The 1,153,433-nt window shown below is 39.0% G+C and overlaps 35 protein-coding genes, 3 long non-coding RNA genes and 2 pseudogenes across 69 annotated transcripts; 20 read left to right on the top strand and 20 right to left on the bottom strand.

The window, feature by feature from the left end:
* Positions 1 to 124,954: 124,954 nt before the first annotated feature.
* LOC139944270 (uncharacterized) lies at positions 124,955 to 169,942 on the bottom strand. Its single transcript, XM_071941259.1, has 7 exons — positions 169,902 to 169,942; positions 150,070 to 150,224; positions 148,846 to 148,975; positions 148,262 to 148,300; positions 147,503 to 147,541; positions 131,026 to 131,165; positions 124,955 to 130,615 (listed from the first exon to the last, which is right to left on the bottom strand). Exons 2-7 carry the CDS (start codon positions 150,181 to 150,183, stop codon positions 130,445 to 130,447), a joined length of 633 nt encoding a protein of 210 aa, XP_071797360.1. The 5' UTR covers positions 150,184 to 150,224; positions 169,902 to 169,942; the 3' UTR covers positions 124,955 to 130,444.
* A 34,763-nt stretch (positions 169,943 to 204,705) lies between these two features.
* Positions 204,706 to 221,394, top strand: LOC139939761 (sodium- and chloride-dependent GABA transporter 1-like). The gene is made up of 13 exons (XM_071935869.1): positions 204,706 to 204,877; positions 206,833 to 206,964; positions 207,396 to 207,729; positions 208,391 to 208,529; positions 210,516 to 210,650; positions 213,022 to 213,125; positions 213,302 to 213,426; positions 214,001 to 214,113; positions 215,028 to 215,162; positions 216,067 to 216,169; positions 217,625 to 217,725; positions 219,789 to 219,956; positions 220,629 to 221,394. Exons 1-13 carry the CDS (start codon positions 204,706 to 204,708, stop codon positions 220,761 to 220,763), a joined length of 1,896 nt encoding a protein of 631 aa, XP_071791970.1. The 3' UTR covers positions 220,764 to 221,394.
* On the bottom strand, positions 221,179 to 226,488 carry LOC139942007 (uncharacterized). The gene is made up of 4 exons (XM_071938671.1): positions 226,223 to 226,488; positions 225,660 to 225,726; positions 222,957 to 223,046; positions 221,179 to 221,192 (listed from the first exon to the last, which is right to left on the bottom strand). Exons 1-4 carry the CDS (start codon positions 226,460 to 226,462, stop codon positions 221,179 to 221,181), a joined length of 411 nt encoding a protein of 136 aa, XP_071794772.1. The 5' UTR covers positions 226,463 to 226,488.
* Positions 226,489 to 227,430: 942 nt separating this feature from the next.
* On the top strand, positions 227,431 to 286,702 carry LOC139944245 (sodium- and chloride-dependent GABA transporter 1-like). Its single transcript, XM_071941224.1, has 14 exons — positions 227,431 to 227,774; positions 232,571 to 232,702; positions 234,057 to 234,390; positions 235,244 to 235,382; positions 245,462 to 245,596; positions 246,693 to 246,796; positions 248,050 to 248,174; positions 254,729 to 254,841; positions 268,571 to 268,705; positions 272,637 to 272,739; positions 274,613 to 274,713; positions 274,959 to 275,126; positions 278,465 to 278,644; positions 280,478 to 286,702. The coding sequence occupies exons 1-14, from the start codon at positions 227,531 to 227,533 to the stop codon at positions 280,505 to 280,507; spliced, it is 2,043 nt and encodes a 680-aa protein (XP_071797325.1). The 5' UTR covers positions 227,431 to 227,530; the 3' UTR covers positions 280,508 to 286,702.
* On the bottom strand, positions 281,126 to 289,419 carry LOC139944253 (membrane-associated tyrosine- and threonine-specific cdc2-inhibitory kinase wee-1.3-like). The gene has a single exon (XM_071941236.1). It carries the CDS (start codon positions 289,313 to 289,315, stop codon positions 288,101 to 288,103), a length of 1,215 nt encoding a protein of 404 aa, XP_071797337.1. The 5' UTR covers positions 289,316 to 289,419; the 3' UTR covers positions 281,126 to 288,100.
* Positions 289,420 to 292,080: 2,661 nt separating this feature from the next.
* LOC139944226 (CAAX prenyl protease 2-like) lies at positions 292,081 to 307,012 on the bottom strand. Its single transcript, XM_071941203.1, has 9 exons — positions 306,640 to 307,012; positions 305,080 to 305,185; positions 304,209 to 304,289; positions 303,269 to 303,329; positions 302,705 to 302,775; positions 299,969 to 300,077; positions 298,633 to 298,704; positions 296,999 to 297,061; positions 292,081 to 295,590 (listed from the first exon to the last, which is right to left on the bottom strand). The coding sequence occupies exons 1-9, from the start codon at positions 306,780 to 306,782 to the stop codon at positions 295,388 to 295,390; spliced, it is 909 nt and encodes a 302-aa protein (XP_071797304.1). The 5' UTR covers positions 306,783 to 307,012; the 3' UTR covers positions 292,081 to 295,387.
* Positions 307,013 to 307,351: 339 nt separating this feature from the next.
* Positions 307,352 to 338,922, top strand: LOC139944202 (thioredoxin domain-containing protein 16-like). The gene is made up of 18 exons (XM_071941173.1): positions 307,352 to 307,652; positions 311,265 to 311,350; positions 311,829 to 311,902; positions 313,490 to 313,564; positions 314,467 to 314,588; positions 315,407 to 315,500; positions 319,126 to 319,282; positions 320,812 to 320,972; positions 321,495 to 321,576; positions 323,340 to 323,478; positions 324,852 to 325,001; positions 326,056 to 326,293; positions 327,184 to 327,320; positions 328,184 to 328,268; positions 330,377 to 330,509; positions 334,527 to 334,693; positions 335,891 to 336,084; positions 337,097 to 338,922. Exons 1-18 carry the CDS (start codon positions 307,463 to 307,465, stop codon positions 337,300 to 337,302), a joined length of 2,490 nt encoding a protein of 829 aa, XP_071797274.1. The 5' UTR covers positions 307,352 to 307,462; the 3' UTR covers positions 337,303 to 338,922.
* A 678-nt stretch (positions 338,923 to 339,600) lies between these two features.
* Positions 339,601 to 354,997, bottom strand: LOC139944212 (serine--tRNA ligase, mitochondrial-like). Of its 2 annotated transcripts, none has more exons than XM_071941192.1 (12): positions 354,901 to 354,928; positions 354,145 to 354,303; positions 353,210 to 353,365; positions 352,249 to 352,416; positions 351,633 to 351,751; positions 350,618 to 350,771; positions 349,608 to 349,719; positions 348,913 to 349,046; positions 348,151 to 348,254; positions 347,196 to 347,289; positions 345,637 to 345,729; positions 339,601 to 344,769 (listed from the first exon to the last, which is right to left on the bottom strand). In XM_071941192.1, the coding sequence occupies exons 2-12, from the start codon at positions 354,283 to 354,285 to the stop codon at positions 344,602 to 344,604; spliced, it is 1,443 nt and encodes a 480-aa protein (XP_071797293.1). In that variant the 5' UTR covers positions 354,286 to 354,303; positions 354,901 to 354,928; the 3' UTR covers positions 339,601 to 344,601. The 2 variants fall into 2 exon arrangements, with proteins under 2 accessions (XP_071797293.1, XP_071797286.1); XM_071941185.1 differs by having other exon boundaries at positions 339,602 to 344,769; positions 354,145 to 354,309; positions 354,901 to 354,997.
* A 7,158-nt stretch (positions 354,998 to 362,155) lies between these two features.
* LOC139939343 (calmodulin-alpha-like) lies at positions 362,156 to 405,071 on the bottom strand. The gene is made up of 6 exons (XM_071935141.1): positions 404,615 to 405,071; positions 402,351 to 402,381; positions 375,704 to 375,847; positions 370,633 to 370,759; positions 365,536 to 365,654; positions 362,156 to 363,565 (listed from the first exon to the last, which is right to left on the bottom strand). Exons 1-6 carry the CDS (start codon positions 404,648 to 404,650, stop codon positions 363,534 to 363,536), a joined length of 489 nt encoding a protein of 162 aa, XP_071791242.1. The 5' UTR covers positions 404,651 to 405,071; the 3' UTR covers positions 362,156 to 363,533.
* Positions 405,072 to 415,638: 10,567 nt separating this feature from the next.
* Positions 415,639 to 426,166, bottom strand: LOC139944133 (UPF0696 protein C11orf68 homolog). 4 transcript variants are annotated; one of them, XM_071941115.1, is made up of 5 exons: positions 426,058 to 426,166; positions 425,453 to 425,579; positions 419,515 to 419,733; positions 418,809 to 418,964; positions 415,639 to 417,781 (listed from the first exon to the last, which is right to left on the bottom strand). In XM_071941115.1, exons 2-5 carry the CDS (start codon positions 425,536 to 425,538, stop codon positions 417,382 to 417,384), a joined length of 861 nt encoding a protein of 286 aa, XP_071797216.1. In that variant the 5' UTR covers positions 425,539 to 425,579; positions 426,058 to 426,166; the 3' UTR covers positions 415,639 to 417,381. The 4 variants fall into 4 exon arrangements, with proteins under 4 accessions (XP_071797216.1, XP_071797221.1, XP_071797208.1 ...); XM_071941120.1 differs by having other exon boundaries at positions 425,453 to 425,556; positions 426,058 to 426,150; XM_071941107.1 differs by having other exon boundaries at positions 425,453 to 425,613; positions 426,058 to 426,108.
* Positions 426,167 to 434,585: 8,419 nt separating this feature from the next.
* LOC139944118 (UPF0696 protein C11orf68 homolog) lies at positions 434,586 to 445,126 on the bottom strand. Of its 2 annotated transcripts, none has more exons than XM_071941081.1 (5): positions 444,949 to 445,126; positions 440,878 to 441,004; positions 440,051 to 440,269; positions 438,279 to 438,434; positions 434,586 to 437,818 (listed from the first exon to the last, which is right to left on the bottom strand). In XM_071941081.1, exons 2-5 carry the CDS (start codon positions 440,961 to 440,963, stop codon positions 437,398 to 437,400), a joined length of 882 nt encoding a protein of 293 aa, XP_071797182.1. In that variant the 5' UTR covers positions 440,964 to 441,004; positions 444,949 to 445,126; the 3' UTR covers positions 434,586 to 437,397. The 2 variants fall into 2 exon arrangements, with proteins under 2 accessions (XP_071797182.1, XP_071797189.1); XM_071941088.1 differs by having other exon boundaries at positions 440,878 to 440,981.
* Positions 445,127 to 447,885: 2,759 nt separating this feature from the next.
* LOC139944083 (UPF0696 protein C11orf68 homolog) lies at positions 447,886 to 487,867 on the bottom strand. 3 transcript variants are annotated; one of them, XM_071941049.1, is made up of 5 exons: positions 487,591 to 487,867; positions 451,247 to 451,354; positions 449,912 to 450,400; positions 449,564 to 449,701; positions 447,886 to 448,474 (listed from the first exon to the last, which is right to left on the bottom strand). In XM_071941049.1, exons 2-5 carry the CDS (start codon positions 451,330 to 451,332, stop codon positions 448,099 to 448,101), a joined length of 1,089 nt encoding a protein of 362 aa, XP_071797150.1. In that variant the 5' UTR covers positions 451,333 to 451,354; positions 487,591 to 487,867; the 3' UTR covers positions 447,886 to 448,098. The 3 variants fall into 3 exon arrangements, with proteins under 3 accessions (XP_071797150.1, XP_071797155.1, XP_071797144.1); XM_071941054.1 differs by lacking the exon at positions 487,591 to 487,867 and adding an exon at positions 480,451 to 480,946; XM_071941043.1 differs by lacking the exon at positions 487,591 to 487,867 and adding an exon at positions 452,505 to 452,765.
* Positions 452,984 to 457,157, bottom strand: LOC139944160 (UPF0696 protein C11orf68 homolog). The gene is made up of 3 exons (XM_071941127.1): positions 456,616 to 457,157; positions 456,262 to 456,414; positions 452,984 to 455,172 (listed from the first exon to the last, which is right to left on the bottom strand). Exons 1-3 carry the CDS (start codon positions 456,798 to 456,800, stop codon positions 454,782 to 454,784), a joined length of 729 nt encoding a protein of 242 aa, XP_071797228.1. The 5' UTR covers positions 456,801 to 457,157; the 3' UTR covers positions 452,984 to 454,781.
* On the bottom strand, positions 463,329 to 472,444 carry LOC139944106 (UPF0696 protein C11orf68 homolog). Of its 2 annotated transcripts, XM_071941063.1 has the most exons (5): positions 472,377 to 472,444; positions 470,791 to 470,917; positions 469,436 to 469,654; positions 464,653 to 464,811; positions 463,329 to 464,190 (listed from the first exon to the last, which is right to left on the bottom strand). In XM_071941063.1, exons 2-5 carry the CDS (start codon positions 470,874 to 470,876, stop codon positions 463,770 to 463,772), a joined length of 885 nt encoding a protein of 294 aa, XP_071797164.1. In that variant the 5' UTR covers positions 470,877 to 470,917; positions 472,377 to 472,444; the 3' UTR covers positions 463,329 to 463,769. The 2 variants fall into 2 exon arrangements, with proteins under 2 accessions (XP_071797164.1, XP_071797173.1); XM_071941072.1 differs by lacking the exon at positions 472,377 to 472,444 and having other exon boundaries at positions 470,791 to 471,568.
* LOC139944074 (uncharacterized) lies at positions 475,333 to 482,481 on the bottom strand. The gene is made up of 5 exons (XM_071941032.1): positions 482,462 to 482,481; positions 479,146 to 479,253; positions 477,362 to 477,850; positions 477,017 to 477,154; positions 475,333 to 475,921 (listed from the first exon to the last, which is right to left on the bottom strand). The coding sequence occupies exons 2-5, from the start codon at positions 479,229 to 479,231 to the stop codon at positions 475,546 to 475,548; spliced, it is 1,089 nt and encodes a 362-aa protein (XP_071797133.1). The 5' UTR covers positions 479,232 to 479,253; positions 482,462 to 482,481; the 3' UTR covers positions 475,333 to 475,545.
* Positions 481,385 to 491,212, bottom strand: LOC139944043 (uncharacterized). 3 transcript variants are annotated; one of them, XM_071940995.1, is made up of 7 exons: positions 490,899 to 491,212; positions 489,297 to 489,490; positions 488,704 to 488,862; positions 487,893 to 488,268; positions 484,317 to 484,495; positions 483,299 to 483,457; positions 481,385 to 482,651 (listed from the first exon to the last, which is right to left on the bottom strand). In XM_071940995.1, exons 1-7 carry the CDS (start codon positions 491,082 to 491,084, stop codon positions 482,279 to 482,281), a joined length of 1,626 nt encoding a protein of 541 aa, XP_071797096.1. In that variant the 5' UTR covers positions 491,085 to 491,212; the 3' UTR covers positions 481,385 to 482,278. The 3 variants fall into 3 exon arrangements, with proteins under 3 accessions (XP_071797096.1, XP_071797111.1, XP_071797103.1); XM_071941002.1 differs by having other exon boundaries at positions 481,386 to 482,651; positions 487,965 to 488,268; XM_071941010.1 differs by lacking the exon at positions 488,704 to 488,862.
* Positions 491,213 to 491,399: 187 nt separating this feature from the next.
* LOC139944064 (saccharopine dehydrogenase-like oxidoreductase) lies at positions 491,400 to 519,911 on the top strand. Its single transcript, XM_071941022.1, has 11 exons — positions 491,400 to 491,744; positions 495,420 to 495,526; positions 501,296 to 501,376; positions 504,757 to 504,886; positions 505,664 to 505,713; positions 506,927 to 507,057; positions 507,746 to 507,863; positions 509,282 to 509,401; positions 510,252 to 510,417; positions 515,913 to 515,994; positions 517,436 to 519,911. Exons 1-11 carry the CDS (start codon positions 491,555 to 491,557, stop codon positions 517,557 to 517,559), a joined length of 1,299 nt encoding a protein of 432 aa, XP_071797123.1. The 5' UTR covers positions 491,400 to 491,554; the 3' UTR covers positions 517,560 to 519,911.
* A 2,283-nt stretch (positions 519,912 to 522,194) lies between these two features.
* On the top strand, positions 522,195 to 532,373 carry LOC139943984 (mitochondrial amidoxime reducing component 2-like). The gene is made up of 8 exons (XM_071940911.1): positions 522,195 to 522,507; positions 523,762 to 524,018; positions 525,004 to 525,189; positions 526,711 to 526,888; positions 528,012 to 528,152; positions 528,336 to 528,400; positions 529,844 to 529,918; positions 531,249 to 532,373. Exons 1-8 carry the CDS (start codon positions 522,502 to 522,504, stop codon positions 531,376 to 531,378), a joined length of 1,038 nt encoding a protein of 345 aa, XP_071797012.1. The 5' UTR covers positions 522,195 to 522,501; the 3' UTR covers positions 531,379 to 532,373.
* A 2,019-nt stretch (positions 532,374 to 534,392) lies between these two features.
* On the top strand, positions 534,393 to 600,989 carry LOC139943970 (vam6/Vps39-like protein). 2 transcript variants are annotated; one of them, XM_071940900.1, is made up of 20 exons: positions 534,393 to 534,695; positions 536,933 to 537,066; positions 538,608 to 538,673; positions 539,608 to 539,718; positions 541,203 to 541,297; positions 542,124 to 542,234; positions 543,711 to 543,803; positions 544,489 to 544,675; positions 545,644 to 545,764; positions 546,656 to 546,773; positions 547,294 to 547,423; positions 549,155 to 549,456; positions 550,294 to 550,435; positions 551,697 to 551,857; positions 553,570 to 553,786; positions 554,330 to 554,458; positions 555,745 to 555,893; positions 557,891 to 558,037; positions 558,867 to 559,001; positions 596,792 to 600,989. In XM_071940900.1, the coding sequence occupies exons 2-20, from the start codon at positions 536,994 to 536,996 to the stop codon at positions 596,966 to 596,968; spliced, it is 2,664 nt and encodes an 887-aa protein (XP_071797001.1). In that variant the 5' UTR covers positions 534,393 to 534,695; positions 536,933 to 536,993; the 3' UTR covers positions 596,969 to 600,989. The 2 variants fall into 2 exon arrangements, with proteins under 2 accessions (XP_071797001.1, XP_071796992.1); XM_071940891.1 differs by having other exon boundaries at positions 534,393 to 534,714; positions 596,792 to 600,988.
* Positions 600,990 to 601,346: 357 nt separating this feature from the next.
* LOC139943900 (transmembrane protein 229B-like) lies at positions 601,347 to 935,503 on the bottom strand. 5 transcript variants are annotated; one of them, XM_071940788.1, is made up of 3 exons: positions 935,381 to 935,497; positions 927,885 to 934,658; positions 601,347 to 601,418 (listed from the first exon to the last, which is right to left on the bottom strand). In XM_071940788.1, exons 1-2 carry the CDS (start codon positions 935,383 to 935,385, stop codon positions 934,139 to 934,141), a joined length of 525 nt encoding a protein of 174 aa, XP_071796889.1. In that variant the 5' UTR covers positions 935,386 to 935,497; the 3' UTR covers positions 601,347 to 601,418; positions 927,885 to 934,138. The 5 variants fall into 5 exon arrangements, with proteins under 5 accessions (XP_071796889.1, XP_071796905.1, XP_071796912.1 ...); XM_071940804.1 differs by lacking the exon at positions 601,347 to 601,418 and having other exon boundaries at positions 930,174 to 934,684; positions 935,408 to 935,503; XM_071940811.1 differs by lacking the exon at positions 601,347 to 601,418 and having other exon boundaries at positions 930,174 to 934,684.
* Positions 605,002 to 664,867, top strand: LOC139943747 (spectrin beta chain-like). Of its 2 annotated transcripts, XM_071940527.1 has the most exons (40): positions 605,002 to 605,136; positions 611,395 to 611,539; positions 614,053 to 614,204; positions 623,946 to 624,119; positions 625,708 to 625,996; positions 627,731 to 628,031; positions 628,900 to 629,017; positions 629,584 to 629,906; positions 630,557 to 630,695; positions 631,626 to 631,791; positions 632,316 to 632,560; positions 632,981 to 633,181; positions 633,695 to 633,811; positions 634,891 to 634,920; positions 636,618 to 636,695; positions 637,898 to 638,062; positions 639,239 to 639,441; positions 640,242 to 640,467; positions 640,944 to 641,060; positions 641,898 to 642,173; positions 642,977 to 643,144; positions 643,919 to 644,091; positions 644,438 to 644,675; positions 645,482 to 645,745; positions 646,361 to 646,579; positions 647,530 to 647,820; positions 648,773 to 648,981; positions 649,959 to 650,163; positions 651,301 to 651,495; positions 651,952 to 652,020; positions 652,340 to 652,450; positions 653,831 to 654,075; positions 654,266 to 654,404; positions 654,890 to 654,974; positions 655,268 to 655,359; positions 655,883 to 655,987; positions 656,690 to 656,874; positions 658,919 to 659,182; positions 659,719 to 659,892; positions 660,980 to 664,867. In XM_071940527.1, exons 2-40 carry the CDS (start codon positions 611,443 to 611,445, stop codon positions 661,182 to 661,184), a joined length of 7,053 nt encoding a protein of 2,350 aa, XP_071796628.1. In that variant the 5' UTR covers positions 605,002 to 605,136; positions 611,395 to 611,442; the 3' UTR covers positions 661,185 to 664,867. The 2 variants fall into 2 exon arrangements, with proteins under 2 accessions (XP_071796628.1, XP_071796635.1); XM_071940534.1 differs by lacking the exon at positions 634,891 to 634,920.
* LOC139943735 (RNA-binding protein Nova-1-like) lies at positions 665,983 to 735,283 on the top strand. The gene is made up of 4 exons (XM_071940502.1): positions 665,983 to 666,493; positions 686,389 to 686,535; positions 712,596 to 712,747; positions 728,984 to 735,283. The coding sequence occupies exons 1-4, from the start codon at positions 666,307 to 666,309 to the stop codon at positions 730,130 to 730,132; spliced, it is 1,635 nt and encodes a 544-aa protein (XP_071796603.1). The 5' UTR covers positions 665,983 to 666,306; the 3' UTR covers positions 730,133 to 735,283.
* LOC139943731 (uncharacterized) lies at positions 751,937 to 762,640 on the top strand. Its single transcript, XR_011786884.1, has 6 exons — positions 751,937 to 752,071; positions 752,575 to 752,678; positions 755,312 to 755,514; positions 756,091 to 756,189; positions 756,493 to 756,725; positions 757,321 to 762,640. It is a non-coding gene; the product is annotated as an uncharacterized lncRNA (long non-coding RNA).
* Positions 778,900 to 807,507, bottom strand: LOC139943722 (BTB/POZ domain-containing protein 10-like). The gene is made up of 10 exons (XM_071940478.1): positions 807,367 to 807,507; positions 801,591 to 801,728; positions 797,546 to 797,839; positions 795,487 to 795,589; positions 794,325 to 794,445; positions 793,724 to 793,821; positions 791,857 to 791,956; positions 790,697 to 790,807; positions 789,266 to 789,319; positions 778,900 to 788,441 (listed from the first exon to the last, which is right to left on the bottom strand). Exons 2-10 carry the CDS (start codon positions 801,677 to 801,679, stop codon positions 788,203 to 788,205), a joined length of 1,209 nt encoding a protein of 402 aa, XP_071796579.1. The 5' UTR covers positions 801,680 to 801,728; positions 807,367 to 807,507; the 3' UTR covers positions 778,900 to 788,202.
* On the bottom strand, positions 808,168 to 823,718 carry LOC139943840 (threonylcarbamoyladenosine tRNA methylthiotransferase-like). 3 transcript variants are annotated; one of them, XM_071940689.1, is made up of 13 exons: positions 823,638 to 823,718; positions 821,738 to 821,960; positions 819,944 to 820,056; positions 819,166 to 819,396; positions 817,980 to 818,100; positions 817,409 to 817,512; positions 815,944 to 816,110; positions 815,060 to 815,205; positions 814,128 to 814,188; positions 813,277 to 813,396; positions 812,381 to 812,527; positions 811,296 to 811,460; positions 808,168 to 810,274 (listed from the first exon to the last, which is right to left on the bottom strand). In XM_071940689.1, exons 1-13 carry the CDS (start codon positions 823,654 to 823,656, stop codon positions 810,149 to 810,151), a joined length of 1,743 nt encoding a protein of 580 aa, XP_071796790.1. In that variant the 5' UTR covers positions 823,657 to 823,718; the 3' UTR covers positions 808,168 to 810,148. The 3 variants fall into 3 exon arrangements, with proteins under 3 accessions (XP_071796790.1, XP_071796781.1, XP_071796799.1); XM_071940680.1 differs by lacking the exon at positions 823,638 to 823,718 and adding an exon at positions 823,149 to 823,185; XM_071940698.1 differs by lacking the exon at positions 823,638 to 823,718 and having other exon boundaries at positions 821,738 to 822,049.
* LOC139943874 (L-lactate dehydrogenase-like) lies at positions 823,824 to 842,067 on the top strand. 3 transcript variants are annotated; one of them, XM_071940746.1, is made up of 10 exons: positions 823,824 to 823,963; positions 827,653 to 827,803; positions 828,862 to 828,979; positions 829,653 to 829,763; positions 830,669 to 830,905; positions 832,702 to 832,819; positions 833,602 to 833,634; positions 837,396 to 837,467; positions 839,384 to 839,507; positions 840,109 to 842,067. In XM_071940746.1, exons 2-10 carry the CDS (start codon positions 827,672 to 827,674, stop codon positions 840,289 to 840,291), a joined length of 1,128 nt encoding a protein of 375 aa, XP_071796847.1. In that variant the 5' UTR covers positions 823,824 to 823,963; positions 827,653 to 827,671; the 3' UTR covers positions 840,292 to 842,067. The 3 variants fall into 3 exon arrangements, with proteins under 3 accessions (XP_071796847.1, XP_071796856.1, XP_071796865.1); XM_071940755.1 differs by lacking the exon at positions 833,602 to 833,634; XM_071940764.1 differs by lacking the exons at positions 833,602 to 833,634; positions 837,396 to 837,467.
* Positions 845,051 to 930,063, top strand: LOC139943771 (uncharacterized). Of its 7 annotated transcripts, XM_071940566.1 has the most exons (34): positions 845,051 to 845,174; positions 846,243 to 846,312; positions 847,830 to 847,940; positions 866,818 to 866,934; positions 867,738 to 867,829; positions 868,134 to 868,243; positions 871,333 to 871,475; positions 874,037 to 874,104; positions 874,453 to 874,550; positions 877,335 to 877,358; positions 881,655 to 881,828; positions 882,350 to 882,447; positions 883,677 to 883,754; positions 884,860 to 884,988; positions 886,164 to 886,283; positions 886,517 to 886,568; positions 894,032 to 894,169; positions 894,663 to 894,745; positions 896,496 to 896,534; positions 899,014 to 899,058; positions 900,701 to 900,843; positions 901,185 to 901,238; positions 901,401 to 901,621; positions 902,608 to 914,702; positions 915,432 to 915,736; positions 915,938 to 916,242; positions 916,890 to 916,951; positions 918,867 to 918,931; positions 919,139 to 919,204; positions 919,566 to 919,662; positions 920,377 to 920,499; positions 921,033 to 921,110; positions 922,225 to 922,302; positions 922,761 to 930,063. In XM_071940566.1, the coding sequence occupies exons 1-34, from the start codon at positions 845,128 to 845,130 to the stop codon at positions 922,866 to 922,868; spliced, it is 15,636 nt and encodes a 5,211-aa protein (XP_071796667.1). In that variant the 5' UTR covers positions 845,051 to 845,127; the 3' UTR covers positions 922,869 to 930,063. The 7 variants fall into 7 exon arrangements, 5 of the variants coding, with proteins under 5 accessions (XP_071796667.1, XP_071796677.1, XP_071796686.1 ...); XM_071940576.1 differs by lacking the exon at positions 877,335 to 877,358; XM_071940585.1 differs by lacking the exons at positions 877,335 to 877,358; positions 896,496 to 896,534.
* A 98-nt stretch (positions 935,504 to 935,601) lies between the features above and the next one.
* Positions 935,602 to 945,649, top strand: LOC139943857 (L-methionine gamma-lyase-like). Of its 2 annotated transcripts, none has more exons than XM_071940720.1 (9): positions 935,602 to 936,098; positions 936,985 to 937,247; positions 938,298 to 938,456; positions 939,591 to 939,898; positions 940,335 to 940,446; positions 941,587 to 941,700; positions 942,214 to 942,348; positions 943,035 to 943,180; positions 943,710 to 945,649. In XM_071940720.1, exons 2-9 carry the CDS (start codon positions 936,993 to 936,995, stop codon positions 943,771 to 943,773), a joined length of 1,293 nt encoding a protein of 430 aa, XP_071796821.1. In that variant the 5' UTR covers positions 935,602 to 936,098; positions 936,985 to 936,992; the 3' UTR covers positions 943,774 to 945,649. The 2 variants fall into 2 exon arrangements, with proteins under 2 accessions (XP_071796821.1, XP_071796811.1); XM_071940710.1 differs by having other exon boundaries at positions 936,965 to 937,247.
* Positions 945,650 to 945,928: 279 nt separating this feature from the next.
* LOC139943892 (dehydrogenase/reductase SDR family member 7-like) lies at positions 945,929 to 954,444 on the top strand. Its single transcript, XM_071940775.1, has 9 exons — positions 945,929 to 945,973; positions 946,832 to 947,041; positions 947,902 to 947,984; positions 948,546 to 948,719; positions 949,720 to 949,959; positions 950,445 to 950,558; positions 951,572 to 951,753; positions 953,680 to 953,734; positions 954,324 to 954,444. The coding sequence occupies exons 2-9, from the start codon at positions 946,861 to 946,863 to the stop codon at positions 954,342 to 954,344; spliced, it is 1,050 nt and encodes a 349-aa protein (XP_071796876.1). The 5' UTR covers positions 945,929 to 945,973; positions 946,832 to 946,860; the 3' UTR covers positions 954,345 to 954,444.
* A 2,910-nt stretch (positions 954,445 to 957,354) lies between these two features.
* On the bottom strand, positions 957,355 to 966,568 carry LOC139943809 (pecanex-like protein 4). 3 transcript variants are annotated; one of them, XM_071940633.1, is made up of 9 exons: positions 966,452 to 966,568; positions 964,612 to 965,391; positions 963,720 to 963,890; positions 962,819 to 963,348; positions 962,221 to 962,321; positions 960,999 to 961,476; positions 959,228 to 960,515; positions 958,215 to 958,401; positions 957,355 to 957,621 (listed from the first exon to the last, which is right to left on the bottom strand). In XM_071940633.1, exons 2-9 carry the CDS (start codon positions 965,301 to 965,303, stop codon positions 957,370 to 957,372), a joined length of 3,699 nt encoding a protein of 1,232 aa, XP_071796734.1. In that variant the 5' UTR covers positions 965,304 to 965,391; positions 966,452 to 966,568; the 3' UTR covers positions 957,355 to 957,369. The 3 variants fall into 3 exon arrangements, with proteins under 3 accessions (XP_071796734.1, XP_071796743.1, XP_071796750.1); XM_071940642.1 differs by having other exon boundaries at positions 965,191 to 965,391; XM_071940649.1 differs by lacking the exon at positions 964,612 to 965,391 and having other exon boundaries at positions 966,452 to 966,536.
* Positions 966,569 to 966,571: 3 nt separating this feature from the next.
* Positions 966,572 to 1,029,218, top strand: LOC139943827 (uncharacterized). Of its 2 annotated transcripts, XM_071940669.1 has the most exons (17): positions 966,572 to 966,682; positions 967,035 to 967,150; positions 1,002,246 to 1,002,400; positions 1,005,634 to 1,005,778; positions 1,010,660 to 1,010,905; positions 1,011,475 to 1,011,690; positions 1,012,824 to 1,013,033; positions 1,016,438 to 1,016,677; positions 1,017,476 to 1,017,651; positions 1,018,158 to 1,018,335; positions 1,018,966 to 1,019,175; positions 1,019,725 to 1,019,931; positions 1,020,867 to 1,021,080; positions 1,022,054 to 1,022,196; positions 1,024,164 to 1,024,478; positions 1,024,870 to 1,025,093; positions 1,026,192 to 1,029,218. In XM_071940669.1, exons 2-17 carry the CDS (start codon positions 967,060 to 967,062, stop codon positions 1,026,258 to 1,026,260), a joined length of 3,039 nt encoding a protein of 1,012 aa, XP_071796770.1. In that variant the 5' UTR covers positions 966,572 to 966,682; positions 967,035 to 967,059; the 3' UTR covers positions 1,026,261 to 1,029,218. The 2 variants fall into 2 exon arrangements, with proteins under 2 accessions (XP_071796770.1, XP_071796762.1); XM_071940661.1 differs by lacking the exons at positions 966,572 to 966,682; positions 967,035 to 967,150 and adding an exon at positions 982,308 to 982,977.
* Positions 967,461 to 971,290, top strand: LOC139943930 (cytochrome c oxidase assembly protein COX16 homolog, mitochondrial-like). Its single transcript, XM_071940831.1, has 4 exons — positions 967,461 to 967,609; positions 969,273 to 969,350; positions 969,479 to 969,553; positions 970,667 to 971,290. Exons 1-4 carry the CDS (start codon positions 967,481 to 967,483, stop codon positions 970,802 to 970,804), a joined length of 420 nt encoding a protein of 139 aa, XP_071796932.1. The 5' UTR covers positions 967,461 to 967,480; the 3' UTR covers positions 970,805 to 971,290.
* Positions 1,029,219 to 1,030,535: 1,317 nt separating the features above from the next.
* LOC139943952 (uncharacterized) lies at positions 1,030,536 to 1,043,085 on the top strand. The gene is made up of 8 exons (XR_011786905.1): positions 1,030,536 to 1,030,631; positions 1,031,738 to 1,031,863; positions 1,032,834 to 1,032,925; positions 1,035,085 to 1,035,209; positions 1,036,922 to 1,037,098; positions 1,037,973 to 1,038,089; positions 1,039,844 to 1,039,936; positions 1,040,610 to 1,043,085. It is a non-coding gene; the product is annotated as an uncharacterized lncRNA (long non-coding RNA).
* Positions 1,033,832 to 1,034,769, bottom strand: LOC139939961 (uncharacterized; annotated as a pseudogene).
* A 7,851-nt stretch (positions 1,043,086 to 1,050,936) lies between the features above and the next one.
* LOC139941916 (uncharacterized) lies at positions 1,050,937 to 1,063,193 on the bottom strand (annotated as a pseudogene).
* Positions 1,063,194 to 1,074,571: 11,378 nt separating this feature from the next.
* On the top strand, positions 1,074,572 to 1,095,180 carry LOC139943865 (eukaryotic translation initiation factor 5-like). The gene is made up of 11 exons (XM_071940734.1): positions 1,074,572 to 1,074,669; positions 1,074,785 to 1,074,996; positions 1,083,653 to 1,083,926; positions 1,084,480 to 1,084,561; positions 1,085,391 to 1,085,563; positions 1,086,784 to 1,087,005; positions 1,088,020 to 1,088,175; positions 1,088,890 to 1,089,057; positions 1,089,505 to 1,089,669; positions 1,091,122 to 1,091,241; positions 1,092,067 to 1,095,180. Exons 3-11 carry the CDS (start codon positions 1,083,855 to 1,083,857, stop codon positions 1,092,190 to 1,092,192), a joined length of 1,284 nt encoding a protein of 427 aa, XP_071796835.1. The 5' UTR covers positions 1,074,572 to 1,074,669; positions 1,074,785 to 1,074,996; positions 1,083,653 to 1,083,854; the 3' UTR covers positions 1,092,193 to 1,095,180.
* Positions 1,095,181 to 1,096,321: 1,141 nt separating this feature from the next.
* LOC139943800 (symplekin-like) lies at positions 1,096,322 to 1,123,308 on the top strand. Its single transcript, XM_071940621.1, has 27 exons — positions 1,096,322 to 1,096,522; positions 1,097,189 to 1,097,311; positions 1,098,463 to 1,098,536; positions 1,099,500 to 1,099,632; positions 1,100,985 to 1,101,091; positions 1,102,049 to 1,102,160; positions 1,102,543 to 1,102,646; positions 1,103,146 to 1,103,243; positions 1,104,186 to 1,104,244; positions 1,107,252 to 1,107,347; positions 1,107,540 to 1,107,650; positions 1,108,414 to 1,108,611; positions 1,108,895 to 1,109,044; positions 1,109,675 to 1,109,744; positions 1,110,124 to 1,110,303; positions 1,111,655 to 1,111,741; positions 1,112,250 to 1,112,442; positions 1,113,052 to 1,113,133; positions 1,113,712 to 1,113,894; positions 1,114,612 to 1,114,793; positions 1,116,132 to 1,116,201; positions 1,116,477 to 1,116,585; positions 1,117,166 to 1,117,266; positions 1,118,385 to 1,118,577; positions 1,120,070 to 1,120,305; positions 1,120,594 to 1,120,722; positions 1,121,526 to 1,123,308. Exons 1-27 carry the CDS (start codon positions 1,096,427 to 1,096,429, stop codon positions 1,122,690 to 1,122,692), a joined length of 4,443 nt encoding a protein of 1,480 aa, XP_071796722.1. The 5' UTR covers positions 1,096,322 to 1,096,426; the 3' UTR covers positions 1,122,693 to 1,123,308.
* Positions 1,123,309 to 1,124,093: 785 nt separating this feature from the next.
* Positions 1,124,094 to 1,127,863, bottom strand: LOC139943938 (protein dpy-30 homolog). Of its 2 annotated transcripts, none has more exons than XM_071940844.1 (4): positions 1,127,706 to 1,127,863; positions 1,127,292 to 1,127,350; positions 1,126,463 to 1,126,650; positions 1,124,094 to 1,125,810 (listed from the first exon to the last, which is right to left on the bottom strand). In XM_071940844.1, the coding sequence occupies exons 1-4, from the start codon at positions 1,127,713 to 1,127,715 to the stop codon at positions 1,125,738 to 1,125,740; spliced, it is 330 nt and encodes a 109-aa protein (XP_071796945.1). In that variant the 5' UTR covers positions 1,127,716 to 1,127,863; the 3' UTR covers positions 1,124,094 to 1,125,737. The 2 variants fall into 2 exon arrangements, with proteins under 2 accessions (XP_071796945.1, XP_071796953.1); XM_071940852.1 differs by having other exon boundaries at positions 1,127,292 to 1,127,347; positions 1,127,706 to 1,127,843.
* A 1,128-nt stretch (positions 1,127,864 to 1,128,991) lies between these two features.
* On the top strand, positions 1,128,992 to 1,133,951 carry LOC139943710 (mitochondrial amidoxime-reducing component 1-like). The gene is made up of 7 exons (XM_071940458.1): positions 1,128,992 to 1,129,352; positions 1,129,933 to 1,130,118; positions 1,130,544 to 1,130,718; positions 1,130,911 to 1,131,051; positions 1,131,824 to 1,131,888; positions 1,132,369 to 1,132,443; positions 1,132,705 to 1,133,951. Exons 1-7 carry the CDS (start codon positions 1,129,081 to 1,129,083, stop codon positions 1,132,835 to 1,132,837), a joined length of 1,047 nt encoding a protein of 348 aa, XP_071796559.1. The 5' UTR covers positions 1,128,992 to 1,129,080; the 3' UTR covers positions 1,132,838 to 1,133,951.
* Positions 1,133,952 to 1,133,991: 40 nt separating this feature from the next.
* Positions 1,133,992 to 1,144,657, top strand: LOC139943718 (uncharacterized). Its single transcript, XR_011786883.1, has 7 exons — positions 1,133,992 to 1,134,836; positions 1,136,186 to 1,136,309; positions 1,137,948 to 1,138,053; positions 1,138,931 to 1,139,039; positions 1,139,911 to 1,140,019; positions 1,141,083 to 1,141,191; positions 1,141,951 to 1,144,657. It is a non-coding gene; the product is annotated as an uncharacterized lncRNA (long non-coding RNA).
* The last annotated feature ends 8,776 nt before the right edge of the window (positions 1,144,658 to 1,153,433 follow it).

Below are 1,153,433 nucleotides of genomic sequence, written 5' to 3'. Positions count from 1 at the left end.
AAGTTGTTCAGGATACTCAACTTGGTCGATTTGCACCGTCAAAACGCGATTTCCAGAGTTGACTATTAGAAAAACAAGATGGCCGCTCTTCCCTTTTCCCTGCCCGGGGAATAAACTTTTTAATTTTCGAGCTCCCGAAAAGCCGAAAAAGCCGAATTAGCGTGATTAATTCTTGCGGATACCCCACCGGAGTGTGCCGGTGCATCCTGAACAACTGTGGAGTCGTGCAAAATTCGCAAAACCTTGGGAATTACAACTTTTTGGTGCAAAAGTGACGTCATAATTTAACCAAAAATCGTCGATTACCACCAAAGTGAAACATTGATTGGGTTCAAATTTGCACCGGCACACTCGGGTGGGGTATCCGCAAGAAGTAATCACGCTAATTCGGCTTTTCGGGAGCTCGAAAATTAAAAAGTTTATTCCCCGGGCAGGGAAAAGGGAAGAGCGGCCATCTTGTTTTTCTAATAGTCATTTCTGGAAATCGCGTTTTGACGGTGCAAATCGACCAAGTTGAGCATCCTGAACAACTTTCCTGTGTGGAGTTATGCTAAATTCGCAAAACCTTGGGAATTACAACTTTTTGGTGCAAAAGTGACGTCATAATTTAACCAAAAATCGTCGATTACCACCAAAGTAAAACATTGATTGGGTTCAAATTTGCACCGGCACACTCGGGTGGGGTTTCCGCAAGAAGTAATCACGCTAATTCGGCTTTTCGGGGTGACTCGAAAATTAAAAAGGGTATTCCCCGGGCAGGGAAAAGGGAAGAGCGGCCATCTTGTTTTTCTAATAGTCAACTCTGGAAATCGCGTTTTGACGGTGCAAATCGACCAAGTTGAGCATCCTGAACAACTTTCCTGTGTGGAGTTATGCTAAATTCGCAAAATCTTGGGAATTACAACTTTTTGGTGCAAAAGTGACGTCATAATTCAACCAAAAATCGTCGATTACCACCAAAGTAAAACATTGATTGGGTTCAAATTTGCACCGGCACACTCGGGTGGGGTTTCCGCAAGAAGTAATCACGCTAATTCGGCTTTTCGGGGAGACTCGAAAATTAAAAAGGGTATTCCCCGGGCAGGGAAAAGGGAAGAGCGGCCATCTTGTTTTTCTAATAGTCAACTCTGGAAATCGCGTTTTGACGGTGCAAATCGACCAAGTTGAGCATCCTGAACAACTTTCCTGTGTGGAGTCATGCAAAATTCGCAAAACCTTGGGAATTACAACTTTTTGGTGCAAAAGTGACGTCATAATTTAACCAAAAATCGTCGATTACCACCAAAGTAAAACATTGATTGGGTTCAAATTTGCACCGGCACACTCGGGTGGGGTGTCCGCAAGAAGTAATCACGCTAATTCGGCTTTTCGGGGTGGCTCGAAAATTAAAAAGTTATTCTCCGGTCAGGGAAAAGGGAAGAGCGGCCATCTTGTTTTTCTAATATTCAACTCTGGAAATCGCGTTTTGACGGTGCAAATCGACCAAGTTGAGCATCCTGAACAACTTTCCTGTGTGGAGTCATGCAAAATTCGCCAAACCTTGGGAATTACAACTTTTTGGTGCAAAAGTGACGTCATAATTTAACCAAAAATCGTAAATTACCACCAAAGTAAAACATTGATTGGGTTCAAATTTGCACCGGCACACTCGGGTGGGGTATCCGCAAGAAGTAATCACGCTAATTCGGCTTTTCGGGGTGGCTCGAAAATTAAAAAGTTATTCTCCGGTCAGGGAAAAGGGAAGAGCGGCCATCTTGTTTTTCTAATATTCAACTCTGGAAATCGCGTTTTGACGGTGCAAATCGACCAAGTTGAGCATCCTGAACAACTTTCCTGTGTGGAGTCATGCAAAATTCGCAAAACCTTGGGAATTAGAACTTTTTGGTGCAAAAGTGACGTCATAATTTGACAAAAAATCGTCGATTACCGCCAAAGTAAAACATTGACGGGGTTCAAAAATGCACCGGCACACTCAGGTGGGGTATCCGCAAGAAGTAATCACGCTAATTCGGCTTTTCGGGAGCTCGAAAATTAAAAAGTTTATTCCCCGGGCAGGGAAAAGGGAAGAGCGGCCATCTTGTTTTTCTAATAGTCAACTCTGGAAATCGCGTTTTGACGGTGCAAATCGACCAAGTTGAGCATCCTGAACAACTTTCCTGTGTGGAGTCATGCAAAATTCGCAAAACCTAGGGAATTACAACTTTTTGGTGCAAAAGTGACGTCATAATTTAACCGAAAATCGTCGATTACCGCCAAAGTAAAACATTGACTGGGTTCAAATTTGCACCGGCACACTCGGGTGGGGTATCCGCAAGAAGTAATCACGCTAATTCGGCTTTTCGGGGTGTCTCGAAAATTAAAAAGGTTATTCCCCGGGCAGGGAAAAGGGAAGAGCGGCCATCTTGTTTTTCTAATAGTCAACTCTGGAAATCGCGTTTTGACGGTGCAAATCGACCAAGTTGAGCATCCTGAACAACTTTCCTGTGTGGAGTCATGCCAAATTCGCAAAACCTTGGGAATTACAACTTTTTGGTGCAAAAGTGACGTCATAATTTGACAAAAAATCGTCGATTACCGCCAAAGTAAAACATTGACGGGGTTCAAATTTGCACCGGCACACTCGGGTGGGGTATCCGCAAGAAGTAATCACGCTAATTCGGCTTTTCGGGAGCTCGAAAATTAAAAAGTTTATTCCCCGGGCAGGGAAAAGGGAAGAGCGGCCATCTTGTTTTTCTAATAGTCAACTCTGGAAATCGCGTTTTGACGGTGCAAATCGACCAAGTTGAGCATCCTGAAAATTTTCCTGTGTGGAGTTATGCTAAATTCGCAAAACCTTGGGAATTACAACTTTTTGGTGCAAAAGTGACGTCATAATTTAACCAAAAATCGTCGATTACCACCAAAGTAAAACATTGACTGGGTTCAAATTTGCACCGGCACACTCGGGTGGGGTTTCCGCAAGAAGTAATCACGCTAATTCGGCTTTTCGGGGTGACTCGAAAATTAAAAAGGGTATTCCCCGGGCAGGGAAAAGGGAAGAGCGGCCATCTTGTTTTTCTAATAGTCAACTCTGGAAATCGCGTTTTGACGGTGCAAATCGACCAAGTTGAGCATCCTGAACAACTTTCCTGTGTGGAGTCATGCAAAATTCGCAAAACCTTGGGAATTACAACTTTTTGGTGCAAAAGTGACGTCATAATTTAACCAAAAATCGTCGATTACCACCAAAGTAAAACATTGATTGGGTTCAAATTTGCACCGGCACACTCGGGTGGGGTATCCGCAAGAAGTAATCACGCTAATTCTGCTTTTCGGGGTGGCTCGAAAATTAAAAAGTTATTCTCCGGTCAGGGAAAATGGAAGAGCGGCCATCTTGTTTTTCTAATATTCAACTTTGGAAATCGCGTTTTGACGGTGCAAATCGACCAAGTTGAGCATCCTGAACAACTTTCCTGTGTGGAGTCATGCAAAATTCGCGAAACCTTGGGAATTACAACTTTTTGGTGCAAAAGTGACGTCATAATTTGACCAAAAATCGTCGATTACCGCTAAAGTAAAACATTGACGGGGTTCAAATTTGCACCGGCACACTCGGGTGGGGTATCCGCAAGAATTAATCACGCTAATTCGGCTTTTCGGGAGCTCGAAAATTAAAAAGTTTATTCCCCGGGCAGGGAAAAGGGAAGAGCGGCCATCTTGTTTTTCTAATAGTCAACTCTGGAAATCGCGTTTTGACGGTGCAAATCGACCAAGTTGAGCATCCTGAACAACTTTCCTGTGTGGAGTCATGCAAAATTCGCAAAACCTAGGGAATTACAACTTTTTGGTGCAAAAGTGACGTCATAATTTAACCGAAAATCGTCGATTACCGCCAAAGTAAAACATTGACTGGGTTCAAATTTGCACCGGCACACTCGGGTGGGGTATCCGCAAGAAGTAACCACGCTAATTCGGCTTTTCGGGGTGTCTCGAAAATTAAAAAGGTTATTCCCCGGGCAGGGAAAAGGGAAGAGCGGCCATCTTGTTTTTCTAATAGTCAACTCTGGAAATCGCGTTTTGACGGTGCAAATCGACCAAGTTGAGCATCCTGAACAACTTTCCTGTGTGGAGTTATGCTAAATTCGCAAAACCTTGGGAATTACAACTTTTTGGTGCAAAAGTGACGTCAAAATTTAACCAAAAATCGTCGATTACCACCAAAGTAAACATTGATTGGGTTCAAATTTGCACCGGCACACTCGGGTGGGGTTTCCGCAAGAAGTAATCACGCTAATTCGGCTTTTCGGGGTGACTCGAAAATTAAAAAGGGTATTCCCCGGGCAGGGAAAAGGGAAGAGCGGCCATCTTGTTTTTCTAATAGTCAACTCTGGAAATCGCGTTTTGACGGTGCAAATCGACCAAGTTGAGCATCCTGAACAACTTTCCTGTGTGGAGTCATGCAAAATTCGCAAAACCTTGGGAATTACAACTTTTTGGTGCAAAAGTGACATCAAAATTTAACCAAAAATCGTCGATTACCACCAAAGTAAAACATTGATTGGGTTCAAATTTGCACCGGCACACTCGGGTGGGGTATCCGCAAGAAGTAATCACGCTAATTCGGCTTTTCGGGGTGGCTCGAAATTTAAAAAGTTAAAAAGTTATTCTCCGGTCAGTGAAAATGGAAGAGCGGCCATCTTGTTTTTCTAATATTCAACTCTGGAAATCGCGTTTTGACGGTGCAAATCGACCAAGTTGAGCATCCTGAACAACTTTCCTGTGTGGAGTCATGCAAAATTCGCAAAACCTTGGGAATTACAACTTTTTGGTGCAAAAGTGACGTCATAATTTGACAAAAAATCGTCGATTACCGCCAAAGTAAAACATTGACGGGGTTCAAATTTGCACCGGCACACTCGGGTGGGGTATCCGCAAGAAGTAATCACGCTAATTCGGCTTTTCGGGGTGGCTCGAAAATTAAAAAGTTATTCTCCGGTCAGGGAAAATGGAAGAGCGGCCATCTTGTTTTTCTAATATTCAACTCTGGAAATCGCGTTTTGACGGTGCAAATCGACCAAGTTGAGCATCCTGAACAACTTTCCTGTGTGGAGTCATGCAAAATTCGCAAAACCTTGGGAATTAGAACTTTTTGGTGCAAAAGTGACGTCATAATTTGACAAAAAATCGTCGATTACCGCCAAAGTAAAACATTGACGGGGTTCAAATTTGCACCGGCACACTCGGGTGGGGTATCCGCAAGAAGTAATCACGCTAATTCGGCTTTTCGGGAGCTCGAAAATTAAAAAGTTTATTCCCCGGGCAGGGAAAAGGGAAGAGCGGCCATCTTGTTTTTCTAATAGTCAACTCTGGAAATCGCGTTTTGACGGTGCAAATCGACCAAGTTGAGCATCCTGAACAACTTTCCTGTGTGGAGTCATGCAAAATTCGCAAAACCTTGGGAATTACAACTTTTTGGTGCAAAAGTGACGTCATAATTTAACCGAAAATCGTCGATTACCGCCAAAGTTAAACATTGACTGGGTTCAAATTTGCACCGGCACACTCGGGTGGGGTATCCGCAAGAAGTAATCACGCTAATTCGGATTTTCGGGGTGTCTCGAAAATTAAAAAGGTTATTCCCCGGGCAGGGAAAAGGGAAGAGCGGCCATCTTGTTTTTCTAATAGTCAACTCTGGAAATCGCGTTTTGACGGTGCAAATCGACCAAGTTGAGCATCCTGAACAACTTTCCTGTGTGGAGTCATGCAAAATTCGCAAAACCTAGGGAATTACAACTTTTTGGTGCAAAAGTGACGTCATAATTTAACCGAAAATCGTCGATTACCGCCAAAGTAAAACATTGACTGGGTTCAAATTTGCACCGGCACACTCGGGTGGGGTATCCGCAAAAGTAACCACGCTAATTCGGCTTTTCGTGGTGTCTCGAAAAATAAAAAGGTTATTCCCCGGGCAGGGAAAAGGGAAGAGCGGCCATCTTGTTTTTCTAATAGTCAACTCTGGAAATCGCGTTTTGACGGTGCAAATCGACCAAGTTGAGCATCCTGAACAACTTTCCTGTGTGGAGTCATGCAAAATTCGCAAAACCTTGGGAATTACAACTTTTTGGTGCAAAAGTGACGTCATAATTTAACCAAAAAACGTCGATTACCACCAAAGTAAAACATTGATTGGGTTCAAATTTGCACCGGCACACTCGGGTGGGGTATCCGCAAGAAGTAATCACGCTAATTCGGCTTTTCGGGGTGGCTCGAAAATTAAAAAGTTATTCTCCGGTCAGGGAAAATGGAAGAGCGGCCATCTTGTTTTTCTAATATTCAACTCTGGAAAACGCGTTTTGACGGTGCAAATCGACCAAGTTGAGCATCCTGAACAACTTTCCTGTGTGGAGTCATGCAAAATTCGCAAAACCTTGGGAATTACAACTTTTTGGTGCAAAAGTGACGTCATAATTTGACAACAAATCGTCGATTACCGCCAAAGTAAAACATTGACGGGGTTCAAATTTGCACCGGCACACTCGGGTGGGGTATCCGCAAGAAGTAATCACGCTAATTCGGCTTTTCGGGGTGGCTCGAAAATTAAAAAGTTATTCTCCGGTCAGGGAAAATGGAAGAGCGGCCATTTTGTTTTTCTAATATTCAACTCTGGAAATCGCGTTTTGACGGTGCAAATCGACCAAGTTGAGCATCCTGAACAACTTTCCTGTGTGGAGTCATGCAAAATTCGCAAAACCTTGGGAATTAGAACTTTTTGGTGCAAAAGTGACGTCATAATTTGACAAAAAATCGTCGATTACCGCCAAAGTAAAACATTGACGGGGTTCAAATTTGCACCGGCACACTCGGGTGGGGTATCCGCAAGAAGTAATCACGCTAATTCGGCTTTTCGGGAGCTCGAAAATTAAAAAGTTTATTCCCCGGGCAGGGAAAAGGGAAGAGCGGCCATCTTGTTTTTCTAATAGTCAACTCTGGAAATCGCGTTTTGACGGTGCAAATCGACCAAGTTGAGCATCCTGAACAACTTTCCTGTGTGGAGTCATGCAAAATTCGCAAAACCTAGGGAATTACAACTTTTTGGTGCAAAAGTGACGTCATAATTTAACCGAAAATCGTCGATTACCGCCAAAGTAAAACATTGACGGGGTTCAAATTTGCACCGGCACACTCGGGTGGGGTATCCGCAAGAAGTAATCACGCTAATTCGGCTTTTCGGGAGCTCGAAAATTAAAAAGTTTATTCCCCGGGCAGGGAAAAGGGAAGAGCGGCCATCTTGTTTTTCTAATAGTCAACTCTGGAAATCGCGTTTTGACGGGTCAAATCGACCAAGTTGAGCATCCTGAACAACTTTCCTGTGTGGAGTCATGCAAAATTCGCAAAACCTAGGGAATTACAACTTTTTGGTGCAAAAGTGACGTCATAATTTAACCGAAAATCGTCGATTACCGCCAAAGTAAAACATTGACTGGGTTCAAATTTGCACCGGCACACTCGGGTGGAGTATCCGCAAGAAGTAATCACGCTAATTCGGCTTTTCGGGGTGACTCGAAAATTAAAAAGGGTATTCCCCGGGCAGGGAAAAGGGAAGAGCGGCCATCTTGTTTTTCTAATAGTCAACTCTGGAAATCGCGTTTTGACGGTGCAAATCGACCAAGTTGAGCATCCTGAACAACTTTCCTGTGTGGAGTCATGCAAAATTCGCAAAACCTAGGGAATTACAACTTTTTGGATGCAAAAGTGACGTCATAATTTAACAGAAAATCGTCGATTACCGCCAAAGTAAAACATTGACTGGGTTCAAATTTGCACCGGCACACTCGGGTGGGGTATCCGCAAGAAGTAATCACGCTAATTCGGCTTTTCGGGGTGACTCGAAAATTAAAAAGGGTATTCCCCGTGCAGGGAAAAGGGAAGAGCGGCCATCTTGTTTTTCTAATAGTCAACTCTGGAAATCGCGTTTTGACGGTGCAAATCGACCAAGTTGAGCATCCTGAACAACTTTCCTGTGTGGAGTCATGCAAAATTCGCAAAACCTTGGGAATTACAACTTTTTGGTGCAAAAGTGACGTCATAATTTAACCAAAAATCGTCGATTACCACCAAAGTAAAACATTGATTGGGTTCAAATTTGCACCGGCACACTCGGGTGGGGTATCCGCAAGAAGTAATCACGCTAATTCGGCTTTTCGGGGTGGCTCGAAAATTAAAAAGTTATTCTCCGGTCAGGGTAAATGGAAGAGCGGCCATCTTGTTTTTCTAATAGTCAACTCTGGAAATCGCGTTTTGACGGTACAAATCGACCAAGTTGAGCATCCTGAACAACTTTCCTGTGTGGAGTCATGCAAAATTCGCAAAACCTAGGGAATTACAACTTTTTGGTGCAAAAGTGACGTCATAATTTAACCGAAAATCGTCGATTACCGCCAAAGTAAAACATTGACTGGGTTCAAATTTGCACCGGCACACTCGGGTGGGGTATCCGCAAGAAGTAACCACGCTAATTCGGCTTTTCGGGGTGTCTCGAAAATTAAAAAGGTTATTCCCCGGGCAGGGAAAAGGGAAGAGCGGCCATCTTGTTTTTCTAATAGTCAACTCTGGAAATCGCGTTTTGACGGTGCAAATCGACCAAGTTGAGCATCCTGAACAACTTTCCTGTGTGGAGTTATGCTAAATTCGCAAAACCTTGGGAATTACAACTTTTTGGTGCAAAAGTGACGTCAAAATTTAACCAAAAATCGTCGATTACCACCAAAGTAAACATTGATTGGGTTCAAATCTGCACCGGCACACTCGGGTGGGGTTTCCGCAAGAAGTAATCACGCTAATTCGGCTTTTCGGGGTGACTCGAAAATTAAAAAGGGTATTCCCCGGGCAGGGAAAAGGGAGAGCGGCCATCTTGTTTTTCTAATAGTCAACTCTGGAAATCGCGTTTTGACGGTGCAAATCGACCAAGTTGAGCATCCTGAACAACTTTCCTGTGTGGAGTCATGCAAAATTCGCAAAACCTTGGGAATTACAACTTTTTGGTGCAAAAGTGACATCAAAATTTAACCAAAAATCGTCGATTACCACCAAAGTAAAACATTGATTGGGTTCAAATTTGCACCGGCACACTCGGGTGGGGTATCCGCAAGAAGTAATCACGCTAATTCGGCTTTTCGGGGTGGCTCGAAATTTAAAAAGTTAGAAAGTTATTCTCCGGTCAGTGAAAATGGAAGAGCGGCCATCTTGTTTTTCTAATATTCAACTCTGGAAATCGCGTTTTGACGGTGCAAATCGACCAAGTTGAGCATCCTGAACAACTTTCCTGTGTGGAGTCATGCAAAATTCGCAAAACCTTGGGAATTACAACTTTTTGGTGCAAAAGTGACGTCATAATTTAACCGAAAATCGTCGATTACCACCAAAGTAAAACATTTATTGGGTTCAAATTTGCACCGGCACACTCGGGTGGGGTATCCGCAAGAAGTAATCACCCTAATTCGGCTTTTCGGGGTGACTCGAAAATTAAAAAGGTTATTCCCCGGGCAGGGAAAAGGGAAGAGCGGCCATCTTGTTTTTCTAATAGTCAACTCTGGAAATCGCGTTTTGACGGTGCAAATCGACCAAGTTGAGCATCCTGAACAACTTTCCTGTGTGGAGTCATGCAAAATTCGCAAAACCTTGGGAATTACAACTTTTTGGTGCAAAAGTGACGTCATAATTTAACCGAAAATCGTCGATTACCACCAAAGTAAAACATTGATTGGGTTCAAATTTGCACCGGCACACTCGGGTGGGGTATCCGCAAGAAGTAATCACGCTAATTCGGCTTTTCGGGGTGACTCGAAAATTAAAAAGTTTATTCCCCGGGCAGGGAAAAGGGAAGAGCGGCCATCTTGTTTTTCTAATAGTCATTTCTGGAAATCGCGTTTTGACGGTGCAAATCGACCAAGTTGAGCATCCTGAACAACTTTCCTGTGTGGAGTCATGCAAAATTCGCAAAACCTAGGGAATTACAACTTTTTGGTGCAAAAGTGACGTCATAATTTAACCGAAAATCGTCGATTACCGCCAAAGTAAAACATTGACTGGGTTCAAATTTGCACCGGCACACTCGGGTGGGGTATCCGCAAGAAGTAATCACGCTAATTCGGCTTTTCGGGGTGTCTCGAAAATTAAAAAGGTTATTCCCCGGGCAGGGAAAGGGAAGAGCGGCCATCTTGTTTTTCTAATAGTCAACTCTGGAAATCGCGTTTTGACGGTGCAAATCGACCAAGTTGAGCATCCTGCACAACTTTCCTGTGTGGAGTCATGCAAAATTCGCAAAACCTTGGGAATTACAACTTTTTGGTGCAAAAGTGACGTCATAATTTAACCAAAAATCGTCGATTACCACCAAAGTAAAACATTGATTGGGTTCAAATTTGCACCGGCACACTCGGGTGGGGTTTCCGCAAGAAGTAATCACGCTAATTCGGCTTTTCGGGGTGACTCGAAAATTAAAAAGGGTATTCCCCGGGCAGGGAAAAGGAAAGAGCGGCCATCTTGTTTTTCTAATAGTCAACTCTGGAAATCGCGTTTTGACGGTGCAAATCGACCAAGTTGAGCATCCTGAACAACTTTCCTGTGTGGAGTCATGCAAAATTTGCAAAACCTTGGGAATTACAACTTTTTGGTGCAAAAGTGACGTCATAATTTAACCAAAAATCGTCGATTACCACCAAAGTAAAACATTGATTGGGTTCAAATTTGCACCGGCACACTCGGGTGGGGTATCCGCAAGAAGTAATCACGCTAATTCGGCTTTTCGGGGTGACTCGAAAATTAAAAAGGTTATTCCCCGGGCAGGAAAAATGGAAGAGCGGCCATCTTGTTTTTCTAATAGTCAACTCTGGAAATCGCGTTTTGACGGTGCAAATCGACCAAGTTGAGCATCCTGAACAACTTTCCTGTGTGGAGTCATGCAAAATTCGCAAAACCTTGGGAATTACAACTTTTTGGTGCAAAAGTGACGTCATAATTTAACCAAAAATCGTCGATTACCACCAAAGTAAAACATTGATTGGGTTCAAATTTGCACCGGCACACTCCGGAGGGGTATCCGCAAGAAGTAATCACGCTAATTCGGCTTTTCGGGAGCTCGAAAATTAAAAAGTTTATTCCCCGGGCAGGGAAAAGGGAAGAGCGGCCATCTTGTTTTTCTAATAGTCAACTCTGGAAATCGCGTTTTGACGGTGCAAATCGACCAAGTTGAGCATCCTGAACAACTTTCCTGTGTGGAGTCATGCAAAATTCGCAAAACCTTGGGAATTACAACTTTTTTGTGCAAAAGTGACGTCATAATTTAACCAAAAATCGTCGATTACCACCAAAGTAAAACATTGATTGGGTTCAAATTTGCACCGGCACACTCGGGTGGGGTATCCGCAAGAAGTAATCACGCTAATTCGGCTTTTCGGGAGCTCGAAAAGTAAAAAGTTTATTCCCCGGGCAGGGAAAAGGCAAGAGAGCGGCCATCTTGTTTTTCTAATAGTCATTTCTGGATATCGCGTTTTGACGGTGCAAATCGACCAAGTTGAGCATCCTGAACAACTTTCCTGTGTGGAGTCATGCAAAATTCGCAAAACCTTGGGTATTACAACTTTTTGGTGCAAAAGTGACGTCATAATTTAACCAAAAATCGTCGATTACCGCCAAAGTAAAACATTGACGGGGTTCAAATTTGCACCGGCACACTCGGGTGGGGTATCCGCAAGAAGTAATCACGCTAATTCGGCTTTTCGGGAGCTCGAAAATTAAAAAGTTTATTCCCCGGGCAGGGAAAAGGGAAGAGCGGCCATCTTGTTTTTCTAATAGTCAACTCTGGAAATCGCGTTTTGACGGTGCAAATCGACCAAGTTGAGCATCCTGAACAACTTTCCTGTGTGGAGTCATGCAAAATTCGCAAAACCTAGGGAATTACAACTTTTTGGTGCAAAAGTGACGTCATAATTTAACCAAAAATCGTCGATTACCGCCAAAGTAAAACATTGACTGGGTTCAAATTTGCACCGGCACACTCGGGTGGGGTATCCGCAAGAAGTAATCACGCTAATTCGGCTTTTCGGGGTGACTCGAAAATTAAAAAGGTTATTCCCCGGGCAGGGAAAAGGGAAGAGCGGCCATCTTGTTTTTCTAATAGTCAACTCTGGAAATCGCGTTTTGACGGTGCAAATCGACCAAGTTGAGCATCCTGCACAACTTTCCTGTGTGGAGTCATGCAAAATTCGCAAAACCTTGGGAATTACAACTTTTTGGTGCAAAAGTGACGTCATAGTTTAACCAAAAATCGTCGATTACCACCAAAGTAAAACATTGATTGGGTTCAAATTTGCACCGGCACACTCGGGTGGGGTTTCCGCAAGAAGTAATCACGCTAATTCGGCTTTTCGGGGTGACTCGAAAATTAAAAAGGGTATTCCCCGGGCAGGGAAAAGGAAAGAGCGGCCATCTTGTTTTTCTAATAGTCAACTCTGGAAATCGCGTTTTGACGGTGCAAATCGACCAAGTTGAGCATCCTGAACAACTTTCCTGTGTGGAGTCATGCAAAATTTGCAAAACCTTGGGAATTACAACTTTTTGGTGCAAAAGTGACGTCATAATTTAACCAAAAATCGTCGATTACCACCAAAGTAAAACATTGATTGGGTTCAAATTTGCACCGGCACACTCGGGTGGGGTATCCGCAAGAAGTAATCACGCTAATTCGGCTTTTCGGGGTGACTCGAAAATTAAAAAGGTTATTCCCCGGGCAGGAAAAATGGAAGAGCGGCCATCTTGTTTTTCTAATAGTCAACTCTGGAAATCGCGTTTTGACGGTGCAAATCGACCAAGTTGAGCATCCTGAACAACTTTCCTGTGTGGAGTCATGCAAAATTCGCAAAACCTTGGGAATTACAACTTTTTTGTGCAAAAGTGACGTCATAATTTAACCAAAAATCGTCGATTACCACCAAAGTAAAACATTGATTGGGTTCAAATTTGCACCGGCACACTCGGGTGGGGTATCCGCAAGAAGTAATCACGCTAATTCGGCTTTTCGGGAGCTCGAAAAGTAAAAAGTTTATTCCCCGGGCAGGGAAAAGGCAAGAGAGCGGCCATCTTGTTTTTCTAATAGTCATTTCTGGATATCGCGTTTTGACGGTGCAAATCGACCAAGTTGAGCATCCTGAACAACTTTCCTGTGTGGAGTCATGCAAAATTCGCAAAACCTTGGGTATTACAACTTTTTGGTGCAAAAGTGACGTCATAATTTAACCAAAAATCGTCGATTACCGCCAAAGTAAAACATTGACGGGGTTCAAATTTGCACCGGCACACTCGGGTGGGGTATCCGCAAGAAGTAATCACGCTAATTCGGCTTTTCGGGAGCTCGAAAATTAAAAAGTTTATTCCCCGGGCAGGGAAAAGGGAAGAGCGGCCATCTTGTTTTTCTAATAGTCAACTCTGGAAATCGCGTTTTGACGGTGCAAATCGACCAAGTTGAGCATCCTGAACAACTTTCCTGTGTGGAGTCATGCAAAATTCGCAAAACCTAGGGAATTACAACTTTTTGGTGCAAAAGTGACGTCATAATTTAACCAAAAATCGTCGATTACCGCCAAAGTAAAACATTGACTGGGTTCAAATTTGCACCGGCACACTCGGGTGGGGTATCCGCAAGAAGTAATCACGCTAATTCGGCTTTTCGGGGTGACTCGAAAATTAAAAAGGTTATTCCCCGGGCAGGGAAAAGGGAAGAGCGGCCATCTTGTTTTTCTAATAGTCAACTCTGGAAATCGCGTTTTGACGGTGCAAATCGACCAAGTTGAGCATCCTGAACAACTTTCCTGTGTGGAGTCATGCAAAATTCGCAAAACCTAGGGAATCACAACTTTTTGGTGCAAAAGTGACGTCATAATTTAACCGAAAATCGTCGATTACCGCCAAAGTAAAACATTGACTGGGTTCAAATTTGCACCGGCACACTCGGGTGGGGTATCCGCAAGAAGTAATCACGCTAATTCGGCTTTTCGGGGTGTCTCGAAAATTAAAAAGGTTATTCCCCGGGCAGGGAAAAGGGAAGAGCGGCCATCTTGTTTTTCTAATAGTCAACTCTGGAAATCGCGTTTTGACGGTGCAATTCGACCAAGTTGAGCATCCTGAACAACTTTCCTGTGTGGAGTCATGCAAAATTCGCAAAACCTTGGGTATTACAACTTTTTGGTGCAAAAGTGACGTCATAATTTAACCAAAAATCGTCGATTACCGCCAAAGTAAAACATTGACTGGGTTCAAATTTGCACCGGCACACTCGGGTGGGGTATCCGCAAGAAGTAATCACGCTAATTCGGCTTTTCGGGGTGACTCGAAAATTAAAAAGGTTATTCCCCGGGCAGGGAAAAGGGAAGAGCGGCCATCTTGTTTTTCTAATAGTCAACTCTGGAAATCGCGTTTTGACGGTGCAAATCGACCAAGTTGAGCATCCTGAACAACTTTCCTGTGTGGAGTCATGCAAAATTCGCAAAACCTAGGGAATCACAACTTTTTGGTGCAAAAGTGACGTCATAATTTAACCGAAAATCGTCGATTACCGCCAAAGTAAAACATTGACTGGGTTCAAATTTGCACCGGCACACTCGGGTGGGGTATCCGCAAGAAGTAATCACGCTAATTCGGCTTTTCGGGGTGTCTCGAAAATTAAAAAGGTTATTCCACGGGCAGGGAAAAGGGAAGAGCGGCCATCTTGTTTTTCTAATAGTCAACTCTGGAAATCGCGTTTTGACGGTGCAATTCGACCAAGTTGAGCATCCTGAACAACTTTCCTGTGTGGAGTCATGCAAAATTCGCAAAACCTTGGGAATTACAACTTATTTGGTGCAAAAGTGACGTCATAATTTAACCGAAAATCGTCGATTACCACCAAAGTAAAATATTGATTGGGTTCAAATTTGCACCGGCACACTCGGGTGGGGTATCCGCAAGAAGTAATCACGCTAATTCGGCTTTTCGGGAGCTCGAAAATTAAAAAGTTTATTCCCCGGGCAGGGAAAAGGGAAGAGCGGCCATCTTGTTTTTCTAATAGTCAACTCTGGAAATCGCGTTTTGACGGTGCAAATCGACCAAGTTGAGCATCCTGAACAACTTTCCTGTGTGGAGTCATGCAAAATTCGCAAAACCTTGGGAATTACAACTTTTTGGTGCAAAAGTGACGTCATAATTTAACCAAAAATCGTCGATTACCACCAAAGTAAAAAATTGATTGGGTTCAAATTTGCACCGGCACACTCGGGTGGGGTATCCGCAAGAAGTAATCACGCTAATTCGGCTTTTCGGGGTGACTCGAAAATTAAAAAGGTTATTCCCCGGGCAGGGAAAATGGAAGAGCGGCCATCTTGTTTTTCTAATAGTCAACTCTGGAAATCGCGTTTTGACGGTGCAAATCGACCAAGTTGAGCATCCTGAACAACTTTCCTGTGTGGAGTCATGCAAAATTCGCAAAACCTTGGGAATTACAACTTTTTGGTGCAAAACTGACGTCATAATTTAACCAAAAATCGTCGATTACCACCAAAGTAAAACATTGATTGGGTTCAAATTTGCACCGGCACACTCGGGTGGGGTTTCCGCAAGAAGTTATCACGCTAATTCGGCTTTTCGGGAGCTTGAAAATTAAAAATTTTATTCCCCGGGCAGGGAAAAGGGAAAAGCGGCCATCTTGTTTTTCTAATAGTCATTTCTGGAAATCGCTTTTTGACGGTGCAAATCGACCAAGTTGAGCATCCTGAACAACTTTCCTTTTTGGAGTCATGCAAAATTCGCAAAACCTAGGGAATTACAACTTTTTGGTGCAAAAGTGACGTCATAATTTAACCGAAAATCGTCGATTACCGCCAAAGTAAAACATTGACTGGGTTCAAATTTGCACCGGCACACTCGGGTGGGGTATCCGCAAGATGTAATCACGCTAATTCGGCTTTTCGGGGTGTCTCGAAAATTAAAAAGGTTATTCCCCGGGCAGGGAAAAGGGAAGAGCGGCCATCTTGTTTTTCTAATAGTCAACTCTGGAAATCGCGTTTTGACGGTGCAAATCGACCAAGTTGAGCATCCTGCACAACTTTCCTGTGTGGAGTCATGCAAAATTCGCAAAACCTTGGGAATTACAACTTTTTGGTGCAAAAGTGACGTCATAGTTTAACCAAAAATCGTCGATTACCACCAAAGTAAAACATTGATTGGGTTCAAATTTGCACCGGCACACTCGGGTGGGGTTTCCGCAAGAAGTAATCACGCTAATTCGGCTTTTCGGGGTGACTCGAAAATTAAAAAGGGTATTCCCCGGGCAGGGAAAAGGAAAGAGCGGCCATCTTGTTTTTCTAATAGTCAACTCTGGAAATCGCGTTTTGACGGTGCAAATCGACCAAGTTGAGCATCCTGAACAACTTTCCTGTGTGGAGTCATGCAAAATTTGCAAAACCTTGGGAATTACAACTTTTTGGTGCAAAAGTGACGTCATAATTTAACCAAAAATCGTCGATTACCACCAAAGTAAAACATTGATTGGGTTCAAATTTGCACCGGCACACTCGGGTGGGGTATCCGCAAGAAGTAATCACGCTAATTCGGCTTTTCGGGGTGACTCGAAAATTAAAAAGGTTATTCCCCGGGCAGGAAAAATGGAAGAGCGGCCATCTTGTTTTTCTAATAGTCAACTCTGGAAATCGCGTTTTGACGGTGCAAATCGACCAAGTTGAGCATCCTGAACAACTTTCCTGTGTGGAGTCATGCAAAATTCGCAAAACCTTGGGAATTACAACTTTTTTGTGCAAAAGTGACGTCATAATTTAACCAAAAATCGTCGATTACCACCAAAGTAAAACATTGATTGGGTTCAAATTTGCACCGGCACACTCGGGTGGGGTATCCGCAAGAAGTAATCACGCTAATTCGGCTTTTCGGGAGCTCGAAAAGTAAAAAGTTTATTCCCCGGGCAGGGAAAAGGCAAGAGAGCGGCCATCTTGTTTTTCTAATAGTCATTTCTGGATATCGCGTTTTGACGGTGCAAATCGACCAAGTTGAGCATCCTGAACAACTTTCCTGTGTGGAGTCATGCAAAATTCGCAAAACCTTGGGTATTACAACTTTTTGGTGCAAAAGTGACGTCATAATTTAACCAAAAATCGTCGATTACCGCCAAAGTAAAACATTGACGGGGTTCAAATTTGCACCGGCACACTCGGGTGGGGTATCCGCAAGAAGTAATCACGCTAATTCGGCTTTTCGGGAGCTCGAAAATTAAAAAGTTTATTCCCCGGGCAGGGAAAAGGGAAGAGCGGCCATCTTGTTTTTCTAATAGTCAACTCTGGAAATCGCGTTTTGACGGTGCAAATCGACCAAGTTGAGCATCCTGAACAACTTTCCTGTGTGGAGTCATGCAAAATTCGCAAAACCTAGGGAATTACAACTTTTTGGTGCAAAAGTGACGTCATAATTTAACCAAAAATCGTCGATTACCGCCAAAGTAAAACATTGACTGGGTTCAAATTTGCACCGGCACACTCGGGTGGGGTATCCGCAAGAAGTAATCACGCTAATTCGGCTTTTCGGGGTGACTCGAAAATTAAAAAGGTTATTCCCCGGGCAGGGAAAAGGGAAGAGCGGCCATCTTGTTTTTCTAATAGTCAACTCTGGAAATCGCGTTTTGACGGTGCAAATCGACCAAGTTGAGCATCCTGAACAACTTTCCTGTGTGGAGTCATGCAAAATTCGCAAAACCTAGGGAATCACAACTTTTTGGTGCAAAAGTGACGTCATAATTTAACCGAAAATCGTCGATTACCGCCAAAGTAAAACATTGACTGGGTTCAAATTTGCACCGGCACACTCGGGTGGGGTATCCGCAAGAAGTAATCACGCTAATTCGGCTTTTCGGGAGCTCGAAAATTAAAAAGTTTATTCCCCGGGCAGGGAAAAGGGAAGAGCGGCCATCTTGTTTTTCTAATAGTCAACTCTGGAAATCGCGTTTTGACGGTGCAAATCGACCAAGTTGAGCATCCTGAACAACTTTCCTGTGTGGAGTCATGCAAAATTCGCAAAACCTTGGGAATTACAACTTTTTGGTGCAAAAGTGACGTCATAATTTAACCAAAAATCGTCGATTACCACCAAAGTAAAAAATTGATTGGGTTCAAATTTGCACCGGCACACTCGGGTGGGGTATCCGCAAGAAGTAATCACGCTAATTCGGCTTTTCGGGGTGACTCGAAAATTAAAAAGGTTATTCCCCGGGCAGGGAAAATGGAAGAGCGGCCATCTTGTTTTTCTAATAGTCAACTCTGGAAATCGCGTTTTGACGGTGCAAATCGACCAAGTTGAGCATCCTGAACAACTTTCCTGTGTGGAGTCATGCAAAATTCGCAAAACCTTGGGAATTACAACTTTTTGGTGCAAAAGTGACGTCATAATTTAACCAAAAATCGTCGATTACCACCAAAGTAAAACATTGATTGGGTTCAAATTTGCACCGGCACACTCGGGTGGGGTTTCCGCAAGAAGTTATCACGCTAATTCGGCTTTTCGGGAGCTTGAAAATTAAAAATTTTATTACCCGGGCAGGGAAAAGGGAAAAGCGGCCATCTTGTTTTTCTAATAGTCATTTCTGGAAATCGCTTTTTGACGGTGCAAATCGACCAAGTTGAGCATCCTGAACAACTTTCCTGTGTGGAGTCATGCAAAATTCGCAAAACCTAGGGAATTACAACTTTTTGGTGCAAAAGTGACGTCATAATTTAACCGAAAATCGTCGATTACCGCCAAAGTAAAACATTGACTGGGTTCAAATTTGCACCGGCACACTCGGGTGGGGTATCCGCAAGATGTAATCACGCTAATTCGGCTTTTCGGGGTGACTCGAAAATTAAAAAGGTTATTCCCCGGGCAGGAAAAATGGAAGAGCGGCCATCTTGTTTTTCTAATAGTCAACTCTGGAAATCGCGTTTTGACGGTGCAAATCGACCAAGTTGAGCATCCTGAACAACTTTCCTGTGTGGAGTCATGCAAAATTCGCAAAACCTTGGGAATTACAACTTTTTTGTGCAAAAGTGACGTCATAATTTAACCAAAAATCGTCGATTACAACCAAAGTAAAACATTGATTGGGTTCAAATTTGCACCGGCACACTCGGGTGGGGTATCCGCAAGAAGTAATCACGCTAATTCGGCTTTTCGGGAGCTCGAAAAGTAAAAAGTTTATTCCCCGGGCAGGGAAAAGGCAAGAGAGCGGCCATCTTGTTTTTCTAATAGTCATTTCTGGATATCGCGTTTTGACGGTGCAAATCGACCAAGTTGAGCATCCTGAACAACTTTCCTGTGTGGAGTCATGCAAAATTCGCAAAACCTTGGGTATTACAACTTTTTGGTGCAAAAGTGACGTCATAATTTAACCAAAAATCGTCGATTACCGCCAAAGTAAAACATTGACGGGGTTCAAATTTGCACCGGCACACTCGGGTGGGGTATCCGCAAGAAGTAATCACGCTAATTCGGCTTTTCGGGAGCTCGAAAATTAAAAAGTTTATTCCCCGGGCAGGGAAAAGGGAAGAGCGGCCATCTTGTTTTTCTAATAGTCAACTCTGGAAATCGCGTTTTGACGGTGCAAATCGACCAAGTTGAGCATCCTGAACAACTTTCCTGTGTGGAGTCATGCAAAATTCGCAAAACCTAGGGAATTACAACTTTTTGGTGCAAAAGTGACGTCATAATTTAACCAAAAATCGTCGATTACCGCCAAAGTAAAACATTGACTGGGTTCAAATTTGCACCGGCACACTCGGGTGGGGTATCCGCAAGAAGTAATCACGCTAATTCGGCTTTTCGGGGTGACTCGAAAATTAAAAAGGTTATTCCCCGGGCAGGGAAAAGGGAAGAGCGGCCATCTTGTTTTTCTAATAGTCAACTCTGGAAATCGCGTTTTGACGGTGCAAATCGACCAAGTTGAGCATCCTGAACAACTTTCCTGTGTGGAGTCATGCAAAATTCGCAAAACCTAGGGAATCACAACTTTTTGGTGCAAAAGTGACGTCATAATTTAACCGAAAATCGTCGATTACCGCCAAAGTAAAAAATTGACTGGGTTCAAATTTGCACCGGCACACTCGGGTGGGGTATCCGCAAGAAGTAATCACGCTAATTCGGCTTTTCGGGGTGGCTCGAAAATTAAAAAGGTTATTCCCCGGGCAGGGAAAAGGGAAGAGCGGCCATCTTGTTTTTCTAATAGTCAACTCTGGAAATCGCGTTTTGACGGTGCAATTCGACCAAGTTGAGCATCCTGAACAACTTTCCTGTGTGGAGTCATGCAAAATTCGCAAAACCTTGGGTATTACAACTTTTTGGTGCAAAAGTGACGTCATAATTTAACCAAAAATCGTCGATTACCGCCAAAGTAAAACATTGACGGGGTTCAAATTTGCACCGGCACACTCGGGTGGGGTATCCGCAAGAAGTAATCACGCTAATTCGGCTTTTCGGGAGCTCGAAAATTAAAAAGTTTATTCCCCGGGCAGGGAAAAGGGAAGAGCGGCCATCTTGTTTTTCTAATAGTCAACTCTGGAAATCGCGTTTTGACGGTGCAAATCGACCAAGTTGAGCATCCTGAACAACTTTCCTGTGTGGAGTCATGCAAAATTCGCAAAACCTAGGGAATTACAACTTTTTGGTGCAAAAGTGACGTCATAATTTAACCAAAAATCGTCGATTACCGCCAAAGTAAAACATTGACTGGGTTCAAATTTGCACCGGCACACTCGGGTGGGGTATCCGCAAGAAGTAATCACGCTAATTCGGCTTTTCGGGGTGACTCGAAAATTAAAAAGGTTATTCCCCGGGCAGGGAAAAGGGAAGAGCGGCCATCTTGTTTTTCTAATAGTCAACTCTGGAAATCGCGTTTTGACGGTGCAAATCGACCAAGTTGAGCATCCTGAACAACTTTCCTGTGTGGAGTCATGCAAAATTCGCAAAACCTAGGGAATCACAACTTTTTGGTGCAAAAGTGACGTCATAATTTAACCGAAAATCGTCGATTACCGCCAAAGTAAAACATTGACTGGGTTCAAATTTGCACCGGCACACTCGGGTGGGGTATCCGCAAGAAGTAATCACGCTAATTCGGCTTTTCGGGGTGTCTCGAAAATTAAAAAGGTTATTCCCCGGGCAGGGAAAAGGGAAGAGCGGCCATCTTGTTTTTCTAATAGTCAACTCTGCAAATCGCGTTTTGACGGTGCAATTCGACCAAGTTGAGCATCCTGAACAACTTTCCTGTGTGGAGTCATGCAAAATTCGCAAAACCTTGGGAATTACAACTTATTTGGTGCAAAAGTGACGTCATAATTTAACCGAAAATCGTCGATTACCACCAAAGTAAAACATTGATTGGGTTCAAATTTGCACCGGCACACTCGGGTGGGGTATCCGCAAGAAGTAATCACGCTAATTCGGCTTTTCGGGAGCTCGAAAATTAAAAAGTTTATTCCCCGGGCAGGGAAAAGGGAAGAGCGGCCATCTTGTTTTTCTAATAGTCAACTCTGGAAATCGCGTTTTGACGGTGCAAATCGACCAAGTTGAGCATCCTGAACAACTTTCCTGTGTGGAGTCATGCAAAATTCGCAAAACCTTGGGAATTACAACTTTTTGGTGCAAAAGTGACGTCATAATTTAACCAAAAATCGTCGATTACCACCAAAGTAAAAAATTGATTGGGTTCAAATTTGCACCGGCACACTCGGGTGGGGTATCCGCAAGAAGTAATCACGCTAATTCGGCTTTTCGGGGTGACTCGAAAATTAAAAAGGTTATTCCCCGGGCAGGGAAAATGGAAGAGCGGCCATCTTGTTTTTCTAATAGTCAACTCTGGAAATCGCGTTTTGACGGTGCAAATCGACCAAGTTGAGCATCCTGAACAACTTTCCTGTGTGGAGTCATGCAAAATTCGCAAAACCTTGGGAATTACAACTTTTTGGTGCAAAACTGACGTCATAATTTAACCAAAAATCGTCGATTACCACCAAAGTAAAACATTGATTGGGTTCAAATTTGCACCGGCACACTCGGGTGGGGTTTCCGCAAGAAGTTATCACGCTAATTCGGCTTTTCGGGAGCTTGAAAATTAAAAATTTTATTCCCCGGGCAGGGAAAAGGGAAGAGCGGCCATCTTGTTTTTCTAATAGTCAACTCTGGAAATCGCGTTTTGACGGTGCAAATCGACCAAGTTGAGCATCCTGCACAACTTTCCTGTGTGGAGTCATGCAAAATTCGCAAAACCTTGGGAATTACAACTTTTTGGTGCAAAAGTGACGTCATAATTTAACCAAAAATCGTCGATTACCACCAAAGTAAAACATTGATTGGGTTCAAATTTGCACCGGCACACTCGGGTGGGGTTTCCGCAAGAAGTAATCACGCTAATTCGGCTTTTCGGGGTGACTCGAAAATTAAAAAGGGTATTCCCCGGGCAGGGAAAAGGAAAGAGCGGCCATCTTGTTTTTCTAATAGTCAACTCTGGAAATCGCGTTTTGACGGTGCAAATCGACCAAGTTGAGCATCCTGAACAACTTTCCTGTGTGGAGTCATGCAAAATTTGCAAAACCTTGGGAATTACAACTTTTTGGTGCAAAAGTGACGTCATAATTTAACCAAAAATCGTCGATTACCACCAAAGTAAAACATTGATTGGGTTCAAATTTGCACCGGCACACTCGGGTGGGGTATCCGCAAGAAGTAATCACGCTAATTCGGCTTTTCGGGGTGACTCGAAAATTAAAAAGGTTATTCCCCGGGCAGGAAAAATGGAAGAGCGGCCATCTTGTTTTTCTAATAGTCAACTCTGGAAATCGCGTTTTGACGGTGCAAATCGACCAAGTTGAGCATCCTGAACAACTTTCCTGTGTGGAGTCATGCAAAATTCGCAAAACCTTGGGAATTACAACTTTTTGGTGCAAAAGTGACGTCATAATTTAACCGAAAATCGTCGATTACCACCAAAGTAAAACATTGATTGGGTTCAAATTTGCACCGGCACACTCGGGTGGGGTATCCGCAAGAAGTAATCACGCTAATTCGGCTTTTCGGGAGCTCGAAAATTAAAAAGTTTATTCCCCGGGCAGGGAAAAGGGAAGAGCGGCCATCTTGTTTTTCTAATAGTCAACTCTGGAAATCGCGTTTTGACGGTGCAAATCGACCAAGTTGAGCATCCTGAACAACTTTCCTGTGTGGAGTCATGCAAAATTCGCAAAACCTTGGGAATTACAACTTTTTGGTGCAAAAGTGACGTCATAATTTAACCAAAAATCGTCGATTACCACCAAAGTAAAACATTGACGGGGTTCAAATTTGCACCGGCACACTCGGGTGGGGTATCCGCAAGAAGTAATCACGCTAATTCGGCTTTTCGGGAGCTCGAAAATTAAAAAGTTTATTCCCCGGGCAGGGAAAAGGGAAGAGCGGCCATCTTGTTTTTCTAATAGTCAACTCTGGAAATCGCGTTTTGACGGTGCAAATCGACCAAGTTGAGCATCCTGAACAACTTTCCTGTGTGGAGTCATGCAAAATTCGCAAAACCTAGGGAATTACAACTTTTTGGTGCAAAAGTGACGTCATAATTTAACCAAAAATCGTCGATTACCGCCAAAGTAAAACATTGACTGGGTTCAAATTTGCACCGGCACACTCGGGTGGGGTATCCGCAAGAAGTAATCACGCTAATTCGGCTTTTCGGGGTGACTCGAAAATTAAAAAGGTTATTCCCCGGGCAGGGAAAAGGGAAGAGCGGCCATCTTGTTTTTCTAATAGTCAACTCTGGAAATCGCGTTTTGACGGTGCAAATCGACCAAGTTGAGCATCCTGAACAACTTTCCTGTGTGGAGTCATGCAAAATTCGCAAAACCTAGGGAATCACAACTTTTTGGTGCAAAAGTGACGTCATAATTTAACCGAAAATCGTCGATTACCGCCAAAGTAAAAAATTGACTGGGTTCAAATTTGCACCGGCACACTCGGGTGGGGTATCCGCAAGAAGTAATCACGCTAATTCGGCTTTTCGGGGTGGCTCGAAAATTAAAAAGGTTATTCCCCGGGCAGGGAAAAGGGAAGAGCGGCCATCTTGTTTTTCTAATAGTCAACTCTGGAAATCGCGTTTTGACGGTGCAATTCGACCAAGTTGAGCATCCTGAACAACTTTCCTGTGTGGAGTCATGCAAAATTCGCAAAACCTTGGGTATTACAACTTTTTGGTGCAAAAGTGACGTCATAATTTAACCAAAAATCGTCGATTACCGCCAAAGTAAAACATTGACGGGGTTCAAATTTGCACCGGCACACTCGGGTGGGGTATCCGCAAGAAGTAATCACGCTAATTCGGCTTTTCGGGAGCTCGAAAATTAAAAAGTTTATTCCCCGGGCAGGGAAAAGGGAAGAGCGGCCATCTTGTTTTTCTAATAGTCAACTCTGGAAATCGCGTTTTGACGGTGCAAATCGACCAAGTTGAGCATCCTGAACAACTTTCCTGTGTGGAGTCATGCAAAATTCGCAAAACCTAGGGAATTACAACTTTTTGGTGCAAAAGTGACGTCATAATTTAACCAAAAATCGTCGATTACCGCCAAAGTAAAACATTGACTGGGTTCAAATTTGCACCGGCACACTCGGGTGGGGTATCCGCAAGAAGTAATCACGCTAATTCGGCTTTTCGGGGTGACTCGAAAATTAAAAAGGTTATTCCCCGGGCAGGGAAAAGGGAAGAGCGGCCATCTTGTTTTTCTAATAGTCAACTCTGGAAATCGCGTTTTGACGGTGCAAATCGACCAAGTTGAGCATCCTGAACAACTTTCCTGTGTGGAGTCATGCAAAATTCGCAAAACCTAGGGAATCACAACTTTTTGGTGCAAAAGTGACGTCATAATTTAACCGAAAATCGTCGATTACCGCCAAAGTAAAACATTGACTGGGTTCAAATTTGCACCGGCACACTCGGGTGGGGTATCCGCAAGAAGTAATCACGCTAATTCGGCTTTTCGGGGTGTCTCGAAAATTAAAAAGGTTATTCCCCGGGCAGGGAAAAGGGAAGAGCGGCCATCTTGTTTTTCTAATAGTCAACTCTGCAAATCGCGTTTTGACGGTGCAATTCGACCAAGTTGAGCATCCTGAACAACTTTCCTGTGTGGAGTCATGCAAAATTCGCAAAACCTTGGGAATTACAACTTATTTGGTGCAAAAGTGACGTCATAATTTAACCGAAAATCGTCGATTACCACCAAAGTAAAACATTGATTGGGTTCAAATTTGCACCGGCACACTCGGGTGGGGTATCCGCAAGAAGTAATCACGCTAATTCGGCTTTTCGGGAGCTCGAAAATTAAAAAGTTTATTCCCCGGGCAGGGAAAAGGGAAGAGCGGCCATCTTGTTTTTCTAATAGTCAACTCTGGAAATCGCGTTTTGACGGTGCAAATCGACCAAGTTGAGCATCCTGAACAACTTTCCTGTGTGGAGTCATGCAAAATTCGCAAAACCTTGGGAATTACAACTTTTTGGTGCAAAAGTGACGTCATAATTTAACCAAAAATCGTCGATTACCACCAAAGTAAAAAATTGATTGGGTTCAAATTTGCACCGGCACACTCGGGTGGGGTATCCGCAAGAAGTAATCACGCTAATTCGGCTTTTCGGGGTGACTCGAAAATTAAAAAGGTTATTCCCCGGGCAGGGAAAATGGAAGAGCGGCCATCTTGTTTTTCTAATAGTCAACTCTGGAAATCGCGTTTTGACGGTGCAAATCGACCAAGTTGAGCATCCTGAACAACTTTCCTGTGTGGAGTCATGCAAAATTCGCAAAACCTTGGGAATTACAACTTTTTGGTGCAAAACTGACGTCATAATTTAACCAAAAATCGTCGATTACCACCAAAGTAAAACATTGATTGGGTTTAAATTTGCACCGGCACACTCGGGTGGGGTTTCCGCAAGAAGTTATCACGCTAATTCGGCTTTTCGGGAGCTTGAAAATTAAAAATTTTATTCCCCGGGCAGGGAAAAGGGAAGAGCGGCCATCTTGTTTTTCTAATAGTCAACTCTGGAAATCGCGTTTTGACGGTGCAAATCGACCAAGTTGAGCATCCTGCACAACTTTCCTGTGTGGAGTCATGCAAAATTCGCAAAACCTTGGGAATTACAACTTTTTGGTGCAAAAGTGACGTCATAATTTAACCAAAAATCGTCGATTACCACCAAAGTAAAACATTGATTGGGTTCAAATTTGCACCGGCACACTCGGGTGGGGTTTCCGCAAGAAGTAATCACGCTAATTCGGCTTTTCGGGGTGACTCGAAAATTAAAAAGGGTATTCCCCGGGCAGGGAAAAGGAAAGAGCGGCCATCTTGTTTTTCTAATAGTCAACTCTGGAAATCGCGTTTTGACGGTGCAAATCGACCAAGTTGAGCATCCTGAACAACTTTCCTGTGTGGAGTCATGCAAAATTTGCAAAACCTTGGGAATTACAACTTTTTGGTGCAAAAGTGACGTCATAATTTAACCAAAAATCGTCGATTACCACCAAAGTAAAACATTGATTGGGTTCAAATTTGCACCGGCACACTCGGGTGGGGTATCCGCAAGAAGTAATCACGCTAATTCGGCTTTTCGGGGTGACTCGAAAATTAAAAAGGTTATTCCCCGGGCAGGAAAAATGGAAGAGCGGCCATCTTGTTTTTCTAATAGTCAACTCTGGAAATCGCGTTTTGACGGTGCAAATCGACCAAGTTGAGCATCCTGAACAACTTTCCTGTGTGGAGTCATGCAAAATTCGCAAAACCTTGGGAATTACAACTTTTTGGTGCAAAAGTGACGTCATAATTTAACCGAAAATCGTCGATTACCACCAAAGTAAAACATTGATTGGGTTCAAATTTGCACCGGCACACTCGGGTGGGGTATCCGCAAGAAGTAATCACGCTAATTCGGCTTTTCGGGAGCTCGAAAATTAAAAAGTTTATTCCCCGGGCAGGGAAAAGGGAAGAGCGGCCATCTTGTTTTTCTAATAGTCAACTCTGGAAATCGCGTTTTGACGGTGCAAATCGACCAAGTTGAGCATCCTGAACAACTTTCCTGTGTGGAGTCATGCAAAATTCGCAAAACCTTGGGAATTACAACTTTTTGGTGCAAAAGTGACGTCATAATTTAACCAAAAATCGTCGATTACCACCAAAGTAAAAAATTGATTGGGTTCAAATTTGCACCGGCACACTCGGGTGGGGTATCCGCAAGAAGTAATCACGCTAATTCGGCTTTTCGGGGTGACTCGAAAATTAAAAAGGTTATTCCCCGGGCAGGGAAAATGGAAGAGCGGCCATCTTGTTTTTCTAATAGTCAACTCTGGAAATCGCGTTTTGACGGTGCAAATCGACCAAGTTGAGCATCCTGAACAACTTTCCTGTGTGGAGTCATGCAAAATTCGCAAAACCTTGGGAATTACAACTTTTTGGTGCAAAACTGACGTCATAATTTAACCAAAAATCGTCGATTACCACCAAAGTAAAACATTGATTGGGTTCAAATTTGCACCGGCACACTCGGGTGGGGTTTCCGCAAGAAGTTATCACGCTAATTCGGCTTTTCGGGAGCTTGAAAATTAAAAATTTTATTCCCCGGGCAGAGAAAAGGGAAGAGCGGCCATCTTGTTTTTCTAATAGTCAACTCTGGAAATCGCGTTTTGACGGTGCAAATCGACCAAGTTGAGCATCCTGCACAACTTTCCTGTGTGGAGTCATGCAAAATTCGCAAAACCTTGGGAATTACAACTTTTTGGTGCAAAAGTGACGTCATAATTTAACCGAAAATCGTCGATTACCGCCAAAGTAAAACATTGACTGGGTTCAAATTTGCACCGGCACACTCGGGTGGGGTATCCGCAAGAAGTAATCACGCTAATTCGGCTTTTCGGGGTGTCTCGAAAATTAAAAAGGTTATTCCCCGGGCAGGGAAAAGGGAAGAGCGGCCATCTTTTTTTTCTTATAGTCAACTCTGGAAATCGCGTTTTGACGGTGCAATTCGACCAAGTTGAGCATCCTGAACAACTTTCCTGTGTGGAGTCATGCAAAATTCGCAAAACCTTGGGAATTACAACTTATTTGGTGCAAAAGTGACGTCATAATTTAACCGAAAATCGTCGATTACCACCAAAGTAAAACATTGATTGGGTTCAAATTTGCACCGGCACACTCGGGTGGGGTATCCGCAAGAAGTAATCACGCTAATTCGGCTTTTCGGGAACTCGAAAATTAAAAAGTTTATTCCCCGGGCAGGGAAAAGGGAAGAGCGGCCATCTTGTTTTTCTAATAGTCAACTCTGGAAATCGCGTTTTGACGGTGCAAATCGACCAAGTTGAGCATCCTGCACAACTTTCCTGTGTGGAGTCATGCAAAATTCGCAAAACCTTGGGAATTACAACTTTTTGGTGCAAAAGTGACGTCATAATTTAACCAAAAATCGTCGATTACCACCAAAGTAAAACATTGATTGGGTTCAAATTTGCACCGGCACACTCGGGTGGGGTTTCCGCAAGAAGTAATCACGCTAATTCGGCTTTTCGGGGTGACTCGAAAATTAAAAAGGGTATTCCCCGGGCAGGGAAAAGGAAAGAGCGGCCATCTTGTTTTTCTAATAGTCAACTCTGGAAATCGCGTTTTGACGGTGCAAATCGACCAAGTTGAGCATCCTGAACAACTTTCCTGTGTGGAGTCATGCAAAATTTGCAAAACCTTGGGAATTACAACTTTTTGGTGCAAAAGTGACGTCATAATTTAACCAAAAATCGTCGATTACCACCAAAGTAAAACATTGATTGGGTTCAAATTTGCACCGGCACACTCGGGTGGGGTATCCGCAAGAAGTAATCACGCTAATTCGGCTTTTCGGGGTGACTCGAAAATTAAAAAGGTTATTCCCCGGGCAGGAAAAATGGAAGAGCGGCCATCTTGTTTTTCTAATAGTCAACTCTGGAAATCGCGTTTTGACGGTGCAAATCGACCAAGTTGAGCATCCTGAACAACTTTCCTGTGTGGAGTCATGCAAAATTCGCAAAACCTTGGGAATTACAACTTTTTGGTGCAAAAGTGACGTCATAATTTAACCAAAAATCGTCGATTACCACCAAAGTAAAAAATTGATTGGGTTCAAATTTGCACCGGCACACTCGGGTGGGGTATCCGCAAGAAGTAATCACGCTAATTCGGCTTTTCGGGGTGACTCGAAAATTAAAAAGGTTATTCCCCGGGCAGGGAAAATGGAAGAGCGGCCATCTTGTTTTTCTAATAGTCAACTCTGGAAATCGCGTTTTGACGGTGCAAATCGACCAAGTTGAGCATCCTGAACAACTTTCCTGTGTGGAGTCATGCAAAATTCGCAAAACCTTGGGAATTACAACTTTTTGGTGCAAAACTGACGTCATAATTTAACCAAAAATCGTCGATTACCACCAAAGTAAAACATTGATTGGGTTCAAATTTGCACCGGCACACTCGGGTGGGGTTTCCGCAAGAAGTAATCACGCTAATTCGGCTTTTCGGGGTGACTCGAAAATTAAAAAGGGTATTCCCCGGGCAGGGAAAAGGAAAGAGCGGCCATCTTGTTTTTCTAATAGTCAACTCTGGAAATCGCGTTTTGACGGTGCAAATCGACCAAGTTGAGAATCCTGAACAACTTTCCTGTGTGGAGTCATGCAAAATTTGCAAAACCTTGGGAATTACAACTTTTTGGTGCAAAAGTGACGTCATAATTTAACCAAAAATCGTCGATTACCACCAAAGTAAAACATTGATTGGGTTCAAATTTGCACCGGCACACTCGGGTGGGGTATCCGCAAGAAGTAATCACGCTAATTCGGCTTTTCGGGGTGACTCGAAAATTAAAAAGGTTATTCCCCGGGCAGGAAAAATGGAAGAGCGGCCATCTTGTTTTTCTAATAGTCAACTCTGGAAATCGCGTTTTGACGGTGCAAATCGACCAAGTTGAGCATCCTGAACAACTTTCCTGTGTGGAGTCATGCAAAATTCGCAAAACCTTGGGAATTACAACTTTTTGGTGCAAAAGTGACGTCATAATTTAACCGAAAATCGTCGATTACCACCAAAGTAAAACATTGATTGGGTTCAAATTTGCACCGGCACACTCGGGTGGGGTTTCCGCAAGAAGTTATCACGCTAATTCGGCTTTTCGGGAGCTCGAAAATTAAAAAGTTTATTCCCCGGGCAGGGAAAAGGGAAGAGCGGCCATCTTGTTTTTCTAATAGTCAACTCTGGAAATCGCGTTTTGACGGTGCAAATCGACCAAGTTGAGCATCCTGAACAACTTTCCTGTGTGGAGTCATGCAAAATTCGCAAAACCTTGGGAATTACAACTTTTTGGTGCAAAAGTGACGTCATAATTTAACCAAAAATCGTCGATTACCACCAAAGTAAAAAATTGATTGGGTTCAAATTTGCACCGGCACACTCGGGTGGGGTATCCGCAAGAAGTAATCACGCTAATTCGGCTTTTCGGGGTGACTCGAAAATTAAAAAGGTTATTCCCCGGGCAGGGAAAATGGAAGAGCGGCCATCTTGTTTTTCTAATAGTCAACTCTGGAAATCGCGTTTTGACGGTGCAAATCGACCAAGTTGAGCATCCTGAACAACTTTCCTGTGTGGAGTCATGCAAAATTCGCAAAACCTTGGGAATTACAACTTTTTGGTGCAAAACTGACGTCATAATTTAACCAAAAATCGTCGATTACCACCAAAGTAAAACATTGATTGGGTTCAAATTTGCACCGGCACACTCGGGTGGGGTTTCCGCAAGAAGTTATCACGCTAATTCGGCTTTTCGGGAGCTTGAAAATTAAAAATTTTATTCCCCGGGCAGAGAAAAGGGAAGAGCGGCCATCTTGTTTTTCTAATAGTCAACTCTGGAAATCGCGTTTTGACGGTGCAAATCGACCAAGTTGAGCATCCTGCACAACTTTCCTGTGTGGAGTCATGCAAAATTCGCAAAACCTTGGGAATTACAACTTTTTGGTGCAAAAGTGACGTCATAATTTAACCGAAAATCGTCGATTACCGCCAAAGTAAAACATTGACTGGGTTCAAATTTGCACCGGCACACTCGGGTGGGGTATCCGCAAGAAGTAATCACGCTAATTCGGCTTTTCGGGGTGTCTCGAAAATTAAAAAGGTTATTCCCCGGGCAGGGAAAAGGGAAGAGCGGCCATCTTTTTTTTCTTATAGTCAACTCTGGAAATCGCGTTTTGACGGTGCAATTCGACCAAGTTGAGCATCCTGAACAACTTTCCTGTGTGGAGTCATGCAAAATTCGCAAAACCTTGGGAATTACAACTTATTTGGTGCAAAAGTGACGTCATAATTTAACCGAAAATCGTCGATTACCACCAAAGTAAAACATTGATTGGGTTCAAATTTGCACCGGCACACTCGGGTGGGGTATCCGCAAGAAGTAATCACGCTAATTCGGCTTTTCGGGAGCTCGAAAATTAAAAAGTTTATTCCCCGGGCAGGGAAAAGGGAAGAGCGGCCATCTTGTTTTTCTAATAGTCAACTCTGGAAATCGCGTTTTGACGGTGCAAATCGACCAAGTTGAGCATCCTGCACAACTTTCCTGTGTGGAGTCATGCAAAATTCGCAAAACCTTGGGAATTACAACTTTTTGGTGCAAAAGTGACGTCATAATTTAACCAAAAATCGTCGATTACCACCAAAGTAAAACATTGATTGGGTTCAAATTTGCACCGGCACACTCGGGTGGGGTTTCCGCAAGAAGTAATCACGCTAATTCGGCTTTTCGGGGTGACTCGAAAATTAAAAAGTTTATTCCCCGGGCAGGGAAAAGGGAAGAGCGGCCATCTTGTTTTTCTAATAGTCATTTCTGGAAATCGCGTTTTGACGGTGCAAATCGACCAAGTTGAGCATCCTGAACAACTTTCCTGTGTGGAGTCATGCAAAATTCGCAAAACCTAGGGAATTACAACTTTTTGGTGCAAAAGTGACGTCATAATTTAACCGAAAATCGTCGATTACCGCCAAAGTAAAACATTGACTGGGTTCAAATTTGCACCGGCACACTCGGGTGGGGTATCCGCAAGAAGTAATCACGCTAATTCGGCTTTTCGGGGTGTCTCGAAAATTAAAAAGGTTATTCCCCGGGCAGGGAAAAGGGAAGAGCGGCCATCTTGTTTTTCTAATAGTCAACTCTGGAAATCGCGTTTTGACGGTGCAAATCGACCAAGTTGAGCATCCTGCACAACTTTCCTGTGTGGAGTCATGCAAAATTCGCAAAACCTTGGAAATTACAACTTTTTGGTGCAAAAGTGACGTCATAATTTAACCAAAAATCGTCGATTACCACCAAAGTAAAACATTGATTGGGTTCAAATTTGCACCGGCACACTCGGGTGGGGTTTCCGCAAGAAGTAATCACGCTAATTCGGCTTTTCGGGGTGACTCGAAAATTAAAAAGGGTATTCCCCGGGCAGGGAAAAGGAAAGAGCGGCCATCTTGTTTTTCTAATAGTCAACTCTGGAAATCGCGTTTTGACGGTGCAAATCGACCAAGTTGAGCATCCTGAACAACTTTCCTGTGTGGAGTCATGCAAAATTTGCAAAACCTTGGGAATTACAACTTTTTGATGCAAAAGTGACGTCATAATTTAACCAAAAATCGTCGATTACCACCAAAGTAAAACATTGATTGGGTTCAAATTTGCACCGGCACACTCGGGTGGGGTTTCCGCAAGAAGTAATCACGCAAATTCGGCTTTTCGGGAGCTTGAAAATTAAAAAGTTTATTCCCCGGGCAGGGAACAGGGAAGAGCGGCCATCTTGTTTTTCTAATAGTCAACTCTGGAAATCGCGTTTTGACGGTGCAAATCGACCAAGTTGAGCATCCTGAACAACTTTCCTGTGTGGAGTCATGCAAAATTCGCAAAACCTAGGGAATTACAACTTTTGGTGCAAAAGTGACGTCATAATTTAACCGAAAATCGTCGATTACCGCCAAAGTAAAACATTGACTGGGTTCAAATTTGCACCGGCACACTCGGATGGGGTATCCGCAAGAAGTAATCACGCTAATTCTGCTTTTCGGGGTGTCTCGAAAATTAAAAAGGTTATTCCCCGGGCAGGGAAAAGGGAAGAGCGGCCATCTTGTTTTTCTAATAGTCAACTCTGGAAATCGCGTTTTGACGGTGCAAATCGACCAAGTTGAGCATCCTGAACAACTTTCCTGTGTGGAGCCATGCAAAATTCGCAAAACCTTGGGAATTACAACTTTTTGGTGCAAAAGTGACGTCATAATTTAACGGAAAATCGTCGATTACCACCAAAGTAAAACATTGATTGGGTTCAAATTTGCACCGGCACACTCGGGTGGGGTATCCGCAAGAAGTAATCACGCTAATTCGGCTTTTCGGGGTGACTCGAAAATTAAAAAGTTTATTCCCCGGGCAGGGAAAAGGGAAGAGCGGCCATCTTGTTTTTCTAATAGTCATTTCTGGAAATCGCGTTTTGACGGTGCAAATCGACCAAGTTGAGCATCCTGAACAACTTTCCTGTGTGGAGTCATGCAAAATTCGCAAAACCTAGGGAATTACAACTTTTTGGTGCAAAAGTGACGTCATAATTTAACCGAAAATCGTCGATTACCGCCAAAGTAAAACATTGACTGGGTTCAAATTTGCACCGGCACACTCGGGTGGGGTATCCGCAAGAAGTAATCACGCTAATTCGGCTTTTCGGGGTGTCTCGAAAATTAAAAAGGTTATTCCCCGGGCAGGGAAAAGGGAAGAGCGGCCATCTTGTTTTTCTAATAGTCAACTCTGGAAATCGCGTTTTGACGGTGCAAATCGACCAAGTTGAGCATCCTGCACAACTTTCCTGTGTGGAGTCATGCAAAATTCGCAAAACCTTGGAAATTACAACTTTTTGGTGCAAAAGTGACGTCATAATTTAACCAAAAATCGTCGATTACCACCAAAGTAAAACATTGATTGGGTTCAAATTTGCACCGGCACACTCGGGTGGGGTTTCCGCAAGAAGTAATCACGCTAATTCGGCTTTTCGGGGTGACTCGAAAATTAAAAAGGGTATTCCCCGGGCAGGGAAAAGGAAAGAGCGGCCATCTTGTTTTTCTAATAGTCAACTCTGGAAATCGCGTTTTGACGGTGCAAATCGACCAAGTTGAGCATCCTGAACAACTTTCCTGTGTGGAGTCATGCGAAATTCGCAAAACCTTGGGAATTACAACTTTTTGGTGCAAAAGTGACGTCATAATTTAACGGAAAATCGTCGATTACCACCAAAGTAAAACATTGATTGGGTTCAAATTTGCACCGGCACACTCGGGTGGGGTATCCGCAAGAAGTAATCACGCTAATTCGGCTTTTCGGGGTGACTCGAAAATTAAAAAGTTTATTCCCCGGGCAGGGAAAAGGGAAGAGCGGCCATCTTGTTTTTCTAATAGTCATTTCTGGAAATCGCGTTTTGACGGTGCAAATCGACCAAGTTGAGCATCCTGAACAACTTTCCTGTGTGGAGTCATGCAAAATTCGCAAAACCTAGGGAATTACAACTTTTTGGTGCAAAAGTGACGTCATAATTTAACCGAAAATCGTCGATTACCGCCAAAGTAAAACATTGACTGGGTTCAAATTTGCACCGGCACACTCGGGTGGGGTATCCGCAAGAAGTAATCACGCTAATTCGGCTTTTCGGGGTGTCTCGAAAATTAAAAAGGTTATTCCCCGGGCAGGGAAAAGGGAAGAGCGGCCATCTTGTTTTTCTAATAGTCAACTCTGGAAATCGCGTTTTGACGGTGCAAATCGACCAAGTTGAGCATCCTGCACAACTTTCCTGTGTGGAGTCATGCAAAATTCGCAAAACCTTGGAAATTACAACTTTTTGGTGCAAAAGTGACGTCATAATTTAACCAAAAATCGTCGATTACCACCAAAGTAAAACATTGATTGGGTTCAAATTTGCACCGGCACACTCGGGTGGGGTTTCCGCAAGAAGTAATCACGCTAATTCGGCTTTTCGGGGTGACTCGAAAATTAAAAAGGGTATTCCCCGGGCAGGGAAAAGGAAAGAGCGGCCATCTTGTTTTTCTAATAGTCAACTCTGGAAATCGCGTTTTGACGGTGCAAATCGACCAAGTTGAGCATCCTGAACAACTTTCCTGTGTGGAGTCATGCAAAATTTGCAAAACCTTGGGAATTACAACTTTTTGATGCAAAAGTGACGTCATAATTTAACCAAAAATCGTCGATTACCACCAAAGTAAAACATTGATTGGGTTCAAATTTGCACCGGCACACTCGGGTGGGGTTTCCGCAAGAAGTAATCACGCAAATTCGGCTTTTCGGGAGCTTGAAAATTAAAAAGTTTATTCCCCGGGCAGGGAACAGGGAAGAGCGGCCATCTTGTTTTTCTAATAGTCAACTCTGGAAATCGCGTTTTGACGGTGCAAATCGACCAAGTTGAGCATCCTGAACAACTTTCCTGTGTGGAGTCATGCAAAATTCGCAAAACCTAGGGAATTACAACTTTTGGTGCAAAAGTGACGTCATAATTTAACCGAAAATCGTCGATTACCGCCAAAGTAAAACATTGACTGGGTTCAAATTTGCACCGGCACACTCGGATGGGGTATCCGCAAGAAGTAATCACGCTAATTCGGCTTTTCGGGGTGTCTCGAAAATTAAAAAGGTTATTCCCCGGGCAGGGAAAAGGGAAGAGCGGCCATCTTGTTTTTCTAATAGTCAACTCTGGAAATCGCGTTTTGACGGTGCAAATCGACCAAGTTGAGCATCCTGAACAACTTTCCTGTGTGGAGCCATGCAAAATTCGCAAAACCTTGGGAATTACAACTTTTTGGTGCAAAAGTGACGTCATAATTTAACGGAAAATCGTCGATTACCACCAAAGTAAAACATTGATTGGGTTCAAATTTGCACCGGCACACTCGGGTGGGGTATCCGCAAGAAGTAATCACGCTAATTCGGCTTTTCGGGGTGACTCGAAAATTAAAAAGTTTATTCCCCGGGCAGGGAAAAGGGAAGAGCGGCCATCTTGTTTTTCTAATAGTCATTTCTGGAAATCGCGTTTTGACGGTGCAAATCGACCAAGTTGAGCATCCTGAACAACTTTCCTGTGTGGAGTCATGCAAAATTCGCAAAACCTAGGGAATTACAACTTGTTGGTGCAAAAGTGACGTCATAATTTAACCGAAAATCGTCGATTACAGCCAAAGTAAAACATTGACTGGGTTCAAATTTGCACCGGCACACTCGGGTGGGGTATCCGCAAGAAGTAATCACGCTAATTCGGCTTTTCGGGGTGTCTCGAAAATTAAAAAGGTTATTCCCCGGGCAGGGAAAAGGGAAGAGCGGCCATCTTGTTTTTCTAATAGTCAACTCTGGAAATCGCGTTTTGACGGTGCAAATCGACCAAGTTGAGCATCCTGCACAACTTTCCTGTGTGGAGTCATGCAAAATTCGCAAAACCTTGGAAATTACAACTTTTTGGTGCAAAAGTGACGTCATAATTTAACCAAAAATCGTCGATTACCACCAAAGTAAAACATTGATTGGGTTCAAATTTGCACCGGCACACTCGGGTGGGGTTTCCGCAAGAAGTAATCACGCTAATTCGGCTTTTCGGGGTGACTCGAAAATTAAAAAGGGTATTCCCCGGGCAGGGAAAAGGAAAGAGCGGCCATCTTGTTTTTCTAATAGTCAACTCTGGAAATCGCGTTTTGACGGTGCAAATCGACCAAGTTGAGCATCCTGAACAACTTTCCTGTGTGGAGTCATGCAAAATTTGCAAAACCTTGGGAATTACAACTTTTTGATGCAAAAGTGACGTCATAATTTAACCAAAAATCGTCGATTACCACCAAAGTAAAACATTGATTGGGTTCAAATTTGCACCGGCACACTCGGGTGGGGTATCCGCAAGAAGTAATCACGCTAATTCGGCTTTTCGGGGTGGCTCGAAAATTAAAAAGTTATTCTCCGGTCAGGGAAAAGGGAAGAGCGGCCATCTTGTTTTTCTAATAGTCAACTCTGGAAATCGCGTTTTGACGGTGCAAATCGACCAAGTTGAGCATCCTGAACAACTTTCCTGTGTGGAGTCATGCAAAATTCGCAAAACCTTGGGAATTACAACTTTTTGGTGCAAAAGTGACGTCATAATTTAACCAAAAATCGTCAATTACCACCAAAGTAAAACATTGATTGGGTTCAAATTTGCACCGGCACACTCGGGTGGGGTTTCCGCAAGAAGTAATCACGCTAATTCGGCTTTTCGGGGTGACTCGAAAATTAAAAAGGGTATTCCCCGGGCAGGGAAAAGGGAAAAGCGGCCATCTTGTTTTTCTAATAGTCAACTCTGGAAATCGCGTTTTGACGGTGCAAATCGACCAAGTTGAGCATCCTGAACAACTTTCCTGTGTGGAGTCATGCAAAATTCGCAAAACCTTGGGAATTACAACTTTTTGGTGCAAAAGTGACGTCATAATTTAACCAAAAATCGTCGATTACCACCAAAGTAAAACATTGATTGGGTTCAAATTTGCACCGGCACACTCGGGTGGGGTATCCGCAAGAAGTAATCACGCTCATTCGGCTTTTCGGGGTGGCTCGAAAATTAAAAAGTTATTCTCCGGTCAGGGAAAATGGAAGAGCGGCCATCTTGTTTTTCTAATATTCAACTCTGGAAATCGCGTTTTGACGGTGCAAATCGACCAAGTTGAGCATCCTGAACAACTTTCCTGTGTGGAGTCATGCAAAATTCGCAAAACCTTGGGAATTACAACTTTTTTGTGCAAAAGTGACGTCATAATTTGACAAAAAATCGTCGATTACCGCCAAAGTAAAACATTGACGGGGTTCAAATTTGCACCGGCACACTCGGGTGGGGTATCCGCAAGAAGTAATCACGCTAATTCGGCTTTTCGGGAGCTCGAAAATTAAAAAGTTTATTCCCCGGGCAGGGAAAAGGGAAGAGCGGCCATCTTGTTTTTCTAATAGTCAACTCTGGAAATCGCGTTTTGACGGTGCAAATCGACCAAGTTGAGCATCCTGAACAACTTTCCTGTGTGGAGTCATGCAAAATTCGCAAAACCTAGGGAATTACAACTTTTGGTGCAAAAGTGACGTCATAATTTAACCGAAAATCGTCGATTACCGCCAAAGTAAAACATTGACTGGGTTCAAATTTGCACCGGCACACTCGGATGGGGTATCCGCAAGAAGTAATCACGCTAATTCGGCTTTTCGGGGTGTCTCGAAAATTAAAAAGGTTATTCCCCGGGCAGGGAAAAGGGAAGAGCGGCCATCTTGTTTTTCTAATAGTCAACTCTGGAAATCGCGTTTTGACGGTGCAAATCGACCAAGTTGAGCATCCTGAACAACTTTCCTGTGTGGAGTCATGCAAAATTCGCAAAACCTAGGGAATTACAACTTTTTGGTGCAAAAGTGACGTCATAATTTAACCGAAAATCGTCGATTACCGCCAAAATCAACAATGACTTGGTTCAAATTTGCACCGGCACACTCGGGTGGGGTATCCGCAAGAAGTAATCACGCTAATTCGGCTTTTCGGGAGCTCGAAAAGTAAAAAGTTTATTCCCCGGGCAGGGAAAAGGGAAGAGTGGCCATCTTGTTTTTCTAATAGTCAACTCTGGAAATCGCGTTTTGACGGTGCAAATCGACCAAGTTGAGCATCCTGAACAACTTTCCTGTGTGGAGTCATGCAAAATTCGCAAAACCTTGGGAATTACAACTTTTTGGTGCAAAAGTGACGTCATAATTTGACAAAAAATCGTCGATTACCGCCAAAGTAAAACATTGACGGGGTTCAAATTTGCACCGGCACACTCGGGTGGGGTATCCGCAAGAAGTAATCACGCTAATTCGGCTTTTCGGGAGCTCGAAAATTAAAAAGTTTATTCCCCGGGCAGGGAAAAGGGAAGAGCGGCCATCTTGTTTTTCTAATAGTCAACTTTGGAAATCGCGTTTTGACGGTGCAAATCGACCAAGTTGAGCATCCTGAACAACTTTCCTGTGTGGAGTCATGCAAAATTCGCAAAACCTTGGGAATTACAACTTTTTGGTGCAAAAGTGACGTCATAATTTGACAAAAAATCGTCGATTACCGCCAAAGTAAAACATTGACGGGGTTCAAGTTTGCACCGGCACACTCGAGTGGGGTATCCGCAAGAAGTAATCACGCTAATTCGGCTTTTCGGGAGCTCGAAAATTAAAAAGTTTATTCCCCGGGCAGGGAAAAGGGAAGAGCGGCCATCTTGTTTTTCTAATAGTCAACTCTGGAAATCGCGTTTTGACGGTGCAAATCGACCAAGTTGAGCATCCTGAACAACTTTCCTGTGTGGAGTTATGCTAAATTCGCAAAACCTTGGGAATTACAACTTTTTGGTGCAAAAGTGACGTCATAATTTAACCAAAAATCGTCGATTACCACCAAAGTAAAACATTGATTGGGTTCAAATTTGCACCGGCACACTCGGGTGGGGTTTCCGCAAGAAGTAATCACGCTAATTCGGCTTTTCGGGGTGACTCGAAAATTAAAAAGGGTATTCCCCGGGCAGGGAAAAGGGAAGAGCGGCCATCTTGTTTTTCTAATATTCAACTCTGGAAATCGCGTTTTGACGGTGCAAATCGACCAAGTTGAGCATCCTGAACAACTTTCCTGTGTGGAGTCATGCAAAATTCGCAAAACCTTGGGAATTACAACTTTTTGGTGCAAAAGTGACGTCATAATTTGACAAAAAATCGTCGATTACCGCCAAAGTAAAACATTGACGGGGTTCAAATTTGCACCGGCACACTCGGGTGGGGTATCCGCAAGAAGTAATCACGCTAATTCGGCTTTTCGGGAGGTCGAAAATTAAAAAGTTTATTCCCCGGGCAGGGAAAAGGGAAGAGCGGCCATCTTGTTTTTCTAATAGTCAACTCTGGAAATCGCGTTTTGACGGTGCAAATCGACCAAGTTGAGCAACCTGAACAACTTTCCTGTGTGGAGTCATGCAAAATTCGCAAAACCTTGGGAATTACAACTTTTTGGTGCAAAAGTGACGTCATAATTTAACCAAAAATCGTCGATTACCACCAAAGTAAAACATTGATTGGGTTCAAATTTGCACCGGCACACTCGGGTGGGGTATCCGCAAGAAGTAATCACGCTAATTCGGCTTTTCGGGAACTCGAAAATTAAAAAGTTTATTCCCCGGGCAGGGAAAAGGGAAGAGCGGCCATCTTGTTTTTCTAATAGTCAACTCTGGAAATCGCGTTTTGACGGTGCAAATCGACCAAGTTGAGCATCCTGAACAACTTTCCTGTGTGGAGTCATGCAAAATTCGCAAAACCTTGGGAATTACAACTTTTTGGTGCAAAAGTGACGTCATAATTTGACAAAAAATCGTCGATTACCGCCAAAGTAAAACATTGACGGGGTTCAAGTTTGCACCGGCACACTCGAGTGGGGTATCCGCAAGAAGTAATCACGCTAATTCGGCTTTTCGGGAGCTCGAAAATTAAAAAGTTTATTCCCCGGGCAGGGAAAAGGGAAGAGCGGCCATCTTGTTTTTCTAATAGTCAACTCTGGAAATCGCGTTTTGACGGTGCAAATCGACCAAGTTGAGCATCCTGAACAACTTTCCTGTGTGGAGTTATGCTAAATTCGCAAAACCTTGGGAATTACAACTTTTTGGTGCAAAAGTGACGTCATAATTTAACCAAAAATCGTCGATTACCACCAAAGTAAAACATTGATTGGGTTCAAATTTGCACCGGCACACTCGGGTGGGGTTTCCGCAAGAAGTAATCACGCTAATTCGGCTTTTCGGGGTGACTCGAAAATTAAAAAGGGTATTCCCCGGGCAGGGAAAAGGGAAGAGCGGCCATCTTGTTTTTCTAATATTCAACTCTGGAAATCGCGTTTTGACGGTGCAAATCGACCAAGTTGAGCATCCTGAACAACTTTCCTGTGTGGAGTCATGCAAAATTCGCAAAACCTTGGGAATTACAACTTTTTGGTGCAAAAGTGACGTCATAATTTGACAAAAAATCGTCGATTACCGCCAAAGTAAAACATTGACGGGGTTCAAATTTGCACCGGCACACTCGGGTGGGGTATCCGCAAGAAGTAATCACGCTAATTCGGCTTTTCGGGAGGTCGAAAATTAAAAAGTTTATTCCCCGGGCAGGGAAAAGGGAAGAGCGGCCATCTTGTTTTTCTAATAGTCAACTCTGGAAATCGCGTTTTGACGGTGCAAATCGACCAAGTTGAGCAACCTGAACAACTTTCCTGTGTGGAGTCATGCAAAATTCGCAAAACCTTGGGAATTACAACTTTTTGGTGCAAAAGTGACGTCATAATTTAACCAAAAATCGTCGATTACCACCAAAGTAAAACATTGATTGGGTTCAAATTTGCACCGGCACACTCGGGTGGGGTATCCGCAAGAAGTAATCACGCTAATTCGGCTTTTCGGGAACTCGAAAATTAAAAAGTTTATTCCCCGGGCAGGGAAAAGGGAAGAGCGGCCATCTTGTTTTTCTAATAGTCAACTCTGGAAATCGCGTTTTGACGGTGCAAATCGACCAAGTTGAGCATCCTGAACAACTTTCCTGTGTGGAGTTATGCTAAATTCGCAAAACCTTGGGAATTACAACTTTTTGGTGCAAAAGTGACGTCATAATTTGACAAAAAATCGTCGATTACCGCCAAAGTAAAACATTGACGGGGTTCAAATTTGCACCGGCACACTCGGGTGGGGTATCCGCAAGAAGTAATCACGCTAATTCGGCTTTTCGGGAGCTCGAAAATTAAAAAGTTTATTCCCCGGGCAGGGAAAAGGGAAGAGCGGCCATCTTGTTTTTCTAATAGTCAACTTTGGAAATCGCGTTTTGACGGTGCAAATCGACCAAGTTGAGCATCCTGAACAACTTTCCTGTGTGGAGTCATGCAAAATTCGCAAAACCTTGGGAATTACAACTTTTTGGTGCAAAAGTGACGTCATAATTTGACAAAAAATCGTCGATTACCGCCAAAGTAAAACATTGACGGGGTTCAAGTTTGCACCGGCACACTCGAGTGGGGTATCCGCAAGAAGTAATCACGCTAATTCGGCTTTTCGGGAGCTCGAAAATTAAAAAGTTTATTCCCCGGGCAGGGAAAAGGGAAGAGCGGCCATCTTGTTTTTCTAATAGTCAACTCTGGAAATCGCGTTTTGACGGTGCAAATCGACCAAGTTGAGCATCCTGAACAACTTTCCTGTGTGGAGTTATGCTAAATTCGCAAAACCTTGGGAATTACAACTTTTTGGTGCAAAAGTGACGTCATAATTTAACCAAAAATCGTCGATTACCACCAAAGTAAAACATTGATTGGGTTCAAATTTGCACCGGCACACTCGGGTGGGGTTTCCGCAAGAAGTAATCACGCTAATTCGGCTTTTCGGGGTGACTCGAAAATTAAAAAGGGTATTCCCCGGGCAGGGAAAAGGGAAGAGCGGCCATCTTGTTTTTCTAATATTCAACTCTGGAAATCGCGTTTTGACGGTGCAAATCGACCAAGTTGAGCATCCTGAACAACTTTCCTGTGTGGAGTCATGCAAAATTCGCAAAACCTTGGGAATTACAACTTTTTGGTGCAAAAGTGACGTCATAATTTGACAAAAAATCGTCGATTACCGCCAAAGTAAAACATTGACGGGGTTCAAATTTGCACCGGCACACTCGGGTGGGGTATCCGCAAGAAGTAATCACGCTAATTCGGCTTTTCGGGAGGTCGAAAATTAAAAAGTTTATTCCCCGGGCAGGGAAAAGGGAAGAGCGGCCATCTTGTTTTTCTAATAGTCAACTCTGGAAATCGCGTTTTGACGGTGCAAATCGACCAAGTTGAGCAACCTGAACAACTTTCCTGTGTGGAGTCATGCAAAATTCGCAAAACCTTGGGAATTACAACTTTTTGGTGCAAAAGTGACGTCATAATTTAACCAAAAATCGTCGATTACCACCAAAGTAAAACATTGATTGGGTTCAAATTTGCACCGGCACACTCGGGTGGGGTATCCGCAAGAAGTAATCACGCTAATTCGGCTTTTCGGGAACTCGAAAATTAAAAAGTTTATTCCCCGGGCAGGGAAAAGGGAAGAGCGGCCATCTTGTTTTTCTAATAGTCAACTCTGGAAATCGCGTTTTGACGGTGCAAATCGACCAAGTTGAGCATCCTGAACAACTTTCCTGTGTGGAGTTATGCTAAATTCGCAAAACCTTGGGAATTACAACTTTTTGGTGCAAAAGTGACGTCATAATTTAACCAAAAATCGTCGATTACCACCAAAGTAAAACATTGATTGGGTTCAAATTTGCACCGGCACACTCGGGTGGGGTTTCCGCAAGAAGTAATCACGCTAATTCGGCCAAGTTGAGCATCCTGAACAACTTTCCTGTGTGGAGTCATGCAAAATTCGCAAAACCTTGGGAATTACAACTTTTTGGTGCAAAAGTGACGTCATAATTTGACAAAAAATCGTCGATTACCGCCAAAGTAAAACATTGACGGGGTTCAAATTTGCACCGGCACACTCGAGTGGGGTATCCTCAAGAAGTAATCACGCTAATTCGGCTTTTCGGGAGCTCGAAAATTAAAAAGTTTATTCCCCGGGCAGGGAAAAGGGAAGAGCGGCCATCTTGTTTTTCTAATAGTCAACTCTGGAAATCGCGTTTTGACGGTGCAAATCGACCAAGTTGAGCATCCTGAACAACTTTCCTGTGTGGAGTTATGCTAAATTCGCAAAACCTTGGGAATTACAACTTTTTGGTGCAAAAGTGACGTCATAATTTAACCAAAAATCGTCGATTACCACCAAAGTAAAACATTGATTGGGTTCAAATTTGCACCGGCACACTCGGGTGGGGTATCCGCAAGAAGTAATCACGCTAATTCGGCTTTTCGGGAACTCGAAAATTAAAAAGTTTATTCCCCGGGCAGGGAAAAGGGAAGAGCGGCCATCTTGTTTTTCTAATAGTCAACTCTGGAAATCGCGTTTTGACGGTGCAAATCGACCAAGTTGAGCATCCTGAACAACTTTCCTGTGTGGAGTTATGCTAAATTCGCAAAACCTTGGGAATTACAACTTTTTGGTGCAAAAGTGACGTCATAATTTAACCAAAAATCGTCGATTACCACCAAAGTAAAACATTGATTGGGTTCAAATTTGCACCGGCACACTCGGGTGGGGTTTCCGCAAGAAGTAATCACGCTAATTCGGCCAAGTTGAGCATCCTGAACAACTTTCCTGTGTGGAGTCATGCAAAATTCGCAAAACCTTGGGAATTACAACTTTTTGGTGCAAAAGTGACGTCATAATTTGACAAAAAATCGTCGATTACCGCCAAAGTAAAACATTGACGGGGTTCAAATTTGCACCGGCACACTCGAGTGGGGTATCCTCAAGAAGTAATCACGCTAATTCGGCTTTTCGGGAGCTCGAAAATTAAAAAGTTTATTCCCCGGGCAGGGAAAAGGGAAGAGCGGCCATCTTGTTTTTCTAATAGTCAACTCTGGAAATCGCGTTTTGACGGTGCAAATCGACCAAGTTGAGCATCCTGAACAACTTTCCTGTGTGGAGTTATGCTAAATTCGCAAAACCTTGGGAATTACAACTTTTTGGTGCAAAAGTGACGTCATAATTTAACCAAAAATCGTCGATTACCACCAAAGTAAAACATTGATTGGGTTCAAATTTGCACCGGCACACTCGGGTGGGGTTTCCGCAAGAAGTAATCACGCTAATTCGGCTTTTCGGGGTGACTCGAAAATTAAAAAGGGTATTCCCCGGGCAGGGAAAAGGGAAGAGCGGCCATCTTGTTTTTCTAATAATCAACTCTGGAAATCGCGTTTTGACGGTGCAAATCGACCAAGTTGAGCATCCTGAACAACTTTCCTGTGTGGAGTTATGCTAAATTCGCAAAACCTTGGGAATTACAACTTTTTGGTGCAAAAGTGACGTCATAATTTAACCAAAAATCGTCGATTACCACCAAAGTAAAACATTGATTGGGTTCAAATTTGCACCGGCACACTCGGGTGGGGTTTCCGCAAGAAGTAATCACGCTAATTCGGCTTTTCGGGGTGACTCGAAAATTAAAAAGGGTATTCCCCGGGCAGGGAAAAGGGAAGAGCGGCCATCTTGTTTTTCTAATAGTCAACTCTGGAAATCGCGTTTTGACGGTGCAAATCGACCAAGTTGAGCATCCTGAACAACTTTCCTGTGTGGAGTCATGCAAAATTCGCAAAACCTTGGGAAGTACAACTTTTTGGTGCAAAAGTGACGTCATAATTTAACCAAAAATCGTCGATTACCACCAAAGTAAAACATTGATTGGGTTCAAATTTGCACCGGCACACTCGGGTGGGGTATCCGCAAGAAGTAATCACGCTAATTCGGCTTTTCGGGGTGGCTCGAAAATTAAAAAGTTACTCTCCGGTCAGGGAAAAGGGAAGAGCGGCCATCTTGTTTTTCTAATATTCAACTCTGGAAATCGCGTTTTGACGGTGCAAATCGACCAAGTTGAGCATCCTGAACAACTTTCCTGTGTGGAGTCATGCAAAATTCGCAAAACCTTGGGAATTACAACTTTTTGGTGCAAAAGTGACGTCATAATTTGACAAAAAATCGTCGATTACCGCCAAAGTAAAACATTGACGGGGTTCAAATTTGCACCGGCACACTCGAGTGGGGTATCCTCAAGAAGTAATCACGCTAATTCGGCTTTTCGGGAGCTCGAAAATTAAAAAGTTTATTCCCCGGGCAGGGAAAAGGGAAGAGCGGCCATCTTGTTTTTCTAATAGTCAACTCTGGAAATCGCGTTTTGACGGTGCAAATCGACCAAGTTGAGCATCCTGAACAACTTTCCTGTGTGGAGTTATGCTAAATTCGCAAAACCTTGGGAATTACAACTTTTTGGTGCAAAAGTGACGTCATAATTTAACCAAAAATCGTCGATTACCACCAAAGTAAAACATTGATTGGGTTCAAATTTGCACCGGCACACTCGGGTGGGGTTTCCGCAAGAAGTAATCACGCTAATTCGGCTTTTCGGGGTGACTCGAAAATTAAAAAGGGTATTCCCCGGGCAGGGAAAAGGGAAGAGCGGCCATCTTGTTTTTCTAATAATCAACTCTGGAAATCGCGTTTTGACGGTGCAAATCGACCAAGTTGAGCATCCTGAACAACTTTCCTGTGTGGAGTTATGCTAAATTCGCAAAACCTTGGGAATTACAACTTTTTGGTGCAAAAGTGACGTCATAATTTAACCAAAAATCGTCGATTACCACCAAAGTAAAACATTGATTGGGTTCAAATTTGCACCGGCACACTCGGGTGGGGTTTCCGCAAGAAGTAATCACGCTAATTCGGCTTTTCGGGGTGACTCGAAAATTAAAAAGGGTATTCCCCGGGCAGGGAAAAGGGAAGAGCGGCCATCTTGTTTTTCTAATAGTCAACTCTGGAAATCGCGTTTTGACGGTGCAAATCGACCAAGTTGAGCATCCTGAACAACTTTCCTGTGTGGAGTCATGCAAAATTCGCAAAACCTTGGGAATTACAACTTTTTGGTGCAAAAGTGACGTCATAATTTAACCAAAAATCGTCGATTACCACCAAAGTAAAACATTGATTGGGTTCAAATTTGCACCGGCACACTCGGGTGGGGTATCCGCAAGAAGTAATCACGCTAATTCGGCTTTTCGGGGTGGCTCGAAAATTAAAAAGTTACTCTCCGGTCAGGGAAAAGGGAAGAGCGGCCATCTTGTTTTTCTAATATTCAACTCTGGAAATCGCGTTTTGACGGTGCAAATCGACCAAGTTGAGCATCCTGAACAACTTTCCTGTGTGGAGTCATGCAAAATTCGCAAAACCTTGGGAATTACAACTTTTTGGTGCAAAAGTGACGTCATAATTTGACAAAAAATCGTCGATTACCGCCAAAGTAAAACATTGACGGGGTTCAAATTTGCACCGGCACACTCGGGTGGGGTATCCGCAAGAAGTAATCACGCTAATTCGGCTTTTCGGGAGCTCGAAAATTAAAAAGTTTATTCCCCGGGCAGGGAAAAGGGAAGAGCGGCCATCTTGTTTTTCTAATAGTCAACTCTGGAAATCGCGTTTTGACGGTGCAAATCGACCAAGTTGAGCAACCTGAACAACTTTCCTGTGTGGAGTCATGCAAAATTCGCAAAACCTTGGGAATTACAACTTTTTGGTGCAAAAGTGACGTCATAATTTAACCAAAAATCGTCGATTACCACCAAAGTAAAACATTGATTGGGTTCAAATTTGCACCGGCACACTCGGGTGGGGTTTCCGCAAGAAGTAATCACGCTAATTCGGCCAAGTTGAGCATCCTGAACAACTTTCCTGTGTGGAGTCATGCAAAATTCGCAAAACCTTGGGAATTACAACTTTTTGGTGCAAAAGTGACGTCATAATTTGACAAAAAATCGTCGATTACCGCCAAAGTAAAACATTGACGGGGTTCAAATTTGCACCGGCACACTCGAGTGGGGTATCCGCAAGAAGTAATCACGCTAATTCGGCTTTTCGGGAGCTCGAAAATTAAAAAGTTTATTCCCCGGGCAGGGAAAAGGGAAGAGCGGCCATCTTGTTTTTCTAATAGTCAACTCTGGAAATCGCGTTTTGACGGTGCAAATCGACCAAGTTGAGCATCCTGAACAACTTTCCTGTGTGGAGTTATGCTAAATTCGCAAAACCTTGGGAATTACAACTTTTTGGTGCAAAAGTGACGTCATAATTTAACCAAAAATCGTCGATTACCACCAAAGTAAAACATTGATTGGGTTCAAATTTGCACCGGCACACTCGGGTGGGGTTTCCGCAAGAAGTAATCACGCTAATTCGGCTTTTCGGGGTGACTCGAAAATTAAAAAGGGTATTCCCCGGGCAGGGAAAAGGGAAGAGCGGTCATCTTGTTTTTCTAATAATCAACTCTGGAAATCGCGTTTTGACGGTGCAAATCGACCAAGTTGAGCATCCTGAACAACTTTCCTGTGTGGAGTTATGCTAAATTCGCAAAACCTTGGGAATTACAACTTTTTGGTGCAAAAGTGACGTCATAATTTAACCAAAAATCGTCGATTACCACCAAAGTAAAACATTGATTGGGTTCAAATTTGCACCGGCACACTCGGGTGGGGTTTCCGCAAGAAGAAATCACGCTAATTCGGCTTTTCGGGGTGACTCGAAAATTAAAAAGGGTATTCCCCGGGCAGGGAAAAGGGAAGAGCGGCCAGAGAGTTGACTATTAGAAAAACAAGATGGCCGCTCTTCCCTTTTCCCTGCTCGGGGAATAAACTTTTTAATTTTCGAGCTCCCGAAAAGCCAAATTAGCGTGATTACTTCTTGCGGATACCCCACTCGAGTGTGCCGGTGCAAATTTGAACCCAGTCATTGTTGATTTTGGCGGTAATCGACGATTTTCGGTTAAATTATGACGTCACTTTTGCACCAAAAAGTTGTAATTCCCTAGGTTTTGCGAGTTTTGCATGACTCCACACAGGAAAGTTGTTCAGGATGCTCAACTTGGTCGATTTGCACCGTCAAAACGCGATTTCCAGAGTTGACTATTAGAAAAACAAGATGGCCGCTCTTCCCTTTTCCCTGCCCGGGGAATAACCTTTTTAATTTTCGAGTCACCCCGAAAAGCCGAATTAGCGTGATTACTTCTTGCGGAAACCCCACCCGAGTGTGCCGGTGCAAATTTGAACCCAATCAATGTTTTACTTTGGTGGTAATCGACGATTTTTGGTTAAATTATGACGTCACTTTTGCACCAAAAAGTTGTAATTCCCAAAGTTTTCTGAATTTTCATAACTCCACACAGGAAAGTTGTTCAGGATGCTCAACTTGGTCGATTTGCACCGTCAAAACGCGATTTCCAGAGTTGACTATTAGAAAAACAAGATGGCCGCTCTTCCCTTTTCCCTGCCCGGGGAATAAACTTTTTAATTTTCGAGCTCCCGAAAAGCCGAATTAGCGTGATTACTTCTTGCGGATACCCCACCCGAGTGTGCCGGTGCAAATTTGAACCCCGTCAATGTTTTACTTTGGCGGTAATCGACGATTTTTTTGTCAAATTATGACGTCACTTTTGCACCAAAAAGTTGTAATTCCCAAGGTTTTGCGAATTTTGCATGACTCCACACAGGAAAGTTGTTCAGGATGCTCAACTTGGTCGATTTGCACCGTCAAAACGCGATTTCCAGAGTTGACTATTAGAAAAACAAGATGGCCGCTCTTCCCTTTTCCCTGCCCGGGGAATAAACTTTTTAATTTTCGAGCTCCCGAAAAGCCGAATTAGCGTGATTACTTCTTGCGGATACCCCACCCGAGTGTGCCGGTGCAAATTTGAACCCCGTCAATGTTTTACTTTGGCGGTAATCGAAGATTTTTGGTCAAATTATGACGTCACTTTTGCACCAAAAAGTTGTAATTCCCAAGGTTTTGCGAATTTTGCATGACTCCACACAGGAAAGTTGTTCAGGATGCTCAACTTGGTCGATTTGCACCGTCAATACGCGATTTCCAGAGTTGACTATTAGAAAAACAAGATGGCCGCTCTTCCATTTTCCCTGCCCGGGGAATAACCTTTTTAATTTTCGAGTCACCCCGAAAAGCCGAATTAGCGTGATTACTTCTTGCGGATACCCCACCCGAGTGTGCCGGTGCAAATTTGAACCCCGTCATTGTTGATTTTGGCGGTAATCGACGATTTTCGGTTAAATTATGACGTCACTTTTGCACCAAAAAGTTGTAATTCCCTAGGTTTTGCGAGTTTTGCATGACTCCACACAGGAAAGTTGTTCAGGATGCTCAACTTGGTCGATTTGCACCGTCAAAACGCGATTTCCAGAGTTGACTATTAGAAAAACAAGATGGCCGCTCTTCCCTTTTCCCTGCCCGGGGAATAACCTTTTTAATTTTCGAGTCACCCCGAAAAGCCGAATTAGCGTGATTACTTCTTGCGGAAACCCCACCCGAGTGTGCCGGTGCAAATTTGAACCCAATCAATGTTTTACTTTGGTGGTAATCGACGATTTTTGGTTAAATTATGACGTCACTTTTGCACCAAAAAGTTGTAATTCCCAAAGTTTTCTGAATTTTCATAACTCCACACAGGAAAGTTGTTCAGGATGCTCAACTTGGTCGATTTGCACCGTCAAAACGCGATTTCCAGAGTTGACTATTAGAAAAACAAGATGGCCGCTCTTCCCTTTTCCCTGCCCGGGGAATAAACTTTTTAATTTTCGAGCTCCCGAAAAGCCGAATTAGCGTGATTACTTCTTGCGGATACCCCACCCGAGTGTGCCGGTGCAAATTTGAACCCCGTCAATGTTTTACTTTGGCGGTAATCGACGATTTTTTTGTCAAATTATGACGTCACTTTTGCACCAAAAAGTTGTAATTCCCAAGGTTTTGCGAATTTTGCATGACTCCACACAGGAAAGTTGTTCAGGATGCTCAACTTGGTCGATTTGCACCGTCAAAACGCGATTTCCAGAGTTGACTATTAGAAAAACAAGATGGCCGCTCTTCCCTTTTCCCTGCCCGGGGAATAAACTTTTTAATTTTCGAGCTCCCGAAAAGCCGAATTAGCGTGATTACTTCTTGCGGATACCCCACCCGAGTGTGCCGGTGCAAATTTGAACCCCGTCAATGTTTTACTTTGGCGGTAATCGAAGATTTTTGGTCAAATTATGACGTCACTTTTGCACCAAAAAGTTGTAATTCCCAAGGTTTTGCGAATTTTGCATGACTCCACACAGGAAAGTTGTTCAGGATGCTCAACTTGGTCGATTTGCACCGTCAATACGCGATTTCCAGAGTTGACTATTAGAAAAACAAGATGGCCGCTCTTCCATTTTCCCTGACCGGGGAATAAACTTTTTAATTTTCGAGCTCCTGAAAAGCCGAATTAGCGTGATTACTTCTTGCGGATACCCCACCCGAGTGTGCCGGTGCAAATTTGAACCCCGTCAATGTTTTACTTTGGCGGTAATCGACGATTTTTTGACAAATTATGACGTCACTTTTGCACCAAACAGTTGTAATTCCCAAGGTTTTGCGAATTTTGCATGACTCCACACAGGAAAGTTGTTCAGGACGCTCAACTGGGTCGATTTGCACCGTCAAAACGCGATTTCCAGAAATGACTATTAAGAAAACAAAATGGCCGCTCTTCCCTTTTCCCTGCCCTGGGAATAAACTTTTTAATTTTCGAGACACCCCGAAAAGCCGAATTAGCGTGATTACTTCTTGCGGATACCCCACCCGAGTGTGCCGGTGCAATTTTGAACCCCGTCAATGTTTTACTTTGGCGGTAATCGACGATTTTTTGTCAAATTATGACGTCACTTTTGCACCAAAAAGTTGTAATTCCCAAAGTTTAGCGAATTATGCATGACTCCACACAGGAAAGTTGTTCAGGATGCTCAACTTGGTCGATTTGCACCGTCAAAACGCGATTTCAAGAGTTGAATATTAGAAAAACAAGATGGCCGCTCTTCCATTTTCCCTGACCGGAGAATAACTTTTTAATTTTCGAGCCACCCGGAAAAGCCGAATTAGCGTGATTACTTCTTGCGGATACCCCACCCGAGTGTGCCGGTGCAAATTTGAACCCAATCAATGTTTTACTTTGGTGGTAATCGACGATTTTTGGTTAAATTATGACGTCACTTTTGCACCAAAAAGTTGTAATTCCCTAGGTTTTGCGAATTTTGCATGACTCCACACAGGAAAGTTGTTCAGGATGCTCAACTTGGTCGATTTGCACCGTCAAAACGCGATTTCCAGAGTTGACTATTAGAAAAACAAGATGGCCGCTCTTCCCTTTTCCCTGCCCGGGGAATAAACTTTTTAATTTTCGAGTCACCCCGAGAAGCCGAATTAGCGTGATTACTTCTTGCGGATACCCCACCCGAGTGTGCCGGTGCAAATTTGAACCCCGTCAATGTTTTACTTTGGCGGTAATCGACGATTTTTTGTCAAATTATGACGTCAGTTTTGCACCAAAAAGTTGTAATTCCCAAGGTTTTGCGAATTTTGCATGACTCCACACAGGAAAGTTGTTCAGGATGCTCAACTTGGTCGATTTGCACCGTCAAAACGCGATTTCCAGAAATGACTATTAGAAAAACAAGATGGCCGCTCTTCCCTTTTCCCTGCCCGGGGAATAAACTTTTTACTTTTCGAGCTCCCAAAAAGCCGAATTAGCGTGATTACTTCTTGCGGATACCCCACCCGAGTGTGCCGGTGCAAATTGGAACCCAGTCAATGTTTTACTTTGGCGGTAATCGACGATTTTCGGTTAAATTATGACGTCACTTTTGCACAAAAAAGTTGTAATTCCCTAGGTTTTGCGAATTTTGCATGACTCCACACAGGAAAGTTGTTCGGGATGCTCAACTTGGTCGATTTGCACCGTCAAAACGCGATTTCCAGAAATGACTATTAGAAAAACAAGATGGCCGCTCTTCCCTTTTCCCTGCCCGGGGAATAAACTTTTTACTTTTCGAGCTCCCAAAAAGCCGAATTAGCGTGATTACTTCTTGCGGATACCCCACCCGAGTGTGCCGGTGCAAATTTGAACCCCGTCAATGTTTTACTTTGGCGGTAATCGAAGATTTTTGGTCAAATTATGACGTCACTTTTGCACCAAAAAGTTGTAATTCCCAAGGTTTTTCGAATTTAGCATAACTCCACACAGGAAAGTTGTTCAGGATGCTCAACTTGGTCGATTTGCACCGTCAAAACGCGATTTCAAGAGTTGAATATTAGAAAAACAAGATGGCCGCTCTTCCATTTTCCCTGACCGGAGAATAACTTTTTAATTTTCGAGCCACCCGGAAAAGCCGAATTAGCGTGATTACTTCTTGCGGATACCCCACCCGAGTGTGCCGGTGCAAATTTGAACCCAATCAATGTTTTACTTTGGTGGTAATCGACGATTTTCGGTTAAATTATGACGTAACTTTTGCACCAAAAAGTTGTAATTCCCAAGGTTTTGCGAATTTTGCATGACTCCACACAGGAAAGTTGTTCAGGATGCTCAACTTGGTCGATTTGCACCGTCAAAACGCGATTTCCAGAGTTGACTATTAGAAAAACAAAATGGCCGCTCTTCCCTTTTCCCTGCCCGGGGAATAACCTTTTTAATTTTCGAGTCACCCCGTAAAGCCGAATTAGCGTGATTACTTCTTGCGGATACCCCACCCGAGTGTGCCGGTGCAAATTTGAACCCCGTCAATGTTTTACTTTGGCGGTAATCGACGATTTTTTGTCAAATTATGACGTCACTTTTGCACCAAAAAGTTGTAATTCCCAAGGTTTTGCGAATTTTGCATGACTCCACACTGGAAAGTTGTTCAGGATGCTCAACTTGGTCGATTTGCACCGTCAAAACGCGATTTCCAGAGTTGACTATTAGAAAAACAAGATGGCCGCTCTTCCCTTTTCTCTGCCCGGGGAATAACCTTTTTAATTTTCGAGTCACCCCGAAAAGCCGAATTAGCATGATTACTTCTTGCGGATACCCCACCCGAGTGTGCCGGTGCAAATTTGAACCCAATCAATGTTTTACTTTGGTGGTAATCGACGATTTTTGGTTAAATTATGACGTCACTTTTGCACCAAAAAGTTGTAATTCCTAAGGTTTTGCGAATTTTGCATAACTCCACACAGGAAAGTTGTTCAGGATGCTCAACTTGGTCGATTTGCACCGTCAAAACGCGATTTCCTGAGTTGACTTTTAGAAAAACAAGATGGCCGCTCTTCCCTTTTCCCTGCCCGGGGAATAAACTTTTTAATTTTCGAGCTCCCGAAAAGCCGAATTAGCGTGATTACTTCTTGCGGATACCCCACCCGAGTGTGCCGGTGCAAATTTGAACCCAATCAATGTTTTACTTTGATGGTAATCGACGATTTTTGGTTAAATTATGACGTCACTTTTGCACCAAAATGTTGTAATTCCCAAGGTTTTGCGAATTTTGCATGACTCCACACAGGAAAGTTGTTCAGGATGCTCAACTTGGTCGATTTGCACTGTCAAAACGCGATTTCCAGAGTTGACTATTAGAAAAACAAGATGGCCGCTCTTCCCTTTTCCCTGCCCGGGGAATAAACTTTTTAATTTTCGAGCTCCCGAAAAGCCGAATTAGCGTGATTACTTCTTGCGGATACCCCACCCGAGTGTGCCGGTGCAAATTTGAACCCCGTCAATGTTTTACTTTTGCGGTAATCGACGATTTTTTGTCAAATTATGACGTCACTTTTGCACCAAAAAGTTGTAATTCCCAAGGTTTTGCGAATTTTGCATGACTCCACACAGGAAAGTTGTTCAGGATGCTCAACTTGGTCGATTTGCACCGTCAAAACGCGATTTCCAGAGTTGAATATTAGAAAAACAAGATGGCCGCTCTTCCATTTTCCCTGACCGGAGAATAACTTTTTAATTTTCGAGCCACCCCGAAAAGCCGAATTAGCGTGATTACTTCTTGCGGATACCCCACCCGAGCGTGCCGGTGCAAATTTGAACCCAACCAATGTTTTACTTTAGTGGTAATCGACGATTTTTGGTTAAATTATGACGTCACTTTTGCACCAAAAAGTTGTAATTCCCAAGGTTTTGCGAATTTTGCATGACTCCACACAGGAAAGTTGTTCAGGATGCTCAACTTGGTCGATTTGCACCGTCAAAACGCGATTTCCAGAGTTGACTATTAGAAAAACAAGATGGCCGCTCTTCCCTTTTCTCTGCCCGGGGAATAACCTTTTTAATTTTCGAGTCACCCCGAAAAGCCGAATTAGCGTGATTACTTCTTGCGGATACCCCACCCGAGTGTGCCGGTGCAAATTTGAACCCAATCAATGTTTTACTTTGGTGGTAATCGACGATTTTTGGTTAAATTATGACGTCACTTTTGCACCAAAAAGTTGTAATTCCTAAGGTTTTGCGAATTTTGCATAACTCCACACAGGAAAGTTGTTCAGGATGCTCAACTTGGTCGATTTGCACCGTCAAAACGCGATTTCCAGAGTTGACTATTAGAAAAACAAGATGGCCGCTCTTCCCTTTTCCCTGCCCGGGGAATAAACTTTTTAATTTTCGAGCTCCCGAAAAGCCGAATTAGCGTGATTACTTCTTGCGGATACCCCACCCGAGTGTGCCGGTGCAAATTTGAACCCCGTCAATATTTTACTTTGGCGGTAATCGACGATTTTTTGTCAAATTATGACGTCACTTTTGCACCAAAAAGTTGTAATTCCTAAGGATTTGCGAATTTTGCATGACTCCACACAGGAAAGTTGTTCAGGATGCTCAACTTGGTCGATTTGCACCGTCAAAACGCGATTTCCAGAGTTGACTATTAGAAAAACAAGATGGCCGCTCTTCCCTTTTCCCTGCCCGGGGAATAAACTTTTTAATTTTCGAGCTCCCGAAAAGCCGAATTAGCGTGATTACTTCTTGAGGATACCCCACCCGAGTGTGCCGGTGCAAATTTGAACCCCGTCAATGTTTTACTTTGGCGGTAATCGACGATTTTTTGTCAAATTATGACGTCACTTTTGCACCAAAAAGTTGTAATTCCCAAGGTTTTGCGAATTTTGCATGACTCCACACAGGAAAGTTGTTCAGGATGCTCAACTTGGTCGATTTGCACCGTCAAAACGCGATTTCCAGAAATGACTATTAGAAAAACAAGATGACCGCTCTTCCCTTTTCCCTGCCCGGGGAATAAAATTTTTACTTTTCGAGCTCCCGAAAAGCCGAATTAGCGTTATTACTTCTTGCGGATACCCCACCCGAGTGTGCCGGTGCAAATTTGAACCCAGTCAATGTTTTACTTTGGCGGTAATCGACGATTTTCGGTTAAATTATGACGTCACTTTTGCACCAAAAAGTTGTAATTCCCTAGGTTTTGCGAATTTTGCATGACTCCACACAGGAAAGTTGTTCAGGATGCTCAACTTGGTCGATTTGCACCGTCAAAACGCGATTTCGAGAGTTGACTATTTGAAAAACAAGATGGCCGCTCTTCCCTTTTCCCTGCCCGGGGAATAAACTTTTTAATTTTCGAGCTCCCGAAAAGCCGAATTAGCGTGATTACTTCTTGCGGATACCCCACCCGAGTGTGCCGGTGCAAATTTGAACCCAGTCAAAGTTTTACTTTGGCGGTAATCGACGATTTTCGGTTAAATTATGACGTCACTTTTGCACCAAAAAGTTGTAATTCCCTAGGTTTTGCGAATTTTGCATGACTCCACACAGGAAAGTTGTTCAGGATGCTCAACTTGGTCGATTTGCACCGTCAAAACGCGATTTCCAGAGTTGACTATTAGAAAAACAAGATGGCCGCTCTTCCCTTTTCCCTGCCCGGGGAATAAACTTTTTAATTTTCGAGCTCCCGAAAAGCCGAATTTGCGTTATTACTTCTTGCGGATACCCCACCCGAGTGTGCCGGTGCAAATTTGAACCCAACCAATGTTTTACTTTGGCGGTAATCGACGATTTTTGGTTAAATTATGACGTCACTTTTGCACCAAAAAGTTGTAATTCCCAAGGTTTTGCGAATTTTGCATGACTCCACACAGGAAAGTTGTTCAGGATGCTCAACTTGGTCGATTTGCACCGTCAAAACGCGATTTCCAGAAATGACTATTAGAAAAACAAGATGGCCGCTCTTCCCTTTTCCCTGCCCGGGGAATAAACTTTTTTACTTTTCGAGCTCCCGAAAAGCCGAATTAGCGTGATTACTTCTTGCGGATACCCCACCCGAGTGTGCCGTGTGCCGGTGCAAATTTGAACCCAGTCAATGTTGATTTTGGCGGTAATCGACGATTTTCGGTTAAATTATGACGTCACTTTTGCACCAAAAAGTTGTAAATCCCTAGGTTTTGCGAATTTTGCATGACTCCACACAGGAAAGTTGTTCAGGATGCTCAACTTGGTCGATTTGCACCGTCAAAACGCGATTTCCAGAGTTGACTAATAAAAAACAAGATGGCCGCTCTTCCCTTTTCCCTGCCCGGGGAATAAACTTTTTAATTTTCGAGCTCCCGAAAAGCCGAATTAGCGTGATTACTTCTTGCGGATACCCTACCCGAGTGTGCCGGTGCAAATTTGAACCCAATCAATGTTTTACTTTGGTGGTAATCGACGATTTTTGGTTAAATTATGACGTCACTTTTGCACCAAAAAGTTGTAATTCCCAAGGTTTTGCGAATTTTGCATGACTCCACACAGGAAAGTTGTTCAGGATGCTCAACTTGGTCGATTTGCACCGTCAAAACGCGATTTCCAGAGTTGACTATTAGAAAAACAAGATGGCCGCTCTTCCCTTTTCCCTGCCCGGGGAATAAACTTTTTAATTTTCGAGCTCCCGAAAAGCCGAATTAGCGTGATTACTTCTTGCGGATACCCCACCCGAGTGTGCCGGTGCAAATTTGAACCCAGTCAATGTTGGTTTTGTCGGTAATCGACGATTTTCGGTTAAATTATGACGTCACTTTTGCACCAAAAAGTTGTAAATCCCTAAGTTTTGCGAATTTTGCATGACTCCACACAGGAAAGTTGTTCAGGATGCTCAACTTGGTCGATTTGCACCGTCAAAACGCGATTTCCAGAGTTGACTATTAGAAAAACAAGATGGCCGCTCTTCCCTTTTCCCTGCCCGGGGAATAAACTTTTTAATTTTCGAGCTCCCGAAAAGCCGAATTAGCGTGATTACTTCTTGCGGATACCCCACCCGAGTGTGCCGGTGCAAATTTGAACCCAATCAATGTTTTACTTTGGTGGTAATCGACGATTTTTGGTTAAATTATGACGTCACTTTTGCACCAAAAAGTTGTAATTCCCAAGGTTTTGCGAATTTTGCATGACTCCACACAGGAAAGTTGTTCAGGATGCTCAACTTGGTCGATTTGCACCGTCAAAACGCGATTTCCAGAGTTGACTATTAGAAAAACAAGATGGCCGCTCTTCCCTTTTCCCTGCCCGGGGAATAAACTTTTTAATTTTCGAGCTCCCGAAAAGCCGAATTAGCGTGATTACTTCTTGCGGATACCCTACCCGAGTGTGCCGGTGCAAATTTGAACCCAATCAATGTTTTACTTTGGTGGTAATCGACGATTTTTGGTTAAATTATGACGTCACTTTTGCACCCAAAAGTTGTAATTCCCAAGGTTTTGCGAATTTTGCATGACTCCACACAGGAAAGTTGTTCAGGATGCTCAACTTGGTCGATTTGCACCGTCAAAACGCGATTTCCAGAAATGACTATTAGAAAAACAAGATGGCCGCTCTTCCCTTTTCCCTGCCCGGGGAATAAACTTTTTAATTTTCGAGCTCCCGAAAAGCCGAATTAGCGTGATTACTTCTTGCGGATACCCCACCCGAGTGTGCCGGTGCAAATTTGAACCCAATCAATGTTTTACTTTGGTGGTAATCGACGATTTTTGGTTAAATTATGACGTCACTTTTGCACCAAAAAGTTGTAATTCCCAAGGTTTTGCGAATTTTGCATGACTCCACACAGGAAAGTTGTTCAGGATGCTCAACTTGGTCGATTTGCACCGTCAAAACGCGATTTCCAGAGTTGACTATTAGAAAAACAAGATGGCCGCTCTTCCCTTTTCCCTGCCCGGGGAATAAACTTTTTAATTTTCGAGCTCCCGAAAAGCCGAATTAGCGTGATTACTTCTTGCGGATACCTCACCCGAGTGTGCCGGTGCAAATTTGAACCCAATCAATGTTTTACTTTGGTGGTAATCGACGATTTTTGGTTAAATTATGACGTCACTTTTGCACCAAAAAGTTGTAATTCCCAAGGTTTTGCAGATTTGGCATGACTCCACACAGGAAAGTTGTTCAGGATGCTCAACTTGGTCGATTTGCACCGTCAAAACGCGATTTCCAGAGTTGACTATTAGAAAAACAAGATGGCCGCTCTTCCCTTTTCCCTGCCCGGGGAATAAACTTTTTAATTTTCGAGCTCCCGAAAAGCCGAATTAGCGTGATTACTTCTTGCGGATACCCCACCCGAGTGTGCCGGTGCAAATTTGAACCCAGTCAATGTTGATTTTGGCGGTAATCGACGATTTTCGGTTAAATTATGACGTCACTTTTGCACCAAAAAGTTGTAAATCCCTAGGTTTTGCGAATTTTGCATGACTCCACACAGGAAAGTTGTTCAGGATGCTCAACTTGGTCGATTTGCACCGTCAAAACGCGATTTCCAGAAATGACTATTAGAAAAACAAGATGGCCGCTCTTCCCTTTTCCCTGCCCGGGGAATAAACTTTTTAATTTTCGAGCTCCCGAAAAGCCGAATTAGCGTGATTACTTCTTGCGGATACCCCACCCGAGTGTGCCGGTGCAAATTTGAACCCAGTCAATGTTGATTTTGGCGGTAATCGACGATTTTCGGTTAAATTATGACGTCACTTTTGCACCAAAAAGTTGTAAATCCCTAGGTTTTGCGAATTTTGCATGACTCCACACAGGAAAGTTGTTCAGGATGCTCAACTTGGTCGATTTGCACCGTCAAAACGCGATTTCCAGAGTTGACTATTAGAAAAACAAGATGGCCGCTCTTCCCTTTTCCCTGCCCGGGGAATAAACTTTTTAATTTTCGAGCTCCCGAAAAGCCGAATTAGCGTGATTACTTCTTGCGGATACCCCACCCGAGTGTGCCGGTGCAAATTTGAACCCAATCAATGTTTTACTTTGGTGGTAATCGACGATTTTTGGTTAAATTATGACGTCACTTTTGCACCAAAAAGTTGTAATTCCCAAGGTTTTGCGAATTTTGCATGACTCCACACAGGAAAGTTGTTCAGGATGCTCAACTTGGTCGATTTGCACCGTCAAAACGCGATTTCCAGAGTTGACTATTAGAAAAACAAGATGGCCGCTCTTCCCTTTTCCCTGCCCGGGGAATAAACTTTTTAATTTTCGAGCTCCCGAAAAGCCGAATTAGCGTGATTACTTCTTGCGGATACCTCACCCGAGTGTGCCGGTGCAAGTTTGAACCCAATCAATGTTTTACTTTGGTGGTAATCGACGATTTTTGGTTAAATTATGACGTCACTTTTGCACCAAAAAGTTGTAATTCCCAAGGTTTTGCGAATTTTGCATGACTCCACACAGGAAAGTTGTTCAGGATGCTCAACTTGGTCGATTTGCACCGTCAAAACGCGATTTCCAGAGTTGACTATTAGAAAAACAAGATGGCCGCTCTTCCTTTTTCCCTGCCCGGGGAATAAACTTTTTAATTTTCGAGCTCCCGAAAAGCCGAATTAGCGTGATTACTTCTTGCGGATACCCCACCCGAGTGTGCCGGTGCAAATTTGAACCCAATCAATGTTTTACTTTGGTGGTAATCGACGATTTTTGGTTAAATTATGACGTCACTTTTGCACCAAAAAGTTGTAATTCCCAAGGTTTTGCGAATTTAGCATGACTCCACAAAGGAAAGTTGTTCAGGATGCTCAACTTGGTCGATTTGCACCGTCAAAACGCGATTTCCAGAGTTGACTATTAGAAAAACAAGATGGCCGCTCTTCCCTTTTCCCTGCCCGGGGAATAAACTTTTTAATTTTCGAGCTCCCGAAAAGCCGAATTTGCGTGATTACTTCTTTCGGATACCCCACCCGAGTGTGCCGGTGCAAATTTGAACCCAACCAGTGTTTTACTTTGGCGGTAATCGACGATTTTTGGTTAAATTATGACGTCACTTTTGCACCAAAAAGTTGTAATTCCCAAGGTTTTGCGAATTTTGCATGACTCCACACAGGAAAGTTGTTCAGGATGCTCAACTTGGTCGATTTGCACCGTCAAAACGCGATTTCCAGAAATGACTATTAGAAAAACAAGATGGCCGCTCTTCCCTTTTCCCTGCCCGGGGAATAAACTTTTTAATTTTCGAGCTCCCGAAAAGCCGAATTAGCGTGATTACTTCTTGCGGATACCCCACCCGAGTGTGCCGGTGCAAATTTGAACCCAGTCAATGTTGGTTTTGGCGGTAATCGACGATTTTCGGTTAAATTATGACGTCACTTTTGCACCAAAAAGTTGTAAATCCCTAGGTTTTGCGAATTTTGCATGACTCCACACAGGAAAGTTGTTCAGGATGCTCAACTTGGTCGATTTGCACGGTCAAAACGCGATTTCCAGAGTTGACTATTAGAAAAACAAGATGGCCGCTCTTCCCTTTTCCCTGCCCGGGGAATAAACTTTTTAATTTTCGAGCTCCCGAAAAGCCGAATTAGCGTGATTACTTCTTGCGGATACCCTACCCGAGTGTGCCGGTGCAAATTTGAACCCAATCAATGTTTTACTTTGGTGGTAATCGACGATTTTTGGTTAAATTATGACGTCACTTTTGCACCAAAAAGTTGTAATTCCCAAGGTTTTGCGAATTTTGCATGACTCCACACAGGAAAGTTGTTCAGGATGCTCAACTTGGTCGATTTGCACCGTCAAAACGCGATTTCCAGAAATGACTATTAGAAAAACAAGATGGCCGCTCTTCCCTTTTCCCTGCCCGGGGAATAAACTTTTTAATTTTCGAGCTCCCGAAAAGCCGAATTAGCGTGATTACTTCTTGCGGATACCCCACCCGAGTGTGCCGGTGCAAATTTGAACCCAGTCAATGTTGGTTTTGGCGGTAATCGACGATTTTCGGTTAAATTATGACGTCACTTTTGCACCAAAAAGTTGTAAATCCCTAGGTTTTGCGAATTTTGCATGACTCCACACAGGAAAGTTGTTCAGGATGCTCAACTTGGTCGATTTGCACGGTCAAAACGCGATTTCCAGAGTTGACTATTAGAAAAACAAGATGGCCGCTCTTCCCTTTTCCCTGCCCGGGGAATAAACTTTTTAATTTTCGAGCTCCCGAAAAGATGAATTAGCGTGATTACTTCTTGCGGATACCCCACCCGAGTGTGCCGGTGCAAGTTTGAACCCAATCAATGTTTTACTTTGGTGGTAATCGACGATTTTTGGTTAAATTATGACGTCACTTTTGCACCAAAAAGTTGTAATTCCCAAGGTTTTGCGAATTTTGCATGACTCCACACAGGAAAGTTGTTCAGGATGCTCAACTTGATCGATTTGCACCGTCAAAACGCGATTTCCAGAGTTGACTATTAGAAAAACAAGATGGCCGCTCTTCCCTTTTCCCTGCCCGGGGAATAAACTTTTTAATTTTCGAGCTCCCGAAAAGCCGAATTAGCGTGATTACTTCTTGCGGATACCCTACCCGAGTGTGCCGGTGCAAATTTGAACCCAATCAATGTTTTACTTTGGTGGTAATCGACGATTTTTGGTTAAATTATGACGTCACTTTTGCACCAAAAAGTTGTAATTCCCAAGGTTTTGCGAATTTTGCATGACTCCACACAGGAAAGTTGTTCAGGATGCTCAACTTGGTCGATTTGCACCGTCAAAACGCGATTTCCAGAGTTGACTATTAGAAAAACAAGATGGCCGGTCTTCCCTTTTCCCTGCCCGGGGAATAAACTTTTTTAATTTTCGAGCTCCCGAAAAGCCGAATTAGCGTGATTACTTCTTGCGGATACCCCACCCGAGTGTGCCGGTGCAAATTTGAACCCCGTCAATGTTTTACTTTGGCGGTAATCGACGATTTTTTGTCAAATTATGACGTCACTTTTGCACCAAAAAAGTTGTAATTCCCAAGGTTTTGCGAATTTTGCATGACTCCACACAGGAAAGTTGTTCAGGATGCTCAACTTGGTCGATTTGCACCGTCAAAACGCGATTTCCAGAAATGACTATTAGAAAAACAAGATGGCCGCTCTTCCCTTTTCCCTGCCCGGGGAATAAACTTTTTACTTTTCGAGCTCCCGAAAAGCCGAATTAGCGTGATTACTTCTTGCGGATACCCCACCCGAGTGTGCCGGTGCAAATTTGAACCCAATCAATGTTTTACTTTGGTGGTAATCGACGATTTTTGGTTAAATTATGACGTCACTTTTGCACCAAAAAGTTGTAATTCCCAAGGTTTTGCGAATTTTGCATGACTCCACACAGGAAAGTTGTTCAGGATGCTCAACTTGGTCGATTTGCACCGTCAAAACGCGATTTCCAGAGTTGACTATTAGAAAAACAAGATGGCCGCTCTTCCCTTTTCCCTGCCCGGGGAATAAACTTTTTAATTTTCGAGCTCCCGAAAAGCCGAATTAGCGTGATTACTTCTTGCGGATACCCCACCCGAGTGTGCCGGTGCAAATTTGAACCCCGTCAATGTTTTACTTTGGCGGTAATCGACGATTTTTTGTCAGATAATGACGTCACTTTTGCACCAAAAAGTTGTAATTCCCAAGGTTTTGCGAATTTTGCATGACTCCACACAGGAAAGTTGTTCAGGATGCTCAACTTGGTCGATTTGCACCGTCAAAACGCGATTTCCAGAAAAGACTATTAGAAAAAAAAGATGGCCGCTCTTCCCTTTTCCCTGCCCGGGGAATAAACTTTTTACTTTTCGAGCTCCCGAAAAGCCGAATTAGCGTGATTACTTCTTGCGGATACCCCACCCGAGTGTGCCGGTGCAAATTTGAACCCAATCAATGTTTTACTTTGGTGGTAATCGACGATTTTTGGTTAAATTATGACGTCACTTTTGCACCAAAAAGTTGTAATTCCCTAGGTTTTGCGAATTTTGCATGACTCCACACAGGAAAGTTGTTCAGGATGCTCAACTTGGTCGATTTGCACCGTCAAAACGCGATTTCCAGAAATGACTATTAGAAAAACAAAATGGCCGCTCTTCCCTTTTCCCTGCCCTGGGAATAAACTTTTTACTTTTCGAGCTCCCGAAAAGCCGAATTAGCGTGATTACTTCTTGCGGATACCCCACCCGAGTGTGCCGGTGCAAATTTGAACCCAATCAATGTTTTACTTTGGTGGTAATCGACGATTTTTGGTTAAATTATGACGTCACTTTTGCACCGAAAAGTTGTAATTCCCAAGGTTTTGCGAATTTTGCATGACTCCACACAGGAAAGTTGTTCAGGATGCTCAACTTGGTCGATTTGCACCGTCAAAACGCAATTTCCAGAGTTGACTATTAGAAAAACAAGATGGCCGCTCTTCCCTTTTCCCTGCCCGGGGAATAACCTTTTTAATTTTCGAGTCACCCCGAAAAGCCGAATTAGCGTGATTACTTCTTGCGGATACCCCACCCGAGTGTGCCGGTGCAAATTTGAACCCAGTCAATGTTTTACTTTGGTGGTAATCGACGATTTTTGGTTAAATTATGACGTCACTTTTGCACCAAAAAGTTGTAATTCCCAAGGTTTTGCGAATTTTGCATGACTCCACACAGGAAAGTTGTTCAGGATGCTCAACTTGGTCGATTTGCACCGTCAAAACGCAATTTCCAGAGTTGACTATTAGAAAAACAAGATGGCCGCTCTTCCCTTTTCCCTGCCCGGGGAATAACCTTTTTAAATTTCGAGTCACCCCGAAAAGCCGAATTAGCGTGATTACTTCTTGCGGATACCCCACCCGAGTGTGCCGGTGCAAATTTGAACCCAATCAATGTTTTACTTTGGTGGTAATCGACGATTTTTGGTTAAATTATGACGTCACTTTTGCACCAAAAAGTTGTAATTCCCAAGGTTTTGCGAATTTTGCATAACTCCACACAGGAAAGTTGTTCAGGATGCTCAACTTGGTCGATTTGCACCGTCAAAACGCAATTTCCAGAGTTGACTATTAGAAAAACAAGATGGCCGCTCTTCCCTTTTCCCTGCCCGGGGAATAAACTTTTTAATTTTCGAGCTCCCGAAAAGCCGAATTAGCGTGATTACTTCTTGCGGATACCCCACCCGAGTGTGCCGGTGCAAATTTGAACCCAATCAATGTTTTACTTTGGTGGTAATCGACGATTTTTGGTTAAATTATGACGTCACTTTTGCACCAAAAAGTTGTAATTCCCAAGGTTTTGCGAATTTTGCATGACTCCACACAGGAAAGTTGTTCAGGATGCTCAACTTGGTCGATTTGCACCGTCAAAACGCAATTTCCAGAGTTGACTATTAGAAAAACAAGATGGCCGCTCTTCCCTTTTCCCTGCCCGGGGAATAACCTTTTTAATTTTCGACTCACCCCGAAAAGCCGAATTAGCGTGATTACTTCTTGCGGATACCCCACCCGAGTGTGCCGGTGCAAATTTGAACCCAATCAATGTTTTACTTTGGTGGTAATCGACGATTTTTGGTTAAATTATGACGTCACTTTTGCACCAAAAAGTTGTAATTCCCAAGGTTTTGCGAATTTTGCATGACTCCACACAGGAAAGTTGTTCAGGATGCTCAACTTGGTCGATTTGCACCGTCAAAACGCGATTTCCAGAGTTGACTATTAGAAAAACAAGATGGCCGCTCTTCCATTTTCCCTGCCCGGGGAATAAACTTTTTAATTTTCGAGCTCCCGAAAAGCCGAATTAGCGTGATTACTTCTTGCGGATACCCCACCCGAGTGTGCCGGTGCAAATTTGAACCCAGTCAATGTTTTACTTTGGCGGTAATCGACGATTTTCGGTTAAATTATGACGTCACTTTTGCACCAAAAAGTTGTAATTCCCTAGGTTTTGCGAATTTTGCATGACTCCACACAGGAAAGTTGTTCAGGATGCTCAACTTGGTCGATTTGCACCGTCAAAACGCGATTTCGAGAGTTGACTATTTGAAAAACAAGATGGCCGCTCTTCCCTTTTCCCTGCCCGGGGAATAAACTTTTTAAATTTCGAGCTCCCGAAAAGCCGAATTAGCGTGATTACTTCTTGCGGATACCCCACCCGAGTGTGCCGGTGCAAATTTGAACCCAGTCAACGTTTTACTTTGGCGGTAATCGACGATTTTCAGTTAAATTATGACGTCACTTTTGCACCAAAAAGTTGTAATTCCCTAGGTTTTGCGAATTTTGCATGACTCCACACAGGAAAGTTGTTCAGGATGCTCAACTTGGTCGATTTGCACCGTCAAAACGCGATTTCCAGAGTTGACTATTAGAAAAACAAGATGGCCGCTCTTCCCTTTTCCCTGCCCGGGGAATAAACTTTTTAATTTTCGAGCTCCCAAAAAGCCGAATTAGCGTGATTACTTCTTGCGGATACCCCACCCGAGTGTGCCGGTGCAAATTGGAACCCAATCAATGTTTTACTTTGGTGGTAATTGACGATTTTTGGTTAAATTATGACGTCACTTTTGCACCAAAATGTTGTAATTCCCAAGGTTTTGCGAATTTTGCATGACTCCACACAGGAAAGTTGTTCAGGATGCTCAACTTGGTCGATTTGCACCGTCAAAACGCGATTTCCAGAGTTGACTATTAGAAAAACAAGATGGCCGCTCTTCCCTTTTCCCTGCCCGGGGAATAAACTTTTTAATTTTCGAGCTCCCGAAAAGCCGAATTAGCGTGATTACTTCTTGCGGATACCCCACCCGAGTGTGCCGGTGCAAATTTGAACCCAATCAATGTTTTACTTTGGTGGTAATCGACGATTTTTGGTTAAATTATGACGTCACTTTTGCACCAAAAAGTTGTAATTCCCAAGGTTTTGCGAATTTTGCATGACTCCACACAGGAAAGTTGTTCAGGATGCTCAACTTGGTCGATTTGCACCGTCAAAACGCAATTTCCAGAGTTGACTATTAGAAAAACAAGATGGCCGCTCTTCCCTTTTCCCTGCCCGGGGAATAACCTTTTTAATTTTCGACTCACCCCGAAAAGCCGAATTAGCGTGATTACTTCTTGCGGATACCCCACCCGAGTGTGCCGGTGCAAATTTGAACCCAATCAATGTTTTACTTTGGTGGTAATCGACGATTTTTGGTTAAATTATGACGTCACTTTTGCACCAAAAAGTTGTAATTCCCAAGGTTTTGCGAATTTTGCATGACTCCACACAGGAAAGTTGTTCAGGATGCTCAACTTGGTCGATTTGCACGGTCAAAACGCGATTTCCAGAGTTGACTATTAGAAAAACAAGATGGCCGCTCTTCCATTTTCCCTGCCCGGGGAATAAACTTTTTAATTTTCGAGCTCCCGAAAAGCCGAATTAGCGTGATTACTTCTTGCGGATACCCCACCCGAGTGTGCCGGTGCAAATTTGAACCCCGTCAATGTTTTACTTTGGCGGTAATCGACGATTTTTTGTCAAATTATGACGTCACTTTTGCACCAAAAAGTTGTAATTCCCAAGGTTTTGCGAATTTTGCATGACTCCACACAGGAAAGTTGTTCAGGATGCTCAACTTGGTCGATTTGCACCGTCAAAACGCGATTTCGAGAGTTGACTATTTGAAAAACAAGATGGCCGCTCTTCCCTTTTCCCTGCCCGGGGAATAAACTTTTTAAATTTCGAGCTCCCGAAAAGCCGAATTAGCGTGATTACTTCTTGCGGATACCCCACCCGAGTGTGCCGGTGCAAATTGGAACCCAATCAATGTTTTACTTTGGTGGTAATTGACGATTTTTGGTTAAATTATGACGTCACTTTTGCACCAAAATGTTGTAATTCCCAAGGTTTTGCGAATTTTGCATGACTCCACACAGGAAAGTTGTTCAGGATGCTCAACTTGGTCGATTTGCACCGTCAAAACGCGATTTCCAGAGTTGACTATTAGAAAAACAAGATGGCCGCTCTTCCCTTTTCCCTGCCCGGGGAATAAACTTTTTAATTTTCGAGCTCCCGAAAAGCCGAATTAGCGTGATTACATCTTGCGGATACCCCCACCGAGCGTGCCGGTGCAAATTTGAACCCAACCAATGTTTTACTTTTGCGGTAATTGACGATTTTTGGTTAAATTATGACGTCACTTTTGCACCAAAATGTTGTAATTCCCAAGGTTTTGCGAATTTTGCATGACTCCACACAGGAAAGTTGTTCAGGATGCTCAACTTTGTCGATTTGCACCGTCAAAACGCGATTTCCAGAAATGACTATTAGAAAAACAAGATGGCCGCTCTTCCCTTTTCCCTGCCCGGGGAATAAACTTTTTACTTTTCGAGCTCCCGAAAAGCCGAATTAGCGTGATTACTTCTTGCGGATACCCCACCCGAGTGTGCCGGTGCAAATTTGAACCCAGTCAATGTTGATTTTGGCGGTAATCGACGATTTTCGGTTAAATTATGACGTCACTTTTGCACCAAAAAGTTGTAAATCCCTAGGTTTTGCGAATTTTGCATGACTCCACACAGGAAAGTTGTTCAGGATGCTCAACTTGGTCGATTTGCACCGTCAAAACGCGATTTCCAGAAATGACTATTAGAAAAACAAGATGGCCGCTCTTCCCTTTTCCCTGCCCGGGGAATAAACTTTTTAATTTTCGAGCTCCCAAAAAGCCGAATTAGCGTGATTACTTCTTGCGGATACCCCACCCGAGTGTGCCGGTGCAAATTGGAACCCAATCAATGTTTTACTTTGGTGGTAATCGACGATTTTTGGTTAAATTATGACGTCACTTTTGCACCAAAAAGTTGTAATTCCCAAGGTTTTGCGAATTTTGCATGACTCCACACAGGAAAGTTGTTCAGGATGCTCAACTTGGTCGATTTGCACCGTCATAACGCGATTTCCAGAGTTGACTATTAGAAAAACAAGATGGCCGCTCTTCCCTTTTCCCTGCCCGGGGAATAAACTTTTTAATTTTCGAGCTCCCGAAAAGCCGAATTAGCGTGATTACTTCTTGCGGATACCCTACCTGAGTGTGCCGGTGCAAATTTGAACCCAATCAATGTTTTACTTTGGTGGTAATCGACGATTTTTGGTTAAATTATGACGTCACTTTTGCACCAAAAAGTTGTAATTCCCAAGGTTTTGCGAATTTTGCATGACTCCACACAGGAAAGTTGTTCAGGATGCTCAACTTGGTCGATTTGCACCGTCAAAACGCGATTTCCAGAGTTGACTATTAGAAAAACAACATGGCCGCTCTTCCCGTTTCCCTGCCCGGGGAATTAACTTTTTAATTTTCGAGCTCCCGAAAAGCCGAATTAGCGTGATTACTTCTTGCGGATACCCCACCCGAGTGTGCCGGTGCAAATTTGAACCCAATCAATGTGTTACTTTGGTGGTAATCGACGATTTTTGGTTAAATTATGACGTCACTTTTGCACCAAAAAGTTGTAATTCCCAAGGTTTTGCGAATTTTGCATGACTCCACACAGGAAAGTTGTTCAGGATGCTCAACTTGGTCGATTTGCACCGTCAAAACGCGATTTCCAGAGTTGACTATTTGAAAAACAAGATGGCCGCTCTTCCCTTTTCCCTGCCCGGGGGATAAACTTTTTAACTTTCGAGCTCCCGAAAAGCCGAATTAGCGTGATTACTTCTTGCGGATACCCCACCCGAGTGTGCCGGTGCAAATTTGAACCCAGTCAATGTTTTACTTTGGCGGTAATCGACGATTTTCGGTTAAATTATGACGTCACTTTTGCACCAAAAAGTTGTAATTCCCTAGGTTTTGCGAATTTTGCATGACTCCACACAGGAAAGTTGTTCAGGATGCTCAACTTGGTCGATTTGCACCGTCAAAACGCGATTTCGAGAGTTGACTATTTGAAAAACAAGATGGCCGCTCTTCCCTTTTCCCTGCCCGGGGAATAAACTTTTTAAATTTCTAGCTCCCGAAAAGCCGAATTAGCGTGATTACTTCTTGCGGATACCCCACCCGAGTGTGCCGGTGCAAATTTGAACCCAGTCAATGTTTTACTTTGGCGGTAATCGACGATTTTCAGTTAAATTATGACGTCACTTTTGCACCAAAAAGTTGTAATTCCCTAGGTTTTGCGAATTTTGCATGACTCCACACAGGAAAGTTGTTCAGGATGCTCAACTTGGTCGATTTGCACCGTCAAAACGCGATTTCCAGAGTTGACTATTAGAAAAACAAGATGGCCGCTCTTCCCTTTTTTCTGCCCGGGGAATAAACTTTTTAATTTTCGAGCTCCCAAAAAGCCGAATTAGCGTGATTACTTCTTGCGGATACCCCACCCGAGTGTGCCGGTGCAAATTGGAACCCAATCAATGTTTTACTTTGGTGGTAATTGACGATTTTTGGTTAAATTATGACGTCACTTTTGCACCAAAATGTTGTAATTCCCAAGGTTTTGCGAATTTAGCATGACTCCACACAGGAAAGTTGTTCAGGATGCTCAACTTGGTCGATTTGCACCGTCAAAACGCGATTTCCAGAGTTGACTATTAGAAAAACAAGATGGCCGCTCTTCCCTTTTCCCTGCCCGGGGAATAAACTTTTTAATTTTCGAGCTCCCGAAAAGCCGGATTAGCGTGATTACTTCTTGCGGATACCCCCACCGAGTGTGCCGGTGCAAATTTGAACCCAACCAATGTTTTACTTTTGCGGTAATCGACGATTTTTGGTTAAATTATGACGTCACTTTTGCACCAAAAAGTTGTAATTCCCAAGGTTTTGCGAATTTTGCATGACTCCACACAGGAAAGTTGTTCAGGATGCTCAACTTTGTCGATTTGCACCGTCAAAACGCGATTTCCAGAAATGACTATTAGAAAAACAAGATGGCCGCTCTTCCCTTTTCCCTGCCCGGGGAATAAACTTTTTACTTTTCGAGCTCCCGAAAAGCCGAATTAGCGTGATTACTTCTTGCGGATACCCCACCCGAGTGTGCCGGTGCAAATTTGAACCCAGTCAATGTTGATTTTGGCGGTAATCGACGATTTTCGGTTAAATTATGACGTCACTTTTGCACCAAAAAGTTGTAAATCCCTAGGTTTTGCGAATTTTGCATGACTCCACACAGGAAAGTTGTTCAGGATGCTCAACTTGGTCGATTTGCACCGTCAAAACGCGATTTCCAGAAATGACTATTATAAAAACAAGATGGCCGCTCTTCCCTTTTCCCTGCCCGGGGAATAAACTTTTTAATTTTCGAGCTCCTAAAAAGCCGAACTAGCGTGATTACTTCTTGCGGATACCCCACCCGAGTGTGCCGGTGCAAATTGGAACCCAATCAATGTTTTACTTTGGTGGTAATCGACGATTTTTGGTTAAATTATGACGTCACTTTTGCACCAAGAAGTTGTAATTCCCAAGGTTTTGCGAATTTTGCATGACTCCACACAGGAAAGTTGTTCAGGATGCTCAACTTGGTCGATTTGCACCGTCAAAACGCGATTTCGAGAGTTGACTATTTGAAAAACAAGATGGCCGCTCTTCCCTTTTCCCTGCCCGGGGAATAAACTTTTTAAATTTCGAGCTCCCGAAAAGCCGAATTAGCGTGATTACTTCTTGCGGATACCCCACCCGAGTGTGCCGGTGCAAATTTGAACCCAGTCAATGTTTTACTTTGGCGGTAATCGACGATTTTCAGTTAAATTATGACGTCACTTTTGCACCAAAAAGTTGTAATTCCCTAGGTTTTGCGAATTTTGCATGACTCCACACAGGAAAGTTGTTCAGGATGCTCAACTTGGTCGATTTGCACCGTCAAAACGCGATTTCCAGAGTTGACTATTAGAAAAACAAGATGGCCGCTCTTCCCTTTTTTCTGCCCGGGGAATAAACTTTTTAATTTTCGAGCTCCCAAAAAGCCGAATTAGCGTGATTACTTCTTGCGGATACCCCACCCGAGTGTGCCGGTGCAAATTGGAACCCAATCAATGTTTTACTTTGGTGGTAATTGACGATTTTTGGTTAAATTATGACGTCACTTTTGCACCAAAATGTTGTAATTCCCAAGGTTTTGCGAATTTAGCATGACTCCACACAAGAAAGTTGTTCAGGATGCTCAACTTGGTCGATTTGCACCGTCAAAACGCGATTTCCAGAGTTGACTATTAGAAAAACAAGATGGCCGCTCTTCCCTTTTCCCTGCCCGGGGAATAAACTTTTTAATTTTCGAGCTCCCGAAAAGCCGAATTAGCGTGATTACTTCTTGCGGACACCCCCACCGAGCGTGCCGGTGCAAATTTGAACCCAGTCAATGTTTTACTTTCTGCGGTAATCGACCATTTTTGGTTAAATTATGACGTCACTTTTGCACCAAAAAGTTGTAATTCCCAAGGTTTTGCGAATTTTGCATGACTCCACACAGGAAAGTTGTTCAGGATGCTCAACTTTGTCGATTTGCACCGTCAAAACGCGATTTCCAGAAATGACTATTAGAAAAACAAGATGGCCGTTTTTCCCTTTTCCCTGCCCGGGGAATAAACTTTTTACTTTTCGAGCTCCCGAAAAGCCGAATTAGCGTGATTACTTCTTGCGGATACCCCACCCGAGTGTGCCGGTGCAAATTTGAACCCAGTCAATGTTGATTTTGGCGGTAATCGACGATTTTCGGTTAAATTATGACGTCACTTTTGCACCAAAAAGTTGTAAATCCCTAGGTTTTGCGAATTTTGCATGACTCCACACAGGAAAGTTGTTCAGGATGCTCAACTTTGTCGATTTGCACCGTCAAAACGCGATTTCCAGAAATGACTATTAGAAAAACAAGATGGCCGCTCTTCCCTTTTCCCTGCCCGGGGAATAAACTTTTTACTTTTCGAGCTCCCGAAAAGCCGAATTAGCGTGATTACTTCTTGCGGATACCCCACCCGAGTGTGCCGGTGCAAATTTGAACCCAGTCAATGTTGATTTTGGCGGTAATCGACGATTTTCGGTTAAATTATGACGTCACTTTTGCACCAAAAAGTTGTAAATCCCTAGGTTTTGCGAATTTTGCATGACTCCACACAGGAAAGTTGTTCAGGATGCTCAACTTGGTCGATTTGCACCGTCAAAACGCGATTTCCAGAAATGACTATTAGAAAAACAAGATGGCCGCTCTTCCCTTTTCCCTGCCCGGGGAATAAACTTTTTAATTTTCGAGCTCCCAAAAAGCCGAATTAGCGTGATTACTTCTTGCGGATACCCCACCCGAGTGTGCCGGTGCAAATTGGAACCCAATCAATGTTTTACTTTGGTGGTAATCGACGATTTTTGGTTAAATTATGACGTCACTTTTGCACCAAAAAGTTGTAATTCCCAAGGTTTTGCGAATTTTGCATGACTCCACACAGGAAAGTTGTTCAGGATGCTCAACTTGGTCGATTTGCACCGTCATAACGCGATTTCCAGAGTTGACTATTAGAAAAACAAGATGGCCGCTCTTCCCTTTTCCCTGCCCGGGGAATAAACTTTTTAATTTTCGAGCTCCCGAAAAGCCGAATTAGCGTGATTACTTCTTGCGGATACCCTACCTGAGTGTGCCGGTGCAAATTTGAACCCAATCAATGTTTTACTTTGGTGGTAATCGACGATTTTTGGTTAAATTATGACGTCACTTTTGCACCAAAAAGTTGTAATTCCCAAGGTTTTGCGAATTTTGCATGACTCCACACAGGAAAGTTGTTCAGGATGCTCAACTTGGTCGATTTGCACCGTCAAAACGCGATTTCCAGAGTTGACTATTAGAAAAACAAGATGGCCGCTCTTCCCGTTTCCCTGCCCGGGGAATTAACTTTTTAATTTTCGAGCTCCCGAAAAGCCGAATTAGCGTGATTACTTCTTGCGGATACCCCACCCGAGTGTGCCGGTGCAAATTTGAACCCAATCAATGTGTTACTTTGGTGGTAATCGACGATTTTTGGTTAAATTATGACGTCACTTTTGCACCAAAAAGTTGTAATTCCCAAGGTTTTGCGAATTTTGCATGACTCCACACAGGAAAGTTGTTCAGGATGCTCAACTTGGTCGATTTGCACCGTCAAAACGCGATTTCCAGAGTTGACTATTTGAAAAACAAGATGGCCGCTCTTCCCTTTTCCCTGCCCGGGGGATAAACTTTTTAACTTTCGAGCTCCCGAAAAGCCGAATTAGCGTGATTACTTCTTGCGGATACCCCACCCGAGTGTGCCGGTGCAAATTTGAACCCAGTCAATGTTTTACTTTGGCGGTAATCGACGATTTTCGGTTAAATTATGACGTCACTTTTGCACCAAAAAGTTTTAATTCCCTAGGTTTTGCGAATTTTGCATGACTCCACACAGGAAAGTTGTTCAGGATGCTCAACTTGGTCGATTTGCACCGTCAAAACGCGATTTCGAGAATTGACTATTTGAAAAACAAGATGGCCGCTCTTCCCTTTTCCCTGCCCGGGGAATAAACTTTTTAAATTTCTAGCTCCCGAAAAGCCGAATTAGCGTGATTACTTCTTGCGGATACCCCACCCGAGTGTGCCGGTGCAAATTTGAACCCAGTCAATGTTTTACTTTGGCGGTAATCGACGATTTTCAGTTAAATTATGACGTCACTTTTGCACCAAAAAGTTGTAATTCCCTAGGTTTTGCGAATTTTGCATGACTCCACACAGGAAAGTTGTTCAGGATGCTCAACTTGGTCGATTTGCACCGTCAAAACGCGATTTCCAGAGTTGACTATTAGAAAAACAAGATGGCCGCTCTTCCCTTTTTTCTGCCCGGGGAATAAACTTTTTAATTTTCGAGCTCCCAAAAAGCCGAATTAGCGTGATTACTTCTTGCGGATACCCCACCCGAGTGTGCCGGTGCAAATTGGAACCCAATCAATGTTTTACTTTGGTGGTAATTGACGATTTTTGGTTAAATTATGACGTCACTTTTGCACCAAAATGTTGTAATTCCCAAGGTTTTGCGAATTTAGCATGACTCCACACAGGAAAGTTGTTCAGGATGCTCAACTTGGTCGATTTGCACCGTCAAAACGCGATTTCCAGAGTTGACTATTAGAAAAACAAGATGGCCGCTCTTCCCTTTTCCCTGCCCGGGGAATAAACTTTTTAATTTTCGAGCTCCCGAAAAGCCGGATTAGCGTGATTACTTCTTGCGGATACCCCCACCGAGTGTGCCGGTGCAAATTTGAACCCAACCAATGTTTTACTTTTGCGGTAATCGACGATTTTTGGTTAAATTATGACGTCACTTTTGCACCAAAAAGTTGTAATTCCCAAGGTTTTGCGAATTTTGCATGACTCCACACAGGAAAGTTGTTCAGGATGCTCAACTTTGTCGATTTGCACCGTCAAAACGCGATTTCCAGAAATGACTATTAGAAAAACAAGATGGCCGCTCTTCCCTTTTCCCTGCCCGGGGAATAAACTTTTTACTTTTCGAGCTCCCGAAAAGCCGAATTAGCGTGATTACTTCTTGCGGATACCCCACCCGAGTGTGCCGGTGCAAATTTGAACCCAGTCAATGTTGATTTTGGCGGTAATCGACGATTTTCGGTTAAATTATGACGTCACTTTTGCACCAAAAAGTTGTAAATCCCTAGGTTTTGCGAATTTTGCATGACTCCACACAGGAAAGTTGTTCAGGATGCTCAACTTGGTCGATTTGCACCGTCAAAACGCGATTTCCAGAAATGACTATTAGAAAAACAAGATGGCCGCTCTTCCCTTTTCCCTGCCCGGGGAATAAACTTTTTAATTTTCGAGCTCCTAAAAAGCCGAACTAGCGTGATTACTTCTTGCGGATACCCCACCCGAGTGTGCCGGTGCAAATTGGAACCCAATCAATGTTTTACTTTGGTGGTAATCGACGATTTTTGGTTAAATTATGACGTCACTTTTGCACCAAGAAGTTGTAATTCCCAAGGTTTTGCGAATTTTGCATGACTCCACACAGGAAAGTTGTTCAGGATGCTCAACTTGGTCGATTTGCACCGTCAAAACGCGATTTCGAGAGTTGACTATTTGAAAAACAAGATGGCCGCTCTTCCCTTTTCCCTGCCCGGGGAATAAACTTTTTAAATTTCGAGCTCCCGAAAAGCCGAATTAGCGTGATTACTTCTTGCGGATACCCCACCCGAGTGTGCCGGTGCAAATTTGAACCCAGTCAATGTTTTACTTTGGCGGTAATCGACGATTTTCAGTTAAATTATGACGTCACTTTTGCACCAAAAAGTTGTAATTCCCTAGGTTTTGCGAATTTTGCATGACTCCACACAGGAAAGTTGTTCAGGATGCTCAACTTGGTCGATTTGCACCGTCAAAACGCGATTTCCAGAGTTGACTACTAGAAAAACAAGATGGCCGCTCTTCCCTTTTTTCTGCCCGGGGAATAAACTTTTTAATTTTCGAGCTCCCAAAAAGCCGAATTAGCGTGATTACTTCTTGCGGATACCCCACCCGAGTGTGCCGGTGCAAATTGGAACCCAATCAATGTTTTACTTTGGTGGTAATTGACGATTTTTGGTTAAATTATGACGTCACTTTTGCACCAAAATGTTGTAATTCCCAAGGTTTTGCGAATTTAGCATGACTCCACACAAGAAAGTTGTTCAGGATGCTCAACTTGGTCGATTTGCACCGTCAAAACGCGATTTCCAGAGTTGACTATTAGAAAAACAAGATGGCCGCTCTTCCCTTTTCCCTGCCCGGGGAATAAACTTTTTAATTTTCGAGCTCCCGAAAAGCCGAATTAGCGTGATTACTTCTTGCGGACACCCCCACCGAGCGTGCCGGTGCAAATTTGAACCCAACCAATGTTTTACTTTCTGCGGTAATCGACCATTTTTGGTTAAATTATGACGTCACTTTTGCACCAAAAAGTTGTAATTCCCAAGGTTTTGCGAATTTTGCATGACTCCACACAGGAAAGTTGTTCAGGATGCTCAACTTTGTCGATTTGCACCGTCAAAACGCGATTTCCAGAAATGACTATTAGAAAAACAAGATGGCCGCTCTTCCCTTTTCCCTGCCCGGGGAATAAACTTTTTACTTTTCGAGCTCCCGAAAAGCCGAATTAGCGTGATTACTTCTTGCGGATACCCCACCCGAGTGTGCCGGTGCAAATTTGAACCCAGTCAATGTTGATTTTGGCGGTAATCGACGATTTTCGGTTAAATTATGACGTCACTTTTGCACCAAAAAGTTGTAAATCCCTAGGTTTTGCGAATTTTGCATGACTCCACACAGGAAAGTTGTTCAGGATGCTCAACTTGGTCGATTTGCACCGTCAAAACGCGATTTCCAGAAATGACTATTAGAAAAACAAGATGGCCGCTCTTCCCTTTTCCCTGCCCGGGGAATAAACTTTTTAATTTTCGAGCTCCCAAAAAGCCGAATTAGCGTGATTACTTCTTGCGGATACCCCACCCGAGTGTGCCGGTGCAAATTGGAACCCAATCAATGTTTTACTTTGGTGGTAATCGACGATTTTTGGTTAAATTATGACGTCACTTTTGCACCAAGAAGTTGTAATTCCCAAGGTTTTGCGAATTTTGCATGACTCCACACAGGAAAGTTGTTCAGGATGCTCAACTTGGTCGATTTGCACCGTCAAAACGCGATTTCCAGAGTTGACTATTAGAAAAACAAGATGGCCGCTCTTCCCTTTTCCCTGCCCGGGGAATAAACTTTTTAATTTTCGAGCTCCCGAAAAGCCGAATTAGCGTGATTACTTCTTGCGGATACCCTACCTGAGTGTGCCGGTGCAAATTTGAACCCAATCAATGTTTTACTTTGGTGGTAATCGACGATTTTTGGTTAAATTATGACGTCACTTTTGCACCAAAAAGTTGTAATTCCCAAGGTTTTGCGAATTTTGCATGACTCCACACAGGAAAGTTGTTCAGGATGCTCAACTTTGTCGATTTGCACCGTCAAAACGCGATTTCCAGAAATGACTATTAGAAAAACAAGATGGCCGCTCTTCCCTTTTCCCTGCCCGGGGAATAAACTTTTTACTTTTCGAGCTCCCGAAAAGCCGAATTAGCGTGATTACTTCTTGCGGATACCCCACCCGAGTGTGCCGGTGCAAATTTGAACCCAGTCAATGTTGATTTTGGCGGTAATCGACGATTTTTTGTCAAATTATGACGTCACTTTTGCACCAAAAAGTTGTAATTCCCAAGGTTTTGCGAATTTTGCATGACTCCACACAGGAAAGTTGTTCAGGATGCTCAACTTGGTCGATTTGCACCGTCAAAACGCGATTTCCAGAGTTGACTATTAGAAAAACAAGATGGCCGCTCTTCCCTTTTCCCTGCCCGGGGAATAAACTTTTTAATTTTCGAGCTCCCGAAAAGCCGAATTAGCGTGATTACTTCTTGCGGATACCCCACCCGAGTGTGCCGGTGCAAATTTGAACCCAATCAATGTTTTACTTTGGTGGTAATCGACGATTTTTGGTTAAATTATGACGTCACTTTTGCACCAAAAAGTTGTAATTCCCAAGGTTTTGCGAATTTTGCATGACTCCACACAGGAAAGTTGTTCAGGATGCTCAACTTGGTCGATTTGCACCGTCAAAACGCGATTTCCAGAGTTGACTATTTGAAAAACAAGATGGCCGCTCTTCCCTTTTCCCTGCCCGGGGAATAAACTTTTTAATTTTCGAGCTCCCGAAAAGCCGAATTAGCGTGATTACTTCTTGCGGATACCCCACCCGAGTGTGCCGGTGCAAATTTGAACCCAATCAATGTTTTACTTTGGTGGTAATCGACGATTTTTGGTTAAATTATGACGTCACTTTTGCACCAAAAAGTTGTAATTCCCAAGGTTTTGCGAATTTTGCATGACTCCACACAGGAAAGTTGTTCAGGATGCTCAACTTGGTCGATTTGCACCGTCAAAACGCAATTTCCAGAGTTGACTATTAGAAAAACAAGATGGCCGCTCTTCCCTTTTCCCTGCCCGGGGAATAACCTTTTTAATTTTCGAGTCACCCCGAAAAGCCGAATTAGCGTGATTACTTCTTGCGGATACCCCACCCGAGTGTGCCGGTGCTAATTTGAACCCAATCAATGTTTTACTTTGGTGGTAATCGACGATTTTCAGTTAAATTATGACGTCACTTTTGCACCAAAAAGTTGTAATTCCCAAGGTTTTGCGAATTTTGCATAACTCCACACAGGAAAGTTGTTCAGGATGCTCAACTTGGTCGATTTGCACCGTCAAAACGCGATTTCCAGAGTTGACTATTAGAAAAACAAGATGGCCGCTCTTCCCTTTTCCCTGCCCGGGGAATAAACTTTTTAATTTTCGAGCTCCCGAAAAGCCGAATTAGCGTGATTACTTCTTGCGGATACCCACCCGAGTGTGCCGGTGCAAATTTGAACCCCGTCAATGTTTTACTTTGGCGGTAATCGACGATTTTTTGTCAAATTATGACGTCACTTTTGCACCAAAAAGTTGTAATTCCCAAGGTTTTGCGAATTTTGCATGACTCCACACAGGAAAGTTGTTCAGGATGCTCAACTTGGTCGATTTGCACCGTCAAAACGCGATTTCCAGAGTTGACTATTAGAAAAACAAGATGGCCGCTCTTCCCTTTTCCCTGCCCGGGGAATAAACTTTTTAATTTTCGAGCTCCCGAAAAGCCGAATTAGCGTGATTACTTCTTGCGGATACCCCACCCGAGTGTGCCGGTGCAAATTTGAACCCAATCAATGTTTTACTTTGGTGGTAATCGACGATTTTTGGTTAAATTATGACGTCACTTTTGCACCAAAAAGTTGTAATTCCCAAGGTTTTGCGAATTTTGCATGACTCCACACAGGAAAGTTGTTCAGGATGCTCAACTTGGTCGATTTGCACCGTCAAAACGCGATTTCCAGAGTTGACTATTTGAAAAACAAGATGGCCGCTCTTCCCTTTTCCCTGCCCGGGGAATAAACTTTTTAATTTTCGAGCTCCCGAAAAGCCGAATTAGCGTGATTACTTCTTGCGGATACCCCACCCGAGTGTGCCGGTGCAAATTTGAACCCAATCAATGTTTTACTTTGGCGGTAATCGACGATTTTTGGTTAAATTATGACGTCACTTTTGCACCAAAAAGTTGTAATTCCCAAGGTTTTGCGAATTTTGCATGACTCCACACAGGAAAGTTGTTCAGGATGCTCAACTTGGTCGATTTGCACCGTCAAAACGCAATTTCCAGAGTTGACTATTAGAAAAACAAGATGGCCGCTCTTCCCTTTTCCCTGCCCGGGGAATAACCTTTTTAATTTTCGAGTCACCCCGAAAAGCCGAATTAGCGTGATTACTTCTTGCGGATACCCCACCCGAGTGTGCCGGTGCTAATTTGAACCCAATAAATGTTTTACTTTGGTGGTAATCGACGATTTTCAGTTAAATTATGACGTCACTTTTGCACCAAAAAGTTGTAATTCCCAAGGTTTTGCGAATTTTGCATAACTCCACACAGGAAAGTTGTTCAGGATGCTCAACTTGGTCGATTTGCACCGTCAAAACGCGATTTCCAGAGTTGACTATTAGAAAAACAAGATGGCCGCTCTTCCCTTTTCCCTGCCCGGGGAATAAACTTTTTAATTTTCGAGCTCCCGAAAAGCCGAATTAGCGTGATTACTTCTTGCGGATACCCACCCGAGTGTGCCGGTGCAAATTTGAACCCCGTCAATGTTTTACTTTGGCGGTAATCGACGATTTTTTGTCAAATTATGACGTCACTTTTGCACCAAAAAGTTGTAATTCCCAAGGTTTTGCGAATTTTGCATGACTCCACACAGGAAAGTTGTTCAGGATGCTCAACTTGGTCGATTTGCACCGTCAAAACGCGATTTCCAGAGTTGACTGTTAGAAAAACAAGATGGCCGCTCTCCCATTTTCCCTGCCCGGGGAATAAACTTTTTAATTTTCGAGCTCCCGAAAAGCCGAATTAGCGTGATTACTTCTTGCGGATACCCCACCCGAGTGTGCCGGTGCAAATTTGAACCCCGTTAATGTTTTACTTTGGCGGTAATCGACGATTTTTTGTCAAATTATGACGTCACTTTTGCACCAAAAAGTTGTAATTCCCTAGGTTTTGCGAATTTTGCATGACTCCACACAGGAAAGTTGTTCAGGATGCTCAACTTGGTCGATTTGCACCGTCAAAACGCGATTTCGAGAGTTGACTATTTGAAAAACAAGATGGCCGCTCTTCCCTTTTCCCTGCCCGGGGAATAAACTTTTTAATTTTCGAGCTCCCGAAAAGCCGAATTAGCGTGATTACTTCTTGCGGATACCCCACCCGAGTGTGCCGGTGCAAATTTGAACCCAGTCAATGTTTTACTTTGGCGGTAATCGACGATTTTCGGTTAAATTATGACGTCACTTTTGCACCCAAAAGTTGTAATTCCCTAGGTTTTGCGAATTTTGCATGACTCCACACAGGAAAGTTGTTCAGGATGCTCAACTTGGTCGATTTGCACCGTCAAAACGCGATTTCCAGAGTTGACTATTAGAAAAACAAGATGGCCGCTCTTCCCTTTTCCCTGCCCGGGGAATAAACTTTTTAATTTTCGAGCTCCCGAAAAGCCGAATTAGCGTGATTACTTCTTGCGGATACCCCACCCGAGTGTGCCGGTGCAAATTTGAACCCCGTCAATGTTTTACTTTGGCGGTAATCGACGATTTTTTGTCAAATTATGACGTCACTTTTGCACAAAAAAGTTGTAATTCCCAAGGTTTTGCGAATTTTGCATGACTCCACACAGGAAAGTTGTTCAGGATGCTCAACTTGGTCGAATTGCACCGTCAAAACGCGATTTCCAGAGTTGACTATTAGAAAAACAAGATGGCCGCTCTTCCCTTTTCCCTGACCGGAGAATAACTTTTTAATTTTCGAGCTCCCGAAAAGCCGAATTAGCGTGATTACTTCTTGCGGATACCCCACCCGAGTGTGCCGGTGCAAATTTGAACCCAGTCAATGTTTTACTTTGGCGGTAATCGACGATTTTCGGTTAAATTATGACGTCACTTTTGCACCAAAAAGTTGTAATTCCCTAGGTTTTGCGAATTTTGCATGACTCCACACAGGAAAGTTGTTCAGGATGCTCAACTTGGTCGATTTACACCGTCAAAACGCGATTTCCAGAGTTGACTATTAGAAAAACAAGATGGCCGCTCTTCCCTTTTCCCTGCCCGGGGAATAAACTTTTTAATTTTCGAGCTCCCGAAAAGCCGAATTAGCGTGATTACTTCTTGCGGATACCCCACCCGAGTGTGCCGGTACAAATTTGAACCCAATCAATGTTTTACTTTGGTGGTAATCGACGATTTTCGGTTAAATTATGACGTCACTTTTGCACCAAAAAGTTGTAATTCCCAAGGTTTTGCGAATTTTGCATGACTCCACACAGGAAAGTTGTTCAAGATGCTCAACTTGGTCGATTTGCACCGTCAAAACGCGATTTCCAGAGTTGACTATTAGAAAAACAAGATGGCCGCTCTTCCCTTTTCCCTGCCCGGGGAATAACCTTTTTAATTTTCGAGACACCCCGAAAAGCCGAATTAGCGTGATTACTTCTTGCGGATACCCCACCCGAGTGTGCCGGTGCAAATTTGAACCCAGTCAATGTTTTACTTTGGTGGTAATCGACGATTTTTGATTAAATTATGACGTCACTTTTGCACCAAAAAGTTGTAATTCCCAAAGTTTTGCGAATTTTGCATGACTCCACACAGGAAAGTTGTTCAGGATGCTCAACTTGGTCGATTTGCACCGTCAAAACGCGATTTCCAGAGTTGACTACTAGAAAAACAAGATGGCCGCTCTTCCCTTTTCCCTGCCCGGGGAATACCCTTTTTAATTTTCGAGTCACCCCGAAAAGCCGAATTAGCGTGATTACTTCTTGCGGATACCCCACCCGAGTGTGCCGGTGCAAATTTGAACCCAATCAATGTTTTACTTTGGTGGTAATCGACGATTTTTGGTTAAATTATGACGTCACTTTTGCACCAAAAAGTTGTAATTCCCAAGGTTTTGCGAATTTTGCATGACTCCACACAGGAAAGTTGTTCAGGATGCTCAACTTGGTCGATTTGCACCGTCAAAACGCGATTTCCAGAGTTGACTATTAGAAAAACAAGATGGCCGCTCTTCCCTTTTCCCTGACCGGAGAATAACTTTTTAATTTTCGAGACACCCCGAAAAGCCGAATTAGCGTGATTACTTCTTGCGGATACCCCATCCGAGTGTGCCGGTGCAAATTTGAACCCAGTCAATGTTTTACTTTGGCGGTAATCGACGATTTTCGGTTAAATTATGACGTCACTTTTGCACCAAAAGTTGTAATTCCCTAGGTTTTGCGAATTTTGCATGACTCCACACAGGAAAGTTGTTCAGGATGCTCAACTTGGTCGAATTGCACCGTCAAAACGCGATTTCCAGAGTTGACTATTAGAAAAACAAGATGGCCGCTCTTCCCTTTTCCCTGCCCGGGGAATAAACTTTTTAATTTTCGAGCTCCCGAAAAGCCGAATTAGCGTGATTACTTCTTGCGGATACCCCACCCGAGTGTGCCGGTGCAAATTTGAACCCCGTCAATGTTTTACTTTGGCGGTAATCGACGATTTTTTGTCAAATTATGACGTCACTTTTGCACAAAAAAGTTGTAATTCCCAAGGTTTTGCGAATTTTGCATGACTCCACACAGAAAAGTTGTTCAGGATGCTCAACTTGGTCGAATTGCACCGTCAAAACGCGATTTCCAGAGTTGAATATTAGAAAAACAAGATGGCCGCTCTTCCATTTTCCCTGACCGGAGAATAACTTTTTAATTTTCGAGCCACCCCGAAAAGCCGAATTAGCGTGATTACTTCTTGCGGATACCCCACCCGAGTGTGCCGGTGCAAATTTGAACCCAATCAATGTTTTACTTTGGTGGTAATCGACGATTTTTGGTTAAATTATGACGTCACTTTTGCACCAAAAAGTTGTAATTCCCAAGGTTTTGCGAATTTTGCATGACTCCACACAGGAAGGTTGTTCAGGATGCTTAACTTGGTCGATTTGCACCGTCAAAACGCGATTTCCAGAGTTGACTATTAGAAAAACAAGATGGCCGCTCTTCCCTTTTCCCTGACCGGAGAATAACTTTTTAATTTTCGAGCTCCCGAAAAGCCGAATTAGCGTGATTACTTCTTGCGGATACCCCACCCGAGTGTGCCGGTGCAAATTTGAACCCAATCAATGTTTTACTTTGGTGGTAATCGACGATTTTTGGTTAAATTATGACGTCACTTTTGCACCAAAAAATTGTAATTCCCAAAGTTTTGCGAATTTTGCATGACTCCACACAGGAAAGTTGTTCAGAATGCTCAACTTGGTCGATTTGCACCGTCAAAACGCGATTTCCAGAGTTGACTATTAGAAAAACAAGATGGCCGCTCTTCCCTTTTCCCTGCCCGGGGAATAAACTTTTTAATTTTCGAGACACCCCGAAAAGCCGAATTAGCGTGATAACTTCTTGCGGATACCCCACCCGAGTGTGCCGGTGCAAATTTGAACCCAATCAATGTTTTACTTTGGTGGTAATCGACGATTTTTGGTTAAATTATGACGTCACTTTTGCACCAAAAAGTTGTAATTCCCAAGGTTTTGCGAATTTTGCATGACTCCACACAGGAAAGTTGTTCAGGATGCTCAACTTGGTCGATTTGCACCGTCAAAACGCGATTTCCAGAGTTGACTATTAGAAAAACAAGATGGCCGCTCTTCCCTTTTCCCTGCCCGGGGAATAACCTTTTTAATTTTCGAGACACCCCGAAAAGCCGAATTAGCGTGATTACTTCTTGCGGATACCCCATCCGAGTGTGCCGGTGCAAATTTGAACCCAGTCAATGTTTTACTTTGGCGGTAATCGACGATTTTCGGTTAAATTATGACGTCACTTTTGCACCAAAAGTTGTAATTCCCTAGGTTTTGCGAATTTTGCATGACTCCACACAGGAAAGTTGTTCAGGATGCTCAACTTGGTCGAATTGCACCGTCAAAACGCGATTTCCAGAGTTGACTATTAGAAAAACAAGATGGCCGCTCTTCCCTTTTCCCTGCCCGGGGAATAAACTTTTTAATTTTCGAGCTCCCGAAAAGCCGAATTAGCGTGATTACTTCTTGCGGATACCCCACCCGAGTGTGCCGGTGCAAATTTGAACCCCGTCAATGTTTTACTTTGGCGGTAATCGACGATTTTTTGTCAAATTATGACGTCACTTTTGCACAAAAAAGTTGTAATTCCCAAGGTTTTGCGAATTTTGCATGACTCCACACAGGAAAGTTGTTCAGGATGCTCAACTTGGTCGAATTGCACCGTCAAAACGCGATTTCCAGAGTTGAATATTAGAAAAACAAGATGGCCGCTCTTCCATTTTCCCTGACCGGAGAATAACTTTTTAATTTTCGAGCCACCCCGAAAAGCCGAATTAGAGTGATTACTTCTTGCGGATACCCCACCCGAGTGTGCCGGTGCAAATTTGAACCCAATCAATGTTTTACTTTGGTGGTAATCGACGATTTTTGGTTAAATTATGACGTCACTTTTGCACCAAAAAGTTGTAATTCCCAAGGTTTTGCGAATTTTGCATGACTCCACACAGGAAGGTTGTTCAGGATGCTTAACTTGGTCGATTTGCACCGTCAAAACGCGATTTCCAGAGTTGACTATTAGAAAAACAAGATGGCCGCTCTTCCCTTTTCCCTGACCGGAGAATAACTTTTTAATTTTCGAGCTCCCGAAAAGCCGAATTAGCGTGATTACTTCTTGCGGATATCCCACCCGAGTGTGCCGGTGCAAATTTGAACCCAATCAATGTTTTACTTTGGTGGTAATCGACGATTTTTGGTTAAATTATGACGTCACTTTTGCACCAAAAAATTGTAATTCCCAAAGTTTTGCGAATTTTGCATGACTCCACACAGGAAAGTTGTTCAGAATGCTCAACTTGGTCGATTTGCACCGTCAAAACGCGATTTCCAGAGTTGACTATTAGAAAAACAAGATGGCCGCTCTTCCCTTTTCCCTGCCCAGGGAATAACCTTTTTAATTTTCGAGACACCCCGAAAAGCCGAATTAGCGTGATAACTTCTTGCGGATACCCCACCCGAGTGTGCCGGTGCAAATTTGAACCCAGTCAATGTTTTACTTTGGCGGTAATCGACGAATTTCGGTTAAATTATGACGTCACTTTTGCACCAAAAAGTTGTAATTCCCTAGGTTTTGCGAATTTTGCATGACTCCACACAGGAAAGTTGTTCAGGATGCTCAACTTGGTCGATTTACACCGTCAAAACGCGATTTCCAGAGTTGACTATTAGAAAAACAAGATGGCCGCTCTTCCCTTTTCCCTGCCCGGGGAATAAACTTTTTAATTTTCGAGCTCCCGAAAAGCCGAATTAGCGTGATTACTTCTTGCGGATACCCCACCCGAGTGTGCCGGTACAAATTTGAACCCAATCAATGTTTTACTTTGGTGGTAATCGACGATTTTCGGTTAAATTATGACGTCACTTTTGCACCAAAAAGTTGTAATTCCCAAGGTTTTGCGAATTTTGCATGACTCCACACAGGAAAGTTGTTCAGGATGCTCAACTTGGTCGATTTGCACCGTCAAAACGCGATTTCCAGAGTTGACTATTAGAAAAACAAGATGGCCGCTCTTCCCTTTTCCCTGCCCGGGGAATAACCTTTTTAATTTTCGAGACACCCCGAAAAGCCGAATTAGCGTGATTACTTCTTGCGGATACCCCACCCGAGTGTGCCGGTGCAAATTTGAACCCAGTCAATGTTTTACTTTGGTGGTAATCGACGATTTTTGGTTAAATTATGACGTCACTTTTGCACCAAAAAGTTGTAATTCCCAAAGTTTTGCGAATTTTGCATGACTCCACACAGGAAAGTTGTTCAGGATGCTCAACTTGGTCGATTTGCACCGTCAAAACGCGATTTCCAGAGTTGACTATTAGAAAAACAAGATGGCCGCTCTTCCCTTTTCCCTGCCCGGGGAATACCCTTTTTAATTTTCGAGTCACCCCGAAAAGCCGAATTAGCGTGATTACTTCTTGCGGATACCCCACCCGAGTGTGCCGGTGCAAATTTGAACCCAATCAATGTTTTACTTTGGTGGTAATCGACGATTTTTGGTTAAATTATGACGTCACTTTTGCACCAAAAAAGTTTTAATTCCCAAGGTTTTGCGAATTTTGCATGACTCCACACAGGAAAGTTGTTCAGGATGCTCAACTTGGTCGATTTGCACCGTCAAAACGCGATTTCCAGAGTTGACTATTAGAAAAACAAGATGGCCGCTCTTCCCTTTTCCCTGACCGGAGAATAACTTTTTAATTTTCGAGCCACCCCGAAAAGCCGAATAAGCGTGATTACTTCTTGCGGATACCCCACCCGAGTGTGCCGGTGCAAATTTGAACCCAATCAATGTTTTACTTTGGTGGTAATCGACGATTTTTGGTTAAATTATGACGTCACTTTTGCACCAAAAAGTTGTAATTCCCAAGGTTTTGCGAATTTTGCATAACTCCACACAGGAAAGTTGTTCAGGATGCTCAACTTGGTCGATTTGCACCGTCAAAACGCAATTTCCAGAGTTGACTATTAGAAAAACAAGATGGCCGCTCTTCCCTTTTCCCTGCCCGGGGAATAAACTTTTTAATTTTCGAGCTCCCGAAACGCCGAATTAGCGTGATTACTTCTTGCGGATACCCCACCCGAGTGTGCCGGTGCAAATTTGAACCCCGTCAATGTTTTACTTTGGCGGTAATCGACGATTTTTGGTTAAATTATGACGTCACTTTTGCACCAAAAAGTTGTAATTCCCAAGGTTTTGCGAATTTTGCATGACTCCACACAGGAAAGTTGTTCAGGATGCTCAACTTGGTCGATTTGCACCGTCAAAACGCAATTTCCAGAGTTGACTATTAGAAAAACAAGATGGCCGCTCTTCCCTTTTCCCTGCCCGGGGAATAAACTTTTTAATTTTCGAGCTCCCGAAAAGCCGAATTAGCGTGATTACTTCTTGCGGATACCCCACCCGAGTGTGCCGGTGCAAATTTGAACCCAGTCAATGTTTTACTTTGGTGGTAATCGACGATTTTTGGTTAAATTATGACGTCACTTTTGCACCAAAAAGTTGTAATTCCCAAGGTTTTGCGAATTTTGCATGACTCCACACAGGAAAGCTGTTCAGGATGCTCAACTTGGTCGATTTGCACCGTCAAAACGCAATTTCCAGAGTTGACTATTAGAAAAACAAGATGGCCGCTCTTCCCTTTTCCCTGCCCGGGGAATAACCTTTTTTTAATTTTCGAGTCACCCCGAAAAGCCGAATTAGCGTGATTACTTCTTGCGGATACCCCACCCGAGTGTGCCGGTGCAAATTTGAACCCAATCAATGTTTTACTTTGGTGGTAATCGACGATTTTTGGTTAAATTATGACGTCACTTTTGCACCAAAAAGTTGTAATTCCCAAGGTTTTGCGAATTTTGCATAACTCCACACAGGAAAGTTGTTCAGGATGCTCAACTTGGTCGATTTGCACCGTCAAAACGCAATTTCCAGAGTTGACTATTAGAAAAACAAGATGGCCGCTCTTCCCTTTTCCCTGCCCGGGGAATAAACTTTTTAATTTTCGAGCTCCCGAAACGCCGAATTAGCGTGATTACTTCTTGCGGATACCCCACCCGAGTGTGCCGGTGCAAATTTGAACCCCGTCAATGTTTTACTTTGGCGGTAATCGACGATTTTTTGTCAAATTATGACGTCACTTTTGCACCAAAAAGTTGTAATTCCCAAGGTTTTGCGAATTTTGCATGACTCCACACAGGAAGGTTGTTCAGGATGCTCAACTTGGTCGATTTGCACCGTCAAAACGCGATTTCCAGAGTTGACTATTAGAAAAACAAGATGGCCGCTCTTCCATTTTCCCTGCCCGGGGAATAAACTTTTTAATTTCCGAGCTCCCGAAAAGCCGAATTAGCGTGATTACTTCTTGCGGATACCCCACCCGAGTGTGCCGGTGCAAATTTGAACCCCGTCAATGTTTTACTTTGGCGGTAATCGACGATTTTTTGTCAAATTATGACGTCACTTTTGCACCAAAAAGTTGTAATTCCCAAGGTTTTGCGAATTTTGCATGACTCCACACAGGAAAGTTGTTCAGGATGCTCAACTTGGTCGATTTGCACCGTCAAAACGCGATTTCCAGAGTTGACTTTTAGAAAAACAAGATGACCGCTCTTCCCTTTTCCCTGCCCGGGGAATAAACTTTTTAATTTTCGAGCTCCCGAAAAGCCGAATTAGCGTGATTACTTCTTGCGGATACCCCACCCGAGTGTGCCGGTGCAAATTTGAACCCAGTCAATGTTTTACTTTGGCGGTAATCGACGATTTTCGGTTAAATTATGACGTCACTTTTGCACCAAAAAGTTGTAATTCCCTAGGTTTTGCGAATTTTGCATGACTCCACACAGGAAAGTTGTTCAGGATGCTCAACTTGGTCGATTTGCACCGTCAAAACGCGATTTCGAGAGTTGACTATTTGAAAAACAAGATGGCCGCTCTTCCCTTTTCCCTGCCCGGGGAATAAACTTTTTAAATTTCGAGCTCCCGAAAAGCCGAATTAGCGTGATTACTTCTTGCGGATACCCCACCCGAGTGTGCCGGTGCAAATTTGAACCCAGTCAATGTTTTACTTTGGCGGTAATCGACGATTTTCAGTTAAATTATGACGTCACTTTTGCACCAAAAAGTTGTAATTCCCTAGGTTTTGCGAATTTTGCATGACTCCACACAGGAAAGTTGTTCAGGATGCTCAACTTGGTCGATTTGCACCGTCAAAACGCGATTTCCAGAGTTGACTATTAGAAAAACAAGATGGCCGCTCTTCCCTTTTCCCTGCCCGGGGAATAAACTTTTTAATTTTCGAGCTCCCAAAAAGCCGAATACGCGTGATTACTTCTTGCGGATACCCCACCCGAGTGTGCCGGTGCAAATTGGAACCCAATCAATGTTTTACTTTGGTGGTAATTGACGATTTTTGGTTAAATTATGACGTCACTTTTGCACCAAAATGTTGTAATTCCCAAGGTTTAGCGAATTTAGCATGACTCCACACAGGAAAGTTGTTCAGGATGCTCAACTTGGTCGATTTGCACCGTCAAAACGCGATTTCCAGAGTTGACTATTAGAAAAACAAGATGGCCGCTCTTCCCTTTTCCCTGCCCGGGGAATAAACTTTTTAATTTTCGAGCTCCCGAAAAGCCGAATTAGCGTGATTACTTCTTGCGGATACCCCCACCGAGCGTGCCGGTGCAAATTTGAACCCAACCAATGTTTTACTTTTGCGGTAATCGACGATTTTTGGTTAAATTATGACGTCACTTTTGCACCAAAAAGTTGTAATTCCCAAGGTTTTGCGAATTTTGCATGACTCCACACAGGAAAGTTGTTCAGGATGCTCAACTTTGTCGATTTGCACCGTCAAAACGCGATTTCCAGAAATGACTATTAGAAAAACAAGATGGCCGCTCTTCCCTTTTCCCTGCCCGGGGAATAAACTTTTTACTTTTCGAGCTCCCGAAAAGCCGAATTAGCGTGATTACTTCTTGCGGATACCCCACCCGAGTGTGCCGGTGCAAATTTGAACCCAGTCAATGTTGATTTTGGCGGTAATCGACGATTTTCGGTTAAATTATGACGTCACTTTTGCACCAAAAAGTTGTAAATCCCTAGGTTTTGCGAATTTTGCATGACTCCACACAGGAAAGTTGTTCAGGATGCTCAACTTGGTCGATTTGCACCGTCAAAACGCGATTTCCAGAAATGACTATTAGAAAAACAAGATGGCCGCTCTTCCCTTTTCCCTGCCCGGGGAATAAACTTTTTAATTTTCGAGCTCCCAAAAAGCCGAATTAGCGTGATTACTTCTTGCGGATACCCCACCCGAGTGTGCCGGTGCAAATTTGAACCCAATCAATGTTTTACTTTGGTGGTAATCGACGATTTTTGGTTAAATTATGACGTCACTTTTGCACCAAAAAGTTGTAATTCCCAAGGTTTTGCGAATTTTGCATGACTCCACACAGGAAAGTTGTTCAGGATGCTCAACTTGGTCGATTTGCACCGTCAAAACGCGATTTCCAGAGTTGACTATTAGAAAAACAAGATGGCCGCTCTTCCCTTTTCCCTGCCCGGGGAATAAACTTTTTAATTTTCGAGCTCCCGAAAAGCCGAATTAGCGTGATTACTTCTTGATGATACCCTACCTGAGTGTGCCGGTGCAAATTTGAACCCAATCAATGTTTTACTTTGGTGGTAATCGACGATTTTTGGTTAAATTATGACGTCACTTTTGCACCAAAAAGTTGTAATTCCCAAGGTTTTGCGAATTTTGCATGACTCCACACAGGAAAGTTGTTCAGGATGCTCAACTTGGTCGATTTGCACCGTCAAAACGCGATTTCCAGAGTTGACTATTAGAAAAACAAGATGGCCGCTCTTCCCTTTTCCCTGCCCGGGGAATAAACTTTTTAATTATCGAGCTCCCGAAAAGCCGAATTAGCGTGATTACTTCTTGCGGATACCCCACCCGAGTGTGCCGGTGCAAATTTGAACCCAATCAATGTGTTACTTTGGTGGTAATCGACGATTTTTGGTTAAATTATGACGTCACTTTTGCACCAAAAAGTTGTAATTCCCAAGGTTTTGCGAATTTTGCATGACTCCACACAGGAAAGTTGTTCAGGATGCTCAACTTGGTCGATTTGCACCGTCAAAACGCGATTTCCAGAGTTGACTATTTGAAAAACAAGATGGCCGCTCTTCCCTTTTCCCTGCCCGGGGAATAAACTTTTTAATTTTCGAGCTCCCGAAAAGCCGAATTAGCGTGATTACTTCTTGCGGATACCCCACCCGAGTGTGCCGGTGCAAATTTGAACCCAATCAATGTTTTACTTTGGTGGTAATCGACGATTTTTGGTTAAATTATGACGTCACTTTTGCACCAAAAAGTTGTAATTCCCAAGGTTTTGCGAATTTTGCATGACTCCACACAGGAAAGTTGTTCAGGATGCTCAACTTGGTCGATTTGCACCGTCAAAACGCAATTTCCAGAGTTGACTATTAGAAAAACAAGATGGCCGCTCTTCCCTTTTCCCTGCCCGGGGAATAACCTTTTAAATTTTCGAGTCACCCCGAAAAGCCGAATTAGCGTGATTACTTCTTGCGGATACCCTACCTGAGTGTGCCGGTGCAAATTTGAACCCAATCAATGTTTTACTTTGGTGGTAATCGACGATTTTTGGTTAAATTATGACGTCACTTTTGCACCAAAAAGTTGTAATTCCCAAGGTTTTGCGAATTTTGCATGACTCCACACAGGAAAGTTGTTCAGGATGCTCAACTTTGTCGATTTGCACCGTCAAAACGCGATTTCCAGAAATGACTATTAGAAAAACAAGATGGCCGCTCTTCCCTTTTCCCTGCCCGGGGAATAAACTTTTTACTTTTCGAGCTCCCGAAAAGCCGAATTAGCGTGATTACTTCTTGCGGATACCCCACCCGAGTGTGCCGGTGCAAATTTGAACCCAGTCAATGTTGATTTTGGCGGTAATCGACGATTTTCGGTTAAATTATGACGTCACTTTTGCACCAAAAAGTTGTAAATCCCTAGGTTTTGCGAATTTTGCATGACTCCACACAGGAAAGTTGTTCAGGATGCTCAACTTGGTCGATTTGCACCGTCAAAACGCGATTTCCAGAAATGACTATTAGAAAAACAAGATGGCCGCTCTTCCCTTTTCCCTGCCCGGGGAATAAACTTTTTAATTTTCGAGCTCCCAAAAAGCCGAATTAGCGTGATTACTTCTTGCGGATACCCCACCCGAGTGTGCCGGTGCAAATTTGAACCCAATCAATGTTTTACTTTGGTGGTAATCGACGATTTTTGGTTAAATTATGACGTCACTTTTGCACCAAAAAGTTGTAATTCCCAAGGTTTTGCGAATTTTGCATGACTCCACACAGGAAAGTTGTTCAGGATGCTCAACTTGGTCGATTTGCACCGTCAAAACGCGATTTCCAGAGTTGACTATTAGAAAAACAAGATGGCCGCTCTTCCCTTTTCCCTGCCCGGGGAATAAACTTTTTAATTTTCGAGCTCCCGAAAAGCCGAATTAGCGTGATTACTTCTTGATGATACCCTACCTGAGTGTGCCGGTGCAAATTTGAACCCAATCAATGTTTTACTTTGGTGGTAATCGACGATTTTTGGTTAAATTATGACGTCACTTTTGCACCAAAAAGTTGTAATTCCCAAGGTTTTGCGAATTTTGCATGACTCCACACAGGAAAGTTGTTCAGGATGCTCAACTTGGTCGATTTGCACCGTCAAAACGCGATTTCCAGAGTTGACTATTAGAAAAACAAGATGGCCGCTCTTCCCTTTTCCCTGCCCGGGGAATAAACTTTTTAATTATCGAGCTCCCGAAAAGCCGAATTAGCGTGATTACTTCTTGCGGATACCCCACCCGAGTGTGCCGGTGCAAATTTGAACCCAATCAATGTGTTACTTTGGTGGTAATCGACGATTTTTGGTTAAATTATGACGTCACTTTTGCACCAAAAAGTTGTAATTCCCAAGGTTTTGCGAATTTTGCATGACTCCACACAGGAAAGTTGTTCAGGATGCTCAACTTGGTCGATTTGCACCGTCAAAACGCGATTTCCAGAGTTGACTATTTGAAAAACAAGATGGCCGCTCTTCCCTTTTCCCTGCCCGGGGAATAAACTTTTTAATTTTCGAGCTCCCGAAAAGCCGAATTAGCGTGATTACTTCTTGCGGATACCCCACCCGAGTGTGCCGGTGCAAATTTGAACCCAATCAATGTTTTACTTTGGTGGTAATCGACGATTTTTGGTTAAATTATGACGTCACTTTTGCACCAAAAAGTTGTAATTCCCAAGGTTTTGCGAATTTTGCATGACTCCACACAGGAAAGTTGTTCAGGATGCTCAACTTGGTCGATTTGCACCGTCAAAACGCAATTTCCAGAGTTGACTATTAGAAAAACAAGATGGCCGCTCTTCCCTTTTCCCTGCCCGGGGAATAACCTTTTTAATTTTCGAGTCACCCCGAAAAGCCGAATTAGCGTGATTACTTCTTGCGGATACCCTACCTGAGTGTGCCGGTGCAAATTTGAACCCAATCAATGTTTTACTTTGGTGGTAATCGACGATTTTTGGTTAAATTATGACGTCACTTTTGCACCAAAAAGTTGTAATTCCCAAGGTTTTGCGAATTTTGCATGACTCCACACAGGAAAGTTGTTCAGGATGCTCAACTTGGTCGATTTGCACCGTCAAAACGCGATTTCCAGAGTTGACTATTAGAAAAACAAGATGGCCGCTCTTCCCTTTTCCCTGCCCGGGGAATAAACTTTTTAATTTTCGAGCTCCCGAAAAGCCGAATTAGCGTGATTACTTCTTGCGGATACCCACCCGAGTGTGCCGGTGCAAATTTGAACCCCGTCAATGTTTTACTTTGGCGGTAATCGACGATTTTTTGTCAAATTATGACGTCACTTTTGCACCAAAAAGTTGTAATTCCCAAGGTTTTGCGAATTTTGCATGACTCCACACAGGAAAGTTGTTCAGGATGCTCAACTTGGTCGATTTGCACGGTCAAAACGCGATTTCCAGAGTTGACTATTAGAAAAACAAGATGGCCGCTCTTCCCTTTTCCCTGCCCGGGGAATAAACTTTTTAATTTTCGAGCTCCCGAAAAGCCGAATTAGCGTGATTACTTCTTGCGGATACCCCACCCGAGTGTGCCGGTGCAAATTTGAACCCAATCAATGTTTTACTTTGGTGGTAATCGACGATTTTTGGTTAAATTATGACGTCACTTTTGCACCAAAAAGTTGTAATTCCCAAGGTTTTGCGAATTTTGCATGACTCCACACAGGAAAGTTGTTCAGGATGCTCAACTTGGTCGATTTGCACCGTCAAAACGCGATTTCCAGAGTTGACTATTTGAAAAACAAGATGGCCGCTCTTCCCTTTTCCCTGCCCGGGGAATAAACTTTTTAATTTTCGAGCTCCCGAAAAGCCGAATTAGCGTGATTACTTCTTGCGGATACCCCACCCGAGTGTGCCGGTGCAAATTTGAACCCAATCAATGTTTTACTTTGGTGGTAATCGACGATTTTTGGTTAAATTATGACGTCACTTTTGCACCAAAAAGTTGTAATTCCCAAGGTTTTGCGAATTTTGCATGACTCCACACAGGAAAGTTGTTCAGGATGCTCAACTTGGTCGATTTGCACCGTCAAAACGCAATTTCCAGAGTTGACTATTAGAAAAACAAGATGGCCGCTCTTCCCTTTTCCCTGCCCGGGGAATAACCTTTTTAATTTTCGAGTCACCCCGAAAAGCCGAATTAGCGTGATTACTTCTTGCGGATACCCCACCCGAGTGTGCCGGTGCAAATTTGAACCCCGTCAATGTTTTACTTTGGCGGTAATCGACGATTTTTTGTCAAATTATGACGTCACTTTTGCACCAAAAAGTTGTAATTCCCAAGGTTTTGCGAATATTGCATGACTCCACACAGGAAAGTTGTTCAGGATGCTCAACTTGGTCGATTTGCACCGTCAAAACGCGATTTCCAGAAATGACTATTAGAAAAACAAGATGGCCGCTCTTCCCTTTTCCCTGCCCGGGGAATAACCTTTTTAATTTTCGAGTCACCCCGGAAAGCCGAATTAGCGTGATTACTTCTTGCGGATACCCCACCCGAGTGTGCCGGTGCTAATTTGAACCCAATCAATGTTTTACTTTGGTGGTAATCGACGATTTTCAGTTAAATTATGACGTCACTTTTGCACCAAAAAGTTGTAATTCCCAAGGTTTTGCGAATTTTGCATAACTCCACACAGGAAAGTTGTTCAGGATGCTCAACTTGGTCGATTTGCACCGTCAAAACGCGATTTCCAGAGTTGACTATTAGAAAAACAAGATGGCCGCTCTTCCCTTTTCCCTGCCCGGGGAATAAACTTTTTAATTTTCGAGCTCCCGAAAAGCCGAATTAGCGTGATTACTTCTTGCGGATACCCCACCCGAGTGTGCCGGTGCAAATTTGAACCCCGTCAATGTTTTACTTTGACGGTAATCGACGATTTTTTGTCAAATTATGACGTCACTTTTGCACCAAAAAGTTGTAATTCCCAAGGTTTTGCGAATTTTGCATGACTCCACACAGGAAAGTTGTTCAGGATGCTCAACTTGGTCGATTTGCACCGTCAAAACGCGATTTCCGGAGTTGACTATTAGAAAAACAAGATGGCCGCTCTTCCATTTTCCCTGCCCGGGGAATAAACTTTTTAATTTTCGAGCTCCCGAAAAGCCGAATTAGCGTGATTACTTCTTGCGGATACCCCACCCGAGTGTACCGGTGCAAATTTGAACCCCGTCAATGTTTTACTTTGGCGGTAATCGACGATTTTTTGTCAAATTATGACGTCACTTTTGCACCAAAAAGTTGTAATTCCCAAGGTTTTGCGAATATTGCATGACTCCACACTGGAAAGTTGTTCAGGATGCTCAACTTGGTCGATTTGCACCGTCAAAACGCGATTTCCAGAAATGACTATTAGAAAAACAAGATGACCGCTCTTCCCTTTTCTCTGCCCGGGGAATAAACTTTATAATTTTCGAGCTCCCGAAAAGCCGAATTAGCGTGATTACTTCTTGCGGATACCCCACCCGAGTGTGCCGGTGCAAATTTGAACCCAGTCAATGTTTTACTTTGGCGGTAATCGACGATTTTCGGTTAAATTATGACGTCACTTTTGCACCAAAAAGTTGTAATTCCCTAGGTTTTGCGAATTTTGCATGACTCCACACAGGAAAGTTGTTCAGGATGCTCAACTAGGTCGATTTGCACCGTCAAAACGCGATTTCGAGAGTTGACTATTTGAAAAACAAGATGGCCGCTCTTCCCTTTTCCCTGCCCGGGGAATAAACTTTTTAATTTTCGAGCTCCCGAAAAGCCGAATTAGCGTGATTACTTCTTGCGGATACCCCACCCGAGTGTGCCGGTGCAAATTTGAACCCAGTCAATGTTTTACTTTGGCGGTAATCGACGATTTTCGGTTAAATTATGACGTCACTTTTGCACCAAAAAGTTGTAATTCCCTAGGTTTTGCGAATTTTGCATGACTCCACACAGGAAAGTTGTTCAGGATGCTCAACTTGGTCGATTTGCACCGTCAAAACGCGATTTCCAGAGTTGACTATTAGAAAAACAAGATGGCCGCTCTTTCCTTTTCCCTGCCCGGGGAATAAACTTTTTAATTTTCGAGCTCCCAAAAAGCCGAATTAGCGTGATTACTTCTTGCGGATACCCCACCCGAGTGTGCCGGTGCAAATTGGAACTCAATCAATGTTTTACTTTGGTGGTAATCGACGATTTTTGGTTAAATTATGACGTCACTTTTGCACCAAAAAGTTGTAATTCCCAAGGTTTTGCGAATTTAGCATGACTCCACACAGGAAAGTTGTTCAGGATGCTCAACTTGGTCGATTTGCACCGTCAAAACGCGATTTCCAGAGTTGACTATTAGAAAAACAAGATGGCCGCTCTTCCCTTTTCCCTGCCCGGGGAATAAACTTTTTAATTTTCGAGCTCCCGAAAAGCCGAATTAGCCTGATTAATTCTTGCGGATACCCCACCCGAGTGTGCCGGTGCAAATTTGAACCCAATCATTGTTTTACTTTCGTGGTAATCGACGATTTTCGGTTAAATTATGACGTCACTTTTGCACCAAAAAGTTGTAATTCCCAAGGTTTTGCAAATTTTGCATGACTCCACACAGGAAGGTTGTTCAGGATGCTCAACTTGGTCGATTTGCACCGTCAAAACGCGATTTCCAGAGTTGACTATTAGAAAAACAAGATGGCCGCTCTTCCCTTTTCCCTGCCCGGAGAATACCCTTTTTAATTTTCGAGTCACCCCGAAAAGCCGAATTAGCGTGATTACTTCTTGCGGATACCCCACCCGAGTGTGCCGGTGCAAATTTGAACCCAATCATTGTTTTACTTTCGTGGTAATCGACGTTTTTCGGTTAAATTATGACGTCACTTTTGCACCAAAAAGTTGTAATTCCCAAGGTTTTGCGAATTTTGCATGACTCCACACAGGAAGGTTGTTCAGGATGCTCAACTTGGTCGATTTGCACCGTCAAAACGCGATTTCCAGAGTTGACTATTAGAAAAACAAGATGGCCGCTCTTCCCTTTTCCCTGCCCGGAGAATACCCTTTTTAATTTTCGAGTCACCCCGAAAAGCCGAATTAGCGTGATTACTTCTTGCGGATACCCCACCCGAGTGTGCCGGTGCAAATTTGAACCCAATCAATGTTTTACTTTGGTGGTAATCGACGATTTTTGGTTAAATTATGACGTCACTTTTGCACCAAAAAGTTGTAATTCCCAAGGTTTTGCGAATTTTGCATGACTCCACACAGGAAAGTTGTTCAGGATGCTCAACTTGGTCGATTTGCACCGTCAAAACGCGATTTCCAGAGTTGACTATTAGAAAAACAAGATGGCCGCTCTTCCCTTTTCCCTGCCCGGGGAATAAACTTTTTAATTTTCGAGCTCCCGAAAAGCCGAATTAGCGTGATTACTTCTTGCGGATACCCTACCCGAGTGTGCCGGTGCAAATTTGAACCCAATCAATGTTTTACTTTGGTGGTAATCGACGATTTTTGGTTAAATTATGACGTCACTTTTGCACCAAAAAGTTGTAATTCCCAAGGTTTTGCGAATTTTGCATGACTCCACACAGGAAAGTTGTTCAGGATGCTCAACTTGGTCGATTTGCACCGTCAAAACGCGATTTCCAGAAATGACTATTAGAAAAACAAGATGGCCGCTCTTCCCTTTCCCTGCCCGGGGAATAAACTTTTTAATTTTCGAGCTCCCGAAAAGCCGAATTAGCGTGATTACTTCTTGCGGATACCCCACCCGAGTGTGCCGGTGCAAATTTGAACCCAATCAATGTTTTACTTTGGTGGTAATCGACGATTTTTGGTTAAATTATGACGTCACTTTTGCACCAAAAAGTTGTAATTCCCAAGGTTTTGCGAATTTTGCATGACTCCACACAGGAAAGTTGTTCAGGATGCTCAACTTGGTCGATTTGCACCGTCAAAACGCGATTTCCAGAGTTGACTATTAGAAAAACAAGATGGCCGCTCTTCCCTTTTCCCTGCCCGGGGAATAAACTTTTTAATTATCGAGCTCCCGAAAAGCCGAATTAGCGTGATTACTTCTTGCGGATACCCCACCCGAGTGTGCCGGTGCAAATTTGAACCCAATCAATGTTTTACTTTGGTGGTAATCGACGATTTTTGGTTAAATTATGACGTCACTTTTGCACCAAAAAGTTGTAATTCCCAAGGTTTTGCGAATTTTGCATGACTCCACACAGGAAAGTTGTTCAGGATGCTCAACTTGGTCGATTTGCACCGTCAAAACGCGATTTCAAGAAATGACTATTAGAAAAACAAGATGGCCGCTCTTCCCTTTTCCCTGCCCGGGGAATAAACTTTTTAATTTTCGAGCTCCCGAAAAGCCGAATTAGCGTGATTACTTCTTGCGGATACCCCACCCGAGTGTGCCGGTGCAAATTTGAACCCAATCAATGTTTTACTTTGGTGGTAATCGACGATTTTTGGTTAAATTATGACGTCACTTTTGCACCAAAAAGTTGTAATTCCCAAGGTTTTGCGAATTTTGCATGACTCCACACAGGAAAGTTGTTCAGGATGCTCAACTTGGTCGATTTGCACCGTCAAAACGCGATTTCCAGAATTGACTATTAGAAAAACAAGATGGCCGCTCTTCCCTTTTCCCTGCCCGGAGAATACCCTTTTTAATTTTCGAGTCACCCCGAAAAGCCGAATTAGCGTGATTACTTCTTGCGGATACCCCACCCGAGTGTGCCGGTGCAAATTTAAACCCAATCAGTGTTTTACTTTGGTGGTAATCGACGATTTTTGGTTAAATTATGACGTCACTTTTGCACCAAAAAGTTGTAATTCCCAAGGTTTTGCGAATTTTGATGACTCCACACAGGAAAGTTGTTCAGGATGCTCAACTTGGTCGATTTGCACCGTCAAAACGCGATTTCCAGAGTTGACTATTAGAAAAACAAGATGGCCGCTCTTCCCTTTCCCTGCCCGGGGAATAAACTTTTTAATTTTCGAGCTCCCGAAAAGCCGAATTAGCCTGATTAATTCTTGCGGATACCCCACCCGAGTGTGCCGGTGCAAATTTGAACCCAATCATTGTTTTACTTTCGTGGTAATCGACGATTTTCGGTTAAATTATGACGTCACTTTTGCACCAAAAAGTTGTAATTCCCAAGGTTTTGCAAATTTTGCATGACTCCACACAGGAAGGTTGTTCAGGATGCTCAACTTGGTCGATTTGCACCGTCAAAACGCGATTTCCAGAGTTGACTATTAGAAAAACAAGATGGCCGCTCTTCCCTTTTCCCTGCCCGGAGAATACCCTTTTTAATTTTCGAGTCACCCCGAAAAGCCGAATTAGCGTGATTACTTCTTGCGGATACCCCACCCGAGTGTGCCGGTGCAAATTTGAACCCAATCATTGTTTTACTTTCGTGGTAATCGACGTTTTTCGGTTAAATTATGACGTCACTTTTGCACCAAAAAGTTGTAATTCCCAAGGTTTTGCGAATTTTGCATGACTCCACACAGGAAAGTTGTTCAGGATGCTCAACTTGGTCGATTTGCACCGTCAAAACGTGATTTCCAGAGTTGACTATTAGAAAAACAAGATGGCCGCTCTTCCCTTTTCCCTGCCCGGGGAATAAACTTTTTAATTTTCGAGCTCCCGAAAAGCCGAATTAGCGTGATTACTTCTTGCGGATACCCTACCCGAGTGTGCCGGTGCAAATTTGAACCCAAGCAATGTTTTACTTTGGTGGTAATCGACGATTTTTGGTTAAATTATGACGTCACTTTTGCACCAAAAAGTTGTAATTCCCAAGGTTTTGCGAATTTTGCATGACTCCACACAGGAAAGTTGTTCAGGATGCTCAACTTGGTCGATTTGCACCGTCAAAACGCGATTTCCAGAAATGACTATTAGAAAAACAAGATGGCCGCTCTTCCCTTTCCCTGCCCGGGGAATAAACTTTTTAATTTTCGAGCTCCCGAAAAGCCGAATTAGCGTGATTACTTCTTGCGGATACCCCACCCGAGTGTGCCGGTGCAAATTTGAACCCAATCAATGTTTTACTTTGGTGGTAATCGACGATTTTTGGTTAAATTATGACGTCACTTTTGCACCAAAAAGTTGTAATTCCCTAGGTTTTGCGAATTTTGCATGACTCCACACAGGAAAGTTGTTCAGGATGCTCAACTTGGTCGATTTGCACCGTCAAAACGCGATTTCCAGAGTTGACTATTAGAAAAACAAGATGGCCGCTCTTCCCTTTTCCCTGCCCGGGGAATAAACTTTTTAATTATCGAGCTCCCGAAAAGCCGAATTAGCGTGATTACTTCTTGCGGATACCCCACCCGAGTGTGCCGGTGCAAATTTGAACCCAATCAATGTTTTACTTTGGTGGTAATCGACGATTTTTGGTTAAATTATGACGTCACTTTTGCACCAAAAAGTTGTAATTCCCAAGGTTTTGCGAATTTTGCATGACTCCACACAGGAAAGTTGTTCAGGATGCTCAACTTGGTCGATTTGCACCGTCAAAACGCGATTTCAAGAAATGACTATTAGAAAAACAAGATGGCCGCTCTTCCCTTTTCCCTGCCCGGGGAATAAACTTTTTAATTTTCGAGCTCCCGAAAAGCCGAATTAGCGTGATTACTTCTTGCGGATACCCCACCCGAGTGTGCCGGTGCAAATTTGAACCCAATCAATGTTTTACTTTGGTGGTAATCGACGATTTTTGGTTAAATTATGACGTCACTTTTGCACCAAAAAGTTGTAATTCCCAAGGTTTTGCGAATTTTGCATGACTCCACACAGGAAAGTTGTTCAGGATGCTCAACTTGGTCGATTTGCACCGTCAAAACGCGATTTCCAGAATTGACTATTAGAAAAACAAGATGGCCGCTCTTCCCTTTTCCCTGCCCGGAGAATACCCTTTTTAATTTTCGAGTCACCCCGAAAAGCCGAATTAGCGTGATTACTTCTTGCGGATACCCCACCCGAGTGTGCCGGTGCAAATTTAAACCCAATCAATGTTTTACTTTGGTGGTAATCGACGATTTTTGGTTAAATTATGACGTCACTTTTGCACCAAAAAGTTGTAATTCCCAAGGTTTTGCGAATTTTGATGACTCCACACAGGAAAGTTGTTCAGGATGCTCAACTTGGTCGATTTGCACCGTCAAAACGCGATTTCCAGAGTTGACTATTAGAAAAACAAGATGGCCGCTCTTCCCTTTTCCCTGCCCGGGGAATAAACTTTTTAATTTTCGAGCTCCCGAAAAGCCGAATTAGCCTGATTAATTCTTGCGGATACCCCACCCGAGTGTGCCGGTGCAAATTTGAACCCAATCATTGTTTTACTTTCGTGGTAATCGACGATTTTCGGTTAAATTATGACGTCACTTTTGCACCAAAAAGTTGTAATTCCCAAGGTTTTGCAAATTTTGCATGACTCCACACAGGAAGGTTGTTCAGGATGCTCAACTTGGTCGATTTGCACCGTCAAAACGCGATTTCCAGAGTTGACTATTAGAAAAACAAGATGGCCGCTCTTCCCTTTTCCCTGCCCGGAGAATACCCTTTTTAATTTTCGAGTCACCCCGAAAAGCCGAATTAGCGTGATTACTTCTTGCGGATACCCCACCCGAGTGTGCCGGTGCAAATTTGAACCCAATCATTGTTTTACTTTCGTGGTAATCGACGTTTTTCGGTTAAATTATGACGTCACTTTTGCACCAAAAAGTTGTAATTCCCAAGGTTTTGCGAATTTTGCATGACTCCACACAGGAAAGTTGTTCAGGATGCTCAACTTGGTCGATTTGCACCGTCAAAACGTGATTTCCAGAGTTGACTATTAGAAAAACAAGATGGCCGCTCTTCCCTTTTCCCTGCCCGGGGAATAAACTTTTTAATTTTAGAGCTCCCGAAAAGCCGAATTAGCGTGATTACTTCTTGCGGATACCCTATCCGAGTGTGCCGGTGCAAATTTGAACCCAATCAATGTTTTACTTTGGTGGTAATCGACGATTTTTGGTTAAATTATGACGTCACTTTTGCACCAAAAAGTTGTAATTCCCAAGGTTTTGCGAATTTTGCATGACTCCACACAGGAAAGTTGTTCAGGATGCTCAACTTGGTCGATTTGCACCGTCAAAACGCGATTTCCAGAAATGACTATTAGAAAAACAAGATGGCCGCTCTTCCCTTTCCCTGCCCGGGGAATAAACTTTTTAATTTTCGAGCTCCCGAAAAGCCGAATTAGCGTGATTACTTCTTGCGGATACCCCACCCGAGTGTGCCGGTGCAAATTTGAACCCAATCAATGTTTTACTTTGGTGGTAATCGACGATTTTTGGTTAAATTATGACGTCACTTTTGCACCAAAAAGTTGTAATTCCCAAGGTTTTGCGAATTTTGCATGACTCCACACAGGAAAGTTGTTCAGGATGCTCAACTTGGTCGATTTGCACCGTCAAAACGCGATTTCCAGAGTTGACTATTAGAAAAACAAGATGGCCGCTCTTCCCTTTTCCCTGCCCGGGGAATAAACTTTTTAATTATCGAGCTCCCGAAAAGCCGAATTAGCGTGATTACTTCTTGCGGATACCCCACCCGAGTGTGCCGGTGCAAATTTGAACCCAATCAATGTTTTACTTTGGTGGTAATCGACGATTTTTGGTTAAATTATGACGTCACTTTTGCACCAAAAAGTTGTAATTCCCAAGGTTTTGCGAATTTTGCATGACTCCACACAGGAAAGTTGTTCAGGATGCTCAACTTGGTCGATTTGCACCGTCAAAACGCGATTTCAAGAAATGACTATTAGAAAAACAAGATGGCCGCTCTTCCCTTTTCCCTGCCCGGGGAATAAACTTTTTAATTTTCGAGCTCCCGAAAAGCCGAATTAGCGTGATTACTTCTTGCGGATACCCCACCCGAGTGTGCCGGTGCAAATTTGAACCCAATCAATGTTTTACTTTGGTGGTAATCGACGATTTTTGGTTAAATTATGACGTCACTTTTGCACCAAAAAGTTGTAATTCCCAAGGTTTTGCGAATTTTGCATGACTCCACACAGGAAAGTTGTTCAGGATGCTCAACTTGGTCGATTTGCACCGTCAAAACGCGATTTCCAGAATTGACTATTAGAAAAACAAGATGGCCGCTCTTCCCTTTTCCCTGCCCGGAGAATACCCTTTTTAATTTTCGAGTCACCCCGAAAAGCCGAATTAGCGTGATTACTTCTTGCGGATACCCCACCCGAGTGTGCCGGTGCAAATTTAAACCCAATCAATGTTTTACTTTGGTGGTAATCGACGATTTTTGGTTAAATTATGACGTCACTTTTGCACCAAAAAGTTGTAATTCCCAAGGTTTTGCGAATTTTGATGACTCCACACAGGAAAGTTGTTCAGGATGCTCAACTTGGTCGATTTGCACCGTCAAAACGCGATTTCCAGAGTTGACTATTAGAAAAACAAGATGGCCGCTCTTCCCTTTTCCCTGCCCGGGGAATAAACTTTTTAATTTTCGAGCTCCCGAAAAGCCGAATTAGCCTGATTAATTCTTGCGGATACCCCACCCGAGTGTGCCGGTGCAAATTTGAACCCAATCATTGTTTTACTTTCGTGGTAATCGACGATTTTCGGTTAAATTATGACGTCACTTTTGCACCAAAAAGTTGTAATTCCCAAGGTTTTGCAAATTTTGCATGACTCCACACAGGAAAGTTGTTCAGGATGCTCAACTTGGTCGATTTGCACCGTCAAAACGCAATTTCCAGAGTTGACTATTAGAAAAACAAGATGGCCGCTCTTCCCTTTTCCCTGCCCGGAGAATACCCTTTTTAATTTTCGAGTCACCCCGAAAAGCCGAATTAGCGTGATTACTTCTTGCGGATACCCCACCCGAGTGTGCCGGTGCAAATTTGAACCCAATCATTGTTTTACTTTCGTGGTAATCGACGATTTTCGGTTAAATTATGACGTCACTTTTGCACCAAAAAGTTGTAATTCCCAAGGTTTTGCGAATTTTGCATGACTCCACACAGGAAGGTTGTTCAGGATGCTCAACTTGGTCGATTTGCACCGTCAAAACGCGATTTCCAGAGTTGACTATTAGAAAAACAAGATGGCCGCTCTTCCCTTTTCCCTGCCCGGAGAATACCCTTTTTAATTTTCGAGTCACCCCGAAAAGCCGAATTAGCGTGATTACTTCTTGCGGATACCCCACCCGAGTGTGCCGGTGCAAATTTGAACCCAATCATTGTTTTACTTTCGTGGTAATCGACGATTTTCGGTTAAATTATGACGTCACTTTTGCACCAAAAAGTTGTAATTCCCAAGGTTTTGCGAATTTTGCATGACTCCACACAGGAAGGTTGTTCAGGATGCTCAACTTGGTCGATTTGCACCGTCAAAACGCGATTTCCAGAGTTGACTATTAGAAAAACAAGATGGCCGCTCTTCCCTTTTCCCTGCCCGGGGAATAAACTTTTTAATTTTCGAGCTCCCGAAAAGCCGAATTAGCGTGATTACTTCTTGCGGATACCCCACCCGAGTGTGCCGGTGCAAATTTGAACCCAATCATTGTTTTACTTTCGTGGTAATCGACGTTTTTCGGTTAAATTATGACGTCACTTTTGCACCAAAAAGTTGTAATTCCCAAGGTTTTGCGAATTTTGCATGACTCCACACAGGAAGGTTGTTCAGGATGCTCAACTTGGTCGATTTGCACCGTCAAAACGCGATTTCCAGAGTTGACTATTAGAAAAACAAGATGGCCGCTCTTCCCTTTTCCCTGCCCGGAGAATACCCTTTTTAATTTTCGAGTCACCCCGAAAAGCCGAATTAGCGTGATTACTTCTTGCGGATACCCCACCCGAGTGTGCCGGTGCAAATTTGAACCCAATCAATGTTTTACTTTGGTGGTAATCGACGATTTTTGGTTAAATTATGACGTCACTTTTGCACCAAAAAGTTGTAATTCCCAAGGTTTTGCGAATTTTGCATGACTCCACACAGGAAAGTTGTTCAGGATGCTCAACTTGGTCGATTTGCACCGTCAAAACGCAATTTCCAGAGTTGACTATTAGAAAAACAAGATGGCCGCTCTTCCCTTTTCCCTGCCCGGGGAATAAACTTTTTAATTTTCGAGCTCCCGAAAAGCCGAATTAGCGTGATTACTTCTTGCGGAGTTGACTTCTTCCAGAGTTGACTATTAGAAAAACAAGATGGCCGCTTTTCCCTTTTCCCTGCCCGGGGAATAACCTTTTTAATTTTCGAGACACCCCGAAAAGCCGAATTAGCGTGATTACTTCTTGAGGATACCCCACCCGAGTGTGCCGGTGCAAATTTGAACCCAGTCAATGTTTTACTTTGGTGGTAATCGACGATTTTTGGTTAAATTATGACGTCACTTTTGCACCAAAAAGTTGTAATTCCCAAAGTTTTGCGAATTTTGCATGACTCCACACAGGAAAGTTGTTCAGGATGCTCAACTTGGTCGATTTGCACCGTCAAAACGCGATATCCGGAGTTGACTATTAGAAAAACAAGATGGCCGCTCTTCCCTTTTCCCTGCCCGGGGAATACCCTTTTTAATTTTCGAGTCACCCCGAAAAGCCGAATTAGCGTGATTACTTCTTGCGGATACCCCACCCGAGTGTGCCGGTGCAAATTTGAACCCAATCAATGTTTTACTTTGGTGGTAATCGACGATTTTTGGTTAAATTATGACGTCACTTTTGCACCAAAAAGTTGTAATTCCCAAGGTTTTGCGAATTTTGCATGACTCCACACAGGAAAGTTGTTCAGGGTGCTCAACTTGGTCGATTTGCACCGTCAAAACGCGATTTCCAGAGTTGACTATTAGAAAAACAAGATGGCCGCTCTTCCCTTTTCCCTGACCGGAGAATAACTTTTTAATTTTCGAGCCACCCCGAAAAGCCGAATTAGCGTGATTACTTCTTGCGGATACCCCACCCGAGTGTGCCGGTGCAAATTTGAACCCAATCAATGTTTTACTTTGGTGGTAATCGACGATTTTTGGTTAAATTATGACGTCACTTTTGCACCAAAAAGTTGTAATTCCCAAGGTTTTGCGAATTTTGCATGACTCCACACAGGAAAGTTGTTCAGGATGCTCAACTTGGTCGATTTGCACCGTCAAAACGCGATTTCCAGAGTTGACTATTAGAAAAACAAGATGGCCGCTCTTCCCTTTTCCCTGCCCGGGGAATAACCTTTTTAATTTTCGAGACACCCCGAAAAGCCGAATTAGCGTGATTACTTCTTGCGGATACCCCATCCGAGTGTGCCGGTGCAAATTTGAACCCAGTCAATGTTTTACTTTGGCGGTAATCGACGATTTTCGGTTAAATTATGACGTCACTTTTGCACCAAAAGTTGTAATTCCCTAGGTTTTGCGAATTTTGCATGACTCCACACAGGAAAGTTGTTCAGGATGCTCAACTTGGTCGATTTGCACCGTCAAAACGCGATTTCCAGAGTTGACTATTAGAAAAACAAGATGGCCGCTCTTCCCTTTTCCCTGCCCGGGGAATAACCTTTTTAATTTTCGAGACACCCCGAAAAGCCGAATTAGCGTGATTACTTCTTGCGGATACCCCACCCGAGTGTGCCGGTGCAAATTTGAACCCAGTCAATGTTTTACTTTGGTGGTAATCGACGATTTTTGGTTAAATTATGACGTCACTTTTGCACCAAAAAGTTGTAATTCCCAAAGTTTTGCGAATTTTGCATGACTCCACACAGGAAAGTTGTTCAGGATGCTCAACTTGGTCGATTTGCACCGTCAAAACGCAATTTCCAGAGTTGACTATTAGAAAAACAAGATGGCCGCTCTTCCCTTTTCCCTGCCCGGGGAATAAACTTTTTAATTTTCGAGCTCCCGAAAAGCCGAATTAGCGTGATTACTTCTTGCGGAGTTGACTTCTTCCAGAGTTGACTATTAGAAAAACAAGATGGCCGCTCTTCCCTTTTCCCTGCCCGGGGAATAACCTTTTTAATTTTCGAGACACCCCGAAAAGCCGAATTAGCGTGATTACTTCTTGAGGATACCCCACCCGAGTGTGCCGGTGCAAATTTGAACCCAGTCAATGTTTTACTTTGGTGGTAATCGACGATTTTTGGTTAAATTATGACGTCACTTTTGCACCAAAAAGTTGTAATTCCCAAAGTTTTGCGAATTTTGCATGACTCCACACAGGAAAGTTGTTCAGGATGCTCAACTTGGTCGATTTGCACCGTCAAAACGCGATATCCGGAGTTGACTATTAGAAAAACAAGATGGCCGCTCTTCCCTTTTCCCTGCCCGGGGAATACCCTTTTTAATTTTCGAGTCACCCCGAAAAGCCGAATTAGCGTGATTACTTCTTGCGGATACCCCACCCGAGTGTGCCGGTGCAAATTTGAACCCAATCAATGTTTTACTTTGGTGGTAATCGACGATTTTTGGTTAAATTATGACGTCACTTTTGCACCAAAAAGTTGTAATTCCCAAGGTTTTGCGAATTTTGCATGACTCCACACAGGAAAGTTGTTCAGGGTGCTCAACTTGGTCGATTTGCACCGTCAAAACGCGATTTCCAGAGTTGACTATTAGAAAAACAAGATGGCCGCTCTTCCCTTTTCCCTGACCGGAGAATAACTTTTTAATTTTCGAGCCACCCCGAAAAGCCGAATTAGCGTGATTACTTCTTGCGGATACCCCACCCGAGTGTGCCGGTGCAAATTTGAACCCAATCAATGTTTTACTTTGGTGGTAATCGACGATTTTTGGTTAAATTATGACGTCACTTTTGCACCAAAAAGTTGTAATTCCCAAGGTTTTGCGAATTTTGCATGACTCCACACAGGAAAGTTGTTCAGGATGCTCAACTTGGTCGATTTGCACCGTCAAAACGCGATTTCCAGAGTTGACTATTAGAAAAACAAGATGGCCGCTCTTCCCTTTTCCCTGCCCGGGGAATAACCTTTTTAATTTTCGAGACACCCCGAAAAGCCGAATTAGCGTGATTACTTCTTGCGGATACCCCATCCGAGTGTGCCGGTGCAAATTTGAACCAAGTCAATGTTTTACTTTGGCGGTAATCGACGATTTTCGGTTAAATTATGACGTCACTTTTGCACCAAAAGTTGTAATTCCCTAGGTTTTGCGAATTTTGCATGACTCCACACAGGAAAGTTGTTCAGGATGCTCAACTTGGTCGATTTGCACCGTCAAAACGCGATTTCCAGAGTTGACTATTAGAAAAACAAGATGGCCGCTCTTCCCTTTTCCCTGCCCGGGGAATAACCTTTTTAATTTTCGAGACACCCCGAAAAGCCGAATTAGCGTGATTACTTCTTGCGGATACCCCACCCGAGTGTGCCGGTGCAAATTTGAACCCAGTCAATGTTTTACTTTGGTGGTAATCGACGATTTTTGGTTAAATTATGACGTCACTTTTGCACCAAAAAGTTGTAATTCCCAAAGTTTTGCGAATTTTGCATGACTCCACACAGGAAAGTTGTTCAGGATGCTCAACTTGGTCGATTTGCACCGTCAAAACGCGATATCCGGAGTTGACTATTAGAAAAACAAGATGGCCGCTCTTCCCTTTTCCCTGCCCGGGGAATACCCTTTTTAATTTTCGAGTCACCCCGAAAAGCCGAATTAGCGTGATTACTTCTTGCGGATACCCCACCCGAGTGTGCCGGTGCAAATTTGAACCCAATCAATGTTTTACTTTGGTGGTAATCGACGATTTTTGGTTAAATTATGACGTCACTTTTGCACCAAAAAGTTGTAATTCCCAAGGTTCTGCGAATTTTGCATGACTCCACACAGGAAAGTTGTTCAGGATGCTCAACTTGGTCGATTTGCACCGTCAAAACGCGATTTCCAGAGTTGACTATTAGAAAAACAAGATGGCCGCTCTTCCCTTTTCCCTGACCGGAGAATAACTTTTTAATTTTCGAGCCACCCCGAAAAGCCGAATTAGCGTGATTACTTCTTGCGGATACCCCACCCGAATGTGCCGGTGCAAATTTGAACCCAATCAATGTTTTACTTTGGTGGTAATCGACGATTTTTGGTTAAATTATGACGTCACTTTTGCACCAAAAAGTTGTAATTCCCAAGGTTTTGCGAATTTTGCATGACTCCACACAGGAAAGTTGTTCAGGATGCTCAACTTGGTCGATTTGCACCGTCAAAACGCGATTTCCAGAGTTGACTATTAGAAAAACAAGATGGCCGCTCTCCCCTTTTCCCTGCCCGGGGAATAACCTTTTTAATTTTCGAGACACCCCGAAAAGCCGAATTAGCGTGATTACTTCTTGCGGATACCCCACCCGAATGTGCCGGTGCAAATTTGAACCCAATCAATGTTTTACTTTGGTGGTAATCGACGATTTTTGGTTAAATTATGACGTCACTTTTGCACCAAAAAGTTGTAATTCCCAAGGTTTTGCGAATTTTGCATGACTCCACACAGGAAAGTTGTTCAGGATGCTCAACTTGGTCGATTTGCACCGTCAAAACGCGATTTCCAGAGTTGACTATTAGAAAAACAAGATGGCCGCTCTTCCCTTTTCCCTGCCCGGGGAATAACCTTTTTAATTTTCGAGACACCCCGAAAAGCCGAATTAGCGTGATTACTTCTTGCGGATACCCCATCCGAGTGTGCCGGTGCAAATTTGAACCAAGTCAATGTTTTACTTTGGCGGTAATCGACGATTTTCGGTTAAATTATGACGTCACTTTTGCACCAAAAGTTGTAATTCCCTAGGTTTTGCGAATTTTGCATGACTCCACACAGGAAAGTTGTTCAGGATGCTCAACTTGGTCGATTTGCACCGTCAAAACGCGATTTCCAGAGTTGACTATTAGAAAAACAAGATGGCCGCTCTTCCCTTTTCCCTGCCCGGGGAATAACCTTTTTAATTTTCGAGACACCCCGAAAAGCCGAATTAGCGTGATTACTTCTTGCGGATACCCCACCCGAGTGTGCCGGTGCAAATTTGAACCCAGTCAATGTTTTACTTTGGTGGTAATCGACGATTTTTGGTTAAATTATGACGTCACTTTTGCACCAAAAAGTTGTAATTCCCAAAGTTTTGCGAATTTTGCATGACTCCACACAGGAAAGTTGTTCAGGATGCTCAACTTGGTCGATTTGCACCGTCAAAACGCGATATCCGGAGTTGACTATTAGAAAAACAAGATGGCCGCTCTTCCCTTTTCCCTGCCCGGGGAATACCCTTTTTAATTTTCGAGTCACCCCGAAAAGCCGAATTAGCGTGATTACTTCTTGCGGATACCCCACCCGAGTGTGCCGGTGCAAATTTGAACCCAATCAATGTTTTACTTTGGTGGTAATCGACGATTTTTGGTTAAATTATGACGTCACTTTTGCACCAAAAAGTTGTAATTCCCAAGGTTCTGCGAATTTTGCATGACTCCACACAGGAAAGTTGTTCAGGATGCTCAACTTGGTCGATTTGCACCGTCAAAACGCGATTTCCAGAGTTGACTATTAGAAAAACAAGATGGCCGCTCTTCCCTTTTCCCTGACCGGAGAATAACTTTTTAATTTTCGAGCCACCCCGAAAAGCCGAATTAGCGTGATTACTTCTTGCGGATACCCCACCCGAATGTGCCGGTGCAAATTTGAACCCAATCAATGTTTTACTTTGGTGGTAATCGACGATTTTTGGTTAAATTATGACGTCACTTTTGCACCAAAAAGTTGTAATTCCCAAGGTTTTGCGAATTTTGCATGACTCCACACAGGAAAGTTGTTCAGGATGCTCAACTTGGTCGATTTGCACCGTCAAAACGCGATTTCCAGAGTTGACTATTAGAAAAACAAGATGGCCGCTCTCCCCTTTTCCCTGCCCGGGGAATAACCTTTTTAATTTTCGAGACACCCCGAAAAGCCGAATTAGCGTGATTACTTCTTGCGGATACCCCACCCGAATGTGCCGGTGCAAATTTGAACCCAATCAATGTTTTACTTTGGTGGTAATCGACGATTTTTGGTTAAATTATGACGTCACTTTTGCACCAAAAAGTTGTAATTCCCAAGGTTTTGCGAATTTTGCATGACTCCACACAGGAAAGTTGTTCAGGATGCTCAACTTGGTCGATTTGCACCGTCAAAACGCGATTTCCAGAGTTGACTTTTAGAAAACAAGATGGCCGCTCCTCCCGTTTCCCTGCCCGGGAAATAAACCTTTTAATTTTCGTGGCACCCCGAAAAGCCGAATTAGCGTGATTACCTCTTGCGGATACCCCACCCGAGTGTGCCGGTGCAAATTTGAACCCCGTCAATGTTTTACTTTGGCGGTAATCGGACGATTTTTGGTCAAATTATGACGTAACTTTTGCACAAAAAACTTGTAATTTCCAAGGTTTTGCGAATTTTGCATGACTCCACACAGGAAAGTTGTTCAGGATGCTCAACTTGGTCGATTTGCACCGTCAAAACGCGATTTCCACAGTTGACTATTAGAAAAACAAGATGGCCGCGCTTCCCTTTTCCTTGCCCGGGGAATAACCTTTTTAATTTTCGAGGCACCAGAAAAGCCGAATTAGCGTGATTACTTCTTGCGGATACCCCACCCGAGTGTACCGGTGCAAACTTCAAACCATTTAATGTTTCACTTTGGCGGTAATCGACGATTTTTGGTCAAATTATGACGTCACTTTTGCACCAAAAAGTTGTAATTCCCAAGGTTTTGCGAATTTTGCATGACTCCACACAGGAAAGTTGTTCAGGATGCTCAACTTGGTCGATTTGCACTGTCAAAACGCGATTTCCAGAGTTGACTTTTAGAAAAACAAGATGGCCGCTCTTCCCTTTTTCCTACCCGGGGAATAAACTTTTTAATTTTCGAGCTCCCGAAAAGCCGAATTAGCTTGATTACTTCTTGCGGATACCCCACCCGAGTGTGCCGGTGCAAATTTTAACCCAGTCAATGTTTCACTTTTGGGGTAGTCGACGATTTTTGGTCAAATTATGACGTCACTTTTGCACCAAAAAGTTGTAATTCCCTGGGTTTTTCGAAGTTTGCATGACTCCACACAGGAAAGTTGTTCAGGATGCTCAACTTGGTCGATTTGCACCGTCAAAACGCGATTTCCAGAGTTGACAATTGGAAAAACAAGATGGCCGCTCTTCCCTTTTCCCTGCCCGGGAAATAAATTTTTTAATTTTCGAGCTCCCGAAAAGCCGAATTAGCGTGATTACTTCTCGCGGATACCCCACCCGAGTGTGCCGGTGCAAATTTGAACCCCGTCAATGTTTTACTTTGGCGGTAATCGACGATTTTTGGTCAAATTGGGACGTCACTTTTGCACAATAAAGTTGTAATTCCCAAGGTTTTGCGAATTTTGCATGACTCCACACAGGAAAGTTGTTCAGGATGCTCAATTTGGTCGATTTGCACCGTCAAAACGCGATTTCCAGAGTTGACTATTAAAAAAAAACAAGATGGCCGCTCTTCCCTTTTCCCTGCCTGGGGATAAAACTTTTTAATTTTCACACTCCCGAAAAGCCGAATTAGCGTGATTACTTCTTGCGGATACCCCACCCGAGTGTGCCGGTGCAAATTTGAACCCCGTCAATGTTTTACTTTGGCGGTAATCGACGATTTTTTGTCAAATTATGACGTCACTTTTGCACCAAAAAGTTGTAATTCCCAAGGTTTTGCGAATTTTGCATGACTCAACACAGGAAAGTTGTTCAGGATGCTCAACTTGGTCGATTTGCACCGTCAAAACGCGATTTCCAGAGTTGACTATTAGTAAAACAAGATGGCCGCTCTTCCCTTTTCCCTGCCCGGGGAATAAACTTTTTAATTTTCGAGCTCCCGAAAAGCCGAATTAGCGTGATTACTTCTTGCGGATACCCCACCCGAGTGTGCCGGTGCAAATTTGAACCCCGTCAATGTTTTACTTTGACGGTAATCGACGATTTTGGTTCAAATTATGACGTCACTTTTGCACAATAAAGTTGTAATTCCCAAGGTTTTGCGAATTTTGCATGACTCCACACAGGAAAGTTGTTCAGGAAGCTCAACTTGGTCGATTTGCACCGTCAAAACGCGATTTTCAGAGTTGACTATTAGAAAAACAAGATGGCCGCTCTTCCCTTTTCCCTGACCGGGGAATAAACTTTTTAATTTTCGAGCTCCCGAAAAGCCAAATTAGCGTGATTACCTCTTGCGGATACCCCACCCGAGTGTGCCGGTGCAAATTAGAACCCCGTCAATGTTTTACTTTGGCGGTAATCGACGATTTTTGGTCAAATTATGACGTCACTTTTGCACCAAAAAGTTGTAACTCTCAAGGTTTTGCGAATTTTGCATGACTCCACACAGGAAAGTTGTTCAGGATGCTCAACTTGGTCGATTTGCACCGTCAAAACGCGATTTCCAGAATTGAATTTAGAAAAACAAGGATGGCCGCTCTTCCCTTTTCCCTGCCCGGGGAATAAACTTTTGAATTTTCGAGCCACCCCGAAAAGCCGAATTAGCGTGATTACTTCTTGCGAATACCCTACCCGAGTGTGCCGGTGCAAATTTGAACCACGCCAATGTTTTACTTTGGCGGTAATCGACGATTTTTGGTCAATATATGACGTCACTTTTGCACCAAAAAGTTGTAATTCCCAAGGTTTTGCGAATTTTGCATGACTCCACACAGGAAAGTTGTTCAGGATGCTCAACTTGGTCGATTTGCACCGTCAAAACGCGATTTCCAGAGTTGACTTTTAGAAAACAAGATGGCCGCTCTTCCCGTTTCCCTGCCCGGGAAATAAACCTTTTAATTTTCGTGGCACCCCGAAAAGCCGAATTAGCGTGATTACCTCTTGCGGATACCCCACCCGTGTGTGCCGGTGCAAATTTGAACCCCGTCAATGTTTTACTTTGGCGGTAATCGGACGATTTTTGGTCAAATTATGACGTAACTTTTGCACACAAAACTTGTAATTTCCAAGGTTTTGCGAATTTTGCATGACTCCACACAGGAAAGTTGTTCAGGATGCTCAACTTGGTCGATTTGCACCGTCAAAACGCGATTTCCAGAGTTGACTATTAGAAAAACAAGATGGCCGCTCTTCCCTTTTCCCAGCCCGGGGAATAAACTTTTTAATTTTCGTGGCACCCCGAAAAACCGAATTAGCGTGATTACTTCTTGCGGATACCCCACCCGAGTGTGCTGGTGGAAATTTGAACCCCGTCAATGTTTTACTTTGGCGGTAATCGACGATTTTGGTTCAAATTATGACGTCACTTTTGCACCAAAAAGTTGTAATTCCCAAGGTTTTGCGAATTTTGCATGACTCCACACAGGAAAGTTGTTCAGGATGCTCAACTTGGTCGATTTGCACCGTCAAAACGCGATTTCCACAGTTGACTATTAGAAAAACAAGATGGCCGCGCTTCCCTTTTCCTTGCCCGGGGAATAACCTTTTTAATTTTCGAGGCACCCGAAAAGCCGAATTAGCGTGATTACTTCTTGCGGATACCCCACCCGAGTGTACCGGTGCAAACTTCAAACCATTTAATGTTTCACTTTGGCGGTAATCGACGATTTTTGGTCAAATTATGACGTCACTTTTGCACCAAAAAGTTGTAATTCCCAAGGTTTTGCGAATTTTGCATGACTCCACACAGGAAAGTTGTTCAGGATGCTCAACTTGGTCGATTTGCACCGTCAAAACGCGATTTCCAGAGTTGACTTTTAGAAAAACAAGATGGCCGCTCTTCCCTTTTTCCTACCCGGGGAATAAACTTTTTAATTTTCGAGCTCCCGAAAAGCCGAATTAGCTTGATTACTTCTTGCGGATACCCCACCCGAGTGTGCCGGTGCAAATTTTAACCCCGTCAATGTTTTACTTTGGCGGTAATCGACGATTTTTGGTCAAATTGGGACGTCACTTTTGCACAATAAAGTTGTAATTCCCAAGGTTTTGCGAATTTTGCATGACTCCACACAGGAAAGTTGTTCAGGATGCTCAATTTGGTCGATTTGCACCGTCAAAACGCGATTTCCAGAGTTGACTATTAAAAAAAAACAAGATGGCCGCTCTTCCCTTTTCCCTGCCTGGGGATAAAACTTTTTAATTTTCACACTCCCGAAAAGCCGAATTAGCGTGATTACTTCTTGCGGATACCCCACCCGAGTGTGCCGGTGCAAATTTGAACCCCGTCAATGTTTTACTTTGGCGGTAATCGACGATTTTTGGTCAAATTATGACGTCACTTTTGCACCAAAAAGTTGTAATTCCCAAGGTTTTGCGAATTTTGCATGACTCAACACAGGAAAGTTGTTCAGGATGCTCAACTTGGTCGATTTGCACCGTCAAAACGCGATTTCCAGAGTTGACTATTAGTAAAACAAGATGGCCGCTCTTCCCTTTTCCCTGCCCGGGGAATAACCTTTTTAATTTTCGAGCTCCCGAAAAGCCGAATTAGCGTGATTACTTCTTGCGGATACCCCACCCGAGTGTGCCGGTGCAAATTTGAACCCCGTCAATGTTTTACTTTGGCGGTAATCGACGATTTTTGGTCAAATTGGGACGTCACTTTTGCACAATAAAGTTGTAATTCCCAAGGTTTTGCGAATTTTGCATGACTCCACACAGGAAAGTTGTTCAGGATGCTCAACTTGGTCGATTTGCACCGTCAAAACGCGATTTCCAGAGTTGACTATTAAAAAAAAAACAAGATGGCCGCTCTTCCCTTTTCCCTGCCTGGGGAATAAACTTTTTAATTTTCACACTCCCGAAAAGCCGAATTAGAGTGATTACTTCTTGCGGATACCCCACCCGAGTTTGCCGGTGCAAATTTTAACCCCGTCAATGTTTTACTTTGGCGGTAATCGACGATTTTTGGTCAAATTGGGACGTCACTTTTGCACCAAAAAGTTGTAATCCCAAGGTTTTGCGAATTTTGCATGACTTCACACAGAAAAGTTGTTCAGTATGCTCAACTTGGTCGATTTGCACCGTCAAAACGCGATTTCAAGAAATGACTATTAGAAAAACAAGATGGCCGCTCTTCCCTTTTCCCGGCCCGGGGAATAACCTTTTTAATTTTCGAGCTCCCGAAAAGCCGAATTAGCGTGATTACTTCTTGCTGATACCCCACCCGAGTGTGCCGGTGCAAATATGAACCCCGTCAATGTTTTACTTTGGCAGTAATCGACGATTTTTTGTCAAATTGGGACGTCACTTTTGCACCAAAAAGTTGTGATTCCCTGGGTTTTTTCCGAAGTTTGCATGACTCTACACAGGAAAGTTGTTCAGGATGCTCAACTTGGTCGATTTGCACCGTCAAAACGCGATTTCCAGAAATGACTATTAGAAAAACAAGATGGCCGCTCTTCCCTTTTCCCTGACCGGAGAATAAACTTTTTAATTTTCGAGCCACCCCGAAAAGCCGAATTAGCGTGATTACTTCTTGCGGATACCCCACCCGAGTGTGCCGGTGCAAATTTGAACCCCGTCAATGTTTGAACCCAATCAATGTTTTACTTTGGCGGTAATCGACGATTTTTGGTCAATATATGACGTCACTTTTGCACAAAAAAGTTGTAATTCCCAAGGTTTTGCGAATTTTGCATAACTCCACACAGGAAAGTTGTCCAGGATGCTCAACTTGGTCGATTTGCACCGTCAAAACGCGATTTCAAGAAATGACTATTAGAAAAACAAGTTTGCCGCTCTTCCCTTTTCCCTGCCCGGGGAATAAACTTTTTATTTTTCGAGCTCCCGAAAAGCCGAATTAGCGTAATTACTTCTTGCGGATACCCCACCCGAGTGTGCCGGTGCTAATTTGGAGCCCGTCAATGTTTTACTTTGGCGGTAATCGACGATTTTTTGTCAAATTATGACGTCACTTTTGCACCAAAAAGTTGTAATTTCCAAGGTTTTGCGAATTTTGCACGACTCCACACAGGAAACTTGTTCAGGATGCTCAACTTGGTCGATTTGCACCGTCAAAACGCGATTTCCAGAAATGACTATTAGAAAAACAAGATGGCCGCTCTTCCCTTTTCCCTGCCCGGGGAATAAACTTTTTAATTTTCGAGCCACCCCGAAAAGCCGAATTAGCGTTATTACTTCTTGCGGATACCCCACCCGAGTGTGCCGGTGCAAATTTGACCCACGCCAATGTTTTACTTTGGCGGTAATCGACGATTTTTGGTCAATATATGACGTCACTTTTGCACAAAAAAGTTGTTATTCCCAAGGTTTTGCGAATTTTGCATGACTCCACACAGGAAAATTGTTCAGGATGCTCAACTTGGTCGATTTGCACCGTCAAAACGCGATTTCCAGAGTTGACTATTAGAAAAACAAGATGGCCGCTCTTCCCTTTTCCCTGCCCGGGGAATAACCTTTTTAATTTTCGAGGCACCCCGAAAAGCCGAATTAGCGTGATTACTTCTTGCGGATACCCCACCCGAGTGTACCTGTGCAAATTTGAAACCATTTAATGTTTCACTTGCGGTAATCGACGATTTTTGGTCAAATTATGACGTCACTTTTGCACCAAAAAGTTGTAATTCCCAAGGTTTTGCGAATTTTGCATGACTCCACACAGGAAAGTTGTTCACGATGCTCAACTTGGTCGATTTGCACCGTCAAAACGCGATTTTCAGAGTTGACTATTAGAAAAACAAGTTGGCCGCTCTTCCCTTTTCCCTGCCCGGGGAATAACCTTTTTAATTTTCGAGGCACCCCGAAAAGCCGAATTAGCGTGATTACTTCTTGCGGATACCCCACCCGAGTGTGCCGGTGCAAATTTGAACCACGCCAATGTTTTACTTTGGCGGTAATCGACGATTTTTGGTCAAATTATGAATTCACTTTTGCACCAAAAAGGTTGTAATTCCCAAGGTTTTGCGAATTTTGCATGACTCCACACAGGAAAGTTGTTCAGGATGCTCAACTTGGTCGATTTGCACCGTCAAAACGCGATTTCCACTGTTGACTACTAGAAAAACAAGATGGCCGCTCTTCCCTTTTCCCTGCCCGGGGTATAAACTTTTTAATTTTCGAGCTCCCGAAGAGCCGAATTAGCGTGATTACTTCTTGCGGATACCCCACCCGAGTGTGCCGGTGCAAATTTGAACCCCGTCAATGTTTTACTTTGGCGGTAATCGACGATTTTTTGTCAAATTATGACGTCACTTTTGCACCAAAAAGTTGTAATTCCCAAGGTTTTGCGAATTTTGCATGACTCCACACAGGAAAGTTGTTCAGGATGCTCAACTTGGTCGATTTGCACCGTCAAAACGCGATTTCCAGAGTTGACTATTAGAAAAAACAAGATTGCCGCTCTTCCCTTTTCCCTGCCCGGGGAATAACCTTTTTAATTTTCGAGCTCCCGAAAAGCCGAATTAGCGTGATTACTTCTTGCGGATACCCCACCCGAGTGTGCCGGTGCAAATTTGAACCACGCCAATGTTTTACTTTGGCGGTAATCGACGATTTTTGGTCAAATTATGAAGTCACTTTTGCACCAAAAAGGTTGTAATTCCCAAGGTTTTGCGAATTTTGCATGACTCCACACAGGAAAGTTGTTCAGGATGCTCAACTTGGTCGATTTGCACCGTCAAAACGCGATTTCCACTGTTGACTACTAGAAAAACAAGATGGCCGCTCTTCCCTTTTCCCTGCCCGGGGTATAAACTTTTTAATTTTCGAGCTCCCGAAGAGCCGAATTAGCGTGATTACTTCTTGCGGATACCCCACCCGAGTGTGCCGGTGCAAATTTGAACCCCGTCAATGTTTTACTTTGGCGGTAATCGACGATTTTTTGTCAAATTATGACGTCACTTTTGAACCAAAAAGTTGTAATTCCCAAGGTTTTGCGAATTTTGCATGACTCCACACAGGAAAGATGTTCAGGATGCTCAACTTGGTCGATTTGCACCGTCAAAACGCGATTTCAAGAGTTGACTATTAGAAAAACAAGATGGCCGCTCTTCCCTTTTACCTGGCCGGGGAATAAACTTTTTAATTTTCGTGGCACCCCGAAAAGCCGAATTAGCGTGATTACTTCTTGCGTATACCCCACCCGAGTGTGCCGGTGCAAATTTGAACCCCGTCAATGTTTTACTTTGGCGGTAATCGACGATTTTTTGTCAAATTATGACGTCACTTTTGTACCAAAAAGTTGTAATTCCCAAGGTTTTGCGAATTTTGCATGACTCCACACAGGAAAGTTGTTCAGGATGCTCAACTTGGTCGATTTGCACCGTCAAAACGCGATTTCCAGAGTTGACTATTAGAAAAATAAGATAGCCGCTCTTCCCTTTTCCCTGCCCGGGAAATAAACTTTTTAATTTTCGAGGCACCCCGAAAAGCCGAACTAGCATGATTACTTCTTGCGGATACCCCACCCGAGTGTGCCGGTGCAAATCTGAACCCCGTCAATGTTTTACTTTGGCGGTAATCGACGATTTTTGGTCAAATAATGACGTCACTTTTGCACCAAAAAGTTGTAATTCCTTGGGTTTTGCGAATTGTGCATGACTCCACACAGGAAAGTTGTTCAGGATGCTCAACTTGGTCGATTTGCACCGTCAAAACGCGATTTCCAGAGTTGACTATTAGAAAACAAGATGTCGGCTCTTCCCTTTTCCCTGCCCGAGGAATAAACTTTTTAACTTTCGAGCTCCCGAAAAGCCGAATTAGCGTGATTACATCTTGCGGATACCCCACCCGAGTGTGCCGGTGCAAATTTGAACCCCGTCAATGTTTTACTTTGGCGGTAATCGACGATTTTTTGTCAAATTATGACGTCACTTTTGCACCAAAAAGTTGTAATTCCCAAGGTTTTGCGAATTTTGCATGACTCCACACAGGAAAGTTGTTCAGGATGCTCAACTTGGTCGATTTGCACCGTCAAAACGCGATTTCCAGAGTTGACTATTAGAAAACAAGATGGCGGCTCTTCCCTTTTCCCTGCCCGAGGAATAAACTTTTTAATTTTCGAGCTCCCGAAAAGCCGAATTAGCGTGATTACATCTTGCGGATACCCCACCCGAGTGTGCCGGTGCAAATTTGAACCCCGTCAATGTTTTACTTTGGCGGTAATCGACGATTTTTTGTCAAATTATGGCGTCACTTTTGCACCAAAAAGTTGTAATTCCCAAGGTTTTGCGAATTTTGCATGACTCCACACAGGAAAGTTGTTCAGGATGCTCAACTTGGTCGATTTGCACCGTCAAAACGCGATTTCCAGAGTTGACAACTGTGAAGGCTAGTCTTTGACAATTACCAATAGTGTCCACTGCCTTTAAGGAAAATATGTTAAAACTCTTTGTTTTTTTCTCTGCTTGTTCAGAAATCGTGTTTAATATTTTAATCCCAAGGAAGATTAGAAATTAATCCAAAAAGATTGCTAGCATCTAGGTTTAAATCATTCAACGGGTGAAGGTTAAATCTGTAAAGATTTGGAAAAATAAATCCACTGGGATTGACTTAATTAATCCTCCAAAGACTAATTTGTTTAATCTTTTGAAAGAATAATTTTAAATCCACGCTGATTGGTCCCTAACCACATTCCTTGACAGATTTAAAATTGAATCCTGTGGATTTAAATTTAAATCCTTGTAATTTAGAGTGTAACGCCTTCTTAAGCGGGAACGCGCTTGAGCTGAACAGTCATGGATTTGTTATGTAATCCACTGGAGCGTAACCTCATTGTCCAAAATGAGTATTCATACAGTGACTGGTCTGGCTTTCGTAATTGTGGAGATATTTGTCACCCTGCAAACATGCATATATGGAGAGCCAGACTAAAGTAAGGAGAAAGACCGATGTCCCTCAACGCGAGGAGGGGGCGAAGACCGGAAGGCGAATTTCTCGCCTACTGAGATAGTGAAGTTACATTTCGGTGCTTAATAACAAATTCATTAATACCTCAGACAGTTTCGCTATTCCTATTGGTGGAGAGCGCGTCACGTGGGTGTGTATAAACCTTTGTTTATGACCGGTAAAAAGTGTTGAAACACGGCGTGACACGCGCGCTTGCACATGTGCTTATAGGACAGTTTCTTTATTCCTATTGGTCGAGAGCAACGGCTGAAACATTTGTGCCACATCACGCGATACGAGCGACGCGCACAGCATTCCCTTATAAGGAGTTGTTCACCAGAGGGCGGCGGAGGGCTTTACCATTTCATAGCTGGAGGGGTGTTGTGTTGAAAGAAATCATTTAACAATTATAATTTTTGTATTTATTTTACTTTGTGACCAAAAAGTGTTGATGTTTTTGACCGAAAAGGTATTTATGAATGGAAACCAAAGTGTGTTTAATCGGTTTTCAACTAGTGGTTTAAACTCGCCGAGGCCTGGTTCTTGATAATTTACCTCGACTTCGTCTCGGTAAAATTATAAAGAACCAGGCCTCGTTGGGATTAAACTTGAAAACCTCTTCACCACACATTGATTTCCTTATTTTCGGATGTCGTAACGCTGAAAAAAAGGCCGACACCTGGGCAGAAATTCCGCTTAGAAACTGTGTTGGAAAAGTTCTCAGAACTACCAAAGTGGTTCATCACAAAAGGGATGACATTCAGAGATTTCGCAAGCTTTCACACGACGCAAACATGCAATGAGAGAACATAATGTGGTTGGTTACTGCTGAACTATCGAGTTGTTGTTGTTATTAATCACTACTACCAGTACAATTGTATTGAAAAGTTACACAAATCATGGCAAGTAAACAAAATTGTGTAGACAGAAACCACCGTTAAAAACTTTAAAAAACGCAAAGCCAAACAAGAGCAGAAACACCAACCAGACGAACTAATTTAAAACCAAAATAATAATACACAATACACGAATAAATTAAAATATGAAATAATAATAATAGTAGTAACAAATAATCATAACAACAAATAGTCATTATAAATAAAAAAATAAATAAAAAAATTAAAAATAACAAATAAACGAGTAAATAAGTAAATAAATAAAATTATATATAATGATGAAATAAAATAACACAAATCAACAAGAACTTATTAAAAAAAAAAAAAAAAAAAATAGGTTGGTTCCTTCTCCAAAATTTCGCAATGTTTGAGAAAGCTGTTGTCCTTTATATAAAGCTCAAGTCTCCAGGAAATGTTGGACAGGAATGTTGAAAAGGGCCTAAAGAAAACGCTACGAAGCCAAAACCACCCCACGTAGCGCTAGTAAGGACTTACGCACTCGATTGAAGTTACGAGTGCTTCGTGAATATGACGCAACTCGCTAAGAACGAACTAGTAACACGTAAATGCTTACTAAGGCCTAAGAAGGCTTCATGAATAGGTTATATGTCATACAGTTGTAATGTGTGTGTTTTATTGTAGCTTAGAAAACAATTATTACAGGAACAGCTGTGTGATTGTTTACAATCACTATCTCTTGTTATTATTAATATTTCATCTTATCACAGCATGCAAAAGAAAGATCATTATTTGTATTTGTGCCGGTAACTCCTCAAGTCGGGCTGTTCGTCCCGTAGCTTTATATCTCGAGGGTCTTTCTTAGGATCGCTGTTCCCATAATAAAAATTCATGCATTTTATAAAATGTGCAAATATCCTGAAAAGTGCTTTTAAGCACTTTTCAGGATGTTTAAACTTGTATAGAGGTTTTTCACAATGTTAGAATGACTACTCTATTGCTCTATGGTCGGCCATCAGATAATTTGATTAACCATTTCTAGTGCATGCTGACCACAGCCAGATACTTCTTTTAGTCAACTAAGTGTGAGAATCCTCTAACAAGTGAAACTGCAATAACTTTGTTTAGGTTTTATTTCTTGCCTTCTACCATTAATATTCAAATAATAATAGCAGTTTAGTTGTATTATAGTCTTACACATGCAGCCATTTATTAACAGATTCTGTCCAGCTCCAAATAGCCAGCATGTCTGTCCATCCAGCAGTTCATGCTTTTAGCATGATCACTTTAGGTATGTCGTCACCGGTCCCACGAAGTAACACGAATGTCAAAAATTTACCCTTTTCGGATTTTTTTTTTTTAAATATTTCGTTAGGGTTGAAGGAAATCTTCATTCTCAATGAATTTAAAAGTCAAAAAAAGTGTTGCCATGGTATTTAACGGTTTTACGTTTTGAAACATACATGTCGAAAACCGCTGTTTGCGTTTTCACGAACTGACAACAAGATAACTGTCACTTCGTTAAAACGGCGCGCGCACCCGGCGTTTTCACGAAGTGACACAAACTAAATTCATTCCCAAATCTGATCGAACCCTCAACTTGTAAAATGCACACTTTGTTCGTCTTCGTGGGGACAAGAGCTGCGCGCATGTGCATTGTCCGCTTGGCAACACACAGATCACATGGAAGGCTAGTCTTGGTTCAAGACTCTCCTGGATTTGTCACAAGCGGTCGCGCTATCACCCCAAACGCGCTATCAACCACGAACCGCTATCACCCGAGAACCGCTATCACAGGAGAGTCTTGGCACATTCGTTAAATCTCCCCCAAAATCGGGGGGAAACATAATGCGCGTGCGTACGTTTCCCGCAGAGCCCGCCCCTTCATTTTTGGGGGGAGATTTAACGAATGTGCCAAGACTCTCCTGTGATAGCGGTTCGTGGTTGATAGCGCGTTGGGGGTGATAGCGCGCCCTTTTGTGACAAATCCAGGAGAGTCTTGAACCAAGACTAATGGAAGGCTTGCAGGCTGTAATGTGTTGTGTATGGTGATTTTAGTAAGTACTGAACGATGTTTTGTTTTACTTTTTATAAATTAACGAGTGAAAATAAGTCTTGAAACAAACGTAAAAGTTCCCTTTATAATGTATAGACCATTGTACTTCATTTAGTGGTAAGATTAAACTTAAACAGCCTAATAAAGAAATACCAGCATTAGAAATATGCCTTCGTTCTGTAGTCGTAGACGTAGACTCGTCCTAACACATGCATCGTACATCTGTGTACATGTAACTTACTGCATACGGTATGCAGGCAGCAAACATGCAATAAAATGTTTGTGTTACTTTATAGTTTATTACAGCATTGTTGTATGTGTTTCCATACTTCCTTCCTCTACAATGTGCCTCTATATTTATGCACTAGTACAGTAGTATGGTGTCCATCCCATACATAACATTATATAGTAAAGTAATAATCACCGACTCACCAATTTAATATGATAAATGACGTCTGATGACAGCTCTATTTTGCTCTGTTTATTTAATTTAATGTTGGCTTGGTTGGGGTTGGGGTTTTGAACTTCCATGATTATGACATGAGTATGGTCAATAACTACAATAATTTCTAGTGTGGACCGTCCTATGGTCATAGTAGAAAACTAGTCGTTAGTCTGTCATCAACAGATAATATAGTTAGCTGGGCTTGTTCAAAAATTGGTATTACTTAAGTTTTTCATTAATATCACCCAGTTGCATTGATAAATTGTGGAAACCTTTGATGATTCGTTTCCATTTTTAAATTTAGTAAGGCATAACAGTTGAATTTGGTTTGTAATTATTTTGTTATAGGTTCTGCAAATTGCACAGATGTAATACTACACACGGAATGGCTTCACTTTACATCCCCAAAAGGTATGTTAATAATGTTTTAAGACGTTACTTTACCTTCGTTATGAATATGACTTTTATTGCAGTTTCAGTTATTCATTCCATTTAATGCTGTCAAGACTTTTTCATATTAAACTTATAAATGTTTTTGTTTTCTCCTGCATTCCAAAATGGACTAGTTTCCAGTCTTTAATAATTGTGGACATAGGTAACTAAAGGTTGTACAAGGGTGTACCTTTATATTTAATTCAAGTGAAATGACAAACTTACACAGTAAACCGTTAAAGTCACCTGGAAATAGAATTTTTTTTCTTTCAAACATAAGAGTATATGCTTACGAACAATAAAACAATTCTTTTAGTAATTGTTTGTCACGATTTATATGTTTAAAAAATATATAAAGTTGTTTGGGGCTGACTCCGCCTACCCCTTTTGTGACGTCAATCGAGGCAGACTTTGCCTGCAATGCGTATAGTAAACACACGTGCAAAGTACATGTACGTCCAAGTCGTGAGTTGGTACATTTCAAAAAGTGTTTTTCTGCATTCAGCAGCAATACACCTGGTCGGTTGAAACGTACAAACTCACGACTTGGTCCGTACATGTATTTTGCAATTGTGTTTACTCTACGCATTACAGGCAAAGTCTGCCTCGATGTACGTCACGAACAGCGCCCTCTCGGGTCGGGGTCTACTCTTAAATTTGTAAATAACATAAGAACTGATTTTTTAAAACCTTAAAATGTTTATTCACATTCCACTCATCAAAACACATATATTAGTGACAAAAGCTTTATTTTGAAAAAATACCACTTCCAGGTGACTTTAATTATTTTTATTTTTGTGAATTTGTTTTGTTATTCAGGTTTAATTTCTGCAGACCTTGGTCTTGATCTTGGATCTTGATTAGTCGTGAGTTTTGGGCCCAGCAGATATAAGGACTTCATGGAATTTAGCGGAGACAAGCCGATGATGAATACTTCATAAGAGCACTAGGGAACGATAACTTATACAGGTTTGTAACCATGATATTGGCTGCATGTCTATTACATGTACATATAACTGTTGACTTCAATTTGTGGATTTACAACAGCTGAATGGTATTTATTTTGAAAACAAAACCCCTCCGACTTAACTATGTGAACAGAAATTAAAAGCCAGTGTGTGTTTTACACTGTTTACTGACCTTTATATGAAAGCACACAGGAACACGTAAAACAATGATATCGTTTTTCACTCGTGATAACTTTTGCATAAATTTTAAAACGTTGTTTGTCGAGTATTCATATTTTCTTGTTTTTCTGTTTTAATGTGTCTGATTGCAGATAAAAAAGTACAGCCCATCGACCCGCATCTACCAGCCACCTGTGGGCAGCTTGCTAAATATTTATGGACTGATGTAAACCACAATCGCTTTTCTTCTGTACACAATCTAGTTTGCCTGTTCAGTGTGCTACCACTGAATGAGTAAGGGGGTACTTCCTGGGTCTATCCTGGGTTTCCAACCATTCGCAATCTTTATAGCAATTATTGATGACTGACACAAATGGAAACTTGTTTATATTCAGCTCTTTATCAAAATAAAGTAAGTGTATGGTTGAAAAACTGACTAATTTTAAACATGTCCAAGACAACTTATATATAGAAAGAGTTAACAATATTACATACAGTTACCCAAACCCATAAACATTAACTGTAATATTATCTCAGATGTTAACAAGTAAGTTAAGATCATACAATAGACTCTGGCGATAATCTCGATTTCACAGTGCAAATAGAATGATCAGCATAAAACTTTACTTGTTCAGGAGAACAAGACCCTTATTAAAATAAGTAAAGCTTTTAACTGCTTGCCAACTCTTTGTGATTTATTTTTAAAATTCTGCTCGTTTCAATTGCAATGCAAACTACTTTTTGTACTTAATTAATTTTCTTTTTCTATGAAAATTTGATTTTTATGTCAAATTATTATTTTGTTTTATCATTAAACCAAGGTTGTTATAATTATGAGTGCATGAATGAAATAAAAGAATGTATTTGTTTTGATTAATGTTTCATATGTATTTAACAAAAGTGTTTTTTAGGTGGTAATAATGTAACGTGCTAAAAACAGATATTGATAAGTCATGAAAATCGTCATTGTTCAAAGCATTCCGCATTCTGCAACAAAACAATATTTTATGGCTCTCTCTTAGAGCTAAGAGTGATCTTATGTGCGATTCAATCTTAAACACTGAGCAAAGTGTGACATAACTATGAACAATAAATGATTTAATATAATTTGTTCAAAACCAGTGAGGCACTTCGTATGAAGCTCTTTACAAATGTTTAGTTTATTATGATGATTAGTAATATTATCATTATTATTGTGTGAAACATGCCTAGTGGCAAAACAATCTAGTATGAAGGTCTGCTGCAGTTTCATGAAAACAGATGAGTGTGAGAACATGTTTATATGTTTTTTAATAAGTAATTAATTTGTCAGTTCTTCACCAAAACTCAGTGTGATATTTTTGTATGGTTTAATAGCCAACATCTTGAAATTATAAAAAGTTTACTTGTAACTGTTTTCGTGATAAACTTAATTATTTAACAATTTTTTCCAATCCTAATATAATATTTATTCTATGATTAATTTGTTGTGTTTGTCGAATAAAAAAAACCCAGAAGCACAGCATTGTGTAGCTTGAAATTACTTTGAGAAGTGTGTTTGTTCTATTATTTATTTAACAATTGAATTGATTCACTTTTATTAAACTATGTCTAAAAAATAGTACATTCAATAATGTATAAAACATATTTTGTATAATCATAAAACTATACTTTTATCATTGTTTTTAGTGAATTTGCGAGAAAGGGTATTTTTAAGGTAGCGGGTACCAGTTTTTACGATGGTGATCGGCGTAACATACCATTGTGATTACGCATATCTTCGCGTTTTCACGAAGTGACACCAACTGCGCGTACATGTAAGAATCCGGGTTTCCCGTTTTCACGAAGTGACACAAATCTTTCAGAGCCAATAACGCTTTATTTAAACAAAAATATAGCAAAATGATGAGACAAATAAGTATTTTGGCTCATTTACTTGGAGTACATGTTGAAATTATAATGATGCGACTAACAAATGCAATAAAAAACCGTTTTTTAAAAGCGTTTGTCTTTCAAACTATACTTTTATCATTCTGTTTAATTACTTGGGAGAAAAAACTATTTTTAGCGCAGCTGGTACCAGTTTTTACGGTGGTGTTCGGCGCAACATGCTATTGGGTTACGCGTATCTTCGCCGGTTTCACGAAGTGACACCAACTGCACGCACATGTCAGAATCCTGGATTCGGGTTTTCACGAAGTGACACGAATCTTTTAGAACCAATAACGCTTTATTTAAACAGAAATTAAGCTAAACAAGATAAGATAAGATAAGATGAAGAACTTTATTATCCCACACTGGGGAAATTAGATAATGGGATAAATATAAGTATCCTGACTCATACGCTTCAAGTTCGTGTTAAAATTTTAATGATGCGACTATAAAATGCAAGTAAAAAAAAACAGTTTTTAAAAAGTGCATGTCGTTCAAAGTAGTTTTTCTCATAATTGTTAGTTTCCCTCCTTTTGACATTCGTGTCACTTCGTGGGACCGCTGACGATGTGTGAGCATAAGCTTTAGTATTCTCCAAATATAGTAATTTCAGGAAAAAGTCAGACAAATTTACTTTTTATTTAGTCTATCTATTACGAGACATTGCCAATATTAAGTTATATTTTTGGTATTCTTATACAGGTCATCTCCATCATGTATTGTAATGACTGTCGTTTTGGGGTTTTGTGCATTGTGATCGACATCGGTATCATAACAAATTAACTTTTATTACCACATACGACACAGAAACACTTTGGTTTGATCAACAGAGTGGCCTGAGCAGCCTTTTATTTGTTTATGCTGCAATGAGCTAAGCCATAACAAAATGCTTGTATTTGCGTTGTTCCCCAGTTGGTTTAGTACCGAAGCAAGCGAAATCAAAAGTAATAAATAAAGCAATTTTAAGCCAGCACAGACCGGCTATCAAGGAATGCAAGGCACCGTCCAAGGGGGTCAATTGGACGAAATAAACCAAATGCCCGGGCCAGACCGGTGACAGACTGAGCACACAGGTCCCGCGACAAGCCTGCCTGACTGTCTAGCGGTAATAAAATATTTGAAGCACAAAGTTTTGGCCTCGAATTGATTACAACATCAAGAATTTGTTTTGTCAACGGCTTTCCTGCAATTAAGCTGTCCATCTTGATAACATACTTATACATTTAAAACCCGGGTTAAAACAAGTTTTGTTCAATCAACGTAATCACAGTTAATTCATTCTTTCCTGCCCCTTTCAACATCTTTCTCTCTTTAAAGCGCTTAAGAAACCTTACGGTGGTATGCGCTGTATATTAATTATTATTATTGTCTATTTTTTTTTTTATTTTTTTTTTTTTACTGCAAATAGGATTCAGTGGATTCCATTTAAACCCTTTAAGTGCGGTTAACCCCATGAATTACACATTGCGCGTGAGGTTCTACTAGTTCCTTCCCTACGCTACGAAGTTTGATTGGTATACCTTTTAATCCTCCGTTACCTAAATACAAGGCCTAGTTGGAATCAATATTGATGAATTTTTTGGTCCAATCCTTCAAAGCGTTGAAGCACGTAGTTGCGTTATTACGTTGGTTAGTTTCTGTCATCATGCAAAACCATTCGATGAAGTATTTGTCCTTATTATGGCGTCCTTGCAATGTCAGATACTTTCCAAGAAGATGTATCTATTTAATTAATAAGAAAAATCAAATTAAAAGTAAATTATTAAGTTTATTTCCATACCAGTAAGAATTTATGTTAACTTCTAAAATTAGTCCAACATACATACAAAAAATGGGATTAACTTTATTGAAATAAGTTTAACAATATACAGATTGCAACCTTATTTCCCTATAATTACTACCGTCAGAGGGCGTGTTTTAGCGACCATGACCGGAAACAAGTTAGTTTCTAACCGAAGCAACAGTTCATGACGTAGGTCTCTTCAAAGTTTATGTTCTTAATATATTCAGCCTTCATTTTCAAGTGACGGAGCTTAGCTGTTGTAATTTGATCAACTTGATTTAAATCTGTTGGTATCATGAAAATAAATTATATTACTGTCGTTGTAATGAAACTAATGCAGTAAACATACAAAAGTGATGCCTTTCTTGTTGAGTTTCAGTCCGAGTTCTTTTCCAATGCCTGGTACGTCCGTCACTGGCTTCTCTCCGATTGGATCGGCAAAAAACTTTTCAGGTTTTGGACTTTTCGATGCATCTTCCTTGTTTAAACCTGACACGAAAACAGTTGATTAAAATTAGCAGGGAAATAATCATTGTTTCATATAAGGGGCCATTCATAATTCGAAAAATGTTTCTTCTGGTTGTTGCTTTGTTGTTGTCTTTTTTTTTATATCTTTTTTTTATACCAAAAATGAATTTTGATTTTCAGTTATTTCTGTTGACTAACCCACCCACAATTTCGAAAACATATCGAACTTGTTTAGCATTGACTATTATGAATGACCCTTAACCAAGATAAAATCGATGTTATTCTACACTGAACCGTTTAATAATGTGAAGGAGCGATAAATTGTTTAACTCAGTTGATTCGATGTACTGATTCTTTCCCACCACAAATGTCTGATGAGTATTTCCCCCGCAAGTTGGCTAAGGGTGCAGCACCTTTTAAGGACATACCGGCTTCGTTGGGCAATATGATTCCAAAGGTCTTCCAAAAATGGAGAAGAACAATCCTTTTAAATACCATAAATGCCTGTTTGAGCATTTGTAAAAAAAAAAAAACGAATGTAGGGGCCTTATGCCTTAATCCCCGCTAAATTGTCATTATGCCCCTGCCCCTAAATTTCCAACAATATATGCCCCCTCTAATTATTCAACAGCTGCTTAAGCCCCCTTTGTTTGAACAGTCAATTTATAACCAATCAGAAGCCTGGAAATACCCAAGTGAGTAAGTATAGGGTCATCACCTTGTGCACCACACACAGAATGCAGCCAGCCATCCCATGTCATACTGGATGTGATGTTGCAGTGAGTGCAAATTAAAACTGTGAAGCCCTACATACTGTGTTTTCTTTTTACATCCTTTCTATACAGAGTCTGACAAATATACTTCAATTAATGCGCACCTCGGAGTGAACTTCGGTTGATGAAGGGTGTCATACAAAGGTCACGTGATCTATTAGAACCAAAATGTGGTTCTGATAAATCACGTGATCTTCAGATTTAGAGTTACTTCCAGCCGTAGAAAAGTAAATTTCTCGAACCAAATTTAATATTTGAGATCTAAGAGTAAAATAACATGTTGAGAAGTCATTTTAATCAAAATATCATTCATAAATACCCCAGACAGTTCCTCTACTCCTATTGTTGGAGAGCGCGTCACGTGTGTGTGCATAACCGTTTGTTAATAGACCTTATTTAGGATAGCAATTTTGGACAACTGCGCATGTGCGCGCAAAGGACTGTGGGAAAAATTTGGCACCTCGCTCAAAAAAGTAAACAACATTCAACGTTCGTACACGATCGATCGGTTTGCAAAATGGATGTGGCAGGAGTGACCGAGAAAGAGCTGCTTGATAGAATAAATAGTTCTGGCATAGACGAATTAAGGTCATTTTTAGCTAAAGTGAATGTGCCAAGACACGGTAGTTAAAGACAAACTCCAAAGGCGACCTTTTTTCGCGATAAAATTACTATTTTTAGGTTTGCTCGTCTATGTCTGTCAACCGTCAGAACTGACATTGACAAGGTCAAGGACGAGAAGTTGCAACACTGATCAGTGACCCTCCCGCAACCATCAGTCACCCTCGAGGGATCGGAAATAAGAACGAAAACTTCCCACCAGTGACTCCGATTTGTGCTGAGAGATACTCCGACAAAAGTAAGACATTTTTTCTGTTACAAAACAGAGAGAAACATTGACAAGGTCATGATGATCGAGGACTGTCATGACTGTTTTACCAAAAATACAATCATCTCTTATTCCTCTATCCGGTGTAGACTAGAGTCTAGATATAGCTTTATGGATAAAGCCCATCAATGGTTACATTGTCTTGATTCGTTTGTATTTGTAATTGTATGCTACACTAATCAGCAATGACTCTATTTATACACCTCCATGGTTATACCGTGCTATGTAGATCATGACATGACAAGTACGACAAAGTTCTGGTGAAGGTCCTAGCATACTTCTACTTCTAGAAACTATATAAGGCTCCCCCGTTTGTTGAGTGAAATTAAAAAGCATCGTCAACAAATTTTCTGCTCGGTACTCACTGTTGATTTTCTGCCGCATCGCACCAGCCTACATGTAGATCGACGTACTGCCGAGCCGCGGCGGAGTCGGACTAAACCATTCTGTGAAAGGGGTGTTTATACAAGGCAGTGCGCGCAAGCTTTATGCGTGAACGGCGGGTATTGACGCCCGTGTAGTAGGCTTGTGCGATGCGGCAGAAAAACAACAGTGAGTACCGAGCAGAAAGTTTCTTTTTTTGACGCTGTTTTTAATTTCACGCAACAAAAAGAAAATGCAAGCATTATGAATGTCATTGAGAAAGCACATGGAGCGTTTTCGAATCGAAGGCTCAGGCTTGAGGCTTCAGGCTTGGTATTTTCAGGCTCCGGCTCAGTGAGGCTCAGGCTTCATAATAAACAACATGGCGACGAAATTGTTTCGAACATAACCCTTTTTTGTTCTTTTCAGGTTTGTACATAATTTATTTTTTGCAGGTTTAACCCGTTCTTTTACAGTAACAGGGTCTTGTTATAACCCAATTTACTCGCAGGTTTATTTTACTTTTTCCTTTTGCCTCTGTTAACTAATAATCAATTTTGTACAGGATTTACAACCCGTTCTCTCCACAGGAATGATTTAACATGTTTCCCCTTGACTGTATTCCCCCATCCATTATGGCACTTGCTCCCGACACCAAGTGCATTTTCCACAAGCTTCGTAAGCTTAAAGAAAAGACCACCCGTTACATGACACATCTTGATAACTACCGTTTTTATCGTTTGTCCCGTATCATTCCCAAAAGGCCTACAGATCAAGTGTACCCCTTCCTTTGGGGACCTTGACCCATCCTTTTTGAAGAAATGGAACAAGACACTCACTAATACGTTTTTCCGTTTGATCAAGTTGCTGGAAAATCAATGCCAACAATTCATTGATAACCAGTTACTTGAGATAACAGACACTGAGTCTCAACTCCAGGAGTCATGCTCTATTGAAGAGTATGAACAGTTACAAGATACCATATACTATGTAACGTCAACCACTTACGGTCCACCCTAATGGACAAACAGAACAAGAAACGTATGAATGTCCTGGCTAACCATAAGAAACACACCATAGACGTTTCCACAGTAAGAGAGCCACCATTGCTCCTCCTACTGTTAGGTCGCCAGAGACCAATACTGTAGTTTCCTGTCTGACATGGTCCTTACTGACCCACAGGTTAAACTCCTCTCAAGGGGTCTTAAGTTTTGCCCCACACCCAGAGAACCTAACCAACTTCTTTTCCAACAGGACATGGCCCAATTCAATCGTAGGTTACGCCTACGTGAATACTTTCATGTAGAGCCCTCCATGGATGACGAGTCATCTGTGGAGACCCAACGTATTCCCCGCAACCGCTTCAGGGAAAAGAGTACTTGGGTACCCCCTAAGAACCGAGATGTGTCTCTAGAGACATACATCAATTCGGTTAACTCTGAGGTTCTTAAGGCCCCCAGTACCCCTACTCCCAATAACTTCCCCCAAGATGAGCGGCACGCCCTTACACAGCTCCGCCAATCACCAGACATAGTGATTAAACGGGCTGACAAGGGGTCCGCAGTTGTAGTCATGAACACACATGACTACATTGCTGAGGGCCTTATAGACAGCTCAGTAACACTGATCATTACGTTGAATGTGCTTCTGATCCCACTGAATCTTTCTCCAAAGATATCAGTGACACCCTGGTTAGGATTTATAATGCCAATGGTATTGAGGAAGATACATTTAACTATCTCCTCCCACATGACCCCCGTACAGCAAGGTTCTACCTTCTACCTAAGATACACAAGCCCACCAACCCGGGGAGACCTATTGTATCTGGGAATGGTAGCCCCACAGAGCGCATTTCTGAGTTTGTTGATAGCTTTCTCAAACCCTTAGTCTGCCGTATTCCTTCCTTCATCAAGGATACCAAAGACTTTCTCCACAAACTAGATGAGGTCAAGCACCAAATACCTGACTCTGCCATTTTGGTTACTTTTGATGTTTCATCACTGTATACTAACATACCCCATCATGAAGGCATGAGTGCATGTGTCTCTGCCCTCAATGCTAGTAATCAGTCCCGCCCCTCAGTGAGTCATATTAAGGAACTCATGAGCCACATTCTAATGAAGAATAATTTCACATTTTCTGACAGGCATTTTTTACAGGTACAGGTTACTGCTATGGGTACCAAAATGGCACCCTCATATGCTAACCTATTCATGTCTCAGTTGGAGGACAGACTCCTGTCCTCCGCCCCCAACCGACCGCTAGTTTGGTGGAGATTTATTGATGATATTTTCTCAATCTGGTGTGGTGACCAAGACAGCTTGGATGAGTTTGTTGACCATATAAATTCATTTCACCCCACCATAAAGTTCACTACCGAACAATCTCTCACCAGTGTGAACTTTCTAGATGTGACAATAACCAAGTCTCCTAATGGCCTTGTCACATATGTTTACAGTAAACCCACCGACACCCACCAGTACCTTCTCTCCAATAGCTGTCACCCTAGTCACTGTAAGAAGGCAATTGCTTACAGTCAGGCCTTACGTATCAGGCGTATCTGTTCCACAGATACCCTGTACAAGAGGCGCTCATCAGAGCTAAGGAAACTCCTTGTATCTAGGGGACACAGCGAACGTAGGGTCCAACTTGCTATCAACAGGGCTCTCAACGTACCTCGTCATACTCTGTTGACTAACACGGGAGCTAAAAAAGCTCCCACCAATAGAGTTGCTTTGGTCACCACCTTCCACCCCAAACTACTCAAACTTCCCTCAATTCTCAATAATAACATGACTATCCTTCACTCCTCCAGAAGGTTACACTCAGCAATCCCTGAGGTTCCCATGGTTGCATTCCGCCGCCCTAAGAACCTTGGTGACATCCTAGTCAGGGCCAAACTTCCCCCAGGTACAGTCTGAACACAACCCCCGACAGATATACTGGGCTGTCACAAATGTACCCGTTCCAAATGCAAAACGTGTCTGTACATTAAGCCCTCACTTAAGGTGAAGAGTCATACCACTGGCTCTTCATACAACATCAAGACCGACTCTGAATGCAGCACGTCTAATGTAGTCTATGTCATATCATGTAAGAGATGTGGGCTACAATATGTGGGAGAGACTAAGACCAAACGAAGTCTTCGCTTTGCGAATCATATCTCTTCCATAAAGACCAAGAAACCGTACCCAGTCTCTATCCACTTCAACAGCCCCAATCATAGTGTCATTGATGTTGAACTTCTGGTGATTGAAGCTTGCAATGGTGATGACACGCACCGCAAGAATAGAGAATCACACTGGATGCACCAACTCAAGACAGTCAAACCCTTTGGACTTAACATAAACACTGGTGTTACTGCTAGTTTAGTTTTTTGGCTCGAACGCAAGAGGGCGGGCATGCAGCAGAAAAATGGAGACAGATATGCGTCGCTGAATCAAAGCTGGATCAGAAAGGTTAGATTTTTGTTGCTAAACAGAGATTTGCTTGTAGGCAAATTTGATTGGATATTAAGGAAGGGACATACGATATATTAACTGATTGCAGAGTGAATCTTTGGTGGAATTAACTGCGTAAGAGCCATTTTGGTTTTGTACTTTTTTTGTCGAACCTAGATTGTTGTTTGGAACCGTTTCATCTCGTTTGATATTATAACGTATAGCTCATGTCATTTACAGCCGTGAAATGCAACTGGGAGGACCGAACTTTTTGATTGACACGTTCAAAAATAAATCGTGATGTATACATGGATTGTGCGTTGTGATGCACTGTGAAGCGATAAATAAAGGGCATTAAATGTACATGAGCAAAGGAATCGGCAAAATAGTCACAAGCAGTGGTTATTGTGTTTAACGTGTTGCAGTTAAAATCCGCCGTTACATCTGTACAAAACCAAAGGTTGTATTTTGTTTGCAAGTGAACATTATGATGGCAGAACAAATGGATGCGGGTCAGGTTGAGGAAAATGTGAGCGGAGATAAACTTACAAGAATATCGAGGTCTCGGGCTGGCCATGCCTCCAATGTAAAGAGAAAATTCACAGACTTTCAACACGCTGTTGATGGGAACCTTGACGTGGAGATTGTGAAAGGTAAATTGACATCCTTGGAAACGGCAGTCGCAAATTACCATGACGTACATGCAGACTGTGTAAAGTTAGCCTTACAACTTGACAAACAGAGGTTGCCAAAGTTAAGAGAGGATGCTGATGAAAATGAAGAAATACTAAATCGAGCACGTAGTCAATGTTGCTTCTTGGTCTCTGTTCAGCTCGACGACATTGCTCCAACTGACAGCGTCTCACAGAACGGCAGCACTGGATCAGAATCGACAACCTCAACTGCAGCCAAAAGGGCATCTCTGGTTGTCAAAGCAAAATTTCTAATGCAGCAGCAGGAGCTAGAGTTGGAACAGTTGAGATATAAATCCCAAATTGGGGAACAGATGCTAAGACAAAAGGCTGAAATGGAAAACCTAAAAATAAAGGCTGAACTTGAGGCAGTTACTGCAGAAGAACAGACGCTGGCCAAATTCATGAACGTGCCAGAGCAAAGTGCTCAGACAAATCCTTTCTTAAGCACAAACGAAAAATTTGAGTATGGCACCTCCGCAAAAGAGGAAGAACTGTTGGATTTGGTGAACCAAAAAACCTTGTTTGTAACCTCTACATCCGTACACAAATCTCAAGGTGGAGACAACGATAAAGTTATGGATTCAAAGTTTGATCCTACCATTGAGGGATGGTCACCGCCTTTAAAGGTAAACGAGAGTGCCTCCCTTGCACTGCAGCGTCAGATGCTAGATGTTATGAACTTACCAAAGAGCAGCATAATAACTTTCGACGGTGACCCTATGGACTATTGGGTGTTCATTCGGTCATTTGATTGTTGTGTGGGTAATTCATCAGTCAGTGATGGCGCTAAACTAAACAGACTGTTTGAATACTGCAAAGATAAGGCAGCCCGTGTAATCAGACCATGTGCTTTGATGCTGCCATCAGAGGGTTACAAGAAGGCACGTAATCTTCTAAAGGAGAGATTTGGCAATGATTTCACCATCTCACAAGCGTGGGTAAAGAAGGTGACCGATGGGCCATCTCTAAAGGCTAATGATGGAGACGCCTTGCAAGACTTTGCCGATGATGTCAGGGGCTGTATGGAAACGCTAACTGCAATGGGCAAATGCAATGAGTTGGACTCTCGTGTGAGAATGGTGAAAATAGTTGAGAGACTCCCATTCCATCTACAGTCTAGATGGCGTACAAAGGCAGTTAAGGATGTGGAACGTACAGGTGACTATCCAAATGTAGCCTTGCTCAAGGCAGTCGAATTATTCACTCCGAAAAAAGACCGCCGCTGTATAAAAACCCACCCGTATTCATTGGCGTAAAACCCACCCGTATTCACTGTAACATCGCACGACACGATGCCCCCGTACACTATCCGCATGCGGAGGCCGTCAGGCCGACAGCCTTGTAGGATCTGTGTTGAAGCCACTGACCTCATTACTATAATAAGCGAAGAGTTCCCACGGTCAGCTCATTACCATAATGCCCGCGAAAGACGAGACATGTTTACCTCACACACCACCACCACGGACGCATGATAGGGTCCAAAGGTCGTGATAAGGGAAGTGCGTGATTGGACGTCAAAATGAATAATTCATTTGCCTCACATCCTGTGTTGTCTGATAGGTCTGACGAACGATATACATATTCATGAGCTGCATACTAGCATATCCTCGAGCCCCCCCAATTTCGTCCACTATTGGAATTTTTTCAATACAACACATTAAAACGGGAAGATACAGATCCGACAAGGCTGTCGGCCTGACGACCTCCGCATGCGGTTAGTGGTGTACGAGTGCGATGACTTGTGTGAACAGTATTCGTGCGATGTGACAGTGTGTATACGGGTTGGTCATTCGGTGTGATCGCACACACCATGCACAGGGTATACGGCGGGTGGGTTTACAGCTGCGTCTTTTCGGAGCGAATAATGCGACTGCCTTGAGCAAGGCTAATCCAAATGTTGAAGGATTAGTCAAATTTCTGAGTATGGCTGCTAAAGAGGCAAACGACCCTATTTTCGGGTCCCTTGCCACCAAATATAAGGACCAGAAATCGATTGACAAGTCATGCATGTCAAAACGAGGCTCATCATTCAATGTACTGGCTGAGGATAACCCAATGAACAAACTGGACTGGGGTGAAAAGGGAGAGATCCCTGACAAAAGGAGTGGGTGGGCAATGAGACAGTGTTGCTTGTGTGAAGGAGTCCATCGCCTCTCTGGGCAAGGAATGCAAGGAATTGCAAGGAATTTCAGAAAATGTCCTCACAGAAAAGAATGGAGTTGATAAAGAGAAAGCGACTGTGTTTCAACTGCATGGATGCTAGCAACCACGCTGCAAGATGGCGCAGGAGAAAGAGTGATTGTAACATAGAGGGGTGCACTCTGAGACACTCTGTGTGGCTACATGATGCAATGCAGTTTGCCATGGAGAGACCAAACCCGCAAAACAATTTACCGACCGGGGATATGAAAAATAGAGATGTGCACGAAGTCGAAGCGAAAAGCTGTGCAGTTGGCCCCCCGGGAAAGGGAGCAAAGGTCGTCCTCCCCATTGTCACGGTAAATGTCAGAGGTAAAGGCCAAACTGACTTTATCCAAACACATGCTCTCCTGGACCCTGGCAGTAATTGAACATTCTGCTCACGTTCTTTATTGGAGCAAATGGGTCAGGAAGCAAAGGAAACAGTTTTATCACTAGAGACCCTGAATGAGGGCAAGGATTCACAAGCATTGGAAGTTACATTGGAAGTGACTGGCACAGCCGGGAAGAAAAGAAACCGAAATGTCATTCAGTTGCCAAGAGTTTATGCTCTACAGTCGTTCCCAGCTCTAAGCAGTTGTTTGGCAACTTCAGCCGACTTGAGAAGATGGGACCACTTCAAAGATTTAGACTTGCCCCAAGTGCATGAATCCAAGGTGACAATCATAATCGGGCAGGATATTCCTCAGGCCCTTATGCCCTTAGAAGTGAGACAAGGTCACCAGGAGAACCATATGCGATTAGAACGGCTCTTGGTTGGACACTCAATGGGCCAATCATGGATAACCAACCCTCCATGAGCAGTGTCTGCAGTTTTGTGCATGCAGCAAGCCACGATAAAGTTGCACTTGAGGCACAGATTGAGCGCTTTTGGAAGTTAGACACAGCCCATGCACTGGCAGGAAGCCACCCTCGAATGTCCATAAACGACAAAAGGGTAATCGACGTTTGGGACAAAACACTGACAGTTGTGGATGGGCATTATCAAATGGATATCCCCTTCAAGCTGTATTCACCACAGTTGCCAGACAACAGGTCCCTTGCTGATAAGAGACTACAAAGCCTTGGAAGACGTCTGACTAAAGACCCTGAGCTTCACAGCAGATATAAGGCTGGTATTAACGATTTGCTCGAAAGAGGGTACGCAGAACGTGTACCTTGTACTGACAAAGATGTCTCTGCCAGATGTACATGGTACCTTCCCCACCATAATGTGACAAACCCCAACAAACCAGATAAGTTACGCATTGTTTTCGACTGTGCAGCCGAATATGCTGGAACTTCCCTGAACAAGGCAGTATTTCAGGGCCCTGATATGACTAATAAGCTGATAGGAGTTCTTGTCAGATTCCGAGAGCGCCAAGTTGCAGTCATGGGTGACATAGAGGCTATGTTTCACCAAGTGAAAGTTTCTCCTTGCCATAGAGATGCCCTTCGATTTTTGTGGTGGACGGAAACACAGACAAGCAACCAGAAGTCTACAGAATGGCAGTGCACCTCTTTGGGGGTGTATGGAGTCCGAGTTGTGCCAATTTTGCCCTGCGTAGAACTGCTGAAGATAATGCAGATGTGTTTGACGGCAAAACAGTCACTACTGTAATGGAAAACTTCTATGCAGATGACTGCTTGAAAGCAGTGGACAATGAAGAAGAAGCAGTGACATTGGTGAAGTCACTTACAAAGCTACTGTCTTTGGGTGGTTTTCGCCTAACCAAATGGATCTAAAATAGCCGAAAAGTAGTTGAGTCAATCCCACTTGACGAAAGAGCCAAGGGAGTTAAGGATTTGGATTTGGATCGATCACCTCTCCCAATTGAAAGAGCACTTGGTGTGCACCGGAACACTGATACAGATGTTCTCGGTATCAAAATAAAGCCAAAGGAGAAGAGCTACACAAGAAGAGGTCTATTGAGCATTGTGAGTTCGGTGTACGATCCGCTTGGCTTAGTCTGCCCCTTCGTGCTTCAAGCTAAATGTATTTTTCAAGATGAGTGCAAGGCAGACAAAGGGTGGGATGATGAGCTAGAACCAGGAAACCATAGGCGATGGATTAAATGGCTGACAGAGCTTCCGATGATGGAAAATTTCAAAATTCAGAGATGCATAGAGCCCCGAGACTTTGGAGTGCCTGCAAGGGTACAGTTACACCACTTTTGCGATGCTACGTCGGCCGCCTATGGAGCAGTTTCTTATGTGAGACTGGTCAATCAGAAAGGAATTCCACACTGCACATTTCAGTTGGGGAAGTCAAGAGTAGCACCCATCAAGCCTATGACCATACCGAGGCTAGATTTATTGGCAGCAGTGGTGGCAGTCCGTTTGGATAGTATGCTTCGTCGAGAAATGAGGCTAGAAATACATGAGACCATATTTTGGACTGACAGCATGATCGTCTTGCAGTACATCAAGAACACATCTAAACGATTCCACACGTTTGTCTCCAACAGAGTGGCTATAATTCATGATGGATCGCTTCCGAGTCAATGGAGGCATGTAGACACTGCCTCAAACCCAGCCGACGATGCTTCTCGAGGGTTGGATGCTAAGCAGATGCTGTCCTGCACCAGATGGAAACAGGGGCCGGATTTCCTGTGGAGGGATGAATCAACTTGGCCGACAAAACAGAATGTGAGTTCTGATCTGCTTAATGATGACAAGGAAGTTAAGCAAGTAGCCAAAACATGCGTTGTGAAGGCAGAGGCCCAAGGGGCCACGGTTGAGAAGCTGCTGGAGAAATACTCTTGCTGGATTCGCTTAAAGAAAGCCGTAGCATGGATACTGCGGTTCAAAACATGGCTGTTTGACCATAGACGGATGAAAACACAAGCATGTCTGACAGTTCATGAATTACGCAGGGCAGAACAAGCTATCATAGGCTATCTTCAGAGACTGCATTATGGTAATGAGTTACATGCGTTGGAAGATGGTGGAAGGATCTGCAGTAAAAGCAGCATCTACAAGTTGGACCCAATCGTGGAAGATGGGATGCTCAAAATTGGAGGAAGATTACAGATGGCTCCACTTAACGACCAAGCAAAGCATCCTTTGATAGTCCCCCACGGGCATGTAGGAAGGCTCGTTATCAGCTACTTCCATGAAAGGAAGGCAGCGCACTCTGGAAAGGAGTATGTGTTGTCCCTTGTGAGAGAAAGGTATTGGATACCGAAAGCACGTACAATGATAGGTCAAGTTTTGCGCAAGTGCATGGACTGCAAAAGGCTCAGAGGAAAGGCATGTGCACAGAGAATGGCAAATCTCCCTACGGACCGAGTTACACCAGGTAATCCACCCTTCACTGACACTGGGGTGGACTGCTTTGGTCCCTTCCTAGTACAGAGGGGGCGGAGCCAGGAAAAGAGATATGGCTGTCTGTTCACTTGTATGGCATGCAGAGCCATACACATCGAGAGGATTCATTCACTGGATGCAAATTCCTTCATAAATGCTCTGGTGAGGTTTTCAGCAAGAAGAGGAATGCCAAGAAGAATGCGATCTGACAATGGAACAAATTTTGTCGGAGGTGAAAGAGAACTGAGAGAATCCATTCAGAAGTGGAATGAAACGAATAGGATGAAGGAATATCTCTTGCTGAATGAGATAGAATGGGAATTCAACACTCCAACGGCGTCACACATGGGAGGCGTCTGGAGCGCCAGATATACGAACAGTGCGTAAAGTTCTTAATGCCACTCTAAAAGACCAGGTACTTGATGATGAACGACTCGACACCCTGTTTTGTGAGGTTGAGTCGATTGTAAATGGTCGGCCAATTACACCAGTTTCAGACAATCCCAAGGATCTAGAGGCCCTAACACCCAATCACCTGCTTCTGCTTCGGGCAGGTCAGCCAGCACCCCCAGGGAATTTCATCAAGCAGGACTCATATGGAAGACGTTGGCGACATGTGCAGCTTCTTTCGGACCAGTTTTGGAAGCGCTGGGTGAGAGAGTACTTACCCACTATACAGCTAAGGCAGAAGTGGATTGAACCGCAGAGGAACCTGGCAATCGGAGACATGGTGCTTATTATGGATGAAGCAACACCTAGAAAGAACTGGCCTCTGGGACTTGTGACAGAGACGTTTCCTGGCAAAGATGGTTTGGTCAGGTCAGCTGAGGTCAAGTCCAGTCGCAACACAATAGTGAGACCTATTACCAAGCTCTGCCTCCTCGAGTCCCATGATTAGGGTTTGCAACAATCAGGTTTTCTCAGGCTAGAATAATGCCTCCTGATTGGGAGTGTACGACATGCTCTGCTCCAGCAAATCCCACAATATAGCTCGTCGACTACTCATGAATCTTATGGACACTTATGTTGAACAGTTTGAACAGTTTGTTTCCTTAAAGTTTAAATTTTCACCCGGAAATGTTCCCATTTAAGGGGCCGGGATGTTACTGCTAGTTTAGTTTTTTGGCTCGAACGCAAGAGGGCGGGCATGCAGCAGAAAAATGGAGACATATATGCGTCGCTGAATCAAAGCTGGATCAGAAATGTTAGATTTTGTTGCTAAACAGAGATTTGCTTGTAGGCAAATTTGATTGGATATTAAGGAAGGGACATACGATATCTTAACTGATTGCAGAGTGAATCTTTGGTGGAATTAACTGCGTAAGAGCCATTTTGGTTTTGTACTCTTTTTGTCGAACCTAGATTGTTGTTTGGAACCGTTTCATCTCGTTTGATATTATAACGTATAGCTCATGTCATTTACAACCGTGAAATGCAACTGGGAGAACCGAACTTTTTGATTGACACCAACTACACGTTCAAAAATAAATCGTGATGTATACATGGATTGTGCGTTGTGATGCACTGTGAAGCGATAAATAAAGGGCATTAAATGTACATGAGCAAAGGAATCGGCAAAATAAGCCCTTTTCACACTACAGAGCCATTTCCCGGGAAATAAACTCCCGGGAAAATCCCGGAAGTTTTTAACCCCACCGCCACCCCAGCAACCGTTCTCACTATCCCAATTTGGTAACTCCAGGAATATGCACGGTCGTTTCACACTTACGATCAAACCCCAGGAAATGTGGTAAACAGGTCAGCCCATGCGGAAGTTACAATGTTTGTGGACGGAAGTCCGTTCCCATAATGCCACGCGGCCGGCTGCAAAATCCTTGCCACATGCGACCCAGAATGGCTGCACATAAATTGTGTATTTGCGTGTTGTTATACCAATATATTGTGTGATTACGGCGGAGAAGAAGTCTTGCAGTTCGGGGAAGACGTCGCTGACGTCTTGTCAGGAGAAGACGATTGCTGTGACAGTGTTTTAAAAACATGCGGTATAACAATCGGATGGAATTTGTCGTGCGATTGACGGGTTTCATGGCACTTGCTGAAGTATTGGTCAAAGGTCAATCTGGTCTACCATGAAGAGCGGCCACTGGTGGTGGGAGCAAGTTGCTATTAGAAAAAGCGAAAGGGAGCTTTCTACTCTGCGACAAATTTGTTCTTTCTTTTGAGAACTGTAATTGAATGGACTTTTGTGTCCGTGTTTTACCCAGAGGTTTTGTGTTGGCGTTCATCTCAATTTTTGCCTGTTCACACTATAGTTATTTCCCGGGAAATTCCCGGGAACTTTTGGTTGATCTGTTCACACTACAAAAATACTCCCGGGAATTTCCCGGGAAATGACGTTTTCCCAGGAAAAAATTCACCCTGCTCAGGGGCAGGGTTAAGGGAATCAACCCTGGGGTAAGGCCTAGAAATTTTCTGAATGGCATTTTCGAAGGATTGCATAATAATGTCCATGATGTAAGGGCCAAGATAATTAAAGGTTTTATAGAAAAAACACCGCATGGTCGATTTTGCACAATCTGACAATAGCAGTAGAAAGCAGAAGAAGCAATCTTCCCTTCCAACATCAACAGTGCTGTTTTCCCATCGTGCAAAGAAAGAACACTGAATAGGCTTTAACCCTAAATTGGCCAGCATTTTTTTCATGGCTTCATAACGACTTTTAAATGTATGTTTCTTCTAAAAAGAAATGTTTGCAAGAGAACACTTATGCAATAGAAAATATTTAGGCCTTGAAAAACAAAACTAGTATCCTACCGACCTAAAGTCTTTTTTACCCAAGGTTTTCAGTTTTTTGCAATGGGCAGGGGTCTGTTCATACCCAGCACCACGCAGGCAGTCAGCCAATTTTGAGAAAACTTTCCCGTGCCTTGTAGGCCTATGCCCATCTAGCTGTTTTTGGACTGCATCGTCGGCCCAAAATGCAACTAGTTTCAAAATTTCATCATTACTCCATCGGTCACTTCTACCCATCGTAAGAAGTTGAGCAACAAATTGAGCTAAAATATTTACTGTCAGGTTGTAAACAGCAATGTCGATCGATGAACTCAAATCTGACTCTGGACAACACAAGTCCACCAACGGCCAAGTACATGTAAAAATACGAAATACCATACACACATGGCGTGTGTACGAGAAGGAAGCTTGTTCACGCCAACTATTTATTCTATTCCTATTCCATTCACGTGGTCAATTTTTTTAATTCATATATTTATTTGTAAATTACAGATGTTATTCTCTTTTATTTTCGTACCTAAACGTAAACACTTGCAGAAGGAGAAAACAAAAAAGGGCTATTGTTACCACGCGAATTATTTGGCGCGCTATTTTTGACGTTTGTGACCTTTCGAGATTAATGACGTCTCAACACAGTGGAAGCAAAAGGTGGGGTAAGTTAGACCCGCTTTCGTTCTCACTAGCTGCTTTTCCCGGGAAAAACGTTTTTCCCCGGGGTTAACGCCTTTAACCCTACCCCTTAACTGGGTAAATTATTTCCCGGGAAAATGTTATTTCCCGGGAATTTTTTTGTAGTGTGAACAGATCGACTAACATTTCCCGGGAATTTCCCGGGAAATACCTGTAGTGTGAAAAGGGCTAAGGTCACAAGCAGTGGTTATTGTGTTTAACGTGTTGCAGTTAAAATCCGCCGTTACAACTGGTGTTAAATAACTTCTCATTACCCTCCACTTCACTTCTGCCTAAGAACTTATATGTTGTATATATTCTGTACATAAAGTAAAAATGAATTTTGTTTAAAGTTGTTTTTATAAATTCATCACTGTAACTATTGACGTAAGTAACCCCCCCCCCCCTTTTCCACAGGTCCCTTATACCTATTTTTAAAATCATCATACCTTTGATCTTGCTGTTCTTATTGACCATTGTTAGTTGCATCATGATGCAACTTGCTCTCTAATCCTACCCTTTTATGTCTCTCTGCATTGTTGTCGAACACTACATTTACCACTTTTATGGTCCAGTAACCCATCCTTTCATACTAAACATCCTTTGTCCTCGCCACTTCACTCATATTGTTTCTGAAATAGAAACTTTGATTGGTTGTTATTTTCCCGCTTCTTTCTGGATCCTTTCCACAATCCCTTTCCCCCTCTCTTTTTCTATAAATGGATATGTATTGGTTTGTACTTGTTTTATGCCTCTGAAGAAGGTCCGGATTGGATCGAAAGCTAAGGCCATCTACCCTATTCATTATACTTTTAAAAACAGAATATAAAATAATATGCACTTACTTGTTTTTATAATGTATATTTGGTTTGCGGTAACACCATGGGTGTATCTACTTGCCAGGTAGAGTTGTTCTTAGGGAACTGTCTTGCTTTATTCTACTGCCGTGGAGTAGATAATGGGGGGTTCGGGAGACTTCTCAGTTCTGAAAAGAACTGTCCTGCTTTTTAACTATTACCAGGGCGGATGGTATAGAAATTAAACTGGACTACTACTTTAGCTTATAGGATCGTAATAACTGTACTGCCGCGGAGTCAGTTCTGAATTGGTCTCAACGTTTCGACTAGCTTGCTCTAGTCATCGTCAGGAGACTGTCAGGAGTTTTTATAAACTGCAAAAATTTGTAAACTGGCATTGCATTATTCTTATTAGTTTCAACATTTTGTAAATTTCAGTGTTCCAGTTAGGGAAGGGAAGCAAAATATATTAACGCAAATTGTACATGTACCTTTGTTTATCTCAGTGGCACTCTCATTTGGGACACACTCTGAAAACAGAAACAATAAAAGCTAGGTAAAAACATTTCATGCATATTATCCATCATTTGTGACATGGCGAAAACTGACACAGGGCGACTTAAATAAAAAGTTAAAATACACCTCAAATGTTTGGCCTAATCTATTTATTGCACACACGTGGACACTAACTAATTTCTGGCTCTTAAATTATGCCTCTGAAGAAGGTCCGGATTGGATCGAAAGCTAAGGCCATCTACCCTATTCATTATACTTTTAAAAACAGAATATAAAATAATATGCACTTACTTGTTTTTATAATGTATATTTGGTTTGCGGTAACACCATGGGTGTATCTACTTGCCAGGTAGAGTTGTTCTTAGGGAACTGTCTTGCTTTATTCTACTGCCGTGGAGTAGATAATGGGGGGTTCGGGAGACTTCTCAGTTCTGAAAAGAACTGTCCTGCTTTTTAACTATTACCAGGGCGGATGGTATAGAAATTAAACTGGACTACTACTTTAGCTTATAGGATCGTAATAACTGTACTGCCGCGGAGTCAGTTCTGAATTGGTCTCAACGTTTCGACTAGCTTGCTCTAGTCATCGTCAGGAGACTGTCAGGAGTTTTTATAAACTGCAAAAATTTGTAAACTGGCATTGCATTATTCTTATTAGTTTCAACATTTTGTAAATTTTAGTGTTCCAGTTAGGGAAGGGAAGCAAAATATATTAACGCAAATTGTACATGTACCTTTGTTTATCTCAGTGGCACTCTCATTTGGGACACACTCTGAAAACAGAAACAATAAAAGCTAGGTAAAAACATTTCATGCATATTATCCATCATTTGTGACATGGCGAAAACTGACACAGGGCGACTTAAATAAAAAGTTAAAATACACCTCAAATGTTTGGCCTAATCTATTTATTGCACACACGTGGACACTAACTGCAAGAACAGTCCAATGTTTACACGCTCACAGAACCCATTAAAATATACTAAGCATAAAAATTCGGAAATCTATCCAACAAGAGTCTGGCTTGTTAAGTTTGTTTGTTAACAATAATAGATATTCTGTCATAATGGATTTTTCACAATGTAACTGCGTGGAGTGAAATTTTCACAACGTAACTTCGTTGAGTGAATATTTTCAACACCTGCTTTAAAAATCAACAAGTCCCCAATTTCATTGGTAAGCAGCAGACGCGTATGTTGAGGGGCTATACGGCTGAACAGCATTTAGTAAAACTTAGAAAAAGAAAAAAATCCAGTTCAAATGGTCAGGAAAACTAATCAATTACTCTGTAAATTTACTACAGAGTAAAAAAACTCACCAATTCTTATTTTTGATTTTTTTAAAATAGTGTATTCTTTTTCCTGAACTTCGACCCACTCCTTCCACTCTTCATCAAAGTATTTGAAGATGTAAGACCCGTCTGGCTTTTGCAAAACATCTGGGAATACCTGCATTTAAATTGTAAACAAAAAACAGTATGTCATAAGTATTGTGTCCTTTTGCTCGCCTTTTACCCATAAAGAAGAAGGCCTTTGAAAAATGTGTAGTCAAATGCAAAATCCACAAATAGTTAGAATCAATAAAATGTCAGAAATGTCATTTATTAATTATAAAATCTGGAAAACCACGACTTAAATACAAGATCAGGTATTCTTCAATTTCTCAAAACAAAACTCTATCCTTTTACTAGGCTATAAACTCTGCTGGATTGCCCACCTTCCATCACTAATTAATTTAATCCATGTTTTTTGGTTTTATAAATAATGAAATGCACAAGTAACTGTTATTTCAGCCAAGTATAAACCGTGTATTATCTTTGTTTTACAAAAAGAGTGACCTTGTACATTCAAGGGTCTCACTTTCTTCCATTCAATGCCACTGGGCTGTGTAAAATAAAATCATGCCTGCAGGAAGTCAATCTGGCTGGGCTCGTTTTCACTAATAACTAAAAATACGTTATATTAATGGTTCATATTCAGATGAGTTGTCAACATTGCCATGTGTTTTGTATTGTGACATCACACTTTACTTTGCAATAAAAAGAAGCTATTAAAGATGCTATGTCAGATTTTTGGCCGATTTGACCCAAAAATTTTGATTTGTAATTCATTAGGTATTTTGATGGGGGTCGAGAAAGTTACAAGCTTTCATTTGAGCCATTGCTCGAAAAAGTCCGCCAATTATTAGTAGCAGTGAAATAAAGTGCTCAAAATTAGTTTTTGTCGGGATCCCGATAATATATCACGTGACCAATTCTTATGTGTTTTATAAGAAACGTTTAAAATTTTTGTCATGGTTCCTGACTATTAAAACTTAAAGTTAAACTTTTTTTCGTTAGAGCGGGTGATACTCTTTGAAATACCATTCACTCAAAGAAATCTTTTTTTTTATGTTTGGGGCCAAAAATCTGACATAGCATCTTTAAGAGTGATTCACACCATTTATATAGGTTCACACTTCTTTGGGGAAACGGCCTCTATTCTAGCTATGTAGCTCTACAGACAGGCATGGTCCACTATACAGTCAATAGCCTACACAGTACCTGTTTAGCGATCTTATCAAGAACCATCCTTGCACCCTTCGGCACCTCGGCCTTTCTGGGGCCCAGCATAAAAAGGACGTCTACCATCGTTGGCTTTTGTTCATCGGATGACATTATTAATTTCTGGCAACAGGACGTGAGGAAGAGTTCAGGAACTGTATGAGCATGAGCAGAGATGAGAAATAACAATAACATTGACACGTGTACGTACGTACGTACCTACATAAAAATAGTTGCCATCGAACGTTCATTTTGGCACGCCCTCAAGCGGCGATCGAATGACCTTTATGGTTTTTAATGAAATTATGTTTCTGGTTTCAGGTGTCTGCATTATATTTTTAGGAAGAGTTTTGTTTCATGTTTTTTTTTAATTTTTATTAATATTAATCATCTGTACCATTATAGTCCAAATTGAACTGGAATCTCAGCCACATACAATAATAGTATAGTTTTGAAAAATAAATCGGGTCGTATACTGGTCGGACTCAGAGCTTTTCCAAGCAGCCTATCATGGTGCAAGATGCATCGGAGTCTGAATCCATACCCAAAGCAAAGGCCATATTGGTCAAACTAGGTCTAGCACTAGCACTAGCACGCTGCATGAGAGCCATCTGCCTGCTGGTCAACTGATATAATTGCGACTAATGATTCCTAACGACTTAGGCCTAGGCCTAATCATTTGTTTTAGTGGCTACCTACCCTTCGTTAACGTCAGAAATCATATGCCGTTCACTGCGTGAGTGTCACTCGTAAGCCTACACTAAACAAAAAATCGCGAAGACCGCGTGTACATGTACGACAACCTACTTTTGGGATGTCGTCATCCCGAGATAAATTATCACAGCAAGACGACATCCCGCGACAAATTATCACAGGAAGACGACATCCTGCTTTTAGGATGTCGACATCCTGCGATAAATTATCACAGAAAGACGACCTCCTGCTTTTAGGATGACGTCATCCCGAGATAAATTATCACAGGAAGACGACATCCTGCTTTTAGGATGTCGTCATGCGGAGATAAATTATCACAGGAAGACGACATCCTGCTTTTAGGATGTCGTCATGCCGAGATAAATTATCACAGGAAGACGACATCCTGCTTTTAGGATGACGTCATCCCGAGATAAATTATCACAGGAAGACGACATCCTGCTTTTAGGATGACGTCATCCCGAGATAAATTATCACAGGAAGACGACATCCTGCTTTTAGGATGACGTCATGCTGAGTTAAATTATCACAGGAAACCACATCCTGCTTTTAGGATGACGTCATCCCGAGATAAATTATCACAGGAAGCTTAACCGCAATACTAAGATAATTTATCGTTGAAACATGGAAAAAAGCACGATAATTTACGGAGCTCAAATATATTTTTCTAAGTAACCCGGATTTCAAAGATTAAGTATCTCAGTAACCCGGGATACAATGATTAGGTATCTCAGTAACCCGGAATACAATGATTTAGAGGCTTTCTAGGCGGCTGATCGCCAGCGTGGGGTAACTCGCTAAATGGCAAGAGTTATCGTACCAGAACAAGACGAAGAATGGGAGCCAAATAAAGAAACTAAAGACATACACGACAAGATTCTCTCACTGTCTGATGAACTTGGCGCTCTAACCAAGGCTTTAAATAACATGTCCAGTGGGCATAAAGAGGGTGCTGGGTTTACCCAGACCGATAGAGTGACGTCATCACCGGCATATGGTCAACGCAACCAAGCAACGAACCAGTACAGGCAAGATGGACCGAACTGGAGGCACCATGAAAGAAACAATAGAGGACCCCCTGCATGTTGGAATTGCAACGAATTGGTACATTTTGCGCGTGAGTGTCCGCACCCCAGGCAGAATTCTTACAGATACAACAATAATTAGGGCCAACAAGCAACGCAGCAGGGAAACGGACAGCAGCCGATTTCGAGGTCCAACGGTCGGCTGGGAAACTAAGGACAGACGGACCAAAAGAAAGCAAACCCCCATCAGTAAAGCGTGCAGTAATTAATCAAGGCATAGAAGTAACTGTTCGAGTTTAAGGCGTTCAAGTAAACTTTCTAGTGGATACTGGGGCAAGCTTGACTATCATCCGCCCAGATATGTATTACAGGATTTCCGAAAGTTCAAGACCAAGACAAGATTCGACTAACATCAAAGTAGCCATGGCCAATGGAGAACTCGCCCCTTGTTTGGGACAAGGACGACTCAAACTAGAATTTCAAGTTAAAGAACAAAGTAAAGTAATAAGTCAAGACGTATACCTATCTGACATCGAGCCTAAAGGGAATTCTGGGCTACGACTTCCTTGAAACGTACTACTGTACACTGAATTTGGGAAGAGGGGAAATGCAGATTGGAGGACAGCAGGTGGAATGTCACGTTTACCGGGCGTCTGCTGAAAAGTGAACCCGAGTGATATAGCCGACCGAACTATTACAATCAAAGCAGGAGAAGAGATATTGCTACCTGGCAAGCTGAAACACCGAAATAGAAATTCAAAGTTTGGCATTGTTGAACCTGAGCCGAGATTCGTCAGAAATCACGAGGTCATGGTTGCCAAAACCTTGGTTGATGTCCAACAAGAATTGGTACCGATCAGAGTCCTTAATCTTAAATATGAAGCCATAATTGTCTATCAGGGTGCAGTGTTAGCCACGTGTGAACCTGTCGAGAGTGATGAAATCGTACAAGAAAAAGAGGGACGTCGTGTAACTATATTACAAGAGCACAAGCAAGCGTCGGGACAAAAAATTCCAGAGCATTTGACCGAATTATTCAAGACCAGTGGTGAAAGGCTAAATCCAAGTCAACAGATGCAATTATCAAGAGTCTTTACGACGTTTCAAGATGTTTTTGCAAAAGACTCAAGTGATCTGGGAAAGACCTCAATTGTCAAGCACGAGATAAATACTGGTGAGGCACGTCCGATCAGACAACCATCCAGGAGACTCCCAATACATCAAAGAGATGTAGCAAAAGAAGAAATCGACAAGATGTTAAAGCGATTGATTGAACTATCATCAAGCCCCTGGGCTTCGCCCATCGTTTTAGTCAAGAAAAATATGGATCGACAAGATTTTGTGTGGACTACCGAAAACTAAATGCCTCAACTATCAAAGACTCATATCCTTTACCGAGAATTGACGACTCACTGGACACACTATCCAGGTCTCAGTGGTTCTCAACGCTGGATTTGGCAAGTGGGTACTGGCAGGTGGAGATGGCACAGAAAGATAAGGAGAAAACGGCTTTCATTACCAAAGAGGGGCTATTCGAATTAAAGGTGATGCCCTTTGGTTTATGCAATGCGCTCTGAAGCTTTGAACGCCTGATGGAACGAGTGCTCTCCGGACTTCAATGGCAGACCTGCTTACTCTACATTGATGACGTCATCGTCCATGGAAATCATTTTCAAGCAGCCCTTCAAAGATTACAAGAAGTACTGACGCAGGAGAGAGTGACTTTTTTGGGACATGTCGAGAAGACGCAAATTAATTTTGTGTGGACAAAGAAATGTGAAGATGCATTTCAACGACTCAAGAGGGATCTGACAACCACTCCAATACTGGTGTACCCTTCGAGTGATGAAACCTTCATCTTAGACACAGATGCAAGTAATCAAGGAGTAGGGGCAGTGTTATCACAAGTTCAAGACGGAAATGAGAAAGTCATCGCATGCTACAGCAGATCCTTGGCTAAAGCAGAGAGACAATACTGAGTGTAACAAGAAAGGAATCACTCGCAGTGGTTGCGTCCACCAAATATTTTCATCACTACTTGTATGGCAGGAAATTTCTCATCCGGACAGATCATGGAGCACTTCGGTGGCTAATGAATTTCAAGAACCAGGAAGGACAAATGGCAAGATGGTTGGAATTTATGAGAACATATGATTTCGATATCCAACATCGTCCTGGTAAGCAGCATGGGAACGCTGACGGTCTGTCAAGAAAAAAACTTGTGCCAATGAATGCAAACAGTGTGACAAGACGGAGAAATACAGCACAGCACACGAAATAAAGTACAGCATGAGAAAGCCCCGACAGCATAAAAGAACAACAGAAGAACAGAGATTGCTGATCAACCATTTTGTGGAATCGTCACGACAAGTGCTCAAGAGCGAACAAATGAAAGAAACAACAACGAGGAACAGTTTATAACGGAAGAAGAACTTAAAGACGCACAAAGAAAAGACAAGTGTATGCAAGATACTTCAATGGAAGGAAACTTCAGCCGAGTGACCACGGTGGGCTGATGTTTCACCTGAAAGTGCAGAAGTAAAGAGCTACTGGGCACAATGGGAAAGATTGCACATTCGGGACCGCGTCCTACGCCGATGATGGGAAACCGTAGCTAGCGATATCATCAAGTGGCAGATTGTTCTTCCAAAGAGTTTAAGGAAGACTCTTGTAACAAGATTACATAGCGACAAAGGATGTGGTCATCACGGACAAAACAAGACAAGGGGCAGAGTCAGAAACAGGTATTACTGGAACAGATGGCAACGAGATGTGAATCTCATCGTCTCAACATGCGACAAGTGTGCATCCAGAAAGTCTCCAAACAAGACCCGCCGAGGCCCAATGAAAACCTATAACGTAGGAGTACGCATGGACAGAGAAGCTATGCATGTTTTGGGTTCACTACCCCAGACTGATCGAGACAACCGATATTTTTTGGTTATAGGTGACTACTTGACAAAGTGGACCGAGGCCTATGCAATACCGAATCAAGAAGCCGCTACCATAGCAACAGTTTTTGTTGAACAGTTCGTCTGCAGATATGGCGTCCCGATGCAGCTCCATACAGATCAAGGGAGAAACTTCGAGTCTCACCTTTTCAAAGAAATATGCAATCTTTTGGGCATTGATAAAACAAGAACATCGGCACTGCATTCTCAATCGGACGAGATGATAGAGGGGGCGAACAGAACTATTGAAGGGATGCTATCCATGTTTGTAGACAATAACCAGAGAGACTGGGATATCTATTTGCCATATGTCATGATGGTTTATAGATCTGCTGATCACGAAACAACCGGCTACACACCCAATGAGATGATGATGGGAAGAGAGGCAACACTGCCGGTCGATTTACTAATGGAGAGACCGAAAGATGACCAGCAAGAAAAACAAATTGAATTATGTCGCTCGTCGCCAGGAATGTATGGAGCAAGTCCATCAATACGCACGAGAACACCTTCAAATTGCAAGTGACAGACAGAAACGCAACTATGACCACAAAGCAGACCATGGATACAGCAAAGGAGACATAGTATGGCTGTACAACCCAAAACGAAAACGAGGTCATTGCCCCAAGTTCCAATTACCGTGGGATGGACCATTTGTGGTAACAACGTGTATAGTATGAGTGACGTCACCTACCGAATTCAGAAAGGAGCGAAGGGAAAGCCAAGAATTGTACACTACAACAGACTGAAACCTTACACTGGAGAGAATGCGCCAACGTGGTATCAAGACACGGCAAGGGCACGAACTCCAGCAACGGTGGATGCTGAAAATGGTAAAGAATGACGACAAGATACTCGTGACAATCAACATCAAGATAAAGAAACCATGGAGGTGACGGAAAAGACTGATGAAAGTGAAAGTCTAAGTCAAGACAGAGAAACCATGGAGACGACGGCGGAGACAAATAAAGAGAAGCTATGCCAGCAGAGAGACCAGTTGGACAACCTCGAGAAAAATGAGGGACTGGAACAAGACAATTGCGAGGCGCGTCGCAGTCACAGAGAGAGACGGCCACCAGCAAGATATGGAGACAGATAAAGAGAAAATACAAGGCCTTTGATAATGCAAAAGAAGTTTTTAAAAGATGGAAAAACACGTAAACAAAGAGAGATGAACTCAAGAATAAAGGGCTGGAGTGAAAAGAGCCCGCAGAGAATTAATCAAGACTATTGCAAAGATTGGGACGACTGCAAAGGCAAAGGAGGAAACAGAGCACAAAGATGACGCCAAGACGGCTGATGCAGCAAGGATGATTAATAAGCGACAAAAGACTTTGGGAGAAACAACTGATCACTGTTTCAAAAGCCCAAGAGGATATTTTGTTTTTAGCGGTTATCATCAAAAGCAAGCCTCTTCAAGACGTCAGTATGCCCAACACCTTCGACCTGAGTAGAGCCCTAATCAAGTTATGCTGGATGTTGTATACTACTCGTGCTTGGATGCAACGCGCACGCACGGAGTGAGTGGATATTATGGAGGGCGCCCTCATAACTTTTTGCGGAGAGACCGCAAGTTATTGATCCAGTATAGATGCAGTGTAAAATTATAAAGAAAAAGCAGAGAAAACTAACAACAGTAAATTTGGTACTAGTTTTGTTCATCTCTATAGATCATGTCTGTGGTTCTGACTGGTTATATCTAGTTTGGGAAATGCCGCCCCTTGGTACTTCCGAATTAACACCAATAGTTTTTTATCATGGAATTGGTTTCATCTAAAATGATCATAGAGAAAACAGAGCTTTTTTTCATTGTGGGTCCCTTATCAGTAGCTTATCAAGCAACTGGTAAGAAAAGATTGATTCTAGATTTAAGAAGACTGAACAAATTCGTTCAGAAACTTCAAACTAGACGATTGTAAAATAAGGTTGCAATTTCTTTCACAAGATTCTCTAGTGTTCTAATTCGACTAATTCTGGTTGCCAATATATCGAAACTTCACCTAATGATGCAAAGTAATTTTTCATGGTTGTACCACCAGTAGTTTTATGCTGTTCCCGATCATATGATACATAATAATGCGAAAAAGCTGACATGTTTATTTCCTTGGTGGCTATCTCCTGTTTTTCTGCCGATTTTGTGGTCTAGTTACTTAACTTGGATTAAGTAGTGTATTGAGTGAAAGGCCCGAATGCTTTAGAACAACAAAGAACAAAGAATTCCTTACTATAGGGTCTTCAGTTTTCAATGATTTAGTTTCGTCCTATACAAATAGATTGTACTCAACATGTCTTTCTTACTGTAAAACCTTTAAGATAAGTTACTCTCAACCCCTTTTGGTCAAACTTCCCAAAATGTCTTACTAAAGTGAAGAAACAAATTTTCAACGTAGCTGTTAGCCAAGACCCCTGGCACATTAAATGGCACTTGCACTTGTATAACTGTAGAAATCGTTTTCAATTATTTGAAAGAATTAAAATTGATATAAAACTTTCAATTTAAAGCTAAATCGTCGCAGCTTATCTTGTTCACAAGAAAAACAGTGCCAAACTATTAAACCCTCTTAGCCTCTGCCATAAAATAGATACATCAGTTCTGTATTCACCATCGGTACAAAATATTACATGTATAAACAACACTAGTCAACTCCACAATCTCTCAATGCAAACAGAACCAAATTTCTCTTGACCAGTATAAACAAAGTAGTTGACAAATTTGGGGTCCGATTAGCCTTTTGTATCTCAGAATAGCGTGTTATGTTTCATTGGAATTGCCATCACTTTTTAGACATGAAATGACACAACTTTAAAGCCAGCCATATTTCGGAAGAGAAAAAAGAAAAAAAAGAAAAACAAAATGCCAAAAAGAAATGGGCGATCCATTCTTTATCCCTGTATCAAAAATGGACATCTTCAGAGATGGTTCAATAACAGTCATTTCTGAGTGCTGATAATATTACTCTCCAGCTTTCATCCCAAAGTTATACCCTTCAAAATGCAATGCAAATGGGAGAAGATGTATTTGTGTCTACGGCAGTCCCTCACCGTGCAAAACAGCATGCATGTGTACCTCAGTTTAGAAAATAGTAACACTAAACCCGGATGCTTGTATTCTTACGAACCATTAAGAATAAGTATTGGAGTTACTATAACTTGAAAATAATCGTATAACATTACACTTTAACAAGTTTTATCTTCAAGAACGATACGTCATAGTCTAGGCGATTGGTGAAAAAATGCTCAGAATGTGATAAAAGCATGAAACTTGGCACAAATGATCATAACAACATTCTCAACATTTCCAGAGGTGGAGCCACTGAGAATTGTATCCAGCATAGTAACGGTTGCTATGTTACATATTTCCCATAGCAACTAACACAAAACATGCCCACAGGCAATTTGAAAATACAAATTTAAATTTTTTATTCATGTTTATCTTTACCCATCATGTTAACATCAATCTGGAGCAATTGGCAAATACAATAGGCTTAACATGGCTGCTAGGCAACATATTATCCTTAGCGACTAAGTTTTACATAGCAACCAGCACAAAAACTGCCCACAGACAAATTTAACCTAAATATTTCGTTGTTTTATTTAAATTCAACCTAACCTCTCATGTTAACATCAATCTGGAGCGATTGGCAAAAACAGAAGGCTTAACATGGTTGCTAGGCAACACAATTTCCTTAGCAACCAGTACATAGGATGTGCAACCAGTTCATAGGATGTCTATACATACTATTTTTTCACAACGATTATTATGCAATAAGCATTTTCAATATTTAAAAAAAAATTCCTTAGATGCTTACTTCACTCATGATAAAAATGTTACTATAGATTACTATAGGCAACATGTACATGTTGGTATCAACACGCCAGTCTAATAGCAGACATCATCCATCGACACTATGCCACCCCTTTTTGCTGAGGCGACCACACCCCTCAATGACGGGTCACTGCTTTGAATTTATTCAAGCAGCCGTGCATACAATTGTCAACCCTTAGCCAGATTCCAGTTATAACTGTTTATCAGCCCCGTTTGTCAAGATGAGAGCAGTACTTTGTCTATAATGAGGCTGTGTGGTGAGGACTACATGTACTTTGTCCTACGTCTTGAGGACGTCAACAGATGACTTTTAACAAAGTCTTTGGTCATTGATTTGAAGATAGTGGTTGGTGGGAAACTCTCGGGGAGGCAGAAGTGGCAGCCCCTGACATTGTGGAATCGATCTTGAAGGTATCCCATGTCTCCTGTACCCAACATGCCCAACAAGCCCACATGTCTTGAACTGAAACTACTTGTGTGTGTGCGTTCATTGTGTACGGCTGACTTTGAGTTGTACGACTCTTAACCAGTGCACCTATTGTCAGTCCACTAATAGGAGATATGTGTAACCTTGATGTGAACCAATACTGATGCTGCCCAATAATTAAATTGACACAGGTGGATGTCGAAGCTCCATTGAAGGTCTAGTAACGCAGGGGCATAGGTCAGTCTTCCCAAAAGTGCATTTTTTCTTAGCAAGCATGTATGTTGCAGTTCCCTCAACCAGCTCCCTGCTCACTTCTAGTCCCAAGCCAAAGACACACCAAAGTACTGTCATATCAAGCCCTCTGCATCCTCCTGCCCTCGTTTTTTCGGTCAACTCAAGATGCACAATGCTTATGTTTTTCTCTGCCCCAACGTTGCATCCAGGGAGGGGGTTCACCAACTTATAACATAGCCAGTTGTCTCACCACTGTCTCACCAACATCAGACGTCTCAAGTCTCACCCTTAGTGGGCCTCACCCATCACCATATCACCAACTGGCAGATCGTCAACACCATAAGGACACTCAACTCAGTCAACTCGACATTCTTGTAAGTTTTGAGGAAGTCTCTCTCTTCACCAATATACGAGAAAAGCTATATATAGGCTGTCACTCGCTAACGAGTAAGACTATCGGGGGGTTGAGTTTCGAAGTTTGAGTTGGCAAGACTTCTCATGCGAGTATAGGCCAATCCTGGCAGATGTTTGGCGGCCACAGTATCTGCATTGGAGGGATGCATCCTCGGGATAAACCGCTCTCTTGTGACGCCGAATCCTCCTAGTCTCTGCAGCTTCTGCTCTGGCATCCTCAGCTGACGCAGCCCTACTCTTGGTGAGTGAACGCCATGTGGGCCTCTCCTTGGCCATGTCTTCCCCGGTGTTGGTTGGAATGCCAGCTGCTTGGAGATTCAGACGTTTCAGACAATCCTTGAAACGAAGTTGAGGGCGGCCTCTGTGACGAACCCCTTCCACCAGTTCTCCGTAGAATATCTGCATGATCTGTCTGACACTCTGCACCCCGCATGGCACGGGTGATGCATATGTCATGAAGGTCACCTCTCCTAGTTAAAACATAATCTAGAAGATGCCAGGATTTAGAACGAGGGTGTTTCCAGGAGTGGAACCATTTGTCTGGCATATTGAAGAATGTGTTGGTGACTGCTAGGTGGAACTCTTTGCAAAAGGAAAGAAGCACCACACCGTTAGAGTTGATATTTCCTCTCCCAAAACTGCCAAGTGCTCCCGCCCAGGTAGTGTTATCAGAGCCAACCCGTGCGTTGAAATCACCCAAACAGATGACTTTGTCGTGGAGTGGGATGCCTCGCAACAACCGAGAGAGATCTTCATAAAACTGCTGTTTAGAGTCCTCGCTGCTGGGAAGTGTTGGGTCATAAGCACTAATAATATGAAGATGAAGGGGAGTTTTGTCGTTTATTTTGATCTTTAATATCGTCAGCCTGTCTGAGATTGCCTTTGGGAAGGTAGTTAGGTTTCTGGCTATGCTGTTTGCGATTGCAAGACCAACACCTGCTTCTCGCCTCATTCCAACTTCTCTTCCCGACCAGAACAAAGTATAGTTGTTTTCTTTGAGCTCGCCTGACCCAGCTAGACGAGTTTCCTGAAGTGCTGCAATGTCTATGGAGTACCGAGAGAGCTCTCTGTTGAGAAGGGCTGTACGTCTCCAGGGTCTAGTTTCAGAATCTAAGAGAGTTTGAACACAGGTTCCTAGGATTAACCGTTTAGTTAAAACTTGATTTCGTTTTCCTTTCTGTGTATTCTTCCCACAAGTTGGAGTCCCGCTGGCCGTGGCCTGCCAGCCAGGAAAAAGGGCGGACGAGCTTTTTTTACCCCGCCTTTTATTGGGGCGTCCCCTGATTGGGGCAGGCGGTGCCTGGTCAATTGGGAAAGACCTCACACACACGTCGTCCTCCAGATGCGTAAGGCCATCACTCCCAAGCCGCTCATGTGTAGAGATCTGTACTACCAGCTTCCAGCTGCTCAAGCCTGCCAGCACCGCCAGAGTCTTCATCGCCATGAGACTTGAAACCTCTCCTCACCTCAGCCTGATCCCGAAGGCCTGCGCCATGTGTTTATAGTGCAGCATAAAAACACTTCATTGTCTTCATCAATGACATTTCCAGCAGCAGCTGACCACCATACTGATACACACCAGCGCAAACGAATCCAGCCAGCAGACAACTCCAAAGCATCAACGATCAACAATCAACATATTGGATGCTTGGAAACTTTCTGCCCAATTGTGCTTTATAATACTTTGCTGGTCGAGACCACACCGACTCGTTTCGGAGCCAAGCCCTTTTCACACTACTCTATTCCCCGGGGTTTTGCCCCAAGGGATTAACGGCCGGCCTTTTCACACTATGGTTGCTTTTTCCTCAGTCTGCCCTAGTCTGCCTACCGCTGCAAATGGGCAAACCTTGGTGAAAAGCCACCCCTGCTCCAACTGCTCTGGAGCAGGGATAAGCCGTAAAATCCTGGGTTGTTCTTTAAACATGCAACCGGAACCACATGGAATACACAGTGTGAAAGTGAGATGGGGTCATCGCAGGGTAAAACAAGTCCCGGGGCATCCTGGGGCTGTTTCACACAGGGATAAGATATACATTGTATAGTGTGAAAGGGCCAAAGGGCTATACTTCACTGTTAAGTGTTATTTATTATCAATTCTTTTTGATACCTTTGATTTAGTACGTAGCAACAATGTTTGGATTCCATGTAGGCTTAAGGTGTAAAATACCATTGCTCTCCTGGTATAAGGTAAACATTTCTTTTCAGTATTAGAATAAATGAGTTAAGTGAAAGTGAAACCTGTGTTCACAGGCAGTCTTCTTTGTAAACTCGGATGGTTGCTATGGTAAAAATGTTACTAAGCAACTAAATATTAAATTTTTTGTTTTGTATAACAATTATGACAACCTTAAAAATTATTTTACCCATTAATTATTCTCTTCTCTAGACCAAGAGGCAATGTGAAATAGAAGCAACATTCTAACAAACAGTGGATAGACTACTTGTTCTGTTTATCCATTCCCTAGCAACAAAACAATTGTTTCTTTTGTTTTCTGGTGACACTTACAGTATTGTTTTGTCTCCTGATGACACTGACTGTCTTTGAAACATGTCCACTGATAGTTGTGGTGTTCTGGAACATGGGACAAGGCTATCCGGTTGCACTAGGGAGGCTTAAAAGCGCCGTTGCTAGGGTAAATGAGTTACCTAGCAACCGTTGCTAAGGAAAATTCCTTTTTTTTAATGGCTCCGACCCTAAAAATAATCAGTATGGGTTGAAGAATACTTGTGCCAAGTTTCATGCTTTTATCACTTTCTGAGCAATTCTTACAGTATCAGCTATGTACGATTATAGTTAATATAAAACTATAAATTCGAGAGATATCAAGAGTGTTTTCAAGTACATAAAAATTTACTTTTACCCAATGCAATCATTTAATATATAGAATAATCGGTATAATTATCAAAAGTTAAAGTCACCTGGAAATATAATTTTTTTTCTTTCAAACATAAGAGTATATGCTTACGAACAATAAAACAATTTTTTTAGTTTTAGTAATTGTTTGTCACGATTTATATGTTTAAAAAATATATAAAGTTGTTTGGGGGCTGACTCCGCCTACCCCTTTTGTGACGTCATTCAAGGCAGACTTTGCCTGCAATGCGTATAGTAAACACACGTGCAAAGTACAAGTACGTCCAAGTCGTGAGTTGGTACATTTCAAAAAGTGTTTTTTCTGCATTCAGCAGCAATACACCTGGTCGGCTTTGCCGGAAAAAAACAAAAAAAAATTTTTTGAAACGTGCAAACTCACGACTTGGTCCGTACATGTACTTTGCAATTGTGTTTACTCTACGCTTTACAGGCAAAGTCTGCCTCGATTGACGTCACGAACAGCGCCCTCTCGGGTCGGGGTCTACTCTTAAATTTGTAAATAACATAAGAACTGATTTTTTAAAACCTTAGTTAACTGTTTATTCACATTCAACTCATCAAAACACATATATTAGTGACATTAGCTTTATTTTGAAAAAATACCACTTCCAGGTGACTTTAAACAATCCGATACAGGAGGATTATAAGGAACCATCATATGAATTGTTTGGAATGAACTATAATGCGAAGTTTAATTTGAGAGAGATCCCGGTAGAAACCCGGAGGGCTTATAAAGAGCCATGATTCAAATGAATCAAGAGGTGCCACTTTACACATGATCTAGAAAACTTGATGTGATCATTATTATTATTATTATTATTATTATTATTATTATTATTATTATTATTATTATTATTATTATTATTGTTATTGTTATTGTTGCTGTTGCTGTTGCTGTTGCTGTTGCTGTTGCTGTTGCTGTTGCTGTTGCTGTTGCTGTTGCTGTTGCTGTTGCTGTTGCTGTTGCTGTTGCTGTTGCTGTTGCTGTTGCTGTTGCTGTTGCTGTTGCTGTTGCTGTTGCTGTTGCTGTTGCTGTTGCTGTTGCTGTTGCTGTTGCTGTTGCTGTTGCTGTTGCTGTTGCTGTTGCTGTTGCTGTTGCTGTTGCTGTTGCTGTTGCTGTTGCTGTTGCTGTTGCTGTTGCTGTTGCTGTTGCTGTTGCTGTTGCTGTTGCTGTTGCTGTTGCTGTTGCTGTTGCTGTTGCTGTTGCTGTTGCTGTTGCTGTTGCTGTTGCTGTTGCTGTTGCTGTTGCTGTTGCTGTTGCTGTTGCTGTTGCTGTTGCTGTTGCTGTTGCTGTTGCTGTTGCTGTTGCTGTTGCTGTTGCTGTTGCTGTTGATGTTGATGTTGCTGTTGCTGTTGCTGTTGCTGTTGCTGTTGCTGTTGCTGTTGCTGTTGCTGTTGCTGTTGCTGTTGCTGTTGCTGTTGCTGTTGCTGTTGCTGTTGCTGTTGCTGTTGCTGTTGCTGTTGCTGTTGCTGTTGCTGTTGCTGTTGCTGTTGCTGTTGCTGTTGCTGTTGCTGTTGCTGTTGCTGTTGCTGTTGCTGTTGCTGTTGCTGTTGCTGTTGCTGTTGCTGTTGCTGTTGCTGTTGCTGTTGCTGTTGCTGTTGCTGTTGCTGTTGCTGTTGCTGTTGCTGTTGCTGTTGCTGTTGCTGTTGCTGTTGCTGTTGCTGTTGCTGTTGCTGTTGCTGTTGCTGTTGCTGTTGCTGTTGCTGTTGCTGTTGCTGTTGCTGTTGCTGTTGCTGTTGCTGTTGCTGTTGCTGTTGCTGTTGCTGTTGCTGTTGCTGTTGCTGTTGCTGTTGCTGTTGCTGTTGCTGTTGCTGTTGCTGTTGCTGTTGCTGTTGCTGTTGCTGTTGCTGTTGCTGTTGCTGTTGCTGTTGCTGTTGCTGTTGCTGTTGCTGTTGCTGTTGCTGTTGCTGTTGCTGTTGCTGTTGCTGTTGCTGTTGCTGTTGCTGTTGCTGTTGCTGTTGCTGTTGCTGTTGCTGTTGCTGTTGCTGTTGCTGTTGCTGTTGCTGTTGCTGTTGCTGTTGCTGTTGCTGTTGCTGTTGCTGTTGCTGTTGCTGTTGCTGTTGCTGTTGCTGTTGCTGTTGCTGTTGCTGTTGCTGTTGCTGTTGCTGTTGCTGTTGCTGTTGCTGTTGCTGTTGCTGTTGCTGTTGCTGTTGCTGTTGCTGTTGCTGTTGCTGTTGTTGTTGTTGTTGTTGTTGTTGTTGTTGTTGTTGTTGTTGTTGTTGTTGTTGTTGTTGTTGTTGTTGTTGTTGTTGTTGTTGTTGTTGTTGTTGTTGTTGTTGTTGTTGTTAATAATAATAATAATAATAAGACTTGTAATGCGCACATATCCACCCTGCTGGGTGTTCAAGGCGCAGTAAACCAAAACAAAACAAAAACAAAAACACAACACAAAGAAAAACAGACACAACAAAATTAGTCATTGAAAACCTGTGACATAAGATAAGTTTTGAGAAGAGACTTGAATTTTGCGGTACAAAGACAAGATCGAAGATTAAGTGGTAGAGAGTTCCAGATGCGTGGCGCGGCTACAGAAAAAGACCTGTCACCCCATGAGTGTCGAGACTTGGGTTCAATGAGGAGAAGCATGGAACTTGATCGAAGATTCCTGGATGGAGTGTAAACTTGAAGCAGTTCAGAAATATAGTGGGGAGCCTTGCCATTTAGAGCTTTGTGGACAATGAGCATCAGCTTGAAGATGATTCTTTGAGAGATAGGGAGCCAGTGTAGTTGTTTCAGAATGGGGGTGATAGAACAGGATTTTCTAGACAGTGTCACAATGCGGGCAGCAGTATTTTGGAGCCGTTGAAGTCGGGAAATCTGGTTGTTAGGAAGACTGTAGAGAAGAGCATTGCCATTGTCAAGACGAGAAGTAACAAATGCGTGAATGACCTTTTCAGTGGCACTTTTGTCCAAGTACTTGCGAATCTTACCTATATTCCTGATGTGATATGATGATAAACGAACAATGTTGTTGATGTGTGGCTGAAGTGTCATCGATGAATCAAAAATAACCCCTAAGTTCCGAGCTTTCAGCGAGGGAGCTATCCGAGCATCACCGATGGAGATGTATGGCACTGAAACCTTAGTTAACTGTTGACGTGACCCAAATAAAAGGAACTCTGTCTTATCATCATTTAACTTCAGGAAGTTTTGTTGTGTCCAATGTCGAATCTCTTGGATGCATTTCTCAAGTCTTGCAATAGATGCATTGGCGTTTTCTTGAGAAGATTTAAACGTGATGTGTAGCTGAGTGTCGATTGCGTACACATGGTAATTCAGATTAAATTTGAGGATGATGTCACGAATCGGTAAAGTGTACAGCGTAAACCACTGCGGGCCGAGTACCGACCCCTGTGGCATAGAGTAGTTCAAAACAACAGGGTCGGATATTGCAGTGCCAATACATACATGCTGTGTTCTGTTGTGGAGATACGATTTGCACCATGCTAAGGCTGTGTCCTCTATGCCAAGGTGATTCTGGAGCCGAGAGAGAAGGATGTTATGATCAACAGTGTCAAAAGCAGCACTCAAGTCTAGCAGGACTAGTGCTGTAAGGTTACCATTGTCCATAGAAGAGAGAATATCGTTGCTCACACGGACTAGTGCAGCCTCGGTCCCATGGAAAGGCTTGTATGCTGACTGGAACACGTCGGACAGGTTGAAAGTATGAATGTGATCAGAAATACGTGATGACACTACTCGTTCGATGACTTTTCCAAGATATTTTAAGTTTGCAACCGGTCTGTAGTTTTTGAATATCTCCTTGTCCAGGTTTGGTTTCTTGATGAGCGGCCTGATGTAGGAAACTTTGAGGCTATCGGGGAAACAACCGGAACTGAGAGATTCGTTTACAAGCTTAGTGATGTAGGGTACAAATATATCAATGTTTTGCTTTATCATGGATGTTGATACTGGATCCAGCTCACAGGATTTTGAAGGAGATTTCATAATAACCCTTTGAATCTCAGCAACAGTGGCAGGCTCAAACACAGATAGTCTACACTCTGGTTGAAGATGTGGCAATGTCTGCGGCACGTTGTAAGGGACTGATGAAAATGATGAGCGGATGTCTGAAATCTTGGTGACAAAGAATTTCTGGAACTCATTTGCTAAGTCCTGGTCATTGTAGGTGGATGGAAGGACAGGGGTTTTGGGTTTGAGCAACAACTTACCAATTATCTTGAAGAGCTTCTTTTGATCTCCTGAGGATTATTGTACTTGAGATGAATAATGGATGATCTTTGCCTGGTCGATCAAATTCCTAACTACTTTACATAGGTTGCGATATTCTTGTCGTTGTATTGCCAATTTGCCATTTTTCCGCCACTTCCGCTCCAGTTGACGACAGATCTTTCTCGCTGTACGAATATCATCATTGAACCAGGAGACTTCAGTTCGGACCTTGACTGATCTCGTTTTCCAAGGTGCGTATTTATCCAAGATGTCACTGACTGTACTCTCATATTGGCTGACATAGGAATCCAAGCAGTCATGATCAACTTCTAGATTTGCTAAATGAGTGCCTATGTCGCGGAACACTTTGGGAGGATTCACCTGTTTCCATTGTCGGCTCTTTATAGTGACGGTTGGGACTTTGGGCTTGCACAGACTCAAGTTACACATGACTGCATAATGGTCAGATAATCCAGGTAGAATAACAAAGTTTGAGACAATTGGTGGGGAGATTTCACGAGTTATGACAAGGTCCAGGCAATGACCGAGACGATGAGTCGGCTCCTGGATATGCTGGGTGAGACCAAAAGCTTGAAGCAGATGCTTAAACTGGTTTGCATTGGTGTTATGGATGTCATCAACATGAATGTTAAAGTCACCGGTGATGATGATTTCCGATGGATGAAGCAGATATTCCAAAATCAAATTCTCAAACTCCCTTAGAAAACTTGAGAAAGTCACATGTTGGCCGTTTGAATCCCTCTCAGGTCTGTATACAATGACAAGGCGAACAGATTTAGAGTTTCCGGAAACTTCAGCATGAAGAGATTCAAAAGTTGTGTACTGGACGTCATTATTTTTCACAGAGACAGATAAAGTAGATCTGTACAGTATTGCAACTCCTCCACCAGTCTTGTGAGGTCTTGGGATGTGGTAGCCAGCAGGGGTACACTGACGACATGTTAAGTTGTCGTCTGGTCTCAGCCATGTTTCTGAAACGGCAACAAGTTCCAGATCTTTTTGCAGAACAAAATCAGCAAAATCGTCATACTTGTTACAGATGGACTGTGTGTTTAGAACACAAAGGCTGAGTTGAGATTTGGCAGTAGTCACTGGTACTGGAACAGAAGGGAGTGTAACTTCGGGTACAGGGGGATTATGAACAGTTCTACGGCGACCAGCTTTTTTACCACGATGTGTAGGTCGGTAAACAGTGCTGGGATTTACAAAAAGGCCAAGGTTCTGTAATGATAACATACAGGAAGGCAGCAGAGTTGTAGCACGTGTGGATGGGGCATAGCGGAGACTGAGAAGCTTGTTCCGTGAGTAGGAATTTGCAGGGTTTTGACTAGCTTCTGCTGAGTTTGAGTTATTTACACCTTCAGGGCCAGGATTTACAGCAATGTCACCAAAAATCACAATTTCCAAATGAAAAGTGGCTGGGGAGTTGTCATAGTAAAAAACAGGGCATTTCAGATATCTTCGATGGTGGATGAGGCCTAGATGTGTCTTTGGCAGAATGCAAGCACCAGACACAATTGATGCTGATGGAACAAAGCTGATCACAGATGAGTCAGTACAGTACAATGGTCTAGCAAGCAGGGAGAGAATGAAAAGGATACTTACCTCCATTGTCCCCAGATGGGCGAACAATGTCCATGGACTAGGTGGATGACTGCACAGGATGCAGCCACCTAAGTGTGTGTAAGCTTTATACACCAGAATTCTCAGCTGAGACAGTGAAAATTTCTAACAGAAAAACACTATTTTCACAATTCAGATGACTCCAGGATACACAGAAAAAGTCCTGTAGATTCCAGGTGTAGTAACAAATCCAGTTGTATAAGAATAAGAACACAAATTGAGCAATATACTAAGAAATTATTATTATTACTATTACTATTACTATTACTGTTACTGTTACTGTTACTGTTACTGTTACTGTTACTGTTACTGTTACTGTTACTGTTACTGTTACTGTTACTGTTACTGTTACTGTTACTGTTACTGTTACTGTTACTGTTACTGTTACTGTTACTGTTACTGTTACTGTTACTGTTACTGTTACTGTTACTGTTACTGTTACTGTTACTGTTACTGTTACTGTTACTGTTACTGTTACTGTTACTGTTACTGTTACTGTTACTGTTACTGTTACTGTTACTGTTACTGTTACTGTTACTGTTACTGTTACTGTTACTGTTACTGTTACTGTTACTGTTACTGTTACTGTTACTGTTACTGTTACTGTTACTGTTACTGTTACTGTTACTGTTACTGTTACTGTTACTGTTACTGTTACTGTTACTGTTACTGTTACTGTTATTGTTATTGTTATTGTTATTGTTATTGTTATTGTTATTGTTATTATTAAAGTTATTATTATTATTATTATTATTATTATTATTATTATTATTATTATTATTATTATTATTATTATTATTATTATTAAATAGAGTTAAACAATCAATGAAGCAAGAGAGTTGGCAAAGGAAAGAAAGGAACACTTTACACATGATACAAAAAACTTGATTTAATCATTGTTAATATTATTATTATAATTGTCACGGACAGAGGTAGGGTGGTGTGACCCTAGTGTTGTAGTGGTCCGACAACTTGTTTAAAAGTAGGACGCCGACTCACAGAGATCAGAAAATTCAAATAAAGCAAATCAAAACAAAATCAATTCTGGACTATAAAATGGTTTGGATTTATTTCCAAGTTCACAAAGCTGACAAAAAAGTATAGCTTTATCTTACTACTAGATCGATCCAATCAATTAAAATATCCGACCAAATATCCGATCAAACATCCGACTTAAATATATATCAATATCCAGTCAATATCCAGCTTAATGTAATAATAATCATAATCACAATAATCCCTGAGCACTACCGTAACCAAACAGCCAACCACTCGTCACGAACTGGTAAACAAAACAGAGCATCACTATCAGTTGAATGAGACAGCGCACAGCCGCCGTGTGTCAGACAATCCTCATGTAAAAGTTTGCCACACACAAAAGTTTCTGACAATGGAGTCAAAACTACACACAGAAATAACGATTTTCCAATATGCACACTGCGATGAATTATCGTTACAAGTGATCTATAACCCGCAATGAAATGATGTAGTAACATTTTGGATACTGACAATGAATATTAGCGGAGAAAAATAAGAGATTTTACTCACATAAAAATCAGCAGTCTGACGCTCGTCAACCCAGAGCAAGAATTGAGTGGGAATGATGTCGGTTCTGGCCAGCGCACACACACTAAAAATTACTACGCCGCTTACTTATTATTAAGGAAATCGGTTTGTTTCCCATGACAGCAGAGCAATACTATTAACCTAGATAACATAATATTAGGAAACACCCAAGACAATTACTTTGATTTTAAATCAATACAATGTTTAAGACTAATTTATAGACGGACTACATTTTCCCAAGTGAATGTGGACGACCTGTGACCTGCGGTTTAGCTACATGGAAGTGAGCCACATATATTATGCTAATGCGGGAAAGGCGGTCAGGTTTCGACACAGGCTTTTCTGTGTTGGCCCGTACTCACGCAGTACTGTACACACATGTACATGTATTGTAATGGAACAAATTTGCGCACAGGGCTATGCATTAAAGGACTATACCGTCACATAATTAGGGCCAACAGCCCGGAACACCTCTTATTTTTGTTCGGTTTTTTTTATTAGGTGTTCGGGCCAACAGCCCGGAACACCTCTTATTTTTGTTCATTTTTTTTTTCTTTTTCTTCATACTTCTTCTTCTTCTTCTTCTTCTTCTCAGCGTCCCTTGTCCGCTAACAAAAGCGCCTTTCCAAAACTTTATTAGGAGAAGAAGCCGTGTGAGTTACGTCATGATGACGTCATCAATTCTTGATTTATGAATATTCAAAGTTTATTAATTCAAAAAAAAATCATAACTTTTGATCTACATGAGGGATTCTTACAATCGAAACATCATCGGAATCGTCTTTGAAAACTCCGTAAACGCCCCACAGACATAACCCCATTTTGATGTTGTCTTCCGGCTCAAAAGAGAGGTTGAAAATTTTAAAATTCACGTCTAAGAACAACGTAAATCCCCATTGGTATGTGCATAAACATTACACGTAAGCATACACACAACGTGTAGTGTATTAGCGGTGCAGCAGAGTCACGCTCCAGTGATCATCCATTTCCTAAGTTCATATTTCCTAAACTACATAAGCGTTTTTGACAATCTATATATCATATGAAAGGGCTTTACGTACTTTACAGAAATGGATATGTTTGTGAACTTTCGTTGACCTTTTGACCTGTTAAAACCGGAAGTGACTGTGAAATGATTTGAAAGGGCGTTGTTTGTTGCCTTTTAGGTTGAAATATACATCCTTTGATGCTTTACCATCACAGCATACATTTCTGGCAAAGGTCTGGTTTAAAACAAATATTACCGATGACGTCACCAAACATACACTTTTACAAGATGACGTAATCATGTTGTTTTGACAGTTTTTGCAATTTGAATCATTTATTACAAATCTTGAGAACAAAGCAAGGTGTGTTATTTGTTTTTTACTCCAGGCTTTTACTCCCGGAAACCGAACACCTTGAGTTTGTTCACAAACTCTCAATCTCTAGTTATTATTATTATTAAATAATGTTAAACAACCCGATACAGGCGGCTTACAAGGAACCATAATATATGACTTGTTTGGAATGAACTATATTGCGAAGGTTATTTGAGAGAGATCCCGGTAGAAACCCGGAGGGCTTAAAGAGCCATGATTCAAATGAATCTTTGAGAAACGGTGACATGTACTAACTTCTAACTTACTAATAATGAACTGTTGTACTAATTGTCTACAACTACACTGTATTCTAACTTTAGTACGAACTACAATATGCAGTTTAACAACGGCCCACTCCCATGATTTAATCAATTCTGAAACTAAATAATGTTTTCAAGGTGTGTTTATTGTGTGTCCTACAATAAAGTGAAACTGTTTTTCATGCGTATGAGCGCAGCGAAGGAGCATGAAATGGGGAGTAGTAGTAGTCGGCAACCAGCAGTTCGCGCGAGAGCAGTGATCTCGGGGGAGCACCGCCACAAGTCTAGTCAAAGTTTAACACCACAACAGTTTCTGACAATGGTATGGTGGCCCTGAAGGGACATCGCACATCGCAAATATCTTTGCAAATATTTGCGATGTCGCAAATATCTTTGCAAATATATTTGTAGATATTTGCGATGTCGAACATTTTATCGCATACCTTGTCGCATACTTTGTCGCATAGTTTGCATATTTGTAGCGAGAAATTTTTCAAGAGCCTAAGGGGTTGTTTGGGTTCCAGTCTTCATTCCATTAACATGTACACACGGGTGGATAGTCGGATACAGTCCGCGCGTGGTTTTTGTTTTATGCCATTACAACTTGCACTAGTTACATGAGACCAAAGAGAGGTTGACGTCCGTGGTCTGCCTAGCCGGCCTATGTTACCGCTTCGGCTTCATGTGGCCCGCGTGGTGGATCATGGGAAAACAATAATAATAATGCACGAGTAGAACAAACGTGCGTCGTCTGCTTTTTGTGTGTGAGGCATTTTATTTAATGATTGTAAAAAAATAAAATAAAAAATAAACACCACCACAAAACACATAACCACACAATTTGTATTGTAACATACTCAAATTCGCTTTCTGATGATTTTTTTTAAATACCTCAATAACTTTATAATAATTTTGAAAACAGCTCACTGTTCAATTTTGTGTGCTTTAGTGTTTTGTTTTAGCTTCTTTATTGAAAAACGATTTATTTTAGTGAAAGCCATCGTGTTGGTTGTTTTCATCAACAACAAAATGGACCAAAAATGGTCTGAAAACATAACTTTTGTAATATATGTCAACAACATGCCTAATGCATTGAAACTGGAAAGCAGGGAATTTTCGAAAGGCAAGTTCTGTTATTTGAAAACTGGGGTATTCAGACAACTATTCTTTTAGAATAGAAATAACATACTCTGACTATCAAGTAAAAACTGCATAAAGGCATTACTGTACTACAATGACAGTTTTATTTTATCATAAATTGAGTTACTTTAAAACAAAAGAAGTATAAATCAGCTTGATTTTTAAAATAATTTTTTTAAATTACAAAGACGGTGCTAATAAATAATTGTTTGTGTTCTCCCCAATTATAAGCTGGGAAAATGTTAGTGTACTTAACAACTTAACCCACTCATTGCACTAATGATGATCTTTAAAGTCAAGAAACACGATTGTTTCTGTCAACTGTTAGGTTAGTATTTCGGAATTGTCAAGCTTTTTTTAACCTGTATTTTTCAGCTGTAGTTAGGTGCTAGCAAAAATTAGCAAGTAAGGACAGATCAGTTTGCTTTATGTTACTTTTTATAAAGAGTTAGAATTGAGCTTTATATCTTAATCAACACTTGTGAAGTTTCTTCTGCTGAATCACAGGTGATATTTCCTCTACCGATGACTGAGCCTGAGCGACTAGTGTGACTAGTGTCGAAGTGGCGACTATTTATTGCCTAGTTGAGTTACAATTAATATCATTTTTCAAGTACTCAGATAGTCGACGTGCTACCATGACTACTAAAAAATTAGTCGCGACTACTGCTTGGTGAACCAATTGCGTCGCTCTTGACTATTCCCAACAACTTCAATCCTTTTTAGTTGTAGCACAAATTTTACTCTATTGGGCCTGCGACAAACCATTTGCCGCAATCTTAGGAGTTTAAAATTGGTCGCGAATAGTGTCAAAGTCGTGACTACACTGTATTTGATATGAGTATGTAAACTTCACTTGTTGTCCAGGCCTACTGATGACTTCTTATATTGTTCTGAAATGAACTAACATGTCTTTTGCTTTGATGCGGAACTGGTTAGCACATGTTACGCTTCTCACATTGACGCTTTTCTGCAGATCCTTGTAACTGAAATGAGAAGAGGATACAATCTTATTAGTATGACCAAATAATCTATGCTTGAGTATGATCAAATAATCAATGCTTGAGTATGATCAAATAACCAATGCTTGAGTATGATCAATGATCAATGCTTTAGTATGATCAAATAATCAAATTTTAATATTCTATTAAATCATTTGCAGTATCCGCTTCTAAAATTTAGGATTCGAACTGCCTCAGCTACTGGGCAATCTCGGTGGTCTAGTTTAGTCCGAAACTGCTCGAGAATTGCAAAGGTCATGCATGGGATCGAATCCCACCTGAGTAATTTGCCTGTGATTTTTTTCACAAAACTCGGGTAAGTACTGAATATACAGTGCTAATAACACACATCGGTGTATGTGGGTAAAGACTAGACCCAGGAACTGGGGCGCTGTACTCCATTTTTCGAAATTTTGACATCATCGGTCGGATGTCAAAATTTCGAAAAAAGGAGTACAGCGCCCCATCAGTTACTGGGTCTAGGTAAAAACCAATTATGTGATTCATATCTGATAGATTTATGCAGTGTTCAAGTATCCCTTTGCCCCTATTGGATGATTGGACTTGAACCTCGGCCTGGTGATTTTCCTCACACCGCACAGTCATTCTTCCAGCTGTGCATTGTACTTGTAGGCCTACATGATAAAATAAAACAATGAAAGTTAATACAAGTAACGTTGATGAATGCCAGTCCTCTTCTACAAAAAAGTTGGAATCCTTAATCCACGAAGCAAATGATATTCTTCTAGCAAAGTCCCCCCAACCCATAGCCCCTGCTTGATGCAGGTTTATCACTATCATTCATTCATGGCCAATATTTAAATTTATGTAATAATTTAGAATTATGTAACCTTTTTTAAGTTGCCAAGAAATGTATTTCCATTAGAAGACTCTAATTAAATAAACTCATTACTAAATACCTAATACTAATAGCGGTACATCAGCATGATCAGTCAGCTAAACAGAATACTATTATAAATAGAGTAGGCCTAAAACAAAATCTTTCTCAAAAAAAGAACAAAGCGAAGTAACAACAGTGTTTAATGTAATGCTTATTTTAAAAAAAATTTACCTTTTACCTTGAACGAAACCACAATATTTATAATTTATATCACTATCCAGCTCTCGGCCTGGCCTGGGGGTTTATTGTTTAATAAACAATAACAAAAACAACTTTTTTTTTTCAAATCAGCAGGCAAGGAATTTGATGACTGCCAACGAATAATAAAACCACAAACAAGTTAAGAAGACAGGCCCTACTTTCACAGTATTATCCTGTCAAATAATTCCCGAGTGGAACTTCTATATTCATCAGTAAATGTGGAGAATAAAACCAAAATACAGTTTTCACGAATTAGATGCAGCACTAAGTTTGTCGGTTACACGTACTTGTATACGTAATTTTTAACACGAAGTAAATTATCATAAAAAATTACATTTTATATCAAAACTTACCCTAATATCATTGATGCAGATTATTCGCCTTCTCGGTGGGTGATATATCAGGTGAAGACTGTTGTTATTAATAGTAAAATGCCCTCAAAAGAGCCAAATTTATACATTTTATTGAACGGTAACCGAGGATTAAAATGGCTGCCGCAAGAAAACGTTTTATCATCACGACTCTGACGTCATGAAGCCTTCTAGGCTCTTGAAAAAATATCGGACACAAATATGCAAACTATGCGACGAAGTATGCGATCAAGTATGCAATAATATTTGCGACATCGCAAATATCGGCAAAGATATTTGCAAAGATATTTGCGACATCGCAAATATCTGCAAAGATATTTGCAAAGATATTTGCGACATCGCAAATATCTGCAAAGATATTTGCAAAGATATTTGCGACATCGCAAATATCTGCAAAAATATTTGCAAAGATATTTGCGACATCGCAAATATTTGCAAAGATATATGCGACATCGCAAATATTTGCAAAAATATTTGCAAAGATATTATTTTGCGACATCGCAAATGTTTGCAAAGATATTTGCAAAGATATTTGCGACATCGCAAATATTTGCAAAGATATTTGCGATGTGCGATGTCCCTTCAGGGCCACCATACAATGGAGTCCAAACTACACAGAAATAACGGTTTCCATTAAGCAGACTGCGAGAAATTATCGCTACCAGTGATCTATAACCCGCAATAGACTATGCAAGTCTCGCGCACACCGGAGCGAGAAAACACGACAACTGAAGAACTTTATTTTTGTTATGAATCAAATCTTTGCTTTTAATTTATTCTTAATGCTGAATCTGAACAACAAAAATACCCTATAGAGCTTGTTTAAATTAGTTTTAGCTTTTTAAACAAACACAATTATCGGTTAAAGTCTATGTATAGACGAAAGTAAAACTCTGGGACAAGGATGTTTGTTTGGTCTTAAATTTTTTGAAACCCCATTTGTAAATGTACGCCCGAATGTGAAACTACTCAAAGCTGGTTTATACGCGGACGCACGATAATCGCAAGGGCGTTAGATAAACGCGTGACGCAGTTTAAAGATGAAGCCGACGCCTAAACGACCAATGAAAAAGCTTTTCACCTCGCGCGACCAAAACAAGCGTCTGTGTACGTTTCGTGATCGGAGATGGGCACAAATTCTTAATTTTTACCAAGTAACCTGACCTGAGGTCAAGTTTAAATATCGGTTTTTCTTCGTTTTTATGTTTCATATATTATGATGTTAATTAGTATTACATTTTTAACAACATATGTCATTTTTATGGTCATAAACTACATTAAACTAAAGTAATGGACGAAACAAAATCTCCCCAACGTAAAACTCCATAAGGTTAGGACCACAATGGTCCCGGAAGTTCAAATCCGCGCGAGACTTGCACAGTCTGTTAAATGATGTAGTAACATTTTGGATACTGACAATGAATATCAGCAGAGAAAAGAGATTTTACTTACCTAAAAATCAGCAGTCCGACCTTCGTCAACGCAGAGAAGAAAATGGGCGGAAACGGTGTTAGTTCTGGCCAGTGCACTCACTCAAAATTACTACGCGATTTGCTTATCGGAAATCGGTTTGTTTCTACGGAGCCCGAGAGGGGACAGTGGAAGAAAAAAATATGCAGGGGCTAATTCGTTCGAACGGTTTAGTAATCCGTTCGAACGAATTAATAATCCGTTCAAACGGTTTAGTATTCCGTTCACACGGATTAATAATCCGTTCAAACGGTTTAGTAATCCGTTCGAACGAATTAATAATTCGTTCGCACGGTTTAGTAATCCGTTCGAACGAAATAGTAATCCGTTCGCACGGATTACTAATCCGTTCAAACGAATTAGCAATCCGTTCGAACGAATTAGTAATCCGTTCTCACGGTTTAGTAATCCGTTCGAACGAAATAGTAAACCATTCGCACGGATTAATAATCCGTTTAAACGAATTAGCAATCCGTTCGAACGAATTAGTAATCCGTTTGCACGGTTTAGCCAAATCATGAAATGGCGCTGCACGCATGCGTAAGCGATCCCCTTACAACAACACTTTGCTTCAAGATGGTGGAGGGCCGCGACACAAGTTCTGACTCTGATGATGACCGTGTTGGTCAAGATTGAAAAACTTACCAACACGGTCATCATCCGATACGTCAGGTTTACTTGCGTCGCTGCCCTCCGCCATCTTGAAGCAAAGTGTTGTTGTGAGGGGATCGCTTACGCATGCGTGCAGCGCCATTTCATGCCTTAGTTAAACCGTGCGAACGGATTACTAATTCGTTCAAACGGATTGCTAATTCGTTCGAACGGATTACTAATTCGTTCGAACGGATTATTAAACCGTGCAAACGTATTACTAATTCGTTCAAACGGATTGCTAATTCTTTCGAACGGATTACTAAACCGTGCGAACGAATTAGCCCCTGCATATTTTTTTTCTTACCACTGTCCCTTCCCGGGCTTAGTATGTTTCCGATGACAGCAGAGCAATACAATTAACTTAGATAACATAAGGAAACACCTAAGACAATTACAGTGATTTAAAATTATTACAGTGTTTAGGACTAATTTATAGACGGACTACGTTTTCCCAAGTGAATGTGGACGACCTGTGACTGTAGTACTGCGGTTATATAGTTATACAAATTGTTATGAGCGCCTACGTAATGCATGTGCACACGCTATCAATCATTTTATGTGTGTAAGTCCGTTGACCTATTGTGGGCGGCGCTTATCTGTTATGAAGGATCTAGAATAATCTAGTAAAGTACTTTCTAGAAAACCACACACAAATCCTTTAAATACGGGCTGTGAGAAATTTTCGAGAGGACACATTACGCAAAACTGGTGGAAGCTACACTGCAAAAACGTTGGTCAAATCATTTGTTGGGCAAAGTAACTTCAACAATTATTGGTCGATAATTGCCCAACAAAACAAATAATTGGTCTTGTTGGGCAAACATTTTGTTTGCCCATTCTTTGTTTAAAAAGTGGAACAAAAGTTGGGCAAGTGTTGGGAAAATATTTCGTAATCTGAATTCATCATAACTGTTGGTTACACTTTTGCTTATTTAATGGGCAACTTTTTGGTAATTTTAATTAATCTCGATTGTTGGTTAAAATTATGCACATTAGTTGGTCAAAATCGTCCGATCATGCGCACTACGATTAAAGAGTTGCCAAAAAGTTGGGCATTAAACAGTAGAACAAAGATATTTTCCAACATGGCGAGTGGAAGAGTAGCTGTGACGAGCGGGGTTGTCCAGTGGATATAGATCCAATTTGAAGGTGAGTTTTTAACTAAATATGAAGTTGTGTTTTCTATTCAGTCGTACATAGTCGTGACAATTGCAGAGCGAGCAACACATTGCCACTACTGTGATAGTTTCAGTTTTATCATGCCATTATGTGCAACGCCGGTTGTGGCATGTATGCGTGGTTGTTGTGTTGCTTTGTGTATGAAATACATGCATGGAACTATCACTGCATTGCTTGTTGTGTTGCTTTGTGTATGAAATACATGGAACTATCACTGCATTGCTTGCGCTGCAACTGTCACGACTGTGTACAACAACTGAACAGGAAACAAACTGTATTTAGTTAAAAACTAACCTTCCAAAGCATTTACAAACCACTGAGCACCCTCACGATTTTGAGAGAGATGCCAAGGTCACAACTCACCACCGTTTGCCATCGTGGAAAATATATTTTATATGCCTGGTTGTATGACGTATCACAGGAGAAACTGTAAATCAAAGGGTTAAATACATTCACCATTTGTTGGATAACACCGAAAAAGGTTAAACATTTTAACTAGATCATGAATAAAATCATCGCCCAATAAGTGGGTAATTGATAATTATTGAATACCCAGAAAATGGGTAAACAAAAAATTACCCAACTGTTGGTTACCAAAATATACCCAACTATTGATGATGAAATATTACCCAATTATTTGGCAATCAGAGCGCCCAACTTTGATGGGTAAAACTTTGCCCAAAAGTTGGAGGAGTTCACTATTCGCCCTTAAATGGGTAAAAAGTTGGGCATTTTTTTACCCAATTTTTTTACAGTGTACGACTTCTGTGATTGTGATACAACTCGTGGAAGGAGCTTGTGATAGAGTTCGCGTTTGAGCGAGTGCAGTTAAAGAGCGTATTTAGATTCCGGAAAGGACATTTTCGAACTTAGTCTACAGTTCGGTATTTTGGGGCCTTTTCCCATATTTTGTGGCGGGTGTCAGATTGTGTACCCGTTGTTGTTTCGTCTTCTTCTGGACATTTTATCGGAGTGAGTTTACCCCGTGATAGCTTATAGTCACATCGGCAAAGAACTTATTTATCGCCCCTGGAGCTGATCGCTTAAAGCCAGTGTTTGTGTTCCTCACCGTATCTTCTGTTGCTGTCGACGTATTAGCCCGTAAGATACTTATTTTGTATAAGAACCATTTGTTAATGTACATTTGATTTAATCAATCATTGTATATTTGTTAAACCAAATCGGTAACTGAAGTGGTTGATAGTTTTATCATTAAATCGCTTTGTTTCTGTGTTCTTATACATCAGTGTCACCTTGTTTGATTTCTTTGTTGCATCTGAGGAAATTCAGGCTTTTTGAGTGATTTATATTCACGGATAGTTTGGAGTTTTTTGGATCGTAACAAAATAATGAATCTTTTTGAGTGCAATGGTGCAAATATTTTCATGAGTTGAAATATTGAATATTCTGTTCAACGATTATTTAACGTATTAACGAAATATTGGTTGCGTGCTCGGGGGAATTTCCCTTTTGCTGGGCGCTGGTGCGCGGGCTGTGGTCCGTGCATCAGCAGGCGTGGTGAGTACCCTGCGCGGGTATAAGAGCGCGTCGCACGGTCAATTCAGTCCCGATGTCCATGTGACTAGTGATTCTTGATCGAAATAGATTCCTCTGATATTACAAGTTACAACTATCTCAGAATCAACAACCAATCAGCCAAATCACCTAATCAGGACCCCTAATCAGTGCTAGTAGTTATTAAATAAACCAATCCAGTTCTGAATTATAATTTGTGTCAAGTGTAAACTAAAAATGGAGTCTCAGCTCCATGTGGTGTGGTGTGTGTGGGTGAACTTATCTAGGCGCCTGGGGTAGAGTTCTCCCAAAACAAGTCCGCCCCTCCGGTCTCTGTGGTTACCGTTCAGCGTGATCATATTTTTATTTGTGCTGGTAACTCCTCAAGTCGAGCTACGTCTCGTAGCCATAGATCTCGAGGGTCTTTCTTAGGATCCTCGCTGTTCCCGCCTTCTGCAACAGATCTATTCTCGCATTTGTCCCTATTTCTACGTTTCGCCGTGTCATGTGTTTAAAATAAATCCGTAATTCTCTATTTCGAGAATTGATATTGTTTTAATGTTTTCTCAAAAAGTGAAGCATTGCATGGAATAATATTTCAAGAGAAGTCGTTCAACATTATACCTTCTGTAAACCTTGTCAATTATTTGTAAATCTGTGAACTTTTAATTTGTTTTCTGTTCCGAAAGTGTCCAATGGCTTTAACGAGTTTAAAATAATTGCTTTTTTGTGAGACCGTGGATGGTTAGACCATGGAGGTAGAGTGGTTCATCATAACCTGTACACCAGTGTGTGAAGCGATAGTATAGAAGAAAATCAGGTTGTGTTGTCCCCATCTATTTCTATACCTCCATGCCACAACAGTAAACCCGCAGGTCACTAAATTTTGTTTCCTTTTATCTGCAAATTATTCATCGTTTTTCGTGCGTGACCTCTGTGTGAATATATTAAATAAGTCAAAATGGCTTCTGGAATTCGGTAATTTTCGGCCTTTTCTGAAAAGTCTCAACCAAAATAATGTACTAGTAAATTGAAACGAAGAGCATATCTGTCGTTATGTATGAACAAATCGGTGCCACTCAAATTTAAAAAAAGAGAATTGTACGTAAAAAATTGCTTCAAAAAGAAAGAAAACAAGTCACAAAAACACGACAGATTTTCCCGTTATGAATGTCGGCAACAGTCCCCAATTAGTATATACGGATAGATTATTTCATATTCTTCCCGGAAATGTTAAAGGAACACGTTGCCTTGGTTCGGACGAGTTGGTCTATAAAAAGCGTTTGTAACCGTTTTTTATAAAAATGCATATGGTTGGAAAGATGTTTTAAAAGTAGAATACAATGATCCACACAAGTTTGCTTCGAAATTGCGCGGTTTTCCTTTTAGTGTGCGAACTAAAACGGTCGGCCATTTATAGGAGTCAAAAATTTGACCTCCATAAATTTCGACCGTGTTAGTCGACGAGGTAAAAGGATAACCGTGCAATTTCGAGGCATGTTTGTGTGGATCATTGTATTCTACTTTTACAACATCTTTCTACCCATATGCATTTTATAAAAACGGTTTCAAACGCTTTTCAAAGACCAACTCGACCGATCCAAGGCAATGTGTTCCTTTAAAAGCGAGACCGAATCGTAGCTAGTCCAGTCAGGATACAGCGATTTCCACCGGTAGTCCAAAACTCCCGTTACGAAATAATCAACCATTAAACCTCATGGTTTTCCCTGCACGGTGATTGGCTGACGATGACATCATCCATTGATGTGACAGCTTGCTATTTTTCGTGGGTATTGTGCCCCGACCGCCAAGCCAGCGTTAGTCATTGACAAACGACCCTGTCTACAGTGAGCTAACCCCCCAGATTCAGCTCATTCAGTGTCTATTTTAGTTTGCACACTATACCGGACTCTACTACGTCCGCCATCTGTACACCCTGCTGTGAGCCATGAATCCAAGCACTGCGAATATTACTACACCTGAGTACAGACTCGTGCCGCTTTTTACCACTGCAAATATGATGCCATCCCTAACAGATGATTCAAAACAAGTTATTTCAGTATAGTACAACTGTCATTATAAATCATTTAAGGAGATGCTTTCTGCGTACAGGACCAAGTTTCACAGAGCTGCATAGGCACATACAGTAGCTAAGAATAGTGCCAACATGGCCTCCAAAATCAGCCATTCACCTTACCTGAAGAAGTTGTGATTGTATGCATTGTAGCTACCTAATGCAGCCATGTTACCAAGCCCCAGAGAGTAAGAAAAGAAGATCTGGGTAGCAGCATCAAGCCACACCTGCCAGAAAGAACGTACCAAATCAAATTGATTAGGGCCAAGAAAAACGTTAGATCCATCCGACTCCTCTTTTACCTCTAGTTCCTCCATTTATGAGACTGACCGGTTCCTAAAGGCAGTGGACACTTGGTAATTACTCAAAATAATTACTAGCATAAAACCTTACTTGGTAACTAGTAATGGGGAGTTGTTGATAGTTTAAAACATTTTGAGAAACGGCTCCCCCTCGTAGTTTTCGAAGTAATTTTCCACGAATTTGATTTCGAGAACTCAGAATTAGAATTTGAGGTTACGAAATCAAGCATCTGAGAGCACACAACCCTTGATGGTCCACAGAGAATGATGATGATGATGACACTATTGGTAATTACTCAAAATAATTAATAGCATAAAACTTTACTTGATTACAAGTAATGGGGAGAGGTTGATGGTATAAAACATTGTAAGAAACAGCTCCCTCTGAAGTGACGTAGTTTTCGAGGAAAGAAGTAATTTTCCACGAATTTGATTTCGAGACCTCAGAATAAGAATTTGAGGTTACGAAATCAAGCATCTGAGAGAACACAACTTCTTGTGACAAGGATGTTCTTTCTTTCAGTATTATCTTGCAACTTCGATGACCGATTGAGCTCAAATTTTCACAGGTTGGTTACTGTATGCATTAGTTGAGAAACACTTAGTGAGAAGACTGGTATTTGACAATATTACCAATAGTGTCCGGAGTGGTCAATTCATTCAACTACATGGAGTCATAACAATGAGGTTTAGTTGCACGTTACGACTGAGCAAAAACGTGGACGTGAACTTTAAAAAAATGCTACAAAAATCTCACGTTTGTAAGCATACGTGAAGTTACCATTTTTACACGTCAGGTACGTATGTGCAGACGTCATACATGAGCATGAATTAGGCCAAAAGTGGTGACGTCGCCAAAAATGACACCATTTTTTGACGTTCACGTTCACGTTTTTTGTTCGCGTAACGTGCAGCTAAACCTCGCGTAAGTCTTGTACGCATTAAACAACCTTTTGGGGGAACCTTTGTTCCAACGTACGGCTGGTTTAGCCGCCGAAGTCGCCCCTTACGAGGGGCCTCTAAACCGAGCAAATTGAACACTTAACTTGTCCTTACTGGCTTCTACAAATTCACATGTAGGGAACATCATTTTACGAAAATACCTAATTTGACCGTTGGATGACTCGGGCACCCTATAGGGACACCAGACCATGAGTATCAAGACTGCGCCAGACTCATGCAAAGTCTAAAATTGTGACCCGTTATTTTGTTTCCTGTATGAGTTGAAGCAATGTAAGTGGGACAAAAGCGGTCCGAATATGCATGCGAGAATATGCATGCGAGACTAGCAAGGTATTTTTTGTACTATTAAAGTACTTCTACTTCCTTGTAAATAGTAAGGGAAAGGATAACAAATACCATGGGTAGACAATGGACAATGAAATATATACAAGGTCGGGTGAAGTGTCAATACACTATACAATGCTTCAGAGTGTGAAGAAAACAACTCCGTATTGCAGTTGACCTTAGTGTTTGAAAAGGAACAAGACCTTCACGGTCTAATAGCAATTCGGTACCACTCGGGCAAATAAATATTCTTTTAACAAATTTATAATACACAAGTAAACGCGCCAGAAAGTGAGCCCTTGGCTTTGAGATGTAAAAGGAACATGTGAATCAAATCATGGAGGCAACAACTAGGGCATGCCAACAGAAAAACCAACAGGGAAAAAAAACTAAGAAAGCTGAAACGAGAAACACCACCTGTCTGCTCTACCATGGTACACTCTCACAAAATCGTCGCAATCCAACATCGCGTATCCAGGTTTTCAAATTAAAGGAACATTACAGAATTGGTTTTGCCAACATAACAGCTGCTGAAAGTCTAGCACTTAATATAATCCACCATTTACATGTACATAAACTGACAAACCTGTAGAAGTTTGAGATCAATCAGCCATCTGGGTCACGGGAAATAGTGAAAACCGATTACACATTTTGCAAGACATCGAAGCAAAACAAAAAATGAATAACGCTCACTGATGACAGATAAACTCCAAACATAAATTTAGGTTATTTATTTTTCATCACAGATGAAATTTCACACAATTTTTTTTTTCTACAATCATAATCATTAGACCGTGTAAGTTTTATGTTAATTTGTGATCTTCACGATTTTTAGTCTTATCAATTATGTATTGTTCCTGTAGTATAATGTCTAGGCGGATTTCTGAAAAAGAGGTCTAATTAAGGTGATTGAGGCATTTTGGGGTAATAGACGGAAACCAAACTTTTTAATACATTTCAGGCATGCTGATTCCGAAAAAAAATGGTTCCCAAGCGAAATTTTGAGTTTTTGAACATCTAATTTGCATAATCATATTTTTGACCTTTTTGAACCATTTTAAGCAAATCTCTGTAACATGACAATCAAAAATGACAAGTGATGCGTCAGAACCTAGATGTTGAAGGTCACAGAGTAGGATTAAAACATTTCAGAAGTAATTAGTGCTAATTAATACTCATGAAAATGCAAATTAGTGGCTGCCATTACAAAAACATGATTTCTCTTCAATATCTCTGTAGCTAGGCAAGCAAACATAAACGAAGTGTTTTCCCTATGTTCTGAGGCTGAACCAATGTGATCAATGATAAGCAAGATGCTTTTTATGCAAACGAGCTAGTAAAATAGCTTTAAATGCTTATTTATGCAAATCAGCTGGTATGACTACCATGAATTTCATAACAATTATAATGTTAAGGCCCCTTAACTTTACACTGAAATACTACTTGATGCTAATACAGGCCGAAAGAGCAATTGGTGTCACTCACCAATCCCTCATATAAAGTTGGGTATAGAATGAACTGCTGCTGCCTAGGAACATGTAGCCATACAGCGAGTTTCATCACCAATCTGGTGCTGAATTGCACACATTGCTGTGCATTGAATCCCATGCTTCTGGCACGAACACAAAGTATCTTCCAGTTGGTAACTTTTAGGGATTTGACTCATTGACATCAGTATGGGCTGTGGTTCTGAGTCACCATGTTCCCATCCATTGTACATGGGCTGACTGGGCCATGGAGGTATGGAGCAGTGAACATTTCACCAAATAATGATTGATAGGAAGTACGCATCAAATTGAAACCGGGAGCATCAATCTTTCATAGTTCACACCTTGAATCAAATCAAAGAGGTACAGACTCAACTGAAACCACAAAAAGAAATATATTGGTGTTGTTGGTAAGACCATGGAGGAAGGAATAGAAGGAGCTCGAACGAAGGGACATCAAAAGTCGAACCTGCGGTACCGCGGTCGTTTAATAACACCTCGTAGTCACCGACATACCTTATACAGACAATGGGCGAACTGGCGTATGTGAGTTTGTGCGTGCGCACTTGGTTCTTCACTCAACCATGGTGTCGTATGTCGTATGGATATACTACAGAAAAAAACAACTTTTTTGAGACCTGATAAAAATTGTGTACACTTGTGCTCACCAAATCGAAAAACACAATTGAATACCAACCACCCTCGTGTGCTAATACTCAAATTTTGAACCACCGCTAGTGACCGGAAAGTCAAAAAAATGAAAAAATATGCCATGATGTTTTAGTGAAACACCACAAATGGTAAATGAAAACGTGTGTATTCACAATTCTTGTCTCCAATGATTCAACTTTACACGAAGGCAACGGTGCAGAGCGGCGGTACCGCACGTTCTGTACAAAGAAATCTAATCCTGCTCGTTAATCGGCCGTCCAGCTGGAGGTCTCCTATCTTTTTCCACTGGCCAGACAGGGGCATTGTCAGGGTATTCTTTTGTTACTCTGCGGTTTTGCGGGTCGTTCGAGCTCCTTCTATTCCTTCCTCCGTGGTAAGACGAGATCTCTTCCACACACACTCGCCAATGCCATAATGAAGGGCCTTCCATTCCAAAGAGTTCCTCACTTTTATGTCGCTCAATCCATCCTATAAGGGCACCAAGGTACTTGAACTTCTCAATGACGGAAGCGCCATTTAGTTCTTACCGTCTTTCGAGATGTATGCCATCGCCTTGGTCTTCCTTAAGTTTAACTGAAGTCATACTTAACATCTTAACTTCTCTTATATGAAGTACTCTGCTAAATTGGAGCTGCAAGTAATTCTCGTGCCAAGTCCGCCATGTAGAAGAGAATGCCATCAGTGCAGTCGAGGTCAGTGATACCCATTGCTGGCACTCTCCAACTTCAGCAATTTGTTTTGCTCATTGACATTTTCCAGGAGGACGTTTTGGTAGGTTCAGCAAAGTTTGTCTTGGTTAGATCATCTCCTTGTTCAAACTTTTCAGCAAGTGAAGTGGACTTGGTAGAAGCCCATGCTTTAGGACAACCGGCAAGTGAACTGGACGACCTGCTCTCTATCATCATGTCGCGGGCAGGCGGGATCTCCGGCGGCGTCTCTCAGCCTCCCTGTCCATTATGCAGGCAGCCAACTCTGCTGTGGTCTCTGCCTCAGCATCTCTCATCAGGACAGTGACAAAGCTCAACCTCTAATGTGGTCAGGGGTGCATGGTCTAAGAGGTTGTATGTAATCACCTGTCTTTCTAGCATTGAGTGGAAGTTCTTGTGTCTGGGCTGTGGTGTTAAAGAAGAGACTGATGTCATCAGCAAAGTCAAGGTCGGGCATGGCTGCTACGGGATAGAGGCTCGATCTCCTTGGCATCAATGGGATTCCAAGATCCACCTTGTGTCTGCCGATAGCACGTCTGAGGGCGAAGTCACTGATAAAAATGAATTGAGGGGAGGGTATCCCCTTCATGACTCCTGCCAAGATCACTACACAATGGTCCATCTCTCTGACCCTCGCATCCTTCCTCACTGTTTTTGTTGAAGGTAGCCATAATGAGCGGCCTCCTGTATCGCAGATCGCATTGGACTTTGGGCTGTCGTCGGATGACCTCCTCCGGGAAGGGAGGGGGGCAATGCCATTCTGTCAGGCCAAGACCTGGCCAGCACACCTGTCCGCAGCATCGATCCTGTCCACTCTCGGGACTTGAAGTAAATGCTTTGCCATAAGATTTACCATTAGCTTCCTTTAAAGGGTACAATAAGACTTGGGTGGGTGCACTACTCCTCTCAGAACTACCCTGGTTGCTGCCCTCGTCCGCACTAGGATGTGAACGTACGTTAGTTACGTAACGGGCTCTACCTGCAAACCGGAGTTTGCAGTCGGAGAGGTCCTTCTCCTAGGTATACTACCAATCTAGGCTGAGGAGTTCTACCTACCCGGAATGGTGATCAGAGAGGTCCTTCTCCTAGGTATACTACCAAGGCTGAGGAGTTCTACCTACCCAGAATGGTGGTCGGGGAGGTCCTTCTCCTAGGTAGACTACCAATCTAGGCTGGAGTTCTACCTACCCGGAATGGTGATCAGAAAGGTCCTTCTCCTAGGTATGCTACCAAGGCTGAGGAGTTCTACCTACCCGGAATGGTGATCAGAGAGGTCCTTCTCCTAGGTAGACTACCAATCTAGGCTTACGTGTTCTACCTACCCGGAATGGTGATCAGAAAGGACCTTCTCCTAGGTATGCTACCAAGGCTGAGGAGTTCTACCTACCCGGAGTGGTGATCAGAGAGGTCTTTCTCCTGGGTAGACTACCAATCTAGGCTTACGTGCTCTACCTACCCGGAATGGTGATCAGAGAGGTCCTTTTCCTAGGTATACTACCAAGGCTGAGGAGTTCTACCTACCCAGAATGGTGGTCGGGGAGGTCCTTCTCCTAGGTAGACTACCAATCTAGGCTGGAGTTCTACCTACCCGGAATGGTGATCAGAAAGGTCCTTCTCCTAGGTATGCTACCAAGGCTGAGGAGTTCTACCTACCCGGAATGGTGATCAGAGAGGTCTTTCTCCTGGGTAGACTACCAATATAGGCTTACGTGTTCTACCTACCCGGAATGGTGATCAGAGAGGTCCTTTTCCTAGGTATACTACCAAGGCTGAGGAGTTCTACCTACCCAGAATGGTGGTCGGGGAGGTCCTTCTCCTAGGTAGACTACCAATCTAGGCTTACGTGTTCTACCTACCCGGAATGGTGATCAGAGAGGTCCTTTTCCTAGGTATACTACCAAGGCTGAGGAGTTCTACCTACCCAGAATGGTGGTCGGGGAGGTCCTTCTCGTAGGTAGACTATACCAATTTAGGCTGGAGTTCTACCTACCCGGAATGGTGGTCAGAGTGGTCCTTCTCCTAGGTATACTACCAATCTAGGCTTAGGAATTCTACCTACCCGGAATGATGACCAGAGAGGTCCTTCTCCTAGGTATACTACAAATCTAGGCTTACGAGTTCTACCTACCCGGAAAAGTGATCAGAGTTTTTCTTCTCCTAGGTGGCCTGTCTACTATAGCTGACGAGCCTAACCTGCTTGGTATGATCTGGTTTTTCGGCACCATTTAAAATTGCCTTTTACACTTCTGCCAATCAGTTTAAAACAGGGTTTGGCGCATCAAAACAAGCATTAGGAGTCTGTTTAGAAGAGGATAGTTCTCCTGGGTTTGTCTTTACTGTCGTTGTTAAAACTGCATCAGAGATGCAAATGTTTTGCAAAAAGTCTATTGTAGGGATGCATCGATTGAGCAAAAAGTGATGAATGATGAAATTTATTGGTAGTCAGACTAGCTGATTTGCATAAATAAGCACGTGTAGCTATACCAACTCATTTGCATAAGCATCTGGCTTGCCAATGAACACACTACATGCATTGCCTGACCCTCAGAACATAGGTAAAAACATTTCTTTATCATGGTTATTTGCCTAGTTTCAGAGATATTGGAGAAAACTCATTTTTCTGCTATGGCTGCCACTAATTTGCATATAATATTGTTAAAATTACTTATCACTAATAATAACTTCATAAAATTTGTAATCGTTTTATGAGACCTTCAAAACATGGGTATATCACTTCAATTGTCATCTTTGCTTTCCAAGTTACCGAGATATTGAAGACAAATTATTTTTCTGTAATGGCGGCACTAATTTGCATATTTATGATTATTAATTACCACTTATTACTTTGGAAATGTTTTAACCCTATTCTGTGACCTTTACCATCTAGGTACAGACTCATCGCTTGTCATTTTTGCTTGCCTGGTTTACAGGGGTTTGCTTAAAATTGTTCAAAAAGGTCAAAAATATGATTATGCAAATTAGATGGTCAAAAATTCAAAAATTCGCTTGGGAACCATTTTTTCGGATTTAGCACACCAAAATTGTGTTAAAAAGTCTGGTTACGCACTTTTACCCAAAAATGCCTCAATCAGTCACTTTTTCCAGAAATGCGCCTAAGACATACAAAACACAATGTCCACATATATACTTTAAACTTACACCGTTTGAAGAATGGTGGTAGAAGGCTTCCCTTAATGGCCAGGCACACAGGGCACTCCATTTCTCGCAGAGACATTTCCACTTTTCGTTGATCCAAACAATTATAATCCCGAAATTACTCTGCTTGCATTAAATGACGACCCATGGTTTCTTTGGCCGATTTAATTATTACTTTTAAGCAGATTCGGAAACTCAACAAGTGTGTGTGTGTGCCACTGTTTGTTGTGGAACAAACGTTGTTTCAGCTTGATGTTTTTGCCTGTTTCCCGCGAAAACCAGCACTTCGGTACATACTTCGGGGCCGATTACATAATGCAGCACATGGGTGAGCGTAAGCGGCTATTGAATAAACAGAGAGTAGGCCTAGTAAAACCTGCTGGGCCCAGTGATGCCTGGTGGGATTCAGCCAACATTTTCAACTGATAAAGCTTGGTACTATAACAATTTTGCAAGCACAAAATTTGATTATTAAGGAGTCGAGTCAGAAATAAGTGAAGGACATTATTACCAATCATTAACCAATTTCTCCTTCTTCAGCTCCTTTCAACCCCCCCCCCCCCAACCAAGACTTCTTCTTCTCCTCATTCTTTTACCTCGCCCCCCGAGATAACTTTTTTTCCAATTGTGTGTGTGGAAAGCTTTTTTGACAGATTGAGGTTTTTGAGGTTGTTAACGCGAAATCTCAAACCAAATGTCGGACAATTCTTGTGTTGCATTAAAATTTTACAAGCAAAAAGCTATTCGTTTGTACTTAAGTTTGCAAAATACAAAAAAATTAATGTACAAAATGTAACAAAATGTTTTAACACAAAATGTACAAAATGTAAAAATTCAACATTATTTGAGATAACTTTTTTTCAATTGCGTTTATGGATATGCTTTTTTGACAGAGTGGAGGTAGTTGAGTGTCATCTCAAACCAAATTTTGGGACATTCTTGTGTTGCATTAACATTTTACAAGCAAAAGGCTATTCATTTGTACTTAAGTTTGCAGGCATTTGGCCAAAATGTAAAAATTCAACATTTTTGAAGATTACTTTTTTTAAGTTGCGTTAATGAAAATACGCTTTTTTGACTGAGTTAAGGTAGTTGACGCGACATCTCAAACCAAAATTGGGGCAATTCTTGTGTTGCGTTGACATTTTACGGGCAAAAAGCTATACAGCTGCAGATAGAGGGCCAAGATGAAAAAATTCAACAGTTTTGAAAATAACTTTTTTTCACTTTTGTTTTTGGAAATATGCTTTTCAGACTGAGTTCAGATAGTTGACGAGACATCTCAAACCAAACTTGGGGCAATTCTTGTGTTGGGTTAACATTTTACAAGCAAAAGGCTATTCATTTGTACTTAAGTTTGCAGGCATTTGGGCCACAATGTAAAAATTCAACATTTTTGAAGATAACTTTATTTAAATTGCGTAAATGAAAATACGCTTTTTTGATCGAGTTGAGGTAGTTGACGCGACATCTCAAACCAAATTTGGGGCAATTCTTGTGTTGCGTTAAAATTTTACGAGCAAAACCTATATAGCTGCAGATAGAGGGCCAAAATAACTTTTGTTTAGTTTTGTTTATGGAAATATGCGTTTTAGACTGAGTTCAGATAGTTGACGAGACATCTAAAACCAAATTTGGGACAGTTCTTGTGTTGCATTAACATTTTACAAGCAAATAGCTATTCATTTGTACTTAAGTTTGCAGGCCACATTGGGCCAACATGTAAAAATTCAACATTTTTGAAGATTACTTTTTTTAAATTGCATTTATGAAAATATGCTTTTTTGACAGAGTTTAGGTAGTTGACACGAATTTTACGAGCAAAACCTATATAGCTGCAGATAGAGGGCAAAAATGAAAAAAATTCCACATTTTTGAAGATAACTTTTGTTTAGTTTTGTTTATGGAAATATGCGTTTCAGACTGAGTTCAGATAGTTGACGAGACATCTAAAACCAAATTTGGGACAATTCTTGTGTTGCATTAACATTTTACAAGCAAATAGCTATTCATTTGTACTTAAGTTTGCAGGCCGCATTGGGCCAAAATGTAAAAATTCAACATTTTTAAAGATTACTTTTTTAAATTGCATTTATGAAAATATGCTTTTTTGACAGAGTTTAGGTAGTTTACACGACATCTTTAAGCAAATATGGGGCAGTTCTTGTGTTGCATTAACATTTTACAAGCAAAAGGCTATTCATTTGTACTTAAGTTTGCAGGCATTAGGCCAAAATGTAAAAAATCAACATTTTTAAACATTACTTTTTTTAAGTTGCGTTAATGAAAATACGCTTTTTGGCCGAGTTGAGGTAGTTGACGCGACATCTCAAACCAAATTTGGGGCAATTCTTGTGTTGCGTTGACATTTTACGGGCAAAAAGCTATACAGCTGCAGATAGAGGGCCAAGATGAAAAAATTCAACATTTTTGAAAAAAACTTTTTTTCAATTTTGTTTTTGGAAATATGCTTTTCAGACTGAGTTCAGATAGTTGACGAGACATCTCAAACCAAATTTGGGACAATTCTTGTGTTGCATTAACATTTTACAAGCAAATAGCTATTCATTTGTACTTAAGTTTGCAGGCCGCATTGGGCCAAAATGTAAAAATTCAACATTTTAAAAGATTACTTTTTTTAAATTGCATTTATGAAAATATGCTTTTTTGACAGAGTTTAGGTAGTTGACACGACATCTTTAAGCAAATATGGGGCAGTTCTTGTGTTGCGTTAACATTTTACGAGCAGAAAGCTATACATTTGCAGATAAAGGGCCAAAAATGTGAAAATTCAACATTTTTGTTGCATGAACATTTTTTTTCAATTGTGTTTATGGTAATGTGCTTTTTTGACCGAGTTGAGGTAGTTGACGCGACATCTCAAACCAAATTTGGGGCGATTCTTGTGTTGCGTTAACATTTTACAAGCAAAAAGCTATACAGCTGCAGATAGAGGGCCAAAATGTAAAAATTCAACATTTTTGAAGACAACTTGTTTTCAATTGTGTTTATGGAAATATGCTTTTCATAACTGAGTTTAGATAGTTGACGCGACATCTCAAATCAAATTTGGGACAAATATTGTGTTGCGTTAACATTTTACAAGAAAAAGGCTATTCATTTGTACTTAAGTTTGCATGCATTTGGCCAAAATGTAAAAAATCAACATTTTTGAAGATAACTTTTTTTAAATTGCGTAAATGAAAATACGCTCTTTTGACAGAGTTGAGGTAGTTGACGCGACATCTCAAAGCAAATTTGGGACAATTCTTGTGTTGCGTTAACATTTTACGGGCAAAAAGCTATACAGCTGCAGATAGCGGGCCAAAATGTAAGAATTCAACATTTTTGCAGATAACTGTTTTTCAATTGTGTTTATGGAAATAATTTATGCTGTTTTAACAGAGTTAAGGTAGTTGACGCGACATCTCAAACCAAACTTGGGACAATTCTTGTGTTGCATTAACATTTTACAAGCAAAAGGCTATTCATTTGTACTTAAGTTTGCAGGCATTAGGCCAAAATGTAAAAAATCAACGTTTTTGAATATTACTTTTTTTAAGTTGCGTTAATGCAAATACGCTTTTTGGCCGAGTTGAGGTAGTTGACGCGACATCTCAAACCAAATTTGGGGCAATTCTTGTGTTGTGTTGACATTTTACGGGCAAAAAGCTATACAGCTGCAGATAGAGGGCCAAGATGAAAAAATTCAACATTTTTGAAAAAAACTTTTTTTCAATTTTGTTTATGGAAATATGCTTTTCAGACTGAGTTCAGATAGTTGACGAGACATCTCAAACCAAACTTGGGGCAATTCTTGTGTTGCGTTAACATTTTACAAGCAAAAGGCTATTCATTTGTACTTAAGTTTGCAGGCATTTGGCCAAAATGTAAAAATTCAACATTTTTGAAGATTACTTTTTTTAAGTTGCGTTAATGAAAATACGCTTTTTTGACTGAGTTAAGGTAGTTGACGCGACATCTCAAACCAAAATTGGGGCAATTCTTGTGTTGCGTTGACATTTTACGGGCAAAAAGCTATACAGCTGCAGATAGAGGGCCAAGATGAAAAAATTCAACAGTTTTGAAAATAACTTTTTTTCACTTTTGTTTTTGGAAATATGCTTTTCAGACTGAGTTCAGATAGTTGACGAGACATCTCAAACCAAACTTGGGGCAATTCTTGTGTTGGGTTAACATTTTACAAGCAAAAGGCTATTCATTTGTACTTAAGTTTGCAGGCATTTGGGCCACAATGTAAAAATTCAACATTTTTGAAGATAACTTTATTTAAATTGCGTAAATGAAAATACGCTTTTTTGATCGAGTTGAGGTAGTTGACGCGACATCTCAAACCAAATTTGGGGCAATTCTTGTGTTGCGTTAAAATTTTACGAGCAAAACCTATATAGCTGCAGATAGAGGGCCAAAATAACTTTTGTTTAGTTTTGTTTATGGAAATATGCGTTTTAGACTGAGTTCAGATAGTTGACGAGACATCTAAAACCAAATTTGGGACAGTTCTTGTGTTGCATTAACATTTTACAAGCAAATAGCTATTCATTTGTACTTAAGTTTGCAGGCCACATTGGGCCAACATGTAAAAATTCAACATTTTTGAAGATTACTTTTTTTAAATTGCATTTATGAAAATATGCTTTTTTGACAGAGTTTAGGTAGTTGACACGAATTTTACGAGCAAAACCTATATAGCTGCAGATAGAGGGCAAAAATGAAAAAAATTCCACATTTTTGAAGATAACTTTAGTTTAGTTTTGTTTATGGAAATATGCGTTTCAGACTGAGTTCAGATAGTTGACGAGACATCTAAAACCAAATTTGGGACAATTCTTGTGTTGCATTAACATTTTACAAGCAAATAGCTATTCATTTGTACTTAAGTTTGCAGGCCGCATTGGGCCAAAATGTAAAAATTCAACATTTTTAAAGATTACTTTTTTTAAATTGCATTTATGAAAATATGCTTTTTTGACAGAGTTTAGGTAGTTTACACGACATCTTTAAGCAAATATGGGGCAGTTCTTGTGTTGCATTAACATTTTACAAGCAAAAGGCTATTCATTTGTACTTAAGTTTGCAGGCATTAGGCCAAAATGTAAAAAATCAACATTTTTAAACATTACTTTTTTTAAGTTGCGTTAATGAAAATACGCTTTTTGGCCGAGTTGAGGTAGTTGACGCGACATCTCAAACCAAATTTGGGGCAATTCTTGTGTTGCGTTGACATTTTACGGGCAAAAAGCTATACAGCTGCAGATAGAGGGCCAAGATGAAAAAATTCAACATTTTTGAAAAAAACTTTTTTTCAATTTTGTTTTTGGAAATATGCTTTTCAGACTGAGTTCAGATAGTTGACGAGACATCTCAAACCAAATTTGGGACAATTCTTGTGTTGCATTAACATTTTACAAGCAAATAGCTATTCATTTGTACTTAAGTTTGCAGGCCGCATTGGGCCAAAATGTAAAAATTCAACATTTTAAAAGATTACTTTTTTTAAATTGCATTTATGAAAATATGCTTTTTTGACAGAGTTTAGGTAGTTGACACGACATCTTTAAGCAAATATGGGGCAGTTCTTGTGTTGCGTTAACATTTTACGAGCAGAAAGCTATACATTTGCAGATAAAGGGCCAAAAATGTGAAAATTCAACATTTTTGTTGCATGAACATTTTTTTTCAATTGTGTTTATGGTAATGTGCTTTTTTGACCGAGTTGAGGTAGTTGACGCGACATCTCAAACCAAATTTGGGGCGATTCTTGTGTTGCGTTAACATTTTACAAGCAAAAAGCTATACAGCTGCAGATAGAGGGCCAAAATGTAAAAATTCAACATTTTTGAAGACAACTTGTTTTCAATTGTGTTTATGGAAATATGCTTTTCATAACTGAGTTTAGATAGTTGACGCGACATCTCAAATCAAATTTGGGACAAATATTGTGTTGCGTTAACATTTTACAAGAAAAAGGCTATTCATTTGTACTTAAGTTTGCATGCATTTGGCCAAAATGTAAAAAATCAACATTTTTGAAGATAACTTTTTCTAAATTGCGTAAATGAAAATACGCTCTTTTGACAGAGTTGAGGTAGTTGACGCGACATCTCAAAGCAAATTTGGGACAATTCTTGTGTTGCGTTAACATTTTACGGGCAAAAAGCTATACAGCTGCAGATAGCGGGCCAAAATGTAAGAATTCAACATTTTTGCAGATAACTGTTTTTCAATTGTGTTTATGGAAATAATTTATGCTGTTTTAACAGAGTTAAGGTAGTTGACGCGACATCTCAAACCAAACTTGGGACAATTCTTGTGTTGCATTAACATTTTACAAGCAAAAGGCTATTCATTTGTACTTAAGTTTGCAGGCATTAGGCCAAAATGTAAAAAATCAACGTTTTTGAATATTACTTTTTTTAAGTTGCGTTAATGCAAATACGCTTTTTGGCCGAGTTGAGGTAGTTGACGCGACATCTCAAACCAAATTTGGGGCAATTCTTGTGTTGTGTTGACATTTTACGGGCAAAAAGCTATACAGCTGCAGATAGAGGGCCAAGATGAAAAAATTCAACATTTTTGAAAAAAACTTTTTTTCAATTTTGTTTATGGAAATATGCTTTTCAGACTGAGTTCAGATAGTTGACGAGACATCTCAAACCAAACTTGGGGCAATTCTTGTGTTGCGTTAACATTTTACAAGCAAAAGGCTATTCATTTGTACTTAAGTTTGCAGGCATTTTGGGCCAAAATGTAAAAATTCAACATTTTTGAAGATAACTTTATTTAAATTGCGTAAATGAAAATACGCTTTTTTGTTTGAGTTGAGGTAGTTGACGCGACATCTTAAACCAAATTTGGGGCAATTCTTGTGTTGCGTTAAAATTTTACGAGCACAACCTATATAGCTGCAGATAGAGGGCCAAAATGAAAAAAATTCAACATTTTTGAAGATAACTTTTGTTTAGTTTTGTTTATGGAAATATGCGTTTCAGACTGAGTTCAGATAGTTGACGAGACATCTAAAACCAAATTTGGGACAATTCTTGTGTTGCATTAACATTTTACAAGCAAATAGCTATTCATTTGTACTTAAGTTTGCAGGCCGCATTGGGCCAAAATGTTAAAATTCAACATTTTAAAAGATTACTTTTTTTAAATTGCATTTATGAAAATATGCTTTTTTGACAGAGTTTAGATATTTGACGCGACATCTCAAATCAAATTTGGGGTAATTTTTGTGTTGCGTTAACATTTTACAAGAAAAAGGCTATTCATTTGTACTTAAGTTTGCATGCATTTGGCCAAAATGTAAAAAATCAACATTTTTGAAGATAACTTTTTCTAAATTGCGTAAATGGAAATACGCTCTTTTGACAGAGTTGAGGTAGTTGACGCGACATCTCAAAGCAAATTTGGGACAATTCTTGTGTTGCGTTAACATTTTACGGGCAAAAAGCTATACAGCTGCAGATAGCGGGCCAAAATGTAAAAATTCAACATTTTTGCAGATAACTGTTTTTCAATTGTGTTTATGGAAATAACTTATGCTGTTTTTACAGAGTTAAGGTAGTTGACGCGACATCTCAAACCAAATTTGGGGCCATTCTTGTGTTGCGTTAACATTTTACAAGCAAAAGGCTATTCATTTGTACTTAATTGCAGGCATTGGGCAAAAATGTAAAATTTCAACATTTTTGAAGATTTCATTTTTTTAAATTGTGTTTATGATGTTTTTTGACAGAGTTGAGGTAGTTGACGCGACATCTCAAACCAAATTTGGAACAATTCTCTTGTTGCGTTAGCATTTTACAAGCAATTTTTTTACCATTAATTTTGTGTACGGAAGTTTTTCAAGGCCGTAGGAAAAAATTATCCACACAATTTTCCAATATTGTGAAAAACAACAGAAGTGAAGTTCACAGAACTGCGTTTAAAGAATTTCTTAAAGGTTTATCAGCGAGGCACATTGCAACAACAAATCTAATGAACTTTGCCCCGCATCCTCTATCGGCCAAAGTTGTCGATGGAAGTAGCCTTAATTCAAGGCTGTGTATAGCCCAGAACCCGTGGACGTCTGCCACGCGCTGTAGGCCTACAGCAATTCACCCGGCCCATGAACAAGTACCAGTACGGAGTTGGAGTCTAGCCAAGCGTTCTTGTACGGAATACAGCGTGCGGTATGTCTGCTCCATCACACAACAGAATAGAGCAAAACGTAAATGTGAACGTCAGAAGATTGTGTCGATCTGGCGTCCAAATTTGCAGGAAAACTGCCACGACCTGTAGACTTTTTCACAACCCGTTTTCTCGATACATAAAATCAGCATACATACGATGGAATGTTTCAATGGGCCTACTCTGACTAAAATTAAAATAGATTCGTCGCCGGGCGAGAAAAATAAATAAAACGATGGTTATCAATAATTTTCAAGACAAACGGTCACCGCGATCCGTAAACCAACCAATACATTGGAACGGCCTCCCTTCATTAAAACAGTTTGAGCTAATATCAAATATCATAAGTTTTGGTGAGAAGGTATATGTAGCCTAAATACAATTCGATGTGCATGTACTGGCCACTGAGTGAGTGTCCTAAAGTAAGGTCATGGTCTGAAGGTCACTTGATCCCTGTGGGGTGTTAATTCCACTTAGATCAGTAATTGAATGATTCACTGTTTACTGTTTCTTGAGTGTGCATGGTCTCCTTGCTGGGCAAAGTGGGTTTGTTCTGAAATTGCTGTGAATACCATTGCCCAAAAAACTGAGCAACAGGAGATGCCGAAAGATTGCCTTAAATTTACCTTCTGCTGTAATTGTAGGGCGAAACGGATTTCCACAGCAATTTCGGGTTGAAGTTGTTCATAGTGGACCATCAGCCCTCATTTGCAGGTGTGACCTTGGACTAGTGGGGGAATCAGTATGTGATGTTGGGGTTCACAGTGTACCCTGCATATGATTTGAAGGAGGGGGGGGGTGATTTTGGCTAAGGCCAGACACTATAATAATGTGATTTTGGTATTGCAGCCAGACAGTGGATGTGATTTGATAATTGGCAGTTAACCATGGGTGTGATTAGTAGCTCGGATGTGATTTTGGTTCAGGCCTAAAGAGTGGATGTGATTTAGTAATGCCGCTAGCAGTGGATGTGATTTTGATAATTGGTCAATTAACCATAGATGTGATATCTAGCTGGGATGTGATTTTGGCTAAGGCCTGGACAATGGATGTGATTTTAGTAATGCCGCTAGCAGTGGATGTGATTTTGATAATTGGCAATTAAACATGGATGTGATTTCTGGCTCGGATGTGATTTTGGATTAGGCCTAAACAGGGATGTGATTTTAGTAACGCCGCTGGCAGTGGATGTGATATTGATAATTGGTCAATTAACCATGGATGTGTTTTCTGGCTCGGATGTGATTTCAGTGGTGCAGATGTGATATTGGATAGGTTTTTTCGAAATCACATCCTTTTTCCATTTTAGTTGTAAAATCACATCTAGGCCATTCACAGTGTAAGGTGTACCTGCTGAGCTGAGGTGCTGTAGAACCTCATCGAGTAATATTTTAACGGAAGCTTTCTACCATCATTATCTTCAAACAGTGTAAGTTTAAAGTAAATCTGTGGACATTGTGTTTTGTGTCGTACCCGAAAAACACCAAACCCTTTTATTAGGCCTAAGTGTGTTGGCCTTCTTCCCGCGCTGTGTTTCCGGACCTTGAAATATAGGATACTGACGCAGGGGGAACAATAGAGCGAGCTGCCTAAGAAAACGATCTTGAAGAACGTTTGGAGATGTATAGGATTTACGTCTTCGACAGCAGCAGCCTATAAATGACTCCCGCCAAATTTAGTTTTGCTCAAACTATGTGAGCTTATTTACAATACCTTGCCATCCAATAACCTGGTGGCATTGGGTTCCACGTAGAACTTCAATCCTTCCACGGCGTTCTCAAGGGTTATAGCTCGCACAAAGAGAATGGTGATGAAAATATACGGGAATGTTGCAGTGAAATATACTACCTGGAATACAAAATAAATACAAAATGGTAAAATAAGTGAGTTTTCCGTCAAAGTAAAGAGATCTCCTAAACGTACCTTCATTATGTTTTTGAGCGAAAACAGACATTTAGAATTACTTTTAAACTTGTTTGTTCTAAGTTTTAAAAAAAAATGTCTCATAGGACGTCTTCTTGAAGAAGTGTTTTCCGTCCCCTTTTTGGGGGGCACTCATTCCTGTCAGACTATGATTTTAATCTCATGATTAATGTCGCTCTCATAAACTATGATTTTAAGTCCATTGAGCTAAAGCCCACTTGGTATCGAGGCCTATTTTGTCGATAAGTTGTTCAATGTGCCAGTCAGCAGCCATTCAACCTACGGCCGTATAACCAGAGATCACACCCAAGTTTCAGATAAACCTGAGAGGTGAGAATTTTATCATAATAACATAAAGCAATAAAGCAAAATGGAAACATGGCTGTAAACTTTAATTAGTTTTTGAGTTCATTTTTCTTTGTTAAATCGTAATTGAAACAAATTTACTCAATCATGTTTCATTTTCGTTGGTACCATGCCAACGAAAAACAGCATGCTGCCCTATCAGTCGATGATGACATCGTCAGCCAATCACCCGTGCAAGAAAACCATTCTGTCTAATAGTTGACTTTTTCGTGATGTGAGATTTGGATTAACGGTGGAAATCGCTGTATCCTGACTGGACTAGGAACGATACGGTCTCGCTTTTAACATTTCCAGGTCGAATATGAAATAATCTATCCATACATACTAATTGGGGACTGTTGCCGACATTCATAACATGAACATTTTCCGTGTATTTGTGACTTGTTTTCTCAGTTTTTGAAGCCATTTTTATGTACAAATTTCTCTTTTTAAAGTTTGAGTTGCACCGATTGTTTTTATACATAACGACAGATATGCTCTTCGTTTCAATTTACTGGTACATTATTTTGGTTGAGACTTTTCAGCAAAGGCTGAAAATTACCAAATTCCAGAAGCCCTTTTGACTAATTAGTATTCAAACCGAGGTCACGCATGAAAAATCACGCCTACTCGCACAGATAAATGACAAAGGAGACTTATTAAAGGAACACGTTGCCTTGGATCGGTCGAGTTGGTCTTTGAAAAGCGTTTGTAACCGTTTTTTATAAAATGCATATGGGTAGAAAGATGTTGTAAAAGTAGAATACAATGATCCACACAAACATGCCTCAAAATTGCGTGGTTTTCCTTTTACTTCGTCGACTAACACGTCGGCCATTTATGGGGGTCAACATTTTGACTCCCATAAATGGCCGACCATGTTAGTTCGCACAGTAGAAGGAAAACCACGCAGTTTCGAGGCAAACTTGTGTGGATTATTGTATTCTACTTTTAAAACATCTTTCCAACCAAATGCATTTTATAAAAAACGGTTACAAACGCTTTTGTTTTGACCAACTCGTCCGATCCAAGGCAACGTGTTCCTTTAAGTCAAGTGTTCTGCGGGTATACTGTTGTTCGTTATTTTATGCACAGTATGTTGAGATACACCAAGTGAGAATACAATGACCAAGGTGTCCAGTGCCTTTATTGTGGAGTATCATTAAATATCTCTTTATCTGTAAACATTTGTGAGACCGATGGAGTCCTTGATTTATAAGCAGGTTGCATGGCGATAATGCGATTGAATTAGGCTTCAAACTGTATAATAACTAGGCCTATGTATAATTTACCTTTAGGTTTTGGGAAGCAACTTCATTCTATTTCATTTCTAAGATCACGTTGTAGTAGATGTTGAGCAGTGTTACTATAACAAAACTTGCTATTCCTATACCTAAAATACAAACAAATATCGTTAACCAATCATTCAATCAATCAACCAACCAATCAATCAATCAATCAATCAATCAATCAATCAAAGGTCATTTACAAAACGCCAAAATCAAAAGTTTGGTCTAAGGGGCTGAGGCATAGTTGAGTGGTTATAGTAAGCCTGCTGATGGAACAGGTGAGCTTTAAGGAGTATCTTGAATGAGGTGAGTGAGCTGGCATACCTGATCTGTATAGGAAGCTTATTCCACATTTTGTGGTCATATATAGAGAATGATCTCTCTGCAAAAGTTGAACAGCGAATGCTTGGCACAAAAAGGGAGCAAGAGGTATAGCTATAGACGAACGAAGATGTCTTTGTTGAGATCTCAATTTAGGAGCATGTCCGTGATATATCCAGGAGCAATTGTTTATGTTACGCTTTATACATCAGAGCGTAAAGTATCGTGAAATCGCCTGCAGGATCATAACTTTGAAGATGATTCTTTGAGTGATGGGAAGCCAATGTAGGTTGAATAGATGAGGACTAATGGAATCGTACCCAAGTAACAAGCCTGTGATATTTTTCACAGAGCTCTCGAAAGTACACAATGCAGTGCTTGCACTCATCGATGTAACAACAGTACAACCAAAATAAGATTGATAGACTGTTGTTTGTTTGCATTGTTATGCTAATTAGACCGATCGGCTTGGCTGGATTGTTTGTAATTATTGGTATGTTGTCTGAGTGGCTCTGAGAAACAAATGATCAGCACTTTTGAAAGTGACTTTTTGTTGTTATTATTGGCTTTCCCATCAGCCAGATTATTATTATTTTTCGATTTGGTTTATATTAGTGTGGTGCAAAAAGTAACGGGGTGAAACTCAATTTATGCCAGGGATTTTGTACAAGTAATCAACTCGATTGTGATAATAAAAATGCAACAATAACCGTTTTTGTGGTTTCTTTAAATTGTGTTTGTCTCCATATAATACATTAGTGGGTATTTCTCTAGAAGCTCTTAATTGATAAAACACTGCTCTAGAATTGCAAGGGTCGTGGGTTCGAATCCTACCCGAGTTATATGCCTGTGTTATTTGTTCACAGGACTCAGGAAAGTACTAAGCTTTATTCAAATTAAAGCTCTTTCATGAGTTTTCGATTGTGATGAGTGACGATGTACAATTGAAATTGCCAACCGTGAACTTTCAAACGGCTTTGTTTTGTTGTCTATAGTGCTGATATAGCAAGACAACACGTTGCAACACGTTACAACACATGCTCACTTTATAGCGCTGCAGACATCTTAAAGGCAGTGGACACTATTGGTAATTACTCAAAATATTTATTAGCACAAAACCTTACTTGGTAACGAGTAATGGGGAGAGGTTGGTGGTATAAAACGTTGTGAGAAACAGCTCCCTCTGAAGTGACATAGTTTACGAGAAAGAAGTAATTTTCCACGAATTTGATTTCGAGACCTTAGGTTTAGAACTTGAGGTCTCGAAATCAAGCATCTAAACGCACACAACCTCGTGTGACAAGTGTGTTTTCTTCTTTCATTATCATCTCGCAACTTCGCTGACCGATTGAGCTCAAATTTTCACAGGTTAGTTATTTTATGCATATGTTGAGATACACCAACTGTGAAGGCTAGTCTTTGACAATTACCAATAGTGTCCACTGCCTTTAAAGAATGCTGTGTCAATTTTATCTGACTTAGTTCGCTGCCGTTGAGATATTCCATAATATAATGGAGTTGATATTTCGCGTCAAATAAGTCTTCATCGCATTATGCGCAGTCGAGTGCAGTTCACCCAAAGACGCACGCAATCGCAAGGATTTTAATGACAGCTATGTGTCAATGTTTTGTTTTTCGAAATCAACCAAAGTTCATGAAATTTACACCAAAATCTTACAAAATTCAGAAGAGAAATTTGACTTGTGTTCATATAAATACAATTTTCTGGATTTTCCGGGTCAAAAATGCATCTGGCAGGGTATGGGTTTGTCTTGTTGACCATGTTAATCGATGATGTGGCAAACCTTTTCCTTCCACTCTCATTCAGCAGGAATACTGATTTTGGGTTCTTCACACGCCGTGTTTCCCAGGGAACTCTGTCCGCCGGAGATTCGGTCCCCCTCATGGGAATTTAACACGGCCTGAGGAAGATGATTCAAAAGAGGGCGCTATCAAAGGTAGTTTGTACACAGTTTGCCATGGGGACAGAATATCCAGGGGGACAGAATCTCCTGCCGGTTACCCAAAATACAGTGTGCTGTTCCACTGTGGACAATATTGGCTGACCGCAAATTGGAGGTTTGTGTCAGCAAACACAAAATGACTAGCACATCAAGCGAAAGTGGTCGATTTTAGTGCCGGGCTGAGTCGACTGTTTTGTTCGAGCTCGTAGCTGTCATGGCGGCGTCCACAAGTAAATCGTGTGACGGACGAATGGAGCGTCTACGAGAGTATTGTGAAAAAGCAAAGTACCACATAATCGAGTAGGTTTGAGGAGCGGGAATTACAGAGAAGGTTCTTCTGAAAGCCAGAAGAGGGTTGTGCGTTGCCAGGCGAAAAGCACTCGTACGATAACAAAAAAAGGTTTCGGAGATTTATTCGCGGCGGCAGTAGAGCACGGGAGACTCATGCCCGCAATGACAGCATGATGAAATCCCGGCTACGTCATCCGGAAAGCTTGGCTCGTCTGAGACCGTGACTACAGTGTGCCGAAATGCCCGGTGACGTCACCCGGAACTTTGAGCACACCGGACATCAGGAGATCCCCCATACGGCAAACTGTATACCAACTATCTTGTGATAGCGCCCTCTTCACCCTTCAGTTCATGTTAAGTTCCCATAAATATGGGAGAAAATCTCCAGTGGACAGTTTTTTAAAGTTTTTTTTAGAGGGACACACAAACATCCCCCCCCCTGCCCCCCTGCCCCTCTCCCTCCCCGATCGACGCCCATCGTGTGAAAGAGAAACGCTACCACGGTGAGAGAGAAACGCATAATGACACAAATGGGCTTCCGTAGTCATGCACACTACTGTATTTTAACAAGGATAGTTCGCTCTCGGTGCGAACTTCGATCTAGGGTAGGCCTACATTCAAATGAAGATCTAAAACAACGTTTGCTAAAAAGCGACATAGATCGTGCCAAAACCATGTCCCAAGTCGACATGGATGAAGTTGATGAAACGCCGCGAGCAATGAATGATGATGGCGAGGAAGTCGTTTCGGCTGGTTTCACTCAGAAAAGGGCAGGAGATTTGCGGGAGAAATGGAGTAATAAGTTGGATTTCTTACTCGCGCTGATTGGGTTCTCCGTCGGCCTTGGCAATGTGTGGAGGTTTCCGTACCTATGTTATAAAAACGGAGGAGGTATGTTTGATTCCAATAATTAATTGTTTCACCCACCAAGAGAGATTGCTTGAAAATTGTGGACAAAACTGAGCCTTTGTACATATTTTTGGTGTTTTTGAAAACAGGAGAGGACAAAGTTGTTGGTACTTCTTGTTGATGCTGACATCATGAGAACACCTCTATAGATTCCAACTCTAATTGTATAAATCAATTCAGGCATCGTCTTCAATTTATTTTTATGCAACAAGCAAACTTATTAATTTCTTACCTTTTTTCAAAATATAACAGAAATGGCTGTTTACAAACTGCTTTTAACCAAAACTACATAGTGTACCACACATGATTTGCTAAATATTGTTACTGGCCTCACAATTCGATGCTTCCATAGGTCTACAGCTACGTTAGAAGAAGTGCAACAATATACCAAGCATTCTGTTCAAAAGGATATCAGTTTGTTGTCGCCACAACTTTCACAGCGAACCGTAAACCAATGCACACAATCACAAGAAATTCTATAATATGGTAGGGTTCACACAATGTAACCGAGTTTAATAGTGACACCAAAAATGCAACTATCAGCGCACACAATGTACATTATACTGTCACCACGCCCTGAGGGTGATAGCAAATACCTACATAGATATTCAGAAATACCTACTCAAACTGGAAAGCCACACTAAACAATGTATTTTTTGGGCCAATTTAAACGGTCCAATTTAACAATTATAGATCTCAAGTTATAGTGTAAGTGCAGTATGTTAGACCTTCGTTATTGCATAGACCATTCTTATTCCACTATCAATGGTGGCGTATTAAAGATCAGTGAATACTGTGAACGCTTGCGACTTCAGCCCAGTGTAGATAAAACAGTATCCAGTGTTTTTCACATGCACAACGCAAGAAGTGACCAAGAAAATTGTTTGAGCCACACCCCCATACCGACTTATCTTGGCGTCACCCTGGACCGTAGACTCACCTTGAAACCTCACCTCCAGAAAGTAGCTGCCAAAATCCGGACCAGAAACAACTTGATCCACATACTCGCTGGTACAACCTGGGGAGCAGAGGCAAAGACACTCTGCTCATCTGCTCTAGCCCTCTCCTATTCAGTGGCTGAGTACTGTGCTCCAGTCTGGAGGAACTCTGTCCACACAACCAGTCTCGTTTACGTCCTACTAAACAACACAATGAGAACCATTACTGGTGCCGTTCAAAGTACAAGGACAGATTGGCTCCCAGTCCTGAGTCTTCCGGACATCCGAACATTCATGCTGGTCGGTAAGATCCGATCCAACTCTGAGCTCTCTCTCCTCAGTGACCTCGACTCCCACGTCTAGAAACCCAGTCTGGCCCAATGTCTCGGACAGTGCAGTGACTGCAGAAGATCTATGGTGCATGCGGTGGCGAGACTTTACCAACCTCCCGCACAAGTTCCTGGTCGCTGACCCCACCATCCAGCTGCCGGGAATGGACCTCTCCAGCGGCCATTTGTGCCTCTTGAACCGGTTCCGTACCGAACAAGTGGAGCTTGCGTCTCCGCTTTGTGATTGTGGCGAACCCCAGATGATGCACCATGCGATAGCTGACTGTCCACTCTCTCACCTAGATGGTGGCATCGAAGCCCTTCACTTTGCTGAGGACGTTCAGTCAAGTTTAGACGCATCCATCATTGACATCTTCCTCTTCTCATCTTTGTTGGTGATCATGTCTCATCCCATCATAACAGCATGGACCTCCAGCTTGAGCGGTGGCTAGCCAACTGAAGCCATGACCTGGTGGGGATGTTGAAGTTTACCAAATCTCTCTTCAAGACATCTTTGAAGCGTAGTTTGGGACGTCTGACTGGTCGGTCTCCATGTTCGCGGACTCAAGTTTAGCATACGACATCATCATCATCAATGTCATTTACCTTGTAACTATTTTATACACAATTTTACCTCTTCATTGATTTGAAACAAATCTTATTCTCACAGGTGCGTTCCTTATCCCGTATCTGATATGTCTGGTTGTTGGGGGTGTACCTCTACTTCTCCTGGAGCTAGGACTGGGTCAATTTATGGCCCAGGGAGGCATTGGCATCTGGAAAATCTCCCCACTCTTCAAGGGTAAAAGTTATTGTATAGGATTTGAAGCATTGCATGGTGAAGTATTAATATATATTTGGTTTGCGATAACACCATGTGTGTCTACTTGCCAGGTAGAGTTTGTTCTTAGAGTTTGTCTTTCTTTATTCTACTACCGCGGAGTAGATTTATCGGATGTTCGGGATACTTTTGAGACCAACCCTAGAACCGACTCCGCAGTAGTGTAGTTAATTATGATCCTATAAGCTACATTAGTAGTCCCATCAAATAAAGAAAGACAGTGCTCTAAGAGCAAACTCCACCTGGCAAGTAGATACACACATGGTGTTACCGCAAACTATAGATTTATTTTGGAGCGTTCTTTCAAATTTGTTCAGGAAGACCAGCTCTATGCAGAAATGTAATAATCCACGAAGCCAATATTGTATTTTTGTCTTTGAATTAATTTCCAGGTATTGGGATAGCCAGCGTTATCCTTGTAACTTTTACAAACATGTACTACAACGTCATCCTAGCTTGGGCTATTTACTACTTGTTCATGTCCTTCGCTGCCGTGGTGCCGTGGTCCCACTGTAACAATCCATTCAACACGGATCTATGTAAAGATCCAACTGGGTATGGTGTACAGGGAACTGACCTCTGGAGATGTGACCATACCTGGAATAATGAAACTGTTCCATCTGAAGTATTTGTAACGAACTTAACAAGCAACGGCACCGGGGCTGACTTGGACTGTTCGGTGTTTGAGGACGTCAAGAGAACGAGCTCAGTAACAGAGTTTTGGGAGTGAGGTTTTATTTTGTCATGTTTGCTTATTTTCAGTGATAGAAAAGTAGATGAGAAAAATTTACTATTGCCCTTAAATTGAGTAGAAAAATGATTAGACGTTTTGTTTGTAAAAAAGTATTTCAGGTGAGATTACAGTTGGTACAAACTCCTGCTTTTGTTATACATTTAAAGACACTGGACACCTTTGGTAACTGTCAAAGACCAGTCTTCTCACTTGGTGTATCTCAACATGCATCAAATAACAAACCTTTGAAATTTTGAGCTCAATTGGTCGACAAAGTTGCGAGAGAATAGCTGTGGAAGAAAAAACCCATTGTCGCACAATGTGTGTGCTTTCAGATGCTTGAACTCGAGACCTCGGCTGAGGTCTCGATTTCAATTAAACTATTTTAGTGAGAAATTACTTTTTTCTTAAAAACTACGTTCAGAGGGAGCCGTTTCTCGCAATGTTTTATACCACCAACAGCTCTCCATTGAACGTTACCAAGTAAATTTTTATGCTAACAATTATTTTGAGTAATTGTTTGAGTCATATTTTTAAATGTGGACGAAGTCTTTATGATATTAAAACATGGAATTGAATTTGCCTTTTTATATGTTAAGAAGTCATGCTTTCTACTGAAAGGGCAAACTAATACTTAGATTCCGTCTGTTTCAGGCGAAAGATTTTACAGATTCATCTGTCCGACGGCTTACATGACATTGGTTCAATAAACTGGCAGCTATCACTATGCTTGGTCTTAGCATGGACTGTTGTTTATATGTGTGTCTTCAAAGGGGTTAAAAGCTCTGGCAAGGTAAGCTTTAGAAACCACACTCACACAACTTTAACAAGCTGTTTTTAAGCACACACAATTTAAAGGAACACGTTGCCTTGGATCGGACGAGTTGGTCTTTGAAAAGCGTTTACATCCTTTCGTTACAAAATGCATATGGTTAAAAAGATGTTTTAAAAGTAGAATACAATGATCCACACACATTTGCCTCGAAATTGCGTGGTTTTCTTTTTAATTTGCAAACTAACAAGGTCGGCCATTAATGGGAGTCAAAAATTTGACTCCCATAAATGGCCGACCGTGTTTGTCGACGCGGTAAAAGGAAAACCACGCAATTTCGAAAGATACTTGTGTGGATCATTATATTCTTCTTTTAAAATATCTTTCTAATCATATGCATTTTATAACAAACGGTTTGCAAAGACCAACTCGACCGATCCAAGGCAACGTGTTCCTTTAAACTGGCACGTACAAATCTTATTTTATCAGAAATAGGTTTTGTCCTATTTGTAAAAAGTAGAGTAGGCCCTACCTTTGATTTTTTCATTTCATTTTCATTTGAGGTGTACAATAAAACTAACAAGTGAAAATTGAAAACTTCGGGGTGGTAGCGTACACATATCGTAAAGAAAAGGGGTTCGCCCGCTGTTTCCTGGTTTGATTGGCTTTGCATTCCGCCACAGGAAGCACCTTGTAAACCATTACATGATCTTATGTAAAGGGAAAAGTCTCATACTTAAAAAACGTACCTCCGCATACCTTGCAGGACCAATACTGATTGTTCAGGCGCCATGACCTTAGTTGGGTAATGGATTTAACAGTAACGAGAACAATAAGATACTTCGTATATGGGTCATTCCATGTTTGACTAATGCACTTTAATGCACTTTGTACCTCATGTCTTCCGATTTTGATAAAAATTGCTGTGCCTTTAGGTCCTTATGAGCAATGAATGTACACAAATTTTAGCCTGATCTGAATAACAATGTTGTCAGGGCAGAAACTAAATTTGTTAGAAGGCATATTTCATTACCACGTAAATTTTCATCACAATTACAAACATTTGAATTAAAAATAGAAAATTGCATGCTCAAATCTAATTTTTTGTCAAAAATAAATAAATTTTGTTGAAAGTAGGTCACCGTGACCTTTAATATGTTATCGTGACCTATGACCCAATTTATCGTGAGAAATTTCACACCATGAACAATTTAAGTAATTTTAGAAGAGTTTTTTTTTGGGGGGGGGGGATTTAATATGTAAAGTATGTTAGTTGACTTGTTTGTAACCAACCAAATGTACCCGTTTAAAAAGTTTCAAATTTAAAATTTTGAAGAGCTAAATGTTTTTTAGTGGATTCTGATAGAGGAAGACGTGCTCTATCGAGTGATTTGTATTTTGGTGATTTTTGGAATGATACATTTAATTCTTTTAAAAAGTTGGGTCAAAGGTCACGATCACATATTAAAGGTCACGGTGACCTTCTTTAAACCAAAAAAAGTTGACAAAAGAGCCATGCAACACTCATTGATTCAATACCGAATCTGCATGTATAAACACGGTTTGAATATTTTTTGCAAAAAAATTGTATTTTACCCTAAAAACGTTAGATTTTAGTGGTTTCTACCCTGACCACAAAGTAGGTCGGATCGGGCTAAAAAAGGTGTACACAAAATTTGTGTGCATTCATAGATAGCACATAAATTGTTATCAAAATCTGATGATACGAAGTAAAAAAGCGCGTTGGTCTGACACGGAATATGACCCCTTTAGGGATACCTCTCCATCATGGTGCGACACCAGTTTGCCGTATTGTGTTTTATCAATACTTTAAAGGACTATTTATATTTATTTTTTTAAATTCTGTGTTTTTTATCAGTGATGCACACTGGGAGGAAATTTTCATGTTTTTAACGTGATGTGTATAATAAATTGAATTTAATTCAATTCAATTGAATTGAATTATTTAATTTTCTTGTTTTCCCTTTTTTTTTTACCAATCCAAAGGTGGTTTATTTCACTGCAACGTTTCCGTACGTTCTGATCACCATTCTGTTGATCAGAGCAGTAACTTTGGAAAACGCCTCTGAAGGGTTGATATATTACCTGAAACCTAACATGACCAGGCTACAAGATGGGCAGGTAAGAAACTCTTAAAAGCAGTGTACACTATTGGTAATTACTCAAAATAATTATACGCATAAAACTTACTTGGTAACGAGTAATCCCTCTGAAGTAACGTAGTTTTCGAGAAAGAAGTAATTTTCCACGAATTTGATTTCGAGACCTCAGATTTAGAATTTGAGGTCTCGCATCTGAAAGCACAGAACTTCGTGTGACTAAGGGCGTTTTTTTTCTTTCATAAATATCTCGCAACTGCGAATTTTCACAGGTTTGTTATTTTATGCATATGTTGTGATACACCAAGTGAGAAGACTGGTGTTTGACAATTACCAGTAGTGTACACTGTATTTAATGTAAACCCTGAAGATGATTGACCTCTACCTATTCCATGAACACCCTTCGATTCTATATGGTTCTGGATAGTGGAATATGCCATTGACGAAGGAATCAAAAGTCAACCGTTATGTGGAGCCTCCTTTAAAAGAGTCATTATCTCTCAGTATGTAACATATAAAAGCTTTATCTCCATTGACTACTTTGCCAGGTATTTCAAATCGGCATCCATACTGTTCATTTTCTTTGATTGTAAAAACCTTTATTGGGTCTGGGTACTTTTTGCACAATTTCCTCAGATTTACATTAAACTTTCAAACAGTTTGAACTTTGAAGATTATGATAGTAGAAAGCTTCCCTTAAAATATTACTTGCTCATGTGCTGTAGTTTTTGAGAAATGAGTAAAACAATGTCAGAAAAATTATTTTAATATCAGTTTTAGCATGTAAAAACGTACTAACCTGTTATGGTATTTTACCATAACATACAATAACTGATGGCTACTACGTTTTTGCATGCAAAATAGTTTTCGTCTCACTGACAGACTGATACGAAAATTCTTTTCATGACATTGTTGTACTCATTTTTTCAAATATTACAGCACCTCAGCAAGTAATATCTTAAGGAAAGGTTTCTACAATTATTATTTTCAAACCGAGTATAGTTTAATGTAAATCTGTGGACATTATGTTTTTTGTTAAAAAGGTACCCAAATCCTCCTACTCGGTCCTCTATTACATTGTATATATGCATTATGTAATGATGTAAATTGAATTGAAAGGTTGGGATTGCATATTAACTGCATACACTCATCCGATTGTAATAGGAGGCAATATGTTCACGGCAGTATAGCCAGTGCATGTGGATGCGCTGTCATGGGAACCTTATGGAATATGTGCCCGCCTTTAACACTGTAAAATGGGTCCACTTCGTGCTAATTTGTGTGGGTATTGACCAGGCTGTCCTCGCAATATAATTGCACCATCATTTACTGGTTCCGCTTACAAATATTATGTTCAAAACAAAAACGGCATTGGACAGTATAAAAACCGATGTCTGGCTACCTTTTCAAACTGCCTATTGCAGTACAACATTAACGTTTTATTTCTGTGGGCGATTTAAGAAAGTTACCCTCCGATTTATGGTCAATGTTTGTGCCAAACATTTCTTGCCTTCGGAGAAAAAAATAATTACAAATATATTACAGTTGAGGTCAGCCCCTCGGCAGTTGTTCACTTCAGCCAACTGATAGAGCAATCAAATTAATAAATTAGTTTAGTCAGGTGAGGTTTGCGGTAGCGCCATGTAGTATTACACACTTAATCTGTTTTTAATCTTCTTATCTAAAAACTACTGCCCCGTAAAGATAATACTGCTCCAAAAACCTTTTATTTCGACTTTGTTCACTCAAAGTAGGTACTTCATTCTTTGTGTACAAGCAGCTCCATTCAAGTCCATAATGATGTCTGTGAAGTGATAACCTACTTTAACTCAGCGCTATACAAATGTTTTTATTTTCAAATTCAAAGTAATTTGTGTCAGTATAGCGTTCACTTTAAAATGATTTTAAATCAGAAAATATAATCCGACACAATGGATGAATAGGTGTCCTGAAAATATTGTGTCCTAAGAAAATGTATTACCGGGTAATTAAGTTTACCGTCTAAAAAACACATTGCTGTATGAACTGCATAATGTGCGGAACGAAATTGCCTAGTGCTGTAAGAACTGCATAGCGCTGTGTGAATTGCATAATGTATTTCTGCGTGGCATTATAGTGCAATATAAAATTGCAAGGTGCTGTGTGAGTTGCATGGCGCTGTATTAATTTAATGGTTCTGGTTCTGGTTCTGGTTCTGGTTCTGGTTCTGGTGAATTACTGCACAATCTCCACATTACTGGGATGTAGCGCGTGAGACTGAGCAGCAATGATTTACATGAAGTGAGACCCCCTGATGATGTTACCCCCCCCCCCACACCCCGATGATGTTACGTATCAATTGATTGGTGCTTTATTGGACCATAATACATCTTGTTCTTATTTCTGTTTAACAGACGTGGCTAGATGCAGCAACTCAGGTTATGTTTTCTTATTCTTTGGGGCTTGGCAACATGGCTGCCTTGGGAAGTTACAACACTTTCAACCACAACTTTTTCAGGTGCGGTTTCCTATCTGTAATTATTAGCAAAACAATTTGATTAACTTTCAAATAAAACTACATTTAACATAAGCAATGATTTAAATAACAAACAAGTATGATTTCATACTGTGAATTTGTGAGTTTCAATCACGATAGCTAAGTATATATATATTTTTTTATTCATCATTTGTTAGGGATGGCATCTTCTTTGCATTGGCAAATAGTGGCACCAGTCTGTACTCGGGCTTCGTGATTTTCGCAGTGCTTGGATTCATGGCTGGTAAACACAACAGCACTGTGACGGATGTAGTCAAATCAGGTATTCAACTGCAACATTATGTTCATCTTCGTCTTTAGGTTTTCACATTCAATATCGTTTTCAGTCGTTGTAGTAGATTTAGGTAATCAATACGACTGCTTGAAACTTTTTACATCAGTTTCTAAAGTCACGTCAAATAGTACATTGAAATTAGGAGCAGTTAGAGTCTACATATTATGACTGAACATAATATATTCTGAAATCAGTATTTCGTCATATTATGATGGTCAACTTGCGATGTCAGATATCACAAATATTGAAAGAAAAAGCAACAAAGGAAAAAAGTGGTTTTGAACTTTGACTTTATTCGTTTATAGTGACGTCACTTACCTTTTCGTTCTTGCTTTGCCCTGAGCCGAAGTTTCACTTAAAGTCACCTGGAAATATATATTTTTTTTCTTTCAAACATTAGAGTAGATGCTTATGAACAATAAAACAGTTTTTTTTAAGTAATTGTTTGTCACGATTTATATGTTTAAAAGAAGATAAAGTTGTTTTGGGGGGCTGACTCCGCCTACCCCTACTTGATAATGTTATATTCAAATGTTTATACGATTCCTTTTTGATATTAAAGGTCCTGGTCTTGTCTTTATGGCCTATCCAGAAGCTATTGCACAGATGCCATTTTCACCCTTGTGGGCCATCTTATTCTTCTTCATGATACTTCTGCTCGGAATAGACAGTCAGGTACGAGCACAGAACGAAATGAACAAACGTATAAGAATGTTTAATTTGTAAACATGATGAAGTTATCCCGCTAATTTTAGCAATTTTCTCAATGCATTTTCAGATCGTTTGTAAATGCTATCAAACTGAAGCATGCCTGTTTATGTCACTAATCAATATCGTTTTGCACCTCATGATTTCTATCATTTCAATGAAGGTCGTCTTGGGGGAAATCGAGACTAAATTTTCAGTTCACGTCCAATGTTTATTCTACCTATTAATTTGATAAACTGTAGATAACGTTAGATAAAATCAGTATTGTGTGTGAAAAATGAAAGAAACAAAGTCGAAACGTAGAATGGGCAACAGAAAGTGCCGTTTTCGGCATGAATGCAAAAGTGTGTGTAACGGTGTCCCCGAAATTGAATAAAACTCACAGCAGTACTTCAACAACAATAATGAACGCAAAACCTCAACCATGACGTCATGATAACGGCTCCACGATTACACGTATACATGTTTGTTATAACTAAAACTTGTGAATGTGTTACTTTCACGGTCCAAACCAGAAAACATTGCCAGCCTCGTTTTGAAATTTCCGGCATCCCAGGGAATTTTGTCCGCCGGAGATTCTGTCCCTCATTTTTATGGAAAACTAAGATGGGCTGGAGGAGGAGTCAAAAGAGGGCGCTATCAGAAGGGGGTCATAATCTCCTGCCACACCGGCTCTAAAGCTGTTTATACGGCGATGTGTTAACTTTACCATTGAAAACAACACCATTTGTGGTTCAAAATCATACCTTAGTTTTGAAGGAAAGTATCTAGCAATCACAAAAACTTGTTTTGCATACTAGAAATGCAGCTCCTATGGGCGTCTATTCTATGAGAACGCATAATGATGACTAATGTCCCAGCATTTTCTTTTTCTATTTCAGTTTGTTGGTGTAGAGGGTATGGTCGCTGGTCTTCTTGACTTCTTGCCTCGTTTTCAAAAAGGAAATCGTCGGCCATTGTTTGTACTTGCTGTGTGTGCATCATTATGCATAGCCGGTCTTCCAATGACCTTCAATGTGAGTGGTTTAATGTAAAAACTATAGACAAAATAAATTCCATCACATAGATCTTTGGTTCAAAGTTCACTTTCTTTAACACTAACATAACTAGTTTATGTTCACATCATATCTTCACTGACAAGTTATTCAACTTAAAGCCACCTAGAAAGTTTGAGTTCACAGTTAAAGTAATTGTTCTGATAAACAAGGAAACCTATCAATACGGCTGCGACTTGAGGCAATCGAGGCTTCTATACATCAAGACAGGTGGGGTTTCTTGCAAATAACCTGTTCAGTTTTGAGGAAGTTCGGATTGACAGAGGAAGTACGAGTTGCATTTCGAAAAAAAAAATAATAATAATTTTATGAACTAGATCTTCAGTTCTGTATTTGGGGGGTTATTCCTCCCCGTTATTGCCATATTATTTTATTTCGTTTAAATTGCCGTATTTAACGAGGCGATGGAACACAATCAAATACGGCGCTACAGAACAAAAAAAAATATTTAATAATGATATTAGTCATTGTTTTCACGAAGAGGCAATTCTGCTCCTTTTGCTGGACTTTCATGTTTGTGCGAAAACCGCGTTTAACGCACGTCGAGTACCAAACCGAAGTGTGTCTGTTCGTAAAAACTTAAATTATTTATTTAGGTCATGCTATTTACTTTCATTTTAAAAATGGCAAATCGAAATGTGGCTGTTCGTGAAAATATAAAAACTATTAACTTTGTTAATAGGTCATTATGCTAATTACTTCAACTTTGAATCAATTGAAACACATGTCTAATGATAACATCCAAAATATGCACATACACATATTTACCAAAAAGGTATGAATTTTTGGAAGATTTGCCTCTCCAAACGTTGACGATATATTGCCTAATTCAATGTTTTTTTGTTTGACTGTTGTTATAATATAGGGAGGCATGTATATCTTCCAAATGATTGACACGTATGCTGTCAGCTGGTTTGCAATACTATGGGCAACATTCTTCGAAGCTTTTGTTATAGGATGGGTGTATGGTAAGAACAGAATCCAACATGGCTTGACGTATCATCTTGACTATGTACGTCTGGGTACACCCATTATTTCCCATTATACGCACACAGGCTTGTATACGTCTGCAATCGTGAAACTCCTATGGGAAACTTTTGGGACGCTTGGTGGCAGCAGACTTACCAGGCAAAATCCATTGTTCTCGGTCATGTGCGCACGCGCAGAACTACGTAAACAATTGAAGTTTACCTGGTAAGTCTGCTGCCACCTAGCATCCCAAAGTCTTCTATTGTCCCTCTTTTGTTTATACTCTTTCTAACTTTTTTTTTACAACAGCTCCCATTGGTTTTGTACACGTTTTTTTTAAACCGTTGACCTTAATCGTGGACTATACTCTTTTGTTCTGGGTCCCTGGTTTAATTGTGTATACCTATACCCACCCAACCTTTGTGAGGTACTGCTATTGTTGTTATAGTCTTCCCGCTTTCTAAAGAATCCCCTTGTCTAGGTTGGACAAATACTTCTCTTGTGGGGTCCATTGTTCGAATTGGCCAAAAGCCCACAGAACGGCGCTCGATCCATACGTCCACAAACACACCCATTCAATACACAAATGCATCCTTGTGGATCATCTATCATAATCCTTTGTCCCTGCATCTAACAGTTCCCCCCCCCCCCCCCAATCTAGTAGTAGAGTACACATAAACGGTGGTTTGAACTGGTTGCTGATGCTGGACAGGGGATGCGTGGAAGGCGACCATCAGAGTTTCCCGAGAAGGCGTCGGCTGAAGACAACCTCTCGCTCAACTGACTGGCTGAATTGTGCGTGTTCTGTATTGGACATTGTTTTAATATTCGGACATTTTTATGGACTTGACAAATGTTTCGTTGTATGAGCACAGTGATGTCATAATGCTGGGTTTTGTCCACTTTATTTTTATCGAAGATGGTTTATGATTTATCTAAATACATCAACATTAAAAGGCAGTGGACACTATCGGTAGTTACTCAAAATAAGTATTAGCATAAAACCTTACTTGGTAATGAGTAATGGGGAGAGGTTGATGGTATAAAACATTGAGAAACGGCTACCTCTAAAGTTAGGTAGTTTTCAAGAAAGAAGGAATTTTCTCCAAATTTGATTGATTTCGAAACCTCGGAATTAGATTTTGAGGTCTCGAATTCAAGCAATTTGTGATTGTCTCGCAACTTCGACCAATTGGGCTCAAATGTTCACAGGTTTATTAATTTTTGCATATGTTGAGACACACAAAGTGAGATGACTGGTCTTTGACAATTAGCAATAATGTCAAGTGTCTTAATATAATATACCCGTGTGTGAGAAAAAGATTTGCGACAGTGGTTTAAGACGTGTGTGCTTCCTTTCAGTTATTGGCCAATATTGACTTGAAGAGAAGACCCAACATTTGAAAATCTTTTTGCCTAAATATTTCACTTTGTATTGTTATCTCTGTGAACAGGAGCCGAGCGATTTTATCAGAATTTAGAAGACATGTTAGGCTGGCGCCCGAACCCTTATTTGAAAATATGCTGGAAGTTCGTGACACCTGTGTTCACCATGGTAAGCAAGGTTGGGTATAATGTAATACATGAATGATGGGTAAATTGTTATTACTGTGGCCAGCCATAAGGTCCATCCAGAGCAGTCAAGTCAAAGTTTACAAACGTATGACCAATCAGTCTGAACATCGGGGCCAAACTTCATGGCTCTGCTTTCCGTAAGCAAATAATCGGCGTTTACGGAAGCAGGGAATTATGTGCTTACGTAAAGCGTGTTTCACGGATTAGCGGGGAATTTCGGCTTGTGCGCGTGCGTATACCACGTTACTAGGCATCCTACGCTAACACAGCTAGCGCAGATATTTGGCGATTGCAGGTAAGCGGCTAATGGTAATCGTAAGTGCAGAATTCGGCGCTAAGCAGAGCCAAATTGGGCCCGGTGAGTTGCTTTTCGAGGGGCCGGAAACCAATATGAAAATCTTGGTCAGTCTGTCGAAGATTTAACTTTTAAATGGTGAATATTGGTGCTTCGAGCAATATTACTCCTAGTCTTAGTTCCAAGACGCTCCAGTTGTGTTATAGTCACGAATCATGTAATCACGAAAACCTAACCGCTCTCCAAACTGCTCTCACCGCCCCACGAATGACTTGCCACTAGAGGGCGCTATCATTCCCGTGACCGCTATCACCGCGAACCGCTCCTGTGAGAGCGGTTCGTGGTGACAGGAGCGGTTCGTGGTGATAGCGGTTACGCAGAGCCGTATTAGGCATAACAAAAAACAAATTATTGCCCTTTTCCAACCGACCGAAAAAGTCAGAAATCCACGGTCGCGGTTTATTTTCTTTTTCTAATGGTGTTAAAAAAAAATTGAAGTATTTTATACTTTGAATGCCCAATAAACGACAATAAACCCTTTATTCGAACCTGAAATTTTACTTATGAGTGCTGTCAGAAATCACGATGAACGATGAAGTGTCTGATACTGTTCTTCACACACACGTATTGGGAGGGCGGGCTGCCCTCCTAAAATTTGGGCCGCCCTGCCTAACAATAGACAACATACTATTTTTAGACTGCATTTAGAACGATAATAAACGAGTACCTGACAAGCCAAAACCAACTTCAAAACTACAGCATCGGAAATGCGATCGTAAACGAAATGTTAAAACACGACGATGCACTCGGCCACATGGTTCGATCTGTCGCCCACGCCATGCGCACACCATGGAAATACCCACTGCATGTAATATAAAGTGCATGAACAGTCCGCACGCTGTGTTGGCCGTTGATAGACTCCAACTATGCACATTCACGAACTGAGAAAGAATTGCCACGCAGTGTGCCGCACGCATGTAGAATGTTGCAATGTACAGCCTTGAAGCATACTCAAACATGTATAACTTTCGCCGACTGAGGAGGGCGTGCGCGATTTGGGGCAAAGTTCATTGATAAATAATTATTGTTCTGTGCTTTGTTATACCGATCGTTGAATCTCGATGATTATTGCTCCTCTGATTTTTTCTCCTCTGACGTAGGCCCTATCGGGAAGAAAAAAATCCCAAACGACCGACCCTCCCGATTTTTGTTTATGCCTTATTGGTATACGGCTCTGCGGTTACGGGAATGAGAGCGCCCTCTAGTGGCGAGTGGTTTTTGGGGGTGATAGCGGTTTAGATAGCGGTTAGGTTTTCGTGACTACACAACTGGGGCGTCTTGGAACAAAGACTACACGCCATCTAGGACTCCGGTGAGAAAAACCGTCTGGAGAAAATTGGCGGTCGTTTTGAGCAAAAAAAGGCTCAAATAATACTATGCTGGCAAACTTATTGCATGTCATTCTAAACATTCGGTAGATTGAAAGCCACGTGACATACAATCATCTCACTAAAAACGTTAAGCACATGGCGTCATTTTGGAAAGTGCGCCCTCGCTTTTGGGTTCAAAACGGGGTTGTTCATCGGCCAATCATGTTCGTCGCGAGTATTAAGCGCGTTTCCATTGCTTCGTCGTCGGTTTACCTGTAAAATAGCAGCTGGATGACGACATTATGATTTATTGAAAGAGAACGTTCATGATTATTAAAACTGATCTTCATTATTTGGTTGTCTTCCTTTCTAACCCAGGGCGTGCTCATCTTCAGTGTAGTTTCTTACAAGCCTTTGAAGTACAACCATTATGAATACCCATCATGGGGTCAGGCACTAGGATGGTTGATGGCATCCGCCTCTATGATGCAAATCCCAATCTTTATTGTGTATCAGATGGTAACCACAAAAGGAACATTACGTGAGGTAAGAAATCCCCCTTCAAATATCTTTCCCAGTGTATGCAGAAGGGTCGCCCCCCTCTCAAAATTAATTCAACCATGGAAAGTTCAATGGCTCGATTTTCGCCGATAGAGTTGTGTTTTTATCGTTAATTTTATTTATTGGACGATTTTTGACAGATGATGCTTTTCAAAACAAAAACAAACAAAGCATGTTCGCATAATGCCACGGATAGTGCACAAGATTCATGTAACTTGCAGCATTCTGATGGACGTGAGGTAATGTTGGGATCCATATTATAATTCATTATTTTTTTTTTTTTTTTTTAACTACGAATTATCGTTGGCAGAATTCGTCCAATTCCTGAAATGAAAGCCTATAAATTTCTGGAATCTATATAAAAACTAACTATAATTATAGAGTATAAATCTAACTTTGGGGGAAAAGGTAGGACCTTAATTTAAAGAATAGTTGTGCTAATATTTATATATGTAACTGGTAAACTTCATCAATTTATTTTTTCTTTATGCTCTGAAGCAACTGCTAAAACCAAAATGTCAATAAAACATCAACTATGATATGGGGGAATTTGAGGCCCCTGTGTTGCACTGTTGAGCATTATGTTTTGTGTATGCCGTTATTACAAACAAAGCTGACACGGTTTTATGTTCTTGATTTATTTTCTGTGATATATAGCGATGGGTTTTACTGACCACACCTCGCCAGTCTTACGAAGAGGTTCCTACACCGACCCAGTCTATTGAAATGTCTAGTACAAATCACCTGCATTGTACTAATGGGAAGTCCAGCGCTCAAGACAAAGATGTCTAATTGCTACACCTTCCATACATGGGGTGTCGTGGCCGACCGGATAAGAGGACCGAACTCAGCTTCTGGTGTTTCTGGTGGGTTCGAATCCCGGTCGTGACACTTGTGTCATTGATCAAGATACTTTGCTATAATTGCTTCTCTTCACCCAGGGGTATAAATGGGTACCTGCGAGGGAAGAGGTTGATATTGTGAATGAAAAAACCTTTGGGGCGATATAAACTGTTGCCCAGGTTGTATACTTCCAAGGGAGCTGAGAAACATTAAAAGGGATGTTATTGGCCCTATGACCAGGGCACTAATGTAAAGCGCATTGATACGGTTATTGTGAAATGCGCTATAAAAGTGTGACCCCTCTTTCGTGTATTCAATATTGACGTGACACGGCTGTTCAGTTGTTAGCTTTCCAGCATTGTATTTACACTAATGAATCTGTTGACGAAGATAAATACGATGTGATGAGAATCATATGAACTTTTACAGTAATAATTATGAATATTAAATAACCACTAATAAATAAACAAAAAGTTCTCCCTGCGGTTCACGCCATAATTCTAGGCGTCGTCCGCCATCTTGGAAATCAAAGGAAACTATAAATTAACCGTAAGCTGGATCCAAAACAGACAGTGGCGTAACTAGACATTTTCATTTGGTGGGGCAAGTGGGGGCAAGGATTAAATTGGGGGGGGGGGGGCCAAAGAAGTGCAAGATTATTATTAAATATGTTAACTGATATATAGTTGATACACACCAATGCAGTTCTAAAACAGTCTATAGTCAGCATGTAACAAAAGATTGCGAATACAACAAAATCTTAGAGAACATGTCATTTTGTATAAGATAAAACTTTTTGACTGTATAAAAGGATTAAATTACCAACTGTGGTCAACAAGTACCAATTTAGAGTTGTACACGGTATTCTCAACTAGGCTTTGTGGGTGTGTAAATACCCAAAACATAATAATATTAGGCCAAGTAAAAATAGAAAAATAGAAATGTTTAGCGTCCCCGCCCGCTTCCGTTTTACAGGACACCTCTTTTTTTTTCTTAAGTTTTTTTATGCACAATTTTTTTTTTTTTTTTTTTTGAAAAAGGGTTATTTTAAATGATCTCAGCAAAAAAAAAAAAAAAAAATCTGAATGTCTTGTCTGAATGCCTTGACCAAACTGTTTCATTAATGTTTTGTGTATTTCAGCTGCAGAAAAAAACCAGTTGATATTTGACATTCATGGCGACCATCTTGAAATAAAAAATAAAAAGCCCCTCCTCCTTCCTTATTTTTGAGAAACCCAGACACTAAACATGTTTCTTTTTTTACTCGGCCTTATTGTAACAAGTGTAAGCCAAAAATACAGGATCGAAATTGTGGGTGTTTAATAATCACATTTTAGTTACGAAACGGATAGGCCTACCTCTCAATTGCACCGCTTGCTTCAAAGGAGAAGAAATGGTCTAAGCAACCTTTTTCGCTGGCCATTTTTGTGCTGTAGTAAATTTCTCTGTAGTGCATCTGACCATGGAGGTAGAAATTTAGATCTGACTTTGTGTTTACGGAGCTATTGGTCTGCGTTCAGACCACCACGTATTTAACAGAACTTTGTCACATCCTGCACTCTCTGTAACCGCAAAACCACATTTACCGCCAATACGATCGCGCGCGCGTTTCCACGCATTTTTCATGTTATAGTCCACATAGGGCCTACTGATAATGAATAAAAGTTTTCCGTTTTACGGCAGCATTTTATGCAGCCTTAAACGATTTATATATAAGGCCTATAAGAATATACTTATCTCTGATTTCATATGGGGGGGCAAGAGGGGGGCAAGGGTTCTGAGCGGGGGGGGGGGGGGCGCCGGCCCCCCCTGCCCCCCCCCCCCCCCCATCTGGTTACGCCACTGAAAACAGAGCTTACTTAATAAATGCACTAAAGATATATTTACACTAAAGGGACTGACTTGTCCCGATGTAATTTACAAAACGAATACATGTACATAAATTGTCTCAAGGCATAAATATGACCTAAGGGTAACTCCTCGTTTGACTCCGTTATACATGGCAAACGAGTCGATAAATCAAAGATTTAAACAGTAAGTATATACAACTTAGACTATGACGGTAAACGGAACATAGTGAATGATTTAGTTAAACAATATTAACGCAAAAGGTAAGCATTAAACAATATAAAACAAAATTACCTGTTGACGAAGATAAATACGATGTGATGAGATCTTCGTCTAAGGATCTTATGAACTGAAAGCCCGCGAAAATGAGATCGCTGGAGGGCGCTATATGGTGGTATTACGTAAGAGGGCGAAGTTAAATTAAAAAACAGACTGTGGGCATATGTTATGGTTCATGACCGTCACATAGAGTTATTATTATTTATTTATTTATTGTTATAACTGAGACGCCTATTTCCGACAGTTTCCGGTTCCGTTCGTGCGCATGCGCGTATAGTCTTGGTGCAACTCGTTCTGGTGTTCCTTTCACACACAGCGCGGCCAACTCACCGAACTGCATCGCCCGTAACAAGGAACGTCTTGCACCAAGACTAGCGCGGAGTATCCGCTTACAACCGGTTATAAAACACTGGTCATTATCAAAGGTTTAAACACCCCCACGTGACGCGCTCTCCACCAATAGGAATAGCGAAACTGTCTGAGGTATTTATGAATATAATATTAGGAGCTTCGATGCTGATTTTCTATTACATGAATGCATTTTTTCCGGAGTGGCAGGAAATTCTGACCACATGAGATCATCTATAACTTCTGAACCACACATTGAATGTTTAATATCTATGCATCATTTGGGAAATATGTAACAACTTCTGAAACGATACACTAGGACATGCCCGTTTGACCTTGACTTCCGGTTCATACCGAATGGTCAAATTTAATATTGAACCACACTTTGGATTTTTATCATTTACGTTAGCAGAAAGAGATCCAAAAACTTAATAAACGCCTCCGAGCGTGACCTCAGTTGACCTTTATTTCCGGTTTACGGAACTTGAAAGTTCAACAAATCATAAATTCTGAACCACACATTGGATTTGTACGAGCTATATAACAAGGAAAAGTGTGTAACAACGTAAGAAACGGTACACAGAATGAGAGCCCATTTTACCTTGACTTCTGGTGCAACAAACCAGAAGATTAAATTTAATATTTGAAACAGTAAATACTCGTAAACCACTTTTTACACCTAGGCCTATATGTCATCAAAAAGGGGTCCAAAGACTTAAAAACAAGTTTCGGTTTAAACCGGTGGTCGTCACTTTTTACTCCTGGACCGAATGTTATATACAACATCGTAATTGTCTTTAAACACAAAACATTAGTTAATGCCCTACTTTTCGACCATTTTTATAGAGTCTCTGCTATTAGACCGAAACGTCAGACCTTTTACTATTTTTTGCATGTTTTGTTTGGTAAGCAGCTTGCAACAGCTAGTTCTATTTGCTATCTTTACAGAGTGTAATCCCAATTGACATTAAAGGAACACGTTGCCTTGGATCGGACGAGTTGGTCTATAAAAAAGCGTTTGTAACCGTTGGTTATTAAATGTATATGGTTGGAAAGATGTGTTAAAAGTAGAATACAATGATCCACACAAGTTTGCCTCGAAATTGCGTGGTTTTCCTTTTACTGTGCGAACTAACACGATCGGCCATTTATGGGAGTCAAAAATTTTACTCCCATTTAATGGCCGACTGTGTTAGTCGACGAGGTAAAAGGAAAACCACGCAATTTCGAGGCATGTTTGTGTGGATCATGGTATTCTACTTTTACAGCATCTTTTTACACATATGCATTTTATAACAACCGCTTTTCAAAGACCAACTCGACCGATCCAAGGCAACGTGTTCCTTTAACTTCCAGTTTAAACTGGAAACTAAATTTGTATGTTGGAAACAAAATCTAACCCTGAGAACCAGGTGAAATGACGTCAACGATTCAGTGACACCTCAAACACCTTGAATGTCCAGTCTTTTTTTCAGGGGGGGGGGCGTTTTAATAATAATAATTATAATCCTGAGGGTCGTTTTAAAAAAAATCTTTGGAATTTTTTGTTACAAACGATCTTTCTTTAAAATCTGTACTGGTTCTCCATGCTAAAGGCCCTGTCACACCATGGCGTATCGCCTGAACGTATGCCAACGTATGCACAAAATAGTTCGAAAATTTTCAAAGTCCAAGAACGTCCAACTTCCCAACGAATTGCATCGAAAAAGTCGACATCGGTGTTGGAAAGGACGTATCCATAGTGTATCCATAGCGTATTGAACGTATACATAGCGTATGACTAACGCATTGATAGCGTTTCAGTAACTAAATTTTTTTTTTCCCCTGGAGGGGGAAATTTATTCAAGTTTCTTCAATGTGCAAAGCTACACAAACTACTGGTAAAACCAACTACTTATAGAACGATACTAAGAGAGAAATGGCAAATTGCAAAAACAGGAAGTTTGATGATTATGCAAGGCATTTAGTTTGTACATAGCAATACAAAAGGCTCCCATTTGGTATTGAACTTATCTAAGTTGTTATTCTTAACAAAGATCATTTTTTCCATTACAAAATAATGATTTATTTCCTTTTTGATAAGAACAAATGAGGGCTTTCTGTCGTTTATCTTCATCCGATAAATATGAAAACGGCAAAGAATGAGAATTAAATTGAGAGCAGACCATTTTCTATTAAGAACACCAAACAGCTTAGTCGTGTTGTCAAAAAAAAAAAAAAAAAAAAATTAATGTCAATGTTCAGTGTTTTTAGTCAACCAGTGTTTTATCTGACGCCAAAAATACAGATACACCTTGCAATTACAAAACAAGTGGACTAGTGTCTCTTCTTCCCTTTTACAAAAAGTACACAGATTAAAATTATTCCGACCAATTTTAGAAAGAAAGGAATTTACACCCAGAATTCTATGCACCAATCTAAACTGGAACCAACGTAACTTGGTGTCACATGTACAGTTAAAGGGTAAACCACAGAAAATGTGCCATTGAAGAATCGGAAAAATCACGCCAATTTTTTCTTCCCATTTAACAATAAACTTGTGCACAACTTTTTTGCTGGAGGTGAAAACACTGTACAGACGGGTGGAGCCCTTTTTATCCATCAACAAAGTCTCAAAATTAAAATAATGGTAAAAAAGGGCGAGCAATTTCTGTGGTTTCTCCATTCAGTACATTACGGAAGGAATGTTTGATTGCATTGACCACGCCCCCGTAATTTGTTCTGACCCCGAATTTCCTTTGAAATGCCACAAGAGAAAGAGCCACACCTTGCGTGTCAAAAATGTCACACACGAAGTTCACACCCTTTTTGGCCCAGTGTTTATAGTTAATGTGTTTGTTACCGACCATAATATTCTGATTATGTCACAACACATTTTTCAAAGCGTCAATTTGACTGGCAGGTACATGACACTTAACAAAGCTGCATCAAGCATTAAGAACATCAATCCAAAAATGGTTTTGATTTGCGGCCCCTTTTAAATAGATCAGCAATGCCTGGTGGCCTCCCTCGAGTGCTAGAGGATCATGAATGTTCGAAATCTTCAAAAAAAGAGTGACCCAACCCAAGTTATTTGAACTTAGAAATCTGCGGATCCAGGTGACCTTAAGGGCTTTTATATACGAATGCATGTCAATCATTTTAACTCCTCCATGACTATAGCCTTGAATCATCTGGTTCCTGGACACACGGTCATTCCCTTTCCATATAAAGTTATAGAACGTACAGTCTAATTCTTTGATAACATTGCTAGGCGGGTTGGGGAGTGTTAAAATAAGAAAAGTAAGCTTAGATAAAAGGAGCGACTTTGTTACAGTAACTCTCCCCAGCACCGTAACTAAATAACAATGTTATGACAGCGTATCAAAGCGTATGCAAGCGTTTGAGTAACGTATTGATGGTTTGATGCGTTCAGCACGACCGACCATGAAGAAATGAGGATGAGTGAAGGCCCTGTCACACCATGGCGTATCGCCTGAACGTAAGCCAATGTATGCGAAATATCGAAAATACGTTGGTGTACGCTGATATATAAGTTTGGGGTAAGTTGGGGATACGTCGTTTACGTTAAGAGCACGCTGGGATACGCTGTTAAAATTGTGAATACGTCGAGCCCGCCGAATTTTTGTTGAGCATGAATTTTAATATCACTTTCTTGTTGCAAACAATCCAAAACTATAATAGCCTGTTTTAAAACAAACAATAAAACACGCTTTCGAAAGATTTTCACTGTGAATATCTTCGCCGATTGTGTTGTTCTTAAGACAACTGCCGTTTAAAAAAGTATAATTTTTTTAAGCCCATGTATTTGCAGCACTCTGACATAGATCACTACTGACAGGGGCGAGCTTGCCAAGAGACGCAACTGCTTTTTGAGAAGGCCCTTATGGATCGTACTACCTGTTTAAACAAAGTAAGACTTGTGATCGGGCTGGGCCATGTAGTTACAGTGCGCCTCTTCCTGTATGATTTAATCAACTGGTACCGTAAGAGGGCGCGCTGTAGCGATTTACAAATTCACTGTCCACTATCGGTCACACTGACGTCTTTGGGATATCGATACTCTCCCCTCACATCCACACACGTGCCTCTTGCAGTTTGAATCGCACACTGCATGCATTAGCAGACGACGTGTGCTAAAGTTTGCTCCACACACACACTCGCTGCTGAGCGCTACGCGTATACAGACGTGTATAAAACAAGCGATCTCTGATCACACTATACCACCAACAGCAAGTAAGATGAAAACATCAGTGAACCTAGAAGAAAACACCGCTGACGCATTGAGCCCAACAAAAAGGAAGGATTTGCTTGGAATCGATGCTGAAACTGAAAGTGAAAACGCTTTAAAGGAAAAACCTGGAACTGTGGTAGTTCGAGAGCAATGGAGTAGCAAGTTGGATTTCTTACTCGCGCTGATTGGGTTCTCTGTCGGCCTTGGCAATGTGTGGAGGTTTCCGTACTTGTGTTATAAAAATGGAGGAGGTATGTTTGATGTGTATTTGTTTTTCTTGTCAGTTAGAATTGTTTTGGCGCAACGATTTCCATCGATTACACCATGCTTACATTGCTTGCTTCGTTATGGGATGGGGCCTCTCTAGTCCAATACTCCTCTGACTATGAGTCACTCAGGAGAGCCTCAGGAGGTTCGTTTCTACCTCCATGGTTCCGCTATCGTCTCCATCGATTGTTGGTTCTTCTGCCATGGCGGAACGAACCTCATATAGTTCTACTAGTGATCATTCGTTTTACACGTTCAAAGCACCGTAGCACGTCCAGATCTTGCCAATGCCCAATTACAAGCTGGATACTGAAGGCTCCACCCTACTCGGACCGTTGTATTCATGTTATGTTCAATAGAGCAGGAGAGCTGGAGGCATGTGTAAGCCCCAGGAAATTTATCTTATTGTCTGCTCCTTGCAAAGCATGCAGGTAGCAGACAATCACTCACAAGACAGTGTAGTGTTAGCATTCACTATATTGAGGAAAGATTTACTAAGCAAGCAGGGTTTGTAAAAAAACATGCAACAATAGCCTATACAGTATAATACCACTACTTGTGAGCTCAATCCAACATGTGCAAGTCCCTTTGGTTGGGCAGTTGGAGTCTAACAATGTAGGTGTGCTCAACTTGTAAAGAAAAAGTCTGCTGTTCACATTCAAATAAGATTACGCTCATCCGTGATGATATTCAGGACTGCTGTTCACATTCAAATAAGATTACGTTCATCTGTAATGATATTCAGGACTGCTGTTCACATTCAAATAAGATTACGTTCATCTGCAATGATATTCAGGACTGCTGTTCACATTCAAATAAGATTACGTTCATCTGTAATGATATTCGGGACTGCTGTTCACATTCAAATAAGATTACATTCATCTGTGATGATATTCGGGTCTGCTGGTCACATTCAAATATAATTACGTTCATCTGTGATGATATTCAGGTCTACTGTTTACATTTAAATAAGATTACGTTCAGCTCTTATGATATTCAGGTCTGCTGTTCACATTCAAATAAGATTAGTTGGTCACTTACAAAATTATATTCCTTTTTTCTTCTCTTGTTAAACCCAACTTTGTGTGATCCCTACTGGATTTTGGAGTTTCAATCTTATGATATGAATATGGTGTTTTTGTGTTTGCACATAATAACAGTAAAGGACGCTGGAGTATCAGCTTTAACAGTTATAAATAAATCTTTATGTTATTCGGCCACAGTGACACCCAACATGCTTCACCCAGCCCCTTCTTAACATGCATTTCTTTGCAAAATAGTTTAAGAGGGTACTTATAAATAATTACAAAAGTTTCCCCTTTTCGCTTTTTCCTTTTGGCTAGGCACTAGTGGACAACAGCAATTCTCAGTAAATCTTTCCTCAATATAGTGAATGCTAACACTACACTGTCTTGTGAGTGATTGTCCGCTACCTGCATGCTTTGCAAGGAGCAGACAATAAGAGAATTTTCCTGGGGCCTACACATGCCTCCAGCTCTCCTGCTCTATTGAACATTTATAACATGAATATGTATAGCGTTTAACAAAGACAACGGTCCGAGTAGGGTGGAGCCTTCAGTATCCAGCTTGTGATTGGGCATTGGCAAGATCTGGACGTGCTACGGTGCTTTGAACGTGTAAAACGAATGATCACTACTAGAACCATCTCCATCCATTACCATGTGTTTTGTATTGGTTTTTAGTTTTGTTTACTGTTATTGTACAATTGCCTTCCTTGTAAGTGTAAATTCTTATTTTTATATTGTTATTACATCATAACATTGCATTTGCTTGAATACATTATTCACTACATTGTGCATCGATGAACCAATGGACTGAAATAAAGGGAATTAAATTTAACTGTAAGCTAGCATACTATTAATTATTATATAACACCCACGCAGATCCTTGCCATTTGATTGGAGGATTGTCCGTCACAAGATAGCAAATAAAAGTACCATTGCACGCTGAGTCACTCACCGTGCTTTTTCGTTCCATCCGAAAAGTACCATTGCACGCTGGCACGCTGCCAGCGTGCAATAGTACTTTTCGGATGGAACGAAAAAGCTGAGTAAAAACATCACTGCGTGCGCGTGTCTTTGGTAACGCAGCAGTGTTACTGCAAGGCATATTAGTAAAATTACTAGCATTCGGCTTCTACAATTAAAAATTGTAGCCTACGCTATGTTTGTTTTGAAAGTTGTATCTTTCAATAAAAATGACAAAGATCTACTTGGATGTTATATAAAACAAATAATGAATGTTTTTCATTCGTGCAATGGTGCGAATATGTTCATTCGTTGAAAGCTGGAATGTTCCATTCAACTCGGCTCCGCCTTGTTGAATAGAACATTCCACCTTTCAACTCATGAACATATTCGCACCATTGCACTCATAAACATTCATTATGTGTATACTATTCGTTGGTATTTATCAGAGTAACTGGTCATAATTCGTCAAGGTGCTGAACAAAAAGAAATCTCCCAAACCCCCAAACCAAAGGAGAGGACTATCATGGTGGTTTGATACGGGTCGATTGCAATAATTAACAGTAAATCCTACTTCCTCCGGACGGTCTGGGAAAAGGAGGATTACTCGTGGTTTAGGAGTTCCAGACCAATCAAAGAACTTTTACTTAGTGTTGTGACTAGCGCAGCTTTATTAACAGAATAGTGTTGCTTAGCAGAAACAGGTTACCAGCCCAAATTGCATTAAAGGAAGGTTACAGAATTGGTAAGAAACAAAAATAGTGATGATCACAGATTTACATAAAACTTACAGCAGTCGAATGATGATAATAGTAGAAAACATCCCTTGAAATAGGCCTATTTCTGTCTGAAATGTCATATTCGATGAGAAATAAATAATATAATTGCGCGTTTGGAGTTTATCGCTCAGTGAGCGTTTTATTCATTTTTGTTTTGGCATCGATGCAATGCAAAATTTGTAATCGGTTTTTCACTATTCTCTCGTGACCCAGATGGCCAATCGATCTCAAACTTTGACAGGTTTGTCAGTTTATGTTTAGAGTAGATTACATAAAGTGCTTAGACTGCCAGTAACTGTTTTGTTAGCAAACCAATTCTGTAATGTTCTGTTAAGTTTGCATTGTTGTGCTGGGTGCCCAACTTAGCAAAGTAATTTGTCAAGCATTAGGCCTATTTTCTGCTTAAAGACAGTGGACACTATTGGTAATTGTCAAAGACTAGCCTTCACAGTTGGTGTATCTCAACATATGCATAAAATAACAAACCTGTGAAAACTTGAGCTCAAACTTGCGAGATAATAATGAAAGAAAAAACACCCGTGTCATACGAAGTTGTGTACGTGTACATGTAGATGGTTGATTTCTAGACCTCAAGTTCTAAACCTGAGGTCTCGAAATCAAATTCGTGGAAAATTACTTCTTTCTCAACCACATTACTCGTCACCAAGAAAGGTTTTATGCTATAGTGTCCACTGCCTTTAAACATCTTTATGAAATTGGGCCCTGGTCTATTTCCAAATAAGTAACATCAAGTGGCATTTCAATTTGGTGCTAAGTTACCTTATTTTTTTTTTTTTGGGGGGGTGGGGTACTAAGTCCAAAAGTGGGATGGTCGGATACCAACCCTAATTTGTAGTCCTTGTACACTGTACCTGAAAAATACATTGAGAACAGCACAAAAATCGCAGACGAAAGCTTTTAAAAACACATGCCAAAATAACCAGGCTCTGCCAGACATTTAAAAACATCATTTAGTCAGTCACCCTGTCGTTCACGCTATACTTTTATACTAGGTACCAGAGTTGTGTAATTCACTTACTCACACCATGCATTCACCATCACTGACAGCACTGAATGTCACGTCAAAATAGAATACATTTTTTGTAGATTTGCAATTAAATGGCACTGACAGAGGAATGAAGAAAGAGTTTTGAATAAATATGTGATTTTTAAAGAAAGGACACTCACTAATTTTGAGTATAAACTTGGCTAGTTATCTGTAAATACTAATGTCAGTTGTTAATAGACTGTGCAAGTCTCGCGCAGATTTGAACTTCCGGGACCATTGTGGTCCCAACCTTATGGAGTTTTACGTTGGGGAGATTTTGTTTCGTCCATTACTTTAGTTAAATATAGTTTATGACCATAAAAATGACATATGTTGTTAAAAATGTAATACTAATTAACAACATATATAAAAGTTATAAAAAAGTCAACATAATAACGAAGAAAAATCGATATTTAAACTTGACCTCAGGTCAGGTTACTTGTAAAAAATTAAGAATTTGTGCCCATCTCCGATCACGAAACTTACGAAGACGCTTGTTTTGGCTGCGCGGGGAGGAAAGCTTTTTTATTGGTCGCTTAGGCGTCGGCTTCCTCTTTAAAATGCGTCACGCGCTTATCTAACGCCCTTGCGACCATCGTGCGTCCGCGTATAAACCAGCTTTCAGTAGTTTCACATTTGGGCGTAAATTTACAAAAGGGGTTTCAAAACATTTAAGATCAAACAAACATCCTTTTCCCAGAGTTTTACTTTTGTCTATACATAGACTTTAACCGATAATTGTGTATTTGTTTAAAAAGCTAAAACCAATTTAAAAACGCTCTAATGGTTATTTTTGTTGTTCAGATTCGGCATTAAGAAAAAATTAAAGCAAAGATTTGACTCATAAAAAAATTAAGTTCTTCAGTTGTCGTGTTTTCTCGCTCCGGTGCGCGCGAGACTTGCACAGTCTATTCCATCAGTCCATCACCCTGATTCTACTAATAACACTTTCTTAAACTTTACAGGTGCGTTCCTTATCCCGTATCTGATATGTCTGGTTGTTGGGGGTGTACCTCTACTTCTCCTGGAGCTAGGACTGGGTCAATTTATGGCCCAGGGAGGCATTGGTGTCTGGAAACTTTCTCCACTGTTCAAGGGTAAGTAATTACTCCCCTTCCCCCGCCCCTACCCCCCCCCCCCATTCACACACAAGAAGTGATACTCATAGTCATACCAATTTCCTATTTTTTCCAAGGGTGAAAAAGCTGATGATGCGATTTTAGTTTTTCCATGGTTTTTCCATTAAAAAGATTAACAAGGATAAAATCTTTGCCATAATATTGACACATGATTGCAGGGTTTACTGCTATCTATAATCTATCCATTGAGACCAGTCCACAATATTTCCACAATAGAGGCAGAGATGAAGGAAACGGAACAAAAACAACAAGTATGACTATCCTCTGGAGGGATGTACTCATTGGAAGATAGATATATAGATAAAAAGCCTTCAGACTTTGAAAGAAGAACTTGGGCCTTTTGGATTGATCAACACTTTGATTTTCGGTTACAAGACATAGTGCAGTATCAGTTCAAGAAATATGAAAAACAGAACACAGTACTCGACATTTAGCTTCTTTCAGAATGCATTACTCAAGGGGAAAAGTTAAGTTCTCGGTTACATCATATTTTGTTGTTGGATTTTTGTAATGATACACCATTAACTAACTTTCACAAAACCAGCGTTTTTGTACACTCGGCAGTACCATTATGAGCAGTGTTGATGTGAAGGCTACCACACAGAACCACAGGTGGTTTTGAGCTGTGCATACACTGTACAAAGTACCTGTGTGCATTACAGTAGCTGAATGGTTTCAGATGGTCAGCAAGTTGTTAAACAAATCATGTGGTGTTAAATGACATAGCCAGTAGTAGCCAGAGGGGCAGATCAGTCGCCCTGTGTACACCCACCCCCTGTGTTATCACTTCCCCCAGGCTCAAAGTCATGATAGTGGGATCCTTGATGCCCCACTTAAAACGATCCTCATAGATTCTGTACCAGCTGTACCACCATTCAAAACCACTTGGGGAACCAACTGTGTGCACAGCTACTGGAACTCTCTACCACTTAATCTTCGATCTTGTGTTTGTACCGCAAAATTCAAGTCTCTTCTCAAAACTTATCTTATGTCACAGGTTTTCAATGACTAATTTTGTTGTGTCTGTTTTTTCTTTGTGTTGTGTTTTGTTTTTGTTTTGTTTTTGGTTTTACTGCGCCTTGAACACCCAGCAGGGTGGATATGTGCGCATTACAAGTCTTATTACTATTATTATTATTAGCTATCATACCATTCAAAACCACATTATTAAGGCTTCAAATGGTGTATCAACTTGTCTAAAAAAGGCACCAATAGTAGGAGGATTTAATGCAAAATAGTATCAAAGACAGGGAAATAGCACTCTCCCAAAAACCAATGATAGCTGTAATGTAGTTCTTTTGTTTCCCAAAAGGTATTGGATTGGCAAGTGTGGTCATCGTCACCCTTCTCAACATCTACTATAACGTCATCCTAGCATGGGCTCTTTACTACATGTTCATGTCATTTACATCAGTGTTACCATGGTCCCACTGTAACAATCCCTTCAACACGGATCTCTGTAAAGATCCAACTGGGTATGGTGTACAGGGAACTGACCTCTGGAGATGCGATTACATCAATAAGAATGAGACATATCCAACTGATGTTCCGTTAATAACTGACTTGACAAATGTCACTGATGACCAGCTGAATTGTTCAATGCTTGGGGAAGTGAACAGGACAGGCTCTGTGACAGAGTTTTGGGAGTGAGTGTGACTTTTTATTCTAATTTGTAACATGCAAATCCCCAGACACAAGGCCTGAAGGCCAATTCAAGGTGTGGGCTACAGATCAACTATTTTTCCAGGGGCCGTGGCCACCTACTCCTGGGCATGCTGGAGCTGAAAGTGAAACAGTGGACCCCCTTTGCAGTCCATATGAATGTAGGCTTAGGTGTCATTCATCAGAAGCCTGGATACATCAATCAGAAGCCTGAATACTGATAATTACCCTCGCCTGTGGCTCGGGTAATTATCGCATCCAGACTGCAACCGGTATGATTAAACAGAGTGTTTAAAACCGGCCAAGCACATATTTATTCCCTTAATCAAACTTTTGCTATGGTTCAGTTTGGCTTGTAAAGGAGAAAACCTGCGTTCGGGTCCAGTCTTTAAAGGCACTGGGCACTATTGGTAATTGCACAAAATAATTGTTAGCATAAAAACTTACTTGGTAATAAGCACTAGAGAGCTGTTGATAGTATCAAACTTTATGAGAAACGGCTACCTCTGAAATAACAGTTATTGATAAGAGGTAGCTCTTTCAAACATTAAAAGACTTCAGGCCTGAAGTCTTTTATTATGCATCTGAAAGCACACAAAGTAAGCAACAAGGGCATTTTTGCTTTCATTCTTCTCTTGCAAATTCAAGTTCCAATTGAGCCCAAGGTTTTTTATTTTATTTTTATGTATGATGTATGGATACGCCAAGTGACAATACTGGTCTTTGACAACTGCTAAGGAAGTCTAGTGCCTTACAAAGAAAAAACCTTGTATTCACTTCTAGTCTTTGCAAGGAGAAAACAATTATTTTTCAATTCATAACTTCTCCTTTTTTCAGGCGCAAGATCTTACAAATTCACTTGTCAAGTGGACTTGACGACCTTGGTTCATTCAACTGGCAGCTGACGTTATGTTTACTGCTAGCTTGGGCCTTGGTTTATCTGTGTGTATTCAAAGGAGTCAAAAGCTCTGGAAAGGTAAGTCAAATAAAGCTCATATCTTTTTTAAATTGGTTGAAGGCCCTCCGAATTATCCTAACTGAAGGGCTTTTGGTAGTGATAGCTAAAGGCCTGGTCACACAGGCCCCGATAACGAGAACGAACACACACTTCTCAACAATTAGTTTTTTTACTAGTAACGGGGCTGGAATCCAAGTAATTGAGTATATTGTACGTTTATAATCTTGTTTACAATTTTTTCTGTAAACACTTCCCGTTCCAATGTTTATATTTAATATTTCTTGTTGTATATCTCAGTTTAAAACTCATCTAGATCTAAAATGTAGCCTTGTCAGGCTTAATTCAGTTTTGTTTCAGATTTGACTAGAATTGGCCAAATATGCTCAAAACAAAAATACTATGGTGAGATTATTGGGTTTTCTGTATATGCTGCAAAAAACCCACAATATGTATATTTGCTATAATTTGATTGTTCAACCTACGCAGCCCTTCTGAATGTCAATCAAACACTAATTAGCATAAATGTGGCACATCTTACATCTTAATTATTTTAAGTGACATTTGAGATGGTATTGTTGTGAATATCATGTTGCATTGAAGCGTTGATAACAAGCTTCATGACTCTTCTGTCTTGTCCATTTTGTTTTGTTAGTTTCAATCTGGAAGCTGACTGACCCATAGGGAACGATTAAATCCAGTAGCTCAACATAGCTAGAAATTTAGACTGACTTATTTTGTGCACATTGTAATGCAAATATTTAGAACAAATCTTGATTTTTGAGTAGCATTTGAAACATTTTGTGTAGCGTTTTGCTCTGCTATACAAGGGAAATTGTCACTGCAATATTATTAAAATAAAATGTAATTTTAAATAAGGCATGGGTGAATGACATAAGAGCAAGCATAGTCCCTATGTCACAGGGTTCGAAATTAACACTTGACTGCAGGCTGGAGGCCAATGATTTTAGTGTTGGGCCAGTAAACTTATAAGACTGTACAAGACTGGCAGTCTTGTGTTTTTCAAATAACACCTCATTACGTTTTAAATTAAACTGATACAAATATCTTCAATTATGTTGGGTATATTGAATGACCATGAGAAAAATTAGATCTTGTTTGTTCCCAAAACAGCTCAAATGTGAAACTGTGTAGATGAAGTGTTCTTTTCATTTTGATTCTCCTCTTGTATCAAATTCTCTGGTCCAGTAAAAGTTCTGAGCTTGTGGATTTTTTCACAAAAATTTGACTATATTTTAATTGTGTTAAATATCAACATTACAATTAAATGATAAACATACAATTGTTGAACGAGTTTCAATAACATTCCTGTCAATAATTTTTATCAAGTAGATGTTTAAATTTATTTGTTTTGAGGAGAAGGGGTGGGGCTGTGTTAGGCAAGGAACAAGCAACTTTTTGTTAGTAATCTCAAGCACTAAAAAAAATAAACACAAATGGGTCATTCCACCAAGTTGGGGGACACTTTGTCACATTTGTATGACTTGTGCATGATTTTAGTCCTGCCCCATTTCTGCTATCACTATCACAAAAACTTTTTTGCCTGGTACAATTTGTTCCTTTTAATTAGTGCACGAAGTGAACTTGCCCAATAATGTATTTGAGTGTGGAAAAATTTGAAAAATAAACTTCTGGATGTAAATAACATGGACACGGTTTCCGTGTTACATCCAAATCACACATTTTTCATAATAATTTCCATTAAAATGCGTTAAAACAATTTATACTTCATCAAACATTTTCACACTCAAAGGAGAACGTTACATGAAATAATTGGGTCAAATAAATGATTTCTTTTCATAATATGGACAAATATTGCACAAAAATCAAATTGTGTCCCAACTTGGTGGAACGACCCAAATCAGCAACTACAGCAGACACACATACATTTCTCAATGCAGACTTAGGATATTGAAATACATCAACGATAGAATTAAAAGGTTTTAGTAACAATATAAAACAAAATAGAAGAGGGGAGAGGTTACCAGCACAAATTGCTTCAAGGCACTGAACACTATTGGTAATTACTCAACATAATTGTTAGCATAAATAACTGACTTGGTGCAACGAGCAATGGAGAGCTGTTGATAGTATAAAACATTGTGAGAAACAGCTCCCTCTGAAGTAACGTACATTTTGAGAAAGATGTAATTTCTCACTCAAATGATAAAGACTTCAGGTCAAGCCATTTGTTATGCATCTGAAAGCACACAAAGTAATGCAACAAGGGTGTCTTTTTCTCTCATATTCTCTCGCAAATTTGACGACCATTCGAGCTCAAACCTTCACAGATTTGTTATTTTATGCATATATGTTGGGATACACCAAATGAGAATACTAGTCTGACAAATTACCAAAAATGGCCAGTGCCTTAAACCATGACTCAGTTACAATAAGGAAAAGGAAATCACAAGCAGTTCTATAGACATGCTAAAATGCTATTCTTATCTAGAGTCTAGACTCTGTTAGTTCAATATCAATTTTATATATGTAAAGCTGTGAATATATTCTGCCACACATATCGTACACCTCCATTAGAAAGGTTTGACCATTTTGAGGGAAATAGATTCAAGGTCACGGGCAGGACGTACATGATTAGTAGTGATTATAGAGTTTGGTCAAAACTTAGCAACTGGGGATTTAGAGGATTGGTGACACCTAATTTATGGCTTGTCAAACTTTAGGTGTCGGTTGAGCTTGGGTGAAATAAGATATTTAATTACTATCAAAGGACTATACAAACCCTGTTAGACAAACACGCAATTTACAGCACAGTAAATGATTGTTACATTTTTTTTTTTTTTTTTTTTTTTTTTTTTTAACACAAATATTGACTTCTTCCAGTGCTTTGGTCAAAATATCAAGCAATAACAATAAATAAATAAAATTTGTATACAGTAATAAGAAGAAACTATAAATAAATAGTGAACTTGCAGGTACAACCATGTGTGTGTCTCTTAGGGTGAGTGTTGGCTCTGAAAAGAGCCGGTTGGGTCTTGATGAGTCATGAAGGCCAAGTCCATTAGTTCTCAGACGTATGACTCTGGTTGGCAAGTTTGAATCACAAGTCATACAATGGCCAAGTCCAATAGTTCTTAAAAATATGACTCTGGTTGGCAAGTTTGAATCACAAGTCAAACAACAACAGTACATAACAAATTACTGTACAAAGAAATAGTTTAATGGCATGACGTTCTGACCCTAGTTGAGTCTTGAGAAAGACCCTGCTGGGGTCCAAATGTCAGGCCATTGACTATTGTTTGTAGTGTATACCATAGGTCTTTTTGGTTGGTAAGCATTTTGAAACGGCTAAAACTCTATTTTCTAAAATAAAATTACTGTTGCGATTTGTACAACGCTATGATGGCGAGGGCTTTTTGTGTAGTGGCTATTGTGATTTATTTGACGTAGTAGAATGCTATCATCTGGATATATTCTGAAAAAATTGTACTGATATGAACTTGGTATTGAAAGCAGTGGACACTACTGGTAATTACTCAAAAACCTTTTACGATGACGAGTAATGGGGAGAGGTTGATGGTATAAAACAGATCTCGAAATCAAGCATCTAAACGAACACAACTTTGTGTGACAAGGGTGTTTTTTTCTTTCATTTTTTTCTTGCAACTTCGATGACCGAATGAGCTCAAATTTTTACAGGTTAGTTATTTTATGCATACTGTATGTTGAGATACACCAACTGTGAAAGCTAGTTTTTGACAATTACCAATAGTGTCCACCGCCTTTAAGAATTGAACTTCATTCAGTTTCTTCTTCTTGTTTTGGTATAGTACGAATTATGTCCCATATTTCGTTTAATCAACAATGTCGCACATTTAACAAGGGTGTCAGTCACCAAATGTTATTTTTGAAGTGGGAAATGAATATAAATGTGCATAAAGTTCAATTGGTCTCTCACAAAGCCAAATGTAAATTTACACTTGAAAGATATGCAGATTACAGATATAGACTGCATGAGATGTCGTTCAGACACTTGTCATTTTTCAACAGGTCATCTAACTTTTTAACAAATATCAAAATGTGTGTGTTTATAATGCAGTCACCAGTCAGCCATATTTAATCAATCAATCTTGCACTGTATCCCGCAGGACGTTGGCTCCATGAATTTTCTTTCTCCACTCTTGCCTACCTTGCGCTCTTTGATATTAGGGGAACATATAGGCTGGTTGGTGGTTCAGTGTTTCTACGTGTAGCTGTCTGTAATAATTGTTCTACCTGTATGTTTCCGTATTTCTCCCTTTTCAAGGCACTGGACACCTTTGATACATGTAACTGTCAAAGACCAGTAGTCTCACTTAGTGTATCCCAACAAATCTGTGGAAATTTTTACTCAATTGTTCATCGAAGCTGCAAGAAAATAGGGACAGAAAAAACAACCATGTTGCACAAATTTATGTGCTTTCAGATGCTTAAAAAGACTTCAGGCCTGTATGGCAATGTGTAAGTGATTAAGATCACTTTTCTGAGAATCCTTGGTTGTATAACCAGAATAAATAACAAGTATAAGTAATACCTGTAAAGCTATAAGCTGAGGTAGATGTTGGCAAACTTGGGGGGGGGGGGTATTTATTCACTTATAAGCTTTTAGCTGAAAAAATCACTGTGCATAATCCCACATCATTTTACAATATTATCAATGCTTTTGTCCTTTATTTGACTAGTGATTTGTATCTGAACAACCTGCAGTGAGTCAGATATTAAAGTGACCTTTGTACGTTTAAAACATACAGTTTAGTTGCCATTGCTAAATCCAGTTATATCAGTGGGAGCCGTTTCTCACACCGTTTTATACCATCAACCTCTCCCCATAACTTGTCACCAAGAAAGGTTTTATGCTAATAATTATTTTGAGTAGTTACTAATAGTGTCCACTGCCTTTAACATTTAAAAAGTGATGTAAAACTGTTCATAAATAAAAATCAATGTGTTGTTTACTTTCAATGTTGGTCACTTTCCAAAAACTTTTTTTTTTAAGGCACATACAACTACTCTGTGTAATGTACAATATTCATTCAAATTTGCTGTCACAGTTCAAATTTAAACTAGAAAATAAACGTGTTGAATTTTGTTTTCATTGTTGCTGTGCAAATAAGCAGCAACATGGATTCAGACAAAAATATTCTCTTTAGGATTTTTGCCGTGGTATAATTCTAGACCAAAATTAATCAATTCTGTGCAGCTTTAATCAAAATTTTAAATTAGGCATCCAAAATATGCACAGCTGGGAAGTGCTGCCACTCTTCAGAAATGAATACATGTATCTGTTCCATGTTACCATACATGTAGAGCTAACTTCATGTATGTTAGGGATGAGATTTCTCCATATTTTTTAAATCCAAACACCCAAAACTTAAAATATATAGCAAAATAATTTGTGTTAAATATTTTACAGCATGAGACCATAGTAAAAAAACGAGGATAAAACCGTACATGGAACACCCACGATTGCCCGGAATGAAGAGTAAGGCTTTCAAAACCAAAGATTAATGTATAATGTAAGCAGGCGTCACAGTCAGAAACTTTCGCACGCAAGCTTTTTATTTTGAGCTCGCAAGTGTTCATGCTATGTGTTCGCAAGCTTTCTTGCTTTGTGCTCGCAAGCTTTCATGCTTTGCACTCGCAATCTTTTTTGCTCACAACAGTCTTAAAAAAGTCTTTAAAAAAAATGCCTAACTACAAAAAATATTTTAGTAATTACAAGATAGAAGGAGTTGAAAATAGTATGATGAACCATTCTGTATCAAACACAGGGCAAATGTGTGCTTCCAAATGCAGATAAAATTTTATTAAACTATAGAGGGTATACTTATCAAGTATACTTATCGAGTCCTAGTCGTGATACCTGTGACTTTAAGCAAGACACTTTGATGCTTTGTCCTTCATTTGGGGCGTAAAGCCGATGGTCCCATGTATTGTGAAACACACGTAAAAGAACCTAGTGCACCTATCAAAAAGAGAAGGGGTTCGTCCCGGTGTTCCTGGTTTGATGGGCAGCACATTGCACCACAGCACCTTGTCAACCATTACAATGTGTTTTTAGTTAAAATATATTCCCACAATCCTTGCAAGGAATACTGTATACATAGTGCCAGGAGCGTCACTGTGTGACGGATATGTGCGCTATATAAGAAGCCCCTATTATTAAACTAAAGACCAATCTAAAGTAATGGACCAAGTCCAGGGAACATAGAGACAAATATTGGATGAGAGAAATCCTGTATAACTTTATGAACAGTAAAGGCACTGGATATCTTTGGTAATATTGTTAAAGACCATGCCAGTATTCTCAACATTTGGACTGGATTGATCATCTGCGAGGAATCAAGGGGGTGATAGGCCTAGAATTACACAGAGGCCTTTCATCTCTGTTGCCCAAAGATGAAATTCCAGGCCTTGATGTTACACAATGTAGCCTTGGCTACATCAGCAATAACATCCATTGTTCAGTTGTTATAGACTATTTAGAATATTTTTGTGACAAAAGTATTTTTGTGGATTTATGAACAATAAAGCACCATGCTCAAAGAAACACAATTGCTATACTTGGATGAGCACAAGCCCACTAATCATTTTTCAATTAGTGTGTATGCCATAGCTTCCTTGTGATTTATTGTATGACATTTTTAACCTGAATTCCTGACCTTTAAAGCAGTGTGGAAAATACACGTTAGGTCTCTATCTATTTTGCGGGTGATGAATTTTTTATATATAATTGTATCCTTCATTTAGTGATCTTTATAGTGTTTGCTTGGAGTCTGCTTAGGTATAAATTTCTTTTTTTGTATAGTAATTTTGAAAACATCCCTGAGAGTGCAATTATTATTGTACTTTTGGGGGATTTTTTTGTAAACTGAGCCTTTAGTCTATTAAAGGCACTGGACACTATTGGTAATTTGTCAAAGACCAGTATTTTCATTTGGTGTATCTCAACATTATTATGCATTATAAACTAACAAATCTGTGAAAATTTGAACTCATTTGGTCGTTGAAGTTGCGATAGAATAATGGAAGAAAAAACACCTTTGCCGCACAGGTTGTGTGCTTTTGATGCCTTGAATTAAATCAAAATATTTGGGAGAGAAAGTAATTCTCTCTCAAAAAAGTTACTTCAGAGGTAGTCTTTCTCACAATGATTTCACTGTCAACAGCTCCCCAATGCTTGTTACTAAGTACTTTTTATGCTTAAAGTTATTTTGAGTAATTACCAATATTGTAGTGCCTTTTATTTGTTTTATTGTTTAGAACAATAGGTTTTGAAAATATAATTTGCAAGCTGCAATCTCATAAATGCTGAATGGAGAGGGTGTCATCTTACTGTATCTCCAGTCACTTCACTGGTACCTTCCCTTGTCTATTTCTGAAAAGTTGTGTGGGTGGATGTAGCCTGACTGTTGTTCTGATTTAACATAATTTTTATAAACAAACAAAAATGGAATCATTTGGGCAAAATACTGTTATGTTTAATTTAATTTCATTCACAGCAATACCAAATTTGTCATACGTAATTTTTGTTATTCAGTATAAATTTCATATTTCCATTCTCCTTATTGCCCCTTTGACATCAAATTATTACTGAAGAAAACAACTATTTGCGACTGCAATAATTTTCAAATTATAGGCTTCTTTCTATACTTGCTTGTCTTACATTATGACCTTGTTCGCTTGTACATGTGATGTATGCTGTAGTGTGGATACACTTATTATTTATTAGTTTCAATATTATTTGTTTACATAGCATATCAAAAGCTCATAAACTAGGTTAAGTTGTTCCAAACGTTCTTACATGTCGTGTGTAATCAATTCTGGTTCCAGTAACTGGTGCTGTTCACACGACAGCAATTTAACAATGGTCCCTTGCCGAGGCTTAATTTTAGCATGGTTGGAAAATATAGCAATTGTTTTGACAAGACTTTACAAGAGACCTTGGACAGTACCCAAATTGTCTTCTTAAACACAAGGTACATTTTATAAAATTGTATAGCCATGCCAACATTTAACAAGGAACCCTTGCTAAATGGCTCTTGTGTGAAAGGGACTTTAGTGTATACATAGAAGGAATTCCTCCATGGTACATACATGTATACCTGTGATTGGTGTCCTTTTGTGTCCGTCTTTTATGTAATTTGTTAAGACTGAAGACGACTAAAAGATCATTAAAAATTCTCTCAAATAATCCATAACAATGCTGTTATAGGTTTAATATTAAACTAGAACAGAGCCATTTATGATTTTTTTTTTCAAATATTATTATAGCTCTATAGGAGTAAAAGACAGCAAAGACAAAATAATCTAAATTTCTTGGTCTACAGACCTGTGATTTTAGGATAAATATGAAAATAATTGAACACCTTGAACATGAAGCAGATGTTTCAATAAGGCACTTGATCTACCCATAGACAGTGTGTGTCTGTGATTCCTGCCCCACTCACATTACACTATACCTAATGGTTATTTTAGACTGTACATAGACTATAGTAATGTGTGGCTGTACTCAGTGCGGTAACGCATTTGCACTCAAGCCAGTCCAAATCAATATGTTACCTGCTACGTACCGGGCTTTGAACTTGGACTTAGACTCAAAGCGTAATTTTAATAATTTATCTCTACCTCACGAGGAAGCTAGCTCGCCCACAGCATGTGCAATACGTGTATTATCATACTAAGTATCGCGCATACGTATGTGGGTAGACATATAGCATCCGTACGAAATGTTGCAGGGCACTGTACAGACAAAATTATAATGTGACGTATACACTGAACAATCTATAGACATACCTCAAGCATTTGTGCCATTTTAATTAATGGGTTGTCATGGTTACATGGAACAGTTTCTTTATAGTCCATCATTGCTTGCCTTAAATTATGGGTTGTGTCTTAAGTATGGGAATTTCTTGATTACAATGTAAACGATAATGCCATACATGTACTTGACACTAAACTGGGTCAGGATTTACAAGAAATGTCTTTATTTGATTAGTGGGATTGGGAAGGTGGGGGAAGCTTGGGGAAGGGGAGGGGCGATCAGATATTAATTTGTTTTGGCAAAAAAGATTATGCAAGTTGTTATGATAGGGATATTATAGTTGATTAGAGATGATGAACATAAATATAGTAGATCTTGACTATAATAATGCGTACTTTGCAGGGATTGTATGTGAAACCTGATTATATAGTCATCCTCATCATCATTTAGGCTGTGTTCATCCAGTCTTAGATGTAGCCCTCTTCATGTATGTCATTCATTTCTATTTCTTGCAGTTAAAGTCCCTGTTGTTCCTGCATATATCCTGATGTCATCTCTACATCTTCTCTGTCTGCCACTTTTTCATTTTCCTTGACCTTGGTTGCCATTTGCCAATCCATTATTCTTGTTGTCCGTCTATTGTCATTTTTGGGGGACATTACAGTTTATTAGAGATGATAAAGAAAAGTATAGTAGTATTGATCTTGACTGTACCTGTCTGTTATAATCGATCGTCATTGTTTAAAAAATGTCTTATTCAGTGTGGTGTGAATTACTGGATTAGTCTCAGTAAATAAAAAACCTCATTCTCACTGGCTATATTAATGCCAGTAAACTAAAACAACAACTTCTCAATGATAATTCATAACTCTTAATTACACTGTGTATTGTTATGATTCAGTAGCCGTGTGCACACCCATGTTGCTGATACGTTGTCCTGTCCTGTATCTTTGTCTGTCCCTAGGTTTGGATGCAAAAGCATATGCTGCAACAATACCTAAATGTTGCCCTTTTGCATATTTTGATATTTATTACATGAAAGCTATATTTCAAAATTAATTATTGTATAGCCTACATTGTGCTTCTAAGCTATGTGTGATTCCTTCTCCAAGGACAGCATGAAATAAATGTATTGAAATTAAATGAAATGACTATGATAATGCATACAAAGCGTGATTGGAAACCTGATTATAAGCCAAACTTGTTTTATTCATTTAAACACCATCACTAACTGTTTGAAATCACACATTATGTGCATTATATTCATTTTCTGGTTCAAACCCCATCCACAGTGTTCATGATTGTTTCTTTGTAGGTGGTTTATTTCACTGCAACGTTCCCGTACGTTCTGATCACCATTCTGTTGATAAGAGCAGTTACTTTGGAAAACGCTTCGGAAGGGTTGATATATTACCTGAAACCTAACATGACCAGGCTACAAGATGGGCAGGTAAGAAACTCTTAAAGAATTGTAAGAAATAATGAATAAACAGTAAACTTTTGAACAGTATACTCTGCTTATCTTCCATGAGAAATGAAGACGAGCAGAGTATACTGTTCAAAACGTTGAGACCACACATGCTCTTTTCAGAGCCAACACTCACATAAAAGAGATTTACACATGGTTGTACCCCAAAATTTACTATTTTTTCAAAGTTGTTTCCTATTTATCTACACCCATGCAAAGCTTTTGATACATACTGGTTTTTCAACTTCTTATTTAAAAAAAACGAACATTTCATCAAATTGGGATGTTCTCGCTTGAATGGTAACATGTTTCTTATGTAGCCAGGGGACTTATAGAGAAAAAAATAACAATTATTTACGTTTTTGAAATAAGGTTTTTCATGTTGTTTATTTACTCATTTGCAGTGGTTACTAGAAACATCTCATTTATAAGCACGTTAATTTGCACAATGGAATGTTTTGCTTATAACTTAAATGATTAACATACAGTTGGGCTGGATGCACTGGACCCATATTCTTGGCTCTGCATTATACCAGAAGCAAAGAACCTTCTTGCAGAAGCAGGGGATTCTGCACTTACGACAAGCGTATTTCATGGTTTAGCAGGGCATTTTGGCTTGTGCGCGTGTGGGTACTCCACGTTACTAGACATTCTATGCTTACTAACTTGGCGCTTGCTGTGCAAGCGGAGAATGATGCAAGCGGAGAATGGTGATCGTATGCACTGAGTTCAGCAGTTAGCAGAACCATGAAGTTTTGCCCTGTGCACAATTTCATAAAGCAGTTAAGCAGCAAGTACTGCAAAAATTGGGTGGGGTACCATTCATAACATTGTAGACTTGATGTAATTTTGGCTGGTAACCTGTTTCTGCTAAGCAATACATTTCTGTGCTTAGCAAGTTTTTGTGCTTACAGGCATTATGATTGGGCCATGGTCTTTCTTGGAATAGTTGAGAAGATTGATTGTAGGCAAGCTGACCTTTTCACTGCTCCCAAAAGAAAAAGCCAGTGGGGTGGGGGACTGTTTCAATGCACCCTCCATGTTTTTATTGCCATCTCTTTGTTTTATTTCTCCTCAGACTTGGCTTGATGCCGCCACCCAGATCTTCTTTTCCTACTCTCTGGGGCTTGGTAACATGGCTGCCTTGGGTAGCTACAATGCATTCAATCATAACTTCTTCAGGTAAAGAGTGTTTCCGATAACAATTTTTTGCTCATTTTTTAGGATAAGGGGTGGAGCTGTTTAAGCTGAGGGATAAGCACAGTTGGGTTAGGTTTGAATGACTGGTACAACTTTTTTCCTCAGCTTGTTTATGTCACAAGATATTACATTAAAAAAAATATTTTAGCACGTACGACAGATTTACGCGAGTCTCCTGAAAACATTGCTCTATGGGTTTCACTTTTTTTCTCAAAAACTTGACAACTAATGAAGGTAAATTAAATTACATACATCTTTATTTAAAGTGAGTAGGGATTCATGTCATGGCCAAAAGCTTGATCTACAAAAGGTATCAAAATCGTCTACCCCCTGTTCAAATTTAGAAACACTAAAGGGCCCAATTTTATGGCACTGTAGTTGTTTATAGTGATAATGCATATTGTAGTAGAAATTGCTGGATTTACATAAGCATAGTTCACAGGTTGGTAAGAAAATATTGTGTGCCTGGGCACTTAAAACTAGTATGAGATTATTTGCTCACACAACAAGCCCACAAAATGTGTACAAACCCTCCAAGTGTAGAATTGTAATTGTAAGCACAGACACAAAATACACTGAGGAAGTAATGTCATAAAATTGGGAGGAGATTGTTTAAGTTTACTTTAAAGGCATTGTACACCTTTGGTAATTGTCAAAGACCAGTATTCTCACTATGCATAATATAAAAAAATCTGTGAAAATTTGGGCTCAATTGGTGATCAAAGTTGCAAGAGAATAATGAAAGAAAAACACACCCTTGTTCCACATGCTTTCAGATGTCTATAATAAAAGGCTTACTTCAGAGATATCCGTTTCTCACAATGATTTAAACTATCAACAGCTCTCCATTGCTCGGTACCAAGTAAGGCTTTATGCTTTCAATTATTTTAAGTAATTACCAGTAGAATCCAGTGCCTTAAAAGCGCACTCTTAAAATTAATGGCACTACAAACTTTTTGTTAAGAAGTGTACAGTAACATCAGCTTTCGAAATAAAGCGTTTCAGCATTTTTTTTTGCAGATTTGTGCAGAATTATTTTTCCTTAAGATTTGTATTACTTACTGACTTGTCATCGTCAAAGTTCTCTTTTTTTTCCTCTTTTTTTTTCTCTTTCTCTTTCTTTTTCATCTCCAAAGTGCATAGTCTAGAGACTACTATGTGATTGTGATATGGGCTATACAAGAATGATTCTATATTGTTATGATTAAAAATTATTATTATTATTAATTTGACAGGGATGGAGTCATCTTTGCTGTGGTGAATAGCAGCACAAGTTTATACTCTGGAGTGGTTATCTTTGCTATACTTGGCTTCATGGCTGGCCAACAGGGTGTACCAGTGGCTAATGTAGTCAAATCGGGTAAGTTTTTATCAATTTTCTTACTAACATGTGAGATACGTTTACACCTTAGCAATTTTTTCTGCTACAGTAAGCATGAAAATTTGCTTACCGTTAAGCACTGCTATGAAATTGGGCCCAGGTGAGTCAAAAAGCTAAAAACAATTTTGCTGAGAATTTACTCTGCGACAGTGAAGTTATAACCATGAAAACTTCACTCAATCCACTAATTATAAGTAAAAGTTGAAGTCCAAGCTTAAATGTGGGAGTCAAACATCATTCATAAATACCTGGGACAGTTTCTCTATTTTGATTAGTTGAGAGGACATCATGTGGGGGTGTTTAAACGAATGATATAACCACAGCCAGAAGTGTTTAAACATGGGCGTGACACGCCAGCTTGCACCTGTGTTTATAAGACAGTTAATTCATTCCTATTGGTCGAGAGCAACTGCAGAGGGCCTTAACATTTCATAGCTGGAGGGGTGTACTGTTGAAAGAAATCATTGAAGAATTATAATGTTGCATTTTTTTTTTACTTTTGGACCAAAAGTATTTATTGCTCAGGTAACTATCGCATCCAGACTGCAACCGGTATTAAACAGAGTGTTTAAAACCGGCCATGCACATATTTGTTCCCTTATTTAAGGACAGTGGGTTTACACTCTACCTGCATTTAATCATCCCTGAAATTAGGGTCAGAGTTGTGTCTGTATATATATTATTCAATTACTACAATTTATAGCTAATTAGCCTCAAAGTCTTTCCCCAGGCACTGGACACATTTGATCTTTATCCGAGTGTAGTGTTCTCGGATCGTGTTCTTAAAGTTCTGGCGTGAGAACAGTGAACTTGTGGGTCAAGAACACACCACCAGAACTTAACTAGTAGTAGGAGGTACATCAGGATTGTTCTGCTTCACAGCGAATATATTTGCCACAGGTTAACTTGAAGCAGTATGTAGGTCATTGGTCATGGTACATGTACAGGGTTAGCTTTGGTTGCTGCAATTGAAACAAGCAATTTTGATTTGTCTACATAGTTACACACCTATGTTCCGACACACTTATGTTCCGACAACTCGGCCTATATTCCGACACCCCTATGTTTACAACACCCCTATATTCCAACACCCCTACATTCTGACACCCCTATGTTCCGACAAGTTGGTTTCGCTTGTACTTTTATGATACCTGAAAAAGTCTTCAAGCCGAAAGTTCTTTAAACATTTCAGTGAAAAATTACTTCTTTCAAACAAAAACTATGTTACTTCAGAGTGAGCCTTTTTTCACAATGTTTTGTACCATCTCCTTTGCTCTTTACCTAGTATATATATATTTGTTTGGAGTAATTACCAATAGTTTCCAGTGCTATTAACCTTAATAGGAAAATAATCTAAGCCATATACGGCTTCTTTTAGTTTGACTAAGCAATATAATACAGAGATAATACCTCCATAATTTTAAAGATGAATAATGCAGGTGGGGGTGAATTGAGCAAACGGCCATTGAGCGGTTGTTGACACCATGAGCCTCTCTCATCTTCGTGATCTTACACACAGTGAAACTTAAGGTACATGAGACCACAGAATCTGGAGTTTGCAGTAGTGGTTGTGATGTGATGCGAGAGGGCGGGGGTGGGGGGGGGGAGTGCGACCGGCTCATTCTCACAGTTGTCTCCAAAATATTTTTGTATTAAGCTGGTCCCCCACCAGCGTAGAAGTCTTTCAGTGAATATGTTTATATTAATAAGCTGGGGTCGGTTTCACAAAGAGTTAGGACTAGTCCTAGGAGATATACAAATTGCATGGATAGTCCCAACACTCAGAAAAATATTTACACAAGTTGTGTAAAAAAAAACCATGTTTTAGAGGCAGGGGGTGAACCTGCTAACAGTTGGGTAAACTTTTACCAGTTCGTTGCAGGGTAAAACTTACACAACAAATACTTACAAACTTACTTCGTTTAGGAGTAAACATATTTACCTAAATTTTAAGTAAACGCTAGATATGTAAAATATTACACATTGATTGTGTAAACCTTACACTTTTATGACATGTAAAACTATTCCGCGTTACCCTTCTTATGGGTTAACAAATAATAATACGACACACATCAGTAGATATGACTGTAGATCGTAACAACTTTTGAGAAACTCACCTTTTAATACGTCCACCTAGGAGCAAAAATCTCCATTCTTGTTACTTTTGCTCGACGAGCACGAACGACATGACTGCATGGACTGAGACGTTAGCAACTTGTCACGCAGACACGCGTGCGCACACGAGGGGAAAAACAAAAAACATAACTTGCATGTAAACACCGGATTCTTTTCACAGTTCCTAGTAAGACCTACCAATGCCATGTAAAGTTTCTCTTTACTTCGGTAAATCTTACATAACTTTGGTTAACTGCAATACTTACTCTCAAAACATGTATAGATTTTTTTACACTACAAATCAGTACATATTTTTGGCCGTGTTTTACTTAATTTAGGTAGTTTCTTACACAACTTTTTTTACATAACATCTTTTTACCATTTGTTTTCTGAGTGAAGTTAGGACGAGTAACTGGTCCTAACTCGATAAGACAAGTCCTAACTCTTTGTGAAATCCACCCCAGGTCCCTTTGCCCCATATAGTTTTCTATCTTGCATCCAAAAGTGTTTTAGAGTCAAAGTCTTTCAAAAAATAGTTAATGACCTGCCGATCAATTCCTAGCTTAGTCTTTCTCTAGAAGTCTTTCAGTAGCCTAAATTGATAGCCTAAGCAGGGCCTTCGCCCCCACACAGTTTGATGTATGCACTTTTAGCCTAGTTTGACCCTTTATTAGACTTTCTTATATCAACCAGATACAGTACATTCACCCAGATGACTCCTATAGCTAGAGAAGTTAGATTTATTCAGTCAATCAGAAACTTCCTGTGGGTGCAACCCTAATCCTCCAGGTCAACTTTTGACCCAGTTAGTTTTGTTTCATTTGATTAACTTAATATTAAACAGACCTCATATTTCTCAGAAAATGTGGATGTTTTTTTCCAAGCAGAGGGAAGTGGACATGGTCACTGTCAGGGATTGACAAACTACAATCCCTGCCATATCTAGTTGGACCCCCACACCACGGCCCTCGTGACCCCTTGTAGTGTTGGCTCTCATTGTACGGTTTGTGGGGGGGGGGGGGAGGGAAGGGGGCCAAGGGAAGGGGGACAAGGAATGTTTATTGCCATGTTGGGAATGGTTGGCCCAAGCATTTTGGCTGGGATAGTGGCCTATGGGAAAAAATTACATCCTTGCATATAGGAAGAGCTCTGTAAAGAGTTATAATAGACCATTATCTCTGAGGATACAAACAACCACAACAGTTGAATTGGCTTTAATATTGGTATCGTCTCAAATGCTGTGTTTATTCAACCATGTCACACCATATTGGTTAATCACCAATTGGGCAAAGACCAGTAACCGTTTTAAGTGATATGGAAAAAGGTTTGCGGCAATACCATCTTAATGAGTTGGGGTGGTTCTGAAAAGAAACGTTGGTTTCAGACGAACCATCCCAACTCATTCAGAGATAGTCAGTACATGGGGTTACCGTAAACCTTTACTACATAGTTTCAAATCCTACTTATTTTTAGTGAAATAAACCCCCCAAAGACACACATTGGCAACCTCTCGTATATTTATACTTGGCAACCATAAATACTTTGCAACCTGCCATTACTTAGCAACCTGTCATAAACAACTGGGGGCAAATACACTTGCTCACCAAACCAATGACGAGATGGGGTTATTATACTTCTTAGGTGTTGAATAGGCAAAAAAAGGGGTCATTGCACTGATTGTACACGCAATTGCATCACAGTATCTCAGCTACAGCCCCACTGGAAATAGTTAATGCGCCATTCAGAATAGTACATGTCACAACAACAAATTACCCACCGACCCCAAATTTTGATGTTTAATTATTGAATGGTTTCCATAATATAATCCTTCACACTGAAGAACATAGTATTGCCTCAAATGAAGCAGATATTTCAGATCAAGTGTCTCCAACATTATAGTTTTTGATGACCTTTTCCTGGCTTTTAGAAACAGCTTCATCTTCTTCTTTTGTTAAAGGCAGTGGACACTATTGGTAATTACTCAAAATAGTTTTTAACATAAAACCTTACTTGGTAACAAGTAATTGGGAGAGGTTGATAGTATAAAACATTGTGAGAAATGGCTCCCTCTAAAGTAATGTAGTTTTCGAGAAAGAAGTAATTTTCCACGAATTTGATTTTGAGACCTCAGATTTAGAATTTGAGGTCTCAAAATCAAGCATCTGAAAGCACACAGCTTCGTGTGACAAGGGTGTTTTTTTCTTTCATAGTTATCTCGCAACTTCAACGACCAATTGAGCTCAAATTTTCACAAGTTTGTTATTTTATGCATATGTTGAGATACATTAAGTGAAAAGACTGGTGTTTGAAAATTACCAATAATGTCCAGTGTCTTTAATACATATATTTAATAACTAATTTATATTTAAAAACTGAATTTTGATTTTCAGTTGTTTCTTGTGACCCAACCACCTACAATTTCAAAAATAACTTGAATTTTTTTAAATTATGCGTAAAATAGCAAGACAATACTGAAAGAAAAAACACCCTTTGCACGTGTGCTTTCAAATGCCTTATAAAAGGCTTCAGCTGAGGAATTTTATTATTTGAGTGAGAAATTACCTCTTTCTCAAAAACTATGTTATTTCAGAGGGAGCCGTTTTTCACAATACACAGGAAAAAATTCCCATTGAAAAAAATCAATGAGATTTAATGGGATCCCATTGAAAATTTGAATGGGATTAATGGGATACAATGGGATTGGGGTGGAATTTGGGACATATTCAACCGGATCTAATGGGATCCACAGGGGATCCCATTAAATCCCATTGAAACAATGGGATCCCGTTGAATCCCATTCAAAATATCAATGGGACTCAATGGGAATTTTTTCCTGGGTATGTTATATTTTCAAGAGCTTTCCATTGCTCGTTCCTTACCAAGTAAGTTTTAATGCTAACAATTATTTTGAGTAAATACCATTAGTGTCCAGTGCCTTTAACATTTTAAAACTATTCTTAATGGTAAATAAGGATTATGTCCTCTCATGTACAAGGACAAAGCAATTTATAAGATTGAGTGCCTTTGTCATTAAATAACAATATTGCCAATTTGTATAGTGGCCATCTACTATTGCGCTCCCAAGGACATGAGTGTCATGACAGGAACTCCCAGCCTTAATCCTAAGGCTGGGGGTCTCATATTTGGGTCAATGCACTATAGACTGTGTGCAACTATCAAAATCTATTCACATTATGTAGAGAGTTTGAGTTTGAGTATTTTTTGTAACACAAAACACAATGTCCCCAGATGTTCTATTAACTTGACCATTTTTAAGATAATAATAGTAGAAAGCTTACCTTAACCTAGCTGAGGTGCTGTATTTTTTGAGAAATTAGTAAAACAATGTCATGAATATAATGTTTTACATGCTTACATGATTTTCGTGACTTGTTTTACTATTTTCTCAAAAACTACAGCCCCTTAGCGAGTAATATTTTAAGGGAAGCTATCAATCATCATAATTACTGTGTGAGTGTAATGTAAATCTGTGGACATTGTGTTTTGTGTCCTACAAAAAGTACCCAGACCCTGAAACTATTCTGAAATTAAAATGCATCAGCCATTCTTCAATGTTATGCAGGCAAACTGGTTTAGTTTAGTTTAGTTGAGCAGTCAAAGTTCTTTTTATCCAATCTATTTTCGATTTGTGGATGATTATTTCTTTTTTAATAAAATTTGTAAATTTGGGGAGCTTTTATCTAGTTGTAATTATACAAATACCAGGCCTGTATGCTTCGTTTATGAAAGGGCACCAAGGCATCTTCTCATCGGTAAAGGGCACCATGAGGAAATTGTCAATTTCTACTGGGGCGTTTCAAGGGCACCGATGACCTAGAGGCATTGAGGCAATCTCCTTCATGAATAACTGGCCCGAAATGCTTGGCACAGCAAAAAATATTAATAAACATACAAAAGTTTGAACAGTGAGTGTGGGTTACAATTGTGAACAATTATGCAAATTATTCAGCCAAAAAGTGAGAGATTCCACAAATCCTGGTTGTGGTCTGGAAACGTGTAGTATCTGTCTCAAGTTCTGAATGGTTTGAATTGATCATTACTCTATGGTCCTCGTACAAGACACTTAACCATGGTAGCTTCTCTCCACCAAGGAATAAATGGGTACCTGCCAGATAGGTAGAAGTTTTGATGAGAAAACTTCCATCCTTTTGTTTGGTGACGTCATACTTGGCTAGTAATAGTGTTGGGTGTTTTGGGTAGTAGTGCCTCATTTATTTAGGTGGTTTTTTTTCATACAACAAATAATTTCAATTAATATTATACAAGGCGATAGACTAAATAAAATAGCTAAACCACGTTGTACACTAGATGAGTCCAAAATTAATTGGTATCTGTATCATTTTGTAGCATTCTGTAGCATTTTGTGTTTAACTCACAATTCTTGATGACTTTTGTAGGTCCTGGTCTAGCCTTCATAGCATACCCAGAAGCTGTCTGCCAGATGCCAATCTCAACCTTATGGGCCATCTTATTCTTCTTCATGCTCCTCCTACTTGGAATCGACAGCGAGGTAAGAGTCATTTTATTTCATTCTCCAATAATTCACATTCCCAATTTTGAATCTTCAACTAATTTTTATTTGTTCAGTGTGCACCATTTTCATTTTTACAATACAAGTTGTGAAACAATAGATGTTGTGGATATAAGTGAACTCCAGACAGTGTTTAGCAACGGTTAACCAAGGATTGTTCACTCATCTGGTGTTTCCAAGCAGAGTGCAGTTGGGTCCAGATTGCAGTTCGAGATGGATGGAGCAGCAGGCCATGTAGAGTAGTTGGTGTTGAATATGGCACCATGGTCTGATAGAGAAGTAACTATCCATCATTTTGCATGAATTCACTGCGTGCAAACAAGCTCAGTAACCTGTTTGTTTGGATTTGAATATATTCTCAACGCATTAGAGCCAAACGAGAAGAGAGAAGAAAATGAAGAAATTTCAGTTTTAGATGTGGGAGGAAAACCCCAGAGAATTATTCCAGGGAAAAACCCGCGCAGTCTGGTAGGGACTTGTCTTATCATGTAAACTTGTACATATATTTTTGATGTAATTTTATTGTTAACCAAATGCCATTAGTCTATGACTTTTTATTTGGTCTTGTATTTTTATATGAAAATAAACCAATATTGAATTGAATTGAATTGAAAAAAAAAAACCAATCCACATACATGTAGTGTCCCCGTTGGGATTCGAACCAGGTCCCCATAGGTGGAAGGCAAGACATTAGAGACCACTACACCTACCTAATCGCCATTGTTGATACAGACTTATGAGTCTAACAAATAATGGCTCTTATACTGTCATGTAGTTGTGTCATTGAAGCTTTTCAAAATGCGTTTTTGAGGGAAGTTAATATTAATACTGATAGTGTTTAATTTTTCTATTACTTTTAATCACACACAAAGTTTGTCAATATATTATTTTGGTATGGTATTTTATTTTATTCTAAAACATATAATGTCACACTATTTAAAAAACTAAACAAATTGTATCCATTCTTTCAATACATTAAATGTCTTCTTTTAAACCATGACTAACTTCCCAATCGATGTAACACCCATAATATGACATTGCATGGCACTGTTTGTATTTCAAACACTTTGCATGTGTAGTGCTGGGGGCTCTTAATTACTGGCAAACCTACATGTATGTACACGCTAACGTCAGTGTGTTACAGCAAAAGCAGAATCTAATAAAAGCGTAGTTAGATTATAAAAACAAATATTATGTAGGTTTCCCAGGAGGATTCAAACCAATACTAAACAGACAGAAATAACAATCTCAACAACTGTAATAACATAAATATCAATTATTGGAAAAGAATATTACTTTCCATCCACTAGATTTCAATTTAACACATACTTTTACTAACCTTTACATAATGTGAGCAAATTCAGGTTTTATTATGTTACTTTTTTAATCAGAATTATTTTTCGTCAATAGATGGAAACTTGCATCGCAAAAAAATATATTAATTGGTTTTACACTGATGTATGTTAGCACTGAATACACAGTACTTCCCAAGCCCACAGCTCACAGTCACAGGCGGGATTCGAACCCTCGCTGTTTTTTTAAGAGCAACATCAATTAACCTTGTGAACTTCAAAAAATACACTGTTTACTCAGGGTGTTAAGAAATAATGTTTAGCAAGGGATTGACCCATTTGGCTGACTTGATGAATGCTATAAATTATTAATGTAAGGCCCAGTCCACAAGGTTAATAATTGTTTTATGATAACACAGCATGTAAAATAAGTATTTTATATTCCAACACTTATGACATACCATCCCATTGTTAGATTGACTACTTATCCAAGGTTTCTATTCGTTTCTTATAAGTATAGATAATTTAAATGTCTGCACTTCCACAAAACAATAGTGCACCATTCCTACAGAGGCACACTTGTTTAAAGATACTGGACACTTTTGGTATTTATCAAAGGCCAGTCTTTTCACTTGGTGTATCTCAACATAATGCACAAAATAACTGGTCATCAATTAGTCATCGAAGTTATGTGCCAGCCCTCCAATTATTTGACTTCGAGTCCGAACTTTAGGTCTCAAACCATCTCAAACTCAGTTCAAATATTTTAGTGATAAAATACTTCTTTTGCAAAAACCATGTTACTTCAGAGGGGGCCGTTAATCACAATGTTTTTTACTATAAAGCAGCCGTTCATTGCTCGTTGTTTTTATGCTAACAATTATTTGAGTAATGGTGTCCAGTGCCCTTTAAATAGTTAACCTTGAATTTGAATTCAATTTATAGAAACAGATCAATGATCCTTTAAAACAAATACTATAAACAAAAGATTGATTGAAATTTGCACACTTAATGATCCTTTTTTGAAGTACCTTGTAATTTTAGAACGCAAATTTATACAATGATTGTAAAGAGTATGGAAAAACCTTTAGTATGAATTTTTTTAGTATGAATTTTTTGGTTGACGTTGCAAAGTGTTCTCTCGGATAAGCTACTTACATAATGGCATTGTATTATGTAAACTTGTTTACCGTGCATATTAGTTAATATTTAAAAGAAATACAAATAATAAGTTAGATAATAATCTGTAACTGATTGATAAAAATCAACACAGAGTATTATTTAAACAGAACAGTTTCCCATCACTTTACTATTTCCAATGCATGAAATTTACAACTATTAAGAAAATAACAATTAAGAAAATAAGGCAACCAGAAACTTACTTAAACAAACCTATTGTTTAAATGCAGCAATAGCCAACACAAAACAAATGCATTTGAAATTATCTTTTGTGAGTAGAGGAATAATGAAGAGAGGGGCATATAAATATTGTAAATTATATATATCAAAATCATTATCAAAATCATATATACATATATTATAAAAATAGAAGAAAATTAATTATTGCTGGTTTATCACTAATAAAATGGTGTAGAGAGGTGGTTTAGCGTTATCTCAACAATCTTCTCCATCGCAGTTGAAAGCTCTTATCTGAAGATATTGCTGTTAGGTGAAATGGGTTAGGGTAGGTGTGGGGTAGTCTTGGTTCATTGACCTTTGCATGGCCGGATTATATCCCAGCCTTGCAACCTTTGGGCAGGGTGCCGTATCGCCAGCTAGCTTTGCGTAAGTGTTTTCTTGGTTTAATTTCTAGCTTCAACCGAAATGTTGTTACATTACGTAACAATGTGCTATGCTACGTTTTGAGTATGAGATATAGTGACTTCTTGGACCAAGACTAGAGTGGGTGTGGAGCTAATGCTAGGCTCAAAGCATATAGCATCATCTCCATTATACACTTGTGTTCAGACACAGATTAAAGCATGCTAGTCAAAATTTGAAAGTTAAACTTGGAGGTAGTAATAAGATTTTCAAAACACAATCAGACTTCAGTGACACAATCCTTCAATTCTTTCAGGGTGAACTTTACTATTGCGCCTGCGGCTAACAGTATGCTGCAATGCATCTTGGGAGTTTAAAACCAGTCGGGACTTGCGTTTAAGTCACATTTATTGTATTATAATAGGCAAGACTTGGTGAGTAGTAAATTTCACCAGTGGATTACTGACGATACAAACATGTATTTCTACACATTTGGTTATTTGAACATACTATAAGACAGGACACCACATTAATACTAAATCAAATTGTGTCTTAATCAATATCATTATCATCACAATTTGTTGTTGTTTTGTTTCTTTTTATCTTTTTCCAAGAACTTACACATAAAAGTAGATACATAATTTGTTAACAGGTGTGCAAGACTGGAGCGTTGAAGCCAGATGTTTGAGTTAGTAGACGGTTCTTTTGTTAAAACTTACCTTTTCTACCTGTACTCTAATTATGTTTCTTACTATAGTAACGCGGAGCAGTATAATTAACTGTAATATATTCCCTGTGTGTAATTCTTTACAATTTTATAGTTACCCACTTTTGAGAAAGACATTGCAGTGGTGTAATGGCAGGTGGTGGTTTGTTAATCCAAGACAGTATGAACAGTGTTGCAACATTGCTGACAGGCATTTTGTTGGTGAAACTAATAATGTTGAATGGCATTTTTTTCCTTTGTTGAGTAACCCAAACAGACTAGTTAAAATGTAATACTTGGAGCGAGTTTTGAACAGGGCAATTGCTTTACTGCTGTTTGACTAACGTCATTCATCTCAATGTTGGTTAGTCCCTGGTAGTTTGTTAAGTCAATTAAAGTTTCAAACCATGATTACTCTTTATAAAAATTTTCCAGAAAAAGAACCTTAAAAATAATGGAGCCCATAAAAAATATGGATGCCCTATACTCAATGGTTGTACATATGCATGCAGGCTTATGAAAGTATCCTTGTGGGGCCTTTTACACAATAGAACAATGGACCCCACAAGGGAATTTTTTGTGCAACCTAGACACCACAAACAAGGGAAAAATATAGCAACAATAGTAGGATCCCATAAACATGATATGTAAGGTTGTATGCACTGACAGATTTTAGACCAAGTATGTATTTAATAATTGTGTTATTGATTCTAAGCTACGGCATGGTTTGGCACTTTATTTTTGACAACTTACCGTTGCTTTTTAACAGTTTTTGAAAAGCACTTTTCACCATTTCTCTGCATATACATTTAAATATAAGCACATGGTTTCCTATCCACCAATCAGAATGGACAGATCAGGGGTATTTAGGAATATCTAATTGGATTTATGTTGTAACTGTAAACAAATTTATCCACTGCCTAGATACGTTTTTGGTTTTTTGGGTGGTGGGGGGTGGGGGCAGAAGCTTATCACCGCCGTATCATCGCTGTTTTCACGAAATGGCAAATCTGCTCAAAATGATGTGATGGGGCGAATAAGTTTGGAGCCTTACAGCTGTCTAAAAGAGTATCCAAATAAACAAATAATTATCTAGTCATGTTTTTCAACTTTTGCACTACCCGATCACTAGAAAATATTTGTCATCTTCAAATAAAAGATCGGCGAAAACACTTTTTGAAAATGTTGTGTTTCAGCTGCGTGGAGGGGTTCACCACTTTGTGAAAACGGCAACAATATTTTATTTTGCCTTTATCTTGATGTGTGAAATTTTCTAACTGGGTATTTTGGGTATATCAAGTAATAAACACCAGGGTATAAATTTGGGTATAAATGAGGATAATTCACACGCTTTAGCAAAATCTAAGAGGTCTAAGCCTTGTTATCAAAGTAATAGTCTTTCAAAAGAGAACACAATGAATAAACCGTGCCCTGGTGTTACCCTTGCCCCGCCATTACACCATTTGCTCTGGGCTTGTTGACCAAGTGTATCTTTTCCTACTTACTACCGGTCTTTTTTATCTAACCTCCTTTGATGGCAGGTTTGAAGAGAGATGTCTAGCTTTGGGAGCTAGACAAGCAGATCAAGGTGGTCTAGCCCGAAGAGTTGCACCTCACTATCTGCACCCAATCAGGGGGGTGTAAGGTTCCCTGCCAACACTCCTTCCAGGGAGTAGAGGTGGGGCAGACCTACCCCCAATCTCCTGACAGAAGTCACCAGCAGTGTCTTCACGATACAGAGGGGCACATTGCAGGGGAGCTAGTAGGTTGACAAGCTCTAGGAGTACAAACTACTAACCATACCGCCTGTCAGTAGGGGTAGGGGGTGGGGAAGCTAGGTAGTTAACAGGTGTTGGAGTCTTGCCAGTTGAGATGTCATCACTCTATCTTCAATGATAACAACGACGTAGATCAACCTATCGCCGTGATGTCTAAGCTGTTACTATCCTGAGAAGCTCAGCTGTTTCTTTCCTGAGGAGCCCGGATTAGTCTAATACTTTGTTTTGTTTTCAAGGGCTACTCTACAAAGATGTGGACAACTGTTTATCAATGATGATTGATGAGGAGCTGAAGAATGAAATCATATAGGGACACAGCGTTCATTGGTTGAGTTGAGTACAATAAATCATCTTCAAACTAATTTCCATTGATCATCCAATTGCAATACGATTCAAAGCAAGGAAATAATCATGACACATACATGTACATTGAATCCAAATACAGCAATAAGCAGGTTGTTTTTTTTCCTCCCAAGAGTTAATCAAGCAAAACTTCAGGAAAATTTTTCAGGCCACTGTTTTTTGTTTTTTTTTCCAAGCATTTTTTTTCCTTTTTTTCTAAGATCAAGATCATTTTCAGGCCGATAAATTAATGTTTGAAAGGGCAAGGTAATTTTCATTTAGCAAAGGGCACTTCCATTGGAAAATCTTAAAGGAACGTTACAGAATTGGTAAGAAACAAAAATCCTGAAGATCACAGATTTACATAAAACTTACATTATCTGATGACGACAGTTGAAAACATCCCATGAAATATTTCTTTCTGAAAATGTCATATTTGATGAGAAATAAATAATCTAACTTCGCGTTTGGAGTTCATCGCTCAGTGAGTGTTTTATTCATTTTTATTTTGGCATCGATACAATGCAAAATTTGTAATCGTTTTTTCACTATTCTCTCGTGACCCAGATGGCCAATCGATCTCAAACTTAATAATAATAATAAGACATTCTACAGGTTTGTCAGTTTATGTATATGGTGGATTACATAAAGTGTGTACACTGCCAGCAACTTTTTTGCTATCAAAACCAATTCTGTAATAATCCTTTAAAGTCAATGAGAAACGTTTGAAGGGCACCGAGGCAAACAAGGGGCAATGGTGGCCTCGGCCTCTGTACCCTGCGTGTTATTCCAGGCCTGGATTTGAACATTATGTAGTTTCAGAAGTCATGCATGTAGGTCTAGTTTTATGTCTGTAACACCTCCCTGTACACATGTATCTAGGGAGGTTTTATGAGTCGTTGACTTACAAGTGACACGATTGAGTAAGTAGTTAACATGACTCAGTCAGAGGGTGTTATTCATGAGAAGTATCCACTGAAAACAATATAGGAGCACTCATTTCAAATAGCCATGTTTGTTTTTGTTTTTTTTTGGGGGGGGGGAGGGGGTGTAACTAATATTTGTTTAATATTTGTTTAATATTGTTGTGTTTGTTTGTTTGTTTGTTTGTTTGTTTGTTTGTTTGTTTGTTCGTTCGTTCGTTCGTTCGTTCGTTCGTTCGTTCGTTCGTTCGTTCGTTCGTTCGTTCGTTCGTTCGTTCGTTCGTTCGTTCGTTCGTTCGTTCGTTCGTTCGTTCGTTCGTTCGTTCGTTCGTTCGTTCGTTCGTTCGTTCGTTCGTTCGTTCGTTCGTTCGTTCGTCGTTTGTTTGTTCGGGTAATTGTTTGTTTGTTCGGGTAATTGTTTGTTTGTTGTTGGTTTCTTTAGGTTTTTTTTAGGGGGAGACGTAAAGCATTTATCATTATTTCGTTAGAAGTTAAAGTGATCAGAGAATATTCATTTTGTTTTACCCAAACACACCGTTGTGTTTTAAGTACTGTATACTGAGTGCTTTCCCGCGTTCTGTGAAAAAAATCACAGGCATATTACTTGGGTGAGGTTCGAACCCTCGACCTTTGCAATATTAGTGCAGTGTCATACCAACTAGACCACCGAGATTGCCCGGTAGCTAGAGGCAGTTCGAATCCTATGTTTTAGCAGCGGGTACTGCAAATGATTTAATAGATGTTAAATTTGCATCGGGATAAAGAATAATCATTTTAGTTTTACCCAGATACACCTATGTGTGTTAGCACCATGTACTTTTTCCAGCTCCAGTAGTATATGATTTATTTTCACTGCTAGCTCACATTGGTGTATAAGGGGAAAACCAAAATGAGTATTTTTTATCCCGAATGCAAATTTTATCAGAGTATGATAATAACTTCTATAGCTGAAACTATACACTTTTTCTGTATAATGGTAAGTATTTGAGTTTATACACAAACAAAAGTGTTTAGTTTCAGTTAGAAGAAGTCTTTATCATACTCTGATTACTGTAATTTCTATTTAAATATAGATTTTAATGGAAGGTAAAACTGTTATACCAGCCAGGCTCCTAGTGGATGATACCCATGCCCATTTTCTTAAAATGTACTATGAATGGGGTAACCTTGTTTCTTCCTCAGGAGTAATTGGCAGGGTGCCCCAAGTGGCAGTTGGTTTGGGTTGACAACCCAAAGCTATACCAGCCAGGCTCCTAATAGATGATACCCATGCCCACACTCTTACGGGATGTGAAGGGGGTAACCCTGTTACAACTCCAGGAGTAGGTAGCAACATGCCCCTCGTGGCAGTTGATTTGGATCTAAAGCCCAAATCAATTAAGTGTAGCCCTCACCTTCATGTGGCTGTCCATCCTTGTGATGTTGGGCAATATCTCATTAAAAAAATAACACTCTGAGTTTGGCCCAGATTTGCTGAAAAAACAGACAATCATTTGAATGAAATAGATTCCTTGGCTGTCATCAGATTGATAAATGAGAAAGAAGATTATTTCCACTGCTTCGTTGAATTTGTGGGAGTGTTTGAGGGATTTGGCAAAAGAGTGTCTAATTTAATGCTGCCTTTAAAGGCACTGGACATTATTGGTAATTGTAAAAGACCAGTCTTCTCAATTGATGTGTCTCAACATATACGCATCGAATAACAAAGCTGTACAAATTTGAACTAAACTGGTCGTCGAAGTGGTGAGATAATAATGGAAGAAAAAACCCCTTGTCACACGCAGTTGTGTGCTTTCAGATGCTTGATTTTTGGACCTTAAAATCTAATTCTGAGGTCCTGAAATCAATTTAAATATTTGAGTGAAAAATTACTTTTTTCTTGAAAACTATCTTACTTCAGAGGGAGCTGTTTCTCACAATGTTTTATACTATCAACAGCTCTCCATTACTTGTTACCAAGTAAGGTTTTATGCTAATAATTATGTGGAGTGATTGCCTACAATTGGTATCAAAATCCTTTAATGATCTGGTGAGGTGGGACCAGAACACTCATTATTTCAGGGCCATATTCTAACCCATAGTGCATGATTTTAAATATTGCATGCACGTATTTCACCTATCTCACATTAGTGAGAATGTAATTAATTAGTTTGTTTTGAATGTGTTCTGGTCGCTGCTCATTGTCAAGACAATCTATATGACTCATAACATTGGATTGCGAGACCAATGTTCAGCTAAGAGTGGGTAGTGACAAGAGATGTGAAGCTATTTAGGGCACTAATGAATCGTTTATTTTAAAATGTTTGTCTCTTAACCTAGTCATGTGCACCATCAATTCATTGTCTGACTTTTATTTCATGCAGACATATTAATGTTAAGGCACTAAATATCAACCTTTGTTTTTTTTCTAAATCCACTTCCACTGCTGCAAAATACATCAAAAAGACACTGATTTCAAGATCTACTACTTCATCTCTCAACTGTTTTCAGCGAGTGTGAATGCAAAGCGAATTTTGGCGTCACAGGGCTGTTTTCACAGCGAATGATTCACAAGAGTTGAGCACATTTTAACCGTTCCAATTATTTAATGTGAAGTTTTGACGTCAAAAATTTGTTTCGCATTTGCATTCGCAGGAAGTATGAACCAGGCTTTATACTTAATATCATAATGAGACTTCCTGCGAAAAGCAACTTAAATCCTGATTTTGCTTGAACTATGGTATTTGGCTGTTATGTTGCTCCCAGCACTGCATGCTACCCCCACTCTCACACCTAGCTTCCTACTCCATTCACCACTGATTAGACACATACATGTTCATTTTATTGTACATCCTCTCCTCAGCCAATGTCTGTGGTCCTCCAGCTCCGTCTGCACCTCTTCCTTCTCCTTGTACTTTGTCTTATTAGATTGCACATGACGTCATCTACCATCATCTTTGATGTAAAACAATGAAAGACTGCATGCCTGTACATGCGCGCTTGACTCTCAGCCAATAATAGCTCTTCACGTGTGTGCACATTTTATCAAAGATGGCGATCAATGTAAGATCTGAGGTCTATAGATGTAACGCTGTAGTGCATGTGTAGTCTTCCAGCTGATATCATCCTAGTGGTAGTCACAGCATTGTATCAACTTTAAAAGCTTACCTTTTGGCATACAACACATCATGATGGCAGCATTGTGCGATATTAAACTAGACTTGGTTAGCATCCGTTGTCTTCTTTGGACTTGGGGATGCCTAAAAGTAACTCATCTGAATTATCTATCTATCTGTGTATTTGTTTAATATTCAGCAAAATAGATGTTAAATTTTCATCAGGTTAAAGAATATAAATTTGGGTTTTTACCTTACATTCCCGAGTCCTGTGAAAAATATCACAGGCATATTACTTGGGTGGGATTCGAACCCACAACCCTTGCAATTCTAGAGCAGTGTTTTGCCAACTAGACTACCGAGGTTGCCTGGTAGCTAGAGGCGATTCGAAAACTCGGCATGTCTTGAGTATTACTCCCATCCTTAATGCCAGTGTCATTTAGTATGTCATTATTAAAGGAACACGTTGCCTTGGATCGGACGAGTTGGTCTATAAAAAGCGTTTGAAACCGTTTGTTATGAAATGTATATGGTTAGAAAGATGTTTTAAAAGTAGAATATAATGATCCACACAAGTATCTCTCAAAATGGCACGGTTTTCTTTTTACGTGGGGAACTATCACGGTCGGCCATTTATGGGGGTCAAAATTTTGACTCCCATAAATGGCCGACCGTGTTTTTGGACGAGGTAAAAAGAAAACCACGCAATTTCGAGGCATATTTGTGTAGATCATTGTATTCTACTTTTACATCATCTTTCTAACCATGTGCATTTTATAATAAACGGTCAAAAAACGCTTTTCAAAGACCGACTCGACCGATCCAAGGCAACGTGTTCCTTTAAGCAATGTTTGTGTTGCATTTGCCGTAGTAGTGCTGCATTTTCGTTGCACAGTCTGCTAAGTGTTTTTCTTGTAGAGCCATACATAGATGAAGAAGGTGTCATTTTGTTTAATAACATTAATTTATTAGAGTAGAAGCTTTGCTGTTAGTTGATCAGTCATTGCCCATTGGACCTGAAGGAAAACAAACTTAATGCCGTTTTGTTTTTCAGATTGCTACATGTGTTCCTCGTTGATTAATGTTTGTGTATTTGTCTTCTCCTCTGAACGGTGCAGTGGGGAAGCCTCTTAATAAGCTCCAAGCTTTTTAGGCAATCGATCCCTCAGGCCTGCATGATCTGTTTCAGTGTTGTGTCTACATGTATGTTCTGTCTCTGTTCGTCTCGTTTATAGGTCTGTTTTTTTTGTTCTGTGATTTTGAGTTTTTTAACCCCATGTTTTGTTTCTTGTAAACTTTGCTAATATTTTTGTCACTAGACATGCTTTGGTGTCATCTTAAAATTGCTTGCTGTAATGTTGCCTGATCTTTTTTCTAATAAAAATGAAATCAAATGGAATATTTGATAGAGACAGAGACGTCATGGTTAATCAGTGGCTGTTCAAGGTTTGTGATTGAGTATGTTGGAATGATGCAATCTTCAACATCCATTACATGCTAGAACAAAAAGAAAACTCATGCAAGAGATTTATTTACAAGGACATATTTTTTCCTTTTGTAATTCCAAAGCTTCAAAATGCCATCTCCTTGTCTGTAAATGACAATTGGCTTCAGAGCTAGAAAGAAAATGGTGGGATTTTTTACGAAGCTGTGTTCATTTCAGAGTTTTAAAACATGTTTATGCAATCAAAACATTTGAAGAAAAACAAATTCAGTTTACATTTGTATCTCATCAAGCATTCTGGCTACGCTTACGTGTTTATTTGAAAGCCCATTCAAGGTTATTTTGACAAAGAAATCTTAAAATGTATCCAATGTAAAGATCTTCTATTTCATTAAAAATAAAATTGAATGATTCCAGCCTGTCCAATTTATGAGTACAACTAATGTCCTTCATATTTTTGACTTAATGTACACGCAGTTTCCAGGTGTCCTGTGAACTTAACCATTGTTAATAATTGAAGGTTTTCTATGCATTGTGTCTTGCAATTATGGCTGAGGTGAAAGCATTAACCATTGTTGTGCTTTTATTCCTCTTCATTAGACCCAACATCTCTAAGTATCCTTTCAGCATCATGCAGTTCAGCTTAGAATAAAGGAAACCAAAGTTTTTGTATTGAAAGAAAACATTTAAGTATATTGGTGGCTCATGGATTTTCATATCGGTTTTAGTCATTAATTGAGATAATAAAGAAGATTTTAAAATGAGTCTCAGAAATAATGTAAATCTGACCTAGGAAAAGAGCTGGTCGAATAACATTTGGCAAGATTTCTCTAGGGGAGTCGGTAGCATGCATTTTTAAACACAAAATAATCTTTAAAAAATTGCTGCATGCTTACAATAACGTTTCATTGATTTTGCAAATCATCAGTGCACCCTCATGTGATGTATTTTTAAGAGAGAGAGTTCATTATTCAGAGAGTAAGAAATGCACATTAATATTGTTCAAGTTTTTGATAACAGCATTTAAATGATGTCTTATATTATTTGCATTGAGCCCAGTCTTCTTTCTTAATATCTGAGCAGTTGACTATAGTAATGCATGTCTTGAGTCACATAATGGCAGAACTTTGAACTAATAGCAATCCTTCCTCTTGATAATTAATTGCAAAGTCTTCCTGCACCTAACACTACAGGCTTGCATCTCATCTTATATTTCATCAAAGTATAAAAAAAGCCATCCTCATTTATAGTGAGTTGTCATTTAGCATTTTTTTAACAGGACTGATTCCAGAGCATATCATCAATAATCTAACTTTATTTTCAGCTATTTTTGTCACTTTCTCCCAAGGTGTAGTTTTAGTTGGAGGTGGAAAATACTTGGCTGATTAGTTTAAGGATTTTAAAATAATTGTTTCTGTTATGATTATTGAAGTGGTTTGTTCATCCATTTCTAAGGTAGATATCAGTTGTGGTCATATAATACACTAAAACTTATTTTCTTTTTTTTCTTTTTTTCTTGTTTATGTTTTATTTTTTACTGATGGGGTTTAGAAATACATTCAGAGTCTTGCTTTTTTCATGGTACCTAAAAAATAGTCACAACTAAATAAATTAAAAGTACAAACAAACTTTTAGAAGGGTAATATTATATTTATGTATCGTAAAGATGAGAGAAGATGTGTGATAAGAAATTCTGATCCAATGAGAACGAAAAATTGTAATCATCAAGATATTCAATTTATTGAGAAATGGTAAGTATGATAACAATATTTATACATTCAAACGGATGGTCAAGCTCAGTAATGTGGTAGTTAGGCGGGTATAAACTATTTCATTATTGGAGATTAGAAAAGGTTGTTTGAGTAGCTTTCTTAAGGTGAAATCATGATCACTATTTTGTTTCACAAACTCATACAAATTCAGTTGCACTACGAAAAGCTTTTTTATTTTAACTATTAGAATGACTTCACTCATCTGTTGATCTTTATGAAATAAGTTTATATTTTGGTCAACTGCTTTGATGTATTTTGCCAAATTTACTTGTGGGATGTTGTTGAGCAGCAAGTATAAAGTTTTGCATTGACATGATGGAAATCTGCTTCAGGGATATTGAAGATTAACTTTGGTTTTACCCATATACACTGATGTGTGTTAACACTGTACATGTATACTCAGAACTTCTCCCAGCTCTGTGAAAAAATATCACAGGCATATTACTCGGGTGGGATTCAAACCCATGACCTGTGCAATTCTAGAGCAGTGTCTTACCAACTAGACCACCAAGATCTGTGTATTATGGGTAAAATCAAAATGACTATGATATTATTAGATATAATAGTTTGATGATTGTGTTTGTATGCCTTACAGTTTGTTGGGGTTGAGGGAATGGTGACGGCCATTGTTGACTTCTTTCCCAGTTTGCATAAAGGCAAACGACGGCCACTCTTTGTCCTCTTACTCTGCTTTCTGATGTTTCTGGCTGGTCTACCAATGACATGTTCGGTAAGTTTGCCTTTTCCTGTATGTTTCTACTGTTTTCAATCCAGTTTCGTTTATTTAGGAGGTTTAAAACTACACTGGTGATATTAACTTTAAAGTCACTGGACACTGTAATTACTCAAAATAATTGTTAGCATAAAAACTTACTTCGTAATGGGCAATGGGAGAGCTGTTGGTAGAAAACGTTGTAAGAAACGGCTCCCCCTGAAGTAATGTTTTTGAGAAAGAGGTAATTTCTCACTCAAACATAGTTGAAGAATTCACGTCTGAAGCCTTGCATCTGAAAGCACATTATTCTCTCTCAACTTTGATCACCAAATGAGTCCAATTTTTCACAGGTTTGTTATTTCATGCATTTGTTGAGATACACCAAGTGAGAAGACTGGTCTTTGACAATTACCAAAGGTGTCCAGTGCATTTAAACAAACTGACTCAAAATAATATCCTTTAGTTCTCGATAAACACATTAGACAAGCCTGTAAAAAAAATGTAAACAAAATGGTTCGGTTATATGAGTGATGCTGTGACGAGAAAGGTCTGCACATTCATTAAACCCTTACAAAAAAGTTCCATCTATAGGCGAAATGCCTATAGAATCCAATTGGATTGATAAAATCGGATTGGATTCTTAAAGGATTGCCGGCACTTCTTTGATTCATATAAGATTCTCACGGGTTTTTGGGTAAGGGAGTGTGCACATTCGAAGTTAAACATACTCACACCACAAAAAGAATTTCCCTGAAATTTGTTTTGCTCATGAGGCATAATATAATAATACGAAGGCCTTCAACTAAGCACACATTTCTTGCCCTGGTAAATAAAACAAGGACTTCTTTCTGTTCTATTATTCAGACTAAATTCTGTTAGCTTCATCCCTGTTGGTTTGTACACAAAAGCAAAGGGAGGGTGTCTTCTCTCTGTCAAAACACCTGGAACCTTTTGGTTAAAGTCCTCTGTTTCATAAGGGAGCCCTTGACTAGCTAAAAGGCTGCATTGATAGCAGGTGGGCTGAAGAATTTTATAAAGACTCTTGGACAAAAGTTAACCTCTGACATTTTCTTGTCCCGACTCTCCTTGTAAATGATTTTGTACATATTGTGTTCCATGTGTAGAGCAAAAAATAGCCACAGCATGATTGTCATAAGCTCCTTGTAATGTCCATTAAATGCACTGGACACTATTGGTATTGGCAAAGAATGTTATCGACACTTGGTGTATCCCAACATGCATGTAATAATAAGTCTGTGAACATTTAGACTCAATTGGTCAGCAAAGTGACAAGAGAATGATGAAAGAAACACCGTTGTTGAACAAATTTGTTTGCTTTCAGATGCCTGAAAAGGCTTCATATCATGCCTCAAGTCTTTTAATATTATTTGAAGGAGAAATTACCTCTTTCTTGAAAACTGCATTACTTCAGAGGGAGCCGTTTCAAACAAAGTTTTATACCATCAACAGCTCTCTATTGTTCGGTACCAAGTAAGTTTTAAAGGGTCTATGTAAGTTTTAAAGGGTCTATGTAACTTTTGTAGGACAAAAAACACAATGTCCACAGATTTACACTAAACTTACACAGTTTGAAGATAATGATAGTAGAAAGCTTCCCTGAAAATATTACGTGCTGAGGTGCTGTAGTTTTTGTGAAATGAGTAAAACAATGTCATGGAAATAATTTTCGTCTCATGAGACGAAAGTTGTTTTAATCATTTACAAACGTATTTTCATGACATTTTTTTTACTAATTTCTCAAAAACTACAGCACCTCAGTAAGTAATACTTGAAAGGAAGCTTTCCACTATCATTATCTTCAAACCCTGTAGGTTTAATGTAAATCTATGGACATTTTGAAAAAGTACCCAAATCCTTTAATGCTGATAAATATTTTGATTAATTACGAATAGTGTCCAGTACCGTTAAAGGTAAAGAATATTTTCTGTTTAGAAATATTTTTGGACAGTAATTGCTGTTGCCCTTGAGGTTAAGATGACCAAAAGGCCTATCCGGTACTCAGGTTGAACATATCTACCAAATTGGAGCCCTTGTGTTGCTGCGTTTTCTTTAGTTATGTTGTGACAAAGGTCTTATTAAAAAAAAAGTAGTTGTGTCACTACAATGTCGCTGCTATTTTACAGGCTAAGATTCTGAACAGGGAATACTCGATACACATTGGAGACAGAACTACTTCTATCAGGATATTAAACCAAATTCTTGTTGGTTTGCTTATGAAATAATAAGACCTTAAATGAACATTGAGTTCTCAACGAGAAGTGGTCGAAGTAAACTTGAGTGTATTTATGGCCCCTGTTGCTAATTAAAATGATTTTTATTGCAGCGGCATCAAATTTGATGGTGATGAATTTATCCTGATGTATAGGTCATAATTCATGAAAAACAACTTCATAAAAGCCAGGACTTTAGCACATTTTATTGTTCCTGTTGCAAATTAAAAGATTTTTATCCCAGCAACGTTAAAGTATAAATGGTGAATAACTGTTCCCCAAAGTGTAGGTCATATTTTTTTTAAAAGTTGTTTTTCATGAAGGAAGTGATGAGTAATATTTTCCGCCAGATTTAACTTTGGGATTTTATACTAAACAGGACCTGCTGGCCCCAAAAGAAAATTTGATTTATTAAAATCATTTCCCCTGAGTATTGACATGCGACTTGTGATTATAGATGATAAGCAGAAACAACCTTTGAACCAGTATCAATTGTTTTGAGAAATATTTCAATGACGGGCCTATCTAGAGAACAGTTTCCATGTTAGGCAATATTACAGTTAAATAAGAGTCGTAGGTTTTTGTCCTGAGCAAGAAACTTTACGGTAAAGTTTCTTGCTCAGGACAAAAACCTATGACTGGATGGGACATTTAACTGTAGGTCCTGTGTACTAGGAGTAGTAGTGCATGTAAAAGAACCAAAGACACTTAACTTTGGAAGAGTAGCGGTTTACCTCAGTGTTTCTAGTTCATTGCAAGGTTTCCTTTAAGGTATTCTTTTACAGGTTTCCTCAAGCTAGCTACAGTGATTTAGTTCACTTCCTAGGTCAAAATTCCAGTTGAACCCAGTTAACTGGGGTAAACTGGTTCAACTGGATAGTGACTAAACTCATCCATTTTCCATATTAAAGGGTCTATGTAACTTTTGTAGGACAAAAAACACAATGTCCACAGATTTAGTTTTTGCGAAACTAGTAAAAAAATGTCATGAAAACATAAAATAACACGAGACGAAAATTATTTTAATCATTTACAAACGTATTTTCATGACATTTTTTTACTGAAAAGGTACCCAAATCCTTTAACCAACTGGTTTGGACTAGGTTTAATTGTGTTCAACTAGGTTTAAATTAAAAACCAGTTGGTTTATGTCCATTTTCCATGTTAAATCAACTGGTTTTAACGGTGCTTAACTACTTTATCAACTGGTTTTCAACTAGGTCCAGTTAAACCCAGTTTAACTAGGTTCAATTGAAATTTTGACCTGGGATAAGGCATCCTTGGTTTCATTACCAGAAATATATAATAATAACAGTTAATTGTCAACTAAATTTTGGTTGATGTCTGTTTTCTCAGTCTTTGGATAAAGACTCATTTGTTAATCATCTTGTTGGGTGATTTTCCTTGTGTCCCCCCCCTTCCCATTTCTGGATTTACACTCTGAAAGCCATAGCAGAATTTGTGTACCAGACTGTTATTCCTTTTATTTTCTTCGTTTAGAACCAAAGTTATGTTTTCATTGTTGGGAAACAATTGGAATCAAGATTTTCTGTAGCATTTTGTTATAACATGTATCTCTCTAATGAATTTGGGTTTTTCTGTAAAAATAAATGGTGACGTAATTAGAACTTTTTTTCTTCTATGAGATAAATTGTTCATGTTTTTGCTTGATAACCACCTTGAAATACAATTCAATTTTGTTTTGTTTTACACAGGGAGGAATGTACGTATTCCAGTTGTTTGATGCTTATGCTGCCAGTGGATTTGCACTACTGTGGGTTGCCTTCTTTGAAGCTGTAGTAATTGGCTGGGTGTACGGTAAGATCATTGGCCCCAACCACAAACCAATGTTTGGATAGTGTGAAGGATTTTGAAAATGAATAGGGCAAGTTTGTACTGAATCCTGTGTGATATTGGCAGCCAGTGGAGATCCTGTAATACAGGAGTGATGTGGGAATATTTACTGGTGAGAGAAACTAGTCTGGCAGCAATGTTTTGTAGACGCTGCAGATGTTTTAGTTGGTTTCTCTTGATGTCATACAGCAGTGAACTGCCTGCGTCGATTTTGGAAGTGATGAAAGCGACATTTCAGTGGTGTTGTTTGTCAAGATATTTCTGAATGTGTCGAATGTTACGGATTGACATGCAGACCGATCTAGAAATTGTTGTCATGTGGGGTTTCATGGATAGTGATGAATCAAAGATAATGCTAAGATTACGGACTTGAGTAGATGGTATGATGGATGAATCACCAATTCTAATAGATAGAATATGAACTGATTGATTGTAATATACTCATTATACTCATTAAAATGTTCAGAATGATGTTCTTTAGAGAGATTATAGTATTAAGCATAGTAGTATATCAACCCTGTATGAGTTGTGTTTGTACCTAGTCATAGACAGGGTATTCACAATGAGTTAGAAGATAGAATAAGCTGATGCAAACTGCAATCGGAAGGACCTATGGCATACTACATGTACAACAGACGGTTAATGGTCTGATGCATTTCCAACCATAGAGCAGCCCAGCAGAGTCTTTCATGAATGCTCAAAATAGTTTATTCATCCATTGTTGTTTCTGTGTTCTTTCTGCCTGACCTCTCTCTCTCTCTCTTTTCTATACTCATGTATTTCCAATTGACTGCTTCTGATAGGTATACCCATGGAGGTAGTCCATGCGTGTTGTGTTGTCATGTTATTTAGCCTTTTTTTTTTGGGGGGGGGGGGGGGGGCGGGGGGCAAAATCATTGATTGTAACATTGATATCATAGATGGAAGTTTGCATCGGGATAAAGAATAAGGGAATAAAAGTGTAGCGACGAGTTCCAGTCGAAGGCGAGGGCCTTTATTACACGGCAACGACCCTGCAAAGTTTTAAACGGCCGTTAAAGAACGAGTCACTACTCTTTTATTCCCATGCATTCATAAATGCCTTTTTGGTTAAAAGGCGTAATAAAGTAAGAAACTCTGTAAAACTTATCCGTTTCCGACGTGCTTGAGCTCTGTATATGTACGACGTCCGTGTGTTGCATTGTTATGACTGAGACGCCTATTTCCGACAGTTTCCGGTTCCGTTAGTCTTGGTGCAACACGTTCTCGTTTTCCTTTCACACACAGCGCGCGGCCAACTCACCGACAGCGCCCGTATCGCCCGTAACAATAATAATAATAATAATAATAATATTTCTTCGGGCAATCACATTCACAAGCACATGTACATACATTAAAAATATTTAAGAAAACAAAGTAAAACAAGTGGGGTGCCCAAGAGAGCATAAAAGTATAAAAAAAATAACTGTCGCCAAAAGGCGTATGTCAAGAGGGGGCATATAAAAAAGCACAGAAGAAACGTCTTGCACCAAGACTAGCGCGGAGTATCCGCTCACAACCGGTTATAAACACTGGTCATTATCAAAGGTTTAAACACCTCCACATGACGTTTTTCCACCAATAGGAATAGCGAAACTGTCTGAGGTATTTATAAATATTAATTTCAGCACTGTATACATGTACTCAGTACTTTTTCAAGCTCTATGAAAAAGACAGGCATATTACTCAAATGGGCTTCGAACCCATGACCTTGTCTTGGCTAAGTGTCTTAGCAACTAGACCACCGAGATTGCCCGGTAGCTAGAGGCAGTTGAATCTTATGTTTTAGGTGTTAATATCTTTTTATCATCATGTTTAGGTTCCAACAAAATGTATGATAATTTCAATGAGATGTTAGACTGGCGGCCAAGTCCTTACTTGAAAGTTTGCTGGATGTTCGTCACGCCTGCTTTCACTTTGGTAAGTACACCTATTATGTAGAATTAAGTGAATTGAATAATACAATAACAGGTTATGGGCAGGATAAGGGTGCACCCCTCTAAATAAACTCTCAAAGCATACAGTGCTAAATGCTTTTTACAGTAAAGAGGATTTATTCTTTGACTCTTGCACTTTATTCCTCTGCTCAATGAGTGCACTGTGTCAATGTTTCATATTTATGTCCAATTTCTGACACGTTTTTGTTCATGTGACTTTGATTACAGGGTGTATTCATCTTTAGTTGTGTGAGTTTTAAACCATTAGAGTACAATGACTACGTCTACCCAGCCTGGGGCCAGGCAATTGGATGGATTATGGCTGCTTCATCCATGGTACAAGTCCCTATCTTCTGTATATATCAGATGCTCTCAACTAAAGGAACATTCCGAGAGGTAATATTTACCACTAAGAAATACTATATAAAATTATGCGTCTTTAAAGGCACTGGACACTATTGGTATATTTCCATATGCATAAAATAACAAACAAGTGAACATTTGGGATCAATTGGTCATCAAAGTTTCAAGAGAATAATGAAAGAAAAAACACCCTTGTTGCACAACTTTTTTGTGTGCTTTCAAATGCCAATAAAAGGCTTTAGCTGAAGTCTTTTATTGTTTGAGTGAGAATAACCTTTTCTCAAGAACAATGTTACTTCAGAGCATAATTCTACCTCCATGTTCAGAGGGAGCCGTTTCTCACAATGCTTTTTACTATCATCAGCTCTGCTTGCAAGTTAGCTTTTAACAAGTATTTTGAGTAATTACCAATAGTGTCCAGTGCCTTTAACAACTCTTTAAATACATGTGTGAACTTTCATACTATAAAAAAATGTATTGCATTCATTGGCAGTTGAGAAAACATTTTATTCGTTGAAAGATGGACATTTTCCACTCGGCTTTACCATTGAGTCAAACATTCCTAGTTCTTTTGGAACTATTCTTATTAGTGACAATGAGCATTGGATATTGTATGTTATCTTACAGTATAGTTTCTGCAAAGAGACTATGTCAACATAAGGGTGGAGTGAACCTTCCATCAGATGAATATCAGATCAAATCTTTCTAACATTTAGGGGGGGGTCCTATGCTGATCAAGGTTCACATTAAAGGGATACAGTACATTGCCTTGGATCAGGCGAGCTGGTCTATGAAAAGCATTTGAAACCGTTTGTTATTAAATGCACATGGTTAGAAAGATGTTGTAAAAGTATAGAATATAATACTCCACATATGACTCGAAATTGCACGGTTTCCTTATACGTTATGAATTAATCACGGCACGCTATTTTTTGGAGACAAATTTTTGGCTCCCGAGAGATTGGCCGGCCAATTTTATTGGACTTTTTATTCTTTTCCAAAGATTTGAAACTATAAATTTTTGAAACTATATATTAATTTTTGGCTCCCAAGAAATTGTCCGACCAAGTTATTGCAAAGTAGAAGGAACACTATGCAATGTTGAGGCTTATTTGTGTGGATCATCATTATATTCTACTTTTAAAACATCTTCTAACCAAGCATTTTACAACAAACGGTTACAAATGCTTTTCATAGACCATCTCGACCCATCTAAGGCAACATGTCCCTTTAAATGAGATAACACACTTCTGAAAGCAAATACAGATAAGGTTATCCTTAAGTAGGTTGATATAATACTAACAAATTATACCTATCTATTTTGCATCACTAAATATTGTTCTGTTGTTATTCTTCCTTTATATGTCTTTTGATAAATCCAACGCTTAATAAATCATTATTCTTGGAAGCTATTTTGTTCTTTACAAGGTCTTCACTCATAGTGCTAAAGCAGTAACTTTGAACAATTCATGAACAGAGAGCTTAAAAACACAAAACTTATACATATAACATCAATCATACTTTTTTTATTCTTCACTTTTCCATAGGATTGAAAATACTTTTTTGTTTCATTTTTTCCCCTCGCGGAGGATTTTTATTCAAACTACAATAATATACAAAGCTACACAAACTATTTGTAAAACCAACTACTTAAAGAAATTAAGATTGTTTTTATTGATAGCCTATGCTTGAAAATTTTTTCACTGGTAGAGCTGAACCAGCTTTAAAAATAAAATCATTCAAAATACTATTAAAAAAAAGATGTAAAACAAATCCAGTTCAGTCAATTAGATAACATCGATAACAGACAATACTGCTTTTCAAATTTTTTTGCTGAGCAAAAATTGAGTCGGGCACCAGCCACATCTGTGCAAACCTAATGTAATATAGGGCAAAAAACTGTTTCTGCTGAGCAATACTTTATGTGCTTACAGTTTTTTTGTGCTAACTCTATGAAATTAGGGCCCAAAATGTGTTTACCAAAGTGATTTGTGTACTTCACAAACATACTAATAGCTTTAATGGCAGCAATACAAATTTAGGATTTAATTTGGTCTAACAAATTTGAAATGTTATTTCCTTTTAACTATTGCCGTATTTAAGACTGAAGTGTTTCTTTGGAGGCGTTGCTGCTGCTTTCAAGTTACTTAGCTTCCTGATTGAAATTAGTCACGTTTCTGCAGTGATCAATCAAGATCCTGAGTGCTTCCTTTCCAAATAGTTAAAACCATAGCAATTAATAAGGGAATCAATGTGTGGTGAATCGGCTTTCAACTCGTGGTTTAAACCCAACGAGGCCTGGTTCTTGATAATTTTACCGAGACGAAATTGAGGTAAATTTTCAAGAACCAGGCCTCGGTGGGTTTAAAGCACTAGTTGAAAACCGACTCAACACACTTTGATTCCCATTCATAAATACCTTTTCGGTCAAAAAACATCAATACTTTTTGTCAAAAAGTAAAATAAATGCAAAAATTATAAATTGTTCAATGATTTCTTTTCAACACAACTACCCTCCAGCTATGAAATGGTAAGGCCCTCAGGTAAACAACTCCTTAAAAGGAGATTGCTGTGCGCGTCGCGCGTATCGCGTGATGTGGCACAACTGTCCCGGCCGTTGCTCTCGACCAATATGATTGAAGAAACACGCCCATGTTTCAACACCTTTTACTGGTCATTATCAAAGGTTTAAACACCCCCACATGGCGCGCTCTCAACCAATAGGAATAGCTAAACTGTCTTAGGTATTTATGAATAGTGATTTATAACACAACTTTTGCTTGTTTTGTGTTATGGTTGTATGAAACATGGTCACGTGGGGTGAACTCATTTCTAAAGTCTAGTGCATGAGATTTGCGCCACTGTGAAAAAGACACACGTCAAAACATCGTGAGCACGTAGTTTGCGGGAAATAGTTCCAGAAGCGGAAATAGACTTAACATTTTTGACTGGTTTTAGCGGCCTCAATCAAAAGTTTTGTTTTCTTATTTCATATTTTTAAGGATTGAGGTGCGTTATAACACACATATGGACTAGCATAATTCGGTCACTAGGGCGTGTCTATCCCCCTTTGGGTCTGTGAGTGACCAAGGGTGGATTTTACAAAGAGTTAAGACTAGTCTTTCTTAAGTTTTTTAATTTCTCTTAGGACTAGTCCTAAGTAAGGATGAGTCCTTACTCTCTGTGAAATCGACCAGGAGAGGGACTTTGCCTTCGGCCTCGTGAAATAGGTCCCTCTTCTGGTCACTCAAGGTCCCTCAGGGGAATAGACGTACACTAGTTACCGAATTGCCAGTCAATATGTGTACATATATATCATTATACACTTATTCACCTTCTTTGTAACATTTTTTTTTTTCTTCTTTCTGTAGCGCTGGGTTTTGTTAACTACTCCTAGACACAGTCAGAGTTATCCATCAAGCTATGATGCAGAGAGCATTCCTGTACAAGATATAGGCCTATCATCAGCTACCACCAGACTACCTATGGAGCAAGAGAACATTGATCCTCCTCCATATGATGAAACTATCGTCCAAACAGCAGAACAAGGAGTAAATACAATATAAAATCCCTTCTACACACGTTTCAGGAAGGTGCTCCATAGTCGGGCCGCACTAAATTCTTAATTAAAGGAACACGTTGCCTTGGATCGGACGAGTTTGCATGGTCTATAAAAGGCGTTTGTAACCGTTTTTTATAAAATGCATATGGTTGGAACGATGTTTTAAAAGTAGAATACAATGATCCACACAAATTTGCCTAAAAATTGCATGGTTTTCCATTTACTGTGCGAACTAACATGGTCGGCCATTTATGGGAGTCAATGACTCCCATAAATTGTGGCCGACCGTGTTAGTCGATGAGGTAAAAGGAAAACCGTGCAGAGTCATGTTTGTGTGGATCATTGTATTCTACCTTTACAACATCTTTCTACCCATGTGCATTTTATAACAAACGGTAACAAACGCTTTTCAAAGACCAACTTGACCGATCCAAGGCAACGTGTTCCTTTAAGTACATGAAAAGTTTGACATCTGAAACAGTAAAAAGCGACTGGAGGCGCTGGAAGTAAAAAAAAATAGACTGTTGCAGTCGTTCGGAGTGACTCTGGAGGGCCTTGGTTTCAGACGTCGATCTTGTCATTAGCCAAGCCAATGTAAATGTTATGTTAAGTTTACCTGTCTGAAACTAACATTTATGTGTGTCGACCTAGAGTTGCTCCTAATCTAAATGGTTTGGCACGACTCTGGTGCGCCTTTCTGAAACGGGTGTTAGTGATCTCTGCCTATCTAGTTCTACTAATTTTTATAAAAAAAATTATGACCTCAAAATGATGTTTCATACAATTTTACCATCATGAAAGTATTAATTTTGTCTGGAGTTTTCTTATTGTTTTCTTGAACAATTCTTCAGTCCAGTCAGGAATAGTTTATAAATGATTTTGTTAACATCTTGTCATTTCATGTGGAATCTTTTTTTTTCTTTTTCAAATTTCTTTAAAAAATAAGTGAGATTGTACAAAAGCACATTATCACCAACAAAAAGTAAAATTCTTATCCAATATTATTGGTTCACAATTATGTTATTATGTTTTTAGAACCCTGTTTTACAGATTGACAATCCGTTTGTACGGTTTCAGAATCTGTTACAGATTCACGTCTTTATGGCCACTTTGATTTTTGAGGCATGACAAGCATTTTAGTTTTCTAATTAAGTCAACTGGTTCTCTGAATGATCAAACAGGGAATTGAACAAACCTCCTGTGTGATACATGTGGTATTTACGCATGTGCTTAAAAAACACACAAATGTATCATTGCCCAGAAGGTAGCAAGATGGCTGACTTTACAATAGTTGTGTGACGTCACAGTGCGATAATCAAGGTGGTTGGGGATCAAAAGTGAGGCTGTAGTCATATCAATCACCCACTGTAGCATAAATCACTACATTCATCATTATAACACCACCATTTCATCCCTGGAATATTTGTGTTCTATGGATCAGAACTAACAAGAAGAATAAGTTCACCCAAAGTAAAACAAAGTTGTGCACACACAAACTAAGTGCAAAGATTGACCAAATGGCTTGAATTGGGCCTTTTATTTTCGATTAAATTTCCTTTGCTTATGATGAATTTGGCGTATAAACTAGTCTTCTGGCTAAATCAGATTGTCATTGGGAAAGTTCTGCCATTGATTCTCCACCTGTAAGTTTTCTGCACATATTAATATTGAAATCATAAAAAGAAATGTATCAGATCCCCAAATCTACCATCTGCAAAAAGTTGAATCAGTTTTCTTCCAATTTATTTCCACACTGCCATTAAGTATACTTGGGCCATTTATATGCTTTAATCATGTATTTTACTTTTACTTTATTATCTAGGAATTGCTATTTGACTACAGAGAAAAATAGTCATAACAGTCAGCTGATTTAAGTCAACAAATTCTTTTAAAAGTTTCCTGATGGGATGTGTGCATCGATCTCACTGCATTCCTGCCATCACATGACAATGCTGTTACCATGACAACTCATCATCATCTCCATCGTCACTACCACCATCATGTTCGCCAGGGACTCTGACCAGGGACTCTGACCCAGTATTTTTTTTTTCATTTCAGATACATTTATTTCATGTCAACATCAATCAATACATAGTGTGATAATATTTTTCAGAAAACATAATAATAACTTGTACAAATGAAAACTTGATCCAGTCAATGAATAATAAATAGATAATAATGTGAGATAATAATGTGACATTAACATGTAGGAAAAAGGAGAAGCATATGCTTTTTGTTCCCCTTCTCTAAAGACAAAGACAAAATAAACCAAAAGATACACAAACAAACAAAAGGCACATGGACATTATGCATGAGTGAGACTGGGCAATAGATAAATAATTACAAAAAAAATAGGTGTATTAGAATAAAATAGATAAATTAAGTGGTGTATTAATCAATCAATCTCTTTTTAATTTGTTTACGAAAAGATAAAACACTGACCGACTGTTTAAGTTCTCTATATATTCCTAGAGTAGTTCTATATAATTGACCCTAACTCCTATCCATCAATAATCTGAATCCCTCTGGGCCAAATTTCACTGAAGCGGAAGTTATTGATCACCAAAAGTATTTCACAAGCAAAGAATTATCATGGATCATTTCCAGCACTGACGTCAGTTCTCAAATTAATTTCATCCGTGAGAGGGCAAGGTCATTTTTATTTTGCAAAGGGCACTTCCATTGGAATAACTTGATGGGAATCTTTAAGCACCTAGGGCCAACATCAGGGGCAGAAGGCCTCTTGTGGATGACGTCAATTTGCTGTCATGTCTTTCCTGCATCTCATATTTTCACTCACTCACTCACTCACTCAGTCGACCCATATATAGGGGTGTCTCAAAGCGCTTCCGACATTATTACCCCTAGTCACTGGACCTTAAATCATTCCTTAAACCATCTCAGCTCCCTGGGGAGTATACATCCTGTGCGACAATTATATGCGCTACATGGCTAAACCAATCACAAGAACCATCTCTGCCCTCACAGGTACCCATTTACCCCTAGGTGGAGAGAAGTAATTTATAGTCAAGTGTCTTGCTCAGGGACACGATGTCACGATCGGGATTCAAACCCACACTGTGCTGAACAGAAGCATCAGAGCTTGAGTTCGGTGCTCTTATCCACTCGGCCACGACACCCCACAGTACTGGGCTTGCAGGAAATACTGACAGTTAAGCGCCTTAAGCGTCACTTAGTTACGGATATGATAAAAGAGAAGTCAAATCCATGACAGTGACATCCAAACAGCAACATATGAAAATCTGTTGCTATAAAGCAAACCGTTTATCAAATCCTTTGATAATCTAAAGAGAATAGGCCTGGAATTACATCATTGAAGGGGTAAGGCCATTTTCATTTTGCAAATGGCTCTGCCTTTTGACAATTTTTAAGCTGTACAGGAATATTTTGACAGAGCACCACCAATGCTATGGTCTTTTAAGGACTATATCTGTTTTTATGTCAGGATTTCTCAGTTTCTTATATAATTACTGAAATAATGACTTGATATAAAAAGCTCAGGAATTTTTCAAAGGAGACCAAGTGATGCTGGGAGAAATCAAAACAAATGACTGGATGGATCATGGAATGTGGTTAAAATTTAGTTTGTTTAATTTTAGACTGAAACCATAATTATGTTTTATTAATACTATTGTTTTCTTATTTTTCTATATTTTTTTTTAACATTTCAATTCCAAATTAAATGTATGTTGCTTGTAGAAAAAAACATCTTTTCATATATTGATTTTACAAATTGTATTATTAAGTTATAAACATTCCATATTCGTTCACTCATAATCAGCTTAAAACAAATTTTAATTATGTTTTTAGTTTTTATATGCATATCATGTGTTGGTTAATTGCCATCTCATTTTTGTGTGTATGAACAAACGGTGTGTATAAACTTATATTATGTATGTACAAATATATTTTAATTATCCTGCTCTTTTATGCTGATTTTATTCACTGGTAGCATGGGATGTTTTAAACTGGTCTTAGAATCAAGGGACTAGATTGAAATTGATTTATGAGGGAGAGTATTTAATGTTTAATGCAACAAATTAATCTAAAGGGGGCTGGCTAAGGGGCTTTGTATTAATTAAAGCCATGCACTCGTCAGTCTACGTGTCACATCAATAGAGTTATATATAAGAACTAGAGGGCGCACTGGCCTACATAGGCGACCCAGCAGGCGTCCATTTACTAAGTTGACACAACAGCATCGCGTAGCGTTCAATAAACACAAACTCCAACGTGAATTTCATATTCAACACACGTTCAGAATTGGGCGCGTGTCTCCTTGCGGTCCCATTTCGTTTGTGCAAGAAGGTGCGCCCTCTAGTTCTTATATATAACTCTATGGTCACAACCTTGTAAATTAGTGTAAATGGTGCTCAGATAAGAATATATTCAATAGCATTGACAAAAGTAGGATTTATTACAATTTCATTAAGACAGTTGATGAGAGAGAATATATGTATACCCTAAAAATAGTATTCATTATTATGCATGTAAAGTTTGCAACAATAATTGTAAATTTATAATGGAAGCGATCTCGTCTTTTACTAAACTGATCTGTTTGAATGTTGATCCTTTTCCGTCCACTTAGAAGTGACAAATATTTGTCACACTGCAGTGTGTGTAGATTGCATGTATTTTGTTCATCAATTTGAAAGCCTTAAGCCCGGTTCATACTTCATGCGAACGCGAAGCGAATTTGACGTGAATTTGACGTCACACCCTCCTTCCGCAGCGATTATTCGCAAGGGAGTAGAGCAGAGTTCAACTGCTGCGAATTGTTCGTTGCGAATTTGTGACGTCAAGATTCGCTTCGCATTCGCATTCGCAAGAAGTATGAACCGGGCTATGAGCTGTGTCTAGGATGGTGATGTACCCATTTGTGTGTGTTCTGTTGTTTTAGCTCTTATGGGTAACTTCTTTGGAAGATTCAAAATAATAACGCTACTAATTTTACACCATTTTCCTCAGTTACTACCTGGCCCAATATGTCATTGAGCTATTTGCACCATGTGTTCAAATTGCTTGTGCTTATTTAAGTGTGCTGGGGTGGATTTCACAAAGAGTTAAGACTAGTCTCATCTCGAGTTACTTATTCTAACTTGGACTAGCTTTAAGTTTGTAATAAAGAGTCCTAGGACTTGTCCTAAGTTAGGACTATCTTTGTGAAATCTACACACAGATTGTATAATGTATAGCTACAGTTAATAATTTGTAAATACATTGGTTGAATTATGTGGAAACCAATCACTGTGTGTTAGAACAACCAGACGGCACAAATCATCAAATGAAAATTGTGTCACAAACAAAATGAATTTGTCCATGTATGAATGGATTCTTGATTCAGGAAATTTTCCAAACTTTGTCAATTGTTCATTCCTAAGGCTAATGGCCCAAGTCTACAAGTCTACTACTAATGTACTCTACTAAGGGTATAGATGGTCCCCGCCCCATGTAGTGGCACCCCACAGAAGTGGGACCCTTTACTAGAACCCTACTGCTACAAGAGTGTCCTCCAAAGCCATATGACACTACTATTCCATGTTTAGGGTGTGTCTCGATTTAAAGTAGAACACTTTTTAAGACCTTTACTAATATTAATCTCCCTTGATTTTTTTATTTGATTTTTACTACACAGGATCCATTTCAGACTTTTTTCTTTCAGGGAGTATAAAGATACACTTCTGAACTGCTGAAGGAAGGGTCCTTGGTTTTGATATTGAAACTCAACAAGTTAGGGGATTTTACTTGCAATATCTATTACTTTGGGTGGACCATCAGCACCGGCACCGAAACTAGGGTAAAATTTTAGGGGTTGACCATTTTTTTAAGGGGTACTTATGGCCAATTAAACTGTATTGTCCGTTTGCATTTTACACAAACGTCTTTTCAGAGCTCTTGATTATGCCATTTACTATTTTATTTTAGATAATCTGACGCGAGTGTAAAAACAAATAACGTTGTCTGCATGTTTTTGTAAGGAAAAATAGTTTTACAAAATTGAAAGTATAACACTCAAGCTTAAATAGAATGTAATATTTTAGCCTACTCTGGTAATTTTTAATCCCCAAAGTCCAGATTTTGTACACCCAACCCCCTTAATTTCACCTTTGAAAATAATGCTAAATGTATTGTGGTAAAACATCTGGGCCCAATTTCATAAAGCTGTTAAGCAGAAAATACTGCTTAACAAATTTCTTTGCTTAGCAAATTATGAGTAGGGCACCAGCTGCAACAATGCAATTTTGGCTGGTAACCCGTTTCTGCTAAGCAAAACTATTCTGTGCTTAGCAAGTTTTTTGTGCTTATAGGCTTTATGAAATTGGGCCGTTAAATTCAGAGGATTCATCAACTTGCTAATTAATAATCAATTTATGTGAGTTAAACATTTTGTGGGTGTGCCAGGCTGGACCTATACATATTTTGTTTTTAACAAAACTAATAGTTAAGTATAGGTACCATAGAATATGAATTTGTGCTATAATCTCTGTGGGAAGGTTAGGTCAAAAAATAAATTGTGTGGTTTGTCCACAGAGGGTCCACAAAAGGTAGGATCGATAGGTCGATTATTTTTGTAATTAATATTGTATTTGGGAATATAAACTATTTGGTATTAATTACTTGTTAAGTCAAAACACTTTCACTGAAAAAATGTTCTTTTTTCGTAGGAACATTCGCTAGCAATTGTTAATATGTTGTCTATTGTATAAACATCATGGATTGGTTAACTGCTTTAGATTCAATATATATATAGTGACTTCCTGTTTCAATATTTTTTGACCAATTCTTTTGAGATTTTGAATGAGAATTTTGAGAGAAAAAATCTTTCGGACCAACTTTTTGAAAATCAGGTTTAAATAAAATATTGAAGTAGTGAATATTGAACATTAATACAAATCAGTCATTCAACTGTCAGCAAAACACAAAGTGGGTTTAAAATTGGCAGGTGCACTATAAAACACTTTTATTGTAAGAAGATTTCATATTCTCAACATCAAGTACAATGTATTGTAAAACACAATCAGTGGGACAAGCTTCGAGTATGCTCGAATCTTCATATCTAAAGTTGTAAACAATAATGAATAGGGTAGATGGCCTTAGCTTTCGAACCAATCCGGACCTTCTTCAGAGGCATCTTCAGTAAACAATCATACAATGTGAGACTTTGGAACACTAGGTGGCAGCAGACTTACCAGGTAAGTTTCCATAGACCTTATCGCAAATACCAATGCGCAAGCGCAGACTGTTGAATGAGGTGCATTGTGGGATAGATATGAATCAAATTTGGATACCAGCTAGACCACAATGCACCTAATTCCAAGCTTTACGCGCGCGCCCCAGTATTTGCGAAAAGTTCTATTGTTTAAGTAGTTCTGAGCAGTGCACACATTTACTGAGAACAATGAATTTTACCTGGTAAGTCTGCTGCCACCAAGCGTCCCAAAAGCCTCCGATTGCAGTGTACAATCCCCATTTAATGTAATGACATTGTTTTGCATAACTGAGTTTTATACAAATTGTAGAAAGTATACAGTCTATGTAGCTCATCTAGCATGTAGTACATAAATGTGTACCATCAAGGTTTAACCCAGGATTTGGGAAAAGGGTGTCCAAATTTGCTGGAAATTTTAAAACTGTGTCCAAATTGTTTATATGCAATACATTTACATGTAAATGAAAGATAAAACGGGATGCAAACAAAGGTGCCAAAAGACACCCAGACACCCCTCTGCCATACCCATACTTGGAACAATAGGCACTTGAATATGACTAGATTGTTGGATCTTATATAAAGCAATAATATTGTATATGCTGCACTGAATGGATATTTTAATAAACAGTTTTAAAAATACAGTAGAGAATGTATGTTATTTTAAAAATATTTTGTATTAGCCAGTAATAAAATGCATAAATTTGATCATCACTATGGAATGTGTTTGGTTTGGAAAGGGGTTTGGGTTTAATGACAGTGAATTTGCAAGTCTTTGTCTTTAAAATTAATAAGGCAATGTAATAATTATACACATTTTAATAAAACACTTCTTTCTAGGAAAATGTTGTGTTTCCTTATTTTCCCAAAGCAATGTAAATGTTATTTTTTAAGATTTCAAAATAAGATCTTCCTAAAGCAAAATAATTCTTTTGTAAATTTTCAATATTTGATTTGGGTTTCATTCTATAGTGACAACATTTTAAAATTAACATGTGAAATTCACAACATTCCTGTCCAATAAATCAAAACAACACTATAAAACATTACTTGTAACAGACGCCCCTACTTCAAAAAACTATTGGAAGGAGGCGAGCAATGTAAAGTCCATAAAAAGGATTTACTTGGCAAACATTTGTTTAGATTGAAATGTACTTCAAAGGTAAAAGCATGTTTTGAGTATTTACAAATTTAAAGACGTGCATGGTATAATCCATAAAAAAGATTTACTTGGCAAACATTTGCAATTAACGGTATTTACAATTTAGATTGAAGGCAAAAGCATGCTTTGAGTATTTACAGTTTTTAAAACGTTAATAGTACGTGCATGCCATCTTTGCTGGAAAAAAAATCATTCCTATTTACATATTTCAATAAATACAATTTCATGCCTGGGATTTCTCAGAGGCCACGAAGGCCGCCATTAGCCGTTTTGAGATATGGTGGCCTAGGGCCAATTTCATAGAGCTGCTTAAGCAAAAAATTTGCTTAAGCACGAAAATAGCTTGCTTATTTTACACATGTTACTGGCCAAAATTTCATGCCATATACATTGCTTGTGACTGGTATATAGCTGTTGTTTACTAAGCATAACAATTGAATGGAGTCTTGGCCAGTATCTGATTTTACTAAGCAAGGAACCTTTTTGCTTAAGCAAAACTTTGTGCTTAAGCAGCTCTATGAAATTGGGCCCTGGTTTAGTGTTATAGGTTTGTGTCTGCACCATATCTCAAAATGGTTAATAGCCAATGTTGCCCCTTGTCTTGGCCATGGAGTCCCTTCAAAAGTTTCCCATAGACTTTAAGATTTTCCAATTGAAGTGCCCTTTTTGAAATGAAAGTGGCCTTGTCCTCTCAAAAGCTGAAATTCCAGGCATGTATTTTGTCTTCAAAGGGTAACAAACAATGCAAAAAGGATATATTGGTCTGAATCCATATACACCTATGTGTGTTAATAGCACTGTATACTCAGTACTTGCCAAAGTTCTGTGATTAAAATCACAGCCATATTACTCGGGTGGGATTCAAACCCACGACCTTTTGCAATTCTAGAGCAGTGTCATACTAACTATGGGTAAAAACCAATCTTTATCCCGATGCAAATTTAACATCTATTAAATACAAAAAGGCTTTTAAAATTACAAGAAAATATAAAAAGATGATTCTCGGTTGGCACACTTTCCACTTGTAGACCTATGGCTTTCTGCAGGCAATCCTATCAGTCAGTGATTTTAAATGACTTTTTCTGGTTCAGATAGTCACTGACGCTTCTTGCTCTCTGTGACAGACGTACGGAAGCCCGTCTTATAAGCCCAGAGGTTGCTTGTGAAGATGACTTCTCCCACTCACTAGCTGGTGCTGTCATTGTGTTCTTCTTTGCTTTATTGCTTGACATAGGATCATAACGAATGGATGAACTCCTCCGCTTTCGGTTTGAGTTCAAAGGTGCAAGAGGCATCTTGAAGGGGGCGTTGTCGTCTCTCTCTGTGGGTGTGGTGAGGATGGAGCGAGGTTTCTGAAGCGTCTTGCAGGCGTTCAGCATCTGCAGTACTCCTGTCGGTGCAGGACGACTCTCTGGCTCCAGCAGAGCCATCCTGCGAAGAAGGCGTCTAAGATCAGGGCTCACACCGCGGAAAAGTTGGTGGTCCAAGTCCACGCTTGGGTTGTTGTGCATGAATTTACCAACTGGGACCTGTCCATAACCGGGAAATGGCAAATATGTTGCCATTACTTCAAGGTGTGGTTCTTTTGTCTTATCAGTTTGGTGGAGAAAGGAGTGGTCGGCTGCGGCATTGAATAACATTCCAAGCATAAAAATATCGGCTGGCTTTGATGGTTTGTCAAATTCTCGTGCCCAGTTCGGATTGTAGGCCTCTGGGGGTAGAGCGTATGTTAAGCTTTTAGACCTGCCCTCTTCCATGGCATACTTGTCACCCTCAGCTTTGAGACAAAGCTGAGATAGTCCGTAGTCTGTCAACTTAGCCACCCCATCCCCGTTGTGGTATTCCGTCATGACCACACTGAATGGTGTGAGGGCATTGTGAGCCACACCGTTGGAGTGTAGGAAAGACAACCCAGTAGCAAGCTGCACGAAAAGCGATTTATACGAATCATCTGTCATTCCCTTGTGCTTATGTATCAGAAATTCATTCAAAGTTTGACTGTCATATTTCTTCCAGACACTACACAAGTACACTGTACCTTGTTGTTTGTGAAGGAAAGCCTCTTTCACCTTCATAATGTTCTCATGTTTGAGCATGAAAACGATGTTTTCCTTGTACACACCGAGGGCTCTCATAGCAAACTCTCTGCTACCACACGGGACGAGCTTCATCCGACGCTCTTTCTTACCGGGCCCACGGCGTTCCATTACCCGGTGATCGGGGCCGAAAAACCCGCTGCAAATTCTCTCAACTGGCGTGTAGCGGTTCATGATTGAGGTGCAAACTATTCAGTCAGAATTACAAAGTTAGTGTCACGAATAATCAAAAAAGAGCAACTCTAAATTGCAGACCACACAAGTCAATCTAACTTCCATGTAACGGAATCCGTTTTAATCTTGTTTGGGCGAGTTCGAATAGAGCGCCATTGTTCCCATACAAGAATTCTATTGGACGATTTCCTGGTTCCCAAGGTAGCAGCAATAAATGGCCTTTGACCGCTTTTGTTTGTGAACAAAGGACACACAGCTAGCGTATACAAACAAAGGCTGTGCGCAAATTGAAGGCCGTTGTAAACAGCTGGTGCATTGCCCTTGTACATTTTTGTAGTTGGCCTTTGCACTGGATATGATTCATAAATACCTTCCTCCATGCTCGGACAGTTTCGCTATCCCTTTTGGTGGAGAGCGCGTCACGTGGGTGTGTATAAACCTTTGTTTATGACCGGTAAAAGTGTTGAAACATGGACGTGACACGCGAGCTTGCACCTGTTTTTTAAGACAGTTTCTTCATTCCTATTGGTCAAGAGCAACGGCTGAAACAGTTGTGCCATATCACGCGATACGCGCGACGCGCACAACGTTCCCTTATAAGGAGTTGTTCACCGAGGGCCTTGACTGGGCCTTACCATTTCATAGCTGGAGGGGTGTTGTGTTGAAAGAAATCATTGAACAGTTTTGCATTTATTGTACTTTTTGACCAAAAGTGTTGATGTTTTTTGACCGAAAAGGTATTTATGAATGGGAATCAAAGTGTGTTGAATCGGTTTTCAACTAGTGGTTTAAACCCGCCGAGGCCTGGTTCTTGATATTACCTCGACTTCGTCTCGGTAAAATTATCAAGAACAAGGCCTCGTTGGGACTAAACCACTAGTGTAAACCTATTCACCACACATTGATTCCCTTATCATATAGTAAGAAATACACTTGAGTTCCACTAAGACCATCAATTACAGACAGCAGAGAAAGGACGTCCTTGGGTGATCCAAAATTGAGAGTTTTTTTCAGTTAAAAAATTATTGCGCAAATGGTCAGTGACGAATACTTTTCAAACTTTTATCTGATTTCCAGATGTTTGCAATGAACAGGACGGTATTTTTCTTACTTTTGAAGTTTGTCCTCAATATAGTTTTTCTTTAAAAACGGTGCGGCCAACTAAATATTAGCGCAGTTTGCCGCGAGTGGCTTTCTCTAGATTAATAGCATTGTGTTAAAAATATGGGCCAATCTTTGTAATTAAGTGTTGGGGCCGAGTATGGGCACAAACTGTCAATGCGACAGACGGCCTATATGCAGATCCAGAATTTCATCGTAATTCAGGCTTGTATATTGTGGCCTAGTTGAATGATCATTCATTATGTTACTCAATTTACTATTTTTGCTGGTATATACTTACTCAAACAAAACTGCAGATGTCCGCCGTCGTTCACGGTATGTGTTTTTCTTTGCCGGCACATGGCAAACTGCAGAATTTTAAAACCGCGCGCGTTAAAGTTTCGTGTTCGATTATTTGTGCACGTCGGCGACATAAAAGAAAACTGGATAAATTTCCACACATTAGGCCTATCTATGTGGGGAAAAAACAGGCTCATGATAATATTATTCTCGAAGACATAAGTGTGCTATGTAGAGCCTATGCTATTTTGTGAGAAAATATCACTTCTCACATTTTTGTTTGCTATTCAAGTAATCAGCAGATCAGCAGTTTTATCACAGGCTTAGCAAATTGGGGGGGGGGGGGTCTATGTGGACCACCCTGTTCAAAAAAGTGGGGGGCGGGGGCGGGGGCTATAATTCCACTGCGGCAGCGCAACACTAAGCGGCATTGAGTTACCACAATGGCAGACTTACATTTGTACAAGCACTGTTATTTTTTACGTGGCTTTACACAACATCAATGGTTTGGGCTTCAATCGTTGATCTCCTTTAAAACTGCTGTAAAGTTAATACCCCCCCCCCCTTCCCATGAGGCTTGGTGCAGTTGTCCTATCCATTCTGGGCTAAATTCCATAAGGCCTGTAACCATAAAACTTGCTAGAGAAGCACAGAAAAGTGTTGCTTACAGAAACAGGTTACCATCCAAAACATTAGTGTGACTGGTGCCCCACTCAATTTGTGCAATTTGCAAGCAGTATTTTCTGCTTAACATCTTGTATTTTAGAAATTTGGCCCTGTGTTCATGCAGATCAATGTGTTTAATGCAATTCTTCAATCAGGAAACAAACTTAGCAGGGATCTATGAAATGGGTAGGGGGTTGCAAAGAAAGTAACCTGGTCAAATTTAATGGCTCTTAAGCAAATAATCGACCAGACGGGAGCAGGGAATTCCATGCTTTTGTCCAGCATATTACAGTCAAGCTGGGAATGATTTCTACAGTGCATGGTGCACATGCATTCTTCGATTACAGTGAGTTGGCTATTAAAGATGAAGCGCTTGTCCTATATAGGCCAAGAGTGGTGACCACAAGTTTTTGCAAAAAAAAAGCCACAATATGTTTTAATTTTGGGGGGTTTAATTGGTTACATAAAATGCATTGAATATTTTCATTACAAAATTCAAAAACTCTATAAACATGTGAAAAGACAAAGTACTGCATGTAGTAAACGAATTTTCCAGAACACTTGTTAGTAAAATTCATCGGGAATGTAACAGCTTTTTATATGGTTATAACAACTTGAAACCCCCTAAAAACATATTCCCCCAATGTATTTGTAAAGCTCTTATAAATATTAAATGACTACAATTAATAATACATGTATTCATTTACACCCTGGTTAGGGCTTCTGTGTTTTTAATGTCCAACGCTTTAAAGGCACTGGACACTACTGGATTGTCAAAGACCAGTATTCTCACTTGGTGTAAACCAAAATATGCATAAAAAACAAACATGTGGAAACTTGGACTCAATTGGTCATCAAATTTGCAAGAAAATAATGAAAGAAGAAAAAACCTTGTTGCATTACGTTGTGTGCTTTCAGACACTTAATATAGGGCTTCAGCTGAAGTAAGCTGACGTATTCTATTATTTAAGTGAGAAAATACATTCTTTCTCACGCCGTTTCTCACAAAGTGTTATACTATCAACAGCTCTCCATTGCTCGTTACCAAGTAAGTTTGTATGCTAACAATTGTTTTGAGTAACTGCCAATAGTGTCCGGTGCCTTTAAGAAATTGCTGATCAAACATTTGTGACAAACCAATACCATACAAGACATAGCATTTTGGTTGGAAGCAATTCTGCAATAACACAAACAGAGATAGGAAATCAAAGCTAATGAAAATCGCATTAAGCTTCCATATAAGAAACTAAAGTATAACTATAAATATCAATGTACAATGGTGTTATATCAGTTGAACTATAAATACTCAAACATGTAATGTTATACCCAACTGTGTAGAAGACAAATCCTGAGGCTGCATTGTATACAAAATTACACAACGAAAACTGCATCTTCACAGTTTTGAGCTAGAATTGAATAGTATAAAACCTTTTGCACCGACTTTGCGATTGCTTGTCTAAGTAAGTGCCCTTACAATGAGACCCTGTCACTTTTCAGAACTGTTATCTTTTCAAGATAATTGACATTAAGTCTTATGCTTACTTGAACTTCTGGGACCAAGTTTGTCCCAACCATGTGCGACACGATTCTGTATCTTCAAATACTTTAGTTTTTACATATTTTATGGCTAAAAACTTATATAATTTTGTTGGGATAGTCAAATTAAGCCATGAAATATGAGTAAATACAGTCAAGTAAAAAAAAACTTTTCCTCCATTTCTGGTTTACTTGTAAACAATTATGAATTTTGCCAAACTGACACTCATATTGGGGTGTCGTGGCCGAGCGGATAAGAGCACCGAATTCAAGCTCTGATGCTTCTGTTCAGCAGAGTGTGGGTTTGAATCCCGGTTGTGACACAAGTGTCCCTGAGCAAGACACTGAACTATAATTGCTTCTCTCCACCCAGGGGTAAATGGGTACCTGTGAGGGCAGAGATGGTTCTTGTGATTGATTTAGCCGAGTAGCGCATATATTGCACACAGGTTGTATACTCCCCAGGGCACTGAGATGGTTTAAGGAATGATTTAAGGTCCAGTGACCAGAGGTAATAGCTGGAAGCGCTTTGGGACACCCTTCAGAAGTGAAAAAACGCTATATAAAAACTTAATATTATATTATTATTATGTTATCATTAAACTAACGTAATGGTCTCACAAATTCAGGGGCGACTGGAAAATTGGGTTTCTATAAAACACAATGCCAAAAAATAGTCCTACTGCATAGTGTCGAATGCATCCCTTCAAAGAGTTTTAATCAAATGCAGCATATACAATGTTTGCATTGATTGATTTTATAGACCATCATCTAATAACTATCAAAATATGATTAAAAAACCTCAACTACCTGAAAATTTCATTGAAATAAGTACTTTATTTTAATAATAATAATAAAAGCGAACAAATCTGTCAGTCAGTGATGCACATGGCACTCTTTGCTCGGCCCCAGCGGCCAGTCTATCCAGGACCACTGGGATGGGCCTAGGAAGTACATCATGCGTGCAGTGTATTTCTATGGTGCAGTGTGATGCATGATGGGACTGAGCATTTTCTGGATAGACCAATGAGTGTGCTTGATACGTTTGCCCATCCCAGCGCCTGTGGTTAAGGAAAGGTGCTGGGGACGAGCGAAATGGCACTCCAACATTACCATCATTTATCCTGTAAGGTTTTTAAAGCTACGATTTGAAGTGATCTTTTCCCTTCACATGGCACCATGTATGCTGGTATACAAAATGCTGCAAGTCAGCTCAAGTAAAACATTTTTCTGGAACCATATAGAATCTGGAATTCAGACGTTAGCCGTGTTCCATTGGACTTTTTCATACGCTTCCACGTGGAAAGTTACCGTGACTGGCTTTTGTGAAATTCTACCGTACATTCCCACCTGGACTTATACTCTGCGACGTTTGCATAGCAAGTACAGTTGTTCCCATTGGACTTTTTAGTGGCCCTGTTAAGTTACCGTGGCTGCGCGAAAGTCTTCCGCGACCTCTTTCGGCCTGTTAGTTTTAAATCACGGTCATGGTAAGTTGACAGGGAGGTCAGTTTACCATGCGTCTCCATTGGATTTAATTTTGTCATTTTACAGAAAAGTCGCTGTACTTTAACAAAAACAAGTCCAATGGGAACACGGCTCTATGTTTATATGTAGCTATAGGGAGTCAGCTCTAGACTAGTCAGATAGTTCACTTGGAGGGAACTCTGACTTGTCTTTGAGTGTTTTAACCAGTGTTTGCGGCCTGCAGACCACTGAGTTTTACTGAATTGAACATCCATTCAAACTATTCAACTGCACAGGTTTGGATTGTCTACGACTGGTTTGGATTGTGGCTTGTCATGTCTTGGCCGAGCGGTTAAGGGCACCGGATTCAAACTCTGGTGTTTCTGATCAGCAGAGTGTGGGTTTGAGTCACAGTCGTGACATCGGGCCGATTTCACAAAGCAATAAAATTCATCACAAGACAAATTGTCAGTATCACCATAGTGATTTGTATTGTGACATCACACTTTACTTAGCAACTACGATTGATTTGCAGTTAGGATCAATCTTAGCTCTTTGTGAAATCGGCCCGTGTCCTTAAGCAAGACACTTAACCAAGACACTTAACCATGATGCTTCATCCTTCAAATGGGACGTACAGCCATTGGTGCTGTGTGTTATCTAACGCACGTTAAAGAACCCAGTGCACTTTATCGTAAAGAGAAGGGGTTCACCCCGGAAATCCTAGTTTGATTGCACATATTGCGCCACAACACCTTAAAAACTATTACATGGTGATATGTTGAAGGAGTAGGTCTCATAATTCAAACGTACTCTCACATACCTTGCAGGAAAAACTGTATGTTAAAGAGCCTTGAGCGTCACTGAGTGATGGATATGCGCGTTATATAAGAAGACACTATTATTATTATTACTTGCAGGCTAGATGGTGCATTCAAAACCACAGTGGACGATATTGAATGGTCAGACAGCATCAAACCAAAAACAGAAATCTTTCATAAGCTATGACCAGAGGTATACCTGATTCCCATATAACTCTGGAGTGGTTATCGGAAACAACAAAGCAAAGAAGAGTAGCAAACCAACAATGAACATACTCCAGATGATTAGTTGCTGTGTTCTACTGTACCTAGAGATGTCATCAAATGCAGGAAAACCCATTATATTGCAGAACATATGTGTTATAATAGAGGCAATTAGATGACCTGTACAAAAGACAAACAAATGTTTGTGAGTATTGAGTGCAGTCTCCTTCAGCTCTTACAATAATCTAAGCATTTACATAGCATTCTCACACAAAAAAGGTATCACAACGCTTTACAACAATAATATCAAAGCAATCACCATCTAACAATACAAAAGGAATAAGAATGAAATAAATAGCCTAGCGATGGAAAAGGTGAGTTTTAAACGATGTTTTGAATTCAGTAAGTGAAATAGCATGACTTATTTAATAAGGAAGATTGCTCCAAAGATTTGGTGCAGCTGCATAAAACCCTTGGAAGATCAAGTGTATCTCATTGAGGTTTAGTGATAATCCTTGCATCTGAGCTGGACTGGAGTTAGCCCTATATAGGACTCTTTCTCTGTACACAGGAACAGAGTCCTAACTATTGAGGCCCGTTTCTGGGGTGAACAAATTTCACAGCTTCATAACTTAAATCTTACCTGCAACAAGCCACTAATTTCAACAGATTCACATTCCATGGCGGCATACATTTTTCTGCGGTGGGTTTTGGTCCTCATATATTCCTCACAAATCTGTCATTTTTGTGAAATAATGCAGCTTCCAATGTTAAAAAATTCCCGTTTCGATCGTTTTCTCTGTCTGTTGTCGTGCGTACGCGTATACATTCGCGTGCAAGAAGCATGATGCAAGCTTAGACGCATGAATTCTTGGTCACCGTATCTTGACTGCACAGCGTTAACACGCAACACAATTCAAAATTTGCGGGTCGTGCGTCTTGCGTACACACGGCAGACTGTGAGAGTACGAACAAAAATGGGAATTCCTTAACGTTGGGAGCTGCATTATTTCATGAAAATTACGGATTTGTGAAGAATATATGACGATCAAAACCCACCGCAGAAAAACATATGCTGCCATGGAATGTGAATCTGTTTGAAATTGGTGCTTTCTTGCAGGTAAGATTTGAGTTATGAAGCTGTGAAAATTTTTCGCCCCAGAAATGTACCCTGATGTCCAGGACGTCACTGTAGTACAAAACGAAAGTGTAAGGCCACCAGGGCTAGACTGGAGTGTGCGATTAGGCTGGTTAAGAGTGATACGCTCAGTAAGATAAGGGGGCAGTTTCATTCCAACATTTATATGTGATGGTTAACAGTCGGCATGTCTGTGAATGGGGAGCCAGTTGAGTTGTCTTACCATTTTGATTTTGGGGTTTATTTTAAAACCTGGGAAGTGGCATGTGGGATGTGACTTTTTATTTCAGATATCAAATAATAAACCACAAGAGAAACTGACGTTGCAAATCTTAAAGAACTTTGAATGGTTACATGTAAAAAGGTTGGTCATCCCAGTTGAAAATATTACCAAACCAAGAGAGTAAGAGTATGAAGCAACAAACAAATAACACATATCGTAATTCTTACCCGTTCTGAGAAATATAAAAGCAGAGAAGGTACCAAAGACTGTAGTGTAGAAAAACTGGAAAACTGTAAACAAAAATGGAGCTTGTTATTTCTTTAAACTTTTTACACACAAAAATGTGAAAATAAATGTCCTATATCAAACAAAACCACAAGAGAATTTCACTGGGTAGTATTTAAACAATTTAGGTTTGGTAGGATTTGAAACTTTGCATGGTGGAAATAAGATATAGAAGAGTTTGCGGTAACACCATGTAATGACTAATCTCTAAATGAGTTGGGTGGTTCTGAAAAGAACCGTTGGTTTAACTCGACGTTTCGATCAGTATGCTCTGATCGTCTTCTGGAAAACAAAGGTTTGAACAAAGACAACTTTACTGGAGGGGGACTACTTGTTTGTGTAGGACGTCCTAATCTAGAGGTCAAAAGAAGGTGGTCATTGGCTCATCCTGCACTCAGCGCGTATATAGATGTGCATTTGCCATTGTGGCGTTATAGTTTTACCTCAAACATGGTGGCGTGATGACGTCAATGCATAAGGTCTGTTGTCCCCACGGAGGTGCTCTCCCAAAGAGTGCCTTGTGGATTAGGGCTAGTTTGAATCCACTGATTTTCATATTTAATCCTTAAAGGCACTGGACACTATTGATAATTACTCAAAATAATTGTTAGCATAAAAACTTACTTGGTAACAAGCAAAGGAGAGCTGTTGATAGTTTTTGAGAAAGAGGTAATTTCTCACTCAAAAATTAAAAGACTTCAGGCCTAAAGCCTTTTATTAGGCATCTGAAAGCACACAAAGTAATGCACAACAGTGTTTTTCATTATTCTCTTGCAACTTCTATGACCAATGGAGTCCAAATTTCCACAATTTTTTTTTTTTTTTATGCACATGTTGGAAAACACCAAGTAAGAATACTGGTCTTTGACAATTACCAAACGTGTCCAGTGCCTTTAACATTTATAATCACAAAAACGTTGCAAACTACATAAAGGATATGTTCTATATTGGGACACTAACAAGTACAAAATGATATGAACAGATGTAATAAAAGAAATAAAATACAGTTGTATAAAGTGTATTATAACACCCCTTGCAAGTATTCTGCCTGCTCATTGGTTTAGAGCGCGTCACATGACATGTCTTAGTTTTGCTAGACGACGGCCGTGTGATAGTGCGTCGGTTTGCCATGCGCTAGTCCGAAGACTAGCACACGGCGCCGTGCGCTAGTCCGACAGACTAGCACACGGCGTGCAGTACCCAGACGTCTGTTGCGTGTACGAGGATGATAAATTAATAGTCTGTAACCATTTCGGATTGCACGACACTACATCATGCAACACAGTCAGTAAAAGTGTTTGCAATCTGTATTCGCGTCGTCCGTGGATTGTAGCAGTATTTAGAAATGTTTGGGGTGTTATAAAACAAATATTGACTGCTTTTACTCGTGCAATGGTTAAAAACTATGACTCCCTCGGTGATCCCGGAGCGTTCTATTTTCCCTCGGCTTCGCCTCGGGAAATCAGAACGCTCCGGGGATCACCTCGGGAGTCATAGTTTTAACCATAGCACTCGAAGCAGTCAATATTTGTATACTGACATATGCTCTTATTTCTAGGAAGTGTCTGCAACTTACTTGTGTCTAGCCATATCATTTGAGGTTTCTTCACTCCCAGCCGTACATTTTCTATGACGTGGTGAACATGTGCTAAATGGATAAAACAAAAAGTGCCGTTAAAAAGTGCTATATTAATTATCATATTTATTATATATTATCATTTCAATCCAGGTGATAAGTTATCATGTCACACTCACATGGTACGCCCTCTATGGAACAGCGTCCCACTTCAACTGAGAACAGCAGATACTTGTTCCCACCTCAAAACACATCTCAGAACATATGTTTCAGAAACCATTAAAGCCTTCAAACTATTGGTTGTCTTGTCTATTAGCAGCGTTCTTGTTTTTTGCACCAGGAGTGTCATCATTGACAGACATGGCGCACTAGAAATGTTTAACATTATTATTTATTACTTCCGATTCCACTACAGCTGGCATACATCTGTGTAATTTTTGCCCAAAACTATACAGCATTCATTTTATTTACAGGAAACAGAACTTATGGGAATTCTTTAAAAATTACTTTACATTATTGAATTTGTAGCTCCATTCTTTTGTAGAAACTGTTTTCCTTTGTACAATCCTTTATCTTAAAGGAACACGTTGCCTTGGATTGGTCGAGTTGGTCTTTGAAAAGCGTTTGTAACTGTTTTTTATAAAATGCATATGGGTAGAAAGATGTTGTAAAAGTAGAATACAATGATCCACACAAACATGCCTCGAAATTGCACGGTTTCACTTTTACCTCGTCGACTAACACGGTCGGCCATTTATGGGAGTCAAATTTTTGACTCCCATAAATGGCCGACCGTGTTAGTTCGCGCAGTAAAAGAAAAACCATGCAATTTCGAGGCAAACTTGTATGGATTATTGTATTCTACTTTTAAAACATCTTTCCAACCATATGCATTTTATAAAAAACGGTTACAAACGCTTTTTATAGACCAACTCGTCCGATCCAAGGCAACGTGTTCCTTTAAAACCAACCAGAACCAAGCAAACAAACTTGTTTACAGTTTGGTTTGACCAAATCAACCCACATCATCACTAGAATTGTGAAGACTCGAGTTCACCTTTGACCATAGCTCAAAAATGTTTCTGGTTAATCCTGGTTCATACTTCCTATGAATGCGAATGTGAAGCAAATTTTGACGTCACAGCTCTGTTTTCGCTGCAAATGTTTCGCAGGAGTTGAGCACATTTCAACTGTTGCGAATTATTTGTTGTGAATTTGTGACGTCAAAATTCGTATCGCGTTCGCGTTCGCAGGAAGTATGAACCAGACTTTATGCTTATAAAAGAACACGCGCCTACAATTTAGTATAAAACTTACTACAAACAAAAAAGCTTACCAACTCCGAAGAAGAATGGACAAATGAAGATAGCACTAGTGTTTCCAACACAAGGCACAAGTAGAGGTAGCATGCAAGATCTGAAGACAATTTCTTCTGTGATTGGACCCTAGTGATCGAAAATAACAACAAAATTAGTGAATTTGCGCCAGGTCAGCTGTAAATATTTCTAGCATGCTCAAAATATCAAATGGCAAGACCATACAAATAACATCAGTGTGTTGGAGAAAGTTCACAACCCAACAAGCTTAGTTTCAGATGGTCTTGAAAGCTGCCCCCGAGATGTGAAGGAACAAACCCCACAAGAGTCAGAACAGCTAAATTGTCTAAGGCAGAAATTGTCAAAAGAATTCGAAGGAGAAAGCCGTCTGTTTTGAATTTTATTTGATATTGGTCAAAAGAAAGAGCATTGCAGTAGTTATTTTATTACTGTAATAACCAAATGATTTTTTTGCAATTACTCATTGATTTTGTACCATCTTTTACAGTACTTGAATTTGCCAAATGTTGATATTGAGTATGCATCTATGCAATTTTTCTGGTACAAACAGTATGGCTAAACCAAGAAGCCATGCACCTCTCTTTCCCACTCCAACAACCACTCGACTCTCCACATCACCTCCGAATCCAAGTCACCACAGGCATACCCAACCTACATTACAGCCAGAGACGACGATCAACCGATCGTGGTTCAGGCACTCCACTGGCCGAACAATTCTTATTAAAGGAATGCAAAGAAATGGAAAAACGACTATCGGAAAGACTCAGTCAATACCCATCAAACCAACAACAACCAAGATCTCCTTCATACCACCAATCACAGCCTGCACCGAGAAGAAAACCGTCAACAGACTACAGCTTCTCACTGCCAAGCCAACGAATGATGGACAATCAACCCACTCCTTCAAAATTCCAACTGATGCCATCCCATCAAGTTAAGAGCGTACCAATCTACACTGGCCGTGAGGGTACAAATGTCTGCATCGAAGATTGGGTCACTCAGAGATTTTAGATACCTCATCGAATCTACCGCCATGTCAGATGATATGAAGTTTGCAACGATTGTCAGAAATCTTGGTGGACCTGCCTGCAAGTTGGTTCTCCACCTACCCAGCGACGAACAAACTCCAAGCTACGCATTAACTGAACTGAGAGCCCAATTCGGAGAAACCTTGAGTATTGGCGACCCCCTTGCAACTTTTTACGAGAGGTTCAGACTACCAAAAGAGTCACCTAGTATTTATGCTTTGAAGCTGGAAGCCACAATAAGAACAATAGAGGAACGCATGAATGATGGTGTTGCCTTACCTTAACGCAACAGCATGCTGACCCAACAGTTTATGCGAGGTATCAACAACGAAAAGGTGACAAACCACCTAGCACCAATGAAGCCACGTGACATACTGTTCAGAGAGATTCAGACAGAACTATAACAGATAGAATGAGAAAATAGAAATGCGACAACTCTCCTTCAAAAACCTGCAGAGGCTAAAGCTCAACTCAGTCTCAAGTTACTCCGTCTGAAATAGAAACATGCTCCCGTCAAACCCAACAAAAGGAACAGCCCATGACGTCAGCCATCCCCACTCACAGCCTCCATATGCATCGGGCCCCAGTAGTTACAACCAGCCACAAAAGGAACATCAAACACAAAGAGATGAGATTCTGCAAGACCTAATGATGAGAGTTCAGCAACTTACATTGGCGGTGGAGAAAGTCAACAAAACTCCCATGGCTACATCATACTTATCCCTATCATGGTACATCTCCTTCAACCAACCAAAGCGTCTACGTCTTTCATAAGTACCAAGAGGGTCACATCGGGTGCAGAAGAAGAGAAGAGAAATGCTACACTTCAAGAGACTCCTCCTCCAAGAAAATCCAGCCAGGCCAGTACACTTGTCTTATCCTGCTAAGCTGAGGATGAAAGAAGGAGACGGCTGGAGAATCTTTGACGTTGATGAGGTAGATAGTATGAAGTTCAATACCAAATCTTTGAAAGAAGTAGCATACATGAGCTAGCGACAACCGCTCTGGACAGGGGGCTTGGGAAAGTTTTTTCTCGGACCACCACGGGACGGCGACCGCCCCAATAAGAGAGAGATGCTCAAAAGCCAGAACAAAAGTGCTCTGTACCTTAAGATCTAGAACCATGCAATCACCTGGGCCAAATTTCATTAAGCTGCTTTAAAAGCAGAAAATATTGCTTCACAATTGTATGCTAAGCAGAAATGAGCAGGATACCAGTCACAAATTTTACATTTGTTTGTGTAGTTTGACTGGTGACCTTATTCTGGTAATAATAAACATGTTGCACTCAGCTGCTTCTTGTGCTTTTAAGCAATTCCATAGAGCAGCTCTATGGAATTGCCTCTTTGGGCCCTGTTCATCTTTAAGACACTCATTATATCAGTCGTGTAAAGATTCAGTGTTTTACATGAAGTTTATCTGTTCTCAACCTGAAAAAACAGCTGTTCAATATTTTGATCAGGCCAATAGCATTTCGAACTAATGCTAAAAATAGAAGCCAAGTACCCAGATCTAAGACAAATGTGTCATATTTCACTGACGTACGTCCAAATTGTACGTCCAAATGTATGTTTACTCGGGACTACACTCCCAACTTGTGCAGTTTCGCAAATTGATGACGCAGTGATTGCGTAGTAGGGGTGTAGCATGTTTGTATTTTATCAAAAGTGATGTAATTAGTGCGGTGTGCGATTGACTTGAACTTACTACAATGTAGTTGCGTACAGACGTAGCCACAACTCGGCTGTTGCTCCACCACTTCTTGAGGGACATGGAAACTAGAGGGAAAAAAGGAATTAGTTAACAATCAGTAAATGATCTTTAAATCTAGTCTGACACTTTCACTAAAAGAAAGTGCCTTTAAAGCATTGTTGTGTTACACACCAAGGCGAAAAAACCAGGCAGCAGAGCGGGGCAGGTATGTGCAACTATTACATGGAACTGTTATATCACTCATTCTCAACCAGTAGTTACTGGAATTACTTTGTCTGAACCATGGTTATGATTAGTTCAGTACAATGCAATGGAATTGTGCAGTAAACAAAACCAAATGTCAAACCAAACTTTGCTACTGTAATCGTTATCTTCTGAATTTGAGCTCCACCAAGATATGTTTTGAAAATCAAACCCCAAGTTCCTGAACACCTTATATGTGTTTCCTTGCAATAAGTTTATTAATAAATATATTTAAACACAGTTAACTTGGAAAGTTGCCGTTAAAACTGTGAGAAAAACAAACAAATAATGCAGGAAAAAGGACAATACACTTACTAGGAAAATATTGTCTGATGTCACTCAAAATCATCATGTACAAAGGTCCTAAAAATAGTATCTTCAGAAAGAAAATAATGAAGGAGAAATTACATAAAATGTTTAAATCTTGAGAACCTAAACTTGCACGAGAAAATATTTTAAATGATAATGATGAAGCAAACAATGATTTAGCAATTCCAGTAATAACAATAAAGGGGCAAGGTTAAGGTTTACAACGAAAGAAAGTAAAAAATAAAATAAAAAATACAACAATGAAAAAAGAGCAGGGACCCCTGGACACACCCCCTGGATTCATTTCAGAACAATTTCTCAACAATAATTTGTTATCAATGAATGATTAGATTTCACCTTTCTTTTTCAGAGTTTTAAAGCCATATCACATTAGTTCAGTAAAAAAAAAACTTTATACCTAAATTTTTGTAAATTGTAACAAATCAGTTAATGAAGTAATCCCCATAATCCTTGTATCTAGCAAAGGAAAATATTGCACGTCATCATCATCTTCATAAAATACAAGGTTTTATGTTTTCTTCCAGTGAATGTTTACACTTTGTGTCAGCAAGAAGTCTAGCTCTGCATCTCTTTAGTTAACATGCAATGTGATCCCACTGCTGCTACCATGGGTGGATAACTTCACATAGAATAACACTTCCAGAGTACACTTTTATTCCACTAAGAAGCATTGATTGGCTACCAGGGTTGGGAGAATAGCGCCCTCTAGTGAAGATATATTACAGATACAAACTTTTGTTTTGATAAAATTAAGGCCCTTTTCGAAACCACAGCTTCGGCTTTGGATTCGGCTTCAGGCTCAGTCCTCTTGTCTGAAGCCCTGATGAGCCGAGTCTAGCCTGAGTGAAATCTGGAGCTGAAGTCGTGGATGCAAAAAGGGCCCATGTTAGGCACTGCTAGGAAGGCTAAACCTAGACTCACTTACCATTGTTAGTAATAGAGGAAGGCATAGTGATGTTAGGAGACCAGTCTGTCGTATACCAAGATACTGTAATAATGAACTACCCTGTAAAACCAACATAAAAATGATGTTCATTTCATCCTGTATGTTTATCAGATTGGCACAAATTGTGGACATCTAGCTGGGTACATCACTGTGCGAGCAAACAGGATGTCTTACAATCTTTTAAACACCCTTTTTTAATTTGACAGGGTCACACCTTGGACCACTGGCTGATTTGACAAGGAATGACCCACATACTTCTTTCTAGTGTATGAAAGCACCCTTGAGCAAGTTCGAGTGCGCACAAATAGTCCACCAGTGGTCGACCACAGACTAGCAACGCACATGCGCAGTGACGTACTCACCCGAACGTCTCGTTTGGTAGTCTAGTCAACCTTCCACCTTTTCGTTAAAGTGTCACTGGTTCCCCTCTGCGCTTAACACATGTTAGAATGGAACATGCTGTTGGGACCAGTAAAGAAACCATGGGCTCGAGGCTGGTTCCAAATGGTCGACCACAGTAGTCAACCAATGGTCGACCAGCCTGGGTTCGAGTAAAAATGGTCAACCTTTAGTTAACCATTGTGCACACTCGAACTTGCTCCTTGTTTACAGGTTTCCTTAGGCTTCCGAGATAGTGATTTAAAGTTTTACTTATAATGGAAGAGTAGGGGTTTACCCCGGTATTTCTGGTTCATTGCAAGCACCCTTGTATACAGGTTTCCTCAGGCTTCGAGCTACAGTGATTTTAGTTCACTTATATGAGGCATCCTTGGTTTCATTATAGAATAATAATGAAAAGAGGGTAGGAGGGTTAGAAACAATAACTTAAACTTAGATTATGCCATCTCACCTTTCCATCTTCACTCTGATGTGCCTGTGTGAGAAGTAAGATTGGTGCTAACAGGGACACCACAACAGCACTTAAACTTCTTCTCCTAATTGTGGCTGGGTCATCTCTGTTGAAAAAACCAACAAACCAAAATGCATTATATAGGCCTAACAATGTATACAGTTTTGACCTGAAAACCAGGCCTGTTACTTCATTCTTCTTACTAGGGCAAGGCAGCTGACTCTTGGTAAAAGGGTACGGCTAAGAGAAATGATAGTTAAAGTACTTCTCCCATTTTGACAATATCTGTTAATATTATGTGAAGATTAACATAAAATAAACCAAAAACCCCAAATATGGTGCCAAACAACTGCGGTCAGGTTGGCATCTTTCCGGCTAGTTGCAATAACGTAACCCTCCTCCCGATGGGAAGCCGTCGGGAGGAGGGTTACGTTATAATCGCAACTACTTTCTGGCTTCCCTTCCCAGCTCAGGCAAGGGCACTATGTGGTTTGGATATATTCCCTATTTGACTGCGTGGGTTTTACAAGGAATATTTATCAGGATTTTCCTCTCACACAAGCCACATAAAGATGAAATTTCCTCATTGTCTTCTCTCTTCTCATTTGGCTCTGCTTACTTGACTTGACTTTTACCAAATAAAAAACCCAAGTGCCCAACAAATTATGGAAACTTTTCTGTGGTTTGTCTGCATTATAATGATCATTATTATTTTTTACAATAATTACTAACTACTAGGGGCCTACTGTTTGAAAATTGTCCACAACTAGATCCAGTAACCATGGTAACTGGGGCGCTGCTGCTCAATTGTTTCTAAATTTTGACATCTGCGGTTGTAGTCAAACATTTTAAAAATGAGTACAGCACCCCAGTTACTGTGTCATAAATACCCTAGACAGTTTCTCTACTCCTATTGGTGGAGAGCGCGTCATGTGGGGGTGTTTAAACACTTGATAATGACCAGCTGGAGCTATTTATAATAAGCTGGCTTCCGCGTAAGATTATCACGCGGAACGCAGTTCACTACAGCTATAGTAACAGCGCGTAATCTAAGTGCGGGCACATATTCTAAGCATGCGCGCGTACACACAACCCACGCGCATCAAACAGATTCTTCACAAAGCTTTTGAAAAAAATATTTCAAACCTCGAATTGTTAAAGTGTCTATAATAATTGTATTTGTTTACGTTTTTTAACAAAAGGGCATTTATGAATGGGAATAAATAAAAAAGTGACTCGTTCTTAAAAGTCCGTTTAAAACCTTGCAGGGTCGTTGCGGTAGGGTCGTTGCCGTGCGATAAAGGCCCTCGCCTTCGGCTCGGGCCTTTATCACACGACCGCCGACCCTGCCGGCTTTAAACGGACGTTTAAGAACGAGTCGCTACCCTCCCTTATTACACAACATTATCATAAAACACAAATTTCAATTAAAAATGCAAACAGAAATTCATAACCAAAGAATCACACTTTTCAGACACACTGCACAGGACCACATATTCACAAAAACAAATTACACTAAAAAATAACATGCTACCACAAACAAAATTCAAGTATACAAACCTCGGTAAACCTGTTCGCCAAATGTACAAACTGCCAACATAGCTGACACCAAAAAAGAGGCACGATATGACAGCTCGGAGTACAGAATCGCACTGAAATAAGAGTTGGACTCTTGCTAAGTAGCTTTCTAGTAACAACACCATTCTGAACACGTTGTCTGCTTGAGCATGGAGGAAAGAAGTTTGACCGGCTCTCAAGTTGAGACTCAACTCAGCTCAGATGACTTGCTTCTGTTAAGTCTTCAGCAGAGCAAGATAAACCAGGATTGTCTCAGATCTACAGAGAATATCAAACTCTGCCGGCCCAAACTTAGCTGGCACTGCAGCCCGGCAGATTATTTGTTGAAAATACGGAAATGTATTCAGATCACACACACACACTCAGTTCTTTTTAGTAAATAATTCGTTGTCGCGGATTACCCAACGGCTGTTTTATTAGCAGAACAAATTGCCCTAAACTTTTTAGTACAACAAAGCAATGTATCAATGTGTTTATTATAAAAAAACAGAAGATAATTATTGTGTCTCAAATTTTGATTTTCGACCTTCAATAATTTTGCATTTTGTGTAATAACCATGCAATTAAACTGGGTCCGAATAACTGAGTATAAAACAGTCGTATGAAGATTTAATTCTTTTAAGAATTAAAACACTTGGTGGCGCTGTACTGACATAAATATTTATGTAATCATTAGCATGCGAGTGGAGCTGGAGGAAGAAAAAGGAGGAGGAAAAAGGGACTCTCACATATCCAGCTGTGGTCTTTACAAATTACAACCAGACATCGTTATCCATGGTTCTACAGTAAGCCGTCCAGTTGCATAATGTATACAGCAAGAATGACACATATTCAGTTGTTTTTCTGCTGCTTTTGGTTGGTTTTGTCCAACGTTTACGCTCATGAGTTGTACAATCTGGTGTCTTCGCAAGATGTGGAAACCTTCAAGCAATGCACCGTACCGTGTGCAGTGCACGTCTTCACACGTCAGCCGCAAGAAAAGAAAACACTGCTGAGTGAGTATAATTTGATACAGAAAGGCTGTGTTATGTACTTCCTCATACTTAATTTAATAAAAGGGGAAGATTGTTTGTATCCTAATGTATTTCACTCAAGACAAACAATAGGGCCGATATAATTTTAATTTTAATAATACCAAAATAAATAGTTCATTGTCTCATTTGCGTAGATGATTACACTAATTTTATTTCATAAACCTGATAGCGAATGAAAAAGACTGATTCGGGGGATTGAGCATGTTGAGTTGAACAATTGGCACAATCACCAGGGTGCAATCTAGACCCAGTAACTGGGGCGCTGTACTCCTTTTCAACAATTTTTTACTTTATCTGTCGTACTAGCGCCCCAGGGAATGGCACAGAATTTTAACGAATACCCAGTTTTTCGCGACACCCAGCCACAAAAAATGCCTCAAAATGACAAAAAGACCAAACAAACTAGCTCAAAAATCGCCTACTCTATTCTCGATACGTCTAGGATGTAACATCAGGCATTTAATTGTACTCACGATCATTTTTTAAACTCCAAATCGATGATTTTTAACTCCGCATCGTGGAGCGATTGACAAGTCTGCGATTTTCGGATGTGTATGGTAACGAAACATGGCGTCGCGTTGTGGGTGGATGTCCATCAACGGCTGTTTAATGCTACACTTGTTAGAGGCGTTGCAGCGAATGCTATACATTGTACACGGGGATGGGTACAGGCGCTGCAGCTAGCGAGTGCCCACGTGCGTTCAATCATGGGCAACGTAACTTACGATGCGGAGTTAAAAATCATCGATTTGGAGTTTAAAAAATGATCGTGAGTACAATTAAATGCCTGATGTTACATCCTAGACGTATCGAGAATAGAGTAGGCGATTTTTGAGCTAGTTTGTTTGGTCTTTTTGTCATTTTGAGGCATTTTTTGTGGCTGGGTGTCGCGAAAAACTGGGTATTCGTTAAAATTCTGTGCCATTCCCTGGGGCGCTAGTACGACAGATAAAGTCAAAAATTGTTGAAAAGGAGTACAGCGCCCCAGTTACTGGGTCTAGGTGCAATCATAATCACTGCAATTGTAAATATTTTAATAATTCATTGTAGTCATTCAAACACTATATGAATTGTGTTTATAGTTTACTTTTAGTAGACAGAATTTTTCAATATTATTCATGTGTGTATTATGGTAAAAAATACTTGCTATACTGTTATATGATTATTGGAAGTCACTACATTTATATCCATGAAGTATTGTGTAGAAGAAACACTCATCAAATTTTAACCACCGCCCTCCACTTTTCCTTTCATCGCTTATACTTCAGACACTTTAGATACAGTGTAACACAATTAAGTTACCAAAACAAACATTTATTGACATTTTTACACAATGGTGGCACTTTAAGTGATGCCAATTAAGATGTATCTTCTACTATTGGTGCCTCAAGTATTTATAAGAAATTGAACTGTCAAGCATTATCTACCACATAATAATGATCCGTTAAAAACTGTAGCACGAGTTACCGCTGTAGCACGAGTTACCGCAATTCACTTTCCCCTCAACCAGCAGGAGGATTCAGTTAGTTTTACAACTAAGAGCTCTCTTCTGCTAGCCCACCTTGTTGAGCTGTTAATGGCTCCGCTTTTAACATCGGTCTCATTAATGGTGACAGTGATGAGACCGATGTTAAAAGCGGAGCCATTAACAGCTCAACAAGGTGGGCTATCTCTTCTGCATATAATGCATAAATGCAATCTTGTAATGCCTGGGGTAGGCCTATATGGTAGGCAGTTGCAGGCATGTGAAAAAATCTTTTGGCTTTTTATAAACGGTAGAGTGAAGTCATACATCTAGCCGTGTGCCAGCAAAATCACAGAAAATTGGTTTGATGGATATCCAATGTTCAAAGACATTAGTACATATTATATGTAGGACCGGAATACACTAAAAGTATTGGAAAAGGCTTTATAGATTTTGCAATTTCTGAAGCTTGTCGAGTGAGAACCATTGAAAGGCACTCTTTAAAAACGAATATGAGGTGTCATGTGCAGCTCCTGATAGAAAGAGTGGGGTCAACCAAAAAGAACAGACCTGTGTACTAAGTGGGTTTTTTTTGGGGGGGGGGGGCAGGATAGATAGGAGGGAGGGTGTGAGAAAGAAGGAGACTGAGTGCATAGGCACTGTTCTTCCCCAAGATTCTACCAGTACAAAGGAAGTTCTTAGACTACTAAAGACCTTAAAGGCAGTGGACACTATTAGGTAATTACTCAAAATAATAGCATAAAACCTCACTTGGTAATAAGTAATGGGGAGAGGTTGATAGACATTGTGAGAAACGGCTTCCTCTGAAGTGACGTAGTTTTCGAGAAAGAAGTAATTTTCCACGAACTTGATTTCGAGACCTCAAGTTCAGAATTTGAGGTCTCGAAATCAAGCATGAAAGCACACAACTTCGTGTGACAAGGGTGTTTTTTTCTTTCATTATTATCTCGCAACTTTGATACCAATTGAGATCTAATTTTCACAGGTTTGTTATTGTTAAGTTAAAAGACTTGTCTTTGACAATTACCAACAGTGTCCACTGCCTTTAACACTGAGATGTGTGATGGTCGATGGTTTGTGGTTGAATATGAAGCCTTTTGAAGGAGACCACTTTCCTGGTGAAGTTGTGGAAATTGGGCAAAATTACTGTACATTGTTGCTGTTGTTCACAGAGCTAGATATTCATTTTACTGAAAGTGGCCTAAGAAAGGATGATAAATTATTCTGAAAAATCAAATGAATGAAATTGTGAAAGAACCTTAAAAACCAACAACCGTGGTCCGAACTTCACAAGAATCTTGAACAGATTTAGGCTAATTGTAGGAACTTTCCTTTCATCTTTGCCAGAATCAGTTGTTGAAAGTTTAATTCAACCGTGGAGCAATTGCTCCAGAATTCAACTGATCAAAGCCGTACATGCAAACTGTGGGTGTACTTCACACTTCTTTGTGATGTAACTGTCGCGTACACGTGTACATTTTGTCTGTTTTGTACAAATACACTGTTTTGTGTTATAAATTGTGATACGTGTTCAAGTAAAAATGTGATGGTCAGTATTGGCATTCATGCGATTGCCCCCAAAAATAATTCAGTAAACCTTTAAAGCAAAAAAAAAAAACCAGTAGGCCTACAAAATTACCAATATGCAAATTAGTGTGTTTTAAAGGCACTTGACACATAGGCCTTAAATGATGATTACCAAAAATAATTGTTAGCACTTACTTGGTATGGAATACTAACAGGCCAACAATGGAGAGCTGTTGATAGTACAAACCAATGTGAGAAATGGCTCCCTATGAAGTTAGGCCTATGTAGTTGTTGAATGTACATTATTAATTCCAAGACTTCAGGCATGATGAAGCCTTTTATTATGCATCTGAAAAAACACAGGCAACAAGAGTGTATTTTCTTTCATTATTCTCTTGCAACTTCATTTTATCCTGTGCATATGTTGAGATACACCAGATGAGAATACTGGTCTTTGACAAACCAAACGTGTACATTGCCTTAAACTGTACATTGTATGTATTCAGTGTTAAGTGTTACTGTTAGTAGTGTTAAATGAAGTATTGTCTGTTAACCAACAGATAAGGACTATCGCTTGAAAGAGTTTTTAGCCAACTTTATGGAGGCAGGGAAGTATCTGGAAGATTTTGAAGTCAAGTTTGCTTCAGTAAGTAACAGTTAAACTAACTTACCCTACTTTACATACTTCCTCAAATAAAGGTTCTAATTCCTGTTTATATTAGGCAGCATTTAAACAAATTATGTCCTCTCTCGTGTGTGTTTTGAATTATATTTTTACTTATATTTTTGTTCTGTAATTCTTATCTTTTCAATTATAATTTCTTGTATTTTTCTTGTTTAATAATCTTTTAATATCCTTGTTTAAACCATCATCGAACTAAAAAATACAATTTGAATCAAATGTGTTTAGAAAGAATTGAATTCAAATAATTTGTTTGGCATCTGTAAAACAAAATAACATTACTGTACACTAAAGATGACTAAAAAAGCAGACAATTTAACAAAAAGGAAAACCAAAAAAATGATTGTTTAAAAAAAGTACTGAAATTAATAAGTACCAATATTAATTAATACAATGCTTGATTGTAATACACTCTCTGTTTTTTTTACCATGGTTAAATTAGATTGACTGTTATAATGATCCTGTTGAGGAACTTTGCTCAAAGGAATCAGCCAAGACTACAATCTTTGTCTACAGGTAATTAATGCATGGTGATTATACGCTCGTACATGTTCCAGTGTGTTATCCAACCAATTAAAACCATACAACTGCATGGGTTGTGTAGGATGGCACATCTGTGCGTGCACATTAACTGCTGCACTGTGCACATGGGACCGTATACACTTGTGTACTGTGTGCATTCACCTCATCTCATATTCAGGGTTCTCAACAAGACAACCGTGGGCCAATATGCAACAAAGAAAAGGACAAATTATTTGTTTTTGTAATTTCTTGATTTATTCAGTTTGTTTATTGTTTTCTTTTATTTCTCTCTTTGAGGGGGATTATATTTTTATATAAATCTCACATAAATCATTTGATGAGACCATTTAGAATGCTCCAGATGGCACAGGGAAAACCAAAGATGATAAAAAAGATCCTAGATTTCAATAGCGCGATAGGTGTAACTTAAAGGAATGTTACAGAATTGGTAAGGAACACAAATCGTGAAGATCACAGATTTACATAAAACTTACACAGTCTAATGATGATGATAGTAGAAAACATCCCTTAAAATATTTCTGTCTGAAATTTCATATCCGATCAGAAATAAACAGACTAATTTTGAGTTTTGAGTTTATCGCTCAGTGAGCGTTTTATTCATTGTTGTTTTGGCATCGATGCAATACAAAATTTGTAATCGGTTTTTCACTATTCTCTCGTGACCCAGATGGCCGATCGATCTCAAACTTCTACAGGTGTCAGTTCATTTATATGGTGGAAAGTGGTTACACTGCCAGCAACTTTTTTTGCTAGCAAAACCGATTCTGTAATGTTCCTTTAAACCTTTTTGGTACAGATCTTCAACAGTTATGAAAAATCTTGGTGAGAACACTGATATCACAGGAAGTTTTATCACATTGGGTAGCATTTAATGGTCAGAAAGTAGGAAGGGTTTTAAATAGGCATGCAACTGTTCCCCGGATCAGCTAATTTTCACCTTTTTTTTTAACCTCAGTTTTACCATTTAAAATTGAAAATACTATACAAATACAAAATCATTGAGTTTTTTGTAATTTCCTCTTTTTTTGGTGAAGTTACAGTTACAGTGGACACTAATTGGTAATTACTCAAAATAATTATTAGCACAAAACCTTACTTGGTAACAAGTAATGGGGAGAGGTTGATAATATAAAACATTGTGAGAAACTGCTCCCTCTGAAGTGACGTAGTTTTTGAGAAAGAAGTAATTTTCCACGAATTTTATTTCAAGACCTCAGATTAAGAGTTAGAAGTCTCGAAATCAAGCATCTGAAAGCGCACAACTCCGTGTGACAAGGGTGTTTTTTCTTTCATTATTATCTCCCAACTTTGATGACCGATTGAGCTCAAATTTGCACAGGTTTGTTATTTTGTGCATACGTTGAGATACACCAACTGTGAAGACTGGTCTTTGACAATTACCAAACTGTCCATTATCTTTAAAGCAGGGAGTGTCAGTTTAGCGAGATGATGTCTCCAGAGAAATCTTTACAGTATGTTTACATAGACAGATGACTTGAAGGAATGTGTAATGAATGTAAAAACTTAATGCACTTTTCCTTGTTATTTGTATTGCTATAGGTATGGCCACATTCTTACTGAGCTTCCTATGGATGCATTGTATAATGTGGATTCGATCATTTCCAACATGCTACAGTAAGTATTGTTTGAAGCTTTGCATGGTGTGGAGAAATAAGAAGAAACTATAAATAAATAGTAAACTTGCGGGTACAACCATGTGTAAATCTCTTAGGGTGAGTGTTGGCTCTGAAAAGAGCCGGTTGGGTCTTGACGTTTCGAACAGTATACTATGCCAAGGACAAGCAGAGTACACTGTTTCACACAAAAGAGATTTACATCTGGTTGTACACGCTAGTTAACTATTTATTAATAGTTTCTTCCTATGCAACAGTGAGTTATTGTCCTGTGTTTCAAAATTAAGAAAGAAATTACTATTAAGTCAAACTAAAACTGTATTGTAATTAAATCCACTGCTATGTTCTACGTGGAAGTTTCCTGATAATATCTAATTCTGAATCGGGTCGGGAATTTTATAATTTTGGGGATAATTTTTTTGTTAAGATATTTACTAGACATGTGGACAAGTCGTTATGGGTTGTCGCGGTGAGATTGCCGAGTCATGGGGGTAGCGTAATGATTCAGGTCTCCGCGATCGAAAACTGCCCTCGTGAGATCACTGCTCTCACACGTAGCTGCTGGCTGCAGACTTCTACTCCCACTGTAGTCTTGAGAGCAGCACTCATCTCAAAGGGCCAGCAGTCTCGCCGAGAGAGTCGGAATCGCGTAGAGTCAGAATACTATCACTGTAACAGACTTTGAACAACTTGTCCACAAGTTTAATGATTACCAGCCATTTATCTTATTCTAAGCTCCTAATTAAAAACAGCAATTAACCATAATACAAACATAATTGCCTTGGATTATTATTATCCCTGCTTATTGAGTATGGTATTTCTTAACCATTACTCCTTTGTAGGAGTAAATGGACGTCTGTGTCACATGAACCCAAAAATGACTATTGTTCTTTAATTCTGCAGTCTAGTGCTTCTACGTGAAGTGCCCTTTGTTCAGGAACCGATAGATCTGGCAGCGATGCAACAGAAAGCAAAGAGACATAAAGATATCATGTTTGCTAAAGTAATAGCAGTGGGTACTCCAGGTAATTACTCCATAAATAAGATACTAGGTTTTGAAGTAAAACAAATTAATGAAATCGTAGACAACCAGTGTAATGTTACTAAGTTAAAAGTTATAACCCAAGATCCAATACGGATACAGAGAAACAAACGTACAAAGTACGGAGATAGAAGGAAAAAAAACAAAGAATACAAAATTTTAAATTTAAAAATGTATCTTTTTGTTGTGGTATAAATGTTATCAATATGCATTGTACCAGTTACAAGTTGTACATGTTACCTGATAGTTTGACTGGTAACCTTATTCTGGTAAGCATAATTGTTGTTGTGCTTAGCTACTTTTTGAGCTTAAGCAGCTCTATGAAACTGGGCCCAGGATATAGCCACTGTACAGGTATTATTCAAATTTAGCTCACATGGGCTGATTGCTACTTGTCGTACTACTATGTCAGATGGTTCCTATCTCTGTAAGTCTGATACTGGTATGAATTTTCTGTCTATATTTATTTGGTTTGTGTGTATCTACTTGCCAGGTAGAGTTTGTTCTTTACAGAACTGTCTCATGCTTTTTGATATATCAAGGATCCACTAAAAGCTAGTATCGGGTAGTCCCTGGCCGATTTTCTACCTTCCGCCCAGGTAGTAGTTAAAAAGCAGGACGTTTTTTTCAGAACTGAGAAGTCTCCTGAGTTCTGAAAATCTACTCTGCGGTAGTATATAAAGCAAGGCAGTTCTCTAAAGAGCAAAATATACCGGTCCCTGGCAAGTAGATACACCCACGGTGTTACTGCAAACCAAATAAATATTGATACCTCACGATGCAACTTTCTATTTCTTTCAGAACATCGTGCCTTTATGGAAGGTGCCTTTGCATACAGCCATCTCTACCAGTTTGTTATGACAACTAACTCTCATCACAGCATGCTTGGAATAGGGTGAGAACTTCCAAAGGTTTCAATATTTAAAGGCACTGGACACTATTGTTGGTTTTTACTCAAAATAGTTGTTGGCAAAAAAACTTACTTGGTAATTAGCAATGGAGAGCCGTTGATAGTATACAACATGATGAGAAACGGCTCCCTTTAAAGGCAGTGGACACTTTTGGTAATTGTCAAAGACAAGCCTTCACAGTTAGTGTATCTCATCATATGCATAAAATAACAAACCTGTGAAAATGTTAGCTCAATCCGTCATCAAACTTGCGAGATAATAATGAAAGAAGAAAACACCCTTGTCACACAAAGTTGTGTACATTTTGATGGTTGATTTCGAGACCTCAAGTTCTAAATCTGAGGTCAGGAAATCAAATTCATGGAAAATTACTTCTTTCTCGAAAGCTACGGCACTTCAGAGGGAGCCGTTTCTCACAATGTTTTATACCATTAACCTCTCCCCATTACTCGTCACCATGAAAGGTTTTATGCTAATAATTATTTTGAGTAATTACCAATAGTGTCCACTGCCTTTAAAGTAATGTAGTTTTTTTTAGTAAGAGGTTATTACAACTTACTTTTGAGTATATTCTAGTGTTAAAGGCACTGGACACTATTGGTAATTACTCAAAATAATTGTAAGCATAAAACCTTTCTTGGTGACGAGTAATGGGGAGAGGTTGATGGTATAAAACATTGTGAGAAACTGCTCCCTCTGAAGTAACTTAGTTTTTGAGAAAGAAGTAATTTTCCACTAAATGCCTAGATGTTGTCCTGTTTGTCATTATCTACTCAACTTCGGTGTAAATTGTTATTGTCTTTACTTCATCTGTGGTTTGCCATTATTTATTCATTACCATGTATATTAACTTTAATGATGTACACAAATGTAACTTTATGGCAACATTGAAATAAATGTATTGAAATGAAATAAAATATTTGAATTTGATTTCGAGACCTCAGAATTAGATTTTGAGGTCCCGAAAACAAGCATCTGAAAGCACACAACTTCGTGTAGTAAGGGTGTTTTTTCTTCCATTATTATCTTGCAACTTCGACGACCAATTGAGCTCAAATTTTCACAGGTTTGTTATTTTGTGCATATATGTTGCGATACACCAAGTGAGAAGACTGGTCTTTGACAATTACCAAAGGTGTCCAGTATTTTTAAGCAAGTAACATTAGGATTTGCATTTGGAGTTTCAAGACAAACAATTCAGATTTAGAGGGACACTCTACTCACAGAATGTTGATTGTAAGAGATATTCACAGTACTCCAGTCTTGTCAATGCTTACAGATCTACTGGACAATTTTTACTATTTAAGACACAACCTCATTCCCATGGGTAAGATCTTGTTGCCTATGCCTTTACCCCTGGAGTCTGACGTGACACTTTCAGTGTATATGAGTCTAAATTTAATGCTAAGTTCCCTGGTGATGCTACACATATACATTTACCGTTTGTTAAAGCGCGTTGAGCGTCACTGAGTGACGGATATGTGCGCTTTATAAGAAGCCAAATATTATTATGCTTATTATTTGACCTTTTGGTTTGTATTGTATGATGCACGTTTATTACATGATGTACCCCGTCTACATGTTATGAAAATGATGTGTGGGTGTACATGTATCTATATTTAATCTTAATTCATTAAAAACAATCGATAAAAGAACGTACATGTACACACAACCCAGGTCAAGGTTTGACTAAAAGCTGAATCACATGAAGGGTATACAATATCAAAATTACAGTACTACACAGCTTAAAAAGATTATACATTGCTAAAAACAATATAGTGGAGGACCAGACTGAACAGTTTTTCCAAACACTGTACAGGGTGAGGCAAAAAGAAGTTGACAGGGATTGGTTAATTTTGACTCAAGCTGTATACAGCTGAAATGCTTAATCTACATTTGTTTTGTCAAGTATTCCGTGGACAGCTTGCCAAATGAGCACCTTTATTAAAATAGACATAACTCCTCTTAGGAATGATCAGTTTCTTTCATTTTTTTCCCAATAAGCAGGAGAGGGTGATTGTTAAATTTATACTGAACCTTTGAGTGCCCTTTGAGTGTCATTTGCATAAAACATACACATTTGCCAATGTACAGCAGATTTCTGACCAACTAGACCACCAAGATTCATTTGTAGCTAGACTAGACTTGCTAGAGGCAGTTTGATCGAATCCTATCCTATTGTTACATTCTAAGCCATTCAATGGTGCTGGTTTGTGTGCCTGGGTTTTAGTTGCAGGAGGGACAGTGCACAGCCAATGGCATGTAGCACTTTTTTGAGGACACAATGCAATTTTCAGCATCAAACTGATTGCTATCTCAAGTTACATACAGTATCTTGGCAGTGTTTGATTAATTCACATACACCTTGCACTGTGGACTAAATTTAAAGGATTTTGATACCTTTTGCTGATCAAGTTTTGGGCTATGACATGAATCCCTACATGTACTCATTCTGAATGGAGATGTCTACAGGTAATAACATAATATACCTGTAGAAGTTTCAACTTCATTAGTCGTCAGGTTTTTGAGGGGAAAAAAGAAAATCACAGAGCAATGTTTTAATGTAAATCCGTTGGACATGTTTATACTAAAATAATTTGTGTCTCACTGAGATGAAAATATATTTTGTGAAATTGTTTTACGCATTTTTCAATAACTACAGCACCTCATCAGTAGGTAATATTTTAAGGGAAGCTTTAGTCTGTGGACGTTTGTGTTTTGTGTCCTGCAAAAATTACACAAACCCTTTAAGCTTTTATGACACTGTGTATTCCACATGGGAGTTACTTATACATGGGAGTTACTTACTCTGAGTCCATATGTGTTGTATGGTGGCTCTGTAGGACATCCAATACCTAAATATTGTCGTCAACTTTTCCCAAACTCAGTTATAAATTAATCCCACGTTTCAAACACCTGTTTACATAAATATGTCTTCAATCTCATCCTAAAACTACTGAGGGGACTGTGAATATGCAAGAAGGATTGTGGAAATATGCTAGGCAATATAACAATAGTAAAAAAACGAAACAGTACTTAACTATATAGTTATAGTGCATCACACGGAAGTCTCGATGCGCTTTACAGCAAATATTACATACACTAAGCAATTTAAAAAACTAGTAACTTTTAGGAAGTGCTTAAAAACAGTTGCAGTTTTGATTTGATGAGAAGGTCATGAATTCATGAATGACCAATGTCCCAATGTCTTAGTGTGAGTGACCGGCGTATACACGCTTGCGTGAGTGACCGTTATAATGAGCAGCAATGTTGAGCTACATGTACTGCAAAGTCATTTAGAACGAAGGGTGCATGGTGGTTGATGCACTTGAATGAGTTCCTGAATGTATATCTGTGGACGTTCATGTTTTGTGTCATACAAAAAGTAGAAAGACTGAGATTGAAGACAGCAGTTGTACATGTATGTGAGGAGTAAAATCTTGAAAATAATGTGCTCTTGACAGGTAACCAGTGCAGGGTGCTGAGAATTGGAGCTAATGCTGCCGGGCGTGTAACAAGTCTGGTGGCAGCATTTAGAATGCTGTCAATAGTAATCAGATTTTTTGTTATTATTGTGTGTTGTTTTATTATCTCCTGCTTATACAATAGGACTGATGCAGAGTGGTCAGAGGCTCAGAATAGAGTATGGTTCTTGAATTGTAAAGTAGCTTCATCTGGGGATGTATGTCAACGCTCATTCTATAGAGGCAAACTTAATGTGCCAGACTTTGCATTGTATCTGAAAACTCTGGACGTGCTACCCTATGTGAGTCAAATTTTATTCTTACGGTTATTTTTCAATTTATGTTTTATCTTCCCCTAGCTTTGTTTCAGTACGGTGTAGTGTTCCTTCGGGAGGGGTTTCATGGGGGAGGGGACATTTTGTTGTTTTCATTCTCAGTATTGTAGTTTTGATCATTTGTCATTATCTTGCCCAAATATAGGCCTTTTCACACTACCTCAATTTCAAACCGCGTTGAAACCTACTCGGGTTTCCTCCGGTTCAGCCTCGCTTCTTTTCGACACTTCTTTTATTCACACTAGTCTTTGCGTGAAACGACTGAAAATGCAGTTTCGATCCGGATTGAGATTTTCAACCCTGGTCCCAGCCAGGGTTGATTTCAATCCGGCTTGAGCATGCTACCCGGATCGCAGGCGGATTGAAATTTTTACAGTGTGAAACGGGTTGAACAAAATCACCAGTTCGGAATCGGTTCCGAACACGAGATTTTGTACAGTGTGAAAAGGCCTTATTTGTGTCAGTTCGATGTTTCATGATTTTGTGTAGTGTTCTGTATTAAAATATGTTGTCATCTCTATTATTATATTCACACTTTTAATTTCTATATTTTTATTATCATGTATGCCATATATTTGCGGGGTCTGGGAGGGCACATCGCTTTGATGACAGTTTTTTTTTTTTTTTTTTTTACTTTTGGCTTACCCTGGACGGCCCCTGCTAACAAAGAGTAATGTTTGAAGATTTAAAATAATCAATTCTATACAACCATGTACAATATGGAGCCTACATACATGTGTTAATTGATTGTCCACAATTGAACAAAGAAGCAGTGATCGTAATGAGGTTTTCTGACAAATATTTTTTCTATAATATTGGAATGATATGAACTTTATTTAATCAGTTGAGCTCTCCGATTAAATTTATCAAATTTTCCCTCTAACTATCAATCCAGTATTCGGCCTTTTAAGGGAGGTATAAAATTTGGTAACTACTCAAAAAATCTTACTTTGTAGAAGCATTTGTAGCTGTTGATGATACATAACATTTAAAGAAAACAATTTCCTTCCACAGAAAATGGTTTTAGAGAAAGTGATTCAAAATCATTTCAAACTGAGAAACCTTTCTGCATGAAACATTTCTCAATTGCGTATTTCAATTACTGATTGTTCTTCCTGCGTGGACATAACTGCTCCAGATTTACGGCAATATCTCAAAAACTCTGTCCAATTTTTGAAAAGAAATTTTCACAGGTTATTTTTTACTGTATTTGTCTACATTAAGGCATTATATAGGATTACAACAATTGAATGGTTCCAAAAACCAAAGGTATATTTTACCTTTAAGCATTTTATTTAAATGGGCTGATATTGCACCACAGCACCTTAACTATTACATGGTCCTATAAAGGAAAAGCTCTCATACTAAACAAATGTAGTTCCAAGAACCTTGTAGGTAATGTAGGAATGTTGGAGCGCCACTGAGTGACGGATTTGAGCACATAATAAGAAGCCATTACAATTATTAATTGTTTTAATATTTTATTTTTTTCTCAGGTGGAGTATAAAGCCACAACTGAGAGTATATTTTACCAGAGGTTAAGTATACCAACTGCTTACGTGTACAGCAGCAATGCCCAGTACCCTGAGCATAAGGCAATAGTGCAAGACCTCTCACAAACCTACAAGGGTAACCTGGGATTTGTTCTCATCAACAGGTAACTTACTTTGCTTTCCTTGTACATACAGGACATCTTATAAGATGGTTATCTTTTTTGTTGCCTTTATGCTAACATGTCACATTTCATAGAGCTGCTTTAAGCAAGAAAGTTAATGTGGTTGAGCACAATAAAATTATGCTTACCATAATAAATTTATCAGCCACTGGTATCCTGCTCATTTCTATTCAACAGGAAATTTTAAAGCAACAACCTGAAATTTTAATTTATTGAAATCTATGAAATTAGGCCCCATGTTGAATCAAAAACTTGGGTGTGGCTCCTGGCTACACGGCAGTTAACAGTTGTTTGGCTTCTGACTGGCACCACCGAACAAAGATATTGACAAAATAGGGACACCGCTAACATCGGGCTAGATAGCTCTTTTGGTAGACTGCGGCATGTCATTGGTTTGAGTTCCACTGTACATGTATAAATTTTTCTTTATTCAATGCCATTTTTTTTCTTTTCATTATCTTAATGTTTTGATTGTAATATTATTTTGATGGTTATCCCACTTAGTGACATAACAACAAAGAGTGTAATCAGTGATGACATCAATCCTTGCCAGCATCCTTGTCTTATGCTACAAAGAGCTCCTAAGGTAAGAACAACAATAAGGCTACAACGAAACAATAGGCTATTGTTACTGTAGCTAGGATTTGGAAAGTGGGGGTGCAAATTAAAAAATAGGGAGTGCAAATTTTTTTAACCGAAAAACCCACACAGCACACGCAATATGCTTTCAAATTACCTTGAAAATGGAACTTTCTTTATCAATGGTTTTAAGGCCCATCGAAAAGCTTAAATTACTGATTGTATATCTCCCTCTGGTGCATTCTTTGCATTGAATTTCTAAAACTTGTTTTTGTGGAGTTCATTCTAAGAAATTAACTTGGTAAAAAAAAATGTTCGTCCTCTTTTTAGGATGAGACTTTGTTTGGACCATAAACATCAATTTTGTTTTCTTCAACCACCATTTTCATGGATTTGTGATTTGAGGATCAGTTTTATAGAACTTCTTTTCCAATGAAATCTTTTTGGTCAATGATCAGTCAACGACGCACTGTAAAAAACTTTATATAACTTAATGTATAGACGATGTGACCTATGTTTACATTCAAACCGCCCTCTGTTGACAAAATACTATATACGTCATGTTTCGCTGGGCACTGAGTTGCGTAGTCATAGTAAGATTGCGTACACTTTCTAGCTGGCTGCCAAAACACAAAGGTTTTGCCCGGCAGTATGCGCGCGAATCATGTTATGGTTTTCGTGTGAGGTCAGAGGTCACATCGTCTATACATCAGCTGCTGACCTGCTTCCCTTATGAGTAACGTGTCATGGATGAGAACCACATAAAACAAACCCTCTTTCTGATCACATGTTTTGGAGAATGCCTGTTTTCAATTGTGTTGTATGGGGGTTGTGCACAAAATATTTACAAAGTTGATTAGGTTGCCCTACAAATAAAATGCCATTTTTACTACCATTCTTTTGTTGAGGTACAGGGTTGTAAAGTCAGACTTTCTTAGCAGTTTCGAAGATGTTCACACTTCTAGGTGAAACTTAGCAATTAAAGGCAGTGGACACTATTGATAATTACTCAAAATAATTATTCGCATAAAACCTTTCTTGGTGACAAGTAATGGGGAGAGGTTGGTGGTATAAAACATTGTGAGAAACAGCTCCCTCTGAAGTGCCATAGTTTTGGAGAAAGAAGTAATTTTCCACGAATTTGATTTCGAGACCTCAAGTTTAGAACTTGAGGTCTCGAAATCAACCATTTAAACGCACACAAATTCGTGTGACAAGGGTGTTTTCTTCTTTCATTATTATTTCGCAACTTTGATGACCGATTGAGCTCAAATTTTCACAGGTTTGTTATTTTATGCATATGTTGAGATACACCAACTGTGAAGGCTAGTCTTTGACAATTACCAATAGTGTCCACTGCCTTTAAAGGGTTTTGATACTTTTTGTAAATCAAGTTTTGGACATAACATAAATCACTACTGACTGTACAGAGATGTATGTAATAAAGTTTACCTGTAGATGTTTCAGTTTCATTAGTCTGCTAGTCGTCAAGTTTTTGAGAGAAAAAAAAGGAGTATATCACCGAGCAATGATTTCAGAAGAGTCGTGTAAATCTGTTGCACACTACTAAACTAATTTTCATGAAGTTGTTTGACTCATTTCTCAAAGACTACAGCACCTCAGCAAGTAATATTTTAGGGGAAGCTTTCTACCATCATTGTCTTGAAACCGTGTAAACTTTTAAGTTAATACTGTAGTTGCTTGGCTGACCTAAGTTTTTGGTTTTTTTAAACAATATTTTGGCTTATACCCTGTTACTTTTTCCTGAAGGAGAATGTGATTACAATGATTGGTGATCTGACAGTGAAGAGTGTGTCGTCCTTTATTGAAGACAATATGTACATCCAGGTTGAACCGTCTGATGAACAAAATGAGAACGAGGAGAACGAGGGCAACAAACAAATTCCAGGTAAAATAACTTTCCTCATCTCCTTAGGATTACTAGAGCATGCTAGTTGAAATGTTGAGACCAATTAAGAACTTGCTCCGTGGTAGTGAATTTAATAACGATGCACTAAAAGCTAGAGTAGTAGTCCCAGCCAATGTTCTACCTTCTGCCCAGGTAGAAGTTAAAAAAGTAGGACAGTTCTTTTCAGAACTGAGATGTCTCCGAATTTACTCCACGATAGTAGAGACAGTTCTCTAAAGAGCAAACTCTACCTGGCAATTAGACACACACATGGTGTTTCTGCAAACCAAATACATGTATATGTTGATACCTCACCGTGCAAGGCCTCAAATCCCATGTAACTTTCCTCAAAACAAGAAGTTGTTAAATTGGGAATCAGAAATAATCATATTGACAACCTTTCTTTTCTCTTGATTGCAAATTCCAGAAATAGCAATAATAAATAATATTGTAAACCTGACAAAATTTACCACATGACTTCACAAAGGAAAGACATACAGGGTTCTCATAGTAAGTCCCCCTGATTTTTCTTCTTTTTTTCGAAAATATGAGCATGTGTTGGCAATAAATTAAAAAGCCACGGCTGAAAAACTTCCATGCTGGAATCTTAGTACACATAGACTTGCCTCCCGTTGAGCGGAATAGAGTACAACAAATTGTGCCAGCCTGTCCATTCTTGTGAGCCACATTTGTACTAAAGTACAAATATCTGTGATTACACAAAACCAGTGGATAAAGGGAGATTTCGAGCATGAGTTGTAGTACCATCTGTCCCTCTTTATATGAGTGAAATGAAGTGAGCATGGTAGGTGCACAATGGGTGCGTTCGTTAAGCTTCCCTGGGTCGGCCCCGGTTTGGCCCGGTACGTTCGAATAGCTTTGACGGGGCTCACACCCGGGTCAGCCCCCAGTGCCCTGCTTGAGGAGTGGGTCACTTGGGGTGACCTGGGGTGCATGCCGTCACCACAAGAGGGCGAGTGTGATCGTTTGATTAGCTCTTGTCAGGGGCTCACTCGAGTGAGCACTGCGGGGTCGACCCAGGGAAGCTTATCTAATGCACCCAATATGTAGGTGTCCCGGGAAATATACATGTCAGCTGTCCAACTAACCCCCAGAAATAAAAGGATGCTCCCAATTTGTACGGGGCGTTTATAAAACATTCGCCATTGGGAAAAGCAGATACAGATAAGCTGTTATTTAGCCATAAACCGGCACTAGGCCGATATAGAACATATTCACATACCAACATACATCTAGTTTGCTTTTGAAACTTTGAAAGGAAAAAAAAGAAAAATCTAAATTTACCTTTAACAGAAACCCAAATATTTGAGTTAAGACTGATTGCTGACTCTTTTTTCCCTTTATTGATGCAGTGCAAGAGATCCAGGATGATGAAGTACAGTTTGCTGTCAACAGAGATACTAGAGTATTGGATATGTCACATGTTCCTAAGCTTACTGACAAGACCTTCCCTGAGCTCATAGCCAGGTCACAGCTGGTCGTTATCCTGTTTACTGTTCGCTGTAAGAAAAACACAATTTGTTTTTGTAATTCAGCTGTTTGAGTGTTGTGTTTGTGTATATTTTGTTGATGACTTGGTAGAAGTGTTGAATTCACTGTAGATTTAGAGTAAAGTGTTTATGACTGATGTACGTCTTGAAGTCTGTAAACCATTTTGTATGGACACCTTTGTTAATTGTCACTTCGTATTCTCACTTGGTGTATCTTGACATATGCAGAAAATAAAAAACACATGCAAATTTTGGCTCAATTGGTCATCAAAGGTGCAAGAGAATAATGAAAGAAAAACACCCTTGTTGCATTACTTTGTGTGCTTTTATGCACAATTAAAGGCTGCAGGCCTGAAGTCTTTTAGTATTTGGGTGAGAATTTACCTCTTTCTCAAAAACCATGTTACTTTAGAGGGAGCAGTTTCTCACAATGTTTTATAACAGCTCTCCATTGCTCGGTACCATGTAAGTTTTTATGCTAAAAATTATTTGGGGTAATTACCAATAGTGTCCAGAGCCTTTAAGCCCTCTTGCTTTCTAAGAGCCGGTTAAGTCAAATGGCTCTAGGATTTCTATTTTGTATTTGATATAATAATTTTAGTTGTTGATGATTGGAAGACACCCTCAACTTTTACATTGAAAATTATGAAACAGTTTATTTTAAAAAAATCATTTGCGATCATAACCATGAAGTACACTGCTTTTTTATTTTGGAGTCTCTAAACCTGGGCGACTAGTGAAAAAGTTATCACTTCGACACTATATTTTAAAATTTGTGCTGAAGGAACTTTGTCACTGATGTCTGATTGTGTTCCGTCGCAAACAGTAAAGAGCAACACAATCACCAAACAGGAAGTTTTGACTATTTTTGTATTAGTAGTCATGGCGGCGCAATTAACCAAATAATGTTAGTCGCAACTTGACTATTAAAAGCAATCAATAGTTCGACATTGACACTAGTCGCACTAGTCGCACTAGTCGCCCAGGCTTACTAGTTACAAGCGTTTTTTCACTGACCAAAGTGTGAAGAGTTTGGTTCCAAATCTTCTATCCTTTCTCCCGGCAGGGGATCCAAGATGCAAAGCTTTCTTAGAATCTTACTCGTCTGCAGCGAAGACCATCCAAGAAGCTAATCCCCAGCTTAGCCAACCCCTAACTCAAGTAGAATGCTTCAGCTGGCCTGACGTCTGTCAGCTTAATAATGTAACTACCTACCCAGCTGTTAAGATGTACAAGGAAGGCAAGATGGTGGCCGATTATAAAGGCTCGCTTAGTAAGGAGGGAATCCTAAAAGCTTACCACCTGTGAGTACTCCTAGAGTTTGCTGTTAACAAACTTGTTCGGATGGTTTTTTTTTCTGAACAGTCTACCAGGGTTCTCCCATTTCACAGACAAGTTACAATCCCGGCCAAACTGCTTGGGCCGCCCATTTCCAGCGTTACAAAATACATTCTCTCCCTCGTCCTCTTGCTCAATGTTGACTGTAACGCAGAAGACTGTGCCATCAGAACCAACATTAAAAGGGGGCAGGAAGCCCAACTAGATATGGCCAGGATTGTAGGGTGGGCTGATACATGCAAGTTGTGAGCCTATATTACGCATATTTCAGCTGATACGCTAAGAGAAATATACACAAATATTGTTATTATTATTTGGTTTCACACAAAAAATAAAGAGAAACTCATGAATGCTCCAGGGCCCAATATCATAGAGCTGCTAAGCACACAAATTTGCTTAGCATGATATTGTTGCCTTGATAAAAAGAGGATTACCAAACAAATTTCCATATGGTTTTCAGGATAAGCAAACAATGGCTGAACACCAGTAATAAAGCGATATGCAAGAAATGGAAATTTGAATGGTAATCCTGTTTTTTTTTCAAGGAAGAAATTTCATGCTAAGCAAATTTTCATGCTTAGCAGCTCGATGAAATTGGGCCCTGATTGCATAGTAGGGCTTTTAAAATTTAATATGAACACCAAATTGAAAACATTCCAAAGATCTTGTTTCAATTCAGCATGCTTCGGCCCAAAACATCAAACATTTTGGGTTTAGAATGCCCCATTGTTTTGAAAAATCCTAAGAAGAAACCTAGTGTATCAAACTAAAGTTCGCTTGTGGTCAGAGTGGGGGTTTGAATCTCAAGTGTAGCTCTTGCCCCCTTGAAGAAAGACACCTTATTTTTACTTCTCAGGTACTCCACATCCAACCCTGTGATCCTGGAGACATGTTCAGATTGTGCTGCATTTAGTAGCGGTCAGCAACCAGAGTGGGTTCAATCTACACTCACTGCAGTAGTCATGGGTTACTTCCCAGCTACAGCTATCAAAGGTAAACTCTTGTATTAACTCTTTGCTTAAAACCATTGGACACTTTCGGAACAGAAAAAAAATCACAGATTTACAAATAACTTACAGGGTTTACAGAAGGTAATGGTGAAAGACTTCTCTTGAAATATTATTCCATGAAATGCTTTACTCTTTGAGAAAACATTAAAACAACTATCAATTCTCGATATCGAGAATCACGGATTTGTTTAAAACACATGTCATGACACCACAAATGACCGACTGACTCCTGACTCCGATGACCGATTGAGCCTAAATTTTCACAGGTTTGTTATTTTATATATAAGTTGTGATACACGAAGTGTGGGCCTTTGGAAAAAGCTGTTTACCGAAAGTGTCCAATGGCTTTAAAGGCACTAGACACTATTTGTAATTACTCAAAGTAATTTTTAGCATAAAAAGCTACTTGGTAACAAGCAATGGAGAGCTGTTGATAGTATAAAACATTATGAGATGCGGCTCTCTCAGAAGTAACACAGTTTTGTAAAAAGGTAATTTTTCACTCAAATATTTAAAGACTTTAGGCCTGAAGGCTCTTTTAGGCATCTGAAAGCACACACAAGCGACGAGAGTGTTTTTTCTTTCATTATTCTTTTGCAACTTCGATGACCAATTGAGCACAAACTATCACAGGTTTGTTATTTTATGCATATGTTGAGATACACCAAGTGAGAAGACTGGTCTGTGACAATTACCAAAGGTGTCCAGTGCCTTTAAGAGATTGTAGACCATCTTTTAACTGATGACTTCTTGTGCAGATCAACTAGTAACAAATTAACTTTGAAATTATAGGTAGTGTTTCCATAGTTTAATTACTTTTATGTTGTTTGTGAATTCTGCATTCAGAGAGGCGTGAATATGAGCAAGCCGCCAAGGTGTTTCAGGGTCAACATTTGATGGCAGTGTGCCAGGCAGAGTGTCCTAAGTTACAGTAAGTTCCCTTTTTATGCATCACTAAACAAGGGCCCAATTTCATGACTCGGTTTACCGTAAGAAAAGAATCAGGAATACTAGGCATTCTGCGTTTACACAGCTAGCGTAGAAATTTGGCCCTTGCACGGAAGCGGAGAATTAGCGCTTGCGAAAACAGGGAATTCTGCGCTTAAGTCAATCGTATTTCACGTGGGCATGTGCATGTGTGTATTCCACGCTACTAGACATTCTGTGCGTGCATGTATGCTGAAAATGGTGATTTAAGCGCAGAATTCGGCGGTAAGCATAGCCATGAAATTGGGTCCTTAAGTTTTTATCTTAAATTGTTGTTCTATTAATAGAGGAAACAAAACATATTCTATTACAGTGAGTACTGCCTCAGTTTACCCAATCTGTGGAAACTTTTTCTTCCCAAGTTTCATTCTTCATTCAAATAGTATGTGTCGTCTTAGTTTTAGTTTACACTTGGAGCCTCCATACACATATTGTTCATGACTGTTCAGGTTTATTTGCAATTTGTTTTCCAGTGGAATAAGTTGTTCATCAGAAAACTTACTGGAGTTTTTTGCAAAATTATTTTTTTGAATTTATTGTTTTTCTCAAAAGACCTTGAATATATATTCATCTATTGCCTATCATGTTCCTCTTAACCCCTTGCACCAATGTCACGCGAAGCTAGTGTTTGCCATTTTGTGAGTCAAGCATGCACATTGACGCCATAAATGGTGCAATCATGATTAATTGTGACGCCAAATGTCATGAATGTATCGGTCAATAATGCATTTGCACACTCACAAACAGCCTTATGCTCTTGCTCCTCTCTTTATTTATTTAATATTTACTATTATAACAATATATTATGTATATTTTAAAAGCGCTTTTGATTTTAATACCTTTCTATGTACTAGTACTGATATTGTCATATTAAAGACACTGGACACTATTGGTAATTGACAAAGACCAGTCTTCTCACTTGGTGTATCTCAACATATGCATAAAATAACATACCTGGGAAAACTTGAACTCAATCGGTCGTCAAAGTTGCGAGAGAACAATGAAAGAAAAAACACATGAAGTTGTGTGCTTTCAGATGCTTGATTTCGAGACCTCAAATTCTAAACCTGAGGTCTCGAAATCAAATTCGTGGAAAATTACTTCTTTCTCAAAAACTACGTCACTTCAGAGGGAGCCGGCTCTCACAATGTTTTATACTATCAACCTCGCCCCATAACTTGTTACCAAATAAGGTTTTTTGCTAGTAATTATTTTGAGTAATTACCAATAGTGTCCACTGCCTTTAAATTGTTTTCCCAAAAGAGTTTGGAATAAACGTTGTATTGAATTGAATTAGGGAATAACAGTGCGAGTACCCGGTCTTCACTGTGTGGTAATGACCGGGTTGGTGGCTGGCGCTGTTAACGGACTGAGCAGGAGGCGAGGTCCGTTAACAGCGCCAGCCACCAACCAAGGTCATTACCACGCAGTGAAGACCGGGTACGAACACTGTTATTCCCATTAATAAATACTTTTTTTAGCGAATTAAACGGCTAAAATTGTCCAAATTGTGTGACTTTTCTCTCGGCGGTACTTCCAGACATGTTCAGGGGGCCATACATGTATTTGAGCTTTTGATGGTTCCCATCTCTTTCGTGCGTTAATCACATTACTGATCTTTGAGACCAGTGACTCTTTTAAATAATGATCTGTTCAGCGCCTTCACTGGGGTCAAAGGAGGCAAATGATTGGACGATAGCTGTTCCTTGTGCATTAAAAACGCGCGCATGAGCTCGGCGTCAGTTTATACGCGCGCACATGTTACACGCGCACACTCAAAATTGATACATTTTCAGCCCGCGTACGCGGAAGTGCGCGAAGTTGCAATGAAACTTACAGGGATATAAATAAGGGTGCAATACAGTGCAACGCGCAAGGTTTACACAATGTATGCTGATTTAGTGGCCACTTATTCGCTATTTTCCAAAGCCGGTCTTTATACCACCGTTAACACTCCAACACGTGACCGGGTTTTGACCAATAAGAGACTTGAAACCGTCCAAGGTATTTATTAATATACATTAACCTCACTATGCATTATTCTTATGTTAGGTCTGGTGCCTCCAAACCTTCTGTTACTGCTTTTAAATGGGTAGATTCCCATCAGCCTCAAGTGGAGTACACAGGGGACTATACTGCAAGAGATCTGATTACCTTTGTGCATAAGGCCACTCTTCCAATTGTTGTAAGAAGAATCTCTTCTATTTTCATTTTAAATGACTTGTTACAAGTGTCACCTTTTAACAATTAAAACACGTTCACCTACTATCATTAAAGACACTGGACACTATTGGTTATTACCAAAGACCAGTCTTCTCACTTGGTGTATCTCAACATATAAATAAAATAGCAAACCTGTGAAAATTTGAATTGAATTGGCTTTGAAGTTGCGAGATGATAATCAAAGAAAAACACCCTGTCACATGAAGTTTAGTGCTTTCAGATGCTTAATTTTGAGACCTAAAAATCTAAATCTGAGGTCTATGAATCAAATTTAAACATTTTAGTAGAAAATTACTTCTTTCTCAAAAACTACGTTACTTCAGAGGGAGCCGTTTCTCACACTGTTTTATACTATCAACAGCTCTCCATTGCTTGTTACCAAGTAAGTTTTTATGCTAACAATTATTTTGAGTAATTTCCAATAGTGTTCAGTGCAGTGCCTTTAAACATTACAACATAACGGTTCCAGAAATATGACCAATAATCCAATCTCACAATCCAATCCTAAAACCCAAATAATAATCTGTCTTTAGTATTGCTGTAATTTATAACAATTCAGAGGTACATGTGTATCAGTGATTATCACAATCAAAACAACAAGTTATGGACAATCGGCCATAGTGAATATGAAATAATTAATTAAATTATTGAACGGTTTATTGAATTTCATTTGGTACAAGCAAACAAACACATGTGATCATGGTCTTAGAAATATTGCTTTGTCTCTGAGGGATAAAACTTAATAATAGAGATTTAATAACAATGATTTAATTATTTGTAACAATGCCAAGGTTATACTCACAATTCTTACACACACTAACAAAACATGGACAGCTGTAGGGATGTAGCTCAAGCAGAACAATTTGATGGCACTGTTTTTTGCATTGTTGTTGTTTTTTTGTAGGGGGCTGTTTGACATGAAGCAATTATTTCCAGCAAAGACCTTTTGATGGCAGTGTATTTTGTGTTGTTGTTATATTGTTTTGTTTGTTTGGTTTGGTTTGGTTTTGGGGTTGTTATTTTTTATATTTTAATTATTAGGCCCTGAGGCTGGACGATTTAATTTTAGGCAATTATCAATTATTTTGAGCAAAATCTCCTTTTGATGCGGGCAGTGGTCGACTTGTTGTTGACAAAACAGCAAAAAGCTGTCACAGTATTTCCGCAAGAACGTTGAATCTACGTTTAGCAAGATGAAAATGGGTTGAAAATTGCATTTTGCTAAAACGGACACAAACCCACGAGAATCGTTTCTCAAATTAAAATTTTATGGGGTAAAAAATTATCCAAACCATATTACTTTAAAAGAAAATCCTTTTCTCAAAATAATTTATACTAGGTCATTAGTTTGTTGAATATTCACCAAATATATCTATAACCCTACCTTTAAGATTTGTGTTTTGGTGTATACCCAGAACAGTCAGCTTATAGGCACTGGACACTATTGGTAATTACTCAAAATAATTGTAAACATACAAAACTCAATAATAATAATAATAATAATAATAATAATAATAATAATAATAATAATAAAAGTAATAATAATAATAATAATAATAATAATAATAATAATAATAATAATAATAATAATAATAATAATAATAATAATAATAATAATAATAATAATAATAATAATAATAATAATAATAATAATAATAATAATAATAATAATAATAATAATAATAATAATAATAATAATAATAATAATAATAATAATAATAATAATAATAATAATAATAATAATAATAATAATAATAATAATAATAATAATAATAATAATAATAATAATAATAATAATAATAATAATAATAATAATAATAATAATAATAATAATAATAATAATAATAATAATAATAATAATAATAATAATAATAATAATAATAATAATAATAATAATAATAATAATAATAATAATAATAATAATAATAATAATAATAATAATAATAATAATAATAATAATAATAATAATAATAATAATAATAATAATAATAATAATAATAATAATAATAATAATAATAATAATAATAATAATAATAATAATAATAATAATAATAATAATAATAATAATAATAATAATAATAATAATAATAATAATAATAATAATAATAATAATAATAATAATAATAATAATAATAATAATAATAATAATAATAATAATAATAATAATAATAATAATAATAATAATAATAATAATAATAATAATAATAATAATAATAATAATAATAATAATAATAATAATAATAATAATAATAATAATAATAATAATAATAATAATAATAATAATAATAATAATAATAATAATAATAATAATAATAATAATAATAATAATAATAATAATAATAATAATAATAATAATAATAATAATAATAATAATAATAATAATAATAATAATAATAATAATAATAATAATAATAATAATAATAATAATAATAATAATAATAATAATAATAATAATAATAATAATAATAATAATAATAATAATAATAATAATAATAATAATAATAATAATAATAATAATAATAATAATAATAATAATAATAATAATAATAATAATAATAATAATAATAATAATAATAATAATAATAATAATAATAATAATAATAATAATAATAATAATAATAATAATAATAATAATAATAATAATAATAATAATAATAATAATAATAATAATAATAATAATAATAATAATAATAATAATAATAATAATAATAATAATAATAATAAAAATAATAATAATAATAATAATAATAATAATAATAATAATAATAATAATAATAATAATAATAATAATAATAATAATAATAATAATAATAATAATAATAATAATAATAATAATAATAATAATAATAATAATAATAATAATAATAATAATTAAATACACTGGACACTCTCCATTGTTGTTACCAAGTATGTTTGAAGACAGTGGACAATATTGGCAATTGTCATAGACCATTCTTCTCAATTGGTGTATCTCAACATACAATGTACACACGTATGCATAAAATAACAAACGTGTGAAAATTTGAGCTCAATTGGTCGTCGAAGTTGCGAGATAACTATGAAAGAAAAACACCCTTGTTACACGAAGTTGTGTGCTTTCAGATGCTCGATTTCGAGAACTCAAATTCTAAATCTGAGGTCTCAAAATCAAATTCGTGGAAAATTACTTCTTTCTCGAAAACTATGTTACTTCAGAGGGAGCTGTTTCTCACAATGTTTTATACCATCAACCTCTCCCCATTACTGGTTACCTAGTAAGGTTTTATGCTGACAATTGTTTTGAGTGTTTACCAATAGTGTTCACTGTCTTTAATCATTTTTGTATAGCGCATAGTAATTAAACATTTCCATTTACATTTCCATTTACGCTCTAGAGAAAAACACAACAGAATACAAATACAAGATGTACATACTGGGTAACGAAGAAAATGCATGAATTAATTGTTAAAGGTAGTGGACACTTTTGGTAATTACTCAAAATAATTATTATTATAAAACCTTACGAGTAATGGGGAGAGATTGATAGTATAAAACATTGTGAAAAACGGCTCCCTTTGAAGTAATGTAGTTTTCGAGAAAGAAGTAATTTTCCACGAATTTAATTTTGAGACCTCGGGTTTAGAATTTGAGGTCTCGAAATCAAGCATCTGAAAGCACACAACTTAGTGTGAGAAGGGAGTTTTCTTCTTTCATTATTATCTCGCAGCTTCGACGACCGATTGAGCTCAAATTTTCACAGGTTTGTTATTTAATGCATATGTTGTGATACACGAACTGTGAAGACTAGTCTTGACAATCACAATAGTGTCCACTGTAACATCAATGGAGAGCTGTTGGTAGTATAACACATTTGAGTTTATATCACACTCCTTGTTGCCATGATGGATCAGAATCCAATGTTCAAGCCTGCTTGAAGATAAAATCATATGTGATATACATTTGTATTTTTAAATGAATACTTGTTATTGTTATTCTTCAGCCGGAGTTGACTCCCAGTACTTTCCCTCTTCACTTCAGTCAAGGCAAACCATTCCTGATCCTCTTCAAGGACACTGATGACCAGTCCATCCAGGCAGAGTCATCATTAGCAACACTAGCGCTAGAGAAAACCTTTGAATCGAAACTCACTATACTATGGATTGATGTGTAAGTTCACCATGCCCATCTGATGGAATTTGAATCAAATAATATCGCCAACAAATCACATTAATAAATACCCCAGAGAGTTTATGCATTCTGTTTATATGATTATTATGATTATTATTTATTCGACCAATACAAACAATCAAGTTACAATAGCACAAGACAGAACATTAACGGAACAACAGTTATAAAAAAGCAAGAAATAAGGAAAATACATACATAATTAAATAAATGAATAAATAAGGTTAAATTAAATTAAATTAACTTAAATAAAATATTTGAACAAGAAAACAAAAGCAAAAAATAAACACTGCAAGAGGGCGGCTGAGGGCGGAGCATGCAGGAGAAAAACAGAACCAAATGGGAACAACAACAGGAGGGATAAAAAAACAAGGACAAATCATGCGGGTCAGGGATAACAAAAGTAAACCAAATTACTGTTGCTCGGAAGCATGCTGCCCCACGCATGAGCATGCTGCCCCACGCATGAGCATGCTGCCCCACGCATGAAAAGATTGAAGACACAACTTGTATTACTGACAACAAGTATTATTAAGGGCAAAAGTTAAGGTATAAGATTGTCCAAAAACGCAAGTTTGCACTTCCGTAATGTTCCTATTCTAATTTTTATGTTTGTTGATGCTTTGAAAATTGTTGGAATTTTTACATGTGTTATGGGCTAATTACAAAAACTGATGAGCGTCCCAAAATTTAGATTGACTAGCTCTTCAGCGGGGCCCTGGACCACCCGGTGGAACTTGATACCTTGCTACGCTCACTAATTAGAAAAATAACTGGCAATTAAGCAAGACATCAACCACAATGGTTTGTGCTTCAGATGGGACGTAAAGCCGTTGGTCCAGTGTGCGGTGCTACGCACGTAAAAGAACCAAGTGAACTTATCATAAAGGGAAGGGGTTCGCCCCGGTTTTCTTGGTTTGATTGGCAGCATATTGCGCCACAGCACCTTGACCATTACATGGTGCTATGTAAAAGGAGTAGGTCTCGAATTCAAACGTAGTCCCTTGCATACCCTGCAGGAAACAAAGGAATGTTGAAGCACCTTGAGCATCACTGACGGATATGCGTGCTATAATAACAAGAATCTACTGTTATTATTATTTGTATTATTATTAATAGTTACACAACTGAAATAATGATGGAGAAACTGTACATTTTATCTTGTAAATGTATGTGCAGATCCCAGCCATCCTGCGTAGGTTCAGAGATCCTGAAAGATTACGGCATTCGTCGACAACGTCTTCACCCCAGCGTTGTGTTTGTTGATCACAGTACAAGCAGGGTATGTAACTACCCTCCAGACTTCAGCTACCAAGTACCAGCTATGACTGATTGGTTAAAGATAGTCATGAATGGAGAGACAACATGCTCAGGTAGGTGTATCAAGGCATTAATAATAAAAGTAATAACCAGTTTTTATATAGCGGTTGTCACACCGGAGTGGTGTCTCAAAGCATTTCCAACATTATCACTTGTCCAATGAGTTCATTCCTTAAACCATCCCAGCTCCCTGGGGATTTAAAACCTGTGTGCAATATATGCTACTCGCCTAAACCAATCACAATAACCATCTCTGCCCTCACAGGTACCCATTTACCCCTGGGTGGAGAGAAGCAATTATAGTTAAGTGTCTTGCTCAGGGACACAAGTGTCACGACACAAGTGTCTTGACCGGATTCGAACCCATGGTATTCGGGAGACCATCACGTTCTGCAATTAGACGAAGTGGCAACGTGTTTAAAACGAAAAGGACGTACTATGAACAGAATTGTTGTACTTGGTTCGAACTATGGACGTGCTAGACGTGGTGCGGTCGGGCATCATTTGGATTTACAGTGTACATGTGCACACAGTCCGGGTCCGTTTGTAGCACGTTCATAGACGTTATTACCATAGTTACCATAATTTAAGTGACTTGGGTCACATTACATACATTTTCCAGGCAAATCTATACACGTTGTAGCCAGACTAATTTTGTTTTAAATTTTCTTAGGATGCTTTCAGACAATTTGAGAACAAGTTTGGTGTGACCCAGCCAAAAGGCATGTTTCAAAAGGAGTGATTTGGCCAGTGCTGGCGATCTTGTTACATTATAACGAGAGTCGACTGTACTAAGAATTTTATAACCATTGATCTTTCACAGTTTATACTTAAAATACAGTTCCCACACTTTAATACCTTTAAACTTCAATCCACTCCATCTCAACTGGAAATGCCTTTTTTTTTTTTTTTTTTCCCCTATTTATGCATGGTTAGGATCCACTTATATGTAGCTACTTGCCAAAACAAAAGTACCTCCGTTGGTTTCTTGCTCTTTAGAAGCTCTCGACTTTACCACAGCAACTTTATTGAGATTTTCTTTAATTTGCTTTTCCTCCCTTGTAGGTTTAAAGGAAGGCAAGTTTGAGCCCTTGGTGAGCCCTTATGATTTCCTAGCCTTGGTTAATAGCAAGAAGGATATGGTTTCCCATAGGTTGAGTCGACTACCCACGGATCATAGAAACTATGAGAATGGTGAAGAGCTAGAAGATGGTGCACGTGATCTGTATCCACAAAACCAGATACATTCACATCAACACACAGAGCTTTAATTCTTATCATCTAAGTAGGATTTGAAACTTTGCATAATGGAAATATGATATTGAAAGGTTTGCGGTAACACCATTGACAATCTCTACATGAGTAGGGGTGGTCCTGAAAAGAACTGTTGGTTTCAACTCGATGTTTCGATCAGTAGCATACTGATCGAAGCGTCGAGTTGAAACCAACGGTTTACTGATCGAAACCAACGGTTCTTTTCAGAACCACCCCAACTCAATTAGGAATAGTCATTACATGGTGTTACCGTAAACCTTTCCATATCTTATCATCTACACTGTGTTGTATTTGTCTTCAGTACATGTTTTGCATCTCAGTTAAGTGTTGGGTAGATGTCCCAAACATTGCGCTCGTTATTACGGTATGTGCAAACTTGTTTACCCTTTGAATGTATTGTTACATGTTGGATGTGTAAAGTGAGTATATTGAGCTTGATAAATTTAATGTTCTAGAGCCATTGGGCTTTTTCTTCTGCTGCCACGCGGAAATTTACCGGAGTGGCTTTGGTGTAGTTCTAACGTGCGTTCCCACATGGACTTAAACTGTGTTTTTCAGCATGGGTCGCGGTAGGTTTACTGCGCAGAGCCGTTTCCTTTATGTTTTTAGCGGTCCTGTATGGAGAAGTGTGACCTCTTTCAGCCCGTTAGTTTAACATCACGGTCGCAGTAAGTTGACAGGGAGAGCAGGTAACCTTGCGTCCCCATGGATTAAATTGCTGTCATTCTTCAGGAACCGTTTTTAACCCAAAAAGTTCAATGGAAACATCGCTGAAGAGAAACTTAATGTGGATTAATCCACGAGTCAACTGACAAAGTTAAAGACTGTATACATGTAGTTCCACTATTTTTCAGTCAATTATCAGAAGCTCATAGGAAATGTGTTGAGGTAGTTTTAATTTTCTTACAAAACTATATAAGACAAAACTATATAAGTTATAAACATATGAACTTGCCTGTCACATATCTTGCCAAGAATTAATGTCACATTAAAGGCATTAATCTTATTGAATAATAATAACAATAAAAATAACCAGTCTTTATATACATGTAGCGCTTTTCACCCCTGAACGGTGTCTCAAAGCGCTTCCACATTATTACCTATTGATCACTGGGACTTAATTCATTCTCAGCTCCCTGTGGAGTATACAGCCTGTGCAACAAATATGCGCTACTCGGCTAAATCAATCACAAGAACTGGTGATAAAAGGGAAATTAAGATTTAAATTAATGAAAAACATTCAGAAGTGGTGGTGTCCCAGGGAAATCTGTCTGGCATAGATTCTGTTCCCAATGTGGGAATTTAACATGGGCTGAGGAGGAGGGTTCAATAGAGGGCGCTATCAGCAGAAGGGGGAGAGAATCTCTTGGGGACAGAATCTCCTGCCACAGGGGTACCAATCAGAAGTATCAACAACTGAGGGTTGGTCTGTGTGTGCATGTACTCTATTTACTTATCTCCTGCCACAGGGGTACCAATCAGAAGTATCAACAACTGAGGGTGGGTCTGTGTTGTGCATGTACTCTATTTACTTATCTCCTGCCACAGGGGTACCAATCAGAAGTATCAACAACTGAGGGTGGGTCTGTGTGTGCATGTTCTCTATTTACTTATCTCCTGCCACAGGGGTACCAATCAGAAGTATCAACAACTGAGGGTTGGTCTGTGTGTGCATGTACTCTATTTACTTATCTCCTGCCACAGGGGTACCAATCAGAAGTATCAACAACTGAGGGTGGTCTGTGTGTGCATGTACTCTATTTACTTATCTCCTGCCACAGGGGTACCAATCAGAAGTATCAACAACTGAGGGTGGGTCTGTGTGTGCATGTACTCTATTTACTTATCTCCTGCCACAGGGGTACCAATCAGAAGTATCAACAACTGAGGGTGGTCTGTGTGTGCATGTACTCTATTTACTTATCTCCTGCCACAGGGGTACCAATCAGAAGTATCAACAACTGAGGGTGGGTCTGTGTGTGCATGTACTCTATTTACTTATCTCCTGCCACAGGGGTACCAATCAGAAGTATCAACAACTGAGGGTGGTCTGTGTGTGCATGTACTCTATTTACTTATCTCCTGCCACAGGGGTACCAATCAGAAGTATCAACAACTGAGGGTGGTCTGTGTGTGCATGTACTCTATTTACTTATCTCCTGCCACAGGGGTACCAATCAGAAGTATCAACAACTGAGGGTGGTCTGTGTGTGCATGTACTCTATTTACTTATCTCCTGCCACAGGGGTACCAATCAGTAGTATCAACAACTGAGGGTGGTCTGTGTGTGCATGTACTCTATTTACTTATCTCCTGCCACAGGGGTACCAATCAGAAGTATCAACAACTGAGGGTGGTCTGTGTGTGCATGTACTCTATTTACTTATCTCCTGCCACAGGGGTACCAATCAGAAGTATCAACAACTGAGGGTGGTCTGTGTGTGCATGTACTCTATTTACTTATCTCCTGCCACAGGGGTACCAATCAGAAGTATCAACAACTGAGGGTGGTCTGTGTGTGCATGTACTCTATTTACTTATCTCCTGCCACAGGGGTACCAATCAGAAGTATCAACAACTGAGGGTGGTCTGTGTGTGCATGTACTCTATTTACTTATCTCCTGCCACAGGGGTACCAATCAGAAGTATCAACAACTGAGGGTGGTCTGTGTGTGCATGTACTCTATTTACTTATCTCCTGCCACAGGGGTACCAATCAGAAGTATCAACAACTGAGGGTGGTCTGTGTGTGCATGTACTCTATTTACTTATCTCCTGCCACAGGGGTACCAATCAGAAGTATCAACAACTGAGGGTGGGTCTGTGTATGCATGTTCTCTATTTACTTATCAATAAGGTACTGTGCATTTCTATTGTATGCAAGTCTCTTATGTATTCAAACAGTGGTGCCCAATAAAGTGCCGGATTTTGTTTGATTTAAATGTAAAAACAATACAAGGGCCAAGTTCACACAAGGACATCATTAACTATAGCTTGATCCCGTACTCTGTTTAGTTGACCATTTGGAACCAGCTTTACAGAGCATTGTCATATCACTGGTTATCAATAGACAGCTTCATAGCACAGTGCAGAGGAAATGATTAGCGTACGTTGAGTCGCCGGTCGTGTTAACATGACATGACTAGAGTTGTTTGCACTATAACTTCTGTGCATATGTCCTATGCATGTCACTAAACAACAACTAGTTAACCATTGGTCATTCCGCTAACTTTATTATGTATGAAGCCAAGGTTCCAATTAACATTTTTGAATAATACATGTATGTGCAAGACTTGCCTGACCTAATTCAAATTGCCTTTTATTTTTGCTCCGGTTCCAAATTGTCCATGACCAATCTCCATTTCTGTAGTATTTATCTGTAGTATTTGTAGTGGCAGTGATTTTCATTTCTTACAAACTTGAAATGTACGACATCAAAGTGTACTCTTTTCATAAGTTTCTTGAACAAGTTTTTCAAAAGGCAAAACTTATGTTGACATGTATGTCCATTGCCCAATGCCTCAAAATTATAAAATTTTACATTGTAATGCAAAGCCAAGTAATTTGCCAAACAAAAGATCAATTTGTGATTCACAAATAATATAATCGCTCTCCACATATTTGATAACAACTCCAAGAAGTTTTATACTACCACAAATAAACAAATTCTCATGAGGATTTAAATGGTTAAGAATGTTCAAATATTTATACTGTTAGTGGGGCTCATGTATAGTGTTTGTGATGCCATTTCGTCCATTATTGTAATAGTTCTTGTAATAGTATTTGTACTTCAATCAAGGGTCACATTTTTCCAAGTCTTTCGAAAATTAAGCTTTGCAAATTAAGTTTTCCCCTATGTAATGTTTATAGCTCAAACGAGAAACAAATGTATTGGATTTTGATGAGTTTGAGTGAAATGTTCAAGCCTTACAAGGGTTTTAGAAGAATTATTTGGTATATGTATATTTTTGGCAGTCTTAAAAGAAACAGTATTTCTATTATTTACAAATGTCCCTTCTCTTGTGTACAACAATTGTCATTACCTTGCTATGTATTAATATTTATCTTCTAAAATTTGTTCAGACAGAAAAAAATAAGTCAAGGAGTACTTTGGCCATTATTTTAGATTGCAGTTTGTTAAAATGTAAGGGAAAATAAGTTGTTTTCAGACAAGTATTTCATTCATAACATCATGTTTTCAATGAACACTTTGTACAACCAGGATGTTGAAATTATGTCAAATACGATAATCGTGGAAACTTAAGAGTGAAAAAAGAAATTATTTTTATTTTGCAACTAACAGTGGTGTAGGGAAGTAATGGTGGTTTGGGGGTCTCTTAATGTTATTTTCTTGAAATTATTAGTAACTTAGAGGCAAATGCTTCCCTGAAGAGTGGTGCTGGTATGAACTTGACAAGGATTCTTTCTGTTTTAAACTAACCCAAATATTTTGTCTTTTTAGTTAGCGATCCTTTTAACTTTATCTTTAAAGTGTAAATTTTATTAACAATGGTGACTACAGCAAGCTAGTAAAAACGTTGAGACCAATTAAGAACTAACTTTGCGGCAGTAAAGTAAATAAGGAGAGTAGTCTCCCAAATTCATAAATCTACTACACAACAATGTACACATGATGTTATCGCAAAACGATTACACATTTATACATATATTTTGATGTTAAATTTCTTTATTTACCACCAAGAAGTGTGAATTAATTTCAATAAGAATTATTTTCTACCCACATGCATGGTGTAAGCCAGTTGAAACAAGATGTCATAATTTGCCTTTAATTGGAAATAAAGGATGTTTAAATCATGTAAACTGCTCACTTACATTGTACACATTACTTTGACATGTATGTACATGTACCAGATCAATGTTGCCTGTCTGGCTGAATTAACCATGTTTTAAGGAGCGATCAAATTTGATAAATTCTTATACAGTTCTTATGCACTATGAATCCACCAAAACTATGTTATAAACTGAAGAGTTTTATTTTGTGTTTTTAAAACAAATTATTTTCATGTACCCAGAGCAACTTACATGTATTCTACACAATCTTGTTCAGGTTTGATGTTAATTAAGTCAGGGTGTGTTCGTTTAGCTTCCCTGGGTCGACCCCGCAGTAGTCACTCGGGTGAGCCCCTGACAAGAGCTAATCGAACGATCACACTCGCCCTCTCGTGATGACGGCATGCACCACAGGTCACCCCCAAGTGACCCAATCCACAACAAGCAGGGCACTGGGGGCTGACCCGGGTGAGCCCGATCAAAGCTATTCGAAAGCACCCTCAATATCTAACCCAATGCATGAGGTACTACATGCTTAGCACAAATCTTCTCATATGAGAGATACTTCATTGTTACATGTCACAATTCAAGATACAGAATTTTTGGATTGACCCAAGGATAATGTGTATAGAACCAGACCAAATCTTCAAAATTTCTTTATAAATTGTACTGAAGCCTCAGTACAGATTATTTTGATGGTGTTACTGCAAAATGTTCTTTGAGTACTCGGTGATTATTTAAGATTATTGTTTGTTTAATATTGTGCTATTTGATGGAATATAATGGAATATCATAGTATATATCAGAACTTATTCAAGTAATGTGTTGGATATTAAGTCATTTCATAGTCTCTGTGCAAGATGTTCTTGTTGAGTTGGTCAACCTCTATGGGAATGCCATAGGCCCCATGTACTCAACGCTACACATATCGCGACTATTCCACCGATAGAGGGCATTTCTGTAAGGTGATCTGGAAATTTCTAAGAGCGACTGCTATCATTCGATAGTAACATGTGCGGCAAGAAGTGGATCGGGGATCATGATTTATAGTTGCGTGATAGTGAATAACAACATCTTGAACCCCAAGACTAGTCTATTCAAGGTACAGAGCAACATCCTTAAAGGTGTAGATTGAGTCAATCACTTGTTATTTAGTTTTCAGTCATCACACAATACAACTAGCCTGTGGTTATGTTCCAGTGAAGAAAACCCCCAAAACTTGATGTTTTGGCAGGGTTTTTGTGCCTGTTCAAAGGTATTTTACCGGCGCTTTCAGCAAACGAATGGTGCCAATATCACGTTCCAACAATAGATAGAGCGCTAGTTCTTCATCCTGCGCTTTCGTTGCTCTAGTATCGTTGATTGTGATCAGGGTCAATAGCTCGGTTAATATCTCACAACCTGTTGCTGAGGAAATAACTTACTTCAAGCCATACATTCTGAAATTATTGTTTAAGTGGTGTGAGAACAAACCATGTTTACTAAAATGCTAGAGTTTTGACATTGTTCGTGTTGGAAGTATGCCCCACTTCTTATATACCGCCCTCTAGTGACAACATATAATATAATGCAACTCATTACTTAGACTGAACATGACCCAAAGAGTTCTTAAACAAGTCAAGTAGTCATTGCCTCTTTCATTTGAGTCTCAATCTAATGAACCCATAACATGGTGTTAGAAGTGAGCTGATATAGTGAACAGTAAACATCATTGATTGAGATCATTTAGAGAGTTGGAGTAGCCAGCCTTCAACCGGAAAAGAGAGTTTTACTTGAACTGAACATGACCCAAAGAGTCAAGTAGTCATTGTCTATTTCATTTGAGTCTCAATCATTAAGAACCCATAATAATAATAAATAGTTATGATATAGCATGTTTTACATTAACCGTATCAATGCGCTTTACATCAGTGCCCCGGTCATTAGGCAAATATCATTCCTTTAATCTTTCTCAGCTCACTGGGGAGTATACAGCCCGAGTTGCCGTGCGCTCAGAAGGCTTTTTCAAACACAATATCAACCTCTACCCTTGCAGGTACCCATTTATACCCCTGGATGGAGAGAAGCAACTATAGTAAAGCATCTTACTCAAGGACATACGTGTCACGACCGGGATTCAAACCCACACGATGACTATAGCCACCAGAACTTGAATTCGATGCTCCTAACCACTGGGCCACAACACCCATAACATTTTGTACCTCTATGTCCCATTTCTGCTCATCTTGCCCTGGTGCACATCACAGTCTAGTGTAGTGTAACAATCCACTGGTTGACTTTGTAATACTTGTTTGACCATTCATGTACGGCTGTAGAAGCTTTGGTATCGAGATACTTCCATCTCTTTGCAGCTTATCTTGCCCTGGTGCACATCACAGTCTAGTGTAGTGTAACAATCCACTGGTTGACTTTGTAATACTTGTTTGACCATTCATGTACGGCTGTAGAAGCTTTGGTATCGAGATACTTCCATCTCTTTGCAGCTCATCTTGCCCTGGTGCACATCACAGTCTAGTGTAGTGTAACAATCCACTGGTTGACTTTGTAATACTTGTTTGACCATTCATGTACGGCTGTAAAACCTTTGGTATTAAGATACTTCCATCTCTTTGCTGATTACACTCTAGGATTGTCAGAATCATACGAGGTACTGCACAAGCTGTACCATTCAACTGCAGGAAAAGTTCAATGAGACAAATGATGAGAAAAACACACAGGCAAGGGACCAGGGCCCAACTTCATGGCTCTGCTTACTGTAAGCACAGAATCGGCGCTTACGGAAGCAGGTAATTATGTGCTTACGGCAAGCATATTTCAAGGGTTTGGCTTCTGCACGGGCATACTCCTCGTTATACTATGCATTCTACGCTTACAAGGCTCGCGCAGAAATTTGGCGCTTGCACGTAGCGGCGAATCTTGATCGTAAGCGCAGAATTCGGCGGTAAGCAGAGCCATGAAATTGGGCCCTGGACAAGAACACACAACCCACAGAACCCTATCGTAGAGGTGGAGCACTTATGCGCACCTACCAACAGCAACTCTCTGATGACCGGGGGATGGTTGGTATTGAAACAAAGCAACTTCACCAAGGCAACCAACATGCCGAACAATGGAAACGAACAATTAACAAAGCAAACAAAATATAGTCACTGAGCAACGCCTGTGCGCTGTACACACACAGACGTCACAATGATAGTTGAATTTGACCCTTTGCATAATGACAAATTCCTATGGATTTTGTGTAATTGTCAACATCAAATGACGTCAGGGTTCAAATTTCTCCAGACTCTCATCTGTTGGAGAATGAGTGTTACACAAAACTGAATTTGATAAAGTGCCTTGCTCAAGGACACAAGTGTCGCGACTGAGCAGGCCAGAGTGCAGAACTTGAGTCCACCGCCTTAGACCCCACAAAAAAATGCTCCTTTGACAGTAAATCAAATGGAAATAATTCTCTGGAGGATTGGTAACCAATGAGCCCTGACTGGTACACAACAAGGTTAGATCATGATTAAAATAAAGTAAAGAGTTATTCTTACAGTGTAGGCATGTCGTACATTCCCTTCATTCGTCCTGTACTGTATCTTCAATCGTCTGCTCTGATAATCAGTGCAATTTGATGCACTGGAAATCTGCAAAGTTTAATTTAACAAATTTATTATATAAATATCAAGGTGTGATGATAGTTTGTAGTTTGCTTTTTGTTTGTTTGTGCGGTTTTAAGAGGTCAATGCAGACGCGACCCCATTACTCCATCATTCCGTTCACAGATGCTTGTCGTGTTCATTGGTCACCATGTGTTACATAACGATAGGTCAATGGGTCATCATTTGTGGTGTGTCATGGCCGAGTGGTTAAGAGCACCGGATTCAAGCTCTGGTGTTTGATCAGCAGAGTGTGGGTTTGAATGACACTTGCTACGTAGAATTTGGGAGGTAATGCCTGCTGCTCTACCGGCCAGGCTTCGGACTGATGATACCCAAGCCTACACGCGTATGGACTGTAAAAGGGGTAACCCTGTTTCAGCCCCAGGAGTAGGTGGCAACGGCCTCTGGATAAAAAATTGTAGCCCACACCTTGAAGTGGCCTTCAGGCCTTGTGTGTCTGGCGACTTTCATAACAAAAAAATTTTAAAAATTTAAAAATCTGTTGTGATTTGAACCGGATGTGGTCTTTTTTATTCTGTCCACACACAGTGTTAAAAGATAAAGCCGAAGTGGCCTACAATCCCGGCCAAAATGCTTGGGCCAACCATTCCTAACGTTATATAAAACCATTCCCTGTTCACTTCCCACTTACAATAATCATTCTCTCCCCCGCCCCCGTTCAATGTTGACTGGAACACAGAAGAAGACCGCTAATTGGAACCAACATTGAAAGGGGGCGGTGAGGCCCAACGAGATATGGCCAGGATTGTCTGAAAATATTTCAGCGTTATATTTTTTTAACATTACAAAATAAAGCTTTCAAAGGGTTACAGTTTTCATACAGTGAATGTGTGTTTATTACTGAGTAGAGCGTTAAACAAAATTCAAATCAGCAAGGATTTCTTTAGTTTGGGGGGGGGGGCCTGACTATGATTATGCATTGACAGCAAATTTTCATGTATTGCTGAGTTTGGCGTTAATACACAATTGTAATCAGTAAGCATGTTTTGTTAGGGGGGGGGGGGACTTTTCAGGGTTGAACCCGATTCGGTCTAACTTTAGAACCGTTCAGGTTGAACCATGAGTTAAACCAACTTTAGTACTGTGTCTGAACGACCTATATGATAACTCCACACCAACATGTTTGGACTTGTATCAGATTAGTATGCCTGGGGTCGATTTCACAAAGAGTTAGGACTCGTCTTAGAGTTTACTCGTCCCAACTTAGGATTAATTTTAAGGTCTGCATGCTACAGTGCAGGGTTGGGACTCGTCCTAAGTCCTAAGATTAGTCTTAAGTTAGGAAGAATTTTGTGAAATCGACGGCTGTTCTAATAACAATAAATTGGTATATAGTATCATATCCTACAAAATCAGACAACTTCATTGATAGGATTTGAGACTGGTGGGATTGATAGTTCAAAACCAGTAGAAATAAAGTCTATATTTACCTCTCCATAGCTTTGTCTCGCTGGCATCCATGCCTCAATATCATACTTCCTATAAGCAGGCGCTCCTAAATCATGAGATGGCATGTCTAATACTCTACATGAAGGGAAAAAAATAACACAGGATAATTTCTTTCATCATTACAATTATTTGCCTAATGTTTTAGTATTCATAGTAAAGCATTTGTATAACAACTTGTCACTCTTCAGCTAGCTATGATATCGTCTTTATCGCCCTAAACATTTGTCTGATCAAATATCTACAAAGTACTGGATTTGAAATTATCACCAACATAAGCATTGACTAGTTTGAATCTGAAAGCTTATTTAGTTAGCCGAGATATTGTACCATCTTAAATACTGGCATGGTCAAACAAATGGCATTCAAAGACCCCCCCCCTCCCCCAAGTCATAAATAGGTTATTTCAATTGTAGCAATTAAAATGGGGCAAACCCAATTCCCAGACAAACACACGCCCTTTTTTCATTGTTTTCACTAAAACATAACCACCAATACATAGTGTCCTGGCTGAGTGGTTTAGAGCATCGAATTAAAGTTCTGGTGGTTAAGTCATCAGAGGTGGGTAAGAATCCCGGTCGTAAGACACTTCGCTATAATTGCTTCCCTCCACCCAGGGGGTAGAAAATGGGTACCTGCGAGGGTAGAGATTGATATTGTGAATGAAAAAGCCTTTGGAGCGCTACGGTTGCCCAGGTTATACTCCCCAGGGAGCTGAGAAAGATTAGAGGAATGTTATTGGCCCAATGGCCAGGGCACTAATGCAGAGTGCATTAAGACGTTATTGTGAAATGTTATATAAGAACTAGTTATTAATTTTATTAATTATGATTCAACTTTCAAAAGTTGAACTGTGCAGTTATGGAAAACTAGCTGGTCAGAACGAATCAAATCATATAAAAATAATATTGTTGTTAATTAAAAAGTATTCAAACTTACTGGAAGTGTAAACCAAGTTCAGTGAAGAGATCTTGCTGTATGCTGACGAGCTCCTTAAATATTTCTTCACTCTGACCCTCAGTAGAAACACAAAACATCTCCACCTACAAACAAAGAGTTATTCAATATATTAGTAGGTTGGTATGACAGCCTGTAGAACATGTACAAACACAATCTCCTTTTGATCAAGAATTTGCATTTCACAACACCCTTTATAAGGATTATGCTATTTGATTGGTTTAGAGCATGTTACATAATATCTTATTATTACACGAAAAGCGACACACTATACAAGCAGCTGCTTGCTCCACACGTTATAGCTATAATCGCAGCTAACAATATACTATACCCATGGCAACCCGTGTCCTATACCCATAGCAAAAGCAGCTCCTTGGTACCTAGATGTCTAAGCACCGTATTGTACGTCTTGTTTTAACAAGAAAGCCATTTGCCTCTGAGGGTGTACAAACTCATGGACCCTGTCACAATGTGCAGCAATTGTTTTGTTTTACCATGGTCACATATTCCTCTTCTAAGGAGGTGTTCTGTTAAGCAGACAAACAGTTGTTCAAACGAATTTTCATGACATTGTTTTACTTGTTTCTCAAAAACTACAGCACCTCAGCAGGTAATATTTCCAGGGAAGCTTTCTACTATCATTATTTTCAAACTGTGTAAGTTTAACGTAAATCTGTTGACATTGTGTTTTTGTCCTACAAAAAGTACATAGACCCTTTAACAAGAATAAGTGTTTTGTCTAACCTTAGTGAATTGATGAACCCTGTAGAGTCCTCTAGCTTCTGCACTGTGTGTTGTCTCTGCTCTAAAGCATTGACTGATGGCAAACACCTTCTGAGGAAGATCAGTCTGGTCCAAAACTCTATCCATGAAGTATCCTGATAAGGCAACATAATCAAATGGTCTCAATCAGTCAGGGAACTAGATTTCATACCATTCGTCAGTCAGAAATGTACAGGGCCCAACTTCATGGCTCTGCTTACCGCTGAATTCTGCGCTTACAATCACCATTCTCCGCTTACGTGCAAACGCCACTCTTCTGCGCTAGCTTTGAGTACATAGAATGCCTAGTTACATGTAGTACTCACGGCCACAAGCAAAAATTCCCTGATAAACCCTGAAATTGGTGGCAGCTACTCAAATACACTTGTGTAAAAATTGGTCAGTGCAAAAACAATGAAACTCAGCATAGTAAGAATCGTGTGAACATCTGGAATAGTTTTAGCAAATCAATTACACCATTGTACACTGGTGCAAATTTAGAGGCATGTGTGGCTGTTGTTATCATGTTTTTGCACTGCAGTGACAAATAACACTTGTTGACAATAATACATTTCAAGAAGCTTTTGATAACCATGTGTTTCTATAACTGGATATTCCAATTTGTTTGAGATCATTTGATTCTGAGAATTATAACTCATTAAATAACTACAGCGAACCTGCTAGGCCAACCTCTGCAGTTCCAGATAGACATAAATCCCTGTCATGTTTCCTTCGATCCAACTTATAAACTTGTGTGTGTAAACCTTTGGTTCGCATTCCACATCCTTCCTGTTGGAGAGAAACAAAATCAAAGTAATAGTCTATATCAAATACTGGTTCAGAATCTCAATATACATGGGTTATAACCAGTGTTGTAGCCACGGTGGGCGGTGCTGGGTCGGTCTGCCCAGGACTCACAATTTTTGCCCAGCACTCTTGAGCAAAATACATTTTGCTGCCCAGCACAAATTTCCCCTAGAATAAATTAAAATATTGTCCACTGTGCATTGATCTGAGACACAGCTAATGATAAGGAGTATCAAATGTCACAGAGAAAGACCACAGTCAAAATGGCCAGTCAACTAATTGCATCACTCTGTAGCACAAACAGTCTTGAAACCAGGACCAAATTTCATAGAGCTGCTAAGCACAAAAGCGTGCTTAGCATGAAAGTGTTGCCTTGATAAAAACAGGATTACCAAACAAATTGCCACAAGATTTTCAGGATACGCGCAAACAATAGCTGAACACCATTAATAAGTGATATGCAAGAAATGGAAATTTGGCTGGTAATCCTGTTTTTTTCAAGGAAAAAATTTCATGCTAAGCAAATTTGCGTGCTTAGCAGCTCTATGAAATTGGGCTCTGGCATCATGCCTGAAACTTGCTCTTCAGCAATAATGGCCACATAATTAAACATGAATAATTTTGTTGATCTGCTCGCCCAGCACACACAACATCAACCACCACCCTCACAGGTACCCATTTATCCCTGGGTGCAGGGAAGTAGGATACAAGTGTCATGACCAAGATTCAAACCAACACTCTGATGACTTAACCAACAAACCGCTCATTCCTTAAACCTTTTCAGCTCCCTGGGGAGTATACAGCCTACGCAATCACAAGAACCATTTCTGCCATCACATTATACATGTACCCATTTACCCCTGGTTTCCAATGTACTTACAAAAACGAGTGGTTGTACGAGATCAGGCACTGACAGGGCCCTGAACCCTCTGCTGAGTAGTCTATCTACTGTAAAGCGTATGAGAGCGTGCTCTAACATGGCCGCCGCACCCTTCAGAAAATATGACCTATGACCTGTGATATGACCTAGATTCCTAGGAAGAAACATTAATAGAGAATTGAAAATATCACTCAAAATGATCGATTCCATTGAATATACATGTATCTCGTTAAAAGGCATACCTCATCATTGGTTTTAGGTAGAGTACATGTATATTCATAAATATAATCTTGTTTTAAAGAATCACACCACACAACCAAATGTGTGAAAGTTTAACAACAAGGTGAAACAAACATTGAAAACAATAACAAAACATTTTTTTTTAATCAGAAAATATGTGCGTGCTCATTTATGTATGTGTTTATTTCAACTGCAACGGGCAAACAAGCAACAGTGATTTGTGAGTCTTGAAATTTTCTTGGCTTTGACTGACAGTATTTCATAGTTACTTCTCAGGAGGATTGGCGACTTGTGTGACTAATAACGAAGTCACTACTGCTTGCTTAGTCGATTACCGTTTTTCAACTAATCTGTAAATCATGCCGCCACAACTAATACACCAATAGTTGCGACAACCTGCTTGGTGACTCAATTGTGTCGCTCACGACTATTTACGATAACATTATTTACTTCTGAAACACAATCAGACATCAGTGACACAATCCTTCACTCCTTTCATCATGAATTTTACTATTGTGCCTGCCACATATTCATCTTTGGAACTGAAAATTAGTTGCGACTAGTGTCGAAAACACAACTCATTGAGGCGTGCCTAGTCGAGTAGTAAATTTCACTAGTTTGCCCAGGCCTAATTGGTTCTGGTATAAAGTTCATTATCAGCGAGCTTTGTTTCCCTTTTTTTGATAATTCTAGAAACACTTTCGATGAAATGCTGATCTTTCTTTTTGAGCTATTCATGACGTGGCAAAGAGAGCGAGAGAGAATAAAAACTCACTTGATCCTAATAATGTTCAGATTCTCTCCTAATTCAATGTGACTCTTGACAGGAAAGTTGAAGGTTGGTTTCCGTCCCATTAAAGCAACCAACTTGGGCTCATCATCCATGTTAAAAGGCTGAAACAAAACCACTTATTGAATAGATGGAAGTGTGCATCGGGGACAAAGAATATTAATTTTTGTTTTTACCCTTACAACGATGTGTGTTTCACTGTATACTCAGTTCTGTGAAAAAAAAAACAGCCATATTACTCGGGTGGGATTAGAACCCATGACCTTTACAATTTTAGAGTAAAATCTTACCAACAAGTCTGACCACAAAGATGGACCACCGAGATTGCCCGGTAGCTAGAGGCAGTTCGAATCCTATATTTTTATTTTTATATTTTTTAGGAAAGTACTTACACACATCGGTGAATATGGGTAAAACCTAAATAAATAAAACCATTTATAACAAGAAAACTAAATCTGTACCGTACTTTTGAAAGTAATAATCAAATAAAATTTATTTGATTTTGTGAATATGTATTGACCAGTGGAAGGATAAATTCAAAATGTATGCTTGGTTTTGTTGGATTGTTGTGGTTGGTATAAATGAATCTTTTGTCACTTACTGCATCTGGGTGCGTTCTATTAGGCAGCTTACATGCAGATTGAAAGAACTCATTCTCTGCTTCCTTAACCTGGCCTCTCAAGACACTACAACGATCATCCTCTTCTCCGCTGCTTCCAAGATCACTCAGCTCTTTCTCTAAGTGTTTCAATTTCTTCCAAAGTTCCACCTGTACATCACGAAATATGAAACCAATCAACAACAAAAATTCATAGATTAATAGACAATTCAATTCATCAACATGTTGTTCATGCCCTAGTGGTCATGAGCACTGGATTCAAACTCTGGTGCTTCTGATCAGCAGAGTGTGGGTTTGAGTCCCAGTTGTGACACCTACATGTATGTCCTTAAAACCATTGGACACTTTCTGAACAGAAAAACATTAAAAGTTCACAGATTTACAAATAACTTACAGGGTTTACAGAAGGTTACTTTTTGAGAAAAAAATTTAAACAATTATCAATTCTCGATACCGAGAATAACGGATTTATTTTAAACACATGTCTCCCGACTCCGATGACCAATTTAGCCTAAATTTTCACAGGTTTGTTATTTTATATATAAGTTGTGATACACGAAGTGTGGGCCTTTGGACAATACTGTTTCCCGATGTTGTGCGATTGCTTTAAGCAAGAACCATGATGCTTTGTCCTTACCAAGACGTAAAGCCGCTGGTCCTGTGTTGTGTAATGCTCAAAAAGAACCCTGTGCATAATGCATCCGAAAACGTGCAACACACTACGTATAGAGCTCAAGGACGTCGGAAACCGGATAAGTTTTACAGAGTTTCTTACTTTATTACGCCTTTTAACCAAAAAGGCATTTCTGAATGGCAATAAAAGAGTAGCGACTCGTTCTTAAACTGCCATTTAAAACCTTTAAACGGCCGTTAAAGAACTCATCGCTACCCTTTGATTCACTTATTATCAAATCAAAATACTTGTTTACAAATACATAATTACCACTTGATAGACATCTGCATCTCCTTTCCTATGTCTAACATTCTCAGCTATCTGATCTGTGTTGTTGCAAACATCTTGCATATCAAGATGAGGTCTTAAACTCTCTGAAAATATCCAGTCATCTTTCTGCAGCACAGCAGAAGAATGCATGTGACTCTGAAAGAACAAAAGACAGAGTTTAGCAATTATTGGGAACACATTTTTAGGCTGTCAAGGCCGACTGGTTAAGAGCATCAAATTCAAGTCCTAGTGGTCGAGTCACCAGAGTGTGGGTTCGAATCCCGTCATGACACATGTGTCCTTGATCAAGATACTTTACTATAATTGCTTCTCTTCACCCAGGGGTATAAATGGGTACGTGCTAGGGTAGAGGTTGATATTGAGCATGAAAAAGCCTTTTACTTTTATTTATGTTGTTCATTAGTATTATATTTTCAACAACATGTGTAATTTTTATGGTCATTAAGGTTCGTTAAACTAAAATAATGGCCGAAACAAAATCTCCCCAGTGAAAACTCCCTAAGGTTGGGACCACAATGGTCCCAGAAGTTCAATTTCTCGCGAGAGTTGCACAGTCTATAGCACCGGTTAATAGCACCGGATTCAAACTCTGGTGTTTCTGATCAGCAGAGTGTTGTTTTTGAGACCCGATCCTGACACCTGTTTCCTTAAAGGCCTAAAAGCAGGACACTTAACCATGATGCTTCATTGTTCGGATGGGAAGTAAAAGCGTTGCCTGGTATGGTGTGTTGTGTAAACTACGTAAAAGAACCCAGTACACTTATAGAAAAGAGGAGGGGTTCGCCCCGGTGTTCCTGGTTAAATTGGCAAAATATTGCGCCACAGCACCTTTATCGTCACTGATGTAACGGATATGTGCGCCATTATATTGCGAAGCCATTACATTGTTATATTAGCATTATAATGTTTACTACCTGTAATTGAAGACCACTGAGTACTTGATGATGGATTGAGGATGAACGTACAGTTCTGCAAGGGATTACTGTTTTAAACTTGGAGAATGAGACATTGTTAAAGAGCCCCCATCTGTTGTGATGTAGAAGTCTCCTTGCCATGCTGTAATCTACAACTTACTGTCCCTTATACAAAGACACAATCAAACAACAACAGTTAATATCTTAACCATCTTATTGTTAACCCTCAAATTTACTGACAATACCCAATATGAATTATCATGCATGCCCTACTGATCTAAGAACAAAGGAGAAGAGGAGATGGACGTTTTAGTGTCTTACTCTACATGCTCTAACTAAACATGCTCAAGTCCAAACTGCCTATTCTGTCGCCATTGCCAGGGTTCATTATGGATAACTTTCCGTATGGCGACACCACTTTTTCACTCATTTTTACAAAAAGGGATATCTTATTGAGGTTAATTAGATACTATTACTATATTATTATACGGAAACTTTTCCTTAATTATTATAATAACTAGGTTATGTGAGTACATCATGGCATACCGCAACTGGTGAACCCAGTTTTTTATAAAAATATGATGATTTGAATGATTGTCAATCATATCATCAATGTCAGTGTCACAAAGTAAAGTTAGAAAGTACAAACAGCAGGAAAGGAGGATAAAACTTAGCCAGAGAAAGAATTTTATCGGGAGAACATTCAGTATTTACTATAAATACTGTTTTACAATAATAAATTTATATCATCTTTACCTGTTCAGCGGGTTTACTTTCCTTTGATGTATGTTTTGTAGATTCATAAAAACTTGACGATCAGGCTTTCCATGGGGGCCGCCATTTTGCTTTGAAGACCGCCGATTTTTTAGTTGAACGCTTGGGGGCGCTCTACCAACTGACCACGGAGTTCAAAGAAGAACTTTTTAGAAAAACTCTATGAAACCCGAAAAGTTATGTCACTGATATTTATATTGTCTTCAAACAATTTTTTTCTAAAGAAACAACACGACAAAATTTAAATTAATTTTACACCCCCCCCCCCAAATTGCCGACATTTTGTAAGTTTATGAGACCAACAACTTGCCGCCTAAGTGGTAAACATAAATTGAAACTCACTTTCAAAGACATGTTTCAATCATGAAATTTTCACAGTGATATATTATGATATGAGCGAATCCGAGCGGAATGAATGCGATTGACAACCTCATTTCACGGCATTTATTAATCACGGGCCGATCCCCATAAATTTCTTCTCAGAAATAATTTGTCACCTCATCTTTTTTTTTAATCAAAGGATAGGCCTACCTTGCAAATGAATCATAAAACCGCCCGTTTCAGACATTCAAACTGGGACCTATAACAAAGAGGAATAGAGTCGGTTCGGGAAGGGTCGTTGGAAGAAGTGTACAAAACCGAGGAGCTGTTGCCAAAAAGTATAATTAGTACAAAAGAGGGACTGTGTGTGTGTGTGGGCATGCCTACACCGGGTGCGTTCGTTTAGCTTCCCTGGGTCGACCCCGGTCTGCCCCCGGTGCGTTTGAATAGCGCTGACGTCATTCCAGGGGCTCACCTGGGTCAGCCCCCAGTGCCCTGCTTGTGGAGTGGGTCACTTGGGGGCTGGCCCCAGGTGCATGACGTCAATACGACAGCGGTGAGTGATCGTTCGTTTAGCTCTTGTCAGGGGCTCACCCGAGTGAGCACCGCGGGGTAGACCCATGGAACTAAACGAACGCACCCTATGTGTGCGTTCGTTTTTTAGCTTCCCTGGGTCGACCCCGGTGTGTGGTGTTTTCTTTTTCCAGGACGAACGTGTGCAGATAATTACCCACGGTCGTCCTGGGAAAGAAAAACCGCCACACACCGGGGTCGACCCAGGGAAGCTAAACGAACGCACCCCATGATAACCGCATGTCTACTTTTGATAACTGCTGGGGCCGGCCCCAGGTGCATGACGTCACCACGAGAGGGTGTGAGTGATCGTTCGTTTAGATCTTGTCAGGGGCTCACCCGAGTGAGGACCTGGGTACGACACGGGGAAGTTAATCGAACGCACCCCATGTCTGCTCCATGCGTTAACATGTAGCCTACATTTCGTCTTCCGTCTTTGTTCACAGCATGCCACCAATGAGTGTATGGGTGCGTTCGTTTAAAGGAACACGTTGCCTTGGATCGGTCGAGTTGGTCTTTGAAAATCGTTCTGTAACCGTTTGTTGTCAAATTTATATGGTTAGAAAGATATTGTAAAAGTAGAATACAATGATCTACACATATATGCCTCGAAATTGCGTGGTTTTCTTTTTACCCTGTCGACTAACACGGTCGGCCAATTATGGGAGTCAAAATTTTGACTCCCATAAATGGCCGACCGTGATAGTTCGCGACGTAAACGGAAAACCGTGCAGTTTCGAGTGATACTTGTGTGAATCATTATATTCTTCTTTTAAAACATCTTTCTAACCATATGCATTTTATAACAAACGGTTTCAAACGCTTTTAATAGACCAACTCGTCCGATCCAAGGCAACGTGTTCCTTTAACTTCCCTGGGTATACCCTACGGTGCTCACTCGGGTGAGCCCCTGACAAGAGGTAAACGAACTACCACTCACCGCTCTCGTAGTGACGTCGTTTACCTGGGGCCAGCCCCCAAGTGACCCACTCCACAAGAAAGGCAATGGGGGCTGACTTGGATGAGCCCCTGGAATGATGTCAAAAGCTATTCGAACAGACCGGGGATGACCCACCGAAGCTAAACGAACGCACCCTATGTTTGGTTGGAATTGTACCACGTGAGAAAGTAGGTAAAACACGCCACTTAAATGCGAGTGGCCTCATCTACCCTGGGAAAACAAAATACGCTAGAATATGTTACCGTCGTCCCCTCGTTCCTCCGTTGCCTTGCGAAAGGTCCCTAGACACTCCGGTGGACATAATGCCCTAGGACACTGGGTGTCTTTTGGTTCAACCTGTTTTGAATTTGATGTTTTTTCAACACCTTGCGTTATCTCCATTTTTTTATATTTTTTCTAACAAACCGAGGGTGAAAGGTTCTTGGTTGAAACAATCCTATTTAGTATTTTGTAATCTAGTATCACCATACAAAAATGACACCATGTCACACTCACATTATTATTATTTAATCACAAACTTGATTTATTTATGGCAAGTTATGAAATATATATAACAAGACTCCCGTATTGCAAATATACACATATAGATACATAGTTGTATGTTTTGGGGCAATTTCTGTCCTAATATATTTATGACAGCCCTCAGAGATTCCCTGATGATCAAAACCTAAAAGGACTTCTCAACTTTCCGAGTCAAGAGGATGCCGAAATGTCAGTTTTTGATTCGACAGCTTTGACAGTATATCAGTCATCATAGTTCAAGCAGTTGGCGTTTGATTAAACTGACTGTCAAATCTTGCGATAAGCCAAAACTGTATAGTCGGCCCAATTCTGTCAAAGTTCTTAAAACTGATTATAAAAAAAACCTATAGTAAAGTGATACTTTTCTGAAAAACATTAATGTCTACACTCATAAAACCATGAGTGCTTAAGACACTTTTATTCACCGCAACAAATCTAGTATACATTGTGGTCGGTATACAAGCCTATTACAACACCGACACACGGTGGCTTGACCTGTTCCTGTTTTAAGCAGTACTTTTATGTGCTAAGCAAGTTTTTGCGCTTACAGACTTTATGAAACTGGGCCCGGTGCCAAATGTCATAAGCTGCACTGCACTTTTAATCTTAACACTGTTAGCAGTTCAGCTTCTATTTGGAAGATTACACCCATCGAAGTTTGCTTTCGATTTTTTGTCTCGAATTTTTGGTGATACTTAACATCGTGTATATCAAAATATTAATTTTAACACAAGAGTTTTACTTAATTTTAGAAAAAAAGTTATATCCAGTTATGGGCCAGTTATTATTGTCATTTTGTTTTGTAAATCATCCAAGTAACAACAAAACTTATGCAAAGGGAATTTGTCGACAGGATTAGTGATAATTCGCATTAAGTTTGCTATGTATAATCACGAACATTTTCAATTAAAGGTATAGGAAATTAATGCTAACTGATTTGGATTTGTTTTAAAAGTCAATAGAACTTATAACACATATAATGCCTTTAAACATAAGTCAACGTGTACACATTTTAAACACGAAGTTATCAATCATACACATAACAGTATTTATGGAGAGGTAAATTGTTTATGTGGGTGCGTTTGTTAATTGTGACGTGGGTTTGTTTTAGGGTTTTTCATTGCTGGATGAGCATCATGAACGAAACGTCGAGTTGAAACCAACGGTTATTTTTCAGAACCACCCCGACTCTCTTAGAGATTATCATTACATGGTGTTAAAGACACTGGACACTGTTGGTAATTGTCAAAGAGCAGTCTTCTCACTTGGTGTATCTCAACAAATGCATAAAATAACAAACCTGTGAAAATTTGAGCTCAATCGGTCGTCGAAGTTGCGAGATAATAATGAAAGAAAAAACACCCTTGTCACACGAAGTTGTGTGCTTTCAGATGCTTGATTTCGAGACCTCAAGTTCTAAATCTGAGGTCTCGAAATCAAATTCATGGAAAATTACGTCTTTCTTGAAAACTACTCCACTTCAGATGAGCTGTTTCTCACAATGTTTTATATTACCACCCTCTCCCCACTGCTCATTACCAAGTAATGTTTTGTGCTAATAATTATTTTGAGTAACTACCAATAGTGTCCACTGCCTTTAACGCAAACCTTTAGAGTGTAGTGGTTTAACATAGTCTGTGTAGTAGAAATCCCGACACTGAGAATGCCTTAATATATCCAACAACACATCGACACTTCTTGGGACGAAGACCGGGTTAAGAAGCTTGTCGAAACGTCGGCAGTAGCTATAATTATCATCCGAGCAAACCCATATAAAACACTACTGAGGGATTATCCGCATAGTTCACCGTCAAACAAAAAACGATTACAAATTTCAACTTCATAATTACTGAGGTCCCAGCGGGGGTTGAATGTGCAAACATTCACACTGTGGAAATCTCTCTAGAACTCTTCACAGAAATCTCTTGAACCCCTTTCACACAAGAGCAATTTAGCAAGGGTCCCTTTGTAAATTGTGTGGAATGGTTGTAAAATGTCGCAAAATTTACTTACGGTGTGAAAGGACAACAATGTTGATATACTGTCCAAGTTCTCTTGCAAAACCTTGTCAAACATTGCTACGTTTAACAACCATGCTAAAATTAGCCAAGGGACCCCAGTTAACACAACCATGTGAATAGCACTTTAGGAAAATGAACATAACTGGGGTGAATGGACTGCTTGTGAACTGTGCATAAATACTTTCACGGCAGAGAGGTGGGGGATGCATTAATATTAAATGAGAAAACATTGATCCATATAACAACAAATCACATTAAGCATTCGTTGCTCTCGGTACCACCTCGGGGCTGAATGGAGCGAAATGTCACGAATAACTTAATTAAAATCATCTTGAAATCGATACTGCAAATCATCTGCAGCTTTTTTTCAGTTCCTGTGTCTAATCAATTATGTGGAGTGCCGTACACTAAAGGGATAGGTACAATTGGTAACAATGTCTTTAAAGCACTGGACACCTTTGCTACTTGTCAGTATTATTACTTGGTATCCCAGCAATATTGCTTAAAATGACAAATCTGTGAACATTTTGACTAAATTGGTCATCGACGTTGCAAGAGAATAACTTCGTGTAATTAACAATAGTGTACAGTGCATTTACTCCAGGCAACAATCGACTCTTGATGTTCCTATTTAGCTTTAAATTTGAGGAACTCAAGAATGACCCATGAGTTATCTATGGCAACTTTTAAAACGATGCCCGTGTGCGTAAAATCAACTTTCAAAAATGATGTATAACAAAACATAACTCATAATGACATTCTCTAAATATTGTGTGATTATAGTAATTACTGATGGTCTATATAATTATTTGGTTTGTGGTAAAACCATTTTGTGTGTCTATTTGCCAGGTAGATTTTTCTCTTTAGAGATCTATCTTGCTTAATTCTACTACCGCTGCAGAGAAAATCTACTCGGCGGCATAGAACTTCATATGAAGCAATAAATATATCTAGTAAAGAACAAACTCTACCTGGCAAGTAGATACACACATGGTGTTCCGCACAGCAATTTTATCTCTCAAAACAATGCCTCAAATCCCATGTATTCTCGAAACCATACTTTTAACTGATCGTAATACCTCACCCAGAATTGGTCATTCGAAACTCAACCCGGTATGAATTAATTATAAACTGTGGGGAGTCTAATGTTACACCTTATACAAAGAAAGAATATCCAAAAATGATAATGTCACAAGAGGTTAATCACTAAACCACATGTTGGCCTGTTATTTAACCAACATCTAAGTCTCCAAGTCATTCGGCATGGGGGTCATTAATTTTTTAATGAGCAGACTTTTTCAATAAAAGCATTGATTAATAAGAATCGGTTACCAACCTTCAAACCAATGTGTATTATGGCACTGTTTTTGGACTCACAATGGATCGCCATTTGCACTTCCAGTATTTGATGTCATTATAGAGCGAGTTCCTTGGCCTTTGGTGGCATAGGGCAATAGTGTAAAGGCACTGGACGCGTTTGGTGTCAAAAAACAGTATCCTCACTTGGTGTATCCCAACATGTATATAATAACAAACCTTCAATTGGTCGTCGAAAAAGCAAGAGAAATGAAAGAAAAACACCCTTGTAGCATTACTTTGTGTGCTGTCAGATGCATAGGGCCTACTAAAATGTTTCAATTGAAGTCTTTTATTATTTAAGTGAGAGATGACCTCTTTCTCAAAAACTACGGTACTTCAGAGGGAGCCGTATCTCACAATCGGCTATTCTATCAACAACTCTCCATTGCTCGTTACCACACATTTTTTATGCCAAAAATTATTTTGAGTAATTACCAATAGTGCCCAGTGCCTTTAGTGTCCAATGCACAAATCATTACTCATGCAGAAATAACATTGTGAAAATTCTTCCCTGCTTTCTTCGATGAGTAGACAATACATCTCTGGCGAGATGATTAAAATAAATTATATGAAGCGCCCTCAGGCGACGGTGCCATCATCACAATTCAGCTTTTGAACGAAACATTACGCTTTTGACGTCGGGTTCTTTGAATGATGCCCTTTGATTGTTTGGTCTGACACGATGCTCTCTTGCCTGCATATTTACATCCAAGTCTTGCCTGTACGAGTTAGCCTCCAGGTTATGGTGACAACGCTGTCCCTTTGTTATTCCTCGGTAAGCTAATGAAGAGTAGTCTTGTGGACAAGTCGTTAAATCTCTCTGCGGCACTGGCGATATTCTCGCGAGACTGCTGATCCTCGCGAGACTACTCACTCTCCCCCTGTATGCAGCCTCACTAGTCGGCAGCAGCCAGCAGCTTCACCCAAAAGCAGTGATTCTCGCAGAGCAGTATTCGATCGCGGAAACCTGAATCATCCCGCCACCCCCACGACTCAACTATCACACGACAGACCATTTACGACTTGTCCACAAGTCTAATGAGGCGGAGGCGACTCACTTTGAGTCAGGATACGCACACACATTCTTCACATCTCCAGATATTAAATTGAAAGCAATAAACGAGTAGGAATATATACGAATCACACAGAGTGAGCATGATCGTGTTATCTTTCACATAGACTGACGGGTGAGCACAACATAAGCAATAAGCATACAGGGTCAGTTCAGACCCGTGATGGGTCAAGAGAGGGTCATCTCGAGGTCAAATAAATTTGGGTAAGACTATCGACCGTGGCGCATGAAATGTGAGTGCAGACAAGCTCTGTTTCCAGTAGCCTTGCTCAAGGCAGTCGAATTATTCACTCCGAAAAAAGACCGCCGCTGTATAAAAACCCACCCGTATTCACTGTGCGTAACATCACACGACACGATGCCCCCGTACACTATCCGTATGCGGAGGCCGTTAGGCCGACAGCCTTGTAGGATCTGTGTTGAAGCCACTGACCTCATTACTATAATAAGCGAGGAGTTCCCACGGTCAGCTCATTACCATAATGCCCGCGAAAGACGAGACATGTTTACCTCACACACCACCACCACGGACGCATGATAGGGTCCAAAGGTCGTGATAAGGGAAGTGCGTGATTGGACGTCAAAATGAATAATTCATTTGCCTCACATCCTGTGTTGTCTGATAGGTCTGACGAACGATATACATATTCATGAGCTGCATACTAGCATATCCTAGAGCCCCCCCAATTTCGTCCACTATTGGAATTTTTTCAATACAACACATTAAAACGGGAAGATACAGATCCGACAAGGCTGTCGGCCTGACGGCCTCCGCATGCGGTTAGTGGTGTACGAGTGCGATGACTTGTGTGAACAGTATTCGTGCGATGTGACAGTGTGTATACGGGTGGGTCATTCGGTGTGATCGCACACACCATGCACCGGGTATACGGCGGGTGGGTTTACAGCTGCGTCTTTTCGGAGCGAATAATGCGACTGCCTTGAGCAAGGCTATGTTTCCAGTAGGCCCTATTGCTGAAAAAAAAATAACGCTGTGTGGCCCTTTTCAAGGCCAGGGCGCAATTTAATAGAGCTGCTTAAGCAGACAATTTTGCTTAAAAATTGCGTGCTAAGCAGGAGCCAGTCACGTATTGTACACGTGACATTAGTTTTGGCTGGTAACCTTATTCTGGTGAGCATACTTTTGTTGCTCCTAGCCACTTTTTGACTGGTGCCTATACCGCAATATTCCTTCCTGAGCGTTTAAAAGTTATTCGGCTTAGATTTTGGAATGGGGACAATCCCATTGTCAAATACTGACCCTAAAATGTGTAGTATGAAACTCTGACCCTAAAATGTTTAGAATATGAAACTGGAAAACTGTCATGGGATAAGAAAAATAGAACAGACTTGACTGTCTGGTCCTAATTATATACAATATCAAGCCACAGTGAATAAATTGTAAACTAGAAAAATGTGTGTTTAGCTGCGGGTCAAGGGTCAATGCACTTTTTTCTAAAATAAATTATGACCAACGTTTTATAGCATTGAGTGCTCGTTATATATTTCTCAATCTTAATTTTAAAACAGTCATAATAATACGTTATAATATATACATCTCCAGTTTGTTTAACAACAAGCATTCATTGTGCAGTTGTGCATGCTCGTTTGTTATCTCGACGTATTGTTCACTTTCACTGTACAAAATCTCGTGTAGAGTAAATAGTACGTCGCCATTTTATTGGCGCGTAAAATTATTCGGAATCACTTTTGCAGATTGTAAGCAGTTTTTAACGTGTAGTTCGAGGCACTAGCGGTTTTGACGATCTTGTTTATCCATCTTCATTTACTTGTCCGAATTCATCATGGCGACAAATTCTGGCGGGATAAAAAGACAGGAAATTGTGTTAACATTTTATTTGTATGAGCCGCGTAAGCCAAACTTAGCATAGTGTTTCTATTCTATAGGCCTTTATACGTGACAATGCTACAGTTTTTTTTACAGTACTCATGACCTAGCAGTTAAGAGCACCTGATTAAAGCTCTGGTGTTTGATCAGCAGAGTGTGGGTTCGAGTCCCGGTTGTGACACTTGTGTCCTTAAAGCCGTTGGACACTTTCGGTAAACAGTATTGTCCAAGTCCCACACTTCGTGTATCACAACTTATATATAAAACAACAAACCTGTGAAAATTTTGGCTCAATCGGTCATCGGAGTCGGGAGAAAAAAACGGGAAAACCCACTCTTGTTTCCGCGCGTTTCGCCGTGTCATGACATGGTGTTTAAAATAAATCCGTAATTCTCGCTGACGAGAATTTATATTGTTTTACCGTTTTCTCAAAAAGTAAAGCATTTCATGGACTAATATTTCAAGAGAAGTTCACTATTACCTTCTGTAAACCCTGTAAATTGTTTGTAAATCTGTAAAAAAAAATTGTGATTTCTGTACCGAAAGGGTCCAAGGGCTTTAGGCAAGACACTTAACCATGACTGCTTTGTAAAAGTAAGGGAGGTAGTGCTTTCTGCTCCACCGACCAGGCTTCCGATGGATGATACCCAAGCCTACATCCATTTGGACTGTAAAGGGGGAACCCTGTTTAGTTTAAAGGAACACGTTGCCTTGGATCGGTCGAATTGGTCTTTTAAAAGCGTTTGTAACCGTTTGTTATGAAATGCATATGATTAAAGATATTTTAACAGTAGAATATACTGATCCACACAAGTACCACTCGAAATTGCGTGGTTTTCCTTTTACCTCGTCGACAAACACGGTCGGCCATTTATGGGCGTCAAATGTTTGACTCCCATAAATGGCTGACCGTGTCAGATCGCAATGTAAAAGGAAAACCACTCAGTTTCGAGGCAAATTTGTGTGGATCATTGTATTCTACTTTTAAAACATCTTTCTAACCATATGCATTTGATAACAAACTATTGCAAACGCTTTTCAAAGACCGACTCGACCGATCCAAGGGCAACGTGTTCCTTTAACCCCCCTATAGGAGAAGGTGGCAACAGCCCCTGAACAAAAATTGAAGTGAGCCCACACCTTGAAGAGGCCTCGTTACAGACACAAATAAAAACGAATTGGTTGGTAAAATCTTCCGATATGGAGAAAGTGTATTACCTTTTAGTGGTTTGATATCGGTGTATATGTTTTGGAAGTGATGGTGCATGCCCATTTCAAATAGGCTTACTGTGGGTTCCAGTTCTAAAGTTTTCCGTACATTTGTCGGCCGTCTGTGCGGTACCATAATGTAGCCCGAGCCTACATTTAGGTACATGTTTGGCGCTACATTTAGGTCAGGCTACATTTAGGGCTCGGGCTACATTATGGTGCCGCACAGTCGTCAGTATCCTGTAATTAAGTCATGTAATTCCTGTCATTAAGTGGTCATGTTTGTAAAAAGCATTTACCAAAATTTAGCAGTCAGATGAGATTTGAACCATTTTCAAAAGTAACATTGCAGTGAACCCGGTCCTATTGTTGCGGTATCTTTGTTGCCACACTAGGATTGGATGGAATGAAATAACTCCGCAGTCAAAATTGGCCCTTATTATATCCAATTTCCAGCAGAAAACTTAAATAAATATTTAAATAGTAAAGGCCTGACGTTTCGACCCTAGCAGAGTCTTTTCTTTTTTTAGCTTTCAAGAGAGACTATCCTAATGTCGAATCGCCTGGCAGGTCATTAACTATTTCTTGCATTTTCACCGTAGGTCCTTGTGGTAAGTAGTTTTCAACAGTTCTATTTTCTCATTGATATTTTCATTGATTTATTCCGTAACATGGAACTTTACCCTTTTCATTAGACTATTGTATTCCTGAATCAAAATGGCCGACCTACCTTCGTAGTTGACCTGGCCGTCGCCATCTACGTCAGCATCTTGTATCATCTCCTCCACTTCTTGTTTGTCGATGAACTTCTCGTCTAAACTCAGCATCACGTGACGAAGCTCTGCAGCACTGCACACAGAAGAAAATGGCGAGCGATAAGGTTAATAAACAAGATAATGTGAACGAGCCCATGCCCCGGGCCCAATTTCATAGAGCTGCTTAAGCAAAAAAAAAAATATGCTTAAGCAAAAATTTCATTGCTTAGTAAAATCAAATTACCGGCCAAGACTCCACTCAATTGTAATGCTAAGTAAACAACAGCTTAATACTAGTCATAAGCAATGTATATGGCAGGAAATTTTGCCCAGTAACATGTATAAAATAAGCAAGCTATTTTCGTGCAAATATTTTGCTTAAGCAGCTCTATGAAATTGGCCCCTGGTCATTGCCTTATGTGCCCTTGAAATTCTCCCAATGGAAATTTAAAATTTCCTCATACCAAGTGGAAAATGCCTCGGTGCCCTTGCCCTTTCAAAAACGAAACATACAGGCCACGAGCCCATCATAGAGCTGCTTCTGCACAACATACATATACAAGAATACGGTTACCAGTCAAAATACCAAATCACGCGTAACATCTGTGACCTGCTGGTATCCAGTCAATTTTTTGGCTTAGCAGAAATTATTTTGCAATACTTCTGCGCTTAACTACAGGGCCCTATGTTATAGAGCTGCTTATCACACAAAGTAGCTAAGCATAACAAAATTACGCTCACCAGTAACAGTTTACCAGCCAAACGACCATATTGGCGACCGAGTGAGTGTTACAATGTTAATTTGTGACTGGTATCCTGCTGACTTCTGCTGAGCAAAAAATTGTCATTCAATATTTTCTGCTCTCTGCAAAATTTGTGCATAATGAATTAATAAGAGTTCTATGTTATTGTGTTCTGAATGTAACCAGAATGTTATAATATCCTCCATTCATTTTATGATAATTGTCGTCATTTCCTTGACTGGAATACTTGTTTTGGGACTTTTTACTGGACAGAGCCGTTTATAACAGTGTTACGTCAAAGGGTCTGAAAAAAAAAGGTATCGAAGACTTAAACAACGTTCCCTACCAACCAACATCTTCTCTTTTAAAGGCAGTGGACACTATTGGTAATTACTCAAAATAATTATTAGCATAAAACCTTACTTGGTAAAAGTAATGGAGAGCTGCTGATAGTATAAAACATTGTGAGAAACGGCTCCCTCTGAAGTAACGTAGAAAGAAGTAATTTTCCACGAATTTGATTTCGAGACCTCAGAATTGGATTTTGAGGTATCGAAATCAACCATCTGAAAGGTGTTTTTTCTTTCATAGTTGTCTCGCAACTTCGACGACCAATTGAGCTCAAATTTTCACAGGTTTGTTATTTTATGCATATGTTGAGATACACCAAGTGAGAAGACTGGTCTATGACAACTACCAATAGTGTATAGTGTCTTTAAAATAACACAAGTGGAAATAACACAGGACAGTTACCATATTTGGAATTGTATTACCACAAATACATTTTTCAAATAACAAATCAACAGATATAGCGTCATGGATGGGATATAGCACAACAATTAAATCCTTATAACAGTGTTGCGTCAACAACAGCTATTTGATGATCTGGAAAAATATGATACAATACAAACCAGCCACATGAGATGTATCTATCATAATTCTAATTATTTATAATTGGTTAATGAGTTGACTAACGGGAAACAATGTTTTCTCCATATTAGAATTGCCGTCCTAAAAAAAGTCCTGGGGTGGATTTCACAAAGGTAGTCCTAACTTAGGACTTGTCCTATGCAATGCTAAGAGATAGGACTGGTCCTAAGTATAGGACCAGTAACTCATCCTAACTTCGGACTGGTCCTATCTCTTAGCATTGCCTAGGACTGGTCCTAAGTTAGGACTACCTTTGTGAAATCCACCCCTGATTTGTTTGTACTTAAAGGCAATGGAGAGTAATGGAGAGCTGTTGATAGTATAAATCATTATGAGAAACGACTCCCTCTGAAGTAGCGTAGTTTTGGAGAAAGATGTTTTTCTCATTAAAATATCAAACGACTTCAGCTGAAGCCTTTTATTTCTATCTGAAAGCACACAAATTTGTACAACAAGGGTGTTTTTCTTACAATCTCTTGCAACTTCGACGACCAGTTGAGCTCAAAGTTTCACAGGTTTGTTGCATATGTTGAGATACACCAAGTGAGAACATTGACTGGTCTTTGACAATAACCAAACGTGTCCAGTGCCTTTAAGGAATCCCTTTTATAAATCGATTTAGAAGAAATAAAAATTCCCAATTGAAAAGCACTACGACAGTGGACATTTTGTAGTGCCAGAACAGCAATAATTGCGAGTGGGAACCTTTGGCCAGGTTGTCTGACTTCGCTCGATGAGTTTAGGTCAATCAATGGTTAAGTATCATGACTTGAAGTGAACCACAAAGTCCACTTACTGCAAGACTCGGCCCTTAACGATCGATCCACAGATAAATTATGAAATAATTACATAGCAGCGCCATGTGTTTATTGCAGTCTCTGTTGCGACACTGTGACCAGGGTTGTACATTATACATCATTGTGCCCGTCAGGAAAAGCTGGTTTTTGTTGTTGCGATAGGCAATGGATTTATCCAGACTCCAGAGACTTGGAGAAGAAGAGGAAATTGCACCGATGATCCCAATCGATTTTGCGTTTGCTGGTCGACTCGACATACGAAGGGTACAAGTATAGCCATCGATCGTTACCATATGTTTCGCCACTCGAGAATGCGTGTGTGTGGCTGGGGTTTGTTTTGTTTGCTACAAATTCACAGCCAGATGTAGGGAGTGTTATTTTATAATCACATTCTATCAATGTGGAACACGTGCTTTCTTCTCGGCAATAGTAACAATCGTTGATGCGGAGTGTGAGGGCAAAGAGATCGCTTTACTGCACGAGGACGCATCGTTCACAAACCAGGGCTCAATTTCATAGTGCTGCTTTAAGCAAAAATATTGCTCAACAATATTCTGCTAAGCAGAAATGAGCAGGATGCCAGCCACAGATCGTACATGTGACATAGTAGTGTGGCTGGTAACCTTATTCTGCTAAGCATAATTCTGTGGTGCTTGGCTACCTTTTGTGCTTAAAGGAACACGTTGCCTTGGATTGGACGAGTTGGTCTATTAAAAGCGTTTGAAACCGTTTGTTATGAAATGCCTATGGTTAGAAAGATGTTTTAAAAGTAGAATATAATGATCCACACAAGTATCACTCGAAACTGCACGGTTTTCCGTTTACGTCGCGAACTATCACGGCCGGCCATTTATGGGAGTCAAAATTTTGACTCCCATAAATGGCCGACCGTGTTAGTCGACAGGGTAAAAAGAAAACCACGCAATTTCGAGGCATACTTGTGTAGATCATTGTATTCTACTTTTACAATATCTTTCTAACCATATACATTTTACAACAAACGGTTACAGAACGATTTTCAAAGACCAACTCGACCGATCCAAAGCAACGTGTTCCTTTAAGCAGCTCTATGAAATTGGGCCCTGCAGTTACGAGCATCGGACACCGACAAGACAGTGTGAAGCCCTTCTGACATTGCATTTTTATATCTCCATGGATACAGCCCCGAGGAGGCCCCGGAACCATTTTTACCCCACGGTTCCCCCGGTGCACATTCACTCTGTGTCCCTATACCATACACGGGGTTCCGGTTGCAGACCGGGGGTAAAGGAATCATAGTGTGAACAGGCTGACCGTTATTCCCAGGGCAGCCCCGGAGAATAGAGTAGTGTGAAAAGGGCTTGATGCAGTTGTTGTCTGAATGATCTTCCCGCCTAAGGAACTCGGCAAACTCCCATACGGGGATATAAACAGGCAACAGCCAATCTCTCTCAAACATTGGTTTTACAGTCATGATTCAATTTTTACGAATTGGACAAGTCAAGAAATTGTGATTCAGTAACTAGACGACAATACATTTTTCTGCAGTCCTTGAAATAAACATTTAGCGTGGTTAGGGAGTCAAAACCACACCCACGTGATTTAGTCTAACCACTGGACCCCGATGACAGACCGACCCATCGGTCTGTGACTATTTGCGGCCGCCGTATTTACTGACGACCTTGACTTTAAACAAAGCTTAAACGTCATCACCAGGGAAGAGATTGTACTTGATTAATTATATAGCAGTTAATTACCCGTTCGTTGCATCCTTTTAACAATGTAAATAGCCATTAATCAATATGAAATTGCACGCACTATGTAAAAGATAGTGTTGTAATGGTTTTCTTTTATAGCAAGCCAATTTATACATTTTTAGCTACTCAAGGCCTTCCGTACATATTGGTGGTCAGTGTTTGTAAACAAAACAGTTATATAAATAGAGCCTGAATATGTGATGCCGAGGCTCGTGAATAACGCAAGGTAGTTGCATCCAGCCTTGGTCAATTCCCGTTCATTTTCACCACTCAGCTTTATTCATTTCAGATGGAGATACGCAGTCAAATCCTACATACATAACAATCAAGTACATGCACTGTACATAATACGCAATGCACATCACAACATGCAGACTACCGAAAGTAAACTTTTCATACCTGCGTTTTGATTGGTCCAAGGTGATATTTGTCAGCTGCACCCATATCAACTCAGACCAATCAAAACACAGAATGGAAAGCTACGTCACTGCACGTTTATCCAATGAAATCACTGGTTCTGAAACGCAAGTATCTGTAATTATCCATGCGGATAAAGACCAGGGTACCAGTATATACCTGATGCAGTCTTAAACCATCTGACGTCACAATTCGAGGCTCGTGAATTACGCCAGAGAGTGGCCACGAGACTAGGTCTATCCCCACTCATAATCACCCTTCACCTTACATGGAGTAAGTGCAGCAGCTAAACGTCATCTCGGACCAATCAAAAACACAGATATGGAAAGCTTACGTCACTGCACGTTTATCAATTGAAATCATTGTATCCAATGAAATCACTGTTCTGAAAAGCAAGTACCTGCCTTCACCCATGCGGATAAAGACATGGTACCGGTCTATTATAATACCTGATGTAGCCATTTCCATCTTTGTCGAATACTCGGAAGGCCTCTCGAATCTCTTCCTCTGTGTCCAATTCCTTCATCTTCAACCCCATCATATTAACAAACTCAACGAAGTCAATCGTTCCATTCCCTGGGTAAGAGGATAGAAGAGTAGTTTCCATGGTTACTCGGGTCAAAGATCATACATAATTTTAAATGACATTTTAAAGGAAACGTGTGGCGTTGCGATGTGATAAGTTGTTGATAAACTTAAATAAGGGCAAGTTAAAAACATTAGTCGTCATAGACTTGTAACAACCACAATATGTTCTTCATACTGAAGTTGCCACATGAGCTTGGAATTAGAACGGTGATTATATTTGCTTTTGTCCACTTGTGGCTATACCCAGCTCATCAATATTTAGTCTTGTATAATTTGCATACAGCTGATGTCAAAGGTCACACCATGACCTGCATTCCCAGGGATAGTACACAAAACATTTTCCAGTATGGCAGCTCCTGTGCACAGTGTGTGTATAAATTATCTATAGTCCAATGTGAAATACACCGCAGGAACCTGGGCCAGATTTCATAGCGCTGCTTAACGGTAAGCAAATTTGCGTGCTTACTGCAGCAGAAAAATGTGCTTAAGCCTTAGCGTATTTCACAGGTTGGCAGAAAAATTGGGCGGCCATGTTGCGTGTTTACCGTGGATTTGCATTGTGACGTCATTTATTTTCGTGAGGTAAGCACCGGAAGGTTAGCATGCCTTTTCGTGTGCTTACGGTTAGCAGCGCTAACAAATTGCTCAGTAAGCACAAAATCGGCCGCTAAGCAGCGCAATGAAATTGGGCCCTGCACCCGTCCAGTTGGGGTCTTGGCTTGTACTGCGCACCAGAAACAAATTCATTACATCTTTTGTTTAGATGTGTATCTCAACTGCGCGGGATGGGATGTAGAAAGCTATTTAAAGGCACTGGACACTATTAGTAATTACTGAAAATAATTGTTAGCATAAAAACTGACGTGGTAACGAGCAATGGAGAGCTGTTGATAGTATAAACAATTGTGACAAAACGGCTCCCTCTGAAGTCATGTAGTTTTTGAAAAAGAGCTAACTTTTCACTCCAAATAAAAGACTTCATGCCTGAAGAATTTTATTACCTCTGCCAAGCACACAATAAATGCAACAAGGGTGTTGTTTCTTTCATTATTCTCTTGCACCTTCGATGACCAATTGAGTCACAATTTTCACAGATTTATTATATGCATTATGTTTGGATACACCAAGTGAAAACACTTTTTGACAATTACAAAGGGTATCCAGTGCCTTCAAAGGAACATTGCAGAATTGATAAGAACAAAATCATGAAGATCACTGATGTACAAAAAACGTACACGGTCTAATGATGATGTTAGAAGAAAACATCCCTTGAAATATTTCGGTCTGAAATGTCATATGTTGTGAGAAATAAATAAAACTTATTTCCCGTTTGGAGTTTATCGCTCAGTGAGCGTTTTATGCATTTTTTTTTTAAATCGATAATCGATTTTTTAAACTATTTTCTCGTGACCCATATGGCCGATCGATCTCAAACTTCTACAGATTTGTCAGTTTATGTGTATGGTGGATTACATAAAGTGCTTACACTGCCAGCACATGTTATGTTAGGAAAAAACAAATCTGAAATGTTCCTTTAAGTGTTCCCACATACAATGCAATTATGAACGAAAGTCAAATCAATGTAGTCAGCTTCTGCAAGACGAAATCAATCATTGTCTACTCCGTTTAGGAGTCTTACATTAAAGCACAACTTTTCAGACGTTGGCTATATATAAGAAGGCATGAACGATGGTAGTTTCTCTTTTTTTCTTTACTTGAAGGGTGATTATCATTTAAGCGATCACTTAAGAATGTCCGCGGGCATTACATGGGTGTAGAATCACATGATGTGATGCCTGGCGAGGGATATGGCTTATTTTAGTCGGAAAGAACCAACGGCAGGTATAACATACTTGCAGGGAATCACAACAACCTTTTTGTGGGGGGAGGAATAACTGTAGGACATTTGTTTTTATTACAGCCCATAAAATCACCCAGAAGATTACTCGGGTGGGTGGATTATTAGATGAAAAAAAATGGCAATTTATTTGGATTGATTATAGGGTAGCTTTAGTCAATGGTTTGCACGAAGACAAAAGAGGGAAAACTACAGAATAAGTAAAAACGCATACCGCATTTACTGGAAGGTTTGAAGCAAACATTTTGGCAGTCTGCCCAAATCAGAATGTCAAAATTTATTTTATTGTTTTTTTTTTTCCCAATGTTTTTCCCAGACTCCAGACTTTTCGTGTACGAACGAAATAGTTATCGTATGATACACGATAAGACCATGGTTTTCCATGTCACGACACTTTATGATTTTAAGTTAAAATAAATGTGAAACACTTAAAAGTCTACGGCTTTTTCATGTTGTGATTATTCGCATCTTAGTGTGTTGGAAATCGGGGACCAATTTCATAGAGCTGCTTAAGCACAAAAATATGCTAAGCACAACAAAATAAATGCTTACCAAAAACGGTTACCAGCTAAACTGTCATGTCAAGTGTACCATTTGTGATTGGTATCCTGATCATTTCTGCTCAGCATAAATTTCTAAAGCATTATGTTCTGCGTAAGCAGCTCTATGAAATTGGGCCCTGTTTTTTAATCAAATTAACATATGCTAAATGCCCAGCCGCATGGGATATACCAACTTGACTTGGCATTATTTATGCGGCAGTGTTCACAATACAACCAGCCGAGTGGAGTGTTCATCTGACATTTGTTTTTGTATTCGTATAAAAAGACTATTATGTTGTTTGCTACGACAATTCAATGTTTAATGTTCTTGTGTGAATAAACTCGCAGCAAACCTTGCTTGTGGGAAATGCCGGAAATTACTTTACACACAAAGTGTAAATTGCCATTAGAGACTCGTTAGAAAACGTAAAAACAACAATGGGAAGAAAAAGGGAAAGATCGGCCCAATCTATTGGGTTCCGGTGGGAGGGGCGGGGCGTCCTAGAGGGGATAGATGGGGTGGTTTGAGATATTCTCTTGTGTAAGAATATTGTGTAACAATACTTTAAAATATAGAAAACATTGAAGGTTTGGAGAACAAAAATTGCAACGGGAGTATGATAACATGTATTTTGTTATTGGTGACAACGGTGGAATATTGTCTGCAATTTACACATATTCGGCTCTATTTGCTCCGATGATTTAAGTTCTTATTTAAGACAGTAAATATTTTCTTTCGTTGTTGAACCATACTGCGTGAACAATCACCGTGTAAACTGTAATTGGAAAGTAAAAAAAACCACAAAGTTTCTCCTCCGAAGCAGGAAGCTCCAGAAAGATATTCCAAGCTAAGTGCGTAGAGTAATATTCATCGAATGGAAATGACGTCATACAATAAAAAAAGAAAAACATTGTCAAACAACAGTTACGTAATGTTTCAGCACTAAGTGCTTCGTGGTTTTGCAAAAAAATAAATGACATTTTGCAGTTACGACTTCTGTGTCTGACCACTGTCACACTGTGACATCATTACTTTGTTTCGATTGCATATTATTATTCATAAAAAGTCAGAATACATTCCGAATCATTTAACACACCCGCAGGTCTTCATGCACAATTTGTAAGACTAATCAATACAGCATACGGGCCAATAATTGATATTTTGTTCAATTAAGAGGTCCTGAATAGCCAAGCTGATATCGATTTAACCACAGAGACTCTTAAGTACCGTTAGGTAGTGTGAAGGCAAACCTCTGAGTCAGTGGAGGGGAAACTAACGCAGATGGAGTATTCCACGCAAATGTGGAGGGAAAAATAAATCAAGCATAGGGATAAAAAGCAAGCATTCATAATTGATGATGTGGGAGTGTTATGGAATAGAAACAAGCAGGGATTGATGTATGCTACGCACGGGCTGCACTGATGGGAAAGAGACGTAATCAGGTATTGAAGGACAGTGGAATCATTCTGAAAGGGCACGCTGTTGCTCGAGTGCTTCAACACCAATACATGAAAACATGTAGCTCTTTATCCCCCCCCCCCCCCTACGATCGTCTTATTAAGAACTAGGTCATACGGATTGCCATTAGTGCTGCGTTCATCGGATGGACGTAAAATCGTGGGTCCCGTGTGTTGTGTAACGCGCGTTAAAGAACCCGGTGCACTTATCATAAGGAGAAGGGGTTCCGCCCGGTATTACTGGTCTGATCGGCAGCATATTGCACCAAGCACCTTGTCATTACACGGTGCTTTACAAGAATAGGTCTCATACTTCAAATCGTAGCTCCACATACCTTGCAGGAAATAATACTGAGAGCTTTGATACGCTTTATAATAGGGTAACATTACTGTTATTGTCTGATGTTTTAGTGAAAGCATAGTGAGAAAGTCAGATGATGGGAAAGGTTGGAAGGTAAAGGACTGTAGTAATGGATGAATGAAACAAGCAGGGATGCATGGTTGAGACCTGCAGATTCATATTATGTTAACTGGACAATACAGGGAGTGAGACACACCCTATGTCACAAACAAATAACGTGTTGTGCTGTGCTGTATTTCATCATCATTACCACTTAGGCTGTGTTCATCCAGTGTAAGATGTAGCACTCCTCATGTATTTCATTCATTTCTATATCTTGCAGTTCATGCTCTACCTGAGTGATTGCTTGATTCATGCCTGCTTTAGGTCATTGCTTGTTTGCACGGTTGCTTGCTTGCTTTAGAAGTAGAATAACACATTATGTTGTTCATATAATTTAAAATTATGCAAAAAAATAGTTAATGGCCTGACATTCCGACCCTAGCGGAGTCTTTCTCGAAGGCTAAATGACAACACAACAAACATAAACCTGGTAACTTAGTGTACTTGTTCATGTTTGTTGTGTTGTCATTTAGCCAGAAAGACACTGTTGGGGTCAAAACGTCAGGCCGTTCACTACTTTGTTGCATTTATACCATAGGTCCTATATTGGTTGGTAGGCAGTTTGCAACATTAGCTAATTCTATTTTCTCGATTTGAAATACTAATATTACCATCAGCATCTGCCTCATTGATCATATCTTGAAGTTCTGCCTCGGAGGGATTCTGACCCAGTGATCTCATAACTGTCGCCAATTCCTTGTGTGTGATTGTACCATCTCCATCTTTGTCGAATATTGAAAAGGCCTGTCGGAACTCTGTCAATAACAAAAAACACATTCCAATTGTTCATGGTGACAAAAATTTATTGACTTGACAAGTTGACTTAATTCAAGCCCCTTTCACACGAAAGCAATTTAGCATGGGTCCCTTGCGAAATTGTAGCATGGTTGTAAAATTTTACATAATGAACCTCGTGTGAAAGGGCAGCTATTTTTTTCTACTGTCCAAGTTCTTTTTCAAAATCTTGTCAAACATTGCTACATTGCTACATTTTACAACCATGCTAAAATTAAGCAATGGACCCCAGTTATATTGCTGTCGTGTGAATAATACTTTTTTTCTGATTATTTGTTTCGCCAATATGACGTGTTAAACCTCATCTCACTCATGATCTCATCAAGGTCATCTCTTTATACACTCACCTACAATCAAGAAAACAAATTACTGAAACAAAGGAATCGAATTACCACCTCATGAGTTTCAGTGAGTCGACGCATCGTGGTCATGTCGATATTTGGATTAAAATGGTTTTGATACCTTTTGTAGATCAAGTTTTTGGCCGGGACATGAACCCCTTTATACTCACTGTGAATGAAGATGTATGTAATATAATTTACCTGTTCAGCTTTTTGAAAATTACAGAGCAGCGTTTTCAGGAGAGTCGAGAAATACGTTGTTATAGGCCCTATGTTTTCGTCTCCAAACTGAGATAAAAATTATTTTCGTGATATTGTTTTACCCATATCTCAAAAACTACAGCACATCAGCAAGTACTTTTTAAGGGAAGCTTTCTACCATCATTTTCTTTAAACCGTGTTATTAATGTTAATCCTATAAATCCTTAAATGTAATCCCTTTAAGTGCTATGGCACTTCTGGAGCTCCATAGTTTCATATTACGAACTGGAGAAAGTTGATATCAAACAGAATTTCGGACTTCCGTTGAACATAATCATTGTCTGGTAGTTGTTGCAGGTACCAGCTGTGCCATGTGGAAATCTAAGTACGGAGGATTGCTGGCTCTGACAGTGGTGTGGCGATTCGATCTACTGAAGCTTAGCGGAATATACTCTTCGAAACGTCGAGACCATTACACGAACGGCTCCGAGGGACAACACTTCTCCCTTAAAGGGAAGGTACACGTTTTGGTTACCCAAAACAAATTTTAACTTAAAAACTGATTATACAACAATGTTATTAAGCTACGTAAGCAATTAATCTTCTTATAGAGAGATGAATAACTCTTTGTTTATCTTTTCTCAAACTCTTCTTCTCAAACCCATAATTGGATTAATGATAAATTAGCGTAATTCTTGCATTGGGGTGGTGATTGGTGTGGTTGGGGAAGGTACAGGCCTAGGTTTGGTAATTACTCTTAAAAATAATAGCAATAAAAAAACCTTTGGTTAGAAGCCTACGGCAGCGTTTGAAAGTTTAAAGGGAAGGTATCACGTTTGGTAATTACTCAAAGCAAATATTAACTTAAAAACTGACTTGGTAACGAGCATTGGAGAGCTGTTGATAGTATAAAACATTGTGAGAAACGGCTCCCTCTGAAGTAGCATAGATTTTGAGAAAGAAGTAATTTCTCACTAAAATAATAAAAGACTTCTAGCCAGAAGTATTTTATTCCTATCTGAAAGCATACGAATTCGTCCAACTATGGTGTTTTTTCTCTCATCAATTTCTCGGAACTTCGATGACCAACTTAGCTCAAATTTACACAGGCTTGTTATTTTATGCTTATGCTGGGACACCAAGTGACAAGACTGGTCTTCGACAATTACCAAACGTGTACCTTCCCTTTAAGAGATTTACAGTTAAAGGGTTTGTGTACGTTTTGTAGGGCACAAAACACAATGTCCACAGATTTACTCTGCACTTACACGGTTTGAAGACAATGATGGTAAAAAGCTTCCCTTAAAATATTTTTGCTGAGGTGTTGTAGTTTTTAAGAAATGAGTAAAACAATGTCACGGAAATAATTTTCGTATCAGGAGACGAAAATTATTTTAGCATAAATAACGTAGTAGAAACCCTTTAACTGCTCCTGCAAGAACTAAATCGGCATTCAAAAAACATGCTACTTATTATCTTCATTAAGCAAAGCCTATTACTATATCGTGTAAGTTGTATACAGTCCCTCAACATAATCAAAGATGGCATTAACGCACAGCGCTAAAAAGAATATTTAATTGAACTGGCGCTTTCTCAAACCGCAGTTATTATTGTATCATATGTTTACCATGTGTTTCTACTTAGAAGTTTCTTTGAAGACGATTCTACGGTTTGCTTGTAAAAGGCATCGAGGGTTTTATGGCGGCTATTTGGAAAGGGGCAAGGTGGATCAGAGGTAAGCCAAGGGGCGTAGTGGGGCGCGGTGGGGCGTGGTGAGGCTTGGTGGGGCGTGGTGAGGCTTGGTGGGGCGTCGTGTGGCGTGGTGGGGCAGATGGTGGAGCGTGGTGGGGTGTGGTGGCCACGTTTTGGGCAGGCTGGCCTTTTTTCTAATTTATAATTCGAAATTGCTCTAGATTTTTGTTTTGATACACCGGCTACGCAGGTACCAATTCCGGGGTTGCAATGTTCATTGTTATAAAGTGTAAGTGTAACAAAATCATGCACTAATATGAGTCCCAAACCAAGACAATGAGACCTAAACGATACGCATCGTCTAAGCATAGCTGTGGTCTGAGCAAGTGTATCAAAGGCACTGGACACCTTTGGTAAGTGCCAACGACCATTTGTCTCACTTGGTGTGTCTCAACATTGCCTAAAATAACAAACCTGTTAAAAATTTGACTCCATTGGCCGTCGAATTTGCAACAGAATAACAAAAGAAAAAACACCCTTGTTGCACAACTTTGTGCGCTTTCAAATGCATACAAGGCCTCGGGCCTTAATTGAGAAAACTATGTAACTTCAGAGGGAGCAATTTCTCACAATGTTTTTTACTATCAGCAGCTCTCCATTGCTCGTTACCAAGTAAGTTTTTATGTTAATAATTATTTTGAGTAATTACCAATAGTGTCCAGCCGTCGATTTCACCAAACTCTTCCTAACTTAGGATTAATCTTAGAACTTAAGACGAGTCCAGTTCCGTATCAATAGACGTTAGGACGCATTGAACCCATCCTAAGTTAGGACGGGTCACTCGTCGTAACTCGAGACAGGATTAATCCTAGCGCTTCGTGAAATCGTCTACAGTACCCTTAAACCAGAGTTACCCTATTACAGTTGGTTAACTTAACATAGAGACAACACTATTAGGAGCTGCGTGCATTCTGCGAGATTGTTGAATACTAGAAAGCACACCTCTGTAAAGGTTAAAAACAAAAGTTGATTTCCACAGAGGTGGCGGTATCTTCCCCTCTCAGCCAAGCGGATATTTTGACCTTCATCCGTGCTAATCCAAGCACGTTTTTACGCTTCGGTCATACAACAAAATGCAAACACCTTCCCCTCTCAGAAGTACGTAGACCCTCAAAATGCGGCCTTGATCAAATCTACATGCATGCTGGATTAAATATCCTTTACACTGTAATGAATACAGAGCCTACTTTCCTATCAGGGAGAAGATGTGAAGGTAATCACTGCCGTGTACTTTTTTATCAACACATTGGGTTTATTTTGGTTTGGTTTTGCTAAGAATTTGACTTGACTTCTTTGAAAACATACACCAAATAATAACTCAATGGGTTGGATTTATTTTTACACCGTAATCACTTTAACATAAAAATTGACCTTTATAGAGATAATGTTTTCAACTTCTACTAAATACTGATTTCCATGAAATTTACCTATTTATAACATCAACTCCCACGGAGAAATTATTTTTAATGGCTATACCTGAACGAGGTATAGGGCCTGCCTAACTACAGCACTGTTTTTGTCGTCATGCAATAGTGCTCCCTCTGTTACATGAATTACACTATAAAACTCAACTTTCTGGTCAGAATAGACTCACATCCCTGGTAGCCATTTTCCTTCTGCTTCCTAATTGCTATCCTCAAAAGTATTCCCGATTTTTTATTTTTTTATTTTTTAGAATTCCTTTTTTGAATCGATTTAGAAGGGAAAAAAAAACAATTGAAAAGCACTATATACGAAAGTGGCAATTTTGATGTACTAATTTGTTTTATGTATCTGGGTCCTGGGGTCGATTTCACAAAGAGTTAGGACTAGTCCCAACTTAGGACTAGTCCTAGGAGATAAACAAATTGCATGGATAGTCCTAAGTTAGGACGAGTAACTGGTCCTAACTCGAGATAAGACTAGTCCTAACTCTTTGTGAAATCCACCCCAGGGGTCGATTTCACAAAGAGTTAGGACTAGTCCTAACTTAGGATTAGTCCTAGCAGATATACAAATTGCATGGATAGTCCTAAGTTAGGACGAGTAACTGGTCCTAACTCGAGATAAGACTAATCCTAACTCTTTGTGAAATCCACCCCTGTGCAAGTGGGGCCTGACCCATTTCTGGGTCAAACTCTTGCAGAATTTGAGTTAAAATTTCTATTTAACCATTCTATAAATGCGGGTCAGGCCCTTATGGGACCCGTTTCGGGTCAATTTTGATCAGGGAGTTTTAGAGTGTATTAAAGCATCACCCAATGTCTATTTTTCAAAAAAGACAGTGTTTATCTGAAACTTTGTAATTTGTGAAAAATGTTTATTGAAATGAATTTTAATTATTATTTTTTCGTAAAAGGTGCCTTCCATATTCGGTACAAACGGTTTATTTTCCCACCGACAAAGGAATCATTTCCCAGATTATTCTTATTTTACACTAAATTGAAACATTTGAAAATTAGGCCAACACATCAATCATACAGGTGATTCCAACGTGACTCGCGTTACATTGATCAAACACGTGTATCGGGAATCTGGTTTACTGGAATGCGTTCTATATTGTAGTGTGACCACTCTTACCACCAGTACCTTATTTTAAGTCTTTATACACTTACCTGGATATCTAAGCATGCAGGTAGCCTTTTGTTATTTTCATGCTTGATTAGGCAGGAGACTGAGGCTAGAATGATATAGCTGTGTGTTCCTCTCAAACTCTCTTCTCTACAAGACTACCAGAGTACTGCCAGCATGTTATTATGTCTTTTTCGTAGTTTGGATGTTACTTTAGTTTAGGGCATGTTCATATTTAATCATCGTAAGTTAGCTAAGTATATCATAACTTGAGCAAAAATGTTTACCAAGATGTTGGTAGTTCACAGCCACCCAAAAGCCAAACAAGTTCCCCACCACCCGTTGACTCTAGCTCAACTACGGGAAGGAGGCAGAACAAGATACAGATAGGGTAAGTTTGTAAACAATTAGGACCCTTCAATATGTTGACCGTGAAAGATTTCAAACCATATCGAGTCACTCAAATCATTCATGAAAACTAGAAAAGCCTGTGGTTAGATGTAACGCGAGTCACCGTTAAAATTACTGATAGGCTTAGATGTTACGGGGTCGAGTCCTCAAAGACAATCCTACCTTAGGACTATGTAGTCCTATGACTCTTTAACGAGTTAAAGTCCTATAGTCCAAAGTTATGGGGTCGATTTCACAAAGAGTAACCTAGGGGATATTAAAAACTTAAGGATAGTCCTAAGTTAGGACGAGTAACTCGTCCTAACTCGAGATAAGACTATAGTCTTATTAACTCTTTGTGAAATCAACCCCTGTTCCTTTTTCCTCTTTAATGTATATATTTTAAAATCTGAAACAATACCAACCGAGCCTATGTATAAGGTTAACACCTCTCCGCATCAGTGAATCAAAAATTGATAAATAGAAAACATCGTGAAATAATATTTCTAGACATCTCATCTGATATTTATGAATCCAGAAGAGGTGTTAATTGTCTGGGATTGTCGCGATTGAGCCCCAGTGAGGGTCCAGTCAGGAGAAGAAAAAAAACATACAGCCAGACAGACAAGCAGGGAGAGAAGGGGGGGGGGGGGTTGTTGTCAGCCCCAAGAACGAAACAATCCCCGGTTTGATTCGCTTCAATCGTGCCAATTCTGACCCTCGAATCAAAATATTTCCTCCAAGGAAACAAAACACTTGTTTTCCACCTCGATGATGTTGCGGCAATTTATGTCTCACCGCAAAAATAATTGCATATTCTTGTTGAATTCCCATCCCATAAATAAATAATGCGGATCGAAGACTTTTACAGTCAATTGGTGTACATGCCGGAGTCTGCGATTTGTTCGAAGAAAACGCCTTGGTGCCCTTGCCCTTTCAAAAACGAAGCAAACAGGCCTGCTCTTCCCATACTTTTCACAGTTTCTACAGCTCTGGGTTTTCTTTAGTGCCAGTGGACACTTTCGGTAAACAGTATTGTCCAAAGGCCCACACTTCGCGTACCACAGCTGATATATAAAATAACAAACCTGTGAAAAATTAGGCTCAATCGGTCATCGGAGTTGGGAGAAAATAACGGGAAAACACACCCTTGTTTCCGTACGTTTCGCCGTGTCATGACATGTGTTTAAAAATAAATCCGCAATTCTCGAGAACGAGAGTTGATAATTGTTTTAATGTTTTCTCAAAAAGTAAAGCATTTCATGGAATAATATTTCAAGAGAAGTCTTACTATTACCTTCTGTAAACCCTGTAAGTTATTTGTAAATCTGTGAACTTTTTTTTGGTTTCTGTTCCGAAAGTGTACAATGGCTTTAAAGGGGGGGGGGGGGCAATTCTTAAATTAAAATAAACACCAGTTAGGGATCAACACGGATCACCTTTTATCTTATCTTAGGACCTTGTCACACAAGGCAACTTTTGCAGTTGAAGGCAACAAACTGCAAAGTATGCCAACGCCCACCGGACTCCTTATTGGAAGCACATTCATATTTTTCAAGCAATTTCTTAACGAACCCCAAGAAATGTGACTGCCTTTTCTTCATGGAGATCGCCTGGAACTGGTTGTCTGTAAATTGCCTCGTGTGACATGGACTTTAAAGGCACTGTAGACTATTGGTAATTGCTCAAAACAATTTTTAGCATTAAACTTTTCTCGGTAACGAGTAATGAGGAGAGATTGATAGTATAAAACATTGTGAGAAATGGCTCCCTCTGAAGTAATGCAGTTCTCGAGAAAGAAGTAATTTTCCACGAATTTGATTTCGAGACATCAGATGTAGAATTTGAGGTCTCGAAATCAAGCATCTGAAAGCACACAACTTCGTGTGACAAGGGTGTTTTTTCTTTCGTTATTATCTCGCAACTTTGACGACCAATTAAGCTCAAATTTTCACAGGTTTGTTATTTTATGCATAATGTTGAGATACAACAAGTGAGAAGACTTGTCTGTGTGAAAATTACCAAAAGTGTACAGTCTCTTTAAAACTCGTATCTGGCGTTCTCGTTACAATTCCGAAATTTGTTATTTCTTATTTTTTACTTGCGTGCAATCTTTCATGCGTGTATGTCATACTCAATGGTATGTTATCATTGTGAAACGTTAAACGCATGTACATCCTAACAATAATGAATCGCGAACCATTTCTGGGAGACCTGACCTTATCTCGAGTGGAGACAGAAACATTTCTGGGCAATGTAGAATTTGAACTATTCACTGTCTTCTAGAAACGGTAAGATGAAACCTGCCGTCTCTTTGAACGAGTCCTACACTTAACCAATCTGTACAAATTCGGTATAAGTAGGCCTTACGTGTAGTCTCTCATGGAAACAATACTGAGAGTAGTACGACATTAAAGGCACTGGACACCTTTGATAATCGTCAAAGACCAGTATTCTCACTCGGTGTATCCCAACATATGCATAAAATAACAAATCTGTGAAAATTTGGAATCGATTGGTCATCGAAGTTGCAAGATAATAATGGAAGAAACAACACTCTTGTTGCACAAATCTGTGTGCGTTCAAATGCCTAATAAAAAGTCTTCAGGTCTTAAGTCTTTGAGTGAGGAATTTCTTACAAACTTTGTTACTTCAAAGGGAGCCATTTTATACTATGAACAGCTCTCCACTGCTCATTACCAAGTATGTTAACAATTATTTGAGTAATTACCAATAGTGTCCAGTGCCATTAAGCATCCCCGACATGACACAGACTCAAAACCCCCATTTACTTCCCAAAAAACAAATCCCGAAAGCAGAATTGCCCCGGATTCCAATTCCCGCATGGTCTGACCCATTTTGGGGTCAGTATGGCTCGGAATCTTTGTTAAAATGACCTAGAAATGAGTCAAAATGAGTTGAAATTTTGTTGTTCAAACAAGTTTCCGGGTCATCATGAACAGGTCAGATTGACTATAGTGTTGTCTTGTCTCGCCTCCCACCTCTGGGACCCCGGTTCGAATCCCACCGGGGGCACTATGTGGATTGGGTTTGTTCATTCCCTACTTAACTGCGTGGGTTTTCCCTGGAAAAATTCCCTGGAAAAATTCCCTGTGGTTTCCCTCCCACATCTAAAACTGAAATTTCTTCATCATCTTCTCTTCTCGTTTGGCTCTAATTAGAGTGTTGAGAATGTATAATCCAGTATCTCTAGATAATGAGTTGGATTTCCTGGGAATCCGTGTCTATTCTGACCCCTACAGAGTCTTTAGAGTGGTACCAGGCCCATCTTGTTGTCGTCATTCTGACCCATATAGAGTCAATCTGATTCACTGGATGGAGTCACATTGACCTGGGCCAATTTCACAGAGCTGCTTTAGAAAGTAGCTAAGCAGAACAAAATTATGCTTAGCAGAAATTTACGAGCCAAACTGACATATCACATGCACATCTATGACTGGCATCATGCAAGCTTTTGCTTAGCACAGAATTGTTTAACGAAATTGTCTGCGAGAAGCTCTATGAAATTGGACCTTGAATTTGAGTCGCCGATGTATCTCTGACTGAGATTCAGTCAATTTGACCCCAATTTAAATTGAATGCGATCTTGCAGGTTTTTTTTCTTTCTCTTTTCGGTTTGCTTCCGAAAGGATGTATACATTATAAAAGCCATCACTCTTACTGTGACACTGTGAACAACCATCGCTTGTCTACCTCCATTATAACGCGAAGGAAGGAAATAACGGGCTATGCCCCAAATCACACGTTAAGCCTCGGGGATTCTACCTTTACATATTTTGATATGAGTTGCACTTTTTGGCAAGGGTTACCACCGAAAAAAATCTACAGGTCCTTCTCGTGTTACCAAAAACAACGACTCGCACAAAATCCGATCTTTAGGAGGAAAATGGGTCTTGAATTATTCAGAGTGGGAAATAATTTAAGAATAATAAAAACTGAATTAAGAAAGAGCACTGGGAAAAGCAAGATCAATCTATAAATTGGTGGACAATTTTACTTTTGAACTGAAATATATTTCATAATGAATGAAGACAATTTGTTACAGGTATAATTGATTTGTCATTCATGAGCAAAAAGTCAATTTATGTTCATATTACAACTCAATAGAAGGATTATGGAATCAAAATTAGGCCCTACAGAAAGAGTAATTAGACAACATTTAGATTTCAGAAACACATGAACCAATAAAATAAATCATTCAACAATGTAAAACACGCCAGGCAAAAAAATATGGGGACTTATTTTGTGTGAAATGAAGATACACAGAATTTTAAAAATAATGTACTTCAGTATCAAATATTGTACTTCAGTAACAAATCGGTGCGATTTCGAAAAACTAAACGCATAAATATTTTGTTATTATAAATTGAAATCAAAGTCCAAAACAAAATTGAATTGATTCTTCTTGCAAGACTTGTATTGTATACCTTGTTTGAGCCGAGCTTTTACTTGTTGATTGATTGATTGATTGATTGATTGATTGATTGATTAAAAGAATTTAACTTCAGTCGAATAAGCAAGGGCAATGTATAGTCAGTCCCCCCCCCCCCCCCCAAGTGAGACGCATGTTTTGTACCATAAAGCAATACTGTGCTTAATAGACACGAATTAATATCTTACGTTTTAATGAAATAGTCAAGTCAAAAGAAATTTGGTTCGGGTCATAAAACATACATAATATTTGTTAGAGTGGGAGAGCAGGAATGGGGAATGCTCTATAGACGCCTAATTGGGAATAACCCAATATAGAATTTGTGAGTGAATTTCAATTTTAGCTTAATTGGGTTAAATACAACAAGTCATGATACTATACTCGATGCATCCTTGGATGTTATTCCGCTTGACGTCTCATTCCTAAAGTAAAAGGAACAGGCCTTATAGGTCTGAATGGATCTTAACCGATTCCCCATAACATGGAAACAGGCTTTGGATTCATTAAAGGGTCTGGGTACTAGAATTACAAAGGTCAGGGGTTTGAATCCCACCCGAGTAATATGCCTGTGATTTTTGTTCACCGAACTCGGGTAAAGAACTGAGTAGGCCTATACTATGCTAACACACATCGGTGTACAATGGGTCAAAACCATAATGAATGGTCTGGGTACTCTTTGTTGAACACAAAACACACTGTCCACAGATTTACAATAAACTTACACGGTACGAAGCAAATGATAGTAGAAAGCTTCCTTTAAAATATTAACAGCTCAAGTGCTGTAGTTTTTTGGAAAATTGTTCAAACTATGCCACAAAAATAATTCTCGTAAGCTTTAGCATGTACAACGTAGTTTTATGCGACTCTCCTAAAAACATTGCTCTGTGATTTCCACATTTTTTTCTCAAATACTTGACGACCAATGAAGCTGTAACTTCTACGGGGAAGTTATATTACATACATCCCCAAATCACAGTGATTATAGGGATTCATGTCATCCCCCAAATAATGATACACAAATAGTACCAAAACCCTTTAAAAAGCTACTCTCAAGCTTGAACAGACTTCAACACAAATCTCAAAATTCATATCTATTCTGTCTATTTACCGGTATATTTTTTTCTTTGCAGAGTCGAAGCGATAAGGGTGTGGGAGAGGACGAGTATTTAAATTATCAAACACGCGGTGTTCCTTTAAAGGTACTGATGGACACCTTTGGTAATTGTCAAAGACCAGTCTTCTCACTTGTTGTATCACAACTAATGCCTAAAATAGCAAATTACATGGTGTTACCGCAAACCTTTACTCTATTGCTATATTATTTCCACCATGCACAGTTTCAAAGTCTTCTCACTTGGTGTATCCCAACAAATAATAACAACCTGTGAAAATTTTGGTCACAATTGGTCTTCGAAGGTGCAAGCGAATAATGAAAGAAAAATCATCATTCGGATGCCTAAAAAGGACTTCAGGGCTAAAGTCTTTTTAAAATTGAGTAACTAATTACATGTTATTCAATAACTATGTTAGTTCAGAGGTTGCAGTTTTGCACAATGTGTTAAACAATCAATAGCTCTCCATCGCTCGTTACCAAGGAAGTTTGTATGCCAACCATTATTGCCTTTAATGCTTACAGAACACTTTGATTAAAATGTTTGCGAATACTTTGTTAAAGCTCAAGAGCACCATAAGTTCTTACACAAAACAACATTTTGTTATCGTTCCAGCAGACCTGGTGTTATTAGCATCCGAAATTGAAATGCATCCTAGTTGGACGACTCGTCTGTACGGAGCAAAACAAATTATTTTATAGTTTAGGGAAAATTAATGTCCTCTCAATTAGTGTACGATAGTTCAAAGACTTTCGTGGGGGATTATGCTCAATTGTAGTGTCTTGACGTCAGGATTCTGACAAATGTGGATGAATGTTATTTATATGAAGTATATAGGAAGTATATGCTATCAGTGTGAAATCAACACAATACAAACATGAATGATATAACAAATATACAGCAAATACACTGTCATTCCTTTTTTGTTTTAACCCATACTTTTAAAACATCTTCCAACCAAATTCGTTTCATAACAAACGCCGATAGCCCCAAAGCGCCTTATATCCCAATGCAAAGTCCCTTTAAAAAACATTTCCAGTAGAGTTACCACCGTTGAATTGTATGATTTTGCATTGTATTGTATCGTTTTGTATTGTATTGAGTACAACAAAGCAAGCATTTGACGATAGCAGCAAAAATCCTTAACCTTTATCATGAATACAAGAAATTATGAACACCGAAGTCGCACAGCAGTTTTGCCATGTATTACTAAATATGTAGTTACATCAATAATGCTGCCAACGTTATAGCAGTGTGTACCTTATCCAAACTGGAGAATCAGTCTGGTTTACTGGTAGTGTATGTATGTCCACCGCCTCTATCTGAACATCATTTCCGTTGTAATATCCCAAATGGTTTCAAAGTGTTCAGCATTTGGTGATTGCCTTATGAATATTTACCGAGAGACTGTTTTAGTTATTCATATGTATTCGTTTAATACTTATGCATTTGAATTGACAACTTCGTAATTTGAATTTTAAATGTCAAAAGTCATACGAACTCTTGAGATTGGTTTCCTGTGACTGGTAAATTTGGTTTAGCTTATTAAGAAGACTAAATTAACCAAATTAATTATGTGATCTCTATTAATTAATCCAATTAGACATATAGGTTTCAGCGTTCTTAATATCTGGGAAAGTAAATATTTGAGGGACTACTGTAAATTGTTATCCAGGGGGATAGGCGCTTAAAGGCACTATATATACACACAAGTGGTAGTTACTCAAAATAGTTGTAAGCATAAAATTTACTTGAAACGAGCATTGGAGAGCTGTTGGTAGTATAACACATTGAGAAACGGTTCCCTCTGAAGTAACTTAGTTTTTTAGTTTTCTCACTCAAAATAATAACATAATTCAGGCCTGAAGCCTTTTATTAGGCATCTGAAATCACACAATATTGTGCAAAAAGGGTGTTTTTTCTTTCATCAATCTCTTGCAACTACGATGACCAATTGAGTACACATTTTCTCAGGTTGTTATTTCTTGTTGGGATACACCAAGTGAGAAGACTTGTAGGGTTTGAAACACTTCAAGGTGGAAATACGATATAGAAAGCTTTGCGGCAACTCTATGTAATGATAATCTCTAAATGAGTTGGGGTGGTTCTGAAAAGAACCGTTGATTTCAACTGGACGTTTCGATCTGTATGCTCTGATCGTCTTCTGGAGACAATATGACAATTTTACCAAAGGTCTCCAATGCCTTTAAGTTCTAGAGGTCAGTTTGATATGTTTCCCTATGTTTGTATCCTGGGCCCTTTTCGAAACGACTGGATTCGGCTTTGGATTCTGCTCAAGTTAGCTTGGCCCCGCGGATGTTTGAACAATTGTGCGTGCTTTACGTATACGCGCCATGGGTTTCAGACGAGAGGACGGAGCCTGAAGCCGAATCCATAGCCGAAGCCGTGGTTTCGAAAAAGTCTGAGTATATACATGATATAGCTCCCCAAGGATACATCCAGACGTACGTAGGGCTAGGGTGTGAATAATCACAGGGTTAGACAACAATGTTATTAAGCTGCGTAAGCAATTAATCTTCTTATAGAGAGATGAATAACTCTTTGTTTATCTTTCCTCAAACTCTTCTTCTCGAACCAATAATTGGATTAATTAAAATTAGCGTAATTCTTGCATTGGGGTGGTGATTGGTGTGGTTGGGGAAGGTACAGGCCTAGGTTTGGTAATTACTCTTAAAAATAATAGCAATAAAAAAACCTTTGGTTAGAAGCCTACGGCAGCGTTTGAAAGTTTAAAGGGAAGGTATCACGTTTGGTAATTACTCAAAGCAAATATTAACTTAAAAACGGACTTGGTAACGAGCATTGGAGAGCTGTTGATAGTATTAAACATTGTGGGAAACGACTCCCTCTGAAGTAACGTAGTTTTTGAGAAAGAGATAATTCCTCACTAAAATAATAAAAGACTCCCAGCTAGAAGTACTTTATTTCTATCTGAAAGCACACAAATTCGTCCATCAAGGGTGTTTTTTCTTTCATCGTTTTCTCGCAGCTTCGATGACAGATTGAGCCCAAATTTTCACAGGCTTGTTATTTTATGCTTATGATGGGATACACCAAGTGAGAACAGTGGTCTTTAACAATTACCAAACATGTACAATGCCTTTAAAGCCTTTTGAGGAACACTTCACTTCAAAGAAACGTGGACAGTTTTAAACCCCAACATTTGAATTTGAGATACGTTAAAGGCAGTGGACACATTTAGAATGTGAGGTCTCGAACTCAAGCATCTAAAAGCACACAACGTCGTGTGACAAGGGTGTTTTCTCTTTCATTATTATCTCGCAACTTCGATGACCGATTGAGTTCAAATTTTCACAAATTGTTATTTTATGCATGTGTTGAGATACACCAAGTGAAAAGACTTGTCTTTGACAATTTATTACCAATGGTGTCCAGTGTCTTTAATGCGTTACTCTTCTCAGATTCCTTTTAGGGATTACTCTTCCAGCGTGGACATAAACGCCCTTTCGGCGATATCTCAAAAACGCGACCAATGAAATTGTCAGATGTTTAAAGACACTGTACACTATATGTATTTGTCAAAGACCAGTCTTCTCACTTGGTGTATCTTAACATAAAAATATGCACAAAATAACAAACCTGTGACAATTTGAACTCAATTGCTCGTCGAAGTTGCTAGATAATAATGCAGGAAAAATCACCCTTGTCACACAATGTGCTTTCAGATGTTTGATTTCGAGACCTCAATCTAATTCTGAGGTCTCGAAATCAAATTCGCGGAAAATTACTTCTTTCTCGATAACTACGTCCACTTCAGAGGGAGCCATTTCTCACAATGTGTTGCCCATCGACAGCTCTCCATTGCTTGTTACCAAGTAAGTTTTTATGCTAATAATTATTTTGAGTAATTACCAATAGTGTCCACTGTCTTTGATTTGCTCATTGCTGTATCTGGTAATGTTTTTCCCTAATTAATGTGCATTGTTGTACATTGTAGCTACCCGGGAAATGAAATAAAAACAAAATATCAAATATCAAATTCTGTTTTATAATAACCATCAAAACACTGTTTATTCGTCTTCATGGGCCACATTGCCTTCTATACAATGCCCTCGTAGGCCTACTGCACAAATCTCCCTTTCCCATGATACCAGTGGATTAATAAACTACACGTGCTTTTGTACAGTAATTATCATAAGTAAATTACAGCCGGTGTATTTTTTTTTTATATTCACACATAACTCTAATTCCGAATAAGAATTCGATTATCTTAACCACTTCATTTAAATTCAAATTCCTGTTATTACTGAATCGCATTACTGCAAGAACGAAGTCCACACATTGTGTGTACATTCCCAATGGGGTTTCTTTCCACCAGGATCCTACATAACATTATGTGCTATTTGTATACTAGTCCCCAGTTTACCACACATTTTCATAATCGGTCTCTTTTTAGATCACGGGTCACTGTTTTCACTTGGAAATCAAGAGCAGGACTTTCTTCTACACACACACACACGGTAAAGGAGTAAATCTAATAGTGGTTCAGTGAGCCGCTAACAGTAACAGAGAAATGCTGCACTTACACCAATACTTGATGTTTATTGGATTGGGTAGGCCTACGAGTGTTAAACACGCTCTGACTGCATCTCACTACGAGATGTACAGCGTTTATAAGTGGTACACCTAGGATTCAGCTAGCTTACTTCTTGATACACAAAATGTCCACATTTAATGGGAGCTTTCTCGAAATGAAAGCTGATATGGTACCAATCTTTTTCTAGTAAATTTGTTGCTGGTCAAATTTCTCGTTCGAAAAAAAGAGTGAAAATAATCAATGTGTACAACAAAGCAATTTTTTTGATCAATGTTTGCTCCCTTTTGGCTACAACATACATGTTAATTAAAGATATTCAGTACCCTCAATGGGTGGTCATTGTGTATGCATCCACAGAAGACAACCATTGTAATCATGCATTTTCTAGTTGGTATGGTAAATAATTATGACGTCACACACACTCAAATCTTAATAACCGTATTTTGCGCCTTTTGCCAAAGGATACAAAGCGTCAGGTATTATTCCTGCAAGGTGAGTGGGACGAAGTTTGAATTATGAGACCTAAACCTTAGCACCATGTAATGCTTTACAAGGTCCTGTGGCGCAATATGCTGCCAACCCAGCTAGGAACACCGGGCGAACCACTTCTCTTTTCCATACGTGCACTGGGATCTTTTACATGCGTTTACTCAACACATGGGACCAACGGCTTTACGTCCCATCCGAAGGACAAAGCAATGGTAAAGTGTCTCGCTTTAGGACACAAGTGTCACGGCCGGGGATTCGAACCCACACTCTGCTGATAAGAAACGCAGAGTTTGAATTCGGTGCTGGGCCACGACACTTCAACGCAAGGTTTGTGTTACAGTTATACGGTGTGTAATATTTTAAAGGGATGCTGCAGTGAATTCAAATAAAACAGTTAAATTTGCTGTCATTTATTTCTGATATATGTATTGACATCAATAAAATGTGTTTTGTTTTTTCCCCGACATATCTCACTTGCGTAATTAGCGAATAAGTCAAAGTCATGCCCCCCCCCTTTTGTTGATTGTTACCGCCCCCCTACCATCGACGTCTGACGTCGGGAATTCAAACATATCGTCGGCAAAAAGAGTCTGGTCCCTAACTACACGCGCCTAGGTACCAGGCCACACAGTGCACACGTCTCTATATGCACACAGCCAGGGGGCCCGACGGCTCGGGTTCCCGACATGACGTCACATGAAGGCTCCCTTTTAGGGGCGGGGTGGGTTCCCCTAATCTCTTGAAAACCACTTTTAAAATACTTGCGCATTAAATAAAAAAATTAAATAAATATTTCAGGTTTAAAAAGTCATGTTTAATCGTTTAAATAAAAAATAAAAAACACTGCAGCCACCCTTTAATCATTCGAATACAACTGCTGTCTTGAGAAGCAAATCCCACAACCGTTTATTTGATACAGCGACCAAATGGGGATGGGCTTATGGTGGCAGTTTGTGGGATAAGCTCGTATCGCCCCATGAAAAAAAATACTGGCGGAAAACATCATGTTAACCTATAGACCAATATCATGATGGCTCCATCTTGGTCAGACCTGAAGTGTTTCATTATGCAGATGAAAGCACACAAATTTGGCAGGAAGGGTGTTTTTGTCTTTCGTTGAGAAAGACTTCGATGAGAAATTGAGCCCAACTTTTCACAGATTTGTTACTTTATGTTGAGATACACCAAGTGTGAAAATTGGTGTTTGATGACAACTAACAGCGCCTTTAATAAGTAACTAGTTGTGTTTTTGTCTGTGCCTATCTATACAGGTTCAACATCTCCCCAGAATTATCCATTTGAAACGAAGTAACTATGTGCTTTATTTTGCGATCGGTCATACCAATAGGTTCTCGTTTACTGATTGCATTGTCTATAGGCAGCTGTACGCCTGTATTTGCTCGAGACAAATACACCACGATTGCAGCACACGCACAGCTTACAGTTATTGTGTATTTTTTTTTCTTTAAAGGCACCGGACACCTTTGGTAATTGTACAAAAAACAGTCTCTCACTTGGTGTATCTCAACATATGCATACATTAACAAACCTGTGAAAATTTCAACTCAATTGGTCATCGAAGTTGCGAGAGAATAATGGAAGAAAAGTACACCATTGTCGCACAAGGTGCTTGAGTTCGAGACCTCAGCTGAGGTCCTGAGTTCCATTCAAATATAAATCGAGAAAGTATTTTTTTTTCTTAAAAACTGTATGTTACTTCAGAGGGAGCCGTTTCTCACAATGTTTTTTACAATCAACAGGGCCCAATTTCATAGAGCTGCTTAAGCACAAAATTTTGCTTAAGCAAAAAAATCCTTGCTTAGTAAGATCAGATTACCGACCAAGACTCCACTCAATTGTTATGCTAAGTGAACAACAGCTAATTACCAGTCACAATCAATGTATATGGCATAAACATTTTGGCCAGTAACATCCGTAAAATAAGCGAGCTGTTTTCGTGCTTAAGCACAATTTTTGCTTAAGCAGCTCTATGAAATTGGCCCCAGGTCTCCATGCATTGCTCGTTACCAAGTAGGTTTATATGCTAACAATTATTTTGAGTAACTACCGTAGTGACCCAGAGCCTTTAATACATAATATATGACATTTAGAAATGGATTTACACAATCGGTCATTCCCCCCTTTTGAAGGAAAGATGAAACAAGAACATTATGTTATCAAGGAGGTGACAAGGAGTAGAGAGAGGGGGACTGTGAATATTCAACCACTTGGAAGGGGTCTCAGTCTTTCTTATGGCAATGAAATAAAATTATTACCCAATCGATCTTGTAAACTTGACTTTAAAGGGTCGGGGTACTTTTTAAACAATGTCCACATTACATTAAACTTACACCGTTTTAAGATAATGATGGTAGCAAGCTCCCCTTAAAATATTACTTGCTGAGGTGCTGTTGTTTTTTAGAAATAAGTAAAACAAGTCACAAAAATCAGTTTTGTCTCAGTTTTAGTATGTAAAAACGTACTAACCAGTTATGGTATTTTTACCATACCATACCATAACTGGTCAATACATTTTTCGTGCAAAATAATTTTCGTCTCGCTGAGAGTGTCTGAGACGAAAATTATTTTCGTGACTGGTTTAACTCATTTCTCAAAAACAACAGCACCTCAGTAAGTAATATATAAGGGAAGCTTTCTATCATCATTATCTTCAAACTGTGTAAGTGTAATGTAAATCTGTGGACATTTTGTTTGGTGTCCTACAAAAAGTACCCAAATCCTACTATGATTCCGAAGATTAAAAAACGGGCAATGTATCTGAATTCAAAAGCTGGAACAATATCATATGTTAAGTTTACATTCTCCTGAAGACGAGCAGAGTATACTGTTCGAAAGGTCGAGACAACACCGGCTCTTTTTAGAGCCAACACTCCCACTTAAGTGATTACACATGGTTGTGCCCGCAAGTTGATCTATATTTTTTCCTATAACAAGAAGGACAACATATTTTCACTGTTATTTTTAAATAATAAATCTCCTTTGTCACATCCAGTTTTCTTCTGACGTCCAACTAGCAGATGTGTACTGTTCCACAATCAAGAATGAAGTTTCTTGGAACATGTTGTCGTTTCCTTTAAAATCTAACGATCATCGTTATGGGTGTCATCCTATAAATAGAACCGATATTACACGACCGAAAACAATAATTACACAATTAGAGAGATGCGCAATCCGGTTGCCGTACAAACCCCCACGTCTTCTCGGAAACGATTCGTGCTGGTCATGAATTTAAATCACGAGTATAACAAAGTCGATTTCCACTTCCAAATGTACCTAACCAATGTTGCCGGTTGGGGGAAAATAGTGATTGGAAATTATCTATGGCGCTTAAGTATGGCAGAGCTGGATTAATGATCGCACGCATGTCGATATCTGCAGGACGTAGAACACGACGCAAAGTGGGAACATATGGCACCCAATTGTGATTAATTGAATATTTAGCATGATCCGAGGAGAGCATTGACGCAGTGTCTTAGGAAAAAAACATTCAAGATGTTAAAGAGGATGGTTTGGAAGAATTGGTCTCATACTCCACGCAAGCAACGAATGCTACGTGAAGTCGCTACCCTGGTACCCCGTTGAGAATGCACATAGTTGAAATAGAGGTACCTTTTTCGTTCGTCCTTAAAGGCACTGGACACATTTGGTAATTGTCAGAGACCAGTATTCTCACTTATAAAATAACAAATCTGTGATAAACATTTGGCCATAGAAGTTGCAAGAAAATAATGAAATATGAAGGAAAAAACTTTGTTGCACAATGTGTGCTTTCAGTTGCCTAATAAAAGGCTTCCGGTCTGAAGTCATTTATTATTTGAGTGAAGAGTTACCACTTTCTCAAAAACTACGTTACTTCAGAGGGAGGCATTTCTCACAATGTTTTATACTACCAACAGCTCTCCGTTGCTCGTTACCAAGTAGGTTTCTATGCTAAAATGTATTTTGAGTAATTACCAAAAAGTGTCCGGGGTCGATTTCACAAAGAGTTAGGACTAGTTCTAGGAGACATCTATGAAAACGTATGGCTTGCCCGAAGTTACACCGACTAATTCGTCCTAATTCGAGACATGGGACTAGTCTGTAAACTCTTTGTGAAATCCACCTCAGTGCCTTTAAATACAGCATAGGTTGGTTTATAAGAATTGGTCTAATGCTACACGCAAGCAACGAAGGCGGCAAATACCGCTGTGTAGTCACTGCTATGGTGTCCCGTTGAGAATTAACCACAGTTGAATTAGGGGTAACCTTTTCTATCGAAAAAAAGGTATCATCCTTTATAAAGCTATAAGAACTATGGTAAGACACGTGTGCCTCTTACTTGGGATGTAAAATCGCCATGGTACATAGTCCTGAGGAATATTCCCTTGCCTAATGCTGCCATCTTCGAGAAAATTGACTTTAAATCCCAGCTTATCCCTCTTGCCTTGCAAAGAACTAAAACATGGTACCATCAGAATATACGATTTCTTCTAGGTGGGCAGTTTGCTTTTCTCCGTGTAGAAATTTTGGTGTGTGTGAATATTCAGCTTTAATATACCGGGAATCTACATTGCCTTTGTAGGCCAAGTAAACGACTGCGTTTGTGAACCGTTTGATTGTTTTAATCCTATATATAGATGCACAACTTGAAAACTTCATTTCAAAAGGTGATCACGTTTTTAAGATATCGCCGAAAACCCCGAACGAATAATATGTCCACGCAGGATGAATAATCCCTAATACACAATCCGAGCGTTATGCGATAACCATACATAGGCATACAAAACTGTCATCTTTTTACATCACCACATTACTCCGAAGTGAAATGTGTCTCAAAACGCTGTACACTATCGAATACTGATGTAGGCTTTTAACCAAAGGTTTGTCATTAATTTGAAATATTAACTTAAATTTGACTTGGTAACGAGCATTGGAGAGCTATTGATAGTATAAAACATTGTGGGAAACGACTCCCTCTGAAGTAACGTAGTTTTTGGGAACGGGGTAATTTCTCACTAAAATTCTAAAATCTAAAGTCGTCCAACAAGGGTGTTTTTTTCTTTCATAATTTTCTCGCAACTTCGATGACCAATTGAGCCCAAATTTTCACAGGCTTGTTATTTTATGCTTATGATGGGATACACCAAGTGAGAGCAATGGTCTTTGACAATAACCAAACGTGTACTGTGCCTTTAAAGACGAACATGTCAGGAGATAATGACAATAAATGCTTGACAAACATTTTCTGTTCGCCATTGCTGATGAAACTACGCACAACACATTCCAATTGGTTTGTAGAATGACAATCCTCTCTACATTAGATACACAGTATGTATGCTTCGTCATCGCAAAGGCAAATTAGTTCTAATTAGACACGGGGAAGCCTGCAAGGGGGAATCACGTTAATGTTATGAGAATGAGATCGTGCACTCATTCATACCTTCTGAATTTTCAAGCTAGGCCTATATATTCCTCTTAACTATCCTGTCGATGTAATTGGTGTTCGGTACATTTCCTTAATCGCAATCATCTAGCTGCCATAATACGTCTGTCATGTTTGAGAAAGTGATGTGATTTGTACACATTCATGTGGCCTACACTACGTGTTATGTACGTGTTTAAAAAGGATTGTTTGTGCATCTTCAAACATTTCCATTGCGTGAACATTCAGTACAAATAGTTATAAGAGGTTTTTGATCAAAGGACTTGAGGCATTGCATGGTGAGGTATCAATCTGTATTTGGTTTGCGGTAACACCATGGCCCAATTTTATAGAGCTGCTTAAGCAGAAAATATTGCTTAATAGTTTTCTGCTTAGCAGAAATGAGCAAGATAACATTCAAAAGTTGTACATGTGACATTGTACTTTGGCTGGTAACCCTGTTCTGGTAAGCTTAAGTTTGTTGTGCTTAGCTACTTTTTGTGCTTAAGCAGCACAATGAAATTGGGTCCATGTGTGTATCTACTTGCCAGGTAGAGTTTGTTCTTTAGAGAACTAGGCCCAATTTCATAGAGCTGCTTAGACACTAAATTCTGCTTAAGCAAACAAATACTTGCTTAGTAAAATCAGACTACCGGCCAAGACTCCACTCAATTGTTATGCTAAGTAAACAACAGCTAAATACAGGTTAGTATACGACATGAAAGTTTTCCAGTAACATATAAAAATAAGCAAGCTATTTTCGTGCTTAGGCATTTTTTTTGCTTAAGCAGCTCTATGAAATTGGCCCCTGTCTTGCTTCCTCGAACGTTAACATTTCTCAGGGTGAATTTATGTACAAAAAAAACATTGGATTGCTAGGCCTGCTCTCAACTTTCCTGTCGGTGTTATTGGTGTTCGGTATAGTTCCCTAATCGCAAATCATCTAGCTGCCATAATACGTATGTCATGTTTGAGAAAGTGACGTGTTTGAAAAAAACATTTATATGCCTACACATTCGTGCATAATGTGTTTAAAAAGGATTGTTTTGTCATCTCCAAATATCCTATCTAACTTGCGTGAATATTCAGTAAAAGTAGATAAGAAGTTTTTGAGCATGGGATTTGAGGCATTGCACGGCGTGGTATGAATCAAGTGTATCTACTTGCCAGGTAGAGTTTGTTCTTTAGAGAACTGTATTGCTTTCTCGAACGTTAACATTTCTCAGGGTAAATAAATGCACACAACATACATTGGATTATGTTTATAGGACTTTGAAATGTTTCTATCAATGGTTTACCAAGCTACTTTATTTACCAGTGCTTCGGCATCGTATAATGATTTCCCGGGCTTTATGAGGGTTCTTTCGGCGGGATCCTCTCTAGTGTAACTATTTTGGAAATTCTGCCGCGGGCGGTATGAGGTTGGAGACCCAGCTAGATCGCGGTTAATACCATGAAACTGAACCACAGGGGAGCGAGCCAAAATAATTATCAACAAGCAGTCCCTTGAAACGAAGTGGACCAAAAGAAAATCTGTAACAAAAATTCTGTCCCAGAGGAAATTACCAAACTAATTTCTGGTTTCGTATTCAACTAAAACATTATTTAAAGCGAAAGAGTTTAAACTGACGAAATGTCGAAGTAAAAGGCTGTTTACGTTTCAATATTTTTTTGCAGCACCGTGATCAGGGCCCAATTTCATAGAGCTGCTTAAGCAAAAGATTTTGCTTAAGCGAAAATCTTTGCTTTGTAAAATCAGATTACCGGCTAAGACTCCACTCAATTGTTATGCTAAGTAAACAACAGCTAAATATTAGTCACAAGCAATGTACATGGATGACATTTTTGAACATGTGTAAAATAAGCCAGCTATTTTCGTGCTTAAGCACATTTTTTGCTTAAGCAGCTCTATGAAATTGGGCCCAGTTCTTGTGGTGGAATGCCTGATGGACAGAAAAAGCATAAAACAGGAACAAGAACGTATATGGACAGACACGTGAAACAAAGACAGAAATGATGAAGACAACAATGACGAGAACAATAATATTCACAACAATATTAGTAATACCAATAATATTATTATAAATAAAGTAATAATAGTGCGGCTTCGGCTATGGCTAAACTGCTTTCCAAAGTCAAAGCCGTTCAATTTGCAGGACATCTTCTCTTAATGATGTACAGTGCTTGGTTATTTCTGTCGCGTAAATCGATAACATGTAGTTCCATCTCTATACTTTGTACTCATCCAGTCTTCCGGAGCCCCTACCCCCCCTCTCCCCCTCTACACACAAATGCCTTTTGAAGGTCAATCCACGGACAAAGAATTGACTGCGGAGCATTGTGTTAACCACTCATCACAAATCTCCAAATTCAATTTTCTCTTGATTAAAATGTGTCAAATTGTCTGAGGAAACTCCCCGGGAAGGTCAAGAAATCAGAGTGTTCATCACGTGAAGCGGAAATACTATACCGTGGTTTGTTTAGTCATCAAACTTACGCCAAATGGTTCCAGCGATTCGCGTGGTTGACTGTTAGTGGACGTAATCCCATTAGTCGGCGACTACAAATCAATACTTTCAACATTTTTCATTCTTACATTAAAAAGGTGTATTTTGTTTTGTATAATGACGGCTTTGAATGGAAAAACAGGCAGCAGAAAACGTCCTTCTTAAGAAAGTATTCCTTAAAGGTTCTGAACACCATTAACTGACATAGACCAGCATTCAACTTGGTTTATCACAACATTTAATAAAAAAATAGCAAATATGTGAAAGTTTGATCTCAATTGATCATCGAGGTTTCAAGAGAATAATGAAAGAGAAAACACTAATGTTGCACAAAAATTGTGCGCTTTCAGATGCCGAAAAAAGGCTCGGGCCTGAAGACTTTAAATATTATGTAAATGAGAAAACTCTTTTCTCAAAAACTATATTGTTACTTCAGAGAAAGTCGTTTCTCACAATGTTTTATATTATCAACAGCTCTCTATTGCTCGTTACCAAGTAAGTTTTTATGTTAACATTTATTTTGAGTAATTTCTAATAGTGTTCAGTGCCTTTAAATTTATGGAGACAGAGTCATTCGTTCCGGCCATTACCAAGTCATTGAACTTGGGACATTAAATTTTTATCGCAATAAGTGATCATGTTTTAGTGAAATCTAATAATGTAAAAAAAACTTAATGATTTTAAAATAAGCATCGAGGAGTTGGGAAGTCTCCTGCATTTGGCGCGTAATCCAGCGGGAAATATTTCTCAAGAGGATTGGTATACTGGTATGAAATTTATTATCAGTGAGCTTTCGGAGTGAATTTAAGAATTTTAGTTATTTTCCCAACTGTATTTTCTCTCAAACAAGAGTACTTGATAATATTTACATTCAAATTTTATTATAATTTTGAAAATAAATTTAGATATGAACAATTGCAGTATTGCAATCGATAATGTTCTTTCTGATAAATAATTAACAAACCATCTCTATCATCTTTGTTATTTTCAGTATCCTATTATTAGTATTGATGTTTCCAACACAGAGGGCCACCTCAGATGGATCAAATGCAGAAAAGCTTAAATTGCTTTGGTCTGTAAATCCACATCTGCTAGCAATACACGAACAACAAAAATAACAAATGAATAAATAAAGTGACAATAAAATCATTACATTGCAATTTAGAATAGGACTGTCACGTCTGGCATACCCAGCACACCTGGCGTTTTATGAAGAATATTATTTCAAAAAGTAATCTCGACGTGTTTTGATACATTATATATTATGTCGATAAAAGCAGCGCGTATAGCTGTGGTCATACTTGGTAATAGTACAAATAATAAAAATTAATGTAAAAATCTTTCCCAATGTTGTATTGTTATAACTGGGATTACACCGATACACACTATAATCTTATTTGCCAATATATATCAGAAACCATTTTCACAAGAAATATGCCAAGAAAATTTCAACAAAAATCTTAATGGCTGTATGATACCACTTTGATAACTGTGAACAATTTCCATATGAATAGGCCCATTCAATTATCTTTTACGAGTGGACAACGTTTCTTGCATTTCTTAATAACAAATGTCCCACATCCTCCCACATCCAATGGTAAAAATAAATGATTTAGAAGGACTGTGGTCATTAGTAGGCCAAGAGCATTAGCTTTCCTGGAAATAGCTCATAAACAGCTGATGTTTCAGGATAGTTCCAGGAATGTGCCTAGAATGACATACCAAAAGCCCCCCAAAATCCCCTGGAGCTATTTCCGAAATCCAATATGGCGTCCAAAATGGTCGCTATTGTCAAATTTTATCATATCTATGCAACAGACATGCTGTACATTTTCATCAAATAAAGTGTCCAATTCTCACCCCAAACGAGGACACAGGCGCAGCCTCTGCAAGTGGTGGCGGACGTGCACCTATAGCCTCATTTTGGGTAAGATTTATGACGTCATGCATGAATATTAAGAGAGGCGTATATAAGCCCAAACAATCACTGGGTCAAGCATACCAATCTTATCCAAGACCAAACAACTTGGACAAGAAAAGATGATACTGAAAAAATAAAGACACATTCTAGCCAAACTATCCCATGTTGAAGAGGCTACTTTAAAACCAATCATTGAAACGTTTCCACACAATAAACAAAACCGTCTAGCCTACATTCGACTATCATTCCCTTTTCAAGGCAAGTGCGAAAGGCGAGCTCTAAGCTTTTGAATATATTAGTGAACGTCCTTTTAAAGGCACTGGACACCTTTGGTACTTGTCAAAGATCGGTCTTCTCACTTGGTGTATTCCAACATTATGCATAAAATAACAAAATGTCTGTGAAAATGTTGACTTAATTGGTCATCGAGTTTGCAAGAGAATAATGAAAGAAAAACACCTTTGTTGCACAAATTTGTGTGCTTTCATATGAATAATAAAAGACTTAATGTCTGAAGTCTTTCAATATTTGAGTGACAAATTAATTACGTCTTTCACAAAATCTACTTCAGAGGGAGCCGTTTCTCACAAACTTACATCTCAACAGCTCTCCATTGCTCTCATTACCAAGTAAGTTTGTATGCTAAAAATTGTTTTGTTTTTTTTAGAAATTCCCAGTATTGTGTATTGCCTTCAAAGTAGTGAACGATAACACCAAGAATGGAACTATATATAGCAATACGTTACCTGCAATTTGTGCATCGGATAGATCATCAATCTGAATAGAGAAATAGAGTGGAAATCCAAACAATAATGATTAAGGCACATGTACGATACATTGTACATGACAGAATTTTAAAGGGACACTGTGCACTAGATTAGGGCACTTTGGGCCATAGCAAGTGTTTGTTATTAAATGCATATGGTTAGACAGATTCTCAAGTAGAATATAATGATCCGCACAAATATGCCTCAAATTGTGTTGTTTTTCTTTGACTTAGTAATCTAAAGCAGTCCGCCTTTTTGTGGAGTTAAAAAATGTCGTCGAGTACAAAATGGCGGGCCATTTTTAATTCACGAAGTAAAAGGAAAAACAAAAAACTTCGAGGCATATTAATTGTGTGGACCATTATGTTCTACTTTCCAATACATTGCCAACATAACCTTTTCACCACAAAATACTTGTTTTTTTTGCCACGCGCCCAATACAAAGCAATGTACCTTTTTCCGAATGGATACGTTTATACAAGCTCATTTCTCCTGGGCCCAATTTCATAGAGCTGCTAAGCACATAAATTTGCTAAGCATGAAATTTCTTCCCTGATAAAAACAGGATTACCAGTCAAATTTCCGTTTGTTACATAGTGCTTGTTACTGGTATTCAGCTTTTGTTTGCTTATACTGAAAATCACATGGAAATTTGGTTGGTAAACCTGTTTTTATCAAGGAAGAAATTTCATGCTAAGCAAATTTGTGTGCTTAGCAGCTCTATGAAATTGGGCCCTGGTCATAATGACATACCATTGACAATGACATACAGGCCTGGTACGGAGGGAACGAAGGTGATTGCCTCCATGCCCCCTGGTCATTGCCTTGGTGCCCTTGAAATGCTCCGGTAGAAATTTACAATTTCCTAACAGAGTGCCTCTACCAAAGAGAAAATGACTTGGTGCCCATTGCCCTTTCAACAACGAAGCATTATAAAGACCTGTGCATATTATAATAGGCGTATTCTATAACCATTATAAATGAGTGAAAGTGGACACTCTACTGGCACAGCACCATTTCAAATATTACAATCATTGAATAATTTACACTGATACATCTCCATGTTTTTTGAGATTAACAAAACAAACTTATATAATATTTCCTTAGGAACCATTCATAGTACAATGCTTTGAAGTTCTTATCTCGTAAAACGTATAAATAAGACTTTGTAAGTAATTTCAACAGTTTTATGTTTTTATCCGAAACTCACACGCATGTATAAACCCAAACTCAGACCCATTGCTTATTTCAAACGAACATATTTATCTAGAGAATTGGTTTGCTATTCATATCTGTGAGCTTTCAGATTGAAATAATCAAATTACATTTTGTGCCTTGACTTTAATCATATTAACACAATCTGGATTTTACATTTTGGCAATACAGTAATCCGGGGTCAGCCAGTAAAATTGTGTTTGGGTCAAATACATAGACATAGACCAAGAGATATTTGGCCAACTATAGGCTTGGCTTCAGAAAATATAATCTACGATTAAACTTACAATATTTAGTCCACTGGTAACCTTTGAAAAATGCTCAAAGACCTTTTACTCAAGCGGTCATGGAAGTTGCAAGAGAATAATGAAAGAAAATCACCATTGATGCACGTCAGATGCATAATAAAAGGCATCAGGCCTAAAGTCTTTTATTATTTCAAATAATATTTGTATGAGAAATTACCTCTTTCTCAAAAACTACGTTACTCCAGATGGGGCCGTTTCTCAAAATGTGTTATACTATCAACAGTTCTCCATTGCTTGTTACCAAGTAAGTTTTCATGCTGATAGTTATTATGAGCAGTGACCAATAAGGTGCTTCAAACGATGGCTTAGTTAGCATTTGATTGTTTCTTTTATCACTACACGATATAAATACATTATGGGTGAATTTAAAACGTTGCTCTGGCTTTCTAGATTGGACTCCATACAAGGATCAATGTAATGTTCTTAATGGTCTATAGATGCATCTTTAAGTCAGTACATGCAGCGTGTGGGGGTCTGGCAATGAGCCAGCTAGAAATTCAATTGAAATGCTATATCGGGATGTGTTTACACTGGTCAACCATGGAGTGTGCATGCTTGGTATAATATATAGAAAGGATGTCTGGAATGACGTCCTTAAATTGGAAATAAAATCTGATTAGACAATAAAATTTGATCATGCTTATTGATCGACAGGAGTAGGTGGTGAGGTCGGTTCAAGAACTCTGTGATTATACAATGATGATGGTGAGTTATACTTACCGGTTTTTTCGCACTCTGACTCCTATGTGCAGACATGATGAAAGATGCTCAGACGACCCTACACCACCGATACATCACAACTGGATGTCACTTCACAGATGTTGGTTTTGAAAAGCAGATCAAACTAAATTACCCCCGGGGTGAGAACCGGCCGTTAAACACGCGCACAAAATAAACCTATCCCCCGTCAGCTTAGTAGTAGTGGACGAAGACAAACACACACTGAATAAACATGAGAAACATGCGCAGTCGGAGGCTATTATAATCCAAAGCTACACGGCAAATGTGGCTCACTCGCCCCCAGTGCACTAGACAATTAATTAGCTCCGTATGCAAATGCAGTACCAATTAACGTCTGCCCTCAAATCTCATCAAGAAATTGAGGAAGCTGAGGTTTAAAGTGACACTTCAAGCGCTATCTACTGTTTGTGCGCTCTCTCTCTCCCTCTCTCTCTACTCTCCGAATGGTAAGTAATTAAGTCCCTTGATTACGCGTAGACAACTTGAGCTGAGCGCCAGCTGAGCGATTGGTTGTGATTGAATACAGAGAGTTGTGTACCACCAGTCTATATTTACCACCAATAATACTATGATATACGAAATGTCAGTAGGTTAATGAGGAAGGGTTGTAACGCTGCCCTTGAAGATGGATATGAAACGCTGGTTACGCGGCAAAAACGTGTTAAGTTTGACACATAGGGACGATAGTTATACGCCGTGTCGTCTGGGTTGCTTTTAGTCCGAGATACCATACGTCTACTCAAGATAGCAGCGACTATACCTCCCGTGCTGTCTGCACTCAATGCCACCCTACCATGGTATTGGCGTCTTGACGGAATATCACCATAGCCCGACAACTGCTATCGATGGGGAGATGTCTCGAATATCCCTGCCGTGCACAGCTTGCTGAATATTCTCTTAGGTCACAACAAGACAAAAACAAAACTAGAATGTACGCCAAATTTGCATAAATATCACCGGAAGAATTGGCTCAAAATCTGAAGATGACGACAGGGTAGAATGCCATATGCCTGATCGGGGTCTTGATGCCTCGGTTTGGATCACTAGATGACAGCCACTCCGAGGTAGGGTTTTTCTTTTAATAACGAGGAAAGCCCAAGCGTGAAAATGCCAATTTTGCATGAATTGCATAGGTAGTAGAGCTGAAACTGCCTCAATGTGTCGCTTTAAAGGTATCTTGTGTAGGAGTTCCAGAAAGTTGAACAAAATGTTGACATGAATAGTAACCAAGTATCGCAGTATGCTATTATTGCTGCACTGTGAACATTGTTAGCCTTTGCGCGGAATGTAACATCTGCGTCTATTTATAGGTCTCTGTGGTTGCGTAATAAAATGTGTGTGATAGTGCAATCTTTCACTATATATTAAAGGGCATAGAATTATTTAAGAATACAAAAACTACTGATATTCGTACTTGCTAACGTGCTTTGGAAATTTGTTAGTCGCATGTTTTGCGCACCTGAGTTAATACATTAAAGACAATGGACACCTTCGGTAATCCTCAGTCTTCTCACTTGATGTACCTCAACATTTATATGCACAAAATTACAAACCTGTGAAAATTTGAACTCAATTGGGCGTCGAACTTGCGAGATAAAAATGGAAGAAAAAACACCTTGTCACATCCGAAGTTGTGTGCTTTCAGATGCTTGATTTCGATACCTCAAATTCTAATTCTGAGGTCTCGAAAATCAAACTCGTGGAAAATTACTTCTTTCTCGCAAACTATGTAACTTCAGAGGGAGCCGTTTCTCACAATGTTTTATATTGTCAGCAACTCTCCATTGCTTGTAACAAAGTAAGTTTTTATGCTAATAAATATTTTGAGTAATTACCAATAGTATCCACTGCCTTTAAATCAAAGTTACTAAGGGAAACGGCACAAGGCCGTGGGGATGCCCGAATTGGTGACTATGGCTACGGATATGGCTTACGACTGCAGCAATAACATTCAAGAACATAGGCTTTTCCATCGTAAAGGCTAATAAAGCCGTTGAGCGCATTCCAACACAATTCCCTTGATTAAACTAATATATAATTTTGAACACGAGTTCAATCAACTTTCTTTAGACCTTCGTCACATTGTGTGGCCATCTTTGTCTGATTCTCTTTATGCGTGATGGGTTTTTGCCAATTTAATGAATAGAGACCAGACTTTTATATTGAACAGTCTTAGGCCGTGTCCGAATTTCTGTACGGGATAGCCACACCAGGCGATTGTACAGTAGCTAACAGATGCATGTGCAAAGAATTTACGGCTAACGCTACGGCTATGGCTGTTGCTAAGGGTGTTGCTAAGGACCTCCTATACTTCAACGCATGACATTGTGGAAATTTAGCCACAGCCGTAACTGTAGCCGCCAATTCGGACACGGCCTTTGCCCAATTTTATAAAGCTGCTAAGAACTAACATTTGCTTAGCATGAAATTTCTTACTTGATAAAAACAGGGATACCAACCGAATTTCACTTTGTTGCATAATGCTTGTTACTGGTATTCAGCTGTATTTTTCTTATCCTGAAGATCACATGGACATTTTGTTGGAAGAAACTTCACGCTTAGCAAATTTTCGTGTTTAGCAGCTCTATGAAATTGGGCCCTGATCACTTGGTCAGGATGTGTTCAACGGAATGTGTGATGGCTGCAAAATGTCAGCACAACGTGAGAGAATACATAACGTTATTCGTAAAGCCCGATCGATACCCCACCGCTTTTCGTTTAGGTAGTTTTCACTCCAATTATTTAGAATTATGCCATATGGTAGAATTGCCTTAAATAAATTCATCAGAATGCAGTCATCTCTCTTAATAGTGTTCCATTTCAATCAATATGAACCAAACAGAAACTGGGAGGGGGGAACACAGTCTGGCCCCTTTTTGTTATAATTTGAAATCGATGTTGAGACGTCTAATAAGGTATGAACCCCCTAGCTCTGGCTTTGTGTTTGCAAAGGCAAATAGGGCACGTGACATGATGTAAAGATAGTTATTGTTGTACATCAGGATTTAATCTTACAAAATCCTTTGTTATTCTAGGACCTGTGGTGGATTTTACAAAGGTAGTCCTAACTTAGGACTAGTCCTTGGCAATGCTAAGAGATAGAACCAGTAACTCATCCTAACTTAGGACTGGTCCTATCTCTTCTAGCATTGCCTAGGACTAGTCCTAAGTTAGGACTATCTTTGTGAAATCCACCCCTGGGCCCGGTTGCCCAAAGAGCTAAGGTTGATCTTAAGTGCTAATCAATCTTAATCACTAAGCATGATGTCACAACACAAATTAACTGACAACTCATATTATGTAGGCCCCCAGTGTGCATCGATTATATTGAAAACCGCCACTTAATAAACTCGGCAGTAGGCAGAAGCTAAAACCAAAAATACATTTAAAAAATCGAGCACGATGGGATCTCAATTTGGGTATAGCTGCACATTGTGTCTTTCCAAGGTAAGCCATGTGTGGTGAAACCCCACCCGCCATTGTCCACCAAGCTATTAAAACATTTTAAAAGCAGCTTCTGACTAAAACAGGACTCTCCTCAATTACACTTCGTGTTGTAGAGGAGCAATATGGTCAAGGAAGTGTCTCGCATAAGGTGACCTATAAAGGCAAACACAAAGCCGGGATAACTTATTAGATGACTCAACATTGAAACAAAATAACAATAATGTGGTGATAAAACTATAGCGGTTTAGAGCACCGGACTCAAACTCTGGTGTGTCTGATCGGCAGAGTGTGGGTTCGAGTCCTAGTTGTGACACCTGTATCTAAGCAAGACACACATGATGCTTCGTCCTTCGGACGGGACGTAAAGCTGTTAAACTCTCGTCGTGTGTTGTGTAACGCATGTAAAAGAACCAAGTGCACTTATCGAAACTAGAAGGGATTCGCACGGTGTTCCTGGTTGGATTGGCCGCATAGTTCGCCTCAGCACCTTGTAAACCATTTCATGGTGCGTGCTATTATCAAAAGAGTAGATCTCATAATTCAAACGTCCTATAATCCTTAAAATACTTAAGCGCCTTGAGCGTCACTGAGTGACGGATTAGGCGCGCTTTGTAATAAAGCAACTATAATAAGATTACTATAATGTCATACCGTTCTCCGCATTCCAGGATGCGTGAAGATTGGGTGAAAAATGTCGACAACTTGAGATAGGGGCGTTAGCTTATACATCAATCTCAACGGGAAAGGACATCTGCACTACAATGGGTGCGTTCGATTAGCTTCTCTGGGTGGACCCCGCGGTCGACAAGAGCTAGTCGAACGACCACACTCGCCCTCTCGTGGTGACGGCATGCACCTCAGGTCACCCCCAAGTGACCCAATCCACAAGCAGGGCACTGGGCTGACCCGGGTGAGCCCCGTCAAAGCTACTCGAACGTACCGGGCAGACCGGGGTTGACCCAAAGGAACGCACCCACTATTATAGCTATCGATCAGTATTGACTATACAAGTCAAGATTCATTCCGGTTACAAGCCTGAACATCTGACGTCACACTTCGAAGCTCGTGAGTAGGCCTCACGCCAGAGATCTGCCTTTGCCTATACATTAATCCCCGTCCATAATCACCTTTCACCTACAATCATTTTACATACGCACTGCATTCTGCATGCAGACGACCGAAAGTGCATTATACCTCGGACCAATCAAAACAGAGATATGAAAATCTTACGTCACTGCACGTTTATCCAATGCAATTATGTTATCCAATGAAATCACTGGTTCTGTAAAACTGTAAAACCAATACCCGTCTTTATCCTTAACCTGCAAGCCCTTGTTATGGGCGCTATCCACATCACCAACATCTAGCAAATATGGGTGCATTCGTTTAGCTTCCCCGGGTCGACCCCGATGTGTGGCGTATTTTTTGTCCAGGATGAGTGTGTGCAGATAATTACCCACGTTCGTCCTGTGAAAAAAAAACGCCACACACCGGGGTCGACCCAGGGTAGCTAAACGAACGCGCCCACTGTGTACTGAAGAAAATATATATGTGGTTAACACATAAGACGGGTCTCGTATAGAGCGCCCTCTGTGGCTACGTAATCAGAATCAGTTCATGTCTGTATGCACGGATTTATTTACAATGGGAGGTTTTTGAAATCTCTGCCACTATTATATAATCCATTATCCATTGCTATGTATTCTATTAATCCTGCCTTCTGAGGCATGTTCAGGCATTCTTCAACAAGTGGTTTTTTCTTAGCCTTTGTTGAGCACTCATCAGTCCCTAGTGGCACAAGCAAGCTGTACGATCTTCTCCTCAATTAGTTCATTCTATTCTATTGTACATGTGCCTGGTCGCTTTGTCTACTTCTGACAGGTGGATAGTTTTTGAAAGGTTTAAAGACTGTTTCGACGAGAGATTTAGCGCCATTGCCACACCTAAACAAGACTCAAATTCGGTGAAGGAACTGAAAAACAAGCTCGAGTTAATAGAGCTAAGTTGGGTAATGTTGCCCGATTCGAATTCTGTGGGAATAGCGCTGGACAAAATCCCTTATCAGCAAATGGTGATACCGACTCGGCAATCGAAGCAGTGCAGGAGACCGAAGACTTGGTTGCCGAAAGGAAGAGAAAATCGGGCGCGGGGGGCTCGACCAGAAGGGCGCGGACAGTGCAACTCAAAGGTACGGTGTTCTAAAGATGACAGGTGTGCGTTGAGTCGTGCCGTCGCCCGTTGCGTCGCCTGTTTTTTAATTGATTTGCATGGGAACTTTGGAGCCAGAGTCACAGAGGAAGACACTCTAAAAGAAATTGAAAGCCGTAAATGCAATAGACTTGATTCAGTGAGAGAGGTCTCTAAGCATATCGCGCCAACTACACTACTGGCAAACGCGCTCGTCGTTTAAGTGTGGTCCCGGGCCCGAAAATGGCACAGGTTGGGGAATGCAGAGCATCACAAAAACAATAGTTTTCTGGCTATGGCACGGAATTGGGACTTGAGTCAAGTCTATAAATGCAAGAGAAGAGACAACCAGTATGGCGAAAAGGTTCTTCACACAGTCTGCCCCAAGATCTTGCTTCTCGTCGGAGTTTTCGAGGTAAACCCATCATTATATTGTATTATTTCAATTTGAATATCGTGCATGCAGCCTTATCCCATACTATCTTATCAAAACTCTTGAAACGCATTTTCAGTAGTTTGTATTTCATTTCCTTTATGTAGTCCTATATATAATGTGTAATTGTTTCTCAATCATAGGAGCGCTGCGAAGTAGCATAAAAGTAGAATTAAAGGAACACGTTGCCTTGGATCGGTCGAGTTGGTCTTTGTCGACGGTTTTCCTTTTAGTTTTACCTCGTCGACTAACACGGTCGGCCATAGGACTCCCATAATGGCGGACCGTGTTAGTTTGCACAGTAAAAGGAAAACCAAACAATTTCGAGGCAAATTTGTGTGGATCATTGTATTCTACTTTTAAAACATCTTTCCAACCATATGCATTTTATAACAAACGGTTACAAACGCTTATCAAAGACCAACTCGACCGATCCAAGGCAACGTGTTCCTTTAAACAATATTCTGTAGATCCTTTTAAAATCACAATAGCAATTGGAAATGACCTTGGATATAAGTTTTAGCTCCTTTGTATCTATACATGGCCATTCCGAATGCCACACGGTGTAATGTGGAGGCGCATACAGCGGATAACACTGAAAGTTTGACGGCAATTTTATTTTGTGACGTGTTTTGGCCTAGCGGTTCCCAAGCTCTGGTGTTTCTGATCATCAAAGAATGGGTTCGATTCCCAGCCGTTGCACTTGCAATGCTGTGTAATTTAGATGTGACGTAAAGCCGTTGGTCACGTGTTGTGTAACGCACGTAAAAGAACCCAGTGCACCTTGTAAACCATTAAAGTGTGCAAGTAAAAGGGGTAGGTCTCATAATTTTTTAATTTTTAAAGTAGTCCTACATTAAAGTAGTCTTTGCGTTGTGTAGTTAGCTGTTCCGACCGTCCGTCGGAACAGGTATTGTTTTCGTCGAGATTTTTAAAACGTTTTACAAACGTTTTTTTTTTTCAAAACGCCATAGGTTTAACGCACGACTTTTTTGTGGCAAGACAATCTCACAAACGGTAGAAATGACAGACTTGAGTTCTATACTAAATCGAAGCTTACGTTTTTCTACGTATGATTTTTAATCTCTTAATCAATTAGCCGAGTTATTAAAGATATGAATATTTAATTAGGCAATCTTGTTAACAGCATATCTCCCAAAATAAACGTCCGATTTTCAAAAATTCTTCATATATTGATTCTCTGGGTATTGAAGATGTGCAAAATGAAGTAATTTTATATCTCACGTCATCTTGTAATTATTTTTATTAAATGTATACAGTTATTTTATAAGGAATAACATTGCGACGTCCGTGTTGATAGATCTAATGGGGCCGCGGTTAAACGCGGGTGCTATTACCCAGGTGATCTGAGTGCAAATCCTCCGGGAATCTCGACGAAATCAATATATATAGGCATACATTTTACATTTTTTTTTACAATCAAAAATAGTTACCTACATTAAAACGATCTGTACAACATGTTCCTTTTCCCCAAATTTTTGGCTCATGAGAAGCTTCTTTCCTGAAAAATAAAACGGTCCTGATTTTGTCCTCGCGCAGCACAATCTTTGGTGTACGTTCTTGTATGGAGGAGAGTCTACATACATGTACATGGTTCTACGTTACGAAGCATGGAGGGAAGATAATGATAGTTGAAAGCTTGCCGTGTTGTTGAAGTTTTTGAGAAAGGAGTAAAAAATAAATGTCACGAAAACTATTTAAGTCTCAGTTTTAGCATGGAGGTAGAAATGGTACAAGTTGTAGCAAAGCATATAAAAACGTATTAAGCTCTGAGCGTCGCGCGTCGTTGACCGGGCTCGTTTCAGGCGACGAGCGTGGACGACGAAAATAGACCGCCCGGGATTTGGAGTTATTTACGGGTAAAGTCACCTTGTTCAAGCCGGGGACCATTTGCCTAAACTAATTCTAGTATTTCGCGTTACGTTCGGAAATTAGACCGTGACAATCAAAAACTCTTTGACAGGAATACAAAAGCAGAGATTTTATTATGGTGACGTTTCTCTGGTGGTTGAGTGGCTCAGTTTTATAGAGCTGCTTATAATAAACAGGGAAAACATTTTGCTTTACAAAAAGTGCAGAAATTGAGCAGAACATCTGGATTCACAACTTGAACATGAGGCATGGTTAAGCTGCTTTTGTGTTTAAAAAGCTATTATGTAGTTTGGTCCTGGACCAATGGCTTTTAAAGGAAAGAATCGCAGCGCTTACGTAATCAGGGAACTGTGCTTACGCTAAGCGTATTTTACAACTTAGCAGGGAATGAGTTCTTCACGTCACAATTCGCATCAACAAATTTGCTACAGTTGACTAATTGTGCTCAACTCCTGCGAAAATTTCACTGCGAAAACAGTGACTTACAAATTTGATTAGCATTCGCAGGAAAAACCGTGCTTTACTTTAGACAAAAGTAGGCAGGGGCGACTAGTGTGCTTGGTGTTAAATTCGCGACTACAAATTATTATTTGAGTCGCGACTACTGTTTTTCTCTTCTCCCGTTATAATCGTGTCCACACATCGACTACAAAATTTGTCCCGACTACCTGTTTGGTGAACCAGTTGTGTTGCTTAAATTAATATTGCCCTTGCGGCATAGCTGCACAAATCTTGAGAATCCGTACTTTATCTCGACAAGTGTCATAGTTAGGTTTGAAGTGCGGCTAGTCGAGTAGTAAATTTCACTAGTCACACCCATTCGCAACATAATTAAAAATTTGTCCCGACTACCTGTTTGGTGAACCAGTTGTGTTGCTTACTACTATTCGCAACATAATTTATATCGCCCTTGCGGCATAGCGGCACAAATCTTGAGAATCCGTACTTAATCACGACAAGTGTCGTAGTTAGGTCTGAAGTGCGACTAGTCGAGTAGTAAATTTCACTAGTCACACCCATTCGCAACATAATTAATATTACCCTCGCTGCACATAGCGGTACAAATCTTGAGAATCCGTACTTAATCACGACAAGTGTCGTAGTTAGGTTTGAAGTGCGACTAGTCGAGTAGTAAATTTCACTAGTCACACCCATTCGCAACATAATTAATATTGCCCTCGCTGCACATAGCGGCACAAATCTTGAGAATCCGTATTTTATCTCGACAAGTGTCGTAGTCAGGTTTGAGGTGCGACTAGTCGAGTAGTAAATTTCACTAGTCACACCCATTCACAACATAATTAATATTGCCTTTGCGGCACATAGCGGCACAAATCTTGAGAATCTGTATTTTATCTCGACAAGTGTCGTAGTTAGGTTTGAGGTGCGACTAGTCGAGTCATGATGCGAACTTGCTTAATGAAAAAGATTCAGTGCTCTGCAGAAGAATTGAATTTTGCACTTACGTCAAGCGAAATAGACTGCTTATAGCAGGGATTTCTTTTGTTTGTGTGCTTTCCAAGCTTGCATATTTCACAGCTTAGCAGGGATATTTTTGCTTGTGCGCGGGGAAGCTTTTCATATGTAATCTTTGCTTTGAACTAATTGCACAGATATTTCAGCGCCTGAACAGTAAGCGAAGAATGGTGGTTGTATAATAAATGGGCAGAGTTTGGTTGAAGCAGACAGAACCATAAAACTGGGCCGTGTTCTTTAGGGGAATTTGTAGCTTGACTATGACAGTTTTGGGCTTTGCGACGTACACATACAAATACAGAGTCAGATACAGACATTACCGTGCACAAATCGTGCAATTAAAACGTCTCATAAGAGCGCCCCCTATCGGCAGGAGTAGGAAAATAAAGGAGTATCCTACAAATGAATTATGTGTTTTTAAACACGTAAAATAATATCAAATGGAGGCTTAAGGATGTTTAGCTTAATTCCTATCATAAAACATATTAAAATTCTTTATTAATTAACCACCAGTGACCCTCATTTGCATATTAATTAGGAAATCTTTGCAGCATCATATCTCAAGAACTTCACGGCCGACCTTTCAACCGTTTGTTCTGAAAGACTGCTTGGGGGTTGGAGATTAATTTGAAAAAACTGTGACCTCAAGTTGACCTCTACTTCCGCGTCAACCGGAAGTGTCACCATATCTCAAGAACTATACAGCAGATTTTCAAAATATTTTCAGTTATAAACTCCTTAGGCATAAAATATTAACTTTAAAAAACCGTGACCTCAAGTTGACCCCTACTTCCTGGTCAACCGGAAGTGGCACTATATCTCAAGAACTATACAACAGATTATCCATCTTTGTTCAGTTATAGACTCCTTGGGCATTCAAGATTAGTTTGAAACAACTTTGACCCCCATGTTGACCTTTACTTCCGGGTCAACCGGAAGTGAGCCCATATCTAAAAAAGTACAAAGCTAATGTTCAAACTTCAGTTATAGACTCTTAGGGAATAAATATTAGCTTTGGAAAACTGTGACCACAAGTTGACCTCTACTTCTGGGTCAACCGGAAGTGGGACTATATATCAAGATCTACACAACCGATTTTATAGACTCCTTGGCATTGCAGATTAATCTTTGGTAGCTGTAGGCCCATGTTGACCTTTACTTACGTGTCAAGCGGGAAGTAAGACCTTATAACAAGAGCTTCACAACTTTTTTTAAACCTTTTTTCAGTTATATATTCCTTGGGCAATGAAGCACATAATCCAAGCAAAACAACAAGGAACAGCTTCGTGTTTGTTCACAAACACTTAATGTCTAGTTGTATTTGTGTTTGTATTTTCAAAACATAATCCAGCACCCCGACATTTCGCCTCTCACAGAAGCAGTGAGTTAGTTGCGTAAACTTGATTTCAAGTCTGAGATCGCGGTTATACCTCTGCATCAGCCACGTAGGCCTACAAGAGGGCGCTATTTCTTTCGGATGGTCATGTGGCCCTTGTGATAATTTTTGGTCGTGCTAATAAATAAATGGCTAAAAGAGAAAATGACAAGGCAATGTGTTTTCTGGACAGGTGTTCGTTTTATTCTGAAATGACAAGAAGACGGACTTAATATGTAACAGTTCTTTCTCCTTCGTCCAGTTGAATGAATATCAATTAACAATACACTGCGAATGAAGAATAATTTATCAAACAAAAACCTTATGTAAATAACCACTTAACTAATTTGGATTGGAAAATCTACTAAACAAAAGAATCCAAGATGGCGCTAGGGTTCCCGCCAAACGTTCAATGACGGTCGCCATCTTGGAAATTATGAAAATGCACCACAACTCGATGTGAAAACATCGTACATGATATTTACTACGAAAAACCAACACCGTTGAATAAAGTGAATGATTGGGCAGTAGCAATGCTATCAGGAAAGGTGATTTATACAAACTATAAGCATTGAACTTATTATAAATTTGTTATTATTATTTGTTGCTCAGAGAGAGTTTCTTCTCATGAAATAAATAAAATCAATTAAATGACATTAATCAAGAAATATAAAATACGCTAAGTAAACATTAATGAATTGCGTCTATACATAAGTGAAGTGAGTATGAATTATAAAATGAGAAATCGGTTACCGGAAATGACAATAAAACGGATAGGGATATATCAATAGTGTTTCTCCTTGTTCTTCCAGACTTTGAATGACTCAATATTGGCTTAATGAATATTCATTGCGCAATGCACTAAATAATATAAATTTAGAAGGAGGTGTTTTCTAATACCAGCCACAGTTACAAAATAGGACTAACGGTAGTGGTGTCATATTCAAACTTAACAACACAATGTCAAATTCGTACGTCAATACTAAATTGGTTAATTTCAAACGGGTAACACTTTTAACAAACATTATGGCTGTGTACAATAATGTGTTCTAAGAATTTGTATTTTCTAAAAGCGTACTTCCAGGACTGTTTTAACTACATGCCAAAAATCTTTCAGAATGTCATCTTTTGACGAGAAATTAATTTGATGTTATTCAAACTATCAAATTATTATCATATTTATGCGTAAAATATGACTATAAGCACTTTCCCGTAAAGTAATAATAATAATAGTAAAAATTTATATAGCGCCATATCCATCGAAAACAATGCTCCATGGCGCTAATACAGAGAAACATTAACAATTTAGATAATCAGCAAAAACAACCAGATATAAAAATAAGTTCAAAATCAAGCGAACAATGACAAGCAATTAAAGAAATTAACAATATACAATGGAAAGGTATAAATATACAATAGGAGTATGCACAATTTAAAACTGCAAAGAGATTGTACAAACAGACCAGCTGTGACCCAATAAAATTGTAAAAAGAGACATTCACTAAAACTCCAGGGAAACGATAATTAATTACAGAATGGAAAATAAGTGCTACAAGAGACCTTAAATTCTAATAAAAAAACAATACATGGAAATGTTTGCGGTAACGCCATGACTATCTCTAAATGAGTTGGTGTGGTTCTGAAAGAACCGTTGGTACTGTACACTTTGAATTTCGATAACATACATATTTTCGTACACATGCCCTATCTGTTTTAAAGGCACTGAAGCCGTTCACTAACGCTATATCTCGAGTTAGGACGGGTAACTCGTCCTAACTTAGGATGGGTCAATGCGTCCTAACGTATATGGATACGGAACTTAACTCGTCCTAAGTTAAAGAAAGTTGGGAAGAGTTTGGTGAAATCGACGGGGGACACTTTTTGTAATTGTCAAACACACTTTAAAACAATTGATGAGTATACTTTATTTCTTCACTAATACCTATAAGCTGTCTGGTAGCTGACAGACGCTTCATTGTTCACTTCATCCCAGTGCGACGTGTAGATACCCGGTCGCAGTCTCCATTTATTCTGTGCATACACACCAATAATTGAGTAGAACCTTGGCTTGTAAGCCATCCTACCCCGCATCCCAAGATCACGTAGTTTTTCTTCGATCTCCATCACATGAGCCTTATCAGTGAAGTCTCTAGTGTAGACACTCACGACGTGCTCTTGCCCATGGAGTGCCTTGCCTTCACCGGCGTCTTTTAACGGCGTCACTTTGGCGTGCGTGCCCAGCTTGTCTTTCACCGTGGCCGTGGCGATTTTTTCCCATGCCTCGTCGATTCTTGTCCCGGTGTAGAAAAACAGAAGCCAAATACCGCTCAGGCACCTTATATTAAAAAACAGATTGGTTAGTGGCTGTTAGAAGTCAAAGTAAAACAGGTGTATCTTCCACAACCGTCTGAAACAATTATAACACGTAAAACATGCAGTTTGATTTCAATCTTTACATACCCTGAAGCCCAGTGCATAAGAATGTCGGCATCACATGCCTTATTTTGCAGCGAATGTTTCGCAGGGGTTGCCCACATTTCAACTGATACGAATTATTTGTTGCGAATTGGTGACGTCAAAATATGAACCAACATACGTTAAAAATTCAGATTTAATTCAATCTTTACATTGCCATTGCACAGTGGAACTCATACCAAAATACGAAGAGTTGATCACTTTGTTATAACACAACTGCAGGAAGAATCCATAGGTACTTTGTGAATGAAAATCATTCCATGGCGTCATTGGCCGCCATCTTTGATGAAACTAGTACGCATGAAATGCTGGGTGCGTTCGTTTAGCTTCCCTGGGTCGACCCCGGTCTGCCCCGGATACGTTTGAATAGCTATGACGGGGCTCACCCGGGTCAGCCCCCAGTGCCCTGCTTGTGGAGTGGGTCACTTGGGAAGAGAGTGGGTCATCATTGGAAGAGAGATGTGTACAGTGCGCATACGCGAGCACCTTTCAACTGTTAATCATCAAATATGGCTGTCGATAACGCTGTGTGCAATCCATCTGTTCAGACTAATGTATAAGAAGATCCTAACTTAAAGCACCCATAAATAGTAAACTTGCGGGTACAACCATGGGTAAAATCTCTTTGGAAAGAGTGGTGGCTCTGAAAAGAGCCGGTTTGGTCTCGACCTTTCGAACAGTAGGCCTATATGTTGCTCGTCTCCTGAAGACGAGCAGAGTATACTGTTCGAAACGTCGAGACCAAACCGGCTCTTTTCAGAGCCAACACTCCGTCAAAAGAGATTTTACTCATGGTTGTACCCGCAAGTTTACTATTCATATTTATATTTATAGTTACTCTTATTCTCCACACCATGCAAAGCTTCAAACACCATTTAAGATCCTACCTATATTTCAGAGCCAGTTTCTTGACAGTTTGGAAGTCGATTGTATCAGATGAGTCAGTTAAGTCTTTCCATGCAGACTGGAGTCCTTCTGTATCACCCAGTCCTTCATCTACAAAGCTTGGAGATCGTACTGTAATCCAACCAATTCCATCAGACCTAAGGGAAATGTTCGTTATAAAGAGAACTTCTGCACCGTCTGCCACACGGTCATGTATAGACCTTTATCATGCTGACTCCATCTTGGTCATGTTCCTCGTATCGAATAACAATAATGCATGCTAATAATTGTCTTGCAATTAGGAACCAGACTAGTTTGTTCTTCAAGCCTCGGTTTGGTAACATTGATATCAATTGGAGATATTCAAGATGGCTGCACCATGATAAAGGTCTATCGTACCGTAGGTCTAGCCTGAACATCTGACGTCACATTTCGAGGCTCGTGAATAACGCCAGAGAGTGGCCTCAAGCCTACAGGTCAATCCCCGTCCATCTTCACCTTTCACCTACATTCATATGAAGACGACCGAAAGCGCAGCTGCCAAAAACGTCACCTCGAACCAATCAAAACACAGATACACAGAAAGCTTACGTCACTCACGTTTTTCCAATGACATCATTGTATCCAATGACATCATTGTATCCAGTAAAAAATTACCTTTCTTTAGGGTATCTGTGCATAATAGGCCCTACATGTACATTTCCTCACCGTTTAGTTTTTGATGGGGCACTAGTTTCGAAAAACGTCTGGAGCAACTCCAGGCGTTCCTCCTCGGGGTAATCGGACGGATCGAAGAAGAGTCCGTCATCTTCATAGGCTGCTTTGGCGTCCGCATGAAGCCGGGTTGAACGCTCCGGATTCTCGAAGGCCGGGACTGAGGGTACCGGTGCTTCCTGACTCTCGGAGTCTTTGCTGGAACTAGATTTCCTACAAAGAACACGCAAGCTCATGATGAGGATATTATTACTCTATAAAAAGTCCTCCTCTCTCATCACTCTGTACCATAGGTTATTCTCTACTTATCTATACTTTTGTCGTCTTTAATTGGCCTGGTATCTTTGTATTTTGTTGTCAGCATTTTGTAATATCATGTTCGTTTTGTATGCTGGCTGGCTGGCTGGCTGGCTGGCTGGCTGGCTGGCTGGCTGGCTGGCTGGCTGGCTGGCTGGTTGGTTGGTTTGTTTGTTGGGTTTTTGGTTTTTTTGGTTTTTTGGTTTTTTGTTTTTTTGGTTGTTTGGTTGTTTGGTTTTTTGTTTTTTGGGTTTTTGAGTTTTTGAGTTTTTGGGTTTTTTGGTTTTTTGGTTTTTTGGTTTTTTGGTTTTTTGGTTGTTTGGTTGTTTGGTTGTTTGGTTTTTTGGTTTTTTGGTTTTTGGGTTTTTTGGTTTTTTGGTTTTTTGGTTTTTTGGTTTTTTGGTTTTTTGGTTTTTTGGTTTTTTGGTTTTTTGGTTTTTTGGTTTTTGTTTTTTTGGTTTTTTTTTGTTTTTTTTGTTTTTTTTTTTGTTTTTTGTTTTTTTGTTAGTTGTTTGTTTGTTAGTTGTTTTTTGTTAGTTGTTTGTTTGTTAGTTGTTTGTTAGTTGTTTGTTGTTTGTTGTTTGTTTGTTGTTTGTTGTTTGTTGTTTGTTGTTTGTTGTTTGTTGTTTGTTGTTTGTTGTTTGTTGTTTGTTGTTTGTTGTTTGTTGTTTGTTGTTTGTTGTTTGTTGTTTGTTGTTTGTTGTTTGTTGTTTGTTGTTTGTTGTTTGTTGTTTGTTGTTTGTTGTTTGTTGTTTGTTGTTTGTTGTTTGTTGTTTGTTGTTTGTTGTTTGTTGTTTGTTGTTTGTTTGTTTATTGTTTGTTTATTGTTTGTTTATTGTTTGTTTATTGTTTGTTTATTGTTTGTTTATTGTTTGTTTATTGTTTGTTTATTGTTTGTTTATTGTTTGTTTATTAATTGTTTATTGTTTGTTTATTAATTGTTTGTTTATTAATTGTATGTCTGTATGAAGGCTGTTTTCCACAAGCCTCGGCTTAATCTAACAGCCTCGTGCTATCCCCCTCTCCTGTACAAAGTTCATTCCTAGTTATTTGTTTATCATTTACTTTAACATTTAATGTTGTATACTTTATGCTCTTTTGATTTTGTTACCTTTCTTTGTACTGATCAATTCTCATATTCTCTATTTTCCAACAAGAGTAATGGAACAAACGTCTGTTCGAATTGAATAGGATCTTTCTCAATTCAATTCACTTCAATTCAATCACTATTTATTTCGGTATTGCCTTCACATGATCATTGGTGTTTCATAACATTTACAGTGACAGTTATAAACAGTAGCTAAAAAAAGTCAGAAGGGCAAAACTTAAGATTGTGTGAAGCCGTGGCTTTTGTATCCTAACCTATTGACAGACAAACACTGCATATAAGACTCACACAGACGAGGGACAACAAAGACCGACGAACACATGTAGATGTTGGGCGCGATCGGTCAATCTGCGCGATCGGTTGATCGCGCTGCGCTATCGACCGATCGCGCTGCGCTATTGATATATCTATTGGTCGCGCAGCAATCGGTCGATCGCGCAGCTATCGGTCGATCGCGCAACAATCGGTCATTCGCGCAACAATCGGTCGATCGCGCACTTTCGGCAACGCGCATGCGCGATCATTCGATCGTGCGGGAATGGCTAGTGTGAAGTCAATATATATATATATCACTATGGTGATAGTTTACCTGCACGATCGGTTGATCGCGCAAAACTTTTCCTGCACTATCGGTCGATCGCGCAAACCCATTCCTGCACGATCGGTAGATCGCGCAAAGCCTTTCCTGCGCGATCCGCTGATAACGGGAAAAAAATACTCGTAGCGCAATCGGTCGATCGGGCAAAGATGTAATTGCGCGATCGACCGATTGTTGCGCGATCGACCGATTGTTGCGCGAGCGACCGATTGCTGCGCGACCAATTGATCTTAATTTGATCGTTCAATAGCGCAGCGCGATCGTTTGATCGCGCAGATTGACCGATCGCATCCTCTGTTCCTTGTGAATCGTCAAGACATTCACTGTCATATTATACTTGATACCCATAGCTGGTCTAGCTAGAGATCAAGTTTGATCACTAGCTAGACCAGCATGCACCTCATTTAACAATTAGCGCTTGCGCAATATTAATTGCGAAAAGGTATATTCATACACTCGACCAGGGCCAAATTTCATAGAGTTGCCGTAACGGTCGATTTTGTGCTTATTGTGCGCACCTATAGCAATTTTTTCATTTCATAGCCTTGCTTAAGCAAGCTTTTTTGCTTAAAGTGTTAAGCAAACAAAAAGGGTCCTTAAAGTTTCTATTTTGCTTAAGCACCCTATTCACACAACGCATAGTGCAACATCATTGCAAACGATGTTATTGTGCCGGCGCAGCGGTGTGTATTGTACGTGTGTTTGTATGGTAGGTGTAGTGAAGTAAACGAGTGTCTAAAATGCTTCAGAAAATGTTGTACAATGTATTATCTTCTTGTTTACTTTCAAGTTAATGTGTAAACCTTTCATGGGGCACTTTGAACCATTACAAATAATACATATCAGACACAGAAGGTAATGACTTTGTTATTGCCACTCCGCATTTATTTCGCCCGCCATTTTGTCAGCACCTTCTTCTTTTTTGCTTCAGCAAACGATCTGAAATGCTGCGAGCGCAGTTTGTTTACGTGCTTAAGCTAGCAACCGCTCGTGAAATAGGTTTAGGCTTAAGCAATTTTTTTTTGGCTACGTTAAGGAAACAAATTTGCTTTCCGATAAGCAGCCCTATGCAATATTGGGCCATGCACACAGTGCAACATAATTGCATTACGTTGTTAGTGTGGCGCACAGCGATGTGTATTTTATGTGTGTTTGTACACTGTAAAAAAATTGGGTAAAAAAATTCCCAACTTTTTACCCAATTAAGGGCGAATAGTGAACTCCTCCAACTTTTGGGCAAAATATTACTCATCAAAGTTAGGCACTCTGATTGCCAAATAATTAATAATACAAATAATTGGGTAATCAATAGTTGGGTATATTTTGGTAACCAACAGTTGGGTAATTTTTGTTTACCCATTTTCTCGGGTATTTAATACATTATCAATAACCCACTTATTGGGCGATGATTTTATTAAAGGAACACGTTGCCTTGGATCGGACGAGTTGGTCTATTAAAAGCGTTTGAAACCGTTTGTTATAAAATGCTTATGATTAGAAAGATGTTTTAAAAGTAGAATATAATGATCCACACAAGGTTCACTCGAAATTGCACGGTTTTCCTTTTACGTCGCGAACTATCATCGATCGGCCATTTATGTTTGACTCCCATAAATGGCCGACCGTGTTAGTCGACAGGGTAAAAAGAAAACCACGCAACTTCGAGGCATATGTGTGTAGATCATTGTATTTTACTTTTACAATATCTTTCTAACCATATACATTTTACAACAAACGGTTACAGAGAGCTTTTCAAAGACCAACTTGACCGATCCAAGGCAACGTGTTCCTTTAATGATTTAACCTTTTTCAGTGTTATCCAACAACTGGTGAATATATTTAACCCTTTGATTTACAGTTTCTTTTGTGATACGTCATACAACCAGGCATAGAAAATATCTTTTCCACGATGGCAAACGGTAGTGAGATGTGACCTTGGCATCTATCTCAAAATCGAGAGGGTGCTCAGTGGTTTGAAGATGCTATGGAAGGTTGGTTTTAACTAAATACAGTTTGTTTCCTGTTCAGTTGTTGTACACAGTCGTGACAGTTGCAGCGCAAGCACACGCATACATGCCACAATCGGCGTTGCACATAATGGCATGATAAAACTGAAACTAAAAACTGAAACTAATTCAACAGTAGTCACTTTGTTGCTCCCTCTGCAACTGTCACGACTATGTACGACTGAATAGAAAACACAACTTCATATTTAGTTCAAAACTAACCTTCAAATTTGATCTATATCTACTGGAAAACCCCGCTCGTCAGAGCCACTCCGCCACTCGCCATGTTGGAAAATATCGTTATGTTTTTTGTTATACCTTGCCACTCTTTGCTCGTAGTGCGCATGATCGGATGATTTTGACCAACTAATGCGCATCACTTTTACCAACAATCGAATTTGCCCAATAAATAAGCAAAGGTGTAACCAACAGTTATGATAAATTCAGATATCGAATTATTTGCCCAACACTTGCCCAACTTTTGTTCCACTTTTTAAACAAAAAAATGGCAAACAAAATGTTTGCCCAACGTTTTTGCAGTGTATGGTAGGTGTAGCGAAGTAAACGAGTGTCTAAAATGCTTCAGAAATGTTGCACAACGTATTATCTTCTTTTTATACTCTCAAGTTAGTGTGTAAACCTTTCAAGTGGCACTTTGAACCATTACAACATTACAAATAGTACATAATAAGACAGAGAAGGCGATGATTTGTTTTCTCGCCACTCTGCCCGCCATTTTGCCAGTAGGGGGCCTGTCTTCTTCTTTTTTGCTTAAGCAAACGATCTAAAATCTTGCGCGCACAGTTTGTTTACGTGCTCATTTAGCATTGAGGTAGAATGGTTACAGCAATTAATTTTGCTTACCGTTAAGCAGCTCTATGAAATTGGGCCCTGGGTCGACTCACAAAGTCCTTACTTAGGACTAGTCCTAGGAGAGATATTTACAAACTTAAGGCTAGTCCTAAGTTAGGACGACTCGAGATAAGACTAGTCTTAACTATCTGATAAATCGACCCAAGATCAGTTTCCCAAGGCAATCTTGTACACCCTTTAAAGACAGTGGACACTATTGGTAAATGTCAACGACCAGTCTTCTCACTTGGTGTATCTCAACATATGCATAAAATAACAAACCTGTGAAAATTTGAGCTCAATTGATCGTCAAAGTTGCGATAAAATATTAATTAAAGAAAAAACACCTTTGTCACACCCTTGTCACACGAAGTTATGTGCTTTCAGATGCTTGATTTCGAGACCTCAAATTCTAAATCTGAGTTCTCGAAATCAAATTCGTGGAAAATATCTTCTATCTAGAAAACTAGGGAGCCGTTTATCACAATGTTTTATACTATCAACCTCTGGTTACAAAGTACGGTTTTATGCCAATAATTATTTTGAGTAATTACCAATAGTGTCCACTGCCTTTAGCAAGACGCTTTACCATTGCTTCGTCCTTCGGATGAGACGTAAAGCCGTTGGTCCCATGTGTTGAGTAACGCATGTAAAAGATCCCAGTGCATTTATTGAAAAGATAAGGGGTTCGCCCCAGTGTTTCAGTGCACCGTGCACCCTTATAAGGTGCTAAATAGTGGGGTCTCAGAATTTCATAACTTCAATATCCTATCTTTCTGAAAGTTTGTATAAACTAATGACTTGTCCACATCCCAACACATCCGTATAACTCTTTCCGTCTAGGCCCAATTTTATAAAGCTTTAAAGGAGAAAATACTGCTTGATAATTTTCCTTGCTAAGCAAAAATTAGGTCGGGAACCAGCCAAAACAATGCAAACTAATTATGAAAATTGGGCTGATAACCCGTTTCTGAAAGCAATACTCTTCTGTGCTTAGCGAGTTCTTGTGCTTTATGCTTTATTTCTACATGTAAATATTGAATAATAGTTGACATTGAGCGAATGACTTACATTTGTAGTTTGGATAGACACCCAGCGAGGGCCCCGACCTGATCATCTTCGCCTGAATCAGACGAGTAGCTTCTTCTGCATGCCATGAATTTCAGTCTTTAAGTCTGCCACAAGGATGGATTCAATACTGTCAGAGAAATCAACATGCAGACACAGCTGGCCTGAATTAAAGACAGTGGACTCTATTGGTAATTGTCAAAGACCAGTCTTCTCACTTGCTGTAATACGCATGAAATAACAAACCTGTGAAAATTTGAGCTCAATCGGTCATGCGCGATAATAATTAAAGGAAACAAACTTTTGTCACACAAAGTTGTGTGCTTTCTGATGCTTGATTTCGAGACCTCAAATTCTAAATTTCAGGTCTCGAAATCAAATTCGAGGAAAATTACTTCTTTCGCGAAAACTACGTCCCTTCAGAGGGAGCCGTTTCTCACAATGTTTGTATACTATCAACCTATCCCCATTACTCGTTACCAAGTAAGGTTTTATGCTAATAACTATTTTGAGTAATTACCAAGTGTCCACTAAAATCTTTAAGCTATCGAGGTATAATTACAGGTTATTCTTATTTGTTTTAGACTACAATATTATAAACTACCTACGGTTATCTCTCCGGACTAATTTAGGTTCGTCTTGCTCCAGTTGTTCGCACTAGGTATGGGTGTATATTAATGTACATCCAGAGTGGCCCGTGTCATTGTTACAGTGTAAGTATGCTGTTACCTCTGGTTACTCAGCCTGGGGAATTCTTAATGAGTAAACGCTGCGCAAAGTGGGGATTCCCCTTTGTTGTAATCGTAGTCTACAAAGTACGGTGGCTAAGAGGGGCCAGTTGGATTTCAACAATCGACCACCCATTAAAAAAAACTTATCATGGACACTTAAAATAATGGTTGTTCCATTTTTCACAGAGAAAATTTGTCTGAATGTATGTAACATCTGTAACTGAATGGGCTAATTAGGAAGTAAAACGTTAAGTCTACCGAAATGATGGTTCGTCTTTTATTTGTTATCAATCATAAATCACGAAAACACTTGAATAACTTGAGAAATCTTTTATTTTCTTGATTAAATGCAACAAAACCATCTGGTTATTCTGGTAGGGTTTTAAAGCTAATTTGTTTTTCTTCAAAATTATTATTATTATTTATTTGACCTCAACAGTACAAGTACAGAAAATACAAACAAGCGTCAATAAAGGGGAAAAAAACATAACAGAAACGACAACGCTACGAAACATTAAGAGTAAACAAAAAAGACAAATAAGTGAAAAATAAATAAATAAGTTAATTAATTAATCAAACAAACAGTCAATCAATAAATAATTCAAAAAATAATTAAGTGGATAAATAAACAACAAATATCAAATGTAACATACACATTACAACAATGTTATTTTCAGTCGGATATTGGTTTACATAATTTATTAAACAAGGGTAGAAATTGCCCACAAGGCAAAACAGAATGTGCCTATGTAATGCACACGCATGTTGTATACAATACACATGAACGTGGACACAGCATGTAGATGACCGAAAGTAAGCCTTCCATATCTGTTTTGATTGGTCGTCCGAGGTGACCTTAAACCAATCAAAACAAACACAGCTACGGTAGCTTTTAGTCACTGCATTTATCCAATGATATATTATTTGTATCCAATGGTCACTTGACCTGAATAGCAGGTACCTGACTTTATCCTTTCGGATAAAGACAGGGGCCCAGTCTAGACTCCCGGTATCATCTCATGATACTTTCGTGAGTAGTGCCAAATCTGCCTTTGATATATTTTGAAGTATGAAGGAAAAGGGCTGGGGTTATGCCCGGATACAATATTTTTCCTTTCCGTATTGAGTAGAGGATTAAACAGGTATTGTTGTTCTCTTAATGATGTCCTTTTAATCTTTTTAAAATATTGTATCATAGTTGCAATTCAGTTTTTATGTTGTGATGGCTATTGTCAATAAACATTTTATCTATCTATCTATCTATCTATCTATCTATCTATCTATCTACTTTAATAGCGAAGTTGTTTTCGACGGAAATACTATTTTAACTTGTTTATAACGCGTTTGTTAACCACTTAAATGTATTTTTTTATGTAATTATCGACTAAAAATCAGGCCCCAACCTCAAGTTTTTGAAAAACTTAAAACACTTCTGCTGTTGACGGCGTGTGTCAAAATGGTAATACGTTGACGTCATGTGTGTGAGTTTGCTTTGTTATACCTCAACGCTGCAACAAAGCGGCTATACACATAATGATGTATAACGCGAGCGATGACGTAACAGAGATTTTCGCGAATGTTTCAGAAAAGCACTAGATTGGAGTATTCGAAATAATTGTGTTTTACACATTTAAAATCTATTTATACTCATATGACTCAATCTCCTTATTGATTGAAAACATTTTAAGTGAAATCAGTCACTCAAGATCACGACTTGACATTTCCGTTCAAGTTTTAAAGAAACTGCATTTTGTTTGTCTTATAGTAAGACAACATATTGGGGGGTTTTCTTTTACAAACCTTTTTTTAGATGATTGAACTTTATAAAAACTCAAAATAACATGAGAACTTGTGAGATGTTTTTGGCGAGCTGCTTTAGCAGTATGCGAGCCTATGTATTACCGATTGTGTCCGTCCGTCTGTCCGCCCGCCTGTCCGTCCGTCTGTCCGTCCGTCCGTCCGTCCGGCCGTCCGCACTCAGTGGAAATGTTAAAGTTTTTGGTTTAAGTTTCAGTGTTTGAGTTGAGTTGTTTTGGTATGTACAAGCCCAAGTGAGATTGTTATATATACTTGTCAGTCATTTTTTGTAGTTTTGAGCTATGTTTTCCAATAATGTTGAAGTTTTTGGAATAAGAAAATGTTAAAGTTTTTGGAATAAAAAAAAATTGTAAGTTTTTTTTTCAGGCTCAAAGTCAAACATTGACATCTGGGTTTTAAAGAAACAAACTCAAACTTAAATCTTAAAGTTTTGAAATAATTTGTTTAAACAAAAATCAATCTCTCTGTCACTGGTTCCAGTTGAATGAGCTGAAACAATGAAAAACATAAAATGATCATAACTCCTGATTGCAACGATGTACTGACTTGAAACTTAAGTCACACATTGCTTCTGTCGTATAGATACATATGAAAAGATAAAATTCAAAGAGTGCATCAATGGTTCCAGTTGAATGAGCTGAAACAATGAAAAACATAAAATGATCATAACTCCTGATTGCAACGATGTACTGACTTGAAACTTAAGTCAAACATTGCTTCTGTCGTATAGATACATATGAAAAGATAAATTTCAAAGAGTGCATAACTGGTTCCAGTTGAATGAGCTGAAACAATGAAAACCTTAAATTGTCATAACTTCTTATTGCAACGATGTACTGACTTGAAACTTAATACATTGCTTCTGTCGTATAGATACATATGAAAAGATAAAATTCAAAGAGTGCATCAATGGTTCCAGTTGAATGAGCTGAAACAATGAAAAACATAAAATGATCATAACTCCTGATTGCAACGATGTACTGACTTGAAACTTAAGTCAAACATTGCTTCTGTCGTATAGATACATATGAAAAGATAAATTTCAAAGAGTGCATAACTGGTTCCAGTTGAATGAGCTGAAACAATGAAAACCTTAAATTGTCATAACTTCTTATTGCAACGATGTACTGACTTGAAACTTAATACATTGCTTCTGTCGTATAGATACATATGAAAATATAAAATTCAAAGAGTGCATCAATGGTTCCAGTTGAATAAGCTGACACAATGAAAACCTTAAATGGTCAAAACTCCTTATTGCACCGATGTTCTGACTTGAAACTTCAATCAAAAAATACTTCTTGCATGAAGCTTCACACGAAGATATAAAACTTAAAGAGTTTATCACTGGTTCAAGTTGAATGAGCTAAAACAATGAAAACCTTAAAGGAACCTGTTGCCTTGGGACGGTCGAGGTGGTCTTTGAAAAGTGCTTGTAACTGTTTGCTATAAAATGCATATGGTTGGAAAGATGTTTTAAAAGTAAACTACAATGATCCACACAAATATGCCTCAAAATTGCATGATTTTCCTTTTACCTTGTCGATTAACACGGTTGGCCATTTATGGGAGTCAAATTTTTTATTCCCATAAATGGCCAACCGTGTTAGTTCGCAAAGCAAAAGGAAAACCACACAATTTCGAGGCAAATTCGTGTGGATCATTGTACGCTCTACTTTTAAAACATCTTTCCAACCATAACAAATGGTTACAAATGCTTTTTATACTGCCAACTCGTCCGATCCAAGGCACAGGTCCCTTTAAATGGTCATCACTCTTTATTGCAATGATGTACAGATTTAAAACTTCAATCACATATTGCTGCTAACATGTAGATAATATGAAAAGATGAAAACCTTAAATGGTCTTAACTTCATACTTGTCACTGTCTCCACCCCTGTGACCATCAGTTGATCAAATGATTGGTTTTTCTGTCAGTCATTGGTTCTATCTGGCGATCGGCAGCTCGCCATGGTAGCTTCTCTGTCTAGTTATTTCATGAAAACTGGCTCCAAGGTGGTTTACTTATGTTTTGAAATGCGTTGGAGATGTGCATAATTATTAGCTGTTCCGACCTACCGTCGGAACAGGTATTGTTTCTGTCGAGATTTTTATTAGCTGTTCCGACCTACCGTCGGAACAGGTTTTGTTTCTGTCGTGATTTTTATTTTTTTTCTTATTCTTTGTTTCTGCCTAAAACCCATAGCATTTGTACACGTTTTTTTCTTTAAGCCTAATCTCCCAAACCATAATACGAAAGAGTGAGTTTATTATACCAAATTGTAGCTTAGAACATAAGCTTTACTCTAAATGTAAAAAAATTTAAGAATCTTAATTAATTAACCACGTAATCTTCATTTGAATATAACTGGATGCAGTCGCTTCCATGTTATTGTTAAATATTATCTTTGGTAAATGCCATGCAGTATGTACCTATCATGAGTTGTGACTTCTTGAGATGAGTCTACGCGTTTGAATATAACTGGATGCAGTCACTTCCATGTTATTGTTAAACATTCTCTATGGTAAATGCCATACAGTATGTAACTATCATGAGTTGTGACTTCTTGAGAGGAAGTCTACTCATTCTGTTTTCCTACCATCGTTCAGGACCCATAACAATCTAACCGAGTTCCGGGCCCATATACTTTGCACGCGACAAAGTACGAAGGTTTAGGGATTTCGTTCAAACGAACGTGCGTAATTGAATAGGGGTTTTTGACGACGACGACACACCATCGTGTCCACAGATTTACACTAAACTTAAACAGTTTGCAGATAATGATAGTTGAAAGCTTCCCTTAAAATATTACTTGCTGTGGTGTTGTAGTTTTTGAGAAATTAGTGAAAAAACTGTCAACGTATGACTGGGACCGAGTTGGTTTTGGACCGAGTTGACCGGTGTCATGACAAAAACTGTCCGCTGGCAATAAGTGTCCGCTGAGCATGCGCAGTAGACCCTGGACACTATTTGGCATGTATTACGTGACAAATAGTGTCCGCCCAACAAAAAGTGTCCGGGCGCCGTGCTGCACAGTGCTGATTTATATTAAAAGTAAATCCAAGCCCCCAAAAAATAGAAGAACAGAACACTCAAAAGTATGTCAAGATTAGTATCTTATCATGAAAACAGTGCAGGTTTAAAAAGTACGAATTGTGAAAGTGCTAAAATGTTCTTACGAATTATTTACAATAAAATACAACGAAGAAAGCGTTCAAGTAAAGACAAGACCGTCAAAAGTATGTCATGGTTAGTATTTACTATTTTACTTAATAAGTAATTAAAAAGTGCAGGGTAAAAGTACGAATTGTGAAAGTGCCAAATGATCATAAATAATACGAATATTATATTCAAACACAAGCAGGAAAGCGTTACAAAAAAAATAATAAATAAAACTAAAACTAAAAGGTTAAAAGGGCACGCTATGATGATGCACGCTAACCGCGGACACTATTTAGCAAGCTTCCGTAAGCAATGTGACTTCGTGGACGCTTGACCAATCAGAACACAATAAGCTAATGAGCGGACACTTATTGCCAGCGGACAGTTTTTGTCATGACACCGGGCTCGTTTCAGGCGACGAGCGTAGACGACGAAAATAGACCGCCCGGGATTTGGAATGATTTACGGGTAAAGTCACCTTGTTTGCGCCGAGGACCAATTGCCTAAACTAATTCCAGTGTTTCGCGTTACTTTCGGAAATTAGACCATGATCGACAAACAAAAACTCTTTGACAGGAATACAAAAGCAGAGATTTTATTATGCTGATCGTTTCTCTGGTGGTTGAGTGGCTCAGTTTTATAGAGCTGCTTATAATAAACAGGCAAAACATTTTGCTTTACAAAATTGCAGAAATTGAGCAGAACACCTGGATTCACAACTTGAACATGAGGCATGGGTTAAGCTGCTTTTTGTGTAAAAAGCTATTATGTAGTTTGGTCCTGGGCCAATGGCTTTTAAAGGAAAGAATCGCAGCGCTTACGTAATCAGGGAACTGTGCTTACGCTAAGCGTATTTTACAGCTTAGCATGGAATGTGTTCTTCACGTCACAATTCGCATCAAAACATTTGCTACAGTTGACTAATTGTGCTCAACTCCTGCGAAACTTTCACTGCGAAAACAGTGACTTAAAAACTTGATTTGCGTTCGCAGGAAAAACCGTGCTTTACTTGAGACAAAAGTACGCAGGGGCGACTAGTGTGCTTTAGTGTTAAACTCGCGACTACAAATTATTATTTGAGTCGCGACTACTGTTTTTCTCTACTCCGTTATAATCGTGTCCACAAATCGACTACAAAATTTGACCCGACTACCTGTTTGGTGAACCAGTTGTGTTGGTTACTACTATTCGCAACATAATTAATATTGCCCTTGCGGCATAGCGGCACAAATCTTGAGAATCCGTACTTTTATCTCGACAAGTGTCATAGTTAGTTTTGAAGTGCGACTAGTCGAGTAGTAAATTTCACTAGTCACATCCATTTGCAACATAATTAAAAATTTGTCCCGACTATATTGGTGAACCAGTTGTGTTGCTTACTACTATTCGCAACATAATTTATATTGCCCTTGCGGCATAGCGGCACAAATCTTGAGAATCCGTACTTTATCTCGACAAGTGTCGTAGTTAGGTTTGAGGTGCGACTAGTCGAGTAGTAAATTTCACTAGTCACACCCATTCGCAACATAATTAATATTGCCCTTGCGGCACATAGCGGTACAAATCTTGAGAATCCGTATTTTATCTCGACAAGTGTCGTAGTCAGGTTTGAGGTGCGACTAGTCGAGTAGTAAAATTCACTGGTCACCCATTCGCAACATAATTAATATTGCCTTTGCGGCACATAGCGGCACAAATCTTGAGAATCTGTATTTTATTTCGACTAGTTGAGTCATGATGGGAACTTGCTTAATAAAAAAAGATTCAGTAATCTGCTGAAGCATTGATTTCTGCGCTTACGTCAAGCGAAATAGACTGCTTATAGCAGGGATTTCTTTTGTTTGTGTGCTTCCAAGCTCGCACATTATTTTCCAAGCTTGCACATCACAGTAAGTGGAAAATGGTGATCGTAAGCGCAGACTTTGGTGGTCATAAGAACCATGTAATTTTGCCCTGTGAGTAGGTTTCGTAAGGCCTACACTTCAAACATGTAAAGTCAAAAAAGATTGTAAGTACATGAGGGGAAATCTTGTGAAACTGGTCCAATTTGACTCTGCTTCACTGCGTAAGCAAAGAATTGACACATCAGAAGCGCGGATATTATCGCTTACATAAAGCATATTTCACAGCTTAGCAGGGATATGTTTGCTTGTACGCGGTGAAACTTATCATATGTAATCTTTGCTTTGAACTAGTTGCACAGATATTTCAGCGCCTGCAAAGTAAGCGGAGAATGGTGGTTGTATAATAAATGGGCAGAGTTTGGTTGAAGCAGACAGAGCCATAAAACTGGGCCGTGTTCTATAGGGGAAATTATAGCTTGACATTTTTTTTATGCCAGTTTTGGTCTCAGCGACGTACACATACAAGTACAGAGTCAGATACAGACATTACGGTGCAGAAATCGTGCAATTGAAATGTCTCATAAAAGCGCCCCCTATCGGCAGGAGTAGGAAAATAAAGGAGTATCTTACAAATTAATATGTGTTTTTAAACACGTAAAATATTATCAAATGGAAGCGTTAGGATGTTTAGCTTAATTCCTATCATAAAACATATTAAGATTATTTATTAATTAACCACCAGTGACCCTCATTTGCATATTAATTAGGAAATCTTTGCAGCATCATATCTCAAGAACTTCACGGCCAACTTTTCAACTGTTTGTTCTTAAAGACTCCTTGGGGGTTGGAGATTAATTTGAAAAAACTGTGACCTCAAGTTGACCTCTACTTCCGCGTCAACCGGAAGTGTCATCATATCCCAAGAACTATACAGCAGATTTTCAAAATATTTTCAGTTATAAACTCCTTAGGCATAAAATATTAACTTCAAAAACCGTGACCTCAAGTTGACCCATACTTCCTGGTCAACCGGAAGTGGGACCATATCTCAAGAACTATACAACAGATTATCAATTTTTGTTCAGTTAAAGACTCCTTGGGCATTCAAGATTAGTTTGAAACAACTTTGACCTAATGTTGACCTTTACTTCCGGGTCAACCGGAAGTGAGCCCATATCTAAAAAAAGTACAAAGCTAATGTTCAAACTTCAGTTATAGACTCTAAGGCAATAAATATTAGCTTTGGAAAACTGTGACCCCAAGTTGACCTCTACTTCTGGGTCAACCGGAAGTGGGACTATATATCAAGATATACACAACCGATTTTATAGACTCCTTGGCATTGCAGATTAATCTTTGGTAGCTGTGGGCCCATGTTGACCTTTACTTACGGGTCAACCGGGAAGTAAGACTTTATAACAAAAGCTACACAACTTTTTTGAAACCTTTTTCAGTTATATATTCCTTGGGCAATGAAGCACATAATCCAAGCAAAACAACACGGAACAGCTTCGTGTTTGTTCACAAACACTTAATGTCTAGTTTTTTTTCTTATTCTTTGTTTCTGCCTAAACCCCATAGCATTTGTACACGTTTTTTTCTTTAAGCCTAATCTCCCAAACCATAATACGAAAGAGTGAGTTTATTATACCAAATTGTAGCTTAGAACATAAGCTTTACTCTAAATGTAAAAAAAAATAAAATTTTAATTAATTAACCACGTAATCTTCATTTGAATATAACTGATGCAGTCGCTCCATGTTATTGTTAAGTATTCTCTTTGGTAAAATGCCATACAGTATGTACCTATCATGAGTTGTGACTTCTTGAAAGGAGTCTACTCAAGTCTCTTTGTCTTGTTTTTCTACATACGTTCTGGACCACAGCGCAGTGTCTGTTTCTTCGTTTCCTAACCGAGTTCAGGACGTACACGAAGGCTTAGGGTTTTCGTTTAACGAACGTGCGTATATAAATAGGGGTTTTTGACGACGACGAAATACCATGGGACCGAGTTGGTTTGGGACCGAGTTGACCGGGTTCGTTTTTGAGAAATGAGTGAAAAAACTGTCAACGTATGACTGGGACCGAGTTGGTTTGGGACCGAGTTGACCGGGCTCGTTTCAGGCGACGAGCGTGGACGACGAAAATAGAACGCCCGGGATTTGGACTCATTTACGGGTGAAGTCACCTTGTTTGCGCCGGGGACCATTTGCTTAAACTATTTCAAGTATTTCGCTTTCTTTTCGGAAATTATACCATGACGTACAAAAACTCTTTGGCAGGAATACAAAAGCAGCGATTTTATTATGCTGACGTTTCTCTGGTGGTTGAGTGGCTCAGTTTTATAGAGCTGCTTATAATAAACAGGCAAAACATTTTGCTTTACAAAATTGCAGAAATTGAGCAGAACACCTGGATTCACAACTTGAACATGAGGCATGGTTATAAGCTGCTTTTTGTGTTTAAAAGGCTATTATGTAGTTTGGTCCTGGGCCAATGGCTTTTAAAGGAAAGATTGCAGTGCTTACGTAATCAGGGAACTGTGCTTACGCTAAGCGTATTTTACAGCTTAGCAGGGAATGTGTTTTTCACGTCACAATTCACTAGTAGTCACCCATTCGCAACATAAATAATATTTCCTTTGCGTCACATAGCGTCACAAATCCTGAGAATCTGTATTTTATCTCGACAAGTGTCGTAGTTAGGTTTGACGTGCGACTAGTCGAGAAGTAAATTTCACTAATCGCCCATTCGCAACATAATTAGTATTGCCTTTGCGGCACATAGCGGCACAAATCTTGAGAATCCGTATTTTATCTCGACAAGTGTCATAGTTTGGTTTGAGGTGCGACTAGTCGAGTCATGATGGGAACTTGCTTAATGAAAAAGATTCAATGCTTTATTAGCAGAAGCAGTGAATTCTGCGCTTACGTCAAGCGAAATAGACTGCTTAGCAGGGATTCCTTTTGTTTGTGTGCTTCCAAGCTCGCACATTTTATTCGGCGCTTGCACAGTAAGTGGAAAATGGTGATCGTAAGCGCAGACTTTGGTGGTCATGAGAACCATGAAATTTTGCCCTTTAAGTAGGTTTGGTAAGGCCTACACTTCAAACATGTAAAGTCAAAAAAGATTGTAGTACATGAGGGGAAATCTTGTGAGACTGGTCCAATTTGACTCTGCTTCACTGCGTAAGCAAAGAATTGACACTTCAGAAGCGCGGATATTATCGCTTACATAAAGCATATTTCACAGCTTAGCAGGGATATTTTTGCTTGTGCGCGGGGAAACATATCATATGTTATCTTTGCTTTGAACTTGCACAGTCAGCGATTGCAAAGTAAGCGGAGAATGGTGGTTGTATAATAAATGCGCAGAGTTTGGTTGAAGCAGACAGAGCCATAAAACTGGGCCGTGTTCTATAGGGGAAGTTATGGCTTGACATGTTATGACAGTTTTGGTCTGTGCGATGTACACATACAAATACAGAGTCAGATACATACATTACGGTGCAGAAATCGTGCGATTGAAATGGCTCATCAGAGCGCCCCCTATCGGCAGGAGTAGGAAAATAAAGGAGTATCCTACAATTTAATCATGTGTTTTTAAAGACGTAAAATAATATGAAATGGAAGCTTTAGGATGTTTAGCTTAATTCCTATCAAAAACATATTAAAGTTCTTTATTAATTAACCACGTGACCCCCATTTGCATAATAATTAGGAAATCTTTGCAGCATCATATCTCAAGAACTTCACGGCCGACTTTTCAACTGTTTGTTGTTAAGGACTCCTTGGGGGTTGGAGATTAATTTGAAAAAACTGTAACCTCAAGTTGACCTCTACTTCCGCGTCAACCGGAAGTGGGACCATATCTCAAGAACTATACAGCAGATTTTCAAACTCTTTTCACTTATAAACTCCTTAGGCATAAAATATTAACTTTGAAAAACCGTGACCTCAAGTTGACCCCTACTTCCTGGTCAACCGGAAGTGGGACCATATCTCAAGAACTATTCAGCAGATTTTAAAACTCTTTTCAGTTATAGACTCCTTGGGCATTCAAGATTAATTTGCAACAACTTTGACCCCATGTTGACCTTTACTTCCGGGTCATTGCAGTTAGTCTTTGGTAGCTGTGAGCCCTTGTTGACCTTTACTTACAGGTCAACCGGGAAGTGTGACCTTATATCAAGAGCTACATTGTACACAACTTTTTTGAAACCATTTTTTCAGTTATAGATTCTTTGGGCAGTGAAGCACATAATCCAAGCAAAACAACACGGAACAGCTTGGTGTTTGTTCACAAACACTTAATGTCTAGTTATTATTATTGTAATTGCTCAAAGTGTCCAGTGCATTTAAAAACAACTGCTGTGCATGCTTTGTTTCTTCACTAATATCTATAAGCTTTCTTTGTCTGGTAGCTGATGGTGGTATCTCTTACAGACGCTTCATTGTTCACTTCATCCCAGTGCGACGTGTAGATACTCGGTCGCAGTCTCCATTTATTCTGTGCATACACACCAATGATTGAGTAGAACCTTGGCTTGTAAGTCATCCTACCCCGCATACCAAGATCACGTAGTTTTTCTTCCATCTTCATCACATCAGCCTTATCAATGAAGTCTCTGGTGTAGACACTCACGGCGTGATCTTGCCCATGGAGTACCTTGCCTTCACCCTCATCTTCCAACGGCGTCACTTTGGCGTGCGTGCCCAGCTTGTCTTTCACCGTGGCCGTGGCGATTTTTTCCCATGCCTCGTCGATTCTTGTCCCGGTGGTGAAAAACAGAAGCCAAATACCGCTCAGGCACCTTATATTAAAACACAGATTGACTCAGGTTATTGGTTTTCAACAAATCACAACCGTCTGAAACACCTAAACAAAATCAGTTTCAATCTTTACATTGCCATTGCAAAGTGGAACTCATACTAAAAAATGAAGAGTTGAGCACTTTGTTAAATCACAACTGCGGGAAGAATCCATAGGTACTTCTTTGTGAATAGAAATCACTCCATGAGTAATAAATTGATTGAACATAACGTCATTGACCGCCATCTTTGATGAAACGTGCATGCATGAAATGCTATCATCAAGAAGAATCGCATAGATTGTCGAGGAAGACATTAAATTTCCATGTAAAGTGAAAAGGGAAACGATTTTCTCGTGTTTTTGTGCACAAAATTAGGCACAAGTACACCGCGGCAGTGGCGCGCTGCACCCATGACGGCGCACAGCACTTGCGCGCCTGGATTGGTCTATGAAGATCCTACCTATATTTTAGAGCCAGTTTCTTGACAGTTTGGAAGTCGATTGTATCAGATGAGTCAGTCAATTCTTCCCATGCAGCCTGGAGTCCTTCTGTATCACCCAGTCCTTCATCTACAAAGCTTGGAGATCGTACTGTAATCCAACCAATTCCATCAGACCTAAGGGAAATGTTCGTTATAAAGAGAATCCCGTTATAACGACAACCCGTTATAACGACAACACTGTTATTACGACAACACCGTTATAACGACAATACCGTTATAACAACAACACCATTACAACGACATGCAATGCTTTTTGAGGGCCTCCATCAACATTCATGTTATTGTTTACCATATAATCGTCTATTTAATTTTAATTTTACCTGTTGGTATTGCTATCTAAACTTTTGTAAGGTGACTGAATGTTTGCTAATATTCTATAAATTGCACTTTTTTTGTGGACAAAATATTAAAGGACTTAACTAAAACTGAAATCATTCAATTATCCTTGCAGGACTATGTTTTCGTAATGGCCTACCCACTTCTCGAAAACTACTTAACTTCAGAGGGAGCCGTTTCTCACAATGTTTTATACTACCAACAGCTCTCGATTGCTCTACCAACTAAGTTTTTATGCTTACGTAATTATGTTGAGTAATTACAAATAGTGTCCAGTGCCTTAATAAGGAGAATTATTCTCCTACAGTGTCAAAAAACACTGTTTGAACAGTGTTTCAAGTCCCTACATTTATGTGGACCTCTTTTGCTCTCAGGTCCGCCCTTCATTCAATGTAGTGTTAAAACACACAAACAACCTTAGAATCGGGTTTATTGGTCTTTCCTGTTTTGTTGTTTGATCATTCTTATATCCAAAGGACTCCACTGTTGGGTCCATTGTTCCATTGTGTAAAATACCTTACAATGGACCTTCCGTAAGCCCATCCTCTATTGTGTCTTCTGTGCTTGGAATCCCAGAAATAATTTAGAGGATTTTAGGGGGATTGATACTTCTGTACAAGAGAAAATTATTATGTTCAGTATGGAAACATTGGGGTGAGGTTTACCCTCTCCACCCTATCGGGAACTTCTGTATATGAGAAAATATTATGTGTTGGGAACGTTTGGGGTGACTGCACTTTCTGCCTTTACAGGCATGGTTATAGTAGGCCTAGTCTGAATATCTGACGTCACATTTCGAGGCTCGTGAATAACGCCAGAGAGTGGCCTCAAGCCTACAGGTCAATCCCCGTCCATCTTCACCTTTCACATACATTCATATGAAGACGACCGAAAGCGCAGCTGCCAAAAACGTCACCTCGAACCAATCAAAACACAGATACAGACAGATTAAGTCAATGCACGTTTATCCAATGACATCATTGTATCCAATGAAATCGCGGGTTCTAAAAAGCAAGTACCCGTCTTTAGGGTACCTGTGTATAATAGGCCTTTATCATGGTGTGGCCTTCTTGATTTCTACTCCATTCCAAATCTTTGGGTGCGTTCGTTTAGCTTCCCTCGGTCGACCCCGGTGTATGGTGGGGGGTTTTTCCAGGACGAACGTGTGTAGATAGTTACCCACGTTCGTCCTGGAAAAAAAACCGACACACACCGGGGTCGACCCAGGGAAGCTAAACGAACGCACCCTTTGTAACCGAACTAAGGCTGGACGAAATATTAGTCTGGTGCCATGTTTGCGCAATGTATGTTAGCATTCGTTACAGTGGAAACAAGACTTAGATGGTGACAGCGTGATAACGGTCTATATAGGCCCTACATGTACATCTCCTCACCGTTTAGTTTTTGATGGGGCACTAGTTTCGAAAAACTTCTGGAGCAACTCCAGGCGTTCCTCCTCGGGGTAACCGGACGGATCGAAGAAGAGTCCATCCTCTTCATAGGCTGCTTTGGCGTCCGCATGAAGCCGGGTTGAACGCTCCGGATTCTCGAAGGCCGGGACTGAGGGTACCGGTGCTTCCTGACTCTCGGAGTCTTTGCTGGAACTAGATTTCCTACAAAGAACATGCAAGCTCATGATGAGGATATATTACTCTATAAAAAGTCCTCCTCTCTCATCACTCTGTATTAACATAGCTTAATCTCTGCTTATCTGTTTACTTTTGTCGTCTCCAGTAAGCCTGGTATTTTATTCTTTGTATGTTGACGACACTGATATCCTGCTTGCTACACGTAAGTAGGTTACGGATAGCTAGACGTATGCGTATGCGTACCCGTTGCGTGCGAAACCTCCCTTTATACTATCAGCTCTATCTGGACGGAAAACGGGTCAGGAAGAATGTACCGGGTGGCATGGATATAAAGACGGGAAGTGGATACCAGGTGAGCTTATCGGGGGAACCAGTCGGGAACCAGCCACAACAATGCACCATTAATGAAATTTGGGCTGGTAACCTGTTTCTGAAAAGCAATAGTATTGTGTGATTAGCGAGTTTTTGTGCTTATGCTTTATAAAATGAGAAGGATACCAGTAATAAATTGTACATGTAACGTGATATTTTGGCTGATTAAGTGACTTTTTGTGCTGATGCTTAATGAAATTGGGCCCAGGGCTTTATACAGGTGAATATTGAGTATAGTTTGTATTGAGCGAATGACTTACATTTGTAGTTTGGATAGACACCCAGCGAGGGCCCCGATCTGATCATCTTCGCCTGAACCAGACGAGTAGCTTCTTCTGCTCGCCATGAGTTTCAGTCTTTAAGTCTGCCTCAAGGATGGATTCAATACTGTCAGAGAAATCAACATGCAGACACAGCTGGTCTGAATAAATACCCCATTCCCTCGGTTATCAAGGTCCAATAGGCAACATTCTTATTTGTTTTAGAACCTCTTTACTTTTTATGAACTACTGAAGGCGCGAACGATGTATAATTCTCTGATAATCTAATTGTTCAATTCTAGTTATGAAATTAGTCTAACATGCAGGGTGACCGTACACTGCTTTTGAATTTTCCATTAATTACGTGTGATAAAAAAAAAAAAAAAAATCAAAACCATCTACAAATTATTGTTTATAACTCTATATCACTTAAAGACACTGAACACCTTTGGTAGTTGTCATAGACCAGTCTTCTCACTGGATGTATCTCAACATTATGCACAAAATAACAAACCTGTGAAAGTTTGAACTCAATTGGTCGTCGAAGTTGCGAGATAACTATGAAAGAAAACTAGAAAGCGCGGGAGCTGTATTTGAGCAAATACGGGTATCTCTGCCCGGGCGGGGGGGGGGGGGGCGGTGCGGCTGCGTAATATTGCACGGGTTGGTGTCGCTTCTTGGGAAAGGAGTATTGGGTATGCATTCGGGGTGAAAATAACAAATTTGTGGTATCAACTGAATTACTCCGGCAGGCATAGCGTGTGAAAATATAAATACCATCAACAGATTAATTACAGAAAATTTAGTCTGTCAAAGTCTGTTGCACATAACATAGCAAACACAAATGGAGAGTTGTTTCATAAATTTAGAAAAAAAACAAAAAAAAACATTTATTCGTGATAGCAGATGAGGCAGTTCTTTGTTCAGAAAAATCCTGGTTAAGAGTAAACCTTATTTAAACAATAGGTTTTTTCTCCACATTATGTTGTATGGCAATACAAACACTATCAGATAATGTTACCAAAATATAGGCAGTTTTGCTTTAAAACTTTGTTGCATATAAATATAAAACATATAAAACACATAATTAGAGAGTTGTTTTTTCTAAACTCTGTTGCACTTGTAAATAAATAAAAATAAGTGTACATGATTTTAGTATAAGCAAATGAGGCAGTTCTTTGTTCTGAGAAAATCAGTATGGTTAAGGGCAAACCTACATTAAACAAGAGGTTTTTTCTCCACATTATGTTGTATGTCAATACAAAAAGTATCAGATAATGTTATCAAAATATAGGCAGTTTTGCTTCAAAACTTTGTTGCATAGAAATATAAAACATATAAAACATATAATTAGAGAGTTGTTTTTTTCTTAACTCTGTTGCACTTGTAAATAAATAAAAATAAATGTACATGATTTTAGTGTGAGCAAATGAAGCAGTTCTTTGTTTTGAGTTTAGTTTATTCTTTTTTTTTAACTGTGTTGTATGTCAATAAAAAAAACATTAAAAAGGAAACAGATATCATACAAATGAAGGCAGTTTTGGTTCTGAACATAATTGTTGTTTTAAAACTCTGTTGCATATAAAATATAAAGCATAAAACCATATCAGTTGAGAGTTGTTCGTTCTTCACTCTGTTGTACATAAATAAAAACAAAACATGTATATTTGCATATATTATTAGCAAACGAGGCAGTTTTTTTGTTTTGAAAAAAAAACAAAAAAACAGTATGGATAAGGGTGGAGTTTGTTCTGTCCACAAATTATGTCCCATATCAATAAAGAAAAAGGCATACAGATAATGTTATCATTAAATCTTTCTCCAACAAGAGTTTGTTCTTTTTCCAAACTCTGGTGTATGTCAATAAGAAAAATATTTAAAAAAGGAAACAGATATCATAATAATGAAGGCAGTTTTGGTTCTGAACAGAATTGTTGTTTTAAAACGTTGTTGCATATAAAATATATAATTCAAGGGAACTAAATATAACTAGGGATCAAAAGTTTTTTTTTTATCTTTAAAATTGTTTCACCTGTCTCTGTACCAACAGTAAACTGGTCGTCGCAACGACCGTCGGGAGGATGGAGGGTTACGATCGCATGGCCAACTACTGTTGGCAAAGCAAAAGTAGTAGGCCTAGTATACTAGTACTGTGTATACTTCTTACTGATCGTCAGTCACCTATGGATGTGTTGGGCTTTTTTACTAAAATTTGTTGTTCTGCCATATTATTTGGGCTTGTTTCTATGTCTTTTGTTTCGTTTTTAAGGTAGGCTGATGCGTGTATTGTGTCGGTTCTTTGGTATTCGGTTGTTTATACACGCCTTTGAGCTCGATGGGATCAGCGAGGTTTACCGACTAAGGCTCCCTACCCCTCACACAAGCTCCCAAACCCAAGCTCACACGGAGACCGGCAAGCTGGGGGAGTTCATGCCCCCCAGACTACTGGCCCCACCAGACACGGCACCGGTTGTATACGGCGGGATATGCCCCAAGGCTCACGCTCCGCTAGCTCCCACGCTGGCACGCCGTAAAACACGCTTCCGTTGAACGGACCGCTGGCTCCCGCACGCTGGCACGCCGTAAAACACGCCTCCGTTGAACAGAGATGAGCCATTTTGTCACCTCCCTGTACGCAATTGTTTTTTCTGGCTATGGAGTCAACAGTTATGGGATAGGGAAGCTCCTTGTACTGCATGTGTTCTAATTTCTTGAATACGCGGCTGGCTCTTCCGAATATGCGGCTGGCTATTTCGGGCCGAATACTGTGCTAGCTTTTCGGTGTTTACAAAACCACGACTTCAGCTTGCGCTCCCACATGGGCTCCGGCTTGGGCTCTGTCTGCCTGTTTGAAGCCCCGTACGGCGGAAAGCACCCGTTTTCTAAATAACTGACGGGAGCCTAAGCCCATGCCGTGTTTTCGCAAACGCCCTGACTGACGAAGAACAAGAAGAAGAAGAAGAAGAAGAAGAATATCCAGCACAAGGACAATATCTCTGCCGTTGCACGGGCAGAGATAATGCCGTTGCACCGGCAGAGACGAAGTTGTGTGCTTTCAGATGCTTGATTTCGAGACCTCAGAATCTAATTATGAAGTCTCGAAATCAAATTCGTGGAAACTTCTTTCTCGAAAACTACGTCACTTCAGAGGGAGTCGTTTCTCACAATGTTTTATATTATCAACCTCTCCCCATTACTCGTTACCAAGTAAGGTTTTATGCTAATAATTATTTTGAGTAATTACCAATGCCTTTAACAGCCCCAATCTTAAGTTACAAATAATGCAACTAATTGTACAAAACAGTACTTTTTTTATATATGTTTTATTTATTTTTTATTTTTATATGTAATTCGCCAGACACACAAGGCCTGAAGGCCACTTCAAGGTGTGGGCTACAATTATTTTTGCCAGAGGCCGTTGCCACCTACTCCTAGCTAGGGCTGAAACATGGTTACCCCTTTTACAGTCCATACGGATGTAGGCTTGGGTATCATCAGTCCGAAGCCTGGCCGGTAGAGCAGAAAGCACTACCTCCCCAATTCTGCTGTGAGAGGGCTTGTCAACCTCCTTAAATCAACATAAATTCCTTTATGGAAATTTCAGGCTGTTATAAAGGCTATTGTAATGTAATCCATTTTGGCGTGTCGTGGCTGAACGGTCAAGCGCACCGGACTCAAGCTGTGTTTGCTACTGGTGGTGCAGTGAGCAGAGTGTGAGTTCAAGTCCCAGTCATGACACTTGTGGCCCTAAGCAAAATACTTAACCATTATTGCCTAGTCCTTCGGATAGAAAAACTGTGTACGTTCCGTGCGTTGAGTAATGTACGTATTACACTTATCGTTGAGAGAAGGGGTTCGCCCAGGAATTTCTGGAAATGGCTGCCAAGTGCACCACAGTATCTTGTAAACCCCTTATAAGATGCTAAATAAACAGATCTCATATATAGAGCATTTAAACTCCAAAATCTGTCTTTAAATTTATAAAATGTCTCACTATGTGCAAGTACCTAGCACCTTATTGGTACATGTATACTGGCGCTAAATAAGTCTACAATATTATAAACTACTCACCGTTATCTCTCCTGACTAGTTGAGCTCTGTCTTGCTCCAGTTGTCACTATAGGTATACCGTGTGTATCTGTACATCCAGAGTGGCCTGTGGCAGTCCATGGTAAAAGTACGCTGTTATTGGTTTCTCAGCATGGGAAATCCCTAATGAGTAACGCTTGCGCAAAGTGGGGATTCCCCTTTGTTGCAATCGTATAGTCTCCGAAGTACGGTGGCTACGAGAGGCCAGTTGGATTTCAACGAGCGTGTAGTTGTATGGTGGACACTTTCTTACACATAGTCTTTCGGTCACCCATTCAAACAAAACTTATCACGGACACTTAAAATATGTTCATCCCATTTTTCACAGAGTCAACAAAATTCGTCTGAATGTATGTAACATCTGTAACTGAATAGGCTAAATGAATGAGGTAAAACGTTTAGGCTTCCTATTTCTTTATCAATCATACACGAAAACACTTGCATATCTTGAGAAATCTTTTATTTTTTTGATAAAATATAATCAAAACCATATTGTTGTTCTGACAGGGGACCAGTCTGGACTTCCGGCATCGCATGATAATTTTGTGAGTGGGGCTGGGGTATAAAAATGTTCCTTTCCGTATTGAGTAGAGGAGTAAACAACTACTTGAACGAATTTGTTTTTGACGGGAATTAGTTTATAACTAGTTTGTTTACCATGTAAATGTTTTTTTTTTATCGACTAAAAAATCAGGCCCCAACCTCAAGTTTTGATAAACTAAAAACACTTCTGCCGTTGTTGACGGCGTGCGTCAAAATGGTAATACGTTGAGGTCATGTGTGGGAGTTTGCTTTGTTATACACCAACGCTGTAACAAAGCGGCTATCCACCATGTATAACATGAGCGATGGCGTAAACAGAGAATTCCGCGAATTTTTCAGAAAAGCACTGGACTGGGGTATTCAAAAATGTTTTTTGGGGTTTTTTGCACATTTAAAATCTATTTATAGTCATATGATTCATTTCCTTATTGATTGAAGAAAAAAAAATGAATTTCAATCCAGGTCATGACTTTACATTTTCGTTCAAGTATTAAAGAAACTACATTTTGATTGTATTATAATAAGAAAATATTATATTATCGGGTTTTTTTTTTACAAACCTTTTTTTAGATGATTGAACTAATTAAAACTTAAAATAACATGAGAACTTGTGAGATGTTTTTATTTTATGAAAACTGGCTCCAAGATGGTTACTTATGTTTTGAAATGCGTGGGAGATTTGCAGAATTATTATTATTGTAGTAATTTTTTATAAGCCCTAAGACAAATAAAAGGGCTTGACACCTTGTTTGGGTTGCTCACTAGCTTTATTCAACATCCAAACAAACCCTAGTACAAATATAGATCCATAAACCTCATTCAATCTTATGTCATGTAACAATCAATGTTAAAGATTACTTCTCAATAGGTAGCCCTCCACCTCAGTTAACACTAAGCAAGTACGCATAACACTTAATTATAAGCCAATACTTATCCATACAACGTGAACTTCATATCATGTGCTATATTACATCAAACAATTTGTTACCCAATTTCACCCAAAATAACAGTCTAAAATCCTACGCACTAACCAATCCGCCTCTCTATTTATCGTTTAATTAAACGATGAGCGGGTAACACTTAGTTATATAAGGCCAATACTTATCCATACAACGTGAACTTTATATCGTGTGCTGTATTTTATTAAACAATTTGTTACCCAATTTCACCCCAAATAACAGTCTAAAACTCCTACTCACCAACCGATCCGCCTGTCTATTTATCGTTTAATTAAACTGGCTCCATGAGGGGGTCTCTTAACTCGCTTCCTCCATCCCTACGGGCACTCTCTCATCGTTTGTCAAACATGCCAACTTTTAGAGACTAACACAGCAAAAGGTTGCAACAAATAGACCCCATCGTCTAACCAGCTAAAATAACTACGCTCCACACTGATTAATTACCAATCTCACGTATGAAGAGCTGAAGATTGAAAATAACATATAGTGAATATTTGTATAAATGTGTACAATTAGTTTACATACCAGAAATAAAAACATGATTGACACCAAATTCTTAATCAGATAAAATAATCAAAAAAAGTATGCATTTTTACATCCTTGACTTTTGTATCAGTGCGACTACGTACCAGTAAAGAACAACGGCGCCTTATATCGGTTACCAAAGTCATTTAACAAATCTTTTTATCGCCGTAAAAAAAAAATGCCCATGGGTATGTAAAAATATTGATTCGTCGCAGCAAAAATGTGTGTTTAAAATACAGAGCTTTTCATAAAATAAAACAAATTATAACAAAAAAAAACATTAAGAAATACACATAGGCCCTATATTGTTTCAAGTACAACAAACAAAATATCAAATGACTAAAAGAAAACCAATGGATAACAAGTTATTTTCAATTCTAATTTTGTTTACCAGCAGCGTATCATAAAACCGTTTGATTACAACGTCCCGGCAAACTAATGCTTTTTGTCAAAATTAGCAGTAGGCCTAAGCTTTGATTCAAAATTCACTACACTTTTACTTTTTACTAAATTAACCCGTGCATTCTTTTAATATATCAAGTTGTTTGCTATCACGAAAAAATCCTTAAACATAACTTTAATAACTACAAACCTCTTAAAGTATGATTTACAACATCATCTTCATCTAGTTAGCTTCCATTAAATATATTAGGTTATTACTAATTACTCGTGCTTCGTTCAGTTCCTTTATAAAAACAGCAGGCCAGCGGGCAAAAACTGTGAAACTTGCAAAATAATCTTTTGTTGAAGGAATTCGTAGGACTTCTTAACAACTTGAACTGTTGTTTTTCCTGTGTTTTCTTATATTTTGTTATACAATCAAGTACAATAGTCACAAAAGATAAGTCTGTCTCTATGAACAACGGTTACTTTGAGAAGATTTATTCCACGGATAAAAACACTCAGTACTTATTTTGAAATCGGTTTGACTAAATCAGAGAAATCACACCCAGATCCAAAATGGTCGACAAAACTAAAATCAGCTCTGAATTGTGTTTAATGTTTAACAAGGAATGAATGATGCGTACAGTCTCTTGGTCTCACTCGTGAACCGAAAAGCTCCTTAGTTGAATAAGAGAACTTTTGACATGACGGGAAAACGTGACTAGTCTATGTTGCTATGTATTTTGGACATCTTTCTCATTGTATCCCATTCCGATACGTAGATTGAAGGTCTCAATCCATATTTATTCCCAGCATATATACCCAATATGGCATGAACACCTGGTTTAAACAATAGTTTCGACTTATACATGTCACGTAGTTTTCGTTCTATCGCCATGACATCAGTGTAATCTGTGAAGTCTTTCGTGTACACACTGATGACGTGTTTTCGTTCATTATTAACGGGCCTGTCATCGTATGATGTCACTTTAGCGCCTGTTCCCAGCTTACCTTCAACCGTTGCCAAAGCAATTTGCTCCCATATTTGGTCTACGCTCCTGGTTTGAACAAACAGGAGCCAGATACCGAACACACATCTTCGTAAAAGAAAACAAATACAATTCATAAACACGATTTGTGATTATTGTGTGGACCATGCAGTGCTTTATGATACAACGTATCAGTCAATTTGTCGCAGTATAGTCCGTTCCTAACTAGACTTGTGGACAAGTCGTTAAATGTCTGTCGGGGTTATAGCGTTCCGAATCTTCCCGCGATATTCTCGCGAGACTGTTCGCCCGCGAGACTACTGCTCTCACGACTACCGGTCCCATTTTTAACGGGGAGTAGAAGTCGGGCAACCAGCAGTTCGCGCGGAGCAATTTATCTCGCGAGAGAACCGCCACATCTCGACTATCTCACCGCGGCAGACCATTAACGACTTGTCTACAAGTCTAGTTCCTAACATGCGAAGCCCCTTAAGGGACGGGTAACGAAAATATTGAACAGGTTATTAAAATGTGAACATTATTATTATGTAAACATTATTTTTATGTGAGGGTACGAAATGGTATTTTGAGGGAACATAGTTTTATTATTTTGGAGGAACGGAATCATTTCATTATTTTTCTACAATTTTGAATTTTTTTGACTTGTCCCTTTAGGAGCTCCGTACTAACATGTTGACTGCTCTGCAAAAAAATAAGTTTGCGTTTTGGTGTTTAAAGACAAAACTTCGACATTTTAGAAGCAAACCCCCTTCAAGTCTCGTCTTTGAATGGCATCATCTTTGTTTGTACATGTATTATCAATAGAAAAATGCCTTTTCATACTACCTCCATTTCGACCCACGTTGAAACCTATCCGGGTCCCCTTCGATTCAGCCTCGCTTCTTTTCGACACCGCATCAGAGACAAGCAACATTCACACTAGTCTCTACGTGAACCGGCTAATGCGTGAACCGAACGCTGACAAAGCCATTTCGATCCGGACAAAGATTTTCAACCTTGGTCCCTGCCAGGGTTGATTTCAATCCGGCTAGAGCATGCTACCCGAATCGGAGGCGGATTGAAATGTTTACAGTGTGAAACGATTTGAACAAAATCTCCGGTTCGGAACCGGTTCCAACCCCGGAGATTTCGGACAGTGTGAAAAGGCCTATTAAAGGTAAAGACAATCTTACATACCCATAAGAAACTGCTAACTGTTTGACCTTCCTGAAGTTGATTGCATCTTTTGAGTCAGTCAGTTTTCCCCAGGCGGTTTCAAGTCCTTCTTTATCATGTTCTATATAAACATGGCTTGGAGACATCACCACAATCTTACTAATTCCATGAGCAAAAAAGACAAACAGTTACATTTCCAATGACTCTATTTTTTCGATTTTCGGATTTATGTACATGGCAAAGAAGTTGTGAGAATGATTCATCATGAAATAGCTTTACAAATAAGAAACTAACAATATACTCTCTTTAATTAAAACACAGTAATTAATCATGATAACAGGCACATGCAGGATAAAACTACATACTTACTGTCGCCTCGTCTTTGAGGGTGAATATTTCTCTAGAAATTGCAGAAATCTTTTACGCCATTTGAATTCTCCATATTCGGAAGGATCAAACCGGTAAAAATCTTCTGTATTTGCTAACTTGGAGTCAGCGAACTTCCGATCGGAGGCAGTCAGCTCTCCTTTCTGAAGATGACTTCCTTCCCCTATACGTGGGTTCGACACTTCTTGTTGCTGCCCTGTGCCGGGATGGGCGTTTGAAAACTCGTTCTTGTTTTGGGTGGTTGTTCTTGTGGTCATGATCGCTGCCCGCGGCTCTCCAAAACCCTCAGGTTCCAGATTCCCCCATCCACAAGCTCCTAGATGATTACGGTCAGAGCCAAATCCTGCAGACGTCTCAGTGTATTCTGAGACGTCTTTACCTCGAACGTCCAGTAGAGACTCTTGCCTTAGAGCATGTGGGTTGCCATCGGTTTGCTCTTTGATTGTTTTAGAGCCTGTGCCTTTATTTGGCCTGGGGGAAAAATCGAGACGGGAGATTAAAGAATAGCGCGTTATAGTTTTTAACTGTTAGATTGTGTACTTGAATTGTGGCATTCGTAATAATATCTCTTGATCATAGATAGCCTGAACATCTGACGTCACACTTCGAGGCTCGTGAATAACGCCAGAGACCGGCCTCCAAACCGGCGTGTATCTTCACCTTTGACCTCTATTCATTTCACATAGAGATACGCAGTCAAATTCTACACCAACATTACATGCAAATACATCCACATGTACACACAACCACACACGGTAGACACACACAGACAACCGAAAGTAAGCTTTCCATAACTGTGTTTTGATTGGTCGTCCGACGTGACCTCAGACCATTCAAAACAAACCCAGGTACGGTAGCTTTTAGTCACTGCATTTATCCAATGATATCATTGTAAACGAGGCCGGATCAGCGTTTTGTAACCTCGTTGATACCTCGAAAGCCATGCTTCGACCCCGCGGTAGTAAGTACTGTTATGTGCCGTGCGGTATAGTATCTATGCATTTCGTGAAGTCAGAGCGGGCCTGTGCTTGCGTAAAGAGCCTTGGACAAGGCTCTTGCGTAAAGAGCCTTGGACAAGGCTACAAAATGGCCGACCGTGTAAGTTCGCAAAACAAAAGAAAACTACGCAATTTCGGGGCTTATTTGTGTGGATCATTATATTCTACTTTCGAATCATCTTTCTAACCGTATGCATTTTACAACAAACGGTTTCCAACGCTTTTCTAGACTATATAACGATCCAATGCAACGTGTCCCTTTAATTAGGGATGCATGTTTTGAATTTCTTTTGTTTCAAGGTTAAAAATAAAGACTCACAGTGTGAGTTTGTTCAATCCATCAACCAGGGCACTGACTCGATCCTCATCAGAGTCAGACGGAAGTTCCGATTTCCGATTCATCATAGATTAACACGCTGTTGGAAATCTGGAAAGAGAATATCAATTTCAAATCAAGCCTTTAAAGGGAAGGTACTCGTTTGGTAATTACTCAAAACAAATATTAACTTAAAAACTGACTTGGTAACGAGCATTGGAGAGCTGGTAGTATAAAACATTGTGGGAAACGACTCCCTCTGAAGTAACGTAGTTATTGAGAAAGAGGTAATTTCTCACTAAAATATTAAAAGACTTAAATAGCTAGAAGTCTTTTATTCCTATCTGAAAGCACACAAATTCGTCCAACAAGGGTGTTTTTTCTTTCACCATTTTCTCGCAACTTCGATAACCAATTGAACCCAAATTTTCACAGGCTTGTTATTTTATGCTTATGATGGGATACACCAAGTGCGAGTACAGGTCCTTGACAATTACCAAAGGTGTAGTGTCTTTAAAGGGGCTTGTAGGCATAGTTAGTGATTTTAAACCACTCAAATGAATGTTCACGTATGTATAAGGATCCAGGCTTAATAATGCTTTCAGCCTGCATATACCACCACAAATGTGGTAAAATATACCCTCATAACCATGGTACAGCATACACCACATCACAGACGCGGTAAAGTATACCTCCCAACACATGGTAAAATGTACCCCCTTAACCATGGTTAACCGTATTTTTACATATTTGTATTCTTACTATGTAACCATTGTATTGCCTGTTCTACGGTAAATCTTTGATGTGCATTTTTTTAATACGTGTTTTTTCACGTTTGCTGGCAAATGAAATTAAATGAAATGGTAAAGCATACACGTGTGTGGATTAATACCCCATTCCCAGTTCATTTATCAAGGTACCTTTTATCGAGGTACATTTATAGGCCCTATTTCTAGTTTGTTGTAGAGCTTCTTCTTTTTTATGAACTTCTGATGATGCGAATCGTCTCGAAATAGTTTATTTGCTGCAATTAGGCCCCGATATTAATAAAGTGTTCTGATAAATTAAGTGTTCAAGTTTCAATTCGATTTCTGAAATTAGTTGAGTGACACTGGACTTTACAGCTGAGCCCTTTTTCCGATCGTCTTCCGGTTGGTGTGACATGAATAAAGAATTAAAAACCTGTCTTTCAAATTGCCTCTCTTTGTTCAAGCACCTTTATACGGACGCTATAAATACTACAGTATTATAAACTACTTACAGTTATCTCTCTTGCTTCGTCTTTGCTCCAAGTTTTATACACATAGGCTAGGTATACGGTGTATTTTGTACTGTAAATGCTGTTGCTGGGGTGGTACTCAGCGTGGAAAATTCCCATCGAGTAAACGCTTGCGCAATAATAATTCCCGTGTTGTAATAAATCGTAGTGCAACATGAATAATGCTGTTGTGACCTTTGGCCTGTAATATTTGTTCGCGCGACACAAATCCTAATTGGTTTTTGCTTTTTTACAAACCTTTTTTTAGATGATTGAACTAATAAAAACTCAAAATAACATGAGAACTTGTGAGATGTTTTTATTTCATGAAAACTGGCTCCAAGATGGTTACTTATGTTTTGAAATGCCTGGGAGATTTGCAGAATTATTATTATTATTGTAGTGTTTTTTTATAAGTCCTGAGACAAATAAAAGGGCTTGACACCTTGTTTGGGTCGTCACTAGCTTTATTCAACATCCAAACAAACCCTAGTACAAACATAGATCCATAAACCTCATTCAATCTTATGTCATGTAACAATCAATGTTAAAGATTACTTCTCAATAGGTAGCCCTCCACCTCAGTTAACACTAAGCAAGTACGCATAACACTTAATTACAAGCCAATACTTATCCATACAACGTGAACTTCATATCATGTGCTATATTACATCAAACAATTTGTTACCCAATTTCACCCAAAATAACAGTCTAAAATCCTACGCACTAACCAATCCGCCTCTCTATTTATCGTTTAATTAAACGATGAGCGGGTAACACTTAGTTATATAAAGCCAATACTTATCCATACAACGTGAACTTCATATCGTGTGCTGTATTTTATCAAACAATTTGTTACCCAATTTCACCCCAAATAACAGTCTAAAACTCCTACTCACCAACCGATCCGCCTGTCTATTTATCGTTTAATTAAACTGGCTCCATGAGGGGGTCTCTTCACTCGCTTCCTCCATCCCTACGGGCACTCTCTCATCGTTTGTCAAACATGCCAACTTTTAGAGACCAACACAGCAAAAGGATGCAACAAATAGACCCCATCGTCTAACCAGCTAAAGTAACTACGCTCCACACTGATTAATTACCAATCTCACGTATGAAGAGCTGAAGACTGAAAATAACATATAGTGAATGTTTGTATAAATGTGTACAATTAATTTACATACCAGAAATGAAAACATGATTGACACCAAATTCTTAATCAGATAAACTAATCCAAAAAAGTATGCATTTTTACATCCTTGACTTTTGTATCAGTGCGACTACGTACCAGTAAAGAACAACGGCGCCTTATATCGGTTACCAAAGTCATTTAACAGATCTTTTTATCGCCGTAAAAAAATGCCCATGGGTATGTAAAAATATTGATTCGTCGCAGCAAAAATGTGTAGTTTAAAATACAGAGCTTTTCATAAAATAAAATAAATTATAACAAAAAACATTAAGAAATACACATAGGCCCTATATTGTTTCAAGTACAACAAACAAAATATCCAATGACTAAAAGAAAACCAATGGATAACAAGTTATTTTCAATTCTAATTTTGTTTACCAGCAGCGTATCATAAAACCGTTTGATTACAACGTCCCGGCAAACTAATGCTTTTTGTCAAAAATAGCAGTAGGCCTAAGCTTTGATTCAAAATTCACACACTTTTACTTTTTACTAAACTAACCCGTGCATTCTTTTAATATATCAAGTTGTTTGCTATCACGAAAAAATCCTTAAACATAACTTTAATAACTACAAACCTCTTAAAGTATGATTTACAACATCATCTTCATCTAGTTAGCTTCCATTAAATATATTAGGTTATTACTAATTACTCGTGCTTCGTTCAGTTCCTTTTAATAAAAACAGGAGGCCAGCGGGCAGAAACTGTGAAACTTGCAAAATAATCTTTTGTTGAAGGAATTCGTAGGACTTCTAGACAATTGAACTGTTGTTTTTCCTGTGTTTTCTTATATTTTGTTATACAATCAAGTACAATAGTCACAAAAGATAAGTCTGTCTCTATGAACAACGGTTACTTAGAGAAGATTCCACGGATAAAAACACTCAGTACTTATTTTCAAATCGGTTTGACTAAATCAGAGAAATCACACCCAGATCCAAAATGGTCGACAAAACTAAAATCAGCTCCGAATTGTGTTTAATGTTTAACAAGGAATGAATGATGCGTACAATCTCTTGGTCTCACTCGTGAACTGAAAAGCTCCTTAGTTGAATAAGAGAACTTTTGACATGACGGGAAAACGTGACTAGTCTATGTTGCTATGTATTTTGGACATCTTTCTCATTGTATCCCATTCCGATACGTAGATTGAAGGTCTCAATCCATATTTATTCCCAGCATATATACCCAATCCGGCATGAACACCTGGTTTAAACAATAGTTTCAACTTTATATACATGTCACGTAGTTTTCGTTCTATCGCCATGACATCAGTGTAATCTGTGAAGTCTTTCGTGTACACACTGATGACGTGATTTCTTTCATTGTAGATTTCTTCACCTTCGGGCCTGTCATCGATTGGTGTCACTTTAGCGCGTGTTTCCAGCTGACCTTCAACCATTGCCAAAGCAATTTGCTCCCATATTTGGTCTACGCTCCTGGTTTGAACAAACAGGAGCCAGATACCGCGCAGACATCTTCGTTAAAGAAAACAAATACAATTCATAATCACGATTTGTAATGTGTGGAACATGCAGTGCTTATTGATACAACGTATCAGTCAATTTGTCGCAGTATAGTCCGTTCCTAACTAGACTTGTGGACAAGTCGTTAAATGTCTGTCGCGGTTATAGCGTTTCTAATCTTCCCGCGATATTCTCGCGAGACTGTTGGCCCGCGAGACTACTGCTCTCACGACTACCGGTCCCATTTAACAGGGAGTAGAAGTCGGGCAACCAGCAGTTCGCGCGGAGCAGTTTATTTTGCGAGAGAACCGCCACATCTCGACTATCTCACCGAGGCAGACCATTAACGACTTGTCTACAAGTCTAGTTCCTAACATGCGAAGGGACGGGTAATGAAAATGTTGAACAGGTTATTAAAATGTGAACATTATTATTTCGTTCCCCTGACTATTATTTCATTACGTCGCAATGATATTTTGAGGGAACGAATTATTATGTGAGGGTACGAAATGGTATTTCGAGGGAACATATTTTTATTATTTTGGAGGAACGGAATCATTTCATTATTTTTCTACAATTTTGATATTTTTTTTACTAGTCCCTTTAGGAGCTGCTCTGCTTTGCGTTTTGGTGTTTTTAGACAAAACTTCGACATTTTAGAAGCAAACCCCCTTCAAGTCTCGTCTTTGAATGGCATCATCTTTGTTTGTACATGTATTATCAAAAGAAAAAGGCCTTTTCATACTACCTCCATTTAGAACCACGTTGAAACCTATCCGGGTCCCCTCCGGTTCAGCCTCACTTCTTTTCGACACCGCATCAGAGACAAGCAACATTCACACTAGTCTCTACGTGAACCGGCTAATGCGTGAACCGAACGCCGACAAAGCCATTTCGATCCGGACAAAGATTTTCAACCTTGGTCCCTGCCAGGGTTGATTTCAATCCGGCTAGAGCATGCTATACCCGGATCGGAGGCGGATTGAAATGTTTATAGTGCGAAACAATTTGAACAAAGCCTCCGGTGCGGAACCGGTTCCAACCCCGGAGATTTCGGACAGTGTGAAAGGGCCTATTAAAGGTAAAGAAAATCTTACATACCCATAAGAAACTGCTAACTGTTTGACCTTACTGAAGTTGATTGCATCGTTTGAGTCAGTCAATTTTCTCCAGGCGGTTTCAAGTCCTTTTCTATCAAGTTCTATATAAACATGGCTTGGAGAAACCACCACAATCCCACCAACTCCATCAGATCTGTGAGCAAAAAAGACAAACAGTTACATTTCCAATGACTCTATTTTTTCGATTTTCGGATTTATGTACATGGCAAAGAAGTTGTGAGAATGATTCATCATGAAATAGCTTTACAAATAAGAAACTAACAATATACTCTCTTTAATTAAAACACAGTAATTAATTATAACAGGCACATGCAGGATAAAACTATATACTTACTGTCGGCTCGTCTTTGAGGGTGCATATTTCTTTAGAAGTTGCAGAAATCTTTTACGCCATTTGATTCCTCCATATTCGGGAGGATCAAACCGGTAAAAATCCTCTGTATTTGCTAACTTGGAGTCAGCGAACTTCCGATCGGAGGCAGTCAGCTCTCCTTTCTGAAGATGACTTCCTTCCCCCATACGTGGGTTCGACACTTCATGTTGCTGCCCTGTGCCGGGATCGGCGTTTGAAAACTCGTTCTTGCTTTGGTGGTTGTACTTGGGGTCATGATCGCTGCCCGCGGCTCTCCAGAACCCTCAGGTTCCAGGTTCCCCCATCCACAAGCTCCTAGATGATTACGGTCAGAGCCAATGTCTCAGTGTATACTTGCTGGAAAGAACCGGAAGATCTATGACGGGTCTCGAATAATTCTCACTGAAATCTCTGTTGGCTCTTATCCTTCCGGATTTGGTTGGGGAGCAATGGTCAGCCTCCGGTAGGGGTTGGGGGTCAGTGCGTGTTTGCTTCAAAGGCTCTTTGACTGTTTTAAAGCCTGTGCTTTTATTTGGCCTGGGGGAAAAATCGAGACGGGAGATTAAAGAATAGCGCTTCATAGTTTTTAACTGTTAGATTGTGTACTTGAACTGTGGCGTTCGTAATAATATCTCTTGGTCATAGATAGCCGAAACATCTGACGTCACACTTCGAGGCTCGTGAATAACGCCAGAGACCGGCCTCCAAACCGGCGTGTATCTTCACCTTTGACCTCTATTCATTTCACATAGAGATACGCAGTCAAATTCTACACCAACATTACATGCAAATACATCCACATGTACATGTATACCACACACGGTAGACACACACAGGTGATTGGTCGTCCGACGTGACCTCAGACCATTCAAAACAAACCTAGCTACGGTAGCTTTTAGTCACTGCATTTATCCAATGATATCATTGTATCCAATTGAACCACTGGATCTAAATAGCAGGTACCTGTCGTTATCCTTGCGGATAAAGACTGACAGGGGCCCAATCTAGGTCATAGAAATCTATGATGAGACTTTTTGTGTCGTTGGTGGCAGCAGACGTACCAGGCAAACCGTGTTCTTGGAAATAAGCATGCCCCAAAATATATTTACACATTTAACATGGAAGGAATCTGCAATTTATTTTCTCCTACTATCCCAAAGTCCCAATTAGTTGTCAAACATATGGATTTAAACTTCATTAATCAAACATCCCTTTGGGTTTTATGAACTGCTCTCACAAGGGATTTCAATTCAATTCAATTCAATTCAAAGCAATTTAAAAAACTTTAATCATCCTCAACAGGCTATTACATCAGTTTGCCAGCTCCATATAAAAACAAAAGTTAAAATATTCACGACGTCGCTAAAATATTCACGACTGGCTGTTTCCCTTCAGGGCCAGGATAAGAAACAGACAGTAAATACATTTAAAAGTATAAAGACTATTTGACAAGACAGTAAGAAAGAAATGTAAAAGTTGACCCACAGCAATTATTTACAAGTGATTACATATAAAAACATTAAAGGGACACGTTGCATTGGATGTATGAAAAGCGTTTGAAAACCGTTTGTTATCAAATGCATATGGTTGGAAAGATGTTTTAAAAGTAGAATATAATGATCCACACATATATGCCTAGTCCAAGGCTCTTTACGCAAGCACCGGCCCGCTCTGACTTCACGAAATGCATAGATACTATACCGCACGGCACATAATAGTACTTGATACCGCGGGGTCGAAGCATGCCTTTCGAGGTATTAACGAGGTTACAAAACGAGGCAGGTGTGGCGGTTTTAGCTTTCCGGCGTGTTAGGTTTTCCGGGTGACGTAGCCAGACTAAAATACCGCCGCGAGTACCCTGGCGAGTACTGTAGTTCTCTCAGTGACCCCAAATTGTTTCTATTTCGATTCTTTTCTGTTTAGTCATATTCTCTTGCCCCATCTTTACATGTATTCATACGTACAACTTAAGGCAGGTCATACTGCTTGTGCCACAGGTTAAATACAGGATAATTTGCTTGGTCTTCACACCAAATTCTCTCATACGATCCACGCTCGTTGTACTCGTGGACGCCGCCATGACAGCTATCGGAGAGTAACACGGATGACTCAATACGATAATGAAAATGGACTACTTTTGCTTGCAGTAGTGCGCAGGCATCGCATGACGTAATGTTACCGTATTTGGTCATTCGAAAAACTGAACACGGCGGAAAGTTGAAACCGCCACACCTGATCAGAGCCTTGTTTCCTTTGTAAACGGCTGCTTATGTGTTTCTTTACAATTGCGCACGCACGGATTCCAGCGCAAATTACGTATGCTGGATTTGGATGTTGAATATTCAACAGGGCAGATATTGACCAATCATAGACTCTCGTTATGACGTAGTGTGTGTGTGTGTGTGCTTATCAATGAGAAAAATGGCGACCTCCTCTCGCGAAGTGCACCCTCGCGATGTGTGAAGCTAGGAAGAATTTAAAAATTCTGCTGCAGGACAAGCTAGGAATAGATGGTTTCAACCTAGCCCTATATAGGACTCTTTCTCTGTAGAACAAAACGAAAGTGTAAGGCCGCCAGGGCTAGTTTCAACCTAGAAATTCTAGGATATGACGTGTTTGTCAACCTGCACACAGGATTTGGGAAATCAGCAATTTTTCAAGCTGCACCGCTAGCTCTGCACCGATTTTCTTCGGTAAGTGAAATCGTCGTAAGACCGAGTGTAAGGTGTACGGTCAATGGGTTCACTATCGACCATACATTCAGCTTTAGTTTGGCCGGTACGATCACGATGACAATTTGTTAGAACATTCATGGAGGTACCTCCATGGAACATTCATGGAATGGTTGAAGCATGTCTGTTGGTAATTAAAGAAAACCGTGTTGACGTTATTCTTTGAAACAGTCGATAGTAATTGCCAAGTATTTGCGAACATTGACATGTTGTGACCGTTGACTGGAATGAAACATGTTTGCTTCATAATCATGTCACTAGCCTAAAAATAGTGTCCACATGTGTCTTAACAACATTAGCTTCTTTGCAAAAGTATATTTATTTTATTATAAAAATGCACTTCACCCCTTATTTTCACTCTTGTAATAAATTTTAAAAATCTGTCTTTCTTGTTGACCACTGTAGGCAAAGTAATGAGGCAAGTCCTATGTATCACCATTGACGACACTGATGACAGCTCAACTAGATCATAGATGTCATTAACAGCTGCTTTAACAATGGACACCCATCAGTGCTGGAAAGCCGATGATCAGATGAAGGCATTCTTCCATACAGAAAACTGGAGACGAAAAGAGATTGAGAGGTTCAGCAGACGCATCAACATAAATCCTGATGTATCTTTGTTGTGACACCTGTGCCAAATTAATCGTGAACTTGAGTCGTGCAATCAGATGACTTTAACTGAGCATGTATGATCATGAGCATGGTTAAACTTTGTACTAAAAAAATTCTTAACAAGTGGTCTACCAAAATGTACAACTCAAGAAAATGCTCTTCAATGCTCTGATATGCCCTAGAAATGCCCAATTCAAGTATTGGTTTTAAATCTAAGGTTGTATTATTTTTTACTGAAACCTTCCACTAAACAAAACAAAACAAAACGAGTGTCATTTAAGCCTTTCTCTGTAGTTTAAAAAAATACCGACATTTAAATTGAAGGCTTTATGTGAAAGTATTCTTGGCAAGCGATTGGTATTACATTTTTATATACATTGTTTTGAATCATCCCTCTTTAAAAAAAGTTTTTGTTAGTACATGAATTTGTTCTGAATTCCTCATCACCAACTAACATCAGAGTAATGGGCCACAGTCTTTGAATGCTTGCCTGGAAATTGGAACCCAGTTAAAGGTAATGATTGCATCATGTACATTGTGCAATTTTACTGTTAAATTTTGGATAATAATGTATCAGGCTTACGAACTCTGCCTATCGCCATATTCTCACACTAATTTTATGGAGATACTTGTAATCGGAGAAGAGGTACTATAAATTTAAGTTGAGAATAAATTAAATCATTAAAAAAAAAAAAATCATTGTCATTGCCAAGTTTTTGTATGTGGTATGCATGAGAAAACTATACATGTATCAAGAGTACTATTATAGTGCATATGTAAAATAAAATAATTATTTCAATGACAAATAACCACTCTTATAAAAACAAACAATACATTATTTTGGAGTAATAATCATGTGGAAAATGCTGCAAGTAAAATTTATTAGTTTCTTCCTGTTTGTAGGAGACCAAACACAATAATTTACATTCAATGGTTTGCAGATAATGCTGGTAGAAAGCAGTTCTCTTAAAACACTAATTGCTGGGTGTTGTGTTTGAGAAATGCAGAGTGAAACAATGTTATAGAATAATTGTTTTCTCAGGAGTCGAAAATAATGTTAACATGGTAAAACCATGGAGGAAGGAAGAGAAGGAGCTCGAACGAATGGACTTCAAAAGTCGAACCCGTGGTACCGCGGTCGTTTAACGACACCTCGTATTCACCCACATACCTTACACAGACAATGGGCGACCTGGCGTGTGTGAATTTGCGCGTGCGCACTTGGTTCTTCGCCAAACTATGGCGTCGTATGTCGTATGGATATAATAGAGGAAAAACTACTTTTTTGAGACGCGATAACATTTTTGGACGCTACTGTACACCTTAACGATTAACACAATTGAATACCAACCACCCTCGTGTGCCTATACCCAAAATTTGATCCACCGCTAGTGACCGGAAATCACGAAAACACTTGAATAACTTGAGAAATCTTTTATTTTCTTGATTAAATGCAACAAAACCAGCTGGTTATTCTTGTAGTGTTTTAAAACTCATACATATTTTTCATAATTATGATTATTATTTATTTGACCTCAACAGTACAAGTACAGAAAATACAAACAAGGCAACAATGTAAGGGAAAAAACCCATAACAGAAACGACAACGCTACGAAACATTATGAGTAAACAAAATTACAAATAAGTGAAATATAAATAAATAAGTTAATTAATTAATCAAACAAGCAGTCAATCAATAAATAATTAAAAAAATAATTAAGTGAATAAATAAACAATAAATATCAAATGTAACATACACATTACAACAATGTTATTTTCAGTCGGATATTGGTTTACATAATTTATTAAACAAGGGTAGAAATTGTCCACAAGGCAAAACAGGATGTGCCTATGTAATGCATACGCATGTACACATGAACGTGGACACAGCATGTAAATGACCGAAAGTAAGCCTTCCATATCTGTTTTGATTGGTCGTCCGAGGTGACCTTAGACCAATCAAAACAAACACAGCTACGGTAGCTTTTAGTCATTGCATTTATCCAATGGTATATTATTTGTATCCAATGGTCACTTGACCTGAATAGCAGGTACCTGACTTTATCCGGTATCATCTCATGATATTTTCGTAATAAGAAAATGTTAAAGTTTTTGGAATAAAAAAAATGTTAAAGGTTTTTTTTTAAGACTCAAAGTCAAACATTGACATCTGGATTTTAAAGAAACAAACTCAAACTTAAATCTTAAAGTTTTGAAATAATTTGTTTGAACAAAAATCAATCTCTCTGTCACTGGTTCCAGTTGAATGAGCTGAAACAATGCAAAACATAAAATGACCATAACTCCTGATTGCAACGATGTACTGACTTGAAACTTAAGTCAAACATTGCTTCTGTCGTATAGATACATATGAAAAGATAGATTCAAAGAGTGCATCACTGGTTCCAAGTGAATGAGCTGAAACAATAACAACATAAAATGATCATAACTCCTGATTGCAACGATGTACTGACTTGAAACTTAAGTCAAACATTGCTTCTGTCGTATAGATACATATGAAAGGATACAATTTAAAGAGTGCATCAATGGTTCCAGTTGAATGAGCTGAAACAATGAAAAACATAAAATGATCATTACTCCTGATTGCAACGATGTACTAACTTGAAACTTAAGTCAAACATTGCTTCTGTCGTATAGATACATATGAAAAGATAAAACTCAAAGAGTGCATCACTGGTTCCAGTTGAATGAGCTGAAACAATGAAAACCTTAAATGGTCAACTTTTTATTGCAACGATGTACTGACTTGAAACTTAATACATTGCTTCTGTCGTATAGATACATATGAAAAGATAAAATTCAAAGAGTGCATCAATAGTTCCAGTTGAATAAGCTGAATCAATGAAAACCTTAAATGGTCAAAACTCCTTATTGCACCGATGTTCTGACTTGAAACTTCAATCAAATATTACTTCTTGCATGAAGCTTCACACGAAAATATAAAACTTAAAGAGTTTATCACTGGTTCAAGTTGAATGAGCTAAAACAATGAAAACCTTAAAGGAACCTGTTGCCTTGGGCCGGTCGAGGTGGTCTTTGAAAAGCGCTTGTAACTGTTTGCTATAAAATGCATATTATGGTTGGAAAGATGTTTTAAAAGTAAACTACAATGATCCACACAAATATGCCTCAAAATTGCATGATTTTCCTTTTACCTTGTCGATTAACACGGTCGGCCATTTATGGGAGTCAAATTTGTTATTCCCATAAATGGCCAACCGTGTTAGTTCGCAAAGCAAAAGGAAAACCGCACAATTTCGAGGCAAATTCGTGTGGATCATTGTACGCTCTACTTTTAAAACATCTTTCCAACCATATATGCATTTTATAACAAATGGTTACAAATGCTTTTTATACCGACAACCCGTCCGATCCAAGGCAACATATCCCTTTAAATGGTCATCACTCTTTATTGCAATGATGTACAGATTTAAAACTTCAATCACATATTGCTGCTAACATGTAGATAATATGAAAAGATGAAAACCTTAAATGGTCTTAACTTCATACTTGTCAATGTATCCACCCCTGTGACCATCAGTTGATCAAATGATTGGTTTTTCTGTCAGTCATTGGTTCTATCTGGCGATCGGCAGCTCGCCATGGCAGCTTCGCTGTCTTGTTATTTCATGAAAACTGGCTCCAAGGTGGTTTACTTATGTTTTGAAATGCGTTGGAGATGTGCATAATTATTATTATTATTATTGTAATTGCTCAAAGTGTCCAGTGCCTTTAAAAAACAACTGCTGTGCATGCTTTGTTTCTTCACTAATATCTATAAGCTTTCTTTGTCTGGTAGCTGATGGTGGTATCTCTTACAGACGCTTCATTGTTCACTTCATCCCAGTGCGACGTGTAGATACCCGGTCGCAGTTTCCATTTATTCTGTGCATACACACCAATGATTGAGTAGAACCTTGGCTTGTAAGTCATCCTATCCCGCATACCAAGATCACGTAGTTTTCCTTCCATCTTCATCACATCAGCCTTATCAGTGAAGTCTCTAGTGTAGACACTCACGGCGTGCTGTAGCCCATGGAGTTCCTTGCCTTCACCCTCATCTTCCAACGGCGTCACTTTGGCGTGCGTGCCCAGCTTGTCTTTCACCGTGGCCGTGGCGATTTTTTCCCATGCCTCGTCGATTCTTGTCCCGGTGGTGAAAAACAGAAGCCAAATACCGCTCAGGCACCTTATATTAAAACACAGATTGACTCAGGTTATTTGGTTTTCAACAAATCACAACCGTCTGAAACACCTAAACAAAATCAGTTTCAATCTTCACATTGCCATTACACAGTGGAACTCATACCAAAAAATGAAGAGTTGAGCACTTTGTTAAATCACAACTGCGGGAAGAATCCATAGGTACTTCTTTGTGAATGGAAATCACTCCGTGAGTAATAAATTGATTGAACATGACGTCATTGACCGCCATCTTTGATGAAACGTGCACGCATGAAATGCTATCATCAAGAAGAATCGCATAGATTGTCGAGGAAGACATTAAAAGTTCCATGTGAGGTGAAAAGGGAAACGATTTTCTCGTGTTTTTGTGCACACAATTAGGCACAAGTACACCGCGGCAGTGGCGCGCTGCACCCATGACGGCGCCCAGCACTTGCTCGCCTGGATTGGTCTATGAAGATCCTACCTATATTTTAGAGCCAGTTTCTTGACAGTTTGGAAGTCGATTGTATCAGATGAGTCAGTCAATTCTTCCCATGCAGCCTGGAGTCCTTCTGTATCATCACCCAGTCCTTCATCTACAAAGCTTGGAGATCGTACTGTAATCCAACCAATTCCATCAGACCTAAGGGAAATGTTCGTTATAAAGAGAATCCCGTTATAACGACAACCCGTTATGACGACAACACTGTTATTACGACAACACCGTTATAACGACAATACCGTTATAACAACAACACCATTACAACGACATGCAATGCTTTTTGAGGGCCTCCATCCATATTCATGTTATTGTTTACCATGTAATCGTCTAATTAATTTAAATTTTACCTGTTGGTATTGCCATCTAACCTTTGTAAGGTGACTGAATGTTTGCTAATCTATACTATTAAAAGCGTAACCTGCGCCATCTTGGATTGAAAATTAGAAGGTCCAGTGGTATGGCATCCTTGTGGAATGAAACACGGTTGTGCGTGTGGAATTCAATACGTTTGTGTGGTTTCAGACGTCGGGTTGCAAGTCTGCAAAACCCGGATCCAAACTCGCACTTACAAGTCATGTGATTGGAGGAAGTTTGGGCGGCGACCGTGCGTCAACCACTGGTCGATGTTGTTACCAGACTTCCTAGAAATCTTTCTGACAGGCGACTCATTGGACAGTGTTTCGCAGATGGTGCTCCGGATTGGTTCATTCATTGCCCCTTGCCCGCCCACCCACCATTCGATCCGCCCTTTTTGGTCAGGTTACTTTCGTGTTGTACTAAGCATGGTTCTCCGGATTGGTTCATTCATTGCCGCGCAGGGTCGAAAGGGTCGAAGAGGCTGGGTGCCAGGACAAAACCGAAACCAATCTCACGAATTTGCATTGAATGGATCAAGTACCGTAGATTGGTGTTTCGCAGGCGACCATGTGTCAACCACTGGTCGACGTTGTTGTCAGACTTCCTAGAAATCCTTCTGCGGGTGACTCATTTGTTGAAAAGATTTAATGGAGAATATTTTTAAAAAAAACATTCACTTCCAAACGGCATGAGAATTATCATGATGGACAAGGATTGGATCAAACGGAAGCTTAATAATTTGGAAACGTTGGGTAGGGCCGGCTATAGGTTGGAAGGTGTCTAAGGGAACTTTACAATTAATAACATTTTGGGGTGGGGGGCCTTACACAAAGAGCCATTCTGGTCAGTGTATTGTGAGTGGTGTGTTGTCTGGTTTGAGACAGGCCACCTGTTGCTTGGTGAAGAAGGTCGCCGTGGGACCACTTTAGGTTGACAGCGGGTGGCGACCTTGGACCTTTTGCCAGTAAACTCAAATGCGTACATGAATACCGTTTTAGAATACGGTCTGTTCATGGAGGTATAATGTTGCAGTTTCAGAGTTTAACCATGGCGGTAGAATTGTGAAACCATTCCTTACTCGATGGTGAAACTATACACGTACGTCAAAGGCTGTTTTGAAGCTGTAAAAAAAGAACTTTGCTTTGCATTTGGTCAAAGTTGTTAAGCAAAACGACATTAAGTTTCCTTTTGAATAAGTCCATTCACAAAATTGGTTAGAGCAGTGTGTCGGTCAGGTCTCAGAATGTACATTTTGCCAAATCCATTTTGAAGCCTAATTTAGCCATCGGCCCGTCGGGTTGGTTACTGATGGAGATATATATTAACAAAAGAGACCTTGTGCGGCTGAATGGGGTACATTTTTAGGAGTTTGTCTATTGACCCAAACTGGACGTAACAAAATGACTTGACATGCTTTCTGAAAGTGAAATAAGTTAGAGAAAATTAAGGAGTGGGGACGAGTTTATCGTTTTTTATTTAGTTTGTACGATATAGGGTTCCAGAGATATGGGATGAATGGAGGTTTGTTCCTAGAGCAGCGTGAACATGAACGCGGTCAGAAATTGTGTCGTTTGTCGTTCAAATTTCGCGAGTTGCAAGAAGCCCAAAGTGACAATAAAACAAAACCAGACCAGCCAAGTCTCACGCACTAGGCGTGAGACTCACGCATTTGGGCTCCGCTCACGCTCACACGCACATCAACCATTATTGGGGCGAGATCGGGGAAAAAAATTAACGACATTTTTTTGTACAAAAATTTGTACAAACAGAGCGCAAATTTGCAGATTGCGCACGCTTTTGCTCATCCAGTAGGTTCAGCTCAAATTCGGCAGAGCGCAAAACGTTTATTGCGCACAAGTTCGTTCCGACTCTTTTAGCAAATTCGTTGAAATGCGCTCCACTAGCGAAGACACAACAGGCAGAAGAAGTGAGCGATTGATTTTGGACATCATTTTTAGTCTGTTTTTTTTCAAGTTTGGAAGGAAATAATCTGACACAATCGAACCTCCACATTAACCATCAACATCTCCTGTGTACCTCAAGTGAGTTTTAATTATTCTGAGGAGGTTTTTGATGCATTTTGAAACACCTTTTGTCCACAATTAAATTTCACATTTTTTTTTATTTATTTATAAAAAAGAAAAAAAAAAAAAAAAAAGGTTGGGCGGCGATTTAAAAAGGCCTTCTTAAACTGGCAATTTTTTTTCCGGGGGGATGGGGGTTGAGCTTTGAAAAATCTCACACATAGCTGGCCTCTGGACTTGGCATCTCTGCCTGCAAAACACTTTTTTGACGTTCACGTTAAGTGCTCCCGTTATACATGCAGCCTATTAACCAGAAAGTTTACAAGACCAATTAAGATGAGAATAAACTAAAAAGAGGCCTACGCTCTTACCGCCCCCGCCCCCCCCGAAAAAAAAACAACAAAAATAACAGTAGATAAATTAGATTTGTGGCACACAGCATGTTCCAAAAACCCGCTTTACTTATAGTGCTGTAGCAACGCTATGTATCGTGGGACGTAAAAATGTCATTTTTGACGATGTTTTTTAACAAGGAAATGCAAGCATTATGAATGTATATTGAGTGTGTGGAGAAAGTTTTGGTAGTGTGGTACAAAAGAAACTTTAGTTATTGCTGGCTAACGGTCAGTTTCACGCTGATTTGAAAAACGTGTAACGTTAGGGAGGCCCAACATATTAGACCCCTATAAGGATCACGGGGGAGCCTTATAGTTTCTAGATGCATAAGGTACGTCGTCTAACCCAAAACGAGGTGGGCGCAGTCACTGCAAGTCGTGGCGGACGTGCGAAATATTTGTGTAAAGGATTTTTATATCCTAGCGGGGTGCCGCGCGAAGCGCGGCATCCCGCTAGTATTCTATAAATTGCATTGTTTTTGTGGACAAAATATTAAAGGACTTAACTAAAACTGAAATCATTCAATTATCCTTGCAGGACTATGTTTTCGTAATGGCCTACCCACTTCTCAAAAACTACTTAACTTCAGAGGGAGCCGTTTCTCACAATGTTTTATACTACCAACAGCTCTCGATTGCTCTACCAACTAAGTTTTTATGCTTACGTAATTATGTTGAGTAATTACAAATAGTGTCCAGTGCCTTAATAAGGAGAATTATTCTCCTACAGTGTCAAAAAACACTGTTTGAACAGTGTTTCAAGTCCCTACATTTATGTGGACCTCTTTTTCTCTCAGGTCCGCCCTTCATTCAATGTAGTGTTAAAACACACACACAACCTTAGAATCGGGTTACTGGTCTTTCCTGTTTTGTTGTTTGATCATTCCTATATCCAAAGGACTCCACTGTTGGGTCCATTGTTCCATTGTGTAAAATACCTCACAATGGACCTTCCGTAAGCCCATCCTCTATTGTGTCGTCTGTGCTTGGAATCCCAGAAATAATTTAGAGGATTTTAGGGGGGTGGATACTTCTGTACAAGAGAAAATTATTATGTTAAGTATGGAAACATTGGGGTGAGGTTTACCCTCTCCACCCTATCGGGAACTTCTGTATATGAGAAAAGATTATGTGTTGGGGTGACTGCACTTTCTGCCTTTACAGGCATGGTTACAGTAGGCCTAGTCTGAATATCTGACGTCACATTTCGAGGCTCGTGAATAACGCCAGAGAGTGGCCTCAAGCCTACAGGTCAATCCCCGTCCATCTTCACCTTTCACATACATTCAAATGAAGACGACCGAAAGCGCAGCTGACAAACGTCACCTCGGACCAATCAAAACACAGATACAGACAGATTAAGTCAATGCACGTTTATCCAATGACATCATTGTATCCAATGAAATCGCGGGTTCTAAAAAGCAAGTACCCGTCTTTAGGGTACCTGTGTATAATAGGCCTTTATCATGGTGTGGCCTTCTTGAGTTTTACTCCATTCAAAATCTTTGGGTGCGTTCGTTTAGCTTCCCTCGGTCGACCCTAGCCGTGTCCAAGGCTCTTTACACAAGCACCGTTTTGTAACCTCGTTGATACCTCAAAAGCCATGCTTCGACCCCGCGGTATCAAGTACTGTTGTGTGCCGTGCGGTATAGTATATATGCATTTCGTGAAGTCAGAGCGGGCCGGTGCTTGCGTAAAGAGCCTTGGACAAGGCTAGGTCGACCCCGATGTGTGGTGGGGGTTTTTTTCAGGAGGAACGTGTGCAGATAATTACCCACGTTCGTCCTGGGGAAAAAAACGACACACACCGGGGTCGACCCAGGGAAGCTAAACGAACGCACCCTTTGTAACCGAACTGAGGCTGGACGAAATATTAGTCTGGTGCCATGTTTGCGCAATGTATGTTAGCATTCGTTACAGTGGAAACAAGACTTAGATGGTGACAGCGTGATAACGGTCTATATAGGTCCTACATGTACATCTCCTCACCGTTTAGTTTTTGATGGGGCACTAGTTACGAAAAACTTCTGGAGCAACTCCAGGCGTTCCTCCTCGGGGTAATCGGACGGATCGAAGAAGAGTCCATCCTCTTCATAGGCTGCTTTGGCGTCCGCATGAAGCCGGGTTGAACGCTCCGGATCCTCGAAGGCCGGGACTGAGGGTACCGGTGCTTCCTGACTCTCGGAGTCTTTGCTGGAACTAGATTTCCTACAAAGAACACGCAAGCTCATGATGAGGATATATTACTCTATAAAAAGTCCTCCTCTCTCATCACTCTGTATTAACATAGCTTATTCTCTACTTATCTATTTACTTTTGTCGTCTTCAGTTAGACTGGTATTTTATACTTTGTATTTTGTTGTCAGCATTTTGTAATGCCATTGTTCGTTTTGTCTGTTTTGTCCTTGTTTCGTCTTCGCTGTCTGTCTGTCTGTCCGTCCGTCCGTCCGTCCGTCCGTCCGTCCGTCCGTCTGTCTGTCTGTATAAAGGGTCTCTTCCTTCCGCCATGGTTAGGGTAAGGCGTTTGATCCTTTTTCCCTCGGTAAAAAAACGCCCCTGGTATCTCACCTTTCATCTTAACAACCGGGTCAGCAACCAGGGCCCAATTTCATGGCTCTGCTTACCACAGAATTATGCGCTTACGGAACCTATGTAGCAAACAATTATATGATACGTATATAAGCGCAGAATTCCGCGGTAAGCAGAGCCATGATATTGGGCCCTGGTGTAATTCCCATGGAGGTATGGTAAGGGAGATGGCTCAGTAAGCTATTAATCCTAACCGCTTCAATAACTTTATATTAAGGAGGTTTCGAACGGATACGGTTAGTGTGAAGAATACGTCCTCACTATGACGTCATACGCTACTCGCTATTCGCTATACGTACAGACGACACTGATATCCTGCTTGCTACACGTAAGTAGGTTAGGAAAAGCTAGACGTATGTGTATGCGTACCCGTTGCGTGCGAAACCTCCCTTTATACTATCAGCTCTATCTGGACGGAAAACGGGTCTGGAAGAATGTACCTGGGTGGAATGGATATAAAGGCGGGAAGTGGATACCAGGTGAGCTTATCGGGGGAACCAGTCGGGAACCACAACAATGCACCATTAATGAAATTTGGGCTGGTAACCTGTTTCTGAAAAGCAATAGTATTGTGTGATTAGCGAGTTTTTGTGTTTATGCTTTATAAAATGAGCAGGATACCAGTAATAAATTGTACATGTAACGTGATATTTTGGCTGGTTAAGCAACTTTTTGTGCTGATGCTTAATGAAATTGGGCCCAGGGCTTTATACAGGTGAATATTGAGTATAGTTTGTATTGAGCGAATGACTTACATTTGTAGTTTGGAAAGACACCCAGCGAGGGCCCCGACCTGATCATCTTCGCCTGAACCAGACGAGTAGCTTCTTCTGCTCGCCATGAGTTTCAGTCTTTAAGTCTGCCTCAAGGATGGATTCAATACTGTCAGAAAAATCAACATCAAAAACAGCAGGTCTGAATGAATACCCCATTCCCTCGGTTATCAAGGTCCAATAGGCAACATTCTTATTTGTTTTAGAACCTCTTTACTTTTTATGAACTACTGAAGGCGCGAACGATGTATAATTCTCTGATAAACTAATTGTTCAATTCGAGTTATGAAATTAGTCTAACATGCAGGGTGACCGTACACTGCTTTTGAATTTTCCATTAATTACGTGTGATAAAAAAAAATCAAAACCATCTACAAATTATTGTTTATAACTCTATATCACTTAAAGACATTGAACACCTTTGGTAGTTGTCAGAGACCAGTCTTCTCACTGGGTGTATCTCAACATTATGCACAAAAAAACAAACCTATGAAAGTTTGAACTCAATTGGTCGTCGAAGTTGCGAGATAACTATGAAAGAAAAAAAACCTTGTCAGACGAAGTTGTGTGCTTTCAGATGCTTGATTTCGAGACCTCAGAATCTAATTATGAAGTCTCAAAATCAAATTCGTGGAAACTTCTTTCTCGAAAACTACGTCACTTCAGAGGGAGTCGTTTCTCACAATGTTTTATATTATCAACCTCTCCCCATTACTGGTTACCAAGTAAGGTTTTATGCTAATAATTATTTTGAGTAATTACCAATGCCTTTAACAGCCCCAATCTTAAGTTACAAATAATGCAACTAATTGTACAAAACAGTACTTTTTTTATATATTTTTTATTTATTTTTTATTTTTATATGTAATTCGCCAGACACACAAGGCCTGAAGCCTGAAGGCCACTTCAAGGTGTGGGCTACAATTATTTTTGCCAGAGGCCGTTGCCACCTACTCCTAGCTAGGGCTGAAACATGGTTACCCCTTTTACAGTCCATACGGATGTAGGCTTGAGCAGAAAGCACTACCTCCCCAATTCTGCTGTGAGAGGGCTTGTCAACCTCCTTAAATCAACATAAAGTCCTTTATAAAAGTTTCAGGCTGTTACTAAGGCTATTGTAATGTAATTCATTTTGGCGTGTCGTGGCTGAACGGTCAAGCGCACCGGACTCAAGCTGTGTTACTTGTACTGGTGGTGCAGTGAGCAGAGTGTGGGTTCAAGTCCCAGTCATGACACTTGTGTCCCTAAGCAAAATACTTAACCATTATTGCCTAGTCCTTCGGATAGAAAAACTGTGTACGTTCCGTGCGTTGAGTAATGTACGTATTACACTTATCGTTGAGAGAAGGGGTTCGCCCAGGAATTTCTGGAAATGGCTGCCAAGTGCACCACAGTATCTTGTAAACCCCTTATAAGGTGCTAAATAAACAGATCTCATATATAGAGCATTTAAACTCCAAAATCTGTCTTTAAATTTATAAAATGTCTCACTATGTGCAAGTACCTAGCACCTTATTGGTACATGTATACTGGCGCTAAATAAGTCTACAATATTATAAACTACTCACCGTTATCTCTCCTGACTAGTTTAGCTCTGTCTTGCTCCAGTTGTCACTATAGGTATACTGTGTGTATCTGTACATCCAGAGTGGTCTGTGGTAGTCCATGGTAAAAGTACGCTGTTATTGGTTTCTCAGCATGGGAAATCCCTAATGAGTAAACGCTTGCGCAAAGTGGGGATTCCCCTTTGTTGCAATCGTATAGTCTACAAAGTACGGTGGCTACGAGAGGCCAGTTGGATTTCAACGAGCGTGTAGTTGTATGGTGGACACTTTCTTACACATAGTCTTTCGATCACCCATTCAAACAAAACTTATCACGGACACTTAAAATATGTTCATCCCATTTTTCACAAAGTCAACAAAATTCGTCTGAATGTATGTAACATCTGTAACTAAATAGGCTAAATGAATGAGGTAAAACGTTTAGGCTTCCTATTTCTTTATCAATCATACACGAAAACACCTGCATATCTTGAGAAATCTTTTATTTTTTTGATAAAATATAATCAAAACCATATTGTTGTTCTGACAGGGGACCAGTCTGGACTTCCGGCATCGCATGATAATTTTGTGAGTGGGGCTGGGGTTATCCCCGGATATAAAAATGTTCCTTTCCGTATTGAGTAGAGGAGCAAACAACTACTTGGACGAATTTGTTTTTGACGGGAATTAGTTTATAACTAGTTTGTTTACCATGTAAATGTTTTTTTTTTTTATCGACTAAAAAATCAGGCCCCAACCTCAAGTTTTTGATTAACTAAAAACACTTCTGCTGTTGACTGCGGGCGTCAAAATAGTAATACAATGACGTCATGTGTGGGAGTTTGCTTTGTTATACACCAACGCTGTAACAAAGCGGCTATCCACCATGTATAACATGAGCGATGGCGTAAACAGAGATTTCCGCGAATCTTTCAGAAAAGCACTGGATTGGGGTAGTCAAAAATGTTTATTTTTTTCTTTTTTTGGCACATTTAAAATCTATTTATTGTCATATGATTCATTTCCTTATTGATTGAAAAAAAAAATGAATTTCAATCCATATCATGACTTTACATTTTCGTTCAAGTATTAAAGAAACTACATTTTGATTGTATTATAATAAGAAAATATTATATTATCGGGTTTTTTTTTTACAAACCTTTTTTTAGATGATTGAACTAATTAAAACTTAAAATAACATGAGAACTTGTGAGATGTTTTTATTTCATGAAAACTGGCTCCAAGATGGTTACTTATGTTTTGAAATGCGTGGGAGATTTGCAGAATTATTATTATTATTGTAGTGTTTTTTTATAAGTCCTGAGACAAATAAAAGGGCTTGACACCTTGTTTGGGTTGCTCACTAGCTTTATTCAACATCCAAACAAACCCTAGTACAAACATAGATCCATAAACCTCATTAAATCTTATGTCATGTAACAATCAATGTTAAAGATTACTTCTCAATAGGTAGCCCTCCACCTCAGTTAACACTAAGCAAGTACGCATAACACTTAATTACAAGCCAATACTTATCCATACAACGTGAACTTCATATCATGTGCTATAATTATTACATCAAACAATTTGTTACCCAATTTCACCCAAAATAACAGTCTAAAATCCTACGCACTAACCAATCCGCCTCTCTATTTATCGTTTAATTAAACGATGAGCGGGTAACACTTAGTTATATAAAGCCAATACTTATCCATACAACGTGAACTTCATATCGTGTGCTGTATTTTATTAAACAATTTGTTACCCAATTTCACCCCAAATAACAGTCTAAAACTCCTACTCACCAACCGATCCGCCTGTCTATTTATCGTTTAATTAAACTGGCTCCATGAGGGGGTCTCTTCACTCGCTTCCTCCTCCCCTACGGGCACTCTCTCATCGTTTGTCAAACATGCCAACTTTTAGAGACCAACACAGCAAAAGGATGCAACAAATAGACCCCATCGTCTAACCAGCTAAAGTAACTACGCTCCACACTGATTAATTACCAATCTCACGTATGAAGAGCTGAAGATTGAAAATAACATATAGTGAATATTTGTATAAATGTGTACAATTAATTTACATACCAGAAATGAAAACATGATTGACACCAAATTCTTAATCAGATAAAATAATCCAAAAAAGTATGCATTTTTACATCCTTGACTTTTGTATCAGTGCGACTACGTACCAGTAAAGAACAACGGCGCCTTATATCGGTTACCAAAGTCATTTAACAAATCTTTCTATCGCCGTAAAAAAAAAAGCCCATGGGTATGTAAAAATATTGATTCGTCGCAGCAAAAATGTGTGTTTAAAATACAGAGCTTTTCATAAAATAAAATAAATTATAACAAAAAAAACATTAAGAAATACACATAGGCCCTATATTGTTTCAAGTACAACAAACAAAATATCCAATGACTAAAAGAAAACCAATGGATAACAAGTTATTTTTCAATTCTAATTTTGTTTACCAGCAGCGTATCATAAAACCGTTTGATTACAATGTCCCGGCAAACTAATGCTTTTTGTCAAAATTAGCAGTAGGCCTAAGCTTTGATTCAAAATTCATCACACTTTTACTTTTTACTAAACTAACCTGTGCATTCTTTTAATATATCAAGTTGTTTGCTATCACGAAAAAATCCTTAAACATAACTTTAATAACTACAAACCGCTGAAAGTATGATTTACAACATCGTCTTCATCTAGTTAGCTTCCATTAAATATATTAGGTTATTACTAATTACTCGTGCTTCGTTCAGTTCCTTTATAAAAACAGCAGGCCAGCGGGCAGAAACTGTGAAACTTGCAAAATAATCTTTTGTTGAAGGAATTCGTAGGACTTCTAGACAATTGAACTGTTGTTTTTCCTGTGTTTTCTTATATTTTGTTATACAATCAAGTACAATAGTCACAAAAGATAAGTCTGTCTCTATGAACAACGGTTACTTTGAGAAGATTTATTCCACGGATAAAAACACTCAGTACTTATTTTGAAATCGGTTTGACTAAATCAGAGAAATCACACCCAGATCCAAAATGGTCGAAAAAACTAAAATCAGCTCCGAATTGTGTTTAATGTTTAACAAGGAATGAATGATGCGTACAATCTCTTGGTCTCACTCGTGAACCGAAAAGCTCCTTAGTTGAATAAGAGAACTTTTGACATGACGGGAAAACGTGACTAGTCTATGTTGCTTTGTATTTTGGACATCTTTCTCATTGTATCCCATTCCGATACGTAGATTGAAGGCCTCAATCCATATTTATTCCCAGCATTTATACCCAATTCGGCATGAACACCTGGTTTAAAAAATAGTTTCAACTTATACATGTCACGTAGTTTTCGTTCTATCGCCACGACATCAGTGTAATCTGTGAAGTCTTTCGTGTACACACTGATGACGTGTTTTCCTTCATTATTAACGGGCCTGTCATCGATTGATGTCACTTTAGCGCCTGTTCCCAGCTTACCTTCAACCGTTGCCAAAGCAATTTGCTCCCATATTTGGTCTACGCTCCTGGTTTGAACAAACAGGAGCCAGATACCGCCCAGACATCTTCGTTAAAGAAAACAAATACAATTCATAAACACGATTTGTGATTATTGTGTGGACCATGCAGTGCTTTATGATACAACGTATCAGTCAATTTGTCGCAGTATAGTCCGTTCCTAACTAGACTTGTGGACAAGTCGTTAAATGTCTGTCGGGGTTATAGCGTTCCGAATCTTCCCGCGATATTCTCGCGAGACTGTTGGCCCGCGAGACTACTGCTCTCACGACTACCGGTCCCATTTTTAACGGGGAGTAGAAGTCGGGCAACCAGCAGTTCGCGCGGAGCAGTTTATCTCGCGAGAGAACCGCCACATCTCGACTATCTCACCGCGGCAGACCATTAACGACTTGTCTACAAGTCTAGTTCCTAACATGCGAAGCCCCTTAAGGGACGGGTAACGAAAATATTGAACAGGTAATTAAAATGTGAACATTATTATTATTATTATGTAAACATTATTTTTATGTGAGGGTACGAAATGGTATTTTGAGGGAACATAGTTTTATTATTTTGGAGGAACGGAATCATTTCATTATTTTTCTACAATTTTGAATTTTTTTGACCTGTCCCTTTAGGAGCTCCGTACTAACATGTTGACTGCTCTGCAAAAAAATAAGTTTACGTTTTGGTGTTTAAAGACAAAACTTCGACATATTAGAAGCAAACCCCCTTCAAGTCTCGTCTTTGAATGGCATCATCTTTGTTTGTACATGTATTATCAATAGAAAAATGCCTTTTCATACTACCTCCATTTCGACCCACGTTGAAACCTATCTGGGTCCCCTTCGATTCAGCCTCGCTTCTTTTCGACACCGCATCAGAGACAAGCAACATTCACACTAGTCTCTACGTGAACCGGCTAATGCGTGAACCGAACGCCGACAAAGCCATTTCGATCCGGACAAAGATTTTCAACCTTGGTCCCTGCCAGGGTTGATTTCAATCCGGCTAGAGCATGCTACCCGAATCGGAGGCGGATTGAAATGTTTACAGTGTGAAACGATTTGAACAAAATCTCCGGTTCGGAACCGGTTCCAACCCCGGAGATTTCGGACAGTGTGAAAGGGCCTATTAAAGGTAAAGAAAAACTTACATACCCATAAGAAACTGCTAACTGTTTGATCTTACTGAAGTTGATTGCATCTTTTGAGTCAGTCAGTTTTCTCCAGGCGGTTTCAAGTCCTTCTTTATCATGTTCTATATAAACACGGCTTGGAGACATCACCACAATCTTACTAATTCCATGAGCAAAAAAGACAAACAGTTACATTTCCAATGACTCTATTTTTTCGATTTTCGGATTTATGTACATGGCAAAGAAGTTGTGAGAATGATTCATCATGAAATAGCTTTACAAATAAGAAACTAACAATATACTCTCTTTAATTAAAACACAGTAATTAATGATAACAGTCACATGCAGGATAAAACTATATACTTACTGTCGCCTCGTCTTTGAGGGTGCACTTTTCTCTAGAAATTGCTGAAATATTTTACGCCATTCGAATTCTCCATATTTGGAAGGATCAAACCGGCAAGAATCCTCTTTATTTGCTAACTTGGAGTCAGCGAACTTCCGATCGGAGGCAGTCAGCTCTCCTTTCTGAAGATGACTTCCTTCCCCCATACGTGGGTTCGACACCTCATGTTGCTGCCCTGTGCCGGGATGGGCGTTTGAAAACTCGTTCTTGCTTTGGGTGGTTGTTCTTGGGGTCATGATCGCTGCCCGCGGCTCTCCAGAACCCTCAGGTTCCAGGTTCCCCCATCCACAAGCTCCTAGATGATTACGGTCAGAGCCAAATCCTGCAGACGTCTCAGTGTATTCTGAGACGTCTTTACCTCGAACGTCCAGTAAGGACTCTTGCCTTAGAGCATGTGGGTTGCCATCGGTTTGCTCTTTGATTGTTTTAGAGCCTGTGCCTTTATTTGGCCTGGGGGAAAAATCGAGACGGGAGATTAAAGAATAGCGCGTTATAGTTTTTAACTGTTAGATTGTGTACTTGAATTGTGGCATTCGTAATAATATCTCTTGATCATAGATAGCCTGAACATCTGACGTCACACTTCGAGGCTTGTGAATAACGCCAGAGACCGGCCTCCAAACCGGCGTGTATCTTCACCTTTGACCTCTATTCTCTTCCATAGAGATACGCAGTCAAATTGTACACCAACATTACATGCAAATACATCCACATGTACACACAACCACACATGTACATGTATACCACACACGGTAGACACACACAGACAACCGAAAGTAAGCTTTCCATATCTGTGTTTTGATTGGTCGTCCGACGTGACCTCAGACCATTCAAAACAAACCCAGGTACGGTAGCTTTTAGTCACTGCATTTATCCAATTATATCATTGTATCCAATTGAACCACTGGATCTAAACAGCAGGTACCGTTCGTTATCCTTGCGGATAAAGACTGACAGGGGCCCAGTCTAGGTCATAGAAATCTATGATGAGACTTTTTGTGTCGTTGGTGGCAGCAGACGTACCAGGCAAACCGTGTTCTTGGAAATAAGCATGCCCTAAAATATATTTACACATTTAACATGGAAGGAATCTGCAATTTATTTTCTCCTTCTATCCCAAATTCCCAATTAGTTGTCAAACATATGGATTTAAACTTCATTAATCAAACATCCCTTTGGGTTTTATGAACTGCTCTCACAAGGGATTCAATTCAATTCAATTCAATTCAATGAAATTTAAAAAACTTTAATCAGCCTCAACAGACTATTACATCAATTTAAAAAGATTGTCCAAGGCTCTTTACGCAAGCACCGGCCCGCTCTGACTTCACGAAATGCATAGATACTATACCGCACGGCCTCGTTTTGTAACCTCGTTGATACCTCGAAAGCCATGCTTCGACCCCGCGTATCGAGTACTGTTGTGTGCCGTGCGGTATAGTATCTATGCATTTCGTGGAGTCAGAGCGGGCCGGTGCTTGCGTAAAGAGCCTTGGACAAGGCTACAAAATGGCCGACCGTGTAAGTTCGCAAAACAAAAGAAAACTACGCAATTTCGGGGCTTATTTGTGTGGATCATTATATTCCACTTTGAATCATCTTTCTAACCGTATGCATTGTACAACAAACGGTTTCCAACGCTTTTCTAGACTATATAACTCGCCCGATCCAATGCAACGTGTTCCTTTAATTAGGGATGCATGTTTTGAATTTCTTTTGTTTCAAGGTTAAAAATAAAGACTCACAGTGTGAGTTTGTTCAATCCATCAACCAGGGCACTGACTGGATCCTCATCACAGTCAGACGGAAGTTCCGATTTCCAATTCATCATAGATTAACACGCTGTTGAAAATCTGGAAAGAGAATATCAATTTCAAATCAAGCCTTTAAAGGGAAGGTACACGTTTGGTAATTACTCAAAACAAATATTAACTTAAAAACTGACTTGGTAACGAGCATTGGAGAGCTGGTAGTATAAAACATTGTGGGAAACGGCCCCCAAGTAACGTAGTTATTGAGAAAGAGGTAATTTCTCACTAAAATATTAAAAGACTTATATAGCTAGAGGTCTTTTATTCCTATCTGAAAGCACACAAATTCGTCCAACAAGGGTGTTTTTTCTTTCACCATTTTCTCGCAACTTCGATGACCAATTGAACCCACATTTTCACAGGCTTGTTATTTTATGCTTATGATGGGATACACCAAGTGAGAGTACAGGTCCTTGACAATTACCACAGGTGTAGTGTCTTTAAAGGGGCTTGTAGGCATAGTTAGTGATTTTAAACCACTCAAATGAATGTTCACGTATGTTTAAGGATCCAGGCTTAATAATGCTTTCAGCCTGCATGTACCACCACAAATGTGGTAAAATATACCCTCATAACCATGGTACAGCATACACACCACATCACAGACGCGGTAAAGTATACCTCCCAAAAACATGGTAAAATGTACCCCCTTACAAATATGTAAAAACACGGTTAACCATGGTTAACCGTATTTTTACATACTTGTATTCTTATTATATAACCGTTGTATTTCTTGTTCTTGTAAATCTTTGATGTGCAATTTTTTAATACGTGTTTTTTCACGTTTGCTGGCAAATGAAATTAAATGAAATGGTAAAGCATACACGTGTGTGGATTAATACCCCATTCCCAGTTCATTTATCAAGGTACCTTTTATCGAGGTACATTACAGGCCCTATTTCTAGTTTGTTGTAGAGCTTCTTCTTTTTTATGAACTTCTGACGATATGAACCGTCTCGAAATAGTTTATTTGCTGCAATTTAGGCCCCGATATTTATAAAGTGTTCTGATAAATGAAGCTTTCAAGTTTCAATTCGATTTCTGAAATTAGTTGAGTGACAACGAGCGTAATGAACTTCACAGCTGAGCCCTTTTTCCGATTGCCTTCCGGTTGGTGTGACATGAATAAAGAATTAAAAACCTGTCTTTCAAAGTGGCTCTTTTTGTTCAAGCACCTTGAGCATCATTTGGTAGATAACGGGCGCTATTATATATACTACAATATTATAAACTACTTACAGTTATCTCTCGCGACTAGTTTTGCTCCGTCTTTGCTCCAAGTTGTATGCACATAGGGGTACGGTGTTTTTTGTACTGTAGATGCTGTTGCTGTGGTTACTCAGCGTGGAAAACATCGAGTAAACGCTTGCGCAATAATAATTCTCTTTGTTGTAATAGAGCTTTCTTTTGCAACGTCACAGCCCGAGTTTTTGCCAACCCAGATTGGAAAACTATGGAAAGCCGTTAGTGCAGATTAAGAAAAGAACGCTATTTTTTGTAACAATGTAACCAAATTTGTTGATTTTGTTAAAAACAAAACAAATAATTATGAGAGGTATTTTATTTAATTGAAAGTTTTCAGAAAATGCTGAATTTGGTTAAAACATCTGTTTTTAAGATTTAATGTTTTACTAACATTCGGCCGACCATGCCAACCAAGGCGGTTTGTTTATCAACAAAAGAAATGTCTATAAATCGTATAGACCATATCAACGTGAATAACGCTGTTGTGACATTTGACCTGTAATATTTGTTCGCGCGACACAAATCCCATTTGGTTTTTGCTTGAATGTTATGTGTTGTTGAGAATCTATAAATCATTATAATGCAAACAACTTAATGGGATCATGGGAGCCTGGATTTCCTGAAATGGGGCCTCATGAAAATAATCAAAAACCCACATAAGCATATACTGCACATGCCCATAATGCCAGCAGCACAAACATAACAAGTTTTCTATAGACGACCTATGACCTATGACCTATGACTTTTAAAAATAAAAGCAAACTTTACCTGTAGCATCAGGACAGGCAGTGATGGCCTCAAACCCGATGTTACTAAAGGCAGATTCCAAAACAGAAATAAATATGTAGTTTGTGGCACCTTTAAAGTCAAAGTTTCTTTGACAATTAAACCATTAACACAAATGTATTATTAATCAATATTTAATAGAATGTGCAAATAAGCCAAAGTCTGATTGCCCTTCTTTAATAACAATAATATTCATGCAATAATATGCAAATGACAAATTTTGAGAAATCCCATAGATATATAATCAGCTCTACGTGAAAGTATACGTGTATAAAGTTTGTTTGACCTTACTGTTGTTGAATGATAAACAAAAACACATAGTTTTATCCTACTGCTTTCGTGTGATAAAAAGAAATACATAACAACATCTATCGTGGAAAGAATGTGTAAGTGAAAGTGATACCTCTGTTTGGACTTAAAAACACAGAAATAGCATTTAGCAAACACAGAATTTAGCATTCTATATGCATTGTAAGAGGGGAGCAACACATCCCTAAGCACACTCACACAACTCATGTTGGAGAAGAAATGTTCAAAATTAATCTTCTGAAAACAAATGACTGGAAGTGGTCACAAACATGAAAAATTACTGTTAGGCATAATTATATACCAAAAATATCCCCGATGCAAATTTCCATCTTCAGGGTTTCGGTACCGCTGCTAAACATAGGATTCGAACTTCCTCTAGCCACCGGGTAATCTCGGTGGTCTTGGTATGACACTGCTCTAGAATTGAAAGGGTCTTGGGTTCGAATCACACCCGAGTAATATGCCTGTGATTTTTGTATCACAGAGCTAGGGAAAGTACCGAGTATACAGACGTAGGTGTGTATGGGTAAAACCAAAATTAAAGGAACACGTTGATATCTCGTCTCAACTAAAGAAAGCATCCGTATGAGCTAACTGTGTCACAAGTGTGCGAAGTAGTTGCTAATCAAAATAACATTTTCCCGGTAACATTGAGTTTAAGTTATGTCATCAATAGATATTTGTTTTTGTGTAGATACCTTTGAGGAATGCTTCATAGTTAACGATTTTACTTGGTTTTGTCTTTTATCACGGATCTGTCTTCGTCAGGTTCCCAATACGATGTATAGGTGCTCACATTCAAGGACCAATCATTATTTGCAAATATACGTAGTACGGTGAAGACGCTGGGCTTAAACACCATCTGGCCCTTCACACCAAGACTACGAATCTTCCTTTCTATAGACATCACCTCTTCCTTGTTGGTGAAATTGTTGGTGTGAACCCAAGTTATGTAATTTTCATCCCACTGTTTAACAGACACTTTAGCGAAGATACCGAGGTTCCCCTCCGCTGTTGCTTGGGCAATCCTCACCCATTCCTTGTCCTGATTTTTTCTTTCGCAGGGTTTGTAAAAGAGAAGCCACTTGCCCCGCAAACACCTTCAATGTAAAAAAAATAATAACATGCAGTGTTTTAAATTTAAGAACATTCAGCATTTTTAGTAAATTTTGTTGTTCCCTTTATATTTATACTGTTAACAGTTTGGTGAACGTTTGAAGGCACTGGTCACCTTTGGTAATTGTCAAAGACCAGTCTTCTCACTTAGTGTATCCCAACGTATAATGCAAAAAAAAAAATAAAAAATGTAAAAATTTGGGCTCAATTGGTCGTCGAAGTTGCGAGAGAATAAATGGAAGAAGAAAAACACTCTTATCGCACACGTTGTGTGCTTTCAGATACTTGTATTCGAGACCTCCGCTGTTTCCTTCCACTCAACAATCTAGACAGTTTTAGGAGGAATATCAATTCCTACTTTCCCCTGAGTTCTTTTTACCTTAATTAATTATTCTTATTGTAGCCCCATACCAAGAGTGGTTTAACCTTGTTTGAGGCGAACATGTATACACATAATAAAAAAGCATAACTTTATTGCCGTTGATGAGGTAATCGAGATTGTGGATACAAAGGTGAGAAAAATTGTGCCGTCGCTAAGAATCAAAAGTATTTTTTGCGATGGAAGGTTTTGGGGTTTTATTTCCCCAGTCTTTATTTTAGAAGAGATCTTGCCCTTGTTGATTCAACTTACTTGTGAGCCAAAGCCAATTCTTTGATAGTGCGGAAGTTTACTCGGTCGGGTGTAAGTTTTAATTCTTCCCAGTCAGTTATCAAGCTTTCTCTATCCCCAAGTCCTTCATCTTCAACATAGCTTGGCGACAAAACTCTTGCTTCTTTAACACCTTCAGGCCTAGAAAACAATTTAAGGGTATATATACTTTATATGTGACAATGCATAATTGCTTCCCTCCCCTTTGGGTTCCGTTAATTTAACAAGCTCACTAAAATGTAATGTTGCCTGGTTGGCCTGTTAAAGGAACACGTTGCCTTGGATCGGACGAGTTGGTCAAAACAAAAGCATTTGTAACCGTTTTTTATAAAATGCATATGGTTGGAAAGATGTTTTAAAAGTAGAATACAATGATCCACACAAGTTTGCCTCGAAATTGCGTGGTTTTCCTTCTACTGTGCGAACTAACATGGTCGGCCATTTATGGGAGTCAAAATTTTGACCCCCATAAATGGCCGACGTGTTAGTCGACGAGGTAAAAGGAAAACCACGCAATTTCGAGGCATGTTTGTGTGGATCATTGTATTCTACTTTTACAACATCTTTCTACCCATACGCATTTTATAAAAAACGGTTACAAACGCTTTTCAAAGACCAGCTCGACCGATCCAAGGCAACGTGTTCCTTTAGGCTCGTCCCAACTGGACGTCTGTTGCTGCAATTGCTATAAGATCATGTTGAACAGACAGCAACTTCGGGAAAATCTAGACCCAAAACACGGCATTTCAAGGATATGGCAACTACAGTTTACATGTTAGTGTCAAGCGAGTACCGGTTTATTATAAATAACAAGTACAACAACTAGTTGTATAATTTCAAACCATTAAATTCTCACCCGTAGTCTCATTTAAATGGGAATGTGCCACTCTAACATCTTTTAACTTTCCTGATTTCTGATTTAGGAATTTACAATTCAAAACAAAGTAAGTTAGTCCCAACAATTATGGGGGGTGGATGGGATATTAAACTTAAATCTCACCACTCAAACTTTGAAGGCACAATGCTTTCTAAGAAATATTTTAGTCGTCGTTGTTGTTCGCTCTCATCTTTATAGTCCCGTGGATTGAAGGCATACAGACTACCCTTGTAGTTTTCTGACGACATAAAGTCAGATGGTTTGAAATCCATTGTGTAGAAGTACTGATGCTGGGATAAAAGCTGGAGTAGAAAGGATACTCTTTATTATATATTGACTTGACATATCTAATTGTTAATTACCTATTATTGATCAACCTAGAAAACACTAGAATTTCTAAAAGTTCCATTGTGTTATCAAGTTTCTTAAAATTAAAAGTCTTTAAAGGCAGTGGACACTATTGGTAATTTCTCAAAATAATTATCATCATTAAACCTTTCTTGACTACGAGTAATGGGGAGAGGTTGGTAGTATAAAACATTGTGCGAAGCAGCTCCCTCTGAAGTGACGTAGTTTTTGAGAAAGAAGTAATTTTCCACGAATTTGATTTCGAGACCTCCAGTTTAGAATTTGAGGTCTCGAAATCAAGCATCAGAAAGCACACAACTTCTTGTGACAATGGTGTTTTTTCTTTCATTATTATCTCGCAACTTCGACGACCGATTGAGCTCAAATTTTCACAGGTTTGTTATTTTATGCATATGTTGAGATACAACAACTGTGAAGTGTAGTCTGGCAATTACCAATGTGTCCACTGCCTTTAAAATTAAAAGTCTGTAACTTGAAATCGATTCGCTAATGAGGATTCCTCTAGAGAGTATTATTTGAAGCTTTGCATGGTGTGGAGAAATAAGAAGAAACTATAAATAAATAGTAAAGTTGCGGGTACAACCATGTGTAAATCTCTTAAGGCGAGTGTTGGCTCTGGTGAGAAGAGCCGGTTGGGTCTCGACGTTTCGAATAGTAGGCCTATACTTTGCTCGTTTCTTCTGAAGACGAGCAGGGTATACTGTTCGAAACGTTGAGACCCAACCGGCTCTTTTCAGAGCCAACACTCACCCTAAGAGATTTACACATGGTTGTACCCGCAAGTTCACTATTTATTTATAGTTTCTTCTTATTCCTTTAGTTGAAAGTTACAGTTGACTCACCGCAAACAAGACACTCATATATCATGGATGTTGGCGTTTATATCAACAATTTGTTTGTTAAAGGAACGTTACAAAATTGGTAAGAAACAAAAATCATGAAGATCAAAGATTTACATAAAACTTACACGGTCTAATGATGATGATAGTAGAAAGCATCCATTGGAATATTTCTGTCTGAAATGTCATATTTGATGAGAAACAAATAATCTAATTTCTCGTTTGGAGTTTATCGCTCAGTGAGCGTTTTATTCATTTTTGTTTTGGCATCGATGCAATGGCAAATTTTTAATCGGTTTTTCACTATTCTCTTGTGACCCAGATGGTCGATCAATCTCAAACTTCTACAGCTTTTTCAGTTTATGCATATGATGGATTACATAAAGTGCTTACACTGCCAGCAACTGTTTTGTTAGCAAAAACCTATTCTGTAATAAACAGTGCAATATGCAGGAGGTGTTTTACTGGTAACTAGACAAACCAGACTTGGGCGCTACATTCGAATTGACAGCTTCGGTTGCGTCTATGACAAGACGAGTGCCCCGTGCTGCCAAATTGCACTGAACACTATTGGTAATTACTCAAAATAATTGTTAGCCAAAAAAAATTACTTGGTAATGAGCAATGGAGAGCTGTTGAAAGTAAAGAGTAGTTGCTAAGGCGTTGACGAGACCAGCATAGATAGACAGTGTAAATCATTGTGAGAAACGTCTTCCTCTAATGTAGCGTAGTTTTTGAGAAAGCGGCAATTTCTCACTAAAAAATAACATACTTCAGCTGAAACCTTTGATTGGCATCTGAAAGCACATAAAGTAATGCACTAAGGGAGGTTTTCTGTCATTCTTCTCATGCAAATTCGATGACCAATTGAGCCCAAATTTTATAATGTTGGGATACACCAAGTGAGAATACTGGTATATTTGCCATTACAAAAGGTGTCCAGTACCGCTAAAAAGACGTGCTAAAAAGACGTATTATGTAGACATTTCTATTCATTTGTTGTTAAACAAGCTGCGCTGGTTGGCATGGCTGAATGTAATCACAACATTCAGTCCGGTTAACAGATGCTCTGACCAAGTTTAATAAATATGTTTTGCAAACTTTGGCAAAAATTAAATATCGCCCATGATGGTTACTTTTTATCCAAGAAAATCATACTATTTTCGAATAGTTGTGTGACATTGTTACAAACTGTGGCCATCTGGGTTTTTTTTTGCATTTATGCATTTTCACAGTTTGGTAAAAAAACTCGGGCTGGTGACGTTGCTTGCGATAGACAATTCCAATGCCGCAGCAGTATTTTTTACACCTCGGCGAAGGGTTTATTCCTTGCCTGTCTTGAGCCTGTCTTGAGACGAGACTACGTTGCAACGCTTTTTCAAGACATGAATCGGCAGTGTTACTAAAACCCCTCGCTGCGGTGTAAAAACAATATGCAGCCTGAAGCCGTCTTGTGTTCCGGAAACGAAAATTCCCATTTCCCTGGTAATAATGCATCATGCATGGTGTTGATGCTGACAGAATCCCACCGTTAATGTAAGTGTCGTGAGCAATATAGCTTTTACATAAATTATGTACCAGCAGTGTTATTTATAATAATGCGTATTTACTTCAACCATGGAGGTAGTAGAACTTCAACATACATGCGCTGCACATGGCCATACCTGCACAAGAAAGTACGAACACTATACAGTGTATACTCACAGTCACAACACCATACGACGGTATTATTTCGTACGGTAAACATTAATATTCCTCCATTTACATGATGACCGGATCATCTAAATTGGGTTTAATATTAAAAAGGGGGTATTTTGTGAAAATACGCGGCTCGGGGTCAATCGTCTACATTGCTAGTCTTGGTCCAATGGTTGAAGACGCGAACTGGAAATCGAACAAGGATAGTGACGCCCTCTGTTGTTTAAATTTATTCATTAGGTGTGAACTACATACAAACAATGGGCAGTGATTCATTCCTTGGTTGATGGAATGCTAACGTCTTGGAACCAAGACTACACTGTGATAACGCACGGGTTAAGTCTAAATTCCAAATGCACACACTACAAACAAACGAATTGTATGCCTATTAATGCTCGTTTCGTATCTTTTTTTTATCTGACCCTTGGTGACCCGCAAGCATATTGAACAATGAATTGTGTAAACATGTCAACAATTGTGCATATTCTTACCTAGGGCTCACAACTCCTGACGTTTGCACAGACTTGAGTTAATTCAGTGTAAAACTGCAAACAGGCTCGGGTGTGGGGTGAAAACTGCCACAGGCTACGTAGTCTGCGGTCTGCGCAACCGAATCAGGATTTCACACGCTAGGGAAAGTCCCTAATTACGGAGGCCTAGAGCGGCCTTTGTGCAAGTACGGAATAAATGGATAATATTTTTGATTCAAATGCATAAAGTCCATAATAATATTATGTTATTATTGATGTTCATTAAGAACACACGTTGAAGCCTTAACACTGATACAATTTACCTGGAGTGGAAAAGCAAGTCTTTGTGAAGTTCTTACTTGTTGTATTTCAGAAGTTGATAAAATCAGACTCACACTCATGGACCAATCATTATTTCCAAACATGCGTAGTACGGTGAAGACGCTGGGCTTAAACACCATCTGGCCCTTCACACCAAATCTACGAATCTTCCTTTCTATAGACATCACCTCTTCCTTGTTGGTGAAATTACTATTGAAGACACTGGTAAAGTAATGTGTAACCCCCATGTCTCTCTGCACTTTAGCGAAGATACCGAGCTTCCCCTCCGCTGTTGCTTTGGCAATTCTCGCCCATTCCTTGTCCCGATTTTTTCTTTCACACGGTTTGTAAAAGAGAAGCCACGTACCCCGTAAACACCTTTAATGTAAGAAAGAGCGGAACAACACACAATAATTTATTTTCAAACCATTCAGCATTTTCAAATTCATTTAAATCAATTGTTAGTATTATTTTTTTACTTTTCATTTTCAATAACACTGGACAGTATTTTTTAGAGAGAAAAAGGAGAAAAAAGTCCCCTGCCCGATGATTTCACTAGCTAAAGTAACTATCATCTGGTTTCCTAGGTTTGTTACATTTCTTCTCTTTTTATTGTTATTATCTCACAATATTATTAGGACCGTTTATTTTGTGAGAAGTGTTTTAACTAATCATGCAATCGTCACGACATCAATTCAATCTTTGCTTGGCCTCTATATAGTTTTTGGTGATTACAGGGTTTTTTTCAATTTTTGATTGCAATAATATTTTTTCTTTTAGAGACCAATTGCCTATGATAAGAATTCATCTTACTTGTGAGCCAAAGCCAATTCTTTGATAGTGCGGAAGTTTACTCGGTTGGGTGTAAGTTTCAATTCTTCCCAGTCAGTTATCAAGCTTTCTCTATCCCCAAGTCCTTCATCTTCAACATAGTCTGGCGACCAGACTCTTGCTTCTTCAACACCTGCAGGCCTGGAAAATTCATGGGGTAGACCTATGATGTGACGTCATTGCTTCCCTTGGCCCACCCCTATATGTACGCTTGTTAGACTTGTACCAACTGAACATATTGATGCAATGTCTGAAATCATTTCAGTGGCAACCTTCGGACAAGCCTAGCCCCAAATCTTGGCATTTCAAAGGAGTGGCAAAGTACAGTTATATTTAAAAGAGCACATGCTTTTATGAATAACAAATAACATACAAAACATCAATTAGATATAGCTTCAATCTTTTAAATTTTTACCGCACAATTTCATTTAAATGCGAGTTTCACAACTTTGGCACCTTTTAACATTAATTTCTTATAACAATTTGCAATTTGTTTTACGGTAATTGAAGTAAATCGCGAATGATGTTAGGGAATGGGATAAAATGTAGTAAATTGGTTGACTACTAATTCTCACCACTCAAACTTTGAAGGCACGATGCTTTCCAGAAAAAAATCAAGCCGGCGTTGTTGTTCGCTCTGATCATCTGGATAGTCCCGAGGATTGAAGGCGTACCGTTCCACTGTGCGCCAACCCTTGTAGTCTACCACTGACCTAAAGTCAGAAAGTTTGAGCTCCATGTGTTGTGTGGAAGTACTGAAAGCTGGAAACTGAACGGCAAGATAAGACAAGATTGTTTATCCCTGTCTTTATCTGCAAGGATACAGACAGACTAGGTATGCTTTTCAGAACCAGTGATTTCATTGGATACCATGATTGGATAAAGTAAACGTGCAGTGACGTAAGCTGTGCATAATATCTGTGTTGATTGGTCTAAGGTGATGTGGGTGCAGCTGACAACCATCGCATCGGACCAATCAAAACACAGATATGGAAAGCTTACTTTCGGTTGTCCATGTAGTGTCCACGAGTGTATTAGCGAGGTTTAGCTGTTACGCGAGCAAAAACGTGACCGTGAACACCACAAAATTGTGTCATTTCTAGGTTTTATTTCTCGGGTTTATTTCATGTCCACGTATGACGTCTGCACGTACGTACGTACCTGACGTGAAAATGGTTACTTCACGAAGGCTTAAAGGAACACGTTGCCTTGGATTGGACGAGCTGGTCACTAAAAAGCGTTTGAAACCGTTTGTTATGAAATATATATGGTTAGAAAGATGTTTTAAAAGTAGAATATAATGATCCGCACAAGTATCACTCAAAATTGCACGGTTTTCTTTTTACGTCACGAACTATCACGGTCGGCCATTTATGGGAGTCAAATTTGTGACTCCCATAAATGGCCGACCGTGTTATTGGACGAGGTGAAAAGAAAACCACGCACTTTCGAGGCATACTTGTGTAGATTATTGTATCCTACTTTTACATAATCTTTCTAACCATATGCATTTTATAACAGACGGTCACAAAACGCTTTTTATAGACCAACTCGTCCGATCCAAGGCAACGTGGTCCTTTAAAACGTGTGATTTTTACAACATTTTTTTGACGTTCACGTTTACGTTTTTGCTCGCGTAACGTGCAGCTAAACCTCTCTATTATACAAGAGTGCGTATCTCCATGTGAAATAAGCGAAAGGTGCGAAAGGTGAATGATATGGGGATTGACGTAGGCTAGAGGCCACTTTTTGGCGTTATTTAGGAACCTCAAAGTGTGACGTCAAATGTTTCAACATCTTGGTGCAACTGAATGTAGAACCACCTCAAACTCATCTATGCTCCAAAAAGTTTGCATCTACCTTAGATTAGTACAAGTAGCTAGCTATGTATACCTTAATAAGATAAAGGGATTCGGTGTGGTGATAACGCGTTATACTTCAGTACTTCATTTTAGAAACTGGGGCCACCCTTTTTTAGGTAAACAAGTTATTTATATTAGGATGCGTAGTAGGCCTACAATTTTATTTGTACGTTTTTCCTGTAATAGCCGCCTGTCTGATCATAAAACAATGCGGATGAGGCGTAGTCTCTGTTTAAAAATCTTTGTTATTTACACATAATCACTCTTTAATCAAGTAACATAACAATATTATTAGGCTTTAATTGCACAACCTACCTTGGATTTTAGCTGTCCGTATAACGCTGTCTGGAGTACTGTTTTGGGGGTCTGTGTCTCTTTCTCTTCTAAGCCTTTATTCAAGGCGCACGCGGCGGCAGCTCCCCAAAAGTCACGCACAAAAAAAAAGTACGCCGCTCGCACTGGTCTTTTTTCGTAGTGACATTTTTTGGGGCCGTGTGACATCTGAAAGATGTCGCGTGCGCCTTGACTAAAGGCTACTATACTACTACATGTATATGGCCAACCCCGGAAGGCAACTAGCCTCCAATACAAGCTCCGCGTTAACACCACACCGGCCGCATTTTTTCCTGTGGAATTGCCTTCCTCACTTAATGATTTTTTTTTAGGATTCCTTTTTTTAGTCGATGTAGAATAAACAAACACTTTTACATACGACAGTGTAAATTTTGATCAAAATCACCCACTTCACAATTTTTGGTCACTGGGTGGCGCTGTAATAATATGCTAATGTTGACAACGTGTGATCGAAACAAAAAGGAGAGTACGTGATTTTTTATGTCTGTCTAAATATCCGTCTATCCTAGACTATTCTTGTTCAATATACATGCATCGTACGCATGTTATCTTTTGATATAGAAGCAAACTGATCCAAGCGTGTAAACCCACATGACGTACTGCACATTGTCAACAAAATGGTGACTTCTTCAAGCGATGGTCGCGCCTTTGGTTTAATCGTGTTTGGTGCAAGTGGATTTACCGGTCAGTTTGTGGTGCAAGAGTTAGCCAGGGTCAGCGATGAAGAGCCGGGCTTGACGTGGGCCATAGCTGGTAGAAACCAGGACAAACTTCAAGCGGTATTGAAGGAGGCTGAGAAAGTCACAGGTTAGCCTAATCGTTAAATGATTTACAAATACAACCAACATGCACTGGGGAAAAACAGCTCAGTTTAAGCCAAAATGACGGCTCCTCTTTGTTCATAATAAACAAAGATTGGCTCGAGATTAGTTGTGATAACGTAACCCTCCTCTCGCCGTCGGCAGGAGGGTTACGTTTATCACAACTAGCTCGAGATGAGCTCACATTTAGTTTGTATGGCTGTGTCCGAAAGGGCGACTTTGGCTACACCTACGGCTAGGGCGCGCGCGTCTGCCTATTCTTCAACACTGGTAGGCGCGCTGATCTAGACGTGGCTGTAGCCGAAGTCGTCTTTTCGGACACGGCCTTAGTCAAAATTGAGCCAGTAGTAGTGGCTCATCTTGACTTGAGCCAATCTTTTATTGAGGAACCCACATTTTTGGCTTAAGTCAAACTCAAACCATGGAGGTAGACTGAGCCATATTTGGAAAAGTTTCCGTTTGGCATGGTGCCACCACTTTTTCATTCGATATGAAATAATATAGAACAGTGAGTATCTAATTTACCTCAATGAGATATCCCTTTTTGTAAAAATGAGTAAAAAAGTTGTGGCGTTAGCCGTTATCCCCATATTTTTCCCAAGTGTTTACATGGCATCATGAGAAGCAACATGAAAACAAGGGACCATGTGGGTCCTCTGATGGAAGAAAATGGTGAAGTCATTACAGACGACGTGAGAACAGCTAAGGTGTTAAATGACTATTTCTCATCTGTGTTCACACTTGAACAATTACATAACATACCACATCCCAAGAGGATGTTTGGCGGACCGAACGACAACATGCTCAGAGATGTAGAGGTGACAGCGGAGAACGTTCTCAAAGTGCTAATGAAGTTGAAGCCTGGCAAGGCACCCGGAGTAGATGATATTTATTCTGTGGTTTTAAGGGAAGCTTCGGGCGCGATAGCTGTACCCCTCAGCCAAATTTTCCAGAAGTCCTTGGCAGAAGGAGTGGTTCCACTAGACTGGAGGAGAGCAAACGTCACCCCCATCTTCAAGAAGGGCAAACGTAGTGTAGCAGCAAACTACAGGCCGATCAGTCTAACCTCACAGGTCAGTAAGGTGTTTGAAACCATCCTCCGAGATGCCATCATGGAACACCTGACAGCACACAGATTGATCAGTGATTCACAGCACGGGTTTTTAAGAGGTCGTTCCTGCCTGACCAATTTACTAACTTTTCTGGAGCTTGTAACAAAGACCGTTGATGATGGCAACCCTGTTGATGCAGTGTACCTCGATTTCAGTAAAGCCTTTGATCGAGTTCCACACCAGAGGTTACTGACGAAACTTAGATCACATGGGATAGGTGATTCAACTGCTGCTTGGATTGAGGCATGGCTGTCCGACAGACAACAGAGGGTGGTGGTGAACGGGGCCCAATCGGAGTGGTCAGGAGTTAAAAGCGGTGTCCCCCAAGGTTCTGTTCTTGGCCCGTTGTTGTTCATTATCTACATCAACGACATTGACCAGGATATCTTGAGTTCGGTCCTGAAGTTTGCTGACGACACCAAAGTCTTCAGAAAAGTGAAAACCCCAGCAGATGCTCGCGCTCTTCAGGACGACCTCGATCGCCTTTACCAGTGGTCTGATGACTGGCAAATGTTATTTAATATCGACAAATGCAAGTGCCTCTACTTCGAACATAGTAACATCAAGCACAACTACTCCATTGGTGACAGTATAATTCAGACAGTGAGTGAAGAAAGAGATCTTGGGGTAATCATCCATCAGTCACTAAATGCAAGTACTCACTGTGCGAAGGCAGTCAAAAGCGCATACAGAGCCCTGGGGCTAATCAACAGAACCATTACAAACAAAGACAAAACAATCATCAGACTGAACAAAGAACTGGTTAGACCACACCTAGATTACTGTGTACAGGCGTGGAGGCCTCATCTTCAAAGGGACATTAATAGAAAGAGTTCAAAAGAGAGCATTGCGAATGATTGGAGGTCTATCTCACCTAGACTACGTTGACAGACTCAGGGAAGTGAAATTGACCACCCTGGAGTGCAGGAGGCTGCGAGTAGATCTTATCGAGACCTTTAAGATACTCAGGGGCCTTGAGGGCCTGAACCCTGATCTCTTCTTTGATTTGTCAACCGTGCAGCACAGGGGTCACCAACTTAAACTGTACAAATCAAGATCCAACCTTAACCTCAGGAAGTTCTGGTTTAGCCAGAGAGTGGTCAACTACTGGAACATTCTCCCTCGAAAGGCAATTGAAGCTTCAAGTGTGAACATTTTCAAGGGACATGTGGATAAATTCCTAAAGAACGTCGGGGGGCTCTACATATACTTTTCTAAGCTGTCTGCCCCAGTAACCAGAACCACCGTCTCCGCCCCAGTTGTGTGATGGCGTCGGTGGATTCAAGTAAGTCAAGTAAGTCAAGTAAGTTTATCGCGGTTCAGAACTGCAATGCATTGTGGGTAGGCAGAGGGGGCATTGACAGTGTGCGACGACTGCATGTATATTATGCTATATTTTTGTGTAGCACGCTCTTTCTTGTTGATTTCGGTCGAAATGTGCGCGATCGCCGATATTCAAATGACCATTGGGTCATAATTGGTTGAAATTGGTGTCTTTGGAAAGGCAAATTTGCAAAAGCTTTCCAAATCTGCCATTACTTTTTTTGTAGGAACATGTTTAGGGCTGATAACCTTCTGATCTCTACTTTGACCTTGAATTTGACCTTGTGGATCACGTGGTCTGGAGATGGATTTCTTTGAAAACTTTCCTCCATATGTTTCTCCACAATATAAAAAAAAATGATTTATACGTGTAGGCCTAGTATTTTGTTGCTTGTTTTCAAGCTCAAAGTTGCCATACTTGGCAAAACTATGATAATATTCCTACGTATGCAAAGTAAATTACACGTATCATGATTGCATGATTGTATTGCATACAGAATCAGCATGTTTCTACACTACAAGAAAAGTTGGCTTGTTGAAGTGCAAGTTTTATCCTTTTTTTCTGTCATTGCATTCATAACACTGTACAATTCTTGTGTAGAAATAAAATGAGCAATTTTGATTTCAAAATTTTGGCTGAAGCAAGAACAAGTTCACATGTCTGGATTTAACAAGAGGCCAATCAGTCCACGGTTTCTGTTGCCCTGGTCTTGTCCTTTAAAAGTTTTGTAAAAAAAGTGCCCTTAGCACAAATGGCCTTGCCCTCTCCAAGATGAAGTTCCAGGCCTGCGTTCAAATCATGAGTCACGTCAAGGACAAGCAGCTCTAGTTATTTTGTTTATTATTTGCTTTAAAACAACAGGCCTTGAATTACATGGAGGCCATGACATCCATTGCCTTGGCCTTGGTGCCCCTTCTAAAGTTTCACATAGACTTTAAGATTTTCCAATGGAAGTGCCCTTTTCAAAATGAAAATGGCATTGCCCTCTCAAAGATGAAATTCCAGGCTTGTAACAAATTTGTATACCCCAAAAATCATTTACCAATTTACCCAGTCAGTTTCCCTTGTGGTTTATATTGATATAATTTTGTATACTAGCGCTTTTGATTTTGTTACCTTTCTATTTCTCATATTGAATTATTTTTCCAAAAAGAGTATGGAATAAACGTCATATTAAATTGAATTTAATTGAATTTAGATCTTTGATTTGGCTCTGTTTCTGCAGGTAAAGATTTAAAGGATGTGGGTGTACTGATTGCTAATGTTAACGATCACCAATCCATGGATGATATGTGTGCCCAAGGCAAAGTGTTGCTCAACTGTGTAGGACCGGTGAGTGTTCAACCATCTAGGAAGTCAAATAACATTTACAATTGTTGCACGCTGTGACAGGATCCATTGCGTTTTGTACACACGAGGGGGAAAATGGCACCCGAAGCGAAGCCGAGGGTGCCATTTGCCACCGAGGGTGTTTAAAACCCATGGACCCCAGTCACAGCGTGCAACAATTGTTTTGTTATACCTTGGCAACATTGTTATTCCTCTTCTCAAAGTTCTGTTGTCATCTTCAAACATTATTAAAACGGAGCAATGCATATAGTTCAATCATGGTTTAATAAGCAGACGAACAGTTCAAACAAGAAACAATTCTGCACCTGTTGATCGAACCCGCGTGTGTTTCGCACAGCGCTTGAAATTGACCAACGGCGGGATCGATCAAGGTGATGTGCACTGGTGTACATCACTTTTCATGTTACCCGGCACGCTGTGCATTACGCGTAGCGCGCATCATTAGCCATGATCCATGCGTATTTGTTGCACGGCACATGATTGGTTCTCGACCAATCAAACTTCACAATTTGCACAGAGGTACAACAATAAATTTTGATGTTTCTTTTGAACAGGGGGCTGCATGATACTGTAGTGATCTACCCTAAACCAACTGCAAAGCGTGAGCTAATTACTAAGCGCGAGCGTGCGCGCGGTTGGTTTGGAAGTAAGAATATTGTAATTTTGTAGATTGGGTTTGGGTCCTTCTTCCTCGCGTACGTGCGGAGTAGACTAGTAGTAGGGTCATTCCGTGTCAAATCAACCAATTTTCAGAAAAGTTCCCAGGTGACCCCCTCAGATTTTGATGAAACTTCATCAGAATAATTGGATGTGGCAAAAATGAACACATACAAAAAAGCTAAGTCATACTCCATGTCGTTTTCGAGATATGACCCATTGAAATTTGGTCAAGGCGGCCATTTTGTACTCGCGCGAGACGCGAAAAGTGATTTTTGTGATAATTTCCGACTTTGAAAGCTCATAATTTAGTTATTGTACCAGGTAGAGAGCTCAAATTTGGTATTCCATCTTACTTCTAGCCAAATTTCATGAATCTGCACTCAATTTAAGAGTATCTCCTTTATTTTTTTAGTTATGGTCACCTAAATTAGGCACTTTAATCAGCCAAAAGTGTTTTTTGTGATAATTGGGGTCACCCTGTACTCACATGAAGGGTCAAATGAAACCTATATTCCCTAGTTATTATCTATGGGTGCATGTCTTTACCCATAAGCAATTAAAAGCTCACAAATGCATTCATTCAGAAATAGCATGGACCCAAAGTTGGTTCCAGCCAGAAAAAGGTCAAAAAGACCCGCCCGTCTTGACCCCGGTTGACCCCGCGATCAATTGAAACATTTTTTGAAATTGATACCAGTTGTAGATATATATTATATCTACTTATACACCAATTTTCAGCTTTGGCACTCAACTCCTTCGTGGTGTGGTGCCAATTTGAATATTACATGTTTTTTGGCACATTTTAATGTAATATCATACAGAATACATATACATGTACATTCATGTACACATCTAATACATGGTAATAAATGTTTGAAGCTTATTTTTTCTGGCTAGCAAAAAGTAACATCAATGCATTGGCATTTGTGGTGTCTGCGTGTTACACAAGTACAAATTTTGTTTGAGAAAGTAGTGTTTGCATGTGATACACATTAGAGAAGTATTGTTCTAAAAAAGTAGTGTATGGAAGTAATAATACCAGTGTTTATGCAAATGAGGTGACCATGCGATTGGAAAGTTTAACCAGCATAAAACATGAGGAAACAAAGGGGACTGGGGTTGGGTAAAAACCAGAGAAGAATATGACAGACAGTGAGTGTTAAGTACTGGCATATTTTATTTGTATTGTGTGGTTTGATCCATGTTTCAAGTGAAACTCCACATGGTATATAATGCTGTGGTATGGTTCCATACTGGGGTATTGTTCCAATATTCTGTGTGTCTTATGGGAGATTTTTGCAGCACTTTGAGGTACCTGCCTTAAATTATTTATTGCAGTTGAAAACATGCATCATCAACCCATTTCTAAAAACAATAGTACAAATAAACTTACTTTTTTGCTAGCCAAAAAAAAAAACAGTTACACAAGCTTCAAACATATATTACCATGTATTGTACATGTGTACATGAATGTACATGTATATGTATTCTGTATGATATTACATTAAAATGTGCCCAAAACATATAATATTCAAATTGCCACCACACCATAAAGGAGTTGAGTGCCAAAGCTGAAAATTGGTGTATAAGTAGATATAATATATATCTACAACTGGTATCAATTTCAAAAAACGTTTTAATTGATCGCGGGGTCAACCGGGGTCAAGACGGGCGGGGTCTTTTTGACCTTTTTCTGGCTGGAACCAACTTTGGGTCCATGCTATTTCTGAATGAATGCATTGGTGAGCTTATAATTGCTTATGGGTAAAGACATGCACCCATAGATAATAACTAGGGAATATAGGTTTTATTTGACCCCTCATGCGGGCACAGGGTGACCCCATTTATCACAAAAAACATTTTCGGCTGATTAAAGTGCCTACTTTGGGTGACCATAACTAGAAAATTAAAGGAGATACATTTAAATTGAGTGCAGACTCATGAAATTTGGCAAAAAGTAAGATGGAATACCAAGTTTGAGCTCTCTACCTGGTGCAAAATCTAAGTTATGAGTTTTCAAAGTCGGCAATTATCACAAAAACCACAATTTGCGTCTCGCGCGCGCACAAAATGGCCGCCTTGACCAAATTTCAATGGGTCATATCTCAAAAACGACATGGAGTATGACTTAGCTTTTTTGCATGTGTTCGTTTGCGCCACATCCAATCATTCTGATGAAGTTTCATCAAAATCTGAGGGGGTCACCTGGGGACCACTGGTTGATTTGACACGGAATGACCCAGTAAGTTAATCAGGAGGGCTTGAACTTGAAGTTGACATTGAATTGAACATTGAACTCGAAAGTAAGTTGATGTCACGATAAATGATTTTATTAAGAGTTCTCTTCTCGAACCCTCCTGTTCTCCAGTCTAGCTCAAACTAAACTCTTCTTCTTACATTCCTTTTCTTTATTCCAAACCTTGTTATTAATTATCTTCTAAATCACAATATTCTTAATTCCAAACCAACCGCGCGCACGCTCGCGCTTAGTAATTAGCTCACGCTTTGCAGTTGGTTTAGGGTAGATCACTACAATACTTCACAGAGCAATGCAGTCAATTACCTCCATGTCCCCTGGTCATTGCCTTGGTGCCCTTGATATGCTCCAAAGGAAATTCACAATTTCCTCATAGGGTGCCCTTTACCAAGGAGAAAATGACTTTGCGCACCAAAAATGAAGCATACAGGCCTGAAACAGCAAGAGAAATTTACAAAAATGATTTTGTTGTTCACTGTGTACTCATTGTGTACCCAACAGATAGCCTCCACATGTGAGTGGGAAAAATTTACAAGTCCCTTTACCTTTTGTTAAAATGTTGTAAAATGCCACTGTATTCAATACATATCCAGTGCTACAGTTGTCAACATCCAAAACATCTGATGACATCATTATGACAACAAAAATGGGTCTCTACATTTTCTTATGGGGATGTTTTGGTTCATTCTTGACTTTCAATAATATTAATCAAAACAACCTTGACTGTAACATTTTGACCGACACAAAATTCTATCTTGGAATGTAAAGATGCGTACAAGATGTGTCAAATGTTTCACTGAAATAATTTTACAAGTTGCCGCCATGTTTCACGTTTGATACAAAATACCTGGGGTCGATTTCACAAAGAGTTAGGACTAGTCCTAAGAGATATCAAAAACGTACAGCTAGTCCTAACTTAGGACGAGTAACTCTTCCTAACTCGAGATATGACTATTCTCTCTTTGTGAAATCCACCCCTGTTCACAATACAAAATGTACAATAATGAATATGAGACAAAAAGGTTGAAATGTATTTTTCCCCCCAGAAATTCAGCTGTTATTTTTGTATAATTTGTATTATAATTTTGGGGGCGGATCTATTTAGTCCTATTTAAAAAAAAATAAAAAATAAAAATAGTAAATCAAGATGTTCACAGTTAAATAATTAAAGGTTTAGTAATTTTAAGTTGCATTGCCCGATTTGCGATAAAAGCACCTTTTTTTTCTTATTTTTTTCTCTCTGAATGAATTTTCATAGATGAAGCCGTTTCAAAATCAAAAACATGTACGCAAGTTGTCAATAATGTTCTGCACTGAGCCACGATCAAAGCACAAAGAACAGTCACATGCAAATTATATGGCAAAAAAGGCAATAGGCCTAATCTTTTTTTTTCTAGTCATCAAATTGTGTGATTTTGTTTTTAGACAATATGAAAAATTATATATTTCTTGAATCTACAATGTTCATGCAGATAATATAATGCAGATAATATTTCACTACTCAAAATGAAAATGTAATATTATTAATCTAATCTATGAAGGACAGCTCAGTTATCAAGTTGATTTAAATTTCTTTTCCTCAGCGTGATAGCATTGATAATCAATGATCTATTCAAGTGATAGTCTATGGTCTAGACAATGATGTCATTTCATTGTACCTTGTACCTGTACAAAAACATAGCATGACATTCATGATGCATAATTTACATACATGTAGCTGTAAGTACTTGTACGTGATATACAGGTGTGTTATGCTAATGAATGACACATTTTGTTCCAGTGTAAAATGATTGAGAATCTAAAATAAGCAGTTCCACTGTCAGGGCCTGTTTTCATTTAATTGCTTTATAATAAGCACTAAAAGTAGCTTAGCACAATGTGCTTACATGAAAAAGGTTAGCAGCCCAACTATCATACAGTATGACTTGAAACCTGCTCATTTCTGACAAAGACAAACATGACTAGAGTGGGATTTGAACCAACAACCTCTGGGTTAACAGGCCAGTGCTCTACAAACTGAACTAGCCATCTACCGTAGCCTTATGTTGGTGGTCTCCCTATTTTGTCAATCTTTTTTTAGGGTGCCGATTGTCTATTGCTACATTCCCTGGGTTTTTTTCAGAATAGAGTGAAATGTGACTACATTAATGCCTAAGTTTTGCGTGCATTTCTGTATTGTGTTTAAAGCCATTGGACACTTTCTGAACAGAACAAAAATTAAAAGTTCACAGATTTACAAATAACTTACAGGGTTTACAGAAGGTAATGATGAAATACTTCCCTTGAAATATTATTCCATGAAATGCTTTACTTTTTGAGAAAACATTAAAACAATTATCAATTCTCGATATTGAGAATAACAGACTTATTTTAAACACATGTCAAGACATGGCGAAACGTGCGGAAATAAGGATGGGTCTTCCCGTTATTTTCTTCCGACTCCGATGGCCGATTGAGCCTAAATTTTCTCAGGTTTGTTATTTTATATATAAGTTGTGATACACCAAGTGTGGGCCTTTGGACAATACTGTTTACCGATGTTGTGCGATTGCTTTTATACATGATTCCATAAGCCATTTTGAGCTATGGTGAACCCAATACTATGCCACTACATGTATTAGGTTTGGATAAATCTGTCTGTATAACGCCCAAATGAAACAGTGCACTCCTGTAGGTTCCACCATCTCAAAAACGCTAAAGCCTATATAGTGGATGTACATGTAGAGGATGTATGTTTTTAAAGTCCTTCACTCCAAACTAAAAAGCCTTGTTCGGTGACACAATCTTCTTATTATTGTTTTTAAAAGACACCAATGTATGTTTTTTCTCCACAGTATCGTTTCTATGGTGAACAGGTAGTCAGGGCTTGTGTAGAGAATGGCTGTCATCATGTTGACATAAGTGGTGAACCTCAGGTAATTATTAAACTCAGTCTATAACATTGGTATGACCAGGGCCCAATTTCATAGAGCTGCTTAAGCACAAAATTTTGCTTAAGCAAAAAATTCAGTGCTTAGTAAAATCAGATTACCGGCCAAGACTCAACTCAATTGTTATGCTAAGTAAACAACAGCTAAATACTAGTCATAAGCAATGTATATGGCATGAAATTTTGGCCAGTAACATGTGTAAAATAAGCGAGCTATTTTCGTGCTTAAGCACATTTTTTGCTTAAGCAGCTCTATGAAATTGGCCCCAGGGGTTATAATAATAATAATAATAATACAAAGTCTTATACAGCGTACGTATCTACCAACAAGCTACTCAAGGCACTTAGTATGTATACAATTTACAGAAAGGTAGGTTATTGATGAATTCTGAGACCCAATTGTGTAGCACCTTACAGGGTGTCTCAAAAAAAGATTAGATACAGTGACACTTTTGAAATGGCTAATTCTGGTGGAAAAGGTTTATGTATGGATAGCTTATTGTATGGACTCAACTTTCATACATGTATGACACAAAAAAGTCTGAAAATAATTCATGCCTGGGTGGGCACTGCTCACTTTTTAAAGGGTATGAAAATTAGGTTGCGCAGGAATTAGCCATCCAATTTGTGAGAGGTAGGTCCTTTGGAGCTTACAAAATTGAGTGTGATATGATAAATTCATGATGAATAGCCCAATTGCGCTCCGTGCATCACGTGACCTATAGTGGGTATTGTAAACAAACACAGCGTACTGCATATAAACGTGCGTTAAAAGACATGATTACTGTTGCAATTTTTGGCTCAAAAAAGGACTAAATTCTCGAAATCACTGAAGAATATTCTGGAGTTTGTAACATAAGACCTTACCGGTGGCTGAACAATGCCAGTATGGGTAAACACAGTTCCACCAAATAGGAAATTTCAAGAGAATTTTCACACGATGTCATGTGTTTGTGCACGGAAAGTGTGGTTTTATTCTCAAAAGAAACCTCTTTTGTAGTAGAATACTGGGAACATCAAACAGCAAATGTGATTTAAATCGTTGTCACAATATTCAACTTTATAAAAAGGGCTCCGTTTTTAGTTATATAAGTGTAATTATTTCTTGAAAATACAGCCAATTATGGTCCATCGGTACGAGTCTTCCCATGTCTTTACTGTGCAGCTGTGTTTTTCTATACCCACTATAGGTCACGTGATCACATGTAAACATTGGTAGCGCAATCGGTCTATTGCAACCAGTATGGGTTTGCTGAGTGAATTTTATGGTTTATTAAACCAAACTGCATGAGTGAACAGGAATTGCATTTTTGTATTGCAGCATTGTAACTTTCCCTGGTAGACTTGGTGGTGTGTTCATGGGAGTCAGGATGGGGTGATGGTACATGTTGCAGTTTCCATGTTGCAAACTGTTATTTTTTACATGCGACTTTGAATAAAAACATTCACCCACATTTCAGTTATTGGAAGATTAGTTGAACATCTCATTGATTTACTTAATAACCAGATGGGGATTATGTAAATTTATTATTTGCAAATACGGTTTGTTGAAAAAAAGGAATTTCACAGATGTTGGCTACTTATTCTTCAGGTTACCCATTGACCTGAAGAATAAGTAGCCGACATCTTGGATTGAAGAATAAGTAGCCGACCTCTTGGATTGAATTTTGTAAGCTCCAAAGGACATACACTGTACCTGTTACAAATTGGAAGCCTAATTACTGCGCAACCTAATTTTCATACCCTTTACAAAAGTGAGCAATGCTCACCCAAGCATGAATTATTTTCGGTTTTGTTTAGTGTCAAATGAAAGTTGAGCCCATAAGCTATCCAAACATATATGTCACCATGGATTTGCATTGTGATGTCATTTATTTTCATGCAGTAAGCACCGGAAGGTTAGCATGCCTTTTTATGTGCTTACGGTAAGCATCGCTATGAAATGGAAATACGGTAAACAGTATTGTCCAAGACACACACTTCGTGTATTACAATTTCTATATAAAATAACAAACCTGTGTAAATTTAGGCTCAATCGGTCATCGGAGTCGGGAGAAAATAACCGGAAAACCCACCCTTGTTTCCGCACATTTCGCCGAGTCATGACATGTGTTTAAAATAAATCCGTAATTCCTGATATCGAGAATTGATATTGTTTTAATGTTTTCTCAAAAAGTAAAGCATTTCATGGAATAATATTTCAAGAGAAGTCTTTCATCATTATCTTCTGTAAACCCTGTAGGTTATTTGTAAATCTGTGAACTTTTTCTTTTTTTTCTGTACCGAAAGTGTCCAATGGCTTTAAGCAGCACTATGAAATTGGGCCCTGGTGTTTCTGACCAGCAGAGTGTACTTATTAGGTTTGAGTTCCAGTAGTGACACTTTTGCGCTTGAGCAAGATACATTTACCATAATTGCTATTGTACAAGGATAGTAGTGAATGTAAAAGAACCCAGAACACTTTATCGTGGAAGAGTAGGGGTTCAACCTGTTGTGTTCCTGGTTCGCATACATGTACATGTAGCAAGTACCCTTGTTTACAGGTTTCCTCAGGTTTGTTAGCTAAAGGTATTAAAGTTCACCTAAATGAGGCATCCATGGTTTCATTTCCAGAATATATCATAATAATAAATACAGGTAACTTCAGAATACTGTAACGCCAACAGGTCCTTGTTTGCGTAGAATGCCTAGTAAGGGGCAGTACCTGTGATCTATATGGATAACAAGCTAACCACCTCTGCCCTCCCATTTATCTCTGGGTTGAAAGAAACAATAGTAAAGTGTCTTGCTCAGGGACACAAGTGTCACAACCGGGATTCATACCCACACTATGTGGAACAAAACACCAGCGCTTGAGTTTGCTGCTCTTATCTGTCGGCCACGACACTCCACCATATTTGGCGCTAAAACAGCAACTAATTATAACAATAATAGTGGCTTTTTATATAGCCACATATTCGTCAGTCAGTGAGGCGCTTTAACATACAGTATCCTGCAAGATAATTCATTTGGGACTGCGTTTAAATTATCAGACCTACTCCTTTACATAGCACCTTGGTTTACAAGGTGCTGTGATGCAATGCTGCCAATCAAACCAGGAACACCTAAGCAAACCCTTACTCTTTTCAATAAGTGCACTGGGTTCTTTTATGTGTGTTACACAACACACAGGACCAATGTCTAAAACATTGATTGATAGATAGATTGATTGATTGATTGATTGATTGATTGATAGATAGATTGACTGATGGATAGATAGATTGACTGATTGATTGATTGATTGATTGATAGATTGATTGATAGATAGATTGACTGATGGATAGATAGATTGACTGATTGATTGATTAATTGGCCAATCCATTTCAGTTTCTGGAGGGAATTCATCTGAACTACGATGCAAAGGCCAAAGAGAGCAACGTTATCATTGTTGGTTCTTGTGGATTCGACAGCATCCCAGCTGACATGGGAGTGGTCTTCACCAAGAAGAAATTCCCAGGTATGTCTTTACCCCATGCTTACACCGTGTTTACCCCACGCTTAAACCGTGTTTACCCCACGCTTACACCGTGTTTACCCCGCGCTTACACCGTGTTTACCCCAAGCTTACACCGTGTTTAACACCGTGTTTACCCCATGCTTACACCGTGTTTACCCCAAGCTTACACCGTGTTTACCCCACGCTTACATCGTGTTTACCCCACGCTTACACCGTGTTTACCTTTCTTTAGAAAGGTACAAAGTATCTGACACTTACCTTATTCACCTGAAGCCATCATCACAATAATCTTAAAGGCACTGGACACTATTGATAATTACTCAAAATAATTGTTAGCATAAAAACTTACTTGGTAACAAGCAATGGACAGCTGTTGATAGTATCAAACTTTGTGAGAAACAGCTCCCTCTGAAATAATGAAGTTTTCGAGAATCTTTGTAATTTCTAACTCAAATAATAAAATACTTCAGTTGAAGCCTAAATTATTATGCATCTGAAAGCATGCAAAATAATGCAACAAGGGTGTTGTTCCTTTGCAAATTCAATGACCATTTGAGGCCATTAATGGGAATCATCAGGATTTTAAATTTATGAAACAAAATCTTGAAAAAAAAATTTTTTGCTCACAGTTAATAAACAGAGCTCTCCTAGAAGCAGTTCAAATTGAGCATAATTGGTCTTTACTGGTTGCTTGGTTTCCTTTTCCCTCGGATTTCCACACAATTAGCAAATATTTGTCAAATTTTATTAAAATATTCTTTACTTTCTGATTTATAGGCATTTTGAATACAGTAGAGAGTTTCGTCGCTCTTCAGTCAGGACCTGAGGTAAAGTAAACTCTTTGTTTTGAACCTTCTCCGACAAAAAAGAGATATATAGACGATGTGACCTATGTTTACATTCAAACCGCCCTCTGTTGACAAAACACTGTATACGTCATGTTTCGCTGGGCAAAAAGACGCGTAGTCATGGTAAGATTGCATACACTTTTTAGCTGGCTGCCAAAACACAAAGGTTTTGCCCGGCGGTATGCGTGCGAATCATGTTTTCGAGTGACGTCAGAGGTCACATCGTCTATAAACACAAGAAAAGCAGAACAAAACAAATTGATGACCAAATTGCTTGCGTTAAAAGGTTTGGGTACTTTTTGTACGACACAAAACACAAATGTCCACAGATTTACATGAAACTTCCCTAAAAATATTACCTGCGGAGGTGCTGTAGTTTTTGAGAAATGAATAAAAGTAGTTCGAGAAAAATCACAAAATTATTTTTGTTGAGTGAGACGAAAAGTAATTTAGCATGTACACTAGATTAACAAAAACTCTCCTGAAAACATTGCTCTGTGATTTTTCCTTTTTTCTCAAAAACTTAAAGACTACTGAGGCTGAAACTGCAGCCATCGTTGTCTGCAAATATAAAGCAGTACAACTTCTTGATAAAAGAGAAAAACACCATACATAACTACTGCTACATTGGAAGAAATTATTGTTCATAAAAACCCTGGATTGTTTATCCATTCTGATGTGGTCGAGAGCATGTCACATGGGGGTGTTTAAACAGGTGATATAAACACGACTAGTCCTCTTAAATCGGCTGGCTTTATGTGCTTGGCGCGCAAGATCATGTACGCAAATTTACTTATTCAGAACGCAATAATATAGCTTTTAGTACCAGTGCAGAATCTATTATTACTCATGTGTATACAAACAACCAACGTGTACCAAACATAATTTTGAAGTTTATGAAAAATTCGCTACGATCAGATTGTCTATGATTTTAATTTTGTTTCACTTTTTTTAACAAAAGGGCTTTTATGAATGGGAATAAAACAGAAGTGACTCGTTCTTAAACGGAGCTTTAAAACCTTTCATGGTCGTGGCTGGCGATAAAGGCCTGATCTGGTTTTAAATGGCCGTTTAAGATCTTGTCATTCTTTTATTCCCTAAGTAGACATTATTTATAGTCAAAGCGATACATTTGACAATCCTGACATAAGTAACAGAAGTGTCATTTTCTGTCTGTTCACCTCCTTCTCAGGGTTCTGCAGGTCACTTCACAACGTATCAGTCCGCCATTCACGGCATTGCCCACAGTGACGAACTACCCAAGCTACGCAAAAAGTTTGATTGGAAACCCTTGCCAAAGTACACACCCAAACTAGAAAAGAGGTGAGAAACATTCAAAGCACACTAGTGATAATAATAATGGCTTCTTACAAAGCGCTCATCCATCACTCAGTGATGCTCAAGGCGCTTCAACACTTATTTTCTTGCAAGGTATGTGGGACAACTTTTGAATTATAAGACCTACTTCTTTTACATCGCACCAGTTAATGGTTTACAAGGAGCTGTGGCGCAATATGCTGCCAATCAAACCAGGGCAAACCCCTTCTCTTTTCTGTAAGCGCAATGGGTTTTTTTAACGTGCGTTTAACACACAGGCCCAACAGCTTTTTGTTCCATCCGAAGGACAAAGCATCATGGTTAAGTGACTTGCCTAAGGACACAGGTGCCCCGACTGGGACTCAAACCCACACTCTGCTAATCAGAAACACCAGAGCTTGAGTCCGGTGCTCTTACCCGCTTGACCACGACAAACCATTCTGTGTTCCAGTCAACTCAGTGTTTTTTCCCTGCCTTTCTTTCCTTTCAAGAATGGAGTATCAGGGCTGCAGAGAATTGTTCAAATCTAATTGATTAAGGGAATAAAAGGGTAGCGACGAGTTCTTTAACGGCCGTTTAAAACCGGCAGGGGCGTTGCCGTGTGATAAAGGACCGAGCCGAAGGCGAGGGCCTTTATCGCACGGCAACGCAGTGTTTAATCTCCAATGTTGCTATTTTTTCTCTTCCCCTTCAGAGGAGCTGTTTTCTACAATGAGGAAAGTAAGAAGTGGTGTGTGGTGTTTCCTGGTTCAGATGCATCCGTTGTTAGAAGATCTCAACGATTCATGTATGAGAACAACGATGAACGACCGGTAATACTTTGTCTCATTTTCTCTCCATCATTGGTTAAAAAAAAAAAAGTTTATACTAAGCTGGAAATACCATTAAATGTTGAGTCAACTTTACTTTACCCTTTTAGCGGCCACAAGCATAATGGATTATGATGCTACTCGGCTCAGCTCATCACATTGTGGCCATTGGTTTTTGCAATGTTAGAAATTGGTTTGTGCCATCCAGGCCGATCCTGGTCAGCTTGAACAGCCTGATCATATTGTAGGCTGATGGCGTTGAGGTCGTCTATAACCGTGATATATGTAGGTGTAGCAGACGCTTCAACCCTGACGAAAGGGGTTCAGATGGCTGGTTTAGTGGATTTAAGAAGGCAGCAAGAGGCACCTCAGGTCTTCGGAGAAAAGGGCCAATTAAACCATCTTGTGATTAAAGATGCTATGTCAGATTTTTGGCCGATTTGACCCCAAAATTTTGATTTAAAATTCAATAGGTATTTTGATGGGGGTCGAGAAGGTTACAAGCTTTCATTTGAGCCATTGCTCGAAAAAGTCCGCCAATTATTAGTAGCAGTGAAATAAAGTGCTCAAAATTAGTTTTTGTCGGGATCCCGACAATATATCACGTGACCAATTCTTATGTGTTTTATAAGAAACGTTTTAAATTTTTGTCATGGTTCCTGACCATTAAAAGTAAAAGTTAAATTTTTTTTCGTTAGAGCGGGTGATACTCTTTGAATAACCATTCACTCAAAAAAATCTACTTTTTAATGTTTGGGGCCAAAAATCTGACATAGCATCTTTAAACGAAGACGACTTCACTGCAGGATTGTTGTGGCAGGTGCTATGCAAGTGCGAGCGTACAAGTTATACATAACTACTTCAAAGTTGCTGTAGGCTTATAAAACCAAAACGTTTTATTGCCAATAATTTTAAGAGTGAATACCAAGCGTTTACCTTCCCATAGTAGCGTGTTTGTTTTGACGGTGTGATTACAAAGTTGGTACACCATTCCACCACTGCAGGATGTAGCCCCCAATAAATTTGGACAGACTTCGTGTGACAAGGGTGTTTTTTCTTTCATTATTATCTCGCAACTTCGACAACCAATGGAGCTCAAATATTCACAAGTTTGTTATTTCATGCATATGTTGAGATACACCAAATGAGAAGACTGGTCTTGGACAATTACCAATAGTGTCCAACGTCTTTAACAATAAAAGATTGCAAATAAGATTGAGCAAACAGGTGGGATTTGAGATGTATTTTGAAGAGGTCCGGGTTTATCTGAGAACGGAAGGTAGCAGGAAGAGAGTTCCATAGGGTGGGTGCGCTGAATGCAAAGGCTCTGTTACAGTACGTTTTTGTTCTGTATGGGGTACATGTATAATGTCCACCATACCTCAGAAAGGCTATTGACACTCTTGTAATATTCTCCATAGGTTCAGTACGGTGCTTATGCAGAGGTCGGTGGTTTCTTGACCCTCATGGTCCTTCTCATCTTTGGGATCGTCTTTGCGTTCTTCGCCAAATTCAACTTTGGACGGAAACTCCTGGAGAAGGTGTGTGTGTGTGTATATATTGGTTTTTCATACATTCACTCAGTCGATGCAGAGCATCGGATGATGGCCCTTCAAACACGTTGGTCTTCCATTGCTGTATGCAGCACCTCCCATTGCAGGCCAGAGTACCGGCACAAGGTGTCCACATTGGTGGTGTTTGGTCTGCCACCACAGTAGATCATTGCCATTTGTTACCAGTCAATATCTTACTTTCACAAGAAATAACTCCTGTAGGTGATGACCCCGGGTAAAACTTCCACATGAAACAAATCCATTTAGAGGGGAAGTGTGACCTTTGGTTTTTAGATCCGTTTGATTGTTTTAATCCCCTTCAATGGAATATGGGAACACCCGAAACCTGACGTTGAGGGCGCTAGATTAACAAAAGAACTAGTTAAAGGAGGAAACTAAAGTTGATTAAACCAAAAAAATAATGGGGGGTATGTTTTATACCTGTCACATACATATATAAAGATATATATACACACACAAAAAAACATGTGAAAATGTTATTGCCATTGGATTGGAGGATTGGAGGTCATGTGGCATTCATCACTCAAACATTTCATGGCCTACATCATTAAGCTTGCATTTGGGTGTTATTAAACATGCATTTTCAATTAAATATGTTTACACTATTGAACGCTAGACCACCATGCATGTGTACGTGTAGGCCGGTTGGTCGCATGATTGTTGAGAGGTTGGAAATTTGATGCGAGGTAACATGTCCATTCGCTTGAGACAATGGTGCCTTTCAGTGTTCGTCGATTATCATCACGCGACCGATTACAAACAGGCCTCATCTAAATAAGTCTATTTTTTATTACTATTTCTCTTTTCATTTCCACAGTACCCTAAATTGTTCTCTGGTGGCTTCTTCAGCCATGAGGGTCCTTCAAAGAAGCAGCGAGATGCTTCAACCTTCAGCCTGACGTTCCATGGTAAGGGCTTCAGTGAGTCTGCCAAGGACCAGACTAAACAGGATGTCAGCATTGTCACCAAGGTGTCTGGACCAGGTAAGATGATTTGGCGTGTCGTGGGCGAGCGGTTAAGAGCACCGGACTCAAGCTCTGGTGTTTCTGATCAGCAGATTGTGGGTTCGAATCCCAGTCAAGACACCTGGGTCCTATTTCATGGCTCTGCTTACCGTAAGCACAGAATCGGCGCTTATGGAAGCAGGGATTTCCGTGCTAACGCTAAAGTCTATTCCACAGGTTTGCGGGGAATTCTGGCTTCAGCATGTGCGTACTCCACGTTACTAGGCTAGCACAGAAATTCGCCGCTTGCAGCTAAGCAGCGAATGGTGATCATAAATGCAGAATTCGGCGGTAAGCAGAGCCATGAAATTGGGCCCTGTTTCCTTAAGCAAGACAATTAACCATAGTGCTTCGTCCTTCGGATGGGACATCAAGCTGTTGGTCCTGTGTGTTATGTAACACATGTAAAAGAACCCAGTGCACTTATCGAAAAGAGAAGGGGTTTGCCCCAGTGTTCCTGGGGCCGATTTCACAAAGAGCTAAGATTGATCTGAACTGCAAATTAATTGCAGTTGCAAAGCAAAGTGTGGTGTCCCAATACAAATCAGTATGGCGATACTGAAAATTTGTCTTGCGATGAATTTTATTGCTTTGTGAAATCGGCCCTGGATTTGATTGCCTGAATATTGTGCTATGTAAAAGGAGTAGATCTCATAATTAATGATTATGCAAGGGTACTTACCTGAAGTATAATCCTGATTATACAAGTCCTCTGGAGGTGAGAATCAATAGGCGTTCTACTCTGACTACCGGCGGAGCACCAGGCTTTAAAACTTATGACCTCCACTTCCTGTCCTGACCTCTGCACTCCGACCTCTTCTCATTAGGCCCTGTTCCTTAGGAGGGTCACTCAACACTCACTAGTGACAACTACAGGGTGGGTAAAACTTCTTCAAACATAAAGAGTTAAATACATACATGTACATGTAGAGGCAAAACCTCAACCGTTACAAAATATTGTTACAACTTGTACCTCAAAGGTAAACACTTAATAACCAACAGGTATAGTAAGGATAAAACATGCCTAAACAAGGCAAGAACATGTTAACATAATCTCAAACATAATTATATACACTGAATATCTTACTGGTATCCACAAACAAATTCAATATGTGAATCATGTGAGGTTGAGAATCAAGGGCTTGGGATACTGACAAGTACAATCACTTGAGTACTGGGTGGGAATTGATTCTCACCTCCAGAGGACTTGTATAATCACGATTATACTTCAGGTAAGTACCCTTGCATAATCATTAATTATACTGCGTCCTCTTACGGCTCTAATCAATAGGCGACTTTGAAGTCACCCCACGTAGCACAGCCTTTGCAACCACTGAGGTTGCTGTAGGCCTATGGTAAAACTGACTGAATGTTGAATTAGAAGCCCAACCAGCAGTTTCCAAAATATCCCTTAAGGCTACACCCAATTTGTGAGAACAAGATGCTGCTGCACCTCTTGTTGATTGTGCCTTAAAACGATCAGTATCTATGCCCGATACACTGAGCATTTCAACCATCCAACGACTAACCGTTAAAGAAACCACTTTCTTATGAGGTTTCATGTGGCTGATAAACAATTGAGTCTCAGTACCTCGTAATGCCCTAGTTCGTGCCAAGTATTTCGAGATGGCATACACTGGGCAAATTTGTTTTTCTTCATATGATTCTATGATCACACTCTTAATATTGTTACCTGGTCTGTTTTGCTTATGTAACTTTGTTGGAATGAACCTCAATCCACTTTGAGAAACACACAAATCCCTGATGTCAATGTGCACCAAAGATGACACTCTTCCCAGTGTTACTAGTCCCAAAAGCAACACAGTTTTGAGAGATAGCAATTTCAACGACAGACTGTCATTTGGTGGGAGAGTCTTGATGTATTGCAACACTTGGTCCACCTCCCAAGTCAAAGCATACTTTGGTCTCGGTGGATTTCGATTATAAAAACCTTTCATCAATTTGCAAACATCAGCCGACTGTAGGCCTGGGCGAATTCTTCGAATATCCAGTTAATGGCGAATAGGTTTTCCTATCCGTAACCGCGAATGCCTTTTTTTTTCTTAACCGGATATCAGCAAAGGGCGCGAATACCTATTTATAAACCGGATAGTTCTGTAATTACAACCAAGTAACTGGATATTCTTTTATTATCCGAATATCCGCGGACGTCGGGCGACAATTGGTAGGAATGTTTGTCTGAATCCTTATGAAACTTCTATTAAGAAAGCATAAAACAGCATAAATTAAGTATTTAACTATGCTCACCTCCGTGAAGAGTTAAAACAATGACATTTCTGACGTAATTTGTTCAAAGATCAGAAAGTTTTCCTTCACGTAGAGTCAATCACGATCAAAAGAAAAAGCAAATCGCCATCTTTAAATTAGATCCGGTTATTTTTATGAATGAACCATGTGACACTGTCTAAACTAATATCAATCCGCCCATAGATCTCATTCACAAACGAACAGCGCCCTCTAGCGGCAAAAAAAAAATATTTTTAAATATTTGTTTAATAGCGCCCTCCAGCAGCGAAAAAAACTATTCGAATATCCGGTTAAAGCCATTGGACCCTTTCGGTACAGAAAAAAAAAAAAAAAATTCACAGATTTACAAATAATTTACAGGGTTTACAGAAGGTAATGGTGAAAGACTTCTCTTGAAATATTAGTCCATGAAATGCTTTACTTTTTGAGAAAACGGTAAAACAATATAAATTCTCGTTAACGAGAATTACGGATTTGTTATAAACACATGTCATGACACGGCGAAACGCGCGAAAACAGGAGTGGGTTTTCCCGTTATTTTCTCCCGACTCCGATGTCCGATTGAGCCTAAATTTCCACAGGATTGTTATTTTATATATAAGTTGTGATACACGAAGTGTGGGACTTGGACAATACTGTTTACCGAAAGTGTATAATGGCTTTAATTTCGGATAGTTGGCCAGCGGTATCCGAATATCAAAATTTCACTATTCCCCCAGCACTAGCCGACTGCCCTACCGTTTTACCCTCTAAAGGTTGATGATACATTGAAATAGTCAATCTGTAGACCCCCAAAGATCTGTAACTCAAACCTTTGTCCTTCTCACATGTTACTAAGAACTCTACGATTTCAGTTATAGTTGCTGAAACTGGATCACAAAGCCCCCTGCTATCACACCAGCTACACCAAGCTGTCCATGCTGATTGATACTGTTTGTGAGTTGATGCTCTACAACTGTCGAGCATGACTTGCGAAACTTCTTGCGAAAAACCTTTCGCTGTGAACTGTTTCCGCAAAGCAGCCACGCCGCTAGATGAAGGGAACTGCTCAATGGGTGGGGCTGGCCTGAATGGGGTTGAGTTAGACTGTCTTCCCACTGAGGAAGCAGGACTGGTTGGCGCTACTACAAGGATTGTTGTTTTGTCCATCTCTACCTTCCTCAACACTTGTGCCAAGAGACAAAAGGGCGGAAATGCATATGCTTGTTCGTTCGTCCAACTCATTGAGAAAGCGTCTACCGCTACTGCCCCTGGATCTGGTTTCCACGCCACATAGCGAGGAATCTGGTGGTTTAGTCTGGAGGCAAAAAGGTCTATTGTTGGACGGTACTGTAGATGACAGCGCAGACGGTTGAGCCGTTTCAAATTGAAAACGGGTCGAAATCCCCCTGATTTCTTGGGTATGACAAAAATCGTGGAGATGAATTGATCGGGTCGATCCTCCACCTGTCTTATTGCTCCCTTTCCCAACATATTTGCTATTTCTATTTGAGCTAAAAGTCGTTGTTTCTCGTTCATGTGAAACTGTTTTGGCACTTTTATTTGCCACGGTTGATATACCCACTCGATTCAGTAACCCACTACAGATTGAAGAATAAAGGGATCGTTGGTCATCTTTGCCCATTCGGAAAGATAATTTTTTATCCTTCCTGCATAATGACGCCCATAGTAGTTTACCGAATCGGGCTCTTGTTGTTGTCTGTTGGTGTCTGGAGGCTTGACATCTAGTTTTTTTGAAATTTTTTTGTCTGGTTGTAGTCCTTTCCCTTTGATTCAGAACGAAAAGAATCATAACTCTGGCCAAATCGCCCATGTCTACCAGTACTGAAGGACTTATGGTATTGCCCACGGTTGTTTCTGTTCTGACTATTGTATGAGGAGGATTTGTCCTTATTGTAGCTGAAGGATCTCCTGAAAGTATTGTCTTTATCTTTCGGAGCCATTTTCTGTTTTGTTGTTGTAGTTGATGTACACTTGACCACCTTTTGTGTCACTTTGTTGAGCTTGTCTTCCTCTTCTACTTTCTGGGCCCATTCATCGCCCAGAATACAGCCCATCGAAGGAGTCACATCTCTGAGGTATCCTTCCTTAATGAAGGGGTCCGCATGTCGTTGTCTGAAAAGCGACACCCTTTGTATTGCTGACCCTAAAAGGCTGCCCGAGGACGTCAAAAGGGTTTTCACTTCTTGAAATCCCTGAGGTGCATCTTTCATCTTTTCGACTGCTTTATTTTCGTGGCATTGTTTACTCATTTCTCAAAAACTACAGCACCTAAGCAAGTAATATTTTAAGGGAAGCTTTCTACTATCATTATCTTCGAACTTTGTAAGTTTAACGATCTGTTGACATTGTGTTTTGCAATACAAAAAGTACCCAAATCCTTTAAACAGTTAATCTGTGATGTCACTCTATTGATGAAAGTGTAGATTATTTTTACGAATCTCCACCTAACTGTAGACTCGTCGATATTTGTAACGAATCTACACTTAACTGTAGATTCATTACAAACTGAAGGGATAGTTGAAATGACTGTCTTTCCAAATTGAAAGATAACATGATGTTCAAAACACAGCTGCAAACATGTTATTTTATCAGTTTCCAAAATACGTTTTACATGCTTAAATATTTTGGTGACTTGTTTTACTCATTTCTCAAAAATTACAGCACGTCAGTAAGTAATATTTTAAGGGAAGCTTCGTTCTATCATTATCTTCAAACCTTGTTACATAAGTTTTATGTAAATCTGAGGACATTGTGTTTTGTGTCCTGCAAAAAGTACCCAGACCCTTTAAAGCCATAGGACACTTTCGGTAAACAGTATTGTCCCAGGCCCACACTTCGTGTAGCACAACTTATATATAAAACAACAAACCTGTGCAAATTTAGGCTCAATCGGTCATCGTAGTCGGGAGAAAATAACGGGAAAACCCACCCTTGTTTCCGCACGTTTCGCCGTGTCGATATCGAGAATTGATATTGTTTTAATGTTTTCTCAAAAAGTAAAGCATTTCATGGAATAATATTTCAAGAGATGTCTTTCACCATTACCTTCTGTAAACCCTGTAAGTTATTTGTAAATCTGTGAACTTTCTATTCCGAAAGTGAAAAAATTCTATTCCGAAAGTGTCCAATGGCTTTAATGGTTGCTAAATGTTTTTGTTGCACTGAAGTGTGTTTTGAAAGTACCTGTTTGTTGTATTTCTTAGAGCCTGGGTATGTGAGTACACCTATTGCCATGGTGCAGGCTGGACTAGTGATACTGAATGAGAAGGACAAGCTACCTCACAGGTACACTCATGCTTTATATAGACCATTGGGTGCGTTCGACAAGCTTCCCTGGGTTGACCCCGCAGTGCTCACTCGGGTGAACCCCCGGCAAGAGCTAATCGCCCTCTCGTGGTGACGGCATGCACCTCAGGTCACCCCCAAGTGACCCACTCCACAAGCAGGGCACTGGGGGCTGACCCGGGTGAGCCCAGTCAAAGCTATTCGAACGTATCGGGCAGACCGGGGTCGACCCAGGGAAGCTAAACGAACGCACCCTATATCATGCTGCCACTATAACATCACATAGCAATTACAATTAAGGCACTATTCCATCAAGATCATCAGTCCACACTTGACACTTGACTCATGAATGTTCCCCGAGCAAACAAAGTTCTAGGTAAAAAAAAAGCTTTCAGTGTAACTCGGCCAATAATTTGGAACAATCTTCCTACTTTCATTAGAGAATCTGTTACTCTATCTCAGAAAGTTCTAAAGACTCATTTTTTTCCATGTAAATTGCTTTATCCACACTTATGTACACTTTTAAAGGGACACATTGCCTTGGATATCGGGCGAGTTGGTCTATGAAAAGCATTTGAAAACCGTTTGTTGTAAAATGCGTATGGTTGGAAAGATGCTTTTAAAGGAGAATGTATGCCTTGAAATTGCACGGTTTTCCTTATGTTGTGAACCAACACGGCAAGCCATTTTGTTGAGTCAAGTGTTTTACTCCATAAAATGGCCGACCATGTTAGTTCGCAAAGTAAAAGGAGTATCACACAATTTTGAGGCATGTTTGTGTGGATCATTATATTCTACTGTGAAAACATCTTTCTAACCATATGCATTTTATAACGAACAATTTCAAATGCTTTTCATAGACTAACTCGCCGATCCAAGGCAACGTGTCCCATTAAAAATGTACATAAGTGTACATAAAGCAATTCACATGGAAAAGGGTGAGTCTAGAACTTGTAGAAATGTAGATAAAGTAACAAATTCTCTAATGGCAGTAGGGAGGTTGTTCTAAATTGTAAGCCCACCTACACAGAAAGCTTTTTTGCTCAGGGAACATTCAAGCGAGTGATGTCAAGTGTGAACCGAAAAATTGTGGAGAAGTGTAATTGGACAGTAAAGTGGATATATATATTGAGGAGTAGTTTTGTTCAAGCATCTAAAAACAAGAGGAGCAATCTTAAAAAGGATGCGTTGTCTTGCTCCCCTGGATAACCAGCATTGTAGAACATATGATTTCTCATTCTACTGCCAAGGTACCAGACTATTTATCCCTTCCAGCAGCGCAGCCTTGGTTTGGTTTACAGTGAGTGTCCGGAAAAACATAGTTCACTGCTTCTGTAAGCGCTAATTCTTTGCTTACGGTAAGCAGAGCCATGAAATTGGGCCTAGATGTTCACACTCAATGTCCTCAATTTGGTAATGACAATACTTGTTGTTCTTCTAGTGGTGGCGTGTTTGCCCCAGCGGCTTTGTTCTCAAGAACATCTCTGATTGAAAGACTTGACAAGCATGGAATGGTGTTCAGCGTGGTGGAGACGATCGAACCGCCCAAGGAAAAAGAGACCTAGACGCAACGACTGCAGTCATGCCTACTTTCATGGAGGAACTAGTTCTACAAAGAAAAGTAGTAGATCAGACGAACAGGTTTCCTCTATCGTACAAGCTCTTATTCATATGCAACTCTGCTACAGCAACAAGATTTAAACAAGAAAAGCACTGTTTTAGAAAGTCAACATTATCATCAGCTAATTTGCAAAATTGTTATTGTTGTGGTCTGTGGCTGGAATCATTTCACTCTCTGTTTGATTCAAAAAGGCATTTGACAACAGGCATAACAATAACAATAAGAAATAATAATAACAATAACAAAGACCACCATGCTGGGTGTTAAAGGCATGATTTGGTCTAACAGTTAAAAATGTGCGTATAATGATACAATGTTATTGCACCGTCATTTGTCACAGTTGCACAGTGTGCACATTTGCCTTTGATTGCTGTGGCTGATATATTCAAAAGGTGTCGTCCTGTATGTATCCTGGGCCCAATTTCATAGAGCTGATTAAGCACAAAAACTAGCTAAGCACAACAAAAATATGCTTACTGGAAAAAGGTTTTCAACTAAATACCATTTCACATGTAGCATCTGTGGCTGGTATACTATTTATTGCTGCTAAGATGAAACTTGTTAAGCAATATTTTATGCTTAGACAGCTCTGTGAAAATGGATCCTGAACTTGCGTTTTCATAATCTACTGCTCTCACAGTATAACAAGAGAAACCTAGTGTCCAAGACAGACTTTGGTAGGTTTATTTTGCTTTTACAAATTTGTGGAAGGGTTCCTTTATGCTCTGAGCCAACAGGGTATTTCTAGGTCTTTATTAGAAGTCCTTTCTGCTCTGAGCTGACTTGGTCTTTCTAGGTTTTAGAAGTCTTTTCTACTCTGAGTCGACTGGGTCTTTCTTGGTCTTAGAAGTCCTTTCTGCTCTGAGCCAACTGTTTTTTTTTTCTAGGTTTTAGAAGTCCTGTCTGCATTGAGCTGACTGGGTCTTTCTACGTCTTTTAAGTCAGTTCTGCTCTGAGCTGATATTATATGAACTTTATCAAATTGAAACTGATCAATTTTCATTTAGATAATTACCAATCATGTACTTTGTATTTTATAACACATGTAGTGACATCCGAAGCTGTTTATTGAGTGAGTTGTTTTCAAACCTCATGTTGTTGACACGAGAGATCAAACAAAACTACTAATTTCTAAAGCATTTCAAGCACAAATATTTGAAGGGAAATTTGTCACTATGTCTGTATTTGCACCATAGTTAATTGCAAATCTGTCAACATTTACCAATGGTATGCACATAAGTAGTGGTACAGTAGCATGTACAGTTTTACCAATCAACTTCAGTCAAAATCTTCAAAAGTTGTATTTTTTATCTCCTATTTAAAAGCAATCTAAATTTATGCCAATGTTAATTGCTTTCAAGTGTGCTTTGATCGATCTTGATGGAATAGCGCCTTATACATTTTAGTTGTTATGTTATTCCCTAAATAGGCAAAAGCCAGTGTTTGCTGCAAAACTCATGACAGTTTTAAAGGCAGTGGACACTATTGGTAATTGTCAAAGACTAGCCTTGACAGTTGGTGTATCTCAACATATGCATAAAATAACAAACCTGTAAAAAATTGAGCTCAATCGGTCATCGAACTTGCGAGATAATAATGAAAGAAAAAAAAACCTTGTCACACGAAGTTGTGTGCGTTCAGATGGTTGATTTCGAGACCTCAAGTTCTAAATCTGAGGTCTCGAAATTAAATTCGTGGAAAATTACGTCTCTCTCGAAAACTATGGCACTTCAGAGGGAGCCGTTTCTCACAATGTTTTATACCATCAACCTCTCCCCATTACTCCTAACCAGTAAATGTTTTATGCTAATAATTATTTTGAGTAATTACCGATAGTGTCCACTGCCTTTAAGTGAAAATGTTTCTTTGAAGTCATAAGTTTACTAACAGTTTGTTTGCTTTTATTGATTTCTTCTCATTGTTGCAATGAGTTCTATAGACAATGTGACCTCTGACGACAGTCAAAAACCAGAACATGATTACATACCGCCGGGCAAAACCTTTGTGTTTTGGCAGCCAGCTAGAAAGTACATGCAATCTTACCATGACTTCGCATCTTTTTGCCCGGCGAAACATGACGTGTACAGTGTTTCGTCATCAGGGGGCGGTTTGAATCTAAACATAGATCACATCGTCTATAGGGGGAATCAAACAAATTTGTTAAACCCAATTGGACTATTGGCAATCTATTAAAAATATAGTCTTGGCCCAAGACTATGGTGCTTGATTCTGGATAGTGTACTACGCGCGGTTGAATCGCCAAAGCGCGCCCGCCACGGTATGATTTAGTTAATTGGACGGCTTGAAATCTAGACTACACTGGCAAGATTTCAAGCCGTCCAATTAACTAAATCATTCCGTGGTGGGCGCGCTTTGGCGATTCAACCGCGCGTAGTACACTATCCAGAATCAAGCACCATATTCTTGGGCCAAGACTATTAAAAATACTAAAGTAACTTGAAGATTCTTCTATTGATGTATGTAGAAGTGGTGTTTAAGGGTCTATACTCCGACACCTTAAGCAAAAAAATATATAATTTATGAAGAAAAGAAAAAATAATGAAAGTTTATGTGTTACATCATGGGGGAAGGAAGAGAAGGAGCTCGAACGACCTGCAAAACCGCAGAGTAACAAAAGAATACCCTGACAATGCCCCTGTCTGACCAGTGGAAAAAGATAGGAGACTTCCAGCTGGACGGCCGATTAACGAGCAGGATTAGATCTCTTTGTACAGAACGTGCTGTACCGCCGCTCTGCACCGTTGCCTTCGTGTAAAGTTGAATCATTGGAGACAACAATTGTGAATATACACGTTTTCATTTACCGTTTGTGGTGTTTCACTGAAACATGGCATATTTTTACATTTTTTGTGACTTTCCGGTCACTAGCGGTGGATCAAAATTTGGGTATAGGCACACGAGGGTGGTTGGTATTCAATTGTGTTAATCGTTAAGGTGTACAGTAGCGTCCAAAAATGTTATTGCGTCTCAAAAAAGTAGTTTTTCCTCTATTATATCCATACGACATACGACGCAATAGTTTGGCGAAGAACCAAGTGCGCACGCGCAAATGCACACACGCCAGGTCGCCCATTGTTTGTGTAAGGTATGTGGGTGATTACGAGGTGTCGTTAAACGACTGCGGTACCACAGGTTTGACATTTGAAGTCCATTCGTTCGAGCTCCTTCTCTTCCTTCCTCCATGGTTACATGTAATGAAAACGTAATGTCTTTTCCAAGTTCAAATGATCTGGAAGTAAATTAATAGTAATAAAACAGAAATTTAAAAGCCATGTTGTGTAGTTTAATTGAGTCTTCTAAAATTTTTACATGTCTGTCTCCAAAAATGGCAAATTTCAGAAGGCGAGTGGTAAAGGGCTGGCATTTTAAGTTGTCTGGGCGAACCAATCAACAATGGCTGCAAGAAGTACAAACGACACATTTTTGATTGATTGTTTGAAGGAAATTCTGGTGTTCTATATAGAATTGTGTTTAAAAAAATCCTCTGAATTAAATGTAGTTATAATGTAGATGTTAAATTTGATCGGGGATAAAAAATATTAATTTTTGTTTTTTACCCATACACCAATGTGTGTAAGCACTGTATACTCAGTACCGGTAGTTGTTATACACATGATAACCTGTGAACATTTATTTCAAAAGATGTTTGCATTTTTTAGATATTGCAGAAACCCAGAGCGAATATTACTATGTCAACGCAGGAAGATACGAAGCGTTACCGCGCAATTGTTATGCAAACCTTGGGGAATAAAAAACTTAAGTGGTAAGAACTCTTCAGCTTTTGATAGTAAAATGCATTTTGAGAGACATTTCACTCCAAAGTACTGCGGTTATGGTAATATATCTTTTATATATTTTTCCCATAACCACAGTACTTTGGAGTACTCAATTTTAAAAATGGTAGACTTCTTACCACTTAAGCCTGGAAAGCGCCCCCTATATTTTTTTTAACAGGGACTCGTGGCTGGGTGATTGCAGTCACTATGGGGTTTTGCGCATATAATAATTGACTTCAGAAATATGAAAAATTAGTTTTTTATGCCTTTTCTTACTTTCTATGGATGCTATAAGAATCCTGATGAGATGTGGATGGTATTTAATTTTTTTTTTTACCATACAAAGACTGTTTAGTGACAGCAATCACCAAGACACGCACTTATGGACTAACTAGCTTTGTGTTCCTAACCCCAGGCTAAATTGGGCGCCAAAGTCTGGGATTCCACTTTGATGAGGTGTTGCAGTTGCCCCAGTACAGGATAAACTGAAATAGCAGGTCCAGTGAATTTTTTACCCCAGATGTGGCAGATGAAAAACCAATTGGTCAGTGACAGCTGTCACCGTGGTGACTTGTTCGAGGGAAGATTTTATGGACATTATTTTTTAAAGTCAATTACAAACTTACACAACTATTTCATTTGCATAACAAAACAAAGTCCTGATTTAAATGACAACAATCCTCATTCTGTCCCCCACGTGGTGAACTGTGTACAACAATTCTCGTAGTGATAGCGCCCTCTTTTGAAGCATCCTAGCCGGCCGTACACAAAATCTCCGGAAAACAGATTTCCATGGCCGGTCCGACACCGACCGGCCGACCGAGGCTGCGTGTCATCTGTCACGGTCACTGATCTCCATCAGCAGTGGTCACGGTCCGGTGGCCCGGCGGTATGATCGACGACTGACGTCCAGCTGCTGCGCCATGACTGATTGATAGCCACGATAAGAGCGGAAGCATCTTCTCGTCTCCATAATACACAGTCAACGAACGAACAGCTATGAAAGCAGACTAGTGTTGAATGAAGTGCTGAGTGGATGTTGTGCAATGCAAAGATATTTTGATTTACTACGATCACACGTCCACGACGATGAAGGTAAGTCATGTTGGACACCTCTTAGATTTGTACAAATTTCATTACTTTTAAACGTGCTTTAATCTATTTTGTTGAATGTCTATACTTAATCTAGGTACATGTTATGTAACAGTTAACTAGTTAATATTCTATTCCTTACAGTCCTTGCTGGTTTGCAAAGTTATCCCTTGTCTGTCCTTGTTTTGTTGTTGTTGTCTGTATTTGTTTGTCCTATTTGTGTTGTTTTGTCTGTTTGGTCATGCATGTCACCTCTTCATGGAATGCAGCATTTGCTTACTAACGATTTTTGGTTATCTCTGAGACTACTCTCAGTAATATTATTTATTTAGGTCAAAGCACATGCTTCATTAAATTTAAAGGGACCCAATACTTACAAGCTAAATAGTATATCTTATTTACCTCCATCGCCACCACTTTTTCATTCAATATAAAATAATATACCAATACTATCTAATTTACCTCAATGTCATTGATTGAGGTAAATTAGATTCTTTATTATTTCATAATCATAGCGAATGAAAAAGTGGTGGTGCCATACGGAAAGTTATCCAAAGAATATGGCCTCCGTGTAATTCCAGGCCTGGTGTTATTTAAATTATTTAAATTTGTTTTAATGGATTTGTTGCTTGCTTTTGTTTGTTTGTTTGTTTGTTTGTTGTTGTTGTTGATGCTTTTTGTGGTTGGAGGATGGGGGGTTGATTTATATTGGTAGGCGTACCCATGGTCCCATTTAGTTGCGATAAGCGTAACCCTCCTCCGCCCGTCGGGAGGAGGGTTCCGTTACATTAATCGCAACTAGGTCCCTTGAGAACTGTAATAATTATTTATATAATTTATTATTAATTACTAAAACTAATACTTTATTATAATTTTTTTAAGCATGTTGATACATAATGCAATCGTCTTGAGTCTTGAGTAGTGTGGTCCCTTTGCCATGTTTGCAGCACACATTTGGCTAAACTGGGGAGGGTGCAGTGTAGCCTACCTTGTTGAGCTGTTAATGGCTCCGCTTTTAACATCAGTCTCATCACTGTCGCCATTACAGTGATGGCCATTAAAGTGATGGCGACAGTGATGAGACGATGTTAAAAGCGGAGCCATTAACAGCTCAACAAGGTGGGCTAGGTGCAGCATGGCATCACAGCCGTAAGGTGCAAGTGAAGAAACAAAATAAACAGTGGGGACAAAAGCACAAGAAGTTGACAAAATCCAACAAAACTAGGATTAAAAACACTTCCTCATTATTACCTGCAGATAATTGATGTACTCAACCTCAGCGAGCAACAGCAACAGGTGTTAGTTGCAGGTGCTGCTGTGCTTGCTACTGCTGGAGTCGCCTCTGGTGCTGCCTGGTGGTGGTACAGAAAGACAACGCTATCTAATCTAGTTTTTAAACCTGTTGGGAAGCTGAGTACCATCTTCATCCATCCTATTAAGTCATGCAGAGGTCATGAAGTGAGAAGGGCTGAGTGTACTGCAGAGAACCTGAGCAGTAGTGGGCTCATAGACAGGTACACTTCCACTTAAGGTTTGATGGGATTTTTAATATTGTAGGCTTATGCCTTTTAACACCCCATATCCATTTTCATTCAGGTATTTGTCGAAGCTGTTTTTGAACTGATTGGTTGTCTTGGCTTTGACCACTTTGGCTGGGAGTCTGTTCCAGTTATCTACCACTCGTTGTGTGAAGAAGTGTTTTCTGACATTGAGCCCTTTGTTTAAGCACTTTATGTGATCCACCATACACAAAATGGCAAACCTGTAGAAGTTTGAGATCGATCGGCCATCTGGTTCACGAGAGAATAGTGAAAACCGATTTCAAATTTTGCACGGCAGCGATGCCAAAACAAAAATGAATAAAACGCTCACTGAGCGATAAACTCCAAACGCTAACTTGGATTATTTATTTCTCATTAAATATGACATTTTAGACAAAAATATTCCAAGGGATGTTTTCTACTATCATCATCATAAGACCGTGTGTAAGTTTTATGTAAATCTGTGATCTTCACGATTTTTGTTTCTTACCAATTCTGTTACGTTCCTTTAAATAGGCCTAGATGTTATAGTTTTTAGTTGGGAAAATAAAACGATAATGGCCTGACATTTCGACCCTAGAAGAGTCATTTCTCCAAGGAAGACTCTGCTACTGCTAGGGTAGTTACAATAAATGTAACTCTCCGGCGAGGGTCAAAGTCTTCAACCCTCGCAGTAGCGTTACAATTATTCTTACTACTGCTAGGGTAAAAAAAAAAAGAATTTAGTAGGTCCTTTTGTTTGGTTTTAATTGCAGTTTGCAACAGCTAACTATTTTCTCAGTTTGTATTTTGGATAAAGAATGATATTTTCGGTTTACAATGCCCATAAGCACTCAGAAAAATATACTTTGCGTGTCAAGTTTCTTATTCAAGGCAGCTTGTAGCAAATCAAATTTTAGAGGCAAGACATGCTTTCAAACCCTAAGTGTTAATTCTGATGTGTTTTTAACTTTTCCAGGCATTTTGCTATACTCGATGCGGAGAACAAAGTTGTTAGTATGAGGACTGAACCATCTCTAGCTCTAGTTCAGCCTCGTCTATCTGAAGATGGTGAAAGGTTTATCCTTGAAGCACCTGGAATGGATCCATTGGAAGTCACTCTTGCAGACATTACAAGCCCAGAGAACCCAGTCTTTGATTTCAGGTAGGTAGTAGCAGTCACTACATAAGTTGTAACCCTAGAGAACTTGTCCAGGGAAAACCCATGCAGTCAGGTAGGGACTGAAAACTCAATCCACTAGTGTCCCAGGTTGGATTCAAACCGGGGTCCGCGAGGGGGAAGGCGAAGAGAGATACCACTACGTGCCAAACCGTGTTCACTTAATACCAACCATATGCATCATCAGTGGAACTTTGAAATTTGGTTATGTAAAAAGATTACGCATTCCTACGCACTCCAGTTTCAAGGGGACAACTTTTGTGGAGATACCAGCTTCAATGTTGTGACTGCCAGTCCAGCTTTGAGTCTTGCTGTGAAGACTGTACTGTGTTTCAGACCAAGCTGGTACCAAGTTACTGTTCACAAACACTTTGTGAGGTTAAGTCAGAGTTCAACTGTAACATTTCAAGCTGGGAATATTTCCAGCTACAGTTGGGACCGGTCCCAACTACAGTTGGGATGATTCTAGATTTGGGCCAGAGTGCTGTAAAGACTGTACTGTGTTCCAGGCCAAGCTGGTGCCAAGTTCCTGTTCACAAATACTTCAAGGTGTCAAATCAGAGTTCAATAGTAACACTCAAGTTGGGACGGGTCCCAACTACAGTTGGGAAGTTTCTACAGTAGGGCAGGAACATTGCTGTAAAGACTACTGTGTTTCAGGCCAAGCTGGTGCCTAGTGCCTGTTCACAAACACTTCAAGAGGTCAAATAATAATAGTCAGTATTTATATAGCGCTTTTCACACCCGAAGGGCGTTCCAAAACCCTTTACATTATTACCCCTGGTCACTGGGCCTTAAATCATTCCTTAAACCCATCTCAGCTCCCTGGGGAGTATACAGCCTTGTGCAACAAATATGCACTACTCGACTAAATCACAGTTCAACTGTAACACTCGAGTTGGTTCCAACTACAGTTGGGAAGATTCAACAGTTGGGTCGGAACAGTGATGTGAAGACTGTACTGTGTTCCAGGCCAAGCTGTTCACTAATCACTCACTCACTCAGTCGACCCAAGTTGTCACGTTGCTGCATTCTTGAGTCAGGCTCAATGTCTTACACACCACACAACTCTATCCTCGATATAACTGCATCCTCTATCAGGGTCTTGAGGTGGGTCTTCCGGGACTGTGCCTGCCGTGGGTGAGCTCCCACAGGATGACTCTATTGACTGGTAGCTGTGGGTGCCGTAGGCAGTGAACAGCAAGGCACACCCGGCGATGCTCCTTAACTTTCTCACTCAGTGTTCACAAATACATTTCAAAAAGGTCAAATCAGAGTTCAGATGAATCTAATACATGATGTTTTGGGTGCATCTCTCCATTTCAGTCTCTTAATTTGACCCTTCTTGTGGAAATTTATTATTAACAACTGCGTCCCTCAAAAACCCACTTAAATTTTTCAACTCTTCCTCTATGTCTATCCTGAAGGTACACATGGTTGTACCAGCAAGTTTACTACTTATTCATAGTTTCTTCCTTTATCCTTGATTGTGAATCCACACTGTAGAATATGGAGATTGGATTCTGCTGGGTTATACTGTGGACAAGAGATGGGAGACTGGATTAGTAACTTCCTTCAGAAACCTGGCTGCAAACTTGTCTATTTTAGACAAACTACCACCAAGGACAGAATACTGGCACAGGACTCTAAATGGGGACAAAAGTTCAAGTCAAATGAGAAAGTGGTAAGCATGGAAAATCTGAGTTATTTTGTGGATTTTCTGTTTTTACTTCACCCCTGTTCTTAGCTTAAATGCTTTACTGTACATCCTTTGCTTGCGGCCATCTTGGTATTATCCCATTCAAATTACTGCAACCAAACTGAGGCTGGAAGGAAAATTAGTCTGGTTCCTTTTTGTACAATGAATATAAGCTCCATTACTGTTCTTGGATACAGGGAACATGACCAAGATGGTGGCACCATGATAAAGGCCTATAGGTTGGATGCAAGAGGTCCTCTGTAGAAAAAATACCAGAGGAACAAAGAATCCATATCAGCAACGGGAAGAGGAGTTTGGAACCAATTCAACATGATGATAAAATGTAACAGTATGCAGTGTGAGGTCTGTGTTGCATGCAACAAACAGCGTCCTCGGATAAAAGAACAAATTTTGTTGTAGTCTTGTTATTGTAAAGGTTGAACAAAGAAAAATTGACTAGAAAAGGATTTGAACCAGCGACCTTTGGATAAACAAGATGGCGCTCGACCAACTGACAACTGAACTTGATGTTGGCTGTCTCCCTATTTTGTCAGTTTTTGTTCGGGGCTATTCAACCTGTTATTGCCTCTAATAGCCAGAGATCACAGCCAAGTTACGATACAACCTGGGAAGTGACAGTAGAGGGATCACCTAAGGGGATGCATTTTTTTATGCAATGCTTAAAGGAAGTGGACTAAGTGAATAATTATTAGCATAAAATCTTACTTGGTTACGAGTGATGGGGAGCTGTTGATAGTATAAAACATTGTGAGAAACGGCTCCCTCTGAAGTGACATAGTTTTCGAGAAAGAAGTAATCTTCCACGAATTTGATTTTGAGACCTCAATATTAGACTTTGAGGTCTCGAAATCAAGCATCTGAAAACACGCAACTTTGTGTGACAAGGGTTTTTTTTCTGTCATTATTATCTCGCAACTTCAACTACCAATTGAGCTCAAATTTTCACAGGTTTGTTATTTATGCATTTGTTGAGATACACCAAGTGAGAAGACTGGTCTTTAACAATTACCAATAGTGTCCGGTGCCTTTAAAGGCACCAAATAAATGCCATTGATAATGATTTATTATTCTTACTTTCCCTTTTCAGTGCGGTTTTAGTGACTTTGGTCCACTCATGATGCTCACAGAAGCCTCCATGGATGATCTCAACTCACGCCTAGAGAAACAAACAACCATGAGAAGATTCAGACCCAACTTTGTGGTTTCAGGAAACGCTGCCTTTGATGAGGTAAAACAAGTCCCACTATAATTTGGATGAAGTTCATTTCAGATGAAGTGATGTCAATTGATTTTATTTGAAAACTTCTTTATAAGTGGAGGAATAAAGTATCTTGGGGAAAAATTACATGTGGTTACATTCATCGTTCGTTGTCTGTTTTATCAAATTTATTGTTTGTTTGTTTGTTAACAGGATCAATGGAAATATGTGAAGATTGGTGATGAAGTGATCCTGCGTAGGTCTCACGGATGTGGAAGGTAGGATTGACACCAAAATATATATACATTTCATAGATGGGAAATTTCAGACTTCAACCAAATTTAGATTTTTGGGTGTCTGCCTGGTGATAAGAAACAGATGAGAGTTTCTTTAAATGCATCAAAATCCTGCTCTTTTATCTAATTGTCTAGCTCTGAAGGGAAATGTTCCCTGGAACTCCATCCAGGGGTCATCGATAATTTGGATGATACAATAGACCTTTTCGCAAATACCCATTGCGCAAGTGCCAACTTTTGAATGAGGTGCATTCTGGGATAGCTAGGGATCAAATTTGATCCCTAGCTATCCCAGAGTGCACCTTATTCCACGCCTAACGCGCACGCCTGAGTCTTTGTGATAAGGCCTATATAGGGATCCCAAGTGCGCCCTCAGTGTTGAACTTGTAGAAAGTTAAATCTGGGGACGTCATCCTCTTTTTTTCCTTGGTAGCGTTTTTGCTGAGAGAGCACCATAATTCTCCCTGTAAATCTCTTAATTTTGTAGTGAGCATGGCTCTGGCCATACTCCCAAATCTATTTTATCTGAGTGTGCGGCATGTAGCTAGCCTTGTGTGCTGACCTTTTTGTGACCTTTCATAGCCTATGCATTGTGTAATGTATATAATACTGCATTTGTAATTTTTAGTATATGTGCTATGGGTTTGAAGTATTAAAACCAGAGCCCAATTTCATGGAGCTGCTTACAGGAACACGTTGCCTTGGATCGGTCGAGTTGGTCTTTAAAAAGCATTTGTAACCAATTGTTATAAAATGTAGTTAGTTCGAAAGATGTTGTAAAAGTACATGTAGAATACAATGATCTACACAAATATGCCTCGAAATTGCCTGGTTTTCCTTTTATCTTGTCGACTAACACTTGACTCCCATAAATGGTCGACCGTGTTAGTTCTCAAAGTAAAAGGAAAACCACGCAATTTTGAGGCAAATTTGTGTGGATCATTATATTCTACTTTTAAATTGTCTATATAACCATTTGTAACAACAAATGGTTTCAAATGCCTTTCAACGACCAACTCGACCGATCCAAGGCAACGTGTTCCTTTAAGCAAAAAATTTTGCTTTTGGCACAAAACATAGCTTTGCTCATTTTACGCATGTTACTGGCCAAAATTTCATGCCATATGCATTGCTTGGTACTTGGATTTAGCTATTGTTTACTTTTTAGCATAACATTTGAGTGGAGCCTTGGCTGATTATCTAATTTTACTAAGCAAGGTCTTTTTTGCTTAGCAAAATTTGTGCTTAAGCAGCTTTATGAAATTGGGCCCTGTACAGGAGAGATTATTTTATTTTTTAGTTGTCATTGGCTTTTGTATTTTTGTTGACAGTATTTTGCTAAATGCTTGTCCTTTTTAATTAGAGAACCGGCTTCCTTCCTCTGTCTCTACATAATATTAATAATACTGTTCATTTTCCCAACAGATGCAGAATGGTAACTGTCGACCCAGAGACTGGTGTAATGAGTGAAGATACTGAACCACTGAAAACACTCAAAGAGTGAGTTTACACAGTTTTCATCCACATATTGTTATTCAGTTGATAGCTTTCTCTTTGTTGACACAACCAAAGAATGTTACATAAGAGTTTTACATGTTATTGTGTCCTTTCTAAGTGAACTGGTTAAATAAAAAGTCTGCAGTGGATTTCACAAAGAGTTTTAACTCTTTGACTAAGACTAGTCTTAAAAGACTAGTCTTAGTTACTCGTCCTAACTCAGGTAAAGCCTAAAGTTTTCCATATTAAATTTCCCAGGACTAGTCCTAACTCTTTTTTTAAATTGACCCCTGGTTTCCCAAAGATGACTTCCCTATAGCTGGGATTTGACTTTTAACTTGCTCTTTATGATTATAAGGAAAACATTAGTTAGCTGTGTTTGAGAAGCTTTGCATGGTGTGGATAACAGTAAAAACAACCCTCTGGGAGCCAACACAAGGCAAGGCTTCTTGTGGGAGAAGAGGTCTCTCTTTCTTAGACACCCTGAAACGAGACACCAGCTTGGCCAGCGCTGAGGAACTATGGTCCTGCATGCTGGATCAATACATCTGGTCAAAGATCACTGGGCAGGCTCGTGCTACTACATGGCGCTTGACTTGATGATAAAGACGTAGGAGCTGCACTCTCCAGAAAAGATCTGTGAACACCGCCTCAAGTTTGCTGGGCTCTGTGTCCACCACTCGGAGCTTGCCGCTTGCCCAACCATCCTATGAGAGCCCCTGAAGGCAAGGCTTCTTGTGGGAGATGTCTTTCCTTCATAGACACCCTGAAACGAGACACCAGCTTGGCAAGCGCTGAGGAACTATGGTCCTGCATGCTGGATCGATACATCTGGTCAAAGATCACTAAGCAGGCTCGTGCTACTACATGGCGCTTGACTTGATGATAAAGACGTAGGAGCTGCACTCTCCAGAAAAGATCTGTGAACACCGCCTCAAGTTTGCTGGGCTCTGTGTCCACCACTCGGAGCTTGCCGCTTGCCCAACCATCCTATGAGAGCCCCTGAAGGCAAGGCTTCTTGTGGGAGATGTCTTTCCTTCATAGACACCCTGAAACGAGACACCAGCTTGGCAAGCGCTGAGGAGGTAGCTCCTGCATGCTGGATCGAAACATCTGGATAATAATCACTGGGCAGGCTCGAGCTTCTACATAGCAGTCTACTTGATGAAGATGATGAGGGCTGGACGGATGCACCTTTAGGCTGGAAGGACTTACAAATTATTGTACCTGCAAGTTTCTCGATTACTTCCGAGGTTAAACCATTTACATCTGTTGCTTTGTTTCATGAATGCACCAAACTTTAAAGTTTGTAATTTGTTGTCTTTTATTCCAGATATCGAATGGCTGATAAGTCAGACCCGGACAGTAAAATCTTACATACTGCTCCAGTGTTTGGATCTAACCTGGTTTGTGAGGTAGCTGGTACCCTGTGTGTTGGTGACATTGTATATGCTGCGTTTTAAACATCAGTATGTTTCTTATATAGCAATTTTGTTTTCATGTTTATTTTATTTTATTTCGTTTACATTGTTTTACTGTAAAGGCTCTGGGACTTGCACAGGGTACTCTATAAGTTCATTTAATTAGCAGTATTATAATACTGTATTACAAAATCATATCGATTAATTACCCAACACTCATTGTTTTATTTTTTAAGTTTTAGGAAGGAGAGTCTATATGCTTGTAAGTTATTTGATTGTTATACAAAGAGAAAGAAGTGTCAGGGTAGTTTTTGCTGAGGTTATGTTTATAACCTGGGGCTAGTTTCATAGGACACAAAAAACAATGTCCACAGATATACATTAAACTTACACCATTTGAAGTTAATAATGGTAGAAAGCTTCACTAAAATATTACTTGCTAAAGTACTGTAGTTTTGAGAAATGAGTCAAACAAGTCACACAAATTATTTTAGCATGTAAAACATATTTACCAGTTATGGTATTTTCGTCATTGTTTTACTCATTTCCCAAATAAAAACTACAGCACCTCAGCAAGTAAAATTTTGAGGTAAGCTATCTACTATCATTATCTTCAAAGGGTGTAAGTTTAATGTAAATCTGTGGGACATTGTGTTTTGTGATTCAAATAGTACCCAAATCTTTTAAGCACAAAAATAGCTAAACGCAACAAAATCATGCTTACCAGAATAAGGTTACCAGTCAAATAACAAATTCCACGTGGACTATCTGTTACTGACGTCCTGTTTGTTTTTGCCGAGCCGAAAATTATAGAGTAATATTTTGTGCTTAAGCAGCTCTATGATATTGGGCCCTGTACTCTATTTCTCAATGGTCAATCATAGACAAATCCATTTTGAATGTCCTGTATACAGCATTACTCCATCATTATTGGGATGCAAATACACTTACGCTAAAATGGGTTGGTCTATTTACTTCCCCCGTTTTAATAAAGGACAGTACATATATATGGTTAAAATATTTGCCCCCCCCCCCCCAAGAATGTATATTCAATATTTTACACAATAGTCATGATAGTTATAACAGAATAACAGATATTACTATACCTCATACATATTCATGACTGAGAGTCGAGTTCTCATTGGTCCATTCACCACCATGTGCCTGGTGCTAATTACCAAGCGCGCACGTGAGTATTCACGCAAGTGGTAAATGCGTGTCACAAGTAATAGCTCCCTGGAAGCTATTCTACTTGTCATGCGATTTATGATTTTGGTACTGTGTTATTTACACGCTCGAACAGCGCTCTCTCTAGTGACATTCAACACATAAACAAACTTATCATGTGCATTTTATTTTACAGTGATCAATGTGCTCAAAGCTCATGTTTCAATAACTGAATTATATGTATGAAGTATAGTGAAACAAATATAACATGGTTTATTTCGGGTAATTATTCGATGAGCTCCCCTCGGTATTGGAAGTTGACAGACTAGATCCCTCAGCTTCGCCTCAGGAACTAGTTTGTCAACTTCCAATACCTTGGGGAGCTAATACCGACTATAGTCACCCTCAAACCATGTTATATTTGTTAAATACTCACTCATGACATTTTACTCCGTTTCACCAAACAAATTAGAAGCGACTCTAGGTCGAACCCAAATAAATTTTTGTTTCAAACGGGCAAACGTAACATTTGCATTGGCTCGGCTCATGACAAGATTGACGCCTGAAGCTAAGGTGCTCCAGAGTCGTTCCAAACGACTGCATCAGTCAATCTTTTGACTTCTAGCGCATCCAGTTGCTCGTAACTGTTTCAGATGTTGAGCTTGTACTTAATTTAGAATTTGTTTCAGCGCGACTCTGGAGCGCCTGAAACAGGTCTTAGCTTCTCCAAATGAGGAAACACACACAGCTAGTTGTTAAGGATGTATGGGCATTTCAAATAATGTGTTTCTCAAGGCCCAACAAATTCTTTAAGATTGTGTGATTAAGAGGTTTATTGCTGTGCCTTGTGGTTTAGGTCCAGTACTTGTAAGTAAATATTATAGATTTGTATAATTTACCAAAGTATTTGTATACAGGTATATTTTGTTACAGCAGGTTCTTCAAAATTTTAAATTGTACATGAATAGTATATTTTGTGGCAGTGATTATAACATAAATAAATGCCAAGCTACATTGTATTTTGTTGACTCCTCCTCAGTTGATAGCATTTGGTTCCTTCATAGTGTTTGTTATTTAACCGTTTAGATAAGAGAGGGGGGAAAGGATGGTACCAACATCTAGGAAAGATGACAATTTTAAAACCTGGTCAAGGGGAAATTGTTGACCCCCAGCTTGTGCATATAATTTAGACTATTTTCCAACATTTAGAAATGGTGTGAAGTTTTTTAGGGATGCTTTTCAAAATGAATTTGAGAGTTATGGATCAATTGGGAGAAATGGGGAGAAATTGCTTTCTGCAGGTCATCATTATTTTTTTGTTGGGGGTTATCATTTTTATTTGGCATCAACCCCCGTTTAACCTTTTCGAAAAATGTCCTGGTCATGTTTTGATGGATAGGCCTACTTCACTGGGTGGTTGCGGTGCACATGGAATTGCTAACCATGCAAGGAACACAGCAGCAAAACCCCTTCTTTTAAATGATTATGTGTACTGGATTATTTTTCTTGAACACTGGACCTGGGCTTTACGCCCCATAGTACCGTAACTGAAAGTGTCAAGGCTGAAACGCACACTGCAGATCAGAAATACCAGTGCTTGAGTCCAATGTCCTTGGAATGTTTTTATATTGCTTCATAACTATTGTTTTCTCACTGGATGTACTGGTTAGGCCTATTAATTTGCTTCGAGACCATTAATGGTGCACAAAAAGTTCACTGCACACAAAATCACACCGTTATTTACAAAGTACCCCCTCTGTTGATTAAGTTGGACTACAAAAGTTCACATGACTTATAGTCTGGTGACCACAGCCATATATTGTAAATAATCTTTATCTAGTGTAGAGCTTGGGAACAATACTGGTTATTTTGCAAAGTAAAGCCTTGCTTTTTATTTTGGGAAACAAGTAGGCCTCTCAGACGATGTAAGATTTTGTCACAGATTTCACGAATAATTCCCAAACTCATGTATGCTTTGAAGCAACTACACCACAGTTTTGCAAAATGCAACGCTACATGTTTCTGAACATTGTGTGAAATCTGCGTTTGACTTCAATTCGACTGACTTACAACGGAGAAGTCTGAAAAGTTACGCCACCTACACTTCTGCTGTTTGTTTATAAAGTGTATTTTCTTTTCGGTGACAATCGCAGTCATCACCATCACACAAACTGGACGAGGACTAAAATAAGGTGGGACTAGTCTGAACAAGTAGGTGACAAACAAAACTGGGAAAAGTTTCCGTATGGTGCCACCACTTTTTCATTCGATATGAAATAATATAGTATCTAATTTACCTCGATGAGATATATTCCTTTTTGTAAAAATGAGTGAAAAGGTGGTGGCGCCATACGGAAAGTTATCCAAAAACTGTACCGTAGTGTACGTGTAGTGACTAGTGTGTGTGACTGTGTTACTGTTAATTGTGTCATGCCACCTATCTAGATCTAGCTTTGCAAGGTGTGAGGAATAAGAAGTAAAACACTAAAAAAGTAAACTTGTGGGTAGACCCAGTGTACTTCTAGAAACTATTATTAGGCTCCGTGTGAGCCTTATAGACATTTTTAAAATCGGTGTTGATAGATGAAAGTTTTACGACCGTTAGCCACTGTTCCTTTGTACTATACTAACCAAAACTTATCCCACACTAGACCCAGTGACGGGGGCGCTGTACTCCTTTTAAACAATTTTTGACTTCATCTGTCGTACTAGCGCCCCAGGGAACGGCACAGAATTTTAACAAATACCCTGTTTTTCGCGACACCCAGCCACAAAAAATGCCTCAAAATGACAAAAAGACCAAACAAACTAGCTCAAAAATCGCCTACTCTATTCTCGATACGTCTAGGATGTAACATCAGGCATTTAATTGTACTCACGATCATTTTTTAAACTCCAAATCGATGATTTTTAACTCCGCATCGTGGAGCGATTGACAAGTCTGCGATTTTCGGATGTGTATGGCAACGAAACATGGCGTCGCGGTGTATAGATCAGGTGGTAGTCGCATCACGTGTCTTCGGTTTGCTGGTGACGCGTGGTGGGTGGATGTCCATCAACGGCTGTTTAATGCTACACTTGTTACAGGTGTTGCAGCGAATGCTATACATTGTACACTGGGATGGGTACAGGCGCTGCAGCTAGCGAGTGCCCACGTGCGTTCAATCATGGGCAACGTAACTTACACGGTGCCGGGTTGTTGGAAAATTATCAGAAAGGGGGTGAAAGGTTCTCAGAAAGGGAATATTGTCTGAAAGAGGGGATGAAGTCTGCTGGTCTGGATTTTTCTGGTCATCGCCCCCCCCCCCCCAAAAAAAAAAAAAAAAAACGAAAAAAAGGGGAAAAAAGATGATAAATAAATAAAAACCGCTGTACTTCATCTAGGCCTACGATTTTTGTGTCTAATCCCACACACTCAATATACATTCATAATCATAATGCTTGCATTGCCTTTTTGATGAGTGAAATTAAAAAACATCTTCAAAAAATGCAATTTCCTGCTTTGATACTCACTGTTGTTTATCTGCCGCATCGCCCATTTTTTGACTTTTCAATATGCTCAACGCTTTATATTTTTGGTCACCAAGCGCTGTACATGCAGGCACCAGCCTATTGGATTGACGAAATTGCTGAGCAGCGGCAGAGTTAGACTAAACCATTCTGTGAAGAACGGTGTGTTACAAGGCAGTGCAGTTACTTCTTATTGTTAATGTAAATGTTTATTGAGACAGTGCCAGTAGAGTCTTCCATCTCACAAATTTTATTTATTGTCTAGCCTAGAAATGGAGCACTCTCAGTATTACTAAGTAAATCATGAAATGTAATATAAAAAAAGCAATTTATCCAAACTTTCTACTGCAATCATAGGCTACAATTTTCCTCCATGATTTGATGAAATGAGATGTTGAGTGATCCCGAACTGGTCAAGGTTACAATGCCCAATCATTAAAAGGTTGATTTTATCACCTAAAAATATCAAGATGACTGCTCAGTTTTTGGGTGAAATATTTCTTACACATTTTTCAGCATTTTAAATCATGTGAGAAGGTGAGAAGTTTTAACGGTGTTTTTCAATTTGTGAAAACTTCAGAAACAATGGCCATAACTGTTTATTTACCTATTTGCTTGTGATACTTTCCTTTGTTAGTTGAGCGCTTTATAATATACCTTGTATTAATATTATTATAATAATTTATTTGTTGTTGATGTTTGGCACCTTATTTTGGTTCAAATTGGTGTATTGGATTTATACTTCACATGTAGTCATCAATACTACAGAAATTTGCAATGAAAGAAGTAACTTATTTGTTGGTTATTGCGAAGTTGAAACCATTCCAGAGATAGGCAAAATTGCTGTAATTCTTGCCAGCTTTTGCCAGTGGTATTGTGCCATGTGGACACTAATGCCTTTTGACCATCTCTCATGCAGCCCACAGACTGGTAGAAGTCTTGTTCTACATTCTGAGTATCACGAGTATCTTATAAGGATCATGCATGATGCGTATGAAGAAAAACCTATCCTGGAAAAACTTCCGCTTCAAATTGAGTCTATAGCCTGCCATGGTAAGTATCAGAACATATTTTGTTCATTATGTTTTAAAGGCAGACGTCATTCTGATGGCCTATTCAATAGTGCTGGGCGAATAGTGAAATTTTGTTATTCGGATACCGCTGGCCAACTATCCGAAATTAACCGGATATTCGAATAGTTTTTTCGCCGCTAGAGGGCGCTGTTTAAAAAAATAATAATAATTTTTTTATTTTTTATTTTTTTTGCCGCTAGAGGGCGCTGTTCGTTTGTGAATGAGATCTTTTGGGCGGATTGATATTAGTTTTAGACAGTGTCACTCGGTTCATTCATAAAAATGACCGGATCTAATTTAAAGATGGCGATTTGCTTTTTCTTTTGATCGTGATTGACTCTACGTGAAGGAAAACTTTTGTAATCTTTGAACAAATTACGTCAGAAATGTCATTGTTTTAACTCTTCACGGAGGTGAGCATAGTTAAATACTTAATATATGCTGTTTTGTGCTGTCTTAATAGAAGTTTCATAAGGATTCAGACAAAACATTCATATCAGTTGTCGCCCGACATCCGCGGATATTCGGATATTAAAGAATATCCGGTTACTCGGTTGTAATTACAGAATTATCCGGTTTGTAAATAGGTATTCGCGCCCTATGCGGATATCCGGTTAAGAAAAAAAAGGCATTCGCGGTTACGGATAGGAAAACCTATTCGCCATTAACCGGATATTCGAATAATTCGCCCAGGCCTACTATTCAATATTCTTTAATTAGTTATTGCTTTTTCAGGCCTGGAATTTCATTTTTGAGCAAATAAGAACACCGGACTCAACTCTGGTGTTTCTGATCAGCAGATGGTGGGTTTGAGTCCCAGTTGTGACACTAATGTTCTTAAGCAATACACTTAAAGACACTGGACACTATTGGTACATCAAAGACTAGCCTTCACAGTTGGTGTATCTCTACATTCTATGCATAAAATAACAAACCTGCACCAGCATATGGTGCCACATCGCATACATGCCCGTATGAGCGTGGTAAGGCACTTAACGAGAACCTAGTATTATTGTTTATATCATTACTTTGCTAAGGGCACTTCCACTGAAAAAAAGGAGCACCGAGGCCAATAACAGGGCAAAAGAGGTTAACTTCCATGGCCTCTGTGTACTTTCATTCGAGCCAGCTTTGTTTTTAAATGATTGTGTGTGCAAGACTTGCAGCCCATATTTGCCTGCATGACACACCCAAATCAACCTGATACAAATAAACTATAAATAAATTATACAACCAAACTCTGTTGTGGGAGTGTTGGCTCTTTTCAGAGCCGGTGTGGTTTTGACGTTTCGAACAGTATACTCTGCTTCTCTTCATTCCTGTGACATAGGTTTATCACTAGAAGACAATCAGAGCATACTGATCGACAAATCGAGTTGAAACCAACAATTCGTTTCAGAACCACCCCAACTCTTTTAGAGATAATCATTACATGGTGTTCCTTCAAACCTTACTACATGTATATCGTGTTTCCACCGTGCAAAGTTTCAAATCCTACTTATTTATCATGTTTGTTTACAGGGGACCAGTTACTTGTCGGTACCAAGCAGGGTCATCTACTGGTTTATAGTGTCACTGGTGGACAAGGTATGCTAGCTGTGAATTTGTGTTTTGTGTCTTGAAATAATTTTAAACTGTGAACTTCCAACACTTCCCAAAGAGGTTACATTAAAAAATATAATAACAAAACCCAAAACAACCACACAACAACAAAAGCAGCAGCAACAGAAGCAACGGCAAGAACATGTACATGTACATTGTACTTGTACATGTAGACCCAGGGTCGATTTCACAAAGAGTTAGGACTGGTCCTAACTTAGGACTAGTCCTAGTCCTAGGAGATATACAAATTGCATGGATAGTCCTTACTCGAGATAAGACTAGTCCTAACTCTTTGTGAAATCCACCCCAGACTTAATACTAGATTCTGCAACTCAGGAAACATTGCTTAGCTGAATGTATTTGCCAAACAAAAGAAAAAGCATAATAAGGAAACCCTTCATTGGCGACATGTATCTCATGACATTTGGTCTGAAAACCCAATTCAGCAATTTTGTTCTGAGTTGTGTACATGTACATAATACTAAACAAGTTGCCAGACCCTTAGAACGCTGTAACCATATTGTTCAGTTGATATGAACCATATGTGGTAAATTTGGTGGTAACAAAAGAATTCTTAGATGTGGACCCATCTTGGATCTTGGCCAATTTGGGGGCAGGGCTATTATGTGGGAGGCAAAAATAAAAAATTCTTTTATATTGGATTAATGTTTTTCTCTGCAAATATTTTGACTGAAATAAATAGCTGTAGTAGAATGAATGGGGGTGTTTAAACGGTTCATAATGACCAGCCGAGTGTTGGGCGCGCAAGACTATCGTGCGGAACGCAATTCATAGCTATTAGTAACTGTATGCCAATAAATGCTATAATTTCAAATACTCATGGAAGAAAGTTCCACTTTTGGTGCAATCCAACAAAACACTGTTAACTGTCCTTTCCTTAACTACCACTGTTTACCAGGGGTCTCAAGTTACAAGGTAGACTTGCTCAAGTCCTTCAAGTCATTCTCGAAAAAGCCCATCCAACAGTTGGCATGTATACCAGAGCTGCAGATACTGATCAGTTTATCAGGTGAGTTTGTATTTAGTTGGGAATGAAACCAATGTTGTGTTCAGTACTGCTACCGGCCTGGAATGTCATCTTTGAACATGTTGAAAGGGCAAGGCCATTTTCATTTTGCAAAGGGGGAATTTCCATCAATGGAACTGCCCTTTTCCAATTGGAAAATCTTAAAGTCAACAAGCAACTTTTGAAGGACACCAAGGCCCAGACCAGGGGCAACTGAGGCAATGGCCTAGCTCTGTGGGCTTTGTGCGATTCCAGGGCCCAATTTCATAGAGCTGCTGAGCACAACAATTTGCTTAGCGTGAAATTTATTTCTTGATAAAAACAGGATTACCAACAACATTTCTACTTGTTGCATATTGCTTGGTACTTATAATCAGCTGTTGGTTGCTTATCCTAAAAATCATGTGGAAATTTGGTTGATAATCCTGTTGTTATCAAGGAAGAAATTTCATGCTAAGCAAATTTTTGTGCTTAGCAGCTCTATGAAATTGGGCCCAGGCATGCTGCTAGGCTGATGTCTGTTTCTTCAGTTGCTTGTTTCTGTTTCAGCCTGTTTCTTCTCTCTTGTGTCTGGTTGCATTTAATTAGAAGTCGACTTAAATCCTATAGACCAATCCGACGAAACAAAATTGGTAGCGTACTCTATTGAAACTTACCAACTGCGGTATCTTTTTGTGCACAATCTAGGCATTGAAGACACCGCAGCAAATGGCACTCGGTGCTCAACACTTGCGCGCCCGGTACGCGTCGGATTGGTCTATACTATGTTGCACAGGTTTTTTTGCGCAGAGCTCTTCAAGGCGCTGACATGCCCATGTACAATGCAAGTCCTCAGTAAAATTAAATGCATCGATGCATGTACATGTAGCAGGGTAAATGCCCAGCCCTAAGGTTATAAATTTAACCACCTTATAATACGCCTTTGCTGTTGTATTTGGCTGCATTTTTTGACTGCAACTATCTTGCATGTTGGTGTATTTACCAGGGTGTCTAGCAAACAGAGATATTAATAATAATAATAATATCAAAGTCTTATAACGCACGTATCTACCAACAAGGTACTCAACACGCTTTGTATATTCTTCATTTTAGAAAGTTGGGTTATTGAAGTTATGAATTCTGGGACCCAATTATGTAGCACCGTATATGGGTTAACAAGGTGGCTGCGCATTCAGCAGCCACAGCCAGGAACACCGGGGTGAACCCCTTCTCTTTTCAATAAGTCCACTGGGTTCTTTTACACGTACAAGGTGCCTGCGCATTTAGCAGCCACAGCCAGGAACACCGGGGTGAACCCCTTCTCTTTTCAATAAGTGCACTGGTTTCTTTTACACGTTACACAACACTCGAGACAAACGGCTTTACATGTCGTCCCATCCGAAAGATGTGAAAGTGGAGTGAAGGTGAGAGTGAAAGGAAGTTCCTGTATTGCAGTTAGTGTTGTTTGTTGATGACTGAGTTACTTTTTGTTTTGATCTTTGTTTCAGATACCATTATCAATGTGCATGATCTAAATCAGTTCTCACAGATCACAAGCATAGCCAAAACGAAAGGAGCAACTCTCTTTGCCATAGACTTGCAGGTTGGTAGCAGCAAATTTGCCAGATCTTTTATTTGTTTGTTTGATTAATTTTATGCAAGATTGTCCCAAACAAGACTAAGAGCCACTATTTTTAAGGGGCTACGAGAAGTTTGTCCCAAACAAGACTAAGAGCCACTATTTGTAAGGGGCTACAAGAAGGAAAGTCTTTAAGATGAAAATAACCCGGGGTGAGCTGAAGGGAGGAATTATTTACACTCTTAAAACACTCTACATTGTAGGATGGAAGGAAATGTGCACCAGGCAAGGAGTTCTAAAGAAATGCAGTGCATGGAATAAAGCTGTCTTAAAGGCTCTTCTCCATCTTAGCAAACCGAGATGATGGGCGAGAAGAAGCAGAAAGCCTGCTTTCACGCTCAAACACCCTGATAGCAAGAACCAGAAAATTTGTGGAGAAAAGACTGGGGCTGGCTACAGACCATTGCGATACTAGCCTTTTGTCATGGCCTTCGTGGCTTCATAGAGCCGCGGTCCCAAGCGACTGGAATGGGAGACCACACACGCGAGTGCCTTTTCCAACTTGTTTATGGTTTCTTATGTCTTTCTTTAAATCTCGACTTTTGCAACCCAAAGGGTAGCAATAGTCCAAACCAATCAGAAGCGACGGGGGTCAGTGGGTCAGCATACATCAACGCACGTTTCATACTCTGAATAATTCAGCAACAAAACCTCAGAACAAGTTCTTTTTGTGATGCAATGAAATTCGCTTCGCACGAAGCATTTAGGCTTAACGGGTCAAAAAACCAAAGGTATACTTTGACTTTTACTGTGGAGACGAGATGATGCAATTATTTCCTTGCTTTAACAGAAATTATCGACTGATAGCGGCAATGTCACCTACAATCTCCGTCTGTGTGTTGCTGTTAAGAGGAAGCTGCAACTCTTCTATTGGAAACACAGATCCTTTGAAGAGGTCAAGGTTAGTTCAATGGGGAATCTTCCATTAGTTAACCCTCCTACTGTCTGGCCATTCAACATCATCCTCATTGTTTATTTTACACTTATTATTAAAGGCAGTGATCACTATTGGTAATTAATTTATAAAATTTTTAGCATAAAACCTTACTTGGTAATGAGTAATAGAGAGCTGTTGATAGTATAAAACATTGTGAGAAACGGATCCCTCTGAAGTAATGTAGTTTTCAAGAAAGAAGTAATTTTCTACCAATTCGATTTTGAGACCTCAGAATTAGATTTTGAGGTCTCATAATCAAGCATCTGAAAGCACACATCTTCGTTATTATCTCGCAACTTCAATGCCCAATTGAGCTCAAATTTTCACAGGTTTGTTATTTTAAGCATGTGTTGAGAAACAGCAAGTGAGAAGATTGGTCTTTGACAATTACCAATAGTGTCCGGTGCCTTTAAGTTAGCAGGGATCTTTGCGATGGAATGTCTGCTAGCAATGTATTTTTATACTTGTGTATTGTACAAAATTTCTTCCTCTCTTGAGTATTTGCCAAATAGTAGATCTTATAAGTATTGTTTTGCGTGGTGTGGAGAAATAGGAAAAAACTATAAATAAATAGTAAACTTGCGGGTTCAACCATGTTTAAATCTCTTTTTATGTGAGTGTTGGCTCTGGCTGAGCCGGTGTGGTCTCGACATTTCTAACAATATACTCTGCTCGTCTTTAGGAGAAAACGTGTTCGAAATGTTAAGACCACACCGGGTGTTCTCAGAGCCAACACTCACACAAAAGTGATTAACACATGGTTCTATATTGCCCTCTGGTAGACATGGAATTCCATGGGATACGACCGCGTATGCACAAAAAACCAGTAGCGAACGCAATTGGGAATCAGACCTTCTTGTACTCGCAAGTTTACTATTTATTTATAGTTTCTTCCGAGTAGATCTTTTATTTTATTGGAGATAAGGACTCCTGTAATGGAAGTGTCATGGCCGAGCGGTTAAGAGCACCGAATTCAAACTCTGGTGTTTCTTATCAGCAGAGTGTGGGTTCGAATCCCCAGCCGTGACACTTGTGTCCTTAAGCAAGACACTTAACCATTGATTTTTCTTTCAAATGGTACGTCAAGTCGTTGGTCCCATGTGTTGTGTAACACATGTAAAAGAACCCAGTGCACTTTTGAAAAGAGAAGGGGTTCGCCCCAGTGTTCGTGGCTGTGGCTGCTGTATGCGCCATAGCACCTTGTAAACCCTTTCAGGGTCTCAGATTCCATCACTACAATAACCTATCTTTCTGGAAGTTTGTATATACTCAGCGTCTTAAGTACCTTGTTTGGTAAATATGTGCACTATATAAGACTTTGATATTATATTATTATTAATATATAGGGTTAAACAGTAAACAACATTTCAAGGACAGAGGCATGCTGGTCATACTACTCCTTAAAAGTATTTTTTTTGTTTCCTTGTGTTTTCTTGTAAGACTGAGCTTGGCGTTCCTGATGTACCTAAGGCCATGGCATGGTGTGGTAGATCACTATGTGTGGGATTCAAAAGGGACTACTTTCTTATCAGGGTAAGACCTTTGTAAGCTGGATTCCCCTGGCACCTTTGTGGCCCCACCATGTGGCCCTGAACACTGTGGCACAACCCCTATGCCCTTGAGGCCCAGCCCTGAGGTCACAACTGTAGGTCCCAGCATGTGGCCCCAGCCGTGTGACTTCAGCCCTGCTGTGGCCCCTAGCTGTGGCCCCTAGCTGTGGCCCCAGTACTCTGTGGCCCCTTACCCACATGGCCCCAGCCCTGTGATCCTAACCCTGCATTAACTCGCCCTGTTGCCCCTAACCCTGTGGTCCAAGAACTGTGGCCCAACCCTCTGGCCCCACCCTGTGACCGTTGCATACAGCCCTGTGAACCCAGCCCCTCGACCCCATTCCTGTGTCCTTCTAACCCCATGGCACCTGCTCTTCTGTGGCCAATTCTGTGGTCCCAGTATGTGGTCCCGCCTTGTGATAAACCTCTGTGGCCCCAGCCCTGCCCCCGATTTCGTGAAACTCATCGCAAGTAGCGATGCATCATAGGGTTTGCGATACGTCGCAAACCTATACAAGACACGTCGCGGCTGCGACGAGTTGCAACTTACGACGTGTAACCAGTCGTAACTTGCACTTGCGACGCGTCGCAGCGCTTCATGAAATCGGGGGCTGGTAAATTAACCAACAGCTAAAAGGGTAATAATTCCACTTCCCATGTTTCTATAGGTTGAAAATGGTGAATTGAAAGACCTATTTACGACTGGCAATGCGTCTCAAGCAGAGCCTACAGTCACCAGATTATCTGAAGATATGCTGGCATTGGGACGGGACATGATGAGCATTATCATTGACTCTGAAGGACAGCCGGCCAAGAAGTACGCCCTCACATGGTCAGACTTTCCTATCATGCTGGGTAAGTTTTGAAGAATTTTTATACAGTATTTTTAATAAAGGATGATCTCAATATGTCAACTATTACCTTTTTATGGCCAAATAGACATCGCAGATACCGGTTAACAACCATTTAACTCTCAAAATTTGCATTTAGGAATAAATAACTTGAGTCAAAAATGCACTCGGCCGCGCGGCTTTTTCAGCCAAGAGTCAAAAACGACTTATCTATCATAATGACCCTGGACGCCAGTGACGATTTTCCCCTATTGGTTTTGAACACATTTCTCCAGCTTTGGCATTTCCACACCAAATAGCCGCCACTGACGTCACGATTGCTTTGTCGTGCGGGTTTGTTTGACCCCACGTTTTTCAGAAATTTGGCTTGGAGCATTCTGGAGAAAAACCCATTCTTACCATGTTTAACGTGAGGTAAGAGACTCGTTATATTTTTTATGTTTCCTGAATGAACTGCAGCTGTTAGAAAACTGTAATATCTATATATTTGAGATCATCTTTTATAGGCTGTTTAATATCTGTGAGTAAAACAAATTGTTGTTTTTTTGCTCTGAATGGTATAAATTTGGTACTAGTAATAGCCTAGTTTGGACTCTACTGTTGCATACAACAGGCTTGAGTCAAGGGTACAAAGGTCCTGTACCATTCACTCACATTCACTCCTTTTGTACTGAACTATCAGCCTGATTGGTTCACTATACACTTTTGAAATGGCTGCCGAATAAAAAATAAATGATTCTGGAGGGAAAAGATTTAGATATAGGATAGTTTATGGACTCAACTTTCATATGACACCAGTTGAAAGTTGAGTCCATAAGCGTTTCATACAACTAAATCTTTTCCCCGGGAATCATATATTTTTTATTTGGCAGCAATTTCAAAAGTATATAAAAAGAAAATTGCGACACCGTTAATTTTGGATGACATTAACTGTGAAAATACGCTTTTGTTTTCTTTTTCCTTCTTTTGCAGAGCATGACCAGCCTTACATCATCGCAGTTCTTCCTAAGTATGTAGAGATTCGAACTGTGGATCCTCGTCTTATTGTACAGACTATTGAACTCAGCAAACCCCGCTTTATCACGATAGGAACGTAAGTTACTTTTAGTTACATTGAACACAACATTGGTTGTTATAACACCCCTTACAAATATTCTGCCTTTTCATTGGTTTAGAGCGCGATTTGTCTTAGTTTTACTAGCCGGCGGCCGTGTGATAGTGCATCGTTTGCCGTGTGATAGTGCATCGTTTGCCGTGTGACAGTCCGATGACTGTCACACGGCGTGCAGTACCCAGACGTCTTTTTATCCACCTCGAACCCAATCAGTTGTGCATCTGTGTATCTGAAACGCGCATACGAACGCTACGTGTATTAAGATGATAAATAGTCTGGTGGGGTGTTAAAAAAAAAAAATTGACTGCTTTAATTCGTGCTAAGGTTAAAACTACGACTCCCTCGGTGATCCCCGGACCGTTCCATTTTCCCTCAGCTGTGCCTCGGGAAAATAGAAAGCTCCGGGGATCACCGAGGGAGTCATAGTTTTAACCATAGGACGAGTTAAAGCAGTCAATATTTGTATACTATTCAATGTAGCATGCAACATCAATCAGAATATTTTAAAGCCTATATTGTGCAAAGAGTAGAGGATTGTTTGCTTAGCAAAGTTCATCAAGCGTGTTGTGTCGTGTCCGAGCGCTCTAGTTCACCGTACTCAAGCTCTGGTGTTGTCAGTAGCAGAGTGTGGGTTTCGAGTCCCGGTCATGACACTTGTGCCCTTGAGCAAGGCACTTAACTATGATTGCTTCGTCAAGCCTACATCCTTGGGGACTGTGAAGGGGGCAACCCTGTTTTGGCACCAGGAGTACATGTAGGTGGCAACATTGATTTGGTCGATAGCCCCAATCATTTAAGTGTAGCCCTCACCTTGAAATGGCCGTCCATGACCTTTTGATGTAAGACAATCTCTCAAATAATTCCTTTCAGTGGACTCGTTTATGTAGCGTCAAATCATTTCATCTGGAGACTGGACCCTATACCCATCACTACACAAATCAAGGCACTCTTAGCAGACAACCAGTTTGAACTTGCACTACATTTGGCTGTGAGTTAAACATAATTTTTACTATGTTATGTAATCATATTTACAATAAAAAATCTGACAACAGTAATATGTGTATAATATTTCCTGACGCTATTATCATAATAATCTTGGTTGTGCAATTTCGAGAGTTTATGTCCCTGTTTGTTTAAATAATAACCTTGGTTGTGCAATTTCGGGAGTTTATGTCCCTGTTTGTTTATAATTTGTAGTAATAATAATACCAAACTTATATAGCGCCCTAATCATGTGTAAACATGCTCTAGGGCGCTGAACATGGAAAAATAGACAAACTAAAACATAAGAAAATACGGAATTATAACAACGGGAGTAAACATTCTTAAAAACATTCAACAACAAACTTGATCAATAGAAATCCTGAAGTATTAAAAATGCAATTAGGTATAAAATTTCAAATACAAAACATTGTTACACATTGCAAGCATTAATAGTAGGTTAAAAAGTGCGCATGTAGTGCGCATTTTAGGCAACGCAACATTCTTTTTTTCTTTCTCATAATTAGAATATGACGGACGAAGTAGAAGCAGACAAGCAGAGACGAATTCAACATATCCAGAACCTTTATGCCTTTGAGTTATTCCAACAGCATCGCTTTGAAGAATCTATGAAAATGTTTACTAAATTGGGAACAGGTAAGAGACTATTCATCTTAAAGAGAACTATCTTGCGGTGACACCATTTTTTTATTTATTCATTCAATAATTAGGTGTATTAAAAAATTTCACAAAAATACACTACACTACAGAAATTTAAAAGACTTAAATTGACGTGTTTACATTCATTATTGTAAAAAATTACAAAAAGCAACAACACGCTGACTTAAAAAGGAGAAGAAAAGCTGTAGAAATTGTTTAAAAAGTGCTAGTAGATACCTCACCAGTTTATGAACATAATGGTAACGGGAAGCCAGAAAAATATACACCAAATGCTTTTAACAAATAACGTAAAGACAGAGCCAAAACAGTGCAACTTGAGGTGCAACCTGCTCACTGTGGATAAATCTCCTTTGGGTGATGGTGGTTCGGAGAAGAACCCGAGGACTCAACAGTTTGGACAGCATACTCTATCCATCCTCAAAAGAGTGTTGGAATCCAATTAGTCTCCTGGGGCCAATTTCAGAGAGCTGCTTAAGCAAAAAATTTGCTTAAGCTCGGTTATTTTACACATATTACTGGCCCCAATTTCATGCCATATACATGGCGTGTGACTGGTATTTAGCTGTTGTTTACTTAGCATAACAATTGAGTGTAGTATTGGCCGGTAATCTGATTTTACTAAGCATGGATGTTTTTGCTTAAGCAAAATTTTGTGCTTAAGCAGCTCTTTGAAATTTGGCCTTGGCAACAGACTGAGTATACTGTCCTAAACATTGAGTCCTCCGGTTCTTCTCCGAACCACCATCACTCAAAAGAGATTTCTCTACATAGTGTCACTGCAAGATATTTCTCATTTTCCCTCCACCTTTAAGTCTTACTATTCATTTTGTCGTGATGAAATGGAATTTGGAATCTGGAGACCCCATGAAAATCTCTTCTGCAAATATCAAACATAAAACCCAAATTCTGTTGCACAGACAGACACCACCAGGGCCCAATTTCATGGCTCTGCTTATCGTAAGCACAGAATCGGCGCTTACGGAAGCAGGGAATTCCCTGCTTACGGCAAGCGTATTTCACGGGTAAGCGGCGAATTTTGGCTTCTGCGCGTGCGTACTCCGCGTTACTAGGCATTCTACGCTTACAAGGCTAGCACAGAAATTCGGCGCTTGTACGTAAGTGGGGAATTGTGATCGTAAGCGCAGAATTCGGCGGTAAGCAGAACCATGAAATTGGGCCCAGGATACTCCCCATCCAGGGAGCTGAGAAAGATTACAGGAATGCTATTGACCCAAAGACCAGGGCACAATTGTAAAAGTGCATTGATATGGTTATTGTAAAATGTGCTCCCCTGGCTGCCGCTTCCCAGGTTGTATCGTAAACTTGGGTGTGATTCCTGGCTACACGTTAGGTAATGGTTGTATGGCTTCTGACAGGCACCCCGATCAAAGATTATCACAAAATAGGGAGACCCCCAACATAGGGCTAGACAGTCCACTTTGTAGAGCACCGGCACGTTAATGCGGAGGTCAGTGGTTCAAATCCTACTATATGCACGGTCCATACTTCCTGCGAATCTGACGCGAATTTTGCTGTTGCAATTTCGCGACAAATAATTCGCATCAGTTGAAGTGTGCGAAACATTCGCTGTAAAAAAACAGCCCTGTGACATCAACATTTATAATGCATTTGCATTCGCAGGAAGTATAAATCGGGTTTAGTCAATCTGTCTTTGTTCAACCCCTCATTATTATTATCTTATTACAGACCCATCCCAAGTCATTGGCCTGTTCCCAGACCTACTTCCCAAAGAGTACCGCAACAAGCTGGAGTACCCAAGCATGCCCACGGAGTTGACCGGTGCAGCCATGGAGAAGGGCCTGTCAGCCCTGGAGAAGGGCCTGTCAGCCCTGATAGAATACCTAACCCAGAAGAGGCAAGACTTAATGAAGATCTCAAACAAGGAGCTCAACCAACCATCCACGATCGTAGAGGGGTGTGCCACGGTCACGTCTCGAAAACAGATGAGCCTGATCATTGATACAACACTTCTGAAATGTTATCTACAGGTAAGACACAAAAAACTTGTATAGCGTCCTGCCTTTTTGAAAAAAGGAGGATTTTTTTTTTTTTTTTTTTTTTTTTTATAAAGGTTGGCCGACACAATCTGAAACAGAACTATCTGAGATCATTAAAATGTGTCCTCTTTTTCAATAAAACAAGAAAACGAGGGGAAAAGGGAGGTGGCCTCTTAAAAGGAAGCGGGCGGGGACGCTGAACATTTAGTTTTTTTATTCGGCCTAATAGTGCAACTGTTTTGTGTTGTGTTGTGTTTGTCATGTCTGAACGGTCCAGTTCACTGGAACCATGCTTTGGTAATGTCAGCAGCAGAGTGTGGGTTCGAATCCCAGTCATGTCACTTATGCCCTTAAGCAACGAACTTAGCAAAATTGCCTTGTAAAAAGTTGGGAAGGTAGTGCATTCTGCTCTACCAGCCTGGCTCCTTGTAGATGATACCGATGCCTACATCTTTGCGCACTGTGAAGGGGGTAACTCTGTCACAAGCCAGCTTTGTTTTATTGTGGGCCTAACATTGTTGATGGAATGATCCAAAAATAATTATATTTCAGCGCTTCTGACAAAATTGGCGACCCATCTGAATTTTTTCGCCACCCAGTTTTGTGCCGTGACCCATAGCTTTTTTTTATATGTGTATTATTTTAATGAGACATTGCCTAACATCACATTGGTGGATGGCTGTTTCAAGGTTAGGCTACATAAGGACTGCGTACTGTTGTTGTCATGGTTGTATAAAATAGCTCGTCTGTTTCAGAAAATGGTTGGTTTTGTAGTTTAGTAGCTGTTGAATGTGGAGTACAATTTTAAAATACTACTTTTCTTTGCAGACAAATGATGCACTTGTAGCACCGTTACTCAGATTGAAGGATAATAACTGCCATCTGGAAGAAAGCGAAAGAGTCCTCAAGAAACATCAGAAATACAGTGAACTCATCATCCTATATGAGAAGAAGGGACTTCATAAAAAAGGTATGCCAGTCTAATCATACCTGTTCATGTTTGTTGTGTTGTGATTTAGCCTTTGAGAAATACTCTGCTTCTAAGGTAGAAATGTCGGGTGTTTTGCTATTGTTTTGCATTTATATCATCATAATAATAATAATGAACCATTTTTGTATAGCGCATTTTGAGATGAAAGCAAAAGAGAAGTAAAAGTTAATAGAGATGTGAAATAATAACAAAAGCAAAATTTAGTTGATACAGAAAGAAGAACTGAAGGCTATTGCAAAAATAAATCATAGGCCAGCCCTTTTGGTTGGTAAGCATTTTGCAACAGCTAATTCTCTTTTCACAGTCTTATCAAATTTAAGACTCCATCAGCAAAAGTCCTGTTAAGAGTTGGAGAACTTTCATGCCAAAGTATTCTGAAAGATCTGAGTGACGTGCTGTACACCAAGGTATTGCAAACTTTGAAAGGTAGTGCATTCTGCTCTACCAGCCGGGCTCCTAGTGGATGATACCCATACTAACACCCTTATGGACTGAGAAGGAGGTAACCCTGTTTCAGCTTCAGGAGTAGGTGGCACTGTGCCCCTGGTGACAATTGATTCAGGTCAATAGACCAAATCATTTAAGTGTAGCCCTTACCTTGCTGTCCGGCTTTGTGATGATGGGCGATCTCTCATTCAAAAAAGTATAACATTCTTGGTTATGCTGCAGTAGTGGGTTGCAACAAAAATTTAGATGGGTCGCCAATTTTGTCGGAAGCGCTAAAATTCAAAAACGTTTGAATGATTCCATCAACACTGATAGGCCCACAATCAGTGTAAGTGTCGTGGCCGAGCAATTAAAAGCACCGAATTCAAACTCTGGTGTTTCTGATCAGCAGAGTGTGGGTTTGAAACCCCAGCCCTGACACTTGTGTCCTTAAGCAAGACACTGAGCCACTGCTTTGTCCTTCGAATGGGACCTAAAGCCGTTGGTCCCATGTGTTGCACCTTGTAAACTCTTATAAGGTGCTACATAAATGGGTCTCAAAATTCATCACTGCAATAACCTATCTTTCTGAAAGTTTGTATATACTCAGCGCCTTAAGTACCTTGTTTGGTAGATACGTGCGCTATATAAGACTTTGTAATTATTGTTACTATTTCAATCAATCAAACTTGAAAAGAAACCTTACAACAGTTTTCTGTTCAAGGAGGATGGGTGGGGGGGCTTCAATGAAGTGATCCATTGACAGATGAAAGATAATAAATTAATAGTTTGCTTTTTGGTGTTCATCTTCTAGCATTGGACTTATTATTACGGCAGTCTCAAAAGCCCAACAGTCCCTTGAAGGGCCATGAGAGAACAGTGTCGTATCTACAGAGGCTCGGAAGCGATCATTTTGGTCTGATCTGCGAGTATGCAGCGTGGGTCTTAAAGGCATGCCCTGAGGATGGACTCAAGGTAAGAAGAATCTATCACACCAAGTGTCATGGCCGATTGGTTAAGACCATCGAATTCAAGTTCTGGTGGTAAAGTCATCGGAGTGTGGGTTCGAATCCAGGTCGTGGCACTTGAGCAAGATACTGGAATATAATTGCTTCTCTTCACCCAGGGGTATAAATGGGTACCTGCGAGGGTAGAGGCTGATATTGTGTATGAAAAGTCTTTGGAGCGCTACGGTTGCCCATAATAGGTTGTATACTCCCAAAGGAGCTGAGAAAGAGTAAAGGAGTGTTAGTGGCCCAATGACCAGGGCACCAATGTAAAGTGCATTGAGACAGTTATTGTGAAATGCGCTATATAAGAATTTGTCATTATTATCCCAGAGCTGCCAACTTGACCTGATTCTGGTGGTCGGGTTGGCTTAGTGGTATCATCCCTCACCTTCCACCTCTAGGACCCTGGTAGGGATCTCTTGTGAATTGGTTTTTCAGTCCCTAACTGACGGCGTTGGCTTTCATTGGAAATAATTCTCTTGGGTTTTCCTCTTATATGTAACACTGAAACTTTCTTTCTTGTCTTCTCTCCATTGGGTTCTTGGCTCGTCCAATGTTTAAGTTCGCTTTTCTAAGAGTCCTTGGCTTCACAAAAATGTGCTTAATGTTCAGCCGTCGATTTCACAAAGAGTTAGGACTCGTCTTATCTCGAGTTAGAACGAGTAACTCTTCCTAACTTAGGATTAATCTTAAGGTCTGCATGCTACAGTGCAGGGTTGGGACTCGTTCTAAGTCCTAACATTAGTCTTAAAGGAACACGTTGCCTTGGATCGGTCGAGTTGGTCTTTGAAAAGCGTTTGTAACCGTTTTTTATAAAATGCATATGGGTAGAAAGGTGTTGTAAAAGTAGAATACAATGATCCACACAAACATGCCTCGAAATTGCGTGGTTTTCCTTTTACCTCGTCGACTAACACGTCGGCCATTTATGGGGTTCAAAATTTTGACTCCCATAAATGACCGACCGTGTTAGTTCGCACTGTAGAAGGAAAACCACGCAATTTCGAGGCAAACTTGTGTGGATCATTGTATTCTACTTTTAAAACATCTTTCCAACCATATGCATTATATACAAAACGGTTACAAACGCTTTTGTTTTGACCAACTCGTCCGATCCAAGGCAACGTGTTCCTTTAAGTTAGGAAGAGTTTTGTGAAATCGATGGCAGCAGCGCTACGAAATTGGGCCCTGGTCACAAAAAAATGTTAGGGGTAAACCCCTGTTGATCTACATTGTATGTTTATAAAGTATAATAACCATAAGTATAAAGTATTATGAAGTATAAATAGGCCCTCCTCTATCATATCTCTTCAGTCTCCTGATGATGACTAGAACCCAATTTTAGAACTCACTCCACGGTAGTGCAGTTAATAACGATTCTATAAGCTAAAGTACATGTAGTAGTTCCAGCCAATTTTCTTTACCTTCCGCCCAGGTAGTCGTTAATGAGCATGACAGTTCTTTTCAGATCTGAGAACTCTCCCGAACAATCCAATAAATCTACTCCGCAGTTGTAGAATATAAAGCAAAACAGTTCAAAAGGGCAAAATCTACCTGGCAAGTAGACACACACATGGTGTTACTGCAAACCAAATATATATTGATACCTCACCATGCAATGCCTCAAATCATATATGTTATGATAACCATCCAATTTCATTTTTTCTTGGTTTGCAGATTTTTACAGAAGATATTCCAGAAGTTGAAACCTTGCCAAGAGACCGTGTCCTGGAGTACCTGATGGGTGTTGCCAAGAATCTATCGGTGCCGTACTTAGAACATGTCATTCTAGCAATAGGGGATAACACCCCCGAATTTCACAATCGACTGATCCATCTATACAGGGAGATGGTGCAGGAGAAGGCAGCGGCATACCTTCACACTTTGCCAGAGGGTACGTAAAGGTTATAATTCGAATTTGAAATTGAATATGCTTGTAATAAGTAGGATTTGAAACTTTGCATGCCGGAAATATAACTAAGAGAGGTTTGCATATGGTGTTACAGCATACCTCTCTAAGTTATGCTTGTAATGTTATAAATATGCTTTTAGAAACTCTCCCATGCTGCAGATAACAATAATCTGGTTTTTTTATATATAGCGCTTTACACATCCAGAGGGTTTCTCAAAGCGCTTCCAACAATATTACCCCATGTCACTGGGCCATTTAAATCATTTCTTATAAACATCTCAGCTCCCTGGGGAGTATATAGCTTGTGCAACGAATTAGCGCCACTAAGCTAAATCAATCACAAGAACCATCTCTGCCCTCACAGGTACCCATTTATCACTGGGTTATAATTAATGGGACACAAGTGTCACAACTGGGACTCAAACCCACACTCTTCTGGACACAAACACCAGAGTTGTGTCCGTTTTTTATTCGCTCGGCAAGACACACTAATGCAATGCTGAATACGAATGTTTGTATTTACAGGTCAGTTACCTCTCAGAGCCGGCACTGAACCGGGGGAGTATGGAGAGCTCAGGAGAAAGCTTCTCTTCTTTCTTGAGACGTCGTCATCCTACATTCCAGAGCGACTTCTCACACATTTCCCTTTTGATGGTAAGTGAACTACAATGTTAGGGAAACATTGCAAATACAGATTGAGTCTTTCTTACTTCCTTCCTTCTGATCATCATCTTATGTAGGGTGTCAAAGGTCAAATTCGGCCATTGATTGGTAAATATTCCCAAAAGTTAATTAGCATAAAAACTTCCTTGGTGTAAAGCACTGCAAGTTTTGATTGTATAAACTATTGTTAAGATTTCTTTCGGATTATAGTGTGGTTTAGATCATGTTTTACCCCAAAACTATGGAATCGGAGAAACGATTCATGCATGAATCGTTTTCACATTTTTGAGGGTTGGTTTCTCATTTGTGAGTGCTGCCGCTTGAGGTGCAGTTTGTACCCGCTGTCACCTCGCTAATCATGGATGGAATGGACGTCCTCATGACAGTTACGGGACAGTTTGCTGTTTTCACAGCAAGTAGACACTGTACAAGTTGAAACTTTTACGTGTGATTTTGTTATTCCTTTCTTTTTAATTTTACTTTATTTTATGTGTCAAAAATCAATCTATGACCTTACCTTTGAACTGCTCGGAGGGTTTAGAAGGTGGACTATGTATTTCAGTTGCTTGTTCATCGATACTGCCATCCAACATTAACTACTGCAAGTTGAACAGTCTCCCATGACAAAGACTAGCATGGGAGTCTACATTCTTGCATACAGAGGTTGTAGATTAACTACTGCAAGTTGAACAGTCTCCCATGACAAAGACTAGCATGGGAGTCTACATTCTTGCATACAGAGGTTGTAGATTAACTACTGCAAGTTGAACAGTCTCCCATGACAAAGACTAGCATGGGAGTCTACATTCTTGCATACAGAGGTTGTAGATTAACTACTGCAAGTTGAACAGTCTCCCATGACAAAGACTAGCATGGGAGTCTACATTCTTGCAAACATGTTTTAGGTTGAATCTCGGGATTCGAACCCACATTCTGTTGACTCGTCCATCAGAACTTGAGTTTGATTCTCTAGACCGATCCACCAAACCCCCTCTCTATTCATGCTGCATTTATTAGTGGTATGTGTTGGGAACAAGTTCAATAATGTCTAACATTGTTTATAAAACACATTTATTTTTGCAATAGCCCTCAGTACTTCTTTCTGTATCAACTAAATTTTGCTTTTGTGTTTACTTCACATCTCTATCAACTTTTACTTCTCTTTTGTTTTTATCTCAAAGCGCATAGAGACTTCTCTGTGATTGTGATATGCGCTATACAAAAATGATTCATTATTATTATTATGTACTTAAAACTGTGTCCTGTTGTTGTGTAAGGATTCTATGAGGAGAGAGCACTACTTCTGGGTAGACTAGGACGTCATGAGCAAGCACTGGCCATCTATGCACACATACTGAAAGATACCAAGCGAGCAGAAGAATACTGCAGGAGAAACTATGCAAGAGATCCAGAGGCTAATAAAGATGTAAGATAATAGGGCTATTGATGTTATATATAAAAAATGCTAATAGAGAGGTTTCGCAAGTGTACGGATACGCATACAGATACGTTGACACTTTGTGTGTTCACGTGATGCGTATCCGCGACTCGTATTTTGCATACATGTTCGTATTATGGATACGGGAGCTCATACACGTCGTAGATAAACGGATACTTTTTGCAGACTTTTAGTTACATTTTTGTCCCAGATCAAAAACATTTCCCACAGAATAGCTTTCACATCATGCTTGATATAGATAGAACTGTTTTAGTCATTTGCAAGTAAAACGATGAGAAAATTCAGTGTATAAAACACTCATGATGAATGCAAGCGCACTCAAGTGAAACATACCTATAGTTTGCGAAACAAAATTCAACACGTGGCTGATGTGAACGGATGGTTATCAACTGTATCTGTATCCGCACGCTTGCGAAACCTCTCTATTATATGTTTCTACACAAGCATGAGTGGAATACGGGCAAATATAGTGCTTCTGTGCCCATATCCAACGAGGCCGAAGACCGAATTGGATATGGGCTGCAGACGTGCTATATTTTTCTGTATTCCACGAGCGCGCGTGTTTTAATGAATTTATCTTCCAGCCTCATTAAGTTAATGAGGTTAGGTTAGGAATTATGTTTTTGATTTTGCACTCGCAAAGTTTACAATGTAATTTTTGGATTGTCCGTATGCGGAGCATGACGCTTTGACAGACGCAATACCACGGAGTGCAAAATTAAAACTGAGAGTAGGTTATCGTCTGATTTCTACACTCCGGTTCAAGCATCTGGTCGAAGGATTAGTGCGTACTGGAAGATAAATGCTTTTATAAGATCTTGGTTTGTTCATTATTATTATTATTATTAAAAAAGATTTATATAGCGCATTTCCAAAATAGGCCAATGCGCTTTACAATAAAAATTGAAATTAAATACAATAGAAAGCAAATTTATGTACACACATAAAAAGCACAAGAAACAGCACATTAGAAGAATATTAAAAATTTGCAACGGGAAAAGCTTTGCAAAGAAAAAATAAAATAAACCAGCAACATTAAAATTCCTTTGGAAAGAGGAAAGTTTTTAAAAACTTCTTAAACATTTTTACACTAAGGGCATTACGAAGGTTTACAGGGAGACTTACAAAGGTTAACAGGGAGACTGTTCCAAAGTCTTGACCCTGTTCAGATGGGCTTCCCATCAAGGGAACTTGACAAGCTCCCACAAGGGAATATAAATGCCAAGCTGGCAACAGACAATCTCTCACATGAAAACGTAGGTTTTAACTTCTATGGTTATGAATTACACAAATCAAGAAATTGTGATTCAGTAACTGGATGACACTGCTTGTTGTAGTCATTGTGAAATCAGCGGGTAGCTTGGACAGATTCAAACCCACAACCTTGTTAATGAATCACAAGAACCAATTCTGAAGTGTCTTTCTCAATGACACAAATGACCAGGATTCGAACCCACACCTAGCCATTAGTACTTGAATTTGATGCTCTTAAAGGCAGTGGACACTAGTGGTAATTACTCAAAATAATTGTTTGCATAAAAACTTACTTGGTAACGAGTAATGGAGAGCTATTGATAGTGTAAAACATTGTGAGAAACGGCTCCCTCTGAAGTACGTAGTTTTCGAGAAAGAAGTAATTTTCCACGAATTTGATTTCGAGACCTCAGATTTAGGTTTTGAGGTGTCGAAATCAATCATCTGAAAGCACACAACTTCGTGTGGCCATGGTGTGACAAGGGTGTTTTTTCTTTCATTATTATCTTACAACTTTGATGACCAATTGAGCTCAAATTATCACAGGTTTGTTATTTTATGCATATATTGAAATACGCCAAGTGAGAAGACTAGTCTTTGACAATTACCAATAGTGTCCAGTGTCTTTAGCCACTCGGCCATGACAGTTGCTGGCATCAATGAAATTACCGCAACTTACTGTATGTTTAAAAATCTTCACATTCTTACAGGTGTACCTGTCACTGTTTAAAACGTACATCAGTCCGCCAGATGCAAACACATTACGGATCATGGCTAGTATGGAAGCCTCTGAACCTAACATCAATGCAGCATTAGATGTCTTACAGTATCACCATGAAAAGGTGGACACAGCCAGGGTGAGTTGACAAAACCTACCAAAAGCCCCACCCCCATCCCTTACTCCCTGAATCACACTACGGATCATGGCTAGAATGGAAGCCTCTGAACCTAACATCAATGCAGCATTAGATGTTTTACAGTATCACCATGAAAAGGTGGACACAGCCAGGGTGAGTTGACAAAACCTACCAAAAGCCCCACCCCCGTCCTTTACCCCCTGGTTCACACTACAGATCATGGCTAGAATGGAAGCCTCTGAACCTAACATCAATGCAGCATTAGATGTTTTACAGTATCGCCATGAAAAGGTGGACACAGCCAGGGTGAGTTGACAAAACCTACCAAAAGCCCCACCCCCGTCCTTTACCCCCTGGTTCACACTACGGATCATGGATCACTACGGATCATGGCTAGTATGGAATAGAACATCTTATCTTGGCCTCTTTTTACATTTTCAAACCTGAATGGATGGGTATGATCACCAGGTTTTTTCATTTTTGCCCAGCACTCTGAGCAAAATAAAGCATTGCGCCCCCAGCACAGATTTCCCTTAGAATGAATCTAAATATTGTGCACTGCTCGTGATCTCAGAAAGAACTTAGTAAAAATGCCTTTCAACTTATTGCGTGGCCCCAGAAAATAAACAGTTTGGGAAATCTGGCATCATGCCTGAAGTTTGCACTTCAGCAACGATGGCCCAATAACTTAACATGAATAATTTTGTTTAAACACTCGCCCTTGGTGGACCTCAAATTTTTTGTTTACCTATAGCCCACCACTGAAATTGGTCTAGCTACAACCCTGATGATCACCAAATAATGTTGCCTAATTTTGTCTTATGACCAGGCACTGGCAATGCTACCAGAGACGATACAAGTGTCTGATGTATGCACCTTCCTTGAAAATGTCCTTGAGACCAAGGCTAAGCACCGGCGTAGCAATCAGATACTCAAGAGTCTCTTCTTCTCAGAGAATCTCCAGGTAAGTCAGATTCAGATCTTAATTTAGTCTGAAAGTGGAGTTTTTTTTGTTTTTTAATGGTTTATTAAAACGTGTATCGCAGTTAAGAACTGAATTGCACATGGTAGCGAGGCATTGATTTTGAGTGTTTCTTTACTAGGGTTTAGAGATAAGAGTTATCGATACGGCGCGCTGACCATGGTAGCGAGGCTGGTTGAGTGTTCTAGTGTACTGTATTCATGTTCTATCAATCACAGAGTGTGGTTCAAATCTCGTTTATCAACCTCGTTCCCAGCGGTGTCCAATCTTGACGCGCCATTTTCTTTCCCTGAATGCTTTGCTCGATCGTAACCCTCTAGAAGTGACTGACTTGAAAGTATCCAAATATATTGGATATTTGCACTAGTCCTATGGTTTATCCATTCTACGCAGAATACCCTGTCAAAAGACTCATCAAGTCGTAAACCAATAGGCCCCCCTTAGATTCTTTTTAGATCTTGTTATCCGTCTTACCGAATGTAGTTTATGGTGTCCACATAAAAAACACGATGCATTTGAAATGTATTGCGTCGAAAGACGTACATTTGTACACATGCGTATTAGGTGCCTTACAAGCACTGGAACGTTTTTAGTCCGCCATTTTGGGGTCGGCCAATCGCTGCCGATCTAGGTATTGTATTCTATAGCTATGTTATACCCCTAGGACAACGCGGCACGCTACATGGACGCTTAGCTCACGGGCATGTTTTTTACGCACAAAGAACAGCTATCGTCCAATCATTTGCCTCCTTTGACCCAAGACTGCTATATGAAATTGGGACCCACCTGGTGTCCAAGTCTTTAGAATGTAGAGCCTAGCTGGTCGACCCCCTTTACCCCAGAAGCAAGATGTTACCTTTAATTGCTACTCTTCATCCAGGAGTAACTAGGTTCCTGCAAGGTAAGGTTTGTTATTGTGATTGATAAGCTGCATTTGTGTCATGTGGGAATTGATACAAATATATGTGTTGCATTTAGTATTATCTTTATAACAACTCAAAATTTCTAGTGTTTTTACTTTATAATGCTTTACAAAATTAGGTTATTATTTGTAAAAGTAGATTAATTCCTTTGGTCTAAGTCTTAAAAAGGGAAAAAAAGAAAAGGAACACTAAATGTTCACAACTGGTCTCACCCTCCAAAAACATAATCACATACATATATCAAAACCTTACATTTAAGGATTGTAATTACAGAATTTAAGAATGATTGATTGTACAAGTCGTGCCTGAGCCGAAAATGAGAAGAAAAAAAACTTGGATGACATTTTTTTTCTATTATGTAAAATGTTCTTTATAAATGATTAAACACAAGTTCTTGTAAACAAAAATACCTATTATTGTTAGAAAGACAAACTTGGGACGAGGATGCTTAATGTTAGAGAATCGATCATTTTTACGATCATGCCCAAGTTCGTGCAACCATCATATGAGGTTTAATTATGCCATAAACATCAGTTCGGCAAAATTCTTAATCGGTTACAAAAAGAGGAAATTAGAGCTAAATTTATTTTACTTTAATATATTTCAATGCAAAAGTTTACTTTTTCCCAAGAATACCAATTTAATTTTTTTTTGCCATAAATTACGTAAAACTAAAGTATGTATTTCATGAAACAGAATCACACACGCGTAAAACTCAAGATGGTTTTGACCAACTTGGTCCTGGAAGTATGCGTGAGACTTACTTTTACAAACAGCTCCTTATACACCCATTCCTTTAAACCTCTCTCATAATTAGTTTTCTCATTACATGTAACAGCGCCCTCTTGTGTCCATATCACACCAGTCACATTTATTATGATAATATAAAAAAGGGTGTGGATGTTGTACATGCCAACACATTGTGAATCCCTGCATGCCTGGCAGATGTGTACGTGTACATGTATGCTCATATCGTTTAATCAGGCAGTGTATGTGCACATTGAAGAAAAGTCTCCCCCCTATGTAAACAGTGTCATTGAATGTGTGTAAATATAGCCCACATTGTGTGTATATTCAAGTTTCCTATGGTATGAGCAGGTTCAGGAGACAGCTTAACAACATTGGCTTGATTTATGACCTGTCTTGTTCCTTGCTGTCTCAGATCCCTCATATCTGTGTTAACTCACTTCAATTTGCCTATTATTTTACAACAAATTTGAAGGTCTGGGTACTTTTTGTATTACAACACACAGTTTCTACAGATTTACATCAAACTCACACTGTTTGAAGATAATGATGGTAGAAAACTTCCCTTAAAATATTACTTACTGAGGTGCTGTAGTTTTTGAGAAATGAGTAAAACAAGTCGCAAAAATAATTTCTGTCTCAGGAGACGAAAATTATTTTAGCATTTCAAACGTATTTTCAAGGACATTGTGTTTTGTGTTACAGCAAGTGACCAAATCCTTTGAAGTACAGGATTTCTAGTTGAAAAAAAAAATATTTTAATTGAAATCTTAAAAAATCCAAAAAACCCAAACATTAACATAAACAAAAAATCCCATAAAATCGCTTATCACGCTTGGAGGTTCATTTTGGAAAGGCCATTTTTAATTTTGCAACGGGCACTTCCATTTAGAAATTTAATGTCAATTGGAAACTTTTGAAGGGGCACGAAGGCCAAGACCAGGGCAACAGAGACCATGACCTCCATAGCCTGTGTGTAACTCAGAATCAAACACAAACCAGTTTCCAATTAATCAAAATTTTATTAATTATTTTATTTAATCAAAATAAGCTTTAAACTGTTATTAAAGACACTGGACACCTGTGGTAATTGTCAAAGACAAGTCTTCTAACTTGGTGTATCTCAACAGATGCATAAAATAACAAACCTGTGAAAATTTGAATTCAATTGGTCGTCAAGTTTGCGAGAGAATAATGGAAGAAAAAACACCCTTGTCGTAAAAGTTGTATGTCAACAGCAGAAATACCTGCCATTTCTGCTGGGCTAATAGGAATGGTTTGAAATAGTCTTTGAACTTTGGTCAGGGTCAGGGTTAATTTTGGTGGGTTTTTTTTGTGTTTTTTTTTTTTAGGGGGGGGGGGTCGGTAAGCGAGGCATACGTGATAAAAAAATAACGCCCTAGAAATGTTCACTGAACATACATGTAACTTAGATTTCTTAGAAATAACCTGATAAATTCTGGCAGTAGAATTTATAATGAGACAAGTTCTCAAAAGATAATAATTTACACAGCAAGTAGACATACACATGGTGTTACCGCAAACCTAATGTACATTGCTATCTCGCCATGCAATGCCTCAAATCTCATAAATTTGCCTCTGTTTTCTATACAGTAATTGCACAAAGATGGGATAACAGGCCTGTATGCTTTGGTTTTTTTATTGGGGGGGGGGGGTGTCGGTAAGTGAGGAATATTTTAGTGGTTCGCAAGAAATGTTCAAAGGATTTCTAGAAAATGTGTCTATGTTCAACTCAATCCCCAAAATGATGTATTTCTCCTAGGACATGTTTTCAACTAGATGTAGATGTGGATTCGATGACTCATGTCACGCTGATCAAGATTTGTTTTGCTGTCGTTTCTTTTCCTCCCACGGTTTGGTAGACTTGCTTCAAGTCAGTTGACTGTTGCTGTTTCCCCATCCCTTTCCAAACGAATCAGACTTGCTTTCGGTCCATTTTTCAGGCATAAGTGAGATTTCCTCTTTTAAGCTGATTTCCTCATTTTTGGTCTTGATTTCCCTCTTTTGGTCTTGATTTTCCCTCTTTTTTTCTTCACTTTATGTGTACAAAAGTATAGGAGTATTACTGTGTACAAAAGTATAGGAGTATTATCTTTTCCTCTTTTTTTCCTTACTTTTTTGTGTAATGTTTTTCCGTCACTTTTTGTGTATAAAAGTATAGGAGTATTATCTTTTCCTGTTTTTTTTCTTGCCCGGTTTTCTCTTTTCTTCTTCTTTCATGGATAGTTACTCACATGCATGATTTTGGGTTCCTCTTCTCTCCGTCCAAGGTATCAGACTGACAATAAGGCAATTACTGTTCCTACACTGCTAAATATGGTATTCTGTGAACCTGTGAACTTTATAAAAAAATATCTGTCCGAAAGTGTCCAATGGCTTAAGCAGCTCTATGAAATTGGACCCAGACTTGGATCAAGTCAGTTGCTGTTAGTGTTTGTGATTAGACTTGCCCCAAGTCTACTTTCACTCTTCAAGGCTTTAGTGTTATAGGTTGGTCACAATGCTAGCGTTTTTCCATTACTACATGTAGTACTTTCCCCTATTCCAAATGAAGAGATCAGGTCATTTGCCAAGTCAGCCGGTGTGTTTTTGTCTATTCCTTGATTCAATCAATTCTACACAAACAGGTTGCACGTTTTTCCCCTTGTGCACATTTGTTGCATTAGCGGTGCACACTTACATGGATATGCCGGTACTGTTGAAGTGGACTTCCCAACCTCTCAACTTTGTGATTTCTGGAGATAGTGCGTTGATTTATTGCTTGTTGGGTGGGTTTTTTTTTTTTTTTTAATCTCAAAGAGGAATGCCAAACACAAAGTGGTAATTCACAAAGCTCATTCAAAATCGGCTACAACCTTTTCATTTTATGAGGTGTCCCAGGGGTCGATTTCACAAAGAGTTAGGACAAGTCCTAACTTAGGACTAGTCCTAGGAGATATTCAAATTGCATAGATAGTCCTAAGTTAGGACGAGTAACTGGTCCTAACTTGAGATAAGACTAGTCCTAACTCTTTGTGAAATAGACACCTTGCATATGTTGTCACAAGCTCAAACATCACCTTCAATACGGTTAACCCTTTTATGCACCATTTATTTTAGTGACAAGTTGATCATATGGAAACATTAATTTTGTATTTCGTCCATTTGTATTTTTTTTTATACAACTACTTTTGAAGGGATTGAACTTTTCAATTCTATGTTAGTTGTAGTCATTTCTGTTAGTTGACTAACCAAGATTGGTGATCACATTCAAACTGAAGGTGCTCCGTTTCTGTTGACAGTATCTCATCTAGTATACAAATATTTACTGCTTCAAATGCTGTGGTTAAAACTACGACTCCCGAAGTGATCCCCGGAGCGTTCTGGATAATGGAACGGTCCGGGATCACCGAGGGAGTCAGAGTTTTAACCATAGCACGAGTAAAAGCAGTCAATATTTGTTTTATAACACCCCAACAGACTATTTATCATCCTCGTACACGTAACGTTCGTACGCGCGTTTCAGATACACAGATGCACAACTGATTGAGTTCGAGGTGGGTAAAAAGACGTCTGGGTACTGCGCGCTGTGTGATAGTCGTCGGACTATCACACAGCAAACGATGCACTATCACATGGCCGCCGTCTAGTAAATATAAGACATATCATGTGACGCGCTCTGAACCAATGAAAAGGCAGAATATTTGTAAGGGGTGCTATTAAATCATATAGTGATTAGCATGCATGTCCTCTGTCTAGCTTCTCCTGTGCATGATGAAGGCCTCCCTATAATACCTTCTGCCTCTTACTCTCTATCTGCTGTTCATTATATGACCACACAGTCGCTTCATCAATTAACCTTGCTTCATGTCTGGGCTTTTTAAAGACATTCATGCATGTAGATTCATTTTTTTAGGAAAGTTCAAAAAGCTGTTGACCATAGAATACATGTACTCAGCACTAAAATAGTGCATTGTACAACATTTTTGTCAAATACCAGTACCTGACCTGTATGTTAACTAATATACATTGTGTATGAATTACATTTTTTTTAGGCACAATGAAGAAAATATATGTTTGGACTTTGTTTGCACTGTTTTTAGAACATCAAAAATATTACAAGGGAAGTTTTCTTACTGTGTAAGTTATGAGTATGACAATGAGCAGATCTGTAAACATGTTTTTGTTTTTTAATCACCCCTTGCACACCCTTTGCAGGAAGAATAATCTGTAATTGGAATACACAATCTGAGAAACATACTCGCGGTAACGTTTCTCAGATTAACATTTTAGGAGATAAAAACTCATATCTTCTTACATAACCACATTACATCAAAGTGAAACGATTCTCAGCATGCTTAATACTAGTATCAAAAGCTTTAGTTGCCACTAATTTTAAGGATGATTACCAAAGGTATACCAAGTTTCCTTTAAAGGGAGGGTACACGTTTGGTAATTACTCAAAACAAATATTAACTTAAAAACGGACTTGGTAACGATCAATGGAGAGCTGTTGATAGTATAAAACATTGTGGGGAACGACTCCCTCTGGGGTAACGTAGTTTTTGAGAAAGAGGTAGTTTCTCACTAAAATAATAAAAAGACTTCTAGCTAGAAGTCTTTTTATGATGGGATACACCAAGTGAGAACACTGGTCTTTGACAATTACCAAACGTGTAAAGTGCCTTTAAAGGCCTCCATTAAAAAAATAACCCCCAGCCATAAGTACCATACAGTCTCAAACATTGTGTAGGACACATGAGTCACTTTCCTTATCAAGCGCATTTTTGTTTTTAAAAGCAATATTTACTGCTTGAAGGCTTTTATGAAATTTAAACCAGATGTGGATATTTAGGTGAAGCTTGACATGTTTTTAAATTGTGAGAAATGTTGCAGTTACTGTAAGTTGAGTTAAAGGAACATTACAGAATTGGTTTTTCCTAACAAAACAGTTGCTGGCAGTGTAAGCACTTTATGTAATCCACCATATACATTAACTGACAAACCTGTAGAAGTTTGAGATCGATCGGCCATCTGGGTCACGAGAGAATAGTGAAAAACTGATTACAAATTTTGCACTGCATCGATGCCAAAATAAAAATGAATAAAACACTTACTGAGCGATAAACTCCAAACGCGAAGTTAGATTATTTATTTCTCATCAAATATGACATTTCAGACAGAAATATTTCAAGGGATGTTTTCAACTATCATCATCATTAGACCGTGTAAGTTTTATGTAAGTCTGTGATTTCACGATTTTTGTTTCTTACCAATTCTGTAACGTTCCTTTAAGTAGGGAGAACTCTTTGAATTTTTGCATTTTACAGTAAAAGCTGGCAGCATCTCAAAAGGTAGACTGTCCAAAGTTATAATAAATATTTTGAAAACGGGGCTCAAATTTAGTAGGGCCTATATATTTTGTTCTTGTTTAGGATTCATGTAGTATTGTGATTTGAGGCATTGTATGGTCTGGTATCAATATATATTTGGTTTGCGGAACACCATGTGTATCTACTTGCCAGGTAGAGTTTGTTTTTAGAGAACTGTCTTACTTTATTCTACTACCGCGTAGTAGATTTATCGGATATTCGGGAGACTTCTCAGTTCTGAAAAAAACTGTCCTGCTTTTTAACTACTACCTTGGGGGAAGGTATAGAAAATTGGCTTGGACTACTTCTTTAGCTTATGGTATCATTATTAACTGCACTATCGCAGAGTCAGTTCTTAAAGAAACATGTTGCCTTGGATCGGTCGAGTTGGTCTTCGAAAAACGTTTGTAACCGTTTTGTTTTTTAAATGCATATGGTTGGAAAGATGTTTAAAAAGTAGAATACAATGATCCAAACAAATTTGCCTTAAAATTGTGTGTTTTTCCTTTTACTGTGCGAACTAACACGGTCGGCCATTTATGGGAGTCAACAAATTTGACTCCCATAAATGGCCGACCGTGTTAGTCGACAAAGTAAAGGGAAAACCGTGCAATTTGGAGGCATATTTGTGTGGATCATTGTATTCTACTATTACAACATCTTTCTACCCATATGCATTTTATAACAAACGGTTACAAACGCTTTTCAAAGGCCAACTCGACTGATCCAAGGCAGTGTGTTCCTTTAAATCGGTCTCTACTACATAGTAGTACTTCACTTCATTTCTATTGACAGAACCCCTGTGTGAATACCTCACCAAAAAATATCTGTTCTTGAATTTGTTATTAAATGTGGCGTCTGGATGCGTTTCTTGTATGTACCTGTTTCATATACTGTTATCTCTGACTCTCTCTAGACTTACTGCATCAATATTTATGAGCAAATATCAAGACTGCTGAATGCATTACATGTGCCACTCACTGGCCTTGCTTTCAATAGCTCCAGTTACAAGTAGGTCAAAGGTCAGAGATCGTTGCACCAAACTGTTAGAGGAATCCACAATGGATTTTAAGTTTATGTTTAATCAATGTAAATAATTGCCTCTTAAGCCTGTTCATAGTTGAAGCGAATTTTGACGTCACATGGCAGTTTTCGAGGAGTGAATGTTTTGCAGGAGTTGAGCGCACGTCAACTGAATTATTTGTTGCATTTTTGAGATGCAAAATTTGTATCGCATTTGAATTTGCAGGAAGTATGAACCAGGCTTTAGTACCGCCTATATACATTTTCATTACAATTTTCATGTATAACAAATAGTAATGCGACACTCAGGTTAACATGAATGATGTCAACCATGTAATGTTTTTACCAGTTGGGGTCTCCCCCATGCAGTTTCATGTTCTACAATAATTGGAAAGACCATTTTAAAGGGTCTGCAGACGTTAGTTATTGTCAGTGAGTTGCAGGAAATCTACCATTCCACAACTGCTCAATTTTTATGAAGGGTTTTGTAAATCTTTTACTTTTTACTGTATTGCCCTTTTAAATGTTATTTGAGGTGCTGTAGTTTTTTAGAAATGAGTAAAACAGTTTCACCAAAATAATTTTTGTCGCAGTGAGATGGAAATTATTTTTTGCATGTACAACGGATTTACGCGAGTCTCCTTAAATTGTTGCTCTGTGACTTTCCCATTTTTTTCTCAAAAACTTAATGGTTACAATACATCTTCATTCACAATAAATAGGGATTTATGTCATGGCCAAAAACTTGATCTACAAAAAGTACCCAAACCCTTTAAGGCGAGTATGCCTAGCTACATCCACCTTTCCTTGTACATCTTGAGAGTACCTAATGATGGGAAGAAACAGTATGCCCCCTTTGGACATGATCACTTAAGGGCAAGTCATCCCGCTGAGAAGTGCAAGAAATCCTTACAAGGTCTGTCTTCACCTTGGGTCTCTCCCACTGCTGGAAGTAGGGAGGCCACAGGGAAAATAAGCAATGTTGATCAGATCTTGCCCGGCGCATATTTGATTGGACAGTGAATACAATTTCCTTTAGCAATTGTTTTCTACAATTGTTTTTTTCAAACAGGCATGTGAGATCTACTCTTTTAAGTTGATTTCCTCTTTTGGGGTTTAGATTTTCCTTTTTTTTCCTTCACTTTCTGTGTATAAAAGTATAGGAGTATTATCTTTTCCTCTTTTCTTCTTGCCCGGTTTCCTCTTAACCTCTTTTTTCATGGATAGTTACTCACATGTCTGTTCCCACTATAAAAAAAAAGAAGATAAATTTATTGCCCCTAATCAGAAATAAAATGGGGTTTAAACAAAAGTTAAAGATGCCCCATAGCTACTTAAATGCCCCTAAGTATCCATTGCGAACATTGGGCAAATTTTAAAGGGGCATGTTGCCTTCTGATTGGGCACTTTGGGCTATAAAACGTATAAGTTATGAAATGAATATGGTTGGATATCTCATGATAGTGATATTTTTGTGCAATTTCATGACAGAACACATTACGTTATTTTGTAGAACCGAGTTTGACTCCACAAAATGGTGGACCATCTGTTACTTGCTCTATGCTATGGTTCTGCTGGTTGTTCTTCCAGCGGCAAATTTAAGTTTTTCTAACCAATTTACAAAACACTGTAGGTGTTTTCCTTCATGAATTACTCTTGAATTATATATGATGGAACACCATGGAGGTTGGGAACACCAAGTAATTCCAAACTGGAAATTTTACAGATTTGAAAACAATGTGCCCCTTTAAAACAGACAATGTATTTTTATTTCGCAACTATAAATACAAGTTATTTATAAGTCTGGTAACCATTTTATTGGTGTACATGGCCCTTGGTGTCAAGCAGACTATTAAGACCTCTGCTGGTTTGGGGAATGACAGAAGTATCTTGTTCAACATGTACAGTGTTCTGTATTTGACCTTCATACATGTACATGTAGCTAGCTTAAAGAACCGCTTGAACGGAAATGTTAAGTCGTGAACTTTGATGAATTTCATTTAAAATGTTGTCACTCAATATGGAAATCGAGTCATACGAGTATAAATAGATTTTAATTGTGTACAAAAACAACCTTTTCGAATACCCTTATCCAGCGCTTTTCTGAAAGATCGCGAAACGCTCTGTTACGTAGTCACTCATGTTACGTCATAGTTGGGAGCTCCAATTTGGAGGTATATCAAAGCAAACTCCCAGACATGACGTCAGAGCATTGTCATTTTTATGCACGCCGTCAACGGCGGAAGTGTTTTTAGTTTTTCAAAGCCTTGAGGTTAGGGCTTGATTTTTTAATCGATAATTGTGACAAAATTTGTTTGTTATGTGCATTTTCTTGGAGCAGGGCTCATTATTATTCTCAACGCTGTGATTCAGTATTTCGTTTACTGCAGGATTTGCACCTTAAGGACCAATCTGTTTCTTTGGAAGGTGTTGTATGTCATTAACATAATGGTTCAGATAGCATTTTCAGGATGACATGTAAGCTCAAAAGACAATTTTGGGGCTTGAATCTCTGAATGTGCCTACCCTTTAAGGGTGCAAAATGTTAACAGTGCAGTAGTTTGAATCTCTAGTGGTTGAGTCATCAGAATGTGGAGGACCTGGCTTGCCATTGTGCATGTGTCATAACCATAATTAGCTTCTCTGCACCCAGGTGTGTAGATACTGAAATGTGTTTGATAAAACCTTCACCTGTTAAAAAAAAAACCTTCACCTGTTAAAAAAAAAGGAAACAGTTCTCAGGAGTGTAGTTGAAATGGATTGAGGGATTAATTAAAAACACCACTTGCCAGTTGGGTAAAGTAATAACACATTACAAGCAAATCTTGTTTCCTGCAGCAATTAGGCAGGCAGTCTACAAACCCAGTTATTATTAGTGTTAATAATACCGAGCATTGCAAATAATATTTGTATTGGTGTGGCGCAGTCTCACTTCCAGCTGGACTGTTGATATTAGATATATTATTCATTTGAGTTGCCCGTGGGTTTAAGATTTCTTTTCCTGGAGACTTTTTTTTAATTTTCCGTGACAGCAGTTCGAGGCATTAGACACGTCAGCCCTGGTTAAGCCGGAATTCATTCTTAGTACCTAGTCATGCAATGGCTTTTTTTCTTTTTCGTTTTCGTTTTCAATAAATAATGTGAGTGTCTGGGGCTGTGGAAGTTGGATATTAATGTTATGAATATGTTCAAAGGGGGAAAAAGCAAAGGGGGAAATAGATATTAAAGGCAGTGGACACTATTGGTAATTACTCAAAATAATTATTGCCATAAAACCTTTCTTGGTGACGAGTAATTGGGAGAGGTTGATGATATAAAACATTGTGAGAAACGGCTCCCTCTGAAGTGCCATAGTTTTCGAGAAAGAAGTAATTTTCCACGAATTTGATTTCGAGACCTCAAGTTTAGAACTTGAGGTCTCGAAATCAACCATCTAAACGCACACAACTTCGAGTGACAAGGGTTATTTTTCTTTCATTATTATCTCGCAACTTCGATGACCGATTGAGCTCAAATTTTCACATGTTTGTTATTTTATGCATATGTTGAGATACACCTACTGTGAAGGCTAGTCTTTGACAATTACCAATAGTGTCTACTGCCTTTAAGCCACATCTATAAATGAATGGATGCTGGACAAAAATTGTTTTTAAAATTGTTTCTGGGTCGAGAAATGGGTCTTATAATTGTATTGGTTCTTTCACATAAAGGAAAATACATATCTAAGGTCACTATCTTTTGAAATAATTGAAGATTGATTGTGTCGATAATCAATCTTTGTAAATTGTGGAGCTTTGTTAAGTATTTTAGTGAGGGCTTAGATGGAGGTAGGCAGATGAGAGCTCAGATTGGAACAAGAAATCTGGGCTGAGGGCTGCAGGCCTGCAGTTTCACTCTTATTATAGTAGCATCTCTGTTGGTGTTTAAAACAATTCTGTTTATTGTCAGAAATATCGTAACATTTTCCTCAGAACTAAATGGTATACCAAGTGCCATAAACCTGCCAAGCACACAAAAACTGCTCAGTGCAGGAAAATCTTGCTAAGCAGAAACTGTTTATCAAGTTTGGTTTTACCCATTTACACCGATGTGTGTTAGCACTATATGCTCAGTACTTTCCCAAGCTCTGTAAAATAAATCACAGGCATATTGCTCAGTTGGGATTCAAACCCACAACATTTTTAATTCTAGAGTAGTGTCTTGCCAACTAGGCCAACTGTGAAATAAATCATAGGCATATTGCTCGGTTGGGATTCAAACCCACAACATTTTTAATTCTAGAGTAGTGTCTTGCCAACTAGACCACCGAGATTGGCCGGTAGCTAGAGGCAGTTTGAATCCTATATTTAGCAGTGGGTACCTCAATGATTTTATAAATTTCCTTTTAATTTCCATCTAACAGAAACTGTTTATTGTGACTGGATCCCTGTAAGTTGTCATAGTACACAGATAAGCCCTGGATAAGCCTGAACCAACAGAATCGAAAATGACTGTTGATTGATTTCATAATCAAAATGAGTACAGTTGGTTCTCAGAAACAGTTCAAAAGAGAATGATTCATCGGTTGATTTGCACAGAATTTACCTCCTTAAAGGAACACGTTGCCTTGGATCGGACGAGTTGGTCTTTGAAAAGCGTTTGAAACCGCTTGTTATGAAATGCATATGGTTAGAAAGAGGTTTTAAAAGTAGAATACAATGATCCACACAAATATGCCTCGAAGTTGCGTGGTTTTCCTATTACCTCGCCGACAAGCTCGGTCGGCCATTTATGAGAGTCAAATTTTTGACTCCCATAAATGGCTGACCGTGTTAGTTCGCAAAGTAAAACGAAAACCAGGCAATTTCGAGGCAAATTTGTGTAGATCATTGTATTCTACTTTTACAACATCTTTCTAACCATATATGCATTTTATAAAAAACGGTTACAAACGCTTTTCAAAGACCAACTCAACCGATCCAAGGCAACGTGTTCCATTAACTCGGTACAACATTGCCAGTGCAGCTCTACAACCATTGAAAACATTCAAGATTCGGTCATTGATTGGTGTTCAAAATAATTATGACTATAAAACCGTCCTTTGGTGAGAAGCACTGCAGCTGTTGATAGTATAGACTATTTTGAGAAAGAATTCCCTTTTGAAGTTATGGTTTGGATAATTGTTCAACAAAAATACCATTTGAATCAATTGAATCGTTTAGCAGGCGGTGTTCTGATGGTTGGTGTCTATTCTCATAAGCTACAGCCAGAGATGGGGTTGGTACCCACTGCCACCTTGCAGGATGGATACTGTTCTTTTGAAAATAATGTACTTGACAGTTTTGTTGTTGTTTTCTCAGCAAGTAATAATAACTTTAACATGTGACCAATTGTACCTGTCTTTTTTTTTTTGCCTACAAATCATCATAAAAGGCACTGTACACAGTTGGTAATTGTCAAAGACCAGTCTTCTCACTTGGTGTATCCGATCCCATCATAAGCATCAAATAACAAGCCTGTGAAGATTTGGGCTCAATCGGTCATCGAAGTTGCGAGAAAATGATGAAAGAAAAAACACCCTTGTTGGACGAATTTGTGTGCTTTCAGATAGGAATAAAAGACTTCTTACTAAAAGTCTTTTAATATTTTAGTGAGAAATTACCTCTTTCTCAAAAACTACGTTACTTCAGAGGGAGTCGTTTCCCACAATGTTTTATACTATCAACAACTCTCCAATGCTTGTTACCAAGTCAGTTTTTAAGTTAATATTTGTTTTGAGTAACCAAACGTGTACCATCCCTTTACGAATAGAATCTATGAATCTACCTTTAATGCAGACCGTGCCCTTTTATTCTAATATTTGTTTAAAATGTGATAGTGACAATTGTTTATTGAAACTATTTCATTTAGGTTAATGCTATTGCCTTATGGAAAAACAAGTCAAAGTCAGACTGCTATCTACACGTGTACAACAGCCACGTCATCTGCCTGAGTACGGATAATAAAAAACGTGGTTGATAATCGCAGTCTAGTGTGAACAGTCAAGCACCCAGGTGATGACTCATATCTCTAAACGGCATCTACTTGATCCATACTAATAATATCCCTATTGTCAGTCGCTAAGGAATGCCTGAAAGTGTTCATACATGCTCTCTGATTTTGTTGAAGCCTTTTTTAACAAACGCTGGTTGTGAAAGTTCTCTGTAGCTTGGGGTCGGGGGTTAACTGCAGGGGTGCTCAGAGTGTGGGAGTCCCCTGGAATTTTTTAAAGGGCTTTCTCTTTTTTTCAGTTGACTGAGGTATAATTTCTGTGAATGCTATTTTTCTTTGGGCATACCACTGATGGTGATATATTACCAAAAGTATACCCTGCCTTAAAGGCAGTGGACACTATTGGTAGTTGTTGAAGACCTTCTCACTTGGTGTATGTATACTCAACATATGTGCATAAAATTACAAACCTGTGAAAATTTGAACTCAATTGGTCGTCAAAGTTGCGTGATAATAATGGAAGAAAAAAACACCCTTGTCACACAAAATGTGTGCTTTCAGAGACCTCAAAATCTAATTCTGAGGTCTCAAAATAAAATTTGTGGACAAAAAATTACTTCTTTCTCGAAAACTTTTACTTCAGAGGGAGCTGTTTCTCACAATGTTTTACACTGTCAACAGCTCTCCATTGCTTGTAACCAAGTAAGTTTTTATGCTAACAATTATTTTGAGTAATTACCACTAGTGTCCAGTGCCTTTAAAACCAACACAATGAAAATTAGTGATTGATTATGGATAGAATAAATTTGTTAAGCAAACATCTGATGGCTTGTCATGTTTGTACTTAAGTCTGGTATTTTCATACAGGTGGTGAATGGACATGTCATGAATAGGAAGTATTTAAAAGATAACGTGGGTTTAACTATAAATCACATTGCCCTGTTACCAGATTTAAATCCATTCTCAAAAACCATAAATCTACAGGGTGGTTGAGGAAGGACCAAAATTAATTGTACGTATTTCATAATTTTGTTTGAATACAGCAATTTATTTTGATATTTGAATATGAAAAGGTGAAGAAATTAATTGTTGACATTTATACACGTTCAAAGGTCCCGGAGGGTTTTTTTGAAGAGTAAATTCATTCTCCTTTAGTTTGCAATAAAAACACCTGCCAACTTTAACCTGTGGAAGTTAAATTAAATGTTGGTGTTGATTAGTTTTTATTTATTTATTTGTTTATTCTCTTACAATGAAACCTGGTGTATGTTGACCAAGAATACATTATCATGCTTATTTTGATGTGGCAATCGAAAAAGCATTGCCGTTTTGTGGTCTTATAACTTTCTCAACTCCGATATTGTTTCAGATGGAGGTATATTTCTGGAAGATTGGTACTTGAATGAACTTTCAGATTGAAAAGTGTGACTTTTTATTTTTTTTAAATTGTAAATAACCCAGCCCTGAACTTTGCTCTATCTATGAGGACATGTGTTAATGTTTATTGAAACTTTGCAGAGGGCACCACAGCAATTGTTGTGGATACTGTGTGTAATTTTGAGGCCTGAACTGTAATTTGTCTTTAATGCTCCTTCCTTCGGAGGGGCGTCAAAATTTCTCATAGATATTGCATTTGAATATGTACCCCCAGGCCGTTCTCACACAGACAGGCACTGAGCGTTGTGAAACAGTGCGCTATTAAAGTGTTTACACACAGATATTTATGAATACTCATTTGAATAAAGCTAATCAATGATTCATCTCGCATACATTAGGAGGGATGATGCCAGAGAGGGATCCACTCCAGGGTGACTGTAAAACAAAATGCCAGAATGCCGTTTAGACATTAGGTCTCCAGAAACGAGAGGCAGGTCATTTCTGCGAGAACTCGGTCCACGTTCAAGCGATGTTGACCAGGCCTTGTTTTAAAATGAGCATCAAGGTTATTGGAAGATCAGTTGCTTTTAAAGAGGCACTGTCGTCATTGCATAGTCTGCTTGCGGCTGGACATGGAAACATGGACCCAAGCCCAGTGAATAATATTAATAATAATAATATATTTGATTTACATAGTGCCTAATATAAAGTTATCTCTAGGCGCTTAACAAATAACTCAAATAAATAACCTATTAAATTAGGTACAATTGACTGAATGATTAACAAACAAGCAAGGTTATTAATGCTGTAGAAAAGATGAGGGTTTTCAGGGCACTTTTATATGATTTAAAGGAGGTGCTAGAACGAATGTGATGTGGGAGATTGTTCCAGAGAGTGGGAGCAGTAACACTGAATGACTGGTTTCCCTAGTGCTGTGTGTTGAACCTTATAATCTGAAGGAGATGTTGGTGTTTTGAGTGAAGAGTTGGTACACGAGCCTGCACGTTAACCGTCACATCACAAACAAAAGCTGTGCTGTCATTATGATCAAGTGCGTGTGCAGTTATTGGGTGAGAGTTCAGAATTTAATGCCTAGCCACAGACTCACAACAGTGTCCCTTTAAGCACAGTGCCCCACCCACCCCCTCCCCCCCCCTCAACACTTGACAACAGTGCCCCTTTAAGCTGGTGTACAAATTATCCAATCGTTACGGAAATGGGTCCAAGATGATTACAGTACTAATCACCCTAGGAATCAATCGTGCTTGATGGGGCTTCGTCTTAGAGAGAAAGACTAAATCTTTTCAATACAGAGATTGTCACACCGTGGTACCTGTTTTTCTCAAAAGAATCAGCATCTGGGCCTAATTTCAAAATTCAAATGTTTTTTTCCCAAAGTACTGAGGAGAGTAAACAGTGCTAACACACATCTATGCATATGGGTTAAACCAAAATGAATCTCCTTTATCCCTGATGCAAATTTCCAACTACTAAATAGAAAATACTGCTTAAACAGCTTCTGTTTAGCAAAAAATTAGCAGGGTACCAGCCACAGATAGTACATGTGAGATAGTATTTTTGCTGGTAACCTTATTCTGGCAAGCACAATTATAATTATGTTGTGCATCATGCTGAAGCAGCTCTATGAAATTGGGCCCTTGAAGGAAATTTTCAAGGCACATTTTTAAGATACTGTATTTCAGCAAAAAATAAGTATGGCCTGACATTTCAACCCTAAGCAGAGTCTTTCTCAACAAAAAAAACACACCTGTATTTCAGTTCAATTTGCTGAGTTGAACGAAAAAGCCAATTCTTTGCATTTTCTTCAAGGGGTAGTCAACTAAAAATCTTGAACGGCGTTTTCTATCTCACTTGATTCTCACCTTCAGCTGAACCCAAGCTCTGATCCCGAGATGATTTAAAAATGTCAACAACAAAAATCCCCAAAGAGTAGGAATTTTGTTTTTATGCATGACCACTGTGTTTCAACTCAAAATACGCACATACTGAAATGATCGGTCAACTACACACAGGACTTTAAAGGGACATTTGGTTATCACTCTAGAAATAAATGGCAATAACAACAAATTGTTAGAAGCATACAGCCGCGCATTTTGAGAAACATTTTCACTTCAGAGAAATGTTTTAAGGTAAAAAGATATCAGTTTTTATCAGAAATTTGAATCTGAGAAGCGTACCGCGGATTTCGTTTCTCAGATCGTGTATTCCTATTGCGGATTATTCTTCCTGCTTTGACTTAACCGCTCCGGATTTACGTCGATATCTCAAAAACGCAACCACCTTCGAAATGAAATTTTCACATGTTCGTTTTATTGATAAATCTACAATAATATAGGACAGAAAAAAACACCAAGTGTGAATAATTAAGGAGGAAGACAAGTTTAATCGCACATTCTGGGGCAGATGGAAGAGTTTCTGGTCACAGCTGGCAACTATGATCATAGTTTGTGAACCTTGTGCTTTAGTTAAATGATTTTGTAATAAAGAGTTTTATGATCATCGACTTCAGATGTACATTTCTACAGAGAATTAGGTTGTTTTAATAGCGGCACAACAAGTCAATTGTACAATTGTACGTTTTCTGTTGTTATCAGGCTTGGAATTTCATCTTTGAAAGGGCAAGGACTTTGTTTTCATTTTGCAAATCTCATCAGAGAAGATTTGGAAAGAAACTATAACCAACCTCCATTGACACTTCATTGTTGTATTTAATTTGATCGTCATGTCTTTGTTATGACATAACCCCTGATCCATTGATTGATAAAGATTATGCGGTTCCTCCGATGGATTAACACAAGATCAACAGGCTTTACTATTTACCTAGGCCACTTTCCCAATGCCCTAATTAAATTCTCAGTAATTAATCTGGCCAGTAACGAGCCCTTGTTGGTTTTGACTCAGGGCATCAAGTGGTGAGCAGATTGATTTATTGGAAAGTCATAGTAACAAAACGGACAATCCATTGTAACTTAAATCCTGGTAAAGGCAGGATTTAAAATAAATGAGAGCATACAAACTTACTTGGTATCGAGCAATGGAGAGCTTTGATAGTATAAAATGAGAAGCGACTCCCTCCGAAGTAACGTAATTTTGAGAAAGAAGTAATTTCTCACTCAAATATTTAAATTTAATCCAAGACCTCAGCTGAGGTCTCGAATTCAAGGCAACTGCACAACTTCTCTGACAAGGGTGTTTTTTCTTCAATTATTCTCTCGCAACTTCGACGACCAATTGAGTTCAAACTTTCACAGGTTTTTTATATGCTTATGTGGAGATACACCAAGTGAGAAGACTGGTCTTTGACAATTACCAAAAGTGTCCAGTGCCTTTAATACGAGTTCATTTCCATATCCATAGACGTTCTAAGGACGAATTACTCAACCTAACTCGGGATAGGTTTAATCCAAGCGTTTCCTGAAATCTCTGGCATTGCTGTCATTGGCTGGTTGATTCTTTCTGGAGCAGTTGTTTGCTTTGAAGATGACTGAAACCACATGACATTTATCTGTATGGGGTTGTTGACCCCACTTATTTCCAGCTAGCTTTGAGTATCCAAGAATCATCCTATTACTGGAGAAGTCTGCTGCTCTGAATAGTAGATCTTACAGGGCCCCATTTCATGACTCTACTTAATAGGGAATTCTGCGCTACGATCATCATTCTCCACTTACTGGGTAGTGCTTTATTTCTGCGCCACCTGTGTAAGCGAAACCTGCTAAGGTATTATGGAGTCTAAACATAAAAGCAAATATTCTTTGCTGACCTATGAAGTACGCTTATAGTAAGAACTTAATTTTGTAAAGCCCATAAAAACAAAAACTTGCCAAGCACATCAAAATCTTGCTAAGTAGAAACAGATTACCAGCCTAAAAAAATAATGAAGTTTACTGTTAATGACCTGTGCCTCATACATGTTTTGCTTAGCAAGGAGGCAAAGAAAGTTGCTAAGCAATATTTTCTGCTTTCGTAAATCAACTTTTTCACTTACCATATGCAGATCCATGAAATTTGCATAGTACCAGAGTCTTGCTTTCTTTTTTTAAATGACAGCAATATGTAATGTACATCAAACACCAAAATCAGTAATTGAAGTTGATGGTGTGTATTTTGGCTACAGTGGTCTGGTAAAGGTACCATAAATCAGGGTGCACTCAATACCACTTAAAGGCAGTGGACACTATTGGTAATTACTCAAAATAATTATTAGCATAAAACCTCACTTGGTAATGAGTAATGGGAAGAGGTTGATAGTATAAACATTGTGGGAAACGGCTCCCTCTGAAGTAACGTAATTTTCGAGAAAGAAGTAATTTTTCGATAAAATTTGATTTTGAGACCTCAGATTTAGAATTTGAGGTCTCCAAATCAAGCATCTGAAAGCACACGACTTCGTGTAACAAGGGTGTTTTTTCTTTCATTATTATCTCGCAACTTCGACGACCAATTGAGCTCAAATTTTCACAGGTTTATTATTTTATGCATATGTTGAGACACACCAAGTGGGAAGATTGGTCTTTGACAAATTCCAATAGTGTCCAGTGTCTTTAACTCTCTTCATAGAAGTGTAGGCAAGTGAGGTCATAGCTGTGTGGGGTAATTCCACAGATAATCTGGCATTTTTAGTCATTGTGGTAAATAGGGCCCTTGGTAGGATATTCCCCCCAGGACTTTTCCAAACTGTTGGGCATTGTGGGGCGGATTTCACAAAGGTAGTCCTAACTTAGGACTAGTCCTAGGCAATGCTAAGAGATAGGACTGGTCCTAAGTTAGGACCAGCATACCAGTAACTCATCCTAACTTAGGACTGGTCCTATCTCTTAGCATTGCCTAGGACTAGTCCTAAGTTAGGACTACCTGTGTGAAATCCACCCGAGGAGCCATATTTGGTGATGTTTAGCCAAAGGACGCTGAAATGAAACAAGGTCTTCGGAATGTTTCTATTTGGAGTTTATCTTGATTTTAAAAGCCCTACTGCAAGTTACAATCTGTCCAGACATTCTATATGGTTTTCAGCATTCTATATGGTTTTCAGCATTCTATATGGTTTTCAGCATTCTATATGGTTTTCAGCATTCTATATGGTTTTCAGCATTCTATATGGTTTTCAGCATTCTATATGGTTTTCAGCATTCTATATGGTTTTCAGCATTCTATATGGTTTTCAGCATTCTATATGGTTTTCAGCATTCTATATGGTTTTCAGCATTCTATATGGTTTTCAGCATTCTATATGGTTTTCAGCATTCTATATGATTTTCAGCATTCTATATGGTTTTCAGCATTCTATATGGTTTTCAGCATTCTATATGGTTTTCAGCATTCTATATGGTTTTCAGTATTCTATATGGTTTTCAGCATTCTATATGGTTTTCAGTATTCTATATGGTTTTCAGTATTCTATAAGGTTTTCAGTATTCTATATGGTTTTCAGTATTCTATATGGTTTTCAGCATTCTATATGATTTTCAGCATTCTATATGGTTTTCAGCATTCTATATGGTTTTCAGCATTCTATATGGTTTTCAGTATTCTATATGGTTTTCAGTATTCTATGTGGTTTTCAGCATTCTATATGGTTTTCAGCATTCTATATGGTTTTCAGCATTCTATATGGTTTTCAGCATTCAATATGGTTTTCAGCATTCTATATGGTTTTCAGCATTCTATATGGTTTTCAGCATTCTATATGGTTTTCAGCATTCTATATGATTTTCAGCATTCTATATGGTTTTCAGCATTCTATATGGTTTTCAGTATTCTATATGGTTTTCAGCATTCTATATGGTTTTCAGCATTCTATATGGTTTTCAGCATTCTATACGGTTTTCAGCATTCTATACGGTTTTCAGCATTCTATACGGTTTTCAGCATTCTATATGGTTTTCAGTATTCTATATGGTTTTCAGTATTCTATATGGTTTTCAGTATTCTATATGGTTTTCAGTATTCTATATGGTTTTCAGCATTCTATATGGTTTTCAGCATTCTATATGGTTTTCAGCATTCTATACGGTTTTCAGCATTCTATGTGGTTTTCAGTATTTTATATTAGCATTCTATATGGTTTTCAGTATTCTATATGGTTTTCAGCATTCTATATGGTTTTCAGCATTCTATGTGGTTTTCAGTATTCTATATTAGCATTCTATATGGTTTTCAGTATTCTATATGGTTTTCAGCATTCTATATGGTTTTCAGCATTCTATATGGTTTTCAGTATTCTATATGGTTTTCAGTATTCTATAAGGTTTTCAGTATTCGATATGATTTTCAGTATTCTATATGGTTTTCAGCATTCTATATGGTTTTCAGTATTCTATATGGTTTTCAGCATTCTATATGGTTTTCAGCATTCTATATGGTTTTCAGTATTCTATATGGTTTTCAGTATTCTATAAGGTTTTCAGTATTCTATATGGTTTTCAGCATTCTATATGGTTTTCAGTATTCTATAAGGTTTTCAGTATTCTATATGATTTTCAGTATTCTATATGGTTTTCAGCATTAAGGTTTTCAGTATTCTATATGGTCTTCAGCATTCTATATGGTTTTCAGTATTCTATAAGGTTTTTAGCATTCTATATGGTTTTCAGCATTCTATATGGTTTTCAGTATTCTATATGGTTTTCAGTATTCTATAAGGTTTTCAGTATTCTATATGGTTTTCAGCATTCTATATGGTTTTCAGCATTCTATATGGTTTTCAGCATTCTATATGGTTTTCAGCATTCTATATGGTTTTCAGCATTCTATATGGTTTTCAGTATTCTATAAGGTTTTCAGTATTCTATATGGTTTTCAGCATTCTATATGGTTTTCAGTATTCTATATGGTTTTCAGCATTAAGGTTTTCAGTATTCTATATGGTTTTCAGCATTCTATATGGTTTTCAGCATTCTATATGGTTTTCAGCATTCTATATGGTTTTCAGTATTCTATATGGTTTTCAGCATTCTATATGGTTTTCAGCATTCTATATGGTTTTCAGTATTCTATATGGTTTTCAGCATTCTATATGGTTTTCAGTATTCTATATGGTTTTCAGCATTCTATATGGTTTTCAGCATTCTATATGGTTTTCAGCATTCTATATGGTTTTCAGCATTCTATATGGTTTTCAGCATTCTATGTGGTTTTCAGTATTCTATATTAGCATTCTATATGGTTTTCAGTATTCTATATGGTTTTCAGCATTCTATATGGTTTTCTGCATTCTATGTGGTTTTCAGTATTCTATATGGTTTTCAGCATTCTACATGGTTTTCAGCATTCTATATGGTTTTCTCTTGAGTTTTTGTGAGAAATTGTATATATTTTGTTTGGGGATGAGCCAAAATTGTCGCGTATTGGCACGCAATTTGTGCGTAGTGGGATTGATAAACCAGCTTGTGCATGGGGATTACCCTCACGTTATGCAAAAGCTAGGGCAAGCATAGTAAGAAATATATTTTGTGCCATTCTGATGTTGTGCACTGGGTCTTCTTCTCCAATCAAAAATAATAACAAATTTACGATGAGAAAAACAGACGGTGAATGTGTCAAAAATAATAGTAAAGCAACAGACCGTATTGAATAACCACTTTGTTGCTATGAAAGTTGCCATCTTGTAGAGCGAACCGTTTGCGTGTCTTAACGCGTACATCAATGAAGCACGCAGCGATTTCAAAAACTTTGTGAAGAGTCTGTTGCGCGTGGATTGTGTGTACACGCGCACTTGGAAATAGATTACACGCTGTTACTAACAGCTATAAATTGCGTTCCGCGTGATAATCTTGTGCGCCTGACATGCGGAAGCTAGCCGTTTATAAACACTGGTCATTATAAATCGTTTAAACACCCCCACGTGACGCGCTCTCCACCAATAGGAGTAGAGAAACTGTCTGGGGTGTTTATGAATGTTTATTATTTCAACGAGTTCTCATGCAGCATGTTTACCGTTGTTAAATCAATTATGAAACGTAAAAACCAATAATGTAATACAGGACTCAAGTCTGTCTATAATTTTAATTGATAATTTAATAACATGATAACATGTGTTGCTGTGTTATGTCTTGCTGTCAGTGTGGTGTTAGTACCTTGGGAACATGTATCGACAGCTGTTGGTTCAATGCATCATGTTACAACCATATTGGTGGAATGTAACACCATCGATCGCACAGACAACATTCATTAAAAGATGTTAGACTGGTTATAAATTTATTCCAAGATTATCCAATCTCTACCATTCCATTAAGGAACCAAAAAAAAACACAAAAAAAAAAAAACATAAGAATAAGATGCTGTTTGCACTTTAGGGGCCTACATTTTAGGACAAAAATATTGACAAAATAGGGAGACTGCTGATGTAGAGCAAGATGTAGCGCAGTAGGTTAAGTTGCAGTTCAAATCCCGCTCAACATTTGTTTTTTGGTTTTTTTTAATCTTAAAATAATTTCCAATTTACATTGTCAGTTTCCCTTAGGGTTTGTTATTTGATATCATACATTTGAGTGAAAAATCAGTGACAAAAAACCCAGTTGTCTTGATTATTGAATTCCTTTGTTAATCAATAACCACATTTAAAGCAGCCTGGGAACTTTTTGAAATGCAAGATAATTCCATAAAAATGTTGTTCACCATAATTGGTTCATCCTTCAATTGGGATGTAAAACCATCAATTCCAGTACATTTTGAACATTCTTTTGGTAGAACTAAGCACTGACTGTGTGTCATCACACGATAGTAAAATACCAATAACACATCCAAGATAAACACCTTGGTTTGCTTCCATTGAGTTCCCTCCATCATTTGGGTCTAGAAACCGAAAGGTGAAACTTAAGCCCCTTTCACACTAGAGCAATTTAGCAAGGGTCCCTTGCTAAATTGTGGCATGGTTGTACATGTTGTTTCTACTGTCCAAGTTCACTTGCAAAATCTTGTCTAACAAACATTGCTACAACTTACAACCATGCTAAAATTTAACAAGGGACCCCAGTTAAATTGCTGTGGTGTGAATAACACTATAGATTTCCAAATCAGCTGGAGGGTTATTTATGGCGTAGTTTATGATGCTTGATACCATAATACAGGTGTGTGGTATGTTGTATTGACTCATTTTATAGGTGGGTGTTGGATGGGTTATGAATGCCTAGGTGATAGCAACTTTGACCTGTCTTTCTTCTAATTGTCTCTTTTTCATGGTAAGGGTTGGAATGTTTAGATTCCAGATTGACAGTATGCTTGTATTGGCTTGGATGTGCTGTTTCCTTCAGATGGGACATAAAGTCGTTGGTCCTGTGTTTTGTGTAACTCACGTAAAAGAGCCCAGTGCACTTATGGATTTCGTCCAGCATTTCAATTTCATAGCAAGAAATTTAGACTGATCTTATTTTGTGCGCACTGAATGCCAATATTGAGTAGCAACGTTGATTTTTGTGTAGTAATTAAAAACATTTTGTGTAGCATTTTGCTCTGCTATACAAGGGAAATTGTTTCGTTCACTGCCATGAAAACCATTGGGAAATATCTGTTTAGGACATGACCTTTTATTTGACCTTGTCGTTGCATGGAAATGGTAAAATTCTTGCTCGAGAAAGTTCAATTCTTGTGGCCATTTGTGGCTGCTATGGGCATTTTGGCACTTGTGGCCACATGGTCTGTAAGGGGTTAAACTGCGTGCGAGGCAATTAATTTAAGCTTGAAACTACCTACATTACTTCATGGGCCAAGGAAACTTTCAAAATGTACAAAGAAACCCGCCTCAAGCTCAATCAGCTATTCTATGCTCGCTCATTTTGATTAAATCCTTTGAGCACATTCCCAGATCTCGGCCAGCTGAAAAACTGGAGTGAGCCGCTACTTCCCCATCAAAGCATATTTCTCTGGTTATGAAATAAAAATCACACCCCTACTCGGCTTGCTCTCAAATTCAAAGCTTGACATTTCGCTTGGTTCTTGCAGTGGGGTTTGGTCAAGAGTGCAGGTTCTGGGGTTGATTTCCTTCCTTCGTCTATCCATGCATGTGAAGCCGGCGAAGTTGTGGGTTTAATTAGACGTGTATAACGTCACTACGACAAGCACTCTGCTTTGTTGAAGTGCTTTGAACCCTGTTTTTGATTAGTGCACGTAGGCCTATGACTTGTGTTTGTAGACCATTTTGATCAGCTTTGTCTACTGATACTTATGAAATCTTCTTTCCTTATCTGTTGAGGATTAATTGATGTCAGGCCTGGATTTTCATCTTTGAGAGGGCAAGGCCATTTTCATTATGCAAAGGGCACTTCCATTTGAAAAGTCTATGAGAAAATTCTGGTGGGGCACCAAGGCCAATATCAGGGGCAAGGGATGCCATGGCCTGCGTGGCCTTCATGTAATTCCAGGTCTGCATGAATGTTTTAAGAAGGAATGGTGTAACTGGATTCTTTGCAATGCTTAAAGGCAGTGGCACCATTGGTAGTTATTCAAAATAATTATCAGCAAAAAAACTCACTTGGTAATGAGTAATGGTTGATTGTATAAAACACTTTGAGAAACAGCTCCCTCTGAAGTGACGTAGTTTTAGAGAAAGAAGTAATTTTCCACGAATTTGATTTCGAGACCTCAAGTTTAGAATTTGAGGTCTCAAAATCAAGCATCTGAAAGCACACAACTTCGTGTGACAAGGGTTTTTTTTCTTTCATAGTTATCTCGCAACTCCGACGACCAATCGAGCTAAAATGTTCACAGGTTTGTTATTTTGTGCATATGTTGAGATATACGTACCAAGTGAGAAGACTGGTCTTTGACATTTACCAATAGTGTCCACTGCCTTTAAGCAGACAATTTTGCTCATAAATTTTGCGCTTATTAAACATTTGCAGGGTACCAGTCAGAAGTGGTGCATGTGACATGGTATTTTGGTATGTAACCGTAGTCTGGTAAGCATGATTTTGTTGTGCTAAGCTACTTTTCATGCTAACAGTTCTATAAAATTGGGCCCTGGAGGTTTTCAAGAAGGTGGTTTTAAATAAACCTTGAAAATATTCACCTCAGTGGAATCACATGGTTTTTAAGTTTTATTTATTTATCGATTTATTTACTATTATTTTGTTATTGTTAGTTATTAAATGGTTGAGTATTCTCTTTTTAAATATCCCATACAATTTTAATACTAAACATACCAATCCTTCAATTTCTCGCAATGAGGTCACTTCTGTATATTTTTTTGCTCAGGTTGATAGGTTTTGTACTGCAGTATAAACTGACAAATATTTGCTCAGTAATGACTGTTTATTGTACATCAAGATTATTTTTACTCGTCAAGGATGAGAGACTTAAACAAGTAATAGTATGGAAGTAGAACTTATTTGAAAAGATTTGCCTGTTTTGGGGTTTTTTTTTCACAGAGTATACAGTGCTGACACACATCGGTGTATCTTGGTTAAAAACCAAAATGAATATTCTTTATCCCGATGCAAATGTAACATCTATAAAGATTTGCTTAGTAAAAAATAAAGCAAACTACATCTGGGCCCAAATTCATAAAGCTGCTTAATGGCCAAGTGCATTTTGTGGGATTCCGTTTCATGGCGCTGCTAACCAGTAAGCACCCACTAGAAGCTGCTTACTGTATAAAAATGAATGACGTAACAATGTAAATTCATGGTGAACAGGCAATCATCATCACTAACCTGTGAAACACACTTTAGCTTAATGGCAGTGGACACTATTGACAATTACTCAAAATAATTATTAGCATAAAACCTTACTTGGTGACGAGCAATGGGGAGAGTTTGGTAGTATAAAACATTCCGAAAAACAGCTCCCTCTGAAGTAAAGTAATTTTTGAGAAAGAAATAATTTCCCACAGATTTAATTTTGAGACCTCAAATTTAGAATTTGAAGTCTCGAAATCAAGCATCTGAAAGTACACAATTTCGTGTGACAAGGAAGTTTTTTCTTTCATTATTATCTCGCAACTTCGACAACCAATTGAGCTCCAATTTTCACAGGTTTGTTATTTTATGCATATGTTGAGATACACTAAGTGAGAAGACTGGTCTTTGACAAATACCAATGGTGTCTAGTGTCTTTAAGCAAATATTTGTGCGATTTAAGCAATTATTTCTGCACAAATATTTGCTTGTAGTAGTGCTATGAAAATGTCCTCTGCTATTAGATAAGCCTAGATGGAGCAAGGGTAGTCTAGCAAAAAAAACAATGATATTTTTGTCTTTTGACCTTGCTTGCCTTTTTATATTCTATTAAGCTCTCTATACAAATAGGCAAGTCGGCCACCAATGCCACTTGTTATTATAATGAATCTGGGTTTTTGTGTGGAGCAACCATGACCTTCAGATAGTCTATACATACACATGTATTATTAAAACTGGTTCAGTACATGTGTTGTATAGTCTACTGGTCTGATGATGCAGGCAGACAGCACACTAGGCTTCAAGGTCTCCACTGATTTCTATTGTTTGCTCCTGCAACGCAATGCAACAGCAAGCGTGCATGCTGACGGCTGATTGGATACCTATAGGCAGTATTATGCAACATTATGCGCATATTTTAAAAGTTTGCTTGACTTCTTCTTAAAGGAACGTTACAGAATTTGTAAGAAACAAAAATTGTGAAGATCACAGATTTACATAAAACTTACACCGCCTGATGATGATGATAGTAGAAAACGCCGCTTGAAATATGTCTGAAATTTCATATTTGATGAGAAATAAATAATCTAATTTCAAGTTTTGAGTTTATCGCTCAGTGAGCAATTCATTCATTTTTGTTTTGGCACCGATGCAGTGCAAAATTTGTAATCCGTTTTTCACTATTTTCTTGTGACCCAGATGGCCGATCGATCTCAAACTTCTACAGGTTTGTCAGTTTATGGATATAGTGGATTACATAAAGTGCTTACACTGCCAGCAACTTTTTTACTAGGAAAACCAATTCTGTAATGTTCCTTTAAATGTCAAAGATTTAGTGGCTTTCAAATTTCAGTATACATTTATATAGACCAGGAAACCTTTGTTTGCAAATATTTACACAAAGAGTGACCTTCCACATTCAAGTGCCTTTCTGGCAGGCAAAATACTGTGCACTTGTATGCTCAGCTGGAAATCCTAGTACATTTCTGATAAATAAAAAATGCACAAATGTTTGTTCAGTAAGTTTTCTAATATTCCTTCTGCCATTCTGAAGTTCATTGTTTGCATCCCTCTGTTAGTTCATTGTCAACTACCATTGTACGCAGGGGCTGTCTGTCTGTCTGTCTGTCTGTCTGTTCTACAGTGTCATGGCCGAGTGGTTAAGAGCATCTAATTCAAGTTCTGGTGGTGATTAAGTCATCTGAGAAATATTAAAAAAGGAATATTTAAGTTATTGGCCCAATGACCAGGGCACTAACGTAAAGCCCATTTATACGGTTATTGTGAGATGCGCTATATACTATTTTGTTTTTATTATTATTACTACTATTTATGTACTAGTATCTACAGCCTAGTGCTGTGTAGTGAGATCATGTTAGCTTCCAGCTGTTTCTCCATCACTGCCAGACACCAAGCCCTTAATTAGGCTCGGACAAAAAATGATATCGGTGATCTTCCTCCCCAAGTATGAAATTGTCCTCAATTCCTTTAAATGAACCCCCTCCGATCAGCTTGTTTTCTGTCCTGGTTGAAATTATTAGAATGGTTTTGATGTATGAATGCATACACGTTACCCTGTCACTGTCAGTGTGTGATTATATGTACACCAAACTGAGTTGTGTGAATGAAATAGAGCCAGAGGAAGGTTGAATACATTTATATTGTCAGGGATGAGAATTATCAGACTTTTATCTGACACAACAAAAGTTAATGGCCTGATGTTTGGACCCTAGCAGAGTCTTTCTCGGAGGCTAAATGACAACACAACAAACATGAACAGGTAAACAAGTGTAACAGAAGCAGTCTGACTTCAAACTTTTAAGGTCAGTTAGCTGTTAGTTTTGTCCATATGAAGAAACTCTGCTCTTGTATCTTTAGTACTTCTTTAGTGCTGAGGATACTGTTCCTAAAAGTGAAATGTAAACCCCTAGGGTTACGTTAAGGAACACGTTGCCTTGGATCGGACGAGTGGTCTATAAAAAGCGTTTGTAACCGTTTAGCGTTTGTAACCGTTTTTTTATAAAATGCATATGGTTGAAAAGATACAATGATCCACACAAATTTGCCTCGAAATTACGTGGTTTTCAAAAATTTGACTCCCATAAATGGCAGACTGTGTTAGTCGTCAAGGTAAAAGGAAAACTATGCAATTTCGAGGCATGTTTGTGTGGATCATTGTGTTCTACTTATACAACATCTTTCTACCCATATGCATTTTATAACAAACGGTTATAAACGCTATTCAAAGACCCTCTCGACCGATCCAAGGCAACGTGTTCCTTTAAGGTGGAAACACTGAGGGGGTGTTGTGGCTGTGCAGATAAGAGCATCAAACTCGAGTTCTGGTGGTTAAGTCATCGAGATGTGGGTTCGAATCCCGGTTGTGACACTTGTGTCCTTGAGCAAGACACTTGGCCATTGCTTCTCTCCATCCAGGGGTAAAATGGGTACCTGTTTATGAGGGTAGAGATGGTTTATGTGGATGATTAGCTTAGAGCGCAGTAACTCGCAGCACCAGCTGTATATGTATACTCCCCAGATGTTTAAAGGAATGAAATATATGGCCAAGTGAACAGGGGTAATAATGTCAGAAGCGCTTTGATACACGCTTCGTGCTGTGATAAAGTGCTATATAAAAATTGATTATTATTATTATTACTATTATTATTATATTGTTATTTCAACATACTATTCTAAAATTGGATCCTAGTTTCAGATATTTTTGTCGGCAATGGCTCTCACATATGTTTTTGTGCTTGATGTGAACACTAAAGTCTGATAACGAAAAACCGAGAGCAGGAATAACAGTTTCAGTAATTGCTACTGTACATGTATTGAGTAAAAAAAACAGATAGTGTGCTTAGTTTTGTATGTCCCTTGTAATTTCTACCCAAATATAGTTCTGTTTTGCAAACAAACTATTTAATACGAGTAACTATTTTCTAATTGTAAACATTTGTTTTCACCATAAAGGACGGAGAAAAACTAGTCTTCTCATGAAGTTAGTTTAAAGACACTGGACACTATTGGTAATTGTCAAAGACCAGTCTTCTCATTTGGTGTATCTCAACATATGCGTAAAATAACAAACCTGTAAAACTTTGAGCTCAATTGGTTATCGAAGTTGCGAGAGAATAATGAAAGAAAAAATGCCCTTGTTGCACAAGTTGTGTGCTTTCAGATGCTTGATTTCGAGACCTCAAAATCTAATTCTGAGGTCTCTAAATCAAATTCAAATATTTTAGTGAGATATAACTTCTTTCTCAAAAACTGCGTTACTTCAGAAAGAGCACCATATATTTGTTTCTGCCTGGCCTAATTTGTTTGTAGTTGAGAGAACAACTGCTGGTGGATGATCAGGATCGAGGGAGGGCGTCCACAGGGAAATTGTTTACCCTTGACCTTTAAGATGATTTCTACCAATTAGAGCTTCAAGTCCGAGAGTGTGTTCCTTGCTCAGTGTTAATGCATTCTTGAAAGTGATTACAGAAATTTGGTTTTGAAAATGTTTAATGCATTGGAGAAAAATGCCTTTGATAATGGTGCAAAATGTTGCGGGATAACAGTTGTGCCAAGCATAGGCAAATGACCAAGGGGGCCAACTGCCCTCCCAAATTTGGGCAAAACAGTGTGGTAGTAATACTCAAAGTTCACATTGTGCCCAAACCTGTCGTTTTTGTTATTTCTGGTAATGCACAGAGTCGGTAAACCTTCTGGGAGCTTCCAGGTCCAGAATAAGGGGTAACCCCGACCTGCAAGTCATTTTTCAGGGAATTTTACGTTCGTAAAATCTTATCCCTGAATACATGCGTAAAAAGGTCAACAAAAGTTGAAGAAATTTGTCCAGTGTGAAAGGGGGTCAAGTTGCACTTTGAAGATTTGTGCTTAGCATGGCTAGCTTTTTAGTTTGTCATCTTTTGCTTAGCATGGCTTGCTTTTTAGTTTGTCATCTTGTGCTTAGCATGGCTTGCCTTTTAGTTTGTCATCTTGTGCTTAGCATGGCTAGCTTGTTAGTTTGTCATATTGTTCTTAGCATGGCTAGCTTGTTAGTTTGTCATCTTATGCTTAGCATGGCTAGCTTGTTAGTTTGTCATCTTGTGCTTAGCATGGCTAGCTTTTTAGTTTGTCATCTTGTGCTTAGCATGGCTAGCTTGTTAGTTTGTCATCTTGTGCTTAGCATAGATAGCTTGTTGGTTTGTCATCTGGTGCTTAGCATAGATAGCTTGTTAGTTTGTCATCTGGTGCTTAGCATGGCTAGCTTTTTAGTTTGTCATCTTGTGCTTAGCATGGCTAGCTTGTTAGTTTGTCATCTTGTGCTTAGCATAGATAGCTTGTTAGTTTGTCATCTGGTGCTTAGCATAGATAGCTTGTTAGTTTGTCATCTGGTGCTTAGTATGGCTAGCTTGTGAATTTGCCTACATGTGCTTAACATAGCTAGCTTGTGAATTTGTTTTGAGTTTGTCCTCGGCTAACGTGACCAAGCTGTAAGGCATGATTCTACTAATCTCATTACCCTCTATTTTCCTTTGGCAGAATTTCTTTGGCTATCCAAAGCTGTGTGTGATGTGAAGCATTGGGTTTAGGCATTAAGCTGTGTGTAATGCAGTATGGTGTGCTTGGCAGATTGTATTTCTCAGTAGTACTAGTATTGATTTAGTGTTGTTGGTTCGGGGTAGCCGGGAGATCTCACTCAGTCAAAACAATCAGTAGAGTGTGCTGTAATGGAATTGGCTCTGTGTATTTTTGTTTTGTTTTGAAAGAAGACATTCCATGTATCATGTAGACTTGTGGACAAGTCGCTAAATGTCTTTTGCGGTGATAGCGTTCTTACCCTATTCCGAATCTCCCCGCGATTCCCGCGGTGTTCTCGCGAGACTGCTGGCCCCGCGAGACTACTGCTCAACGGAGTAGAAGTCGGCAACCAGCAGTTTGCGCAAGAGCGCCGCCACAACTCGACTATCTCATCGCGGCAGACCATTAACGACTTGTCTACACGTCTATGTATCATGAGATCTGAGTACATAGTTTGCCTTAAGACATACACAATGTCAGGATATGCGAGAGTTCAATTGCAGACTTGCCCCGACCATCAATAAGAATCAAGTGTCTCAAACTTGATAATTGTCACCCTCTGAGTCCATGTGGCAGCGTGGTGTTTATAAAAAGGCCCTTATTTGTGACATGCCTTTTGCAAAAACCAAGATCAAACTAGATTTCTCCTGTGTTTTCAATTACTACATCAATCCCCACTTAGGAGAATCCATAACTTACAATGAAATAAAAAGCACTTAGACCATCTCATATGTCTGAAGTTGCTAGTACAAGTTTGATTTATGACTTCACTTGCCTCAAATAAGGGTAACAACCTTTCATTGGGCCTTATCCTAGTGGTCTTATTGGTGTGGTGTTGTCTTGCCTCGCCTTCCACCTCTGGGACTCCGGTTCAAATCTCACGGGGGTGGGGGGGGTGGGGGGGGGGAGTTTTACACCTAAAGCTGAAATTTCTTCATTCCCTTCTTGTTTGGCTCTAATAAGCACGTTGAGAATAGTATGTCCAGACCCAGAAGTGGAGATTTTGTGGATAAAGAAGCAGCAAGGGTAAAAAGTCAGTGCGTACATGTGACAGTTAGTTTTTGGCATTCATTCATTCCATAGAAAACTGTCTAAATGTACAAGCCACTAAATACCAATGCCATGGTAGGGTGTCATGGCCAAGTGATTTAGAGCATCAAATTCAAGTTTTGGTGGTTAAGTCCTGTGAGTGTGGGTTCAAATCCCGATCATTGCACTTGTGTCCTTGAGCAAGATACTCTACTATAATTGCTTCTCTTCACCCACGGGTATAAATGGGTACCTGCCAGGGTAGAGGTTGATATTGTGAATGAAAAAGCCTTTGGAGCGCTACGGATACCAAGGTTGTATACTCCCCAGGGAGCTGAGAAAGATTGAAAGTAATGTTATTGGCCCAATGACCAGCAGCCGATTTCACAAAACTTTACGCAACTGCGTAAGTCCACTTGTTTTGTGCTCTGTTTATGTTTGTGCTTAAGCAGCTCTATGAAATTGGGTCTAGAACTTGAGTTGGCTGCGCTAGACTGCTCGGCCACATGTCATCAGTATGGCTGACCACAGGGCATCAATGTTTCTTAGGGATGCTTAGTAGATGTCATAAATGCTTTTAGTAGTATACAGGGTTTAATACAATTGACTTTTTAGGCTAGCATCCACTAGAAGGAAAAGAAGAAGATAAAAAGAGGATAGTTTACAAACCTTAGTGTGATACTGTTAGAGACTGATGCATCGTTGCTATGACAACGTCACATGATGCAGTTCAACTGAATTGATACTATTGAATCAAAAAGTGCAACGACTGCCCTAAAAGCTTCTGGTTCCGCTCACTGGAATAGTTGTGGGATAATTCGTCGCCTGTTGACAGATTGAAATACTAGCTGGATAGTTTTTTAGCAAATTAAAACATGCGGTGAGTGATGGTCGGTGTATGATGAAGCTGTGATATTTATGTTTGACTTTGAATGATCATATCTGATACAAGTATTCATGGCTTAAAGGAACACGTTGCCTTGGATCGGTCAAGTTGGTCTTTAAAAAGCGTTTGTAACCGTTTTTTTATAAAATGCATATGGGTAGAAAGATGTTGTAAAAGTAGAATACAATGATCCACACAAACATGCCTCGAAATTGCACGGTTTTCCTTTTACCTCATCGACTAACACGGTCGGCCATTTATGGTAGTCAAATTGCCGACCTTGTTAGTTCGCACAGTAAAAGGAAAACCACACAATTTCGAGGCAAACTTGTGTATATTCTACTTTTAAAACATCTTTCCAACCATATGCGTTTTATAAATAAAGGTTACAAACGCTTTTTATAGACCAACTCGTTCGATCCAAGGCAACGTGTTTCTTTTAATGTTTTCAAGCTTACACCAAAGTTAAAACTGAAATGTAGTCCTTCGTTAATAAGGAATCTTGTGCAATACTGAATGTACTAGGTGGATGTGTCATGGCCTAGCGGTAAAGAGCTCCAGATTCAAGCTCTAGTGTTTTTGATCTGCAGAGTGTGGGTTCAAGTCCCAGTTGTGACACCTGTGTCCTTTAAGCGAGACACTTAATAACCATGATGCTTCGTCCGTCAGATGGGACATGAAACTGTTGGTCCTGTGTGTTGTGTAACACACGTTAAAGAACCCAGTGCACTTATTGAAAAGAGAAGGGGTTCGCCCCGGTGTTCCTGGTTTGATTGGCAGCATATTGCGCCACAGCACCTTGTAAACCATTACATGGTGCTATGTAAAAGGAGTAGGTCTCATACTTCAAGTGTAGTCCCATATACCTTGCAGGATCTGGAAGATACTGTATGTTAAAGAGCCATGAGCGTGACTGAGTGACGGATATACGTGCTATATAAGAAGCCACTAATATTATTATTATTACTATTATTACTGAATGTATTTCCGATCAAGCTTTCAGTGAGTGTAAACAGGTCAATGCTGTCCTTGGCCAATTTCCCCCATCTTGAATGATCTGCTTTCTCGACACCAGCTTCGATTCCCCCCCCCCCCCCCCTGCTTATTCTCCCGAGTCAAAGGCGTAAGAATCCTCAGCAGCTGCTTTAGTTTGCCAATCATTCCACTCCGGTGCAGACATCCTCCTGATTCCCTCTACTCCTTCATACATCTGACAAACATTTCTTCTGTTGGGACAATCCGGACGGTTATTGAGGTCCCTGGTATTAAGGATGCTCACTTCGTGCCGTGCCGCGGAGGAAGAATGAGCCGACTACAATTGTTCTTGTTCTTGTTCTTGAAGGTCACTGGGGAGTGAAACTAGGTGTCCGTGTTTCTTTTGTCACCTTCAATAAATCTCTATGATTACTTTTGCCAAGATTCAATTCAAGTCTGATACCAAAGACCTTGGCTAAGGCTTTGGCTGTAAATTGTAGTCCATAGACGTATTGTGGCTGAGCAGTTAAAGACACTGGACACTATTGGTAATTGTCAATGACCATGTTTCTCACTTGGTGTATCTCAACATCTGCATAAAATAACCAACCTGTGAAAATTTGAGCACAATTGGTTGCCGAGGTTGCGAGATAATAATGGAAGAAAAAACACCCTTGTCACACGAAGTTGTGTGCTTTCAGATGCTTGATTTCGGGACCTCAAAATCCAATTATGATGTCTCGAAATCAAATTCAAATATTTTAGCGGAAAAAAACTTCTTTCTCAAAAACTGCTTTACTTCAGAGAAAGCCGTTTCTCACAATGTTTTATACATGTACTATCAACAGCTCTCCATTGGTGGTTACCAAGTCAGTTTTTATGCTAACAATTATTTGAGTAATTACCAAGAGTGTCCAGTGCCTTTAAGAGCACCGGACTCATCTCAAGCAACAGGATCAACATTTTTGGAAAAGTCAAGTTCAAACTAAAGGAGGTCAAAACTCTCCGGGGATTGATGGTCATAAATGATCAGCTGCTACAAGGAGATGTTAATTCAGGCCTTATCAATCACGGAGGCAATGAAGGCGACTGCCTCCATGCCCCCTGGTCATTGCCTTGGTGCCCTTGAAATGCTCTGCAGTAGAAATTTACAATTTCCTCATAGGGTGCCCTTTACCAAGGAGAAAATTACTTGGTACCCTTGCCCTTTCAAAAAAGAAGCATACAGGCCTGTTAATTGTTTTGATAACTTTGCTTAAAGGAACACGACGTTGCCTTGGATCGGTCTTTAAAAAGTGTTTGTAACTGTCTGTTATAAAATGCATACGGTTGGATAAGTAGAATACAATGACCCACACAAACGTGCCTGAAAATTGCACGTTTTCCTTTTACCTCGTCGACTAAAACTGTCGGCACCGTGTTAGCAAAGTAAAAGGAAAACCACGCAATTTCGAGGCATGTTTGTGTGGATCATTGTATTCTACTTTTAAAACATCTTTCTAACCATATGCATTTTATAACAAACGGTTACAAACAATTTTTATAGACCAACTCGTCCGATCCAAGGCAACGTGTTCCTTTAATGTCTTATGCTAGGCTTCTTATCAGATGGTCTATGTCTTCTTCCTGCCAAGTTGATATTGGAAACCTTTGTGCTTTGCCAATATGAGATGTAGTCCCCTAGCAGTTGGTAAATTCAAGTTATGTATGCCATGGGTTCATAGCTATGCACTAGATTCCTAGCTCACAAGTGGTACATTTATTTCTAGTGAGTGTGTAACTTTGAATAGATGAACAGATGCATTCTGGGCGCAATTTCATGGCTCTGCTTACCTCAGAACTCTGTGCTTACCATCACCATTAGCCGCTTATGTGCAAGTTCCATTTCTGCGCTAGCCTTGTAAGCATAGAATGCCTAGTAACGTGGAGTATGCCCGCGCCAAAATTCCCAGTGTAACCTGTGAAATACGCTTGACAAAAGCATGGAATTACCTGCTTCTGTAAGCGCCATTTCTGTGCTTACAGTAAGCAGAGCCATGAAGTTGGGCCCTGGTTATAAAAAAGTAAAACGAATAATAAATAATAGCACATAGCACCCAACTGTTTCTACAATACTGTACTTACGATCACGATTCCCCGCTTACGTGCAAGCGCCAAATTTCTGCGCTAGCCCTGTTAGCGTAGACTGACTAGTAACGCGGAGTACACACGCGCAGAAGCAAAAATTTGCAGCTAACCCGTGAAATACGCTTGCCGTAAGCACAGAATTACCTGCTTCCGTAAGCGCCCATTCTGTGCTTACGGTAAGCAGAGCCATGAAATTGGGCCCTGATTGGAAGTCTCCATATGTCATAAATCTAGATCTGTGATGAAACATGACTGGCCCTTTTTATTTATATCAATTATGCCCAACTATGACAGACATGTCATTGATGATTAATTTGTTTGGTACTCACAGAGTATGGATGATTACAATCTGGTGCTCCTATTGAATAAATTACATGTTGAGGGAAGCAAGAGCATAGAATGGTATTGACATCATTCACTAGAAATGAAACTATGTTATTTTTTTGTTTTTTACCCATACACAGAAGTGTGTAGCACTTTCCCGAGTCCTGTGAACAAAAATCACATGCATATTACTCAGGTGGGATTCGAACCCACGACCCTTTACTTATATTACCAATTAGACCAACAAGATTGTCCTGCAACGTGTTATTTTCACTCCCTCTGATGAGAATCTTCCTTCTTATATTTTTTTCTGCAGGTACGGGAGCAGCATATTCACTACCAGAGGAGAAAATGTGTCATCACGGAGGAACGCAACTGCCCTGTGTGCAAGAAACGAATTGGGAATAGCGCTTTTGCCTGCTACCCTAACGGAGTCATTGTACATTATTACTGCGCTAAAGATAGATCTGTTTGTCCAGTAGAACCAACATAATCAATGCCTAGATTTGAGTCTAAATAGGAGGGGACATGTACAAAATAAAAAATTAAAAATTGTATTGCCATTCAAACCATAGTTCATTTAGTTTTCCACCGCAGAATATTCATTAGTTTTGATAGTTTTGTTTACTTTCCTCCAAAAGGCTTTTGTTTTATTCATAGTGAGTATTTGCTAGATTAGTTTTTATTGTGCTGGCTGGCGATTTCTCTCTGTTTGTAACCAGCATGTTGTCATTAAATATAAGCTGAAACAGGGCTACCCCCTTTACAGTCCTTACCGACCTAGCCTTGGGTACCATCAATCAGAAGCCTGGCTGGTAGTGCAGAAAGCACTACCTCCCCAACTTAACAAAGCTTTATTATTAAGCCCTTTTTAAGGGTTTACAAGGTGCTACGGCCACAGCCAGGAACACCGGGTCGAGCCCCTTCTCTTTTCGATAAGTGTACTGGGTTCTTTTACATGCGTTACACAACACATGGGACCAACGGCTTTACGTCCTATCCGAAGGATGAAGCAATGGTTAAGTGTCTTGCTTAAGGACACAAGTGTCCCGACCGGGACTCGAACCCACACTCTGCTGATCAAACACCAGTGTTTAAATCCGGTGCTCTTAGCGGCTTGGTTGACACTCCAAATAGTGTTTACGTCCGTAATTCAGTGCTTAACCCACTGACACTGGACATATGAAAATGGCCTCAAATGGTTTGGAATGTAGAAACCAAATCCATTGTGTGGCAGTTATTGAACAGGGCTTTCATGTTGTAAAAACAAGAGAGCTGAAAGAGAATATCAATTTATTAAAAAGTAACATTAATAATGACGGATGTTTTTACACACCAATTCAGTAAATTATAAAAGTAAACTTTTTATGAAAAAGGACACTCCATCCATACTGTGAATTCCTACATAGCATTGCCTCAAATTGGGGATTTGCATAAGAAGAAAATGGGGCAATTATTACTATTCCATATGAAAGCTAGTGGAATAATTGTTCTGCTTTCAAACTTATTGAAACAAACTGTAAATTATTGTATAGTTCAGAAGAATATAAATTTTGTATTATTGTTGATTTTGCTTATGTAATGCACTGGTATTGAAAGTTATATATATTATGTTCTTTTAAATGATAAATATATATCAATCTCCTTAAATATAATATTGTTGCATAGTTGTGGAAAATAATACTTAGTATTTGATTATCAGACCTTGTAAACCACTGCCTTATCTTGGTCTCCATCTTCAGTCTCTCTCTGTCATTTTGAAACCTTGAGATAAATTGCAGGAAGGTGGTTAGCCAGAAAATGTTTCTGAACTATTCTCTGCAAATCAATATAAGCAAGATACCATTCACAGTATGAGCGTTTTAAATGGTATTTTAGGCAGTATTCTTTTTGATATAACTTTTGGGGGTTTTCTAAAGGTGTTTGTGCTATTAAAGACAGTGGACACTATTGGTAATTACTCAAAATAATTATCATCATAAAACCTTTCTTGATAACGAGTAGTGGGGAGAGGTTGGTTGTATAAAACAGTGTGAGAAACGGCTCCCTCTGAAGTGCCATAGTTTTCGAGAAAGAAGTAAATTTTCACGAATTTGATTTCAAGACCTCAGATTTAGAACTTGAGGTCTCAAAATCAACCATCTAAACGCACACAACTTCGTGTGACAAAGGTGTTTTCTTCTTTCATTATTATCTCGCAACTTTGATGACCGATTGAGCTCAAATTTTCACAGGTTTGTTATTTTATGCATATGTTGAGATACACCAACTGTAAAGGCTAGTCTTTGACAATTACCAATAGTGTCCACTGCCTTTAAAGCAGTTGTATGTAATTGGGATACAGCAAAAGAGCATAGCCTTTCAGTCACTGTTGCTTTGCTGAGACGGAGGTTTAAACAAAAACGCATCCCTTGGTCTTGTGCAACTCTCCCAGTTTTCTTCCATTCCCCTTTCTGATGCCAGACCATTTCAGAAAGGAAATAATGATCTTGAACTTTGTTATGAAATAATAATGATGTCATTGTGAATACATGGAATATCACAAAGATGGCTGCTGATAAGCGTCTTGATACTGAAGCCTCTTGTATGGGTAAAAAACAAAGATAATAATAGTCTTGATACTGTGTTTGTCAGCCAAGAGCTATGCACATATGAATGCCTCCAGTTTGCTATCGGAAAATTTAAAAGCATCTTCTTCTTCTTTTTTTACTACCATAGTGTGCTTTCTTTTTGTAAGGATAAATTCAAGCCTGGTTCATATTTCATGGGAATTGTGATATGAATTTCACGCAGTAACTCTTTTGCAAGAATTAGGCACTTCAACTTGAGCTAAATTGTTCTTTACAAATGTAGTGATGCCCAAAAGATGTATTACATTTTGGTGATTTTTTCGTCACAAACTTGCAAAGAACAGTTCGCTCAAGTTGAAATGTGCTCAACTCTTGCAAAACATTTTGCTTGGAATACAGAGTTGCTACTTCAAGTTTTAATTGTGCACGCATGAAGTACGACTTTAAAGTTATTAAGTAGGATGACCTTTTCTAATTGGTGTTGTGTAAAATAATTTTATACTTAATCAAGGAATTACAGAATGATAAATTACAGTGCTTGAGTGTCTGAAACAAAATGGGAGACAACCATTGATGAATCCTAAAAGGAAACAAAAGGAAATTAAATTTTATCATTTTTCAATTTTCAAGGTGTATGGGTAAAAACCAAAATTAATATTATTTATCCCCGATGCAAAATTTAACATCTATTGTATCGTTGCGGTACCCGCTGCCAAAACATAGATTTCGAACTGCCTCTAGCTACCACACAACCTCGGTAGTCTAGTTGGTAAGACACTGCTCTAGAATTGAAAGGGTCGTGGGTTCGAATCCCACCCTAGTAACATGCCTGTGATATTTTTTCACCGGACTCGTGAAAGTACCGAGTATACAGTGCTAACAGTGCTAACATACATCGGTGTATGGGTGAAAAACAAAATTAATATTCTTTATCCCCGATGCAAAATTTTACATCTATTACATTTTATCAATTTTCTTTTTAAGCAGGCATGGTATTCTTCCTACTTTAGTCTGTTGCTTATTGTTTCCCTTGGAAAAAAAAATCTCAAAAATTGTGGTAAAATAGCCCCCAAACAATATTAAAGCATGTATAATGTGTACTTGGTCACCCTTGTTCTTGATAAAATATTCCCACTTTTTTTCAAGAACCAAATGTCAAGCCTGTTTTAAGAAGACAATATGTTTTGTACCAAGCATCATAAGAAGTTGTTTGAAAACTTGACATTCAATCTGTTTGACAGGGATACAAAGATACATAAAAATAGCTTGATAGATTTTAAAAACAAAGTTATGGATGATTTTCTTTATCAGACCCACAGTCCTTTCTAAAAAGGCACATCGAGAAAAAAAAAGTTTTAAAATGTAAAGAAATATATAAAATGATGACTGCAACGATAAGCATAGTTATTGCTGCCTTTGTTGAAACAAAAACTTTTTTAAGAATAAGGTCTGAGCATGGTTTAAGTGTATTTGAACACCTCTGGTTAAAATAGGAGCACCCCCTCCCCATTTAAACATATAATACTTTATTGCAAATTTGATCTGCAGTATTGCCTCAGTTTAGAATATATATTATTTTATTTGCAAAATGTCTCTTTCCCATTCCAGTTTGATCAATATTGCTATAAACAGTAACATTTCCAACCATCTCCGTTTAAAAACAAAGTTAAACCAAGAAAGAACAACTCATAATCAGTGGTATAATGTTCTAATGCCATGGCGTGTATTATGACTCTAGAAGATGAGCACACTTAATAACTTATAAAAAGAAAACAACATAATCAAGTATTAAAACTGCGCCAAACTATTTAATGGCTGCTTGTGTATAATTAAAGTTCCACAAAAGAGCTTTTATGAATGAATAAATTATGCAGAAATGAATCGCAGTTGTTTGTGATCTTCCTTTATTCCCCTGTTGATTCTAAAGAACACTTCACTTAATAAGGATGGGTTTGTCAGCAGAGATGTTGCACTTTAATATCAATTATTGCGCTTAATTTGATTGATACAAAATAATCTAAACGAAAACTGAAGGGCATTGTTGGCAAGTGTTTAGACGGAAACCTTTTTTCCGATTGTTCCATTGTCAAGTTTTAAGTATAAGCTTTCAAATGAATGAAAGTTGCATGCACACTCAACATTTTGTGCCACTGTCTTGTTTTCTTTATCACAATTTCTTGATTAAAGGCAGTGGACACTATTGGTAATTGTCAAAGACTAGCCTTCACAGTTGGTGTATCTCAACACATGCATAAAATAATAATCCTGTGAAAATTTGAGCTCAATCGGTCATCGAACTTGCGAGATAATAATGAAGGAAAAAACACCCTTGTCACATGAAGTTGTATGCGTTTAGATGGTTGATTTCGAGACCTCAAGTTCTAATAAATCTGAGGTCTCGAAATCAAATTCATGGAAAATTACTTCTTTCTCGAAAACTATGCCACTTCAGAGGGAGCCGTTTCTCACAATGTTTTATACCATCAACCTCTCCCCATTACTCGTCACCAAGAAAGGTTTTATGCTAATAATTATTTTGAGTAATCACCAATAGTGTCCACTGCCTTTAATTTGTAAAAAAAAATTGATCATAGACGTTTTAATGTCTATGATTATTAAAATGTTTGTTTGAGAGAGTTGGCTCTTGTCAGCCTGGCGTTAACTCTGTTATTATGGGTCAAAATGTGGGAGAGTTTTTCAAGATTCCCTGACTGGAAGATCATCTATAAAACAAACATCACAAAATTATACAATACAAGTAGGATTTGAAACTTTGCTTTGCATGGTGGAAAAACGATATAGTGAAGGTTTGCGGTAACACCATGTAATGATATAATCTCTTAATGGGTTGGGTGGTTAACAGAACTGTTGGTTTCAACTTGACTTTCGTCCAGTCAAACTTATTCAAGTGAGAGTAAAAGTTCTTTGTATTGCCATTGTGCAGGAATGTACTTTCGTCGTAAGAATGTATAGGTGTGGTTTGTTAAAGCGCCCACACATACCCCCAGGGTATAATTCGACTCATTTGATTTGATAAGTTGACCCCGCCTGGGGTCAACCCAGCTGACCCCACACAGGTCACTCTCACAATATCAATTACGCTTGTGTTTCCAATTGGTTTGTCTGAGATTTTTTTCCCCTCACGATCTTTGGAGTTCTATATTATGTCGAACACCTTACTTTATAATATTAAAGATAAATGGTATGTTACTCTGGGACATTATTCGTAAGGGAATACTGAAGTGCGTGCCAAAAGTCAAATGGATAAATACGAGAACAAAGTTTTCGAGTTGCGTTCTCGATTTGGACACACCTATACTCACTCAGAAAATTGTGCAATTCATAACCGATGTTTGTATGAGAGAGATTGGCTGTTGCATGCTTGGTGTTAATATCCCTTTTTGCGGGTGTTTGCCGAGTTCCCTTGATTTGAAGATCAGACAGACAAACAAACAAACAAACAAGTACAGATATTAGGGAACTGGATATATACTAATACTTTGTGCTGGTTTCGACCGGAACCAAAGCGAGTATTGGTTCATTTGAACTATTGTCCAATTATTATTGTGTATTTGAATAAATACATATGCAGTTTATTGCCAAAGAAATAAAATCAAATTAGATTCATGAAAACAAATGATGATGCAATTTTGAGAGCAATTAACATGAAAACCTAGGTCCCCTTTAATTTAAAACATAAAATGTATATTAAAAATACTTCACCAAAAGGGTCAATCTGCACCAACATTTTAAAGAACCACCCAAGCAACTCGAACAACCGTCATTAAAATTACTGGAGCATCGGTCAAGCAATAATAATCAATCTGTCCAACACGTCAACTATTAAAGTGATGATGGATTTTAACACACCTTTAGGTATGGGCTGAAAGGAATCTGCTTGTAGGAAAGGTTCATGTAGTGATATACATTCAACCAAACAATCGTTGACTCTGGACTGTCATAATTGTTACAATAAAATTTACTTCAAATGGGATTGCACTGTTGATTTCGTTTTATCTGGTGTGTTTTTATCTGTGACCGAACGTCGCATCATACGCAAAGCCAAAGGCACTGGACATCCTCGTTTGGTAATTGTCAAAGACCAGCCGTCGAGTTCACAAAACTCTTCCTAACTTAAGATTAATCTTAGGACTTAGTACGAGTACCAACCCTGCACTGTAGCACGCTAACTCTTTGTGAAATCGACGGCTGTTCTTTCTCACCTATAGTGTATCCCAACATAATATGCATAAAATAACCAACCTGTGAAAGTTTGAGCTCAACTGGTCGCAAAGTTGCGAGAGAATAATGTTAGGAAAAAAAACACCCTTGTCGCACAGTGTTGTGTGCCGCAGATTTTTGAATTGGAGACCTCAGCTGATGAGAGAGCTCGAATTCAATTCTATTATTTTAGTGAGAAATGACTTCTTTCTCAAAAACTATTTCAGAGGGGGCCGTTTCTCACAATGTTTTATACTATCAACAGCTCTCCATTGCTCGTTACCAAGTCAGTTTGATGCTAACAATTATTTTTAGTAATTACCAATAGTGTCCAGTGCCTTTATAAATGGCCTTTATAAGCGATACAAGCGATAATAAGTAGCAGTTTTGACATTATGTCACAAAAACTACTAAAAACCCTCTTCGAATCTTAGTACATCCAATAAGGTACGAAAATGTGAAATACCGAGCTGACCTCCATTTTTTTTTTACGGACGGAAACCCTTGTTTCAAAGTAAGGGCCTACGTAGATTCTTGAGTCATAATTCACAAACCCGCCCTCCCTCCTCCTGGCCTTAAATAATGTGAAGTTTCTGTGATAGTCTGCAAATCTACCGAAGAGCAGATTGTATAACACACGGCGCAATAGTCGGATGATAATTTGTGAAGTGTTTCCTTCAAGCCATTACTTTATCGTAGACCCTAAAATGTATGATTGGTCAGACTCAAGGCAAACTAAACAGAGAAAAGATTAAATCGAATATAGATCTAATAATAAATATAGCGCACAGTGTTGATTTCTGGAAGCAGGCCTCGTTTTTTTTTTCTTGGTCCAGTATGGCTCGCTAGCAGGAAGTCTTACTTCAATGAAATAATGTTGTTATATCCTACTCTAAATATAGATTAATGATATAAATGTATAGGCCTATATAGGCTATATAAACAAGAAAAGATACTAGTAAGCGTACAGGGCCTAAATAAAATAAACAACATAAGGACATAACTCGGGCCTCTAAGTTCCGCACTTGTCAAACTCCAGACTCAGACCAAGGGTGTGGCCATTTACTAGTTTGGAAAGGTTTTGTAAGGTTGAAACAAGTGTCCGGTTATGTAAAATTGTCTTCGTTATCTTTGCAGAAAATTAGCCAAGGCCCTCTGTCACCGAGATAGGACCTATCCCACATCGCGGCACCCTCTCAAAACAATTAGGGAAACTCAGGCTGCAGGTGCTCAAGCTTTCGGTCCGAACTTATCAAAACTTTGTTTTTACTTTGTCGATCAGTGGGCCTATTCATCTTAAAATGTGAAAAATTTAAGTTCTATTGCACAAGTTTTCACCCCCCAAAAACACGCGGGCGCTGTTGACCTGCAGCTGTTTACTAACAAAAACATTCAATATTCAATAATAATTGTATCGGGGAGGGGAGCGTATGCAGGCATGGCAAAATGAACAGGTTTACATCCCATAATAAGAACCAGGTACGCTTACGTTATGCTGGGCAAATCACTAGCCAGATTAATCCGCACAAAGTTTGAAATCGTGAATTTTAGAGATTTATTCGCTAAAATACCACATAATAACTAATAAAGTTGTTATTTGTGGGTAACATAAGTAGTTTTTGATCAATTTGGACTAGATTTGTGCGCAAGGAGGTAAATTGTTCAAAACTGTCAGGTTTCTTTTGTGATGCGTAAGAATATTGTCTGTCTGGCTTAGGTCAGTTATTCGGTCGCTGGCCGGACGGTAGATTTTTTCAATGGGGGTCGGATTTTGTCAATGATCTGGAAAACAATAATTAATATAAGGAGACCACAAACTCACCAATTTATTGGAAATAACGGGACCATAGTGTACATTTCATACAATAAGGTAAGTTTTAATATGAATATTTTTAGTTCTTTTAAACGTCTAAAAAATGTGAGTTTTGTCGCTGCATGTTTGTTCGTGCCATTCAAATGTGCAGGGCAAGCCCTTGCCGTCTGTGTGTGTTCGAAGCGAAGCTGCTGCAAATCTGCCATGCCCAGCCCATTCTATATAGCGTGAGTAATGCAAGAAATAACGGTAGGCAAGCTGTGTTGTTGAATGTAGGGTTATCTCTGTGAATGCTAGTCCTTGTTTTGACATCGTGTATGATGTTAATTGTTTGACAAATACTAGTTTCTTTCAGGTTTTATACGGACCAGAAACACTAAATTTGTAACAACAGTAATTCATACAACAGTTACAGTGCAGTGTGTATTCAGTTACATTACAGTCCAATTATTGCACCATGGTTCAGTGAACACCGAAAAAGATGCATCCACCATTCCAATTGGTAACCTATATTCAAAACGAACTGTCATGACTGTACTGTACTAGCATTAGGCTAATTTAGCAGTTATCAATAGCAATTGCATGTTTGTTGTCACATTAGTAGATTAGATTAGGTTAAATGTAGTTTAGGGTTTGGCACCGAATCAGAATGGTTGGTTCAGACATGGAGGAATAATTTATTCCTCCATGGTTCAGAATCAGAGAATTTGTTTGTTCCTGGCAGCTGCCTTGGTTGGTCATTCTTTTTCAAACCTGACTGATGTCCGTCCGCTATATTGTCTTCATTTGTGGAGATGATAGCTCAAACCCTTGCTCTATTAATAATTTAATTATTTTGCTCAAACGTGCTCAAATTCAAAGTAAACATGGTCAAACCATCTCGAACCATGCCATGCTCAAACTTAGAGTAGACCAGTATCTGGAATGCCGTTGGCTAGGTAGGCCTACTCATTTTTTTACAAAAAATGTTGACAGGGTTAGGAGTAGGAGTCAGGACAACAGATGTCAACATTTTTAAAAGGGAGAACACTGTCCCTCCATGCTCAGTTTTCTACAATGTTTAATTTCTACAAATCTCAATTTCTAGAGCAAAATTCATAATTTGTCAGTGTTGCTCAAAATAAACAAAATAACAAAATGTTAGATCAATCATGGATCATGTTTTGCTGAGAACCAGCATTTAATGCAAAATATTATTTTGACATTAAATGTCATTAAACATTTTAATTTCTTCATTCAAACCAGCAGCTACATGTTGCATGCATGTTCTTTTATGAAGAAATTTTAAGTGGGGGCTTTGAGCTTGTCAAGCATTTAAATTTGTCTTTGCATCCAAGTGGTTTACCGACGAATCATGTGAAGGAAATTGATAGCTCCTGCGTACCTATTGCAGTATGTACACAAAATCCTGTGCGCGCTCCATAAAATGATTAAATATCATTGCCCATAAAAGATGGTTGACTTTACATGATGTGGCGTCAAATTTGAACTACATGTATCTATTGCTGATGAGCACACTGGAAACAAAATGTTAGTCTATACTAGTATTACTACTGTGAGACCTTTCATTTAACAAACAACATCAACTCTCAGTCTCCTGACGATGACTAGAGCAAGCCAGTCGAAACGTTGAGACCAATTCAAGAACTGACTCCACGGTGGTACAGTTAATTACGATCCTATTTAAGCTAAAGTATTAGTCCCAGCCAATTTTCTATACCTTCCGCCCGGGTAGTAGTTAAAAAGCAAAACAGTTCTTTTCAGAACTGAGAAGTCTCCCGAAGTCTTTTGAAGTTTCCCGAACACCTGATAATCTAAAGTTCTCTAAGAACAAAATCTACCTGGCAAGTAGTACACACATGGTGTTACCGCAAACCAAATTATTAACATCGACTCTCAGTACATGCAACTTGGTTGGGTGATGTACTGCTAACAGTTAGGAACCATACCACACCCTTTCAGGCTGAATGTCAAAGGCCAAAACTGACAAAACAATAAGAGAGTTTTCCTTGTACTTCAGTGAATAATTTCCCTGGTATAGCAGAGCAAAATGCTACGCAGAATGTGTCAGTTGCTACTCAATAACCACCATTTGCTACTCAACTTTATAGTGATCACTGTAGACAAAAACTGTTAAGTGAAACATTTTGCTGTGCAAAATCGCTGAATGAAATTGTCCCTATAGGTCTACTATAAAGGAAAATTCTATGACTGAAACATTTTAGATCAGATCATTTTAAGGGACAGAGCACTGGGAATTCAACAACTCCTCAGGTCTGTTTACTGGCAGTAAACTAGCTGAGCAGTCACATGTTCCACAGAACCATTCGCTTGCATTGGCTATTCCAAAAGTCAGAGTACATTGCAAACTAAGTAGGATTGGATCTTCACACCACCTGCACAAATTAAAATTTTCCAAGACAGATATTGCCTTTGGCAGTAGACACCCAGACCATGCTTGGACCATGCTTGGACGAAGCACAACGTGAATTATCACAGATTACTTGTGATTTAAGGAAAATGTTTGAAGGGTTTAAGGGAATCCACCTGGGCGTGTAAACAACACTGTGTAAGTTGGATATCTATCTATCCCTGATGTTAGTATAGACCGTATTGAATATGGCGTCACCACTCAAATACCTGCCCTACAACATGGAGTCTGTGAGTGTGTGCATGTCCGTGTGTGAGTGTGTGCATGTCCGTGTGCAATACAAATCAAACCGGGAACATTGTGTGCTGCATTGATGTACACGTTTAGATGCGCATACAGCCTTCCCTGCAGTATAGTCGCTTGCAAAGCAAAAAGGGGTTCTTCGATACGGTCTATTCAACTGCACTGTGTTGTTCCCTTCCCCCCAATCTGTGATGAAGCTTCTAAAGTCCAATAGCCAATATGCCATAAAGAGTTATGGGCGTCAAGGAAGACATAATTTGCATTCAGTGAAATTGCGTAATTTGTGTGTTTGAGCATAGAGCAAGGTTAAGACATGTAGACATGTGTTGTCAATATCTGTAGGCCCTAACTGTTAATCTGCTGTGGATGGAAGGGTCTTTGTACGAAAGAAGGTTTGCTTTTTAAGATGTGTTGTCTTCACATGGATCATCTTATTGGTGACATACACTAATCATATCACCACATGAAATACCAATAACTTGAGGCATCCAGAATTTAAGATGTTTTACCAGACCCTTTTGTGGCTGGCTTTGCTATTACCTTGTTTGATGATAAGTGTCAAAACATGGTATTATGTCCTCAAAGTCACTATATGTGTTCATCCAACTTGACATCATCCCCTGACCTTGACCCTATCCCACATGGCACCAATGGTATTTAGGATATATGCAGGTTAAATTTTGCTGTAGGTTTGTGCATGGTTGGTGTATACATGTAGGTCTATGGTTTGTGTAACAAAAATTACCTTACATGTAATGTACCATGGTTGGCTTTGTCTCACATGTAGTCAGACCTTGAACGTTGCTCTTGAATTGAAGGGGGCACAGCAATTTTCCCTTAGTGTGAGGAAAATGTAAATTTGTATTGGAACTATGCCAAGGGCACCACAGCAAAAGCACCAGGCACCAAAGCAATTGATGTTGGTGCACCGTGCAAAAATTTACCACACCTAAATTACAACTAAAGAATGTAGTGTTCAATTTGCACCCAACAAACTTGTCAGCTATTTGCATTTTAAATTTTAACTTTACCGATATTAGAACTATTCACTTGTACACGTTAGGCCTATGCGGTGCAACATGGAGTTCAAAGTTGTTCTTTATGAATGACCCAAAAACCACAGTCAGCACGTGGACTGCACTAGTTGGCCCATGGTTGGCCTGACGCCTAAGTACACAGTCTGCATTAAACGGAACTATTTAAAAGGTGTGAAGTAGAGGTACTGAGAGTAATAACGTACATGTACATGCATTGCACATGTGCATTTACATACAGAACGTGTTGGGGAGGGGATGAACTGACAAGTATTATGGTTTGTGGTGAAGGCCAGACCACTGAGCAATGTATAGAGAAACACAGACTGCTGATAAGGACCGATATTCAAGTGCATTTTATACTATGGTGTGGGAACTCTTGGTGGTTAAAGGAACACGTTGCCTTGGATCAGACGAGTTGGTATATAAAAAGCGTTTGAAACCGTTTGTTATGTAATGCATGGTTAGAATGATGTTTTAAAAGTAGAATATAATGATCCACACAAGTATCACTCAAAATTGTACGGTTTTCCATTGATGTCGTGAACTAACACGATCAGCCATTTGTGTGAGTCAAAAATTTGACTCCCTTAAATGGCCGACCGTGTTAGTCGACGAGGTAAAAAGAAAACCACGCAATTTCGAGGCATGTTATTGTTTGTGTAGATCATTGTATTCTACTTTTACAACATCTTTCTACCCATATGCATTTTATAACAAACGGTTACAGAACGCTTTTCAAAGACCAACTCGACCGATCCAAGGCAACGTGTTCCTCTAAGGTCCACTTAACTCATCACATAGGTTTTAAAACTGACATTTTTGTTTCTCCGTGGTCAAAAACTTGCAAACTCTATAGCACTGTGCAAGCCAAAGTGGAAACATCTTTTGTAAAAGAACGCTCTTTTACCTGATAGGGGCCTACATAATTTTGATACAGTTTTTTTTAAACTGTTCCCTGAGGATTGACTATCTTCAAAATTTAGTCTGAAAGGTACACAGTTTTATGATTTGGATAATCTAGGATGTTGTGACAGTTATTTGTCACCTTGTATTAACTTCTCTTTCATTGAATTCAGGGTCAAGCCCTTGAGCAAAATAAATGGAATTTTGCTGTGCTGTGGGTTTACTGTGGGATCTAACCAAGGCAATCTACCCAAAAGATCTTTAGAAAATGTCTTTGGTTGCGTAAATAATACTTTGCTGGCTTCTTCAGACTTATGACATCGAGTTAAAACTGTAGAATCTGGGCGGTGTTATTTGTTTATTGATAAGCGTATACTAGCTTTTGGCTTAGCAGATGCAATTAGATCGTCAAGGCGACACTGAGAGACAGATGCGGTTGAGCTCTCTGTCTGTCGTTATTCACATGGCTAGCTATACACCACACTGCACGCAAGCCTCTGGGGCTAGTGTAGTCACATGGAGGACTAACTACAAATTACTTGTGTGTAGAGTGATGGTATGGGATGATCTCTTCAGATAAGTTCCAGTTGTTAAAATAATTTTGATCGTGGTCCATGATAGGTACATGTATTTGGTTCATGAAAAAGCATGGTTTCACTGGTTGTTTTTGTTTGTCCGATTACTCTGTTGACCAAGTGTGACAAATTGAAATTTCAGTTGTAGCCATTCATTGCTGATGAATTCCCAGACCACACAGTGACACCGTACACCACACAGTACAACGTTGTTAAGGTTTTCCAAGGTGAACTCTTCTTGTTGGGTGTACATTGAGGTCAGTGGGGATATAGCAGAATGAACAGGTGTAATAAATTAGTCCTTGAGCAATGCATTCAATAGCTAGACAACTTGGTGTCTGGTTGTACAAGTAATGAAGTTAAACCAAACAACTTTGCTGTAAAATGTACATATGCCTGTAGGTGGTATGCTAAAATCTACTAATTTACCATAGCGTTATGTTAATAAATGTAGGGCCTACTTTATGCTCCATATGCCAGGCCTGCTTCGTTTTTGAAAGCGTAAGGGCACAAAGGCATTTTTTCCCTCGATAAAGGACAACCTACAACCTGTACTTGTATGATGAAATTTTAAATTCCTACTGGAGCATTTGGGTACCACGGCAATGCCTTCTTTGCCTTCTTTGATTCATGTACGTGCTAGGACAACATTGTGTATAATTGGATGATTACAGTACCTACATGTACAATGTACATTTTAATCTGGTTATTGTTTTCCCGGTAAGTTTTCATGCGTGCACCATGCCATGCCAATTCTTTATTGCTTGTGCATACTGTGTTGGTTTCCACTCTGCCAATATTTGTTGTGGCTTTTTTGCTGTGATAAGGTTATTGAGGAAGTAAGGTATTTCCTATAGGAAGAGGATAAAGCCAATCAAAGTTTTCAAAAAGCCACTTAAGTGCACAACTGTAGGTTATTGTTAACGGTTTTCATTGACAATGTTTTGTTTGTTTCTCTTTTGTTTCACTGTGAAGTTTTGATTTCTGGTGAATTTAAGTGAGTTTTTTTTTTTCCTGACACACTTAAACAAATGTGCTACATTAATTGATAGTTTATATTTTGACACTTTTGGGATTTGGTTAAGACTTGTGCACTAATGATTTGTTTTTTTTGTTTGTTCTTTAGTTTCTGCAGCCCCCATTGTGCCCCCACCAGGCCTGGTGAGCTATAGCCATGGTGGATAACGATGTTCAAATGGACATAGAAGCAGACATTGACGATGCTGGGGGAGCTAAGCTCTTTGAGCGCTCCCGTATCAAGGCACTCGCAGGTGGGTTATTATTTCATTAATATTTCAGATTCATGTTATTCATCAATGGTATGAATTACATGTGATGTTGACATGGCATATTTGAAGCCCGAAATCCATATGTGAATCATGTGCGCAATCCTGTGAAAATATGCGCCAAGCAATGCACATAGTTTTGTATGGATGACGTACTACGCAATATAGACACAAAGAATTTTGTGTTGCTTTGCGTGTATTTTAATTTGTACGCATTGTTTACATTGCATTTTCAACAACATCTTCAGGTATGTATGATCAGAACAGTTTCAGATTTATTTGACATGCACATGAAGCTTGAGTTGATATAAAAAGCCATAAATATTCAATAATAAAAGGAAAGAAGCTTGTACGTTATGAAACTTTTAAAGACGACTAGATTTGTCTCAGGATTAGTAAAAGAAAACAAATTTAGAAAACAAATTCCCATAAGCTTTTTAGTCAGTGAACTGAAGTGTTTGTGGGTTGTGTAGAAGTGACACAGAAAAATGTGGTGATAAAATGTTATGATAAATACGTGAACCAATCTGACATTCAGCTATGGAAGCTTTTTATGCCAGAGCTATCTTTATCTGGTCCCCTGAGGGTGGAGTATTATTACCAACACCATAAAGTGCTTGGTGATGGCTATCATCACAAGCACAGCCCAGTCAAGGTAAAGATAAAGTCCTGGTGCTCAGTCACCCCAGCCGGCACGATGTAAGAAATTGAAGACATTCTCAAGTTTGAATTTAAAGGGTGTTGCCTTGCCCAATACAAAATTATCTTGTTTGGGATAACTCTATACAACAAAAATCCTTCGTGATCAATTGAATATAGTTCTGCCTGGCGTCTCGACATGCAAGTCTAAATTACAGACATCATGGGGTAGATTAATATTATTTATGTGTTTGAGCGGTGTTGGCTACATTCGATTATCACTAGGGCTCAATTTCATGGTACATGTAGTTAGGCTATTAACCTTATTCTGGTAAGCATAAATTTGCTGTGCTAAGCTCCTTTTTGTGTTTCAGCAGCTCTTAACATCATGGCTTGCTTGTGTATTGCTTGACTTTGCTCAGTACTTATGACCTGCCTTGAAATTAAACCGTTTAAATTTGGGTCAAGTTATAACCTTATTATAAAGCTACTTTATGTCACGTACAAACTATTTTAATCCTATCGTGTACACTGTGCAAACTTATTAGCATCTTTATTCGAGTAGCAACATTGAGCGTGAATGAATGCTTGATTTATTATTCATATCTCTAATTGAATTGCATCAGTGCAAGTTGCCGCTGTTAAATTATCATGAATTATAATGGAGTCTCTTTTCAGTTACCCTGGCGCAACTAAAATGTTTTGCTAGACTGTAATGAACAATTATTGGGTTAGGAAAAGGAACTGAAGAATTTATAATGTGTCTGATCTGATATAGGTTGTATAATACGGTTTACAAGGTACACACTGTAATAAACGGAAGCGTTTACAGACCTTAAATTCAGTATGTATCTGGAAATGCAATCATCAGCACACTATGTGTGTGTATATTTAGGGCTGTTAAAATCTCGTCTCAAATCTGGAACTATAACAGTCGGCCGGCATTCATCACTATGTCTTGGATCTATTCGGTGAAATTGTTGGTTACCAACCCCGTGGTTGCCTTTTTCGTTACTGTCTGACGAGGTTGTAATCTTTTGAAACCGAGAGACAAACCATCGTCAAGATGGAGACTATGATAGCACAGAGGCAAGGTAAGGGATAGAGGCACTGGTGGATTGAGGCATTCATTACTCTGAATACTGTTGTATTTGAAATGAATACGAGGCAATGCAGTTTGTGTTTCACAGTCTTTGCATAATTTCCTGTGCATTTGTTCTGCATACATATGGAGACTTTTTATTTGGTATTTTTGATTAGTAACTTATTCAAACATAGGGGAGAGCCAAAAAGCCAGACTTTTAATATTATCGCAACTTTGTTGTAAATGTTTAAAGATGGCTATGATGAGTGTCTCTTTACACTTTGTTGGCAACATTCTTTGGTTGAATAAGATTCAAAAGAGTGTTGTAGGATTAAAAAGTGTGACTTTTTCTTCTGCTGCCACGCGAAAAGTTACCGTCACTGGCTTTGGTGTATTGCTACAATGGGTTTCCACCTTGACTTTTATTCTGCGACGTTTGCACAGGTTGGGGTAGGTTTACAGGCAAAGTCGTTCTTATTGGAAATTTTAGCGGCCCTGTTAAGTTACCTTGACTGTGCAGAAGTCTTCCGCGACCTCTTTTGGTCTGTTACTTTCAAATCACGGTCGTGGTAAGTTGACAGGGAGGTCAGTTTACCATGCATCTCCAATGGATTTAATTGTTGTCATTCTACAGAAAGGCTTGATACTTTTAACAAAAAACTGTCCAATGGAACACAGCTTTTAACAAGTGTGGGAAGTTCGCGACTTGAAAATGAGGCCTTTGAAATCACATTGAAGAGAAATTATCACGCTTATTTTATTTTTCTTCCCAAAGATGAGCGTGAGATGGTTCAGAAGAAGACCTTCACCAAGTGGGTCAACTCCCATCTCCAGCGCGTATCTTGCCGCATCGTCAACCTGTACACAGATCTGAGAGATGGTAGGATGCTCATCAAACTTCTAGAAGTTTTATCCGGAGAGAGACTGGTGAGTCGAGATTCTTATATGGACTTTGCTTCTTTAATTACCCTACAGCCCGGTTCATACTTCCTGCGAATGTGAATGTGATACAAATTTTGTCGCCACATTTTAGCTGTGATTGTTTCACAGGAATTGAGCACATTTCAACTGATGCAAAATCATTTGTTGCGAATTTGTGATGTCAAAATTCGTATCGCATTCAGATTCGCAGGAAGTATCATTTGTTGCGAATTTGTGACGTCGAAATTCGTATCGCATTCAGATTCGCAGGAAGTATAAACCAGGCTTAAAGTTGCTTGGTTTTTTCTTTTAATATCCCAATACCTTGGGCATGAATAATTCATCTGACACAACAAAATGTTTGCATGAAGTCGTGAATCATGTGTCATTTGGGTATTTTTTGAAACAGCAATATTTTCTAAGTTAGTGATGCTTGAAATATATGCCAGATTTAATTTCAACTTTACAGCTACATGTAGTAAGCCTGGCAAGAATGCTTGTGAAGCCAGTAGAAACGTGTACGTGTAATGTAACCAATATGTGCCTAGGCTACACTTATGACCCAGGTGTGTTACTGACGCACATCCATTTTCAATCTAGTCTGGATTCAGCTAGTGAACAGTCTCTGAACTGTACATGTTATTGTAGTCGTGTAGGCATAGTCGTGTAATCGCAAGTGATATCGGCAGTTACTCTCTGTGCTATAAAATGGCATACAAAGTTGTGGAGACAGCTTGTGTACAGCATGGTGTGTAGGAATTGGTAGATAATTAGAGAGAGTTCAAGTTTCCCATTAACCAGTTGAAATCATCTGGGTGGTTCGCCAAGCTCCCATGACAGACTGCACTGACCTTCATTCAATTACACAGGCAGGTCATAAAGGTTAAAGGTTATTTGTCCCTTCCCTTTTCAAAAGGAATCTGGAAAGTATCAGCCTGTTGTTAACTTTGTGGTATCCAAGGAAGAAGTAGGTCTAAGCATTCTTGGAAAAAAGTTTCTCTGCACACAAACATTTGTATTATAGACTAAAGGCCTAAAGCCCGGTTCAAACTTCCAGTGAATACATTCGCCACAAATTCGCCATTAATAATTGAGCAGTTAAGCTGAGTTCAAATTTCGCAAATATTCGCTGCGAAAACAGCCTTGTGACTTCAAAGTTTGCTTTACATTCACAGGAAGTAAGAACCGGTGATGAAAGACATAAAGTTCTTAATTGAAAGTTAGCTCAAATACCAATCACTCTAACAATATTTTTGGATGAGCTATTCTTACATAAATTAGTTTCAAAACAGAAGACATTAAATTTAGATAAATGTACTCTGAGTCTGGCTGAAAATAAGGATTTACATGTTCCTAAAAAATAATGTTGGTTTGAAGAAGGGGTGGTCAGCAGTTGGTTTAATTGACATCTGCACTATATTATGTATCATACTTCGATTCTTGGGTTTGAAATGGACACACACAGTTGCACCAGATTTGGGAGCGTTCATGTTTGATCATCCAGTGTTTATAAGATTTATTTTAGCAAATATTTAGATGAAAATACTATTACGTATTATCCCTTCAACCTTTTTTTTATGGTGAAATACAGCGGCATTTAATTGCTGTCATGCAATTGGGGCCACATTTACATTAGACCCCAGTGGTTTTGAGTTTGCTGCAGGAATTAATGTCTCCTAATTAACATTATTTTGGATGGATAGGTATAATTACTTGCCTGCATTTCAAATATTTGGTCTACACACTGCCAGGAATTCATAAATAATAAACTTCCAGGGAGGATGTTAACGTAGGTTGGTTATTACGGATTGAATATGTGTCATGATCATACTGTATAGTCATCTGTTTTTGCGTTGACTTTGTGCTCTAACTTAAACTTTTAACTTTGCAATTATTTCTAGTGTAAAAAAGTACACCGTGGTTTTTTGTTGCAGAAACAGTACATTTTATTAGTTATTCAAATATAAAGTAATTAAAATCAATGAGAGGTTTCAATATTTTGTCCTTAAATTTTCAATGATACACGTATGTATTATTGTAAATTTACTACATGAAATATTTGAGGTATTTAAATTTGCACACTGTATTAAACAAATTTCTTTCAAACCTTCAAAATTTAGGATGTAGGGCCTAATACAGTCTGTATGGACACACCTATTTTATACCTGAGGCAGTTGTTAAATATTCATATCGTTTACATGCAAATCAAATTGAACCATATAGAAATTAATGGTAAGGTCAAGGTGATGCAAGTTCAAGGGAAACATGGGAGATTGCCTAGTGTGGCAGAATAAATATTTTAAAGGGATTTTGGTTTGCTCAGTGTCTTGTAACTTTGGGGTTGGACAAAAACAAATTTACTAGAGCAGGATTTTAACTATCTGGACTAACATGCGGGCACTCCACCAACTGAGCTATCTATGTCTAGCCATTTGTTGGCGATCTTCCTATTTTGTCACTATCTTTGTTTTTTTCATGAGGGACAGGTCAGCAGGTCCAGTTAGTTTTTCATTTCACTAGTCTGTCAGCATTTTCAAATGAAACAGAGATCAATGTTTTTCAACACCGAACTACATAGGTAGCCGAGAACATTGGAGTGAATTTTAACTTGTCCTCATGTGTTTTCTTTTTAAGATCAAATTATTTAAAAAATGAAGATAAAACCATATAACAATGCCTCAGCAGGGCTTTTAAAACCAGAGTAAATGTTAATATTGGGCTACATGCTCGCAAGTTTTCGAGCTTGCATGCTTTGCGCTCAGAGTTTAGGTCTTTTTCTCAACAGACGATCAAATCCCTGGTTAACAGAGAATGCTGAGTACAAAAGACTGAAACAAATTAGATGTTGCTTCAAAAACAACAAAATCACTCAAAGTGGCATCAGCCATTAGGGTTGAAATGATTTAAGCATGAAATCTGCCTGGAAAAAACAGCAGTGATGCAATATATCCTATAGCCAGTTGTGTTGTGGATAATGCTGTTTGTCAGGATCTGAATAGCAGTTATCCTCCAGAGTTGGCGACAATCAAACTCTTAACACTTCTAGTTCTCTTATCTATTGTTCTTCCTGAGCTATTCCACACTGGATTGCTTTAATGCCATTGTTGTCCAGATCACGTAATAATGCCATTAGTGTCAGTATCTTTGTACACTCTCAATAGAACGAGGATGCATCAAAACTAATGAACTGTGACACTGTAAAGCTTTGAAATTCCCTATGTACCAGTCAGACAGCGTTTTCCCACAGAGAAGGGATATTTCTCTACAATAATTTTTTATTAATGTAAATCCCCAAAAGGATAATTCAAATGCTGGCATCATTATAGCTTTGTACAAGACATAATGAATGTTTTAAAACATTTATGGTGTGACACAGGTTATTGAGCATTTGTTAATAACCAGAAGTACACCAGAGGACAAGCATAAAAATAAATAGTCAATGGATGTCATCAACATCAATTTATACAGTAGTTAAATGATTGCAAGTGTTTGTTTAAATACAAATAAATAATACCTCTGAAAGATCATGTTTGTACATGGTATGTATTTCAATCATTTCTGGAAAGGAAATTTAACAGTTTTTTGGTAAAATGCTTTCATTTTGAAGTGAAAATATAAAATCTATAAATTGCCAGTATCTTAAGTTGAAAAATGTACGACAAATTATGCAGACACTTTACTTGAATGCACATCGGATGATTCATGAATGCTGTTTGAGTTTGCTGCAACGCATTAGTACATGAGGGTTTATCTAATGATCCAACACAGACCTGGCCGCCCTGCAAAGACATCAGCTGAGGAGTATTAATGAGATGACACATTGGACATAAAATAAGAAGCCCGGGACAATGGGATGATGTCTCCTTGCATCCATAATGAGGAGGATGAGGAGAACAACCAATACCCTGGGATTGCTGAACATGAGCCTCTCTCAACGTCTCAAATACAAGAGAAGATGCCTCCAGCGTCTGCAGGCTAAAGCATACTTTCAAATAGAAAATAAGTACTGAAAAAAAAAAAATCAGGCCTGATACTTCATGGAGGCAATGAAGGCGAATTGCCTCCTTGCCCTGTTCATTGCCTCGATGCCCTTGCAGTTGAAATTTACAATTTCATAACAGGGTGCTCTTTACCGAGGAGAAATGCCTTGGTGCCCCTGCCCTTTCAAAAATAAAGCATACAGGCCTGAGATTTTTAGTTGAAAGATAACAAGTTCCCTGTAGGAAAGGGTGGGGAAGATGGTCAGTGTATTGAATTTTTGTATAAGCCCGTTAGCTGCAGGATGCTGTTTGGAAAATTCCAATGATTATAAGCAGTGTTTCCTGGGTTACATGTATATTGAACTGGTTGATCAGGCATGCATCTGATTTCCTCTTATATTGAAGTAAGACATGAGAGAGGGGGTGTTGCTGAAACTCTAAAATATTACACAGAGTTTGTGTACTCGGCAATTTCCTCTTTTTGTTTTAATTACAAAGTTGCATACCGCGTTGCAGCCATTTATATACTTCAAACATTTACGTCAGTGATGATTTAAAAAAAAACATGGAAAAGTGGGTGAGCTTCTTGAGGTGAGCTGCTTTGTGTGTTTAGAAAAGGGGGAAACCGTACCCTATAAATGGATTGATTTTCAAGCGAGTCAATGGAGCACAAATAAAACAGAGTGAACAAACTACAAAAAAAAATCAAATAAGTTGAAGCTTGCCATTCTTAGCAATTTGTTTTCATACGTTCTAAACAAAAAAGTCAATCCAAGTTACTCCTTTGCGGACTGTAGCTAAACTTGATTGGGTTTTTCTTTCATGTATCAAACACTATCACAGTAGTGTGTTCAGTCTAGTCTGGTAACAAACTCTCTGGTCCAGTAACAGTTTTCAGCTATAACATGTACAAGCCCTGCAGTCTTTTGGATTTCCCCAAAAAATTTGAGCCCGTGTTCTATCGCAGTTTGCTTGATATTTACTACCCATCGGTTCAGAAAAAAACATCCTTTTACAATGTGAGCCAGTGTTTGCTGAACAAACATACACAGTACCATGAAAATGCAGGTATCTGTTCACTAAATGTACTTGGTGCATTCGATCTATTTTGGTATTTATGGCAATGCGTCTCCTTTATGCATGGGCGTTTCTTTTATGCCCGGCTTATTTTATATTTTACGCAAACCAGTGAATGCATAAAATGTATGTGGGAGGTGACTTTGGAAAAGAGGATTAGTTTGGGCTGTTCAATAAGTCATACCCAAGTGGCCATTCAAAGCTTCTTTCAGGTAGAAAGACAAACAAGAGCCTTTCAGTGGAAAGGTGGTTACTTCACAAAGCAAACCTAGAATGATGGCGGTAGTATTATTAGAATACATAGTAGTTCATGTATGCAGAGGCTCTACACGTACCTGAACATGAATACATCACAACCTCGGGCGTGTTCAAGAATTATTTTAAGGAGAGAGTTTTTTTTACAGTCACACAGCTGTTTAACCAATGTTTAACCATAGGTAGGATGCCTGTGAAAGGAGATCACAGATTTTTATTTTACATTGTTTGTGACAATTTCATCAGGTTGAACTAAAACACACACCAAATTTGTGTGCACAGTTTTTAAGATCTTGTTTTGTTTTTCAAGAAGACCAAAATATTTGATGTGAAAGTTTTAAAGTAGTCTTCTTGCTCAGATTATTACCACTGTCGACTTAATAGCAATTACTAGTCCAATTAATTTCCTGCTCAAATTAATGAATGAAAAATTGAAGGAAATTTATTTCCAGATGAAATGTCTTCTGAATTTCAAGGGTATTCAGCTGCAATGCTAAAAACAAGCAGATCAACGAGTTCCAATGCTCGAAATTGCAGGTGTAGACAGTCCTCAAAATAAGATCAAAAACAACTTTGGAGAGTCGAAATGCCTTCTTTGTAACTTTAAAGTTATCAAGCCTTGCTTAGAGTGAAACCCCAGGGAGTATGTTTGATATGTTTATATTGGATTGTGTTGAACAAAAATCTTTCTGACACAAACAGCTCTTGGCTCTGTCCGCACTGAGCAAGGAGTGTGACAGATCATTATTGGACTTGGGTTGAAACTGAGAGCTTGTTATTGCGCAAACTTAGACCATGGAATTTCATGGAAAAATGTAAACCATTTTCTAAATTCTGCTGTACTCCATCAAGATGCATACAAAATATGATTATTTTGTTATGACAATTATGAATCTCTAAACCCAAATAAAGTTATTTAGTTCAGGAAGCAATTGTTACACAAATAAAAAAATGTTTGATATATTTACTTAATACATGTATGTGTTTTTAAAGGGGTGACACTTGGGCCCTAATTCATTCAGGTTAAAAAAAATTAACTGATATTTCATTTATGAAATTGTGTTTTTGGACCGTTTTTTTTTAATTTTTAGAGAGGCACTTTGTTTTTAAAAGCATCACATGTCTTACCGTTCATTATTTTGAGGGCATGTTGTTTTTTTGCATAGATAAGGGCGCCCAAATGAGGGAAATGTTAGCAGTTATTTTTTTTTCAATTGGAACATTTCAAGGTGTGTCAAGGAAAAGGCTAGGGGAATTGAGGCAAGACCTCTGTAAAGTATCAGGACTGCTGAAAGGATGTATGGTGCCATACAAATGTTGTGAATCATCGTCATCATACATTTTAGCATATATAATTTGTTGTTTGTGAATGTGAGGTGCAAATAAAATAAATAAAATAAAGTCTAAAATGAACAGTGTATGAGATGTATCTATCTGTCTCATCTCACAAAGATATTATTGTATTTGCTTAATGAGATAAAAAATATCTAAATTCCCTTCTACCATGTCTACCCATTTTAAATATGGAGGGCATGATAATAAACATGTTCATGACTTCATGTGTGTGTACAATTATTTGATAGCTGGTCCCAATATTACGGCTCTGCTTACTGCATGCAAAGAATCAGCGTTTATGGAAGCATGAAATTCTGCGCTTACATATGTTCGTCAAAGCGTCTTCAGGGGTGTGCAGGGAATTTCGTCTTCTGCGAGTGCGTATTCCACGTTTCTAGTCATTCTTCGCATTCACAGCTAGCGCAAAAATTCAATGGTGATCGTAAGCGCAGAGCCATGAAATTGGGCCCTGATCATTCCACTGCATCTAGATTAAGATCCAAGTGTACAGTACTGTACATGGGAGGGAGTGTGCACTAACAGGGTGACCTAGCACTCCCAGCCCTGCCCTGCATGCATAGCATTATCACTCAACCATACTATGCCACTTCTGTAGGTTCCTTGGGTAGGGTTAGTGATGAGATGTAATAGCTGAATAACAGCATCAAGGGATAACCTCAGCACTGGCCTGATCTCTTCAGATTCCATTAAATATTCACTCTAGGGTTTCAGCTTGCTGTTTTATTCATCCAGTCTGAAGCTTTAAATAAGCTTGAGATTTTTATGAATGAAGCAAAAAATATACTATGATAAATTTTGAATGATTGAAGTGAACATTGACTGGAAGAGTTATGTAATCTATGAATCATGTAATAAAAATAATAATTATAATTATAATAATAAAAGTGTCGTCTATTATGGCGCTCATATCCATCACTCAGTGACTCTCATTAGGTCTTCAAATGATTGATATAATTATGTTACCTTCATCTGTCAGTGAACACCGGAAGATGAGGAGCAAATTTTAGAATCGGGAAAATAGCAACCGTTATGCTTTCATGAGAAGTTGCGAAAAAGGAAGCGGAACTTCCTAGCTCTTTTCATAAAATAGTTTGCAACAATGCTGTGTGTTCATTCTGATTGTCTTTATATTTGCAAGGATCTGAAATGCCTGTTTTTTACAGCCTTAAGCCCGGTTCACACTTCCTGCAAATTTGAATGTATGAGATGTCACAAATTCGCAACGAATAATTTGCAGCAGTTGAAATGTGCTCAACTCCTGTGAAACATTCCCTGCAAAAATGTCCCTGTGACGTCAAAATTCACTTCGCATTGACAGGAAGTATGAACCAAACTTGAAAGTATAGGCCTACATGCTGTACTAAAAACAAAAGTTAAGAAACTATAAAAATAATATAGGTTTTCTCGGTCAAATTCGGCAAATAAGCAGCCAATTTCATTTTCATGGGTCGAATTAAAGCTGTTATGCCTCTCCAGTTATTACTGCGTTTCAAATTCAGAATTGGCCACTCAATTTCGTTTTGAGTCAAGTCAAATTCCTTTATAGCACTAGGTTCAACTTAGCGTATCGTCTTTCTTTTTCGTCTGAGAATTTGAATGCTGCTTTGATGAATTGTTAAATTAAAAGATTATTTTGTTAAAACAAATGACGCAGCATCACATTTGAGTAATCATAAAACGAAATTGAATGATTTCAGTAGCATTCGATTTCGTGCGAATTAGAATAGCTTGGTGATTTAATTAGCTGCTCATTTACCAAAATTGGCCGAGAAAACCTATAATAAATTTAATGTTTCCTTTTAAAATGTAACTTATTGTTGTACTTATTCGGGCACATTGAATTGAGTTTACTCCTCTTCAGTATTAAATCCTTTTCATATTGAGCGAATCCTATATGCCAAGCCGGCAGCAACATCAGCACACCCAGTTTAATATAACATAATCCAATTGACTGTGTACAAATTCCATCATACAGTTCCATGTACATTTCATAGGGGTCAACATTATGCATGCATGCAGTCCAGTGCCAGTGCCAGACAATTAGCCAATACTGCCTGCACACACTACATGTATGCTATACTGACTCATTCAACCTTTGATTCTATACCTGCATTGCCTATTCAACATATGGTTATCGTTTTTCCATTTAAAATAGTATTCAAGGTTCAACTTGCTATTGACTCATTGTACTTGACCTCACTCAATATTCATACTGTGAAATTCCTCACATTAATCAAATGATAAGAGAGAAAAGGAGTGGTCATTTCTAAACATGGAATTTTTTTGGAAATTGTCAGGTTTGATATTTGATTAAATTTTTAATGAAATTTTGTTTTACCTATTTTATGGATGCTAGTTTTAAATAGACTGCTCTGACAGCATTGCACATTGCAAATTTAGAAGTTTTATATGCGTAAATAAATGTAGAAAATGGCATACATGTATTGGGTGTATGAAGTGGTGATCAACCTGAATGTGGTACCATGAGTCTAGACTGTGGTTAAAATAAAAACATTTGTAAGGTTTTAACATTTTGTATGTACACAAACCTAAAAGGCAGTGGACACTATTGATAATTGTCAAAGACCATGTCTTCTCTCTTGGTGTATCTCAACATACGCACAAAATAACAAACCTGTGAAAATTTTAGCTCAATTAGTGGTTAAAGTTGCGAGATAATAATGAAAGAAAAAATATACCCTTGTCACACGAAGTTCTATGCTTCCGGAGCTTGATTCTGAGACCTCAAATTCTAAATCTGAGGTCTCAAAATCAAATTTGTGGAAAATCACTTCTTTCTCAAAAACTACGTCACTTTAGAGGGAGCCGTTTCTCACAATGTTTTATTCCATGAACCTCTCCCCATTATTCGTTACCAAGTGCTGATAATTATTTTGAGTAATTACCAATAGTGTCCACTGCCTCTAAAACTGTTTATTTCCAATGGGAAAATTGTACCCTTTTGCAGGTTGGGATTTTGTTTATTTTGTTCATCAGAGTGTTCAATTTCAGGGCCTACATGTAGCCGCTTAGACTGGAAAAATAAAAATTCTTAAAATCTTTATGTTTATCTTTTCAGCCCAAACCAACAAAAGGCAAGATGCGAATTCACTGTCTAGAAAACTGCGACAAAGCGCTGCAGTTCCTGAAGGAAAAGAAGGTGCATCTGGAGAACATGGGGTCACATGACATCACCGATGGTAGCCATCGCTTGACCCTTGGTCTTATTTGGACCATCATTCTCCGATTCCAGGTAAATGTTTACAGATGACCAAGGAACATATTTAATGGGGCTGCTGAAGCCACTAAGCTTAGAGGCCACAAATACACTTAGCTCAGAAAAAAGAATATTAACCGCTTGTTATAAAATGTATGGTTAAAAAAATGTTTTAAAAGTAGACATTGTAGAATATGATGATCCACACAAATGTGCCTGGAAATTGCAGGGTTTTCCTTATTTGTCGTGAACTAATATGGCACTCCAATTTGTGGAGTCAAATTTTTGTAAAATTAAAACCATGACGCAATTTCGAGGCATATTTGTGGGGATCATTAAATTCTACTTTTAAAACATCTTGCCAACCATGCATTTGATAACAAACGGTTTCAACTGAGTTTTCAAAGACCAACTCGCCCGATCCAAGGCAATGTGTCCCTTTAAGAATTATTTTGTGTTAAGCAGCTCTATGCAATTATGTAGCAGCATTATGAAATGGTTAACGTAGCCAACATATTTTATGAGCACTCTCATATTTCATTTCATTCCGGTTAATAAAACATACCCTGCTGAGTGAGAAGTTTATTAATATGTATGGGGTCTGGGAAGGCAAGCGTGCACAGCCAAGTCCAGATCAGGGAAGTGTAGGTTTATTAGGATAATTGGATCGTCAGAATGAAACAAGAACCAGAAGAAGAAAAAAAAAGGTTGCAGGGGCTAAAAATTTGAAGTATGAAAACGATGTAAGAAAAAGTAACAGTGTTGCAGGGGGGATTTTTTTCTAACTACGATAATTTTGTGGGAATAGTTAATTTAAAATATACCAAGAGTAAAATGCCAAAAGCAAATCTGTTTTTGCTTGAAATCTTAAACTATTTCTGAATTTGGGAAATAAGTTTTTCAGTTCTAATAAATAAAACCCTGGGTGAGATAGATTATGAATGTATTTATATTTATTGCCAGCTGTGATGCCATTAGTGAGAGGAAACCCACCAGAAATGTTTGTGTGCAATGCTTGGCCTTTGAAAGGAGACAGTAATTTACTGTTTGTTCTGGACAAATGCACAGAAAGATAAATACAAGTTTAAGTAGGATTTGAAACTTTGCATGGTGGAGATAAGATATAGAAGAGTTTGCGGTAACACCAGAAGACGATCAGAGCATACTGATCGAAACGTCGAGTTAACCCAACGGTTCTTTTCAGAACCACCCCCAACTCATTTAGAGATTGTTATTACATGGTGTTACCGCAAACTCTTCTATATAAATACAAGTTTGCACAATTCCCTAATGTAGACCTCAATTCATTGTTCTATTGCTTCTGCAGGCCTGGGATTTCAACTTTGAGAGGGCAAGGCCATTTTCATTTTGCAAAGGACACTTCCATTGTTGTAAAATCTTAAAGTCAATGGGAAACTTTTAAAGGGGCACCAAGGCCGAGACTCCAAGGCCGAGACCAGGGGCAAAGAAGGCCATGGCCTTTGTGTAATTCCAGGCCTGCTTCTGTGAGCATATACACAGGGCTTGGGTTTGCCTGAGTATTTGATATATTTAAAAACTGTTTACCAAAAGCTGTACACAAAAAAAGTTTGTTAAAATAACATAAAATGTTTCCATTGAACAGATTCAAGACATCAGTTTTGAAGATGAAGACAACCAAGAAACCCGCTCTGCCAAGGACGCCCTGCTTCTCTGGTGCCAGATGAAGACTGCCGGCTATGCCAACGTCAACATTCGCAACTTCACCACGAGTTGGCGGGATGGTCTGGCCTTCAATGCCCTGATCCACAAGCACAGGCCGGACCTGATCGAGTACCAGAAACTGACCAAGTCCAACCCCATCCACAACCTGAACAATGCCTTCAATGTAGCTGAGCAGAAGTTGGACCTGTCCAAGCTGCTAGACCCAGAGGGTAAGTAATAATAACAAATTATGCTTATAAAAGCCCCTTTCATCCATGGACTGATGCTGTACAAATTTAAATAGTACCGAACTAGAAGAGGACACAATCAAAGGGCATAACAAGATTTCTTAAAACATAAACCACAAAAGTGGACCAGCCAATAATTTAAAACTGCACACCATGAAAGTTGAAAAGTTATGAAAATATTAGATGGGTTCATGAAAACACTTTGCCTTCCATGAGTGGGGTCAATTTGTTGCAGGTATATGAATATAAATTGTTATATAGATACAAGTGCAAGAATACCTTTCCCAGGCTTGAAATAACCCACAGCACCCACAGCAATTACCATGGTTCCCTGTGCTTTTGTTGTAGTGCCCTTTTTAAAAGTTCCAATAGTTTCCCGATAGAAGTGTCCCTAACCGGAGGGAAATAGCTGTTCCTGATTTCCAAAAAGGAAGAGGACTGACCCAAAAAGATATTCAAGTATAAGCAGGAGCACTCCATCCCTCAATCGATACATGTAATTGAATCAAAGTGTCATTAACTTTCATTGTTTTTTGATGGCCACCCCAGTACATACATGTAGATATAGAATATGTTATGTAGATCGGCCGCGCGTGCCTACACGCCATAACTGTCACACAAAAATTTGTGGTTCTTCATGGACGCGCTAAAAGTCACGTGCTGGTGGTAACGCACAAAAAATGAACATGGGTGATAGGCCTTAAACCACTATGGACGCGCTAAAAGTCACATTCTGGTTTGCATGACATTGGAGATGGGCGAATGGCTGCCCCAATGCCAGAACCTGCGTATGTAAGCGCGGCCGATCTAGTTATTTTAACTCTATATCTATGACCCAGTAATAACAACGATACTAGACTGTCTTGTTTAAACTTGTATTCCTCTTGAGCATACTGGTTGGAATGTCAGAATTGTTCAGGTGTGGAATTTTTTCTTTGACAGGACAAGGCCGTTTTCATTTTGCAAAGAGCACTTCCATTGAAAATTCTTAATGATTGGGGAAAGCTCACAAAAAAAAATGACAGAGCGGGATTTGAACCAACGACGTCTTGATTAACGTGCCAGCGCTCTACCACTGAGCTAATCTAGCCCCAATTTTGGCGGTCTCCCTATTCTGATTCAACCTGGGAAGTGGCAGCTACATGTAGTCAATCACCTTTTAAAAGGAGATACCACTGTTTATTTCAGATATCAAATCTTAGTATGAGAAACTTTTGAAAGGGCACCAATGCCAAGACAAGGGCAACAGAGGCAAGCGGCCATGGCCTCTATATAATTCTAAGCCTGACGGTTAGAATCCCCAGCCATGACACTTGTGTCCTTTAGCAAGACACGTAACCATTGCTTCGTCCTTCGGATGGGACGTAAAGCCGTTGTCTTGTGTAGCGCATTTAAAAGAACCCAGTGCACTTTTCGAAAAGAGAAGGGGTTCGCCCTGGTGTTCCTGGCTGTGTCTGCTGTATGCGCTGTAGCACCTTGTAAACCCCTATAAGGTGCTAAACAATTGGTCTCATAATTCAAGACTGGAATTACCTACCTTTCTGAAAGTTTGTATATATACTCAGCGCCTTGAGTACCTTGTTTGGTAGATACGTGCGCTATATAAGACTTTGATATTATTATTATTATTATAAAAGAGATTTATGTCAACATTTCTTTTAGCTGAATTTATTTTTCTTCTCCCCCCCCCCCCCCCCCCCCCCCCCCCGACCGTAGATATCAATGTTGACCATCCTGATGAGAAGTCTATCATCACCTACGTTGTCACCTACTACCATTGCTTCTCCAAGATGAAGGTAGAGACGGTGTCCAGTAAACGTATTGGCAAGGTCATCACAACAGCCATCGACAATGACAAACTCATCACTGAGTACGATAAGATCACCTCTGACCTCCTGCAATGGATTGAGCAGACTATCATGATCCTTAATGATAGGACGTTCTCCAATAACCTACAGGGTCTACAACAACAGCTTCTAGCCTTCAGCACGTATCGGACAGTCGAGAAACCCCCAAAGTGAGTTTAACTAGAATTTGAAACTTTGCATGGTAGAAGTACGATATAGTAAAGGTTAGTGGTAACACCATGTAATGAAAATCTCTATCAAGAGTCTAGCTTTCTCCAGAAGACGATCAGAGCATACTGATCGAAACGTCAAGTTGAAACCAACGGTTCTTTTCAGAACCACCCAAACTCATTTAGAGATTATCATCACATGGTGTTACCGCAAACCTTTCTTATATCAAAGTGAGTTTGTCGTAACAGCTCTTCCTTCAATATATATTTTGTTTGCGAAAGCACCAAGTGTGTATCTACTTGCCTGGTAGATTTTGTTCTATAGAGAACTGTCTTGCTTTATATTCTACTACCGGGGAGTAGATATTTTCAGAATTCGGGAGACTTCTCAGTTCTGAAACAAACTCCTGCTTTTTACCTACTACCTGGGCGGAAGGTAGAAAGTTGGCAGGGACTACTACTTTAGCTTATAGTGGACTGTTATTGCGTTCACTACCGTGGAGTGAGTTCTTGATTGGCCTCAATGTTTCGACTAGCTTGCTCTATTCATCGTCTTTCTTCATTGTTACATGTAGGTAATTGGAAGTTCGTAAGAAAAAAACCTTTGGTCCCCATCCGCAAAAGAAATATTTTAATGTTTGCTGAAATGATGCTCTCTGAGTATTGAAGAGCTGAGCTCAAAGTTCTCTTTTGATAAGATGTATTCTATGCTAGAAACATGATGTATTCAAGCGTATGGTAACAAAAAAGTATTACTGATCACAAATTCAAAATTTCTGCTTGTAATCTTCTTCTTTTCTCTGGTCAACTTCCAATCTTACATTTTGAAGACTAAAATGTAGTTATTTTTCCTTGTTTTGTGCTTTAGGTTTGTTGAGAAGGGCAACTTGGAGGTGCTCCTGTTTACCATACAGAGTAAGATGAGAGCTAACAACCAGAGGCCATTCACACCCAAAGAAGGCAAACTGGTCCATGATATCAACAAGGTGAGTGAGCATTGAAAGAAAGATCAGGGACTTGGGAGCAACTAAATTACAAGTAACGATTCAAATCCGGTGGATGAAATTTCCTATCCTTTCTTTAATTGTGTAAACAATGCACTATGCTCAAGATAAGTGTTACTGAACCGAAAAGAAAACATGAAGAGTTATTATGTGCCATCAGGGCCATGTCACACAAGGCAGTTTTTCAGGCAACCTGTGCCCAGTTTCATGGTACTGCTTACCGTGAAATTCTGCACTTGGTAACCATAACGTAACAGGGCTCCGTAATCACAGAATTATGTGTTAAGAAGCACTTTGAAATCTGGCCCAGTTACAGGTGAGTTAATAGGCATTCAAGTTCAAAGTTGCACATAAGATTCTGTTAGCAATTAAAGGTTCTTGTGTTGTTGAAGTGTTCCAATTGCATGTAGTGCAATATTGGTTGATTTCAAGGTGGATGTTAACTAATGCCTCGTGTGACCCAGCCCTAACACTAAGTCATCAACGCCGGCATCGTAAGTGTATTTCATTGGGATACAGACTTGTTAATACTGATATTAATGTTTCAGTCCTGGGAGAGACTAGAGCGAGCCGAACATGAACGCGAACTTGCACTCCGCCAAGAGCTGATCCGACAGGAGAAACTCGAACAGCTGGCCGCACGCTTTGACCGTAAAGCTGCGATGCGTGAGACCTGGCTGAGCGAGAATCAACGTCTGGTCGCTCAGGATAACTTTGGTTACGATCTACCGGCTGTGGAAGCAGCCGCCAAGAAGCACGAGGCCATTGAGACTGACATCTATGCCTACCAGGAGAGAGTGCTGGCTGTGGTGGCCGTAGCACAGGAACTGGACGAAGAGAAATACCATGACAATGAGAGAATTATTGCAAGGTAAGGCAAACTTCATCTTCGGCTCCCTCTGAAACTTATGTTCTATTTCCGCATTAAATGTATTGATATTTACAAATTTAAAAGTGCAGTACTACAGTTGCCATTTGGTTTTGACCTTCCACCAATGTCTGAAAGAACTGTATACTTAGTACAATTCGAGTTCTGTGAACAAAACTCACAGACCTGTGAATTTTGTTTTTAATATGCATGCATATTACTCCGTTGGGATTCGAACCCATGACCTAGGGCATATGCCTTACCAACTAGGTAGTTCCAATCCTATGTTTAGCAACGAGTACCTCAATGATTTATGTTAAATTTGTATCTGGGATAAAGCATATTATTTGGTTTTACCCGTACGCCTATTTGTGAAAGCACTGTATACTCTGCTGAGTACTGTGTTTGGTGTTTTGTGACTTCCGATGCAAAGACTCTCATTTGAAATGACATGCATGTTGAGAACATAAATTCTCAAATTATCAATGTAACCTTTTCTTGAAGATGACAAAGTCTAGTATGAAACACTTAGTCTTGAACGTTAGGTTCAAGATTTAAAAAAAATTATAATAATACTAACAAGCACCACAGCTATATCTCGTCTTTACATCATCAGTCTTTCACAAACCATCGTTTTGGTTTTAACTCGACAGGAAAGACAATGTGCTGAGATTGTGGGATTACCTGATTGAGTTGTTGAAGGGACGTCGTTCTCGTCTTGACCTGTCTGTTGAAGTACAGAGAATCTTCCAGGAGATGCTGCTACTTCTGGACTCCATGGAGGAAACCAAGGTATGTAGTCTGGATTCTGGAAAGGAGATATTGTACAAACATTATTGGTCGCTCTTATCTACTAACTTGCTATTCTTACTTGTCAAATGACAGGTTTTTTTTTTTTTGACATTGGAAAATCAAAAAATTGTGATGGAATAGCCTGAAAAGTCTTCTAAATTATGTTACATGTGTACATGTAGGTCAACACTTGTACTCTATAAAATGTTCCTACTTTTGTACATGGGGCAGACATCATGCCTTATCTGCTTGAAAATCAACATGTTTAAACAAATTGTACTACTGGGTATAAAAGCAAACTGTGTAGAGTTGTAATAGATGTTAAATTTGCATCGGGGATAAAGAATATTTATTGTGTAGAGTTGATAAGACACACTTTCTCATATGGTTTAAATCGGGAAAAGGGTATGGAATGCAGCTGAGCCTTCTCAAAATGTAGGCTATGTAAGAAAAGACATGTTAGGCAGCTGGGCGAAAGGTCTTTTTAAAAAGCAGCAAATATTGCTCAAAATTAGCAGGGTAACAGTCACAGATTGTACCTTTGACGTATTCTTTTGGCAGGTAAACATATTTCCATTGTGCTTAGCCAATTTTGTGCTTAAACAGTTCTATGAAATTAGGTCATGGTGTTGGGAAAACTGATTTACGGTTCTATAAAGCCAATTGAACTAGAAACGGGTTACCGGCCATCATATCATGAAGATTACATTGTTGTGACTAGTACCTCACTCATTTGTTGCTAAGCCAAGATATTTTCTAAGCAGTCTTTTCTGCTAAACAGCTTTTTGGAAACAATTTCTACCTGACTGTTGAGAATCACCAAATGAGTCTGTATAAATCTTTTCTTCCACATCTTTGTATTAAAGTGAAAATTGTTCAATTGATGAATACCGAATGTAGCCATAACTTGTTTTGCTTGACCCATGGCAGGTGCTTCTGTTGTCAGAAGACCTCGGTAAGCATCTGATGGGAGTGGAAGACTTGCTGCAGAAACATGCTCTCCTAGAGGCTGATGTTGCTGGGTATGGAGATAGAGTTAACACTGTCAACCATCAAGCATCTAAATACATGAATCCTAAAGGACCTGATGGCTCAGGTAGGTAGTTAACATTTTGGATATGATCTAAATTTATCCAAAACGCATGGAGATATCTCATTGTTAAAGGCACTGGACATTTGGTAATTGGAAAAGACCAGTATTTTCACTTCCTGGGTGCATTCCAAATGTATGCATAAAATAACAAACCTGTGAAAGTTTTGCCTCAGTTGGTCATCGAAGTTGCAGGAGAATAATGACAGAAAAAACACCCTTGTTGCAAAACTTTGTTTGGTTTCAGAAGCCTACTGAAACGTTTCAGGCCTGAAGTCTATTCGAGTGAGAAATTACCTCAAAAACAAAAGTACTAAAAGGCGTTTAAGAGAGGATTTTTCTCATTTTGTCATTATAGGTTAAGTTTGTTTTGTAGAAACTGAAAAACACAGGACCAACGGACTTGTCCAGTCATGAGTTAACTGGCCCGACACTAAAACTACTGGCCTCTGGCTGGTGGTCCAGTGTAAAATTCAAGCCCTGCATAGTGTGGCTGGTCATAATTCCTTGAAATTGTCTTTGATTGACAGGTTACCAACCAGTGGATCCACAGATAGTGGCTGATCGTATGACCCACTTGGAGGAAAGCTACCAGGAGCTGTTGGAGCTCGCCCGTGGCCGCAAGGACCGTCTCGGAGAGTCACGCAAGCTATGGCAGTTCTTCTGGGATCTGGCCGACGACGAGAACATGATCAAGGAACAAGCCCAGATCATGAAATCCACGGACATCGGGCACGACCTCACCAGCATCAACCTACTCATCAAGAAGCAGAAGGTGAGCAGCTCTATCTGGATTATTGTCAAAAGTTGTGGCTCCATGACTTTGCAGATACTTTCTACATTAGACATGGAATGAGGTGGCATGCATTTCATTCAATGGCTAACACGCTCCAAGAAAGTATTTTTAAATTAGTATATTGTTATCGTGTCAAAATTTGCCTAACACTTGTTAGGAAATTGCATTGATTTGGTGATGCATAAGTAAATGATACTTGGATCACTGAAACAAGCTTTTGTTTCATTTTTACCTGAAGTTTTTCCCATCAATATTCTATAATTTGTTTTCTCAAGATTCTGAATGTTGTGTTGGTATTTTGGCACAATTGATAAGACATTAACGGTGGACTTGAGATCCATATTGGATAAATACTAAATAGACAAATTATTAATTGTTGATTCTGTTACCCTTAAACAGGCTCAAGAAGACGAGCTGGTAGGTCGTCATGCCCAGCTGATGGCCAACATCAAGGTGGGTGAAGACCTGATCGCAAAGGAGCACTTTGGAGCTCCTCAGATCCAGTCCCGCATCGCCAAGGTCAAGGATGACTGGACGAACTTGGAGGCACTGTGTAAGCAGCGCCGGGATCGTCTCAACGAGGCACAAGACATGTACCAGGTAAGATACAGAATCAGTATAAGCTATTAGACTCAATCAATCAATCAATTAATCATCAATCAATCAATCAATCATACACATGTTAAAGACATGGCTTGAGTTTGGGGAGAAAATCCACTTCAGTGCTTGTAGCTCAAAATGTTTACTGGACCAGATGTTTTTTTTCAGCCAGATATGAACTGTTTAATATCACCAATCACCGAAGGAAGATTTGTCCCATTTGTACTATAGGCAAGCATCCAAATACTTGACAAAATTAAAAAGTATATGTTTTGGGGCATTGCATGGTGAGGTATCAATATATATATTTGGTTTGCGGTAACACCATGTGTATTCTACTTGCCAGGTAGAGTTTGTTCTTTAGAGAACTGTCTTGCTATAAATTCTATTACTGTGGAGTAGATTATTGGGGAAAAAATGAAGAAAAAAAAGTTATCAGACTGAAATTTAGCATTTAAACAAAAACACAAGACTACATTAAAAAAAATTGATGTAAATTATTTTGCTGTGCAGTTCTTTGCCGATGCCGATGATGTTGATACCTGGATGTTGGATACACTCCGTCTGGTCTCCAGTGAAGACGTGGGACGTGATGAGCCAAGTGTTGAGTCACTACTTAAGAAACACAAGGTACAGTTACTGCTTTTTGCACAATCCCTTTTCCTGTATCCAAGAGTTCTCCCCATGCACAAGGTTCCGTATTGGCAAAATACACATGAATTGTGCGCACATTTCAGCCGATAAGAATAAAAGAAGAAAAACATTTAGAGTTATTTCACACTCATCAAGAAAGAAACATTTATTATGCTCAGTGAAATGCTTTGAAGGAAAATGAAGGATCTTCCATAGCTGGTGGTATGTAGCCAGATAGATCACATTCTCTGAGCTCTTATCATTGTATTGTGTCTGATGAATGAATAGCAAGCAGATAGTAATTTTCTATTGAATAAAAGAAAGAGCCTTTGCAGTTTGGCCGGCGGCCATTTCGGTTTCTCCTTTCTACTTTTATCTGAATTGCGGGTAATTATTAGGCAGTATTTGTCTCAAAATGTGAAAACCATGCACTTCGATCTACTTCTATAGCACCAAGGATACTTTTCCCAAAAGTCTTTAATTCCAGGGTGATCAAAAGGTGGAATTTCCATCATTTAAATGTACCTCCTAAGATCTGGATCCCAGTTACAGTTTTTGTTGTCAGCAACGACTCTTAACCCTGTATTGAATGCCTGTGGTTATCATAAGACACTCATGTGACAAAATAGTACATTTTTACCAAAAATGAATGAGTCTTATTCTGTACGACTAAAGACCAGCTGCACAATGCCAAGCGTGCATACATGTGCGTCTCCTTTCCGCCATTTTGGGGGTCAAAACATGCACAAAAGGATGGTACATGGTTGCACGCACATTGGTGCCATCCTTTTGTGCACATTTTGACCCCAAAATAGCGACGTGCGTGTATGCCTGCTGTTCGTTGTGCAATGGGTCAATTGCAATACTGTTGGTTTGCATGATCTTAGATATGATAGGTCCTTACATCATTGGGTGTGGCTTAATGGAGCAGTTAGTAGTCACTTGAAAGACAATGCATTATGTATGACTGCATTATGGAGTTGTTGTGGTACTTGTATTCATTTCTGTTTAAAGCATGAATAAATGTCTGCTTTCCTTCCTTCCTTCCTTCCTTCCCCCTTGGTACTCCATCCCAGGAGGTCTATATAGCCAACCCTAAACCTGGAGTGAGTTCTCTGCATTGTCTTACACTGCAGTGTTTCAATTCAGTGTTTCCATAACATTGTTGCCATAACATTTTTCCCGCATTGTTCTGGAATTTTTAGCACGGCCATTGCCTTGGTCTTTGACTAAATAATCATAATTTTTACAAGAAAACAATTAATTATATTTGATTTGACTAATGATGGATTGTCAGTGTTTGAAGGATGTGTAATCCTGCCAAGTTTTTCTTTGAGATTTGTGTTTATAACTTGAGTTTCACTAACATATAAATATTTGCGTGTGCACAGTTTGCCATAAAATTTTTTGTTATAGTACTAACTTTGAAGATGTGAAATATCCATGAAACAAGAGGGAACATTTTCTCTTTTGAAAGTTTGCTTTTTAGACTTTGTGTGAAAGTTTGCTTTTTAGACTTAGTGCGACATGTAGTACAAACTGTCAGCTGCAGCATTGATCTGTTTAAATAAGTACACTGAACATCAATACTTGCATCTATTTGAATTTCACTATGCGTTTTTTTTTTAAACACAAACTAGCAGTTTCTGTTTTCTTGAAACAGAAAGAAATTACATACAAAAACTGTCCCAGAAGCCAGTGGTGTGTCTTACCTCAAAGAAATTAAAAATGCACAAATAATTAAACGTATATGACAACAAAAATAGTGATCAATTTGAAATTAAATTAGCATTTCACCTTCCTTTCTGTAACTCGTGCAGTGCAGTTTGTTTTTAAATGAAAGGCTGAAAACAATAACATCTCACTACCAATAACTGATTGAAACAAAGCTTTTCTCAGCAAAAATTTTGAAAAACGTATAAAATAAGTGACTTTAATTATGCAGTTGCTCATCATCTTGAAGCATTTTGTCTTAATTGTGTGGCTTGTTACACCTAAAGTTTTATGTTTTGGCTTTTCAACATTGTTCAACTTTCAAAACCCATCTTTTACCATGTTAACAAAAGATTGACTGTTCACTGTTTGTGTTTGAGAGATTTTGAAGGATGGTATTTTTTGTGGTCGGGGCCTTTTTCCAACTTCTGGCTTGGGCAGGCTCCGTTATCAATTTTGGAGTTGTCTTGGGCTCCATCATCAATTTTGGAGTTGTGTACATTTTGCACAGTGTTTCAACCTCAAATTGAGGTGGGAGCCCAAGCCGAGAGTTGGAAAAAGCCTGAAGACAATTATTACTGAGCCATTATAAAGATATAATAACGTCCCAGATTGCAGAGTAGAGGATTTAAAACCAACGGTAAATTTTACCAGTTTGGCTTCATGCTCTCAAGTTTTCGAGCTTCCATGCTTTTGCGGTTTGCGCTCAGAGTTTAGGTTTGTTTCTCAACAGCCTATCACATCCCTGGGTATCATGTCCCTTCCATAGTTGATCCTTATCAAAACAAGTTTTCTTCTGTAAGCGAGTCTGCCTCCCAATCCATTGTAAGGTTTTCAAAATTGTCAGGGACAGTCACCAAATTATTTTTGACAAGGCCACACAAGTTCGTAGATGTTGTCAAAGATATGTCTTGTGTTAATAGCGTTCATGAGCTGCTACAAAGCTGCTAGTCTAGAACCACAAATCTCCAATGAGATTACAGTTAACCCATCAACTAAGATATAAGTGAGGGTTATGAAATTGGGTCGTGCGGAGCGTCGGTCTTTCCGAGGTAGTATACTCATTTTGTTGTTTGTTTATACCTCCCAGGAAATCACTACCGAGTTACAGAATTACACAGCGGTGATCGATGGTCTCCACACTCAAGCACAGGAGCTTGGCGAACAGGTATGTAAGAATTTGGCAACACTGTCAAACAACTAATATCTTACAACCTGCACCTTATTATCTTACGACCTACATGACCTAATTGATACGCCTAGGAACATCATTCTTAAAGGTACTGGGGTGGATTTCATAAAGAGTTAAGACTAGTCTTATCTCGAGTTAGGACGAGTTACTTGTCCTAACATAGGACTAGCCTTTAGTTTTGTATATCTCCTAGGACTAGTCTTAACTCTTTGTGAAATCAACCCCTGGACACGTGTAGTAATTACTCAAATTAGGTATTAGCTTAAAAACTGACTTGGTAACTAGCAACGTAGAGCTGTTGATAGTATAAAATATTGTGAGAAACGACTACCTCTGAAGGAACGTAGTTTTTGAGAAAGAGGTAATTTCTCACTAAAATATTTGAATCTGAGAAAGACTTCAGGCCTGAACCTTTTCTCATGCACCTGAAAGCACACAAATTTGTGCAACAAAATACTGGGTGTTTTTTCATTCATTATTTTCTTGCAACCTTGGTGACCAATTTGAGCCAAAATGTTTACAGGTTTGTTATTTTATGCATATATGTTGGGATACACCTAGTGAGAATACTGGTCTTTGACAATTACCATCACCTACGTGTCCAGTGCCTTTAAAGGGAAGGTACACGTTTTGTAATTGTCAAAGACCAGTCTTCTCACTTGGTGTATCCCATCATAAGCATAAAATAACAAACCTGTGAAAAATTGGGCTCAATCGGTCGTCGAAGTTGCGAGAAAATGATGAAAGAAAAAACACCCTTGTTGGACGAAGTTGTGTGCTTTCAGATAGGAATAAAAGACTTCTAGCTAGAAGTCTTTTATTATTTTAGTGAGAAATTACCTCTTTCTCAAAAACTACGTTACTTCAGAGGGAGTTGTTTCCCACAATGTTTTATACTATCAACAGCTCTCCAATGCTCGTTACCAAGTCAGTTTTTAAGTTAATATTTGTTTTGAGTAATAACTACCAAACGTGTACTTTCCCTTTAAAGAAAGCTTTTAAAAAGTATGATTGCCTATGAACATTTTATGGAAGAAAAACTTGAGCTTACTTATTGGAACTGGTGTTCCTTTTCTTGAGGAAAAAAAAATAAATTTAAGATATCAATCAAAAATTGGAACTTCAGATAGATAGTAGAAATACAAGTGAGGAAATTTATCCTATGTATTTCTTTTCAGGACCGCGATTCCCCTGAGGTTCAAGCTCGTCTTGGTACCATCAACCGTCGCTACAAGGAGCTGTTGGAGCTTGCCAAGCTGCGTAACCAACGTCTTCTCGATGCCTTGTCTCTCTACAAGCTCTTCAATGAAGCAGACACAGTGGAGGCCTGGATCGATGAGAAGGTCAGTTGATTCTTTAAGACAATCTTCTATCTATCTATCTAGCCTATGTCACTTCACTGCAGAAGGAAGGCCTCTTCATCTTCATTCCACCTTGATTACTGTTAAGTCTAGACTTTTCAACCAGTGGATATTCCATGTGTGTATGTTTTGACAATTGTAGTCAGGGTAACTACCATGTTTGAGGATAATTTCTCAACCCTTGCTTTCAGCTTACCATCAACTTTCATATAACTTAATGATCCATTCAGAATAGTGGAATGTTCTTCAAGACTAAATTGTTATAATGAGACATCAGTCTTGATGTATCCCTTTGGAATTCCAATTACTGTAATGTCTAGATTTGTCAATCAGTGGATATTCCATTTGTGTATATTTTGACAATGACAGTCAGGATAGCTACCATGTTGGAGGGTTATTTCTTAACCCTTACTTTCAGTTTACCAACAACTTTCCTCCAAGTTTGATATAGACAAGGATCCATTTAGAATAGTCAAATGTTACAAAGTTGCAAGTTTTTTCCCTAAAAATTGTGGGTTGGTAAAAAAAAAATTATAACTGAATATCAAAATTCAGTTTTTATTTGAAACAGACAAATATTTATATTAACAATGAGAATGAAGAAGAAAAAATACCCAGCAGGCCAAGATCATCAATTTTATTCCTAATTAAACTACAAAGTTTTTTTAAAGTTTTTTTTTAAACCCATACACCGATGTGTGTTAGCACTGTATACTCAGTACTTTCCAGAGTCCTGTGAAAAAATATCACAGGCATACTCGAGTGGGATTCAAACCCACGACCCTTGCAATTCTTCAGCAGTGTCTTACCAACTAGACTACCGGGACTGCCCGGTAGCTAGAGGCAGGTCGAATCCTATGTTTTGGCAGCGGGTACCGCAACGATATAATAGATGTTAAATTTGCATCGGGATATTCTTAATATTCTTTATCCCCGATGCAAATTTAACATCTATTAAACAAAGTTTTTGTTTAAACCTACTGATTGGAGACATTTGATCTTAAATATCTGGTTTATGTGAGGCATTACTTTGTTCTTCAGTGTATGGATTATATCATAAAGCCATACATTTGGGATGGGTGGGTAAAAACAATTTTTAGTATAACAAAAAATCTTCAATTAATTACCCCTACGCATTCCTTGTTTCCCTCTATCTAGGAGCAAACATTGAATTCAGTCATACCACTAGAAGACCTAGAATCCAATGATGTCATCTTGACGCGCTTTGACCGCTTTGAGAAGGAGATGGAGATCAACGCTCCCAAGGTGGCCGTTGTTAACCAGCTTGCGCGTCAGCTTCTGCACGTTGAGCATCCCAACTCACAGGAGATCACCAGCAAGCAGAATCACCTTAACCAACGGTAAATAGCATTTGGAAAGATCAACTATAAACTGTAACAACAGGCCTGGGGTGGATTTCACAAAGAGTTAGGACTAGGCTTATCTCGAGAGAACCAGTTACTTGTCGTAACTTAGGACTATCCATGCAATTTGTATATTTCATAGGACTAGTCCCAAGTTAGGACTGGTCCTAACTCTTTGTGAAATTGACCCCTGGGCCCAATTTCATAGAGCTGCATAAACAGAAAATACAGACTCAAAAATATGCTTAACAAAAATAAGCAGGATACCAGCCACAGATAGTACGTGTGAGATGGATCTTTGGTTGGTAACCTTATTCTGGTAAGCATAATTTTGTTGTGCTTAGCTTAGCTACTTTTTGTGCTGAAGCAGCTCTTTGAAATTGGGCACTGTAGTCACCCAGATATCACAAAGGCAATGGTCTCTGTTGCCCTGGCCATGGCCTTGGTGCCCCTTCAAAAGTTTCCTTTAAGATTTTACATCAGAAGATTCTTGGCAAATTAAAAATAGCAAAGTGCTTTTTCAAACATGAAATTTCAGCCAATACACTCCAAGTACACTTTCCAAGTTTGAAATAAATACATTTTAAATACATGTGTAAGAAAATGTTACAGGGTCCATTTTAATGAAAACAAATGTGTTTCGTAAAAATGTATGCAAACAAGTTTTGATTTATTGCATGGCTCCTTGAATTACCCTAAACAGCAAGAGGATAGGGTGCATTTTTTCATTAATGGACTTAAATCGCAGTCACTTGGACAGCCTTTAATACTTTTATTGTGACTGATTGTTTGTACAGCTGGGCAGCGTTGCGTGTTCTCCTGGAGGAGCGTCGTGATGCAGTTATTGCAGTGCGTGAGGTCCAGACCTATCACATTGAATGCATTGAGACCACTACATGGATTAAGGATAAGGCACGTCTTATTGAAGCTACTAAGGATCTTGGTAATGACTTGACTGGTATCATGGCACTACAGCGCCGTCTCAAGGGGATGGAGAGTGATCTCGCTGCTATCGAGGCTAAGGTAAGACATGATTGGGGTTTGGGATTCACTGCTTCTCATGGGTGAAGACAATCTGAAAGCAAACCGTAATTATTGTGATTTGTCTCCTGACGATGACTAGAGCAAGTTAATCAAATCGATGAGACCAATAGGAGACCTTGGAACGCTAGGTGGCAGCAGACTTACCAGGTAAATGTCAATTGTTTACGTAGTTCTGAGCACGCGCATATGGATTGTATATGCAATGGATTGTACCTGGTAAGTCTGCTGCCACCAAGCGTCTTGAAAGTCCCCTATTAAGAACTCACTCTGCAGTGTGAAGTTTATGAAGAGAAGTCCCCTTGATCCACTTAAGCTAAAGTAGTAGTCCCGGCCGATTTTCTACCTTCCGTCCAAGTAGTGCTCAAAAAAGCAAGACAGTTCTTTGAAGAACTGAGAAGTCTCCCAAATCCAAAAATCTACTTTCTCAATGTTTGATCCTTTCTTTGCGACCGCAGTTGGAATCTTTGGACAAGGAGTCTGAGAAGTTGGCCCAGGAACATCCCGAGGATGCTGAGGAGATCAGGCACAGATACAACCTCATCATTGAGATCTGGGAGGAACTCAAGGAGCTGGTAAGACCCAAACAAACTATCCATTCAGTCATCTGTCTAGTTGTTTTTTTTCCTTGTTTGTATTCTCCTGGGATCAGAGTTGAATAGAGAGCCTAATTGTTGCTGTTATGAGATATGACGCTTGGCATTTGAGCACATGGTTTTAATTATCAATCTTGTATACTGGGCTCGATTTCACAAAGCACTATTGGTAACTACTCAAAATAATTATTAGCATAAAACCTTACTTGGTGACGAGTAATGGGGAGAGGTTGATGGTATAAAACATTGTGAGAATCGGCTCCCTCTAAAGTGACATAGTTTTCGAGAAAGAAGTAATTTTCCACAAATTTGATTTCGGGACCTCAGATTAAGAATTTGAGGTCTCGAAATCAACCATCTAAACGCACACAACTTCGTGTGACAAGGGTGTTTTTTTCTTTCATTATTATCTTGAAACTTGGATGACCAATTGAGCTCAAATTTTCACAGGTTTGTTATTTTATGCATATGTTGAGATACAGCAAGTGAGAAGACTGGTCTTTGACAATTGCCAATAGTGTCCAGTGTCGTTAAGATGAGCTGGCAGTATTTCCATAGTTATTTGTATTGTGACATCACACTTTGCTTAGTAGTTAAGATTGATACACCGTTAAGATCAATCTTAACTCTTAGTGAAATCCGCCCCTGAGCTCTGTATATTAAGAAGTGTGTACATTTTAACTCTCAAACACAAATTGCTTGAGACAGCAACCATTATGTTAACAAGAACACATTTAATCGGTCAATATTACCAGAAGGATGTTCATAGTGAAAGAAACAATAGTAAGCAACATTTTCAAATGGTTTCCACAACAGCTGAAGACCAGGGAAGCTGCCCTGAACGAAGCCGGTGACCTCCAGCAGTTCCTGCGTGACCTGGATGAATTCCAGGCCTGGTTGTCTAAGACCATGACTGCCGTGGCCTCGGAGGACATCCCTGAGAGCCTGAAGGAGGCTGAGAAGCTCCTGAACAAACACGCTGCCATCAAGGATGAGATTGACGGCTACGAGGAGAACTATGGCAAGATGAAAGAACAGGGAGACCGCATCACTGAGGGACAGACGGATACACAGTACATGTTCCTTAAGCAGGTCAGTTACAGAGATCAACCTGTCTCCACTTATTATTTGGTTTTACCCTTACACCAAGGACTTTCCAGAGTTCTGTGAACAAAATCATAGGCATATTACTCAGGTGGGATTCGAACCCATGACATTTATCAATCTAGAGCAGATGTCTTGCCAACATCTTTTCTAAGTTCTGTGAAAAAAATCATAGGCATATTACTCAGGTGGGATTCAAACCCATGACCTTTGCCAATCTTGAGCAGATGTCTTGACAACTTCTTTTCTGAGTTCTGTGAACAAAATCAGAGGCATATTACTCAGGTGGGATTCGAACCCATGACATTTATCAATCTAGAGCAGATGTCTTGCCAACATCTTTCCCCGAGTTCTGTGAACAAAATCATAGGCATATTACTCAGGTGGGATTCAAACCCACGACCTTTGCCAATCTTGAGCAGATGTCTTGAAAACTTCTTTTCTAAGTTCTGTGAAAAAAATCTTAGGCATATTACTTGGGGTGGGATTCAAACCCATGACTCATGAATTCTGTGTTTACTATCACTATTCTCCAAATAATGTGCAAGCGCCGAATTTCTGTGCTAGCTTTGTAAGCGTAGAATTCCTAGTATGCAAGCACAAAAGCAAAAATTTCCCGCTCACTCGTGAGTACGCTTGAAACCAGTGCGGAATTCCCTGCTTCCGTAATCGCCGTTTCTGGTTTGCAGAACCATGAAATTGGGCCTAGGTACATTTCAGTTATTAATTATTATTGTTATGTGAATTAAACTCAAGAAGTGTCTTCATGGTTTTATCTGTTTTTTTTATAGCGTCTCCAAGCCCTTGATGATGGCTGGATTGAGCTGCACCAGATGTGGGACAACAGACAACTCCTTCTTTCACAGGCCCTCAATCACCAGATGTTCCTCCGCGATGCCAGGCAGGTTGATCACATCCTCAACCAACAGGAGAACTTCCTTGCCAAGGTTGAACAGCCTGTAAGTATATACCATCTTGTCTCTCTTTTCCATTTGTAGTATTTGCCTACAACCCCATACTCTTAAAGCATCAATTGACCTCTTGTATGACTTGTCATGGCCTAGCAGGTAAGAGCACTGGATTCAAGCACTTGTGTTTGATCAGCAGAGTGTGGCTTCGAGTCACGGTCATGACACTTGCTACATAAAGTTGGGGAGGTAAATGTTCTGCTTTACTCGCCAGGCTTCTGGTTGATGATGCCCAAGCCTACATCCGTATGGACTGTAAAGGGACTGTAACCCTGTTTCAGCCCTGGGAGTAGTTGAAACAAATAATAATAATAGTTGTATCTCATACCTTGAAGTGGCCTTTAGGCCTGGTGTGACTGGCGACTTACATAAAAATAAAGCAGTGTTGTAGCCACCAAGGGCGGTGCTGGGCGGGCCTGCCCAGGACTTAACATTTTTGGCCAGCACTCTGAGCAAAATAAACTGTGCCGCCCAGCACAGATTTCGCCTAGAATAAATCAAAAAGTTTTCCACAGTGCATTGACCTGAGACACAGCTAATGATAAGGAGTATCAATAAGGAGTAATCATTTTGAAAAGGGAGCTATCATTGGAATTTCTTAAAGTCTATTGGAAACTTTTGAAGGGGAATCAAGGCCAAGACCAGGGCAACGGAGGCCATTGCCTCCATGAAATTCCAGGCCTGTGTTTATGGTAAAGAAAATATGTACATTTTTTTCTCGTTGGGTGTCTTATCAAAATTGCTCATCTTCTTTTGATTTGACAGAACTCTCTTGAGGCATGTGATGATGCCATCAAGCGTTATGAGACGTTCCTTAGCCAGATGGATACCAATGATGAGAAGATCAACACAGTACTCAGCTTTGGACAACGCCTCTGCGATGAGGATCACTACGCTGCTGATAAGATCAACAAGAAGGCAGAGAATATCGATGAGAGGTAAGAAGTCAAAGTCAGATGGATGCTGTTAAGAACCATGAGCTAGCGTTAAGGCCAAAAAAAGAATTGCTTGTTTGTAGGGTCGTCGGACTCGTTTTAAGTAATTTAGTTTTAAAATGGATATTGAATTGTGAATATAAACTTTTCATAAAATCTTTTCACTGAGCAAGTTACATGCCAACAGAATGCTAACATTGAGTAGCAAGTGATAATCTTTGAGTAGCAACTTGTACAGTTTTTGCAAAGCATTTTGCGATACTATACAAGGGAAATCGTTCACTGCATTATCTGATCTGTTAAAATGTCGCAACCTTCTATTAAAACGATGTTAATCTTCTCCACCTAGGCGTAAAGCCAACCGTGATGCTGCCGAGGGTACACTAAACCGTCTTAAGGACAACCGTCTATTGCAGTCCTTCCTCCAGGAGGCTGATGAGCTGGGTATCTTCCTAGTAGAGAAGACCGTCATTGCCCAGGAAGAGACCTATGATGAGGCACGTAGCCTCCATGGCAAGTGGCAGAAGCACCAGGCCTTCGAGGCTGAATTGTCTGCCAACAAGGAACGCCTGGAGAAACTCAAAGAGGTGAGTCAAAACAATCGCTTTGAAGTACAAGAGGGAAGATCAAAGTTAGGATTCAAAAAGTGTTACTCTTATGTGAAATTTGTGCTAGAAACAGACTAAGGTCGTGTCCAAATTAGCGGCTACAGGTACGGGTTCGGCTAGATTTCCGTGTATCATGCATTGAGGTTATAGGACGTCCTTAACAACAGCCATAGCAACAGTGTTGCCGTGGCCGCCAATTCGGATTGGGCCTTCGGTGCTGTCTGTGATTTCAGTTTTATGTTGAACCTTAAAACCATTGTGGATGCTAGTTTGTGCAAATTTCACAGGTGTTTGTCCTTTTTCTTGTTGCAAACTATTCATCATAAACATGCTGGCTTATTTTGAGTGTTAACTGAAATTTGTTATGTATGACTTTAACTTGTTTGTTAACTGGATTGGTTAGAATAAAAACATCATTGTTAAATTTTAGCCTGAAGCTTACTCATTATGAAGATTATACTAGATTATAACTTGTTTTTGTGAAATATTGCTCTTTAAAATGAATTCATAAAAAAGAAAACTATCTGAAAACCTGAAGAAGTCCAGACCTGATTTCAGTTGTTGCATTGGAAAGTTAATGAAAATGGGTTTACATGCTGAAAATTGTGCATGGATATTTACTATTTTCTCCTGACGGACTCACACAATGAATTAAGCCAACATTTTCACAGGTTTGCTATTTTAATCACACAAAACATGTATACTGTCTGCAACTATTTTGTCAACTCCACCAATACCTTTTTTTCTAAACAAAATATTTCTTTGTTGTTTATTTTGTATAACAGCATGGCGATGAGTTGACAAAAGAGAAACCCGAAGTGGAGGAAGTTGTTGCCAAGCGCCTTGCAGACCTAGACCATTCCTGGAATGACCTTGAGGTCATGACAGACGATAAGGGCAAGAAGCTCTTTGAAGCCAACAGCCAGCATCTATTCACCGAGAGTTGCAATGACTTTGACAACTGGTTGACTGACTTAGAGACACAGCTTGGCCATGAGGACCCTGCCCAGGATCTCAAGTCTGTCATGATGGCCATCAAGCAACAGCAGGTAAATAGTGGCTTCTGTGGTTGAACAATAAGCCATTTGCGTGTTAGTTTTAATGTTGTCTGGTACAATGACGTGCTTGATCACAAGTCTCTATTTCGAGTGGTGTCCTCGTTCAATGATGTTACAGCTGAGTTGTTTCCAGATCTCCCTGTCCCTCACCATTTAAGTTTGAATTCCTCAGACTATAGAGACAGTTGCTATGTCACATGATTCAGGGCAAATTTTGCGTTGTTATGTAAGAGACGGTGAACACCCATACACAATTCTGAATGGATGTGTATGGCACAATGGTACCAGGGTCTGCTCATCTGGAGGTTGCTATATAAAAGCTATGACATGATAGCAACATGGCTTTTTGATTTAAGGCTATATTTCATCTGTTGACCCAATTCACCTGACGTCATCATCAGAATAATCTTTGATGCGCCATATTGGTGGGCAGTGTCACTGTGCGTTATTCAGTGAAGTGCGCATTTTAGGCGATTCAGCGTTTACACGTAAATCTATATTGACCACCAAAATGGTGAGCGTAGCACAGTCGCCGCATGTGGCGTGCGTGCAAAAGGGCAATAGAGAAATATATAATAAAATGAGGGCTTTATCCTTGATTGACAGCTGGTAGAGAATCTTGTGACAGTGAAGAAGAATGAGGTGAACCAGCTGCAGGCCCAGGTGTGCACGGATAACATTGAAGAGATGGAGAAGATCACAGTCAAGAAGGTGCAAGTGGAGGAGCGTTTCATCTCAATGGCTGAGCCATTGACTCATAGGAGTAATGCCTTGCATGCACAGAGGAGAGCCCTAGAACTTCTTAGAGATATTGATGATGAGAAGGTAGGCAAAGGATTTAAGGATTTCGTTTTAGAAGGTAGTTAACTTTTTATTTCAATATTATTTGGTTTTACCCATATACACTGATGTGTGTAAGCACTGTATACTCGGTACTTTCCTAAGTTCTGTGAAAAAGAAATTACTCGAGTGTGATTCAAACTCACGACCTTTGCCAATCTAGAGCAGATGTCTTACCTGGACCACCGAGATTGCCCGCTAGCGAGTAATATGCCTGTGATTTTCTTCACGGAAAGTACTGAGTATACAACTAAGGGCTTTTGTTGTTTCTATTCACATTTCTGTCATGTTTTGGGGGGATTTGTTTAGGAAGGGAATGTAGTGTTAGGTTTGAGAGTAAGGCTCTTTGATGTTGTAATTTTTAGCCCTTGAGAAAGACTCTCAGGCCATAAACTAATTGTTACTTTTGTGATGTTCCGAACTTAATTTCTCTTTGGCTTTTGACAGTTGTCATTTCTGAATTAGTCAAAACAAATGTTGACCCAATGTTTTCTTGGTTAATACTTTAACTGCTAATCCCGAGAATTCTCAGGAAAAGACTCGCCCTTTAATAGATGCTAAGTTTTCTCGGGCTGGTAGTACAACGTTGTGCTGCCCTCTGTAGGTCAAGAATTGAAATACCTTTCCTGTATAAAATGTATAGACATGCATTTGGCAGGTGTGATATTTGTCCTACTTTAATTTGATATCCAATTTTTAACCCTCTGAAAATCAGCCAAATTGTTATTATTAAGCCTGAAATAGTCTATAATAGCCAACCATACATGTTTGTTTGTCAGCCCTTGTCCTACATAAACTTTTCTTACCTTTTTCCGCGAGCCAAATTAGCCTGATTAGGAAACACAGTGCAGTTATTTTCGATGGTTTCAGCTGTTAGACTTGCCTAAGAAGTGTTAGATGTTAAAATGATGACCGGTGCATTTTCCCCCCACCAGATGTGGATCACAATGAAGATGCCCCAGGCCACCTCCACGGACATCGGCAACAGCCTACAGGCCGTTCAGACCCTACAGAAGAAGAACAACTCCCTAAAGGTGGAGATCGACGGCCACGAGGTGCGCATCACAGAGCTGTGCAACAGGGCTAAGGAGATCGTAGCAGAGGGCCACCCACAGGGTGATAAGATCAACCAGGGTGTGAATGAACTTCAGGATATGTGGCAACAGCTCCTGGATGCCATGAAGGATCGCAAGGAGAAACTCATCGACTCAGAGAAAGCTCAACAGGTGAGATTAGTTTAAATTCCCTAATTTCACCAACCTATTCCATGGTGAATCGAGATTATACGCTGCTCGTTTTTTTATTGATCCCATGTATAGACAATGTGACCTGTGACATCACATGTTTACAAAAGAGCCACAGAGCCTGGACTTCCTGCAGGCACGATTTGTACACAGCCCAATGGAAGAAAACATCAAATCTTATATTTTATGGAGATTGCACTGTCTAATTCTTATCAACTTTTGGTATGATGAAAGGGGGCACATCTCAAAACTTGTGCAGTTTTCTTTCATAACTCTTGGTTTGATGTGGAAGTTATGACACAAAGTTTCAACTTTCCCATAGGACCAGTGTAGTATCTTGCCTGCCAGAATACTAAAAGAATGTACAAGGTCACACTTATTGTAAACAAAGTTCACATGGTCTATACTAGGACTTAAAAAGGACAGCAGAATTGCAATCATTCTTATAGGGTGTCATGGCTGGGTAGTTTAGAGCATTAAATTCTAGTGGTTAAGTCATCGACGTGTTGATTCGGATCTCGAGATCTCGCAAGATGATTTACTATAATCGCTTCATGGTATAAATGGGTACCTGCTAGGGTAGAGGTTGATATTGTGTATGAAAAAGCCTTTGGAGTGTACAATTACCCAGGGTGTATACTCCTCAGAGAGCTGAGAAAGATTAGAGGATTGTTTTTGGCCCAATGACCAGCGCACTAATGTAAAGCGCCTTGATCTGGTTATTGTTAATGCGCTATATAAGAACGCACTTAAAGGTTACTATGCACTACTTCACAGGGAGTCGTTTCTCACAATGTTTTGTACTATCAACAGCTCCCCAGTGCTCATTACCAAGTCAGTTTTTATGCTAATATTACAATTATATCAAGTAAATACCAATAGTGTCCAGTGCCTTTATATCTGACCGTATGAATCTTTGTTATTTTCCCACCAGTACTACTTCAATGCAGCCGAGGCTGAAGCCTGGATGAGTGAACAGGAGCTGTACATGATGGGAGAGGAGAGGGCTAAGGATGATGCCAATGCTCAAGGGATGCTCAAGAAACACACCATCCTGGAGAGTGCTGTAGAGGACTATGCAGAGACTATCAATGAACTCTCGCATGAAGCTAAACAACTGGTTGATGAAACCCATCCACAGAGGTGAGAAAATCTATCCCCGGCCGGCAATCTTATGGTGTGGTATTAGATACTCACTTGCTTGCGTGCTTAAAGCCCGGTTCATACTTCCTGCGAATGCGATACCAATGTTGACGTCACCAATTCGCAATGAATAATTCGCAGCAGTTGAGTCGTATGCAACTATCATGTGAATATCGCAGCAAAAACAGAGTTGTGAGGTCAAATTCATGTCAAATTCGCATCACATTCCTATTCGCAGGAAGTATGAACCGGGCTTCAGTCGGGTGATGTCCTCGAATCACGATGGCTCTCCATGCCATTCTGTCCCCCAATGAAATCTGCTGATCCAGACCTGTGTCCATTTTAAATATATCAGTGTAAGCATAGCTAAAGGGATCCCATTGCCTTTGGATTGGGTGCTTTGGGCTGTAAAAGTGCTTTTTTATGAAATGAATATGGCTGGGAAGAAGTTTTACAAGTAGAATGATCCCTCACACAAGTGTCCCTCATAATTGTATTTTTCGGTTTACTTAATGAAACAACACAATCTGTAATTTCGTTTTACAAAATGGCGGACTGTGTTAGTTCACAAAGAAAAATATGAATTCACACAAAGTGTTCTACTTTTAAAACATCTTTCAAACCATATTCATTTCATAAACTCTTTTGTAGCCCAAAGCACTCAATGTTCAAAACTTCATTCTTGAAATGAGGTGAGGCATAATATATTTAAAAAGATTTATATTCAGGTGATTTGTACCAAATATTTAAACATCAGTAAGTTTGGTTGTCGAATTTCATAACAAACACTTTTGTAGCCCAAAGCACCCAATGTGTCCCTAATTGTTTACACCTTCATGAACAGAACAGTTTGGAGAAAAAAGCAATTGAGTGGAACGTTTGTGGGTTTTTAAATCTTGAACATTTGCTGTCATGACAATACAAATATAGTTTGGAAAAGAAACCACTTCATCATACTCTTAAACTTGCACCAACAGCGATCAAATAGCTATCCGCCAGTCCCAGATTGACAAGCTGTATGCCGGCCTGAAGGACCTTGCCGAGGAGAGGCGAGGGCGTCTGGAGGAGACCACTAAACTCTTCCAGCTCAACAGGGAGGTTGATGACCTGGAACAATGGATCGCTGAGAGAGAGGTCGTTGCAGGATCACATGAGCTTGGACAAGACTTTGAGCATGTCACTGTAAGTATCACGGATGTGAATTCTTTTTTGTTAAAGGGAATTCCATTTTTTTTTTTGCTCTAAATAAAAAGAAATTCTGTGTGTTTTATCCCCTCCCCCCCCCAAAAAAGTCTTCTTTTTTTGAAGATCAAATTCTGAAAGAAACTGAGATATAACCATATAAAAATGCCCCACATTACAGAGTAGGGCTTTTAAAATCAAAGATAAATATTAATAATTATCAAGTTTGCGAGCTGGCATTTTTTTTTCCTCAGAGTTCAGTTCTTTTTTCTTGACAGCCTATCACATCCCTGGAGTATAAATTACTATGGGAAGGTTCAGTGGGGAATGAAATTATGTTTGTTTAGAGTGAAACTCGGCAAACTCCCACAAGGGGATATAAATGTCAAGCTGGCAACAGCCCATCTCTCTCATACAAACATTGATTATGATTATTAATTGCACAAGTTAAGAAATTGTTATTCAGTAACTAGATGCCAAGCTAATCCGCATCATCAGTACTTAAGCAGCATGCAGCATCAGAGTCCAGCTTTCTCCACAAGGCGATCAGAGCATACTGATCGAAATGTTGAGTTGAAACAAACTGTTCTTTTCAGAACCACCCAAACTCATTTAGAGATTATCATTACATGGTGTTACCGCGAACCTTACCATATCAGATTAACACACATACTTTTGCACATGAGAGTTATGGGAACTTGCTATTGTTCTATTATTCCCTTTTCAAAAGAATCCCTTTGTGGGGACTCAGTTAAACAAAGAAACCATTGTGGAAGTCCAGACATCTCTGTGTATGCCAGAACACAATGGAAGTTTCCCCTCACTGAAAAGCATAATAGTTTCACTGTACATTGTAAGGAGGGCATGGTTGGCCTCTCGCGTAAAGCGCTCGCGGACCAGGGCCATATGTGAGTTGAGTTGTGCGTTGGTTCTCTGCTGTGCCATGAGGTTTTTCAGACCATCCGGTTTTTCCTCCCTCGAGAAAAATCAAACACTTTTGATCTTTGGCTGTGCTCCGTGGTCATAAAGGGTCCTTTGCCATTCAGCTCTTAGCTGCGAGTAAGGATAATTAGCCTCCCAAATTATTATTACAACTACATCATTTTACATTTGTTGACTTTTCTTCTAAATAATCAGATGCTTCAAGAGAGATTTGAAGAGTTCTCAAGAGAAACTCGCAACATTGGTACACAACGTGTTGCTAACGTCAACCGAATCGCAGATAACCTGATCGAGGCTGGCCATACAGACTCCTCTATCATTGCCGAGTGGAAGGACCAACTCAACGAATCATGGGCCGACCTGCTGGAACTGATGGAAACAAGAACAATGGTAAGTGTTCACCCTGAACCCCTTGAAGTTTCTGACAAAGTCAATCTTAATAGATAGTAAATCTGCATCGGGGGTAAAGAATATTCATTTTGGTTTTACCGGTATACACTGATGTTTGTTAGCACTGTAAACTCCCGAGTTCTGTCAAAAAAATTACAGGCATATTACTCGAGTGGGATTTGAACCTACGACCTTTGCAATTCTAGAGCAGTGTCTTACCAACTAGACCACTGAGATTTCCTGGTAGCTAGAGGCAGTGCGAATCTTACAAGAACTTTAACATGTCGATAGACCGTTTGTTCATCTTAGCTCTTAGAGAGGGATTGTTTGCTAGCTGAACCACCAATGGCCAATTTCATAGAGCTGCTTAAGTCCAAAAAGGAGCTTAGCACGATCAAATCATGCTTACCGGAATAAGGTTTTCATTGTAACTGATATCCTATTATTTCATTCCAGATGTTGGCAGCGTCGTATGAACTTCACAAATTCTACTATGATGCTAAGGAAGTACTCGGCAGACTACAGGTAAGCTACAAAATATTTGTATCAACTGTTTTCAAAAGATGGATTGAACTACAAAGAAAACAATGGGGGGGGACAAAACAGGAACAACCTGTGGAAACAAGACATGACACAGACACACCATTGAAACAGAGATGAAGGCCTGTCGAGAGGCTTTCCCACTACACCGCTCAAGAAAAAAACAAGACAAGACATTCTTTCACAAACTGTCCTGATTGATTTAGTTCTCACTGCGCCTTGAGCACCCAGCAGGGTGGATTTGTGCGCATTACAAGTCATTACTGCTATTATTATTATTACTATTTGGTTGTGTGATTAACAGGAGAAACACCAGGAGATGTCAGGAGATCTTGGTAAGGATGCACAGTCTGTGACTGTTCTACAACGCAAACACATCACCTTCCAGAGTGATCTCAACTCACTACAAGTACAGGTAAGCCGAGATCAAATCACAACCATCCTCCAAGAGGAGCTCCAAGGTCAAATTGAATTTATATGATGCACTTACTTTCTAATATGTAGAGTCATGTTGAAAGTGGGAGACAGACTTACAAGTCTCTATAAAACGGCGTAAAGTAAATACCCTTTCAGAGCCATATTTGAAACATTTTATCAGTGAATATCAACAACAAATTAGTTTTTACATTCCAAAGAGGAACTTGTGCGTCTATCAAAAAGTTTTAATTCCATGATCTTTTTATTGAAAAACATTAAAATTCAGGAATGATCTTAAAAAACCTCCTGTATAAAATGTACAGACCCATATTTTAAAAATGTGACGCTGTTGGATATTTTGGATTTTCACAAAGTTACACTGAAAGTGTAAGAATGCAATGGACTTTATACAATTTTAACATGGTGTGAGAGATTTGTAATAAATATCTGTCTTTCATATTAAGGGCTCTATTAGAAAGTGGTTGCTTCACAAAACTGAATACGACATTGGGGCCCTCTTTAGACCTTGTCACAACTTGTAGCAAAGTATGTACATTTGTATCTATAGGTAGATGTCCAATCAACTAATCATAATTAATTTATAAAGCACCTAAATCAAAGGTTTGCTTGAAGGCGCTGAGGCACAGAAGAAATAAATAAGTCATTGATGGTAGGCCTCCTGAAGCAAGTGGGCTTCAGAAGTGACTTGAACGTGTTGAAGGGTGTTGTGCCCCTGATGTGATTCAGAAGTTTATTCCAGAGTTCCTGTGTTCAATTCCCAAGCTGTTGAAATAGTAACACATTCCAAAACAACTTAACTGGCTCCTATCTCTCAACCAAGCATACCAAGCTGATGCTCATTGTCCACACGCCGCGACTGATGCCACGCTCACCATGTTGGTGGTCACTAGGTTTACGTGTAAACACCGCGTCGCCTAAAATGCGCACTTCACTGAATAACATACGTTCTATTTCTATGGTCAATACGCACAAATTTACCACAACTTTACAGTGTTGTAGCATTGTGTCCGCCATACCTCAAAAAGGCTTATGGCAAGGCTCCCCACTATATTTCTGAACTACTTCAAGTTAACACTCGATCAAGTTCCATGCTTCTCCTCATTGAACTCAAGTCTTGACACTCCTGGGGTGACAAAATTCAAATCTTTTCACTAAACTTATCTTATGTCACAGGTTTTCAAGGATTAATTTTGTTGTTTATGTTTTTCTTTTGTTTTGTTTTTGATTTTACTGCGCCTTGAACACCCCGTGGGGGTGGATATGTGCGCATGACATATCTTTATTATTATTATTATTATTATTATTATTATTATTATTATTATTATTATTCTAACAGTATTAAATTGATGTTTCTCAGGTTGAGGGTGTTCAGGAAGAGGCGCAGAGGTTGAGAGCATCCTACGCCGGCGACAAAGAACGAGAGATCAACAACCGGGAACAGGAAGTATTGGACGCCTGGAACAACCTGAAGACGGACATCACAGGACGTAGTCTCAAGCTGGATCACACTAGCGACTTGTACCGATTCTTGAACATGGTTAGATCCCTTATGCTGTGGATGGATGATATTATCCTCCAGATCACATCACAGGAGAGAGCAAGGTGTGTTAAGATTATTTTAATTACTTCTAAAAGTCAGATAAAAAAGCAGACATGATATTCATCCCACTTAAGTTTGTTTTCAGATTCTAACTCAATGCTTTATATTCACAAGCGCCTTGATCTAGCACCTAGGATTTGTGCGCTACATAACTACCCATTATTATTAATTGATTGTTTTTTTTTCCTGCAGGGATGTATCGGGTGTTGAGCTACTGATGAACCAACATCAGAATGTCAAGGCTGAGATTGACACGAGAGATGACAGCTTCACTGAATGCTTCAACTTAGGCAAAGAGATGCTGGGCAAGAACCACTACGCAAGCAAAGAGGTAAGACATGAAATATCTCTGGGTGTACACTGTCACTTTGGATGCAGAAAAAACAGGGCCCAATTTCATGGCTCTGCTTACCATAAGTAAATATTTGGCACTTGCAGGGACTCCGCACTTACGGCAAGCGTATTTCACGGGTTAGCAGGGAACTTTAGCTTGTGCCTATTGGGCATTAGGCATTCTTTGCTTACACAGCTAGTGCAGAAATTCAGCGCTTGCCATGTAAGCAAAGAATGGTGATCATAAGCGCAAAAGTTGGCAGTAAGCAACCCCAAAACATATAAAATTTACCCAATTAGTTTCCCTTGTGGTTTGTTATTTGATATAAGATTCAGACTTGTCTGTGTATTTACTTTTGCTTTGGTTGTATGAACCTTATGCTCCTTTGCAGAGTCTCCTGAGTTAAGTTATCAGTTGACAGTTGTTTACTTCTGCTAATGTATGATGTATTATTCTGAATGGTTTTAATGTTGTCCTGATAGATCCATGGAAAGTTGGTTGGTGTTGGAACCAGACGCCAGGACATGATCAATGAATGGGAACACCGTTGGGAATTCCTTCAACTCAGTAAGTACATGATGGCAAAGACTAACATAAATCCTTAAATGGATTGTATACGTTTGGTAATAAGAAACCACTGTTTATTTCAATCGTTGTAGATATATACACAAAAACTTAACTGTGAAAATCACTGCGGATAAAAAATATTATTTTGTTTTACCCATACACCGATGTGTGTAAACACTGTATATTCAGTACTTTCCTGAGTTCTATGAAAAAAAATCGCAGACCTATTTTCAGTCTGAAATTTTTTTATAATTACTTCTGACATGTCTGACTTTTGTGTGTTTGCCTTTCAGTTCTTGAGGTATACCAGTTTGCTCGAGATGCCCATGTTGCCGAAGCATGGCTGATCAGTCAGGAAGCATACCTGAGGAATACAGACTATGGAGTAAGTAATATTTAACTCCCAGGCCTCCCTGCCCCTTGGTCATTGCCTTGGTGCCCTTGAAATGCTCAAGAAGAAATTACAAATTTCCTGATAGGTGTGCCCTTTACAAAGACAAAGTTCCTTTATGCCCTTGCCCTTATGCCCTTGCCCTTTCAAAAACAAGGCATTCAGGCCTGAACTCCACTGGTTGAGGTCTCCCTTTTTTGACATGAACATACTGGAGATCTTTGCTTACTATTCAGGGCCCAAATTCATCAAGCTGTTAAGCAAAATATACTGCTAAGCAAATATTTGCTAAGCAAAACTTGAGTGGGTACCTGTTGCAACAATGTAAACTTTATGGAATTTTGGTTGGTAACCAGTGTCTGTTAAGAAAGATTTTAGGTGATAATGTTGAAACGCCTTAAGCGTCACTGCATGACGGACCTGAGCGCTATACTCTATATAATAAGCCACTATTATTATTATTATTATTATTATTATTATTATTATTAATTAATTAATATGTGTTTTTCCCTTGTAGAATTCCCTTGACGAGGTAGAGAAGTTGATCAAGAAGCACGAGGCCTTTGAGAAAGCTCTACAAGCCCAAGAAGACAGATTCATTGCCTTGGAGAAACTCACCACGGTAAGGACATACCATTGACCCTCTTGCTATACCGCTATCACTGATGTCAAACAATAATAACAAGAGTACAGCATGCACAACTACAGACCGTAACCAATAACCTCTTTGTTGCTAAGAAAGTGGCCATCTTGTAGGGCAGGCTGTATGGACCATAGAGTTATATATAAGAACTAGAGGGTGCACTGGCCTATACACGCGCTCTGGCATACGCGCAGGCGGCCATTTTCTAAGTTGACATAACTGGCATCCCACAGCGTATGTTTGTGCGGCCATTTTGTAAGTTGAACAAAACAGCATCGCGTAGCGTTCAATAAACACGAACTCCAACGTGTGTACTTCAACGCCCGTACATAATGACGCACGCGTGTCTCCTTGCGGTCCCGTCGCCTTTGTGCAAGAAGCATCACCCGTGCGCCCTCTAGTTCTTATATATAACTCTATGGTATGGACTTAAAATATACCTTCAATTCAGCACAAACCCACATATAACTAAAAACTACATACGGTGTCACCATCTTCACTACATATTGACATCACCAATTGCGCAACCAATCGTTCCAGTGAACAAAAATGTTTGTGTGAACAGTTGCGATATGTTTGCGCAAGTGGAACGCACCCCTTACTGTGGTTACTTGTGATCTGTTTTTGAATCATTTGACGCCCTTTAAATTACAAGTTATTTAAATATTCTGTTTTGTTTAGTTTGAGTTGCGTGAGCTGCGTCGTCGACAAGATGAGGAGAGGAGAGCAGCCGGTCAGGAATCACCTCCAATGAGAGAGTCGCCTTCCTTGAAGCACAAGGTTGTAGATGACTTCATGAAAGAGCAACTAGAGGTAGAGAGGCAGGAGGAGGAGGAACGTATTCGCATGGAGCAGAAAGAGATTAGGTAAGAGGTCTACCATTGCTGTAGGAAGCCTTGCCTGTAGGATTCAACTTGCATGATACCTTCATGACACATGGAAGTTAACAGTTTTCTAATAGAGAAGTTTATATACCTCATGTAGAGATTGGTTAAAAATGGAGTCATGGAAACAGCTATGCCCCCCTTTTTCTACCAAGATGACATCATAGTGACTTTGCTCGGGGCATAGTCAATTGACTAAAAAATAACGCAACTTTGATATGTAGAATGTACGACTAGCGTTCCGTGTCACGGCGCGACCTTTCTTCGCAGACATAGTATAGTTAGAGTGTTGTTGATTAGAAGAATCTTTATTCGGTATATAAAAGAAATATTGACTGCTTAGTAATCGGGGAACAGTTAAAATTATAGACCCTCGGTGATGTCAAAACCATGGCTATTGCCAGTGTCTGTTAAGAAAGATTGCTTCGAGCATAGTCATGGTTTTGACATCACCTTGGGCCTAGAATTTTAACTATGCCCCTCATAGCAGTCAATATTTCCATACTATGCCACTCTACTTACCTTAAGAGCAACTACTTTTGCATATTTCCCTAGCCGGCAGGTACAAACACTAAGACTTTTTTACACAATAGCACCCCCATGAGCCGCGTGAGCTTCATTTCTTTTTGTTGACATGCTAGGATTATGAACACATGCTTGGATAAATTTAGTTGAACACTGGATTGCGGGCTTGTGAACTGAAAAACTTTGCGTACATGACCATATGCTTGGAATTACAATGGAGCATTGTGGCTGTGTGGCCTAGTGCACTTCATGCAACTCCACTGCAAAACTCGAATTCACTCAAAATTGTTATGTGAAAGGATTATAATCCACATGCTTGGATGAATATAGTGGAACGTTGTGACCAATTTGTGTAGTGCACTGTATACAAGTTCTGTTGTTTTCAGAGTGTGGGTTCCCATCCTGGCCGGGCTGGTCACGATGCTTGTCTCCTTGGGCAAGATACTTTACCATAATTGCTTCAGATCGGACATAAAGCCATCGATCCCATGTGCTAGGATTGGTAGTCCATGTAAAATAAGAGTAGGGGTCGATCGCCATGTTTCTAGTTCACATAGCAAGCACTCTTGTGTACAGGTTTCCTCAGGCTTCTCAGTTCCCGGCCGATTCGCCAAGCCTAACTGCCTCGATAATAAAGTGTTTCTAAAACTATCATGGCATCATGATGGAGCATCCACTCTTATAAATGAAGTGAATTTACAAAGGGTTATTTATAACAAAATCATGAGCATAGTTGACAGCTTATAAGTGATGGTAGCTAGTCAAATTTGGTAAAGTGACAGTGATTAAGTTTGCTAATGAGGCATCCTTGGTTTCATTACCAGAAGTTAATTGAAATAGTGATAATAATTTGTTCACATGATCAGTTGGATCTTTAGTCTTGCTTGCTTCCAACTCCATAGAGCTGCTTAAACAGAAAACATTGCTTAACAATTTTCTGTGAAGCAGAAATGAGCATGATACCAGTCACAAATTGTAATTGTGACATTGTAATTTGGCTGATTACCTTATTCTGGTAAGCGTAATTTCGTTTTGCTTAGCTACTTTTGTGCTTAAAGGCACTGGACACCTTTGGTAATTGTCAAAGATCAGTATTCTCACTTGGTGTATCTCAACATGCATAAAATAAAAAACCTGTGAAAATGTGAGCTCAATTGGTCGTCGAAATGCGAGAGAATAATGAAAGAAAAAACACCCTTGTCGCACAAGTTGTGTGCTTTCAGATGCCTTGAATTCAAGAATTCAAATATTTTAGTGAGAAATTACTTCTTTCACAAAAACTATGTTACTTCAGAGGAAGCCGTTTCTCACATAGTTTTATACTATCAACAGCTCTCTCCATTGCTCGTAAGTTTTTATGCTAACAATTATTTTGAGTAATTACCAATAGTGTCCAGTGCCTTTAAGCAGCTCTATGAAATTGGGCCCAGGTGTTCTCAGAAAGTGTGTCTTTCAGTTTGTTTCCCTTGATAACATTTTGCATTTGTGTTGATACTTTTAGACAAGCAGCTGAGGAGATGGTACAACAAGCCCAGGACATCGCCCAGGAGGAATCTGCACCGCCCCCACCCACTCCAGTTGTCACCTTTGAGCCCGCTGACGAGGGTGAAGACAAGGAAGACGCTGGAGCAGTTAATGGTGAGGGAGAGCCAGGTCCATCAGCAGCGGCTGTAACGGCTTCAGGAGATGACAGCTCTTTCGAGGCAGAGGGTTTCCTGCTGAGGAAACGCCTTTGGGAAGCTCTGGACAGGAAAGCATCCAACAGGTGAGTTTTGGAGTTGCGCCTTTTCAATACATTGTCAGGCATGTATGCTTCATTTTTGAAAGAGCAAGGGCACCAAGGCATGTTCTCCTTGTTAAAGGCACCCCATGAGGAATTGTAAATTTCTACTGTAGCATTTCAAGGGCACCAAGGCAATGACCAGGGAGCATGTAGGCAATCGCCCTTGTTGCCTCCGGGAAGCATTGTGAGGCCTGCATTGTGATATTGACTTGTCCACCTTCTATGTGTCAAGCTGTCGAGGCAAAACAAAAAACCAAAACTGTATTGCTGCTTTTAAACAGAATGTTGACTGGCTCTTGAAGTTAGCAATTTATTTGGTAAATGGAAGCAAGCAAATAAGAAATGTGCCAAACTTTTTCATTAAGCAGTATTGCCATAGCCGACTTCAAAGAATGTTTATCACAAAAACAGGATTGTTCTTTCCCTGGAAATATCCTCAATGTATCAATTGCTCTGTGTAAGAATTTGAATCCCAACAAAACATAAAACCATGGATCGTTTCAATTCTTTTTTTCTAGATCATGGACCCAAGTCTATGCAGTCCAACATGGTATCTCGCTAGCCTTCTACAAAGACAAGAAGTCAAAACTACAAGAGATTACGTTCCAGAAGGAGCCTCCAATAGACTTGACCAGCGCCGAAGTTGAAGTAGCCAAGGACTACACCAAGAAGAAGCACGTCTTTAGACTCAAGTGAGTAGAGGATGCAAGAATGATGGGCAGCAATCACAACCCACTGTTGTTTCTGTCAATATATTGTCTGACATAAAGGTCGAGTCACACTGCAGCAATATCGAAATTGATAACGATCAAGACGCAAAGATAACGCATTCCATTGGTTGAATTGCTCCACGCAGAATACGCACACGCTCATTCAACCAATAGAATGCGTTCTCTTTGCGTCGTGATCGTTATCGTTTTCGTTATCGCTGCAGTGTGACTCGGCCGTCAGTCATTGGAAAGTTTCTTAAGATGGAGGTACAAGTATGCTTGTTGAATATAAGATTTAAAGGTAGGGTTGGAAAGGTAGTTCATTCTGCGTTACCAGCCAGGCTCCTATTGACTCATGCCTACGTACTGTGAAGGGAGTAACCTTGTTTCAGCCCCAGGAGTTGGTGGCAACATACCCTTGGTGGTCGTTGCATTGGGTTGATAGCCCAAATTAGTTGAGTGTAGCCCTCACCATGAAGTAGCCTGGTGATGGTAGGCAATCTCTCATAATAATAAAATAAACGGTGGTATATCTTTGGTTATCACTCAAAACATAAATGACCATCAAAACCTACTTGATAAAAAGCACTACAGCTGTTGGTAGTGAATAACGTCTTGAGAAACCATTCCTCTTCAAAGGAATGTGGTTTTAGAGAAATAGAGAGATGGGAAAAAAAAATGTTCAATCCGAGAAACATTTCTGCATGAATTGTTCTCAAATTGTTTTTTCCAATTATTGATTATTCTTCCTGCGTGGGCGTAACGGCTCCAGATTTTCAGCAACATTTCAAAAACCCTACCACCTTTTGAAATGAAATCTCCACTGGTTAAGTTGTATTGTTTACATCACATTGATATAGGACGAACAGTCCCCCCAAAACAAAGTTATACTTTGCTTTAGTAATACAATACTTCATAACTGATTGGTATGACATCCCTTTAAAGAAGATAATTGCAATTTTGATGCTTTTAAAAGTGTAACATTGTTCAAGAAATTTTGGTTCTGTAAAGATATTATTTGTTGTTGTGCACTTTTTCAATTTCTCAATGTACTATTTGCTTGACTCAGATTGCCTGGTGGTATTGAGTACTTATTCCAAGCCAAGGATGACGATGAGGTGAACTACTGGATCGGCTGCATCCAAACAGCGGCAGGAGGCACTGAGACAGGAGAGAAGAGAGCCTCAACGATGCCCCTAGACCCCGGCTCAAGCGGCAAGAAGGACAAACCAAAAGCTAAAGGTGGATTCTTCACTCTCGGCAAGAAGAAATGAGCGCTGGAAGAAAAGCCAGACGGGGACAAACAAAACTAAGTAAATATCTTTGAAATATTCCTGTGAATGAGGGTTTCTGGTGTGTATTAGTGAAACATAAATAAAAAAATATTACAAAGTACTGCAATTTGCTGTTTAATACATAAACTAATGCATTTGACCATCCTGGATGGATTCAGGGGTCACTGTACTATTTAACAGTGTCTTCTTTTTTGCACCAATGTGGTTATAATCTCTACGTTTTCTGAATTTTAAATAAAAATAAAGTACTGCTTAAGCTTGTTTCTCTGTGCTGGACTTTAAAAAAACAATGAATGTTCTTATCATGAAAGTGTACTTGATTATTGTTGTAGCCAAAGAAATGTAAACTTCACCGGACCTTTATTCACAAAAACTTGGAAGTTAGTTTTAGGCCTTTGGCATATGTGCAGTAGCCCCCTGTTATCGGCATGGTGGTAGTGCAAACTGAAGAAACAAAATATAAACAAGCCCAGCATTGGTCGCGCATTTTGTATTCCAGTCATGGATTGAAATAATGAGTAGTATACACATGGCGACATCTTGTATTAAGGTGGGATGTGAAACGTCAGGTTGTAGTTTGTAGTGACAGGTAGTAATTATAAATACGCTGCTATATTGTGTATTGTGTATTCCTGGCAGTACTTTTACCGTGTGTTTTCAGTGTAGCTTCAATTTCCCTTTGTGAAAGCGGTGTGGAAAGCCAAGCCATGTGTATGATGTGATAAAATAACTGGCATTTCTTGCATGGAGTTTAATGACGTAACTCTGTGTAGGAATTGGCATATGATACAAAGAGAGTGCTTCATTGAAGCAGACAGGAGAGAAGATAGTTGTATTCATTGATTAAAAATTAGAAGCCTCTTACACTAAGAAAACAAAAAACTAGAAATTGTAAAATTTGTAGATGCTCTTCTATATATCTGTAAGTATATAACAAGTCAATAGTGCGCCTTGTGGTAGCCCAAACTGCACCGCTAATGAAAGTTAGACGACGCTGCAACTTATTAGATGTAAATTTAACATCTATACAATTGTTGCGGTACCCATTGCTAAAATGTAGGATTCGAACTGCCTCCAGCTACCGGGCAATGTTGGTCTAGTGGTATAGACATCTGCTCTAGAATTGCAAAGGTCGTGGGTTCGAATTCCACCCGAGTGATATGCCTACATGCTTTACACACATCGGTGTATGGGTAAAAATCGCAACTGTTCAAGCATGATACAATAATAAATGTCCTCATTGTGATGTATATTTATCAGCAACATAAAACCGACACTTTGTGTAATTACCAAGTGAATGCTGTTTTTGACTAATGGCAGGCAGTGTTTACACATCTGTAGATGTGGAATGAGAGAATGAACAGCTTGTGCACTATATACAAGTCATTAGCGCATTATAATGTGATGAATAATAATACTTTTTATCAATAGTTCAGTCCTTGCAATTTATTTACGTAATATTGTCTTAATGCGATTGTAATGTTTGTGACTGTGTAAACTTATAGACGGCCCTCTTTAAGGGTCCTTAGAAGAAAAAAATCTTTGAAAATACAAGCTAAATGTGAAAATAATTAAAAACAGTGCTAACGACTTTGGTAAATATAACGGCCTAACAATGCCCCTAATGTTATACTTGACTTAAATAGAATTGTGTACATGTAGTGAAATCTTTGGTAAAAAAGACTGCACTTTGGGCTACCACTGTAAGATTGGTTTTTAAATTTGATTTCCTATGGTTCATCCATTGCGCATGTAAATGTCAGTTTGGTAGATTCGTTGATAACTTCCTGCCGTACGTAGTGTAATTTGTAGCTGAGGGATCTTAATCTCATGTAGTGAAAACTTTGTGATCAAAGGCACTTCATTCTATACATGTAAAACATTTCTAAATATCCAACAAGTTGAAATCAAGTTTAAGTACATATTGAGAGTGATTGTGCTGGTATTCCATAGATCACATCCAAGTGAACAGTAGCGTTATAAAAGTACAATATTCTTTAAGTTTTAAAATCCTTGAATAATTTAGTTTGATGCCGCCATCTTGTTAAAACATTATGGAGGTATCTATTTTTATTGGTTTCATTCGCATGTGAATATTTAGCAGTTAAATGAGTATATAAAGCCTTTTTTGTTTTCATTTCTTAAGAAGCAATTTTTCTTTATGGTTGGCACTGGATAAAGCTGCTACGCTTCCATTTCAGCTGGTGAATATTTCTGGTTATTTTGTTGTCTTTTTCTCCTCAAAAGTAGAAAATAGAAATTGCCTCTCCGTAAAAGCAGAATAAAATTTGGGAAGGTTATGAAATTTCTGATAAGCATCAGAGTCTGGGTTTCTTACAGTTAGATTTCAGTGTCAGCAAAAAAAAAAACTTTGATTTTGTTTGCCTGGTGTAATAAGACTTAGCTGTAACATGAATTTAAATGGTGTTCTAAAAGTGCATAATCAGTAACAAACGACAATCCCCTAAATGTATGTGATACACATGCAAATTTTTTATTTTCTGACCATGGCATTTGAAACTTTTATTGTCACTAATTGGCTAACAAACTTACAGCATTTTGTTTAAAAATTGATTTCAATTAAACAGTTACCTTTTACACTTTAAATTTTGTTTTGTATCGAGACAATTGCCAATCATCAGTGAGGACAAATTTACACAAATCAAGTGATTTTTTCACCTTAAATTCTGTGTAAGAAGTAAGGGATAGTTTCATTCAGATTTTGGTAAATGAAAGAGTGCTAAATAAATGCTTCATTTCCAATTGAAGTTTATTTACTTGGAAACTCTTTTGATTTAATCAAGTTGTTTTCATAGATGGTTGGTAAATATTTCATATTTTGCCTCAACTTATATCAAGTTTTTGCCGTCATTCCATTGTTAAGCCTCCTATCCCCCAAAAAAACTTACGCATTTTTTATTTTGCAGGTGCCTACAGGTACCTTTACAAATTGTATTCAATTTTGTATGTGTTAAATGCACCCGATTTGTAAATTATAAACAAACATTACAAGTGTTGTTTTTCGTTTGCCAAAAGTTATTTGATATTTGCATGAATAACAAAACATCATGTGTTTAATTTCTATTAAGATAATTGTTATTGGTTATCTTTTTCTCAAATCATCTTTCTTTTCTTATGATGTGGGAGTTTTTCTTGGGCTTACCTTGAGGGAGTTTCTTCTCATTAAGAGCAAAATGTACCATGGCATCCAAAATAAAGAGAAACAACATTTTGGTGGAAGGAAATTTCAATTGAATTTTGCATCATTCAATTCAAAATCTGACCTATTCAGCCAGCCCCCTCCCATAAAAACTACAATGAAACATATCTATAGCCAAATTTCCTTCCACTAAAATGGAACAGTTGTTGATGCAATCTAACAAGAATAACAGAATGTAACATTTGAAATGTGTTCAACATTTTAAAGCTGGAATTAGAAACAGATGAAGCTTTGTGTGGCGTAAAATACAAAGTTCTGCCGCCACAAGAACGTGTCATTAATTTGAAGCTTGATGGTAACGTTTCAACTCTATGGTGCCACAGTCTTTGAAGGATTGACTTAAAATATGGATGGCTCAAATTATTTTACTCTTTCTCTCTCACACCACTGTTTTGTATCGTGTTTCAATAAATGATGCCATTAAAAAATAATGAAAAAACCACACTTTGTGTTCAGAGTGATATTCTTTATTATGAAGTTCAGCAGTCGATTTCACGAAACTTTACGCAACTGCGTAAGTCCACTTACACAACATTATGGTGCAACTTACGCCATAAACGTTGCGCAAGTGGACTTACGCAGTTGTTTAAAGTTTCGTGAAATCGGCTACCAATTATTTAGTTTATTGAGTTTTATTGATTAGGTTTGTTTATTTTTATACTACCAGTCTTTCATTATAATGAACAGACTTAATTTTTACCTCTCACTTGCTTGGTGCAAATTTCATGGCACTGCTTTACCGCAAATTTCTGCGCTTACGGCCGATAGACTTGCATGCTTTACAGGGTGCTGTTAGTGCAGAACTCCATGGTAAGCACAACTGACCAGCTAATTTCTCTATGGTTTTTATTCAGGAAAAACCCTTTTGGTATTTCGTCAAATGAAATGGATTCCGACTGCATAAATTTTTGTGAACTTTGAAAGTTTGTGCCCGAAAGTTAAAGATGTATTCATAAAAACTAAACTTGTGTTCAGCTTTTTACTACACTGTCCATCCCATAAATTTAGTAAAGTTATTATGAAATGACTTATTTCCAGCAATATTGTAAGCGCAATAATTTGTGTTGGGATGAAATGAATTTAAATCTGAAAGGGAAATGTTTTTAGATTTGTTTTTCTTGGAAAATGGAATGCCAGGGTGATATTATTTATAAATTGCAGGATCTTGAATGTCACTTCCATCACATCATTAAACACAAGATTAATTCACCACCACAGGTCAAAGGATTTTAGGGAACATTTTTCAAGTGTGTTTTACAGTATCAATGTTACACACCCAACTTTAATATAAACAGCACTTATAAAATGATATTCAGAACGCAAGTTAATGATTTACAACTTCAGTAAATTTGTCCCACCTCCAAATGTAAACAAAAAACTAAGCTGTAAAAATGCACACGTGACGAGTTGAAACGAATGGGAGAGGTGTCCGCGCCCTCATTCGTCCAATGATAATACAATGCGCATTGCATTAATCACGTACCACCGACTCCCCATGCATTTTGTATGCACCTTACACACGCCACATGATTACCGCCTGCAACTTGTTGTGCACACCGCGACCAACCGGCAGTCTATCGCGAATGGTGATGAAAACAACAGACCGCATCTGCTGAACTAAGCCCAGATTTTACACCTTTGTTCTCCCTGACTGCCTCCAAAGTGTCAAACTGGACATCCTCGGGAGACCATTTCGAATGTAAGGCATTATATCTGTTCGTTAGGTCCTCAGGAGTTGCTTTCAGTGTATAGACCGGGTGTTTATCAGAGAGTTTTTGAGGGGAAAATCACCGACTGTTCTGTTGGTGGTCGTCGGACGTTGCTCTAGAGCGCAACGGGTTGCTCGTTGAAAACTCTTTACGCAGGCTAGACGAACTGAAAATGGCGACTGCCGAATTTGTAGGAGCTAATTTGGGGCCAATGCACCCCATGCATAGTGTGGTTGGGCAACCTATCATCGATATGGGACTTAATGGAGATGTTGTCGACTCCAGGAAGAGGCCGTTGGAAGGAGACATCGAAGGGGGAGTATCCAAACGTTCACACACAGTCGCCATGATCGGCAATGGTAAGTAGTTGGCGTCGTGATGATTTACGTGTTTTTGAATAATTAATCAACATTTTATAGTTAATTATTAATTTTGACCCATTTGAGTGTACAAGGTATACACCATACTTCGTTATATCGTTGTGCTTTACTGTAGTTTTTGCAGTAGTTTGTAGAATGTTAATTTTAAAATCCCACCCCCCTAAAAAAAATGTCCATAGTGAATCAAATTCATTATCTTTAGGCTCTAATTGTTAATTATTATAAATGCAGATGCTTTCTACTCTCCTCCTGTTTATAGTGTTATATTAAGTATTGGTGAGGTTTGTTCGATGATCATTGATAGCAGAGTGAACTTTATCATACATTATGATAGTGTGGTTTTAGTTCTACTGTCTGTAGGCCCTACCCATTGAAAGACAGATGAGATAGGAGTACTCTGGTAATTACTAATAACTAATTATATCAATCAGTTACATAATCCTCAAGTATGCAAGGGAGGCCTGTAAAAAAATACATAATGTGATGGGTGGGGTACCTTAATCAAATGTTTGTATAATATTCATATCCCTGGCTGTGGTTATAATGGTAAATGTTGTAATATGCATACTGTCAGCGTTGACTGTCGTTTCCTTGTTACCAGGTACATCTAAACTTGATAAATTGTAATAAGCAATCAGCAATTCAAGCATGATGTTATCAATCATGGTTGTAGTCTAGTTGTTGCAACAATCTCGTCCATTATCAACCAAGTCCGGAATCATCATACATGAACTGGACCATCGAGAAAGATGACTCACAGTGTCTAGTGACCATTTTTGATATAGGACCCCTGTCACACTCGACATCTGAACACTCAGCTTCAGTTTACAATTTATGACAACTGTCGCCCCCCCCCCCCCCTCCATATTTTTACTGGGTTTGTGCTGAAGTCTCAATTTTGTGACTGTAAAGTGTCTTGATATTTTTCAACATCTGGACTGCTGTGCCTCCTCTGTAGGTTCGTGGGCCACTAAAGGATGTGGTCAGTAATTGGTAAACAGTATGGGCCAAGCCGCCATGATATATAAAGAGGCATATATGTTGCCTTATGACCCGCTTTCAAAAAAATGTTAAACCAAGTAGGCCTATAAATGCAAAAAATTATAAAAATTCCCCTTTTCAAGAAGATCTTATAATTTTTAGTTTGTTCATTTGGTCCGATTCTGTCTCAAGCCAACAATTTTCCTTATACAACAGTTTGTTGATTTTTTTAGTTCCCAACAAAGGGTCTTTTATCAAAGGGTTTAGGAATGACTACGGATGATTTTAAAGTATGTAAGGAATTACTCAGGAACGAATGAAGCAACGTATTATTTTATTAAAAACACAAGTGATGCACACCAGCTAAAAAAAAAAAAAGTTTGAAACAAATTGTTAATGAATGTGTATTATAACTTAACTTTAAGAGTCTCAAACTGGTGTGAAGTGCCAGAAGTCAAAGTGAATGTTTTCGTCAATACTTTGTGAAAGTTCCACTAATTGCAATATCATAGAGCAAGGTACACGCATCTTCCTTGAACACACAGTGTACACACACTGCATCCATTTTTGTTGATCAGAACATACTAATGGACACACAGTTTGCAAGAGGCCTTAATGTTTATTTTGTACCTTGAAATGTGAGTCCGGATTTTGTTGGAAAGATAAACTCAACTGATCAGGAAATGCTTCTAGTTCAACAGACAGAAGGTGAAGTTTGATACATTGAACAAGTAAACCTGTGATGCAGTTCATGGCATGCCCATTTCCTACACCGTTACAGTTTCTGTCAACTTTTTTTCCTTCAATTTCCTTGCTACATCCTCCAAAAAAAATAATAAAAGAACAGGTTGTATCGTTGAGTTCTTTTCTCTACACCGAAGCCGTGATATCAACTAAGCTGTGTGTAGTAAATTTAAACTCAGGTTGTAATGCCGTCATCAACCTGTTGTTACCACAGCCCCTGATCAATGGAAAGCATTCAGCGAGAACAGATATTATTGATGACTTGCAGTGGACATTCAGTGTACAGCAAGTCAGACAATGGACTATTAGTAAGGAACGTAAATCCAGGAACTTGCCGACTGCAGCATGACTATCGCGCTACTTCTTGTTGCCAGTCGATAAATTCAATATCTCTGAATTGGAGATTATAATGAGCTGGTTGTGTTAAGGAGGGCCTGGATGAAAGAGATGGGTTGTCTTGGAATGGTCAATAGTGTATGCGTAAGGGTTCAATTTACAGTCATGCAATGTTACATGTTACATGTGCTATTGAAAGCATGCTGTTATCCATATTAACATGTGGTGTGGCAGTTACATTGTGCATAAAAGAGCAATAAGGATTATACCTGTTGTTGGTCCAACCTGTTGGAGGGAGCAACTCTTGTAAGCAGTTTATTGGCACAAGAGGATCATTGTTGTGTTCCTGCTTCCCCCACTATCAGGACAGTTTAGTATCACATATGTACAGGGAATCAGCTTAGCACAGCTCAGTGATTCTTCTGTCGTAGTATTAACTTGTAATGCCAGCGCCTTGCAGCATTGTCAGTGTCTATTTTGACAACCTGGTGTTACATTTGCTATTTATTACAATAAAGCTGTCCCATGAAAGAGTCTTCTCTGTGCTCAAAACCTTCAAATTTTAATGTGCAAGGGGTGATTTCGTCCAGCAATTCTGCATAGCAAAACTAGTGTGAACTTATTTTGTGCACATTGAATGCCAATATGGAGTAGTAACTGATTCATTTTGTGTAGCACTTTACTCTGCTATACAATGGAAATCGTTCACTGACAAGCCATATTTTCTCAAATGAGAACAACACATTCTTTTCAATTCAGTCTCCGCATGTGCTTCACAGTTGATTTGCAACTCATTAATATTCCACCAACTCAACCTTCATTGTTCATGGGCAAAAAGGCAAGCCATCAAAAGCAACTTTTAACGGTTGTACACAGTTTCATAAACATAAATGCGTAGGTTCATGCGTGGAGGTAGAATTACCTCCATGGTTCATGCTTACATACTGTACAATCTATTTACTTTGAGTCACCTGGTCTTGGTTATGAATTGGCATAAAACACTGGAATCCAATTGAAATCACGTTGTACTGGGAATAGGAAGTCATTCTCAGTTTAAAGCCTCTGTTTTATCAATAATTAATATATTGTATGATTTTAATTCCCATCCTACAATAAAAGCAAACTTTTGAATCCAAATTGCTATTGACACGACAGCAATTTTACTGGGGTCCCTTGTTTAAAAAAAAATCTTTAGCATGGTTGTACAATGAAGCAATGTTTGACAAGATTTTGCAAGAGAACTTGGACAGTAGACAAAATTGCTGTCCTTTCACACGAGGTACATTTTGTACAACCACGTGCTACAATTTACCATGGGATTTTTGCTAAATTGTTTTCGTGTGACAGGGGGCTCACATTGTAGGCCTATGTGTGGATTTTAGATGGAGCGTTCCGTATTAGGCCTAATTGCAAAATGCAAATGTAACAAACTGTCTGAGAATGGCTACATGGAAGTGTCGATGTTAATTATAATCGTACACTCCTCTGAACAACAGCTTAGAATGCATACACCCTGCAGACAGACTACGTTAATCATTTTGACCATCAGATTGCATTGTAGACTGCAAGTTTGTCTTTCTTTAAACACACATCTACATTTACAATGTACAGTATGCAAATGTGGCCGACTAGAGATTGTAATCATTGCTTTTTATCTGGAGGCTCTACTTAAATACTGTAGCCATGGACCCTGCTCCCAAAGGCAGCTTGACTCAATCTGATTGCCTGCCTAATTTGCATCACAATTGGACTGACCAGCGCTAGGGTAAACATTGGACAGAATCAGGATTTTTATTTGCCCATAAATTTGCAGTTCTGGGGCATGGTTGACCCATGGAGGTAATCCTACCTCCATGGTTGACCTATGTAGTTTTTATTCAAAATACAACAACGGTGTACATATAAAACCCTTGCTCTATGATGGAGCGAAGGTCGGTTTGTGAAACCTTGTAAAGCCTCACAATCTGTTTGCTTGTGCTAACATGCAGGGAGCGGGGGCATTAGTTTGTTGGTGTGTATTTTTTTTCTGGATGATTTAATTTTTTATATTAAAAGATCCATGGACAGTTGCCAAACAAATGAATCATTTGTTAAATAAAAGAAAATAAATTTTGGGGTTGAAAAATAAACATTTTGTACAGTGGGACTTGAACTGTGACTTCCTGCATTAACAGGCCGGTGCTCTTACTACCAACTGAGCTATCTAATGTAGGCCTACGTTGGCGGTCTCCCTACATGGTCAATCTTTGTTCAAAGAGCCAGTCAGAAGCCATCTAGGGCCTAACTTATACTAAACATCTGCAATATGTGAGATTCCCCAAAAAACAAAGGGCCCGTTCTCTTGGAATATTGAGTTGGTTTTAAAGCCTTTATTGATGCATAAAACGTAGACAAAATCCCAACAAGTCTTTCCCAATATATGTGAATAATCCCTCTTATTGATGCTGCCATGTGTCTACTCATGTTCTCCTATAGGCTTACAAATGAACAGAGAGCCCACAAAACCCAAGCTGGTCAGTCAATACTCTGGTTTAATAATTCATTAGATTGTGTTATGCCTTAAAAGAAGAAGGAAAAACCTGGGGTGGTTGGTTCCCCAAGGGAGAATACTTGTTGAATGATAAAGGTGCACAGCATAGTTCCTTATCTACATCAGTCATGGAGATTAAAATGTTCAAATCGCTGAATTTTGATGCCAGGTTCAGTGGCTGCATGGAATTCATAACATTCACTGCAAGAGATTGGCATAGATATATTTGTTTAGTGTCCACGCACAGAAAGCAAAACTAATGAAATTTTGCTGGTGCTTAAAGCCATTGGACCCTTTCGGTAAACAGTATTGTCCAAGGCCCACACTTCGTGTATCACAACTTATATATCAAATAACAAACCTGTGGAAATCTAGGCTCAATCGGACATCGGAGTCGGGAGAAAATAACGGGAAAACTTACTCCTGTTTTCGCGCGTTTCGCCGTGTCATGACATGTGTTTATAACAAATCCGTAATTCTCGTTAACGAGAATTTATATTGTTTTACCGTTTTCTCAAAAAGTAAAGCATTTCATGGACTAATATTTCAAGAGAAGTCTTTCACCATTACCTTCTGTAAACCCTGTAAATTATTTGTAAATCTGTGAACTTTTTTTTTTTTTCTGTACCGAAAGGGTCCAATGGCTTTAAAGGAAGGTATGTTAGTAAGTTTGGTAATCACTCTTAAAATAAATGGCAACATAAATGTATTGGTTAGAAGCATACAAGGCCCATTTCATGGCTCTGCTTACCATAAGCACAGAATTGGCCCTTACGGAAGCAGGGAATTTTGTGCTTACAGCAAGTGTATTTCACAGGCTAGCAGCAAATTTTGGCTTCTGAGTGAAGTACTCCACATTACTAGGTATTCTAGGCTTACTAGGCTAGCGCAGAAATTCAGCGGGGAATCGTGATCGCAAGCGCTGAATTGGGCGGTAAGGCAGAGCCATGAAATTGGACTCTGCAGCGTTCAATAATATAAAGCATTTTGAGAAACATTTCACTTCAAATGAAGTAATGTGGTTATGTAAAAAAATATAAGTTTTTATGCCCCAAAGTTTTTATCTGAGAAATGTTTACTGTAAGAAACACTTCTCAGATTCTTTTTCCTTTTACTGATTATTCTTCCTGCGTGGAAATATTCGCTCCAGATTTTTGGGGTATCTCAGAACTTGTCCGCCTTTTGAAATGAAATTTTCACATGTTAGTTTTATTGTGTAATCTACATTACATACAATGTAGGATTTAAAACAATCCATCCGTTCAATAAACCAAAGCGGTTGCCTTTAAAACACAAGTAACACCAAAATTCTTCTGTGTCAGACCTGGCAAGCCGTCCAACAATGAGGAAAACACCATTGTTTGTACACCCCTTTTAAATAATTATTGCAAGATCATAATCTAAAGAAGAAGTTGTCAAGGATGTATTCCTATTTAAAGAGGTTTTGAGGGAAAACAAGATTGTAGATGATAAGGATGAACGAGCAGTGCCTGCCAAGCTGTGACAGACTTGGGCCTGATACTTCATGGAGGCAACTGAGGTGATAATAATAATAATAAGCAGTTCTTATATAGCGCATATTATGAAATAAAGTCTCTAAGCGCTTCTGTGATTAAAAAGATGGGTTTTAAGTTTAGATTTAAACTGTTCTTGCGTAGAACAGTCTTAGAGATTGTTGGGAAGAGGGGAGAGTTCCATAGTCTAGGTGAAGCATATTTGAAGGAACGTTAACTGCCTCCATGCCCCTGGTCATTGCCTTGGTGTGCTTAAAATGCTCCAGTAGAAATTAAAAATGTTCTCATACTGTACAGGGTGTCCTTTACCAAGGAGAAAATGCCTTGGTGCCCCTGCCCTTTGAAAAACGAAGCATACAGGCCTACAGACTGTTTTCTCTGTCAGCAGAAAGACTAGTGCCACTGTCAACACCAACTGGCCAATGTATACCGACCAGTATTTATTTCCTCACCATGATTCACTGTAAATGTTTATAAATTCCTGGTCAGACTTTTGTTTACCTTTTTGATTAATTATGTTTTTTCAAGGAGGATTTTTTCAGTGGTGTGCAATGGTTCTCTATCAATCCTTGCACTGGAAAAGCAAACAGAGACTGATGATGTCCTATAAGTAACTCTGAAGACTCTACTACCCTTGATCAAAATTTATGTTTTGATTAAGAAAGTCCCCGATGAGAAGATTTATCTGCAGACTTTTAGAAAGTACATGACCGGGGGAAATGATTGTCAAATAAATATTTTGAGTATGCAGTCATGAAATTGTTAAGAGTTTACACAAGTTAAAAGTTTTTGAGGGAAAATTTCATAGAATCTCAGGCTTAAATGTAAAGTTTGTTAAGTATGTTGTTTGAACAAAACTGTACTCGTGGGTGGTAATAAACTTTGTTGTGATTTGTCACCCATAGCCCTTTTCACATGGTATGGTACTTAAATTTAACCAAAGTAACATTGGTTAAATATATTCCTCTTTACAAATGGTATAGCACTGATTTTTTAAGAACCTTCCTTGTCATCATGCATGGCTGATAGGGAACGATTTCATCTAGCACTTTTGCATAGCAAAGTATTTCGACTGAACAAGTTATGTGCACACTGAATGGTTGGGTAGCAAATGATGATTTTTGAGTAGCAACTGATACATTTTGCATAGCATTTTGCTCTGCTATACAAAGGAAATCGTTCACTGGCTGATAAAGCAGAAGGTTTGGTCTTGTTGGCAGGATGCTGGCCTTTGACAAAATGTAGGTTAAAAGAAGATTTAACTTAGACAGTCCTCACAAAGTGCAAATTTTTGAGCATGTAAGAATCAAGTAAGGGAGCCCTGCTAATGTAAGTTGCTGTTATTTGAATAGGGCATTACCTTTTACATACATCCCTGCCTAATGAATCAGTTGAAAATGCCACCTCACTCTTCCTTGCAAAGCATCCAGTCACAGTACCCACTATGTATATGGCAGGCTCATCATATTCCTAATATCTTAACATATTTCTGACTGATCCATGACCTTAACCTGGATATCTCATACACAATGATGAACTTTACTGTCCCCTATGAAAATGAGCAGAGCCACACTGTAGTGACAGCTGTGGTTTCACCCAGGCCCCAAAGCCCAAAGGCAAGATCGTCAAGGTCAGACTTTATTTTAAAACTATGATTATTTTACTCTGAATCATACTTGGCTTATCAAGAAGTGAGAAGCGCTTAGCAGAAGGCTGCTTGCACTATGGAATCGATAAAAACAGGTCTACATCAAAATTCAATTCTGTGGAAGAGTCAGGGTATGATGTATTTATATTATTTTGAAAGGGCAGGGCAGCTTTTCTAAACTAGAGGGCATCTCAGTGAGGGAAATGTAGAACTGTACACTTCTCTTGGAACATTTCAAGGGGCACAAAGGCAGTGACCAAGGAGCACCAAGGCAGTGACCAAGGGGCACCAAGGCAGTGGCCAAGGGGCACCAAGGCAGTGGCCAAGGGGCACCAAGGCAGTGGCCAAGGGGCACCAAGGCAGTGGCCAAGGGGCACCAAGGCAGTGGCCAAGGGGCACCAAGGCAGTGGCCAAGGGGCACCAAGGCAGTGGGATAGGCAGGGTTTACCCTTGGCTAAACTTTCTTTAGTAACTGGCCAGCAGGACCAGATCTTTCATTAGCCCGCCACCCTTTGCACAGATCTTTAGGCAAATAAAATAGAGTTACTTTTAAACCCCGAATTAGCCACTCGGACCACTTGGCGAGAATGGGACTGGACCTGTGTTAAGGGAGAATGCTGCTAGGGGCATGGAGGCAATTACTGTCATTCTGGTTAATTATGGACCAATCTGTTTGAGGTAAATTTCTTAACAACCTTCTGTACGAGTGTTTGCCATCATTACTTGGATGCTTCTGTCCTCATGTACAAGTGTACAAAAGCTTCAACTCGCCTCTTGGCATTGGATTGTTTTCGCTAGTGCCGTGCGTGTTGTACTTAACAAACAAAAAACAAGTCATACTTTATAAAAAAGAACGCTGTATGCATTTGCATATTAGAGGAAAACACTTAGTGGACGACCCTGATGGATTTGTTGAGGAGATACCCATGTCTTCTACGCTAGAAAAGACAAATCCCTGGCGTGTACGGCACACAGTGAATCGCCATGCATTTAGTCACTCTAGTTTCAACACTTCGCATGTGTTAGCTAAGTAACCCTGTTCTGTACACAGTTGCCAGCAAAGGTGTAGTGTACAGGCAAAGGTGACTACGTGTACCTGTAGTGTGAGCCGAGGTTTTGTTTCTATCTCATTACCGCAATGACTAAGATTTTGTGGTCAAATTCAATATAAATATTTAGAAGATACGAAAGCAGAAGTACTGTACAGTTGTTTTCATTCACTGCTGTGCAGGCCTGTATGCTTCGTTTTTAGAGGGGAAGGGCACCAAGACATTTTCCCATTGGTAAAGGGCACCCACCCTATGAGAAAAATTGTAAATTTCTACTGTGTTCAAGGGCACCAAGGCAATGACCAGCGGGCATGGAGGCAATCACCTTCAGTGCCTCTGTGAAGTATCAGGCCATGCTCTGTTTGATTAATTAAGCAGTATTCACACAACAGCAATTTAACTGTGGTCCTTTGCTTAGTTTTAGCATCCATTGTAAAATGTAGCAATGGTAGACAAGAAGTAGACAAAAATTGTTGCTCTTTCACATGAGGTGCATTGTGTAAAATTTTACAAACATGCTACAATTTAGCAAGGGACCCCTGCTAAATTGCTCCCATGTGAAAGGGGCTTTAAAACTCGGCGTTGAACAAAGTGCACGTATACAGTTCATGTTTAACTTCTACATGCATACTGTAGATGCTTCACACTCGTTACATGTTCTGTTTATCTACAGTAGATTCGTGCTGATTTATCTACAGTAGATTCGTGCTGATTCAGCCGATGTCCCAAAGGTGCAGTGTAGCTGGAATAATTCAGTAAATCCCCATTAGTGGCAATCTGCCAGTCCACTGCTTGTTGCAAGCCTCCTTGCTTCTACCTAATGTAATTTGTACATCATGTCTCCTTGATGGATATACACTGTCAATTAGTAATTGTCCATTAATTTAATAACAAGCCAAAGGTACCAGTGTATTCTGGCAGGAGACAGTTAATTGGTCTAGGCACAATGCCCTTGGAATATCTCTGGAATTTGATTAGCGCATACTGTACATTTATGACATTAATTTGGAAGATCTTGATTTACATGCTGCGAGGTAATGAAGCTGCTCACAAATTTGTATGTTTATGGTGAGCATATAAATTAAATATGCACAGCTTATGTCTTTGTTTTATCACAGCCACAATCGTGGGTACACTTCTGTTGCAATTTAAGTGGTTTTCACATGACAGCAATTTAACTGGGGTCCCTTGCTACAGTATGTTTTAAAATGTAGCAATGCAGTAGAAAACTATTGTTGTCCTTTCACATGAGGTACATTTTGTAAAATTTTACAAATACGCAGAATAGCAAGGGACCCATGCTAAACTGCTCTTGTGTGAAAGGGGCTGAATACACCATATGAACAACGTAATATTGAGTAATTCTTGGCAGTTTTTTTTAATTTGACAAACTCCAATTTTTTTTTTGTTCGTCATTGACACAGCGATTACTAACTCAGGCCTGATACTTCACGGAGGCAACGGAGGCGATTGCCTCCGTTGCCCCTTGCCATTGCCTTGGTGCCCTTGAAATGCTCTAGTAGAAATTTACAATTTCCTCATAGGGTGCCCTTTGCCAAAGAGAAAATGCCTTGGTGCCTTTGCCTTTTCTAAAATGAAGCATACAGGCATGTTGAACTGATGTAATTGAGATTTACAGTAACTGCTACATTTGAAAAACAGTTATCAAACAGAAAACTCAGTCTTTTTTTTTTCCAAAACTGTTAACAAAATGTTGTCTTTTCTTTTGTTCACTACAAGTTTATACATAACATTTAGGCCTACTTGTGTGTGTTAATCAATAAACTGCTTTCCGGGAGCCACTTTTATGCCAGCCTTCCAGCCTGGCCTTCCAGTCTCAACATTTGGTTTGGTCATGTGTTGTACCCAATTTGTATGTGGTGCCACGTAACTGAGTTTAGTTGCTCGTAAAATCTTACACACACATTGCGTGAAATTGAAGAAGAAGAAAAAAATGGAGACTGGGGGAAGATGTTATCAGGGAGGCCAAGTAAAGAGATCTGGGAATGCGATCTGGGAATGCGCTGGGTTTCAAGGGTAGTGAAATTGCATAATGTTAAAGCTGCAGTCTGGGTGATGGCATCTAATGGTCCATATGGTATGGTCTATGGCCATGAAATTCTGCATATTTTTGGAGCAAATTGTTGAAGGCAGCATTCTTTATGAATTGAATGATGTCTTGATACACTTTTTTGTACATGCACCCACCAGGTTGTCCCTCATTCTCTGGTTCAAATAAAAACAGTGTACATAAAAACAGTTTACATAAAAACAGTTGACATGAAACTTTGTAGCTTTTTCTCTGGTCTTGCTGGTCTTGACAGTAGAATTGTTGAGCTACAGCATAAGCCCTGTAGTCTTGTGGATGTTCCTTCCTAATTCAAGCCCTGTACACAGAAGCACGCGCATAGGTTGGCCAATGAGGGCAGACCACTCAAGTTCTGTCACTCACACATCTAAGGTCAAGAGTATGTCTTACGATTTGATAATCTTCATTTGTCTTTGGATATTAGTGACTGAAGTACCCGCTGCCAAAACATAGGACTCAAACTGACGCTAGCTACTGGGCAACATCGGTAGTCTAGTTGGTAAGACACTGCTCTAGAATTGCAAGGGTCGTGAGTTCGAATCCCACCCAAGTTACATGCCTGTGATATTTTTTACAGGACTCGGGGAAAGTACTGAGTATACAGTGCTAACAGTAACACACATCGGTGTATGGGTATAAACCAAAATTAATATTCTTTATCCCCGATGTAAATTTAACATCTCTTTGTCTATTTAGTCATTAGTGTTTTTGTGTTTTTTGTATCCAAGTGTTGAAAAACATTTCTCTACACTCTTAAACGGAAGGTACACCTTTGGTAATTGTCAAAGACCAGTCTTCTCACTTGGTGCATCCATCCCATCATAAGCATAAAATAACAAGTCTGTGAAAATTTGGGCTCAATTGGTCATCGAAGTTGCGAGAAAATGATGAGAGAAAAAACACCCTTGTTGGACAAATTTGTGTGCTTTCAGATAGGACTTCTAGCTAGAAGTCTTTTCTTATTTTATTGAGAAATAACCTCTTTCTCAAAATCTATTCTACTTCAGAGGGAGCCATTTCTCACAATGTTTTATACTATCAACAGCTCTCCAATGCTCATTACCAAGTCAGTGATTAAGGTAATATTTGTTTTGAGTAATTAACAAACGTGTACCTTCCCTTTAATTCCACTTTGTTGAGATAGGAAAGTACATTGTGAAGACCAACAGACTGTATCGTAAAATTGTATAATAATGAAAAAACCTTCAAAGCCAATGATGCCCTTGTGGAACTAAGGAATGTGCAGTACACTGATTTACAATACAAGCCTTCAGTGTATGTGTTACTTGACAAGAGATTATCAGCTTTGAAGTCAAGCCTATTCCAGACTGGTGCACCCATTCAATGACATGGTACCACCTCCTTTGTGCTTGCATCCTTGGCAAGCTATTCTTATGGTTAACTGGGTTTGAGATCATAAGGTCGCAGTGAAAAGGGGCTTCTCTGGGAGGGCTATGGCGGGTCTGTTTACACAACAACACTTTGACTAGACGTTCACATGGTGTGAAGGCGAGAGTATTCAGAAAAGAATAGGCACCATTCACTTGTAATGTTTTACTAAACAATGGATGAAAGAGGCAACCATTCGGTCTTCAAATTCTCTCCTGGTGATTGACGACTTTATTTTCAAGAAATTTTATGGTTTGGTTGTTTGTTTCAGTGGAGCAGTCATGGGCACAAGTCTGTGTAACTGGATCAAAGATCCAAGGTCATGCAATTCAATTCTTTATAAATGGGGATTTTTTGTGATGGAATTGGTAGATAGTATCTGTAGAAAAACTGGAGAGGAGGAGAACCATTACAATAGAGCGTGCTGTGCGGAAACAACTAAATTTTTAGTAAAGGGAATGTAGGTGTTCACAAATAAAATCTCAGTGTTCAATGTAAACATTAATGAATTGGGCTTGAATTTGGGGGAGGAGATGTCGGGAATCCAGGGGTTGATTTCACAGAGAGTTAAGGCTATTCTTATCTCGAGTTAGGACGAGTTACTCGTCTTAACTTAGGACTAGCCATAGGTTTTCAATATTTCCTAGGACTAGTCCTAACTCTTTGTGGAATCGACCCCCTGAGCTTGTAGCTAAAGTTATTTCCTTGACCAGAGTTTTTTGTAACGAGATTGGAATGAAATCGAGAACAAAACTGTCTACCGGTATGTATAACAGTTACAAAAGTGACAAGCCAAAAATATTCTCATTCTCATTAGTTATGGGTGAATATAATTTGATTCTCACTTATTATTATCATAGTTACTTGTTTATTGCAGCCCGGGGTGGGGGGGGGGCTGAATTGCACAGAACAGTAAATAAAAAGCTAAAATACACAGTCGGTATTTAAAAAAAACACAGGATTTGGAGAAGATTTGTCTGACTCAAAGTCAACAATTTTCATTTGGAAAACGCAAGAGTACTGGACTTGTCCAGTTTACTGGCCTTTCACTAAAATCTAGGGCCTATATGCCCTTGAAATGCTCCAGTAGAAATTAACAATTTCCTCATAGGGTGCCCTTTAGCAAGAAGATAAAGCGTTGGTGCCCCTTGCCCTTTTAAATACGAACCATACAGGCCTGTAGCTCTGTTGAGCATCAAACTGAAAATCTCATTTGGAATAATACTAATTTAAGCCTTCATGCTTCCTTTTTAAAGGGCAAGGGCACCAATGCTTTTTCTCCTTGGTAAAGGGCACCCTATGAGGAAAAGTTTCTACTGGAGTATTTTAAGGACACCAAGGCAATGAGCAGGGGGCATGGAGGCAATCGCCTTTGTTGCCTCCGTGCAGTATCAGGCCTGCTAGTTATAAGTATCTGTCTGTGTAGCAACTATTGAACATGTTCATCATCCTTATTAGAGCTCATTAAAATCAAAGGAAAGCTTTCTTGATTTGCTGGCGAACATTTTTTTTGAAACGGCAACAGTTGACATTCCCGGACAAGAGGACTCCTTTGGTTGTATCCGGTGGCTGCTAGTAGTAGCTGCAGTGTGTCTCCATTGCTAACCAACCCTCATTAGAGCAACATGCAATAACATATGGCAATAATTATCAGAGCACATTGCAGAGTGCAGGGAAACATGAAAGACTGAAACCCCGCACTGGAGGGTCCCTTCCCTCGTAGCGCAGAATATCCAATTAAAATACAAAACTTGAAGGTGAAATGCACTAGAAAGGGTTGACTGTAGAGTGCATTCAACCCCTAGCATGGATGTAATTTCAGTGTTCAGCACTCCACTTAAAAAATTGAATCTTTCAGTGTTCGGCACTCCGCTTGAAAACTTGAATCTTTTACCCCTAAAAATTTTTATCGTTGAATTTGCCTGCCTTATTCAATTGAATTTGCTGTCTCTAGTGCACTCAACCAACTGGAAAATGTTATAAGTTATGCGGTGCAAAGTTGACCATTAATTTTTCACTTCCAAGTTAATGGATAATTTTAGATAGAAAAAGCAATGTTGATTTAAGGACAGCTATTGATCGTCATCTACTGCCATTGTCCTGGTTGTACTCCATGTGTGCAGTAGTAATAATGGTTAATAATCACCTATTTTTATTACACAAAATGGGGCAGGATGATTTCCCAAGAGCCCTTAAGGCCCAAATGAAGGGAAAAAATCCCATCTAGAATGCAAGTGAGTTTTCGTTGGACCACTTCTAGAATTGATTTTTTTTTTTTTTTTTTTTAACAACACTCTAACATTACTTTTTATTGCAAAGCTGAAGTACCCATTCGTTAATCTTCAATAGGATGTTGTTTAGACAAATATTGTACGGCAGGACTTGTTCGGTCATGTGGTTACTGGTCACATACTAAAATAACTGGACTTTGGCTAATGGTCCAGTGGGTGTGGTGAGAACGCCCAAATTGGTTTGAAAACATGATGAAGTCAAAGTTTGAGGTGACAGTTTGTGTCAGAACATTTTGGTTTATGATCCTTTCCATCTTCTGTACAAATGATGTAAACATAAAAGTATATCCCACATGTTTCACGGATGTTTTGGTTCTAACAATGTTCCCAGTTGTTGTTTGATAACGGGCCAAGCATGACCCCATTCCTACAAAAGTAAGGGTCTATGCTCGTATTATGCTCACATCTCTGTCCAGTCCAAGCATAAACTTCTCCCCAAAAAGCTAGAGCTGTTGAACAGTACAAACCAATTTGGTTTGAGTGTTGATGCGCACGTACTCTAGTTACATGTTTTGTATCAAAGGCAAGTACTGTTTACCCCCAGGTATGCATTCGGCTGCACTGCTGTAAACTGTATGCGTATTATCATGCTCTCACACTTTATATCCATACAATGTATGCAGACAAATGCTTGCCTCCACAAGTAGGAAAAAGCAATCATACATTGTGGGCAATACATTTGTACGGTAGGCCTACATGTATACCTTTATGTGCACATGCCTGTATGCTTCGTTTTGGAAAGAGCAAGGGCACCAATGCATTTTCTCCTTGGTAAAAGGGCACCTACCCTATGAGGAAATTGTGAATTTCTACTGGAGCATTTTAAGGGCACCAAGGCAGTGCCCAGGGGCAATCACCTTCATTGCCTTTGTGAAGTATCAGGGCTGTGTTCATACTGAATACTGAATACAATGAAATGTAAATTATCGTAAGCATCGCAACTAGAACACAGGTAAACAATGCATACATTAGAATGAATTCTGCAGCTGTGTTTTTGTTTTGTTCGCTTGTTTTTTGTCTATGTAATAGCCTACATTCAAAGTCATCAGTAAAACCTGCATCTGGTGGAAGTAACAGCGGGGAAATAGTCTCTAGTTCATTTTGCAAGAATTTAGTGCAGAGGTGAATGTGCGTATAATTCGGGTTTGATACATCACAAAGGCAATTGCCTCGGTTGCCCATGGTCAATGTGTTAGTGCCCCATGAAACTTTGTAATAGAAATTTTAAAATGTCCTCAAAGAGGTGTCTTGATGCCCTTGCCCTTTCAAGAAGTAAGCACCAGGCATGACAACTGCATACAATGATGTGTTTAGCATAATATATTTTTACGTGCATATGAATTCAGGGAAATGTATACCACTTCACTGCTGAAAGTGAAATTTAAACAAAATAAGCAGGGGGTACCACTGGTAATGCCATGTACACTGTTTTTCCTAAGTAAACAATATGAGTGACAGTTTCAACATAGTGGTCAAATGAAATTTCAAGATTTTAATAAAAGATAAATGCCTCCTGTCCATGTTTGAAATGTTGAGACCAATTAAAGAGCTCTATCTGTGTGGCAGTGAAGTTATAATGAGAAGTCCCCTCGATCCACTAAACAAAAGTAGTAGTCCCGGCAGATTCCTAGTTTACCTCCCGCCGAAGTAGCAGTTCAGAATAGTTCTTGTCAGAAGTCAGAACTAGGTACTCCCCTGAATTCTGAGATCTACGCCGCAGCAGTAGAATAAATAACAAAACCCACTTAAAAAACAAATCTACACAACAAAATACACATTGTGGTACCACAATACAAAATATTTGTCACTTTAAGTACACTTTTTACATCCATGACACAAACTCACAAGACACAATTAAAGATAATAAAAAAGATTTCAGTGTATGTTTGTCCAGGATTTATGAAGGAGTGGTTTACGGTAATTTGAAGATCCTCTTTTCTTCAGAAGATCTTTATTTATGCCATACTTGGGCAGACTATTTATGAAAAGCAATCTTGAGTTTATGAATTTATGAATTGACGTTGACTTTTAGCGTCTTGATTTGAGCGACTAGTGTTGATTTATGCAACAGACGCCTGACACTGCGCTTTGATTTAATGAAAAGAAAGTCATGAATATAAAGTGATTAAACTAATGTAATATTCTATGACAAAATGTTGCCCAGATCTTCTGCTCTGAAGGAATATTGATTAGGGGGAAAAAAGAAGAATTTGTTTTGTTCCATTTAATTTATTATGGAGGTGTTGTCTTCTGAAAAGAAGTGTAGCTGCTAGCTAACCGGCTCCAAGTTTATTATCACAAAATGGGCAACTAACACAGTTAGGACGCGTACGTGTCTGAAATAGGGTAGCGAGGTGTCGACAAAGCCCAGGGCGGTTTGGGTCAGTGCTAAGGCATGTAAAGAAGTAACTGCTTTAGATGCTTGTAATTCTTGTCCAGTATGTAGTCTCTCCCTGTGTGTAGGTGAAGATGATTACATCGTCGTCGTCTCCGGGAAATCATGCGATGGTTTGGAGCAGCGTTAGTTGTTTCTTCCCAACGATATTACTCTGGACAAAAAGCCCCGTGGTACTGTGTCGCTTAATATCAGGCTCAGGAGTGTGTCATGCATATGTGGGCTGTGTTGGTTTTGTGTAAATGCACAGGCAATCCTGTTACACATATCTGTGCCATGCGTAAGAAGAGATTTCGAAGACCTCTCTTAAGGGATTTCACGATCACTGATAATCACAGTTTTGGAAATGTGCGCGGCGTTTTTTTCTTCCTCCATGTTTTCTTTAGATTTAATGCATGGGAAGTATGATTATTTGAGCAGCGGTATCGAGAAGGGTTATATTGAAGCATGATTCACTGGCTTGGATTCAGGGTAATTGAATGCGTTCAATTCAAGGACATATTTTTTATGTGATGTTTGGTAATGTTTGAACTATTTGCAGGTCTGTCATGTGCACTTTGAATTAGATGAGACATGTTTCAAGAGATTGGGGATAAATTGGGATGGTTTGGACTCTTTCAAATTATTGTGTCAAGGTCAACTGTATTTTATAAAGTGTTATGTCGGTCAACTTTATATTTTGTTCGGCTGTTATGGTTTTTCAGCATGTTTGTAAAACGAAGAGTTGTTTTTGTTTGAATAAATAATTTCCTCCAGGGGGAAAAAAAAAGGAAAAAAGATATTGGGGACTAATCGTGATGGTTTGGACACTGGTTTGTTTATAGCCATGAAACTCCTCAGACTAGTGTTATACAAGATCAAGATCAAGGAAGGATTTCATACAGATTTTGTGCATACTGGATGCTATTTCTGAGTAATGAATGATGATTTTTGAGCAACAACTGACACATTTTGCTCTGCTATACAAGGGAAATCGTACACAGTGTGGTATTAGACCATTTAAAGCCACAAAGAAGAAAAAAATCAAACAAACAATATTCATAAGTGTCACCAGAGTGATGAGAACTGCCCCAAGTGACAACCATTTGATGTAATGGACAATTATGTTTTCGTTTTGCTATTAATTTAGCTTTGATCCTTGCACATTGCCTGTGGGGCGGACTATGTCCATAGTGATGCTCCCTGTTGCTCATCAGTGCATTGACGCAGGTAGCGCAGGGCTTAATTGTCAGCCATTTATCACCGGCTTGTGTCAGTATTAATTATTCATGTGGCTCCCAACATCATTATCAATCTTGGGGTGCCAGCTCTGCATATAAATGACTAGGAATCAGAAGTCTGGTTTCACAGTCAGCTGTGTGGCAATATGTGTAGGTTTCACAGGCCATACAAGCAGGGATGCGATTCCTCCGTTTTAAAAGGGAATTTCATTTTGTTTTGCTTTAAACAAAAAAAATTTAAAAAATTGAGATGGAGATGTAACCATGCCTCAGATTGCAGAGTAAGGTTTCCAAAACTATATATGTTAATATTTGGGCTTCATGCTCGCAAGTTTTGGAGCTCGCATGCTTTCGCGCTTTGCGCTCAGAGATAAAAAAAATATTCTCCACAGCCTATCACGTCCCTGTACAAGAGGGATTTATGTATCTCTAGTGTAGTGCCCCCTGGTCATTGCCTTGGTGCCCTTGAAATGTTCCAGTAAAAATTCACAATTTCCTCATAGGGTGCCCTTTTACCAAGGATAAAATGCCTTGGCACATTTGCCCTTACAAAACTTTACAAAACTATAGCATACAGGCCTGTAATGACTTGTTACTTATTTCTATCACACAGTGACTGAGCCTCTCGTCTCATTGTGGAGGCTCAGGGAGCAAAAGCTTCTTGACTGTACTCGGTTCCTGCTGGCAAGCAATTAACTTGAAATGCAGCTCCAACAAGTAAATGCAATTCTAATGAGGCAATTCCACTTTAAATGCATGATTAATTATGTATGAGCATTATTCAGAATGCCAATTTATCTACATAAAAGCAATAGTCATAATAAATGAGAAGACAATACATCAAAGGTGCAGATCATTTATCTTTTGCTGTAATGTTTATGGGTGAATGAGATAACAAGTATTTTTAGTGTTTTTTTATGCGGTTGTTTACTTTTATGGACTGTAACTGTAAACAGAATTTACTTTTTATTATTTTTTTGCACCAACAATCGATAGTAACAATAATTCTCTGGAGCTTTTAAAGTTTATAGTACAATATCTGGAGCTAGTAATAACAAATCCTAAACCAATAGTTTGTAAAATGTCAGAGTTTCCCCGAGTCTGCAATCTAAACAGTGGCCAGCTAATCACCGGGTTTCTTCCTTAAGGCAGCTGCAAGCCTCGGCATTTCTAATATTCAACGGTGAAATCAAGAGTTAATGTATTTTCACCCGGTTTGGCCGTTGGTCGATTTCTGTGGCTGATGAGGCTAGGCCCCTTGCAGCTTTCTTGTCTTTCCGTCTTAGTGTTTGAAACAGGAGACCCGTGGGTTCCGGGACAAGACGAGGGGCTTTTGTATTGAGATATTGCTTGTTAAAAGGCGCTTGAGCATAACACAGAGTAAATTAGATGTTTTAGATTGGCCAAGATGAAACAGGATGTGTGGCACTGAGGCTTTCAAAATCACCATTCTGGGAAAATTTGGTGCCTCTTTACGTGCAGAAGTTTTTAAATATGGTGTTTTCAACAGAATAACAGGAAATTGAAAGTGACATTATGTCAATGTTTTCTATCTGAGTTAACATATGATTTTCTCTGTAGAGCTGTAGGATCGTCTGACAAACAGGAATATAAACTTTGAAACTACATCCCAAAGTAGCGTGATAAATTGATAATTTATCTGTTCTATTTTTTCTCTTGTGTTTCAGGTGATGACACCAAATACATGTTAAAAATGTTGATCCCCAGCACAGTGGCAGGTTCTATTATAGGCAAGGGGGGACAAACCATTGCTCAGCTACAGAAGGACACAAAAACCATCATCAAACTATCCAAAAACAACGATTTCTATCCAGGTAAGTGTATTGTCTATTAATGCACAGGGTTTGCCCTGAATTGTTTCAGTGTCTCGCCAGCAGGACCAGTGCCCAATTTCATAGAGCTGCATTCAGTAGATATTGCCTTACTGTTTTCTGCTGAGCAAGTTTTGCAGGATACCAGTTACAAATTGTACTTTTGAGAAAGGGCATTTTGGCTGGTGGCAATATTCTGGTAAGCATTATTTTGCTGTGCTTAGCTACTCTTTGTTGCCCAAGCAGCTCTATGAAATTGAGCCAAGTTAGCTTGTCATTCCCCATTGCACTTTTACATATTTCATATATTAATTATAGAGATGCTATTCAACACTGAACTAGTCACCCAGCCCTCTCGGAGAGAATTTTGACTAGTCCTTAGTTATTTTAATTGGCATTTGGCCAGTGAACCACAAGTATGCTGCATTGCCATGTTAACCTTATGGCATTTTGTACTTAAGCAGCACATTATAGTACACAGAGAAATATGGTAGTGTTGGCAGCTCTCAAACTTCTCACGCAACTTTGTATTTGAAACACAAGAGGAATTTTTTTCAGCATCTCCCCATCGCCATGGAGGTCTGCTATCAAAAGTAAATTCCTTTTATCAGCACAGACATACAAGATGATCTGAAGGTGCTGATGGGCATTTTTCATCCAATTGATTTCTTCCGATTTTCTGTTGTTTTAATTGTAAACTGAATTTTGATTTTGAGTTAATTTTATAACCAAGCCACTCACAATCAAGAAGAAAAATAATTTTTTTTTTAAACATTGATTCTTCTGAATGACACCTACAATAAGAAAATAATTAAGAACCCACACAAATATTTGTTTAGCTGATGCCGTCTGTTTCTGTTTGATAAAGAAGATGTACAAAGTCGGAAAACTACCATACGCTGCAAATTGCAAATGATATTGTAGCATTAGATCCTTATTGCATACATTCGGGTATTGCTTGTGGAGGGGGAATAGAGTGATGAATAGGATGGGATAAAGGCTTGCTTGTCAACAGCTTCAGGCTAAATCAAGTTGTCTTGTAGTATGTTCGGCTAGCTATTCATTGTGTCAACTTGTGGGTGTTTGGCAAACAAGGAGATGCAGGGAGAAACACTCACAAGGGGGACCTCTTTGCATCTGTCATGTTAGCAGATCACTGGTGACAATTTGTTTTTGTGCCTTTAATCTCTCAAAAAGTGTTAAGGGAAGCATTTGTGTAGAGGGGACATCCTGAAACGGAAAATTTGCTTAACGGAGCATTTGTATTCAGCTTATCTTATTATCCATTGGAACTATGGGCGTTTTTTTCCTTCTTCTTCTTGGATGTTTGAATTGAATACCAAATGTTGAGTGCCTTTTAAATTTGTATGACTACTTTGACAGATTATGATGATCAGTTTTAATCATTTATCAAAGTCGGTTTATACTGACATTGCTGAAGCTGCTACACATAAAGGTGATGAAGATAAGGAAAAAAACCATGGGTTTACACATGGCATGTAGAATCTACATTGCCTGTCCAATTCTCCACCTCGTGGCCCAGGTTTGCCATACAATGTTCTCATAGTATTATACAAATCTAAAATAATTGCCCTCTTCAGGTGTGACTCTCAAAACCTGAATCCAGTCATGATATTCTTCCTACTTAAGTCTGTTTCCAATTTGTATGCCCTTTGAAAAATCTAACAATTTGTTATTAATGAGGCCTGAAACGTCTGCTACAGCCATGCTACAGCCTACTCTCTCAATGCAAAGGAGTGAAAAAGTACTCATTGAAGAGCCATATGAAGGACAACTCTTTTTTGAGTGGTCTTCCACTCTTTTAGATTGAAAGTTGCATCTTTTTGAGTGATTTTTTCCACTCTGTCCTGGAGTGAAACCCCTCTTAAAGAGTGAAATAACCACCACTATTTTTAAAGAGCCATGAGGGACAGCTCGAAATGTAAAGAGTGGTCTTTTTAACTCGTTTACATTTAGAGAATACACACTATGCAGAACAGCCCTTGTACTCGATAAAATGTTCCTACTTTTTTTTGCCCAAGGACCAAATATCATACCTGTGAATTGCATGTTTGCAGACAAATAAAAATGAGCTGTTTATCTTTGTGATGGTGATACTGAGTACCAGCATAACCTGTATGACATGTTTAGAATTACATTTATGTAGATGAGTACATGTATGTTTCATTCTGAGAGGGCATTGTGTGTATGCACCATAATTATAGTATGTATGGCGGAGATGCTTATTGTTTGGTACCAGCAAATTTGCAGGGTTTTCCCAATGCATGCAATGTAACTGAGAAGCATTGTGTTGTTTGATTGTTCCTGGCGTAGAACACACAATTACCAGGAGCTGATCAGTGATAGTTCATTGTGTTGGGATTTGATTGATATTGCAGCATTCTCATTTGATTAGTCGGTCCTGAGAGTTAACTTGTACTTTTCGAAGAGTCATTGTACGTAATGTAGGCCTATACCATTCTTATGGCTATTTGTCAGTCATAGTTTTTCTTGGTAAAAACTGCCATGTAGGCCCTATGTTACAAACATTTATGAGAAAACAAACTGGAAACTGGATAAAATAAAACATTCTATGGTTTTTCTATTACAGATAATACCTCAGCTCTGATAAAAGATATAATAATAAATAAGGCTGTTTTGTGATGATCGGGTAAGCTGTTCCAGAGCTATTACCTGAAAGTTACATACCTCACTATTGGCTTATATGCAAGAAACTCTGCTGAACAATCGTACAGTATCGGCCTGAGTTAAAGGAACACATTGCCTTGGATCGGACAAGTTGGTCTATAAAAAAGCGTTTGTAACCGTTTGTTATAAAATGCTTATGGTTGGTAAGATAATTTAAAAGTATAAAACAATGATCCACACAAGTTTGCCTCATATTGCGTGGTTTTCCTTTTACCTCGTCGACTAACACGGTCAGCCATTTATGGGAGTCAAAAATTTGACTCCCATAAATGGCCGACCGTGTTAGTCGAAGAGGTAAAAGGAAAACCGTGCAATTTCGAGGTGTGTTTGTGTGGATCATTGTATTCTACTTTTACAGCATCTTTCTACCCATATGCATATTATAACAAACGCTTTTCAAAGACCAACTCGACCGATCCAAGGCAACGTGTTCCTTTAAACATTAACTCCAAGTGGTCTGTCTGGCTAGTTCACTGTTGAAAAGCATCCCAATTTTACAGCCTAACATAAATGCTGATGGGACAGTGAAATGATAAATTAACTGGTCATGTTAGCCAACCACTAAAAAAGTTAATGGCAAACGTTGCACTATATTGTATCATTGAGTCTGTTGCTCTGATCCTAATATTTTTGTCCCAAGTTTGAAAAGGGCACCACGATATTCTCAGTCACTTGGTTTGGAAGAACGCGCTATTAAACTATTTAATGATGGACATCTGCCATAATTGTACCAGCATTTGTTTGTCACTATGTTTACTTAAAAGCTTACCCATACTTGAAAATACATTGCATCCAGCCCTGGCCAGCCACTATGCGGGCATTGTTAATTGTGTTTTTCGTGTTTGTGTTTACAAACCTAGCCTTGGATAATGTAGAGTGTGTGATCGTGTACTGATATATGATAATTTGACTCTTGTCACTGAATCTGATATTGGAGGTGCTATTTGTACGGCTATACCCTGTTATGTTGAACAGGTTAAACCTAAATTGGAATACTATATCATTTTTATTATGTTGCCATCAAGGTTTTTAAAACTTGAAGGTATTTGACAAAATTTGATCGCAATTTGTTCAATCTCTCAAAGTTTGAAGGATAGAAAGCCCTGTCAAGTACAATTTGCATTCAGGCGTCGGGAAACAACGAATGCTAATGAGCAATGACACGATGTTTTGTTTGCGATGAGTGGTTTCCACAGAGCAGTTGGGCTTGGGTAATAGTGTCTGGTTCGTTAGTTGGTTCACTGAGGGCGAGATGCGATCACTTGACGTATGTAATTGAACAGGCTCGTAAGACCTTTCTCACGCTCTGACCCTCTGTGTCAGGTACCCTGAGCACACTGACATACTACTGCACAGTTAAAGGGCTGGGTTTGAAAAGTAGCCAGACTATTTGGAATCAAGCATTGGTTATGTTCTGTGTTCTTTTATGACGATTGCTCTTGTGTGGGGAAATACCTGTAAAATGTATGTTGATGCATTTGCCATCTCGATTTTGCATTTTCTACCTACTAAAACAGGATAGTGTTTTGTTTTTGAAGTGCCAAGTTTGGCAACAACTTACTCCAAAGAACATGGATGACCTAGAATCGTTGTGACCTCCTGATGATAAATTATTTCTATTCCATGGCGCTGGGCCCTAAATCTGAAGGAGTAGTAGTTCATATTTCACATACTTCAAAGTGCCTTTAGATTTGTTTGACATTAAGCTAGTGGTGGGGTCGGTGGATCATGAGGGGTCGACTGATCCTTGGGGCGTTTCTTATGAGTGATGTGAGTTTGACCTCTTGACCTATGTCTTGCTCAGCTTTCTCGATAAATCAAAGAGTGGAAAGACCCACAAGGCATTTTCATTTTGGAAACGGGATAAAAAAAAAAAGGTGAAGGCTTTAAATTTCAGCCTCAAGATTTGGAGGTGGACTCCAAGTCGCTTCACGATAATGAAGAACTAAGAGAATTTTGTGACTTGAACACAATGTGAATATCTCATTTGAGTAATTTTGTTCTGAAAAGAACTGGTGGTTAATGACTCAACAGTTCGATCAGTTTGCTCTGATCGTCTTCAGGAGAATGCTGGACTCAGTTGTTGGATGCTGCTTTAGTACTACTAGGCTTGGTGGTGCGCGAAGGCGGGAACTGGAAGGTAATGAAGAAGGAGATTTGTTTAATACAAAATCCCAAAGCCACACCAGAGTGTATTGTACACCCATGGATAAGTAATTACTCCTTAGATGTTGAAATATTTAAAGGCTGGCGCAAAGCCACATTACACACCTCTCAAAGATAAATCACCATCGAGATGAGATGCATGAATAAATTACACGCAAATCTTGTGCACCAAACAAAAGACTTGTTTCTCAGTTTGGCGAGAGTAAACATGACTGTTTTGATAGAACAAAATTGTACATAGTACATTACCATGTGACGTGTACATGTTAGCATGGAAGTGTTTTAAAATAAACAAAGAATGACTATTGCACCAAGACCCTGTCCACGTTGTTTCTACTAGGGTCTACTGTACACGAGTTGTTAAAAACCCAATGCATGTTTTACCACAACACTGCAAAACACACAATCACATGTATGTTGACCTTCTGTATAAGAACTTGAGGTAAAAGTTGAAACTACAGACCATCCAGTCTGCAAGTGACGTGTACATGTTATCATGGAAGTGTTTGTGAAATGAACAAAGAATAACTATTGCACCAAGACTTAGACAGGGTACTCTGTCCACGTTGTTTCTACTAGGGTCTACTGTACACGAGTTGTTAAAAACCCAACGCATGTTTTACCACACAATCACATGTACATTGACCTTCATAAGAACCTGAGGTAAAAGTTGAAACTACAGACCATCCAGTCTGTCAACATAACCAGACTGAATTCATTCTGAGAAGCTGCAGGTTTCTTTAGTCTTCAAACAGCTTGGTAAATAGATGCTGGTTGTGATGTACACTGCTCAAGCAATTATCAGATGAAGTATCAGTGGCAGTCCTTTCAAGAATGGTATTTCAGTTGGAGTAGCCCCGCAATCCTTGAGGATATCAACATAGGCATGTAGACATTTCTAGTTGATATCTTGATACATATTTATTGCTGTATCCGGGATGGAGAAAACATTCCTCAAACCAATAATTGTACAAATTTCTTGAAGAAGACAAAATTCCTGTGGATTTGTTTTCAGGATTGAAATTTGTGTGACACGGTTCTCCCTTGAAGGGTTTGGGTACTTTTTGTACGACACAAAACACTATGTTCACGGATTTACATGTACACAGTTTGAAGATGATGATGGTAGAAAGCTTCCCTTAAAACTTTACTTGCTGGTGACAAGGTGCTTTAGTTAGTGAGAATTGAGTTGAGCAATTTCTTGGAAAATGATTTTCGTCTCAGTGAGACAAAAATTCTTTTAGCATGTACAACAAATTAACAGGATTCTTCTAAAAAACATTACTCTGTGATTTCACTTTGTTTTTTTTTTACCCCCAAACTTGACAACCAATGAAGCTAAAACTTCTACAGGTAAAATGTATTTCATACATCCTACCACAGAGTGAGTTGGGATTCATGTGGGGCCAAAAACGTGATCTACAAAAGGTAACAAAACCCTGTAACATTAGACCACTGTCCAAATGCCAGTTAAACGCATATAGACCAACCAGAATTCTCTTCATCTTAGTCCCATAGCTAACGACAATGTTTAAAGAAAACCTTTAAAATATTGTCAAGATGGCACATTTGTGAAATGACAAGCTGACTAGTCCTGTTGGCTAGTCACAGAACAATTTAAGAGCAAACCATGAATCTCCGTGATTATTTTCCCAATTAAAAAGGTTGTAAATTTTGCCTGAACACGTCAATGATTTCATTTAAAACATCTTCAGTGACACTGAAATATCTAAGTTTGTAAATGGAGTGTTGTTGGTCTTAGGGGTCGGTTGTGGTTTGTGAGGGTGAAGTTTTTATTTTCCCAGAAGTGGACAAAACATTGGTCTTACAGTGACCTTTATAAGTCAAATATACCCATAATATGCTTAGAATGCATAATAATCAATGCAAAACTTTTTGAAAGTTCAAGGCTTTCAAATGTCACAGTCCACGCACTGTCTATTTTAGGTCTGCTCGCGTTTCCTTATCAATCCTTAAGGAGCTTTGCTCTTCACCCTTCCCTTCCAAAAATAACCAACAAATCTACTTTCACTTTCTAGAGAGCTGGGACTCAAGGCAGTTTGTGGCTTAAATTTTGTGTTCATTGTTCCTTTAACAGGGAATGATTTCATCCAGCAAGTTTGCGTCGCAAAACATTTTGACTGACCTTATTTTGTGCACACTTAATGCCAATATTGAATAGCAAAACCTGATTTTTGAGTAGCAGCTGATTCATTTTTCGCAGCACTTTGCTCTGCTTTACAAGGGAAATTGTCCCTGCTGTACACAAAATGCTTTTTTTATGTGGACATGAAGTTTTTTGTAGGTTTGTTACCCATAAAACTTACCCATAACCTAAATGCAGGGATGGTCAACAACCAAGATATTGATTATATGTGTGAAAATTCTTGGAATTATAATAATTATCTTGTAAGAAACAGGATTTATTTAGTGGCCATTTGAATAGAACCATATTATTACTTGGGTTTTTTTGGGTTTTTTTTTGGGGGGGGGGGGAATAAAAACTTATATCTTTTTGCATTTAACCATGTTACTTTGAAGTGAAATGATTCTCAAAAAGCGTTATAATATTTAAAGTTGCTGTACTTTTATAACCAATTAAGTTTGTATTGCCATTCATACTTAGAGTGATTACAAAACAATACCTTCCTGTTTTGAATACAATAAAAGCCTGGTTATGATGCAAATACATTGTTCAATAAGACATTTCGGATGTGTCGACCCTTTTAAATTGATTTTGTTCATGCTTTAATTCATTACTTTCCTTTGCTGCGATGCACACTGTACCACTGTGTTGTTAACTATTACTAGCCAGTAATCAGTTGCCTGCCACCCCATATGGTTCAGAATGCATAGAACCGCAACATGACATCCGCTCTCAGGTGATTCATCAACTCTCCAAAATTGAAATGAAGATAATTATTAATAAAGGTGTTCGAATCAATCTCACCGTGCCACTTATCATTTTTATGTGTGACGAGGGTCGTTGATAGTAAAGGGTGAAGAAAGCAGACAACTGGGATGCACAGATGGTGATGAATATGGGACTTGGTCCATTCGCTTTGACGACTCTGTTTATTATACAGTGTCGCACAAACGTCACGCTCACTTATCATCCCTCCTCCTCGAGGAGCTAAATTAAAACACGTTAGGGCCACGGCATCGGACTTCCTGGGCTGTTTAGGCGATGCATAGGTTGGCACGTGCTCTGAAGGTCCTCGTCATTTCCTAATGTCTTCATTTGGTTTTTTATGCTCGACTGGTGACACTGGCAAGCGGTTGATTAGCGGGATGGAAACCACTCTAGGCTGATCTTGGACTTATCTGATATGTTTGGTTTTGTTTCAGTGGAGCGGAGCATGAGGAGGGAAAAAGCACAACATGTATCTGCAGTTTGATCAGCACTGTGAACAAACAGTTGTTGTGTTTTGGCAAGAAGCAAAAAAAATTGTCACTGCATTGTTGAAGTTCACAGCGTGATTTGTCCCTTTTTCCCCCCGGATGGGACGCAAAGCCCTTGGTTCCGTGTGTTGTGTAACACATGTAAAAGAACCCAGTGCACTTGTCGAAAAGAGAAGGGGTTCTCCTGGTCGTTCCTGGCTGTGTCTGCTAAATGTACCGTGGCACCTTGTAAACCCTTATAAGGTGCTACATAATTGGGGCTCAGAATTCATAACTTCAATTACATATCTTTCTGTATAAATGTATCTAAGCGCCTTAAGTACCTTGTTTGTAGATAAGTGCGCTATATAAAACTTTGATATTATTATTATTTTTATTTCACCTTGTGTACCTGCTAGTCAACAAACAACAATGGAAAACATTTATTCGGTGAAAAGCACAACATAGTATGCTCAGCACATACAGTTGATAAGTTGTGGGGAAAGTTTTGTCACTGGTTTTGAAGTTTACACTGTGATTCAACTTGTGTACCTGCCTGTCAAAAAACACAAGAGAAGGCCTATATGCTTCGTTTTTGAAAGGGCAAGGGCACCAAGGCATTTTCTTCTTGGTAAAGGGCACCCTATGAGGAAATTGTAAAATTGTACTGGAGCATTTCAAGGGCACAAAGGCAATGACTAGAGGGCATGGAGGCAATCGCCTTTGTTACCTCAGTGCAGTATCAGGCCTCAAAGAGGACAAAAATTATTCAAGAAAAAAAAAGTTATTGATGATTATGGTGTGCATTATCAGCTTAGTAACTCACACATCCAGGAATGAGTTGAAGCATGCAGGAACAGCAACTATTGCTTTAGGCAAGATACATTTGTACATACGGGTTTTTTTCCTTCACTACATTGCACAGCAGTAGCAATAATACTAAACATACAGCTATGTGAACAACTGCTTTACGACTTCGAATTCATCATCGATCGGAGCTTCCTTGTTCCCACACACACACACACACACACACACACAGCCTGATCCTACAGAAGTAACTCTGCAAAATGTAACTCAATATTCTGGAAATGATTCATGGTTACTTGTATTACTTTAACTGATAGCATTCTACCATAAACACAACCCCAAAAGCCAATTTGCTATGATGAGGCGTGTTTAATAGCATAACAGCATCTCCCCAAGATCCAACATAAGCTCAATGCATGCTCTTGTAGATCATGTTTTCTTTTCATTTAAGATTTGTTGTTAAATGTCAGTCACATGAATTTTGTCGGATTACTTGCGAGTGAAATTCTGTAGCAGTCCATGGCGTATCCGCAGCTAGGCTTGCAGCTACAGTCACTATCCTACAGGTTCAGATGACACAATCAATTATGTGGAATGACTCCTTTAAGTCTGCTGCTAGACCCAATGCACCTGTCTGTATGTAACATCCCTGATTGCTGCTGACATGCACAGGGCTGGCGATCTTGGCTGGCGATCCAGCCCCTCTGCAAAGTATAAGAACGGGGTTCATGACATGAGGGACACTGGGGGCTACATGTGTGTGTGTGTCTGATTGAGACATTATTAACACTAATCTCCACAAAGTAGTTGAATCACACTACACAGTAGTGTTACAGGAACATGCGTTAAGTGTATTGCTTCATTTGATCAACCATACAACAAACGGCACACAATTCCAAGTCAACCAATTCAGTGAAAAATAGTTGTAAGTTGGTCGACAAAGTTGCACTGCAGACAACCTAGTCTTGATTGGTAACGTTCATTTTGTTAACATAGTCCCCGATAAAACGATGCGAATTACTGTCCACAACATGATTTACTGGAGAAGCGATATTTGTATCGCACAAACATCTGGATCAAAACTAAGCAGATGTGTAGACTTGCCAGACTTGCCAGAAACGAGTCGCTAATCAACACTATCAAATAGCCTGAAAAGTCTAATCAAACCTTTGCTTTTCATGTCAGCTCTTGTACTCAATAAATCTTCCTTGCTTGTTTCCCTCAAGAACCAAATATCATGAGCCTTTCTCAAACCTTGGCTTGGGGCTTGGGCTCCGGTTCCAGCAGCAGCTGATTTCACGAAACGCTAGGATTAATCCTATTGTGAGTTAGGACGAGTAACCCGTCCTAACTTAGGATGGCTTCAATGCGTTTTACGTATTTGGATACGGAACTGAACTCGTCCTCAGTCCTAAGATTAATCCTGGAAAAAGTTGGAAAGAGTTTGGTGAAATCAACGGCAGGTCTGATGTTCCAACCACCACCACTTGCAAAATCATGCTGCTCCAAGAATAATATACTCTACCTTTCCACTGCGAAGGCAGCACACAGGGACCAAGGCGAGGTTTGAGACAGGCCCCAAGTCATTTTTGCTGTGTGCGATAGTAAGAATGAATACTTGTTGCCATTACATCCAAAAGAGATCAGGGCCCAATTTCATGGCTCTGCTTACCGCCTAATTCTGCGCTAACTATCGCGATTCTCCCGCTTACGTGCAAGCGCCGAATTTCTGCGCTAGCTTGTAAGCATAGAATGCCTAGTAATGTGAAGTACGCATGTGCAGAAGCCAAAATTCGCCGCTAACCCGTGAAACACGCTTGCCGTAAGCACAGAGTTCCCTGCTTCCGTAAGCGCCGATTCTGTGCTTACGGTAAGCAGAGCCATGAAATTGGGCCCTGATTATCTGACCTTTCTGACCTCAATTTGCGCAAGAGAACGAAACACAAGATACAGAGAAGCATGTTTCTGTATTGATAACAAGTTTGGAACATACAAACAATTGAAAGTGGATACAGCGCATTCAGTGATATATGACTGCAAATTCATACACAAAGAGCTTCAGTTTCAAGGAATAAAAGTACAGTTTATTATCCTGCCAACATTCTCCATTATATGAATCAATCACCTTGACTAGGAGCTCCATCTGTTTGGGTGTATGACCTAAAATCATACCAGGAATCATGCACAATGCAATGGGGCAAACTTCAGTGCACAGGCCTGGAATTTCACGGAGGCAATGGCCTCCATTGCCCTTGTCTTGGCCTTGGTGCCCTTTCAAAAATTCCCATAGACTTTAAGATTTTCCAATGGAAGTGCCCTTTTCAAAATGAAAATGGCCTTGCCCTCTCAAAGATGAAATTCCAGGCCTGAGTGCATTCGTAAAAAATGTGGGAACAGGCCTGAGACTTCATGGAGGCAACGAGACGAAATGCGCCCTCGTCATTGCCTTGGTGCCCTGAAGCATACAGGCATGTAGGAACAAATCTGATTTGCCGAATGTTTGCAAAGCCACATGTGTAAAATACGTGGCTGAGATTGCGTCGACTCTGACCAATACAACTCAAAACAAAATTATTCTCCAATATTGTAGTACCACAAGCCCCATTGAATTCATCAAAATTGAACATTACTTCAGGGTCTGGGGTTCAGTTGAAAATGTGAACAGTTTTAAGTTGCACCTAGATATAGTACCATTGCTCTGTGCTCATATAAAGGTTTGCATAGCATAATGATCATCAGTTTGCTCTATGTTTGTACATTGTTAGCCTAGCTCAATGATCCTCCTATATGTACAAAGTTCACGCTTCTGAAAAGCACTGGCCCTGAAAAAAGGGCAGTTGGTGAGATGAAAATGTGGAGATTTATTTATGCTCCGTTACAATAAACAAGCCTCTTAATCTGACCCCTGTTTGCAAACTGAGGATTTAGGGGGAAGCTCACTCTGTTCTGTACAGTCAACAAGGGACTAGACTTATGCTTGACATGGATCATACATGGATCCAGTGCTTGACCTGGTCATAGTCCTGAGCACTCCTGATTATGCCACCCTTAGGTAGAAGCTTAAGATCTTGACAGGTTTTTTTCTTCTGCTAATGGGGGATTATTTGGGAGCTCTCCAGATAAAGCAGGTCCATATACAGGTGGCGGCTTTACACAAAGGGAAAGGAAGTAACAACAGTGCATCCTCTGCAGAATGATTGAGAAGAAGACCATGGCACAGTATTTGTGTAGGGAGTTCTCTTTTGCTGTTGTAATATGCTGTGTATTTTAAAATGGTGTTTATAGTTATGCAGGGATTTGGGAAAGCCACATGTGTAAATACATGCTGAGATTGCAGTTTTGTTGTCCCTGGTTGTCCCATTGTGAACTCATTGAGAAGTCAATGCACACACACAACAGCCATAAATTGGCCTTTTATTAGTGTTGCTTAGCTTGACTTGAGGTATTTTATGTGGTCATATAGCAGGGATCAGACCTTCCAAGTTGGCCTCTGTAATGATAGACTGTATAATAGCTTGGAGTTTATTGACTCTATTGACTCTTTGTGATGAAACTATGCAATTAAAATCCATTCTTAGACATTGTTTCCAATTGTAATTGCTGTAAGATTACACAGAGTTACAAGAAGAGATGCAGGAAACAAATTGATGACATGTTTTATGGAGGTTTGCTGTATCCATGTGAAATAACTTAGCTTGCTTGTTTTTTGGACTATGCTGTCTGATGACTGTCCTGTAAGAAAAGATGTATTTGAATTTGAGCTTAATGTCTGTTGCTAAGCCGGATGTTTATGGCATCGAAATGTGTTCACTGTGTGCTATGTGTGTTTGCAACAAAGCAAGAAATCAGTAGGGTGAATGAGCTGTATACACCCAAATTAAACAGTGCACTCCTATAGTCAGGGATGAGATTGTTCAGACTTTTGGCTGAATTCAGACTTTTTATGTCGGCCTGGTGAAGAAAATCAGACATTATTTTTTCCACAAATAAAGAAATCCTGCTCATTTGTCTACTTCTCTAGTGCTTTGGATACTGTTTCCAAAAGCTCCTTGGAATCTATAACTCCAGGGGTTACCAAACGGTAGAAATGCCATCATTTCAACATACCTTTGAATTTGTATCCAAGTTTCAGACACTATTCTTGTGTAATGACTCTCACCCCTGTATAGTGTCCCCCATACCTCAAAAAGGCTAATGTTGACTGTACCAATAGTAGGCAACGCCACTTTGTCATTGATGTTTACTAAAACTCTATTTTTTGAGATTTCTTTTTCTCTCAAAGGAATGTTATGCTACATTGTGCACATTGTACTACGCTTGTGCTTAGCTTGGATCTAAATATTCCAAGTACATTTGATGCTTTTGTTAAACACTATAATAAAAATACAATAATCACTCAGAGTTTGTGTGGTTGCAACAGTTTTTTTCCATGTCTGTAGTGGGCCTACCACTGTAGGTTCAGATCTCCAGACAACAAAGGGAGCTATTGTTGTGTTTATAGTGTTGTAGATGTACATATATGTATATCTGCACATATTTATTTCAGTCCCTTTTGGGAACTGTTTACATCATCTTGGTGACTACTGTCTTTGTTTATAAAACAAGAATCTTCTTGGCAGTCTTGCCTAAACCTTCTGTGCATGCTTGACTTCACTAGGAAGAAATACACTGTAAAGTAGAAGATCTGACTTGTTACAGCACTAAGGGCAGCGATTGAGTATTAGCTGCTACTACTCAAGACTGGATCAAGTCAACTTGACAGGATAAAGGCCAATACAAAAATCTGGAGGGTTTTGTTTTGTTTGAGTTTTAAAGATGAAATCTATGGTAGGGAGGGAAGTTGAATCTTAACATGGCCACAAGAGGGCAGCAGCTTCTCTTCAAATGTGAAATGTTGGCTGCAGTAGTTTAAGTTTCTTTTCATGGAATGGGTGACATTAGTAACCAACTGCAATCCATCAAAATCCAGCATCATGTAATGTTTTGTTTGATTCTGTTGGACTGGTAGGGAATGCACTTGTGAACTGAAGATGCTTTAGGTGGGATCAGGCATACCACCATAATCAGTGTCCAATAGTTTGGGTTTTAGTTACTGTTATGATCTTGTGTTGGATTTTGTTATAAGAGAAAGGAAGAATCCTACATGCACATGTGGCAAATCACTCAAGAGAATAGTACTTGGGGGAGCTATTCCTTCCTCCATGGGGGGAGGTAGCCTTTCGCGGTTGAGAATGATTATCAGCTTCCTTGATATCATAGAGGAAGGAAATAGTTTCTAAACTGTTATTCAAGTAAACTTGTAAGGTGTTCTGGTTTATTGGTTATAGAACGGATGGTATGGACCGTTCCCGCTTTCCACTACGCTCCACCCACCGCGCACGTGAGCAAGACACGTGTACGAACACTCCCAATGACATTCTGCACGATTCTGCCGTGCGTGCCAAATATACGCGCACGCATGACCGAGTTTGTCCGACCACAATCTTTGCTGTGATTGGTCAAATGGGTGAACGCGCACAGTTAGATTGATAGGCCGGATCGGTCCATTACATACTGTGCTAGAAAACTCTTAGATTGCAGGCCTGTGATTTGTAAGAGTCCGATTCCCGATTTTGTTGCCCTTGGACAAATCTGAAAATTAGGATTTAATAGCCAAAGCTATGTGTACATGTAGGTCAGCCCTTGTTTTCCACGACTAAATATCTTGCCTGATCACACCCTGTAATTTATATTGGAAATTAACTGATCGGTCTGTTTTGTCTTTCTTTATAAGTTGACAGTTCCTGGGGGAGTGTGACCCTTTAAGTACGATAACACCAATCATGCTAAAACACTAACACTTCATATTTTTAGCAGAGAACTTCTAAAACTTGATACTGTCCTCTCTAAGATACACAAAATGAAATCTCCAAAGCATAAGCTGGGTGATACCACAGCTGTATAGTGCAAGATTAAAGATAATGGGGATTACCCCTCCTGCAAGAGGGCCCTCTGACAATAACACTAAACAGCCCACTGCAGTGGCCTAGTGGTCAGTGACTTGACAAATACCTCCAGGAGTGTAGCAACTTGAATCTCTCACAGGTTAGAGTTTTAAAGGCAGTGGACACTTGGTAATTACTCAAAATAATTAGTGGCATAAAACCTTACTTGGTGACGAGTAATAGGGAGAGGTTGAGGGTATAAAACACTGTGAGAAACGGCTCCCTCTGAAGTGACCTAGTTTTCGAGAAAGAAGTAATTTTCTACGAATTTGATTTCGAGACCTCAGATTTAGAATTTGAGGTCTCGAAATCAACCATCGTAACGCACACAACTTCGTGTGACAAGGGTGTTTTTTCTTTCATTATTATCTCGCAACTTCGATGACCAATTGAGCTCAAATTTTCACAGGTTTGTTATGCATAAGCTGATATACACCTAATGAGAAGACGGGTCTTTGACAATTACCAATAGTGTCCAGTGTCTTTAAGCCCTTTTCACAAGACCGCAAAAAAATATATTTCTGGCAAAATGTTCTCAATTTACACAATGAGTTTCGTGTGAAAGGACAGTAGTTCGTAACGTTGTGCTACAATCCATCCAAAATTTTCTTAAACATTGTTAAATTTTATAGTAGGTTCCGACCTACGACAAAAACTTAGGCTGGCAGTATTTTTCGCAAGGAACCTTGTGCACTCCCTCGTGTGAACGATCCACTGTTTATAGTCAGTTATGCCTTGCTAAAGTGATCTTGTCACACTAAGAATTTGTTCAAAACATGTTCGCGATACGTTATCGTTCCACTGGTACTAGTAATGATTAAGAATGTTAGTACAATGGTAACCAGCTATGGTTGTACTCTCCTCAAGTGGAATGTTGGTAAATTCATTACCTGGTGGCGCGTCAAATCCACGCTCATAAAATTTGTCGCAAGGAATTAAGGTTTTTTTTGGGATCGTGTAAAATGGGCTTACCTGACTACATTACAACAAATGTAGCTTTTTTCCTGCATGGGCGCTACTTATCAGCCTGGCCCTACAGAATTGATAAATGCCATTAATTTTACTCAACACTTGACAACCTTCATTTATCGAAGATTGATAATTTAACCCATGTCTTGAAAGTTTTCTTGAAAGTGGTCAGCAAAATTTAATGCAATCGATGGCTTCACTACAGTTTTCTCCTTGAGTCTTTAAGTACCACAAGCAGAGTAATTTAATTGCGAAAGACTGCCGCAAAACAAGATTTTACAGCAACGGAAAAATCTCTTGATGTACCACTGATTCATTTAATATGTAGATTCACTTTTAAAACGGGAATCACTTAAGATGGAAAGGTTTCAAGGGTCATTTTATAATCAAGTTGAAGCCAAATATATGTAATTTTCAAGGAGGTGCGTGTATTTGGTTACCTAGAATGCTACAGTGTTGGACAGTGAGGGCCAACATAAATGTTAATGGTCAATTATAAACTTGTATGGAATTCAGCTCTGTATTAATAGACCGATCCACTAAGCTCCGCCCCATTGCGTATTGACCAATCACAACACAACGAAGGTCCTACAAATAAGGTCCGACATGCGTGCGCCTATCTTGGCGCGCGCGACAGAGTTGTGCAGAAAGGCATTGGAGAGCCCCACGTGTTCTTGCTCACACGTGCGTCGTGGGCGGAGCCTACTGGATCAGTCTATTAGAGAGAGCTACATTTTATTTGACTTCTTTGGTGAGGTTGCACATTCAGGTAGGCCTACTTACTGTCTTGTATTAAATTTTATCATTTGGGGTTCAACAAATGAAAATCTACTGGAGGGGGATTTGAATCAACGACCTAATAAGGATTAACGTGTCTGGGCTCTACCAACTGAGCTTTCTAGCCCTTTGTCGGGGTCTCCCTACATGTAGTTTGTCAATAAATATTTCTTAAGTTTTTTTAAAAGACTTTACTGGAAATTGTTGTTATGCCCCGCCGGCGAAGCCAGCCAAAGGGGCATATAGTATTTGCCTTGTCCTTCCGTGTGTGTGCACATCATCCTTGTCCGAGCGATATCTCAAGAAGGACTTGGCATATCAACTCCAAACTTGGTTTGTGGATTGGTCATGGGATCCCCTAGACGTCTATTGATTTTGGACCCCCTCAGATAAATATGAAGCTCATTATGGCTAAAACAAAAGAAATGTTGTCCGAGCGATATCTCAAGAAGGACTTGGCGTATCAACTCCAAACTTGGTTTGTGGATTGGTCATGGGATCCCCTAGACGCCTATTGTTTTTGGACCCCCTCAGATAAATATTAAGCTCACTTTGGTTAAAACAATAACTAAAAAAGGACTTGGTGTAGCAACTCCTATCTCACCGGGGCATTTGTGTTGTCAACACACTATTCTTGTTTGTTACATGTAGCCAACTTTCTTTTAAAACACAAGGAGCGACAACATTTACATTGTATAAGCATTTTACGCTGAAGTTTATCACATCCTTGCATTCATTTTCTGCATCCAGGCTGCAGGAAGCCAGACATGAATGTTTGTACCCACATGCTTTATTTTCATCTGTCTGTGGTCTGCCTGCCGTTTCTTGCACGCAAAAGGTCCTACACGAATTATCATCTGTCATGATAATGATGTGTAGAGAGTAGCCTCACCCAGTAAACAACAGTGAGCCTGGTAGATCCTTTAACATTTACATGAAGTGTTGACCGGATAAGAAGAGACTAGAAGACGCCAGACACCCTCCTCCCAACTAGATAGCTAGGATCTCTCTGCAGAGTCGCCAGCCGGACGCTCCTCTCTGTCCCCACCCCCAAGTGCCTCCCCCTGTTGTGTAGATTAGTCTGCTGATGCCGAGAGCACTGCATCTGTAACTTAGCTTCAGCCAAGATTAACCTTTCAATGATACTTGTGGTCTTTGTTATTAATTATGATTATTAGTTTTTTGGGCTCCAAATGACATATTGATTTTTGGCGGCGTCTTCAAGGAAGGCAGTTGGATGACAGGGTAGGAATTCTGGGCACGCATTAAGCATGTGGGGCAATACATGTGGGGCCATTGCAGGTACCAGCATAATCCTCCAATAATGAGCCTGCATCATCATTGTTAATGCCGTCAATGTTTACAATGAGTCCATGTAGGCAATCTGTGACATTTGATAATTACTTTTGCAGTAACTGGCCTAAAACCTTATTATTAATTTTTTTTTTTTTTTTTTTTGGGGGGGGGGGGGGGGGGCACGGAGAGTTCAAACAATTTCCCCAGTAAAAATGTGGGAAAAAATACCGGGCAGCTAGTGAATGACGACATTGGGACATTTGTGATGTTGTGTACATTTTGAATAAGATCTCGCAAAGAGTTTATTGCTACATTGATATTGTTACGAAGCATCCTTGACAAATGAAGTAGGAAGGAGAAATCAGTCTTCACTGTGTGAGGAATTCAACACCAAGAGACCCCTAAGGATAGGTGGGAATTATTCAATTTTCATGGCCAAGGGTGCCCCATCAACAGTTATCTGCTGATATAACCAGCTGCACCCCTGGGGAGACGTAACTGCACCTCCCCAGGGGAGATTGCCTGCCACAACCCTCGGCACAGGTGATTGGCTTGGTGGTAGATGTTGTACACAGTCATGTGGTCGGGCATTGGACAGTCAAGCCATGGACTGCCCATACCATCACATCTTGAATTCATTACCAGTTGAATGAATTGCAATGCGTTGACCTTCCACTTTCTGTTCCATCTCGAGACAAAGAAACAGACATCTTCCCCCAAACCAATAATACTGCTTTTAAGATTTTAAATTTGTTTATAGCTCCACGTCTCCAGTCACCAGTGTTGAGATTGAGGAATGATATTTGAAAATTTTAATTGGAAAAAAGTGTACATAGCGAAATGAAGCATTCTTGAACTGCTTGTGACTGATGGTAGGATACGGTTTGGTATGTGTATAGTAAACACTGCATAAAGATTACTTGCTTGATCAGCAGAGATCCCCATATTCGGTCATGCAAGTAAATGTGTGGTATTGTATGCAGCTTGAGTTTAAAGGAACTCGTTGCCTTAGATCGGACGACTTGGTCTATAAAAATGTAACCGTTTGTAACCGTTTGTTATAAAATGCGTATGGTTGGAAAGATTTTTTAAAAGTAGAATACAATGATCCGCACAAACATGCCTCGAAATTGTGTGGTTTTCCTTTTCCTTTGAGAACTAACACGGTCTGCCATTTATGGGAGTCAAAAAGTTTACTTCCATAAATGGCCGACCGTGTTAGTCGACGAGGTAAAAGGAAAACTGTTCAATTTCAAGGCATGTTTGTGTGTATTTCTACTTTTACAACATCTTTCTACCCATATGCATTTTATAACAAACGGTTGCAAATGCTTTTCAAAGACCAATTCGACCGATCTAAGGCAACTTGTTCCTTTAGAATGCAGTGCAGCTGTAGATTGCATGAAAAGCAATCTGACGTTGGTCATGAATAAAAGCAAAAATGACAAAGATTATTCAATTCAGCCTGAAGGATTGTCCATCCAGTTTATTCCTATTAGCCTTAATTATTATTATTTTCTCCCCTTTACTTCCTGGTGTCGAAATGTCCATGTTTGGATGAAATTTCTGAATGTTATGTTCATGGTTGTAACTTTGAATACAGACACAACAATGGTTTGTATACCAAACGGATTTATATTGGCCTTCGGTATGCTGTTTCATAGAAACGGGGTGTTTTGTATTTGTTAGGATTGCACTGTGAAAATAATGTATTTTAATATTGAGTCTTCTTTCATGTAGGGAGTGGAGTGGTCCTGGTTGGCATAGTTGTATCTTTCCTCGCCTTCCATCTCTGGGACTTTGGTTTGAATCTTGCCAAGGGCACTATGCAGGTTGGGGTTTTCAGTCCCTCTTCGTGGTTTTTCCCTGGAATAATTCTATGGGGTTTTCCTCCCACATCTAAAACTGAACCTTTCTTTCTTGCCTTCTCTCAACTGGGTTATTGGCTAGTACAGTGATGAGGTTTACTTTTCTGTGAGTCTTTTCTGTGCCCCTTCTCATGTATCGCTGCATTGTGTCGCAGACTTGGGTGTGATCTCTTGCTACACGGCAGGTTGCGTGGCTTTTTACTGGCAACCCCCCCCCCAACAAAGATATCAACAAAATAGTGAGATCGATAGATAGCTCAGTTGGTAGAGCGCCAGCGTGTTAATCCGGAGGTGGTTGGTTCAAATCCCCCCCCAGTCAATTTGTTTTTGTTCCAACTTAAAGTATCAAAAGAATTTCCCAGTCTGTTCCCCATACTGTATAACGCTTGATAAAAAAAAATTAAAAACCCAGAAAAACTTATGTGTGTTTGTAGGCATTGTGTTTTCGTTTAGCCCTTTTTGGTTTTCAAATATCCACCCCCCCAAAAAAACAAAAGCAAACATCTGGATAGATTGAGTTTTGCCATACCAGTCTAATGCCTTATTACACCAGCCTGCAGTTTATCACTTGTCATTACCTTTCATGCTCTGCACAGTAGGGATTTCCTTACCAATTATTTCACCAAATTGCAGATAAAAAATGTCTCTTGTTTCACTGCCCTATTTTTGCTTCTGACTGAAACCTCAGCAATTCCTGTTGTGTTTATGTTTTCAAAACCGGGTCTGGCTTTCATTCATCTATTCACCTATTCCATGAGTGGCGCAGCGGACCGTGAGCAAAGTTTAACAACTCTGCTTCCCTAATCTGTGAATGGGTGCAGCGTGCTGGACAAATCCCAGCATAATGTGTGATTTTTGGTTGTGGTATGATTGTGTGCTGGGAATGATTCCAAGCCCTGTGGAGGGTGACCTTCTAGCTAGTGATGGAACGCCAATGAGATGGAAGGCTAGCTCGCGCCTTGATGGTGGAGGTGTTCCGGCTGTGAGCCCAGCTGTTATCCAGTTGTGGTTCGGAGTGGTGGAGATTACGCGGAATTGTCAACTGTTGGATAATTTGGTCTGGCTGGTGGTTTTTTCTTTGCCTTTCCGAGTTCATTGACACGACCTAGGATTGGTTGTTGTTAGTGCAAATTATGCCCTTCCTCCCCCTGCTGTGTATCATTGCAAATAGAGGTGAATGTTAAAGTAATCCAACAATAATGACAAGTTGATCTGTCTGGACTCTCCTTTAAAATTCTTTGCTTAATGGGAAAACTCCCGGTGTCTTGTTGTAGTTTCGGTCATGAAATAAAAAGCCCACACCCTTTGGGGTGCTGCTGCGTTATTTGTAAACATTATGTATCATGTTCAACAATTTGAATTGCCAGCAAATTGTCAAACACTACACAGAGTTAACACATCCAGAAAGGTGGATTCAGATCTTGCATATTAATCATATCTCGACCACAGATCGTAGAGCATGGACCACAGATCGTAGAGCATGGACCACAGATCATAGAGCATGGACCACAGATCAAGGGTTTGTTTTTGTAATTGACACCATTGCTTGATCCAGCTCTATTCTCACCTTTGATCACAGCATAGAGCAAGGATATCCTAGCCAACCCAGAAATGACCACATTGAATTGCCATGTCTGATCCACCTTTACTCAGATTTTGTTTCTGGAATCCACGTCGCAAGTTGGATCCAGCAATTTTGGATCAAAGTTGCAGGATCTTTAACCGGGTCTGATGCTGCTTTGTAGCTGTTAATCCACACTGTAGGATCAGATCCATGTCTGATCCATCCTATTGCTGCCTCCATCTTGGTCGTGTTCCTCCTATCGAATAACAATAATGAATGCTAATAATCATTTATTTGCAAATTGGGAACCAGACTATTTTGTTCTTCCAGCCTCGGTTTGATAACATTAATATCAATGGGAGAAATTGAAGATGACTGCACCATGATAAAGGCCTATAGGCATACCACATATACCCTGACTTACCAAGTCAATCCTTTGGTATACAAGTACATTCTTTATCCCCGATGCAAATTTAACATCTATTATATCATTGCGGTACCCGCTGCCAAAACATAGGATTCAAACTGCCTCTAGCTGCCGGGCAACCTCGGTAGTCTAGTTGGTAAGACACTGCTCTAGAATTGCTAGGGTCGTGGGTTCGAATCCCACCCGAGTAACATGCCTGTGATATTTTTTCATAGGCCTCGGGAAAGTACTGAGTATACAGTGCTAACACACATCGGTGTATGGGTAAAAACCAAAATTAATATACAAGTACATGTTAATAAAAATTCAAATCGGACGTTTCATTTTCAAGTTATGATATAATAATATTAGTACCCAGTACCCAGAACTGTTTGTCAAGGAACTTATCCAATTAAATTGACGTAAAATGTAGGGCAATTGTGTGTTTTTAAAGGCAAACATTGAAATTGTGTGGAGGTTAAATTCACTTCCCTGGATGTGTGTCACATCTGGATTAAATTATAAATTAGTTTTGCAGTTTTTGGTTTTTCACAAAAAGGAAAGTATACCCTTTATATACCCCAGTCAGAGCTTTGAATCGTGAATTCCTTTAAGGCATTTCTCATTTAGGAGGTCACAAAGAAAATATTTACCTGTTGGCCGAAAATATAAAGGGGAAAATAAACCCTTTGAACAAGAGAGTTTGAGAGCTCAAGCGTTAAGGCAGTTACAATGTATTGTGGATCACAGGACCAACAATATCACCAGCCTTAACTGTGGAGCTGCCTGGAGGCATACTTGGCTGGAACGCGGAAACCTTCACTTCAATGTTTGAAGCAAACAAGTTTATTTCGTTCCTGGGACTAGGTTGTGTCTAGGGTCTCTTGTGGGACCCATTTCTCTTTAGCAGACAGGATTTAAAGCCACTGGACCATAATCGGTAATTGACCAGTCTTCTCATTTGGTGTATCTCGACAAAATATGCATGAAATAACAAACCTGTGAAAATTTGAACTCAATTGTTCATTGCAGTTGCGAGAAAATAATGAAAGAAGAAAAAAAAACTTGTCGCCCAATTTATGTGCTTTCAAATGCTTTAATTCGAGACCTCAGCTCGAATTCAATTTAAATATTTGAGTAAGAAATTACTTCTTTCTCAAAAACTACTTTATTTCCGAGGGAGCTGTTTCTCACAATGTTTTAAACTGTCAACAGCTCTCCATTGCTCATTACCAAGTAAGTTTCTATGCTAACAATTATTTTGAATAATTACGAATAGTGTCCATTGCCCTTTACTCTGTGCATGGAGTGGTATCATCTAAAATGAGAAAATTGTATCTCCAGCAAGTCCCAGCCTGTATGATTTGTTTTTGAAAGGGCAAGGGCACCAAGGCATTTTCTACTTGGTAAAAGGGCACCCTATGAGGAAATTATAAGTTTCTACTGGGGTGTTTCAAGAGCACCAAGGCAATGAAAAGGGGAGCATACGGGCAAATAGCCTTCGTTGCTTCCTTGAAGTATCAGGCCTGCGCAACGCATCAGGAAAGATTGATTCTACTTAAATCTTTGAGCTTAGTGTTAGTTTCCTGGCATAGTAGATAAGTAGCATCTGCTCTATAAGAATCACGTCTCGTTGGTGAAGAAATTTACCTAATTTTCATTTCCGTCCTTCGTGTGTAGTTAAGCTGATCGCTCATACCAATTTGTTCCCTCGTGTTAACTATCAAATTGAACTGGAAGGCCTACATGGTTCAATTCCAAGTTGTGATATGTTGCAGGCCTGTATGCTTGATTTTTGAATGAGCAAGGGCACCAAGGCACACTTAGAAGAAGTTGTAAATTTCTACTAGAGAATTGCAAGGGCACCAAGGCAATGACTAGGGAGCATAGAGGTAATCACCTTCGTTGCCTCCATGAAGTATCAGGCCTGCTGATTGCTGTAAATTCCATCAAATCTAGCAAATGGATCTCAAATTGTGATGCAAATAAAATCAAATAAAAAAGACCGTCTGTGCGGTTTTGAGCCTGAAATGTCCATTTCCTGTTCAACATTCTCTAGGTTTAATTAACTTTTGTGGATAGGGTAAATGTTTCTGTGACGCCTCTGTTTAAGGGATCATGTCTGGTTATGATGGATGGAGGTCATCGGGGTCAACCAGATATTGCCAAAAAGTCTGTGTACCCTGTGAAAACTGCAGACAGCTGGCCTGTGTGGCTGTATGGGAATAAACACATCACTATTAATGGAAAGATCAGTAATATGCACAAATAAACATTCAATCTGTGAGTCCTTCTAGAGTGTACTGTGTAATTCCACTTGCGCAACGATTATGGAGCAACTTGCGCTATAACCGTTGCGCAAGTGGACTTGCGCGGTTGCGTAAAGTTTCATGAAATTGTCTGCTGCACTGTACCCTAGACCATGCCTAGGTATTTTCCCATTTTTGATAGACAACATGAATTTTGGTCAGCGGTCTGCACCTGTTTACTCTATGAATGACCTTTTTTTTATATTATTAATTATGCAATATTTATGAAGGGTGATCTGTAATTGGACGTTACTGGACATTTTTATGAGAAGAGCACTTGGGACTGATTTTTAAATTTGGATAGTTAGATGTGAAGTTAAATATTTGGGGCCCACAAGGTTGTAAGTGTAATTCCAGGCCTATGCTTCATTTTTGAAAGGGCACCAAGGCATTTCCCCCTTGGTAAAGGGCATCTTGGTAAAGGGTGCATTGAAGCAATCGCCTGCATTGCCTCCATGGAGTATTAGGACTGTTAATTCTTCTACATCACAGATGTTCATTTAAGATTTATAAAGGGGGGCCTAGGCCCTACATATTTAGGCCTACTACACATTTTTAGAATGACACATTTTTATGGGGAGTTTTAGTTCAATTTCCCTTTTATATTTCAGCAAAAGTCTGAATTTTTTGTACTGTAGTGCTTTTTACACTTTCTTGAAATCTTTGTTGTGTGTGTTCGTTGCTCATCAAAACAAAATGTTAAAATTTTATTACAATGGTTGTGCATGGATGTTTTGTAATTTATATTCAAACCTATGAAAAGGCGAGAAACTGGTTTCTTATTTGTCGAGTGCTCTGAGATTTCAGAGTGCCTACTGATTAATGACAGAAGCAATGCTTGGGGTTCATTATGCTGTTTGAGAAACGGGCAGTAAACAGAATGCCGGGCAGTAAACAGAAAGCCGCCAGTGGAAAATAAAGAAGTGCAGTAGCGCAGTATTGATACAGATGGATTGGGGTTTGAAATTGAACACTGCAAGTAGAGAATCTACCTCCTCAAAGATACATCAATAAGATGGATGCATGACATTTAGGACCCTGACCAGGGGAGAGAGGAGCAAAGGTGCACTTTTATCACCCATTTCCCTCTCAGGGTACAACCATACCTCCATGGTACAACAAAACTTCTTCCTTGCTACCTCTCTTTACAAAAGAGTGACTGTTTGTTCTCGGATCTTTTTTTAGCAGGCGAGATTGAACACTGGTCATATTTGTACACTTTGTGTCATAGTTTCTAAATTTATATTGTGCCCGCTTTCTGTCAGAATATTAGATTGGATGTTTTCTTTCATAAAGCTGTGTGTACAAATTGTGGTTGGCAGAAAGATCCGTATCCTTAGACATTTGGACGCATGGAACCCATCCTAAGTTAGGACGAGTTACAGGTGACATGGTCTATTGTAACTCCCGAAATGTTTAAAACCTGAGGTTGATTGGCCTTGTGAATTGTATCTATGTTTCTTTAACTCATTATCATTCGGAGGAAGTTTTGATGGCTAATGTTGTCTGAATGGTTAGCTTCAAGTAGCAGCAGCAAGTCAGTTACTGTATTTTATAGAAAGACTTGGACTGAGAGGAAAAGATAGTGTAAAGAAAATATGACCTCAATATTATATTGACCTGTAGTGTATGACCTCAATATTCTACAGGGTATTCAAACTGAAGAGTGGACAGGAACAGCAAAGATCCCTTCAAGCTCCCAACACAATCTGACATCAAACCTAGACACAAACCACAAGGGTGTGAAGTAGCTAAAGTTCCAACCAACAAATAATTGCACAAAGAAAAAAATGCTAAATCTTTATGTGTTTTTGATTCTACCCCCAGGTACAACGGAGCGTGTAGCATTGATGACAGGTACAGTTGAGGCAGTGAACAACGTTTGCTCTTTCATCATTGACAAGCTGAAGGAGTCTCAGCAGCAGGTGACCAAGACCGGAGTAGAGACGAATCTCATCCCACCGGACAGAGCAAGACAGGTATTTACTCTTTACTTAATGTGGATGCAGGACAGTTTGCCTGTCACTAAGGCCCCAAAAACCTGATCATGTTTAGCGTCCTGGTTTTTTGTTAAAGGACAGGAGGTTTTCTATTATTTTATTTATTTTATATACCATAAAATTTTCCTGTCTGAGATTGATAAAATTTATCCCTTTTTTTTCTTTTTTTTTTCGTTTAAGAAGTAAAGGAAAAAAGGTTGCAGCCTTTAAAAAGGAAGCGGTCAGGGAGGATTAACATTTTTGTAATTTATTAATTGGCCTTATTGTGGATGCCTGTAACAAACTATTCTTATGGGAATATTAAGTAGGATTTACCATACACTGATGTGGGATCAGCTAATTATAATTCTGTCCACGATGCAATTAAAACACCTATTAAATATGTTTATGCAAGTTCAAACTTTCAACACCAAAGGTATAGTATTTGGTGTCTTGGCTCCTAACTGACAGCACCAATGTGTTAAAGTCATCCTTCTATAAATATTTCACAAATTTTGTGAAACCTAATTACACATGTACCTATACGACAGTGCAAGAAACAATCCTTTAGAGAAATTTAATTTTGTCTGGAATTTCTTCCCAAATTTTCTTCATAAACGTTTTCATTTCATTTCATTTTTATATTTGGGTGTAGAAATTGTTCTCATGGTGTAACGACAATGTAAACTTTGTTTTCAAAAACAGGGACATTGTACATTCCAGAGCCTTTTTGGCAGGCAAGATACCGTAAAACTGGTTATGGCGAAAAGAGAAATTGTACACTTGGAGTCAACGTCTGCATTAATTTAAGTGATAATTGCTGCAATCAAATCAAATCTCAGTTGATGGTTATTTTGTCCTTAATTACAATTATAAGTTAATGCTAATGTTCTCATGTGCTACAACGACTTTGTTTTCCATATCTCCATGGGCTTGGCCAGTATTTGTTGTAAGAAAATCTTAGACAGTGACCACAGGCATTGATTTGTTCCCATTGTCTACAACCACTGTTTACTACCAGCTGGGCTAATAAAAGACATACAATACTGTCGCAACATTTGCACAAAGCCATGATTGTTCTGTAGATGTTCAGTGTGTTAATTAGGAGTAACCAGGTCTGATTATTTTTCAGCAGCTAAGATTAGAATATCTAGGGTTTCTTTCTCCCCTCCCCCCCTGGTCAGAAAAAGAGAAACAAACATTTTACACAGTTGCTATGCAACAAGTAATTGAAGCTCTAGTGAGCTGGCTGGCTTGTTTTTCAAGACTATTTCTTGTGGCTGTGTGTAGTGCACTGGGAATACTATCACTCTTCCTGCTTTCTGCTTGGCAAATTCTTGCTCTATGGTGAAATGTCAATCTGAATTCACGTTATTTAATATTTTAAATAAGCAGTTTATATGTGCATGTGTAGACTTTCTTGTAGACTAATCTGAGATAGACATGTTCAGACAAAATATTTATCAAAAACAGTTTTAAGAGGCATTGATAGATGATTTGTTAAGTAGGATTTGAAACTTTGCATGGTGGAAATAAGATATAGAAGAGTTTGCGGTAACACCATCATGATGATTTGTTGGTTTTATTCGCTGAAGTGGGTTTTAAAAAAGATTACCGTCTGTCTAGAAATTATAATATAAATACAATAAATCAAAATGATTTTTCAAACACAATTTCTTTTAGTGATGACAGAAACTTTAAGACTAAGGCCTGTCACCGAAGATCTGTAGACTTGTTTCTGTCCACACAGGAAGAATATTCTGTAATTTTTGAATACACAATGTGAAAATCTTGGATTGAAAGTTTGTTGAATCAATTAAAAATGGCTTGCCTTTTTGAAGGAAATTTTTCTCCAAAACCTTTTACAATTTTAAAAGCTCTAGGCCTAGTGCTTCTTGCCAATTTAGTTTTTGAGTGATTACCAAAGGTGTATGGCTTCTTGCCAATTTAGTTTTGGAGTGATTATCAAAGGTATATGGCCTACCCTTACTTCATAAATTATTATCTTGATCTAGATCAAATGCTTGGAAGCCAGTTTGGTAGATATGACCAAAAATTCCTCTGTTTTTGTTGTGAAGAGAAACATTTGCGGGGGAATAAATTATGGGTTTAGGCAGCAAGGTGACATGGGGGATGTATATGACGGTCCCAGGACTGCCTTGTTAGCAGAGAAGTCAAGTGTTTGGGTTTGAGGCTAATATATAGGTCAGGGGGTTCAAGTCATCGCTTCAGGAACAAACAAGTGGTGGCATTTCATATTTTGCAGATTTGCCTTATTTCTGCTTTCCTGTTTTTAGTCTATATCAGTGGATAGGGAAGCCATAGATGTGATAAGATTAAGATGTATGCTGCTTTTTTCTTCTTCTCTTCTTCCTTCATGGTCTTGAAACCTCTGAGAACTACTCATGATTTTGTGTCTGTTATTGAAAATAAGTCGGTCCCGACCCCCCCCCCTCTCTTTAGGAACTTGTTATGTTCAGGACCCCCACCCCCCCCCCTCTTTAGGAACTTGTTATGTTCAGGACCCCCCCCCCCTCTTTAGGAACTTGTTATGTTCAGGACCCCCCCCCCCCCCCCCCCCTCTTTAGGAACTTGTTATGTTCAGATAAAACTGCCTTGCGGCAAGTACTTTGCAGTGTGCAAAGGGTAATTTCTTTAAAATGTGGGAATACGATTTGAATGAAATCTGCTTGAATGTATTATGTTGTTTATAGGTAAACTAGAGAATTTGAACTCATCAAGCTCACTCGGGCCTGTATGCTTGGTTTTTGAAAGGGCAAGGGCACCAAGGCATTTTCTTCTTTGAAAATGACACCCTAAGAGGAAATTGTAAGTTTCTACTGGGGCATTACAAGGGCACCAAGGCAATGGCCAGGAGGAATAGAGGCAAGCCTGGAATTACATGCAGGCCTCCGTTGCCCCTGGTCTTGGCCTTGGTGCCCTCAAAGACTTCAGAGATTCCCATAGACTTAAAGATGTTCTAATGTAAGTGCCTTTTTCAAAATGGCAGTGGCCTTGCCCTTTCCACATGTTCAAAAATAAAAACTCTAGGCTTGTGCTCACTTTTTTCTTGATAGGGAAGGACACATTTTGTGTTACTCTAGAAACAAAATTTCTGTCTTAAAACTTTGTTTACATGACCCCAAGGCCATGACCAGGGTGGGTTAGGCAGTCTCCCCACACCCTCGTCTCAGTTGAGTTCCTTTCCCCAAACAATTTTATTTAACAAAAACAAAACCTGTTTGAAAGTGCTGTAGTTTTGTTTTGTATTTTGTATTTTTTTTTTTGTACAAATAAGCATATTAAAAAGGAGCAGAATGAAGTACTGTAAATAAAGTAGAGGCAGGGAATGTTTTTATGAGAAACAAGAGGAAATAATCGACATGCTGTTGTAGTTTCCTGAACAAAATGGTAGGCCAGCTTTTGATGGTTTTGTGAGTTATTGATACTGATTATGGGGTGTGAATAGGTGTTGATGTTTACTTACCATAATTGTTGAAACTTGGCACTGGTAGTTTTCTAGAGAAATAATGTCATTGAACTGCAGAAATTCCTAGCAGAGTGTTTGGGTATATTGCCAAGAAAAGGCCTTTACGTGGTTGTTTTAAAATTGCAGTTCTTTAATTTTTTGCATAGTTTGTAAAAGACAGAAAAAATTGCACTGTCAACAAACTGAAGTATTAAGAAAGAGAAAGAAAGATCTTGCTGTTGTAAGCACGAGGGTGTGATTTATGGTTTGTGGTATGGTTGCACTGTATTTTGGTCCTTGTGAAAGTCAACCCTTTTGGGAGGAAGGAAACCAGGAGCTGATTTTGCAGGAATCATATTGTTGTGGTGTTTGATAATATCCACTTGAGTTCCTGAAGGAACGAACCCCTGATGATCGGCCTCTGAGGAGTGGTGTTGTGTGGCTGTTTGTTAGTGCTGTGAATTTTAACCATAGTTGGTTTTTAAAGGCAAGGTTTACCTTTAGTTTTCGGAACCATTCAATTGGTTTAATCCTATGTAAATACAGTAAACTTAACTGTGAACATTTCATTTCAAACGGGAGAAGGTTTTTGAAGGCAGGTATTCCTTTGATTTTTTGATCTATTTGTTTGGTTTAAACCCATTTACATTGTAATATTATACAGCAATACTTGAAATTTTGTTTAAAAAGTTAGTGTTTATGTGATATCGCCAAAACTCTGCAGCCAGAGGTTAGTCCAAGCAGCAAGATTAATCCGTAATGAAAGATACAATCTAAGCAACATTTGAATGTTTTCTTTGATTGAACATTAATGTTGAATTCCTTTCTCAAAAACCTTTAAGGGAATCGCTTGTCAAAATGTAATACATTATGCTGCAGTGCTTCTTACTTAATAAGATTGTTATGGTCATTCATTTTTTGAGTAATTTTCAAAGGTATAGGGCCTACTCCAACTTTAAAGGAACACGTTGCCTTAGATCGGTCGATTTGGTCTTTGAAAAGCGTTTGTAATCATTTGTTATGAAATTCATATGGTTGGAAAGATGTTGTAAAAGTAGAATACAATTATCCACACAAACACGCCTCGAAATTACAGGGTTTTCCTTTTACCTCATCGACTAACACGGTCGGCCACATAAACAGCCGACTGTCTTACTTCGCAAAGTAAAATCAAAACCACGCAATTTCAAGGCAAATTTGTGTGGATCATTGTTTTCTACTTTAAAACATCTTTCCAACCAATGCATTTTACAACAAACGGTTATAAACGCTTTCTATAGACCAACTCGTCCGATCCAAGGCAACGTGTTCCTGTAACTGAGTTTGCAATGACATGTGCTGGGTTGTTTCTTGCTTGCCCTGTACCCAGAATACAGAGACCTAACCTGAAGATAAAGGCATGGGTTATTCCCACAAAAGCCTGACGAAAGACAACACATGTCACCATTTCTTGTGGGTCAGCACTTTTGGAGTTTTAGGAGACATGACCCCTGGCCATACTGTTCATATAATATCTTATGAAAGTCTCTTATGAAAGTTTCCCTTGAGGTCCAGTTTAACTGTCAGTAAGCTTTACAAGGCATGCAAGGTGATGATCTCTGCCAGTAGTATTTAGATTCTGAACTATTTACCATGTTTGCCTGATGGGAAATGCTGGGAAATGGCTCTATCATTGGGTTGGTACATTGTGCCTGGATGGTGCATAGAGAAAGAACCACTCTATGGATGGTGTAACCATACCAAAAACAGATGCGACTTGAACCCCACCCCCATAACTAGGTTGGGTTTGTTCAACAGAAAGTAGCCGAGTAGGCCTGGGCGACTAGTGAAATTTACTACTCTACATACTAGTCGCACCTCAAATAGTCGCGACGCCTACCTCACTCTCTTTCTGTGTTCCCCATATATAAATCCTGTGAATGTTGGTCGTATTATGCACGCCAATAATAAACGCTTTTGGCTCAGTTGAACATAAAAAGGTTCTTGACTTGATCCCCTGCTCACTGTTTTTTTTTTCTCTGGCTGGAAATTGTTGTGTTCAAGTTCACTGATCCGTATCATCAATTAGGGCTCTTTTATTAAATTGTTTATGAGCCATTAAATGCATTCAAAGAGGCGACGCTACATTTGTATCAGTGTCAACTTCGTTTTGTCACTACATTATTAATACTTTAATACGTTAATGCAATGAACTACATTCAAAGTGCAGTTATGCTGGTTTTTGTTTTGTGGACAATAGAGTGGCCCTTTAATTTTATTATTATTATTGGTTTATTAAAAATCAAACTTTGCAGGCCAAAAGGCTGAATTGCGTTTAAGCTACAATATAACAATATGTAATTGAATGTCACCCCAAAATATGTCAATGCAATGTACTACCTTCAAGTGCAGGCCTTAGAGTTATGGGTTGTTTTTTACTGGACAGTAGTGCCCCTTTAACGTAAGTGAATTTCACCTCAATATTTGTTAAATGCATTGTACTACATTAAAAATGCAGACCTTAGAGTTATGCTGGTTTTTGTTTTATGGACAGTAGTGCCCCTTTAAAATAATAATAATAACAATTCTTATAGAGCGCATTTCACAATAACCGTATCAATGTGCTTTACATTAGTGCCCTGGTCATAGGGCCAATAACATCAATTACATTAAGATGTAAGTTAATTTCACATAAAATTTGTTATTCATTATACTCCATTCCAAGTTCAGACCATAGAGTTACGGTGGTTTTTGTTATACGGACAGTAGTGCCCCTTAAATTTGTAAGTAAACTTCACCCGGGGAACTGTAATGCATTGTACTGCATTCCAAGTGCAGACCTTAAAGTTATGGTGGTTTTTTTTTTTACTGGACAATAGAGTGCCCCTTTAATATGTAAGTGAATTTCACCCTGAAATCATTTGATTAAATTGCCATCCCCTGAACCTAAATGTGATGGAGCTCAGACATTGTGCAGTGATGCGCGGCAAAACTGTCGTGTCTTCTGAAACTGTTTTCACCCCTGATTGACTCTCAAGAGGTTGTCAGTCGCCGTTGCCCGGCCACAGATGAATCTGTAATTTTCTATTATTTCCCCACATAATGGTTTACCCAGAGGGAAATTGGCTTGAAGATCAAGACGCGACCTGAATGAAGACGGGAGGTCTGCAAGTTCCACAAACATCACACGCTCAACGTCAATCTGACCTTTTTTTCCTCCCTCCTATCTTCAACGTCAATCTGACCTTTTTTCCTCCCTCCTTTTCTTGTCCTTTCTATTTTGTTCTCGCTCACTCCCTCTATCTACTCCACGATGTGCTTCTACTCATAATGTGGCGACAGTATCTCCTTAGTGTATAGCTTCATGCAAGTAGACATTAAAATAATCGATTTAGGATGGCTTTGAAACTGTGATGGATGAACACTTGTGGGTAACACTACTTATAGGTGTGTGGCGCAGTTGAGCTGAAGAGAGTTGGAAAGTGGCTTCAGACATGAGCAGCAAGGCTTTATGAGAATACCCAGCACACCACTGACTCAGGGAGGAGAGAATGCTATTTTTAGGAGAGCTTATTTGTGCCAATAGTGCGCTGCCATGAACATGTGGTATAGACCTTCATCTCGTGCAACCATCTTGAATTTCTCCCATTGATATCAATGTTACCATGAACGAGGCTGAAAGAACAAGAGTCTGGTTCCCATTTGCAAAATGATTATAAGCATTCATTATTGTTATTCGATCTAAGGAACATGACCAAGATGGAGGTAGCATGATAAAAGGTCTATAGTAGCTAGGGGGTGCTTTGCTGATTGTTATAGACTAAATAATGTTTGTTTAGACTAGGAATTTGCACTCTGTGAGGAAATAGACTCTTTGAACCTACCCCTTATCCCGAAAATACTGTTGTCTTTCATCATCACTTATCCAGTTGTCATTATTCATGAATAGAAACTAATTGAGACAGAAATCTGCAGAAGCCAATTAGGATTATAATTACATGTTCATGTTAAAGCTTATCAGACATCATTCATGGGGAATGCCAAGTCGCAAAGCAGAAATATGTCAAAGTAAAACCATATAAAACATACAGATGTCACCATCTGTTAGGAACTCAGATGATCTCATGAAAAGTGTATGTTGTAAAATTCTTGAGAAAATTGGGATTATTTTGTTCTTATTTCAGTTGCTTTGTAATGTTAGGCATTATAAATTTATGAAAAATTATGAACATGTTGCAGTTGCATTTTCCCCTGACACAGTTTAAGAAATCACACTTAAATAGAACAAGCTCTCAAAATGCTGTCATAAATAATGCACTTCGAAATAGATGGAGGAAGCAATGATTACAGTTTTCTCAAGGTGTCAAATATCTTTTTTGTAAAAATGAGTCACCCTCTCCTCATAGAGCAAGCCAAGGACTATGCCAAGTAAACTGTAATAATGAAATGTGTAATATCTACTACGGTGCAGTCTCTCCTGTGTACAGATTTCTGGCCACTTCAAGGCACTGGACAATATTGGTAATTACTCAAAATAATTTTTTGTCAAAAAACTAACTTGGTAACGAGTAATGGAGAGCTGCTGATTAGTAAAACATTGTGAGACAGAGGTCATTTCTCACTCAAATAATTAAAGACTTCAGACCTGAAGACTTTTTGTAATATATCTGAAAGCACACAAATTTGTGCAACAAGGGTGTTTTTTCTTTCATTATTCTCTTGCAACGTCAATGACCAATTGAAATTTGTTATTTTATGCATATGTTGGGATACACCAAGTGAGAATACTGGTCTTTGATAATTACCAAAGGTGTCCAGTGCCTTTAAGACAGTCATAGAGGTTTGATGAGTGCCACGGCTGGACTCTGAGATTGATCTCAAGATGTGTGTCAATCTTAATTGCTAGGTAGAGTGTGATGTCCAATACAAATCACTGTGGTCTTGTTGACATTTGACAACTCATCTTAACCCTCTCGACCCTGCATCGACCGAGTTTGGAGAAAAGATGTTTAGTTTTCAAGACTCTTGCAGTAAATTACCAGGGATTGTCCTTAACCTTTTCAGTGACTAGCCAGCGGAGCTAATGTGCCTACAAAGCCTGGCATCACAAAGGGCACAGAGGCCATGGGCTTCGTTGCCCTTGTCTTGGCCTTGAAGCCCCTTCAGGTTTCCAATAGACTTTCCAATGGCAGTGTCCTGTTCCAAATAAAAATGGCCTTGCCCTGTCAGAGATGAACTTCCAGGCCTGGCTTACCATTTTACTAATCTGCCAGCTTTTCACTTGTCCTATTATTCATATTTTATTAAATAGTGACGCTTCGACAACACAATGCAGAGTCTGGAGCCATACTTGTTTCTCAAATTCACGTTGTGACGTTATATATTTTAGGCTGGGATCAGTTTCTACTTCACTTGAGGTTGACAATGTCCCTCCAATTTGATCATTCTGTCTTTCTTTTGATGTTCAGTCCAAACACTGGAGGCGTTTTCACCATAATAACATTTAATAACCATTGATGATGATCATTGGTGCAATCTGATACCTGAAGAAATAACTGCTCAAGTTGAATCTTCCACGCTCTGCATTGTCTAAATGACGTATAGCTGACTGTGTTGTACGTCATTTATGGATGCAGCGCACATGAACAAATACACGGCTGCCCTTTTTGGAGTTGAGTGAACCAGCACACGTATCATGGCAATTTATAAAGCTTGTCAGTCACTTGAAACTTGTTAGTCTCTCAGTGCTTTGCACTGATCATAATGACTATCCCTTCACAACCATATTCAGTTGCTTAAAGGCACTGGACACCATTGGTAATTACTCAAAATAATATATAATAGATGGGTAAAAACCAAAATTAATATACTCAAAATAATGTTTACTTGCCTGGTAACGAGCAATGGAGAGCTGTTGATAGTATAAAACATTGTGAGAAATGGCTCCCTCTGATGCTCTGAAGTAACGTAGTTTTTGAGAAAGAGGTAGTTTCTCACTTAAATATTAAAAGACTTCAGGCCTGAAGCGTTTTATTAGGCATCTGAAAGTGTAACATAGTTTTTGTGAAAGAGGTGTGGTGATGATTTCTTACTCAAATATTTAAAGGCCTGGAGTCTTGTAATGTTTGTTTAGGCATCTGATGACCAATTGAGTTGAAATTTTCACAGAGTTGTTATTTTATGCATGTCGGGATACACCAAGTGAGAATACTGGTCTTTGACAATTGCCAAAGGTGTCCAGTGTCTTTAAGGAATTGTTTCTCAGAACCTAGGTAGTGAATGAATCGAGTCAAGTTAACCAAGCTTCCACCATTTGTATTAATTTTATGGACAATCGTATGGTGGCAATCTTAATGTAAATCACAGTACAGGTCTTATGTTACTACGCTGAAGGCAAAAGTCTGGCTCAGTGTTACCCATACTGCTATCAGATCTAATTGTATTAAATAATAAATAAATACGGGCGGCAGCACTGGCAGTCATTCTCAGTTATAAACATCAACGTCAGAGTACAATGTAATAAAATGTGGTGATGTGATTCAGCTTCTCTGAGAAGCAAGCAAGCATCTCACTTTTCATTATATTTTGGGGGGTTTTCTTCTCTCATTCCCAACTCCTTCCTCGCTGGATTTGCCACTGGGAAGTACATGTACAAAAGTATACATGTTGAGCGTGTGCTGACAGTGTGCTTGAGGGCTGGTGCCCGTTTCAATCCCAGGGTATCACAGACCTGACAAACACAGTGTGATTCTCACACCTAATCATGTAAATACCTGGCTCCCAAATTGAATCTACTTCAGATAAAGAAAGAGGGAAAGAAAAGAGCTGTATACATAGCGTTCTTTTTTTTCAAAGTGTGTGTCGCCCCAGCAGGTTAACGCTTTGTTAACCTCTAGTCAGGAGTAGATGCCATTTATATGACCTTGTGCTGTATGTAGGGTTCCAAGTTCATTCAACTCCACAAACATTCAAGTCCTCTTGTTGTGAGTGAGTATTTAACCCTTTTGCACTGCCATGTGGTACTATGTTAACAGCTTGACACCTTTTACGTTCCTCTCAGGTAGGTCTACATGTGTACGCGGCAATCAGAGTGCTTCTCAAACTAGCGCATCCGGATGATACACGCAAATTGCTGGCATATTTACGCAAATTGCGGGCTGATATACGCAAATTGTGGGCTGATATACGCAAATGGCAGGCTGATACGCTAACAAAAATTGTTCGCCTCTGTAAAATTATCAAGAACCAAGCCTCGTTGGGATTAAACCACTAGTTGAAAACCTCTTCACCACACACTGATTCCCTTATTTATGCTCCAGTAGAAAATTTACAATTTCCTCATAGGGTGCCCTTTACCAAGGAGAAAATGCCTTGGTGTCCTTACCCTTTCATAAATAAAGCAAACATGTAAGCCTACAGCAGGCCTGTAGGGGTTCATGTGTATGGAGCAGTTGTTACAGATGAGTTTTCCCACATTAGGTGTAAGCCCTATAGCAAGAGAATCAACAAGATTTGATTAATTTCTTGCTTAATGACTTGATAATGAAACAAAACACATTGAAATAGAATATTCCCAGATGGCTTTCTGTTCATTAGGTAGCTCCTGAGTCCCATGCATTGCATGAATGGATGAATACAAAACTGCTAGACCGAATAAACTTGAACCATGGTTTGTGAATAAAAATGATTTATTGTCTACAGTGCATATATTTAGACCTTCACAATAAAACTTACAAAAGGGAAAAAGAGAATACATAGGCCCGTTTACTGTGGAATGGTATGTACAGTAACCATATGTTATTATACCTGCATCAGACACGCATCAACTCTACCTATAGTATGAGAATATTTCATCAAATAGATGTGATAATTATGTTAGGCATGAAGAAAAATAAATGTTGTTTTCATGCTGTTTTATGTGTGGTTAGCACTGTAAACTCGGGCTTTCCTGAGTGGTTGGGGGGGGGGGGCGGACAGACAACCATAGACATCTAATTTTACAAGCGAGTAAGGGTTGGCACTCAGTGTAAACTTTATTTAAAGCCATTTGACACTTTCGTTAAACAGTATTGTCCAAAGGCCCACACTTCATGTATCACAACTTATATATAAATAACAAACCTGTGAAAATTAAGGCTCAATCGGTCATCGGAGTCGGGGAAACCCATCCTTGTTTCCGCACGTTTCGCCGTGTCATGACATGTGTTTACTATAAATCCGTAATTCTCGTAATTGTTTTAATGTGTTCTTAAAGTAAAGCATTTCATAGAATAATATTTCAAGAGAAGTCTTTTACCAAGACCAAGTTATTTGTAAATCTGTGAACTTTTATTTTTTTTCTGTTCCGAAAGTGTATAATGGCTTTAAAAAGGAGCTTTCAAATTTATAAATGTGTAGTTGCCAAATCTGTACTTTATATTGAACAAGATACATGATACAAGATACATGTATTTATGTAAGCCATACCTGAATGTACAACTGGACACCATGTATGTTATCACTGATTATGTAACGTCTGGTCTGTGGAATTTCCTGTGACCCCCTCTTGCCAAGCTGTGAATGAAGGTCATAGAAATATTCAGTGGTTTCTCAGGTACATGTAATTCACTCATAATGTACAAATAACAATCGCACTAGTACAATGTACAATGAGTTCAGATAATTCTACAGCAAGAGTGATGCTCAATGTAGGCTTAAAATTAGCTTCTTGCCCTTGGTGATTGCCTTGATGCTCCTTGAAATGTTCCACTACACTCATAGCGGTGTCCCACGCAGTAACAAGAAACTGGATTGCCCTTACCGGAACAAAGTATTGGGTATTGGGACAGCAAATAGTCAATTAAAAACAATAACAGGTTTATAACTTTACTTGATAAGTGGTTAAAGCCATTGGACACTTTCGGTAAACAGTAAGGTATTGTCCAAGGCCCACACTTTTTGTGTCACAACTTATATATAAAATAACAAACCTGTGAAAATTTAGGTTCAATTGGTCATCGGAGTCAGGAGAAAACCCACCTTTGTTTCTGCACGTTTCGCCGTGTCATGACATGTGTTTAAAATAAATCCGTAATTCTCGATATCTAGAATTAATATTGTTTGAATGTTTTCTCAAAAAGTAAAGCATTTCATGGAATAATATTTGAAGGGAAGTCTTTCACCATTACCTCCTGCAAGTTATTTGTAAATCTGTGAACTTTAAAAAAAAAAATTGGTTCCGAAAGTGTCCAATGGCTTTAACAGTAGCCTGGGGTTGAAATTGTGAACTTATACCAAGGAGGCACTTGATGAGATCCCCTATCTCCAGGGGGGTACATGTACATGGGGTACACTGTACATTAATTGTACATGTATGTTGTTGACATTTTCCCAAACAGAAACCACGATCCTCTGTGAACACAGCCTCGTGACATTTCAATTGAGCTCAATTTAATGTTCCGGGGGTCGATTTCACAAAGAGTTAGGACTAGTTATTCCTAGGAGATACAAAAAACGTATGGCTAGTCTGAAGATAGGACGAGTAACCCTTCCTAACTCAAGATAAGACTAGTCTTATAACTCTTTGTGAAATCCACCTCAGTGATGTTTATTTGGGTATACTGAAATCAGGTCTGTGTGTTGCTTTATTAGATTCAGCTTGTGAGAAGACTGGCCTCTTTGTAGAATTTGTTCCATTAACTGTTATAAATTAACTTATAAATACAGCAGAACGGAAATGCACATTAAGCTTGCATTGTATTTCATGCTGTAAATTCACAAACAAATCCATTGGAGCATTAAATTTGTTCAATAATTGCAAACAAAATAGGCTCTAAACAATAGCAAATCCATAGGCCGCGCTATATTTACAAAACAAGCAAGCAGCTGGTGTAAGTTGGCTACAAACTATTTGTCTTCCATTAGTAAGCCACAATAACTAGGTCAACATAATTGTAACTAGTTAATAAATAAAACCTAGTTAAGAATGTGCAAAATGTTGGAAAATGCATCTTGACAGTTTCTCTTGTGCTACTTTACCCCCCCCCCCCCCAACCTAATGCAATCAGTGCCACCATAGAGTGGTGCCACTAACACTAGAGACTGACTGCCCATCCATGCAAAGTGGATGAATATGACAAATGCGTGCCAGGAATGTGCAGGTTTGTAATTGATTGAGGAAATTGACCCAGGTTGTTCCCAGCCACCATTCCCTGCTCCTGTACTACAGGGGACTAAGATGGGGTTTGAAGCAAGGAGAGCTGAGAGTGAGGTCGATATTAGCAACATGCCCTAGTGAAGGGATAAAAAATACCCTGGGATGGATGGAAAACAAGCTCCTTGTACACATACTGCAGGTTTTTTTTCTTGTCGTGGGTGTGCATGTACTGTACAAGCCATATGGCGCTATTCGTGAAGACTTATTAGTGTTGTGCGAAACAATTGGCAAGGCAGTGCTCAACATTTTTACACTGGCCTTAGCAGTGGGCTAGTCTTTACTTGTGACTATGCAAGTCTGGCAGGCCAGTGGCCAGAGAAGTTAGCATTTGCTGGCCATCTACATGTACATGTAGATGCTTAACAAATCTTGCAGGCCAGTGGTCGGAGAGGTTACAAGTGGGCTTGCCAACTTGTGACTATGCAAGTCTGGCAGGCCAGTGGCCAGAGAGGTTAGCATTTGCTGGCCATCTACATGTACATGTAGATGCTTAACAAATCTTGCAGGCCAGTGGCCGGAGAGGTGGCAAGTGGGCTTGCCAACTTGTGACTATGCAAGTCTGGCAGGCCAGTGGCCAGAGAGGTTAGCATTTGCTGGCCATCTACATGTACATGTAGATGCTTAACAAATCTTGCAGGCCAGTGGCCAGAGAGGTTACAAGTGGGCTTGCCAACTTGTGACTATGCAAGTCTGGCAGGCCAGTGGCCAGAGAGGTTAGCATTTGCTGGCCATCTACATGTACATGTAGATGCTTAACAAATCTTGCAGGCCAGTGGCCAGAGAGGTTACCAGTGGGTTAGTCAACTCATGACCGCACAAGTCTGGTGGTCTAAGGCATTTTTAAGTTCAGCCTTACCCTAGACATGTAGGCCTAACTACTTTGCACACATTTTCACAAGCCTGCTTAAAGGAACACGTTGCCTTGGATCGGTCGAGTTGGTCTTTGAAAAGCGTCTGTAACCATTTGTTATAAAATGTATATGAGTGCAAAGATGTTGTAAAAGTAGAATACAATGATCCAAACAAACATGCATTGAAATTGCACGGTTTTCCTTTTACCTCGTCGACAAACACGGTCGGCCATTTATGGGAGTCAAATTTTTGACTCCCATAAATGGCCGACCGTGTTAGTTCGCAAAATAAAAGGAAAACCACCCAATTTCGGGCAAACTTGTGTGGATTATTGTATTCTACTTTTAAAACATCTTTCTAACCATATGCATTTTATAACAAACGGTTAAAAATGCTTTTTATAGACCAACTCCTCCGATCCAAGGCAACGTGTTCCTTTAATTCTAGTTCAGTAAAAAGTTTGAGCTACATGCTCTGTTGTCTTGTGGAAATTTTCACAATTGATGATATTAGGATTGTTTAAGAAACGTGCGTAGCATGACTTCAAGTAACAAGTAAGTTCCATGTTGTAATAAAGATGCCATGTGTGCGAGCCTGATGTGTATCTGTGCTTGGGATCTCATTCTTGTGTGGGAAGGCCAAATCAGAAAGTGCACTTAACTTTTTATTGGTGTAATGCTGAAACTAAATATAGCATTTGAGATCCATTTCTGTGTCTGTTTGTGTATATTTGTTTTCCAACAATGGACCCATAGAATCAAGAACCGATTTAGTCAAAACCTGCAAAGGTCAGTTTTGGTTCTTTGATCTTGGTAAAGTTCGTTGTTGCTAACTCTCTACCTGTTTGTGTGTCAATACCCTAGGGGCAGCGTGCAAACAAAATGCAATGCTATCAATGAGATTTTGAACAATGATACTGGTTGACCCACCCCCCCCCCTTGATATTATAAACATGTATGCATAATGTGTGTGAATGCCCAAGCTACCCAACCTATCAGAGGCGGCAAACACACCCTTTGGACTGTGCAAATCTTGGGAACAAGGCTTGCGGCTCGGTCAATATTGACCAACTGAATATCAAGATGGACTCGGACACACTGCCACGTTGGGCTCCAAATCATGCGATATATCAAGGGTTGTGTCTTATCAGAATATATTAATCAATCCCTGAATTGAAAAAGGACTTTTTTTCACCTGCTGTGAATGAAGCTGTGTACTGGGTGCACAAGTTGTACCATACTTTAAAACAATGATAATTTAATTGTATTTGAGAAGTGATTTACACTTGTTTTAAACTTGTGAAAGCATTTTTCTTTAAATGAAATATATTTTGTTGTCAACTGTAAATAAGGTTGCATTTCCAATGGTTGTTTTAAACTTGTGAAAGCTTTTTTCTTTAAATGAAATCTATCTTGTTGTCAACTGTAAATAAGGTTGCATTTCCAATGGTGATTCTAAACATGTGAAAGGTTATTTTTAACTGAAAATTTATTTTGTTGTCATCCGAAAAAAAGGTTGCATTTCCAATGGGTGATTGTTGTGATTTTTAGTTTTCTGATAAAAATATTATAAAAATATAATAGCTCCTCTGGGGAAATAATTTTATGCACAAAGAAGAGATTTACAAAACTATAACTCCAATAATCTATGTGTCTTTCATGTTAAAAAAAGAAAGCTTTTTGGTGAATTTTTTGAATGGATTAATCAATTTTTGGCTTTGTCTTCTTGATTGTTATTGCAGGTGAAGGTTGTGGTGCCAAACAGTACAGCTGGTCTGATCATAGGCAAAGCTGGGGCTATGATCAAACACATCATGGAGCAGAGCGGGTCTCGGGTTCAAATCTCACAGAAGTCAGACGGCATCACACTCACGGAACGGGTAATCACAATAACGGGGGAGGGGGATCCAAACAAAAAAGCCTTGTCTTTCGTCGTTGACAAAGTGCAAGAGGATCCACAGAGTGGCAGTTGTAACAACCTGAGCTACGCCACTGCCACGTTTCCCGTGGCCAATTCCAATCCTACAGGTTCTCCGTTCGCAGACAACGCTGTCGCGGCTGTGGTTCCCACCTCCGTGGTCAAGGCCCAGATTCCTATGACCCCTGCAGGGCTAGCAGGGCTTCCGGCGTCAGCTTTAGGTGCTACTGGTGTTTCCATCCCCCAACAGTCCTATGCTCGGGTGCCAACGACTTTATCGTATAGTACAAATGATGCAGCAGCCATTAATGCCCTAAATACCTTAGCTAGTTATAATTACACCTTAGGGGGTATTCCAGTACCAGCTGGATTAGCGGCACATGGTTCCCTGTTTGCTGGTACCCCGGCTCATATGCAGCATGCGCAGATGATCCCATCCGGTTTACTAGGTACATATCAAGTAGCAGCAGTCGCTGGTAGTCCCAAAACAACTCCGCCCAGTCCATTAAACCTATCGTGTTCAGTCGGAGAGAGCCCTATTCTCAATGGCTCTCCCACATTTACCGTCCCAAGTCACCACCTTCAAGAGTCCACAGTGCCTGGCATGGGGGTCGCAGCGCCAATGGGCAGCCTCACAGGTATGGGTGCTGGCCTTGGTGCCTTTTCCCTTCAACAAGATTCGATACCCACCCACAGTATCAAAGATATCTCCAGGGACACTATTTTGGAAATTGACGTTCCCGAAAACCTTGTTGGTGCTATTCTGGGCAAGCGGGGGCAGACTTTGGTGGAGTTTCAAACTACCTCGGGTGCTAAAATTCAGATTTCAAAGAAAGGGGAGTATGTCCCAGGTACACGTAACCGCAAAGTGACCATTACAGGAGCTCCTAACCAGGCCCAGCTTGCCCACTTCTTTGTCACTCAAAAGGTGGCTCAAGAAGAGCAAAACCGAGCATTAAAGGGGACCACATAGGTTGGGATCGACTCTAAATGATAGTGAAGCTTTAATGTAACACTACAGTCACTGTGCCTTGTGAGTCCCATTCCAAATGGAGAGAGACCTCTCCTGTATAAACACATCCACAGAAACAACCCAAAGTGTGTTTGGGATGGCTTTTATGTGCTTTCAGTTTGAAATTCAAAATCAGCTATGGGACCATGATCAAACCATTGAAAAGAAAGAAAGACAAAGCTGAAAGAGAAGTTTGATAACACCTTGATTTGCTTTTTGGAAAAAAACCAAAAACGTTTCCGATAGTCGGAGGATGAAGTTAATTTTTATTGACCAAAATGTTTTAAAAAGGAATGTTTTCTTTCTGATGTGACGAAAGTGTACAGAATATATTAAAAAACAAAATCAGTTTAAAATAAGGAAAAAGCGCAGAACAATTTTGAGCCAGAGATGTGGTAAAATTGAAGAGGGACGCGCAATATTTGGAGATGGCCGCCGAAAGTCTGAGACGGAAGCCGATGATTGCTGGAGCTTAAATCCCACCAAAGTAAGTTTATTTAACGAAAACAAAATGAACTCTTCCTGATATTCTGTGATTTATTTGTTCGTGTTTTTTTTGTTGCATCAACTCCTTAATGAATGAATGATTGAGTGAATGTGGTTTATGCAAAAATGTATTTTTTTTTTTTTTTTTTTTTTTTTTGTATGCAAAGTAAAGTATAAAATGTGAATTATAGAAAATTTTTAAAGAGGTTTTAGTGGAGTGAGAGGAAAAAGCAGTGGAATCGAAAACATCTCATAAATAATTTTTTTTTTTTTTTAAGACTAGCGGTGATGAAAAACCACAATCCAAATGCCAAACTGTAAAAAAAAAACCAAACCGATATTTATGAGAAATGGAAAAGTTTAAAAGATATTAATTAATGAACACTAATGAGAAGAACAATGCCTTGATTTGAAGTAGAAGATGATTGTGCAATATTGTGCACTCTTTCACTAATTAACATCACTGATGCCTTAGATGTAGTCGCTGCCAGGGAAGACTCATCCAGTCTCTGGACCCCTATATCCAACCACCTTTTTTCCCCCATGGTGCTGGGTAGCAACTGCTGGTAATTAATCAGGAACGCTCAAGTCCACATAACACCCTATTGTTTTTATATTAGTTTGAACATCCATCACACTCAATCATCTGCTGTTGCCCAAAATGCAGTTTTTGTCATGATACTAACACTTGAGTCATCATTGTTGATGCTTTTTTTTTTTTTTTTTAAGAAATTTCACATCAGTTCTTTACACAGTGTTTTTTTTTTTTTCTTCCCCCGTTGTTAATTAACGTGAGGTTTACAATTTCCACCCACTGCTTTTCATTGGATGAGTTACATTACATGTTAACCTTGCCATGTAAAAGAGTATTGTCTGAAAGCTGACTGGTCTGGTAACAAGCCTCATCTTATTTACTTCAGTTGGTACACAAAACTAGTCAGTGTACAATCCTTGAAGCAGAATTCTCAACATGTGCCATTTGAATTCTTTCTGTTTAATTTTTTTTTTTTTTTAAGCTGCATGATTTTGATTTTAATCAGTGCTAAATCTAAATCAGTAATGATTTAAGATTTACATGTAAATGTTTATAACATTATATATATATATATATTAAAGTATATATCCTGAAGTTAAGTTTTCATATGGAAAATGGAAATCGGTGCAAATTCTTTTCTGTGTTGAAATTCTGAGTTTGAAGCAAAATGACAATCATAACGTGAAGGGCGATCACTCTACAGTGGGGAAGGGCCATAGATGTGTTTTCAATGCCTTTTAGTTTAGCACCAAAAACCTTTTTGCATGATGGCTACCTTCCAACTCAAGCCACTTCAATTCAAATCACAGCATTCAAAGTCCGCCCACGAATAATCACACATTACTTGCATGAGGTCACATGACTCCATATCACCCCTGTGAATGGCCGAACGGATGTCACTTCATGACGAACAGCAACATATCATAAAGTTTGACGACCTTCCCCCCTCTAGTGTTGATACCCTTCAGGACCATACTAATCTCTAATCAAGTTCCTTCACGATGAGCTTCTAAAATCTGTAATTGAAAGAGACCAAAACCGAATCAGCTTTTTCGCAATTCTCTTGATTTCATGTGTTGTTTTTGGTTTTATTTTGTCATTTGTAGTCGTTTAGCTAGTAGTCTTTTGCATGCGTCTCTGATTAAAAAAGAAAGAAATGTACCTTAAATTTTTCTTAGAAGTCAAACCATTACTACACAGTTGTAAAACCAAAATGGTGGCGTTTACTTTATTCACAGTTTTTTTTTTTAATGTAAGCATTTCTTCATGTAATCAAGTGTACATACTTCAAGTAATTGAAATGGGAAATTTGGTATGCACTCCAATGGTTCCATCATGCACTGCCTCATTACCAAAAAGGCCTTCCACAGATATTTTGTTGGCGCCAATTTGATTTCCTCCCATGTTGTGATTCAGCCAAAAAAAAGTTTTTGTACATAATAAATCAGGGATGAAAAGATGATTTTATTGAGTATATGAGCAGAAATACAGGAGATCAATGTCAGATTGTGAATGTTATTACCAGATTTTCCCATTTTGTTAATGGAGAGACCATATTCATGTTACACTGTACATTCAGGTCATATAGTCACATTAGCGTCAAATGTCAGACAGGAATTAAGAACATCAGCTCAACCATGATTGCTAAGAATATGTTTTTCAGTAACCCAATCAAAAATAGTAATTCCTTTGGGGCAAAGAAGTTTTATTACACTTTGGGTTTCATAACCGCCTGCACTGAACTCCAATCTGAAATATGTTCATTTCACACTGCTCAATTGAATGGTTTGTGGTCAATATCGAAATGTCTGTTGCTGTTGCACAGTCCGTGAAAGATCTGAAAGATCGCTTATCGATTGCTGGCATTGTAAATTGTGTGGATGTAATGGCTTCCACCTTGAAATACACTCATCTGAGGAGGGCCATTCCAACAAGATTGAATTTCTTAGGAAGAATTTAACGGATTAGATTGCAACCCAGGCAAAGTACCTGTGTAATGTGCATATTGATTTGCCCATGCTGACATTTGACCTGTGACATTTGACCTGTATCATTTGAGTTTTTCCAGGTAGCACATAATCAGGATTTCACCTCCTTTTCCCCTTCTTTAAAAAACAACAACAAAATGGCTGCTGCATCCAGTCACTGCATTAACAACAGTTCATTTACTCTGTGCCTGCCGAACTGTTCTGCCACAAACCCTTATTGTGTTCATTCTTTCCCCCCATTCTCAAAATTATCACCAAACCAAATTGTGACCGGGTTTGTTTAACTAATGCACTCTAAAAAATGTAAAATCATTGTTGCTTGCCTAGGTCACCCATTCTTATGTTATACTTTTTCTCATTTTATCACTGATGTTTGTGCTTAAAATTATGTTGTGTAAACCCCCACTTCTAATTTTTCAATAATAATCAATCTAGACGAGAATCACGCTGGAAAAAAATCCTAAAAGTGTTGTTAACCATGGGCTGTTACAACATGGCACTCATTTGATATAACTCATTTGAACTTTTCACTGTTTTGTGATCGTGCAGAACAAAATCAGTCATCCCTTACTTTTTTGAGTTTGAAGCATTTTCATTTGTTTCTCTTATTCTCTCCTATTGGTCTGCTCATAACACATTCACTGCCATTCTGCATGTCTCGTACCAAGGACAGCAACGACAACGGACGATGTAAACAATTCTTGTTAATGCAGTGATTGATTTATCTTATCAATTATTTAGGGTGACCAAAAAAAAAGTTGAAAATAGACTTTTGAAACTTTGAACCGATTGATTTAAACCTAGGAAGACCTGAGTTAATTGTAATTTCTTATATATAGTATAACAGGTGTTCATTGTATTGTTTTACACAGGCATTATATTGCCTGATTTTCTTTTGGTTCTAAACTGTACAGTTGCCTTCCGATATAAAGTTAGAGTGTAATTAACTTTATATAAAAAAATTGTTTGAATTGTACGACAGAGACAATTACCACCAATCATTACTTTCATAATCATAGTAATTTATATGTATACAGTGATTTTGAAAAGAAAATTTTACTTCTTTATATTTTGTTATGATCACTTGGAACAAATGTTATTTTTTTCTCCAAAAAGACATGTTTTGCTAATTATATAAAGACACAAACTTTTGTTAATTGGGACAGTTTGACCAATGATTTCTCAAAGGGTGCTATTGTTGAATTAATGGGAAGAATACACAGATGAAGAAAAAAGAAAAAAAATCGATGAGATATTTTTTGAAAATGAATAATTCATGATCATTATGTTGAAATCCCACCTTGTAATTTTGTCTTATGTTTCCATGTCATCTAGTTAACGCTCTAATAATCGTCAGCCTGTTTATGTTACACTGTCTTACCCAGACAGTTCTTTCATGATTTTTGTTTGTGTTTACCTGTCAGCTGTCACACCATTCAGAATTTCTTCAGCACATTATACCATTATTAATAGCATTTTCCTTGTGGTTTCCTTGATTTTTTTGATTTTTTTTTTCTACTATTACTATTATAATTTTTTTTAATCAAGGATTTTCAATCCAGTATCACAAGTAGACTTGCCTGTGTTGTCCAGTGCTGTTCTTCCAATACCTCAACACTTGCTAGAAATAACCGCTGCCTATTGGCTGGTACGTTAGAGGTTGCACAGGCCCCTTATAATCCCTGACCAGTTACATCTAAAGACAGTTGTCCGATATAGCCATCACATATTGCACTAGTTAATCAGCATAAAAGATGCAATTCAACCGAATTGATAGCTGAGAATAATCTGCGACCCAAGCTGCTACGAGAAATGATACAAAGTTCTTGCCTTGCCAAGACGCCTTGCTAACGATGGAGCAGTGCACCCTGTGTAATTGGTCCATAACTGTTCCAACAGGTTGGCCAGGTCGGATAAACAAGGCATTCATGGGCCAGACAATACAGGCAATTCTACAGGCAATAGTCTCAGCCATTTTTACTGCAGTGGTTTTATGTTGTTTCTACGTGCACTGTATACACTATAAGCCATAATCATCTTCATAGTGTTCTTTAAACCATATTGCATAAAAAAAAAAAAAAACATGTTGCTCTTTCCCTATTATTCATACCACGTCTCCTGTGTCATTTCCTTTCCTGCTAGTCTTGCATTGCATGTTTACACAAAGGTTTTGTGTGTATATTTACTTTGATATTGTTTTTGAAGGGTAACATCTTCTCTCTAAACTGATCACTGCAAACCTAGAAATGACTAAGCCATGAGGCCCCTAACTCAGTCCCACAACCATCTGTGAGAACTATCTGACACTTCATCATCCATAGCAAGGTGATGGTCTTTGTGCTGTTTATTTGTGTAGCTCCTTGTTTTTAAACACAAAACGTGATGAGAAATCTTTGCAGCATTGAATTCCTCCCCCCATCCCACTCTCTGGCTGCAAGAAGCACACTGCTTGTCGTCACACCCCCATGTTGGCCAATGGAAGCATCCTAGTGTTACCATAGAAACAATCCTTCCATTGCTAAGTTAACTGCACTAATGATGTCAAGGCAGGCTTTCTGATGATAACGTTTGCAAATCTTGCAATGTAATCACTGACTGAACCAATGTTCTACTAATGAGAATCACACTCTGTGATGAGTACAATATGTATAAATATATACAAATCAATACAGTGCTCCCAAAACAGACTTGTTTAAAGTCAACTTACATTTTTGTTGAAAACAATTTCAGGACTCTTGTTCAGATTTTTCAAAATGGATAAGATGGCGAAAATAAGATTTTCCATGAAATCTTCTGGAGAGGATTGAAGATCCTTTTATGAGGCAACTGTTTGGTATCAAAAGGAGGTTGATGCCTTTAATAGACTGGTACCTTCTGAAATATTCATTATTACTATTCGACTCCAGTCAGGGAATCATACAAAGATGGCTGCTGCATGATATGGGTCTATCACCATTTTTCAAATCCTGGCTTGGGATTCAAGCCTCAGGCTTGGGCTCCCTCCCCTGGTTGGAAGCCCTCTACCAAAACAACTGATAGAGCCTAAAGCCAGGTTCATACTTCCTACGAATGCAAATGCGATACAAATGTTGACGTCACAGCCCTTTTTTCGCTGCGAATGTTTTGCAAATGCGAGCACATTTCAACTGTTGCGAATTATTTGTTGCAAATTTGTCACATCAAAGTGCGTATCGCATTTGCAGGAAGTTTGTTCCTGGCTTAAGTTGTACATGTAGCTTAAGGCTAAGCCATGGTTTTGAAGATGGCCTATGCCCTGTTGCACTTTGTATCATTCACATGAAGCCTGCATGACATCATTAGTTACACAAGTCTATATCACACTAGCTGGACAACTACATTCCACTCTCCAACACTGTACATTGGATACTTGAGGCAATTCTTAACTAGGATTTATCCAGCATTTAGCAGATCCTGATTGGTATGCTTCTGATACTTGAATGGAAAGCATATCTTGGTGGCACTAGATTGGCAAATTCTTTGTATAAAAGGATAGCTTTTGAAACATATACTTTGGTCAGCTTGAAAAGTGTTTTAACGTTACACTGAGATCCCTGATAACTTATAGATTTTTCGAATTTGCACTGAAAGATATGTTTTAAAACATTGGAATAATTTCAAACTCAGGGAATCAAAGGGAGGCGTAAAAAAAAATAACACTTGAGGTTAAAAGGTTGTCACCAGTGATCCTTAGTAAGACACAAACTTCCTTCTAATTCCATTTTCTTTATCATCCATGCATTTATGATTTTGTTGATTTGATTCAGAACTACATATCTGACTGCCACTTTCACAAACATGGACTTATTTTCCTCCGACAGGATTTGTGACTTTGCATCGGTTTTTCATTTCAATAACATCATGATCCTTTTAAGAAGTTTTTAACAATTTCTTTATGCACATTAATCCGGAGAATCGTCCAGGCTTGAACTTGCTGTCTAACGTTAACGCTGTAGCACACACAAGTAGCAAATCTTGAACATGTGTTTGGTTTTCAGTTTGCATTGATTTAATCACCTGTCCATGTATGGCATCATCTGTTTGGCGGCCATCTTTGTTTGGTTTCTTGAAGCTTTTCCCTATGAAAGGAACATTGCGGATCATCGTTTATGGTGCCTGACTATGTTTTGTTGTTCAGAGGAAATGCATCATGCGAAACTCATACTTGTGGCTGTTTGAAAAGTTATGCTTGTTAAAATTATCAGTAGTTCAACACACACACAAACAACAACGACTGCTAATAATTGTGTTTTTCAAAGTGTTTGAGGTGCACTGGTACAAGTTTTGTCTCAACTGAATCACAACTTGCCATTTTCAGAACCTCTACTTCTTAAAACAAAATTCATACATGGCTGTCAATTGTCATCTGTGAGTTTGTCTTTCCAATTATAAAATCAAGCAAAGCTTCACCTCTTACTGAAAAACCAAGATGGCCGCCGCTGTAATGCCAATAATTTGACCCTGTCCTGTGGTACTGCTTCATATGCTATGTGGCATCCCATCAGTTTACAAGCCAAGATTATGGTTTAGACAACCTCTGAGTTTTAAACAATTTGGGCAAAGGTTGACTCCACAGCAAAGCACATGCAGATAATTAAAGGTCTCTCAAAATATCTGTTAGTAATCAAAAAAGAATTGGAGGTTTCTGTTCCTTGTTTGACGAAGGGCCTTACCTGGCATACTCTCCTCCCTCACAAAGTGGGTCGCAATCTTATTGATTACAACCACTGGGGATGATGCCATTTTGTCATTTTGAAATCAGTTATTTTGCCCATGATGAATATAAAAATGGGTTTATTCAAAAAGTGCATGTCAAGTACACTTACTCTCTGCATATAAATCATTCACAAAGTCAGTCTACTACCAGGAAAACCATCAGTCACTTTCCTGATTTCACATTTCTTCTCTGTATTATTACAGACAGATGGCTTCAAAGGCCGTTTATAAAAAAAACCTTTCATAATTAACAACATAAACTGACATTTGTGTTTGTTGTTAAAAGCTCTATGCTATGCTCATGTGTTGTGCATGTCAGGTGGGTTCACCCCTTGCCCAAGGGAGCCACAGGTAACTTTGCATACTTATATTAACAACCCATCCAGTATTGCCAATTATATTATTTATACCACCTCTGGTTTTGCCACATCACCATTAAGTCTAACAGTGTCCACCGATCAACATAGCTTCCTGCATGCACCCCCTCTTATAAAAATAAACATGTAAAGGCAGAGCAAAAAATAGGAGATTGACATTTGTGCGATGGATGTATGATCACCACATAGCAAGTTGCTGTTCTTCAGATGGCCCTAGCAACTGACATTACACCTGCAACTGTACTGTGGGGACCGAATCATCAATCTCCGAACACGCACGATTTTTATTAACACGCATGTAAACAACATCAGCCCCTTTTAATCCACCCTCACTGTATAAATTGTTAGGGGGACTGAAGAAATGTGCTCATGTTGTCAAGTTATAACATTGACATGACTGATGGTTGTGAGGACTAAAAACTATTCAACTAGCGTAATACAGTAGTTTGTGAATCACACATTGAGTTGATAGCCATTGATAGTTGAGGAAAGACCTATCCAAATGATGATATCATACATAGCCTCGTGAAGCAATGAGACTTGACACAATTCAAATACTTGACCCAAATTTTATGATAAGATTTGTGAAATTTCACCCCACCAACACTTTCATCTGTTCGCATCCATTTCTGGGACAAGTGTTAATTATGTTAAAGGTATGTTTGCCTTTAATGAAGCATACACGCAAAAAGGGGAATCTACTATATAGACCCCTAGCACAATGCGGAATGCACCTAGCCATTTTCGTCTTTTGGGATTAAATTTCTTTGTGCACATTTTTACTCGGACAGGATGGGCGTGTGTAGGTCGTTGCGCATTGTGTCTTTAGTGCATTTACATTAAAAACTCTGTCAATCTGAGGCTTTAAGCTGGTCAAAAGGCAAAAGAATCTGAGTGGTGGTGCCATGAAATTGTGGAACTTGGTCAGAGCAGTTTTTAAGTTATGGTTACTTAACCGTTGTTATGCAGCTAGACTATCATATCATTTGGGGTGGCAATTCGCAAACTGTTGTGTATGTTTTTGAAAAACTAATCAGAAAATCTCTCTGCAAAATGAAAGTGTCTTGAGATTTTTTGGGCGACAGTCATTTGATTGATTTTGTGAAATTTAAAAGTGACTAACAAGACCATATGAGAACATCTGATGTAAATATCACTGGATTATTTTCAATATTCATCACAAAGACCTGCTGTCTATTCAAGAAATTGCGGGGAAACAAACTGTACAAAATTTAGTTTCTGGGAGAAACATCAGGTAAATTTAAAAGATTAAAGGTTTAGCGCTTAAAGTTGACAAAATTTCACTTTGTTTTCACAACTATTCTTAAAGACCAATCTTTTATTCAACATCAATGCAATTGAGAAATTGTTCATACCATCTGCATGTGCACATTTCCGACGTATTTACATTTATACAACTGTACAATTCAAATCCAATTTTGCTTCTGTAGTGGCATTTTATTTTCACATCAAAGCACAGACAAATCCGACGAACCATCCTTTTATTTACCCCCATTGCCCCCCTCTTTCCTTCTGAATTGGTTTTAACAAACTCCACACTTAACATCTAAAGTTCGCCATACTCCAAAAGCTTCTGTAGTTATTTTTTGGCATTCATTGTGCATGGTAACAGAACAATCAGATTCCATACTTGTCCATCTCGTCTCTGCATGATGGGAACTCATCGTCTTTCGGTATTCCATTTTTCCCCCTTCTTGTAGTGTTTTTGTCTTCCCACGGTAAGTATTGCAAGTTTTTTTAAAGGGAAGGTTCAACATTGGCGTATTGTACAAAATGTTCATGACAAGGCTATGCATTCTAAAAAGGGCAAAATTGAGCTATACTCTGTACTGAGATTATCAGAATCAAAACAAATGCCTAATGCACCTCAAAGTTTGTGTAAAAGTTGGTGAAAACCATCACCAGCCCTGTTACCTCTGGTGTGTATTTGTACACCATTGAAACGGTAAGATAATCATTTATTTATTAGATACCCTGGGGAGTACCAATGTTGTATCTTTCGTTTAATCAAAATAAAATAAATATTTTTAATATTACTTTCTAAGAATCAAACTCAAACCAAAGATGATTGTATTATGATTTTAATATGCTATGAAATTTTTTGTAAGATGTTTTTTTTTGTGTGAGATGAGACAAACGAGAATCATTAATGAAGAAACGAATGTGCAATAAATTGATTTATTTTTGTATGTGATTGATAATAGTGGGTTGCACTAATTAACTAACACTACTTGCAGTGCCTGTTTAAAATAAAGTCCTGCAAACAATACACCACAGGCTCAACAATTAAATCACTTGAAAGTCAGAACAATTCAAATAAGGAACCTGTGATAATTCGTCATTATGAGTAAATTGAAGTGGATAAATATATGGAGGTCGGGATCTTGGGTTTGCCTTCTGGTCTGTACCCCTTGTAGGCATTTTCAAAACTTGGGTTTTGGCTTAGACTTGTGCTTAGGCTCTGTTCGCCGTTTTGAAACCCCCATAACGAAAATGTACATTTTCAAAAGTCTCACTCCAAGCCAAAGTTCTCAGTCCAAGCTGAAGCAGTGGTTTCGATGATGTCACACAAGGTGAAACAGCGCCCTCATTGACATAAAAACAGGTGTTGTTGCCTGATATTTATAGTTAATGTCTATGCAAAATATGTTGACTTCAAGTGTCTGACAATGTCAAGCCTATGCAAGGGATGTTGGTGATTTTGATTGCCCATTCCAGAATAATTGTCAAATACACATCATCAATGAGGAACTTGTATGGCATACACCCGTATCAAAAATACCTAAAGTAAAAATGGTACCCTTTTAAATCTCCTTTCTTAATATTTATGTAGCCTGAATACCAGAGATGTCCTTGCTTCTTGTAAACCTAGATAGCATGGTCTGGTGGTATCACCACTTGATAAGAATAGGCAACAAGAAAGAAGTTGAGGAAGGTGGTTAGGCCAAATAAAAAAATACCAGTTGATTGTCTCCTCCCTCGTCCTTTTTTGAGGCCGCATCCTTTTTTCCTTTTTTTTTAAATACGTTTCCTTTGTCAAAAATACAACTTTGCTGTGTATTTCCCATTAAACTTACTAATCTTTTAAGAACTTGTAACTACATAAAGTATGTGGTGACTTTGAACTAAAGAATTGGTAGCCAGTTTGAATTAAAATGCTTGTTTTAAAAAACGAAAAGGCCCTCATCCTCCTCTTTTTGGAAAAATCCGGACGATCAACTGGTATTTTTTTTTACTTGGCCTTATGGGTGATAATAGCTGAAGTAAAGACAACGAGGCGAGCATGACCCCTGGGTCATTATCCTGCCAGTAAAAACCAAGTCTAGAACATTTGGCTTCCTTTAAAAATGCCTTCTTATGTGGTTACCCTCTTCTTGGTTTGGCTCACTTTTAAGAAAGCACACCATTACTGATCATTTGTCCAGATGGAGAATAAGTTTTTTTTTTAACAGCCAACCAAAACAACAATAACAAAATCTGTAGCTATTTTAATTGAAGCTGATTTAGGGTTTCAAAGAGAAATACATACAGATTATTCATAGGTTGATTACTCTGTTCACAACGTTAAAACTGTTAAGGCTAATTTCATCTGTACACTATATCTAAAAAGACAAATCTTGCCTAGTACCCAGTGTCTTTCAGAAATGCATAATGCTAAGAAACGTGTAGGGTTGAGACTAATGTTGATCTCAACATGATGCTGGCTCGGAGTCCATTGCTGTTCTTCAATTGTTTGAGCAGGTGCAGCAGGCACCACATAAACATAGACAATTTATTAGTTGTCAAATTCCAATATGTGTTCCCATGGTTCCCACCAGATCCACGCAAAATCACATAATCAGAAATACTTACAGAAATTGCAAACTCCAATTGAAAAATGGGCTGCTATATGGTTTGTGGCTGGGTACTGTGCTAGACTTGTACAGAGAATGTAGGGTCGGTTATTCTTGTGTGGCATTTTACAAAAGACAAAACATCTTTGGCTTGATGTGTGCTAGATGTGGTGCTATACAGAAACGGTGTGTACAACTAGAAGAGTTTAAACATCACATCCATATTTTTACAGTGAATTTGCAACCCTTCTGTTTTTTATTATATAGAGAGAGATAAAAAGTACATTTGATCAGAAAATGGTGCTAATTATTTCCATGAATGGAAAATGTCAAGCATAAGTTTCAATTATAATCATTTAATGAACTCCACTCCTCACAACAAAATGTAATACATAGAAACACAAATTATAAGTTTAAATGTATTTGTGGCTTACTTAAAACAAAAAAACAAAAAATAGGTGGAATTGTTTTGTTCTTTCCTTCAAAAAAAAAGAAAAACATAAAAAAGGCAAAGCACACAAAATGACAAGCTTATGTTTGAAAATTATAGCTGATAATCTTGAGGATAAATTTGATTTTCTGCAAACAGATTTCACTTGAGCTATCCCAAGTTGCCGATCGGAACTTTCTCATGCAGATCATTGATGATTCCAGATTCGGAAATGTTACTAGGAAAGACACCTCCAACCTAAGAGTGGAATAAAATATCACAGATCGGGCAATGAGGTAAACACCTTTATCATACATATACTGCTTTATTGCTCTCAGGACAGTCCAATGAAGAGGTAGGTGTTGATTGAGGTGAGAGGGAAGTTGCTCAATGCTTGGACCAGCAGTTGATACAGATACAGAGACCCCGGCAGTAGATAAAGAGACCACAGTAGTTGAGACCTAGTTGATACACAGGCCCTTAAGACCCAAGCCGTTGATACAGAGACCCCATCAGTTAATTGATAGAGACCCCCAGAAGTTGATACAGAGACCACCCTATTTCTACCTCCATGTTGATACAGAGACCCCAGCAGTTGATTCAGAGACCCCAGCAGTTGATTCAAAGACCCTAGTAGTTTATACAGAAATGACATCAGTTGATACACTGGACACCAGCAGTTGATACTGAGACCACAGTAGTTAATACAGAGACCCCATTAGTTGATATCGAGACACAGTACATGTAGTTGATACTGAGACCCCAGTAGTTGATACATAGAACATAGTGATACAGAGACCCCAGCAGTTGATACAGAGACCCCAGCAGTTGATAAAGAGACCCCAGCAGTTGGTACAGAGACCCCAGCAGTTGGTACAGAGACCCCAGCAGTTGATATCGAGGCACAGTAGTTGATACTGAGACCCCAGTAGTGGATACATAGAACATATTGAAACAGAGAGAGACCCCAGCAGTTGAAACAGAGACCCCAGCAGTTGGTACAGAGACCCCAGCAGTTGGTACAGAGACCCCAGCAGTTGGTACAGAGACCCCAGTAGTTGATACAGAGTTGCAGTAGTTGATATGGAGACCCTAGTAGTTGCGTCTCTGTATCAATTGATACAGAGACGCCAATAGTTGATATGGAGACCCCATTAGTTGATACAGAGTTGCCAGTAGTTGGTACAGAGACCTTAGTAGTTGATAACAGAGACCCCAGCAGTTGATATGGAGACCCCATTAGTTGACACAGTGACCCAAGCAGTTGATACATAGGCCCAAGTAGTTGATTCAGAAGCCCAAGTAGTTGATACAGAGACCCATATGTTCCATTACTGGTACATATTTCTGTAAAACTACAAGTACAACTCCAAGGTAGATGTACAAAACAGTCAAACAAAACAACAACACACAAAACAGTTATTTGGCAGTTCTGCGTAGAAAAAGACGACACTGAAGATGAACATTTATCCGTAATTATGATTAACAACAAATATAAACTGTATGCCATGACATGAATATGTTAATTTCATTTGGTTGTTATGGAGGGATCAATGTCAAAAGTAATTTATTTGTTCCCTTGGGTGTTAGAATCACTTGCCAGTATCCTTCATAAAGGCGCAATTCACATTTCAGGCATGTGTGGTACCATTAGTATCTTTCACCAGCTTTTTTAATAGCAACTTGGCATTATATGGTGACAAGCTGATGAATCACCTGAAGTTCTCTGGCTTGGCAATGGAGTAAACACCCCTTCAACCCTGGGAGTTGCCATGGTCCTTCATGAACAACAACAGTCAAAGAAAGAGCATTCAAATTCACCCCAGTTCAGTTCAAACTCGCACCATTATTGAAATGGGGTAAATTTGAGCTCCCTGTCTTTGAGTAAAAATTGTCACGACTGTTTGCAACAATAAATAGTCATTGAAACAATGAATAGTTGTGATTGAATGTGCAGTGTATAGTTGTATTGAAATATCGCAAAGAGGAAATTTGAGCCTGTTTCAAAATTTTTGAATGCCTTTTGAAGAGGTGGTATGTACCGCATACCCTTCCTTCCACTTCGGTAAATTATAGAGCTTCAAAGAAGTAAATGCACTTTGGATATTAACCATATAATAAGTAAATTGGAGGAATAAAGTGACAAATGTGAAAATGGGCAAGGTCGGGTTGCAATATGGCCACATGACGGAGTGAATAAGTGGCTTGCCAGGCTGTTCTGAAGGCCAACAGGAGAGAACAAACCATGGTAACAGGGTCACAGTGGATTATCATCTCATGAAGTGTGTGACTGACAACATATGGTGGATAAGCCTGCTCTGTTAATTCTGGTGGAAAACCAGCCCCTCCAGATCTGCTGACTAAAGAACAAGGACGCCCACAACAGTCTGAAGGAGGCGAGGGGGATCAAAGTGTCACAACCGGTAGCTGTTGATTCCAGTAGCTTGCGTAGCTAGGAGCTGCTTAATGAGTAATTATGAGCTATTTTTAACTGTGAAATTTGGCAGAGTGTGCCCTAGATCATAGAGTAAGGACAGAGAGATGCACCCCTAGTTTTACTTCTGATTGTGGAGGCCTGTTGAATACTTAACAGTCCTACATGGTCCTCTCTGCAGTAAACAACCAGTACCCTCTCCTTATCAGATAACAATGTTCAACAATTTCTTGCATTGTGTTGGGTTGTGGAAAAAGGGCAAGGTCAAAAATGCTGTTTTAAAAAATCTTTCATTACATCACGTTACTATTACTGATTCTTTCTAATAGGTGCCTGCCATAAGAGTGGCTAAATTAAGCCTTTCTTAAATTATTTGCTCTCATATTCACAAAAATGAACAGAGTTATTGGGAAGTAAGTAATGGCTATAGGTCTTTACGCTGGGAAATCTGTCTATTGCTAAACCTTTGCAATGCCTCGTACTCTTTTTGATAAAAACATGATTTAACAGAGAAATTTGTATCTTGTGTCAGGAAAACATTTAGCATGCATCAAACCTCACTGAGTTTTGTGAAGAGAGAGAGAAAACAATTTGTAAACTTGATGAAGTGTATCTTTCTTGGCTAGTGTTGCATGTCAATCAGCACAACAAATTGCCAATTAGAGCTAACACTGTTTTATATATACCAGATGAGAAATCTCTTTTGGCAACTGAATATAGTGTAAGTTTCCCAATTGAAAAATTGATATAAAACGGGATTGAAAATATCCAAATAACACAAAAAATCTGTTAGAGTTTCTCAAATAGTTTATATGTCAATTGTTAACGGTTCATATGCTTTTTGTGATATGGTGACATGGTTTTTTGTAATATGAAGAATAATAATAATAATTACCAATTCTTATATAGCGCATTTCACAATAACCGTATCAATGCGCTTTACATTAGTGCCCTGGTCATAGGGCCAATAACATCCCTTTTTTTTTTTTAAATGTTTCTCAGCTCCCTTGGGAGTATACAACCTGGGCATCAGTTTATATCGCTCCAAAGGCTTTTTCATTCACAATATCAACCTCTACCCTCGCAGGTACCCATTTATTCCCCTGGGTGAAGAGAAGCAATTATAGTTAAGTATCTTGCTCAAGGACACAAGTGTCACGACCGGGATTTGAACCCACACTCCGGTGAATTCTCACCAGAACTTGAATTCGATGCTCTTAACCACTCGGCCATGACACTTAAAACCATCACAAGAAATACATTACAAACCTTTCACTGAAAAAGTATTTTGACTGAAATCCAAGAATGTCATTTGAGTGAATAGGGAAATAAATAATGAAAAAATATTAGTTATTTTGGGCTGAAGATCTGACGCTATCACATTGAACAAAGAGAAACCCACACCAACAGCTCCGGTGGGAATTCAGACCGTGGCTTAATTTTCAAGTTACATACAAGAATGTGTACACAGAGTTGAATACCAATATTCTATGCCAGTTATGTCCAGCAATGTCAACATGGAGTGTCTCCCCGAATGGTGTTTGGTTTAAGCTGAGTGAAGGATGGGGCGACATCATCGCTCCATGGCTAATACACACACTCGCTGTCTGTGACAGATTGAACCATGTGGATCCGGACATATGGTTAAGGTTGTTTAGATGGGATGTGAACCTTGTGATTTGAAATTGAGTAGAACATTATACATTAAAACCAAAGAGTACTCTCTTAATGTAAAGGAGTGCAAAATTCATCCTGTCCTAAATTGAGTTGAAAGTACCCGTCTTTCACTCTAAAAAGAGTTGTCCACCATATGGCTCTTCGCACGAGTGTTGCGGACAGACATAACGAGTGGTTTTTCACTCTTTTACATTAGGGGAGGAGTATGGTTTAAAGATGCATGACCATATAGATGATGCTGTGTTAAAACAAGCAACATACAGCTAAACTTGCAATATTTCAAAATACATAAAAGGCCTAATGCACAAAATTGTTTGCATGGCTGATGGACATGAGATACTGTCAGGATCTCGACAACAATGCATTTTTAGTTGTTGATTAATTTCCCCTTATCAATATCATAATATAAAGTGCAACTTCTTAGTTAACAGCGTGTATTTTTCTTTCTCTACAAAAAGCTCTCTGAAAATTGCACTTAAAATTTTAATCTAAATTGTTGGGTCAAGTTTGGACCAAATCAGACTGTATCTTAAAAGAGAAGAAAATCATCAAAAAACTAAGTTAAATGATAAGTTAAGTGCTATTTTCTGTTAGAAACTTAATAATTCGGTCAAATCTAATTTTGAATATAAACATAGCACACAACCAGCCTGAAGTCACATCTATACCACCTTATTTTAATTTGAACCATGATTTGGTTGGGTGTTTTAATACTATTTACTGGATTCGATAGTCTTTCAGAAAAACAATGGTCTGGATCGTATTATTCAGTTTGTCTGTCTTGAATATTGAAAGCATTTTAAATGATTATGATTTGAATTTATAAAAAATTTACTTTCTTTTATACTACATACCTTTAAAATACCCATGAATTCTCATTCATGTTATATGAAGACTTGTTGTTTTCTTTTTGCCTGTAAAGCAATACTTCCTAAAGGATTATCAATAAATCAACATTTAACATTTTGAAATGAGTTTTGTCTCTGATGTATTCTTCAAAGAGTCGCATTTCAATATTTGTAACTGAATATTATGAATCTCAGATAGTTCAACCAACCAGCAGCTAGTTTTTGCTTGTGGGTTTTATTGACTGAATAATGTTTTTTCTTATACACAAATAGTATGGATTATGCACACATTGAATAATACTAATATATTACCACATCAAATCTGGTCCATTTGAACAATGGTGTTCAACCAGCACACAATCTCCAGGCCAGACACAAGGGGCGTATCCCTCCAAGTTAATATTATGGTATGTTGATACAGTAGTCGATGTTCGCATTGAAACAACCTACTTCAAATTGATGCATTTTATTTGCATTTGCCCCAAGCACTGCCAAATTATGATTTGAATGATAAAAACACTTTGTTTTTCCTGGTTCTTTTAAATCCCCTTCATACTAATTCTCATAACACTATATAGTTACACTATATAGTTATAAGAAACAAGAAGTAAAAACAGATAAATTTAACAATTTCTATAAATATTCCATTTCCAAATGCACAGGATTAGTGCATTATCTTGGATTATTGTAAGAGGATTTCAGTAATGGACCCAGAGTTTTCCCTCACATTGGTTTATCATTAAACATATATAACAGTAGTAAAAGGTGGACAATTTACACCAAACCATGTACCCTATACAAATTATAAAAGCGTTCATGATGTTATCTACATTATCTGCTGTGCTGCTTTTTCGAAGCGCTGAGCAAACCTTCCCAGCTATCAACCATAGGCCAGAGTAGATGGCAAACAACCAGCCATGATTGCACAAAGTTAATCACTAATCTTATTGTATTGATTCAAGTTCTTTACATAATTCACTGTTTGCCAGCACAAGTTTATTGTTGAAAGACTCAGGGTACAAAGGTTCACTATTGGTAAAATTGCATTGGGTAACCTTAAGACCTGACTGTAGATTAATTCACAAATGGTGATAAATTTCCCGCTAAGATATTTTCAACTAAATTTATTCCCACCATATGTTGTGCTTGAACTGATATGTCTTGCAAATAGTAGCCTAGCATAACCCTCTGCAAATTCTCTGAGCACAGGGGATATGTTATTGAATATATTGAAAGCTGAACTGAGAGCTGACGGCATTTCATTACACCATGCCATCAGATGCAACAACATGTAGGGCGACTCGAATTTCTCATCCACTTTGCGTTCAGGCGCGCCGTTTCACTCTTGATGATGTTCAGAATCTGGTGCTTTGTGGCATAAACAAAATCATTTCCATAATTTACCCCGTCTTTCCTTTCTAATTGTGACTACTGTCCAAGTCAACTAAATGCAAATGGAAGCTCAGACCATAACTAATGCTCTGAATTTCTTTAGTTGTAACTCATTCTGTTGTTCTCTCCTCTAACGCTCAGACAATCAATAAAACTATGCAAAGGCATCACATCACAAGAGTGAAAGTTTTGGTGCAGAGCATCTTCTCGCCAACAAAAGGCTCATGTTACATTTTTATAATTTGTATTAGAATCATTGATTTAGTCACATCAGTAAAAAGTGTTCATTCAAACAAATATTTAATGCTCAAATCATGGAGGTAGAATGCTTAGATTAAAGTTTAAAATTATGCCCATCAGTTCTTGGGGGAATATCAATGATTCAAATCATGCCACCCAACCTTTCAATACACTTTTAAACACTTAAAAGTAAAGAAAACGATAACATTTGGGTGAGAATAATTCTTACAGATAAGAACAAATATAGCTCAGGAAAACATAATACAATTTGGTAAGAAGCCTTCAACAGCTTTCGATAGAATTAAGCATTTTGAGACGCATTTCCCTTTGAAGTAACTTGGTTTTTATGTACATGTTTGTGCTCAGATGGTTAGCCTACTGGGGTCTAAGCGTTACTGTTGGGCCTACTAAAACACTCTGGGAAAAATCCTGTGGTTTGTGAAATAATCTCTTATGTGACCATGTCTAAAGATAAACATTTAAAACAATTAGTTTCGGTTTTATGGATTGACCTGCCAAAGGATTCATTAATTGGTACTATCATTTTTAAATAGAGGGCGCTGTTTACGATAACCGGTCTAAGATTCCTATCCCCGGCTAGTGTTGGGCCTTCTAAAACACTCTGGGAATAATCCTGTGGTTTGTGAAATAATCGCTTATGTGACCATGTCTAAAGATAAACATTTAAAACAATTAGTTTCGGTATTATGGATTGATCTGGCAAAAGGTCCATTAATTGGTACTATCATTTTTAAATAGAGGGCGCTGTTTACGATAACCGGTCTGAGATACCTATCCCCGGCTATGGCTATAGGTAGATGTCCGTGTCATCAAGCATTGAGGTATGCCGTCCTTAGCAACACCCGTAGCCGTAGACGCGACCTTAATATGGAACGGGAAGTATCAATTCAATTTCTTCCTCACATAAAAAGGGCCTATCTTTCGAAAGTCTTCAAAACATCAAAAAACCTTGATATTATCCGTAAAACCCGTACTAATGGCAACAATGTGTGAAGGCACATATCTTGTTTTGAATCCCAACCCCCGCCCCGCCCCCCTCTTTCGATAAAAAAGTCTTTCCCATAAAATAATTTGTGCCATAGGCTACTCTTCCCGTGACTCCTGTGGTAAAGACCTTTCTTTTGTTGATAAACAAACAACCTTGGTTGGCATGGCCGGCCAAATACTAGTAAGAAAACACAATTTAACCAAATTCAAAAGTTTTTTGCATATTATAACATATTTTACAAACAGTAGCGATCTGGTTTTGATTTGCATGGCCTTCCATAGTTTTCCGAAATCGATAAAGCTATAGCCTTGTGAACTTGTCAAATTTTGCTTGAGAAAAAGGCTATATGAGGCTGTAAGGTTATATTCCTTGCTTGAAAAAGTCTACAAGGCCTTCAGTGTAGGCCTACTTGTCAAATTTTGTTTTCAGTTTGTAGCTCGAATTGGTTATAATATTTTGGTATTGTTTTGTTAAAGTTAAATAAAGTTAAAGTAAATTAATTGTGCAGAGAGTTAGTCAGAGTTACGACCAGGCTTTCAGGGGACTCGAAGTCTGGCCGAAACCAGCGTGGTGATCACCCATTCGAACCCTTCAGGGACTTGCCGTCCCGGTCCTTCTTTTACTCTCCCACACGGTAAATCATCCACACCTAATTTGGGGATAGATGACGGACCCCAATTTATTACTGGTGCAAGCAGTAAAAGTCATGTCCCTCTTGGTACGGGTGGGATTCGAACCGGTGTCCCAGCTCTTGATTGCACGCACAATGGAACTATCAGTACACGGCCACAGTGCCCGCTGCACGGTGTTTGGAGATGATTTGTATACTACTTAAACTGCAAAAGAAAACATGGTAAGTGTGGATTTTTCTTGAAAGTTTTTATGTCTGGAGAAAGGTAATACATTTGTAGCTTTGGGTTCTACGCCATCACGGAGGTACTCTATTCATGATGCCATCGGTGTACTTTTATACATCGAACTTATTTATTATCTAACTTAAAAAGTTTGAGAAAATTTGCTACAGTCGGTGAAAATTCAAGAGGCGCAGGATGGAAGTTTGTGACAAAACGTTAGTGTTTGATTTAGGCGTATTTGCAACGGTCTCCTTCACTTGTCTGCTCTCGCCAAACGCCAGTTAAAATATCCAAAAATTGCAAGCGAATCTAGAATTAGAAACTTCAAACCAAAAACAATTCGCTTATCCCCCAGCAGCAGCAACTAAAACATAACTTTTTACTCCCCTCTTTGAGGACACACATGAAAAGACAATTTAATCATAAAATAGCACGGTGCAAAAACTATTTTCCACCATTATCATGGTTAACCTACAAAATCATATTATAATATTTGTCTTTGTTGTTTTGCATCTTTGTGAGTGACAACTTTTGTAATGTTCTAGGGATTATTTAAAAACAAATTAAAACGATTTTGGTTTAGTAGTGGGAAGGGATTTCTCAATTATAGATAGTGATGTGCTGTGGTTCATATTGGGGATAATGTTTGTTTTGTTTCATTGTTTATCCTGTTGCGCTTGGTATTTTTAACCAGAATTAATCAAAATCATACAGCAGGTGCATCAATTAGTACAACTCATTAACTTTGCGCGGGAGACTCTACAATCCGCCAACAGAGGGCGCGGTTCCTATTTTAATACCTAGTCAGATACCTAAACCAAATTCAGCGCTGAATGCACAGATGAAGTCCAGCTTGATAAATCACGCGCGTCCCATTCAGAAACGCATGCTGGATTAGAATTTCTCAAAAACATGGACGGAGAGGAGCCATTTGCTTCTTCGAGAGAGTTTTGCCCGTAATTTGGCTCCATTTTACCGTTTCCTGAAAGAGGAACGGTAGTTATGAAATGCAAGACATGTCCTCACAAAGTAAATGCAAAAAGTAAGTTTGGAAAATATGTATTTCTTGTGGAAACCGGAAACTAAAATAAATACCCTTGGTACAACCACTTTTTATTCGATACGAAATATTGTAGTATCTAATTTACCTCAATGAGATATCCCTTTGTTTGTAAAAATGAGTGAAAAGTGATGGCGCCATACGGAAAGTTATCCCCATTGACTGTCTGACGTGTCTTTTTTGGAAATGAATGTTTCAGATTTTCAAATCTTATGAAGAGGCATGGTCTGTGCTGTGCAACCTGCCGGTGCCGGGCATTCATGATTTCAAAATCGACCAACACAAGTTAAAATTACATTCCTTTCATTCACAGATTTTCAACAAAATGTAACACTTGTGTATAGTTGTGTTTTCTAATATTATCAGTGAATTTTTTGTTCTTTGTATCATCACTCAGCGGTGACCGCATAGATCACTATCATTAGCACAGACAGCATATTTTTGAGTGAATGAAAAGTCACTTTTTGTCTTCCTTCTCATTACAGCTGCATTGCATGGTGTGGTCTATCATTCATACCTGGGTCTCAACTCTCGCAAGAATGTTGAAGGTTGTCATGAGGTCGTCAGCCAGAAAGACCTAGGACCACTGGTGAGTGAAACACTGGAGTTTTAGGCCAAGTAAAAAAAGAAACATGTTTTTAGCACCCCCGCCCGCTTTCTTTTTACAGGCTGCCTCCTTTTAATTTTTTCAATTTTTTTTTATGTACATTTAAAAAAAAAAAAAAAAAGTTTCCGTATGGCGCCACCACTTTTTCATTCGATATGAAATAATATAGTATCTAATTTACCTGATTGAAATATCCCTTTTTGTAAAAATGAGTGAAAAAGTGGTGGCGCCATAAGGAAAGTTATCCAAAAAAAATAACGCACATTTTTTTAAAGGGTATTTTTAAACGTTCTCAGCGTAAACAATCTGAATGTCTTGACCAATACGTTTCATTTATGTATTGTGTGTTTGAGCAGTAGAAAAAAACAATGGATATTTGACATTTTAAAAAGAATGGTGGCCATCTTGAATAAAAAATGGAAAGCCCCTCCTTCCTTTTTTTGAGAAACCGGGACGCTAAACATGTTTCTTTTTTTACTCGGCCTTATCTTAGGAAATGTCCAAATTATTTAGGTTTATATCTTGATATTTACATACAGAAATGTTTGTACTTTATTGTTGTTTATTTGTCTATACTATAACCACCAAAACATTCTGTTTGTATTTTTTTCTTTCAGAGGTTTCATTATTTATATTTTTAGTTCTGACATAATAAAAAAAATGATGTACAATAAAATCTGTGAAAAGCGTTCACCACCCACAGGGAAACCTCTGGCAATTTTTAAAATTGGTTTATGAAAAAGATGCACAATAGATGCAATTTATTAGGTGATTTATTTCATATGGTTTCTTTAGAAGAATATAACCACCAAAATATTTAGTTTCACAATTTTATTTTATTTCAGGAAAGAACAAAAACAAATCAGTGTAAAGGGTTTGCCACCTGTAGGGGAACCTCTGGTCAATTATGAAATTGTTTGAAAGATACATGCACAATTTTGGTTTGAATAAAAGGTGGTTTATCATTTGGTAAATTTTGAAAAAAAGCAAACCCCAAATTTCTTTGTTTGCACTTGCTTATTTTATTTCAGAGGTTTTATCTCTCTGAAAACAGCAAAATCAGTGACAAAGGTTCGCCAACTGTTTAGGGAAACCTCTGGCCAATGTTTTAACTGTGTTTAATTGTAAAATGTACCACTTGCATTTTGGTAAATTTTGAAAAATACCCTCCCCCCTCCCCAAATATCAAATATTTGGTGAGAAATAGTTTGTTTTATTTCAGAGGTTTTATATTTAACTCTTAAGAAGAGCAAAATTCAGTGATATGGGTTCGCCACCCGTAGGGAAACCTCTGGCCAATTTTTTAACTGTGTAATTGAAAAATGTACCACTCATTTTAAAAGGCGATTTTTTTATAATTTGGTAAATTTTGAAAATTCCCCCCCCCCCCCAATATTTATTTGGTTAGAAATAGTTTCATTTCAGATGTTTTATATTTAACTCTTAAGAAGAGCAAACGTCCGTGATGGGGAAACCTCTGGCCATTTTTTTAACTGTGTTAATTGAAAAAATTGCCACTTCATATTTGTTAGGTGATTTATCATTATTTGGTAAGTTTTGAACAAGCCCCCAAATATTTGGTTTTATATTTTTAACTCTGAAAACAGAAGAGCAAAAATTCAGTGACAAAGGGTTCGCCACCCGTGAGGAAACCCCTGGCCAATTTTTTAACTGTTTGATTGATAGTAGGTACCTGTGAGGGCAGAGATGGTTCTTGTGATTTATTTAGCTTGGTCACTACATATTTGGCTGCACAGGCAGTTTATTCCCAAGGGAGCTGAGTTGGTTTGATGAATGAAATAAATGGCCTAGTGATCAGGGGTAACATTGTTGAAGAGCCACGAGCGTCACTGAATTACGGATTTCAGTGCTACATGAGGATTAGTACAAGCAGAAACTAGTTCACATGACAAGTGTGTAAATCGTCGTCGGAAGTGTCGTGGCCGAACGGTTAAGAGTACGGTTAAGAGCACCGAATTCAAACTGGTGTTTCTGATCTGCAGAGTGTGGGTTCAAATAGCCAGCCATGACACTTGTGTCCTTAAATAGACACTTATCCATTGCTTCGTCCTTCGGATGTGACGTAAAGCTGTTGGTCCCAGGTGTTGTGTAACGCATGTTAAAGAACCCAGTGCATGCACTTATCGAAAAGAGAAGGGGTTCGCCGTAGCACCATGTAAACCATTACATGGTGTTCTAAGGATTAGGTCTCATAATTTCAAAATCTTCGTCCCACTCACCTTGCCGTAAAAATAATTGGCGCTTTGTATCCTTTGGAAAAGGCGCGTTATAGATATGTTTATTATTATTCTTTTTATTAAAGCACAATATGGTTACAAGTGCAACAACAAGCAAAACAGAAACAAACAAAACATGCAATTGGATCTTGAAGAATCTGTGGTGGACTTTACAAAGAGTTAAGGCTAGTCTTGTCTCAAGTTAGGGCAAGTTACTCATCTAACTTAGGACTAGCCTTAAGTTTTTAATATCTCCTGGGACTAGTCCTAAAGTTAGGACCAGTCCTAACTCTTTGTGAAATCAACCCCAGGATGGTTAGGGTCAAAGGTTCATTTTTTATGTATAAGTCATTTATTTTTTATTTATTTTATTTACAGGCATCAAGAGATTGAGTACTCCTGAAGAGAGTCAACATCTTTGGATCCGTCTTCACTGAGAGGAACTCAAGGCAATAGCTCACTGGAACTAGGAGATGAAATCGCCACTGACGACGACGACGAGGACCACCTGATGCAAGAGAGATGTCTTACTGATGAGTAGGCTGTGTTTATTAATTGAAAAATGCGCCACTTCATATAAGGTGATTTATCATTTGGCAAGTTTGAAAAACAAGCCCCCAAATATTTGGTTTTATATTTTTTACTGTGAAAAGGGAAGAGCAAAAATTCAGTGACAAAGGGTTCGCCACCCGTAAGGAAACCCCTGGCCAATTTTTTTTATACTGTGTTTGATTGAAAATTGGGCAACTTCAAATTAAAAGTTTACATTTGGTAAAATTTGAAAAATAACGTAAACCCCTCCAAATATTTTGATATACAAATAGGTTAGTTTTATTTCAGAGGTTTTATATTTTACCTGTGAAAAAAAAAACAATGACAAAGGGTTGGCCCCCCTGGCAATTTTTTTTTAAATGTTTGGAAAAAAGCAAACCTTATTTGTTGATGTATTGAAATCTTTACCTCGGATGGATTCATCGCTACTGTGACAGGGTTTTGCTTCTTTCCGTTTTCTCAGCAAGTAGAACCAGTAGACCTATTTTGCTGAAACTTTCAGAGTTTAATTTCATCTTAGGCACTTTAACACAAATTTGTTATTTCAATGCTTGGTTATTTTTCATCTTTTCTTAATTTCATTTTTGAATCTGGTCTGGTTTCAGATTGACAGGGCACGGGCAATTGCGGTCACGATGGACTTTATTTCCACACCAGACAAACACGATCAGCTGAACCGCCTTCTATTTCTGCCCATCATGCAAGTAAGTTAATCACTACTTAAGCCTGGTTCCTTTTTCCTGCAAATGCAAAGTGAACTTTGGCGACACAGCCCTGTTTTCTTAGCAAATGTTTTGAAGGGGTTGTGACACAGTTCAACTGTTGCAAGTTATTCATTGCGAGTTCGTGACAACAAAATTTGCTTCGCATTCGCAACTAAGCACTGGGCTTTAGGCTTGTAGACCCTTTTAGGTTTATGATACAGTTTCCATAGATTGCAGGATGGTTAGGGTCAAAGGTCAAAGGTTAATTTTTTATGTAAAAGTTTTTGATTTTTTGATTTACAGGCATCAAGAGATTGAGTACTCCTGAAGAGAATCAACATCATTGGATCGGTCTACACTGAGAGGAACTCAAGGCAAGAGCTCGCTGGAACAAGGGGATGAAATCACCACCGACGACGACAACAAAGACGGCCGCCTGATGCCAGAGAGATGTCTTACTGATGCGGAGGCCGATGTTTTAACTGTGTTTGTTAATTGAAAAATGCGCCACTTCATATTAGGTGATTTATTAGTCGGTAAGTTTTGAACAAGCCCCCAAATAATTGGTTTTATATTTTTAACTCTGAAAACAGAAGAGCAAAAATTCAGTGACAAAGGGTTCGCCACCCGTAAGGAAACCCCTGGCCAATTTTTTAACTGTGTTTGATTGAAAATTGCGCCACTTTAAATTAAAAGTTGACATTTGGTAAATTTGAAAAAAAAATAAGTATGCCCCCCCCCCCCAAATATTTTGATATACAAATAGGTTCGTTTTATTTCATTCCCCAAATAATTGGTTTTATATTTTACCTGTGAAAACACGAGGAGCAAGAATCAGTGACGAAGGGTTCGCCACCCGTAAGGAAACCCCTGGCAAATTTTTGTTAAATGTTTGAAAAAAAAAACAAACGTAATTTGTTGATGTATTGAAATCTTTACCTCGGATGGATTCATCGCTACTGTGACAGGGTTTTGCTTCTTTCTGTTTTTTCAGCAAGTAGAACCAGTAGACCTATTTTGCTGAAACTTTCACTGTTTTATTTCATCTTTCTAACTCTTTGTGAATCGACCCCAGTATGGTTAGTGTCAAAGGTTCATTTTTAATGTAAAGTGATTTTTTTTTATTGACAGGAATCAAGAGATTGAGTACTCCTGAAGAGAATCAACAGCTTCAGATCTGTCTACACTGACAGGAACTCAAGGCAAGAGCTCACTGGAACAAGGAGATGAAATCACCACCGACGACGACAACGAGGACCACCTGATGCCAGAGATGTGTCTTACTGATGAGGAGGCTGAGCATCCATCCCAGTATGGGTACTTAAATAAGATCAGGATCCTTTATCACTCACAGTGCCATCAGGATTGTCTCAAGAAACAAAATGAGGCTTGACATCCAAATTTAGTCTGGTTCCTTTTTTCAAACTTGAGAGTTCGAGCGGGTTTTGATCGGTACACGGGAACCAGACGAAATGGCCGAACTGTGGTAAAGGTGTTTTTAAACTGTCAGTGTTTGCTTACATTAGTTTGTGAATATATAACACCCAAGCAGATTCTTGCCATTTGATTGGAGGAGTGTCCGTCATGTGTTGGCAAATAAAAGTACTATTGCACGCTGAGGAGCAAAAAAACATCACCGCGTGCGCGTGTCTTTGGTAACGCAGCAGTGTTACTGCAAGGCACATTACTAGCCTTCGGCTTCTGCGTTTCCCAAAACGGCTGTACAGAACGCATATTGTCAAACAGGCCGACCCCAAAAGAAACACTGTGTTATGAAAGTTGTATCTTCCAATCAAAATGACAAAGATCTACTTGGATAATATATAAAACAAATAATGAATGTTTTTCATTCGTGCAAGGATGCAAATATGTTCATTCGATCTGACTCCGCTTCGTTAAATAGAACATTACATCTTTCAACTCATGAACATATTCGCACCATTGCACTCATAAACATTCATTATTTGTATAATAACTCATGCTGTATAGCTAGTTTCAAAAAACGAGTATCTAAAATTTAATTGTTTACCTTCATGAATTGTTGTTATTGATCGATCCTCCCCTTACCCCTGGGGTGGGTTGATCGATTGAAAGAACGAACGAGGCATAATATTTGTGTATTTTACATAAATTGTCTTAAAGGCAGTGGACACTTTTGGTACTTACTCAAATTAATTTTTATCATAAAACCTTTCTTGGTAATAACGAGTTATGGGGAGAGGTTGATAGTATAAAACATTTTGAGATGAGAAACAGCTCTCTCTGAAGTGACGTAGTTTTCGAGAAAGAAGTAATTTTCCAAGAATTTGATTTTGAGAACTCGGATTTCGAATTTGAGGTCTCAAAATCAAGCATCTGAAAGCACACAACTTTGTGTGACCATGGTGCAACAAGGGTGTTTTTTTTTTCCTTTTATTAGTATCTCACAATTTCGACAACCGATTTAGCTCAAATTTTCACAGGTTTGTTATTTTATGCATATGTTGAGATACATCAACTGTGAAGACTAGTCTTTGACAAATACCAATAGTGTCCAATGTCTTTGATTCATTTTATCAAGACATTCCCACGAAACGAGTTCACAATACTTTTTACAAAATGCATACATTTTTCATATAGAACGTTGACTTTACTTTCAAAAATATGGAATTTTATATTCTTCTTTTTTTCAAAACTCTCTTGGCAAATGTTTTTTCCCTCATACTTTTAAAACTTTGCTTGCTTTAAACACTCTTCTTTTCTAGATTTTCCCAGTGTTGGAATATCTTAAATCGGTTTAGGAAAACAAAAATTCTGCAAAATTTGCTTGTGACTCAAATTGTGGGAGTGCTTCTGGTTCTATATATTGATACTTTGATGATTGTGAAGCCAAGTACAACTTGCACTCACTCAAGACAATTAATGCAACCGAAACACATCCCAAAGTTGTATTCTTCTTGGGACCAATTTAACCAAATTTATTCATTTTAGGCACGACATGTTTGGATAAGTGTGATGCACACCTGTCCAAACTCAAAATGAAATTGATTAAAAGTACAATATCTTTTACGAAACAGTCACAAACTTCATTTGAAAATGTTGTTTTTTCTTCTTTGCATTGCTGTGACAGTAATAATTAACAGTTCCAAATTTCATTGAGGTTTTTTTTTGCATCAGCTGATGTGAAAAAAAAATTAATTTTAGAGATAACTTTTATTTCTCAAGGATGGTAAATGTTGTTCTTGGCTGTTTTTATAATTTGAAAAATTATGTCTTAAATTATTTGGTTACCATTCATTAAATGCTGTAGAAAGCACCACTGAACTGTAGAAGCAGCAGAGTTGTGCAAACGTGTGTGCCGGTTGGTGTGGTCAACTACTATCTGGAATGTGTGGCGACCTAATGATCCAAGAGTTAATGGTTGGGTAAGCATTTTATTAAGTGAAATCTTGTTAATGTGGCGCTGGTAGTCTGTCTTACCGGTGTCCTATCTTACATGATTGACAAACTATTTCAACTTTCTCGATCTCCGACAAAAAAACGAAACCTAAGAAAGAAAGGATTTGGTTGCCTGTTGAAGTCTTTGGGGGCCTGTATCGAAAGTGTCAAGGACTGAGGACCATAGCACTTTTTTCAAATTTTTTACCTGATCATTTTGTTATCCTAAGTTGGTACCCGTCTCTCTATACTGTTCCTGTGTAAACGGGTCTACTTTTTGATCAACCTTTTCTACAACCGGACATCCTCTTCTGATCTGAGGGAGACTCTGGACCTGAGGGATGACGGAGACTTCTACCCAGATGTTGGTGCGAGGGTCGGAGAAACGAGATTCTGAACATGGCTATTCACATTTCAATCAGGTACTCAGGCTTTTACATTGGTTTCACTTGTGTTAAGAAGTTTTGACTGTATCAAAAGGAGATATCAAAGATGACATTGGGATTGTGTAGAAAGTAAACAGGGTGCTTTATTGTAGAAGAAACATCGTCGCTTAGAAAGATGCTGTTTTGCATTATGTTATTGTGACCGGTTTAGTTCTCAGCCACAGTAGGTTTTACTTACACTCCTTCGTAAGTTAGAATAGTGTTAAGATTTCCGAGTTAGTTAAAACCCCTGTTGAACTGGTTGACGTTAGTTATTCAGTCTATGACGTTAACTATTCGTCTATTTCAGTGACCAATTAACTAGGTTGTTCTTTGTAGGTTTTGAGTGGTAAGCTCTATGACAGATTCTACATTTTTCATAAACGTAGTAATTTAGCTGCAGTAGATGTTTTCAATCCTTTAGGGTATTAATTATTGATAATTGTGAAAAAAATTTACAACTAGTTAACCCTTTTCCAGCTGAACATGGTGACGACACTCGGGCGGTTTTTTTTTTTTTACAAAAACTCACAAAATTTGTCAAGTTCAGCCGCAATGTTATTCAGGCTGTTAAAGTAGCAAAGACACTTGGTCATTCATTATTTTGACAGGTTCTAAAAAGAGTAGGCAAGTTTATGATATTAAACCCGTAGAACTGTTGGGAACAAATGCAAGCTACTAGTTTTTGTCAGTATAACAATTGTATTTTGTGTTTCAGATCTCTTTGAAACAAAACAAATTTGAATGTCTCAACATGTACAACAGCAAAGTGTACAATGGATCAAACTAGGTGTTTATTAGCATATTAGCAGTATTAGTGTAAACTTATTCAGTTAAATAACCTCAGAACAAACATAGTAATTTGTCACATGGCTAAGTAGTTTAAGGAAAAGGGAGCATACACACTAGTCCATTATTAGTGTAGAATTATTAAATAAATAACTATTAGTTATTTCTCAATAAGATTCTAAATAAGACGTCGCTTTGTTACTTTAGTGATGCACTGTTTGCAGAATCACAGGTGTCTTTCTAGATGGAAAATACGCCAAGTGATTTTATCGTCACTGATAAAACCTTAGTTTTCCGACATCGACGTCAGACTAATTTTTATGCAAAAAATTGCAATTTATAATTGGTACGAAATCATTAGCATGCAGTGGTTGGTTTGCAGATTTACATGAAGTTAATCAGTAGGAGTAGTTGTTGATCCTAGATTTTCAATACTTAATTGGGACTTCGTCAGCAGTTTGTAGTTCCGTAGGATTTGAAACTTTGTTGTACTTAGGAGTTTAGAATTTGTTTAGAGATAGGTTAGGTTTTTTTTTAAGAGGTTTTTTTCTCAGTCTAGTTATCCTCCATAAACCCAATGTCATCTACAATATCTCCTGTTATGATACTGATACTCAATGCAATGAAGATGCAAATCTGATGTTTGGTACAACCTCACTTTTGACTTTGAAATTTGACTTCGTTTGAACATTTAATCACACACACTGTTAAAATGTTGCGATGTTTTAACAAATCCAAAACTTATGATTGATTTGAAACAAAATTTATGAAGAAGTGTCGTACTTCTAATGCAAGTGAAACCAATACATTCCTGAGTATGCTGTTAATATTCAAAAGAACATGCGTATTTTAGTTCTGTTTTTTGTGCTTGTCACAAAAATTAACAAAATTGTTCAAGTTCAGCCGCCATGTTGGAATCTTGTTTCTCTGATCAGCGCATCATCATCTGGGTTGAAGTCTTCGTTATTCTGATGGTACAGGACTCAATCAGTGACGGAGAGGAAACGTCCTTTTACACTTCAACCAAAATTCAAACTTGAAACTTGACTCCAAGAACTTAGCGACGTGTTTGCCCGAACAGGGGGAGACGTCCGATGGTACACTTGATACAGATTCATCAAACATTTTAACGAGCAACAGAATCCTTTCGACTTATGTTTTGGACTTTAAAAAAAATCTTTAGTTTGTTTTTGGCTTTGGACTTTAAAAAAAAACAATCTTTTTAGTTTGTCAATCATGTAAGGTAGGACATTGGTTAAACAGACTATCAATGAAACATTAACTTGATTTAACTTAATAAAATGCTTTCCTTCCATTAATACTTAGATCATTAAGTCGCTTCACTTTCTAGATAGTAGTTGGCCACACCAACTGGCACACACGTTTGCGCAACTCTGCTGCTTCTACAGTTCAGTGGTGCTTAAAAAATATAAAAAAAATCCCTTAAAAATTGCCTTTTTTATATAGACTAAGTCAGCCAAAAATATTTCTCGTGCCGTTGTACGGTTCGAAATTAACTGCGTAAAAACTTTGGCCCTACCCCCCCTATTATTAAAATCATGATCAACCAAGTGCACCCCCTATAGGGGTGCAGAAGAGACTGTATCCCATAGTAATGTACACCAACAATGTAATCAACTAGAAATTTGCACATGACACTTATACAAGGCGTCAAATTCAAATTACGATAAGATTATATTGCTAGGTACATCAAAATGGAATGCAGCCCCTTATTAAAGGTATCGTCTTATAGCTTGTTGTGACTTTAAATAACAATAAAATGGAGTCCCATTGTGGACTTAGTCATTTTTTGACCAAAACACTAGCCATTGTTTGTACTTGAGCAGAAACTCATAGTCTTTTTTTGGACTTAGTCATTTTTTGACAAAAACACTTAGTAATTATTGACTTTCTGTGTCCTTTTGTGGACTTAGTCATTTTTTGACCAAAAACACTAGCCATTGTTTGTACTTAGTAATTTTTTGAGCAGAAACTCACAGTCAATGTTTGTACTTAGTCATTTTTTGACAAAAACACTTAGTAATTATTGACTTTCTGTGGACTTAGTAATTTTTTTACCAAAAACACTAGTCAATGTTTGTACTTAGTCTTTTTTTGGACTTAGTCATTTTTTGACAAAAACACTAATTTTTGACTCTATGTGTCCCTTTGTGGACTTAGCCATTTTTGACTTCAAAAACTTTCCAAGATTGAGATTATAAAGTCACAGAACAAGCTATAAGATGCGGCCTTCACAGAAGATACAACATTGGTAGTTACGCTATTGTGAATTTAACTTATAAGTTTAATGCGGGAATTTAGTGAACATGCATTACCTTAAATTTTGGTAAGCATGCAAGTAAACATTCATCTAAATGTCCACTTGATGTAAAAACTGTTTTGAGATAAACAATAAATAAAGAAATTTGTTTTGAAACGCTGCAAGTTTTAGATAATGTTTTTTGTGTCCAAATTTGTGCACTCTATATGCAGTATATGAATACCAATGTTGTACCTTCTTTATAAGTAAGAAATGCAACCTGTAAACCATAAAGGAGTCAAATTTAACTAGATTTGTTTGAAAAGAAACCAAAAAACGCTTTGATGCTGTAAATATTCTGAAAAAGCACAAACAATTATTTTACAAGTTTGTGGAAACCAAATAGTTAATTTATGTTTTCATGAGACTAGTTTTTTTATAGCCATGTGGACTCCTTTTGGAAAAAAACAGGTTACATTTCTTCCTTGGTTGATCATTTATATTTCTTAGCTATGGTTGTCATTTGCCAGCTGATGTTTCTTCTCGGATAAATTCTTAACTGGTTTGGGGGGGTTTAAGTTGAATTTTGAAACTATACACATTTTCAATACTTTTAATAAATCAAGTATGAATTGAAAGCTGTATTTGATTTTACAAAAACAATTTTTGAATTGTGGCACTTGACAAGTGCATAAAATAAAGACATTTTGAAATAATTTCAATGAGGTTTAAGTAATTTTACATCAACTGGCACATTTCCAACCATCAATTTAAGCAACTATCAAAATGAATAGTAAGGAAGCAATAGGAGTGCCAAAGCACCCCCAAAACAAAAATTGTTTTAATTAAAACATTCCGGAAACATAACATACAACTTAGTCATAATCAAGTTCTTGAGGAAGGGGTGGGTGGGGGTTAATGTCTAACAGTGTGGATGCACTAACTGATGTTATTGTTTTCTTTCTTTGGAAAACATGAGTTTGTTCAAATAAAGTCTTGAAAATTCAAATAAACAATCTAGCCTGGTTCGCTTATTATTTTCTGATGAATCATAATATTTGGACAGTTATTGGTTCTATGAACAGCTTTGGTGATCCCCTATTCCCCTTCTAGGTGTTGATGAATTAATTAAAAGTAACTTTTAGAAAATAATAAAGATTTGGGATACTTTTGGTAACTATCAAACACCAGTCTCCTGACTTGGTGTGCCTCAATACATGCATAAATAACAAACCAGTGAATGTTTTGGCTCAAATGGTCATCAAAGTTGGAAACAAAATATGAAAGGATATCTACATTCCATGCATAAAATTGTGTGCTTTCATAATCAGATGCATGAGAATTGCTTTATGCCTGAAGCTTTTCTCAGATTCAATTTTTTGGGGGTGAAAAAAAATTACCACTTTCCCTAAAACTACATTTTACTAAAGGGTGTTTTTCCAACAACATTCTTTTACATCAACATGACCAGTGCTCTATCGTTTTCATTGTAATTAATTTTTGGAGTAACTACCAAGTACACCTATTTAATAGGATGCATTCAAAATTATAAAGCTATTTTTTCCAACATCCTTTGGGGGGGGGGTAGAGTTACATATTATTCATGAACAGTAATTCCATGTTTGCAAGTACAGAAATACAGAGTAATCGTTCCTTTTGGTGAACTAGAATCAGTTGCAAAACTCCAAAAATGCTCATTCACAATATTAGGTAATGACTTCAAGGGTAGTTTAGTATCGAATTGAAGATGCTTAGCCTGTAATACAGGCATGATGTGTGGCTCTTGAGGGAAAAGTTTGAACATTTCATCGAGAAGAAGGGCTCACCTAAATTAAAGTTTTTAATAGAAATTTAACGGATTCTTCGGAGGCCCCACAAAAAAGAAGAAGTCATAAATAATGTGGGTCTTAGGAGAACAAAAAAGTATGAGAGAAATTTGGGCAAATGTGTTGGTATAAATTATTATGGCCCTACAGCTAGTAATAATAGAAATATACGTTTTGGTTGCCTTACAGAACGGTTTAGGCTTGTACCTCAGTGACTGCTGTTGTGGCTGGAAAGACTGCTGAGATGTAGGGAGAGGCAGCATCGCTTATGATGAAAGGGAAACATTCAGATTCCACGAACTCTGAAAAAGAACAAAATTATATTTAGAGTATGGATGTAAATTAGTGTTCATACATAATGAGGGGATATAGAAAGTACAAGGCATTGGGAAGTTTTACTACAGGACAGCATGTTCAGGGGGCCTTTAAATTGTCTCCACATAAACATGACATGTACAGTACTTCATGATGTAAAATCTAATTCCCAACACACAAGAAAACAATTCAAAGAAAAAAATGTGCGCCCTGTGAATTTACTCTAAACACTTGCATTGAAGGAATTGGAGAAACAAAAAACGTGTAGTGCAAAGTGTTAGAATTCATCAGCAAAATCGATGTGGGTCAATGTTTCAACAAAAATATCCGTCCCTTACAATATTTTCCTCACTTGTATTGAGCGAGAATTGGTTTAATCAATTTTAACACAATCTATGTTTCTTCGATTTGTCTTGGGTCATATCATTAGCTGACAATAGTATGACTGTATTGCCAAGACAATCTTGTCTTAGAAACCCCCTCAAATTTCCTCTTTTGCATCAACACATGAATCACTTACCTGATTAAGGAGATTCTATGAACATCCGTGCAGTTATCATCGTGGAAGTTGTTAAATTTTGATGTCGGTTTTCGATGTAAAATGTTGCAGAAAATCTGCTTTTCCACCACACACACGTGGAGCAGTCGCTTTGAACACACGATGCCCGCGCTCAGAAACAAAATGGCCGCGGGGAGTAAAGGGGTGCATCAACCTGGTTTCCAGGGGTGATCGATCTCGCCGCGCCATTTTTTCCCCAGCATTCCTTGCTCGATGTGCATGCGCGTGACCGTAGTAAGAACGGCATCCTTTTGTTGGCCGAAAATTGAAATCAGGCCAGCACTTTTATCAACTTTTGCCTATTTTTTTTGTTAAAGTGCGATGTTGTGCTCTTCATGATGCAGTAGGCTTTTGTGAAGCCTTTTTTATTGAACAGAAGCCAATAATAATATTTCAAGCAATAATTTAGGAAGTTGTTATTTTGTTGTTTACTTGAAAGAATTGGGGCGAAACTTGAAAAAATATCAGGGGTAAAGTCAAGCATTTTTATCAAATGTAGCCTTATGATTTTTTTCGAGCGAACAGTTCACAAGGCAATTTTTTCGAGCGAAAAGTTCACAAGGCCTTATGATATTTTACAAGCGAAAAGTTAACAAGGCCTTATGATTTTTCTCGAGCGAAAAGTTCACAAGGCTATAGCCCCATTATTTTTTTCGAGCGAAAAGTTCACAAGGCTTTTTTTTCCCGGGCAATTCACAAGGCTATATCCTTGTGATTTTTTGTTTAGCGAAAAGTTCATAAGGCTACATAGACTTTTTCCAGCAAAATGTGGCAAAAACTTTGACTAGTTTCATAAGGCTAGATTTTAGGCCAGATATTGACTAGTTTTACAAGGCTATAGATTTTGACTAGTTTCATAAGGCTAGATTTTAGGCCAAATTTTGACTAGTTTCACAGGCCTTGTAGATTTTATGGAAAATTTTGACTAGTTTCACAAGGCTACAGCCTTGTAGATTTTAGGTTAGATTTTGAAAGGCCAAATTTTGACTCGTTTCATAAGGCTATAAGCCATGTAGATTTTAGGCAAAATTTTGACTAGTTTCACAAGGCTAGATTTTAGGCCAAATTTTGACTAGTTTCACAAGGCTAGATTTTTTTGAAAGGCCACATTTTGACTAGTTTCACAAGGCTATATAACCTTGTAGATTTTAGGCTAGATTTTGACTAGTTTCATAAGGCTATATATATAGCCTTGTAGATTTTAGGGCAAATTTTGACTAGTTTCATAAGGCTATAGCCTTGTAGATTTTAGGGCAAATTTTGACATTAAATTTGACAAATTGCGAGTGTTATTTTATGTGTACAAGAATAAAGGCTGATTCTATTAAACTGTGTTTGTCTCATTATTTGACTCGTCTACTTGGTAGCCCTGTTTTACAACAATGCAACAAATTGGGTGTGTATTTATTTTATGATAGTTTCCTTGCGCATTATTACTTGCTAAAAGCGACTTATATACACACCTAATTGTATTGTGGGCAAAAATGACTGCCCGAGGGTCCATCTTATCCTGGTGGAACCCTCCCCCACCCTGTGGGGACTTACCTATTGGTCCCTACAGGGTGGGGAGGGTTCCACCAGGATAAGATGGGCCCTCAATAAAAAATGGGGGGGGGGGGTAGGGTTTAGGCAAATAAAACGCAAGATACAAGGAGAGTCATGTTCAATTTTTTATTAAAATTTTGGCAAAAAAACAACAACGGAGTTGTGCCAACACCTGTGCCTGTCGGTGGACCCCCTCGGCCACCTGGAACTTGTGATGATCTAAAGGCCCAAGTGCAATGGTCGATATGTTGTCTGTTCAGTGGAGTTCAATTAGATGTACTCCTAGTGTCTACTTCAATGTTGTAATGTCTTGGAAAACATAATCGAGCTAGACGCAATTTTGCGCTTTGTTTTAGATGCAAGTGATGAGCAGAAGGTAGTTGGTGCTTGCTTAAATGATCTGATGCCCTCAAGGGCCTAAGATTTCACCGATTGTTGTCTTGCAACCAAGCTGCACTGGTGGTGCCAAGAGTTGTCGACGCTTGTTCCAATGGGATCCTAACTCAACAGATGATGACGACTTCTGTCCAGATGATGATGTGCTGTTGGGAGAAACAAGTTTTGCAATGGCCACTAATTTCCCCCTTGCTTTCCATGGGGCTGCAATTTGGACATTCAGATGTAGTCAACTAACAAAATGGCTACAAGTGAACTTGTTTTTGACCAACTTTGATAAACAACAAAGTTGATGAGTGTTTAAAACACCTAATGATGTATCAACCAAAAGCTCTGAGAAAAACACTTGACGAATTCACACAAACGTCGCAATTTTGTTAACAGTTTAAGTATGGCGAATAGTGATGTTTTCTCACTACATGTTTGCCGATAAATGACAACAAAGATGACATTGGATTAGTATAACAACTACCATCCTAAAAGGGAACCAACTTTGACCGTAATAACCAAACATTTCAACACGACTAAAGATTGATCAAGAACTACATGTAAATTTGATTTGCCAAAATTCAATTAAAAATGTTGAGGCCTGGAGTTATTTGTAACCTAAGTTTTTTAGCATTTTGTGCTCGGAAAAATTAATGATTAATAGAAGTTCAAAAAGACCACTGTAACAAATGAAGCAATTTAGGGAACAACTGTTTCCTAAAATGACATTTTTGGCCTTGCAACAAAAGAAAAAACCTGAACAACTTGTGATGTTTAATTCCCCCTCAAATTATTATCTAATAAGATGAGGAGCTACAGATCTTTGCAGTTTAGGGCACAACAGTTTCCTAAATTAAACTTTCAATAGGAATACATGTACTTTCACTTGGTTTGCATTGAACATTGTTGCCTTGCAAAAAGAGTAAAAAACAATTTGCGTACATGTATTTTCCCCTCAATTTATTATCTAATAAAATGAGGGACTAAAATACTTTGCAATTTAGGGCACAACTGTTTCCTAAATCGATAGTAAGACCTTGATCAAATGGGATGTAATAAAATTAGGAAAAAATTTCTTAGCCTTTGGGAACAACTGTTTCCTAAATTGTAAACTGAAGTTTTTGAAATGAGTACTTTGACTTGGTTTGCCCTGAAATATTTTTGACCTTTTAACTTGTGTATAAATTTCTCTGCAATTTAGGGCACAACTGTTTCCTAAATTGAAGGTTGTTTAAAGGAACACGTTGCCTTGGATCGGACGAGTTGGTCTATAAAAAGCATTTGTAACCGTTTGTTGTAAAATGCATATGGGTAGAAAGATGTTTTAAAAGTAGAATACAATGATCCACACACATTTGCCTCGAAATTGCATGGTTTTCCTTTTACTTTGCGAACTAACACGGTCAGCCATTTGTGGGAGTCAACAATTTGACTCTCATAAATGGCCGACCGTGTTTGTCCACGAGGTAAAAGGAAAACCACGCAATTTAGAGTGATACTTGTGTGGATCATTAAATTCTACTTTTAAAAAATCTTTCTAATCATATGCATTTTATAACAAACGGTTACAAACGCATTTCAAAAACCAACTCGACCGATCCAAGGCAACGTGTTCCTTTAAAGAAATACTTTCACTTGGTTTGAAAGAAAACATTGCTGGACTGGTAGTAAAAAAAAACGACAAGATAGCTTGTGCGTTTGTTTCCCCCTCAAATTATTATCTAATAAAATGAAGGACTAAATTTCGTTGCAATTTAGGGCACAACTGTTTCCTAAACTGAAGTTTTTTGATGAAAACTTTCACTTGGTTTGCACTGAAATAGTCTCAGCCTCGAAGCACTCAAGACTTAGTTTCCCCCTCTAATTATTATCAAACAATTTGAGGAACTAAATGGTTTCAATCTTGTTAAAAGTTTAAAAAAATTACTTAAAATTGATCACTCGTTATGGCAGAAGCTACTTTTGATTCTAAACTTCACACCCCTGTTTTGGGTAACACACATAGGTTCACTCCTTTTTCTGTAAACAATAATAACCTGATGCCAGATATCTTTGTGCTGTAAATTTTCCTACAAAACCCGAGACAGATTTATCACTTTGAAACCTTGAAATGACCTGTGACCTTTTATGCATTAATTTTAATTTTGGCTGACCAATTTATGACCTTTGACACAAAATGGAGAGTGAGTTGAACAAGTAAACACACTAAGTTAGTTGAATGCTGACAAATTCCATTAAATGCGCCTGAAACTTAAACAAGCTGCAGTTTAGTTCTACTAGTCCGACTACAAAAACCATATCCGCAGATAAAGTTAATGCCTTCTAGCGTATAGTTCTATCATCTGCTATTTCTAAATTCATTTCCTAGAATAAGATTTAGTTGTGAATGTCCCAAGCTCATACAAAAGTACAAATTTTTATAAGATTTTAATTGCAAACTTGTTTAGTTTTATCAAGTTTGATTTCAAAACCCGTATTCTCTAAGAAACTGTTAACCCTGCAAGTGTTCAGATCAACATTTAGTTTGAATTTAAAATTTGTATCCCAGAATAAGATTTAGTTTTGAATGTCAAAAGTATAAACTTTTATAATTAACTTTTTGTTTCGACGCTGCGTTGAAAATGTATGTAGTTCTACCTAGTATAAAAACCATGGTCTCAAGATAAGTTTTAGATGTAAAGTTTTAGTTGAAAATTTCTCAAAGTTTTTGAGAATTGTTTTGAAAAATTTCTGTTTAGATGCCGCATTGAAAATGAATTAAGTTCTACCTGGTTTCAAAACCATGGTCTAACATAAGTTTTAAGTTTTAGCTGTAAATGTACCAAAGTTTTGGAGAACTTTTATGATGAACTTTCTGTTCGGCGTTGCTTTGAAAACAAAGTCTGTGATCTCCTACAGTAATTTGCCCTTGACCATGACCAGACCATAAGAACCTTGACAAAGACCTGACCTTTGACCTCTTCTAAAAACAACCAATTCAAAACAACTACAAATTATAGGAAATCCAATGTCATCTTTGGTATCAAAAGGCAATAAAATTTGTGTTCTTACTAGGTATTTTGGATGTAAAGTGGCATGACCAAGCAGAACATGTTTCTCCAGCCCTCATATCATCAACTGGATAGAAGTCCTCATCATCCACCAAGCCCAGATTCCATTGGCTCAAACGAAGACATCTCAAGGCACCTTTGATGAACTTAATAGATCCCCAGTACAAACCTGTTTACTCAAAAACAAAAGAATGACATGACCAACAAAAGGCTAAATTATAAGGGGTCCTTATCCGGACGTCTTGAGAGATCGACCAGAACGTTTTAGGGACCAACCACTAACTTCCAGCTCAATCCCTAGTATGATTGCTTCCAAAAATGCTCGCTCTAGCTCGTAAAAAGGCATTACACCAGTGAAGGAGAACACTAGTTGTACATCTAAAAGAATTTCACTGAACGGAGAACATACCTTCCATTGCACCCAGGCCCCCAGGACCAACACTTGTTCCAGGCAGCCGAGGGGGTCCACCAACAGGCACAGGTGTTTGCACAACTCTGAGAGTTTTTCATGAGTTTGGATGAGGCCCTAACATCAAAATGACCTGCTCCTACACAATGAGTCCACATTTTAGATCTTGAAATTTCATTTTAAAAAACCCAACCCCAGTCAGAAAAATAAAGAAACAATATGAGCAAATTGTGCTGTGTTGCAAGCTCTGAAGTATATTCCTGATTTATTTCAGAACAAAAGGACTTGAGTTTTTTTATTTATAAATCAGTAAAAAGTCTACGAATTTTGCAATAATTTTTGATAGAAATTTCCATATCTTTGCAAGATACTGAGGTTTCCATAGTTTTGTTTTTATTTTTGATACAAATGAAACAAAGTAAATGGCTTGGCTAGCAAGAAAACTTATTACTTTTTTGAAAGTTTTACACTTTTGAATGGTCTCATTTGTGGGTATAGGAGCAGCTCAAGCATTTATTGAAGTAAAACAAAGACATATGATTCAGAAATGATTGTTATTCTAAAAAAATCAACTGTCAAAATAAATAAGAAATGAAGAGTTTTGTTAAAAATTCCATGCAACAGTTTCAATCAGAGTGCTCTCTGACTGGTAAAACTGTGTCCCAAGAAGACAATCAGAGTGCCCTGATTATCCGCAAAGGAAGGTTTCAATTATATTCATCCAAAAGTTATGCAAACAATTTGTTTAATAATACTTCTTTGCACAGTTTCAGTCCGAGTGTTCTCTGACTGGTAAAACTGTGTCCCAAGAAGACAATCAGAGTGCCCTGATTCTCTGCAAGGGAAGGTTTTCTTGAAGATTTTGTTTTGTGAATTTGGCATATATGAATCTGAATCATTAACCTTTGAGTGGGAAAGGGAATAATGTTTCTAAACTAAAGGGGAAATCTAAACACTAGTCAAAGTATGTGAAAGTGGTTGACATACAAGGAAAGTATGCATAACTCACCACACAAAGGGAAGTGTCGGTAACTCACGACACAAAGGAAAGTGTCTGTAACTCATGACAAAAAGGAAATGGTCTGTAACTCCATGACACAAAGGAAAGTGTCAGTAACTCATGACACAAAGGGAAGTGTCAGTAACTCATGACACAAAGGGAAGTGTCAGTAACTCATGACACAAAGGGAAGTGTCTGTAACTCATGACACAAAGGGAAGTGTCAGAAACTCATGACACAAAGGGACGTGTCTGTAACTCACGACACAAAGGAAAGTGTCTGTAACTCATGACAAAAAGCAAATGGTCTGTAACTCCATGACTCAAAGGAAAGTGTCAGTAACTCATGACACACAGGGAAGTGTCAGTAACTCATGACACAAAGGGAAGTGTCTGTAACTCATGACACAAAGGGAAGTGTCAGTAACTCATGACACAAAGGAAAGTGTCTGTAACTCATGACAAAAAGGAAATGGTCTGTAACTCATGACACAAAGGGAAGTGTCAGTAACTCATGACACAAAGGGAAGTGTCAGTAACTCATGACACAAAGGGAAGTGTCAGTAACTCATGACACAAAGGGAAGTGTCTGTAACTCATGACACATAGGGAAGTGTCAGTAACTCAGGACACAAATGAAAGTGTCAGTAACTCACAACACAAATGAAAGTGTCTGTAACTCATGACACAAAAGGAAGCGTCAGTAACCCATGACACAAAGGAAAGTGTCAAAACTCACCGCACAAAGGGAAGTGTCAGTAACTCATGACACGAAGGGAAGTGTCGGTAACTCACTGCACAAAGGGAAGTGTAATAACTCACGACACCAAGGGAAGTGTCAGTAACCCACGACACCAAGGGAAGTGCCAGTGCTTAAGACACTATTACTAAGGGAAGAAACATTCTTCGAACTAAGCCTTAGACAACGTTCCAGTAAGTAAACTTGATAATTTACCACACAAGGGCAAGTGTGAGCAATTTACCACCACAGCAAAGTGGAAGTGCCAGAAATCCTACACAAGGGGAAGTGCGTGAAATTCCCAACACGAGGGAAAGTGTGAGCAATTCACCACACAAGAAAAAGTGTAAGCAATTCACCACACAATCATAAACTTTATGATCCACCCCTGTAATATAGGCCTACAACTAAATACAAACTCCATAAAGGTTGCAACATCTGTGCTGGGGATGGCAGGAACTCCTTGTGAAGATATCACACTCTCTGTCTGGATTACTTGATCTGTAGAACATGAAAAAAAAAACGGAAAAAGATAATGATTTAATATCTTCGTTGGTACAGGAATTACCAAAAATTAATAAATTCACAAGGGGTATTATATTTTTGTCCCAAATGGGCTAAAATTTGATAAAGGTAAGCATTGTATTTTTGCCCCAAATTGGCTAAAATTTGATAAACTCACGAAGGGGAAGACTTGCATTTTTTGTTGAAAATTTAATAGGTTTGAACAAAATATACAAGGGCGAGCCTTGTGTTTTGGGGGCATGGACTCAATGGAAAGAAGTCAATGAAGAGTGAAGTTTCAGTTTTAGTTGTGGGAGGAACACCCCAGTGCCCCCAGCATGAATCAAACAAGAGTCCTGGAGGTGGAAGGCGATGTTGGAAATTAGATACCACTACACCAACTATTGAATTATCAATTGCTTTTGGATCGTACCTGTAAACATGAAGTTGAATGAGTTGTCATCAGGAAGATTGCTGGACACTGGGCTTCAATAATGACAGCTTGAGACATCACTTCTGCTCTGTGGGACAGACAGCCACTATGACTGATGATCTGACAAACTAGACGGCACTATGACTGATGATCTGACCATCTCTGTTTGGACCACTTCATCTGTAGATGAAAAAGAGTATAAGGTTCAAGGTTATTTTTTCCCTAGCAAAGTATCAAACGAAAATAGACAATATCACTCCAAATAAATCAGTATAAAGAATGCATCTTAACAGTACAGGGGTCGATTTCACAAAGAGTTTAGACTAGTCCTTACTTAGGACTAGTCCTAGGAGATAGTAAAAAACATACGGCTAGTCCTAAGTTAGGACAAGTAACTCGTCCTAACTCGAGATAGGACTAGTCTTAACTCTTCGTGAAATCCACCCCAGATGTCAAAAGCTAGACATGCTAGATGAAACAAAGGCACTGCTGAGCTTGAAAGTAATGGTCCCTAATGACAGGCATACATTGAGACCGAGAAGAAAAATTGTCTACATCTACGAGTGAAATATGAAATAAGCTTGGGCGATACCACGATGTTATCGAATATCGGGATACTAATTTGGAAACGATTTTGATATCGGATCGATTTGGTTTTAATCGAAATATCGATATATCGCGATGTCGATTAAGTATCGCAACATCGCGATGTATTTCCTAGCTGAGACATCTTGCACCCCATAGGTTTGGAGTAAAACCAGAAGAATAGGTCATTAGAACACCTCTCTTATGCTATGTCTTTCTCTTCTACAACTTTCACTGGGAGTTTGAAGACTGATGATGTCAAATTTAATTAATCGCGATTATATCGAATATCGCGAGATATTGTCGGCGATATATCGTGATTAAAATAAATCGATATCGCCCAAGCTTAATATGAAAATAGGAATTTAAACCCAAAAACAATTTGGGGGGGGGGGCTCATTTTGCTTTTGACACCCTGAAAATCTCTGCTGTTAAACCACAGTGAAATTTCAATGAAGAGCCATATTTGGCTGAAATTCAAGAATTATTTCTCTCTCGTTGAAAAAGGAGTCTTCTGACCAGTTACTGGCCTCCAAAGGACCAATGAGTTAAACCTTGCATCTATGTCAAAAATGGGCTGAAATTTAATAAAATCACAAGGGGAAGTAAGCCTTACATTTTTCTCAAAAAATTGCTGAAAATTTTATAACATCACAATGGGTAAGCCTTGCATTTGATGAAATTGGATGAAATAACGAGGCCTTGAATTTTGTAGAAATGGGCAGGAAATTTGATTAAAAAACAAGGGTGAGCCTTGCATTTTCGTTGAAAGAGGGCCGACATTTGGTAAAGTCACAAGGGGTAAGCCTTGCATTTTTTTCTTAAATGGGCTGAAATTTGGGGCTTGGATTCTCCTTTTTGTGAGCAGTGACAATGTCAGAAATGTGATTCATTTCATTTATAAATTCACATGTTTTTTGTTTTAGCCTTACATGCTTGTTAAAAATTGGATAAAATGAATAAAATCACAAGGGCTACGCCTTGTATTTTGTCAAAAATTGCCTAAAATTTTATGACGGTAAACCTTGTATGTTCACCCAAAATGGGCTAAAATTTGAGGATAAAATCACAAGGGGTTGTTAGCTTTGCATTTTTGTTGAAAATTTGATGAAATTGAGATGAAATAACAAGGCCTTGCATTTTGTAGAAATTAGGCTAATAATTTAATAACAATCAAAAGGGGTAAGCCTCGCAATTTCATTGAAAATGGGTTGAAATTTGATAAATTCACAAGGGGTTATCCTTGCATGTTTGTCAAAAAAGGCTGAAATTTGATAAAATCACAAAAGAATAAATAAGCCTTGTATTCTTGCCAAAAAATTAGTTGCAAATTTTAGGCATTTTCCATCGTAACGGTGACAGTGTCAGAAATGTGATTCACTTTATTTAAATTATTCTGGTTGTGAAGCTAACGTATCTTTTAGAAAAGCACACTTAATAATCACTGTACTAGCCAATAACCCAATGGAGAGAAGAGAATGAGGATTGAAGTTTAAGTTTTCGATGTGGAAGGAACACCCCAGAAAATTGTTTCAGGGAAAACCCCACGCAGTCGCAATGATAACGCAAGTCTCGTAGTGCCCCCTGCATGATTCAAACAGGGGGTCCTACATGTATAGTTGGAAGGTCGTGGTAGGAAATTAGATCACCAATTAGGTATTATCAATATCGCTTTTATATCGTACCTTAAAACATGAAGTTGAATGGGTTTATATATCGCAGATTGCTTGAAACAAGACTTCAGTAGCTTGAGCGACACTTCTGCTCTGTGGGACAGACAGCAACTATGACTGATGATCTGACCACCTCCAATTGGATCACTTCATCTGTTGGTGAAAACAAGAGAATAAGGTTCAAGGTTCATTTATTTTTCCTAGCAAAGTGTCAAAATAAAATAAAACATTGTCACAGGTAAGCCTTACATCTAGGTAAAATTGGGCTGAAATTAAACAAATCCACAAGGGTAAGGAGTAAGCCTTGCACTTTTGAAATTGTAAAAAAAAAAAAAAAAAAGAGGAGATAGCATGTCACACTTGACTTTTGTACAGCACAGTGTTTTTCAGTTATGTATGGAATTTTTTGTAAGAAAAAAGAGGAAATCAGCTGATCCTAGCTGAAAAATTGCATGCCTGAGTGACAATGTCAGAAATGTGATTCATCCCATTTAAAAAAAAACAATTTTTTTTGTTTGCCTTGCATGTTTGTCAAATTTGGATTTAAATTTGATAAAGGTAAGCATTGTATCTTTGCCCAAAATAAGCTAAAATTTGATAAAATCACGAGGGGGAAGCCTTGCACGTTCGTCAAAAATTTGATTAAAACTTGATAAAGGTAGCCCTTGTATTTTTGCAAAAAATTAGCAAAAATTTGATAAAATCACGAGGGGACCCCTTGCAATTTTGTGTAAGCGGTGGGGGCATGAATTCACCTTTTTTGTGAGCGGTGATAATGTCAGAAATGTGATTCATTTCACTTAAGTATCTTATAGAAAAGCAAAATTAATCACAGCCAAGAACCAATGAAGAGATGACCATGAGAAGTAAAGTTGAAGTTTTGGATGTGGGAGGAGCACCCCAGAAAATTATTCCAGGAAAACCCAACCAGTCACAGTGATAACCTAATCCACGTAGTGATCCTGGCGTGATTTAAACAGGGGGGTCCTATAGTGGAAGCCATGGTAGGAAATAAGATACAACTACACCAACTAGACCACCAGTTTTGTATTATCAATATCACTTTTGTATCGTACCTGAAAACATGAAGTTGAATGAGTTGTTATATCGCAGACCACTTGAAACAAGGCTGCAGTAGCAACAGCTTGAGACATCACTTCTGCTCTGTGTGACAGACAGCCACTATGACTGATGATGTGACAATCTAGACGACGCTTCGACTGATGATCTGACAACCTCTGTTTAGATTACTTCATCTGTAGATGAAAAAAGAGAATAAGGTTCAAGGTTCATTTATTTCCCCACAGTATCAAAAGAAAACAGACAGTATCATTCAAAATAGATCAGTATAAAGAAACTTTACAGTACAGATGTCAAAACTACAGTAAATTAAGCACTGCTGAGTGCTGAGGAATCCATCTTTGAAGCAGAGCATTGCATGCATTTACACTGCGACAGAGAATAAAAATTGTCTACCTCTTCGACATAACGAAGGAAATCCAATGAGATATAAGATTAAATGTTGGGATCAAATGTGATTTTGTCTTGTACACCCTGAAAATATCTGCTGTGAAACCACAGTGAAATCTCGATGAAGAGCAGGATTTTAATGAAATTCAAAGAACTATTTCTCTTTCACCCATGCTTTTATGGAACTGCAATTCCCTTAATCCACCTTGGACAAAGGGAGTCTCCAGGACCCAATTTCTTAGAGCTGCTAAGCACAAAAATTTGCTTAGCATGACATTTTTTGCCCTTGATAAAAACAGGATTACTAACCAAATTTCCACGTGATTTTCAGGATAAGCAAACAACAGCTGAATACCTGTAACAAGCAATATGCAACAAATGGAAATTTGGTTGGTAATCCTGCTTTTACCACTGGAAGAAATTTCATGCTAAGCAAATTTTTGTGCTAAGCAGCTCTATGAAATTGGGCCCTGACCATCTACTGGCCTCCAAGAATTTTGGACAAGACACAGGCATCAAAGGGAGGAGTTGGACTGATGATTAGCCAGAGAGGAAGGAAGGCTCTACTGGGAGTGCTATCTCATTCTGAGAGGATTCTTATGCTGAGTTAAACAGCAAGCCACTCACAACCGTCATCGTAGTCTACTCGCAAACCAACGCAACCGGAGGCCGGTTTATAGTCAATGGAAATCTTGAAGCGTGATCCTCAAAAACAGTTTTTAGTCATCGTTGAGGCGTATACACTGTTTTTTTTAATGATCGCCTCGTCAAGATCACCATCGCTTGACCAACTTTAACCACAGAAACACCTCTACGAGACCTTTACAGCAGCAGTACCCGTTCTTCGTGGGGCGCTATAGAAATGCTTGTGTATTATTATAGAAACAAGTCATAGGTCATTGTTTACTTCAATAAAGAGTTTTATTGGTTGTTTAATTAAACTTAAACATTTTTAAACAATAGGAGTTAGTTTAAAATTAGTTAAAGAAAAGCAATGACTGTGCTGGAGGACCACTTCACAGAGCAGATTCCTCTGTAGCATGAACATACCAGAGTTTAAAGGCAGTGGACACTATTGGTAATTACTCAAAATAATTATAGCATAAAACCTTACTTGGTGACGAGTAATGGGGGGGAGGTTGATGGTATAAAACATTGTGAGAAACGGCTCCCTCTGAAGTGCCATAGTTTTCGAGAAAGACGTAATTTTCCACGAATTTGATATCGAGACCTCAGATTTAGAACTTTAGAGGTCGCAAAACCAACCATCTAAACACACACAACTTTGTGTGACAAGGGTGTTTTTTTCTTTCATTATAATCTCTCAACTTCGATGACCGATTGAGCTCAAATTTTCACAGGTTTGTTATTTTATGTATATGATGAGATACACCAAGTGAGAAGACTGGTCTTTGACAATTACCAATAGTGTCCACTGTATTTAATCTATTTCTGTGACATTAGGTGAAAGGAACATACACTGTGAATGCCATGTTTGAATATGGGAATGTTACCAAGTGAACAAAGCAAAGTAATGGTTGCCATTCATAACTGCTTATATACACTGTACAGTTCAATCAGGTTTACCATATTCACCAGATTATATCATATTCGTATACCCCCCGCCCCCTCCAAATAATAGTAGCTAGACTGCACAAACATCTGAAAAATTACTTCAAAAACAACTAGAGAATCTGTTTTGGAAACATCACTTTTCTTTTGGATGAAAGACCGTTTTCTTTCTTGCTCTTTGTTGAGTTCATTTTTTGAGATGCATGCATTATTTTCCATCAACGGGAAAGAGCCAGCTAGACTCCAAACACAAGTCCAACAATTTGCACAATGTCAGTTTTACATGTATTATTATTTTTAACAAAAGAAACATCGTGAGTTTACAGACTTAAAAAAATAATAATAATAATTTGAAGAAAAGTTTTTCCCTTGAACCTCATAAAAACTGGACCCCAAAGAGTTAAAAAAGATTGGGTCAGGAAAAGAAACAGGAACATACCATGTATCTCAAAAAAGCTATACACTTTTGAAATGGCTGCCGAATAAAAAATATATGATTTTGTTTTTGGAAAAGGTTTAGATGTATGGATAGCTTATAGATTCAACTTTAGTATGCAAGCCTGTGAGTGGGTCTTGACAAAAAATATGACACCAAAAAGTTCTAAATTAATTCATGCTTGGGTGAGCATTGCTAACTGAAGAATAAGTAGCCGACATCTTGCTCCAAAGTACTTAACTCTCACAGATTGGAAGGCTAATTACTGCGCAGCCTAATTTTCATACCCATTACAAAAGTGAGTAGTGCTCACCCAACCTTGATCTATTTTCAAACGAATTGGTGTCAATATGAAAGTTGAGTTCAAAAGCTATCATACATATAAACCTCTTCCCCCAGAATCATATATTTTTTATTTGGGCGCCATTTCAAAAGTGTATAGTTTTTTTTAGAGACACCCAGTATATCCAAAGAGCTCATAAACAAATCAAACTGGAATGTTTACAAAGCAAGTATAAATGAAAGCTGTTGCGTTATTTGGCAATCAAACAAAACTAACACCTCCCACTTCTACTGCAGCGTACAGAACATGTTAAAGGTACAGCTTTACAGACCTTTATGCACATGACGTCATTTGAGTCGGGCGCCCTCCCTCAACTAGAGGTAAAAAAAGAAGGTAGCTCATTGGCTGAACCTGTTTGCCATGCACACATGGCTTTGCTTTTCATTGTTTCATCATCGTTTTACTAAGGACCATGTCACACAAAGCAGTTTACTGGCAACCAGTTCCAGGCTATCTCAAGGAAGAAAAGCCATTCACATTTCAAGGTTCACAATTTTTGTTGTTGATCGTAATACAATGTGATAAAAAATTACTCTAACGTCGCCAGACACACAAGGCCTGAAGGCCACTTAAAGGTGTAGGCTACAATTATTTTTTTGTCCAGAGGCGGTTGCCACCTACTCCTAGGGCTGAAACAGGGTTACCCCTTTTACAGTCCATACGGATGTAGGCTTGGGTATCATCAATTCGAAGCCTGGCTGGTAGAGCAGAAAGCACTACCTCCCATGTGCTACCAAGGTGGTCCTGTAGCATGCACTGCAGTTGGATGCCTCCAAGTTGCCTGCAAAAGTAGCCATGTGTAACAAGGCCCTAAGATGGTGGCAAGGTGACGTCATTGCATAAGGTCGATTAAATATAGCTGACACTATGATGAAGTTCATTGATTGTCTAAGATTTCAAACTACTTCACTTCAAATTGAAATAGAGCTAGCCAGTATCAACGACCATGATGGATCATGACTACTTCCAGAGCTACAGTCAAGTTTTATAACAAGGATATTGTAAATAAAAAAACAAAAGAGAAACCAGGGTTCAAATGAAGTTTTAAAAAGAAGTAAGAACATAACATAATAATAAACAGTATCAGGTATTTATTTACATTTTGATTGAAGAGAAGAAAACAAAAAACAACATAACTTCTCTGAGATAAAGCGTGGTTTAAATTTCCCCTTGTGTAAATTGGTCGTATGATATTGAAAACAGTAATCACGAATGATGAAAACCACTGCAGACTTAGCTTCAGTCCCAGTAACAAAATCAAACCTTCTCCAAAAAAAAATGTTTTATTTGAATGTAAAATGAACAAGATTTCTGGGTTTTTTTCTCTCTTATTTTTTGTGTGTGTAGAAAACTGGCAAAATCTGCGAAAACAAGCAATGCCTGTAGGACCATGTCTGAATAAGCCTTTTGAAACTACATTGGCTTGCTGAGTCACAAGTTAGCGCTAACATTTGAATTCCTTAGACCTATAGAGACAGTTGCTATGTCAAATGGTCCGGGGTAACCCTTTTATTTATAGCAACCTCATATGAGTGTTTGCCATCTCTTTTGTAACTACGCAAAAGCTTGCCCCCAATCATGTGAAATAACATCTGGCTCTATAATCAGAGGAATTCAAATTTAAAGGAACACGTTGCCTTGGATCGATCGAGTTGGTCTTTGAAAAGCGTTTGTAACCGTTTGTTATAAAATGAATATGGTTTGAAAGATGTTTTAAAAGTAGAATACAATGATGAAATTGTGTGGTTTTCCTTTTACTTTGCGAACTAACACGGTCAGCATATGGGAGTCAAAAATTTGACTCTCATAAATGGCCGACCGTGTTTGTCCACGAGGTAAAAGGAAAACCATGCAATTTCGAGTGATACTTGTATGGATTATTATATTCTACTTTTAAAATATCTTTCTAATCATAAGCATTTTATAACAAATGAATACAAACACTTTTCAAAGACCAACTCGACCGATCCAAGGCAACGTGTTCCTTTAAATATTAACTTGTGATCAAGCACGTCAATGTACCCAACAATAATCAAATCTGACACGCAAATGTCTTATTGACATAGTTGCAAATAAGTTTCCTATAGACCATGTGAACCTTGTTTACAATAAGTGTGACCTTGTACATTCTTTCAGTATTCTGGCAGGCAAGATACTACACTGGTCATATGGGAAAGTTGACATTTTGTGTCATAATTTTCACATAAAACCTAGAGTTATGAAAGTAAAAGCTGGTCAAGTTTTGAGATGTGCCCCCTTTCATCATACCAAAAGTTGATAAGAATTAGACAGTGCACTCTCCATAAAATAAAATATTTTATGTTTTCTTCCATTGAGCTGTGTACAAATCATGCCTGCATGAAGTCCAGGCTCTGTGGCTCTTTTGTAAACATGTGGTGTCACAGGTCACATCGTCTATAGGTATCCACTGCTTCAATGCTTGTTCATGTGATGACCAAGCCATAATCACAGCTGAACATTTTTTATGACCATTAGGGTTGGAAAGGAATGGGAGGTCCTCCATTTTTTTTGGACAGAATGCCCCGAACAGATAACCACAGTGTTAATTTAATAAAAAATAAGCTATGACTATTTCACTACTGTTTGTAAACTTGCTTATCACCAAACTACAATTCTACCAAATCTGCTACATTACAATTCTACATATCAATTATATAAAATGCAGCCTTTTGGTAAAATTTTCGTAAAATATAATATTTGCATGATACACACATGTGATCAATAGGCTAATTTAATGTACAACATACTTACAATGGGGTCAACTGAACAACAGCGACTGAGACTCTACTATTTGACTACCCTGAAAATTTGTGTACTTTAAAAAGGGGGGCAATTTTTTTGCTGAAAAAGGACACTTAAGATGGAAAATGAATTGTGACCATGGAAAAAATATCATGGGGGCACCAAGGCAAACTTTGGGGCAACAGAGGCAAATAATACAGCACCAAAAAAAAAAATTGTATGGGATCAACATTGTGCCATCTGTAGTCAGTTCTTTCTTAATTGTGACATGGAAAGCAACCTTGTTTTGCTTTGTACATGATATGAACAACAATGAGACTACCTTTTGTAAATGTTTATCAATAATGTTAAGACCTTTGTTGCATGTAGGTTTAAATCTTTCTGTTATGAATGCACTTGTCGAAATATCTAGACGGGGAAATACATTCATAACACTGTCCAATAGGACGATGGGTATTTCATGATGGGTTCCAGACAATAGGTACTAGGTACACTGGGTACTAAGTACACTGGGTACTAGGTACACTGGGTACTAGGTACACTCAATACTTGGTACACTGGGTACTAGGTACACTCGGTACTAGGTACACTGGGTGCTAGGTACACTGGGTACTAGGTACACTGGGTACTAAGTACACTGGGTACTAAGGTCACTGGGTACTAGGTACACTGGGTACTAGGTACACTCAATACTTGGTACACTGGGTACTATGTACACTGGGTACTAGGTACACTGGGTACTAGGTACACTGGGTGCTAGGTACACTGGGTACTAGGTACACTGGGTACTAAGTACACTGGGTACTAGGTACACTGGGTACTAGGTACACTGGGTACTAGGTACACTCAATACTTGGTACACTGGGTACTAGGTACACTCGGTACTAGGTACACTGGGTACTAAGTACACTGGGTACTAAGGTCACTGGGTACTAAGGTCACTGGGTACTAGGTACACTGGGTACTAGATACACTGGGTACTAGGTACACTAGGTACTTGGTATATGTACACTGGGTACTAAGTAATGCGATACCTTTACTAAGTACTATGTAATAACTAATGAGAACTAAAAAGTACAAGATAGACAATGCTACGTACTGGCTGTAAACATCTACGTCTTCAACAACATGGCTTTAGAATCGAGCTCTAAAAATGGCAGACTATTCACATACAGTTGATAGGGAATCATTCCCAAGGCGTATATTGCATTGATTTTCATTTCAATTTCATATTCATGTCATGCCTTTTACATCAGTGTTTCCCCTGGCTGATGACCTGAGCGAGGTCGTCAGAATTCAAACTGGCAAATTTCACATGGCTGCTTAAGCACAAAAAAACAGCTAAGCACAACAAAATAAGGGTACTGGCCAAATTACCATGCCACGTGAAAATTCATTCAACAATATTTTCTGCTTAAGCAGCTCTGTGAAATTTAGCCCAGGGCCCAATTTTAACAGAGCTGCTTGAGCAAAAAAAAAGCAGCTGAGCCGAGTAACAAATTTGTGCTTACCAGAATAAGGTTACCTGCCAAATTAGCATGCCATGTGTACAGTTTGCTTAGCAAAAATAGGCTGGTCCTCAACACCATACAGTTATCATTGCTGTGCCTGGTACCTTGGTCATTTCTTGATTAGCCTAGAAATTTGCTAAGCAGAATTTGTCTGCTTAACTGGGCCCTCGCGATAATCCCCCAAAACCCCCAAGTCCCATTATGTTTAGTATTAAACCTTTCAATTTCTACACGATCACAAAAAAATGTACAATTACAAATTCCCCTCACAATAAGTATACAATTACATTATAATTAAATCTTAATATTCAAATATTTCAGGACAAGTGAGGTTCCAAAATGTCAGTCCATGCAAAACAAATGGTGATGCTTTTAAGAAACAGATCACATATTTCCACAAGGATCATCTCATAACCTTTTTTAGATGGCAAAAGTAAAAAGTTGCTTTTGGAACCTTGTCTAGAGATAAAAAGCCAACAATAAGGCAATGGTAACTTGCTCTATAGACCTGCCTCCATCTTGGTCATGTTCCTTGTATTGAATATACAATGCATGCTAATAATCATTTTGAAAATTTGAACCAGACTATTATGTTCTTCCAGCCTCGGTTTGGTAACACTGATATCAATGGGAGAAATTCTTAATGGCTGCACCGTGATAAAGGTCTATTAAAGAGGACTTGCAAGCTTTGAGGTTGTTTCAAATGCAAAGTCAACCCTCTCACGCTAGTTGCAATAAATCACGGACCATCCCGTTCGTTAACAGCAATCACCATTGGTTTCTTACATGGACTCACATCTTGTAGGTCATACACTAAAGTGATAATGACAAGTACAAGTTCTCTAAATAGTTTCTTAAAAAGCTGGTGGTCTGCACGAAATTTGACTGCACTCAAAATGTGCAAAGGCACTTTCTGGATGTACGCTTTAAAATTGTGGTGAATTATACAAAGGTATGCTTTAGTACGTTGGTGAATTATACAAAGATGTCACACTTCTGGATACAAAAATAGGCCACAGAATTACATACAAAGATTTTAACACTCACAAAAAAGTGACTTCATAAAAACCAGCCATATATTATGCATTGAGTTTTGGGTCTTTTCCAAACATCGTTTTCAACTCAGGCTTGAGGCTAAACCACTGTGAATGTTCCCTCTTACTAAAAGTGTCAATGAGTTCTAACCCATTAGCCAGAGCCAGCCAGAGCTGGCCAGAGACTGCTGTTCGGAAAAGGCCCAAAAGTAAAGAGGGAAATACTACATCATGAAAAGGCTCATGCCACTAGATAATGTGTATCAGAATAGTACATAAAACTGCTGAAGTGGTGCAGACAATAACTTTTATCTTAATTGAAGTGATTTCATTATTGTTCATTGTTTTAAAAGATAATCATCAAACTTGTGGCGAGCTAAAATTTGGTTCCAAAGTGGTTAACGATCAGTTAATAGAATGCTTGGCTTGGATGAGCATATTGTTTGTTAATTAACTTATGAGCACAAAATTTCAAATGACAATTAATTTACAAGGTCCATAAAACTGGACTTCGTTGTTTGTGAAATTTCAATATAAAAACGCAATCATTAAAAAACAAAAAAGTAATCCCTAATATTTCATTGCATTGTGATATTGCAGAATTTACCCTTATGCCTCTACGTTACAAAACCATAATGGCTACTATTGAGACAAATTATTGAAGAGGGTAAGGAGTGCATTTTAGGGTTGTGCATCTACATTTTTTATTTTCCTAAAACCTTTAAAGGTTCTTGGGATTTCCGGTTAACCATTCAACCGTTTCTACATTCCAATCAGAACTATTGAGCCGATAAAAGAAGCAAATGTCAAGACACTTTCTAGGACCGACCAGGATTTTGACATTATAGCCAGTCTTCACAGTCACGAAACCACACACATGTGTAGCTGTACAAAGCAAAATGTAGAAGATCGTCAAATTGAAAATGATGTGCAACATTTAGTAGGGGTTTAAGATAAGAGAGTTCCACCACCAAAATGGCTGAAGTCTTTGAACTTCCTTCCTTGAGGCGACACACATAAATTATCCTGTGGTAAGGGTCACTTCCATGAGGAAAATTCAAATTTATATTGTTACTTTGCATACGGCACCACAGTAAAAAGCACAGGGCACCACGCTATGGGTGCAGTGGGTTATTTCGGGGCCTGGGGGTGTCCATCATTCTTCCTGGATAGCATCCGGGGCTAACATTTTATAAAACAGGAAGGTCCAATATATTGGGGGTTTTTTCTGTGGTCTTCGTTTTTTGCTTTGTTTTCCTTGCTTTTGGTCCTTCTTCTTGTCGGCTTTGTCTAACCATTAAGAAAGTTTGGAAACAGATTCAGGCCTGTATGCTTCGTTTTTGAAAGGGCAAGGGCACCAAGGCATTTTCTCCTTGGCAAAGGGCACCATATGAGGAAATTGTAAATTTCTACTGGAGAATTTCAAGGGCACCAAGGCAATGGCAAGGCCTCCGTGAAGTATCAGGCCTGCAGATTTTAACATTGTTTTACGCTGAACGATTTCATGGTTAACCGGTTAAAAGTCCCACTCCTAGTGTACTTCTTTCATGTGTGTTATATTCTACTGTTACTGTATGCATGCAGATTTATAAACAATTATAAATGTACACACTTTTTACAACATAAATTGCTTGATTTACTTTTATAAATGGCATCAGCATTTACACAATAAAAAATAGCATGGAATTTCTTTTTGACCAAGAAAAAGATGTACATGTAGATTCTATGACCTAAAAATCTTCCTGCTGTGGACGGCCAATAATTTTCCTCCCATATCTCATGGCTGATTCAAACTATACAAATCTGTAGTTCTAATCAGGAGCCAATTTCATAGTGCTGCTTAATGGTAAGCAAATTTTCGTGCTGAGCGTATTTCACAGGGCCCAATTTCACAAAGCTGTTAAGCAGAAAATATTGCTCAGCCAATTTTTTTGCTAAGCAAAAAATGAGTGGGGCCCCAGTTGCAACAATGTCAACTCTATGGAATTTTCAGTTAAGCAAGATTTGTTCTGTGCTTAGCCAGTTTTATGCTTATAGGCCTTATGAAATTGGGCCATGGTTAGCAAGACTAGGTTAACATGAATTTACATTGTTACTGTCATTCATTTTCACACAGTACATGTAAGCACCGGAAGGTTAGCATTCCTTTTATCTTGTGCTTATGGTTAGCAGCGCTATGAAATGGAAACTGCCCAGTAAGCACAAAATTGGATCCATCATTATGTCAATACTTTGCGTCAAACATTCACAGGAGTTGGGAACCTTTCAACAAATAGTCCCCGCAATTTGCAACAATATCCTCTGTGCTCATTTCGAGTTTGAACCATCCATAATTAATTTGGCAATGTGTTGTGTCTTTAATGGCAGGCATGTAATCGATATAACCCTAAGTTATTTTGTCTTCTTGAGGACCCTACCCTCACTCCACTTGTTAACCTCTACAGGTACCAACCAGCTTGTTGTTAGCGATTCCCTGATCAGGTACATGTCAAACCAAACCGACGGAGAGCAAGTTCGAGTGTGCACCATGGTTAACTAAAGGTTGACCATTTTAACTTGAACCCAGGCTGGTCGACCCTTGGTTGACTACTGTGGTTGACCAGCCTCATGACCATGGTTTCTTCACTGGTCCCGATAGCATGTTCCATGCTTACATGTGTAAAAAGCGCACAGGTGAACCAGTGACACTAAAGCAAAAACGCAGAAAGCAATGAAGAGTTGAATACGATACCGATGGCTGACTAGGATTCCAAACGAGTCATTCGAATGAGAGCGTCACTGCGCATGTACTTTTCTGGTCAGTAGTTGACTAAATGCACGCACTCGAACTTGCTCGTAGTGGTCAAGTCAGGACTGTTTTTACACATTATAACCCTCAACATAACCTTGCGTCGGGCATGCATTATCCTAACAAACTACCCTCATGTACTTTACAGGGCTAGGAACATACCCAGCGCCTAATTGGGGACCAGCTAGTTATTGCCATCGTTGTCCCCATCAGGTTGATCCGCCACCTGTTGTAGCATCGCTGCACCCTCTGCGTGAAGAGCTGGTTGCCGGAGGTCTCGATCCAGAGGCACCTCCCCGGCTAGACTCGACAGGTTTGGAATGGAACGACTTCGGACACACTGGAAATCCACATGTCTGCTCTTGTTCTCTTCTTTCTCCCAGGACATGCGCACAAAGGGACGTTGAACGTAATTGTAGATAACTGCAAAGCAGAGGAATAAAATCATAAGAACAAATTCAATTTCATAGACCACCATGACAACTTCATAGACCACCATGACAACACTTTCTTATATTGACCCCTTGCACGCACGTCACACAAAACTTTCCACGCTCATCATGTTGGTGGGCAATAGGTTTTCGTGTAAATGCTGCGTCGCCTAAAATGCGCACTTCACGCACAGTGACATTGCCCACCAGTATGGCGCATCCAACATTACTCTGATGATGACGTCAGGTGAATTGGTCAAGTTCTAACTTGAGGTCTTGAAATCAAATTCGTGGAAAATTACTTCTTTCTCAAAAACTATAGCACTTCAGAGGGAACCGTTTCTCACAATGTTTATACGATCAACCTCTCCCCATTACACGTTACCAAGAAAGGTTTTATGCTAATAATTATTTTGAGTAATTACCAATAGTGTCCATTGCCTTTAACCTGTCATTTATTTAAGGCCTTCTCTACACAGGTATCTTCAGACATATGGGCAAAGTCCGGTTAATATTTCACATGAAAGCAAAAGCAAAGCGAAAAACGTGAAGCAAACAATACCTCCCTTATTGTTTTTTAACTGTGATGCAGCGAAATTCGCCATTGCAATCCGCATGAAGTATGAACCAGGCTTTACAGTGCTAATGTATAATCACTTCTAAGGTTCCTTTGAGGTCATTACCACAAGTATATAAGAATAATAAAAAATCAAAGTATTTGATACCAAAAAACACATCAATGCAGAGCCTTCAAATTTGGCACAAAAAGTTAATCGAATACATATGAGATCAGAGTTAAAAGGTCAAAGTTCATACCTTCTGGTTTGCCTCCAGGTCGTTGCTTAATCTTCTCTTTATAAGTAGGGTAGCCTGCAGGTCAATTCAGAAAAAGACAATGTTAAAAATTACTATACATGTTTTCGATACTTGGCCTTTCCCAGGCAAAATGGCCTAACATCTAAAATCGTTGGTTTCCTATAAGATAATTTCTCGGTAAATTGAAGGTGTCTTTTCCACTTCAAAATTTCGAAGGGATTCTAAGTATGGATGTGAATATAACATGTTCTATCTTGGCCTCCTTTTACACTTTTCATCCCGTGTTTTTTATGGTCTTATCCTGTTCTAACAGCTAATCTCTGTACTTGCTTTTCTCAAAATATAATTTTTCAAGTTAGGTCTATTTTGTCATGGAAGGGTCGTACTCCTCTTGTACATGAAAAATGGATTCATAAATACCCCAGACAGTTTCTCTACTCCTATTGGTGGAGAGCGCGTCACGTGGGTGTGCATAAACCTTTTGTTAATGCACACTGGAGCCCTGTTTATGCACACTGAGCTGGCTTCCGCGTGTCGGGCGCACAAGATTATCACGTGGAACGCGCAAATCATAGCTATCAGCGGGTAATCTAAGTGCGCTCGCGTACACACAACCCACGCGCCTCAAACAGATTCTTCACAAAGTTTTGGGGAAAAAAATTCAAACCTCGAACTTTCAATTGTGAAAGTGTCGATACTTGTATTTGTTTACGTTTTTTAACAAAAGGGCATTTATGAATGGGAATAAAAGAGTAGTGACTCGTTCTTCAACGTCTGTTTAAAACCTTCCAGGGTCGTTGCCGTGCGCTAAAGGCCCTCGCCTTCGAATCGGGCCTTTATCACACGGCCGCCGACTTTAAACGTACGTTGAAGAACTCGTCGCTACCCTTTTATTTCCTTAGTTACACAAAGGAGATCTCTAATTTACACTGATATTATTATAAGTGACATGGTGTTGAAGGAAGCAGCTACCCACTGCTGTTTTGACGTTCATTAATCGGAGCTGAGGAATAGTGCACAACTCTATGATGTTTGTCAAGTAATAGCGCATCTGTATGCATGCGTGAATGTAATCAGCATATTTGATTGTAACAGCTACATTGATTGCATTGAGGGCGGTCAGGTTGTAGTGGTGGTATTTTTCCTCGCTTCCACCTCCAGGAACACCTTCATTTGAAACCCACCGGGGGCACTATGTGGATTGGGTTTTCAGTCCTATCTGACTGCATAGCTTTTGCCTGGAATAATTCTCTGGGGTTTTCCTCCCACATCTAAAAACTGAAACTTTCCTTTATTGTCTTCTCTCCTTTGGGTTCTTGGCCAGTATAGTGGTAAAGTTAACTTTTCTGAGAGTCCTTGGCTTCAAAACCGGAATCAATAAATGAAATATGATAAGCAATGTTTAAAACTTGATGTGGAAGATTATTCTACCTTCTATTCCCAGACGGATTTTCTTGAGGCCTCTCTCCTTCAGCACCGTCTTAGCTACGTCTCTATTCTCGATGTACTTGAAAAACCTATATAATGGAGTGCTGGATACAACTGTGCAAAGATACCATAAATAATAAGCATAGATGAAATAACAAACAGCCTTTAAGGAATATTACTTAAAGTTAGAAAACAAGGACTGAAAATATGGGAACAAATTAGAATCTTTCATCATAACACTACATAGGGCCTTTACGAAACCACGGCTTGGGATCTGTCCTTCAGATTGAAGCCCCATGAGGAGAACATTTTCTAAACAACTGACTGGGGAAGTGTAAGCTTGGGATCTGTCCTTCAGATTGAAGCCCCATGAGAGGAGAACATTTTCTAAACAACTGACTGGGGAAGTGTAAGCTTGGGATCTGTCCTTCAGATTGAAGCCCCATGAGGAGAACATTTTCTAAACAACTGACTGGGGAAGTGTAAGCCCAAGCCATGATTTCGTAAGGCCCATAAAATGTGGACAAAGTTTAGAGAGCGATCAAACTTGGGAGAACAGTTTCTTGACAACAGACGGGGCTACCTTGGTTAATTAAGATGAAATAAATGTATATGATTTGAGGCATTGCATGGTGAGGTATCAATATAAATATTTGGTTTGCGGTAACACCATGTGTGTATCTACTTGCCAGGTAGATTTCGTATTAGAGAACTGTCTTGCTTTATATTCTACTACCGCCGAGTAGACTTTCTCAGTTCTCAGGGGGACTTCTCAGTTCTAAAAAGAACTGTGCTGCTTTTAAACTACTACCTGTGCGAGTGAGTTCTTAATTGGTCTTGTTTTGACTAGCTTGCTCTAGCAATTGTTAGGAGACTGAAGAAATGTGGTCTTATTGATAGGGGTTTAGAGGTTTCAGTGTAGAGTCAGTCACTGCTCTGATTGGTTCTCCTGAAAGTAGACCTGGGGCTGATTTCACATGAGCTAAGATTGATCTTAACTCCAAATCAATTGTAGTTGCTCAGTGCAGTGTAATGTCACACTACAAATCACTATGCTAATACTGACAATTTGTTTTGAGATGAATTTTATTGCTTTGTGAAATCTGGATCAGGTTGGGGGGCTCAGAACTACAAAAGAAATAAAATCTAAAAACTAAACTTACTTTGTGAGTATTCCTCTCCCATCTGAGGAGGATACTCTTCATCCCATTCCACGACATCATCCTCCATCAAAACGACAATGTGACACTCTCTCTGACCATGCTGTAGAAAAATAAAACACTTCCATGTATTACGAGTCACCAAAATCATTCCAGTCTTGAGTACGCTTGGAAAGGTATACAGAAAAGTATATAGACACTGGAGTGTTGTGGCCAAGTGGTAAAGAGGATTGGACTTAAGCTGTGGCGTTTCTCATTTGCAGAGAGTGGGTTCGAGTGGGTTCATGACACTTGTGTACGTGAGGATGCCTCATAAGTGAACTTAAAGGAACATTACAGAATTGGTTTTGCTACAAAACATTTGCTGGCAGTGTAAGCACAGTTTAATGTAATCCACTACATACATACATAAACTGACAAACCTGGAGAAGTTTGAGAGTGATCAGCCAACTGCGTCACAAGAAAATAGTAATAAAAAATAAAAACGATTACACATCTTGCATGACATCGATGCAAAAAAAAAATGAATGAAACGCTCACTGAGCGATAAACTCTAATAGCGAAACTAGATAAGTTATTTCTCATCAAATATGACATTTCAGACAGAAATATTTTTCAAGGGATGGTTTGTACTATCATTATCATTAGGTCGTGTAAGTTTGATGTAAATCTGTGATCTTCACGATTTGGTTTCTTACCAATTCTGTAACGTTCCTTTAATAAATGTAGCTCACAAGCCTGAGGTAACATGTAAACAAGGCTGCTTGCTACGTAAACCAGAACACCAGGTTTAACACCTACTCATCCATGATAAGTGTTGTGGGTTCTTTTACATGCACTAGACCTACGGCTTAATGGCCAATCCAAAGGACAAAGCACTAAAAGCACAGGTAAAGTATTGTAAAGTTAAGGATACAAGTGCCATGACCGAAACTCAAACCCACTATCCGACCGTGCCTAGAGTACTGCTGAGCCATTTGGGACCCAAAGCATTATGTAGACTAGCCTTTAGGAGCACGCGGCACCCCCAGATGTCGAGCACGACCCCAGATATTCCGCACAAAAAAAGACCAGCGCGAGCGGCGAGCCGCGAAGCGCCTTTAGCAACTCCTTTTGGGGCCTTATGTTTTTCTTTACTTTTTGCCACAGGATTTAGTGGGAGAAATGTAATGCATAATGCATGAGCATGATGAGTTGTTGGCCAATAAGAAGATGCAATACCGTAGATCACACGCCATGTGCACACCCCATTACCCATACACCCATTATGGTGCACTAAAAAGTCACGTGCTGAGGGCAACACACAGAAGATGCATATATGAAAAATTAATTAGAAACACGAGTTGCTTATAGCGCTTCGCGCATGATATCTGGTGGTGCCGCCGCCGCGTGCGCCTTGATTGAAGGCTATATGAAGACAAACAGAAGCTTTAGAGAATCTAACATCAGGCTGCCAGATTAACGGTTCCCGAATACAGTTGGGAATCAAGCATCACCGAAATTCTAAAAACGTTAGAATGGGAGACACTCCAGGACCGTAAGACCAAACTTAGACTGATGACACTTTACAAAGAGACACATGGTCACACTAAAATAACATCAAAGATCAACTATATTCATCCAGCCAGGTTTCAATACGCCAACCTGGACCCTTTTCTTACAAAGTCACCACTACAAACGAAGATTGTTATTATCTTTCACTTTAACCCAAGACTGGACCTGAATGGAATCAACTTCAATGGCCCACCCAAATATTTAACAGCTGCGCACCCTGACCACTTATGGCGACAACCCTATGGGTAGTTTTAAGTGTACAAGATACAGATACAAGTTGAGACTGTCCGAGGTAACAGTATACTGCCACACTTACCTTAGCACACGAGACCATCTCTGGTAAGATGAGGGTGTCGAGATACTTCTCAAATTCTTCCCTGGCGCCGTCATTTGAAATCTCATGCAACAAACATCCTGTAGTTATCAAATAGAAAATGACATCAGAAACACACAACAAGAAAACCCTGATCAATTCATCAGCAGTGAAAATAAAAATAACAAACACTGGGCCAAAGCATAGAAACACGTTGGCCAGCAAACCAAATCCCAAAACATTTTGTGTATGTTCTTGTGAACATTTGATTGAATGGTATTTTTGTTTAACTATTCGTTTTCTGACCAACACATTTAACACATGTACAGAAAGTTTCCAGCAAACACAGCAAAAAGAGACCCCTATTTAAACAGCATTTTCCCCATTATTTGCTTACAAGTAATTAACACATTTCTATCTATATCATGAATGACACCTTTGATAGCAATATACCGGGGGAACTGTTGTTAATCTAGAGCAAAAATGTGACTAAAACAAGCGAAAACAGTGGCTGTTGTTTTAGGTACATTTTTGAGCTCACATAACATACCCGTTTCTGTCTGTAGCCTTGCGAAAGCTCTCTAATATGAAGTATTGTACTTACTAAGGTTTTTACATCTGACTGTGCTTTCATTAAAGGGTACAAGGAGATAATCACAGGCCTCTCTCAGGTCAGCTACTGACACACTGGGGGGACATCGCATTGCCCGACCCTTGTAGAACTCCTGCAAAACAGACAAAAAACATACTATAATTAGATAAGATACTAACTTGGGCCATATGCTAAAGTGACGGCTAGGACTACGACTGTCGCTATGGGGTTCCCACTCATAAGGGTTGTGACCCTGCTGATGTTTAGACTTGTAGGAAGTGACTAGCACAAGTAAACCTGCGAGTACAACTATTAGTAAATCTCTTTTGGGAGGGGTGGTGGCTCTGAAAACAGCCAGTGTGGTCTAAACCTTTCAAACACTATACTCTGCTCGTCCTGATATATCGCGATATATCGATATTTCGATTAAATATCGTAATATCACAATGTTTTTCCTAGCTGAGACATCTTGCACCCCATAGGTTTGGAGTAAAACCAGAAGAACAGGTCATTAGAACACCTCTCTTATGCTATGACTGTCTCTTCTAGAACTTTCACTTGGAGTTTGAAGACTGATATGTCAAATTTAATTAATCGTGATTATATCGAATATCGCGATATATTGTCGGCGATATATCGTGAATAAAATAAATCGATATCGCCCAAGCTTATTATGTACTTCCTACATTTCCTATTATCCACACCAAGCTTCAACCATCCCTTTTTATACACTTTTTTTTCTGCTGAAACTTGCTTTGCCTGGTTAAGCACAGACCTCGATATAACCCACGCCACCCACATCAATTGTCCTACTGCCCTGTGTTTTTGCTGTGGTGCCCTCAGTAAAGATCAAAACAAATTCATATTTTCCTCATAAGCGTTTTTGAGGTATGGCGGACACAATGCTACAACACTGTAAAGTTGTGGTAAATTTGTGCGTATTGACCATAGAAATAGAACGTATGTTATTCAGTGAAGTGCGCATTTTAGGCGACGCGGCGTTTACACGTAAACCTAATGACCACCAACATGGTGAGCGTGGCATCAGTCGCGGCGTGTGACGCGCGCGTATCACGTCCGCCATACATCAAAAAGGCTTATTGAAGTGCCACTTACCAGAGGAAAATTTATTATTATTATTCAAGAGTGAAGTTCAAGGCCTGTTAGTACTTACCAAGATGGCGCTAAACAGTTCAGATGATATGCCATGTGCGACTCCATACTCTCCTTTCTCATTGGGTCTCGTGAAGTTGTTGTCAATCCCATTACCAAACATTCTACATCGGAACAAAATCAAAAAATTAAATCAAAATCAAACATTAAATGTCTGCGCGGCTGAGCGGTCTAGAACATCGAACCAAAGTTCTGATGACTGAGTTACAGGGTCTTCACTTTGTGGTAATGGCTGGGTTGGTGGCCGGCCGTTGTTAATGGACAATAGTGCTGGGCGAATAGTGAAATTTTGATATTCGGATACCGCTGGCCAACTATCCAAAATTAACCAGATATTCGAACAAAACATTCCTATCAGTTGTCGCCCGACGTCCGCAGATATTCGGATATTAAAGAATATCTGGTTACTTGGTTGTAGTTACAGAACTATCCGGTTTATAAATAGGTATTCGCGCCCATTGCGGATATCCGGTTAAGAAAAAAAAGGCATTCGCGGTTACGGATAGGAAAACCTATTCGCCATTAACCGGATATTCAAATAATTCGCCCAGGCCTAATGGACAATGCCGAAACAGCGACCAGCCACTAACCCGGTCATTACCACGCAGTGAAGACCAGTTCCCCACACTGTTATTCTCTATTCATAAGTTTCCTGTCAAAGGTTCAAAGATGTGATTACTGTTTGAGTAAATTGCAGGCCTGAGGCAGTTGCCTCCATTGCCCCTGGTTATTGCCTTGGTGCCTCTTAAAATGTTCCAAATACAAATTTACAATTTAGGATAATGTTTAGGATACTAATAAAACAAAGTTTAGTGTTAAAAAAATTGTTTAAACAACTGTGATCAAATGTGATCAAAAGCATTGTATCTAAAAGCATTTAGAATTTGCACAATCATCCCGCAAAAAATGTCCCTGGATGGAGAAGCAGAATATTTTACTGTAACATGTAAGATTTTTTTTCTTATTGATTTTGTTTTGTTTTGTTGGTTTTTGGCACAAAGTCAAAATGCTGTGATGCGCAATGTTTTTGATCACATGAAAGGTTGTGTAAATATTTGTTTTACTCTAAAGTTTCTGAAACAAACATTTACACTTGTAACTGACCATTTCGGAAACATTTTCCACAATTACAAAAATAAGCGTAAATACACATGCTTAGATAACATTGTGTCAAATATGAGTCAACCATTAATATGTAACATAGATAATATGGGTCAACAATTTGTTTTTCATAACATATCTGGCATTCTGTTCAGTCCAAACCTTCTTTTATCAAGTGCTATGACAACAAACAATGACCTTTGTCATCAAAATATATCATTATGATCTGAGGTTTGCCTTAACTTTTTCAAAGACTGGCTAGCAGGACCATTTAGCTGACGAGTCATTTCACAACTCCGCCAGCTTTTTCACTGGTCCATATTTCATATTTAAAGGAACGCTACAGAATTGGTCAGAAGCATAATCGTGAAGATCACATGCTTACATCAAACTTAAACGATCTAATGATGATGATATTAGAAAACATCCCTTGAAATATTTATGACTGAAATGTTATATTTGGTGAGAAACAAATAATCAAATTTCCCGTTTGGAGTTTATCGCTCAGTGAGCGTTTTATTCATTTTTTCCCCATCGATATTATGCAAAATGTTTATTCGGTTTTTCACTATTTTCTCGTGACCCAGAAGGCCGATCCATCTCGAACTTCTACAGCTTTGTCAGTTTATGTATATGATGGATTACATAAAGTGCTTACACTGCAAGCAACTGTTTTGTTAGCAAAAACCAATTCTGTAATGTTCCTTTAAGTAGGGATGCTTTTCAATACTGAACTACCCAGCGCTAAGTAATTACCATGATTTATACTATCAACCTCTCCCCATTACTCGTTACCAAGTGAGGTTTTATGCTAATCATTATTTTGAGTAATTACCATGATTTATACTATCAACCTCTCCCCATTACTCATTACCAAGTGAGGTTTTATGCTAATAATTATTTTGAGTAATTACCAATAGTGTCCACTGTCTTCAACAATAATGAAGAGTACTACTCACCTTCCCAGCATAGTGTTAGGGTGTGCTGTAAACAATGACGGGTCCACAACAAATCTAGTATGATCCACAATTAGCGTTACTCTGTCAGGAAGTTTCTGCCCAAAAAGGCCGTGGTGGTTGCGTGTGCCGCCTTTGTCGATATCGTTGACTGAGCGCGCTCGGTTGCGAGGCGCATTACTGGGGTGTCCTCCGGCCAAGGTCTTACTGTCACACACTGGCTTCATGCATGAGTGGGTCGGTGATGTATTGCTGGATTTGTCAGCCATGTTGGCACATACGCAGGAATGGGAACAACTAAAAATGGCACAATACAATGACAGATATTTATTAGATGGAAATTTGCATTGGGATAAAGAAAATTAATTTTGTTTCTCAGTATGTTGGCACATACACAGGAATGGGAACAAGTAAAAAATGGCACAATACAAAGACAAATATTTAATAGATGGAAATTTGCATTGGGATAAAGAATATTAATTTTGTTTTTGTGTTGGCACTGTCAGTACTTTCCTGAGCTCTGTGAAAAAAATAGGTTCAAATTCCAGTACTATAATGCCTATTGATTGGGAAAGTACTGAGTATACATGTCCCTTTAACACACATCGGTGTACAGTGTATGGGTAAAACTAAAATTAATACAATAACAAATATTATCAGTAAATAACATGCTGTAAACAGACTGAGTGTAACGCACTGCCCTTTTTTGTTTCAATGCTACATCAGAGATGAGGAAAGGGTCTGTATGTATTCGTTTGGAAATGACTCTGAAAACTAACGTCAAGAAAAACTTACTTGGTAAAAAGTATGGCAGCTTTGGACAGTATAAACATTTTTAGGAATTTTTCACTTTAAAATACTGCAGTATGAAAGATTATCGCCAAAAAGTTGAATCTGAGAAGCGTTACTGACAGTAACATTTCTCAGAATTTGTATTCAAATTGCAGATTCTTCTTCTTCTTGCGTGGACATACAGTGTATGTAAACCGCTCCAGATTTTCGGCAATATCTCAAAAAGATTAACACCTTTTGAAATGAGCAGGTTTGTTTTAATAATAATAATAATAATAATAATAATAATAGTGGCTTCTTATATAGTGCACATACCCGTCACTCAGTGACGCTAAAGGTGCTTTAATTAACGATAATTTCCTGCATGGTACTTATATAAATAGGATTTAAACAAAAGTGGGTTTCAATTACCAAACGAATACAATCCCTTTAAATAGGAAGAATATAATGCCTGCCTACGTAAGCAACCAAACTCCTTTTCCCCCCAGACAACATACGCCCCCAAGGAACTGACACACTAGATCTGATGTTGATTAAAGACACTGGACACTATTGGTAATTGTCAAAGACAAGTCTTCTCACTTGGTGTATCTCAACATAGGATATGCATTTATAAAACAACAAACCTGCGAAAATTTGAGCTCAATTGGTCATTGAAGTTACGACATAATAATGAAAGAGAGAACACCTTTGTCACACAAAGTTGTGTGCTTTCAGATGCTTGATTTCGAGACCTCAAATTCTAAACTTGAGGTCTCAAAATCAAATTCGTGGAAAATTACTTCTTTCTCAAAAAAACTACGTCACTTCAGAGGGAGCTGTTTCTCACAATGTTTTATACTATCAACCTCTCCCCATTACTCATTACTAGGCCTGGGCGAATAATTCGAATATCCGGTTAATGGCGAATAGGTTTTCCTATCCGTAACCGCGAATGCCTTTTTTTTCTTAACCGGATATCCGCATAGGGCGCGAATACCTATTTATAAACCGGATAGTTCTGTAATTACAACCAAGTAACCGGATATTCTTTAATATCCGAATATCCGCGGACGTCGGGCGACAACTGACATGAATGTTTTGTCTGAATCCTAATGAAACTTCTATTAAGACAGCATAAAACAGCATAAATTAAGTATTTAACTATGCTCACCTCCGTGAAGAGTCAAAACAATGACATTTCTGACGTAATTTGTTCAAAGATTACAAAAGTTTTCCTTCACGTAGAGTCATCCACGATCAAAAGAAAAAGCAAATCGCCATCTTTAAATTAGATCCGGTCATTTTTATGAATGAACCGAGTGACACTGTCTAAAACTAATATCAATCCGCCCAGAAGATCTCATTCACGAACGAACAGCGCCCTCTAGCGACAAAACAAATTTTTTTTCTAAATATTTTTTTATTTTTATTTTTTTTATAGCGCCCTCTAGCGGCGAAAAAAACTATTCGAATATCCGGTTAATTTCGGATAGTTGGCCAGCGGTATCCGAATAACAAAATTTCACTATTCGCCCAGCACTACTCATTACCAAGTCAGGTTTTATGCTAAATAATTTTTTTGAATAATTACCAATAGTGTCCACTGCCTTTAAGCAGAAGCAAAGTTTACCACCCCCTCCTACATAGTATTAGTTCTGGATCTATGTCTGCATGATATGAATTCCTGGCTTTGATTATGGCATTTCATCCTACATGTTCTTCACTGTAGAGAATTGCCCCAGGTCATTCTTGCATGCAAGATGTGTGTCTCGCGTACAGTCATGTTCACTCATCAGGCATGATGTATTTGCTACTTGGAAAAAGCAGGAACATTTTATTGAGTACAAGGGCTGACTTTAGTGACACAACTTGGAATTCAACTCCTAAGATTTTAAGAATATGTCTACCATTTCCACCATTTTGGGAGTCGATTCCCTTTTTTCAAAATTTTGACTGGCAGAATGGCGGACAATATAGGCCTGTTTAAAGTGTGCTACGTGTTGTGCAATGGTCTACACGCAATAACTTACTTTTTGGGCTCAAATTTCCATAGAAAGAATATCATGCCTGAAACATGTAAAACATGTATACATTTCCCCTTATCTCATGCAAAACAAAAAAGTAGTGCAACCCTATCCCTGAACATACACATTTTATAACTTTGAAAGTGAAAACTGTTTAATTGTTTAATATATAAAAACTTTTTGTTTCCAGGCCTGGAATTACTCACAGGCCACGGATGTCATGACCTCCATTGCCATAATGTTGGCCTTGGTGCCTTTTGCAAGTTTCCCATTGACTTTAAGATTTCCCAGTGGAAGTGTCCTTTGAAAAAGAAAAATGGCCATGCCCTTTCAACATGTTCAAAAATGAAATTCCAGGCCTGCTTTTCAATGTGTGAGTGTGACATGGTATTTAACACCATGTGAAATCTCTTTTGAGTATTGTTGATTCTGAAAAGAACAGGGCCAAATTTCATGGCTCTGCTTACCTCCGAATTCTGCGCTTACGATCACGATTCCCCGCTTACTTGCAAGCGCCAAATTTCTGCGCTAGCCTTGTAAGCGTAGAATGCCTAGTAACGTGGAGTATGCACGCCCAGAAGCTAATATTTGACACTAACCCGTGAAATACGCTTGCCGTAAGCACAGAATTCCCTGCTTCCGTAAGCGCCGATTCTGTGCTTACGGTAAGCAGAGCCATGAAATTGGGCCCAGGTGTTTGACAACTCTACTCAAAAGAGATTTTCACATGGTGTTTATATCGCAAACCTCACCTTTTTATACCTCAAGTTTAAAATCCTACTTAATGGAACATTACAGAATGGGTTTTTGCAAACAAAACAGTTACTGGCAGTAAAGCACTTTGTGTAATCCACCATACACATAAACTGAAAAACCTGTAGAAGTTTGAGATCGATCGGCCATCTATGTCACGAGAGAATAGTGAAAAACCGATTACAACTTTTGTATTGCATCAATGCCAAAATAAAAATGAATAGAACACTCACTGAGCGATAAACTCCAAACGCGAAGTTAGATTATTTATTTCTCATCAAATAATGACATTTCAGGTAGAAATATTTCAAGGGATGTTTTCAACTATCCTTATCATTAGACCGTGTAAGTTTAATGTAAACCTGTGATCTTCACAATTTTTGTTTCTTACCAATTCTGTAACGTTCCTTTAAACTGTATTAACAAAATAGGTGAGTTAGATGGTTAATTGTACAACAAATTATAACAGGAAAATGTTAATTAATGTGTAGACTTACTGTGAATTATATCCTCGGTCACTATCCAAAGAATCGGAGTCACTATCTATGCTAGCACTGTATGGTACGCCACGTTGCCTGTAGGCCATGAAGCCAGTCACAGCCTGACTGCTGGACCGAGGGCTACTAGGGGAATATCTGTGGGGTACAAACAGGAACACGGGTTAGTTGGGTCTTCCTTTTTAGCGGATCCCCATGGGGGTGTATGGGGGGTGTTGCTTTGACAGATCAATCGACTAGTCCGGTTTATATTCAGGGCTCGCCCTTAATACTAGCATAGCGCACATGGTACAAACTGATGAGCTAGTAAACACCACCTTTCAACTTGCCCTATGTGCAACTTAAAACTGTGCAATCTCAGGCCTCATACTTCACTGAGGCAACAGAGGTGATTGCCTCCATGTCCCCTGGTCATTGCCTTGGTGCCCTTAAAATGCTCTGCTAGTAGAAAGATACAAAATTTCCTCATAGGGTGCCCTTTACCAAGGAGATAATGCCTTGGTGCTCTTGCCCTTCCAAAAAAGAAGCATACATGTACAGGCCTGCAACCCACTTGTTAAAAATGCTCTAATATTTCTTCCAGATGTGAATAATACATTTTTTTATGAGTTAATTTATTTTTATGAGTGTTTGAGTGTACCTTTATTTGTCTATTTATATTATTGGTTGTGATTGCTGCCATCAATGCATCAGAAAGATACATTTGTGACAATACGCCTCTCTTAATATTTATGCATGAGGTACGTCACAATTCTAACTCAAAACGAGGCGATGGGCGCAGCCACTGCAAGTGATGGCGGACGGCGCCCATAGCCTCATTTTGGGTAAGAATTATGACGTCATGCATAAATATTAAGAGAGGCGTAAAAGTACATGTTTGAAATCATGAATACTAAAACTTCCTAGGGGCAAGTTAAACCCAGAGTATATTATCCAGGTTGGCTACTTAACAAAAAGCTTAAAAGCAAGGCCTGATATTGTACACTATTGCCTTTAATAAACACACTGTAGAACTACATGCAAATAACTCATACACAATTTGATATGATCCCTTCATCCAGGGGTGTGTGCCTCATAAGGAATTAAAGTCAGTCAAGTTTTTCAAAGTAAATTCAAACCGACAAGTAAACTAAAGGCAGGGTTATAACTGTTGACACGGTCAAATTACAACTTGTCAACACTCTTTCATCACCTTCTTCTAAAGGCACTGGACAATGGACCCTATTGCAATGTAACATGTGTAATGACAAGGGGGAGCACGGAGGCTTCCAAAACATTTTTTTTTAAAAATACATGTAGAAGTGCCCTTTCCAGAGCAGTTTTTGAAAGGGCAAGGGCAGCAAGACATTTTCAGGGTGCCACCCTATGAGCATTTCAAGGGCACCAAGGTAATGACCAAGGGGCATGGAGGCAATCACCTCCATTGCCCCCATGAAGTATCAGGCCTGCAAGAGGGAAATTGCTGTGCCCCTTCAAGGCCAACTATCATAAAGCATTTTGACACAGTCCTACAGCACTATTACTCAACACCTACATGTACACTGTAAATGTTTGTGCTCTGATAAGATTGGCATGCATGGCCAATGGCTGATTACAAAGAATTAAGGGATTTGGGGAAGCTTTATCTACCATTAAGGATGCATGTGATACTATTGTGTTACTGTTACACGAACGCACAGGTTCGGTTTCCTCTTTAGGAGTCAACTTTTTTAACTCATAACTTGGGGTTGAAATGAGCAATGATTGGTCAGACAACCTATTAGACTCCTCTGGTCCCAACTTCATAGAGCATGTCAATGTAACTAGTAAACTTTAAAACTTGCACAGAAATATAGTGAAGTAAGATGAAAATTAGTTTTAACCAACCAACCACCCCAAATTTGATTTTTAGATATTGAATGGCTTCATAATTTAATCATCCATACACTGCAGAACAGATGCGAATATGAAAACAAGTATTTTAGATCAAAGGTCTCCAGCATCACTTGTTTTGTGGCTTTTCCTGTTAAAACAAAACAACCCCAAAACTCTGTAGTTTAGTCAGGAAGGATGAAAATCTTACCAGCTTGGCCAGGTGAGTATTTTGTTGTATCTTTGTTCATTTGCATATTGTATGTAAATAGCTGAATTTTGATTTGTTTCTTTTGACCACCCACAATACCAAAGGAACAAAAAGTCCAATTCTTTATTCTGAATTGTCCCCTAAGTTTTGCCTATATTGGCAGTTTGATTCATTATTAGGCCTATTATATTTAATTGTCAATATTACTCTTAATATTTTATGTTTTCTGTTTTTTCGTGGGGGGAGGGGGATGGGTTAAACATTATCCTTCAAGGTTTACAAAACACATTGCCTCTTGTCAAGGTTCACAGTCCTCGCTCAGGAAAACTGCACAAATAAAGAAAGTGCAGTGTTTCATGCGTTAGTGTACTTTGACAGCAAATCAACCTTCAGTATTGAGTGGATTCATCTTTTAAGCCTGGTCTATGTAACTTTTGTAGGACAAAAAACACAATGTCCACAGATTTACACTAAACTTACACAGTTTGAAGATAATAATAGTAGAAAGCTTCCCTGAAAATATTACGTGCTGAGGTGCTGTAGTTTTGGGAAATGAGTAAAACAATGTCATGAAAATTATTTTAATCATTTACAAATGTATTTTCATGACATTGTTTTACTCATTTCTCAAAACCTACAGCACCTCAGTAAGTAATATTTGAAGGGAAGCTTTCCACTATCATTATCTTCAAACCCTGTAAGTTTAATGTAAATCTGTTGAAAAGGTACCCAAATCCTTTAAAGATGTTTATTGCAATGTAACTGAAGTCAAAAAGGCCTCACAACCAAACCAATGTGAATGTGGTGTGTTTCTCATCTAAACAGTGTGTTGGGAAATTTTTTAACTCTGACGCTCGGTTTACCGTATACTTCCGGCGAATGAGAAACAAATAGTTACGTCACAAATTCGCAATGAATAATTCACAACAGGAAACTGTGCTCAACTCCTGTGAAACTTCCCTGTGTCGTCACAATTTGCTTCGCATTCACATTTGCAGGAAGTTTGAACCAGGCTTAGGTGAATAGGCAGGTGTCAGGACACTTCAGACCTTTGCCACTTCGTACCCAGGACACAATTCAATCAATCAATTCAATTCAATTTTATTTGTCCCACCATGTAGGAAACTTTGTTTGAATACATGCAATACAGAAAGAAAAATAAAAAACACACAATCATATATAAACTACTGGAAATGTTAATTAATCAGAAAACTACATTACTAATAAACCACAATTTAATTATACTGAAAACTACATCTAAGCAGAAAGTAACAAAGTAGTTAAACACGGTTGAGGAGACGGACGGAGTATGGGATGAAGGAGTTGAGGTACCTGTTTGTTTTGCACCTAAGTGACTGCCATCTCCTACCACTTCTAAGTTTGATGAAGAATTTGTTTAATGGATGGTTGGTGTTACATACAACTGCCTCTGCTTTAGATTGAACCTTATTTTTGCAAGTTTCATCAAGATCGATGTCTATCCCTAGGATTTTTGATGCTTGTTTCACAACCCGTTTCATTTTACCAGTATCTTGTTTTCTTGCTCCATTGTACCAAACCACACAATCATGAGTAATAGCACTTTCAATAACAGATGAGTAAAACAGAATCATAATTTCCTTGTCTACATGAAAATAATTCAATTTACGCAAAAAATACATTAACTTCGTGCCTTTTCAAGGTACAAAGTGACTTTGGACACTTCGTACCTTGGACACCGTACCTTCTTACAAGACACTTTGTACCTTCTCACGAGTCACTTCGTGCCTTCTCACGAGTCACTTCGTGCCTTCTCACGAGACACTTCCTACCTTTGTACTAATTCAGGATTTCTGGATCGTTTATAATTATTTTGTGCTTTGTGATCGGATGGTTATGAAATAATAGCAAATCAAACCAACTGTTACTATCTAGTTGGGACCAAGAAGCTATTTTGACGATTGCGTGATTGTTTGACTTTAAAATATTTGTAAAAAATATTGGCGGAAGATGTTGTCCTTGGCGGTAATTAACTTAATACAAAATATTAATTTCACATTCAAAATGACATTCACATATTCAAACAAAAATTATAATTCATTAAGTATTATTAATTTTTATCTCAAAGAACATTAAATTATTGAGGAATACACATTTTAATGAAGGTAGGAAGTGACTCGGCTGATGGTCACGAAGTGACCAATTTTGTTACGGTACGAAGTGTCCAGGGTACTAAGTGGCAAAGTACGAAGTGTCCGACATCCAATAGGAATAGTAGTATTAGCTAGTAGTACAGAGGTAATTGAAGCTACTGCTGGATAAGACCAGAACATGTTAATCTATCAACTTAACCATTTGAAAACATAGCATAACGAAGGCCAAAAATGTTTGACGCCTAATAATTAGCCTTTATACAACTCATGAGGAAGCGTTAGTTTCTACATGGTTTCTAGAACAACGATCAAAAGTATCAGTAACGTGAACTGAGTGAAAGGGTCTATTTTAAAGCCATTGGACCCTTTCGGTAAACAGTGTTGTCCAAGGCCCACACTTTGTGTACCACAACTTCTATATAAAATAACAAACCTGTGAAAATTTAGGCTCAATCGGTCATCGGAGTCGGGAGAAAACAATGGAAGGAAAAGTTTCCGTATGGCGCCACCACTTTTTCATTCGATATGAAATAATATAGTATCTAATTTACCTCAATAAGATATCCCTTTTTGTAAAAATGAGTGAAAAGGTGGTGGCGCCATACGGAAAGTTATCCCAACGGAAAAACACAGCCTTGTTTCCGTGCATTTCGCCGTGTCATGACATGTGTTTAAAATAAATCCGTAATTCTCGTTAACGAGAATTTATATTGTTTTGCTGTTTTCTCAAAAAGTAAAGCATTTCATGGAATAATATTTCAAGAGAAGTCTTTCACCATTGCCTTCTGTAAACCCTGTAAGTTATTTGTAAATCTGTGAACTTTTTTTTTTTTTCTGAACCGAAAGGGTCCAATGGCTTTAATATTTCAAACTAGATTTTGTCCAACCTAAAAATATTGAAAACAAATCAAATAGGCCTAATGTCAAGATTTCTTTATAATGTTCGAAATGGATCAATTTGATTCTGATCAAGACTTCTAGTTTTTCTACTCTACATCCATTCCTAGACTGACCCTAAAGCCCGGTTCAAACATAATTCCTGAGAATGCAAAGCGATACAAATGTTGACGTCGCAAATTGGCAGCGAATAGTTCTTGTCAGTTGACCTGTGCTCAGCTCCTGCGAAATATTTGCTGCGAAAACAGCCCTGTGACGTCAAAATTTGTCTCGAATAAACCAGGCTTAAAATCGACAGTACAGTAGTGTATTGCCTTGGGTTTTGCTGTTTTGTTGACAATCTGACTCGGTGACTGGCCATTGATTTGGTGCATGCATGGAAGTGGAACCAGCAAATCTGGTTAATTAACTTAGCCTATCGGTCCTATTTCGGCAATGGGAAACATTCAGTCACTATTCTTTTTTATTCATTGTTTTTTAGCAAATTAGTCATAAGCCCCAGTGAGTGAAAATGTGGTGGTATGATCTGATTATGCAAAGAGTGAGCATGGTCATGGAGCGAGTGTGTGATGACAAATCAAGCCTGGCTCGTCCACCGTGAGTGTGTGTGAGTGCGAAATACGTGCACAGGAATCAGACAGAGAATGGTTGGTTTTGTTTGTATTTTTAATCTACCAATACTTACATTTAAATGCTGGCCTATGAAGTCCAGTCAATGTTGTTCACACAAGACTAATGTTTGTAGACATGTACCGGGCATTGAGTCTGTCACCCAAAAACGTGCAGAAACTGGTATGCTCAAATTATTAATATCCACGCCATCTTCCCTGATGAGATGCTATGACGTGTAAATGCTCCAAAAAGTTATTTCATTTCTCTGAATGGAAATTTTATTGTAAACAGCGCCCTCTTGCGATGCCAACCGCGAGAGAATTTGCCAAAACATAAACAAAACATTTTTTTGGTCTGCTCTGCAGTTCAGTTCTCGATGTGTATCAAATTTGGGGTGCAGTATGAAAGAAGGAGCTGGGTGTTATTTCCTTGCTCTATGGTTGTTAGGTTCTGACGGTGGTAGTGAAATAAATAATAAAATGTTTGTATATGTAAGACACTGCTAACAAACTACAACATGGGACAGAAAAAGTGGTATTTATAGACACCCCCACCCTTAGAATTGCTCCCCCACACTCATCTGCAGGGGGGGGGGGGGGTATAGTGACATAGTAAAATACTATGGTGATATAGTGCCATTCAAGCACGAGTTACATGGAGGAAGTGGCGAATACAAGCCACTGTTGGTCCCCCAATGTTCACAAGACTCGATTAAAAATAGATTCTTTGTGTTTCTGCAGATCGTCTGTTTTTTTTAATGAAATGTTTTAAACTTGTACTTTCTTTACCACACTTGGTACCTTCCCAATGCAATTTCACAACAGGCTTGTCATCCTACACAGTAATAACCTTACTCTCTGTCTTGTTTGTTCCATAAACTTATAATTCTTTAATCATCATCTTAAATAAAACAGGCAGATATCTGTAAAATCTCAAACTTGTAAATAACCTTTAAAAATGAACAAATATGACACCCCATTACAGAATCAGGCACGTCTCAGAAATTGAATTAAAAAAACAAGACACCCATTTGAGAAATACTTTCATTATAACAATTGACATTTCTATTGCAACGTCACAGCCGAGTTTTTGCCAATCCCAGGTTGGAAAACTATATGGAAAGCCATAAATGCAAATCAAAAACAGATTGCTACTATTTGTAACAATGCTACAAAAATATTCAAATATTGTGTTGATTTTTTTGAAAACAAAACAATTAAATATTTCATTTAATTGAAAGTTTTCAGAAATCGTGAATTTGGTTAAAACATCTGTTAATGGGATTGAGTTTTTTACCAACATTCGGCTGTCCAACAAAAGAAATTTCTATTTACAGATAATTTATATGCCCAAGTTAGATGCTGTTTGAAGGGCATGAAGCGTCACAAAAACATGAAAATGTAACATCCGTTGAGCTCAAACGTCAACCAAGTAAAACAATTTGTGTTATCAATGATTTATATATAAAGGAAAGTAATGTGGAACAAACCATGAAGGCTATACCTCCATGGACAAACTGTAAGAAGTGATGCAAGGTATATGCAGTGCAGGATGCGTGGAAATGTGAATTATTTTGAAGTTTGTGGCAAAATCTTGTAAAGAACAGTTAAAACTGGGTGGAGGGTTGAACAGACATAATGAATTCATTGTTCCTGGTCCTAATTTCACAAAGCATGTAAGCACAAAACACTTGCTTACCAAAAAAGATTGCTAGCCATAACACCGTACACAATACCATTGCTGTTAGTGGTACCTCTTCGAAATCAACAATCTATCAATGATTATGTTCAAAACACTGCTCAAAACTCACCTGGGGTCGATTTCACAAAGAGTTAGGACTAGTTCTAACTTAGAACTAGTCCTAGGAAATATTAAAAACATATTGCTAGTCTTACGTTAGGACGAGTAACTCGTCCTAACTCGAGATAAGACTAGTCTTAACTCTCGTCCTAACTCGAGATAAGACTAGTCTTAACTCTTTGTGAAATCCACCCCTGTTCTGTTAAAAATATCTGTCAAGCGCATTTGAACATGTATACGGAAAATGCGCTATACAAATACATCATTATTATTATTATTATTATTATCTCACTAATTTCTTGCTTATCAAAGGAATTTTCTAAGCAGAAATTTCTGCTAAACAGCTTTATGAAATTGGGCCCGGGTCACTGCCGTGGTGCCCCCCGGAAATGTTCCAATAGAAAATTTCACAATTTCCTCATAGATGTAACTTTTACCAATGAGAGCATGCATTGGTGCCCACGCCCTTTCAAGAACAAAGCATCAGTCCAGAGTTGCCAACATTTGCATCTTGCAAACAGGGAGATATCACAAATTACTTACAACATAAACGGGGAAACAAATTCCTTAATCAGGGACCTTTCATAGTTTTCTATCTGAACATGGAATGATTTGTTTACTTTCAGGGAACTTTCTGCAGAATCAGGGAGAGTTGACAGCTGTCAATCATTACTATGTCACAGATGCGGTTGCCCGTGATGAAAAACACACAAACACTGGGCGCCGTGTTTGGAAGAGTGCCTACCATAATTAATAGCCATAAGTCAATTATATTACCTGATTAGAATGAACATATTTTTGCTAAGAAAACCTTTTTGTGCTCAGCAAGTATTTGTACGTACAGGCTTGATGAAATTATGCCCTAGGGTCAATTTCACAAAGAGTTAGCACTAGTCCTAACTTAGGACCAGTCCAAGGAGATATACAAATTGCATGGATAGAAAGTTAGGACGAGTAACTCGTCCTAACTCTAGATAAGACTAGTCCTAACTCTTTGTGAAATCCACCCCTGACGTGATATTTTATACAGAGTCTTTGTTTTAGATGTTCGTGATTCAATCTCCAGTATACAGGAAGTAGTAGAGAAGAAGTCTTGCCAGATCTAGGACGGCAGCAAGCACAACAATAAACAGAGTGATCCGTAACCACGGCCAAGACTCTGCCGGCTCCTCTTGCAGGATCTGAAATGTACATAATACAATTGGTCAAAAATGTATTGTGTAATTGGAAAGCTGGGGAAAGCTCGTTCGTCATGGCTGCCCCTCGCCTATGGAACGACCTTCCCGCTGGTCTACGAGAGCCTGTTGCCTGTGTTCAAAAGCCTCCTCAAGACATTTCTGTTCCCCAACCCATCTTAGTTCATTTGTTCTTCTTTTTGTCCAGTCTCATGTAAAGCGCTCTGTTCTCAGTAGAGCGCTAAATAAATGCTTCGCATTATTATTAATCAAAACATTTATTCAGTATACAGGGAGGGTATACGTTTGGTCATCACTTTTAAAATTAACGGCAATAACAACTTTGATTAGCTTTTGATATTATAAAAGCATTTTGAGAAACTTTTAAATTTGAAGTAATGTGGTTATGTAAAAAAAGATATCAGTTCTTATGCCTCGAAATTTGAATCTGAGAAGTGCTACTGTCAGTTACACTTCTCAGATTGTCTTTTCCAACTAGGTGTTATTCTTCCTGTGTGGATATACTCACTAACATTTACGGCGATATCTATAAAAAAACGACCACCTTTTGAAATGAAATTGTTGTATACATCTACATTTATGATTAAATGCACTGGCCAATGGCCATCCTTTTTGGTAATTATCAAAGACCAGTCTTCTCACTTGGTGTATCCCAACATATGCATAAAATAACAAATCTGTGCAAAATATGAACTTAATTGGTCATTGAAGTTGCAAGAGAATAATAAAAGAAAAAACACCCTTGTTGCACAAATCTGGTACTTTCCGATACATAAAAAAAGGCTTCAGGCTTGAAGTCCTTTAATATTTGAGGGAGAAATTCAGAGGGTGCCATTTCTCACAATGTTTTATACTATCAACAGCTCTCTATTGCTCGTTACCAAGTGATTTTTTATGCTAACAATTATTTTCAGTAATCACAATAGTTTCCAGTGCCTTTAAAACAAACGAATGGATAAAAAAAACCAGAAGATATAATTTGCCTTCAGTTAAAGGTCTACATTACCTGTGGTAAGCCTGACACTTGGCCAAGTTCTAGGGGTTTGGCTATCGATGGTGTAACAACGTCTGCTTCACTCACTAAGACGCCTTTCAAGAAGTGCTTACCCGTCTCTACAATGGTCACTTCCATCATCTTACCCATGTATTCCTCCTTCATTGGTACAAGCACCTTGGAAGAAAAAGAATCAAATTTATAAGACAAGTGGCAGGTATCATCCAAAAAACTGGAGAAGAAAAAGAAGACAAGCAAATGAAGAATTTTGGGTGGTCGTGTTGGCATTGTGGTATCATTATTTAACTTCCACACTAGGACATGTAGGACCCTGGTTTGAATCAAAGCGGGGTACTTAGTGGATTGGGTTTTCAGTCCCTACCTGACTGCAGGGGTTTTCTCTTGAATAATTTTCTAGGGTTTTCCTCCCACATCTTTGACTGAAACTTCTATGTTTTCTCTACATTAGGTTCTTGGCTGGTACAGTAAAAAAAGTTCACTTATTGAGAGTCATTGGCCTCACAACCTGAACAATTGAAATGAATTGAAATGAAACAAAATTTGTGCCGTAGCTGAGTAGTTAAAGCCATTGGACCCTTTCGGTAAACAGTATTAAGGCCCACACTTCGTGTATCACAACTTCTATATAAAATAACAAACCTGTGAAAATTTAGGCGCAATCGGTCATCGGAGTGGGGAGAAAATAACGCGAAAACCCACCCTTGTATCCGCACGTTTCGTGTTTAAAATAAATCTGTAATTCTCTATATCGAGAATTGATATTGTTTTACTGTTTTCTCAAAAAGTAAAGCATTTCATGGAATAATATTTCAAGGGAAGTCTTTCACCATTACCTTCTGTAAACCCTGTAAGTTATTTGTAAATATGTGAACTTGTTTTTTTCCCCTGTACCGAAAGGGTCCAATGGCTTTAAGTGCAATGGGCACAAGTACTAGCATTTTGGGAGTCTACGTCATACAATGTAGTGCCCGCTTCAGGTGATGGGGTGTTTACACATTTACTTTAATTTATAAATGTGCAATTTGATCTCAATTTGGCAAGAGTGGCAGACAATCTACTCAAACTAATGGACTCACCTGATCATAGCACTTGTTATGTGCAACGTAATACTGCTTGTCATGTGACACCTCTGTAGCTAGGACCTGCTGGGTCTGTCCAATTTTGTGGTCGTACGTTCGGTAACTGTGGAACAATATTGACAGCTTTTTTGTCCTTGCCTTTTTCTGAAAAATCAACAAACAAACGTTCAAACAAATAACACATCAAATGTTGACACTTTATTAAAGCTTGTCAGATTCAAATTTACAGGCATAAAAACTGATATCATTTTACATAAACACATATCTTCAAAGTGAAAAGTTTCTTAAAAGGCTTATAGAAAGCTGCTTTACCTTTAGCCATTAGTTTTAAGAGAGATTGCCAAACATTCACCTTTACTTTAAAGGCAGTGGACACTATTGGTAATTACTCAAAATAATTATTAGCATAAAACCTTACTTGGTAACGAGTAATGGGGAGAGGTTGATAGTATAAAACATTGTGAGAAACAGCTCTCTCTGAAGTAACTAAATTTTTGAGAAAGAGATAATTTTCCACAAATTTGATTTCGAGACCTCAGAATTAGATTTTGAGGTCTCGAAATCAAGCATCTGAAAGCACGCAACTTCGTGTGACAAGGGTGTTTTTTCTTTCATTATCTCACAATTTCGAAGACCAATTGAGCTCAAATTTTCACAGGTTTGTTATTTGATGCATAGGTTTAGATACACCAAGTGAGAGGACTGGTCTTTAACAATTACCAAAGGTGTCCAGTGTCTTTAATACCAGAAAACGGTTACCAGCAAATATATTTATGCCATGTGCACTGTTTGTAATTGCTACCTTAACATTTATGTTTGAGCAGCTCTTTGAAAATTTGGCCGTGTTCATCAGAAAGAATAACTAATAAGAATCGTCCCTTGATTTGACTGACCATTTGTGCAGGTACTTGTGGCATCTTAGCAGCGGGGGTACCTGGCCGAGGGAAGAACTGGTTCATAAACAGCGAGGGGAATTTATAATCCTCCACTAGTCTCATCGTTTCTTCAAAATCCTGAAAGGGAGGGGGTAGGAAATACGGGAATGGGTTACAAATGCATTTATAGTTTGAGCTAAGTCAGTCACCGTTTTTTATTTAGAATCCTCTACTAGTATCGTGTCATTGTTTCTTCAAAGTCCAGGTAAGGGGGGGGGGGAGGTAAACAAGGGAAATGGCTACATATGGATTTATAGATTGATAAAAAATAGATCACCAAACTGCATTTATACCGTCTGCTCCTCATAGAGTTAAACCCCTGCACAACTGGGCCCACTTGCATGTCTTTGCTTACAGCAAGCAAAGAATCAGCGCTTACAGAAGCAGGGAACTCCGGGCTTACGTCAAGCATATTTCAAAGGTTAGAAGGACATTTTTGCTTGTGCCTGTGCTTAGCATTACTAGGCATTCTTCCCCTACAAAGCTAGCACAGAAATTCAGCGCTTGCACAGTAAGCAGAAAATTGTGATCATAAGCAAATCATTTGGCAGTAAGCAGCGCCATGAAATTGGGCCCCAAATCTACTGTAGTTGACAGTAAAAGACAAATGATTTGTTTAAAACTAAATATTTTTTGACTCAAATAAAATATGTTCATGTTTTGGTATAGTCCATCCTAATATCAACACAAACAAACAGGACAGATTTCAGTTGTCTGAAACAGTGCTAAAATATGCCTGTAAATGATTACGTACTAAACCAAGCAAATTTACAATGAAATAACGCAAATATTGAAAAGCAAATACAAACCTCATCAGTTTCAGTTGGAAATCCACAAATGATGTCTGTTGCTATGGTAATGCCTGGTACCCTGTCAACAAGATCAACATCCACAGTTAAAGTGAATACAATCAGAGTTGGTAAGTTAGTCTGAATCTGTTGGAGTTCATATTAAAGGCAGTGGACAATATTGGTAATTACTCAAAATAATTAATAGCATAAAACCTTACTTGATTACGATTATGGGGAGAGGTTGATGGTATAAAACAATGTGAGAAACGGCTCCCTCTGAAGTAATGTAGTTTTCGAGAAAGAACAATTTTTCCACGAATTTGATTTCAAGACCTCAGATTTAGAATTTGAGGTCTCGAAATCAAGCATCTGAAAGCACACCACTCCGTGTGACAAGGGTGTTTTTTTCTTTCATTAGTATCTCACAACTTCAACGACCGATTGAGCTCAAATTTTCACAGCTCTGTTATTTAATGCATACATTGAGATACACCAACTGTGAAGAGTCGTCTTTGACAATTACAATAGTGTCCACTGTCTTTAAGTTATCTTATAGCCATTTCATGATGCGCAGCTGTCCACCATTTTGGAACGCAATGAAATAACCAAGGAACCATTCACAAACTGTGCACAAAACACGGTAACCCCTCTCCACTAAGCAAGTGTTTGGCATTTTAAAAGTGAATTTGTGCTGAAGCAGTTCTATGAAATTGGACCCTGGCTATGACTTCAGGACCCCAATTTCACTGAGCTGCTTAAGCACAAAAAGTAGCTAAGCACATCAAAATTATGCTTACCAGAATAACGTTACCAGCCAATCTATCATGTCACACGTACAATTTGTGACTGATATCCTGCTCATTTTTTGCTTAGCAGACAATAGTTAAATAATGTTTTCTGCTTAAGCAGCTCTATGAAATTGGGACCAGATAAGTTTTTGGAGATCCTACCTTTCCCTCAGGAAGTCCACAACTCTTCTGAAGTCGGCAACACTGTATTCTCTGCGCATGTCAAGTAGCACATTGTCAGATCCTGACTGTACGGGTACGTGCAGGAAGGAATACACTCGCGGGTGATTTAAGATCTTGGACATCTCCTGAAGGATACAAACCATGACATCAAAAGAATGATTTATGTATTTAACTGGTGCGTTTTCAGTTAATTTTTTAGGTTCGTGGGTCTGAAGGTTTGTGGGTTTAGGGTTGAATGTTTGAGGTTTCAAGGTTTTTTTATTGGCTAGGGTTTGAGGGTATGATGGTGTGAAGGTCTGAGGGTTTGAGTGTTTATGGTTTGAGGGTCTAGGGTCTGAGGGTCTAATGGTCTAGGGTTTGAGGGTCTGAAGGTTTAAGGGTCTGAAGGTTTGAGGGTCTGAAGGGTTGAGGGTCTGAAGGTTAGATGGTATGAAGATATGAGGGTCTAGGGTCTGAGAATCTAGGGTTTAAGGGTGTAAAGTTTTGAGGGTCGATAAGGCTCGAGTGTTGGGGTTCTAGGGTCTGAGCATCTGAAAGTTTGAGGGTCTGAAAGCTCGAGGGTTTAGCCTTTGAGGGTCTGAAGGTGTGAGGGTCTGAGGGTTTGAGGGTGTGAGGTTGAAGTGCTTAGGGTGTGATTGTCTAGGGTGTGATTGTCTAGGGTTTGAGGGTCTAGGATTTGATGGTCTAGGGTTTGGGGGTCTAGGGTCTGAAGGTTTGAGGGTCTGAAGGTTTGAGGGTCTGAAAGTTTGAGGGTGTGAAGGTTTGAGGGTGTGAGGGTTTGAGGGTGTGAGGGTCTGAAGATTTAAGGATCTGAAAGTTTGAGGGTCTGAAGGTGTGAGGATCTGATGGACTGATGGCCTCACCTCAAGATGCTCCAGAATGTATGGAGGGTTGGTCATTCCAATTCGCATCCTGCACCCCTCTGGAATAACTTCAACCAGTTGCCATAATAGCTCTGTGATAGATACACCTATATCTTTACCATAGGCTCCTGTATCCTCGCTTGTCAGCCAAATCTCACACACTCCCTCTGTAAAAAAAAACATGAATCAAAATGATGTTAATCCATGTGTTAAAAACAACATAGTTGGCTATCTGTATATATATTAATACATGATACTTTTGTAGCGCACATATCTTAAAGACACTGGACACTATTGGTAGCTGTCAAAGACTAGTCTTCACAGTTGGTGTATCTCAACATATGCATAAAATAACAAACCTGTGAAAATTTGAGCTCAATCAGTCGTTGAATTTGCGAGATATTAATGAAAGAAAAAACACCCTTGTCGCACCATGGTCACACGAAGATGTGTGCTTTCAGATGCTTGATTTCGAGACCTCAAATTCTAAATCAAATTCGTGGAAAATTACTTCTTTTTCGAAAAATACGTCACTTCAGAGAGAGCCGTTTTATACGATTGTTTACACTATTAACCTCTCCACATAACTCGTTACCAAGTAAGGTTTTATGATAATAATTATTTTAAGTAATTACCAATAGTGTCCACTGCCTTTAATGGCTATATCACATTATTATCCCTGCTCATTAGGCCTACTGACTGTTCCTTAAACTTTCTCAACTCCCTGGGAGAATACAACCCCAAGCTGCTTATTAGTGCTATAGGATTAATCAAACACAATACTTTCTCAGCTCTCTCAGAATCCAACATAAACACTGGGTTAAGAGCAGCATTTTCAGTTCTGGGCCTTGCTCGAATCCCATCATGGCACTTGTGTCCTTGAGCAAGCTGCTTTACTATAACTGCTGATCTCCACATAGGGGTGTAAATGGGTCCCTGCGAGGGTAGAGGTTGATATTGTGAATAAAAAACCTTTGGAGAGCTATGGTTGTCTACGTTGTATACTCCCCAGGGAGCTGACCAGGGATACAGTTATTGTAAAATAAGATATATAAGAACTAGTTATTATTGTAATTATTAAAGCCCGGTTCACACTTCCTGCGAATGCGAATCGAATTTGACGTCACAACCCTCCTTTCGCAGCGATATTCGCAAATGAGTTGAGCAAAGTTGAACTGCTGCGAATTATTTGTTGAGAATTTGTGACGTCAACATTCGTATCGCATTTGCATTCGCAGGAAGTATGAACCAGGCTTTACTGTCCTGACCGGGAATCAAACCCAAACTACAATTATTCAGCTATAAGAACTCGAGTACGATGCACTAGACTACACAGCCATAAAACTTCAAATCCATGTTACATTTGTGGATAGCGAAAGGCGGTTTCAAATATAGTGATACACATTGTTGTTCGTCTCCTACCCACTATCAAAACCAAAAAACAGAAAGACAAGCAAAACTTTACCTTGGAAAGACTGTTTTGCGCGCTCAACCAGTTCATCAGGATGATAGCTGCCAAGTTCCCCTCGTGCATGCTTTGTCTTACAGTATGTGCATTGATTTAAACACCTGATGTACAAAAAGGATTAATATAACATGATTTGAGACAATGCTTTGCATAAAAAAGGTTTTCAAGAAATCAGCATATAACAGTTTCAGATTTTTAAAGGGATTTGTTTAAACAACATGATTGGAATTGAGATTGTGAGTCCGGCCTTCCTTGATATTATCAAGGCAGGCAATCTTGCAAGGGTTTCCCTTAACTTACATTTAAGTCGCCCGCAACTTTTTTCACTAGCCTTCCTTTCATAAATAATGCCAAAATTTTGGAAGCATACAAAAACAAAAACACGAAGAAAGTGAAGTTTGCAAAATTGCGTTGATGGACGATCTTATCCCTAATTTCTGTCCTTATTAATACTATTTTCATGGATTCGTGATATGAGGTTCAGCTGTATAGAACTTCTTTTGAAATGATCTTTGTGGTTTAACAATTGGTCGACGACGTACATTTGGGAAAAAGAGAGCGACCTTACCCAGTATTTATAGCTAGAATCTCAATCAGTGGATTTTTTCTAATCTTAGGAAGATCCAACGCTGCTCCTCCAATCTTCTTTCCATCTTTCTTCTTTTGTTTCAAAAGTCGTACAGTGTGCCCTTAAATACAAAATGTAATCAATGGTTATTAATATTAAACAATATTTGTGCTACATGTGTATATACACATAGTTACAAAGTTTTGTAAAAATAAAATATTTAAAAAAAGTTTACTAAAAATTGGTGTTGCTTTCTTTTGACAAACATTTGTTCTAAAACATAAAAAGTTTTTCATGCAAGTGATCAGTAATTTTAAGATAAAACAAAAGAACATCTGAACCAAATTAAAATGAAAAACAAAAGTGGCACATTGCCTTCAAATCTCTCAATATTTTGCAGTTTGGAATCGCTGCTTATCCTTTTCTCAAGAGTTGTTCATGCACAAAACACCTATTATTATTATTATTATTATTATTATTATCAGTATTTTGCAACTAGTTAGTAGTGAATAAAAAAACAATTAAATTGCTTCTGAAATACAACCAGAGTGAAAACTTTGACTATAGAAAACAGCAGTCTGTGTGCCGTTATGAAATTTCATTAAAAACACACAATTTTGAAAGATATTTTTGTGAATTTTTTCCACCTAAAATAATTTTAAAACAAAGTGCCCAAATCCAAAGGCAATGTGCCACTTTTAAATGATTATGAGTACATGTTTGCTTCTTCCAAAACCATAATTTAAAAAGTATTTTGTTTCATTTATTCTGGTTGTGATGCCATGGACTCTCAGAAATTAATCACTGCACAAGCCAAGAATCAATGGGGAGAAGACAAGAAAGGAAGTTTCAGTTTTAGATGTGGGAGGAAAACCACAGCGAATTAATCAAGGAAAACCCACGCAGTCAGGTGATTCAAACCCCAGTATGATTCAAACCGGAGCCTTAGAGGTGGAAGGCGAGAAAAGATAACACTACCAACCCAACCAGCCGTGATAAAGTTGCTTCACTCCTGGAGTGCTTTTTGGCGACCCCAACCAAGCCCAACCGACTCAACAAGTCGGTTACCGTTTGGTTTTGAACAGCATCGTCATCACGCCTCAACACGCGAAAACGCTCAACCAATGACCAATGTTTCTGGTTGGGGTCGCCAAAACGCACTCCAAAAGACCCAGTGCTCAGGTACCTTTTAAGGTTTCTTCAACGACCTCCACCACCCTGTCAATCTGCTGCACCCCAACGATGCTCACTCCATGGATGTAGCCCAGTTTGGGTTGACCCTGGGGGACACACCCAGCGACTACCAGCTGTTTGCCTTGCTGCTGGGCGTGTTTCACATCATTGCGGAAATGATCCTCAGCAGGGTTTTTGACGGTGCAGCTGTTGAGGAGCCATAAGTCGGCTTCCTGGGAGTTACCTTCGACAAACAAAATGTGGAGAAAAAGAACATTTTATTTTCATTAGATCATGACAACCACCCCCCCCCCCAAACAAAAAGGAGAAAATAATTTTGTCTTACAGCTTATTAATAATAATAATAGTGGTATCTTATATAGCGCGCATATCCGTCACTCAGTGACGCACCTAGCGCGGTAACATACAGTATTTCATGCAAGGACTATGTTTGAAATATGAGACCAAATCCTTAGCACCATGTAATGGTTAACAAGGTGCTGTTGCGCAATATGCTGCCAATCAAACCAGGAACACCAGGGTAAACCCCATCTCTTTTCTAAAAGTGCACTGGGTTCTTTTACGTGCATTATACAACACACAGGACCACTCGCTTTGCGTCCCATCCGAAGGATGAAGCATTATGAGTAAAAGTTTCTTGCTTAAGGACCAGGTGTCACGACTGGGACTCGTACCCACACTCTGCTGATCAGAAACACCAGAGTTTGAGTCCGGTGCTCTTAACCGCTCGGCCATGAATTGCTTGTGGGCAAAATGTTTTACCCTAGTACCTGTTATTTGATAACCATAAGCTGCCAGTTGGCCGGCCATGTACTCCCCATCTGAATTGTTATGGGAGCATCCCCAAGTCTTCACATAGATCTTCTGAGTACCGGGGATGATACTGAAGAAGAAAGAGAATGGAAAACAATGTCATTGTGTGATACACACCTTCCATTATGTAATTACAATATCCAATCACTGTGTGGTAAGCACACTCACAGTCACAGTACAGGATTAATATAAGTACTATGATTATCTCATCATCATAGTCTTACCTTTCATCATATACTTGTTACTACTTTAGGGTCATAGTAGCCCTGGTAGGACGTCAGTCAGTGCCACTGCACTGACGTCCTGGGTATAAAGGTTCTTTACAATGCGAACACAAGTTTGACTACAATTTATTTTCTTTATTTTTTACCTGATTTGAGAAGCTGAAATTCTGTTCATATATTCACAGTGTCCCTCACTATATTCTCAACGAGTTCACAGCTAACAAATATATCCATGAAAGAAATTATATTCGAAAAAAAGGTTGAAGTCCTGCACTGGCAATGTTGATCATCGTGTACCACTTGATAGTGTGAGCCCAAGTGCGCATGGCTTTGAGTACAGTGCATCGTCTTGCCGCTATTCACCGTCAAAACAGGGTAGGTGCCGTTAACTCCCCTTCAACTCCTCCAATATACATTTTAAAATCCAGGAGGCATAAAATATTCCAGCTCAAATGAAATTTTCATAAATTTCCGGTTGAATTTCGATTACAAATATCAATTTTTTTTTCTTGTAAAAAAGAAAAATTCTAAGTGTGCAGCAAAATCGTCTGCCGCCGTCTTGCTTTTTCACAGTGCTTCCTGTACATGTGCGGACAACAGAGGGCGCTTTCCTGCGCGCGTATATTTTTTTTCTTGGGACGGTTAGCATGCGCTAATTTATGGTAAAACGTGGCCTCATTTGTCCTAGAAAATAAATACGCTACCAGCTCATGGAGTCTTGGTACAAGACGTCAATTCTCGGTATCGCATAGTTCTGCGATGTGTGTAAATTGCTCACCGACTATTATCCATCTGCTTGTGTTTGGTTAACGCAGGTTGACAGCGATTTGGCTGCAAATAGTAGGTCGCCACTGATCAGTGCAAGAAAGTGTTTACACGGAAGTTAGTGCACGACGTGGGATCGGAACACGCTAATTTAAATTTTCTTTTCACAAAATATTAACACCAAAGGAGGAAATTCAACAATTTGAAATAATGCAATCTTTGAGTTCCAACTACAAGGAACATGTGAGTAAAAGTTCAGTTTTTGCAATGGTACGGGACCTTTATACCCTGGACTCCGTCGCGTTGCCTGCAAGTTGCAGTGCAACGGAGGAGTCCAACCTGGGCTAGGGTCATAGTAGTACTTCTGAAAACTATGAGCCTCACTAAAGTTATTATACAGGATTCAAACACTACGTTTCAAAATGGTCGTTGATAGATCAACATTTTGGGGGTCTTTAGCCAGCAATAACTTCAGTTTCCTTTTAATTATACACACCTAAAAACTTTCCCAACAATGTACATTATTTACAATTGGTGGCGACGTGTGGAAAATTATCCTAAACTAGTTTAGTTATGTAAATAATGCGGTTGGTTTTGTTTTGATCAATAAAAATTAACAACCCCAACCGAACCATCCATTCCAAGTCAAAAAAAGCCAAGGCCAAACTTTATAATAATTACAAGTTTTAAATCTCCCCTCCTAAACAAATATAAATAAAAGATGATAAAATATGTTTAAAAATAACAAAAAGAAAAACTTACCTTTTATGATCAAACTCATCTTCCTGCCCATTTGTTGATGTTTTGATGTCAGCCGCCGACGACTGATTGCTGTTGCTGCCGGTTTCATCGTCGACATCTTTCCTCTTCTTTTTTCTGAGACGGACTTTCGGCACAACTTGCTGTTTGTTACTAAATCTTTCAGCCGGTGTGACTTCGTTGGAACCAATAATGTCCTCTATGTCATCCATAATCTCTTCACAGGCTGGCATGTGGGTAAATAGATGGATACTTGTGAAAAGAAACACGTGTGTATTACTTTTTTACACACAACCGGATTGATGAAGCAAAACATCACCCAGATATAAAGCACGCAACGGAATGGTGTGTCAGGAAACAAGACAACTTGCAACAGAACCAGACTATTGTTCTCATTATGACCTATGGTCGGCCAAAAGGTGCAAAATCTACGACAACCGATCGCGAAAACCAATAATGAAAGAAATTGAACAACCCTTGTTGCATAAAATTGTGCGCAGATGTCTGAAGCCTTTCTCAGATTCCTTTTTTTGTGGTCATTTTACTTTTAGTTAGATAGCTGTAGCCCAAAATGCCCTGGGCCCAATTTCATAGCGCTGCTTAGCGGCTGATTTCTATTTCATATAGCGCTGCTAACCGTAAGCACACAAAAATGCATGCTAACCTTCCGGTGCTTACCGCACGAAAATAAATGGCGTCACATTGCTAATCCACGGTAAACACGCAATATGGCCGCCCAATTTTTCTGCTAAACCTGTGAAATACGCTAAGGCTTAAGCAAAATTTTCTGCTACAGTAAGCACGCAAATTTGTCCTCTAACTTGTGCCACTGGATGATTGAATGTATTTTGAGCCCTGACTGTTTTTTTTTAAAGAGTATCACAAAAAAAGGGGAAAATAAAGAAAACAACATTAAGGGGAAGGAAATAGAGCGAGGGGATAATAGTGTCCACTATTTCTACCCCCTGACACAGTCTGGTGGTCTCCCCTACCCCGTCCCCCTCCCCACACGTACCACACACACACTCAGCAAACGGCCCATGCCTAGCCGACCTTGTTGAGCTGTTAATGGCTCTGCTTTTAACATTGGTCAGATCACTGTCACTGACAGTGATGAGACCGATGTTAAACTGACAGTGATGAGACCGATGTTAAAAGCGGAGCCATTAACATTGCTCAATAAGGTGGGCTAGGCCCATGGCTAGGCCCATGCCATAAACACCAATTAGTTGCACAACAGCCAATCTCGTGATTCAGCAAACTAGACGACAATGCTTGTTCTAACTCGTCATTGTGAAATCTGCGGTTTAGCTTGGTAGGATTCGAACCCACAAGAAAAAATTAGTAGTATAGTCAAGACTAATTAAAAGCCATGAAAGATGGATCAAACTAAATAAAATGTAACTAAATTTACTCCACAAAATCCATTTAACCATCCAATGACCTTTCGGGCTATGGCCTATATGTCATATTGGAGGACATTATTTATCATATGATAATATAATTTGCTGAGAATTTTTAGGATGTCTTAGGTGTGGTGGAGTCCTAGCCTAACTCAAGGAAAGACATAATGCGTCGCCGCACGCACACCAAGTGCCTACGTGCAGTTTTCCGAAGCCCAGTTTTAGACTTCACTCAGGCATACCCAGTGTTCATACAAAGTGTCCAATAAGCTGGTCGACACTGGTTAAAGCTTTCCTCTTGCGACTCACTTTTATATTCCTAGAAAACATGTATAAGTTTAATATAAAATTATTTTATCAACGAAAGTATTATTATAATTGTTTATTTCGGTCGGCAATTGCAAGAAGGGAAATAGACCATTGAAAGGACTTGCTCAAGTTTAGCCGGTGTCACAGTTAAAAAACATAAACAGTGCATGCAGTAGGTTGGTCTAATTTACGTTTGTATGTAGGCTTCATCCAGGGTCTAGGTTTGTCCTTTCTCTATGGTTTGTCCGATGTGAACAGATGTATGCCCCTCCACTGTGACAAGCAACCGAGTGTGTAGCACCATATGCATTATCATTTTTCATTCGATGATCAATCGTTCTCATCAAAATCTCACAAAAACTGTGTAGTGGTGGTCAGCTGGTTGGAACATCAATTGTGAATTGCATGCTCGCTACATTCAATTTCAATCCAAGTTCCTATACAAATACGTTGGTTACATTTTGTCAGCTGCCGCAACCTTGGATCGCCTGGTCAAGTTTCATTTGTTAGCTAGTGTGTGAGTATTTATATGTGATTAACTTAATGTCTTTAATGACGAATCATAATGTTAACATAGATTGCCACAACAATTTACTGAGAATAGGCAACAACAGGTGGCAATATTTATATTACCATGTGACTTTATCACGGTTGAATAGTCCGCTCCCATCAGCCCATATAGAGCTGTATAATAATAGCCCCATGTCATTGTCTGATTGTCACTGCTGCTGTGTATTAACTAACTAACTCTTCATAACTGACAGTGACACTGCTAGTGTCGTGCTAGTGCTACCTCACCTACAAAAATGTAGCTACAATCCCGTTAATCTCGTTGGGCCCCGCACCACGTAGCCCACCTTGTTGAGCTGTTAATGGCTCCGTTTTTATCATCGGTCTCATCACTGTCACCATTACAGCCCACCTTTGATACATGTCTTAAACGCTAAGTTTTCAAAGGTCGCAAAATGCGAGGTAGTTTGATTGCAAATTTCTCCCATTTAAAAAAGTCCTATACTCCAACATACCTCATTTTATTCCTTACATTTGTGGAATTACTATGACACATAACAGGGATTATTAAATGATGACTTTGTCCAGATGTGATGATTTGAAAATTGGTCCAAAAAAAACGTGTACAAAAATTACATTTAATGTGACATGTTCTTGGGTGCTGCCATGTTTTAATGATATTCATAATGTTTGTTATTCATAAATTTATACCCTAGACAGTTTCTCTATTGGTGGAGAGCGCGTCACTAGGGGGTGTTTAAACGGATGATAATGACCAGTATTTATGACCGGCTGGCTTCCGCGTGTAAGGCACGAAAGATTATCATGCGGAACGCAATTCATAGCTATTAGTTACAGCAAGTAATCTATTTCTAAGTGCGCGCCCGTTATATATTTCGAAGTGCGCGTAATCTATTTATAAGCGCGCGCACGTACACACAACCCATGCGCAACAGACTCTTCACAAAGTTTTTGAAAGAAATATTGCAAACCTTGAATTTTCAATTTTCAAAGTGTCTGTAATTGGTTTTTTTTTTACGTCATTTAACAAAAGGGCATTTATGAATGGGAATAAAAAAGAGTAGTGACTCGTTCTTAAACGTCCGTTTAAAACCTTGCAGGGTCATTGCCGTGCGCTAAAGGCCCTCAGCCCTCGCCTTCAGCTCGGGCCTTTATCACACAGCGATTTGACCCTGCCAGCTTTAAACGGCCGTGTAAGAACTGGTCGCTACCCTTTTATTCCCTAATTAAAAACTGTTATAAAAAAATACTAGTTCTGTAGGGCATCTGCGCAAGTTGCACGTAGAACAATTACATTTTATTTTAAAAATCATATATCATTCTACGATTCTGTCGAGAATTTTGTACATTATGATTAGTATGCTGACTTTTCGCCCAGTTTCCAATGTCAGCAATCCGTGTTTTAAAAAAGTGTTGTACAACAGTTCATGTAGTAATTATTTTTTTATAAATCTGATGGCTTCTCAGTGTAAACACTTTTACATTGATCAACAAGTTAAAATGCAACACTTCTGGGAACATTGATTTTCCAGACTGAGATACATCAAAGTACAGCAAATATATGATTGATAAAATATTAAATAGTAGCACGTTGCAGGGCTGGCATCTGTTTATAGCAAGTTTTGATCCAGTGCTGTGCTCCTTAACAACAACAATTGTTGTGAGCTTTGGTTCGCCAAATCGCCACAGAGTATCAAGTTGGCTAATATGAGGTTAGCAACTTAAATGTTTTCCCGACAATATGAGGACTCTATGTATTGGGAATGGATGCCTCACAAATTAAAATTCACCTTGGAATCCGTATTAAAGGAAGGCAATTAGAAGTTAACACAGTCTCCACCCAACACAAACCCCATTCCTTTTGAATTGGACACCTGATAAATGACCTTCTCTGTATTGCAGTTTACAGTCAGTTTTGGGAAGGCAAGCCTGTGCAGTAGATCTATGTGTTACAAGGAAGTAATAGGTGTTATCAGCTATCACAAGATTTAGGAAGTACATGATGGCTAACGTCCGTCGATGTCGGTTTTTTCCCATAACCGATATATCGAAAATTTAATATCGAGTATACTCGATATATCGAGTATTTCCCGCGCGCAAGATGGAAGCCTAAAAACAGCACTTGGTATACTCATGGAGGTAGAAAGATATATACCGTAGACTGACAGTTTAATAGGGTTACATTTCAACCTGTTTTTGTCTGATCCCCCGAACTTGTTTGTAGTTCAAACAATTTCAAATTGCGTAGTCCCGCCCCGATTATTTCTGGTTTTACAACAAAGTATGATCGCCGCTACCGCTGGCTTGGCCATTTGGTGAACGCTCACCACAATTCTCGATTCGTGATTGGCCATGATTGGCCGTCTCAAAATGACACAGAGCCTTTGTGAGTTGCGTGACTCGCCGACATTAAGGTGTCAGTTGCCGATGCATTGACGTAGAAGTGTCAATCAAGTTGTCCGACGGGCGCCCGGACTACCTTTACGGTTGAAAATGGTTGAGATAATCATCGAAAAAAAAAATCACTAGAAAGTCCCGCAAAACACAGACCTACCACTCCGCGATCACAATATACAACGCACGCAGCATGCAGTCACATAGTCTCCAATAAAGGCTCGTAGTCTTTTTACTTTGCATTCTATAACAAAGGCAAGAAACATTGAATGCTAGAACGCCCCCTATTGTCGAAATAACGCAGTGCATCACGCGTTACCGCCTTGACCAAAGACTGCACGTGTCTGTGCATGCTTGGGCAAACGGGTTTTCCCCCCGAATTGCAATAACCATACACGCTGGTGTGCACGCTTAAACCGTACAAAAGCATAGTCTTCGCTGGTACGCACGCAATAGCCGCCGACAGCGTGGTCTGTGCTGCGAAGCATAAAGTTCCTCGGAAATGTTAGCTTGTTTACCGAAAACAACACAACGTGTAGGCTTTATTTGACCAAAATGACGCCATTACGATACCTTGGATTTTTAGAAAGATTATTTTACTGTATAACGTAAGATTGTTTTCTTCCTTGTTTTGTTTTGTCTTGTTGATTCGGGGAAGTTTTTGCGGGGTGAATACGCATTGATTTTGATCACATGCGCAATGGGAAGTTGCATCTTAAACAGCCGATGGGGCAGCAGCGGCGGTTTCTTTTGAGGTTTTACCGAGCGCTCGCCGCGGGGTCGTGAACTTCTGCGGCGGGCCGGCGGCTGATGGCGAAAACACAAAGAACAAGCAGACATACTTGGTTGTAAAACGTATTTTATTTAATAGGGCAACTCAAAATGATGAAACTACATAACGACGACGGCTTTTCTAATACTCAAACACAGATTTCTTTTAAATAATCGGACACTCTTTTGGTATTTTCGATATCATTTAGGAACATCGAAATTTTCAAAACATCGAAATTATTTTCGATATATCGAAAATCCGATATTACGATATGATTATAAAAGTGACATCGGCGATTTCGATGTCAAAAAAATATCGAGTTTTTGAGTATTTTCGATATATCGACGGACGTTAATGATGGCATCAGTGAACTCTTTTTGCTAACCTACTGTTGTCACTGTGTTAGCACTATATACTCTGTACCTTCCCGCCGAGTTTTGTGCAAGAAAATCACAGGCATACTCGGGTAGGACTCTAACCCATGACAAAACTGTCTTTGTTCGTGATAGATACCATTAAAAAGACAAGATGTCAACCCAGCTCGAGCAGCAGTTGATGCACCCTGTGTGTGAGGAGATGAGTGAGTTCTCCCAGACTAAAGTGACAGTGGTAGGAGTTGGTCAAGTTGGCATGGCTTGTGCCTTCAGCATCCTCACACAGGTAATTCAAACTCAGTCGCCTTCAAATGTTTCAAATCATATTCAAGTGTAAAGGAAGGTACACCTTTGGTAATTACTCCAAAATTACCATAAAAGCTTACTTGGTACAGCACTAGAGACCCTTTGAAATAATGTAGTTTAAGAGGAAGAGGTTATTTTTCACCCCAAAATTTGAATCTGAGGCATCTTAAAGCACACAATACTAAATTGCATCACTGAGGTGATTTTTCCCCCATTATTTTCTTGCATCTTTCAGCTAAAATTTTCCACAGGTTTTGTATTTTTATGCATGTTGAAATACACCAATTTATACTAGTCTTTGACAAAGTTTATCACCTGCCTTTAACAGTGGTCCAATGCTCTCCAATGGCTACATCACCTGTAGACAAAGACATTACAAAATAGGGGATCCAGATGGCTTTTATAGTTGGTTGAGCACTGGTGCATTAATCATGAGGTCACAAGTTCAAATCCCCTCTGCTAAATTTATCTTTGTTCAACCAAAAATATTAGAAAAAGGACTTGAACTTCATTCACCTAAAGCCGTGTTCGCACTGGATTAATATTTTGGGTAACTTAACCATGACGCTGGGTAACATTCCGACGGGTTAACTTTCCCAGCGTCCGCACTTGGATTTATTTGACTCTGGTAAACTTACCAAGACTTGCCAAGAATGACTGCCCAGGTTGTGCACTCCCAAGGGAGCTGAGAAACATTAAAAGGGATGTTATTGGCCCAATGACCAGGGCACCAATGTAAAGCGCATTGGTTATTATAAAATGCGCATAAGAACTGTTATTATTATTTAATATTATTATTTCCGCAAGTGCCCCTTGAGTCTAACTTCCTCAAATGCCCTTTGAGATTGTTTGTTTAAAACCTATTTAAGCTACTTTTAAAGAAATTGTATGTATTGTACCAGTGCAATTCAACCTATCAGTTGCCATACTGTTCATTCGTTTAAATGATGTTTTTTTATGAAGAAAAAAAAACAACAATAAAGTTATAGTCAAACAGCTGATAAAACCAAACTTTTTTATATGATGTTGCTTTCTCAGCATGTAGCCAGTGAGCTTGCCCTTGTGGATGTCGTAGCAGACAAACTACATGGAGAGGTGAAGGATCTGCAACATGGATTAGCTTTCACCAAAGGAATGACTGTCAAAGGTGACACTGGTACGTACCGCCATTAATTCAGCCTGTCAGTGAGTCCGACTACCAGACAGAAATTGCTGACCAAGAATTCCCAGCCTAAGGGACACTAAGTCAATCTCAACCAAATATAGATTATGTATGCAGGGATCTGTATATTTGTCTTGAACTGCTCCTTTGAACTAAGCACTTGGGATATAGGCATTTGCCATGGATCCAATTTCATAGAGCTGCTTACAGGCCTGATACTGCACGGAGGCAACAAAGGCGATTGCCTCCATTTCCCCTTTGGTGCCCTTGAAATGCTCCAGTATAGATTTACAATTTCCTCATAGGGTGCCCTTTACCAAGGAGAAAATGTCTTGGTGACCTTGCCCTTTCAAAACTGAATCATACAGGCCTGTGTGCTCATAAACATTTTTTTTAAAACAGTTTCTGCTTAGCAAACACGAGAAAGACACTAGGCACAAATGGTACATGTTATTTGGGTTGGTTACCTTAAGCAACTCCCTTGAACTAAAAATATAACTACAGCCAGAATGGTATTGTCTTCAGATTATTTTTGTTGTTGCCACTGGTACCCCACTATTATTTTCTTTAGCAGTACATTCTGCTTGGGAATGAATCTACAACCCTTGGCATGGAAAAGAGTCTAATAGTGTTAACAAATATATCTTTTGGGTTGAAATTCTGTTAGATTATAAAGTGTCTGCTGGTTCCAGACTGTGCATTGTGACAGCAGGAGTGAGACAGAGAGAAGGAGAAAGCCGTCTTAATCTGGTCCAGAGGAATGTCGCTATCTTTAAAGGTATTCTTTCTAAAAAAATTGTAATAATTTGGTGTTGAACAAAGACAAATATACTAGAAATAAGGTTGTCATGGCCGAATGGTTTTAAAAGAGCATTGGTGGTTTAGTCATGGGATTGTGGGTTCGAATCTTGTGTCCTTGAGCAAGATACTTTACTATAATTGCTTCTCTTCACCTAGGGGTATAAATGGGTACCTTTGAGGTTGATGTGTATACAAAAGCCATTGGAGCGGTACTGTTGCCTAGGTTGTATACTCCCCGGAAGCTGAGAAAGATTTAAGGAATGTTATTGGTCCAATGACCAGGGCACTAATGAAAAGCACAATGAGACGGTTATTGTGAAATGTGCTATAAATTTTTATTTTATTTATTTATTTCTTATTTATAAATCTGAATTTGAACCACCAAAACCTCTGCCCAACTGGGCCTTATGTAGGCAGTCAGTTAAGTGTAGCCCATATCTTGAAGTGCCCGATCAACACCAAACCATTTTGGGTGGGGCACATTTGTATGGCACTGTTTGGTTTGCGTAAATTTGTCTGTATAGTGCACTCATATAGTGTCCACCAAACCTCAAAAAGGCTAAAGGCTGAGTCACACTGCAGCGATAACGAAAACAATAACAATCACGACGCAAAGAGAACGTATCCTATTGGTTGAATTGCTCCACGCAGAATACGCACACGCTCATTCAATGAATAGAAAAATGCGTTCTCTTTGCGTCGTTGTCGTTATTGTTCTCGATATCGCTGCAGTGGGACCGGGCCTTAATGACATCCTTGTTATCTATGAAAAAAAGATCCAATACATTCATGGTTATTTCCTCAAATGGCATTTGAATTTTGGCAGCTAATTTCAAATCGTATAATCCCACTCTGCTTTTGTATTCTTTTTTCACTTCTTAGGGATTATCCCTAACCTGGTGAAGTACAGCCCAAACACCATCATAATGGTAGTCTCCAACCCAGTGGACATTCTGACGTATGTAGCATGGAGGCTAAGCGGTCTGCCAAAGAACAGGGTGTTTGGAAGTGGAACCAACCTGGACACGGCCAGATTCCGCTTCCTTATTGGAGAGAAACTGCAAATAGCCCCCTCTAGTGTTCATGGTTATATCATCGGTGAGCACGGAGATACAAGCGGTAGGTGTTCTTAATAATTTGATTCAATTGAAAGTGAAGGTGTTTAATTTATTTCATGTCAACTTGTTTTCTTCCTCAAGCATTTGTCTACCATAAAGTATTTAAATATTTTATTTAAGTGTTTTATTTTGAATTTTAGTTTCGCACAACAATTGTGACATTTGAAGATTTGTTCTCTTTTCAGAGCCAACACTCCTCCAATAAAGACACATGATTGTACCCGCAAGTTTACTATAATAATAGATCCCTTTTTTAGGATTTCTTGCTGTTATGTAGACATTGATTTGTTTGTGCTCTAAAAATGTGAATGAAAATCTTATTGCACAGCGGCCGCAATAGAAAGGTTGTATCAATGTGCAAAAAGGGGTAGGTTGTTAGTTAAACATTAATTAAAATTCCAACTCTGCTTACTCAATACTGCAGTTGGTAAACAACATCCTTTTTATCCAAGATCATTTTATATTAGTGTTTTCCATAAGGTCAATGATTAAAAAAAAATTGTGTGCGTCTCTCCAAAAGTGCCATTGTCCTGTAACTATAATAAGCCATGGTTAATTTTGTTGTGTCTGTTGTTAATCGGTTGAAAAGTGAGATATAAAAACTGTTATCGAAATAATCTACTCCCCACTGCTCTCCTCTTTTATTTGGGGGTGGGGCAGGGTGCGGTTGTTCATCTATTTAGACAATTACTGCATTTCATTGGTAAAATACAGAACATCAAGCAATTTTAAAACTGGGAGGGGAAAGTTACAGAGTCATATTTTTACCTGGCCAAATCAAAACGGTTATTTTACAAGATAAGGTAGGCATACAGACCTGCACGGGGATGTCAATACAAGATCAAGTGCATGGTTGTACTTTGATCAAATGTTGCAGTTTCTGTAACAGCCATTTTTGATAGTCAAAGATATGATTCACAAGATCCAAAATGTACACACTTGATTGACAAATGCCACGGATCGTGCAAACAAACTGACATCTAATATTTTATATCATATTAAGAACAAACAGACACCCCAACAAACAAATAATTGACTAGGCTTTTATTTGTGTAAATTCAATGACTGCTTTTTAAGTAATAATATTTATAATAATAAAAATGAAACTCATTTGTATAGTGCCAAATCCATATTAAAAATGCTCCCAGACACTTATTTAAAAAAAAAAATACTGAAACATTTAACCACGAAAAGTAATTTAGCTTGAAAAGGTCAAAAATAAGATCCACAAAATGTGACCATTAAAACAATAAAGGTTTTATAGAATTTTGGGAATTAAAAGTAGGGTTATAGATTATTAAAAAATGAATGTCCATAAAACTTACTTGTGTTAAAGACCCTGGACACTATTGGTAATTGTCAAAGACTAGTCTTCTCAGTTGGTATATCTCAACATATGCATGAAATAACAAACCTGTGAAAAGTTGAGCTCAATCGGTCGTCGAAGTTGCGAGATATCAATGAAAGAAAAAAACATCCTTGTCACACGTAGTTGTGTGCTTTCAGATGCTTGATTTCGAGACCTCAAATTCTTAATCTGAGGTCTCAAAATCAAATTCGTTCTCGAAAACTGCATTACTTCAGAGGGAGCCGTTTCTCACATCGTTTTATACTATCAACCTCTCCCCATTACTCATAATCAAGAATGGAAATATGCTAATAAATATTTTGAGTAATTACCAATAGTGTCCATTGCCTTTAATTATTAGTTTTATTATATCAGTGCAATTGGGGCAATTTGTAGGATTTTAAAACACATATAAATAAACATTGTATTTTGTACACACTTTCTTGCAGTACCTGTATGGTCTGGCACTAGTATCGCTGGAGTGAGCCTGGTTGGGTTGATTCCCCAAATTGGTACCGACAGGGACATGGACGAGTGGAAAGATCTCCATAAAGATGTAGTAGAAAGGTAAGATTTAATATGCAGATTTCAACATGAATATGCATGACCTGGGCGGGACATTAAAACATATAGAATGACAAACACATGGTTTTTAGGTTACTATTATTGTTGTTTGTTTTCTTTTAATAATACCTGTGAACAGTTTTATGTACTGTATTAGTTGGTTGATTTATTGACTAATTTATTGACTGATTGGTGGATTTGTTAATTGCTTGTTTACAATAATATCTTTATTTTGTCAACATGTGTAGCCTGCAGCCTATATACCCCATTCTATGTTATGTGGCAGCCTACTACTACTCCTTTATATGTTATGTGTATGTGGTTTATATTTGTGAGTAAACAGTACCCTTTCTGCCACTCTGTGTTCGCTTAAAAAAAACCAAATATGAACCCCTATTGAGGGATAAAAAAAAAAAATTGGAAATAATTATTAAACCTTGTCTGACTGGTAAATGAACTCTTTAGCAGTGAAGTTCATTTGAGAAGTCCCCTTAATCCACTGAGTGAAAGTACACATTCTAGTAGTCCTGGCTAATTTCCTACCTTCGGCCCGGGTAGTAGTTAATAAGTAGGGGCTGACAGTTCTTTTCAGAACGGAGAAGTCTCCCTGGTAGAAACTCAAGACAAATCCGCATAAGAACATTAATAATCTTCACAGCAAGTAGATATACCTTTTTATGTTGAACTTTCTGTTGTAAACTTGTGCTTGTTCCATACTCCCTTCTTTAGTTTCCTCCCTTATGTATTATTTATTTTGTATGAATATTCATGGTATTTACTTGTAGCCCAAAGCAAGGCGAAGCAAAGGAGACCAAAGGGTAATTAGTTCTTCTTGATCTGCAGTAATCACCTTAAGAAAATACACCATTCCAAAGGTTTAGCATTTGAGAAACACCTAGTGTTCTTTTGCTTTGTATTTTGGTGATGATAGCATGCACTGAATTTATTGTTTAGGAAAGATGTTTAAAAAAAGCTGTTTTCTTGCCAAAGAGTTGCTGTGGTTGCTGAAAAAAAATTGTTTAGTCTTAATGGTTACTTGCTTGTGTGATGACTTTGCTGGTAAACCCGGTTTTCAAAAGTAAAAACCCCAGTTTGCTTATTTATTCTCCTTGATTTTGAAGTCTTTGTTTTACAATCAAGTGCAATATTTTATGTCTTCTAATATTCGATGTCTCCTAACTATTCAATTTTGTTCACTATTGATTTGAAAGAAGAGTCAGTTTTTGTTTGTTTCTGTTTTGATTTTGTTGGTTTTTAATATGCAAGAAATGTTACTTTGGATAATTGTTTTCACTATGGCTGCGTCTGAATTAAATTGACTTTATAGCTTTGGGTACTATTTCATAAAGCCGTATAAAAGCACATAGCTCAGAAAAGAAATGTATCTTAGCAAAAACAGGTAACCAGCCAAAAATGTGATGTGATAGACATTATTTGTGACAGGTACTCGACTCATTTTTGCTTAGCAAACTAACTTAGCAAACAGCTATATGAAATGGGGCCCTCTGGCTACAGCTGCATAGCCCATGGAGGTAGTCTACCTCCATGCTTAGCCTAAGCTATCAATTCAGACATATAGTCTATAACTAACGTCATTAACTTTGATAATTCAAAGCATGATTTAGCAAGGAACGACTATTTGACCAATTAATAAACACATTTTAGTCTTGGTCACATGTAGCTGTGATGAAGCCACATTACTGTATGCAGTGGTTTAAATTTTAACATGTTTTGTGATAAGTAAGGCCACTGGTTTTCTTTGATAACAGAAAATGAACAGAGTTTTCACCTGACTGAAGATGATCTAAAAGCGTACTTATGGAAATATCAAATTATTACAACCACTGGTTGTTTTCAGCACCACAATTCTACAGAGAGATTTCAAGCACAGACACGATGTTACCACAAACATTAGGCCTACGAGATTGTATCTCCACCATGCAAAGCTTCAAATCCCACAACTGTTTTAATAAATACTGGTGTTTATTGACAAGTTATCACAAGCACTTGGTTCACTAATTCAAACCCCCTTGACTATAAAGAATGATACATTTTGAAAGATTGTGTCATTAAGAAAATTCCTTTTTAATTGAAAAACAGAATATTATTTGCCAGAAATAAGATATTTGGTGAACAAAAAAATGCACTTTTCTGGAAGAGAAAACCATTGGCTCTACACGTGTTTTGTAGAGAGTTGACTTTTTGGTACATGTACTTGAATGTAGAAGAATTATTTTCACTAATTTTCAGTATCCGTTTAAGTTGTTGTGAGTATTGTGTTAGTTGTGATCACTCAGATGTAGTTAAATATTTGCTGTGTTGTGTTCAGAGCCAACAATTTCATGGCTCTGCTTACCTCAAATAAAAATGGGTGGTTACTGATGAAGCATACATTGCATGATTATTGTACTCATACCTCACATGTAGAGTGTAAGCAAGGATGTTTTGCATAGTGCAAAAATACATCACATTTATAGACATTCTTCGCTAATACGCTTGACCCAGTGCTGAGAAATTCAGCTTTTACCCTGTAAGCACAGAATTCTCCTGTAATCAGAGCCATGAAATTGAGTCCTTAGATGTTATAGAAAATATTGCGGCGTTTAAGATTTAAATAGTCTGTACAATCTAGAATGTATTTTTTTCTCCACCTTGTGAAACAACCAACTTGTGTTTGCCTGCATCATAAATTTCCACGCCTTGCTTTTTTTTCTTTTGGAAAATTTGCTACCTGCAGATTTTTCAAATTGCACAGCCCAGCAGTTTAAATTTTGAAATTTTGCAGTAAGAAAAGTTATTGAGCTGGTAAGCTGTTTCCTTCCTCCATGCTTGGAGTAAGCTTATCTGCTCTCAGCAAAATTAACGGGGACCAGTTAAAATCCATTCCACTTCCTAAAATCCCTTTCCACCAAGGAAAAAAAAACGCTAAAAATTCTCTTTAAGATTTATTGCTCAAGGTAGTTTTCTATGCTCTTTACGCATTTGATGCTAGCTAAACTCTGGCTCTGCACGCACTCTAACCACTTAATCATTAAACCTTTCCTTTATTTCTTTTTTTGTGTGTGTTTACTGCATTTTTATTTGTTTAATTTTCAAAAAATTGTACTCATCTTCACAAAAATTGTACTGATCTCCAAATATTTCTTTCTGCAAGAGGCAAAATAATTGCATGCGTCTTTAGTGGTTGTTGGTGATTTCTTTTCACACCTCTCTCTTGAACAAATTGGTGTATCAATTAAGGTGTATCAACAAGGTGAATCAAATTATCAGCTTTGACAAACTCTCTCCTGGGCCAGCAAAACTACAATGTCACATGTAAAAATTGTGACTGGTATCCTGCGTGTTTCTGCTTAGCAGACTAATTTTAAGCAATATTTTCTTCTTTTAAAAGCAGCTCTATGAAATTGGGCCCTGTGCCACCATGTTGTCGTGTTTGTCTGTGGTATCCTGCAAATTTTACAACTTAAGCTCAATTTATTTCCTAGGGCTTGTAATAATGGTTGGAATATCATAACAATGGAATTGTTCCACTCTTCCAAACAAGTTAAAGAATAATATCTCTGCAAAAAAAAACAAAGACGAACAAAAAAAGCATTCTCACACCCTTTTCCAGCATTTTGCTTGTTACATTATTTTGTGTCACAAGAGACTAACAGTTCAGCTGTCGATTTCACAAAACTCTTCCTAACTTAAGACTAATCTTAGGACCTAGGACGAGTCCCAACCCTGCACTGTTACTCGAGTTACTCGTCCTAACTCGAGATAAGACGAGTCCTAACTCTTTGTGAAATCGACGGCAGAATCTAAATCACCAACTTCATGAAGGAAAGTTCAGTGAGGTATCACTTTAGAGTTGATTTATCACTTTAGAGTTATTTGTTGCCGTTTTGGATTGAGCTTTCTGCTTGTTGACTCTCATAAACTCATAGCTGTATTTAAAAAGAAAAGAAAACATCAACAACATTTAGACTACAAAGTTTGTGAATTGCAGGCTTGTGTGTGTGTAGAGAAATTAAACAGAAGTAGTGTAGATTCAAGAAGCATCATTTGTGCAGTCTTTACATGCACTCCTATAAATACAATGTTTTAAAGTTAGTGAGTGAAGGACTTCAAAAACGAAAAACAAAATAGAGATAATGAAATAAAGCTCTGCGCGACATTTTAAATGCATATGACGTCGTTTAAGTAGGGCACCCTCGATGCCTATTGGCCAATCCTGTGCCCCGCATGCATTATGTACATTTCTGTTGTTTCAGCATCGTTTTACCTCTAAAATGTGACAGTATGGCTTTAATGCATAAAGTTTGGTAAGTTTGCTCCAAAAGCAATTCTGTATGCTCAAAAATATCTATTTTTTTCTCTTGAAATTTCATGTTGAGATTGCTTAGATGATGTTTGTTGAAACATAATTAACGGATTATTTTGAATTTCGTTTAGCATAGAAAAGTTAAAATCACCTCTAATCAGAACACATAATACGCAACACTGAGCATTATTTTAAGCAACAGGATTCATTTAATTTTATTTACGTGCTTCTCATCCGTGATCGGCTGCCATCTGTTGCCATGGATACCATCAGAATTGGTCTGGAGGGGGAGTCATTGGGTTCTCTTGCTGACTGGAAAACCCTACACAAAAGGGTTGTTGACAGGTCTGTTCTTCTCTCTGTTTTTCTACATGCATGGTTTTGAAGTGTGTCATTGAATCTGATGTACCCCAATTTAATAATTACGTACGTGTACTGGCATTGTGAGCAGCTTCTTGAAGGTGGCAGCAAACTTACTTTTTTTAAATACAGCCATTTCCAAATACTTTAGCAGGTTATTTTTCTAATGTGTGTGTTTCTTTTAGAGGACAGATGGCATGTCAGCATGCTAATTTGTTCCCGCATACCAGGAGACGTGAATTTTGTATTTTTGTTTCAAACTGGAACAAAGGCCGTACTATGGAGGGCGGGCACACAGCTCTCATTCACCATTCAACGCTTTGTCTCACCCAAGCAAAGATATTGACAAAATACTATGTAGGAGACAGGCTTTCAATGAATGCTACTCCTGCAAACCAATGCCAAGTCAAATTAAACAGTAAGTTTGTTGCCACTTATGTATTTTAAGCTGTTTTCCAATGCCAAAGTCTATCAGTAGACAACAAATCTAATTTCCCATTCCAACTGTAAGTTGTACATTTTTGTTTTTGTCCAATGCAAATATCCCTTTTGGTTACCCAAGTCTGTTGATATACAGTTTAACTGTTTTTTCTTAACATTCTCTTTCTTCTTTGTCATTTACTTTGATAACTACTTCTATACTAAGCTTTGCTTGCTAGTTAACTCTCAAGATTTTATTTGTCTCTTTTTAGTAGCACTAGTTAATATTCGTCTGGAATTATCCATAAGCTATTTTGTTCTAAACTTTGTGTAATAATTGTTTGATATATTGTGAGTAGTTTTTCTTTTTCGTAGTGTGTTACAAAAAACTTGTATTAATTAGACTAGTTTATAACTATTACAGATACACAAAAGCAAAGCAATAGTTAAATGAAGTTAAATTTAATGTCATTTGATTAGATTTGCTTTGTATTGGAAAATGTGTTGAGTATTAACTGGCCATAAATAACCTTAGTCACAAAAGATACTGATGGTAAAATTATAAGTTTGAAATTGACTTGTAATAACAGTAGGTTTGTATAAGTTTTTTTTTATTTTATCAAAACGTCTTAACAATCACTCCTGGTTATTAGGCTGAAGGTATTTCTGAAATCATCTTAAAAGTATGCAGGTCCGGTGACCAACAAGTCGTGGACATTTACCTAATTTGTTACGACAAGCATCTCTACTCCTGGGTGATGAGAAGTGATTATGGGTTCATTGCTAAAGGACTCTGGTATCATGACTGGTCTGCTCTGTGATCCAACATAGTGGTGATGTGGCCACTAGATCTTGAGTCTTCCCACTAGACCATTTGGCTACAGCCGCTTCATTGAGGCATTGAGGAAATTGTTGTCTCATGAGCCTTTTGTGCTTTTATCGTAACCATATGAATATTTTCTCGGACACTTGATGTCCTGTTAATTTTTCTTTTTAGTCAAGAAAAGTGTGTGCAACAAGTAAAACACCCTTTTTTTCTTTACAGTAGGATCAAGATGATAAAGCAGTAAGAAATTTGATTTCAAGTTTCAAACCACAGACTATTGAAAAACATTGGAAAAATAGAGAAAATAAAAATAGAATAGACAACATAGACACAGTGATGATTAAAAAAAAACAGAGTCTGCAAGCTGAGGCTTAAAGAGTTTGCCAGTAAACTTTAGATTTTGTGAATCGTGCAACAAACTTTGTAAAGGGTCAATGAGTGAATAATTTGAAACAAATTGGGCTAAACTCATAAGATCATACTTGTACTTGTATTAGTCATTAATTTGTTCCAACTGCTAGACATACATTTTGTGAAGCAAACTGAATGATAAGTAAATCTTTCCACTTGTACACCCACTTGTCACCTGCATACTCCACCCTGGTTCTTACTGGTTGACTGAGTTGTAACACCAGTGTGAAATATTTCTCTTCAGTGCGTATGAGATCATCAGGCTGAAGGGATACACATCATGGGCTATTGGCTTGAGTGTCAGCACCCTGGCACAGTCTGTACTCCGGAACCAGAACGCTGTCTTTGCTCTCACTACACTCGCAAAGGTAATTCTTAGTTTATCCCTATGCCCTCTTCTAAGGTTAGAATCAAGGCTACGTTTGGCAGAGGAAGTCATCCTCCCCCTCCCCTCCCCACCTAAAAAAAAGATCCTATACTCTTTCCCCTATTCAGCCCTTCCGTGGCAAAACGGCCCAAGTCAACAAATTACACTTTGAGAAAATCAAATACAAAGATCATAGGCTGTTTTGCCTTCAAAACAATTGAGGCGTAAATTTAAAAAGAGGCTAAGATAGGATTATTAAGAACTCACTCTGCTGTAGTGAAGTCTGTAACGAGAAGTCCCCCCTCGATCCACTAAGCAAAAGTAGTAGCCCTGGCAGATTTCCTACGTTCCGCTCTTATTAGTAGTCATTAAACAGGACAAGTTTTTCCTTCAGAAATAAGAATGCTCCCGTATTCCAACAAATTTACTCCGTGGTAGTAGAATATAATAAATAGCAAGACAAATTCTCAAATGAACATAATCTACCCAGCAAGAAGATATACATGTACACATGTTTTTATTGCAAATCAAATACACATATTATTATTACTACACCTAGATGTTCATACTAACATGTTATGCCTTGTCACTTTTATTTGTAGGGTTACCATGGCATTGAAAAGGATGTGTTTCTGAGTCTCCCGTGTGTGCTTGGAGAGCACGGAGTACGTCATGTCATTAAGCAACAACTCAACCTGCAGGAGATACAGCAACTCAGAAACAGTGCAGAGACATTGGCGGATGTCATCAAGGAGCTTCAACTACCAGCTCCTACCTTGGAGTAAAGCCTAGGCCCAATGGAAATGATGTGAGAATTAATTGAGGTTGTTTATCTTATTTGAAGGTACAATACTGGTAGTTACTATAGGCCCTTCTTTTAATCCAAGGATTCGGCCGGCTCCAGATTCAGCTCAGGCTAGCTTGGCCCTGTGGATGCTTTGACAATGGACCCTTCCCATGAAGTATGCTAATCACATTCACGCATGCGTACAGACCCTGTTGGTTGGCAAACGCCAAAGAGTTGTGCACTAAGCAGACGCGCAATCGCGTCTGCGTGACGCACCCGTTACCCGTGTACAAAACACGCGATGTTCCCTAAATTTGCCAACCAAAACGTTAGTGCGCACGCGCTATGTGCAATTTACATATTTCATGGGAAGGGTCTATTGTGCGTTTTCCACAGGCTCAGGGCTTCAGACTAGAGGACAGAGCTTGAAGCCAGAACCAAAGCCAAAGCCGTGGTTTCAAAATATCCTCAGTGCAGATCTACAGAATTATTAATCTGACGGTTGCTTTTGAGGTTTTTTAAATAAGAGATAGCCTTACATCACAGGTGGCTACTTTAAGAAGAGGCAACACTTCATCAAATTGGGCTATGACCCCAATCAACACTGGGGCAGTTGTCACCTACTGAAACAGGGTTACCCCCTTCACAGTCTATAAAGATGTATGCATGGGTATCATCTACTAGAAACAAGGCAATTTTGGTTAAGTGCCTTGCTCAAGAGCGCAAGTATCATGACCGAGTTTCGAACCAACACTCTGCTGCTAACAACACCTTGGGTCCCGTGAACTAAACTGCTCAGCCACGACATTCAATACTGTAGTCATCAATATGAATTTCTGGTAAAGAAAATCTAGAATGTCTGAAAATTCCTTGAATGAATTTCAGTGCTCATAATCTTTCAGAATGCTTTTACATTATTTTTGATTTAAATAATAATATAAAAAAAATGACTTGGGGATTATATTTTGTGGACAGCGGAAAAATATTTCTCAGGGTAATTAACACCAGTATCAACTTCAAACTGAAAATGATTATTTAAATTTTTGATAATTACCTCTTTTGTATTGTACCTTTAAGTATCTGGAGTGTTCCCAATATTGTACAACTCATCTTAAGATGAATCACAGTGCTTTGTGAAATCGAGTCCAAGGCAGACGTAGTAACTCCATTTTTCTGATTGTGGTTTTAGTTATTTAAGAGCGAAAATGCGTATGCAAGTTATAGTAATGATCAGGGCCCAATTTCATAAAGCTGTTTAGCAGAAAACACTGCTTGACAAATTTCTTTGCTAAGCAAAAATGGAGTTGGGCCCCAGCCACAACAATAATAACTTAATGTAATTTGGGCTGGTAACCTGATTCTGCTAAGCAGTACTATTCTGTGTTTAGCAAGTTTTTATTTATTACAGGCTTTATGAAATTTGGTCCAGGTTATCACTGATGGCTTTCAGACTCATTCATTACAGCACTAGGCCTATGTACTTCCTCATTCCCCCCTCCCATCTCAAATGACTGCCCCACCCCTTCCTTCTTTTACTACCTCTTGATTGAATGTGTCTTAAGGTAGAATGTTGAAAGTCTTTCAACAGGACTTAGGAGCAATATGATTGTGGTGCTTGTAGTTTGTTTTTTGAAGTAATAAAACAATATATGTTTCTATGCGATTTGCCGTTCTTTTTTTGTGTGTTTAGCATGTCAACAAAAAAGTACTTTGAGAACTAGTATATGAATTGGAAGTATCTTCCTTTTATTGATTAAAAAATATTTATCAACAACTTTCAGTGTGGTTTATTCACACTATAAAGAATCTATCAGTTCTATTTTTATTAAAATACATAGTAATTTTAATAAAGTAATTCTTGCATTATAGAACAATAAACATTTTTCATCTTGTGTAGCCATATATCACAAAATCAAAATTGTATCATGTATAAGTAAAAAATATATAGAACGTGTTTTGCAGAAGTCAGCTAACTTTTTCTCTTGTAGAGACAAAAGAGTAACAACATTTCCTCTTTGAATTTTACAAAAATTGTCAGTATATCTCTAGGTTTAGATAGTTTCATCTTTGTAGACCAATTCATTGCTGATAACTAGAGCTTTCCCTCCCTTACTTGGACACAGATATGTCCAAAGTTTGTTTTCTTTACCATCGATTGATTATGTTGACGCAACAAAACACAAGCCCGTCGCAAGTCAAATGCAAGCGTAGATAAGTCACAGCAAAGCGTGGAACTCACAGGTACTTGGCTTGATTTCACAAAGAATTAGACTAGTCCTAACTTAGGACTAGTCCTTAGGAGATATTAAAAATTTAGTTAGGACAAGTCATCCTAAATCAACTCATCCTAAATCGAGATAAAAACTTACCCTTTGAAAAATCCACACCAGGACAGATTAAATTCACCTCAAATGGATTGGTCCTTGGTCGACATAATGTGTATTAGGAATAACTTGTTGATGTAAGCTTTTACACAGAGGAAACAAAGTTACCACCATTCCCTGCCAAGTTAGATCAAACTAAAGCATTTAGCAAACTTATAAATTAGTTACATAATTTTGTTTATGTCAAGATAAATCTATTTAACCAATTGTCATTGCCAAAGTATTTGCATTATTTACCAAAGAATTTATTAGAGTATTGATGTTTCATAATTTTTAGGCAAACAAGAATTAGTGAGCTTATTCAGGGCCTGAAGTTTGGGGAAACATTTAAAAAATAAAATGCAGGCTTGTAGCTTAAAAAGATTTGCTAGATCAGAAGATTGTTCACAAGACCAGAATCAAAATGAGGAAAACATATCTACAGTGTTTTAATTAAACTGTTTTTATATGAACAACTTGGGTACAACTTTCATTTACTCAACGGACTGTTAGATTGTTATTAAACTCAAAATAACCATTTTATGATATTGTTTTAAATGAAGATGGGGTAAGGAATTATTATCCCTGCTAAAATTCAGGGGGAAAAATACCGATAGCAATAATTTAACAATCTTTTAATCCAATATTAAGATACAATGTTATTAAAGTTTTTTATGGTTAGTTATGTTTAACCCCGTTATTTGTTTTGAACAAAGGAAATAATTTTTTATTACAAATTAATGACAAACCCCTGGATGACAAAAGTGAAACTTTTTAAAATTATTTTACTAAAACTTTTATTAAATGCATGGATCAGAAGTGAAAGGTTTCAGCTTGTGTTATAAATGTTGCTTTGTAAACAATGTAAACAAAAGAACAAAATTTAAGGTTGTAGTTTATTTTTATAGTATCGCTTTGCTTAGTTTTTAAAGCAGGGTATAGGTTGGATTTTATTTGTTTGAAATGCGTAGGTTTTATTTTTGCAGCAAAATTTATTTGCTAAAAATGAAATTACTGGCTGGGAATCAGTCACCAGCTTCTGTTTTGCATTATTTTGTTTATAGGTGGTAATGTGTTTTTGCTAAGTGTATATGATTGTGCTCAATTAGTTTGAGTTTATTAAGCAGGTCTTTTATATTTACTCATTTTTTTCTATCTAACTTGATTTTTGATTATTTATTACTAATATTTTGTGTCTTCTCTAAATTCCTTTGGTTTAATTTTGTTTCAAAATTAACTTCAAACGGAGGCATATAAAAAAAGGTTAATAATTATTACAGACTTAAATTGAACAGCATTTGCCTGTCTGTAACGTGCTAATTTGAGATCGCTCTATGATTGATTGATTGATAATTAGATTGAAACAATAAATACTTTTGTACTGGTGATAGAAATAGAATAATAGCCAGTGATTTATGGAAACATAAAACCTGTCTGAGTTGGTGTATTTGCTGTGATTGATTGATTTTCTGTATTTTATGTAATAACATTTTGCAGCTTTTGGTCCTTGTCGGTTTTAACTCAAATTGTAGGCATCTTGATGTTTGTTCATTTTTCTGGGAAAGTTTCCGACCCCAGCTACCACTCTTTCATCCGTTTTTAAATAAAATACATATCATTCACTCATGAGATATTCTTTTTTTGTAAAAGCGAGTTAAAAAGTGGTGGCATGATACGGAAACGTTTTCCGTTTTGTGTCCTAGTTGTGTTGAACATCTTTGGCGTGTAAAAGTTACTTAAAATTGTTCAAACTTGCACTGTTTCTAATAAGAAGATGATACCCATCTCATCCACCGACATAGGACTCGAGAAAACGGAAGGGCGCCCTCTTTCTTGCCACTCTCCCTGCAGTTAGTTGCAACAACGGGTTGTCGTCTGCTATGATTTTTTTTGCACATAGTTACTAGAAATAAAAGCCACAATTTAAAAAAAGAGTTAAAAATATTATCAGAAAACACGAATGAAAAAGAAGGATTTTAGTCTTTCCATTCAAAATAATTATGACTATTTTATTCTCAGGCTGTAATGTTCATAAGAACTGGGGAAATTCTATAACAATGAAAGCAAAACCCATCAGCAGAATAATCAAATTGAAACGAGAATTATACTGAAAATGCTGCATTTCCAACTATTCAAATGAATAACTTAGGTACACCTTTACAACGAGCAAAGCTTTCAGATTTTATTATCAACTAAAATATTAATAAGCGTCAATTTTAAATGGAAAAACGCGAGGGTCGGTTTTTGTATCGTTGGTCTTTTGTCCGTTGCTGTACCACGTGACACACCAGGCTAGAAATCCCATACAATTTCAACGAAACCGTCCGTGGGTCGTCTGCACACAAAACGCGTGTGTTTGTATCTGAGATGCATTTTACTGTGGAGATGCTATTGTCAACAGTGTCGTGAGAGAGTATTCTGTGATTTTTTACCACCGAAATGTCTGTAATTACCATTTTGGTGAACCTGCAATGGCGAACGTGAAGGTAGCTGTACGTGTGCGTCCACCCAGCAAAAAGTAAGTTGTATTTAGTGTGATAAATGGGTTGTGTTTTTGTAGTGAAAATGTCCGAGTAGCGGTTAGGTTTGTAAGCGTGAGTCGTGTGTTTGCTCGACCGACCGTGAACAGCAATTCTCAGCCGACTCATCCACAGTTCATACGCTACTGATCGCTCTCTGAGACATACAATGTATATTTATATGGCTTGTTTGTGTGGTTATTCGTTTGTGTTCTATGGTTACTGAAGTAGACTGACAATTAATTTCTCTTTACGATATGTTTGTGGTAAATAATGAATATTATTTTGTGGAAAGGGTTCAAGTTGGTTGTGTGGTTGGTCCCACCTCCTTGATTGGGCCAAGAACTACGGCCTGCCTGGGGCTGGAAGAATAGGGAGGAAGGAACTAATGAAATAATAATAATATTTTCCCGGTGACAACAAACAACAGTGCAAAGGGCTCACCTAATTATCCGTAGAAAGACCAGTTGAAATTTGTATGTGGTAAAAATATTTGTTCAACTTTGTTTATGACCTCTATCTCTAAAACGACAGTACTCCAATCATTGAGGAGTAAACTTCCTCCATGCTTCCTATACCTCCATGCTTCAACAGTGCATATATAAATAGTCTATACCTCTCCAGTGCTCTGGTCTTCCAAGTAATGTTAAAAAAATTATTTAGTAATACCAAAAGTATGCCCTGCCTATAAAAGTGTGCTGAATGTTATATAAAAAAAGATATTTATGGAGCTCGAAAAAGAAACCTTAAAAAAAACCACCTTGATTATTGATTTGCAAAATCTGACAGTCCTGAAAAAATTAAGCTGTCTTAAAACATTTTTTGCGGGCTCAACTATACAGACACAGATATTCATGGAGAATGTACAGAAGGCCCCTAGACCACGAATATAAAAAAGGGGAGTAATTACGTGCCCCAGTAACTGGGTCTAGTTTACCTACTCAATTAGTTTGTAACCTTTTAAGTTGAACTTGAAATCATTTCCAACGGGTGCTTGTCAAATGAGCGCTTAGTAGGTTGAAGAACTAATTTGTGAGATTTCTCCTTTTTCTTGTGAACAATTACAGAGAGGTGGACGCAGGAGCTACCAGTATTGTTGATGTCAATGCAGATGTCTTAAGCATTACAAACCTCAAGGTAAATACAAGGCCTTTGACCCTGACTTCATCATCTCCACTCCCTCCAAAACAGAATACTTGTATTAGGCCTACTGAATAAAAAAAATGAAAGTGATAAGCGCTTGATATCTAAAAGGTCAAGATGATGGGACATACTTACGGCACGATTTTGAGGGAAGAATCGACAAGTAAAACTTTTATTGGACCAGGATACATGTATTGTGTGCAAGACCAGAATAAAAATTACACTGCTGATTTCAGCAAGCACTTGAAAAATAGAATCTAATGTCTTTTTCGGTCAAGCACTTTGATGTTTAACAGATTGTAAGATATTATCGGACTCAAAATCAACATTAAAAACAAAAGAATGTTACTCTTTGAGAAAAACAATTGGACCATTGGCTTACAGTGGTCCTGAGTTCACTGGCCCTATGCTAAAATTACAGGCCTCAAGTCACCAAAATCTTAAAATTTGTAACAAATGGTTGAAACACAAACTTTGAATTTAATGTTTTCTGACAGTTTAGTCTTTAACTTAAAAATTGGTGTACCGTTTCCGCCTCAAATGACCTTCCTTTTTAAGTGTTTGCTTTGTGCACATACAAATATTTATGCAAAATATTAGCACATGTGTGGATGAGTAATTAATAACAACAAAATCAACATCAAATGTTATTTTTAAATTCAATTTTATTGATATTGATATTGGTTTATTGATAGAAGAACCTTTTAATGGCATGCATGCCTTGTGTGTACTTACTGTGTAAAATACTCTGCATCACTTATTGGTGATTGTTAGTACAGTGTCAAAGAATTTGACTTGTTGGCTTCACTTATTCCCAACAAAGAGAGTGGCCCACTCAGACTGTGACACAAGGCCAAATAAATAAATACAATGTTTCTATAATACATATTGAATGTATTGACACATAGGCCTTGGGTGTACAGTATTTGAACAAAGCACATTGTCTAAAATAGTGGGATTACATGCCAATGAATGAAGTGTTCTTCTGCCTTTAAACATTACTAATTATTTTGTAATGATTAATTGTTTAATAATCTAACAAAATAATGAAAACAACACTACCTCTAATCATGGGTTCAAAGGGGGCCGCAGAGGGGTTGATTTGCCAAAAATTGTACACAGACAAAAACACACCAATTCCTGATACCAGGTAAAAAGAAGTATCTTCTTGCTGTTGTCAAATTCTCCTAACTGTTTTGCCCGAATTAGTATAATTAGTATAATTAGTAAGAGAGATCCTGTGTCCAAAAACGACTTTGGCAGCCACTATATATAGTATATTGGTTATAAAATTTTCGATCTAACAAACGTTTCATATCCTAAATCAAATTTAAGGTTTCTGAGCTTAAGTTTGTAGAAAAACGAATGGTAAATAAAATAATTCTTTCATAAAAGGTTGGTCATAAATTATAAATGGAAACCAATTATAACAAAGAAAAGTCTTTGTATGATTAGACTTATAACAGAAACAAAGATAGTGTTGCTCTAATTGTACGTATGGAAATTCTCAGATCCACAGCTCCGAGGGTGACAGAAACAGGGAGCGAGTCAAGAACTACTCATTTGATCATTGCTATAACTCGGTAGACAGACACTCAGATAACTATGCATCTCAGGAGCTGGTGAGTCATATTTTGTATAGTACAGTGTTTTCCTTTTTGTCAGATTGATGCTTTATGTGGTTCTGTGTCCAATAAATTGAAGGCAAACTTAATACAAACCTCCAAGGAATTATTTACAGAACTTTGAGTTTGTTGTATACATTTTTATTGATTACAAAAGCACTGTGCCTGTATCAAATTTGTAAAGGTTAAGAAATGAGTTGGTTCAGTGCAATTTACTTTGTTTTACTATACAACTAAGTCTTAAAATAGGAGGGAGACAGATAGTTATACATTTTATGGTATAAAACCTTAATTGAGGGACAACCAACCTATTATATTTTGGGAGAGGAACTCTGCTTTGTTCATAGATGGCTTTAAAGTTATTTACTTTCTGGGCTTGCGATCAACCAGTCCCCAGGCACCAGTGTACAGTACACAATGAGAATGTGAACATCTTGTTTGCATGCTATCATACATCTTTAAATAGCATAGCTCATTACTGGGATTTACCTTCTGAGCACTGGGGGTTTTCCATCTTGATATGTGCTGTCAGCTGGCGTGTCCTGCCATTCAGGCAGTGATGGCATCTAAGGTTGGCTAAGTGCCAGTCTATGGTTTACAACTTCTGATGTCTAGTTCATCACTGTCATCAACCCCTGGTACCCCCTAGGGCTAGACAATTATTGTACCAGTAGATAACTTATAATTTTATTAATGTTGATCAGATGCTTGTACTAATCTAGTTTGTCATCAATACGTAGTGTTGGGAAGTGAGATTCTCATTCTGGAAATTTTAAACAAATATAAGGACTGTGTAGATTTGTAGTTTTCCCTTTACTGAACTGAATTGCAGAACCCATTGTTTCTTTGGGTGGTTATTGAACTAGTCGTCTTCATCATAGATCGAAGATGGCAGGCCTGATAACTTCACGGAGGCAATGAAGGCTATTGCCTCCATGCCCCCTGGTCATTGCCTTGGTGCCCTTGAAGTGCTCCAGCAGAAATTTACAATTTCCTCATAGGGTGCCTGCCCTTTGACCGCAGAGAAAATGCCTGGGTGCCCTTGTCCTTTCAAAAACGAAGCATACAGGCTTGAGATGGGTTTGCACATTTCCATTTAATCTGCCCCAGAATGTACTGTTCATTGCCTGCACACCAACATTATATACAATCTGGGCCTGATTTCCTAGCGCTGCTTAACGGTAAGCAAATTTTCAGGCTTACTGTAGGAGAAATTTTTTGCTAAGGTGCAAGCGTATTTCACAGGTTAGCAGAAAAATTGGGCGGCCATATTGCGCGTTCACCATGGATTTGCATTGTGACGTCATTTATTTTCGTGCGGTAAGCGCCGGAAGGTTAGCATGCCTTTTCCGTTTGCTTACGGTTAGCAGCGCTATGAAATGGAAATCGTGCAGTAAGCACAAAATCGGCTGATAAGCAGCGCAATAAAATTGGACCCTGGTTGTTTCACAGTGCCAAAATGTTGAATCCTAATCTATGGATTAAAATAGCCCAGATGTACCCACTTTCATGCTAGAATCAACATTTTTTTTAAAAGGAGACACGGCCTACAATTTCTTGCAACAAACACATCAATACTGCATCACTTTATTGCTTTATTTACCAAAGGTTAATTTTTATTTTAAAAAACCCAACAGATTCACTGACACTGCATTCTTGAAGCCTATTGTAGCAATCACATTCATAATTTAAAATTCACCTTGATAAAGGGCACTCCATTAAAACAAATTGAAATTGCTGCATTGGGTCATTTAATATGTCTCAGCCAATGCCAGTTTGAAGTTCAAGGACTGTAAATTAAACGATCCCTAAATAAATAATTAGAGACTCTGTGCACACTAGAGACTAGGGACAACACGAGAGTTGCATTGGCAATCTTCAGAATACTAAAGAATGGATAACTTGTAATTTGAAGAGCTTAGAGCTGGTGTACGCCCTGAGAATTGGTTAATTTTTGTTCCTGAAAGTTAGTTAGTTCTTGAATGCTCTTATTTATGCAGGCATGATACTCTTCCTACTTTAATCTCATACTGATTCTTTTGCCCTCATAGATATCAGGTTAATTTTTGTTTTAGCATAAAAAACAAACCTACTATACCATTACCATGTGTACATCTTATAGGCAAGCTCCTTTTCTCAATTAAAATGCTTTTCCTTTTTTTTCCAAAGGAGGACCAAATATTTTATACCTGTTTATATCTCGTAGCTAGGCAATTTAAAGTGCAAAACAAAATATGCATACAATTCTGCACTCATTCAGTGAAATTTGTACAGGTTGTTTTAAAAGTTTTGTTTTGAACACTATGACTTTTATTTTTACCAATGGAGCTTTAAAAAGAAACCTGGGTATAACTGTACACATTATTTCAAGAGAAGAGCATGTCACACATGATTCAGCATGTTCTTTATGCATGTAAGCTCAAGATAACCCACTGTGTACACATAATTGTTTAGCACTTATTATAGTTAGATTCACTTCACTATGAGATTGCAAACAAAGTGTGTACAGTCGCTATGTATCTCTCATTCAGGTCACTGTGTCGTTAGTCAATCCAATGTCACGAACCATCACTAACAAAGGTCTAGGTTAGATCCCATGTTTTTATCAGTGTAATCCGTTTGTAACTTCATGAATCATGTAGGATCGGTGATATCATATGATACATGTAGCTCAAACTTTTATAGCAATGGAGACAAGTATCCAATTAATAGAACCAAAAGCGTGTCAACTATTACAAGCTTATCATTAAAGCTGTTTGTTCCGTAACCACAGTAAGCAAGAGATTACTCAATATTTATTAGTTATGTAAATAAGTTAATTGGTTTACAATTGAAGTAGGAGCAGGTTGCTAACATAGGAGCCAATGACAAACCATGGAGGTCTACCTCCATGGACAAACCATGGTTGAAGATTGTATCATTGATGCTAAATTTTGATCTTGTTATAAAGTGCACATGTGCACAAAATTATACTGCATCATTTGACTCTTTTCGGAGAGTAGATGATTCAATGACACACTATACCATTTTATTTCCATAGGCCCATACCTTAATTTCTGAAAGAATAACACTACCTTCATGCCCCTGGCCTTTGCCTCAATGTCCCTTGAAATGTTGCAAAAAAGAAAGTATCCTCTTTAGAAAAACTTACTTGCCCGACAAGAATGACGTATCAGCCCTGAAACTGTGTAGTCCCATTTGTGGGAACATACAAATTGAGAAATTAACAGTTAAAAGCGATGGAAAATGTAAATTCAAATTTATCAAAGATTTGTTGAATTATGAAAATAGCACACTTTTGCAGGCCTTATACTTCATTGGGTTTGGGTAAATTTGTCCAGTAGAAATTTACAATTTTCTCATAGCGTGCCTTTTATTAAGGAGAAAATGCCTTGGTGCCCTATTCCCTTTCAAAACCGAAGCAAACATGTACAAGCCTGCTTTTAGTTCTCCCAAGAAGTATCCATTGTTACAATGTACGCTTGCCCTTCTTCCAAGAGCATTATGTATGCAGGGCTGTGTCCAGTCCACACAAAACAAATACTTAACTCTGTTTCAATTGCAAGTGCACACAAGGGTTGTGTAAATTTTGAAGGTCAAGCCCTAACGGTTTAATAGGACTGGACTTTAAATTTGACTTGACAAACCAGTGTACTTAGTACAAAAGGGGGCATTTTAAAGAGTGTTTACTGTTGCTATGGGTGCTGCAAAAGTCCTTTACAGAATTGCTGTTCGAAAAATGTTAAGTTTGGCATCTGAATCATTTATTGTCCTCATATTGGCTTGGTGGGGGTTAGCGATGATATTGCCTAAAATTCTTAAAGACTGCTTTTGCTAAATCCCTCGAAAAGGATAAATTTTGATAGGCTAGGGTGGCAACTTAAAAATGTGCATTCTAAATTTAAGCATTTTACCACGGAACATGCTACATGAGGCCTATGAATTTTATAGTATTTTTTTTTTCATACAATTTTTAAAAGTACATCAAAGGAATTCTAGATTTGAAAACATGAAAGGCCTACATACTGTAAAACCTTTGTGGACTGTGCATTTTGATCAATGAGTATTGTTCACAATCTATCTGAAAATAAACACTGACAAAAAGCATCTGCTCCCTATTTATTTATAATCCATTCATAAATGTTTTGAGATAACTGTGAGGAGCATCAAATTGGCTAGTACAACCACATTAGAGTGGTCTGTTTCTTTGTTCAGAGAGTGGTAAACAGGCCTCCTGGCCATACATCCTGAATATGAAGTCTCTATGAAATTCCATATGAATGCCCGGCACCATGCTGTGTTCAATTACATCAAGAGCACACTGGGCGGTCTGGGTCTCATTCCAGACTCCTCTTTCTAACAGATGAAAGCGGCGATCCATAGAAAAGACACTTTGCCTCTGACAATGAAGATGAGTAGAGACTGGCTCCAGAAATATTACCATCTAGACAGGTCAGCCGTGGAGGAATAAACTTTCACCATGGTTCAACAGTCATTTTACAAATTAATGGCTCATTCACCCTTGGAAGAGATGAAATTATAAGAATTTCTCAGTTTTTCTCAGCAGTAACCCCCGTAAAAGTACTTTCAGAAAGGGCATTTACAAAAGTACATTGCCAAACACAATTCCCATGAGGTTGGCATACCTACAGGTACCAATAACTCAGCGGTGTGTTGACAGTAACTCATTAATCTCAGAGTAGCATGAGTTTGATGGCCTGTATTTACTGTTAGTAAACATCTTCATTGCATGTTATGTAAATTATGTATATTTAGCCTGTATTTTGCTTTGAGGAACTGTTGTGTGTACTCGCGAAATCAAAACCAGAGAGAGCAAAAACCATTAACCCTGCAGGTGAATTTAGAAGAATATGGGTGGGTAGTAAGCTTTAACGATTTTAAGCATTTAAGAATGACCAATTGGGAGTGTTGAAGATCCATCCCATAAGCTTTAAATTTTAAAGTCTTTCTCCAGAAGTAGGGGATCTAGTTTGCTTCAGATGGTATCAGTTGAAAATCCCCTCTAAAGACAGCCTAACAGATGTTCAGTGTAGTGAGCGAGTGCGACTGACCGTTTTTTTCTTCTTCTGGGGAGCAGAATGAATCCCCTTGATCCAACCTCACCCTTTAGTGTGTCATCAGGAGTTGCCATTGTCAAAATGCACAGCTTGTAGCAGGCTTAAAAAAGGGGATTAGATTAGGAAGGGAGATAATGCAATTGGAAAAAAGGGAAATTAATTCAAGGTCTTGTAAAGAGTGGGTTTACTCAGATGTGCAAATAATGAGGGAGATGGAGAGTGAACTAATTTCTATCTTTCATATTGCATCCCAGTGCACTAGTCCTGTTCTTCTTGTTTTATTAGGTGTGTTTGCTGTTATTATGTCAGCCAAAACATAATAATAACAGTCACTGCTGTCTGAAAGTCTGTGTCAGTGGTTAAGAGTCTCTAAATGCTGGAGGTCAACTGTTTTTACTGCACTTCCAGCTAATAAATTAAAAGGCTTTTTTTGAATATTGACAGGTGTTTACGTTGTCATAGTGACAAGGTCAATGCGGTATACAGTTTGTGTGGAAACTGAAAACTGTTGAATAACGGATCCCGAAGCGTGAGTACCAGTACTGTGTGTGTAATTCCGGTTACGTACACACTGCTGTAAGTGGTATACTGACATAAAGGGAGCCGAGTTTTATTGGAGTACAATGCACTGATAAATCCATGGTGTACATATTTTATGAACTAGAGAAAATTCATACTGCAGCACTTTCCATAGGGCAGCTGTTACATTACTTGACAGTGAAAATGTTAATTATCTTACAAATGTCTCACTCTGCATAGTGCAATAATTAGTGTTTGTGTTGTCGGCACTAGTCAATATGCAGCAATCGATATTTCTGTACTCAAACTTATTGATATTTGTACCGTTATCTCCACTAAATGAACCAAGAATGAAGTAAACCCTGCTTATTTGATTGATGTTGATGGTTAGGTGTAGGAGTAATGACATGACAAAATAAGTGCATAAAATACACTATTGAATGCATTAATTTAAATTTATACTTTTGTGTCAATGACACATGTAAACATTCTTGGTACAAATTTTAGTGAATTTATATGTCTAACACTTGGAAATAAGAAAACATAAACAATGTTTTTTGCCCAACACAGACTTAACGTTTAAATGCGCTTGTATTGTGCCATATCGCATATTATAAAAATCCTTGCTTGATATGGAATGTACCCCGCACAATGTCAACAATTTCTGCCATTTGGGGAGTCAATTCCTTCGTGGGCATTAACTCCTATTCAGCGGGTTTCAGCCAAACATCAAAAATTTTGGTCCAGAATGGCCAATAGTTTTGATTAAACAGTTCTTTCTGCTGAAGTCTTCTTTTTCTTGCTTTTATGGCCCTCTCAAAAACCAGTAAAATTGTTGTTGTTAAATTAGCCTGGAAAAACTAATTAAGGCTATAATATGTGTTGGCCCTTATGCTCAATACAATTTTGTTCCCAAAGGGTCGATAATGCCTGTTTTAAAATCAACCAATGGCTACCAATAATTAGCTTGAACACTTAGATAATAAAAACTGACCACTCAGAGGCCTAAAATAACAGACTGTGCTGAAGGAAATGCCACTTCTAAATTTGTGTTCTTAGGAAAACCAGTAATATATTGTCACTAAAGTAATAAATGTTGGCTATGATGATCTACATTGCATTACTTTATTTTATGAGACTGTCACACTTGATCATAAAGCAGTGACTCAAGCCTTTATAATGATATATCTGAAATACAATTAAGAGATTAATATAAATATTGTAACAGGATAACAATTTATGACTGAAAAGCATTAGCCAATTCCATTAGATGGGTTCAGTCACCGGTGAGTGCTTTTCCCCCGGTAAAATATTATAAATTAATGCTACCAGTTTATCTTGGATGACTTGACTCATAGTTGAATAGGTACCGGTATGTATTTTCCAATTTCGTTAGAAAAACTTTTTGTTACATTACAACCACGTTCTGACCAAGAATATGTGTCTAGACTGATGTTTCCTGATTTTCTTAGTTCTGAAACTTCTTGGAGAGCAAACCAAAGTAGTTATTTATTTGTGTGCATTTTTGGTTTTCAATCCTTCAGGAGGCATTGTTTTTTTCATTTATTAGGTGAAATGTCATGCATTGAAATTGTTTTATGTTGTCCTCTTCTGTTTGTATAAAACTGATATAAAATTTAAATCATTATAATAAAATAAAGGATGGGAAGTTATCATGAAGGAATGCTGAAACTTTACCACCGGTACCAAGTTAACCCCATTCCATCCAAAAATTAAATGCCACACATCTATACCCCTTTAAGCTGAATAACCAAAGTGCATTTGACCTGTGGAAGTACATCAAATCCACTTGTGAATGGTAGTTTGCTCTGTTGCTCTCACAATACATAGTATTTACACAGATTGGTAATATTTAGTCAAAGAAATGTAGACCAGTAGCAAAGTCCAAAGGATCGACTTAAATTGTCTATTTTATCTCAATTTCTCAGATAAAAGCTGTTTCTGCATTTAACATGTATGTCAAATGCACAAAAATGCACACAAATTCACTCTGTAACAAAGCAAATACACACCATTTTGGGGTTCACCATAACCAAAAATTAAGAGATTATTTCACCACTGCAGTGCATTTGTTTTACAAATTCAAATTTGTTCAAGCTTTTTAAATTCTTAAAAAATGATGTTACATGGCCTACATGTTACTTTTTAAATTGTTATTTCACAAGCTCATATTTTTGAGACTAACGCATTTTGCTTGATTTTTACCACACAGAACTGTACAATAAACATACCGAATTGTGGAATTTGTCAACAGTTCTTTGACTCATGGCAAACAAAATTGCCTGATGTTATGCGTTAATGAGGTGGTTATAACTACGCATTGAAACATTCTGTAATATTTGAAAGATTATGTCCTGATGATACCCTGCATCAAGTTGATGTTACTTAGATCAGTTTTACTGTCAGCCGCTGTGAAATATTTCAAGGTCATTTTGGGACAACCTCTAGGACGAGTGGCGTCAGGCTTACATTGTACATGTAGTTCCAGAGAATGAAATCAGTTAAGTGTAGAATGAATGAATTCAAGTCTTACTTGTAGAACTTTTAGCACTTATTGTCTGTGTCATGTTCAGTCTTTTAACAGAAATTAATGAATAGACTCCCACTGCACTTCAAAGGGACCAGACTTTTCTGCCCTTCCAGCCTCAATGTGGTTACACTGATTAGACTGGTTAAAAACAATAATGGCTGAACCACAGTAAAGTTTGAACCATCCCAGTAATAAGTGACATACAAGAGAGTACTCTCATAAGAATATGAAATTGAACTATGAAATTGAACTATGAAATTGCCGGTTATTATTGATTAAAACCAGTAGATCAGGATGCTTAAGATCTTTTAAACAGATGGGATGGGAATCATTTTGTGATAATCCCATCGAGATCTAGTGTCATACACACTCCTCTTAGTTTCCTTCTCATCAATACTGTCATGTCATCAAACCCAACTTGGATGAAATCTACCCCCAACCAGTCCTCCTTATGTATAGTTGTTAAATGTCTGTCGCGGTGATAGCGTTCCGAATCTCCCCGCGATTCCCATGCAGTATTCTCATGAGACTGCTGGCCCTGCGAGCATAATGCTTCCACAACTACATTCCCATTATTAAAAGTCGGCAACCAACAATTCGCGCGAAGAGCAGTGATCTCGCGAGAGCACCGCCACAACTCGACTATCTCACCGCGGCAGACCATTAACGACTTGTCCACAAGTCTACTTCATGTAGTAAATGATTTACCATCATTCCTATGCACACAGCTTCCAGGCACCGGGATAGCTCAATTACTTTCTCATCCAACCATCTTTGTGAAAGTTCACCGGATATGTCATCATCGAGACTGATGTATCTTCTTGAAAGAGATAAACAGTAGACCTTATTTGGTTGTGGAAGAGGCCCCAGTGTCACCAGTGTTTTCCCTGGTTTGTTTTGACAATGAGTTTTTTCCAGCAATGAGGGAAATTGATGGAATAAGCCTTTTTGAGAAATGGCGGACACAATGCTACAACATTATAAGGTTTGGGTAAATTTGTGTGTATCATACACCCAACCCAAACAGTGCACTCCGACATTTGTATTACGTCCGCCATACCTCGAAAAGGCTTATTACATGTAGCTGAATCTTCCTCTGCCATCTGGGAACAAAGAAGGTCCTTGATATTTAAGCTTACTCAAAAAAGTGAAGAAGAATAATAAAAAAGCCTGATAATCTTAAATACTCCTTTGCAGATTAAAAATGGCATTACCTTTTAAAGGTAAACCCAATTAATTAACTGGAACCCTGAGTGTGGTTTTCAGTTATTTTTTTTAAATTTTCACTACATAAAATGTGGTGGTTTTAAAAACCATATATTTGTGGTGTAGCTTGGAAAAACATTTTTGTATACATGTCTTTTTTTTACAGTTCAAATAACAATAAAAATGAAAGCTCAAAGTTCTTTGTCTTTAATACTGATCAGTCTGTCTGTTTGGGATTTGAGGGGAGTTTTTATGTAGAACTAACATCCATGATCCGTTTTGAAATATAAATCCTGCTAAAAAAAACAGGATTTAATTTCAGTGAGTCACAATTTTTCCAGACCTTGAGCTTTGACCGTGTTCATCATGCAATACCAGTCCCAGGCACCACTGTCAGCAGGCCCCATGAATGTTCCCATCAAGCCAGCCCTAGGCCCAAATTTGGAAATGTGAAGAATGAGCAGAGCTACCAATTTGTCCAAAAATGAAAGCTATTTGAAAGGTGTAATCGGTATCTTTTCTTTAATAGGCTCTTCTTGTCTCAATATTTAAGTATCAAAAAATGAAAAGGTTGAACCTGTAAAAGGGCAAAGAAGAAATCTGATACATATGACAGTGAAGCGATGAAGTATTTCAAATTGTCACAGACGGTGGTAATTCTGATTTAACAAGGGCTGATTTGTTTTAATTATTATCCCAAATTTGACTTTTGTCGTTCTTGCATGGTGCATTTGGTCATATGCAACCAAGTATTGTTTCTTCATAACTGACTTTAGTAAGAGTGAACAATCATTTGTAAACATATGTAATGTAGATGTGGGAGTAATTTGTGAAGTCTGATAGTGATATGCAAAGTGGAATATGGACTGGAATATGTACACTATTCGAAATCTTTGAGCACATTACGAGCTTGGATTTTGAGATGTTTGCTAAATGCCATTGACTAAACAGACAGTATCTACGATCAGGAAAGACCTGACATACGTGCCTGTTTTTAAGAAGAAGATCCATGGTCTTTCCACATGAAGAGTAATGTTTTCACCCATACAACATTATCATTATCAGTTTCCCTTGTGGTTTACATTGATAACGTTATCATTAAACGGGAAACTGTAATACTTGGATTCTGAACTGTGGAAGACATTTAATGATCAGATAATTTTGCAAAAATTTTCAAATGGGAGACTTTTGGTCGGTCCTTTTTCACAGTTCTCGCAAGTAGTGCACTTACTTGCTCAGACTTACTTGCGCAGCTGCAAAAAACGGTCCACTATGCCTGCTGCCGCTAGCGGCTCAAAAGTCTCCTGTTGTGTTGTAACGTGTGTATTAGCGGAATAATTTGAACATTATCTAGGTCACTTAGCCACCCTCTTTTCTCCAACTTTGATTTGTTCATAAGTTTCCCTTGTGTATATTACTTGATATAAAAAACCCATAAACAATCAGAAAGCAAGAGCATCCTCCTCATATGAACTCTTGTGTTATGTTTCGGCATTAATGTATACTCTTTGGTTTCACTTAAGTTTCAACAGCTAGTGTTTATACTATGGTTTCTCACTACTGTTATGGCCTCATCATGTATGCGCTACGTTGAACCAAGTGTATCATCATGGTACATTTCCCCATGTCTAGTGAGAGGCTTTCAAAGCAAATATTAGTTGTGGAAAGACACACCTAAAGCAAATAGAGGGTAATATTGCAATGGTAAAAGATTAATTTAAATTTGGCGCAATTCTTGTGTGAAACAATTTTTAACAAATACCTGTACAGCACTGAGAGTAACAATCAGGTGATGATTTGTTTACTTTAAAATCACACTATGGTCAGACAATTCTCAATTACTGATCTTTTTGTACATAGCTGTAAAGAGGAGTAAACTTTAAAAAGTCCAGTTTAGTCTGTGTGGGAGACTCTGAGTAGGCTTGAAACTTCAGGTCATTAAAACAACTTTTGCATTTACACTAAAGGTAATTGTTGTGGTAAGCAGTTTGCTATGTATCTAATTCTGTTTTTCTTCTAATATTCTCACTAGTCCAATATGTTGGAAACCTTGAACTATGAAGTGTTATGCACATGAGACAGTATTTCTCCAGCAGAGCTTGACAGAAGGGCTCACATTTCCACTGAATAATGGATGCCAGCCTGTTGAGTTGAGTCAACTCTCTGTTGTCATTTCACAGAGGTCCATAACCTTACAAGATGTAGTTCATACTTCACCCTACCACCCACTGGAGCCCAGGACCCCAACCTTAAGGTTTATTGATTTGCTGGGGTAATCAGCAGCCTATGAAAGCGCTCACATTGATTTACCTCCTAGGTTTTCTACTGGGTAGCAAAAGCCGTTTGTAAAGCACCAACAATGAGCGATGAAAGGGTTATATTCAGGACTGGAACAGTTGGTAATAGGTGGTTTAAACAACATTGATCCAGATGAAAACAATTCAAGAAAGGTCTCTGAAACTAGGACAGTCAAAGTCTGTCATCCTGTTTTCTTTATTGTGTTCCTTCTTCTGATGATCAATTGAAATAGAGGGCCAACTGATGAATGTATTAGGCATGTGTCTTATGTCAGTTATTTGGTTTCCAGTTTCTAACTGTCTAAATGAAAACCAGGCTTGCTGTTTGACAGTACCAATATATGGTCCATTGAAAATCACTCTCTCTTGTTGTTGAGAATCAAATATTGTCTTCCTTCATGCCATTAGACCAAGTCCAGGATGGCAGTTTCTGTCAGCCCTTGTAGGGAAAACTTATCCAAGACTGTTAAAGGTTAAAGGAAGTCAGGAGGAGTCCAACATTGTGTTTATTGTAGAGGAAACTAAATTTCATTTCAAGAAGAAACTTTATTCCAATTATCTATTTTTTTAAGACAATATTATGAAGGACTGGTACAACCATGGTTTTTGGATGAGCACTGTTTGTACACTTATCCCAGTTCTTAGTTTTTATGGAATGTGTAAATAAAACTGTTGGGCTGAAATGTCATTAAAATTACTTAGTAGGCAGTACACCAATGGTTTCAGCTTTAGTGAAAAAAAACCCCATGCATACATTTTAATTGGTATTGTTAGGCACTTCCGTCCGAGCAAATTAAATGGTAATGTAATAGAAAAATAAAAACAAGTTTCTTTTTTTGGTTTCAACATCGTCTGACTGATATGTATACGTATTTCTGAGCGTAATCAAAACAAGTACAAAATGATACGTTCCTTACAAGTAATAAATATTCCTTCGAAATAATTATATTCCTTACATATATTACATATTCCTTCCAATATACATTCTTCCAAATAATATTTTCCTTGCTCCATACCCAGCTAACATGACAAATCTACTTGATATTATTGTTTTGATATCTTCGAAATTGTAATCTACATGTTTGTGAAATTTTTGTGATTCAAGTATATTGTTGAATGTTTACAACAGACATTTAGAGTATTTAAACTAGTTGCGATAACATAACCCTCCTTGCCGTCGGAAGGAGGGTTATGTTATCGCAACTAATTTAAAACCAGAGAGGATATTTCTCAAGGGTCTGCTGAAGCAATCACATCTGTCGGATGATGCAGCCAAACCCATTCCATCTGTACATGTAGGAATGAGATGCATTTTCTTCATGTCTTATAGTCCTATTGAGGTCCTGCAAAGGATCTTAAGGACTCAAGTTTGAGGAAAACCCAAAAGACTGCAGCCCTGATCTTGTGAAATAACATAACATACTCTGATCATAATCAGCGTCAGTATCTGTCCTGAATTTCTGAGCTAACTGCTAGTGTCACACAATAAACACTTATGACGATTTATAGTACGAGGCTAATTGTATATCTGCAAAGTACGTTCATTGTACAGTTTATATTTCCCAAATCCCAAATATATTCTCCTTTATAAAAACAAAAACTGCATTGCTTGTTTTGCTACCTTTCCTTGCAGAATAGTGGAGGGGGTACTGACTATCACTGTTAATTTGCAATGAGTGTTCTAAATTCTGCTTGGCGCCATTTGGTGCCATCAGTAATATGCCTTTCCAACCAGTTCTGCACTGGTAAATTATTTAGCTGTCAGTTGAAGTGATTGGACACTCTGCAAACACATCACTGATGCATGGGTATGGAGGTAAAAAGTGGTATACAGTTTCAAATACATCCTTTACATGGAGCATCTAAATATCTTGGGGGAGATCAGTTTATGAAAGTTGAAAGTGACACCTTATTACGGATCGCTGCACAGCAACTTCATGTTCTAAAATTTAAAACAGTTGTTCAGTAAAATTTTAAAATGTTTCCTTGTCCAGAGTGGCACCCATCAAGTTGTTCACTGGTAATTGATTAACCAGTCTACTGAAGAGGCTGGACTGGATTGAAACGCAACGTAAACACATCACAGGCGCATTCTGCGTAGGCAGGTGAAGAAGTTTCTAAAAGTTGAGATACTGGACTGTTTTTTTGTTTTGTGTTGAACCAGAACTGGAGGATGATGTGTTGTCAGCGAAACAACTAATTGAACATTGAACTTGTATCAAGTAGCCGAACCAGGGTCAGCCTACTTAACACAGATGGATTCTCGTATTGTAGGCTCTATTTGCCTTGTCAGGCTTTAGCTCTTGGTGTTGTCATGGAGGAAGAATAGACTCTGTTTCAAGTCTGTCCTTCGGCATACAGACTACATGTTTAAGCCACATTAGAGGGCGCAATGCTGTCACGGGGCTTGCGATTAATCTAATTCCATGTAGCACTTGTAAACATTACTATCTCTGACTTGGAGAACCAAGTTTTTTACTTTATGGCTGAGGGCTTGATATTCCCAGCACAATACGTGGGCAAATTAAACTCCAATACTATAGCAACAACAGTTGTGCGTAGTTTGGGGGAATTGTATGGAGCTTCTAACAGAAAATTGTATAACACCAGGAGGCAATTTCATAAAGCTGTTAAGCAGAAAACACTGCTTATCCATGTTCTTTGCTAAGCAAAAAAAATATTTGGAAACCAGTTGAAACATTGAAACTTCATGGAATTTTGGCCGGTAAACTGTTCCAGCTAAGCAAGATTGTTTCTGTGCTGAGCAAGTTTTTGCGCTTTGTACAGGCTTTGTGAAATTTGGTCCTGATGTTTACACAATGAGTTGAACAGTAGCAATGGCATGGTTAATATTACAAAGTTTTGACTGCACCTCTTCATGCCCAATTGATCAGTGCTTATTATGGGCAATGAGGCAGCAAGCCACCCACTCTACAGTAAACAGTAACTGAATGAAGTTATACCTGCAACCTGCACTGTACACATGCCTTAAAATTTAACAGTGTGAGCTATTTACAGTGCACCCAAGAGTCAACTTGTCAGTGCCTACCTCCATGGTGTCACCATAGAGGTAGAATTACATTAGGCTTCCATGATGTCACATCAGTTTTACTTGAGTTCATTCACTTGTCAATGAACTAGAAACATGAATAGGCTAGAACTTTGGAGGCTAACTGATGAAATCATCATAGAAAGTGGGAAAGATGTGTCAAGCATTCTGCATCAATGCCTAGTTTGCAATCCTTTAATAGTCTGTTAAAATTTAAAAATCATAGTTTGGTGTGGGTGTGTGTGGGTCAAGACAAATATTTAAAAAAAGGTCAATTGTTTTTATGTTGATTGTTCTGAATGGCCCCTAAGCTGTGAGATGTCCCACTACGGTTACAAAAAGTGTTTTAAAAGCAACATCTACATGTAGATAAATATTTCCCATTTCCCTTATAGAAATGTTGTTCTTCTGAAAAGGACCCTGGAACACCATGTCAAAAAATATATGTTTAAAAATGTATGTTTAAAGCTAATGTAGGGCATACACTTGTAATTGTACTTCATTGGTCCATAGTCCTAATTGGTTGTTGAGTGGCTTCCTCCATGATTATTTTGTGATAGTATACAGACACTTTAACGACCCTAAAGGGCCTGTACTCAAACCTTGTGAGACTCCCATTTGCCCAACTTGATACAATTTTCAGGCCTTTTGTGGCTTTTCATCACATACAATGTAAACCCCTACGGCTATTACAGCAAAAGGTCTTCCTGGTTTGTATGGTGAGACCATGGTGAGACTCTTGAGGGCATTTGGGCCAACTGGGAGTGATTATTATCATGTGATAAGTCCTAGGGTCCTAGGCTGAGGAGCTTTGCCTGTAGGGGACATAGGTTCCTCCTTGTTGGCCTTGGGGGTATTGATCTACATGTATTAAAACTGCCAAGCAGGTACAACATATGTACATTACAAATGTACATATATGACTGTAGGTATATCACACCTAACAGTGTATTGGTTTCTCTTTTGTCTGCTTGTTGGAACAACAACTTGTGGGTGCATTATTGACTGGTTGATATTTATTGCTCTGTTATATGCTTGGTTTGGGTACTTTTGTACCATACAAAACACGACATCCACAGATTTACATTAAACTTTGGTTTTGGAGATAACAATGATAGAAAGCTTTACTTATGCTGAGTTGCTGTAGGTTTCTACAAATGAGTAAAACAATGTCACAAACATCATTTTTGTAGCAGGAGACAATTTCTTTTAGCATGTTGGCCAACGAGTTTAAACTACTCTCCTGATTTTTTCCCCTCAAAACTTGATGACTAATGAAGATGAAATTTCTACAGGTTAGGTAAATTAAAGCACATCTTCATTCACAGTGAGTAGGGATTCATGTCATGGAAAAAAAAAGAAAGAAGATCTACGAAAGATATCAAAACAATTTTAGGAAAAGTTTCCGTATGGCGCCACCACTTTTTCATTCGATATGAAATAATGTAGTATCTAATTTACCTGATTGATATATCCCTTTTTGTAAAAATAAGTGGAAAAGTGGTGGCGCCATATGGAAAGTTATCCCAATTTTAGAACTGAAATGTGTTACTGGTAGGAAGGGTAACACCCAGCCACATTTATACATTACTGCTGTGGTTCCAAGAACAGTTCATTGATTTTGATCTTGTCGTTATTAAGGCCTACATTTACTGTGGTTTTTCCACCTTGACTGGGTAGAGCCTACAGGTGTAGACTTATCAAGGCCAACCTTCATACAGTTGTTTTTATGTTAAATCCTTGTGAAAACTTTATAGCTTTACCACACTTTTACTAAGCAGATGATAGCTTTACCCCCTATATATTCAATTTGCTATTCGATCATAAAACAAACCCATCAATGTTTGGATCCAGTTTACTACTGCCCATTCATTTACTACTTTCTGTAGCCACCGCCTTTTTTAGATATTGACCCAATTCACCTGACGTCATCATCAGATGAATCTTGGATGCGCCATTTTGGTGGTCAATGACAATGTGTGTTATTCAGAGAAGTGCGCATTTTAGGCGGCGCGGCGTTAATACGTAAACCTATTGACCACCAACATGGTGAGCGTGGCATCAGTCGCCGCGTGTGACGCGCGTGCAAGGGGTCAATAGTTGGTATCACCACCTCAAAGATTTACCAATGGAAGAAGTAACCAATGACTAGAAGCTGTCAACTCGAATACAAGCACTGTAAACTTTGATGTGGAGACAAAAATCAATGCACCTTAATTTACTCAGTGCATGGTGAGGTTCCGCTGAGGCATAAACCGTGGCATCAAGGGGGCAGGTGGGTGGGATCCACCTACTTGGAACCCTTGCCCCTCATGCTCCTCTCCCCCATCTTGCTTGCCCCCTTCTCCCATCTTTCCCTCAAAATTGTTGTTTTAATTTAACAAATGAGTGAATTTATAGGCTACATTAAATAGCCCTGCCTAGTAACATGAGGGGCGCTATCATGACCTACAATTCTTGGGAATTTTGTGCCATTAATTGTTGTGCCATGTTTTCACTGCTCATAGGCCTTTTTTGAAACCTTTGGGTTTGGCTCCAGCTTCGGCCCCTTCAGTAGTTTTGAAAGTGTTTCTTTTCGGTATGGAACTTTGACCTGGCAAATGGTGCCAGAGCCAGAGCCAGAGCCCAAGCCATGGTTTTGAAATGAAGTAGGATCGAGATCAACCGTTTCGTCAACTGCTTTCACTGGATTCTTAATCCTCATAATAAATCAAATGGAGCCCATATAACTGGATTGATATTTATTACACAAAGCTCCTTTTCAATGCAGGAGTTGACTATTGTTCAGCAGGGGGTCTTGCATTTCACTGTCACCCCCATCAGTAACCTTAACAGTTGTCATGACAACTGTATACAATTGTTGATACAACTCTTTCAGGGGGCCAAGTCAACCCTAACCTAATTTATTTACTGGCAAGCAATGCAGGGACGATGCTGGGGGATGACTGTTATGCAAAGAAATTATCCTACTGTTTTATACTTTTGTTAAATAAGTAGTGATGTGTAGTATTAGAAATCCAACTGAATCAATCAATTAGCAGGCACAGCAATGCTTTTTGAGCCTTGGCTTGCCATCCGAATGCAAAAGTAAAATAATTTTTTCCTGCTTCTAACAAATGTGTTGGAGGGTCTTATAACTATATTGACTTCAGTAGGCAATGTTTAACATTCTTCTTAAAAACAGATTGAATTAAGACATTTCCAGTGTTCTTTCTTGCCTGTGTTTGTAAAAAACTGAGGGCTGATGTAATTGGTAATCATTCACAATGCATTTGACTGTAATTTATACATTCTCGTAGGAGATCCAGCTAAAATGTTTTGATACAACACATTTACATTGTACATAAACAGTAAGCATTTATTCAAACAGTAAACACATTGTAGAGATAACTGTAAATATTATGCCAGCAGCATCTTGTGAAATCCTCTAAAATCCCAGTATTGATTATGTTTGACACCCTCATTCCTCCACCATACCCCCAGGGTAATATTGATCAAGCATTCTCCGAATGCACCCTGCCACCATTCCATGTTGACATACCACATGTAGGGTACAATCAGGTTATAAGAAATCCCTGTTTCTTTTGAGGGGAACATGGTAAATGAAAGTGTGTGTTTGGTTTTGTCATTAAGAGATGGATTGTGTAGGGAAAGATGGCACTGTACTGACTTTGTGTTTGTGCTATGGAGACTGCCCATGTCATGCTATTGTAAATGTACTGAAGGCCTATCAATTAGGCCTACATCATTTTGTTCCGCTGGCCAAATGTCAGTAAAACAAATGAGGACCAGTAAGAATTCTGTCCAACTTGTCCATATTTTGTAAATGAACAGTTTGGTAACAGTTTCAGTTAACCTGGGTCCAATTTCATTGAGCAGAATATTTTGCTACACAATTTTCTGCTTAGCAGAAACATTCTACCTCCATGGTAGGAATGAGCAGGATACAGTCATAAATTGTACACATAACATAGTTCGGCTGGTAAACTTGTTATGGTGAGCCTAATTTTGTTGCAACTTTTTGTGCTTTAGCAACTTTATTTAATTGGGCCCTGTTTGGAGAAAAAGGGATGGGTAAATCATGAACATGGTGTTATAATTATTATTCAGATTTTTTTTTCTTTGGTACATTTATGTAATTTTGTATTTGTTTTCTCTTTATTCTATTCTACAGATATATCAAGAGCTAGGAACAGAAGTTCTGAATGCATCTTTCGGTGGATACAATGCCTGCCTGTTTGCTTATGGACAGACAGGTTCTGGGAAGACCTACACAATGATGGGCGATGAGGTACGCACAGTGACGGAAGATCCTTTCACTGTCGATATAAAGGCAGCTCCCGTACAGCTTACTTGCATGTACATTGTAACCTCATTAGTGATATTTGAATTGTGATAATGAGAAAACATAGCACTGACCAGTGATCCTTTATTCTGCGAATACATTTCATTCTAACAGGTATGAGCAGGTGCGTTCCCCCTCCCCTTCCCCAATGACATTGAACAAATGAGCCCTGTTCACACTACTCTATTCCACAAGAATAATGGCCAGTAGATCGCTTTACCCCCGATCTTACCCAGCAAATGGGCATACCCTGGGGAAAAGCTACCTCTGGTATTCGTAAGGGGTTAGTGGTTAAACCCTGGGTATTGCTAATTCTTTGGGAATAACTGCTAGAGAGGGGCTTTTCCATTACCCCTGGTGGACAGTGAAAGGTCGAATGGCAAAAGCTAAACAGATGAGGTCAAGGGATAATAGATGCAGTGTTATTTTTTCCTTGGTGGGGGTTTGCACAGGGGAGTGGGAATCGGGAAAAATGCCCCCCCCCCCCAACCTCATAATTGTTCAGTGCCCAGGTTTTCCATGTAAACAAATCATGATGATAGTGCCCTTTAAAAACACATAGCCCCGGGATGAACTCCCCCACTTGAATGCAATATCTGCACTGTCTACAACTAAACTTCCAAGTACTTGATGGGGTATACAACTGCAATTGTTAAGGGCACTATTGCGTATTATGACAACAATATGGAACACATGTTTTAATGTGCATTAATTAAATCCAATGTTTCATATGGTATTGACAACCACAGGTGGATATAGGACTGATACCCAGGATCTGTGAGGGAATGTGCAGCAGGGTGGATGACCTAGAACACGGTGTTACCTTCAAGATTGAAGTCAGGTAGTGTACATTTATATTGGTTCGACTTGTGTCTTGTAAGATGGTATCTTGATATGAGGGAATGGAAGTTTGATCTTTACTTGGAGGATACAGACAGATTGGGGTCATTGTCCTGGCCCATGAACCTGCAAGCACTAACTTATAAAGGTAGGCTCAGAAAGAAAAGTTAGATTAAAACAACATAAGAAAGGTTCACTGAATACAGTGTCTAAAAAATGCTGAGAATACAGCAAAAAAAAACTGTCACCATATTTGTACAAGATGAATTAATCCATAATATTTCTTCAACCTTTTTCTGCCACAGCTACTTAGAAATCTACAATGAGAGAGTGCGAGACCTCCTTGCCTTATCCAATACCACCAATTACACATTGAAGGTTAGAGAACATCCAAAAGATGGTCCTTATGTACAAGGTTAGTATGAAGCATTCATGACAAGTCATATCAGTGTCTTATTAATGGTTAGTTTGACATTTAGCAATCGTGGGTTAAAAAAAGACAAATTTACTGATTGAGACCTCCAGATAAACGTGCAGTGCTCTACCATGCAGCTGAGATACGTAGCCATATGTTGGTGGTCTCCCTATTTTGTCAATAACTGTGTTAGTGAGGCACCAGTTAAAAGTACTCTGCCGTATTGCCAGGGATTGCCCAGATACATTGTGAGAAGCAGCATGGTAAGGGGATCACCTTAAAGGGGGGCTGTCTTGTTGATAAAATTAGGTCTTTACAACTTTAACCTAGAGACTGCTTGTCCACACATGCTGGCCATAGATATGGCCACTGATATGACCAGTGTGTGGCGCGTGTGCAGTAACCAAGTTCATAATTCCATGTACAGCCACAGGCCTGCTATGATTACGATGACAGTCCCCCTTTAAGGAGATGCAACTTTTGTCTTCGATCATCAAATAATATCCCTTGTGGTTTATCACTCACTACTTAAAGACCATGGACACTATTGGTTATTGTCAAAGACCAGTCTTCTCACTTGGTGTATCTCAACATATGCATAAAATAACAAACCTGTGAAAATTTGGGCTTGATTGGTCGTCAGAGTTGCGAGAGTTGCGAGATAACCATGAAAGAAAAAAAACACCCTTGTCACACGAAGTTGTGTGCTTTCAGATGCTTGATTTCGAGAACTCAAATTCGAAACTTGAGGTCTCAAAATCAAATTCGTGGAAAGTAACTTCTTTCTCGATACTAGTCACTTCAGAGGGAGCCGTTTCTCAAAATGTTTCACAATACTTATCAACCTCTCCCCATTACTCGTTATCAAGTGAGGTTTTATGTTGTGAATTATTTTGAGTAATTACCAATAGTGTCCACTGCCTTTAAGGAGATGCAACTTTTGTCTTTGTCTTTGAACATCAAATAATATCTCTTGCAGTTTACCACTCACTACTAACAGTTAAATATTTTGGCTTATACATCGCTCATTCAAATAGCATGTCGGGGCAGATGCAAGCAATTGTATCTCTTATCATTCCATCTGTCCCCCCTCTACACCCTCTTAGGGCATCTTAGGGAATGATCTGGTTGTGGAAGATGAGAGTGCCACTCGGTTAAAAAAAAATATATATAAAAAAATACATGTACCAATACTGTATGCATGTCCACCTTCATTACAACTACATTTCGTGCTGTAAAGGCACAAAATTTCTTGGATTTGCTCGCAAATCTTTGTGCCCTCCGGCCAAAATTTAACTCATAATTTTTTATTAGTAACCAGAGGGAGTTATTCCAATCCGAAATATAGCATTCTTCAGCTTTTGAGTGACTTGAGAAACTTCTGTCTGTGGAAAGTCTCGGTTGTTATTGTCAATTTGAAGCAAGCAAGCCATCAGCTCCAATCTGTTAATTTCTAACTGCTAATAATAGATGCGTGAAATGAGGAGGAATTTAAACACATGTCTGAACTATTGGCAATCATAATAATAATAATAACAACTATTAGTCCATCCTGCAAGAAAACCCCCAGATGTTATAGTCATGAGCCAGTTGCCCTGGATCTTACCTTTCGGGCTCAGTCTAGTTTTCATCAAGAAAACTTATCAAGGCTTTTGACAAAAAAACTTGGTGTGGCGTAAACAGAATGGTTGGGTGCTCAAGCGTGGTGTGGGATAGATGATGAAATGATGCTGTATTGTTTCTGATGGTAATGACAACCATCTCTGCATGATCTAGCAGAATATAACTGATCGTAATTCGAACTCTATCTGAAAAGGATGGAACTGGAATGAATGTCCCTTGGAAATCAATTTGTCAGATAGTTTTGGGTGCTCTTGTGTCATAAACATTTGATTGATTGGTCTTTACTTTGTTCAAACTGCGAAATATTTAATAGTAATTTAATTTTATTTAAATTTATAATGGCCCGGTGTTGCTATCTCTAATTGGTAGTATCTCCCATGTATCAATGGACATGTCATATTTGGGGGGAAATAAAAATATGTTGTACCTCCTAATAAAACTGAAAAAGGATGGAGCTGGAATGAAATTGGAACCAATTTGTCAAAAACAATTTGATTGATTGGTCTCTACAAACAAAGAGGTGCAATTATTTCAAAGAAAATAATGTTAGCAAGTTTTAATTTATGATTTGTTTATTATCATAACAAACAAAGTATCACATCGCATCACATCTCTGAGCTCTGTTCACCATCACCTGTACAATTTGTTTAGATTAATGATTGAAACAGAAACAGTTGTTTATTTATGCAAGAACAAGAAATTAATATATTTTAGAATGCAGGTGTGTCGTCTGCAAACACAGACAGATCTTTGACAGAAGGTGATAATTTTCCAATTGACTGATTTGTTCAATGATATCAATGTTGATTTTAAAACTTGGAATTTATTATAATAGCAATAACTCGTACAGGTACAGTTTTAGGTAAAGGAATGGTGCATCATTGGAGTTTGGATATGTAAAAAGAGCTCCACTTTTCAAAAACATATCAAGTAAAACAAAAATTAATGGGTAAAAAAAAAAAATAAATAAAAGGGTTTCTCCAGTTAAACGTGCCAGTGCTCTACCAACTAAGCTATCTATCTTAACAGTTATGGCTTTTGACTGGCATCCCAAACAGAGATATTGACAAAATAGGGAGACTGCCAACATAGGGCTACATGTAGGTAGCCTAGGTGGTGGAGCGCTGTCACGTTAAACCGGAGGTTGTTGGTTTAATTCCCGCTATAGTTAATTTTCTTTGGTCAAACCCAAGTTATAAAAAAACTAAAAACATACACACTTTTCTGTGAACATTTCATGGGATCATGGGAAAAAATGTTTACGATAAAACAGCTTGTTATAAAACCATGTTTAGTTAAATTGTCTTTTTTTTTGGAGAGTTAAACAAAAATTCCGGCAGGCCAAATCAATCAAGACAAAGAAGTGTGGATTAAATAAAGAAATTCATGTTTGTTTTCATAATCCAGATGGTTGAATTTTTTCATTCACAAAATTAAAAGATGATTTCCTTTTTCATTTGTCACAGATCTCACAAAACATATGGTGTCCGACTTCAACTCTGTCATGATGCTGGTAGCGCAGGGCAACCGGAACCGCACTACTGCTGAGACCCATATGCATGAAGCTAGCAGTCGGTCACACGCGATATTCACTCTCAACTTTGTACAGGTACTAAGCAGTATTTAATTAAATCATTCAAGATGATGTGTATTTATAGATCCCAAACAGACCCAGCTACCATGATTGTTATTTTGGGGGGCTCAGTATCTCGTAAAAGCTTGTGACGATACGTGCATCCCACTAAATGCAGAGAAAACAGGGTGTTGGCCTCATTAATAATTCTTAGTCGCTCAAAATTTTCTTTTACAGACAGACTTGAGAGTTCAAGAAAAGTCACATAGTGTTAAAGTTTTACTCAATTGCGACATTGGCGTTGTTGACTTCCAAATGTTGGCTCAATTGGTCATCGAAGTTGTAAGAAAATAACGAAATATACATGTAAAACACCCTTGTTGCATTGTTGCACCCTTGTTGTCCTTTCAGGCCATACATTCAAAACTTTGGGGAAAAAAACCTCTGTCGCTAAAACTGCATTACTTCAAAGGGGCATTTCTAAATTCTACCAATGCTGTATTATATTAATAGCTCTCCAGTGCTCCAAGTTAGTTTTTATGGTCATTATAATTCACAGAGTAATTACCAAAACCCTTCCCTAAGCTGACTTTGGTATAGAGTTTGTACAGGTACCAATACTGTACTTGATGTTTTTAAATTAACGCACTGTGTCAAAAATCAATGGTGTACCATCACTTTATGAAGATGGTGACCAAGACTGTCATTATCCTTCTGACCTACGTATAACCTGCTGAATAGAATTCAGATATTGAATGTCCGATCGGTTCAGTGGAATCAATATGTATGCAGGTAACATCTGGACCGTTCTACGTGTTAGGAACTATATGATGAAATGGATGGTTGCTTTGGTAATATCAATTATACAATACAAAACTTATATGGCGTGTATATCCACCTGAATGCAGTCAGGGTTAACATACAAGGACAGTAGTTGGGGTTCTTATACAAGGACAATAGTCAGGGTTCCAGACAAGGAACGTAGTCAGGGTCAAGTTTGCGCAAGGATGGTTAACGAGTGGTTGTTAAGTGACTTATAGAGGGCTTGCGCACTGAAGTTGAAGTGCGAACGACTCTTGTCATGTCATCTCCTGCGCCAGGAGTGTCTTTTAGACAGACATGGCGCATTATAAATTACCACTATTATTTATTATTATCTCATGGCGATTGGCAACTTAATGCACGCTATCATTTTGTTACAACTGGTCCACTCTGCACTGGGCTATGAAAATGGCTATGGGTTACCATGCGATGCGACCATGCCTGGTAGGTTGGTTTCAAATAGTCCACTGTCGTTGACTAGACAGAGTTCAGGCAAACTTAGTCAAACTATGGTCAACGGTAGTCCTTGCGTGAACTTGGCCCAGGCTTCACATACAAGGATGGTCATTGAGTTTGAAACTTGACTTCTCTTGGCTTATTGGATGTCTCTTCAACTAGCCCAACAGCCAAATACCTTGGTGTCACACACACTTTACTACATTAATGCTATATGCTGTAATGATATATCTCCTAGCATGTATCCCCTAACCTGGCGGGGAATTCCAGTGCTAATGAAATCAAGGGAGTCAATAGAGGATAGTCTACATGTAAAATGTAACTGAATTCAGGGCTCTGTCTTCATTTGTGTCAACCATGTCAAAGTCCATGTGCTTTATAAGCATATAATCAAATGGCCAATAACTAGAGGGGATCATGTTGGCATAGTGGTATCTTGCTTTGCCTTTTACTCCTCAGATCCTAGTCTGAATCCCAGCTTAGACAGCCTGGCATGTGGATTGAATTTCAGTCCAATTCAGACATTGCCTTGTAGGCACACTTTTACTGTTGTTATTCTTTCATTGAACAAAAAGCAAGGAATCTTCAAAGGTGACTATTATAACACGGAATTAGTCTGGCTCTGAAGAGAAGACTTGATGAGTTAAGGCCCGGTCACACAGGCCTCGATAACGAGAATGAAAACGAGAATGTTAACAATACATGCCCTCGATTGGTTGAATGAGCGTGGGCGTATTCTGCATGGAGCAATTCAACCGATAGAATGTGTTCTCTTTGCGACGTGATGGTTATACTTTTCGTTATGACTGCAGTGTGACTAGGCCCTAAGCAGGGAGTTTTAGATATTAGGGTTTCCCCCTCCCATATCTGAAACTGACTGTCTATCCATCAACTGCATTTGTGACTGCAGTGTAAAGGCTATCCTGTTAGTAAGTTTGATGTAATTCAATTGGAAACCACGCCCACTTCTCACCAATTGGCCTTTCTGATTACCAAAATCATAGGATGTTATTGACCAAGTTTTTTTATTTGATGGTTTATGAACAGGAAGTTAACAACTAGACTTGGCTTATGTATATCTTCTTCAAGACAACATATTTAAAATGTTCTGTTATAAGAACTGCTTTTGAACATTGAAATGAGTGTTTTTTGTTCAAATTACACGCAAAGGTATGCCAGATTGGAAGTAAAGCTGGAAGTAGCGAAACCTTTGGGCCAGCAGACGATACGCATGGGTGTGCTGCAATGACTTACCAATAGGATAAACTTAATCAAAGCAAACCCTCCATTCTTCATATCTGTACACATTCTATTTGCAGGCCAAGATGGTGAACAACTTGCCAAGTGAGATCGTTAGCAAAATTAACCTGGTGGACTTAGCTGGAAGGTAGGAAAATTCATTGTCATCTAATTCTACTCAATGTCTTTTATCAAGCAATACACTACAAGGTAGACTGACTGGGTAAATTTTAAACAATGTTTTTGTTGAATGAAGGAAAAGAGCGGGACATCTTATTTTAATCAATTTGTTTTAGTGACACAGGGGTAAAGTTTGGTTTTTCTCACTGTTATGAAACATACTATCATTAAAAAAAACAAGTTCTCAAAGTAATACTTTAATATAAATGATGAAGCTATAAAAGGGTATGAAAATACCTCAATATTTCAGGCATTTTTGTAAAAATAATTGTGAATTTGTAAAAACATTTCCGTACATTTTCTTACCCCCACCCAGTGAGCGAGCCAATCTGAACTACAGCAAGGGTAGACTACAAGAAGGAGCTAACATCAATAAGTCACTGGTCACTCTGGGAAATTGCATCTCAGCACTAGGTAAGTAGTCTTGTTGTTCAGCTACCAAATTGTTTCCTTCATCTGGCCATATTTGAGTAGTAGAATTTCACGATCCTTCACCACACGATTTCGCAATCTCATTTACTAGAACAGCAATTTTTTGGGTCATTTGGAGTTGTTAAAGCATATACTCAAAAATTCCCATTGAAAATAATCAATGGGATTAAATGGGATCCCATTAAAAATTTGAATTGGATTAATGGGATTCAATGGAATTGGCGTGGAGTTTGGGACATATTCAATGGGATCCAATGGGATCCACGAAAGATCCCATTAAACCTCATTGAATCCCATTGAATCCCATTGAAATATCAATGGGACTCAATGGGATTCAATGGGATTGGTATGGAATTTGGGACATATTCAGTGGGATCCAATGGGATCGACAGGGGATCCCATTGAACCCCATTGAATCCCATTGAATCCCATTGAAACAATGGGATCCCATTGAATCCCATTGAAATATCAATGGGACTCAATGGGATTCAATGGGATTGGTGTGGAATTTGGGACATATTCAATGGGATCCAATGGGATCCACGGAAGATCCCATTGAACACTATTGAATCCCATTGAATCCCATTAAAACAATGGGATCTCATTGAATCCCATTCAAAATAATAATAGGACTCCAATGGGATTCAATGGGAATTTTTTCCTGAGCTAGATTCCACCTCTGACTGGTAGCAGTACATGCCTTAGGCCCATCCAGCACTCACTACTGCATTACAATAAACAATAATTATTTACTGCCTTGCAAATGAACATACTCATCAAACGTTATACCATTAGAAAGAGTATATTGTTGTCTTTAATATTCTGCCATGTTTCCCATCTCATGTCACTAGTAATGAGATTGTTAAGAAAGACACTTATAAGTGTGTCTTTTTCATATTAGGATTTTCCTGTAGCACTAACAGTGTTTATGTGTTCTCCGAGAAACCCTGTATAACAGGGATCATCTTAATTTTCATAAGAAAAAGTCATGTAGATTTTTCTATTTCACTACAAAAATGATCAGAATCCATTGGGAGACAGAAGTACATGGGGTGAATCCGGGGTAGGGGACAATATATGCATGGTGAAAAATAGCAATAGACCGTATTGAATAACCCTTTTTTTGCTATGAAAGTCATCATCTTGTAGGGCAAACCGTATGCGCGTCTTGACGCGTACATCAATGAAGCACGCAGCAGTCCCGGTTGGATTTCTACATGGCACACATGTGCACACTCTAACGCACACGCTCACAGACGCTATGTTGTAGGTCAGATTTGAATAGTGACGTCATATTCAATATGGTCTATAGCTCCTCCGCTAACTACCACACTGTGCATTATAGGCTGGTAAACTGCTTAAAACAGTTTTAGACTGGAGATGCGGAAGGGGGTAGCCCTATATAGGACTCTTTCTCTGTACACAGGAACAGAGTCCTAACTATTGAGGCCCGTTTCTGGGGCGGAAAAATTTCACAGCTTCATAACTTAAATCTTACCTGCAACAAGCCACTAATTTCAACAGAATCACATTCCATGGCGGCATACATTTTTCTGCGGTGGGTTTTGGTCCTCATATTTTCCTCACAAATCCATCATTTTCGTGAAATAATGCAGCTTACAACATTTTTCTGCGGTGGGTTTTGGTCCTCATATTTTCCTCACAAATCCGTCATTTTCGTGAAATAATGCAGCTTACAACATTAAAAAATTCCCGTTTCGATCGTTTTCTCACAGTGTTGTCTGTTGTCGTGCGTACGCGTATACATTCGCGTGCAAGACGCATGATGCAAGCTTAGACGCATGAGTTCTTGGTCACCGTATCTTGACTGCACAGCGTTAACAACACAATTCAAAATTTGCGCGTCGTGCGTCTTGCGTACACACGGCAGACTGTGAGAGTACGAACAAAAATGGGAATTCCTTAACGTTGGGAGCTGCATTATTTCATGAAAATGATGGATTTGTGAAGAATATATGACGATCAAAACCAACCGCAGAAAAACATATGCTGCCATGGAATGTGAATCTGTTGAAATTGGTGCTTTCTTGTAGGTAAGATTTGAGTTATGAAGCTGTGAAAATTTTCCGTCCCAGAAATGTACCCCGATGTTTAGGACGTCACTGTAGTACAAAACGAAAGTGTAAGGCCGCCAGGGCTAGGGAAGGGGGGTTAAGTGCTGCTATTCGTTCCTGTGAATCTGCCTAAGAATAGGCCATGAAGAGGGTCATTATTATCAATAGTTCCAGAAGGAAGCCCGAAATGAAGGAGTCTCACTCACCTTTGCTTCCCCCCAAAAATGTTGCTAACTTTGGATAGTCCTTTCCCACATTCTCATCTAGGGCCAATTTCATAGAGCTGCATAACATATTGGTTAAAAATTTTCTGCTGAGAAAAAATTAGCGGAACACCAGTCACAGATGGTAAGGGTGAAATGGTATTTTGGCTGCTTACTTTTACAAATTCCAGTAAGCATAACTTGTTGTGCTTGTCTACTTTTTATGCATTGGATAATTTTTCATTCGGACATGACCTTCACTTTGACCTCTTTATTTGAATGGAAGTAGGTCAAACCTTGGGGCTGTTTGGGCCACTAAGGTCGATTTGCGGCCGTTTGTGTCCATTATGGTCTCTAAAGGGTGAAGCAGCTCTATGATATTTGGCCCTGACTCCATTGGGATAGACAGTAGTGCTTCTGGCTTGAGAGCATGTGGTTGTGACTAACATGCATTGTGTGTCTTTGTTTCTGCTTGTAATTTTTGAAAGGCATGCCAGAAGAGGATGACGACGGTAAGACCATGATATCAAAATCCATCCATTGCATTGTTTAATTCTCTCATCATGCATGCTGCATTGTGTATGCTGGCTTAATATTAACTCATGTTGTGCTAACTACGAATGTATGTTCTTAATCTGACTCACCAAACCTGGTTTAGTTCTACCAATTAATCCCCCCCCAAAAACCCCCCCCCCCAAAAAAAAAAAAAACCCAAAACAACAACAACATTTGAATGAATGTGATTGCGAGGCTAAATTATTACGAAATCCTATGAGTGGTCGGTATCTAAAGGACAAAGTAAACATTGTATGAAACATTTGATCTTTTTAAGAAATTAGTTTTGACACACCCACCCACCCTAAATTACAGTAGTTTTAACAATTATTAACATACTGTAAAATATTCAATTAAAGTTTCATCCAACTGAAGAACAAAGTAATGCCACAAGATAACCAGATGTTTTAGAACAATGTTGTCCATGCTCAGTGTTTGCAATGCTTTTGCAATTGCTTGTATTATCTGGCAAGCTGTGTTTCAAACATGCTGTATGGCAGATATTTGATCTATAATGGAATGGTGCTAAATCAAGAAGGAAATTCATACTTTCTTTCCAAATGTATGATCGGAATTTTTTATCAAATCATTGACTTTATGCAAGCATTTTGTGCAGTAATCTCACTTTTACAACCTGTGCCACTTCAGGGTCTCCCCTTACCTGTTAAACCTTCGATTGCACAGCACCCCTCTGTTGTCAGATATCCCTCGGCCTTGGTTCTCGAATCAAAGATTCTTGCCTTACTCCAAAAACAGACAATTTACCATGTCCCTAAGGAGGACTTGAATTGAGGGATTTGTCTCTCCTTTGTGCGTTTGGGCTGATCGGATGGGATTGGCATAGGCTGAGGGAGTTATGACGATGGTGGGGTGCTGTGCAATCACAGGTTTTACAGGACTCCCAAAACACCTTTGATTTGGGGGAGTTTGTTAGAGATATTTCCATGGTGCTTACAAGCACACGCACAAGTGCAACCTCTCCTCTTGGTCGGCAGCCTCATATCCTCTCCATGAATGAGCTAAAGAGGGCGCTCTTCATGCAAGCCATAGCTCGTCCAAATACTCTAGTGAAAAACTGTTTAGCTTGTGTTGATGGCTTTTTCTAGCTGCACTTTTGCCATAGTAAACTGCGTTGCCTGATAAATTTCTCTTTGCTATTTCGTAACATAATGTAACTCGCACCAAGATCATTTATAATATGATGGAACACACATCATGTTGCACCGGTCTTAACAATAAACTGAACTAATAGTTTTTTATTGAACTCTTTAGACTCTAACAATAACAAGTATTGAGTGTCTTTATTGTTCAATCAGAGGAATCTTACACATGTTTAAAGGCAGTGGACACTATTGGTAATTACTCAAAATAATTATTAGCCTAAAACATTACTTGGTAAAAGTAATGGGGAGCTGCTGATAGTATAAAACATTGTGAGAAACGGCTCCCTCTGAAGTAATGTAGTTTTTGAGAAAGAAGTAATTTTCCACGAATTTGATTTTGAGACCTCAGATTTAAAATTTGAGGTCTCGAAATCAAGCATCTGAAATGCACACAACTTTGTGTGACAAGGGTGTATTTCTTTCATAGTTATCTCCCAACTTGACCGATTGAGCTGAAATATTCACAGGTTTGTTATTTTATGCTGATGTTGAGATACACCAAATGAGAAGACTGGTCTTTGACAATTACCAATAGTGTCCACTGTCTTTAAGTAGAAAAGTTTCACATTTATTCGAGCCCCTTCAAAACGGGCTTGCTCCTCAAGCTTGGTGGCTTGTGTACAAAGAACGTATGATGAAATTGTAAAACTTGAGAAAGCTAGAAAGTGTGTGTCAAAAGAAATGGTACAAACTGTATACTCATGAAGTCCTGCATGGGATGATGATTACATACCCATGTAAAACTACAATGTAGATGAGAACTCACTGAGTCATCCGCCAGAATTTGAGTTTTATGCGAAAATTTCCTGAGCTATGATAGGTGAAAATCACCCTAAATTAGGGATGTGTTTCTTTCACACAAAGCTAAACTGATAAATTTCTTTGCATACTTCATATTTCTTCGCCTACTTTGTTATTATATTATCTTTCCATGTCAAAGCTTTTGTGTATTGATTTGAAATTTTCTTTTGTAAAATAGATACACTTATCTTTGACTAAAGTGTTTTAATTTTAGTGAACTTTTTTACAAGCACTTTTTACAGATAAGTTAAAAAGTATTTTAGTTTTCTCTATAGACAGATTAAGTACATGTTTGTGTCACTGTTAATCATATCACTCAACCTTTCAGCTTTTGCACCAAGCACAGTCAATCTCTGTTTACAGGTTATAAAGGTAGGGTCATACTTTGGAAATGATCCTGAACAAATTGTGTTTATCCAAAAGATTTACTTGTTATTTTGATAGTAAGCATTGTTTGAAATTATATACTTCGTCTGAAAAGCTCTCATTGATCGATTATAAATCGGTACAAATATTTGAATCTGAGAAATGATTCATGCATGAATTGTTTCTCAGATGTCTGAGGGTTGGTGCCTATCTGCACCCAGAGATGCGGTTGGTACACACTGTCACCTTATTAAAGACACTGGACGCGTTTGGTAATTACTAAAAATAAAACCTTTCTTGGTAACGAGTAATGGGGAGAGGTTGTTGGTATCTGACTGTCTGAAGTAACGTAGTTGTTGAGAAAGTAATTCCCCGCTTAAATACTTGAAATTGACATCAGAATTAGATTTTGAGGTCTCAAAATCAAGCATCTGAAAGCACACAATTTGTGCAACAAGGGTGTTTTTTCTTCCATTATTATCTCGCAACTTCGACGACCAATTGAGTTCAAATTTTCACAGGTTTGTTATTTTGTGCATATGTTGAGATACACCAAGTGAGAAGACTGGTCTTTGACAATTACCAAAGGTTTCAAGTGTCTTTAAACATGGTTGAATTATGCATTCATTTGGAAAAACCATGACAGTTGTTTTTGCTGTTTTCTTTTCAACACTGTATTCAGCTGAATTTTTCAAAGGATGCTTTTATTGCATCTTTACTGATAATTTGCCCAACAAATCACCGTTCTGTTGACTGAAACCAATCTATGACCCTACATTAAACAAAACATGTTTCATTTAAAACAGTTGTGCTTTTTTTTTTAGTTCGGTAACACATCATTACCTATGAAGTTTTAAAATTCTTAGGTCTTTACTGCATTGACACTTTGGTTTACTTAAGATAAGAATGGACTTATGCGACCACAAGAGGGCAGCAGCTTGGGAGTCTACTCTTAAATTTACTGATCTTGTTTTTAGGCATAATATAGTGTGATACATAAACTAATTAATTGTCTTACTTTAAAGGATGTCTTAACCTGGTTCAAAAGTGTTCAAACACTTTATCTTCCTTTTAACAATACTACTTGATTTTTGTTAACTGTAATGGAATAACAAGTTATTATCCCTGAATGTCTCTAATTTATTCTCCTTCTATCAGAAAATAATATTTTATTAAAATGGTGGAACCCTCAGCCCTTGACCAAGTCCCGTTCAGTTGAAAAAGAGTGTTGGAATTACCTTGGGTGTCCATTGCTACTTGCAGTTGTGTCCAATGCTGTTGCTGTGATGCCCAGTTCTAATGCCTAGGTGCCCTATGTCTTTGCCATGGTGCCCAATGCCATTGCTGTGGTACTCGGTTCTTGATGCCCAATGCCTTTGCCATGGTGCCCAGTGCTTTTGGTGTTGCGCCTGTTGTTATTGCCTAGGTGCCCAATGCTTTTGTTGCCAAAGGTGCCCAATGCTACAGTTGTGATATGCTCTTTCCTAAGGTGCCCACCATGTGAATTACTCAACACATTGTTGTGGTGCCCAACACTATTGCCATGGAGCCCTTCGTAAAGTTTCAACTGAAATGTATGCTCATTCATAAAAATGCCTTTTTACTTTGTAACTGTTGCTTTGGCTCTTCTGGAATGAAGCTCAAAACCCCATTTAAAATCTGCTTTTAGATTGTCTATACGTTTTTAAGACAAAATCTGTGTTTTATATCAGAAATATTACAAAATGGAGAATATCAGAAAAGTATTGTCCTTGGGATATGAAGGATACAACATTGTGGTTTGGTGGATGTAAATTTTGAACAAAGTGTATCTTTCCTTGTATTTCTTGTGTAGAAATAATGAACATAATGTGCACTGTGGAAAAAAAATCAGAACGATTGATCTATGTTTTCAAATGTTTCGTTCTCTTCTGGATTTAACAGCGGAGAGTTCAATGATGCTATCGGCAGCCAGTCTAGAAAGTTTAGCGATGAGTGAAGACGGAGATGTATCAAGCCCCAAACGACGCCCTGGCTTCGTTCCATATCGGAACTCGGTGCTGACGTGGCTTCTTAAAGACAGCTTGGGAGGGAACTCCAGGACTATTATGATTGCAAGTAAGACATCAATGCTGGGGGATGGCGTTAGTCCGGGTGACGTCAGATTTACAAAAATCAAAGAGGTTTTCTTGTAGTTCTTGAGGGGTCTTTTGGAAGGAGTGCTGGCTCTGAGAAGTGCATTTCAGTTTAAGTGCCAAGGTTGTACATGCTTCTTGAACAATTTATTTTTTGTATTCTGAAAGCACCGTTATTGATATGTATGATCTCTTTTATGTACTCAAAAAGTGTCATCAACGACCCATAATGTACAAGTTATCACAAGAGGATATTATCACTCGGAAATACTATTGACTTTGGGATGCACCAAGGCAACATAAATCAGCAAGATACATTTTGTTTGGTGAGAGAGACTTTTAAAAACATTTTATATATAGCATTTTTAAGAGCTTAAAAAAGCTGGTCAATTTAAATAGCCTGTAAATCGTGGGAGGACTGCTTAAGCTGCTCTGTGAAATTGGGTTCTGCTGAGATGTAAAGCTTCTTTAGATATCAAATCTTGGCCCTTTTCTTCTTCACAGCGATATCTCCATCCAGTATCTACTTCAATGAAACGATGAGTACCCTCCGCTATGCCAGACGGGCAAAGAGAATCATCAACCAGCCTTTCATTAATGAGGTACGGTAGTAACAACTAGACTTTGAGCATATAAATTTTGGTTTTACCCTTACACCGATGTGTTAGCACTGTATACTCAGTACTTTCCCAAGTTCTGTCAAAAAAAATCACAGGCATATTACTTGGGTGGGATTCGAACCCACAACATTTGCAATTCTAGAGTAGCATCTTGCCAACTAGATCACCGAGATTGCCCGGTAGCTAGAGGCAGTTTGAGTGTTATGTTTTAGCAGTGGGACCGCAATGATTTAATAGATGTTAGACTTTGAGCATAGTAGTTGAAAGGAATTAAATTTTGGGTAGTGAAAGCTTGGAAAGGTTCATTTACAGAAAAATTCCCCCAATCTTATGGTGATTTTACCCTGGCATGACTTTGTGCGTTGTAGATGAAGGGAGTTAAAGAATTGAAAGGTCTAGTTGCTGTAAAATGATCACAAGCTAGCAATGATTTTTTCTTGTCTGGTTGCGATTTTTTTTTTTTTAAAGACCTTAAAGCATAAATATTTGTCTCAGGGAACCAGTATGAATGTAATAGAGCCAATTCCTTCCTTTGCAGAATTAATGCGTCGGGTTTCTTTCCTCGCCTTCCACCTCTACGACCCCAGTTAGAATCACTACTTGGATTGGGTTTTCAGTCCCTACCTGACGGCATGGGTTTGCCTTGGAACATTTCTCTGGGGTTTTTCTCCCAACTGAAACTTCTTTCCTTGTCTTTTCTCCATTGGGTTCTTGGCTAGTAAAATCATTGGGGTGTCCTGGCCGAGCGGTTAAGAGCAATGAATTCAAGCTCTGCTGATTCTGTTCAGCAGAGGGTGGGTTCGAATCCCGGTCGTGACACTTGTGTCCCTTAACTATCATTGCTTCTCTCCACCCAGGGGTAAATGGGTACATGTGAGGGCAGAGATGGTTCTTGTGATTGATTTAGCCGCATTTGTTGCACGCGGCTGTATACTCCCCAGGGAGCTGAGATGGTTTAAGGAGTGAATTAAGGCCCAATGACCAGTGGTAATAATTTGAAGCGCTTTGAGACACCCGTTCGGGAGTGAAAAAGCGCTATATAAACTCACAATATTATTATTATATTAATCATTAAGTTCGCTTTTCTAAGAGTCCTTGGCTTCACAACCAGAATAAATAAAATGAAATGTGTTTAATTGTTTTTGTACTATTGGTATTGTTTCGGTGTTTCTGCCTTTCATCATAATTTTGAATGTCTTTCCTTTCTCTAGGACCCTAACGTTAGACTTATTCGAGACCTACGGGCAGAGATTAATCGTCTCAGGGTTCTACTTCAGTCGGCTAGTCTTGTGAGTTAAAACTGTCTTGAATTTTAAAATATACAGTAATAAAGTGTAAAGTGAAATGTGGCGAGAGAGAGAGAAAGAAAGAGAAAGAGAGAGATGTTTTTGTTTTGGTGTGTCATGGCTGAGCGGATAAGATCACCAGACAAGCTCTGGTGTTTCTGAACAGAGATTGGGATTCTAGTCCAGTCCCGGTCTTGACACTTGTGTCCTTAAACCATTATTGCTTCGGAAGGAACGTAAAGCTGTAGGTCCTAGTTGTTTTGTAATGCATGTAAAAGAACCCAGAACACTTATCGAAAGGAGAAGTGGTTTGTGGCTGAGCAGATAAGAGCACCAGAATCATGCTCTGTTGTTTCTGATCAGTAGAGTGTGGGTTCCAGTCCTGGTCTCGACACTTGTGTCCTTAAGCAAGACACTTAACCATTATTGCTTCGGATGGGATGTATTAAAAGTTGTAGTCGTAGGTGATGTGTAATGCATGTCAAAGAACGCAGTACACTTGTGGCAAAGAGAAGGGGGTTTGCCCCTGTGCTTTGTTCATAGCCAGGGCCCAACTTCATAATGCCTGTTAGCACAAAATTTTGCTAAGTACAGAAAAGTATTGCTTAACAGAAACAGGTTACCATTTACCAATCAAAATTAATAAGTTTACACTGTTGTGTCTAGTGGCCAACTATATTTTTGCTTAGCAAAGAATCTTTTTAAGCAGTATTTTCTGCTTAAACAGCTTATCAACAATTTGGCCCTGTCAGCAATATGCACCACCTCACCCTGTATCCCTTTCAAGGTGTTGTATTATGGTTGCTTAGTCTCATAGTGTAATTCTATAACATTCTCCACCAGATTTAATAATTCGGGGCCAGGAGTGTCATTTATGACAGACGCATTATAAATGTACATTATTGTATTTACTTTTTGAGACTACGTCTGCCTGAGTATGCTGAATGTGTACATGAAATACCATTGTGTTATAAAGTAAAGGCAATGGTTGGTTGAGGTCTGTTCTATTTTATTATGCAAGATAAAGACTCACCAAGAACTACATTAGCAATATCACATAAATTAGCTAGAATTGTATTTGACATATTGTATCTGCTTGATGTTTCAGTCAAGTTCCCAGGCCTCACTGGTGCAAGACGTTACCCTGAGTAAGATGCTAGCGGAGAATGAGCAGAAGGTGGATCAACTGACTGAAGCCTGGGTGGATAAATGGAGGGAAGCCGCTCGAATCATGCAGGTAAAACCCATAGTCAAAACACAACATTTAAAGGAACGTTACAGAATTGGTAAGAAACAAAAATTGTGAAGATCACAGATTTTCCTTAAATTTACATGGTCTAATGATGATAGAAGAAAACATCCCTTGAAATATTTTTGTCTGAAATGTCATATTTTATGAGAAATAAATAATCTAATTTCGCGCTCCATGTTTATCGCTCAGTGCAATGCAAAATTTGTAATCGTTTTTTTTACTGTTCTCTCATGACCCAGATGGCTGATTGATCACGAACTTCTACATGTTTGTCAGTTTATGTATATGGTGGGTTACATAAAGTGCTTACACTGCCAGCAACTTTTTTGCTAGCAAAACCAATTATGCAATGTTCCTTTAAAAAGAGATTAAAGTATTGTACAGAATTGGTAAAGGATAAAAAACATTGTTAAATGTTAGTGTGGAAGCTTACTGATTGTAAAGATCACACTAGGACCATTCTCCTTCGGTGAAACCAAGACCCTCTGAAATGAAGTTGTATTTGAGAAAGCTTTATCTGAAAACCTATTAAAAAATTGCATCGGCTGATTTCAGTCATTGCAAACTAAATTAAGGACATGGTGTTTACATGCTGAAACGAGGTACTTTTACTTAGGGAAAAAACTGCCTTGCTCAAACAAGAACAAAGCAATCGACCATTGCAAGCCCAACTAAATCTCATTCAACTCTTGCAGTATTGTGACCTAATTTGACCCCACTATTAACAATGTCAAAATAAATGTTTCTTAGGATTAAGTGCATTGTGTTGTTGTGTAGTTTAGATTTTGAGAAAAAAGAATTAGTCGTTGCAAACTGCTTACCAACCAAAAGGACCCATAGTATAAATGTAAAATATATTAAGTGGCCTGCAGCCGATTTCAGGAAATGCTAGGATTAATCCTAACTCGAGTTAGGAGGAGTGACCCGTCCTAACTTAGGAAGGGTTCAATGCGTTCTACGTATTTGGATACGGATCTGAACCCGTCCTAAGTCCTAAGATTTATCATAAGTTAGGAAGAGTTTGGTGAAATCGACGGCTGATGTTTCAACCCTAGCAGAGTCTTTCTCAAAGGCTAAATAAACAAAAATATATGTTTAAAGATACCTTTTAGATGCTGACCTGTGCTATAATGATGTGTGTATTTTGATACCTATTCTAGGAGTGCAATGTAGGAATCCGTCGTGAGAGTATGGGCGTCATTGTGGAGTCTGAACTTCCTCATCTGATTTGTATGGATGATGACCTACTCAGTACTGGGATTATCCTGTATCATCTAATGGTAAGTCATTCTCTGTCTCCCAGTCCTCCTCAAGCTACCTCAAGCACAACCTCTTCACTATCTTAAGCTTTGTTGTCATTATGTGTCATTGCATCATTCTGTTGTACCTCATTGTTCATTTGCCTGTGTGTCTCTGAAAGAAAATTTTGTGTTGGACTTTATGGTAGCTCACACAATTCATTAAGTTCATTCTCAGTGAACCAAACAAATGCTTTGGGTATTTTATCTCACAGGAGGGTAAAACAGCCATTGGAAGGGAAGATGCTGAGAAAGAGCAAGACATTGGTAAGCCTTTTAAATGTTTCAATATATTATTAAAACCTGATCATGGCTTGAATAACTTATTCCTGTGACTTTTCTAAAGGCAGTGGACACTATTGGCAATTACTCAAAATAGGTATTAACATAAAACCTTTCTTGGTAACAAGCAATGGAGAGCTGTTGATATTAGTGTAAAACATTGTGAGAAACGGCTCCCTCTGAAGTAACGTATTTTTCGAGAAAGAAGTAATTTTCCACGACCTCAGAATTAGATTTCGAGGTCTCGAAATCAAGCATCTGAAAGCACACAACTTCGTGTGACAAGGGTGTTTTTTCTTTCATTATTATCTCGCAACTTGGACGACCAATTTTGAAGATCCTTTTATTTTGTTCTATGTCAGTCCTCTAGTTTAAAAAAGGAAACAAATTTATAAAATTCATATTTTGTTAAACGAATTGCCACTTAACAGTCTTTAGCATGTAGGATGTTTTGTTGTAACGTTTGCAGTAAAGAATTTGCTTTTTTAGTTTTTGCTCTCTTTGGAAATTTAAAAGGGGTACCTTGAAATTAATTGTAAAGTGTGTTTTTGTTTGTGGAGTTATAAGAAGCAGTGTTCTATAGACATCAGCTTATTTGTCTGAAAAGTTAGCTATTTAATTAGGACAGATGTGTGTTTTCTGAACAACAAATTGTCTTCAAAAAGTCATTCTTCTGAAAATTGTTTTGGCCAGCATCAAAAGTGTTCTCTTGATTTATTTGTTTCTATAACAATATTGAAGCACCGTGTTAATAAGCTCTGCACATCTAGCACCTTTGGCCAAGTGCTGCTTATATCCGATGCTTCATAGAATAAATGACAGTACAACGCAGGGTGTTTGTATCTGTGCTTGCATGGTTTGTGTGTTTGTTTACCCACACACATTCATGAGGCCTCATTATAACAGAAACATGATTCTGAACCCCACATCGCCAACCCCTCTGGAAGGTTGAACACTTTTGAAAAAATTACAACTTTTCAAGGACAGTTTTCTATTTAATTAGGACAGATGTGAGTTTCCTGAACAACAAATACTTTTCAAAAGTTTGTTCTTCTGAAAATTAGTGCTGTTTACATGTTACGTTCGGTTTGGTCAGCATCAAAAGTGTTCGCTTGTCTCAAAATTGATTTAATTTGTTTCTATAACAATATTGAAGCACCGTGTTAATAAGCTCTGCACATCTAGCACCTTTGGCCAAGTGCTGCTTATTCGAATCCTTCATTGAATAAATGACAGTATAACGCAGGGTATTTGTATCTGTGCCTGGGTGGTTTGTTTGTTTATTTACCCACACAAGCATGGGACCCTCATTATAACAGACACACGATTCTGAACCCCACGTCCCAACGCCTCTTCACTTTGGCTTGAATTGGACCGAAAAGAAGTCCTATCCAGCGGAGTATGTTGACTCAGCATTGTCAGCTACTGTGGTAATTATCTACTATCAAGAGTCAATCATTAACGATGAGTCGCCGCCGAGTATGACAGAAGAGAGGTTCTGGTCTCAATCCAACCTTGGGTGGGATCTCTGGTGTTGACTTAAGGCTTTAGAGTTGCTGTGAAGCTGGCCGTTGGTAACTCTAACTGATGCAGGGAGACTGAGTTCGTGTATGTTTCAAAATGGTCACTCTTTTGTGTTGCTTTGGCTACTACATCTTTTAAATCTCCAGCAATTGAGTCACTTGGATGAAATTTACATACTGGTAGGTGACAGCTTATAATTATATTTAAACGTTTGACCGCTCATGATTTTGGGGAGACCTTGTTGTATTTTCTACTGGTTGATTGTGGTTCAATGTGCCATAAGTCGCTGCATATTCACGGATTAACTTAATCTCTCGGATTAAATCTTCACCGTTATCTGTTGATAGTTATACAATAAGGATAATCTGGAGATGTACGTTTACGGTGAGGACATTTCGATCAGTATTCAAATATTGTTTAATCTAGGGATTGATCCTGCAGGGTTTTTTCTAGCTGGGTTTGCACAGTGTCATTTTGAGGTTGATAGTTATTGTGGGTAACAGTGACATGGATGTATCAGAATTGCAATTTTATCGCTGGTCAACTGAAATCCTTGTTTTTTATTTCTTGGCTGTGCAATTACAAATTGCTAAACACAGTAGAAAGTGCCTCATTGTTTTTCACAAACTGCATTTGTATGTATGTTACATTGATAAAGTTGATTTCAGTAGATTTATTTTCAGCATCTGCTCATTTATCACATTGGCAAGTAGTATGCTTACGTTTTTTGTTTCACACTTGAGGCTTGTGCATTTTTGTTTCACAATTGAGGTTTGTGCATTGTCATTGCCCTTGATCCAACGATGTTATCATTATCACGTAATATTTGAAGAAGAACACAAGTTCTAGGCTTCTATAGCTGTTTGTGTTGGCAGGTGTAGTTTCATATTATGTTATGTTCGTTGCTGCTTACTGAGTCCAATGGTTTTTTTGTAAAGTATTTTATGCCAATGGCTCACAAATAAGTACATTTTAAGTATTATGACAGAATTTGTAAACCAACTGCTAGTAAAAACGATATTGAAGTTGACATTTTATAATCGATACAGGGCAATAGATAACACGTCCTCATATTCATGGTTGATGTTAAAAATTGTTTGATGAAGTTTCCAAACCAAACCTTCTTGAAAAAGTTTAGTCTGTTTTTATGCCCCGCGACGAAGCCGAAGGGGCATATAGTGTTTGCCTTGTTTATTTAATTTTTGGAGGTCCCTGGACTTTTCATCACACCAATTAATAAATCAAATACTCCTTGAAAGACATCATTTCTGTATAACAAAATCACAACATGAGCAGACATTGCCAATATTTTAAATTTTTTTAAACAATTTTTGTCAGTAAAAATGTCAACAAAAATAAGATAAAACAGAATGTTTGTTTTGTTTTTAGAAATTGGGATACTAGGTTAACATTGCAAACATTGTTAAATCATTTTTGGGCGTGAACTTTACTTTGACTTGTTTTGGTCAATAGAAGTAGTTCACATCTTGCAGCCAATAGACCTATCCATTAGCCTCCGCCAACGACGAACATGTGAGCCTCTCAAATGCCTTTCTGCACAACTCTGCCGCGCGCGCCAAGCATACGTGCACGCATGTCGGACCTTATTTGTCAGACCTGCGTTGCATTGTGATTGGTCAATACGCAATGGGGCGGAGCTTAATGGATCGGTCTATTGCTGCAGCTCTATGGTACTTGTGACTGCAGTGGTCTAAGGTTAATGTTTTGTTTTTAGCATCATGATGTTGCACAACTGTACATTAATTAAAAAATAATCATATCCATGTGCTTAAATGCGTTATGTTTTTGACTTCCGGTTTGGTTTGAATGATGTCAGTCATTCATCCAAAGATGACGAATAATTGGACCAAACAGTTTCTATTTATGTATTTATTTTAGTAAAAAGACACACAAAAAAACCCCAATAACATGGTCTGTCGTATCACAAGGTAGTACTAAACATTACAAAGACAATCAACAGCTAAAAATTTGTGCCATTTCCATACATACAGTGTAGGGTAAAATATAAAATGATCCCGTACTGCTAATTTTATGTATCATGGACCTTTAGTTCAACTGTCATACGTACTTTTGATAGGTTTGACTGTAATTCCTTGTTATTGTCATGAAATATGAACTTGTATGAACAAATTGTATGGACCCCCTGACGTCTGTCGGCAGATTTTCACCTGTGCGTTTAATGTCAGTATCTAAAGCACAGAGGGTGACCCATTCAGCAGCTTTTCCTGTTCACAACCCACCTTGGCTATTGTCTCTGATGTTGTGGGCAATTTGTTGCCTGGCGATGGCGTGTGTTAATTGTCACTAGTCCCACCTGCTTGTGATGAAGAAGACGGCAACATGTGATTGTCATTGCTCGGTATTGATTTCACAGTCTTCTGCAGTGATTTGAAATAAAATATGGCATGGGTGGAGAAGCGATGAAAGTAGATGAGTCAACCATGTTGGGTGTACATGCCATTGGTGCCACTGCTGGAAGCATAATGGGTATGTGTTGACATACACAATGTGGCCTCCATGTTTGCAGACAGCCTGTGATCTACATAGTGAGGGCAGTGGATGTTATTGAAGGACAGTCAGTTGACGCTGAGGAGGTGTACATTCATCTGCTTGAGATGTGATACATGAGACAGGTGTACATTCATCTGCTTGAGATGTGATACATGAGACTATTTTGATACATGTACTGCCCATTGATGACGATCTGTTGATCCATGATTTGGTATTTATACTTTGTTTGTATGTCTCTATAGTAATTTATAGTTGTATTGTTACTAGATGGAAATTTGCATCAGGGAAAAAGATTTTTGTTCACCCATATACACCGATGTGTGTTAGTACTGTATTATTATTCAGTACATTTATTTCAATGCTGTCATACAAAACAATAATACAATAATGTACATTTAGGTCAAAATTAAACAAGCAATATAGTATGAGGTATGATTGGGTATACAATACTTCAAAAATACGAGCAGCAATTTAAAGACAACATTTAGGTGTAAGGTTAAGCGAAATGCTTTTGTGCCCTAACCTATTGACAGACAGACATGATACAACCAAGGAACACAAACAAAGACAAAGACAATTGGGACAACACGGACAGACGGATACATATCTATGGTGTATATTATAGGCCTACCAACAACACAAAAGCGAGTCATCATTAAGTTGACTCGTACTATTATTAAAGTCATGAATTATAAGGTTATAATGAATATGCATTTGAGTAGTACAGCTAGTAGTTACTGTGTACTCAGTACTTACTCAAGCTCCTGTGGGACTCAAACCCAGGACCTTTGCAATTCTAGTGTCTTACCAACTAGACCACCGAGATTGCCCGGTAGCTATAGTGGCAGTTTGAATCCTATATTTTAGCAGCAGGTACCGCAACGATTTAATAGATCGAAATTGTAACTATTGTAACTATTTAAACTTTAATATTGCGGTGTTGAAAGGGTGTGCGCAAACATTCATGTGCAGGTTAATTACGCTTGCATGATAGATTATCGTTTGTGCAACAGTCATGTATCGTGTAAATACACATGCCTAATAGACTATTGTATGCGCACTAGTCTACTGTGCATGCGCTTCACAAAGTGTTTGTGGAACTGTCGCACAGGTGAAGTACATACCTGCAAACATCACCCTAGCTAAGGATGGCGGCACGTACGCACATTCCAACTCGCGTTTTCCTGAGATCAGTGATGCCAAACTAGAGGAGTCTATGAGGTATAGTGTAGTTTATTTTGGATGGACATTTGATTTTATTTTTTAGCTCCCCTCGATATTAAAAGTCGACATACAGGTTCCTTGGTTCCGCCTCTGGAACTAGTTTGAACTTTCAATTCATTAGGGAGCTATTATCAACTGTCAACCTCCAAACCATATTATATTTGTATAGTATTTTAACAAGAGAATTATCTCAGAAGATTTCTGATATAGGCCTACGGACACAGTTACTTTAGTGAATTCTTCTCACATGTAAATTTATCATAATTAATATGACCTTCTCTTTACAATCGCCAACACCAATCATTGTCCACCCAAAGAATTAGCCTTAGTGAAGAAACCATGGACACTCCACTTTAATACCTGATGACACCAATTACATTGGATGTCAAGTAAACCAATTCAGTCAATCAGAAAATCAATATGTAGATCAACAAAACCACTTTGTCCCTGCTTTACCTAAAGATACCTAAGACTCCATTGAAATCATATTGGACTTTGGATTCTTTCATTGATTTATGATTATTTGGTCTGTTCGACATTCTCAGCTCAGTATAATGTGTTTTTGATTTGCATCATATGTACATTGATTTAGTCACCCAATAAAGACGAACTACTATTGGTAATCCCTGCTTTTCCCTAATTTTCCAAAGATGTGTAAGACCGTACTCCAACAAAATCCTAATTGACTTTAGCTTCTTTTAACTTTGTTTATGATCTTCATCTACATTGATTTAGCTTGCAGAATATCTGTCAACACATCTCACTAACTTTACCGTTGTGCGTGGATAAGAATAACGTTTATAGTTTTTCTTAGACTGGTGAGAATTGTCATACAGTATTTCAGAATGTACACGTATGAGTTTGTTGGTGTTGGTTATTAATAATAATAAATATAATACTGGCTTGTTATACAGCGCGCATATCCGTCACTCAGTGATGCTCAAGGATGTTTAACATACAGTATTTTTTTTACTTAGTCAGTTTTAATTATGAGATCTACTCCTTTTACATACACATAGCAACATGTAAATTGTTTACAAGGTGCTGTGGCACAAAATGTTTTGCATCCTTGATTGGTGTCAAGACTAAATGAGAGAAAAATTTCAGCTGGAAAAAGCGGTTTCCAAACATGATTGCATGAGTCATGAATTCAAATGTGTAATTGTCATTCAGGTTTCTACACTGCCAGCCCTGTTAAAATATTCAGGCAACCAAAAAAGCCATGCCTTAAACACCACTGCCAATCATAATTAACATGTTTCATTTCAAGAGACACTTTATTGTTATCTTCAAGGGTACCCCTGAAAAGAACCCCTTTTTGTGTTTGAAGAGGCGCATTCTGTTAATTCATTTACTGTGGAGATTATCACGGAAAATCAATGTGCTATGAGATGCACTATGCAGTGGTTGTGTGTGCGTGTTACAGCATATGGCAAGATAGGTGGAGATGATTAAATAGTCGCAGACAGTGTTCGTGTTTAGTGTGATCAACCATTATGAAAAAACAAAACCTGTGGAAATTTGGGCTTTTAAAACAGGTGTGTGAGTCAGGAGAAATAGTAAAAAGCCATGCAAAAAGCTCTTGGGACTATCGCGCAGGTGTGGTGCAAAGAACATTACCCTAAAAGATGGCAGCAGATGTAAATGTCAATTTGTGTTTTCCTGATCGCTCAGTGCTGCCAAGTTCAGTGTGTAACGGTGTATAATGTTTGTGTGATCAACCATGTGAGAAACAAACTTGTGGAAATGTGGGCTGTGAACAGATGTGTGAGGAGTCAGGAGAAAATAGCGAAAGAGCCAAGCAAAATGTTCAGCATGTAAACACATTGACCTTAATTTGGGTTGTAACAGCAAAATCAGCTGCTGTACTTATTTAAGGTTTTCAGATACAGGGAAAAAAATAATAAGAATTAACATCACTACTATTAGATGCAGATTTCTCAAATGTGACTTTATTAGGCGCGTTTTCTGGAGGTTGTAGGTTCAAGTCCTGCTCGAGTAAATTATTGCTCTGTTCAAATCAAATGTAGTGAAAACTTACCCAGTCAGTTAAGTTTCTCTTGTGTTTTATTACTATATTATTATTTTGTTGTTGTAGACTCTTCTTGACTTGGTTTTGGTTTCAGAAATACTTGATTGATTAACTTATATTTTGTAATTGCTTTCAGTGCTTTGGGGACCAGGGGTGGAGTGTCAACACGCAGTGATTGTTAACCAATCAGGGAAAGTTACATTACATCCAGTAGGACCAGCAGCTTGTGCAGTCAATGGTAATGATGTCCATGAACCAACTCCACTTAGCCAAGGTAAGATCTCAAGCTAGTTGCAACAACCCTACTTTAACTTATTAAATGAACTTTCTACAAAACACAGCCAATACTCATGTAATTTTCATTTACGTTTTGACTTGTATCACTAGTTTTTCTCAGAATGATTTACCACCAGTCAGTTGGTGGCGCTGTTTCTTGCTACGACCACTGGATGGTGGTTTGGCCGATTGTGTCCTTTCCCTGGGTGGAACTTGGGGTATGAGGGGGTCCCATATGTGTGAGAGTGTGCATCATTCTGAGGATGACTAATGATACCAGTCCAAATGTATTGGCTGTGTTTTGTAGAGAGTTCATTTAATAAGTTGATGTTTTACCAGCCTGATGAACTTCTTTCATGAAACCCTACTTTAGTTGACTAAAAACCTAAACTGCTATCTGTTGTATACAAAATTGACATAAAAAGGGTTTGTATGATGTGGCTGTGCACTACATTCACAATATTGATTTTGTGTTTGTCTTTGGTGTTCAGGTGCTGTCATACTTCTTGGGAAGACCAACATGTTCCGTTTCAATAACCCTGCAGAGGCAGCTAGACTGAGGGAAAAACGAGCCGTGAGTAGATTTCTATCCAATCACAATCAGTGTGTCTCATTTCACCATCTGTTATTTAAGTTAACAACTCAATTATTCATCAATAACCTTTTGCCAGTTGTAATATCATTCGATCATGTTGTTTTGATTTAACAGTCATTCAAAATGGACTGCTGGAGAAGCAATGTTTCTTTTATTGTTAACCACTTTGAGACCATAAGTGGCCGTCAGCCAAAATGCCCAAAGCAGCCACAAATGGTGACCACAAATGGAGGCCATAAATGGAGGCCAAAAATGGCCGTAGGATTTACTTACTTCCATTCAACCAAGAAGTTTGTAGTAAAACTACCAGTCTTGTCTGGGTGTATGGTGATAATTATACAGGAGTGAAATGTCTCAAAAGGGTTAAAAATAGTTTTGGGAACTATTGATGTCCAACTCAAAAGCATTCTTGGGTATTTTCCAAACCTCGGCTTAGGCTCCATCTATGGCTCCAGGCTTCACTTGATGTTGGAAACACCATACACAAATGTTCACTGCTCCAAAATTGATAATGGAGCCCAAGCCTGAGCTGTAGAACAAACCACTGTTTGGGAAAGGCCCTGTGATTTCAGATCTACTTTCATTTTCTTCTATCCACATAAAAAGATCCCATGTCATTCTACAATTACCAAATATTTTGCCTATATAGACATGATAGACTTCCTAAATCCAATTTTAACAGTCATTCTTCCCAATATTTACAAAGATATCTTTCACAAAATAGTTGACCAAAAAAACTGCATGAAGATGCTAAAATGCAAAAGTAGCATTAACAAAAATTGACTTGATTCTCTGTCCCCACTATTTACAAAGGTATTTTCCCCAAAATAGTTGATCGAAGAAGTTGCATGTAGATGCCAAAATGCAAAAGTAGCACAAACAATTTAATAATTAGTTTGCCAGTTAAAATTGACTTGCACAGAAGCTAATCTAATGACAGCTGAGGTTAAATGCATTTCACTTTACCATTTTACAAAAAATAGCTCAGTGCTTGAGATTTTTGTGCTCCCTTTGTAATATTTAATGTTGGACTGCATCACCAGCTGGTGAGCCCTCCATAATAGATTGAACACTCTCTACATAGTACACTGAAGTGTTCAGTCACTACTAGTAAGAGTGTAGTCAACTCTTTATAGATTATAGATGAAGGTAAATCCATGGTTAGATGTATACCCAGTGAAAGTGTTTAATTAACAACTGATGTTATCAGATTTCACTTTCATATTTGAACACAGATATCGCATAGGCCAAACTCTTTACAAAATTATAATTTGACACTACAATTTTTCAGTAATTTATCAATATCATCTTTGCAATCAATCACTGGATTTTAATAGAGTTATCATATCAGTTTTGGAAAGAAGAAATCATTATTTTACTTAACGGAAAAGCATTGTTTTAGGGCTAACAATAAATGAAAATGAAATGTTTTTTTGTTTTGGGGACAAATTTGATATCTAAACCAGTGTGTAACTCTTATCATTACTCGATTTTATCTCTCCCCCTATTCACCCTTTATCTGATTGATGTGAAAATGTCCTCATTGATAGAGACATTCTATACTACTACTATTTTCACCTCAAAATGTCAAACAATCTCAATATTGAAAAAGCACTAAGTCAGAAAAACTGCACCTAACACTCTGTCTGTTAAATGTTGGTCGATTTTAACTCAACTTAGGAGAGCTAATTTTGTAAACTTTGTTCAACTGATTATACTTTGTTTCCAGTCTTCGATCAAACCCACGGATGTGGAGGAAATAAGACGTGTGAGTAATTAATGAATAATGATTACAAATAATTTAAACATTTGTATTCATAACTTTTGGAGTGCCTGCTATTTTTAAAATGATTGACAGTTGTCTGATAAAAAGTTTGTCTGCACGAGACAAAATTACTATTGAGTGAGCATTGAATGTGTCATGTATGTGCCTGTTACAAAACAATTTGCTTAAGCATAACACATTGATTACCCGAAACTTAAAACTAGGGTGAGATTTTGAGATTTGTTTGAAAGAGAGCCCAAGTAACAGAATGCAGTTTCCACAATGACTTTATGTATTAAGAAATCTAGCATTGTTTGATTGGCAACAATGTGCGCTGCTGTGCTTTGTAAAATATCATAACATCTACAGAGAAAACTTTCACAATTCGGTGATAAACTGTGAGGAAAACTAAAACCAATTATTTCAACGGAAAAAAAAGGTAATATAGAAAGCACCTTCTTTTGAGCATGACTGTTGAGTGGCGAAATTTAAGATTTTAGACTGAGCATGAAGGATAATGGGTTTTGGTTTAGGGGTACATCATGTTGATATGGTAGTGTTTATCTGATATGGTTCATCGTAGGAACTGTATTGAATATAGACCTAATGGTAATGTAAAGTATTTAGATCAACATTGTACAAAAAGTATATTGTAGTCTTTTGCATTTCTTTCCACCTCATAATGCAGAGTGTGCTGAACATGGTGTACATGTACCCCAAACCAAAACCCATTATATGAATGATATGTTGTCATCAGAGTGTATTGAACAAACATTTTTTTGGACAGAATATTGCTGTGGTAGAATCATAGAATTATTCAGAATAGAGCACCAATGAATATAGACTATGCACTAGACTCATGTTTACATTCATAGCAATAGACCATGTACCCTGCGACATCACGTATTTACAAACAAGCCTCAGAGCCTGGACTTTCTGCAGGCATGATTTGTTCACAGCTCAAGGACAAAAACATAAAAGCTTATATTTTACGGAGATTGCACTATCTGGTTTATCTTTTGATATACAGAAAGGGGACATAATATTATAAAAACTTGTTCAGCTGTTACTTTTGTAACTCTTGAGAAATTGTGACACAAAATGTAACATTTCCCATCTGACCAGTATAGTATTTTGCCTGCCAGGCAAGGCCATGGAGTGTACAGGGTCACTCTATTTATAAACAAAGATTACATGGTCATATAGATTAAAACTAGTCTGCACTAGTTTGAGAACATTAATCAATCCAATATTTCCATTCATCACAAAGAGTTTCACTGAAAAGTTTTGCAAAGTAGTTTCAGAGAAACACAACAAAACATTCAGCAAGCCTGACAGAAGGCAAACATCACGGTCCATGATTTCAATTTCCACTGTTAATGTCAAGTCATGCTCTGTGTCAATGTTTTGATAACACGTAGAGTGCAACAAGGCTTTCATCAAAATCACCAAAGCAGACATTATTACCTCAGATACCAAACAACTCGTTGCTCCTACGGTGTGACTAAAAATACTTTGTCATAATAAAGACTATGAAAGTGAATATTTGCTTACCAAATGTTGGCGTCACACACCTTTATGTGGAAGCCAACTGATTTGGGTGAATGGGTTGGCTTAGTGATATCTTTCCCCGCCTTCCACTTCTAGGACCTTAGATCAAATCACACCGGGGGCGCTATGTGGATTGGGTTTTCAGTCCCTACATGACTGTGTGGGTTTTCCCTGGAATAATCCCTCCCATATCTAAAACAGAAACTTCCTTCCTGTTCTGAGAGTCCACTATTGCTTGTTGAAACTCTCAAGATATTATAAATTTACTCACTTTTTGTAATAGATTTTGTTGAGATTTGTTTAAGAGTCTCTTTGTAAACTTGGTTAAGTTGGCAAAATTTTGAAAAATTAGTGTTAGTTTCTCAGTTGTGTTGTTGAGGTTGTTGATTATTTAAGAAAGTTGTGCCTGTGTCTTGCAACCAAAAGGATTTGGTTGTTCTGTTTATATGTCTCTTTAAGCTTGTGGGTGGTTCCTATACCCTTTTATGCAAATATTTTAAGGTAATGGACCACTATTCCTAACTTCAACTCTGTCCACCCTCAACAAATGCTACTGTTTTCCCACAACCCAGTATCAACCCGTCCTCCCTTCATTAATTTCTCTGCATCAACTTTTGTTCTCTCATACATGTACCTAATGGTACATGTACCTACCCCACCTGCAACCCTAAACCCCAATGCTGCCACCCCACCCTGCGACACCTTTCCTATCCCCAAACACCACTCCCTCAGACCCTCCCACACTCAGCACTATTACCCCTAGTCCCACCCTGGATCTACCGAACCCACCCTGGACTCTCAGAATGCCCCCATCTGGACAGTCTCAGACCAGGTTTAACACGTATGTTTACTACTGTATGTTTCCCTGTGCTCAAACAGCATGTTATTACTGCATGCTGTACTAAGGAACCTGTTTTCCCTTCTTACACAGCCTCGGAAGAACAGTGTAACACTCCGAGTTCATAATAACATCACTGTAAGTTGCACGCAGCTATCGGGCTAAATAAAGAAACAAATTGGTTAGCATCCTTTACAAAGAAAATACATCCACAGGGTTCTTCAGCAGTGTCAATGGCTGTATTTCACCATAGAGCAAGGAGTTTGACACTTGATGGGTGTTCAAGTTGCAGCCTAAATAAAGTTTTATAAACCAGCTTGGAACTTGTGTATGACTTGACTGCAGTCATTGATTATACATGTAGAATTTAAAGGGGAAAATATGTAATTGACGGCTTTAAATGCATGGCATTGCACATATTTAATACAGATCAATGCTAGGGCTTAAGCCCTTTCCCATTATTCATCTCTTGTGATGTGTTTAAAATAATAAAATAAAAAAACCAAGGAAACCTTTGGACTGACATTCTTTTTACGGTTATATAGTTAGGATGCTAGCCAACTCCTTTTTTATATGTCCTCATCAAATGCTTGCAAAAAGCACAGCGTCATTCTTATTTATATAATGTACAATGTACTGAGGATTACTACATGTGCTTGAGACCTCAAATTGAAGTCTGTTGTTCACATGATTATGTGATATGGTTTCAAGATAAGCTTTATTTTACTGTTTGTAACATTCGCTTTACACTTTTTAAATATTGCATCTCACATGGTTGTGTGCTTTATGTTAATTGCCATTGGCTTGTATACTTGTTTACTAACACTGCTTTGGCACTGCATATTGTTTACTAAACGCACTTTACTAAACTTGCATACACTAATCCATGCATGCTTAATGCCTGTCTTCTGCACAACTTTGTTCTGTTTCTAAAAAAAAACAGGTTTTACAGGTATGTTTTATTTGTAATTTCACATATAATTTTTGTATTTGTGGATAAGACAAAAACTAAATTTAAGTTTTCTTCAAAGAACATCTGTGTTTTAATTTGCTAAACATTTTTTCTGAATCATGCTTTTCATCTTTACTGCGCCGATAGAAGCTGTAGTACATTTTCAGTTGTTTGTAATTTTGTAAACAAAACTGCTGAAAATGTTTCTGTCAAAAAGATTTGAGCACCTTCATCATGATGCTACTGTTAAGTGACACTTTATCGCTTTTGCAGCTACTGGTGTGTTGCGCCCTATATTGGTGCAATAGTGCTTAGAGTTAAACCAGTCTCATTCTTATAGATTGTAATCATTGAGTTTTACTTTGATGTTACTCAGATGTAGTTGCTACATCTTGGATGTAAAAAGCAAAAACTGTTGTCAAGAAATGGTACAATATTGGTACAAAATATATCTCCTTTTTTGTTGAAAACTTTTACATGAACATCCTTAAAAAGTTGTTGTCCTCCCACTGGTTGCTTTCTCCACCAACTTTAACAAGAAAACAGACTTCGCCTGAGGACACCTAAAGTTAAATATACAGCTTCATTAGTTAAGAAGACTAAGTATGCAAAATTCTGGTTTCTCCTCCATAATAAAGGAAGAATTCCGCCATTAAAATGTCAAAAATGCACAATTATTTTTACTGCAGTTTGTGAAAAGAAAAACAGGTAAAATGAGACTGGTTAAATAAATGCTGTAATTTTTGTAAGCTCACTTCTGAATTTGAAAGCACCGAAATGATGCACATGTTCTGTTGATTTAACTATGAAAACAATATTTTTTGTTAGGCTGTGATGGACGAAGGCTCCAGACTACACACATTATCCTTGAGTAGAGAGTGTCCGCCTGAGAGCAGGGATAGTCCCACAGTGAGAGGAAGAAGTCTGGATACCGCACCAGAAGTGTCGGCAATTATGATGTACAATCCAGGGTGAGTAGACTTATGCATGAGTCACCTTATCAAGCCAATAGAACCTTCAACAAGCAGCTGGTTGGGTTATTAATTTAGGCCACACTAACATCAATGGGATAATTTTTGACAGCTAGATGGCAGCAGACTTACCAGGTAAATTTCCATTGTTTTACCTGGTAATTATGCCGCCACCTAGCGTCCCAAAGTTCCCCCATTGTTTGTGTGTCAAAGCATTTACCTTCTCAAGCCATTTCAATTGATTTTTGAGAAAATATCTGTAAACAATAAACCAATGCTTCTGAAAACCTATTCCTTCAATATCTGAAATAAATATTAATGTTGCTTGGAATTTTTTACAGGCTTGAACTGGAGAGACAACACAAGATAAAAGCTGACAAAGTAGAAAGCACCAGGTAAGTTCTATAGAAATTCTTGATATCCACTGGGTAGTTACTCACATTTCCCCCTGCTTGAGCAGCTCTATGAATTGGAACCTGTTTATTTCACAATCAGCAATGAGAAACAGTTAGTAGCATCACATATCATTGATGTACGACTTATTTATCTCTCCTTAGGAAACGTCTGAAGGAGCTTGAGGACAAGGAGCGTGTGGTTGAAGCAGCTCATAAGAAGGAGGAGGAGAGAATGAAAGTAGCTTATGAGGAACAGCAGAGGATGATCCAAGAGCAGCAAGACCTCTTGGAGAAATTGCGAGAGGAGCATGAGAAAGTGAAGAAGGATACGGAGCAAGACTTGGAGGAAATGAGAGAAACGCTGAAGAGGGAGAAGGAGGAAGGTGAGGATCTAATAAATCTGTTGATTTTGGTTTTCTTTGGGAATTTGATAATGGGTATATTTTTTCAGAAACATGTAGATCACAGGTGATCAGTCAAAAAGGGGAGGGTGAAATTCATTAGGGCTGAATGCAAAATTGAACATAGCTTAACTCCTGGTTTGTTAAAGGTATTTTTTTTATTTTTATTTTTTTTGGGGGGGGGGGTAACCTTGAGCGCTTGTTTAATTCTGCATTCATAAATACCTCAGACAGTTTCGCTATTCCTATTGGTGGAGAGCGCGTCACGTGGGTGTGTATAAACCTTTGTTTATGACCTGTAAAAAGTGTTAATTCATGGGCGTGACACGCGACTTTGCACCTGTTCTATAAGACAGTTTCTTCATTCCTATTGGTCGAGAGCAACGGCTGAAACAGTTGTGCTACATTACGCGCGAGGCGCACAGCATTCCCTTATAAGGAGTTGTTTACCCGAGGGCGGCTGAGGGCTTTACCATTTTATAGCTGGAGGGGTGTTGTGTTGAAAGAAATCATTTAACAATTATAATTTTGCATTTATTTTACTTTTTGACCAAAAAGTGATGATGTTTTTGACTGAAAAGGTATTTATGAATGGGAATCAAAGTGTGTTGAATCGGTTTTCAACTAGTGGTTTAAACCCGCCGAGGCCTGGTTCTTTATAGTTTACCTCAACTTCGTCTCGGTAAAATTATCAAGAACCAGGCCTCGTTGGGATTCAACCACTAGTTGAAAACCTCAACACCACACATTGATTCCCTTATTTATAGAAAAATACTTTATAAAATCCTTGAAATTTTGTATTTTCCTCTGTTTTGGTGAAGTTACAGTTGCCTGCCTGGGTAATGGAGGAGTTGTTGGTAAAAGCAACAATAACCGCCTGAAAAAACCTGATAGTTTCAAGAAAAGTTGTTTGCAAGTAAACATGTGGAAAGAAATATTTAAAAAATTCTGTTCTCTTTTTATACAAGGTCAAAAGCAGCTGGAAGAGGAGTGTCAGTCCCTGAGAAAAGATCAAACTAGGAAAGCTTCAGTTTCAGCAGCACTCTCACCGGTCATCTGCCAAGAAACAGAGGAGACGACAGACCTGTCATTGCTAGACGTTGATCGCAAGAGATTGACCCAGATGGAGTTAGTCCAGAGACAATCGCAGAGGAAAGCTGAAGCAGTGTTAGAGCGCAGGCAAGCAGCTTTTGAGAGACAGCGTTCAGCATCCCTGAGACTCATTGAGCAAGAGGAGAGAAGGCTCCATGAGATTGAGTGCCTTCCGTCTTTCAGTGATCGATACGCGAGTGCCTCTAATGATTCACTGGATTCTTCCTTGAAGTGGGAAGATGACACCAGCAATGGGGTTAATGGCAAGGATGATGAGATTAGAGACATGATTGGCTGGGGCAGAGTGAGCCCTATCGGTGGCCGAAGTGATACTGACAGTGCCAGCAGTAAAGCTGCATCAAACTCATCAGATAAGGAAGATGGTACTTCTCGAACTATACAGACAGTGTGTCCTCCTCAAAACAAAACAGGATCACAGGAATCCCTACCTCATAGAACTACAAAATCGTCTCCAAGTAAAAATGTGAACACTCCCACTGCGCCCAATAAAACCCAAGTGAGAACATCTCAACCAAAAGCAAAACCGAACTCAAACTCTGTGTTTTCAAGACTGTATCAAAAACCAGCACCGAAATTTGATTTTTTGCATCGTAAGCAACAGCAGGCCTACCTGGATGGTCAAACTTCTGGGGAAAGAACTAAGCAAGATGTCAAAGATCCCCAGAGGAGACAAAGATCTTTAACAGATGGAGATCAAAATTTGAGTACCAGGAGAAACCAATCTAATGGCCAGCTTGCACATTCCAAACCTCAGAAGGCTGACGGCACACTGCCTTTGTCTCGCAGCCCATCAAGAGACTCCAAGTCAAAACTGAGAACTAAAAGTGTTAGTCCTAGACTTGCAGGTGACAAATTTCTTCATAATAGTAAGAATTTGAGTATAACCCCTGCCAAGAGGAAGCAAGATGTTGTGAAGAAGGAGAACGATTCTCCGTCAACTTCAAGAGCAGAAAGCAAAAGTCCTGTCAAACCACAAACTCAGAGAAAAAGAGATTCTCAATCCCCAAGTAAAAATCCACCGTCCAAAATTAAAACTGATACAAAATTAAGTGCAAAAGACCAACCAAAGACGTCAAGTGAACAGACCGGAAGACCTAGACGAACTAAAACCCCATCATCAGAAAGTGCAATAGAAAAATCAAAGAGACGAAAACCAGAAGTTGTTAAAGACCAAAAGAAGAAAGAAAAACATTCGCCAAAATCCCTTCCCAAAATAATGAAACCCATTGCTAAAGCTGTAGAGAAACTGAAATCAAAATCCACCGAAAATGCAGTGTCTTTTTTTGTTGGTGTAGGCGATGAAACTGAGAATGTACAAACAGAGCCATTTCATCAGACTAAGGACTCTAAAGAAGTGATTCCATTGGATGTTGATAGCGTTCTACAGGAGCATGAACAAGGGCCTTTGATTGAGCGGCAACCTGCCATTGGCTGCTCAGAGCCATCAGAGGACCTTGTTGCAGTTCCTCAATTAGGACAAACAATTCCTGCAGCCGTCTTAGACATTGATGTTACCTCACCGGATAGTTTCTCAAGAGAACTTGAAGAGATCTTGTCAGACTCTGACGAGTCTTACCCAGATTCCCTGGAGGAGTGCCGTCCTGATAGTCTTGAAGATGACTCCAGTCTCAAGGATGAGGAATTGCCTCAAGGGAGAAGAAAGCAAGGCTTTTTCGTGGATAAGAAAAACCTTGATGACAATCATTTGGAAACGGACACACTTCTTAAGCCAGAATTACAGCTCAACTTGCTGACTACTTGTGGAGATAATGTTGCCAAACATAACTCAGATTCAGAGATTGGGACATCAGATATCCTTGCTGAAGAAGACCCTAGCACAGTAACCCCATACATACGTTCTAGTGAAAAGGATATTGACAATTGCCGTGATGATCGGGTAGTTCCAGTGGAGTTGCATCCAGATCAGTTCACTGCCAAAGAAAAGAATCATGTCAAAGAGATTAAGTCCAGCCCAGTTGAAGACACTGCATCATCATGTGCATCCACAGAATTAACAGTTTGTGACTCTGGTGTGTCAACAGATGACAACAGTGTGTCTTCAGACCACCTTCTGAATGGGAGCATCGTTGATACCAGGCCAACTGTATTGACACCCGACCTGGATAAAAGCTTTGATGTGTGGTTGCAGCAGGAAATGAAAGACGATGACAGCCAAACACCTGTGGAATTCATTGTTAACAACAAGACAAACTCTGGGAAGGAAAGAACAAGATCCTGCCAAACAACTCCAGTAAAAATGGGATTGGATGGGGTGACTTCACTTGAGTCACCACTATCGGAACATGTGACTACAACACCCAGTCCAAGTGAAAACAACATCAGAGAACAACAGCAGAAGGAATATGCTGTTATTTCTGCTGGTAGTGATTCCAACATTCAGACAGATGTTGAAATGCCTGAGACTTTGCATCCGTTGAACATAGAGCAATCTGATGTTGATGCGAAAACTTTAAAAACGGATCCCCTACCTGATTTGGAAATGGAATATGCACCTAGAACCATACCCTTAACAGAACACAAATCCCAAACTGCAAAGAAAGACATTGAATCAAAACAAGATAACAACAATAGCACGGCTCTCAAATTTCCAGAAGAATCTGTTGCTGATGAACTGAATGCAGAAAAGTTATTCCCTGCATTAGTTAAAAGCAGTGGGTTAAATGTATCAAACTGCTTGTCAAATCCTGCTGTGACCATGGAAGAAGCTCAGCCCAAAGACATTGCACCTTGTGATCAGACGGCTTTTATTGCAAAAGATGCACCCTCGGTTCGCTCTACAGTTTGGCAGAAAACAAAGAGGGCCCCCAGGAAACCAGATGTATTAAAGGAGCATTCACCTTCAGCTAAAAAATCTGGCAAGAAACCTAAAAAACGAAGAACACCTGTTAAGTTGAAAAAGGATAAAAGACCACAACATTTCAGCAAAGCTCCTTCAGGAGGAGATTTTGAGAATGCTATTTCTATTTATCCTTTAAGAGAATCTCATGATGAAGTTGTCGAATCAAGAGGCCAGACCAGCCCTTTCTCAAGTTCTCTTTCAAGTTCAAGTGCAACAGGTGACTTTTCCTGTTCAGAATCTTTACATTCCAGAAGCCCTGATGATGAGGTTGCCCTGATCAGCGACGGAGTAAGTGATCCTCCAGATCTGTCGGATAAACCTGCTACGCCAACAGACTTAATCCTTAAGCCTTTACCAAGCCCCAAGGAACTGGTAGAGTCAGTCTTCTGGGGCTCTTTAAGTAACACAAGCGATTCCAATGAAGATGATAATGAAGGGATATTCATTAATGGTGGCGAAAGTCTCATTGAGCCACTCGAGATCCTGGAGAATGAATTTGGCCAGAGTTCAGAGTTGAGTCTTTTTGAAGACGATGAAGAAGCAGGTGATGAACATATGGCAGAGTCAGGTAACCTTACATTCAAAGAGGTATCAGATGACCAACTTGATGCAACTCTCCAGATGAATCAGACAGCAACTATGCAGAACTCGGCAGAGCTACTTGGAATAATGCCCAAGGACAGCTTTGAGGGCAAGAGTAAAGAAAGTAGCTCGCCCATTCAGATGGTTGAATCAAACGCTCCCATCTCACCCGTGGAACTTGTTCCTAAGAGAGACTACATAGCAGAGGATGTGAATCACCTCATTAAACAAAATGAAAGCAAAGAAGATGATAGTGGTCTGGTGTTCGCATCTGACTCGAATGAAGTCGACAAGAAAGGCAGTAAGATGCCTTCATTAGCCTGCAATTCTAAGAAAGCAAACGAGATAGAAAGCGAGCCAGAACTTCATCCTCATACTCTCTCATCTACTGTTGAGGACGGTAAACCATGTACAAGTCAACACAAAGCAGAAATTATCAACAAAGGTCTCATTTCTACAGTTCCACTTGAAGAAGCCTCACTGGAAGCAGTCACCCTGCCATTGACAAGTATGCAGACTCATCTACCTGAGGGAAGAGGAGAGAAGCAAGTAGATAGGACAAGCTCTTCAATAAACTCAGACTGTAGCCACTTATCACAAGAGGCTGTACTTCAAATAACGAGCCCACCGACATGTCATTCTGATGTACCGTTAGATGGCAGTTTGTTTATGAAAGGCATTAAGAAGAACGAATCGCCAGTTTCTTATAATGCGACAACATTGCAAAGTCCAGATGATAGCATTGACAGTTCACTGCATGCACGGACATTGTTGACTACACCTAATGGGACTGATAACTCTATACCCAACAAGCATAGTCAGTTGCCCTTTAAAATCATAAAAGATTCCGAAGTATCCAATCCAGAAAAGCTAAATCTCAAGGATGCACAAGTTGTTTCTGATGATCTTGAAATAACAGCTGAGAAACCTGAACCTAATCAGGCAGATGCTCCTGAATTTTTACCTGGCCCAAGTGACGAGTTGGCTGAGTCAAAATTCCTGAGAAATGATGTACAGCCAGAGATGTTTTCAGACCATTCCTTGGGTTTTCCAATCGTCATCATGGGTATTCCAGTTCCTGAAACAAGTTTAAGCGGTGAAAATGTATTTAATGCAGTGGCTCCTGGTGTATCTATTAAAACCAACACATTAGAACCAAGAGAAGATATGGTACCAGATGGTGCCATAGTGGAATCAAAATCAGATGAATCCCAGAATGTAGTCTTGAAACGAGGACAATTTGCAACTGAAGTGAATACCCCACTAATGCAAGAAGAGTTACTCAAGCTCCGCGTTCTGCTAAACGCTTTCATCGTCAAACCATCGGCATTAGAAATAGAGGACTTGTACCAAAAGTCAGAATTAGAAAAGAACGATCCACCTTCAAAGAAAAACAGTCCAAGGTTTTGCGAAACTCTCAGAGACAGATCTCTGAATAGTGACAGCCCAGATAGTAGCACCGAGGAACTGACGATTATTGAACAGCTTAGATGTTTGTCAGAGAAGCTTGGCTCTTCACTTCCTGGACAAGATACACCTTCGATCATTGAGAGAGCACGTTCGCTCTCAAACCACTTGGAGAAAGCCCACTCGAGTGTTTATTCGCCGTCATTATTAGAAGAGCTTAAAGAACTCTCCAGTCAGCTAGATGCAGCGCATTTTCTAACAATTGAACAGTTTGATGAGCGGGTGCTTTCTTTGGATCAAATAAATCAAGGAAGTGATGAGGATACGGGATCTTTTCAGAGTGCCCAGGATTTGACGCTGTACCAGACTGCATTGGAGATCAGGCAGGAATGCATCCAACCAACTCCTCTCAGTAGTCTGTTGATACCTTCTGCTGCTACCAGGCAGAGCACACCGTTCAGAGTTGACGTTGATCTCCTAGAGCAAAGCCACACCAAGGTTATGAGCCCATTGGTGAGCCCTTTGTTATTCAAGAGCATTGGTGACCAACCAGATGAGCTTGATGCAGTGTTTCATGAAAAGTTACACTCTGGAAAATCAACCCCTGATCTTGATGAGGTTGAGCGCGAATCTGATGACCAGAAATCACCTGTCGATGATGCCATGGATACAGCCGAGCGTGTGATGTCGGAGATGACATCATTCAAAATGCAACTAGACATGCTCAGTGGTAGTGACGCAGCTGATGATGACGATGATGATGATGATATCGATTATGATTATTATATCGATAATGAGAGCTCTAGTGATGATAGTGATGAGGGGCCAGATGACACCTATAAAAACCATGAGAACAAGAATGACACCTCTCCAAAGAACAGGCAAAGTCTAAGTTCCCGCAGCTCCATGGAATGTATGCTGCCTACCATTTCTGAGGAGTGTTTGTCAGATGTTGATGAACCTGAAGTGAAGGTTACCATAAAAAGCCCACCGGAAAAAACAAAGCTGGATATGTTTCTTGAGACAAATCAACCTTTTGATGAGAAAGCAGACCTCGATCAGGCAGTGGAATCTCTCCATACAAACAGCATCATTTCATGTACTGCGGATGTAAACTCAGACAATGAACTTTCTGATGAGCCACCTGTGAGCTTGGCAAAGCTCAGGACAGCCACTGTTCAGAATTTACCTGAAGAGGAGCAGAGATGGGTTGAATCGCTGCATACCTCTCCCCAAGAAGTCCACTTAGCGCAGAGCCAGCACCTGCAGACAGATTCTGCATCTGTAGCTGAACCATTGCAGTCACTGACTGGCAAAGAGTACACTGCCACAAAGGCTAAGTTAAACATGCTTGTCCGCATCTTTGGTGGCAACTGGGAATCATTCGGTGAGACATCATCAGAAGGATCAGGGCCGTCTTCTCCTGTCAACTCAGAGCCCCTCCTACTCATGCCTCCTAAGGATCAGATACAAGATGCTCATGATGAGGTCGATTTTGGCTCCGAAAGTGGCAAACTCGTGGAGTATTACAGTGAGGAAGAATCATCAGGGATCATTACATATGATGAGTCGACACAAACAGATCTCCTAACTGAAGAGGACATTGTTAGTCTTGTGGAAATTTCAGCAATTTCATCCGGTACTGACTCCCATGGTGCTCTTCCAACTTCACTCACTGGAGGATCTATGGCGAACACAGTTACTCAGACAGCTTTGACTTATAAAAATAGTTCATTGAAGAGATCAGATTGTACTTCTGAAGCTGTCACGCTGCCTAAAGGTCAACTGTCTTCTGATGAGGATGATGATAACCAAAAAGCAAAGTTTTCCCCGTCTTCTAGTTATCAACCCAAGCTGCCTGAAAGCCAACTTGTCTTTCCACAACTCTTATCAAGCATTACACTTGACAACGATTTCCTACGAACAAAACTGTCTCTGGAAAATCTTCCTGAGATCTTTGAGGACCATACTGACAGAGTAACTGAAGAGAGAAGCAAAGTGAATAGAACGGCATTCATTCTAAACCAAGAAGTTGTAAATTTCCCTTCAAACTCCGGTCATATCGCGTTGATACCAGCGGTAGATGGACTAGGGGTTGATGATGTTGTAGTTCAAAGCAGTCCTGCCTCTACTCAGAGAAATGTTGAACAGGATCATTTTTCTGAGAGTCACTTCGCTGATCCAGATATATCTGAAGTGGCTTTACTGCTACCAGTCATTGAAATTGTCCAGAAAACAGCAAAAGTTCTTTCAGATGAGCCAATTAATTTGTCTATTTTGGAAAAGACTAATGAGGTACAGCCCCACATTAATAATGAGAACGAAAATGAAGAAAGGGAAGAAAGTGAAACAATTGTGCCTCTAGCTCATTTGATTGAACCATGTGATGGAGCCGATAGACTGTCAACTTCAACGGAAGGAGAACTGTTGGTTATTCAAAATGGAGACACTGTTAAATCATTTGTTGATAGTGTTGCTTGTCCAGATCAGACCAGTCTGCCGAGTGATATTCCTGAAATCCGTTTCCTTGAACCTCATGAAGATCACTTGACAAAAACAGCTGCAGTACACAATGATAAACCAATCACCTGGCCAGCATTGAAAGAAAATCTCTCCAGCAACCCTTCCAGGACAAGCTCCTTGTTTCAGCCAATAAGAGAGGAGAGTAATTCTGCAAGTTCCAATCCGAATCCATCAGCAGAGAAGTCGCTCGATCATGATGAATCAGCCAAGGCCCCTGAACATGGACAGACACTCCAGGTTCTAGGTGAACACACTGCTGGTGATACCAGCTTGAGTGATTTGAAGCAGTTATCCACGGTGATGGGCCTCTCCCCTCAGAGGTCTTACAGCACAGACGAGGAACTCATACAGATCTTCTCAAAAGGGGTGGCGCATTTCAGAAGTCTCAAACAAGATGCAGTCAAGCCGAGACTGGTTACTGCATCCACCAACACATCTCCAGTGGAAGCCATTGTAGACCAGCAGGCTTGTAAAGTTGACGCAGCAGTAATGACTGATGTTGCCAGTGAAAAAGCCCATGCGTACACAAGTATGTCACCAAACATAGAACAAGAACCACATGTGAATGAAGTAGATACTGTTCGAGAATGTATCACACCATTAGCTCAATTGACTGCCTCTCAGATGCTAACTAAAATTGTTGAAAACACTCTAAAACAATCAAAAGCACAGCAGATGAGCATTGTCACTTTTATGGAAAAGGATGAACCCACCATTCACCAACAAAAGCATACACAGACAAACAACTACACAGGCGATACCGTTGTTGCTGACAGCAGTATTGGTGACAAAACTGATCCTGCTGTCAATCGACAAATAGCCATACAGCCAAAACTGCATCCAGAAGAAGCAGTTGTATCTGTTTGCATAACAGATAACAAAGGATACCAAGCAGACTTGACTGAAGTACATGACTACTCAAACAAACAATCCCAGAAAGCAGAGACACTTCCTGCCTCTAGAGGAATCCAAAGGTTAGGGAAAAGTGACGTAAATGCAACTCCATCGCAACCGGAATCACAATTAAAGAATCCTACAGTCATATCTCATCCTGACTCCACAAATAAACCACAGGAGAATGAGTCAAGTCTTGAATTTGATGATGAGGAGAAGATGTTGCTGGAAGAGTTGAGGAGGAGAACACTCAAGTCTCAGCAGGCAGCTAAGAGGGCAATGGACTGCGCTCTTAGGCTTCGTCAAAGAAACCAGAGTGAAAAGTCTGACGGTTTAGGACATTCTCCCAAGGAGCTCAGTGTTACCCCTCAGTTCAATGAGAATCGTCTCACTATTACCCAAGGTGAGGATGCTAGTCAAGCTGACCCTGTTAAGACGGGTAGTGCCTCTTCTGATGTTGAAAATGACAGAAATGCCTTCCCAGAGACTCTGCAGTTTGTCAATGAGTTGGTGAATAAGGAATGCACATGTAATTCGGAATCTCAGGAATTTGCAAGTAAAGTGTCACAGCTTGTGCAAGACACTAAAGACAATCAAGAATCACCATCCAGAAGAAAGACCTCTTATGTTAACATTATCTTACAACAGCCATCTCCTATTCCAAATTTTGATGAGACCTCATCGTATGACACTATAGAGTCACCCAGGCTCTCCCCATCATCTCAAACTGTTAAAGAGGAAGTTGATGACATGAAATCATCAGATCAAAGCCCCCTTTCGGAATCATTTGTGCCCTCAGTTTTTGAAAGCATCCAGAGAGAGGCAATTTGCTGTGCAGATTCAGACCCGATAGCTTTTAGGTTTGCAAAGCTGCAAGATGAATCCCCTTCAAAAGTAAAAATCAATAATTTCAAAGCACAGCAAGACCTTGCCCAACAGGAGAATGATAAGCTTCAGGGTCAGTTGGCATCAATGTCTGTTTTGGTTGGCCAACCATCAAAAGCTGTTACATGTCCTGAGAACTCAATGAGAACTGATTGGCAAGCATTTGAGAAACCCAGCCCTAGTGTACGTACAGTTCATGAGATTTTATCCCCAACTGAGCTTGTACTGAAGGAGAAAAAGCATCTTGGTCCAATCTCAGACGGAATCAAAAACACGCTGTCAAAAATGGAAGAGGAAAGTGAATCCGAGATTAATATGACTGAAGAAACTGAGAAAATTGAAGAAACCAACAGTGGGGAAAACACAGACAAGGAAGCCAGACAAGGAGAGCATGATAATGTGAAACGTGAGAGGCCTTTATTTCCAACCTTCTCTGACATCAGCTTCGATTTGGAGAACAGTGACGATGAAGACTTGCAAGCTCTCAAGAAAACCAATGAGAACATTGACCGTATCATTGCTGAAACATCAAGCATCGAGTCAGACTTTGAAGATGACACAGAACCTGAATTAGCAGCACTCGTTGATGATGAGATCGATAGTTTCATTCTTCCAGGATCCTCAGCAGATGAAGTGCCCTCTACTGGATCCATTTCGAAAGAACCCCCAAAAGCAATCTCAGCACCTGCATCTTGTATACCTGCTGCAGTAGAAGTTGATGATCAAGTAGAGGAAGAAGAAGACATGGATGAACCAAATGAGCAAATGTCTTGCTTTTGCTTAAGGGGTATACTCATCTCACCAGACAAGCTGGAGGGGCTTCTCGCAGACTCTGAGTCTGGGAGCAGCAGCACAAGATCATCTCCGAAACAAACAGAGGATTCTCAAAAAGAACTTGAAGAGTCGGATATGAAATCTAATGGAATGATTCCTGTTGATGATGAAGGATTGGAGGTAGTAGGAGAGAAGGTGTCCATCAATAAACATCCCGAGTTTATGCTGAGCTCTCTACAAAAGAATACCTCTAAGCAGCAAGTTCAATCGACTGATACATACCCTAACTCAGAAAGCTCCTTGACCGGTCCTATACAGCCAGATAATTCAAATCAATGTCGACCATACGAGAAGTTCCATTATGAACCGCCAACAGCTAAACAAGGTATTTTCCTGCCAGATTCTAAAGTCAGTTTTGAGCCAGTCACAGAGGTACAAGACCCATTCCTTCCTGACAGTATGGAGAATGACATCTTGTCAAAGCCACAACATTATACTTGGCCTTTGAGTTTTGGGAACAAGCCATTAGAAGCTGATTTATCTGAAAAGCCAGAAGAGAGTTTGGCAAGATTGAAGAGTCTGGGGAATGGTATACCAGGTGGATGGGAACAATCCATTGATGTTCAAGCCTACCCAATAATTAATTATGAAGAGGTCATCAAAGAGCAAAAGCTTGTAGACGAAGACATCGTTGATGCCAGCAAAGAAGGTGCCGATATGCTTAATCAGAGTTTAACCCAAAGCAGTGGTATATTTAGTGCAAGCCCAAGAGAGAACCAAGAATTCTCCTTCATTGGGGACAGAGGGAATGTGGCAGAGAATGATGATGCTGTAGGCCCTGAAACTGATGAGGCAGACCTGAGCAGGATTCACCAAGAGTACAGGAATATCTTGGAAGACAGTCCTGAGTCAGAGACGCAGACCACACCCACAAATGTCTTCACTCAGACTGATGAAGAGACTGCATCACCAAGCAGTACCATCAATGATGACAATGGAGAGAGGGATGACTCACCTGAGGAAGCTCAGAGACTTGGAGCATCTTGGCCTCTTAGAGAATCCATTCAAGGAATAAACACTAGAGTAGGAGACAGGAGAGACATAGCAGTGGAACTGATGGAGGCCAGTCTGATGCACGGCATGGGAGAAACGGATGCTTTCTTGAAGTTTCTGGACGGTGACTTGCCGATAGAGCAGTGGAAGTCTCCTGAAACAACAATGAGGCATCGTCGAAGTAGAAGTCATGGTGAGCCACTGTTGAATGACCTGGATGCTAGTCGGCATGAACCAAGCCCAAGTAAACACAAGCCTCGAAAGGTTACAAATATTACTCCTTCACCATCTGTTAAGGAATCTGAATCGACTCTCCCAACCCTTCCAGTGAGATCTTCTCCTCCAGAGATACCCGGCTCAACAACCCCATCACCAACATGTCGACCCAGTGAGCGGCGAAAGTTTCTCCAACATTTACGAGGCACCATCATATCGGCTACCTCCACTCAGAGGCCAGAGAGAGCCAAGATCGATGCACTGCTGCAGGATTCCTGGCTGGGGACAGATTCAACAAGACTAGTCACGCCAGGATCCAAAGAGAAGGAACAATTACCCAAGGACACCACTAAACCGAAGACAGATGATATTGAAGCACTTCTTGAAGAGTCGAGACTCATGAGGGAGAAGTCTAGAGCGGAGATTGCAAAAGCAGAGCAAAATTTAAGTTATCAAAGACCACGCTCAAGGTTTGACCCGAAGGAGGGTAGACACATCCCCAGTGCTCCTCAAAGAGCGTCTACATCTCCCAGAGATACTTCATCACCAGCAGGTTGTGCCAACCCACTTGGAGATCCGGGAATGAGCCTGGGTGCCAGACCCAAACCGGTGGATGCTCTTTTGAAAGACAGGCAGAGACTGAGAGGAGTTGGAGGGAAGGAATATACTAATGGTCATCATGGAAACCCAGAAGACACGAGCAGATATGGAAGACCGCACAGTGCCCATGGCTCCCTGGATATGTACAACTGCACGGTAAGTGTTAACAATGGTTTCTGGGTTGAACCTTATACCTTGTTGGTGAACCTTCTTTTGAGCCAAGTGTTTCCAGATCTGGGGGTTAAAAGTAGTCCTTAGTTAGGAAGTTTTGTGAAGTCCCCTAGAGGTTAATCAATTTAGACTGAGTGGTCAGTTGGTGGTCAGTGGAAACATTTAGTTAATGGTGTAAAACTGTTTTATTATACAAAATATAGCATTTTGTGTGTTGACAATTATTACTTGGGTTGCTGGTGCATATGTTAAGTGCTCACCTCTCACCAATGTGGCCCTGGCTTGATTCCAAGTTAAGGCAATATGTGAGAAGAGTTACTTCTCTTTGCCAGGAGGGATTTCCATGGGCCCTCCAGTTTTCCTACTTGTGTAAAAATAACACACTTTTTTAAAATTTTTTAAAGGGCACTTTCATTTGCAAGTGTTAAAGCCTATGGGAAAGTTTTAAAGGAGCAACATGGCAAAGACAAGTGACAACATCAGCCATGGCCTTTGTGTAATGGGAGACTTGCGGACAGTCCTTTTGAACAGTTCCCACCAGTAGTGCTCAAACTAGGCATGTGCATGTAATGTACGCTGCAGCTGTGTACGGAAAAAAAGGATTGTTATGTCTGCTGCCGCAAGTGTCTCTAAAGTCTCTCATTCAAGGCTTGGTATGGTTAACTGGCCTTTTAAAGTAGATGCACATAAACCAGATTTCTTTTCTTTTGACAGGATGCTATTGAAAGAGAAATCCAGTGCCTTCGTGCAGCTTCAGCTGCCATGAGCTCAAACCCCTTGACCACCTCCTCCCCAGACCTCCCTACATGGAGAGGAAGTAGATCACTCCCCCACACACCATGCTACACTCCCCCTCCCGTACAACCTCCTACACACCCATCCCCACCCCAGCCTCAGAGATATCTGCCATCTTATGATCGAGCTTCACCATCATATCACTCGACACCACCAAGAAGGGACCAGTCGTTTCATACAGATAGCCCAAAGCAGAGTCAAGGCACTACATCTTCATATGGAAGGTATTGTTTGTTGTAGGGATTCATTTGGGTCAGATACTGTTGGTGTAATATTCAAATAAAGCCACATTTTTTATAAAGACCAAATTAGACACAATTTTGCACTTTTTTGACATCAGATTGCACTTTTGGTTTGCTCTCTTCTCACCTGCTATCATTTTGTGTTACTTCTCCTGAATGTCATCTTCTTCCTTTCCTCATCAGACTACCGCATCCTCACACTCTCATCATCCCAGTCATTGCATTACACCCACCTTCCCCTGAGGAGCTAGACCCAACTTCTATCCCTGTCATCGCTCGTGCCAACAAGGTTCTCCAGGCCAGCTACCGCAGCCATGATGACCCATCATCCACCGAGGTTCCAGACCGATCGACTCAAGGAAGGGTAGACTCTCCTAGTGCCGCCAGGAGCAAAGATGCCTCGCCTAGACGATCTGGACGAAGCAGTCGACGAGGAAGTGGGGAAAGGAGGACCCCTGAGTTGCCCCCGATTATTGAAACCCCTCTTGGTGAGTTTGCAATGCTTCTAGCTTTAATCATTGATATCGCTTCATTAGCCTTTTTGATATATAGTGGACACTATAGGAGTGCTCTGTTTAATTTGGACAGATTTACCCTAATAGTGCTGTAGTATTGTGTCCGCCATTCTTCAAATTGGCTTATTCTGACCTGTGGTCTTTGGTAACTTGGGCTTCAAACTTTCTCAACTTCATGTGCAAAAAGCTAATGCAACGGCACTTTTTGAAAAGAATGTGTTTCTGCAAAACAAACGGCATCCATTATGGTTCCTTCTGAAGGTTTGAAAGTATGAAGACTTTAAACCCCTCACTCATTCTATGTTTAAATCAAACTTAATGACTCCTTCGGACTAAAAGAGCATGGCCTCTCAAACTCCCACACACAGCCAAGTATCGTCATTCACTCATTTTGACCCCTTGCACTGATATCACTTGAAGCTACTGCACTCGGTGTACCATTTTGGGAGTCAAAATACATGTGAAGATATGGCACTTTTCTCTTTTACAAATTATGTTTGCATAGTTTAAATGAACAATGTAACGAAATGGAAGCTGACTCCCAAACTGGCTAGTTTACTATTTTAGTCATTTTTGTTGATATACTTTGTTCTCGCTGTCTTGTCCCCCCATGGATACAGTCACATTGGACACTCTGTATCACCTAGTGGCTGATCAGGCCATGGAGTATGTAATCCGAGAGGTAACTACCACCACTCCATTTATGACTGCCAGGAATCCAACCCATGCCTGACTAATCTTAAAACTGAAACCCTTGTTAGTGGTGAAGCATGTTGCTTGGTTATTACTCCCCCCCCCCAAATAAACAAGGGAGAATGTTACTTAGTTACTCCCGTCGTTGTTTTACCCCCTCCCTCCAGTCCTTCCAATCCTCTTTTCGGTTGTAATAATAACAATAATATAATAATAACTAGTAAATATACAGCGCTTTATCTACTAAATAATAATAATAATAATATTAAGAGACATTTATATAACGCTCTTACCTGAGGTACCATAGCGCTTTACAAGCCGTCTCAAATCTCTTATAATTTACCGCCAACATACAATGTACATGTAGGGCTATATCTCAGTTGGTAGAGCACTGGCACGTTAATCCGGACGTCATTTGTTTCGAGTCCCACTCTAATAAATTTTCCTTGTTCATCAGCCCCAAGTCATTATTTATTCCCAGACACCTTGTAAGGGTTTACAAGGGACTGTTTCCATTACTCAGCAGCCACTGCATGCAAGAAACACCTCAGGCAAACACGTTTTTGTTATACTGGGTTCCTTTATGTGCATTACACGTACCATTCCTAAAAAGACACTGACATAATGCATCTTGAAATGTAATATGAATTGTTATGTGTAACAAAATTAATAAATGTAGTTCTGGTGATGGAAAATCTTAGAGCAGGTACAAATTGTTTTCATTATCTGTGGTATTTCTTCTGGTATGACTTTTGTAAACTGCCACATCCTTATAATCCTTAAAACATTAATTTACATGATGACTTTTTTGAAGACTCAAAAGGATTCTTAAGGAAGCATGAGGTTGCAATTGTTTTTCTTCAGGTAACAGTTACAAATTTTCCAACCAGTTGGAAAAAGTGCCCACCCCATTCTCTGTACGCATACATGTAGTACAACATGTACAATTGGTAAAATCTGCAACGATTTGTAGTTAATGTTTTGGAGTAGTATAATTTGGTTTGTCAGTTGTTTGACAGTGTTTATTATGGTATGATGCATGATGAAGTTTGAAGAGTTGAAGTCATTGCCGGCATCGCTGATGTCAAACAATGGAATATTGCATTAGCGCACATGCGCAACGCTTTGACTCTCATCCTTTAACCTCGGTGAGGGCACTGTTTGAGCCTGCCATGCCATATGCAAGGGATGTATCTATTGAGTTGAACATACTAGCAGCCTCTACCTTATCCCCAGTCTTGGTGCCTCTCCACCCCATGGCATGTGTTTTCCCCCCTCTGCATGATAGGTATGTTGAAGCTGATGGCGTTGCTTGCATATGTTCATATAATACTGTTGAATCTTATCAGGGCCCAACACCATGGGGCTGCTTGCCATGGGTGCCCAACAGGGCCCATTGCAGTTTCGTCTAGTTGTTAAGCAGAAAATGGTGCTCAGCAAATGTTTCTGCTAAGCAAACATTTAGCATGGAACCAGTCCCAAACAATAATATACTCTGTGTTCTGGCTGGTCACCTGTTTTAGCTAAGCAAGGTTTTTCTGTGCTAAGCAATTTGTTGTGCTGAATGGGTTTATGATATTAGGCCCCAGGCCCAATCAGGGCCCAATTTCATAATGTTGTAGTTTCTTTGCTAAGCAAGATAACCTATTTCTGCTGAACAAGATTTTTCTGTGCTTAATGTCTTTATGAAACTAAGCCCGGATTACAATTCTCTGCTATAGAGTTACCCATCTACTTAGTGTTTGATACCTTTGCTAGCTGTGAGTGAAGAAACAAACTGCAAGTGACTCATGAGTGCATGCCACAATTCCCTCGCTAGACAGCATCATGCTTTTCCAAATCAATCCAAATCTCAATTGGACAGATTTACTAATTGTAGGAAATTGTTTCTTTCAATTTTTCAGATGACTTTGACTGGTAGAATAAATCTTAGCAAAAACAAGCAGCCTAATGAGTTTAATGGATGGAGGTAAGTTTTTCAAAGTACGGTTCTGTGTACATGCAATAAAGAACATGCGTTGAACATTTCAGAAAGACTCTTTTTGGCATTGGATTACTGGTTTATTTCAAATAGAGTGAACTTGAGTAACTGTGATGCCTTTTACTTGTGATAGATATGGAAACAAAATGGAAGTTCATTCTGATTTTTACTGTTTTACTTCTTCATCATTTTCAGGTATCAAGGGAAAGAGAAAAACATTCTTTTGTGGCAAAAAACCAATAGATGTTGCCCCTATAACAGGTAAGATCTGCATTTCATCAGGATAACTATGGAAATTACGTCTCGGGGCCATGCCACGCGCGGCACTTTACAGACAACCATTTTGGGGGTAATTGTGTGGGAGGTCGCTAAAACTCCGGGAAATTTCAAGGAGGGAATTTTCTTGCCAGTCAATGTAGATATTGATTAAACAATATTTTGATGACAATAATTTGGTTTGACCCTACACTGTATAAAGTGTTGTCCAGAGGCATTCTACTCGGTTGGGACTCAAACCCATGACCCCTATATCTTGACCACTACACCACTAAGCCAGTCCGTTGACGAGAGGCCAGTTTGATTAAACCTTAACTATTTGCTTCAAATCTTCTCTTGATTGCAGTTTTTTAGGTCTTAGTCTAATTAAAGCACCTGCTAGTTCCGTCTTCAATCTTCTCTCAACTACGTCTGATTACAGCTGTCTACATAAAGCTATCAAAGTAAGTTCACCTTTCTGGTTTCCTATAGAGAATGAAACCCAGAGAGTGGCTAGTACTTCATTTACCTGGTTTTACCTTGTAGAGGAGTTTTCTTTTTAAGAACACAAACTTTACTTTGAAGTTGTTGCTTCTATAGAACTTGTGTTTTAAGAAACAGAGAGTATTCTTTACAGTGTACCTTTCAGACATGCCCTCCATTGTGGTTTCCAACCTCCGTGGCCCTTTTGGAAAATGTATGCTTTCCTTATGGGGCTTCAACCAGGTGAACAGAGCCCAAGCTAAGGCCTGAGCCCAAACTAACATTATGTGTCTATTGTGGTGTAATAAAATAAAATAAAATAATTTTTGGTTTATAACTTGATTATATGTTTAGAACTTGATTAGATTTTATAAGCACTATTTTCAGTGTATTTTACTTGGAGTTTTTATAGTTAATGATATTAGTTTCCTTTTAGTTGGTAATATTTGTTGCTGTTTTTCTTCCTGGTTTTTATTGCTACAATTTTGTTAATGCTCTGCTGCTACAGGTTTGTTGTTTAATTTAAATTGTACCTTTTGTTTTGTGCTTTTCACATAAGGCACTCTATAAACTGCACTTTTATTGTTCTTATCAATTTCCCATCTGCCGTACCTTGATCCTGTTAGAACAACTGTCAATGCCTGATTATTAACGATTGAAAATCTTTTGTAATATTGGTTTTCCTTCATTTCTAGAATGTCAAGTTACTACACAGGATTAACAGCACACTGAAGGTTGTACACCTAACATGTGATATGGATCATTGTTCACTGCATAAACAGAGAGACTTCTGCTGCGTCATCAAACACACCCAACAGGTAAAATTGCTTAAAGATCAGCTTAGCATACTAAATCAATCTTAGAAAACTTTTTCTCCCTGGCCTTTCATCTCTGTGGACCCGGTTCGAATCCCTCTTGGGAACGGATCTTGCATGTGGATTGGGTTTTCAGTCTTATTATTATTGTGAGGATTTTCCTTATTTTAAAGGCAGTGGACAATATTGGTAATTACTCAAAATAATTATTAGCATAAAACCTTTCTTGGTAACAAGTCATGGGGAGAGGTTGATAGTATAAAACATTGTGAAAAACGGCTCCCTCTGAAGTAATGTAGTTTTCGAGAAAGAAGTAGTTTTCCACGAATTTGATTTCGAGACCTCAGATTTAGAATTTGAGGTCTCGAAATCAAGCATCTGATGTTCTATATACACCCTACAAACGTGATACCATAAACAAGTTTGTACCATATTTTGTAGACTGCTGTTTGTATGTTAGTTTGACCAGTTTCTAGGTCATCTATCTGCAAAGTTGTATAATGACATTGATTATCATTGTGTTCTTGTTTCTTCAGCATGGTAAATGGTTCATCGTGGTTTCATCAGTACAGCATCCTATGTGTCCTTCAGGTCAATCTGCAGTTAGAGGACAGGTACGTATCAACCATTGTGGGTGTAGTTCATTTACAGGTTGCACATGAGTAAACTTTTTCCATTTTCTTTATGTTCTTAGTTATATAGAGGAAGCATTTGATGCTGGATATGAGGCGTTGTGAAAACCCCTCCTATTGTGTATTCATTGTATTTATGAAATCTCAGTAGTTTTTTTTTTGCCAGTTTAGGGGGGTACTTCTGTACAAGTGGAAAAGGGTGTGATGAAGTGAGGGAACTTTTTTTTGGGGGGGGGGGGACACACTCTCTGCCACATATTGAGCATAGTCCTCCACCCCTCCTGTTGTGTGCGCATTGTATTCTGGATTTTTTTTTCTTTTTCTGTAGAGGATTTGGGGGGGGGGCTAACTTTTATACAAGAGGAAAAGAGTGTGCTGAAGTAGGGGAGTATTTTGGGAGGCACCCTCTGTCACATGTTGGGTATTGTATCAGAGAAAGTTCTGAGACGGTCTTCATTGTGGCTATGACCCCTCCCGGTCCCCGACCCATCCTGGTCCCCGACCCCTCCCGGTCCCGACCCATTCCACCTGCTGGTCTGAGAGAGTTAATCTCATTGCAAGTTTTTACACAGAAATGTCTCCCAGTGTAACATTTTTGTTTTAAGATTCTTCATAACTTTGCTTGTCATTTTTCTGTGATTGTTGTGGTTATTGTTTTTGAATATTTGTTCATCTTTGTGTTACATTCTGTTTTCTGCATATTCATAATAATTACAAATGTAAACAGTGTCTCAAAGCAAACCATAAATGTTATGCGTATTAATTTTTAAGCATTCTAATTGGTAGTGCATCAGGGATAAAGAATATAAATTATTTGCTACCCTTACACTGATGTGTATTTAGCACTGTGAAAAATGAGTTTTAGTGACAGTAGGACTAGATTTGGATTGGTGCTAAACTCTGGTTTTTAAGGTAGATTCTTAATTTTTTGAGCAGAATTGTTTTTTAGAATTTCTTTTATTTATTATTTCTTAGAAGATGGATGGTTTATTTTTTAGCTGATGTAATTTTAAAGTTTTCTTCTAAGTGTATATACTATGTTTCTTAGAAGATGTATTGTTGAGCAGGTCTAATCTCTGTGTTTTCTTCTATGTAGATATTGTGTTGTGGTATTTCCATGGAGCCAGTATCTACTGCTGATGGAGAACATTGCAGGGTGTCCTATTTATCACAGGTAGGTCAGGAAAGACACATTATTAGAAGCAAATCTTTTGTTTGGTCACTTCATTTGTTTTATGATTTTTTTTCTTCAATTATTTGTTTAACTGCTGTAATAGTTGCATCAAATTATGGAAATGGTAACTGAAGTTCTTTCAATTAAGAACTCACTCCTCGGTAGTGATATTAAAAACAAGAATCTCCTTGATCAACCAAGCTGAAGGAGTAGTCCCAGCCGATTTTTTTACTTTCGCCCAGGTAGTAGCTAATAAGCAGGACATTTCTTTAGTCTTCCGAGTCCGTAAAAATCCACTCCGTGGCAGCTGAATATATAAACAAGATACAAGTTTAACATAATCTACCCAGCAAGTAGATATACACATGGTTTTACCACAAACTAAATATACATTGATACCTCACCATGCAATGCCTCAAATCCTATATATGAAATTCTTTGTTTTTGTGTTTGTTTAGATTGATCTGAAGGGTGACCTGAAGCCAACATTAGTCAACCATCTGACCAGCAGACTTCCACTGTGTATTACTCATCTTAGGGACTGCATTGAAATCGGCCATCTTTGATAATAGACATACATCTTGATTTAGTCTCCTGGGATTGAATTCACAAAGAGTTAGGACTAGTCCTAGGAGGTATTAAAAACGTTCGGCTAGTCCAAAAAGGACGAGTGGACCCATCCTAACTCTTTGTGATATTCACCCAAGGGCCAAGTTTCATAGAGCTGCATAAGCACAAAGAGTTGCTAAGCACAACAGAATTATGCTTACCAGAATAAGGTTACCAGCTCAAATACCATTTTTCATGTACAAAATGTGTCAGGTATCCTGTTTATTTTGGCTTAGCAGAAAACTGCTGAGCATAATCCTTAGACTTAAGCAGCTCTATGAAATTTAGCTCTGATGAGATTACTCAGTCAATACACCCAGTCCACATGCTCAATAGCTGGAGTACTATTCAATACATGTCAAACAGCGGAGTGCCTAACATCATCTACCAAAGGATTCTAGTACAGAAAATTTCATTCAACTAATTAACCAACCAAAGTCAACCAGCCAGCAGTTCCTTGCCCCTTTGTCAACTTAACTCTTTGTCCAGGGATGTAGCAAGGGAATTTCCTGTTGCAGTGTGTACTGCAGTATTTGCAAACTGTTTTTTTCTTTTAATTATTTATACTTTTTGGGGGGAGGGGGGAGAATTTGTTCGGCCGAATCTCAGTGACCACAAATATTATCCACTTTTTCAAGTTAGGCTATCAGGCCCAGCTCAAAACCTTACTAGATTCGATTCAAATTTGACGAATAAACAAACATTTAAAGGACAAATAATGACTTTTGGTTTGCAAAATGACCAAACTTTAGTCTGGATGTCATTGTCCTAGGTGATGTAGTTCCTCATGTTTAAAGTGGGGTTCAAACCAATATGGGTGGGAGGGCTAAATGGTGTCACATCACCCGGTAGCTACATCCCTGTCTGTGTCTACCAATCATGTTTTGCATACCAATTATCTTTCCATACACTCCAAGATTTGTTCAACTGTCTCAAAGAGTATCCTATATCTGGAATAACTGCTGAAATTATACTGATCAGAAATTTAATCATTTGAAATAATGTGATTGAAATTATGATAATCAGTATTTTTTATAACATGGAGGTAAAAATATTGTCTTGCAATTTTGTAAATCGTTACCATTATTGGGCGTAGACTTGCTTCCATGACTGTTTTTTTCTCAAATCAATAGGGACATCGCCAACAAAGGTTAAATAGCTCAGTTGGTAGATGTGCTGGCACGTTAACCGGTGTCCGTCGGTTCAAATCCCGCTCTAGTAAATTTGTCTTTGATGACTAGATTGTAAATTAACCCAGTTAGTTTCCCTTGTGGTTTATAACTTGATATTTAAAAATCGAATTGGTATTTTTTTTTGAAATGATGAGTACTTATTAATACACAATCACCTTGAATCTTATGGGCTCCTTGCTGAATCCCGCCATAGAGAACATTCCGTTTTGTACTGTGAATTTACAATCTTTTCCAACACATTTTAGCTATTTATTTAAAAAACCCAAGGCACTGGACACTATTGGTAATGACTCAAAAGTAACTGTAAGCATAAAAACTTACTTGGTTACAAGTAATGGAGAGCTGTTGATAGTACAAAACATTTGTGAAGTAACGTAGTATTTGAGAGAGAGGTAATTTCCCACTTAAATACTAAAATACCAGGCATGAAGCCTTAAATTTGGCATCTGAAAGCATACAATTTGTGCAAAAAGGGTGGTTTCTTTCATTTATTCTCTTGCAACTTTGATGACCATTTGACTCCAAATTTTCACAGGTTTGTTATATTATGGATACACCATGTGAGAATACTGGTCTGTGACAATTACCAAAGGTGTCCAGTGCCTTTAAAGGAACATGATGCCTTGGATCGGATGAGTTGGTCTAAAAAAAAGCGTTTGAAACCGTTTGTTATAAAATGCATATACATGTAGTGGGAAAAATGTTTTAAAAGTAGAGTACAATGATCCATTCAAATTTGCCTCGAAATTGCGTGGTTTTCCTATTGCTTTGCGAACTAACACGGTCGGCCATTTATGGGAGTCAAAAATTTGACTCCCATAAATGTCCCACCGTGTTAGTCGATGAGGTAAAAGGAAAACCACGCGTTTTCTAGGCACATTTGTGAGGATCATTGTATTCTACTTTTAAAACATCTTTCCAACCATATGTATTTTATAACAAGCGGTTACAAACTCTTTTCAAAGACCAACTCGACCGATCCAAGGCAACGTGTTCCTTTAAGTAGTAACTCCTTTGGACAAAGAACTATGCATGTCATTTGTAATAGACATTCAGCTGATTTTTTAGATTTCAGCCTGGCCTTTTAAAATTATTTAGTGGTATCGATTCCGTCCTAACAATCCGTGCCTATATGTTAAATCATGATATAAGTTATGCATAAGTTTTTCTATGTTTCCTAGTTGAAGTAATGAATGTGACAAGTGGCTTAGATTTAAATTATCAAAAGTATAAATCATGCATTAACTATAAACTGAAACCCACTTCTGCCAAATATTGAGGAAAATAATCATTTTGCAATAGTTCAATATTAGGTTTTACAATTAGAGAAATCATAGAATATTGAATTAAGAGAGAACCAAATGTTATAATCAGTGTAAAAATAATTAAGTTTTAAAAGGGAATACAAGGAAATGCCACCTAATGTAATCCTTGTGAATAATGAAACATGGTAGTGTATTCTGCTAAGTAAATATTTCTCTTAAGTTACATAGATTGATACAGTTAACATGTAGTAAAAGTAAATGTCCATTTTACAGCTTTATAGTATTCAGGTATTTCGGGAACCTTGTCCTTCAAATAATCTGTGACGATTACCCTCAAAATTTTAAACCATATGCTTGCTTGGAAAAGATCCAATTCAACCAACAATTTAAGATGTGTTTCAAACATGTATTTCTTTAGTTGGAAGTTTTGTGCCAGACAGGCTGGTCGTTATTCCCCTTGGGCTACCCTAGGGAATTGAGTAGTGTGAAATGGACTAAAGACTGGCTTGTAATAGCTTGCTCATTTACCATAACAAAACAAAAATCATCGCAGACCATTAAAACCATGCAGGGCCCAAGAAGTAGCTAAGCACAACAAAATTATGCTTACTTAAATAAGGCTACCAGCCAAACCTCCATGCCACTTGTACAATTTGTGACTGGTATCCTGCTCATTTCTGCTTAGCAGACAATTGTTAAGCAAGTGCCCCCCTCCCCCCCAATGAGCCAATTATATAATTCAGAGACAGGTGCCTGGTGCCAACACTCCTCATTGGATTACATCTATTTTATTGACTGAGCTTCCTGTTTGGCTGTGGTAGTCATTGATTCTATCAATGCTACACTCTGGCTCTAAACTAATTTGTGATGTGTTATTGAAAGAGGGGAGACTAATATAAATCTAGGGGGATACAAAAATAACGGGATTCATAAGTAGGAAGCTATGCAATGGTATATAACACATTGGAGTTATGTTATAAATTTGACTTTTGAAACAGTGCAAGATGAGTCGAATTTGTTAACATTTGTGATTATTACTATAACAAATTTGTTGATATAAATATAAGTATTTACATTTTTCGAATAATTCACTTAAAGAAATGATATAATGGCTTAATAGTCATAAAATTAAGTTAGAATCTAAATTGCCTTCATTTTTGAGAAATATATGTTGGAACCCACCTTTGCTTACATTTTCTAGAAAGCATGTAAGTAAAGGAACATATTAATCTTAACAAAAAGTCAAAAATACTTTTTGCTTTTCCGCAGCAATGTATGTACCTTCTTCAATGAATTTTCCATGGATTACTTTAAAGATGCTTCTTGGAATGATATGGATGAATTGGAAACTTCCTCAAACAAGGGTTTAAACATGTTCACCACATGCTCCAAAGTTGGATTCAGTTTTGTTTAATAGGACTCCGTCTACTGGGAAAACGAGTGCGTCACAAATTTGACTCTTGAGAGAGCCTCTTTAACATTTGCATTATTAGATTAGCATTTGGGGTGCCAAATCTTGTCTTAGGCTAAGGTTTTTAGGAAAACTGGATCAGCTTTAGGGGAATAAGTCTAGCAATGTAATTGAACCTCCATTCACTTGAAAAACTTATTTGTATATATTGTACATACGCAAAAAAATGAAACGGGTAGACATTGTACATTTGGTTTGAGTTGGGTACATTCAAATTTTCTTTGAATCTCAGCATTTTTTGTATGCATGGATGAAAAACTTGTTTTCCTTAAGGTTTTGTAATTATTTCTGTACAAATAAGGTGTTTTTATAATAACTTAATATTGTTTTCTGATTGTGTGCATTCTAGTTTGATTGTCCATGCATGAATTTTGTCATTTTGTTTGTGATGGAAGTCAAATGTTATATATTATTTATGTTTTTGTTTGTTAAGAGAGCAATAATTTATTGAGAGAAAGTAGTTTTATTAGAACTTTACAATTTTGGAATGGAATTTTTCGTCTAACGAATTAATTTGTTTAATATTTTGGTTGTGTTGTTTATACTTTGTGTGGAATCTGATGTGAATTAACTACCCCTTCTTTGTTTTTGTTTTTTGAACGATTCCAATACTGTCCTTAGTTTTGTTGTGTGTATTGAATAATTGGTAGTTTCAACTATCTCTTTTTTACAGAATCTTTTGTAAAAACTTCTCAATTGCTTCTCAACTTCTCAATGAAACTTAATATGTTTGTGTCGTCATCCAAAAAATATCGTTTGGATAATTAAAGGCACATGTACCCTGCAAAATTGGTCCCCTTACATTTGACTACATGTATTGGGAATAGGTACCATTCAAGATTGATCACTGGCTTTTAAAGACACTGGGCACTATTGGTAATTGTCAAAGACCAGTCTTCTCACTTGGTGTGTCTCAACATATGCATAAAATAACAAACCTATGAAATTTTAGCTCAATTGGTCGTCAAAGTTGCGAGATAATAATGAAAGAAAAAACACCCTTGTCACACGAAGTTGTGTGCGTTGAGATGGTTGATCTGAGACCTCAAATTCTAAATCTGAGGTCTCAAAATCAAATTCGCAGAAAATTACATCTTTCTCGAAAACTATGGCACTTCAGAGGGAGCTGTTTCGCACAATGTTTTATACTATCAACATTTCCCCCTCTACTCGTCACCAAGTAAGGTTTTATGCTAATAATTATTTTGAGTAATTACCAATAGTGTCCACTGCCTTTAAGAGTTTAGATTTTATATGTAGAAGGGATCATTTTGTTATTAACAGGAGCGTCACAAAAGTTTGTAAAGTAGGAACATTTATTATGAATCAGACAAGTATTCAAGCTTGTGTACATGGACCATTGACTTGGACCTCAAAGTCAAAGTACCAATTTGCGTATTCACTTGTGTATAGAATAGACCGATCCATTAGGCTCCGCCCACAACGCACGTGTGAGCAAGAACACGTGAGACTCTCCAATGCCTTTCTGCATAATCTGCCGCACGTGCGAAGATACGCACACGCATGTCGGACCTCATTTGTCGGACCTTGGTTGCTTTGTGATTGGTCAATATGCAATGGGGCGGAGCTTAGTGGATCGGTCTATTGCACTGTACTTAAACAGAATGATGCAAATCTTGGGTGGAACTATCTGGTGGTCCAATGGATTGCAGGCATGTGCCAATCATAACGCATTCTTTCAGCCTAGAATATGCCCAACTTTTGAGACGCTCTCTCAAAATGAAAACTATTTTACAAAAACCACATGCTAATTTTATGTATAGCCAATGTGTGCTGGCAGTTGTAGCCTTATTTCTACTTGATACTGACTGAAGTTCAACAACTTTATACCCAGTGTAAATAAGCTTAAGCAAATAAGTTCTCTTATATTGTGTTTTTCTAAACTATTTTTGTACAAAATGAGCATACCTTTTTGTGGCTGCATCTTGTGGTGGTGATATGAAAAGATATAAATATTTATTATTTAATTACAAGCAGATGAGGTGTCCTTAAATGTTCATTTATAGCATGGTTTTGAGTCGCAGGATACTTAAGTGATTGATTCTGCACAAAACACCCATTAAACTTTGGTACTATTGAATAAGGCCTGATCACTTTACAGCAGACTAAACCTCTTGTTTTCTATTTAAAGTGTACAATTAAAAAGAAGAGGTTTAGTCTGCTAAAGCTTTTGTGAACTACAGTACAGAGTTCTATTTACAAAATGTAGACATGTTGACAAGTCTTCAAATGTCTCTCGTGGTAATAGCGTTCTCTCTCCCAGCGATTCCGACTCTCACCACGATTCCCGCAACACTGACGGGAACTATTCTTGTGAGACTGCTGGCCCTGCGAGACTACTGCTCTAGTCTGCAGCCAGCAGTTCGCGCGAGAGCAGTATTCGATCGCAGAAACCTGAATATTACACCACGGCTCGACTCTCTCACTGCGACAGACCATTAACGACTTGTCCCCGAGTCTAGGTACTAATGGAAACCTGAAACACCATTGTCATTCAATAAAACATTGCCATTTTAATTTCTTTGTAATATTTCTATAATAATAATAATTCTGAAATATAAACATGTAACTTGCATTGATACTGCATACACCACCCAATACCACTGAATCAATTAAAACTATCAATTAAAACTAGCACACAATGATACGTTTAATTTTCACTAACTAACAAATTTCAGTTACTTCATAAATTACAATTTTCATTCAAACTGTTAACTATTTTTCATTGTTTAAATAGAATACAACTTCAAACAAACGACTCATTTTGATTCATTCAACAGTGCCCATTTTCATGGCTCAGCTCACCATGAATTATGCACTTACAGTCCATAGAAAAACACAATATTCATGGTACAATAAAACATAATTCTGGTGTAAGCAGCACAATGAAATTTGGCGGAGAGCTATTAAAATGCAGCCACTCATTGGCCCAATCACTGAACAAAGTTCATTTGGAAAAAAATGGTATTCATACAATCTAGTAAAGACATGAATTTGTCAACCACATCATGGAAAAACTAAAACTAAGTCCGGTTTATACTTTGGCCCATTTTAGCGAGGCAATAATCAGGGCACTGTTTTTCCAATTGTTACGCCAGAAAATTTGCTTTGCTTTCAAGTATGAACCGAGCTTCCGCTTTACACATAATTGCAAACAAATATGGCAAGTAATTTGTTGATTGCATTCGATTCTGCATTCAAATAATAAAACAAAGCTGGTGGACAATCCAACATTTTCAACTACTAATTTTAAATATTATTTCTTTTGCAATGTAAAATGAAACCTACAAACAAATTACAAACATTATTTTGAAACATTCTATTGTGCTTGTGCGTAAAAGAGATATTCAAAGTAACACTTAGTAACACTACATGCTACTTTATAAACTACAAAATACAGTAGATAAATGAAACCAAGTTTTAACTTTTTTGTTAAAAGAAAATACAATGTACTTCACAGGAGTATTTGAAGTACTCCTCTTGCAAATAGGTTCCTGAAATTAAAGGGATTGTACCCCCGACCTAAAATATTGAGAGCAGGCTCAAGAAAAACCTGACTTCAGAAAAAAAAAGTAACAAAATTGCTAGCAAACCTGAGAAGACGTAACTTTGGAGGGAGGGGAAATCTTAATAACTAGCTAGTAATTTATTTCAATTTGTTTTATAACTCATTTAGAGAAATTGTTGGTACCATGATGACTGTAGGAATGTTTATAGCTTAAATATTTAACATAACACACAATATAGGATTACAGTTAAAGAAAAAATAAGATAATTTAGCAGTTTTACACTGATACTTTTTTAACTACCTGAGGAACAATTTTGAAGAACATAATGAACAAAGCAGCATAATGCCAATATGGAAATGCGCCACTCAAAAATAAATATGAGCTAAGAAGGAAATAGTTTAACTGGGAATAGAAGCTTTGAAGGCAGTGGAAGTTGACTCATCACATAAAATATAACGTCCATGTATGAATACAAACTCATCCACACCTGCAAATAGTTTAAAATCTCTTCAATATGTTTGCTTAAAGGGTCTATGTAACTTTTGTCGGACAAAAAACACAATGTCCACAGATTTACACTAAACTTACACAGTTTGAAGATAATGATAGTAGAAAGCTTCCCTGAAAATAGTATGTGCTGAGGTGCTGCAGTTTTGGGGAAATGAGTAAAACAATGTCATGAAAATAATTTTCGTCTGTTAATCATTTACAAACAAATTTTCATGACATTGTTTTACTCATTTCTCAAAAACTACAGCACCTCAGTAAGTTATATTTGAAGGGAAGCTTTCCACTATCATTTGCGAGATAATAATGAAAGAAAAATAATGAAAGAAAATACACCCTTGTCGCACGAAGTTGTGTGCTTTCAGATGCTCCTCCAAATCTAATTCTGAGGTCTCAAAATCAAATTCGTGGAAAATTACTTCTTTCCCGAAAACTACGTTACTTCAGAGGGAGCCGTTTCTCACAATGTTTTATACCATCAACCTCTCCCCAGTACTCGTCACCAAGTAAGGTTTTATGCTAATAATTATTTTGAGTAATTACCAATAATTGCCTTTAAGTTTCTCAAATGTAACTTCAACATTGAAACTATGAAACTATATTAATTTCAAAATTTTTAAAAACTACATACATTTACATTTACCTTGTATTGTAAAAGTCTGTACATAAAATGATGTACTATTGGAAAAGTGCAAAGAATCAAGATCTTGAATGATATAAAACGTGAGTGCAAAGAACATGTAACATCAAAATCTTAGGGCCTAACTTCAATGAGTATTCTGCACTTAAAAATCACCATTCTATGCTAAAAGGTGTTGATACCAAATGTCTGTTTACATGCTGATAATTTATCCCTTTAGAGACCATAGCAGTGGCAAGCAGTAAGTACTAACATAATAATAACCCGTTTTTATATAGCGCTTTTCACACCCGGAGGGCGTCCCAAAGCGCTTCACATTATTACCCCTGGTCACTGGGCCTTAATTCACTTCTTAAACCATCTCAGCTCCCTGGTAGGGAGTATGCAGCCTGTGCAACATTAATATGCGCTACTCGGCTAAATCAACCACAAGAACCATCTCTGCCCTCACAGGTACCCATTTACACCTGGGTGGAGAGAAGCAATTATAGTTAAGTGTCTTGCTCAGAGACACAAGTGTCACGACCGGGATTCGAACCCACACTCTGCTGAACAGAAGCATCAGAGCTTGAATTCGGTGCTCTTATCCGCTCGGCCACGACACCCCACAACATGCCCATATTATATTGGCTCACTACAAACAACTACAAGGTTTGACCCATTGATCTCCATTATACTGACTGGATAGGACATCGCGTCTAAACGCAGGCCGCGCGCGTATTTTTTCAAACGGGTGAAGACCGTTCGTCACACGAAATGCGCTGTACACTTTTAAACGGAGTTGCTGCAAGCAGAGAGAAGTTTTCGTCCTTTTAATTGTCATTTGGGGATAAATACAATTGGAGTCGGATCAAACAAACTAAAAATGCTGATGGTGAAGTCATGCGCGGCTGTCAATCACTGGAGGAGGGAAAACTGAGTCGGCAAAGGGATTGTCTTTCCATAAGTAGGTAGGCCTTTGCATTTTTTTAGCGATTCATATTATTATTATTATATCTAACGTTACAAATATGAGCCGGAAATTTAAACTATCTTTCATAAAATAATTATTATAGGCCAAGTATTTGTTATTTTTACCGAGCAATACTATTTTTGTTTTCGCTCCGTTACAGATGGTTGTCTGGAATCGACGAGGATGGGAAGCCCGGATTTCAACAGATGTTTGTCATAGCATCAATAATTAAAAGGTTCGGGAAAGCGACAAGTATATGCGAATTATGTACAGACGATACAAGTTCGTTGAGAGGATCAGTCATCTCGGAAATAGCCGACTTCGTTATTTGTGACCAAAATAAAAATATTTATTTCTGGCGGAACAGTAAAACGGTTATGGAAGTTTTGCTGTTGGGATTGTTTTTCAATTAACATGATGAATAGAAGCTTCACAATAAAAAGTTTAAATTTGTTAATGGAGTCAACTCTCACTTATCACATTGTATTTTGTTTTCATCTTTCTTGTTCTTTTCCCTCGATTTTAGCGAGTATGTAGTTCTCACTCTAGTGCCTACTCGAATTGTTTATTGTAGGAGCGACTCTTGTTTTGTCTTTATATGGTTTATTGCCATTTTCTCAATGAACTGAAAGAATAAAAAAAAACATGTACCTGAATCCCAATACAGTTTCTCGGCCGAGTGTTTGTTTAGAAATTTAAATATCATTATCATAATACTAATAGGGCATTTGATAGAAACAAATGTAAAGTTAGTTTGCTTTATTGCATTTCACTCAGAAACTTTTTCATACTTCAAACTATCGATCGTCATGTTTTCCCCACATTTCTATTCTCAATTTACAACTTCAACTGACAGACTCAAACCCAAACAAGTGCACATTAATTTACCCGTTTGAAGGAATTGCGCCGCCATTGTTGGGCCGCGTGTTTATGCACGCAGCATAGCGCAATGTCCTATCCAGTCAGTATAATGGAGATCAATGGTTTGACCTACATTGGAATTCAAATAGGTCAAAGTGCAATTTGATAAAGGTCACGTTTTGGACATGATAATTCCCATGTAACTATACATGCATTCAAAAACAAAACCAAAGTTCTGTTTTTAAACAACAATTTTTCAGACATTTTACTGGACAAATTTGGTCAACAAATCGGCCAGGGCCCAATTTCATGGCTCTGCTTACCGCCGAATTCTGTGCTTACGATCACGATTCCCCGCTTACGTGCACACGCCGAAATTCTGTGCTAGCCTTGTAAGCGTAGAATGCCTATTAACGTGGAGTACGCACGCGCAAAAGCCAAAATTCGCAGCTAACCCGTGAAATACGCTTTCCGTAAGCACAGAATTCCCTGCTTCCGTATGCGCCGATTCTGTGCTTACGGTAAGCAGAGCCATGACATTGGGCCCTGTAGGTGTATTTGTGTGCTTGATGATTATGCGTGAATGAAGGTCTCTAAAGGATAAATAGAATATTTTCTTTTAGTATATGAACATACAGTACTTCTAGAAACTATAATACTTTAATACTTATAGTTTCTAAAAGAAACACATGTACGGGCCAAGTTTGCTGAAAGAATTGTCGGCTGGCATAAATTTTTGTAGAAGTTGCCACGAATGAAACAATGTGGTTTAAATGTTCTTCTTTTGGTCTCGGAATGTCGCTGTCTTCTAAAATTTCTTCTTTGATGAACCATTTCTGATATCTGTTGTAGATTGCACAACTTTCTCTCCACCGTGAAAATTTAAACGTAAGGTGTTCTTTATCAGAACTTGCTCCGTTAGAAGTGCTCCGATAAACCAAGCTGGGGCATACTCCAAAGTAATCAATCCGAAGAAATCAAAATCAAATGGAGAATAGTCCCATGGACAGGCATCAAACTGTCGTAGGATCAGACCAGTGGAGAACTCCCAAAGGTAGATCCAGATGACGTATAGACACACCCGACCTTTGAGCCCCACTGTGTCTTTAAGGCGAAGGTATAGGTGCTCTATTACCATATTTGACACCCCATAGATGAGCAGCGACCATACGCTAGTCACTCCAGGAAACTTCCAGTTCATGTTGACGACAAACTCCCAGCCAGCTGTGAACATGACCTCGGCAAAGTAGCCATGGATAGCGTAGATGTAGAATCGAACCCAGGCAGATATAGGACCGTGGTCCAACATTTCGGCAAGATGCAGCTGGCTAAGTTGAATTCAAATCAATGCAATCTTGTATTGAACAAAGAAATACAAGATGTGTAGTATTAAGTAATGTACAGTTACTTGGCAAGAGAGTTGAGATAAAAAGCAATGATCGCATACTAGCATAATCATATACTAGCATTTACCCTTCCTAGACAATATAATTCATAACCAATTCATAGATAAACCCTAGTCTGCTAGTTACTCGATCGACCTAGAACTATGAGGTTCATTCCAAGATAACGGAACGAACCTTCTCCTCATATTATAGTCATAGGAGTAAACCTGACTGAGACAGATTTTCTGTTTTTGATCTTGATTTTGATGAAATAATTGATTATAAATAAGCTCCAACAATCCAACTGAACTGGAGCATGCAACTCATCTCAATAAGTAATTAGTAAAGCCGTTTTCAACTGAACCTTTCAGTGAACATGTGACTTTTTTTACATTTTGTGTATTTCTTTATAAACTATTTCCCATACTTCCTAGTAATGTTTAAATCATAATTTAGTTATGTAGAAGACACAAACTAAAAGATGACCCTTCGATTTCAGATTCAGAGCAGAACAAAAGAGAGCAAAGGTCGAGGGAGCTAGGTAGGAGAGGCAACCGGCATGCAACTAAAGATAGGGTTAACAAATTCATTTTTTGTTATAAACAAAAACCCATTCATGTATCTCAAACGAAACCTCAAGTAGGCCTAGGCCTAACCTAACTTACAACATTGTCTAGCTGGCTCTTACCTACCCTCTTCAGCTATTCGTAGAGTTGTTAAAATCAAAGCTAGCAGCAATAAAAGCAGCTGACCGGCCGGAGAATTTGTGTCACGTCCTATTTCAAGATTTGCACAATTTCCATAACTGCGCATAGTCTAAATAAATTAACAAAAATGCGCGCGCAAAATGAAATTTGACTGAAAAATAGATTAAGGCTGTGTCCGAATTGGCGACTTCGGCTACAGCTACGGCTAGATCAGCGCGTCTGTCAGTGTTGAAGAATAGCAGACGCGCGCGCCCTAGCCGTAGCTGTAGCCGAAGTCGCCAATTCGGACACGGCCTGATTTTATCTCACTATTTTTTGGTTTTCTTCTTCTTCATGATAACAATGGTTTATATGTATGACGCGGTGTTCGAATGTTACTTGAATTTTGCGTCCCCATTTATATTTTTGGAGATCAAAATTGTGCGCGCAATTTTGTATCATCCTCACTTTAGAAAATTGCGCACAATAATCACAGCTGTTTTTTGTTTTCTTTTGTTTGAAGCTAGCCGCTATTTTGAACTTTCATCCACGGATTTTAGAACCCATGCAGTACAAGGCGGTGAAATTTTTGTATCGCTTCTCAACTTTTTCACTGGACACTACTGAACATTGAGGGCGTCGAATGATAAACTTTACACTGCACCACTACTATACACCCACCCACCACGGTGAACACGTAAGTACAAGGTCGACAGTTTAGGTTTCCCATTTTATCTGTTTAAATTCTAACTCATACTGGTTTAAGCAAGGTAGTAACTAGTTAAAAATTAATTGATTATGTTTATACCGTTTTTAGATGTTACTTTATTAAACAAATTAAATAAAAGCAGTCGGACGTGAGTTGTGACTTGGATTTGGAGTTGGGTTCGGAAAAGTTTCCGTATGGCGCCACCACTTTTTCGTTTGATATGAAATAATATAGTATCTAATTTACCTCGGAAAAGTTTCCGTATGACGCCACCACTTTTTCATTCGATATAAAATAATATAGGAACTTATTTACCTGATTGATATATCCTTTTTTGTAAAAATGAGTGAAAAAGTGGTGGCGCCATACGGAAAGTTATCCTTTACCTCAATGAGATATCCCTTTTCGTAAAAATGAGTGAAAAAGTGGTGGCGTCATACGGAAAGTTATCCGGACTCGGGAATGGAGCATGAATGATGATGCCGATGGAGCAATAATAAACTAAAGTGATTGCTCCATGGTCATGAATCATGATGGTTGGAGTCAGCATATAGAGTAAGGTTGTGTGCGTGTGCATGGAGTGTGCTTGCATGGTGCAGGATAAAATGTAGTGCAGTGCCAGTGGTGCTAAAAACAGCGGGGCAGGTAGTGGATCTAGAAGAACTGCACCTGCCGTCTGTGAGCAGTCTAGGATGGAGGCGCCGTCGACAAGTTGCTGAGGAGAGCATTCCAGAGACATGACCGATTGTTAAAAAAGAGAGCCATGATAATGAAGAAGTTGAACAAACACTACAGTACATGTTCAGCCCAACAATTATTATGGCTTAAAGTTTCTCTGTGTTTTCTCTCATCAGTTTCATCTTCTCTTTATCAGAGCTAAACATGGCTGAAAACAGGAAGCTCAAAAGGGTGCCCTCCAGCATTCAAGATTCTGGGGGAATCAAAGATCCAGCGGAAGAGCTCCGTCATGCGACGGAGACACACCATTTTGGTCCAGAGACAAGTCTTGAAACTAAAGCTGTATGCGCCCAGCCTGAGCTCAAAGGGCAGGGGCTAACTTTTCCCATAGTGCCCTCTATCAGTGTTGCATCTACATACAGAATCAATCGAGTCGATGAGTATAATGATTGTCTAAAGGTAAGTTTGGGATGTGTGCTAGTTGCTAGGATCTGGGCCCACTGAGCAAGTATTTTGTGCCTCAGCAGAGCCTTCTCACCGACGCCACATTTCTACAGCAGTGGGGCAGGTTACTCAAGCTTGATTCTGTAGGTTTAAGTTCTGTAAGTGCTATGTAGCATTATACAAATGTTGCATGCTGTGGCAGGGTCCATGGTTTGTCCACTCGAGGGGGCAGGCCTACTAGGATGCCATTGCCCCTGAGGGTGTACTGTTCAAAACCCACATGGACCCTGTCACAGCGTGCAACAATTGTTTTCCTTTACCATGGTAATGAAATTGCAGGACGTTGAAACAAACATTACATGAGCGAAATATGTGCAATGAGAGCAGATAATAAAACTTTGTCCAAAATATTTTGCTTCACTATTCCCGACGGCACAATACAGAGGAGTGTAAGTGTTGTGGGTATCGAACCCAGACTCTGCTGCTGACAACAAAAATTCTATTGAACTAGTAGTCTGCTTGGCCACAGCGTGTCATGTGTTCTCATTGCTTACTTCAATCTAAATGAAAGATGAAACATTAAAAAAAAACTTTTACCCCAAAAACAAAAATATAGTTTTGTATAATGTTACAACTTATGTGATTGTGTATATTTGGTTTGCGGTAACACCATATGTGTATCTACTTGCAAGGTAAAGTTTGTTCTTTAGAGAACTGTCTTGCTTTATTCTGCTGCCGCGGAGTAGATAATTGGGGTTCGGCAGACTTCTCAGTTCTGAAAAGAACTGTCCTGCTTTTAACTATTACCAGGGCGGATGGTATAGAAAATAGACTGGGACTACTACTTTAACTTATAGGATCGTAATTAACTGTACTGCCGCGGAGTCAAATCTGAATTGGTCTCAACGTTTCGACTAGCTTGCTCTAGTCATCGTCGGGAGACTGACAAACTTAACCTGGCAAGTAGATACACACATGGTGTTACCGCAAACCAAATATACATTGATACCTCACCATGCAATGCCTCGAATCCTATAAACTTATGTGATCTTATCTTCCTTATAGGATGGCTACATATACAGCAGGATCGGCAATCATTCCTGTGAGTCAGCCGCTCATGCCATTAACACTCTGGAAGGAGGCGTGGGTACTTTGGTGTTTTCCTGTGGCATGGGAGCCATTACAACCACATTACTGACTCTGCTGAAGGCTGGTGACCATGTGGTAAGATACGTTATGCTGAGACTCAAAATGATAAACAATGAAGCTTTGTTGTGTGTAATCAGTCAAGCCATAGTCTTCAACTAAACTGTTTTTATTCAGACACCTCGGTTACCGAAGTATTGGCCAACCAGTCACAAGTACAGACTGTGACCACGTGAATATTCCGGCATAGCTATACTACCGACGCTAAACCTAGAGCACTGCTTGGTGAAAGTTTGACCTGATTCATTGCACAATGCCAAATGTTGCAACGACAGCATCCCAAAATGCCCTCTAGTGCGCTGCCGCACTGACCTAGATCTATAAGGGTTAAACAAAGACGATCAGTGAGAAATGCATGAACCCTTCGCTGAGCGTTAAGGCCCGGTCCCACTGCAGCGATAACGAAAACGATAACGATCACGACGCAAAGAAAACGCATTGTATTGGTCGAATTGCTCCACGCAGATTACGCACACGCTCATTCTTTGCGTCGTTAGCGTATCGTTTTCGTTTTCGCTGCAGTGGGACCGGGCCTTTACGCATTTTATCAGGAAGGATGATAACAGGAAACATTGTAGATGCTGAGTTCTCCCCAGGATTGGTCAAAATTGTTGGGTATTCTAGACGCGAACTTTGGAAGTCTGGCCAAAGCAACCTGAATTGAAACGAGGTCATCAGAGTGTTTTCTACTTGGTGTTTATCTTGGTTTTACAAGCCCTACAGTGCTATCTGGTACATTCTTAATGGTTTTATCTTGAGAAAACAGAAATACCGGTTACCAACCAAAAGGAATTGTTTACTTTGTGCATAAATTTTAATTTCATTTAGTCTGGTTGTGAAGCCAAGGACTCTGAGAAAAGAACCCAATTGAGAGAAGACAAGGAAGGATGTTTCAGTTTTAGATGAGGGAGTAAAACCCAAGAGATTTGTTCCAGGGAAAGCCCATGCAGTTAGGAAGGGACTGAGGTGGAAGGCCAGGATTAATCAACGCCAACTCGAGCACCCAAAATAGTTAATGGCCTGACTGTTTGACCTTAACAGATTCTCTCTCTCTCTCTCAAAGGTTAAACCATTAAGATAGACTCTGCTAGGGTAGAACCTCAGGGGTTTAATTTGTTTAAATTCTAACCTTTGTTTTCTTCCATGGTCTAGATCGCACCAGATTCTGCATATTCTGGCACTTACTCCGTCATGAAAACCATGCTTCCAAATTACGGCATCGAGGTTTCATTCATCAAGGCATGTGACGTTGAAGAGTACAGGAAAGCAATCAAACCAAACACCAAGTTATTCTACGGTGAAACACCCTGCAACCCATGCTTAGGTGTGCTTGACTTGAAGGCATTTGCTGACATCGCTAAGACTGTCCCCAGTGCCATCAGTGTAGTGGACTCCACCTTTGGGTCCCCCATGCTGCAGCGCCCTCTGGAGCTTGGTGTTGACATTGTCGTTCACAGTTGGTAAGATTATAACAACTCTAACCACAAAACTTTACAGACTACACAGGGAATTGAATGTAAGTCTAGCGGTTAAGAGCACCTAACCCAAACTCTGGTGTTTCTGATCAGCAGAGTGTGGGTTCGGATGTACAGCTGTTAGTCACGTGTGTTGCGTAACGCACATAAAAGAAACCAGTGCACTTGTGTTCCTGGTTTTTACATTGTCTGAGCTCACGCCCATGTTTACAAAAAACAGCTATCGTTCGATTTGCTATTTGCTTCCAGGGGATGCCCCTTTGAAGCATGTGTGATGTCCCATGCAAGGGGTTGTTCGTTTTTGGAACGCAGTCAAATGTCAAGAAATGGATTGGCTTGCTGGACATTGTTTACCAAACACAACTTTTCCTGTTTGCTTTTTTCATATGTATATTTTCCTTCTGTTTATATCTTGCCACAGTACCAAGTACATGGGTGGACACAGTGACATCGTTGCAGGTTCTATGAGCACCAGGGATGAAGAGATTCTGTATGGGATCAAATCGTTTCAAGGACAAACAGGAAGCTGTCTGGTATGTAGTCAAAGATAATAATAATTTGGGGGGCTAATCATTCTTACTCGCAGGTAAGAGCTGAATTGCTAAGGATGTGGCTACAACGTGTTCGAGAAACAGGCATGCAAGGGCGCCTTTGGCTGCCAGCCACATTAACCCATTATGACCACGGAGCACAGCCAAGATCAAAAGTGTTTGATTTTTTCCTGAGGGAGGAAAACGGGATGGTCTGGAAAACCCTTGTGGCACGGCAGAGAACCAACGCACAACTCAACTCACATATGGTCCTGGCTGGGAATCGATCCGGGGTCACACTGTGAGAGGCAAGCGCATTACGCACACGCCAACCATGACACCCTGAAAGCCTCTCATTAAAGTGTAGAATTCTCACAGCTGAACATGGCCAATATTTATGGCCCTGTTTAATTGCTTAATTCTGCACTTACGATTCTCCACTTGCAGGGCAAGCGCAAAATTTCTGCACTAAGCGTTGATTGCCTAGTAAGCTAAAATTCCCCAGGCTGAACAAAGTTTCAAAGATGAGTGAACTCATTCCTGTTTTTTCGGTTGATATGTTTGGTTGATACAAAAAACTTAAATATTTGAATTAATTAGTGACTTTGTAGGTCAGCTACATCTAGGAGCAAGTTGGAGTGCCCACATTTAGTCGATCCTTGATTGACCACAGACCAGCAACGTATATCACAGGGACGCACTCTATTGCCTTCTGCCTTTTTTCTATTGTGTCACTGGTTCTCTTCTGCGCGTTGCACATGTACTGTTTAGCAAGGAACAGGCTATCAGAACGCTGGTTCCCAATTGTTGACCAAAGCAGTCAACACGTGGTCGACCACCCTAGGTTCGAGTCAAAATAGTGAGCCTATAGTTAACCATGGTGCACACTCGAACTTGCTCTAGGGTTTCGTTGCACATGGTTAACACATTTCTGCTATAAAATAATGAGCAAGTCAACCCATCTTGACCATGTTAGTGTTTGAATTTCCGACAGGCAAATAATGTTTTGTGCTGAGCTGATTTTTGCACTTGAATATCTCTATGGAACTGAATTCAGAATTAGGCTGTTTCCTACACCAAATAGCTAAAACTTTAATTAAAATTCTGAACTGATTGAATTTTTATTTTATACTTTTTGCGCAGTCTCCGTTTGACGCCTTTCTGCTCCTACGTGGAATCCGCACTTTGCCCCTTCGTATGGAGAAGCACAGCCTAAACGGACTTAGACTAGCTCAGTACCTGGAACAACATCCAAAGGTGAGGTAGTGGTTTCAAGTCATAACAAAAAGAAAGTCTAAATCAAAATGGTTTTGTTATATCATTCGGCAAAGACCTGCGCCCGTGGCCGCCTCATCCTCAAATTGCACACAACACAAAGATAGAGCTTCATCGACCTCACTGAGGGCCCTGTCGTCCCAGTAAGGGCGTTGTTTCATGAGTCGTGCGATTTGGAACATGGTGATTTTAGTTTACTTGACCTTGGTACCTTTTATTATGGTTTATATTTTATTGTGAACTTTGTGAGTGCTATTGCATGTATGAGTTAGCATTGTTTTATACAGTATTACGGTGTTCATATATCTTTTTATCATATGGCTTTGATTTCAATTTTGCTTATTTTTACTGGAGTACTTTTTCTGAAACTTTTTCTGTGTATTTTTCTTACTGATATTTGTACTGTTATGGGCCCTCGAACAGGCTGGTCCTTGAGAGAGCACAACATAAATTCATTAAGTTTTTATTACTATGATGATCCGTACTGTCATACAGATAAGCCGAGTATTCTACCCAGGTCTACCATCACACCCCCAGCATGAGGTAGCCAAGAAGCAGATGTCTTCCTTTGGTGGTATGATTGTCTTTGAAGTAGCTGGAGGATTGCAGCCTGCTAAGACGCTGGTAGAAGTAAGTCAAATTTGAAACTTTACATTGTGGATGTAGAACCATAAGAGAGCTTTGCAGTAATACCATGTGGATATCTCTTTCTGGGAGTAGTGTTTCTCCGGAAAAGGACCATGGCCAGTGGTTAACGACTCAACAATTCGATCAGTATGCTCCTGTCGTTTCTCCTGAAGATGATTAGTGCATACTAAGCGACACACTGAGTCGTTAACCACTGGTCCTTTTTATAGAATCAACCTACTCAAAAAAAGTAGTTACCGCAAACTGGTGTTACTGCAAACCTCTCTTAGGTAGAAGTATTGAAAACAAACTGCTTCAGTGCACAAATTTAAAGACCAAAATGTGGCTTGTTTTTGTTTCTACTTCCTTTCTCTGGTGGAAATATGTTGTCAACGTACAGTGAGTTGCAAAAAAAAACATAAGTGAGGTTCTTTTTATGTTTGTCGTAAATAGTCATGAGTAACACATTTGGTTCACCAAGCAGGTATTCGTGACTATTTTTGTAGTGTTGTAGTGGTGGCACGATTAACCGAGTAGTTGAAAAACAGTAGTCGCGAGTCGCGACTCGACAAAGCAATCAATAGTCAGGACTTCAATACTAGTCACACTAGTTGCCCAGGCTTACACCTCATATTATTTTGAGGGGTGAGATTATGTTTCTATTTGATTGCAATTTCTCCGCTCCACAGTCATTGAAGCTCATCACCCTGGCTGTGTCACTGGGTTCTACAGAGAGCTTGATTGAGCATCCAGCCACCATGACCCACGGCCCGTTACTCATGACCCCTGAAGACAGACAGAAAGGGGGTATCTCTGATGGGCTTGTACGACTCAGGTAACTTCTAGTCTTAATTCAAGGGCCACTTTGTGACCGCCACCTCCATGACCTGTTCTCATTCCCTTCCTCCTGCCCTCAACACCCACCCCTTACACAAACACTTGGGTTGGGGAGGATGGATTATTCAGACAGTCGGTGAAATAAGGAAAATTAATTTGAAAGCAGGGCTACCAACTCTCCCTGAATCTACAGAAAGTTCCCTGAAAATAAACCAATCTTTCAATGTTCTAATGGACAAATTTGATTATGGAAATGTTTTCTCTCAATATGTTGAATGTAATTCTAACCTGACTGCAGGCCCATGAATTTCAAAATGAAAATGGCCTTGCCCTCTCCAAGGTGACCTTCCAGACCTGTGACTGCTGTACAAAATCTCACTGACTGCAAGTGTTCACAGCTTTGATTGAAATTGTACCCTTTCAATGATGTGTTATACAGTACACACTGTGTACGTGTACTCTGTTCTTTCTGCATCCTTATACCTGGTTAGAAATAAAATTGTTATGTTCACATTGTGTTTTTTCAGTGTTGGTATTGAGAATTCAGTCGACCTCATCCGAGATCTGGAACAAGCTCTAGCTAAAGTGTGAATAGAAATTAAACACAGGTAACTGTGTTTATCCAGCAAGTTATTCAAGCAAAGAGTGACAGGATTCAGTGCGAACTCCAAAGGAAATGATGCCTCTGGATCTGGATAAATATTATACACATATTGACTGGCAATGAGGGTCACTCACAGGCCCGAGGGGAATAGACCTACACTAGTAATTGAATTATGCCAGTCAATATGCGTTTTATAACACACCTCGGACTTAAAGATGTGAAATAAGAACAGAAATCTGGAAAAGAAAGAATGTTTTGTAGTTGCTGTTCACGGTTCACGTCAAGAGACCAGACACTATTTTAAAAAACTAGTGCCCGGCGGGCACTATTCCTGCCAAACACGAGCGCACGATTACTAGACTATATTAGTTCACCCAACGTGACGGTGACCGTGTTTCAGCCAGCCAGAATACAGAACAAGCAAGAGGTGTGTTATAATTGCTCTTACTAGAGCAAAACGAGAATAGTGGGTGTGCGCTGTTAGGTTTTTACTAGCTAAAGATGATTGTAACAGCTTCTTTAAAGTTCTTATTGTCTGTGATGGATATGATGTCTGGTGGTAATGTGTTCCAGTCATTATGGTACACGAGTCTTATGTACCCGTTACCTTTTAATATATTTTTGATATCATAATTTAGTATGAAAACTGCTTTTTACTTGGAATGCAGTTTGAGTAGGGACAAAACTTTGAGTAGGGACAAAAATGTCACAGGTTAAGGTTAAAGTGGGAAGAATGTATCTTGTGTTTCCCGCCATTTCCCGCCTTCGTGCATCACCAAGCTAATCCGCCTCCACAGAACTGAAGCAGCATGCAGCATCAGAGTCCAGCTTTCTCCAGAAGACGATCAGAGCATACTGATAGAATCGTCGAGTTGAAACCAACGGTTCTTTTCAGAACCACCCCAACTAATTAGAGTCATTACATGGTGTTACCGCAAACCTTTCCCATATCTTGTGTTTCTTCGGCATACAGTGCAAACGGTTGCTTCAAAGTTTTCTGAAGAAATTGCCTGTGTGTGGCAAGGCCTTTTGAAAATGGCTTAACATTTAGCTATCCATACCTATAGTGCAAGTTCTTTTTTTTGTGGAAGATATAATTCATTTATCATTGTTTGTTATTCGAAAAATATGTGTTGTTGTTGTATTCACGTAATTTTCATATGATGCTGGTTTATAATTCTAAGCTATTTTTATTTCGTTTTACTCATATTATTTCCTATAAATAAAGCCATTTTCATATAATGATGGTTTCTAATTCCAATCTATTTTTATTTTGTTTTACTCATATTATTTTCTATGAATAAAGTAAGCCTGCAGCATCAAATATTCCATGGTAGCATTGTGATGTATGACTAATTATAAACTACTTGTACATCAATGCTGATCATTTAACTTTTACATTTATATAAATATAATTTTATCAACATTTTATAACAAAGTTATTTTGTAACAAGTACAAAACACACATTCCCTTCACCTACCTCCTCTTGTGCTATTTTAGCAAAGATTAATAAAAACAATTATAGAAGGTAATTTTTCTGTGTCTTTGTTGTTTTCTAACCAGTGATGCACCCGGGAAAATAATCGGAGGAGGGGGATTACAAGTTCTTTTAACGGTTTTTGTTTCCGTGAGTTGGTTGGTATGGGGCTCTTCAAAATAAAATGCAAAATAAACTGGGAAAAAAAAAAAAAACAGGGACTTGGCATCCTCCTTGCCTGATCTTTTTGTGACTTTATTCCATCCCATTTTTTTTCTTCACTTGTTCGATTGAATATCATTGATTGAAACGGGCCTGTATAGTGTGGAGACTCCAAAGAGATAGTTTGGTTAAAACCATGGAGGAAAACACACCCCCAAAAATGTCATAATACCGTGTGTCACTTTCATTTTGCTTAATTTCATTTCCTGCTTTCCTGCCAAGCATGGAGGATTTATAAGGGAGTTCTATATTTACTATGTATATATATATTGTTCCTCTGCATATGAATAAAGCCTATTCCCATATCAATGTTTACAAATGGGCTCAAGCAAATTTTGTTTACACACTTCACCGCCTTGAACCGCATGGATTCTAACTTTTCTAACTACAAGGCAAGCCGGCCTTTGGATCCGTAGATGGAAATTAAGGCCCAATATGCGGCTAGATGCGCCAACTTCAAAAGAACTGAACACCAAGGCACTGATTTGTAAGTATAGTAATGGTGTACATTTTACGGATGCTTTTGAAATTGTGAACATGGAATAGGATGGTATTCCATTTATTATATTTTAAAAAGATGAGAAATTGCTGTGGACAGTTCACATGGTTCAGTTGCCAACAGCCAACTTATTTTTGTACATTTTTTTGTACACACACACAAACTGACCAATGCAATTGCCTGCAGCCTGTGCAGGGCCCATTTTCATAATAAATTAAAAGCCTGTGTAAGTAAGTATGGTAAGCATGGACGATATGCTCAAAAACTTGCTTAGATGAAGCAAAAAAAACTTGCTGAGCAAAAGCCAGAATACCATACAATTACAATAACCATAAACCAGTGCTAAAAGTAAGTTAGGTAATAGGTTGGCATGGTTGGACAGGAGTCAGGAGTAGACCTATCCCTGGTCATTTCTTGCTAGGCCAATAAACAGTTTGCTTTGCTATGCACAATCTCCCTCCTCCGTGTATTTGTTTTTTCATTTTTTTCTCTGCATTTTTTGTATTCCTTGTAATGCGCAGTAGAGTATATTTATATAGGTCACTGACTGTGTCATAGAAACATCTGTATTATTATTTTCTGTAAACTTTAGATAGCTTTTTGAAATTTGGCTCAGGTCATTTCATGCAACCATGGGTGCGTTCTACAGTATTTCCTTCCCTGGGTCGACCCAGGTCTCCCCTAGTGCATTCAAATGATCTGATGTCATTCTCCTGGGGCTCCGGGGGTTTACCGAGGTCGGGCCCCAGCAGCCACCTTGACCTCCTCTTGATTGTGTCACTTAGGGCAGATGGCAAAATTGCCTTTAAGGATTTATGATTAATGTAATTCTTCCGTATCAATTAGGTGACGTCCATAATACCATCACTATCAACATGGAGACAAAAAGTGCGATTGTCCTCATCGCTGCGTCTGTCATTCTTCTGTTTGCTCTGCCCGTTCTACAAATTCTGGCATTTGCCCTGCTCATCTTCATCATTGGAACTGTTGTCATGACATTGATACAAGATGGTGACCCCCTGCTTATGTTTTACGAGCAGTTTGGTTCAAGTGGATGTAAGTTTATGAACGGGTCTCATTTGAAACACCTAACTTTCATCACTGACAAAGTGTACTAAATGGTACCTCATCTTTTGTCGAATACCCACATTGTTAGAGTTGAATAAATATTTGTTTTGCAGTCACAGGAATTGTAATTTAACAATAATGCAATCCACCACTGCTGGAAGAACAAAATGGAAGGAGGGGAACACACAAGGCGGACGCAAAGTCAAATTTTTGTAGCTCTTTTCAAAACTTTGCATTGTGGAAGTATAGCTTCTTTTCAAAACTTTGCATTGTGGAAGTATAGCTGAGTCCAGCGTTCTCCTGAAGATCAGAGCATGTTAGATTGAAAGGTTGAGTCGTTGACCACCAGTTCTTTTTAGAACAAACACTACTTAAAGGCAGTGGACATTATTGATAATTAATCAAAATAATTATTAGCATAAAACCTTACTTGGTACTGAGTAATGGGGAGAGGTTGATGGTATAAAACATTGTGAGAAACGGCTCCCTCTGAAGTGCCATAGTTTTTGAGAAAGAAGTAATTTTCCACGAATTTGATTTCGAGACCTCAGATTTAGAACTTGAGGTCTCGAAATCAACCATCTAAACGCACACAACTTCGTGTGGCAATGGTTTTTGTTTTCTTTCATTATTATCTCGCAACTTCGATGACCGATTTAGCTCACATTTTCACATGTTAGTTATTTTATGCATATGTTGAGGTACACCAACTGTGAAGGCTAGTCTTTGACAATTACCAATAGTGTCCACTGCCTTTAAAAGAGATATTCACATGGTGTTATCGCAGACCTGTCCTAGTATTTCTTTGTTCCCAATAATAATAATTAGCACTGTATGTTTCACTGCAGCACATTTGAGAGGCAAGGTTGCGTGGGTGACTGGAGCATCAAGTGGCATAGGAGAAGCTCTCTGCTATGAATTAGCAAAGAAGGTACTTTTATGTTTGTAGGGTAATGCAAAAAATAGTTGATGGCCTGACGCTACGACCCCAGCAGAATCTTTCTCATTTTTAGCTTTCAAGAAAGACTCTGCTAGGGCCAAAACGTCAGGCCATCAACTATTTTTTGCATTTATACCACTTTTTTTCACTAGTCCATCATTAGGATTGAAATTGGGATGCTTTTGACACAGAACTAGCCAGCCTGACCACTGGGAGTAAACTTGGACTGGTTCTCATATGTTTGAACATGCATTTGGCCAGCAAACAACTGTTCATTTTGTCAATTGAGGATAAAGTACAATATTCAATGGACACTCAAACCGTTGCGGCACCACCTTGGCTAGTTTTGTCATGTTTGGTAGGCTTTTCAAACGCTGTCCAATTGGTCTTTTTGTGGCCTTGCACATATTTTCCTGGGGCTTTTCTGAGGGTCTTTGTAGCAAATGGGAAGGGCACCCTTCTTCAGTTATATAAAAACAAAAGCATGGGTGTGAAGGAAAGGAAGAACACCTTTTTTAATAAGTGTTGGTAACCAATCGTTGTGTCTTTTAGGGTGTCAAGTTAATTCTATCAGCTCGAAGAGCGAAGGAGCTGCTTCGAGTTAAAGAACGATGTGTAGAAGAGTGTGGTCTGGGAGATGATGATGTACTCGTCCTACCACTTGATGTTCTTGACTATGAGTCTCACCCAGGATGTGCCCAAAAGGCACTGGACCATTTCCACAAGGTAATAACTGTTCATATCGTGGGATGGGCTTGATCAAGGCCATTTTGGGTTTTTGCATACTTGGTTGTTTCATTGTGGTTTTTATTATCTTATTATTTTATTTGAGATTAATTAGAACCCGGGGTTTGTATTTGTGAACCAATGGTTGAGTGATTGATGTGTTGGTGATATCAGCATTTGTATCAGGCAACTTTTTCCTAAGATTACAAAGCCTACAGAAGATGGGACAAAAAGTCCAAACTCAAATTTGGGGGGGAACCTACAAGGCCACATGGCTTGTTGCTCAAAATGTTGTTTGTGGTGTGTCTAGCTAGTTCACCAGACGTTGTCAGCAGCCAAGTGTGGGAAGGTGCATTCTGCTCTACCAGCCAGGCTCCTAGCGGATGGTACCCATGCCTACATCCATATGGACTGTGAAGGGGGTAACCCTGTTTCAGCCCCAGGAGTAGGTAGCGACGTGCCACTGGTGGCAGTTGCTTTGGCTCGATAACCTAAATCACTTAAGTGTAGCCCTCACCTTGAAGTGGCCGTCCTGATGTTAGGCGATCTCTCACGAAACATTTTTCTTTTGACAGGCACTGGAAACATTTGATAATTGTCCAAGACCCGTCTTCTCACTTGATGTATCTCAACATATGCATCAAATAACAAACCTGTGAAAATTTGGACTCAATTGGTTGTCAAAGTTTCGAGTGAGTAATGTTAGAAAAAACACCCTTGTCGCACAAGTTGTGTGCTTTCAAATGCTTTGAATTCAAGACCTCAGCTGAGGTCTCTTATTAAATTCAATTATTTTAGTGAGAATTTACTTCTTTCTAAAAAGCTAGGCTACTTCAGCGGGAGCCGTTTCTCACAATGATTTATACTATCAACAGCTCCCCATTGCTTGTTACCAAGTAAGTTTTTATGCCAACAATTATTTTGAGTAATTGCCAATAGTGTACAGTGCCTTTAAATATCATGATTTGATTTAGTAATCTTTGTTACGCCACATTTTTAGGTTGACATCCTGGTAAACAACGCAGGGCGATCACAGCGAGCTCTTGCTGTAGATACCAGCCTGGAAGTAGACAGGGCCCTTATGGATGTAGACTTTATAGGTCAAGTCTCAGTAACCAAGGCCATTCTGCCTCATATGATGTCAAGCAATCAAGGTCACATCGTTAACATCAGCAGTGTCACCGGCAAAATACCCACAGAAATGTCTGCAACTTACTCGGCATCTAAACATGCTCTCCATGTAAGTATTCTTTGGCTGCAAAGTCCATAGAAATTTGCTGAAACTTACAACCTAAAAGCTATTATTCCTGTAAACAGACGTTGCAAATGACCCTTGTACTGGGCCCAATTGCATTAAGCACAAACATTTGCTTAGCACAGAAAAAGTATTGCTTAAAACAGAAACAGGTCACCAGCAAAAATTACATTTAGTTTAAACTGATGTGCCTGGTGCCCCACTCAATTTTTGCTCAGCAAAGAAATTTGTCAAGCAGTATTTTCTGCTTAACGGCTTTATAAAATCTCGTCTCTGGCAAATGTGGCCCTGGTTTGATGTTTGAGATTTGTATTGTGACACAGTTTAGATCAGTCTTAGCTCTTTGTACAATCGGTCCCAGGGACCTGCTAAAAAGACCACTAATTTTATCTTCTATAAAGGGAAAACCTGTGTGATCTTTCTTATGTAGCAATGTTCTTTGTTTCCTCCTTTTTGTTTTGCACAAGCAGGGTTATTTTGGAGCACTTGCATATGAAAGCTCGGCTTTGACTGTCACCAATGTCTGTCCTGGTCCAATCGTGAGCAATATCGTTGAGAACTGCTTTGGAAACAATCTTCAACAAGTAAGTGGCTTAAAGCATGAAACAACGGAGGGACACCCTCATTCTTCTTTGTTCATTATTCTGCTTCTGGCCGTTCTTCTTGAAACGTTCCCAGGTTAATTGGTTTGGAGTGGCTAGTTTTCGTCAACAATGATCTCTCTAAAAGGCACTGGACACTGTTGGTAGTTACTCAAAATAAGTGTTGGCATAAAAACTTACTTGGTAATGAGAAACGGCTCCCTTTGAAGTAATGTAGTTTTTGAGAAAGAAGTAATTTCTCAGTAAAACATATTTTAATATGAATGAGAGACCTCAGCTGAGGTCTCGAATTCAAGGCATCTGAAAGCACACAACTTGTGCAACAAGGGTGTTTTGTCTTCCATTATTTTCTCACAACTTTGACAACCAATTGAGTCCAAAATTTCACAGGTTTGTTATTGTATGCATATGTTGAGATACACCAAGTGAGAAGACTAGTCTTTGACAATTACCAACTGGTGTAGGGCCTTTGACAAGCCGAAGTGTTGAGAATAATTAGTGTTGTCGACTCAAGTCGGTGACTTAGACTTAAGTCAGACTCGAGTCGCCAATATCATCGCCTTGTGATTGACTTGGGGAAAATTACTTGAGACTTGAATACAATTGAATAAACTTGATTTTACATAACATTTGGGGTTAAGTTGCTGTTGGAAAGTGTGTACAAAACCGATGTTAGTTGTTGCCAAAAAGAACAAACAAAAGAGGGACAATAGTAGAGAGCCTCAATTGCAGGTACAGAGCTGTACTTGTGTGCATTAATTGTCTAAAAAGCAATAACTCAAAAAGGACTTTATAACACCAACTAGAAATTTGATGTGTTGATTGGTTTTGGGATCCCCCAGAAGCCTACTGTTTTTAGACCCCCTTCCTCAAATATCAAGGTAATTTTGAAAAAAGAAAGTTTGTCCAAACTAAAACTCAAGACGATTAAGATTAAATGTCAGCAAGGCGTTTTTGTTTGTCAACACATCATTCTTGTTTTTTTTTACCATCAGCCCAAGTTAAAGGAAACTTCAGCCGCAGCTGAACGTAATTCAAGCTTGATGATGTCGACAGAGCGCTGTGGTTTCCTGATCGCTGTTGCCATTGCAAACAACCTATCTGAGGTGTGGATCTGTAAAGGTCTTGTTCTATTGTTGATGCAGATGTATCAGTGGTGTCCTATTATGACCAGATGGTAAGCATTTTATTCTTAGAGTAACATCATTTCAGACAAGTGCTCCAGAGTTGCGCCGAACTAAATTCTGAATTAAGTACATGAAAAGTTCAACGTCTAAATAGTTAGGTGCGACTGTACGAGCTAGAAGTTGAAAGATCGACTGTTGCAATCGTTCAGAACGACTCTGGAGCGCCTTGGTTTCAGACGTCGCACTTTTCCCGAGCCAAGTCAATCTAAATGTTGTGTTAAGTTCACCTGTCTGAAACAAAAAGTTATTTGGGTTGACCTAGAGTCAGTCCTAATCTATTTGGTTTGGCGCGACTCTGGCGCGCTTGTCAGAGAAGGGTGTAAGTTGTTTAACATTTACTTTTGTCGTGTTCAGTTCAGCCTCGCTACCATGGGCTGCGCGCCGTATCGATACCTCTCGTCACTAACCCCTGGGAGGCATGTACTAGGAAACAACTCTGATTGGCTCAGAAAATTGGTTAAGCATTAGATGTCAAGTGTGTGCGCACGTAGTTTTAAGATATTTTTCTGTTGATCACGCCCGCGTTTTTTATGACACGAACACGTTTTTTAAAAACAAAAACAAAAACATTCTTTAAGACGAAAAACAGGCGTGCGCGTGTAGAAAAAATTTAATAATGAATATGTACGCTCATTTATGCGCAGTAGAGTATATTTATATAGGTATCTGCGCAATATAAATGTCCGTATTATAGCACATTTAAACTTGTCAATTCCAGGGGTTATGATCGAGCAAGGCATGCTGGGAAAAAATGGCGCAGTGAGATCGATCACCCCTGGGATTGAGGTTGTGTTCAGAATTAGCCTGGTACTCAAATTATTTGTAGTCTGTCATCAGCATTTTCTAATGTCCGTCTTGTCCTTATGTTTATCATAAAACCTTACTTGGTAACGAGTAATGGGGAGAGGTTGGTAGTATAAAACAATGTGAGAAACGGCTCCCTATGAATTGGAGTAGTTTTCGAGAAAGAAGTAATTTTCCACGAATTTGATTTCGCGAAGTTTAGAATTTGAGGTCTCGAAATCAAGCATCTGAAAGCACACAACTTCGTGTGACAAGGGTGTTTTTTCTTTCATTATTATCTCACAACTTCGATGACCAATTGAGCTCAAATTTTCACAGGTTTGTTATTTTATGCATATGTTGAGATACACCAATTGAGAAGTCTTGTCTTTGACAATTAGCAATAGTGTCCATTGTCTTTTATTGAACAATTTGACTAGCTTGCTGTAGTCATGGTCAGCAGGGCCCAATTTCATAGAGCTGCTTAAGCAAAAATTTTTGCTTAAGCAAAAAATTCATTGCTTAGTAAAATCAGATTATCGGCCAAGACTCCACTCAATTGTTATGCTAAGTAAACAACAGCTAAATACTAGTCATAAGCAATGTAAATGACATGACATTTTGGCCAGTTACATGTGTAAAATAAGCGAGCTATTTTCGTGCTTAAGCAAATTTTTTGCTTAAGCAGCTCTATGAAATTGGGCCCAGGAGATGAAAACAAAAAGAAACAAAGAAAAATTCACTAAGAGTGGGACTTAAGCCTGTGACCTCCGGATTAATGTGCTGGTGCTTTACCAACTGAGCTATCTATTGCCAACATTAAGGTTTGACTAGCGCAGTTGGTAGAGTACCGGCATGTTAATGTGGAGGTTGCAGGTTCAAGTCCTGCACCATTCCTTGTTTGCAGTTTCTTTATTGGGGCTGGATAGATCAGTTGGTTGAGTGCCGGAACGCTAATCCGAGGTCGTTGGTTCAAGTTCCGCTTCAGTCATTTTTTCTTTGTTCAAACCTAAGCAACGAAAATCTTAAGATTAATCTTAGTTCTTTGTGAAACTGGCCCCTGCTACAGTTATAAGAATACCAGTACGTTTCAAATGTTGTTTTTTCAACACTTTATACTTTGTGTGTTTCAGGTTGAAGGAGAAAATGTATGGTGATAAGAGAATCCGAGAATTCAAGAAGAGTCAGGTAGTTGATGAATGGCTTGCCTCAGTTTTTACATAAAATACTTGGGCCGTGTCCGAATTGGCGACTTCGGCTACGGCTAGGGCGCGCGCGTCTGCTATTCTTCAACACTGACAGACGCGCTGTTCTAGCCGTAGCTGTAGCCAAAGTCGCCAATTCGGACACGGCCTTAATAATAATTACAACATTTATAGAGCGCTTAATACAAATGTTTCTAAGCGCAATAACCAGACGAATCAGATTGACAAAACAGATGGGTTTTAAGTAATGGTTTAAACATGTCCAATGAAGGTGCTGCTTGAATGTGGGTGGGTAGCTTGTTCCAAAGTGTTGGAGCTATGACCGAGAAAGCAAGATCGCCATAGGGTGTCATAGTGCGGGGTCCGAGGAAAGCTGGAAATGAGTGATGGAAGGGAGCAAATGCGTCGGGTAGCGGATGAAAGTGAATATGAACACAGGGCTAAGAGAACTTGGAGATGTACTGGGGCCAAATTATAAACAACTTTATACACAAGAAAACAAATTTTGAAACAGAAATCGGCGAATGTTTACCTTGATCTTTTCTTTGGTTCCCTCCTTCTCTGGTAACCAGGAACAATCTCTCGAAGGATAACCCAGCAACCACCAACTATCCTGGACCAGTCAGCCTGGTACACACAGAGCCTGCCACCACAGAGCAACGATCGTTCTCCCAGCATTGCTTTGACCATTACAGAGTACATGAACAAAAAGTAAGTTGCAGAATTTTTTCAGAAGTATCCAAATTTGTTTCATTTTAAAGATTTGTATGAGCCAATTTGTATTGAACTTTTTTTGTTCTCTGTATAAATTTGAATACGTGAAGATGGAAAATGATAAAAACCACTCCCTGTATATAATCAAAATACTATGCAACTTGCCCTGATTGCCCAATAAAGAAAGTTGACATTTTAAATTTAGAAATTTGAAATAATTCTGAAGGTTTAATTTGTCAAGAAGTGTATCATACTCTATACACTATGTACCTTTCCAATGCATTACTGGGAAAGTGGGTTTAAAGTCCAACAACTCCAAAACCACATCAAACAGGACCCACAAATTTGAGGGACTTTTTTTAAGCTCGTTGATTTGACACAGAATAACCGACATCCAAATTGACAAAGTGTGCAAATGTAGACGTACCTTTCAACATTTTATAATTACAATCAAACTCACATATAAATATACTTTTGTATGTGAAGAGAAAGGAAATATACACATGATTTTCATACTTTTGAACAAATTAGGCACTTATAAACAAAAATGTTTTTATAATGACTCAAGAAAACCAATACTCTCTAGCCACAGCTACCAACCCCCGCCCCCCCCCCAATTTTTTTTTGATTAGTAGTATTACTATTACAAGTATTAATTTTGGTTTCAGCTGTATACATGTACACCGATGAGTGTTAGTACTGTATACTCAGTACTTTCCCAAGTTCTGTGAAAAAATCACAGGAATATTACTCGGGTGGGATATAATATGCCTGTGATTTTTTTTACAGAACTCGGGGAAAGTACTGAGTATACAGTGCTATACACACATTGGTGTATATGGGTAAAACAAAAATGAATATTCTTTATCCCGATGTTAATTTAACATTTATTCAAAAACACTATTGCAACTTTGAGTTGATGCATCTATCACACACAAACAACTGGTTCATTTGGAATGAAACAGGAATACAATATTTATAACAACCCATCTGACATAATATAGGAGGAAAATCCCCAAGACTGCATGGCTTGTAAGTCAAAATGTTTACCGGACCAGGGGTGGATTTCACAAAGAGTTAAGACTATCTCGAGTAAGGACGCGTTACTCGTCCTAACAACAACAAATTCTTATATAGCGCATTTCACAATAACCGTATCCAATGCTCTTTACATTAGTGCCCTGGTCATGGGGCCAATAACATCCCTGTAATGTTTCTCAACTCCCTTGGGAGAATACAGCCCTGAGCTGCCTGTAAGGCGCTTGTGGCTTTTTCATACACAATATCAACCTCTACCCTCGCAGGTACTCGTTTATCCCCCTTGATGAAGAGAAGCAATTATTGAATTCGATGCCCTTAACCACTCGGCCATGACACTCTACTTAAGGGCTAACCTTAACAGTTTTGAATATCTCCTAGGACTAGTCATACCTCTTTGTGAAATGAGACATTTTGGTGCAAAATCAACAAGAGAAAACACATCCTTGGTCATTACACAGCCACAGTTTAACTTGCATGTTTCTATGCATGTGACAGAAGATTGATTGATATACACAAGATGCCATTCCTGGCCAGTTATATGTTTATTGGTTCGACACTAAAACAACTGGCCTCGGACTTGTGACCCGTTGAAAAATCAAGCCCTACACAAACCCTGTTATACATGTACATGTAACTTGTATTTAAAAAGAAAATTCTAACATCTATTAAATGTGTAAAGGATATTGCTAACATCTTGAGCAACTTCAAACAAAGAGACAGTACTACAGTGTGTAAACTAATGAAAGGAGTTGTAACTCGGGTCATATATTCATGACTAAGATTATTGGGGGAATGGGAATATTTATTTAAATACGGTTTTAGTGTTTTCTACAAATGTATTAATGTTAAGTTTTTTTTGTATTTGACTGTTGAGAAATAATCAAGGAAACTGTGTTACTACATCTTCACTTATCTGGGCTCTGCCAGAGGTTCAATGAAAGAAAATCAAGTAGTATATTTTTGGTAATTATACAAAAGAAAAGTTTATGTTTTTATAATGTAATGTGAAAGATCACTGGGTAAAATAAGTTAACCTGAGAAATGCATGTACATATCATCTGGGATTCGGAAATTGTTGGTTACGGGTACAGGGTTTCTATGTGTCTTTAAAAAGTATTACAAACATCTTAAATTGAACTATCCAAGTTTAAGGCCTTTATAAGAAGCATTTTTTTGTAAGTATTAAATTCAGACCTTTTTTGAGGTCTTAAAAAATGGATGAAGCATGTCATGAATCTTCCTATCAGCTCGTAAAGAACTGTATTATGCTGCAACAAAATAGCTGTTTTCCCTTTTCTTTATTCACTTTTTTTTTGTTCTTGTTAAGGGAAGCATTGAAAGGGTCTTAAAAAGTAAAAGAAATTTGATTTTATGAAAGTGTGCAGATACCCTGTTGTATTCAATATTGCCTAGCCAGGCACACGTTACAAAAATCAAAAAAAATTACAAATTTGATCCTACAAAAAAAAACTTCATCATTCCATGTCCAAAATTCAAATATAGTCCAGGAATGTAAAGGGTAACAAAGAATAATCTAATAATTTTACAATGGAGAGAGTCCTGAAGAAAATGGCAGAAATATTTAATGTCTCTACCTCTGGTACTGTGTTAAATGCCACTTTACACCAATTTAATTGAGGCGGCAGATTTGTAATTTGTACCCCACTTTCATGACATTGGAAATTGGATTGGCCACCCTGCCTTGGGTATGTTTTTCAGCTGCTGTGGTCCAGGAGTTGTTCTAGTTACTAGACCATACACTAATTGAGCCTTAACCAAAACAAAAATACACCCCTGCACAATTTTGTGTAAGACGTATGTTTTTGGGATGTTCTTAAATCAGATGAGGACCTTGCATCATAACTACAGAGTGGGTATTGTCATCGGTGGCGATGCATAGATGGGATAGCCTAGAGGTGGGTCTGCAGCCTGTACTGTCAGGTTACGTAACACAGTAGGGTGTGCCTGTATGCTGTATCGTTCCTCGTCATCATTGGTGAAGTAGAGTAGCTCTAGATTGAGGGATGCCCAGAGAGAACGCACAACTTCTGGGTTGAGTCGGCCAATGTTTGCCATGACAGGTTGGCGGGTCAGAACACGGCTTTTGTACACCCCCTATTCAATATGAAAAGATCATAACACTTGCATTGGAAATATGAACGTTTTACTTCAGCCTACCACTCAAAATTTGGGATCAGTTGGTCACAGAAGTTGCAAGAAAATGATGAAAGAAAAATCACCAATGTTGCACAAGCTAGTGCTTTCAGTTGCTGAGAAAGGCTTCAGGCCTGAAGTCTTTCTCAGATTTCTCAAAAACTATGTTAATTCGGAGGAAGTCGTTCAACAGCTCTCCGTTGTCAAAGTAAGTGTTAATGCTAATGTATATTTTGAGTAATTACCAAACGATCCAGTGTCGTTACTCAAGACATTTTAGTTGCTTCATCCTTTGGATGGGACATAAAGCTGCTCTCTTGTGTTGTGTAATGCAAATTAAAGAACCAAGTGCACTTGGGGTTTGTCCTTGTGTTTCTAGCATGGTTTGCTGCCCCACAGCACATTGTACACCCCATGGTGGTTTAAAAAGGGTTTTATAACTCAACATAGCATACCTGACCTAAAAACAATGAGCACTTTGGGACAACACATGTATGGAGCGTTTTACTTTATCTTTATTTTATGGAAGTAACAAAAAGGAGTATAAGTCTTACCTCAGATGAATCATGGAGAAGTGAGAAGAGTTGAGGTATTCCTTGCTGTACCGACTCTGCCCATTCTGGGTCGTTGTCCCTGCCGAAGTAATACTCAGTATTATACTGCTGTATATACTCACTGATCTCATCAAAATCATCGGCCTCGCCAAGAACCGCTTGATCATAAGCAAGCTTGAAGGCAAACCTTGAGGAAGAGGTAAAAATTAAAGTTTGAAAAACACTAGCGTCTGGGTTCTTAAGGATTTTTTTAATTAACTGGTGGCATTCCAGACCCGAATTATGGAATTTTGGCCGAAGCGCGCTGAATTGAAACAAGGGCTGCGGAATAATTACTACTTTGCGTTTCTTGGTTTTAAAAGTTCTACTGTGTAATCTGGAACATTCTATAGTTTTCTCTGAATTTGCGCGGTTCTGCCCGATATGCTGGCTTGTGCATGGTTAGAGCCCTGGTTGTAAAGATTATAGTTTCTCAATGTGAATCGTGCCCTTCTTAAATGCTATCACAATGTGTAGTTTTCCCGTGTTATTTTGGCTTTGACTACTTTGGTGTATACGTTATGGCCTAAATTTATTAGCTCAGAAAGTAACTGTCAGTGAGCAACACTCATATCCATAACTACTTTGTCCTTTGGATGGGTCATTAAGCCAGAAGTCCTGTGTACTAGAATTGGTAGTACACACAAACAAACCCACAACGCTATAGTGGAAGAGTTGGGGTTAACCCCAGTGTTTCTGGTTCTAATAGCAAGCACCCCTTTTTACAGGTTTCCTCAGGCTTGCAAGCTACATAGATTAAGTTAACTCTATTAGGCATCATTAATTTTAACCCCAGTGTTTCTAGTTCACATATCAAGCACCCTTATTTACAAGTTTCCTCAGGCTTGCAAGCTACAGTGATTAAGTTCACTTCAGAGGCTTCCAGTGTTTCATTACATAACAATAATTTTTCTTTAAAGACCAAATATCTGCAGTCACAAGGGAGTTTGTAATGAGTTGAAAACCAGCCTTACCTGTAAGCTTTAATGACTAGTGTATACAGCTCCTCATCCTCCTTCAGCCAGTCAAGGTGACTTGACCATGGAACGTCACCACTGTATACTTTATACACATGACTAGCCCCTGCAGACACTAAATCCAAACCACTCAATCCAAACACATTGACCACTGCATAGCACGCCATGGTTAGATGCATGTACATACTGGTCAGTGCATCATCGGAAGTGATCTCATCAGCCACTTCCTTGGAGCTTTTCCCATCCTGAGCTAAGTCCATGTGCTGTAAAACATGGCTGTACCAGTCCTTTGGGAACCGTCCGAACAGAGAGGTTATACGACTGAGATCAATCGGCAGATGCCGCCATTTGAGAGGCAGGCTCAGTTTGGAGGAATGAGTGGACGTAAATTGCACAGATCCGGTTAAGGTTAGAGGTTTGTGCTGCATGGAATGCATTGCAAATGTTTGTGGCTGTCCTATATTAGCGTTGATGGCATTAACAGGAGGCAGACCAAAGTTCAATTCTTTTAGTATCTCCTCCTCGTCGTCGGTGAATCCTTCCAAGACACCTGGTATTGCGGGCGACTCCTTGTGCCTCTGACTATCTTTGGTTCTGCTGTTGAGATTGAAAGCCGTTTTCTTGGGTTTGTCTTCAAGGTCAAAGTCAAGGGAATCGTTGTCCTCCCAACTCTTAATGCTGTCCCACGATGCGGACAGTGGCTTAACCTGGGATCTGGGTCTGGAGTGAACGCTTGAGGGCCTTCCACTGTCTCTACTCTCCCAATTTCCACTGATCTTAGTCACTTCAGCTAGAAGGGTAGGTTGGCTCATTTTAGTCCCATCATCTTGCCTCGCCTGTGTGGGCTCCTGTATTCTCACATGAGTCGGTGACCTTGCAGAGGTGCTGCTGTCCCGGTGCTTCTGGCTGTTATGGTAGAGAAAGACCCACAGTAAGGTCTGTATGAAGCACTTGTCGATACTTCTCAACACATCCGGGGAATCAATGATACCTGTCAGGACATTGCGAGCATCTGAGTAGGTATCAACAGGGACGGCATCAACAGCTGTTAGAGTGTGCAATGGGAACTTATTGAATGTACAGACAGGGAAGCCGCCAGACCTCTCAAATGTGGTCTCAAAGATGTCATCTAATTGTGCTGCTTCTACAGTATGGCATGATGTCTCTTGCAACTCCATGCCTTTGATGCTGATGGTGCAGAAACCGTAACCTGTCTCTAGTACCTGGAGCCAGGCCATGCGGTCTTGAAAACGCACTAGGTAGTGAGATCCAGCTTTTGCAGTGCCTAAAGTAAAAATACAGAAGGAAATTTAAAACACAATATGTTGGTCTTCAATGCATCAGGCAAGTCATTTACCTTGGCAAAACGATTCATTCAACATAATTAGACCAAGTGGTATTATTAAAGACGGGTTGAACGTCTCACTGCTGAGCGATCTAGTGCATCCGACTTGAGTTCTGTCTCCTTGAGCAAAAAATGCACCTAATTGCTTCTCATAATCCAGGTGTAAAAATAGGACCTGAGAAGGTGGAGACAGTGTTGGATTGTGTTGGATTAACACTTCGGCGCAAACTTGAGCCATTGAGCATTTCAACCCTATAGCCCGATAACAAGGTGTTGTAAAGAACCTTGATCTAGCTATCAGGTTATGTGCACTATGTAAGAGCCAAATATTAATGTCGTTAAATTCAATACTTGCAAGATACAATTTTGCCAATACTTCCAAGTCAATACCTTTTTTTTGTATAACTAAATGAGTAAACTTACCAAGGCATCTGTGTCTGCTCAACGCAGTGCAGAGTTTTGGAGCAAGCTGTTTGTAGTAAACACTGTCACTACAGGGATTTGCCGACGCTCCAACAACTCCCGGCCACGACCGCAATGGACGAGGAAACCCGATCAGGAATATCGGTAGAGTGAAGAGCGGCAGCAAGGGGGCGGAGAGGATGGTTGCCACAACGATAACAACAAAGATGAAGGGGAGAAGAATGATGGAGACGATGATGAGTGGCATACTAGAGGAACGCCGCTGTTTCTCGATGGAGTAAGAGGTGATGAGAATAACAACGAAGCAATAAAGCTTATCCATCAGCTGGATCAGACGATCCAAGATGGCCGCTACGAGTAGATGTTGAATGCCAAGGCCTGCAGTGACCCACCATGAAGTGGGGTCAAGGGTCAGGACAGTGTTGATGATGTGAACCACGGAGAGCTCAAGAAGAGCTCTTGGTGTATCCTGCCAGATCTACAATAAACAAGAAATACAGGTAAGTAATACTCCCCTATATTTTGACACCCCTATATGTTCTGACAACCTTAGTGTACTTTCCTATTCTAACCATGTTGTAACCCAAACCTTAAACCTAAACCCTTACGAGTAAATCACAGGGATTTTTCAAAACAGAGGGTTTTTCGGAACACATGGGTGTCGGAATTTAGAGCAGTCACCACAAGACCGGATAGTTTGGCATTTTACTAGTCTACCAGTCTACTTGCTAGGCACAAATAATTTTGTTGATTTAGAGCCCAACACTAAATTTGGTCTAGCTATATTATGGGCAATAACTTGCCAGAAGAAACAACACAACCACCACTCTGAAGAGTAAAACCATTAAAGGAACACATTGCCTTGGATCGGTCGAGTTGGTCTTTGAAAAGCGTTTGTAACTGTTTGTTATAAAATGCATATGGGTAGAAAGATGTTGTAAAAGTAGAATACAACGATCCACACAAACATGCCTCGAAACTGCACGATTTTCCTTTTACTTCATCTACTAACACGGTCGGCCATTTATAGGAGTCAAATGGTCGACCGTGTTAGCTCGCACAGTAAAAGGAAAACCATGCAATTTCGAGGCAAATTTGTGTGGATCATTGTATTCTACTTTTAAAACATCTTTCCAACCATATGCATTATACAAAAACACTTTTTATAGACCAACTTGTCCGATCCAAGGCAACGTGTTCCTTTAAGTTCTTGCAGACTTACACATCTCAATGAGCGCACTGAGCCAAGGGCGAAGAGAAATGAAGGAAGGGAGCTCGTTGAAAGAAACAGACCCAAGTAGGCCATCGCCCATAATGGTGAAACTAAAATAATCAAAATTAATAAACATAAAAGTTGTTTTGAAATTGACAATTTGTAAAAAAAAACACAACACAAATGTAGACTTTTCGGGAAGTCTTTTAGCATTGGCTCATGACTCTTATTTGTCAAGGAATAATTCATCACTGCAAGAGAAAGCTATGTGGTTATTTGGGCCAATTTCAAAAAGCTGTTAAGCAGAAAATACGGCCATCAGTTTTCTCTTCTAAGCAAAAATTGAGTGGGGCACCAGTCACTTCAATGTAAATTTAATGTAATTTTGGCTGGTTACCTATTTCTGTTAAGCAATACTTTTCTGTGCTTTGCAAGTTTTTTGCGCTTACAGGCTTTCTGAAATTGAGCCCTGCTACATGCTACATGTAGCTGACTCGGTTGGTAGAGGTTACAGGTTCAACTCCTGCTCAGGTTTTCTTTGTTCAATCAAAAGTTAATTAAATTTTACCCAGTTAGTTTCCCTTTTGGTTTATTACTTGATTATTACCTGCGCGGAGTAATATCCTGTATACGAAAGATACTCTATGTAAGGTTCTCTTTCGTTTGGTGTAAGCTGACATGTTCTGCACACTCTCTGGAAAGAGTTTGTTCCGCCACAAGCCAAAGAAGACATACACTGACTGGACATCACCTAAGATCTTCAGCAAAAACCGCAGACCAATCATTCCATAACCAAGGATGTTAAACACTGTCACATTGGCTGAATTACTGTAGAAACTACAGACAAACGATATTCCACCAATCACCAATGTTGTTACAAAATGCACAAGCGCCTCTTTCCATCCCCACCTCCAGCCTAACCCTGGTTTAGACGGCGGCTCTGATTGGCTATGGAGAACCTGGAGTCTATTGCGCTGTTTTGATTTGCACCAATCAATGAGCTGGTTGCATAGGTCTCCTAGGTTGAGACTTAGTAGGTAGCCAATGCATGCTGAGAAGACAATGACAGTAATGGTAGATGGAAGGAAGTATGCAACAACAAGTGTGACCCCTGACACCACTAACATCAACAGCAACCTGCAAAGTACAAATAAAAAAGCTATATGAGAAGATGAAATAGATGTACGTTAGTAAGAGACAGAAATATGTTTTATTCTGAATTTCAAAGTCAAAGTGCTCTCAGTATGAAAGGATCTTAGTGGTAAGCATCCTTGAAAATGTTCACAATACTTTTTACATGGTGTCACTGTAAACCTTACTAATACCTAGTATTTTCCACCACGCATAGCCTACCGTCTTATACCACCGGCACTTTCTGATGAAACAAAACAATGAATAGTATTGTAGCTTGTATTAGTGTCAGTCATTAGGGTGTGACTGTTTTTCATGCGTATGAGCGCAGCTAAGGAGCATGAAAGTTATAATAACATTAACAGAGTTAGACTTACCTCAGATCAGTTGCAACAGGGGATCCCCCAAATACTGAGACTAGTATCTGCTCTCCCAGCCAGAGCAGTAAGGCATCAATAGAGGGCAGCAGACCAATAACCCAGAGTAGAGGTAGGAAGATGAAGACGATATGAAGAATCTGATTAAGTAAAACGATGTCTGGATAGGACCTGGTGGGAAAAAATATGGAAATGAATATGCAAAATGCAAAGGAGTTTTATAACAAGAGAGGGGTTTCTAAGATAAATAAATATCTGAAGGAGGAATTCTTATTATGAGATGTTATCATTTTGTTGTCGACAACATCAATTGAATCCGGCGCTCGGATGTTGTTTTTTTCTTAGTGTAGTTTTATTTTTGAAAAATGGATAATACACTAGTTGAAGATCTGAATTTGATTGTAATAAGGTATTAGTAAGTCAGGCTAGTGTCATATCGGTTTCCTTGGCATTAAAGAACATTTCTATTCCCCCTGGAATGGATGCCAGTCCATCACAGGTACTGGGGAGTACCCCAGAACCCCTTTGTAGTCCTGGGTGGAGAGAAGCAATTATGTGCCTCACTCAAGAACACAAGTGTCGCGACTAACCAGGCCAGGATTCGAACCCACATTCTGTAAGTTACAGAACTTGAGTCATCTGCTCGGACACACCACTGATCGTAATAAAGATGGTAACAAACTTTTTTTGTACAGACTTCTGGTCACTCCTTTTGATATTTTAATAATTTTTAAATACTTCTCTTTTTACTCAAAAATTTAGGCAATTCTAAAGCAGGATGTGACAAATTTACACATGATGTTGTGTAAGCGTAAACCTAAAAGGTATTAATACCACTAATTAGAATTAGTGGTCTACAAAAAGTTGGTCCAATACAATTACAAAAACTAACCTCCAAACCAAATCAGCAGCACAAAATAAACAGACATGAAATGGTCTCGTAAGTAGAGTAATCTCATATGCATCGGTCGCTCTGAAGATTGCCAATTCTGGTGGTGAAGTCACTGTTAATGGATACTGCGCAATACACAGAGTCATCCAACCTAATGTATAAATAATCACCGTTGCTGCAACGGTGTTACTATAAAGTGCATTCAGAGTTGTTGGTATGAGGTACAAAAATCCAAGTCCGCACATAACGCCCGAGGCAATGGCATGGAATAAAATATTGACCTTCCATTTTTTAACTGGAAGGATGAAATTCAACGTCTCCGAACCGAAGCACGATTCAAACTCAACCTCATCTTCCTCAGAAAGGATGTTTCTAATGTTTGGTCTGACGGAGCTCACAGATTTCCTCTGAACTAAGAAACTTGTCAGCTGTGCACAGAAGACGTACAGTCCCATACATCCGCCAAACACACAGTAACCTATGATGACGCTGACGCCAGCAAGTTCTACGAGAATTGAGAATATCCCACCAAGCACTAATGGGATGATAAAAAGTATGACTTGATTGATGTAAACATACGCAGGTGCCTGGAATCCTAGTCGCAGTTTGGGACCTCCAAGTAAAGTCTGAGAAAATCTTTTCCAGAAGAACTCTCGCTTGTACTCATTGAGTAACGGCACATTATCTCCCATGATTCAATCCTGTCTGATGCCTTGTAAAGTGGAACTGTATAGGTCACAGATGTACACGTCACATCCAAATTATTGATACTCATGTCCCCTGTATGAAGAAAAAGTAGCACATTCATTTTCAATGAACTTATAGAAGTGTCGGCTTAAAAAAAATACAAATATATGCTGATAGTCATATATGGCTGCGATTGGACTGCATGGGTATGACTTAATCCAACATCTACAGGACTCCGGGAAGCTACTCCTACTAGAACTATGATGAAGTGTGTCCCGCTATATGATGAGACGATAGCAGAACGAACATCATAGTTCCAGGAGTACCTAAAAGCCAAACAAGAGAAGTCAGATGTCACCTCCCCTGAACCGAACTAGACTGGGCCCCTGTCTTTATTTATCTGCAAGGATAAAGACAGGTCCCTGTCGCTAGATCCAGTGATTCCATTGGACAATGATATTATTGATAAACATGCAGTGACATAGATGCCCAATCAGTCACTGCTGTCAAGTCCGCAATAGAATTGACAGCGTATCTCTATGTGAAATGAGGGTGGGTCAAAGGTGAGTATACACGCCGGTCTCGAGGCAGGTCTCTGGCGTTATTCACGAGCCTTGAAGTTTGACGTCAGATGTTTGATGCTACCCCTGTTTGCATGAATGGAAAGCAATGACTGAGCAATGTTTTTTATGACGGCAACCAGTGTCAGGAATCAACTAAAAAGAGAAGGAAAGAGATGATGTTTTTGTTTATTTATTAATCATGTCAAAATTTCCATGCAATTTCGAAAGTTACATTTGTTTGTATTTTGAGTTTAACTTGTCAATTTCACTGTACAACTATTAATACATCGAACCATACCCTACCTTAGAGGATCAACCCCACACAAAGCTGTACAATATAACATAAATCTAGATGGAAATGCAATGATTTCACGTGTGTCGGAAATACACGAAGTAACCCTTTACAGTATGCTGTATTGACATTAGGCGTCTGTATCCAAGTTACGATAAACATCGTTTTTACTCGCGGAGGCAAGACTGACGACAAATAAAACTATGAACAGTTCGGTCCAATTATGACATATTAAACTATTCCACGTAATTGCAATTGGTCTTCAATAAGTTGGCTTGTATTCCCTTTATTTACTGACCTCATCCAACACCAAAAAGTCTTCAATAATGATTATTTCTTGGCTGACCTCTAACTGACAGCGGCGGCGGTCGACGGGTTGTTTGCTTGCGGTGTAATTTACCAGTGGAATGTTGTCAACAGAGGGCGGTATTCATAAAACCCCAGCGAGCTCTTTAATTTTTGTAGGAAAAAACACCACACCCTTTTTGAAAGACGGGCAGAGCAGTTACCTACCAATACAAGAAAACGGGTAAAAATAGCATAAATGTTAAAAAGCAAGGTTCTTCATGAGTCTTGCAACAAACGATTCATGGGTAACAGATAATTGACGTCCTAAAATGTAAACTTTTAAGTGGAACAAAATTGTGTTTCTCATCAAGAAGAACCTTGACAAATTCAACTTTGGTGCTGTTGTTTTTTGGGTTATTTTTTTTGCCGGGTGTTTTTCTCCCTCGGAAAGGAAAAAAACCTTGTGAAAACAGCTAGGAAAAGAGGGCGACGTAAAAGTGAATTTTTTCAACTTGCCTACAATTTTTACAAAATAAAAAAAGGAATAATATAGTGAGAGAAGAATAAATTCACATTGGTTTTTCTTTGAACAGTTGAACGAGCAGTTCGGGGTAGCCTATGTCATGTGGGAGGCTACTACAGAAAACTCTCAGTCAAGAAGAGTGTTTTTGGAACAAAAGATGGTATGAAATTGCCAGAAGTCTACAAGGTAAGCCTCGTCTGTGTTTTAGTGTTTGCGTGTTCAAGTTTGAACGATTTTGGTTTTCAGAATGAGATATAAACAAGTTACAAAAATAAAACAGTAGAGATATTTTAAAGATGCCAACTTAAATACCACATCGTGTGGCCACTCCGCATCTCATGGTCTTTAAAATTATGTTTGACTAAAGTTGATTTTCAAACATGTTTTATCGTGGTTCCTAGAAAGGTTAGGTTAGTATGGGTGTTTGGTAATTTTCCCTGTGCTGCTCCGGTGGTCAGAAAGCATCAGTTTTCGTCCCCATGCCGTGTCGTTCCCACCGCTCGGCTTCAATGCTGCATGGCGCGTTGTGTTTGTGCGCTCGTGGAAAGAAGGTTGACATCAATCAGCAAGATGGCGGCGTCCATGGAGAGATTTGTGACTGCTGTTAGAAAAAACAAATTCCTAAGATTTGGACTTCCCATGCTGGTAAATCAATTTATTTCTAGAATATAATTAAGCATTAGATGTTATTAAAAGTATTAAATAGGCAAACTCGTAATGATGTTCCTAAAAATGATGTCAAAATAGATTTCTATTTAGTCATGACATGATTGTTACTTCATACATACTATACTAATGATATTGATACTTGTTTGTTAGTTAGTGATCCGGACCACTGTACTGGGTACTGTGTCTGTTATGGTTGTACACAGTGACTGACAAGGAGTGTATACACTATTTTTTTTAATGAAATTGAAAGAGGCCTAGCTAGCTGTAGTCACTGTAGCGTAGCCAAGTGAAGTGATGTAGGCCAGTGGTGTAGACAGTAGTAGTAGTGTACTTCTAGAAACTATAAAAAGTATAAGGCTCCCCTGTGAGCCATAGGGGTCTCTTATTTAGGGCCTCCTTAAACGCTATACGTTTTTCAAATCAGCATTGATGGGGGAAAGTTTTATGACCTTTAGCCAGCCAGAACTGTAGTTTCATGTGTACTGTACACCTAAAGCTTTCCCCACCCTACTCAATATACATTCATAATGCTTGTATTGCCTTTTTGTTGAGTGAAATTTGAAAACATCGTCAAAAAATACAATTTTCTGGTGGTACTTACTGTTGTTTTCCTGCCATTCATGAATGGAAAAATTGTGCATAACCATCATCCGACTGAAAGGTCTTTTCACTTAAAATCAATTATCATTTTTGAGTAAACAACGTTCATTTTATAATGAATGAAAAAGTGAAAGTCGAATAAGGACATTATTTTTACAAAACCAGTGCCGTCTTATTATTCTGCAGGCATAAAATTGTAAGTCATCAGACTTTACAGTTTTATTTAGAGTTTGAATGTGATTTGTTTGAACCTGCGACCTCAGACCAAAGTTTACAATACAAACTTGGAATGTGGAAGTGGCATCAGAGGGATCATTGGATGTGACTGTTTATTTCAAACATCAAGTAAACTGCCAGGGAAACTGTTGGGGTTAATTTGTAAAAAAAATTGCTGAAGATGTACTGGAGATGGTTAAACCTTTATGTTGTTATCTACCGTCACAGTTAGTATTTGTTGATTTGTCCATTTGGTGCTGTTATCCTGTTTTGTTTTGTTTTGTTGTAACGGGCACATCCACCACAAGCCTCGGCTTTTAGGATGATGCCTCCATGTGAATGTGGAAATGAATGTTAGATTGATTGATTGATTGATTGATTGATTGATTGATTGATTGATTGATTGATTGATTGAGGGATTGAGGGATTAAAATACATCACATCTGGGCAGCATGGTATGGTTTAAAGGTAATCTGCAGCCAAACATACCCAACTCATTCTCTTAGCAATAAGTGCATAGCGTTCCAAAAACACGCTAGACATAAACTTTAGGCCCTATCCAAAGGACAGAGCAATAATACTTTCTTAGGACACAAGTGCCAAGGCTGGGACTCGAACCCACACTTTGCTGATCTGATCAGACACAGCAGAGCTTGAGTCTAGTGTGCTTGACCGCTTGACCATGACACCCCCAATCCACTAGTTCTTCCTTTAAAATAGTCAAGTACTTGCCTCTTAGAAAACCCTTCAAAAGTACCTTATAGTTTTGTTTAAATTTGCATTTCATCAATTCCAACATAATTAATTACTTTGTTTATTACAGGTTCTTGTTGTTGGAGGGTCATTTGGATTGAAGGAATTCAGAACATTGCGATATGATATTATCGACAAAAGAAAAACAGTAAGTCGTTCTAATATTAAAAATGTCATGTTTCTGTTTAAATGATTTTGGCACAAAATACACAAATCTGTAAACATCCTAAGAATTATTTAGAAAGTTAATTCAAACCTTCAAAATTATTTCCATAGGTTGATCCGGAAACAGAGGAAAGGATGAACGCAAGAAGGAAGAAAGAAAAGGTCACGGTCGAAGGAGAATTTAAGGTTGGTCATTTTTTAACTTGTACAGTGGTCCAAATGCTTGTTGAAACACCTGAGGACCAGTAACACTGTTCAACTGGTCCGGCTGGCTAGTTTAAAGGCATTATACACTTTCGGAACAGAAAAAAAAGAAAAAAGTTCACAGATTTACAAATAAGTTACAGGGTTTACAGAAGGTAATGGTAAAAGACTTCTCTTGAAATATTACTCCATGAAATGTTTTACTTTTTGATAAAAAATTGAAACAATTATCAATTCTCAACATCGAGAATTACGGACTTATAGTAAACACATGCCATGACACGGCGAAACATGCTAAAACAAGAGTGGGTTTTCCCGTTATTTTCTCTCGACTCTGATGACCGATTGAGCATAAATTTTCACAGGTTTGTTATTTTATATAGAAGTTTTGATACACAAAGTGTGGGCCTTTGGACAATACTGTTTACCGAAAGTGTCCAATGGCTTTAATGCTGCCCACCGCTGCATGTAAACTACTGATTGTTCATATTGCTTTATTAAGACCCTAGAAAGTTAAAATGTTTGTAGGTAACCTTGGGTTCGTTTTCGCAGTTGTAATCAATAGCTGTTTCGGTTGTACTTGCCATTGTTTGATCACTGGCCATTGACCAAAACAGTTATTGGTTTTATGACCGCCAAAACGCACCTCTTAAAAAGGCTCAAACTTGACATCGGACAGAGGGCCAGTGGTTTAGTCCCAGGCCAGTGAACTCATGACCTGACAAGTCAGGCAATCTTTTTCAACTTGAATAATTATATGTCGTATAATATCTTTAACAGGAGGGAAATGATTTTCAATTATTTACTACCAGTCTGGTAAATACAATTGGGTTTTCAGTCCCTACTTGACTGTGTGGGTTTTCTCGTGAACAAATCTTTGGGGTTTTCTTCCCACATCTAAAACTGAAATTTCTTCATTGTCTTCACTTTTAGTTTGGCTCTAATAAGGGCGTTGGGAACATATCCACTATCCAGATCCAGATTATTTTATCCATATTGGTGTATCCAGAAGAGGTTTCATTCTTAAAATCACAATAATGTTAGAAATAATCTTTCTTTACCATGTTTTAATCCCTCTCTTCTTGTCTTGGCCAGAAAATGGAGGAAGGAGATTTGGACACTTGGCATAACATCCGAGGACCACGCCCCTGGGAAGACTCTAAAGAATATCAAGAAATGGCACGAGAAAACATCAGGAAACAGCAGGAAAAGAAAGCGGAAATATCAAACTGATTATACTTTAGGATCGAGTTCGGGTGGTGTGTACTTGGATACTTAAAAGCACATTGGACTAATGTTCATGTATCTTCCATCCAAACAAGATGATGTAGCACCGTTTGTGCAGTGTTGTTCTCGACTGATCCTTGCTGGAAGGTGGTGTTTGATCCTGTTCCGAGGGCATTGTTCTCGGGTCGTGTTCTCATCGTTCGTGCGTGTGAACAGCTCACTCTGGCCAAGAACACACCGCACAAACTTACCCAAAGAGTCAGCTCTGATGGGTATAATCTGATGCCCTGTTGACCAAACCATGTTTTTCCAGCTTGGACGCACTACTCTTGTGCATGTGTCGCACATAGGTTTTTCTGCGTCATGCTGGCTCATTGTGTATTGCATCAACTTCATAGGTTGGTGAAGATGTTTAAAGGAACACGTTGCCTTGGATCGGTCGAGTTGGTCTTTGAAAAGCGTTTGTAACCGTTTTTTTATAAAATGCATATGGGTAGAAAGATGTTGTAAAAGTAGAATACAATGATCCACACAAACATGCCTCGAAATTGCGTGGTTTTCCTTTTACCTCGTCGACTAACACGTCGGCCATTTATGGGGGTCAAAATTTTGACTCCCATAAATGGCCGACCATGTTAGTTCGCACAGTAGAAGGAAAACCACGCAATTTCGAGGCAAACTTGTGTGGATCATTGTATTCTACTTTTAAAACATCTTTCCAACCATATGCATTTTATAAAAAACAGTTACAAACGCTTTTGTTTTTACCAACTCGTCCGATCCAAGGCAACGTGTTCCTTTAACAATGACAAGTTAATGCTAGGCACAGTGTATGGGATTGCATGAAAAGTGCCCAACCCAGTTGAGAATTGGATGTTTTGTGTTATTGTATATATCTGATAATGAAACCAAGGATGTTTCATAAGCGAACTTAATCACTGACACTCACAAGCCTGAGGAAACCTGTAAACAAGGGTGCTTGCGATGTGAACCAGAAACACTGGGGTTAATAATAATTATAATAGACAGTTTTTATATAGCGCTTTTCACGCCCGAGGGGTGTCTAAAAGCGCTACCGACATTATTACCCCTGGTCACTGGGCCTTAAATCATTCCTTAAACCATCTCAGCTCCCTGGGGAGTATACAGCCTGTGTGCAATATATGCTACTCGGCTAAATCAATCACAAGAACCATCTCTGCCCTCACAGGTACCCATTTACCCCTAGGTGGAGAGAAGTAATTATAGTTCAGTGTCTTGCTCAGGGACACTTGTATCACAACCGGGAATTGAACCCACACTCTGCTTAACAGAAGCATCAGAGCTTGAGTTCGATGCTCTTATCCACTCGGCCACGACACCGCACTCTTTTATGATAAGTGTTCTGGGTTCTTTTATGTGCTCTACCAATCCTAGTTCATGGGAACTACGGCTGTCCCTTCCAAAGGACAAAGTAATAATAGTTAGTCTTGTTGAAGGACACAAGAGTTTGCGATGAGGATGGTAAAAGGTTTATGGAAAATCTTCTCACTGTTCATTACAGATTAAAAGCCATTGGACACTTTCGGTAAACAGTTTTGTCCAAGGCCCACACTTCGTGTATCACAACTTATATATAAAATAACAAACCTGTGAAAATTTAGGCTCAATTGGTCATCGGAGTCGGGAGAAAATAACAGGAAAACCCACCCTTGTTTCCGCACGTTTCACCCCGTCATGACATGTGTTTATAATAAATCCGCAATTCTCGATATCGAGAATAGATATTGTTTTAATGTTTTCTCAAAAAAGTAAAGCATTTCATGGAACAATATTTCAAGAGAAGTCTTTCACCATAACCTTCTGTAAACCCTGTAAGTTATTTGTAAATCTGTGAACTTTTAATTTTTGTTCTGTACCGAAAGTGTCCAATGGCTTTAAACACATAGAGCAATAGTTTTACAAACTACACAAAATAAAACTAAGCATAAAACCAGTCAATGGAAGTATGTATTGCATGGTATTTTGGTTGGTAACCTTACTCTGGTAAACTATATTTTGTTGTGCTTAGCTACTTTTTTTGCTTTAAAGGGTGTATGTACTTTTTGTTGGACAAAAAACACAATGTTTACAGATTTACACTTAACTTACACAGTTTGAAGATAATGATAGTAGAAAGCTTCCCGAAAATATTACGTGCTGAGGTGCTGTAGTTTTTGGGGAAATGAGTAAAACATTGTCATGAAAATAATTTTGGTCTTTTGAGACCAAAATTATATTAAGCATTTACAAACGATTTTCATAAAATTGTTTTACTCATTTCTCAAATACTACCGCACCTCAGTAAGTAATATTTGAAGGGAAGCTTTCCACTATATTATCTTCAAACCCTGTAAGTTTAATGTAAATCTGTGGACATTTTGAAAAAGTACCCAAATCCTTTAAGTAGCTATGGGATTTGAGACCAAACGTTCTGTAAACTAAACCGATTACAAACGTGGACCCTAAACAGCTGTTTAAAGGCAGTGGACACTATTGGTAATTATTCAAAATAATTATTAGCAAAAAACCTTTCTTGGTGACGAGTAATGGGGAGAGGTTGATGGTATAAAACATTGTGAGAAACGGCAGTTTTCGAGAAAGAAGTAATTTTCCACAAATTTGATTTAGAGACCTCAGATTTAGAACTTGAGGTCTCGAAATCAACCATCCAAACGCACACAACTTCTTGTGACAAGGGTGTTTTTTTCCCTCACTATTATCTTGCACATTAATCGATGACCAATTGAGCTCAAATTGTTCGCAGGTTTGTTATTTGATGCATATGTTGAGATACACCAACTGTGAAGGCTAGTCTTTGACAATTACCAATAGTGTCCACTGCCTTTAAGCAGCAAAAATTGATAAATTACACGTGGAATTCTATTTTGGCTGGTAACCTAATTCTGGTAAGCATGCTGTTACCATGCTTATCTACTTTGCGTATAGGACAAAATACCAACTATCCAAAGACTATCAAAGAAAGTTTTATGTTTTGCTAGAGATGTTGGGCAAATTCTTGGGTGTGCTTATTTCCATTGAGCAGTTTAGAAAAGTCAGGGCAAATTTTTTTTACATTGATTTCAAGACAATCTTTAATAGTATGCATCAAGTACCAGTTATTTATAAAGGGTCGAAACATGAGGCAACTTTTTTTTATTTAAAAAAAAATGTGTATACCACAAGTGATTTTGGTTTGATAAGCAGATTGCTAATTAAGTTAAATATCAAGTTAAAAAAATCATTAATATATTTTTTACAAACTGTACGCAGAGCCTTTGAAGATTTTATATAATAAAGATCATTTTGTAAAAAAAATCGATTTAAATCACTGTTTATTTGACTTGATTTAAAACCAGAAAGGGAGTATTGATATTTCGTTGACACTGGACACTATTGGTAATTGTCATGACCAGTCTTCTCACTTGATGTATCTCAACATATGCATAGAATAACAAACATGTGAAAATTTGAGCTCAATAGGTCATCGAAGTTGCGAGGTAATTTTGAAAGAAGAAACACCCTTGTCACACGAAGTTGTGTGCTTTCAGATGCTTGATTTCGATACCTCAAATTCTAAATCTGAGGTCTCGAAATCAAATTCGTGGAAAATTACTTCTTTCTTGAAAACTACGTCACTTCAGAAGGAGCCGTTTCTCACAATGTTTTATACTACCATCTTCTCCCCATTACTTGTTACCAAGTAAGGTTTTATGCTAATAATTATTTTGAGTAATTACCAATAGTGTCCACTATAAAAGTCAATGTAGTTTAGGGATATAGGACAGGATTAGTTATACTTAGGCAAATTTTTAGTTTATTTACCGATTTATCTTTTGTTTTGTTGGAAAAATCGATATTGATGTTATTAAATTGTACATAAAATTTCGATAACAATGTTGAGAAAGTAACACGAGTATTATAAAACTATTAATTTATTGACTTTCTGTTTCTCTCCCGAGAATGACGGAAAACAAGACTCATTTTGAGAACAGATCTTTCTGTTTAGAAGCATCGTCTCACACCACCCGTGAATAAATGCAAATTCCCCCGTGCACTTTCCCTGCCTTCCTGGTCTCTGACCTCGTAATCAGACATAAACCGCCAAGGGTTTGGACTTCAATCGTCCTTGAAATTATTCCTCGAAAATATGAAACCTCGCCTTTTCCAAAGACACTAAAGGTCCTATGACACAGGGTTGTTGTGTAGTTAATAATTTTGCTTCGCCTTGCACGTTCAGGGTGGTCGAATTTCCTCATTTATACAATAATGATTTTGACTTGCAGTTTATTAGTAAAACAGACTTATTTATCACTGTATAAAATACTACAAACAAAGCTCTTCTCGTGTTGCGTTAATTAGAGCTGCGAAGACGCCAAGACTAACCCCGGTATACATCAACAGGAAATCAGTGAGAAATCGAAGATGGGATGGAATAATTTGACGGAGAGATTGCTTTTTCAGATGCGAGAGGTTTTTAAAGGTACTGGACACTGTTGGTAACTGCTCAAAATAATTGTGAGCATGAAAACTTAATTGAAAAACAAGCAATGGAGAGCCGTTGATAGGGTAAAACACTGTGAGAAATGATTCGCTCTAAAGTAAAGTACTTTTAAGGTTATTTCTCACTCAAATATTAAAAGAACTTCAGGCCTGAAGCCCTCTCTAGGCATCTGGCTGGAAGCAGACACTTCTGCAACACGGGTGGTTTGTTTTCTTTCATTATTCACTTGCAACTTCAATGACCAATTGAGTCGAAATTTTCAAATTTGTTACTTGTATCATAATGGGATATATACACCAAGTGAGAATACTGGTATTTGACAACTACCAAAGGTGACCAGTGCCTTTGATAAAAAGTTTTTGAATCTAGCGTCAAAGAAGTCTGATAAATTATAGCTTTGCTTTAATTCTCTGAATGTAGGGCGGGTAAACCACGGCTGTTTTATGTCCCCTTAGATTGATGTTACAGAAGCAATAACATGTTCAGAACTGCGACTGCCTTGAGCAAGGCTAGTTCAGAACAGTCAATATATAAACAAGAAGTATAACCAGTATTTAAAGGCAGTGGAGCTGTTGATAATATAAAACATTGTGAGAAACGGCTCCCTCTGAAGTAGTGTAGTTTTCGAGAAAGAAGTAATTTTCCACGAATCAGATTTATAAGTTGAGGTATTGAAATCAAGCATCTGAAAGCACACAACTTCGTTCGACAATGGTGTTTTTTCTTTCGTTATTATCTCGCAACTTCGACGACCGATTGAGCTAAAATGTTCACAGGTTTGTTATTTTATGCATATGTCGAGATACACCAAGTGAGAAGACTGGTCTTTGACAATTACCAATTCTGCCAGTGTCTTTAAATAAAAGGAATCATACCTAAGCATTTATTATAGGTTTTTCGGTCAATCTCAGCAAAAATATATTTCATTTCATTTTTTTTTAGCTACTGTTCCATTCAAGGCTCTTCGTGCACACATTATTTTTGTTATTCTCATTCAGGTTCGTTTTCAGTCATTAAAGGCAGTGGACACTATTGGTAATTGTCAAAGACTAGCCTTCACAGTTGTGTATCTCAACATATGCATAAAATAACAAACCTGTGAAAATTTGAGCTCAATCGGTCATCGGACTTGCGAGATAATAGTGAAAGAAAAAACACCCTTGTCACACGAAGTTGTGTGCGTTTAGATGGTTGATTTCGAGACCTCAAGTTCTAAATCTGAGGTCTCGAAATCAAATTTGTGGAAAATTACTTCATTCTCGAAAACTATGGCACTCCAGAGGGAGCCGTTTCTCACAATGTTTTATACCACCAACCTCTCCCCATTACTCGTCACCAAGAAAGGTTTTATGCTAATAATTATTTTGAGTAATTACCAATAGTGTCCACTGCCTTTAATTTGTGGGCATTCAAGGCTATTTTCACAATTCTAAATTTATCATAAATTAAAGCAAAAAATAGTTAAAGGCCTGACGTTTCTATATCACAGAGTCTTTCCTCAAAGGCAAAGACAAATGGTTATAGTAATTTCCTTCTTGGATGTTCAGACTATGGGGTTGAATGGCCTGAAGGCGCCTCATCCACAGTTTCTCCTTACTCAAATTTATTTTACTGTGGAGAAAGTTGAATGGTTGACCAACCTCTTACTGTTGAACAACTTTTGCGACCTCGTGATTTTAAATGATCTTGGCAAGTGCATGCGCACTGGACACCTTTGGTAATTGTCAAAGACCTGGGGTGGATTTCACAAAGGTTGTCCTAACTTAGGACTAGTCCTAGGCAATGCGAAGAGATAGGACCAGTCCTAAGTTAGGATGAGTTACTGGTACTAACTTAGGACTAGTCCTATCTCTTAGCATTGCCTGGGACTAGTCCAAGTTAGGACAACCTTTGTGAAATCCACCCCTGTAGGCCTACTCTCACTTGGTGTATCCCAACATATGCATGAAATAACAAATCTGATGAAAGAAGAAAAAAACACCCTTCTTTATTTTATCTTGCACAAATTTGTGTGCTTTCAGATGCATAATAAAATGCGACAGGAACGGGAAATCACGTGCATACTTTAGAGGGAGCTGTTTCTCACCATCTTTAATACTACAACATCTACCCATTGCTTGTTACCAAGTAAGTTTTTTTGCCAACAATTATTTGAATAATTACCAAAAGTTTTTTAAACATACGTGTTCAATATTTTTTTATTATGTGGCCTATTAAAAACATAAATGGATTGTGCGACTCAGGCCACCACCAAGAACCCGAAACTGCGTCATTTTACGGGCAGCGAAAACAACTAACACGTTGATGTTGACAATCACCAACAATTTCCTAATTATAATAACTTGAATGTGGTATCAATTACCTCGAGGTATTTCGTTCCTGGAAAGTTGGCAGGAGGCAAAAACACCGAAATATATAAATAGAAACCCTATATATAAATGCATTCTATCGGATACAGTTCAAACGACCCATTGGATTGTGCGGTATGATTTTACCAGATCATGTTCTCAAGCCAAACAACAATGTTTATTTGTGAGGCTGGCCAAGAAAATTTGCAAAGTGAGAAATTACATGTCGTTAAAATAACATTATATGTATATGACTCATTTTTGTGCGCAATAACGTGAGCACTCGTACAATTTAAACGCCGCTATATCGAACACCGAAACTTCAGCCTTTGGCTCCGGGCAGATTTGTGTGCACAAAAACAAACAGTTTTTTTGTACTGGCCAACGCCAACTTGGCATTGATTACTCAAAGTTTTGTTCAGGCTATATATACGCCATGCCCGATATAATGTAGGCGGATGGTAGGCCTACCTTAAATGTTCCCTTACTTTAAAGCCATTATACACTTTCGGTACAGGGAAGAAAAAAAACTTTTTGAGAAAACATTCAAACAATATCAACTCTCGATAGCGAGAATTACGAATTTATTTTGAATACATGTCATGACACGAGGAAACGTGCGGATACAAGGGTGGGTTTTCCCGTTATTTTCTCCCGACTCCGATGGCCGATTGAGCCTAAATTTTTACAGGTTTGTTATTTTTAATATCAGTTGTGATACACGAAGTGTGGGCCTTGGACAATACTGTTTACCGAAAGGGTCCAATGGCTCTAACACGCTATTTTCTTCTCGTACAGAACTACCACTTCCCTGAAATCATCTAAAAAACTCCTCAGATTCCAAGCACACAAAGAACATTAATTGGGGGTACATCATGCCCCATATCGAAAACCAGATGGTAGGCAAAGTTTTTAAGCACAGGTTTTTTTTTCAAGCTACTTCATCTTGAGCAGGCAAAAGTGCAGTCAGAGGTTGGTGGAATAATATTATTTATATCCATTCCGTGTTTGGGATGTAAACAGGGGCCAATGTCATTAATTGAGATGCTGAGAACGCTAATTTGCTAAGCACATAACAATATTGCTTAGCAAATACGGGTAACCAGCCAATCATGAATGTTTAATGTTAATAATGTGTGACTGGTAATGCATTATTTCGCTTTAAACATCAGATGCATTAGCTTAGAAACATTTTTTTCTTTCTAAAACAGCTGTATGAAATGTGAGCCCCAAAATGGTAACTTTATTGGTTTCGTTATACTTTTGTACACTTCAAACCCCATTTCATAAAAACAAATCCTCAGTTGGGTATTAAAACATCCGGAGGGCTATTAATTATGAATTCCTTTATTTCCAAACTGGATTTATTGCCAACTTGGACTGTAAACTTCCACATTTCCGCCTTATATATCGCTAACATACTCCATCGGTATGCCAATGTGCCCCCTCAGACTTGTGGTTATGTTGGGGTTTGATGTAATCGTGACGCTGGAAAAATAGTGACATTGAACTTTTTTGAAAGTTCAATAGCGGGACCCAAAAAGTTGGTTGCGTGCAATAAATGAAGAAAACAAAAACGTTTAAAAAAGATTTATGACTTCACTTACTTTAACTTTGGCACATACATTAAGTAAACAACCCATTTGAACGTCGTTTTGTGTTATTCTGGCATAGTCGTGATGAGTAAACATAACCACTTTTGTATATAAACCTGAAGGAAGTTGTGCCAAAAAGAATATGTAAATTGAGAAGAGACGAGTGGGCGTTTTGGTTGAAGGGCAGATGTAGACAGTTTGTGAATTTCACGAGTTTGGGGTCTTATCTAGAGTTGGACGAGTAACTCGTCCTAACTTAGTACTGTAGCCTGAAGTTTTAAAATCTCTTTAAATAGGACTAGTCCTAGGTTAGGACTGTAGCCTTAAGTTTTAATATCCCTTTAAATAGGACTAGTCCTAAGTTAGGACTGTAGCCTTAAGTTTTAATATCTCTTTAAATAGGACTAGTCCTAAGTAAGGACTGTAGCCTTAAGTTTTAATATCTCTTTAAATAGGACTAGTCCTAAGTAAGGACTGTAGCCTTAAGTTCTAATATCCCTTTAAATAGGACTAGTCCTAAGTTAGGACTGTAGCCTTAAGTTTTAATATCTCTTTAAATAGGACTAGTCCTAAGTAAGGACTGTAGCCTTAAGTTTTAATATCTCTTTAAATAGGACTAGTCCTAAGTTAGGACTGTAGCCTTAAGTTTTAATATCTCTTTAAATAGGACTAGTCCTAAGTTAGGACTGTAGCCTTAAGTTTTAATATCTCTTTAAATAGGACTAGTCCTAAGTTAGGACTGTAGCCTTAAGTTTTAATATCTCTTATATGACAACATGTAGTCCTAAGTTAGGACTGTAGCCTTAAGTTTTAATTTCTCTTATATGACTACATGTAGTCCTAAGTTAGGACTGTAGCCTTAAGTTTTTAATATCTCTTGTATGACTACATGTAGTCCTCAGTTAGGACTGTACCCTTAAGTTTTTAATATCTCCTATGGGACTAGTCCTAAGTTAATAGGACTAGTCCTTTGAAATCGACTACACTGGTCCCCTGTCATTATCCACAAGGATAAGTTAGGTATTGGTTTACGTTGAACAAGTAAGTTGGATTTAACTGCGAATCACATGAAGTCCATGCAAAATGATGCGAGGTCGTGAGATCTCTGGCGTAACTGAAGAGCCTCGAAGTGTGACGTCAGACGTTCATGCTAGCAGAGGGGTTAATTTGCCCAAAATTTTCAGAACAAGAACCGATCTCTAATACAGAATGAAAAAGTCTGGTTTGATTGAACTTTTTTTTCTTTCTTATCTTGTTGCTGTGCCCGAATTTTCAACACCGCCCTGCCAACATTTCGGAGGGCAGTATCCCCCCCCCCCCCGGGCCGTACGTCGGGAGACGTTTCTAAACGTCATCGTTTTGAGTGAAACAAAAACTTGTTATGTGTCTGCAGAAACACGTGTACATAAAAAAAAATACTAACATAATAATACGGTACATTTTCATGGGTCATAATACTGGAGCCTCGCAAAACATCGAACCCTGAAAAATATTATCTACTAAAACCAATTGTCACAAAAGAAAGACTCAAACAAACGAGTTTTTAAAAGCCCCTTGAAAATCTGAGTGTCAACCCAATAGCACAAAACCCTGTGGTTCTTGAGAACCTAATTTTTATTGTTTTTAAAGGCAGTGGGTACTATTGGTAATTACTCAAAATAATTATTAGCGAAAAAAAGTTTAGAACTTGAGGTCTCGAAATCAACCATCTAAACGCACACAACTTCATGTGACAAGGGTATTTTTTCTTTCATTATTATCTCGCAAGTTCGATGACCGATTGAGCTCAAATTTTCACAGTTTTGTTATTTTATGCATTTGTTGAGATACACCAACTGTGGAGGCTAGTCTCTGACAATTACCAATAGTGTCCTCTGTCTTTAACGTCAATTTACCACCTTGTCAACCTGCCCTCTCTTCATACATAAATCTAATAACACATTTCACATTTTTAAGGATTTATTCAGTTGGTGAAAATAATGTGTGGGGCTTCGTTCTCGTATAATCCCTCACAAACCGCGGAACACCGGGGAATAATTAGAAACGCGAGGTCGTTCGCCGGTCGGCCTGCTGGGTTGTATTGGCGTTTCCATCGGCGGTAGGGCACCTGCAAATTCATGGTCAAAGCAGGGCCAGGTTTCTACGACATGTGTTTCTTTGACAAAGCTATAGTGTCAATGTAACTTTTATATTAAATTACCATTGTCTTTGACACAATGGCCAAAATAATAATTTAAACAATAAAGACAAGACTTGCAAGAATCAACAGTGCACGTACCCCTTTAATGTTCTTCGAGATTGAAAACATGTTCGAAAAAGAAAATGTTGTATAATAAAGAAATCAATGTTTTAATTTCCGGTATGTGTCCATCTGAATGCCAAGGCAGACTGTCTGATGAAATGTTAAATAAATGCAAGAGACAATGATAATAATGTAGGACAATATTTGACGTAATATCCGTTGACTGAATACCCATGTAATTGCAAAAAATACCAAGAAGAAAACACACCAGTTTATGAATCATAATATAGGCCCAATCTAGAACTATAGTCAACAAGAGGGATATAATGCTGTTTTCAAAGTGATTCAAAATGTACATTAAATCAAGTGTTTCTATTCTCAATCGTGAATTTTTTTTCAGTAAGACAATTTTTGTGGAATAATTTTACCACCGCAATAATCAAAACAAACTCACTTCAAGCGGGCGCTGTTCACCACTGGAAGTGGGACCGGCAATGAACAGTCGCGTTACTTTCAAGGGCCCCGATCACAGAACATGTATAGATAGAAAGACTGATATAAACAGGCATGCTATGAAGCTCGGCGAAAGCTCGCCAGTAGTCTTCGCCCAATACGTCAGTGATCGAAAGTGGATAGTGTACTACGCTCAGATTTACAACTGAGCGTAGTATACAATCCACTATCGATGACCGACGTCTTGGGCCAAGACTAGCCTGCCAGTGACTCGAGCGTCAGGGCCAACTTGTCTCTAAACAAAAGCCGTGGTCGGGGTTTATTTTGACGGCGAGGCGCTTGGCACGTGCTTGGGGTTACCAGAAACCGCCGAAGTATCACCCGCTGCCGTCAGGCTGTGGGACTTCACCATACGAGGTTCACGTACAGCTATCATACAAGTTCACAAGCCAGCCACGGGTTGGATCTCGTCCTCACACACTCAAAGTTTCCAGTTGGAGTTTGGAGTGAATCCATTTTGGTCACTGTCGGTGGATTTCGGATTTAATGTCAGCATCCCGCCAGGAGTGTCGTTGCTTTAGTGTTGGAGCTGTGATGTTGCATCTTTGTTGGAAATAATACCTGTGCTGTAACGTCTTCTAATAATAAGAACGGTTGAAAAATGTCTTGTGGAACTTGGTTTGGTTGTTGGTTTGGTGGTGGACTGTTCTCGACATACCTGGGATGTACTATAGCAATTGTTCTTCTCCACCAACACATCATAGCCGTGTATGGTTTATCTGGCACGAGTACTGATCCGCTAGCATCACAAGAAGCGAAGGACACGTGCCCGATTGACTTTCGTTTTTGCAACTGGTACTGCCCGGGTCTTCCGGAGCGATGCACGGGGGAAAGACTGCTGCCTGGCCCGTGCGGATGTTGCACGGTGTGTATGAGGCAGGCGGGAGAGAGGTGCTCCTTGCCCCGTGAGGCTTGTGATGCGGTCTTTCAACTGACATGCGTGGATGGAAGATGTAAAGGTGAGGTTGAAGTTGTAACCACACTTAGTTAGTTCATAACAAGTTAAATTAGTTATATTTTAACCACAGCATGGTTTCACCGACTGAAACATTTTTGTTTCATATATTTTGTGGTGTTTTTCACGTGGATGGTGGCATGCGAGGAAACCGATGCATCTGAAGTTGATAAAGGGATTTTATAAATAATAAATGCAATAACAAAAATGTGTGCTTTCCAACCTTTACAAAGTTCGAAAGAATTTTCAAATCGCAAGATTCCTTTGGAGACATAATATAACGTCAAAAGAGGCAGCGATTGCTTTGACTAACTTAAGTTCGAAGACAATGCAGTTTTGTAGACACTGTTTTCTAACCAACACGACTATTATTGGACAGAAGTTGCCTTGGCTCTGAAGGTTGTATTAAAAACCCGAAGCACTATGTGTATTTAGGCGTATACGACCGTTTGCAGATCCTAATTTGTCGGGGGAAAAAACAACAAAACGAGATAAATCATTGCATTTCACTAAATGCGGTTCTAGGGTCATGCCAAAGTCTTGTTTATAAGAGAGATATACATATAATATGAACCAGCTTACTGTTTTAGAAGGAAATTTATTTGTTTTATCGTTCAGTTAATTTTCCTTAGTGAGTCCTGTTGTATCTAGGCGCTCCTTGTCACAATTGGCACCGATGTGACGTAATCCACGCAGTGCCAGGCATAGCCCCATGGTGTGACGCATAATTAGAAAATGTCCTGTATTTATTTTGGCTAAGCTCAGATTAAGAATATAATCCTTTGATATAATATACGTGATTTGCATGTAAAATAACATGGTAGTATGTTCCTTATCAATGTACAATGTAGAGACATTCACTGTATACAAACCTATGGGAATGTCCAATGTCCAATATCTAAAAAAGCAACATCGATATTGACTGTACAAACCTATGGGAATGTCCAATATCCAATATCTTAAAAAGCAACATCGACATTCACTGTACAAACGTATGGGAATGCCCAATATCCAATATCTAAAAAAGCAACATCGACATCATTCACTGTACAAACCTATGCGAATGTTCAATATCCAATATCGATGTACAAGATAGACATTTACTGTACTCACACCTATGGAAATGTCCAATATCCATTATCGATGTAAACGGTATAGACATTCACTGTAACATATGGAAATGTCCAATATCCAATATCGAAAAGGTAGACATCCACTGTACAAACCTTAATGTGCAATATCCAATATCGTTATTCGCTGTACAAACATGATAGTGAATATCCAATACTGATGTAGATATAGACTGTATACAAACCTAATGGGAATGTCCAATATCCAATATATAAAAAGCAACACCGATATTCACTGTACAAACATGTGAATGTCCAATATCCAATATCGATGTACAAACCAATGGGAATGTTCAATATCCAATATCTAAAAACAACATCGATATTCGCTGTACAAACTCTAAATGTTCAATATCCAATATCATAATAGACATTCACTATAGAAATAGTTAACGTGCAATATCCAATATCTAAAAAGCAACATTAGCATTCGCTGTACAAACATATTATGTGGATGCCCAATATCCTATATGAAACTAACTTGAATGTCATTTCTACTGCGTGCTTGGTGTTCACCTTTAACATACCATGCGTCTTTCGTTCATGACAGATGAAATGCACGTGGTACGGGATTAGAATGTGGGTCGGTCGGGTGCCGCGACCCCAGCACGCGCCTTCGCAGCCTTCGCACTGGCACTGGGCATCATTTGAAATAATTCATCCGAAATTAGAGAGGAAGTTATATGGAAAGGAATTCAAGTGCTGTTATACGAACTAACATGATATATCCATGTCACATCCTGAAAATAAACATGGCTGTGGTATACCGTGCATGGTGTGGCCTTGGATAACATAAAACGAACTAATATAATACGGCCATTTTGTTTAAAGACAGTGTACACTATTGGTAATTGTCAACAGTCAAAGACTAGTCTTCTCACTTGGTGTATCTCAACATATGCATAAAATAACAAACCTGTGAAAATTTGAGCTCAATTGGTCGTCTAAGTTGCGAGATAATAATGAAACAAAAAACACCCTTGTTACACGAAGTTGTGTGCGTTTTTATGGTTGATTTCGAGACCTCAAATTCTAAATCTGAGGTCTCGAAATCAAATTCGTGGAAAACTACTTCTTTCTCGAAAACTATGGCACTTCAGAGGGAGCCGTTTCTCACAATGTTTTATACCATCAACCTCTCCCCATTACTCGTCACCAAGAACGGTTTTATGCTAATAATTATTTTGAGTAATTACCAATAGTGTCCACTGCCTTTAATTGGAACCGTTCAATTGTTTCCTAATCCTGTATAAATGTAGATGTATGCAATTCATTTAATTTTAAAGAAACACCTTGCCTTGGATCGGTCGAGTTGGTCTTTGAAAAGCGTTTGTAACCGTTTGTTACAAAATAATTCACCAGATAAATATTTTAAAAGTAGAATATAATGATCAACACAAGTATCACTCGAGGTTTTTCTTTTACCTCGTCGACTAACACGGTCGGGTTAGTCCCATTTATGGGAAAATTTTGGCCCCCATAAATGGCCGACCGTGTTAGTTCGCAAAGTAAAAAGGAAAACCACGAGCTGATTTTGTGTGGATTATTGTATTCTACTTTTAAAATATCTTTCTAACCATATGCATTTTATAACAAACAGTTACAAACGCTTTTCAAAGACCAACTCGACCGATCCAAGGCAACGTGTTCCTTTAAGAATGTTTACCAAAGGTATACGTTCGAAAATGGTGAAAATCTGAATACATTCAAATATTTGTTTACTTCAGAGACGCAAAAAGGGTTTATAAATGTGTGTGTTTTCCTACACTGCAACCGATCGGTTACATTTAGGACGGACTACAAAATATTATCCGTTTGGGCACTTGAGTAACAACAGCTGGTATGTGTTAGCTGCAATCAAAGGTTGTGATATCAAGCATTTTGCCGGCGTTTAAAACCAGCTGGGCCTAATTTCATAGAGCTGCTTAAGCAGAAAATAATGCTTAATACTTTCCTGCTAAGCAAGAATAACTTACACTGCCAGCCACACGATTGCACACTTACTTGGTTTAATGGCTGGTAACCTTTATTCTGGTACAAGTGTTTACGTACACAACGGAGTGTAGATCTTTCATAATGAAGGGCCTACATGAATCTATATACAATTATATAACACCCGAGCAGATCCTTGCCATTTGATTGGAGGATTGTCCGTCACGTGATAGCAAATAAAAGTGCCATTGCACGCTGAGTCACTCACCGTGCTTTTTCGTTCCATCCGAAATGTACCATTGCACGCTGCCAGCGTGCAATGGTACTTTTCGGATGGAACGAAAAAGCTGAGTAAAAAAAACATCACTGCGCGCGCGTGTCTTTGGTAACGCAGCAGTGTTACTGCAAGGCATATTATGTAAAATTACTAGCATTCGGCTTCTACAATTAAAAATTGTAGGCCTACGCTTTGTTTGTTTTGAAAGTTGTATCTTTCAATCAAAATGACAAAGATCTACTTGGATGTTATATAAAACAAATAATGAATGTTTTTCATTCGTGCAATGGTGCGAATATGTTCATTCGTTGAAAGCTGGAATGTTCCATTCAACTCGGCTCCGCCTCGTTGAATAGAACATTCCATCTTTCAACTCATGAACATATTCGCACCATTGCACTCAAGAACATTCATTATGTGTATACCATCTTTCAACTCATGAACATATTCGCACCATTGCACTCATAAACATTCATTATGTGTATACTATTAAATAAATATATTCACCATTAAAGGCTCTGAACATTATTGGTAGTTACTCAAAATACTTTTTTTGCATTCAAACATACTTGAAACGAGCAATGAAGAACTGTTGATAGTATAAAACATTTTGAGAAACGACTCCCTCTGAAGTTAAGTAGTCTTTAAAGAGAGTGGTATAATTTCTCACTGAAATGTTAAAAGACACCCTTTATTTTGCATCTGGCGCAACAAGGATGTGTTTTCTTTCATATTAGTCTCTTGCAATTTCGTTGACCGATTGAGTCAACATTTTCACAGGTTTGTGTTTTTATGCATAAGTTGGGATACACCAAGTGAGATTACTGGTCTCTGACAAAGGTGTCCAATGCCTTTAATTTGCTTTTGAAATGAAGTATAACTTGTAGCTTTTGCGATTGTGGTTGGTATACCACGTAAAATAAGATTGGCATTATGCACACTCGACATGACCTAACGACACACAGTCGTCAATTTGCGGATTGCAATGGAAAGCTTGATAGCTCAACAACACCGACCAGAAACGAATTCCGTAATGGGGAGAAAAAACCCTATAAACTTGGAGAGTGACTGATGGCCTTGGTATTTTCACGTCACCAACTTAAAGTTAAAGGTACTGGGGTGGATTTCACAAAGGTAGTCCTAACTTAGGACTAGACCTAGGAAATGCTAAGAGATAGGACCAGTCCTAAGTTAGGATGGGTTACTGGTCCTAACTTAGGACCAGTCCTATCTCTTAGCATTGCCTAGGACTAGTCCTAAGTTAGGACTACCTTTGTGAAATCCACCCCTGGATACATTTGATATCATTGTCAAAGACCAGTCTTCTCAATTGGTGTATCTCAACATAATATGCACAAAATAACAAACCTGTGAACATTTGAACTCAATTATTGGTCGTCGAAGTTGCGAGAGAATAATAAAACGAAAAAAACCCACGACCCCTTAATCTCAGTCGTACAAGTTGTGTGCTTCCAGATGCCTTGAATCTTATGTTAAATACAATTATTTTAGTGAGAAATTACTTCTTTCTCAAAAACTATGCTACTTTAGAGGGAGCAGTTTCTCACAATGTGTTATATATCAATAGCTCTCCATTGATAGTTACCAAGTAGGTTTTTATACTTACAACTATTTTTCAGTAATACCGATTGTGTCTAGTGCCTTTAAATTCGGTATGGAAAAAAATGAATACTGAATTCGTGTGGGAAGTGTTTGTTGAGATTGGCCTGATTCGACTCCCCCTCATGGAAACCCCCATTGTGAGCTAGCTATCTGGAGATGGCATTATTTATCTACTTATTTATTTGATAATTCTGGTTGTGAAGCCTAGGATTCCCAGAAAAGCACCATACTAGACAAGAGCAAACAAAAAGGAAACTTTTTTTTTTAAGATGTTGAGCAAAACCCCCATACAGGTTTCAGGGAAAACCCACGCAATCGGTTATGGACTGAAAACCCTATTCCATATTTTGAAGCAGGGTCTTAGAAGTGGAAGAAAAGATACCACTACGCCCTATTGTAAATGCATTCATTATCGTGGAATTTACTCTTCAAAAATCTTAATAATAGAAAATGTATCACCGTTGTCATCTGAATGTGTATTTTAGTATCATGATATAATTTCAAATTACAGATTTTTCCGTTGGCCTGTTGTTGAGCCAATTTACGTGACGTAATAACACTATCTTGCATGCCTCATTTTTGAGTCGTACGTGACGCGCATACGTACGTGAGGTCAGACGTACCATACTTTTCACATGCACTTTGACTCTCATTCAAAATGGCAGATCGGCAGCTGCATGTGACGTCATCGGTGCAAGAAATTCAATGCAGGGCACTAATATTGATTCAGATTATTAATAAGGGCAGATTATTGATAAGGTTTGGATATTTTTCCTGATTGTTTTAGTACAGCAGCTTTCGGTTATATTAAGCATTTTTAGAGTCCTTTTTATGTAAGTAAATGCGATCATAGAAATATAGGCCTATCGGTTTATATCCACCAACAATTGAATCTGCAACTAACAGTAATGTCTCTCACTTGTGAATTCCAATATGGATTATTCCTTTTTGCATGGACATAATCGCTCTGGATTTATCGTTGATATCTCTGAAACACCTTTCAACACAGTTTTATTGGGTGTGTATATTTTAACACGATTTAAACAATCGAGCGGTTTCAAAGACCAAATGTATACTTTCCCTTTAATTTAGACACGGCTCTCGTCTAAATATCCTAATGCTGAGTAGAGCCATTTAATGCTCCGTACCTGACCCTTTGACCTTCCTTGATTTCTGCTGGTGGGGAGAGTGTCAGAATGTTGAACATTTTGGGCCTTCTGATTGAGTTGTTTATTTTCATGCAATTTTCTAATGAAAATTATGTTTTAATTTATCTTGTAATTTATTTGTTTTTGTAAGTTCGATATTATGGACAAGTATTCCCGCCACATGAATAACAAAAATATCTTTTAACTTGTACATATTCGAGAAGTTCCCTTGTACGTACATCGTAAGTTTGTATGTATCATGTACGTACAATATAAGTTTGGATTTATCATGTACGTACAATATACGTTTGGATGTATTATGTACGTACAAGTTTGGACGTTTCATGTAGGCCTACGTACATTGGATGTATCATACACGTACACGATAAGTTTGGATGTATCGTGTACATAGTGCAAGACATGTTATCATATACCTACACGATAAGTTTTGAGTTTATTTTGTACTTACACGACAAGCTCGTACACGATATGAGGGATTTGTTTTTAATTCATATGGCGGCAACACGCTTCCTAAAATATGCCGTAATTTATTTTTATAAAAAGTAGTTGCTAATTGGTACCAAAGGTCATCGCTTCAAGCACAGAAGTTGTTTTGTTATTGACAGATCTGGTCAATCATTATACGACATTAGATGTTCACCATGGTGTTTTAAACATTCAACTCTTCTGAGATTAAAAGAATAATGAAAAGTAACTTTCAATTCCAAACTGAATTACTGGCCCCATCGCCTCTGTTGTTTTTATAACCGACTCTCTACTAAAGTTTGTTGAGATATATGAACCTCGATGAACTTTAGAATGCTACTTTCAAGAGTCAGGAAGGCAGTGCCAAAACGTGGCACGCCCCAAGGCATTGCGCAGACCTTGTTGGACTTGGCTTCGTGAAGGCCAAGAATATATAGATGCACATTCCACGCAATCTCTATGGGGAGTTTCGAGCCCATTTTTTCAGTCATTGTTGATTTAGGTGTTTCGGACGTAAACATTGTGGTAGCATGGTGGTTATTGGTGTCTTACTTTGTGGTTCTATGAGGGAGATGAGTGGGACCATGTTGGACCAGAGAAACTCAATGATTTGGACGCAGGGGGTTGTCGTGTGGCTAAATTTGATTTGTGACGAGCCCAGTACGGACAATTTTCCACCCCTTTCTTTTTTAGTTTATAGTTAATTTATTTCCACTTAATCATATAAAATGGAATTTTTTTAACATTATTTACATGAGAAAAAATCTAATATATTAGGTGGGTCTCCTATCAGCAAGCTTGTTGGATGGAGACCTTCCGAAAATTTAAATTGTACGTCTTTCATGGGCGTTCACTGCGCTAGTCCTGCGCTAGTATTTATACGAACTAAGTCTTTGTGTGTGGACTGCTGTGATATGTCATAGTCTACTTGTAAACCACCAGACATCTGAATCTTAAAGGGAAGTAGTGGTTGTGTAAAAATATAACAGTTGTTATGCCCCAAAATTTGTAACTGAGAAGCATTACCGCGTAACGCTTCTCAGATTGTGTATTCGTGTTGGGGATTATACTCTTCCTGCGTGTACATTTGCTCCGGATGTTCGGCATCTCCTGTATCTCAAAACGCGATAAAATATCCATGGTCCGATTTCATAAAGCCTGTAAGCACAAAAATTTGCTTAGCATGAAATTTCTTCCTTGAGAAAAGCAAGATTACCAACCAAATTTTTAATTTGTTGCATATTGCTTGTTACTGGCATTCAGCTGTTATCCTGAAAATCACGTGTAAAGTTGGTTGGTAATCCTGTTTTTATCAAGGAAGAAATTTCATGCTAAGCAATGTTTTTGTGCTTACAGGCTTTATGAAATTGGGCCCTGATGCTTAGTTTTATTGTATACATCCATTTTCATATAGGATTAAGACATATAAAAAATATTTAAAAAACTTCGCCTTTAAGAAATCGTACACAACATACAATATCAGATGTGATGTTATTGAATCATCATGAAAACTACGGGAGTCCTGTGCTATTCTTATATATATTTAAGTATCCTGAACTAACAATAACACTGCCTTAAAGGGAGTACGTGAATAGATTCAACCAATGTTTTCCCCAAGCAATAAGGTCGATCATGGCCTCCTGTTCGCCCTCAGTAGACCACTGCTACATTCCCCACATGCTGTCACGTAGTTGACAGCCGGATGCTGCCCGGGCGTATCGCTCAGTCGCCCCCGCTGACTGCTCGCTCTGGTCCCGCCGTTTTGATATTTATGGCATCAGAGATATATCAAACGGAAATCAAAATGAGACACTTTGTATTATATAGGAAATGGTCCAGAAATACTGTAAATTATTACTGGCTGTAGAGTAAAAAGACAGATATGCGGAATCCCATAGGTCTGAAGCGTTGAAGCTGTAGGACAAACGAAATACCGAAATAAATAATGGCTCTTGAAAACATGTGCTGTAGGTAGGCCTATTCCCTTTTTATCGTTTCTATTTTGTGACCTCAACTTGTCGTGGCCTCAACTCTTAAGAGGATTTTAGGGGCTGCTACTTATGTGTAGAGGAGGACAAGAGTTTTAACAGCTTGGTGACGTTATTTTCTTGGTTTAAGATGGGTGGAGACTATTACATCGGATATGGTAAATTTGTACAGGTAATAGCCATTGTTCGTCTGAAATAAAATCAGTGTTTGAAATTATAGTTTTGGGCCTAAACGGTGGCATAAATCAGGTCCAAAACAAAAGGTATGGAATTACCTCAAGTTGTGGCGTTTTGTAAATGACTACTGATGACCCCTTGCACGATGTCACAGCCCTAATATTCAGGACCATTTATTGAAATGCTGTCGTTCAACACAATAATGCACATATGTCAAAATTACAAAATCAATATCGTATGAGGTATGATATAGGTATACACTGATTCAACAATGAGCAGCAAATTAAAGACAACATTTAGGTATTAAAGGCAGTGGACACTATTGGTAATTACTCAAAAAAATTATTAGCATAAAACCTTACTTGGTAACGAGTAATGGGGAGAGGTTGATAGTATAAAACATTGTGAGAAACGGCTCCCTCTGAAGTAACGTAGTTTTCGAGAAAGATGTAATTTTCCACGAATTTGATTTCGAGACCTCTCGGAATTAGATTTTGAGGTCTCGAAATCAAGCATCTGGAAGCACACAACTTCGTGTGACCATGGTGTTTTTTCTTTCATTATTATCTCGCAACTTCGACGACCAATTGAGCTCAATTTTTCACAGGTTTGTTATTTTATGCATATGTTGAGATACACCAAGTGAAAAGACTGGTATTTGACAATTATCAATAGTTCCCAGTGTCTTTAAGACGCCCTCGCTGATGTCAATAAAGACTTGTCTTGGTTGAGAGTTTGGGCGGCACGACGTATACGCGTGCACGTTTCCATTGTTTGACTTCAGCAGTGGCTGCCAATGCAAGGGATCCATTGGTGTACTAGTATTTCGTGTCAAAAAGCAGCCAGGAGTTCTCCGTTTGGTCTTTGTCTTGTTTAAAAATGGACTATGGCATATGACGTCACATGACCTTACAGCGCCCTCATCGAGGTCAATGAAGACATGTCATTGGCTGAGAGTTGTGTGCGGCACGCCGTACACTCGTGCATATTTCCATTGTTATACCCCAACAATTATTAAAAGTCTTTAAACAAATTTGTTGAATAGTTGAATCACATATTTCTCCAACTTAATTTTGTTTGCCTGTATGAATTAATGGTGGCTTCGGCTCAGTGGCTGTGCAAATGAGTCTATGGGCCTTTACGAATCCACGATTTCGGATTCGGCTTCAGGTTACGTCCTCTTGTCTGAAGCCCTGAGCGCGTACGCAAAGCACGCTAAGTGTCAAAACAACCGCAGGGCCAAGCTAGCCAGGGCCCAATTTCATAGAGCTGCTAAGCACAAACATTTGCTAAGCATGAAATTTCTTCCCTGATAAAAACAGGATTACCAGCCAAATTTCCATTTGTTACATAGTGCTCGTTACTGGTATTCAGCTTTTGTTTGCTTATCCTGAAAATCACATGGAAATTTGGTTGGTAAACCTGTTTTTATCAAGGAAGAAATTTCATGCTAAGCAAATTGCTGTGCTTAGCAGCTCTATGAAACTGGGCCCTGAGCCGAATCTGGATCCGAAGCCTTGGTTTCGAAAAGGGCCACGGTGTTCCAACCAAAGGTTTTTGAATAATGTCAAAACAGTACGGCAGTTGGTAGAGTTCATTGTCGGGTCTGAGGCTTTGTCTTGTTTTCGACGAAATCCAATTATCAGTCTGTTGTTGCACAATAGTACTGCCGTGCCATACATTCGGTTTCCCCCACAGTTGGGTCTCGACAAATAAACACAGCAATCTGAGGTTAGCTTTCGGGGAGTGAGCGATTGAAAGAAATATATTCATATACATTGTACGACATTCACATTTGTTTATTTGGACTAACCGAATTTCGGGCAGTGTTTATGCCTAAATATGGAAAACCGAAAAACAGTGTGAAATTCCATACATATTTGGTGAGAATCACGATGTTATTTTGAGATGTGACTCTGACTTTTTCAAAATTTGGTGATAATTGTTATTATTTAGTCCTTAATTAAGTAAATGTGGGATTTTAAACCGCCTATTTCTCCAGCGTTGTTTTGTTTTACTGTATAAATTAATAGTGGCTTCGGCCCACAGTGGCTTATGCCGAATCGCTGAAATGTCCTATTGTTCAACATACAAGCCGCTGCAGCTAACAGCCATAGCCAACAGCCATAGCCAATAGTCATAGACAACAGTTATAGCAGTAGCTGAATTTCGGAAAGCGTCTAAGATCCTCCATGTGTTTTGTGATATAAATAATAATGATAGGTGAACTTCAAACAAATTAATTTCGTGTTGGAACTTCTATACTTGGAACTTTTAAGTTATAACTCGCTTATTTGCACAATAATACTAATACAACTCTATGTCTCGTCCAAGCAATGTGAAATGGTTGTGTCACAAAGTAAAGCCTGTCACGATGTGGAAGATGCGTAAGAACATTTGTTCATTTGCTGAAGGCACACTTGGCATAATGAGGTATAGGCCAATCAACAAATGCAAAGCCATACAAGTTGTTGGTGTTTCGGTTTAGACGTCTTTCTAAGGAGCTTAGTTTGTGAAGAAAACAAGCTGATGTTTTGACAGCTTTTAATAACGGTCGTTTTTTTTAACTAAAATATTTACCAAGAGAAAATAAAATTGCCTGACGTTTTGAACTACGCAGAGTCTTTCTCGAAAGCTAAATGACAACAAGAATCATGAACAGGTAACTGAGTTTAAAGACATTGGACACTATTGGTAATTGTCTTTACAGTTGGTGTATCTCAACATATGCATAAAACAAATTTTTTTTGAAAAATTGGGCTCAATCGGTCGTCGAACTTGCGAGATACAAATGGAAAAAAACCATCCTTGTTAGACGAAGTTGTGTGCTTTCAGATGCTTGATTTTGAGACCTCAAATTCTATAATCTGAGTTCTAAAAATCAAATTCGTGGAAGATTACTTCTTTCTCGAAAACTACATTACTTCAGAGGGAGCCGTTCCTCACAATGTTTTGTACTACCAACCTCTACCCATTACTCATTACCAAGAAAGGTTTTAAGCTAATGATTATTTTGAGTAATTACCAATAGTGTCCAGTGCCTTTAACATGAGCAGTGAAGTGGTTAGATTTGCTTGTCTATTCTGAACAAGTGCTCACTCCATTGTGTGAAGGCCGAGTTTAGAAGACTGTTTCAATAATTGTTTTCCCACTTTCTCAACACTTTTCTTATCTGGTGACAGGCTGTCTTGGTAATATCAACCTCCGGATTCATCGACATTGTTCAAAGCCTTTCTTAGAAATATTATTGTAGAAAGAAATAACCTTCCCTTTCGTAGGTCCATCACTCAGCCTCCATGAAATGCAACTAATATAAGAGCAAAACAGCTCCGAGGCTTTTCGGGAGCATTTACAGCAGTCACTCTAACAATCAAGTCCCGTAGTTTGGGGGCCTTTTTTTATAACGAACAACAAGGTTACTGAAAAGCACTGGACACGTACGGTATGTCAAAGACCAGTATTCTCACTTAAAGACAGTGGTCACTATTGGTAATTGTCAAAGACTAGCCTTCACAGTTGGTGTATCTCAACATAATTGTGCATAATAACAAACTGTGAAAATTTGAGCTCAATCGGTCATCAAAGTTGCGAGATAATAATGAAAGAAGAAAACACCCATGTCACACGAAGTTCTATGCGTTTAGATGGTTGATTTCGAGACCTCAAGTTCTAAATCTGAGGTCTCGAAATCAAATTCGTGGAAAATTACTTCTTTCTCGAAAACTATGGCACTTCAGAGGGAGCCGTTTCTCATAATGTTTTATACCATCAACCTCTCCCCATTACTTGTCACTAAGAAAGGGTTTATGCTAATAACTATTATGAGTACTTACCAATAGTGTCCACTGCCTTTAATGTATATGCATAAAATAACAAACCTGTGAAAAATTGGGCTCAATTGGTCGTCGAATTTGCAAAAGAACAATGACAAAAAGAGGCTTCAGTTGACGTATTTTATTATTTGAGTGAGAAATTACCCTTTTTCTCAAAAACTATGTAACGTCAGAGGTAGCCGTTTCTCGCACTGTTTTACTATCGACAGCTCTCTATTGCCCGTACCAAGTAAGTTGTTATGCTAACAATTATTTTGAGTTATTACTATGTCCAGTGCCTCTAATCCCGGTAGTTTTTCCCGTTCGGCCGGGGAACTACCTCTTCTAATAAAACAAGACTTTGAACACTTAACCTTTCCTCCAGGAAGACGAACCGAAGAATGAGATCTTAAGAAAGAAACATAAACAACAATACAATTTTGCCACAAGGTTAAGTCCTTGCTCTAGGGTTAAACATTCCAATAATTACAAATAGCATATTGTTCGTCGTATATAATGAACACTCATAGTCAATGAAACTCTTACCCCAATTTATATTGTAACATTTGAGGCACTGCTGTACACCTTCGGTAAATGTCAAAGACCAGCCGTTGATTTCACTAAGAGTTAGGACTCGTCTTATCTCGAGTTAGGACGAGTAACTCGTCCTAACGAAGGATTAATCTTAAGGTCTGAATGCTGCAGTGCACGGTTGGGACTCGTCCTAAGTCCTAAGATTAGTCTTAAAGTAGGAAGAGTTTTGTGAAATCGACGGCTGCATTCTCACTTGGTTTATCCCAACATATGCACAAAATAACAAGTGAACATTTGGACTCAATTTGTCATAGAAGTTGCAAAAGAATAACGAAGAAATACGCTCTTGCATAAACTTGTGGGCTTTCAGATGCATAATAAAAGGCTTCAGGCCTGTCTGAAGTCTTTTAATATTTGAGGGAGATATTACCTCTTTCTTCAAAGGGAGCCGTTTCTCACACGGTTGTTTAATGCTAACCATGATACTTTGAGTGATTACCAATGGTGTCCAGTGCCTTTAATTATTGTTCCAAGTAGTGATGGAGTCATTGTTTGAGACCCAGTGGTAAATCATGATGACGACCATAGTAGTATTGACCTCAAAGGGCCGAGTCACAGCAAGTAGCCAGACAAAAATAATTAAGTTTACCTTCGGGAGGCCAGGCTCTCTTATTTACTGTAATATAGTAGAAAAATAAACACAGGTTAACTCCGTAAAAAAAAAAAAAAAAAAAGTTTTTGAATATTTAGCTTGTTTCATTTTTTATTAATAGCATTAAACCTAGATGAAAGTACCCCCACCCCCATTTTCCATTTTGAGCCCATATGAAATTGAAATTGAAATTGAAATTGAAACTGAAATTGAAATTGAGCCTATATGAAATATGGCCTGTGATAAATCTCTCATATCTAGCACATGAATGATTATCACTGCACATGTGTATGCTGCTTGTCCGCTACCGTGACCTCGTAGGGCGAACGAACGTCTACCTCGCATCGATCCTAAACGGTCCGATTGTCAATGGAATGTACGGGCACGTGCCGCCGTCTTGCCCCTTGACTTCCCTCTATTCACTTATCAGTTGTTGTGGAGGTGTTAGTCGGTTTGTTTTAGTCGTTCATCCAAGACGTAAATCACCTGTTGACCTCTCATCTATAGTCTGGACTTGGAAATGTGGCATTGAAGATTGTCCTTGTGTTGCGTTATGAATAATATCCAATCGTAATGTGCTTCCTCATGTGAAGATTGATGCTGCTTGTAATGAAAACTACCAAAAACATGGACCAACTCACCTTGAATACCTAATGTCTGTGATACAAATGTAATGCCATAAGGCACTGCAGCCGATTTCACGAAACGCTAGGATTAGTCATATGTCAAGTGACTCTCTTATTTGTAAAAGAGTGAAAAGGCACTCTTTGACGAGCCATATGAAGGACAACTCTTTTTTGAGTGGTCTTCCACTCTTTAAGATTGAAGTTTGCATCTTTTTGAGTGATTTTTCACTCAGTCCTGGAGTCAAACACCTCTAAAAGAGCGAAATAATCACCACTCTTTTTCAAGAGATGTTTGAAATGTTAAGAGTGGTGTTTTCATTTTTTTACATTTAGAGAGTAGGATGAGTAACTTGTCCTAACTTAGGATGGGTTCAAGTCTTATGATTAATCCTAAGTTAGGAAGAGTTAGGTGAAACCGACGGCTTGCTACCTTTGGTAATTGTCAAAGACAAACAGAGTATACTGTTCGAAATGTTTAGACCAAGCCGGCTCTTTACAGAGCCAACGCTCCCTCAAAAGAGAATTAATACATGGTTTTGTCTTATAAGGCTCACAGTTATTTGAATATCAACCAATCCTGAAGAGAACATTACATTCACAATGCATAAGTGTTTGAGTTATTGGTTTGAGATACTCCAAATGGTATAAATGCAAGCTCGTCTCAAGTAGGCCTACCCTTTGACGCGAAGTTGTCTTATCACTCCTTCATGTCATCAAATTTGAGTGATTTGGCCGTTGTGCTATCAAGCGCCATGACGTCATTGAAACCCTCCATTTGTCTTACGATAACGTCATAATATAAAGTGCAATGATTGATTCACTTGTAATCGTTCGCATCTGTGAGTTTTTATAATAATGTAGAGGAATGGTTGGCGTGCTTGTTTCTCCGGCAAGGGTTTGCAAGAATGTGACAAGAAAAATGTTCCCTCTGTAAACAAGTGTGGCGATGTGTGGTTTACAGATCACGGGCTGCACGGAACATTGTTTGTGTTCAGGGCCTTGTCACACGCGGTTACTCTCTTCCCATCAGGTACGCTAACTTCGCTAGTGAACGCTAACGGTGGCCAAGCTCGCTGCTAACTTCGCTGCTAACTTCTGGTAACGTAACTAATCTTAGCTAGCTGTAAAACATTATTTCATGTTACGACGCTGTATATTTGTTTATCATGCATGGTGTTGCACATAGGCCCTATGCATTTTTCTCTCACTTGCCGCCGAAGGGTTAAGTTTATAAGTATTGTTTGAAGCTTTGCATGGTGTATAGAAATAAAAAGAAAACTATAATAAATAGTTGATATTTGACTTGACATAATCTACATTCCTTATGAAAGTTACATCATATACTCATAACATAAGGTATGTTCACACGAAACCAACTACAGTGTATGTTACATGGCCACTTGGGTAGCACATGGATAATTTTTTAACAATGTTTTATTTACGATCCACACTTAAAGGAACACGTTGCCTTGGATCGGTCGAGTTGGTCTTTGAAAAGCGTTGTAACCGTTTTTTATAAAATGCATATGGGTAGAAAGATGTTGTAAAAGTAGAATACAATGATCCACACAAACATGCCTCGAAATTGCGTGGTTTTCCTTTTACCTCGTCGACTAACACGTCGGCCATTTATGGGGGTCAAAATTTTGACTCCCATAAATGGCCGACCGTGTTAGTTCGCACAGTAGAAGGAAAACCACGCAATTTCGAGGCAAACTTGTGTGGATCATTGTATTCTACTTTTAAAACATCTTTCCAACCATATGCATAATATACAAAACGGTTACAAACGCTTTTGTTTTGACCAACTCGTCCGATCCAAGGCAACGTGTTCCTTTAAAGACTATGGACAGTAATTGTCAAAGAAAAGTCTTCACAGTTGGTGTATATCAACATATGCATAAAATAACAAACCTGTGCAAATTTGAGCTCAATCAGTCGTCAAAGTTGTGAGATGATAATGAAAGAAAAAACACCCTTGTCACACGAAGTTGTGTGGTTTCTGATGCTTAATTTCGAGACCTCGAATTCTAAACTTGAGGTCTCGAAATCAAATTCTTGGAAAATTACTTCTTTCTCGAAAACTAAGTCACTTCAGAGGGAGCTGTTTCTCACAATGTTTTATACTATCAACCTCTCCCCAATTACTTGTAATCAAGAAAGGTTTTATGATGATAATTATTTTGAGTAATTACCACTGCCTTTAAAACTATGTGAACATCAAAACTTGTTATTTGATTTTACCCCTACACCGATGTATGTAAAGCACCGATGTATGTATATGAGCCTCCCGACTCAGTACTTTCCCGAGTTCTGTGGATTTTTTAAGCATCTCGGGTTGGACTCGAACCCACGACCTTTGCCTCTTCTTATTGGAACTGTAAATATTTGCCATTTACCATAACATATTTTCGTCAATTTCCTGTGTTAGGCCTACTTCTGTTTGTGCACATTATAGAAGATATTCATTTACCTTGGCTGGGATTTAATTGATCTATTTTTTCGCTTACGACCCTGGAATGTTACTGGCGTGTACAATGATAATGTGTCAATTACATGGAGGTATGTTTGTGCAGCGGTTCCTCTACCCTGCATAATGTGATAGACAATGGATTCTCAACATTCAATATAGGTAGACTATATATATATATACAGGAAAATTGATTGATGTATAAGCTTGTTTGTTTGTAAGTGCAGTCCCTGCTGCCTTGAATTGCATTGACAAATGGTCGAATTGTTTGTTTGTAATATTAAAGGCAGTGGACACTATTGGTAATTACTCAAAGTAATTATTAGCATAAAACCTTTCTTGATTACGAGTAATGGGGAGAGGTTGATAGTATAAAACATTGTGAGAAACGGCTCCCTCTGAAGTGACGTAGTTCGCGAGAAAGAAATAATTTTCTACGAATTTGATTTCGAGACCTCAAGTTTAGAATTTGAGGTCTCAAAATCAAGCATCAGAAAGCACACAACTTCGTAAGACAAGGGTGTTTTTTCTTTCATTCATATCTCGCAACTTCGACGACTAATTGAGCTCAAATTTTCACGGGTTGGTTATTTTATGCATATGTTGAGATACACCAAGTGAGAAGACTGGTCTTCGACAATTACCAATAGTGTCCAATGTCTTTAATGTCTCTATTTATGCGTTCCTTTTTCTTGTACATGTAGTAGGCCTATACTAAAGCATGATTGCTAACCATTGGTGCACACGGGATCGGCCATTTTGTACTTACAGCCTCGGTTTAGAGTACGCGGTCTTTCTGTTGAAGATATGTTAAATTTGTGAAGATTCATGTTACAGGCACTGGACACATTCGGTAGTTGACAAATACCAAAATTATCACTTGGTGTATCCCAACATATGCATAAAATAACAAATCTGTGAAGTTCGGACTATATTGGTCATCGAAGTTGCAAGAGAATAATGAAAGAAAAATACACTTGTTGCACAGATTTGTGTGGTTTTAGATGCCTAAAAAATATTTTAAAAATTTCAGGCATTTTGAGTAATTACCAATAGTGTCCAGTGCCTTTAAATATCTCCACACACTCCGACCTTGTCTTGATAAGAATAACAAAAAAAGGTTATAACGGTGCCAATAACAAACAGTCCAATACGAACGTGACTTCTGCTGTCAGAACCACAAACCTAATGACATATTTCAAATTTCAATCACACGTGCTAAAACTACTCAAAATTTGGACTTGAAAATTATCGTTAGCCAGATAACAGGCAGTTATTTTTATGCGTGAGTGTTTCGCCCACGCGGTCTTTCATCCTCCAAGTGCTAAAGGAGCGATCGTAAAAGCAAGGGTAATATAAATTATTATCATTTTATCATCTCGATAGAAAATGAGAGCTGTTCTAAACATGAGCGGTGATGACGTATTAAGCATGATTTACTGGGAGTAGTAATAGTATGGTGTGTTATATCTGAACCCTAATTACCCTAACTCGCGCAGGCAGGGTCCGACAACTATGCCTAAAGACTAACAGATTTAAGGATTCCTTTCTGCCTAGTAAGCTTTTTAATAGTATATGGTCGAGATAACCTGGTCTGCTTTCTACTTTTTACATGCCTTCACTCTTTCATATTTGTATATTCCTGTAAATTTGTATTCGTGTTGTCTATTGTTTGTATGCCTTTACTTGTATTTATTCTTCATGTACACAGAGAAGACACATTTCATATTTCTATCATAACAATAAAACATATTTTTTATGTTTTAATCTTTAATCTTTAATCTACAAATTTGAATTGATGACGTCACACAGACAGAATAGTCTAACCCGTTGCGGTTTGGTTTTTCCAAGAGGACTCAACGCGATTTCGTCACAGGGTCACATGGGAATTTTGGTGTAAAATTGGTTCCTTTTGATTTGTGTCACTGTAGGCTGGTTTTTCACGATGTTATTCTAGCCGCAAATCATGGAAATAATGAATTCACATTCAAACTGAAATACTACCTTATTAAAGGAATGTCCACATAGTGACTGTAACACAGAGCTGTGTGTTTTATAGACAAAATGACCATGGACCCCACAAGGGAATTATGTGTTCATCATGGACCCAGCAAATGAATTCTTTAAAAAAGGGGAATAATATAGAACAGCAATAGGCGGACCCCACAAAAAGGATCCGGAAGGTCGTGTGTGTATGTATCTCGTGCTCTTGCAGATTCTGTCTACATAGGATTACACATGACGTCATTGACCGCCATACTTGATGTAGAACAATGGAAAAGTGCACGCGTGTACGCGCTTCGCACTACATCAGCCATTGATAGCCTTTCACGCGTGTTTCATCAAAGATGGCGGCCAATGCAAGGGGTATATTGTTTCTATCATGATGTACACATGTTTTTTTTTTTTTGTGACAGGTCCAATGAATGTGAGTATTCGGAGTGCCTCACCGACATCCATCAACCTAAGCTGGGATCCATTCTTACCGGCTGGAAGTAGTAATGGACAGTACATAGTGTATTACACTGATGCGTTCACTGAGACTATTTCAGGATGGCAAAGTGTGATTGAGGTAAGTATCAAATCATTGGGTCCAGTCTTTGAAAAGTGCCAAGCTTGGGTGGTGCCCGATGTGGTGACAGAGGAGACCCAAAATGCACCCACACTATTTTCATCTTGCTCATCACCCACTTATCCGGTATGTGGGGTCCTGCGTGCTATTGTTTTTCTATTATTCCCTTTTCTACAGAATTACCTTGTTGGGTGCAGGTTGAGCTTAACAATTCTCTTGTGGGGTATATTGTCCAACCACCGGTGGTCCAATTGTGTAAAAGACCCCGCAAGTGCATTCCCGTGACCGCACACAATTTCCAAAGTGACATTTTGCAAACAATAGCCGCAGCATGTGACATCAATCCAAGAGGTCAATAACTAAACTCCGTATAAAAGTATTGTCCCCATTTTCGTCCTCTTCTCTAAGCTACCGTTTTTGAGAAGTCCTGTAAGATAGTTATAAAAATGTGTTTTTGTATTTTGTTGCATGCTCAGTGGTTGAGAGTAATATTGATTGCAGATGCGTGTGAAGGCATACAACTCATCTGTCAAGTTGATATTCCCGAAGGACCTACACTTTCCATTTAGTTTGCGAAAAAAGTTAGTGGACGGAGAAAGGGAAAGTTCAGGTTGTGCATCAATCACTTTTTGTTCAAGGATTAATAGTTGAAATGTTTGGGGCTTAGTTTCTTAATGGTTAGGTATGCTCCGAGGGACGTAAAGGTGACTGGGGGCGCCTGAGCGATATCACAGGTGCGCTAGAGTAGATAGCATCGGGTTCCATTATGTTTGCATTCTGAGCTCCCTTCATTTTCCTTTGCGATTTTTTTTTAATTCATAAAAGTGTTATATATGATATAGTTATTTATCAAGTCTAGTAGGATGTTTGGTGTGGAAACACATGTACTTATAACCCAATCTCTTTGCACGTTTTTGCAGTTGTGCACAGCCAAAGTCATGGGTACACTTTTTCACCAAAAATGAACAACATACTTTTTGAAGATCTTGTTTTCAACAAAGTCAAGCAATAAGAGATGTTAAATTTGCATCGGGGATAAAGAATATTAATTTTGGTTTTTACCCACACACCGATGTGTGTTAGCACACACCGATGTGTGTTAGCACACTGTATACTCAATACTTCCCCGAGTATACAGTGCTAACACACATCGGTGTATAGGTAAAAACCAAAATTAATATTCTTTATCCCCGATGCAAATTTAACAACTCTTATCTATCATTGCAGTACCCGCTGCCAAAACATAGGATTCGAACTGCCTCTAGCTACCGGGCAATCTCGGTGGTCTAGTTGGTAAGACACTGCTCTAGAATTGCAAGGGTCGTGGGTACGAATCTTACCCGAGTAACATGTCTGTGATATTTTTCACAGGACTCGGGAAATTACTGAGTATACAGTGCTAACACACATCGGTGTATGGGTAAAAACCAAAATTAATAAACTCAAGCAAGTTTTATTCATCATTGACGTATCATATAATAACATTATGAAGTAGGATTTGAAACTGCGTGGTGGAAATACGATACAGTAAGGTTTGCGGAAACACTATGTAATGATATTCTCTAAATGAGTTCTGGTGTTTCTGAAAAGAACCGTTGGTTTCAACTCGACGTTTCGATCGCTATTACTTTGATCGTCTGCTGGAGAAAGACATTGTCAACTGGCATATCAATTACATTGAGATAATTACTGCTTCATCAATGGCTTTCAAACTGTTGTCCATAAAATGGAAAAGAAAATAATTGTGTACCCACGATTGTGGCTGTGCACAGTTTATTGTTTTGGCACCCATTTGATTTGCCATCAATAACACAACCTTTGAATTGACCTTCAACTGTTTTTTGCATTCATATTGATCCTCTCTAATCTCTTGTAATGAATGGAATTTTTATTACATCTCAGTGTCTTAAAGCCATTGGACACTTTCGGTAAACAGTATTGTCCAAGTCCCGCACTTCGTGTATCGCAACTTATATAATAAAATAGCAAACCTAAGAAATTTAGGCTCAATCGGTCATCGGAGTCGGGAGAAAATAACGGGAAAACCCACTCTTGTTTCCGAACGTTTCGCCGTGTCATGACATGTGTTTAAAATAAAACCGTAATTCTCGCTATCGAGAATTGATATTGTTTTAACGTTTTCTCAAAAAGTAAAGCATTTCATGGAATAATATTTCAAAAGAAGTCTTTCACCACTACCTTCTGTAAACCCTGTAAGTTATTTGTTAATCTGTGAACTTTTGTTTTCTTTTCTGTACCGAAAGTGTATAATGGCTATAATGCATTTTTGTTCCACCACACACAGACATTTCCTTGGTATCCTCAATTTATGAAAAACAATCCACCATAAGCGATTTGTCTGTTGTTCAAGGGTAAGCTCAAATTATATTTCTCGCTACTCACAGAGTCAAATATCAGACTTAGTCTGGCAACCAGATGGCATTATAACAACCAAATTAAGTTACGGCTCCCAAAATGTAATTGGCATTAAGAGAAGTCGCGGTACCAGGATAGGGCCACGGGTTGCCGTAACTATATACACCTTCGCTTATTGAATTAGATTCGTTATTGGGTAACCCTTCGAAGATGGCGCGATAAGAATGCAAAAGGTTAGACCCTTCATAACATAACTTTAATCTCTTCGGAATACTTGGCATAGACATTAACATTTTTGTTCTAACCAACATATTTAACACCTGCGTTTAACAGTCAGCCAACGGTGTTGAGGCGTGCTTTCCAGTTAGCTGGTGCGATTGTGCACAGGGAAGCATTAGTGTCAGAGTTAATGAAGAAAACAAACGTTAAAACAGCTGTTGAAAGCCAAAGTATAATAATCTTTGGTTTTTGAAACATAATGCTTTAATCCTACATAAAATGTGTTGTGTATGTTCGAATTGCGTGAACACCACGTGTATATCTACTTTGCTGAGTAGAGTTTTGTTCTTTGGGTGTTGATGATCTTTGTTTTACGAAACACGGAGTAGATTTTAGAATTCGGGAGACTTTTCTTGTCCTGCGTATTAACTACCTGAGCGGTAGGTAAGAAAATAGCCAGGGCTACTTATTTCGCTTAATGGTTCGAGTGGACTTTTTTGTTAATAACTTTGTTATTAACTTCCCGTTATAAATTTCCTGTAGGTCTTGTCATTTGTGCTGATGTTCATATTTTGCCGTCATACACGTATTCCGCCACTTATAACTCTAACAAATATCGCCCGAATTCCTTTTTATAGACAGGTAACTCTACCTTTACGTCCATTCGTGATCTTCAAAAAGGAGTGGCCTATTACTTCCGGGTCAGTTACCGACTACCTAGGCGGGGTATTCTTCTTGAGGGACCGTTGTCTGAAGTGGCTCTACATCAAACAGGAATGCCAGGTTGGTATTTCATCATTTAATTGGCTGTATCGGTTAGTACTTAAAGACACTGGACACTATTGGTAATTGTCAAAGACCAGTCTTCTCACTTGGTGTATCTCAACATATGCACAAAATAACAAACCTGTGAAAATTTGAGCTAAATTGGTCGTCGAAGTTGCGAGATAATAATGAAAGAAAAAACACCCTTGTCACGTGAAGTTGTGTGCTTTTCCGATGCTTGATTTCGAGACCTCAAATTCTAAATCTGAGGTCTCGAAATCAAATTCGTGGAAAATTACTTCTTTCTCGAAAACTACGTCACTTCAGAGGGAGCTGTTTCTCACAATGTTTTATACTATCAACCTCTCCCCATTACTCGTTACCAAGTAAGGTTTTATGCTAATAATTATTTTGAGTAATTACCATTAGTAACCAGTGCCTTTAAAGGCACTACCTTCGATTTCACCAAACTCTTCCTAACTTAGGATTTATCTTAGGACTTAGGGACGAGTTAAGTTCCGTATCCAAAGACGTTAGGACGCATTGAACCCATCCTAGTTAGGACGGGTTACTCGTCCTAATTTGAGATAGGTCTAATCTTAGTGTTTCATGGAATCGGCTCGGCTGCTGGACACTTTTAGTAATTACTCTTTGTGTTAATACTCTTTGTATAACAAGTTTGTGTGCCTTCTTCAGTCTATTCTTTACATTGTCCTTTCTCATAGATACGTATTTATGTACACAAATTCGGTATTATGTAATGTTACATTTTGTCACTTTTAAATGATTGACTAACTATGAACTATGAACTTAAAATTAATAGGATAAAAGTACTTGGAATCGAGCAATTGAGAGCTGTTGATATTATAAAACATTGTGAGAAACGACTTATTCTGAAAAAGATGATTTTGTGCAGCAAGGGTATTTTTTTGTTTAGTTGTTATTCTCTTGCAACTTCGATGACCAATTGAGCCCAAATTTTCACGGATTTTTTTTGGTTATGCATTGGGATCCATACAGTGAGAATACTGGTCTTTGACAATTACCAAAGGTCACAGGTGCCTTTAACCACTCGGCTATATGCCTCAAAAGATTATTCTACCTAAATGAAAGCTCCCAAGTTACGAAAGTTAAACCCGGGAAATTGTGCACATGGCACTGTGCTGTCATTCTGAATTATGTAAAATCTATACCGGCGAACCGCAAAATAATTTCAAAGTTAAACAGCCTTACACCGTTACGCTTCCCGTGCGAAGTTTGAGACTATAGATGGTCATATTACCCAATGTTTTAACAGCCACTCTGCTTCTATCTGGCTACGTTTATTTATATAAATGTGTTTGATATGAAAATACCTTGAAATCAATAATGGAAACTGAAATAATACACCCTTAATAATAGCGGGAATTGGAGCTTGGCCTACTTGGGGGTTTAGCCAGTTATAAACCCCATTTCCGAAGAGCTTGAAATGACAAACAAATAGCCGTTATGAAATTGCAAAAGATCAAGTGGTAATTCTTGTAACAGGATTGTGAGATATTTGGGCCTTGGCCTATTTAACATTATTAAATCCATATTTTGATACATTTAATAACTAATGCGATTGAACATAATGCATAATTTCACCTGTTAAAATTATGAAGTGCTGTTCGCTTGAAAAGTCATAGGAAGATACGCAACTGCTGAGTACTGCGCCGTTATGTAAGCTGAGGCATCTCACACGAACCGTCTACCGCAGAGGAAGGCCCCCCGAAGGTTCCCATACTTTAACACTCTTTAGATCCACACCTGATGATGCTGTTAACCCAAAAGGTTCTACTGCTGCTCACATTTTAAAGGCTTTATGTTCTGTTCCAATCTGTACGCCTCTTATTGGCCTAAGATTGCACCACAGAGCATCTAGAAAGCAAAATTGTCCGGGGCTCTTAGGCGGGCCCGGACCCATGCCGTGAAGGCTTCACACTCGCATGCTCACTCTTTGGCAGAATTGTCCACTAAAACTTGTGTCATAGATCCACACCTGAAGACGCTGTTAGACTGAAAAGGTTCTACTGCTGCTCACATTTTAAAGGCTAATGCTCTGTTCCATTTTGCCTCTTATTGGCCTAATATTGCACCACAGAGCATCTAGAATGTAAAGTTTTCCCGGGTCCTTAGGCGGGCCCGGACCCCAGGCCGTGAAAGGCTTCGCGTTCCGCTTTGAGCATGCTCCATCTTTAAAAAACACACACAGAGTTTGGGGCTAAGCAATTAGCAATACAAGGTGTTTTGACTGGTATTGTGCGATGCATTTCTACGAGTCGGACGCTATACACACCAACGTAAATACAAGAAGTATTGTATGTATATCATTTCCCCTTTAGCCAAAAGAGCTCCAGATCTTCTTTTGGGAAGTTTATCAACCAATCGGTATCTATATGTACGTATGATGACGGTATGCAAGCTGAGATAAGAAGCTCACTGCGTGATACAAATTCATTGACGTTTATAAGGACCAGCATGGGCGATCAGACTGTGTATTAGTCAAACGATCAATCACAATATGAGGCGGAATATTTCAATCAATTACACACCCTCATGAACTTATGCCGTTTCCTAATTTACGGCTACGGCTAGGCTCTGGCTGCGGCTATATCACACGTCATCATGCGTTGAAGTATGGGACATCCTTAGTATCACCCTTTATAGCATCAGCCGGAGCTGTAGCCGCCATTTTGGATGCCGGCTTTGAATGCATTAGGCATTCCATGCATAGAAACCTCTTTAAAACATTCGTGCAGTCGAAATCATAATGAGGTTGGCGCGAAAAAGGTCTGCGAACTCTTGATTGCCAACAGTACATGTGTGCACGTAGAATTACACACAAAGGTGGCACATACGATTGCTTTATAGGGCAGAAGCTGGAATGTGTGACCAGAGTTGTGTATTGAGAGATTTGGGTCGTTGAGGGATCAGTTTTCTTCGGTTGCTCGACGCCATTTTTAATCAAAAGGCACATAACTCAATGGACATTTTGGACACAAACAATCTTCTTATTGCAAGTTGTTACAACTTTTGCAATAGATGGATTGCACAGACTGATCTCTAGATAGTATAGTAGAGATCAGTGATTGCTTATAGCGTAAAACTCTCAGCCAATGATAGCCTTGCACGCGTGCTCGTTTCATGAAAGGTGGTGGTCAATGACGTCACGAGCTATCCATAAATTTACGGCTCTGTAGAGGATCCGATCACTCAGTACCACTTATTACTACGGTACATGATAGGTCATGTCTGGGTCTCGTTCTTACTATTCTGATGAAAGAGAAATGGTTCAGAATACGAGAGAACATTGATTTTAATTGGCGGTAATCGAAAACACAGAGCGACTAAGGGATTTACAAAACATGACATACGTTTCCAATTAAGCAGTCAATTACCCTTGGCAGATGTATGTGACTTGGTGGCGAATGGGGGCTTAGAACCGTAGCCATTGCTGCTTGATATTTGGCATGGTGTACTCCCTCCCCTCTTATTGTGTCTTCTTTCTGGAATCTCATAAACTCTTTAGTAATAGATGATTTTAGGCGGGGGGTACTTCTGTACTGTATGAAAAGAGTGCCTCAAAGGGAAGGTACACGTTTGGTTACGTACACGTTTGGTTACTCAAAACAAATATTAACTTAAACACTGACTTGGTAACGAGCATTGGAGAGCTGTTGATAGTTTAAAACATTGTGGGAATTGACTCCATCTGAAGTAACCAAGTGTTTGAGAAAGAGGTAATTTCTCACTAAAATAATCAAAGACTTATTAGCTAGAAGTCTTTTATTCCGATCTGAAAGCACATAAATTGATACAACAAGTTTTTTTTTTCTTTCATCATTTTCTCGCAACTTCGATGACCGATCGAGCCCAAATTTTCACAGGTTTGTTATTTTATGCTTATGATGGGATACAGTGAGAACACTGGTCTTTGACAATTACCAAACGTGTACAGTGCCTTTAAAGTCTAAGAACATTTGGGGCACCCGTTGCCATAATCGGGCATGGTATTAGCTTAGCAAACCTTTCCCTTTAACAAAGTTGTCTCTTCACAGTACGTGTACCTTAATCCACCCATTTTATTTATCAATAATAAATGGTTCTTATATAGCACTTTATCGCACACATAGGGATGTATTAAACGCTCGGTAATTTTTCCTGCAAGGTACGCGGAGCTTTTACGATTTGATTCCTTTATAGCATCATGTGTTGGTTTACAAGGTGCTGTTTTATGGCGCAATATGCAGGAACACCTGGGTGGCTCCCTTCTCTTTACGATAAGTGCACTTGGTTCTTTTACGTGCACTACACAACGCATGAGACTTACGTCCCATCCGAAGGGCGAAGCAATGTAGCTTCAGGACATATTAAGTGTCACGACCGGACACAAGTGTCACGACCGGGACTCGAACTCACACTTTGATCTACCCTTTGGTATAACCGGAGCCGGTGTTTCTAAAGCCGTCCTCAGGTCGACCTTGCGTCAACAAAAAACAATCGGTGACCGACTTTTCAGGATCACACTGCGCCTGGGCTAAGACCATCGGGAACTTTTCAGTCGGCGATTATTTAAGACCCAAGCGTAACTTCGATGATTTTAAGACAATCTAAAACAGTCGCCGCTCGAAAAGATTAACAGTCGCAAGAGTAGAAGAATTTCAACTTGTACGAAGTGATCTCGACGGTCGTCGGGGACAAATCGCAGGCGCACGATTTCTCAGTTGTTGTGATCTGAGCTTTGTCAGCGCAATGCCGACGGTTTGTTGCGGGCGCAAGAAAATCGTAGGTCGACCTGAGGCCGGCTTTGTATCCACGAGTATTAGAAATTCCGATCCGAGAGTTATATTTATCCATTTCGTTGTTGTTGGCTTTCAGCACCAACGGGAGGATGTGAACACGAGTCCAGCCACTACGACGAAGGGGAGACCATCCAGCAGACGTGTGATACGGTGTGTGATTGCCTTCTCGGCCGCTGGATCTGCAGACCGAGGAGCTGCCCTCCAACTCCGGACGTGGTCCTGTATAATCCGGTGAATTGCAGAGAGGTTCCGCATCCTGATGATCCCGAATGTTGCAACATATTTGAATGTGACGAGAGTCCGTCTGAACCTTTAAATCCAGGTAAAGTGAAAACGATACAAAGGTCTTAATCCCGGATTTAAGGGAATATGGCTATACGACTGCAAACCCATTAAAGCATGGGTTGATCTCACCAGGGCCCAAGCATAACAACTTGCTTAGTACATAACACTTTCTGTTTTTTTCTCACCCACATACTCTTGACTTGCTGAGATGTTGACTATGAGCCATTGCAACTGCTTTATTCCACGTACAGCATCTCTTGGGAACTCCTTGCCTGATGCATGTTTCCCTCCATCCTACAATCTAGATTGTTTTAATAAGAGGAATATCAATTCCTACCCTCGTCTCGCCTGAGTTCTTTTCACATTAAATATTTTTTTCTCCTTGTAGCCCCATACCAAGAGTACATTTTAGCCTTGTTTGGCGGTGCCCTTTCGTTTAAAAAAACCATGTTGTTTAACAAAACTGGTTACCAGCCAAAATTCCATAAAGTTTGTTTGTTTCAACTGGTATCCTACTCATTTTTTGCTCAAATTTGTTGTTGACGAATACAAGGACTGTTTCTGCCTCAGATTATTTGACGTTCTCACTCTCTGTCTCTCCTGTAGTTGACTGTACCATTGATGGGGAAACTCGCCACCACGGCGAGACCTACTACCATGGTTGTGAAGAGGTCTGCTATTGTGATAATGGGGACGAGTCCTGCACGCCACGGTGCCCTGAAGCTGGTGCCATGCTCCCTGATATGTCGACTTGCCCGCAACCGCAGCTACATAACCCTCCCGATGGTGAATGCTGCCCGTATTGGACATGTCCTGCCCCTCGTAAGTTGGTGTTACTGTTCTTGCTTGCGAGTTTGCATTACTGACTGTATTGCTTTTTTATCCACCAGTCCAGGTTACTTGTTACAGCCCACGTATTCAACGATATCTAAGCTAAATTGAATTGTCCATAATTGTCTAAAAATTATTGTTGACATATAGCCCAGCATTGTATTTTTCCAATCATGAAGTCACCTAGCTTAACACGGTTCCGGTATCATAACTAGATTTCTACCTAATAAGATCTGCAAGTGTCTCGTGTCCGGTAAGGAACGAGGGTATAACGCTGGTTGTAAGGCAGCTGTTGGTCATTGGTAAATGTTTAAGCAATGCTTCCAGGGGTGGATTTCACAAAGGTAGTCCTAACTTACGACTAGTCCTAGGCAATGCTAAGAGATAGGGCTGGTCCTAAATTAGGACCAGTAACTCATCCTAACTTAGGACTGGTCCTATCTGTTAGCATTGCCTAGGACTAGTCCTAAGTTAGGACTACCTTTGTGAAATCCACCCCGGTTGCACTACCTATCCCTTGATTGGGTGTGAATGAAAAAATGGCTGAGGCAGTATCCGAACAAACGGTTTCGGCAAAGGCATGGGCCCAATTTCATAGAGCTGCTAAGCATGGAATTTCTGCCTCGATAAAAACAGGATTACCAACCAAATTACCACATGGTTTTCAGGATGAGCAAACTAACAGCCGAATATCAGTAACAAGCAACATGCAACAAATGGAAATTTGGTTGGTAATCCTGTTTGAATCAAAGAAGAAATTTCATGCTAAGCAAATGGTTGTGCTTAAACGCTCTATGAAATTGGGCCATGGCTGGTGTGGCAGGAGATTATGTCCGCCCGGAGATTCTGCCTTCCCCCCACCCATATTGCGAACTGTGTACAAACCTCTTCCGATAGTGCCCTCTTTTTAACCGTCGTTCTTCACCCCATCTTAATTTCCCATTTTGGACGAGATAGAATCTCCGGTGGACAGATTTACCTAGGGAACCGGAGTGCTGAGAATTTTGTCAACGAGGTTGATGCTATCAACGGCCATAGTCGTAGCCGAAGTCGATATATTCGAACACGGCTTGAATTTCTTCTGCACATTTCTATTCCCGCCTTTTCTATACTTTGATTTCTAGCTGGCTCCTGTGAGATGAACGGTAACACTTACGAAAACAGTGAATATTTCGCCATCGGTTGCAGCATGCGTTGCCATTGCCGAGCTGGCAGTATTACATGTCTACCAGGGTGTCCGTACGACTTCCGAGCACCTACGGAAGACTGTAGTGAACCTAAACGTGTCCAGATACCAGGAGAGTGCTGTATGCAGTGGGAGTGCCCAGAGACCTGTAAGTAGCTACAGGGTGCACCCGACTAAAATGGGCAGAAAGTAGAGCGTCGGCCTCATTAATATGTTGATGGCCCTATAAGATTATTCTATATAGAAAGATTTGAGAGCTCAATATAAAGTTGCACAGTGTACAACTTGTAACGTGGCGGCTCTCAACTTGGGGTATTTCGTTTGATATGGGCCCTGAAGATATGGTACTATTTGCCTAGAGGTGTAGGGACATTTTTCAAGACTCAGACGTTTGGCAAATTTCACTGCTGTAGGGGTGTATTATTTGAGGGAGAATATCATTGGGCGTAGAGTCCATGTCTTAGGAAAGCTCTTGATTCAAACTGTGTTAAGTCTGAGTATTTGTTATTTAAAAAATCACATGTTCTTAATGCAAAGAAATTTAAGGACCTGACGTTTCGACCCTAAATGACAAGACAACACAAAACACATAAACAGGTAAACTGGTATAAAAACAAAAGCAGTCAAGTGGAGGGAAATGAATATAAAAAGGCAAGAGATCAAATTATGACGTCACTTTTGCACCAAAAAGTTGTAATTCCCAAGGTTTTGTGAATTTTGCTACCTCCACACAGGAAAGTTGTTCAGCATGCTCAACTTAGTCGATTTGCACCGTCAAAACGCGATTTCCAGAGTTGACTATTACAAAAACAAGATGGCCGCTCTTCCCTTTTCCCTGCCCGGGGTATAAACTTTTTAATTTTCGAGCCACCCCGAAAAGCCGAATAAGCGTGATTACTTCTTGCGGATACCCCACCCGAGTGTGCTGGTGCAAATTTGAACTCCGTCACTGTTATATTGTGGCGGTAATCGACGATTTTTGGTCAAATTATGACGTCACTTTTGCACCAAAAAGTTGTAACTCCCAAGGTTTTGCGAATTTTGCATGCCTCCACACAAGAAAGTTGTTCAGGATGCTCAACTTGGTCGATGAAAAAGGAGACGGGATAGAAGGTAGAGGCTATTTCTACCTCCATGGTTTGACCACAAGAGGTTGGAAACAAAAACAACATCAAAGGTGGAAGAGAGAGATACAGTATTTAATCAGTGATTGTTTAAAGCATATTGACGATATTCGATATCCATTGATGTTTTTTCCTCCATCCCCGATATTTCCGGTTTGCAACTGGGACTAAAGTAACACCCACTCTTTTCAGACTGTTAAGTGACAGATATTTCACTGTAGCAGCTCCCTAGATGAAACATTACCCGCGCCAAGGCTCACCGCCCTAGGTTAATTGCCGACCATTTCCGCACATCAATCAACTCGCATCTCACGGGATCTACTGTTACCATAATCATAAAAATAATAATACCGAAGTCTTATATAGCGCACGTATCTACCAAAAAGTACTCAAGGCGCGTAGTATATACAATTTAAGAAAGATTATTAAAGTTATGCATTCTGAGATTCTATTATGTTGCACATTATAAAGGTTTACATACGGTGCTACGTTGCATTCAGCAGCCACTGCCAGGAACACTGGGGCGATTTCATCTCATTGCGATAAGTGTTACTGATATCTTTTACACAACGCACGGGACCAACGGCTTTACATCCCATCCGAAGGACGAAGCAATGGTTAAGCGTCTTGCTCAATGATACAAGTGTCACAACTGGGACCCGAACCCACACTCTGCTGAAACACCTGAGCTTAAGTCCGGTGATCTTAACACCTCGGCCACGACTCGCCACAACATGACTTAACACACACAAACTTGTTAATTTGTTTTGTTTTCCTTGGCGACAAACTATTATTTTCTACCGTACAACAAAAACACCACAATGCACTTATTTGTAAACTAGTAGCAATTTTCTGGTACTATGAAATCCTTTATCAAAACAACCATAATACTTCTATTCAATGTTGCAGAAATCACAAGAAATTAAAGTGAATAATACAGCATGCTATAATTATAGTCAAATTGATAGTGCAATTACATTTGATAAAAGTGATACCAGAACAGTAACAACAGCAAAAATTTTAACTATACCTAAAAACACTAAGGCATTACGACTCCTCAGAACCTTTATATTTTGTTACATGATTCGTTCCATGCACTTGTGTGTCTTTTTAAATCCAAGTGGTATTATTTGAGAACAAAGTATGGGGAGGAAAGCGTATGGTAAACTCATCCAGACAGACTAATTCATAAGCCTATTATTGGGTGCGTTCGATTAGCTTCCCTGGGTCGACCCCGTGGTGCTCACTCGGGTGAGCCCCTGACAAGAGCTAAACGAACGATCACTCATCCGCCGCTCTCGTAGTGACGTCATGCACCTGGGGCCAACCCCAAGTGACCAAGGCACTGGGGGCTGACCCGGGTGAGCCCCTGGATTGACGTCACAGCTATTCGAACTCACCAGGGGCAGGCCGGGGTCGACCCAGGGAAGCTAAACGAACACACCCGTAGACACCAAACTACTTTGTCGTCCGTGCAGCTCCCAATTTCATAAAGCCCGTAAGCACAGAATAGTATTGCTTTGCTTAGTTACTTTAAGTTTGCATTGTTGTGGTGTTGTGGCTGGTGCCCGACGCAACTTTCGCTTAGCAGAGACATTTGTCAAGCAGACTTTTCTGCTTAGCAGCTTTATGAAATTTGGTCCCCGTACATAATCCTGCCATTTCGCCCCATGGGACTCGCATATCTTTCTTGCGTCATGATGGGGCGGCTGGCAGTGAACATTACTATACGTGACAGTATGATAATTCTCTCAGTTTAGCGACTAGGGAATGAGGGTAACTTCCCTAGAGTGACTTTTAGCCTTGTAACGTTGGGCAAACGTGCAAAAACACCACCAAAGAATTTATGTGTTCGTGCCCAAATCAAGGAGAGAGTTGACAATCAATGTCTTTGGTATGCTGCCCGTGAGCGTACGTCAATCCATACCGGAACCATTCAGTGACACAAAAGCAACTTGCCTCCCAAGGCAAAAATATGTTATTAGGTAACTACAAGTCATGACCATAATTTGTAACCCCGAGTAACCAACACCAAGGTGGGGATTCCCTATGGATCACTCAACGCTTGTTGTGATCGTTTCTTATTTTGAACGCATAACCCACCAACAAACAAATTGAGACAAGATACAACATGACACTTCATAATCTTTTCAGTTGGTACGTGTGTGAACCACAAGGTTGTGGGTTCGAATCCTACCAAGCTAACACCTGATTTGACCATGACTAGAATACGTATTGGCGTCTCGTTACTGAATCACAATTTCTTGATTTTTGCATTTCATTACCATATATACTATAAAAACCACTGTGTGTTTGAGAGAGATTGGATGTTGCCTGCTTGGTGTTTGTATCCCCTCGCTGAGCTTTGCCAAGCTCCCTTTGATTGGAAGACATTAGGTTGACTGTAGTTTATATATGACACCAACAGCTGTCTCGACTGACTGTGTGTACTTCGGATCTTTGGGTAACATCACGATGGCAAACGGTGACTGGACAGACGAAGGATGCGATCAGAGGTGTTTATGCGACCACGGTAGCCTGGTCTGTATGCCTGTATGTGTCCGGCCGGCTCCACCCTCCCCAACCCCACTCTGCCCGAGTCCGGTCATCACAAAGCTCAGGAGTGAAGATTGTTGTGAGGTCATAGCGTGCCACGATCCCAAAAAGCGTGAGTGAATGTAACATACCCCTTAGGCAGCCATCGCTGCGGTCAATAATAAACCTTTCAATTGCTATGCACAGCCCGCATTTTTGCCAACCAAGGTTTGAAAACTATGGAAAGCCATAAATGCAAAACAGAAACAGAAAGCCACAATTTGTAAAAATTTTACGCAAATATTTACTAGAAGTGTTGCATTTGTTGAAAAGAAGCAACCAATCATGTGAGGTGTTTTATATAATTGAAAGTTTGCAGAAAATTTTGAATTTGGTTTAAACATTAGGTTAACACAATCGAAGCTTTTACTAACATTTTGCCGTCCATGCCAACCAGCGCGGTTTGTTTATCAACAATAGAAAGGTCTCATAGATTGCACATGACGTCACAGACCGCCATCTTTTATGACAAACAATTTGAAAATTGCACGCTTTTACGCGCTGCGCACTTCTAGTTTTAGGCAATGGTAGCGTGCACGTTTTATGAACGATGGCGGCCAATCCAAGTGGTCAATACAATGGAAACGTTATAGGTCTTCATTGACATCAATGAGAGTTGCACTGTTTGCGCTTGTGACGTCATTTGCAATGGGGTCTATGAGCTTTGGATATTCAATTTAAACTACCCCATCCTACAAAATACTTGAACCAAATGTGTTTGTTTAAATACCTATGCATTTCTATTGATGCAATATTTGCGCCATCTTCACAATTTTTTTAATATTTCTCTTAACTACAACAATAACGTGCACATTGCGTTGCATTTTAGATGATTAATGGCGTTACTTTTTGTTGTACATTACTTTTCCAGAGAGTCCCAACGTGGTTCGAGATGTATCTCTTTACGCATTCAACGACACATCCATCACAGTTTCATTTGCCCCTCCGGCAAATGAAGATCTGGTATCTGGTTTAGATGGATATGTCATCCGCTACACCGACGGATCGCAAGAAACAAATCCTGAAAGCTGGAAGGTTTTCAGAAAAGTACGTTCTTTGAAACATTGTTAAAAACTGTTGTAATGGCAAACTGCCCGAAAGTAATTAACTTAGAGGAAAGAAGACAAAGATGCACTAGACATGAGGCAATTTCAATCATTGTCTATAGTTGACGAGAAGTATTGTGAATTCTCGAAATAATTGTTAGTTGACGAAACTGGGAACCCCCCCCCCCAAAAAAAAAAAAAAAAAAAAAAAAAAATATATAACAGAAAAAAACCTACCTAAAAGGTTTTACACTGGACACGGTAAATGTTGACGGTATTTCTTGTAAATAAAAAGATAGTATTGTCAAAACGTTCATTCCCCTGTTAATAGGTTCATGTTTATTTGGAAGCAGAAAAACAACCAGTTTTCAATTTTCCAGATCAAAGTGATAATTAGGGTAGGTTTGCTGGGTAAAGATAATTAAAGCGAATCAAGCCAAGTGAGGTAAATTCCTTTTTTTATTTTTTTTTATATATATATTTAGATTAACTATTTTTATTCTGAAGGACTTTCCTGCCGGTATTCGTGTTCGGGGACACATCATCATTGAGATTACGGGCCTATCCCATCTCACTACGTACTACCTCCAGATCAAGGTCAGCATACCGGCTCGAATGATGCAGGCTTGGCACAACACGCTGCCTGCTACCGACACAATCGTCGTGACCACGGCGGAGAACGCTCGTACGTATGTGGTGGAAGTCCTCGTAGAATAATATTCTAACGGATCAGTTGTTACTGAAACCTTATACAGAAGTTATGTTAATACTTTTATGTTATACATAATTGTATAAGTTTCATCTACACCATGTTTTCATATTATACTATTCACATCATGTTCACATAATAACATCATGTTCACATAATAACATTCAAACTCAATGTTTACTGCACATTAAGACAACTTACCTGGAACACCCAGTCCATAGAAACACTAATCTTGATTTCAAAGCTGTCTCTGTCCCATCTTTTTGCCCAATAGTCTACGCAATGGGTCTGTGATTTTTCATGTTCTATCCACAATTGCCCTCCATAGTCCACGTACGGAGTCCGTAGGACGATCCACACGCACATGCACCGAGTCTATGCACACGGAATCCGACACGCACTCCATACCTGGAATCAGTGTACAGCGTGTTGGTTGACGGTGCGCACACGGACTCGCGTGCGTGGACTATAGGACAGCCTTGCAATCAAAGCTATACTATAGAAACAAAGACGACTTCAACAACCAAAGCGGCCGTTTCCAACGTGTGCTCAAAACTTTGTTCATTTACTAAGGTAAACCAGACATTTCCCTTCTTTTCCGCGTAGCGCAGCCCTGCACGTACAAAAGCAAAGTGTACCAGCACAACGAGCACTTCAACGACGGGTGCAAGTCTTCATGCGAGTGCAAGGCAGGGCGGACTATCTGCCGGGAGAGATGCCCCGTCACGGAGTTACTGCCATCCAGCGTCTGCCCCAATCCACAGCGTGTCGTGATCGAGGGTCAATGCTGTCCACAGTGGAGATGCCTGCCCAAAGGTGAGCCACGAGATAGAATGGTCCCGTGACCTTGGTTTATAAAAACCTTATTTTCTGTTTGCTTCGCGTGAGCCCAAATACGCATTTCGTCATACAGTACTTTTGGTAGGAGCACCTGATGCAAAAATCTTTTAAATAACTCTGCACGTACTGAAGGATATCTTCTTTTGGTTTGTCGCAGTAGATTTGTGATGTTATTGAACATTGATGTCCAATGGGTGTTAAGTGGAGGTCAATGCATTATGGCGTTGTATATTTCCCGTTTTGTAAACCATGCACAAAGTTTGTTCACGTGCAAGTTCATGTTAAAATGTTTTCAACTTTTCTGAAACTTTGTAATAAAACCAGCTGAAAATCCATCCAAAAAATATGATACTTCACTAACAAACAACACCTGTGATAGGAAATGCTTAAAAATTTGTATTAAAAAAGAAAACAAGTCATACAAAATTACATGCCTCTCTTTGGAATGCACTGATATTATTTCCCAAAATATTTGCGAATCAAAAATATTTCATTTTCTTGTTTTTTAATTTTTTTTTTTTATAGATGGGGACTGTTCATACAGTGGCAATATATACAAAGATGGAATGGAGTGGCGTCAGGGATGCGATCTTCGCTGTGGTTGTCGTTCCGGTGAGGTCTTATGTCATAATCTTTGTAACAGCACGCCCCCAGCGCCGACCCCAGGGTGTCCATACCCCATACAGGTCAGTGTACCGGACACGTGTTGCAAGGAATGGCTGTGTTATGACGGTAAGTTTATAGAGCTATTCTCGTTTTCCCATTCTATATTGAATACAAAATTGCCACTGAAAATAACAGCGTTATGAGCACCCATAAATTTATACAAGAGGGAACCCTTGCTGTGTTATGTAAAGCGCGAGACTCTACTGAAAAGGTTTTCAATGTGTAAAGCATCAATGGGCAAAAATGCTTTATAGCAAGCTGTGTCGCATAGTTGTGTACACCATCCTTGAAGGCAGTGGACACTATTGGTGATTACTCAGAATAACGAGTAATTAGTAACGAGTAATGGGGAACTGTCGATGGTATAAAACGCTGTGATAAACGGCTCCCTCTGAAGTGAAGTAGTTTTCGAGAAAGAAGTTATTTTCCGCGAATTTGGTTTCGATACCTCAAATAAAAATTTGAGGTCTCGAAATCAAGCATCTGAAAGCATACAACTTCGTGTGACTTTCGCAAGTAACTCCGACGACCAATCGAGTTCGAATTTTCACAGGTTTGTTATTTTATGCATATGTTGAGATACACCAAGTGAGAAGACTGGTCTTTGACCATTACCAATAGTGTTCAGTGTCTTTAATGGCCCTGGCCTGTCACCTTATGGTAAACATTCTTCTGCTTTCAAATTCCTTAATAAAATGTAGGCATACTATATAAAAACATCCATTTAATACAAAAACGTCAACAAGAATTTAGGTACATGTCTCCTTCTCCATTGTGCATCCGTTGCTTTTCTGCGTTCTTTCTGCCCCTCTCTTTTGACTTTTCCCCCACTTTACTGATTCTGTTACACCAGTTATGCATATGTTGAGGTACACTGTTAATGCGTTGTGTTTTTCATTGAGAAATACTCTTCTATGGTTAAAACGTTGTGTCATTAACTATTTTATGAATATGTCTCATTCAACAATTGCTTCTAATATGTAATGATTTCTGCCGTGCAGCCCGACAGCCCGTCCATGTCCCCCTCCCCACCCTCTCAGTCCCTCTGTCCTCCTTCCGTATTAACATCACCGCTGATGACGTCTCGGCTTACAAGGCTACGGTCACCTGGCCCCCACTGACTGACGTCCAACGACTTTACATCTCTCAACTCAGGCTTCGTTATAAAGAGCTTTCTTACGGCGTGATGGATTGGGAGAAATCCGTAGATTTTAGGTAAATTGTAATTTGTTATAGTTGTTAAAGCGAAGGTCATACGTTTGTTAATCACTCTTAAAATTATCGACAATGGAAACTTTTGTTATTGAAGCCTACAGTAGTGCTGGATAATAATAATGAGTGAAGCTTTTTTTTCTTTTTTTTCCCCTGGAGGGGGAATTTTATTCAAGTTTCTTCAATGTACAAAGCTACACAAAATACTGGTAAAACCAACTACTTATGGAACGGTACGAAAATAGAATAGGCAGATGGCAAAAGCAGGAAATAATGGGTGCGTTCGTTTAGCTTCCCTGGGTCATCCCCTGTGTGTGGCGGTTTTTTTTCCCCAGGACAACCGTGGGTAATTATCTGCACACGTTCGTCCAGGAAACAAAAACACGTCACACACCGGGGTTCGACCCAGGGAAGGTAAACGAACGCACCCATTGGGAACTTATAGTGCGCCATGTCTGTCACAGGTGACACTCTTGGCGCAGGAACCCTAACAAGGCTTACAACTTGGAACTAGTTAATTTTAAGCATTTTGAGAACATTTCACAATTAAGTTATGTGTTAATGTTTAAGATGACAGTTTTTGTAACCCAAAAATTTACTCTGAGAAGCGTTACCATGTAACACTTTTCATATTGCGTATTCCTTTTAGGGATTAATCTTTCTTGCTTGGCATATTCACTCCGCCGGGATTTTCAGCGAGCGATATCTAAAAAACACACGACTACTTTTTGAAATGTACTTTTTAGGTGTTAGTTTATTGTGTACATTTGCATTGTTAAAGGATTAACACAATCGAACGGTTCAATTCAGACGAATTGTCTTTCAAGATATATACGGAAAAAGATTGTCAAAAATAGGATACCGTGGGACACAATACTGTACTCTGAAAACGACGTAAGCTTACCCTTAATATTTAACAAATTTTAATAACAAAATGATAGAGTCAACTTATTATTATCTCATTTATAATCGTTAGACCGTCTGTGAAACGTTACACAATCCTTGGGCTGAGACCAGCACGTAGTTACGTCGTGCAGTTAGTGGTGCTCGTTGGTGATCCCATTGTCTCTATTCACTTGCCGACTAACAAAGTAGAAGTCGACACGCTATGGATACCATGTGAGTTTTACATTATAGTTAATGGTCTATATTTTATTTTATTTTATTAAACTTCGATTACTGATAAAGGGTTTGGGTACTTTTTGTACGAAACAAAACACGAACGTCCAAAGATTCACATTAAACTGACACCGTTTGAAGATCATTATTGTAGAAAGCTTCCCTTAAAGTATTACTTGCTACGGTGGCGTAGTTTTTTATATATTTTTTTAGTCAAACAGTTTTATGAAAATTATTTCAGCATGTACAACCGAGTTACGCGAATCTCCTGAAAATCCTGCTCTGTGATTTTCACCATTTCTCGAGGACAACTAATGGTATCATTATAAACAGAAGTTGTCGGCGGTACAACTTCTGTATCTGTCAGTCTATCAACAGTGTGCAATATGTATGTGTTTAATTCATTACAAGAAATTTAAATCACATATCATAATTTTATTCTGGCTGATTTGGAATGATGACTGAATAGCCTCCGATGGTAAGTTTTGTAGTTTCTCCCATCCACATTTGACATTATTGTTATGTAGATTGTCTGTCGTATTTGTTGTTTGGTGTGAGTGATATAGTGTTTACCCTTGCGTGATTGCAATCGCACGGACTAGATTATGTGTACATCTCTCTGATTTGATCACAATGAGATAATTCGTCTAGGGGCCTTTCTCAAACCACGGCTTGGGCTCCGGCTCAGGCTTAGGCTCCGCGTGCTGTGTACGCAGCTTGCATTGTAACCCATAGATATAGAATTAAAATTTTCTATTCTATATCTATGTTGTAACCTGCATTTTGGAGCAGCGCGTATTTCAGGGATATCAGCACGCGGAGCCTGAGCCGGAGCCGGAGCCCAAGCCGTGGTTTGAGAAATGGCCCAGATAAAACTCAAAAGTATGAATAAGTTCGCAAATTTTATTTATTTCAGTGTTTTTTCAAATGGCAACGCCTTGGGGATTCAAAAAGTCCTAGAATGAACCATTTCACATTATTCTAAGAGGGGGATCAGGCTCCAGATTTGTGTGTTTTATTTTATTTTTATTTTCATCTTTTTTTTTTTTTGAGGGGCTGGACAATATTTGCACCCATGTACAAACCTACAAACCTAGATCTAACTCTCTGATAAAATGAAGTCACCGGTTTTCTTTTTCTTGTAGCAGGCCTCTAGATGTCATTCAATCTTTTTGGCTTTACTAGGAAGCCATTGATTAGTGTAACCTTCGTGTTTCTGTGTAATTCATAGCGCTTTGTAAATTTTAGTTGTTATGTTATGTTATGTTATGTTGTTTTACGTTATTTTATGTTATGTTATGCTATGTTACTACCGCACATTGGTTGGTGTTTGTGCGTAAAGCTAATAGCGCTATGAGCCAAACAAAATAATCGTCATACAGCATTATACACAGGAATACATGTTACAGAAAGCTTCAAAATTAATCTGCAAATACTGAGGGGTATTTCCTTTCGGTCTGACGCAATAGATTTGTGATTTTGTTTGGGACTGAAATTTTAAAATTGTTAAGTGGAGGCCTACACGTTATCGTAACTGCATATAAAACAAAAAACTGCCAGTTCTCTGCTGGCGGGGCAGACGTATCCCCATCAACTTGGTTTGGGCTTTTGCCCTTGATTTTTTTAATATGTGCTTTTTAAAATGTGTTATGCGCTTATGATACAATTGTTATTGTGTACTGTTGGCACTACTCGTGTTTGTGTAAAGTAAACCTTTGTTGCTTTATTTATTATTTTGTTAAATTTCTTTTACAGAAATCGTTAAAACATAGCTTCAGCCCTGCATAATTTACATCATTTTCATTTAATATTCACTTAGATCTCTTTGAAAATTGGGCCCGGACAAACAGGCTAGTGAAGAACTTCATTAATAAGAGGACGCCGTCAATGGACTATATTGTGTGTGCATGTAACAGCTTGTGTTATTTGCTGTTGTTGTTTATTTTTAAAAACACATTTTTTTTCAGCCAAACCGTACCCAGGCCGACCTTTCGACATACGGGCCGACGCTATCGACAGTAACTCTTTCATAGTGCACTGGACGATGCTACCCATTGAAATCGCAGAGCACATAATAGGCTGGCGCCTCATGGTAACCAATGCAGAGGACAGCAAAGTGGTGATCTCTGATACCGTGGAGCCATCGTCCCTTTCGTGTGTGGTTGGGAACTTGACCGAGGGGACCACATACCACGTGCAGTTGTTAGGTCTATGGGATAACGGCACGCTGGCTAGAGAGGTTCGCTCACGTACGCTTAAAGTAGAGACAGTTCGAGAGTCAGGTGAGCTGTGGACATAAACGATCTTTTTGAGGGTCAGGTCAGACCCTAGTTTTGCTGTAGGGCTTGCTGTTTAAGATTTGTAAAAAATGATCTCCTATCGCGTCATTTTCTCCAACTGCCCCACTCTCGCACATTTTCCCCCCTTTTTTTCTTCTTGCAGTATTTTAAAGTTCAAAGTTTAATTTAGTACACTTATAATCGATTTGAGGCAGACAAATCTAAATGTATGTGCAATGTATAGAGTTTTCTTGTTATTTTGCTTTTTTACTGGTTATTTTCAATTTACGATTATTGTTTAATTGTTGTCTTCTTAGACCTTGTTGTTTGCCTAGAAAGTATTCAGATATTTATTCTCCAAATTTCAACAGTTTCCCCTTTCCGTTCATTCCAGATTTAGGGGGAAACCCTTCCCCGACGTCAGGGGGCGGCATTGCTGGAGCTATCTTGGGTCTTTTTATTTTAACAGCGCTAATTGTTGTTGTGGTATACATACGAGTGCGCAAGTCGCGATACTCCAAGAAATATGATGTCTACATGCAAAATACCACAGTCAACTACGAACCAGGAGTGGGCTATGAACAGGTCTTCTCCAGCATCGCTTCCGGATTAGATGAGGTACGTGCTCGAACAAAACATGGCGCCTGTATTGACCTTTATCATTGAACTCAACCTCGTTCTGAGTATTGAGTATACAGTGCTAACACACATCGGTGTATGGGTAAAAACCAAAATTAATATTCTTTATCCCCGATGCAAATTTAACATCTATTATATCGTTGCGGTACCCGCTGCCAAAACATAGGATTCGAACTGCCTCTAGCTGCCGGGCAACCTCGGTAGTCTAGTTGGTAAGACACTGCTCTAGAATTGCAAGGGTCGTGGGTTCGAATCTCACCCGAGTAACATGCCTGTGATATTTTTTCACAGGACTCGGGAAAGTACTGAGTATACAGTGCTAACACACATCGGTGTATGGGTAAAAACCAAAATTAATATTCTTTATCCCCGATGCAAATTTAACATCTATTATTCAACCTCGTTCCCTTGGTGTGCGATCTCGCCTTACTAATAGCCTTACTAATGTCACACTTCGTGGCTCGTGAATTACGCCAGATAGAATGGCATCCAGCCTGACTCATTCCCCGTCCATAGTCACCTTGCACCTACATTCATTTACATGGAAATGCCATAGAGTTATATATAGGCCAGTGCGCCCTCTAGTTCTTATATATAACTCTATGGGAAATGCATAGTCAAATCCTTCGTACATAAAAACAATACCTGCACGCACTGTACATACTAGACAGTGCATACAACATGCAGACGACCGAAAGTTAGCTTTTCATATCTGCGTTTTGATTGGTCCGAGGTGATGTTTGTCAGCTGCATCCACATCAACTCAGACCAATCAAAACACAGATATGGAAATCTTACCTCGCTGCACATTTAATCCAATTAAATTATTGTATCAAATGAAATCAATGGTTCTGAAAAGCAAGTAGGCCTACCTGTCATCCTTGCCAATGTAGGAATGCTGCTTTAAATATCTGCGGGTGCTAAAATAATTTCGACAGTGCCAAATTGTTGCATTGGTGTGTATTGTATCACACCACACTATGAGTTGTAATTAATTAACAGAAATTATTACTTTCAACCCTCATGAATGGAAACATGTAATTTTAATCACGATCTTTCTGTTTCGCTTGTGTTAAGGATATCCAAGTGAATGGACTGAGCATACGCCGTGACAGCGAAGCGGGGCTGCTGGACGCAGCAGACTGAAGGCCGGCCGTTCGCTCGTTTCGACGGCAGGAGTGAAGTGACACGGCGTGGTTGAGACAACACAGAGATAATTTATTTTAAAAACAAAACAACCAAGGTTAAATATGCACTGATGCAATTTTGAGGTTTCTTTTTAACAAAATGTATATCTAGTACAGTCTGATTGGTTTTGTTTTGCTTTATTTGATGGGGGAACACCACACCATTGACAATTGTCTATGAAACAATGATGTATGAAACAAAAATATGGTATATCCTATCCTAAAATAGCCAGGAAACAAAAATAACAATACATTGTTCCTGAGGCTGGAAACTGACATTGTTGACATTATGTTTACTCGTTTTATATGTAATTTACCATTAGGATGTCTATAACTGTGTGGTTTATAACAGTTTTTGCTCAAAAACAATTGTCTTCAAATTTGGATGTTTAAGGAATTATGTAAGCAATTTCGTAACTCAAGACTTTCGATGTACCACGGAGCAGAAAATAGTTTATTGCTCCATAGATGTACGCGTATTTTGTGTCTTCTGGGTAAACAAAAAACTGTTCATTCAACTGTGATACTTTTTATACGCAAGACGTAAGAGATCGATATAATATATACCTAAATGAGATTTCACTTGAAAACACATTTTTTCTAACAGTGGTGATAGAAGTGTTTATTTCTCAAGATTCGATAAAACTTGAAATGAGAATAATGATTAGTGTAAGATTCATGAGAAAGCACAAACTTTTCCCCGCTGTTTTTTCCAATGTTTTTTATTTGAAACCAGAAAACGGAAAGAACTAAAACTCTTCCACTAAAAGAACATCTATCATACTGGACTATTACGAAATGGTTCACTTAGGCATTAGAAAGTAACATCAATTGAGAATCACTTTTGAGGAAAGAAATGTAGTTCATTAATGCCAGTTCCCTTTGAAATTTATTTGGAAAAAAAACATGTCATTCATGTTTACCGTCTGAAAGGACATGGCCCATTGCCGAACCTTTCTAGAAGTACGTCGAAGTCATGGCAAGGAAATCGTAAGGTTTGAAAGCATCGGTGTATGCAAATGCATTTAGGCCTTACATTAAATTATGTAAAATTGCTTGGTGCCTTGTAGTGGACTACCAGATACATTGTAGCTTAAGAATGTATAGATGTTGAGTGAGACACAGGGTACCTATGCATCAGCCGCCATCTTTGATGAAACGTGCACGCTTGAAAGGCTACCAAAGATAGTGGTCAATGACGTCATGTGCAATCCATCTTTGCTGTCTATGTGATATCAACATGACCACTGTTGCTAATGGGTCTAACATACGTTATTTAAAGGGAAGTTATACGGTAGTCACTCTTTAAATAAGTATATAGTAGCAATACAAACTTGATGATGGTGCGGTGTTAATTTTATATACAAGAAAGGAATGTGAAAATTAAAGGCCGTAATTCAGTGGAATGGAAGGAGACTCCCGAAAAGTAATAACACTCTTACAGCACCTTGTAATGGACCCCTTGCATTGGCCATCATTGCTCTAAGGTCAACAAATGGAAACATGCAAGTGAACCACTCTAAGCCAATAAGAGGTAATCCTTTGACCCGAGTGAGGGCGCTGTTTGTGCTGTTACGTCATATCAATGGGGTATATTGGTACAATGAGGTTGACGTCTCTATGCAAATGTATTCCAAAACTTTGTTGACAAAACAAAATCCACACAATGTCAATTATTATTAAAACTGAGTGGATTATTGTGGAACACTGTACAGTTTTATGACGTACCCGTTTGTGATTAGTCACATTCGAGTTCTACGGAGTTCCCGAGGTGCTATCCGAAGTGACGATATCTTGACAATCCTCGGGAGAAGTCATACTGAAAATACGATGTCGTTTTTCTGAGATAATTAAGATGGATAGCAATTCTAGAGCACCTTAGTTTTTACAGTCTTTCATAACGGATATGTGTAGTTGTTTTCATGTCATTGAATAAAGGTTAGTTGAGAAATGTTTAAGTGTATGAAATTGGCCGTTGGATGAATTCTATTCGAATTTAAAAAAGGTCATGCATGATATTGCTGCTCGGGCTGGAAGTAGTGTGCAAATACTTTTTTTCTAAACTCCACTTTACAAAAGTGAGCAGTAGTGCTGACCCAAGCATAAATTATTTTCAGACTTGTCATAATATGAAAGTTGATTTCATAAGCTCTCTATGCATATAAACCTCGTCCCCCAGATTGTTGTTTTTTATTTGGCAGTCATTTTAAATGTGAATAGTTTTGTTTGCGACACCTTGTATAACAGATATTTATACCGATGGTTACAAAGGAACATTTTGTTGTGAAGAATTTTCCTTCTTAAGAAGCCATAGTTCGAGAAAAGTGTGTCTGGAAGTTAAAAAAAAAAAACAACAACAACAACAACAACATCAACAACAGCCGTTTTGAGTTTTTATACCCAAAATTAGGAGCATTGTTTTTTGTGAACATTTTGCAAAGTTTTAAGCTTTTCCCTCTGACTCACACAGCGGAATAGCCTTTGTTTTATCACACAAAACACAAACGCTGTCTGCAACAATTTGATCAGCTCTACCAATAGTGTATTATTACCATTTTAAAAGAGCTTAGAATGAACAGCTGAATTCCAATCGCAACGAGGTAGTTTAGTTCATTACAAATAAATATATTAAATAATAGATGACATAATGCAAGTTGAAATAGATGAACACAAGAACACATGTATCTGACGTGCAACCCCCAAATGCTTTCAATAATAATATAAAAAATATGAGTTGGAGAAAGTTTCTTATAAAACTAGCCAATCGATGTACAAAATCACGACTCGCTTTAGCTATAAACATTGTCATGTCTGTAGTGTTCGTTCTTGTACAATATGCTTAGATTTAGTGTCAGTTGTGTTAAGTCATAAAGAATGCCCAATTCTGAAAGTAAATAGCTATTGCAATAATAAATCACTGGAGTGTGAACTTAAATGAAATAATGTGTCCTGTCAAAGCTTCATGTTACATTGTTGCTTGATTCGTAGGTGTAGCCTACCCCCCCCCCCCCCCAACTACAACTATCATTTTCACAATGTTTATCATCTTATTTCCGTGGAATACAGCCCCGAGGAGGCTCTGGGACTTTGTTTACCACACGGTTGACCTAGGCGTCAGATGCGATGGTCTGCAAAGGCGTGGCAAAAAAGAACTCTGACAGTGCTGTTTAGCTTCATCAAAGGTCTTGGCATCCGTCACGAGAAGGTAGCAATTATGATTCCCAAAACTTGTCCATACTGATGCAGGCCACTAGCCCACCTTGTTGAGGTGTATTAAAATGGCTCTCTTTTAACATTGGTCTAATCAAAGTCGCTATTAGTGTGATCATGTGTGATGAGACCGATGTTTTAAGACACTGGACACTATTGGTACATGTCAAAGACCAGTTTCTGACTTGGTGTATCTCAACATAATTATGCACAAAATAACAAACCTGTGAAAATTTGAGCTCAATCGGTCGTCGAAGTTGCGAGATAGTAGTGAAAGAAAAATATCTAAATCTGAGGTCTCGAAATCAAATTAGTAGAAAATTACTTCTTTCTCGAAAACTACGTTACTTCAGAGGGAGCCGTTTCTCACAATTTATACTATCAACCCCCCCCCCCCCCATTACTCGATACCAAGAAAGGTTTCTCGGCGGGTTATTAACTTTTGAACATTAACTCTATTCCAGTCACAGTGCTTTGCTACTTACACAATTGTATTTTACTGAACGAGCAAAACAACAAGCAAGTTGTTAGTTCTTGTGATTTTTCAGTGGGGTGGGGAATATAAGTTCGAAAAAAGCTCTAAATCATCGGATGTGGCAAGAGATTAATTTTGGTCCCCAATAATGTCAAACTGTGTACAAACGCCTCTTTGGTCGGATAGGGGGGGGGGGGGGGACGGGGGTGTTCGTGATGAATAGAAAAACGCCCTCAGTAGAAAATATATCGATAGAATTCCCTGTGATCACCCACACCCGGCACCCCAATATTATGTCTAACCCCTATTTTGATCCCGCCCCGAACAAAAAAACAAGGTGTATCATGCCACTGTTGTCACAATCGATGAAGGATTGTCGCATGGTTGAAGTAAACTGTTCAAAACATAGCGTCTTATTGTACTGGTCTTTGGTCGGATCGGGGGGGGGGGGGGGTGTTGGTGATGAGTAGAAAAACGCCCTCAGTAGTTCGTAGTGAATGATCACGTGACACAAGCATCGCCATAGCACCGCCATTTTTAAAGGACAAAATAGACGCACCAAACTAAGACGTCTCATGCCTTCTTCTCCGACAAGTTCAAGATTAAACTGAGTTCTCAATGACACACCTATACCACAAGTTGATGGTGAGTTACTAGTTTGTTTGTGACAAGGATGTTTTCGTTATAGGATTGTCAACCGGTGAATTTAAAGAAACTCAGGGATTTTTTTTGGCATGACTGAGGCAAAAGGTTTATCGCCAATAGCAAAATATCAAAAGAGGGCGCTGTTGAACCCACACAAAGATGTGACCGGCTCTACAAAAATGGGCAAAATAAGTAAATTGGGAAAAGTTTCCGTATGGCGCCACCACTTTTTCGTTCGAAATAAAATAATATAGTATCTAATTTACCTGATTGATATATCCCTTTTTGTAAAAATGAGTGAAAAGGTGGTGGCGCCATACGGAAAGTTATCCGTAAATTGAGTTACATACACAGCTGAATTGGTGTTATTATTATTAGCTTTTTTTTAGTGTAGGTTTGAACCCTGTGACATTTTGCGTTCTGGATATAGGCCTACACTGATATTTGCATATTATATTCATTTTTTACAATAAATGAAAGTGCCTTCAGAGATACTGCTACTTAAACCTAGCAAAATTTAAGATAAGAGAAGTTACCTAAATTTGATACAAAAACCTTCGTTTTTTCAACTAAAAATAATAAAAATGATATTTATGTGAATAAAATATGGAGGTATTTACGCAAAGAAAACCAAGAAGGACAAAATCATTGAAAATATTGTCAGGATCTCAACATTTTTAAATGTAACTGGCATATCTCCCCTTTTTTAATAAAACTCATCCAATGTATACATTTAAAAGGAAAAGTTTCCATATGGCGCCACCACTTTTTCATTAGATATGAAAAATTTACCTCAATGAGATCCCTTTTTGTAAAAATTGGCTTTGAACTTGTACATGGGAGGCAAATATTTTTTTTAATTATTTTTTCTCACTTGTAGGTGTAAGGATTCCATGTTGGTTTTAATGATGTCATGATTTCATAAGGATACATAACAATTATTGTTTGTTTCTTTCGATGTGTGACATCTTTTCTGAGGTTTGTGACTTTACAGTGCTCATCACACATTGGTGAAAGAGTAAAAAGGTTATCTTCCCTTGTGCTTTGTTGTGAACATGTCGAAGCTAAAGTCAAGCATTGTTGTTTTCTTTGTTTGCATGATACAGCAAGGGTTGTCATCTCCACAGAGATCTACTCATCAACCAAGTAGATGTCATGAGACCTGCAGTTGATGAGCTTCCTAACAATGTACAAAGAGTCCGGGAAATGAACAGCTCTCTCCTTGATAAAAGGTAAGGGAAACTCATGGATAATCGTCAGTAATAATATATGCCTAATAATATCAAAGTCGTATATAGTGGACGTATCAATCAAACGAGGTACTCAAGGCGCTGAGTATATACACAAACTTTCAGAAAGATGTTATTGCAGTGATGAATTCTGAGACCAAATTATTTAGCACTTTCTTTAGTACATAAGTTGATTCCACTTTCCTTCATTCAAAACCAAATGTATCAAAAACATTAGTAGTAAGGGTTTACATAATTAGTAAGAGGTGAAGGGTCATAGTTCATTTTGCATAGCCCCTAACTGGATTTTTGATTTAAAAACAGGTGCCAAAAAGTTAACTTTTTGTATAAAGGGTTTAAATTTAAGCTAAAATATATCCGACACCTATCTGATATTCAGTGGTGGAGGCACAAGCATCCGACTTAATTTTTTTAAATTTATTTATTTCCTCAAAACCTCCATAGTTCACAATTAATTAATAAAAGACATTGATTAATGATTATAGTAGAAACATGATATATTTCTGTCTGAAATGTCACATTCGATGAGAAATAAGTAATACTGATTTCCTGTTTGGAGTTTATCGCTCAGTGAACGTTTTATTAAAAAAGAAACATTGATGTCATGCATAATGTGGAATCGGTTTTTCACTATTTATAATGCATCTGGCATGGCCTCTGTTGCCCCGTCTTGTCATTTGTGGTCATTGACAAGTTTCCCGTACAAACTTATATTTTAGGATAGAAGTGATGGCCTTTGCTATAGAACTGTGACTTGAAGGCCTGGTATAACACTGAGGACATGGCGGGCCTATGTTGTCTCAGCCTTGGTGCCCCCTTCAAACGTTTCCCATACATGTAGATTAAAGATTTTCCAATGGGTGTGCCTTTTGCAAAACGAAAAAGGCCTTGCCCTCTCATGATCAAGGGTGAAATTTCATTCTGGTAATAATGTTTTTGTCTTTCTACACAGCTATACTGTGGTTAAGCTTATGAAATGAGAACCATGAACAAAGAAGACTGTTGGACATCAACCTGGGGCATGAGAAGGCTCTTCAAATGAAGGTAAATTGAATAAAATCCTCCTTGAAACAACCAAGTACCTCACTATGCCACAATAAGAATGATAACTGGTTTTTATATTACGCTTTTTACACACGGAGGGCTTCTCAAAGCGCTCCAACCTTATTACCCCTGTTTACTGGCCTCCCTTGGAGTATACAGCCTGTGCAACAAATTTGGACTACTAGGTCTCTATGTTAAATCAATCACAAGAACCATCTCTACCTTCTGGGTTTGTTTTTGTCTCCATCTTCTTCTTAAACCTTCAATGATCTGATGTGCCAGACATCTTGGCATGTACATGTAGGTCTGGCTTTGATTATACTGTCTGACAAGTTTGTCATGAGTTATTTGTCCAATGTTTTGCTGGGCCACTGCTAGCAGCAGGTCACCCCTCTACTGTTTCCTGGTCACCTACTCCTTGCTGCCTTTCGGGGAGAGCTAGATCACGCCAGCTTTGAATGATGAACGGGATGAATGGGTCAATTCAGTCATGTTCAGGAATGGTGAATATGGTGGCTGTCGTTTCAACTGGATCTGCTGGTTGAGTCTTGCTGGGTGCTGGGCATGCACATGGGGTCTGGCAGTGTGTACCCAAGAAAGAGTGGCTCCTATCCTTTCCCCGTCACGTACTCGTTGCTGCCATTCTGGGAGAGCTACACATGTAGATCACGCCAGCTTTGAATGATGAATGGGCCATTTCAGTCATGTTAAGGTATGGTGAATATGGTGGCTGTCGTTTCAACTGGATCTGCTGATTGAGTCCTGCTCAGTGCTGGGCATGCACATGGGGTCTGGCATTGTCGCATACAAGAAAGACTGGTTCGTTTCCCGGTCACCTACTCGTTGCTGCCATTCTGGGAGAGCTACATGTAGATCATGCCAGCTTTGAATGATGAACGGGCCATTTCAGTCATGTTCAGGAATGGTGAATATCGTGGTAGTCGTTGTAACTGGATCTGCTGGTTGAGTCCTGCTGTGAGCTGGGCACATGGGGGGTCTGGCATTGTCGTATCCAAGAAAGACTGGTTCATCTGTTGGGAACAGGTTTTGACATTCAAGGGCTGTTGCGGCCAGAAACCCTTCCAATATTTCTCTTGTTACAGTCTCAAATGCCATGGTTTACAAGGCAAATCTCCCCGGAAATCAGCAAGTGTCACGTTACAGTTGCATCCACGTTGAGCGTGTACAACGCGCCTTGCTGGGATTCAGTGAGGCGCTCTACCAAAAGACTGCCTTGTCAAAATGTTGTAGTCCGCTTCATCAATGAGTACGCAGTGGCCGACAACTTCGTACCGCATGAACCACTACGCGTACTCTACTCGCATATCGAGTACTGTTGGTGAGTTGCGGGCATCAGGCACGTCCTCTGCTAGTTTGAGAGTCATTAGCATTCCGTCTATTAGGGTTCTGCCAATAGTACTTGGAGACACAGTTGGTTTGTCTGGTAGCAAATGTTGGAGCTCCTCTTTCATCTGTTTCTGTAATAGAAGAGGGTTGTCACCCAGTGTATGTAGCTTATCTCGCATTTCCTGATCTACTTGGTGTTGTGTGCTTCCCCTGTCGGCCATTTTTTAAGACGACCGGTACGCAAATGTGTTGCCACTATACTGACCTTGCAGTATAGGCCTATCTCTTGGTGTCTGCTAATTGTAGATAGTCAGCCTGGTTATTCTTGAATGCTTCAACCAGTTTCCACTACCTACATTAATCACTGCTCTGTACTGACCACGGCAGCCATCTTTTAATTAAAAATCGCTTAGGCTTATTTGGGAGATAACGCCAAACTATTGTAGAAATGAGTTTTCGCTGCTTTTATATAGGCAGCTACAAATCAGTAAACACATTATATACAATTCTGAATTTGAATGCAAATATTTAGAAAATGTTTGCTCATAATAAAATTAAATTGTTGACCAGCTCTTGCTGCTAGCTTTACCGAATTGAATGATTCTTGCGGCAGAGTGAAACTGAATACCCTTGTTTGGCCAGTGAATGCTTAACTGCTTAATGACTCCTTTTGACTGTTGCGTGCTGATTCAACAGAGTATTCATTTTCAAATGAAAATGAATGAGGTAAAATTAATGGATTTTTGTTGAAATTGGCCAGTATTTGGAGAAATAAATTGACTCTATTGTGCGCTTTGTTTTCATTTTCATAGGACGCAGTGATGGTTGCCATCTCCAAAGGGATCCACTCATCAGCAAAGATGTCTGACCTTCATAGCTTCCTGAAAACACAATGAGTGTGGTATCTGAAAGAACTCATCTCTCCTTTACATACAAGGTATGAACTGAAACTCTAGTACCGATTCCTGTAGCAATTCAAAGTGACAACATGTCCTGGGGTGCGTTCCACTCGCGCAAAAGTTGCCAACGTTTGCCAACAATTTACAGTCGAACAAGTTGTGCGCTGCGACTGTTGGCGAACGTTGGCAACTGTACGCGAACATACTTCTGAGGTGTTGGCGAGTGGTTTTTGAAAAGGCAAACATGGTATTATTTCTTTGTCACAAACATATATAAGAACTCATCTCTCCTTTACATACAAGGTATAAACTAAAACTCTAGTACCAATAGACTGATCCATTAAGCTCTGCCCCATTGCGTATTGACCAATCACAACGCAACGAAGGTCCGACACTAAGGTCCGACATGCGTGCGCTTATGCTTGGCGCGCGACAGAGTTGTGCAGAAAGGCATTGGAGAGCCCAGTGTGTTCTTGCTCACACATGCGTCATGGGCGGAGCCTACTGGATCGGTCTATTCATGTAGGAATTCAAAGGGACAACATGTCCTGGGGTGCGTTCCACTCGCACAAATGTTGCCAATGTTTGTGCACGTTTGCCAACAATTTCCAGTTGAACAAGTTGTGCGCTGCGACCGTTGACGAACGTTGGCAACTGTACACGAACACACTTCTGAGGTGTTGGCGAGTGGTTTTTGAAAAGGCGGACAAGCATACAGTATTATTTCTTTGTCACATATATACAGTATATATTCGGGGATTGATAATGCAGAGGTGAAACAACATAGTTCATTTAATAGTTGATGTTATGATGTACAGAAGAAGATATACCTACAGCAAAAACAAAGTAAAAGTAAAAAAAAAAAACTATGTAAGGTGTGTCGCCATCTTCATTTTAGGGCGTCGCCATATTGATATCGCGTAGTGCGCACCAATCGTTCCAAAGATAAACAACGTTTGCCCAAACAGTTGCGATTCATTTGCCCAGGTCATTGCCTTGGTGCTTTTCAAAGTCTCCAGTGAAAGTTAGCATTTTTCGTGGGCTCTATTTCACAAAGCACTACTTTTAATAGAGATTTGTAATGTGACATCACATTTTGCTTAGCGATTAGGATTGACAAACAGTTAAAATTGATCTTAGCTTTTTCCATGTTGTACAAATGTGGCAAACAACATGGACAGGCTTCCACCATTATTCACCATTATCCACCATTATCCAAGCATTCAGAGATTCCATTAAACCACAGCCAAGGTTCTGGGAATATCATGGTGATCAGTGCTTACTCAATTTCCCATGCAGAACTAATTATGAGAACTGTTGTTGTATTTCCTTTGTCGTGTCAGGGTTTTATTGTGGCAAGAATATTTTTCAAAGGAAAATAATTACTCAAGAAACTCCCGAAAGTAAAAATATTTTAACGTGGAAGGCTACGGATAATTTGACATGAGGTGGTTCACATATTTCTTCTCTGTGCAGGAAATATTTCATTTTCATTATTGCTGGTTATCTTATTCTGGTAAGCAAAACCGTTTGGTACTTAGCTACTTTGTGTGCTTAAGCAGCTCTATGACATTGGGCCCAGAAATAAAACACAGTGGCATGGCCTCTGCTTTTCTGGTCTTGGCATTGGTGTCCAGTGAAAAGTTTTCAAGTGACCAAGATAAAACAAAAATGAAACAACAATGGCCTTGCTCTCCCAAAGCGGAAATTTTATGCCTGTAATAAATTACTTTTGGTTTGTTTTACACAGTTAGTGAAGCTTTGTGGTTTATTGATCAACAAAGTAGGACACTGATGCTGGACCGGGATGCGTGGAAGACGACCACTTGAGTTTCCTGAGAAGGCGATGGCTGAAGACATCCTCTCTCTCAACTGACAGTGCCCTTGACATCAGTATGACATGTTAGACACCTCTTGAACTATGAAGGTAAACTCTATCATTGTATTTCTTATGACAACCAACAAGTCTGGCGGTCTTCTTTTTTCAATTGAATAATAATAATAATGAACAAAAACTTCTAAGTACTGTTTGAAGCTTTGCATGGTGTGGAGAAAGAGGAAGAAACTATAAATAAATAGTAAACTTGCGGGTACAACCATGTGTAAGTCTCTTATGAGTGAGTGTTGGCTTTGAAAAGAGCCGGTTTGGTCTCGACATTTCGAACAGTATACTCTGCTCGTCTTTAGGAGAACAACTTCAGTTCAAGTGTTGAATGTGTCTGACACTTTTGAATTCTACTGACTTTGTAATAAAGTATCCTTGCAGGACCTGATTGGTTGCTTAGGGGACGCTAGTTGCCATCTTCTGTAAATAAGGCCACTTCATTGACCTTAAACTTTGGGGGATTTTGAGGGCACAAGCAAAACTGAGAGATGCAACTAGTCCCTGTCCTGAGTTTGGGTGAAGCAACCCAGGCGTTAACATTTGCACATGCTGTGAACCCTGCTGGCGATAGTTGACCCGGGGCTGAGTAAAAAGCTAGAGTTCTGAAGTATATTATTGACCTTAAAGTTTAATCCTTTATATCTAGAAAGGAACAACATAGTCAGAACCAGACAAAAAAAGTACATCAAACTCTAAAAGTCCCTCACAAGGAATATATTTGTTTTTTTCTAAATGACCAATAACTTCTCACATACTGTTCACTTGTTAAAGTGAACAATGTACATGTATGGTTAGGAAGTGTGATCTCATAAGGAGAGAATAAATATTTCAAAATTGGCTAAACATTTTCATGATGGGTTATTGTTATTCTGAGGAAAAAAAACTCTCATTTTCTATTTTGTTTTGGTTTACACAGTGAGGGTTGCCATCTCCAAAGGTATCCACTCATCAGCAACTAGATGTATGACCATCAGAGCTTGCCTGAAAACACATTGAGTATGGTATCTGCAAGAACTCTTCTCTCCATTAAAAGGTAATTCAAACTGTTGATTATCTTCAGGGGCTGGTTTCACAAAGCGCTAAGACTCATCTCAAGATGAGTTGTCAGTGTTATCATATTAGGGAGTTTTTGTTTTGGAAGAAGGATGGTTCTGCGATTGTGAAAATGAAATATTGAGTTATCTGCACATGCGTCGCTTTGAGGACAGTTGTTTCTCAATTTCTACGACAGTACTTGGGATGAATCTGCGTTTTGCTGGAAACGACAAAGTTTGACTGAAAACTACATACCCTCGCAGAACCACCAGTCGTCGAAAACGAAAACTCCCTATTGACTTGTAGTTTGACATCAAACTTTGCCAAGCATTTAAGATTGATTTGTTGTTTAGATCAGTCTTAGCTCTTTGTTAAATTAAGCCCAGGACTGATACATCACAGGGGCAACGAAGGGAATAATCTTTATTCCCCTGGCCTTGGTGCCTTTAAAACTTCCAGATGAAATTTACATTTCCAGGCATGTGTAACTTCTGTTTGTTCATTTCACAAGTCTTTTTGGGGGGTCCATTTTTTGTCAGCCTAGCGATGAATACTAGCCTTGGCTTTTTATTTCCAAACAGTACACGTTTCATTTAGAAAGAGAACGTTCTCAGCTTTCAGATGATACCAAATTTAGAATAGGGGTCTCAGACCTGGTTCCAGTTAATGTTCTGCCAGACCTGTAAAATTAAGCAACTTTCCAATTAATCCACAGACACCGATTGTACAAACCAAGGTCTGGAGTTTGTTTTAGGGCAAGGCCAAATGGCGCTAGGCCATTTCGAAAAAAGAGATGGCACAATAAGGCCAATAAATTCTGAGAGTTGTAAAACAAAATTAATCATGGTGCAAAGTTGATCATGGGTGGCATGGTTGGCTTGTGCGTAAAGCGCTCACCTCTCACCAAGGTGACCCGATTCAATTCCCGGCCAGGGCCATATGTGAGTTGAGTTGTGCATTGGTTCTCTGCTGTGCTAAAAGGGTTTTCCAGGCCATCCAGTTTTCCTCCCTTGGGAAAAAACAAACACTTCGATCTTGGCTGTGCTCCGTGGTCATAATGAATTGATGTGGCTGGCAGCCAAAGGCGCCCTTGCATGCCAGCTTCTCGAATACGTTGTAGCCGCGTCCTTCACAATTCAGCTCTTAGCTGCGAGGAAGGGTGATTAGCCCCCCAAATTATTATATGATTGTTTTGTTGTCTTTTCCTTGTCGAACAAGTCAATAGCCTAGACAAAGAAGTTAATTAAAAATTGAGACATTTGTCAAAGGTTAACCTACGGGTGGTTAACCCGATGTAACATTTTTCATAAATAAGGTATTAAAAAAAAAAGTTTTTCATAAACTAGCCATAAACGATTTGTCAACCCCCCCCCCCCCCCAAAAAAAAAAAAAAAAAAAAGAAGAAAATGTTATTAAGCTACATATTATCGTAGCGTTGGATAAAACAAACTTGTTGCATGGAATCTCTGTTGTGAGATCCAAATTTTTTTTCAACCATTCAATATTGGGCGTCTTTTGGCATGTTTTGCAGAGTGGGTCACATATTATTACAACTGCTATTAAGAACATACAAAGTCACAGTGTCTTACTGGCCTTTAGCAAGAATGAAGCATTGATGCCATTGTCTCTGTTGCTCTGATTTTTGCTTTGGTGACTTAGTTTTCCATTGGAGGTGCCCTTTGCATAATGCAAATGGCCTTGCCCTCTCATACAAACTCATGCAATAAAAAGTTTTTGTTTTGTTATACACAGATAGAAAGCTTATCAATAAGGTTCATCACTACCAAGTAGATGTCTGTCGCTGGATGTCAACCTAGTATTATGAGATGGCTCTTTGCATAGAAGGTAAATTCATTAAAACTATTCAAGTATTAGTGTGTTTATGTAGACAATTAACTCATATGCCATAGTATGCTATTAGGGGCATGCACACGTAGATCTGTAGAGAAAGGTCATTGCCAAGGTGCAGTACCTTAACTACAGTAATATTTTAGGGGGTACACGGGGTGCTACATTTATTTTTGGGGGGAGGGCACTTCTGGTAAAGTTATTGCTGTCTCCCCACCAAAAAAACACACACAAAAAACACAGGGTATTTTTTACACTTTTTTTTATTTTATTAACGGGAATATACATTTTGGAGCAAAACAAAGCTTCATTATTTGCATCAATATCAAAGGGAGATCCCTTTTTTAATCTCTTATTTTTCTTTGTGTGGTTTGAAGGATCAAATTTAATGCACTGAAGTTTTGCGTATCATATGTTTACACTTGATTTTGAAACACTATTGGGAGCAAGCTCATTTTATGTTACCAACTTACGAGAGATACATTGGTGTGTTGGTGTGTTGGTGTGTTGGTGTTCCTTGGTGTGTATGATGAACATGAACCAAACTAAAGCTTTGAATAAAAATGTTCATCTTTTGTAACTGTTTTTGGTGCTTTTTTGTTTGAAATCTTCTTAGACTAGGAGGTTGACTAAAGTTGTCTAAACTACTTTGTCTGTTTTTATTTTTAAGGTTTCCCACTTCAAGATGAAATCTACCACGGAAAAGATTGATTTTGGGATCTTTCATTAGATTTGTACAGGGTTACAACCGAGGTATGAACCGAGGTATGTGGTTTTTCTACTAACATCAAAAAGTGGGCTGTGTTTGCAGCACTTATACAATCTGCAACCCGACGCCACATGCCACAACATTTTGGGGACTTCATGCTGGCATCAGCCTAACCCAAATGAATGGTTTTCCCTACAGATTGATTACACTCTAGAAAAATTTAAAAACATGTTTCATTAACATTTACCCCTAATGGTTATAATTCTTACACAACCATAGCTGTCCCAGGCCCATTAGGTGTTTTTTCCCAGAGAGTGTGATAATTACTCAAAGGATAGTTGTATGTGTAGTAGAACATAAGAATGCGTAATAATACATCTCTCAAAAACCATTGAAAAGTGTAGAATTTTTATAATTTGCTAAATGTCTTTTCTTAAAAAAGTATGGTAATATGTTATTATACTCGGACTTGTACAGACTAAAAATAACAAAAGTAGCTTGATTTATGCCACAGCTTAAAAGCCAAATTCATACAAACACCAAATTGTGAAACGTTCCCCTAAGTCGATTAGTAGTAGGCAATGAGCCGGAAGTATGTTAATATGTTATTATCTTATAATTTGAAATTATTGCTTTAACTTTCTTAAAAAGTTAATCCTGTAAAGAATTGGATAAGTTCCTCATATTGTCAAGTCTTTCCATCACCCAAATCAGTTTGGATAACTCACATTCCTTGGGCAAAATGTCCTTGTCAAATTTGAAATGAATTAATGTTACAAAGCAAGTTCACATTGCAAGTTTACAAATTAAAGGCAAAAAAAAACCCAAACAGTTCTGGTAGCCTTATTGTACTTTCAATTTTATCAGGAAAGTTGATATTTAAATGGTGTGATGTATTTAGTCACCTCCTGCCTTAGCTGGTATGGGGTTACGTAACACAGTTGCAATGATTTTGTAAAAAGTAAGTGCACCGATAGACCGATCCATTAAGCTCCGTCCCATTGCTTATTGACCAATCACAACCCATTGCACAACCAAAAGTCTGACACTATAAAGTCTGACATGCGTGAATACATGCTTGGTGTGTGCGTCAGATTTGTGCAGAATGGCATTGGAGAGGCGCATGTGTTCTTGCTCACATGTGCGCTGTGGGCGGAGCCTAAGGGATCGGTGAATTGCAAGCAAGTCACAATATGTCTATTTTGGGAAACTATTGGCCTCGCTTGGACAAACCTTGCCAGGATATTGCTTGAAAGGTGCACTTATTTTAGCCCACAAAAAGATTAGGTGTTATTTTTTGACTGGCTCAGGCTGAGCCCTAAGCTTTCACTAGGTTAAACAAAAAAGCTTAAAAGGGAAGGTACACGTTTGGTAATTGTCAAAGACCAGTCTTCTCACTTGGTGTATCACATCAAAAGCACAAAATAACAAGTCTGTGAAACTTTTAGCTAAATTGGTCATCGAAGTTGCGAGGAAATGATGAGACAAAAAACACTTTTGTTTGACAAATTTGTGTGCTTTCAGATAGGAATAAAAGACTTATTATTTTAGTGAGAAATAACCTCTTTCTCAAAATCTATGCTACAGTACCTCAGAGGGAGCCGTTTCGCACAATGTGTTATACTATTAACAGCTCTCCAATGCTCGTTACCAAGTCAGTTTTTAAGTTGATATTTGTTTTGAGATATTACCAAACGTGTACCTTCCCTTTAAGAGCCCTTTAACTTTAAACTTAACATTGTTGCAAACAGAAGACTGGTCTTTGACAATTACCAAAGGTGTCCAGTGTCTTTAAAGCAAGTATTTTTGCCTATAGTTAAAACCATTATTAAATTTCTCTTGTGGCATGTGAGTATTTAATTGAACTTACCAAATTGGCATCCAATTTAGCGGAGTAGGCACAATTGCAGATTTCATTAAAAAAAAAAAGTTGCTGCAAATGTGACACCTGATGCAAAAAAACACAACATTTGCTCACACATAAAGGTGAAATTAAACGACTGTTAACTCTTTCAGTGACAATAAAACACAATATTTTTAATGTATCCTGAAAGTGCCATTAGGGTACGTAATATATTTTTTTATGTTATCACAAGAGGGCAGTATCCCCCAGGAAATAGTATTGACTTTGGGAGGTTCCCAGGCAACGCAAAACAGCAAGGTACATTGTGTGTGTTGAACAAGAAATTTTTATTAATACAGAGTTTGAAAAAGCTGGGCATTTTATGGTCAAGAATGCAAAACAAAACTGGCACTTAAAGAGTGATTATGGTCAACTTTACCATGTGGCCAAGTTATAATTTGTTTAGTTATTGATAAATGGTTGATAAAGAAATTAACTTTCCGAAAACTTTGATTGTTAAAAAGGGCAAAGATTTTGTCCAGTTTAATATTGATTACTTGATAATTGTACTCACCGAAAGCTTTGTTCACAAAAGAGGGCAGATAATTTTCTTCAAAGTGTTATTTTGTATGAGTTACTTCTATATCATTGTTTTCAAACTGATACTGTATTTTGTATTGAAAAATTGTATTGTTTTCAACTGTTGAGAGTTTGAAATAAAATGATTCTATAAATGTAGAAAGAAGTATATTTTTCATTCCCTTATTCTGTATTGGTTTACCATATTATGCAAAACTGAGAGCAGAATAAAACTTACAAATATAACAAAGATGGCTTCAGCAAGTTAGAAAGTGCAGCAAATAAGATCTTCAGCAGAAAAGAGTATTGTGGGCAAAACGTTCTGCCCAATTAAGAAGTACGCTACCGCACCTTTAAATACGAAAACCCCAGACCACTTTAATAGAAAAAGTTCCACCCCATTAAATAATTTAAATAAAAAGTACCATACCAGACCTTTAATAAGAAAAAATCCCTACCATTAAATTACATCTAAGATTAAGCACGTTAATAGAAAAACTTCCACCCCCAATTAAATACTTTGACTAATGGTACCATACCACACCTTTAATACGAAAAACCCGTACTGTTAAATTAAATCTAAGAATAACCACTTTAATAGAAAATATTCCACCCCATTCTATACTTTAAATAAAAAGTACCATACAAAACCTTTAATACGAAAAAAAACCTACTGTTAAATTACATCTTTGAATAACCACTTTAATAGAAAAAGATCCACCCCTTTTAATACTTTGACTATATAGTACCATACCACACCTTTAATACGAAAAACCTCTACCGTTAAATTAAATCTAAGAATAACCACTTTAATAGAAAATATTCCACCCCATTCTATACTTTAAATAAAAAGTACCATACCACACCTTTAATACGAAAAAACCCTACTGTTAAATTACATCTTAGAATAGCCACTTTAATAAAGAAAGATTCACCCCTTTTAATACTTTGATTAAAAAGTACCATACCACACCTTTAATCCGAAAAACCCATGCCGTATAACCACTTTAATAACAAAAATTCCACCCCATTTAATACTTTAAATAAAAAGTACTATACCACACCTTTTAATACAAAAAACCTCTACCGATTAATATACATCTAAGAATAACCACTTTAATTTAAAACAAACCATCTCACCCCAACGTACCCCCAGTCCTCCCAAGCTTTATCATGCCCGTCTCAGCCCAACACTCCTATCCTTAACCCAAGCCCCCATCTCAAACCAGCCCACCCCATTACTCCTACAATCACCTAAGTCCTCATCCCAAACAGTCCAGCCAATTACTCCTACACCACCACCCAAGCCATCATTCCCATCATCACTCCTACCACCACCTTAGCGTCATTCCAAACAATCCAGCCCATCATCACTCCTCGCATCACCTAAGTCCTCATCCCAAACAGTCCACCCCACTCTCCTACCATCACCCCAACTCCTCATACCGAACAGTCGATCCCACTCTCCTACCATCACCCCAGGTCCTCATCCCAAACAGTCCAGCAAATATCTTCTACACCATCACCCAAGCACTCATCCCAAAGAGTCAAGCCCATCATCACTCCTACCATCACCCAAGACCTCATCCCAACCAACCAAGCCCACTGGCTGACCAGCAACCTCCCAGCCCCTTGCCCAGCAGTGTCAGAGCAGAGGCAACCCTTACCCTAGCCCACTGAGCAACCTCCTTGGCCCCTCAGCACTTAGAAATTTTACTCCTGCAGCCAAGCTCCAAGGCCCTTGGTAGGCCCTTGTAGGCCCTTGGTCAGCTCTCAGATCAGCTAGAAATCCAAGGGTTGAGCCAGGGAAAATAAATTCTGAAATATTTTCTAAGTCAGCCATTTTTAACTTCATCACTCCAAAAACCGTTAGATTTTTATAACAGCTCAGTAGCACAGCAGTGAGAGAGAGTGCTTACAGAGTGGAAGGTCCCCGGTTCAAGCCCTGCACATTTTTGTTAGAATTGTAAAAAATTCTTTATTTAATGGTAAAAAGGGTCCCCGGAGGGATTTGAACCCAGCCTGCTCACAGCTCCAGGATTCCTGGGGCTGTGAGCTAGCCCGCTGCGCCACGGTGGCTCTTGAAAAAAATTGCTCGGAACTAATATTTAAACCTTAGAATGGCTAGGTCAAATAAAAAAAAGAAATGAGATGAACCCTATGACCTTTGACCTCAGCAAGAGTTGCAAGAAGAAAAATAGAATAAAGACATGTCAGTTGGTGTACGTTAAATAAAGGTTTATTTGTAGAACAAAAATAAACAACACAAATAGAGAACATTAAGAATACATTACATATTAAGTAGTTTAACATTTAGAAAGATACAAAAATTACTAAGAATTACAACAAGTTTGTTTCTCAAGTAAACGCAAAGACTAAAAACCTTAACAAGTAGTTTTACAACTTAAACTAACAAATAAATACTACAAAATACTTAACAGAGCAATGGGCCTCATGCACCTGACTTCATTTGCGTAAAGCGCAATCAATTACAGGTCAAAGAAGGTTGCGCATTGGCCCAACCACTACACAGTGCGTATTGCAACCATTTTACCTCTAAAGTCTATCAGTGCATTATGTGAAGTACAAACTAAATTAGCATATAACAAATTACTTGACCTCCTTAATCATTTTAAAGTAAAATTTAATTTCCCCTAATAACAGTTCAAAAACTGTATTCTCTTATCAAGTTGCCCCCCCCCCCAATTTACTCCATCAGAGTTGAAAATAGTACTAGTTAATTTAGTTAATAATAACTACACAGAGCTCACACTGCAAGTGTTTTATACATACTTCAATATTCATGGCATAGTGTACCTTAATAATTTTAAAGTAAAATTTAATTTCCCCTGTTGACAGTTGAAAAACTGTATTCTCTTATCAAGTTGCCAGCCCCCCCCCACTAATTTACTCAATCTGAGTTGAAAATAATACTCCTTAATTTAATTCATAACAAGAACTACACAGAGCTTGCACTGCAAGTGTTTTATACATACTTCAAAAGTTCATGGCATAGTCTTCCTTAATAATTTTAAAGTAAAATTAATTTCCCCTAATAACAGTTCAAAAAGTGCATTCTCTTATCAAGTGGCGCCCCCCCCCATTTACTCCATCAGAGTTGAAAGAAATACTAGTTATTTAATTCATAATAAGCACTACACAGTGCTTGCACTGCAAGCGTTTTATACATACTTCAATATTCATGGCATAGTTTTGCTTAATAATTTTAAAGTAAAATTAACTTCCCCTAATAACAGTTCAAAAACTGCATTCTGTTATCAAGTGCCCCCCCCCCCCCCAATTTACTCCATCAGAGTTGAAAATAATACTAGGTAAGTTAATTCAAAAAAAGAACTACACAGAGCTTGCACTACAAGCATTTATACACTTCAATGTGACATAGTTTAGGTTTAATTTGGTTACTGCATAGAGTGCTATCTCGCTGCCATTTAATTCGTTCTTACTAACAGCACCCTCCTACAAATGCCTCATTAATGAAACATTTCTTAAAAGTGGTTTTATGAAATGGAACCTTACTTAAACTAAATAAACACATCAATTTAATATTCATAGCATTTAATTACATCATTTCTTCTTTTCCTTATCACAGTTTATGTGTTACATGATACCCTTACAGAAAGCGAGGTTGCTTTGTTTTGCCCAGGTTAATAAATGCACCGACTGCGTTTAAAATGCACATTAATGTCCGATGTCCGCTATCCGAAGCGCAAATTTACAAAAAACACACCAATATTTTCTTTTACCGACACGACACAAGATTTTTAAGCTCCTCAAAGCCTATCTTACACTAAGGTGTAACTCTATCAGTTTCACTTTCTATTTAGTGAAGGAAATTAGCTCTTCTTAAGTATTTCATATTATTAAAGCATCAATTTTTAAATACGATTAAATGTGCTGCATAAATTGAAAAGCATAGTGTACACAGACAGCTCAGTTAGATTGTTTTTAGTAACTAGATATCATACATGTATTTTCCCGTTTGTGATGCTCAAAATTGATGCAGATAATTTTATATATTTAATGTTCAAATTAAACTGTTTCAAAAAAACTAAATCATAATATAAATGTACATGTAGGCCTAGCATCCCCCACTGATTATATTTTTAAAGTTAATACCTGTAATAATTTAAGTTAACTTGTATTTAGTGTTTTAATTTTAGTGAAATGATTGTGTCCTTCCCCCTTTTGTTAATGTGATTTTTAAGTTGTCATAACAATTTTATCATAGGATATATTTAGTAAATTTTTGTTCTAATATAGTGGTGGAAAATTAGTAAAAGAAACTAATTCTATATTGTTGTAGTAGTTATTATAAAACTATGCAAGATATTTAATTTTAATATTTAATTAGATAATTTTGTATATTTAATTTCCTAATAAAACTGTTCCATTAAAACTAAATCATAATATTATTTTACAAGTAGGCCTGGCATCCCCCACTGATAAAGTTCATACCTGTTATAATTTAGTGTTTAATTAAATTACATTGTAAAATTTTGGCCTTGATTACATATTCTTATAGTAATTATAAGTAAGCTATACACAGTATTTAATTTATTTTCAGGTGTTAGAGGTAAGATCTAATTAAATGTTTAAAAACAATCAAAATAAGTTGTTTTGTGAAAAATTAGTTTGTTTGTATTTGTTAAATATTGTAATATCTACATTTTTTGTCTGTGAATTATGAAAACAAAAGGATAACAAATTCCAGTGCATTTAAGTCGTTAATACAAACAAGGCCTATGACGAAACAAATGTGATATATTCGCAATATTCAACGCGCGACAACGTTACGTCCGCACGACTCCACTCAAACCTATCAGCAGCAACTTCTTCTTTATACCAACAAATTTAACACGTAAATACTTATTTGCTATCATCACCCTCCTACACATTGAATTTGATTGAATATTGTGCATAAATTAGCAAGGGAAATGTATACATTCAGCTCGGTTAGATTGTTTTTAGTAACGACATACCAAGTATTTTCCTATTTGTGATGCTATAAATAATGCAAATAATTTTATATATTTAATTTCCAAATTAACCTGTTTCATTTAAACTTAACCATAAAACTAATTCACATGTAGGCCCGGTATCCCCCCGACCGATTACATCTAAAGCTCATAAATGTTATAATGTAATGCTATTTTGTTTAATGTAATTTTTAAATTCAAATGTCATTGATAAAGGTTAGTTCTAATTTAGTTGTGGAATGTAACTAGAAGAAAACTAGCCTTCATTACATATTAGGAATTATAATTAAACTATAAAAACCATTTAATTTATTTTGAGATGTTAGTGGTATTAAGATCTAATTCAGTGTTAAAAAAACCCCATATAAAGTAAGTTGTTTTACTTAAACAGACTTTGTTATTTACAAAGCCAAAATCATTAGTAGTTAGTTTCACGATTTATATTTTTATTTGTTAGATTTTATATTATAATTTGTCTGTGATTATGAAGAATATTTTCGATAACACGTTCCAGTGCTAGTCATTTATATAAACAAGACATATATGACGAAACAAATAAGATATTTCAGCAATATTTTCAATGCGCGACGTTATGTTCGCACTACTCACGCTCAAACCTATCAGCAGCAACCTCGTTTCTATACAAACAAATTTAACCAGTGAATACTTTGTGGCTACAAACAACAAGCCAAAGGTACTGTAAACACCCATGATAAAGTTTATCATCACAATTAAAAAAATAGTACTGGTAATGCATAGTTACATAAAGTACACCACCACAAGCTTTTTATTTCAGTTTGGCCTATCTTTTTGGGGGGATTTCTTTAACATAGTATATTTATGGGTTATCTTTACCTGAGCCTAAGGGAAATTTACCATGAAGAAGCAGCACGCACCTCCGCACAAGGCAGAAGTGGCACACACCTCCGCATCAATGCAGAAGTGGCACGCACCTTCGCATGATAAGTGCAATCTCACAATGTGACCATTATAGGAGCTGATACTCCCATGATAAGAGACAGACTATAATGGAATACACTGCAAGACATCATACTGGGGTGACACGCCTTCAACACGATTGATTCTCCCTTAGTTGCTGTATTTTTTGTTGCTAAGATTAGGGTAAGGGTTATTATATTCTATTATATATTTAACATTCTATTTTGGGGGATTTCTTCAACATGGTTTTAATTGATGGATTATCTTTACCTGAGCCTAAGGGAATTTGACCGTGAAGAAGCAGCACGCACCTCCGCACAATTAAGGCAGAAGCGGCACACACCTTTGCATAAATGCAGAAGTGGCACGCACCTTCGCATGATAAGTGCAATCTCACAATGCCACCATTATAGGAGCTGATACTCCCATGATAAGAGACAGACTACAATGGAATAAACTGCAAGACATCATACTGGGGTGACACGCCTTCAACACTATTTAGTCTCCCAAAGTTCATGTATTTTTTGTTGCTAAGATTCAAATAAGGGTTATTCCATTCTATACTTAGGCCCCTATAACATTTCTTTTTTGGGAGATTTCTTCAACTTGCCTGAGCCTAAGGGAGTTTGATGTTTAAGAAGCAGCACGCACCTCCGCACAAGGCAGAAGCGGCACACACCTCTGCATCAATGCAGAAGTGGCACGCACCTTCGCACGATAAGTGCAATCTCACAATGTCACCATTATAGGAGCTGATACTCCCATGATAAGAGACAGACTATAATGGGATACACTGCAAGACATCATACTGGGGTGACATGCCTTCAAAACGCTGTATAGTCTCCCACATTTTTTATTTCATATCCTTGTTTGTGATGCACAACATATAATGCAGATATATTCCAGAACTAAACTTCTTTCACATAAAAGCTTATAATTATAAAACTATTCGCTTACAAACGCATTATGCAATTTCAAAGTGCCAACAAAATCTCGTTTTTGCTTGCTTGCAATGGTGTACTCATTTACAAGATGTCAATTAAAATGATAATAAAACATGAAGATACTTCTTAATGGCACTGGATACCTTTGGTAATTGTCAAAGACCAATACACTCACTTGGTGTATCCCATCATATGCATAAAATAACAAATTTTGGCACAATTGGTCATTGAATTTGCAAGAGCATAATAAAAGAAAAAATGTCCTTGTTACATTACTTTGTGTGCTTTCAGATGCATAATAAAAGGCTTCAGCTGAAGTCTTTTATTATCTGACTGAGAATTTACTCCATTCACAAAAACTACATTACATCAGTAGGAGCCGTTTCTCACATAGTTTTTTTACTATTAATAGCTCTCTATTGCAAGTTAAAAAGTAAATTTTTATGCGAAAAAGTAATTTGAGTAATTACCAATAGTGTCCAGTGCCTTCACACCTCTACACAAAAGTAAGCATACCATTAACAGAAAACATATTTAAAAGGGGAGAGGTTACCAGCACTTACACCCTTAGCCAAGATCCTCAGCATCTGGCCATAAAAACAACAACACAGAAATGATCCGCTAAAGCAATAAGTAAAAGCACAAGAAGTGCACCATTAACTCAAAAACATACTTCGAAAAGGGGAGAGGTTACCAGCACTTACACCCTTAGCCAAGATCCTCAGCATCTGGCCATAAAAACACCATAAAATTAATCAACTAAAACCAAGAATTAAAAGCACAAAAAGTGCATCATTATTTCGAAAACAGACGACTGTTGAAGGAAGTGACCGGAGTAGTTTGGCGAACAATAACAGGAAGACTGTTCCTTATGATGGGAGCATGGTAGGAGCAGCATTGACCCCCATAATGCGAAGTCGACTCTGTGGGGAGCTTGCAGTAGGCAGTGATGATGAGCGAAAGACAACAGGGAGATGTATACAAGTTTATAAGTTCAGAGACTCTGTGGGGAGCTTGCAGTAGACACTCTGACGATGAGCGAAGACGAGGGGGTTTATACAAGTTTTCAAGTTCGGTGATACATGCAGGAGCGAAATCATGTTGAGACTTGTAAGTGAGCAACTATGGCTTGAACACAATGCAGTCCTTGATTGGCAGCCAGTGGACGGAGAGAGCGAAGAATAGGGATGATGTGCTTGTATCTTGGAGACTGTACCAAAAGCGGGCAGCAGTGTTCTGAATACATTGCAACATATTCAATTAATAAAAACACATTTATAATACCTTACTGTTGAAGACAACAAACTGATTGTTACATCCATAATTGCTTCCAGCTATTAAAGATGTCTTGACGAAAGCGACGTTTATATGCGTCGCTCTATACCCAGTATCCTTGTTGATATCAGTAGTGGTGATTCCATTCTGCATTTCATTTCAGGAAACTATTCCCTTTATCTCCGTCTCTGAAAGGTCAAGTGTGAAGACCAGAAATTAAAATCAGCCAGCAAATTTTAATGCACACTTTAAAACTACATGTGCCAACAGCTACAGACTTGTCTTGACATAAAGGTTTAAAATCCAGCTTGCCTAGGTATTTTCCAAAATGTAGAGGGTAGTGATGACGAAGGAAAGCTCACTATCACCTATGCCGAATTGGTCCGACCAAAGGTTTATCGCTCTAAAACAACATCATCAACCAGTGACATACCAGCACAAGCCTGACAAGAAGAACCCAACTTCAGCAGAAAGTGCCATAGCTCAAGAAAGTAAAGTTAAGTAACATTGGCAACCAGTGGCATACAACCAAAGGTCTGGCGCTCAAGAAAGTAAAGCAACATTGGCAACCAGTGGCATACAACCAATGGTCTGTCGCTCAAGTAAGTAAAGTTAAGCAACATTGGCAACCAGTGGCATACTACCAAAGGTCTGTTGCTCAACAAAACCAAAGATCTGTTGCTCAAGAAAGTAAACTAAAGCAACATTGACAAAGGTTTGCTGCCAAAGAAAATAAAGTTAAGCAACATTGGCAACCAACAATGGCATATCACCAAAGGTATGTTGCTCAAGAAAGTAAAGCAACATTGGCAACCAGTGGCATTAAACAAAGGTCTGTTGCTCAAGAAAGTAAAGCAACATTGGCAACCAGTGGCATTTAACCAAAGGTCTGTTGCTCAAGAAAGTAAAGTAAAGCAACATTGGCAACCAGTGGCATTTAACGAAAGGTCTGTTGCTCAAGAAAGTAAAGTAAAGCAACATTGACAACCAGTGGCATTTAACCAAAGACCTGCTGCTCAAGAAAGTAAAGTAAAGCAACATTGACAACCAGTGGCATTTAACCAAAGACCTGCTGCTCAAGAAAGTAAAGCAAAGCAACATTGACAACCAGTGGCATTTAACCAAAGGCCTGCTGCTCAAGAAAGTAACGTAAAGCAGCATTGGGAACCAGTGGCATTTAACCAAAGGTCTGTTGCTCAAGAAAGTAAAGCAACATTGGCAACCAGTGGCATTTAACCAAAGGTCTGTTGCTCAAGAAAGTAAAGCAACATTGGCAACCAGTGGCATTTAACCAAAGGTCTGTTGCTCAAGTAAGTAAAGGAAAGCAACATTGGCAACGGGGGCATTTTAACCAAAGGCCTGCTGCTCAAGAAAGTAAAGTAAAGCAACATTGGCAACCAGTGGCATTTAACCAAAGGTCTGTTGCTCAAATAAGTAAAGTAAAGCAACATTGCCAACCAGTGGCATTTAACCAAAGACCTGCTGCTCAAGAAAGTAAAGCAAAGCAACCTTGGCAACCAGTGGCATACCACCAACGGTCTGTCGCTCAAGAAAGTAAAGTAAAGCAACATTGGCAACCAGTGACATTCAACCAAAGGTCTGTTGCTCAAATAAGTAAAGTTAAGCAACATTGGCAACCATTGGCATTTAACCAAAGACCTGCTGCTCAAGAAAGTAAAGTAAAGCAACCTTGGCAACCAGTGGCGTTTAACCAAAGGTATGTTGCTCAAATAAGTAAAGTAAAGCAACATTGGCAACCAGTGACATTCAACCAAAGGTCTGTTGCTCAAATAAGTAAAGTTAAGCAACATTGGCAACCAGTGGCATTTAACCAAAGGTCTGCTGCTCAAGAAAGTAAAGTAAAGCAACATTGGTAACCAGTGGCATTTAACCAAAGGTCTGTTGCTCAAGAAAGTAAAGTAAAGCAACCTTGGCAACCAGTGGCATACCACCAAAGGTCTGTCGCTCAAGAAAGTAAAGTAAAGCAACATTGGCAACCAGTGGCATTTAACCAAAGGTCTGTTGCTCAAATAAGTAAAGTAAAGCAACATTGCCAACCAGTGGCATTTAACCAAAGGTCTGCTGCTCAAGAAAGTAAAGTAAAGCAACCTTGGCAACCAGTGGCATACCACCAAAGGTCTGTCGCTCAAGAAAGTAAAGTAAAGCAACATTGGCAACCAGTGACATTCAACCAAAGGTCTGTTGCTCAAATAAGTAAAGTTAAGCAACATTGGCAACCATTGGCATTTAACCAAAGACCTGCTGCTCAAGAAAGTAAAGTAAAGCAACCTTGGCAACCAGTGGCGTTTAACCAAAGGTATATTGCTCAAATAAGTAAAGTAAAGCAACATTGGCAACCAGTGACATTCAACCAAAGGTCTGTTGCTCAAATAAGTAAAGTTAAGCAACATTGGCAACCATTGGCATTTAACCAAAGTTCTGTCGCTCGAGAAAGTACAGTAAAGCAACATTGGCAACCAGTGGCATACCACCAAAGGTCTGTCGCTCAAGAAAGTACAGTAAAGCAACATTGGCAACCAGTGGCATTTAACCAAAGGTCTGTCGCTCAAGAAAGTACAGTAAAGCAACATTGGCAACCAGTGGCATTTAACCAAAAGTCTGTCGCTCAAGAAAGTAAAGTAAAGCAACATTGGCAACCAGCGGCATTTAACCAAAGGTCTGTCACTCAAGAAAGTACAGTAAAGCAACATTGGCAACTAGTGGCAATTAACCAAAGGCCTGCTGCTCAAGAAAGTAAAGTTAAGCAACATTGGGAACCAGTAGCATTTAACCAAAGGTCTGTTGCTCCAGAAAGTAAAGTAAAGCAACATTGGCAACCAGTGGCATACCACCAAAGGTCTGTCGCTCAAGAAAGTACAGTAAAGCAACATTGGCAAAGAAAGCAACATTGGCAACCAGTGGAATTTTACCAAAGATCTGTTGCTCAAGAAAATAAAGTAGAGCAACATTGGTAACCAGTGGCATTTAACCAAAGGTCTGTCGCTCAAGAAAGTACAGTAAAGCAACATTGGCAACCAGTGGCATTTAACCAAAGGTCTGTCGCTCAAGAAAGTACAGTAAAGCAACATTGGCAACCAGTGGCATTTAACCAAAGGTCTGTCGCTCAAGAAAGTAAAGTAAAGCAACATTGGCAACCAGCGGCATTTAACCAAAGGTCTGTCACTCAAGAAAGTACAGTAAAGCAACATTGGCAACTAGTGGCAATTAACCAAAGGCCTGCTGCTCAAGAAAGTAAAGTTAAGCAACATTGGGAACCAGTAGCATTTAACCAAAGGTCTGTTGCTCCAGAAAGTAAAGTAAAGCAACATTGGCAACCAGTGGCATTTAACCAAAGGCCTGCTGCTCAAGAAAGTACAGTAAAGCAACATTGGCAAAGAAAGCAACATTGGCAACCAGTGGAATTTTACCAAAGATCTGTTGCTCAAGAAAATAAAGTAGAGCAACATTGGTAACCAGTGGCATTTAACCAAAGGTCTGTTGCTCAAGAAAGTACAGTAAAGCAACATTGGTAACCAGTGGCATAGAACCAAAGGTCTGTTGCTCAAGAAAGTACAGTAAAGCAACATTGGCAACCAGTGGCATAGAACCAAAGGTCTGTTGCTCAAGAAAGTACAGTAAAGCAACATTGGTAACCAGTGGCATTTAACCAAAGGTCTGCTGCTCAAGTAAGTAAAGGAAAGCAACATTGGCAACGGGGGCATTTTAACCAAAGGCCTGCTGCTCAAGAAAGTAAAGTAAAGCAAAATTGGCAACCAGTGGCATTTAACGAAAGGTCTGTTGCTCAAGAAAGTAAAGTAAAGCAACATTGACAACCAGTGGCATTTAACCAAAGGCCTGCTGCTCAAGAAAGTAAAGTAAAGCAACATTGGCAACCAGTGGCATTTAACCAAAGGTCTGTTGCTCAAATAAGTAAAGTAAAGCAACATTGCCAACCAGTGGCATTTAACCAAAGGTCCGTTGCTCAAGAAAGTAAAGTAAAGCAACATTGGCAACCAGTGGCATAGAACCAAAGGTCTGCTGCTCAAGTAAAGCAACATTGGCAACCTGTGGCATTTTAATTAAAGGTATGTTGCTCAAGAAAGTAAAGTAAAGCAACCTTGGCAACCAGTGGCATACAACCAAAGACCTGCTGCTCAAGACAGTAAAAGTAAAGCAACATTGGCAACCACTGGCATTTAACCAATGACCTGCTGCTCAAGAAAGTAAAGTAAAACAACATTGGCAACCAGTGGCACTTAACCAAAGACCTGCTGCTGAAGTAAAGCAGCATTGGCAACAGGGGCATTTTAACCAAAGGCCTGCTGCTCAAGAAAGTAAAGTAAAGCAACATTGGCAACCAGTGGCATTTAACCAAAGGTCTGTTGCTCAAGAAAGTACAGTAAAGCAACATTGGTAACCAGTGGCATTTAACCAAAGGTCTGTTGCTCAAGTAAGTAAAGGAAAGCAATATTGGCAACCAGTGGCATTTACTAAAGGTCTGTTGCTCAAGAAAGTAAAGTAAAGCAACATTGACAACCAGTGGCATTTAACCAAAGGTCTGCTGCTCAAGTAAAGAAAGTAAAGCAACATTGGTAACGGGGGCATTTTAACCAAAGGCCTGCTGCTCAAGAAAGTAAAGTAAAGCAAAATTGGCAACCAGTGGCATTTAACGAAAGGTCTGTTGCTCAAGAAAGTAAAGTAAAGCAACATTGACAACCAGTGGCATTTAACCAAAGGCCTGCTGCTCAAGAAAGTAAAGTAAAGCAACATTGGCAACCAGTGGCATTTAACCAAAGGTCTGTTGCTCAAATAAGTAAAGTAAAGCAACATTGCCAACCAGTGGCATTTAACCAAAGGTCTGTTGCTCAAGAAAGTAAAGTAAAGCAACATTGGCAACCAGTGGCATAGAACCAAAGGTCTGCTGCTCAAGTAAAGCAACATTGGCAACCTGTGGCATTTTAATTAAAGGTATGTTGCTCAAGAAAGTAAAGTAAAGCAACCTTGGCAACCAGTGGCATACAACCAAAGACCTGCTGCTCAAGACAGTAAAAGTAAAGCAACATTGGCAACCACTGGCATTTAACCAATGACCTGCTGCTCAAGAAAGTAAAGTAAAACAACATTGGCAACCAGTGGCATTTAACCAAAGACCTGCTGCTGAAGTAAAGCAGCATTGGCAACAGGGGCATTTTAACCAAAGGCCTGCTGCTCAAGAAAGTAAAGTAAAGCAACATTGGCAACCAGTGGCATTTAACCAAAGGTCTGTTGCTCAAGAAAGTTCAGTAAAGCAACATTGGTAACCAGTGGCATTTAACCAAAGGTCTGCTGCTCAAGTAAGTAAAGGAAAGCAATATTGGCAACCAGTGGCATTTACTAAAGGTCTGTTGCTCAAGAAAGTAAAGTAAAGCAACATTGGCAACCAGTGGCATTTAACCAAAGGTCTGCTGCTCAAGTAAGTAAAGTAAAGCAACATTGGTAACGGGGGCATTTTAACCAAAGGCCTGCTGCTCAAGAAAGTAAAGCAAAGCAACATTGGTAACCAGTGGCATTTAACCAAAGGTCTGCTGCTCAAGAAAGTAAAGTAAAGCAACATTGGTAACCAGTGGCATTTAACCAAAGGTCTGTTGCTCATGAAAGTAAAGTAAAGCAACATCGGAAACCAGTGACTTAGCATCAGAGGCCTGCCGTCAAGAAACGATGAACCAACATCGGCAACCAGTGCTTATAGCATCAGAGGCCTGTTGCTCAAGAAACAGAAAGGAAAGTGAACCGACATCCGCAACCAGTGACATTTGCACCAGAGGCCTTCGCTCAAGAACTGAAAATCCACCTACATCGATAACCAGTGACGAGCGACAGTGAACCAACATCAACAACCGGTGACATAGACACAGACAAATCTGCAGTAGAGAATTTTGGACTAGGCAAACTACTACACCAAGGACCAAATAGCTATGGCTCTGGAAAGAGAGCACTGCAACCCAGTGGACTTAGCTCGAGATTGGCAAAATGATTGCCAAACAACATACAATAACTTTGGATGAAATGTAAGGCTACCAAAAATGACTGATTTTAATTTATGTAATTAAATAACAGCAAGAACATGTATTCCACACAATTATAACAGAGGCAAATATTAGAAGCAATCTTGTTATGAACTCGCCTTTGACTGGAGAATGTAGCTCCTTCTTCATCAGCTGGTCTTGGATGGAGATCTACTGTCAGTCAGAGAGAAGTCTTTGCAGAAGCCCGACTGCAACAAAATGAACAGTTTGCAACATTTAGTGTTTTTAAGAACATCACCCATCTTTAAAACAGTCAGGTACAGAAATCTTGCTTTCACCTTTGGATTTGAACAAAAACTTCCAATAAAAAATAAGCAAGAAAAAAAACCTTATAATGTAAGCAGCAACAAATTGATTAAAGGAACTCATTCAGGAGCATTTGGATTGCTGCAATCAAAATATGCAACGGTAAAACGGTCAATTGCCTGAAACAGTTCTCTTTGGGATTGGAGCTGTACGATTTTTATTCATTAGTGATCTCTATCTGTTCTGAATAAAAGTTAACCTGAAAATAGCATGCAAAATTTGAAATCACATAATCTATGAACTTGTCTCGATATTAGTGTTCAGAATAAAGCTTACTTTAAAAGTACCTTTACAAAGATTATAAAAGCAGACTGAAAAAAACAACCAGCCTGTCAACTTTGAAAAGGATAAGGCTACAAGGAAATTACTGATAGCTTGTAATGATGCAAGAAAATGACTCGCATTTATTTTTGGTTAACCCAGCACTACAACACAATTCTCCACATCACTAAGGTGCTCTACTTATTAGGACCAGAAGTAAATACTAAAAGTATCGTGAGAAATTCACCCTTCAACTTGAGAGTGAAGCTCCTCTATCAAAGGCTGGTCTTGTAGATCTGCTTGCTGATGGGTAGATGTATTTGGTGATGCTGAGCCTTTCTGCAACACAAACAAATCATACAATTAACAACAACAAAACATTGGAAACAGAAAAAAGTAGTTGTGAAAGAACTCATGCACAACAGGTATAAATTGTTTACAATCAAAATAAGCAACAATAATTCGGGGGGGGGGGGGCAAATTCATAAAACAGTACTCCTATGGAGAAGTGCTCATATGAACTTAATGTTTTCAATAGTGAGCTTTCAGATAATACATTTGCTTTTACAATAAATGAAGAATAAACTTTGAAAGCAGCAACATGTTTTTTTAAGTGAGCTCTCAGTGTAAAACTACTCAAGCAAATGGAATGCAAGTTACCAACAGTTAGGAATTTGTCTTGATATTGTGGTTTAACATTAAGCTCACTGAGATACTTCGAAAATAGTTTCAACCCAACAGGTAATAACCAGCCGTCGATTTTACCAAACTCATCCTAACTTAGGATTAATCTTAGGACGGGTTTCTGTATCTCAAATGTTAGGACGAATTGAACCTATCCTAAGTAAGTTCTGAAATAACTGTTAGACAACAGACAAAAAACCTTCAATTACTTGCAATGTGCAAACAATTACTACTATTAACGTTTGATTTACTCCGGGAACAAAAGACACTGCAAATGGAGCTTTATTTCGAACGGGTCTGAATAAATTAATTCACTATTTGGGACTTCACCTTTTCAAGTAGCCACAAAGTGTTCATCAGTGAGCCTTTGGAATAAAAACTAATCCAGCAAATGGCATGTGGACAATCAAACATCTTTGAATGAAATATACCGCAAGAAAAATGACTCGCATTAACTTTCGTTAAAACTGCAGCAGTGAAATTCTGCAATACTATAAAAGAGCTCCATGTTAGGCCTTTGGGCAACTTTACAATAACTCTTTTCCGAATTTCACCTTTAAATGGCTTGGAGAGTGCAGCTCCTCTATCAAAGGCTGGTCTCAGACATCTATGTTGACGGGTAGATCACTTTCTGCAACACAAAAAAATCAAAAACAATTTGCAACGGCAAAACATTGAAAACAGAAACAAAAACAGTTAGAGAAACTCAAGCACAACATGAATATTATTTTTTTGCAGTCAAAATAAGCCACAGTATTTTGATAGGGGGGGGGGGTGCAGGGTCAAAAGTCTAAAACAGTTCTTACGAATTAGTGATAATGTGAACTACATTTTGTTTTCAGCCTCATTTTATGTACTTGTACTTTAAAAATATCAACATTAAATGAAGATAAACACTGAAAGCAGCAACACTATGGTTTTTCAATGAGCTCTCGGAATGAAACTAATCCAGCAAATGGCATGCACAATTTAAATTACCAACACCTTAGAATTTGTCTTAATATTTTTGTTTAACATGAAGCTCGCTTGAGGTACCTTCCCAACCCAACACATAATAACCAGGCCTGTTGAGTCTGAAATGACTGTCAAACAACAAGACAAAAAACCTTAAATGAATTGTTATGCCAAACAACTACTAATAATAATAATGTATTTGATTCCCTCCGAAGAACAAAAGACACACTGCAAAGGGGGCTTTATTCGGAAAGGGTTTGAATATTTTAGAATAAAAACTAATCCAGCAAATGGCATGTAGACAATCAAAACTCTTTGAATGAAATGTACGCTAAAAAAATGACTTACCGTATTTTCCTGCGGATAAGACGCTCGGCGGACAAGGCGCAGGACGCTAAAATGACCAAAAAAAATTCAAACGTCAGCAGACAAGGCGCACCGCCGCACAAGGCGCACGTTTAACCGCAAACAAAAGAACACCTGGCGCCACCCGTTGTCGGTACATTGACACAAAGACGTAATTTGTTGCCTTTGAGAACCTACGTATACCGACCTTTATCCAATCAGCCAACGCTGTATATTGTAAATAACATAAAGTTCGGCCCAATCAGCGGGCAGAAACCATGGTCCACGCACTGTCTAAGTTAATTTTATTTGCAACATGAACACAATGCCTCCCTGGACACATCCATCCGACGTCCCCACAAACTACGAGGATCCTTGCTGATACAGATACATTGCAACGACAGACGGACGTAGCGTGTGGGTGTAGTAATGTATCCTCCGGCCGGGATGTCGCTGCATGCACATTAATATGCACATGTACACAGTGGATTGCGCTGCTCAATCTCGAGATTGCACAACAGATGTTGGAGACCATGTGGGCACCGTATTGAACGATGTTCGCCGACGGGTTGCGCTAAGCCGTCGCATTTGCGCTGCCTGGAAATGCGCCAAAATTCCCACGTGACTGTGCGGATCCCAAGCATGCCCAGACATAGCCTGAACGTATGCAGTCAAATTCCATTGCGGACTTGAGAGCAGTGACTATTGGGCATCTATATCACTGCACGTTCATTGTATCCAAAGGGAATCACTGGATCTAGCGGCAGGGACCTTCCGGATAAAGACAGGGGCGCAGTCTAGCCCACACGTCGAGTCTTGTCTCAATGCGTTTATTGCTGGTTCACGTATTTTTTACCAATAGAGAGCGTTTAACCTCACGCTATTATACAATGTTCCAAAACGCCCTCTAGCGTTCAATGTTTCTTGTATTTATTGTCACACTCACAGTAACAACGACTATAGGCGTGATATCTGCTTTTGTGTTGCGTGATTAAATTTACAGACCTCGGAACGGTTGCGTTTTGGGGCTAATTTTCTGTGTCGTTTTGAGAGATTTTCGAGTCTGAACTTGGACATCGTTGATTTTACAGGCAAGTTTCATGCAAGGGCAACCATGATTTTAACAACCGTTCCTACCCGAAGTTTTGAAGCAATAGAATAAAATAAACCCTCAAAGTTTACCACACAATAGCGGTTGGGTGAATGACGTTTGTATGAAGTTATTGACTGTCAATCGTTTTCGGAACGAATACCCGGCCACACAGAAAAACGTTTGTACACTGCCGACGTGTGTTGGACCGAAATTGCGGCATTAATGGAATGAAAGCACGGTCATGGGGTATAAACACGTTGCAGCATTGTTGGAATAGTTGGACCGTCTGGGGGATTGCGGCATTGTTCGAACGAAAATACGGTCACAGTGTCTGAATTGCCTTGTTCGACCGCATTATTGAGTAAGGATTCTTCACACAAAGATCGTTGATTTGAACTGGACATGAAGGTATTTTTTATTTCACGCAGTGATCATAAAAAAAAATCAATCGTCAGCAGACAAGGCGCACCGAAAGATAAGACGCATCGATGTTTTTGGGGTCTAAAAAGTCAGATAAGACGCGTCTTATCCGCAGGAAAATACGGTACATTAACTTTTCAGTTAAAACTAGAGCAGCAGTGAAACTCCGCACTATTATGAAAGAGCTCCATGTTAGGCCTTTGGGCAACTTAACAAGAATTCTTTTCTCTGAGTTTCACCTATAATTGGAGAGAGCAACTCCTCTATCATAGGCTGGTCTTTGACATCTTCAATAATGGGTAGATCTCTTTTGAGATGCTGAGCCTTTCTGCAACAAAACAAATCAAACAATTTGAAGCAACCAAACATTGAAAACGGCAAAAAAAATAGTTGGAGGAACTCATGAGACAGAAATATGATTTTTTTTTGAAATCAAAACGAGCAACAGTATTTTGAGGGGGGGGGGGGGGGGCGGGGTCAAAAGTCTAAAACAGTTCTCTTACGAATTAGTGATGATGTGAACTACATTTTGCTTTCAGATAACTTGCTTTTACGTTCATTTTTTGTACTTTTTTGTACAAAAATATCAACATTAAATGAAGATAAACACTGAAAGCAGTAACAATATGGTTTTTCAATGAGCTCTCAGAATAAAAACTAATCCAGCAAATGGCATGTGCACAATCAAACATCTTTGAATGAAAATGACTCACATTTTAAAACTACAGCAGTAGTGAAGTTCTGCACTACCGGTATTATGAAAGAGCTCCATGTTAGGCATTAGGGCAAATTTACAAGAATTTGTTTTCTGAATTTCACCTTTAACTGGAGAGTGCAGCTCCTCTATCATAGGCTGGTCTTTGACATCTACGTTGATGGGTAGATCACTTTGGAGATGCTGAGCCTTTCTGCAACAAAAACAAATCAAAAACAATTTGCAGCAACGAAATATTGAGAACAGAAACAAAGTAGTTGGTGGAACTCATGCACAACAGGAATATTATTTTTTTTGCTATCAAAATAAACAACATTATTACTCAAGGGGGCGGCAAACACATGAAACGGTTCTCCTATGGAGTAGTGCTGATATGAACTTAATGTTTTCATCAGTGAGTTTTCAGATAACTTGCTTTTACCTTTAGTTTTTTGTACTTTCAAACAATTAAAAAAATTTGAAGATTAAACTTTGAAAGCAGCAACATAGGCCTAATGTTTTTTTAATGCGCTCTCAGAATAAAAAAACCTCTGACAGTACATGTAGGTCGAAATCGCTAATTACCAACAGTTAGGATTTATCTTGATATTTTGGTTTAACATGAAGCTCACTGAGGTACCGTCCCGAAATCTTTCAAATTCAAACATAAAACAAAACCTAAATACTGCTATCAAGGGCAACTGATTAGGCGCTCTACACAGGCAGCTTCATTCTGAACATGTTTAAATATTCAGGTCAGTGTTTGGGAATTCACCTTTTCTGGAGAGTGCAGCTCCTACGTCTTCATCATCGAGTCGAGCGCCATGTAATAGCACGAGCCTGCCCAGTGATCTTTGACCAGATGTGTTGATCCAGCATGCAGGACCATAGTTCCTCATCAGTGCTGGCCAAGCTGGTGCCTCGTTTCAGGGTGTCTCTGAAGGAAATACATCTTCTCCCACAAGAAGCCTAGCCTTGAGTGGGCTCCAAGAGGATGGTTGGGCAAGCAACAAGCTCAGAGGGGATAAACACAGTGCTCAGCAAACTTGAATCGGTGTTTGCTGATCTCTTCTGTAGTCTATGGCCAGCATACAGATTGCAGTTTCTCATGGTCCTGCCAGGAGATGTTTAGGGCCATACGCAGCATCCTGGTGTAGTAACAGTCAAGAGACTCCTAGGTCTAAGGTTGGTCTTGGACAGATCTGCTTATTACTGGGTAGATGTAATTGGAGATAATCAACAAGACTGCAACACAAACAAAATCAAACGATTTGCAACATTTTGAGTTTCAAACTATCATTAAAGCAGACGTTTTGCTTTTACCTATATATTAATACTTTCAATAATAACACAAATAAGGGGAAGCTATTGAAAGTAGCAGTAAAACATGCTCGCAAAATAAAATGAATCCAGAAAATGACATGCACACCTTAAACTTCAAACAGCTAAGAATTTGTCCTGATATTTTAGTTAAACAGGAACCTTCCCAAACGTACCTTCCTTTTCAAACAAATCTTTTAAACCCCAAACTAAAAAAACCCAACCCAGCAGCACTTTGAACCCCTACAAAAAAAAACCCACAACTGAACCCATCAACTCTGAAATGATTGCCAGAGATATGGAAGTGTCGTGGCCGAGCGGTTAAGAGCACCGAATTCAAACTCTGGTGTTTCTGATCAGCAGAGTGTGGGTTCGAATCCCCAGCCGTGACACTTGCGTCCTTAAGCAAGACACTTCACCATTGCTTCGTCCTTCGGAAGGGACGTTAAGCCGTTGGTCCCATGCAATATGTAACGCATGTAAAAGAACCCAGTGCACTTATCGAAAAGAGAAGGGGTTCGCCCCGGTGTTCCTGGTCCGATCGGCAGCAACTTGCGCCACAGCACATTGTAAAACATTACATGGTGCTATCAGAATTAAGTCTCATAATTCAAAACGTAGTCCCACATCTTGCAGGAATTACTGTATGTTAGAGCGCCAGGAGCGTCACTGAGTGACGGTCATATGCGCTATATAAGAAGCCACAATTATTATTAATTATTATATAAACATATTTGATTAATTTCTAAGGCTGCAAGAAATCGACTCATATTTACTTCTGGTTAACCCAACACAGCAACAACAATTCTGAACATTAATGGAGAGCTCTGTTTAGAACCAGAAGTAAATATGAAATTCACCTTTAACTGGAGAATGCGGCTCCTATCAAAAGCTAGTTTTTGGAAATCTACATGTTGATGGGTCGATCTCTTTGGAGATGCTAAGCCTTTCTGCAACACAAACAAAATGCACAAATTGCAACAATGAATGTTTAAACACATTATCTATCAGTTTAAGGGTTTGATATTTTTTTTAGACCAAGTTGTTGGCCATGATATGAACACTGTAAATAAATGTGTAATACAATTTTTCCGTAGACAAAGTTTCAGCTTCATTAGTCGTCAAGTTTTTGACAAAAAAGTGAAAATCACAGAGCAATGTTTTGTCTCACCGAGATGAAATTTATTTCTGTGAAATTGTTTTACTCATTTCTCAAAAACTACAGCACCTAAAATAAACAAGTAATATTTTAAGGGAAGCTTTTTACCATCATTATCTTTGGTAATGACTGACTGCTCCTCCAAAATATGGCTCAGCCAAACAAAAGGTTCCCCGTGAATATCTGAACTGACCACAGAGAAGAAGTCAAGGTTCCTGTCCAATGCATCTGGTGACCATGTCCATCCTAGTAGTAAGACATCCCAACTGTATGAATGGTTCATCTTTTTCACTTTGCCAGAACAAGACGAGGTAGATATCCTGGGCAACCATCTACACCTGTACACAAGAAAAATTACTATAGAACAGGAGTTGATAAAGGTAAACTGAACTATTTGCCACACTTGCATGGCTTGTTGGTCCTCTGCAGGAAGAATGATTTCTCCCAAAGCAAACAACAATCCTGTATTTTGACTTTAAAGGAAAACCTTGCCTTGGAACAGTCGAGTTGGTCTTTGAAAAGCATTTGTAACCGCTTGTTATAAAATGCACGATTAGAAAGATATTTTAAAAGTAGAATATAATGATCCACAAAAGTATGACTCGAAATTGTGTGGTTTTCTTTTTACCTTGTCGTCTAACACGGTCGGCAATTTATGGGAGTCAAAATGGCCAACCGTGTAAGTTCTCAAAGTAAAAGGAAAACCACACAATTTCGAGGCACATTTGTGTGGATCATTGTATTCTACTTTTAAAAAATCTTTCTAACTATGCATTTTATAACAAACAGTTACAAACGCTTTTCAAAGACCAACTCGACCGGTCAAAGGCAACAGGTTCCTTTAAGTAGATAGTAATCTTTTAAGCGATTGAAAGAGTGCACTAAATCAAACCATACTAAAATAACGTTTCAACCCTAACAAAGTCTTTCTCGAAGCAAAGACTCCGCTAGGGTCGAAACGTCAGGCCATTAACTATTTTTTGCATTTGTACCGTCAGTCCTTTTGGTTGGTAAGATTTTTTTTCTCATTTAATTCCAACCTTCATATCACTTCTCTGTCATGTAATGGTAGGATCAGGGGAGGGGTACATCTTCCAGCGAGACGACAGCTCCAGCATTGCATTCACCGCACCATGACTACACTGATGAATGACAGCCTGCAAGGTAACTAACAAAACAATGTTTTTAAAAAATAGTCAAAATAAATAAGATTTTAAATGCACTGGACACTATTTGTATATGTCAAAGAACAGTCTTCTCCTTTGGTGTATCTCAAAAATGCATAAAAAAACAAACCTGTGAACATTTGAGCTCAATCAGTCGTCGAAGTTGCGAGATAATAATGAAAGAAAAAACACCCTTGTCACACTAACTTGTGTGCTTTTAGATGCTTGATTCCGAGACCTCAAATTCTAAACCTGAGGTCTCAAAATCAAATTCGTGGGAAATTACTTCTTTCTCGAAAACTAAATTACTTCATAGGGAGCCGTTTCTCACAATGTTTTTGTACTATCAACCTCTCCCCATCATTTGCAACCAAGAAAGGTTTTATGCTAATAATTATTTTGAGTATAATACCAATAGTGTCCACTGCTTTTAAGCTCATCATGAATGATGGTTGGTAACAACCTACCTGAGAAAAGGGACTGTAAAAGCATGTCAACTTAGAAATGTAGATAATTAATGGGTTTGCCTACTAACATGATAACTATCAAATAACTGTACTAATTGAGTCATGAAAGAAAAGGAGTCTTATGGACAACGTTGAACAAACATTTATTTATTGAGAATTACATGCTTAGATGAAGTCCAGACAGTTTTGCTTTCGTGAGTGCTGCTATTTTTACTAAAAAACAAGTAAAGGCTAGAAGGTTGACAATTCAGTGCATATCACACATCAGTGTTAAATAAATTAAAGTTAATAACCTGGCAGTTTTGTCCTACAACACTTAAGTCCACATACACACAAAACTTGTATATTCGGTTTGCGGTTTGTGGTATCTACTTTGCTGTAGATCTTGGAGTTTATTTCGAAATTCAAGAAGTTATTTAGTTCTGAAAACAACCTTTTACCATATTCACGTCTACCTGACGGAAGGTAGGAAATGGGAGACTTTTGGGATGCTTGGTGGCAGCAGACTTACCAGTTAAAATCCATTGTTCTCGCTAATGTGCGCATGCTCAGAACTACATAAACAATGGAAATTTACCTGGTAAGTCTGCTGCCACCTAGCGTTCCAAAGTCTCCCATTGGCTAGGACTACCGGTACTACTTTTGCTTTTTATTTATCGAGTAGAATAAAAACAAGCTCCCAAAGAACAAACTCTACATTTTATAGCAATAATATGGTTTTACAGCAAACTGAACATAATTATACATTGATACATGCAGTGCCAAGCACCTCACTATGCAATGCCTCATCTTTCTCCCATTTTGGCATTCAGCACAAGAATGTTCAAACTACAGTCATTACATTGAGTTCTCCATCTTACATGTCTGAGTGGTTTAAGATGCTCCTTGATGTATAATAAATACACACAAAAACATGTCCCCATAATCCAACTCTGCAGAGGTTGCTCCAGGGAGCTGGATGGTTTGTCTTTATGCATGAATCTCATGTTCTGTTGCTGTTCAGAGACTCCTGGTGGGTAGTTCCATCACACAGGTTATCTTTGGTCCTGCTTTGTTAGCTCTCTTGGCTGTGGCTGTGTTCCTTTCTGGAGAGTGACTGTTGTTCATACATGTTGTCATTAGATGGTTCTTCAGATCTCATCAAGGTCTGATAGTCTCACTTCACCACTCTGGTGGGATGACCACCACTCTGGTGTGATGATCACCACTCTGGTGGGATGACCACCACTCTGGTGGGATGACCACCACTCTGGTGTGATGACCACCACTCTGGTGGGATGACCACCACTCTGGTGGGATGACCACCACTCTGGTGTGATGATCACCACTCTGGTGGGATGACCACCAGAGTAATCATCAATTCCATCCATCCCTTGCATCACTCTCAGCATTCAGTGGATTAGATTGCTTGAAGGTGAATGCTTGAATACACCTCAGCATAGCTGGATCACTACCAGTCCAACACCATCTCCACTCTGGTTGGATGACATCAGTGGCTTAGGTTCACCTCCAGGTGAATGCTTGAATACACCTCAGCATAGCTGGATCAACTACCAGTTCTACACCATTTCCATCCTGCTGAACAGCATTGATATCCATCTAGGCCAAATTTACCATTCTCCACTTGCAGGGCATGCGATAGCTGTATAAGCGAAGAATGCCTAGTAATGTTTATGCTCCTGGCATGCCTGCCTTGCACATTTTCGTGGGGATGGGAATCATTGGGAAACTTTGAGTTGGATGGTAACCTCACTGCAATCCCAACTAAAGTTGGGGTGCCCCAACTGTAACACTTAAGCTGGGACCATTCATTTGGCCAATTGTCAAATAAGGGCAGAACATGCGTCTCGACTTTTTGAATGACTCAACTCGTTAGCACAGAATAAAAACACTTTTTGGGGGGTCAGTTACTTTTAGGGGCAAATTTATTTCCTTACACTAACAAAACAAGGATTCACAGTAATAACAAAAAAAACATACAGCAAAAAAAAAAAAGACAAGTCCCTAGTATCTCAAGACCCTCCCATATCCTCCAAAATACTCCACTCCATGTTAAAAGGCACTGGGTTCTATTAGTAATAATTGTTTAGGATAAAAACTTACTTGGTAATAAGCAATGGAGAGCTGTTGATAGTATAAAACTTTGTGAAAAAAAGGCTCCCTCTGAAGTAACACAGTTTATGAGAAAGAGGTAGTTTCTCACTAAAATATTTGAATTAATTTTGAGACCTCACCTGAGGTCTCCAATTCAAGCAAGGCATCTGATCGAAAGCACACAACCTGTGCGACAAGGGTGTTTTTTGTTCCACTAATCTCTCGCAACTTAGAAGACCAATTGAGTTCAAATTTTCACAGGCTTGTTATTTTAGGCATATGTTGATATACCACAAGTGAGAAGACTAGTCTTTGACAATTATTACCAAAGATATCCAGTGCCTTTAATATCGGAATGTTTGGACGTTTAAATATTGAATGGTTGTTTCAATGGCAAGAAATTGCTACTTGGACTTGGACCTAGAACCCTTAAGTATATTCTATCGGACAACTATCGGACAAATTGACTTCTTAGAAGGGTGTCATGGCCAAGTAAAACATCAAATTCAAGTTTTGGTTGTTTAGTCATCAGGGTGTGGGTTCGAACCTTGACTATGAGCGAGACACTTCTCACCTTTACCAGGGTAGTGAGTAACTGCTGCGAGGGTAGTGGTTGCATTTTTCCCATTTATTTAGGCCCAAGGCCAGTGTTTTTTAGCATTGGGCCAGCACACTTACAACCCGACGAGTCCAAAGTAATGTATCTGAAAAACACTGCCTCACATCAATCAGCGTGAGCATTACCTCAAATTTCAGAAATGTTGTTGAAATGTTGACTTTGAGTCCAATAACAATCTTTCATTTTGTTTTGAGTAGTATTGAGCAATTGGTTTAATTTTGTTTACAAATCACCTTTTGATATCGCACAAGTTGCATACGTATGGACTGATGAACACAGGGTTAAATGATCATTAACTTTTATATTTATACATGAATTTACTTAAACTAAAATTGTGCAACTCTACATTGTACAAGTTTAAGGACCTTCAAAGGCTATGATACAGTGGCGTAGTATGTCCAAGTATCCAGTTTTACGAATGATTTGAACAGCTTTCTTTTTGTAGGAGAGTGAGTACACTGTGTAACTTTTATGTTTCCCCAATTAATTACGGATAACTTTCCGGGAAAAGTTTCCGGATGGCGCCACCACTTTTTCATTTGAAATGAAATAATATAGTATCTAATTTACCTCAATGAGTTATCCCTTTTTGTAATAATGAGTGAAAAAGTGGTGGCGCCATACGGAAAGTTATCCATCTATTATTTCATATCAAATGAAAAAGTGGTGGCACCATACGAAAAAGTGGTGAAAGGATACAGAAAGTTGTCAATTCCCATTGTCAATTCCCGTTGTCAATTCACATGATTCAGCATGTCTCAAAAATGAAAATAATTTCAGTAACAGAAAATTCATTTCAATGTCGGTCTGGATAACTTTCCGTATGGCGCCACCACTTTTTCACTCTTTTTTACAAAAAGGGATATCTCATTGAGGTAAATTAGGTACTATATTATTTCATATCGAATGAAAAAGTGGTGGCGCCATACGGAAACATTTCCGTCGGTCTTCTCACCATAAACCCTTCTAAATGTCTTTGTCTTTATAACAACTGTTGGAAATAGACGAGCTTCAGTCAGGACACGTGTGTTTCGAAGATTGCCGCCACACATAACTGTTAACCCTACCGAACACTACAGTGAGTTAAGCCCACCGACTCACTGAAAATTTAAGCTATGTGTTTGCACCATTTTAGCTGTTTTGAAACCTCATATGCACTTTGGTGACTCTTTCAAGAGATACTATAACTGATAATTAACTCACCCCACTGACTTTGCAATGGTTTCGCCAACCAAATTGGCAAACAAATACGGAATAACTGTAGAGAAAATTTGGAGTCTTTCGCTGTCAGCCATTTTGTCTTCATGGAAAAGGTTAATGCCTTACCGAAAAATGTGCGCATCAAATTGGCCCGACGTCACACTGCGAGGCGCGTGTATTATAAAGACAGGGGACCAGTCTAATATCAGAGAGGCACAAGCCAACGTGACTAATTTGCATATCCACTGTTCATTGATACCATTGGTCAAATAAGAAACACATTTTTGTTAGCCATTAAAGGCAGTGGACACTATTTGTAATTACTCAAAATAATTATTAGCATAAAACCTTTCTTGGGGACGAATAATGGGGAGAGGTTGATGGTATAAAACATTGTGACAAACGGCTCCCTCTGAAGTGCCATAGTTTTCGAGAAAGAAGTAATTTTCCACGAATTTGATTTCGAGACCTCAGGTTTAGAACTTGAGGTCTCGAAATCAACCATCTAAACGCACACAACTTCGTGTGACAAGGGTATTTTTTCTTTCATTATTATCTCGTAACTTGAACGACCGATTGAGCTCGAATTTTCACAGGTTTGTTATTTTATGCATGTTGAGGTACACCAACTGTGAAGACTAGACTTTGACATTTACCAATAGTGTCCACTGCCTTTAATATGGATTATATAGCACTGGATTAACAGATTTTTTGAAATTATGTATGGAGTGTGAGAGGAAGAAATAGCCACAATAAAGGAAACCAGCCCTTCGTGAACACACCCATTATAAAATGGAGAAGTCGTCCCCCCCCCATCTTTTGTAAGAAGAATTATTTTCTAGATAATATCAAAAAGAAACCCTTGACCTAAATAATATTTAAAAACCAGCCCAGTTGGGAAACCACGTTACCAATCGTACTTGTGGCATGATATTTTTTGCTGGTAACGCAAACATTATGCTTAAGTTTGTTGTGCTATTTTTGCGCACAGGCAGCTCTATGAAATTTGACAGATTTAAAGGCAGTGGACACTATCGGTAATTACATAATAATTATTACTTTTATAATGGAATGGGCTAACTAATTCGCAACCCTTCCCTTGTCTTTTATTAACAAATTATTATACAATTATGAGCAGTTTTAACATTTACTAAAGAAAACTAACCTTCAATTTTACGGCGGCAGTTTAAAAAAAGACAGTTGGGATAGCAAAATAAACGTGTACACAGACAAATAATAAATTTGGGGGAAGGTAAACGAAAAATAATTTTATTGATTGGGGTATAACAACAACATATTCTTGCAAGCAGACTATGTAATAATCTCTTCTTGTAAGCAGTGTTGGCTCTGAAAAGAGCCAGTTATTTTTGTTTTGAAATAATAATTACCCATACGTTACGTTAAATATCCCTTTTTTATAAAGGGCGATATTAATGTTGAAGCGCCGAATGTGCTTTAAACGAGAGAATTATTCATTCACTTTTATACGAATTTGTACCATTTGTATTTAGCGTTTTCCCCCTGTCTTTAGCTTTTTGGGGCCACTTTTGTGCTTCGGCCATGGCCCTATGTGCTTCACACTCGAATTCTGCAAACTACTTGCACACATGCCTTCAACTATGCGTACCCAAAATACCCCTTGCCAAATTTCGATAGTCAAATATTATGTTACAACAAAAATAATACTGTAAAACTAAGCGATACATCCATCCCTTGGAGCCACGAAGAACAAAGTGGCTCCGATCCCTATAAAGAAGCTAAAGACAGGTGAAGAATAACGCTAAAGACAAGTGATACTAATTAGTTCGTAATTATTACGAGCGAATGAATAGTCATCTATACTTTAAAGCAACTTCAACATTTATACCGCCCACAAAAAGGGATTCATAAAAAAACAAATTAGAGTAATTCTGTCATACTGTGCGAGCGCATTTGGTGGACAACTCTAGACAGTGGCACAATTTACTTTATTATAATACGGAAGCGACATGGTAAAAAAACACATTAGATTTACAAGTCGTAATCCATATCTAATTGTTGCTATTTTATATAAAATAGGATGATTTTTAGTTATTTCCTGCTATTGCTAAATCAATTATTCTTTTTTGTGTGTTTTCACTCGACGGATACTAGGGGGCACCCGCTTTGACCGAGTCCCGTGACTGACAGAGAGCATCGTCAAGGGGTGATTTAGACAATACATTTTAGGGGTGAGGGTTCCGCCTGCCATCCGCCAGTGCGGAACCTGAAGCCTTTTACCCCGGCCTAGGGTCAGGGCCCGCTCAAGGGCCCAGGAAAATTTTGCGATTTAGATGCTCTGTGGTGCAATCTATTCTTAGGCCAATAAGAAGCATATAACACCTTCACATGTATAGTGTCGGCCACCCTTCAAAAAGGACGTGTCCCCACGGTGATGCCCATTTAGCTTCTTAAAACGTGGGCGCAATTGATATTGTGTCCCCCCCCCCCCAATAAAGTTGTTGGGAGGAACATGGCCCCCTGCCCCCCCCCCCCCCCCCTGATTGTGACGTTTACGTTTACGTTTACGTTGATACTCGGCAGAATCCTTAAGTGAGGACGTAAGGCCAAGGGTGCTTGATTGTTGATGCAGTGCAGATCGGACACAAAAGTGCTAACAGAGAAACAAAACTGAAGAAACTGAAGGTGATGAAGACAAGACAACTGGGAGTGGAACTCAACTGGTGCTAGACAAAGTGCGAGTAAAAACTGGGCTGCTGCTTATAGGCTCGTTGCAACTCCTCCCCTGAAGGACTCTAAGGTTGGAGCGGCCAACACCACAACTGGGAGCGAGTTCCAGACTTTGACTGTTCTTGGAAAGTAGGAACTACCATATAGCTGAGTGCGGCTAGTGATGGTCAGGAGTTTGCAAGGGTGGTATGATCTGTTGTTGGAAGGAATCATTGGAGACAGGTAATGGGAGGCATTGATGGCGACGATGTTGTGCTGTATCTTGTAGAGCAATGACAGACTGGCGGCCTGTCTTCTCCATTCAAGTGACTTCCACTCAAGCTCTTGTAGCATGGAGGAAACATGCTTGTCATCACATGCTTGTCATCACATGTCCCCGGAGATTTCGTCAAAATAAAATAGCTATTGTGGTCCCGAGAATGGGCCTTGACCATGGGCGTCAATCAGGGGTGGGACAGGGGAACATGTCCCCCCCCCCCCCACCTTTTTGAGGGTGGGGGACACAATATCAAAGTTCCCCCCCCCACCTTTTTGACCACCTTTATCATGAAGCCCAAGTTTTGCCCTGTGTAAGACGAAACCCGGTGTCCCTATATGGGCATTAATCCTGTTGGCAAAGGATGACACAATTTTTTGAAGGGTGGGGGACACTATATCAAATGTCCCCCCTCAAAATTGGCCCTAGATTGCATCACAGAGCATCTAAAATGCAAAATTTCCCCGGGCCCTTAATCGGGCCCGCACCTCACGACGTAAAGGCTTCCCACACGCATGGTCCATCGTTGACAGATTTGCACCTCCCCCCTGAAAGAGTGGAAGGAACGTGAACCCCACCCCATTTTCGAAGGGTGGGAGACACAGTATCAACTGTTTCCCGTGTCTTTTGACCACCTTTATCATGAAACTCATGTTTTGCACTGTGGAACTGTGGAGCACTGGAACACAATATTCCCATTGTTCTGTTTCGTTTGCCATTTGGCCGCTTAATGGCCTAAAGATTGCACCACAGAGCATCTAAAAATGCAAAATTTTCCCGGGCCCTTAAGCGGGCCCGGACCCATGCCGTAAAGGTTTCGCATTTGCGTGCTCACTCTTTAGCAGACTGTCCCCTAAAATTCGTGTCATAGACCAACACCTGAACATGCTGTTAACCAAAAAGATTCTACTGCTCACATTTTACAGATGCTCTGTTCCATTCTGTAAGCATCTTATTGGCCTAAGATTGCACCACAGAGCATCTAGAATGCAAAACTTTCCCGGGCCCTTAAGCGGGCCCGGACCCATGCCGTAAGGTTTCACACTTACGTGCTCACTCTTTGACAGTATTCCCTCCCCCTAACACTTGGTTCAAAGACACGCACTTGAAGATGCTGTCAACCCAAAAATGCTCACATTTTACAGATGTTTTGTTCCATTCTGTAAGCCTCTTATTGGCCTAAATATTGCACCACAGAGCATCTAGAATGCACAATTTTCCCGGGCCCATGCCGTAAAGGTTATGTCCCCCCACCTTTTAAGACGGATTGACGCCCCTGGCCTTGACGTTGTACCGCGCGCATCACCGAAACACTAGTTTTCTAGCGATGGCACGGGATTGGGACTTGAGTCAAGTCTACCGCTACTACTGGGAGGAAAAAAGGCTACGCGACACGCGAGTGCTAGCATCCGGGAAGTTTGCACGCTGGTACCCTTACTAGTCGAGTAGGTATGTTTGTTAGAAAAATACAAATTACCAGCGTGACATTTCCACTAACGTAACGTGATAATATGTACATGTACATGCGCTGTATGCGTAGGATACATACATGCATATGCACAGAATTGCGACATCGACATTTCGAAGCGACGAATCTCCCATATTGCTTTTCGAGCTTGCGAAATACCTTCAGTAAGTGGTGTTATTTTGCTTTTCTTCATTCCAAAACGACCATACCTTTGTACAACATTAAACTATTATATCTATGGAAAATGTTAATATGCTTTTTATTTATTTTCCGTTCCAGTAAGCAACAGAAATAGAGGTGTTTTCGTGAGACGAAGTTTCAGCACTTTCTTCTGACAACGTGGTAGAACCACAGACTTCGCAGAGATTGGAAACAGTTTGCTTTCGGCAAACTAGCCGCTTGAAAGTCCCTCTCTGCAGTGCAGTGACTGTTTTTATTGTCATTTATTTTGCACAAACTCAAAGTGTTTATGTCTTTTTGCAGTTGTTGCGGTAAGTATTGTAAGGAGTGAGGTAGGGCATGCCGCATAGGGTTACGAAAGGGGGGGGGGGTATTCAGTTCAGACAATGAATGATTGAAATTAAAATTAAATGTTACAGTTACATGTTTTATTGTTAAAAAATGGTCTGGTAAATGAATTATTTTGTGAGAATTTACTTGCCGTTTGTTAACTTGTATAGTTATTTATACAAACAATAGAAACCAACTATCGTGATTATCTGGTTTGTTTTTCTCTGTTTGAGTAATTGACACCTTTTTTAATCCAAAATCACCACTTTCTTGACTTTGTAGTTTGTTTGATGTCTTAAATATTCAATTATTAATATGTTGAAAAATATTCAACCGATAGGTCTAAATTGTATCAGATATTATCTGCAAGACTTTTCTTCTTCAAATTTGTTGAGCAAACAAAAGATAATTTTTTGCAGGTAGTGCCTGGTGTTGCCATTGTTGAGTGTTGACTGTTGTACTAGTGTTCTATCGTGGAGCTTTTTAGCTCCAGGGTTTAATGAAGCATACATGTACCCTCAACAGTACCGTTTATTGTTAAGAAGAGGCTGAGTAAATAGAACAATTAATGAAATGCATAAAAGGCAATTCATAAATACCCCAGACAGTTTCGCTACTCCTATTGGTTGAGAGCGCGTCATGTGGGGGTGTTTAAACGGTTGATAATGACCAGCTAGAGCTGTTAACAACCGGCTGGCTTATCACGCGGAACGCAATTCATAGCTATTATGTATTAGTAACGGCGCGTATTCTAAGCGCGCGCGTACAAACAGATTCTTTACAAAGTTTTTGCAAACACATAAAACCTTGAATTTACAATTGTCAAAGTGTCTAATTGTATTTTTAATAGAAGGGCATTTATGAAATGGGAATAAAATAGTGACTTGTTCTTAAACGTCCTTTTAAAACCTTGCAGGGTCGTAGCTGTGCGATAAAGGCCCTCGCCTTAGGCTCGGGCCTTTATCACATGGCAACGACCCTGCCGGTTTTAAACGGCCATTTACGAACTCGTCGCTACCTTTTTATTCCCTTATTAATGCTGTACATGACCTCTTCCTTATTAAAGGTAAGGTCACAAGTTGGTTTTTCTTTTCTTAACGTAATGCTTCATCATAGGCAAAAGTTACTCCTAGATCTATGAGGTTTGTTCCACTATCGTCTCCACAAAACTCTGATTATTATTATTTTTACAGGATTATTATAAATTTAAATCTCACGAAAATTAGGCTTTATGTGTTCTTTGAACTATCATTGAGGCTGTCAGGGGTCCAGAAAATCCACTCCGCAAACTCAAAATTGTCAAAAAGTTAAAAACTCTCACCGTTGTATTCAGATCCCTTCCACACTGTTTTACTGTTAAAACAATTATGCACACGCACTGAGCAGTGATCTGTGATTTGTGTACAAAACATGCCCACGCGTCGGGGAACAGCGCAGCTAAAACACTCCATGGAATAGATAATAAAAAAAGTTAGTTGTCAAGCCTCTTCTCACACCTTGAAGCGGTGTGATGACTATTACCCGGAAGATAAAATGTGCCAAGAAGTTAATGACGAGGATGAAATGTACACAGCGTGACACCCTATGATGTTATCATTGGGTGGGTGGTTAACGTCATAATTTGTCCAAACCAAACACCTTGCAAAACAGTAGCGTCAAGATGAGTATATCGGAAGGAAGTAAGCAATAATGCCATCTTTAAGTAATTCCAAAGTGTCTTGGACTTGGGGACCTAGACATGTCATGCCTTTGACTACCCACATCCCCCTTACATGGAATTCATAAATTGTGCTCAAACCAGGATTTTGTTGTTTTTGACGTAGTTAGTCTGTCATTTGGTTAGTCACTGCGGTGAAGCTTGATGTTTTATGAACAAACAAGACTTTTTCAGTGGATAACGGAACCTCTTTTGTCCTTCAGTGTTGTCTAATGTTCCTTTATGATGTCAGTTACTATTTTCAGTCTTCTACACATCCCCATAAATGCAGATTTTTAGGAAACTTGGACTGAGTTTGGAAATCCCAAAACCAGTCATTTCATATTGATTAATCTTTAAATTGGATAATCCTTGTTATAACTTTCTGCACCGTAGCTGTGGTAGTTAGTCATTTTGTTAAATGTTATATAAAGTGGCAATGCTCGTCTATAATCATTCATTTAAAACTATTGAACAGTTACAGAGTACACGTAGACACTTTATCGTACACTTATTATAAAGGTTGAATACTCGCATTGGAAAAAAACAAATCATGTCTGATCAAATTTTTCAAAATTCATCTAAGCTGAGTAAGGTAAGTTCATTGTTTTATTTTGAATGATTATTTTGAATGATATCAGCCATTTATTTTGAATGATATCAGCCATTTAAGTGTAGATCTAGATCCAGTTTCATAGAGCTGCTTAAAGCTGCAAAATTATCCTCCTAACATGCCAACGTACCATGTCACATGTACACTCTTTGACTGGATTACGTTTGCTAAGCTGGGTGCTTTAAATACAGCTCTGTCAAAATAGGGCCTGGTGGACCTTATGACTGTACATGTTTGGGAATTCTTAGACTTCCTTGAAGTGTGCTTAATAGAAACATTGATTTGGGTTCAAGAGCTGCTTAAGGACAAACGGTAAATGAGCACAAAATAATTGAGCTTTTACACAAAACATGATTTCCTGCCAAAATAACATGTCACAAGTGACATTTGTGACTGGTTTCCGGCTTTTTTTCTGATAAAGCATTGTTAAGCATTGATGTTCTTCTTAAGCAGCTTTGTGAAATTGGGCCCAGACGGAGTGTTTGTTCATAAGCCATTTGAAATTACTGTTAGGATTCTGTTAACTTTATAGAAAACCGGCTCCATCTCTTAGTGTCCTTAACATTTTAGGAAGTGTTGGAAGTGAATAATTTCTACATACATATTTGTAAATATCAACTTATCTCATTTCCTTTGTATTGATATACCTTTTAGTTTTCTTTGAGGTCTATGTTTTAGAATGTCTCATTCAGATTTTTGTTTTGTTAAACTCTGCCTACATTCCCAGGCCTGGGATTACACGAAGGGCACATAGGCATGTTGGTCTTAGTGTACCAATAGAGCAAGATCTTCCTTGCTCTATGGTTTACCATAGACTTTTACATTTTCCAATGGAAGTGCTCTTTGCAAAATGAAAGCAGCCTTGCCCTTCACAAGATGATATTCATGGTATTATTACATACAGACATTGTACAGTTCAACTTTCACTCCACACTGGAAAAATGTGAGTGCATTTATAACTGGTAAGGTTTTGAGAGATCATTTCCCTAATGGTTGACAGCAATAGTCGAACCATGGTTGAACCTTATCTTCATCCCACATATGGATTCAATTTCCTGTAGCCCTGGAAGCCTGAGCGCCATTTGGATGGTGCACTTGGAGTGTACTCAAACTGGCTGAATCTCAATGGGATTGTAATCTGTTTTTGAAAGCATTCATTCGCCTCAGTATACAATTGTTACAATTTGATTTAATGAATGTTAAGAAAACTATGTAATGTTGTGGAAGTGTTGTTTAGGAAGCCAGGCATGATATTATTCTTCTGGTTTCTAAATTGTTTGCCCACATAAAAATCAGCAAAATTTACATTGTGAATAAATGGCATGACAAGCGTACCATATGTAGGTCAGCCGTTGTACTCAACAAATTGTTCAGACTTTTTTCCCCTGACGGCAAATAGTCATGCTTTGAAGTTCACAGCTTTGAGAAGATGACTTTTACATCATGTGACAATCCCAAGATTTTAGTTTGATGTATAGTCATTGCATCCATGAGCTATGGTTGGTGAGGCTGTGTACAGTGCCTATATTACAGTATATATTATATCAGCATCTATTATATGATTACTGTATCAAAAATGAAAACGGTATACCTTTTCATGTTGACCATAATATAAATGTACTATGTGTGTTGGGGTAAAAGAGGTTTTGCACAATAATTTGCAGGGTTCCCCCCAGGATTTTAGGGGGGACTCTGGACCCACGTTTTTGGATGTTTGGTCTAAGCCACTGGATTGAAAACAAGATCTTCAGAATGTTTCCTATTTGGCACTTATCTTTGTTTTAAAAGCCCTACTGTACACTCTGGAGCATTCTATGGTTTTCTCTTGATGATTTTTTGTGTGGTTTGGTATATTAGGCCATGGGCCCAAGCCATTTATTCTGTCAAAATGCTGCAGGGTCAGGGGTGAAGAAGGTTTGAGGTCATAATAACATAGAGAAGGTATTCATAATGAATAATTTACAATGTTCAAGTTAAAAGTTTGGTTTGGCTCCTCAAAAAAAGCGATTTTCTAAGCCCCCTTTTTAGGCAAATTATTGGAGTTACAACCTTGTTCCCAAATATCACGAAAATGGTACTATGGGACTTTAGTACACATAAACTCACTACCCATGGGAACGAGTGTGAGATTGTTTGTTTGTTTGTGGAACAACACAGATGTCAGACAGTGCATGCAATGGAGGGGTTACAGTGGGTGTTTATCGTGTAACAAAAGACGAATTTGAACCTGTTATTGCATTTAAAGAGTCTTCTTGGGATAAAGTTATTGAATGTGTAAGTACATGGAAAGAGTTAGATGGTTTAGAGAAGAAAGCTGCCATGGAATTTGACCTAGAAAAGAAACATTTGTACGGGTATGATACAACATCATGTATGTATTAGTTACATATTACTACATGTACCAACGTTTTACTGGAGGCGTATTGGATATGGGTTTCAGTTGAAGGAAGATGTTATATCTATCCTCTCCAGAAACATTTATATCCAAAACCAATGAGAGAATGGAGAGGTTATATCTTCTTGGATATTCTTAAGCAAAAAGCAAAACAAATCAGCAATTTGTTAAAAAAATCTGTCAGACACACATTTTACAGATATTGAGCTAATCGTATTTTTGCGTGGTTTGAACTTCATCCCCAAACGGTCTATACCATCCTATGCCATTTGAAACTGCTTTTCAAAAAAATGAGACTAAGCGTTTTAATGGCGGGGAAACAAAGGCGGAGCCTATATACACCCCTTCCGAATGCCATCAATACGGAATCTTCAAATCACCTTTAACACATACCTAGAATCGTACATTGAAGGGAAAAGTTTCCGTATGGCGCCACCACTTTTTCATTCGAAATAAAACAATATAGTACCAAATTTACCTGATTTGATATATCCCTTTTTGTAAAAATGAGTGAAAAAGTGGTGGCGCCATACGGAAAGTTATCCCATTGAAGGTACACTGGAGGAGTTGTCCAAAACAAAAATTAAAAATGTGCGACAAATTGACTAAAGCAGACGTCAAAGTCAAACAAAACAAAAATTGCCATAAAATCATTTGACAAAGCCAGGGGTGTTTGCGTTCTCAATAAATCAGACTATATACACGAGGGGACTAGGCAACTGTCTGGGCCGCACTATAAGTTGGTTGACGAGGATTTAACAAGTGAAATCACAGCTGCGGTCTACCAGGCCGTAACTAATCTGTTCAAAGAATGGATAATATCCAAGGAAATATTCAAGTTTCTCGACCCCGGCCCCACAACCACCAGATGATTAAAACACCTCGCCTATACCTACTGCTGAAGATCCATCAGTGGTTGCGGGGCCCCAACTCAACAAATTTCAAAATACATGGATTTTTCCTTGCTTCCAATTGTCAAGCAACAAAGCACATACACACGAGACTCTTCACAGGTTCTCCAAAAACTTGACACTTTGACATTGGACAAAGACTATCTCCTAATCAACTTGGATATTGTTTCAATGTTTACAAACTGTCCACAAAAAGAGGCTACTCAGTTTGTGATGCTTTAGACGAGGAAACCCAGGGCTATACGCTATACAAAAAAAACAAAAAAACAAAAACAGGCACGTTGTCTTTTGGAACTAATCAATGGCGCAAATGTCTTTGAGTTTAATAACAGATTCTATAAACAAACAATAGGCGTGGTAATGGGTAGCGAATGCAGTCCAGAAATGTGTGATATCACTCTGTTCAAATACGAAAAAGAAACAATTCTCCCGAACAACCCCGAAATAGTGTCCTACATGAGATATAGAGATGATGTTCTAATCATTACAATGGCAACTGAAGCAGGGCGGAGGATTTCATTAGGACGCTAAACAACTTGCATCCAACATCTATTCATCTCGGAGATATCTGAAAAACAAGTTACCTTTTTAGACCTCGTCCTTTACAAAGGAGAACGTTTTCAAAAAGAAGGGAAACTGGATACTCGAGTAGCTACACAAGAAGCAGACACATTCCAATATCTTGCTCGAGATTCAGCACACCCTAAATCAGTATTTGGCAGCGTTATTAAGGGTGAAACGACAAGATACAAACGTTATATGTACACACTCAAAAGACTTTGAGGAGAAGGTTAATTTCTTCAAGACTAAACTGTCAGAACTGGCTACAACACGGAGAATTAACCCGCTTCACACTTAAAGTAAACGAAGACCACCGGAACTCAATGTTGGCTGCCTCACCTAATTTAAACCAACAGAATATATCTAATCCCCCACTCGTCTTCATCCTGCCATACTTTGCACAGATCCATCATTCCACCCCATGGGCTCTCCTTAAACACTGGCACCTCTTGGAAGGGAATGCTTATAAATCTCAAAAAAACTCTTCCCAGCCCCACCACTGCTGGCCTACCATTTACATAAAACAAAAATACGATCTAGATTGCCAGACCCTACAGAAAAAGACTGGCTCAAGAAGTTAGCAATACTTGGCTGAATAAACACATAGAGAAACAAGACTCAAGTGAAAGGGGTTCCCCCCCCAACCCCTACCCCCTCCATTAAACTCAACCATCTGACCTCCCAAGTCATATAAATGAAGCGTTGTATAAGAACTAATGCCTTGCACTCATCAAACATATAACGTGCCGGCATTAAATTTTACGTAATAATAATTATTATTTAATACAGATATGACATTTCACACGTTATGAGAAACTACAACATCTTACTTGGAATGTTTCTAGGCATACCATACATATGGGAAACTTCATGGAAGATGTATGCTGTTCCTCACCACACCTTTCTCTCCCCCCCCCCCCACCACTTATCCAATGCCCTTCCCTCTCTCCAGTCCAAATGTTTGTTTAGAACAAAAACAAGCCTCCAATAGTTTCAGAATAGCCTGTCCCATAAAAGTGCTCATCATTTTACAATGATTGCGCCTTAACTATTACAGATATCTGAAAGTATGCGAGTATGTACCGGTTTTACTTTTTATGTTTGTCCTAAGGCTTTTACATACACTAACAAAGTTGTTTGACGCACCTGTGTCTTGTGAAAATTACAAATAGAACTGTCTATGTGGCTTCACTGTCTTCCCTATAATTCACAGTATGATTTCACTCTTCTTTTCCAAACATAGTAGGTGGCTTAGAGAAAAAAACTTGCCCTTTAAAATTGTGCTGGGCTAGTCAGGGCGCTAGTTCAGGTTTTCTTTCTTGTCAGCCATGACTTCTATGTGACCTTCCCTTTAATAGCTAAATCATTAAAGTGAGAAACGTCACTTTATTCCAATATTCCATATTGATGCCAGCGGTTCCTTCTAAAAAGTCTCTGTCAGGGGGGGGGGGACACAGACACTGGAGCCACTTCCATGATCTACATTTACCTGTACATACTGTAAAAATAATGCAATTCACAAAATATTTACCCCCCTCATAATATTGCAGGACACTTGTACTTTTGTAATTGTGATGTTTGAAATTTTGGAGATTTTTTGTGGGCGTGGCTAACCAGGGCTAAATGGGGGCACATTATCCCCCCAGTTTCTGGTTTTCTGGCTTTTCAAAGCATATAAAACTAGTTCATGTATGCCAGTTAGGGAAAACTAACGACTTTATACTCGGTCAACAAAATTTCATCACCGCATGCAAAAGTTGTGCATGTAATGACTGTATTTATAGTAAATTGTTGACTTTTTGCTAAAAATGAGCTATTTAACTAAGAAATGGCAGCCAATTTGTAAACGGGCACTTTCCATGTTTTGTGAAATCCTTCCAGATCATAATTTTTATGCAACAGGACAAATTTTGTGTATAATAGCTGTTCATTTTGGGTGTTTCTTGGACATTTCTACAAATAAATAGCCGCCATCTTGAATTTTAGCCGCCATCTTGGATTTCTCGCTTGCGAACCAATATTTTTATGAGAACATTGTTTTTTCTTGGAGAGGGCACCATTCCCTACATTTTGATGTATAGATCTCCCCTTCACCCCTGGGGCTGCAGCATTCTTCTATTTCTAGAGGACTTTTTGCCCTTCGGCCCATGGCCTATATGGAGCCTTCAATTGTCTGAGTTGCGTGAATCAAATGAGATTATTTTCAATGTTGGTCAATAGACATGTAGTACGAAATTGAAAGGCCTCCAGGGCTTCCATAAACAATGAATGTTGGGAAGGGGTAGAAGATTACACAATGTTGTACATGTACAGCACAGATGAATTCCACGTACTGCAAAGAGTACTATCTTTATGGTAACATGTGTATAGATTGAAGTTAAAACCCACAGGAGAATGGTTAGACTTCCCAATGGTACACCGTTCCTACAGAATCTTAACTATGACTGTATTTTCCTTGCAGATATTTTGGTGAGGGTAGCCAGTGCTAAAAGCCCACCGTGCCATCCACACACAAATCGCCATACACACACACATCGGCATCCGCCAGACGATTTTATGTCTTCTTTACCGAACTGTCCGTGTCATCCTTTACATCACAACAAAAGGCTCAAGTCGAGTAAACACATACAGAGTAACGGTTCCAACACAAGAGAGCAGCCAAGATGGCGCTCAATGTCAACCGCCATGTTACCGACCAGTTCTACCGTTACAAAATGCCACGGCTCGTAGCAAAGGTCAGTATAGTTGTGTCTCAGTGTGATCAGTGTTGTAGCCATGGTGGGTGGTGTAGGGTGGGCCTGCCCAGAACTAACAAATTTCGCCCAGCACTCTGAGCAACATACACTGTCAAGCCCAGATTTCTCCCAGATTGCACTTCAGCAATGATGGGCCCCATATCTAAACATGAATAGTTTTGTTGAACAGCTTGCCGTGGTGGACTGAATTCGTTTAAGAGCCTACCACTAAACTTGGTCTAGCATTTAAGAATTCCCTCTTGTTCCATCTTGACCGGCTTCTCTAAATGGTTTTCTACGGATTTAAGTGCGCCTTTACAATTGCTGTGTTATTATGATTTGTTAGCTACAACACTGTCTGGGATTTCGGATTCTTTGGGAGAGGGTAACCCTGTTTCAGTCCCAGGAGTAGGTAGCAACATGCCCCTCGTGGCAGTTGATTTGGATCGATGGCCAAAATCTGTGATGTGTAGCCCTCACCTTGAAGTGGCCGCGCGGCCTTGTGATGTTGGGCAATATCTCATTAAAAGAATTATTAATTTTATCCCGACAGGTTGAGGGCAAAGGCAATGGAATTAAGACTGTCATTTCCAATATGGTGGAAGTGAGCAAGTGTTTGGGAAGACCACCAACATGTAAGTATCCATCCAACTACATTGGGAAGGCGTTGATGGGATCGGTTGGGGTGGAATACAGTGGTGTGGGGGTCTTTTTTTGTTGAAGTGCTGGAAGATTGGGGCTTTTATAGTCTCGAGTTCTAAACAAATAACTTGTTGTCAAATGGTAAGTTTGAGAAAGTCTGTCATCCAAAACGTCTTCATTTTTATATGTGAAGTAGTGGTGGCTAGCCGCATTAGTCTGGTAATTGCAGCATTGTAGCACTTAACTTACTCACTAGTGAGAAATATCTGCATGAGCTTTTGAAGAAAACAACTACTTCATCAGATGCAAATAAGAAAAAACAACTTCAACCAAGGATTATCAGTCCTGCACAGTCTAAACAAAGGATGGTCATGAGTAAAAAAAAAAAAAAAAACAATCTCCATTTAATCCACTACCAATACAGTTCAGTGTTAAGATAATCCTTAGTTGTGCTGCTTCCTTATCCATCCTAGCTGGTTGGATACCAGCTAGGTTGGATAAGGCTTAACGCCCTTAATTGGCGTACAGCAATTGGTTTATTGGGTGACCAGGACCCAATCTCATTAAGCCTGTTATGACAAAAACTTGCTAAGCACAGAAACGTTTTGCTTAACAGAAACAGGTTACCAGCCCAAATTACAGTAAGTTTACATTGTTGTGACTGGTGCACCACTCAATTTGATTAGCAAGGGATGGTTCCAAGCAGTATTTTCTGCTTAACAGCTTAATGAAATTAGGCCAGGTAGGAGTGAAGTATATAATTGAAAAATGGAAATGTGAAAAATAAATACCCGAAATAAATTTGTCTCAATTCCTTCGCAGATCCAACAAAGTTCTTTGGCTGTGAGCTTGGGGCGCAGACTCAATTTGATTTCAAGAATGAACGCTACATTGTCAATGGTTCCCACGATGTCTCCAAGCTTCAAGACCTCCTGGATGTCTTCATCAGAAAGTATGTTCTCTGCCCTGGGTGTGACAACCCAGAAACCAACTTGGTAAGTTTGACTCGACGTTGCACTTCATGGCTCAGTTTCATAAAGCCTGTAAACACACAAACTTGCTAAGCACAGAAAAGTATTGCTTAACAGAAACGGGTTACCAGCCAAAATTACATTCAGTTTACATTGTAGTGACTGGTGCTAGAATACAATTGATGAGCAGTAATTTCTTTTTGACAGCTTAATGAGTTGGCTCCAGGCAGGTACCAAATTCCTTTATCTGCTTGCCGTTAAGGGGGGCTGGAGATTTGATTAACTTTGCCCAATTTCATGGCGCAATTAAGCACAAAAAGTAGCTGAGCAAAACAAAATGATGCCAACCAGAAGGAGATTACCAGCCAAAATACCATCTTACATGTACTACACAGGACTGGTATCGTTCTTAGTTTTGGAGAAATTATTAAAGAGGTATTTTCTGCTCAAGTATCTCTGTTAGGCCTGGGCGAATTATTCGAATATCCGGTTAATGGCGAATAGGTTTTCCTATCCGTAACCGCGAATGCCTTTTTTTTTCTTAACCGGATATCCGCATAGGGCGCGAATACCTATTTACAAACCGGATAATTCTGTAATTACAACCGAGTAACCGGATATTCTTTAATATCCGAATATCCGCGGACGTCGAGCGACAACTGATATGAATGTTTTGTCTGAATTCTTATGAGACTTCTATTGAAAGACAGCATAAAACAGCATAAATTAAGTATTTAACTATGCTCACCTCCGTGAAGAGTTAAAACAATGACATTTCACACGTAATTTGTTCAAAGATTACAAAAGTTTTCCTTCACGTAGAGTCAATCACGATCAAAACAAAAAGCAAATCGCCATCTTTAAATTAGATCCGGTCATTTTTATGAATGAACCGAGTGACACTGTCTAAAACTAATATCAATCCGCCCATAAGATCCCATTCACAAACGAACAGCGCCCTCTAGCGGCAAAAAAAAAAAAAAAAAAGGTTTTTTTTTTGGTTTTTTTTAAATAGCGCCCTCTTGCGGCGAAAAAGCTATTCGAATATCCGGTTAATTTCGGGTAGTTGGCCAGCGGTATCCGAATAACAAAATTTCACTATTCGCCCAGCACTAATCTCTGTATATTGGGCATTGGTCAGTGACACGGATGTTTGTGATGGCAGATTACCGAGAATATTCTCTTCTATCTAGAATATTATTTTTCAGAATCATTCCAATTCAAAAATTAATTTCCCCCTGCAGATTGTCAAGAAAGGAAGCATCGGTCAACATTGCGTGGCCTGCGGCCACCAGGGCATGGTGGACATGCGCCATAAACTGACCACCTATATCACTAAGAACCCGCCAGAACATGACCCCACCGCCATTGGCTCCAGCAAGACTGAACGCAAGACTCGCAAGAGAGAGTCCACTAACAATCAGAACGGGGACGGAGATGCAGATGGTCTTGATTCTTCAACCTTGGTAAGCCAGCATTGTTTGGGATGAATTAAATTGTATTGTTGATCAGTTTAATACAATCTGTTTTTCTTGCTATAAACCAAACATTATTGCCTCCTCATTCGGAAAGTTGGAAGTTGTCAAGTTTCAACAAAAAGTGGAAAGATTGCATGCCATGTGCAAAAGTATTTAAAATGCTTTGATTTGTGGAACATGTTGTTCGTTCGTTTGAAGACACACGCACACCGAAGGCAGTATTCTATGGCCAGTTAAGTACAGGAACCCGCAAACTATGCCGCCCCAAACTCAGATCCAAAGACACACTCAAATCCAAACTCAAAACACGCAAGCTTGATGCCACTACCTGGGAACACACAGTACTCAATTGGCCCAATTGGAAAGACTCCTGTAATGATGCAGTCTCATCTTTTGAAGTGTGAAGAGACAACATAGTCCAACCCCTTTAGTGACTTCAATTGCATAATTTGCAACATCTGCTAATCAGGAAAAGGCCTAGCATCCCTCATGTGAGGGCATCAACCTAGGCGTTGATCATCTCACCATCCTATGCTGAACACTCGTTATGTTCACAGGCATAAGATAGAAACTTTAATCCTGTTTGTTAGTTTTGTTTCCAAAAGCTTGCTCACAGCATGTATATTTATTGGCATTTAAAGGGAAGGTACACGTTTGGTAGTTACTCAAAACAAATGTTGACTTGGTAACGAGCATTGGAGAGCTGTTGTTGGTATAAAACATTGTGGGAAACAACTCCCTCTGAAGTAACGTAGTTCTTGTGAAAGGGGTAATCTCTCACTAAAATAATAAAAGACTAGCAAGAAATCTTTTATTTCTATCTGAAAGCACACAAATTCGTCCAACAAGGGTGTTTTTTCTTTCATCATTTTCTCGCAACTTCGATGACCGATTTTATGCTTATGATGCGATACGTCAAGTCTTTGACAATTTCCAAACGTGTACCTTCCCTTTAATGTTGACTAGTTTCAAATTGCATTATTTGTACTTTGTTAATTCCAGAAGGAGGATGATGATGATTGGTCTGTAGATACCAGTGAAGATGCAGTCGCCAAGCGCATGGAGAGTTTGACGAGCGGTGCTAAGGGGATTACCCTCAATGATGATCTGACTAAGACCTCTCAGGAGCGACTGGATCTCTTCTATGTGTTTGTCAAGGTGGGTTTTACAGTCGACCACACTGCGAGTCAATTTTTGTTGTTCTTCAGTTACCCTTTTCCTAGTCCAGCCGAATTTCATAAAGCATGTAAGCACAAAAACTTGCTAAGCACAGAATAATATTTCTTAGCAGAATAGGGTTACCATCCATATTTACATTTAGTTTGCATTATTGTGGCTAGTGTCCCACTCAATTTATGCTTAGCAATGAAACTTGCCAAGCAGTATTATTCTGCTTATGAGCTTAATGAAATTGGGCCCAGGATACAAGTCACGTGTTGTACATTTGACGTGGTAGTTTGGCTGGTAGCCTAAATCTGGTAACCATAATTGTTTCGTGCGCAGCTACTTTTTGTCCTTAAGCAGCTCTATGAAAGTGGGCCCTGAAGTTTGAGTAAAGTGCACTAGACCCGAGCCTGTATGCTTCGTTTTTGAAAAGGCAAGGGCACCACGGCATTTTCTCCTTGGTAAAGGGCACCACGGCATTTTCTCCTTGGTAAAGGGCACCCTATGAGGAAATTAAAAATTTCTACTGGAGCATTTCAAGGACCCAATGAAGTATCAGGCCTAAAATAATTTCGTCCTGCAGATTTTCAAGACGCATCGGTCAACATTGGTCAAAGAAAGCATTGGTCAACTCCACTCGGCCATGACATTCCACATGCATAGCAAACTCTTATTTTGATTATTGCTGTTTGTCATTGACTTGAACAGAACAAGAAAGAGCAAGGGATAGTGGCATCGCCTGGAGCTGACAAGGAGATTCTTCAGGAGGCTGAGCGCTTGGACATCAAAGAGAAAGGCCCACTGATTCTAGCTGAGCTTCTCCTGGATGAGAATATGATCAAACAGTTGGTCACTTATCGTCTGCACTTCCTCAGGGTGAGTAACAATAACAGACACTGCATTATGGAAGGATAGAATCCCCCCGAGTGGTTTGTGGAAGTAAGAAATCTTTTTCGGCTGAAGATGCCGACACTCCAACTGGGCTATGTAGCGCTATGTTGGCGGTCTCCCTATTTTGCAAATATCTTTGTTCAGGAGTGCCAGTTACAAGCCAAACAACCGTTAACTGCTGTGTAGCCAGGGATCACACCCAAATTCCGATACAACCTGGGAAGTGGGGGACCATCAACCAAAGTATGGGCAACTGCAATCTTATTAATGCAGAATATTCAACAGTTGTAAGATGTCTAAAAGCTTTTGTCCTATGTATTGCAATCTTGCTTCTGCATCTCTCCTGCGCCAGGAGTGTCCTTTAGACAGACATGGCGTGTTATAAATTGCCACTATTATTATTATTGTGATTATTATTATTGTCTTCCGCAGTTCACCAATGACTCCCATAAGGCCCAGAAGTACCTACTAGGAGCCTTTGAGCAGCTGTGTAAGACCTACCCTGAGAAGCTAATGGGTAAGGTCCCGTCCCTACTCAAGAAGATGTATGACCTTGACCTACTGGATGAGGAGGTCCTGATTTCCTGGTCCAAGAAGGTGAGTGCAAGTTGTTGCTATTATCTTGTCCATAAACTCTTCCAAGGTAGTGGGTTTGAATCCCACCCGAGTGGATTGCCTTTTAGTTTTTTTTTGTAACAGAACATGGGTAAAGGTATTGAGTCGGACCTGTATGCTTTGTGTTTGAAAGGATAAGGGCACCAAGGCATGTTCTCCTTGGTAAAGGGCACCCTACAAGGAAATTGTAAATTTCTACTGAAGCATTTCAAAGGCACCAAGGCAATGACCAGGGGGCATGGTGGCAATTGCCTTCAATGCCTATGTGAAGTATCAGGCGTGACATTAATAATGCTCAAAAACATCCACCCAAGGGATGCTCAAGGCGCTAACAAGAAGAAAAGTTATTAAAAATGGCATGTCATAAGGTGTGTAAACAATGGCATGTCATAAGGTGTGTAAACAATGGCATGTCATAAGGTGTGTAAACAATGGCATGTCATAAGGTGTGTAAACAATGGCATGTCATAAGGTGTGTAAACAATGGCATGTCATAAGGTGTGTAAACAATGGCATGTCATAAGGTGTGTAAACAATGGCATGTCATAAGGTGTGTAAACAATGGCATGTCATAAGGTGTGTAAACAATGGCATGTCATAAGGTGTGTAAACAATGGCATGTCATAAGGTGTGTAAACAATGGCATGTCATAAGGTGTGTAAACAATGGCATGTCATAAGGTGTGTAAACAATGGCATGTCATAAGGTGTGTAAACAATGGCATGTCATAAGGTGTGTAAACAATGGCATGTCATAAGGTGTGTAAACAATGGCATGTCATAAGGTGTGTAAACAATGGCATGTCATAAGGTGTGTAAACAATGGCATGTCATAAGGTGTGTAAACAATGGCATGTCATAAGGTGTGTAAACAATGGCATGTCATAAGGTGTGTAAACAATGGCATGTCATAAGGTGTGTAAACAGTATACAGTGCTTGACACTCAGTTATTAGGTTAAAAAGAAACTACATTCTTTTAAGTGTGTTTGGAGAGATGGCCCATAGTTGCAGATGCTTATTTCATTTATATACATTGAATAGGGCAGGCGCAAGTAGTAGGATAAGTAAGAATGTGATGAAGAAATGGTCAGTTTAAGAAAAACTTCTTCCTTGTCTTCTCTCCATGGGATTCTTGATGAGTACAGTGATTATGTTTGCGTTTCTGAGAGTCATTGGCTTCATGAACAGTATAGAGGAAATGAAACTCATATTTCTGGAAGTCAACTCTTAAAATGTGTAAATGCTGTGTCTCATAAAATGTGCACTACACTGTGTGACACACCCACATTGATGCAACCAAGATAATTTTTAGATGACGTCAGGTGAATTAGAGCATTAACTTATTTACATTCGTTGTATATTAATCCCTGTACCCAGCATATTAATTGCTTTTCTATCGGTTATTAACTTGTTGAACTCTGTTCTTCCCTTTAGCCGTCCAAGAAGTATGTTTCTAAGGAGATAATGAAACAGATTCTCGATAAAGCTGCACCGTTCATTAAATGGCTGCAGGAAGCTGATGAGGAAGAGTCTAGTGATGATGAAGGTGTCGAAGTAAGTAGTAATAATAATAATATTGAAAGTCTTATATAGCGCACACATCTACCAAACAAGATACTCAAGGCGCTGAGTAAATACAAACTTTCAGAAGTTATTGCAATGATGGATTCTAAGACCAAATTATGTAGCACCTTAAAAGGGTTTACATGGTGCTACAGCTCATTCAGCAAACACAGCCAGAAACACCGGGGCGAACCCCTTGTCTTTGCGATAAGTGTACTGGGTTCTTTTACATGTAATACTCAACACATGGGACCAAAGGCTTTGCGTCCCAAACATGAAATCTTAGAAGACATTTCAAATTTGTTTTGAAAACCTCAATTTAGGAAGTCGGTGTACAAACTCTTATTTCTATCTGACATTTTGGGGATCAGTTTGTCTCAGTGGATTCTTTCCCTGCCTTTCAATTCTGTGGACCCCAGTTCAAATCCCACCTCAAACAGGAGGCTTTCATGTGAATTGAGTTTTCAGTGCCTACCTGCTTGGTTTTCCCCCCACATTTAAAATTTCTTGTAGTTTCCTATTCATTCTGTTATTCGTGCTGATTGTGCTGTTGGATGTGCAATAAAAGAAAAGAAACTAAAAATAAAAGTTGAGGTTCGATATTGTTGACAATAAGTAATTGCTTTTTTTGTTAATTGTTTATGGAAAAACTGATGGTGTGACCACCTCCCATTAAATTTTTGGTATCAACTGGGCAGTCGATTGATTGGTCAACAATTGTGTTAACCATGGATATATGGATGACACTGAATTACTATGTATGTGCTACACAATTGAATTATTTTTAAATGCTAAGTATTGTTTAATTCATCCCAGGTGGCATTCTCTCATCGTGGAGGTGGCAAGCTCAAAGTGGAGACCATTGCATCTCCAGACAAGGCGTCCAACCCTTCATCTCCCTCTACTCCAGCTGAAGATGAAATCGACATTGACGACATCTGAGGTCACGAACCAAGGAGGCCAGAACTGCACTGTAGATACTCTATCGTTAGGAGTCTTTTTCAAAATGTGTTCACTTTACGGAGGTTCTTTTGTTTGTGGTAATGCAAGCACATTATCTTATAAATGTCCCATGTCTTCGGGAATTAAAATGTTGGATTTGAAACTTTGAATGGTGGAAGTTTAACTAAGAGAGGTTTGAGGTAAGACCATGTGAAAATCTCTTTTGGAGTAGTGGTGGTTCTGAAAAGAAACAAAGGTTAACGACTCAATGCTTTGATTTATTTGCTCTGATCATCTTCACTTTTGTGAAGACGATCAGATCATACTGATCGAAACCTTGAGTCATAAACCGCTGGTTCTTTTCAAATCCAACACTGCTCATAGAGAGATATTTACATGGTGTTACCGCTAAGCTTGGGCGATAGCGAATTATTTTATTCACGATATATCGCGGATAATATATCGCGATATTCGATGTAATCGCGATTAATTAAATTTGACATCATCAGTCTTTAAACTCCCAGTGAAAGTTGTAGAAGAGGCAATCATAGCATAAGAGAGAGGTGTTAAAATGGTTTTACTCCAAACCTATGGGGTGCAAGATGTCTCAGCTAGGAAATACATCGCGATATTGCGATACTAAAACGATATCGCGATAATATCACGATATATCGCGATATATCGATATTTCGATTAAAACCAAATCGAACCGATATCGAAATCGTTTCCAAATTAATATCGCGATATTCGATAATATCGTGATATCGCCCAAGCTTAGTTACCGCAAACCTCTCTTAGTTAATTGAACTGTTGTGAATCTGGGGCCGTTTCACAAAGAGCTAAGATTGATCTTAACTGCAAATCAATCGTAGTTGCTAAGCAAAGTGTGACGTTACAATACAAATTACTAACGCTTACAAGTTATCTTAAGATTGATCTTAGTGCTTTGTGAAATCGAGCCAGGCTCATTTTGTGAAAATGGGTTGCGTAATCTTTACTTCAGACGTTAGCTGGACTCTCTATCATGAATTGTACAAAGTTTCTGAAGTTGTATTTGCTGAAACGTATTGCTACAAAGAAGTATAGCTTTAATTCCATTCAAAGTGTATGTTTAATCTGATGCTGAAGTCTTTTAGTCGACAAATTGCTTGTAAAGCGTAATACCAAATAACATCTAAAGTGAAAATGCGTCATTAACTGCTTTTATCTTTGGGTTGCCTTTTCCTTTGCTGTTATTTTGGTTGACTTTTCATTTACTTCTTGTTTATTTTACCAAGAATTGTAATATTTACTATTTTTTTAAGCTGAAAAAAAAAAGATAGTTGACTTTTTTTTTTTTTGCTAGGTTATTTTTTGGTTTTTTTTTTAAGTTGATTATTTCATTTGAAAAAAAATTCCGTAACATAAAAAAGATAGGAATGGATTCTGAGAAAGTTTGCTCTAAAAAGGGTTGATTTGATGTTTAATGAAGAATAATTGGAAAACTGTATGATATTAGAGATTAAATCACCATTGAATGCACAGTAATTGCACTTGTTAAATTAACAAGGTATTGCTGATTGAACAAATGTAAAATCTGTAAATTGCCTCTCTGAAAACGATAATTGTGTGTACAAGATTGTCATCTTGAGCATGATTGATTATAATTGACTGTCACCTAACAAAGGTTTTGAGCAAGTTAGAGTGTGCACTAAAGGTTAACTAAAGGTTGACTATTTTGACTCAAACCCAGGCTGGTCGACCATTGGTTGACTACTGTGGTCGACCATTTTGAACCAGCCTCATGACCATGGTTTTTTCCGTGGTCCCGATAGCATGTTCCATGCTTACATGTGTAAAGCGCAGAAGGGAAGTAGTGACACAAAAGCGAAAAGGCGGAAGGCAATGAAGTTTTAAATACCGTGTGGTATCGATGGTTGACTAGCTAGGCTTCCAAACGAGTCGTTTGAGTGAGTACATGTAAGACACTGTGCATGCTGGTCTGTAGTCAACTAAGTGTGCGACTCGAACTTGTTCATAGCCGCTGCAATTTTTTCCAATGTATTTGAACTGTTATTAATGATGAGTCTTTTAAAGTATTTTGTTGTAGTCTGTGTTTGAATTAACAAGTTGTTACATATCCTGATGTTTCGCTGTGAATTACATCAAATGCAGATCCTTTGGATGGATTATATTAATCACGGTATGTACATCATGGGGATTGTGAAAGCAAAAAGGAATTTCCTGTCACAATTGGGGAAAACTGCACTTTGCTTGCTTGACCAATGATGTGAATTTGTGTGAAATATAACCCGGGCTTTATAAGCATTTATTACTATGGAGGAATTAGGGGCTAAGAGAGGGGTTGAATTTGGTCAGGGGGTAGAAGGGGGGGGGCAGTGTTAATGGTTAAATTTTTCCCAGTTTAAGTTTCACTCTTTGAGAAGGCTTTTGTATTGTACTTTGTATTAAAGGAACACGTTGCCTTGGATCGGACGAGTTGGTCAAAACAAAAGCGATTGTAACCGTTTTTTATAAAATGCATATGGTTGGAAAGATGTTTTAAAAGTAGAATACAATGATCCACACAAGTTTGCCTCCAAATTGCGTGGTTTTCCTTCAACTGTGCGAACTAACATGGTCGGCCATTTATGGGAGTCAAAATTTTGACCCCCATAAATGGCCGACGTGTTAGTCGACGAGGTAAAAGGAAAACCACGCAATTTCGAGGCATTTTTGTGTGGATCATTGTATTCTACTTTTACAACATCTTTCTACCCATATGCATTTTATAAAAAACGGTTTCAAACGCTTTTCAAAGACCAACTCGACCGATACAAGGCAACGTGTTCCTTTAACTCCTCCTGTCTGTAAAAACAGTTACAAGATAATAAATACTAGCTGTTGCTAAGAGCTGCTTTACTTTATCGCACATTAACATGGTGATCCAGCCACAATTCAGTGGCCATCTTGAATAACAACACAAAATAAATGATGTGGTGTAAGAGATTTGGGCACGTTGATGTACAGGTTTATTTTGATTGCTGTAATAAAAATAAGCGGAGGTGATTTGGGGTATAGGTATTAAATACTATTTTCTTGACTCAGACATAGTTTCATACAGAAATATATCTCTCGGGAGGTTTGGTACTGGTATGAGCTTATGGTTACCTCTGATTAAAGTAATAAAACAATTCTTAATAAAATAATTACCAATCCTGTCGCTCTGTTATTACAAACAGCCAAAGATGTACCTTTAAGCACTAACTAAAGGCAATGTGAATTATAAAATATTAAATATTAAACATTAAATATTGGAGCATTTGTCTTTAATAAAGTTACCATCATTGCATGTTGAAACAGACCTGTTGTTGAATTTCTTAAGTTCTGTGTTGCTAAAATTTCATTCAATTGAGATACAGGTAACAGAAGGGGGTGGAATGAAACCTTGAGCTTGGAGAAGTTTTAGTTTTATGAGCTGCTCATCAATAAATTTGTAGAGAACAAGAAAGTTATACTATCCTCCTAGACAGTGTTCAATGGCTTACTTATGTTGATGTGATTGAATAGAGCAAAGGACAGGTTAAACCTTTATTATGATCCCATGTTAAATTTCTTTCCAATATAAATCAATTTGGTTCTGATGTGGACAATGAAGATAACTTCACTTGTTTTTATCTTCTTTTCTTTTTTCTTTTCTTTCCTTTACTTTTTTTTTTTTTGGGGGGGGGGGGGTGGGGGAGGGGTTGTTGACTAGGGCCCATGCAGCAGACAGGTGCCACACTGTGTGACTTATTATAAGGCCAAGTAAAAAAAAAACAGTTGATCGTCCAGGGTTTTCCAAACAGAGGAGGATGAGGGCCTTTTAAAAAAAAATTAAAAGGTGTGGCCAAGTATTTTAATCCAATCTGGCCACCAATTTTTCTGTTTAAAGTCAGCGCTTATTTTATGTTAACAGTTTCTTTAAAGACTAGTAAGAAACACAGAAAGTGTGTATTATTTAACAAAGAAATGTGTGACGAAAATTTGTATGTCCACCACAGGCCACCATAGATAGGCAACCTCCACACGGTTCTAAATTGGTCAACGAACTTAGTTGGTATAACAAGCATGCACGTTGGGGGCAGTATTCTTGCTAAACACGCTGAAAGTGTGACAACCGCGATACTCGGATAGAATCCACAATTTGTAACTGATTTCAAGCTTGAAATGCTTAATTTTGGAGGGTTTGTGCAGCGTTTATGAGTGTTCAACCATGGATGCCGATAGCAGCCGGCGGTCCATTGCATCGCAATACTTTATGGATGAGGAGTCTTCGTCATTAGCCGAGGGAATCAACGTCTCAGATCGAGTAAGATTCGTTTTTTTAATATATTTTTTTATAGGCCTACTCAAAGTTATTTCGATTTTCAAGTAAACAGAGATACGTTTTTGTTAATGTTTTGTGTGTTTTGTTTTGTTCAGTGCTATACATAATTGGCACAATTGCAGAATACCCCGCCACTCCACATAATTTATAATTGTTATTAAATTGATAAACTAATTTTAAATTCGTTTTATTTATTTATAAATAAATAATTTGCATTTTGTTATTTATTTGGACTTGTGTCGTGAACAGCAATTGTGGTAGCCCAGGTTGGACTCCTCCGTTGCATGCAACACGGCGGAGTCCAGAATATTTATAAAGGTCCCGTACCATTGCAAAAAAAATTACAACATTTAAAATAAATACTTTTACCTAACTCAGGGAAGTCAGGCAGCTGAACTTTTACTCACAATGTGAGTCACATGTTCCTTGTGTTGTAGCCGGAACTCAATCCAAGGAAGAAGGATGGCCCTTTTGAAAAAATTTGAATTTTCTCCTTAATTGTGTAAATATTTTTGAACAGAAAATTGACGTTTCCAATAGGCACGTCATGAACGGACTTGCTTGTAAACACTTTCTTGCATTGATGAGATATAATACGTCCCTGTGTATTCTCCAAAACTAAAGTGATGTCTTTGTGTTTTGATCCAGGTAATTGAGTTGATAAATCAGGCGCATTTGATGACAAAAGATGCTCAGAAGATCGCTCATCTCAAACATGTACAAGAGCTGATTGTACACAAGGATCCTACTCTCTTGGATAATTTCCTTGATGTAAGTATCAAAAGTAATTGGCAGGGCTCAAAATATACCACAGGCCTACGGTCTGGCTGACCCTAGATATATGTTTTTTCAAAAACTTTGTGAAGAGTCTGTTGTGTGTACGCGCGCGCTCCAGAAGCAGGGCACTGGGGGCTGACCCGGAGCCCATGGAATGACGTCAAAGCTATTCGAACGCACCGGGGTCGACCCAGGGAAGCTGAAAGAATGCACTCACAGTTTACATGTTAAACTGCAATCCACACGCAGTGCGCAAGTTAGCGTAGATGTATCCGGCAGGATATTTTGCTGACTGAACCAATGGAGATGGAGCAGCACAGCCCTAGCTAAATTCAAGGGACATATAAGCAACAACAGATACATGTAGTAGTCTATTTCCACACACAGTGCGCAAGTTAGCGTAGATGTATCCGGCAGGATATTTTGCTGACTGAACCAATGGAGATGGAGCAGCACAGCCCTAGCTAAATTCAAGGGACATATAAGCAACAACAGATACATGTAGTAGTCTATTTCCACACACAGTGCGCAAGTTAGCGTAGATGTATCCGGCAGGATATTTTGCTGACTGAACCAATGGAGATGGAGCAGCACAGCCCTAGCTAAATTCAAGGGACATATAAGCAACAACAGATACATGTAGTAGTCTATTTCCACACACAGTGCGCAAGTTAGCGTAGATGTATCCGGCAGGATATTTTGCTGACTGAACCAATGGAGATGGAGCAGCACAACCCTAGCTAAATTCAAGGGACATATAAGCAACAACAAACTGTGTAGGTTTTTATTCTTCTCATTTTAATTTTTGTCCTGTTAAAAGTACTCTGGTCCAGTGAACATTTTGAGCTACAAGCCACGTGGTCTTATGGGTTTTCTCCCTAAATTTGAATCCTGTATAATATATATCACTTTTGAAATATTATTTCTTTTACTGGAGGTGTATTGAACTTAGCAAACTTTATATCCAAATTTTGCTATTTATGGCTGGTCCCTAGAAGTGATCTATTATTGTCCACAGCCATCAAATTGTGTTTTAATCACGATTGCAGTTGCACTAATTTTCAAACTGCTTTTTCCAAGTCTGCATACTATTTTATATTGTAATCATTCATACTGAACTTTTGAAACTTTAATTGAACCAACAGGAAGTTCTACAGTTCCAGCTGGATAAATCAGCTGATGTCAGAAAGTTTGTTATTGGATTTATAGAAGAAGCATGGTAAGTCATAGGAAAGATTGATCCCAAAACATCAGTTGGTTGTATATTCAGTGTTTGGGTCCAAGGCTTGATTTTACAAAGAGCTAACTGCAATTCACTCTTCATTGCTAAGCAAACTGTGATGTACAATTCTTCTTAATTTCTTGTGTTTTGTCTTTCACACGTACTGTCTTTTTCAAATCCCTATTTCTGACCCTGTCCATTCTTGTAACCATAAAAGCTTCATTTCATTTTTACTGAAAATGTCAAATTCTGCTCCAATTGTTTTGTACTTGACAAAAACAAACAAATTAACAACTATATCATTGACTAAGGTTTGATTCATAGTGGCACACCGGATGGCATGCACGACCCCAAAAATGTAACGCACGAAAAAAAATATCAGCGCGAGCGGCGTATGCCGCGAAGCGCTTTTACCAACTCGTTTTGGGGCCTTGTATTTTTCTTTACATTTGCCAACGGTTTTGGTGGGAGAAAATGTAATGCATAATGCATTAGCGTTTTGAGTTGCTGGCCAATAAGAAGCCACAATTACTTGCATGACGTCACAAGAATGTTCGATGCACTATGCATTACATTTTCTCCCACCAAAATCGTGCGTTACATTTTTGGGGTTGTGCGTGCCATCCGGTGTGCCGCGTGCGCCTTGACTAAAAGCTAAGTGGCTGGCAGAAACAAACTCATCTTGGTTTTTTAGTTTTGTTTTTTTCATCTCCCTTGTAATTTTTAGGATGGTTGTAAATATCTATGTCTCTGTGTATTTTGTCCTGTTTATATTTTTATACATGTAGTTTCTTATTAATTTTAAAAAAATTGTGTTATTTTTTGTTTATGCACACTGGAAGGCAATTTTCATGTTTTTAACGCGATGTTTATAATAAGTTGAATTGAAATTGAATTGAAATTGAATTGAATTGGTTTGGGGATAATAAAAAGTTTCCATTTACTCTTCATCCATTACAGCAAGAAGGACAACGATATGTTATGCAGTGTAGTTCCTCATCTGAACTCAATGCTTGGAGATTCGGCGCAGTATGTTGCAGTTATAAAGAAGATAATCTTGTGCAGCATGCAACTGTATAAGGTTGCTATGAAGGTAAGGGTTACACTTGCATGCCAAGTATTATACAAATTGTGGTTTCAGTGCTACATGTATAAGAGTTGAAACTAATGGTTCTTTTCAGAACCATCCCAACTCATTTAGAGATAGTCATGGTGTTACCGCAAACCTTTCTATATCGTATTTCCACCATGCAAAGTTTCAACTCCTACTTTAATACATGTATAAGGTCGTTGAAGGTAGATATTATGTGAGGGAAATATACAAATATTGGATGTATTTGAGTGCATTGATAAAAAATGTAATCAAACTTGAGGTGAAATCTGGACAAACGTGGAGGTTTGAACCAAGAAATATACCAAGGGTCAGTCAAGGGAAAGAAAGGGAGAGGTCGTTCAGCAACATTTTAGGCCCATTTCGAAACCATGGCTTCGGCTCCACATTCGTCTCAGGCTAGCTTGGCCCGCGGTTGTTTTGGCAATATTGTGCGTACTTTGCGTATGCGCGTTCAGGGCTTCAGACGAGAGATCGGAGCCTGAAGCCAAATCCAAAGCCGAAGCCGTGGATTCGAAAAGGGCTATAGACAACTGACACTAAGAGTTGGACTGGACAGGAAATGGCAGCTGCAGCGAGATCAGCAGCAGATCAAGATGGTTGGTGTAGATTTGTCATGACCACAGCAGTGCCATTTGCACCACTGGACTGCTGAATAGAGAGAAATGAATTTTACTACCAAAATTTAAAAAACAGCATTTTACTTCCACTCTAAACCTTCTTTGTTGTGCTAATTAGGTCACTTTTATTAAAGACACTGCCGTCAATTTCACAAAACTCTTCCTAACTGAAGACTAGTCTTAGGACTTGGGACGAGTCCCAACCCTGCACTGTAGCATGGAGACCTTAAGATTAATCCTAAGTTAGGAAGAGTTACTCGTCCTAACTCGAAATAAGACGAGTCCTAACTCTTTGTGAAATCGACCCCCTGACACTGTTGGTAATTGTCAAAGACCAGTCTTTCCATTAGGTGTATCTCAACATATGCATAAAATAACATACCTGTGAAAATTTGAGCTCAATTGATCGTAGAAATTGCGAGAAATGAATGAAATAAAAACACCCTTGTCACACAAAATTGTGTGCTTTCAGATGCTTGATTTCGAGACTGAAAAATCTAGTTCTGAGGTCTCAAAATCAAATTCGTTGAAAATTACTTTCTTTAAGACTGCTTTACTTCAGAGGGAGCTGTTTCTCACAATGTGTTATACCATCAACAGCTCCCCATTACTTGTTACCAAGTAAGGTTTTATGCTAATAGTTATTTTGAGTAATTACCAATAGTGTCCACTGCCTTTAAATATCAAACTGTGTGTTTTTGTTTTGTTTTGAAGTGGTTGGTGAATGCCAGGACGTTTGGGGAGGAGATGGAGGCTGTCTGGGATCTCATCCAAGAAATCAAAGGGAAGGTCTTCATCATGTTGGATTCTGAGAATGATGGGTAGGTCTTAAACGATTTAGTTTTATATTGTATTACATCTCAATTTGATTGGCTGTTATTTTCCTGCTTCTTTCTGGATCCTTCCCTTAATCCCTTTCCCCTCTCTTTTTCTATAAATGGATATGTATTTGTTTGTACTTGTTTTATGCCTCTGAAGAAGGTCCGGTTTGGATTGAAAGCTAAGGCCATCTACCCTATTTAGTACATTACATCTCCATTTATAGAGGATTAAAAAAATCAACTTTTCCAAAAACCAATGATATACAATGCTTTTAAAGGCACTGGACACCTTTGGTAATTGTCATAGACCAGTCTTCTCACTTTGTGTATCTCAACATATACATAAAATAACAACCCTGTGAAAATTTTGACTCAATTCGTCGCCGATGGTGCAAGAGAATAATGGAAGAAAAAACACCCTTGTTGCACAAGTTGTGTGCTTTCAGATGCTTGAATTCGAGACCTCAGATGAGGTCTCGAATTCAATTCAAATATTTTTGTCAGAAATTACATCTTTCTCAAAAACTACGCAACTTCAGAGGGAGCCATTTCTCAAAATGTTTTATACTATCAACAGATCTCCATTGTAAGTAACCAAGTAAGTTTTCATGCTAACAACCAGGGATGAGATTTTTCAGACTTTTGTCTGAAGTCAGACTTTTTATATCAGCCTGGTGAAGAAAATCAGACAATATTTGTTTCCACAAATAAAGAAATCCTGCTCATTGGTCTACTTCTCTAGTGCTTTGGATACTTTTTCCAAAAGCTCCTTGGAACCTATAACCCCAGGGGTTACCAAACAGTAGATATGCCATCATTTCAACATACCTTTGACTTTGTATCCAAGTTTCAGACTTTTTCATTAGTAATGACTCTCACCCCTGTAACAACTATTTTGAGTAATTACCAATAGTGTCTGGTGCCTTTAATGGAGTCTGTTTAACGTTAATGTTACAGAATAAGAACCCATTCTGTCAAGTACATGGAGTCACTAGTGTTGGTGGAGTCAGCCAGAGTCCCAGCCTCTGAGTTACCAAAGAAAGCAGAAGCGGATATCTCTTTAGATCAGGTAAGAACCGTAACATGAGTAGAAAGTTGTACAGAAGATGTGTAACAAAAAGATTAGTTACTAGTGCAAAATATTATAAACGGCAGAGTCAAAGGCTAACTAGTCACAGAAAAAGTTAAGGGCAAACCCTTCGAGACCTCAAATTCTAAACTTGAGGTCTCGAAATCAAATTAGTGGAAAATTACTTCTTTCTCGAAAACTACGTCACTTCAGAGGGAACCGTTTCTCACATTGTTTTATACCATCAACCTTTTCCCATTACTCGTTACCAAGTAAGGTTTTATGCTGATAATTATTTTGACTAATTACCAATAGTGTCCACTGACTTTAAGCTTTAATTTCTAAGCCAGGTTGGTATTTCCTTTGCTAATTGTATCAAAAGATTCCGGAGGATCATGGTCTACTAAAGCGTGATGAGCTTGAGAAAGATGGCTTAGTTGGATTTGATTTACTGCTTAGTCTTCTTGCTTCTCCAAGTATTACCAGGTAAGCAATTCTTCTCTATAGACCTCTTGCATAGGACGTCACAGCGCCCTCACTGAGGTCAAAAAAAGACTATCATTGGCTGAGAGTTGTGCGCGGCACGCATGGGTGCACTTATCCATAAATAAATATGCTGTCTAATTACACATAGATTAACAGAGAGTGATTATTGATTGATCCTTAATTGATTACCTGAACCTCGCATGAGTTCCGGTCGTGACACTTGTCGAAGGCCGAAGGGACGCAGACGCGCTATATTTTCCGTATTTCCACGAGCGCGCGTGTGATAACGTATTTATCTTCAAGCAAACTTGGCGCGTGAAACACACAAGACGCAGGTAGTGATATTAGCCGTGCAATACAGGTTTATATCACCACTCCATTCTGCCAATCTGATTGGAGGACTAGCTCGTACTTGAAGATAATATTTTTTATTAGCGTGTCAGGTTCCTTGTGGTGCCAGTGATGATTTTTGATGTTATACACATTTTATTTATTTTAGCGTCAACTTGATGGCCTGTATGGGCTCTCTTACTTCCATTGCTAAGCAACGGCCACAGTTCATGCCAAGAGTGATTCAAGCATTCGAGACACTTCATGGTAAGACACAAAAACATCTTCAGTTCGTTGTTTTTTTTATGCATTTCTATCTGATTTGCTAACAGTTAAAAATGGCAGTTTTCTTAGACCTAAGAAAACATGGAATACATCACATGGCATGGCATACTCTTGCTATAATCAGCCCAAATGCCATGTGGTGCACATTTTTTATTGATTGATATTCCTCTGAATCCACACGGGACTATACTCAAGTAGCAACTAGTTTTTATTAACCCTTACAATTCCAATCCCTTCAAAATATATAATTGCCAATATGAAGGATTCAGAAAAATCCTGGCTAGTAGCCCCCCCTCCTCCCCCCAAAAAAGGCTTATAACTGTGTCGGGCATTCCTTTTCTTATTTAAGTCCAAATAATTTGTAATCTTGATAAATCAAATCTTGATAAAAAGTTTGTTATAAGTATTGTTTGAAGCTTTGCATGGTGTGGAGAAATAAGAAGAAACTATAAATAAATAGTAAACTTGCGGGTACAACCATGTGTAAATCTCTTATGGTGAGTGTTGGCTCTGATAAGAGCCGGTTGGGTCTCGGCGTTTCGAACAGTATACTCTGCTCGTCTTCAGGAGACGAGCAGAAGAGGAGCAGAGTATACTGTTCGAAACATTGAGACCCAACCGGCTCTTTTCAGAGCCAACACTCACCCTAAGAGATGGTTGTACCCGCAAGTTTACTATTTATTTGTAGTTTCTTCTTAAGTTTGTTATACTCTCCTAAAAGCATTGCTGCTGTCCTGGAGAGGGTGGGTTGCAAAATCCATTTGTGCTCTGTGGTTATGCTGTTAATATTGTTCTTATAAGATTTTGATATTGTCAATTTGTCTTGAGAGAGATGGAAGCTCCATCACTGTAATGTCAAGACGTACATGAATGTATATTAGGGAGACAAATTAACTTGTTCCTTTTTCATGTACTTCCTTGCAGTCAATTTACCACCAACGCTGGCTAAATCACAAGTCAGCAGTGTTAGGAAACATTTAAAGGTAATGGATTTCAACACCATTGATTTTCCATCTGATGGTTAGCTCTTTAGTGTTAGACCAAATTTAAAGTTAAAGGAACACGTTGCCTTGGATCGGTCGAGTTGGTCTTTGAAAAGCGTCTGTAACCGTTTGTTATAAAATGCATATGGTTAGAAAGATGATTTAAATGTAGAATACAATTATCCTCACAAATTTGCCTCGAAATTGTGTGGTTTTCCTTTTACTTCGCTAACTAACACGGTCGGTCATTTATGGGAGTCAAAAATATGACTCCCATAAATGGCCGACCGTGTTAGTCGACGAGGTAAAAGGAAAACCACGCAAATTCGAGTGATACTTGTGTGAATCGTTATATTCTACTTTTAAAATATCTTTCTTATCATAAATGCATTTTATAACAAACGGTAACAAATGCTTTTCAAAGACCAACTCGACCGGTCCAAGGCAGCGTGTTCCTTTAAGGTCATAGATAGGTAAGTGCGTCAAAAATTAATGACCATAAAAACTTGAAGCACTGCAGCTGTTAATTGTTTTAAAAAAAAACAATGTACAACCCTTACTTTTAACTGCATGGAGGGTTTAGAAGGTGGACTATGTATTTCAGTTGCTTGTCCATCGATACTGCCCTCCAACATTAACTACTGCAAGTTGAACAGTCTCCCATGACAAAGACTAGCATGGGAGTCTACATTCTTGCATACAGAGGTTGTAGATTAACTACTGCAAGTTGAACAGTCTCCCATGACAAAGACTAGCATGGGAGTCTACATTCTTGCATACAGAGGTTGTAGATTAACTACTGCAAGTTGAACAGTCTCCCATGACAAAGACTAGCATGGGAGTCTACATTCTTGCATACAGATGTTGTAGATTAACTACTGCAAGTTGAACAGTCTCCCATGACAAAGACTAGCATGGGAGTCTACATTCTTGCATACAGATGTTGTAGATTAACTACTGCAAGTTGAACAGTCTCCCTTGACAAAGACTAGCATGGGAGTCTACATTCTTGCATACAGATGTTGTAGATTAACTACTGCAAGTTGAACAGTCTCCCATGACAAAGACTAGCATGGGAGTCTACATTCTTGCATACAGAGGTTGTAGATTAACTACTGCAAGTTGAACAGTCTCCCATGACAAAGACTAGCATGGGAGTCTACATTCTTGCATACAGATGTTGTAGATTAACTACTGCAAGTTGAACAGTCTCCCATGACAAAGACTAGCATGGGAGTCTACATTCTTGCATACAGATGTTGTAGATTAACTACTGCAAGTTGAACAGTCTCCCTTGACAAAGACTAGCATGGGAGTCTACATTCTTGCATACAGAGGTTGTAGATTAACTACTGCAAGTTGAACAGTCTCCCATGACAAAGACTAGCATGGGAGTCTACATTCTTGCATACAGATGTTGTAGATTAACTACTGCAAGTTGAACAGTCTCCCTTGACAAAGACTAGCATGGGAGTCTACATTCTTGCAAACAGAGGTTGTAGATTAACTACTGCAAGTTGAACAGTCTCCCATGACAAAGACTAGCATGGGAGTCTACATTCTTGCATACAGATGTTGTAGATTAACTACTGCAAGTTGAACAGTCTCCCTTGACAAAGACTAGCATGGGAGTCTACATTCTTGCATACAGAGGTTGTAGATTAACTACTGCAAGTTGAACAGTCTCCCATGACAAAGACTAGCATGGGAGTATACATTCTTGCATACAGAGGTTGTAGATTAACTATTACAAGTTGAACAGTCTCCCATGACAAAGACTAGCATGGGAGTCTACTTTCTTGCAAACAGAGGTTGTAGATTAACTACTGCAAGTTGAACAGTCTCCCATGACAAAGACTAGCATGGGAGTCTACTTTCTTGCAAACAGAGGTTGTAGATTAACTACTGCAAGTTGAACAGTCTCCCTTGACAAAGACTAGCATGGAAGTCTACTTTCTTGCAAACAGAGGTTGTAGATTAACTACTGCAAGTTGAACAGTCTCCCATGACAAAGACTAGCATGGGAGTCTACTTTCTTGCATACAGAGGTTATAGATTAACTATTACAAGTTGAACAGTCTCCCTTGACAAAGACTAGCATGGGAGTCTACATTCTTGCATACAGAGGTTGTAGATTAACTACTGCAAGTTGAACAGTCTCCCATGACAAAGACTAGCATGGGAGTCTACATTCTTGCATACAGAGGTTGTAGATTAACTACTGCAAGTTGAACAGTCTCCCATGACAAAGACTAGCATGGGAGTCTACTTTCTTGCAAACAGAGGTTGTAGATTAACTACTGCAAGTTGAACAGTCTCCCATGACAAAGACTAGCATGGGAGTCTACTTTCTTGCATACAGAGGTTATAGATTAACTATTACAAGTTGAACAGTCTCCCTTGACAAAGACTAGCATGGAAGTCTACTTTCTTGCATACAGAGGTTATAGATTAACTATTACAAGTTGAACAGTCTCCAGTGGCAAAGACTAGCATGGGAGTCTACTTTCTTGCATACAGAGGTTGTAGATTAACTACTGCAAGTTGAACAGTCTCCCTTGACAAAGACTAACATGGGAGTCTACTTTCTTGCATACAGAGGTTGTAGATTAACTACTGCAAGTTGAACAGTCTCCAGTGGCAAAGACTAGCATGGAAGTCTACTTTCTTGCATACAGAGGTTATAGATTAACTATTACAAGTTGAACAGTCTCCCTTGACAAAGACTAGCATGGGAGTCTACTTTCTTGCATACAGAGGTTATAGATTAACTATTACAAGTTGAACAGTCTCCCTTGACAAAGACTAGCATGGAAGTCTACTTTCTTGCATGCACAGGTTGTATACTCAACCTTGAACGTTCTTCAACAAATCTAACATTAAGGCTCATTATTGTATAGGAACACTAAACTGACAAATTTATTCAAATTTCATGAAAGTGTATTCTTTCGCCCCCAAGTAGGCTTCATATGTAAAAATTAACCGTTTTTTTTATTGTCCCTCCCAGATGCAACTTTTGACAGTGCTGCATCACCCATCTTCATTCACTCTACATTCCAATATCTCAACGTTGCTGACAGACTTAGGAGCATCAGACTCGGAGGTAACAGTTTTATTATCATAGTACGAATAATTTGATCAGCAAAAGGAAAGCTTTTTGCCTTCATTATCCTCCAACCATGTAAATTTAATGTAAATCGATGGACAATGTGTTTTGTGTCGTACAAAAAGTACCCAAACTCTTTAAATACATTTTATAATCCTAATTATATATTTATTTCACTTCTGTACCAAGATTGCAAAACACATGCCAAAGATACGGGAGAGTTCTAAACGTCCTCGACCCACAGATGATGAAGCAACTACAAGTACTAGCAAGAAATCAAAAACTACTGTCGTTAAGACGGTAAGTATTGTTACTGTATCTCTTTTACAAGCAACAACATCAATAAATAGGATTTGAAAATTTGCATGGCGGAGATACAATCTAGTAAGTTTGGCAGTAACACCATGTACATGAGTAGGATTTGAAAATTTGCATGGCGGAGATACAATCTAGTAAGTTTGGCAGTAACACCATGTACATGAGTAGGATTTGAAACTTTGCATGGTGGAGATACAATCTAGTAAGTTTGGCAGTAACACCATGTACATGAGTAGGATTTGAAACTTTGCATGGGAGGAGATACAATCTAGTAAGGTTTGCAGTAACACCATGTACATGAGTAGGATTTGAAACTTTGCATGGTGGAGATACAATCTAGTAAGGTTTGCAGAAACACCATGTACATGAGTAGGATTTGAAACTTTGCATGGTGGAGATACAATCTAGTAAGGTTTGCAGTAACACCATGTACATGAGTAGGATTTGAAACTTTGCATGGTGGAGATACAATCTAGTAAGGTTTGCAGTAACACCATGTACATGAGTAGGATTTGAAACTTTGCATGGTGGAGATACAATAGTAAGGTTTGTAGTAACACCATGTACACAAGAAGGATTTGAAACTGCAAAAGGGCATTTATGAATGGGAATAAAAGAGTAGTGACTCTGTCTTAACCAGCCGTTAAACCGTTTATAAGCAAACAAAGACCTTGTCCCACTCATTCATTCCCTTGTTTTTCAATGCAATGACATGACCATTGTTTCCCTTCCAAACCATTTTCAGATCCAGCAAGTCATGGACGAGGATGAAATGGGACGAGAGACTCCACTCCATCCATCCATGCTCCCTTCAATACCGAGTACCAGTAAAGCCGGTGTCCAGGCAGCCACTAAGATCTCCGTTGTAGATGTACTGGCCGAGGAGCTGACGCCATTACTGCAGAACGTTGAGAATATTGCTAACCTTGTTCTCATAAGCATGGTCAGTAACACCCTCGTTCCCAGGGGTGATCGATCTTGCCGCGCTATTTTTTCCCAGCATGCCTGGCTCGATCATAACCCCTGGAAATGGAAAATGCACATTTAAATGAGGGCCTATTCAATCCTTTCTACGCGCGCACGCATCGCTTTCGTCTTAAGCGCAGTGGACACTATTGGTGATTGTCAAAGACTAGCCTTCACAGTTGACACCAGGGATAGGCACATGTGAGTACACTGCGTATTGCAAGGGGTCTTTAATACTATTTACACTGTTTCATTCACAGGTAACACTCCCAGAGAACATGCCACCCCAGTTCCAGGCTACCTACACCCCCATTGCGGCCGCTGGAACAGACAGCCAGATTGGCCACTTGGCACGCATGCTGAGCAGTCAGATTGCTGCTGCGGGAATCAAACCAAGGAATTTCAACGAGGTATGTTTTGTTTTTCTGTTAGCGTTATACATATTTTTTATATTGTGTGTTGTTTAACGCACAAAAAAAGAGCCAAGTGCACTTATAGAAAAGAGAAGAGGTTCACCCCAGTGTTCCTGGTCTGATCAGCAGACAAATTATGCCACATCAGTTTGTAGAACATTACATGGTGCTATAAAAGGATAAGGTCTCATAATTCAAACGTAGTCCCATGTCTTGCAGGAAATACTGTATGTTACAGCGCAGAAGCGTCACTGAGTGACGAACATGCGTGCTATATAAGAAGCCACTATTATTATTATTATTCCAGCCAAAGCCCAACCGACCCAGCCCTAGGAGTCAAACCTTCTCCTGAAGTTACAGATCTGGCTTGCTGACTTCCCTTATACCTCCATGGTTCTATCGACCAGAGGCTGTTCTAAAAAGAAGATGTTAACACATCGTGTCACCACTGAACACATGTATATACAAAGAAACATTTTCTGATTATGTCTTTGTTATATAACAGATGCTAAATTTGCATGGGCGATAAAGAATATTATTATTATTATTACCCATGCAGCGAGTATACAGTGCTAACAGAACACACATCGGTTTATGGGTAAAAAACTTTGTTGTTTGTTATCGTAGGAGGATGCTGAGGCTGCTGACAAAGAAAACAAGAGCAAGAACCAGAAGCCGACTGGTATCCCAGTACTAGGTGAGATCATCAACTCATTCTTCAACATAGTCAACTCTGTAGATTAGTATAAACTCTGTAGATTAGTATAAATCAATGCTTTCTGATTGAGAAGCTCTATTATGTTGAGTTAGGATATTTCAGCCTTTGGCTTTTCCAATGAGGAATTATATTCATAGTATTAATATTATCGGGAGCGGTTAAGAGCGCCGGATTCAAGCTCTGGTGTTTGATCAGTAGAGTGGTGGTTCGAATCCCGGTTGTGACACTTGTGTCCTTGAGCAAGACACTTAACCATAAGCTTATTTGTTGCACAAGGCTGTATACTCCCCAGGGAGCTGAGATGGAATGATTGGGCCCAGTTACCAGGCTAATTATTATTTTGTTGTTTCAATTTAAGGAGGGACGGAAGAGGAAGGTCGGAAGAAGCCAGGTCTTCCTTTCCAAGCTCCTCAAGGCGTTCCTAAACCCAGGGCTAGAATGAAGCAATTCAAGCTGAATGATGTCACAGTGCCCCTGGAACCCGTAGTGGCCAATCAGTTGGTCAGCGGAGCACTCTCAAGAATTATAGACTGTGAAAGTAAGTATCAAATAATTATGAGGAACAAATTAATTCAATTTAAAGGCCCTGGACACTATTGTTAATTTCTCAAAATAATTGATAGCACTAGCGGGATGCCATTCCTTACTCCTAGACGACGGTTAAACTCTGAAACTGCAACAATAATTATACCTCCATGAACAGACCGTATTCTAAAACAGTATTCATGTACTCATTTGAGTTTACTGGCAAAAGATAGTGTCCATAGTTTAAAAACAGCAAGATACGTTTTGCATCAATAGTGCAATTTCTGTATGGAGATTTTGTAAGTCCGAGGTCGCCACCCACTGTCAACCTAAAGTGGTCCCACGGCGACCTACTTCACCAAGCAACAGGTGGCCTGTCTCAAACCAGACAACACACCACTCACAATACACTGACCAGAATGGCTCTTTGTGTAAGGCCCCCCCCCACCCCAAAATGTTGTTAATTGTAAAGTTCACCTTCCAACCTATAGCTGGCCCTACCCAATGTTTCCAAATTATAAAGCTTCCGTTTGATCCCATCCTTGTCCATCATGATAATTCTCATACCGTTTGGAAGTGAATGCTTTTTTATAAATATTCTCCATTTAATCTTTTCAACAAATGAGTCACCTGTCAGAAGGATTTCTAGGAAGTCTGATAACAACGTCGACCAGTGGTTGACACATGGTCACCTGCGAAACATCAATCTACGGTACTTCATCCATTCAATGCAAATTCGTGAGATTGGTTTCGGTTTTGTCCTGGCACCCAGCCTCTTCGACCCTTTCGACCCTGCGCGGCAATGAATGAACCAATCCGGAGAACCATGCTTAGTACAACACGAAAGTAACCTGACCAAAAAGGGTGGATCGAATGGCGGGTGGCAGGCAAGGGGCAATTAATGAACCAATCCGGAGCACCATCTGCGAAACACTGTCCAATGAGTCGCCTGTCAGAAAGATTTCTAGGAAGTCTGGTAACAACATCGACTAGTGGTTGACGCACGGTCGCCGCCCAAACTTCCTCCAATCACATGACTTGTAAGTGCAAATTTGGATCCGGGTTTTGCAGACTTGCAACCCGACGTCTGAAACCACACAAACGTATTGAATTCCACACACATAACCGTGTTGGATTCCACAAGGATGCCATACCACTGGACCTTCTAATTTTCAATCCAAGATGGCGCAGGTTACGCTTTTAATAGTATAGATGAACAATTTGATAACGATCAATGGAGAGATGTGGATAGTATGAAACATTGTGAGGAACGGCTCCCTCTGATGTAACATCGTTTTTGAGAAAAATGTTATTTCTCACTAAAATATTTGATATTGTAACGTATTGTATTGTTTCTGTTCCAGAGCTGTGTCTGCAGGGAGGTGCACCCCAGGCTAGGATCAAGATTCTTGTGGGCCTTGTCACTCAGTTTGGTGGTGATCTCTTTCCAAGTAAGACGAATTTCATATTCCTTTTTTTAAACCTTGAAATATAATTTCTCAAAATACTTTTTAGGATAAAAACTTGCTTGGTAACGAGCAATAGAGAGCTGTTGATAGTATTAGATATTGTGCATACAAATGTGCAACAAGGGTGTTTTTTTCTGTCATTATTCTCTTGCAACTTTTAGATGACCAACTGAGTAAAAAAAATCCACAGATTTGTTATTGTATGCATATGTTGGGATACACAAAAGTGAGAATTGTCAATATTACCAAGTGTGCCCTGCCGTCGATTTCACCAAACTCTTCCTAACTTAGGATTTATCATAGGATGAGTTAAGTTCCGTACCCAAAAACGTTAGGACGCATTGAACCCGTCCTAAGTTAGGACGGGTTACTCGTCCTAACTCGAGATAGGGTTAATCCTAGCGTTTTGTGAAATCGGCTGTAGTGCCTTTAAAAGGCAGTTAGATTTGAAACTGTTATATAAAGAGGACTCCTTTTCTCCATAACCCAGTGCTTAAGACCCACGTTCTTGAGGACCTTCGAGCCCACTCTGAGCTTGCCTTTGCTTGGCTGTATCAAGAGTACTCCAACTACCAGGGTTACATGCCACGCTTCCTGGAACAAGAAGTCACTATGAATCGATATGACAAGCTTCTATGCGCCATGCTGATGACGCTGCTGGAGAGACCGGACCAGCGAGATGGGTAAGAAACTAATAATAATATAAGTAATAAAGGCGTTTTCTTGATTAGGGTGTCCTGGTTCATACAGGGATGTGATTTCTCCGCTTTTAACTGGAAATCTGTTTGGGGTTTTTTCGACCCCAAAACAGTTTTTTCATAAATAAGATAACATTCATCAGAAAATGAGGATAAAAACCATAATGGAACACCCCTGAATGCAGAGTAGGGCTTTCAAAAACTAAGATAAATGTATGTAAGCAGGCTTCGCACTTGGAGGCTTCCGCGCTCGCAAGCTTTCACGCTTTGCGCTCGCAAGCTTTTACGCTTTGCGCTCGCAAGCTTTCACGCTTTGCGCTCACAAGCTTTCATGCTTTGCGCTCGCAAGCTTTCACGCTTTGCGCTCGCAAGCTTTCATGCTTTGCGCTCACAAGCTTTCACGCTTTGCGCTCGCAAGCTTTCACGCTTTGCGCTCACAAGCTTTCACGCTTTGCGCCCGCAAGCTTTCACGCTTTTTGCTTATAGTTTATTTTCAACAGCCTATCACATCCCTGTTCATGATTCAGTTTATACTAATTAGCTTTATAGTGTATTTAATTTGACTTCTTTAACTGTCTATTTCTTTTTACATAGGTTGTTCACTCGCCTAGTAATGGAAGCTCCATTAATTACAGAGAGAGCCCTGAAAGTCATTCGAAAGTTTTGTGAAGATGAGGTAAGACTTCAGGGCTTTTCATTGGTTTCTATTCACCGTTCTTGTAATATAATAATATTTTAAAAAGTACTTATAGGGTGCCCAACACCCTGTTCAGACAGGCGCGCCAGAGTCGCGCAGAACGAAATAGATTAGGAGTGACTCTAGGTCGACCCAAATAAATGATGGTTTCAGACATACGAACTAAACATTACTTACATTAGGTTGAGCTCAAGACAAGATCGACATCTGAAACCAAGATGAAACCAAGACACTCCGAGCGTTAAGCGTACTGGACCCATGCTCCGAGGTTCCTGATCAGCAGAGTGTGGGTTTTTCAGTCTTGATCTTGACACTTGTGTCCTTAAGCAAGACACTTGACCACTACTGCTTCATCCTTCAGTTGGGACTTAAAGCCGTAGGTCCCGTGCGTTGTTCACTTATCGCCTTCACTCAGTGTGTCTGGTAGTGACTCCAAGCAGTTTATGAAAATGTGCCATGTAATAATAACAATGTTTTAACGATGTTAAGGCTTCAAACTTACTTTCCAATTAATTTCTAATGGTTTGTGTACATTTCCCCCCCCCCCCTCTATCTAGACGCATTTTTTCACGGGTATGCACGCTCTGCGTGAGCTGATACTGAAGCGACCTGCGGATATCAAGCGATACTTGATGGAGCTTCTTGACCTGACCTTTCATGAGCGCACAGAGGTCAGGTCACAGGCCACGCAGTACGTCAAAAGACTGTATGAGAGGCAGGATCTCAAGGAAACCATTGAGGTATTACAGGCTTTGTAATCTCCCTTTAAAATAAGACTTAAATGACTTAAAAGTCTATTTTGCATAATCGGAAAAAGGAACTAAATTCTAAGTAGGATTTGAAACTTTGCGTAGTGGGAGTATAGTTGGGTGTGATTTGCAGTAGCACCATGTGAAAATCTCTCTTTGGAGTAGTATTGGTTCTGAATGGTTCTTTTCAGAACCAATTCCACTCAAAAGAGATTTGCACAAGGGGCCTCCACAAACCTCACCTAATGAATTCAGTTCTATCCAGAAGGTATTTTCTGATTTAATGGTAAAAAGTTTTCAATTCTGACCAGATTTATTTTCTGATTTATGAAAATAACTTTAGAGGAGGTAACTGCAGGGAAAGACACCAAAAATAATGTCTTGATGAATTTTTTTTAGGTGTTTGTGCAATAGATGTATGTGCACACACATTTCTTGTTTGTGTTTGTACGCAGGCATGATATTCTTTCTACTTTATTCTGATCTCCCATTTTTGTTACCCCTGAGACAAATCTGAAAAATTGTAATCAAATAGTCTGAAAATGAAATTAAAGTCAACACCATGTGTACTTGTAGGTCAGCCCTTTTCCGTAGTGAAATTTTCCAAATTTTTCCCGAGGACCAAATATCATGTCTGTGTACTGTTTTTTGTTTTTTTTTTTTTGTTTTTTTTTAATAATCTGATAATGATAATTTTCAACCTTACAGAGCTTTGCCAGTAAATGTCTGCAACTCCTACTGACTGAGTTACCAAGTGCAGCCCTCGTTAAACGTACCTCTGAGAACCCTGAATCAGAGGAAGTAGGCACTGCCTGGGCTGAGCCGTCCATCAAGCTATGTCTGTATCTCTATCTAGCTCTGTTGCCTAGCAATCATAAACTTATCCATGGGTAAGTTGGTCATTATTTTATTATTCTTGTTTTGATGGGGAGTCATCAGGAAAGAAAATTATTTGTGAATGAACAAAGACAAATTGACTAGAGCGTGATTTGATCCAACAACCTCAGGAATAACGTGCTGGCACTCTACTCTACCATCTAAGCTATCTAGCCCCCCATAAAAAATTTTGCCAGCTAGACCACCAGCATAGTTCTAGATAGCTCAGTTGGTAGAACACCGGCATGTTGGTCTGCAGGTTGTTGGTTCAAATCCCGTTCTTGTCATTTTTTTTGTTCAACCTTAAAACATTTAAAATCTACCCAGACAGTTTATTTATTATTTAAAAAAAATACCATCTCTGAAATGTAGATGATAAAGGTTGGTGAATGCAGCTTCTCTCAGCCTGCCTCAACCTTATGGAACAAACTCCCGGAACATTAAAAAAACATTGATTCCTTTGTTAAGTTTAAGATTGCTTTTAAGACGCACTTATTTAACGTTTAATTCATGCTGTTTTGTTTGATACCTAGTACATCTTGTAGTATTCTGTTGTCTTTTTTTTTCTCTACAGTGCATAGAAACATGTTTAGTGTTTTCAATTCAGTTCAAACTTACATTTATTTCCAAACTTCATGAAAACAGTACAAACAATAATTTATAGAGGAGTAACCAATAAACAATGCTTTTTTACAAGGCAGAGAATAATATATTATTAAGTATGGAGGCATCATCTAGAAGCCAAGGCTTGTGTTGAGAAGCCTGGAGACAGATAAACAATCACTATGTGTTATGCGCTACATAAAAATGGTTAATTATTATTCTTATTATTATTATGTTGTGTTTGAAAAAGCCTTTGGATGCCACAGCAGCCTGCGGTTGTATAATCCCTAGAAAGCTGAGAAAGATTAAAAGAATGTTATCGGCCCAATGACCAGGGGTCGATTTCACAAAGAGTTAGGACTCGTCTTATCTCGAGTTAGGATGAGTAACTCGTCCTAACTTAGAATTAATCTTAAGGTCTGCATGCTACAGTGCAGGGTTGGGACTCGTCCTAAGTCCTAAGATTAGTTTTAAGTTAGGAAGAGTTTTGTGAAATCGACGACTTGGCACTAATGAAAACCGCATCGATACTGTAAAATGTTATTGTAAAATTTGTTACATTAAAACTTATTATTATATTTAAGTTGATAACCAGTATCAAACAATGTACAATAACTGATATTTTGGCTGGTTACCTGCAAATTTCGAAGCACACTTGTGTACTTAGCGGCTTTGTAACATTGGGACTAACCCATTGTATCTATAGTTTTCACTTCAGACTTTATAAATGTTTTATTTGATTTGTTCAGGCTTGCTACAGTGTATGTTAGCACCTCAGCTCTTATCAAGAGAACAGTTCTTCGAGTTCTTGAAGCCCCGGTAAGTAAAAGTAGTACTTGATCTTGAATATTTTTAGTCTCAATTCAGTACTTTTAATTGCATGACCATTTATGTGGAAGTATATTCCTAAAAGATGTTTGTGGTAACACCTTTATTGTTTGTTCTTTGTTGAGTTTCTTTGTTTGTTTGGTTTTTTTTTTTGCTGCGTCTCTAACATCAAATTCTACCCCATAGGTTTGTTGGGTTGATAATGAGCAACGATTGTACATAGTTGTTTTTAAGTTGTATCTCTCCCCCCCCCCCCCCTCCCCCAGGTACGAGGGATGGGTATGTCATCCCCAGAGCTCCTTCTCCTGGTTGAGAATTGCCCCAAAGGAGCGGAAACACTCGTCACTAGAATGCTTCATATTCTCACAGATAAAGGTACGCCCATTGAAATGCAATTTATAACATTTGGCGAAAAGAGGCATTACTTTTATTTATAACACACCTCATGCTTGTTCTGTATTCTGGTTGGCTGAAACGCGGTCATGTTGGGTGAACTAATATATAGTCTAGTGATCGCGCGCGCGTGTTTTGCAGGAATAATTTAGTGCCTGGTTTCAGCGCCCTCTCTTGACGTGAACCCTGAACAGCAACTAAAAAACTTCCTCTCTTTTCCAAATTTCTTTTCTTATTTCACATTTAAGACTGAGCTGTTTTATCAAACACATACTGACCGGCATAATTCGGTAACTAGTGAAAGTCTATTCCCCCAAGGGACTTTGAGTGACCAGAAGAGGGACCTATTATCCTCGGCCAAACCTCATTGCCAATCAATATGTGTATAATGTAAAACATACAATTGTTGTTTTGCTTTATTGTTGTTTACAAATGAATATGCACTTTTCATTCACTGGCCTTTTGATCATTACAATCATGAACTTTCAATTAATGATCTTGCTGATGACATGCCTGTATCATCGCCATGTTTAAATGTGTTTCCTGTGTCCTTCTAATCTAGCCCCACCGTCTCAGGATCTTGTGAAGCGAGTCCGAGATCTCTACCTCAAGAGAGTGTCTGACGTCCGCTTTCTCATTCCAGTCCTAATTGGATTAGAAAAGGTAAGAGGTCAGAGGTCATCAACTGAAGTCTAAAGGTCATCGCAAACCTTTGATCTGACTCGCCCAGTCAGGCCTTGAATTACATCTTCCAGAGGGCAAGGCCATTTTCATTTTGCAAAACCAGATAGTAGATAATGAATGGTCATATAGTTAATGTGGTATCTATCATACATGTACCTTTTCCATTAGCCCCATAGCAGTAGAACCTGTGCCTAATTTCATAGAGCTGCTTAAGCACAAAAAGAAGATAAGCACAACAAATTGCGGGGTGTCGTGGCCGAGCGGATAAGAGCACCGAATTCAAGCTCTGATGCTTCTGTTCAGCAGAGTGTGGGTTCAATTCCCGGTCGTGACACTTGTGTCTCTGAGCAAGACACTTAACTATAATTGCTTCTCTCCACCCAGGGGTAAATGGGTACCTGTGAGGGCAGAGGTGGTTCTTGTGGTTGATTTAGCCGAGTAGCGCATATTAATGTTGCACAGGCTGCATACTCCCTACCAGGGAGCTGAGATGGTTTAAGGAGTGAATTAAGGCCCAGTGACCAGGGGTAATAATGTGAAGCGCTTTGGGACGCCCTCCGGGTGTGAAAAGCGCTATATAAAAACGGGTTATTATTATTATTATTATTATTGCTGCTTACTAGAATAAAGTTATTAGCAAAAATACCATGTCACAGAAAATATCTAAGCAACATGAACTTGGGCCCTGGACAGTTGCTGTTCACTGATATTGTTCCTGTGGATGTTAAACAATTTGCCCCAATTTGAAAGCGTACATGTCTATAGCGCATGAGTTGATATTTTTAATAATAATTACATAGCGCAATTCAGTACTGCAAGTACTCTCAATGCGCTTTACAAAACAAATAAACACATCTATACAAGAGAAAGCAACAAATAAACTAAGCAGTAAAAGATTACAAAAGAGATTGAGTGAATAGGTGGGTTTTGAGATGTGATTTGAAGAGGTCCGGGTTTATCTGAGAACGGAGGGTAGCAGGAAAAGGGTGGGTGCGCTGAAAGCAAAGGCTCTTTTACCGTACGCTTTTGTTTTTAAGGTTTTGTTGGGTGCAGTTTTTATGACTATTACTAATCCATGCTGTATTTTCACCATCCAGAAAGAGGTGATAGCTGCCCTGCCTAAGTTGATCAAACTGAACCCCATCGTAGTGAAGGAGGTATTCCATCGTCTACTGATGAGCCACCAGGGGGATAACAGTGCCGGTCAGAGCCCACTGACACCAGCCGAACTACTCATTGCGCTGCACAACATTGATACAGCCAAGTGTGATATTAAATCCATCATTAAAGGTATGGTTAGATTGGTTATGTTAATAGAACCCTTGTCAGAGGAAAATTGCTGTACCCCTTTAACAGCAAAGTTTGAGGCTTTGCAGGCTGCACAGGTACACTGCTACAGGTCATCCATAGTTGATGTGTCTAGAAAATGTGCAATAGACCCCCTGCATAACGCAAAACGCTACAGGGACTCTGATGTCACGCACATGTTTTTACATACAAAGAACATCTATCATAAATGCTTAAATGGACTTGCACCAGCATATCTGGCATCTTGTTTTTCTTTCTACATTCAAACTAGGGTTGGGCTTCGCTCAGCATCAGAAAAAAAACGTCTTGCTAAATAAACCAATCAGCAAATCTCAATCTGCTTCATGTAAATCATTTTCTTTAGCCACTCCAGGACTGTGGAACCATCTTCCCATCACCACATGCACCTCCAATTCACTGCCTATTTTTAAAGACACTGGACACTATTGGTAATTGTCAAAAACCAGTCTTCTCACTTTGTGTATCTCAACATATGCATAAAATACCAACCTGTGAAAATTTGAGCTCAATTGGTGGTCGAAGTTGCGAGATAATAAGTTGTGTGCGTTTAGATGGTTGATTTTGAGACCTCAAGTTCTAAACCTGAGGTCTCGAAATCAAATTCGTGGAAAATTACTCCTTTCTCGAAAACTATGTCACTTCAGAGGGAGCCGTTTCTCACAATGTTTTATACCATCAACCTCTCCCCATTACTCGTCACCAAGTAAGGTTTTATGCTAATAATTATTTTGAGTAATTACCAATAGTGTCCACTGCCTTTAAGAAAGCACTTAAAAAAATTTTTTTTTTTCCTTCGTTTTTTTTTGTAAATTGCTTTTCTTCATTTGTTGTATTATTTGCATTGCTATTGTCTGTCTAAATGAAATGGCTCTTTATAAAAGCCCACTGTACTGTATTCAATGGCATGAATACATACGCCACTTTGTTTTGTATGTCATTTTGCTGTTATGCTTCCCATGTGTTTCTGTCTCTAGGTTGTTGGGAAGCTTGTTACCAAACTAGTTTCATTATTGTTAGTAAAGACATGGTAATATTGACTGCTATGAGGGGCACAGTAAAAGTTATAGGCCCAAGGTGATGTCAAAACCATGGCTATGCCTGAAGCGAAGCTGAGGGCATAGCCATGGTTTTGACATCACCGAGGGCCTATAGTTGTAACTGTTCACCAATTAGTAATAATAACATAATAATAAGTCGATATTTCTTTTATATACCGAATAAAGATTCCTCTAATCAACAACACTCTGACTATATACCATGGAAAATTACTTCTTTCTCGAAAACTATGCTACTTCAGAGGGAGCCGTTTCTCACAATGTTTTACACTATCAACCTCTCCCCATTACTCGTTACCAAGTAAGGTTTTATGCAAATAATTATGTTGAGTAATTACCAATAGTATCCACAGCCTTTAATGTGGCATTTATCACTGGTTACCTCCCTCCTCCAACAGCCACCAGCTTGTGTTTCAATGAGAAGGCCATCTACACCCAGGAGGTCCTAGCTGTGGTCATGCAGCAACTAATGGAACAGACCACCATTCCAACTCTCCTGATGCGTACAGTCATTCAATCCCTGGGTATGTACCCGAGGTTAAGTGGCTTCGTCATGAACATCCTACAACGACTCATCGTCAAACAGGTCTGGAAATTCCCCAAGGTGTGGGAAGGATTTGTCAAATGTTGCGAGGTAAGTTGTGGTTTTTCACCTTTTTAAGGCAAAGTAAACCTTTGGTTTTGGGATCCGTTTGATTGTTTGATTATACTCCAGGGGTGATTGGTGTCTTTTTCTTCAGCTGCACCACGTATCTGGAACTCTCTACCAATTAATCTTAGATCTTGTGTTTGTACCACAAAACTCAAATCTTTTCTCAAAACAAGTTTTCATGGATTAATTTTGTTGTGTCTGTCTCACACTCCTTGATAACAAAGTTCTAACTGAAGTTTGTTTTGTTGCACATTTGTCTTTTTCCCACAGCGCACGAAACCGCAGTCTTTCCAGGTGCTTCTACAGCTCTCTGTGGAACAGCTCAAGAATGTATTTGAGATGAGTCCAGACATGAGGATACCAATGTTACAACATGTCCAAACCTTTACTCCACATCAGGTACATATCCAATCACACCCCTGCAGACCTGGGTCCAATTTCATAAAGCTTGTTAGCATCTCAACATATGCATAAAATAACAACCCTGTGAAAATTTGAGCTTGATTGGTTGTCGGAGTTGCGAGATAACTATGAAAAAGGAAAAAAAACCTTGTCACACGAAGTTGTGTGCTTTCAGATGCTTCATTTCTCACAATGTTTTATACCATCAACCTCTCCCCATTACTCATTACCAAATGAGGTTTTATGCTAATAATTATTTGGAGTAATTACCAATAGTGTCCACTGCCTTTAAGATGGAATTCCAGACCTGCCCCCGTATGATGTGTAGAATTAGTTTGTATAGATACCGGTGTTGTTCCAGTCATTGTTTTAGGAAATTAGTGCGAGTTGAAACAGTCAAAGGGTTTTGATACCTTTTTTAGATCAAGTTTTTCCTTGGCATAAATTGAACATGTATGTTTTTAATTTACCTGTAGAAGTTTCAGCTTCATTAGTCGTCAAGTTTTTTAGAAAAAAAAGTGAAAATCACTTAGCAAGGTTTAAGGAGATTCGCGTAAATCTGACGACATGCTAAAATAGTTTTTTTGTCTCCTGAGACAAAAATTACTTTCATGAATTTGTTTTACTCATTTCTCAAAGAAAACAGCACCTCCACAAGTACTATTGTAAGGGAAGTTTTCTTCTATTGTTATCTTTCAACCGTATAAGTTTAATGTAAACTTGTGGAAGTTGTATTTTATGTCGTGCAAAAAGTGCCCAAACCCGTTAATGCTTGATTTTGTTTTTTATCTGTCTTTCAGCAAAAGCATATTCCACCCCCGATCATGACCGTCTTGGAAACAGATCCTTTTGCCGAGAAAAAGCAGAAGGAAGAGGATGAAAAGAAGAAGCGGGAGGATGAAATAAAAGCCAAGAAGGAGAAAGAGGCAAAAGACAAGGAGCAGGCACGACTTTACCAACAGAAGCTGAAGGAAGAGAGGATTAAGCAGGAGAAACTAAAACGGGAAGAGGCGGAGAAAGCCGCCAAAGAAAGAGCGGAGAAAATGAGAGCACAGAAGGAGGTCGCCGCGAAGGCTGCTGAGAAAGTAGCTTTGGAAGCCAAAGCGAAGAAAGAGGCTGAAGAGCAGAAGAAAAAGGAAGAGGCGGATAAAGTTGCCCAGGAGTGGAAAGAGAAGCAGAAGATCTGGCAGGAAGCAAAAATGAAGGCTGCTAGAGAGGCAGGACAGAGAGCTGCTGAGGAGGCAAAAAAGAAGCGAGAGCAGAGAGCGGCAGCGATGAAGGCTGCTCAGGAAGAGAAGGAGAAGAAAAACCAGTTGGAGCAGGAAAAGGCCAAGAAACTAGAAGAACATCGTAAGGTGGAGCTTGAAAAGAAAAGGAAAGAGGAAGAAGCGAAGAAACTGGAAGACAAGAAACAGGAAGAAAAGAAACAGGAAGAAAAGAAACAGGAGGAAAAGAAACAGGAAGAAAAGAAACAGGAAGAAGCTTTGAAGAAAGCGATGGAAGAACGGAAACAAAAGGAGGAGCAGGTGAAGAAGGCAGAGGAGGAAAAGAAACGAGCAGATGAGTTGAGGAAACAAGAGCAGGAAAGGAAAAAACAAGAAGAGTTAAAGAACAAAGAAGAGCAAGAACTAAATAAAAAAGAGGCAGAGGCAGTCAAGGAGGAGGAGGATTTGCAGCAAGAAAGTCCAGAAGGGGATGAACCGACAGTTGAAGAGGACGAAGAGCAAGCTTCAGAAGATGAGGAAGATGATAAAGAAGAAGAAATGGATGAAGGTCAGTCGTCTGATCTATTAGGAGCAGCCGATTCTGAGAGCATGGATACTGAAGATGGAACACAGAGTGAGATGCAGGCACAGAGTGGAAGGGGTAGAGGGAGGGGTGGGCGTGGACGAGGGAGGGGCGCCAAGAAATTACAGTCCCCCGCACCAGCTCCTGGAACTAGGAAAAGCACAAGACTTAAGAAGTAAAATTTGAAGCAGGAAATGTTGAAAGGCAGTTTCCTGGCATAAAGAGCTACATCTTTTGTATATCTTCAAATGCTCAATTGCTCTCTCTCTCTTCAGAGAATATGTTTTGACATTCATGGTTTGTAAAACAGAAACATCATTTTGTATATTTTATTCAGTCTTGTGATGAAGCTTGGCTGCTTCACAGGATATAGTTTAATCCTGGAAGGCGTCGTGTTGACCTTAAACTTCTTACCTTTGGTATTTGAACATCTTCATCAATCCCAGAAGTGTATTATTCTAGCCGAGATACTCTGATGACTTTGTGCTAAACCCTCCAAGTCAATAGTCAGAAGTCCATCAGAGCCAAATTATGTTGTCAGAAATTGAAACTGCAGAAATTGAAGACTAGTTAACTGCTTTTGTGGCAATGGCTCCATTTAAATGGGGCAGTAGTCGGGAGCCAGCAATATTGCTCTGCGACGTTCATCGACTTGTCAACAAGTCTAAACTTATTCAGGAATATAAACTTTTATTTTAACATAGAATTAGTGTTTTCCTTCATGGTACAATAAGATGAAAGTTTATGCGCCTTAAAACTTGTCATGTGCCCTAGGTATGAGATGAACTGTTTTTGTTTATTGTCGACAATAAATAGTGGATATACATAACAATGACATTTTATGCCTTGTACTGTTACACGTTTATTCTTTTAAGGATAAGATTTACTGAATCTGAAAATTAATCTTGAATCTGAAAGTTACTCTCGTTTTTTCTTGTATCACAAAAAGCGAAAAACAAATCAACAACTGCAGTGCCTCCAACAGAGTTGTTTTGGACATTAATCTTGGAGTACCTGCCAAAGGTATACACTCCCTTTAAAGCCATTGGACCCTTTCGGTAAACAGTATTGTCCAAGGCCCACACTTCGTGTACCACAACTTATATATCAAATAACAAACCTGTGAAAATTTAGGCTAAATCGGTCATCAGAGTCGGGAGAAAATAATGGGAAAACCCACCCTTGTAAACGCGCGTTTCATCGTGTCATGACATGTGTTTAAAATAAATCCCTAATTCTCGCTATCAAGAATTTATATTGCTTTACTGTTTTCTCAAAAAGTAAAGCGTTTCATGGAATAATATTTCAAGAGAAGTCTTTCACCACTACCTTCTGTAAACCCTGTAAGTTATTTGTAAATCTGTGAACTTTTATTTTTTTCTGTACCGAAAGGGTCCAATGGCTTTAATTCAGACTCTTCAATATGTTTTATGCATTAAAAATAATAACTGATTTGGGGTTGAGCAAAGACAAATTGACTAGAACAGGATTTGGACCAACAACCTCTGGATTAACATGCCAGCGCTCTACCAACTACAATAACTTTTACACACCAAAGAATTTGAAATGTTCCTTGTAGATTGACAATATGTTCATGTATGTTTATTTCATTGAAACATAACAGCCATAAATTGTAGATATTTCAAATAACTTTATTTTACAAGTCCTACAAAATGGAAAGGCTTGTTTTGACCCAATTTACCCAACGTTATCATCACAAAAACAATTAATTCTCCAAGTTAGGAGTTGATGTCCCCATGTGCTATAAATTCAATGTAGTTCACATTTTAGGCAAAGAATCATTTACATGCTTGCCTTCAGTTTTGTGTGCATTTTGACCGACAAAATGGACAGCAATTGCCGTGTTGCAAATGGAATACATGTACATGTAGCCTTTTTTTTTCTTATAATTTTAAATCATCCCACAAAACTGATTAACCAAACAGTTTATTTGCCGTTATTATCTGTTAGTCTGAAAATATATACAAGTACAGTAAAAAAAGCACAACAACCCTTGTTAAAGATAATTTTTTTTGTAACCATTCACAGAATGAAATTGAATCATTACTGTGCCCAGCCTGATGTAGTAACATGTCACCTTGTGCCAAAGGAATAACCACAATTGCTTTATGTACAAATTATTATGTCTACTGCACTCTAATTATACTCCCCTAACTAGGTTCTTTTAATTAATAAGAAACATGAAAGAAACATGAAAAAAACACTTTATAAAAACATGAGTCACCCATCTTGGAGGTTTTTTTTGGTGCAATTTTCTTTAAGAGAAACACAAATTTAGGATGACTTATCCAAATGGTGATGTACATGTATGTACTATTCGTTGAATATCCTTTATACAAAACTGGGTTTATAATACTAACATTCTCATGCGGGGTCCAATTTCATAGAGCTGCTTAAGGCACAGCACAATTATGCTTACAAAAGTAAGGTAAACAATCAAAATACCATGTTCCATTTGTGATTGTTATACCTCTGTGCAAATTGTGAAGTTTGATTGGTCGAGAACCAATCATGTGACGCGCAACAAAAACGCATGTTACATGGCTCGCGACGCGCCGGGTAACATGAAAAGTGATGTACACCGGGTATACATCACCTTGATCGTTCCCAGCATTGGTCGATTTCGCGCTGTGTACGAAACAACCGCGGGTTCGAGGAAGTTGTTTCTCATTCGTCTGCTTATTAAACAGTGAATCGTCCGTCGTAATAATGTTTAAAGATGACAACAGAACTTCGAGAAGAGGAATAAAAATTATACAAAGGTATAACAACAATTGTTGCACGTTGTGACTGGGGTCCATGGGTTTTGTACACCCTCGTGGGAAAATGGCTCCCTCGGCTTAGCCTCGGGTTCCATTTTCCCCCTCGGGGTGTACAAAATGCCATGGACCCCGTCACAGCGTGCAACAATTGTATACTGGTATCCTGCTCATTTCTGCTAAGCAGAAGTTAAGCATCATTATCTGCTTCATAGGCAGCTCTATGAAATTGGGCCCTAGTTCTATCTCAATGCTTCGTACAAGTTTGTTGTCTTTCTTTCCCTTGGACAAACCTAACATCACAATCCAAAGGCATGAAATGTTCAAATGGATAGTGCAGGGTTCTAATACTCTCAGCATACCATGTTGACACCACACAAGGCTAACTTTACCCCCTCAATGAGTAGTGAATCCAGTGGTATTATTAGACGGCTATTTCATGTCTTAGCTGCTACCTTCAAACTGGTCTTTATTCTTCAGGAGGTAGCTGGCCAGGTACTCAATCGGATTGGGAGGTCTGTGAATAATCAAACCAGACATAAAATAGTTAGAAATACATACATGTCAAGTTTACAACTAAGTGAAATATTTTTCTTCAATTTCAAATATTTTTCTTCAAGTTCGCTGAAAACCAAATTTGTCATTGAGCCTTTCCCAGCTAGCTCAGTAGTTAAGTGGTAAGACATCTGCTCTAGCAATGCAATGTTTGTGGGTTCGAATCCCACTTGAGTGATATACATGTGGATGTTTTCTTCACAGGGCTCCAAAATAACTGAGTATACAGTGCTTCCTAATACAAATAAGTGTAAAGTTAAAAATGAATCCCGCTGCAAAACTGACATCTATTAAGATAGAAACTCCATTAATAATTACTCAACACCCAAAATCTTAGTTTGTCGTAGCCCTCTAGGCTCTAGGCCCAATTTCATAGAGCTGCTTAAAAGCAAAGAATTTAGCTTAACGTCTTTCTGCTTAGCAAACATCAGCTGGATACCAGTCACAATCTGTACATTTGGCATGGTAGTTTGGCTGGTAACCTTACTCTGGTAAGCATTATTTTGATATGCTTAGCTACTTTTCATGCAAAAGCAGCTCTATGAAATTGGGCCCTGGTCTACATTTATCAGGAGGATCAAGGGCTTTGAAACCTCTGCATTAGTTTATAATACCTCTCTTTGGCCAGTGCCGACATCCCTTGCAGCAGGATGGGTACCACCGTATGGTCTAGGTAGGCTCTCGTGGTTAGGGACTCCAAGTCAACTTTCGTCTTCTCAACTTCTTCTTTCTCTTGAGTGATAATCTTCTGTATGTTTTCGGTGAGTCCATGCTCAGCGTGAGGCGACTCTGATTTTGGTGGCTGTTGGTGACAAGGCAAAATTGATTATGAAAACTAGTTCCTAAATGTGAATGAATTATGATCAAAGAAAAAGGAGAAGAGGAAAAGTTAAAGATAAATAACAGGTTTAGACCACCCATTAAAAAGTATCAATACTGATTCGCGCATAGACCCAGTAACTTACGATTCCTTTTTCCAAATCTTGACCTTATCGGTTAATTGTGGGAAAAAAAGGAATACAGTGCCCTAGTTAGTACTGGGTCTAATTACCGCAATAATTTTGTAGCAGTGTCATGGCCGAGCGGTTAAGAGCACCGGATTCAAGCTCTGGTGTTTGAGCAGCAGGGTGTGGGTTCGGATCCCGGTCGTGACACTTGCTACATATAATTGGGGAGGTAGTGCTTTCTGCTCTACCGGCCAGGCTTCAAATTGATGATACCCAAGCCTACATTCGTATGGACTGTAAAAGGGGCAACCGTGTTTCAGCCCTAGGAGTAGGTGGCAACGGCCTCTGGAAAAAATAATTGTAGCCCACACCTTGAAGTGGCCCTCAGGCCTTGTGTGTCAGGCGACTTGCGTAAAAAAACACTAAAAAAAACACTTTTAGAAACTACTTTTTTTGTTGGGCATTGGTAGTGGCTGCATTGTTTTGGAATACTTACAGCATTTTCTATGTTCAATCCCATGTTTGGATCCGTAGGTTGGGGTGTCTGCTCAACTGCTGTCGGTGTAAACAAACATTACATTTAATAATAACACTGTTTTAACTTTGCATTACAAGATTACAAAATTTCCAATGGCATAAGAACAGTGTATTTAACACAACCCAACACAACAAAACAAAACAGTTGCGAAGTAGAGTATAGAGGTAAATTTAAAGCTACTTAGAAAAACCTTATCTTTAATACTGTCCATTAATTAAATTAATTTTCTGCCAATTTGAATTCGCCTCTGGATTCCAATATTTGTACTTTTTGTTAGCTAAAAAATGATCACAGACACAGAATCAATTCGTCTAGCAATTTTGAGGAAGTATTCAATAATAAAATAACACTAAAAACGGCCTCAAAACATACCTTCACTCATGGTTAACCTTAAAAGTCGTTTCTCTCAAGAGGAAAGTGAAGTTTGACTCAATCTCATTCAGCTTTGCCGCGAGTTTTTGTTCAGTAAGAAGTTCAATGCTTTTTTGTTACTACAGGATACAGGCTTCAAGAATGCCAAGCATGGTACCTTGCAAGTTTGTTTCTTTATTTATACATAAAACTAACGCATTTGTATACGTGAACGTCGGGGTATCAGTCCACCCATTTGGGAATTGCAACCCGATTACAAATTGTTGAAGTTTCAGTACGGTGGCTTTGAAAAGACACTGAAAACGTTACAATACTTCGGTGCTCCGATGTAGGAAGGAGAACGCTGATATTGATAGAGTGACTTTGCCTCCTGACTCCGCCTTACTACATCACAACTGTGAGTCCCAGACAAATTAATGTGAGGAATAAAAACAGGAAGGACACATTTAAGTGAGGGGTCACTGGCATAGCTGTGCCACGTATCTGGAACTCTATGCCACTTATCAGGCCTTTTTGCCTCAAACATTAGATATATTTTTTGAGTGAATGGTATTTGCAAAGAGTATTACCCGCTCTAACGAAAAAAGGTGTAACTTTGACTTTTAATGGTCAGGAACCATGACAAAAATTTAAAACGTTTTAATTTTGAGCACTTTATTTCACTGCTACTAATAATTGGCGGACTTTTTCGAGCAATGGCTCAAATGAAAGCTTGTAACTTTCTCGACCCCCATCAAAATACCTATTGAATTTTAAATCAAAATTGTTGGGTCAAATGGTCAAATTGGCAACAAATCTGATGTAGCATCCTTAACGTGACTAGAACGAAGCGCTATAAATAAATCGCCCTGTAAACACAATATGCTTATTAGAAAGAATGCGATTTGCTTATAAACTACAGGGCAAGTTCGCCTTGTATTTCAGTTTGAAAAGGAGCACTTTTTCCGTGTGCATCCATGCGCAAAAAGTGCTTTAGCTTGACGCAGTTTTGAAATGTGTTACGTCAATGGGCCTTTGTGGCGTGCGATCGGGGGCACAATCACGATTTTGTGTGACATAGGCCCACATGGTGCTCAAAATATTAGGATTCCTAACCATGCGTTAACCTCAACATGTGTTAACCACATGTGTTAACCATTATCTTCAGTGCACTTGAAGTGACGTTTTCTGCCGTCCCATCACTGTATTTGCACTTTGACCAGCGTTATCCCATCACTGGCTATAATTTATTATATTATGGCTATAATCAATTGTATGTTCACTGGGCAATGACAAACAACTTTAACCACTGTACTATATATATACCCTGATACAGCGATACTAGTATTCAGCCATGCTTCAACCAACCAGGCTTGTATGAACAAACTTTCGCAACATGGCTAAAATACTCCGCGAGACATACGAAGGCCTGAGCAAGCAGCAGCAGGTTTTTGTAGCGGGTGCTTCTGTGCTTGCTACGGCCGGTGTGGCCTGTGGTGCTGCCTGGTGGTGGTACAGAAAGAAAACACCGTCTGAGCTCGTTTTTAAACCTGTTGGGAAACTGAGCACTATCTTCATTCATCCTATCAAATCATGCAGGGGTCAGGAAGTGACCATGGCAGAGTGCACCCCTACAGGTCTGCGGGGTGACAATGGACTGTTTGATAGGTAGGTGCGGTCTTTAACGGATCACCTTTGGTATAAATGGTCAAAGACCAGTCTTCTCATTAGAGTATCCCAACCTGCATAAAATAACAAACCTGTGAAAACTTGGACATTGGTCATCGAAGTTGCAAGTGAATAATGACAGAATGAAACACACCTGTGGTGTAGCACAAAGTGTGTGCTTGCAGATAATATCTATATAAAAAAAACTTCAGGCCTAGTTTTTTTTTAAACAATTATTTTGAGATAATTGGAGCTACCCACAGTGTCAAATGAGTCCCTTTAAAGATCCACTGGGTTATTTGCCTTTAGGGTGTAGGGGATTTCACATTCTAAAAGTATAATATTTTTAGGCTTATGTATATCACATTCTAAAAGTATAATATTTTTAGGCTTATGCTAATTGCTTTCCGTTCCTTTTTGTGGGATGTTGTGTAATATTCACCTGGCCAAAATGACACCCGAGAACCAGTCAAAGATTTTTTTAAAGTTTCCGACTGGCTCAGTTTTAAAAGCTACTCTAATATCATTTGAAATAATATGGACCGGTGAAATTTGTTTTGATTTTTTTGTTATTTTTCAGGAATTTCATTATTCTGGATGAAAATGACAACAAGGTTACTTTAAGAATGGAACCGACCCTGGCGCTGGTTTTACCCAGTCTGTCAGAGGATGGCAAACGGTTCATTCTTGAAGCACCTGGAATGGACACGTTGGACGTCAGTTTTGCAGAAATAACAAGCTCAACGAATCCAATCCTGAAATTTAGGTAAGTGTCACGAAGTCTCACCCATCCTCTATCTCACACTACGATGCAGTTACATAAATGTGATATTTTGCTAATCCGTCCCAAAGTCGTTGGAGGAGAGCGAGCCTTCTTTTTTTCTTTTTTCTTTTTTTTTTTTTTTTTTTTGGGGGGGGGGGGTTAAAGTACTTGACTTTTCTGTGGAATAACAAAATCCAATCCAATGTGGACGCCTGGTAAACTGCCCCCCTTGTCAACTTACCGCGACTGTAAAACAAACAGGCCGAAAGAGGTTCCGAAGAAGAATTTTTTGTTTTTGTTACCAACTGTTATTATATCAGAAAACACTAGAAAACACTAATTCAGACGCACGACGCATTGTGACGAAACGAGAGTTTCTGCAAAGTGAAAGTTCAGTTTTTTTCTATTTTCTTGTTCCATATCTACAGAATGTGGAGATTGGATTCATCTGGGTTGTATTGTGGCCAAAGGTGCGAAGCCTGGATAAGTACCTACCTCGGCAAGCAAGGTAGCAGACTTGCTTATTTTAAACAGGGCGTCATCGCGGACAGAATTTTGCAACAGGATACGAGATGGGGACACAGATTTACCGACGAGAAACTGGTGAGTTGTACGGGTTTTTATAATAGGTTTTGAAATAAAGTACTTCAATAAGTGACGAAACAATATCAGCTTTCAAAAACTCTTCAGTATGATGATGCTAAACAATCGTGTTAACTGTTCAAGGTCGGATAAAGGTCGGTTTTTTATGTTTGTTCTTAGATTGTTAAGTCAATCTCTATGTATATTTTACAGGGCGGCTACACAGAATTGAGTCAATACAATGTGGCAACCGAGGCGAGCTTAGAAGACTTAAACACCCGGTTGGAGAAGCCTGCATCCATGCGAAGCTTCAGACCCAATCTTGTGGTTTCTGGAACTGGAGCATTTGATGAGGTAAATCCTTTTAACACAAAAATATCAGCAGTGACAAATAGTTGATAATATAAATACAAACCGACAGTCCAAGTCCATAGAGATATGAAACGACGAGCGAATGTACTATCTAAGCCTATTTCATTTGAATGAATTCGAAAGTGCTTGCTGGCTACGGCCAGAATTATTTTCTGTCAGCAGCCGTAAAGGCGTACCCGTAGCCAAAGTCACTTACATACACACATCATAATCGGCAAGATAATTCAGTGAAATTTGTGTTGACTAGGAGTCGAGGAATCTGAGTTCATAGGCTCCAAATCATGGATTCTGAAAACCAATGCAATCCCAAATGACACTCTAGAGCGTTTTGCACCGATAGGCAAACGTACATAACGCGTATGCGTCACGCAACCAGCAGCCCTTTACAAAAAGGCTTCACTAATTTTGCTTTGCAATTTGCATATTCTATGGAAAGGTCCGTTGTTTTGTGTGGTGCCCGGTGAAAAACTGGTAAACCCTTGAGTTAAAGTGATGTTTGATGTAGCTGCTCCCTGTCAATCACCTTGAGGTGCAAACCTTAATATAGATGGATATCACATGACGTCATTGACCACAATCTTTGTAGGAAAAGTGCACGCAAGTACGCGGTGCGCACGACTCTCCCCAAGGGTAGCTTTCAGACGTGCACGTTTCATCTAAGATGGCGGCCAATGCAAGGTGTTTATTATAAAAACGGAACATTGAAAGCGAATGAGAATACCTTTCTTTTCCTTGGCATATATTTTGTATTCAGGACAACTGGAAATATTTGAAGATAGGTGATACCGTGGTATTGCGTAGGTCTCATACGTGTGGAAGGTAAGTTAGCCACTTTCAAACGCTAACATATGGTGCTCAGTTAAATCATGGAGAAGGAAATGGTTAAATTTAGGCACTAGACACCTTTTGTAAGTGTCAATGCATACAATCTAAATTCTGTGAACATTTGAACTCAGTTAGTCATCAAAGTTGCATGAGAATAATGAAAGAAAACACCCTTATTGCCCAATTGTGTTATTTCAGATGCCTAAAAAAAGGCTTCATACCTGAAGTCTTTTAATATTTTAGTGAGAAATTACCTTTCTTTTCAGAACCACCCCAACTCATTATGAGATAGTCATTACATGGTGTTACCGCAAACCTTTCCATATAGAGAAATTACCTCTTCATCTTGCCGTACGGGTCTCGGAAATTCGTCTCTGTGGATGCTAGATTTGTTCAATTATTATTCCAGATACAAGCATTTTCTCACATTATAACTTGAACAAATTGTTAAAATGATCGTGTCCTATTTTGTAGGTGTATATTGGTCACCGTGGACCCAGAGACTGGTGTGAAGAATAGTGATAATGAACCACTAAAAACCCTCAAAGAGTAAGTAGGATGTTACCTTTGTCATCATAATCATCATCATTATCCCTCTCCCCCATCTTCATTTAGGCTGAATTCATCCAGTGTAAGATGTATTGCCCCCCCCCCCCCCCCCTCTTTGTTAAAGAGTCTTATGAGGGACAACTCGAAATGTAAATAGTGGTGTTTTTCACTCTTTTAAATTAAGAAAGTACAGACAGGCAACTTTTTGTTTTGCCGTGGCGATAAAATTAAATAACCGGGTGTTGTTGTTTCCTCTCTCAGATATAGGTTACTGGACAAATCGCTTCCGGACAGTAAAGTTTGGGGAAAGACCTATCCAGTATTTGGTTCCAACCTCCAATGCGAGGTGACTGGTCAAGTGAGAGTTGGTGACATAGTGTATGCCGTAATGTGATCCATGGTGTCTAAATGACTGGGCCACATTGTATAAAGCTGTTTAAGGCACTGGTAGGGGCCATTAAAACGGTGGTTTAATTTTCTGACAAAATTAAAATTCGACGTCTTACTTTTCTGGGTAAAAACTTATAGAATTGTATATAAAAAGTATAATGGAAAATGTTTAAAGGCAGTGGACACTATTGGTAATTACTCAAAATAATTATTGACATAAAACCCTACTTTGTAACGAGTAATGGGGAGAGGTTGATGGTACAAAACATTGTGAGAAACGGCTCCCTCTGAAGTGACCTAGTTTTGGAGGAAGGAGCAATTTTCCACGAATTTGATTTCGAGACCTCAAGTTTAGAACTTGAGGTCTCGAAATCAACCATCTTAACGCATACAACTTCGTGTGACAAGGGTGTTTTTTCTTTCATAGTTATCTTGCAACTCCGACGACCAATCGAGCTCAAATTTTCACAGGTTTAATATTTTATGCATATGTTGAGATACACCACGAGAGAAGACTGTTTTTTGGACAAAATACCAATAGTGTACACTGTCTTTAAACAATTTGAGATAATGTACAAAGACGCGGAATATCGTGCGTCATAATTATAATATTCGGCTGTTTTTTTTTTTTTTTTAATATTGAGCAGCCGGCCCTCTCCCATGCTATACCATTAACAATAAATTGATCAGAATCATAAACCTGTGTCTTAATTGTGATTATTGGTATTCCAATAGAATTAAACTGTTTGTCATGCGTATGAGCGAAGCAAAGGAGCATTTAAAATTACATATGGATATTGTTTTAAAATATTGAGAGTAGTGGGCACAAGGAATTGTGAATTGTCAAATACCTGCCAACTGAGCTGATGTACATAATATCAAATATAGACAAAGAAGCAATAATGGGCATGTTGAATGCACCTTCTGTTTATATTATACAAATATTGACTGCTTTAACTCGTGCTATGGTTAAAACTACGACTCCCGAGGTGATCCCCGGACCGTAGAGGGAAAATCGAACGGTCATTTTATGTTATATAAAACATTTATGTTATATAAACATTTTATGTTATATAAAACAAATAATGAATGTTTATGAGTGCAATGTTGCAAATAATGTTCATGAGTTGAAAGATGAAATGTTTCATTCAACTCGGCTCCGCCTCGTTGAATAGAACATTCCATCTTTCAACTCATGAACATTATTTGCAACATTGCACTCATAAACATTCATTATTTGTATAATAGTTGAATCAGGTTATTATTAAAATATAAAATTTTACATAAATAGCATACTTTGTGGTAGTGATAAATATTTGGAGTCGTCATTTTTTTTCAGGGCACAGTTTCATATAGATGTTAAGCAGAAAATACTGTTTAGTAAATTTCTAAAGATCGAGGCACCTGTTGCAATGTGAATTAGTGTACTTGTCTGGTAACCTGTTTCCGTTAAGCGACACTTTTCTGGTCCACTCAACTGTAAACATAACAAAAATACTCGCATAGTTTTACAAAATCATTTCTTCGGTTATATTGGACTTAAACTCCAGAAAATATCAAATAATGATCATTTTTTCATTGATGAGGACTTTGTTTTTTGCAAATCGCAAGACCGGGAGTTGCATGGTCACGTGATGCTTTACTGCGCATGGGCATATATGTATTACAACCTTGAGGAATTTTCTAACTAAGCTATAATCATAATCATGTCTTTATTTTTTAATTTTAACATTTGTAATGTGCTTCTAATTATTTTTTTGTGTGGAGAGATTACAACTCCAGGTAAAGAACAAAACTATCTACGACCAGACAATGATGCCCAATGCGAAATCGCCCCTTATGCAAATTAGTTTCTGAAAGCCGTTGTAACGTCACGTGATACAGGCAGCTTGTTTCGCCGCCCGTTTTTGAAGACAAGATGGCCGATGTCAAAATGTCTCCATATTTTATTCTCCAACAGGATTACACCGAGTTCAAAGGACAGCTTCCACAAAATCGTGATGGTGAGTTACAAATTTGGTTGTAATTATTTTGATCTTGTTATATATGGACTTTCACTCCAGGAATTTTAATAAACTTTGGGGGTTTTTCGGCACAAGCTTCACACATGGTTTTTGGACTGTTTCGTATCGACGTACTTGCACAATCTTTGTTCCCGCGGCGGTTATCAACCTGCTCAATTCCTGGTCAATAATTTTAGAAAATTTTACTGCATGATGGATTGCTACTGTCCTCGCAAATGACGCTCTGCTGGAACTAATTTTTAGGGAAAAAAATCTACAATTTCGTAAGTAAGAAATCGTTTTAATGAATGAGAGTTATTCATTGCCGAATTTTCCGCGGAAAAGTTTCCGTATGGCGCCACCACATTTTCACTCGGTATGAAATAATATAGTATCTAATTTACCTCAATGAGATATCCCTTTTTGTAAAAATTAGTGAAAAAGTGGTGGCGCCATACGGAAAGTTATCCAATATTTTTTCAGGTTTTTATCAGCATTTAAAGGCAGTGGACACTGGGTAATAACTCAAAATAATGATTATCGTAAAACCTTTCTTGGTAACGAGTAATGGGGAGAGGTTGATAGTATGAAACATTGTGAGAAACGGCTCCCTCTAAAGTGACATATTTTTTTAGAAAGAAGTAATTTTCCACAAATGTGATTTCGAGACCTCAGATTTAGAATTTGAGGTCTCGAAATCAAGCATCTGAAATATTTTCACAGGTTTGTTATTTTATGCATATGTTGAGATACAACAAGTGAGAAACTGGTCTTTGACATTTACCAATTTTTGCTTATTTAGAGGTTTGTAATTATGGGTTTCCCAGCAAGCTTGACACACACACAGAAAACGCTCAGAAGTTTGTGGATATAGGCTGTACGGAAATGCTAAACGTGTGGACTGAAAGAAATGCTGAATATAGTTTTTAAAATGGCTTGCTCAGATATCTGTTTTCGTGTCTGGAAACATTTTGCCTGTACGCTAATGATAAAGGGAAATAAGGAAAATACTGGCACGGCACGCCATTTTGACTCCATAAAATGACCGACTGACTGAATAGTTCGCAAAGTAAAAGGAAAACCATCCAATTTCGAGGCATTATTTGTGTGAATCATTAAATTCTGTATTTAAAACATCTTTTAAGTTAACCATATATGCATTTTATAACAAATGGTTTCGTAGGCTTTACATGGACGAACTCGACCAATCAAAGGCAACGTGTACGTCCCTTTAATTGAACGAGAAAATAGTAATGATAAACTACTATACTTAAAGAGTTCCATTACTTATTAATTACCTGTATTGAAAAGCTATTTTACGCATATTTTTGTTCTTTGTTTTCATGCAGTGAGGGATACCATCAGCTCCACATAGATCTGTACTTGTCACCTAAGAAGCATGTCTGAGACCTGCAGTTGAAAAACTTCCTAACAATGTACAATGGTCATGAACTGCTCTCTCCTTAATAAAAGGTAAGGGAAACTCCCGAGTATTAAAACATTTGTGAGTTCATCAATTTATCTTAGGTTCCTGCATTGACCCATTATTCACTGTAGGGCCTACTGCCTGAAACTGCTTGGCCCTTGCAAGAAACTGCATGAGATACCAAACACTTTGTACCGGTTTTACATGTTTTATCAGGTCACATCAGTTTGTGAGAGCCTGTTCTGGAGACCCGTCAATGGTCGGAAAATAATATAAAAAAAGGGTGTGTTCTCCCTGTGGCTTTACATTATAATTGACAGAAATTTACACTGTCATGGAATTAAGTTGTGATCTGTAAGTAATAGAAATTGCACATTTCAAAAGGTTACATGATTTAAGTTTAATCACTTGGTTAAAATTTGTACTGGTTTGAAATGATGGTACAGATAAATAAAAGACTTCTAGCTAGAAGTCTTTTATTCCTATCTGAAAGCACACAAATTCGTCCAACAAGGGTGTTTTTTCTTACATCATTTTCTCCCAACTCCATTGACCAACTGACATCAAATTTTCACAGGTTTGTTATTTTATGCATAGATACACCAAGTGAGAACACTGGTCTTTGACAATAACCAATAGTGTACTGTCCACTGTCTTTAACCTATGATTATGAACTGCAAGAATCAACAGTGTACCTTCCCTTTAAGTGAAATATAATAACTGTCCATTGCAAAGGTACATGTTCATCAAATATTTGGTACATCAAATATTTGTGGTTTGAATTTTGAAGTTATACGCCACCAGTGCTCCATAAAAGTTTATAATACTTAACATTATTTTCTGGTAATTATTGTAGTATCAAATTTCAAATTGGGGAGGGCACCTTGGGGGCATTGACATCAATCCCCCACCCCCCCCCCCCCCCCGACCTGAGCCCCCTTACAGTTACCCCACTGGGGAGGGGTGTAAAGGACTTGAATAATGTCTGGTAATAATAATAATGGCTGCGTTCTGTAGTGAAATTCATTTAATAAGAAAATAATATCAAAGTCTTATATAGCGCACGTATCTACCAAACAAGGTACTCAAGGCGCTGAGTATATATACAAACTTTCAGAAAGATAGATTATTGCAGTGATGGTACAATGACTTGCTTAGTCACAATGTATCGCTTACATTTTAGTTTCTCAGCTTTTAGAGACAGTTGCTTTGTCAAATGGTTCGGGACAAGCCTTTGCATAGCAGCCTCAAGATGAGCAAACCCTGTGACCATTGTGCGTCCATTCAGGCTTGTGTACGGGTGTAACTTTACAAAAGCTTGCCCCTAATCTTGTGACATAGCAACTTTCTCGATAGTCTGATGAATTCAAATTTAAGTGGCAACTTGAATCTAACACGCAAATGGCATACCGCATATTCTTTTGTTATGCATGTAAAAGAACCCAGAACACTTATTGTGATAAACAAGGCGCTTGCCCCATGTAACTGGTATGGTTTTTAGCCAGTTGTGCCAGCACGCCGTGTTTCTTTAGTGGGTGCTTTGAAGGTTCACATAATTTATAAACAGTTCCTTTTTAGCAAATCCCTTAACTGCTTAGCTAATTCCTCACCTGCTTGTTTCTCTTTGTTCCCGAACATATTAATCCCTATTACAAAATATTGTTTTTGTTTTGTTTACATTATAGGCTAACTGCAGACACGCCATTGATGAAGTCTACCTCTCCAAAAGTAGATGCATGATTGGAATGAAGCCCAGCCTCAAGCTTCAATGATGTCTGATTCCAATAGCAGGTAAATTTATTAAAGGAGCATGGATAAATGATTTCATGGGCACGCCCGCGATCCGATCATTCCTTCGCGCGACAACTTAAACAAAAGAAAACCTACCCAGTGTCACTGAAGCCCTTTAACCATCGTGGCACGGGCTGTGACAATTTTTGAACGACCCACCCTCATAAGCATTATATGTGGCACCAAGGCCTAGAATATTGGATTACACTATTTTCTCTAGAAATTGATACATAACATTTTAAATCAAAAACTTAACATCAAAATGTTAATTGTTTACGTATGCACTGCACCCATGGTAGACACGCCTGGGGGAGAGGGACTAATTTTGATAGTGTTTGATACCACAAGCTGGAAACCAGGTATTTTGAGATAACCTGTATGGTGTCCTCTTTTCGGTCAAAGCATTTTTAAATGCGGTGATTGACTTTATACTGAAGCCTCTGAGCCCCTATAAATAGACCCACTTCTCTCTTATCTCTTCAGTTTCCTGACGATGACTAGAGCAAGCTAGTTGTAATATTGAGACCATTTTAAGAACACACTCTGCGGTAGCGCAGTTAATAAGGATCCTATAAGCTAAAGTAGTAGTCCCATCCAATTTTTTATACCTCACAGGGAGTAGTTGAAAAGCAGGACAGTTCTTTTCAGAACTGAGAAATCTCTTGAACAATCCAATAAATCTACATTGCGGTAGTAGAATATAGAAAAAGTTCTCAAAAGAAAAAACTTTACCTGGCAAGTAGATACACACATGGTGTTACCGCAAACCAAATATGTATTGATACCTCACCATGCAATGCCTCAAATCATATACATTTTTAAACTGTTGCTACAAACGTCTTTCACAAAATATTGTTTTTATTTTGTTTGCATTTAGCCTAGATACAGACACATCATCATCAGATGAAGTCTCCCTCTCCAGAAGAAGATGCATGATGGGAATGCAGCCAAGCCTCAAAATTCAATGATGTCTGCTCCAATAGCAGGTAAATTTATTAAAGGAGCATGGAAAAATGATTTCATGGGCAAGCCCGCAATCCGATCATTCCTTCGCGCGACAACTTAAACAAAAGAAAACCTACCCAGTGTCACTGAAGCCCTTTAACCATCGTGGCACGGGCTGTGACAATTTTTGAATGACCCACCCTCAAAGCATTATATGTGGCACAAAGGCCTAGAATATTGGATTACACTATTTTCTCTAGAAATTGATACATAACATTTTAAATCAAAAACTTAACATCAAAATGTTAATTGTTTACCTATGTGCACCCTCGGTGGACAAGCAAAGGGGAGAGGGACCCTTTTGGTAGTGTTTGATACCCCAAGCTGTAAACCAGGTATTTTGAGATAACCCGTATGGTGTCCTCTTTTCGGTCAAAGCATTTTTAAATGCGGTGATTAACTTTACACTGAAGCCTCTGAACCCCTATAAATAGGCCCACTTCTCTCTTATCTCTTCAGTTTCCTGACGATGACTAGAGCAAGCTAGTCCTAATGTTGGCACCATTTTAAGAACTCACTCTGCGGTAGTGCAGTTAACAACGATCCTATAAGCTAAAGTAGTAGTCCCATATAATTTACTGTACCTCCCAGGTAGTAGTTACAAAGCAGGGCAGTTCTTTCAGAACTGAGAAATCTCTTGAACAATCCAATAAATCTACATTGCGGTAGTAGAATATAGAAATAGTTCTCTAAAGAAAAAACTCTACCTGGCAAGTAGGTACACACATGGTGTTACCGCAAACCAAATATGTATTGATACCTCACCATGCAATGCCTCAAATCATATACATTTTTAAACTGTTGCTGCAAACCTCTTTCACAAAATATTGTTTTTATTTTGTTTGCATTTAGCCTAGATACAAACACATCATCGTCAGATGAAGTCTCCTTCTCCAGAAGTAGATGCATGATTGGAATGCAGCCAAGCCTCAAGATTCAATGATGTCTGCTCCAATAGCAGGTAAATTTATTAAAGGAGCATGGATAAATGATGTCATGGGCACGCCCGTGATCCGATGCGTTCCTTCGTGTGACAACTTAAACAAAAGAATACCTACCCAGTGTCACTGAAGCCCTTAAACCATCGTGCCATGGGCTGTGACAATTTTTGAACGACCCACCCTCATAAGCATTATATGTGGCACAAAGGCCTAGATTACTGGATTACACTATATTCTCTAGAAATTGGTACATTACATTTTATATCAAAAACTTAACACCAAATTGTTATTGTTACGTATGCACTGCACCCTCGGTGGACAGGCCAGGGGGAGAGGCACCAATTTTGATAGCGTTTAATACCACAAGCTGTAAACCAGGTATCTTTTAGTCAAAGCATTTTTAAATGGGGTGATTGACTTTACACTGAAGCCTCTGAACTCCTATAAACAGGCCCACTTCTCTCTTATCTCTTATCTCTTCAGTCTCCTGACGATCAGTCTCCTGACGATGACTAGACCAAGCTAGTCGTACTGTTCAGTTAAGAACTCACTCTGCGGTAGTGCTGATTACTGATAGTATAAGCTAAAGTAGTAGTCCCATGATGACTAGACCAAGCTAGTTGTACTGTTCAGTTAAGAACTCACTCTGCGGTAGTGCTGATTACTGATATTATAAGCTAAAGTAGTAGTCCCATGATGACTAGACCAAGCTAGTTGTACTGTTCAGTTAAGAACTCACTCTGCGGTAGTGCTGATTACTGATATTATAAGCTAAAGTAGTAGTCCCATCCAATTTTCTATACCTCACAGGGAGTAGTTGAAAAGCAGGACAGTTCTTTTCAGAACTGAGAAATCTCTCGAACAATCCGATAAATCTACATCGCGGTAGTAGAATATAGAGGTTCTCTAAAGAACAAAATATACCTGGCAAGTAGATACACACATGGTGTTACCGCAAACCAAATATATATTGATACCTCACCATACAATGCCTCAAATCATCAACATTTTTAAACTGTTGCTGTATAAGCCTCTTTTCACGGAATATATATATATATATATATTTTTTTTTTTTGCATTTAGCCTAGATACAGACACCCCATCGTCAGATGAAGTCTCCCTCTCCAGAAGTAGATGCCTGATGGGAATGCAGCCCAACACCAAGATTCATTGATGTGTTCTTCATCAAAAGGTAAATTTATGAAGAAGCATCAATTTGATAATGCATCTATAGTATTTGGATAGTTTAATAACAATAGGCTTTGAGCATGAATCAAAATATTTTGTTGCATTTTGTCATGGGGAAACAGTGTAGCATGGTGAGTTCACGCATTGTTCAGTCAACACAATAGAGTGTCTGTGCATGTTTGGACGCTATCAAAGGCATTCCTGAACATTTTGTATAACGGGGTTTTCATGGTTACATGTCATCCCGGGATGAACAATTGCTGCTGTGAATTCACCATGAAATCGCAATGAAGAGTAGGTATTGACCCAATTCACCTGACGCCATCATCAAAATAATCTTGAAAGCGCCATTTTGGTGGTCAGTGTCACTGTGTGTTGTTGAATGAAGTGCGCATTTTAGGCTACGCAGTGTTTACACGTAACCCCTATTGGCGCAGTCGCAGCGTGTGATGTGCAAGCAAGGGGTCAATTTGCTGAAATTCAAAGATAATTTCTCTTTCACCCATGCATTCAGGGAATTGCAATTTCCTTAAACACATTGAAAACAAGAATCTCCAGACCTTGACTGGCCTCGGTGCCAGCCGCAAATATTTGGGGGTTGGGAAAGGGCAACTGAGAGGCAAAGAAAAGATTTTGGGGCATTTGATTATCTGATTTCTAAAACATCGACAAGATGTTGCAATCCATATGCTCTGATCGTCCTCTGGAGTAAGATTTTGTATGACTGAATGTGTAATTGATGTTATTCAATTGTATTTTGAAGGTGTGCCATCTGCAGATGATATCTACCTGTCGATTCTTGAGACCTGTGCAAGTGCTCATCAAGTGCCTTTTAACCGAACAGAGGTATATGTAAAATCCCTTTGGGTGTTTTACACTAACATCAAAAAGTGGTCTGTTTTTGCAGCACTTATACAACATAATACTTCACATGCCACAACATTTCTGGGGAAATTATGCGGACACCAGTCTAACCCATTTTGCGTGGCTTGTCCCTACAGATTGACTACAGATTAAAAAAAATATTAAACATGTTTTTGATTAACACCCCTAATATAATTAGTTCCAACACATTCCTTGTATTATTAATATTATTATTCCTTAAAGCATACCGCCTATTGTAAATTACCAAAGGTTGGTTGTTCTCTCTAAATGTAAAGGAGTGAAAAGGCACTCGTTGAAGAGCCATATAACGGACAACTCTTTTTCGAGTGGTCTACCACTCTTTTAGATTGAAGTTTGCATATTTTTGAGTGATTTTTCACTCTGTCCTGGAGTGAAACCCCTCTAAAAGAGTGAAGTAACCACCACTCTTTTTGAAGAGCAATAATGATGCACAACTCAAAATGTAACGAGGGGTGTTTTTCACTCTTTTACATCAAGAGAGTATGGTACAGATGTGGATGTTTTCTAGATCAGTTTAAGGTGGCAATTAAAAATAAAGCATTCATAGTTTTGTGTAACACTAATTATAGTTTGCAATGAATATTATTGAGTCAGACGTTATGTTAGAGAACCAGAGAGTTTGCTGAACTTTTCAGGTCTTTCTCTGAAACCTCAACAGTTTTCTTGCACATCATATTTGGAAGATACCTTGTAAACCATTACAAGGTGCTAAGTAAAAGGAGTAGATCTCATAATTCAAACGTAGTCTCACATATCTTGCAGGAAATACTGTATGTTAAAGCGCATTGAGTGTGTCTGAGTGACGGCTGTATAAGAAGCCACTATTATATATTTTTGCCAAGTTTAAATTAAAAACTGTGATTAAGTAAACATTTATGGTTCATAAGATTAACTTTGCATGGGTTAATTGATACCACCAGAGGAGGGCCAGGGGCCGATTTCACATGAGCTAAAATTGATCGTAACTGCAAATCAATAGACCCTTCCCATGAAATATGTAAATAGCACACAGCGCTGCGCACTAACATTTTGGTTGGCAAAATGAGGGAAAATCGCGCTGTTTTGTACATGGCTAATGGCTGCGTGACGCAGACGCGATTGGGCGTCTGCTTAGTGCACAAGTCTATGGCGTTTGCCAACCAATAAGGTCTGTACGCATGCATAAATGTAATTAGCATATTTCATGGGAAGGGTCCATCGTAGTTGCTGAGTAAAGTGTGATGTCACAATACAAATCACTATGGTGATACTGACATTTTGTCTTATGATGAATTTTATTGCTCTCTGAAATCGACCCCTGGTCATTTTGACCTTTCCCTTTTTCCATTTGCCTTGTATGTAACCTCTATACTTTTTTGGGGTAACTTTTTATAACACTACAATCTTGAAGGCTTCAGGGCTTTGAGGGGAGCAAACCATAATGGGATAAAATGTCGTTAAGGCATTAAAAATATAGTAGTTGTGGATATTTGTTAATTTTATGTGTAAGATTTAAAGGCACTGTACACGCTTGGTAATTGCTCAAAATATATATTAGCATTAAACCTTACTTGTTAACAAGCAAAGGAGAGTTGTTGATAAAACATTGTGAGAAACGGTTCCCCTTGAAGTAACGCAGTTTTTAAGAAAGAGGTAGTTTCTCACTAATATAATGAAAGACTTCTGGCCAGAAGCCTTTTATTCCTATCTGAAAGAACATGCGAAAGAGTGTTTTTTCTTTCTTCATTTTCTTGCAATTTCACTGTTATGAGTCCAAATTTTCATAGGTTTGTTACTTTATACATATGTTGGGATACACCAAGTAAGAATACTGGTCTTTGACAATTACCAAACATGTACAGTACCTTTAAGACAGTTTAATTAATTTTCTTCAATCTTAGAAATGTTACTGTATAAAGTAGGCTCACTATTTGAGAGCAAATCACACATTGTGTGTATTTTTAACTCATGAAGTTGGAGATCATTAAGCAACAAGCATTAGAAAATCCTTATCAGGGCCCAATTTCATAGCGCTGCTTAGCCGCCGATTTTTTGCTTACTGTGCGATTTCTATTTCATAGCCCAAACTTTGCTAACTTTCTGGTGCTTACCGCACGAAAATAAATGCAAATCCGCGGTAAACACGCATTATGGCTGCCCAATTTTTCTGCTAACCTGTGAAATACGTTAAGGCTTAAGCAAATTTTTCTACAGTAAGCACGCAAATTTGCTTACTGTTAAGCAGCGCTATGAAATTGGGCCCAGGTTGAATAAATGTATCTTATAAATACAGCACCTTGTATTGTGCACTTGTTAGTCTCTGGGGTCCATTGTTGACATTTACGTGGGTATAGTATCCTGCTAATTTCTGCTCAGCAGAAAACTACTTAGCAATATTTTCAGCTAAAGCAGCTCTTTGAAATAAGGCCCAGGGTAAAAATTTAAACTATGCTTTGACAAATAAAATAGTTACAGTTAATCTTTCAAAAGAAAATTTAAACTATTGTCTTATGCTGATAATGTGAAGATTACTTTGTTGTGCTTAGCTACAAGAAGTGTAATGAGAGTGCAAAAAACGTCACTCTGCAAAAGCTTCAAAGTTTTTGAAAAAAACTAAACTGTCTTTTGGGATAATGTTAAGATTACTTTGTTAAATGTAATATACTATTTGAAGTTTGAGTTGGCGAATAAAATAATTCTATAAATGAAGCAAGAAATCTCTCTCATTCCCTTACTTTAATGTGCTATTGTTTTTTATAATAATGTGTTGTGGATTATAAGTATTAAAAGAAAGATATAGAACCCTGTCCCTATCCTTAACCAACCAGTCATACCTTCAATACAAATAAGTGATGACAATTAAATCTATATTGTGAAATGCACCACACCTTTAAGACAAACAAAGGGCCCTAAAAATTATACCTAAATTATTAAACGTACCACACCTTTAAAACGAACAACCAGGCTCTACCTTTAAAGTATATTTACATTGTGAAATGTCCCACACCTTTAAGACAAACAAGGGGGCCCTGCCTTCATATTTTATCTTAGCATAAAAACCACTTTAAAACAAAATATCTGTTAGTCCATCTCTAGTCCATAAATACTATGAATAAAAAGTACTACACCACACCTTTAATACGAAAAACCCCTACCGTCAAATTAAATCAAAGAATAACCACTTTAATAGAAAAGTTCCACCCCATTAAATACTTAAACTAAAACATACCATACCACACCTTTAATATAAAAAACCCCTACCATTAAATTACCCCTAAGAATAACCACTTTAATAACAAAAGTTCTACCCCATTAATACTTTTACTAAAAAGTACAATACCACACCTTTAATACGAAAAGCCCCTACCATTAAATTACATCTTAGAATATCCACTTTAATAGGAAAAAAGCCACCCATTAAATACTTTTATTAAAAAGTATCATACCACACCTTTAATACGATAAACCTCTACCGTCAAATTACATCTACGAATAACCACTTTAAAAGAAAAAGTTCCACCCCCATTAAATACTTAAACTGAAGAGTCTCAATACCAGACCTTTAATCGAATAATACGAAAAAACGCCTAGCGTTAAATTACATCTTAGAATATCCTCTTTAATTTAAAAAATTAAATATATATTAAATGATTAGTTTCAACTGCCACTTTAAACCAATTCTATACAGCAAATATCTCTTTGAACCTCACCCACCGAACCCAGCTAGAGTCTACCCTTCAACGGATACCACCCCCTCCCGGGAATACCAACCATCTCATCCAAATGTATCCCCTAGTCCTCCCAAACTTTATCATGCCCATCTCAGCCCAACACTCCTATCCTTAACCCAAGCCCCCATCCCAAACAGTCCATCTCATCACTCCTACCATCACCCTAAGCCCTCATCCCAAACAGTCCAGCCAATTACTCCTACACCATCACCCAAGCCCTCATCCCAACCAGCCCATCCCACTCTCCTACCATCACCCCAAGTCCTCATCCCAAACGGTTCATCCCATCATCACTCCTACCATCACCCAAGCCTTAATCACAAACAGTCCATCCCACTCTCCTACCATCACCCAAAGTCCTCATCCCAAACAGTCCAGCCAATTTACCTATCATCACCCCCAAGTCCTCATCCCAAACAGTAGAGCCCATCACCACTCCTACCATCACCCAAGACCTCATCCCAACCCACTGGCTGACCAGCAACCTCCCAGCCCCTTGCCCAGGAGTGTCAGAGCAGAGGCAACCCTTACCCTAGCCCACTGAGCAACCTCCTTGGCCCCTCAGCACTTAGAAATTTTACTCCTGCAGCCAAGCTACAAGGCCCTTGGTAGGCCCTTGTAGCCCCTTGGTCAGCTCTCAGATCAGCTAGAAATCCAAGGGTTGAGCCAGGGAAAATAAATTCTGAAATATTTTCTAAGTCAGCCATTTTTAACTTCATCACTCCAAAAACCGTTAGATTTTTATAACAGCTCAGTAGCACAGCAGTGAGAGAGAGTGCTTACAGAGTGGAAGGTCCCCGGTTCAAGCCCTGCACATTTTTGTTAGAATTGTAAAAAATTCTTTATTTAATGGTAAAAAGGGTCCCCGGAGGGATTTGAACCCACCCTGCTCACAGCTCCAGGATTCCTGGGGCTGTGAGCTAGCCCGCTGCGCCATGGTGGCTCTTGAAAAAAATTGCTCGGAACTAATATTTAAACCTTAGAATGGATAGGTCAAATAAAATTAAAAAATGAGATGAACCCTATGACCTTTGACCTTAGCACGAGTAACAAGAAAAATAGAATAAAGACATGTATGTTGGTGTACGTTAAATGAAGGTTTATTTGTAGAACAAAAATAAACAACACAAATATTACCAGATGTAAAAACTACAGACCATTAAGACTGCATTACATATTAAGTAGTTTAACATTTAAAAAGATCACAAAATTACAAACAATTTTAACAAAGTTTACAATTTAAACTAACAAAATAAATAATACAAAATATTTAACAGAGTAATGGACCTTATGCACATGACATCATTTGCGTAAAGCGCAATCAATTACAGGTCAAAAGAAGGTTGCGCCTTGGCCCAACCATTACACAGTGCGTATTGCCACCATTTTACTTCTAAAGTCTATCAGTGCTTTATCTTAAGTACAAACTAATAATTTAAAAGTAAAATTTAATTTCCCCTAACAACAGTTCAAAAACTGCATTCTCTTATCAGGTTGCGCCCCCCACCCTCAATTTACTCCATCAGAGTTGAAAATAATACTAGTTAATTTAATTTATAATAAGAACTACACAGAGCTTGCACTGCAAGCGTTTTATACACACTTCAATATGCTTGGCATAGTCTTCGTTAATAATTTTAAAGTAAAATTTAATTTCCCCCCAAAACAGTTCAAAAACTGCATTCTCTTATCAGGTTGCGCCCCCCCCCCCCTCAATTTACTCCATCAGAGTTGAAAATAATAATAATTATTTTAATTCATAATAAGAACTACAGAGCTCGCACTGCAAGCATTTTATACATACTTCAATATTCATGGCATAGTATTCCTTAATAATTTAAAAGTAAAATTTAACCCTAATAACAGTTCAAAAACTGCATTATCTTATCAAGTTGCCCCCCCCCCCCAATTTACTTCATCAGAGTTGAAAATAATACTAGTTAATTTAATTTATAACAAGAACTTCACACATAACTTGCAGTGCAAGCGTTTTATACATATAGGTCAATATGGTATAGTTTTAGATTGAACTGCATACTGCATAGAGGGTGCTCCGCTATCTCGCTACCATTTTATTCGTTCTTACTAACAGCACCCTCCTAAACATGATTCATTAATAAAACATTTCTTAAAGACAGTGGACACTATTGGTAATTGTCAAAGACTAGCCTCAACATATGCATAAAATAACTAACCCCTGTGAAAATTTGAGCTCAACCAGTCATCGAAGTTGTGAGATAACAATGAAAGAAAAAAAACACCCTTGTCGTACGAAGTTGTGTGCGTTAAGGTGGTTGATTTCGGGACCTCAAGTTCTGAATCTGAGGTCTCAAAATCAAATACGTGGAAAATTACATCTTTATCGAAAACTATGTCACTCTAGAGGGAGCCGTTTCTCACAATGTTTTATGCCATCAACCTCTCCCCATTACTCGTCACCAAGTAAGGTTTTTATGCTAATAATTATTTTGAGTAACAACCAATAGTGTCCACTGCCTTCAAAGTAATATTTCATGTAATCATACAATAAAAGTGGTTTTATAAAATGGAAGCTTACTTAAACTTAATAAACACATCAATTTAATATTCATAGCATTTAATTACAACATTTCTTCTTTTCCTTATCACAGTTTATGTGTTACATGATACCCTTACAGAAAGAGAGGTTGCTTTTTTTGCCCGGGTTAATAGATGCACCGGCTGCGTTTAAAATGCACATTAGAGTCCGATGTCCGATATCCACAGCGCACGTTATAATTTTTTTTAATCGTTTTTCTTTTACCAACGCGACCAAAGATTTTATGAACCCCTGCATGTTATAATTTTTTCTAATCGTTTTTCTTTTACCAACGCAACCAAAGATTTTTTGAACTCCTTAAAGCCTACCTCACACATGGTGTAACTCTATCAGTTTCAATTTCTATTTAAATGTTATTTAAATGAATTAGATGTTAGTAAGTATATCATATTAAAGCATAAATTTTTAAATACGATTAAATGTGGTGCATAAATTGGAAAGAATAATGTACACATTCAGCTCAGTGCCATACTCAATGACATACTTTGTATTTTCCTGTTTGTGATGCTCAAAATTAATGCATATAGATTTATATAATTTATTTTCAAATTAAACTGTTTCATAAAAACCAAATCATAATATTAATCTACATGTAGGCCTGGCATCCCCAACTGATTATATATAAAGTTGATACCTGTTATAACTTTGTGTTATTTTTTGTTAATGTAATTTTTAAGATCAAATGACATTGATAAAATAATGTTAGTTCTAATTTAGTTGTGGAATGTTAGTAGAAGAAAACTAGCCTTCATTACAAAATGTTATAGGAGTTTTAACTATGATATAAAGTTCATACCTGTGATAATTTAAATTATTATTTCAATATTTGTGTCCTTCCCCCTTTTTTAATGTTATTTTTAAGTTGTCATAAATTTTTTATCATATGATACATTAAGTGTTTATTTTATTCAAATGACATTGATAAAGGTTAGTTATAATTTAGTTGTGGAATGTTAGTAGAAGAAAACTAACCTTCATTACATATTGTTATAGGAATTATAATTAAACAATAACAACTATTTAATTTATTTTCAAATGTTAGTGGTATAAAGATCTGATTCAATGTTTAAAAAAACAATCAAAATAATTTGTGTTTTTTTTAACAGACTTTCTTGTTTACAAAGCCCAAATCATTAATAGTAAGTTTATGTTTGTATTTGTAAAATTTTGTAATACCTACATTTGTCTGTGAATTATGAAGAAAAAACATTAACAAATTCCAGTGCATTTAAGTCATTTATTCAACCAAGACCTCTATAAATGTGATATTTCCGCAATGTTCAACGCGCGACAACGTTACGTCTGCACGACTCACGTTCAAACCTATCAGCAGCAAACTCTTTCTTATACCAACAAGGTTAACCCCTAAATACTCATTTGCCAACAGCACCCTCCTACACATTCCTCATTTATAGAACATTTCTTACAGGTAATATTCCACGTAGCCTAATCATACAGTATAAAAGTGGTTTTACATTATTGAAGCTTACTTAAACTTTATAAACACACCGATTTAATATTCAAGCATTTAATTATATCATTGCTTATTTTTCCTTATGATAGTTTATTGTATTACATGATTGATACCCTTACAGAAGCGAGGCTGCTATTTTTGCCGAACTTAAAATGCACCGACTGCGTATAAAATGCACATTTACGTCCGATATCAGCGCGCGTTCATAAAAAACCGATACCCGAGATTTTATAAACTTGTCAAAGCAAATCATATACTTTAGCATAACTCTTTTTATTGAAATAAACTTTTGCCTTAATAACTATTTCAAATTAAAGCATTAATGTTTGAATTTGATTGAAATTAGCAAGAGAAATGTACACATTCAGCTCGGTTAGATTGTTTTTAATAACGACATACTCTGTATTTTCTTGTTTGTGATGCTCAAAAATAATGCAGATAATTTTTATGTACTTAATTTTCAAATTGAAGTGTTTCATTAAAACTAAATCATAATATTAATTTACAGTTAGGCCTGGCATCCCCCACCGATTATATATAAAGTTCATACTTGTGATAGTTGAAATTAAACTGTATTTATTGTTATAATTTTAGTGAAATAATTGTGTCCTTCCCACTTTTGTTAATTTCATTTTAAGTAAATAATACATGTTATCATAGGGTATGTTAATGAGTGTCTAGTTTATTCAAATGACATTGATAAGTGTTAGTTCTAATTTAATTGTGGAATGTTAGTAGAAGACACTACCCTTCATTACCGGTACATATTGTCAAATTCATGAAATAGACAAATGGCATTCTCATAAACTATATTTTTCATAAATTGTAATTTTCTCTACTTTTTTCTTAACATTTCATAACGCTACTTTGTAATGGGGTAGATTGTTATAATAACTATAAACAAACTATAACAACCATATATTTAATTTATTTTCAGATGTTAGTGGTAAGATGTAATTCAATGTAAAAAAACAAAAAACAAAACAAAAAATAAGTTGTTTTGTGAAACAGACCCTGTTATTTAAGCCCAAATCATTAATAGTAAGTTTCATGATTCATATTTTTATTTGTAAAATTTTGTAATATAATTTGTCTGTGAATTATGAAGAAAATACGATAACACGTTCCAGTGCAAGTCTTTTATACAAACAAGACCTTTATGACTAAACAAATGTAACATTTCTGCATTATTTTCAACTCGCCACAACGTTATGTTCGCACGACTCGCGCTCAACCGTATAAGCAGCAACCTCGTTTCTATACCAACAAATTTAACCATTTAACCACAAATTATGAAAACTTATAAGAGGTCTAAACACAACCAGCCAAAGGTACTGTAAACACCCATGATAAAGTTTAACATAACGATAAAAATTAAGAAAATGCATTGTTATAAAAGTACACCACTGCAAGCATTTTATTTCGGTTTCAAATTTTGCCTATCTTTTTGGGGGGATTTCTTCAACATAGTTAATTGATGGGCTATCTTTGCTTGAGCCTACGGGAGTTTGACCGTGAAGAAGCAGCACGCACCTCAGCACAAAGCAGAAGCGGCACACACCTCCGCATCAATGCAGAAGCGGCACGCACCTTCGCATGATAAGTGCAATCTCACAATGTCACCATTATAGGAGCTGATACTCCCATGATAAGAGACAGACTATAATGGGATACACTGAAAGACATCATACTGGGGTAACACGCCTTCAACACGCTGTCGTCTCCAACTTAACATTTCTTTTGGGGGATTTCTTCAACATAGTTAATTGATCGGTTATCTTTGCCTGACACTAAGGGAGTTTGACCGTGAAGAAGCAGCACGCACCTCCGCACAAAGCAGAAGCGGCACACACCTCTGCATCAATGCAGAAGCGGCACGCACCTTCGCATGATAAGTGCAATCTCACAATGTCACCATTATAGGAGCTGATACTCCCATGATAAGAGACAGACTATAATGGGATACACTGCAAGACATCATACTGGGGCGACACGCCTTCAACACTGTGTCGTCTCCAACTTAACATTTCTTTTGGGGGATTTCTTCAACATAGTTAATTGATCGGTTATCTTTGCCTGACACTAAGGGAGTTTGACCGTGAAGAAGCAGCACGCACCTCCGCACAAAGCAGAAGCGGCACACACCTCTGCATCAATGCAGAAGCGGCACGCACCTTCGCATGATAAGTGCAATCTCACAATGTCACCATTATAGGAGCTGATACTCCCATGATAAGAGACAGACTATAATGGGATACACTGCAAGACATCATACTGGGGTGACATGCCTTCAACAGGCTCTTGATAAAGTTTTGTTGCTAAGATTAGGGTAAGGGTTATTCTATTTTATTCTATACATCAAATTTCGCAATTTATCGCAATTTCAAAGCGCACACAAAAATTGCTTTGTGCTTGCTTGCAAGGTGTACTTATTTACAAGATGTTAATTAAAATGACACTTATTAAAGGTACTGGACACATTTGGTAATTGTCAAAGACCAGTATTCTCACTTGGTGTATCCCAACATATGCATAAAATAACAAATTTGGGCACATAGGTCATCGAAGTTGCAAGAGAATAATGACAGAAAAAATACCCTTGTTGCACAAATTTGTGTGACTGTTTTTTCAGATGAATAGTAAAAGGCTTCAGCTGAAGTCATTTTTACTTGAGTAAGAAATTACCTCATTCTCAAAAACTACCTTACTTCAGACGGAGCTGTTTCTCACAATGTCGCATACTAGCAACAGCTCTCCATTGCTAGTTAGCAAATAAATAAGTTTTTACGCTAAAAATTATTATGAGTAATAACCAATAGTGTCCAGTGCCTTCACACCTCTACACAAAAGTAACATACCAATAATAGAAAACATATTTAAAAGGGGAGAGGTTACCAGCACTTACACCCTTAGCCAAGATCCTCAGCATCTGGCCATAAAAACAACACAGGAGTGTTCAGCTAAAACAATAATTAAAAGCACAAAAAGTGCATCATTATTTTCAGACGACTGTTGAAGGAAGTGACCAAAGTAGCTTGTCGAACAATAAGAGGAAGACCGTTCCATAAGGTGGGAGCAGGATTGACCCCCATAATGCGAAGTACAGACTCTGTGGGGAGATTGCAGTAGACACTGTGATGATGAGCGTTCGACAACGAGGATGTGTATTATACGAGGTTATAAGTTCAGAGTTACATGCAGGAGCGAGATCATGTTGAGACTTGTAAGTGAGCAACATTGGCTTGAACACAACATGGCCCTTGATCGGCAGCCAGTGGAGACAGCGAAGACCAGGGATGATGTGCTCATTTCTTGGAGATCATGCCACAACAGGCGTGAAGCAGTGTTCCAAATGAAGCTTATTCAGTTCATAAAAACACATTTATAATACCTTACTGTGAAAGATAACAAACTGCTTGTTACATCCATGAATGCTTGCAGCTAACACGCCTTGTTGATAGCGATGTTTTAATATCCGTTGCTCTCCTTTATACCCAGTATCCTTGATGGCATCAGTAGTGGTGATTCCATTCTGCATTTCTTTCGAAGAAACCATTCCTCACATCTCCGTCTCTGAA

Source organism: Asterias amurensis, chromosome 1, assembly GCF_032118995.1.
Source record: "Asterias amurensis chromosome 1, ASM3211899v1".
Classification (NCBI taxonomy): Eukaryota; Metazoa; Echinodermata; class Asteroidea; order Forcipulatida; family Asteriidae; genus Asterias; species Asterias amurensis.
This window is presented reverse-complemented; position numbering and strand designations above follow the sequence as displayed.

Coding starts and splice junctions, on each gene's coding strand:
- LOC139944270 (XM_071941259.1), bottom strand. CDS start 150,183: ATGTCATCCGATGAACAAAAGCCAACGATGGTAGACGTCCTTTTTATG. Junction 148,976..150,069: donor TTGATAAGATCGCTAAACAG/GTACTGTGTAGG, acceptor ATTTAAATGCAG/GTATTCCCAGATGTTTTGCA. Junction 147,542..148,261: donor TGCCACTGAGATAAACAAAG/GTACATGTACAA, acceptor TTCTGTTTTCAG/AGTGTGTCCCAAATGAGAGT.
- LOC139939761 (XM_071935869.1), top strand. CDS start 204,706: ATGAATGATGATGGCGAGGAAGTCGTTTCGGCTGGTTTCACTCAGAAA. Junction 208,530..210,515: donor GGGTTAAAAGCTCTGGCAAG/GTAAGCTTTAGA, acceptor ACCAATCCAAAG/GTGGTTTATTTCACTGCAAC. Junction 217,726..219,788: donor TGACACCTGTGTTCACCATG/GTAAGCAAGGTT, acceptor TTTCTAACCCAG/GGCGTGCTCATCTTCAGTGT.
- LOC139942007 (XM_071938671.1), bottom strand. CDS start 226,462: ATGATTCAAGGCTATAGTCATGGAGGAGTTAAAATGATTGACATGCAT. Junction 225,727..226,222: donor TTTGGATTGATGTTCTTAAT/GCTTGATGCAGC, acceptor TGTGACACCAAG/TTACGTTGGTTCCAGTTTAG. Junction 223,047..225,659: donor TTCCTTTCTTTCTAAAATTG/GTCGGAATAATT, acceptor ACCACCATATAG/CGCCCTCCAGCGATCTCATT.
- LOC139944245 (XM_071941224.1), top strand. CDS start 227,531: ATGAAAACATCAGTGAACCTAGAAGAAAACACCGCTGACGCATTGAGC. Junction 227,775..232,570: donor GTGTTATAAAAATGGAGGAG/GTATGTTTGATG, acceptor TAAACTTTACAG/GTGCGTTCCTTATCCCGTAT. Junction 235,383..245,461: donor GAGTCAAAAGCTCTGGAAAG/GTAAGTCAAATA, acceptor GTTTCTTTGTAG/GTGGTTTATTTCACTGCAAC.
- LOC139944253 (XM_071941236.1), bottom strand. CDS start 289,315: ATGAACCGCTACACGCCAGTTGAGAGAATTTGCAGCGGGTTTTTCGGC.
- LOC139944226 (XM_071941203.1), bottom strand. CDS start 306,782: ATGGTGTTGTTACTAGAAAGCTACTTAGCAAGAGTCCAACTCTTATTT. Junction 302,776..303,268: donor CATCAGACAATATTTTCCTA/GTAAGTGTATTG, acceptor TTTTCCCTCTAG/TTTCCATGTCCCTCAAGAAG. Junction 297,062..298,632: donor AATGATATGGCTAGACACAA/GTAAGTTGCAGA, acceptor TTTTGTTTACAG/TTTTCCAGTTTTTCTACACT.
- LOC139944202 (XM_071941173.1), top strand. CDS start 307,463: ATGTATACAGCAAGAATGACACATATTCAGTTGTTTTTCTGCTGCTTT. Junction 311,351..311,828: donor TTGAAGTCAAGTTTGCTTCA/GTAAGTAACAGT, acceptor TGGTTAAATTAG/ATTGACTGTTATAATGATCC. Junction 323,479..324,851: donor GGGCAACAAACAAATTCCAG/GTAAAATAACTT, acceptor TTATTGATGCAG/TGCAAGAGATCCAGGATGAT.
- LOC139944212 (XM_071941185.1), bottom strand. CDS start 354,285: ATGGCAAGGAGACTTCTACATCACAACAGATGGGGGCTCTTTAACAAT. Junction 351,752..352,248: donor ATAGAACGCACCCAGATGCA/GTAAGTGACAAA, acceptor GTTTTGTTTCAG/CCTTTTAACATGGATGATGA. Junction 348,255..348,912: donor GGGTTCATCAATTCACTAAG/GTTAGACAAAAC, acceptor CTTTGTTTGTAG/GTGGAGATGTTTTGTGTTTC.
- LOC139939343 (XM_071935141.1), bottom strand. CDS start 404,650: ATGTCTGCACATAGGAGTCAGAGTGCGAAAAAACCG. Junction 402,382..404,614: donor GTCAGAGTGCGAAAAAACCG/GTAAGTATAACT, acceptor TTCTCTATTCAG/ATTGATGATCTATCCGATGC. Junction 363,566..365,535: donor CGGCCAGGTCAACTACGAAG/GTAGGTCGGCCA, acceptor TTATCCCGCCAG/AATTTGTCGCCATGATGAAT.
- LOC139944133 (XM_071941115.1), bottom strand. CDS start 425,538: ATGGCATGCAGAAGAAGCTACTCGTCTGATTCAGGCGAAGATGATCAG. Junction 419,734..425,452: donor TGTCTATCCAAACTACAAAT/GTAAGTCATTCG, acceptor TGTTCTTTGTAG/GAAATCTAGTTCCAGCAAAG. Junction 417,782..418,808: donor AAACTGGCTCTGAAATATAG/GTAGGATCTTAA, acceptor TTTTAATATAAG/GTGCCTGAGCGGTATTTGGC.
- LOC139944118 (XM_071941081.1), bottom strand. CDS start 440,963: ATGGCGAGCAGAAGAAGCTACTCGTCTGGTTCAGGCGAAGATGATCAG. Junction 438,435..440,050: donor GCCCCATCAAAAACTAAACG/GTGAGGAGATGT, acceptor CATTTCCCTTAG/GTCTGATGGAATTGGTTGGA. Junction 437,819..438,278: donor AAACTGGCTCTAAAATATAG/GTAGGATCTTCA, acceptor TTTTAATATAAG/GTGCCTGAGCGGTATTTGGC.
- LOC139944083 (XM_071941049.1), bottom strand. CDS start 451,332: ATGATGAATCGGAAATCGGAACTTCCGTCTGACTCTGATGAGGATCGA. Junction 449,702..449,911: donor CCCTCAAAGACGAGGCGACA/GTAAGTATGTAG, acceptor TCATGGAATTAG/TAAGATTGTGGTGATGTCTC. Junction 448,475..449,563: donor CAGTTAGCAGTTTCTTATGG/GTATGTAAGATT, acceptor TCTTTTACGAAG/ATGTGTGTTCGGTATCTGGC.
- LOC139944160 (XM_071941127.1), bottom strand. CDS start 456,800: ATGGGGGAAGGAAGTCATCTTCAGAAAGGAGAGCTGACTGCCTCCGAT. Junction 456,415..456,615: donor CCCTCAAAGACGAGCCGACA/GTAAGTATATAG, acceptor TTTTGCTCACAG/ATCTGATGGAGTTGGTGGGA. Junction 455,173..456,261: donor CAGTTAGCAGTTTCTTATGG/GTATGTAAGATT, acceptor TCTTTAACGAAG/ATGTCTGCGCGGTATCTGGC.
- LOC139944106 (XM_071941063.1), bottom strand. CDS start 470,876: ATGGCGAGCAGAAGAAGCTACTCGTCTGGTTCAGGCGAAGATGATCAG. Junction 469,655..470,790: donor TGTCTTTCCAAACTACAAAT/GTAAGTCATTCG, acceptor TGTTCTTTGTAG/GAAATCTAGTTCCAGCAAAG. Junction 464,812..469,435: donor GCCCCATCAAAAACTAAACG/GTGAGGAGATGT, acceptor CATTTCCCTTAG/GTCTGATGGAATTGGTTGGA.
- LOC139944074 (XM_071941032.1), bottom strand. CDS start 479,231: ATGATGAATTGGAAATCGGAACTTCCGTCTGACTGTGATGAGGATCCA. Junction 477,851..479,145: donor GGATTGAACAAACTCACACT/GTGAGTCTTTAT, acceptor TTTTTCCCCCAG/GCCAAATAAAGGCACAGGCT. Junction 475,922..477,016: donor CAGTTAGCAGTTTCTTATGG/GTATGTAAGTTT, acceptor TCTTTAACGAAG/ATGTCTGGGCGGTATCTGGC.
- LOC139944043 (XM_071940995.1), bottom strand. CDS start 491,084: ATGTCACACGGCCCCAAAAAATGTCACTACGAAAAAAGACCAGTGCGA. Junction 484,496..487,892: donor GACTTGCTTTTCCACTCCAG/GTAAATTGTATC, acceptor TTTCTACTCCAG/CTTTTATCCCAGCATCAGTA. Junction 483,458..484,316: donor GTGCCTTCAAAGTTTGAGTG/GTGAGATTTAAG, acceptor ATTGTTTTCTAG/GCCTGAAGGTGTTAAAGAAG.
- LOC139944064 (XM_071941022.1), top strand. CDS start 491,555: ATGGTGACTTCTTCAAGCGATGGTCGCGCCTTTGGTTTAATCGTGTTT. Junction 504,887..505,663: donor CACCAAGAAGAAATTCCCAG/GTATGTCTTTAC, acceptor TCTGATTTATAG/GCATTTTGAATACAGTAGAG. Junction 515,995..517,435: donor AAGGACAAGCTACCTCACAG/GTACACTCATGC, acceptor TTGTTCTTCTAG/TGGTGGCGTGTTTGCCCCAG.
- LOC139943984 (XM_071940911.1), top strand. Junction 528,153..528,335: donor GAAACGCTGCCTTTGATGAG/GTAAAACAAGTC, acceptor GTTTGTTAACAG/GATCAATGGAAATATGTGAA. Junction 528,401..529,843: donor AGGTCTCACGGATGTGGAAG/GTAGGATTGACA, acceptor TTTTCCCAACAG/ATGCAGAATGGTAACTGTCG.
- LOC139943970 (XM_071940900.1), top strand. CDS start 536,994: ATGCATGATGCGTATGAAGAAAAACCTATCCTGGAAAAACTTCCGCTT. Junction 537,067..538,607: donor TGAGTCTATAGCCTGCCATG/GTAAGTATCAGA, acceptor GTTTGTTTACAG/GGGACCAGTTACTTGTCGGT. Junction 543,804..544,488: donor GGGACTACTTTCTTATCAGG/GTAAGACCTTTG, acceptor ATGTTTCTATAG/GTTGAAAATGGTGAATTGAA.
- LOC139943747 (XM_071940527.1), top strand. CDS start 611,443: ATGGTGGATAACGATGTTCAAATGGACATAGAAGCAGACATTGACGAT. Junction 639,442..640,241: donor CAGAATCACCTTAACCAACG/GTAAATAGCATT, acceptor TTGTTTGTACAG/CTGGGCAGCGTTGCGTGTTC. Junction 647,821..648,772: donor ACTCAGAGAAAGCTCAACAG/GTGAGATTAGTT, acceptor TTTTCCCACCAG/TACTACTTCAATGCAGCCGA.
- LOC139943735 (XM_071940502.1), top strand. CDS start 666,307: ATGGCGACTGCCGAATTTGTAGGAGCTAATTTGGGGCCAATGCACCCC. Junction 686,536..712,595: donor AAACAACGATTTCTATCCAG/GTAAGTGTATTG, acceptor TTCTACCCCCAG/GTACAACGGAGCGTGTAGCA. Junction 712,748..728,983: donor CACCGGACAGAGCAAGACAG/GTATTTACTCTT, acceptor TTGTTATTGCAG/GTGAAGGTTGTGGTGCCAAA.
- LOC139943722 (XM_071940478.1), bottom strand. CDS start 801,679: ATGGCCTACAGGCAACGTGGCGTACCATACAGTGCTAGCATAGATAGT. Junction 797,840..801,590: donor GACCGAGGATATAATTCACA/GTAAGTCTACAC, acceptor TGCCATTTTTAG/TTGTTCCCATTCCTGCGTAT. Junction 794,446..795,486: donor AACTGTTTAGCGCCATCTTG/GTAAGTACTAAC, acceptor TCTGTTTTGCAG/GAGTTCTACAAGGGTCGGGC.
- LOC139943840 (XM_071940680.1), bottom strand. CDS start 823,170: ATGGTTAAATGGATTTTGTGGA. Junction 818,101..819,165: donor CGTTGAAGAAACCTTAAAAG/GTACCTGAGCAC, acceptor TTTGTATTTAAG/GGCACACTGTACGACTTTTG. Junction 813,397..814,127: donor TTCCAACTGAAACTGATGAG/GTTTGTATTTGC, acceptor CCTCCCTTTCAG/GATTTTGAAGAAACGATGAG.
- LOC139943874 (XM_071940746.1), top strand. CDS start 827,672: ATGTCAACCCAGCTCGAGCAGCAGTTGATGCACCCTGTGTGTGAGGAG. Junction 827,804..828,861: donor CCTTCAGCATCCTCACACAG/GTAATTCAAACT, acceptor TTGCTTTCTCAG/CATGTAGCCAGTGAGCTTGC. Junction 830,906..832,701: donor TGAGCACGGAGATACAAGCG/GTAGGTGTTCTT, acceptor ACTTTCTTGCAG/TACCTGTATGGTCTGGCACT.
- LOC139943771 (XM_071940566.1), top strand. CDS start 845,128: ATGGCGAACGTGAAGGTAGCTGTACGTGTGCGTCCACCCAGCAAAAA. Junction 847,941..866,817: donor ACTATGCATCTCAGGAGCTG/GTGAGTCATATT, acceptor TCTATTCTACAG/ATATATCAAGAGCTAGGAAC. Junction 922,303..922,760: donor GGGTGTCCTATTTATCACAG/GTAGGTCAGGAA, acceptor GTGTTTGTTTAG/ATTGATCTGAAGGGTGACCT.
- LOC139943857 (XM_071940720.1), top strand. CDS start 936,993: ATGGCTGAAAACAGGAAGCTCAAAAGGGTGCCCTCCAGCATTCAAGAT. Junction 939,899..940,334: donor GACATTGTCGTTCACAGTTG/GTAAGATTATAA, acceptor ATCTTGCCACAG/TACCAAGTACATGGGTGGAC. Junction 943,181..943,709: donor GATGGGCTTGTACGACTCAG/GTAACTTCTAGT, acceptor GTGTTTTTTCAG/TGTTGGTATTGAGAATTCAG.
- LOC139943892 (XM_071940775.1), top strand. CDS start 946,861: ATGGAGACAAAAAGTGCGATTGTCCTCATCGCTGCGTCTGTCATTCTT. Junction 949,960..950,444: donor CATCTAAACATGCTCTCCAT/GTAAGTATTCTT, acceptor TTGCACAAGCAG/GGTTATTTTGGAGCACTTGC. Junction 953,735..954,323: donor GAGAATTCAAGAAGAGTCAG/GTAGTTGATGAA, acceptor TCTGGTAACCAG/GAACAATCTCTCGAAGGATA.
- LOC139943809 (XM_071940633.1), bottom strand. CDS start 965,303: ATGGGAGATAATGTGCCGTTACTCAATGAGTACAAGCGAGAGTTCTTC. Junction 962,322..962,818: donor CAGGATATTACTCCGCGCAG/GTAATAATCAAG, acceptor TGATTATTTTAG/TTTCACCATTATGGGCGATG. Junction 958,402..959,227: donor CTAGTCATTAAAGCTTACAG/GTAAGGCTGGTT, acceptor CTCTTCCTCAAG/GTTTGCCTTCAAGCTTGCTT.
- LOC139943930 (XM_071940831.1), top strand. CDS start 967,481: ATGGCGCGTTGTGTTTGTGCGCTCGTGGAAAGAAGGTTGACATCAATC. Junction 967,610..969,272: donor GATTTGGACTTCCCATGCTG/GTAAATCAATTT, acceptor TGTTTATTACAG/GTTCTTGTTGTTGGAGGGTC. Junction 969,554..970,666: donor CGGTCGAAGGAGAATTTAAG/GTTGGTCATTTT, acceptor TGTCTTGGCCAG/AAAATGGAGGAAGGAGATTT.
- LOC139943827 (XM_071940661.1), top strand. CDS start 982,620: ATGTCTTGTGGAACTTGGTTTGGTTGTTGGTTTGGTGGTGGACTGTTC. Junction 1,005,779..1,010,659: donor ACATCAAACAGGAATGCCAG/GTTGGTATTTCA, acceptor GTTGGCTTTCAG/CACCAACGGGAGGATGTGAA. Junction 1,011,691..1,012,823: donor TTGGACATGTCCTGCCCCTC/GTAAGTTGGTGT, acceptor TTTGATTTCTAG/CTGGCTCCTGTGAGATGAAC.
- LOC139943865 (XM_071940734.1), top strand. CDS start 1,083,855: ATGGCGCTCAATGTCAACCGCCATGTTACCGACCAGTTCTACCGTTAC. Junction 1,084,562..1,085,390: donor TTTGGGAAGACCACCAACAT/GTAAGTATCCAT, acceptor ATTCCTTCGCAG/ATCCAACAAAGTTCTTTGGC. Junction 1,089,670..1,091,121: donor TGATTTCCTGGTCCAAGAAG/GTGAGTGCAAGT, acceptor TCTTCCCTTTAG/CCGTCCAAGAAGTATGTTTC.
- LOC139943800 (XM_071940621.1), top strand. CDS start 1,096,427: ATGGATGCCGATAGCAGCCGGCGGTCCATTGCATCGCAATACTTTATG. Junction 1,101,092..1,102,048: donor TTGGATTCTGAGAATGATGG/GTAGGTCTTAAA, acceptor TTAATGTTACAG/AATAAGAACCCATTCTGTCA. Junction 1,112,443..1,113,051: donor AGACCGGACCAGCGAGATGG/GTAAGAAACTAA, acceptor CTTTTTACATAG/GTTGTTCACTCGCCTAGTAA.
- LOC139943938 (XM_071940844.1), bottom strand. Junction 1,126,651..1,127,291: donor GATTGAACATAGAAAATGCT/GTAAGTATTCCA, acceptor TGTCACCAACAG/CCACCAAAATCAGAGTCGCC. Junction 1,125,811..1,126,462: donor TCGGCACTGGCCAAAGAGAG/GTATTATAAACT, acceptor GATTATTCACAG/ACCTCCCAATCCGATTGAGT.
- LOC139943710 (XM_071940458.1), top strand. CDS start 1,129,081: ATGGCTAAAATACTCCGCGAGACATACGAAGGCCTGAGCAAGCAGCAG. Junction 1,130,719..1,130,910: donor GATTTACCGACGAGAAACTG/GTGAGTTGTACG, acceptor TATATTTTACAG/GGCGGCTACACAGAATTGAG. Junction 1,131,889..1,132,368: donor AGGTCTCATACGTGTGGAAG/GTAAGTTAGCCA, acceptor CCTATTTTGTAG/GTGTATATTGGTCACCGTGG.